The sequence below is a fragment of the Mustela nivalis genome (genome assembly GCF_964662115.1).
Source record: "Mustela nivalis genome assembly, chromosome: 12".
Taxonomy (NCBI): Eukaryota; Metazoa; Chordata; class Mammalia; order Carnivora; family Mustelidae; genus Mustela; species Mustela nivalis.
In genome coordinates this window covers 36,447,790-37,601,222 of record NC_139031.1, presented here as the reverse complement: position 1 = coordinate 37,601,222, position 1,153,433 = coordinate 36,447,790, and the positions used below count along the sequence as shown (strand labels likewise).

Sequence of the window (1,153,433 nt, the reverse complement as noted above, 5' to 3'; positions counted from 1 at the left end):
TTTGCTTGGATGACCTGTCCATTTCAGTGAGGGGAGTGTTAAAGTCCCCTACTATTATTGTATTGTTGTTGATGTGTTTCTTTGATTTTGTTATTAATTGGTTTATATAGTTGGCTGCTCCCACGTTGGGGGCATAGATATTTAAAATTGTTAAATCTTCTTGTTGGACAGACCCTTTGAGTATGATATAGTGTCCTTCCTCATCTCTTATTATAGTCTTTGGCTTAAAATCTAATTGATCTGATATAAGGATTGCCACTCCTGCTTTCTTCTGATGTCCATTAGCATGGTAAATTCTTTTCCACCCCCTCACTTTAAATCTGGAGGTGTCTTCGGGCTTAAAATGAGTTTCTTGGAGGCAACATATAGATGGGTTTTGTTTTTTTATCCATTCTGATACCCTGTGTCTTTTGACAGGGGCATTTAGCCCATTCACATTCAGGGTAACTATTGAGAGATATGAATTTAGTGCCATTGTATTGCCTGTAAGGTGACTGTTATTGTATATGGTCTCTGTTCCTTTCTGACCTACCACTTGTAGGCTCTCTCTTTGCTTAGAGGACCCCTTTCAATATTTCCTGTAGAGCTGGTTTGGTATTTGCAAATTCTTTCAGTTGTTGTTTGTCCTGGAAGCTTTTAATCTCTCCTTCTATTTTCAATGATAGCCTAGCTGGATATAGTATTCTGGGCTGCATGTTTTTCTCGTTTAGTGCTCTAAAAATATCATGCCAGCTCTTTCTGGCCTGCCAGGTCTCTGTGGATAAGTCAGCTGCCAATCTAATATTTTTACCATTGTATGTTACAGACTTCTTTTCCCGGGCTGCTTTCAGGATTTTCTCTTTGTCACTGAGACTTGTAAATTTTACTATTAGGTGACGGGGTGTGGGCCTATTCTTATTGATTTTGAGGGGCGTTCTCTGAACCTCCTGAATTTTGATGCTCGTTCCCTTTGCCATATTGGGGAAATTCTCCCCAATAATTCTCTCCAGTATACCTTCTGCTCCCCTCTCTCTTTCTTCTTCTTCTGGAATCCCAATTATTCTAATGTTGTTTCGTCTTATGGTGTCACTTAATTCTCGAATTCTCCCCTCGTGGTCCAGTAGCTGTTTGTCCCTCTTTTGCTCAGCTTCTTTATTCTCTGTCATTTGGTCTTCTATATCACTAATTCTTTCTTCTGCCTCATTTATCCTAGCAGTGAGAGCCTCCATTTTTTATTGCACCTCATTAATACCTTTTATGATTTCAACTTGGTTAGATTTTAGTTCTTTTATTTCTCCAGAAAGGGCTTTTATATCTCTTGAGAGGGTTTTTCTAATATCTTCCATGCCTTTTCGAGCCCGGCTAGAACCTTGAGAATTGTCATTCTGAACTCTAGATCTGACATATTACCGATGTCTGTATTGATTAGGTCCCTAGCCTTCGGTACTGCCTCTTGTTCTTTTTTTTGCGTTGAATTTTTACGTCTCGTCATTTTGGCCAGATAAGAGTAAATGAAGGGGCAAGTAAAATACTAAAAGGGTGGCAACAACCCCAGGAAAATATGCTTTAACCAAATTAGAAGAGATCCAAAATTGTGAGTGGGGAGAAAGGGGATAAAAAGAGGTTCAAAAAGAAAGAAAGAAAAAAAAAAAAGAAAAAAAAATTTTTTTTTTAAAAGAAAACACCTGAGAAAAATGTAAAAAAGAAAAAATATATATATTAGATAAACTAGTAAAAAATCGTTAAAAAAGAAAAAGGTAACAGTTAAAAAAAAAAAATTTTACCCGAAGGCGAGAAGAAAAAAAAAAAAAATGAAAAAGAAAAAATTAACTGCAAGACTAAAAAAAATCACAGGAAAAAAGCCATGAGTTCCGTGGTTGGCTTTCTCCTTCTCTGGTATTCTGCTGCTCTCCTTGGTATTGAAACCGCACTCCTTGGTAGGTGAACTTGGTCTCGGCTGGATTTCTTGTTGATCTTCTGGGGGAGGGGCCTGTTGTAGTGATTCTCAAGTGTCTTTGCCCCAGGCGGAATTATACCTCCCTTACCCGGGGCCGGGGTGAGTAATCCGCTCGGGTTTGCTTTCAGGAGCTTTTGTTCCCTGAGCGCTTTCCATAGAGTTCCGGAGGACGGGAACACAAATGGCGGCCTCCTGGTCTCCGGCCCGGAGGAGCCGAGAGCCCAGGGCCCCACTCCTCAGTGCGCCCTCAGAGAACAGCGCCCAGTTACTCCCGTCTGCCTGACCTCCGGCCGTGCTCCGAGCTCACCGAGCCTTTGATCGGTTCAAGGTAACACCGAGCTGCGAGCTTACTGTCGGCTCTGTTTCTGTAGCCGGCTTTCCCGTTCCAATACCCGCAAGCTCTGCGACACTCAGACACCCCTGATCCTTCTGTGACCCTGCGGGACCTGAGGCCACGCTGACCCCGCGTGGGCTTCGCCCCGGTTTAGCCTCTGGAGAGATGTCCCTCAGCGGAACAGACTTTTAAAAGTCCTGATTTTGTGCGCGGTTGCTCCGCCGCTTGCCGGGAGCCGGCCCCTCCCCCCGGGGTCTATCTTCCCGTCGCTTTGGATTCACTTCTCCGCCGGTCCTACCTTTCAGAAAGTGGTTGTTTTTCTGTTTCCAGAATTGCTGTTCTTCTTCTCTTCAGTCTGCCGATGGATTTTCAGGTGTTTGCAATCTTTAGATAAGCTATCTAGCTGATCTCCGGCTAGCTGAAGCAGTCTCAGCTTGCTACTTCTCCGCCATCTTGACTCCTCCCCTGTTGAGAGATTTTTTGATGAGTGTTTCAACTTCCTTACTGATTATGGGTCTGTTCAGGTTTCCTATTTCTTCCTATTTCAGTTTTGGTGGTTTTATGTCTCCAGGAATGCATCCATTTCTTCCAGATTTTCAAATTTGCTGGTGAATAGGTACTCATAATATATTCTTAATTGTTTGTATTTCTTTGGTGTTGGTTGTGATCTTTCCTCTTATTTTCATGATTTTATTAATTTGGGTCCTTTCTCTCTCTCTCTCTTTTTTTTTTTTTTTTGTAAGTCTGGCCAGGGGTTTATCAATCTTATTCGTTCTTTCAAAGAACAACCCCCTTGTTTCATTGATTCTACTGTTCTTCTTGTTATGTTTCATTGATTTCTGTTCTTACCTTTATTATTTCTCTTCTCCTTCTGGGTTTAGGCTTTCTTTCCTATTCTTTCTCCAACTCCTTTAGGTGTAGGGTTAGGTTGTGTATTTGAGACCTTTCTTGTTTCTTGAGAAAGGCTTGTGTTGCTATATGCTTTCCTCTCAGGTCTGCCTTTGCTTTATGCCAAAGATTTTGAACAATTGTGTTTTCATTTTCATTTGTTTCCATTTATTTTTAAAATTCTTCTTTAATTTCCTGGTTGACACATTAATTCTTTATTAGGATATTTTTTAGGCTTCTTCTATTTGAGTTTTTTCCAACTTTCCTCTTGTGGTTGACTTCTACTTCCAAAGCATTGTGGTCTGAAAATATGCAGCAAATGATCCCAGTCTTTTGGAACTGGTTGATACCTGATTTATGACCCAAGATGTGATCTATTCTGGAGAATGTTCCATGTGCACTAGAGAAGGATTTGTATTCTGTTTCGGGGGATGGAATGTTTTGAATATATTTGTGATGTCCATCTCATCCAGTGTTTCATTTAAAGCCTTTATTTCCTTGTTGGTCTTTTCTTAGATGATCTGTCCATATCAGTGAGGTGGGTGTTCAAGTCCCCTCCTATTATTGTATCATTATTGATGTGTTTCTTTGATTTTGCTATTAATTGGATTATACAATTGGCTGTTCCCATGTTAGGGGCATAGGTATTTAAAATTGTTAGATCTTCTTGTTGGACAGACTCTTTAATATAATATCTTTCCTCATCTCTTTTTATAGTCTTTGGCTTAAAATCTAATCCATCTGATATAAGGATTGCCACCACAGTTTTCTTTTGATGTCCATTAGCATGGTAAATGGTTTTCCACCCCCTCACTTTAAATCTGGAGGTGTCTTTGGGTCTAAAATGAGTCTCACAGATAGCATATCAATGGGTCCTGATTTTTATCCATTCTGATACCCTATGTCTTTTGATTGGAGCACTTAGCCAATTTACATTCAGGGTAACTATTGAAAAATATGAATTTAATGCCATTGTATTGCCTATAAGGTGACTGTTACTGTATATTGTCTCTGTTCCTTTCTGGTCTACTAATTTTAGACTTTCTCTTTGCTTAGAAGACCGCTTTCAATATTTCCTGTAGGGCTGGTTTGTGTTTGCAAATTCTTAGTTTTTGTTTGTCCTTGAAGCTTTTTACTTCTCCTTCTATTTTTAATGATGGCCTAGCTGGATATAGTATTCTTGGCTGCATATTTTTTCTTGTTTAGTGCTGTGAATATATCATGCCAGTCCTTTCTGGCCTGCCAGGTCTCTGTGGATAGTTCTGTTGCCAATCTAATATTTCTAAGGTTGGATGTTACAGACCTCTTGTCCCGAGCTGCTTTCAGGATTTTCTCTTGATCTCTGAGACTTGTAACTTTTACTATTAGATGATGGGGTGTTGACCTATTTTTGTGATTTTGAGGGTATTTCTCTGTGTCTCCTGGATTTTGATGCTTTTCCCTTTGTTTCCCTTAGGGAAATTCTCTGCTATAATTTGCTCCAATATACCTTCTGCCCCTCTTTCTATTTCTTCTTCCTCTGGGATTGCAATTATTCTAATATTGTTTTATCTTATGGGATCACTTATCTCTCAAATTCTCCCCCATGATCCAGTAGTTGTTCATCTCTCTTTTTCTCAGCTTCTTTATTCTCCATCATTTCCTATATCTCCTATATCATAATCTCTCTTCTGCCTTATTTGTCCTAACACTAAGAGCCTCCATTTTATATTGAACCTCATTAATAACTTTTTAAAATTTCAACTTGGTTAGATTTTAGTTCTTTTATTTCTCCAGAAAAGGATTTTACTTCTCCAGAAGGGGATTCTCCAGTATGTTCTATGCCCAGCTTGTATCTTTATAATTGTCATTCTGAACTCTGGTTCTGACATCTTACTGATGTCTGTATTGATTAGGTCTCTAGCAGCCAGTACTGCCTCTTGGGTTTTGTTGTTGTTGTTTGGTTTGTTCTTTTTGTTTAGTTTTGTTTGTTTTTTGAAGTGATTTTTGTTTTTTTCATTTTGTCCAGAGAAGAATAGATGAATGAGAGAGCAAAATGCTAAAAGTGTTAAAACGACCCCAGAAAAATATACACTAAGTCAGAGAAGAACCAAAACTGAGGGGAAAAGAAAGGAAAAAATAAATATTAGAGTGGTGAATAGAACATAGCCACTTGGTTTTGGGTATCTTTTAGTCTGTTAGAAAGAAACTGCCTCCCCAAATTTTAAAGAAAAACATATATTTATGTACAAAACTAAGGGTAAACATGACAAAAGAATGGAATATGACCATAACCATAAAGATGAAAATTTAAAAATATTTTTAAAAAGGAATTGATAAGATAAGAAATTAGTTGAAAAAAGAAAGAAAAAAGCAAGAATGTGACCAACGTGGAGACTATAACAAAGCCATATGCTAGATTTAGGGTATATTTTTTGTCTTTTAGAAGAAACTGTATCCCAAAATTTTAAAGAAAGAAAAACCTATATGTATACAAAAAAAAAAAACAAATTTAAATACAATGACGATATAGAATATAACTATAAAAATGAACATTAAAAAATATATTTTTATAGAGGTATTGATAAGACAAAATAGTTAAAATCAGATAAAGTAGGAAAGAGGAAAATTTTTTAAAAAGGAAAGAAGTAAAAATTTAAAAAATTTAACTTGGAAAGACTGAAGAATCATGGAAAATAGCCATGAATTCTATGTGCTGTATTCCCCTAATACTGGTGTTTTACAGTACTCATTGATCACAAACTTGGTCTTGGCTGGATGTTCTTGGTCTTCTGGGGGAGGGGCCTCTTATAGTCTCAGTTGTCTTTGCCCAAGGCAGAATTGCACCACCCTTGCCAGGGGCCAAGGTAAGTAATCTGCTCTGGTTTGCTCTTGGTAGCTTTTGTTCCCTGGGAGATTTTTCATACAGCCTTGGAGGACAAGAATGAAAATTACACCCTCCCAATCTCCAGCCCCTGAGTTGCTGAGAGCTGGGGACCTCTGTCTTTAGTGTACCCTCAGAGAAAAGCAGTTTGTTACTCTGCTCTCCCTTGTCTCTGACTGTACTCTGAGCTCACCCAGCCTATGACAAAACGTTTCTATCTCTGGAGTCTCCAAACCCCACAATTCCTGCAGTGTGTTCCTGCACCCCTCATCCCAGTGGAGGAAGGAGGGGTAGTCTCCCTGGGTCTGTCACTTGTGGGGTCCCTGCTCAAAGAGCAGTGGTCTGACTATGCCAGGGATCACGTTTATGGCAACCCTGAGCTGATAGCTCACTCCTAGGCTCCATCTTTGCAGCAGGCTTCCCTGCTCTGATACCTTGGAGTTCTGCCACACTCAGGCACCCCTGGTCTTTCTGTGACCCCGAGGGTCCTGAGACCACACTGTCCCAGTGAGGATTCCACTCTCTGCTTAGCTATGGAGTGACATCCCTCAGTGGAGCAGACTTCTAAAAGTTCTTATTTTGTGTTACACTGCTCTACTGCTTTTCTGGAGCTGGCCCCTGCCCCTGAGGTCTATCTTCCGCTATATTGCTTTGGATTCAACTCTCCACATGTCCTACTTTCCAGAAAGTGTTGCTTTTCTGTTCATTCTCTTTCCTTCTATCCCTACCCCTTTAAAATAAATAAATCTTTAAAGAAAATGTGCAGGATGTCATTTATATTTGCACATTTTTATCATTTGAGAAGTTCTTCATGGTTTATTCAGATCAGTTTCCATTTGATATAATTTTTTTTTTCTTTTTCCTTTCCTTTTCTTTTTTTCTTTTCTTTCTTTCTTTTTTTTTTTTTTTTTTTTTTTTGTTCCTGGAGAACTTCTTTTACCATTCCTTTTAATGCATGTCTGCTGGTGATACATTTTGTCAGTTTTCATTTGTCTAAATATGAGTTCTTCTGTTCTTGTTCTTCTTCTCTAAGCATAAAATTCTAAAAGAACTTTTTGGCACTTTGAAGTTCTATTTTCTCATGGCAAACATTGTTTTTCAAGAAGTCTCAAGTCATTTTTATATTTTTCATATATATACAAAGTTTTGTTTTTCTGATTGCTTTAAAGATTTTCTCTATTAAACTACATGCGTTGGTGTGGTTTATATCATATTTCACTTTCATCTTGCTTTTGAGTCATTTAATTTTTTACATCATTATTTCTTCAGATATTTTTTGCTGATTTCCCTTTTGTCACTTAAATTACACACATGTTAGACTACTTTAAATTGTCCCACAGGTCACTATAGCTTTGTTTTCATTTTTCTTTTAGTCATTTTCTTTCTGCTTTAAAGATTTTTATTTATTTATTTGATAGAGAGAGATCACAAGCAGGCAGAGAGGCAGGCAGAGAGAGAGAGGAGGAAGCAGGCTCCCTGCTGAGCAGAGAGCCTGATGTGGGGCTTGATCCCAGGACCCTGAGATCATGACCTGAGCCGAAGGCAGTGGCCCAACCACTGAGCCACCCAGGTGCCCCTTCTTTCTGCTTTAGTTTGGATATTTTCTATTGCTATGTCATGGAATTTTTATATCACATATATATACACATATGTAAATATATATACACATTTATATGTATATTTATATATGTACATAAATATATATATACACATATATATTTATAAGTGTATGTATGTGTGTGTGTACATGTATATGTAGAGAGGCTATTTAGAGAGATAGATAGATATCTCTGTAGTTATTTTTTTTTTAAGATTTTATTTATTTATTTGACAGAGAGAGATCACAAGTAGACAGAGAGACAGGCAGAGAGAGAAGAAGGGAAGCAGGCTCCTGCTGAACAGAGAGCCCGATGTGGGACTCGATCCTAGGACCCTGAGATCATGATCTGAGCCTAAGGCAGTGGCTTAACCCACTGAGCCACCCACGCACCCCTCTGTAGTGTTTTTTGCACTTAGTTTGCACTCAGGTACAAATCTGAGGTCTCTATTGTCTGCTGTGATTACTCAACAAGGGTTCTCCACCCTTGCTGATGGGTATGTGAGTGCCCCCCAGGGCAGTTTGATCTCTGGGAATAGTTCTTATCAGCTCTCTATTAACTCTTTGCTTGGATTATGGAATTTCATCCTATGCTTGATAGCTTAGCATTCAAAAACAGACTTAGGAACACCAAAAAGTTTTCTAGAGTTCTTTCTTTCTATACTTAGTCCTGTCTATACTTTTTTCTGGAAAACCATAGCTTCCGTAGAAAACCCTAATTTTAAGAGCACCTGTGTGGCTCAGATGGTTAAGCATCTGCCTTTGGTTCAGGTCATGATCACCAGGTCCTGGGACCGAGCCCCATATCAGGCTCTCAGCTCAGCTGGGAGTCTGCTTCTCCCTCTCCCCGTGCTTCTGCTCTCTTTGTCTCTCTCTCTAAAATGAATAAAAGTCTTTTGAAAAAGGAAAGAAAGAAAATCCTAAGTTTGATCCTTGACTTAGTTCAATGAAACCCACAGGCTGTGCTTGGGTTTCCCCTCCATATATTGCAGTCTAGAATGTTTCTTCAGGCCAAAAGCCAGGAAGATTGAAAGGCACTCATTGGTTTTCCTTCTCTCAGAGATCACAATGTTCAATTCTTAAAAGCAGTTAGTTCATATACCTCTTTTTTTTTTTTTTTAGATTTTTTAGATTTTTTTAAGATTTTTGGCTATTTACAGGGAATGGGCAAGACCAAATTGCTTGCTTCAGTGTGGTATATAAGCCTTAGAAAATGGCTTACAGTGACAAGTCAAGAGGTGTCTGTTAATGTCTGAAAGTGATATCAGTGTTATATGAAGGGCAAGCTTTGAAAATGTGTTTGGCAACAAACAGGAAAAAAAAAAAAAAGCAAACTCGTTTCATATTTACAACTTCCCAAGTTTGGATTCTTTAATTTAGGCAAGGGATTTAGATAATAATGCTTATTAGACATTATTTTCTTGGTTTTCATCTGTATAGGGGAATAATTTAAGCAGAAATAAAAGTGGAAAAGCTGCTCTGAAGTTTCTCAAGTTCAGAGGAGACTGATGTCCAGATTCCTGGTTTGCATTAGAGGAACTAATTTCTTTATGTTCTGATTTAAATCCCTGCTAAGTTGAATGTGGTTTCTTTCAGTATTTACATCAGTTATGCCAAGTTTCATAATATCTGCTTGGGTATCTGATCACACTTTAATGTTCTTTTAACCTCTCTCATACTTTGAATCCCACAGAGCTGTCATTTCTGGGGATTGGTGATGGGATCAATAAAACCACTGAGAAATTTTAGAATATTGCTTTGCTGTGGACCATTCCTCCAGGGACAAGAGAATCAATCAAAATAAAAAATTCTTCACCACATTTATCTATAAAGAGAATGTGCTGATGTGGAATAATCTTGGCATAATTTTACTTAGACATTTTCGATTTTGACCTCTGAACTTTTGTCTGTGAACTCTTTGTTGTCCTCTTTGCTTATTTTAATTACTATCTGGAGCCCAGCTGAAGTTCCATTTCATCTACTAAGTCTTTCTTGACCATTTCAATGTATATTGATCTCTCTGCCCTCTGAATTCTTAAACCATTTTATGACTTGCATATAATTGACCATATATATATTGTTACATATTTCACATATTTAACTTATGCAGTGTTCTTATTCCTATCTCCTCGTGTATGAAGTAATTAGTATTTGCTCATTTGCCCATTTATTCAAGTATTCATTAGATATCTACTCTGTCAGGAATTATGTTAGGAGATAATCTATATTGGTAAAGTAAACACCGTCCTCACTCATGCAGGTTACAATAGCAGAAGACATATGCATTAAGAAAAATATATACAAATTTATAATAATAAATTGTGATAAGTTCCTTGATAGAAAATAACTGGGATTTATTTAAAAAAAAGAATATTAAGCAAGAATTAATTAACTTTGAGTGTTTAGGAAAAGTCTTTCCATGAAAAGGATGTTTATCACTGAAGAATGAAAAGTAGTTTACTAGGCAAAGAGTGTGAGAGAAGAATATTCTCAACATTAGACATTGTATGGTATAAAACCATGGGCTGGGGAGGAGTTCAAAAAAAGGAAGAAAAGTGGAAGACATTGTGGCTAGGGCACAGTTTACAATAGTGAGGAATGAGGTTGGAAAGGAAAGCAGCAGTTATATCTGTGGGACCTTATAGCCCCATTGTGGAGAAAATTGAATTCTCACATCTATTAGAAATTCTTTAATTGGGATACCTGGGTGACTCAGTCTGTTAAACATCCAACTCTTGATTTTAGCTCTCATGATCTCAGGGTTGTGAGATCAAGCCCTGTGTTGAACTTTGTGCTGAGTTTGGGACCTGCTTAAGACTGTCTTTCTTCTTCTCCCTCACTCTCCTAAAACAAAACACAACAATCAAAAAGAAACTGGTTAATCATTATATTCTGAATAAAAATGAGCCCAAGAGATAGCACATCCTTTAAAAGATGAATGACCTAAATCCCCAAGAATATAAGATAAAGCTGTGCTAGAGTGGTAGTTCTGAAACTTTAGCATTACTCAGAAATATCTGTGTGCTTATTAAAAACGGAGATTACTGAGATTTCTGTAGAATCTCACCCTGAGGGATTCTGAGTCCTATTTTCTGTTTTTTGTTTTGTTTTTTTTATAAATACCCAAGTTATTCTCTCTGATACAGGTAGTTACGACTCCATTTTGTGAAATATAGGTCTAAGCAATGAATTGTTTCCTTTAAACAACAAATAATATGGTAGAAATGAAGCTGAAGGACTACAAAAGGAATGAAAAGAAATACAGACAACCCATTGGAATAAAATGTATAAGGCAGGTCTGTACCTACAGGAAATTGTTGTACAATGGAAAATAGATTAAGTCTTGAAATATTAGAAGTTCCACTATTAAACCCTAAATTACAAAACTCCCAACTTGATTTTTCAACATCAAAGAATAGGTAGCTGTGCCTGATATAACTTTTTATCCTGCACCGTATTTGTCATAGAGTTGGTGTTTAATGCATGAATATTGAATGCATGAATGACTGCATTAATGAATATTTTCTTGATACCTCTTATCTTAAATTTTTCCCAAACTACTTATCACTCCCCTCACAGCTTGGAGGAGAGGCAAGGTCCTGATAGTTGCAGTAACTGATGTATTGCATCTTGGAATAATTTGAATAAAATAATGTCTGGAAAAGAGCAAGGATTAACTAAAAAAAAATGATCTTCAATCTATATTCTCATCATAATACTTGATAAATGTTTCTATTCATATGTAAAACCATTGTGTTATTTCTTTTTTTTTTAAAGATTTTATTTATTTATTTGAGAAAGAGAGAGAGAATGAGAGAAAGAACACAAGAAGGGGGGGGGGGTCAAGGGAGAAGCAGATTCTTCACTGAGCAGGGAGCCCAATGTGGGACTCGATCCTGGGACTCCAAGATCATGACCTGAGCCAAAGGCAGTCACTTAGCCAACTGAGCCACCCAGATGTCCCATAATTATGTTATTTCTAATTGGACTGAGGTTCTCAAGGATAGAAACTGTACTTTATTTATCTTTATTATCTATAGAATCACCTAAGGTGTCTCCTTTGGTTAGTAGTAAAAGAATTTATGTTGAGTTGAGTTAAATTATGATTATTGCAAATATTTGGCACCTGAATTGAGGCAATTTTGGAGATAAAAATCTTTTTAATACTTCTCAGTTTTTACAGCTGTACTTTTTATCATTCCCCCAAATTACAGTGGGAGCTAAGGGCATAGACATTGACTACACAAGCACCATTGGTGAAGAAGATTAGTGCTCCCCACCTCTAGGGTTAGAATTTAAGTTAGGAAAAGTGTTATGTAACAGATATTGAAATGCTACTCTTAACCTTGAGACTAATTTAGTATTTCAGGTGAACACAGATTAAAAATGAGTTGATATCTTGACAATATGATACCAACAGCAATAGAACAAACTGATATTAGATGGAGATAACCTTCTTAGTTTGTGGATTAAAGGGCTGAGAAAACATAGGTTGGTAAGAAATGACCTCAGAACTGTGAGCTGGGTGGTCCAAGGCAATGTATCAGGGATAATTTGGGTTAGTTCTTCCGAACCTGGAGCTATAATCTAGTGATGATGGTAGTGGAAATAAAAAGAGAGATATATAGTGGTATCCAATTGGTAACACAATCAGATGCCCTTTGACCAACAGAGGTTACTGCATGTGTGAATTTTGGAGATTGAGCCACACCAGAATGCATGGGTAGCAGAATCTTGCTCAGGTAAAATGGTTTGTTAGAGAGGCTAGAAGCTGTGGCTTATGTCCAGACCTCAGGTTTAGAAGGGGACTAGAGAACTAGAAAACTAGGCAAATTGATGTGAAAATTGTGCCAAATCAGTGTGTGGTAAAAGACTTCTAGTTAATCTAATGTTATTGATTATGACAGTCACTTTATGTATGTGGAGGGCTACAGAGTGTGCATAAACAATTCACTTAAACTGCACTTGATTTGATCGTTTTATAAGGCTGACCTCACTCATTTTGAAGCAAGCAGCAGACAAGAAGCAGTATTAACTTGCTTGGTTAAGAAAAGCATTGCCTTAATAGCCTAAGTATTGTTTTACAGAAGATCCCCCCCACCCCATCCTAAACCTTATTTATGAAGAGCATTTCCAGTTTGTCTCTAAGAACATTTTCAACAGACGATTTTGTGTCAGCTGGTGCCTGGCTCTTCATCAGCTTCTTTCTAAATTTAATTTTCCTGTTTCCTTTCCTTGCTCCACTGAGCCCTTCCTTAATTATCAGATTACAGTGTTCAGCATGATTCCTGGAATTGTTCGTTTTGTCAACCAGAAAGAAAACAGACCTTTGATATATGTAAGGCTGTGCCTTCTCATTTAATGATTCTCCAATTAGTGTCCCAGTCAATCTCAGGAACTGCATCTAAAATAACCAGTGAGCAAACTTTCCTTCTTTGTTGCTCCCCAATCTCTCATCCACTGCTGGCTTTCTCCATAGATTATGAGGCAGGATTTTGGTGAAATAGTCATATAGTGTTATGTGGATATCACATCACGGTGCTTAGTTCTCTTACTCAATGAATCTGTCCTAGTCTCTTTTCAGGTAGAACTCAGTGTGAATATATCTTGCTCTGTCCCTAGATCTCGCATATTTTCATTAATTAGATAAGTAGCTATTACAAGCTTCTGCGTGCACTGAAGGGAGAGAAAAAAAAAAACAACAACAAAAAACAAAAACAAAAACAAAAAAACCTTGGGCCCAAAAGCCAAAGCAGTATGTTAGGGCTGGTTTCATGGATGTGCAACCTGAGTAGCCACAGAGGGCCTGTAATCAGAACAGCCCTAACTTCGATTTAATGGTCTGGTAGTGGTGGTTTGAAATTCTTAACAATTCTATCTTTGAACTTGTATTTGTAAGTGGCATTTCATGGCAGTGGAACATGTCTGTGAGTAGAGGAGATTAGCACAAAATGTATGCTCACCTTTTTGGCTACCTTATTTGCATATAGCGTTTGATGCCCTGTGAGCACAGAGTCTGGTGGATGCACAATGTAAGGATGTTCAGCAGAACAAAAAGGGAGTGTTAAGCATGTTACATCTACAACTGAGCTAGCAGTTGTGAACCAGTCTAGGTTGCTGTGTTTTCCATCTGAACCTGAACTTGTTTCAAATGCAGAAAAAGGGCAGCGCACTCTTTAAAAAAAAAAAAAAAAAAATAATGACTCTGAAATAATAGAGAATATGTACATTGGTTTCTGCCCCAGTTCATGGCATAGAAGTTCTAAAACCTTTGTAGTTTCCAAAGTGATAAGAACATTAGGAGCATCTTTCGTACTTCTGCTTGTTTTTGTTTTTGTTTTTAATCATAGCTCCTGACACAGTTTCTAAAGCCTTGAAATTTCCTGGGTGATAGATAGATAGATAGGAGTGTCTTTTGGCCTAAGGTGTGTCTACGGGTAGGCTCCATAGTTTTGGATAGGGGTTGGTCACCAGAAAGATGAATCCATGATTAGAAGCTTGAAATGTTCCGCTCCACCACTATCCTCCAGAAAAAGTAGAGGGGTTGGAGATTGAGTTCATGATAGATCATGTCTTTGTGATAAAGCTTCCATAAAAATCCCAAGTGTGGAGTTTGGAGTGCTTCTGGGTTGGTAGACACACCCATGTGCCAAGTGGATGATCTACTCCTACTCCATAGGACAGAAGCTCCTTTGTGTGGGATCCTTTCATACCTTTCCCTATATATGTCTTCCATATGGATATTTATATGTATCCTTTATCTTAACCTTTAATAATAAACTGGTAAATGCAGGTGTGTTTTCCTGAGTTTTGTGAGCCATTCTAACAAATTATTGAAACCAAGAGTATATCATGGGAACCCCTATTTATAGCCATTAATCCGAAGCACAGGACACAATCTGGAACTTGAGATTGGCATCTGAAGTATAGGGGAGAGATACTCTTTTTTTTTTTTTTAAGATTTTATTTATTTATTTGACAGATAGAGATCACAAGTAGGCAGAGAAACAGGCAGAGAGAGAGGAGGAAGCAGGCTCCCTGCTGAGCAGAGAGCCCCATGTGGGGCTCCATCACAAGACCCTGGGATCATGAACTGAGCCGAAGGCAGAGGCCTTAACCTGCTGAGCCACCCAAGCACCCCAATGAGAGATACTCTTGTAGCACAGAGCCCTTAACATGGGGGATCTCCAGAAAGTATCAGAGTTAAATTACAAGATACCTATCTGGTGTTGGAAAATTACTGGTATGGGAAACCTCTGCCATTAACACACACACACACACACACACACACACACACACACTTAGTGATCACAAATGTCAGAAGTGAAGTGTTATGTTTGAGTAATAAAGAAGGAGTAAGAGTATTTTTCCTATAGAGCGTCCTAGGAATCATATTATATCATATATATTTCTTGCTCATGTTACTTCCCTGTATTAGCCAACCACTTATGCTGAAAATGACATAGAAGGAAATGGACAGGGAAACCATAGTTGCTTTCCTTCTTTACTCATCCATAAGCCTCAAGTAGAGAGTGATATGTACATATATCAAGAAGTGAAATAAAAACAAATAGGTTATGCAGTATTTCCATTGTTCTGCTAAGGACACCGTTTGTATATACATGTACAAGCTAGGAATCATATAATTTTGGTGATTCTGCAATTGAGTTAAGTATTTCCAATGTTTGCATTTAAGATAGGTATTCTACAATGTAAACAAGAATGGTAAAAACATGCTAATAATAAAAAAATTAGTATTTTCTTAGAATGACATTCAATGGCAAACAAACAAACAAATGCCATGACAAGTCAGGAGAAAGACCAGTAAGAAAGGAAAAGGTTTTGTTTTAGCACCTTTAACAGTGCTTTTGTTTCTACTTTTTGGAAAAGAAGCCCCACATTTTCTTTTTACTCTGGACCCTGCAGTCTTATAGCCTGCTCTGTAGAATGTTATCAGGATCACTTCTATTTTTCCTTCCTTTTTTTGTGGATTTCCAAAAAGTGTTCATGGCCTGGGAAGAGGCTGAGTGAAAGGCATACCTGTGTAAACCTCTACAGTGTCAGGCTACATCATACAAGCTGGCTACTCTGGTACATCTTGGTTTTCAAAAAAATCCTTATCTTCCAGAGATGGACACTCTATCATAGAAGAGACCCTGCTGTGTGAGTCTTTGTGTTGCCTTTTTTTCCCTTCTCTTTTTTCACAGTTGTTGGTGGCCCCACAGCCCTTTGGTTACCAGACCCCTTAGAGTCAAAAATGGAGAGGACTCTGCTTCAAATGATGCATCACTTCTAGGTTACTAACAGCTAAGAACACATGGTTGGATTTCCATAGTTAGTGACTCTGATCCAGCACAGCTTTTAGATGTCAAGGCATTGAGCCTATACTAGCAACATTGTGTGAATGAGTGAGTGAGTGTGTGAGTGAGTTAGTGTGTGAGTGAGTGAGTTTGTGTGTGTGTGTGTGTGTGTGTGTGCGCATGCACACGCGTATGTGTGTGTTGGGGAAATGGAAATTGAGGGAGAGTTAGGGCATGTGTTAGTAGTGGCAAAGACCATGGGTGATGATCATTTTTCTTGCTCCCCACTTCTCTACAATAAGCCTACCCAAGCAATGAGAATTTTCTGAAGATTATTTTCTTCATGTGAAGATCATAGAGTATGTATTCTAACTTGTAAAATGCTGACTTTTACAGATTATAGAAGTAGCATACAGACTACTTTGGAAAATATAGCAAAGAGTATGAAAATAAAAGAAAAAATGCCTATAATTTCATCAATTAGCGATAACATTTTGGTTTATTTTTGTCTTTCTTCCTTTTTCCTTTCTCTCCTACCTATGAATCCTTCTTCATTCCCTCTTTCTATATATCCCCCAACAATGTAGACTTATACTCTTTATGTGGCTTTGTCACCTGCCTTTTTCTTTAACATTATGTGAGCATTTCCCATGTCATTTACTTGTCTCTGAAAACACTATTTTAGAAGTTACATCAGAACAGCACTTTTATAGATGTGCTGTAATTTACAGATCAGTCTCTTAACAGTTGGACATGGAGGTAGTTTACAAATTAATCTTCGGTGGCTGTGGATGTATGATGTCTACCTATTTCTTAAACATTCAGAAAATATCATAGAGACTAGTTATGTCTACAATATCCATTGAATTAAGCAATGACCAATCCAGTGCTTCCTGCAGCTTTATAATTTAGATTATAGTATAGTCAATTCAATCAATTGCATGGTGACTAAGAATTTAAAATGACCAAAAATAGAATAGATTCAGTCAATTTGATATCTGTGAATAGAAATAGCTTTAGTCATCACAAGATTAATCAGTAAGGTGTTAACATAAACCAATAAAGCAGAGAGACTTCACATTAAGAACTTTATATCATTTAAAGTCTCACCCCATTATCCTTTCCATGCAAGTGCCCTCAGGCTTTCGAATTAATTGCGTGTGGTTTAAGAAGATTTAAGATGAGGGCGATACACTCAGCAGAGAGCAAACTTGACCATTGCTATCTTACTTTAATTAATCTCTTTATTCTCTATCTTTTCAGTTCACCCAACACCTGAATCAAAAAAAGTAAAATCATGTCCTTTTGAGGTGGGGAAACAATTGAGTTACAAAGTAATCTGATACAGAGAGGATCAAGGACTGTAAAACTTAGAATTCCTAACAAGTGGACCAGAATTGAAAGTCCTTTTACAGTGGGTTTTTCATGCTTCAGTGACAGACTTTTCTTCCAGGTTTCCTGGATTGTGCCCTTAACCCCTTGGGGTTTGTGAACATAAAGCTTTCTCCCTTTGACTTACAGCCTAGGCTAGCATTCTAAAAATGATCAGGTTCAAAAAGCTACAACTTTTTTTTAACTCTGTAAGAATTTAAGTCTCCTTTAGAAACCAAAATCCTCTTGAGACGACTGAAAAATGCTTTCTTTTTCCATGGCAACCCTATTATTGTGCATTTGGGAACTTGGTTAGATTGTAAGTACTTTTTCATTAACCCTACTATTTGTTGACTACATATTGTGCCTAACACCATGCTAGATGAATAAAAACTACAGACTCTTTCCTCTTGGAGTTTACTCTTTGGGGAGAAACAGGCATTAATCATATGATCAAAATGAAATAACAAATGTGAAAGATGCTGAGAGATGAGGTGGTTTGTACTATAAATGCCTATAGTAGATAATAGTTACAGAGAATAGGAGGCTTCTGTGAGATTGAAAGATGAGTAGATATGTGCCATGGGAATGGACAGGGGAAGAAAGAGCATTTCAAAAAAGAAAATTGTATTGGCAAAGGCTGTGAGGGGAAGCAGTATAGTAAATAAGAGTGTATGACCTGATCAGATTCACATTTACAGAAGATCACATTGGCTACAGTGAGCTAAGTAGATGGGTCCTGAGGTCCTAGAGTTGTGAGTTTCTCTGGGTTGGTGATGAAAACCCTGCTATAAAGAAGCCCCAGAGATGATACAGATTAGTCATATAAATATGTTGCTAAAGCCGTCCAATAATATACTGTATTATTTATAATTCATTTTACCCAAACTATAAAAACATAATTGGGGGGGGCGATTAAAGGCCCTGTGGGACAAACGACATTTGACATAGAATTTGATAGTCTGGTGAGAAAAGATAAAACATAGCATTCTCAAAACTGTTCTGTTCATGAGGAAGATGGTGGCAGAGAAGGAAGACCCTAGGCTTGTCTTGTCCCACAAACACAAATAGATAACTATCAAATCATCCTAAATACCCCACAAATTGACCTGAAGACTGATGGAACAAACCTCACAACTAGGGAGAAGAGGTCATATTGAAGATGGTAGGAAGTGTGGAGAAATGGTTTAGGGAGAAACTGATCCTGGGTGTTGTGAAGGGGAGGGAACTGTACTCATTTAGAAGGGCAAGAGAAATAGGAGCACACAGGGGAATGCACAAAGAGAACATTTCCTGAAAGCCATTGTCTTGGAAAACAAGAGGAGTAAATTTCATAAATTGTTGCAACAAGCAGGGCTTAAAGCCTGAAGTTTAAGTTCAGCAGCTTGGCTGAGATGGAGCCCAGAGGGCACTGTGCTGCTCCTAGAGAGAAGGCAGGCAAACAATCCAGAGGTAGACAGTGTGGAAATAGCAATATGAAGAATGCCTGGGGCACAGAGAAGATTATTCACTCTACTCAGAGCTAGTCCTTTAGAGGCGGCATTCATGGAAACATCTCTGTGGAGAAAAGGAGCTGGCTGGTGCCTTGTCTCCACCACTACATCAGCATAAACACAGAGCTGCCTGTGAGAAACAGCACAACTGGCTACCGAAACTGGACCTCAAGTCCATCCCCCTCCACTCTTGTGTGACTGTCCTCGGTCATGCTTGACTTAGTCTCAGTGCAATGGGCCACTCCCCAGAAGACCAACACAAACTCCTGCCCACATCATGTCTCCCAATCAGAGAGATCAGGCGGCTTCATTTCTGGTGGAAGTGGTGTCAAGTGGGGTGCCTGAGTGGCTCAGTCATTGAGCATCTGCCTTTGGCTCAGATCATGATCCTAGGGTCCTGGAATCAAGCCCCACATTGGGCTCCCTGCTCAGCAGGAAGCCTGCTTCTCCCTCTTACACTGCCCTTGCTTGTGTTCTTTTCTTTTTCTCTCTCTGTGTCAAATAAATAAAATCTTAAAAAAACAAAAATGAAGTGGTGTCAATTCTCATTTCACAAAGAGACCAGAGCACACCTATTTAAAACTTGTCACATTCAGGCCAGGGACCAAAATGACTGGCCTGAAGGATAGAGCAGCTGAAACAAATATAAGTGAAACAAATATAAGTAACATGCCTGATGGAGAATTTAAAGCAAGAATCAAAAGACTACTCACTGGGCCTGAGAAAATATTAGAAGACATCAATGAGACACTTACCACAGAGATAAAAGAGTTAAACCGAATCAGAGACGAAGACTGTAATAAGCAAGATTTAAAACCTACTTGATGCAATGAACATCAGGCTGGAAGAAAAAGGAACAAATTAGTGGCTCAGAAGACAAAATGATGGAAAATAATGAAGCTTAACAAAAAAGAAAGAGAAGAATTATGTAATGTAAAAATAGAGTTAGGGAACTCAGTGACTCCATCAAATATAATCTTCATATTATAAGAGTCCCAGAAGAAGAAGAGAGAGAAAAGAGGGCAGAAAATTTATTTGGATTTTCTAATCCAAATTAGATTTGGATTAGTCTATTCCAAATTAGATTGAATTTGGATTAGATCCAAATCGAATTGGATCTAATCCAAAATTAGATCTAGTTTTCAGCTAATATTATGAAAACTAGAGAAGGACATGGATATCCAGAGCTAGGAGACACAGAGAACTCCCATCAAAATCAATAAAAACACATCAACACCTGTAAATTTGCAAAATGCAGTGATAAAAAGTGTTAAAAGCAGCAAGTTGAAAGGAGTCTTTAACTTATAAGGGAAAAATCCATAATGGTAGCTGCAGATTTCTCAAGAGAAATGTGGCAGTCCAGAAGGAAATGGCATTATATATTCAAAATGGGAAAATATATTCAAAATGGGAAAAGCTTGCAGCCAAGAATATTATATCCAACAAGGCTATCCTTCAGAATAAAAGATAGCTTCCCAGATAAAGAAACACTATAGGAGTTAATGACCACTAAACCAGTTCTGCAAAAAATACTGAAGGGGACTCTTTGAATTCAAAGGAGAGACTAAAAGTGACAAAGACAATAAAGGATCAGAGAAAATCTCCTATAACAACAACAAAAGAAGTAATAAAATGGCAATAAGTACATATCTTCCAATAATTACTTTGAATGTAAATGTACTAAATGCTCCATTCCAGAGATCTAAGGTTTCAGAATGGATTAAAAATAAAGACCCGTCTATATGCTACCTATAGGGAACATATTTTAGACCTAAAGTCACCTGCAGATTGAAATTGAGGGAATGAAGAAAATTTGTCACACAAATGGATGTCAAAAGCTGAGTTGCAATACTTATATTTGATAAGCTAGACTTTAAAACAAAGATTATAAAAGAGACAAAAGCACTATATAATCATAAAGGGAACAATCCAACAAGAAGATATAACAGTTATAAATATTTACCCATCCAACATGGGAACACCCAAATATATAAAACTATAACAAATGTAAAGTAACTGATTGATAATAACACAGTAGTAGTAGAAGACTTCAACACTCACCTTAAATCAATGGACAGATCACCTAAACAGAAAATAAACAAGGAGACAATGGCTTTGAATGACACACTGGATCAGATGAACTTAACATATACATTCAGAATGTTCTTTCCAAAAACAGCAGAATATACCTTCTTTTCAAGTGCACATAGGACATTTTCCAGAATAGATCACATATTAGGTCAAATATCTGGTCTCAACACATACAAACAGATCAAAGTCATAACCAACCAAAGTTTCTGACCACAGTACTATGAAACTAGAAGTGAACCACACATGAAAAACTAGAAAAATCATGAGTACATTGAAATTAAACAACATGCTACTAAACAATGAATGCATCAACCAGAAAGTCAAGAAGAAACTAAAAAATACATGGAAATAAATGAAAATAAGAACATAGCTATTCCAAACATTTGGGGCGTTACAAAAGCAATCCTAAAAGGGAAACATATTACACATATATATAATATACATTGTGTGTGTGTGTGTGTGTGTGTGTGTGTGTGTGTGTGTGTATTTAATCCATCTTGCTTCTTTAGGCATATATGCCTAAATGAACAACCCAACCTTATACCTAAAGGAACTAGAAGAAGAACAACAAATGAAACCTAAGTAAAAGGAAGAAAATAAAGATTAGAGCAGGAATAGATGATATAGAAACTAAAAAACAAAATAAAACAACACCAAAAAACCCCACAATTGAACAGATGGATGAAATCAGGAGCTGGTTCTTTGAAACAATTAATGAAATTGATCAACTTCTAGCCAGACTTATCAAAAAGAAAAAAGAGCCAAATAAAATCATAATAGAGGAGAAATAACCAATACAACAGAAGTACAAATAAAGAATTTTATGAGAAACTATATGTAACAAATTGGACAACTTGGAAGAAATGGATAAATTACTAGAAAAATATAAACTACAAAAACTGAAATAGGAAGAAATAAAAAATTTGAACAGACTGATAACCAGCAAAGAATTGGAATCAGTAATCAAAAACTCCTAACAGGGGCACCTGGGTGGCTCAGCGGGGTAAGCCTCTGCCTTTGGCTCAGGTCATGATCCCAGGGTCCTGGGATCGAGCCTCATATCGGGCTTTCTGCTCAGTGGGGAGCCTGATTCCTCCTCTCTTTCTCTGCCTGCCTCTCTGCCTACTTGTGATTTCTCTCTGTCAAATAAATAAATAAAATCTTAAAAAGAAAAAAAAAAAACTCCTAACAAACAATAATCCTACTGTTCCAGGTGGCTTCACAAGTGAGTTCTTCCAAACATTTAAAGAACAGTTAATACCTATTCTTAAACTAATTCAAAATATAGAAAAGGAAGAAAAGCTTCCAAATTCATTTTATGAGGTCAGCAATACTCTGATATCAAAACCAGGTAAATACACCACACACACACACACACACACAAAAAAAAAAAAAAAAAAACATGCACACACACAAACACACACACAAAAACTACAAGCCAATATCTCTAATGAACATGGATGTAAAAATCCTCAATACAACGTTAACATACCAAATTCAAGAATACATTAAAAAAAATTCACCATGGTCAAGTGAAAGTTATTCCTGGGTTGTGTAGGTTCAATATTCACAAATCAATCAATGTGATACACAACATTAACAAAAGATAATTATATTGTCATTTCAGTAGATGCAGAGAAAGCATTTGAGAAAGTACAATAAGTCTTTATGATAAAATCCCTCAAAATAGGTTTAGAGGGAACATATCTGAACATGATAAAGCCAATCTATGAAAAAGCCACAGCTAATATCCTAAATGGGGAACAACTGAGAGCTTTTCCTCTGAGTCAGGAACAAGACAGAGATAACCACTCTCACCACTGTTAACATAGTACTGGAAGTCCTAGTCACAGTAATCAGACAACAAAAAGAAAAGCCATCTGAATTGGTAAGGAAGTCTAACTTTTGCTGTTTCCAGATGATATGATATTCTATATAGAAAACCCTAAAGACGGCACCAAATACCAGCTATAATTGATACAGAAATTCAGTAAAGTTGCAGGATACAAAATTAGTGTGCATAAATCTGTTGCATTTCAGTACCCTGAGAATGAAGCAGCAGAAAGAAAAATGAAGAAAACAACCCATTTATGATTGCACCAAAAATAATAAAATGTCTAGGAATAAATTTAACCAGAGGTGAAAGACCTGTACTTTGTAATCAGTCCCACTTAAAACAATAAAACAACCTAGAAATAACCAAAAAAGGTGAAAGTCCTGTACTCTATTAACTCTAAAATACAGATGAAAGAAATTGAAGGTGACACAAAGAATAAAAAAATATTCCATAGTCATGGATTGGAAGAAAAAATATTATTAAAATATCTATACTACCCAAAGCAGTCTATACATTTAATGCAATCCCTATCAAAATACCAACAGCATTTTTTTTAAAGAACTAGGACAAATAATCCTAAAATGTGTATGAAATCACAAAAATTCTGAATAGCTAAAGCAATCTTGAAAAGCAAAGTTGGAGGTATCACAATTCTGAATTTCAAGTTAATTACAAATCTGTAGTGGTCAAAGCAGTATGGTACTGGCACAAAAAAAATAGATGCTCAGATCCATAGAACAGAATAGAAAATCCAGAAATAAACACACAACTCTTTGAAAAAGTAGGAAAGAATAACTCAAGGGAAAAAGACAGTCTCTTCAATTAGTGATGTTGGGAAAACTGGACAGAAACATGCAAAATAATGAAACTGGACCACTTTATTATACACAAAAATAAATGCAAAATGGATGAGAGACCTAAATGTGAGACCTGAAACCATCAAAATCCTCAAGGAGAACACAGAAAGTAACCTTTTGACATCAGCCATAGCAACTTCTTTCTTGATATATCCCCTAAGGCAAGGGAAACAAAAGCAAAAATAAACTATTGGGACTCCATCAAAATAAAAAAGCTTCTGTACAGAAAAGGAAACAATTGGAAACTAACAGGAAACCATTGAAATGGGAGAAGACATTTGCAAAACATATCCGGTAAAAGATTAGCATCCAAAATGTATAATGAATTGATAAAATTCAGCACTCAAATAAATGAATCATCCACTTAAAAAATGGCTAGGGGCACTGGTAATCAGTTGGTAGAGCAACTATCTGCCTCTTGATCTCAGCTCAGGTCTTGATCTTGGGGTTGTGAGTTTAAGCCAGGTTGAGTCTAAGCCCACATTTCGCTCCATGCTAGGCATGGAGCCTACTTAAGAAAAAGTGGTCAGAAGACAGGAAAAGACATTTTTCCAAGGAAGATCTACAGATGGGCAACAAATATATGAAAAGATGTTCAACACCACTCATCATCAGGGAAATACAAATCAAAACTGCAATGAAATATCACCCTGCACCAGTCAGAATGGCTAAAAGCAAGAATATAAGAAAAAAAAAAACCCACAAAGAATAATAGGTTTCAGTGAGGATGTGCAGAAAAAGGAACCATCTTGGCATTTTTTGTGGGAATCCAAAGTGGTGCAGCCACTATGGAAAACAGAATGGAATTTCCTCAAAAAGTTAAAAATAGAACTATCCTATGGTTCAGCAATTGCAACACTAGGTATTTACCCAAAGAATACAAAAATATGAATTCAAAGGGATACCTCCACAGTGATGTTTATAGAAGCATTATATACAATAGCCAAATTATGGAAACAGCTCAAGTGTCCATTGACTGATGAATGCATAAAGAAGTGGCGCATACACACACACACACACACACACACACACACACACACACACATATATATAGTGGAATATTACTCAGCCATAAAAAAGAATGAAGTTTTTTTTTTTTCCAATGACATGGATGGAGCTAAAGAGTATTGTGTTAAGTGAAATAAGTCAGAGAAAGATAAATAGTGTATAATTTCACTCATATGTGGAATTTAAGAAGTAAAACAAATTTAAGAAGTAAAACAAATGAGCAAGGGGAAAGACAGAAAGGGAGGTAAATCAAGGGACAGAATCTTTAGAGAACAAACTGATGGAGGGGAGCAGTTGGGGGGTTGTATTAAATAAGGGATGGGGATTAAGGAGTGCGCTTGTGATAAGCACTGACTTTTATATGGAAGTGTTGAATCACTATATTGTACACCTGAAACTATTATTATGCTGTATATTATTATACTGTTAACTGGAATTTAAATAAAAACTGAAAAGAAAAAGGAAAACTCTTCTCAACAGCACAGTGTATCAGACTAGGATGGCAGTAATGGAAAAGCTTTGAAAGAGGCATTGCTCTGGGTAATAAAGATGCAGTGAGTGGCAAAGGACAGAGTCCAGGGACATGATCGCATGTCCCTGCATGACATGTTTTCAGACAAGAGAACTCAGAACACAGATCCAAGAACCCACAAGACAGAGCATACACCCTGATGTATAAAGCATCAACAAGGTTTCATGGAGGGTAGGATGCTGGAACTGATGTTTGAGAGGAAGAATTCTCAAGGTGATTATGAGGAGGACAAGCAAAAAGAGGTAAAGGAAGGACAGAATGAGTAATGTATTAGGTAATGGTGAGAAAATTACTACAGAACAAGGTTTTCCAAAAGTTAGTTTGCAACTGCATTTGCATGGCTACATAGCAAAATGAAAACAAAACAAAACAAAAGAATGATAAGGAACACACACATTTTAAAGATACACAGATTTCCCAGGCATTAGGAATACAACAATGAACAAAGGTTGCCTGTGTGAAGCTTACCCTCTAATGCGTGTGTGATTACCTGCTAATCAAGTGACAACCAATAGACACAGGAGGGCAAAGTGCTTTCATAGAGACCAGTGCTTTGAAGTAAAGTTTTATGAAAGAAAGTGCCTGGAGGTCCTATTTTAGGGACTGAGGGAAGCATTTCTACTGAAGCAAGAGTTAGATGAAGACAGGAATGAAGTGAGACAGCGAGTCAGGCCACTAGCTGGACAAGTGTCTGTTCCTGGTAGAGGGAACAGCAAGAACGAAAGCCCAGGGGCAGGAATGTCTTGGCATATTTAAGATAAGAACAGCAGACCAGGAGTGAAGAGAGTGGAAAGGAAAGAGATAGGATATGGTCACGACAAGATAGCTGGGCATCAGGTTAGATGGGTCACATTTCCGCCTCACATTTTCTTGTAGGAGGTCACAGTAGGGAATTTAGATTGTATTCTAAGTTGGAAGAGAACAAATTTAGCTCTCTGTTTCCCTAAGTGTATTCTTCAGAAAGCCTGAGATAAACAACTTTAAAAAATTATTTCATGGGTGGGGGTGCCTGGGTGGCTCAGTGTTAAAGCTCTGCCTCCAGCTCAGGTCATGATCTCAGGGTTCTGGGATGGAGCCCTGCATCGGGCTCTTTGCTCAGTAGGAAGCCTGCTTCCCCCTCTCTCTGCCTGCCTCTCTGCCTACTTGTGATCGTTCTCTGTCAAATAAATAAATAAAGTCTTTTTTAATTTAAGTAAAAAATTGTTTTTTAGTAAAATAAATTGTGAAGTTCAGCGTGCTAGGCCCCCTGTGGCCAATGCGCTATGTCTTATCATGGTTCTTCTCAATTTTAGTATATGTGCTGCCGAAGCGAACACTCATGGTTCTTTTCAAAAGAAAACCTTGGGCAAGGATATAGATGCTGATGCTGCTTTTCAGACGTGAGCCCAAGGAACAGGAGTGAGAGACTGGGAAAAGAGAAACAAGGAATGTTAAGTTGAAGGTGTTTTATTGAATTGCTAGACAAGAAATTGTATCTAGAGCTATGTAAATCTCCATTTGAGGTATGATCCATAGAGAATGTTCTCTTTAGTGCTGAACACTATTCTTCTCTTAATTTGATTTAAAAGAACATTTCTTTTTGGTAATTACTTCACATTTTGAGATTTGAGTCCATTAACAATCCCCAGTTTTTGTCCCATGTGTGGTAATGTCATGACTCACTGGTACGGGTTTGGAGACCTCACATGGGTGTTCTTGGCAGCTACTGGTAATAGTTACTTTAATCATGTCATTCTTGACAGGGACATATATTTCCTTATTACTTAAGGGGCATAGAATAGCTCTGAAATTGTTCTTATTCATTTCATAAGTCTTTGAATTACTTGTGCATTATTTTTTAAAGTCTTGAAGGATGTTTATTTATTTTTTAATTTTTTATTGTGTTATGTTAGTCACCATGAAATACATTATTAGTTTTTGATGCAGTGTTCCAAGATTCATTGTTTATATACAATACCCAGTGCTCCATGCAATATGTGCCCTCCTTAATACCCACCACCAGGCTTACCCATCCCCCTTCCCTCTAAGGACTTTTAATCTAATTAAGCTTTAACTTGTTAGAATTGGAATATCACTTAAGCCTTTTGTGGTATTTTTGATCCTAGTTTTGATACATATGGAGTTTTGTCCCTCTTAGCTTCATTATGCATAAACATCTCATCAAATGCCATAAATGTTTCTATACAAGTTGTTGACACATACAGAGCATAACTGTTCTTTTGTATTTGAGTCCTGGGGAAAAAAATCTAGGTGACAGAATATTACATGTACAGTCCTACATAATATGATTAAGTGAACCTGGAATTAAAACAGGAAGATATAAATATCAAATGGAGGAAACCAACATACCTAAACACCAAACAAAGCAAAACAACTTTTTTAAAAACTCTCAAAACAAATGAATACTATAAGAAGCAATAGCAAAGCAATTAGTTTAGGGTTTTTTTTGTTTTTGGTTTTGTTTTTTAGATTTTATTTATTTATTTGACAGACAGAGATTACAAGTAGGCAGAGAGGCAGAAAGAGAGAGGAGGAAGCAGGCTCCCTGTTGAGCAGAGAGCCCGATGTGGGGCTCGATTCCAGGACCCTGGGATCATGACCTGAGCCAAAGGCAGAGGCTTTAACCCACTGAACCACCCAAGTGCCCCAATTAGTTTTTTCTAATGAATAACCATTCTTATGAGGAACAGTGGCAAACATTATGACATGATCGAATACTTTAAAATCTGAGAGCTTTTTCATTCCTCATTCCCTATTAGATAGTGAGGCTTTTTTTTTTTTTTCTCCCTAGAAAGTTTATGGGAGTTTAATTGTTCTCCAGAGCCTAATATCTGCCAAACAGCTCACTACTCCTTTAAATTTGGTTAAATTCCCTGGGGAGTAGTAATATGCCACTTTTGACCTCCATTTTAATGGAAGGAAGGATTTCTTTTATGCCCTTTCTTAACTACTGCTCTAATTAATATGTATAAGTCAAAAGGGCTGATTTACACTACCTGGATTTCATAAAGAAGAGGAACCAGGAAATCATGCAATAAAAGCTTTATCTAAATACACAGTAAGATGCTCAACAATGCATACTGAAAGTGAATTTCTCATAGGGGAACATCAAGGCAAAATTTCAGGGCCAAGCAATTCCACTGGCAAAATGTAAAGTTGTGTTTTCTATCATCAGGGGGCTCTGCTGTAAAGAGAGCTCAACAAAATTAGTAGTGTTTGAATGAAGGCCAGATGAAAAGAAAGGCAACTTCTGTTTTGTGGGGACTGGTCTTAAAACATTCCAATACCTTTGAATGGCATTTCAATAACCCTGGTTTTGTTTTAGTCCTTTCTCTGCCTTATAAATAAGCAATGGGAGAAAGATTGGTCACTCTTACTTTTTTATATCATCTTCCTAAGCATATTATCTAAAGTGGGCTCCTTTTTCCCCCACCTCCAAGGATCAATCTGTGATGACAACAAAGAAACTTAGGCATTCTAAAAATTTCCAAATTTCACCTTCATTTTGTGTTTTAGAATTACAGCAAAACTTGGCAAAGAAAACCCTGAATATAAAGAAGATAAATTATGAGCTATGATTACTCAGTGAAGGTAGAATGTACAGATTTTAAGGAAAGTCCTTGTAATATTTAGTTAAGAATCTACTATATACAGTTTCCCTTCATCTATCTTTTCAGAGCTAATATGTTTGTAATAATTCCAAATTCTTCCTCTTTTAATTCTTCCATCCTCCCCTGGTAATCTGTGAAGGAGTTTTACAATAGTTTTGTCTCTGTGACGTGATAATCTCCTGTGGAGTTTTTTCAAAAATTGACATGAAAAACTCATTTGACTTAACCCATAAAGGTATTATGCTAGTTGCTAGCATAGATAATGAAAGAATGATTTTTCCTCTTAGAGACTGTGCAAGCAAGATCAGTAAAGGAGAAGAAAGATAAGGAACTTGGTAAAAAAATAAACCAGGATTTGCTCAACACTGTAACAGACACCTAATAATTCTGAGGGCATTGTGAGGACAGAGGTTGAAGCAGAGAAGCTTTACAAAAGAAAGGACATTTGAGTGGGTCTGAAAAGGTTTGAATTGGAAAGGGTCAATTCAAACAGAATAATCCAGCAGTAGCAGAAGGAATGGAAAGTGTTGACTAGCTCAAGGCCGTGGTGAAGAATCTAGGTTGTCTTAACTGCAGGATTGTGAGGGAGAAAACCTCTTGAGGGGTGAACGGTAGGTAGGCAATAAAGCTGGAGAAACTCTCTAGAGTTGAATCTCAGATGGATTGGAGTGGAGTAATGATGGTTTGCATACGATGGTAGTACACATGGATTTTCCCCCAGAGGAATGGCATGAGCGAAGTTGTTATAGGAAGATTAATCTGAAACTTGGAATAGAGTAGATTAAGGAAAAGATTAGGACAGGAAGCATAATTATGAAGTAAATACTGTAGTTTCAGGTAAGAGTAATGAAAATTTTAGGCTGAGGACAATGGCAGTGTGAATAGTACAATATATATCTGCTGAAGTTAGTGTAGCTTTATATACCTGATAATCTGATTCTAGGAGAGGATTTGTGAGCTGAGAGGTTATTTTTTTATATACTAGAAGGTAAGGATTTTAGAAGATTTTTTTAATGTCTTCCTTACTCTCCTTTTAGATAATTAAAAAATTCTCATTTTCTAATAGGCTATCTATATAAAAAATATAGCCCCAATGTGTCTTTAAATATTCAAAACATAAGTATCATAGCTCATGATAAAAATGTAAGCCTTTTACTATTTATATGAATTTATCTATTTCTACTCAGGAAGTATGAAGTACTCTTACGATCATATCCTGTCTTTGCAAAACACATCTCTTTTTTGTTCTCTTCCAAGACTGATCATAGTATTCGAGAAGTATTTTACATAGTGTCACTCAGTGAAAATCATAAGCTACTGGGAGTAAGAGTGAAGAAATTCAAGTGACATTGATTGATTTGCTACAGGTTACTTTGAAGAATATACTTCACCCAACTCAGGTGTTCTGCTAATATTAATTCAAATGCTGATAGTTAGATACCATGTTCACAATTTAAGCATAAATGAAATGTCCCAAGGTTTCATTATATAAACCAATCTAAGGATTATAAAAGATGACTGATGCTATATGTTTCTCATTTACATATTTGTAGATAATCATAGAACTAAATCTATTCCTGCTGTTACAAAGTGACAGAATGAGAATTCCTCAAAAATTTCTATTAAAAAACTGCAAGTGGACTGTTGAGCTTTGACTCAAGGGCACGCTAACCCTCACATCAACATAATTTAATCATCAACATAAGTAATTAAAATTAAACTTGATATTCAATATGTTGTAATTCTTGCCTCATACATACCATGACTATAGATTTTCCAAAATGAGTTAATTTTACATAATGAAATGTCATACTAGACATAAAAACTCTTTTGTATTCTTTTATATCTTTATTTTGAGATAGGAATTATCTCATTTTTTCTTTAATTGGTAAATGATTTTTTTATAATGTTTGAAAGTAGTTCTTGAGTGAATTATTCATTTCCATACATCTACATAAAAATGAAAATTACCTAACAATTAGAAATTTGAGAAATGGAATCAACTTGTCTTTTACAGTTTGTATAATGTTTCATCTAATTGTCATATCAACTCCACTGGGTTTGAATAGCATCCTCATCAAAATTCATGTCTATGGGGCGCCTGGGTGGCTCAGTGGGTTAAAGCCTCTGCCTTTGGCTCAGGTCAGGATCCCAGAGTCCTGGGATCGAGCTCCACATTGGGCTCTTTGCTCAGCAGGGAACCTGCTTCCCTTCCACTCTCTTGGCCTGCCTTTCTGCCTGCTTGTGATCTCTGTCTGTCAAATAAATAAATAAAATAAAATAAAAATAAATTCATGTCTACTTAGAACCTGCAAATGAGACATAACCTAGAGATTGGATCTTTGCAGATAAAATCAAGTTAGGATGATACTGGGTTAGAGAGAACCCTCAATCCAAAATGACCAAAGTCTTTATAAGAAAAGGTAAATTTGAACACAGAGACACACAGGAATAATGCCATGTAATGATGAGGCAGAGATTCGAAAAATGTGCCTGTATATCAGGAAATGCCAAAAATATAAGCAACTATCAGAAGAAAATAGAGGCAAGGAAGAATTGTCCTCTGAAAACTTCAGAGAAGGCATGGTCTTGTCAATATCTTTATTTGGTAATTCTGGGCTGCAAAACCGTGAGAGAATAAATTTCTATTGTTTTAAGCCATCAAGTGTGTAGTAATTGTTATGGCAGCTCTCGAAAACTAATGTGTTTAGGAAGAAGCAAATATTTTTTTCATACAATATTTCACCTTTCTTCCTTCCCCAAAAATAATCCGTATCTTTGATTTGGTCTGTGTATTTCTGTTTCAAGTATGTATGTGTGTGTATTGTTACACATTACTATCTCTGTGAATACATTGTGTATGTATGCACATAAACATGTATCTACGAAATGCAGTACTATGTTATGATTTAAAACTTTAAACTTCCAGGGAATAGATCATGACATATAAACCATTATTTAATTTCCTCCTTTTCACTCAACTTTTGCTTTTGTGTCACTTCCTTTTTGATAAATATAGATCCAGTTTTATTTCATTTTTAAAATTTCACTATAATTAACATACAATGTTATATTTATTTGCCTGAATTTATTAATAAAGTATCTGTGGAGAAGATGAGTATTTTTGACTATCTACTATGGGAGAGATCTTTATAAAAATTTTTTAATCTGATCTTCCTAGTAACTGGCAAGGCAAATACTAGTACCTACATTTTAAAGACTAAGGAAATGGAGGCTCAACAAAGTTAAGAACATTTATGGTTATTGCTTACATGTTTTAATTTCAAAGTCTTCAGTCCTTTCTCTTGCTTCCTGTTAACAGTGTTAACAGGAGTTCTGGCCATGTGTGGGTGCTTGTCTATAGGAGTTGCTGTTTGAAGGATTCATGTGTTAGGTCAAATGTTAAATAAGATAACTTCTAAGTCTTTTCCAGTTCTGAGGTTCTCAAAAAGATCCACCAGGTCAAACAGAATTCTAGAATGTTATTGGGTTTTAGATCCCCTACTGAAACCTGGAACTCTCTATCAAAGCATATAGACTGCATCCCCCTATAAGGCCTGAAATGGGGAGACAGCCCTTACTGAGAACATTTTTCAACCCATTTAATCCCTGACCACTTTGCTCTGCTCTGTAAAGACAGCAAAGTGTTCTTGGTTCCAGCTGAAGCAGTGACTTTTAAAAATCTTCAGGATCTAAATGGAAATTTTCAAATATCTAAATACTTCTTTATTGTGTTTGTAACCAATATCTAAATTCTTATATCTGTATAATGTTAAAAGTACAACTGGACTATGGGTTCAGAAGGGCTGGATTCTAATTATGGATTTTCCATAAATTAGCAAATGACGTAATCTCTTTATTTTTAATTTTTTTAAAGATTTTATTTATTTGAGAGAAAGAGAGCAGGGGCAGAGGGAGAAGCAGACTCCTGCTGAGTGGGTAGCCTGATATGGGGGTTGATCCTGGAATTCCAGGATCATGACCTGAGCCGAAGGCAGATGCTTAAATGAGTGAGCCACCCAGGCATCCCTGAGGTAATCTCTTTAAATATTCATACCTATAAGATGAAGAGAGAGAGATCATTGCTTATTCAGTAAACAGTCATTGAGCTTTACCATGTGCTGAAACTGGTGCCCTAAATGATAAAAAGCAGAGAATGGAAAAGATAAACTTGTCAATATGTGTGAAGTGCTACCTATATCTGTGTTAAATTTTTGTAGGTATCATTTCTCCTGACAATTTGTAATGTTTTGTGTATATGAGAAAAAGATCTTCAAACTGTTTTTTAGTGTTGTATTATTTAATCAGAATCATTTCAAAAAGATCTTTGTTTCCATTTATTTTTTATTTCTATAGATGTTAGGTTAAAAAGACAAGGCAGGCCATAACTCACTGACAAACACAGGGAAAACTGTTAAACATGGCAGCGTCAGCATTTTAAACCCAACATTGAATAAATGTTTATTCAGTGTATGGGTATATGTATGTCATATATTCCACATTGAAATAGTAGCAAATGATGCAATTCCCAGATCAAAATAAAAATAAAAATAAAAAAGAACATTAAATCATATCTTTATATTCAGGCTAGTTTACAAAATAAAAAGGGAACTTGTAAAATTTGGAGTTGACACTTCAGATCACACTGGCTCAAATTGAAGGAGATTGAATAAGGATTGGATAACATCTTTCCTTTTAGTTCCAAGATAACTGGTATAGGAAGAGATTGAATTCTGGGTGCCTTCATGGAACTGCAGGATAATATCAGAACAAGAAGGAACTGTAAGAAAAGATAATCTAGTTTAATTCTTCAGGTAAAATCCCTGAGGTCTAGAGTTGACTAGAAACTTGCTCAATGTTTACTGTATAAAACACCCAAGAATGGTCATGATGAATGCTATTCATGTCTGTCTATATTCAGGTTCAATACAATAATCTATTTTCTGTCTATCAGTCTTGTGAGAGAAAAATTTTAACTACTTTTTACATATGTGTGAATTTTTCTATTGAGTGTTTTACACTCAGTATTTTGGTATAAAATTCAGGGAATTCTTTCATATTTTTTCCAGCAAAACAATACCATTTTTTAGTATTCTTCAATCATCCAATTAGGTTGTCTTGATTATATAGTTGATGCACTCTTACATATCATAAATTTATGTACCTAGAACAGGACATCTGTATTTTTGTAATATTTTTGTATGCATGTTAATATGGCATAGACCATGTTTTATCAATTAAGCCTGAGTATCTCATTATAGAGGTTAATTGTTGTCATTTTTTTAATAGCAGTTACTCTACCTACATTGAATACCTCACGATGTGCAGTAGATGCTGATAAATGATGTTATTAATATTTGTGAAGCTATTAAAAGTTTATTTCCCAAAAAATAATGACAGTTTATGAGCAGTCAAACAATTTACAGCAGACCAATTATAAAAATACCCACTAACTAAAAAGTACTTTGAAATGAAATAATTGTCAACAATGCTGTCTCTATATATTAGGCAGTTGTTAAACAGCAGATGCTATTCTCTTCCAATTGTTATGTAAGAGATTATCAAAATGTCAGGGAAGAGTTAAGGTACAGTTTGAAAAAGCATAATCAACATTGTATCACTTTTTTAAATTTTTAAATTTTTAAATTAACATGTAATGTATTTGCTTCAGAGGTTCAGGTCTGTGAATCATCAGTCTTACACAATTCACAGTACTTACCATAGCACATACCCTCCCCATTGCCTATAACCCAGCCACCCTATCCCTCCCCTCCAAACCCCCAGCAACCCTCAGTTTGTTTCCTGAGATTAAGAGTCTCTTATGGCTTGTTTCCCTTCCTGGTGTCCTATCATGTTTCATTTTTTCCCTCCCTTACCCCCATGGTCCCCCTGCCCAGCCTCTCAAATTCCTCATATCAGAAAGATCATATGATAATTGTCTTTCTCTGATTGACTTATTTTGCTTAGCATAATACCCTCTAATTCCATCCATGTAGTTGCAAATGGCAGATTTCATTTTTGATGGCTGCATAGTATTCCATTGTATCACTTTTATTGTGAAAAGAAATACATATCTATTGGTTTCAGAAGGAAAGTCACTGACAATAAAATTGGACAGAATTCTTGACTTGGTGGGGATACATAAAAGAGATTGATTTGCAACAGACAGGGTGACCTCCTAAAATGTGTCTGAATCGCTAACAGTTTATGAAGTTTTCATGTTTATTCAAAGTAGTAATAGGTTAAAGAAATGGTTGGGAACCCTGTTTCTTGGTTAATACTTCTGGACCACATATTAAAAACAAAAAAATCCTGAGATGCAACATGTGCACATCATCAATTAACAGTTTTATAAGCATAGGACAAGCACCGTACTTTTATATTCTGGTTTTGACACTTAGCCAGGTCATCTAAACAATAGTTATATTAATTCAAGAGCTATTCTGTCTCCATTTATTTACCTTTGCTTTCCTCTCCCCTTATCTTTCTTTCTTTCCTTTTGCATAGATATAACTATTATGTATCTATCCTAGCTGCTTATTATTTTCCTCCTTATCCAGTGTTCTTTTTGATGGTTTATACTTTCTATTTAAATATGATAAAATATCATGAAAACAATCGACTGTTTTATTGTCTTTTAGTGGGAAAATATCAGAAATCATATGAGAAAGTCAATCTTTTTAAGACAGTTTATCCTACATAGTAAACCCAAAGGATGTAGATGGCTCAATAACCAACAGTATGTTTTCAAATCTAAGTCAGTCTATGAAAAGTCCAGGCTGGGATCAGTTGAACTTACTAAGTCCAGTTGAACTTACTTTTACAAACCAGTAGCCACATTTCACATACAGATAAAAATCTGGTGATGAAAAACAGTATTTAGTGACAGGTATTAGTTGGTACTTGAATATACTCAAAAGATGATATTGAATACAGGTTTATCTATGCCAGATGGCATATTGCCAACAAAATGATTTGGCCATATTTTATATTTGTCTTACTTTGGGTTCCCCAAGTCAACTGACTGAAAGATTATAACTTTATAGTGAGTGAGAACTTTACCTAAATACACATTTTAAGTACAAATCAGAATCCATTGAAATAATTATAGATCCAGGGATGCCTGGGTGGCTCAGTTGGTTAAGCAGCTGCCTCCGGCTCAGGTCATGATCCCAGTGTCCTGGGATCGAGTCCTACATCGGGCTCCTTGCTCAGCAGGGAGCCTGCTTCTCCCTCTGCCATTCTGTCTGCCTGTGCTTGCTTTCTCCCTCTCTCTCTGATAAATAAATAAAAATCTTTAAAAAAAAATAAAGAAAGAATTATAGATCCAAAACTGGACAAACTTCCCCAACCTTAATATGGTAATACATGAAGATTATGAATAGCTTAAAAAAGGTCTCCAAATAGTGGTTAAGTAATGGGAATATACTTACTATTCACGTGGAAAATTATTCTCAAACTAGTCTTTAAATACATGTATATAGAAGAGATAATATATTTTTAAAATAAAGTGGATTGTAGATTTTTTTCTTTATATTTTTATTTTTTATTGTTTATGCACCATGCCCTCCTTAATACCCACCACCAGGCAGTACATGCCCTCCTTAATACCCACCACCAGGCTCACCCATTCTCCCACCCACCCCCTTCCAAAACCTTGTTTGTTTCTTGGAGTCCATAGTTTCTCATGGTTTGTCTCCCTCTCTGATTTCCCCCAATTCACTTTTCCTTTCCTTTTCCTAATGTCCTCTATGTTATTCCTTATGCTTCACAAGTAAGTGAAACCATATGATAATTTCTCTGCTTGATTTATTTCACTCAACATAATTTCCTCCAGTCTCATTTATGTTGATACAAAAGTTGGGTATCATCCTTTCTGATGGAGGTGTTAATATTCCATTGTATAATTTGGACCATTCATCTGATGAAGGGCATCTCAGCTCTTTCCACAGTTTGGTGATTGTAGCCATTGTTGCTATGAACATTGGGGTATATATGGCCCTTATTTTCACTACATCTGTATCTTTGTGGTAAATATCCAATAGTGCAATTGCATGCTCATAGGGTATCTCTATTTTTAATTTTTGAGGAATTTCCACACTGTTTTCCAAAGTGGCTGCACCAACTTGCAATCTCATCAACAGTGTAAGCACTTTCTTAATCTTTCTTTATTCCCAAGACTTTGAAACTTTATGAGTACTTTCTCCACATCCTCTCCAAGATTTGTTATTTCCTGTCTTGTTAATTTTGGCCATTCTAACTGGTGTAAGTTGGTATCTCAATGTAGTTTTTATTTGAATTTCCCTGATGGCTAGTGATGATGAACATTCTTCGTGTATCTGTTAGCCATTTGTATGTGTTCTTTGGTTAAATGTCTGTTCATGTCTTCTGCCCATTTTTTGATGTTAGTTTTTTGGGTGTTGAGTTGGAGGAGTTCTTTATAGATCTTGGATTTCAACCTTTTGTCTCTAGTGTCATTAGCAAATATCTTCTCCCATTCTGTGTGTTGCCTCTCTGTTTTTTTTTTTTTTTAAGATTTTATTTATTTATTTGACAGAGAGAGATCACAAGATCACAAGTAGGCAGAGAGGCAGGCAGAGAGAGAGAGGAGGAAGCAGGCTCCCTGCTGAGAAGAGAGCCCGATGCGGGACTCGATCCCAGGACCCTGAGATCATGACCTGAGCCGAAGGCAGCGGCTTAACCCACTGAGCCACCCAGGCGCCCCATGCCTCTCTGTTTTGTTGACTGTTTCCTTTGCTGTGCAGAAGGTTTTTATTTTGATGAAGTCCCAAAAGGTTATTTTTGCTTTTGTTTCCTTTGCCTTTGGAGACATGGCTTGAAAGACATGTCTTGAAAGACATTGCTGTAGCCAATGTCGAAGAAGTCACTGCCTATGTTCTCCTCTAGGATTTTGATAGATTCCTGCCTCATGTTGAGGTCTTTAATCTCTTTCGAGTTTATCTTTGTGTGTGGTGTAAGAGAATGGTTGAGTTTCATTCTTCCACGCATAGCTGTCCAATTTTCCTAGTTCCATTTATTGAAGAGAGTGTCTCTTTTCCACTGGCTATTTTTTCCTGCCTTGTTGAAGATTGTTTGACCATAGAGGTCAATACCTGGACTCTCTGTTTCACTGTCTATGTGTCTGCTTTTGTGCCAGTACCATCCTGTCTTGGTGACCACAGCTTTGTAGTAAAGCTTGAAATCAGGCAATGCGATAGCCCCAGCTTTGTTTCTCTTTTTCAACATTTCTTTAGCAATTCGGGATCTTTTCTGGTTCCATACAAATTTTAGGTTTGTTTATTCCAGCACTTTGAAAAATACTGGTGGAATTTTGATTGGGATGGCATTGAAAGTATAGATTGCTCTGGGCAGCATAGACATTTAAAAAATATTTATTCTTACAATCCATGAGCATGGAATGATTTTCCATCTTTTTGTGTCTTTTTCAGTTTTTTCATGAGTGTTCTGTAGTTCCTTGAGTACAAATTCTTTACCTCTTTGGTTAGGTTTATTCCAAGGTGTCTTAAGGTTCTTGGTGCTATAGTAAATGGAATTGATTCTCTAGTTTTCTTTTCTATATTTTCATTGTTAGTGTATAAGAAAGCAGTGGATTTATGTGCATTGATTTTGTATCCTGCCACATTACTGAATTGCTTTATGAGTTCTAGTAGTTTGGCGGTGGAGTCTTTGGGTTTTCCGTATGAAGTATCATGTCATCTGCGGAGAGAGAGTTTGACTTCTTCTTTCCCAATGTGAATATATTTTATTTCTTTTTCTTGTCTGATTGCTGTTGCTAGGACTTCTAGTACTGCGTTGAACAATGGTGGTGAGAGTTGGCATCCTTGTTATGTTCCTGATCTTAAAGGGAACGCTTTCAGCTTTTCCCCACTGAGAATATTTGCTGTGGGTTTTTCATAGATTTTATAAAGTTGAGGAATGTTCCCTTTATCCCTATACTTTGAAGACTTTTAATTAGGAATGGATACTGTATTTTGTCAAATGCTTTTTCTGCATCAATTGAGAGGATCATATGGTTCTCTCTTCTCTTATTGATTTGTTCTACCACACTGATTGATTTGCAAATGTTGAACCATGCTTGCATCCCAGGGATAAATCCCACCTGGTCCTGGTGGATAATCTTTTTAATGTACTGCTGGATTCTATTAACTAGGATCTTGTTGAGAATCTTGGCATCCATATTCATCAGGGATAGTCTCCTTTTTGATGGGGTCTTTGCCTGGTTTGGGGATCAGGATAATGCTGGCTTCATAGAAAGAGTCTGGAAGTTTCCCTTCTGTTCCTGTTTTTTGAAACAGCTTCAAGAGAATAGGTATTATTTATTCTTTGAATGTTTGGTAGAATTCCCCAGGGAATCCCTCAGGTCCTGGACTCTTGTTTTTTGGGAGGTTTTTGATCACTGCTTCAATCTTGTTACTAGATATCAGTGTATTTAGATTGTCAGTTTCTTCCTATTTCAGTCTTGGAAGTTTATAGGTTTCCAGAAATGCATCCATTTCTTCTACGTTGCTTAACTTATTGGCATGTAACTGTTGATAATAATTTCTGATGATTGTTTCTGTTTCCTTCATGTTAGTTGTGATCTCTCCCCTTTAATTCATGATTTTATTAATTTGGGTCCATTCTCTTTTCTCTTGGATTAATTTGGCTAGTGGTTTATTGATCTTATTAATTCTTTCAAAGAACCAGCTTCTAATTTCGTTGATGTGTTCTACTATATCTCTAGTTTCTAATTCATTGATCTCTGCTCTAATCTTGATTATTTCCCTTCTTGTGTGTGCGGTTTTCTTAATTTGTTGATTTTCCAGTTACTTAAGGTGTGAAGAGAGTTGGTATATTTGAGATTTTTCAGGGTTTTTTTTTTTGAGTGAGGCTTGCAAGGCTATGTATTTCCCCCTTAGGACCACCTTTGCCTTATCCCATAGGTTTTGGACTGATATGTCTTCATTCTCATTGGTTTCCATGAATTGTTTAAGTTCTTTGATTTCCTGGTTGATCCAAACATTCTTGTGCAGGATGGTCTTCAGCTTCCAAGTGTCTGTATTCCTTCCAAACTTTTTCTTGTGGTTGAGTTCCAGTTTCAAAGCATTGTGGCCTGAGAATATGCAGGAAATAATCTTAATCTTTTGGTATTGGTTGAGCTCTGACTTGTGACCCAGCATATGGTCTATTTTGGAGAAAGTTCCATGAGAAGAATGAGTCTTTAAATATATGTATATAAAATGAGATAATATATTTTTAAAATAAAGTAGATTGTAGATTTTTTATCAGTAAGAAGATATCAATAATAAAAGATCTTTTTCCATGTTAAATTTTCCTAAATTCAAAAGGAGAGCACAAAGTTGACCCTAATAACCTTTCTGATATATGGATTGGAATATAAAATTCATAGACTACTGGAAGATGTCAAGATTTTATTATAATTCATATTCTAGCCCTATCATTCTGAGTCTCAAGCAATCCTTAAATTTTGTGTTGCTTTACTTTCTTCTGTACAAAAAAAAAAAAAGTTTTAATAATACATCTGAACCCACCTATTGCAATGTTATTATAAGACTTACTGTGATAACTGGCACAAAAAAGTCCTTAGCAAATGTCTGTGAAACATTGGTGATCATGTGCATAAGGGTTAAAGAGTAAGGCAGTATGCAAATAACGTGTCTGCCTGTCTAAATATTCACTTATTTTGTTTTGTTGCTTTTTGGAGGTTTTGTTTTTGTTTTGTTTTGTTTTGTTTAAACAATTGGGTTACTTGGATTTCGTCAGATTTTCCATTGATCTCCTTCTTCTGTTCCAGGATCCATCATTGCATTTAGTCTCCTTAAGTCTTCTCTAGCACTTTCTTAGTCTTTCTTAATTCCCAAGACTTTGAAACTTTATAAGAGTACTGAAACTTGTGAAGAGTACAGTCCTTTTGTAGCATGTCCTTTAGTTCAGGTCTGATATTTTCCTCATGATTAGATTGAGGCTATGCATTTTCAGCAAAAAACTTCAAGTGCTGTACTTCCCTGGGAGGGTACATAATATCAGTGTATCAAGTGGTTTCAGAATTACTAACCCATAGACTTATGAGAAACAAGTTTACTAACCACAGTACAGTACCTGAGTGTTTTTTAAGGGCTGACCTAGATACATATGCTACTGCAGATCCCCTGAGGCCCTTTTGAGTGCATTTTCTCTTAATTTCATACCTGAAGCTATCGCTAGATTTCCCTGAGAGAGCCACTCCATGCCTGCAAGCCCACACAGCTCCAGGGAATATCTGGTTTCTTTCCATTTTCACTTGGGACCATAGACTCAAGTGTAGAGTTCAGTGATTTCTAGCTGAGATTATTCTGTCTGTGTTCTCAAAAGAGTTAATTAATCTCTTGATTTTTTTATGGTCTCAGTATGTACACTTAAGTACATGTTTATTTCACACGCTCAACCATGTGAAAGCTGAGGTCAAGAACTGAGGGGCCCAAGATTTTTTTTTTACCCTATTTGAAAACCACCAAGGTAACTTATTTGAGTTTCATGGATGATTAGCATAAGACATACGAATCCTCGGTCAGAAACCAAAATGTTATAACTCACAGCACAGCAGGTATCATGAGCTTTATTTTCCTGTTTGTTCCTTTATCCCCAAGTTCTACAGGAGTGATACAGAGGCAGATCCAGCTGGATGCAGTTCACACAATAGCTTTGGGTTACAGTTAAGAAACCTCAAACTTTTGTAAGGGAACTGCAAGCTTATCTTTCAGGCATCATCACACTTTATTCTGAGATACTTTAATGTTTATTCCCTAAGATTGGTGGCATTCTCCTACATGGCCTCATTGCCATTATCTCTCCTAAGGAAATTAGCATTAGCAATTAACTTTTTCTCCAATATTTTTCACCTTCCTCTCATGCTAGAATATTGGTATCTTTGGTACATACAAGCATACATGATGGTATTCACTAGAGTTAATTCACTAGTTTTATCAGTAAGAAGATATCAGTAATGAAAGATTTTTTCTCTAGTGTTCTATTTAGAGTTCTCCAGTGAAAGCAGTTAGGTGTAAATATATTTAAGATGTCTGTTGTGTCCTATGGGAACATGAGAAGGGATTGAACTGGCAAAACTTTTTGCTAGAAAAGAAAAATGTGATATTTAAACATAGTTGCAAATATAATAATTGTGGCAAACATAATAATAGTAGAATCAATAATAGCTGGCACTTATAAAGCTCCTATTATGTACTAGGCACTATGCCAAGGTTTTATACCATTTTTTCTCTTCATTCTTACAGCTATACCATCAAGCTTTTGTAGATGAAAAAATAACTTTCTCAAGGTCAGTGAGTTAACAGTAGAACCAGGACCTGAGCCCAGGTCTGCAGAACTATGCTCTCAACTGCTGTTCAGTATTTTACTGTCCACCCTCTGTTGGTGTGAGCTTGACTGTTTCTTTAGCACAGATCATGTCCACATTTGGAGGTGGCCCTATATATCTCTAGGCTTGGTGATTTCCCACATCCTTTAGATGCATCACCAGATTCAAGACTTCAACAAGAGAGAGCATGCAGTGTCAGAAGAAATGGTTTCAAAGTCATCCTTAGAGACCTCGGTCCTGGAGTCAGACATAACAAAGTTCAGATCCAAGCATATCACTTAACTTGTGTGGGCACTAGGTAGGGCAGCTAAATTCTGTATGACTTCTATTCTGCAAAGTGTGGATGACAGGGATACTTGTGTCTTAGAACAAAGTCAGTGATCAAAATATTCATGTCACTGATGATTCTTCACTTAACACTTCCCTCTGGGGAGGGTCCTATACCGATTTCCACAGGGGGAGAATGAGGACAGCAAGAGCAACTGAAGCCTAAGGCCAAGAAGTTGCTCTGGTCTCAGGACAAATGTGTGCATCCAAGGCCCCAGAAGAGAGTATGTCACATTTAGCCAGTTCTTAGCTCCCTTCAGGCAACACTGATGACAAGCAAAAGCCATGAATGTGAAACAGCAGTATTTATTGGCTGAGCTGCCTTGACCTGATTCAGTGAATAAATTAACCGATGTCCACTGCTCAGAAACACTCCTGAGAACATGGACTTAAACATTTCTCCCTTGCAACTTTAGTATTTTTCTGTGTTAAACACCTTTTTGTAAACACCCTCTTACGGTGTGGAGGAAGCCACAGTTGACTTTGCCTCTAATTACTCTTCACTTCATCTGCCTGATGCTCACCTCCTAATGACAGCCATGAGCTTTTGGGAGATAATGGGTGCTCACTTTGCCAGGGCATCTGAGCTTGGGGAATGGGCAGTGTGACTCCAGTTTGAACCCCTGCTCAAACTCCAGCCATATTCTGGGTTTTTCTTGCCTTTATAATCAGCTCTGCATACTTATGACTTTCTGACATGAAGGTAAAAGTTTCCATGTGATCAGCTAAAACTAGATTTTTCCCTCTCCTCTTTATATGTAGGGATAGCTACTTCAGAAGACTGTTCCACTGGTTATGATGTCAACTTCTGTTGCAACAAGGAATTCTTAGAAGTGCCTCTTCAGGGCACATATTGCATGGAGCACTAGGTGTGGTGCATAAACAATGAATCTTGGAACACTGCGGAAAAAAATAGTAATAAAAAAAGAAGTGCCTCCTCAGAGAATAATCTCTATTGGAATTTATTGTTGTCCATGATTGTTAGAAAAACCCCCCAAACTTGGTGTGACTCGTGCCTCTCAATCATGATGTCCTTTTAAACACTCTTGAAGATCAGATGAAGGATTCTTACTCAAAACCTCATGTTCTAGAACGTTGTTAGTTTAACATGTTGCATTATTCCACAATTTTCTTCCATGAGATTGTGGGACATGTTACCCAAGAAGTATACTGCATCCACCAACACCAGTTTCCACAGCAACTTCAGTTATATATAGGCTTAGCATGCATTTGATTACATGGATTTAGCTATGGACTCAGGAGGAAAGTGGATATCAATGACCTAATTTTGGAAGTGAAACTGTGACCATCTAATCTAATAGGTCTAAATTTTTTTTAGCCATACATTTCTTTGTGCAAATGAAATATGTTATGTTCAGTAGAAAAAAAAGATTAAAGAGAAGACAGCCCAACTGACGTAGAGTTTACTGTGGTTCTGGTGATTGTGCAGACTCCTGCCTGATCAGCACCATAAAATGATTGATATTTTCATGTTACTAATTTTAGTCCCTTTCCTCCCACCAAGAAAGCCCTAAACAATTTCTAAAGTTCCATGGAGCACAGATGGGAAATTATTTATCTAACCAATACTCTCAGTTCAATTATCACTCACCAAATATTTGTTAAGCACCTCCTCCATTGCTGACACTCTACTAAGTGCCTAAGATACAACTGACTTTGGTTCCACTGTCAAAGGGTTTACATTCTAACAAGGATTGATTTAATAATTTAATACATTCAGTATTATGACTGAAATTTGCTTGGAGCATATGGAACTGCAGAAGTATAGTCTGGGAACTGTAACAAAGGACTTTCTATAGAAATTGATCGGATGTTTGACTTGCTAGAATGAAACCATGGTGGAAACATAAACAGGATCCAGAATTGAATGAACTGATACAGAGTTAAGAGCCTCAGCTTTGGAGCCAGGCTACCTGTGTGGATCAGTCTGGGCTAGAGAAAATAAATCTCAGTACTCCCCCTATAAAACAGTGGGTCACACATGATTCAGGATGTTGCAAATATCAAAGTAGATAATGTATGCACAGTGCTGGATCTCATGCCCAGGGCATGGTAGCTATTTGCAGACTAGTCTGTCATATATTCCCCTTCTGGCTCAAGCCCATGATTTTAAGTGAAAAAAAGACTAGTTTTTAGGCGTAGTGCCACATAAGAGACTGCTCTCTAAAAAATATCTTCAAGGTGCTGCTATTTAAAATTTGTCACTTCATACCCTTTGGGTCGAAGAATAAATGCCTTAAAAAGTACAGGCTTCTGGAATTGCTACTGACACTGCAGAAAAGCTTTTTAGCATTTAGAATATATTACCTACCCTCTAAACTTGGTTGTTGGAGAATAAGCCTTGTCATGAGCCATTTCTGCAACATTTCTGTCTATAATTTGAGAGGCACATAAATTCAGGAGTAAAGGTGATCTGCTACAAAAGGAAGTGGTAATTGATATGTACCCATCATTGCTTAATGCAATTCAGCTGCAAACATATACGCATATTCCATTACAGAGCAGTTAAATACTTTATATAGTTTAATCATGTCTGATACTGATGAAACAGATGAATTGCTATCAACGTTTTTTTCAAGAAACTATTCAGAAATAGGTAACAGGTGGATATAATGGGCTGTGTTTCAGACCAGGACAGTTGTTATTTTCTTTTCATTTACCCTAACTTTATTGCCATGACTGGAAATAAGATTCTACAAAGGAGACTTCCCCTAATCTCTGTGTATGCAGAAAATGATTGATATTTTCATGTTACTATTTTTCGTGTTTCTTATGATTGACTGATTAGGATTTCATTTACTGTTACTTTTTCTCCAGTTCCCATCAGTTTGAAATAGATGTTGAAAGATGCCCCTAGGTATATCATAATTGTTTCCCATCAACCTTTTTTGCCTTCAGGTTTCTGTGCATGTCCTTATTAAATAAATGTTTGTAAAAGTAACCTTCCATTCTGATTTTCCACTGTGACTTTACTAGATAGATTGTTCATCATTTATTATCATCTAGCAAACATGCCTCAAGACTTCCATTTGAATCCGATGATGCTTGCTCAGGGGAAAAATAAATGAACCTAGTACTAACAAAAGCTTTAAAGGGATTTGGCCTTACTTGGTGCATGATTTCTTCTTTGTGTGTTTTAAGAGGAAGAAACAACCTGTTCTGGAGGGAATTACAGCTAGATTTTAATTTTCAACTCTTCCCAGGGTGCTTGGAAATTCACACATCCTCACCCAAGTTTTCTTAGCTTTATTTTAAAGGCTTGACTTGAAAAATTCTTTGCTTGCATTTTTCTATACTGCTTCTATTGTCTGACCTAAATGACACAGAACAATATCTTAAGTGGCTGTACTCTCAAGATTCATTTCACAATGGACTACATTTAGCATCCAGTCCAGTGACATTTCAGAACTTCTTTCATATTGATCTTTAATTTTGGATCATGCAGAAACAGTACAACTGGGTTCATTCCAGCCAATTCCAGGAAATGTGGCTCCTAAGCATAAGTGGTCAACAAAGTACCTGTTTACAGTAAATGTGTATTTTGCTAATAGTTCATAAACACTGTCATAATAGGCAGAAAAACATACTCATGAAAAAACATCTGTTCATCCAAGACAATTCCTTTCACTCTTCTATAATTCCTACTAGAAATTGTTCTGAGAACTAGATTAACTTATTTCTTGATTTTCAGACACAGCAAAATTGTGAGACAAACTAAATCCTGGATTTCAAGAGTTCAGAAGTAAGCACTCTGTACTCAGAACAAAGAAGCAGGTTGTTAGCTCTTTCTCATGCAATTTACTCCATTCAGTAATTCTGTATTTGTTAAAAAAAGGTAACAATCAGGACTGACTTACTTTCTTTCTTTCTTTCTTTCTTTCTTTCTTTCTTTCTTTCTAGAAAGTGGGCGGGGGGGGCAGTTGGAGAGAGAATCTTAAGCAGGCTCCATGCCCATCATGGAGTCATATACAGGGCTCATCTCAGGACCCTGAGATCATGACCTGACGTGATATTAAGAGTCAGATGCTTAACCAACTGAGCCACCCAGATGTCCCAGAATTTATTTTTTTAAGCTGCCTGGAACATCAACTTGTTTGGCAGAGGATTCTACTGTGAATCTATGTAGCCCACTGTGAACCTTGGAGATGAGACGTTTTTCTATGATGTGGTGAACACTTTTAATGGTCTCATGCATTTAGAATTTGAAGGTTTTCTTTTTTTCTTCTAATAGAAACAAATGTTGGAGTAATAGCTCTGCCTACCTTTGGGACTTCCTCTGCCTATGCTATGGCACTGAAAGGACACCAGTGGAATGGAGTATTCATTAGCATAATTACTTTCATTCTTTCATGCAACAAATTATGTTAAGTGCATACTTTGTACAGGCACTGCATGAAATATTGGAGGAAATAGAGGTAGACCAGACAGTTTATTCCTCAAGGATTTCTCCATAAGAGAGGCCAAAAAGTGAGTCAACAGTCACCAAGTAGAGTGAAGAATGTTTTGGCAGATGTGCCACTTCTTCTGCGGGAGCACAGCAGGGTGACTAACTTAGCCTGCCACAAGTATCATGGAAAATATAGCTAACATTTAGCTCTGAAAGACAAAGAGGAGTTGCTGGGGTTGTTAGGGAGAACAGGGTCTGGGATAATGTAGAGTAGAATGTCTAGTATGTGGTGAAAGGGACTGATATTAAATGGGAGAGGATGTTATGAGAGAGAACTAAAGAGGGCAACAGGAGCAATTTCATGAAGGGGCATGGATGTGATGTAAGATGAGGTACTATGCTGAGAACTCCAGGAAGGCACTCAGGTTTTTTCTTCCTCCCTTCCTCTCTCCTTTCTCCTCCCTTTCTTCATTCTACCCCCCCCCCCAACTCCCTACACTCTCCCAATCTCTCTAAATCGTTATTAGGTATAAAAATAAACCATATGTCTTTAAGAGGTGAAATTTGTTAAATTTTCACACATTTCTATATCCACAATAGCATCAACACAATCAACATAATGTATCCATCATCCTAGAGGTCTCCCCCTGCCCCTTTGCAATGTGTTTCTTCCCCATAGATTAGTTTGCATTTTCTAGAAATTTATATAAAAGAATGGCAAAGTAAGTACTTAAAAAAATCTGGCTTTTCACTCAGCATAGTTATTTTGATATTCAATAATGTTGGGAGGAGGAGTCAAGATGGCGGAGAAGTAGCAGGCTGAGACTACTTCAGCTAGCAGGAGATCAGCTAGATAGCTTATCTAAAGATTGTAAACACCTGCAAATCCATCACCAGATCGAAGAGAAGAAGAACAGCAATTCTAGAAACAGAAAAACGACCACTTTCTGAAAGGTAGGACTGGCGGAGAAGTGAATCCAAAGCGATGGGAAGATAGACCCCGGGGGGAGGGGCTGGCTGCCGGCAAGCAGCAGAGCAATGGAGCACAAAATCAGGACTTTTAAAAGTCTGTTACGCTGAGGGACATCACTCCAGAGGCTAAACCGGGGTGAAGCCCACGCGGGTTCAGTGTGGCCTTAGGTCCTGCAGGGTCACAGAAGAATCGGGGGTGTCTGAGTGTCGCAAAGCTTGCGGGAATTAGAATGGGAAAGCCAGCTACAGAGACAAAGCCGACAGTAAGATCACAGCTCGGGGTTACCTTGAACCAGCCGCAGGCTCGGTGAGCTCGGATCATGGCTGGAGGTCAGGCAGACGGGAGTAACTGGGCGCTGTTCTCTGAGGGCGCACTGAGGAGTGGGGCCCCGGGCTCTCGGCTCCTCCAGGCCGAGACCAGGAGGCCGCCATTTGTATTCCCGTCCTCCGGAACTCTACACAAGCACTCAGGGAACAAAAACTCCTGAAAGAAAACCCAAGCGGATTACTCAGCCCGACCCCTGGTAAGGGCAGTGCAATTCCGCCTGGGGCAAAGACACATGAGAATCACTACACCAGGCCCCTCCCCAAGAAGATCAACAAGAAATCCAGCCAAGACTAAGTTCACCTACCAAGGAGTGCGGTTTCAATACCACGGAGAGCAGCAGAATTCCAGAGGAGGAGAAAGCAAAGCACGGAACTCATGGCTTTCTCCCTGTGATTTTTAAGTCTTGCAGTTAATTTAATTTTTTTCTTTTACATTTTTTTCTCTTCTTCTGCTAAATTTTTTTTAACTTTTACCCTTTTCTTTTTTAACATTTTTAAACTAGTTTATCTAATGTATATATTTTTTCTTTTTTATACTTTTCTTTATTCATTTATTTTTAATCTTTTTTTTTCTTTCTTTCTGAATCTCTTTTTATCCCCTTTCTTCCCCCTCACGATTTGGGATCTCTTCTGCTTTGGTTAAAGCATATTTTCCTGGGGTTGTTGACACCCTTTTAGTATTTTACTTGCTCCTTCATATACTCTTATCTGGACAAAATGACAAGATGGAAAAATTCACCACAAAAAAAAGAACAAGAGGCAGTACTGAAGGCTAGGGACCTAATCAATACAGACATTGGTAATATGTCAGATCTAGAGTTCAGAATGACAATTCTCAAGGTTCTAGCCGAGCTCAAAAAAGGCATGTAAGATATTAGAGAAACCCTCTCGGGAGATATAAAAGCCCTTTCTGGAGAAATAAAAGAACTAAAATCTAACCAATTTGAAATCAAAAAAGCTATTAATGAGGTGCAATCAAAAATGGAGGCTCTCACTGCTAGGATAATGAGGCAGAAGAAAGAATTAGCAATATAGAAGACCAAATGACAGAGAATAAAGAAGCTGAGCAAAAGAAGGACAAACAGCTACTGGACCACGAGGGGAGAATTTGAGAGATAAGAGACACCATAAGATAAAACAACATTAGAATAATTGGGATTCCAGAAGAAGAAGAAAGAGAGAGGGGAGCAGAAGGTATACTGGAGAGAATTATTGGGGAGAATTTTCCCAATATGGCAAAAAGAATGAGCATCAAAATTCAGGAGGTTCAGAGAACACCCCTCAAAATCAATAAAACTAGGCCCACACCCCGTCACCTAATAAAAAATTTACAACTCTTAGTGACAAAGAGAAAATCCTGAAAGCAGCCTGGGAAAAGAAGTCTGTAACATACAATGGTAAAAATATTAGATTGGCAGCTGACTTATCCACAGAGACCTGGCAGGCCAGAAAGAGCTGGCATGATATTTTCGGAGCACTAAACGAGAAAAACATGCAGCCAAGAATACTATATCCAGCTAGGCTATCATTGAAAATAGAAGGAGAGATTAAAAGCTTCCAGGACAAACAAAAACTGAAAGAATTTGCAAAAACCAAACTAGCTCTACAGGAAATATTGAAAGGGGTCCTCTAAGCAAAGAGAGAGCCTACAAGTGGTAGATCAGAAAGGAACGGAGACCATATACAGTAACAGTCACCTTACAGGCAATACAATGGCACTAAATTCATATCTCTCAATAGTTACCCTGAATGTTAATGGACTAAATGCCCCTAATCAAAAGACACAGGGTATCAGAATGGATTAAAAAAAACAAAACCTATCTATATGTTGCCTACAAGAAACTCATTTTAAGCCCGAGGACACCTCCAGATTTAAAGTGAGGGGGTGGAAAAGAATTTACCATGCTAACGGACATCAGAAGAAAGCAGGAGTGGCAATCCTTATATCAGATCAATTAGATCTTAAGCCAAAGACTATAATATGAGATGAGGAAGGACACTATATCATACTCAAAGGGTCTATCCAACAAGAAGATCTCACAATTTTAAATATCTACGCCCCCAATGTGGGAGCAGCCAACTATATAAACCAAATAATAACAAAATCAAAGAAACACATCAACGATAATACAATAATAGTAGGGGACTTTAACACTCCCCTCACTGACATGGACAGATCATCCAAGCAAAAGATCAACAAGGAAATGAAGGCCTTAAACGACACACTGGACCAGATGGACATCACAGATATATTCAGAACATTTCATCCCAAAGCAACAGAATACACATTCTTCTCTAGTGCACATGGAACATTCTCCAGAATAGATCACATCCTTGGTCCTAAATCAGGACTCAGCCGGTATCAAAAGATTGGGATCATTCCCTGCATATTTTCAGACAGAATGCTCTGAAGCTAGAACTCAACCACAAGAGGAAGTTTGGAAAGAACCCAAATACATGGAGACTAAACAGCATCCTTCTAAAGAATGAATGGGTCAACTGGGAAATTAAAGAAGAATTGAAAAAAATCATGGAAACAAATGATAATGAAAACACAACGGTTCAAAATCTGTGGGACACAACAAAGGCAGTCCTGAGAGGAAAATATATAGCGGTACAAGCCTTTCTCAAGAAACAAGAAAGGTCTCAGGTACACAACCTAACCCTACACCTAAAGGAGCTGGAGAAAGAACAAGAAAGAAACCGTAAGCCCAGCAGGAGAAGAGAAATCATAAAGATCAGAGCAGAAATCAATGAAATAGAAACCAAAAAGACAATAGAGCAAATCAACGAAACTAGGACCTGGTTCTTTGAAAGAATTAATAAAATTGATAAACCCCTGGCCCGACTTATCAAAAAGAAAAGAGAAAGGACCCAAATAAATAAAATCATGAATGAAAGAGGAGAGATCACAACTAACACCAAAGAAATACAAACTATTATAAGAACATACTATGAGCAACTCTACGCCAACAAATCTGACAATCTGAAAGAAATAGATACATTCCTAGAAACATATAAACTACCACAACTGAACCAGGAAGAAATAGAAAGCCTGAACAGACTCATAACCAGTAAGGAGATTGAAACAGTCATTAAAAATCTCCAAACAAACAAAAGCCCAGGGCCAGACAGCTTCCCGCGGGAATTCTATCAAACATTTAAAGAAGAACTAATTCCTATTCTCCTGAAACTGTTCCAAAAAATAGAAATGGAAGGAAAACTTCCAAACTCATTTTATGAGGCCAGCATCACCTTGATCCCAAAACCAGACAAGGATCCCATCAAAAAAGAGAGCTATAGACCGATATCCTTGATGAACACAGATGCGAAAATACTCAACAAAATACTAGCCAATAGGATTCAACAGTACATTAAAAGGATTCTTCACCACGACCAAGTGGGATTTATTCCAGGGCTGCAAGGTTGGTTCAACATCCGCAAATCAGTCAATGTGATACAACACATCAATAAAAGAAAGAACAAGAACCATATGATACTCTCAATAGATGCTGAAAAAGCTTTTGACAAAGTACAGCATCCCTTCCTGATCAAAACTCTTCAAAGTATAGGGATAGAGGGCACATACCTCAATATTATCAAATCCATCTATGAAAAACCCACTGCCAATATCATTCTCAATGGAGAAAAACTGAAAGCTTTTCCGCTAAGGTCAGGAACATGGCAGGGATGTCCATTATCACCACTGCTATTCAACATAGTACTAGAGGTCCTAGCCTCAGCAATCAGACAACAAAAGGAAATTAAAGGCATCCAAATTGGCAAAGAAGAAGTCAAATTATCACTCTTGGCAGATGATATGATACTATATGTGGAAAACCCAAAAGACTCCACTCCAGAACTGCTAGAACTTGTACAGTAATTCAGTAAAGATTCAGGATATAAAATCAATGCACAGAAATCAGTTGCATTTCTCTACACCAACAGCAAGACAGAAGAAAGAGAAATTAAGGAGTCCATCCCATTTACAATTGCACCCAAACCATAAGATACCTAGGAATAAACCTAACCAAAGAGGCACAGAATCTATACTCAGAAAACTATAAAGTACTCATGAAAGAAATTGAGGAAGACACAAAGAAATGGAAAAATGTTCCATGCTCCTGGATTGGAAGAATAAATATTGTGAAAATGTCTATGCTACCTAAAGCAATCTACACATTTAATGCAATTCCTATCAAAGTACCATCCATCTTTTTCAAAGAAATGGAACAAATAATTCTAAAATTTATAACGAGTAAAGACCTCGAATAGCCAAAGGAATATTGAAAAAGAAAGCCAAAGTTGGTGGCATTACAATTCTGGACTTCAAGCTCTATTACAAAGCTGTCATCATCAAGACAGCATGGTACTGGCACAAAAACAGACACATAGATCAATGGAACAGAATAGAGAGCCCAGAAATAGACCCTCAAATCTATGGTCAACTCATCTTCGACAAAGCAGGAAAGAATGTCCAATGGAAAAAAGACAGCCTCTTCAATAAATGGTGTTGGGAAAATTGGACAGCCACATGCAGAAAAATGAAATTGGACCATTTCCTTACACCACACACAAAAATAGACTCAAAATGGATCAAGGACCTCAGTGTGAGAAAGGAATCCATCAAAATCCTTGAGGAGAACACAGGCAGCAACCTCTTTGACCTCAGCTGCAGCAACATCTTCCTAGGAACATCGTCAAAGGAAAGGGAAGCAAGGGAAAAAATGAACTATTGGGATTTCATCAAGATCAAAAGCTTTTGCACAGCAAAGGAAACAGTTAACAAAATCAAAACACAACTGACAGAATGTGAGAAGATATTTGCAAACGACATATCAGATAAAAGACTAGTGTCCAAAATCTATAAAGAACTTAGCAAACTCAACAACCAAAGAACAAATGATCCAATCAAGAAATGGGCAGAGGACGTGAACAGACATTTCTGCAAAGAAGACATCCAGATGGCCTTCAGACACATGAAAAAGTGCTCCATATCACTCGGCATCAGGGAAATACAAATCAAAACCACAATGAGATATCACCTCACACCAGTCAGAATGGCTAAAATCAACAAGTCAGGAAATGACAGATGCTGGCGAGGATGCGGAGAAAGGGGAACCCTCCTACACTGTTGGTGGGAATGCAAGCTGGTGCAGCCACTCTGGAAAACAGCATGGAGGTTCCTCAAAATGTTAAAAATAGAACTGCCCTATGACCCAGCAATTGCACTACTGGGTATTTACCCTAAAGATACAAACGTAGTGATCCAAAGGGGCACTTGCACCAGAATGTTTATAGCAGCAATGTCCACAATAGCCAAACTATGGAAAGAACCTAGATGTCCATCAACAGATGAATGGATAAAGAAGAGGTGATATATATACAGAATGGAATACTATGCAGCCATCAAAAGAAATGAAATCTTGCCATTTGCAACAACATGGATGGAACTAGAGCGTATCATGCTTAGTGAAATAAGTCAAGCGGAGAAAGACAACTATCATATGATCTCCCTGATATGAGGAAGTGGTGATGCAACATGGGGGCTTAAGTGGGTAGGAGAAGAATAAATGAAACAAGATGGGATTGGGAGGGAGACAAACCATGAGTGACTCTTAATCTCACAAAACAAACTGAGGGTTGCTGGGGGGATGGGGGTTGGCAGAAGGGGGGTAGGGTTATGGACATTGGGGGGGTGTGCTTTGGTGAGTGCTGTCGGGTGTGTGGACCTGGCGATTCACAGACCTGTACCCCTGGGGATAAAAATATATGTTTATAAAAAATAAAATATTAAAAAAATAAAATTAAAAAAATAATAATGTTGTCCAATACTTGATTGTATGAATATACCACATTTGTTTATCCATGTACCTGTTGGTGCACATTGAGGTTGTTTGGTTTATAAAGCTCTTAAGAACATTCCCACATAAAGTGTTTTCATGCAAACATGGTTTCACTTCTCTTGGGTAAATATCTAGGAATGAAATAAATGGACAATATAATAGGTGTTTAGTGTTTAAGAAAATGTCAACCTTTTTTTCAAACTGTTTCATGTTTTCTCTAGCAATGTGTGAGAATTCCAGTTGCTTCATATCTCCAGTTAAAACAGTTAAGTTTTAACTGTTTTAGTAGATATGTAGCAGTACATTATTTTGGTTTTAATTTGCATTTCCCTAATGACTAATGATGTTGAACATCTTTTTTTTGACTGTTTGGCACTGACATACCATCTTTGGTAAAGTTTCTATTCAGATATTTTGCTCATTTGCTTTTCTTTTTGTTATCATTTAATTTAGAAGGTTCTTTGCATATTCTGGATATAAGTCCTTCAACGGAAATGTGAGTTGCAAATATTTTCTCCTCATTTGTGGCTTAGCCTTTATTTTCTCAAAGTATCTTTTAAAGAACAGAATTTCTTAATTTGGGGTTTATCAATATTTTATTTTCTGGATTATTATTTTGATATTGTACCTAAGAAGTCTTTGTCTAAACCAAGATCACAAAAATATTTGTGTTTCTTCAGGAAGTTTTAGATTTTTTGATTTGGTATTTAGGTAATGATCAAATTTCAATTAATTTTTATAATAGGTACCTTTATCAAGTTGAGGGAGTACCCTTTTCTGTTTGCCTAAGAGTTTTTTATAGGAATAGACTTTAGATTTTTGTCAGATGTTTTCTTCTGCATCTATTGCGATAGTACTATGTATTTTTTCTCTAGTTTGTTGATGTAGTGAAATACATTGATTTTCATATATTAAACTAGCCTTGTACTTCCTAGTACAGGGATACAATTTGGGATCAACCCAAATTGGTCATGATATATTAGGCTTTTTATATACTGTTGAATTTTTTTTGCTAAAATAATAAATTTTCCATCTGTGTTCATGATAGATTTTGGTTTGTAATCATCTTGTGAAATTTTTGTCTGGTTTTGATATCAGGGTCAACTTGTTCTCTTAGAATACATTTAAAAATAGTTCCTCTTCAATTCTCTGTATAGATTTGGTATTATTTCTTCCTTGGTAGACATCACATCTGAAGCTATCTGGACTGGATTTTTCCTTGTGAGAAGGTTTTAAACTACAAATTCAATTTCCCAAATACTTAGGGGTCTACTCATTATTTCTTTCTTCTTGAGTAAGCTTTGGCAGTTTGTGTCTTTCAAGAAATTCATCCATTTCATCCAAGTTACTTGTTTTTGGAGGGCATACATCTGTTTATATTATTTTCTTATCTTTTTAATATTTGCAGAATCTGTAGTGATGTCACGTCTCTAATTTGTGGCAATGCTGTCTTTCTTTTCCCTCGTAATTCTGGTAAAAGCTGTATGTATTTTACTGATTTCAAAGAACTTGTTGATATCTACTCTTACCTTTAGTATTTCCTTTGTTCTGTTCCCTATCTAGTTAATTTAGTCTTTTTCTGGTTTCTTAGTTTGATGCTGAGGTTACTGATTCAAGATCTTCTTTCTCCAGTGTAGACATTTAATGCTATAACCCCCCTTACTGTTTTAGCTGCATCTCATTAATATTGTTATGTTGTAATTTCATTTTAGTTGAATTGAAAAAAGTTTAAAATTTCTCCTTTTAGTTTCTCCTTTGACCCCTGAGTTATTTTGAATCTGTTGTTTGGTTTTCAAAAAATTTTTAGGTTTTTTCCTGCCCTTGCTTTCTAATTTAGTTACATTTTGGTCTGAAATATGATTTGTCTGATTTGAAAATTTTCAAATTTATTCAGACTTTGTGCCCTGGAATATGGTCCAAGTAAATGTTCCATGTGCACATGAAAAGAATATGCATTTTACTTTGATGTGGTGAAGAATTCTATAAATGACAGTTTTATCAAATTGGTTGGCAGTATTATTCAAGTCTTATTTTATCCTTAATGGTTTTTAATCTACTCATCTTGTCAATTAACTGAAAGAGAAGAATATTGAAATGTCTGACTAAAATAATGGATTTGTCTATTTTTCTTTGTAGTTCTATTGGCTATGCTGCATGTGTTTTTGAAGCTCTGCTGTTGCATGTTTAGATTTCTTAAGGTCTTCCTGATTGATTTCTTTGTCCCTTTGCAATAGCCTTCTCTATCCCTGGTTATATTTTTTTGCTATAAAATCCATATTATTTGATATTATTTTAGTCACTCCAGGTTTCTTTTGATTTGTATTAGCTTGACGTCTCTCTACCCATTCTTTTACTTTTAAGTAACAATGCCTTTAGGTTTCTTGTAGATAGCCTTGGTTAAATCTTGATTTTCTTTCATCTAATCTCATGATCTCTGACACTCATTTGGGGTATTAGATCATTTATATTTAATATGACTACTGATGTGGTTAGGTTAAAATCTATCATTTTGTTATTGTCTATTTTTTCCATATGTCTTAGTTCCCTTTTAATTATTTTCTTCCTGCTTGTATTGAATATTTTGAATTTCCACTTAATTTTCTTTGATTTAAAAGTTGACACCTTGTTCTGTTTATTTTACTTTTGCTTTTCTAGTGGTTGCTTTAGATTTATTGCATACATTTTTTAAAATATCACAATCTAGTTTCAGATAATATAATACCATTCCCATACATGGTAAGAATTTTACAACAGTTTATTTTCATTTCTCCTGGTCTTTTTGCTATTATTACCACAAATTATGTCTACTGTATTGTAATGCCTCAATATTTGTTGTTACTTTGTCTTTATGGGTTGTTTATGTTTTTTTAAAAAATTACTATGTTTGCCCACATAGCTATCCTTTCTCGTGCTCTTCATTTCTTCATGTAGATTCTCCATGTAGATTTCCATCTGGCTTCATTTTCTTCCTGCTTGAATCTGTCTGTCTGTCTGTCTGTCTCTCTCTCTGTCTCTCTCTTTTTCAGTAGTTCAGTTCTGCTGGTGTTGAATTATAACAATTTCTAAAGATCTCAAAAAAACTTTACCTTAATTTCTGAAATATATTTTTACCAGTTAATGAATTCCAGATTGGTAGATTTTTTTAACTTTCTCTACCTTAGAGGTTTTACATGCTCTTCTGTTTAGTATTACTTCTGATGAGAAATCTGTCATTTTACCTTTATTTCTCTTTGCACAAGGGATATTCTTCCCCCCCTTTTTCAACCTAGACTTCTTCTTTTTTTTAGATTTTTGATGTTTTACTGGTTTTAAACAATTTATTATTATCCTTATGTTATTTACTTTATTTATTTATTTATTTATTTATTTGCTTTGAGTTCAGTAAGCCCATTGGGTTTATTTGTTTGCATTTTCCTTGAAAAGATTTGGCCATTAAAAAAAATGTTTTTCTGTACTCACCCTGCATCCTTTGGGGCCCCATTATCATTATATATGTCTTAGACTGCTTGTTGTCATTTCACAGTTCAGAGGTTAAATAACTTCTATAATATGGTTATGGTTAAAATAACTTTTATAATATGGAAAAAAACTGATGTGAACATGAATGCAGTCTGTGACAGTTGGAACATGATGTAATTAAATATTCTGTAGTTACTTAAAAATAGAGTTTACAGGGACTAAGTTGCACAATTGAAAACAAGTTATAACATTAAATTTTAAAAACCATGGTACTAAATCATTTATATATATTTTACTAAGTGAAAAAAAGAAACATATAAAACTATGATTTGGGACAAAAGTGTGGCAGGAACACATAGCATTGTACTTATTGCATAGTAAAATTTTTTACCATTTTCTGGATTTTATTTCATAAGCCTTTTCATTATAAGAAAAATAAACTTTTGCAGATATTTAGAACCTAAAATAAGTAAGATTTGACATTGATTTATATTACATATATTAATTATATTACATATATTCATAAGTATGAAAGAGGGGTTTAAGCTAACCATTTTTATTTTGGGACTTAGATAACTAATCATATAGCCATTTGGGAGAAGATACTGAGTTTATTTTGAAGCTGCTGAATCGGAAATACTTGAGGTAGCTGGGTAGAAATGTCTAGCAGAGTACTGGTTTCAAATTTCTGAAACTCAAAAATGAGCTCTTGGCCAAAAATATATATTTGGGAATCATTGCTAGTGGTTGAAGCTATAGATTTAGATAAGGTTAACTCAATGTTGTAATTCTTAAGATTTGATCATGATATTTTAAATTTAGCTCCTTTAAAGGATACACTACTCTATTAAAATCATAATTAAGCAAATGTCCTATCCATTGGCTTAATAATCAATTACAGAATAATTATACATTTATGATATATATTTAATTTTAATATAACTGCTACCAACACTATAGTACTATTGATCAATAGTAATAATTCCCCAAGTATAAAAATTATTCCAAGTTTAGAAACCAATACTGCATGATAATAGTGCCTCATTAAAAATTTTATGTATATTGAATCTTTGAAGGCCACTGTACTCTAAGCTTTTTGAAATCAGTATTTCTTGTTTATCTTACAAACAGGCTGGCACATAGTAGAAACTCAATAAATATCTGCTGAATGTGTGATAAAGACTGTGTAGCAATGAAATGAAACTAGTGATTATAGAGAGAGAGAGAAAGAAAATTTTATCTACCTGCATGTTGTTTCTTGTCCATTTTATTTCTATTTCCTTCCTCATTACATTCTCTTTAATCATTTCACATAGATAAAGGCTGAAGGAGTAAGCATATTTTTTCCAACATTTTGTTATGTACATTTTCAGACATTCAGTGAATTCAAAGAATTTTACAGCAGCCACATCACTAAGTGGATTTTGACTATTTTACCGTTGTTTTATAATATTTACTCTATCATGTATCTATTCATCTATCCCTCTATTAATCCTCAATCCATCTTATTTCTTGGTAAACTTAAATTGAAGACAGTAGCTCAACTCCTTTTAAGTAATTCAGTATAAATATATTTTATAAAATATATTAAATAAATACTAATTTTAAATAAAAATATTTTAAAAGTTTAAATTTTTTAATAGTCTTTTTAAGATAAAATTGATGTACAATGAAAAACACACAAGTAAATACATGCTGATTTTGGCAAGTTCATACAGCTATGTAACCCACACATCCATTAAAATATTTTTCCAGAAAGTTTTCTCATGCTCCTTTCCACTCAATTTCCTCTATCACTATCTCAGAGTAAACTGATATTCTGATTAGTTATTGCTGCATATTAGCTTTGTTAGACCTTATTATAAATGAGAACATAAATGTGTTTTGTATAAGTATTCTTTCACTTAGCATGTTTTGAAATTTTTTATTTTATATTACAGTGTTCTTTTTTATTGTAGAGTATAATCTCATGATTTAATTTTTAAAAATTGTATATTGTAGAAAATAATTTAATTGTATATTGTAGAAAATAATTTCATGATTTAAATATTCCACAGAATATCCCACATTCTCCTGTAGAAGCACTACTGGCTGTTTCCAGTGCCAGGCTCTTATGATCTAACTGTTGTAAGCATTTCTGTGCAAATTTCTTGGTGAACATATATTTTAATTTCTCTTACGTAAATACCTGCTGTACTACAAGGTATATGTATGTTTACTTTTATTTAAATAAATAACCTCTAGACATCGCTTTTCCAAAGTAGTTTTACCATTTTACATTGCTACTAGAGATATATGAGAATTCCAGTCAGGCCACCTCCTTACCTGTTCTTATCAGACTTTTTAACTTTAATGGTTGTGTGGTCTTACTTTGAATACTACTAGCATTCATTGGCATTTCCCTTATGATCAAGGATCTTGAGCATCTTTTCAGATGCTCATTGGCTATTTGTATAATCTTTAATGAAGTATCTGTTCAAATATTTTGTCTACATTACATGCAGCTGTTTGTATTATTTATTAAATTGTGTGAATTCAAAACTTAGATAAAAATTAGAAGTGAAGGATGACATTTTATAGACTAAATTTTTCACTGAAACTAGTACAGAGTCTTGCACAGAAGAAGTAGTAAAAATAATGCTGCTTTTATTATTTTTTCCATTGTTGATCCATTCATGATTTATTTTTTATTTTTATTTATTTTTTTAATTATTTATTTTCAGAAAAACAGTATTTATTATTTTTTCACCACACCCAGTGCTCCATGCAATCCGTACCCTCTATAATACCCACCACCTGGTACCCTGACCTCCCACCCCCCCACCACTTCATAATGCTGCTTTTAATTTGAAGTATATACTCCTAAAAATAATAAACTTAACCTGAAATTTGAAACTTTGAAACATACGTTACATATTGTGCCCTGCTCTCCAACCAGTAAAGAACTTACTTAGCTTATTCTTTCATGATTTGATAGAATTATTTTGTTTGTGCTTTTGTTGGTTACATTTGTTGTAGAGAGAATCAGGGAAAAAACACCAGATTTTTGTGTCTTTCAAAGGACTGTGCCAAGGGTTGTCATTTCAACATGACTATTAAAACCTTGAAAAGGAAAGATTTTTGCAGTCAGGCTCTTACAGCCTTTAGAGGACTAGTTGAGTTGTTAGAAATCACAGAAAAGCCTGGGAGTTATTTGTGATAGCGGCATAGCAAGACACAGTTTTAAACGAGATGTGCCCATCTGGACTGAATGTTTCACGATATAGTCATAAGCTATTTTACAAGCAAGGCCCACTTGAGGGGAGGGGGTTTGACAATAATAAACATAGAAGGGGTTGGTGTTCATTCAGGAGTGACCAGTTTGTTGTTGTTTTGTTTGTCTGGTTTAGTAGTGGTCAGTTTTGAATAGAAGGTAGACCTATTGGTTGTCTGGCATTCTCTTTTGCCTTTCAGGAGCCTGAAGTACCAAGTATGACAGTGATGTTCAGGGATCCTGGTGACAGTGAGCCTGAGGTAGCCCAGCATAAGGACATAAGGACTTGGATGTAGCTAGAACTCTGAAACTTACTGGCTCTTTCATTTGAGGGGAAGTTACGGAATCTTTCTGAGCCTCAGGTTCTTGAAGATGGGGATGATGATAGAGCTCATATCAGAGCAATGTGTGAAAATTACTGAGATGACATGTGTAAAAACCTGGTACACAAATTAACACTCTGAAAATGGCAGCTAGGATTATTTTTACTGTTTACAGTAATAGAAGTAGTAGTAGCAGCAATGTTAGTATTCCGGCTTTAAGGGGGATACAGACACCAAGCCTTTCCCAGTAATGTAGCCTTGGTGACAAAATATTTTTATCTTTCTCCTTAATTTGCACTTAGTTAGAGAGAGAGATACTGGTTCATTTTGAAGGCTTTCTTCCTTCTCTAATATCCAAATCTGTTGCCATGGCCACGCTTCCTTCTTCATCACAGTTTTAATTCCTAGACCACCTCTGTCTTTCTTCTTTTTGGAAAAATCAGCACTTAGGTAGTCAGCACCTGTGGTCATTGACTTACATGGTCAGCATTTTCTGACCCCTGAGGATCATAAAACCTGAGGGAAATGAAAAACTGCACCTTATCAGAAAAATGCAGAGGCTCCTGTCATAATACTCCCTTCAGGTTTGCAATTAAACCTGGCTCTAGGGATGTTTCACAGGAACCAGGGACATTCTCCCTAGACAAGACTATGGTTTCGTTATATTGGTTTAAAGCAGAGACAAGAGAACTTAGAGCAAGCACTTTGAGTGACCAAGAGGTAGAGAGAAGCTACTGTTCTTAGAGGCCTCCTCCCTTCTGGGCTTCCAGGCCTGGAGTTTTGAACTGTGGCATTGTTGAGTCCACTTCTGATGAACTGACCATGTATGTATTGTTCTTAAAATACAATACAATAAAATAAAATACAATAAAGAAATATTTTAAATATTATAAAATATTAAATATTATAAACTACAATAAGAAATATTGTTCTTAAAATAAGAGGAGTTACCCCTATTTCCTTCAGGTCTTGTCTGAGGTTTGGCTCAGCATGAGGTCCAACAGCCTGGACATATATGTCAGGGGTCAGCATGGTTCTGTCGGAGTCATGCAGCTTTCAGGTGTATGTTCAGGCCGCAGGAGAGGAAGGAAAGCATATGGACTTCTCCTTACCCACTTTTCCCCATGCTGGAGTCATTATTTTCCTTTGTTGATTCTTCTTGATTCAAAGAGACTTTTTTTTTTAAAATATTTTATTTATTTATTTGACAGAGAGATCACAAGTAGGCAGAGAGGCAGGCAGAGAGAGAGGAAGGGAAACACGCTCTCTGCTGAGCAGAGAGCCCGATGCGGGGCTCGATTCCGGGACCCTGAGATCATGACTTGAGCCGAAGGCAGAGGCTTTAACCCACTGAGGTGCCCCTCAAAGAGACTTTTTAATACAAAACAAAACTCCTCTAATAATCCAACCTGAGTTTATTGTGGCCAATAAAAGAAGAGGTTAAGTCAACAAGTTTCTTCCAATAAATAAAACCGCTAGTCCTAATGAAATTGTCTTTTCTTTCTTTATATCTTTTAAAAATGAAAATTTTCTTTTCAACATCTAATTATGTTTTGTAGGATTAGGAGCTGGAAATCTACTCTTTCATTTAGTGACCCATAATTTGCTATTATAGAATAAGAATGACTAAAAGAAAGAGACATTAATGTCAAATGAAGAATAAAAGAGTAAATTACTTGTTAATTTAGCTTTGAGTGAATTATAGCTTTATCTATAGCTTTGTCTGAAGAATTTTTTGGGCTAAAGATAAAATAATAATTCAGTTATTAACCTAGTTTCTCTCTCCATCCTATTTGCCCTGCATGGTGTAGTATAAGATCTACCAAATGTGATAAAGTTGCTACATTAAAATCTTTGATAAAGAATAATCCATATGGAAAGACCATATCCCAGAAAATAATAATATTCCCCAAAATAATAATTTAGGAGATAATATCCTTGGAATTAAGATGATCAAAATTTTACTTGATTTCACTGAATACTTTCTGATCTGTGGTAGTAAGAATATCAAGGAAACGTCCCTTCAATTATGAGAACAGAAATGCACTTTGATCTCAGGGAAAGATCACATTCCATGGAAACATTGCATTAATAGCCTTCTTTATGAAAGAAATTGTAAGGGCTTCTAGTTTCCAAAAGTCTTTTACTCATAGGCACCTGATGTGTCCAGATAAGAAATCCTTTGAAGACCATAGAAGTGAAACCGTGGCATGGGGAGATAGGAAGTGCCTGTGTCCAGTGGCAGTTGAAGCTCTACTGAGTCTCAGGTCCTCCTTTAGGTGGATTATCGCATGCTTTAAGAAATCCAGCAGGTCTCAAGGATGTAAGGGGAAAGTGTTACAACCCCTTTTTATTTTTCTTCTTCTACTACTGGGGTACTAATCAGTTCTATGATTCTGTTTTCACTTTGGTATTCAGAAACTAATTTCCAAATGTACAATGATAGTTGTGATTACCACTGCTCTTTGTCTTAAGAATTAAGTTTGAATACTCATTCATAAGCAATATACCTTAAATATAATTCTTAAATATAAATAAAATGTAAGCAATAACACCTTAAATATAGGTATTACACATATAACTCTTTTACCCATTTGTTCATTTTTTGAAAGAGTGAGCTTTATGCTGACTTTGAAAGTATGTTACAGAACACATTTATACTTTTTGAATCTTTTATAAAAACAAAAATAATCACTCATAATTTTCCCAACAAGAATTAATATCTGTTACTATATCACTAAATACTCCCCCAGTCTTTTAATTTTTCTGTATATATAATCATTTTATTCAGTAGCCCAAACATTGTGGAGTAAGAACATGAAATCTTTAATTTTTCTCCTATTACTGCCTATCTTGTAAACTAGGTTGCTGAATTCTTTAACAAAAACTTGCATAGTTTCCAAAACTTCCTGGTCACTTCCAGTTACTAGAGCAAATAAACAAGATGAAACAACGCAAAATAGACTGCTACCTTCTCTAGTTGAAAACTTCTGTCTCCTATCCCATGTTAAGTACTTTCTTGGCTTCATCTTTAGCCATGTTTCAGATGTAGGACATGAGAAGAGAGTATGCTTTGCTCTTCGCATTCTTTCTACTCCCTCACCATAGAGTGAGAGCTGCGTGGTCTGCTCAAATACCCCAACTCCTCATTCCTGCACCTGGGAATTTGCACAGAATTGTCATCTACCTCTGGGCCAGAAAGAGGGGGAAGAAATGGGACTAACTCCACTTCGGGGATGAACGCTGCTTGTTATCTGTGGAGCCTGCACTCCTGATGACTCTTTCAACTCCAATAATTACTTACTTATTTTTGTTTACTCTTCGGAAGTAGGACTTGGGGCAGTTGAAGAGAAGAGCTAGTGAAGTGGTTGGAGTAATAGAGCTTACTTAATTAACTTACTTTCTTAATTAACTCTGAGGGAGGTTTCTGACACCTCTCACTGGTGTGTCAGACCACAGACATTGGTGTGTCTCTTTGGAAAGCAAAGTACTTGAAGCTGCTTTGTCCACAGTTTTTTATCCTAGCAGATAATTCTAGGAATATAAAAAAGTTCTACTTAACATTCTGTTACATGTACATGGAGGAAATGAATGCAATGCACTAGAACATGTTAACATACTTTTCTCTTTTGCCTTTTTCACACCTGCTCTTTTCCAGTGAAAATAAGGCATCCTTTTGCTCAGAGGGTGTGTGTGTGTGTGTGTGTGTGTGTGTGTGTGTGTGTGTATGTGCACATGCATATGTGTGTGTTGGGGGAGGGACAGGACAGGAGGTGGGAATGGGGGTGGTTGAACTAAGTGTTACAGCAAGAGTTCAGCGAGAACCATTTCAGCTTCTAACTTCCAAAATAGAATTTTACAACAAAACACAAACCTTGAAAGCCAGGCATTATATGGAGAGACTGTTCATTGTATTAAGAATAAAGTAAAAAGGAGTCTATTTATGGAATAACTTACATAATATAGGGAGATATAATCTCCCTTCCACCTTTGATTGCCATGACATGAGAGAGATAACATAGGAAGAGAAGGAAAAATTAGAGAAAATCTAATGCAGAGGCTATGGCTTGGAGAATGGAGAAAAACGGAAGGGATAAAGTGTGTGGTTCCCAATCCCCATTCTCCAAATTTTGGCTTACAATGTCAGAGGAGTTTTAGATACATTGACAAAATATACTGAATTTTTATCCTAATTCATCATTGGAAAAAGATTATCGCCAATGGGGCCAACAGCAATAACTTGGGAATGACCCCATTAAAGTAAATTCAATAGTGCAGCCTAGGTAAACAAGAGGAAGATAAGACTTAAAATTTCTGAGATGTTACCAGTTTCTATAGGGTCAGTATAGAATCCATATCTTCCCACAGCCCCCTAACTGAAAATAGATGTGTTGAGACACAGTGGAGTTTCTCTGAAGCTGCCATGCAGAAAGGCAAATTGATTTGTAGGTTTCATCATATGTATAGTCTAGAACAGAGGAGTCTGATGTAGAAGGCTAGGGAAGGCCTCTGCTCTGCTAGAAAGGGAATTGATCTTAATCAAAGGAAGAGACAAGATCTTGAAAAATTCTACCAGTAGGACATTCAGTGGAGACCTAACCATGGCAGGTAATAGCACCTGTCCAAAACTCCCTCTGAACTGTCCCTTTAACCATTATGAGGATACAGTAGGTTCCACAGACACCAGGTATCATCATGAGTAAGAGAAGGTAGAAGGAGAATGATAGAAAATCCTAGAGATTCAGTTAGACCTGGGCTAACAAAGAAACAATAGAAATTACAGTCCCAGGCATAAAACCTAGTGTTTGTTTGTTTTTTTTCTTTTTCAACTGCTCAGTGTGTGTGTGTGTGTGTGTGTGTGTGTGTGTGTGTGTGTATGGAGGTTGGGATTTTAGACTTCAAAATTATTTGTGGTATTGCTTATAAATGTTATAAAAAAAGAATATCAAATTTTATTCTAACTATTCACTACTACAAAAAAATTGATATGTTTAGGGGCACCTAAATGACTCAGTTGGTTAAGTGTCTGACTCTTGATTTTGGCTCAGGTCACTATCTCAGGGCTGTGATTTTGAACCCTACAGTGGGCTTCACACTCAATGTGGACCCTACTTAAGATTCTCTCTCATCCCCAGCCCCTCCCTCTGCTCATGCTCACTCTCTTTCTCTCTAAAAAAATAAAATTTTAAAATGTTACATTTAATATTCTGAAAATACATTCATATACATCTGAGCAAATATGTTGTAAAGATAAATTTTTAGACCTAGAATTCTTCAGCCAAAAATTACATGTATTATCAATGTTGGTATATTTTGCCAAATTACTGTCATGAAGACTACCAATTTTCATTGCTTACAATACTTTGTAAGACTTGCTTTCTCACTCAGTTTTTCTAGCAATATCCACTAAGGTTGGAAATGCTCATAACCCAGAACTCATGTTTAAATTCTTAGATCTGTAACAATAAAGTTACTTATGTTTACCAGAAGACATGCATCAAAATATTCACTAGTTTTTGAAATGTAAAATGTTGACAAACATGAAAAATTAGATATAAACCAAATATCCATAAAGAGTAATGGATAAAGGATACATTCAAGCAATGTGATGCTGTATAAAAGTTAACAGGAGTGCACTTAGAGCATGATGGAGTTCAAAAACATGGAAGAAATTTGAAACATAGGGATTTAAAAAACCTAGAAGGTAACACCCAATATATTACTGATAGACATGTACATTATGAAATGGTAAAAGAAAATATTTGAGATAAATTCACTCAGTGATAGCAGAGAGGTTGCCTTTAGGATGGGAAGGGAAGAGTTTGGGGGCCGTACAGACAGGAATTCTACCTTCCTGTTTTATCCTCTATTATTAGATATTAATATTAATCTTTCATAAAATGATATGTACATCAACAAATTTTATATAAGACCAATATAAATACTGATTTCTGCTCATTTTTTTTTGTATTTTTTCAAAAGGAAGACATCCAGATCCCTTTGCGCTTAGTCTCTTAGAAGTACCTTAACCCAACAGCTTTTACAGTTCATCCCTATTAATTTTACAAATGTACTCATACAGTAGTGGAGTCTTTAAATCTGCTAAAATCTCAGGGCTAATATTAACGATCCAGCCTCCCTAATATGCTCTATTTTCTTAGAATATTTTTCTTTTTCCAAGTAAAATTCAGCAAAATACTATGAGATCCGTCATTTTTCACTGTTCGTTAAATCCAATGTTTTCATTTCCTTCGCATTCTTAAAGTAATAATGAAAATTTCTTATTCGCATAGTAGATTGTGAAGTTCTCACTGATTAAATGGGATGAGTGATGTTTTTCATGGAAAAGTTTGTAGTCAACCAAGCCAGTTCTGGACTGGAAGCCACAATATTACAGGAACTTACGGAGTGAGTATGGACTCTGGCATTCGCGTTGCATGTGTGAAAATTCTCTTTGGAGTTACAAAATGTAATAACCTGCCAATTGCTTGTTCTATTGCATTTGACAAAACCACCTTGTTTTAGGTACATTGTTGACCTGGTGACTGAAATGTGTAGAAATAGATGAGACACTGAGAACGTAATTTGATTTACAAATGCTGAAGAGGGAGCCCCCAGCACCAAAACGATAGCTCAGCTAGGGTTCGTAAGATGGGCTCCTAACCTGCAGCTACAATATTTTTTGAGGCCCCTGTGAGTATATTATTAGGTTAGATTTGTGAGTTACACAGGAAGAAATGCATTATATTTGTTTTGTAAGGGAAAGTGCATGGGCTTTGGAGATGAACAGGTGGTTGTGACTAAACATCCCCTCTAACAGACTCGCTAGATTACTATGCAAAACAGTGTTCCAGTTTGACACTCTTGCCCGCAGAGTATGAGAGTTCCTGTTGGGTCCAACTTCCGTAGCATTTGGTATATCCAGACTTCCATTTTGATAGCCTTTGGTACTTATTTATTGTTTTGTTTGCACTTTCCTTATTGCTATTGAGGTATAGCATATTATAAGTTTATTGGTCACTTAGTTTCCTCCTCTGTGAATTGTACCTTCATAGACTTTCTTCATTGATTTGACCTTTCCTTATTGATTTGTAGTTCATTGATATTCTGAGTGAAAATCTTGTAACTGTTATATATATTGCCAAGTATTCTTGTAATCTTTAATATGACTTTTAATTTTGTTTATGGAGTCTCTTGTCTTGCAGAATTTTAAAATTTTGATATTGTCAAATTTTTCAACCTATTTCCTTCATTGATTATGCTGTTTCTGTCCTGTTTAAGAAATCCTTTACTATGTCAAGGTCATAAAAATAGTCTTTTGTAAATTTTTTTCTGAGAGTTTCAAAGGCTTTTTGTTCTTTGGGTTTGGTTTTGTTTTCATTTCGTCCTCCAGAATATCTCGATTTCACTTCAAAGTAAAGTTTTAAGTAAGGATCTAACTTTTTCCATATGGAAAGCCAATTGACTTGTGCCATTTACTAAGTATCTGAACTTTCTCCATGATATTTAGTTCATTTCTATCTTATATACCAGGTTTCTATGTATTCTGCAGTCTATTTTGACATTTGTTATTTTGTTCTAAATACATAATTTTCATAGATTTCATTATGATTTATTCTTCAACCTATATATCATTTAGCAGTATAAGTTTTAATTACATACTTTTAAATATCTCTATAATTGGCTATTTCTAATTTAATTGTGTGATAATAGGATATGATCTATAGAATTGTTGTTTTGGGGAATTTGTTGAGACTTCTTTGTGAATAGTTAGTGGTCAGTCTTTGAAATTTTTTATGTGCAGAACATTAAATCAAAAAAATTTATTACTACTACATCAAAAATTAATGATGTACCATATGTTGGCTAATTGAAAAGAAAATGTTTACATGCACTTGAAAATTAGTTGAATGCAGAATTCAAAACATACCTAGTAGATACAGTGTGGTAATGTGTGGTGTTCAAATTCTCTATAGCCACACTAGCTTTAAAATGTTCAGTCTGAGTTTCTAAAAGAAAATTTAAAATGTTCTGCTTGGATGGCAGATTACTGAATTACTCCTTGTAATTCTGTCATTTTTTGCCTTACATGTTTTGCATAGTGATGTTAGTTGCATCGAAGTCAGGATTTATGTATTTTTTATGTATATTTCATTATTATACACTGTGTGCTTATCTTCAGAAATTCATTTTTGCTGCTATTTTGTTCTCCTTTGCAAGTTTCCTCTTATGAAGTCAGTTCTAGAATGTGGTTTACCATTTCCCTCAATCTGGCTCCATGAGTTTCACCACTTCTTATCTATTTTTATATTAACCTACTGGGTTTTGGTCTTGCTTAATTCAGTTTAGAATTCCAGCTTCTTTTGGTTGACTCTTTTATCATCCATGACTCTATGTGAACTGTAAGCTTCTTTTTAAAAATTTAAATTCAATTAATTAACATATAGTTTTACAGGTAGAGTTCAGTAATTCATCATTTGTATATAACACCCAGTGCTCATTACGTTAGGTGTCCTTAATGCTCATCATTCAGTTACCCCATTCCCCATACCTCTTCCCTTCAGGAACTGTTGGTTTGTTTCCTATGATTAAGAGTCTCTTAAGGTTTTTTTTCCCCCTCTCTGATTTCATCTTGTTTTATTTTTCCCTCCCTTCCTCTTGCTGCTCTATTTTATTTTATTAAATTTCACATATGAGTGAAATCATATGATAATTGTATTTCCCTGATTGACTTATTTCACTTAGCATAATGCCCTCTAGTTCCATCCATGCCATTGCAAATGGCAAGATTTCATTTTTAATGGATGAGTAATATTCCATTGTGTATATATACCACATCTTCTTTATCCATTTATCTGTTGATGGACATCTGGGCTCTTTCCACAGTTTGGCTATTGGGGACACTGCTGCTATGAACATTGGGGTGCAGGTGCTCCTTAGGATTACTAAATTTGTATCTTTGAGGTAAATAGCTAGTACTGCAATTACAGGGTAATAGCATAGCACTATTTTTTGACTTTCTGAGGAAACTCCATACTGTTTCCCAGAGTGCCTGCACCACTTGCATTCCAACAACAGTTAAGAGGATTCCCCTTTCTCCATATCCCCACCAACATCTGTTGTTTCCTGACTTGCTGATTTTATCCATTCTGACTAGTGTGAGGTGGTATCCCATTGAGGTTTTGATTTGTATTTCCCCAGTGCTGAATGATGTTGAACACTTTTTTATGTGTATGCTGGCCATTTGTATGTCTTCTTTGGAACTGTAAGCTTTTTAGTAAATTCTCAGAATCAGTTGGAGGAATTTCTAGTTGCTCTTTGAAGTCTTTTGTGTCTCTTAGTATTGCATTCCTAGAGCAACTCTAGTACCAGGAGATGTTTGGACTGTTTGCACCCATTCCCCTTTTCCACAGCCCTTCAACGCTGAAGTTCATATTTGCCTGTAATGGCTTGTAAACCATTTACCTGCAACCTCTGATCACCCTACTCTATGTGTCCTGTTATTTCTAGCTCCTGAATTTTCAAGGAACTCTTTTCAGTTTTATGTTTACTTGGGTATTTTTAATTTTTTCAGTGTAATTTCACCACATTTCTTCTTCAAATTTTGTGTGACTGTATTTGTGTATATGTATATATAGAGGTGAAGAGATCATAATCCCAAGTAAGTTAATTCTGCTAAATTAACCACATATACCCAAATACATGAGGTTTCCTTTGTTTTTAATTTAAAATTAAAAATAATGTCCTAAAGACATCAGATGACAGATTTTTCTTTTTTACATATTTTTCTCATTTAACTATTAATGATTCTCCTGGCCTTAGATATAGTCTAAAATAAGGATTTTTAAGGGGTGCCTGGGTGGCTGAATTGGTTGAGAAGCCAGCTCTTGGTTTTGCCTCATGTCATGATCCCAGGGTCCTGGGATTAAACCCTGTATCTAGCTCCATACTCAGTCTGCTTAAGTATTCTCTCTCTCTCTCTCTGCCTCTCCAACTGCTCATGCTCTCTCTCTAAAATTAATAAATAAACACACACACACACACACACACACACAATAAGGATGCCTGGATGGCTGAGTTGGTTAAAAGTCTTCCTTCGGCCCAGGTCATGATCCCAGTGTCCTGGGATCAAGCCATGAGTTAGGCTCCTTTCTCAGCATGGAGCCTGCTTCTCCCTCTTCCTTTCCGGCCCCTCCCCACTCCCCCACCTCTGCTCATGCTCACCCCCACTCACTCCCCCTCAAATAATTAAATAAAATCATTAAAAATAAATAATTATTCTGAATGGTGGCATAATAGTACACAGAAGAGGTAAAAATTCTTTTTTTTTTTTTAACGATTTTATTTATTTATTTGACAGACAGAGATCACAAGTAGGCAGAGAGGCAGGCAGAGAGAGAAAGGAAGGGAAACAGGCTCCCTGCTGGGCTTGATCCCAGGACCCTGAGATCATGACCTGAGCCGAAGGCAGAGGCTTAACCCACTGAGCCACCCAGGCGCCCCGAAGAGGTAAAAATTCTTATATCTATTATTTCCCTATTGATAGTTTTATTTGTTGCTACTATATGCAATGCTATAGTAAAAATACCTTCCACTTACTACATATTTGCATTTTTAACCTGTAAAAAAGATAGCCAAAACCAGAATTTCTTAGTTGTAATGTATGTATTTTATTTTACTTCATTTTAACAGATACATAGATTATTCTAATTTTTTCTATTGAATTTAGATCCCCATTAACAACATTTGATATTGTCAGTTTCACCACATCCTTTCAGCACCACTGGGTATTACTGCAGTTTTTTTGTTTTTTTATGATCAATAGATGACATACAATACTACATTCATTTCAGGTATATGACATAGTGATTCAATAATTATATACATTTAAAATGTTCACCATGGTAAGTATATTTACCATCTGTCACCATGCAAAGTTATTTCAGTATTACTGACTACAATCTCTAGGCTGTCCTTTTCATCCCTGTGACGCAGTTATTTTATAACTGGAAATTTGTACCACTTACTCCTTTCACATATTCCCTCGCTCCTTCGCTTCTGGCAGCCATAAATCTGTTCTCCATATTTATGAGTCTGGTTCTGTTTTTTTTTTCTTTTTTTTTTGTTTTTGTTTTTGTTTTTAGATTCCACATATGGGTGAAATCATACAGTATTTGTCTTTGTCTTTTTCTTGGTAATTTTTCTTGCAATTTTTAATTTTTGTCAATCTTGTAAGTGGAATATGGTTTTAGTTAGCATTTCTCTGGCTACATGTGGGATTGGGTATCATGTCAGAAGTCATTTGGATTTCTTTTTCTGTGATTTGTCTGTATTCTTGACCCTTGATCATTTTCCTTTTATAGATAAGTCACTGTAGATTATATGGAGGATACTCATATGGCCAAATATATATTTTTTCTTTGATTAAATATGGATTTTGTGCATAAGTTGTTTCCAATACTGCCTATTCAGATACAAAATTTTTTATAATTTGATTCTTTTTTTTAAGATTTTATTTATTTATTTGACAGACAATGATCACAAGTAGGCAGAGAGGCAGAGAGAGAGAAGGTGGGGGGAAGCAGGCTCCCTGCTGAGCAGAGAGCCCGATGTGGGGCTCCATCCCAGGACCCTGGGATCATGACCTGAGCCGAAGTCAGAGGCTTTAACCCACTGAGCCACCAAGGCACCCTGATATAATTTGATTCTTTTGAATATAACTTTTTAACCTAATATATAAAAGTTGTTAAGAGTCTTTTTTGGTCACACAGCCGATTACATTGGCATCATTTATTTTTTATAAATGGGAAAGCTGACTGACTAACAATACATGGTACTATCAAAGTAAGTTATTATTTTATCTGAATAGAGTTAATTTTTTATCCCTTTTACCCCTACCTCACCCATATTTTTTCTTATCATAGGAGTCTGGAGTTTTATAATCGTTTTCTAATTTAGGCTCTGACCCAAGTCTTCAGGCCAATAAGAGTTCTCTAAATTAGATTCTTCACTTCACTAGGAGTAGTGGTTCTTAAACTAACATACATCAGGGTTACCCAAATGCTTATTAAAACGCGAATTGCTGGACTACACACACAGAGTCTGCAATTTAGCAGATTTAACATAGGGTCAAATAATTTCCATGTCTAATAAGTGCTCAAACGATGATGAGACTGCTGTCCCAGGTACTACACTTTGAGAAGCATAGCTTAGGAAAATGGCCTTTAACTCCAGAGTCATCCAGAGAACTGTTAAAAGATTTGAAAGTTGAAGTTCTACCTCAGATCAATTAAATTAACTTCTAATTTAGATAATGTTTCCTTGGCTGTATCCTTAGGAGAAAATACGCAGTCAGCTCTTTTTACATGTGAGGATGGGGAGTGGGCCAGATTATCTCAGCTTTTTGGAAAAAAATTTTATAATTAGTTATTCTGGACATCATTGCATTTTTTATTCCTGTTCTTCATTAGTTATTACTTCTAAATGCAGAGTTTCTTAGCAGCTTCATTTGGGGGAATACTTCACAACTTTGTCAATCCACTCTTGTACCTGTTTTTAGAATATGGAGTGCTTTGCTCTGGTTTCAGAATTCATGAGTATATTCATGTAGCTTTTTTTTTTTCTCTCTTTAGTATTTATGTTTGAGACCTGGGCGGGGGGTGGGGGGACAACAAAAACAACGTAATTGTAGCTGCATAAGTAGGTATATTATTATTAACTCTTTACAGATAAGTAAATTGAGCCTCCAAGGAAGGAATTAATATGATCAGGATTCACAGTCAGTATGATTTTGAGTCCCAGTTACTTACTGAGGCAGAGTGGCTCCAGGTGGGTACATTGAATTGTCCTAGAATTCGTTGGTTCATAACTTCCTTGGGAGCTTCCCAGGTGGAAACTGAAACTGGCCCCCAAACATGGAAGGCAGGGAGAGACCAAAGAAAGAAACGGTCTACTCTAGGTCAGTAGGTAATAGTTTAAATAAGTAAATGGATCTTAAATATGAGGTATGTTTTAGGTGGCATCAAGATGAGTGGATCCCTGAACCCATCTGCCAAATCTGAAAGATTTATAGAGACCTTCAATTCAGTCATTATACTCTGCAGGTGTTCTCAATACCACATCACTATCTCAAGGCTGTGTCCTTGTAACAGCCTCTGGGAGTGGGAAAGGCAAGTTGAACCCACATTCCAGGACAGGGGAGCAGGTGAAGAGCCTCCAAGCATCCAGTCTAGCTCACAGGTCAGCAAGTGGTTATGTCTTTTTAAAAATCTTCCCAAGGCAGGTCTAGTTAGCTCCGTCAGTTAAGCATCCGACTCTTGGTTTTGACTCAAGTCATGATCTCAGGGTCAAGGGATCAAGCCCCACATTAGGCTCCCCACTCAGTGGGGAGTCTGCTTGAGATTCTCTCTCCCTCTCCTTCTGTCCCATCTTCCCCCCTCCAAATAATAAATAAATAAATAAATATAAAATTTAAAATAAGAAAAAAAGAAAAGAAACCTTCCACAACAAGATGAACTGTCAGAATGATCTATTTCTCACTCTTGTGTGAATCTACCTACTGGGTACCAGGCAGTTGGCTGAAAAACCACCTTCTTGACTCTAATCAGGGAGGTCCACCTTGTTGAGTTCAGTGAACAGGGCAAGGAAAGAGACAAGTGTATTCAACATGTATACAAATGGATTGCAGAGACAGAGAAGATTACTTATATCTGTCTTCCATAAGTTTTTTTAACATTTCTGTTCTGCTGCTGATACCTTCTTTGGATTCTTAGCAAAATTATAGAGTTACATTTCTTCTTACATCTTTTCCATTGCTGTGTGGAGTGTTTAGACAGAATAAAGTTAAATTTGTGCTCAGTCCATCAACCTGAAAGGATGGACATCTGAATTTTGGGCTTTATTTCACAACAAAGAGTCTATGACCTTGAAATAGTTTATCTTACGGGGCTTGATTTTTTTCTTCTGAAGATGTAGTAATTTAAAATAGGTAACTTAAAAAATTATTTCTAATTCTAACATTATAAAAAGGAATGATATACCTCCAAGTATGACAAGGGAAATGTTGTAGCAGGAATGAACTGTCCCCACATTATTCTCAGATTTCTTATATGTCTCATTATACTGATTTGTTGTGATCATGCAGTAATTTCTCCCCCTCCCCCAAAGAACAGTCTGTTTATCTGGTTTTTATAAAACATTAGAGAAAACAGAAATCCCTCAGAAACAAAAACCAAAATGGGGTGGGGGAAGGAGAGAAGGAGATAGAGAGAGAATGAGAATATGAATCTCTGATCTTAGGTGCTGTTAGTCAAACAAATGAGAAAAGAAATAATTCCAACGGACTGTATTTCAATTTTACTGGAATGTATTAATGCATATATAAAGTGTTTTGTGGTGCATAGTTAGAATTGCTATATCTATGTCATATATTATCAGGGTGACTGCTATTACCAGAATACATTATATTATAAACCTCTCTACTGTTTCCAGGGAGATGAACTAACAGTGGCATACAGATGTCTCCAATGGCAGGCAGTGTTTCTTTTTGTTTAAAATACTTTACAAAAGAATCCCCAATCAAGAGAGCACTTCTAAGCATGTTCACCTATGAATACGTACCCTTTGAAGATATGAACTTGACTGTAGGTATCGAGATATGGATATATAGGGAGAATGTATTCAATTCATTAATGGCTGAGTAGTTGAGGAACTTAGAGAACAATTTCAAATATAACTCCCTTAATCTCCTTCCAAGATGCATGCATGCTCAAGTAATTATGTCATACTTCTGATTTCTAAGGACAACTATTTTTAAATTCTGCATATATGTTTTCCATAATTTACGGAGTAGGGAATACATTCTGTATAGTGGCAAAACATTCTCCCTTGAAAGCTAGCTGCTCGTTTTAAAAGCGTTTTCCTTAAAATAAATAACGGACTGATATAGTAAGCAGTTTGGAGATTAGATCAGAATTAAAATGTAAAATAGTAGTAGTTAAATTCATTCCTTTTGTTGTGTGTGTGTGTGTGTGTTTTTTTTTTCTAAGTGGCTGAAACTCTGTATGTTTGGTGTCTCTATTTAATTTCCTTAAACAACAGCTGTATAAATATGGTCATAATATCTTAGTTTGGGTCTCTGAAAAATAGAATTTGAGACAGAGATTTACATGCAATAAGTTTATTGGGTGAACGTTCTCAGATCAACACCTGTGAGGAAGTGGAAAGGGCAGGATGGGCAGTGAGGGAAGCTGAACTATCATGGACCTGCAACGAAGACCTTGGCCAAGGCCACAGGGAGCTCTAGAGGTGGTCTGATCCTTTCTAGTTGTGAATCCAGGTAAGGTGGCCATGTCTTTGTACCCTTCACAGAAAAGTCATTGGATGTGGGCTACCCTGCAGAGAGGCCTGGCACTTCTAATTTGTGAATCCAGGCAACTTGGCCATGTCTTTGTACCCTGCACCGGGCAGTCATTAGATGTGGTCTATCCCACAGAGGAGATGCAAACTTAGGTGAAAAACAGCTCACTTCTGCAAAAGGTAACTTCTGATTATTTTGTTTAGGACTAAGTACTGAGACAGGCATGGCATTAGAGAACCAGAATTTTATACTGTTTTTCACAAATTATGGCAGTCACCAGAGAAATAGTATAGAGTATGAATATTAGATGGCAGTGGTGAATTTCCACTTGGTAATTACACACAAGTATGAAAATGTATTCTAAAATTATGTGTATATAGAATCTGCTTTGCCTAAGGAACTCGAAGTTTAAAGTCATCAAATTTGTTTGAATCAAGATGTTTCTTATAATGGGATAACTAAGAATAAATATGCAATCTGAGTAGGGAACGTAAGTGAATGTAAGGAATGAATATGAATTTATGTAGATCTTTTCACTACATATGTTTTCAGAGAACATCATATATTTTCTGTACCCTATGAGTGTTTAAAAGGAGTTTCTTACACTTATTAACCTGACCTAGTATTACTTTGACTAAAGCGACATATAAGCATACATCTGGAATCTGACCCTCCCTTTCCGGTCCATACCATCAACACTCTAGGACAAAATCTGTCATCTCTTGACTGGATTATTGCAACAGCATCTTACGTGGTCCTCCATCCTTGCTCTGTACACAGTCTGGTTTCAGCACATCAGTCTACATGATATTATTAAAATGCAAGAAGACAGCAACTATTTAGCTTAAAAGCCTCTCCTGGCTTCTGATGTTACTCAGTAAAAGCAGAATATGAGGCCTCCAGGGCTCTACATGATGTGACCGCTAACTTCTCTTCCTATTCTCTGCCATCACTTGCTCTGCTCTGGGCATACCGGTGTTTTTGCTATTTCCTGAACATGCTGTGTCTCAGGGAGCTTCTGTTTGCTATTTTCTCTGTCTGGAATGCTCTTTCTCCAGATAATTGTGCAATTTGCTTCCTCACTTCCTTCAAATACTTACTCAAAAAATTTTCTCAGCGATTCTTCCTGGATACCCTACCCAAAATTTCAACAATCGTTTCATAACCCAAACATGCTGGGCTCTTTTCTTTCTGCACTTAACACTTAGAATTATTTATCAGGTCCATATTTTTCTTATTCTTCTTGCTTGTTATATATCTGTCCCGTGGAAATAAAAATCCCATGAAGGCTGACATTTTTTTGTCTTTCTTTTATCCCTGTAGCCGTAGTGTCAAAAACTCTTGTTTGGCATGTAATCGGTGCTCAGTAAATTTTTACTGACTGAAAGAAGATTTAGATGACAAATGTGAATATATAGTTAGTGAATATATGAGGCCTCTCTCTTTGGCTTCCTCCAGAGAGCAGGGGTTTTAAGAATAGGGAGATAACTTAATTAGTGTTAATTATGCTCTGGGCCTTCCTACATGAATCAACAAGAAAGCTGAGAGGAGAGATGGCTCTTCAGAATCATGTAGACACATTTGAGCCCAACTGTGAATCTGAGAGACAACACTGTTATTCCGTGGGTGTCAATAAATAGAAACTTAGGGCTAGTGAGAACAAAAAAAAAAAGTCATGCGGATTATTAAGAAACTAGATCCCATTTTTTTCTCCCCAACTAACCATTACTTAGTTCCTGTTTAAAATGGGACATAAAACTCCAAGATCAATTTAAGAGATTAGCTCTAGGTTAAGCCCAAACTCTGCTATCTATGAAATGCTCTCTGTATTCAGTATCTTAAAAATGTTTCAGTGTCATTTGCAGCATGAACATAACAATTCTTAGGAAGTTGTAGGAGAAATGCTTTAGAATGTCAACTTTTTGAAAAGTATGTTGAAATTTGGTTTTCAGTTTACATTAAAAATTACTTTTTTGTAACACCATAGGATGTCAGATGCAAAGCTTACTTCTTGCATGTGACTTCTGTCCCCTTTATAAAGTCTCATAGGATCTGTGCTGTTAGATGTTAGCGCTTCTCCTATGATGCTTCTAGAACCCATACAACATCAGAAAAGTTGTGCCTGGGCGCCTGGGTGGCTCAGTGGGTTAAGCCGCTGCCTTCGGCTCAGGTCATGATCTCAGAGTCCTGGGATCGAGTCCCGCATCAGGCTCTCTGCTTGGCGGAGAGCCTGCTTCCCTCTCTCTCTCTGCCTGCCTCTCCATCTACTTGTGATTTCTCTCTGTCAAATAAATAAATAAAATCTTTAAAAAAAAAAAAAAAGAAAAGAAAAGTTGTGCCTAACTGCTGGTAGGCCATTTGAGGCATAGTGGGAAACTGAGAACAAAGTGCATTGCTGGCGACTATATAAGACTCATGTAAGCTCTACCTTCTTCATATGTTATCTGTGGCCATCATAGTTACAGTTGTCTCAGGACTGTAACAATGAAGAACTCTGAAACAAATGTCATGAGCACCACAGGCATTAAGCAGTCTGTGGCCTCTTACTTCAAGATCACTTTGGATGCTATTCTAAAACCATCCAATATAGTCGGACCCCCTTCCCCTGCATGTCTGTGCTGACAGGAAAGCATAAGAGATGGCTTATAGCGCAGTTCTTCTCAGTTCTGAATACTAAAGATGGAGCATGCTGCTTATCCTTTTTACCTTCAGCAAAGCCTCAGAAAACCAGAATAGCTTATGGCCCATTAGAATGCAGGTGGTAGGGGATGCTAAGCGTCTCGTCACTGCGGCTAAAGTACCCAGGAGCAAAATCATGACTTATACATTTTCCAGTCTTCCTTGGCTACAGAATTTTGACGTTTGGGGGCTCAACAGAAACTGGATTTGGATAAGCACAGATGCTGAAATGGTATCCAGATACCCCCAAATGGTCAGTTACATGGCCAGTCCTTCTTATTCTCCCAGGAAGGGAATATAAGAAGGCTGATAAGCCAGTTTTATCTTAAAAGCTATATACACACACACATATATTTTTTATAAGCTATATACAAACACATGTGTATGTATGTGTGTGTGTGTGTGTGCGCACATGTATATATATATATATATGTATATGTATATATATATGGCTTGGCTTTATTAAAAATGGGATTTCAGTGTCCAAAGGTGGTTCTGATGTAGGGTGGTCCACTGTCTCTCTGATAATTGTCTGTGAGCGGGTCTTGTTTCTTTGGACATTGCTATGGTAGCAAAATAGCCTATGGGTATGGGTTGAGGGCTGTCAGTTCCTGAAAAGGAAAATGGAGCCCCCCATGCCCAGGCCTGGCTGCTTGAGGCCCTCTAAGCCTAACAGCATTGCAGGCAGATATTTGCCAGTCAGTAGCTAAAGAGGGTGGATGCTCTCCATTTTTCACTCTGCTCAGCCATCAGAGGAGTTACCTCTATGTGGAATGCCAGCAAGTCCCAAAGAAAAGTAAATATTTCACCCAATCTCAAATGGCTTTTTGTTCAACACAACTCCAGAATCTTATAGTTTGGGACAATTTATTTGCAGTCTCTCTCTATTTTTTTTTTTTTTTTTTTGGTGACTATTTCACCATCCCATAGCGTCTAATGTAGCTCAGCTTAAGGATTTGAATCTTAAGCGGGAAGTGACTCAAAGCCCTCTGCCCCTCACTAGAACATCTGTCTCTTCTCCAGCCAGTTCCAGACTGTATGAGTGGAGCCAAAAAACCTTGCTCCACATTTCTCCCTTTAGGCTGGTCCGTGTCAGAACAGCACAGTTTGTAGCCCAGCTCCCTTTCTCCACAGCCACAGTACTCAAGTGTTGGATCATTAGGTATCTTAGTGGCATAGGGCAGCGAGGTATGGGATACCTGGCAACACAAACTGAACAGGGGGTTCTACACATTCCATGTGCTTTGGACTGAACGGGAAGAATAAGACTGACAGAACAGGCTGCAGGGAGGATTAGAAGAGATTAAAGCTAAGCCTGGCTGGAAGGGTCTGTTAGCCATGTGACTCTCTGAAGGTATTATGAGCTTCTCTGATAAAAGGGTGAGGTGCTCACAATATCTTTCTGAGAACACCAGCACTGTTCCTCTCATGGGCTATCTGACTGTATCCCCACATGACAGACTCCATGGAGATGGAGTGGGAGAATTGTCCTGTTGTTTGCAGAAAGAAATAAGGAGTAATTTTTCTAATATGAAGAGATTAGTTTCTTGCCATTCAGCCCTCCCCACCTTTTACTCAGCAAGGCTGACATTTGTCATCCATGCCTTCATAGAAGAGTTTAAATACAGTCTAACTTCTCCGTTGAACATCTCACTGTAGCTGCTGATAAAATCTACTGTAAAGGAACACAAAGACAATCTCATGAAAATAGAAAGAAATGATTCTATGTACCATAGAGCTGATAAGACAGAGGCATATATTACACTTTGTTCTGCCTTTGGCTTGCTAGTATAAGTCCAAACCTAAAAGTTGTAGCTGTTTGTGTAACTTGAGAATGTTCCTTGCATTGAGGAATCGTTTGACGGGGAGATAACAACCTGCATTAAGAATGTGGGAGCATCTCTTGGAAGGCTGGCAGGAATGGTAATGGAGCAATGTGTCGTGCCAAAGAAAATCAACACTTCACAGTGAGAGTGGACTTGAATTCTCTTTGGAGACAGGGTGGAATTTCTGAGTATTCCAAAAAGCAAATAGTTGTACTTTTTGTCGAAAAGCAAGACTATGTGATAGAAGGTACTAGACTATTGTAGATTCCATTGAAGCAGACTATTGTAGATTCCATTGAAGCAGGTCCTCTCTCTCCTTTCTGGCATTCCCAGCTCCTGGCCTTTAATGGTGCTGTTCCCTTCGCTGAATTTCTTTCCTCAACCATCTTCCCATGCAAATATCAAGCAGCCTTCATAATATAAGCTAATGGTAGTTATACAATATCTTCTGTGTCTGGTCACTAAATTAAACTTACATATAATATTCACTCTAATCCTGATCACAACTAACTCTATAAGGTAAGAACTATTATTATAAATTTACAAATAATTGGTGACATAAGAAACCAGCAACTTACCCATAGCCCTTCAGTTAGCAAATGGAGAAATCTAAATTTGAATCTAGGTACTTTGCTCCTGCCTGTGTTCTCTTAACCACTATGCCACATTTCTTTCTATCATAAGCCAAATATCCTTGCAAGTTCATAAAGCTTTCACTATAAATTCCTATCATAGCCATAAATGCTTTCTTTTAATTTCAACTGTACACATTGTTTACAACATTTCCAGAACTTGATCTTATACTATCCTAGAAAATTATCTAAGGTGTTTATTAAATGAATTTTTCCCCATAAGGTTATACCTTCTTTAAGAGCACTATATATTTTTCACTGGCTTGATAATAAATATTCAGTAATACCTGGTGATTGAACAAACTAGGTCAGTTAATTTAGATGCAATAATGTGACAAAACGTTAGAAGAAACATTATATTCATCATTCTGAAACCATTTTTGCTAAATATTACTAAATTATGACCAAGGAAACTTTCACCATACCTATAGGATCACCCTTTAAAGTGTCAGACTGATCAGAATACTGTAGAAATTCAGCTCTATTCTGCAGGCAAGACAAGTGAGTACATTCCTGAACAACAGTTCAGTAGTGAATAGGTCAGAGGGCTGTCAAATAAGACACTAAAGTGATGTGCTGAAAACAAGCCAGAAGCAATACAAAAATCAATAAAGACATCTGAGAAATAGCTGGGGTTGACCAGACCTCCTGGGCAGGATATGATCTAGTTTATCCAGAAACCAACCACTACTACAGAGACCAAATAGAAGAGACCTAAGTGGCATTAGGCTTCCTTTTTTGAGGCTTTGGGAGACATAACAAGATAAACACATATGTATAATTGACACTTCTGAGTGTGCTGGTCATCAGTGAGCCTGTAAGCTAATTCTGAGCCTCCTGGGGAGTATCCTTGGCATAGAACAAGAAGGCGTTAAATGTCTTTTACAGCAGATACCCCATTGTCTAGTGATTAAGAAGAGGGACTCTGAGCTGAGGCTGTCTGTCTGTCTCTCATAGATACAGAACTTGCACAAGCTATCCAACTCCTCTGTGCTTCAGTCCTTATTGCAAGTTATAGCACATAGTAAAAAGAAGTCCTATTGTATTAGCTATTTTAAATAAGGTGATAATATAAATGCTATTACATTTATTAGCACAGTGGTTGGCCAAAACAAATATGTGCTCAATAATGAAGATAATACAGTGATAGAGAAGGATGAATGTGGTAGATGTAGGCAGTTAGAAGGTATAAAACCACTCATTTATTCAATAAATGTTTATTGAGAATCTACTCTGCTGGGTGCTAGATACAGACTCTAAGCAAGAGCAGTCTGAGCCCTACTTACTTCAAGCTTAACATCTAGTGAAGGAGATAGACCATAAACAAGTAAACATAGAACTATATAGTTCTCAATTATGAAAAAGTGTTATGAAGGAAAATTATGAGGCAGAGAGTGAGAAGAATGGAAAAGGAGTTATTTTGGTATTTTTAAAAGTAAACTGTAGTTGACACCCAATGTTAGTTTCAGGTAGGCAATGGTGATTCAACAAAGCTATACGTTATGCTATGCTCACTACAAGAAGAGCTGCCCTCTGTCACCATACAACACTATTAATACCATTAACTCTGTTTCCTATGCTTTATCTTTATCCCCGTGACTTATTCATCCCATAACTGGAAGACTGTATGTCCCACTCTCCTTCACTCATTTTGCCCATTTCTACACCCTCTACTCCTCTGGCAACCTTACATTGTTCTCTGTATTTATGGGTCTATTTCTTGTTTTTGTTCATTTGTTTGTTGGTTTTGTTCTTTAGATTCTGCATATAAGTGATACCATGGGATAATTGTACTTCTCTGTCCGACTGACTTTGTATAATAACAAAGAAGACCCATTTTAAGTTGGATGGCAGGGATAACCTTCTTCAGGGCATAACATAAAAGCTGAAATTTTATAAACACCAGGAGAATGCAATGACGACAACAGGTAGAGTAGAAAAACCATCCAGTCAGAAGGAGTCCCATCACTTCAAGTCCAAAGGAAGGAAAAATACTGACTTGATCTACCAAATGAAAGACAGCTAAGATGATAAAGCAGAGATAGAGAAGGAAAGAATGACTCAGAGACAGGTTGGAGGTGGGAGAACATGTGTTAGTTGGTTCAGGGCTTCATAAGCTACAATGAGGAGCTTAAATTTAATTGTAAGGGTGATAGAAGGTTACTGAAATAATTCAATTTAGGTTGTCTGCTTTATGGTGTTGCTGGGGCAAGAATGGAAGAATGAAAACCAATGAGGAAGCCATCCTCATAGCCCAAGCCAGAGATGACATTGGATCCTGACTTAGGCATGGCTGAAAGCAGTTGGTAGAAAGACAGATAGAATTGAGATGTATTTTAAAGGAAGCATCTGTGGGTACACATGCAAAACCACATTTAATTTTTATATGGAAAAGGATATAGATTGGGGTGCCTGGTGGTTCAGTTAAGCCTCCAACTCAGCTTCAGCTCAGGTCATGATTTTGGGGTAGTGAGATCAAGCCCTACGTAGTGCTCCGTGCCCAGCTCTTGAGTCTGCTTGGGATTCTCTTTTGCCCTCTCCGTCTGCCCCTACCTGCTCCCCCAACCCTCACATGCACATAAACTCTCTCTCCCTAAATTAAGAAAATCTTTTTTTAAAAAAAGGATAAAGATTAATGATCCCAGTAAAATGTGTGTTACTTTTAAACAGTATAATATGAAGAGAGCTTTTAAGTAACTTTTGATCTGAGGCCCATTGTATTTAAAGGTCTTACCAATTCTAAGATGTGCATTTAAAGAAAATCTCTCTGAAATCAGCAGTATTATATAATTGAAGACAGATTAAAAGTAACTCCATATTCATCATTTATTTAAACAGCATGAAAATTCTCAGGTTTTAAATTTATAACATTTTGTCCCTGTGTTATTGTAAAATTATTCAGTGAAAGTATCTTTCAAAGAAATCTTCAGGTTCATGATAAACAGGACTGTAAAGTCTGTGAAATGCAGAGTTTCTGACATCAAAGTGCACCATAGACAGGACACAACAAGAAATGCTGTATACCAAGTGTTCTTGCTATAAATTAATTCCCATCAGCTGAGAGAGTAGGATAGGGCTGCCAAAGAAAATGTACTGGAGCCCATAAACTCAAGGTTGTTATTTATTTCCTGTTAGAAAATTATTCAGCATGGAGTGCATTTTTAAAGCATTTGTAGAAACTGGGCAGCCAAATCCCTTTGTGATGTTTTAAAATTTCACCCCAAAGGTTTAAATATGTTCATAAAAATACCATAATTATTTTCTGACTACACCCTGATTTTTTAAATTTTCACATTAATATACTTTGTACTAATGATAACATTGCCCATGCACTAGTTATGGGACAACTTACTAGTTTAGTTGCTGTAAATCTTGTTCTTTGCTAGATCATCAGGTGGCATAGCCTTTCTAAGTTCATGTGAGGTTTTCTAGAACTGTGGACCAGGAGCTTCCATTCGTGAATCCCGCTAAGGACTGACTATCCTATGCCAGCAGAGCATTAGGTTGTCACTACAGCTGACAGATCCATCTGGCCTGTAGCCATGAGAGATAAAGAGCTCATTTTGAACAAATGGACCATGTGATCCAGGTGGCAATGAGCTGTAGTGGCAGTGCAGAGCCAGCTATACGCATAGGCTGAATGAGCAGCTGTCTCTTTACTGGTATTCAAAACAACCTTAGAACCACTCCCCAGACTTGCCTTTCCAGCAGCTTCCTCACTTGATTCTACCATATTGGCTTACATGACAACATCACTAACTCCCTAGAGTGATGTTACTGAAGGCTCTACTAAAATGAATGTTTCTTACAGAGAATTGTCGTTAGGTTTCTAGGCTATCCCTACAGAATACAACCAGCCTCACAGAAAAATGTTTCCAGTATCCTTGGGTTATCTGCAGCACTCTTCTGAATTCATCTAAAATGATTTGCTCACTCCTCTGTATTTCTTTGTGAATCTCCTGATTTCAATTTCCTTCCTTCTAGATCTGGGATTTTCATAACAGCTATGAAGAAGACCTTAACACTTAGAAACAATTATACTGAGTTATTTTATCATATAATAAATACTTTGGCCATAGTCTGGCCTTGAAGGGATAAGATGGTGTTCAAGTATAAGTTGGTGAATGTGGTTGAGAAAGGAAAGTTGCTTAAAATTAGATGGTAGGGGGCTCAGAATCAGGGAGTAAATAAAGTAATGGATGATAATATTGGATCAGGAGAGTTAGGAGTTTAACTATAGGCATAGAATGATTGACGGCAAGAAGGATTTAACTTAGGAAGTAGAAGAGCTATGTGAGTTAGTTTTACCTTTATCACAATTGAGCCAATCATTAAAGCTACAGGATTATTTACTAGAGTTCTAAAGTAGTAGATAAAATCAAAGAATGTTTTCCAGTGTATTCCAAAATGTCTTAATCAAAGCATTGATTCCATGAGAGGTTTTATGAAAATAGGGTTCCATGGACTGAAACTGAGAAATGCTGCATATCTAATCTCCTCTTAAGAGACTGACTTGACAAATTAGATGATTGAATGCTTTGAGATGTCTAGATTAAAAAAAAAAAAATTGACTTGCTTAACCTCTATTTTTCCAAGTAAAAGATTAGCTCCAAGGAACATAGTTTAATAAATTTTATATGATTTAAGGAAGGAAAAAACAGCCTTTATGAATACTCCAGTCACAGGCAAGAATATAATCCAGGGCTTCCAAAATGTTGAGGACTTAACTCTAACAAATCCATTCCATTTATTTATAGATTATATTATCATGTTCTGATATATTAAATATGTTATAGCATACATAAAATAGACATCCAGAAGTTGGGAAAAATTAAAACACTTAAAATACATATATTTAATTTTTTAGAAGTTAACATTTTTCTCTTGCCATAGGATTTTAATTAATAATGCTTTTTAGTGAAGAATTTGATTAATTTTTTTTTATTCTTGTAATTCTTGGTTTAAATCCTTGTTTAAAATTTGTGCTAAAATTTGTGCTACAGTGAGTCAAAAGAGTCTTTCTAAGTTGATTTTATTTCCATATTTGTTTTAAATGACTGTTACATATAAAAAGGTTAACTCAGGGTGCCTGGGTGGCTCAGTGATTAAGTGTCTGCCTTCAGCTCAGGTCATGATCTCAGGGTCCTGGGATCGAGCCCCGCATAGGGTTCCCTGCTCAGCAGGAAGCCTGCTTCTCCCTCTCTCCCTCCCCATGTTTGTGTTCCCTCTCTTGCTGTGTCTCTCTCTGTCAAATAAATAAATAAAATCTTTTTTTTTAAAGTTACCTCAAAGATAAATAAGAAACAAATGGAATATGGCATTGAATTACATTAACTAATACCTGAAGGGATAATATACGTACATGGAACTCAGTATGTCATTAACAATGGTGGTCATGAATTCATATTTTAAGTAACCTTTTTGATTCTTGTAAGATCTGATAATGCCTCCAAATCCTTTTTCTGTGGTGTTTGGAGATCCTATCTCAAGAATAGAAGTGTCTTTTTTTTTTTTTTAATGATCTTTTTAGCTTCAGAGGTGGAATTTAGTAATTCATCAGTTACATATAACACCCAGTGCTCATTACAGCAAATGCCCCCTTTAATGCCCATCACTCATTATCCCTTCCCCCATTCCTCCCCTCCAACAACCCTTTTATTTCCCTAGAGTTCAGCATCTCTTATGGTTTGCCTCCTTCTTGATTATATATCGTTCCTTAATGGGAACATTTTAAGGCTTCCCGGACATTTCAACAGGGTTAGTTTAGTTAGAATTATATAATATCTCTACTTAACCAGATGAAGGAAGTGTAAAACATCACAGTATGCTAAAAGCAAGTGAATGATTGAGGTCTCAGTTGTCAGTCTTCACCTCTCACTATAGCATATACCCTCCCCAGTGCCCATCACCCAGGCACCCCATCCCTCCCACCCCTCTCTACTCCAGCAGCCCTCAGTTTTTTTCCTGAGATTAAGAGTCTCTTATGGTTTGTCTCCCTCTCTGGTTTCATCTTGTTTCATTTTGCCCTGCCTTCCCACATGATCCTCTGTTTTGTTTCCCAAATTCTTCATATCAGTGACATCATATGATAATTGTCTTTCTCTGATTGACTTACTTCACTTAGCTTATTTGTATCTTTGGCATAAAAAACTCAGTAGTACAATTGCTGGATAATAAGGTAGCTCTATTTTCAACTTTTTGAGGAACCTCCATACTGTTTTCCAGAATGGCTGCACCAGCTTGCATTCCCAACAGTGTAGGAGGGTTCCCCTTTCTCCACATCCTCACCAACATCTGTCATTTCCTGACTGGTTAATTTTAATCATTCTGACTGGTGTGATGTGGTATCTCATTGTGGCTTTGATTTGTACTTCCCAAATGGTGAGTGATGTTGAGCACTTTTTCATGTGTCTGTTGGCCATTTGGATGTCTTCTTTGTAGAAATGTCTGTTCATGTCTTCTACCCATTTCTTGACTGGATTATTTGTTCTTTGGGTGTTGAGTTCCATAAGTTAATTATAGATTTTGGATACTAGTCCTTTATCTGATATATCATTTCCAAATATCTTCTCCCATTCTGTCGGTTGTCTTTTGATTTTATTGACTGTTTCCTTTGCTGTGCAAAACATTTTTACCTTAACGAAGTCCCAATAGTTCATTTTTGTCCTTGCTTCCCTTGCCTTTGGCGATGTTCCTAGGAAGAAGTTGCTGTCGCTGAGGTCGAGGATGTTGCTGCCTGTGTTCTCCTCAAGGATTTTGAAGGATTCCTATCTCACATTCAGGTCTTTTATCCATTTTGCATCTAATTTTGTGTGTGGTGTAAGGAAATTCTCCAGTTTCATTCTTCTGCATGTGGCTGTTCGATTTTCCCAACACCATTTGTTGAAGAAACCATCTTTTTTCCATTGAACATTATTTCCTGCTTTGTCAAAGATTAGTTGACCTTAGAGTTGAGGGTCCATTTCTGGGTTCTCTGTTCTGTTCCATTGATTTATGTATCTGTTTTTGTACCAGTGCTATATTGACTTGATGATGAGAGCTTTGTACTAGAACTTGAAGTCTGGAATTGCAATACCACCACCAACTTTGGCTTTCTTTTTCAACATTCCTCTGGCTATTGGGGGGTCTTTTCTGGTTCCATATAAATTTTAGGATTATTTGTTCCATTTCTTTGAAAAAAATTGATGGTATTTTGATAAGAATTGCATTAAATGTGTACATTGCTTTAGGTAGCATAGACATTTTTACAATATTTGTTCTTTCAATCCATGAACCTGGAACACTTTTCCATTTCTTTGTGTCTTCCTCAGTTTCTTTCATGAGTAATTTATAGTTTTCTGAGTACAGGTTCTTTGCCTCTTTGGTTAGATTTATTCCTAGGTATCTTAGGGTTTGGGGTGCAATTATAAATGGGATCAACTCCTTAATTTTTCTTTCTTATGTCTTGTTATTGGTTTATAGAGATGCAACTGATTTCTGTGCATTGATTTTATATCCTGACACTTAATTGAATTCCTGTATGAGCTGTAGCGGTTTTGGAGTGGAATCTCTTGGGTTTTCCACATAAATTATCCTATCATCTGCAAAGAGTGAGAGTTTGATTTTTTCTCTGCCTATTCAGGTTCCTTTTATTTATTTTTTTGTTGTTGTTGTCTGATTGCTGAGGCTAGGACTTCTAGTACTACCTTGAATAGCAGTGGTGATGGTGGACATCCCTAACATGTTCCTGACCTTAGGGGAAAACTCGCAGTTTTTCCCCATTGAGGATGATATTTGCTCTGAGTTTTTCATAGATGAGTTTTATGGTATTAAGGTATGTACTCTCTATCCCTACACTGTGAATAGTTTTGATCAAGAAAGTATGCTGTACTTTGTCAAATACGTTTTTGGCATCTATTGAGAGGATCATATGATTCTTGTTCTTTCTTTTATTAATGTATTATATATAATTAATTGATTTGTGAATTTGAACCAACCTTACAGTCCAGGAATAAATCCCAATTGGTTGTGGTGAATAATCCTTTTCATGTACTGTTGGATGCTATTGGCTAGTAATTTGGTGAGAATTTTGCATCCATGTTCATCAGGGATATTGGTCTGTAATTTTCCTTTTGATGGGTCTTTGTCTGGTTTTGGAAATCAAGGTAATGCTGGCCTCATAAAATGAGTTTGGAAGTTTTCCTTCCATTTCTATTTTTTGGAACAGTTTCAGGAGAATAGGTATTAATTTTTCTTTAAATGTTTGGTAGAATTCCCCTGGGAAGCCATCTGGCCCTGGGCTTTTGTTTGTTAGGAGATTTTTGATTATTGCTTCAATATCCTTATTGGGTCTGTTCAGGTTTTCTACTTCTTCCTGGTTCATTTTTAATAGTTTATACATCTCTAGGAATATATCCATTTCTTCCAGATAGTCTAATTTGGTGGCACATAGTTACTCATAATAAGTTTTTGTAATTTTTTTTTTTATTTCTTTGGTGTTGGTTGTGATCTCTCCTCTTTCATTCATGATTTTATTAGTTTGGGTTCTTTCTCTTTTCTTTTAATAAGTCTGGCTAGGGGTTTATCAATCTTCCTTTCAAAGAACTAGCTCCTAGTTTCATTGTTCTGTTCTACTGTTCTTTTGGTTTCTATTTCATTGATTTCTACTCTGATTTTTATTATTTCTCTCTCCTTCTAGGTTTAGGCTTTCTTTGCTGTTCTTTCTCCAACTTGTTTAGGTGTAGGGTTAGGTTGTATATTTGAGACCTTTCTTATTTCTTGAGAAAGGCTTGTGTTGCTATATGCTTTCCTCTCAGGACCACCTTTCCTTCATCCCAAAGATTTTGAACAGTTGGGTTTTCATTTTCATTTGTTTCGACAAAATTTTTTTTTGAATCTTCTTTAATTTCCTGGTTGACCCATTAATTCTTTAGTAGAATGTCCTTTAACCTTTTTGTATTTGAATTTTTTTCTACTATTCTCTTATGATTGAGTTTGAGTTTCAGAGCATTGTTGTCTAAAAATATGCAGGGAATGATCCCAATCTTTTGGTACCTATTGAGACCTGAATTGTGACCCAGGATGTGATCTATTCTGGAGAATGTTCCATGTGCACTAGAGAAGAATGTGTATTCTGTTGCTTTGGAATGGAATGTTCTGAATATATCTGTGATATCCTTCTGGTCCAGTGTGTCATTTAAGGCCTTTATTTCCTTTTTGGTGTTTTGTTCAGATGATCTGTCCATTTCAGTGAGGGTGGTATTAAAGTCCCCTATGACTACTGTATTATTGTCGATGTATTTCTTTGATTTTTTTAGTTAATAGGCTTATATAATTGCTCCCATGTTAGGGGCATAGTTATTTAAATTTGTTAGATCTTATTGGACAGACCATTTAATTATGCTATAGTGTCCTTCCTCATCTCTTATTATAGTCTTTGGCTTAAAATCTAATTTGTCTGATATAAGGATTGACACTCCAGCTTTCTTTTGATGTCTGTTAGCATGGTAAATGGTTTTCCACCCTCTCACTTTAAATCTGGAGGTATCTTTGGGTCTAAAACGAGTCTCTTGAAGACAGAATATCGATGGGTCTTATTTTTTATCCTTTCGGATACCCTGTGTCTTTTGATTGGGGCATTTAGCTGATTTATATTCAGGGTAACTATTGAAAGATAAGAATTTAGTGCCATTGTATTGCCTATAAGGTGACTGTTACTGTATATTGTCTCTGTTCCTTTTTGGCCTGTTACTTTTAGACTCTCTCTTTGCTTAGAGGACTGGTGTTTACAAATTCTTTTAGTTTTTGTTTGTCCTGGAAGCTTTTTATTTCTTCTTATATTTTCAATGATAGCTTAGCTGGATATAGTATTCTTGGCTGCATATTTTTCTTTTTCAGTGCCCTCAATATATCATGCCAGTCCTTTCTGGCCTGCCAAGTCTCTGTGGATAGGTCTTCTCCCAGTCTAATATTTCTACCATTTTAGGTTACCGACCTCTTGTCCTGACCTACTTTCAGGATTTTCAATTTGTCTCCAAGATTTGTAAGTTTTACTATTAGATGACGGGGTATTGACCTATTTTATTGATTCAGAGGTCGATTCTCTCTGCCTTCTGGACTTTGATGCCTGTTTCCTTCCCCAAATTAGGGAAGTTTGCCACTATAATTTGCTACCTATACCTTCTGCCCCCCTTTTTCTTCTTCTGGGACCCCAATTATTCTAATATTGTTTCATCTTATGGTAACACTTATCTATTGAATTCTCCGCTCGTGATCCAGTAGTTGTTTATCTCTCTTTTTCTCAGCTTCTTTATTCTGCATGATTTGGTCTTCTATATCACTATTTCTCTCTTTTGTGTCATTTACCCTGGCAGTTAAAGCCTCCATTTTTTTATTGTACCTCATTAATTTCCTTTTTGATTTCAACTTGGTTAGATTTTAGTTCTTTTATTTCTCCAGAGAGGGATTCTCTAGTATCTTCTGTATTCTTTTCAAACCCAGCTACTATCTTTATAATTGGCATTCTGAACTCTAGTTCTGCCATCTTGCTAATATCCATATTAATTAGGTCCCTAGCCATTGGTACTGCCTCTTGTTCTTTTTTTGAGATGAGTTTTTCCATTTTGTCATTTTGTCCAGAGAAGAGTAGATGAATGAGAGAACAAAATGCTAAAAGGGTAAAAATGATCCCAGAAAAAAAATACACTAACTGAATCAGAACAGACCCAAAACGGGGGGAAAGAAAGAAGGGAACAACAACAAAAAAAGAATAGGAAAAAGTATGATCAGGCTGGTGAATAGAACAGAGCCACACACTAGATTTTAAGTGTATTTTCGTCTGTTAGAGGAAACTGCTTCCCAAAATTTTGGAGAAAGAAAACATATATATATACAAAAATAAGGGTAAATATGATGAAGGGATAGACTATGACTGTAAAGATGAAAATGTAAGTGATTTTAAAAAAATGAATCAATAAGAAGTTGGTTGGAAAAAGAAAGAAAAAAGTTAAAAAAATAAGTAGAAATGTGGGGCGCCTGGGTGGCTCAGTGGGTTAAGCCACTGCCTTCAGCTCAGGTCATGATCTCGGGGTCCTGGGATCGAGTCCTGCATCAAGCTCTCTGCTCAGCGGGGAGCCTGCTTCCTCCCCTCTCTCTCTCTCTGCCTGCCTCTCTGCCTACTTGTGATCTCTCTCTGTCAAAAAAAAAAAAAAAAAATCTAAAAAAAAAAACAAAGTAGAAATGTGATCAGGTGAAAGACTAGAACAAAGCCATACACTAGATTTAGGGTACATTTGTCTGTTATAAGAAATTGTATCCCAAATTTTTTTAAAAAATGAAAAAACTTATATATATACAAAAAATGAGGTTGAATACAATGAAGGGATAGGATATGACTGCAATAATGAAAATTAAAAATGATTTAAAAGTGAATTTATACAACAGTTAAAATAGAAAAGAAGAAAAATTCAAACAAATAGAAAAAGAAAAAAATAAAGAAAATTTTAAAAATTAAGTTGGAAAGACTAAAGAGTCACGGAAAAAAGTTCATGAATTCTATGTGCTGTATTCTAGCAGTGGAGTATTCCAGTTCTCATTGATCAGTAAACTTGGTCTTGGCTGGATATCTTCTTAGGGAAGGTCCTATTGCAGTGATTCTAAAATGTCTTTGCCTGAAATGGAATTGCACCGCACTTGCCAGGGGCCAGGCTATGTAATCTGCTGGAGTTCACTTTCAGTAGCTTTTGTTCACTGAAACCTTGCCATACAACTTTGGAGTATGAGAATGAAAATGGCAGCCTCCCAATCTCTGGCCCCAGTGGAGCTGAGAGCTCAAGGCCTCACTCCTAAGTGAGCACTCCGAGAAGAGCAGTCAATCACTTCTCTCTCCTTGGTCTCTGGCCACACTCTGCACTCACCTGGCCTGTCACAGAGCACTTCTGTCTCTGGCACATGACCATTGGAGCTTCCAAACCCATCAGATTCCTGAACTGCATTCCTGTGCTGATCCTCCCAGAGGAAGAGGGGGGTGTCCCTGAATCTCCTGCTTTTTGGGTCCCTGCTCAAAGAGTAGTGGCCCTACTGTGCTGCAGGTCATGGTTTATGGCACCCCTGAGCTGAGAGCCCACTCCTTGGCTTTGCCTTTGCAGCTGGCTTCCCCATTCTAATACCTGGGAGCTTTGCTGCACTCAGGCTCCCCTGGTCCTTCTGTGATCCAGAGGGTCCTGAGACCACAATGTCCCAGTGAGAATTCCACCCCCTGCTTAGCCATTGGAGCAACATCCCTTCATGGAGCAGACTTCTAAAAGTTCTGATTTTATGCTCTGCTGATGTACCTTTGCCATGAGTCAGATGGCAGAGGCTCCCTCGCCTCCCCCCACAGTCTGTCTTCCCATATATTGCCTTGGATTCACTTCTTCACACATCCTACCTTACAGAAAGTGATCGCTTTTCTGTTCATAGAAATTGTTGCTATACTTTTCTTTGATCTCCTGTTGAGTTTGTAGGTGTTTGGAATAGTTTGATAACTATCTAGCTGAATTCCTGGGACCAGATGAAATTTAGTTCTCCTACTCCTCTGCCATCTTGCTCCTCCCCACCTCAGTCTTATTCTTAAAAGTAACTCCAGAATACAGATATCTTCACATTATGAAGATATATATCTATCTATATCCCATATCTGTATATATCTGTGTTTTTTTATACCCCACAGTAGTGCAAGAGTAGCTTATGCCCATCCAGTTCTGTATTTTTTCAGCACATTGACTTTCTTTTTTTTTTAATTTTACTTTATTTTTTTAATTCTTTCAATTTATTTATTTTCAGAAAAACAGTATTCATTATTTTTTCACCACACCCAGTGCTCCATGCAATCCATGCCCTCTATAACACCCACCACCTGGTACCCCAACCTCCCAACCCCCGCCACTTCAAACCCCTCAGATTGTTTTTCAGAGTCCATAGTCTCTCGTGATTCACCTCCCCTTCCAATTTACCCCAACTCCCTTCTCCTCTCTAACACCCCTTGTTCTCCATGATATTTGTTATGCTCCACAAATAAGTGAAACCATATGATAACTGACTCTCTCTGCTTGACTTATTTCACTCAGCATAATCTCTTCCAGTCCCATCCATGTTGCTACAAAAGTTGGGTATCATCCTTTCTGATGGAGGCATAATACTCCATAGTGTATATGGACCACATCTTCCTTATCCATTCATCCATTGAAGGGCATCTTGGTTCTTTCCATAGTTGGGCGACTGTGGCCATTGCTGCTATAAACATTGGGGTACAGATGGCCCTTCTTTTCACGACATCTGTATCCACATTACAAAAAGAATCCAGACCAATGCTATGTACATACTTAGTACATTCTGGATTAGACCAAGTAAAATTTAACAACAAGCTGAACAGCATTCTTTTTTTTTTTTTAAAGATTTTATTTATTTATTTGACAGAGAGAGATCACAAGTAGGCAGAGAGGCAGGCAGAGAGAGAGGAGGAAGCAGGCTCCCTGCTGAGCAGAGAGCCCGATGCGGGGCTCAATCCCAGGACCCTGAAATCATGACCCTAGCCGAAGGCAGCAGCTTAACCCACTGAGCCACCCAGGCGCCCCTGAACAGCATTCTTAAGAGAAGTTCTTTGGGTAACTTTTTGTTAATAAGGCCTTCATCATTATTTGAGAAAACCTTGAACCGGTCGCAGGCTTGGTGAGCTCGGAGTGCGGCCGGAGGTCAGGCAGACGGGAGTAACTGGGCGCAGTTCTCTGAGGGCACACCAAGGAGTGGGGCCCCGGGCTCTCGGCTCCTCCGGGCCGGAGACCAGGAGGCCGCCATCTGTATTCCCGTCCTCCGGAACTCTACGGAAAGCGCTCAGGGAACAAAAGCTCCTGAAAGCAAACCCGAGCCAGCACATTGACTTTCTATATGATGACATTCTTCCTCTTCACTTGGAAATTATCTCTTTCCTTTCCATTTGATGCTGCTCACCTCAGCCACCAGTGGTAACAACACAGTGGGAAGAGCTATGATTCTATTACCTACATGTGTGTCCCATAGTAGGTGTGCCTTTAGAAGATCTTGATTTTTCTCTAAATTCTTAAAATTATTTTTGGATATGATGGACACATCCCAAATGAACCCTCAGTGATACATATCCTTGTATAGTCCATTGTCTTTGGTGTGTGGGAGAGGGACCAGTGACTCACTTCTAATCAAGTCAATAAGGCAAAGGTGATGGAATATCACTTGCATTATTATGTTTCATTATAGAGGACTCTATTTTATCTGACTGGAGAGAGAGTTTTCTCCCTTGCTGGAATGATGAAATAAAATGCCATGCTCTGAGAAGGCCATATGACAAGGAGCTCTGTGTGGCCTCAGGAGACGCGAATAACTTCTGCCTAACAGGCAACAAGAAAACAGAGACATAAATCCTACAACACAAGGAGATGAATTTTGAAAACAATCTTGGAAATATGTCTTTCCCCAGTCAGGCCTTCATATGAGAATCAAGCCCTGGCTGATGTCTTGATGACAGTCTTACAGAGAACCCATTTAAGTTATACCCTATTCTGACCTAGATATACTGTGAGACAGTAAATGTGCCATGTTTCAAGTTTACAATGTAGTAATTTGTTACATAACAATAAAAACTAATAGAGTGAAAAAGTTCTTTTTAGTTTTTAGTGTCTGTAAGCTTCAGTATTTCACAGGTAAACTTATAGGCATGAATTGTCATTATTTCTTAAATTTTAAAAAAAGGAGGTTTGCCTCCATTTGAAAAATTATATCCTATTCTGGGGATTATGCTACTTCCTCCACCTCCGTAATAAGATAACCCCTTCTCTTCTGTGGAATCACCAACACAAAGAATATATAGTTTACTTTCACTTTCACTCCACCAAATTTGTAGTGCCAGATTGTATTACTTTACAAGCTTGAATGATAAAAATAATAATAGCTAAGAACTTAGGACCTTAAATGAGTTTTGGGTTTCGTTTTGTTTGTTTTGTTTTGTTTCCAACAATTGATGAATCCACCCTACCCTGATATGACACCTGTTTATTCAGAATCACTCAGTTAGTGGAACCCTAATATTACTTCCAACACTAATACTCTGTGATTTTTGTGATTTAAATTTATTCTAGCTTGTGAGGCACCTTAGAGCTCCATCAGTTAAGTGTCCACTCTTGATTTCAGCTTGGATCATGATCTTTGGGTCATGAGATCAAGCCCTACCTTGGATTCCTCATTCAGTGTGGCATCTGCTTGTCCCTCTCCCTCTGCTCCTTCCCCAGCTCATATTTTCTCTCACTTTCTAAAATAAATAAAATATTTAAAAATAAATAAGATGAAATTAATCAATTATTTATATATTTATTTATTCTAACCTATGTGATACCAAAACAAATAGACTCTAAGGTCCTCAGTTCTCCAGTCACACTCCTGGTTTTCATACCATGTGCTCTCCAGAAAGGATCAGACATTGTATGTATAAGAATAAGTGATTTTTATCATGATCATCTGTGTACCACATTTGTCAGAGGCTATTTAAATTTAAGTGTAAACTCTAGTTGTGATATAAAGGAATCCTTTCCTTTATTGAGGAATAAGATCAGATTTGTGGCTTCTCTGAAATCATGACTTGAAGGCATTCTACATATACAACTGGTTTTTAGGATTTTCTTACTAGAATCAGACAATTTTCCCAATACTTGAAGAATCTTCTGGCCTCTATTTACCCTTAAGAATCTACATCCATCATCTGATCATTTTTTAAAAAGATTTTATTTATGTATTTGACAGACAGAGATCACAAGCAGGCAGAGAGGCAGGCAGAGAGAGAGGAAGGGAAGCAGGCTCCCCACTGAGCAGAGAGCCCGACGTGGGGCTTGATCCCAGGACCCGGAGATCATGACCCAAGCCGAAGGCAGAGGCTTTAACCCACTGAGCCACCCTGGCGCCCTTCATCTGATCATTTAAACATGCAATGACAAGTCTGAATTTTTCTATATAACTGCCTACTAGTGAATGAACCATGTCTTTCATTCTTCAGGTGGTTTAGGAGTTACAGTTTGCCTTCTTTAATTGTATATGTTACTTAAAATGTACCATTTATGCAGAAGTTGGTCCACTGTGTTTCAGGATTGGAGAACTAGAAAAGTCAATCAGGAAACCATGTACCAAGTAAACTTCCTGCAGTTTTCAAAAACCATACTTAAAATTAAAAAAATAGGTTGGTAATTGTGGAGGTAGTTTATATCATGGCATCTTGGATTTGATTCCTTGTGCAACCATTGCCAGTTAAGTAGTCTAGAGAAACTGGTTTCATAGTTTACTCAGGGTAAAACTAGAGATTTCTGATTGTAACAAAATGGAGAAATTTTATTTTCTTAGTAGCTAGTGAGAAAAGGTATTCATAAATTATGTGGAGTACAAGAATGTCTAACAATGAGGCCCACATTTCCAGTGGAAAAAAGAACATCCCTTTGCATAATTAAGAGATTGGAAGAGAGAAGGGGCAGAAATGATGAATATACTGGATTAGGCAGATCAGGAATAGAAAGAAGGCTGTTTGAGAAGGAATCATACTCTACTCTGTCTCCTTGAAAACAACTTGGCTAAAATATGTATTGCTCAGTAATTCTTTCAATATAAATGGTTTTTTGTTTGTTTGTTTGTTTGTTGTTTTCCTGGAACACTAAAAGCAATGCTAGGCTCTGGAATGAAATTTATAAGAAAGGAAAACAGAGATATTCAGGAAAAATTAACCTCTGATTTATATATTATCTATATCTTAAGGTTGTCGTGAGAATTAATCCAGATAGGGTAAGTGAAGTACATAGTACAGTGCCAGACACGTGTGTCTGCAATGATTAGTGGCTTCCGTGCTTGCTACTTCATCACTTTGTACGGTGGGCAGATCAAAACACCTACGTAATGATAATTAAAATTTTTTTTCACAGATAGAGTGATGCAGAAGTGTTATTGATATATAATAATAATGAAAATTGCAAGCAGAAATAATATATTTAGCAACGCATATATAAGTGAAAAGTGTAGTGGCCCTTTGAGACTGAAATAGAAAATTTAAAGGATAGGAAGGTTTAATAAAGAAAGATCAGTCAATCCCCAAGAATATGTTGGAAGGGGGGAAAATCTCATTAACAATCAAAGGGACATTGTAGATTGTCATTGAATAAAATCTTAATAATTTGCATCATAATATATAAAGTTGAGTTACTGGTTTCCACGTTTTTCCTAGCTACTGAATGATTTACTATTTATCACATCAATACTTTCTAAAGAAAATTTCCCAATGATAAAATGTTACAGTTGGTTAAAAAAATGTCCCCATCTGGCATCATCGTTGGATCCCATTTTAGTGCCAAGCCATGGACATGATAAAGAAGAGATTGCTAAATTGCCTGAAAATGATAAAAACTGGTAGTTAAAGGGAATCACCACCAGGAAGGAAAAATTTTAAAATGCTCATATAGTGCTAGTAGGAGTAAAATGTATTCAAGTGCTTTGGAAAAATTTCTTGGGAGCATCTGTTCAAATTAACTGTACATGGATCCTATGACCTAGCAATTCTGCTCTTAGTTTTATGCCTGACAGAAATGCATACATATGCTCCAAGAGACAGATCTATGTAAGAATATTTTAACTTTATTAAGAAAAAAAACCTGGACACTAAATGTCTATTGACAGAATGGATAAGAAAATTGTAATATATTTATATAACAAGAATAGTATACTGTGATGAAAATATATGAACTATAGCTATGTGCAAGAATCTGAGTGATTATGAGTGCAATATGGAGTTAAAAAATAGATACTGTAATTCCATTTGTATGAACTTCCAAAACCTCAAATGTAATCTATGGTTTGAAATCAGAATAGTTTTTGAGAGAAAGACAGGTATTATATAGTAATTAGGAAAATATATTTGTGGCTTATGACTTAAGGTGGAGCGTCTATGGGTAGACTTACCTTTTGACTCATTGAGCTATTTATTTATGATTTGTGTTCTTTTCTGTATGTGTACTATACTTACATAAAAATGTTTTTGAAAGGCAGAAGGGGAGAAAAATTTAACAAGTAGTAGTAATTATAGAACATATTCATTTCAGACTCTGTGTTAGGCATTTTTCAAGCACTTTAAATATTATAAAAGTACATAATATTTAATTGCCAGAAGAACCCACTAACATAACCTCCATTTTAATTAACTAACTCAATTTAATTTATTAATTTATTGATTAATAATTATAAATATTATGAATATCATTTATTTATTATTACATACTAATTAATTTAATTAAAATCACCTCCATTTTACAAAGCGGAGACCAAAGATGTAAAGAAATCTAGCAATTCCCCCCATATCTCACAGCTAGTAAGAAGAATTTAACCTGAGATGTTTGGCACTTAGGTCCATGTCTCTAACCCTACACTGGAAGGCTTCTAGTAGTTGCTAAGTACATACTATGACCCAGAAACTCTGTGAAGTATTTCCACATAGATCACAGCTGCCTGGACACCAAGTATTTATACTGCTTTATATCTAGCAGAGCTAGGTCTTATGTCAGGGTCAGGCTCCAAGTCAAAGCACAAGACAAATGTTGCATAGAATTGAAATTATTCTCAAAAATTACTTGAAAAGTGCCTGCATCAACTTTGGGTTAAGTCCAGCACTGTCAGTTCTGTCTTCAGTGGGGATGGAGGACTGTTTCTTCAGTTGGGCATGAAAGTATTAGGCTTGTATTTAGGGTCTTTCTTGTATAAGGAGTGGTAATTTCATGAAGAATTACATTTCAATCAGCAGGAAGAGATACCACACTATGAAAAGCATGTAAGTAGAGACACTAGCTGAAGGAACAAGGGATTTAATCCTCTGTCTTATGTTCAATATGAGATATATGCGGAATCACTGACATGATTTACATTTTTATATCCTTCTCTCTCTCTTTTTTTTTTTTCTCCTCTGAGGTCATATGGATGAATTAGCATAACTTAAATGTGTGAGAGACCCTTTCAGTGTTCCAAAAAGGAGACTTCTAACACATGGAACCTGGGCTTTCAAAACCATTGGGAGAACTCTGGAGCAAAGATCAGGGAAGCCACTGCCAGAGGGTTAAGAAGTGGTATGCCCCTGAGAGCTGCTGTGAATCTGAGGCCTTGGGGGAGGTGGGGTGCATGGATGATCATCTTATTCACCTGATGTATCAAAGAGGGGGTGATTCTCGGGAGTCATTCTCCCTAAAAACACCCACGGATCTCAGTCTTATCTGCCTCATTCTTATTGCCTGCTGTTTTGGGCTGAATCATGCCCCTCCACCTCCCAGTTTATGTGGGTCACCAAATGGGCTGTAATCCAATATGATTGGTGTCCTATAAGAAGATGCTAAGACACCAGACACATGCGTTCAGAGACATACAACCATGTGAATGCATAGTGAGAAGACAGCCATTCGTAAGTCAAAGACAGTGGCCTCAGAAGAAATTAAACCTGCTGACACCTTGAGCTCATCCTTTAGCCTCCTGAACTGAAAGGAGGGAAACAAAACAAAACAAAACAAAAAACTCTTGCTTAAGCCACTCACTCTGCAGTATTTTGTGATAGCAGCCAGGCAAACTAGTAAGGCACCGAAGTGGGCAGTTGTGCAACTGCTGCCAGCAAACATTGGTTTCTCCTTTTCTTCTGACTTCTATAATAAGTGCCTCTCATTGGAATATTATTATCCATAATTATATGGGGAAGAGGATTCTGAGCAAGGGGGTTCCAGAATCCATGTTGCTGAGCTGATGTCAAAGAGTTCACTACAATGGATCCCCTAAAAATCTAGACTTCTAGAATACCTAAAAGTTGAATGTGTAGTAGTCTAAAAATCTAGAACTCTAGGCAAAATTTCTACATATCTGGATGTTTTCCTTCTTTTTCTAGAATAAAAATGTATACATAATAATACTGCTATTTCTGAAGATAAAATGTAAACACTGTAGAAAAGAAAGGAGGGCATGTAGAAGTGGTTGTGCTATGGACTGCAACCAGAAAGGAAGAGGCATTTTTAAGACAACATTCACTAAAGGGTCTTAAAGAAACTTTGGGGAGGGGTGCCTGGGTGGCTCAGTGGGTTGGGCTGCTGCCTTCGGCTCACGTCATGATCTCCAGGTCCTGGGATCGAGTCCCTCGTCAGGCTCTCTGCTCAGCAGGGGGCCTGCTTCCCTTCCTCTCTCTCTCTCTGCCTGCCTCTCTGCCTGCTTCTGATCTCTCTCTGTCAAATAAATAAATAAAATCTTAAAAAAAATAAAAAGAAAAAAAGAAACTCTAGGGAGTAGCATACTAGCTGCAGTTTGATCAAGAATCATTTGGATAAAGGGCATTAAACAATAAAGTTTAAATAGTCTTAAAAATAGAACAAATTATTTAGAAAAGACCATAAATTTGTATGTGTATGTTCATACACTATGTACAGTTCACTAAACTGCTAGTCAAAAGCAGATATATATGAGGTATGTGCACTGATCCCTGTAGTAGGGTTCTCCAGAGAAACAGAACCAACAGCATGTGTGTGCAAATACAGTAAGAGATTTCTTATTAGGCATTGACTCACATGATTATGGACACTGGCAAGGTCAAGATTTGCAATGACAGGATGGAGACACAGGAGAGCCAGTGGTTCACATGAAGTTGGGAGGCAGTGTGCTGAAAAAAATCCTTGCTTGTGGAAACAGTCTTTTGGTTCTAATCAGTTCTTTAATTAATTGAACGAGGCCTGCCCACATTGTGAATGCAATCTGCTTTACTCAGAGTTTACCAATTTAAATATTAATGCTATCCAAAAACACCTTCCAGGTTGACCCTTAAATTTAACCATCACAACCTCCCACATGTAACTGCAAATAGTCTACTATACATTTGGGGCATTAATTTTTATTTTCTACTCACAAAAGAACTGGTCTTTACTTGGACAGGTTTGACTAAAAAGAAGTGATTGTCTTATCCCTAGTTTTTCCATCCTAGTTTTATTTCACCTTGCTACATCTCTTGTGAACATTGACATCTCATGACCTTGTATGCTACAGTAGAGTAATTGCAAAGAATTTTCCAGGGTTATGAGGTTGACACATTCTTTATGATCTTCATCAACTATTTATTTTAAAATTTCTTGGCCAATCCCTTCTCCTATAATTATATCCCAGCCCTGACAGGCTAGAGAGTTAGCAAATGCTCGATCACTCTGTAAAAATGCCTCTTGGAGTTTTCTGTCATGGGGGCATGCCTTTACTCCTGCTTCTGTGTTGTGGGGATGAGAGGGATTAACTATTTTAGTCTGTCTTGCTTCTGGATGGAAACAGAAGACCTTCCCCAAGATACTTTGTGACTATGCAGTCAGCTTCCACTCTTTGTTTTTTTGTTTTTTTGGTTTTTTTTGTTTTGTCTTGTTTTTAGATTTTATTTATTTATTTATTTATTTATTTAAAGTTTATTTATTTTTTTCAGCGTAACAGTATTCATTCTTTTTGAACCATACCCAGTGCTTCATGCAATCTATGCCCTCTCTAATACCCACCTTGTTCTCCCAACCTCCCACCCCCTGATGACCCTTCAAAACCCTCAGATTGTTTTTCAGAGTCCATAGTCTCTCATGGTTCACCTCCCCTTCCAATTTCCCTCAACTCCCTTCTCCTCTCCATCTCCCCTTATCCTCCATGCTATTTGTTATGCTCCACAAATAAGTGAAACCATATGATAATTGACTCTCTCTGTTTGACTTCTTTCACTCAGCATAATCTCTTCCAGTCCTGTCCATGTTGCTACAAAAGTTGGGTCTTCATCCTTTATGATGGAGGCATAATACTCCATAGTGTATATGGACCACATCTTCCTCATCCATTAATCCGCTGGAGGGCATCTTGGTTCTTTCCACAGTTTGGCGACCGTGGCCATTGCTGCTATAAACATTGGAGTACATATGGCCCTTCTTTTCACTACATCTGTATCTTTAGGGTAAATACCCAGTAGTATGGCAGGGTCATAGGGAAGCTCTATTTTTAATTTCTTGAGGAATCTCCACACTGTTCTCAAAAGTGGCTGCACCAACTTGCATTCCCACCAACAGTGTAGGATGGTTCCCCTTTCTCCACATCCTCTCCAACACATCTTGTTTCCTGTCTTGCTAATTTTGGCCATTCTAACTGGTGTAAGGTGGTATCTCAATGTGGTTTTAATTTGAATCTCCCTGATGGCTAGTGATGATGAACACTTTTTCATGTGTCTGATAGCCATTTGTATGTCTTCATTGGAGAAGTGTCTGTTCATATCTTCTGCCCATTTTTTTAAATATGATTGTCTGTTTTGTGTGTGTTGAGTTTGAGGAGTTCTTTATAGATCCTGGATATCAACCTTTTGTTTGTACTGTCATTTGCAAATATCTTCTCCCATTCCGTGGGTTGCCTCTTTGTTTTGTTGACTGTTTCCTTTGCTGTGCAGAAGCTTTTGATCTTGATGAAGTCCCAAAAGTTCATCTTCACTTTTGTTTCCTTTGCCTTTGGAGACATATTTTGAAAGAAGTTGCTGTGGCTGATATCGAAGAGGTTACTGCCTATATTCTCCTCTAGGGTTCTGATGGATTCCTGTCTCATGTTGAGGTCTTTTATCCATTTTGAGTTTAGCTTTGTGTATGGTGTAAAGAATGAAACTCAACCATACTCTTTGTTTTTATACTCTCTGAGGTACCAGGGATTTTTCTATAGTGTAGAGAATTCAATTGTGTTTCTAATAAGGGCAGTCATGCCAACCTGAACTCATTTCCTTTATGGAGCTGATTTACTAGCTTAGCAAACCAGGGAGAGTATTACTGTGTTTATCATGATATCCTTGTGAACAAGAAGGAAAAAAGAGAACTAAACATGAACACAATTGCATTGATTGGAAAGCCATGATCAAAGAATATTAAGGAATTGATTTCATCCCAAAATGGTTGTGTATGTATGGCTTGTTATGAATCTCCTTTGTTTTCATTTTGTGATTGCTCTGCCCATGAATGGAAGAAAGCTCTTTAGGTCTCGTGGGAGATACCACATATAAAATATGATAATTTAACTGTGTTGTGGGATACAATGATAAAGCCATGTGTATGTAGGGGTATTCTGGTAGCACTGTGGAAGATACCTTCTCTACCCACTCCACAGCAGTGATTAGAGAGAAGTGAGGGGTAAGACTTACTGAAGTAGGCAAATCCCAGGTTGACTCAGTTTCTGGATTTCAGCAACTTCTTGTTGCTGTATCTCTTTGGGGGATATTATAGGAAGTATCCCTATGTAAAACAATCACAGCAATTAAAAAAACCCAAAAGATCAAACAATGTTGATTCCATCCTCGCCCCCAAATCTAGGCTGATATGAGCATGGGAATATTAGAATAAAGACAGCAGTAATTGTTACTGGTAACTTGTGGGAACAAGACTAGAGGTAGGTTTGTACTTTCTAAATCATTAGCCTTTTCTCTTCAGTAAGCATATGACTTCTATAACATAAAAAACTGATCCATTTCTCAATTTTAAAAAGAAGTAACCTAAAATCACATATTGGATTAAAGAGAGGGCTACTCCCCCCTCAATAAAAAAATGCCATAAGTTGGGGCATCTGAGTGGCTCAGTGGGTAAAGCCTCTGCCTTCGGCATGGATCATGATCTCGGGGTCCTGGGACTGAGCCCCACATCGGGCTCTCTGCTCAGTGGGGAGCCTGCTCCCCCCACCCCTGCCTGCCTTTCTGCCTACTTGTGCTCTCTCTCTGTCAAATAAATAATTTTTTTTAAAAAAATGCCATAAGTTGCTTGAGATCTCTTATTCATTTTTGTTTATACATCTCTATGGGAAAAATGAGGGTTTGCCAACAGATACATCTCATCAATTTATTCATGGACAGTTGGTCTGATTGTTCTAAATAATTTCAGAAACTGGTGAAATTTGTGATCCTTTAGAACTACAGCACTAGCTATGAAACTGCTGGTGACATCGTTGAACCAAATGTGTTTTTTAAGTGACCAGATACAAACCCCTCCCTCTTCCTGTTCCAAGTCAGGGTGCTATTGTGTGTCTTGAAAGGACACTTGATCAGCTTTGGAATTTGATTTGTTTCTTTATGCTACTAACACTAGCTTCACTGAAAACTATTATATAACAGAATGATGTAATGCAAAGAAATGTGTCATTTTCTTTTTTTTTTTTTAATTATGTTCAGTTAGCCAGCATATAGTATATCATTAGTTTTTGGTGTAGTACTAGTTCAACAATTCATTAATTGTATATAACATCCAGTGTTCATAACAACACACGCCCTCTTTAATACATATCATTCGGTCACCCCATTACCCAAAACACATAACCCTCAGTTTGTTTCCCAGAGTCCAGAAATACTAAGGGGAGTTCTGTAAGCAGAGAGAAACCTCAGAAGTTACATAGACCAGAAAGAAACAGAAAACCTACAGAAACAGCAAGCTTACAGGCCAATACAATGGCACTAAATTCATATCTTTTCATAGTTACTGTCATTTTCAATAGTATTCTGTAATGTCTTGTTTACATTTCTTCTTCTCTTCAATAATACTGATCGTTTTTGCTTGGTATCACTAGATTAATGCCAAGAATGAAAAAGATTTGTCAGACATATGGGTAATAATTGGTGACAATCAACATGCAATTGAATGTTTTGAGATCTAGAGATAGCAAGGTACTTCTAGGCACTATTATTGTTGACAGAACTTCTTTACTTGGCTTAAAAGAACAGGTACCAGCTCCTTATCCTCCCACCTCCCATTTCATTCCAGACATCCAGAATCCACTCTTTACACATTTGTGGAAGTCAAAGCCTTTCCAAAGTCTTGGAAGGCTGATTCTCCAGAAAGTCTAGATAGGATTTCCTACCCCAAACTCATGTTACTGTTATAATGAGTAATGAGATAATCTCTGTTAAATTTTTCAGAGAAAAACCAGAAACCCTAAAGTATTGGTAGATATTAAGGGTGAAAGTCGTAAGTTTCCATCTGTGATATGTTTAATATGTTTCTTAAAAAAGGTATGTCCAAGTCCTAACCCTTAATACCTATGAATATGACCTTACTTGGAAATAAGGTCTTTACACTAAGAACTGCAAAATGAAATCATCCTGGATTTGGAGCAGGCTTTAAACCTAGTGATTGATATTCTTTTAAGGAGTTAGGACACAGAAACACAGGAGAGAAGTTCATGAAAAGATGGAGGGTCATGCAGCCCCAAACCAGAAAACCATTCTAGACACTAGAAGCTGAAAGAAGTAAGGAGATGTTACCCCTAGAGCATCTGATGGGATTGTGGCATTGTCAACACCCTGATTTTCAAATTCTGGCCTCCAGAACTGTGAGAGATTCTGCTTATGTTGCTTTTAGCCACCAAATATGTGGTACTTTGTTACAACAGCCCTGGAAAACTAATAGAGGTCTTTGTGCCTGGAAGTAAGGTGCTGCTGTAATAAATAACTAAAAATGTAGAAGTTGATTTTGAACTGGGAAGTGGGAGCGGTTGGAAGAAGTTTGATATGCATGATAGAGAAAGCCCAGATGGCACTGAAAAGATGGTTGGTAGAAACATGGCCTTAAACGTGATTTTGGCGAGGGCTCAAAAGGGAGTGAAGAGTACAGTAGAGAAATCTTCCATTGTTTTAAAAAATACGTATATTGCCATGGGTAGAATACTAACAAATATGAATGTTAAGGGTACTTCTGGTAATGTCTCAACAAATTGAGGAACACTTCATTGGAAACCGGACAAAATGTGAGTGTTGTTATAGAGTGGCAGAGAACTTGGCTAAGTCATATTCTGCTATGTGGAAAGCAGGACTCTAAGTGATGAATTTTAATATTCAGCTGAGGCGATTTCCAAGCAAAGTATGGAAGATGTGGCCTGATTTTTCCTTGCTATTTATAGTAAGACACAAGAGGAAAGAGAATTGAAGTAGTAACTGCTGAGCAAGAAAGAAGCAACCCTTGGTGATTTGGGAGGTTCTCAGTGTAGCCAGATCGCAAAGGCTGCTACAATTATAAAAATGATTATGGAGAAAACATGTACTAGAGAAAAAGCCAGGGGTGTGGCTGGAAAATCTTCTTCTGAGGGGATGAAGTAGGGGACACATAGGTCCAACTGGCCATTTTAGAAAACACCAGCAATAGATAGGGGGTTACCCGGAAAAGTTCTGTGGGGGACCCTCTTGTCTAACATGGATGCTTATGACAGGCACTGTGGGCCTATAAGGTTTTGAGAACGTTTCATCTCTAGAAACACAGCAAGGCTGAACTGAAGGGAAGAGACAGGGATATAGAGAATGCTATGTAAAGATGAAGGCAGAGACTGGGGTTAAACCTACCACAAGCTAAGGAATCCCGGGAGCCACCTGAAGCTAGAAACAAGGGCAGACTCTCTCGAAGAGCCTCAGGGGGAAGATAGCCCTGCTGACACCTTGATTTTAGTCTTCTGGCCTCAGGACCTGGGAGAAAATAAATTTATGTTGTTTTAGGCTATCACCTTTGTGGTAATTTGTTAGGGTATCTCTAGGAAACTAATACATCATCTCTTTCTTTATTTCTGGATCTGCCAGTGCAAATAAAGGGACCTCTCTCACCTAAGCTCAGACTCTGAGTAGGTCAAATGTAGTCCCAAGTATACTGATTCTGGCCTTGGATATTCCAAGAGAATAAATCCCACTCTTGTCTCCTGTTAACTGTTTCTGCGAACAACCTGCAAAGCATTATACATTGTAACAAAGCCTCATAGGCATCTAAATCTTATCATCTTGGCAATAATTAATTAAAAGTCATTTTAAGTTTTTTGAAAGACTTCTAAAAATTTACAGTCATGGGGGTCTAGGAGATGGGTGAAATATGACAGGAATTAAGGAGGGTACTTGTCCTGATGAGCACTGGGTGATGAATGGAGTATTGAATCACTATATGGTACAGCTGAAACTAATAATACACTGTATATTAACTCACTGGAATTTAAATAAAGACTGGACTTTAAAAACTGAAAAAAAATTACAGTCAGGATGATAAATAAAAGATCACAGGTTCTTGTACATACCCTATCCAGCTCTAATTGTCAGACTTCTTGGCTGTGACAGTGAAACAATAAATGGCTCATTTGTTTCCAATTTCAGAACCTCTTAAACTTCAGTAGAGTAGGGAGAAAAACTCAGGGCAAATTTTTGAGAATATCTGAGAAGAGCAGTGAATCTTTGGAGTATATTGTATGGACGCTGTTAGATTTGGTCTCTTTTTAAAATAATGGAAACTCATGCATGAATAGTTATTTTTTTAGCTATTAGAGTGAGTGAATGGAAATAAAAAAATTAGTAATAATTTTTTAATAACTCATCTCCTGGTCCATCATGTATCTTAAGCACATAACAATAACAATTATAACAATATATAATTGATTATAATAACAATAATGATTTACATTAATGTTTAACTTCACATTTATAAAAGGTTTATTAATAAATTATGTATCTAGGTATATATAAAAATTGATTTTTATAACAGCTCTTTGCGCTCTGTAAAGGAAGTTATTTTCACAACTTACAAAGAAGGAAGTTGAGATACAGGCTTTCTCAGTTCACAAAGTAAGTATCAGAACATTGACCAGAACTCAGGACTCCTGATTTCAGCCAGTGATTCTTTGACCATTGACTGTGTAAATATTAACCAAATCATATTAATCTAATCAAGTTACAGATTTTATTACATTTCTAGATTATGATTTGAAATTGTATGCATATGAAAAGTAATGTGCAAACCTCTTTGTTTGATGGTTTGCTTCTCTGAACACATGCTTTGATATTTTTTGGCTTGATAATGAAGGGAAGCAAAAGGTGGAGATGAGCTACATATCAATTTGTTTCATTGTGAAAAATGGCATGCTAATATTAATATCAGTAGTTTAAGGAGAAAATGCTCACATTGTGTTGGACATATTATGGCGCTTTTTTTTTTATGATAAAAGAAGATGGAATAGATTTTTTTTTATGTTATCTAGGACCTATGGGTGGAATTAGGTTGACCCAAAAGGGCAATTCATTATCACTAGAAGGCCAAGGAAACTTCTAGGAAATACTTTTAAAACATTTATATACTAAGTTCCCCTAAATCCTTAAGCAAGGAAAATGATTCATGATTCAATGCAATGAAAGACCAATGTGTTTTATCCTAGTAATTTGGCAGGTTTACAAAGGTAACCATTAAGGTTTTTTTCCTTGAACAGAATGAATATGGACACATTTTGAGGGAACATTCAAAGACGTTCTTTAAAATTAATTATTCAGTTTTTTAAAAGAACCATTAAGGAACTAATGGTTTAGCTGAATTGATACCTGGGAAATAATCTCTCTCTAATAGAAATTTGCTTCAATACAAAATGCTTCCTAGAAAATTGCTAAAAATATAATAAATTAAGCATACCAGAGTCATAACTATTTTCTCCTTGCTGCTGTTGATGATGGTACAATAGCATATTTTCAGAATAATGGTTATTCAGGATATTTGCAACATTGGTGAGTTGAAAATACTTGTCTTTGGGAAATTTATACTTATGAGCCTGAAGGAAGTGGTTAGTCATGCAGTGTGATATGTTTCTATATACATATGTAAATGCACATAAAAACAAAATGAGAACCCCTACAGCATTTGAATGTTTAAATTGAAAATACAAACTTGAGAGTTAAGAAGTGCAAATGTTAATATTTTGTACCAACCTTGACATACATGGTGTTGCATAAGGAGCTTTTCTGAGATGACTATCATAAACATGGACACCTTGAGTGGGAGGTGGGAGCACATGCTGACGTTCTCAGAAGGGGCATAGTATGGACACTGTTGGGTCTGCTAGCTCAGGAGGTACTCTAGGAGAGACTGGGGATCTCAGGAAATGTAGAGTGATTGGCTCCCTTTTTCTGAATCCTAACGTGGGCTTTCCTTCCTGTCTATGATGAATAACTACTTCACATTTTCTCATTGAATTTATTTGCTCTGCAAAGTAAGTCAAAATTTGAATCTATTGGTTTGTCTGCTTAAGGCCTTGATAGTAAGAAAAAGAAACAGGCCATTTGGGTTCATGTTTTCTTTTTAAATTTTTTTTATTTTTTTAAAGATTTTATTTATTTGACAGAGATCACAAGTAGGCAGAGAGGCAAGCAGAGAGAGAGAGAGAGAAGAGGAAGCAGGCTTCCCGCCGAGCAGAGAGCCCAAATGCGGGGACTCGATCCCAGGATCCTGAGATCATGACCTGAGTGGAAGGCAGAGGCTTAACCCACTGGTCACCCAGGTGCCCCATGTTTTCTTTTTAAAAGACAGTATTTGGTCATCCAAACTGGTTTGATAGTCAATGCATGGTTTTACTTTGCAGATGGATTTGAAGTTCCCAAATCACAGACATGAGTAACCACTCCTTTATTATGGTTCTCATCTGAATATGCCAATAGAAAAGATAAAAGTCTTGTTAAATTCTCTAAGTGAGAGGATGCCAAAAAAGATTTAGAAATTCCTATTTCTAACTTGTTTGCTTTCCCCACCACTAGCAACTGAGGCATGCAGCTGTGGTGTCATTGACCTGCCACTGTTTATTTTTCTTACCTCTGACAACTACTAGTTCTCTAGTCTTTTAATCTTTCTGGAGAGACTAGAATCCTGCTTAGAGCCCATTCTCTTCTTTGTGTTTCTGCTTATAGATCCAAAAATTTCTCTCCAGGGCATAGCCTTCCCTTTCCCTTTGTTCAAGTTTGATGAGCTCACTCTATACACATAACTCCCAGGGAAGCTTTGCACAGTGGCTGAGGGGGAAAATTGATGGAAATATGTACGATAGAAAAAAATAATAGCTGGTAGAAGATACTGGGGTGGCTGTCCTAGGTTTTAAAGCTCTTTATGGGGAGGGAATACCAAAAGGTAGTATTAAGTGGCCCATGAGCTCCTGAGAAGATTGACCCTCATTATGAGGGAGCTGGCAGGGCACATTGAAAAGATCTTTGTGTGCTCCTGGTGTTCCTCTTAGACCTCAACTTGTGTTGATGCAACTAAGGAAATGACATGCTTAGCTATGGATACTCCTATCAAAATGCTGTCCTCTCCACTCAATGCCAAAAGCACTATCACCCCCTAGGAAAACACCAGTATCAACTCCGTTGTGCCCTCTGTCTGAATTTCTTTAAATCTCACAGGAGCCCAGGACCACAAGGATGCTCATTCTCAAAAAGCTTGGAATATTCTGTAATCAAGATTATCTTCCACCTTCCTCAACCCAAATCATACATCTTTACCCTCTGGAACACACTTCAGAAAAACCTCCCTTCACATGTAAGCTCTTCTCAGAGTATTCCCGTCTTTAACTAAAATCTGACTTTCCCTTGAGGACACCTAAAAAGTCTTCTCAAGTAGCAGTGGCACCTTATACTACTGTGTCTGGATAGGATAATTGTCTTTCATGATTTTTGTTGCTATCAGACTTTTATTCCTTCTTCTCTTCTTCTTTAAAACCTCTGATTCCTTTTGAAGTTGATACCAGAAGATCACCCACTATCCCACCTTATTGAAGTTTATCTAACTACCTTCCAGACTATTTTTCTTCATTTTTTGAAGATTTTATTATATAATTCATTCCATCACTACTTCTGTCACAATTTTTTATTTTAATATTCATGCACACAATCCTGCTAATATCCTGACTTTTTAGATATTTGTTCTCTTTTTTGGCTAGAGTTTTATCCTCTGCATACTTTACCCATTCTCATGGGGTTATCCTAGACTTTGTTATTAAGTAATAGCTCTCTATCCACAATTTCAATGTCAAATACCCCTCTCCCGTCCAGTCTTCAGATTTTTCTAACACATTCCTTCTATTTCTTTTTCCAAACAATTCACTGACCCATCTGAATTTTCAGTCCACTGGCCATACCACTTGTTCAACTCATACATTTCTCATCTACCTCAAATTCTCATCTTCCTTCCTTTAAACTTAGATTCTATAGTTTATGCTTATCTCTAGTTTATGCCTTCATTTCCTTGGCCCTTTTCATTGCAACTTCTTATATGCTTGGAAAATCCAGTGCTGGTCCTAACTCAGCTCTCAGTCTGCTTTGCATCTACACATGTCTGGAGAAAACACCAGGACTCCCTGATCTTATCTCAAATAAGTGAGCATTATCCACAAATCTGATCCTAGTTCTGTCCAACAACCCTATTGATTTTCTTTGCAAATTTTCTCTTACTCTGCTGGATAACTCTTTTAGACCTTCTTCAACATTATCACCCAACCATCTCTGCCACCACCTTCTCCCTAAGATAACAAACTTGCTTTCTATTTCACTGAAAACATAAAAACAATGAGAAGAGAACAGACACACACTGCCACAACAAAATCTATCCAACCACACGTTTCGTGACAATGGAGGAACTCTCAGTGACCCTTACCTAAGGCTAGGTCTGTGAAAGAGGCACTAGGCTCTATGCTTTCTGCCCACCTTATGGGTCATTCTATAAAAATGACCTCCTATAAGAGGTCATTCTCTCCTGCAGCACCCATTTATCCTTCTTATCTTGATTCCCATCAAGTGATAAAGAGGCTGTAATATCATCTCAAAATAATCTAGCTTCTTTATTTCTCTCAAAGTACGCCCTTACCTAAGAGCTATCCTTGTCTCCTCCCTATACCTTTGCTACACCCAATGAGTTATGCCTCTTTCATCTGTTGTTTTCCACTGCCATTTAGCTCAGTCCCTTCCTGCCATCTTACTGAAATATTTGAATAGACTCCTATTACCTTTCCCTTCTTTTGTTCTCCAGCCCAAACAAGAACATTGGGTTATATCAACACATGATAAATACATGTAGATTTCAAGAATTGAGTGTTATAAATTTGTGTTTTTTTTTTTTATGTTCAGTATCTGAAAGAACAATTTCTATTACATTTTTCAAAAACGTTGTAAAGCTACTTCTTATTGAAAAAAATCAGGATGTCTTACTCTGGTAATGAAAATGCACAGTAGCACTTTCTGATTTATAAATCTTGATGGTCTTGCTGAATTACTGACCATTTCCTCAATATGTACAGTGGACTTTTCCCATTCCCTTTCTGTATATCTATGGGAATTCTATCCATCCTTTTTCAAAAGAAAAAAGTAATTATAAATAACAATGTAATAAATACCCATCTTCTCCCCACTCAAAATGAAAAACATTTAATAATTTAGCATCTTTTTCTACAGACTTTTTGTTTGTCAAAAGAAATAAAATATCATTGTAAAGAGGGTGAAAGGGTCTTTAATCACCGGCTCTAGTCTCATTTCTCATTCTCCACATTATCCCCTACTATAGGTTACACCATCATCTTTATTGACTTATATTCTCCCATCTAATCTTTTTTTTTTTGGATCTATAAAAGATATGTGGTTGAACATAATAAAAAATCTTATCTAAAAATTATATATATAGTTGGATGCTTTCTCAATTTTCTCTACTCTGGAGCAGAATCAAGGCACGGGGAGTACTACGCATACTTCTGCATGAACTTGTTTGCCATATAGACATAGAATCTCTACCCATCCTTTAAGGCCCACATCTAGTACTACCTCTCCATGATGCAGCTTGATATGCAGAACTGCAAAAATGTTTTTGGCAAACTTTTTTATGCCATGTACTATGAAAATGTGTGTGTGCGTGAGTGTATGTGTGTGTGTGTGTGTGTGTGTAATTTAAATGTAAATGTGCTTCTTAAGACTGGCACTGTATTTTGCCATTTTGACACTATTTTTAGGCATCTGCACCAGCATATTGCCTAGCAGAATGCACACATACACACAACCCCCTTCACATACACTCACATAGATGTATATAATATATCTTTCTTTCTGTTCACTTCTCCTACTCCAAATATATAAAAATAAAGGAATGAGCAATAGAATGGTTGACTAAGGAACATGTAATGCTTCAAATTCAGTAGGTGCTCATTATCTAAGTGATGTGCTATACTGCTAATTCTTCATTCCTTTATTACACATAGCACTAGTAAAAAGTAATAAAGGGCTCTTAGCTACTTGAAGTGTTCCCATAACCTATAGGAGCATCATTTGTCTTGGTGGCAGCTAGGAAAGGAGCAAAGAACAATTTGTCTTTTTTCGACTCATATTTCCACTTAAATGTAGAGAGATAAAAAGCAAGAGACAGCTTGTACTAATTAGGAGGAGAAAATTTAAGAGAATATTGCTCTTGGCAGTGTTCAAAATACCAAGGTCAAACATGTACATTCTGTAACTCTTTGCTTCTCAACAGAATAGTGCATTGGTGAGAGAATTTCATGGAGGAATCCTTTTGGATTCTAAAACTAGGGCCTAGCAGCAGAGAGTCAAGAGGTTTCATGTCAATTTCTTAAATGGTCACTGGGAAACCATAAGATCCTGTTTATTCATTAAACATAGTTCTTAAGAACATTAATCTAAGCCAGAAAGATGAATACATCTGGGCCTACTGCTTCTTTGGGGTACCATTACATTACTTAAAAATGGCTTAGACAAAGGTTCAAGGGCCCCTTCTCCTTCCACTCCCTCCTTTTTATATATCTTATAATTTAACAATGTCATGGCCTTTTAACGGACTTATGGCTCATTTGTATGTGATAACCCATTACCAATTATCTAGTTACTTGCCTCCACAGAAAACCATACCTTTTAGAAAAAATCAGTCTGTTCAGTGTGTTTGGGTCATTTATAGACAGATTAAGAAATAAAATAGGTGTTTGTAAAGACTCAACAATTCTTATTTTGTTAATCTGAAAACCCAGTTTTGCCCATAAAAGTGCTCATCAATGCTATTAATTTCTTAGGAAAGAATAAATAAGCTAGCTTTCTGAAATGTTCTACAAGATCAGTAACACAATACTACCAAAATTATCTTAACTAACTGAAGCTAAATTGCACCTGCCAAAAATAAATAAATATATTTTGGAATGTGGTTACTATAATTTCTACTGTACACACTGATTAAATTTCTAATTTATACACTTTGATAGCCCACAATGGATCTCTTAGGGTCTCCCCTCTAATTGTCAAGTTTCCTGTGGAGATCATTAAACCTTAAGCAGAATTAAACACAAGTTTTCTTTCCATTTTAAACTGTTAATAAAAAGTGTTAGTCCTCTTTGTTCAAAGGAGGCTTGAGTTCAATTCCCTTTCTTGTTTTTTCTATTCAGCACTATAAAATAATTGCCATATGCTTAGGTGTGATTTTACCTCATCAGAACAAGTTCCTTCTATTATTAAAACCAGTAGGTAGGCATCTCAAAAAGGAAGCAGGCATATAAAAACTCTCACAAAGAGGGAGAAATCCTGTAACAGGTACATGTTATGTTTCCTAAGAACTACATTTTATTCTACCAAGTGTAAGCTCTTTGGGGGTGGTAGCTCTTTCTAGCTTGTTCAAGACTGTATATCATTTGTCCAGTGCTCGATATAATAAATGCTCAGTAAACATCAAATAAGTGATGTTTCTGACCTTATTGTATTCACACTAAGTATCCAAATTCTAAAGCAAGTGTTGTAAATGTCTGGCCTTTAGTGGTTTATACAAATTAACTATGCCCTTATTATTTTACTCACTAACCTAGAGCATTTCCCTTAAACTTCTACATGAAGCATGATTTAAAACTGTGTTTTAGGTTCTGTTATAACTACACCACCCAAGTCCCACATGTGAGAGTTTGGATTTTTTTATATAAATCAGAAATAAAAGAATACCCTTCTAGCTGAATGCCATTCCTTTCTCTTTCTTCAGTTAGAAAAGTAAGGTAAGTCCTATTTCAGTGGGCTAACAAGAAAAAAGACATTAGCTCATAACAGAACTATTGCTTTTCTTCACCTCTATATTATACTTGGATTCTCCCATTTGAGATACCTTGGAATTTTCCCATTTTTTAGGGCTTTTTATTCAGGTCTTCAAATCTCGGTATCTGGTGTGTTGTCTAACAGACTGTCATTTGGCTTTTCTTTAAGGAAGCAACTTTGGAGAACACCACAGACTCTAGCTTTTCATGCTATATTTAGAACATAATTTGCTGCACCTTCTTGGATCGATTTTGCCATCTCAGTTACTTTGTGAGAGATAATTGACATTCTTTGTGCTATGACAACTGTATGTGATGGATTAGTTCTAGTGGTTGACACTGGTTAGCTTTGTATCAGTCACAGAATTTCATGAGCAACCAGATTCAAATTCTATGCAAGACATAAGAGATTTCCAAGAATACAGCCAGACTCAACTTCAGTAAAAGAGCAAACACTTTCTTCTTTAAAGAAATCTTCAATTTTCCAAAGTCATGAAAAAGATGAAAACTCAGTAGACTATTAGTAAAACAGTAGCTACTGGTCAGCATATATTGTAATTGAGGATTTTCAGGGTATAACTATAGTTAAATACTATTATTCTTTTATATTAAAGCACTAGAGCCTTAAAAATACTATAGTTAAAATCACTTTTTACAAATTAAGAGTAAAATTTAGCAGGTGAAAAATTAAAAATCATTTCAAAATGATGAGGTAAGAAATACTTTATGTTTAGTTGTCTCTAAGGAATTACATGATGGGGATATATTCTGGAGGCAATTTCCACTTGCATTCTTGAAGATTAATGACATATTGATAGAAGTAGTTATGTCTATTAAAACATTGAATGGCAGAAGGCATATCCATAAGAGTTAATATCTTTTGAGGGACTTTTAAAGTTCTGTGAGTTGTATTTTCTTTTGTGATCATTGATCTAGTTGTTTACCTCCTCAAATCTTATACTCCCAAAGATTATTTTGCTTTAATATTCCAAGTTTAGATATAAAGACCTAGTCTCTATAACCTTAGAAATAAATGTCACTCACTCTTTCACTTAAGTGGTCTCATATCTTACAGCTACTCTACACTTATCTTATATTACTGTATTTAACCTTACATTGTTCTGACTGAGAAGTGACAGGACATTGTAATAATAATCTATACTCCTTGACAGGAGACGAATGACTTGAATTTGAACTAATGCCAACACAAGGCCAAAATACCCAATTACAAAGTATAATTTATATCACCCCAAATTATCTAAACAATATAGAGAATAATTTACTAATACATAGATTTATTATTAAAATGGATCTGTGGAACATAATTCATTGGTCAGATTCTTACTGTGTCTGTGTCTATTTCTGTTTCAGTTCTCAGTTGACCAGATGTTTCATATTTACAGACCTTCAGAACCATATCTCTCTACTCTCTTTCTGTAAAACTATTTACATTCAGACTTCATGGGTCTTGATTCCTGTGAGTGTATTTTTGGCTACCAACCATATTGTTCTTTATTGAATCTTGTCTGCCTAACTGAGCCAAATCACTTTAGAAGTTCCCCACTTTCAAATTTTTTTTAGAGTACCTCTAACTTTTTACTCCTTCTTAAGGTTAAACATTTTCCCTCCCTCTCCTCCTGTCTCCATCCTGTCTACCTCTTTCCCCTCCCAGCCTCCTCTTTCCTCCCTTCTTTCATTTGTTCTTTATTCACTTAACCCATCCTATCAGAGGCTTTTTTGTGCCAAGATGTTTTCATCAAAATTGAATTCTCACTTGCAACAGTATCAAGCTTTATATACATGGAGTACCTTTCCTGTGTTCCAGTAAATAGAGATAGCAACATCATTCACGCAAAATTACAGGGCCTGTAGTTTATCCCATGGTGGCTAAGTGATGCCAAACACTGGTAGAGCTCATTTGCTGAACATTCCTTCCTTGGGAAATGGTTGATTTGCTCAATTTTGTAAAATGGTAGCTATGGTGAATTGTCCCATTCTCAAAGGTATGTCTATTTTACTCATCTCCTATTTTCATAAATAGAGGAGCTATTGCTCTATTGCCTGTGTAAATATGGGTTTTATAAAAGTTATTTTCACAGTAGATAGTAATTAGCCAGTGGAGACTTTGTAAAAGGATACATGCTTCTGATATAACGTGAATACATTCTGGGCATCTAATGTACAACATGGTGATTATAGTTAACAATACTGTATTGCACACCTAAATTTGCTAAGAGAGTGGATATCAAGTGTTCTCACTACACACACAAAGGTAACTGTGAGGTAATGGATATGTTAGTTAGCCTGATTGCAGTCAACATTCCACCATATAAAGGTATAGCAAATTATTATGATGTACAAGGTAAAAATTTTTGTCAATTATAGCTTAATAAAGCTGAAAAATTTTACCAAACATTAAAGTAGTGGATATTATGGTTGTATATGTAGACATGTGCTCACGGGAGTTACTGGGTGAAAAATACTCTAGAATAGAGAAGGATAACTTTGAATTAAGTACCCATTGTTGAAGGTGAGTATTCTTTATTCAACAGCAAGAGCTGGAGAAATCATCTGAGTAATATGGTCTGGGGCACCCAAAGAGAGAACAATTTAAAGAGTATAGATAGCTGTACACACAGACATCATGCGCACGCACCTTATACTCATGTACACACATACTGTGTGTGTCTGTGTACATTAGGAAATCATAGAGGAAAAAGGGTGAGTTGTCAGTTGATAAGGAAAATAGTTTCAGCTTCAGTCTGGACTAAACAGCCAGAATAGCCAGGGTTTCCTTAAGAATCAAAGATTTATACAATTATAATTAGCTCAGGTGAGCTACCTGTGGTCATTTAGATGAGAATTTAGATTTCTCTAAGTTGCTTTCCCGCAGATTCCTACCTGGAAAACTAGGTAGACTATTATATCCCTAATACAAGAAGAATATGGGGTGAAATCATCATTTTACCCTAGAAAGGAGGGAATTAAAACTTCAGACCTCTTTACTCTATCTTGCCTACCCCAAAATACCTACCTGAAAAATAAATCAGATTTCTATATACTAAACACAAGCTGAATTTTCAGTGAAATCAGCAAATGCAAAGGAGAGGGGAAGGTGAAAATGGTCCCAGAGCCTCAGGGATGATGGTGACTATATATATTTCATTAATTACTGGGATGATGATATGAAGAAAGCTCATCAAGAGCTATGGTGAGCCTAGAAAGAAGGCTTATGCTGATGTGATTATAGATGGTTCATTAGAGAAATACAATTGTCAGATAACATAAAAACATTTCTGCACTATTTGCCAAAGAGTACTTAGATTTCCTGGATTTGTAAGAGTACTTAGATTTCCTCAGTTTCAATTTTGGACTCCCTTAAATTATTTCTTGATATAATTCAAGGTCAATTTACAGACAAAAAATAAAATTTTATGAGTTTATCCAATTTAAGATCCAGAATTTTTACTCCTCTTTGGTATTTTTATTTGAGGACAGCTATCTCAAGGACCAATTCTAAGCTGGCATGGGATGAGAAACGTTTGATATTACTTTTTTTTTTTAAGATTTTATTTATTTATTTGACAGAGAGAGTGAGCACAGGCAGACAGAGTGACAGGCAGAGGCAGAGGGAGAAGCAGGCTCCCTGCTGAGCAAGGAGCCCGATGTGGGACTCCATCCCAGGAGGCTGGGATCATGACTTGAGCCAAAGGCAGCTGCTTAACCAACTGAGCCACCCAGGCGTCTCTGATATTACTTTTTAATTAGGATTTTGAACTGCTACGTTACCATAAGTAAAAAGATTTTATTTATTTATGGGTTTTTTTTTGACACTTGCAAATCCTTTTATTTAAGAATAGCAAGAGTAGTCACATACCTGTTACTGCGATTTAAATCCTAGAACAAATAGAAAAAAAAAAAAGTCATTTGGAAAATTTAAAAGGGCAAAAATACACACTCAGTTCCAGAGAGGCTACATATATTAATATTTCCTGTCCTTTTCTAAATCTTCTATTCATTGTTGAAATAATGTATACTATTTTCATATGTAAAAATGAGGTTTGAATAGATTATTTTGCTGGATGCTTCTTGTCTGTTCAGTATTTATATTGGAGTTGGAACTTCTAAACCTAGCAATGCTGTCTGTCATAAGAAAACCCATGGTGGCTTGATGATTTGTTACTATGCTTTCTGCTTTATGCAGACATTATTCTCTCAGACATCCATCATCACTCTAGTGTAAATAAGCATCCTCTAAAAGCTAAAACTCCAATGGTTTTATTTGATCAGAAATCCCTCAGTAGCAATCTCACCTGGGTTGTAGAAGTTGACTCGGTCTGAAAGCCTATTTCTGCTCTTCGGCCCTTGTGACCTGCCTATGTTCTAAATGGAACATTCAATTACTATTACTCTTCCCGTTTTCTAACCTTTGCCCGTTGTGAGTCCTTCAATATGAATAAAATCTTCAGTGCTCCAAAGAGGAAATAATGAGTCCAAAATGTATCCATCAAGTACAATGTAGTTGCCTGGCCAGCTCTAGGCTTAGAAAAAGAAGAACTCCCTGCTGTGCCCTCCTGTCTGAAAAAAAAGAGTTCACTGACATCTTTTAGTCTTTTCTCCATGGGAGCTTATTTCCATTTTTCCATCCATGGCATTTCTAAGATCTACATCCTCAGAAAAAGAAAGGGAGAAGAAAAAAAAGACAAGTGTGAAATGCAACTGTAAACTGCATCTTGAAATCTAGAGTAGCAACAGGATAATATGACAGAGGCTCCATGGCCTCCTGTCAGGGTTTAGTTTCAAGGGCTGACAATACATGCCCAAGACTTTTGCTGTAACCAGGAGGATCCTACCCATCAGTTTTCAGGCATCAAACTGCTGCCCTTCCTTTGATGTCAGTAATAGATGACTGGGAAGCAGCTTAGGTGGAGGCTGAACACCGTACGTAGTTTGCAAATCTATGTAATCTTGAATATTATGAATGTTGGCCTGTATTGGGGAGCAGGAGGATATAGGCCACAATTAAGTGCTCTGATCAAGCGAGTAGGAATCATAATACCTTTTTCCAAATCTCATTCTTCTAGTATTACCCATCTTAGTGAATGGATACCCAATAGTAACCTGGAAACAGATTGTAATCCCCCTCCATCTCATGTTCTCTCAATTCAAATTTCAGATGCTACAATAATGATGAACTCATCTATTCACTTTTCTCCACTCCATTTTCTAACTCGCCATCACCAAATCTTGCCTGGATTCCTAAAACTGCCCTGAAAATGATCTTCCTAGCTTCAGTTTTTGTTCCCTCTAATGTACAGTCCACACTGCAGACAAGATGATCTTTCTGAAAGGAAGACATCCTTATAGTACTCAGTAATATTATTATCCTCAAAAGCCCAGATTCCTTAACATTGGTTTGTAATACTGTGTGGTATCTATTTCCTACTGATGTCCCCATCTTTATCTCTCACCCTCTATCTGTATCAAACTAAATGCTCCCCAGGGTCTCTCACCTCTAATCCTACATTTTGCCGTGTGGTTTCTTTTTCCTTTAACATAATCTTGCCTCATTGGCTTTCTCCCACTTTTCTTTTAGGTCTCAGACTTCCCTGGTCCTTAAACATGGTTAGGCTCTTCTATGATTCTCCCTTCAGTTCCTCTCTCATTACCCTAATTTCCATTGTTGTAATCACTGCAGGTATACCTTCCCTGTTAGGAATGGAAGCTCCATGATGGCTATGAGGACAGGGAAGGAACCTCAACTTTTGTTTACTGTCCTATGCCCATGACTCCATAATGTTTGTTGAATGAAAAGATGCATTACATTTTCTATACCCTCTGAGATCCATCCTTCCTTCATTCCCTCTCTTCCTCTTTCCTCTCTCCTTTTCTCACTTCCTTCCATGAGCATATAGGTATTATAAGCCTACAACATGCCAAGTACTGTCCTAGGTCTTGAGGATGCAGTGGTGACAATATGAAAAACAAAATCAACAGATTCACGGAGCTCATATTTCAGTGGAGAGACTAATAAACAAATGTATAACACAATGTCAGTTATTGATAAGTGGTACAAGGAAAATAAAACAGAGCAAGGCACAAAGAGTGTACTAGATTGAGGTGTGAGGAGGGTGGGTGATGGTCACCCAAAGATCAGAGCAGACTGTCTGAATAGATGTTAAAGAAAAATTGCTCTGGACGGAAGTAAACAGGCAAGAAAAATTGTATCCAGGACTACTGGAATGGGGTCAAGACTATTCTAATAGAAGAAAGAGACTGAGCTCAACTCTGCTCGAAACACTTGGGGGAGCCTAATGGAAAAGTACTAGAGGATGTTAGAGGTAGGTGGCCAAATGATTTGGCCATCTATATTTGCTAAATTTCCCTTATGGAATTTAGGCTCCTATCCTCCCAGAGACTGGAAAGTAGTGATGCTCTCTTCCTTGAGGATTACATGTCATAGGGATGGCTTTTTTTTTTTTTTTTAATTAAGAAACACACCCCTGTGTAGCAAAACTAACAAGACACTGGAAGAAGATTTATGTCTCAAATTGAACAGAGAACATTTTTTTAAAGAAAATGCTCTAAGAAAAGGGGGGACAGGGACCTGAAGTCAGGAAGAAGCCAACCTAAAGGAGACCATGTTGGTTAAAGGTGGCATTTGTGCAGAGACCTCAAAGAAGTGAGAAAGGGAGTCCTGAACAGATTCTGAGCATGAGCACTGTCAGCTAAGGCAAGAGCAAGTGCAAAGGCAGCCATGAAGCCTGAAGCTTGGATTTGGAAAAGGCCATGGGGTTCTAATGGAGCAAGCAAAGAGGGAGACAGGCAGGAAGTGAGACTGGGTAGCTGGGCCAAAGTCAGACCATGGAAGACTTCTAAAGGGAAAAGCTTGGAGTTTATTGTGAAACCCTGGGAAGCTACTGGAAGGTTTACATGAGAGTTTCATGATCTGTAAGGGGACCTTTCAGGCTTCTGTATAAGAAATGAGCTCAAAGGTTTGGGGGTAGAAGCAGGAAGGATGCTTAGGAGGCTGATAAAATAATTTGGTCATAAATCCTGGAAAGGGTGGTAATAGTGGAGGAAGGGAGGCTTGACATACATGAAGATGTGTATTTTTTGATGAAGAAATAAATATGAGATAAAAGTAAAATTAAAGGGAGGCTTGAATTTTTTTGTCCTGATTGATAAGGTGAATATTGGTACTACCATGAGATGGAGAAGATTTGAAGGTTTGTGGGGCGTATAAGATAAAGAGCTCAGTGTGAGTAAGCTAAATTTGAGGAGCTAAGTACGTTCGTCACTTGGGCAGTTATGTATCTTACCCTATATCTCAAGGGTGGTGTTAGAGATGGTTCCTTGGGAGTCATTAGAGTATAACTAATACTTAGAGATTGGTCAGATTTCTTCCAGGGTATGAGGTGAGAAGAAGCAGAGAACATTAATTTTTTAAATTTACCCCTAACTGACAAGGCTCTATTTTCTGACTCATCCTAACATTAAAAAAAAAAAATCCATTTGGATTAATAGTTACTCACTTTTTCTTCCAATAAGTCTTTCTTCTGATACATTCAGGGCTGAATTATAGAATAAGCAAATACTTTAAGACTTCAGTAAAACAAAGGTATTAGTCTGTTCAGGCTGTTAGAACACAGTATCATAGATTAGGTGGCTTACAAACAATAGAAATTAAATCTCTCATTTCTGGAAGCTGGAAGCCTGAGATCAGAGTGCCAACATGGTCACATTCTGGTGAGAGCCCTCTTTCCAGATGCAGACTGCCAGCTTCTCATTGGATCCTTATACAGTGGGGAGTGGAGAGAAGACACAAGCTCTCCTGTGACTCTTATGAGATCCCATTCATGAGTGTTTCTTAACTTCTACTAATAACATCCTGAAGATCCCACTTCCTAATACCATCACTATAGGGGACAGGGTTTCAACAGAGAATTTTGGGGGAACACATTCAGTCGACAACAGCAAGGATGCTGAATATGTTTTAAAGAAGACATTTGGTATTTTGAGAATTTATATGAAATACAAGTAACTGGAGAAATTTCCAACCCCATTTTACAATTTAGTATTTTTTTAGAATATGTGTAAACATGAGATAGAAGACACTATAATTTTTTCCCAATATCTCCAACTGCTTGCTTGCTTGCTTTGGTTAGTCACCATACAAAACATCATTAGTTTTTGATATAATGTTCCATGATTCATTGTTTGCATATAACATCCAGTGCTCCATGCAATATGTTCCTTCCTTAATACCCATCACCAGACTAATCCATCCCCCACCCCCCTAACATACAGTGCTCCATGCAATATGTTCCTTCCTTAATACCCATCACCAGACTAATCCATCCCCCACCCCCCTCCTCTCTAAAACCCTCAGTTTGTTTCCTAGAGTCCATAGTCTCTCATGGTTCCTTTCCCCACTCTGACCACACCCGACCCCTGCTTCATTTTTCCCTTCCTTCTCCTAATGTCCTCCATGCTATTCCTTATGTTCCACAAATAAGTGAAACCATATGATAATTGACTTTCTCTGCTTGCCTTATTTCACTCAGCATAATCTCCTCCAGTCCCATCCATGTTGATGCAAAAGCTGGGTATTCATCCTTTCTGATGGCTGAGTAATATTCCATCGTATATATGGACTACATCTTCTTCATCCATTTTTCTGCTGAAGAGCATCTCAGGTCTTTCTACAGTTTGGCTATTGTGAGCATTACTGCTTTGAACATTGGAGTGCATGTGGACTTTCTTTTCACTACATCTGTATCTTTGGGGTAAATATCCTGTAGTGCGATTTCTGGGTCATAGGTAGCTCTATTTTTAATTTTTTGAAGAAACTCCACACTGTTTTCCAAAGTGGTTGTACAAACCTGCATTCCCACTAACAGTGTAAGAGGGTTCCCTTTTCTCCACAACCTCTTCAACATTTGTTGTGTCTTGCCTTGTCAATTTTTGCCATTCTAACTGGTGTAAGGTAGTATCTCACTGTGGGTTTTGATTTGAATTTCCCTGATGGCTAATGATGATGAACATTTTTACATCTGTCTGTTAGCCATTCGTATGTAGAAGACACTATAATTTTCAGTCTTAATAATGCCTGGGACTGACTCTGAACTTGGTACTAGCCTCCCTAGGAAACAAATGTCCGCTCATCCTGTTCATTGTTTTTATTTGTGTTTTGTATTTTTTTAAGTTTTTATTTAAATTTCAGTCAACATACAATACAATATTAGCTTTAAGTGTACAATATAATGATTCGGCACTTCCATACACCACCTGGTGCTCATCACAACTAGGGTCCTCCTTAATCCCCATCATCTATTTAACCCAATGCCCACCTAACTCCCCCACAACCATCAGTTTGTCCTCTGTATTTGAGGCATTTTTCTTGATTTGACTCACTCTCTCTCTTTGCTGATTTATTTTGTTTCTTAAATTCCACATTCAAGTGAAATCATATGAAGAATGATTTCTCTGACTTATTTCACTTAGCATAATATATTTTAGCTCGATCCCTGTTGTCACTAGTGGCAAGATTTCATTCTTTTCAATGGCTGAGAAAAATTCCACTCTATGTGGGAACATATATGTGGTTTATACCATACACCGCATATATGTTCCATTGTAATATTCCATTGTATATATGTATGTGTGTATATATGTGTGCATGCGTATATGTATGAGTGTGCATATGTACACACATGCATACATACATACATGTATGTATGTATGTAAACACACACACACACACATGCACAACAATTTCTTCTTTATCCATTCAGTAGTCAGTGGACACTTGAGCTGTTTCCATAATCTGGCTATTGTAGATAATACTGCTATAAACATTGGGATGCGTGTATCACTCTGAATTGAGATTTTTGTATTCTTTGGGTAAGTATGTAGTAGTGCAATTTCTGAGCCATAGGGTATTTCTATTTTTAACTTTTTGAGGAAACTCAATATTTTTTAAAATGCATTTTTAAATTTCAGCATTAAATAAAGTAAACTTGACTATGCATAGTGATGTTCTGCATTTAACTAGTGGAGATTTTACTTCTTACTTTAACTTTAATCAGTGGTAGATGAAACTCAAGGGACTTTATAAAAAATAAAAAATTATATTAAAAAAAAATAAAAATAAAAATAAAAATCAGATAAATACATATGAGCTTCTCAAAAGCAAAAGTTTCACCATGACTCTAATATTTTGTCCTCAGATACTTGATTTTTGTGGGTTTTTTTCCTACATAGTTATTGAGAAGGTGTCAAATATAGGGTCAGACAGGGATATTAAGTGTCCACTATATGCTTGGCCTGATTCTAAGTACTGGGGTTATAATAGCTGTTTATGAAATGGATAAAAATATTTGCTCTTAATGCAGCAAATAGTCAATAAACCAAATGAACAAGTGAAAGTTGTGTGCTAAATTGTAATGGATGCTACAGATAAACACAAAAGAGTGTTGAGGAACTAGGGAGGGCTGGGTTCTGGGTAGGTTTCGAATTGGAAGTAGAATGATCAGGAGTGGTCTCATGAAAATATTTGAGTAAAAGCATGAAACACATGAAGGAACCAGTCATGTAGACATCTCTAAAAAGAACATTGCAGGTGGAGGAGATGGGGAAAGCAGAATGATGAGGCTGAATATGTCTGCATGTTTGAGAAATGGCAGAACAGCCTCTCTGGAGCCAAGTAAAGGAGAAAGAGAGCAGTAGGAAATGAGGCTGGAGAAACAGTGGGGACCAGATGATGAAATGCCTTTAAACTGTTGTGGTGATTTGGCACTAAATTGTTAGAAAACCACTAGAGGTTTTAATCAGAGGAGTGACATAAGCTCACAATATGAAAGGATCCCTTTGGTGGGCAGAACAGATAGCAGGAACAGGGACAAGAGGGAAAGCAAGGAGAACTCTAGAAGGTTATTGTAATAATACAGATGAGCTCATGGTTGACAATAACAGTGCACCATAGGTGCTACAGTGGAGGTAGTGAGTCTTGATCAGAAGAATTTTGGAAGCACAGCTACTAGGACTTGCTGAAGCAATATACAAGGATTGTTAAGAGAAGGAAGTTAAGAACAATGTGAGGGGTTTTGGCCAATAAAATTGGAAGAAAGTTACTACGATTTACTGAGATAGTGAAGACTGTAAGAGAGACAGGTTTGAGGATGAAGATCATTAATTTGTTTTAGAACATGGTAAGTTTGGTGTGCCTATGAGAGGTACAGGTAGAGTTACCAAGAAGGCAGTGGGACTGGTGTTCAAGGTTGAGGTCTAGGGATTCATCTACTTCTCTCTGGTATTTAAATGCATGAGTGTAGATAGACAATTATTCTGTGGACTGAAGCCAGGGGTGCCCCATCTATGTTTGGAAATAAGAAGAGAAACCGGCAATGCAGAGTGAAAGCAGTGATTGTAAAGAAGAAATTCAGCAGAGTGGTGCTACAGAACTCAAGTGAAGCAAGCATTACAAGAATTGATCAGCTGTGTTCAGTAAAGCTGACAGGCCTAATGAGATGAGGCCTGAGCATGAAGCATTGCATTTAGCAGTATGGAGGCCATTGGTGAATTTGAGCAACTTTAGAGGGATGGTGGGGCAGAGACCTCCGTTAAGAGAGAATCGGAGGAGTGGATGTTGGCATTAGTGAATCTAAGTAACTCCTTTAAAGAATTTTGTTACAAAGGTGAGAAAATGAAAGAGCTCTTTGACTGGAAAAACTGAAATCCGTGGCTTTTTTTAATTATTACTGTCAATAGATGAGAAACATGTATGTTAAGGGCTACAAAGAAGAGAGATGGATATATTGGTGTTGCAGGAGAAAGAGGAGTTGTTAGAGTCATGTACTTGAGTAGTGGAACAGGCATGAGATTCAGTGCTCAAGTGGAGAAGATGCCCTCGGCTAGGGCAGGAGACCAAGAGTCTCTCTCTCCTCTCTGCCCCTCTTTCTTCCTCTTCCCTACGCATGCACACATATATACACACATACATATATACAATGGAATATTACAATGGAACATATATGCGGTATATGGTATAAACCACATATATGTTCCCACATAGAGTGGAATTTTTCTCAGCCATCGAAAAGAATGAAATCTTGCCACTAGTGACAAGATATAAGAAGGGTGAACCCTACCAGAAGCTTAGCTTCTTCAGCACTAAAATGAGAGTAATGAACTTAGTATTTCAGGTCCCTAAAATCCTATCAGTTTGTAATATTTTAATGATTTTATCTCCTATGAACTATCTACTAATTCAGATATGACCATTCTTTTTGTTAAGTTTGACTCAGATATAAAATGCTTACCTCCACTTGTTTTTTATGTAGGGCATCTTATTCACTTTCAAAATGTTCAGGGTAAATACTTCTGATATTCCATCATAGTGTGGCTTACAAATGATTTTAAAAACATTTAGTAAGGATAGCTTTGCATAGGATTCCAAAACTTTTTCTTATCAAGCCATTAATTTTTCTAAATAAAATGAACTCTACAAAATGGTGATAACTACAAAATTGAACTATGCATAGAGAATAACTACACATAGAACTTAAAAAAAAAAAAAAAAACCTCTTAAATGTTTTTAACATTCTCTTTTTTAACTCCCCAGGAAAAATGAAACTAATGTGCATAACACTGGAATCTAAGTTCCTTTGCAAATCAGAGTAACTGTATGAATTGTTCATTATATGCTAAAATCTAAAATAGATGAATTTTTATCATCCTTATCATCCTTTTAACTGTTCTAAATGGTCCCTCTGGAGATCTATCTTTCTCTCTCTTTTTCTCTTTCTCTTTCCTCCCACCCCTTCTCCTTCACCTTTTTATTTTTTATTTTTTGATCCATAAAGAGCTGTGAATTCTATTGTCTCTTAAAAACAATTTCACTTCCTATCAATTTTCTTACCTGAAGACTTCCTTAATACTATAATCACTAGCAAAAACCTAAATCTCCTATTTTATGTGTAAGAGTTCAGCACTTTTTTTTTTTTTTTTTTTTTTTTTTTTTTTAGTTTCTCAAACACATTGTTTTAAACACTCCTGATGTATGTGTGACATTGATGGGTTCCCAGAAAAATGGCTGGACAGTCAGCAAGTCTTTGACTCTGCTCAGTGCTCAGTGCTCACAACACCCAATATGTTGAGGCTTATTGGCTCTTTCAAGCCTGAAGACAGAAGAACTTCAGTCTATTTTTTGGCAACCCAGCATATAAATGTCAAATAAGTAGTGAAGTCATTCTCAGACTGGACTAGACATTGGGAATGATTCTTAAAAGCGTGTTCTGTGGCATTTAATTATGCCCCCATGATCTTTTATCACAAACCAAATCAACATACACCAAACAAAAATTCTCAAAATTTGTGTTCAGCCCAACTGTCACTCTTTTTCTTCTTTAAAGCCAACCTCCCTCTCCACACAGTCTGCTGGAACTGTTTTCCTCACAGTTGATCTCTGAATTGCCAAATCCTAGGAGACTGCTTCTATCCTTATCTTTTTATAAATTTATTTTTTAAATTTTATTTTAAGGAGGCCCCACACCCAATGTGGGGCTTGAACTCATGACCTTGAGACTGAGTTGCATGCTCTACTGACTGAGCCAGCCAAGTACCCCTATCCTTTCCTTTTCTGTGACTTGGGCATTTAATTCTATGGGTCTAAACACATTTAACCAAACTCTTCTTCCCTTTGATCTCATGACATTATGCTCTCTTTGTTTTATTCCTTTGTTTACTCCTTTATTTTTAGGGTCCTCTAATTCTGCCTTTCCATAAATATTGATATTTAATTCTTCTTCCTGATTCAGAATTCTTCTTGACTTGTCAGAACAGTGACCTTAGAAGTGCTAACCACAGGTCAAAGACATAAGAGCTAAAACTTTAATCAAATGGCATTTTAATATATGTAGAACTTTGGTTATAATAGAACAAAAATGAAAATAATTGAGAAGAGAATAAAGCAATAAATAGATCAGAGGAAACAAAGCATGTGCTGTGGTCACAGTATGGGCTTATAGACTAACATGATGTGAAATTAATAAAACGCTTGACAGTCAGCAAATTGGAGTATTGAATCCCCATCCTCTTAAATTTTGTAATTCATGTATAGAAACTTAAATATTGGCAAAATTATGTCCTTGGTGAACTGAGATGATAAATGTCTCCCTAATAAGTAAGTCTTATTCAACTCTGCAAATATGTAGAATTAAGAATAGGAATGTTTAAAAAGATTAAAAGCAGTATGTAATGGTTTTTATGTTAAAAATCTGTAATATTTAGTATTTTATATTTCTTATACTATTTAATAAAAGTTTGTCATATAGGAGTTAATAGGCTGGCCTTAAAATTGCTATTTAAAATGTATAGGGGTGCTTGGGTGGCTTCAGTCGGTTAAGCATCTGCTTTCAGCTCAGGTCATGATCTCAGAGTCCTGGGGTCGAGCCCTGCACCAGGTTTCCTTGCTCAATGGGGAGTCTGCTTCTCCCTCTCCCTCTGCCCCTAACCCCCATGCTTTCTCCCTCTCCCTTTTTCTCAAATGAATAAGTAAAATCTTTAGAATAGATAAATAATTATTTTGACTTTTGATTTTAAGTTGAAATCCATGACAGAAATTGGGTTTGGGTCATTCACTGTTCATTCTGCATGAAAGCTAGAAAGCTGAAAGCTCCCTTTCCCAGATTCCCCTTGAAGCTATGGTTCTGCACACAAATGAGATGCAATCTTGAATAAGACCTGGGTTCATAACTGGATAACCTGAGGTTGAGGAGGATCCACTGTGTGGGGAAAGACTGCAGCAGAAGCAGCATGGCTCTGGAGCCAACAGCCCTAACAATGGCTTCCTGATTGAGCAGATGGCAGCTTCACTGTTTGGCATCTTCCTAATGGTATGGCTTCCTTCTAGAGTCAACACAACACCTTTCACATCAACCATCTACAGAAGCAGGAACAGCAGCTTTCCAGCTTTCCATTTTTTCCCCCAACTTTCTGTGTCTTTAGCAAGCCATCCTCCACATCTGAGAGGCCTTTCCTTTATCTGACTCAATCACATAAACTTGGCTTTCCAGACTCAGTGTATCAGTTTATCATAGAAGGTTTTCCCAACATCCTCCATCCATACACCCCATTGTCCTAGCTATGAGGTCACCTTCCCATGTGTTCTCTTTTATATCTTGTTTATTTGCAACTTCCTGAGTAGCACCTACCATTATACTCACCAGTTTATTTGTAGTTCCTAACCATATAGTAAAAGGCTTGTGAATAGAAAGTCTTTTCTTTTTTGTTTGTTTGTTTGTTTGGTTTTTTGTTTTTTGTTTTTTGTTTTGTTTTGTTTTGTTTTTGGCTTTTAACTATAAACCCTAGCCCCATGTATGATGGTTGGCACATAGTAGGCATTCATTACAGGAATTAATGAAATAATGAGTAAATGGACATCTGAGTGCCAGGGAAAGACCTCAAATGGCACTTTGGCCTTTCCATTAAATAATTATTTCTAAACACATATGTGAAAATATTCCCCAAAGGAGAAGCCTAATCACTCTGTAATTCAAATGAAGTAGCAATCTAATCCACTCTTGTACAGAGCTTTCATGAATATCAGTTTCATGAAGCATCATTGAATTCCCTAATTCTTTCTTTCCTGATAAGTGCCCATTAACTTAACTGAAAAAAAGGACTTGCTGCCAGGCTCTGTTTTGGTGTGAGGCAAACATTTTACTACCAAAAATTTTAAGAGGACATAGTGAAATTAAAATAACAAGTCTGATTGGTTTCTTTAGTAGCTTTTCCCTCATAATTGTCCTATCTTGTTTGTTCAGTTACTACCAAAGAAGAGACAGAATATGGACTCTGATGGTAGGAAGAATATTTTTTTACATGTTAGATTTACAATATAGGCATTTTAGAATTACAGTGCACTGATAGAAGAAATTTTCAATCACAGTTCTTTTATATATGACTTTGGCAATGGTTGTAGGTTTTTTTTTTTTTAATATCAACAGTATTGTCACAGGGAAGCATAAAATTGTAGTACAGAGGAGAATTTGGTAGTTGTGTCTGCTGGTGATAATACCTGGTAAATTAAGTATAACTATCTTTTAAAATCTGAATTAACTAAGAGTGTTTATGTCTTCCAAACATCAAACTGCATAGGTAAAGATATCTGGTAACATTTTCTTTTTCTGATAAAGTAAGAAGAATTTTTTATGTGCCAAATTATAGATCATTAACAATAGCATGAAATCATTGCTAGTATTATACTGCTATGCTATCCATATAGTAGGGATGAGGAAACTTTTTCTTTTTTTAAATAAGATCCGCACACTGAGCCTGGAGACCAATGCAGAGCTTGAACTCAGAACCGATCCTTCTTTCCTTCCGACCCTTTTCTTCCTTCCTTCTTTCTTTATTTTCTTATTATGTTCAGTTAGCCGGGTACACCATTAGTTTTTGATGCAGTGTTCAATGATTCATTAGTTTTTGATATAGTGTTCAACGACTTGTTAGTTGTGTATAACACGCAGTGCTCATCACAACACTTGCCTTCCTTAATACCCATCACCTGGTTAACCCGTCCTCCTACCCACCCCCCTTCTGTAACCCTCAGTTTGTTTCCCAGAGTCCAGAGTCTCTCATGGTTCATCTCCTTGTCTGATTTCTTCCCACTCAGTTTTTTTTTTTTAACTTTTTATTTTTTATAAACATATATTTTTATCCCCAGGGGTACAGGTCTGTGAATCACCAGGTTTACACACTTCACAGCACTCACCAAAGCACATACCCTCCCCAATGTCCATAATCCCACCCCCTTCTCCCAAACCCCCTCCCCCCAGCAACCCTCAGTTTGTTTTGTGAGATTAAGAGTCACTTATGGTTTGTCTCCCTCCCAATCCCATCTTGTTTCATTTATTCTTCTCCTACCCACTTAAGCCTCCATGTTGCATCACCACTTCCTCATATCAGGGAGATCATATGATAATTGTCTTTCTCTGCTTGACTTATTTCGCTAAGCATGATACGCTCTAGTTCCATCCATGTTGTCACAAATGGCAAGATTTCATTTCTTTTGATGGCTGCATAGTATTCCATTGTGTATATATACCACATCTTCTTGATCCATTCATCTGTGGATGGACATCTAGATTCTTTCCATAGTTTGGCTATTGTGGACATTGCTGCTATAAACATTCGGGTGCATGTGCCCCTTTGGATCACTACATTTGTATCTTTAGGGTAAATACCCAATAGTGCAATTACTGGGTCATAGGGCAGTTCTATTTTCAACATTCTGAGGAACCTCCATGCTGTTTTCCAGAGTGGCTGCACCAGCTTGCATTCCCACCAACAGTGTAGGAGGGTTCCCCTTTCTCCACATCCTCGCCAGCATCTGTCATTTCCTGACTTGTTGATTTTAGCCATTCTGACTGGTGTGAGGTGATATCTCATTGTGGTTTTGATTTGTATTTCCCTGATGCCGAGTGATATGGAGCACTTTTTCATGTGTCTGTTGGCCATCTGGATGTCTTCTTTGCAGAAATGTCTGTTCATGTCCTCTGCCCATTTCTTGATTGGATTATTTGTTCTTTGGGTGTTGAGTTTGATAAGTTCTTTATAGATTCTGGACACTAGTCCTTTATCTGATATGTCGTTTGCAAATATCTTCTCCCATTCTGTCAGTTGTCTTTTGATTTTGTTAACTGTTTCCTTTGCTGTGCAAAAGCTTTTGATCTTGATGAAATCCCAATAGTTCATTTTTTCCCTTGCTTCCCTTGCCTTTTGCGTTGTTCCTAGGAAGATGTTGCTGCAGCAGAGGTCGAAGAGGTTGCTGCCTGTGTTCTCCTCAAGGATTTTGATGGATTCCTTTCTCACACTGAGGTCCTTGATCCATTTTGAGTCTATTTTTGTGTGTGGTGTAAGGAAATGGTCCAATTTCATTTTTCTGCATGTGGCTGTCCAATTTTCCCAACACCATTTATTGAAGAGGCTGTCTTTTTTCCATTGGACATTCTTTCCTGCTTTGTCGAAGATGAGTTGACCATAGATTTGAGGGTCTATTTCTGGGCTCTCTATTCTGTTCCATTGATCTATGTGTCTGTTTTTGTGCCAGTACCATGCTGTCTTGATGATGACAGCTTTGTAATAGAGCTTGAAGTCCGGAATTGTGATGCCACCAACGTTGGCTTTCTTTTTCAATATCCCTTTGGCTATTCGAGGTCTTTTCTGGTTCCATATAAATTTTAGCATTATTTGTTCCATTTCTTTGAAAAAGATGGATGGTACTTTGATAGGAATTGCATTAAATGTGTAGATTGCTTTAGGTAGCATAGACATTTTCACAATATTTATTCTTCCAATCCAGGAGCATGGAACATTTTTCCATTTCTTTGTGTCTTCCTCAATTTCTTTCATGAGTACTTTATAGTTTTCTGAGTATAGATTCTGTGTCTCTTTGGTTAGGTTTATTACTAGGTATCTTATGGTTTTGGATGCAATTGTAAATGGGATTGACTCCTTAATATCTCTTTCTTCTGTCTTGCTGTTGGTGTAGAGAAATGCAACTGATTTCTGTGCATTGATTTTATATCCTGACACTTTACTGAATTCCTGTATAAGATCTAGCAGTTTTGGAGTGGAGTCTTTTGGGTTTTCCACATATAGTATCATATCATCTGCGAAGAGTGATAATTTGACTTCTTCTTTGCCGATTTGGATGCCTTTAATTTCCTTTTGTTGTCTGATTGCTGAGGCTAGGACCTCTAGTACTATGTTGAATAGCAGTGGTGATAATGGACATCCCTGCCGTGTTCCTGACCTTAGCGGAAAAGCTTTCAGTTTTTCTCCATTGAGAATTATATTTGCGGTGGGTTTTTCATAGATGGCTTTGATGATATTGAGGTATGTGCCCTCTATCCCTACACTTTGAAGAGTTTTGATCAGGAAGGGATGCTGTACTTTGTCAAATGCTTTTTCAGCATCTATTGAGAGTATCATATGGTTCTTGTTCTTTCTTTTATTGATGTGTTGTATCACATTGACTGATTTGCGGATGTTGAACCAACCTTGCAGCCCTGGAATAAATCCCACTTGGTCGTGGTGAATAATCTTTTTAATGTACTGTTGAATCCTATTGGCTAGTATTTTGTTGAGTATTTTCGCATCTGTGTTCATCAAGGATATCGGTCTATAGCTCTCTTTTTTGGTGGGATCCTTGTCTGGTTTTGGGATCAAGGTGATGCTGGCCTCATAAAATGAGTTTGGAAGTTTTCCTTCCATTTCTATTTTTTGGAACAGTTTCAGGAGAATAGGAATTAGTTCTTCTTTACATGTTTGGTAGAATTCCCCCGGGAAGCCATCTGGCCCTGGGCTTTTGTTTGTTTGGAGATTTTTAATGACTGTTTCAATCTCCTTACTGGTTATGGGTCTGTTCAGGCTTTCTATTTCTTCCTGGTTCAGTTGTGGTAGTTTATATGTTTCTAGGAATGCATCCATTTCTTCCAGATGGTGAAATTTATTGCCGTAGAGTTGCTCATAGTATGTTCTTATAATAGTTTGTATTTCTTTGGTGTTAGTTGTGATCTCTCCTCTTTCATTCATGATTTTATTTATTTGGGTCCTTTCTCTTTTCTTTTTGATAAGTCGGGCCAGGGGTTTATCAATTTTATTAATTCTTTCAAAGAACCAGCTCCTACTTTCGTTGATTTTTTCTATTGTTTTTTTGGTTTCTATTTCATTGATTTCTGCTCTGATCTTTATGATTTCTCTTCTCCTGCTGGGCTTACGGTTTCTTTCTTGTTCTTTCTCCAGCTCCTTTAGGTGTAGGGTTAGGTTGTGTACCTGAGACCTTTCTTGTTTCTTGAGAAAGGCTTGTACCGCTATATATTTTCCTCTCAGGACTGCCTTTATTGTGTCCCACAGATTTTGAACCGTTGTATTTTCATTATCATTTGTTTCCATGATTTTTTTTCAATTCTTTTTTAATTTCCCGGTTGACCCATTCATTCTTTAGAAGGATACTGTTTAGTCTCCATGTATTTGGGTTCTTTCCAAACTTCCTTTTGTGGTTGAGTTCTAGCTTTAGAGCATTGTGGTCTGAAAATATGCAGGGAATGATCCCAATCTTTTGATACCGGTTGAGTCCTGATTTAGGATCGAGGATGTGACCTATTCTGGAGAATGTTCCATGTGCACTAGAGAAGAATGTGTATTCTGTTGCTTTGGGATGAAATGTTCTGAATATATCTGTGATGTCCATCTGGTCCAGTGTGTCGTTTAAGTCCTTTATTTCCTTGCTGATCTTTTGCTTGGATGACCTGTCCATTTCAGTGAGGGGAGTGTTAAAGTCCCCTACTATTATTGTATTGTTGTTGATGTGTTTCTTTGATTTTGTTATTAATTGGTTTATATAGTTGGCTGCTCCCATGTTGGGGGCATAGATATTTAAAATTGTTAAATCTTCTTGTTGGACAGACCCTTTGAGTATGATATAGTGTCCTTCCTCATCTCTTATTATAGTCTTTGGCTTAAAATCTAATTGATCTGATATAAGGATTGCCACTCCTGCTTTCTTCTGATGTCCATTAGCATGGTAAATTCTTTTCCACCCCCTCACTTTAAATCTGGAGGTGTCTTCGGGCTTAAAATGAGTTTCTTGGAGGCAACATATAGATGGGTTTTGTTTTTTTATCCATTCTGATACCCTGTGTCTTTTGACAGGGGCATTTAGCCCATTCACATTCAGGGTAACTATTGAGAGATATGAATTTAGTGCCATTGTATTGCCTGTAAGGTGACTGTTATTGTATATGGTCTCTGTTCCTTTCTGATCTACCACTTGTAGGCTCTCTCTTTGCTTAGAGGACCCCTTTCAATATTTCCTGTAGAGCTGGTTTGGTATTTGCAAATTCTTTCAGTTGTTGTTTGTCCTGGAAGCTTTTAATCTCTCCTTCTATTTTCAATGATAGCCTAGCTGGATACAGTATTCTGAGCTGCATGTTTTTCTCGTTTAGTGCTCTAAAAATATCATGCCAGCTCTTTCTGGCCTGCCAGGTCTCTGTGGATAAGTCAGCTGCCAATCTAATATTTTTACCATTGTATGTTACAGACTTCTTTTCCCGGGCTGCTTTCAGGATTTTCTCTTTGTCACTGAGACTTGTAAATTTTACTATTAGGTGACGGGGTGTGGGCCTATTCTTATTGATTTTGAGGGGCGTTCTCTGAACCTCCTGAATTTTGATGCTCATTCCCTTTGCCATATTGGGGAAATTTTCCCCAATAATTCTCTCCAGTATACCTTCTGCTCCCCTCTCTCTTTCTTCTTCTTCTGGAATCCCAATTATTCTAATGTTGTTTCGTCTTATGGTGTCACTTAATTCTCGAATTCTCCCCTTGTGGTCCAGTAGCTGTTTGTCCCTCTTTTGCTCAGCTTCTTTATTCTCTGTCATTTGGTCTTCTATATCACTAATTCTTTCTTCTGCCTCATTTATCCTAGCAGTGAGAGCCTCCATTTTTGATTGCACCTCATTAATAGCTTTTTTGATTTCAACTTGGTTAGATTTTAGTTCTTTTATTTCTCCAGAAAGGGCTTTTATATCTCTCGAGAGGGTTTCTCTAATATCTTCCATGCCTTTTTCGAGCCCGGCTAGAACCTTGAGAATTGTCATTCTGAACTCTAGATCTGACATATTACCGATGTCTGTATTGATTAGGTCCCTAGCCTTCGGTACTGCCTCTTGTTCTTTTTTTTGCGTTGAATTTTTACGTCTTGTCATTTTGGCCAGATAAGAGTAAATGAAGGGGCAAGTAAAATACTAAAGGGGTGGCAACAACCCCAGAAAAATATGCTTTAACTAAATTAGAAGAGATCCAAAATCGTGAGTGGTGAGAAAGGGGATAAAAAGAGGTTCAAAAAGAAAGAAAGAAAAAAAAAAAAGAAAAGAAAAAAAAATTTTTTAAAAAAAAGAAAACACCTGAGAAAAATGTAAAAAAGAAAAAATATATGTATTAGATAAACTAGTAAAAAATCGTTAAAAAAGAAAAAGGTAACAGTTAAAAAAAAAATTTTACCCGAAGGCGAGAAGAAAAAGAAAAAAAAAAAAAAGAAAAAGAAAAAATTAAATTAACTGCAAGACTAAAAAAAAAATCACAGGTAAAAAGCCATGAGTTCCGTGCTTGGCTTTCTCCTCCTCTGGAATTCTGCTGCTCTCTTTGGTATTGAAACCGCACTCCTTGGTAGGTGAACTTGGTCTCGGCTGGATTTCTTGTTGATCTTCTGGGGGAGGGGCCTGTTGTAGTGATTCTCAAGTGTCTTTGCCCCGGCGGAATTACACCTCCCTTACCCGGGGCCGGGGTGAGTAATCCGCTCGGGTTTGCTTTCAGGAGCTTTTGTTCCCTGAGCGCTTTGCGTAGAGTTCCGGAGGACGGGAACACAAATGGCGGCCTCCTGGTCTCCGGCCCGGAGGAGCCGAGAGCCCAGGGCCCCACTCCTCAGTGCGCCCTCAGAGAACAGCGCCCAGTTATTCCCGTCTGCCTGACCTCCGGCCCCGCTCCGAGCTCACCGAGCCTTTGATCGGTTCAAGGTAACACCGAGCTGTGAGCTTACTGTCGGCTCTGTTTCTGTAGCCGGCTTTCCCGTTCCAATACCCGCAAGCTCTGCGACACTCAGACACCCCCGATCCTTCTGTGACCCTGCGGGACCTGAGGCCACGCTGACCCCGCGTGGGCTTCGCCCCGGTTTAGCCTCTGGAGCGATGTCCCTCAGCGGAACAGACTTTTAAAAGTCCTGATTTTGTGCGCGGTTGCTCCGCCGCTTGCCGGGAGCCGGCCCCTCCCCCCGGGGTCTATCTTCCCGTCGCTTTGGATTCACTTCTCCGCCGGTCCTACCTTTCAGAAAGTGGTTGTTTTTCTGTTTCCAGAATTGCTGTTCTTCTTCTCTTCGATCTGCCGATGGATTTTCAGGTGTTTGCAATCTTTAGATAAGCTACCTAGCTGATCTCCGGCTAGCTGAAGCAGTCTCAGCTTGCTACTTCTCCGCCATCTTGACTCCTCCCCTCCCCCACTCAGTTTTGATTAAAAGATTTTTTAAAAATTTTCTACGTTTGTCAGCTGGCTTTCACTGGATATATGTATTCCCCGAACAAAATACAAGAGCACAGCCCGTCATTCAGCATCCCTTACTTAGAGCCGCAAACCCTCCAGCAGTTCTCTTGTTCTGACCATTGCATGTTGTTTCTAACATTGCTCTGAGCACCAATTATTCACTCAGTAAGGATGGATTCTGTACTTAGCCCCATTGTAGATACTAAGGAGCCAGTGGTAATAAAACTACGGACGTGGTGCTGGCATTGGCCTTGTTCACATTTATAGGTGGTGGCTAGAAAAGGGATATACAAGTAATGTTAAACAAAGAAAAGATAGTAATAAGAGCTGTGAGGGAAATTAACAGGAGACATGGCTCTTCATCAGCTCTCAGCTCACAGTGTCTTTGCACATTGTGGGGTGTCTCTGGACTGCTCCCCAATTTCCCCATGATGTTGACAGTGCCCCCTGCACAGCTGTTAGTACGCTAAATAACCCTCGTGCCATGCTGGGCAGGCTCTTCTGGGAAGAGGAGCATCTGGCCCATCTTGCACCCGGCTTTCCAGGGCTTAGTGGTCTTCCAGTTTTTCTCTCTTGCAGAACTTTACATTTATTACAGAATACTTAACACCCTCGTCAGGAGTATTTCCATTTGAATGACTTCAGTGGTCTGGGCTTTCCTGACAGCACGTGTGAATGTTTGTTGAACTATTATGAGACAGAAAGAATCACTTGTGGTGGTGTCACTTAGGTAGAGAAAGTAGTTCTGCACCAAAACAGTGAATATGCCACTTATTTTATGTGGACAAAAATTGGGAATTAGGGAAATGATTTAGATCTGGGATAATTTGAAGAACCTCGTTAGTAGCACTGTATGGCCATTTAGCTAGGACTCAGGCATGGCAGTGTTCTGGGTTTATCTCAGGAAAATGGGTTCAAGTCCCAGTGCCACTAGTCACCATTTCCTGTATGACATTGTGCAAATTATGTTTTGGATTTATTCCTGATAAACCTGAGTAGAAATAACTGCTTTCTTTGCTTGATTTCTAGTAGACTAGGAGGTTTAAATGGGAGTGTGTCACAGAATTATATATTGCTATTGTTTTTCCCTAAGTTTAGAATAAAAAAAGAGACTAAATAATATTATGAGAATAAAAAGAGAATAAAGTAATACTTTTTAGGACCAGTAGGACCAGTTATATGCTAGTAGTTAGTCAATGTAGACAAAATTGTCCTTAAGTTACATATGAGGAAACTAATAGAAGGTAAGTAATTTACTCAAAGACACGCTGGTAAAAGGTAGTACTGAAATGAGAAGTCATCTAATACAGTGTCCTGTTCTCTTTCTTAAGCAGAAACATTTACAATGTAACTTACATTTCATGTCCTTAGAAGATGAGTGTTCAAATGTGGTATTTAAACTCCACATTTCAGAGTGGAGTCCTTCAGAATGGTTTGGTTCTTGTTCTTATCCACCAAAATGGGCCTATTTTCACCTGATTTACAGACTATCTTCTTTAAAAATCTAGAGTTCTTGGATTAACATGAATAAGTGAATGATGAATGAATGAATGCCCCTCATATAGGCTGTTGTAAATTGGCAAAACTACTTAAGAGCCAGCTAATGTTTTGTTCTCAAAAGGAAGGTTGCATAGATTCCCATGACAAGTTTCTAAAACAATTGGAAAACATCCAAACAAAGGCTTAGGAATGTTGGTTGGTTTATTCAGTATTGTCTCCAAGGAAACTCGCTCTCTCTCTCTCTCTCTGTCTCTGTCTCTCTCTTTCTTTCTCTCTCTCTCTCTTTTTTTTTCTTTTTTCTTTTTTTTTTTTTTTTTTTCTGTAGCTTGAGAATTAGTGTGTAGGAAGGATCCTGTGGAAGGACCTGTTAAATTATGTTAAATATTCATTTGCTCATTTTAACATCTGGATAAAGACTTTTTTACACTTTGGAAGATGCACATCCAAAGGAAATTTTAATTGACTTGGTGAACTATCTTTCTCCCAAAAAAGAAAGATAAATAAACTGGAACCATATATTTTCTCATATTGTAAAAACATAAAAATACCATAAAGGGAAATCAAAGTAGTAATGGGTTAGTAGAACTGCTGAGATAGTTGTAATATTTTTTCAAACACTTTAGCATAGTAGTATTGATTTTCTCTACATATGTATGCAGAAATATACAAGTGTTTACAATCTTGGTATAGTTTGTAATGAATTTTAAAGGTGTTACAAACAACAGCAGCAACACATGAATGATTAGCATTTCAAATCCAAGGTGGATAGAAGGTATGATGAAACAGCAAATTATACTTTTTAATAAGTACATTGTTCTACTGAAAGAGATTATTGTATTCACTGACAGCCAATTCTGTAGTGATGAATTATTGTTTAAAAGCCTTTCCTGATATTTTTGGAAGTAGTTAACAAATAACTGCTCAGCTAATTTTTATGTGTGCATTTATAAATCTTTGCTTCAGTTAAATTTCATACCAGCTTAATGGATAGATGTTTTTGATAGTATATGTACCTTCCTTACCTTCTCTTTTGCTTAAATTTTCCAAAACAGAACAATTTTCCCAACCATTAAAATAGAGCATAATATGGAAAAATGACATGGTTGAGGGTATAATTTTGGGTTTTATACCTGTTGTCCTTTCTAACAAGAGGCACTAATCACCACCTAGAATTTCATTGTTACATTGTCTTCAAATAATGAAACACTTGTTACAGTCCCACAAATTGTGATTAACCTAAGGCCAAATTTCTATCTTATTTAGAACTTCTCTCTTTAGGTCTTTAAAAATAAAGGAAATTCTTCAATTCCTATACATTTTTTGGACTCCAAAGTAGATTAAACATAAAGGAAAACTAGCTTGATTATTTTTAAATCAGAACAAATTAAACATTTACATGGCATTGAAGTTTTGTTTTAAAATTTTTTTCTCTAATTTTAGTTGTCCTAACCATCGCAGCATTCTGGAGTAGACAACCAATAATCATTATGGTTTTCTGAATGATGAGTGCTTTTCAGAATAGTCATTAGATAAGCTGTTTATTTCTACATAAAGCATCCAATGACAAATAGGTGACATCAGAGATGATCTAGTTATTGAAATTGAAGGTGCACACAAAATATGCCCTCCAAACAAAATGGTCTCCTGCAAAGACCTGAAAGATAAATATTGGGTATTTTATTTTTTGCTTTTGAGGGCTTTTTGGTCAGTAAGAAGCTCCAAATGAAGAGCAGATACCCAACCAGTGGTCTCAGGCTGTGTTCTCAGAAACAGCAAGAGGAAACATGACCAGTAGAAAGGGAGGAGGGTTAGTTAGAAACTAAACTGATTTACCTTAAAATTTTGCCTCCAGTTGCACTGAAAATTCATGGCTAAATCATGTCATCTTCTCCTTCACATCAAGCTGTTTAAACTTAATTTTTTGGAATATTTCTCTTATAATGAATTTCTTTTTTAAAAGATTTTATTTATTTTAGAGAGTGAATGAGAGAGAGTGAGAGGATGAGTGAGGGGTGGGACAGAGGGAGACGGAAAAGCAGACTCCATGCTGAGCAGAGAGCCCAACATAGGACTTGATCCCAGGACCCTGATGTCACGGCCAGAACTGAAGGCAGACATTCAATTGACTGAGCCACCCGGGTTCCCCCTCTTGTAATGAATTTCTATTATTTGCCTTTGGGTGATTTCATCTAACAGTAATTATGCATTTTATAAGGGTTTTTGTTAAATCATGTAGTATAAAAAATAATGATTAATGTAAGGCATGGGTACTTGGAAAAGTTTACAATTTTCTGTCCAATTTATCTCACCAGTATCTTTATATTCATATATACTTAGAAATTTCCTCCACTTGCAGAGGGAGTCTATAGAAAAAGAACTATTCTGTAGGATTAGTAAATTAATAGTCTATTGAGGAATCAGAAAAAAATGAAAGGCAGAATCCTCTTTTATTATCTATACTCTGTCCAATTTTCTCTTAATATTCTTTTGTCCATTTTATTCTTTAAACTTTAGTAAATTATCATCGACCTAAAAAGGAATGAATAACTACAAAAAGAGTTTTGCTTACAAACATATATAAAGTTCTTTATAATTATGCTGACCTTTGAAGTTTCAGGTCTTGTAGATGAAGATTATTTTTTCCTTGGTTTGTAAGGATTTCTTACTTTTGGTCCTACAAAAAGTAGTTTATACTGATCATTGTGTGGATTGTTGTTCACCTGAAAATAGGTTGGACTAAAGTGTAAAATTATGTTCTGTGGTTGACTGAGCTTCTCTTTTTTCTAGGCTGTCCCATTCAGGAGAGCTGCTTCCCTTTCTCCCCTATAAAACCCTTACTGAAATTTAGAACTGGCATGGAGATTGCATATTCCTTCTTTCAATTCAGTCGAGCCTCTTACTTTTTGGAAGCCTGGATGAGGTGGTTCTATTTAAATAAACTTTCACTGACAGAATTGTCCCTGAGGCCCACTGGTTAGCCTAGGTAGGCTACAGCTGGTCACTGTAGACAACAAAAACAGCAGTTCAGATAATGATTTTTTTGAGGGATGGGGAGTTCTTTGGGGGAGCATATCTTTCTTTGAGTGAATGCAATAATTGCATTGGACAAAATTAAGCAAGGAAAACTTTCTTCTGGCTATTGCAGTAGGGGAAAGAAACAACTCATCTCCTCTAAACAAAGAATATGAGGGTGTGTGTGTGTGTGTGTGTGAGTGTATGTGTGTAGACACATACATACATACACCACATCTTCTTTATCATCTGTCGGTGGGCATCTGGGCTCTTTCCACAGTCTGTCTATTTTGAAAATTGCTGCTAAAAGCATTAGGGAGCAGGTACCCCTTTGGATCGCTACATTTTTATCTTTGGGATAAATACCTAGTAGTGCAATTGCTGGGTTATAGGGTAGTTCTATTTTTAATTTTTTTAGGAACCTCTGTACTATTTTCCAGAGTTGCTATACCAGCTTGCATTCCTACCAGCTGGAGAGGAGGTGGGTAGGATGATGGGGTTACTGGGTGATGGGCATTAAGGAGGGCATATGATGTGATGAGCACTGGGTGTTATATGCAACTAATAAATTCCTGACCTCTATATCTGGAACTAAGGATGTACTATATGTTGGCTAATTGAATTTAAATTAAAAAAAAAAGTATATGAGTGATTTTAAGCATTGGAGTTAAGTTTGAAGGCTGTAAGGGAAGGAGACCAATCTATGGGTTATGTCTAGCACATTGAGTTATTCTTGAATTAGGAAATGTTTTTTCTTCATGATTAGATCATCTGTGTTGGCTAATTGGTACCCATCTAGTTAGGCCCCTGCTCTCCCATAGAAACTCAGGGATAGGGTAGCTATCTTCCTTAATTATATTTCAAAGAGTTAGCTGTCAGATCTTGGAGAAAGACATTCCTGGGTTATAAAACTAGCAAGAGGATTTTTAAATTATTTCTGTCTCAAAGGGGCAGAGAAAGAATGTACAAGTTTTCTAAAGCAAATGCTCTAAGAAAGGGATTGCCAGGGGCCTGATGTTAGAAGGAAGCTTGTTTAAAGTTTTGTTAAGCTGAGGGGGATGTTAAGGCTTTCTTGATCAATAGTAAACATGAGTCTATTTTTGTGTGTGATGTAAGGAAATGGTCCAATTTCATTTTTCTGCATGTGGCTGTCCAATTTTCCCAGCACCATTTATTGAAGAGGCTGTCTTTTTTCCATTGGACATTCTTTCCTGCTTTGTCGAAGATTAGTTGACCATAGATTTGAGGGTCTATTTCTGGGCTCTCTATTCTGTTCCATTGATCTATGTGTCTGTTTTTGTGCCAGTACCATGCTGTCTTGATGATGACAGCTTTGTAATAGAGCTTGAAGTCCGGAATTGTGATGCCACCAACGTTGGCTTTCTTTTTCAATATCCCTTTGGCTATTCGAGGTCTTTTCTGGTTCCATATAAATTTTAGCATTATTTGTTCCATTTCTTTGAAAAAGATGGATGGTACTTTGATAGGAATTGCATTAAATGTGTAGATTGCTTTAGGTAGCATAGACATTTTCACAATATTTATTCTTCCAATCCAGGAGCATGGAACATTTTTCCATTTCTTTGTGTCTTCCTCAATTTCTTTCATGAGTACTTTATAGTTTTCTGAGTATAGATTCTGTGTCTCTTTGGTTAGGTTTATTCCTAGGTATCTTATGGTTTTGGATGCAATTGTAAATGGGATTGACTCCTTAATATCTCTTTCTTCTGTCTTGCTGTTGGTGTAGAGAAATGCAACTGATTTCTGTGCATTGATTTTATATCCTGACACTTTACTGAATTCCTGTATAAGTTCTAGCAGTTTTGGAGTGGAGTCTTTTGGGTTTTCCACATATAATATCATATCATCTGCGATGAGTGATAATTTGACTTCTTCTTTGCCGATTTGGATGCCTTTAATTTCCTTTTGTTGTCTGATTGCTGAGGCTAGGACCTCTAGTACTATGTTGAATAGCAGTGGTGATAATGGACATCCCTGCCGTGTTCCTGACCTTAGTGGAAAAGCTTTCAGTTTTTCTCCATTGAGAATTATATTTGCGGTGGGTTTTTCATAGATGGCTTTGATGATATTGAGGTATGTGCCCTCTATCCCTACACTTTGAAGAGTTTTGAACAGGAAGGGATGCTGTACTTTGTCAAATGCTTTTTCAGCATCTATTGAGAGTATCATATGGTTCTTGTTCTTTCTTTTATTGATGTGTTGTATCACATTGACTGATTTGCGGATGTTGAACCAACCTTGCAGCCCTGGAATAAATCCCACTTGGTCGTGGTGAATAATCTTTTTAATGTACTGTTGAATCCTATTGGCTAGTATTTTGTTGAGTATTTTCGCATCTGTGTTCATCAAGGATACCACACACAAAAATAGACTCAAAATGGATGAAGGACCTCAATGTGCAAAAGGAATCCATCACAATACTTGAGGAGAACACGGGCAGCAACCTCTTCGACCTCTGCCGCAGCAACATCTTCCTAGGAACAACGCAAAAGGCAAGGGAAGCAAGGGAAAAAATGAACTATTGGGATTTCATCAAGATCAAAAGCTTTTGCACAGCAAAGGAAACAGTTAACAAAATCAAAAGACAACTGACAGAATGGGAGAAGATATTTGCAAACGACATATCAGATAAAGGACTAGTGTCCAGAATCTATAATAGCTTAGCAAACTCAACACCCAAAGAACAAATAATCCAATCAAGAAATGGGCAGAGTTCCACTCTGTCTGCCTGTGCTCGCTTTCGCTCGCGCTCTCTGACAAATAAATAAATAAAATCTTTAAAAAAAAAAAAAAAAAGAAATGGGCAGAGGACATGAACAGACATTTCTGCAAAGAAGACATCCAGATGGCCAACAGACACATGAAAAAGTGCTCCATATCACTCGGCATCAGGGAAATACAAATCAAAACCACAATGAGATATCACCTCACACCAGTCAGAATGGCTAAAATCAACAAGTCAGGAAATGACAGATGCTGGCGAGGATGTGGAGAAAGGGGAACCCTCCTACACTGTTGGTGGGAATGCAAGCTGGTGCAGCCACTCTGGAAAACAGCATGGAGGTTCCTCAGAATGTTGAAAATAGAACTGCCCTATGACCCAGCAATTGCACTATTGGGTATTTACCCTAAAGATACAAATGTAGTGATCCAAAGGGGCACATGCACCCGAATGTTTATAGCAGCAATGTCCACAATAGCCAAACTATGGAAAGAACCTAGATGTCCATCCACAGATGAATGGATCAAGAAGATGTGGTATATATACACAATGGAATACTATGCAGCCATCAAAAGAAATGAAGTCTTGCCATTTGCGACAACATGGATGGAACTAGAGCGTATCATGCTTAGCGAAATAAGTCAAGCAGAGAAAGACAACTATCATATGATCTCCCTGATATGAGGAAGTGGTGATGCAACATGGAGGCTTAAGTGGGTAGGAGAAGAATAAATGAAACAAGATGGGATTGGGAGGGAGACAAACCATAAGTGACTCTTAATCTCACAAAACAAACTGAGGGTTGCTGGGGGGAGGGGGTTTGGGAGAAGGGGGTGGGATTATGGACATTGGGGAGGGTATGTGCTTTGGTGAGTGCTGTGAAGTGTGTAAACCTGGTGATTCACAGACCTGTACCCCTGGGGATAAAAATATATGTTTATAAAAAAAAAAAAGTTATAAATAAATACATTACAATCGTAAAAAAAAAAAAAATAGTAAACATGATTCTGTTCATACTAAACCAGCCACAAAGTCTCCTTGAGTTTCAAGAATATATATTATATTGGACTAATTTATATTATTTTGGACTAAGCTTGAACTGATGTGCATCTCTATAACTGATCTATAAAATATTTTAAACATTTGAATAATTGAAGCTAAATGATTGAGAGCATTTTAAAATTTCTTGAAAAATGTTCTAAGGTACACTTAAAATTCTTAAATTGCACCCAATATTACATTGCCCTTGGTTTAAAAATTACAAATCTTTTCTGTCCATTAACACAAATCATTTAACACCTCTACCAGTCATTTTCACTAAATTAGTAAAAGAACTGATGAGTACTATATGTTGGCTAGCTGAATTTAAATTAAAAAAAAAAAAACCCTAATGGTTATTTGAGTAATCACATAATCTCTGATTTTAGCTATTCACTAATTCCTCTAAATTAGAAATATATTATGGGCTCCATTTGTGATCACAGTATACCTGTAATATAATATATGTATTTATAATATAACCCAGATAATTTAAACTTGAAATATTAAGTATTTATGATTTGATGAGAGAATAAGTGAGCAGCTAGTCTATTAGAAAGTTTAAGTTTGTGGATAGAGGCCAGAATGGAGGGTTATTTTAATTATTGTTTTAATATTCTACTAGCTAATATGACATTGTTCCTGAATATTTAATGATAAATACTACTGGTCACCTGCTGGGTTTGATGTTCCTCTTTGAGTGAAATGAAGATCTTAGCACATTTTAATTTGCTCTCATAGTCTTTTAGTCCTTGGAAGATGCTCCTAGTATGATACTCTGCCTAACATTCAATACAGTGGCATTTCGAGTACCTTGCCATAAAGAAAAGTGATTTGCACATTTCATTTTATTACAGTGAAATTCAGGTCCCTATGGGTTTTTTTTCCCCTAGTTTTTTAACCGTATTATTATCTGTGTTCTTAGGGTTACTTATATTTATTTTTTTTCCAATTCCTTTTTATTGTGCTAACATACACATAACAAAAAATTTACCATCTTAGCCACTTTTTAATGTACAGTTCAATGATATTAAGTACATTAATAATGTTGTATTTCTGTAGCCACCATCCGTCTTCTGACCCTCTTTCATCTTGTAAAACTGAACTCTATAAATAGTAACTCCCCATTTTCCTTTCCTTCCAGTCCCTAGATACCACCACTGTGTTTTTGTCTCTATGATTTTGACCCTTCTTAAGTACCTCATATAAATGGAATACAGTATTTGTCTTTTGGTGACTGGATTTTTTCATTTAGCATATGATGTCTTCAAGTCTCACTTAAGTCTCACTCATGTTGTAGCTTATGTCAGAATTTCTTCAAGTTGAATAATATTCCACTGTGTGTATATATACAAGTGTATACACATGCACACACACACACACTGTATTTTACTTATCCATTCATTTCCAGAGGAATGTTTGGTTTGTTTGCACATTTTAGCTATTGTGAATAATGCTGCTATCAGCACAGGGTGTTCAATGTCCATTATTTTTTTGAGACATTACTTTGAATTCTTTTATGCATATAATCAGAAGTGGAATTGATAGATCATAATGGCAATTCTAATTTTAATTTTCTGAGGAACAACCATGTTTATTCTTCCCACAGTGGCTGTATCATTCATTTTATATTCCCACCAACAATGCACAAGGGTTCTATGTTTTCCACATTTTTTTAAAAGATTTTATTTATTTATTTAACAGACAGAAATCACAAGTAGGCAGAGAGGCAGGCAGAGAGAGAGGAGGAAGCAGGCTCTCCACTGAGCAGAGAGCCCAATGCCGGGCTCAATCCCAGGACCCTGAGATCATGACCTGAGCCAAAGGCAGAGGCTTTAACCCAATGAGCCACCCAGGCACCCCAGTTTTCCACATTTTTGCCAACATTTGTTATTTTCATACATATAACTTGCAAATATTTTCCCCCGTTCCAGCGGTTACCTTTTCACTCTGTTGAATAGTGTCTTTTGATGTACAAAATATTAAAATTGTCATTAAGTCCAATTTATTTTTTTCTTTTGTAGCCTATACTTTTAACATCCTATCCAATGGCCAAATCCAATGTTGCGAAGATTGTGCCTTAGGTTTTTTTCTAAAAGTCTTATTATTTTAATTCTTGTATGTTAAGTCTTTGACCCATTTTGACTTAATTTTTGTATACAGTGTTAGCTATAGCCTTCATTCTTTTTCATGTGGATATCCACTTTTCCCACCACCCTTTGTTGCAGAGCCTCTCCTTTCCCCATTGAATGGTCTTAGCAACTTAAATGATAATGTATATGAGGGTTTATTTCTGGGATTTCTATTTTATTCTATTGGTCTATCCATCTACTATCTTGATACCAGTACTTATGGTTTGTCTCCCTCCCAATCCCATCTTATTTCATTTATTCTTCTCCTACCCCCTTAACCCCCCATGTTGCATCTCCACTTCCTCATATCAGGGAGATCATATGATAGTTGTCTTTCTCTGATTGAATCATTTCGCTAAGCATGATACCCTCTAGTTCCATCCACATCGTCGCAAATGGCAAGATTTCATTTCTTTTGATGGCTGCATAGTATTCCATTGTGTATATGTACCACATCTTCTTTATCCATTCATCTGTTGATGGACATCTAGGTTCTTTCCATAGTTTGGCTATTGTGGACATTGCTGCTATAAACATTCGGGTGCAAGTGCCCCTTCGTATCACTATGTTTGTATCTTTAGGGTAAATACCCAGTAGTGCAATTGCTGGGTCATAGGGTAGTTCTATTTTCAACATTTTGAGGAATCTCCAAGCTGTTTTCCAGAGTGGTTGCACCAGCTTGCATTCCCACCAACAGTGTAGGAGGGTTCCCCTTTCTCCACATCCTTGCCAGCATCTGTCATTTTTATATTTCTTCCAAAACATTCATTGGGATTTTGATAGAGATGGCATGGAACCTGTAGATCATTTTGGGTAGATTGACATCTTAACAATATTAAATCTTCAATGAGCATGGGATTTCTATTTACTTATATCTTCTTTAATTTCTTTTAGCAGTATCTTACAGTTTTCATTATGCAAGTCTTTCACCTCCTTGGTTACTTTATAAGTATTTTATTCTTTTTGATTCCACTGTAAATGGAATTGTTTCCTTAATTTCCTTTTCAGTTGTTCATTGTTAGTATATAGAAATGTAACTGTTTTTTGTGTGTTATATTTGTCACCTGATACTTTGCTGAAATCATTGATTAGTTTTAACTTTTTTTGTGGAATCTTTAGATATTTCTATATTAATAATAGTATTATATGTGAACAGAGATAACATTACTTCTTCCTTTCTGATGTGAACAATTTTTATTTATTTTTCTTGCCTCTGACTAAAACTTCGAGTACTTTGTTGAATGGAAATAGTGAGAGTGGGCATTCTTGCTTTGTTCCTGATCTTAGAGGAAAAACTTTGTCTTATGTCATTAAGTGTGATGCTCACTGCATATTTTTCATTCATGATCTTTATTATGTTGAGGTAGTTTGTACTCCTAGTTTTTTTTCTTTTTTTACACAAAAGAAAGTTAAATTTTGTCAGATTCTTTGTTGGCATCAATTTGAGATGATCATAAGGTTTATTTCCCCTTCATTATGTTAATGTGGTATATTACATTGCTCAGTTTTTGTAAGTTAAATCATATTTGCATAACAGGTATAATAAGCCCCACTTGATCTTGACATAAAATCTTTTAATATGCTGCTGAATTCAATTTGTGAGTATTTTGTTGAGGATTTTTGTATCAATGTTTAAAAGGAATATTGGTCTATAGTTTTCTTCTAGTGTTTTTGGTATTGGTGTTAGGGTAATGCTGGCCTCAAAGAATGAGATAGGAACTATTCCTTGCTCTTCAGTTTTTTGGAAAAGTTTGAGACGTATTGGTGTTTAGTCTTCTTTAAATTTTTGGTAGAATTTACCAATGAAGCCATCAGGCCCAGAGATTTTCCTTACTAAGAGATATATGATAACTTATTCAATATCCTTACTAATTATAGGTTTTATATTTCTAGGAATTTGTCCATTTCTTCTTGGTTATCCCATTCATTGACATAAGATTGTTTAAAGTATTGTCTTACAATATTTTTTATTTTATTTCTATAAAACTGGTAGTAATGTCCTCACTTTAATTTGTGATTTTAGTTATTTGACTCTTATTTCTTTTTCAGTCTATCTAGCTAAAAGTCGTCAAATTTGTTCATTCAGATTCCTTTAGTTCCTATAAGCTATTTACAGCTTGATCACATTCAAATTTTGAGTGCCTAATATATGCCAACCAATATCAAGACATGGGATTTTATTTGTAAAACTATGAAGACTGTCTATATCACTTTGTTGTATCTTCTCAATGACCCAATGGGGAATAGTATTACTATTTCCATTATATGGATTAGAAAACTGAGATACAGAGAAGCCTGTCCAAGGTCACAAACTTGTAAGTAGCAAAACTACTATTTAAATCCAGCCAGTCTTCCTGCAGAATGACATACTTAACCACTATGTGAAACAAGTAAATATAATAATAAATCAATAAATAATTATTCTGTTTTTTATTTTAGCCACTAAAATTTTTTTCTAATTTATTTGACAGACAGAGATCACAAGTAGGCAGAGAGGCAGGCAGGGGGCGAGGGGTGGTCTCCCTGCTGAGCAGAGAGCCCGATGTGGGGCTTGATTCCAGGACCCTGGGATCATGACCTGAGCCAAAGGCAGAGGCTTTAACCCACTGAGCCACCCAGGCACCCCAGATTTTAGCCATTTTTGATTTAGCCATTCTGACAGGTGTGAGGTGATATCTCATTGTGGTTTTTATTTGCATTTCTTTGATGATTAATGAGCATCTCTATGTTAAACATCATCTCATGTGTCTTTTCATTATATGTATGTCTTCTTTGGAGAACTCTCTGCTCATGTTTACTGCCCATTTTTAAATTGGATTACCCTTTTTTTGGTATTAAATTGTATAAGTTATATATATATATATTAAATATTAACCCTTTATATATATCATTTTCAAATATCTTCTTCCATTTGATGGGTTGTCTTTTTGTTTTATTAGTGGTTATCTTTGCTGTGCAGAAGCTTTTCATTTTGGTATAGTCCCAATAGTTTATTTTTGCTTTTGATTCCCTTGCCTTAGGAGACATATCTAGAAAAATGCTTTTATAACTGGTATCAAGGAGATTACTACCTATGCTTTCTTCTAGGAATTTTATGGTTTCAGGTCTCACATATAGTTCCTTAATCCATTTTGAGTTTGTTTTTGCATATGGTGTAAGACAGTGGTCCAGTTTCATTCTTTTGTATGAAGCTGTCGAGATTTCCTAACACTCTTCTTTTCTCATTGCATATTCTCTTCTCCATTATCACAGATTAATTGCCCATACAATCATGGATAGGATTGAAACAGATAGAACAGAATAGAAAGCTGTTACATTGATATATGTGTCCTTTTTCGTGTGTGCCGCTACCATACTATTTTGATTACTGACATTTTATAGTATAACTTGAAACCTGGAATTGTGATACCTCCAGTTTTGTTGTTCTTTCTCAAGATTTCTCTGGTTATTTGGGATCTTTTGTGGTTCCATACAAATCAATATTTGGTAAATGCTACAAAAGAGAGAAAAAAGCTGGCATGTAAGAAGATACAAAGATGATTCTCTTTTAGAATGGGTGGTCAGACAAGGCCCCTCTGAGTGAGGATGTCACAGTCTAGTTGAGTTTTAACCTTGAATAAGATCCATTATATAAAAGATTGAGATCCCAGTAATCTTTTATAGTAATTAATCAACCCAGTCATACCTCTCTAACCACCCATGTTTGTCCTTCTCTTTCCTGCTTTCATGACTTGGCCTGTGCCCTCCTGCTCTTCCCTCTGTTGTCATCTTTTCCACTTAAGGATCATTTTTAGGGAGATGTCTGGATGGCTCAGTTGGTTAAGCAACTGCCTTCAGCTCAGGTCATGATCCCAGTGTCCTGGGATCGAGTCCTGCATCAGGCTCTTTGCTCAGCAAGGAGCCTGCTTCTTCCTCTGCCTGCCACTCTCCCTGCTTGTACTTTCTCTCCCTATCTCTCTGACAAATAAATAAAACCTTTAAAAAATCTTTTTTATGCTGAATATAAAATTTACCTTCTTATTGCTCCAAAATCTTATGACATATAATAATTCATGTGCAAGTTGCCTGATAGACCCATGTCTTCTATTATTGGTAATATGTTTATATTCAATGAGCCATACAAACACTTGTCAGTTACATGGCTTTATATACATCATACCTTTGTAGGTATGATGTATAATCATAATGATTATACATCATGACCTTTGTAGGTCATGATGTATAATACCATATGAACATTACCATGCTAGGTACCGGTGCTAAAACTAGGGCTGAACCTCTGAGCTGAGAGTGGTCAGTCTTGACTGTTGTATGACATGGCAACATGAGGAATCTTTCTCATCAGTCTCTCATTCAGTTCTAATTATTCGCTGCTTGAACCAACCTGACTCTTCCTTTTGGGGAATTTAAGCTGAGAACATAGAGACAGAAGGCCATTAGTTTTTGTTTTGTTTGTTTTGCCTATAGACTTTAAGGAAAGGCAAAAAGAACCTTTCTGAAAACATTTCTGACTATCAGAGTAAAGAGACACAGTGTAGGAAAAAAACAGACCTAAGAGAGGAGAAAGAATTCTCCTCTCTCAAATTCCCATTTGATATCCCATCAGTTAGTAAAGTCTGTAATTTATCCTAAGGAAGGAACATTACGGGAAGAGTTAAGAACATTGAGGGAAGAGTCCTTATGCTAAGAATCATCACATCAGTGCTAGGGACCTGAGAAAGGAGAACCTAAGGAAAGACAAATGTAGTCTCTTCCTAAATGTCAGTTGAGGGCCTGAAGTTTTGGAACTGGAGAATGGAAGGGAAAATATCTGCATGTTGTATAGATCATTGCTTTGAACAAAATCAAGATAAAATATATGAAAAAGTATATAAAAATTTTAATCTGTCTTACATACATAATAGTAAGTCTACTGAGATGAAAGAACTATAATCCACTAAGTTTAGGTACCCATCACCCAGGTAGACCAAGCTCTCTCCATCAGACTTTATGTCTCTCTAACTTAAATGGCTAGAGCAGTTTTATTTAAGCTTAAGTTCTATATTTAAGCACTTTTTGGTCTCTCACAGTGACTGTATATGAGATAGATCTGGGCTCTTGGAGGACAGTCCTCACAGAACTTGAATGGTGCTCTTAAAAAAAATTCCACAAAAATTATTAAGAGAGCCATGAGAGGAGGTAATTTTTCTTTCACTGAGTATTTTCAAACAGAAGCTGTTGCTTAAAGCAATTCTAAAGAGGTTATTAATCAAACATTAGCTAGATGTTGGATTAATTGACCTCTTAGACTCTTTCTCGCCTTTAACTCCATTTCTTTGAAATAAGTAACGTTAAAACAGAAAAGGAGGCAAATTGTTTTACTCTCCATCCTACGCTAAAACTCTAGGATATAAAAAATGAATAAAGACCCAGCTTTTTTCTGATACTTTATTTATAATGACTAGAGAAAATATAACTGCACATTTGGTTCAAATTTATTTCTGAAAATTAGTTAATTTTGCTCTTTTACAAAAATTTCTAGTTGATTCCATTAAATAAATAATTCAGAGGCTTAATGAAAAACATTGGTCTTTTGGAAGTCAAACATTACTTAAAGATCATTTGCTGAATTAAATGCACTAAAAATTGAAAAAAATAAAATTTATAATTTATAAAGCTCATTTTTTATATTTAATGTCTGCATTTAATGTTTTATAGGAATATTTGCGTAGAATATTTTCTTAAAGCATAACACCTATAATTAAGGTCTACTTTTCGAAAGTCTGTGAATCTACCTATCTGCTCTCTTTCATCTCTGTATTCTTGTAAGTGAAAAAAAAATCATTGGGAAAACTTAAAATATTCAAAATGCATATATACAGGAAGAATTAAGCTAAAAATTGTTGATGAAATTAAAAATACAAAGACTAACATGATGTATTCAACTTCTGCTGAGTAAAAATGACTAGTGCACTTAAGGATAACCTTTAAAGATAGTTAATTTGTTTTTTGACGGTGTAAAGAAAGAGATTGGTAGTGAAATTAGTTATTCACTTTGGCCATTAAGGTAGTAAATTCATGCATAACTATAATGCAGTGCTTTTCTAACATTCTATGGGTTAGGGTTAGATGATATATTGAACCCAGATTTTAGAGGTTGCTTTCTCTTATTCTCATTTCTTCTTAGTGTCACTCTCTCTCTTTTCTCTCATTATATTATATACATGCCTATAACACCTATAACACCAGAAACACATAGAGACAAAACCATATACTTTGAGCACAAACACACAGATGAAGAACACAAGTGTGTGTGTGTGTGAGAGAGAGAGAGAGAGAGAGAGAGAGTGTGTGTGTGTGTGTGTGTGTGTGTGTGTGTAAGAGAGAGATGGTTAGCTGTATGCTTTCTACACTCCCTCAATTTTGGCAGAAGAGGTTGAAGACTAGATAATCTATGATAAATAGGAAGGAATGTATGTAAGGGGCATCAGGAGCCCAGGTAATAGAAGTGCTAGGTTGCCTAGGGGTTGAAAGCAAACTCACTCTCAAGGAGAAACTGTTGTCTGATGTGAAATAGACATGATATATGGAGGAGAAGCTGATTATTGAATTTGGGCTTCTGGCAGGTATATACACATCCTGTGTCCTGTCATGCCAGAACAGCTAAAATAATGTGTTATCCACTCTTTAAGGAGAGTAACTAAGTTTACTTCCTTGAGGGAAAGCCTCCTGTTTACCCATAAAGATGCAAAATTATCCTACCAGCAATAAGTATTATAAATTTAATACATATCTATGGCAAACTCAAAATTAAAATAGAAATAACTTCATATAGGCTTATTTTAAAATACCTAGAATGACTACCAAAAGACCCAAATTGGTTTTTGTTATTGTGGAACTGAATTTATTAAATGGATCAAATTTGTGAGGCAAGATAGCTGGAACAGCTTCCCACTGTCTTAGAGGGAGGAATAGAATTAGAAACGAAAGAGATTATGAAATTTGTCTACCTGGAAATCTTTTAGGAAGTTACATCCACTGCCAGTCCCTTTAGGAGAGAAAGCTACCTGTAAGGCAGAGGGAGAGAAATACAAATTGGGGATTAATGCTCATCTTTATAAAGTACCTGGCCAGCAGGAATCACTTCCTTTCCGTTCCCTACCCCTGGCTTCACTGAGGTATGATTTAAACATTAAAATTAAAATTGTGTATTTAGAGCGTACAAGGTGATGTTTTGATGTACGTATACATTGTGAAATAATAACCACAATCAAGCTACTCAGCACACCTATCACTAACATAGTTAACCGTTTCCTCCCCTCCTTCTTTTTTTTCTTTCGGGGGTAAATACACTTAAGACCTACCTTTCAGCAAGTTTCCAGGATACTGTCCTGCGTTGTTAACTACCATCACATTGCTATCCATGTATCTCCAAAACAGTTTGATCTTACATAACTGAAACTTTGTCGACAGGCCAGAATGTCAAATGCCTAAAGGGAGTAGGTTTTCAGGCTGCCTTGAATGAGATATGAGCTAACACAGTCTCACTTGCACAGTGTCCGTCAGTCCACATGGGCATTGGCATGAAGTAGTCTGGTTTGGGGGGATGAGATCAGAGAATGCATGTGAAGCTCTTAAGTAGAGTGAATGTCAGGCACATAGTTAATGCCTTAGTACATGTTTGCTGTGGACTGGGGGTGCCAGTGGTGATAAAGATAATGATGATGGCGTCACACATGTAAGGGGAGTTTCTGCCAGCCACGGGCTAAGGGGCCGAAGAATTGCATCACTGACTTTTTGCCTGGCCCAGGGCAGAATTCTCCTGTGGACCGAAACACTATATATCTTGGTGTGGCCTAAATGATGATTGCTCATTTTTCGGGAAGTGACGTATTAGCGCATGCCCTAGAAGGGCAAAGTAAAATGTATTTAGGAGAACTAGAATGAGCTTTTCTGTTGGGTAATAATCCTCCTTCTAAGTTGGCTGGCTTTCCTCATTTCAAGCATTATACGCCATTACCACATTTAATATTTCTCACTTTAGGATGGTCCTTTAAACACCCATCAAATCCCTTTTTCTCACTTTTAAGTCACCTTCTTTGTTCTCTCTGAAGGATCCCCAAGAATTGCTGGACAACCTTCTTGATCAAATAGCCTTCCTGATACTTGCAGTCATTCATGAGGTGACCCCTTGCCAACCTATTCAGGATAAATAACTTGTTTCCTCCTAATGTTTCTGTATAGATTTTATTTTATATTAAAAAAAAAAACTTTGATCAATTTTTGTGGGTCTTCCCTTGATCTCCAAATAGTTTTCTTAAAAATGTTTTTCCCATTGTAAGATACCTTTTATCTAGAGCATCCAACACAATGCCATGCACGTAGTCGATGCTCCTTAAATAATAGTTGAAGGAAGGTAGGCAGAGAACAAAGGAAGAAGGAAGAAAGATGACAGCAGGGTGTATGTATTTGCTTGTGTTGTGTAGTTTAAAGGATTTTTGAGAGGGACCTCTTTTAAAATCCTCCTCTAAAATATCTGCAATTCCATCACTGAAATGGATTTCTGAATATTACTCATTTCTGTCTTCAAATATAGCTAGAATGAGTCCTTAACACCTTAGTGAGAATTAGTTCGTGGGGACACTTCGTTTTTCCTCTTCCAGAAAAGGCTATAAATAGTGTCAGAATATCTGTTTCTCTAACAATTACGGTCTTGATGTCTATTATAAATATGGGAAAGAGGTCAACATAAAGGTGAAGTCACACTGAGTGGTATGACTAATTCTAGGCAAAGAGAGCTGCTGTATTAATAATTAGAAACTTCTGCAGGAAAAGAAAAATCCATTCACTTCAATGCTACACAGATGAGAGTCCTCTTGGCTATATTTTAAGACAGTGGAAAATGAGCTCTTATACTTTGGGATGCATCTCCAGAAAGCTGAACCCTTACTTTACCCAGCTCTCCACTTCTGGCAGTTCATTCATCCTCCTGTGTTCCATCCTCAGTGTCTCTGCACCTGTAAGCCAGCATTCCTACTTCATTGTTGTTTGTAAATTTTTCATGTCCTCAGAGCAGCCTCTTGTCATGCTGAGTGCCTGCGTAGCTGTCCAAGTTATCTCTGGAAGTACCCATTACGGTTTGGGTTAGTGCCTCTGCTTACCAAGTAGCCTAGAATGTGAGCAGTCTTCCCAATTCTGCCCCCCCCCCCAACCCTGACCCTGTTGCTTTAGTACAGTTTTGAAAAACATGCATGTAGGGGAATACATAAATAGGGTTATAGTAGAAATTTTCTTAAACGCCACCAAGGTGTTAGTTGGGGAGCTTGGGATGATGCTCTTTAGAGAATGGTACACACAAAGCAGGGCTTCTCAAAATTGAAATGTGTTGGAATCAGCCCAGGATATTGTTACAATGCAGATTCTGATTCAGTAACTCTGGGTGGGATCCAAAATCTTGTCTTTCTAACAAGCTCCATGCGATGCTTGCTGCTGATCCGAGTTTGATACTTTAAGAAGCAAGAGCCTGGAGGACAGGTAACAATTTGAGAGGCATCATCTAGGAGTGGGCCAGGATGGAACATGTTTTTAGGGGACTGTGATGTGTTTTCCTGACTCACGAACCAGGATCATTACTAAAAGCCTCCGTTAAAACTTTATAAATAAATAAATAAATAAATTAGAAAAGATGTTCAGCCAGTGTTCATGTTCCTTTTATTTTTCTCACACATGCACTTAGAAAGCCAGCATTATCAACTGGTTGCTAAAATATTAATACTCAGAAAGAGAATCGTTCTTTTATCTTGTGTTAGAAACAGCTTAAGTTATAACCTCCAAATGTCTCCTGGGCTAATGAAAGAGGCAGGGAAGATAACCAGGTGCAATCACTTTTATTGACTAAACAAAGTGAGTTCCCTGCCTTACTTTTAGTACTTGACATTTCACTTTTACTTGTCTGGTTTCACAATAACTGTGTTGTGCTTTCAGTGACCTTGAGCACTTATGAAACGATGCCAAGATATATTATAAGTTTAGGTTAGCATTTTAAAACAAAATAGGGCCTATAGAAGCGTAAAAATAAATTCCTTCTGTGAACTACAAATTTTGAAGCCATTTAGCATATAGATATTTGTTGCATGGATATATATATGATTGCACCAAATGAGATCCACTCTCGATGACAGGCAAAGTAGTAATAATTTAAATAATTAATAATATTAATGATTAAATATAGTTTTGAATATTACTAACTTAAAAATAGTTATTTGTTGTATTGTTTTACATATTGTTTTACATATCTTACCCAGCTGTCATGAAAACTATGGAATATTTTTAGCTTCATTTCACAGAGAAAGGAACCAAGGTTTGGAGACGGGAATAACTCAATATCAGAGCTAGTGAGTGATGTGCCAAGATTCAAATCTAGATTTGTTTGAGTCCAAAATCTATGATCTTAATCACTAAGCTCTCAATCCATTTGGAGCCACTAAAATTTAGGTGGAAATTATGTCTGATTTATATGCTATGACAAACAAAAAGAGCATGAAATTCTCTTTGGCACATGGGCCTTCCTCTCTGGCAGTTACCTAAAGTCGTTTTGGAAGTACGTGATGTGTAAATTTCAAATAAATAAAATTTTAAAATGCCTTTTGCTCACCTCCAAAGACATCTTAAGTACATTCCTTTTTTTTTTTTTTTATTTTGGAGGAATGAGTGCCATTAGCCCACGACCCCCCTGCTCAAGGATCAATGTAGTATGTGTCCTTGAGGGTTTCTGTCCTGTGACTGTAGAAAAGGAGCTGAAGAAATAAGATGCCCAGGGTCTGAAATACCTGGTAATATACAGTCTGTTCTACTACAATCTATTTCTTTGAGTTGAACCGCCTCGTGTGCTATTGGTAAATTAGGTTAATGGTATGACTATAATGTGGAGTTATGTTGGTTCACACACAATTATGCCCAGCCTGATAGTGTTTTGAAGCAATCAGGGGCAAGCTTCTCAAACTTAAAAAGACCACCTTTGCAATATACGAATGCATTCATTTAGAAGAAGAAGTGTCTGTTTACTTGCTTCAAGAACTGTTAGGATTTCCATAGTGTTCAACTGTCTGGGGAAGTGCATGTGAAGCAGATGTGTAGACATTTCACCCTTAATTAAAATAATGTAGCAAAGGAGAATTCTGATTCTCTGTCACAAGTGAATGCCTTCCAGAATCTGAATCGGAAGCAGGAAGCACAGATAAAACATTACAAAGGATTTTTTGGCAATGATGCTAACAGAGATTTAATTTTACTAGGATCCTTTAAATTAGGATTGTTACTGTTTTTGTTAGAGCTCAAGTCACAAAGTTCTACCAATTCTGTTTTTCCATAGGTTCTGTTACTTTTAGTCCTCATTTTTTTCAGAATATGAGATTGTTTGTGACAAGCCTGTATTATATGTATCTAGGTTGAAAACAACAATGAACAATTTCAGAAGTGCATTACTTTTCTTTCTTTTGAAAGTACCTTATATTTGTTGTGTACATGACCTAAACTTGCTTTTCTATGTCGCAGTCAGTGGCTTAACCATTTCCTTGGATATCTTGTGGGTTAAGTCTAGGAAAATAAACTCTGAAACATGACTTTAAATATGGGGCATATTGAATTAATAGACATCTAATTGATTCACAAAGAATGTTCCTGTTGCAATTACTTTTGATCTAAAATAAAATATGTATATTTATATTGGATTACTCTAGAGGGCATTAATAAGACCATATATATATATATATATATATATATATTTATTTATTTATTTATATATGCAAAGGAGAATTCTGATTCTCTATCACAAGTGAATGCCTTCCAGAATCTGAATCCAGAACCAGAGATGAGCTTATATCTATATAAGATATATATATGTACATATATATATATATGTGTGTGTGTGTGTTATAAGAAGAACTATACACATAAGAAGGGATCTGCACAAGAAAAAAATTTTAAATTAGAATTGTCCATGAATGGATTGGCTAGTCTTGTAAGCCTAGTGAGTTCCGTGTCAATGGAAATGTTTTAATGAAGAATGGTTAGGTCTCAATCAGAAAGATTATAGCAGTGGCATCTACACTATGTAAGATGTTAGATGAGACTAACAGCAGAAGTTATTTTCTAAAATAATAGTAGCTATCATTTCTTGAATGTTAAACAGGTATCAGGCCCTGCACTAAATTTTTATACTCATGTTCTATACAAGGAGTAGATATTATCTTTAGTACAGATGATAAAAAGGTTAACTAGCTAACCCAGGGTGATAAGTATCAGAGCCAGGATTTGAATTAGTATCCGTAAGACTTGAACTATATTGTGGTGCTTATCAACTTAAAGAACATATGATTCTATGCCCTATGTAATTAAGATGTCCCTGGAATGCTACATCTCTTCATAAGCAACCACTCCAGATTCTAACATGGGACATGAAAGTTCTATATTTGTTTATCTGTTATAGGAAATGTTTGTCTCACACGTAGTATGGTTGATAATTTATTTCAAAAGATATGAAGGATAAGAAACAATGCCTGAACAAAGGAAATGAGAAAAACCAGGCAATGGCTTTAAAATTCCTCATAGCACAAATGAGAATAAATATTGCTGAGAGAATGAATGAATTTGATATTTTGTGCTAGCCCTTTAAAAGTATCCTCAAATCATTCTTATAATTTCATATTCCAAAGTTGTACTGACCTAAAATTTTTGCTCAGACCTCCATTCCTTAGTATATCATTATCTTTCCCTTTAGTTCAGTTTCTGACCAAGACAGAGATTACAAAGGCTCTTAGATTCCTACAGTCTCATATGCAATAACAGACCTTTCATTTTTAAACTCTGCTCTTGCTTGTGTGTTATTTAGTTTACCTGCTCATCTCTGGTACTGTGCTGTGACCAGTGTGGGACACATAAGGGCTCTGCTAACCTCAGGGAAAAATATTGAGCCATAAGATCAGCTTTGAATAAAAATGATCATTGATGTTGAGTTTATTGCCTGAGGACTGTAATTGATTTTACTACAGTTTGTTCAAAGAATGTGAAGTGTATAAACGATCCAGGAACTTCTTGGGGTATGTAAATATTGTGTCACATATACATCAATTTCGATACTGAACATCAATATTTATGATGAAAAAGGAGCTAAGTAGAGTTGGAATTTTTCCTAGAACATCTGAATCAAGCACATAGATTAATCAAATTTACTGCGTCATTTGGTATGGAGCAGTTACATTACCTATTCATATTAACAAAAAATGGAAAAGATAAATTTATAATTGATATGTAAAAATGAAGAGCCTTTACATTCAGGATTCTCAGAGGTTTTGCTCATAATCATTTACAAAATTAAGCTAGGATATTGTGTGGAGGTAGTGATGCTCATCAAACAGCCCATGTGTTCTCCTGTGTTCTCCAGCCTTCTTGCAGTTAGATGAAACCAAGTACATCTGATTCTAGTAAATGGATTTGAAAGGAAAGCAGTTTTGTCCCTTATGGGCGGAGGCAGTGAAATGTCCATGTAAAGTTTTCCATCTCCCTTCCCCTGGTGTAGGAACCCAAGCACATCTTCTAGTCCCAATCTTCTCAAACTTTAATATGCATATAGATCTTATTAAAATGCAGATTCTGACTTGGGTCTGAGACTGCATTCCTAACAAAACTCCTAATCATACCCATGATGCCAGTCCACAAACCATGCTTTGAGCAGCCAGTTTCTAAATGAGACACCTTCAAGACAATAAAAACTTTCCCAGCCAAGTTCCCTGAATGACTGGGTGGAATAGAGCCTTATACTGTGCATATAGTGTGAGTGTGAAATAAATGTTGTATTGGGCAGATTTCTCTAGAAACAGACTTTATGAGTAATTTAGAAGCCAATTATAGATAAGTAAATGGAAATTAAATGACTCTAATTCATGGGTTCATAAATTGCAACAAATGTACCACACTAATACAAGATGTTCATAATAGGGGAAACTGTAGCACAGGGCACAGGGTGAGGGGTATATGGGCAATCTACTTGCCTTGATTTTCCTATAGAGATGAAACTGCTCTTTTAAAAAGTCTATTTTTAAAAGTTTAAACAAATTAAAAACCCTTTTCCGGCTTTTTGTCCACTCCAATGAATGAATGAATGGATAAATGTCATATGCTAATTTGATATTGGAAGTGAAGAAAAAGAGACAAATTACAATATTGTGGTTTTCTTAGTAAGGCAATACATTCAATTTAAAGAGTAAAATTTTTAAAAAGTAAAATTCAAATTTTGTTGTGTATGAGATTCATTGTATCTCTTAGTTCAATACCTACTTCATACATGGAATAAGAGATTTGTACAACTGTCCTTTTATAAAGATAGTTTCCCTCAAAACATTATAAAAAATTAAGCACAAAAGATAAAATTGTAGTTGGAATTAAGGGGAGATTAATTTTTTTGTAAAAGAAGAAAGTATGATTCTAGGAGCAATTTGGAAATACTGTCAGAATTCTAAAAACATATCTTAAAAGGTAAGAGCTTCATACTTGCAGTTGCTGTAAAAATTCAGGGTATTATGAAATATGAAATAACTTATTTTTTAAAAATTATTATAGAAGTAGCATAGAAGAAAGTTATAAAAATGTAGAAAAATATACATGATAAAGTAAATCTTCCTCTATATTCGCACCAGTTCCTGTTCCCAATTTCAGTCCCATTTTGAGTATTATATTTCTTAACCCATTAAATAATATATCTGCATTGATTATCAAATTAGGATGAGGAATTTATTACATTTACATTACCTCTCTTTTCCTACTTCTTCATTTTGTCATTTATATTATCACTATTTTATTCCTGATTGAATATCGGGAATCTTGTATAGTTCATTCTGACCATGAGGGTTCAGGACTCATTAATATATGAACAGGTAAGTTTGGATGTATTACCTTTTTAAACTTTATTAGGAGTATAGACTAAATGCCATCTGCTTTATAGTCTAAACTTTGAAAATGTATCTTGGTTTTCCTTTATGTATAATTAGGAGATCTGTGTCCTTCATATGTTTCAGCTCTCTTGTCTATCCTACACGTCATAATTTTTTTAGCCATGATAATATTTTAACATGGTAGAGATGCATGACATTACTAATCTAATTCTATGACTCTACCTAAATTTGTGATATAACTAAATATAGTCTAGAGCTTAATAAAGCTTTTAAGAAAATTAATGCTACATTTACTCTACAACATTGTCATCCCTGTAAAATACATTCAATGTCAGCACGTTTTAAGTACCAAAGTGTGGGTATAGTAGTTATCTCAACATAGGAATGTAAGAAAGCTGAGATTTAGAAACATTGGGGAACCTCTGATGTTATGTAGTTCCATAAGTGGTGGAACAGGATAAGCATCAAAGTCTGTCTACCTCTGAACTGAATGCTCTAGGCTCTTAACCCTTTACTTCAAGAGTACACATTCTAATACTTTGGTTTGCTTCACTTCTCAACCAGTACCATTGGTAAAGGGTTCATAATCTCTGAATCTTCTTCCAGTTCTGAGTGTGTGGTTCTGACTCATTATTTACTGTGCTTAAGAGATAGTTACTGTTTGGTGACACCTGAGTGGCTCAGTCAGTTAAGCCTCTGCCTTCAGCTCAGGTCATGATCTCAGGGTCCTGGGAAGAAGCCTTGTATTGGGCTTCCTGCTCAGCGGGAAGCCTGTTTCTCCCTCTGCCTGCCACTTCCCCTACTTGTGCTCTTTCTCTCTCTCCCGGACAAACAAACAAACAAACAAACATAAAAATAAAATATCTTAAGAAGAAATAGTTATTGTTAAATACTATTGCAGACTAAGCTTGATGCCCCTTGAAAAACACATCACCACTGTAGGATTTCTTTTTCCTGATGAAACACACATAGTGTGTTATATTTATTTTACTAATATAGCTATAAAGTAATTTTTCTTATTTCTATTTAACTATCATTTATAAAATTATTATTTCCTCTCAAAACGAGGGATGAGCAACAGATCATATGTTAAGCTATATAAAAGGGACACATTAAATGCATGATCAAGTTTCAGACATACAGAATAGTGGAACTTTTTGATATTTTCCTATTTTAAAAAAATATCTCCCCTTGATACTTTTTCTGTATTATTGAAACATCAATGTGTATTTCCTTTTCAGGATAAAAGGTTGAATGAAATGACAGTAATTATATATGAAATAAAGTCCTGGCAATAGAAGATGGGGGCATGGCATTAGTAAATTAGGGACTTTGTCTGATTCCTATAAGACTGACAGCAAATAAAACCCCATCAAATTGTTTTTCACCTTGAAAATATATGTGGTTCTTTCTTTCTCTGCAAAATGCATTCTAGCTCTATCCGCGTCATGATGAATGGCAAGATTTCATCCTTTTGATGACTAAGTAATATTCCATTTTATATATAACGCATCTTTATCCTTTCATTAATCACTTGGTATTTTGGCTCTTTCCATAGTTAGGCTCTTGTTGATAATGCTTCTATAAACATTGGGGTGTACATGCCTCTTTGAATCAGTATTTTTGTATCCTTTCGATAAACAGCAGTACAGTTGCTAGGTTATAGGGTCGTTCTATTTTTAACTTTTTAAGGAACCTCCATACTGTTTTCCAGAGTGGCTGCAATATTTCAGTCATATGTGGAATTAAAGAAACAAAATAGATAAAGGGGAAGGGGGGAAAAGAGAGGAAAGCAAAACATAAGAGGCTCTTAACTATAGAGGATAAACTGAGAGTTGATGGAAGTCAGTGGGTGGGGGATGGGCTAGATGGGTGATGCATATTAAGGAGAGCACTTGTGATGAGCACTGGGTATTGTATGTAGACGATAAAATGCTAAATTCTGTACCTGAATCCAATTTTACCACATATGTTAACTAACTAGAATTTAAATAAAAACTTGAAACAAATAGGGATGCCTGGGTGGTTCAGTTGGTTAAGTGTCTGCTTCAGCTCATGTCATGATCCCAGGGTCCTGGGATTGAGTCTCACTTCGGGCTCCTTGCTCAGTGGGAACCCTGCTTCTTTCTCTGCCTGCTGTTCCCTCTGCTTCTGCTCTCTCTCTCTCTCTCTATCTGAAAAATAAATAAATAAATAAAATCTTTAAAAAGAAAAAAGTAAATAAATAAAATCTTTAAAAAAGAAAAAAAATAAAATCTTTAAAAAGAAAAAATAAAATATAATATATATTATATATAATATATATATATATATTATACATATATATATAAATTAGGCTGTGTAAAAGGGACACATTAAAGGAATGATCAAGTTTCTGATCTATATCATCCTATATATATATAGGATGTGGATTTTGTGTTCTACTTAGTAATATAGTTATGGTAGTTTTAACATTAATATATTGTAGTTTTAATATAAATATAAATATACTTTTTAAATTACTTACCCTCAGTTAAAACTGACACTCCAGAAGTTTCTCATCCTAGAACACTATAGGTGTGTTCCAGTTTGAGAAATAGAGAGCTAAGGTCAAGAAGAGTTATTTCACATACAGCTGATGTTTAATATCAGTTTGCTAATTAATTACTTTAAATAGTCCATTTATCTGCTCCCTTCTTAGGACTACATAGCCTGGCTTTCCTTTTCCTTTCACATTCCTCAGGGCTTCTTGGCAATAGGCTCCTCTTTCTCCATGCACTACTGTTAGTGTTGCTTTTATAACTTAATTGCCTGCCATCCCACTTTCAAGGGTCTGTTTCCTTTACTGTATGGGAGGGTGGGTAAGTTTTGGCCTACACCTGTTCCTTCTTTTGTCTCTGCTTTAGCTAGATTTTCTGTTCTTGTCCAGTTGCTATTGGTAACTCTTATCTTCACAGTTGTTGCTAGTCAGTCCCTGGAACTCTAGGCTAGTCATCTGTCATCCAGGAGCATCACGATGCCCTCTGTGAATGTTTTTTCCTTTATTGCCGTATCCCCACACTTCAGCTAGCACAGAGGAATAGAGAGTTTAACAGAATATCATGATGATGTAGAAATTCATGAAAGAGATTACAATGTAATCAAAAGAACACTCTTTAAACTGGAAACTAAATACAACTTTTCATCAAGTCTGAAGGGCATTAATGGAATCCACAAAGGGTTCCCTCATTGGAGCATTTGTGTTTCTCTCTGGTTCTACCTAGGGCTCTACCTACCTAGCTGTCTGTACCAAAACAAGGAAAAAATTGTGGGAAGAGTGGTGTTATTTTACTTTCTCCACCCCCCATCTATTCTTTTGTCTGGCCTAATTGAAGACAGCTAGATTCTCATATTTACTTCTACTTTCACCCCACTGCAATATCATACAATTATGTTGGCTCTGGACAACTCAGCTGTATACTCATGAGACAGTAAGGAGTGAAAATGTCAAATAATGTATTGCTATTATTATAGAAAAAGATTGGAACTTGGAGATCCATTAGGATTCCCTTGATCACACATTGAGGACAGCTGATAGAAAGTATTTAAAGCTACTTGACATAGAGTAAATCTAATTAAATTATTATTATTATTAACTTTATTTCTAAAGCTAATTGGACTATCTTAACTTAATATCAGTTCATATGTTTAGTACTTCTTGCCTGTATCAGTTTTCATATTTCCTTTACCTCCCTGGCTTCTCTGTTTTACTTTCTCTCTCTCGCTCTCTTTTTTTTAATCAATCTTTTCAAAATCATATATTTTCTTTCAAACTATTCTTGTTTGGACTTTTGTTTCCTTTGTACCCATAGCTGCTCTTGACTATGTAGGGGACCCTGACTTCCTACTTCATTAGCCTTTCCAGCTACAGATAAACCTACCTTAGACCTGGTCTTTCAGCGAGGGAAGGAAACCCTAACCATGAAGTTGGTCTAAACAGGCCACCAAAACGAAAGAACCAAGCACAGATTAGGAGCTACAGTGGACCCATATGGAGATGTCTATGAATGGGATCCGTGCAAAGACAGGGACTTGGCCCAGGACGGATACATTGCCTCTGTGGCCTGCTACATATGCTGAGATAAGAGCGGGTGATCATGAAAGGGAGGAGGGGAATGACCCCAAAAGTAAGAAGAAATGGAAATGCCAAATATATGATGGGTTAGGAGGACATCAATAACAAATAAAAATTATTTGTGACCTAGAATAAGGCAAAGATTTCTTAGATGTAATACCAGATGCATGATCCATAAAATTTTAAAAAAATGGATTAGACTTCATAAAAATTCAAACAACAAAGCACAATTGCTCTGCAAAAGATCCCGTTAAGAAGATGAAAAAAGAAAGAGGATATAAAGTTTTTCAGACACTAGAAAATATTTATAAATCACATATTAGGCAAATTGCTTGCATACATTATGTATAATGAGCCCTATAAACTGAATAGTAAGAAACCAAACAATCCAATTACAAAATGGACGTAATTAAACAGACACTTTACCAAAGATGAAATATGGATGGCAAATAAGCACATGGAAAGATGTTTATCATTGCTTGCCTTTAGGGAAATGAAAATGAAAATCCTTGTAAGTTATTATTCCACACCTATCAGAATGGCTAAAATAAAAGAACACTGAGAGTAGCAAATATTGGTAAAGATGCAGAAAAATTATCTTTCATACTTTGCTAATGTAAATGTAAACTACCACAGCTACTATGGAAAAGAGTGAAGGTAGTTTCTTAAAAAGTTAAACATATGGGGCGCCTGGGTGGCTCAGTGGGTCAAGCCTCTGCCTTCAGCTAGGGTCGTGATCCCAGGGTCCTGGGATCGAGTCCCCCATCAGGCTCTCTGCTCAGCAGGGAGCCTGCTTCCCCCCTCTCTCTGCCTGCCTCTCTGCCTACTTGTGATCTCTGTCAAGTAAATAAATAAAATCTTTAAAAATAAAAAAAAAAAAAGTTAAACATATACCGACTGTATGACCAGGCTCTTCCCTTCCATTCTCTTTCCCTCGCAACCTCTCTTTCATCCTTTCCTCCTCTCTCTTCTCCCTTCCATTCTAATCCAGATTTATCCACTGGTTTTTGTTTTCTCTTAGGCAGAGAATTTAAGTAACTGTAAAACATACTTATTTTATGTTTTATTTATTTTCTTAAGATTTTATTTACTTATTTGAGATAGAGAGTGAGAAACAGAGAGCACAAGCAGCGGGAGCAGCAGGCAGAGGGAGCAGCAGGCTCACCACTGAGCAGGGAGCCTGACGTGAGACTCCCGAGTTCCAGAACTCCGAGAACATGACCTGGGCTGAAGGTAGACACTCAACCAACTGAGCCACCCAGGTAGGTTCCCCTTAAATTATTTTAAATAGGCATCTATTCACCATGTATTTGCATAATGTTGGCTTCGAGTAACAGAATTATTTACTCACATAAATATAGGTTGAGAGGCCCCTAAATGGCTCAGATGGTTAAGTAGTTAAGCGTCTGCTTTGGGGTCAGGTCCTGACCTTAGGGTCCTGGGATCAAGTGGGGTGGGGGGAAGGAAGGGTTGATGTCCTGGCACCAAGGTTTTGGATCAGCAAAAATTCAATGACTTTAGCTCCATTTCTTTGTGGTCCTTTGGTTGTTCATTACCTGTTTCCCTGTGGCTTTGCAACCATAAACCACAGCGCTGAGAGGAAGGGAGAAAGTTGTTTAAATCAACTCTAACAAGAGTGAGAAAATATTCTTTCTAGAAGAACCCAGGAAGTCTTTTCTTGGGTCTCAGTGTTTTGGAATGAGTCACATATCAATTTCTCAACCAATGCCTATGTAGAGGAAAATTCCAAGTCTGTGCATCCTTCAACCAAATACTTTAGCAAGGCCCATGAGATTATCCTGACTATCTTGGGTTAATCAGAGCTTACCTCTGGAGGTGGGGGGTCAGCCCCCCAAGTTGCATATTACAAAAAGCACACAAACTTGAAATAGATGTACAGATGTAAATCATAATGTCAGCTGCACAATATGTAAATCTTCTCTTGTGCACATTTTTGGAGGAAGCAAAGCATTTTATACCAACAGTGTAAGCTGTATTTTAGAAGATGACAAAAATGCTTAAGCTTGTCCTGCAAGCTGATATAACATTAGTTCTATTAAAGTACTACATTTGCTTATATCAAGCCAAGAATCGTCACATTAGAGAATAAATGTGAAACATTCCCCTATTTGAGAATTCTGTAGTATCTATGCTATCCACCTAGGTAGCATTTAATGTTTTTGACAATTGAGATGTCATCTTTATGGTAATATATATAATATAATTTTCTGCAGTGAGAGCAATATTCTGGCTGAGATATCCATCTAGAGTCATTATTGAATGATGAGAAAAAAAAGATTGCTTTGTAATAATAAAAGTCATTGCCAATTCATTGGTTTCTCTTTTCCTCAAGTCGTAATAAATGTGCTTAGAGGAGTTTACACATGGGACCAAATTTTGCCTAGATTTCTGTTCTGGCATAAAGTTTGACTAAAGGCTTTTTCTATTTCATTGACTAACCTTATTTAGTGACCCCGGCCTTCCTCACTTTGTGATTCAATGTCAAGGCATAGATTTCCCATTGGGTAAGATAACAAATCAAACAAAAGTAGTCTTGAGACAGCAAGCTGGGTGAACAAGCCTGTCTTCTCTTGCAGTACCTTCCAGAAGATTAACTACCTGCCTTATCTTTTCAGTTTGTCTACTCTCCCCTGGATGTTGGCCAGTTTGAGTCTTTTAATATTCTCTTTGTCATGGTGCCTGGGAACTGGTGACAAAAGCCCAGCTCTCTAAAGATCCTTGCAGTAATTGTGCACACATACATGCACAGTAAATTTAGAGTGAGGCTTTCTATAAGAATACATTTAAAGCAGCAATCTTAGTGATCTTGGAGCTGCTCCAAGGGAATCATGGAAATGAAATGAGATCTTTCTCCTTGTGACTGTCAACATTTTCAGCATGGTTGCCCCACCTCCCTGTTACCATCTGTTTCTCACCTCATTTCCTGATTGTCTCATTTTCCACTTTGCCATTATTTCTTCCATCTCTCAAATATGGAAAAGGAAAGACCATAAATCTAAATGAATAACATTATTTACAAATTTTGGTATTATCTTCCCTATTAGTGATTCCTTTTATCAGTATTTATTGAGCACTTCTCTATGCAAGACTCTAGGAAGGTATTTTGAAAGATCCAGAAATGAGACCAAAAACTTCAAAAAGCTTTACTAGAGAAGGCTTATTTCAGGCTTAGAAATAAATGCCATGTGAAAGGAGTAGATAAAGCACTATGGCCACTCAAAGGAGAGAGAGTGAACGAGTAAATGGGGAGGTAATGGTATCAAAATTGATCCTATGTGTTCTAGGGTCAGTGTGGGGAGACAGCCTCTTGCTCCAAATATTTTTTCCATCTACTTTTTGATGCTTAATGTCTGCTATGCCGTGCAATGATTCTCTTTAATTATAGGTTTGACCTTTACTGAACTACTCATTAATGCTTAATCATTTCTACCTCTGGGCAAACAATTGGGTATTATTTAAGCCCACCTGTTTTATTCCTTCTCTCTGGCTATCAGCGAATAGAGGAAGCCTTGAAACTGCACTACTGTACTGTCACCCTCTGCCTTAGGAATACCTTCATGGATACAGTGGAAGAGTGGCTTCTTCCTATATTCTCTCCATAGCATTCTACATGTTTCTCTATTATAGATTGTAGGGCATTTTACTATAGTTACCTACTTCTACATGTATCTTCCTCACTAGATGGTGAGTCTTTGAGGACATGGAATGGATCCTGAGCATGACTGTTTTCTCAGCAATTTTATAGAACCTGAAAAACAATAGGTACTCAGTACATGTTAGCTAAATGAATGAATGAATGAATGAATGAATAAACAAGTTAATAAAGGAGCCTAACCTGCAGCCTATACGTACGTACTGGAATTCATGAGCTGGAAATTCATGATACAGAGATAAAGTAAATAATGCTTTTCAACTGTTTCTTGCCAGCTCTTTGGCACCAGCAGGGTGGGGCTTTCCAGTGCTGTCACTTGGAGGGGAGCCTAAGAAAAAAAGGAGCATCATCGACCCATCTCCGCAAAACTCCTTCCAGTTCGAGAGCACACACAGTTTTCATTTTCCTTGCAGAGTGTGCCGCCCACTCAACACTCCCCACTTATGTTAATTTATTGATGCTGCAGAACCTTTTGTCCTGAGACTTGCCTACACATAAATTTATTATGACAGAATCTCAAATATGCACAAAATAAAGAGAATATTATGATGAATCCCCATAAACTTATCACCTTGATTTAATAATTAGCAAGATTTTGCCAAAAAAAAAAAAAAATGGCGCAAATGATTCTCTTTCTGAAGCCTCACACCCCAAAAGTAGAAAGGTGTGAGAGGGACTTCACATTATTCCAACTTTCCATTTAGCACAATCTCCTTGTGTTTTGGTGATCAGGCCCTTTGGTGATTTCAGGCCCTTAATCTATTCAGAACTTTTTAAACTGGGATCTGGATACCTATAATTTGTATAGACTCACCTCAAAATCCCAAGATCCTCAGTCTAATGTAGAACGAAATAGGCTGAGAACCATTCGAAGGTTCTGGGCTTTTCCAAGGGCAGAAATGGTTCCTGAGCTCTAAAGTGTTGGGAAAGCACATTGTGACTCTGAACTTTCAATGCCATAGATCGAATCAGGAGACATTTGTATAATCAGAATTTCAGTTTAAGACAAACTTGGGGGCACCTGGGTGGCTCAGTGGGTTAAGCCGCTGCCTTCCTCTCAGGTCATGACCTCAGGGTCCTGGGATCGAGTCCCACATCGGGCTCTCTGCTCAGCAGGGAGCCTGCTTTCTCCTCTCTCTCTCTGCCTGCCTCTCTGCCTACTTGTGATCTCTCTCTGCCAAATAAATAAATAAAAAAAGACAAACTTGGGTGGAATTCCTAGCATTACCTTACAGGGTATGGATGTTTAGTTGTAGGACGTGACAGAGAACATCTGTTTATAAAATAAATCCAACATGCATTACCTAATAGTTACTGAAAGACCTCTTAAAAATGAACCAGTACCCTAAAGCGGCTTCACCCAAGGACAGCAGGGAAAAGGATCAGCTATGGCTGGAGTGTATCTACACTGTGTAGACAGCAAAGCATATCAGTTCTGCTTTGTAATTCTCTGGGCTTAGCATCTTATTTTTATCTCACCAATATGTTATAAAACTAGGATTCTGTTCTATTTATTATTCTAAATTCCAAATCAACCTCTTATTAGATGAAATAAAAGTACTAAAAGGATTTCAAAATAATGAAACAATCTCTCTTGGAACTATAAAACACAGTAGTGAGAGAGAAAGAAAAGATGGTAAATACTTATTTACTTACATATATACTTATTTACCTAATGTGAGGATTCTATTTACAAGCAGGTAAAAAGGAAATAATGTCATACTTGGTATAGAGTAGGAAACAGAAAAAAACAGCAATAGAAATACAATATATTATATTTAATGTACTGAAACTTAATTTATAATCAGGAATAAATGAATTTAATCTCAATTTTAAAAGAATTATATGAACTGGAATTCTATCACATGCCATAAAAACTTAGTCCCCCGCAATTCTTAAAAAGGTGATCACCGATAATAATTTGATGCATTTTCTTCCATACTCATTCTCTCGTCCTATGTGTGTGCACACACACACATACATGCTTACACACAGGTTTTGATTTGAAGTTTACATATATATTTTAGGGCACTCTGTTCAGGAAAAAGAGCACAAAATTATAGACACAAAATTAGGTACAATGTTAAAAAATATTTGGAGTTTGAGAACTTGAGAAAAGGAAATAAAGCAAATTAAAAAAAAATTTTAATCTAACAAATACCACAAAATTATAAGATCCAGGAAAAAATGCTTTCGTTGACTACCTGACATAGCCCTGTAATTCTTACTCCTACATATTTTTGGGAGATAAACAGTCAACTTTATTGTGAAGTGTAGTTGACACACAATGTTACATTAGTTTCTGGTGTAAAACATAGTGAATCAACAAGTCTCTATGTTATCCTGTGCTCACCATAAGTGTGCCTCCCGTCTGTCACTGTACAGTATTACAGTATCATTGACTATAGTCCATATGCTTTACCTTTCAACCCTGTGGCTTATTCATTCCGTAACTGGAAGCGCGTCTCTCCCGCTCCCTTTCACTCCTTTTTCCCGTAACCCCTACCCCCATAGTTATGTCGTCTTCACATTGTATTTCCTCTTGGTATGAATTATACTCTTCATATAAGCCTGATGTTATTTAGAAGGAATTTTTAAGTTCAGTCAGAAAACTTCCTTCTTTTTTCCTCTGAGGTGTTGCTAGGTTCTACCCCAAGGGTTTAGTTCAATAGTCAGAAATAGAAGCCCTTCCAAATGAGATAAAAGATGAAAGTAACTCGCTGCTTAAAAACACAAGGCAAGTTTGTCATTAAACCAAATTGGATTAGAAGACTACACCTTCTTTCCTCATTTTTTTTTTTTTTTTTTTTGGTCAGTATTGGGAGAGAAAGTTGGGAAGCTACACAGAGAGAACAAAGGTTACTTGAAAGCCTCTCCTTTAGGGAAGGCTTGAAAGACAACTTTCTTGATATTTTTCTCTCCTCCTTCCCATATTTTGAGTTACTTTGGGCTCTGAACTGGAACCAAGGCCTAGGGATTCAATCGTGGCTATGATCATGTTTGTCAGAGGTCTGTCTTAAGTCACTCTCTGCAAAGAACTAGTGTGTGAATGTATTCGTTCATAGTATGGCTTTAAAAATTTTTCTTATACATTAATTTAAGCCTACGCATTTGTTTTAATTCTGGTTTTGAGCAAAATGCTTAATAAATTTCCTCTACACATTTTCTTTTAAATATTATAAAAAGGGTTATAAAAAATTTCCATTAAGCACACTCTGGTTGCATTTATTAACTTTTATGTATACTGTTTTATTTCAATTATATTTTAAATTGTATTTGTCTAGTTCTTCACCTCTAAGTTTAAGGATTCTTTTTTTCTTTTTCTTAAGGTTAGAGTTTTAGGTTCCCAATTTGCCCAATATATATGTGTGTGTGTGTGAGCATACATCTATGTAATTCTGATAATAGCAAGCTTTATTAAATTCTTATCAGAAAATGTGTTTATAATAATTTCTGTTTGGGGAACTTGTCAGTGTTTTCTTTGTAACCTGTGGTGTGAGTAACTTTTAAAAATACTTCTTGGACATTTGAAAGTAATATATTCTTCTCTGGTAGGGAGTTAGCATTTGGCCTACAAATTATATTTTTTAAAGAAAAAAGTAATAGTTTTTGTTTTCTCTGTAGTCAGTATTCTACTTCTTGGCAAATAAAGATTTAGACTGTGAGATATGCATTAGGATGTGCCTTCTATTAAAATAAAACATCTGTGAGCCATTTAATGTTTGGGGGTCCTGACTTGCACCTTATATAAAGACAAGGATCTTGGGGAATTCAGTGCTCAGTTAATAGAGTGACTGAGTTAGTGTACTCGCAATGCCCCCGCGTGCTGGAGGAATTGGAAGGGCATGGGAAAGAGTGGAGAATCCTGCAAAAAATACTGTTTTGCTTTTCAGAAAGGTGTTAGATTCCAGAAGCGATTGGCCTCCCAAGGAAATGAGAGGATTTAGGCCAACAGTCCGCCCTCGAGGTATCTTTCGATGGAATTTTAACAGAGAATCTTAAAAAATTATTTTGTTAAAATTCTGCAGCAAGGAAGGAATTCAAACACGTTATCTCTTGAAATTCTCTGCCGCAACTATTTCAAGATTTTCACTATGAGGATGATATACATTTTTAGAAACTCCCATTCTCTTCCCTATAATATCCTCACGTATTTTTTCTATCTCACAACTACCTAAATCCTTTTTCTTTCTAGATTGCTAGGGCTTCTCTACTCGTACAATATCCCTCTTCCATGTTTTGACTGCCAGCTTCTCAAACCCCCCCCCCAAAAAAAAAACTTGATCAAACAAAGCCACACCTGTAGATGTACTGCAGTAAGGGAGAATAGAGCTTTCCCAAAATTTTACTAGTGACATTTCAAAATGGGGAGGTTATGAGAGGATATTTTCAAGGAGTTGGGACCTGGGGTGTATCACTTTAAGATGGATCTGACAAGAAGGAGGAACTTCTTGGGACTAGACAAGGTGACATAATATGACATAATAGCGTTGGATTAGTGGAAAAAGCAAAGTGACAGTCTTGAATGAGCCTTGATGAGTAAGCTGTCTGGTCAGTTCACCATCTTAATTTCCACAACAGATACTGCAACTAGGTTAATATTTGTTCCATCTCAATATTGTTTAAGCCAAGGTTGGAGAATTAGGCTGTTTTCAGTTCACACTGGTCAGTGTTTAAAATGCCTCTGCCAACTATTCTTTCCCTTTTTTCCCTACCAACCTCGAACCTTCTTTCCCTACTAACTCACTCTCAAGATTGTTTCAATTCCTCTTTCTGTTGGCAACTATTTCTACCCTTTTCCCTCAGAAACACAAAAACGGTTCGGGACAGAAATAATTCTTATGACTGAAGGGACAATATCTCGTCTCAGAAAGGAAGACTTCTTAATAGTCCTACAAAATCTAAAAATCAATAACTTTTCCGCGGACATACTTGTTATTTTGTCAGTCTTTTCCCATCCTTTTCCCCCCTCCTTCCCTGCTTCTACTCGCTTGCACATTCTCTTCACGTGATTTCCACTGTACTCCACTCCACCTGTACCAAACCACCCACAGAACAAATGAATGGAAACCAGGCAAGAGGGGAGAGTAAAACTAGATAGAAAACTGAGTCATGATTAGTAAGCTCTCCTGGAAGCTTTTTAAAAGAATATTTTGTTTTTGTTTTTGTTTTCGTGATGGATTCCCCTTTCCCGGTTTTCTATCCTGGTTTTTCTTGCAGATGATACATGAAAGTAATTAGGAAGACATTCTTGTTATGGAAGGGTAAGACAAAAAATATAAATTAGTCCCTGAAAAAGCAGCATAGAGACGGTACTGAAATAGATTGCAGTATCAGTGTCGTGGTGTTATTTATACTTTTCCCGGGAAGGTGTGGCGGGAGAGCCGCAAAGCAGAAAGGCTATTGTTTTATCCTTATTTCTTATATTCTTCTTCCCACTTCCATTTTTAAAATTTTGAGCTTTCGAACCTATACAAACATTGAAAGAATGATGTGATGAGCACCTATATGCCCCTCCCTCATATTCAACAATTTGAACATTTTTGTAGAATACCTAGCCATAACCCTAGTAGCATTTAGCCCTAACTACCTCCACATGTATTTCCTAAGAATAATCACATCTTCCTACAAAGCCATGATGCACCTATCACCATGGTCATTATGTTGATGGCTGGTGGGGGTTAGTATAGAATCACGCTCATTTCTCTATTGCACATGTAAGATACCCTACCAGAAAAGGGGTTGGTTCTTTACATTTAATTAAAAATTATAATGGAAATTTCAAATCTCCTCACTCAAACAGTATTTTGGAATGATCTTGTCTCTGGAAATAAGGTTTGAGAATATTTTCCAGGTGATCTTAATACTCATAGCTAGTTTTGAAAATTGAAAAACTTTTTTTTTTTTTTTTAACTATCCATTCTTCTTTTTTTTTTTTTTCCCCCAGCTTTATTGAGGTATGATTGGCAAATACAAATATGTGTTTTAGGTGTATAGTGTGATGATTTGATATAATAGACATTGTAAAGTAATTACCACCATCAAGCTAAAGAGTTTCTGCCTAGCAGAGGAAAAAATCAACAAAATTAAAAGGCAGCCAGTGAAATGGAAGAAAGTATTTGCAATGAATTATTTTTCTAGTTGTGATTCTCAGAGGGCTCCAGGGTCAAACTTCCTGAGCAGAAACCCTCCTCTCCCCCAGGCTCAGAGATCACTAATGGCATGACTCTACATGAAAAAAGAAGAAGTTGAAAAGATCCCTAGAGGTTGCTAACAGTAAGAAGTTGACAAGATAAGAAGGAGCTTACCAAGGCTACTGGGTAGGCCTTGTTAGTGAAGTATAAGGACACCAAGGAATACTTCCTAGGAGGCAAGTGAATAAAATATATAAGGGGAAGGAATGAAAAGTAGTATCAAAATGTTGAAAGGTCAAGGAAAATGAGAGATGAGAATTGACTTTGGCATAGTGGAGTTTTCGGTGACCTTGACATGCAAGATTATAGTTGAGTGGTGGGAGTGAAAGCTGAAATGACTGGTTTCAAAGAAAAATAGTGGGGAAGAAACTAGAGACCAGGTGTATGAGCAACTCTTTTGAGGTGTTTTATAAAGGGAGAAGATATCTACAACAGTGACTAGACCACAAGGGGGCATGTGTCAAGGGAAAGAGCTGTTAGGTGGGAGAAACTGTAGCATATTTACATGCTGATGGGAATGATTGGGAGAAAAGGAAAATTGATGTTATAGGGGAGAGTAGCCAGTTATTGGAGGAATTTCCTTGACTAGGTTAGATGGCTTAGATCTAGTATATATTGGACATAAGATAATTCTTATATGTACACTTTTTTTTTTCAAGTAATTTGTACTGGAGTCTGGATGTATGTTCAAATTTATCTTCCCAGTCATGAATTTAATGTTCTGAAATGGAAAATTACAGTCTAATTAGTTTATCCATAAGAACAGGAAGGAAGCAGAGTACATGGAATCTTCTTACTCCTTATATATTTTCATTAGATTGAAAGCAACATTACTGATTCAGGGTGAGCATTAGGAAAGGGTGTAAAATATTTGTGAGAGAAGGAATGAACTCATCTCCTAAGAAGGTAAATTAGATGAACTGGGTAAGTATCGTGGGAAAAGAATAGAGATATGCTGCGGTTTGGAGTCCGGACAGTATTTTTATTGATCACATCTCTCCAGAAAGAGTAATGCTCTGGATAAAGAAGGCAGAAACTGCAGGAATATGAGAAAATTGGTGAGAAGAATTTTGTTTTTGCAGAAAGGAGGAGTGGGTGGATATGATCTGAGGGGAAAATAGGTATGCTTAGTCCTTCCATTTTCTTCTGTGATCTTGGGGAATCATCAAGAATTCAGGATATAAGTTTTGTGAGAAGAATGAAGAGTGGAGCTGGAGACATGTGTTAGAGGATGTCAGAGTGGCCGTACTTATTTTCAGCCCTTGGTTACTGTGTTTGGAGATGAATTCTCTGGTTAGGGTCCTTAGATTCTTTGCATATACTTCAGCTCTGTAATGGGTAAATCTGAAATTTTTGCATCTGGGGATTAGATCCTACCCTCTTCTGATCTTAACAGGATGAATAAAGACTTGCTAATCTTATGATTAAATGTGCATAAAGCAATAATAAAATTGCTATTATTACTTCAACATAAATGTGAGGTCAAATTAATGTGGAAAATCAGTTAAATTCTCTGTGATCATGTAAACTATCCAACATAGACACTATTTCTCCCAAATCTGGTATATATTTTCCTCTGTGTTATTTGATACCCTTTGCATTTTGTCTGCCAAGTGAAAGTTCACATTCTATTATTTGTCCAATTGTGTGTATATCAAAATGGTTCAGAATAGTGTCTTGCATATTCAAAGATCAAAAATTGAGTAATGAGCTGATTTTCAGACTGAAAATGTATATACTGTTTGTTATCAAATTTGGCAAATAGAAACCGTAAACTCTTAAGGATGGTACTCAACTCAACTCAAAGCACAGTTGATCAAAAGACATTTCTTTTTAAAGCTACACTTTTTTTTTTTTTTTTTTTTTTTTGGTACAGAAACCTCTCTTAGTTAACCTACATTAATTAGAGTAGACTTGCTTGTGCTAACAGATTTCACTATTTCAGCAATTTTACACAATAGAAGTTTGTTTCTTGCTCACTCCCTGGTCCTGGGAGGAAGTTCAGGTTGGGTTTGTTCTACTTCAGATGATCATTCAGGGATCTGTACATTTTTCCATACTGTATTTCTGTTGCCATTAGGGTCTTATAATCATGGGTAGCCCACTAGAACAAATGGGAAAAGGCTGGAGGAGATCACGAGAAGTTTTATGTCCCAGATATATTACAGTCACTTTAAAAAAATTTTTTTAATTGTTTTATTAACATATAATGTATTATCAGCCACGGGGGTACAGGTCTGTGAATCACCAGGTTTACACACTTCACAGCACTTACCATAGCAAATACCCTCCCCAATGTCCATAACTCCACCACTCTCTCCCTACCACCGTCCCCCAAGCAACAATCAGTTTGTTTTGTGAGCTTAATAGTCTCTTATGGTTTGTCTCCCTCCCAATCCCATCTTGTTTCATTTATTCTTTTTCTACGCCCCAGACCTCTCATGTTGCATCTCAACTTCCTCATATCAGGGAGATCATATGATAATTGTCTTTCTCTGATTGACTTATTTCGCTAAGCATAATGCCCTCTAGTTCCATCCACGTCGTCGCAAATGGCTAGATTTCATTTCTTTTGATGGCTGCATAGTATTCCCTTGTATGTATATACCACATCTTCTTTATTCATTTATCTGTTGATGGACATCTAGGTTCTTTCCATAGTTTGGCTATTGTAGACAGTGCTGCCATAAACATTCGGGTGCACATGCCCCTTCGGATTACTACATTTGTAGGGTAAATACCCAGTTGTGCAATTGCTGGGTCATAGGGTACCTCTATTTTCAACTTTTTGAGGAACCTCCATGCTATTTTGCAGAGTGGTTGTACCAGATTGCATTCCCACAGTGTAGGAACGTTCCCCTTTCTCTGCATCCTCACCAACATCTGTTGTTTCCAGACTTGTTAATTTTAGCCATTCTGACTGGTATGAGATGGTATCTCTTTGTGGTTTTGATTTGTATTTCGCCGATGCCAAGTGATGTGGAGCACTTTCACGTGTGTCTGTTGGCCATCTGGGTGTCTTCTTTGCAGAAATGTCTGTTCATGTCCTCTGCCCATTTCTTGATTGGATTATTTGTTCTTTGGGTGTTGAGTTTGATAAGCTCTTTATAGATTTTGGATACTAGTCCTTTATCTGATATGTCGTTTACCAATATCTTTTCCATTCTGTCAGTTGTCTTTTGGTTTTATTAACTATTTCCTTTGCTGTGCAAAAAATTTGATCTTGATGAAGTCACAATAGTTCATTTTTTCCCTTGCTTCCCTTGCTTTTGGCAATGTTCCTAGGAAGACGTTGCTGTGGCTGAGGTTGAAGAGGTTGCTGCCTGTGTTCTCCTCAAGGATTTTGATGGATTCCTTTCTTACATTGAGGTCCTTCATCCATTTTTAGTCTATTTTCATGTGTGATGTAAGGAAATGGCCCAGTTTCATTTTTCTGCATGTAGCTGTACGATTTTCCCAACACCATTTGTTGAAGAGACTGTCTTTTTCCTTTGGACATTCTTTCCTGCTTTGTGGAAGATTAGCTGATATAGAGTTGGGGGTCTATTTCTGGGCTCTCTATTCTGTTCCACTGATCTATGTGTCTGTTTTGTGCCAGTACCATACTGTCTTGATGATGACAGTTTTGTAATAGAGCTTGAAGTCTAGAATTGTGATGCCACCAACTTTGGCTTCCTTTTTCAACATTCCTTTGACTATTCGAGGTCTTTTCTGCTTCCATATAAATTTTAGGATTATTTGTTCCATTTCTTTGAAAAAAAATGCATGGGATTTTGATAAGGATTGCATTAAACATGTAGATACTTTAGGTAGCATAGACATTTTCGTAATATTTGTTCTTCCAATCCAGGAGCATGGAACATTTTTCCATTTATTTGTGTCTTCCTCAATTTCTTTCATTAGTCCTTTATAGTTTTCTGAGCATAGATTCTTTGTCTCTTTGGTTAGGTTTATTCCTAGGTATCTTATGGTTTTGGATGCAATTGTAAATGGGATTGACTCCTTAATTTCTCTTTCTTCTGTCTTGTTGGTGTGAAGAAATGCAGCTGATTTCTGTGCATTGATTTTATATCCTGACACTTTACTGAATTCCTGTACAAGTTCTAGCAGTTTTGGAGTGGAGTCTTTTGGTTTTCCACATAGAGTATCATATCATCTGCAAAGACTGATAGTTTGACTTCTTCTTTGCCGATTTGGATGCCTTTAATTTCTTTTTGTTGTCTGATTGTTGAGGCTAGGACTTCTAGTACTATGTTGAATAGCAGTGATGATAATGGACATCCCTGCCGTGTTCCTGACCTTAGCGGAAAAGCTTTCAGTTTTTCTCCATTGAGAATGATATTTGCAGTGGGTTTTTCATAGATGGCTTTGATAATATTGAGGTATGTACCCTCTATCCCTACACTTCGAAGAGTTTTGATCAGGAAAGGATGCTGTACTTTGTCAGATGCTTTTTCAGCATCTATTGAGAGTATCATATGGTTCTTGTTATTTCTTTTAATAATATATTGTATATAATTGATTGATTTGTGGATGTTGAACCAAACTTGCAGCCCTGGAATAAATCCCACTTGGTGATGGTGAATAACCCTTTTAAGGTACTGTTGGATCTTATTGGCCGATTTTGGTGAGAATTTTCGCATCTCTGTTCATCAATGATACTGGTCTGTAATTCTCTTTTTTGATTGGATCCTTGTCTGGTTTTGGGATCAAGGTGATGCTGGCCTCATAAAAAGAGTTTGGAAGTTTTCCTTCCATTTCTATTTTTTGGAACAGTTTCAGGAGAATAGGAATTAGTTCTTCTTTAAATGTTTGGTAGAATTCCCCCGGGAAGCCGTCTAGACCTGGGCTTTTGTTTGTTTGGAGATTTTTAATGACTGTTTCAATCTCCTTACTGGTTATGGGTCTGTTCAGGTTTTCTATTTCTTCCTGGTTCAGTTGTGGTAGTTTATTTGTCTCTAGGAATGCATGCATCTCTTCCAGATTGTCAAATTTGTTGGCATAGAGTTGCTCACAATATGTTCTTATAATTGTATTTCTTTGGTGTTGGTTGTGATCTCTTCTCTTTTATTCCTGATTTTATTTATTTGGGTCCTTTCTCTTTTCTTTTTGATAAGCCTGGCCAGGGGTTTATCAATCTTACTAATTCTTTCAAAGAATCAGCTCCTAGGGGAGCCTGGGTGGCTCAGTGGGTTAGGCCTCTGCCTTCGACTCTGGTCATGATCTCAGGGTCCTGGGGTCAATCCCTGCATCGGGCTCTCTGCTCAGCAGGGAGCCTGTTCCCACTCTCTCTCTCTCTGACTGCCTCTCTGCCTACATGTGATCTCTGTCTGTCAAATAAACAAATAAAATCTTAAAAAAAAAAAAGCTCCTAGTTTTGTTGATTTGTTCTATTGTTATTTTGGTTTCTATTTTATTGATTTCTGCTCTAATCTTTATTATTTCTCTTCTCCTGCTGGGTTTAGGCTTTCTTTGTTGTTCTTTCTCCAGCTCCTTTAGGTGTAGGGTTAGGTTGTATACTTGAGAACTTTCTTGTTTCTTGAGAAAGGCTTGTATTGCTATATAGTTTCCTCTCAGGAATGCTTTTATTGTGTCCCACAGATTTTGAATCATTGTGTTTTCATTATCATTTGTTTCCATGAATTTTTTCAATTCTTCTTTAATTTCCTGGTTGACCCATTCATTCTTTATTAGGATGCTCTTTAGCCTCCATGTATTTGGGTTCTTTCAAAATTTCCTCTTGTGATTGAGTTCTAGCTTCACATCCTTGTGGTCTAAAAATAGACAGGGAATGATCCCAGTCTTTTGGTACCAGTTGAGACCTGCTTTATGACCCAGGATGTGATCTATTCTGGAGAATGTTCCATGTGCACTAGAGAAGAATGGGTATTCTGTTGCTTTGGGATGGAATGTTCTGAATAATCTATGATGTCCATCTGGTCCAGTGTGTCATTTAAGGCCTTTATTTTCTTGTTGATCTTTTGCTTGGATGATCTATCCATGTCAGTGAGGGGACTGTTAAAGTCCTCTACTATTATTGTATTATTGTTGATGTGTTTCTTTGATTTTTGTTATTAATTGGTTTATATAGTTGGCGGCTCCCATGTTAGGGGCATAGATATTTGAAATTGTTAGATCTTCTTGTTGGACAGACCTTTTGAGTATGATATAGTGTCCTTCCTCATCTCTAATTATAGTCTTTGGCTAAAAATCTAATTGATCTGATATAAGGATTGCCACCCCAGCTTTCTTTTGATGTCCACTAGCATGGTAAATTGTTTTCCACCCCCTCACTTTAAATCTGGAGGTGTCTTTGAGTCTGAAATGAGTTTCTTGTAGACAGCATATTGATGGGTTTTATTTTTTTTATCCATTCTGATACCCTGTGTCTTTTGATGGGGGCATTTAGCCCATTTACATTCAGGGTAACTACTGAAATATATGAATTTAGTGCCACTGTATTGCCTCTAAGGTGACTATTACTGTATATTGTCTCTGTTCCTTTCTGATCTACTACTTTTAGGTTCTCTGTTTGCTTAGAGGACCCCTTTCAATATTTCCTGTAGAGCCGGTTTGTTGTTTACAAATTCTTTTAGTTTTTGTTGTCTTGGAAGCTTTTTATCTCTCCTTCTATTTTCAATGATAGCCTAGCTGGATATAGTATTCTTGGCTGCATGTTTTTCTCGTTTATTGCTCTGAATATATCATGCCAGTTATTTCTGGCCTGCCAGGTCTGTGGATAAGTCTGCTGCAAATCTAATATTTTTACTGTTGTATGTTACAGACTTTTGTCCCAGGCTGCTTTCAGGATTTTCTGTTTGTTGTTAAGTCTTGTAAATTTTACTATTAGATGACAGGGTGTGGACCTATTCTTACTGATTTTGAGGGGAGTTCTCTGTGCCTCCTGGATTTTGATGCTCGTTCCCTTTGCCATATTAGGGAAATTCTCTACAATAATTCTCTCCAATATATCTTCTTCTCCCCTCTCTCTTTCTTCTTCTTCTGGAATCCCAATTCAATAATGTTGTTTTGTCTTATGGTATTTATCTCTTGAACTCTCCTCATGGTCTAGTAGTTGTTTGTCTCTCTTTTGCTCAGCTTCTTTATTCTCTGTCATTTGGTCTTCTGTACCACTAATTCTCTCTTCTGCCTCATTTATCCTAGCAGTAAGAGCCTCCATTTTTTATTGCACTTCATTAATAGCTTTTTTTATTTCAACTGGGTTAGATTTTAGTTCTTTTATTTCTCCAGTAAGGGATTTTATTTCTCCAGATGGGGTTTCTCTAATATCTTCCATGCCTTTTTCGAGCCTGGCTAGCACCTTGAGAATCTTTGTTCTGAACTCTAGATCTGACATATTACCAATGTCCGTATTGATTAGGTCCCTAGTTTTCGGTGCCTCTTGTTCTTTTTTTTTTTCTTTTTCTTTTTCTTTTTTTTTTTTTTTTTTTTGTGGTGAGTTTTTCCACCTTGTCATTTTATCTGGGTGTTGTGGCCATGAACAACGTCTTGTGTGCCGCCAGCTTACTGTCACTTTTAATCATAACTGAGTTGGCAAAAACGCAGAAACATGGTCATAACCTAGAAAACATAACTAAGTGATATTTAGGAAAAAGAGGAAGATGGTTTTGGTGAAGTGTTTGGTCTCTGCCATACCAAAGAAAGAGAGAGTGACTATGTGAAGATAAGGACATTAGAGAGGATTTTTTTTTTTAAATCAAAAACCATTTGTGGGGTGCCTGGGTGGCTCTCTTGTTTCAGTGTCTGCCTTCAGCTCAGGATATGATCCCAGGGTCCTGAGATTGAGTGCCGCATTGGGCTCCCAGCTCAGTGGGGAGTGTGCTTCTCCCTCTCCCACTGTTGCTCCCCCTGCTTGAACTCGATCTCTCAGTAAATTTAAAAAAAAAAATTTTCAAAAGCCATTGTGAGAGAGTTTCTCAAGAAATTTCTGACTTTTAAAATACACATTGTTAATAGAGGTTTACTCTTATGGCTTTAGGAATGATAATGGGTAGTGTGGAAAGGTGGCTCTTGCTGGAAAATCTGTAGTTTGGTTCACTTCTGCCTCTTGGTTTTAGTGGGAGAGGAGAGAGGATATCAAGGATATCGAGGAATGAAGACCCAAACTGCTGATACAGATATCTCCAAATGGCCTTTTAAAAAAAAAAAAAATTTGAGGTATAATTGACATATAATGATGTCTTAGTTCCAGATGAATAATGTAATTTAATATATACATTAGGAAGTGGTCACTACAGTAAATCTAGCTAAAGTCCATTGCTACAAAATTAAAATTCTTTTCCTGTGACAAGAACTTTTAAGATCTATTCTGTGAAGCAACTTTCAAACATGTCATATAGTGCTACTAACTATAGTCACCATGCTATATATTATATCCCCATAATTTATTTTTTCACTGGAAATTTGTACTTTGGACCTCCTTTCACCCATTTTGCCCATCCCCATGCCCTGCCAACCCATGAACCTTTTCTCTGTATCAGTGGGCGAATTTTGGTTTTGTTTTTAGATTGCACGTATAAGAGAGATACAGTATTTGTTGTTCTCGGACATATTTCACTTCGCATAATGCAGTCAAGGCCCATCCATGTGGTCAAAAACACTGAGATTTCCTTCTTTTTATGGTTGAATAATATTCCATTGGATATATACAACATATTTTCTTTACCCATTCGTCTATCATGGACATTTAGGTTGTATCCATGTCTTGGCTACTGCAAACAATGCTTTAATGAATATGGGTGGGCTTATATCTTTTCAAAGTAATGCTTTCATTTTCCTCCAACAAATTCTCAGAAGTGGAATTGCTAGATCATGTGGTAGTTCTCTATTTTTACTTTTTGGAGGAACCTCCATGCTGTCTTCCACAGTGGCTGCACCAGTTGACATTCCTACCATTAGTGCATAAGATTTCTTTTCTCTACATCCACATTAACACTTTTATTTCTTGTGTTTTTGATCCTAGGCACCCTAACAGCTATGAGGTAACATCTTGTTGTGGTTTTGATTTGCATTTCCCTGATAATTAGTGATGTTGAGCATCTTTTCATGTGCGTTTGCTATCTCTTTGTCTTCTTTAGAAAAATGTCTATTCAGATCCTCTGCCCATTTTTTAATTATTTTCAGGTTTTGCTTTGTTTTGCTGTTAAGGTATATAAATTCCTTATCTCTTTTGGATAATATATATATATATATACATATATATGTATATATATATATGTTTTTAGACCACAAGGATGTGAAGCTAGAACTCAATCACAAGAGGAAATTTTGAAAGAACCCAAATACATGGAGGCTAAAGAGCATCCTACTAAAGAATGAATGGGTCAACCAGGAAATTAAAGAAGAATTGAAAACCATATATATATATATATGGTTTTCAAATGTATGCTCTCATTCAACAGGTTGCCTTTTTACTGTGTTGATGGCTTTTTCTTTGCTGTGGTCCCACTTGTTTATTTTTACTTTTACTGCCTCTTCATTTGGTGCCAAATCCAAAATATCATCATCAGTACTAGACATCAGGAGCTTATTGCCTATGTTTTCTTCTAGTTTAATAATTTTAGATCTTATGTTTAAGACTTTAATCTATTTTGAGTTAACTTTTGTGCATGGTATAAGATAGTGGTTCAGTTTACTTTTCTTGCATGTGACTATCCACTTTTCCCAACACCATTTCTTTTTTTTTTTTTTTTTTAAAGAAGACTCTTTTTTTTTTTTTTTTAGATTTTTTTTTTAAATTTTTTTTATTTATTTACTTGAGAGAGAGACCGTGAGAGAGAGCATGAACGAGGAGAAGGTCAGAGAGAGAAGCAGACTCCCCATGGAGCTGGGAGTCCGATGCGGGACTCGATCCCGGGACTCCAGGATCATGACCTGAGCTGAAGGCAGTCGTCCAACCAACTGAGCCACCCAGGCGTCCCCCAACACCATTTCTTAAAGAGACTGGCCTTTCCTTGTTTTTATATTCTTGGATCCTTTGTTATAAAGTAATTGACTATCTATGTGTATGTTTAGTTCTGGGCTCTCTGTTCCTCTCTGTTCCATTCCATTGATCTTTGTGTCTGTTTTTGTATCAATACTATAGTATTGATACAAATCAATACTATTGATTTGATTACTAAAGCTCTGTAGTATAGTTTGAATCAGGGAACGTGATACCCCCAGCTATGTTCTCCTTCCTAAAGATTGTTTTTGGCTGGGTGGGGAAAGCAGGTATTTTGTGGTTCCATACAAATTTTAGGATTATTGGTTCTATTTCTGTGAAGAGTACCATTGGAATTTTATCAGAAACTCTAGAAAGTCTATAGATTATTTTGGGTAGCATGAACATTTTAACAATATTAATACTTCCCATCTATGAGCATGGGGTATCTTTCCATTTATTTCTGTCTTCATTTTCTCTCATCAGTGTCTTACAGTTTTTAGTGTTTAGAGCTTTCATAATTTTGAGTAAATTTATTCCTAGATACTTTATCCTTTTTGATACAACTGTAAATGAGATTAAACAAATTTATCTGATAGTTCATTATTAGTGTATAGAAACACAGTGAATTTCTGTATATTGATTTTTGTATCCTGCAACTTTACTGAACTTGTAGATTAATTCTAAAAGCTTTCTGGTGCAGTCCTTAGGATTCTATTCTATATATATATTTATTATATATAATATGTACATATTATATATAATAGCACATAATCTGTGAAGAGTTACAATTTCTTCCATTCTGATTTAGATGCCTTATATTTATTTTTCTTGACTAAATGCTCTGGCTAAAACTTCTAAAACTATATTGAAAAAAAAAATGGAACAAGCATTGGCATCCTTGTCTTGTTCCTGATCTTAGATGAAAAGCTTTATCTTTTCACCAAGGAGTATGATATTACCTGCGGGCTTCTCATATATGGCCTTTATTAGGCTGATACATGTTACCTTTATGCCCACTTTGTTGAGAGTTTTTATTATAAAAGGATATTGAATTTCATCCAGTATTTTTTCTGTGTCTGTTTAAATGATCACGATTTTAATCCTTCATTTCATTAATGTCATCTATTACATTGATTTGCACATGTTAAACCAGTTTTGCAACCCTGTGTGATCATTGTGTGTGATCATGGTGTTTGATCCTTTTAATGTATTTTTGAATTCCTATGTATAGGAACCCTGGCTTTCTCTTGATTTTCATATTCCTGAAATACATTTTTCCATCCCTTGACTTTGTGTGTGTCCCCTTAAATCTGAAGTGAATCTCTTCTTAGTGGCAAGCCCTTGATGACATTCTGTTTTCTGTATGTTTTATAATTCCTTTGTTCCTTTCTTCTCTTGTTCCCTTCTTTGTGATTTTATGACTTTCTTTAGTGGTATGCTTTATTTCCTTTCCCTTTATCTTTGGTATATGTACTATAGGTTTTGGCTTTGTGGTTATCGTGAGGCTTATATATAACAACTTATATTTGTAATAGTCTATTTTAAGTTGATAATAACTTAAGTGTAAACATATTCTAATGCCCTAGATTTTACTTTTCCCTCCCCAGGTTTTGATGTCATATTTTACATCACTTTACATTTTTATCTTTTGTATTCTTTAAATAATTAATAATAAAATAACTATAGCTAAAATATTGTCTTTTAATCTACATATAGCTTTATAAGTGAAAATCTCTCATGTTTTCTAATATTATTCTGGGTACACACACACACACACACACACACACACGTATATTATCTCCTTAAGTAACGTCTACACTGAATGGGGGCTCAAATTCATGACTTCAAGATTAAGAGTCGCATATTCTTCCTACTGAGCCAGGCCACCACCCCCTGAATTTTGCTGTATATTTACCTTTACCCATGGGATTTGTACTTTCACATTTTCCCATTATTGAGTAAACTTTTATTTCAGCTTGAAGGAATCCCTTTAGAATTTCTTGTAAGTCTGGTTTAGTCGTGATGAACTCCTTTAGTTGTTGCTTGACTGTCAAACTCTCTCCCCTTCAATTCTGTATGATAACTTTGCCAGGTAGAGTATTCTTGATTGAAGGATTTTTCTTTCATCACTTTGCAGGGCAGAGGGAGGGAGATGATATATTCAAAGTTTCTGCTGAAAAATCTGATGGTCTTATGGAGTTCCTTGTATGCAATAAGTTGCTTTTTCTTGCTGCCTGTAAGATGTTCTCCTCATCTTTGACATTTTAATTACACTGTGCTTTGGTGAGAGTCTCTTTGGAACTCTGAGATTCCTGGACCCAGAATTCTGTTTCCTTCCATGGCTTAGGAAATTTTCAGGCATTAATTTTTCCAATACGTTTTCTGCCCATCTCTCTCTTCTCCTTCTAGGAATCCTCTAGCATGAGTATTAGTTCACTGTATGTTGTCCCTTAAACTAGCTCTTTTTTTTTTTTCTTTGTTCTTTTTCCTCTTACTGGATGAGTTCTATGACCTTGGCTTTGATTTCATTAATTCTTTCTGCTGCTTTACCTAGTCAGCTGTTGCATCTCTCTAGTTTATTTTTTAGGTTACTTATTGGATTCTTTAGTTCTGTGATTCTATATGATACTTCATTTTATTTTCTTTTTATTGAATCTTCAGTTGTTCATGCATTCTCCTGAGTTCAGTGAGCATCTGTATGACTGTTACTTTGAACTTTGAACAGGTAAATCATTTCTATCTTTGTCTTTAAGGACTTTTTATGAGGTTTTATTTTGTTTTGTTTTTTTTTTCCATTGGGCACACATTCCTATTTCTTCATATTCATGACTCTCTGTTGGCTTCTATGCATTAGCTGTCATCACTCCCAGTCTTGAAGGAGTGACCTTGTTTAGGAGATGAACCTTACCATTCTATCCTTCTCTAGCTCTTGGTTGTCTCTCAAACCTTTGTGATTGTCCAAGCAAGCTACTTTATTTCTGGTGGTTCCCAATATTTGAAGGTATGCTAAGACCTGTCATGGCTCCTGGGGTGGGGGTGGGGGATTCTTAGCACCTAGATTCAGGCTTTTTGGAAGACAAACCCTTAGGTAGCAGCTTTTGAAGTATGCAAATGTGTACAGTTCCGTGGGACCACAAGTCTTGCTGGCCACAACAGCTAGATAATGTAGACCTGTCCCCTAGGTGTCACTAAAAAAAAAAGAAAAAAAAAGAAAAGGAGCAGAAGACAAGTACAGAAATTCCTTTCTGGGGTGGTGGAAACCTGGAGTGAGGGAAAGTGCTAAGACGGTGTGCACTGACTTCTATACCTGGCATCCCTACATCTTTAGGTCCCTAGGTCTGTATCAGACCATATGTGTGCCCCTCAGGGCAAAGCTCCAGACAAGCATATAGGCCTCTTTACCAGTCCGCTCTCTGTGTTGCATCCTGGGAGTGTAGCCAGATGAGAACTCTCTTTCAGATTGTTACTACAGCTAGTTGATCCAGAAGTGTCCTCTGGGCAGCAACTACAAAAATACAAAACAAAAAAAAAAACAAAGCACCAGACATGCATATAGGCTTCTGACTGGGAGATACTGGCACTTTGGAATGTGGCAAAGAGTACAAAGATAATGCCTGTGCTCTTGAGGTCTCTGAAGATTAGTCAGGCCTAAGATGTGTGTTTAATTTGAAGATAAGATAACAGGCCTTTTTCACAGAAAGACTGGGCTCCTTGGTCTGTTGACTCCTGCTGTATCCTGGGGGTGGCAGCTGGTGAAGAACTCTTTCTGCATTGGTTAATATTAGGTGACTGATGCTCTTATAAAAGTATAGACTGGATAACAGTGATTAAGTCTGCCTAGAGTTGCATTTTTGAGGAGGTAACTTAGAAGCTGAGTTGTTCGACATCATCAAGTATTAACTCTGCTGGTGATGTGTTAGATGGCTAGAGAATATGAAATTAAATAAAGAGCATTTATCTTCTCTCTGAAGATTTACAATCTTGAATTAATAGGAATCAGAGGTAGTGAGTGAGGCAGCAAGGATGATAACCAGTTTGCTGAACTGTTAAAATATCAAATTCCTCACCAGGTGGTAATAAATAGGAGCTATTCCCAGAACTGCTCTATTTGCTCTACCCTGCCTGTCCTCAGTATCACCTCCACACCCCTCTTCTGTGGGCCCCAGAATTCCCTATTTTTTAGCAACTAAAGGGTCATTGCCCTTATGCACTCAATATTTTACACATAATCCCAGGGGATGCCCTTTGCCAAGAGACAAAAGTTACAAGCCTTGAAATGGTACTGACTGTTTAGTAAATAGGAGTTAAAAGGCCAGAGCATGAAAGAGAAGTTGGGGAATAGAGAGAAATGGAATTGATAAGGGTCCAACAAAAGATTTTAAGCAGATCTCCTTTTAAAAACAACACTTTTCATTATACATAAGTACTCACTGGTATTTGTTGAATGTGCTACTATGATGCTGAAGAATTGTTAGTAACAGCTGCTGTTAATAGGCATATATATATCTTTTTTTACCCTTACTCTTTGCATTCCTGACCACTAAGGAAACTTGCATCCACATTTGCAAGAATATAGACTCGTATGAAGGAATTTACTGCCTTACCTCTGCAGTTAGAGGATCTATGATGCCATTATCATCCCACTTTGCAATTGGTGATTTCAGTATTTACAGAGGTAAACACTGAAAATCATTGGGAGGAAAAAAAGTTGATCAAACAGGAATATTTTTTTTCATTTCACTCGGAACATTTTACCAAATAGTGACCGAATACTGATGAATAGGTTTATTCATGGATGTGAACAGGCAAGAGATCACTCAGAAGTTTTTATTTAAAAGGGCTAATAAGAAAGCTTTAATTTTATGGAAATATTGATAGAATTGGTTCTCCTTACTTTAATTCCTTGCTTCCAAAAAAAAAAAAAAAATTCCTCATTAAGGGAGGTACAGGTTAAATGATTAATACCCAAAACAGTACCTGAGCAAATCAGTTTTATTTTTATATCACAGTTTACTGTTCTTCTTAGCCAGCAGTCACTGCCTCGTACATACTGTCAATTACAATATAATTTCCATCACTGTATGTTTCTTCATGTTCTAAAGAGTAAATGACATTACTGAATTACTTTCATCAAATATTAATTTTCATATTCTCTCAGCAGCAAGCACCAAAATTAAAACCCAACAATCAAGAGACTAAGTACACATAACAAATTCCCTGTAAGACATGGGAATAAAGTTTTCCTATTCCCAAAGGTCTGTATTTTTTGGCATTGAGCAATAGAGTATTACAATTAAACACAAAATCAGTTGCTATTTAATACTATATAATATTTTAACACTTTTTCTTTAATAATGCAGATCATTTCATTTGAAACAAACGTTGCCCTTCTGAAGGTTCCTCCTCTCCATCCCTTCTGTAATGGGTGGTTTTGGCCTGCCAATGCCAGCAGCTGAGGGAGTTTCATGCCATTATTCCTCTTCTCTCTGAACTAGCAAGCGCTCTGGAGGAAGAACAGATTCCAGTTTCTGCCAGCGCTCTGGAGGCCACAGGATATGTGTAGCATGGGCATGGAGAAGTCCGAGGGAAACCTGAACCCATGGAGACACAAAGAAAGCAAGAAATTATTTTATCAGAATTAGTATCTCAAAGACAGAATTTGATCCAGGTCTGAAATTCGTTGGAAAGATAATGATTAAAAATAGTAAACATATATATGGTACTTTTGTAAGTGATTTATATACCTGAATGCCTTTAAATCCTCATAACCATTGGAGGTAGTTATTAGACCCATTTTGCATTTGAGAAAACTAAAACAAGTTAAAGAACTTGCCAAAAGTCCTACAGCAACCAGTTAGTTGGTGGAGGCTGGCTTCAGAGCTGAGCTGTCCAACCCCAGGGTCTGCAACCTTAACCCCCCCATCCTCAGTTTGCATACAGCCAGGGAGCATAAATCTGGTTTGCATTCTCAGAATTTCCTATGGAGTTATCAGTATTTTAGGGGAACTTTACTATGTGGATAAGTCAGAGACATGAAAAAAATATTTTTTATGAAAAGTATTGTCCCATCTACTGGCTGAGCAGCACAAGTTAGATTAAAGTGAGACTAAAGGCCTTCCTTGGAAACTACATGGAGCAACATGGAACTAGTGATCACAGAGGGAGGTGGAAAACTAAGGGAAAGCCAGCATTGGAGGATAGGAATCAAGTATAAAGATGACAGATGGCAAAGACGCCCATCAACAGATATGTGCCTGGTTTAAGAGGAGGTCACTAGAGGGAAGCACTGAAGGCTGAACCCTGAGAAGGAAGGAGCCCTTAAGACGCAGTAGCGCTCCTAGGGCCATCAGCTGCAGTGGGCAGAAGAATGCAGGCAAACCTGTTTAAAAGGCAGATCCAGGAAGGCCCTATTCTCAGATCACCCTGCAGTGAAGCAAGGTCTGGAAACCTGTGTCTTTTGTTGTTGATGCTATTGTTGTTACTATCGGATAATATTTTAATAGTAGTTAAAAAAACTTAAAGTACACTTAGCACATATCTATGTAGTGCTAGCTATAAACCCGATACTATGGGTCCACTTTTTATTTTCAAATCTTTTCCAATCAATTGGAGCTCCATAGAGATTAACATACAAGACTGCTTTCATTGAAGTACTATTTACTAGCATATGCATTCGAGAAATCACATTGCATAGAGAGTCAAAGAACTGGATGGCAGGTGAGGGACTCTAAAAACATAACTAGAAACACTTTTTTTTTTTTTTTAAACAAACTTCACAACATGTTGGAACACAAATAAGCCCAATGGCTATCAAGAAGCCCAGGGGCCCAATAAAGGAATATTACTTTGAAAATCAAACTAGTTACTTATATTTTGTTGCATTTGTTACTTTCTCCTTGTAGGCCTATCTGTATACATATACTTTTTGTATTGAACAATTTGAAATTTGCTGATACTCTGAATTTACCCCTAATATTTCCATGTGTCTCCTCAGAACTCTTTCCTACATAAACATATTGCCAGTTCTTAACGATACAATATTAATGTATAGCCAATATTCAGAATTTTCCAATTGCCCCAATAATGTCTTTTATAGCTATTTTTTTTAATTCTTAAGGATCAACAATTGCATCATAATTGTCATTGTTTTTGTTCAGGCCTGTTGCCTTGTAAGATATCCTACATTTACAATTGCTTGATTTTTTTCCCCTCCTGAAAAGATTCAAGTTAAATGTTCTTGGCAAGAACACAATGTACTTGATAATGCATTCTTCCTATTCTGCCATGGCAGAAGGCTCAAAGTATCTGTTTGTCCCAGTCTTGGGATATGAAGTTTGATCACTTGATTAAGGTGATATTGACCAGATTTCTCCTCTGTAAACAAATCGTTCTCTTTTTATAATTAGTAACTAATCTGTGGGATGGTATCTTGAAATATGTAACTGTCCTGTGTCAAGATTTCATCTAGTCATTTTATTATTTCTCAAGGAAGCTAGTTTCTAAACCATCTCATGATTTTAACATCCATCGATGATCCTTCCTGAATTAGTTAGCACATCGATGATTACAACAGGAGTTTCCAAATTTATTTTTCCTTTTATATTTATTAGCCATCATTCTTCTCTAAATTGATTCCTCTTCCGATCCCAAATCCGTCTTTCAATCAATATCAAATATTTCTTCTTATGAATTCTTGGTTAACAGTGGACAGCTCTCTGTCAGTCCCCAACCACTTCCTTATTTCTTGGTACCACTCCATGTTGCAGGCCTCCTTGTACTTTATACCTGTGTAGCCATAATCAGACATCTTATAAAGAAGCCTTGGTTTTACCCAGGAATATTGTTTAGAAACCAAAGCCTGCTACTATATGTACTCATTGCTCTAAAGGTGTCAGAGAAGAAAAATAAAATACAAAACCTCAAGGTTTTCCCTCACCTTCCCCCATTCCATATTTCTCTCTCCCTTCTTCTAAAGTCAGCTCTCTGGTTCCCAACCACAAATTTACTGGGTAAAAAAATCAAGGTTTCTTTGCAACTATTTTAATCCTTAAAATACATCTCATTTTTTAAGGGTTATATTTATTGGAATTTGTCCTTTTTGTCCTCCACAGTGTAGCTGTATTAAGCACTGTTCGGTTTGTTTCCCTTTGTATTCGATTTTAGTGTGCTTTTGCTATCCTTTTTGATTAAATGTTATTTTTGAATACATAAACATTTGCATGGTTCAAAAGTCAAAATTATTCTTAAAAGGTAAGGTAGGCAGAATGCCCCATCTAACACACACTCCAAATGTATCCATATCTTAATCTCTGGAAGGTATGAATATGCAGTGCTACAGAGCAAAGAGCATTAAGGTTACTGATGGACTTAAGGTTGCTGATCAATCAGTTGATGCCAAGATAATGAGACTATCCTGTAACATTCCATGAACCCAAATATAATCACAAGAATCCACAAATGTAGATGAACTAAGCAGAAAAGTTAGAGTCAGACAGAGATGTTATACGGCTGGATTTTGAAGATGGAGAAAAGGGCCATGAGCCAAGGAATGCAGGTGGCCTCTAGAAACTAGCAAGGAAAGCAATTATCCCCTAGAGCTTTCAGAAAAAATGCAGCTTTGCTGATACTTTGATTTTAGCCCAAAGGATACATATTGGACTCATGACCTCCAGAACTATAAAATAAAGGTTGTTTTAAGCCACTATATTTGTGGCAATCTAGTGGGAAACTAATACAAGAAATACAAATTGCATTCCCATCCACTACCACACTCTCGAAGATGAACTGTTTTCATTAGAATATTTTTCTTATTTCCCATTTTTTTCCCTCATACCAAATGTAGAATCCTACATTCACTTTTGCACCTTGTTTTTATTCTCACCCGGATATCTTAGAAACCATTCCCTAACACTTCATTGAAAGGGAGCCTATGGTTTTTACAACCCCTCTCCCCTTAGTGATTCTAATTAGCCTCATTGGGAATTCAGGATCTGAATTTGCCACTTAGCACCACACCCAGAAGCAGCAAGCTTAACGGACTTTAAAGAATCCTTTGAATATATTCTGGAACATGCTAAGTAACCATTTCAACCAGGTTAACTGCCAGGAGCTTAGATCTAATGGTCTGTCATAGTGAACTTCTTATCTATTTTTGTTTTTGTTTGGGCTCAGTGAAACTGTAGGACAGCTGGTCTCCATCCTCTCCAGAATAACCCTTTTTAGATTTGATAGCTGCTACTTGGTTGTTCCTCAAGCCTTTATTTGCTGTTCCAACTTGTTTAACTTGTCTCATATGGTTGATTTGCCAGGACTCCTGCCAATATATTTGCTTGCTTGCTTGGTGATTCAATTTTTTTTTTTTAAATCAACTTTCATTTTACTAAAGCCTAGGATTTTCTTTATTCCAAACATTTATTAGGTATACAACGTGCTTCCTGGGTGGGGTCGGGAGGGGTTGGGGAGAACCTCACAGATGTAGAGTATTATTGTTTAAAAGTATGGTATGGAGTGCAAAATTTAAGAATTTCTTTAAGAAAGACTAATAAACAGTGCCTATGTATTCTAGCAGTCTGTCACAGATCCTTATTAGTATGTATACAGACATGCAAAGAACATAGTGAGTAAAGCACAGAAAATTCAGAAGTAAAAGAACTTAAAAACTAAAAGCTATACCTCAGCTATAGTTTTGTTTTCCACACATACTGGATTAAGCAGGGTCTTCCAGAGAAACAGAACCAGTAGGACATGTGTTCATACACAGAAACAACTTTATTTAAAGGATTTAGCTCATATAATTATGGAGGCTTGGTGAGTTTAAAATCTATCTAATGGGGAAGCCAGAAGACTCAGCAAAGAGTTGCAGTTTAATTTCAAAGGCAGTCTGCTGGCAAATCCTTTATTGCTTGTGGGAGGGCAGCCTTTTGTTCTATGCAGGCCTTCAACTGACTGGATGAAGTCCACCCACCTATTGGAGAACAAAATGCTTTACTCAAAGTCCTCTGATCTAAATGTAAATCTCAGCCCAAAATACCCTTAAAGTAACCTGCAAAGGGGTGGACCCCATAGCCCATCTAAACTGACACATAAAATTAACTATGACACCTGACAAATATAATCCTCCTCCTTACTCAGTGTCACACTCCATGCTTACTACACCTAGGGCAGTGTTCTGAGTGACTTGGGCATCCTGATGCATTTAATCCTCACAATAACTCTGTGATACAGGTTCTATTATGGTCTCCATGGTGGAGGAAACCTGGGCATAGAATAAGATTTTTTTTGAGCCAAGACTGAAGTGTATATTCTCTGCCCCTTGATCTTTATCAGGATCCATCATAATACTTATTTTCCAAATGAGACACTTTGACCATCAAAGATCAGGTCAGCTTAATCATATTGCTGTCCCACATACTTCCCTGAAACACCTAGATTAATCAGAAGGAAATTACTATTAGGACCTGCATTGTTTTCTGCAAAACTCATATGTTGAAGCCCTAACCCCCAGTACCTCAGAATAGGACTGTACTTGCAAATAGTTATCTCTTTAAAGGTTCTAAGTTAAATGAAGCCAGTAGGGTGGCCCTAATCCAATCAGGCTGGAATTTTGTTAGAGGAGGATATTAAGACACATAAACAACAGGGGTACGGTATGGACACAGCAAAACATCGGTCATTTGTAAGCCAATGAGCAAAGCTTCAGAAGAAACAAAACTTGCTGACACTTGACCTTGGACTGCTAGTCTTCAGCACTGTGAGAAATTTTCTATTGCTCAAGCCATACAGTCTATGATATTTGGTTATGGCAGCCCTAGCAAACTAAGAGATGAAAAAAAGGAGAATACTGGACTGGAAGTTAGTTCCCTAAGATGTGCCAATACTCATTCAAAATAGGGAAACGAAGAATCCAAACTATAAATCCTTAAAGTTAGTGAGGAAGCATGTCAAAAGCCAAGATAGGCCAAAAGCTAAGCTTCTTGCACCAAATAGCCAAGGTGTGAATGAAAAAAATTAAAAGAAATTTCAAAAACCTACTATGAACACACAAATGATACAAAAAGTGAAACAGCCTTACTGCTGATGTGGATAAAGTTCTAGTGGTCTGAATCCAAGCTCAAACCAGCCATAGCATTCTGCTAAGCCAAAGCCAGACCAAGGCCTTCACTCCCTTCAGTTCTATGAAGGCAGAAAGGTAAGGAAGCTGCAGAAGAAAAGTTTGAGTTAGCAGAGGCTGGTTCATGAGGTTTAAGGAAAGAAGCCATCTCCCTAAGGAAAAAAAACAAGGTAAAGCAACAAATTATCCAGAAAATGTATCTGAGATCATTAATGAAGGAGGCTACCCTAATGAACAGATTTTTCCGGTAGATGAAACAGTCTTCTATTGGAAGACTTGTTCATAGCTAGAGAGGAGAAGTCAGTGTCAGGCTTCAAACCTTGAAAATGCTATCAAACACCACTACATACTATAGAGAAATTGTTCATGAAAATAAGAGTATATTGATGTGACAACCTGCACTGTTGTCTTATTTTAAGTAACTCCAACAGCCAATCCAAATCTTCCACAACCACCAGCCAGCCATCAACACTGAGGCAAGACCCTCTACCAACAAAAAAAATATGACTTTTTGAAAGCTCAAGTTATCATTCATTAAAAAATATCTTCTAAAAAATGCTGAAGTATGTACATTGCAATAATGTTGTATTTCAAAAACCAAACTTAATACAGTTTAATGGAAACCTAACTTTTATATGCACTGAAAAACCAAAAAATTCATTTAACATCTTTATTGTAATATTCACGTTATTGCAGCAATCTAGAACAGAACCATGGTATCTCTAAAGTATGACTAAAATTTTCTCAATAGGTTAGATTACCCTGACCGAACAATGTAGTATTTTACTGGGACTTGACTCTTCCCTATGCTTTTTTGTGTCCCATGTTTAACTGTATCTCCTCTTCAATGCACTTAACATTTTTAGGCATAAGGAATCCACCTTTATGGTAAATTTTAGAATACAACAGAATCATATTAAATCATTATAATCCCTTAGCAGATCATTGTGTTTTTAGTGTCTGCTGAATGAGAAAATAGTTCCACATATATTAATAGGCCTCTTACAATAACTCTGTTGCAGATTGGGAATCAATGATCTAGAATAGTCTATTTTAATTGTGTATTCTAAGCAAAAATATTAGAGAACTGACTTCAATATTTAAGAATTTTATATATATATTAGTTATATAACTAGTTATGTATATATTATAATTATATATTGCTTATATATATAGACATATATATAAGCATTCCATAAAAAACAAATGTTAGTAAAGTTTAAACTCTTACTTGTTCAGTTCAAGAGTTCTAATTTTTTGTTTTTGCATCCAGGGGATCATTATACACACCCTTTGCCAATTCCTGATCCCCTCTGCTCTAGGAAACACCAAAATTACTAGCTGAAAATTGATCAGTGCTATTAGTCAACTAGTTTGTTTTATCGACACAATGCCAAGGAAGCACATGGACTAAATTTGCAGTGAATTGCCCGTTTTTGATTGACTTGGCTCCACTGAGAAGTTATGTTGGCATGTGGTAAACGCAGCCTTCATGAACACCGACTTTTCTTCAGGTGCCAGAGGCACAGATGTGTGTTGCTATGGTTCCCACCACCCCCTATTCATAGGCCTATAGTTTATGGAGCACCCTCCCAGTTCTTGGCTTCAGGACACCTTCTCTTGAAGGAAGAGCTTGCAAAAATAAGAATAAGCAAAGTACAAGAGTCTAAAGGTAGGATAGAGGGAAAAACACAGGAAAGAAGGAGGAAGATGACTGTAAATGGGAGCAAAGACTTTTCAAAAAAGATACTCAGAACTAGAGCCAGGGTCACAAGAGGATCAGGATGAGAAATGAGAAGAAGCACAAAAATTCCTTGGATTAAAATATTTTCCAAAAGAAAATACAAACACATTTTATATGCAGTATAAGCAAATAAAATCTGTCTGTAATGAATTTACTTAGCAGTGTAAGGAGAAAAATTTCCACATAAACAAGGCAGCAGTCAGATTTATTCTATAATATTAAATTACCTACAATTACTTTTGAAAGTCAAATCAAACTGCAACAATATTAGAACTGGGAAGAACACTGTTTAAAAAAAAAAGGGCTGGTTTGCCAGAGCTTAAAGAGGTCAGTCAGCTTTCACTCTGCCATCCAAAGCCCTTTTTACCCACATCTTTCCAAACTTACCTGCATTATATCTCAGTATGGAAGTTCTACTCTAAGGGCTTCTTCAAGGTACACCTAAGAGCACATGCCTTGTTCACCTTCCTGCTTCTGATGACTGCTGTACTGTTTGTAATCCCCTTCCTCATACCTCTGGGACCCCTCCTGTAAAACCCACTTTAGTCCAGATTTTCCACAGAGTCCTTCCCAGCCACCGCAGTTCTCCTCCATTTGTTCCTCTTTGCCCAAGGAACTGAGGCCTGGTGTTGGTCTACCCAGCATCAGGTACTTAAAAAGAAATGGCGGGGGGGCGGGGGCGGGGAGGACCAAGGGCCTCTGGAAAATATGGCAGAATAGAAGACCCTAAAGTCCCTGCCTCCCACTGATGCAACTAGATAATTCCCACATCAGTGTAAATTACACAGGAAACAATCTGAAACTGGCAGAGCTAGACTCTCCGCAGCTAAATGTAAAGAGGAGGCCACATCTAAGAGGAAAGAAAGAACAGAGACATGACTGGGAGCTAAAGAGACTTGCAGGGATTATCCACTGGATGGAGGCATTCTCCCTCAGGGAAAGGAAAGAAAGAGACTCTCATAACAAGTACCCCAGGCATGGAGAACCCTCATGGGGAAGATGAATTCCTGTAACTTGAAACTTTGAAAATGAGAGGGGCCAAATTTCAAGGGTTCTTAAAATAAGGGGTGGGGGGAGAGGGGGCTGAACACCTAAAACTTTCAAAATCAGCAGGCTCTGCTCTGGGGGAACAAGAAAGGCTAGAGGACACTGAGTCCATGCCTTTCAAGAGACAGCACAACAAAGAGCCTGCAGAGACACAGCATAGAAGCAGCAGTTTGAAAATGGCTCAGGTATAAAGCAGAGAGATTTGTTCAGTAATCTCACAGCATGTTCTGGAGGGGTAGAAATCCTTGGGAAATCTCTCAAAAAAGAAAAGTGCTGACAGGAGCCATTTCCCTTCCCCATGTCCCAGCCTAGATACACAGGTATCTGTAGGAACCGGAGCCAACACTTGCTATCTAGTTTGCTAACCGTGTGCTCACAAACCTCCATCCTCGTGCTTCTGCTAATCCACTCCCTCCACCCGGCCTGCCTCTGTTTGGGGCAGCTGTAGGTCCCCTCTTGCAGGACACACACCGTGAGAGAAGAGAACAGGAGAAGAAAGGAACAGAACAAGAGCAATAACCATAAAACAAGTAACAAAATGGCCATAAGTATATAACTATCAATAATTACTTTCAATGGACATGGACCAAACACTCCAATCAAAAGACAGAGGATGATGGAGTAGATTTTAAAAAGAAAAGCAAGATCCATCTATACCTTGCCTACCAGGAAACTCATTTCAGACCTGAAGACACCTGCAAATTCAAAGTGAAGGGATGGGAACGTATTTATCATGCAAATGGAAGTTGAAAAAAAGAAGTGGAGTTGCAATATTTATATCACAAAATAGACTTTAAAACGAAGACTCTAAGAGACAAGGAAGAACATAAAGGGATCAAATGATAAGAAGTTATAACGATTGTAAGTATGGCACCCAAATACATAAAGCAGCTAATAACTAACATAAAGCACCTAATCAATAGTAATATAATAGTAGGGGACTTTAACACCCACTGACATCAAGAGCCAGATCATCTAAACAAAAACCTAGAAGGAAATAGTGGCTTTGAATAATATACTAGACCAGATGGATCTAGATGGATCTGACTGATATATTCAGAGCATTCCCATCCTGAAAGAGCAGAATACACATTCTTTTCTGAAAATGTTCCCTGTGTACTTGAACAGATCACGTATTAGGCCACAAAACAAGTCTCCCAAGTTAAAAAAGACTGAAGTCCTATCATGCATCTTTTCTGACCACATGCTATGGAATTAGAGATCGAACACAAGAAAGGACCTGGAAAAAAGCACAAATACATAGAGGTTAAATAACAGGCTACTCAACAATGAATGAGTCAACCAAGAAATCAAAGAGGAAATTAAAAAAATACATGGAGATAAGTAAAACTGAAAACACAGTAGACTAAGTCTACTACCTTAGTAGACTAAGGTTTTGGATTGCAGCAAAAGCTGTTCTCAGAGGAAAGTTGATACCAATATAGATCTGCCCACCTCAAGAAGCAAGAAAAATCTCAAGCAATCTAACCTTACACACAAAGGATGTGGAAAGACAAAACAAAACAAAACCCCAAACACGCAGAAGTAAGGAAATACTAAAGATTAAAACAGATAAACCTAGGAGCTGGCTCTTTGAAAAGATCAATAAAATTGACAGACTTAACCCAGACTAATTAAAAGGAAAAACAGAAAGGACTCAAACAAAATTAAAAATGAAAGGGGAGAAATAATGATCGATACCATAGAAATTCAAAAGATTATAAGAGATATCATGAAAAATTGTATTCAGGGGCACCTGGGTGGCTCAGGGGGTTAAGCCTCTGCTTTTGGCTCAGGGTCCTGGGATCGAGCCCTACATCGGGCTGTCTGCACAGTGGGGAGCCTGCTTCCCCCTCTCTGCTTGCCTCTCTGCCTACTTGTGAAAGCTCTCTCTGTGTCAAATAAATAAATAAAATCTTTAAAAAAATTATATGCCAACAATTGGACAACCTAGAAGAAATGGGTATATTCCTAGAAACATAAACTCCAAAAACTGAAGGAGGAAGAAATAGAAAATTTGAAGAGACTGATAACCAGTAATAAAATTGAATCGGTAAACAAAAAACTCCCAAGAAACAAAAGTTGAGAATCAGACAGTTCACAAATGAATTCTAGCAACATTTAAAGAAGTGTCAATATCTATTCTTCTTAAAATATTCCAAATAATAGAAAAGAAGGAAAGCTTTCATATTCATTTTATGAGGCTAGCATTCTCCCTGATACCAAAACTAGATAAGGACACTACAAAAAAAGGACAACTATAGACCACTGTCTCTGACAAATATAAATGCAAAATCCTCAACAAAATACTCACAAATGAAATCCAACATACATTAAAAAAAAAAAATAATTCACCATGAACAAGTGCAGTTTATTTCTGGGATACAAGGATGGTTCAGTATTTGCTAAATGAATCAATATGATCACATCATGTCAACAAGAGAAAGGATTAAAAACCATATGATCATTTCAATAGATGCAGAAAAAGCATCTGACAAAGTACAAGATTGATTCATGATTAAAGCTCTCAACAAAGTAGGTCTACAGGGAACATACTTCATTATAATAAAGGTCATATATGAAAAGCCCACAATGAACATCATACTCAATGGTGAAAAACTCAGAGCTTTTCCCCTAAGGTCAAGAATGAGACAAGGATGTCCACTCTCACCACTTTTATTCAACACAATACTGGCAAGTCCTAGCCAAGACAAGAAAAAGAAATTAAAAGCATCCAAATTAGCAAGAAGAAGTAATTTTTTTTTCCTTTTGCAGATGACATGATACTATATAGAGAAAACACAAAAGACTCCACCAAAAAACTACTAGAACTGATAAATGAATTCAGTAAAGTTGCAGGATATAAAAATGAATATACAGAAATCAGTTGTACTCCTATACACTAATAATTAAGCAGTAGAAAGAGAAATGAAAAAAAAATCCCATTTACAATCGTACCAAAAACAATAAAATGCCCATGAATAAGCTTAATCAAAGAGATCAAAGACCTGTCCTTTGTAAACTATGAAACATTGATGGATTTACAAAATATTGTTAAAATGTCCACACTACCCAAGGCAATCTATAGATTTAATGCAGTCTCTATCAAAATACCAACAATTCTAAAATTTGTAAGGAACCAAAAAAGACCCTGAATAGAAAGAGAAATCCAAAACTGCAGGTATCACAATCTCAGATTTCAAGATAAACTAAAAAGCTCTAGTAATTGAAACACTATGTTATTACCATAAAAGTAGACACAAAGATCAACAGAACAGAATAGAAAGCCCAGAAATAAACCCATGATTATATGGTCAATTTAATCTTTGACAAAGAAGGCAAGAACTTGCAATGGGAAGACAATCTCTCCAGCGAATGGTGTTGAGAAAAGTAGACAACTACATTCTGTTGTCTAGACTGAAACTGGACCCCTTTCTTACACCATATACAAAAACAGAATCAAAATGGATGAAAGACCTAAATGTGAGACCTGAGACCATAGAAATCCTAAAGTGAGAACAGGCCCTAATTTTTTTGACATTGGCTATAGCAACATTTTTCCCGATGTATCTCCTGAGGCAAGGGAAACAAAAGCAAAAATAAATTATTTGGACTACATTAAAAGTAAAAGCTTCTGCACAGCAAAGGAAACAATCATCAAAACTAAAAGGCAACCTACTGAATTGGAAGAAGATATTTGCAAATGACATATCCCACAAAGGGTCAGTATCCAAAATATATGAAGAGCTTATACAACTCAATACCCAAAAAACAAATAATCTACGTTAAAAATGGGCAGCAGATATGGACATTTCCCCAAAGAACACATCCAGATGGCCAACAGACACATAAAAGGATGTTCATCATCACTTATCATGAGAGGAAGGCAAATCAAAGCCACAATGAGCTATCACCTCATACCTGTCAAAATAGCTAAAATCAACGAGATAAGAAACAACAGGTATTGGGGAGGATGTAAAGAAAAAAGAACTTGCATGCACTGTTGGTGGTAATGTAGATTGGTACAGCCATTGTGGAAAGTATGGAGGTGCCTTAAAAAATTAAAAACAGAAATACCATATGATCCAAAAATTCAATTTCTGGGTATTTACCCAAAGAAAATGAAAACATTAGTTTGCAAAGATACATGTACCCCTATGTTTATTGCAACTTCACAATATCCTCTTTATGTTTTTGATGCATAATTATTGTGCTTGATTATAGAAGTTTCCCCAGACTATGCTGGAGTGTTACATTATATATGATATAGACATTGTTTATAGACACTCTTGATAGACAGGGATATCACCTTTCCAAAATCTAAGAATTCTGAAGTCTGAAACACATTTGCCTTTCAAGGTTTGAGAATAAAATATTATCTTTAAATCTATGCAAAGGTGAATATTTATTAAAGAGGATAACTGTAATCAGAGTTACGAATTTAGTTCTGGGCAGGGTGGGCACTCTGCTAGAAGCTGGAAATATACACAATAAAGATGAGCCCTGTCCTCCAGGATCTTATGATCTGGTGGAAAGGACAGATGTTTCCACAAACCATCAATGTACAACCTGACAAGCAGACATACAAAGGAACTAAGTACCTTGAGCAGAGACTGTGGCCAACCCTTGGGAAGGCTCCACTGAGTGGGTACATTTCGGTGGCTCTAAAGGATATTGAAGACCTCCCTCTCCTGAAGGCGGATTTTTACTCATGACAATCTCTTGCCAGACTCTTTATCAGTAACACTCTCCAAGTCTTGCTTGCCCTCCACTGAATTTCAAATTAAGACAATGTGATAGGTTTATACAACCCAATATTTTGCAATGAAAAAGTAAAGCCATATGCTTTACAAAAGACTCAAAATGAGATTCTCTCTTTTAAAGTCCTCATTCTAGCACAAGTGTTTTCCTTCATTACCAACAATTTTAACTTTAATCATTTCAAAGCAATTTTCCTGTTCAAGACTTAGCTTCAATCAGAATGCATTTTCAGGTCACTTCGTGGCCTCCTCATGATTCTCTCTAGATAACTACAGAATCATGCATAATCATTCTAGTTCCCCCAAGACACCTTCAGTAAGTAGTTAGTTCAACATTTTATGCAAAAATAGATACAAAACAGGCCCCTAGGGGTATTTTCAGCTAATTTTCATGAATTAATTTCCCAGGATTAATGTTTATGCACCACTCTCTTCACCACATAATCAAATCACTGGAGTTGAAGTGTTCTCACTCCTTATTTTGCAGCTTGATTAAACAGGTTATGAAATACTTGAATATCATTTGGATAGTTAGCAACTCAGTATCCACACTAATCCATAGTAGTTGGATGACATTACTGATGTCTCATTGTTTACTTGTGTTCTCTCTAGTCGCTGATGTCCCGCATCCTATTTTTACGTAAGAGATAAAACAGTTCATGTAAATACATGAAGGGAGAGGTGTGAAAGCCTTTGTTGTTGACACTGTCTTAAACCATATTTAGACCAAGTGGACAGGCACCTACAGGAGTAGAATAGTTTGCCTCGATACAGGAATTCAGGACAACAAGGTAACTGATTTCCACTGCCAGTCCTGCTGCCACGGTGACTTCTGTTCACTGGGTGGTTGGCATCCATCTCTCCCCACTTCCCATCCTTCTTCATTCCTTCTTTCAAAAAGAATGTGAGGAGATTTACAAAATAAACAATGAGGAACAAAAGAAGGTAAATAAAAATGTTAACTACAAGGGTGAAGACAGTAGCTGTGCAGAGCCCCACAGTTGGTTCTTAGCTATCCAAGGGCCAATGTGAAGAAAGAAACATGCTAACTTACATAGTTCTCACAGGACCAGACGCAAGTTGTCCTCTGATTCAGTTTCTGCAAGCTCTTTCTCACATCGGATCCCCGACAGCATACTCTAAGTATCATGAGGGACTATGTCCCTGCCATAGGTTCCCCCAGAAAGTTACAGCAGAATTCACCTTGCAGGCAATTGGGTGAGTGTTGTTCTTCAAGAGACTAAGGCAATGCAGTCTTGTATATAATCGAGGGATCTTATTCCAATGCTAGGAATTTACTATCTGGAAGCCTGGAGAGATAGCATACCCTTTAAATAATCGTTTCTAAATTTTATGCCCTCAACTGTATTTTTCTTCCACAGAAGATCCTATGGAAGGATTCTGGGCTCAGCCAATTGGATGCCCACATATGGGACTCTGAACACGGAGGGAGTGATGCAGAGACTCGGAAACCATGAGAGTTACTGGCAGAGAGATGAACGCCAGGAAGTGTCCAGTGATGCCAATTGCCAAACTCATCGCCCTGCTCCTGGGTGAACATAAGGGCTTATTTTGCTAACTGTCCAGTTCCTCTGCCTGGTTTTAGAGGATTATTAAGTATCCTTCCAATAACACCTTTTCTGCTTAAACGAGTCAGGATGAAAAAAAGAAAGTCAGGATGGCTTTGTGATTTTTGTTGCAAGATAATTGATTGATACGCTACCATGAAAATACTAGTAAAAGGATGTTGATAAGGATATTTGGAATTAATTCTAAGTACTAATTCCAAAGGTGATGCAATCAAGGCTTAGAAATGTTGCCTACAGGTAGGGACCTAGTTAGTTGAGGCTGGGATGCAAATCCTAGCCCTGGCTCCTAGCCCACAGCCCTGTTCAAGATACCTGTCAGTGAAATGAGGTGTAGAGCCCTGGAAATTGCAAAGGTTGGCAAGGGGCCCTGCATCAGTGCTTTCTAAACCTGCTTTTACCCCAGGGAAAAGCGAGGCCTTTCATTTTCTGCAGAAAAAAACAAACATTGCACAGGAAGGTTTGTATACATCCGTGCCACTCTGTTTGGGAACTGCTGCTGCTGTGTAGCAGCAGGGCATGTGACAAGCCACTGGGCTGTAAGGAACACTTGCTGGCAGGGACAAGAAAGCCGGTGCTGATGACAGCGATGGGGTTATGTCCATGTGCATAAAAGCACTTGTAAAATTAAGAAATGCGGAGACCCTAAAGTGCATTCCTTTTACTCAGTGAGATCGATATATAAAAGCCTACTATGTACCAAGTATAGGACATGGATTCTAAATCTATTGCGATGGAGGAGCCATGGGCTCTGGCCTTAAGGAGTTTGTAACTTAGAGGGGAGGACAGTTGTCACACGCTTGATCCATGGGATGTGTTTGGCATAAGTGAGGGTTGCAGCACGGGAGTGTAATCTGGTAATACAGGCCAGTGAAGGATTAGGAAAGAGACAGGTTTTCAATTCTAACAGGGGCGCCACCTCTGACTACAATCTAAGGAAAGAAAAGGCAAGAGTGGAGAGAAAGAGAACAGTCAGGAGATTTGTTGGCTTAGAGTGCTGACAAGAGATATGAGCATGTTCTGGGGAAGAAGGAAAGGATGCTTTGAGAATGAAATCCAAATTTCATAGCACAGTGTACACAACACTTCAGAAATGTACTTTATTCCTTGGTACTCCTTAACATGTACTTGGATCACCCTTACATTTTTTTGAACATGCCTTGCTCTCTCACATCTTTGTACCTTTGCATATACTACTTTTCTACCTTCTGAAAGTCTTTCTTCTGCCTTTTACCTAGGTCACCCGCTTCATCTTTCCAGATGTAGCTTACATACCACCTCCTCCTGGAGTTGGAAGGTTTCCACCTTCTCCTCCCAGTCTCAGCAACTGGTGCTTAGTTAATGACAACTAGTAATTATCATACTGTCCATGGATAGTCTATTTTGTTATTTCTCTTACTAGGTGTGAGCTTCTTGAAGTGGACACTGTCTCATGTTCTAAAGCTATGGCATGAAAATACAAAGAAGCTAAAAAAAATGTTGATTAAAGAAGTGAAATAGATACAATATGCATTTAGATTGGATACAATTTCACAACTGATTAGACATGGGGACTGAGAAAAGAAGGAATTACGGAGAAGACTGATTTCTCCCCTGTCTGGAAAGATGGTAATTACTTTAACAGCAGAGGGATCATGGCAGAAGGAGCAGATTAGGGAAACAATGAAGTTTAGTTTTGTATTATTCAATCTGAGATTGCTATTGAATGTCGCAGAATGTCACAGACCATTCTCTGTGAGTTCAGGCAACTGTGTGAAGTAGAACTTAGAGATCTAGGAATCATCTGGTGTATTCATGGGAATGAAAATGCTCTCCCAGAGAAGAAAAAAGTGAGAGTGTTAAGGACAGACACCTAGGGGAACACAGCATTTCAAAGATAATGCTAGAAAGCTACCAGCTGTATGCAAGAATAAACTTCCTTGAACAGTAACACATGCTCCCATAGACCAGAGCTCATGAGATTTCTGTGCAAGTAGAGTCATATTGCTCAGCTGTAAAAAGGTAAGCATTGACATTAGGCACAGCAGAACAGAGCAAAGACTAGGGGAGGAAATAGCTGCAGTTTTAAAGGTGATTTACAACTATTAGTTCTTCTTCCTGAGCCTAGAGAACCTATAAAGACCCAGACAAAAACCTATTAAAATTTCTATATTCCAAATTGCTATTTGCTTGATTAATTCTACAGCATGTCTCTTTTCTTTACATTTGTGTATCTATGCCTGGGGAAAGGTTGATAACTTCAATAGTAGCCTAAGAAAAATACAACAGAAACAAATTCATTTTTTCCAGTATAGAGTTACGAATTAACTAGAGAGTAGCCACTGCTATGGATTATACATGACGATTCCACTAACTCAGATAGTTGTTGACTCTAATTTGCAATTTTTTATAAAGCAAACTTGAGGGATACATAGATTGATTTTGATAGTGCAATAGGCTGAGATTTACAATGAAAACTTCTGATGCTTTATAAATCATCCCGATGATGAAGGTTCCACAGATTTGGCACTCTTGTCTTCATGCATGCTATGTGACACCCTCCCACTGTTAGGAAGCTGTCATCAATCATTTCCTCTAAAAAACTGGAGAGGAATATGGTATGCACGAAGCACCACGAATAGACACTACCCTGTCCTTGGATGAAGTCTCTTCATGAAAATCCCTGGCCATATTTAGCCCACTGGATCTAGTACTGACACATGAAACTACAGTTACAATTAACTTTCCTTTTCCTTTGTTTTTCTTTTCTCTGGTGGCTTTTCCGTGTCTTTTATAACTTGAAAAGACAATTGCTTCATTAAAGAAATGTTAACTCAATGGGATGGAGGGGATTAACCAATCCAAACTTATTCTTTAGTCAGAAAGTCAGAAGAGATCCTCTCTAATTATCAGAAACCCTGATAATTCAGCATCAGTAGCACACTGTCCCTGTTCCTGGGATACCAGGATGTACATATGGTCCAAGGAAGAGGAGTGGGGAACCATTGGTAAGCAGCATGCAGAGAGAATAAGCTTTGGGGTCAGAAAACCATCTAGGGACCCAGACTCGGAAAATTAATAACTATTTCATTTTTGGTAAGTTATTTGACTTCTTTTAGTCTTCACTTGTTGTCAAAATGGGAGCAACAATATGAGCTCTGTGAGGTTGCCACAAGAATTAAAGGCTGTAAAGTTTGCATTGTTCTAGCACAGAGCCCTGATACACACTAAGTGCTCTGACAGCCCCATAATAAGTCAGGTACAGATGAAGCCTGAGGTGTAATACATTAATAACAAGAGATAAAAAGATGAGGTATTGAAATAGCTACAATATATACCATCCCATTGGTAACGGTTAATGATAATGAGTTTTGCATTTTAGAAAAATTCTATTCAGTTAACTTGTGACACTGGTTTATATAAAAATGATTGCAAGAAATCTTGTCCCAATAAATTTACTGCTTAGGAACTCTGTCTCCAACAGCAATAAGACATGGCTGTTGTTATGTTTCATTTTTTGATGCAGAGCTGAACTTTGAAGGGGTTTTTCTATGTACTAAGATGAGCTCAATAAAAACAAAATCCTTTGGATTAAGGTAACATCCCTAAGAGACCTCTGCCTCTGGTAAAAAGGCATTTGCAGCAGTGAACACAAAGAGAGAGAGAGAGAGAGAGAGAGAGAGGAGGAGGACTCCATGTTGCTTTAAATTACCTATCTGACAGATCACCAAAAAATGGCTTTTAGGTAAATGACCATTATTTTCTTGATTTTTCTCCCGGCTCCACAATACCAGTTAAAAGGGCCACTGGAAATCTGAATTTTCTATTAGCAATAATCATTGGCTACGATACTGCCACTGCGCAAAGCTTGGAAATATGAATTTTCTTAGCAAAATAAAGCATTATAAATGGTGCCAGTTCCTGACCACTGATTCATTCCTTAACCTTTGCTGGCATCTGTTTTCACTATTCAACAGAATTGTGTTTTTGAAGATCAACATTTCCAAGGAAATGTTTTCAGTCTCCACCTTCCTCTGCAGTTTCAACCCTGTTGACCATCCCCAGCTAGAAAGCCATCCTAATGACTACCTTACTTCTCTTCTTAGTGCTCTGAACACACTGTAAAGTTCTGTACCCTCATTATCAGCCACCTGTTTCCTGAATGTAAGTATTTCCCTAGGTTATGTTTTCTTTGTTTATTTGTTTGTTTTTCCTCCTCTCATTTATATACTTTCCCTTGGTGAACTCATCCGCTGCCATTTCTTTAAGTCCTACTCTGGCAAAAATCCCTCAAATCTCTATTTCCAGCTTTACCTTTCTCTCAACCTCCAGATCTGATTCCGGGTGTCCTCCTTATTACACAAACATGAAGTACACAAGACACCAGCTCTCAATTCTATCATTGATAGCTCTCAACTATCAATTCTATCAAATTAGTATCTTATCCTAGCTTCTCAGCTACCCAGCTTTAACTGTAACTTTAGATCCATAATTAGACTTCTGTCTGTGCTTTACCATCTTCATATCAAATTAGTTAACAGATTCTTCCTTGTTTGAATTCCTCTGCTCCTTTCTACTCACACAGCCATCATCAAGGGACAGGTTCATATCTCCTCTTCCTCAGTCATCTTTATACCAAATTCCCCAATTTCAACCTTGTTTTGCTCCATCTGCTATATTCTCCGGTACCAGATTAATTTTCTAAAGCTTTGCTTCAATCAGGTCATTCTCATGATTAACACATTTCAATGGTTCCTCACTTCCTACTAACACAAAAGATGTGTAGCCTGGTATTCAAGAACTACCACAGTATATGGCCACTTCTGATCTTTCTATTTTTTTTGCTCATGATTCCTTTACCTTGTACCCTATACAAGCTCCATACAAGTTCTCCAGGTTGACTGGAATGTCCACCAAAGCGTGAGCACTACTGCTCTAAACTAAACCAAACTGAAATGGTCACAATTATTATTTGGCTACTCTGTATTTATGCCTTTACTCCTGCTGTTCCTCTAAAGTATCATCATCATCTCCATATCTTTATTGTCCCCATCCCTTGACATCCAGTGACATTTTCCATAAAGCTTTTATAAAATGCCTCTCTTCCATTTCCAATTCTATGTTTCTCTCATTACCTTATTTATAATTACATATTATGCCCCATGTCTTCTAGATTTCTATAAGATCCAATAAGGCAGAACTCATGTCTAATTTATCTTTTATTCTTTAAAGAACTCAATGTAACATCTTTTGATAGACTGTCAAATAGAATGTCAAAAATGACACTCTCTTAGACAAGACTAGGTTAGGAAGGAACTACATGTGCATGGCTGACAAAGGAATGTGTTACTAATTTTAGCATAAAATTTATTTCATAATATTTAAAATTTATATATGTTCATTAGTCATAGCAGCTTATTTTTAAAAGCTAAATTAAGATTTTTACACTTTTTGATGAAATAGCCAATGCACATATACATAAACAATTCTACTTATTTATGTAAACAGCCAACTTGTGGAACTTTGAATTTTTCAAAGATGATGACAAAAAAATACCTCCCAATTCAAAAACTCTCTGCAGTGTGATCTTTCCAACCTACTTCCCCTTCAAGACGTGGAATTTATTTCTTCATCTGCTTGAATCTGGTTGGGGGTGGGTACCTGTGACTGCTTTGATAAATTCTAGGCATAGCACTTAACTGGCCTGGCAGCTTTTTCTTCTTGCCTCTTGGAAAACAGCCATCATGTCACAAGTGTAACTGAGATCACCACACTGTGAGAAGCCCAAGCCACACTGAGACACTTGGATCGTGAAATGCCATATGGAAAGAGAAGAGTGAAGGCCAAAGAACACTGGGCACCAAACATCTCAGTGCAGAAACCATGTTGGAATTGGATCTTTCAGCTCTGGCTGCTCTACTTGCTACCACAAGAGTCAGACAGAAACCATCCAGACAATTCCTTCCCAGTTTCCTAACACATACAATTGTGAACAAAATAAAATGGTTGTTTTAGATCACTAAATTCTGGTGTACTGTGTTAAATAGCAATTTATGATAGAAACACTACTTATCATCACTTAGGGCATGTAGAGCTGTGGTCATGCAGGAACAAAAAGAAATGGTATGCTTACAAAAGAGACAGTTAATTGTACAAAAAATCAGTATGTTTGCAATCTAATGATGCTGAGTAAAGCCTAATACTGACCAATTTACTAATTTTCCTTTAGTCTTATCCTTAGCAAAAAAAAAAAAAAAAAAAAAATCCATAGGAAAATATTAGAGATAGTCATATTTTCCAAAGTCAAACCTCCATTACAGAAATTACACTCAAGAGTAAATTACACAATAAGCTAAAGACCATCCAGGAAACATAGAATATAACTAAACAATACAGAAAATTTGCAAATACTAAAATTCCATGTAGCCATTAAAAATGATGATATAGCTATAATGATAATAAAAATGTACACTATATATTAAATGCCAATTACAAAACTAGAAGAACATTACCATCTTATTTTGGGTTATTAAAGAAAAGATACTTAATGGTCCCCTCCCTTCCACCTACACACACACACACACACACACTTTTTTCTGCAGGAAAAAAGTCTGAAAAGATGTACATCAATATGTCATTATCCTTAAGGGTGGCATTATAGGTCATTTCTATTTTCTTTTACTTTAAGGCAGCAGTTTGCAAAGTATGCACCCCCAGTGACAAAATCAGCATCATTTGAGAGCTCGTTAGACATGCAAATTTACAGGTCCTGCCTTCTGCCTCCTGATCATAAACTCTAGGTGTAGGTTCAGCATTCTGTGCTTCCACACTGCTATCAGACAACTAGGATATAAGCTAAAGCTTGAGAACTACAGCCTGGCTGTATTTTCTGATTTTTAAGAAAGTTAATATGTTTCTGGCATTGCCTAATTTCTAAAAAGTGAGTTTCCTGAACTACCAATTAAGACAGAGTGAGAGGATCCGAGACTCACCACATCCCACTGATACACCTATTTAACACCTACATCAGTGAAATAACCCAGAAAACAACCCAAAGATTGACAGAACAGACTTTCTAGCATGGAGCCTGCTTGAAATCTTCTCTCTCCCTCTGCCTTTCCACCCCCACTCTGGCTTTCATCCTCACTCTCTTAAAACAGAAAGAGAGAGAGAGAGAAGAAGAAGGAGGAGGAGGAGGAGGAGAAGAAGAAAAAGAAAAATGTCTGGGGTATACAGTAGGGAGATGTGTTTATTCATCTCAGAGCATGTGCTGGTGGTACAGGTATCTTGGGGAGATCTCTCTAAGAACAAGAGTTGGTGGGCACCATTTCCCTCTCCCACCCCAACTTAGATACACTATGACCTGCAGGAACCACTGCAGAATAATCTTTAGCTGGTGTGCTAACAGTGTGCCCTGCCCCTGTATTGTGTAGACCTGCCCCTTCCAATTCTCCCTGGGTGGGAGTCCATCCAAAGCGACACCACAAGCTTGGCAGTGTGTAAGCATTCTGGACAGCGGTCAGCACTCCAAGGGCTTCTACTCCAGGGAAAGGGTACACATACCAGTTCAACTGCAGCATCAGCAGTGGATGGGGGGCAGGCATCTGGTCTGATTGCAGGCCCTACCCACCAATAAAAACTTCTAGGGAAGAACACATGCAGATCATTTTACAGTTTGGAGCACTGCAACTCTGGCAAACTACTGCTCTGGTTCAACTTAAGACCAAGGGAACCGGGACACCTGGGTGGCTCAGTTGGTTAAGCAGCTGCCTTTGGCTCAGGTCATGATCCCAGCGTCCTGGGATCAAGTCCCACATTGGGCTCCTTGCTCAGCAGGGAGCCTGCTTCTCCCTCTGCCTCTGTCTGCCATTCTGTCTGCCGGTGCTCGCTCTCTCCCTCTCTCTCTCTGATAAATAAATAAAATCTTAAAAAAAAAAAAAAAAGACCAAGGGAACCCCAGACTGGCCCACTAATAATACAAAGACCAAACCCTGTCCACAAAAGGCAAAGAGAGCTACTTCAGATGACCAAACTGAAGCCAAATACAAATCAGCCACATTAGCAAGGTGCACACTATATACACAGGCAACACCCCTGAAGAGTCAGGCTCTGGAGCACAGGGGACACTGCATGGCAGGGCACTACAGGACCTCTTCTTCATAATGCCATTACTTGTAAGAGCAGGAGATGTAGCCGACTTCCCTAATACAAAGAAACAGACACAAGGAGTTAAACAAAATGAGGAGACACAAGTATATGCCCCAAATGAAAGAAGAGGACAAAATTTCAGCATGAGAGCTAAACAAAATGCAGACAAACAATATGCCTCATGGATATTTTAAAGTAATGATCATAAAGATACTCACTAGACTTGAGAAAAGAGTGGAGGCTCTCAGGGAGATCCTTAATAAAGAGATAGAAAACAACAACAACAACAAAAAAGAGGAGTAAAGGATGGGCTCAAACTTTAGTAACCATCAACACAATATGCACTATATATGGCAGATGTTGTATATAATACTTAATGGTAACCACAAATCAAAACCCAGTACTAAATATATATAAAAAAACAAGGAGAAAGGAATCCAAGTACATAACTAAAGAAAGTCAAAAAAATGTGAAAGAGCAAGAGAAGACAGGATCAGAGAAGAATTACAAAACAGCCACAAAATAAGTAACAAAATGATGGTTAATACATACTTACCAATAATTATTTTGAATGTAAATAGACTAATGCTCCAATCAAAAGACACAAGATGACAGAATGGATAAAAAAAAAAATAATACATGTATATGTGGTCTATAAGAAACTCATTTCAGACCTAAAGACACATGCAGACTTAAAGTGAGGGGATGGAGAAATTTTATCATGTAAATGGATGTGAAAAGAATGATAGCAATACTCAATATTGGACAAAATAAGCTTTAGAGCAAAGACAGTAAGGAGAGAGAAAGAAGGACACTATATATTAATAAAGGGGAAAATTCTACAAGAAGATATAAGAATTATAAATATTCATCCAATGTAAGAGTACCTCTATGCATAAAATAGTTAATAACATACATAAAGGAACTGAAATTAATAAAGTAAGTAAGGGACGGTAATACCCCACTTACATGAATGGACAGAGCATACAAACAGAAAATCAGCAAGGAAGCAATGACTTTGAATGACACACTGGACAAGAGGGACTTAACAGATAGATTCAGAAATATTCCAACCTGAAAGAGCAGGACACACATTCTTTTCAAGTGCACGCGGAACATCTCCAGAAGAGATCACATATTAGGCCACAAAACAAGTTTCAATAGATTCAGGAAGACTAAAGTCATGTCATGTATCTTTTCTGACCCCAAAACTATGGAACTAGAAATAAACCACAAGAAAAAACCTGGAAAGAGCACAAATGCACAAAGGTAAAATAAAGTACTACTAAACAATGAATAGGTCAACCAAGAAATCAAAGAAGAAATCAAAAACTACACGGAGGAAAATGAAAATGAAACACAATGGTACAAAATCTCTGGGATGCAGGAAAAGAGGTTCTAAGAGGGAATTTTAGAGCAATATCAGCTTACTTCAGAAGCAAGAAAAATCTCACAACCTAACCTTATACTTAAAGGAGCTAGAAAAAGAACAAACAAAACCTCAAGCCAACAGAAGGAAGGAAAAAATAAAGATTAGCTTAGAAACAATTTATTTTTTTAATTTTTAAAATTTTTTTGAAGATTTTGTTTATTTATTTGACAGAGAGATCACAAGTAGGCAGAGAGGCAGGGACGGGGCGGGGGCGAGGGAGGGGGCGGGAAGCAGGCTCCCCACCGAGCAGAGAGCCTGATGCGGGGCTCCATCCCAGGACCCTGGGATCCTGACCTGAGCCGAAAGCAGACACTTAATGAATGAGCCATCCAGGCCCCCCAGAAATAAAAATATAATAGAAATCAATGAAACCAGGAATCAGTTCTTTGTAAACATCAACAAAAATGAGAAACATTTAGCCAGACTCATAAAAAAGAAAGGGCGGTGGGGAGGGACTCAAAATCACGAACGAAAGAGGAGAAATAGCACCCAACACCACAGAAATATAAAGTTTTAAGAGTACTGTGAAAAATTACATGCCAACAAATTGCACAACCTAGAATAAAATGGATAAATTCCTAGAAACATATAACGTCCCAAAACTGAAGTAGGAAGAAGTAGAAAACTTGAACAGGCCAATTACCAGCAGTAAAATTGAACCAGTAATCAAAAAACTCCCAACAAAACAAAGTCCAGAATCAAAGAGCTTCACGGGTAAGGTCTAGCAAACATTGAAGGAAGAGTTAATATCTGTTCTTCTCAAAGTTTTCCAGAAATTAGAAGATGAAGGAAACCCTGTAGATTCCATTCTATGAGGCCAGCATTAAACTGATACCAAAACCAGATAAAAAAACCCACCAAAAAAGGGAACTACAGACCAGTATCTCTGGTGAACAGAGATGCAAAAAACCTCAACAAAATACTGGCAAACTGAATCCAACAATACATTAAAGAAGTCATTCATCATGGTCAAGTACGATTCATTCCTGGGATGCAAGGGCAGTTCAATATTCACAAATCAGGGTGATAGATCACATCAATAATAGAAAGGACAAGAATCATATGATCATTTCAACAGATGCAGAAAAAACATTTGACAAAGTATACCATCCATTCATAATAAAAACCCTCAAGAAAGTAGGTCTAAATGGAACATATCTCAACATAATAAAGGTTATCTATGGGAAGGTTATCTATGGGAAAAACCCACAGCTAATATCATCCTCAATGGGGGAAAAACAGTTTTTCACCTAAAGTCAGGCACAAGAGGTCCACTCTCACCACTTTTATTCAACATAGTATAGAAAATCCTAGTCATAGTAGTGTAAGTCAGATGGAAAATAAATAAATGAATAAATAAATAAAAGGCACCCAAACTGGTAAGGAAGAAGTAAAAGTGTAACTATTTGCAGATATGATACTATATACTAAAAACTCTATTCAAAAACTATTAGAACTGATAAATGAATTCAGTAAAGTTGCAGAGTACAAAATCAATCTACAGAAATATGCAGCACTTCTATACACTAATAATGAAGTAGCAGAAAGAGAAATTAAGAAAACAATCCCATTTACAACTGGACCAAAAAGAATAAAATACCTACAAATAACCAAAAGGGTAAAAGACCTGTACTTTGTAAACTATGAGACACTGGTGAAAGAAATTGAAGATCATACAAAAAAATGGAAAGACATGTCTATGCTCATGGGAGAATATTGTTTAAATGTCTATACTACCAAAGCAGTCTACAGATTTAATGCAATTCCTATCAAAATGCCAACAGCAGGGGCGCCTGGGTGGCTCAGTGGGTTAAGGCCTCTGCCTTCAGCTCAGGTGGTGGTCCCAGGGTCCTGGGATCCAGGCCCGCATCGGGCTCTCTGCTCGGCGGGGAGCCTGCTTCCCCCATTCTCTCTACTTGTCTCTGCCTACTTGTGATCTCTCTCTCTGTCAAATAAATAAATAAAATATTTTTTAAAAAATGCCAACAGCATTTTTCACAGAGCTAGAACAATCCTAAAATTTGTATGAAATCACAAAAGATCTTGACTAGCCAAAACAATCTTGGAAGAGAAAACCAAAACTGGAGGTATCACAATTCTGAATTTCACGTTATATTACAAGGCTGTAGTAACTGAAACAGTACAGTACTAGCACAAAAACAGACACACAGATCAATGTAACAGGACCGGAAATCCAGAAATAAACTCATGATTATATAGTCAATTAATCTGGTAAAGGAGGCAAAAATATGCAGTGGAAAAAGTCCGTCTTTTCAACAATGGTGTTAGGAAGAGGGAACAGCTACATGCCAAAGAATGAAACCGGACTACTTCGTCACACCATTCACAAAAATAAACTCAAAATGGATTAAGGACCTAACTATGAGATCCGAAACCATAAAAATCCTAGAAGAGAACACAGGAAGTAATTTCTTGGACATTGGCTGTAACAACATCTTTCTAAGTGTATCTCCTAAGGCAAGGGAAAACAAAGCAAAATTAAACTGTAGGAACTACATCAAAATAAAAAAGCTTCTGCACAGTGAAAGAAACAATCAACAAAACTAAAAGAAAACCTACTGAATGGAAGAAGAGATTTCCAAATGATATATTATAAATGGTTAGTATCTAAAATATATAAAGAATCTATACAACTCAATACCAAAACAACAGATAATCCAATTAAAAAATGGGCAGAAGACATATACAGACGTTTTTCCAAAGAAGACCCGAAAAAGGCCAACAGACACATGAAGATGCTTAACATCAGAGAAACACAAGTCAAAACCACAGTGAGGTATCACCTCATACTTCGAAGAGCTCAAATCAAAAACACAAGAAACAACAAGTACTGGCAAGGATGTAGAGGAAAAAGGAACCCTCGTGCAGTCGGTGGGAGTGCAAACTGGGGCAGCCACTGTGGAAAACAGCATGGAGGTTCCTCAAAAAATTAAAAACAGAATTACCATATGATCCAGTAATTCCACAGAGTATTTACCCAAATGGTACAAAGACACTCCTTTGAAAAGATATGTGCACCCCTATGTTTACTGCAGCATTATTTATAATACTCTAATTATTGAAGCAACCCATGGGTCCATCAAAAGATGAAAGGACAAAGAAGATGTGATAGATAGATAGATAGATAGAGCTCCAAAAAATATTACTCAGCCATAAAAAGAATGGAATATTGCTATTTGGAACAACATGGATAGATCTAAGGGGTATACTGTGTAGTGAGAGAAGTCAGTGAGAGGAAAACAAATACCATATGATTTCATTCATACGTAGAATTTGGATGCAGGGCTCAATCCCAGGACCCCAAGATCATGACCTGAGCCAAAGGCAGACAACTGAACCACCCAGGCACCCCTGGAATTAGATTTTTTAAAGTGAATGTTTCCTTTATAAAAAGTTTACCTAGCTATTTAAAACAAAATCAAAATAAAAGAAGGTTAAGGTGGTATCACATGACATTTTTCCCTTTCTTTTATTCTGTTATTCATACACTTAAGCCTTGTTATTTTGCAGTCCTTCATCTCCCTACACTTAGTTCTCAGTTTACTGATTTTTTTTTTTTTTTGGCTCTAATTTGCCTGTTTAACCTGTCCATTAAGTTTTAATTTCAAGCTGCTTTATTTTTTACTTCTTTAAAGTTTTGTCTACTTTTTTTCATAATGGCCTTTTTTTCCCTTGGGGCATATCCCTGTTTTTCATCTCTTTCATCACTGTAAGTACACATTATGTTAGTCTCTTTGAGATCATTCTTGTACTTTAAGGTTTTGTGTTTTGGTTTTTTGTATGCTAGTTGTCATGTTTGTTTTACCTGCTGAATGGCCCACCTTCATGGTGGATGTTTTCATCATGTAGTTTTTAATTTTTTATTCTGAGGTGATGTTTAGACTATAGACTAAGAGCCGAGGCTCTTTTTCTCATGGTAGTCCCTTTTTTTATTATTGTTCAGTGCCCGAGGTCAACACAGCTGAGTTATCTGTTGTTTCCTTCCACCCTGGATAAATTTCCTGGTTGGCCCTTCAGTGAGGGTCAAGACCGTTCAGGGCACAGGCCTTATGTGGAGTGTCACTAACCCCTCAGTTCACACCATGCCACATCTCCCACCCTGTGACGCGAGGACCTGATCATCCTCCAAACGCCAGCTTCACATCTTGAGTTCACCCCTGCAGTTTTCATGTCTTCTCACATTTTTTTCCCCCTTCAAGGTCAGAAATTATTAAGTTCTGGGTGCCTGGGTGGCTCAGTAGGTTGAGCCTCTACCTTCGGCTCAGGTTGTGATATAAGAGTCCTGGGATCGAGTCCCGCCCCGGGCTCTCTGCTCTGCAGGGAGCCTGCTTCCTCCTCTCTCTCTCTCTCTGCCTTTCTGCCTACTTGTGATCTCTGTCAAATAAATAAATAAAATCTTTTAAAAAAATTATTAAGTGCTTATGGTGGGGGGGAAATTTCATATTAGTTCAGTCTGTCATATTGATGGAGCCTCCACATTTTCTTTACTGTTGTTATATTGCTCTTGCAGTTATTTTTTTATTCGGTTATTAAAAATGGGCTCTGCTGAATATAGTTTCTCAGATTCAAATCTGTGAATTGTTAATTAGAGCAGTTGCATTTGATCCTAGGAGCTGAAGTCTTATTAAAGCAGGGTCAAACCTTGTTGATAATTTAAGATTTTATTTATTTATTTATTTATTTATTTATTTATTTATTTATTTGGTATAGAGTATTGCTAGGGGTTCAAATAGCTCTTTCTAGGAAGCATTATAACTCAGAGAAATTTCAACCAGTGAAAACTGCTAGAAGCAGAAAATTAAAATATCACTTATTCCTATGGAAGGCAAGATAGGCTATTAGATATGCTAAATGCCACTTGTAATCACTTAGTAATCTCTTTGTTAGTTGCTATTAATATGATAATCTATTAATTTAGCAATATGGTACAGAGGAACTAGCACTGTTTAAGAAGTAGGACAGCATAGGCTTGAATACCAGATCTGCCTGTGATAAGCTGTGTGAACGTGTACAAAACTTAACCTGATATTAACAATACATTCTTTTAGAGTTATGATGATCAGAAGACAGACACTGCTTGATAACCATTAGTTATTTTTTAATTTATTTTCAGCATAACAGTATTTATTATTTTTGTACCACACCCAGTGCTCTATGCAATCCGTGCCCTCTATAATACCCACCACCTGGTACCCCAACCTCCCACCCCGCCCCCCGCCACTTCAAACCCCTCAGATTGTTTTTCAGAGTCCATGGTCTCTCAATGTTCACCTCCCCTTCCAATTTCCCCCAACTCCCTTCTCCTCTCTAACTCCCCATTTCTTCCATGCTCTTTGTTATGCTCCACAAGTAAGTGAAACTATATCATAATTGACTCTCTCTGCTTGACTTATTTTATTGATTTTGTTATTAAAATGGATTGGCTAAGAGCAGCATTTCCCAAAATGCAGTCCAAGACATAAGCATATGAATCATCCGGGGTGCTTGTTTGAATCTTCATTTTATTTTTTTTAAGACTTATTTCTTTATTTGAGAGAGAGAGCATACACAAGCTGGGGGGGGGAGGGGCAGAGGGAGTGGGAGAGCCAAACTCAAGCAGACTCCACAGTAAGCATGGAGCCCGATGGGGGCTTGATCTCACCACCCTGAGATCATGACCCGGGCCAAAACCAAGAGTTGGACGGTTAACTGCCTGTGCCATCCAGGCATTCTGAATCTCTATTTTAAACAGTCCCTACTGATGATACTTCATCACATTCAAGCCTGAGATTAACTGGTTAAGCATGTAAAAGTAACAGTTTTTATGAGAAAACATAGGAATAACATAACATAAGACTACAAGTTCCATTTGTGACAAAGAAGAATGAAAACCAAAGATACCTTATATGTACTGAATTGTCTACTTCTCAAGAAGGGCAGGAGTTTTGTGGACTTTAATATTGAGTTATATCGGGGTGCCTGGGTGGCTCAGTGGGTTAAGCTGCTGCCTTCAGCTCAGGTCATGATCTCAGGGTCCTGGGATCGAGTCCCACATCGGGCTCTCTGCTCGGAAGGGAGCCTGCTTCCCTCTCTCTCTCTCTCTCTCTGCCTGCCTCTCCATCTACTTGTGATTTCTCTCTGTCAAATAAATAAATAAAATCTTAAAAAAATATATTGAGTTATATCCCAGCTTTAAGAGAACACAGCAGAGGAAAATCACATCTACCCAACCACTCTAGTCTGAGACACCATCTGTTTTACCAGGACTATTGCATTAAGCCCCTGACTAGTTTCAAATGTCACCTTCTTAGGAAAGCTTTCCATTGCCTTCATAGCATCCTCTGGTCTCTTGCTCTGTTTTCCTTACCCTGTGCTGCTTTTCTCCATTTCATGCATCAGAGATCATATGTATTCATATGTAAATATTATATAATATATAATTATTAATTTTTCTGGGTCTAAATCCACTTACTAGGCTGTAAAACTATGAAAACATGGACTCTGTAGAGCCTTGACAAATATTAACTGAATAAATAAATGAAAGGGCTTATGGAAGGCCTCTCTTCCATTTGAATTATTAGAAAAGATAGAGGATTCCAAAGAGAATACGAAAATAATCTAGAGACAAAGATGCCCTATGGATGTTGCACAAATCAAACCAGTTTGATGTGAGTTTGATGTGGAGAAGAATTTTCTAGCAAAGGGGAAAAAATGAAAGAACTTCTGAGCCTCTGGAACTATTTAACAGGAATCAGTTTCTTATGACAGAAGGTTAAACCAGGGCTTCCAGAAAAACAGCAGTAGCAGCGACACAAGAAGAGCTATAGAGACTCTAGCAAGTAGGAGGTCATGTGCTGGTGAAGGATGCTTGTGGACCATTTTCTCTACCAGGTGCTAGGCTTCCTACCTGGGACAAGTATCCCCAGTATAGGAGACTACAGATACCACAACTTCTGATGACTGGCCATGGGAGAAAGACACATTTGTAAAAATATAAAACTATTTCCCTTGTGAAATAGACTTGTGAAACCCTGGAATACACAGGAGTAAGTTTTTTCCTTCCTTTTCTCTAAAGTACTTGCCTTTGAAAAAGGAAAGATCACATACAAATGAATAACTAGCTAAAAAAGAGAAACAGACTAGAATTTGTTTTTCTGGATGATGACTAATTTTAGAATAATTGGATCCTGGCAGGGACAGAACCCAATCTCAAGGAGACAAAGAAGGAAGTATTTGGCAGCCTTGTCCACTGGATGAAGATGTTGTAAACCCAGATAAAATCAAATACAAAAGAGAACAACAGATGTAATACAGAAAAAAAGAACTGCAGTGGAGGACAGAGTTCAGTAAGGCTCCAAGAAAATTAAGGGAAAGGGAAATTTAGTCTACTATTAGATCCTTAACTGCCTGTGAATCAGAGCATACGTTATGATACAGAAGGGTAAATGTGATCTCTTGGATATTATTAAGGCTTTGCAAGAAGGTTCTCAGGACTGAACACATACTGATTAAAACAGAGAAAATAATTGTTTGATGGTTCCTCAAAAAGTTAAACACAGAATTACCTTGTGATCCAGCAATTATACTCCTAGGTATGTATACTAAAGAATGGAAAATAGGTACATATTCAAACAAATACTTATTCAGAAATATGCATTAGTAGCTTTATTCACAATAGCGTAAAGTGGAAGCCACCCCAAATGAACAGATAACCAAATGGTGATTTATACATATTATGAAATATTATTCAGCTATAAAAAGGAATCAAGTACTTATAAGTGAATATGGATGAACCTCAAAAAAGAAACTCTTTTAAGTGAAAGAAGCCAGACACAAAAGGTCAAATATTTTTTTCATTTATATGAAATCTCCAGAATGGGTAATGCCATGGAGACAGAAAGCAGGTTAATCACTGTCAGGGGCTACAGAGAGAGGGAGAAATGGGGAATAAGTGCTTACTGGGTTTAGGGTTTCCTTTTGGGGTGATGAGAATCTTTTGGAACTAGATAGAGGTAATGGCTACACATCATTATAAATGTACAAAATGTCACAAATTGTTCACTTTAAATAAAGTGATGTAAACATCATCTCAATAAAATAAATACAGTCTGAAAGGTTGAAAAAATTTTTAAAATTTTTTATGGACAGGGAGGGAAAGGGCCAAGAGGGAACAAAAAAAGCAGTGTAGAGTACTTCATGAGGCCAACGGTTACAGACAAGACACACCGAAGTGACAGAATAATAAAAAGAAGATACAGACAGCCTAGTTAGACCATTAAGAACGATGCTTTCCAATCAAGGATGCAGAACATAAGGAATACATGAATGATGTCTAGCCCAGAGGACATATACTGTGCGTATAGCAAAGGTTCACTAAGGGAAGGTCACTGTCTCCGAAAGCTAACATTACTAGAGCTGTGAATTTCAGAAGGCTGTGTGCCTTAGTAAGGTAAATATACAGATGTCAGGATCATTTGGAGAAAGCAGAACTTGGTTTTCAAAACTGGGAACAGCAAAAACCATCAACATTTGCACTGTCCCTGGCTGAATGATCAGAGATGGGGGCCGGGGGAAGGAGGGTAGAGGAGCACATGGAGACACAGAGACCTATAAGCAATGAGATTGGCCAGGAAGGCTGTGTCCAGACTAGTGCCTGAGTGCCAAGCTGAACAGTCTGGATCTTATTCATTAGTTAATGGGGACCCATGAAGATTGCTAAGTAGGGAATGACATAAGCTGTGCTTCGGGGAAATTAATCTGGCAGGCGTGTATAGTGTTGATGAGAGGGTAAAAGAGCAGTAAGAAGTTGACCATAATCATCATGTAAGAGAATATAACACATGCATTGAGATAATGACCATGGGTTGAAAGAAAAGGGACAGATAAAAACATGCATTAGAAAGGTGATTAGAAGTAGGGGACAAAGACTATATTCTAAGGATTTAATTTGGGGAGACTAGGAGGGTGACTGGGTCATTAGTTAAGAGATAGTATCATAGGTGATTAGACAGAAAGCAGACATGACACTGACATGAGTTTCATTTTATATGTTATTACATTTCAAACGCTGGAGGAACCTGCAAGGGAAGATGCCTAATAGACAGCAGTAAAGCCTGAGGGAGATCAGAAAACCAGTAGGCATCCAAAAAGGTTTAAAGGTTGAAACTTGATTGAAGGTTTTTATGCAGATGGTCAGTGAGCTCTTGGGGAAATGAAATCAACCAGAAGCAAGTACAAGTTTGCTGCCAACTAGTTATGCCAGATCAACTTCAATTTCTTTGTGACAAGAAAGACTACAGACTAGACTATAGATCAGACCAGTGTTCTAGACTACGTGTATCTTGATTTTAGCTAAATATTTCATAAGTATTTTGTGATTACAGCCAAAATAGAAACCCATCGGGGCAAGAGCAGATAGGGATTGAATCAAAGTGGATTGAGTCACCATACCTGAAGTACACGGATTGTGGCATCTGTACCAACAGAACCACAAACACAGAAGAGCCTAAAAAAGTATTAGCTTTATATGAAAATGGTATTACTCTAGAGAAATGGCCTATTTATCTCACTGGATACTTGGAACTAAAATCCAATAGAACTATCACAAAATATGTTGTTGGTTTAAAGTGCCATTTGATGGTTCGGAATTTCACTAAGACTGACCACAGAAATTATTCTTATGAAATTACTTCAAAAGAGTAAGATAGAGTTCCTTGTGAATATTATTTGGAAGGAAACTAATTTTTTTTTTAAAGCATGCTGTTGTCCTTGTACAGTGTATACACAGAAGTTTTCTATTTAATAATTTTGGAGGCCAAAAAGTTTTGCTGTTAAAATACCATACCTAATTGTATATGTCATTGTATGTTAATCTCTGTTAAAGTATTGTTATAAAAAATGCCTTTCAGGGGCACCTGGGTAGCTCTGTGGGTTAAAGCCTCTGCCTTCAGCTCGGGTTATGATCCCAGGGTCCTGGGATCGAGCCCCACATTGGGCTCTCTGCTCTACAGGGAGCCTGTTTCCTCCATTCTCTCTCTCTCTCTCTCTCTGCCCACTTCTCTGCCTACTAGTGATCTCTGTCAAATAAATAAATCTTTTTTAAAAAAATGTCCTTCAATATTGTAAGTCATCAGCTATTTGCATTTGAAGAATTCATTGCTCAGAGTCCACGAGGAAGTGGTAGGACCTGGGAATTAAACACAAGGAAAGATGCAGAAGTTCCTATCCAAACTCTCCATAGTCCAACATCACTGGCTCTCTGTACTGGGAGGAAGAGCCAATATATAACTGCAAAACACACTGAAAATAAGGTGTTAGGAAAGTACCTAACAAAGATGGCATATTCCCTGCAAAGAGAAATCCATCATCTCTAACTGCCACCCAATAAAATAAATAGTTATCGTTAGTCTTGAGATATTGTCTCCATATACAACAGAAGGCTAATATCATCTTTTTTTAAAAAATATTTTATTTATTTATTTGACAGAGAGCAAGCACAAGCAAGGGGAATGGCAGGCAGAGGGAGAAGCAGGCTCCCCACTAGGCAAGGAGCCCAATGTAGGACTTGACCCCAGGACCCTGGGATCATGACCTGAGCCGAAGGCAGATGCTTAACCAACTAAGCCACCCAGGTGTCCCACTAATATTGTCTCTTATTAAAAACACTTACAAAGTAGTTACCCTAAATATATAAATTGCACTATTTCATTTTAACTCAACTTTAAAATACAGAATTGTGAAAGAATGGATGTATGGATGAATGGGCGGACAGCAGATTGACAGATGGATAATCCTTTCCCAAGTTTAGACACTACGACAAGATCATAGTTTTGTAGTATGTAGGAGAGATTTCTACTTCCATAACCAACTTTTTTTTTTATTACAATAATCCTGATTTTCCTCCTATGGCAACTAGTAAAGATGGCATTTCATAAAGACGGGATTTCCAAGCCTCCCTTGTTACAAGGTTGGCCAGTGATATAAAAATAGAAGTTAATGGGTAGAACAAAGGATCTTCAAGGGGGGACTAAGAGGATACCCTTTCCCCTACCTTCCACTGCCTTCTCCTTTCATCCTTTCTAGGATTCAGGAGTGATGCTGGCATCAGAAACTGAGTAGCCAAAGAAATTGACATGGAAACTTCAGTTGACTTTAAAAGTGGTGCTCTGAGGAGGACAGGGCTGAGAAACAGGTGTTCTGAGTTTTTTTAGGAGTAGGAGAAAGCCAAATGGATGGTCTGTTATATAGAGTTAAATTTAACTACAAGTAAGGCACACTGTATCCAGTATTCAGTTCTCACCTTTCCACTACACACTTCTCATCTTAAGATGTTACCTAATTCAAAGTTATAATGTTTGCAATTCATTCAAAGGTTTTTGCAAATATCAAGGCAGAGAAAGATATCATCACATGCCTGGATAGTCTATGGCCTTGTGTCCATATGATCTACTTTGAGAATATTTTGAATTTCCACTTTTTAAGTAAATGTTAATAGCATGGTAATTATTTTGATGAATTTCCAGTGAAGGGTGAGATGGTGTGACAGCTGTCAGCAAAGTGTCAAATAGACTGTGGCAGTGAAGGTGAGAGGATTTAAAAGCCCTTATTCATGGTGGCCTTGATTTGTTCTGATACCCTGATAAAAATTGGTATCCACTGAAAAAATCATGTTTACCCATCCCCATAATCCTTCCATATCCTATTGTTTTTCCTAGCCTCAGTTCCCCCACGCTTCTTTCAACTGTTTTCAGAGATGATACCAGTTGTAGAAATGATTCTGCCTTAGACTTGTACCAGTCCCAACTGAGTTTTAAAGTGCCTATCATTTCTAATAACCCATTCAGTGGGACCCAAACTATTAAGTCACATATTAAGACTTGGGCTTCTTACTCCTAGGAACATCACTGAGCTTACTCCATGTGGTAGGAGGAATTCTGAGATGACATCCATAATCTCCACTCACTGAGCAGCCTCCCTGCCCTTGAGTGCAGGTGGAAACTGTGACTTCTTTCTAATGTAGGTAATGTGGAAACAGTGATGGGATGTCACTTCTATGATTACATATACTATGTATATGAGACTCTGTCTTAGCATGCTGGATTGTGAGGAATTCTCCTGTTGGTCTCGACAGTAGCAAACAGCCTTACTATAAACTGCCAACAGGGGTACCTGGGGGCTCAGTCGGTTAAGCATCTGCCTCCAGCTCAGCTCATTATCCCACGGTCCTGGGATCAACTCCCACATGGGGTTCCCTGCTTAGCGGAGAGCCACCTTCTTCCTCTGCCTGCTGTTCCCCATGCTTATGCTCTTTCTCTCTGTCAAATAAATGAAATCTTAAAAAAAAAAAAAAAAAAAAGCCAACAGAGAGGGCCACATATTAGGGAACTGAAAGTAATCTCTATGATCCAATTGGGGCAAACAGTTGATATCCAGTGAAAAGCCAAAGGCCTCAGTTTTACAGCCACAGAAAAATGAATTCTGCCAATAACCTGAAGGAGCTTGGAAATGGATTATTTCCCGGTCGAGCCTCCAGATAATACCACAGCCTAGAGAACACTTTGATTATTTGAGAGGTCTTGAACAGAGGATCCAACTAAGTCAATCATGATTCCTGACTCACAGAACTGTAAGACAATAAACAGGCCTCGTTTCAAAATATAAGCCTGTGGTAATTTGTTATGAATCATAGCAAATGAATATACTCGCAAGCCTCTTTTGCTTCCAACTTGACCTGGACCAGGCAGCCCAGCGTTGATTTTCTCAGTGCTCTCCTAATTGAAGCCCTTCGAATTGAAGAGCTCTAATCCACAGCACTATAGCTTTAGCTTTGGTCACTTTTCTGAGAACAAACAGCTTGGAAACCACGAAAACAGAATCAGGGAAATAAATGACGCCATGAAGCGTTCCAACGTCAGAATTATTGGAATCCCTGAAGGGGACGAGAAAGAAAGAAGTCTAGAAGATATAGTGGAACAAGTCCTTCATGAAAATTTTCCCAATCTCGCGAGTGGAACCAGCGTTCATGTACTAGAGGCTGAACGGTCTCCACCCAAGATTATACATTCCAAAAAACATCACAACACCTGATAGTCAAATTGAGGAATTATAATTGTAGGTATAATCTCTTGAGAGCTGCCAGGGCAAAGAGGCTCCTTACGTACAGAGGGAAGCCCATCAGAATAACGTCAGACCTGTCCACAGAGACCTGGCAAGCCAGAAAAGGCTGACAAGATATATTCAGGGCACTAAATGAGAAGAACATGCAGCCAAGAATACTTTATCCAGCAAGACTGACATTCAAAATGGATGGAGAGATAAAGAGTTTCCAAGACCGGCAAGGTTTAAAAGACTATGCAACCACCAAGCCGACACTGCAGGAAATTTTAAGGGGGGTTCTATAAAAGAGGAAAAATCCTAAGAATAGCATTGAACAGAAATATAGAGACAGTCTTCAGAAAGAAAGACTTCAAAGGTAACTCGATGTCAATAAAAACGTATCTATCAATAATCACTCTCGGGGTGCCTGGGTGGCTCAGTGGTTAAATCCTCTGCCTTCGGCTCAGGTCATGATCTCAGGGTCCTGGGATCGAGCCCCACATCGGGCTCTCTGCTCAGCGGGGAACCTGCTTCCTCCTCTCTCTCTGCCTGCCTCTCTGCCTACTTGTGATCTCTGCCTGTCAAATAAATAAATAAAATATTTAAAAAAAATAATAATCACTCTCAATGTGAATGGCCTAAATGTGCCCATAAAATGGCACAGGGCTGCAGATTGGATAAAATGACAAGACCCATCCATATGTTGTCTACAAGAGACCCATTTTGAACCTAAAGATACACCCAGACTGAAAGTGAAGGGTTGGAGAAGCATCTTTCATGCCAATGGGCCTCAAAAGAAGGCTGGGGTAGCGATTCTCATATCAGATAAATTAGACTTTAAACTAAAGACTGTAGTCAGAGATACAGAAGGACACTACATAATCCTTAAAGGGACTATCCACCAAGATGATCTAACAATTGTAAATATCTATGCTCCCAATATGGGAGCAGCCAATTACTTAAGAAAACTGATAATCAAGATAAAGAGTCATATTGATATGAATACACTAATCGTAGGAGATTTATCTCCATTCCTACACAAACCCACACCCTTCCACATACTTGTCAACCTGTAGACTTGTTGAGCCTTGTAGATTCCACCTTACTTTGGTGAATCCCACATTTCTAAATATACAGGTCTTAACTACTGCAATTCTCATATCCCTCATGGAGCTTGGCCAAAGATTGTCCAGTATTCAGACATTACTCATGAATGGGTCTCCTGGTCAATAACCACCTGTCAGCCTGGATTACTAGAAATATTTCCCCTAATCCTCCCATCTCCAATTCCTTGCATCACTACCTCTTAGGTTATCTTTTCCCTTTTTGGAGACTCACTGTAGATGTGTTTACTTTAACTCTATCTTGAGACTACAATATTTATTGGATTCTAGACTTTCTTACACCTTCTTTCTACATCTAAAAGAAAGCAAAACAAAACTGCCAAGAACATCAACAACAACAAAGCAAAAACAAAGGGCTACCCATTAATTTTAAGAAGAAAGCAAATTCAGTATTAAATGTTTGTTAAGTCCGGCCAGCCTATTAGTACTTCTATATACTGATACAGACATATAATTTAATTTTGTATATGTTCAATTTGGGAGCAATAGAAATGAATTGTAATGTCAAAAGAATATTTACAACATGTTTGCATCCATTTTATAGGCCTTGAAATAGCTTTTTAAAAAGCAAATCTATGGGACGCCTGGGTGGCTCAGTGGGTTAAGCCGCTGCCTTCGGCTCAGGTCATGATCTCAGGGTCCTGGTATCGAGTCCCACATTGGGCTCTCTGCTCAGCAGGGAGCCTGCTTCCCTTCCTCTCTCTCTGCCTGCCTCTCCGTCTACTTGTGATTTCTCTCTGTCAAATAAATAAATAAAATATTAAAAAAAAATCTATTATTTTTTGCAAATCTATTATTTTTACAAATCTAAATTGTTATGAAGTATTATAATTAACAAATCTGTTTTATGATGTGTGTTACACCTCTGATAAACTTGAGGCCATCTTGAGGCTATGGTGAACAGGAAAGAAATGATCATTCATTACCAAATTCATGTGAGAAAGTTATGTACTTTAATCTATCGTACTGGAGTTTTTATTAATTAATTGCAGCAAATACTGCTTCTTTTCTGTAGTATATAATTTAGGACATAGTATTTACTGCCTTTAATAGATTATGGTCATTATCAATAAAAAATGCTTACTAAAAGCAAGGCATTATTTAAAATGTTTTATGTACCTTATCTCATTAAATCTGGGCAAAACATGATGTCAAAGGAGTGATTAATCCATTTCATAGATGAGAAATTAGAAGATTAAAGACAGTAGATAAACTTCAAAAGATAACAAAAATGTAAATAAGGATTTAAGCCCAGGCTTTTCCAACATCTCCTACTGTGGTGTGCTGGTCTAATTCATTTCCTTTATCTGCATGGTCAAATAAACTGTGCTGCTGTAAGGTTCCCAAGTTTTAAAGTTGCACTGAAATACAGCATGTATGATTAACTTAAAACAAAAACCTGCATTCTTTTCAGCTCACATCTTATTTGGATTTAATACACTAATAAGTGTATATGTATGTATGTGTATTACGCATTAACAGAAATTTGTGTTGCAGCAATTACTTATAAATAAAAAGTGCTAGATATATCATAGATAACCCTTTCAGGAAAACAGCCAATGCTAATCATAAATACAACCAGGGTGACTGGGATTTCACTGAGTCTGTAAATTAAATTATAGATAACTGACATCTTAACAATACTGAGTTTCCAAGGACCTTGAATATTTTCCTATTTACTTAAAGTAAATAGACTTTAATTTACTTCAGCAGTGTTTTGTAGTTTCCGGAGAGTAATTTTGTGCATATTTTACTGTTTATCCCTGAGTATTTCATGGTTTTGATGTTATTGTAAATAATATTTTAAAATTCTAAACTCCAGTTGTTCATTTCCAGTGTACAGGCACAACTGATTTTTTTGAATACTGCCCTTATAATCTTCAACCTTATTAAACTTTCATATTAGTTCCAGTAGTGTTTTCATACATACCTTAATATTTAATATACGTATAAACATGTTGTGGAGCACTGGGTGTTGTACATAAACAATGAATCTTGGAACACTGTATCAAAAACTAATGATGTATTTTCTGGTGACTAATATAACACAATAAAAAAAAAACTTTTGCTTTTTTACTTATTTATCTGTATGCCTCTTATTTATTTTTTTCTTGTAGTGTTATACTATCTAGGACCTCCAGCACAACACTGAAAAAGTGGTGAGATCAGTTATCCATGCTTTATTTCCTATCTCAATATGATGCTTTATGGTTATGATATTCTTTATGATTAAGGAAAGCATTGTGATTAACTTTGTAGTTACTGTAGTATTTCATAGATAATGTTTCTCAGAATAATGAAGTTCCCTTATATTCCTAGTTTTCTCAGAATTTTTATTATGGATGTTCAATTTTGTCAAATGCTTTTTCTGCATCAATTTAGATAATTGGTTTTGCTCCTTCATTATGTTAGTATGGTAATTTACATTGATTGACATTTGAAAGTTAAACAACGCTGCATTTCTGAAATAGCCCCCACTTGGTTATGATATATTATTCTTTTAAAAATATACTGTTGGATTCAATCTGCTAATATTTTGGTAAGGATTTTGTTTGTAGGAGTATTGGTCTGTAGATTTCTCTCCACTTAGGGTCTTTGTCTAGGTTTGAAATCAATTAATTACTGCCTTCTCAAATGAGTTAGGAAGTATTTCTCCTCCTCTTCCTTTTTATATATGGTTATATTTATAAATAAAATAAATGTCCAGAATTCAGTAGTTTTACCAGCATAATTTCTGCTTCACTTCCCCACACATCCATCCCCCACAGATAATTTCTTTTACTTAGGTGTTTCAAAACCTCAATGCGTACCTCATTCCTATTTTAAAATAGATCAATATAAAATCAGCTGGCTTTGTAGAAATAATTTTGTATAAGTATGAACTATGAGAATCAATGGGGTGCAAAGAAATTCAAAATATCGTCAAGATACTGTGCTTAGAAAATAACTTCGATGTTTTCAAATAAGTCTTTGTGTGATGAAGAATACTGCTCATATAATGACCAGGTTTCAAAATAAAACATAGAGTCAAAATCTTACAGAATTCTAATTAAATAGAAAAGGACAGTTTTCTAATTGTTCTTAAAGGGGCCTTTTTAAATTATTATTATTTTAAAGATTCTAAGTGTCACCTCCTCAAATTCCTAATATTCTCAATTGGTTTTATACTTTCGTAGGAAAAGAGTCAAAGTAACTGTATTTGTTAAATGTGTGTGGTGGAAAATCACCAATTAAATGTGTTAATAACAACCGTTAGATGGCGGAATAAGAAAAACTAAGGCTAAGTTACTTTAGATTGAATAATTTCCCTTAGGAATATCACTCCTTTCTAACATTTCTACGTTTCTCTTACAGTATTATCACACCTATTAAATAGTGCAACTTTTCAATACAATGTGAAACTATAAATTATTCTCCGAAATAAAATTCTCATCTTAATTGCTAAGAGACTTATCCTAACCATTTGTTGTGTGGTGAATTCATCACCATGGAGAACTACTACTATGGCACTTCTCCCTCACCAGAACTCAGGTGACAACACAGAACATTAGACCACACGGTAAGCTACTCATTAAGTGATTAACTTTGTCTGACCCAGTTTGTCAAGTTTTTGTGTTCCAAATGTCAATTTCTATTCACTTGATTTCTTTCCACTTGGTTTTGCTAGACTAAGAATAAATTGCCTTTTTCAAGGAAAAGCAAAGGAAGTAAGACTATCAGGAAAAGTAAACTCAGAGGACTCTTGGGGAAAAAATTAAGTACTGGTGAGAATCATCTTTAAGTTAATTAACCAGTTTGGGAGGTAATTGAGATTCTTGCTTCATCCTCTTTGCCTAACACTGCCCCTCTGCGCTGCATTTTACACTTGGGTACTTACTACTGTTTACCCTGATTCCACAGCACATGCCAAATCTAAGAAAACTTTCAGTAAAGCAATTGCTTAGACCAGACCCAATTTCTTGTACCTAAAAAAACCCAAAACTCAACTTACTTTATAATCTAGTGATAGAAAGTCAGTAGTTACTTTTATACATAATCAGTTCATTATTACAATTTCTGTCAGAAATAACAGAGAACTAAAAGGAGATCCAACTAGACACACACTTTCTGCATCATGAGGGGTTTAGTTATCAAGGAATTTATAGCTGCTGGCTAAAAAGACAGTTTAAAATGATCTGTTAATGTCTTTCATCCATGCTGATCCATTACCAAGATGATCAAAAGTTGGCTAAAAAGCCTCCAACATCTCATCAAATATATTATTTTCAACAGTTGGTTGGCTTAGAGGAGACTGTTAAAGGATTTCTAGTAATGTTTCAGGTGATCAGAAAGAAAATATCTGATTATATCTCAGACGGGCGGAAAAAAGTACAAGTTTAAACTTACTTCAGGGTACTTTTATTATTTACTCAGAACACCATATCTACTTGCTGTGAACTGATTTATCCAAGTCCTAAAAGATATTCTCTAAGGTAATTAATATTGCCAATATGATTAAAGGTTACCAAATGTCAAAATAAATGCAGAGGGCTGAGGAGGGTAAAAGTACTACTTTGTTTCGTACGTTTTCAGTGTTATGCCAGTGCAGTCATTTGAAAAAAAATATCCCAGTATTTCTGGTGTTAATATTATCAAAGAAAGGAATGATCAATTCTAGTAAGAGAAAAAAGCTGTTAGAAATGTTAAGGATAAAAGATTCATAATCTGTAAAATATCTTGCCTGATGAGCTGTGATTGAAAATAAGAGGGAGTGGGTCAAGAGTCGAAGATCATTCCTGAAGTTCTAATGTGTTGCCAGTCATTGAAAATGGAAACACAGTAAGTAGTAAGTATTTAGAAGTATGGAATTAAAGTTCATGATAGATGTCTGGAATAAAGAAACATCCGAGAGTCATGAGAACATGAGAAACAGAAGTTGCTGAAGATTTGGGTGTGTAAGGATATGACCTGGAATGTGTAAGAAGACAGAAGAGGGAATCCTAATGACCAACAGCATCTAAGAGTTTATTTGAAAGATGAGGGGGCATCTAAATAGACTAGAAAGACACAGTCTTAAAATGAACAATACACAGGTAAGCTCTCAAAGGGCAGGCGCGATGCTATATTTCTTGTCATTTTATGTATTCAGGGCACCTGTTATACTACCTGGAACACCACACATCAACATTTGTTAACTAAATGAGCAACCAACCAAGAGAGTAGTGTCCTATCAAACTGAACGCACAGAGCGTGTCAAGGAGGAAATAATTTATAGTAGGGACTACTGGATTTGGCAATCAGAAAGTCATTAAAAATCTTAGCAAGAATGACTCCTATGGAGGGGTGCACGGCTGGCCCAGTCAGTAGAGCATGTGACTCTTGATCTCAGGGTTGTGAGTTTGAACCCCATGTCGCATGCACAGATTACTTCAAAACAAAACCGTAAAAAAACAACTTCTGCGGAGGTTTGGTGGTAAATAAAAAAAAAAATTTAAAAATAAAGGAATGCACTGAGGGGCAAATGCATGAAGCCATGAAGGTGTTGAAGACTGAGGTCTTTTTCAAAGAGAATGTCAGAGAAGAACGGGGGTTATTAATAGATAAATCTAAGAAGGAAATAGTACTGAGATCTTTTTCATAAATTGGGAGAGATCTGAGCAGGTTTATGTGCTAGGGAAAAAGCCAAAAGGCAGAAGAAATCGAAAAGGTCAAAAAAAAAGGGGGGTGGGGTAGAGATTGATAAAGAATGGTGCCTAGGACAAGGGAATGAGTTCTAGATCAGAGAAGGAGAAATCAGTCAAAGATCAGAGCAAAGTCCTCTCTATTTACAGAAGGAGTAAATGTAGGGAGTGAGCAGAAGAGTCAAGAATAACACTGAGGTTTCTGATATATGGTGGTGACCTGGACCTCTTACCTCTATACCTACATAAATAGGTAAGAAGAGTGAATGCAGGCACGATCATTAGCATAGAAATAGGAAATCTGAGGGCTTTCATGCTTTCAATTTCTCAGTTAAATAGCAGTGATTCCATCATTTTAGAAGGGTTAGGGGTAAAGCAGGGGTTGTGAAAAGAGTGGTGGATAATTGGGTTAAACTCTGCTACCAGATTAGGGAATTAAATAGGGATACATGGCAACAGCTGGCCTTGTCCAAATGAAGAGGAGACGACAGATTTTGGTTAGTTTTACCAATTTGCCTCAGTGGTTTAATTTTCTATAGTGGCACTCAGCAGCCCTGATATGAGAACCAAAAAGTGGATGGCAGGCTTAATTCAAAGCTAGAAGTTGGCAGAGAAGTAGGACAGAATGGGTAGGAACCAGGGAGGTGACATGGCTAAAACCGATGCACCTGGAAGTTAGATTATTTGGAAAGGGAGGAGAGTGGTAATATTTTAAGTTTACAAGAGAAGAGTGGCAGGGACTCACGTGCTTCCAGAGTGTGAAGGGGGGTAGAGGGAGTAAGAGACTGCGGGAGCCTCAGAGCTGCAAGATTTTGGTCCTGAATCCCTCCATCAGGCTGGGAGAGAAGGGGCCCAAAATACAAGGCAGATTTATCTGGGTATGCATCCATACCTAAATGGAATTGTCCAGGGTGGACATTAGGTCGGCTCAGATGTTTACACGGAAATGCCAGAGGCAGCAAGAACAAGAGGACAGGTGTAAGAACACTAGGGCAGTCAGGACGCACATTAAAAATGTGGCATGCAGGAATAAAGAAATGAGGCTGCCTGCAGCTCTCGATGACTGGATCGAGGGGTCACCTACCGTTTGATAAACATCCCAGACACACCTATTACCTATGCCAATCCATTCACTTCCTGTACACCGGAATACCCTGATTTAGGAAAACTCTGCCTTGGGAAACACTGAAGGACAACATTAAGAAAATCGAAAGACTAATGACATAGGTCAGACAGTTAAGGCTGAGAGGTCCAAAAGCAAAGATATTAGGATCTGAACACAGGCAAACACTGGACTGGACAGGGGGGAAAAAAAGCAAGGACAGGAATGAAGAAAGAGTCTACAACTCTTATGTGCCATCTGACATGGGCCTATGATCCACTGATGAGCCAACACAGAAGTTGGTGAACATGGAGGTGATATTTGGAGACCCGTAACTTCAGGAATGAGTCTTTTTTTTTTTTTTTAAGATTTTATTTATTTATTTGACAGAGAGAGATCACAAGCAGGCAGAGAGGCAGGCAGAGAGAGAGGAAGGGAAGCAGGCCCCCTGCTAAGCAGATAGCCTGATGCGGGATTCTATCCCAGGACCCTGAGATCATGACCTGAGCTGAAGGCAGTGGCTTAACCCACTGAGCCACCCACGCACCCAGGAATGAGTATTTCAAGGTGATAAGCAGTAAGGCTTACTTCCACTAGTTTTAATTATTCATATAACCAAACTAAGTATTAGAAGAAATTTAACAACATAGGTAATTTAAAACTGTAGAGTTTTTAAACAATTCAGCATCAAAAAACAAAAACCGTAGAGTTTATACGAATGAAGTAATAGTGCTCTGTGGGAAAGAAGCAATTCAACCCATCATTTACATACAAAAATTTACTTCTAAAAATATATTCTAATATTTTTCTGTTTGGCAACAGCACAAACTAACAGGAAATTCATTTAAGTCTGCGATGCTTGTAAGTATAGCCTTGCCTGTGTGTCAGTAGGATATGAAATGCTTTATTCTGCGTGAACATCTTGGAAGGAATGATCAAACAAGCAGAATGTCATTTGCATTATCAAATGACCTTCGTCTGTGATCTTCATAGAAAACAAACAGCTTTAAATGAGAAGAAGCTGTTAATTTGGCCATATTACAATAACAAGAGTTCATCACATGCTCTATCCTATAGTTCTGAATTATGACACTCTTTTATGTAGTTACACTGTAAATCACTATTTATGGCATTTCTGCACTTCTAGCCAAAATATCCAGTAAATCAAATTGGAGATGAAATATTTTTGGCTTAAACCGAATCAATATGTTCTCACTTCTGACAGCTGTAAAACTCAAGTGTTATTTTACAACTCAGTGTTTGAAGTCTAAAAATCACAATTTTGGATGACCAGATGCACTCCAACTAAAATCCTGGAAATCTCATGATGTCTGGGAAATTAGCTTAGAGGGACATGAGCAGGTCATTGTTACTGGATGAAATTCATAGGGGTATCATAGCAAGGGACCATTAATAAGAACTCAAAAACAAGAGATTATAAACAATAAAATTTGAGAGACACCCAACTCAGCAGGATGATGAAACAAACATACACTCTATTTTATTCTAGCAAGTCAGCTAAGGGGCCACCTGGGTGGCTCAGTCAGTTAAGTGCCTTTAGCTCAGGTATGATCCTGGAGTCCTGGATGGAGCCTCATATTGGGCCCCTTGCTCAGTGGGGAGTCTGCTTCTCCCCCTCATTCTGCCCCAACCCCCGCCCCCACTCATGTTCTCTCTCTCTTTCTCATAAATAAATAAAATCTTAAAAAAAAAAAAAAAAAGTCAGCTAAGGATAGAGTTAGAGCCCCAGTTGGGTCTGGTAATTATTCTAACAAAACATTGATGTAGAAGTTAATCATTCTTCCTCAAGGCTGTTTTAACAGTAAAAGAAGTAAAAGAGGAATGGAGGGATGAATTAATCCAAGAAAATAAACAATAATGGAACAGTTCACACTATAAGGGAATGTTGTCAGGAATCTCTGAGGTTTTCCAAGTAAAAATGGTTATGTCAGTGTTATTATTTTAAAATAATTCAGTAAAGCCCCAAAATTATTTATGCACATGTACTAGAGCAACTGAAATTTTGAAACATAAGATGTAATGTGGTCTTTGCTCTATCAGTATTGGTTGAGATTATGATACTGGCTGCAACCACAGTGTGGAGCTGAGCCTGTGGCCCATCTGTTCTTATGTGAACTGTCTTATATTCACTGGAATATGACTCTTGGGTATGTAATATTTGTGCTGAATATTTCTGAAATCTTTTAAATGCACTTCACTTAGTGGCTATGACTACTACTTTAAAATAGCAAAGAAATATTTTTGGATTCTTGCCACTCTGTTTTTCCAGAATAGGTGGAATTCAAAAGTGACTTTTCATTCACAGATATGTTGGAACACAGACTTCTTTCCTGTTGTGATTGTGGACTGTTAGCAACTGGATGATTAGAACCAAGTGATGCTTTGGGAGGGTTTAGCCCTTTTTCTTTCTCTCAATGGCCCCTGGCCCCTAGGCACCATTAAGATTAATATGCAACATGCAACATGCAAAAGTAGCATCTGTTATACCAGGTCAGCTTCAGGCAGCATTCTCTTACTTCTCTTCCAAAGGAATCACCACCCTATACCCATCCTATTTCTAGTGTCCTTACTGGGTGGCAGCACAATATATTGGTCAACCGCATGCGTTTGAGCATCAGACAGACTTGGACCCATACCAGAGATAAGCTGAAGGGAACAGACAGCATCCCTTTCTATGTGTTTGACCTTGGGAAACTTAACAGCTCCCTAGGTCTCAGATTTTTTAGAGTGATTATGCTGACTAAATGAAATTATGCATTGTGAAGTGCTTCAGTAGTATCTGGCAGATACGAAGTTAAGGCCAGCCATTTTTAATATTATTGTTCCTGGTAATATTACTGATTATTGCAAATAGTTTATCCAATGAAAATATCCACAATAAAAACCATAAGAAGTAATAGTAAATAAAGAATACAAGGGGATTTTGCTCACTAATAAGCAACATAAAGTACTCTACAGGTATTCTCTTCTATGACTTAAAGATTTCATTTGTGAGGAATTATAGGACCAAAGATTATATATATAAAGATTTTATTTATTTATGTGACAGAGATCACAAGTAGGCAGAGAGGCAGGCAGAGAGGAGGTGGCAGGCTCCTGCTGAACAGAGAGCCCGATGCGGGCCTTGATCCCAGGATCGTGGGACCATGACCTGAGCTGAAAGCAGAGGCTTTAACCCACTGAGCCACCCAGGCGCCCCCCAAATATTGTATTATTTTAAGGGAGGCTAATTATCAGGACCTCCCTGAGGTTCTCATGTTAATCAAAGGTCCTGGTTAAAAATGAATTGTCATTTGTTATGGAATAAACTATGTTTCCTCAAAATTCCTATGTTGAAGTCTTAACACTTGGTACCTCAGAATGTGACTGTATTTGCATACAGGGGCTTTACAGAGGTGATTAACTTAAACTAAGGCTCTTAGGATGGGCCCCAATCCAACCTGACCAGTGTCCTAAAAGAAGGACAGACAGACACCAGGGGTACACATGCACAGATGCACAAGCATGTGATGAAGCAGCAGGAGGGCAGCCATCGGCGAGCCAAGGAGAGATGCTTCAGAGGAAACCAACCCTGCCGGCACCTTTACTTCTACTTCTAGCCTCCTGAAGCAGGAGAAAATAAATTTCTGTTTAAGGCACCTAGTCTCTGGTGTTTTGTTAAGGCATCCCTAGCCAACTAATATACCATGTATGAATGACCAACTAGTGAAAGAACAGAATATGACAAAAACAATTCAAAAACATGTTGAATGTGATTTGATTATTTAGAGAATACTTCAGTGTCTCATATTGCCTAAGAGTTATTTATGTGGCCATCAAGTTCCATTTTATTAGCAAAGAACTAGAGAATTTCTGTATAACAATTTAATTCAACAAATATTGATTGAATTGTGACCACAGAGAAAAGACTTGTGCTCATTGGTGAAGACTCTATGTAGTAAGAGAAGATAAAGATAAGCAAGAAAGTATTTCAAATACCTTACAATACAAGGAGAGAGTTGTAGACAGCCATAAGATAAGAATGAATTAATGTTTTATAATAAAGGTGAAAACCAAGGGATTTGAGAGCACAGCTATGTGAAGGATTGATTTTAACTGGGTACACTGATAAAGATTTAGTGAGAAAACACATTTGAGCAGGCACTTTCAAGATAAGTAAGATTTCAATAGGTGAGAAGCAGGAGAAAATTCCAGGATGAACATAAACACAAACACATTTTATAATATTTGGGAAAAAATGGTAAGGGCAATATTCAAGGAAGGAGAATAGGGTTGGGCTGGAGCAGTGGAAGGTCTGAATGGTTTGGAAGTCTAAAGCCATACTACGCTGAATGCACCCAATCTCGTTTGAAGGGTTTTGAATAGTGGAGTGGACTAATAACAAGTATTAATACAACTACAGCAGTAGGAGCGACATCAGGAATTATATCAGTAATAGCAGAATTTAGGTAGCTAATACTTATGTACTACCCATTATGTGCCAGGCCCCTAATAAGCACTTCACGTTCATGGTCTTACCTAATTCTCAAAAATAAGTCATTAAGATGCGCATCACCTGTTTTGAAGAATGAGAAACCAGGTGCAAGAAGGTTAGGAACTTGCCAGAAGTCATATAGGTAGTAAGTGTTAAAACCAGAATCCCAACAGTTCTCGCTGACTTTAAAACCAGTTTATTCAATTCACGTGAATATTTTCTCTGTAAGATGAAAACTAAGGGGGCGCTTAGGTGCCTTCATCAGTTAAACGTCTGACTCTTGATTTCAGCTCAGATCATGATTTCAGGGTCATGAGAACCAGCCCCATGTCAGGCTCGGTGCTCAGCATGGAGTCTGCTTGAGATTCTCTCTTTCCCTCTCCCTTCCTCCCACTGCCCTCCTGCTATTTCTAAAACTAATAAATAACATGTTTAAAAAAATGAAAACTAAGAAGTCCTATAATCCATCCTCTACACATAGTTGGATCTATTTTTGTTTGTTTGGAAAATAGATGTCATACTTCATGATCAACGTGAAAATCTAGTGAAACTTTTGTTTCTATGGAAAATGTTAAGAGTTTAAAAGGCAAACTTAAAACATTTATCATTCTTTCTGGCAGGAAATCAAGGCCTGTCTTCTAAGCCTTTCTGAGAATGACAAGAGAGGAGATCCTAACTCAGCCAACTTTTCCTACGAATTACCAACTAGGATGGTTTGAAGATAAATGCTAGGCGTATAGGGTGGTGTTGTGAAGCAGAGGATTGTGTGAGCAAAGCAAGTTCCTGAAAACGAAAGTTCTTCATTCTTGACGATCGTGCTTCTAAGGCCACAAAACTTTGGTATAACTGGGATGGGAAAAAATGGTCTAGGGAGCAGCCATAACCAAATCATCAAAGCTCTCTCCAGCTCTGTGTCCTGATCAAGTCTTCCTTGTACCTAGCATATTGCATTGCATTTTCTAAAACAGATACACCAACTCTAAGTTTAAAAATGGTCTTTTGTCAATAAAAAAGATAATAAAATGGCCAATACACTATAGTCTGAAACCTTGGTCACTGGACCATAAATGGGAATGTCAAGTGATATTAGAGTAAGGACCCTGATGTAACTCACCAATAGGGGCAGAAATTATGTATGTGTGTAAACATTCTCCTCCAAGCAAAGATGATGGCTACAAGCCACTGTCACACCAGTTAATGGAATAAACTACCACCAGTCTGATACAAAGAAGCCCTGACCTAAGTGTTTGTTCCTACAGTTGCAATGCACCTGTCACAGGACAATCCTATTCAAATTTAAATCCATGTGGGTGTGAGTGTCTGGTTTTTAAGTTTTTGAGATCAATATCATTTTCACTGACCAAAAGGAATAAAAGGTAACTGAAAGTGATTCATTCTTGAGTGTTATTTTTTTTTAAATCCTGTTAATGAATCTTTGCTGATTAACAACTGAAGCAGTTCTAAAAAGCCACTGATGGGAAAGACACAGTGTATTTGTCTGGCAATGTGTGTTAATAAAATGTTTTTGTAAAAAAATTACAACTCCCACAGTATTGAGAGACACTTACTGGAACCTTTATTCTATAGCCTCTGGTTATGGTCATAAAGACAAATGAGTTAGAAAACAGAAATAATTATAGAGATATCCTATGTAACCTTCAGCTATAATCTCAAATATTCCCATCCCTAAGAACAGGTATCTTGGATTAGTAACAAGGAATTTAAGAGGGAAACACTACTTAGAAAATATTTGGCAGACACATTTGCAAATGCTGAAAGGGGCTTATAAATAATTTATATGAATAATAATAGTTACTCAAGTGTCTTTGCTAAATTCTGAGATCTTACTTTGACTAAAATCTTCTCTAGTTATTTTCTGTTCCTTACCTACTTCTTATCAACCAATCCTCAAAATATTGTAGAACACTCAGGAAATTTAAAATGCTGTGTGATGATATCAAAATATCACTTCATATTTTAAGCATGGATAATATTGTCAGATTTATTAATAACTATAAAATAGATTTCAAAAGATCACCATTTATTTGGTTTGAAATTTAGGGCTTGTGATTTGCCATAGGAAATAGAATTATGCTTCAGCAGAGTGAAGAACTCTTAGTGAGATCTTGCCCCATATCCAACCCTTAGCAAGCTAAGCTTAGATGGGGAAAACACTAGAGGTCAGAGTAAATGCTTTAACTTCCAAACCGGATCCCTTCAATGCCATCTTTTGTAAAGTATCCCTATTGAGAACTGTCACTGTGCTTCACTGAGGAACAGTCTGGAACCAAAGTGTCTATTTGCTTTAGTGTAGGAAAGCAATAGTCGGATACACTGTTGAGAGTAACACTACAGGTTCCTGAGACATGCTGGGTAGGTGGTTCTTCAAGGTTGCTAAGTATTAGGGAAAATGTCCTAGCCTGTTTTTGCATCAGAAAAGAGGTGTTTTAAAAATTAGATGCAGAGAAGAAAAAAAAAAAAAGCATTCCAATCATCTTAATAGTTTTGTAAATATGTTTTCATAAGTATGGTTCTTAGCCTTCAGAGCTTTTGTTTTGAAACAACTATCAAAATTCACAAGAATTAAACGAAACTTCCTACCATCAAGAATCACCTGACCTCTCCTCTTCACTCAAGAAATCCTTAACATTAAGGGCCTCATATACCTGTGAGTGGCTTATCAAGACTTGGCTGTGAGATGTTAAAACCTTCACGACCTTCACTAAAGTGAAAGCATTTCCAAGTACAATTCATTTAACTACACCATTATACTGCATGACAGGTCTGAGACTGAGGGAGTATGAGAATAGTAAAGCTCCAAGTCCCCTGGGGTAGACAGATAAAATGAGGCAGAACCTGTCTAAACAACACATTTGTTATAACTAGTTGTGGTGTTTTCAAAGTCTTTGCTCTGGAAGGTACACTGATTGTGCTAAAGCTCACCTTATCACTACTGCCACAAAACCATTTCAGACACATATCACACTTGTCCATCTCTATTAAACCAGAAAGAAATGACAATATGTATAAACTACTGAATCCAGATTCATTTTTCACTAATATGTAACTCAGTTATTAAAGAAATTCTTGTTCTAAATATTTTGCTGTTCTATTTATTTTAAGAAGTCAGTATTTTGTTAAATTTTGGCTTTTGTTACTTTAAGTACAAAACAAAAATGTTTTCTTGATCCAATATCAATTGCAAATGTATGGCAGACTTTATTAATAATTATAAAATAGTTTTAATTTTCATGGTATTTGCCTTCTACACACTACTTTTTAAAATAATATTCTTACTTTATAATATTCTTTAAATATTTTATAAATTGACTTAGATATTAAGAGTTAGATTTAACCATTCAACAAAAATGAGAGGGGAAAGAAACTAATGTTCACTGACCATGTCTACTATATTTGAGCATTGTGCCCACCAAGAAATACCATGACCTTGAAACGATCACTGTCCAGTGGCAAAGGTAACAGGCTAACATTGACCTTGTTACCCTCTGACCAGGGTGGTAGTAAAGTGAAGAAATTGTTTTAAGGGGCACCTGGGTGGTTCAGTTGTTAAGTGTTGGCCTTTGGCTGAGGTCATGATCCCAAGGTCCATTGGGCTCCCTGCTCAGGGGGGGAGCCTGCTTCTCCCTCTCCTGCTTGTGTTCTCTCTCTCTCACTGTGTCGTTCTCTCAAATAAATAAATAAAAGCTTTAAAAAAAGAAAGAAAGAAAAAGAAAGTGTTTTAAGACAACAAATTAAAGGCAAACTTATTCTGAATGGGACAATCTGTGCAATTCCCAGTTCCAAAAGACTTCATAAAGAGGTGATATTAATCTGAACCTTAAGGGATAAATAGTAGTAATAATAATGATAATTACAAATCCTGCTGCTGCTCACATAGTGCTTGCTATACGGCATGCATTGTTCTAAGAGCCACATATACGTTAATTCATTTAATTTCACCATAACTCTGCAAGCAAGTACTATTATCCCCATTCTACACATGAGAAAACTGAGGTTTATAATGATTAAATGACTTGCCAAATGACACACGACTAGAAAAAGTGGTGGAGCTTAGATTTGATTGAGATGGTCCTGCCCTAGAGTGTGCACACAGTTATCTCATCAAACTGTCCCCCATATGGAAATTCATGAAAGAGGATGGTTAACAAGCTAACCCAAGCAGAGGGAATAATAACACAGCATGATGTTAGGAGATAAATGATTATGCCGTTTTGATTCAGTGGGCTCCTTGAACATGTTTCTATCTGAGTAGGTATGTGAGATACACAGCACTCCTTTTTTCCTCCCACCATAGGTCTCCATTTCAGTTGTTCTAACAGGAAAGATAAAAGGAGAAGAAAGTGATACAAAGCATGCAAAGCATGGGAATCCATTTTATCTGGAATTATTACATAGTAAAATATTAAAATGGAAGTCATGGCTGAAGCACCAAGACAATAATTAAGACATTCCAAAGGAGGTGTTGACCATATGCTGAATTTCCAAAGCAGGATTCTGAGTACCAGTTACACAACTCTTAAATGCCACATCTACACCAATGTTCTGAATTCAGAAATTAGGGAAAAGAATTTATTTGGACTGATAAGCTGTGAATTAAAAATCTAAAGGATGGGAGATGTTTTCTGGGGGAGAAAGACTTTAACAGGACATTTTGGAGAATTTAATATGTGTCCCCTGTAATTTGAAGGGCATGGGGACTAGTGTCTGATTTATCCATGAGAAACCTAAATGCCAAGTTATCGGTTAGTTCCATTTCGGGTGGAACTAAGGGTAGATTTCTATATTGGGAATCACCTAATTCTTAGAATATATTGGGGTAGACAGTATGTCTGTTTTCTGTGGATCAGATATGGGCATTTTGTAAGACGGAATCAGAATGAGGTCACCTACAGTTATATCCAAAAAGACCACCTGGATAAGGTCAACAGATCTCAAAAACTAGAGACCTTCTGTATTATTAGCCAGAAAAGGGATGATTTGCCCCATTAAAACAACTGCAGGGGTGTGCCTGGGTGATTCAGTTGGTTAAGCATTGAACTCCTGATTTTTGGCTCAGGTCCTCATCTGGGGGTTGTGAGATCAAGCCCTGCGTTGGGGTCCACACTGGGCACAGAGCCTACTTGGGATTCTCTCTCTCCCTCTGCACCATGCCTCCCACCCCCATGCGCCACACACACACACACACACACACACACACACACACACTGCTCACATGCACAAGAGCTCTCTATCTTCAAAAACAAAACAAAACAAAAACACAGAGAGGAGAGTCTACAAATAACCAATGAAAACATTTAAAATTTTATATAGTCAATCGTGACAAAGAAGGCACGAATATACAATGAGAAAAGACAGTCTTTTCAATAAGTGGTGCTTTGAAAATGGGACAGCTATATGCCAAAGAATGAAACTGGGCCACTTTGTAACACCATACACAAAAATAAACTCAAGCTGGACTAAAGACCTAAATGTGAGACCTGAAACCATAAAAATCCTAGGAAAACAAAGGTAGTAATTTCTCTGACATTGATTGTAGCAATATTTGTCTAGGTGTCTCCTAAGGCAAAGGAAAACAAAGCAAAAATAAACTATTGGAACTACATCAAAACAAAAAGTTTTTGCACAAAAAAGGAAACCATCAACAAAACAAAAAGACAACCTACTAGTAGAAGAAGATACTTGAAAATGACATATCCAATAAGGATAATATCCAAAATATAAAAAGAACTTATACATATACCTCAACACCAAAGAAAACCAAACAATATGATTTCAAAAGGGGTAGAGGAACTGAACAGACATTTTTCCAAAGATGACCAATAGACACATGAAAAGGTGCTCAACACAAGTCACTGGGGAAATGCAAATCAAAACCACAATGAAAGATTACCTTATACCTGTCAGGATGGCTAACATCAAAAAGACAAGAAACAAGTGTCGGCAAAGATGTGGAGGAAAGGGAACCTTCAGGTACTGTTTGTGGGAATGTAAATTGTTATAGTCAGTATGGAAAAAACAAGAGACGTTCTTCAAAATATTAAAAATAAAAATACCATATGATCCAGTAATTCCACTACTGGATATTTATGCAAAGAAAATGAAAACACTAACTTGAAAAGATACGTATACCCCTATGTTTATAGCAATACTGTTTCCAATAGCCAAGATATGGAAGCGACTAAATGTTCATAGATAGATGAATGTATAAGGAAATGTAGTATGTATGTGTATACACACACACACACACACACACACACACACACACACAATGAACTATTAAGTAGACATAAAAAAGGATGAGATCATGCCATTTGCAATGACATGTATGGATCTAAAGGTTACTATGCTAAGTGAAGGCTGAGGACAAATACCATAGATCTCATTTATATTTGGAATAAAAAAAAAAAAACTAAACAAATAAACAAAAGGCAGAATCAGACCTATCAACACAGAGAAGTGATGTTTGCCAGGGTGGGGGTGGGGGTGGAAGGATGAGAATAGGTCAAAGGGAGCGAGAGATACAACCTCCCAGTCATGAAATGAGTACGTCATGGGAATAACAGACACAGCATAAGAGATACAGTCAGTGTTGTTGCAAGAGCATTGCATAGTGACAGGTGGAAGCTACACTTGTGGTGAGCAGAGTATAATGTGTAAACATGTCAAAGCACTATGTTGTACACCTGAAACCAATACAACATTGTGTGTCAAATATACTCAAAAATTATTTAAGATTTTATTTTATTTTATTTTTTATGTATTTGACAGAAAGAGACACAGACACAGAGAGAGTATAAGCAGGGGCAGCTTCAGAGGGAAAGGAAGAAGCAGATTCTCCACTGAGCAGGGAGTCCAATGTGGGGCTCTATCCCAGGACCCTGGGATCATGACCTGAGCCGAAGGCAGATACTTAACCGACTGAGCCACCCAGGAGCCCCTCAAAAATTTTTAAAAATCAACATATGTACCTACTTTGTTGCAGATAAATATGGTCAATGAAAAATTTTCAAGCATCAAAGTAAAAAAAAAAAAAAAAAAGGCTAGAACACCCCACATACTAGATCAATACTTTAGTATTTAAGGAAGAAAGTCCCTATCTCTTCCCACTCCCTTTCCATCCATTCAGACCCAGAGGAGTCAGAATCTGATGTTAGCAAACAGGACTGAGGAGCTGAAGGCCAGGCAGGGAAAGAGACAGGAGAGCAAATACCTTCTTCCCATGTCAGTCGTCCTGCCTCCAGGAGGCCTGAGCTCAGAGCACAAGGGGAGAGTCTTAAATAAAGTTTAGAATATTAAATATCCCACAGCCTGAATATTCAAATTATTAAATTGAATCTGTGTTTTTGCCCAATAAGCACTAGAGGACATACATTATCCAGAGAAGTCATGGAGCCTGCCTGAACTTACATTAGGGGCAAGGAAAGAATTTGCTTCACAGAAGGGATTTAAAGGGATTTAAAGTAAACTTAATCTATAATTACATTCAGCAAGTTTCTTGGTCAACCTAACAGCTACATATATGACCATCTCTACACTGAGCATCTGCACATGTGTGGTTCTGCTCACTTCTGTTCAAAGTGTAAAGGGCGCCATACGGGGCTTCAGAGGCCGATCTCTGGAGCCAGCATGCCTGAGTGAGTCTCAGCATCTTTACCTGTAAACCAGGAGTATTGTTGACACTTCACAGAGTTGTTGGAAGGACTGAACAAGACAATAGGAGAGAGTTGTTTTTTGTTTTTTTTTAAGATTGTATTTATTTATTTGACAAACAGAGATCACAGGTAGGCAGAGAGGCAGGCAGAGAGAAAAAGGGGGAAGCAGGCTCCCCGCTGACCAGAGAGCCCGATGCGGGGCTCGATCCCAGGACCCTGGGGTCATGACCAGAGCAGAAGGCAGAGGCTTTAACCTAGAGAGAGCTTTAATATACTGTTTCACCCATAGTAAACACTCTGTAAATGGTATTTGCCCCACTAGTTGTTGCTGTTATTAGTAGGATTGAAAGGTTCTTTCTGATCCACCTGAATTACAAAGAACAACTACAGCAGGAAGCTCACCACTATTAGGCTTGATCTAATCACCTCACTACTATCAAATCAAAAGATCCTAATTTTGCCACCACAGTTCCTCCCATCCAATAGACAGTAGTAGTCCAGCCTCAAAAAAACAGAAACCAAAGCAAAAATAACAACTATTGTTTACTGACAACCTGCTATGGCCATGCATTGTCCTCTGAGCACAGTATCTCAGTCATTCCTCACCACCCTCCAGGGAAGTGGTTTACTTGTTATCCCCACCTTACTGATGAGAAACGAGGACTTAGATTAAGGACTTTCCATGCTAACACAACTGGTATATGGTAGAACCAGGATAAACAGTTACTGTGGACATGTTGCCAACTAAAGATAATCACTTTATTAGTAAAAACTTGTTTCATCTTGGGATCAAGTATTCAATAGCCTACACGTCAAAGGGATTTCACTGAAGATGATTAGTAACCCTAAAGCAATGAATTAGGAAGAAGCAATCCCTCTTACTCATGTTCTCTAAGTGTTTTTAGAATCTATTCAACATTGTATAGTTAAATCAAAGACTGCCTTTTAATTTTTAAGTTAAAGATTTTTCATGTTGGAACACATATAAAACCCAATAATAATTAAACCTACTGCAACTGATGGGTTCACTATTTAATGGGTGTGATTAGAAAGAGGTAGAAATTTAAATGAACTTAAAGCACAACAGCCAATCAGGTGAAATATTCTGGGCAGTCATGTTTTATCTCGTGTCTTCTTTGACCTCTTGGCCTCAGGTTCCTGATATCTAAAATGATGATCCATTTAAAATTTAGATGATCCATCTAAAATTTCAAGGACATTTTATATATCTGCATGTAAAAACTACTTTTTTCCCTGGAAAAAACTATAAAATGTTATCACTATGTTTATTATAAAAGACATTACAAATATGCAAATTATCATAAAAAATTTAAAGATAAACATTTAGCTGCCCAAATGCATATAGTGCTTGACACATGGAGGGTGCTCAAAAAATGTTAAATAAATGTCTACACTATGAGATCCTTATTAACGGTAAATACACAAATGTGGCCATGAAAAGTGACATTAAAATAATACCTTCTAATAATTAGGTTAAGAATTCTTCACATGTTCAAATTTTATGGTGTTTGTGTCATGACTAGGAGATCAAGAAAACTTTTTTCCACTGACATCAGAATGAGATAGGTAAAAGAGCCACAAGTAATTACCTATCATGTAGTTGTCATTCTGTTTTTATTGAGCACCTACTCTGTTCCAGGTACTGAATTAGGTACTGAATAAAATGTGTCTTCTTTGAGGAGTTTTTACACTAGTTAGGGATACAAACAATTCACTAGCACTTGGGAAAGAGTTGGGAAGCTTCTAGGAAGGCGAAAGTAGAAGAGACTGTGAGAACACACAAGACAGGCATTTTTCAGAAGAGTTCCCTGTACATAGTGATGTCAAAGCTGGAACTTAGGTGGGGGCTGTGCGGGGAATTGTACCAGGGGAACAGATATGATGGGGACATTCAGAGGACTGGAGAGCATGAAGAACTCAGTTGCCCTGGGAGTACGGGTTAGTAAAGAGGGGACTGAAGAGGCCACCTGAGACAGATCATAAAAGCTCTTTCTTACACGCTAGAACTTCTCAGGAGAAATGTTAAGAGTAATAATACTACATAAAAATATTTCCTTGTGTTGCAAGCACATTCATTTCTCTCCCTCTATTATTAATAGCGAGTTGCTTTCTGAGAAGATCCAAATTTTAATTAAAAAGAAAGAGGACAAAGATCTAAAACAAGCTACTCTGAATCCTTCTTAAATTAAGAATAAAGAGATCTGTGGCATGACTCTCCCCACGCCTGGCAGCGTGACTTCGGAGGGCTTGGAAAAGTGTACGGACTCACCTGCTCTGACCAAGAATGGACACAGAATGCAGGAAGGAGATTTGTCTTTGGGCCTTATGCCTGTTTGTTTTCACAAGGGTTTTATCCTTTGTCCAACAACACCAGAAACTCCTGGGAAAAGCAGTGTTCTCTAAGCTAAATAACTGACTTTTAGAAACATGTCAACAGGTTCAGTTCGCTGAGAGGTAGTGATTTCCTAAAGGCAGGACAAGGACCTAGATACTCCTTGCCTGCTAAATGACCCAGGCATCTGGTCTCAGAGTTGCTAAATGCGAAGAATGAACACTCAAGTACAGGGGACTCCAACTTCGATGTCTTATCAGTTAAGACTGGATTTGGCTGCAAGAAAGAAGGGGCCCCCAAACAGTGGCTTAAACAAGATACGAGTTGTCGTTATGCTGTCTAGTACTAGTGTGACAGCTCCACACGGTTCTTAGGGACTAGTCCACTTCTATCTCAACTATCATGGTAGCTGCTATTCCCCCAGATGGCCTCAGAGTCCAAGCTAGCTGCTGAAGTGCCAGTCATCACATTAGGTTTAGGATGTAAGATGGAGAAAAAAGGTGAAGAATCTCACACTTTCCTCCTTTAAAACCATCCTCTGAGAAATGTACCTAGTTCTGCTTAAATTTTTTGACCACAATTCAGTCAGGAGGCTCTGCCAAACTGCAAAGAGAGGCTAGGGAATGTAATTTTCAAGATAGGTGGCAAAGTGTACAGCTGAGAGAGAAAGTATGGTTTTTTGAGGGAAGAAGGAAGAAAGTAAGACAGGATGGATGGTTTTGAAAGGCAATTCTCAATCTCTGCCATAAGTATACACTCACGAATGAAAAAAAAAAAACTTACAACCACAACATATGTTGGTTTATTTATAAATTTTATACACATTCTATTATATACTATTATATTAACTATTTTTATTAACATATAATGTGTTATTATTACATACTATTTTATGGAAATTATAAAATATGGACAAAGAATTTAAAGAATAAAAAATATAAGTAACATTTTCGGTATTAATCTTTCAAACCTCAATAGACTGAAGATCTGCTTTGAAAAGTCACTGCTCAAGGAGACAATTAGTAAAAACACTTAAGATGTTAAGAAAACATTAAAAAAACCTATAGTCTGTATGAGCTATTCCCTAGTTTATTAAGGAAATAATCTATTTCCATTAGGCCTACCACTCGGAGAGCTGGACTAATTCTGACTACTGGCAAGATTAGGAGCTTTAATAGCCTCAAGAATTATAACTTTAACATATGCAGCAAATGTCAGTATTATATAACAAAAATATGAATTAATCTTGGGAAAATGATCTGATATATGGTGATGTAAGTTTCTAAATAAAACGTGCTCAGCATAAAATAATTTATAATAAAATATAATTAGAAACAGCTTATATATCCAAAAATAGGCAAAAATGGTGAAGTGAATCATGATATGGTCATACAATGAAATACTAAGTAACTACTAAGCATTGTATTTTCAAAGACTATTTTATGACATAAGAAAAATGCCCATGATATAATAGTTAGTGAGGAAAGCAATGTAAGAAATTAATCCATAAACACACCTCTTTCTTCCTCTTACCATATACATTCCTAAAAAGATTACTTAGACGATGGCCTAAAATGAAACACAAATTTTTACGTTGCCTAGGGAGTTATATTAGTGATGATTGTTACTACTCTTTATAGTTTTCTGTAACTTCCAAATTTCTTAGCACAAATACATGCTACATTTATATAATTAGGATTCAATGTTACTGAAAATCAATCCTATTGAAAGTTATCTTGACAGGAAATACAAGTATGTAGATTCTTAAAATTGATAAATATTAAAATAAGCATTATAGGTTTCTGTGCAAGCAACAGAGAGACACATAGTCCTTGGATCTCAGAAAGGGAGTATGAAGGACATTCAGGTAGTCAATTTCATTGTGTAAGGAAATATTTAAATTATAATTTAGACAGCAATTCTTCATAGTATAGTGATAATAACACTATCAAATATTGCATTTGAATTTGAATATGCAGAATTCATATTCGTATTAGTTAGAGATAACTTTCAGAGTGTTAAATTAAAGTTAATCAAAATTAAAAATGCTACTTATTTAAACCATTATGTTCAACAATTGTCATTACCTTAAACTTCAGCTCAAAGCAAACTGTGCAGCTAAGATTCAGTGCCCAGAAAATAATGATTTTACTTAGAAAACTTCCAGGACCAAACCATAGCAGCAAAAATAAGTCACTAATATAAAAATTTTCCAATAGATAAACACTACAAGGATTACCTGGTTTAAGTTTCCAAGTGCAAATTCAATCTGAAATGATATTGCCAAAGATCTCTGTGGTCTAAAGGATTTTTTTTTTTTAAACATCTACAAAGAGAGTGTACAGTTATAGTTTCTCCTCGCTGATCTGGGCCTTCAGAAACACATCAATACATGCAGTACATAAGAACCTGCTGTAAGAGATTTTTCTGTCAATACAAAGCAAGGTCACTGCATTATAGGAAGACTCAGCACTGTTTATTTCACTTCCATAAAGGGATTGTTCAAGGGCAAATTCTAAAAGAATGATTCTGAGGAGCAATGAAACCCCTGGAAAGACAGACAACGTTGGGGAAAATTCTGAATATCTAGTGGACTATTTTTGGATTATATTGCAAAGAGAAATAAAGACTGCATTCAAAATATATATATTTAACATATATATTTAAATATACATTACACTGTCTTTATTTTTATACATTTCAACTAAATGTTCTTGGCCCTTATTTTATAGCTATACAAAGGAACATAAATACCAAGAAAATAATAAATTGATGACAATTAAGGTAATTCATTCAGTAAAGTTTACAGTAACAAGTAAGAAAAACTTGGGACAACAAAAAGCTGACCAAAATTTTAATTCATTTTAATGAGGAATGTTGGACAGTGTACTGGTTGCTGATGTCTACTACTAATGCTTCCTAGATACTGTACTTCCTCTCTACATAGCACATTAATAAATAGGGAATAGGGCCAGTCTAAAGGGAGACCACTTAGCCATTTATTTCAGGCAACAAATTTGAGGAAGGACCAAAAAAACCATTCTTAATCAAGATAAACAACATTTTAATGAAATATTCTAAAAAATAAAACTAATGCAAAAAACCCACAAAGAAAATAATCACATTTTAACTTAGATGAAATGGATCAGAAATTGTACATCAACTACTACTTGGTTTAAGTGGAAATAACAAAAAAAAAAAATTCCATGTTAAAAAAACAATTTTTAGGTACAAACTTCCAGGTATCAAATTAAGTCATGGGGATGTAATGTACAGCATGGTGACTAGTCAGTAATACCATACTCCAGATTTGAAAGTTGAAGAGAATAGATCTTAAATGTTCTCATCCCAAGAAAAAAAAAAGTGGAGCCTATGTATGCTGACAGATGTCAACTAGACGTACTGTGGTGATCATTTTGCAATGTATACAAATATCTAGTCAGTATGTTGTAACCTGAAGCTCATATAATGTTAATTTATGTTAATACATGTTAATTATAACTTACTTTTTAAAAGAGAAAATTTAACACTACAGGAAAGAAATGTTTTAGAATGAAAGAAGACAAATCTTTTTTTGTAGACCATCTTTATTTTGAATACTTTAGGATCTCTACCTAGTTTCCTCTTGAGAATATCATGGCAAAACACCAGCCAGAATATTTCCAATTTGTCCCTCACTAAGTGACTGAAAAAAAATTTGTGGGTGTGAGACACAGAACTTCAGAAGAAAGACATTATGGAAAAAAAATGCATTGGTATTTACAAAGCAAAATATTTACATCATTAAATATGATGGATGGTTACATCAGAAAAAAACTTTTAAAAATCATACGATACTCCTTTAAAAACATGTATTTAATATTTGGCTAACCTCCTTTTTTCATTGTCGAGACATTTCAACTTATTTCCCCAAGCCTTTTACAGTCTTTTTAAAAGCCAACATTCAGGCACTTAAAGAGGCCTTGAGGAAATAAGATGAAACATTCACAAGAAACAAAAGCAAGAACGCTACCGAGAAGAAAGAATAGCCCTCACAACCAGTCAGGGCTCCAGGAAATTTTCCTTAGAACACTGAAACACGATCTAACTGTAACATAATAAATGGTAATAAGGTAAAGAGGGTAACCTCGTAACTGTGACATAGCAACTTAATAACCAGGAAACTCTGATACTTAATGAACTAAAGATTAGTTTTTTTAATCCCTATTCTAAGAATGAAAATAGTTACTTTCAAATTAGTAATTCAGTGATCACATGTAACGTTTAAATATTTTATATTCATTTAAATTGTTATTGTTATTACACATTATGCTAATTATGTTATATGATTATTTCATTTTTATCTTAAGAATTTAGAAAATATATTAGCACTATTCTATTAATGCTATTTTAAAAGAAATGAATGTGCAGATATGACTTTAGAAGATGTAGAAAATTTTATTAACTTCTGAGGGGCTCTATTCCCTTCCTTGGTGGAGGAAGATTATTGAAATCGTTGATTCCTAAGTCCAACATTAAGTTTTCTAAATCACTGTCCTTAGGCTTAGAACCCCAAAAACTGCATTTTTCAGAAGCTGCTCTGGTAATGCTTCTATGTCCAAGTCTGAGAACCACTGCTGAATGCAGAGGTTTAATCAGGGATTTTAAAAAAAAACAGCTCATGGGATAGATTTTGAGGTTCGGAATTACAAAAGCAATCAACAACACAACACCTCAAGGGCCAAAAGATCTCTTCTCCTGATTCAGTCAAACTGAGGGTGACTCATGGTAATTATGACAGCTTGCTTAGGGCTCATGATTGGCCATTACTTCAGGAGGAAAAAAAAACAAACAAACACAAAATACAAAACAAAACAAAACAAAAAACACCAACCAAAAGCACATTTCAACGTCTGAACATCTGTCTTGTGATGTCTAAAAATTAGTTTATCTGACTTTTTTTAATGTGTCAGTGTCCTATATTATAAAACCTTATGGTTATTAACTTCTCCCCTATCTATATTTATGTGTTTAGATATCTGACCATAAATACGTTAAAATCTTGGTTTCAATTCTGTTAAACAGAATGCCTGGGACACTCTCTATTGTAAATGCTGCCATTGTTTTCAAGTCTAGCAATCCAGCATCTTTGGATTTTCCACCCTCCACTGCCATGCAGCATGGCTGTCCTGGTGTCGTGAAGATTCTCTGATACATGTTTCTCTGCTCAGGCCTACCTACAACCAGCCGAGGAGGAAACCTCCACACTGTGCAGGGATTTGGGGGAGAAGAAGGAACAGCTTGCGTAAGGAAGAGGTTGGGTTGAGAATATATTTTAATCCATTGCTGGAAAACAAGAACTGAATCGGCAGCAAACTAAATACCACAGATTATAGAAGGTTAAAGCTAAAAATAATATTTTTGATGGAAAAAAATGAGACCTTTCATTTTACCAGTGAGGGAGTGAGAAGCAAGGAGAGGGTAGATAAATTGTTAGGTCCTTTAAAAGAAAAGGTCTCGTGGATCATCACAGTCATGCTACTACAGTTTTCATGAAGTTTCTTTAACCCCTAACGGAGTATATAAACCTTTTCTCTATAACAGTGATGCTGTATGGAAATGTTTGATCTCGGGGAAGTTGAAGGTAAGGAAAATGGAAGAAAGACTGCAAATATTCCCTAAATCTTATTGTAAATCAACAGTTACTTTTTAAATCCCCTCAAATCTTTCTCCCTCCAATAATCTAGTTAGGAGTCTAATAAGTTTTCAAACTACCTACGGAACTAGAAGACTTGAGTCAAAAGTATCTTAGATATTAGAAAAGGGAGTAGAGGGAAGTATGCATGTTCTGTGGTGGCTTCCTTTGAACACAAGACTTCTTTTTATTTGCTAATTTATAACCAAGAGACCAAGATCCAGTTTATTCTCATTACCGACCCCTGAAAAGGAGAAATACCTTCTAACACTCTTAACCTCTTACAACAAAAAATTCCACACAATGTTCTAATAGAATTATATATAAAGAATGTTGTGTTTCAGTGACATGTTGAATGCTAAACCAACAGGCGAATGTCAAGATACCTCCATTTTCTTTTTTTTTTTTTTTTTTTTTTTTTGGAGATTCAGTTTTTTTTTTTTTAATTTATTTTTTATTTTCAGCATAACAGTATTCATTATTTTTCACCACACCAGAAATCACAACTTATTCGTGACTCCCAGATCTTAAACGGACATTCATACTGGTACATACCAAGGACACATGACAGTACATCATGTCTGATTTTTCAAAGGAAAACAACCAAAGAGAAATGGCAACAGAACTAAGAAGCTTCCATTCAAAAGGGTGTGCATACATACATGTGTGTCTGGGTGTCTGTGTGTGGTTATGTAGTTAATGGAAGAGAAAGGCGATGAAATCGGAAGAGAATGTAGGCACTAGAAGGAATTTGCATGTAAACATCATTGCAATAAACTGATGGCCCATCTGATCTTGAATTACTTTATAATGGATGTGGATGGCCAAATGGAGGCCCAGTTACATTTACTTCTTGTTTTAAAGTTTTTGGAGCACTCCCCAGGCTTCCCAGTAGACTGGTCTTGAATTTCTTTCTATAGTATCTGGTGCAGAATATAAAACCACCATCAGGTGTATTTCAGTATGAGGGAAATTCTTCTGGGTAACTTTTCCCTATCTTCTCTCCAAGCTTACACATTCCCATCAAATAATGTGTCTCTTTTTTGAAGCTTGTCCTTAAAAATGGGGTCAAAGTGTAGAAGATATCAACATTCAATTCACAGTACCAGAGAAGAAAATGTAATGGCTTTCTACCTCTTATTGTATTTTATTGCTAATTTTTAAATAATCCTATTCCAGTTAATCAATCAGTAAATACTGATGCTAGTACAAGATAATAACATCTTACTTCAGAGATGACAGGGGTTAGCTAGATTGTCTTTGTTCAGAAAGTCCAGATTTAATAGCCTATAGATGTACAGTTTTTCTATGTACGAACTGTATTTTTTGTAGAAAACTGTCAGCTTTACTCAGCAGCTATCTCTACCCAAAGGCATATCTATTCTAGATTAAATGTCAGTCCTCTCGTCTCTTCTTCCTGCTTTTCTATGGGCACAGAAATAGTTTATAGAAAGTGAAAAATTATTTTTGGGTCTAGTGATATTGACTTGGATTTTGATTTTGGAAATTCAATTTAGGATATTTTAAGTGTACACATCTGCTTACTGCTTAGTATAAAGCTAATAATGAAGCTCATTAAATAACATGTAATAAAAACTAATATACAAAAGGAAATTTTCATGGTACTGTAACATATTTGCAATAAGAGCCTTTTGCTGGTAATTGGAAGATTCGGCTTCACTTCACTGTTTAATCACCCACAAAACTGTTTATTGCCCTATATATTCCTCCAACAAGAACATTATCCTTTTATTGTGCCCCTCAGAAAACCAGGGAGCACTGCACAGTTTTAACACATGCTACTCTTTTCAAACAACACAGCCAAATTTTAATCTGACCATCAGGCTCTGATAATATATCCTAAAATTAGTATATATTTGAACAGAATGAAGCTATTATTTGATGCAGAATGACCCAATTATGGGGTTAAGACATATATTACAACTGCAACATAAACTGTGTGTATTAAATACTAAGCTTTAATTAAAAATGGTTGATCCTTAGTTTAGACCATACAATTTTTTTTAACTCTTGCCCTATTTTATTCATAAGTGTGATTAAGTATGGATATACATGTGGATATACATGTGGATATCCAGAGAGATCTATTTATTCTCTTTCTAAATATTTTCAATAAACAATTACAAACTAGTAATTTTTTTACTTATAAAGTTACTTCTCACAATCATTAGAAAAAAAAAACTAGTTTCCTTTAATAATTCACAGACAAAAATGATTAACAGATTATTTAGAATATCGTTTAGAAGACTTTAAAACTTAAGTATTTAAAAGGATGATTGTCTTGCTCTAGCCTGTTTTTATTTCTGCACAAACATGCATATTCTATAATAGCCAAAATCTAAATATAGCATCTGTTCTTCTCTTATTTATCGAGCACCTATACTATGTACCGGTTGCTACGCCAGGCTCAGGGATATAAAGACAAAAAGAGGTCTCTTTTCCAAAGGAGTTTGGAACCTTGTCAAGAGCAAGATATCTAAACAGATCATTACAATGTACTACGCAAGGCTATCATGGAGTTGCTACAAGGTACAATGGAAATAGGTGGGGAGGGAAGTGAGTCTTACTGGGGAAGCAGAAGTTTCTTGGGCTGGTAAGCCTAGGGAAAGCACCCTCCACAGGATGAACAACATTTGGTAGAATGGAAAAGATCTGGTTAAGTACAGTTGTCTGCTAAAGTAGTGTAAGTTGGAAAGACTTTGAGAGAATACCTTGGAGGATTTTATTTGTCATCTAACGGAGCTCAGGCTTTGTACTATGGGTGAGGAGGAGTTGCAGAACAAGCTTTATAAACAAGAGACATGGTAAGATTTTCATGTGAGAAGGTCACTTGAGCAGCACTGTGAATGCCAGAATTAACAAGAAGTTAAAGGCAAGAAGACCACTGAAGAAATCACTATCAAAATCAATCAGGTCAAGACATGGAAAGGTGAGAAGGAAGACAATGATATGAGAGGTATTTAAGAGGTAAAGGGCAATAGTCTTTGGGGTTCATTTGATGGTGCTTGAGGAAGAGGGAGAAGCCACTAGTGAGTCCCAGATTTCTGAAGCCATCCATGGGGTATAAAGATCCTACCTTCGGAGACAAAGCAGAAGAGGAGGCTGCAGCGGAAGTTGGAGAAAGGATATGCAATTACATCCTTTCTGTGTGAGTTTGACATCTCTAGGAAATCTTCAAGGAATGGTATGTGGTAGGCACTTAGACTGTGGCACATACACTTCATAGTTCATGTGGAAGATACAGGCTAGAGATCATGTTAGTGCCCCATTTGTTTAAAGCACTGTTTTGATCCCACAGTTATAGTGGACTTGGCTACAGGTAGTGCATAGTGAGAAAAGTAGTAGGCCAACCACTGACTCTGACAAACACTGATGGTGGAGTGAATGGGAAAACCACAAAGAATATCAGCTAAGTTCGTTCAGAGAAATAATCCTTAGAAAACTTAAAAATTATATTCATGGACACATTTTTATTCTAAACACCAACCATTAATTTGTTGGAGACCTTGTTTTGATAACTGCCTTTACATAGAAAATTGTTAAGACAGAGAACTTTAAATACTGAGAGTTTAAAAAATTACCCTTTCTAATGGGATATGCAGGCCTGCACTTAGCTTTGAGTTACAGTTAGCGAAGAGAAAGAGTAGGACTCTTTACCAGCATAAATCATTAGACGGTCCCGTCTAGTAGTCTTGCTTCCCTTTTACAGGAGAAGGGTTTATTCATGCAAATTGTATATATTTACACATTTTTATTGCATTTCCTATGTACCAGGGAGTGTTTGAGGGATTACATGTATAATAATAAGCTAAGTAAATTAAAGTATATAGCATTAAGATCGAGACAGGTGTAATGGAGAAAAATAAAGTAGGGAAGGAGAGTAGGAATTTCAGTGGTGGACTAACAATTGGCTAACAATCAAAGCTGGCTTCATGGATATGTGGCTGATACTGTCACACAGGGCCTCATGCTCAGAAGGCCTTCACATTGTCTTTGAAGCTGCACTGTCACCAACTTGAACACCCTAGTAACTTTTTAACAATTGGCCCTTTAAATGATATAGTCAGACCTGGTTGCAAACGTACATACAGTGGATGAGGAAGCCCTTCGTGTGTGGCATCCTCCATGTGGCTCCCCAGATGTACTCTCAAGCTTCCTCTAAACTCTTCTTTCAAGGGCGCTGACCACATAGACTTTATCAATGAATTCCTTTGCCCTCTGGCTTCAGATCTGGTTCAAACAATAAGGAGCCTAAGCGGGAGTTCAAAAGGTTGGTGCTTCTCTCAAGGGGCCCCTGTCTACCACCTCCGTTCTAGGTTCTGCAGATGTTCCCACTTCTTGTCCACCTAAGACCCATCTAAGGCTCTGCGATATGAGGCGTGACATATTCACATCCCTCCCGGTCTCTCTATTCTCTGCCCACAACACTGTTAAACTTGAAGTTTTTCTCACTTGAGTAGGCCATCCGTGTTCTGCAACTACTCTGACTGAAAACACACACACACACACACACACACACACACACAAACCTCATTAAGAAGGTGCCTTGAGTAGATCTACGTGAGTAGATTTCAGTAAGAGCTGAAGGAGAAGCCATGCAGCCATGTGGAGGAAAAGGATCCCAGGCACGGGGGACAGCCAGGGTTCCAAGGTAGGGGGTTGCCTCTTGAATCAGACAGGACCTATCAACCACAGTGAGACAAACCCGGGCTGCAGTCTTTAATTGTAAACGAAGCTTAATTGGACACAGCCACATCTATTCATGGTATTATCTGCGGCAAATTTTTGTGCTATAACATCAGAGTTTGGTAGTTGTGACTGAAACCATATACCCACAAAACCTGAATTATTTACTTCCTTTTCCGTTGACAGAAAGGATGTACTAACCTCTGAGTGAGGGGACTAGGAAGGAGACCAGAGAGTCTGGAGTTTCATGGCTGAAAGGAAGATAATAGATGATAATGTTGCAGAGCTCACAGGACGGTGGAGGAGTTACAGCCTTCTGAGCCACTGGAATGGGAAATTGGGAAATTCCGAGGAGAAGACTTTTATCTCACCAGGGGAACTAAGACTGTTGCCTTAGGGATAGTCTGAAGCAAGAAAAAGAAGCAGAGAGATCAGTAAGGGACACGTGTGAAGGCCAGGATGGAAATGATTATAGTTTAGACCAGGGGGGGTAGCACTGAAACTGGTGAGAGATGGTCAGCATTTAGATGGGTTGGGATGGTAAAGTCAAAATGATTTGCTGCTGGATTGAATGTGAGCTGTGAGACTGACTGACTCCTGTAGTTGTCCTGAATGAGCACTGGGAGTATGGACTTGTCATTAACTGAGTTGGGGAAGCCGGTGGGAGGGACTAGGAACCTAAGGGTGGGAATGGCAGAACATGGAAGTTCTTTTTTTTTTCAGATATTCTAAGCTTTAAATGTGGATTGTACACCCAAACAGTTATGACGAGGATGGAAAACATGCTGTCCTGGGAGTTCAGAAAGTGTTTCAAGGAGGAAGGAAGGAGGAATTTACTGTGTCAATGCAGCTGAAGGTCAATTAAGAGGAGATTGGGAAAAAACCCTGCAACCAACCACTTGGAGGGCACTGAAAAATTTTCTCAAGAGCAGTTTTGGTGGAGTAGTGTGGGTGAAAGCCTGATGAGAGGAGGACTGAGTGAGAATTAGAGGAGAGGAAAGACACACTGGGTATAGCCAATTATCTGAGAAGAGTTTCACAATGAAGAAAAGGAGAGAAGTACTAAGTTATTAGAGGTAGAAGCTGAGGAGACAGACTTTTAACAATGGACTAAGTAACAGCCTGCTAGCATGCTGTTAGGAAAGACCTTATAGACAGGAAAATATTGATGATGCAGAAGAGAGGTTAAGAATTGCTACACTGATGTCCTTGTAGGTTAAAAGGGATGAGTTCTAGTAAGTACCAGTCTTAGCTATAAGCAGAGAGAGTTCTCAGGACATGTGACACTGAGCTATTTAGTAAATAACCAATCAATCAATATTGACTTTCAGTCTTCCCACAATAAAACCTCCTAATACTTTGTGAACAGTTAGGACATTAGTGTATAATTAAGATCCTGAAGTTCATTTTACTGTTTTGTCACTGATGAGCTCCAAGACCCCAAACAAGACATCCAACCTTTCTATGACTTAGTTTGCCTTTGATTATGAAATAACAGTATCTCCTGGTCATTGCAGTGCCTGGAAAACTTAATAGGTTATACAAGTAAACCTTCCCAGGCTCCAAATTTCTCTGATGTTTGCTTGCTATAGAACTGCATATAGAGAAAAAAAATGAAAGTTATTTATAGACTCAGATGTCTACCTACTAGCAAGAGTCATGTGGAGGTCTTTTCATGGTACATTATTCCTATTTGTGGATCTTCTTAAATTTCCTCCAAATGAAAAATATTTACTCTCTAGGACTTAACACTCTCTAAAATTGAGTTTCATTTCTGAGAAGACTTATCTCTTATATGAACAGGATACATTTAATCTAGTTGCCATTATTTCCAGAAGAATCTTGCATGCTATGCTTAACTGTGGATTCTAAATACACCCTTTTCATCCTTAGAGAGCCAGCTCAAAGGTCATTGCCACTCAAAGGGATTCCATTCTCCCTGGTGAGAATGTCTCCTGAGTCCCCATTTCGTTCTGCTCATCCCTGTGTTGCAACACAGATCAGGCAGCCTTGGAGTGATGTGTTGACATTTCTGCCTCTTCCTTCAGACTATGAGCACCTTATCTTATTCTCTCCAGAGTTCTCAGAGACTTCCACAGAAAAGATATGAAATAAATATTTGCTGAATGAATGAGTGCCAATGTATACATTTCAGAATGGAGCTTGATCAAATACAATCGAATGATATGCAAGTCAAGAAATGGAGTAAGTGGGTACAGAAGGTGTGTGTACATGTCCACGAGAGAGATTCATAGTACATACACTTACCAATTCTGAGGATTTTATAAAAACACTCTAGTTTTCAAAGATTGCTTTGGTAAAGAGAATCAAGGAACACTTTCTTGACTAGGCTTTTTAATATTAAGAGCATATTTCTGAGCTGTTCTGCTTCCTCTCTTTGTAACATGTTATATACACACTGAAGGGTTTACATGTTTTTTTCTTTTTTTTTTTTAAGTTTTTTTTTTTTAAGATTTTATTTATTTGACAGAGATCACAAGTAGGCAGAGAGGCAGGCAGAGAGAGAGGAGGGCAAGCAGGCTCCCTACTGAGCAGAGAGCCCGATATGGGGCTCGATCCCAGGACCCTGAGATCATGACCTGAGCTGAAGGCAGAGGCGTTAACCCACTGAGCCACCCAGGCGCCCTACAAGTTTCTTTAAGTACACAAATGCCCTTATTCGACTTTTATTTTGGGGAAATATTGACAGCAAAGAACTACTGAAGGCATAGCTCTAATATCCTCAAATAAGAGAACATACAAATGAACTGGCTTTACATTATGTCAATTTTCAGCATTGCACATCCTGACAGAACTAAAGTTGCTTATGTTATCAGATTTACTTTTTCCCAACCTATTTCCTCTCTCCCTCCTGCTGCGAGGTCTCTGTCTTTGAATTCTCTTAAGTTTTTAATAGACAATCTGCTTCAGCACTTTTTGAGGAGAAAAAAATTTTCCTTCCCCCGAACCTCCCCAACAATGGCAGTTAAGCCTTCCATTTAATATGAAATCTAGTGGAGATATCTGTGCTTTGTCATCCAAAAAAAAAAATTTTTTTTTATTTTTCTAATTATTATCTCCTTATCAGCCTTGGGTTAAGAATGCACTTGCCTTTGCACCACCTTGAGAATTCAGTCTTAATTTTCCACACCCTGCCTAAGATAGAATCATTCCTTTTCTGTGAGTGTTTATCTGCATCTGACTCAGAGAAGTTGTTTACATCCGATGTTGGACCACCCTTCACATTAAGTTTAAATTGGAAACATTTTTTTCTAATAAAGATAATCTGTATCCCATTTGTCTTCAGGAAACTGTAATAATTCAGCAATAGATGAAAATGTTTCAGAGCTGTGAAAGGCTTTGAAGCTGATGTTTTCCATTATCAGTTGCTTGTGTAGGTAAATACATTGAAGGTCAGAAATAAAATGCCCACACCAACCACTAGGAAGTCAAAGCTCTCATCTGTTACGAACGGCTTTCAGCTTATAAAAAAAAGGAGTTGTTGTTGTCCCCAACTCCCGGAGGGCAACTACTGGGAAGGAAGTGCCTAGAAGATACCAGATTATACTGAAAGGAAGGAAAGAAAACAAAACCACTTTTGTTTTCCTCTGAACACACCACAGAAATGGACTTTTTGTGTGCTTTATTTTTGTTCTATACCATGTTTATTTGAAAATGTCTCCTAGCCCTCAATAGCCAGAAAATCTCAAAAGCTTTGTTGACTATTACATTTCTGACTGAACACTTATTTCTTACTACAAGTGTAGAACACCACCTATGGTCACTGCCACTGGTACCTTACAAGCATCTTGCAGATCCCAGAGAAAACCAGGGCCCGACTAACCACAGAAGCCAGACCATAGGTCAAACCAGATTTCTGAGTTACATAAATGGGCTTACTGGGGTGGAGGAAAAAAGAGAGCATACACTACAATGCACTAATGGCAAGAAAAATTAGTGAATTAAAAGCACTGGCTGCCAATCATGGAACTTGCTGTTCAGTCAGGGACAAGGAGAGTTATTGGTGGAATCACAGCAGCTGTCTGTCTCCCTGGGCAGCTGAGATTCAAGGTAGCCCAACCTTCAGCCTATCAAATCTTCAGTGTTTGGTCTTTGCTAACCTAACACGGTGGTATTCCACATGGGACTGCTAGTGATTTCTCAGTCTTTGGGATACCTACCACTCCACCAGAAAAACAATGGACTGCTTTAAAAGAAGTCATGACATCTTGAGGATGGAAGTGGTAAAAAAGAGAAAAGTATAGAAATTCCTTTTTATTCACCTTACATCAAGCCCACTGATTACATAGAGAATAAAGCTTTCCCATGATTAATAATGTCATTTCTATGACAGAAAATCTTGACTTCTTCACCTAGATTGAGATATACTATTAAGGTAGACTTAGACCCATATACACTGGTTAGAAGAAATCAAGAACAATATACTTGAGTCCAACCTAATGATCTCCAAAACTCAACATATTTTAAAGAAGAATTGGAACACCATAAAATTGAAGTAGATATGCATCCATCAGGTAGATTTTAAATTTTTACAAGAATAATTATACTGGGGCGCCTGGGTGGCTCAGTGGGTTAAGCCTCTGCCTTCGGCTCAGGTCATGATCCCAGGGGCCTGGGATCGAGTCCCGCATTGGGCTCTCTGCTCAGCAGGGAGCCTGCTTCTCCTCATCTCTCTCTCTGTCTGTCTCTCTGCCTATTTGTGATCTCTCTCTGTGTCAAATAAATAAATAAAATCTTAAAAAAAAAAAAAGAATAATTATACTCATCAGATACTTACTCTAGGCTCAGAACTATACATAAATGGCTAATCTAATTTACATGTATCATCTAATTTAATCATTGCAACCACCTTATGAGGTAAATAGAATTATGAATCCAATTTCACAGATGAGGAACTTGAGGTTTAAAGAATTTAAACAAACACACCTAGCTGTTAATTGGAAGCCTGAGCTCTTAACCTCTATGCCACACTACTGACTATAAGTCAAAACCTGTTCATTTCTCTAGCTTTTGACTCCTGGTGTCATCATGACAATGGTCAGGTCTATATGATATACTTAGTGTTCAGTTTTTTTCTATACCTAAATATGGCCTGTAGTCCATCTGGCCAGTATCAGGTCCCAGCACATTTGTGGAGCTTCTATCTAGACCAATGTCCTCTAAGCAGAGAATGCCTTGAATTCTTTTTCCAACAGAGACATCATCCCTAACCTTACAAAGAATCATGAAACATGAAAATATCTTAACAGCTATATTAAAGCATTTTAAAAGATTTAATTGGGACTCATTTCATTTGCCTCATAATGTATTTCTAAATTTTATTTTCCCTAAAGGTGGTGAAAATGAACTTTTCAGTGTTTCTATCAGAGGAGGAAAAAGGGCTTTTGGTAAACATACTACTTTTTTCATCATTAAAGTATTTCAAGATGGTATAAAATGTACAAAATACTTGAGCTATAGTATAATAGAAAAATTCTAAATTGCTAAAAATCCTGATCTCTCATTCCATGGAAGTAAAACAGGTCACAGCCTGCACAGTAAGGTCATTACTGGCTGTAAAGTGGCAGGTTACGATACAGACCTTCATTTGGACAATTTATCACATTGCCTCAATATGCCCTCTAGATTTACGTTAGTGTCAGGGTTACCTTCATTCTCCAAGTCACCTTTGCCTCAATATTTTGTATTTATCCTTCATTCCTTTGGGTCCATCTTAATCTTCACATAAGCACCAAATCTTATTATTTTTTCTTTAAGTAGCTTTGTCTGAGAGGGCACAGGTCAGAGGCAGGTTGGTAGAAATGAACTAGTGAAGTCTTCTGGAGGTCTCTAAGGAAATCTTACCTGCTGAATTGAGTTAATGTCCACTTGTATTTTGGACATTTGCCCAGAAGCTAGTGGACAGCAGGGACTTTTAGAAGCAACACAATTCCCAAAAACATAAAGCAAAAAATAAAAGGCAATGTTTGGAGATCAAGGGCAGCCATAAAAATGTTTTGTACTCCATCTTATATTTGATTTGGAAAACATTTTCTCCATGTCTATTATTAATCAGCATTTTTTAAAGGTTTAATTTAAATCATTCTCTTTTCCTGTAACTCTGTATGTAATAAAACCATCCTGTGAGCTAGGGAATAGCTCCATGGTAACAGAGTCTCAAACATCAGCACAGGATGGAGCTTTCAGTGTGTGATCACAGTTCAGAAGAGGAGGAGGAGAAAATGATGAAATTCTATACTTGGTCTCTTTCCTTCTTTGGGGTAGTATCCTGTGAAAGAAGTCTACTCTCTTGTGAGGCAATTGGGAGTGGAAGAAAGGGGTATGGCGTCAAGGGGAAAAGCAAGCTTAAACTGTTGGAGGCTAGTTGTAGAATTTCAAGGTATGAAATAAATCCTTTATTTTAGTTCCCTAAAGAGATGGAAAATGCATTTCCTATTCAATAGAGCAGAAAAGAATTCTCTACCCTGATGCCACACTTGACAGCACATTACTGAAATAGATCCATTCATTCATTAACTCATTCAAAATCCACTGGGTGCTTACAATTCACAAGCGAAGCCATGTAGTAGGCAGTATGCTAGGGTCCAAGGCCATGGACTTTTGTACGGTCAATTTTTGTGAAAAACTAATGTACAGCTTATCCAGACAATGGATTATTATTCAGTGCTAAAAAGAAATGAGCCATCAAGCCATGAAAAGACATGGAAAAAACTTAAATATATATGGCTAAGTGTAAGAAGTCAATCTGAAAAGGCTATACACTGTATGATTCCAACTCCATGACGTTCTAGAAAAGGCAAAACTATGGAAACAGCTAAAAGATCAATGGCTTCTGGGTGAGGGGAAGAGATGAATACATAAGTTATGAAGTATTTTTAGGGCAGCAAAAATATTCTATATCATATTACAATGATGGATATAGGTCATTATACATTTGTCCAAACCCACAGAATGCACAACACCAAGAGTAAACCCTGAGGTAAACCATGGTCTTTGGGTGATGTGACAATGTACATTCCTTCTTGGTTTAAAACAAAAAAATGTACTATTGTGGTGAGTAATGTTAATAATGGGGAGGCTAGGCATGTGTGGGGATAGAAAGTACATGCAAAATCTCTGTCCCTCCTTCTCAGTTTTGTTGTAAACCTAAAAGCCGTTCTGAAAAAAATTAAGGTCTTTAAAGGAATTAGAACGCTTAAAGATGAGTATTATACACAGAATGAATTAAACAGTCCCCTTTAAAAAAGAGGGCTGTTCTAGAAGCTGGACCCCAAAGCTATACCTGAACACGACTAATCAGGGGGAATCTTCTCCACTTGTCTAGTCATTGTTATGTAAAACTGACAAGAAACCTAGTCTTTATAAAACATCATAATTTGCCTGCCCAGTTCAGCTAAGCCTCACTAATTTAGAATAACAGGGTTTAAAGCAGGGGAATGGTGAATTAAGGTAGTCTCTCAAACAAGGGCCATTTTAAACTCTCAGCATCGCTGCTGGACAGAGATCCTCCTTTAAACAACTGGGAGTATTTTATATTTTGAGTTCAGAGAGTCTTTAGGTGGATGGGTGCTTCTAAAGTGCCTCAGGGTGTTTAATACCACTTGTTCTTCTAATCTTGTTTGCACTATTAATTTGGTTAATAGGTTAGTAATCCTTTCTTTATAGATAGCAGGAAAGTAAACTTCAGCCCAGCACTTTTCTAAATTATTACATCCTCTGAACAAATGGGGTACAGATTAATGAGGTTTTACTCAAAGCTTTGAACTCACAGGAGCCTTAAATGAAGCAACACATCCTTGTTTCCATTTAATGAAAACAACAATCAAGAAATGTAAATCTGACTTGAATGCAGGGTAAAAGAGCTGGGTAACTACTGCCAACATTGAAATCACATTCAAAGTGGATCTCCTGGCAAAATCAAAGGACTCTGACCACCCGCTGACAATGCTAACTACACAATCATTTAAAGAGGAAAAAAAGTCACATATCCTCCCTTCTTAGCTGCAGAGAGGCTCAAAATATTACATAAAAATGTATGTTATTGCATATTAACAAACACCAGAGTTTCTGATTTTAAGGTTTTTAGTTCAAAAACTTAAGAGCCTTTCCTTCTCCAATGTGCCAAACATACCCATTTATTTCACCAAAAGGAAAATGAGTAGCGAGACTATACAGTTACAGAGAGTCTTTTCTTTCTTATCAGCATATCACATTTAAGCTTTTAAGTAACTCATTGATATTGGGAATTCTCCATATAAACCATAATTCATTTCAACAAAACCATGTAAAAAAAATTGTGAACTTGCCAAATCAACAAACATGTATTTTGAGATGATTGCCCATAAAGTAGCACTTAATTACAATAATAAAAAATTCAAATGTAGGAGAAATGAGTACCTCCATGAAAGAGTTATGACCCCAAAGAAGGAAAACAAGTATCCAGCTTTTTTTGTGTTGCTGAATTATTTGAGAAGAAATTGTTAGTATCTAAATAGAGCATCACTACCCCTAAATCACAGTACTCAAAAATCTATCAAACTCAAAATAACTACTCTTCTTTTACTTCTAATCTTCTAGCCAACCAAGATGTTATTAAAAATATTAAAAACTGCCTAATAACTTTATGGTTTTTTTCATTGATCCAAGGTGACAAAGGGCAGAGCTACTGAAATCCATACCACTCTAGTGAAGGCTCAAACTCAAATTCAAAACCACAATTTTTTCATTTGTAAAATGAAAAAAAAAAGTCAAACTAGATATTCCGTTGGTTTATTCTTAGTCAACAATCCGAAAAGAAAAAGCTTAGTGTCTGTAATACAATTCACTGTCAAGGTACAAGATAGCTGGTGCACTTGAGGGTACAGGATTTCAATACACAACTTGGTAGAATAAGAGGCATGGTTTTCTTTTCCCTTCATAAAGTATTATATGCCTAGAGTAAATCAGATTGCTAAGGTTAATGATGAATAGAAGTTTCTAACCATAAATATTATCATAGGAACTTAAATACTTACAGAGGAGAGTGATAGGCATATTTATATCCCTGAAGAGAAGGCAAGATTACTAATGAGATCCCGTTTGCAAAAATTGCGGGTAGGCTGAAGCAGTTATGGCTCTAAGTATACATGCCTATTAAAAGTGGTGGGGAGTCAGTATTGGCAGAGAAGTATGCAGAGTATTTTTCAAATGATTTCCTCAACATGACATTACCATAATCACTTTATATTTAAGATTTTTAAAAGTTTAGCATGCAGTACTTTGCGTCTATAATTAGGGTATGCTGCCACTAGATGGCAGTAATGTTAGGTCATAACTACTGCAGATAAAATTCATTCAAGGTTATCTTTAAAGTACCTACTAGCATTATATACATTATACTTGCATATATACATGTCCTTACCCTATAAAAAGCTTACTTTTAAATGAATTTTTGCATGACAGGTAAGCTTTATTAAGATAACAAGTTACATTAGTACTAGAGAACAGTTTTTAAAAAAAATCCAAATACCGAGATTCACCTTTATTGTCACCGATTTAATCCAGTTTCTAACAATTTTTTTTCACATTAATCCAATTTAACCATTTTTATGCATTAATCAGAATATCTGGGACTTCAGGGTATTTTGGTATCAAACTACTTTGGTCAATATTCTATTTATTTGAAATATTTTTCCATTTTATGTACAGGATGATTATGCTGCCAAAACTGTTAGAATCACTTAAAAGGAAGGGCTTTAGTTTACATTTGAAGGCTTCTTAGGAAGTTTAAATATATTTTTAAATTTTGTGACATATGATAGCCTATTACTTATTTGTATATCTAATATGGGGGATAATAAAGGATACCCAAAGTCTCATCATTCTATATCAGAATTACATAATGGCAAATACTGTCTATGATGCTTCATCCTGATTTCATTCTCTGTGGTCTTTCCAAGTGATAATTTCGATCCAGCCTTTTGTGCTTATCATTTTATTTCTTTAAAAAAAAAAAAACTTAGTTTCCAACTAGTTCATTTTAATCTATTTTAATTACTGAAACATTTAGATTCCTTTCCAGTATCTTTGTGTGTGTGTGTGTGTGTGTGTGTGCACATCACTTCCTTCACCCAGTAATATAGATCTTCTTCCCTATGACCCTGCCATTGCACTACTGGGTATTTACCCCAAAGATAAAGATGTAGTGAAAAGAAGGGCCATCTGTACCCCAATGTTTATAGCAGCAATGGCCACGGTTGCCAAACTGTGGAAAGAACCAAGATGCCCTTCAACAGACGAATGGATAAGGAAGATGTACTTGAAATCTATTCTACCTTTTCTATTTTTCTCCTTTCTTGGTTCTTTTGCCCTGCTGGTTTACAATTTCACTTTTTTTCCTTGACTAGTTTGACAGTTCCCATTCTGTATTTTCTCCTTTAGTGATTTCCCTAGAAATTTCAGTATGTTAATTTTGTTAGTTTCTTCCTTTCCAATTCTTTCATTACATTCTTTTTATTTATTTATTTTTTATTTTCAGCATAACAGTATTCATTATTTTTGCACCACACCCAGTGCTCCATGCAATACATGCCCTCTATGATACCCACCACCTGGTACCCTGACCACCCCCCCCCCCTGCCCCTTCAAAACCCTCAGATTGCTTTTCAGAGTCCATAGTCTCTCATGGCTCACCTCCCCTTCCAATTTACCCCAACTCCCTTCTCCTCTCTAACTCCCCACGTCCTCCATGCTATTTGTTATGCTCCACAAATAAGTGAAACCATATGATAATTGACTCTCTCTGCTTGACTTATTTCACTCAGCATAATCTCTTCCAGTCCTGTCCATGTTGCTACAAAAGCTGGTATTCATCCTTTCTGATGGAGGCATAATACTCCATAGTGTATATGGACCACATCTTCCTTATCCATTCGTCTGTTGAAGGGCATCTTGGTTCTTTCCACAGTTTGGCAACCGTGGCCATTGCTGCTATAAACATTGGGGTACAGATGGCCCTTCTTTTCACTACATCAGTATCTTTGGGGTAAATACCCAGTAGTGCAATGGCAGGGTCATAGGGAAGAAGATCTATATTACTGGGTGAAGGAAGTGATGGTAACAGATATGCTGATCTTCTTCCTGATTGTAAAAGGAAAGGATTCTTATTTTTTACCTTGGAATGGTATTTTGTTGTTCACTTTTGATAGATACATTTTATTAGGACAACAGAGTCCCCTTCTGTTCTTTGGAAAATCTTTAGGACAACAAATTAAGGTCAAATATTATCAAATGTTTTTTCATCTGAATAAACATATCCTTTTCTCCTTTAATCTGTTGATAAAAATGAACTAGATTTTGTGTTTTCTAGTGCTAAACCCTGCAAATATGTAATAAACCCCTTTGGTCATATATTTTACATATTGTTAGACTTGGTTTACTAATATTTAAAGAGTCTCACAATAGGGTTATGAATTTTTTTTTAACTTGTGGAAATGTCTCATTTACTTCTCAGTCTAGAAGGCATTACAAATAATTTCTGGTGTACTTTTTCCACATCTAGTTATACTCCTATAGATGTCTTTCAGAATAAAGAGTTTCCTATACTTGCAGAAGCAAAACTCAGGGATGTTTTCATTCTTTGTCTCTTATTATTTTTAGGGATGGCATTGTTTAACTTCTGGTTTTTCTGACCTTCCTACAAAATGTATAGCAGAGCAATTACAGTCATAAGATTATAAAGCAACACCCCATCATTACTAACTTGGTGAAAAGAAATATTCCACTCACTGTATTATCCTTTCAGAAGTGAAGATGAGAAAGATCTCAATGGTCATTTCCTAAGGTTCTCCCCGCCGCCTTTGGGGGTGTAGAGAAAGGGCTATGTTATAAAGACCTCAAAACAGCTAAATTTACAACAACAACAACAAAAAAATCAAAGCTTATTAAATCTAGACTTTTCCCCCCTCATTTTTCTAACTGACTCTGAAGAAATGCCACAGGGGATCCATCCTTCGGGGGTAGAACGAGCTCCCATCTGGAGGTCTTCAGGTACCTAACCCATTCCTTTGAGAAAAGCCTTTGGTGCTAAGTTGACCAGGATGAAGTCTTCTGACTGAAAAGATGGAACTCCTCTAAGGAAAGGCTTTTAAGGTGAATAAAGGATGTAGGAAGTTTAAAGGGCTGAATGTCACAAAGGGTCTTTATTTAACTACAGCAATGCACTTTATGGAGCACTTCTTGTGTGTCAGCTCCTTTGGCAAGCCCTCGTCCCACATATCTTCTGTCACCTTCCTAACATAGAAAGCTGGTGGTGTCATTAGCCCCATTTTACAGCATCAGAGGGCTACAAGTCATGTAACTTGTCCCAAACAACCCAGATTGGAGGTAGAAGACCCTGGACTTGAAATCAAGCATTTTGTTTCTAAAGGTATTGTTCATCTCTCTGAAGCAAGAAGTTATAAACTGGGGTTCATTAGGGTAAAAGCTTTATAAGCTATAGATTTAAAAGTTATCAACTTTGGCAGAAATTCCCATTATAGTGTTGTATCATTTACTTATTCATACGTATAGTCTCTTCTGCTAAGGAATGAAGTCAGAAAAACATTGATGTAGCTTTGTATCATATGCAGTTTTCTAATATTTTTCCCAGAAGAAATAGTAGCTGAATACATCTGAATGCAGTACTGTACCTGAAGCCCAATCAATTCATTCAGTCTTTCTTGGCTCAGGTTGTCTACCTTACCTGTCCCGAGAAGAGCTTAATGCAGTTCTCCTGTGTACTTGTTCGTCTTCGTCTTGTTTTTATAATTCAATAGCCTCCAAACTCCTTCTGAATCTTCCAACAAGCTACCTTCAGTTTTCTTTCAACACTAAACCCTACATTTGCTAAAATATTCACCTACTTATGAAATACGAATTTCACATGTCTTTTCAATTTTTTAAAGTAGGCTCCATGCCTAGCATGGAGTCCAATGCAGGCCTTGAACTCATAACCCTGAGACTTAGACCTGAGCTGAAACCAAGAGTTGGACACTTAATCAATTGAGGCACCCACATGCCCCAGCCAGGCTAGTACTATGATTAGGTTTTTTTCAAATTTGTTTTTGCAAATCCTTTGGTTGCAATGTTGCTTAAGTTTTCACTGGTCTACCTCAAGCCTATTTTTCCCCTTGGAAAGAAACTTGGTCTCTTTCAGAGTGTGGTTTTGCCAGTTGTATTTTTAGGATCACATGTATAAGGTTATAGCAGAAATTCTCTATCACTTGGTTATAATTTGTCTGCCATATAATTCTTGCTTCTTAGGACTTTATTAAATACAAGAATTTGTTGTGACTATATTGACTATTGAGTTATCTGCAAGTAAGAATAAATTAAACATTTGCAAACAACACAGAGATCATTTAAATGAATTAGTGAAATACACGCTAAATATAGGTTATACCCAATTATTTTCTGGCTCTTAATAAATTTATATTTGACTCCAGTTCTGAAGGGCTTTAACTTGTCAAGTATTAGTGAAACAATATAAATGTATGTGACCTAGAAAAGTAGTTTTTCATTTCTTATTTGGGAATAAGAGATTTTCATGGTGGAGATTAGGAGAGGGAATGAAATCACATTAACTTATCATTTTTAAATCCCTTTTGAACTCCATTTCCCTTGTGAAAACAAATTTACATTTGTTCTTTCTTTTTTTGTTTCATTTCTTCAAGGAACATGCTTAATATTTTGGCTTTCGAGTCTCTTAGAAAGAAGACAGAATCATAACTAATTAGAAATTCTGATGAATTCAGAGAAATTGTAATCAGCAACTTCAAGCAATAAGTATTCAGAGGGTAGGACCTGGTGCTTGAGTTCCCGGTGCTTCTGATGAAACTTCTGGCAGTTTTCATGCTTAATTGGGCCATTGGATCCTGTCTGTGTGAAGGAAGGAAAACAGGGTCCTGGTTGTTTGGCATTTAAAATGATTTGATTAATGATTATCTGGAAGCATTAACTAGAGTCATTATAATGCTATCAGTATTTCCTGTTTTTCTTGTGCTAATATTTACTCTGCAATATGCAAAACTGACCTTTCAGTCTGTCATATAATTTATTTATTCTATTAACTCATATTGTTTTTGCTTATGAGTCAGTCAGTCAGTATAACCTTATCTACTCCAGAACTCATTTACCAGTTTTAGCAAAGTCGAAAATATTGATCAGAGACACAAGCAAACAATCAGAAAGAGGTTTCACACAAGGGAGGGATTACAACCTCATACCCAAACTTTCTAATTACTTTACTTTCAATATGGGTTTAAGAAAAAATTTTTTTTTATTTTGAATTTATATGTGTACCTCAGGATTTCAGCTTTAACTCTCTCTTAGTCGCATTTTTTCCCACCCTCTCCCCCAGGTTGACCTCAGCCAGGTTCATAATTTTGTTTGCCATTCATTTGCTAAGGACAATCATTTCCAGATCTCCTGTGCATACTTTACTTTTCTCTTTATTCACTTATACAAGAAAAATACCAGTATATCATCTTAACTCCTCTTTTTCCTTTCTAGGTTTATCCCATTAAACATCAAGTTCAATGTATTCTGTTTCTACCACTGTTTCCAGTGTCATTCCTGTGGTCCAGGAGAGCATCTGGGGTGAGGAGAGAATTGAAATAACCTCAGAAGTTTCCTACCTAGTCTTTCTTCTTCCACCATGCCCCAAATTCATGTTTCATGATAATGCAAGGATGGTTTTCTTAAAGCACAAACTTCTGATAATGTCCCTACTCTGCTTAAAACCTAGTGCTTTCTGTGTAAAACCCGAAGCATGGTATTTAAGACATTTTTATGGAGCTGATCTATTCTTCTGCTGCTTTTATTTAATACTTAGTATGAACCTAACACTGTTCTAGATATGGAGAATACAGCAATAATTGATATACAGGGTCCCTGCCCACCAGGCCTTACCATTAGGGGTTGAAGGTAGAAAGCTTAGAGATGAACACATATTTACGAATTTCAGGACTGATAGATGCTATGAATAAAATAAGAAGAAATTATGGATAGTGACTTGAAGTTCTTCTTCAATTAAGACTGGCTGGGAAAGGACTCAAGGAAAGGATGGCATGTGAGTGAAGACTTTAATAATAAGCAGAAACGTAAAAGCCAGAGGAAACCCTAATTTAAAGATTCTGGGGCTGGAAAGAGCTTAATAGGTCTTAGGGACAGAAAGAAGAAGAAAAGACAGACCAGAGCAAAAAAAGATGAGTCCAGCTGAAAGGTGGCCAGATACAAAGGGATTTGCAGGTCATTATAAAGAGTTTCAATTCTGTTCTACTCACAGTGGGAAGCCACTGGTGGGGGGTGCTCAAGTAGAAAGAGGAATAACCTGACTTATATTAAAAGTTCTCCTCATCTATACACCAAAAACTTTAAGACAATGGTGAAAGATAATGAAAAAACATAAATAAATGGAAAGATAGCCTATGTTCATGGATTAGAAGTTAATATGGTTATAATATACATACTACTCAAAGCCATATATTGATTCACTGCAAATCTTATCAAAATTCCAAGGGCTTTCTTCGCAGAAATAGAATGAACAACCCTAAAATTTGTATAAAACCACAAAAGGCTCTGAATAGCCAAAGCAATCTTAGAAAGAACAAAGCTTCAGAGATCACTGTCCTTCATCAGTGTCTTAACAGTTTTCAGTGTACAGGTCTTTCACCACCTTTGTTAATTTATTCTAAGTATTTTATTCTTTTTGATGCAGCTCAAAGTTGGATTTTCTTAATTTCTCTGACAGTTTCTTTAATAAGTGGGAATGGGAAAACTGGTCAGCTACATGCAAAAGAGTAAAACTAGATCACTATCTTACACCATACATAAAATCTAACTGAAACAGATTCAAAATATGAGTGCAAGATCTGAAATTGTAAAAGTCCTAGAAGAAAGCAGTTGGTAAGCTCCTTGACACGGGTGATATTTTTTTGGATCAGATTCCAAAGTCAAAGGAAACAAAAGTACAAATAAACAAGTGGGACTACCTCAAACTAAAAAGCTTCTACACAACAAAGGAAATCATCATCAAAGCAAAAAGGCAACCTACTGAATGGGAGGAGATATTTGCAAAGCATATCTCTGATATGAGGTTAATAACCAAAATATATAAAGAACTTTTACAGCTCAACAACAAAAAACCAAACCTGATGAAAATGCGCAGAGGATCTGAATAGACACTTTTCTGAAGACATACAGATGGCCAAGAGGCACATGAAAAGATATTTAACATCCATAATCATCAGAGAAATTCAAATCAAAACCACAAAGATATCACACAACACTGACTAGATTATGATCAAATATATATGAAGGGCTATTATCAATTACACAAGAAATAACAAGTATTGGAGAGATGTGTTGAAAAACAAACCCTTGTGCACTGGTGGGAATGCAAATTGGTACAACCACCATAGAAAACAGTATGGAGATTCCTCAAAACTTAAGAATGAGATTACTATGTGATCCAGCAATTCCACTGTTGAGTATTTATTCAAAGAAAACAAAAATATTAATTTGAAAAGATGAATACACCCCTATGTCCACAGCAGCATTTCTTATAACAAGCAAGGTATGGAAACAACCTAAGTGTCCATGAATTGTGTGTGTGTGTGTGTCTATGTGTGTGGACAGAGACAGACACAATGGAATACTACTCAGCCATTAAAAAGAATGAAATCTTGCTATTTGCAACAACACAGATGAACCTTGAGGGTATTATGCTAAGTTAAATAAGTCATAAGGAAAAAGACAAATACCATATGATTGCAAGAATATGTGGAGAACAGATCAGTGTTTACCAGAGGGGAAAAGGATGAATGGGCAAAAGGGGTAAAGTCGGTCAACTCTAGGGTAACGGAAAGTAAGTAGACTTTGAGGGCAAACACTCTGTAGTATATCTAGAGGTTGAATTAATAATGTTGTACACCTGAACTTTAAAAAAAAAAGCTGGAGGTACACATCTTGATTTCAAACTATATTACAAAACTATAATAACCCAAACAGTATATTGGTATAAAAACAGACACATAGACCAATGGAACAGAATCAAGAACCCAGAAATAAACCCATGCAAAGATGATCAACTAATATTTGATAGGGGAGCCAAGAATACTCAATAGAGAAAGAATTATCTTTTCAATAAGTAGTGTTGGAGAAACTGGATGCCCACATGCCAAAGAATGAAATTGGACCCCCATCTTATATCACTTACAAAAACATCAAAATGGATTAAAGACTGAAATGTAAGCTGAAACTATAAAAGTCCTAGAAGATGAAATAGGGGGAAAAAATCTCCTTGACATTGGTCTTGACATGATGTTTTGGATATGAATGACATCCAAAGCACAAACAACAGAAACAAAAATCAGTAAGTATGAGCACATCAAACTAAAAAGTTTCTACAGTTGTTGTTGCTCCTGAAACTGTTCCAAAAAATAGAAATGGAAGGAAAACTTCCAAACTCATTTTATGAGGCCAGCATCACCTTGATCCCAAAACCAGACAAGGATCCCACCATAAAAGAGAGCTATAGACCAATATCCTTGATGAACACAGATGCGAAAATACTCAAAAAATACTAGCCAATAGGATTCAACAGTACATTAAAAGGATTATTCACCACGACCAAGTGGGATTTATTCCAGGGCTACAAGGTTGGTTCAACATCCGCAAATCAGTCAATGTGATACAACACATCAATAAAAGAAAGAACAAGAACCATATGATACTCTCAATAGATGCTGAAAAAGCATTTGACAAAGTACAGCATCCCTTCCTGATCAAAACTCTTCAAAGTGTAGGGATAGAGGGCACATACCTCAATATCATCAAAGCCATCTATGAAAAACCCACCGCAAATATCATTCTCAATGGAGAAAAACTGAAAGCTTTTCCACTAAGGTCAGGAACACGGCAGGGATGTCCATTATCACCACTGCTATTCAACATAGTACTAGAGGTCCTAGCCTCAGCAATCAGACAACAAAAGGAAATTAAAGGCATCCAAATCGGCAAAGAAGAAGTCAAACTATCACTCTTCGCAGATGATATGATACTATATGTGGAAAACCCAAAAGACTCCACTCCAAAACTGCTAGAACTTATACAGGAATTCAGTAAAGTGTCAGGATATAAAATCAATGCACAGAAATCAGTTGCATTTCTCTACACCAACAGCAAGACAGAAGAAAGAGAAATTAAGGAGTCAATCCCATTTACAATTGCATCCAAAACCATAAGATACCTAGGAATAAACCTAACCAAAGAGACACAGAATCTATATTCAGAAAACTATAAAGTACTCATGAAAGAAATTGAGGAAGACACAAAGAAATGGAAAAATGTTCCATGCTCCTGGATTGGAAGAATAAATATTGTGAAAATGTCTATGCTACCTAAAGCAATCTACACATTTAATGCAATTCCTATCAAAGTACCATCCATCTTTTTCAAAGAAATGGAACAAATAATGCTAAAATTTATATGGAACCAGAAAAGACCTCGAATAGCCAAAGGGATATTGAAAAAGAAAGCCAACGTTGGTGGCATCACAATTCCGGACTTCAAGCTCTATTACAAAGCTGTCATCATCAAGACAGCATGGTACTGGCACAAAAACAGACACATAGATCAATGGAACAGAATAGAGAGCCCAGAAATAGACCCTCAAATCTATGGTCAACTCATCTTCGACAAAGCAGGAAAGAATGTCCAATGGAAAAAAGACAGCCTCTTCAATAAATGGTGCTGGGAAAATTGGACAGCCACATGTAGAAAAATGAAATTGGACCATTTCCTTACACCACACACAAAAATAGACTCAAAATGGATGAAGGACCTCAATGTGCGAAAGGAATCCATCAAAATCCTTGAGGAGAACACAGGCAGCAACCTCTTCGACCTCTGCCGCAGCAACATCTTCCTAGGAACAACGCAAAAGGCAAGGGAAGCAAGGGAAAAAATGAACTATTGGGATTTCATCAAGATCAAAAGCTTTTGCACAGCAAAGGAAACAGTTAACAAAATCAAAAGACAACTGACAGAATGGGAGAAGATATTTGCAAACGACATATCAGATAAAGGACTAGTGTCCAGAATCTATAAAGAACTTAGCAAACTCAACACCCAAAGAACAAATAACCCAATCAAGAAATGAGCAGAGGACATGAACAGACATTTCTGCAAAGAAGACATCCAGATGGCCAACAGACACATGAAAAAGTGCTCCATATCACTCGGCATCAGGGAAATACAAATCAAAACCACAATGAGATATCACCTCACACCAGTCAGAATGGCTAAAATCAACAAGTCAGGAAATGACAGATGCTGGCGAGGATGTGGAGAAAGGGGAACCCTCCTACACTGTTGGTGGGAATGCAAGCTGGTGCAGCCACTCTGGAAAACAGCATGGAGGTTCCTCAGAATGTTGAAAATAGAACTTCCCTATGACCCAGCAATTGCACTATTGGGTATTTACCCTAAAGATACAAACGTCGTGATCCAAAGGGGCACATGCACCCGAATGTTTATAGCAGCAATGTCCACAATAGCCAAACTATGGAAAGAACCTAGATGTCCATCCACTGATGAATGGATCAAGAAGATGTGGTATATATACACAATGGAATACTATACAGCCATCAAAAGAAATGAAGTCTTGCCATTTGCGACAACATGGATGGAACTAGAGCGTATCATGCTTAGCGAAATAAGTCAAGCAGAGAAAGACAACTATCATATGATCTCCCTGATATGAGGAAGTGGTGATGCAACATGGGGGCTTAAGTGGGTAGGAGAAGAATAAATGAAACAAGATGGGATTGGGAGGGAGACAAACCATAAGTGACTCTTAATCTCACAAAACAAACTGAGGGTTGCTAGGGGGAGGGGGTTTGGGAGAAGGGGGTGGGATTATGGACATTGGGGAGGGTATGTGCTTTGGTGAGTGCTGTGAAGTGTGTAAACCTGGTGATTCACAGACCTGTACCCCTGGGGATAAAAATATATGTTTATAAAAAATAAAAAGTTATAAAAAAAAAAAAGTTTCTACATAGAGAAACAGTCAACAAAATGAAAAGACAATCAATGGAATAGGAGAAAATATTTACAAAACATAAATATGATAAAGAGCTAATATCCAAAATATATGAGGAACTCAGACAACTTAAGAGTAAAAAAATTATCTAACTACAATATGAACAGAGAACTTCAACAGTTATTTTTCCAAGGAAGACACACAAATGGCCAAAAGGTACATGATAAGGTGCTCAACATCACTAGGTATCCTAGAAATGCAAATCAAAACCACAGTGAGGGATCATCTCACACTTGTTACAATGGCTATTACTTAACAAAAACAAGAGGTATGTGTTGGCAAGAATGTGGAGAAAAGAGAAACCTATTCAGTTGATAGAAATGTAATGTAGTACAGTAACAATGGAGAACAGCATGGAGGTTCCTAGAAAAATTAGAAGTAGAACTATCATAGCATCCAGCAATCTTATTTCTAGGTGTACACCTAAGAAACATGAGATCACCATCTCAAAGAGTTATCTACACTCCCATGTTCACTGCAGCATTATTTTCAATAGCGAAAACATGGATACAACATAGGTGTTGATCAATGGATGAATGGATAAAGAAGATGTGGTTTTATATCCAATGGAATATTATTCAGTCATAAAAAGGAGGAAGTCTATCACTTGCAATGACATGGAAGGGCCTTCAGGGCATTCTGCTAAGTGAAATACATTTGACAGAGAAAGAAAAATACTGTATGAAATTACTTGTATGTGGCATCTAAAAATATTGAACTTTCAGAAGTAACATTGTGAATGCCAAAGGGAAGGAGAACTGGGGAGATGTAAAGGGGTATAAACTTTCTGTTCTAAAATGACTAAGTCCTGAGAATCTAATGCAAATAGTCAACCATACTGTGTTATGTACATGAAAGTTGCTATGGGAGTAGATTTTCAACATTCTCCATAGCAACAACAAAACTGTAATTTTGTGAGGTGAAGGATGCATTCATTACACAACCTCACTGTGATAAACATTTCACAGTATACCCACGTATTAAATCATCAGATTGTACACTTTAACCTTACACAATATTGTATGCCCAGTATATCTCAATAAATTTGGAAAAATACATGTCAAATAAAAGCTCCCTCAAGCCCTCTTCCCTTTCTTGTCTCTCACGACATGCTATAGACATACTGAATTACTTTCAGTAATTACTTTTGGTAACAGAGTTCCATGTTCTCTCTCACCGGGTGTGTACACATGTTGTTCCCTCCTTCTTGGAATATCTTTGCTGACATCTCCTTCCCTCACTCTTCACTTCCACTTACCCTTTGGATCTCTCAATCAGATATCGTTGTATGAAGGAAGTCTTTTCTCTGTCCCAGACTGAGATAGGCATCCTTCTCTCCATTGACAAGCTTTAGCATCAGAGCACTTATTTTAATATGCTGAGTTGTCTATGTCCCTCACCAGATCATCAGCTTCTTGAAAACATGCTCTGCTTAGTTGGTTACTGCTTGTCTGGCACTAGCACAGGGCTTTAATGTAGAGCAGATATTTAAAATGTATTTTCTAGATAAATCAAGGATTTTATTTTTTTAGTGACTATTGAGGGCTTACAGTAGAGATAGATGGCTTTAAGGAAACACAGAAGTATGTATACTAAAAAAAAATTGTTAAGTTTTATTTATTTATTTATTGGACAGACAGAGATCACAAGTAGGCAGAGAGGCAGGCAGAGAGAGAGATGGGGGAGAGCAGAGAGCCCAATGTGGGGCTTGATCCCAGGACCCTGGGATCTTGACCTGAGCCGAAGGCAGAGGCTTTAACCCACTGAGCCACCCAGGCACCCCTCTACTAAAAATTTTTCAAAGAAAATAAACAGTTATGTTCCTCAAATCCTTATAAATGTCCTAGTACCTCTTTGTCTGATATAATTTCCTAAGTACCTTGATTCTTCTGACCTAATCTTTTGAATGCCTTTTCATTTTTACAGCAAGCATTTCTACAGTACAACTTTATTCTTCCACTCTTTTCTGCTATTTTTCTAATTGTTTTTTGATTGCAAATGCTCTTTGTTATTTTCTTTACCTTCTTAGACTATATCCACTCTTACTGGTTACAGCTTGTATTTCATGCCCAGCTGCTTTGGCTCATCATCTTCCACATTCACTTCTGTACCATTTAGTATTCATCCAGCATAAATGAAATGATTTCTTGCACAGAAAAGACACACACTGCTATATACCACCAACCATTTGCATCTAGGTAATTTAGTAGTCAGCTAATTCCTAATTATTCTGGAATTGATTATGCCATTGATAGATTACCTAGGTCTCCTCCTTCATTCTCTTTCACTGTCCATCTTTTAGCCCTAACATTTTCATTTTTTTCACTAGGTAATACGCAGAGATGAAGGGCAGCAGTGAAATGCAAATTAATCAACTCTGGTCATTTTGAGCAGTTCTCATAAAAAGAAGTGATGGAAGAGAAGGTTGAAATTATTGGCTCAATTGAGAATTATAAACTGTCTATGAATGTCACTTATCCATGCTATTTCTAGTTACCATTTAGTATGGATAATTGGAAAGAATATGGGAAGAGAAAAAAAAAAAGTTAGCGATAAATGAAAAGTAAGAAAAAAGAGAGCTATAAGATAGAAGCTATAATGGCTCAGCCAAAGACTGCCCTGGATTTGAAGCAGTTCCCACTGACTGTATCTCATGATGGGGAAACAATGCAAATCTGCAGACAGATAAACAAGCATATGATTATTAAGCACACTATAGACCCAGAGACCAACAGGTTGGCTCTCTGAACTATTCTGCTTTATCATGGTCTTTTTTGCTCATGTACATATGAGTCACTGCAGAGTTCCCAGCCCCCATATGTTCACACAAACAGACCCACAGACTTAGACACACAACAGGATGGCATAAAGTTACTTCTTTCTTAATCTCGCAGGAATCTATAGAGTCAATTTTTAAGAAAATCTATAAGAAAAAACAACTAGGGCTATGAAATCTAAGGCACTTAAGTAAAGCAATAACGAACTTTTCTGTGAAGAACTCAGGGGATGGAGGTTCTCATCCTTAATTCCCTGATAGTGAATGTGAAGCCATCTGCATTTATGCAGGGTCATTCTTGCATAAATGCGATCCTCTGTGTGCAATGTGCCCCTCAATATAATGGCACTCATTAGCGAATGTACAAACATTTCTGTGAATATATTAAAAGGTTTAAGAGAAATTACCCTTTGTTTATAATTAGAAAATATCAGTTAAAATGTATTTTATTTCAAAGGCCTTTCTGAATACATTAAAATTAACAACAAAATAACCTCCAGCGCACCTCCCAAACTTCTTTTTTTTTTTTTTTAAGATTTATTTATTTATTTATTTGACAGAGAGAAATCACAAGTAGACGGAGAGGCAGGCAGAGAAAGAGAGAGGGAAGCAGGCTCCCCACTGAGCAGAGAGCCCAATGCGGGACTTGATCCCAGGACCCTGAGATCATGACCTGAGCCGAAGGCAGCGGTTCAACCCATTGAGCCACCCAGGCGCCCCCCAAACTTCTTCATAGAAGTACAAATCCTTATATTGTCATGCATTGTCTTGTTCCTGTCAAAATCCTTTTGATGTCTGGTGGTAGTAGATTTTTCTAGAGTTATATATAAATACACACACACACACACACACACACACATACACAGGTAATTTAGTAGTAGTATATGTACACATATATATAGTGCATGTTACTTTGGAACTGTTCTGCATCTTCATAGCAAGGTACTAGAAGTTGCACTACTGTTCTTGTTTATTTAACCATTATACTAGTAACGTTCAAAAAAAGACAATTGTTGGGTTAAAGATGTTTATGTGAAGAAATTGTCTTATCAGGAGGATCTACACTACTGAAACATCTGAGTCTCTGACAGACGTTCCAGGAAGATTGGTAACTCCTGTTTATCACTTTATGATAAAAAGAATATCCCTCTGGCAAATTTGCCATGTAATTAAGATTAATACGGCTCTCGCAGAGCCAATTTCTCCCTGGTGGGACTTATATATATGGCACTTGCTCCGTGGGCCTGTGTTGTACTCATAGGGTTTGTATCCAGAATTGACTTAACCATCAAGGTCTGAGCTTGAGACTGAAGTGGACAGTAAGAAGGAAAAGAAAACATAGAAGAATGAACAGTGAAATGTTATCTCTGGAGGATCATAATGCATCCTAACGGTAAATACCTTGAGTTTCCCCAAAGAAGGAATAGTGATTTTGTGGCAAAATTACTACCAGTTGGGAGGTGAGATGAGTTCCAGAAAGCTGCTTGTGGTGGAGACCCTAGCTGAGAGTCTCCATGAGTAGCATCCAGGAAAGCGTTACTTTGATGTTAGTCAGGAGGATGCAGAGGGGTTCCTTGCTAGGGGCTGGTGTTTCCACCGTTGACAAGTATTGGGGAAAAGACAAGGCTCATCTAAATAGGAGGAAGTGAGGCTACTGAGTCATGGGAAGGCCTTGGAAATGAAGAGTTAGTATAGTAGAATGGTTAAGAGCAGGGACCACCAGACCGCCTGACACCCAGCTCTGCCACATCTCAGCCACGTGCCCTCCGGCAAGGTACTGAACCCAGCTGGATGTCAGTTTCCTCATCTGAAAACAAGGATAACTGGGCATCTTCTGCTTAGGTCTGTCATGATGTTTAAACGAGGTGAAATATAAACATACTTCGAATGGTACCTAATATTCAAAGTTGTGGAACTATGAGAGTAAGTTTCCCTAGAAGGATGAAAACAAATAAACCCAATGACTAAGACTCCTATGGCACAGAGTATATGCCAGGTATTATTTGAATGGCTTAACACTTATTGTTCAATGTAATCCTCATAATGATCCCATGAGGTGAGTAGTCCTACGATGTTCCCTTTACAAAGGAACGTGAGACCTCTAAAGGTTAAGTGAGGTGGAGAACTAACATCTGGACCCGGCACTCGATTCCAAAATCTGTGCTCTTAACCGTATGTTAGACTTCCTCCTCTGTATTATTATGGAGATATTTTAGTCATGACCTGTTAAACCAGGATTTTCTATAGGGTCTCACTCTTATAAGGAAATTTGGCAGCATATCAACCCTTACAAAGCTGCCTGGTCCCCTGTGGATGATGATCAGTCTTTAATCAACAGCGATAAGTGGAAGACAACGGTTCTGGATCCCTGAGGTGGTAGATAGTGAGACAAATCCTGCCTGGTGCTCCTGAGATATTCAGCCTTGAGACTTGGCTCAGCCTACACGTTGAGAATGGTGATTCCTACAGGCTGCAGGAATCTAGTAGTGTTTATAGGACTCAAGGGCCTGTGTCTGAGCATGACGCCAGAGTTCGGCCTTCTCCCTTCTCATCCTAAAGGCTGCACTCTGGTGTTTGGTCACAGGATTGGACTCCTGCCTGCTGGATCCTTCCGGAAAGCTTCTCTCAAACACAGGCAGCCGCCCCCTCCTCCTGACCCGCAGCTCCCTCCACCACTCACCTTTCCCTCCTTTCAGCTCCACAGCATGGCCAGCTTGGCTGGGAGTCCCCTCTATGAATGTGATGCTGAGCAATCAGCAAATTCTCTCTCGGACAGAATGATGCTGCTCTAACATTTGTGGATACTACTGGAGGGGTTTTTTTTTGTTTGTTTTTTTGTTGTTGTTGTTAGCCTTTCTGGCTTTGGACAAAGCTCACCAAGGCCAGTTTCTATTCAATAGCCAGGACACCGTGACTGCTGTGAGATGGGACCTAGTCAATGTTGACTCCCTTTCAAGTCATTTGTAAGCACATGCAACCCAGGGGTACAGAGCACCAGGAGGGAAAAACTCAGACATCCAGGCATCACACTGGTACTAGAAGAAGACCTCAAGCACTGCATTCCAGGGACTAACTGCAGTAAATTACTTGCACCCTGAACTAGGTAGAGCGAAGCCCCAGTTAGAACCAGAAACACTGCCATTCTCATTTCTTTTTCTCTTTGTCTTTTCAAATGTGTGCTACTCTTACAGTAATTACAAACACGGAATTTAGAAAGTAAACATCTGTGTATGTATACACATATACATATATGTATTCACGTATATGTACATACATATACATACATGTACCCATAGGCACACTTGTGTATACATATTCCCAAGGCAATATATAAGCTCCAAATAACCAGACCTAGAAAGGTTACCGGTCATTTTGGAACAAGGTTTTCTAAGAGCCTGCTGAAGCAGAAAAAGTGGTATTAGCTTAGTCAGAGCATGCTAGAAAACCAAGGATTGTCAACTGTATAAACAAATGAAATATTGAATCTTTCAATATTTCAAGGTTTCTATACGGACAAAATGTTCACAACCTGTCTAGGGCTATAATCTTACAACTGCTTTAAGCAAAAAGCACTAAATCTCCCTCCTAATTGGCTGAAACACACAGAAAATTCAGGTGTTTCAGGAAATAGTAAAAATGATTCATTAGATCACTCTTATAAGAAGACATTCTGAACCAGCATATCAACCTAATATTATGAAACATTTTACATCAGGGGTCCTGCCTATAAGGTTAAGAAAATCAGTCATTAAGTGTCAGGTGCAGAAGTAGATTAAATTTGGAACTTTGGCCAAATGCAATCTTACAACAAACATACAGCTGTTAAGAACAATTTTTCTTAGACTGTATTTCCCAAAGAGCTACAAACACAAAAACAGCCATGATGACAAAAATCCGTGCTAATATTATACCACCTGACCAGTTTGTTCAGAAACAGATCCAGCGACTTGGCCATCTGACCTAGAAGCTGTAGGTTAGCACGGAATAATTCAATCATCCACTTCACTTGAGGGGTTAGATGGTCCTGCGGGGTAAACAAGCTCAAAGTCAACTGAACAGCGTTTTATACACATATTTATATGTATATAAATGTATATTATATAAATATATACATATATAAATATATATTTATATATAAGTATATGTATATAAAATATACATATATACATATTTTTAAAAGTTTCCTCAATAGTATTCTATAAACTATTTCCTGCTACTTCCTAGCCATAATATTGGAGGAAAGATTTTGAAAAGTTATGTGATTAGCCGTTTCAAAAGGGTAGTGTTGGAAATGAGCACATTTATCTTATCTTTAGAAGTGAAATCACTTCCTTTTGCTAATTGTCACTGTTTGAAATGTTGATATTCAACAATGCTTTGGGAACAGGACAGACTGAAGAATTTTCTGTGTGCCACATAAAGGTATGGTCTGCTGTTTGGTAGTTTCATAAAACTTGAAAATAACTAGTCCACATAATTGTGGAAAACATTTTAAAAGGAGAAAGTAAAATCAGTGATTTGTAAATCCTAAGTTTTACAGAGTTTGATCATGCTCTTTGGTTGGCTAGTAGTTGTAACTGTTCTTCAGAATGGCTACCTGGACCCAGCAGGGATGAGAAGAGCGAAATTCACACATAAACATGTTACTAAATGAATATCACCAGCTACTTGGTCTGGCCCCAATGCAAATCGTCATCTATAATAATAATATTCCATCTCTAACGATAACTGTATTACTTTTATCTGGATGCAAATGAAAAAACCCTTTACTCTATCAAAATAATATAAATCTTGTTTTGAAACAATCAACTTAAATATATGTATACACACATATATTTAGAAAATACATCTTCAGTTTAAACCAAAAACGCCATCATTTCAAAAGGAATAGCAAAATCGTTAAATAAATCATGATAACTCCATAGGATAGAATATTATACAGAAAAAAAATAATAATAGTTTCAATGATTATTTAGGGATAGACGGGCATAGCAAGTGAAATGGAAGATATCAAACTTTGTGTAATGTATTGTAATTTATAAATAACAAAGTATGCACATAGAAAATAATAGCAGGTAACGTTAATACCTCAAGCATTAACCATTAATCCTTAAGCATTAACATCTCTTTACGTTGAGATCATGCATACTCTTGTACTTTTCTTAATTTTCCAACATTTTCCAATGAGCATGTAATGCTTAAATCAACCATATATTTGTGTGTGGTTCTAACATTGGCTTATACTCCTAGTTTAAAGAGAAAACAGTTTCAAAAACAGAATTGACAGTAGGTTGAGTTTTTTACTAAAAGTAATGTCACCTATTTAAATTCCAAGTAAACACTTCATAGCAGTTGGAAACCTAAGGAAGAGGGCAATTGTATGAAGTCTCTTCTAGACCTAAATTGGTAGAGAAAACTATTACTGAAGAAAGGCTATGTGGATTTCATTCTGATATTCCAAGAAAAAAATGTAAGTTGAATGTTTCAAAGTTTCAAACCTATTTATCTTTAGTTCAAAGCCATTCCTAGAGAAACCCTCAACCACTTTCATCTTGTTCAAGTGCCATTCTTTCATAATTGAAGGCTATGATGAAGAAAAATTTATTTTCCTTTTGTTGCATTTAATGTTCCTCTTCTTTACTTGGAACACAAAATATTAAATGGTGAGTAAATAGAGAGTAAAAGTAGAGCAGTCACCAGAGACAAAAGAATCTCAGTTTCTCCTACAGAACAGCTACAACTACAACAACAACAAAAACCCCAAGGGAGCTGTTCCTGAACAGAAAAACGGTTTCTCCTTGTTAGTATACCATACCCACACATCACCCTAGTTCTGTGCAAGCCCGGAGGTAACAAAGTCAACTTGCTGTTAAGAAAACAAAAAGCAACACACACATACACACACACAAACAACTGTGAACAAAATGACTTCTTAAGAACCTAGAAACCTCAAAACAGAGTTAAAATGGCACACCCTGGCCAATAATAAATTGTGTTCTTATAAAAAAGATTTCATAATAAACGGTGACTGAGTATATTCAAATTATCTCTAATCTATGCCCTTAAGTTTCATGAACACTTAAGTACTCCCAATCAGTAATTCACACTTCAGGATAGTTAGCATGTGAGTTATCTAGAGATGACTATGTCATACACTTAAAATGCCGCTGGCATATCTATACCGCAAGGTGAGTTAGGAGGCTTAAGGAATGTTAAAAATAAATATTCTTTTTTTTTTATAAAGATTTTATTTATTTATTTGACAGAGGGAGATCACAAGCAGGCAGAGAGGCAGGCAGAGAGAGAGGAGGAAGCAGGCTCCCTGCTGAGCAGAGAGCCTGATGCGGGCCTCGATCCCAGGACCCTGGGATCATGACCTGAGCCGAAGGCAGCGGCTTAACCCACGGAGCCACCCAGGTGCCCAAAAATAAATATTCTTTAGTAAAATAAGTGATAGTTATGAAAAGGGGTTTCCTAGAAAGATTGCACAGGTATCTCTGCCCTTCCATGCACAAAATATGAAAACCCAGTAGGTCCACTAGCTAAATAGCACTCAAGGTCTAGAATTCTAGCTGTGTGTTCTTCTAATAGAGGACACTATCCTTTCACTTTCTTTAGAAGGAAGCTTTTATCAAAGCTGCTTCTTGGGAGATTTTTTTTTTTTTTTGAAGATTTTATTTATTTGTCAGAGAGGGCGAGAGAGAGAGAGAGAGCACAAGCAAGGGGAGCAGCAGGCAGAGGGAGAGCCAAGAACCAAGAACCAAGGCTCTCCACTGAGCAAGGAGCCCAATGTGGAACTTGAACACAGGACTTTGAGATCACGACATGAACTGAAGGCAGACACTCAAACAACTGAGCCACCCAGGTGTCTTTTTCTTGGCAGTTCTTAAATGAGCCAAGAGTAGACTGACTTTGTGCCTGCATGCTAATAAAAGTATGGCAAGATTCAAAATAAAACTCACTTTTTCTTTCTTTTCTTTTTTTTTTAAGATTTTATTTATTTATTTGACAGAGAGAAAGATCACAACTAGGCAGAGAGGCAGGCAGAGAGAGAGAGAGAAGCAGGCTCCCCATTGAGCAGAGAGCCTGATGCGGGGCTCAATCCCTGGACCCTGGGATCATGACCTGAGCCAAAGGCAGAGGCTTAACAACTGAGCCACCCAGGCACCCTCACTTTTTCTTTGAATAAGAGGGTAAGTAACTCTGTATCTCACACTCACCCTCAATTTCTGGTAATTACTGGTATTTAACCAAAAAATCTGACAACTACACTATAACCCAGTTCAAGGGTCACCTTCTTTGCCAAGCTTTCTATCCTCTCTTTTATGCTTCTCACTGTATATGGTAGTGTGTTTATTCTATCCCATTGAGAAGTATCGACTTTTTGAATTTGTGTCTTTCCCACTAATTATGTGTCTCTTTACACTTTAAAATTTAGCATAGGGGCCATTTTAACTTCATTCCTCTTACTTCCCGGGATGGTGTTCCTTAATACTTGCAGCTCTGAATTTGACAAAGCCATCATGTTAAACTTGGGTTTAAAAAAAAAAAAAAAAAAAGTAGTGAGGGCTTAGTTTCACTGGAAATTCCTGGGAAATGTCTCAGATCCTCTTCTATGTGTCTTCCTTGTATCACCACACTATTCTGGACTGTGAGCTTTTTGCATGGGACTCTGCAACCCTGTGCAACTGTCAGAGGAGCCCGTCTCACTGGGTATGCCTGACAATCACCCGGGCTCGCTACATTTGACAAAGAAAAGGAATAAGTAAACACATGAACGTGACTCTTCTGAGCTATGACAGCCCCAGAAGCCATTGTTTCCTCTGAGGAAACAATGGCTTTGGAGCCATATTAATAAGCAAGATGCAATTACTTGGGACAATTTGGGAGCAATCAAATCTGCCTCTCATACACATTTCTCACGCTACATTTTTCTCCAGAAGGAAAAAAAAAATGTTTAAACCTTCCACTCCAATAAGACCCCATAAATCGAAGTTTCTTGAGCCCATTAACTTAATATGAATGTTCTATACCAAAAATAATATTGAGGAGTACTGCTGAGAAAGCTGCCGAGCTAGAGAATGAACACTGCTTCTAGAATAGGATATCTTATGTTATATAAGCTTCATTCTATAAATACATTTGGCAGAAGTGTCATTCTGCATTATTTTTGCTACAATATGTGTTATTCTGAGGATCTGTTAAGAGTGGTGGCTTGCAGATCTACCATACTAAAACTTCCATATTGACAGTTACAAGAGAGAAAATAATCTTAATACAAAATAAACTGTCAAAAAAGATATAGTTTTGTGGTTATAGATGCAGTCTCATTTTAAAACTAAAATTATTTTAATTTTAAGATGCTGGAAGGAAGTCTTTCCTGTTCTAAGACTTTGTTTTTCATTTATTGTTCTGCCAGTCTAAAAAAGGAAACCTAACATTTTCTAACTGATGGACAGCAGTGAATTTTTTTTTTTTAATGAAACACCCACACTTAAAACTTCTTGGCAGTTTTTAAGGCAGTGCTGGGTTAGAAAGAAGAAGAAGAGAATATGTCACCTTTACTAAGATGAACATCTGGCTTCTAGAGCTACCACATGAGGGCAAAACTGAAAGATTTGAAAGATATTTAGTCATAAATTTTCAAGCGGAGAAATTTAATGGACACAGAGTCTGAAGGCTTTTGTGAATAAAAAAGAAACACAGAATTGAAATTTGGTAGGTGTTTTCACACGTATAAGTCTGAATCTCAAAGGAAACTGTTTTAACACAATATAGCAAATAGAGGACATAAAGCAATCCAGAATGTTGTGTTTAATTCAAGGAACATCTATCTAGCATCTATGCCCCAAACTGGAAGCACTGGAGATAAAATCTCTTAGGATACATATGTTCATAATAGTTTACTTCTGTTTAAGTTAGTGAATTTTTTTTTTTTAAGATTTTATTTATTTATTTGTCAGAGAGAGAGAGTGAGAGAGCACAGGCAGCCAGAGGCAGAGGGAGAAGCAGGCTCTCTGCCAAGCAAGGAGCCTGATGTGGGAGTCGATCCCAGGATGATCATGACCCGGGCAGAAGGCAGCTGCTCACCCAACTGAGCCACCCGGGCATCCCAGAGTTAATGAATGATTTTATTCTTATCGTTTTTTCACTACTGTTATGTGAGTTAACCTCCTTTTTCATTGTAAAAATAAACTAAAATAGAGCAGAGCAAAATTATTATTACTTCAGTCATAGTTTAGAAAGCTTTATGAGAGTTCTCAAAGTTCAGCATATAAAATAATTTACTTGGACAAAAGAACGAAAACATTCAGGGGTGGAACCAAAAAACTTGCAGTTCTAAATGAGTCCAGGAGGGGATGGTAACACAGGGACTGTGAGAACCACCATTAGAGATATGCCACCCTAAAAACTATAACAGCACCTACCCACTCTTTTCCAACAAAACTCAGCTGGAAGAAGTGGTGTATTAGAGAATGTTCAATAAGGGACTCTCAGTAGCATAGGCTGATACTAATTTGTAGTGTATGCTTACATTCATGATGCAAATACCCACAGTGTGGCCAGTTTCAAGCTACCAACATTGTAATCACTAAGCATGGGTCTAGGAAGACATGCTCAGTAGCATACCATTAGGTCCACTGAATGTCATAGTCCAATACATAGAAAGTGAGGTTTTGAGGACTTATTACCTTCCTTTTTAGTTTAGTTGATTTGTAAGTTTATAAAATATAACTTAAAGACAGGTGTTTCATCAACCATTCACAAAATTCCTCAAAATTTTAGTAATTGGCTCCCACAAGCCAGTTCAAGTCAGCTCTAGCACATATTGACTCTTATATCCATTTAGTGCAAGTTTGAAATGTATGTAATAAAGAGAAAGATTCCACTATTTGCCTTATACCTGTTACTATATGCCAACGCAACTGAATTGAAATTATTTTTAACATATAATGACTGTAATAATTTTTCTTTTTATTAAAACTTCTTCCACATCTGAAAGATACAGTGTTATCATAAATACATCATGGTGGAGGCAAAGCAAATTTGGGTCCGCAGGGTCTGTCTTTACTAAACTTAAATACTGGAGTTTCAGTTACTGAGAAGGGCATGACTTGGAATGAGGTATGACAGGGGAAATATGGTATCTCTATCTCATGGGCATCTTTGGTCACATGCTAATTAATGTAAGCAACTAGTTCTTAAGCTATCAACCGTGTATGTAGTAAAAGAGTCTACACAAAGTGGCACTTTAGGAACAACCTGATGGCTTATCACCTCTCAAGGCCATAGAACACCATAAAGTGTTATTGAATACATGCTACTCAAGTGACCTACAGAGTTGATGTTTTTTTCTTTTCCTGGCAGGATCCTATTCATTAACGGGCTGTGGTAACAGTAATAATTGCTACTGCTCTTTCTACAGTAAGAGAAACAGAAAAATAAAGTTCCTAGAGAACATTCTACCCATGATGTTAGTAGCAAACCTGGACTTACAGGTTCCTTTTTTTCTATTTTTTTTTTTTTTCCCCTTTAAACTGCAGGCTGGCTACAAAACAAATGGCCAATTCCCACACACTTCTTAGCTTGAATACTACCAAGGATATATCCTCTAATTCTAATTAAATAAAATCAGTAGGTCATGTTTTTGTACTTTTTGTACTGTCTTGAAAGTCATCTTTGACACACAAGCTATTTATCTGGCTAGCATAGTAAGAATTTCCTAGCAATTGTTGAAATCCTCTTGTTCCTTTCTCTGCTTTATTATGATAAAGCGTTTGCACCAAAGCTTCAGAAACAAGGCTGACCCAAATCAGTATTCAGAAAATTAAGTGTACCATTCAACTCCTGTAATTGAATTAGAAACTGACTCTCTGGGTTATTTTCCTATGTATTAGGTGGAAAAAGGGTATTGTGTTTAAAAAAAAAGTCAAATATTATGGTTTACACTGTTGAAAAGAAAATTGAGAATTCACCATTGACAAAATCAAAGAAGTATTAGTTAAGAAAATCATTTCCCAATGTCTCTATCTGCAAATGTTGTAGACCTAACTCCTCCTACAGACATCAAGAGTATATTCATGTGAATGTCTGGACTCCTATTGATTTGAAGCTCTACCACCTCTCATTTCATAACTCTTTAAGCACACAATCCTGCCTACCTAGACAATGTCTCCCCATTGCCGCTGCCCCTTTCCTGCTGCCAATTCTACCCCATATCCATTTCCATTGTGATTTGTTCTTAATTAGAAGTTAATTGCTTCTTGAAAAAGGGTCAGCTGATCTAAAAATATCTACAAGTCATACCTCAAAATTTCTTTGGGAGACTTACTTAAATTCAAAAGCGTATAGTATCGACCCATAATTATGTGGTCAGCTAATCTTTGACAAAGCAGTAAAGAATACCCAATGGGAAAAAGACAGTCTCTCCAACAAATGGTGTTGGGGAAACTGGACAGCAATATGCAGAAGAATGAATCTGGACCACTTTCTTACACCATACACAAAAATAAATTCAAAATGAATGAAAGACCTAAATGTGAGACAGGAAACCATCAGAATTCTAGAGGAGAATATAGGCAGAAGCCTCTGTGACCTTAGCCATAGAATAGAGACTTATTAGACATGCTGCCAGAGACAAGGGAAACAAAAGCAAAAATGAGCTATTGGGATTTTATCAAGATAAAAAGCTTCTGCACAGCAAAGGAAACAGTCAATAAAACTAAGATGCAGCCTAAAGAATGGGAGAAGATATTTGCAAATGACGTATTTGATAAAGGGTTAGTATCCAAAAATTTTTAAAGAACTTATCAAACTCAACACCCACAAAACAAGTAAGACAGTTAAGAAATGGGCAAAATCATGAATAGACACTTCTCCCAAAAAGAGATCCAAATGGCTAATAGACATATGAAAATATGTTCAACATCACTCTTCATCACGGAAATATTAATCGAAACCACGGTGAGATACCACTCATACGTATCAGAATGGCTAAAGTTAACAACACAGGTAACAACAGATATTGATGAGGATGTGGAGAAAGGGGAAACTTCTTACACTGTTGGTGGGAATGCAAACTGGTGTAGCCACTCTGGAAAACAGGATGGTGTTTCCTCAAAAAGTTAATGCTATAACTACCCTATTATCCAGCAACTCCACTATTAGGTTATTTACCCAAAGGACACAAAAAACTGATTCAAAGGGGCAAGTGCACCCCAATGTTTTTAGAAGCATTATCAACAATAACCAAACTATGGAAGGAGTCTAAATGTCCATCAAGTGATAAATTGATGAAGATGTTATATAAATGTACGTGTGTGTGGCACAAAAACAGACACATAGATCAATGGAACAGATTAGAGAGCCCAGAAATAGACCCTCAACTCTATGGTCAACTAATCTTCGACAAAGCAGGAAAGAATGTCCAATGAAAAAAAGACAGCCTCTTCAATAAAGGGTGCTGGGAAAATTGGACAGCCACATGCAGAAAAATGAAATTGGACCATTTCCTTACACCGCACACAAAAATAGACTCAAAATGGATGAAGGACCTCAATGTGAGAAAGGAATCCATCAAAATCCTTGAGTAGAACACAGGCAGCAACCTCTTCGACCTCAGCCGCAGCAACATCTTCCTAGGAACAACGCAAAAGGCAAGGGAATCAAGGGAAAAAATGAACTATTGGGATTTCATCAAGATCAAAAGCTTTTGCACAGCAAAGGAAACAGTTAACAAAATCAAAAGACAACTGACAGATTGGGAGAAGATATTTGCAAATGACATATCAGATAAAGGACTAGTGTCCAGAATCTATAAAGAACTTAGCAAACTCAACACCCAAAGAACAAATAATCCAATCACGAAATGGGCAGAGGACATGAACAGACATTTCTGCAAAGAAGACATCCAGATGGCCAACAGACACATGAAAAAGTGCTCCATATCACTCGGCATCAGGGAAATACAAATCAAAACCACAATGAGATATCACCTCACACCAGTCAGAATGGCTAAAATCAACAAGTCAGGAAATGACAGATGCTGGCAAGGATGCGGAGAAAGGGGAACCTCCTACACTGTTGGTGGGAATGCAAGCTGGTGCAGCCACTCTGGAAAACAGCATGGAGGTTCCTCAAAATGTTGAAAATAGAACTGCCCTATGACCCAGCAATTGCACTATTGGGTATTTACCCTAAAGATACAAACGTCGTGATCCAAAGGGGCACGTGCACCCGAATGTTTATAGCAGCAATGTCCACAATAGCCAAACTATGGAAAGAACCTAGATGTCCATCAACAGATGAATGGATCAAGAAGATGTGGTATATATACACAATGGAATACTATGCAGCCATCAAAAGAAATGAAATCTTGCCATTTGCGACAACATGGATGGAACTAGAGCGTATCATGCTTAGCGAAATAAGTCAAGTGGAGAAAGACAACTATCATATGATCTCCCTGATATGAGGAAGTGGTGATGCAACATGGGGGCTTAAGTGGGTAGAAGAAGAATCAATGAAACAAGATGGGATTGGGAGGGAGACAAACCATAAGTGACTCTTAATCTCACAAAACAAACTGAGGGTTCCTGGGGGGAGGGGGGTTGGGAGAAGGGGGTGGGATTTTGGACATTGGGGAGGGTATGTGCTTTGGTGAGTGCTGTGAAGTGTGTAAACCTGGTGATTCACAGACCTGTACCCCTGGGGATAAAAATATATGTTTATAAAAAATAAAAAATTAAAAAAAAATGTACGTGTGTGTGTGTGTATGTGCATGTGTGTGTATACACACACACATGCACATACACACCTATATATATACATATGTGTATATATATATATATATATATATATAATGGACTATTACTCAGACATCAAAAAGAATGATATCTTGCCATTTGCAATGACATTGATAGAGCTCAAGTGTATTATGCTAACTGAAAAAATCAGAGAAAGACAAATACCAAATTCTACTCATATGTGGAATTTAAGTAACAAACAGATGAACATAGGGGAAAGAAGAAAAGAGAGAAGGAGGCAAACCATAAGAGACTATTAACTATAGAGAACACATGGCGGTTCCTGGAGGGGATGGGTTAAACAGCGGATGGGCATTAAGGAGGGCACTTGTGATGAGCAGCGGGTGTTTTACATAAGCGATTAATTACTAAAATCTACTCCCGAAACAAATATTACAGTATATGTTAACTGTAATTTAAGTAAAAACTTTAAACAAAGCAACAATTAACTAAGTGTTAACAAAAAATGTGTATCGTATCTCCGTTAAGGAAGGAGTGTGACTTCCACAAACCACTAGGTCCCCATAGCATAGGGTTAGAGTGCCAGCCTTCTCCCTCTGAGTCCCTGACTCTCCATGATTTGCATCCACTGTCAATTGAGGTTAGAAGCTGTATGATACAGTAGTTTTACTAGTGTAGGCTAATTATCTGCTAATGCCAACTTTCCATTAGGAGACTAAGAAGTTCAGAGTTAAGGTTTTATATATATGGACCACTTGTTAACCTTGTAAAATATAAGGATAATTATGGATTATAATTTTACAAGAACTCATGGATCACTGAAAAGGCTTTCAGTTATTTATACCATGTTTGACATTAATAGGGGCAAATGAAAAGCATGTACATTTCCCTTAGTAATGTATTTGATCTTGTGCTACATAAAATCATTCATTTATTAAATAAACAGTTGAAGAACTATACCACTTTCTTTTCTCCAATACTGTAGAACACCTATAGTCACTATATTAAGTAAAAATTCTCAGCATAGTGCAACATGCCTTATTCTAGATATTGTATTTATTACTGGAATTTTAAAAATAATTTTAAAATCAATTAAATGAATTGATTTGCCCTTAAGTACATTAAAATGTATTTTCTAACTTAAAGATGTCATAAAATAAATTGCCTAATTTTAATTTGCCATTATGGTATTATTATTTGGTTATCAATAAAATCAAATGCCTACTGAATTCCTTATTACTAAGATAAAGGCAATTTATAATTCATCCCAAGAAAACCATGCATAGAATATGTTCTTAAAATGAACTAAAATATTCATTTTCCATATTCAAATATAATTTACGCAAGATATAAATGGAACTTATCTGACAACATGTTATGAATTGTCAAAGTCTTCTTCCAAAATAAAACAGACCCATATAAAATATTAACAATAGCCTACGCCTGAAATAAAACTTTAAAGAGATAATTATAAGGGAAGTCAGCCTATCTAATTATACTTATTTTAATAACAAAAAGTACATATAAAGTTTCATTATAATTATATACTAACATGATATGCTATATAGTCCTTACACTTCTTTGAAAAATAGGCAAAAGAAATCAAATTCTCTCTTCAAGTAAAGGAGAATAGTCACTTTATTCAATTAATTTAAAGCCTTCTCCTTGAATATAAAGTGGGAAAAGATTAGCTTGTTACCCGTTTCTTCCTAACCTAGTTGCAGGTAAAAGAAATGAGACTAGAAGATTAACTTAGCCACTGGCTGAGTCAGCCCTATTAGTGCCTGGAATGGGGTATGATCCAGTCCAGGGCAGTAACGTCTCTGCTCCCTTCAACCTTGCTTCAATAGGACTCCCTGGCTATCTCCAGCCTTTAAATCCAGACATACACAAAAAAAGAGATTCAGAGACTCTCACTAGACTTATGACTGCAAGCATATTTTAAGCCCAAGGTGGACAAGGTACAATTTCAATCCTCAGGAAGATTATATTTTCAAAGATGGGTAATGCACAGGACTACTTTAAATTAGAATTAACAGTAGGGGGAAAATCAGACAGGGGAAGAGTATAACCTGCCATGTGATTCTGACAGTTTTAGGAGGTTTTGCATTAGCATTTCCAATTTGACAGCTTCCTTTTCTGACAATATGTTGTTTGCTTAAATGTGTTAATGCAACCTAGCTGGGGAGGGAGAACAGATGGAAAGGCACCTGTATGAACCATGTAAGCCCTTTTCAAAACTTTTTTTTTTTTAATACTGTGTTGACAGTCTTTAAGGAAACTGCACACAGCATTCCCTTTACGGCATGTTGATTTGCACATATTCAGTTCTTTCAATAATTAAAAAAAAATATGTAGCCCAATTTTGTTAATACCCACAAGAACCTCAAACTTAAACTAGGCTGTGTGCTAGGCAGTGCACCAGCTAACTCCATACGAATTTGTTTCAGAGCACTAGACCCTCTGGAAAATCCTGGTTTAGACCGACATTCAGTCCTCAGATACATACAAAACTATCACCTGCCGTGAAGAGAGAAAATGCCTAGACGGTATTTGCAGTAAAGTGGGAAATTATTGCCTCCTTGGACTAAGAGAAGAAGTTCAAAGAAACGGGATATAGAAAAAATATCAAAGACCCTGAAAATAAAGCTTCAGAAAGGGCCAGAAGCCCTTTAAATAAATAAATTTTAGTGCATAGTTTCTAGTCATGAAAGAGAAATAAGTAAGGGATAATGGTAACTTTTCCCGGGAGGGTATAGGCTGGAGATGGGAGTTCTTGAATATACTGGGATTGGACCAGGAACAGGGACTGTGACAGGGGTATATGATGACAAGTTTCCTTGTTCTCTCTCAGTTCTAATGAGCTTAAACCTAGCTCCCAGAAACATGCAAAACAGGGAGAGCTATAATATGCTATAACTCTGGAACAAATAACAAGATCCCAAGGATCTTGAGTGCAATGATCAAGGAATTATTCTCCAATTTGCCTTTCCCTTCGATGAGTTACCTTCTAGATAACAGGACTAGAACAAGTAATAGGTCTCCAGTAACAGAATTCTTTTTTTTTTTTCTTTTCTTTTTTAAGATTTTATTTATTTATTTGGCAGAGGGAGATCACAAGTAGGCAGAGAGGCAGCCAGGGAGAGAGGAGGAAGCAGGCTCCCCGCTGAGCAGAGAGCCCGATGCAGGGCTCGATCCCAGGACCCCGGGACCATGACCTGAGCTGAAGGCAGAGGACTTAACCCGCTGAGCCACCCAGGAGCCCCCCTAGTGACAGAATTCTTAAACTCCTTCAGTGCTAGAGTTAATGAACTAAACATGTGGCAGCAAAACCTCTGGGCATCTTCAGCAATGGAAAGATCTTATTTCACCTTTTTAAGTGTCTGGACACATGGGCTCAAAACTCATGACATGAAAAAACTTGTGTGTTTGACCTTTTAGAATCATGTAACTTTTCCATCTTCTTGCAGCATCCACCATCCCACTGTATCTCCCTCCTACTCCACGTTTAATCTGTAATCAAGACTTTTCATTTTTTAAATGATTCTTGATTCCACCTCAGTCTACCACGAAGCCATCGTCTCTGAACTGGGCTGCTGCCAAATCTACCTAAAGGATCCATTAGCATTTATATGTACTTCATTTCCCTCTACTCTGTTCTTTGTGATTTCATCAGAGACACCTTTTGGAAAATGTAAACCTGCTTATGCCATATCCCTGTTTAAGACTTTTGAAAGATCAGTCATTGTCCTAAAATAAAAGCAAAACCCCTTAACAAGGTCCCCAGTCCATACACTCGTCCTCCTATTTGGCTGCACATTGATATCACCTGGCAAGTTTAAAGAACAAAACAAAACACAAAAAAAAAACCCCACAAAAAATCCTGATCCCTGGGCTCCCCCCTCAGAGATGATGATGTAATTGGTCTGGGGTGGGGCTAGGCAGCCAGATTTTTTCAAAAGTTCCACCGACAGCAAGCCTATGCCACCAGGGCTAGAATCTGTGCCTTAGAGCTGCCTCATCCAATACGGAGGCCACTTGCCACGTGTGGCCATTACACACTGGAAGTGTGGCTAGTCTGAATACAGACACACTGCTACTGTAAAATGTGGACTAGGTTTTGAAGACTTACTATGCAAAAGAATGAAATACCTCAAATCCTTTTATATATCAAAGGATAAGACTTTGGAAATATGTGTTAATTTAAATAATATGAAAACACATTTTGTTCCACTTCTTAATGTGGCTCATGGAAACTTCTAAATCACAGATGGGGCTCCCATAACTTTCTATCAGAGAGAATTACTGTAGAGCCTTAACTAGCACCACATTCCCACTTCTCCTTCTGCTTTACCCTGGCCTTCTTTTAGCTTCTGACCCTCAATTTGTTCCTTCCACCACAAGGCCATTGCCCTCTGCCTGGGTTGCATTCTTCTGCTTCTTTTTCTGGCTACCTCCAAGTTATCCTTCAGATCTCATGTGAAGAAGTAATGGACCACATCCCTTTCCAATGGGCAAATGCATGTGCGTGCACGCGCGCGCGCACACACACACACATTTCTGAGACCACGTAATGTCCATTTCTGCTGTAGTAAGCCCTAGGAAAACAGAGGTTTGTATCTGCTTTGGCATAATAATTGCATTTATATATCTGCTAAAGAACGGAAAGAAAAACAAAAGGCCCTAACACCAAAATAAGAAGCATAGAAACAGCCAAACAGCCGTATTAGAAATATTGAATCCTGGGGTGCCTGGGTGGCTCAGTCATTAGGTGTCTGCCTTCAGCTCAGGTCATGATCCCAGAGTCCTGCGATGGAACCCCACATCAGTCTCCAGCCCCACATCGGGCTCCCTGCTCAGAGAGGAGCCTGCTTCTCCCTTTCCAATTTCCCCCTGCTTGTGTTTCTCTCTCACTCTCTCTGTCAAATAAATAAAATATTTAGTCTTATAAAACATTTGTCCCCACACCACGATGTCATTTGCACATGCGCACACACACTCACACGCTTGCATGCATATATGTATATATTTTCTACCTCCTCCTACAGTGATACTCTGGGAGTGTAAGCTAATTTTGTATTTATGTGTACACATACAATACATATGCACACCATTTGGTGCAACCATTAGTTGGCTAATGACATATATATGTATATATATATGACATGTATGTATATATGTCAATAATTAATGTCAATGTTTTAATAGTTACAACACAAATATAAAGCAAAATAAATAAAGCATTGCCCTTATACTTCTAAGAGATATGCTACATCGTGGAAGAGTTACTGTGGTCAGAACTTTATTTTATTTTATTTTATTTTATTTTTTTTAAGATTTTATTTATTTGACAGACAGGCATCACAGGTAGACAGAAGGCAGGAGGAGAGAGGAGGAAGCAGGCTCCCCACGGAGCAGAGAGCCCGATGTGGAGCTTGATCCCAGAACCCTGAGATCATGACCTGAGTCGAAGGCAGAGGCTTTAACCCACTAAGCCACTCAGGTGCCCCACTGTGGTCAATACTTTAGATGGCTAATTCAAATCATCTTGATATAATCTATTGTTAGAGAAAGGGCATTTGAACAAGTTTAATTTTATTACAATTTTAATACATAATGATGGTATTCAATGCAAAGAGAGGCTTTAAGAAAAGTTAACATGACCCTCATTCCCCAGCTTTACCCAACAAACCCAGCTGAGTCCCAGTCAACTCATTATTGGATCTTCATCCTTGCAAAGTGAGTCTCTGTGAAGGAGGCCAATGGGGTGTGAGGTCTTTTTCTTCCTGAATTGTCCACTCGGTAAGATTCAACTTTTCCTATTTTAAGAGTACATGATGGAACTCCCAAGAGGGTGCTCAAGGAAATTAAACTATAAAGTAGGTGGTTCACTGACCTAGTTGGAGAACTACTTTGTCCTGTGTAATCTCAAATAAGTGATTTACAATTTTCTTTTGAAAATTAATCTTTCAACATTTTTCATTAAACATGATTCAACTCAATACGATGATTTAGATCAGAGGTCAGCAAACATTTTCTCCGGTGAAGAGCCAGAGAGCGAGTATTTTAGGTTTTGTGGGCCAACGGTCTCTGTTGCAAACATTCCTCTCTCTCATTATGGCATGAATACAGCCATAGACGATGCATACATGACTGAGCAGGGCTGGGTTTCAATATAACTTCACTTCAAAATAAGTGGCAGGCCAGATTCGACCAGTCAGCTGTTGGTAACCAACCAGAGTTAGATGAAAAAAAGTAAATGGCTCTAAACAATGAACCACGGAGTCACCAAAAGGAAACACTACGAACAACTTCTCAGCTGAAATTTTATTGTAATACTTTGGTTCTCTGAGGTCAACATTTTTTTCTTCCTTTAACTGAGTGTTGCTTTGCAGATGGCATAGTTGCCTACTTACCTGATGACTTCTTACAAGAACCATGGAAGGTAGCTCTTACTGTTTCCCACTTAATAACTGAGGAGACTGACGTCAGCCATATGAAATCATTCTGCTAAGATCATAGAGGTAGAGCAGCAGAGCTGGAAGTCACACGGTTCTAGATTCAAACTAGTGTATGTGAACATGCACATTCATTTCCCTACTGGAAACTGCTGATAGGTTTGAAAATTATAATTATGATTTCCATGTAAAAGTCATAATATCTTTTCAATAGGATACTAAAAATGTATTTGTAGTATATTTTCTGAACCATGATATCAGAAGCTATAGTTAATCAGAAATGAATCAAGTATAATTTTCCACTAATTCCATAATATATTCCTTTTATTAAGATTTTATTGGGATGGAGGGGTGGGGAGAAGTATGGAGGAAGAAAAACAGACAGATGCCTCATTGAACAGGGAGCTCAGCACAGAGCTTGATCCCAGAATTCTGGGATCCTTTTACAGCAACAGATTCAGATATAAGTAAATTTTGGTGTTAAGAAAAAGAAGGTGTTAACAATGGAAAATAGTACAACAAAACAACTTTACTCTGACCCATAACACTTGTTTGTTTCACGTAATTTGTCAGTTGCACATTGAGGTCTTTTTCTTATGTTGATATCTAGTTTTTCAAAATACTTTAGTTTCCTTCAGAGAGAAGAGAGGTTAAGTGAAGTATAATCCACAAGGCAGCCCAGAACTTGGCATATAATAGACGTGCCATAATCCATTTATAAATGAAATCCATTTATAAATGAAAATAAGGAATTCAGAAAAATGATACTTATTAGACTGCCATATTTTTGTATATAGAGTACAAACTAACATAAGTTTCCATATTTGCTCAAATATTCTTTAATGGAACTGGGCACATAAAGGGAAAAATCATTATTTTAGTAAAATGTTCCTAGGATTAATTTTCTAATAAACTGTATACAATATAATACATGGTTATTTGAACCTAAATCTGTATCTTGTCAGAGAAAACAGATCATATGGAATTTTCAGACATTTAAATGCTAGCAAACATTGTAATTTGCAGGAGTATTATTCCTCTGGAGACTCATGAGAGTTCAAATAAGATCCATTCTATCTTTTTGCAGAGTAAAATGCTAAAAATAGCACGGGCTTAAGCTGGGCCAGTTTTGTGAAATTGCTATCAGTTCACTGGAAAATGCAGGAAATGAAAGCAGTCTGTTCTGGGGGCCTCCTGTAGATGACGGACTGGAAATCACACGCCAGCCCTTCAGCGCCCTTACAACAAAGGCCTTTTACAGCGTATGGTTAAGCTTAACACTAAGTATAATCTAAATATACGACACCTCATTGTACTTGTATTACAGTATGCAAATATAAATAAAGTTACCACAAATTGGTGAACAATTAATGAGATTCATTGCAAGGATATTTCATCACTGAATGCTGTTTTCCTGCCAACTGAGACATAATGTATTTAATTCTAAATGACACCACCTGCTCCCACCTCTAAGTGAAATGAAAAAGCTGCCAAAGGGCATGTTGGGAATTAACTTGCAGGCTTCCTTTTAATCAGGCATTTCTCCATAATACTGAAAGCCAAAAACATAACATAATGAAAAATAACACAGCTTTGTAAGTCGATATTTGAATTTGGAGTGCTTGTTAAATAAAAGAAACTCGGGATATACAGCATGATATTCCAGAAAACAGTATTCTCCTCTTGCTGTGAAAGTATTTTCTTACTCTAACGTAGAAAGAGAAAAAAGATGTGTAATAAAATACGGTATTATTTGACATGACACCAATATGAAGTGACTTATGTAAGCGAGGAAAGTGAAGTGAATGTTTTCATTTGTCATAGTTACCAGGACAATGACAACTGTGAACTTGGAGTGTCTGTTATCAGAGGATTTGAAAATGCTTCCCTAACATTAATTGATAATACATAACCCCCAGTGAAGCATCAATGGGTTATCATGCACAATTTCCGAACAAGTAAGAGGACTTGGAGTATGAATAGGTACTTTTCTAAGAACCTTCCTTATAACTTCTCTCTTGAATTTCAGTCCTCTCTCCTGAGCAACAGTACTGTTCAGCTTGAAGACTGGGGAGTGGCAGAACCCACATAAATTTACTTTATAGCCATTCCTTACCTAGGGAGCCTGTGAAATGAGGATTTATTTTCAGAACTCAAGTTGTTAAGGATGAACTTAGTACTAGGCAGCACAAAATCTGCCAAATTACCTTCCCAATAAGTCCTGTTTTCATCCTCACAAGTCTCAAAATGGTGCCCTAAGAAGGGATGTCAAAATCACATTTGAACTTCTCATGTTTGTAAAATAATTTTGAAAGGTGCTAAACTGAAACAAAGTCATTCAGATAGAAATATGCACTCTCCCATTCATTTAGCAGTCACTCACTCAAAACATTTTCCTCAGTTCCCTCTTTATGCCAGGACCTAGGTGCTAGAAATAGGTCAATGAATGAGATGGGCAAAATCTTTGCCCTCACGGAGCTTACAATCTGACGAAAAGATAGGAGATAAATAAGGAATGGAAGAATGTCATGAAGAACAATAAAAAAAGTAAAGAGAATAGGGTAGGAGCTTTCATAGAGTAGTTAAAGCAGGTTTCTCTGAGGAGAGAACATTTGAATAGGAATCTAGGTAAGGTGAGGAAGGAGACCAAGCAAATACTGATTACACTGTTCTCAGCTGGTTTTGAACTTCACTACTCAAGGAAATAGCTTTTCAAAGTTATTGGTGATGTTCCTATTGCCAAAAGCAATTCTCAGTCTCCACCTTCCAACAGCACTTGACACAGTGGATTCTTCTTGAAATACTTCATTATCTTGGTTTTGAGCACACCACTCTCTTTGCAGCACTGCACTACTCATCTCTATCTTCTTCGCTGGTTCCTTCTGATCATCCTAACTCAGGTCATGGAAATGTTTTGGGCCTCCATCCCTGCACCTTCCCTTCCCTATCTACACTTAACCCTGGCTCATCCAGGCCATGCTTTTCAACTGACAGAGGACTTCCAAATGTACCTGGAGCACAGAACCCTTCCAGATTCAGATATCCAACTGCTAGTTCACATCTCTAGTTCATTGTCTAATAGCTATCAAAAATAGAATGTCTCAAATTTAATTCTTAATTTTTCACTCTCACTCACAACTGATACTTCTACAGTCTTCCTCATTGTGGCAAATATGGCTGCCACAACAGCATCCAAACCATGTGCTCTTCTTGCAATGTGACTTTGACATGTCTTCCATCAGGTGGTAATATATTTGTCTCTTTCCCTTTAATCTGGGTGTACCTTTGTGATTGCCTTATCCAATAAAGTATGGAGGACATGATATGTGATATTTAAGACTAGATCATGAAAATTCCATGAACTTCCATTTGGTTCTCTGGGGTCACTCACTCTCAGAACCTACCTACCGTGCTATGTAAAAGCTGGCCCAAATGGAAAGATTACCTGGCGAGGTCATGTGTAGGTGTTCCAGCTAACAACAAAGCTGATGTCCTCACCCAAAGATAGTATCCACTGCTAGACAAGTGAATGAAGATACTTCCAGATAATTCCAGTTCTACACTGTTAAGTCAACTCTTGGCTTTACACCTTTCCAAATGAGGCTTCAGATATTGTAGGAGAGAGACAAGGGTTCCCCTTGACCCTGTTTGAACCTAATCCATTGAACCGGTGAGCAAAATAATGTGGATCTTTTTATGCCATTAATTTTAGTACAATAATAGTAACTGGAATGGATTTACAAGTTCCTCAGGACAAAACCCTGAGAATCACCTTTAATTTTTTTTTTCCTTTCTCTCAGAAGTATATTCAATCTATCAGCAAACCCTGCGAAAACGAGCTCCTCCTTTGAAATACATCTAAGATCTAGGACTTCACACCACTCTCTCTCTTATTTGGACTATGACAGTAGCCTCGTAACTAGTCTTGATTCTACCTTCCCTGCCATTCTATTCTCCACATGATATAAGGAATGCTCTTCTAAAAATTTATCATGTCACTTCAACATTCAAAACCCTCCAGTGGCATTCTCTGTGATACAGCTTGAAAGCTAATGTCCTTATGGCCTATAAGGCAATTCATGATCTGGGTCTCTAGCAACTTGCTAACCTTATTCTTCTCCACTCTCCTTGCCCTGCTTGTTGTGTACTAGGTACAACTGGCCTCCTTGTTCTTCCTTAAAAACATCTGGTGCACTCATACCTCAGGGCCTTTGTACTTGCTATTCCTTCCACCTGGAATATGCTTCCCCCTAATAGTAATGTGACAACTTGCTCATCTCTCCCAGATTCTGTGGTCAAAAGTCAAAGAGGTCTTCCCCAAACAATTTATACAAAATAGCATACCTTATACCAACATTCTCTATTTTTTAAAAATTTTTTTAAATTTAATTTTACCTTTACAGTGTCATCGTTAATTTTACTCTTCAGAGTCATCGTTTATGCACCACACCCAGTGTTCCATGCAATACATGCCCTCCTTAATACCCACCACCGGGCTCACCTATCCCCCCGCCCACTCCTTTCCACATCATTCTCTATTTTTATGCTGACTTATTATCACCTCAATGATTATACATTTGACTTTTTCGCTTATGGTCTCTCTCCTCAGGAGGAAAGCTTCCTGAGGATAAAGACTTTGACTTATTTCAAGTTTTAGTCCCCATAACTACAGTAGTCCCTTGTGATAGCAGAACCTAATAAAAATTCCATCTTGTTAAGTACCATTCCAAGCAAAGAGAAGATTAAGCATAAAGGCCCTGAGATAGGAACCAGCTTGACTTACTTAAGAAACAGTGTGATCGGGGCACCTGGGTGGCTCAGTGGGTTAAAGCCTCTGCCTTCGGCTCAGGTCATGATCCCAGGGTCCTGAGATTGAGTCCCGCATTGGGCTCTCTGCTCGGCGGGGAGCCTGCTTCCCCCTCTCTCTCTGCCTGCCTCTCTGCCTACTTGTGCTCTCTCTCTGTGTGTCAAATAAGTAAATAAAAATCGTAAAAAAAAAAAGAAAAAGAAAAGAAACAGTGTGATCAGAACAGAGTATGCATCAGGGAGAGCAAATCAGGTGACACAGCAGAAGCCAAAGACCAGAACACGCAGGTCCTCACAAGGCTGTAGCAAAAACCAAGGGGGAAAAACTGAAGGGCAGTGATGTGATCTCATCAATATTTTAAAAATGTAACTAGGGATGTCTGTGGAAGATAGCCTGTATGAAGACTAAGAGAAGAACTATCAGGGAAATCAGTTCAGATGGTTTAAGAGTAATTCAGACAAGCAAAAGATTATGGTGGCTTGGCCTGTGACGGTAATGACAAAAGGCTCCTAGGCAGTCAGATACAGGATGTATTCCGAAAGCAGAGCTCAACAGACCTATAGTTTGGATATAAGATGATGAGAGCAATCACAGAGGACTACTAGATTGTTGGCCTTAGCAAATGGTTCCACTATGGTACTGTTTTAGTCGAACTTTTACTTTAAACAAGGGTCCTGTTTTCATATGATGAATTCAGAGTTGGCAATCAAGTCTCAAAGCAATGTTCAATTATATAATGGTTTAGATAAACACAAGTTCTGAGAACCTGTGGGTAAATACTGATTCTCAGAAATCCCTGGACATGGTACCTAAACTAGAATAAAATACGCCAAGAGGTTAACCGTGACACCCTCACATAATGGAGACCCATATATGCCACAGCTTTGGAGAAGCACCCCCTCAAACCTGTGTGCACAGATGGCCTAAAACCACCCAAAGACTGACAACTTGGTATCTGACAGGCAAGCCATCGAGAAAATTCCACAGACAAAGACTTTTCTGCCCATGGAGACATATCCTTTCAGAACATTTATAGATGCTCCAGGAAAAAAAAAAAAAAAAACACTAAAACCCCAATATGAAACTACTCATATAAAGAATTAAGTACTTACACATCTTTCTCCCAACACGCACATAAAAGTAAACAAATTTGGAGGACAGTTGCTGACGAGGGCTAAAAAGGAATGTAAAATATTGAACCATTTACAAGAAGTATAGCTCTGTAGGGAGCAGCCATTCAAATGGGTCCAGTGACTTGGCGCTATCCAAGCAGAAAAAGTAAACTTTCCCAAATCTCTCTTTTCCATTAACTATTAAGACTTTTAACATATTTGTAATTCAGTTCCCTGAAAATATTTTGGCAGTCATTCTTCTTCCTTTCTTCTCTAGAAGTAGAAATGAATACTATTATTGTACTGTCTTTAGTAGCAACTATTCTGATACACACACACACACACACACACACACATACACACACACATTTTGTTGGTTTGTTTTAAATATTGACCATCTGGACTTTTTTTTTTTTTAAAGATTTTATTTATTTATGTGACAGACAGAAATCACAAGTAGGCAGAGAGGCAGGCAGAGAGAGAGGGAGAAGCAGGCTCCCTGCTGAGCACAGACCCTGATGTGGGGCTCAATCCCAGGACCCTGGGATCAAGACCTGAGCCGAAGGCAGAGGCTTTAACCCACTGAGCCACCCAGGTGCCCCCATCTGGACTTTCTTTTTCCTGTCTATTCTTGAATTTTTCAGTGGCCAAAAAAATAAAATGAATTTCTTCTCTTAGTCTGGAACCAACCGAGAGACAGACAAGTAAGAGGATCAAATGTCAGCTTTATTACTGATAAAGCTGATCAAAGAATGTGGCTCACAGGTGCAACCACAGTGAGCCCTCTAACACCTTCTAATACCCCGGAATTGGGCAGTTGCCAGCAGTACTGATAGCTGCCAGCCACTCAGGGGAGACCCTGTCCTGAAAACTCACTGAGAGAGGAGCAGAGAATGTCTGTGTCAGAGAGAGGAAGGAGCCTAAAGGCGGGTTCTGGGGATAATCATTTCCTTCTGCCAAACTCAACCCTGGAAGGAGGAAATAATGAGGTGGAGAGAAGCAGACGTGTTCCTCCCATGCTTTTCTCTCCTGGAAAATGGAGTGGAAATTACCCTCCTCCATGAAAACATGAAGAGTTAGGAATAAATGTTCCTCCATCTGACCCTCCTAAATTGGACATGGGAACTAAATTTTATCTTTAATTGTGGAGCTGGATTTAAAGTGAAAAACAAGGGACGCCTGGGTGGCTCAGTGGGTTAAGCCGCTGCTTTCGGCTCAGGTCATGATCTCAGGGTCCTGGGATCGAGTCCCACATTGGGCTCTCTGCTCAGCAGGGAGCCTGCTTCCTCCTCTCTCTCTGCCTGCCTCTCTGACTACTTGTAATCTCTCTCTGTCAAATAAATAAATAAAATCTTTTTAAAAAAATAAATAAAAAAAAAATAAAGTGAAAAACAAAAAACAGTCTTCTACATTTGTTTTCCCTTTTCACTATTTCTGACATACATGAATGAGGTGGTTGGTGGCTACCCGGGCACAGATGCAGAAGAAGAGGTTTGAAATCTACTACCTGCATCTCTAGCTTATGGAATTAAGCAAAAGTCTTTTTGTTTGTTTGACCTGAAAAGTGACTATACTATCTCCTAGGGTTTTAGTAGAATCAAATAAAAACAAATTTGAAGGGCTTGGCATATGAGGGCTGAACTAATACCATATTCTTTTTTTTTAATTAATTTTTTTCAGTGTTCCAAATCCGCTGTTTATGCACCACACCCGGTGCTCTAGGCAATAGGTGCATCTTCTTTTTTCTAAGTCTGTTTCAAGACTAGTATAGGAATTAACATTTGTTTTGAATAAAACTGTACAACTTTGCCACTTGGTTGATCTTAACAGTCACTGGGACTAAATCTCAGCTTTATCAGGTCTTGTTTTAGTGCTGATTAAAGATTCCTTTCTGGGGCACCTGGGTGGCTCCGTGGGTTAAAGCCTCTGCCTTCGGCTCAGGTCTTGATCTCAGGGTCCTGGGATCGAACCCTGCATCGGTCTCTCTGCTCAGTGGGGAGCCTGCTTCCTCCTCTCTCTCTGCCTGCCTCTCTGCCTACTTGTGATCTGTCTGTCAAATAAATAAATAAAATCTTTAAAAAAAAAAAGATTTTTCTAACAACAACAAGAAACTTCCATTATTCCCACCCATTGCTTAAATTTTATACACACACACACACACACACAAATATATAATACAATATATTATATAATATATACTATATATATATCAATATATAGTATATATATATCAATATATACTATATATATCAATATACAGTATATATATATATCAATATATACTATATATATATATATCTTTTTTTTAATTTAGAATGCTTAAGACATCAATCTTCAAAATATACACACCCACAACAAAACAAAAACACCACCACGAAACAAGTATCTCCAGTTCCTGACAACTCAGTCACAGCACATGAACATGGCTAATGTCCCCATGGAGCAAAGTGCTTTCCAGGTTTTCCAGTAGTGCATGTGGAAAGCATCAGGTGTTTGGATCATGAGATGAAGATCCTTAAAATCATATATGTAAATAGCTAAAAAGAATTTTATTATACTTCCAGCTCCTTTATTTTAAAAATATCTCAAAACCAAGATAAAGAAAGGTTAAATGACTTGAAGTTGCACAATTAATTAGTGTTCTGACTAACTGTGTTAAGACTTCTGACTCTGTGCTCCTTCCTCTCCTAGGCATAGGGAGAGAAACACAGAGGACGGGATATGGTGAAGACGCAGGGTGACTAGAGACAACAGACAGAATGAGATAAGAGATGAACGTGAAAAGTGGCCCAAACATTCTGAACACCAACACTGCTAATTTTGTGTTAAGGTCCTAAACAAAATATGCGCTACAATTACATCATGCTCTTGAGTTTGCTGTATGCACTGTAGCCCTATCCTGATCACAGAAGCCAGTTTCTAGAGCTTCCCTGGCCATTCGCTCAGCATTTATCACACCGATTCCATTTCTACTTAGTGATGATTAAAAATCCAAAGCAAGCAATGCATTTGTAAAAATCAGTAGGCTATCATGGTTGAAATGTGAAATATTGAGTAAATAGGCCAGAAACAGGCATGGGACTTTTCTGTAGCAGTAATCATGAACATTGTCCTCAATTCTCTCGAGGGCAAGACAATATGCAGACAAAGCTTTTTTACTTAACAACCCTGACAACCAACTCAAGCATAAGCATTGCTTCCATAGAGAAATAGTTGCAGAATTGGAAATATGGAGACACATGAAATCTGTGACCAAAAGAGAAAATAGCACTAGAAAATTGACTACTCTGAAATTAAAGCTTTATCTTTTTTTTTTTTTTTTTTTTTTTTTTTTTTTTTAGTCCTATGTTCTGCACATTGAATTAAGGAATCACTCTAACACTGGTCATAAATGTGATGAATCAACAGGAATCAACCAATATTCAAGAGGTAGCTACTAAGTCCCAGGTTTTGGGAGACAGAGGATGAACCACCTTTCTTACGCTCAGGAAGAACGTACAAAGAGCCCTGCAAAGCAAGGAGCCAGAGATAGATTGGTTTAGAACTCATCCAGTGCTTTTCCTGGAAGCCAAGACATAGAAAGATAATGAGTTCAAGGTAGTGGCAAAACAGAATACCAGTGTCCAAACCCCTGGCATGGTGTGGTATCCCCAAATGAAAATACTCTGTTTGGTCCCATTTTTTCCCTCTTTCCTGGATTTAAAAATCTTTGTTTCCAACTTTCAGAAGGAGATCTAGCCCAAACTTTCTAACTAAGTATCATTGAACCATGTTTCCATCTGATGATAGCTTGAAACACAATCTCAAATTGAGAGATTTCTCCTAAATATTAAAAATATACAGTATGTTATAGCACAGAATATATTTTATTTTAGTTATATGCAACTAATGAATCATTGAACACTACATCAAAAACTAATCATGTACTGTACATTGGCTAACTGAACATAATGATAGAAAATAATAAAATAAAAATAATGTCTATACCTCATGGGGGGGGTGCTTGAATTTACAACCCCAAGATCAAGAGTCGCACACTTCACCAACTATGCCAGCCAGACACCCCAGCACAGTATTTAAAGGGAAGAGAAAACCATTTAAACTAGAAAAGGAAGAATCTGAACAAGTCTTGCAGACCAACAAGAATTAGGGTGTCACAACCCACAGCTCCAGGTATGTCATAAGCAACGCCTGCAGTGGTAACAGATGAAAAGATAAGCTTTATTCTTTGAACATTAGAGTAACTAAGATTGCCTACTTTGGGCTGTTATCCAAGACCTTCAGAAACTACGGCATTTACAATGCATACATGATACAGCTAAAGGCCTTAACCCACATTAGCTACTCTCTAATTGAGAATTAGGAGTTCACCAAATAATGAGTGAGTTCTCTACAAACCCCTCCCCCTGAAAAAGCCCACTGCCAAATTCTCATTTTCCTTACCACCTCTTAGTAAACGACTCCTTGGGAACTATTAACATGCAGGCATCTAGAGAGCTTCAACTCTCCATGTAAAAGGCAGAGAGTGAGGTTATCTTTCATGATCCTTTTGCTCAGGAAATAAATTGTCTTTGTTTCTGTCTCAGCATATTAAAAAAAAGAACCCAAAACCTGGCTATGAAACTTAAATTATTATCTCAGTTCAACAAATGGAAAAATCTGAGGGGGGGGGGGACCCTCAAATTTAAATGGAACATCTTACTTAACCTGAAGCCTCACCAAAATCACACGATATGCTTTATGCAGAATACCAGAGGCAGCTTAAGGAGATAAATAATGTTGGATTAAAAAAAACAACAACAACAAAAAACAAAGGGGCGCCTGGGTGGCCCAGTGGGTTAAGCCTCTGCCTTCGGCTTAGGTCATGATCTCGGGGTCCTGGGATCAAGTCCTGCATCAGGTTCTCTGCTCAGCAGGGAGCCTGCTTCCCTCTCTCTCTCTCTCTGCCTGCCAAATAAATAAATAAATAAAATATTTAGAATAAAAAACAAAAAACAACAACAACAAAAAAAAAACTGCCTTTATGGAAAAGGATAAAAAAAGAAGACAGTTTGAATTTTTAGAGTGAATTAAAACATAATCTTCCTATCTTTCTTGTTCTTGCTGTATGTAATTAACTAATTCAAACAGGTAAAATTTATCTTACATTTAAATACAGTCAGCCTAAAAATACGAGGCAGTGAGTTAGACAACACACTTCTGGTGAGCCAGAATAAGCTCCTACTTCTAAGTGTGAACACAGTAGGTCCAAGTGTACCTGCCATTGCACATGACTACTTTGTGCACTGGACCTGATTTATCTATTTGTTATTGGTCACCTACTATGGGGAAGAGACTCTGCTAGGCTCTATGGGACATTCAAGTTATAAAATAATCCCTGATCTCCTGGAATTTGAAATCTAATGGAAGACACACACATCGGTGATTACAGTACATGACCACATAGAGTAAGGGTCATGTCTGTATCAAGAAATACCACATCATCCAACACAGGCTATTTGCTTTTAAATAAATTCCCGCATCTGCCTCTGAAAAGTTAAATAACAAGGAAGACAAATTTAAAGAATACTATGCCTGAGAATAACAGAAGGGCAAAATGAGGGCTGTTTAAGATACAAGAAATATCAAAATACAGAATCAGGTATGCTTTGCAATTGATCACAAAGTCATAAGAACTCTTTGGAGGTCAGAGTTTATGACTAACTTTTACTAAACAAAATATAAAACACTGTGTTCTTCATGCAACTAATAACACTAGGACACAATTACAGGGAGGGAAAAATGCAGATGTTTTAAAGTTTAAGTGTTATAATTAACTAATTTGGGCAGGTGAAATTTATCTTATTTGAAAACACTTAAATAAATGAAGCCTGAAAAATAATTAAGAGAAGAGGCAGATAACACATACCTCTTGAACATTTACTCTGTGCTTGACAGTACGGAAGGTCCAAAGAAGACTCAGGAGGGAAGCTCCTTGAAGGTAGGGAATATACCTCATTCACAGATCTAGCCACAGTGCCCAGTACACTCCCTGGCCCAAAAGAGATAGTCAATACTGTTAAGAAATAAACTTGGAGGAATAAATAATTGAACAAACGAATGACAGAATCCCTAACTTTGTTATCAGTTAACTTGTTTCAACTTACCCCTAGAAAGAAAGTACCAATTTGCAATGGGACAGCTAAGAATGAAGCCAAAAAAAGAGATTAGAAACCAAATAGCAAAAAAACTTAGTAAAAGTGGAGGAAAAGAAAGATGGTTACTGTCAACACATCATTATTTCTGAGTTTCCTAGCAGTCAAGAGAAAAAGGAAGCAATTAATTTTGTAGTTTTTATTGTCTGAGTAAAGGAAGCACCGGTCTTTAGAGAAACAAATATTTTCTTGAAACTCTATTGTAAGAAAAAATTTTCTTACATAACCTTATATGCATATATATAATTTATATATAAGGAACTCTGGATATCTTAATGGGCAAACAATGCCAACAGCCTCTCACAAAAGATGGACAAAAGCTCTTTCGGGGGTCCTTTGCTTTAACAGACTTGATAAAAACCTAAAGGATGGGAATAAACTGTAACTGCGACAAGGGATTTTTATCGGCAGTTAAGCTTACTGCTTTCTGATGACTTTAACATAAAGTTTGGGAAAAGGTTGGGGAGTAAGTGTTGAATACTGTCAATCTCAAGTGCAAGTCATTTCCCCTTGATGCTAGTGGCAGAAGCTGGATGTCAGTTCAAGGATGAGGTCTTTGCAAAGAACACTCAAACTGTGGACTCCTATGTTTCTTTTTTTTTTTAATTTTTTATTTTTTATAAACATATATTTTTATCCCCAGGGGTACAGGTCTGTGAATCACCAGGTTTAGACTCCTATGTTTCTTAACCGGATACTTCCCACATTTACTCCTAAGCTTAGAATTAGGAAGAATTAGGAAATAAAGGTCTAAATTTGAGGTTGTTAAAACCAGTTTGAAAAAAAGGGGACTCTCATTGAAGCCAAGTCAAAGGGAAACTTGGTAATTCAATAAAAAAGTAGACGACTTGCTTTGATCATATTTTTAAGACTACTTTATTGAGGACATTGTAAGACCAATTTAGATTTTAAAGTCTTTATTTTTTTTAAAGGTTAAAAATTGTCTCCTATCTTTATAGCTTTGAACTTGTTTTTGGAAGCAATTCACGTCAAGTATGGATTATCACCGTTTAGAATTATCTACATAAATTCTCAACTACTTTAGTAAAGAGGCGCATACTGGCGTCACATTTATTCAAGGAACTAGAATATGATTTCCAGAAGATCGGAGATTATCAATCTACCATTTTTCTTTACCAACAATTATTTTGTTTCTCCAAACTAAAGAGAAAATGTTTAGTAGTAGCATCTACAAGCAAAGTCAAGACAGCAGAGGCAAGGGGATGGGGGAGTCCTTGGCAATATTAATAGTTTTGTCTGAGCTATCAATTCCACTGTTTGAAGTTTTGTTTCAGTTTATCCAAGAGTTTCTCACAACCATTGTAGCTGTATGCCAGTCCAAATCCTTTATAAATCATTCCACGACAATAACGGTAAGATTTGAAATTCATTTTCTTATCAGTTCCTTGAAGTTGTTTTATGAATTATTTTAACACAAAATTGACCTTAAAGGTCTGCTAAAATATTAAATGCATATTTAAAGTATTCATCATTTCTTTATTATAAAATCATATCTGTTCACACAGAATTCATGCACTTGACAGAAAAATCTGATTGCTTTTTTCCTAATCCCTATTTTCTTATCACTTCCAGGTTTCTAATTTGTTATGGGTGTGTATTCCAAAAAAGCACTTAACTAAAAGAGATCTTTAGGAAATGTGAGAAGTGAGAAGTCTGAGGAATAAGATGTAACTGGAGTTTTAGAAGCAGTTTGAAAACAAGTATGACATTACAAAAGGCAAATAATCAAGCTTCCTCCCACCCACAGCTGAATAGCAAGTACATCTGATCTCATGAAGTATCTCCTCTGTGTGAGTTGATTTTTACTGCTTACCATGGATATGTACAGAATTTCTGAATGACCAACAAGGGAGATGGAGAACATAACCAGAAAACATGCAAATAACATATTAGACATCAAAAACTTCAAATCAACAAAAATGTATAAAGTATCCCCTATATGTGCATGCCCACCAACTTCGTGAGAGGCTATGAAAAGAATGAATGAAGATGGGTTCAGCCCACCAAGTTTATACTCTTGTTCGGAAGAAAATATATTTATAGGGGCACCTGGGTGACTTGGTGGGTTGAGCCTCTGCCTTTGGCTCAGATCATGATCCCAGGATTCTGGGATCGAGCCCCACATCGGGCTTTCTGCTCAGCAGGGAGCCAGCTTCCTCCTCTCTCTCTCTCTCCCTCTCTCTCTGCCTGCCTCTCTGCCTAATTGCGATCTCTGTCAAATAAATAAAATTAGAAATAAAAAATATATTTATATAAATCATTTTTTCTCATAACAAGCTTTCCCTAACACAATACTTTAACGATGTATTATACTATTTTTATTCATAGTTACAAAGGGCATCTGTACGTTTTCTTAGAAACAGTAACAGGTTGGAAACATTTGGCCCTAACCACATTACCATTTCAAGACTCCTATACCTAGATTATTAGATGATAGCCAATCATAATTTTTTTTTCATGGTGCCGTTGGTAAAGGGCAGAATGACAATTATATGGGGTGAGGAAGCAGCTCCAGAGATGAATCTGCTCTGTTTTACTGCCTTAGCCAACTAGCTAACTACCTCATAAATGAGAGCCACTAGGCATAAGAGGTACCTTAATAGGGAATGTGGATCAAGTATTTAAAAACCCTAATCAAGTAAAATCAAAGCACCTAGGCATACAGACTTATTAGTAGGTTCATTTTTATATGTGGATGACAGCATGCTATTATCTGTGATTCCTTTTAGCTCATTGACTCTTCTGTGCATAGTTGAAAATGATGCCAGCCGTAGTTTTCCTGTAGCTTTCTAGGTCTGGCTAGAAAAATCAAAACCATGCATAGCCTCTGACACAGAGCTCACACATGCTATCTCCCACTTACAAAGGATGAAGTTAAATTTTAGGAGGGGGCGTGTTACTATTTGAAAATACCAAGTTGCTTAGATGGAGTCTTTTCTTATATTGCTTGTGTGAACTTTACTTGAACTGCCCAAATTAGAAATGTATACTCTGTAGAGCTTGTTCCCAAAACTGGATTTTCCAACCATGTGCTTGACTAAGACTTTTGCTGTTGTTCTCATGAAAACAGAGTTGGTTGACTGAGATTTTGAAGAAGGATTGCCCAAAAAACAAAACCATAAACAGTAATGTCCTTTCATCAGATGCTACAAGATGGTTAAGAGAATGCCACAATAAATGCTATAAAACAATTGATGCTACTTAAAATTCTAAGTAGAAGGAGACATCGAGGGGTGCCTGGGTGGCTCAGTGGGTTAAAGCCTCTGCCTTCGGCTCAGGTCATGATCCCAGGTCCTGGGACGGAGTCCCGCTGGCATCAGGCTCTCTGCTCAGCGGGGAGCCTGCTCCCTCTTCTCTCTCTGCCTGCCTCTCTGCCTACTTGTCAAATAAATAAATAAGATCTTTTTAAAAAAGAAAAAAGGAGAAGTAGACATTGAATAGGATGGTAGAATGTGAAGGGAACTCAATCTTCAATAATTCCAGTTGAAATTCTCTGAAACATATAATAAGGGAAGTAAATGGCTAGTGATGTCCAAAGAAAGTCTCATTACAGCTATAAATGAAATACCTAGGCCCTGTATACATGCCTTAGTAAAGGACAATTTCCTAGTGCTGACACAGCAGGACTGTCAAGGGCTGGAACAATGGATAACAGATAATGGGCTGAGTAACATGACTTGTTGACCAGCAGAATTACTGCTTTGCATGGCTCTTTCTGGTGCTGACAAGCCAGCTGGGAGAGAAGGCAGCAAGTCTGTAGTGTTAGGATCCTCTCACTGGGCAAAGAGGTTTCATTCCATGTGGCAGTCAACATCACCAAAACCTCAGATGTGTCTCTATGAAACACATGAAGCTGGGCATACACCTTGCAATATATATTCTTAACTGTGTTAGAAGCACAACAGAATAAAAGCAAATTTGAATTAACTCCAAGTCAATGATCTTGTCCATCTTTGGATCTAAATGACTCCTTGGTCTAGCCTAGCAGAAATACAAAGTAGGATTTAGAATTAAGTTAAAATTAGGTGACTAAAAATTATCTTCTCGACTTTTATGAAACTGAAAGACTTGCAGTGAACTCAGTGGTATGATTACATTTAAAAGGAATTTTTATTTTAAAGACAATTTGTGTATGTGCACGCATGTGTAACTTGGTAGATCCAGCACTACTTTTTACATCTTTTCCACATTATTAGGTAGAGGGCTGTGATTTACTTCAAATTAATTTCCTATAGAATTATTTTATAATTTTATTTACATATGTACTATAAAATATTTAGATTACAAAGAGCTCATTATCTGGGGATACTATAAGCACTCAAATACTAAGAAATGCGTAATAAAACTTTAAGACATGGTCTTCTATTCAGGATATATATTATTAGCATGTTCTTTGTTATGGGCCATAAAAACCACTAACTATACAAGGTTCCTTTATTCAGTAAGTATTTATGGAACATCTGCTTTCTTCAAACAACAGCACTCAGAACCATGAGAACATAAAGGCAGGAAACAAAGCTGGTCCCTGAGGAACCTATAACGAGAATGAAGTGTGAAGACACACACAAGGCTAGTAGAGAAAGTCCAGGGCACATAGACCTGGCAGAAGGCCCTGCACAACAGGTGCCTCCTTCTGCATCAGCTATCTGTTGAAGGAGAACTACTGGCACGCCCCTTGCCATCAGGGAGTTCAGAGTCTGGAGGGATAGATAGGAAAATGTTCATTTCTCACAACAAAATGATGTTGTAGAAATACGCACAAGTATAGGTCATAAAGGTAACTACTAGGACAATGTCAAGATCGGCTCCGTAGTGTTTTTTTAGGGAGATTTCCTTAAAATAAGGCAATCTGGATCTGAGCATTAAAGAACACATAGGATTGGGACAGGAAAAAGAAGAGCATTGAAGAGCCATTTTCAGAGATGGAAACAAAATGCCTATAATCCCTGAGACAGGAATCCACAGTAGGAGCTGTGTAGGGCTGGTAAGGACTGGAGAAATAGAAGATAAGGGATGGGAAAGCAGCCATGAGGTGTGAGTTCAGGGATGGTCAGTTGAGGTCAGACTTGAATATCAAACTCTAGAGCTGGGACTCCACTTGATAGCCACAGAGACATACGAGCGGTGGAATCATTACTGTTGAAGAGCGAAATCTCTAGAAAGGCAGACACTGAAACAAAGTTTAATGTTCAGGATATTTATTAGAGAGTGCTCTTGGGATCAGCACCTGGGCAGGAGGTGGGGGAAAGAACAATGGGGCCCCGGAAGAAGCCCACGGACTCCACAGGAAGCTCTGCAGCAGAAACGGCCATGGGGCCAGGAAGAGTATTCTGGTGCCGGGTCTTTATACTTCTGTTGCAGGCTGTCATTGTGTGTGGGCCATTCTGGGATCAGGTATGACCTTGGACCCGACAGCTCTCTACCACCAGGACAATCCCTGAAGGGGCCAACTGTCTGTCCCATGGTAGCCTTCCCAGGAGCTGGGACAAATCATTCCTTGAAAGAGCATCTGGGGAATTACAGATGCCAGTTTAAGATGACAGTGCAGTACAGCAGCTCTTGAAATGTGGGCTTGCTACCAACAACACTCCATCACCTGAGGCCTTGTTAGATACACAAAATTTCCGACATCACACAAGACTGAGTGACACCCTCTATGGGAATAGGACCATCCAGGAATTTACTCACCTAGGCTTCCAGGTGCCTAGGAGACACACTGAAAAAATAAATCAGTGAGTAAATGAAGGAACAGTCTCATTTCCCAAAGCTCCACATCCCACTTCTTAGTTGTACTGCTTTGAATCTACATGTAAACCCTCTTAAACAAAAACAAAGAATTACAAGAAGGTGCACTATTATTTCTATACTAATAAACTTAAATATCCAGGATTGGTAAACACTCACACTATGACCATGCGATTGAATATTTAATATTTAAATACTATCCTTTCACTCCAATTACTATTTTCAGATTTTAAAAAAAAATTCTGCATCGTATTCCTAAAAGAACCTTCTGAACGCTGAGTATGTGTATTGCACAAGTTCATGTTACCCTAAACACTTCTCTTACAGGCTCTTCTGGGTTTCTGGAGCAAAGCCTAACTTCATGGAGTCTGATGTCTGGAAGATTAATGGTTCACCTATCACTCATGGGACTGAACAAATCCAGTGAGAAGCCAGGGCACTCTGGAAGTCTGGTTTCTAATGTACACTAAATCCTATGGTACACTAAGCCCCAAATGCATTCTCCTATTCTTCCTAGGCACATGGTGACTCACCTAGAAATGACACTTCCCAGCCTTCCTTGCAGCATGGAATGGACATGTAAGTCTGGGTCAGTATAATGTAAGAAAAGTGAAACACACAATTTCTGGTTATCTTCAACTGAAAGGCAACCAGCTTTCCCTGAACTTCTTTCCCAACCCACTTTCACTGGGGGCTGGAATGCAGATATAGCAGGAATCTAGCTTTGACTATGCTGATGAGGATAATTTAGAAGATATAAGTACAGCATACAAGGAATCTGGGTCTCCAAATGGTATAAACATGCAAAGAAACTCTGCCAGTCTAGGACTGAAATTTGAGAAACAAATCTCTCCCATTTCTATTCAACTGCTTTACCTTTACACTGACTTGTGTGTGTATAGCCAACTGTGTCACAAGACTGTATCTGTAATTAAGTAAGGAAATGCAGTTACTGATGTCCTTCATATTCCTGCATGGCTCATAAATATATATATATATATATATATATATATATATATATATATATATATATATATTTTGGTAAATATTATCACGGATGCCATATTGAAGAGTTTCCTATTCCTGAACAGAGTATAAATAAGTGCCACCAGTTTTTCAAAGATACAAGAGTAATTCATAAGTCCTACAGAATAAATAACAAAGATACCCAGGAAGTGCTTCACCTACAACCAACATAATGTACGTTACTTAAGGTTTAATAAAAAAACTTAAATTTATAAGGCCAAGACTGGCCAGAATGGTATCTGGTAAATTTTGGTCAATAGTACAAAATCACTAGTAGAAGGTAAGCTTCATGAGGGTAATGAATGATGTATTAGCTAAATCCACAGAACCCAGAAAAAATTCCTGGTGCATAATAGGCACTACTTAAGAGTATAGAAGGAAAGAATGATTTCTTTCATGCTCTAATATCTGGATGATCAGAATAGGCAGATACAGAGAATATTCAAAGATTTTCACATATCTTGGAATACATTAAACCTTCTCAAAATAAACTATAATCAAGTATTTTTTTATTACATAAAGAAAAATCCCATGTATCCATTAATGAACACAATTTTTGCTTCAAGATTTATGAACAATTGAGCTATTGAGAAAAATACAGAATATGAAACTATTTTTTATCACAACTGAATAAACACAGTGAGTTCCCTTGTAACAATGGAGTAACACTGGCCTTACCATCAGGCCTGTTACTTTTAGAGACTGGATCTTGAAACTTAGCTTAAAACTATAAATTAATGAAGAGGCATACTGCTAAACCCAAAGCACATATTTAATACCAGGTAAAAACGTCAAAAAGACTTTATGTTTGGCACTATCTGGTATGTTTTCAAGCTTTCATAAATGAGTCCAACTGGATCAGTTGCTAAAACAGGCAAACCATTAGTCCAATAAATCCATCAGTGGGCCAGTTATTTTTTTTTAAAGATTATTTATTTATTTATTTGACAGAGAGAGATCACAAGTAGGCAGAGAGGCAGGCAGAGAGAGAGAGAGAGGAGGAAGCTGACTCCCCGCTGAGCAGAGAGCCCAATGCGGGGACTCGATCCCAGGACCCTGAGATCATGACCTGAGCCGAAGGCAGCGGCTTAACCCACTGAGCCACCCAGGCGCCCATGGACCAGTTATTTTTGTTCCATTTCAAAGAAAAAGGCTGCACCCTTTACTAGGAAGTCTTTTATTGATCACTAAGGGAGCCATAAGATGGATGGGTTAATCCATAAAACTATTATACACTAGGAAAGCAGTGTAGACCTATTGTATACATTCAGGGCAAGGAGTTCAAATGTCCGTGTTCAAGACTGAGTTGGTTCATGTTCTAGCTCTGAAGTTCATCATTCTGGGTGACTCACTTCGGCATCACTATATCATAATTTTTCATTAGATCTTATGCACATGTTATATCCCATTCACTTACCTCATGGAAACATTACCATAATACTAACATGATAAAATATAATAAAATAGAACAAAGACTATGGAAAGATGATCTTGCATGGATCCAAGATAGCATTACACCTATTTTATTACTAGACAAGATTTATCCATAGTTTCAGAAGTATTCCACGTCTCAGCCCTTATTATCTGCGTGCTTTAGAAGATAATCCTCTTCATTCTATGTTAAGCATGAAGAATTTTTAATCTTAGGGAAAAAAAAAAGATGGTTGGCCTCAAAAAACATATCCAATTAAAGGGATACTACACACTAAAATAGCAATTAAGATAATAAGATATTTCTGTGCTCAGATCTGCGCCTGCCAAATTTCTGGTTAACTTCCCAATATAGAAATATGATCCAATTCAAATGTTCTTAAAAAAAAAAAAAAGCCCTCACATTTTCTGGCATATTCAGAGAATGGTGATGTGAAAGATGAGAAAATCTCAATCTTGCCAGAATTTATAAGGGAATCTGAGAAAGTAAAAAGTGTTTTAAAAAAGTTAAATATTTTCTTAGGATGAATTGCTCCCATAATCAATTAGTAAGTATCCATCTCTGTATCACTTCTTAGTCACTATTGATTGGGTAAATATGACCCTTAGTTTTAAAATTTTTGTGTGTGCACATTAAAGCCAATAATATACTCTAATTTTATACATTCTTGAAGACACTTACCCTGGTTTTCCCTTTTCTGAGCAGCTTTATTCTTGGAGCAGATTCTTCTAGGCCTCATGGAGTTCTGCTCCATTTTAAAACTCTTAGAGTTAGTTTCTTTATTCTTTCTTTCTTTCTTTCTTTCTTTTTTTTTTTTTCTAATTCAGTACCCTCTTATTCTCAACCCAAAAAGACATTTCTCTGTTTAGCCATGAAAAAAAAACCAACTTAGAGGTGCATCTAAATTTTCCAACATGTATCTTAAAAAACTCTTCTACTCAATCTCCATCTTGGACAAAACAAAAAGAGGGAACAAATACCCTGAAGTCTTCTTAATGATTTCCTATTGTTAGTGGCACCTTCCTCCTCGTAGTCACCCAGACACAAAGCCTAATTTCTGCCACGGAAGTACTGGATAATTTGAAATAAATGACTTAGGACTCACATGAAAGCAACTGCTATTTCCCAAACAGTTATCTGAGAAAATCATTTAAACACACACACACACACACACACTATTTTTAAGACGATTAAAACTTAATGTTAAAAAAAAAACACCCGACTTAATGTTTAGAAATCTTTAAATTCATCTTTTTTATGCCATCTCATTCATTTTGTAGTTAAAGTGTCAGTCCACCTAGTAAACACCAAATGATCAATTCTATATAGAATTCCTGTCATCCGCACAAAACTGACCCCCCGCTAACCCACAGACTCATTCTGGACCTTCCTTCAAACCTGATATAAGTCAGAAGAAATCAGTGTAACTTCTGCCCCAGTTGATGATATGCATTGGCTTAATATCCTTGTGTTGGGATTATAATGGTTTATAGACCCACACATGGCCTAGAGGTTCTTGCTTAAGAAAAAGTTACAAGTGAGTTAGCTGAAATATTTTCAAAGGGTTTTAATTTTATGTTAAAAAAAAAAAAGACTACTAAGGTAAGGACAGGGAGTGGTAAAATAATGATTTTCTTACAATAATTACATTTCAGTACAAGTTCTTCACTGAATGTCCGCTTAAAATATATATTCGGATAGAGACATAAGCTGTCTTAAGATAAGCTAAGGACTGTAAAATTCCATTTAAATACCTTCTGTTGAGAATAATTTCAATTTTTTTGTGTGTGTGTGCCAGCATCCTAGCGCACACCTAGGAACCTGGCATGGTGGTAGGCTGCAGAAATCAGAGCCTCCACCACGGGCTACTGATCTTGTACATTTGCTGTCATCCAACATTTGAAACCTTTAGTCTGCAATTATAATAGGGGCAGGGAATCAAGAGTTTCTTTGTTTTAGGCAGCCCTTTATTAATGAATGCAGTCACTAAAAGGCTAATTGTATCTTCTGAGCTATTAATTGACTTAGCTCCAAGACGACTGTCTCAAACATATGGTGCAAGATCCAAGCAACTGTCCAGGGCGGTGCACAGGGGGCATTTGGCTTCTTTTTGAAAAGAAGAACCAAAGGTAATCCCTTTGCAGCTGCAGTGCAGATGGTTTTCTTTACACCATTTCACTGAATACTAAACAGAAACTGGAAAAAGTTTGAAAACATGATAAACAAACAGCTGAGTGTTAGCTTAAATGCTCTTTGCATCTATCAGAGAGAAGCATTCAGAATCTCTGGATGTTTACCAGAGTTTAAAAGGAAAACAGAGATGTGAACGCTGAAGGAAATGATTTTGAGTTTGTACCTAAATACGGTTCTGCGTGGTTTTCTTCAAAGTAACAATATAATTAAATCTCTCTGAAATGTCGTTCATGGGTGTCATGATTCATAATCCTCGACATCATCAAAAGTTTAGGTTTTTCTGAAAATAAGCGGAAATGAGTAAAGCTGAAATCACCTTTCCCTAGAGGAGTTACATGAAAATCATGGAGACATCTGTTAACCTTCATTCTTTCTCCTTGGTGTCAACCTAACATACTGCCTTCCCTTGAAATAAAGATGTGCAGTGAAGTCAGTTACCGTTTCAACTTCACACTCCCTTATTCTACTCTGGCAGAAAGGAAATATTAAGTAGAAGACTGGTGATTAGACGGGAAAAGAGCAAAGTCAAATCAGTGAATAGGGGTGGCCTCTGAATAGTCTCACAGGTATTAATAGTATGTTAAGTCTAACGACACACTAAGATATTAACATTAAAAACAAAACTGTCTACATATAAGCATTTGACACTCCTCTAGACGTTGGGTTATAGCAATAACAAAATACTGTCATGCATATAAACATACACACTAGTACTTCATGTATAACTAGAAAGACGATCAAAATATCACCACTTGGAGTTTCTGATCAGGGATTAAACTAAGAACAGGATTATGGCTACTATTTATGGGTTACTTCTCTGGTTTTTAGTTAGATGCTATCTGGATTTTCTAAAACTAACATATTACTTTTCTAAAAGAGATCTACTTAAAAGACTATGCTATATTCATTATTAATAGCAAGCAGTTTCCAACCAAATTATGGCATTACCCCATGTAAACTTACAGATTAGGAAAATACAGTCATATCTGTGTTTTCAAACCTCTTAGAAAATCAGGTATTAAAATAAAGACCTTCAAAAATTGAAAGTAACCATTACTGCATTTCTCTAACAGGGCAACTAGGTGCTTTATCACTTAGTCCATTCTTGAGCTGCAAACAGCAAAACAATTCAGTCAAAATAGGTTTTGAAGCCCTATTAGCCAATGGCATGACACCCAGAATAACCTCAAAGAAAAGAAAAACTCTACCTCTTCTCCACTGCTCTCTTCTTCCCCATACTTGAGTTCCATAAGCTTTTCACACACTTTGCAAAACAGCAATAGCCTCGCATTATGAAAAAAGCAAAGACAAACCATGCCAACGCCAGCTCTAAGTGGTTGGTCGCTGGTGTGACGTCTTTTTTCCTAAATGCCTGCCATCTGGAGCAGGCATCCTCGCTGCTCTGCCGTGCCAGCATCCATCTCATGCCCGACTCTCAGCTCAAAGTGTGTTTGCTTATCCCTTGTTTAGGCCTCTTAATTTCTTTCTTCTCACTTGCTTGCCTTTCACTTAACTTGGTAAAACACTACAACGGCTGCATTTAATTCACTTATCAATGTTCAGCTAAAAAGGACTATACAGAATTCGCATATGGCTGCTGCTATCATTTCCAGCCCAACAAGTAAAAAAGACTCCATTTGAATCCTTCAGGCAGAAGGGTAGGACTGCGCCACACTGAGCAAGTAACTGGCGCAAAGTTGATAGGGTACGTTTCCAAAAGAGCGGATTTTTTTCCCCTCCAAAAAATCTTAATATACTGAGAAGCATGTGACCCCTTTCTGGATGTAGTCACTACACAGACTACAAGGATACGTTCAATTTTTGACTAGAGGATGAGGGTTGAAGTCTAAGGTACACAGCGGCTTCTCAGGACTTGGGCTGTGGTGGGAGCTTTGATGGGCCTCCAATATCGCTAGGAAGCTGTTGCTACTCAGCAGCGGGGTTTGAAGCTGACAGAGAAAGAGCCTATAGCCTAATTTATCTGGAGAGTGGATTAGTCATGATGAAAGATACTTGAATTCGTGATAGACTACAGGGACATTTTTTTGGGTCTCAAATATGTGGTTTTCTTCAAAGTAATAATCCAATTAATCTCTCTCAAACTTCAATTATGGGTGCCATGACTCCTTATTATAAGCCTGTATTTCTCTGAAAAATGTTCTGAAATGGGTTAAGCCGAAGCCAATTCCATTTCTGTTAGTCCTAGAACACACAACAGCATGTATATTCCCCAGGAGGACAAAAGAGGAGGAGGCTGGTGACAGGGGACAGAGGCTGGGGTGAATGAAAGACTCCCAGACCTGCTTCTGAAGACGAGGGTTTCTCCCATGTGCTTGGATGTTTTTTACTTGTTTGTCAGGTAATAAGACCAGTAAAATGTATTAGTTCTTTATTGGATTGCTAGTCCTTTTTCTTAGGGAACATTATTACTTCTTAGCAATTTTCTATATTCCTGCAATATTGCAAAATACTTTAATTTCCGCATGGAATCCAAAAGCACCATGAGGTTTAATGAAAAAACTTTTACTTTGCAGTTCTAGAATAAGCTTCGTGACTATAATAGAGGAGGTCACAGAAAATCCCAAAATTTACATCTATGAGACCTCAGTGTCAACCACTAGTCTAGTGAGAATTGTGGTAAAGGGTAATATAATCGTAAACAAATGAGGGTGGCAATTAGCAACAGCAATCAGGGTTTATTCATCAAAGTGTACAGGCAAGGGGTGGGGATAGAAGCAACTTTACTTTTCTTTACTGTTCGGTGTTTATTCTTATGAATTCTGGCATACATAATAGTTCAACTTTTATAACAACTTAAGGAGACTGAAAATATTCTGTGTATTTTGTGTTTTTATTTATTTATTTTACAATTTACCATATGGAACCTTGATTACTGAAGTAGTACAGAAATCTTGTTACCAAATCAAATAAACTGGGAAGAATTATCATGGACAGCTGCTGTATTTACTGTCCAGCACCCGGTACCCCTTCCTTTCGGAAAAGCCACCCTTCCCCAGCTGCAAACACGTGTGGTTTCGGTGGACCTGATGCTACCGCCTGGCTTTAGGGTGAGCCCTCCCACTAACAGTAAGCTAGCCATCCAACCACAGAGATTGGCTCAGATATGCCAAGAACCCAAGCCATTTACCAGGAGTCATGCTGAGAGCTTTGCTGCTACTTCTGTCTCTGCTTCTCTTATATAAGGATAATCACTGATATTGATTCAGTGTATTTCATTCCAGGCTTATTTTTCTGCCACAGGTAAGCCTCCATATACATATATGCACATACGTGTATGTATATTTATATGTACCATTACTTACGTAAATATCCATACACACGCAGTTTCTAATTAGAGTGATAGAGTATATGAAACGAATTTACTTCTTTCTTTCATGCTTAGGTTATTCGCCTCTTTCCATTTAAGGGCAATAGAGGTACCTTAATTTGCTTAATTACTGCATAATATTCCACCACATACAGCAAACAATCTATCAAACAACCAGTAGGATATTCTGTCCGACAGTGAGCTATTAAAGGAAAAAAAGGCCAGCTAGGAGTAATAACCTCAGTTCTAGAACACACTCTGTATCATTATTTGCCACCCCAGGAGTACCACAGACTGAGAAGGAGTCCCTGCAGAAGGGACAGAGTCCTGGGGAAGAAGGTGGGGTTGAGGAAAATGAGCACAGAAACTCAGGACAACTGAGGGGGGGGGGAGAGTGCATTCTGAACCAGCTGTCATTGCTGTCTTCTCAGATTCTCATCTGGGAAGGTATGGTCCAGTAGGAGGAGATTTTCAGCACTCTCAGGGGAACAACAATCATACAACGGTTGTAGTAAAACTAAGCTCAGGTTAGCCTTGGACCTGAGGTAGGACTTCTGGATCAGGACTAGAAGTTTGCAATGGTGATTTCTGTGGACTCACAGGAGCCGGAGGCTGTGGGGGTGAATGAAAGCAGGATCCAGGGAAATTTTAAGTGAAGACTGAGACATAGGACCACTGGCTTTTCATGGGCTCACATTTGAGCTTATGAAAGACCCAAACTGCACAGGTTCATCCAAATGTCCAGTACACAGAAAATGTCCCTTGGTGAGCCCTAGCAACTAGTACATCTTAAAGTATCAGTTCCTTACATCTGAAACTGTATTTACTCAATATTCCACAGACACAAATTTTTATACATACTCATTCTCTTATATGCAGAATAATCACTGAAAATTGATATCCCTCACCCTTCCTAGTTTTGAAAATTTAATTAGCTGGAATAACTGGCTTAAAGCCCCCCCCCCTTTTTAGGGTTTAAGTTCCTTAGAGACAGAGACCACAGCTGTTTTCTCCTGTCGCGTATGCCTAACACACATGGTGTAAGCGTCACCCAGTCAATACATTTCATTCAGTGTATCTATGAGCAGTGAAACGGAGGGAAAGGAGGAGACAGGGAAAGAGAGAAGCAAATGAAGGAAGGAAGTGACACAGGAAAAGAACCTAAAGAAGAAAAAAAAAAACCCTCGTTTCAAAATCATGTACATTTACCAGTAAAAGTATTCCATGAAGAGGAGATCTTTCTTGCAAAGAATAGGACACAGTTTGAAAAGGAGATTATAATCACTCCATTTGGTTTTTCTTCCATTCTTACCTAAAATTCTATATATAGATTGTACTTTCTTAGACATTTCTCCCTTCTTAAAAAGGCAAGTCAGGCAAATGCCAAGTCTATTTTTATTTTATCAAGGTATATGTACACTCACATAACTGGCATTTTCAAATGGTATTGTTTCTCTTTACCCAGCTCATTTTCTTAATAAATACCCCTGGCAGACCGGAAGCAGCCTGAAACGGAGTAAAAGTTACAAGAAATCACTCTGCAGCTGAAGTGTTTGCCCCTTTACTCTACGGCTACGCTTTCTTATCAGGATTAAGTACGCTGTGAAAAAGTTGTCATAAAATCAAAGGACACTGATTGTAAAGACATATCTGAAGAGTTTTTCTAACTCATCTTATTTTTGCACCTTATTCAATAACTAATTCCCATTCTAAATGAAACTTTCCTCACTGGAGCAAAAAAAGAGGTCAAACTACTTTTCCTTTTTGACTGGGTCATTTCAGCAGAGGAAAAAAAAATTGCAGAATTACTTCAGGTCTGTGCTGAATATGATAATTCTTAATTGCAGATTTTGATTTATTTAAAAACATCAAGGTAAAGCATTTTTAAATCAAAGTGGAGCTACCAGGGGGAACGGGAGAAGGATGTTTGACTGTAGCTAATTGTAGATCTGACATAAATAAGCCAAGGTTTTAATTCTGCATAGAAAGATAAAAAATTCCAGGTAAATACTCAAGATTTCTTCATTTCTATATAGATACTGCCCTTGGCTAATTTAATATTTATTAAGTCACTACTAAAATTTTTAGTACTTTATCTAAGTTTAACATTAAAAAAAAAAGAATGCTTTAAAATTACACCCAAAGGTAAGTCATTTTACTGTACTGTTTCTGCAGATAAAATATTTTCATGTAAACTAACTTCTTAGACAGAAAAATATTTTCTGTACTTGATTTAGAACAGAGTCTATACTCAAAAGCATTAAAAAAAAAATAGTTTAACTAAAGACCTTAATTTCCAATGAAGCAAAGAGCACTCCTGCTTTGATTGGCAGGATGGAGCTCTCTCTGCTTATGAAATTAGCCAGAAAGTTGATTCATTTCTATTCCAATTTTTTTTTCTTTTCAGGACCAGCTCTCGAAGAAGAGTCAAGCACCCTTCCAAATGCCATTCCTATATTTCCCCAATGGAGAATTTTTCCTAGGTCACTGAAATAGGGTATAATGTTTTGATCTGCAACTGCCATTATGGGTTGACTGCAAAATCATTAAGTAGGGCCCACTTGAATTTTATATTTCCATCAGTTTTGCATATTGTGGCACAGAATTCTCTTTTATTATGACTAAACAAAGCCTGAATAACAGTATCTGCTCTTAATTTATTTCCCTCTAAGACTGAAACATCTAGGACCTTTGAGAAAACAAAGTAAAACAGTTTTACACAGAAAACAGCAACAATAACACATTATCAGAGCATATGAATAGATAGAAATTAAAACAGGTAGTGCTTAGGTCTAAAAAATACCATCGCAAACGTATCAGCTATTTTGATTGTTACATGTTCTACACTTCCCAAGACAATTTGATTTCTTTCTCACCAAAAACTATGTTATGTATAGAGCTATATACAATTAAAATGTAAGTTTATGTAAATTGCTAATAATTGATAGCTCAGAAAAAGTGTAATTTCACTATAAACAAGGACTGTAAATATAAAATGGACTTTTAAAAGCACCATGAAGTCACAGTACTTGACTTGCTAACAGGCATTTATTATGACGTTTAATCTATTTTCTCCTCACTGCACGGGTACTATGCAGGTTACAGAAATGAAACACATGGTCCTTTTCCTTTAGCAGCTTAAAATATAATTGAGACAATAGCAAGCCTCATAAAATCACACTGAACAATAATTGCTCAACTGTGAGGTGCCAGGAGAGACTGCTCTAGTAGCAGATCATAAATCAATGTGGACTGGAGACGTCTACACAGGGTTCATGAAAGGATGGAGACTTGTGTGGAACCCTGACGGAAAACAGGGTAGAGAGTCAGCAGAGAAGAGAAGCAGCTCCAGGTGTGTTTGTAGAGGCCACAAGGGCTGTGGAAGATGAGGCTATGACAGGGCTGAGAAAGGCCTTCAAACCAAGGCTGTCAGTATGTGAGCTGCACATTACTCTACATGACAACGTGAGGCACCTCTTCTGGCTGGTATGCAGAAGCGGGGCATTGTGGAACAGAGGAGGAATACTCGGGAGGTCTGGTAAAAATGTGGCAGAGATAAGAACAGGATAATAACGTAAGTGTGTTGATGAAGGGTTGCTTTCACCCACTTTCTTTATCCACTTGGGCCAACCCAAGATGCCAAGATCACAGAGCAACAAGACCAGTGACTGCAGTAGCATGAGGTTGCTAGAGATTCACGAAGAACTTTTTTCTGCCAAGTTCTTCCTTCAATTCCAGTTAGTTAACATGAAGTATAATATTGGTTTCTGGTGTAGAATTTAGTGATTCAGTACTTACATACAACACTTACTGCTAATTGTAAGTGCCTTCCTAATACCCATCACCCATTTAACCCATTCCCCTGCCCACCTCCCCTCCAGGACCCCTCAGTTTGTTAGTTTGTTCTCTATAGTTGAGAATCTGTTTTCTGGTTTGCCTCCCTTTCTTTCCCCAACCCCTAAGTTCATCTGTTTTGTTTCTCAAGTTCCATGTAGGAGTTGAATCATACAGTATTTGGCCTTCTCAGACTTATTTCACTTAGAATATTCTCTAGCTCCATCCACATCATTTTTTAAAAGATTTTATTTATTTACTTGACAGACGGAGGTCACAAGTAGGCAGAGAGAGAGAAGGAAGCAGGCTCCCCACGGAGCAGAGAGCCTGATGTGGGGCTCAATGCCAGGACCCTGGGAATACAACATGAGCCGAAAGCAGAGGCTTTAACCCACTGAGCCACCCAGGCACCCCATCACCCACATGATTTTAATTGCACCACTAAGTCTTTACCCTTGTACTATCAGGTATTTACCCAAAGGATACAAAAATACTGATCTGAAGGGATACATGTATACTGAGTTTATAGCGGCAATCAACAGCTGCCTAATTACGAAAGAGCCTAGATGTCCGCTGACTAATGAATGGATAAAGATATTATCTTTAGATAATGTGCTCCCCCCACCACACACACAATGAAATATTACTCAACCATCAAAAAGAATGATCTTTCTCATTCACTATGAATTTCTTTTAAACAGCAGTATGAATATTTTTTAGAAGGTAGGCTTCAACAATTTTTACTAAGTAAAATGTCCCACTGGGGAAAAAATGTGAATTTTAAAGCTAAAGGAATTCAGAATGGAAAAAAATGAGTAACAGAAAAGGAAAAAGAGGAGGAAACTCCAATTATAAAACATACCTTCCAAGCAAAGCTATAATTATTCATTTTCATAATGTGCTTAAATTAAGGCTAGGTAAGCATGTGTTGAGATCAATTCCTTTTTTCTTTTAATTTCTCTATACCATTTAATTAGTATTTACCTTATTGTTCATCTTGTTTTATTTGCCACATTTACCTTAGTTTCTCATAGTTAAGGTCTGACAATTCAGCTACTGTCTGGTAACCCTCTCAAAGGTTTTATTTGGTACCACTTATTACGGGCAGATGATAAAAGTCTGTGCTCATTTTTATCACTTCTACCTAACTCCTAAAGTAGACTACACAAATTCAATAGGAATCCAAATCTACTTATCTTCAGGGTACAATACAAAAATCCATCTATTTATTCAAGTCTTTGATTAACAGCATCTATATTTATGAAATGCTCTGGGCTCTGCAGGTGAAAATATTTTATATGAAACTCAAGTACTATTAAATAATATTCTTTGATGGTATCAGTGTTTTATGTGCATATGTGCAAGTTCAATAACTTTAGCCTCAGGTCTGATATTTTAAGTTTGTAAACCTAGAAAACAAGAAAGTATCCTCTTTAAGTAGGATTTTAACTTAATAAATCAGAAAAATTTATAAAATCAAAGTCTTATCAAGAAAATGTCTCCGGTATCTTGGTGCTTTGTTTCCCATTGAATGCCGGGAAGTTTGAACATATTACTGAGTAACTATTAAATATTATTTGTATATATTTATTTTCTGAATATTATCCAATTTTCACATGTACATGCCCCAATAATAGTTCATGTTCAACTTGAGGTAATATCCCTGAAAAAGGAACTTCTGATCACTGGCAAATTCACAAACAGAGCATAACATTTCCAATTCTATTGAGGATGAGACCTCCAAATTACCAACGACAATTATTGTATATATTTTTAACCTACTTATGAAGGCACAAGGTCCTGCTCTAACAAAGGGTGGCAAGAAGTGCGCTGAGCTGAACAGGACTTGAGCTTCAGTCCTGGCGTTTGCTAGATTACATGCTGGACTATATCTTAAATATTCTGGGTTTCCTTTTCCTCATCTCTAAAACTGACATGATTATCTCCAACATCTCTCCCTCTCCCCACACTGCACTAACATCTTCCTGTTGATGGTAATAAAGGATGATGACGCTATGACTGCCTCTGATGAGGATAGTAACAGTATCTCTTACACACAGAGGACTTAACTGCAGGTTGGTCACTACCCTGTATACTTTATACACACTCATTTAATTTTCACAACCACCTATGCAGTAGACAGTCCAATTGCTTCCATTTTAGAACAGAGGTTAAATAACTTGCCCAAAGTCCAAGAGGTAAGTGCCTGATATCCAAATCCAGACAGTCTTGACTCTGAGCTCACACTCTGGTCATGCTACTTTATGAAAAATGATCATGTTTTACAACAAAACTATAAACTGAACTTCTAGTCAATGAATTTACTAATAATTCCATTTCTGCTGACCTGAATTTAAATCTTTAATTGCTATTTTTGTCATTCTCTGTTTGCATGTGCAACATTTTAAAGGGATTTGAGCTACCAAAAAAAGGGATTCTTAAAGCCATTTTGTGAAGAACATTGAATAGGTTTTTTAATTTGAATTTCCTTTATGAGAAAATTTAGAGTTAAAACCCAGACATTGAGGATATTTCCTAAGTGCAAAGTTAAGTTACTTTTAAGCTTTCATAGAACATGGTAGAACAAAGCCAATGGAATAAATAGCCAGGTTAGAAACTTGGGATGCCTAACTTCTCTTGTCTAAATGTTTAGCATTCTCAAATCTTTTTTCCAACCTAGGTCTCTCTCCTAAGGTCTTGACAAATCAGATTTAATAAAATGAAATGAAATTCATTGTTTTCTCTCAAACATACTTCTCCTAAATTCCTTCTTCTGATTAATGATACCAACAATTCCTTCCTAAGTAAAAAATCTGTAAATTTCTTCTCTCCCACAATCTCACATGGTCACTCGATTCCATAAAATCTACCTTCAAAATACTGCTCAATCTATCCATGTCATTCCTATTGTAGGACAGAAAATGTCCTTTGTGACTGAGGACAATTAAACTACCCTTGTCATTTCATCTCTTCTGTACCTTAGGTTACAACCTCCTCAACAATTCCCTGTTCCTCATACTTTAGCATAAGTTCCATGCCTTTGTGCATGAAAAGTTTTCTGCCTGGAATTCTTCCCTTTCTTACCAACACCTTCTTATACTGCATACTTCCTCCTCTAAGAAACCTCTCCTTTCTATTCCCAGCTTTCAATTCATCACTCTTTCTTTGTTGCCTGTGCCCACAATATAGTACCTTTCATATTGTAGGCTAAGGGTAACAAGTACATTCCTTTTGGGAGACTTAGTTTTAGGCTTTGTTTAATCAAAAACAAAAACAAAACAAAACAAAACAAAAAACCCATGCAATGAAAGTACTATCTCCATTTTATCAATGAAATCCTTGAAGCAAGGAGAGGTTAGAACACTATAATCCAGAAGTGGTAAAGTCCACATTTTAAATTTGTTGCTCTCAAAACCCCATACTCATCCTATTTTACCATAGTATTCTCTCTCTTTTTTTTTTAAGGTTTTATTTATTTATGGGGGGTAGTGGGGAGGGAATGTGAGAAGGGGGAGGGTCAGATGGAGAAACAGCCTCCCTGCTAAATGGGGAGCCTGATGTAGGACTCGATCCTAGGACCCCCCAGGATCATAACCTGAGCTGAAGGCACTTGCTTAACCAACTGAGCCATCCAGGTTCCCTACCATAGTACTTTCTTACATGTTTGTATGTCTGTCTGTTACACTGGCCATTGAACTCTAAAAATGCAAGAAATCGATCTTATTAAACACTGAGGCCTTAGGATCTGGCACATGGTCTGGCAATGCAACAAATGTCTGGTGAATAAATGAATGATCCCATGTATTGTTTGGTTCACTAAAATCCTATTGTTACTAACTGCCATTTAAATACAAACACTCATTTCATCAACATGACTAATAGGGAAAGAAAGATTTGAACAATGTTTATGAGTTTTTAATGTAATTTTTATTGAATTTTTTTTGTATCCTAATTCATTAATATAAGAAATAAAGAATAATACTGGTATGCTTTATTCCCCAACATTATTCAAACTGGCTTTTGCCTTTCAATAAGATGCTTGGGATAAATTATTAATTTCTGTTCTTCCAGAAAGGTCTATTCATTTTTCACACAAAAACCTAAGCCCTAAATGTTTTATAAAAATACTTTTTTCATGTAGTCTATACACATTTGTGCAACCATATTTTGTCCCTTCAAAAACCAGTACTGGTAATCACTAAGTGATTTTTAAGGAATACAATAAAATCTGGAATGCTCTTTAAGAAGGCAAGTGTTTTCTTTTTAGCCTAAACTCATCACAAAGATAAGCTTATCCTAAGAATAGGGGCACCCTACTAAATAAATTCTACTTTATGGCATTAGCTATTATGAAACAAGCATACTAAATTGTCATACATTATAAAGGACAGCGACCTTCTTATCATGACGGAGCACCCAACTAAGTGTATGTTAGTCTATTTGTCCCAGTAGCCCCTCCAAACTTCGAGTACAAAACTGACGGGAAACGATTAATGCTGTGAGAATTAATGGATGGAAAAGAAATTATGAAGATTTTTAAGGTAGCTCAGGGAGAAACTTTTGGTGGAAGATGCTTGGTATAGAACGGTCATTCTCAAAATACTATGGCTATTCTTTCAGAAATATGGAGATCAGAGTGTATCAGAATTCAACCCTCATCTATAATACTTCTGTCCAGATATTTTTTTCAGAAATTTCTTGGAGAATTCCCTACTGATGACACCACATAAATACATGAAGCAATCATTCACTTGTCCAGCCAATACTGAGCATATTTTATAAGCCAAGAGACTTAACATTATCTCAACTAGTTTTCATTATAAGTATCATCATCTCAATTTTTTAAAGAAAGCACATGTGTTAAAGAAAAAATATGGAAAGGTATGAAGTACAAAGTGAATGCCCCCTACTACCCCATCCCCAATCCTTTATCACTCCTTCCTCAATACAACTCTGGTGACTAGTTTCTGGCCATTTAGCTCTATGGACAGAAACATGCAAATCATATACACAAGGAATTCTTACTGAAAAAAATTCTCTGGATCTTTAAAAAAGTATTGCCATACTTCAGTATCTTGAAAATATCTTCATAGTTCCACATAAATACCTATTTTTAATGTCTGCAACATACAAGCTATTTCACTGTATAGATGTACTTATTTAACCTGCCTCTATTATCATGGTGTTTTTCTTTGTTGGTTTATTTTTACTTATTTATTTATTTTTAGTGGGGGATGGTTGTTGTTAAGAGCGGAAAGCGGGGAAAGGGTAGAAGGAGAGAAAGAATCTTAAGCAGGTTCCATGCCCAGCACAGCACTCCACGTGGGGCTCAATCTCATGAACTGAGGTGAAATCAAGGTTTGGATGCTGAACCCACTGAGCCACCCAGCTGCTCTCATTTCCTTCTTTGGCTGTTATGAACATTGTATTATACTGCTTACTCAACATCCATGTGAATTTACGTTTTAACAGACAACTGCCAAATCGTTTCTAAAGAGTTAATACAAATTTACACTCACCACGAGTATAATAGAATGACCATTCCCCCAACTTCTTCTTAGGATCCCTGCTCACTCTTAAAAATTCAGTAACTCAGTTTTTATTATGCGACTTTTATCTACTAATATGTAACATATTAGAAATTAAACGTGAGAAGTATTTACCTAAAATGAAAATTATAACCCCATTTTTATGTAACTATAATCTCAATTGAGGTTCATAAATTAAGTAATCTCATCAAAACCAACAAAAAAAATAGTGGAAACAGTGGTTTTACATTTTTTGTACATCTTTTTTAATGTCAGCCTTAATAGAAAATCCCTGGATTTTCCTATCTGCTCCAGCATTCAATCTGTTACAGGATGCTATTTTGCTTTAAGTATATGAAAAAAAAGTGGCCTTGCACAGCAAATGTGTAGTTAGAAAAGGAAGTTCACTGTAATAGCTCTTTCACGTATTTGCAGATACTCTTCTTTGATACCACACCAAAATTTGACAGTGGTATTTTCTGAAAGAACCATCGCAATATAAAATCTGAAACTCTATCAAAACCCTTAATGTAATGATTCCCACATTAAAATCTATTAACTGAGGCACATCCATATTGTATCTTGAATGGTTCTTTACCTGTGCATAATTTTGTAACCTCATGCACTGGTCATTTGGAAAACACCAGTTCTTTAAATTAGGAAGAGCTTCCAAATACTGTCTTGTTATACAATAGTCTAAAATCCCATTTACATCATTACCAATCTCTTCAGAAAAGTCTGGGTACCGAGAAGTTCTCAGGCTCATGGTGGAAGATACAAGTTTTCTAAAATTCAGAATATTGCAAACAAATCCCATCATTGGCAACGAACTTTATTAGTTGTTTTTCTTGAAGTGGTAAGTTCACTACATTAACTTCTGAGAAGATAACTGACAAATAACATACCCCTAATAACTGTAATTTGTTAGTAACTCTTCAAAATAAAAATGGCATTTCATGTAAAAAACAGTGGCTAGTTCAGCTGGCAACTCAATAGCACAAGAACTTTTCAAGACCACAACTGTACTTCAAAGTGTAGCAAAACTGATTTATACATACTTCCCAGTTCATCACACAAAATATATCACTATATATCCAAAAGCTGAAATTTAAAATTAGTAATTTTACTCCTCCATCAAGGACATTCTTAAATTAAATGACATGCTTTTTTCTTCTGCCAATGTATAGTGAAAAAGAAAATAATTACGACTGGTTCTATTTGGTTCCTTTAGTTGTGCTAAGGTACCAGGAGCTCTCCTATCATTGTTTTTGCACTACCAATGAAACTCAGTGAAAAAGGCATATAAGGTTTCTTATAAAATAGTTTTGACTTCACAGACTTCTTAAAAGGATCTTGGGGATCCCCAGGATTCTACAGACCATACCTAGAACACTGCTGCCTCTATCACTCCACTTGGAAGGCAAGGAAACTGAGGTGCCAACCTTAGTTGATCCTCTCCAAGACCAACAGTGAACAGTACAGCTAAAATTCAAACTCAGACATTCTAACCTCAAGTTCTGGTCTCTGAGGATGGTGCAGCTTAGGACATCGTTCTATCAGCTGCCAGTACTGTTGCGAAGTTCTTTATACTAACATGTCACATGGGTCCTTGCTTTGCCCTCTCAGAGTGTGATATACATTCATTCATCAAGCATTTAGATGGACTATGAGTCAGAGACTCAGCCCCATGATGGGGATGCCAAAATGAATAAGGTACTGTCTTCACTTTCAAGGATTTCACCATCGATTGGGAGACAAATGTGTGAACCACTATCTGTAATTCAGTGTGATAAATGCCATAATGGTACTCTCTACAGAGTATTTTGGAAGCACAGAAGAGTGATTAATTCTGCCCAAAGAAAGGAGGAGGGGGGTCGGGGCTTAGGAGCAGAAGTGCATTTTAGTTGGACTTGAAGGACAAATACATCAAATCCCTTTTTTCACACGACAGTCCTTCACACACCTGAATATAGCTATTATTTCCTGCGTAAGTTTCCACTACTTTGTATTAAAGATCTCCATTGCTCTCAAGAATATGAGGATAGGAAACAAATCCCTGTGTCACGGGAAAGGCCTTCTGAACATATGTATGGACCTCTCTTTCCCAAGTATATATTCCCATTTGTTAACATTAACCGGTGATTAATTGAGAGTCAGACAATTTTGTCTAACAGCTGAACAGCTTATTCTAAATTACAACTGGAACAAAATATGCAAACTGAAGAAGCTGTTCACAAAGTGCCCCAAACAGATCTTTCAGTCACCTTTATTCTAAGACAGAGGGTAGTAAACTTTTTCTGCAATGGGCAAGATAGTCCCTATTCTACCCTTCATGGGTCAGATGGTTTCTGACCCAACTATTCAGCTCCGCCTTCATAGGAGGAAAGCAGCCGTAGACAATATGTAAATGACTGAGCAAGGAGTGTTCCATTAAAAGGTTATAAAATAGGTGGTGGGTCACATAGAACTCATAGGTCATCATTCGCTGGTGGCTGCTATAAGCCATTTTTCTTTTTGTATCCTTCTCCTCCTAACTGCACACTGGAAAGCACGTTAGACTCAGAATTAGGAGAACTGGCTTTTAATTCTACCTTGATAAAAACAAAAACTGTGTGAGCTTAAGCCAATTGCTTGACTACTCTGTTGCCCGTTTCTTGATCAAATCAATTCTTTAGATTTTATGACCAGTAATGACCCTTTCTAAAATCTGAAGGGTCACTACCAAGTAACTCTGCTCTCCCAAGCATTCCTAATTCACTACATCATGCATTCAAAAGAGTGACCGTGAAAAAAAATGAACATAGTTTTAATAGAGATGTTTACCTCAAATGAAGAGGGGGCAGTTCTGTTTTACTCTACAAAAGTCAAGTTCAATTCTGAGAAAAACACTAATAAGTCTGTCCGGGGGTAAGCAACTTACCACCTAAAATTTTTTGGAAATTTTAGCAAAGTGACTATGCTTAAAAGAACTGGGCAATGAGTGGAAAGCAGAAATTCAGTAATATTACTTCATAAATGCTTGGAATCAAAGATTAGAACATGATTAAAAATATTCTAGGTCAGAATAATCTCTCTGGTTCCTGGATTCTTAACAATTATCAATTCTGTGCCTTCTGAATTAGAAGTCTATAAAATTATCGCTAATAATAATGTTTAAATATCATCACTAATCTTGTGTATTTGTATAACTATGGAGTTTACAATCTTAAGTATTTTATCATTTCAGTTTCCTGGCCCCATGAGACTGGCAAAGATAAATATTACCATTTGGTAAATAAGATAGCAGAAAATCAAAAGGCTTATTGTCTATCTAGAAGATTCTTTACTCAATATCCTAAAAAGGGGGAGAGGCTAGAACTAAGCTCCCAGATCAGCTTAGAAAACGTAGACAAGGGGCACCTGGGTGGCTCAGTGGGTTAAAGCCTCTGCCTTCGGCTCAGGTCATGATCCCAGGGTCCTGGGATTGAGTCCCGCATTGGGCTCTCTGCTCGGGCGGGGAGCCTGCTTCCTCCTCTCTCTCTCTGCCTACCTCTCTGCCTACTTCTCATCTCTGTCTGTCCAAAAAAAAAAAAAAAAAAAAAAAACCAACGTAGACCGAACACAGACAGCACCAAATATTTTGTACAACATCATCTCCTTTATGTCCTAGGGAGAAGGAGAGCTTGGGGGACTGGGATTTAACAACTTAACAGCTTCAAAGCGCTTTAAATTAGGAAATAGTTGCCCAGAATTTCGCTTTAGCTATTAGTGTCCAATTTACCTAGTTTCTCTGTTAAGTGCTTCAACCAAATGCTTTATAAATACACCTCATAAAACGGACAAAGGGAGAGGAGGTATTCTATACTAAAACTAATTCCACTGGTGAGGACTCTAAAAGTCACATCCTTCAATGTGACTGGCCTCATAGATAAAAGCCAAATTCTTATAAAAATAAAATATAAGCGACTGAATAATTTAAATCGCTAAATGGCATGAATGGATTAATATTTTAACATTATACTTGCCTTTTATCCAGACACAACTTTGAACATAATAAATTTGGTTTTAGAATGGAAATCCTCAAAATTCTGTATTTGGTTTCTTCTTTTAATATGTATAATTAAATTCACCTTTGAAAGTTCCTGGAGGTTGAAGAAAAGTTTTTTTGTTTTGTTTTGTTTTGTTTTGTTTTTAAATGAGTCCATCTGTGGGACACCTAAATAGAAAACTACAAGGAGATCTGAGAAAGCAGGAATACAGGAGCTGCATCATGCAAAGACACAATCTCTCCTGGATGAGTCCGCTCATCTTCGATGGCTTGTTGTTCCCTGGCGAAAGGGACACCAAGGGGGAAACTACATTGGGGTAAACCACAGGTATGCTTCCTCTTCCCTCTTCCCTGTCCTCCTCCATTTTGTCCGTAGACTGAATCAGATTCCTTATCACTGACACCTCACATTACCTTGTGTGAGCAAAAGGTTAAAAAGGAACAATTAGTGCTGTTTTCAGAAAAGAGAAATGTATGGTCTACTTTTGTTTCAGGAGAGTTGAGGGAATTCATCTGCGGACCGGGTCCACAAACGTCAGGAGTTTCTAGCAACAAATGGGGAGGCTGCTTCACTTTCCTGTGGATGGTATCCTTCTAGAACTTCAAATTCTCCAAAGGCTATGGCTGGCAGAGACAGCATATGGACAATGGCATATCCTATATGCGAGTTTGTTTCTGAAATCAGCCTATAAGCAAAAATGACTTAAAATCAAACAATCCTTGAAGATCCCTTATATTTTCCTTAAAGCACAGCAGGTATGGTTTTGCAAATATAACCCTGTACACACAAATAGAATGCACTAAATGCAGTTTATAATAAAGAAGTCCATCTTACAACAACAACAGCAATTATACTCAGTCCTATGAGAGACTAATACCAAGAGGCATGCAAAAATCCTTAAGAAAAATGGACGCTAACTTGCTTCCATTGTTTGTCACATTAGACCTCTTTTCTCCTCTTTCCTTTGTTCTCATTCTTTCTCTCTTCCTGACTAGTTACAGATGCATTCAAGTAACCCAGGACACTGAGATACCCCAAGGCATTCTATTTCTTACAGGTATGAGTTTTTATTGCTACCGTTAACTAATTACCACAAACTTAAAACAACTCAGATCAAATACACGCCTGAAACAGAATATGTCTATTACCTTACAGTTCTGTAAATCAGAAGGTGGGATGGGCTGTCCTCGGTTTCCCAAGGCTGAAATCAACGTACCAGCAGAAAAAGGCTCTGGAGGTAAACTCGTTTTGAAAGCTCATCCAGGTCGTTGGTTGAATTCAGTTCCACAGAGCTGGAGGACTTGGGCTTGTATTTCTTTTCTGGCTGAGTGCCAGGGGTCTTTCTCAGCTTTGACAGGCTCCTAATCCCACTTTCTCCATTTTTTAAAGCTAGTGACATGGGGTTGAGCCCTTCTCATGCCTCAAAACTATGTCTGCCTTCCTCGTGAACCTACTCTGTCTGCGTGGAGACACCTGATTTTTTTTTTTTAAAGATTTTATTTATTTATTTGACAGAGAGAGATCACAAGTAGGCAGAGAGAGAGAGGAGGAAGCAGGCTCCCTGCTGAGCAGAGAGCCCAATGCGGGACTCGATCCCAGGACCCTGAGATCATGACCTGAGCCGAAGGCAGCAGCTTAACCCACTGAGCCACCCAGGCACCCCCCACCCCTGATTTTAAAGACTCCTGTGATTATATTGGACCCACCTGGAAAAATCCAGGCTCCTTACCCTATTTTTTTTTTCTTTTTTTTTTTTCTTTATTTATTTGTCATAGAGAGAGAAGCGAGAGCAAGCACAGGCAGACAGAGTGGCAGGCAGAGGCAGAGGGAGAAGCAGGCTCCCTGCCAAGCAAGGAGCAGGATGTGGGACTCGATCCCAGGACGCTGGGATCATGACCTGAGCCGAAGGCAGCCGCTTAACAAACTGAGACACCCAGGCGTCCCTCCTTACCCTATTTTAAAGTCAGCTGATTACTAACCTTCATTCGGTGTTCAAAGTGCTTCCATAGCAATTTCTAGGTGAGTCTTTCATTAAATAATACAAGGATGGGAGTCTTGGGAGGACCCCTTCAGTATTCTGCCCCTACCCCATGAGAATGAACTCTTGGTCTCTCAAACAAACTTTCTTAGGGCTCCTAAAATATATCACACATCGAGCCACAAAGTGCAGGCAGTCAAATTGGTAAATAATATTTTGTTTGCAAAAATGAAGAAAACATGATGAGACATCATGAACATTTCAATAAAACCATAAAGAGTTGTGATACCAAGTGTAAAAGAAAGAATGCCCTGGCCGGACGAAGATACCACAGGGAAAGAGCCTGCAGAAGCTTCATCGTTCCCTAGATATTTGGGGTCACTTATTTACTGAGAGGTGCCAGGTGTTACTCCTTCCCGGCGAAGTCTATCTAGAGAGCTTTGCGCTTTGGAATAAACAGCAGTCTGAGTCTTGTGGACAGCCTCACTGAAAGTCCCCGGTTGAATGTAAAGATCCCCTCTGGAGCTTGAGAAACTTGCTTCCAATCTGACTTAACTTCAACACCACTCTGCCATTCTTCTCGTAGCTGGTACTTGTACTGTGCGGTTTCGATCCTGGCATATTCCTGGATTTTGTTTGCTAGGTAACATCGGAGCAAAGTAAGCCATCCAAGAATGCCAGATTCCGAGTAGTTACTGTGTTCCTTGTCTATTGTCCATAGTTGGAGGTTAGACCACTCTCTTCAGCAGACAAGGCAGCCTCCCTTGTTTCACCATCTAAAAGGGGATGGCTGGTGACGGACTGTAGCTTTCCTTGTTCTGGGCTATTGGTCAACTCAGAACATTGTGAAATCCAAGCCCTGTGCTATGTAACCTCCCTCCCGGGCACTTGGAACTGAGTTTCTACCCTGTGGCCTGCCAGTCAACCCTGGACGGGGATTTCACAGAAATCTGACACTGTTAATGGTGAAAAGTTTGCTTTTTCACAAGTACCACCAAGCAACTTAGAATTCTTCATAGGGATTCTAGAAACCAGAAGTTACTAAATAGTAAGAAAGTTCAGGGGGTGGGTGGTGGGGAATTCAAATGTCACACAACCATATGTAACATGGAGATAACTTTTTTTTTTTTTTTTTTTTTTTTTGACCTGAGAAACTAACTTTAGGTAACCAGGCCAGTAGGAGGAGATAGGATTAGAGGAGCCTTTTCTGATCCTTCCAGTACATTTCCTGATCTGTTTTCCTCTGTGAACTTTATAGATGATATACAAGGCTCCTCAAACACAAGATGTAATCAATACACCTTGAAAGGCATTGCTTCTTATTTAATTCAATGGCTGCAGAAAATTTATTTGTTTGTTTGTTTGTTTGGGTTTTTTTTTTTTTTGCCTTGCTGACTTCCAGTAATGGGAGATATTCACTCCAGCACAAAGGAAAACAGAAGCTCTTAGAAGTACTTTAGTCACTAAAGGCAAGTATCCTTAATTAAGTGTGTCCTGCCACCTAGGGGCATTCTGAGGCCATTTTGGGGCATATTCAATTTCCAGAGACTTCATAGTATATTCACTAAGGCAAAACAATAATATTAAATCTGCAGCTTTTTCACAAGTTTAACTTTAGAAGTACCCTTTAAAGCAATGGCTATTACTGTGCTATTTCAATAAAATAACCTTATGCATTATCCATTGTATTTTTGTTACAGAATGACAAACAGACATGTGAAACATTTCTTCTGGATTTCAATTGTAGCTAAAGAGTTGTGAATTAAGGTCTAGTCCCGTCCCCCACCTCTGGTTTTATTCAGCCAATAAGGATTTTGTTCCAGTTTGGTTTTAGTTTGAATTCCTTTGGATGGGATGAAAAGATCTCTGGTGCACGGCCAGCCTCTTCACTTATTTACCTACCAGTCTGGGTCCTCAGGGCCCCTGAATAAATATGGGAGCTCTCTTTAGTTAAACAATGAGATCTAAATAAAGTAAAATATTTTCTTTTTCGCTTTAGCTGCCAATAACTTTAGAATTCAGCTCAGTGCTCATCTACATTAATAAATCTACTTGAAGTTGCTTCTAACTCTTTTTTCCTTATATCTACCTTGTTGGAATTTATTTCAAATTTTCTGTTTTATTACTGCAATTTATTTTAAAGCTTTCTCAAATCTTCTTTATAAATAATAAATAAATCTTACTTGTATTGTTAAAATAGGAGCTTATCCAGAAATATACCAGATACAGGTTTCTTGGTTTACTAGAGGCCGCTCACAACCTAGCACAGTTGTCTGTAATTTAAGGAATGGCTGCTAGACAACAATTAGACCTTACCCATCATATTAAATCAAAAAGTTAAGTGGGGTTTAAGCCTACGTACACATTACATACTGATCAGAACATGTCACCCTAACATATAATGCTTTGGCATATTGATTATTTTGAGCTGAAGGCAATTAAGAGACAGCAGATGCAGGAAGGGCTCTCTGATCTGTCCCTTTCCACCTAAAAGCAGCTCAAAATTATCCCATGAGACACATCCACTCTCTGTACAAGACAAAGAACATCTTAACACTGGAGACTAAAAATCTTGGCCAAAAGGGATCTATACAAAAAAACCATTAAAACAGCCCTTCTCGGGGCGCCTGGGTGGCTCAGTGGGTTAAGCCGCTGCCTTCGGCTCAGGTCATGATCCCAGGGTCCTGGGATCGAGCCCCGCATCGGGCTCTCTGCTCAGTCGGGAGCCTGCTTCCTCCTCTCTCTCTGCCTGCCTCTCTACCTGCTTGTGATCTCTCTCTGTCAAATAAATAAATAAAGTCTTTAAAAAAAAAAAAAAACAGCCCTTCTCTTTCATTAGTTTTCCCCATACATTTTCTACTAATGCTCCCACAATTTACTGCCCCTAACCCAAATCCCTTTGTCTTGTCACTTCTCTGCAAATTTATCAACCTTTGAAAAAATAATTATATAAGCTCTCAGTTTTAACTGCTTTTTTGAGTCTTCATTTTTCTTTGAGTGTTCTCCTGTGTCCATAAAAATATTGAGTAAAATTTGATGCTTCTCTCTTGTTGATCTGTTCTAGATTAGTTTAACTCTCAGGCCCAATCACAGCCCCTGAGAGGACAGGAGGAAGATTTTCCTCCCCTACAATACACGTATAAATTAGCCCAAATTAGTCCTGCAAGGAAGTGTCTAATCATTGTCCTTGCAACCAATCTGACAACAGAATAGGAGACAACTGCTGGAGGGAAGAAACCTTTGTCTTCTTTCTAACTGCGTCATCAGTGTAACATTTTGGGACAAAGAACTATAACTTTTGTTGTTTAGTGTTTATAATATAATCAAAAACTTGTGAGTTCCAGCCAAGTTGAAGAAGGGAAAGTTATAGCAATGTGACAGTGCAGGGCATGAAAGTGGACTAGGGTTGGGACTGGGTTGGACTAGGGTTTCCTCCTCTACAAAGAGAAACTGTAGAAATTAATAAAAAATTAATAGAAAGCACTAGGAAAATTGATTAGAGTCAGCTGTGGTGATTTTCTTAGCGATCCTGATGTTATGGAGCAAAGCAGAACCTGGTTCTATGATATAAGTGCCTTTCACCACCTGCCAGAAGGCCTTGCGCTTACCATGTAACCAGTCAGCCTCAAAGAACAGACTAGAGATAAACCCTGAGAGCCACCTGTAGGGGTGGGGTTCAGATGGAAGCACTCATTTGGAAATTTCTTCCTGGATATGAGCGTGGCATCTGGGCTCGTAACGTTACCATAAGAGTAACTCAGGAGGCAGCACTTTCGTAAGACAGGTAACGAATCACCTCCAGCACTCTGAGCAGGAAAAGCATTTGCTTCACCAAAGAAACAGAATAAAAATAAAACAAATTCTTGTGGCAAATGGCTCAAAACAGATAGGGCCCAGGGACCCACTTTCGGGAACATCCTGCAAGAATGGGCCCGGATCAGGGTGGTATGACTATTTATCATAGGCTGAAGAATAAAGGTATTCATTACTTGAGACCAAAGGTCTGATCACCTACCTTATATGGGGTATGGTGGAGCTTTTTATAGACTGTGAAAATTTTTGTCCTCAGAAGTCTCAGATTATCAAACAGAGTCTTAGAAAAATGCCCAGAAGTTAAGTGTCTCTGGCTCATCCACTTGTTCTCCCCAAACACACAGAGAACCCTCAGGCCAGAAGCAACCAGAAAACAAAGACGAAGACCATGGATAACAAAGCCAGAAAAATTAAGCTATTTGGCTATGAATTTCTAATTATTCCTCCAGTTGACATCCTTGCCTTTGTTCCTAAAGATAGTTTTGTGCTAAACTTTGTAGCTGTTTTTCTTTTCCTAAATCATTTTCCTCCTTTCTTTGTGAATTCAACTGGATAGAAATGAGAGCTATGATTTTTGTATATGTGAAACTATATTTAATACATGCTAAAGAATAGAAGATTAAAAAGTTTTTAATAACCCTGTTTATTATTCTCATGGTCTGTTTTCTCTTGTTCTTCCCATTTAACAAGTCTTTCTGTAAATGCCTCACATTGGGGGGTTGCTATCTACCCTGATGGGTCATTGACTTTGTAGAGCATGGCATATGCTGAATTGAACACTGTAATTACATTTAGACCCAAGGCAACACCCAATTGTTCATTCTCATGTGAATCTGGAAGCACCTACAAATGACATAAATTAATGAATTACAGATCCTGTGGTGAGTTAATAGGATAACAAATCTCAGTCAGTATTGCATAAATTGGGGTACATAGAAGCTGAGCTCTTTGTAAACATACGGCCTGGTAGGATGGAATTCTTCTAGAAGCAAGTAAGAAATGATAAGGTTGAGTTAATATCAGTCCCTGTGTTCTCATTGTTCTGTCAACCTACTCGATTCATATGTTCCAGCTAGTTGTTTCCCTGAATTTCTCTGAGGGTAAGGCCTGAATTTATAGGTAGTGTAGTAATTTCAAGAGAGGGGGTAGACACATAAACACATATGGCAAAATTCTCTCATGCATCATGAATTATTAAAGATCCCTTAAAAACCTCTGTGACCTAGGCCTTCTGTTTACTGCCCTTGTGTTTCTAGAGGCTGATATGGTATGATGAAACATAAAGCATTAATGGTATCCTATTTTATTTTTATCCATCAAGTTGGAAACAAATGGAAGAGATTGATAACATTAAGTACTAGTAAGGATAACTAGGGAGGCGGGCAACTCATTCACTGCTAATGGCCATGTTTACCACCACCACCTTTCTGGAAAGGGATATAGTAATGTAACATAAAATTTAAAGGTAGAGATACCTTTTGAAACAGCTTTCTCGGGTTGGGAGATTTTTTGCACATATTTATAGGATCATGCATAAGAATATTCAGGTAGAAAGTGGTTTACTCCGGTACTGTTAGTAGTGGCACCAAACTGGAAACAACCTGAATGTTGATGGTAGAGAGATGATTAAATATGATACATCCACATGGAATATTATACGACTGTTAAAAGAATGAATTAGGTCTACAGGTATGAGCATCAGGAAAATGTCTGTGGTACATTGTACAAAGAGAAGCGAGTCATACAATGTATGTATAGTATCATTCACAGTTTAGGATGGGGAGGGAGAAAGTGGGAGAGGAGGAAAGGGTGGAGAATAAGCAGGGGTGAAGGAAAGAGGTAAGTATAGGGAAAACACAAAATTTATTTATGTGTTTGTCTATTTTTATATGAGCACAGAGAAGGAATCCTATGCTGTAGGTAACCACCTAAGAGTGGGTATTCAGAGTAATAACACAGAAGGAAGGTTAAGTTTTTTTTAATACAGCTTTGCAGGGAATGATTTGGTTATAGAGAACATGAATAACATTTGTTGTCTTTGTTGAAAAATGGCAGTAAAATAATCTGAAAAAGACAGAGTGATGTAGACCATGTAGTGACGCCAGCTTGGTTCAGTGAGAAGGAACCAGCTTTTAGTTCAGTGAAGCTTTAAGATGGCTGGAGTAGAGTTGAGGGTAAAGACTAAAAGGTGCTTTCCTTTCCAGTGGAAAGTCCAGCACAGTCTGGACATGAAAAGGCCTGGAAGGACTGGCAAATGAGTCTTCAATTTCTACCTGTAAATTTCGATTTATAGGTTATAGAAGATTTCCTGATGGGCCAGCAGACCATGGAAAACCACGTTGGTTCTGAGCCGAGACTAGAGGCATCCAGATTGTTTTTGACTAATAAATCCCTGAGCTAATTAAATGCCAACGTTCTTCCAGAACAAGCCTTGGCTTCAAATATATACTTATTGTCTTAGGCAGAGATAGTAGTTAGAATTTTTAAGAGACTGGTTCTTAGCCCCTTAAATAATCACGTTCAGTCAGTAGCTTTAATCATATATTCCTAGAGTATCTTTGAACATGCATTCCAAATAAATGTAAATTTATTTATAACAAATAGATATGTCCTACCATCAATCACTAATTGGGGTAGGCTCCACAGCTAGTGTGGGCTTGACCTCACAACACGAGGTCAAGGGTTGCATGCTCCCCTGACTGAGCCGGCCAGGTGCTCCTGTCAATCAATAATCCGACTTAATATTTGATGAAGAGAAATGGTAGCTATTTTATGATTTTTTTCTCAATCCCTTTCATGTGAGCTTCTGTTCTGCAGTAACTGAGTTCCTCTAAAGTTTCTTTAGCTGAATTCCTTTAGCTACAACCTCAGCTACAAGTCTTGCAGACCTCTCCCCAGCTTTGCCCCTCTGACCAAGGCACAGTAATAGCTCCCTGTTTTTGCTAGGCCAAGAATGCTTTGCGGTCCTTGTGGCTCCCCTTACCTTGGCTCCCACCTTTGCAAATAACGCCCTTATTAAACACTCCACAATTACACCAATTAAGCAGGCCATCTATTTCTTATGGGATTCTGACAATACATATATATATGCAAAAAAAAATCTACTAAGGGCTCCAGGACACACAAAAGTAAATTAGAAATTGATTCACTCTCAAACAGTTTATAATCGAGTGTAGGAGAGAAGTGTGGTCTTCTGATATCACTGGTTAAGGTCTGTTTAGATACAACTGAGAAGGTGATAGTATTGTCACATCAATGTAGGTGATAAGGTAGAAAACTCCTTGGGATGATTTGTTATCTACAGGCTAGATTGGAATAATTCATTTACATATGACAGAATGAAACTATATGTAGAAACACTTTAGTAAGACTTTAAATATCTTTAAAATGCAATGTGATATTTGGCAGGGCAATTAAAAATTATGTGCCTAGCCCCAAATAATAATTTCATGTATACTTATTTTATGAAAAAAATCTTGTTTCCTATACAATATTTGTTTTTTTAAACTTCTACATACAAGCCCACATAATAAAAGTCACTTTCATAGGATTTAAAAAATTATCTGGAATTTACAAAATGATACATTTTTGCAATTTGGTGGGGATGGACTCAATTTGGGTACCGATTTGATTATAGAGAACAACTGGCTGTAGTCTTGTAGTAAAAGACACTAAGCTTTCAAGCAAAAAGGACATTACTTGACGGTGCTTATTTAATTCAAGCACCCATTCAATAAACTAGAAAAAGTAGCACATTTACATTTATAGTTAGCTTTAGAGTTTAAGGCCCTAGTGGTAAATTAGCTGGATTAACAGCTGTATAATACACACCTATTAATAGAATATTTACTTTAAAAATTTTAACTGGCATTTATATTTTGTCAATATGTAAACAACAGATGAGATAATTTAAAAAAAGACATAGCTCTTATCCTTAAAATTTATGACAAGAAATCTATGCATGAAAATTACTGATAGATTACAAAGTAGGATCTTTTCTCTCTAGGTTTTATTGTTGTTGCTGTTGTTTTTAAAACAACTAGTAAGGCTAATCCAGAATCACTTAGCTTAACTGGAGTTTAGACAAATATTCCTACATGAAAATGTTTCTGCTTGCTTTCTAGCTTCCAGCTTTTCTTTTATTATAATAGATTTGTCATTCATGCTGCATTTCAAATTAAATTTTACATAACTTCAAATAGATATGCTAGGGAATTAAAAAATACTGAGGGGCACATAGGTGGCTCAGTGGGTTAAGCCTCTGCCTTCAGCTCAGATCATGGTCTCAGGGTCCTGGGATTGAGGACTCTCTGCTCAGCAGGGAGCCTGCTTCCCCCCACTATCTGCCTGCCTGCCTCTCTGCCTGCTTGTGATCTCTCTCTCTCTCTGTCAAATAAATAAATAAATAAATCTTTAAAAAAATATTGAAATACTATCACTTGAAGTCTTTTAGAAACTAGAGTTTAGGAGAAAATTAATGTTCAGGTAAGAATTACTAAGTACAAGTTGGATTATACCTGGATTATATCTGGACTGGCAAAGGAAAAGTGCTTAAGTACTTGCATAAATAATTGTAAAAAACAGTGCACACATTATCAAGTAAGAACAGATGTAAGATTGTAAAACTTGCCTCTGTCCCAATAGTCTGGTTTTCAAAAGGGCACAAACATAAATATGTTTTAGTTAAAATAAACATGGGGTCAATAAATCTCAAATTCATACAATACGCTCAAAACTTTGAACTGTTTAGCCTCCAGTGATAGGTTAGCAGAACGGACATACATTAGAGCACTTAACAGGAAAACCATCCGCTATAAAATAGGGCAGAGACACGTTAAATATTCTTATCAATCTCAAATCCAAAAGGATTACAATTTAGAACATAGGCAGGATCAGTTATGCAAAATGGACTCAACAGCTTCCCCAATAATTTTCTGACTATTTGGGGATGGATTTTTCCCCCCTATACTTCTGAATTGGTTGAACAGAATGAACAGAAAGGAAATATTTCAATAATTTATTTTTGTTGATTTGGCTAGAATAGCAAATCATGAAACACTCACTGAACATAATGAGCTGCTCTACACTGTGATTCCAAATCTCTCTGAGTACAGGGCCAGCTGACCAGATGGTGTGCTGTGACAAAATGCCTTTGAAATAGAGGCTTGAGTTCAGGTTCACAGGCCACGGGACAACGGAGGCAGATTGCGATGTGCAAGTGATACATTCAGCTAGGAAGACCCAGGATCGCCAAGAGCTGCTGTACTCTGCTGCCAAAGGGCGGATCAAATGCCATCTTCCCCCTGCCCCTGCTCTATCTTAGCATGTGGCTGGTGACTGTGTTTTGAACCTTTTAGGGGTGTGGGGGGGGGCAACTCTGAGAGGTCAGAGAGACCAAAGAGGTGAGGAGTCAAGTTTCCAAAACACTCGTAGCCTGCTCAGCTGAGAAAAGCATATATGGGCATTTGAAAATGATAGGCCATTCCTCTAAATTACCTTGTACACAAAGGGGTTTTCTTAGAAATCTTATATTGCTCTTAATTAATGAGGCTGATTGGTTATCAGTCTGCCTTATGACTAAGTCTGACAGAGCTTAATGGAAGAGGAGCTTAATTGCAGAAAGGCAATGGTGGAAATTCATTAGAGAAGTCTTGAAACCTGAAAATTATGGGCAAAGCAGGCTACCCGAATGGAAATTGAGCAATTTAAGATGTCTTAATTAGATTTAAAACCAGAGCTTAGAAAAACTAAATTAGCTCTATCGAATCAGATAAAAAAAAAATCCAAGATAAAATGCATGGTTATTAGTGGATTACCCAAGATAGTCTGTATAGCATTGTACTGGTGATTCTACAAGTTAGCCTTTATGAGGAGTAATAACAACAACAAAAAGCAAAGAAGATACTAAGCAAGAACTTTAAATAGTACTGCATTGTTCCTAATCTCACAGTATAGATTTTAAGATGCTTTAATAACTTCTCCCCGGCCAAAGTATCATTAAGAAAAATAAAACAAAACAAAACAAAACAAAAAAACAAAGGAAATATTAATTTATACTCTGTTGGGCAAAAACATAGAGGAAAAAAACCAAATAATCTAATATATTATTCATTTGAGTTAAGATTTAAGCAAAAACAGTTGTGATTTAAAGGTGATAACAATATGAGTATTGACAGGGCCAGCCAAACAGTCAAAAGAATATTATATTTACTCAATAAGCACGGGGCATCAGAGTTAAAAATAAACGGAGAGGAGAGGGAGAGAAAAGTATCTATAGTATGAACCATCCTAGAGCTTGTCACTCAGTCATTTGTATTCACCGGGCAAATAAGTTTCAGGCACCACGCCGGGAATACATCTTAGAACAAAATGCTGAAGGTCCCTGCTGTAATGGAGAACAAAGGCTAGTAAACAAGACAGGCATTAAACAAAAATAACATAAATATAAATTATACATGGAAATGAGCACCATAAAATATAGAAAGTCACCAGTGGAAGGTGATCCTCGAGAAATGTGATTTGGATGAGGGTAAGGGAGTGATGTCCAAGCCAAGACCTGAAACTGGAGGAAGGAAGAGCTAATCATTCCAAAGGGAGGAGGGAGAAATCCTGGTGGAGGCACCGCATATCTGAGGCAGGAAAGGCGGTCGGGGTGGCGAGGCATGCTGCATGAAGATGCATGGAGGGGGTGGGGAAGAGAAACGAGCCTAAAGGAGGATAGAGGGACTCCAGGCCAGTAAAGATTGTAGATTTCATGACAATGTTTAGAATCTACATGAAGCATGGAGACTTTGGATGGGTTTAAGCAGGAAGGTGACATGATTAGATGTGCTTTTGTAAGAGTGCTGTCATTGCGGAGCCAACAGTGTTGCAAAGCAGAGGTCTCTGGATTCCCAGAGCACACTGGTCAGTGTATTCATGTAACACTCATTCAAGAGGGACACCTGAATGTAACACTCATTCAGCTCAGGTCATGATCCTAGGGTCCTGGGGATCGAGCCCCACATCGTCTGGTTCCCTTCTTAGTGAGGTGTCTGCTTCTCCGTCTCCTGCTCCCCCTGTTTGTGCTCTCCTCTCTCTTTGTTAAATAAATAAAAAAAATATACACCACTGTAATGGTATTAGAAAAGGGGGGGGGGTCTTTGGAAGTGATTAGGTCATGAGGTTGGAGCCCTCATGAATGACATTAGCGCCCTGAGAAGAAGAGATAAGGAGTTCTCTCTCTCTGCCATGTAAGCACACATTAAGAGGTTGGCAGTCTAAACCCTGAAGAGGGTTCTCACCAGAACCCCATCATACTAGCACACTTGATTTCAGATTTTCAGCTTCTGGAACTGTAAGAAATAAATTTCTCTTGCTTGTAAGTAACCCAGTCTATGTTCTCTTGTTATCACAGCCCCAGCTGACGAAGACAGGAGAGACATGACCTAACGGAGAATATAGAAACGACAAGGATGGACAGCACTGCTCTCCCAGTTCCGTCACATTTATCTTGGCTTCTCCCACAATGAACCAATAGCCAGGAATTTTACCGGAGAGCCACGAGGTTTGGTAACCTGCACACCAAGGACAATGTAAGAGCCCCTGGAGTCAGTCTGTAACGAGGAGGAATGGAAGACAGGTCCCAGAAAAGGCGACCAGGGAGCCCGAAGCACAAATTTTTGGACTTCCTCATTTTATCTACAAAACTGGATGCCTTCAGTTTCTACCTGCAGATTCTCACCAGCCGAGATCTTAAAGTGGCGTGTGCCATAACTTCGTTTCAACCTGACATCCGAGAAAGCAGCTGCTTTGGTACCAGAAGGTGCTCAGACTTCTCTCTCTCACCTTCCTTTCCCCTTTTTCCTTCTTCATTGTCTATTATTTATTTGCATATCTGTTTTCCTCAGCACCCAGCGCAGTGCTTAGCAAGGAGTATACACTGAATTAATATCAGTGTGATGTTTATTTATGAAGATAGTAATTGATGACTGAATGGATGAATGGAAATACATGTTAATTATTTATTTTTCTTTCAGTCCAAGGCCTTTTGGAAGTTCTTCTCCCCAGTCCACAGATTCTGATTTAATTATTTAGGGTAGGGCATGATCATCAGTATTTTTTAAAAACTCCCAGGGGTGGGGCACCTGGGTGGCTCAGTGGGTTAAAGCCTCTGCCTTCAGCTCAGGTCATGATCCCAGGGTCCTGGGATCGAGCCCCGTGTCAGGCTCTCTGCTCGGTAGGGAGCCTGCTTCCCTTCCTCTCTCTCTGCCTGCCTCTCTGCCTACTTGTGATCTCTGTCTGTCAAATAAATAAATAAAATCTTTTAAAAATTAAAAAAAAAAAAATAAAAACTCCCAGGGCACCTGGGTGGCTCAGTGGGTTAGGCCTCTGCCTTTAGCTCAGGTCATGATCTCAGGGTCCTGGGATGGAGCCCTGCATTGGGCTCCCTGCTGTGTGGAAAGCCCGCTTCCCCACCCGCCTGCCTCTTTGCCTTATTGTGATCTCTCCTTGTCAAATAAATAAAAAAATAAATAAATAAATAAACCTTAAAAACTCCCAAGTCATTCTCCTCTGAAGCCAGGTGAAGAACTCCTATCCTATAAAATGACTGACTATTAGATCACATTTTCAAATGTTGCATTTTTATATATCTCAATACATAGGCACAGAAAAGGTTGCTTGTCACACATACTAAGGAAATACTTACTGAATCATACTGATTTTTAAAAATCAAACTATATATATTCTAGTATATTAAAAGTATAGGATTTTTCCAATGAGGTTTAGGAAAACCTAAGCCATCATACATTAGAAAGGCTTGTTGAGGGGCACCTAGGGCTCAGCTGGTTGGGTGTCTGCCTTTGGCTCAGGTTATGATCCAGGATCCTGCAATCAAGCCCCACATGAGGCTCCCTGCTCAGTGGAGAGTCTGCTTCTCTCTCTCCTCTTCTCCCACCACCCCTCTTTCCCTCTCTCTTGATCTTTTGCTTTCTGTCTCTCTCTCAAATAAATAAAATCTTAAAAGAAAGAAAGAAAGAGAAAAAAAGAAAGGAAGGAAGGAAGGTTTTTTGAAAGGCCTTTGAAAATGTATAGTATGGATGTGGGGACATGAAATGTAATACATGCAAAGCAACTGATTTTCTTCTTGTATTTTTGCTCTAGCATTTTATATTTTATTTCAAATATATTTCTTTTAGCCTGATTAGAATAAATATAATGAATGCTCATTTGGGAAAAAAATTCAGACAATACAGAAAGTATAAAGAGGAAAGTAAAATGCATTCCTTTCTCTAATCACTTTGAAATATTTTGGCATATATGTTTTATAATTTTGTTTCTTTGTAATAGGGCAATGAATGAGTCTTGGTCCAGAATTAATGACCAGGGCCAAAAGTTGAGGTTCAGAGAGGCTAAGTTCTCAAGGACATGTCTACCCTGTAGCAAAGGAAAACCCAAAAGTCAAGGAAAGAAGTGAAATCACTATAAGACTCAAAGATTGGGATGGGAGAAATGAAAATGTATATTATTAAGTGAAAGAAGCCCATCTGAAAAAAACTGCAAACTGCATGATTCTAGCTATCTGACCCTCTGGGAAAGACAAGACTGTGAAGACAACGAAAAGATTAGGCTACTAGCAGTTAGGAGGGAGAGAGGAATGGCTAGGGAGAGCACAGACAAAGTTTAGGGCAGCGAAACTATTCTACAAAATACCACGATGGTGGATACATGTCATGATGCATTCGTCAAAACCCAGAGAACATACAACACCAAGAACAAACCCTGAGATGAATTACGGACTCTGGATGGTAATGATGCGTCAATGTAGGATCATCGATTGTAGCAAACGTACTGCTGTGGTACAGGACGGCCTTTTTGGGGGAGGTTGTGTATACATGGGGACAGAAGGTAGATGGGCACTCTCTGCACTCCCTCTTCCATTTTATTTATTGTGAACCTAAAGCTTCTTTAGATTATACATTTTTTTAATTGAAAAAAGCAATTCAGCATGTCTATTTGACTTCTTAATGAACTTGCAAGAAGTGAAAGAAATCAGAAAGGTAAAATAATCAAGACATGTGACCACACTAAAATAGGAAGTATACATGTATATGGAATGGAAAGGCAAACGATGAAGCAGAAAAAATACTTGCTCCCAAATTATAACTCACAATCTAGTAACGTTCTTATTACATAAATCAACATAAAAAAACACACATTCAAAATAAAAAATGAACTAAGTTCATGAAAGAAACATAATGGCTGACACACAAATTGCTAATGAGCCTATAAAAAATGTTCTATTGTACTAACGTTCAAAGTAAAGTATAAATTAAGACAATGATACTTAGCATTTATCAAAGTAATATAAATGAAAATAAGGAATAGAACTCAGTGCCCATAAGATGCAGGTGAGAAGGGTGTTCCTATACTCTCTCAGTGAATTATGTAGCAGTTTGACAATATCATGGCACGCAGGAAGAGGCTTACCCCACTAATTCCACCTCTAGAAATCTGTTCCATAGCAATCATCAGAAGTGTAGAAAAAATTCATTTATAAAGATGGTTATTTTCGCATTACTTCAAAATGTTAAAAAAAAATGCAAACAATCTGACATCTACAAATTAGATCCAGCTACATAGTTAGAAATAATTCAGTAATTTAAGGGCGAATTTTTTTAGTGATCATAGGAAATGTTTATAATGTAATATTTCATTTTGGCAAAAATTCAAAATATACACATGAAAATGTATTTAGAAAATAGTGGTGTTTGAAGATAATATAATTATCTACCTAGAAATTTGAAGAGAATCAGTAGGAAAACTACTAGAACTTATAGTAGAATGCCTAATAAGGAAATAAATTCAGAGAAAAAAAGATATATAAAGCAGCTAAAACAAATCAGGAAATACAATATAAAATAAAACATAAGACTGAGTGCTCAAAAGTTAGAAACTATAAAGAAAAAGACATATTTTTCATCCTCTGACAAAGGAGATGATAAATAAAATTAAAAGATGATTGAAAACTGGGAAATATACTTGCAAACTTAGACAAACACTTCTTATTCATAACCTGTATAGTAAGCAAAAACATCAGAAAGAAAATGCCGTCTATGAAAATACCAGAAAAAGATATGAAAAACAAGTTACTGAAGGGAAAATGAAGATAATCTATAGCATATGAAAAGACGTTTGTCCTGGGCTCTCTGGGTGGCTCAGTGGGTTAAGCCTCAGACTTCAGCTCAGGTCATGATCTCAGGGTCCTCGGATGGAGTCCCACATCGGGCTCTCTGCTAGGCAGGGAGCCTGCTTCCTCCTCCCTCTCTCTCTTTCTCAAAAAAAAAAAAAAAAAAGACGTTTGTCCTGACCAAAAAAAAAAAAAAAAATCAAACAGAAGCTAGGAAAACAAAAAGATCTTTTTTTTCATTTGCCTATTAGATTGGCAGTATTTAGGACACTGATTAAGTCTACAGTATGAGATTAAGTTTTCTTTTTGATTCCTGGGTAGAACATGAATGTGTATAAATTTACAGATGGGAAATAAGTAACATTTGTCAATAAACAATAAGATTTAAAATATATATATTCAATGATCTTGAGACTGCGATTCTATAACTTATTTTAAGTATGTAATTTGGCATGTACACACGGATTTCTGTAGCTAGACAATCTTTCCACCAAAATTCATGGTGGTAAAAAAAAAGAAATGTTCAAGATATCAGAGAGGGAGACAAACCATGAGAGACTCTAGATTCTGAGAAACAAACTGAGGGTTACAGAAGGGAGGGGGGTAGGGGGGATAGGGTATCCAGGTGATGGGTATTAAGGAGGGCATGTGACGTGATGAGCACTGGGTGTTATATGCAACTAATGAATCACTGAAAACTACATCAAAAACTAATGATGTTGGCTAACTGAACAGAATAAAAATTTTTTAAAAATATAAAAAATAAATGTTCAACGCTTCTTATAAGCCACTTCAGGGGCACCTGGGTGGCTTAGTTGGTTAAGCGTCTGCCTTCAGTTCAGGTCACAATCCCAGGGTCCTGGGCTTGATCCCCACATCATCAGGTTCCCTGCTCCGTGGGGAGTCTGCTTCTCCCTCTCCCTCTGCCCCTTCCTCCAACTCCCACTCACTAGCGCGATCCCACTCTCAAATAAATAAATAAAATTTAAAAAAAAAAAGCTGCTTCAGATTTACTAAGTTTGATGCAGAAGAGGCATCACCCAAGTAGCGTAAGATGCAGAGAGGGATGAATGTCCAATGAGAACACTTGGATCAATGGGAGATAAGAGTCAGTGGCTGAATGACTCTCCCTTCCCTCCTTGTCCTAAGACAATGTTTATGGCGCCTCTTAGGACACAGTTCTGCAAGACTGAGCAGTCGGTTGTGCTGGATACTGAGTGGTCAGTTCAATGAATCATCCTCATTTTGGTTCTTCTTGCCATCCTTGTCTCACTTCCTTTTTTTTCTCTCCCATCTACCCCCTTGGGCTGGACTAACCCATAAAGTTGTGACATAAAAGCCTTTGCCTTATACATTGCTACCTAGGAATTTCCAGGCTAAAAGAACAGTGGAAAGTTTAAATGTCCATCATTAGGAATTCAAACTATGTAGAAATTAAAAAGGATGAGATCCTTTTATTTATTTTCAGACATGTGGTGTCCAAATATTCCTGGCAATATTTTGGTTTCACATTCTCTTCCAGAATCTTGCCCCTGTCCTACCAAGACTTAGAATCTACTTCCTCCTCCCTTAAACCTAGGCAGGCCTTTGTGAGTGAGCAACTGTTGAAATCGAGGCTATGAAAGGGGACACAACTTCTATCTTGTTCTATTTCTTTCTCAAGGGATATCACTTGCCTTTTGAAGACAGCCACCATTTTGCGGGGAAATTGTTATGTCAGAAACTATGAAGGGTCTGAAATTTCATCTACCTGTGAGTAAATGGTTTAGACTGTCACAGTATGTATGTATATATGTATGTACGTATGTACGTATGTATACAGATATATACATACACACATCTATGATACAATGAATATTATCTGATACACACACAGGGACAGACAGAAATCATGAGGCCTCTGGGTTAGGGATGAAAACTCTTAAGCAAAAGCAGCAACCAGAGCAACATCTGGCTTCTCAGCCCTGGTTCCGCCCCTGGTCCCACCCTGCTGGAGGACACAGTAATGTCCAGAGGGTCGCTGCATATGCAGTGGGGTGTATTATAGGATAGAAACCCCCAAACTAGGAAACTCCGATCTTACATAGAGCAGCTGGTGATATGCCAATCTTCCCTTTAGAAGAAAGATTGGCTTTATCTCTGTTCTGGAACATAAGAAAAACTTCTGAGGAGCTGAAAGACAAGTTTTTATATTTACTACCCTGATTATCTCCAGAGAGGAAGATGTCTCTAAGTTTTACCATCTCCTGGAATAGCTGCTTATAAAAACACTTCTAAATTGGCTGTTACTATCTTTGTTCAGAGATACAACATGGCTATGTAAAGGCATGAGATATTCATGGATAATTGTCCCCCAGGCCATGTAGAAAGCCCAAGTGGACACATTCCATGGGCAGGCATAGCCAAGAGCCAGAATCCATTGCCAGATACACGAGTGAACGAGTTTTTCACTTGTCAGCCTTAGACTTTGAGCCATTCCAGCTGATGCCGGGCGGAACAGGGAGGGGCTGTCCCTGGTGAGTCCTACCCAAGACTGAAGATGCTACTATTGTTTTTAACCCTTAACTGCATCTTGAGGTGGTTTGTTATACAGCAATAGATTGCAGGAACAAGGGCAAATGTCCATGACCAATTAAACTACACATGCAGTTGTAGAATGAAATGAAGAACTTGGTTTCAATTAAGACATATATCTGAGTGTGTATAGAAAGACACAGAAAGGGAAAGCAGACTAACACAAACACAAAAATATTATGATGATATACCACACTGGTTCATTTTGGTGGGACTTGAAATTTCTGCTTTGTACATATATGTATTAATTAATGTTTTTATTTTAAAGATGTATTAGCTTTATCAGAAAAGAAAATATTTTTGCTTTTATAAAACAGTGCATATATACCTTACTCTCTGGAGTGTATGTTCATAAGTTTTTAGTCTTCCTTATATTTTCTACCTCCCCACCCCACCAGGTTTCTATAAAGAGTAGGCACTGAGGCCATATATAGTGATGTGAGGTAATTAGGATAGCAGTGGGAATGCTTTTAGATAGTAAAAGCTGGTTTCTTTTAAAGTAGAAATGTCAGGCCATTTTTCTACAGCCTTGGGTACCATGTGAGATGATAGGACCTTTAGAGGACTTAGAAAGAAGAAAGTGCTCTCCCATATATGAAGATAGATAGCACTTGTTCTATTATTATTTTAAAATTTGATTTTAACTATCATGTTCCTATTTTTCTCTCTAGAAGTACATGTTAAGAAGAGATTTAAGAAATGCTAAAAATTGAAATTATAATTGTTAAAGATAAAATGTTAGATACAATAATTTTACATAGCATTTTTCATGAAATAAAAATTCAACACCAGAAAGAGTATTTAAGTAAGTTATTTAGCAAACCTGTAGTTCACTGGACAATGCACTTTATTATGAAATAGCCAAAGAAACTATAACTTCTATAGTAATTAATAACCAAAAAAATCTGTGGACTTTAGCACATATTATAATGTGGTTCTAACATTAGGCAGAATTGTTTTCTTCTTTAGAAGTGTGACTCATTGGGGCACTTAGCTGGCTCAGTTGCTAGAACATGTGATTCTGAACCTCTGGATGGTGAGTTCAAGCCCCATCTTGGGTATAGAGCTTCTTTAAAAAAATAGTAATAAAAAGAAAATGTATATTAAAGAGTCTAACTTTTTATTAAGAATATTATCAAATCAAAACAAAAACAAATGAATGTATTTCTTATAATCATCTGTAAGTAGTTCCAAATTCTTAAAACTAATTAGTATTACTCAGGTAGGTACATATGTATTTTAAACATATGCACTCTAATGTTCTACAAGTATATAATACTCCTATAAATTTAGAAAGAAATAATTAACTGCCTACTTTTCCACTTAGCATACTTACACTTCCCTTTTTAAAGAAAAAATGACAATCATTATGTGTCAGCAAAAATCAAGGAATAAATTTAATACTACACTAAATTTAAATAAATTTAATACTACACGATGCTTTACTAAATCCCTCTGGAATGAATCCTGTGGGACAGTAACAATGAACACATATTTACTCTGAGTAATTCTGGAAAATCTACAGGAAAGAACCATGTGGTCTTTCTTACTATTAAAATAAAATTCGGCTCTCTAAAATTATCACACATTAAGGTTCATTCAGGCAAAATAATACACATATGCTGTTTGTTCCTCCATCCTAATAATATTGTAGCTTGAAAAGTACACTTAAAACATTACTCAATAGGACACAATATTACTAGACCTTGATTCCATGACAAATAGCTAATTTGGCCAAATGAAATAAAGAGAAAATATAACTGATAGTGAACATGCTAAGATTCCAAGATTATCATGACTTTAAAAGATATATCAAAATTGATACATAAGAATTGGCTAAAGGGATTTTTATCAAATGGTCAATGGACCTCAAATTACATGACACATTCTTAAAAAACAATGGTTTGCCTGAGTCTCTCGGATCTGTTGGCTTATTCAGATCGTTCCCTACCAGACTGCAATGTTCTGGAATCAGTAGCCACACACAGGTATGTATTCCCTGTGCTTAGACCATGACTGATATATAGCAAATGTTAAAAAAAAAAAAAAAGAAAGAAAAAAAACTGCTCTTGAATAAAACAAAGAAAGTCAAGTTTTGAGAGTTGTGGGGTTTATTCTCTAAAAAAAAAAAATCTTATATTGCCAAACCCATGTTAATGATGAATCCTATGAAAGGATGGTTACGTCTTTTTAAGGCCAGTTCCATCACAATTTAAGAAAACACACCAAGATGAGAACAGTCCGAAAATATCCAGTCAATTTAAGACTACACATTAAGAAGATAACAGGGAAAATTTACCACTGTAATAGAGAATCAATCTTATCTTAAATGATTACTAAAGTTTTTGCCCAAGGAGAAATAGCTTGAAATAGGAACAAAAAAAAGATTAAATAGGTAATGAAATGAAAGTTACATAACCTAAAGTCTTGCACACTGGGCACTTCTATCTTCTCTGTAAGTCTACAATGTTTAGGGTAATAGACATTCGGTGCCTATGGGGTGATAGAGAGGAGTGGTGTAGTGAAATGAACTCTGTATCAGAATTTGGGCATTCTGGCTCCACCTCACCTACTGTGGAGGCTGAGAAAAATCAAGGCCATCCCACCTCAGGTTTAGCTTTAGCATAGGTACAGCCGTCTTTGCTTTGGCAGCCATCTCAGACCCCTGTACCCAAGGGCTAAACTTTCCCCTACCCTGCTTTAGTAAGCCCCACCCTGCTTTGGTTCCAGAAACCCCCACCCTGCTTTGGTTCCAGGAAGCCCCACCCTGCTTTAGTAACAGGAACCCATAAATACCCCTGCCTTAACTGAACTCCCAGTCCAAGTCCCTACTCCTCTGTGTTGGGTATACTTGGGCCCAAGTTTAAGCTTGTCAAATAAACCCTCGTGTGATTACACCAGTGTTGGCTCCTTAGTGTTCTCTCAGAACTCAGGCATAACACTACTGCCCATTGTTTAACCTGTAGAAAGTCAGCTCACTTGTCAAGCTTCATTTCATAAGGGGCAATATGCAGGATAACTCACTCGATCTTCCAAGTACTTCCGATTCTGTGCTAAGAATTGATCTAAGCAGAAGCCAACCCTGAAAGAGGAGGGAGGTCATTCTTCATGATCCTACAGAGAACACTGAGTATCCCTTATACCCTTCGCCATCTGTCCATTTGTTCAACTTGGATGATATTTCTCTTTCCTCAGTCTAAATTTGTCCTTACTCTTTCTTTCAAAATCTGTCAAAACTCATCTTCTTCATGATTCCTTGCCAAACATCTCACCTTTATTTGATCACTATAATCAGTCCCACAATAGTTCAATTAGCTATGCCACTCCTTAAAGTTAAAATTAAACAGGCACTTGTCAATCTGTGTCTTAATTTATATAGGGGCACCTATCTGGGTAATCTCTACACAAATTATACCTAATATAGGAGCATTAACTAATCAATCAACTCAGTGCTCAAAAAAAATAATGTGATAGGCACAACAATGGAAAACTGTGTGCTTACAGTAAAATGTGTTTTAGAAAAAGTTTTGAAAATATCTAGTCTCAAATTTCCTCTTCCTCATACTTCTTATGAGGTTTGAACCAATCATCCACTACAGCACTGTTTTTCTGACTTAAGGTATTTTTTTTTTCAAAGCTACCACATTTATAAAACTTCCAGTACAAAACAGAACTGTATAAAAACTACCACTTGAAACCACTCATCATCAAGTCTGTTAAAGTGAGATTATATGCAAAAAGGCAGTTTATGGGGTTTTATCTTTTTAAGGCAAGGGTCCTTTTTGTGTCAAAAGTTTTTTTTTTTTTTTTTTTTAACTCAACTAAAAAGTCTGTACAGATTCTGGAAGTTGATAAATACACTTAGTTAAGGGCCTAGTACTGTCATTTTCCAAGATGGGTAGAAAACCCACGTTAATTTCTGGAAGAGAAACCCATCACCTAGAGCATGAGGTAAGGCCCCTAGAAATTATGGCAAGACAAAAGCAGTCGTCCATAAGTCTAGTGATGTATATTGGAAGTGACATTATTTTATCTGATACAAATTCATGAAAAGGGAAAATCAGGCTATTTTCTTATAAGAGATCAAAAATTATGTAAGTGTCTTCAGCAGCTAGCAAGATCTGACATGTCAACTCTATCTTCCACTTAAGGGAAATTGATTTGAAAAAAGGAAGAACGTCCACCTCATCTTTCTGGTACAAAACACAATAGTGGTGTTTAATGAACACTCACATCTCGATATGCTTTAGAATGTTATCATCATGCTGAAGTTAACCATCAGTGGCTGGGACCAGGGGCCTTTAATGACTAAGAAATAAAGACTCAGTATTTTAGGTCTCCTAAATGTTGACAAAATGGCTTGATGTTCATGAAACAGGAGTCGTCTGAAGAGACAAGGGGTTCTGGGACCCACCAGCTGTTTAGAAGAACCGTTAACCTTGATGAAACAAAAACCACTGCCTCTGGCAGACATTTATGAACATTCCTCTGATTGATATTAAATAGCACCATATAAGAGGTCAATGTGTTCAATTGTCTGGGGAACATTTAGCAGCTCGCTCATCCGGGCAGACGTATCTGGAGACCTGCACGGGGTCATCGTTAAGGCTTTTTAGACGGCTATGGTGTGACATTGGTAACACTTTTTCCAAAGATTTCCAAACAAAAACTCTCTCTGACCGGTTCTAACCTGCCATCTGAATTCGTTAGTGACCTAAGTGCTGGAGCAAACTCTAAATTGTTTCTTGAGGAAAATCTGGCCTTGACCAGAAGAAACCTACAGGTGGGCTGGCCTGTTGTCTAGCCAAGGGTGCAGGTCTGGCTCTGTAATTTTTATAATAGAATGAAAGTCCTATCATCTGCATGATCATTTATAGATCTGCTCTTCATCAGCACTATACCACACCTGCCATCTAGCTGTCTTCAAATACCATCACACTGCATTATTTGTTATTTAATTCCTATAAGAATGTTGACTAACATAAAAGAATGTGAAAAAAGAAAGTCCAAGATAATGGTTTTCAAGCACTAGTTTGAAGAGTTGAATTATAGTTGTATCATGGACGTGCTAAAAATACAGATGGCTGGATTTTATCTCAAACTTACTAAATCAGACATTCCAGGAAAAGAGCCCAGGAATCTCTATTTTAAACAAGGACTTTATTAGATTTTCATGAACATTCAAATGGAAGACCCACCAGCCTAAGGAATTCAGAATTCAGTCAGTCCTCAAGGTACCTGAGTCTCTTCTGTCTTTGAGTTGCATTAAACCTCTGCAGAGATTAACCACAGCTTCACCTAATGAAATATTAGCTTGATTTGTAAGTGTTTCAATGTTAAAACATAATCTTTTTTATTTTGGTCACTATCACGAACTACCATGTGATTTCTGCTTCTGTCTTTGCTATAATAATGTTAAGAAGGGCATTGCTAGTATAACACTTAGTGTTAACTCTCTTTCTAAGAAATCATTTGAATTCAATTTCCTAATTACAAAAACTGTTATTCACAAAATCTCCCTTTTCCCCTGGGCTTCCAGGAAGCTCAGAATCAAACTAATGCCAAATGACAGCGGTCATATTAAAACCTGTCGGCCGAAATGACAATTTCATGATAAAACTGAGAATGCTCATCAAAATTCTGAGGATTCCAAGGTCTCTTTAAAGCCTTTTGACTGAGGAAACCATATTAGAGAATTTAGAGCTTTTGAAAGTCCCTTTTATCATGGTAGTCTGATATCTGCTATATAGAAAAACCTAAATACAAGCTGTTAGAAATTCAGCTAATGTTCTTAGGAAACATTTCAGGGAAAGTATGATATTGAAATGTTTAGTCCACAACTGATTTTTGCCAACAGAAATTTGACATTTCAATATACAGTGCTCAGAGAACTAGCATTCACATGAAAAAGGTTAAATTAGACACAGACCCTGACCCTTTATAAAAATTAACTAAAAATGGATCATACACCCAAATGTAAAACACAAAACTATGAAACTCCTAAAGGGTAACACAGGAAAACACCTAGATGGCATTAGATACAGTGAGGACTTAAAGATACAACACTTAACCCATGCATGATCCATGAAAGGAAATTAGTAAGCTGAACTTCATTAAACTTTAAACTTCTCTGTTAAAGACACTGTCAGAAGAATGAGAAGACAAGAGACAGACTGAGAGAAAATATTTGCAAAATACCTCTGTTATAAAGAACTGCTATCTAAAATATATAAAGAACTCCTAACACTCAACAATAAGAAAACAAAAAATCTGATTAAAAAATGGGCAAAAGAGCTCAACAGACACTTCCCAGTAAAGATCTATGGATGGCATAGACACATATGAGAAGATGTTCTGCATCAGAGTCATTAGAAAATTACAAATCTAAACAATAATAAGATACCAGCATATCTATCAGAATGGACCAGATCTCGAGCATGGGCAATGTTCAAATGTGGAGCAAAAGGAACTCTCATATTATTGCTGGTGAAAATGAGAAATGGTACAGATGTTTTGAAGATAATTTGGCAATATTTTATAAAACTTTTACCATATGACCCAGTGATTACCCTCCCTGGTGTTTACTCAAAGGAGCTGAAAAGCTGTGTTCACATTAAACCTGCACATGGGTATTTATAACAGCTTTATTCATAATTAAACTCAAAAGCAACCAAGATGCCCTGTGTTATTATGTGAATGGATAAATAAACTATGATACATTTAGAAAATGGAGTGTTTTTTAGCACTAAAAGGAAATAACCTATCAAACCATGAAAAGACATGGAGGAACTTAAAGGAATATTATTAAGTAAAAGAAACCAATCTGAAAAGGCTGCATATTGTATGATTCCAACTATATAACATTCTGGAAAAGGCAAGGCTATGCAGATAGTAAAAAAATAATCTGTGGTTGCCAGGTGTTAGTGGGGAGTGAGAGATACACAGAGAGAACATTAAAGATTTTTAGGGCAGTCAAATTATTCTGCATGATGGTGAATACAAGTTCTTATACCTTTATCAAAACCCAGAGAATGGGGTTTTGCCTGGGTGGCTCAATGGGTTAAGCCTCTGCCTTTGGCTCCGGTTATGATCTCAAAGTCCTGGGATCGAGCCCTGCATTGGGCTCTCTGCTCAGTGGGGAGCCTGCTTCCCCTTCCCTCTCTCTCTGCCTGCCTCTCTGCCTACTTGTGATCTCTCTCTGTCAAATAAATAAATAAAATCTTTAAAAACAAAACAAAACAAAACAAAATACCCAGAGAATGAATGTATACCAAGTGTGAACCCTGATGGAAACTTTGGTCTTTGGGTGATAATGGTGTGTTAGGACAAGTTCACGGATTGTAATAAATGTGCCATGCTGGCATGGGATATTAGTAGTGGGGGGGGGGGCTCTGAATCTCTGAATATGTAGGGACAGGGGCTATCAGGGAAATTTCCATAACTACTGCTTAAGTTTGCAGTGAAAGTAAAACTGCTCCAAAAAACAAAGTCTATTAAAAATACATCTTTTGGGAATAAAATGTCATACAAATACAAGCTTCAAAACTGCCCCCTTTGTCAACCGTATAGTTTTCCAGTTTTATACTTAGAATATGCAAGGTATCTAAGTTATTAGGGATCATCCTTCATAATCACACTTATACAGAATCCTGAATTATAAATTTACTTGATCTTGTCTACAATGGGCTTAAATTGCAGTAGTATCTTTGGTTTAAAATATTGATATTAGGGATTCATGAACTAACCTGCAACATGCATCATTGTTCATTTTTGCCATTGTTATATTCAATATTTAGTCTATTCTGAACTGATTAAGCAGATATTGACATCAATGTTTTATATGTTCAGAACAAACAAATCAACTCCTGGGCAGCATTCTGTTCCATTTTGTTGAGCAGGTAAATAAGCCACACTGGGGGAAGAAAAGAAACTATTAAAGGATTAAACTACCCAACTTTTAAATAACATATTTTCCACTTTTCCTCATATTTCTAAGCTATTTCAGTCATCTGAGTATGCTATGAATAGAGGAATAAGTTGATAGAGAATATTGTCTCCTACAGAGAGGTGTTTGCATATATAGTATGTTCTTGGATTCCTGAAGATTAGTTAAAAAGCAATGTCAAGTTGAGGGTAATATTTTTTATTGGCCAATTTAATGTTGACAGACACACTTAGAGAATTGAAAAATGTACTTCCTGGAAGCCAAAGAAAAAATATCTTCTTCCCTGAAAGTATGCCTGTCACTACTATATAGTTAGTACAATGAAGGCATTATCAGAAGCATACCTCTAAGATTCATGCAGCTGGATTAGAGCTAGCATCATCTCCTATACAAATAAGGAAAAATAATTTATCCTCTCATTGATGCCACAACTCTACTCACAGTTCACTAATACAGAGATTAAATTTACAGCAGCAGTAGCCTTTACATCTTTCATCAATACCTCCAAAATCACAGTGTGCTTGCTCTCTTCCAAACACACTTTGTGAGTGAACTCACCCACTTCCTTTGCATTTCTCAAAGCTATTTTAGGGAAAACAACAACAACAAACTAAGAAAACTAAAACAGAATTAACTTTCTTTGTGAGTTAAAATAAATAAATAAATAAATAAATAAATAAATAAAAACAGTGCTTTCAATTTTGAAAACTCAAATATTTACATTTACATGAAATTAGTCAGACTAATTACATTAAGCAGTTAAAGTGTATATAAAGGATCCAAGCAACTATGAAAAAATACTGACATCAATATTTTTTTTCTTTCTTTCTTCTCCTTCTCCTTCTCCTCCCCCTCCTCCTCCTCCTCCTCCTCCTCCTCCTCCTCCTCCTCCTCCTCCTCCTCCTCCTCCTCCTTCTCCTTCTTCTTCTTCTTCTTCTTCTTCTTCTTTTTTTTTTTTTTTTCGAAAGGTGTGGGGAGCCAGAGGGAGAAGGAGAGAATCTTAAGCAGATTCCACACCCAGTCTGGAGCCTGATGTGGGGCTTGATCTCACAAGCCTATGATCATGACCTGAGCCAAAAATCAAGAATGGGATGCTTAACTGACTGAGCCACCCAGGCACTCCTGACATTAATATTTTCTGATTACAAACAATTTACAAATTATTTGGAGAGATTTGTTTTATCTCAAAGTCAAGAGCAAAAAGAATGATGAACATGTTTGGGGCTGTCCCACTGATGGGTTTATTATGTGTGAGGAAAGGATCTACTGCAAGAGAAAGAGAAGACAAATGAGCTAAAATCAGTTTGGCTAATTTAGTTTCCATCAGGAGGAGGAAATCAACTCATTTCTACCAGTAGAATGCTTTCTGATGGCTTTTATTAAGTAGAAAAATCATTAAAAAAAAAAAAAAGGAAAGGCTTTACATACCAAAACATTGGCAAACTTTTGGTGAGGTCATTTTCTTACACTAATTATTAAGAACTTGAATTTTGATAATCTGTAAATATAATTCAAAAGTCCCCAAAGCTTGTGACTTAATGATAGGCCAGAAAGAAAAAAAAAATCAGAAATATGTATTTCTTATTTCTCAACTAATTCTAGAGTCTGACCAATTGAAAGCATATTCTTACTAAAAATTTCAATATAATGACCAAAGAAATGTAATATAAAAAGATAAGTATTTATTGTAATATCCAAATGCCTAGAGCAGATTCAGAAAACATGGAAAACAAAGTTATTAATTCAAATTAACATTACCATATTATAGAAATTGTAAGTTATGTCCACATGGCCAGTATGATTTATTTCTAAAATATATATATTTTATGTGGTACATATACACATTAACTAATGTTGTAGAAAAATTTCCATCTCAGTATACCATGTGTCTTCTTAAACAAACTGTGTGTAGGTTTAAAACAGCATACATTACACATGCATATATACATATATGCAGATTTTTACACAGCCACTGTTCCCCAGGGGGGGACAGGAATTTCTTTTTTATTTTTAAATTTTTTTTATAGATTTTATTTATTTATTTGACAGAGAGAGAAAGAGCACAAATAGAAGGAGCAGCAGAGGAAAAAGAGAAGCAGACTCCCCTACTCAGCAGAAAACCCGATGTGGGACTCGATCCCAACACCTTGAGATGACGACCTGAGCAGAGAGCAGATGCTTAACTCACTGACCCACCTAGGTGCCCAGGAATTTCTTTAAGGTAGATATTTATTTATTTATTTATTTATTTATCTATCTATCTATTTATTTTAAAGATTTTATTTATTTATTTGACAGACAGAGATCACAAGTAGGCAGAGAGGCAGGCAGAGAGTGAAGAGGAAGCAGGCTCCCTGCTAAGCAGAGAGCCTGATGCGGGGCTTGATCTCAGGACCCTGGGACCATGACCTAGCTGAAGGCAGAGGCTTTAACCCATTGAGCCACCCCTAAGGTAGATTTTTAAAGTGAAATTCAAGAGAAAAGGAAAAACTTTAATTTTGATTCTCAAAACGATTAAACTTTACCCTTATTCCAGTGCCTATAAAGACCTCTGTATTTTCTGAATACATTAACTTATTTTAAGCAGTATTTTTCAGTGAAAATCAACTATTACACTTTTTAAATGTATTTAATAATAATGCAACATAATGACAAATACCTAAATTTTGTCATGAGAAGGTAAAAATTTTGAACATATTTTCTTCTTAATTGATTAATGTCATGGTTTGTTCTGTATCACTGATGGAAAAATTATGCAGGACAGAAAAGAAAAAAATGATATTTAGTCTCAGCCTTTTGAATTTGTAAAAAAAAAAAAAAAAAAAAAAAGGAAAAAAAAAAGAAAACAGTCTAATGCCTATCCTATAAGGGTCAGGAGACACAACTTTTATCTACTTGCTTTTGCCTATACTTACTCATCTGTATCATGCCCCCACCTTCCAACTAGAATGGAAGCTCCTTGAGGGCTGGGCTAGTTTCCAGCATTCAATGCATTATTTGATACAATTGTTCAGGAGACTTTGATCTCAACCTTCAGGTTTGCAGGTTCAAATGATTTTGACAACTTAAAGGTGCTGGAAAAAAATTCCCTTGCTATTCATTGCATAGAAATTGTGATGACTCTTTTTCAGATTGGTGATTTCCTGGAATACAGATGTCTGTGGGAAAAAGACCATTATCTATGGCATATTTGCTATATCCAATCCTCTTTAGCTATGGGTAATGATTTTTAAAATAGTATCTGATTACCTTCCCCACAGAGACTGGTTCACTTCTTTTGTAAGATCTCTTGGCATGATGTGGGTTTTATTTTGTAGCATTTGTTTTGGCTATCTTTTTATATACTACTTATGAATGTCTCTTACCTTCTGTTGGTTATACAAATGATCTGCGGAGGCAGATCCCATTTCTGTCTTGTCCTCCTCTTAGCTTAGCATTATATAATATATATAATACATAAAATTATAATGTATATTAAATATATATACATACATAAACACAAACAAAATTTTAATAAAATTTCTCCAGAAGCAACAAAGACTATATTACTAAATTAACTTGTTTGAATCAGGCCATGCAATATTCCATATACAAACTCTTAAAAGAATATATACCAGCATTCATTCAGAGGTTTATTTCGTTCTCAGAACAAATCGTGAGATTGCTGTGCTGAATATCTATTCCTTAGTTTCTTTTGTTATGTATCCTAAATCAGCAAGGGCAGTGTTTCAAGTGGTTTCTTTTTTTTTTTTTTTTAAAGATTTTATTTATTTATTTGACAGAGAGAGATCACAAGTAGGCAGAGAGGCAGGCAGAGAGAGAGAGGAGGAAGCAGGCTCCCTGCTGAGCAGAGAGCCCGATGCGGGACACAATCCCAGCACCCTGAGATCATGACCTGAGCCGAAGGCAGCGGCTTAACCCACTGAGCCACCCAGGTGCCCCTCAAGTGGTTTCTTAACTTTCAAAAATCCAAATTTGCTTAATGTTTGCTTACATTTGTTCTTTACATAAGAATTCTTAAAATGTAGGTTCCAGACACCAAGGGTGCATATACAACACTTAGAAAGGAAACCAATGGTTTAAAGGGGCCCAACCTGTGTTTAATTAGAAAAATACAGGAAAAGACATGCCAATGTAACCTATATCCTCTTTTGTGATTGAGTTACTTGATGGCTAAGTTGAGTAGTTGGCGAAAATCTCACAGGCAAAATGGAAATGTGAGGGACGGAAGACAATCCAGTTGGGGGGATTCATAGCTGGTTAAAATACTCATATCCAGAAAGTATTTACTGATGAGTAAGTAGATCTAAGCGACAATGGTAATTTTTTCTTTGCTCATTTTTTGCTAATGATTTCATCAGAAAGGTTTGGTAGCAAACCTTTGGGCAAACTATTTAACTTCTTTGGAGTTTAGTTTTCTTATATGCAGGAAAGAAATAAGAATACCACCTTGCTGACAGAAGCTCTACGTATTTTGGTTCCTAGTACTGTACAGTGCACAAATATAGTAAGTATTCAATAAATTATTGTCCTTCTTATGGTAACGCAAAAAGTGAAGAGTCCTTAAGGGATGTGAGATGTTCTCCTTCCAGCACAGTGTATTTGGTAGCTTTTTCTAAGTTCTACTGAACTAAGAACTGTTGGGAGACCTTTCTTATAGGTCTCTTGCAATACAGTGCATCTGCTGGCACAGACTGTCTCTATTCTAGGCTTCCTTTCAAGCATGTCTGTACAGGAAAGAGCCTTGGAAGATGAACATGACATCCCCCCTACCAGCACAGGCCAGGTTTGCTTACAGCCTTAGAAGACGGAGCTATCTCTCTCAGAAGCCATGGGCTTGCATGCTTACCACTCCTCACAGAAGATTCACGTTCCCTAAGCTCAGGATTCCTTTCCTGTAACATAACGCACTGTGTGTGGGGTTGTCACCAGGCCCACTTCACATCGTTCTGTGGAAACTGGACTCAGGAAACAAGCATAAATCCTGGTCCTCTAGTTACTGGGATTGCTGTGAGAGTAAACTTCCCTCTGTCTCTGGGCCAGGAGTCTTTGGTCTTCTGCCAGGATCCATGATCCTACTGCAGACTAACTCATTAGTTTGCAAGTAGGGTAAAAATTTCAGACCCTTCCCAGTTCTTAACAAGTATCTCCAACTCTCGGGAGCTTATCATGGGATAGGCTTCTTTTTTAGTTTCTTTAACATTGTGCTCACTTTATGTATCAGCCATGGGTCACTGTAGGTCAGCTTGGCTCCACTCCCTATATCTTCTTCCAAGGCTAAAAAAGAACAGCCCCAGTCTGGGACAGGTCTGTTCTCCTGGCACTGAGAATAGAGCAATGGAGAAGCCTCAATATGGTTTTTATTTATTTTTTTTTTATTTTTTTTTTTAAAGATTTTATTTATTTATTTGACAGAGAGAAATCACAGGTAAGCAGAGAGGCAGGCAGAGAGAGGAGGAAGCAGGCTTCTCCCGGAGCAGAGAGCCTGATGCGGGGCTCGATCCCAGGACCCTGGGATCATGACCTGAGCCGAAAGCAGAGGCTTAACCCACTGAGCCACCCAGGCGCCCCTCAATATGGTTTTTAAAGTGTTGATTTGGTCATGGCATCCATCATTTTCTCTTATACTCTGCTATCTTCACAAGCCTGATATCAATGGGGCGAAGTACACTCTTCCCACAGAAGGACTAAAGTATTCTTATCCCATATAGAAAAAAGCAATGATGAATAATTCTCTTTCAAGAAAGGAAGGTGAACACTGGAGACACATAACACACTCAGTAGATTATAGTTAAATTGGGACCAGTTATATTAGGATAGGGCATAATGTAATAACTACTTGTATTAGGACAAAACCAAAATTTAAAAGATCTTCTCAATATTTCAAAGTTATTACTAATTGTTCTGTATTATAATTATGATAGCAAACAATATACCAAACCTCAATGATTATTTTTCTAAAACTTGACAGGATAGAAATGGGCTCAATAAGATGGTATATAAATTGAAATATAGTATAACTCATATGCATGTGTTCAAATATGCACAGGGACTCACAAACATAAAATATATATTTCTGAAAGAATGAGTAGAAATATGTTTGTTGCTGCTAACAGAATAAGTACATAGTGCAAAGTTTTGACCAAACTATAATAATTGTAACCAAAGCTCTGAGAATTCTTTAACATCTGTGCTTAGCCTTTCTCACATTCCCTTTTGAAGTTTTCTGTTTTTCTCATATCATAAGCAAGAAAAAGATGGTGCATAAAGGGTTATTTACCACTTTTCCTGTGAATTATTTTAAACATAATCATCTTTTTTTTTTTTTTTTAAGATTTTATTTATTCATTTGACAGACAGAGATCACAAGTAGGCAGAGAGGCAGGCAGAGAGAGAGGAAGGGAAGCAGGCTCCCCGCCAAGCAGAGAGCCTGACGTGGGGCTCGATCCCAGGACCCTGGGATCATGACCTGAGCCAAAGTCAGAGGCTTCAACCCACTGAGCCACCCAGGTGCCCCAAAACATAATCATCTTGTGAGCCATCTTTTCATCAAATAAGATCTTTGAACTCATTACCTGTGTATTCCCACATATTATACTTTAACTTGACATGAAATAAACATGTTTTGCTTTGAAGCCAATGAACTAAAAATTATCTACTTGTTCTATATAATTTCAAATCAAAAGTCATAATTTTGCGATTTTAAAACTGTCAATCAACTCCATTCTACCATTTTTTTTCTTTAAAAAGCCTTCTTAAAGGCCTTTCATCATTAACTATTTTCTCTTCAATTTAACAAGCCCGTGTACCTTGATGTATTGATTACATCTTTTTTTCTTTTTTAAGTGGCTATGTTCCACTCAAGGGTTATTTTCTAAATTATCTAAAATGATTAAATATCTAAATATTATCTATTATCATGCTATTATTTAACATTATCTGGGATATTTATTTAACTATTCTCATCCACATGTATCATAAGTGTTTTTACTGCAGTATTTGAAGTCTATATATTAAAAATAAATTTTAACTATTTCTTTATTACTTACATGAGATTTTGAACATCAAGAAGTACATGTATCTCTGTGTATACACACACACACACACACACACACTTACAGACTTCATCACCCATTGTTGGGACCAATAAGTATTAATTGAATGAGTAAAAAGACAAATACAGACAAACACTAAATTTTAACCATCTTCTTAAGAAAAGAACCAAGACTGCAATTTTTCTGAAATTTTTCCAAAAAAGAAATGGAAACACACTTCCTGTCCTTCACATCTTGTCTCAGCTCTCCAGTGTTATCTATCCTTCATTTCATTCTTATCAACTACATTCAACCAGCTTTTACTCTGAGTTCTATTTCTTAATTACGAACAATTGTTTGAAGCTCTAGCTATCGCTGATGTATTTTTACCTTACAAATGCTATTCTCTTGAACTTCCTGCTGCAAGAATGTTAGTAACAGATGGTGGAGCTTCTTGAGATATAAAATGAGACTTTGCATATCAATGCAAATCTGACAAGTGACTTAATCACAAAAGACACTCTCCTTCAAAAAACAATCAGCTAGGCAGCACTGATGAACCCAAAGAAGAAAAGTCATCTTAGATATAGACTTTTCTGTATTCTTCTCTTTTCATTAACTGAGCAGGTTAACAGTTGAGGCAGCTTTCCATTTATAGTGTTTAACCTGATTTCAGCTCCATTTTTAATGACGGGCATTAAGAACCTTGCATTTATTTCTCACATTAATTTTTTCAAGGAGTATGTGGGCATCAGTGCACTTAAGTATAGATTAATAATCAATTCAAAGCAGAATTACTTCAAAAATCATCTAAGTATCTCAAGGTACATTTAAGCATTGGGCGTGAAGGAGTAGAGAGAAGGCAAAAGTATCACTGAGAAAAATCAATTCAAGGCTTTTGTCTAGCAGAGATTTCTATGACTTCCATCCTTTGGATAATATTTTAAGAACATAATTGACATGTTTAAAAATGTTTTCTTTTCAGTTGCAAAACCTGATCACAAATCCTTACCCACGAGGATCTATTTGTTGTTTTGGTTGGAGTTTCAGGCTTTTTGCTGTTACCATACTTTGGGTAATTTCTCATTGGGTAAAGAGAAGCAAAGATGGAAACCATTAATTTCAGTAAGATGTCTCGGTGACAGAAAGGGAAACGGGGATAAGCACCATGTAAGGGTCAGTATATGGGTCAGTATAAAGGTCATATACAGACCTGGTACTGAGTTGTAGAGACGGCAGCAAGGATTTAAAAAAAAAAAAAAAAATCCCACAGAGGTGGTAGTTTCAGAATATCCAGATTACAGCATAGTGGCAGAGAGAGGGGGACTGTCTGAGCCACAGAGCGGAGAGGAGAGGGCAGAGGACCTTCTCCTCTGGGCACATTCCAGGTGCGTGGGGCCCTCAGCTCTCCCTCTGCCAACTGCACTCTCCCGTGGAGTACTCTTCTCCCTAATTCCCCACCCCTGTCATGTGCCCTCACTGTGCAATCTCCCTACTCTAATCTCTCCCTCAGTAGCTTAACTCTTCTTTCTATAATAGCAATTTGCCAATCTTAAAGATTACTCCATGCTGAAAAAAATAATAGCAAAGATACAACTTATTATGCTTTGAGGAATATTGACATTTTACCAAGGGTTTCCTTAAACCCTTAAACCTAAAGGAATGAATCTCAAATCCTGAGCATTTCACATCTATGGAGCGGCTCTTGGGAGATTTCAGTGTTCCCAAAATCAAACCTCCGGCATGTAGCTGCCTGCTCTGCTGTATACACCAGCCAGGGCAGGATTTTACAAAATGCTCCAAGAAGCCAGAATAAATGAAATGAACCTCAAACCACAGTTACCAACTACTAACACAATGATAAATTTTCATACACCGAAGAAGAAGAAGAAGAAGAAGAAGAAGAAGAAGAAGAAGAAGAAGAAGAAGAAGAAAAAGAAAGAAAGAAAGAAAGAAAGAAAGAAAGAAAGAAAGAAAGAAAGAAAGAAAGAAAGATAGATATTACCCTTCTGTGTACACTGATGGCTAAAAGAAAATTTTATGTAGGTGAGATCTTTTTATTCACATACTCCCTACCATATAATCCATTTCTACGGTAAGTAATTATTAGTATGTGAGTGTATTAGTCTGCTCAGGATGGCTTAACAAAATACCATAGACTGGGTGGCCTCAACAAGAGAAACCCATTTTCCCACAGACCTAGATGCTGGAAGTTAGCGACCAGGGTACCACTGTGGTCAGTCTCTGATGACAGCTCTCTTTCTGGCTTGCAAATGACTGCCTTCTTCATGTGCCCTCCCATGGCGGAGAGAGCTCTAGCTTCTCATTATTAATCAGGGTGCTAGTCCATTCACGAAGGTCCTACTCTCATGACCTCATGTAAACCCAGCTACCTCCTAGAGGCCCTAACTACAAATGGAATCACACTGGGGGCTGAGGCTTCAACATATGAATTATGAGAAGACACAATTCAGGCCATAGCAGTGACAGGGCACTTCTTAAAACTCTTCTACAATAATATGTATGAGTAATAAAATAATGCATGTGTGTATGGCAGAGATGAAAGAGAAAGAAGACCACAACCAGAAAAACAAAACAAAACAAAACAAAACCCTTACCATTTTTTTTAAAAAACAAGTTTCTGTGAGTTTAACTGTCCCTGTGTATCTTCTCTTTGCCTCACTTTGGATCAAGTTGAATGGCAATGCTAGTCCCGGGCATGTGAAAGCAACCACCAATCCAGATTCCTCCAGGCTTCTGTTTGAAAGCTTCTTATTTTAGTAGGTGAGCCTCAAGCTCTTATATTTTAAAAATAAGCATGACTATACTTCAGTGCCATTATCTGAAGCTGGTTGGCTTCTGAAATGCCTAAACTCATTATCCTCCTGTTGAGGTTTCTGATGCTGACAGTCCCCTGCCCCTCTCCTGCTCTGCTCCATCAACCCCTGCCCCTTAGGAACGACAGCCCCCCACTCCGCCCCCTTTTGGCTCCAGAGGAAAACAATCAACACACCAAGTAACAAAAGAGAGCAATTAACTAAAAGCAGCTGACCTTCAAAGACACACAAACTCAGACTGTAAAGTTTTTCTCTAAAGTTCCTTTTATTTTGAATATAAAGTTCTTGGGCGTTAAAAAAAAATGTGTAACCAGCTTTAAAATTCAGTGATAGAGACAAGCATGAGGTTTCAGATGAGCAAGACTAACTAAATCAAGCCGAGAAAAAGAACACCTGGTGTATATTATTTTGGCTAAAGATTTGTTTGTTTTTTCTTATTCCCCTAGCCTTCCCCCTCTTTTTTTTTTTTTTTTTTCCTGTTTGAAACAAGAGGCATGAAATTTGTAGATTCAGTAATTACAGCAATAGTAACTATGCTGGATCAAGACAAGTCTCTGAGCTAGTTCAGCCACAGGAACCAAAATCAATCACCCCAAGTATATCAGCCATCTAGGAGATTATTGGGTCATAATTTTGATCATCAAATGTGGGCCCAGGGGCTAGGTGGGCTCGAATCACAGCACAGTTATTGCATACTGTATTCCAAGCTGTCCTTGTCAAATCTAGACATTCATGAAGCCTTTGAGTGTGAGGCTTTGGTGTAGGCAAAAAGAAGAGACACAAAGATTACTAAGACATTTCCATTTCCAGAAACCTCTCACAGTAAAATATATGAAGTGGCATAGGGCAAGCACTGCTCTGTTTATACAAGGAGTCAGTCAGCCACTGTCTTTTTAAATGAGTAATTGTGATGCACAGAATACATCACTAAACACTGTATTTGGTGCTTTTTACACATGCAATTTTCCTTGAATCAACTAGCCTATCCCCATTATTCTTTCTGCAATCTAATCAATGTCTTATTCTGGAAAATAGCCAAGTTTTAACAGTTCTTGATCTGAATGCAGAGAAAAACGTCTGAAAAAAGGAACAAAATTTCTGGGGGAAAAAGGAGCAGGGAAGCCTCTAATTACTTTAACATTCACTTGGAAAAGAAAGCTCTAAGTTTTTCTAAGGCAAGAAGGTTTTTCTCTAGGGAATGCAATCATTTTGCCCTTTTTTTTTCCTACAATTTAAATAGTCTCTTCAGGGGCTCCTGGGTGGTGCAGTTGGTGACGCGTCTAACTCCAGGTTTGGGCTCAGATCATGGTCTCAGGGTCATGAAATTGAACCCCATGTTGGGCTCTGCACTAGGCGTGGAGCCTGCTTAAGATCCTCTCTTCCTCTTCCTCTGCCCCTCCTGCTCCTGCTCGCTCTCTCAAATAAATAAATAAATAAATCTTAAAAAAAAAATAGTTTCTTCTTGGTCATACATGAACTGATTAAGTAAATACTAAATAGTGGAAATTCTGCTCCCAGAGTTCGGGAAAATTATGTTGGGTAGAAGCAATTATATGTAGGGCCATTAAAGCTTCTAATAAGAGAAAATACATATTTAATTAACATACTCTCCCATTTGTCCCTTCTAATTTCCCAATTTAAAGTCTGATTCTGTAAATTCAAATAATTTGTAAATTATCTGAAACTAATTACATTGTACAAAATTCAACTAAGCAAAAAAAAAAAAAAAAAAAAAAAAAAAAAAGGCAGAGTATGTGTAAGTGTAGTAAAAATGAGAACCCTGAATCCTTAGAATGAGATGGGTCTGGAGTTCCACTATATCTACATAACCAACAATTCCAAACACACACACACAAAATTCAGCATTCCCAATAGTAGTGAACTCTGTTTAAATGCTATGTGAGAACAGATAAAACTATGGGCTTCTATAAGCCAGTGTTTATCAAGGCATGGCCTGACCTTGCATTACAGCGGCCTTAGTTCGATTTGGCAAATACTTGCTAAAATGCTGCTTCCCAAGACCCATACAAGTCTGTCTAAAACAGGATTTCAAAGAGGCCAGGAAATCTCCGTGTTTTACTACCATCCCCAAGTGTTCCTGATATACCCTAAACTTTGAAAAACATTGCTGTAAGATTTTAGCATGGCTCAAAGGATTCTGTTGAGAAAGCTTCAGAATGGAATCACAAGCTTTGGCTCCATCCTTTCTGCCCTCCTAGGGAGATTTTATGTACCCCTAGATGTCAGGTTGTCCTATGCCTTCCTCCCAACCAAGTGATACCCTGAGAGCACCAGTATCTTAAAGTCCCACTGCTGACCCTCCAGATGAGGAAGTTAGTTTTCTGGTGGTGCGATAGATTCCTATCACCCCATTTCTACTCTGCCCCACTTCCAGTCTCAGCTAGCCGGGTCCACTGACCTATTACAAAAGCCCTGTGTGCCACCTACAAGAAATCCTTCCTTGGTCCTGTTTCTCCTCGTCCTATCTGCTTTTGATTGAACCATTATCATCTGTTTCTTTTTTTTTTTTTCTTTGATCAGCTTCTTTCATTATTAAATAAGTAATTTTTTAAAAGATTTTATTTATTTACTTGACAGAGAAAGACACAGCAAAAGAGGAAACACAAGGAGGGAGAGTGGGAGAGGAGAAGCAGGCTTTGCGCTGAGCAGGGAGCCTGATGTGGGGCTTGGTCCCAAGACCCTGGGATCATGACCTGAGCTGAAGGCAGACGCTTAACCAACTGAGCCACCCAAGCGCTCCAGAGCATGCGTGTTTAAGAGCAAATACTTATTTAATTTAGCTTTACTTTATTTTTCCCCATTGTCTTTTCTATTTTTTAAAAATTTTTCCAGCTTGATCATGTAACAATTGACAAATACAATTGTAAGATATTTAAGGTACACACTGTGGTGATTTTATATATGTAAGTATTGTGAGAGTATTCCTCCCATCTATATAATATATATATAAATATATATATATATATATATATATATATATATATATTTAACTACAGTCACCATGTGATACCTGAGATCCTCAGGCCTTAATCATCTTATAGGTAATAATTTGTATCCTTTAACTTTTACCAACATCTCCCTATTTCCTCAACCCCGCGTGCCTGGCAACCACTTTTCTACTTTGAGTTTCTATGAAGTTTGACTTTTTTTTAGATTTCACATATAAGTGATACCATGCAGTATCTGTCTTTTTCTGTCTGGCTTATGTTACTTAGCATAATACCCTCAAGTTCCATCCATGTTGTCCTAAATGGCAGGAATATCTTCTTTCTTATGGCTGAATTATAAACCACTGTGTGTGTGTGTGTGTGTGTGTGTGTAGAGCTAAGCTCATTAGAGAACAAAATTCACTTATCCATTCTAAAAATATATACTAAGTACCTGTTATGAACTAGGCACTGTTTTACTGTATGAACCCGGAAAGACAAGGTCTCTGACCTCATGAAGATTAATTTCTATTGGAAGAGATAAAATAAAAAAGAAAGTAAATAAATAAATGAAATGTAAGATAGTGATAAGAATTATGAAGAAAAGGGTCCTGGGTGGCTCAGTGGGTTAAGTATTTTGCCTTCAGCTCAGGTCATGATCTCAGGGTCCTGGGATTAAGCCCCGTGTGGGGCTCTCCAGTCAGCAGGGAGCCTGCTTCTCCTTCTCTCTCTTTCTCTGCCCTCCCCCTACCCATCCTTCCTCTCTCTCTCTCTCCCCTCTCAAATAAATAAATAAAATCTTTTTTAAAAACCTATGAAAAAAGTAACAGTAATGATAATAACAGCAGAGGTATGTATGTGTGTGTGTTCTATTTTATAATGGGTACATAGATAAATCTTTTGAGGTAGGGAAGAGAGGGAGCCAGCTATTATAAAAACCTAAGAGAAGGAAATTCAAGAAAGAAGAGTTACCTAGGGCAGAAGACCTTGGCTTGCTCAAGGTCTAAACCGAAAAAAGACTGGAGCAATGCCAGCATAGGAAAGAGAAAATATGTAGGGACCACATGTATGAGGCCCCTAAAGGCCATAGCCAAATGAGTCAGAGAAAACCTGGTAAGGGAGGTTTTTCATTCAAATAGCAACAGAAAGCCATCAATATGTTTCATTTAGGAGAGGGACCTGTTTGAGGGGATGATGACCTCAACCACAATCTAGACAATGGAATTGAGAAGACTGAGGAGGGAAGCCTATAGGCCAGTTGGGAGGCTATTACAGAGAGATCTGCCAATGCCTTGACTTAGGGAGGCAGCAGAGAAGATGGAAGAAAACAGATGAGTTTGAAATATTTGATGGTGGAGGAGCTGATAGGCCTTGATGGTGGGCTGCAGCTGGGAGTAATACAAAGTGAGACCTCAAAGAGGCCTCCTCACTGGTTGGCTTGTGTAACTGGGTGGATGGTGATGCCCTCTACTGAAGTGGGGGAAGTCTGAAGAAAGAAGACAGGAGTGGGAAGAGAAGGGCCAGAGAGTTTCATTATAGACACGTTCACTTTGAGACGCTCATCAAACATCCAAGTCTGATATGACCTGTAGATCTAAATCTGAGCACCAGTGCATAAGAGCATCACTGAAAGACATGGGGTCGATTTTCTTAGGGAGAGCTTTAAATAGAGATTAAAGTCCAGGGCAGAGCTAAGGAGCATGCCGAATTTATAGGCCTGGCAGAGAAAGGTGGAAATGCAAGAGAGGCCTAGAAACAGTGGCTGGTTGTCCAGGTTCAAGGAAACTAAGGGGAGGAAAAAAAAAAAAAATCTCAAAATGTTTTAAAGAGGAAGTGGTCAACCATATCGAATACTGCTGAAAGGTTGAATCAGATAAATACATGGAAACCATCACTGGTTTTGCAACAGGAAAGTAACCCTCACAAACCCTGAGTCAAGTGAATGAATTAGCTTTTCAAAGCCTAGCCATCTAGCTGAGCTGCAATTTTGGAAATTATGGAAGAAAAGGTAGAATGGTGAAAAGGAAAAAGAAGAGGATAAGAAGAAAATCCTACCACAGCTTCAGAAATTTAGTAGCTTTTAATCTTAAATAAATTAAAGTGAGACATACATAGATAGCATCCAAGAATGACTTAACAATAGAATTTTTTAAAAAATACTGTCTGGCACACATATGAAATCAATCAAAATTTGGATCTTAGAATTTATCAGCACGAGATAACCATGTTATTGCTCCTAATTCAGGAGACCAAAGGAGATCTTCAAAAAGACATAATTACTTAAAAAAGAATAGCCACATAAAATCTACAAATACTCCATTTCTATGTTAGTACTGACCACTCCTCCCTCTTTCCAGAGAAAAACTGCCCAAAACCAGATGATTAATACCAATCTCCCCTGTGTTAAACAGCCCCAATCACCCTTTGTCATTTAAATTGCACTGAATTTGAATTTGCATAGGTTGCAAGTGGAGAACAGAATCTTGAAGCCATGTAAAATAATCACACTTAGTCTTAAAACAGAATACATTAATCTTTTCTGGCACCGCTCCCCCACTGTAACTGCAGAACTCAATGCTATTCTTCGGGTGAGTCATGCTGTAAAATTTCTAGTTGACTTATCCACAGAGAAACGGCACCACATGAAACAGAGCCCACGTAGACTGTAGAGAGAAGTGAGCCTTCTACCTTCAACCTTCTGCTTGGCTCTGTATATTACACCAAGGCCAGGACTGACTTCCAGAACTCAGAAAGCTCAGCAAGTTGCAAGGGTGAACAAGGGTTCTTTGAGATTCAAGTAAGTCTTAAACTGATTCTCCAAATTACTTCTCAAGATCAGCGTTTCTCAATGCTTTTGCCACATCCATCGGATCCCTGGTGCTTGAAAAAAAGAAAGAAGGGAAGGAAGGAAGAAAAGAAAGAAGAAAGGAAACCCCAAAGCCCTGTTTCACTCTTATATCCCAAAACCTTCAAGTGCCAGGTCTAGACATTTGCAATTCTAATAAGCTACCCAAGTGTTTTCTAGTAGACTGGAGTCTGATCATTAACTGTGGATTATATGGTAGGATTCCGTAGGTTTAGGATTTTCACCTTGTGTTTCTTCATTCTCCAACTCATTTTACACCACACTGCCAGATGTAGCTCCTCACTTGCTGTTCTAATCATTTCTCTACTAGGCTCAAAAGCTTGCTGGGTGCTTCATGGCCCACAGGCCAATGTCCAGGCTTCTTTGTGTGACATTCAAGGTCCTTAGTCATGACGTCAGACTTTGCCCTTCCCACAGCTGAACTTCTCTACCTACAGAAGATTGCTCAAATACCCACCATGTATGCCAGAATGCACTGGGCCCTCCCTGCTTTTGCTTATTTGCCTCCTGCCTTTAGTTGAACTCCGGGAAGCCTTTCCTGCTGGAAATAACCACTTCTATGAACTTTGGATTGTTTTGTCTCTGTCTCTGTTACAGCACGTATGCTTCCTACTTTCTATTATATGGTAGCGTGGTATATTCTTTCATCTGCCCAGCACCCTGTAGAAGCTGGGATCAACCAGCCCTTTCTCTGCGTCAGCATCAACCAAACAGGAGCTGCCAAGTGTTTTATATACCCTTATCCCCAGCCATACTCGTTGGTCTGCAGGTAAACTACAATTACCAGAGTGTTCCACCCCTTACCTTACAATAATTGTTCCAGGGTGCACGCCTGACTCAAACTGGGCCAATCATAGTCCTTTCTCCTTTAGACTTTGGTGTTAACTGGTTCAGGACTGGCATATAACCCAAACTGACCCTACAGATTGCGAGCCAGAGGTCCCATTATCCCCTCTCCTCTCACTCAAACTGGGAAGCTGTCCAGATCCATGGCCATGGGACTGGACTTCCCCACAGCTTCTGAAGGCCTTGAGATGGGGGAGACAGGCATCTGGCCAGCATGAGGCTTTAGCTCTCACAGTTCAAAACATTCTCAAAGCATATTCACCATTGCCTTCAGAAACCAGGGAGGGGCCCTTGTGATCCTTTGAGGGAGCATAACCACACAAATAATTCCACTGCCCACTAGTCGATATCTATGGTTTTATTGTTTGTTTGTTTTAATTTTTATGGTGATGCTGAGTGGATGAGAGCTACGTTCACGCTACATTTACAAGAAGTTAAAAGTAACTCGCTCTGTGAACGTTACTAGATTTCCTCCTTTGGGAGCGGGGCAAAGAAAGAGAATTTTGAGAGCAAAAGAGATCAGCCTCCTAAGGTAGAAGAAGGGACTATATTGTGGAGTAAGAGAAATCAGGGGCTAGGACCATGAAATGTATGATGAGCTTTGAAGATACTATAATTTATTCTAGGCCCAGTTTACTTTCAATTAAGCATGAAGAATATACAGAGTGTATTTCTCGTGCATTTGAAAATGACTCTGCCTTCCATGACTCATGATGTTTTTGGCTGGTTTATTTTTAAACTGGACTGAGGTTATAGAAAAGCATGTTTGAACAGATACACTAATCAAAGGGTCATGATAACAGTCTCCATGGCCACATTGGAGACTTTGAGGAATTAAAAACAGAGAATATGGAAAATAATTTTATTAGAAGGGCAATCTTCCTGAAACTAAAGGATAACAATATATCAATTCAGGATAATAGCCTCATACACAGGCATATCCTATTTAAGTCCCTTCCATAAAGGAATAGCTTATTCATAATCATTCTTAAAACTAAATACCAAGTTTCCTTTGGTGAGATTAAAAAAAAAAAGATATCATGGATAATGAACTCCAAACGAATGAGGAGTGAGACAGGGGTAATGAGAGAGTATAGAGACAAATAATAAAATTTCACATTAACATTATTGTTATGTGAAATATATAAAGGCTATAGAGGGAAATTCCTGTAATCAAAGAGTAGTTTCATCCACAGGGAAAAAGACTGCAGATAAAGTTTGGTGATTTTTTTTTTCAAATCAAATATAGAGAAGTATTATATGACTATAATAAAATCAAAGAAGAACTTACTCTTGAAAATTTATTTAAACTTCTTATGAAGTATCAGTGTGGATATTCTGCATCATTCCATCAGCAAAATGGGTAATTTTTTTCTCTTTTTAAAAATACTTTAAATTTTGAGGGACGCCTGGGTGGCTCAGTGGTTTAAGCCTCTGCCTTCAGCTCAGCTCATGATCTCAGGGTCCTGGGATCGAGCCCCACATCGGGCTCTCTGCTCAGCGGGGAGCCTGCTTCCTCTTCTCTCTCTCTGCCTGCCTCTCTGCCTACTTGTGATCTGTCTCTGTCTATGAAATAAATAAATAAAAATCTTTAAAAAATACTTTAAATTTGAAATATATATATTTATATCTCAAATAAGAATTTTAAATAGTAATAAAAATGGAAAGTTTTTTTTTGTTTGTTTGTTTTGTTTTTTTAGAGAGTGATAGTGCATGGGTGGGGTGGGGTGGGGCAGAGGGAAAGCAGGTTCCATGCCTAGTGCAGAGCCAAATGCAGGACTCCAACTCAGGACCCTGAGATCACCTCCCGACCCATCATCAGGAGTTGGGTGCTTAATGGACTGAGCCACGGGGGAACCCTGCAAGGAAATTTTTTTTAAACTTGCTTTTCTGTCAGCCAGTTTGACAATAAAAATATTTGCTTTTACAAAATATATTTCCTTCTCATTTGCCTTCACATTTCTAGGAATTGCCTTCACCTCTTGCAATACAAAATATGAGAAAGAACTTTAGAGAAAGAACAGAGAAGGTCTGTGAAATGGGTGGGTAGTACCTCAGCTGGCGTGGATGCTACCTGTATGGGGACAGAATTTTGACAGAATAATACTTGCCTGTAAGTTTTAATTAGTCATGACCACAACTCAATTATCCCTCCCAGGGCTGGGAGAGCAAATGTAATCATGATGAGGCACTCTAATTCTCATCAGGTAGCCAAGACTGCTCACTGAAACATCTCAGCTAGTGCTCTGCATTGCTTCATCACTTCCATCTTTTGGTCGCCTACATAAAAAGGATCACAAATATATGGGTATGCTTCACGCTCTTCACGCTTAATTGTACGTTTGATCATCAAAGGTGAACATGGAGGCAGTTCAGTATCTCAGCTGGTGAACTTCTCTAACAGATATGGTGAACTAATTCCAGGCCTCAGAATCTAACATGCATCCAATCAATTCTTGGTTTCTAAGAACCCTCAAATCAATCCCCTTCTTCATATTTTATCACAGTCACCTTAGTCTGGGGACTAATCATCTCCCTCTTGAACCAATGCTATCATCAATAATTGTGTTCTCTACCAATAGCCTGTTTGCAATCTAATCTTTCATTCATAATCTTCCCAAATCAGTCTTCCTGAGATGCCTCTTCTTTCTTATTGCCCTCCTGTACAAAAATTTAAATGACTTTTTAGTGCCTCTTAAATGTGTATGTTTGTAGTTTAGGATATCATGTGCATGAAGCACAACACTGGATGCTTTCTTTACATGAACAACTGTAGAGAAATTAAACCCTTAACCAGTAAATACACTTATTTTTATAACAATATATAAGATTTAGCTGATTTTTAAAATACTTAAAAATTTAGTTTTATTCAAATAATTTTGATTTTTTTTTTTTTGTTTGTTGGTAGTCATATTATCTTGCTGTTTTTTTTTAAAAGGAACTTCTGATATTTTCCAAAACTGTTTTTGGAAAATTTCAAAAAAAGTTACTTTTTAATTGTTTATATTTACTTTCATCTACATTTCGATAAACATATATTCAGATTTTCTACACTGCAAATGTGTTTAAATATTATTTTAATCTTTTATATAACTATTATAAATGCAATGCAAATTATGTGAAAATCTGTATTATAATAGCACAGTGATTTTGCTGAAATGGAAGACAAAAATCAACATAAGTGTACTTACTGGTTAAGGGTTTAATTTCTATATAGTTGTCCACATAAAGAAAGAGTCAGTGTTGTGCTTCATGCATATTATATCCTGAACTTCAAATATACACATTTAAGAGGCACTAAAAAGTCATTTAAATTTTTGGAAGACCCACAAATATTAGGAGGAAAACTGCCATATGATGTATAGCCACTGATACCAACTTTTAATATTTTTGTTTATGTAGTTATGAAAAATATCCTCACTCATAAACAGGAAAATACAAATGAAAACCATGATGAGATACCATCTCACACTTGTCAGAATGGCTAAAATTAACAACATAAGAAACAACAGCTCTTGGCAAGGATGCAGAGAAAGGGAACCCTCCTGTACTGTTGATGGGAATGCAAGCTGGTACAGCCATTCTGGAGAACAAGATGGAATTTCTCCAAAATGTTAAAATAGAACTACCCCACCATCCAGCAACTGCACTAGTAGGCATCCCAAAGGATACAAAATAATGATTCAAAGGGACACATGGACCCTGATCTTTATAGCAGCATCATCTACATTAGCCAAATAAAGGAAAGAGCTCAAATGTCCATTGAATGATGAATGGATACAGATGATATATATAGATATAGAGACAGATATAGATATAGATACACACACACACACACACACACACACACACACACACACACAATGGAATAGTGTTCAGCCATTGAAAGAATGAAATCTTGCCATTTGCAACAATATGGATGGAGCTAGAGTGTATTACACTAAGTGAAATAAGTCAGTTAGAGAAAGACAATACTATATGATTTCACTCATATGTGCAATTATTTATTTATTTATTTATTTATTTGACAGACAAGAGATCACAAGTAGGCAGAGAGAGAGGAAGGGAAGCAGGCTCCCTGCTGAGCAGAGAGCCCGATATGGGGCTTGATCCCAGGACCCTGGGATCATGACCTGAGCCAAAGGCAGAGGCTTAACCCACTGAGCCACCCAGGCGCTCCTCATATGTACAATTTAAGAAAGAAAAAAGATGAACATATGGGAAGGGGTAAAAGAAAAAAAAAGAAGAGAGGGAAACAAGTGGTGAGCGACTTCTTAACTACAGAGTACAAACTGAGCACCGATGGTGGGGGATGGGCTAGATGGGTGATGGGGATTAAGGAAGGCACTTGTAATGGGCACTGGGTGTTGTATGTGAGTAATTGCTGAATTCTACTCCAGAAGCCAATATTGCACTGTACGTTAACCACCTAAAATTTAAATTTAAAAGATAGTAAAAATATTCTATCATATTTCAAACATAAAAGGCATAAAGCATAATATCATGAGCACCTATTTACCTACTCCCTATGTAGGAGATAAGACAGTACCAGTAATTTGCTATCCCTGTTCACCCCTCCCCAATCACATTCACTCCCTCCTCTTCCAAAAGGAACTACTGTCCTGAGTTCTTTATTGCTATTTTAAAGGGCAAATTCTTTAAGGGTATGTTTTTTATTTGTTGATGATGTCTACACATGGTTGATGATTGTATGTGACAGCTCTCCTACTAGTAAACTTGCAAGACTGTCTGGATAATTCTTCAGATCCTTCTTTGGTTTTCTAAGTAGATAATAACATCCTAAAGGGGGGGGAAACAGTTTGGAACCCTCCTTTCCAAGCTCAACATCCTTTATTTCTCTCTCTTGCCTTAACCTGCGCTGGCAATGACCTTTAGCGCAGCATTCAAAAGAAGCAGTGGGGCTGGACCTTCTTGCCTCCTTTCTGATTTAAAGGGAAAGACTTCTAATATATTTCTTCATTAATTATGATAGGTGCTGTAGGCTGATGAAACTGCTTTCAGAAGTGGCACGATGTGATCAGAGTTCTTCTCAGAACAATTCTTAGTGACAGGATGGGCTGGAGCAGAATTATCCAGGAGTTGCTGGACTGGGAATCATTTACTGGGTGCAAATGACACAGGGTCTCCAAAGCCCCGTCAGTAGAACACGCCTCCCGGCTCCGATTCTGGCTACTGTATCAGAGAACTGTACTTTCACTCACTCGATCCACCAAGTTTGACAAATTTTAATATACCACAAACCCCCATGGGTCTTCCTGTCAATAATATCTAAAACTGTGGTTACTGTGATTCATTATCAGCTCCGTACATGGTTCTATCACACAGAAAAAAATCACACCAGTCACTGACAATCAAACTGATCTTTTAATTATTTCAAGTCATTTTAATAAATATAGCCAATAAGATGCTGACACAAAGCACAGTCATTTTTTTTAAGATTATCTTATAAGCTTTAAGAAAATTTAAAACTTCCAAAGAAACTTATCTCCCAGAATCTCAGTCAAAAGACAGTCATTTACATAGTTTTGTTGTTTGTGTATTTAGAGAAGTACAGAGCAAAAATTTACCCAGTAAATATTTTATAAGTAGATATTCACTAAAAGAGGAAATTCAATCTCAAGCTTTGAATCACACTATATTTAATAGCAGGGTTTTTTTTTTTTTTTCCTCCTTTTATTGTCCAGACTAGGCAAGAGCAGATTTTTCTCTTATTCTGGACCCCTCCTATTTCCCATTTTATTTTTCTGTGAAAACACCAGTTATGCAGACAAACACCAATTATGCCTCACAAATAATAAGATAAAGGTTTCAATTCCACTTTAAAAAACTCTAAGAGCTTATAAAATTGCTAAATTAATAACAGCATGGATTTCACCAAATCTTGGCTCCTGACCCACTGTCAGGAAATATACATTTCTAATAAAATGAACATGCTTAATTCTGTAACTAAACAGCCCAAAGGAATGGTATCTGCCATAGCAATGAAGTCTAATGACAACTCTGCTGACATTTCTCCTATCTGAAAATGAAGTCATGTGGAAAATGATTTCCACACTAACAGAATAATTAAGACAGAAAGCAAAATTAGATTTGGTAGAAATGGAAGCTCAGATTGTCTCTGTTCTCCGTGGGGTGTATGAGAGGATGATATTATTTACTTCACCACTATCTTTGGTTGACATCATCTTTCCATACTCTCTTTTTTTAAATCCTATTTTATTTTGATGTCCTAACTGTACAAGTAACAAATCCAACTAAAAGTAGTACTAATCCCAAGGGATTTTTGTTTGTCTTTCGTTGTACAGGCCTTTCTCCGTTTTGAATATCTCTCCAGAGAACGGGCTCTTTACCGACTCTTGGCCATCTTTGGTTATACAGTTATTTTAATTATAGTGGCATTTCTTTAACTGCCTTTGAACTTTTATGAAATGTATGCCTGTGTTGACATCAGCCAAATGAAAATTATTTCTAAATAAAATGGGAAGTTGTTCCGTTCCAGCATTGTTTAAGGGGAACTGTGAGAAACAACCAAAGGAACATGTGAAGCTACAACACTTAAGAATCATTATTTTTCTATAAAATATAGATTATTTTAGTTCCTAACAAAATTTTTAAATGAACAAAAGCATGTACTACAAGAAAACATCACCAATTAAAGTTTAAGCAACATGTTTCAAAGAAAGTGTGAATAGAACACTTTATTTGGATCCTGTCAACACAATCTAATGACCTTCTTCTTTATTGGAAAATGGCTGATTTTAAAGAAAAGTTACTCTAGCTGCTCAAGAGAACTTACACAAGCAAAGTGCTACACTTCAACAATAAATAAAATGAAATGTCAATTCATTTTCCTGCGTCCATAAGATTATTCTGTATTGTATAAGCCGAGTGTTTTCAATGCAGCTGAAACCAATTAAGCACTCCAGGCCTAAACCACTTCATTCACAAAACATGCAGCATCTCAAGTGTTTTATGCAACACGAGATTTTACCAAACAGTTATTATTTCACAGATTTCAGAACACTCTGTTCTACTAAATCCTCCTAGGAAATTTTCTGGGTTTTTTTTGTTTGTTTGTTTTGTTTTCTCTCTTCTGGATTTTTAGTACACAAACATCTACTCCTCTAAGAGGCCCCGTCGTGCCCCGACTTGGAGCCCCTCTTACACTGTGTGTGTCTGCCTGATTGTCTGCCTCATCCCTAGAGATCCTTCCTTGAAATTGGAGTTGTAATTCAGTCACTGTTGTATCTGTTGACTCTCATCCCTTCTCCTTCCAGGCATCAGTGCATCCCTGATGACAGAGACCAAAGGTCTGGGGAGACCCGCAAGTTCAATGTGCTCCTTATTATGCAGGACTTGGATCCCGGTCCTTAGAACCTCTGGACATTGTAAACCCCAGATTCCATCCCAATTCCCCACTTTGTCCTGTGCTCTCAAAAATATAAAAATGTCCCTACCTATTATCTTTCTTTCAGCTTTCTTGCATCTCCAAGAATCCTGTTTTCCTGCCCTAATTACATACCGTATTACTCTTTTACCAAAAATGTGTAGTGTAGGGGAAAAGTTAAAATCAGGCATGACTAGATAGTAAACCTCTTAAAATGTTCATTTTCCACATGTACTACCTAATCTAGCAGCCCATGTCTGGTCAGCCAATCCTCATTTCTCCTGGTCCATTCTAGCCAACAGAATCCAGGCCAAAATCAAATGTGGACAAATAATAGATGCTCAAAGTGTGCCTAGACAACTTAACAGAAAGACTTGTATAACGTAAAAATACAAACTTTGCTCATTTTCTTTACTTTTTCACTAGCTCTTAAAATTTTTAAATTTTTTTTAAAAAAGATTTTATTTATTCATTTGACAGAGAGACAGAGAGAGCACAGTCAGGCAAAGCAGCAGGCAGAGGAAAGGGAGAAGCAGGCTCTCCACAGAGCAAAGAGCCCGACTCAAAGGCTCGGATCATGGCCTAAGCTGAAGGCAGATGCTTAACCGACTAAGCCACCCAGGCACCCCTTCACTACCTTTTTTTAAAAAGTAAAACACTTTGATCTTCATTAGGTTCAAAGGAAATTCTATGGAATTTTAATCTTCCTTTCAATTATTGCTTATATATCATCATTTGTATACAATCTGTTCATTTAATTAATAAGAAATATTTCTACTCCTCATTTATTCTAAAACTGTAATTTCCTGTTAGGTATATTTCCTTCAAGAAAACATTCTAGGGGGTTAATATTTTATTTAATTAGGTATCCATGATTTTTTTAGGTTAGCCATTTTCCAAATGACTTGGAACTAAAAAGAATTCATACTTAGTACAACTTGCAGTTTCCCTTCTCAGATAAAGGCAGTATATCATGCATAGTTTCTACATCCAAATTGTTCAGTTCTGCTTCATGGTACCTGCACACAAATTGTTCACAAGGTGACACTATGATCACAAACCCAAAAATCAAAACACTTTTATACGTTTCTGGAAAGGTTATCTTTGCCTTGAAATGTTTAAGCCCAAAGTTCTTTTTCTAATGTTCTTTGCTCAATGAAGTAAAAATGAATTATTTGATTTAGATACTAAGTAACTAGAATTATAACATATATGCCTTACAAGAAATCACTACATAGCAAACAGTGAGAGGATCTCAGTGGCTTGTGACTTAGAGCTAGATGGAATGAAAGAAAAACTTCAAAGAGAGAAAATGTATGAACCCAGTGGAAGACATGGCAGGAGTCACATTTGTGTTTTCACCAACAAGGAATGAATAGTTATGAGGATATTTCAAATATAAGTACTGAGAAGAATATAATAAATGAAAGAATGAAATGCCATATGCATTTTTAACTGATGAAAATCGGCGAATCTGAAATAGTTAAAAATTACTATGTGAATATTCACAACTATGCATGTATACACACAAATACTTGATTTTAATGTGCTTTCATTTTTAAGTTTTTAAAAAAGATTTTACTTATTTTGAGAGACAGAAAGAAAGCATGAGCAGGGGGAAGAGCAGAGGGAGGAGCAGAGGGAAACGGAGAAGCAGACTCTCTAATGAGCATGGAGCCCAACACAGGGACCCCAGGAGTGTGATCATGACCTGAGCCAAAGGCAGACACTTAACAGACTGAGCCACCCAGGGGCCCCAATGCACTTTCATTTTAAAGCAAGCAGAAAATTCATCAATATCGATGATAATCAGTTACTTCTGCATGCTTACAAAAAACAACAACATGGCTACAGGAGAAAGTGTCTTAATAGTTTCTACATGGAAGTAGGGATGGCAAAGAGAAAGACACTAATTTCATAGAACAAAAGAATTGGTAAGAGAAGAGCTTATCAAATATTCTAAGCAATCATATACCAGAATATCAGAGTCATCAGATACTTTTTTAATCTATAACCCAGTAAAACAACGTAACTGGAAAACACTTCTAGATAATTATCATAGTTTTAGAGGAAATTTATAGAAGCTCTTTCTCACACTAGAAATCTAAGCTAAAGTCATACCTTAGGGAATCCATATTATAAGATAGGACATTTTCTATCTTTGTGTTATGATGATGTATTCAAGAGGTTTAGCATGAAGATAGTCCACAGAGATATTTTTCATGATTGAAACATTTCCTACCTAGTGATATTTTTCCCACCGGTCATAAAACCATCAACATATTTATAAAACTTAAGAGTGAGAATGAAACTTAGAAGTCATTTACTTTAAATGCCTTTATCTTACTTTCTAAAAGAATTATTTTTTTTAATTATAAAAATAATAAAGGGGCACCTGTGTGGCTCAGTCCTTAAGGTTCTGCCTTCAGTTCAGGTCATGATCCCAGGGTCCTGGGATTGAGCCCAGCATTGGGTTCCTGCTAGGCGGGAAGCCTGCTTCTCCCTCTCCCACTCTCCCTGCTTGTGTTCCCTCTCTCTCTCTGTGACTCTCTCTATCAAATAAAATAAAAACAAAAATAAAAAATAAAAATAAAAACTGGCTGCAAATCTTAAAACAAAGAAAAAGTACAAAGATATAAAAAAGAATCAACATAGTCATAACATCTGGAGACAATTAACACAAGTTGTATATTTTGGTCTATAATGCTTTTACTTAAAATGATACCGTGAACATTATATCAGGAATGTCACAAATATAATTTTTAATGACTGCCCAATATTTCAACCTCTGAATGAACCACACTTTAGATACTCTCTTATTTTAGGTTGTTGAGGATGTTTACTAAAATTGTGATGATGTGTCTTTGGATTATATATATCATAGGAGTACAGTTAAATAAATTTTATCACTCATTGAGATAAAATACATACTTTTATTATTTATTTATTTAAGATGGATTCAGAGAAGAAAAAACTCTTCCTTTTATACATGAGGAAATGTAGACCCATACAAGGTAATTGATTGATGAGGTCCATAACCAAAATTATCTGATTTTCTGTTTCTTTTTATAATGTCATTCTCTATAATTTAAAATTATAGCTGTTAAATCTTGTTCTACTGTATGTACTCTATTGCTATATCAATATTGCTATCTTTAAATTCATAATCCATTATTCATCTTTTACTCATAACTATTTCATTCCCTCTTGAAAGCATCCACACAGTGGCAATAAAACAAATCAGAAAAGCAAATTGAAATGTTAAAGAATAAATAAGAAATAGTAAAGCAAAGTAGAAAAACACCAGAATGAGACATTCTTTCTTATTCTTCTTTAGATTTCAAGCAAAAGTCTACCTGAATACGGAAAGAGTCAGCTCCATTATGATTTCTTGTAGGTCAAAATTTAAAACAAACTAGGTAAATTCTATTACAGAGTATAATTATTATTTAAAGAGTTAAAGCATGTAAAACTATATGGATACATTTCTGTAATTATTTGGGAAGCAAATGAAGGATAAAGACTTCAACCAGTTTCCAAAAAGTCAAGATAAGCATATCAGAGACAATCCTGGCTGCCCTAAGATGGATTGTTTACATCAAAAACATATGCATTCCCTCCTTCCAAGGGGAGAAATGAATCAACCATCCAGAAAGCCTAGAGCTTACTGATGGACCTTCTACATATGACCATCAAGTACACTGAATGATACCCAAAAAATGCAACTTAGAATTATTGGAAAAATATAATAATTTTCAAGTATGTATGAATTTTAAAATTCAGAATTATTTTAGTTTTTAAGAATTACCAAATCTTATTTTTTATTTTTTAGAATTATAAAAACTTTAAAATAATCACCAAAATATTCCAATAACCATTTATTAATCAAAAATGGAATCAGAGGGGCACCTGGGTGGCTCAGTTGGTTAAGTGCCTGACTCAGTTTTGGCTCAGGTCATGATCCTGGGATCCAGCCCTGATGGCTCTCCATGCTCAGTGTGGAGTCTGCTTGAGATTCTCTCTTTCCCTCTCCCTACTCATGATCTCACTCTCTCACATAAATAAACAACAAATAAATCAATAAAATATATATATTTTTAAATGCAGCAAGAAAACTCTATACTCCATTGTCACAGTGATTTCACAATATCACAATTTAGCTTTAAATAAGGATTGTGCATTTTATTTCACTCGTTTCCCCTTTTGTCCTTTTAAGATGTGCTTGGGAGCATCAATATTAATAATTTTCCTATTGCTATTGGTACACAAAACAGAAGAGTTCATTGTAAAAGTTAAAAAAAAAAAGATTTACTGTAACTCATCAGATACAAATAGCTTTATACAGGACATGACAAATGTTTTCCTTCATCCTAGAAAGGTTCTTCACTTAATTTTGACAAATTAAAATAAAACTAGTTAAGTGAATGGACATTGATAGCTTAGCCCACCCCATGAACCAAGGGACTTAATGTTTGTTTGTTGTTTATAACAATTAAAAAGAAAGGAAAATAACTGCTAAATTTCACAATGGTTTTGTGCCTCAGAATCTTGTACCAGTCATATTATATTGAAGAAGTAGACTTCATTTAAAAACACAATTTTAGCCAAATGGCATTAAAGGGCTGCACACAATCTATCTGTCAATGTTTTGCATACTGTCGATTCTTATTATAATAAACAAATGGGATCCTTCATAATGGTTCTTACTTTCTCTATTTATGCATTTATCTATCTATCTTTAGAGAGAGAGTACATGCACTCGAGCAGGGGGAGGGGCAGACGGAGGGGTAGAGGGAGAATCTTAAGCAGACTCTACACTAGGAGCCCAATGTGGGCTCAGTCTCAAGATCCTGAGATCATGACCTGAGGAAACTCAAGAGTCCCACACTTAACCAACTGAGCCACCCAGGTGCCCCACTTTCTCTTTCTTTTAAAGATCATTACACTGAGGGTTATAGGCAATTCTCAGTATTCTGGCTACCAGCTCTATCATTTTCTCTCCCAAGTAAGAAGCATACGAAGTATGATAGATTGACAATAATATTAGTTATATAAGCAATATTGTATTGGCTTTATTTATTCATAAAGAAAATGCAAAGAAATCTCAAACTTCAGGACTTTATCATGAGTACCTAATTATTCACCACACACCTCACACCTGATAATAAAACACAATAATTTTAACACGTGATTTCAGAGTCAATATCCTATTGAATTAAAAGCCAAACCAAAGTTAACCAAAATTTTAATGTGGATTTGGCCAACAACACGATACACTCAAGAGATTTAATCTCATTGATGAGAGAGAAATTAAACTTCTTTTAGATGATTTATTTTTACTTTTAAGTTGCTACTAAATTTTTTCCCAAGTCACTTCTACTATACCCTAAATGACCTCCAACATTTCCAATCTGTTCATCCCATCTTTGATATACCCTAAGAAGAATAAATTGCATTTTTATAATAATTAAAAGCAAAAATTTTGCTTTAAAATGCAAAGAAGGCCTTAGAAGATTTTATTATCATCACTGCAAACACTCCCTCCAAAAAGAAGTAGGAGTAATCTCATATAAAGTTTTCTTCCACTTATCCATATAACACCCATCCAAACCCACCTCTCTTACTGTTCTTTTAGCCAAAGGTAAGTCAATGTGACTGCTCCTCTAGTGACAATAATAGTGTTCCCTCATGATACGTGATAGAAATTGTTTTATAGACCACCATTTAGTTTTAGACAAAAACACGGGGGTGATCGATTTTGCAAACATAGCTGAACATGCTCGATATTAATTTACACATACATAACAAGTATAGATGGGTCTAGCTATAAAAAAATCTAATGAGCTCAAGACCCAAGTTTTTAAACAGACCTAGGTAACTAGAAGTCAGTTTCTACTAACTAAAATATTCTGCACTTTATATGATGCTTTATTTCAGGAGTTCACAGAGAACTTCCATAAGCATTCAAAATGAAAACAATGACAAAATATCAGTTTAATCACATATTTCATAGAATATAAACAAGGCATAAGGAGTGTGTGCATTTGTTATTAATTGTGAACAAAATGGGACTTACCAATATGATTTCCACATACCTGCATTTTTGACAAATATAGAAAATTGATGCATATAGGTCTTTTACACATTGTATCTATTAAACACTAACTGGAAACATAAAGCACAAAGTGTTTCTGTGGAGAAAAAAAAACCTAGAACTTCCTACTGGGATTTAGTTAGCCGGTGGAAACCATCTTCAGTACTTTATTAAAGGATCTAAGTTCTTTTCCATGAAACACACACACACACACTCACCCCCTCGCAGTTTATATTATTTATATAATATTTGAAAGAACTTTTCAGAGCGCCTGGGTGGCTCAGTGAGTTAAGCCTCTGCCTTCGACTCAGGTCATGATCCCAGAGTCCTGGGATCTAGCCCGCATCAGGCTCTCTGCTCAGCAGGGAGCCTGCTTCCTCCTCTCTCTCTGCCTACTTGTGATCTCTGTATATCAAATAAATAAATAAAATATATATATATATTATATATATATATAATATATATATGTATTTTTTTTTAAAAAGGAACTTTTCAAATATAAACTGCTTCACTACACAATTCACAGTCTTGGCTGGATTACCTGAGCAACCCACCTGACATGTTTGTTCTTATGTGTATCCAATTATTAGCATGCAACAAGTTGACTTACCGGCCCAAAAGAATTACTGTCAAAACTGTGTCCGTGATGATCACCTTCAACCCAGATGTGACCCCGGGGAACTTTGACATACCGATTTTTATGTCCGATGGTTCTAGAAATAAACAACATACATAACCACTGAGATAAGAACAGAAAGAATAAGTAGTTGAGCATAAAAAGAAATAAAGGGCAAAAATGCTGTTGCAAAGATGCAACAGATAATTACAAATGAACCATGAAGCTACTCTATAACTTCTTTTTTAAGTAACATTGGGTTAGGACCTTGTAAAACCTATGCACAGTATTTTTTTTTTCACTTTTTACTTTTTTCACTTTTCTCTAGGTAAAAAGGTTGGTAAAATATAAAGCAGAAGCACCAAATACTATTGGGGGGACAGAGGGAAAATGCGAGAGAATCCTCAAACAGACTCCCTACAGAGTGTGGAGCCAACGCAAGGTTCCATCCCAGGACCCAGAGATCATGACCTGAGCAAAAATCAAAAGTTAGATGCTCAACTGACAAGTCACCCAGGTCCCCAGGAACATTGTATATTCTTAAGGTTGACAAGGAAATGGAATAAGGAAAGGCTCTCTCATACAGTGTTGGTGGCAATATAAAATGATACAACCTTTTTTCCTATTTTGCAATTTGGGACTGATTTTCATCAAATTTGTGAAGAGACTAAAATGTACATGCCTTTAACCTAATTATTATACTGTTCTGTAGAAATCCATTCCAAAGAAATAATGATAAATGTGAATAAATATTTATTATCAGGAATATTCAACACAAACTTTTTTTTTTTTTTTTTTTTTAAAGACAGACAGACTGCCATATGCAGTGCCCTATTTGGATGTGTCTGGAGTCTTGGAAGCTTAACTACCTTACGTTCTACAAATGGACCTGGGCAGCTCCTTTGCAGGTTTTAGCAGGGGAATCTCATACCCTTGACCAAAGAACAGTGCTCCTCTATTGGGAAAGGTCCTCCTCTTCCACAGAGCAAGTAGCACTTGTCAGGAGGGAGCAGCGAGGGAGGAAAGGGACACCTGCCTAGCCAGCCAGATCAGCTGAATCGACCCCGGCGATCAATGGGGTGACAGATATCGCAGCCAGATCTCCCTCACATCCTCAACACAAGCTTTTTTTTTTTAACACAAGCTTTTTAATATCATATACATATTTCCTAAATATTCTACAACATGGGAATGGTTAAATAAATTATGGTACAACCAATTTAATAAAAGGAACAAGATTAGAATAAAATGTTAACCAATTCTATAATAATAAATTCTTCTGAGGACAGAGACTTTTTGTTTTGTTTTGTTTTGTTTTTTACTTCCCAAAGCATTTGGGAAAATGCCTAGCCTAAAAAAGCTTCTCCAAAAATGTTGGTTGAATGAATGAATGAGTGAATGTCACCTTAAGTCTACAGAACTAAGCATAGACACTGAGGTTTGTGAGCTATTCTTTGGTATAGAATCCCTTTCAGACCATTTTTGTTAGTTAGGAAGCTGTATGTGTCCAGAAGAATGCATAAAAAAAAAAAAAAAGAAGAAGTCTACACATAAATTGGTGCTATAGAAATTAAAACTATTCATTATCTAGAATGGTTTTTAATTTTCAAGATAACTTCAGTGTTGAATTACTTTGCTTGAAATCAGTAAATCATTCATGCAAGGAAGCAATGTTGTGGCCATTAGAAGCCCACAGTAAGTTAATGACTGCCGTTTATTTTTAATTACTACTGGGAAGAAGAGTTTCAGCTTTCTAAAGAAAAGCGAAAACAAGTTGAACACATCTCACCGTCATATACTCTGTAATACAAGAGTTCTTCAATTAAAATCTGTCAATTAGTTCTTGACATCACTACTGCTTTTATCATGAGATTGTCTCTAAGAACTAATATCCCACATCAAGTGTTAATGACCAGAGAAGACCCTTTTACTTAATTGTTGGCAAGGCACACTTTCCTATTAAGTCCAAACATTTGTTCACCTTATTATGCTGGTTATTTTGGATATTTAGAAAGAAAACAATTACTCATTTTGTCTCTTCAAGCAGAATTATGAAATAAAACCAGCATAAAACCATCTCTGTAATGAAATGGTAGATGTTAAGTCAAACATATTCTTCTGGAAACAAGAAGACTGATATAAAACTCAGATTCAGTTTCAATGTCATATGAACCAGGGAGTCAAGATACTTGCGATAGAAAATGACAGTATTATAAAATTACCAGTGACAGTTACACATTTCCTTGCATTGACCATCTTACCTAAAAAATCTGAATACACCCAACGTCCCATCATTTTCTAGCCTCTTATAATGCCTTATTTTTCTTCACTGCAACTACTAACACTTATTGTTCTTTTGTTTATTGCCCATCCTTACCCCCCAAACCTCCCACCTCCCACCCCCACCTCTCCACCCCCACCCCACCAACTAGAATGTCAACTTTGGAACTTTGCCTTTCTTGTTCACTTTCTTTGTATCCCCAGAGCCCAGAAGAAAGCATTTTACAAAGAGTTCTACAGATATTTGTTAAATAAATGACCAAATGACTGAATAACTGAAGAATAAAAAATACCATAACAAAGGCAGATTAATAGGATGGAAAGTTCAGAATCTGAAACCAGACTAAACTAGTTATCTTGCTACTAGAACTCATAAGTAATCTTGTGAAAGTCACTTAGCGTTTACCTCCATCAGTCTATCTTTAAGATAGGATGAATAAGACATACCCCAACTGGGTTGAGATGAAGTCAGTGGTTAAATGAGAATATACGGGAGAGGTCACTAAGAGAGCATAGTCTCTGCAATCAGCCTCTTTTGGCTTCTCTGTTTCACTGAACACTTTCAAGTTCACGTGACCTTGAGAAAGTTGATGTAATTCTGTCAGTGTTCTCATTTGAAGAACAGAGCAAATAATGGTACCTAACTCAAAAAGTTGTTCCATGAATAAAGTGTTATGTATTAAACACTTGACAAATGGATTCTCATATAGTAGAGACTGTTTTTAGGCACTCATATAGTTCAGATATAGTAAGAACCCAATAAGTGGTAGTTATCATTGCTATTGTCTTCTGTTGTCCACTGTTTTTTCTTTTCATAATTCAGAATGTATTCAGCCTCCACTATCTATTAGCATCAGTCTCTTAAAATTACCTGAGCTATGTCTCAATAATTTCTTTCCCCCACAGTTGCACTGTGACTACAGACTATTTTTTAATCTTACAATAAATCTTTTTTTTTTCTTTTGATTCATATGCTCTTCTGGGGTTTCTAAAACTTATATGGGAAAACACAATCTGCTTGTGCATATTTAAAGATGCAGAGAGTAGTAGGTGAAAACACAATCTATTTGGGTTTTCACTTACTAATCACTTGCATTTTTGAATGTCACAGTGCTAATAGGAGTGGTTTACCTTGATACCAAACAGGTGTGAAAGAACACTTTGAGCTGTAAAACTCTGATAAAATTCATTTCATTTGCATAGTGCATATTTCTCAGGTTCCAGTCTAACTTTTTAAAAAATAACCAAAGTAGCTTTAAAAAATATGATGCTAAAATATCGAGCTGGTTCCTTTTAGGACTGCCAAAGAAATATAATACTCCTAATAGAATTCCTCTGGAGAAGGAATTTTAAATAGCTTTGTGCTTCTGAATTCACATAAAAGAAAGACAAGATAATCTTTCAGGTGATTTAACAGTTAAGTGAGGTGTCAGCATACAAGGTTGTATGTATCTATGGCTTGCAAATAATTTTGGTTTGACAGTCAAAAATGAGTTCTGTATGGTATTTTAACTACCTGTCTACAAAGAGGCATTTTTAGTACTAGCTTTACCAAGACAAGTTACTAGGTCTTATAAATGGAATGAAGAATGATTGCCTCCAATTTGATTTGACCTTGAAAACATTTTTTAAAAAATTTCAGAGTCTTTTGAGTGTCATCAGTTGAATACAAAATTATCAATATAAGCCCAGATACCACAAGAAGGAAAAAAAAAATTGTATTTAAAGTATTTTCCAAATAGACACACAAATACATACACATTCTTAACTTGTATAATTAGTATTAATAATTCATTATTTGTTAAGTATTTTTGTTTCTTTATTTTTCAAACAATTATATTGATTATTCTTATTGTCCAAAGTAGTGGCTTCCCTGAATATGTTTGCTGCTCCCTGAATCCTAGACCCCTGGTTTTCATTATCCTGAAGGGACTCTCAGGACTTAGCAATATCAGGAACTGGAATGCGATCTCTATTATCATCATCATCACTAATAGACTAGACTAGAAAAAAAAGAAATCTACCATCAGGAAAGGAAAACAAGGACACTTGTCTACCAAGGATTGGCATCTAGAAGAGACAATAATTCTCCCTTGAGAATCCATATCCTGCTTGCAGATGAGATTGGGGTTCAAATTCACACTGCTTGTGTGGTCTAAGGAAATTAAGAGTTAACTTTAATTGGCCCCAGGAATCTGGCAGAAGGAAATATGAGTCTCTTCAAGAAAAATCGTTCATTTCAGAGTTTTCAGGTTTTCTATAGTTAAGTCCCAGCCAGTAAGAGCTCATCATCCAAAATAACACAACTCAAAAGGAAACAGCCAGTATTAATGAGTCAAGGCAAACAATAAACAGCAGAATTAGATCCCCAGGGACTTAAAATACTGGATTTATCAGACACAGAATACAAATTATGCATATCTCAGTACCTTTTTAAGAAATAAAAAGGGGGGGCACCTGGGTGGCTCAGTGGGTTAAAGCCTCTGCCTTCAGCTCAGGTCATGATCCCAGGGTCCGGGGATCGAGCCCCACATTGGGCTCTCTGCTCAGCAGGGAGCCTGCTTCCTCCTCTCTCTGCCTGCTTCTCTGCCTACTTGTGATCTCTGTCTCAAATAAATAAATAAAATCTTTAAAAAGAATTAAAAAGGGAACTTTTAAAAATGTGAGCAAGAAACAGTACCCTACTTTTAAGGGCAGATGTTTGAAAAAGAATCAAATAGAACTCCTAATTTTTAAAATACAGTGGACCCTTGAACAATGTGGGGGCTGGGTGCTGACTCCCCAGTGCAGTGGAAAATACTCGTAAAATTTTCGACCCCGCTAAAACTTAATAGCTACTATTGACCAAAAACCTTTCTGATAACATAAGCAGTCAACTCACCCTTTTTTTGTTATATGTATTTCACACTGTATCCCTACAACAGAGTAAGCTAGAGAAAAGGAAACATTATTAAGAAATCATAATGGGGGTGCCTGGGTGGCTCAGTGGGTTAAAGCCTCTGCCTTCAGCTTGGGTCATGGTCCCAGGGTCCTGGGATTGAGCCCCGCATGGGGCTCTCTGCTCAGCAGGGAGCCTGTTTCCTCCTCTCTCTCTGCCTGACTCTCTGCCTACTTGTGATCTCTGAATGTCAAATAAATAAATAATATCTTAAAAAAAATAAAATCGTGAAGAGAAAATACATTTATAGTAGTGTACCCTGTTTATCAAAAGAAATTCACATACAAATGGACCCAGCCAAGTCAAATCCATGTTATTCAGGGGTCAATTGTATATAACTGTATGTAATTGAATTGGAGGTGGGCAAAAAGCAGATTCCTAAAAGCTAAAGAAAAGGTTATTTAGAATTTAGAACAGAGAGGTAAAGAAATAAAATAGAAGAGATGTTATGAGACATAGAGGACATTATTGGGAAATGTAACCTAAGTGTAATCAGAGTCCCAAAGGAAGAGAATAAAAGAAAACAAGGAAAGGCAATATTTAAAGAGATAGTGGTAGAGAACTTTTCAAAATCGATGAAAGCATAAATTCAAAGAGTCTGCAAAGTGAACCAACCACAAGAAAAATAAGAAAATGAAGAAATCACACCTTGATACAATGTAAGGAATTTGTAAAACTCTAAAGACCCTCTTGCCTCCCCAAATTTTTGAGATGCTGCCAGAGGATAAAAGGGCAGATTATCTCCAAACTAACAGGAGAGTTTCCACACTAGGGTATAATTTACATGAAATATAACCCAGTCATGTTAAGTATACAGTTCAGTGAGGTTTAGCAATTGATACAATCATATAATCACTCATCAAGGTATATAAAACACTCGAATCATCGGACAAAGTTTCCTCATACCCTTCAGCAGACATCTCTGCCCTCACTAACATCCTTGGATCCAGGTAACTGTACTGAGCTGCTCCTATCCCTACAGTCTTGCCTTTCTAGACTTTCCCACAAATGATATCACTCAGCATGCATTATTTTATTTCTGGCTTGTTTAAAGTAGTCTAATGCTTTTGGGATCAACTTATGATAGTGCATGTATTAGAAATTTGATACCATTTTTTTCTTAACAATATATAGATATACAGTTGGTTTATCAAGCAATAGTTCATGGACACTTGGGCTATTGCCAGTTTTTGGATATCATCAACAAAGCAGCTGTGAATATTTCAGCATATATATTTATGTGGACAAGTATCTATAAGTGAAATGGTTGGGCTATCTGGTAACTGAATGATAACCTGTCTTTTCCCTAATGACTAATACTTCTGAGTATGTATTTGTCGTTTGCTTTCTTCTTTGGTGAATTATTAAAGCTTTGAAAAATGAAATTCAGTGGTTTGCTTCTTATTACTGAGTTATATAACTTCTTTGTATACTCTGGATATAACTCTTATCAGATTTATGTTTTTGTAATTATTTTCTCCTAATCTGTGGCATTTTTTTTGTTTTCTTAACAGTTTTCTACAAAGAACAAGCATTTATAATTTTCATGAGGTTTATTTAGTAATTTTTTTCTTTTATAATATGTTTTATGCCATAAAAAATCTTTGCCTAATCCAAAGTCACAAAGTTTTTTTTTCTATTTTTTTCTTCTACCTTTCTAGTTTTATGCCTTTTTAAAAAATAAGGCACAAAAGAAAGTTCAAGCTTAGTTATTCTTTTCTTTCTTTCTTTTCTTCTTGCAAATGAATAGCCACATTTTCTAATTCCATTTTTAAAAAAGGATTATTTTTTCTTAACTGAATTACGTTGTGCTATGGACTAAGTTATGTCCCCTCAGAATTCATATGTTGAAGCCCTACTTCCCACATGGAGATGGGGCCTTTGAGAGAGAGGTTTAGATGGGGACAGAGGGGTAAGGCCTTCACAAGAGGATTAGTACCCTTATAAGAAAGGACTAGAAAAAGCTAGAGTGATCTCTCTCTCTCTTCTTCCCCCACTGTCCACCCCATCCTCTCACTCTATTACCATGTGACAACTTATACGAATAACATGAGGAAAAGGAGGAAAGGGAAATAAATTTTTCTAAGGTTTTTGAATTTTTCTAGTGAAGAATAGAGATATTTATTATCTTTGCACTTTGTTTGGTATGGATTTAAATAATTTTAGGAATCATAGCAGAAATGTAGTTTATAACTCCCCAACCAGTAGACCAAAAATAGAATTTAAAAATCCCAGTTAATGCAGGGGCCCCTGGATGGCTCAAATGGTTAGGCTTCAGACTCTTGGTTTACGCTCAGGTCATGCTCTCATGGTTCGTGAGATGGAGCCCCATGTCAGGCTCCACACTCAGTGGGGAGTATGCTTGAAGATTCTCTCCGTCTGCCTCTCCCCTTGACTCTTGCATGCTCGCTCTCTCTAAAATAAATCAATATTTTCTAAAAATCTCAGTTAATGCAAAAGAATGCAGAAAATTAAAAAGTAAGTAGGAAAGGCAGGATCAATAGAAAGCACAAAATAAGATGGAATTTAAGTATATCATTAAGCATAATAAAAGTAGGTGAACTAATATAGCTAACTGAAAAAAATTATTGACCAACTATGTAAAAATTATAGCTACATGCTGCTCATAAAATAGACACATAAAACAAAAGGCTACCAAGAATTTGCTAATCATAATAAAATGATAAATCATTAGCACTCAGACAAAATGAAATCAGGTCTGTATGATAAGATTAAAGTGTTTATAGGACCTGATCTGGAAACCACTGAAGCTTACTTTATCCTATAGAAAGATTTTAAGGAGGAAGTGAGCTTAAAACTCTTTCATGAGTAAAGTTAAATTTTGTTTAATTAAAATCCATGGTCAGGGTCAATATTCTAGAATGTCAAAGGATCTCTGCTCTAACAACATGGTAAGCTTTAATACTGTTCCATATATCTGTTCTCTCTTCTAACTTTAAATGCTACCAATTGTTATATTTGCTTAGTAGAAAAATGCTAAGGTATGGAGACTCAATACTCTTCCCTTGGAGCTTATATTGAATTAGAAATGGCATGTAATTTTAAAAAATGTGTGTAATTAATAGAGGGTGATTTTAAGCAAATTAGGTGATAATATTTCTAGGATGTTGAATCACCTAGAGCTACCTGTAAGGAGGACACTTCTTAAGATCACAGTTGGAAAGATACCAGCAATGATCTAATAAAACTCCTCTTGGTACACATAAAGTAGAGGCAAAAAGCATTTAGGTGAAGTCACCTAGTTAGTCAGTGGCAGATAAAAGACTATATAAACCAGATTCTATAATTTCCTTTCCACTGCACCATAGATCATAACTATTTGAGATTCCAAAGAATAGGTCTTAACATCTTTTCAGTGGGGAAAAAAAAATGAAATGTCATTCTCTAAATAGACTGCAGATTGTTGCTAGGTGATTAGAGCAAATCTATTTAGTTCATTTAAACAAGAAATAAGGTTTATACAGATTCACAATAAAGTTATGGAATTAATTTTATAAATTTAATATGAATGCTCTTAGTACAGCCAAGAATTTTTTTAGTGAATATTCCTGATGTCCTTTTTTTTTTCCCCTAAATTTGGATTATAGGAGTATAGATGTGACAGTTTCCTTAATAGAATGTTTTCTCCTATTACACATACATCTTAAAAATATCTATGGCTGTCCATAAAAATCACTGTAGTTGTTAGTGAAAATTTGAGAAAGATATCAACATTCATCAAACACTAGATTCCATCCATGCTAGGTCAGGACACATATATAATACATACTTAGGCTATGCTGATCAATCTAGTAATGAGGTGGCAGTTTATGCTGTATTACCTTGCAAGTTAGGGTTAGTTTATGAGGATAAGCTTATGGACGCTGTAAGAATGTGGACTCTGCTTTTTCTTTCCTGCTAGAAACAAACATTTATTGAATGACTACTGTGTGAAACACTATAACAGGTATGCATGAGAGCACAGAAAAGAGTAAGATCTTGTCCCTGCTACCAAGATTATAACTTCAACCATGATGCAAACATATGCAACTAAAGTCTGTAAAATACATATGACAATCTAAACTATCATAGATGAAATTTAACAAGTTGGAAGCATCTGCAAGAAAATGATTGATGAAAGGAGGAAAAAAATAAATGAATGAATGTCAAATGTCTCTAACCACATAGGTGTTCAAAGTATGGTATTCTCTTGGTTTGAAATAGCCAGGAAAAGGCATTATGAATATCTGAATCAAGATATGAAGAGGGGATAGATAAAAGCTAACAGGTAAAGAAGGTAGTATGTAATTCAAATCTCGTTCTCTTACAGAAAAAAAAAAAAATTTCCTTTTCCTTAGTGCATTATTTCCTGGAAATACAGCACCATAAATTAAGGGGAATATTTTGTAAGCCACTCTAGAATGTAGACTTCAAGTCATTACAATAGGATGGAAAGTCAAACATATTGAAATTATTTCATTCTAAAGATATTATTGACTTTTTCTCTTATTCTCCTTAATTCCTTCTTATTCTTCTATGCTATGCTATTATGACACACCCAGTATTAACTTACCTTAGATCATATTAAGTCAAGAGTTTTAAGTAGGTAAATGTATTACTGAGTTAGAGCATAATTATAAATATTGTATAAGCTATTATATATTATATAAACATTATATCAGCTATCTGAATATAGAAAAGGTAACTCCATGTAGAAAAGATAAGAATGTATCTAACTTGCATATATTTAAAATTAGTTTTTGCTAAAATGATAAAAACATGAAATGCCAAAGGTTTAAACACCATAATCAGTTTATCTACTGTTAAACTGGATCTTACCAGGAATAGAAATAGTGACTCATATCATTATTCAATGGAAATCTTCCTAGCATACCAATTTAAATAAAATAGTGGGTTTGTAATGCATAATTTTATATTTCAAAAAAATCAATATTTATTATAAATGGCATTATTGCATTTGTTTACAAAGTCCTTTCTCAAAATAAATTCCTGGGTATCTGTATTATTCATCATTTACTATAATAGCTTTTTCTCACATGCTATTTATACAGGGGGAAAAATATATTTCAGTGCTTTTTAATGTAAGGTCCTTAGATATTGGAGGAAATATGAATAATTTTCCATCTGTTTGCTCTGATCTCAGTCTTGCAACCTGAATATTCCTTTTAACATTAAAAGAAATATACGCTATTTTCTTTATTTCCTACAAACAAAATTAACAAGACTTTGGACTAACTACTAGTCATTAATCTTTAAATGACTAGTAATTAATTTTTAAATCACTAGTAATTGATTACTAGTAATTAATTTTTAAATCACCATTTTTTTAAGTTTTAATTACACACCAATAACATTTCTAAATAGAACTACATCACAAGAGGCAGTTGTAATTTGGTTAAATCTGAATTGAGACCCTTCTTCTTACATGAACAATACTGCAAAATAGCAGAGCTACCTAATTAATATCACCAGGGATTCATTTAATCATCAATTATTTCTTCCAACTGAATATTCCTTAATACATCTTTATTTAACAGCTTTATTCAAACAAATAGTATTATAGAGAGAGAATATAATGATTTACTACACTACACATATGACAGCTACAGATTACTCTTCACAAAATATAAATATGAATAATACAGGTTTTAGGAAGTACCAATAGGAGAGCTTGCTAATTCAAGCCTTACTTGTTTCAGCCTACATGAACCTATATTATAAAACCACATTATAATGTCTAGAATACCAGAATACCATGTAAACGTGTGAGTGAAGTGCTTGAAAATCAGAAAAGATGTTGTTCTTTCCCCCTACATGGGACTATGACATGGCGGCATAGTCCCAACCAGTGAAGACTCTGGGCTACGGAAAATGAATGAAATTATGGATCAGAATACCTGCATGCCAAGTTGTTTTGTTGTAAACATAAAACTTACCTAAAACTTCCTAGGATATTTTGTTTCATACTTAATTCTTGAATATTTGCTATTAGTGACCAAGCCTCAGGTAAGTAGAGAGCAATGCTCTCAGCTTCCAAGAAATGTGGTCTTGAGCGTAAGTCTGACTTTTCCATTATGAAAGACAAAATTCAGGGAAGGTTCAATTCGATAGGAAGAATAGGAAATTACTTTAAATGAGGTCTTATTAAACTTCTAACATAACCCAGAATAATACCAAACAGCATAAAATAGACTTCTGTAACAACTGAGTTTGTAACGGAGAATGTCTGGCTTATAAGAAATCAGATTCTTGTGGATAACATGAACCTTGAAAAGATGTGATTGCTCATATTGTTGTGTCATATAAATTGAAGAGTCAATCCACCAGAATCACATCTTCTAGACATTCTGCTATATAGACACACTGCTGTCCTCTTAAAGAAAATTTTTAAAAAATACAAATCACCATGTGAAACTGGAAACCAGAGAGAAAGTCCATAGCTAATCTCCTTCCTAGACTGCTGCAGTCACTTTCTCACTAGGTTTTATGTCTCTATTTTCCACTATTTTTAGTCATTCGCCACACAAGTCTAATCGTGTCATACTCCTTGCCTGTTGAAAAGTTTCTAATGGCTTTCCATCACACAGAATAAAATCCAAATTGCTTACTGTGAGCCTGCAAGCCTTACATGCAACATTCCCAGTCTTGGCACTCTAGATAGGTTGAGCTGGAAAATTCTTAGTCAAGAGGAGCTAACCTGTGTAATTTAGGATATTCAGTAAAACCTCCCCGGCCCCTGTTTACTAGATCTCAGTAACGACAGCATCTCCTTCACAGTTTTGACAACCAAAAATGTCTCCAAGCATTGCCAAATATCTCCAGAATAGGGGTAGAGGGCACAAAACTGCCCCCCCTCTGGGAATCTCTGCTTTACAGGATCTGTTCCTTCATTACACCTTCAACCTCAACTGCTCTTGCTCATTTTACGTCATCCACACTAGCCTCTTCGATTCCTTCAACACACCATGAGACATCTTGACTCTGGTCCTTTTCTTCACTTTCTATCCTCTGCGTGGAATGTTCTTTGGATTCTGTGTGCCTATTTAAATCTTCTGTCTAGACAGTTCCTTGTCATCCTTTCCCCCTCAGCATATTTTCCTCCATAGCACTATCTGTTTCCTGGCCTTATAATCTGTCTCATGGTTTACTTGCTCTCTGTCTATCTTCTGGACTTCACTGTAAATTCTATTAAGGCAGAAACTTTAAATGTCTTGTTCAACATGGTCTTCCTAATTCCTAAAACTGGGATTTAGGAAGTGCCTGTCTGTATTCTCAATAGGTGCTCAACAAATATATACTGACTAAATGGGTGAGTGAGAATTCTGGTAAAAGTCCTCTTTATAATACGATAAAAAAATAAGGTTACTCTTTTTTCTGATTTTTGACAACAGCATCACATAGTATCTTGAACTGAAAAGGATTTTATACCTTCAGACAACAAAGTCATTTTGTAGGTAAGAAATCAGAGACCTGGAGAGATGAGTTTGTCAACAGTAACTGACTTAGTTTGTGTTAATTGACCTTTAAAAATCAAAATGATGGGGATGCCTAGGTGGCTCAGTTGGTTAAACAGCTGCCTTTGGCTCAGGTCATGATCCCAGCGTCCTGGGATCGAGTCCTGCATCAGACTCCTTGCTCGGCGGGGAGCCTGCTTCTCCCTCTGCCTCTGCCTGCCATTCTGTCTGCCTGTGCTCGCTCGCTCTCCCCCTCTCTCTCTGATAAATAAATAAAATCTTAAAAAAAAAAATCAAGACGCCGCAGACCCGGGACCCGGAGCAGCTCGGAGGCGGTGAATAATAGCTCTTCAAGTCTGCAATAAAAAATGGCCTCCAATAAAACTACATTGCAAAAAATGGGAAAGAAACAGAATGGAAAGAGTAAAAAAGTAGAAGAGGCAGAGCCTGAAGAATTTGTGGTGGAAAAAGTACTGGACCGACGTGTAGTGAATGGGAAGGTGGAGTATTTCCTGAAGTGGAAGGGTTTTACAGATGCTGACAATACTTGGGAGCCTGAAGAAAATCTAGATTGTCCAGAGTTAATTGAAGCATTTCTTAACTCTCAAAAAGCTGGTAAAGAAAAAGATGGTACAAAAAGAAAATCTTTATCTGACAGTGAATCTGATGATAGCAAATCAAAGAAGAAAAGAGATGCTGCTGATAAACCAAGAGGCTTTGCCAGAGGTCTTGATCCTGAACGAATAATTGGTGCCACAGACAGCAGTGGAGAGTTAATGTTTCTCATGAAATGGAAAGATTCAGATGAGGCAGACTTGGTGCTGGCAAAAGAGGCAAACATGAAGTGTCCTCAAATTGTAATTGCTTTTTATGAAGAGAGACTAACTTGGCATTCTTGTCCAGAAGATGAAGCTCAATAATTGTTTGCATTGCTTTTTATATATATTTATATATATATATAAAATCTGGGTCTTTGTTTTTTGATTTATTAGTGTGAAGAAATAACATTCTAATGAAAATCAAGTTTGATATGTTTGTTTTGAAGTAGTATTGGGGGAGTTGTTGGGGTTTTTGCATCTATAGCACTGGTTACTTTAAACAAATAAAAGCTTTCTGTAGTTGCTTCCTTTATCGGAAAAGAATATTTGAGACCATGATATATTATCCCCCTGCATTAGAGAACCTTTTCTAAATGTTGGAGGAAATCTTCATAGTCTTTACTCAGTCAGAATTTGTGTTTAACTCCTATATGCCTAAGGACCATTCTGGGTTTTTTGTTTATTTGGGGTTTTTTTTTTGTGTATACTTAAAATACGTAAGTGGTTTTTGTTTTTAACATTCACCAAAACAAAAACAGCATTTTATAACCATGCATAAGCCCATGTTTCTGGGATGCTATCATTTTCAGCATTTTAAGAAATAAATCACTTAAACTGAAGTTTTTCCTGAGGCCTTAACCTTCAAATTTTGTAATTAATTGGACAATTTAAATATAATGTAAACAATTTAAATTGGACAATTTAAAAGCAGCCATATCAGAATCCATATCCTTCTCTACAGCCATATAAACGCAAGTATATTTGCAAGATCCCTGAAAGGAAAATTTTATCACTACCAACAACCTCCCCACCCAAATGACAAAACTAGACAAGTCCTTGTGTGTTTTACTTAGGTAAGCAATACTTTAGTTAAATGGACATGTAAAGGTTCCTTCTAGTGAACCATTCCTTCTTAAGAAGTTGAAATTCTCTGTGCTGTATTGACTAAAAGGTCACGATTCATGGACTGTCTACAACTTCCTTCATGGAAGCTAATCATAATCAGATGGTTAGAGATGTTGGCAGTTTAGCACCTGCTGGAGTAAATGGGTGGACAGGCTTGTATAATCCAAATTCTTCACCTGCATGTTTTTTCTTTACCCCAGTTCATTCCTGACATGTAGGCTCAGTCTTTTCAGTATTTGAGTTACTGGTTCAGCAGAAACCAGGAAAAACAGTAACTTTGTAGTCAATGTTATCCAACTGTATATTGTTTACTTTATTGTAAATACTGGTAAACAGTGGTCAATAAATAGTTTTATATTCCTTTAAAAAAAAAAAAAAAAAAAAATCAAAATGATGAATACCAAATTTTAAAGCTTCTCTTTATAATCCTCCTCATGGGCATTTTACCCACAGTGATGGAAGCTTCATTTACAAATTAATTTTTTAGGGAATTTGAATCAAACATAAGTATAGGTATTGAGTTTAAGATAATTATTTAAGAAGGCTACAGGTTGCCATCTTGATAAGTGCAGATCATTTTGGCTTAGATCATTTGTTTCAGATAGGAAATTCCCTCAGTAACACACCAGATAGTAAAAGGAATCACTGAAACACACACACACACACACACACACGCACACACAGTGGCTTATAATTTATAGAAATGCAATTAATTTGTGATTATAAACTAAAATAACTCAAAATGTATAAAGTGGAGAATTAGGTAACTGGCATCAACATCTGAACGCATTCATTTTATGGAGTTTGTAAACTAATTTGATCAAAGCGTGTTCAGGAAGATTATTAAGTTAAGTATGGCAAAGCCTCTGACCTCAAGAAACACAATATAAAGAATGATATACACAGAAATTACAACTGAAAGCAGAACACGATAAATGCTGGATGTGAGATATAATGACCATGATAATAAGGTACTATTTACTAAGTACTTACTATAGAGGTAGGACACTAAATGACAGTAATTTAGGCTTTGTCAAACAGAGAAAATAGTAAAGCATTTGAACCTAGATACACAAAACCTGTGCAGTTAATGAGTACTGTACCCCCCTTTAAGAAAAAGATTAGTCCCGACCGAGCTGATACTGATCGGGGAAATTAGAAAAATGTGAGTTATGGGCATGGGTGGTATAAAATGTGACTAAAAGCACATAGATGATAAAGTGTATCAAGGATTCATATTAGAAAAACCCTGAATTCTTTGATTAGGCTAAATGCAGTTTAATGGAAGCTAACAAACATACATTATAAATTGGGGATGGACTGACTGTAGCAAAACTTAAATATCCATCTAAGAAGTATATACTCTATTTTGTAGGCAATGGGGGACACTTGAAGGGTGTTAATAAGAAGAAGTGACAAGATCTTGTCATACAGAATTATCTTCATAGGACTAGCAGCCCAGAGCAAAATGGACACAGCTGAAAGTTCAGCTGCCAATAAAAACCATTCTTCCAGATACATTCAAATCCACTAATCTCCAGAGTTTAGTCTTTGATTTCTGCACAAAACCTATTGGTTATAGAGAAAATATTTCTTGGAGACAATATTTTGGTGTATATGGTATGTGGCCACTTCACTTTGGGTGATGGTTCTTACTGAGACCTAATTGCATTCGTCTCACCCCTTTGTTTGGGGCTTGCTATATATCCAGATCATGGCGGGGTTGGGGGCACAATATTTAAGTACTTCAGCTTCTCAGCTCTAGCACATCGTAGGTTAAATGGCTATTCGCCAGTGAAAGTGAGTCCAAGAGAAGCGTATGTTCTCTCTTAAGCACCAGAACCACATAATTAACATAATCTTTATATCTTCTGATTGGATTTCTATCTCATTCTAATAAAAGCAATCCTGTTTCACCCTTATCAAAAATCATCCCACTTAGATAATAAATGCTTATAATTATATCCTCTTCATGATTACAAAATATCACTTTGATTAGATGAAGGAGGCTTGCCATGGAAACCACTACATCCACCTAAACCTAACTTTGCTGTTTACTGATAGTTATGTATCATATTTTGTAACCTGTTTTCCTTTTTACACATAATCAGACTGACCACAATACCTTAAAAAAAGAAAATGTTTTGGAGCTCATCATTCTCAAGTCAAAATTTCACATGACTCCTTTGTTATATGGGTTCTATTCTCAGAACCAGAATATTATTAATCTTTAAGTCATGGTCACGTCTGTGATTGCCCTGTAGATTTATTCTGGATAGGATAGTAGGATTAGAAAAGTTTAATTTATTACTTTTCTTTACATTTTTAAAAACTGTCCTATCATGTCTTCTCCATTAGGGGGGAAAAAAAGTAAAAAAGGGCTGAATACATTAATTTCCTCCAAATTTTTAATTATAGTATGTTTTGTCTGGGTAGTCGTTTGTAATAGACATTTAGAGGAGTATACAACCTATCTTGAAATGTCTGGCAAGATACTGCAGACTAGGTAATATCTAAAACCAACAGATGAGTTAGTTAGCAAAAAGAAGGTTAAGGAAAGGCATTTCAGGCAAAGGGGAAGCACATTCAAAGACAGAAAATGAGACTTCAGAAAGCACCTCAACATAAATACCAGGAGAATCCTGAATTCTGTGGTTTGGCTAGCACATGGGTGTGAAGGTACATATGGTATCATATTTCAAAGATATTAGAAATCCCCTCATTCAACACAATCCAGATTGGTATTTGTAAGATTAATATCTTTTTAAGTTGGCAAGGCATGGATTTATACTTTAAAAATCATACATTCATTTTTTCTTTCTTCCTTTTTTTTTTTTCTTTTTTAGAGAGAGCGAGGGCACCTGAGAGTACTGGACAGGCAGAAGGCAAGGCAGAGAGAGAGACTCTTAAGCAATCCTCACACCCAGTTCAGAGCCCTACACAGGGCTGCATCTCATGATCTTAAGATCATGACCTGAGCAGAAATCAGGAGGCATTTGCTTAACCAAATTAACCATGCAGGCACCCCTCATATATTCATTTCTTAATTATATCATTGTATTATTAAACATATGATACTCAATAAATTCAATCTCCTGAGATAAGAAGTCCTTCTCTTTGGGTTGAAGCTCAGAAGTTGAAGGTCTGATAAGTCTTTCCTACACCATATTCAACAACACTGTTTAGAATTCCCAGTTTTAGCTTCTTCACATTGGAGTGAAAACTTAAAAATGGTATTTGTAACAAAATCTGAATAAAGAACCCTTCTAGACTTTTACCAATTTTTCCTAGGCATTCACAGTTGTCTGACCACATGTGATAGCTATTTAAAAAAGAAAAGTCACTGTACATTTGTCTCTCAAGACATTTGACTTTTTTTCTTATTCATATTTCACCAATTCATAGAATAATTCAAGTACATATGTACCATAGTAGGTACAACTAGCATAAATATGTTTGGGAATCACCACAACTGATTTCTTTAGGCTACACACTTTGGCGGGTGGGAGCAAGAGTCCAGAGTATTCCTTAGGTGTAACCTTTCAGCTGTGAACACGCTAGGTCATAACCTCAGACAAATGGTTTCCAGAAGTAATGAAGAGCTTGAGTGAATCGAGGTGGTCCAGGAGAAGGATTCATTTACAAGAGCATCTGTTTGGTGCAGTGTGACAGAACAGAAGGCAGGAGAATGCAACACCAGCGAAAACTGTGGTTTGCAAGAATAGCAAGATAGGCACTGTGAGGTAGGGGCTCAAATCAAGGAGCCAATTTGGAAAAGTATTCTGAGCGGGGCTTTGGAATGTGGTCTGCCTGGGCTGGAATGCTCTCTCTCCACTTATTAACCATGTCACCTTGGGCAAGCTACTCAAGACTTGTTTAGTGATTCCGTTTCCACAATTTAAAAAAAAAGTTGTTGTTCATGAGGTGTTGTTGGGACTAGATGAGTTAATATTGCAAAATGTGAGCTTAGAGCAGTGTCTGGTCCAAACAGGTACTCCATCAACGTCAACTTTATTATTATACAAAAGTGATGATGAGTAACAGTTTCTAGATTTACTGTCCCGGGACAGTCCCAGGACACGGTCAGGACTTCATATATGAAAAGTCCTCTGAACAGGGCTGGCACGTGATACAATTTTTACATTAATTTGTTATTATTGTTATGGGCCATTTAAAGGTTTTAAGTGATAGGGCGATCAGATTTGTATTTCAGAAGGAGAAATGCCAAGGGGGAGAGGGAGGGACCGAGGAGTGGGTGGGGGCCAAACCCCAAAGAGGAGAATGCTTAGTAGGACGTTGATGCTGAACACGGACACTCCCAGGATGGAAAGGTAGAAGACAACTAGGAGTCAAGACACCGCAGTAGCAGAACTGATAGCAGTTGCTTCCTGACTGCATGTGGCTCATGAGGGAGAGGGAGGAGGTGAAACCATTGATCATGCATGCTGCTTTCTATGGAGCTACACTCAAACACCACCTATGTTTTTGTTTACAGGTATACTCAGGAAAGTAGTAAGGAAGGCAAAGCAAATATTAATAAGAAATTCATAAAATTGGCTACAAAAGGAGAAAAAGCCTTATCCTTATAAACAGTAGCTCTGCTTCAAGCAACCTCAGTGTCCAGAGTGAACTGACCCCTTTCTTATTAAGCCATCAAACCTCACTCTCCCCTTCAAAATTATTTATAGTTTAGTCTCACTAAACCATGCAGGCATTCATTGAAGATCCAGGCATGAAAAGTCTTATGGAATAATTCTTTGAACATCTTTCCTTAGATATGAACTTGCTGGGTAACTGATTTAGTGTTCACTCTACTGAGAAAACTCTACAACAAAGTCAGGTAGTAAAAGCATTATTCTCCTGCTATTGAAATGTAAAAGGCTTTGAGGATGTTTCAGATGTTTCTGTGTATAGTCTTCCCTGGAATCAGGCAAATATTGATACTTAAGCTATATTTAAGGTTTCTAAGATCACACAGCGTGAGAAAGGTACCCTCTCCTTAAAATTGTTAACATTTTAAATTGTTAACCCTCTTTATTGCATAAAAGACAAAAATGATTATTTTCTACATAGGTAATTATGTATCTACCAAAGCCCTGTTTTCAAGTATCTATGCTCAGAAGCTTTTTCCCATGTATTTGGGTTTCTTATATTTTAGAGGGTTTAGAGAACGGGGATAACGATATTACAGAAAGCTGTATCTATGGAGTAAAATAACTGGATTCACAAGCGGAATTTAAATTCTCACTTCACTTCATTTAATAAACATTTACTGAGTACCTTGTAGGTACCATGCCCTAGGATTAAAAAAAAAAGTGAGCAAAAAATAAATATAGTCCGCCTTTTCAAAGAGCTTCAACTCTAGTGGGAAAGAAGGATTCCTTGATTAAAGGATCAAGGACTCACCCAACATTGTGCTAAGAACTTAGCTGTGCTAACAACTCTGAAAGAAGGGTACCTGAAGCCACAAATACTTCTCACAGGGGAATCTGACCTACTCTGGGAGAGTGAAGGTGACGGTAGACAGAAGGGACATTTCAGGTAGATTGAGAGCATATGCAAAAGTCCTGTGTCTAGAGAAAATCTTGGGCACTTGAGTAACTCCAAGAAAGTCAGAGTGGCAGGAAGGCCAAGAGAGTGGAAGAGTGGTACGAAATGAGGGAGATGTTGTGGGCACTGGCCAAACTGTGGTTCACTTTGCTGGGAGAATTAAGAATATTAGTACAGTGATTTTGTTTATTCACTTGGTTAGGTGCCTGAATAAATAGTTTAGTCAAGGGAGATGAGATAGTTGCATACTCAGTCAGAAGAGAAATGAGTTCATTTTATATAGAAATCCACTTACTGATAGCCCTAAGAGAAGTACCTCATGAGGCATGATAGGGTATAATGAGGTCATACGACTTTCACCTAAAGGTTCCTAAGAAAACTTCCAGTGCATTAGCAGTCAGAGTACAATGCCATGAAATTACTCTACTTCTGCCCAGGAACCAGACTGTATTAAAGCAAAAATTTGAAGAAGGAAACATTGAATGGTAGAGCTTTTTATTTTGGTGGACTTCCTTCTCTTTCACAGGCTACTCTCTGAGCCTAACATGAACTGTCCCAACCTCCAGGCCTTCTGGAACTCCCCTCCAACGTGATGGGGCTCTAGACTGCAACCTCCCACTCCGTTGATCCTTCTCCATCCCCTACCTGCAGACACCCAGGGATTATAAACCCCACCTACCACTCCCTCTGCTCAACAAACTAGATCTTCATTCCCAGGGGAAAGGGAAGAGTAGAGAGATTCTTAGTCTCACGAGTTAGGAGAAGAAGCCTAATATTCAAGAAAAGGAGCAATGTTAAAGAAGAGTGGTAGTTCCTTGGGGGCGCCAAGGAAGGAACTGCTAGAGAACTTTGAAGTACGGGAAGTTAAGCCTTAAGCTTGGAGGAGAATGGACGGGTTAGGTCATTCTGCAGTGAGCAACCCTGGCATCTGGCATGAAAACACAAACTAAAGGAACAATGCATGCTAACCCTGGGATGAAGCAGGAAATATGAAGACCCACTGAAAAAATTTGGATGACTGCAAAAGAATATTCAGAGGAGATTTGAAAAGGACAGCAAGCTCTTAATGGCTTTAAACACCACAGTGAGGTGTCTGGTCTTTGCTCAGTAGCTCTCTGAGATCTACTACAAATGTGCAGGCAGCAGACTGACTTGCTGAGAGTTGTACTTCAGTAAACTACTACAATGAATCTTATTGTGTTTATCCACTCATTCGACATATATTTACTTAATTCCTATGATGACCCCCAAACATTGGGCTAGGTGCTACGGAGGGTAGATAATACACCAGCAGGGAGATATTCATTATTATAAATGCTGAAAAGTTTGATGGGAGACAACACTGTGAAAAGAAAGGGAGTATCCCTGAGACTTTGACATTTTTATCAGAGATTAATCACTGAGCTGAGAAAAGGACATCAGAGCTGACTCTGAAGTCTATGAGATGAAGAGATTGTTACATCAAGTAGAAGACTGGGTCACATTTGGGGGAAAGGTGATGAATCTCCTCTATCAAATTTGCCCAGGTGATGAGTGACCTCATACAGTAGAGACGTCCCACTGACAAAGGGAGCTCATGATAATCTTCTCTTCTCATTCATTATTTTTGGTTGACAACACATAATTCTAGTAGTAGGGACACATAATATTACACCTAGTCATTGAAGAAGATATTTTTTGATTCAGGAGAAGCTTTTATTTCAATATCCTGCCTGCAGGCTCACGTTAATGAGATTTAATTTAGAAGGTACCAAATGGGAGGATGGTAGGATGTGTGAAAATCAAAGATATTTAGGAAAAAACACTATAATTTACTCTTAAGTAGATGTGAAGTATGTTTATGTCTTTATGAATACATAATCACTTATACGTATATACAGAAATAAATGTTTGTATATGTATCCATACATTTAGATATATAAATGCATGTCTATGTAATGCATATATATATATCAAGCATTTCTTCAAGACACCACCCAAATAACCATCAATAATTCCACACATATTTTTAAAAGGTATCTTGAATACTTTTTGCTAGTTAAGACAAGGCATAAGTATGAGCAATTAGAAATTAAAATTAGAATATACACATAGCCAAGAATAGGAAATTACTCAACCATGAATTGCATGCTTTCTCACCACCATTTACCTAAGCTATCATGTATGGTAAGAAGTTTAAATCTAAAAGACAGAAGTTATAAAAATGTATGAATTCAAATTCAGCTCTAAGTAAAATTAAAAATACATTACAAAATGTAAATCAAAAGACATTAATTTATGTTAAAATTGCCTTTCCCTCCAAGGGTTTTTAAGCACTCAGCAAACTTGATTTTAGCAGTCATAGTCTAATTTCAATTATGTGGAAATTATTCTATCTTCATGGACAGGAAAACAAGAATAAAGAATCAATGATTTGTCTTTGTTTAAACAGTACATCAGAGTGTACAAACAGATTTATACATGTCAGTGCTAAGTACCCCTAATACACCAACTTGACTAAAAGAGGCTGAAAGGGGAGTTGCAAAAAATCCCCTGGAGTCAGGATTAAAGGCGTGCCACAGCACAGAACTGTGTATGATTTTATTTCTCCATCTTGACAACAATGTCCCTAGCCTCGGTTCCTGGCAATGCATGCAAAAATATTTTCTCTACCTTTACTCACATTTATCAAGGAAGAAAGAGACAATTATTACTGCTATCTACTATTAACCTGCCTAATCCTTTAATTTCTATTCAAGATTTCCTGGAAAATTCATGTATTTATTTCAGGGACCTGATGGGATAGTAAATATGTATCAAAGTAATTTCCTCTACTGAAATCACAGTAAATGCACTGAGAAATTTCTCGTCTTGGGAGGTGGAAGGAGTTCCTAGAAGGCTTTCTATGGTATGTGCAATGTTAAGCATAGTTAGGCATCCATACCCCAAAGCATGGGTCTAGACTTTACAGATATACTCCTTTCCAGTAACCAGCTAAATGCAAGAAACAAAAATACAAGCAAACCCAAAGATGAAAACTCTCAGGTACACTGTACATGAAAGCCAGTGAAATCATTCATCCTTCCCCTTCTTCTTTTTTAAATATGCCATTTGGTTGGACCTGTTAGATTTTAAAAGGTATGAATCTCTGGGCCCAGCAAACGCTGGACTCCATACAGCAGAAGCAACTGTAAAGCTTCTACGAACACGAGCACTGCAACACTACTTGTAATAGCAGAAAAATACGAAACAATATGTGCTCAATGAGAAATAAATGGCTTAAAAATTATAAGACATTTAAGCTATGGAATGATGGGCACAGATGACAAATAATGCATTAGGTTTATGAGGCTACAGATAATTAGATATGTTCATGACAGATCTCAGATTAGAAATACCAAGTTAAAGAAAATCCAAATTTCAGATTTAAAAAAAAATCAAATACATTTAGTTCTGGACATAATATGCTTCTATGAGCATTAAAAATTATAGGAAAAGACATTTAAATGTTAGGATTGTTCACCTCATGAGCATAGGATACTTTTTTTTTTTTTTTAAGGAAGAGAAACTCATCTTTATTTTATCCAATTCAGTATTTGGGTTTTGTTTTGTTTTGTTTTAATGTCATGTGAGAACAAGAAAGCAAGCAAAAGGTTGACTAAATGCCAGAGAGTTTCTGGGAAGTAGTTGCTGTTTGCGCCTACATCACTAATCAAGGTTTATAAGCGCTCTCAGATTGAGGTAGCCACCTCTTCTCTGCCCTGCTGTCCCAACCATGCCATGAAAACCTGCTCCTCTGCATCCGCCCAGTGACTCCATATCCTCTTGTGCAGCAATGGCAGGGAGGGAAGACATGGCCAGAGAGGGAACAGAGAGTGGCAAATGACATTTGGGAAGGCTGAGACTATCTCGCAGTAGACGTCAGCGAGTGAAGAACAGTTAGAACGAAACACCTTGGGAACGGTAAAGTTGGGTACTTATGGTTTTTCACACACTGTTGTCAAAGAAAATCTGAAGTCTGACTAAGGACTGCTTGGACATGTGCAGTCTTCCTCAGGGATGGATAATAAGGAAATAGGGAGCACATGTCTCACTTCTGCCCATGGAGGTCCTGGTAGATGAATAACAGCGGGGTACTGGACAACAGGTGGGACCTCATGCACAGGCCCTGCCCTTCAGATTTAGATGTGACAATGAGATTTCATGAACACTGAAGGACCAAGAATAAACTGTATACCTTGCTGGACAAATACCAAACAGACCTTCCTGAAAAATTTTCATCATGGAAAATATTCTGTTAATTAAGAAAGGGAAGCATATCTCTGAGGAGGATTTAGGAAAGCTGTTTTTTTTTTTTTTAAAGGTTTTATTTATTTATTTGACAGAAAGAGATCACAAGTAGGCAGAAAGGGAGAGAAGAGGAAGCAGGCTCGCCGTTGAGCAGAGCCCAATGTGGGGCCCGATCCTGACCCGAGCTGAAGGCAGAGGCCTTAACCCACTGAGCCACCCAGGCACCCCAGATTTAGAAAAGCTTTAAGGGTGAAGAGTTTAATAATACATTGGAAGCTCTTTACTAGTGAGAAATCATACATCTCCTAACGTATTCCTAACACACAGGCTGAGTAGTGAATTAAAAAGACTAGTAAGGCATTTCTTATCCAGTGAGAGGTTAATTGTTTAACACCGCCAATACTTTTTACATTCTGCCAACTAAAAAAAATGTTTATTTAGATGCTAACAACACAGACAATGTCTCTAGCACTCGATCACTCTTATGGACATATGGAGTTGCTGTAAGTTAATCAACTGTAAAAGAAATCAGAATTAGAAAGCAGTGTATTGGCCAGACGATTTGGTCATAAACAAATTATAGGACATTGCAGTGATTATGATGATACCGGCAAGATGAAATGAAGATTTTACAGCATGGGTTCCCTCTGAATGTTTATAGAACAATCAAGAGTTTTCTCTCTTACAAACGGTGGTTCTTTGAAGCAGAGTCATATGCTTAAAAAAAAAATTAAATATTCTCTCTACTTTTTTTATTGCAAAAGATAATAGAAAATACTGCACCTTACACCTCTTTTTGTGCTAGGACAGAATGAATAAGCCATTCTACTAGTATATAGAGGAGGCGGGTCCCCATTGGGATAGGAAATGTACAACAGAGAGTAAAAGTGAATCCTTGAAGAAGTGACAAGACAATCCAAGTTTCTGTTCTTAAGCAGGGTTAAAACCCCCTCAGTGTATTCTTTTTTTTAACCTCCCACTCTATTTCCAGCCCTCCTCCCCCCCACCCTCACACACATATAGAGCCAAAGGGTGGCAGGAAAACCAAACAGCTATATGGGCAGAAACAATACATTTTTCTAACTTTACGTCTATTTTATTACCATCAATTTGATAATTTTATATTTCATAGGTTGCCAGTAAACTTTTACTGTGTGTGATACTGCTATAAAACGAAATGCCAATTAATGCCTCCATATTTACAATATTACAGTTTGGAGGACATTAATGGTTCTCAAGAACACATCATCATGAAATGAGTTACAAAAAGACATTTTTAGTTGGGTTGATTGGTGTCCCACCCAAAAAATAAATTCACATCATAATCCCATTTACCTGTAATCCCCAAAGGGGGACTTATTTGGGAAAAGGGTCTTTGCAGATGTAATTAAGTTAAGGATCTTGAGATGAGATTATCCTCCATTATCCAGGCAGGCCCTAAATCCAATGACAAACCCTTGTAAGAGAGGTACAGGGGAACAGCACACAGAGAAGAGAGAAGGCCATATGAGGAGGGAGACAGAAATTAAATCAATGCAGACAGCCTGGAGCCTAGGAACATTACCAACCAGCAGAAGTGGAAGAAGAAAGCACAGAGCGTCTCCAAGGGCCTTGGGGAAAGAGTACCTCCCTGTAAACAGACTTCCGGCCTCAGGAAATGAGACAGAAGACACTTCTGTTGTTTTAAGCCACCAAGTTTGTGGTAATTTGTTCTGGCAGCCCTTGGAAACAAATAGGCTTTTTCCTTTTCACTCCTCTCCATTCATTCAAAGGCTATGAATAATGATAATCGCGTTCACTGAGCACTATCTGTGTGTCAGAAATTGTGAGGAGTTTTTTTACATGCTTTTTCTCATTTAACCTTTCTAACAGTCCTGACAAGATGACATTATTAGCTCATATTAGAGATGAAGAAACTGAGAACCCAAGTCAGTCTGATCCTAGGCCACGCTCCTCCATTAAAAATACTAGAGAAGAAGGACGAGTATAAAGTAAATGAATACTTCTTTGCTTGCATACGCATTTATAAAGTCTCCGGAGGGAGGGGGAGGGAGAGAAAAGACAAGATAAGAGAGTATCTTGCTTTCTATCACATTTTTTAAAAATGCCTGAGGCATGTTAAGGTATTACATATTTTAAAAAATCAGTATCAAGAGAAAAGTGTGGTTGCCTAGCAAAAAGAAAAAAAAATCGAATCTCTAAATGAATAACAAGAAATCAGTGAAAATAAAAATTTATAAATAAAAGGAACCATTTTCAGAATTTAACTGAAATCCTGCCCAAACTTAGAAAACAAGGAAACGTGTGAAAAAAGTATTGGGAAACTACTAGAATGCTGCTGTCCTTTTTGTTGTTATTTAAACGAAAGCCAAGCGTCTTCTTCCTCTGTGCTACCTTGTCATCTTCTGCTCCCCTCCTCAGAATCCACCACATCACCAACAAGAGGCCACCAGTGAACAAGCTATAGATGCTGGTGTTAAGTGTGCAAGGCTCTCTCCCCCTCGGGCAATTGTCTTCTACTTGCTGGAGTTCTTAGACGTTTGATAATATAGCCCAAGAGACAGGAGAAATCAGGTGTCTGACAACAGAAGATTATGAAATTATTGTCAAGAGAGTTATAAATCGGTGTTCTCGGGATGTTATTTAAGAAAATGGAGACTTTCTGTCCTGAGTGATTTGCATTTAGACTTAGAATTCAGAGAAGGAAATCTTTATGGCCTCTGACAGTGATTCCTGAGCCTAGGGCTCTAAAAGTTTAGTGCCTTTCACCGTGATCCTCCAGTCGAAGATGTGGGAGCTGCAAAAATACCAAAGAAATAAGATCCTTATTGTTATATTTCTCTTCCTGGGGTTCTTTATAAGCCATCCTTCTTTTCATTAAAAAAAGAATTTCCCTAATAAGAAGAAAACAAATTTTTATCAAAATAGTGACTCAGCTTTTCATTATTATCAATTAGCATTTTATCAAATCTTTCCAACTACTCAATATGCCAGTTGAAGTCAGTGCTTCATCTTTCTCAGAGAGACACATGCAAACCCCCAAAGATAATTGAGTAGATTAGAGCGAACACCAATAAAATCTAGGTCAAACTTAATAACCTTCAAGCAGCAGCAGCCACGTTGCATACTAAATGCACCAACCATGAAGAGGATGCTTCGAGGAAGCCAAAGCCAATTCAGGGCCGGCCGTCGATGATGATCCCTTTCCATATGCTGACTTTTGCATGACTTTCTCTGCTCAGTGTATTTACTTTCAAGTGGTATTTTTCCCCCCTTTATACTTTCAATATCGTGTTTAAAATGACCAACTGATAACTGGTAATTGATTTTTGATTGACTTGCTGTAGGACAACTCTGAAACTGGCTGGGGTTGAACTTGTGAGATAGATTGAACTAACGTACATCTTCAAGTAACCAGGATTTCAGTATTAGAGATCACAGATGGAACTTTAAAAGAACATATCTGCAAATATATTGAGCCAACGCTATCCAGGGCTTTTCTTATAAAGGTACCTCTTGATTTCAGGCTCATTTCTATTTAATTCTATAGAGCAGGGAGGGCATATTTTCAAGCACCCTCAAGAAGGCAAGGGCTTCAGAGAAGTGCTGTTCTCATGGTTTCTTTCTCACTTGAACTCAAGAGAACACGGAACCAAAGGTGGTCTTACACAGAAGCGTTTACCATGTACACATCACCCACCCCATGCTGACTCGCTCCATCCCCTGCCATCCGACCCTCGCCCCACCAATCAAATTCACTGATTCCTTGAAAAAAAAAATCAATTCTACAAGTACCTACTGTGCACTAAGAAGTGAGGAAAGTTAAACAATAGGTAGGTCTCTGCCTGGAGGGGTAGGCACCCTAGTTAGGGATACAGTGAGAGGTGTTAAGTGTGTCAGGTTGGGGTGATGTGGACAGCATAGATGGGTGTGGCTCATTTATTCTGGAAGGTTCAGAAACTTTTCCTAGATATCTTTGAGAAAGGTGATCAAAGAGCCATTCTTTCAAAGGTTTTGGAAGTAATTTGGCCTTTTGCTTCTTTCAGATGAAGTAACTCATAATTTACGCCACATTATTGAGGTGCTTGCCAGGTGTCAGGTAAATCCAAAAAGTCTGAATGCTGGAAATTGCCCATACGCAACCCTGTATTTCTGAAATGACATTTTAGTATTTGATGTGCTTTCCTAAGCTTCTAGCTCTCATTATACTTTGGGCTTTTTTAAAAAGAAGCTATCATGACAGGGTATACCCCCACTAATTTAGTTCTTATGTCACCCCTGCCCCCCAGTAACTACTCGGAGCTTTTTGTCAAAAAAGTATTTTGAGATAATTACAGTATTACAGACAGTTACAAAAATAGTAGGGAGAGTGCCCATATATCTTTCATCCAGATTTCCCTAATGTTAACAGCTTACATAACCAAAACTAAGAACTTAACATTGGCTTAATTTCTTTTAAAGATTTACTAAACTACTAACCTTATTTAGATTTCAGCAGCTTTACTGACATCTTTTTCCTTCTTCAACATGTTTTCTTTATTGACTTTTTAAAAAATATATATAATTTAGTGAATGACTAGTTATTGAGTGAAGAAAAAGGAACAGGAATTAGGACTGCCAACTTCTTCAGTGAAATAGTCATAGTTAAGAATAGTTTTTGTTTTATGCTTTGAAACATAAGCTTTGTTCAAAGAGATAAGCTTTGCCCAATGTCATTTTATATCCACCTATCATATAACCTTGGCTCTTCTGTGACACAGAAGAGATGCAGAAACATACATTTCCACAGTTCCATCCTCTACCAACCAGAGGTGGTTTTTTACACTAGGGGTGGAAGGTTCGGTCCCATCTGGTGAGGTTTCACAAGGAAGTAGCACCTGTAAGTGCCATGTTCTAGCAGGAGAGTGGCCGCTGCAGACACCCTCATTGAGATTCTCATCTGCTAGAAGCAAGAGCTCCTCTCCTGCCCAACATCAAAGCAAGAGGAGATTTGTCACCAGAACCTCTGAAATCCCTCCTTTCTCCTCTGCATTTATCTCTTATCTATTTGGCCAACAGACTCCAAGGTGTTTTACTTCATACTATTCTCTCTTTGCAGGGTTTCATCTCATTTTGTTTTATTTTATTTTATTTTTAAAGATTTTGTTTATTTATTTGACAGAGAGACAGCAAGAGAGGGAACACAAGCAGTGGGAGTGGGAGAGGGAGAAGCAGGCTCCCTGCTGATCAAGCCTGGAGCTTGACCCCAGAACCCTAGGCTCACGACCACTAAAGGCAGACACTTAACGACTGAGCCACCCGGGCACCCCTGAAGGGTTTCATTTTAAACGGCACAAAATAATGAAAGAAAACCAAGCCAGAGACAGAAATGCCCGAGAAAACACCCCCATGTTTGTTTCTTCTTCCGTTCCCCTTCTCAGACCGGTAGCATTTGCTGGGATCGCATTATATTTTCATTTATTCAGTGATGTGAAAGCTTGGATCTTGGAATAACAAATGTGCTCAACTACCCATGGCACACCACAAGGAACATTATTTTGACATATATATGAAAACTGGGAGTAAAAATTGCTCTAGCACAAGGAGGATACTCCATCTCTCCTAGAAGTTAACAGTAGACGACTTCAATATAACTGGTCAGGGAGTTGCTTTCTTATTATTCTCCAGAGTCCCTGGCATTAGTCAGAAATTATCTCTCCTTGCAGTGTCATTTCCCAAGTGTGCTACGAAGCCCTCGTCACTCTACTGGAATTTGTAGCCTTATAGATTTGGTCCATTAGCTAGAAAAACACATTAATAGCAAAGTATTTCCTTTGGCTAAATAAGAATAAATTTCAGGCCATTAGTGTTTTCCATCACTCCCACCCAGATGCTATGAAAATAATAATCTCATCCTGCTTTGAAAAGAGAAGCATTTATAAAGTTATGGAAATAATTGTTACTTATTTAAGAAGTTGTTTGAAGGCCGAGGTTTCAAAGAGAATTTATGTGCTAATGTTCTCAAACTGTAAAGAAGTGTGTCAACTTCAGGCTTCGATGGAATTCTGCATCTTTGTATTGTCCACAGACCCTCATGTATGAAAATCCTAAGATGTTTGTCAACCATCTAATGGTTTTGGTCCAAAGGAGTTTCTCAGTAAAAAGAGATGGCAAAGTCATTAATTTTATTTAAGTAAACATAATAGAAACATATACAAGATATAAAACCCTTAATCACTATGGAGCTTGCTATAATTTGTTATCATATGCTACAAGGGCAGGGTTTTTTGGGGGTTTTTTTGTAATTTACTTGAGCCATCTAAATCCATTTGACACATGTATATCACTATGAGAAGACTTTAAAAATTAAATGAAGCTTTAAAGTGTTATTCTTTTCGCCTCGCCACTTACTCTGTTGATTGGGTTTGGCTGAAGGGACCACAGAAATTAGACCCTGATCCTGTGTCCTGTTTTCTATACCTTAGCACTTAGAGTCATGAAAAATTCTTCCCCTACCTTCTGAGATTAGGAGGCTGACCTATTGCTCTAGACGTTTAGCATAAGCAAGTCATTTGCTTTCTTCTTAAATTCTGGATGTAATGCTTTCTTATTAGATTGATTGTCAAAAAAAAAAAAAAAAAAAAAAAAAAAAAAAAGATTGATTGTCAAGACTTTCATCTGATGTGTAACAAGGCAGAAGCTGGAAACTGGTGGAGTCTGATTGATTTTCTGATTTGCCCCACTGCATGGCATAGTCAACAATTAGATTAGCTGTTTCACAGAATTTCCCCATTTCCAATATCCCCCTGGGAAGAAGCAAGCCTGAGGCCGTTGCTGTGGTGACGGTACCCCAGCCAGGCCCACAAGCACAAACACACTTGTCCCACCAGCTCTTTTGAATTTAGTTCTTGGACCATAATAAGGAAAAAGGACACTTAAACAGTGAGTCATTTGCTGATCATGAATCAGTCTTCAGTGATGAAGAAATGATGAATGTAACTTTAAAAATGTTTTTTCCTTAAGAATAAGCAATTCCTTATAACACTGTATATTAACTATATTGGAATTCAAAATTTAAAATAAAAAGAATACACAATTCTTGTACTATTAGAGAAAACTTCTTTATCTTGACCATAAATCCAGGAAAAAAGATAATTTCCTGTCTAAAAGCACTGTTTTGAGAATTAATTAAAATAAAGTATTTGTTAGGGTCACTTATCCAACCAGTTACCTTTCCATATAAAGACAGAACACGTATACATTTGGTGTCACAACAAAAGAAACAAATAGAAGGTGAACTCTTAAAAAAAACAAAACAAAACCAAAACAAAACAAACAAGTAAACTCATAAAAAGTAAACTCTTAAATACAGTGGCTTTTACCTGAAAGGAGTCTTTACTATCATTTTACTTTTAAAGGAGTTGTACCCTTATATTAATAAGACTTTAAAAATAACTCACTGAGATTACTATGTTTAAGAATGACTTTCTCGGGCGCCTGGGTGGCTCAGTTGGTTGAGCAACTGTCTTCAGCTCAGGTCACGGTCCTGGAGTCCCAGGATCGAGTCCTGCATCGGGCTCCCAGCTCCATGGGGAGTCTGCTTCTCCCTCTGACCTTCTCGCCTCTCATGTTTTCTCTCACTGTCTCTCTCTCAAATAAATAAATAAAATCTTTAAAAAAAAAAAAAAAGAATGACTTTCTCATAAAGTCTATCAAATAAATTTTAAACATAAATATTTTGGTCACAGGTAATTCTTGCTTAGTACCTAAAATACATTGTCAACACCTTGTTCATTTCATCTAACTTCTGACTCAAAAAGATCTCATTTTTTAATTAGAACATTTCTTTTTATCACTACCTCATTATAATCTTTGTGTAAGTGCTCCTTCGTGATAGATGGAAACTGATTTCCAAGAACTTAGGTTAATGAGAACAGTATATCCCAAGGTCCTGTGGATTATTTCACATTGTAGCTTTAATCCTCCTGATTGACAAGAGAAGCCCAGATTCACACTTGCCCCGGAGTAGTCCCCCATGGCTGTATGGGGGAGTTAAAAGCATACCCTCCTCATAGGCTTTAAGGTAGCATTCAGCTCACCTTGTCACTCAATGGCAAGTTCACCTGATTGAGTCTAACATGTGACAAAGTAACTGTTCCCAGGATGATTTAAAATTCTGTGTTTTATCTATAACTTGCTTCCCCCGCCTCCCTTTGTAATTTTATACGATATACCTCTTTTATTGAACAGCCAGCCTTTATCAGCATGAAGCCAGGCTTTGACCAATGAGGATAGGGACAAACTGTTTCTTTTCCTCTCCAGAGTTTCTTTGATCCACTTCATTATGTGCTTTGGTGAGTGCTGTGAAGTGTGTAAACCTGGTGATTCACAGACCTATACCCCTGGGGATAAAAATATATGTTTATAAAAAATAAAAAATTAAAAAAAAAAAAGGAAAACTGAGAAAAGGTCTGGTAAGAACTTCGGTAGTTTCGTAGGCACATAAAGTGCTACGAACAGGGATCAGGATTTACTTGTTTTTGTGTTTCCCTCAGTATCTTAAACTCACTATGCATCCCCAGGGAAAGGATCTCCAGATGTTAGAAGGCTTCTGAAGATTCCAATCCAGTCGTAACTTTGCCGAAAGAGTCCTGCAAAAGCCTTGCAGGGGCCCCACCCTCTCTGTCAGTCATGGGGCCCTCTTGGCTGGTGGTACCAGATTTACCATATGTTTCTGTCACAGTGGAGAGCTGCACAGGCAGGTTTGATCACAAATAATTGGATATTCTAAAAACATAAATAAACTGTGGATTATAAGGTTCTCACCTGGAGAATAGGAATCTCAAGTGAGAGAAAAATATGTGGATAGTTGTTGGATGTTTCATTTTCTTAATCACATCTTTGTGTTGTTATTACTCCAAAGCAGAATTGATATACAGATGGCACAAGGGTGTTGGGAAAAAAGGTGATCAGAAACATATTAGAGCTAAAAAGTAGGGGCAAAAGAAGACCAGCTTTCCTTTTCCACACAGGCATATTCAAATTCAAACATGTGAACTATGTTATCTTTTAGTAGGTTGGGTGAACTGAAAATGAACAGCTGTGCATACTTCTGGATATTTGGTCTTGAGCTAAGTCTAATTTCAAGGGCATGGCCTCCCACAAGGACATCAGTGTTTCTAGGCCTAAAGAGTATCTAAGGAGCTATCTTTAAAAAGAAAATCAAGCCCTTGGAGGGCCCCTCCCCTAAACACTGTCACAGCTCCACTTTGTCACACATTTTTATAGGACAGGCTGCCTTCCATTTCCATGGAGATCTACTGTCATTATGTCTCAGGCAAAATGAGATGAGACTACTTGACAGGCATTCAGAAGATCTTTGTAATTTCCTGTTTTATTGGGTAGCAGAAGGAAAAAAAAAAACACAGCAATAATGAAGTATGGATACTTAAATTAAAGAACATTAAAAGCTGGTGAACTTGGCTTTATCTTAAGTGTACCACGTAATTAGCTTTTACTCATTCATGTCACAGGCTGCATCCTGCATCACTCGTTGCAAAGAAAAGAGTAGACTGCTTTCGTGTGCACACTAATGGCTAAACGTGTAAGTGACTGAATGACCCTGATCTCAATCCACAAGAGAAAAAAATATTAATGAAGACGACAGAAAGAAGGCAAAAATAGGAGGGCAGAGTCAACAGAAGATTATACTGCTCTATTAGTAAAACCTGATTTAAGAACAGAGAGCAGAAGGATGAATTTAGTTAACTCCTCCACTTGATCTTACTCATTTTGTTCATACTCTAAATTAAAACAAAAATATGTCACACAAATTTTAAACATCTGCAAGAAAATACTGATGATGAAAATTGATTACTATAACCATTTTATGCACAAGAATGGGAACTCAAGAGCAGCAAATGTACATTTGCTAAAAAGGCTGTTCTGATGAAACTTGAAAACAGTCATTTTAAATTGATATGTTTTCATCCTCCATATATTAAAACATGGTCTGTGTTTATTTCTGTCTGAAACTAGTGACTACATGAGGAGGAGCACAGTTTATTTATTTAATCCAATAACTGAATGTCAAACTAGTTTAAAAACCAAAAGACCTGCCCTAAAGTAGCCAAAAAGATTATTCTTACTCGTGGTTCTTGTCAAAGAATATAATCCTGACCGCTGTTATGACTAAATCTTTTAAAATATTTTATCATAAAATATACCTGTGAAGGATTGGTTGAAGGATGTACAGTCCATTAATTTCCCTTCTAACACCTTTAAATTTTTGCCTGGATTCTCTTTAGTCCACTGGAGACCTGTATACTCTGGAAAAAGGCTTCAGCAACTTGTAGCATTTTTTTCCCTGAAATATACTTTGGTGCTAGCACCTAGAAATGCTATAATAAACATCTCTATGAATTTTATTAATGCATTTTTTTTTTAGGCACAGATACTGGGGAGGCCATCGTGTTTTATACCACACCAATGTCCTTTTACGACACCTATGAAAAAATTATTTATTTACTTGTTATTCCCAAGAAAAGATGTTTAGAGGACACTATAAATCTTTTAGGTGACTGTGGTGGTTTTAAAACATGTCTACAAATTCCCTGACACTCTTCAATCTAATTCCCTTCCATAGAATGTGCCTAGCTGTTGTGATTTGGTTCTAGCGAACAGAAGGTGATAGAAGTGAAGTTGTGAGATTTGGGAGGCTAGAGTATGAAAGGCAGCACAGCTTTTACCCATTCTCTGCCCACCACGGCTACCACCATGCCTTGGAGACCTCAGCCAACATATGTGAGAAATTTAGCTTCCTGAGCCACTGTACTAGAGAGACCACATGGAACAAACCATACAGACATAGACAGACATGCTCAAGGAATGCCAGTTGTCTCAGTGTCAGCTTTTTGAGTCTTCCCATCATCAACTGCCAAATATTTGAGTGGGAAGAACTTCAAATGATTTCAGCCCCAGGGTTCCAGCCAAGCTGGCTGATGCCAGGTGGTAAAGAAATGAGCTGTCCCCATTAAGCTCTGCCCAAATTACAGATTCATGAGCAGAATAAATGTTGTTACTCTTATGTGATAGGCATAATAATGGGCCCCACCAAAGATGCCCATATCCTGCTCCCTGAGGTCTATGAATATGTTAGCCTACATGGCAAAAAGTCTACTTTAAAGTTGCAGATGGAATTAAAGCTGTTAATTAGTTGACCTCAGGAATAGGGAGTTTATATATGGATTATCCAGGTGGGCCAAAGTTATCAACAGGGACTTTAAAAAGAGGAGGGAAACAGAAGAGAGCCGGGAGGAGAAAAAAGTGCAGAAGCAGGGTCAGAAAGATGTGACATCACTGGCTCTGAAGATGGAGGAAAGGGACCATAAGCGAAATAATGTGGGTAGCCCCTAGAAGCTAGAAAAGACAAGGAATCAGGTTCTCTCCTATAATCTCCAGAAAGAAATTCAGCTCCATTTTAGGATAAGTCTACGTGGGACTGCTGACCCCCACAATTTTAAGATAATAGATGTTGTTTAAGTTACTAAGCTTGTGATGCTTCATTGCAGCAGCAAGAGAAAAGTCTATACTCTGGTTTAGGTCTCTAAGTTTGGGGGCTTTCTTACCTGCCATCCTATAGCTGAGACAGTCAGTGACTTTGCCTAATGCTCACATCTAGCCCACAGGAAGCTTAACCAAATCAAAGAACCAGTGATGGCAAATTTCCAGGACCTCCTCTCTCTACCCTCATTTTCCCTTTTTCTTGATATTCCCTCACTTTTGTTATGCCGGTTTTTTAAACTACCTCGAATCCTTTTAGAACGGAACCATTAATAGATAAATAAAATTGATTAAAATGATATATTTACCATAACCTACTAGAAGTAATGAAGTAAATAAAAGGAAAAGTATTTTTCTCTTTCTCTGTTAAAAATAAAACAGAACCTCTAAAGGTGATCAATAGCTATGGACAGCATCAACTGAAGACAAGAGCAAGCCTTTAATTTAGTTTGATGTTTTCTAAAATGGGGAAATAAAGTGTCTAACAGTTTTGCTTGTCAACCTAAGAATAATAAATAAAAAATTTCCCATAAAAAATGTAATAAAAAAATCTGTGTATGTACACATTTCTATGTGTATCTATTCCATATTTTATGCATATAAATAAATAGAAATATATGTAATATATATCTATTATTTATTTATTCATTTATTTTTAAAAGATTTTATTTATTTATTTGACAGACAGAGATCACAAGCAGGCAGAGAGGCAGGCAGAGAGAGAGACTGGAGGAAGCAGGCTCCCTGTGGAGCAGAGAGCCCGATGAGGGGCTCAATCCCAGGACCCTGCGATCGTGACTCGAGCTGAAGGCAGAGGCTTTAACCCACTGAGCCACCCAGGTGCCCATTTATATATCTATTATTTATATAAATATATTATATTTATGCTTAATATATATCTATATATTTATTTCTAATATTAGAAATGTATAATAAATATATAAACATATATATATATAACATTAATACTATATGTATTTCAGCTTTGTATTGTGTCCACTTAAGGAAGAGAGAATAAAGGAAGAGACAAATGAAAACCAAGGAATTGACAGAGAAAGACACAGAAACAGAAGGAAAAAGGAGATGATGTTAAAATGTTGGGAATCACAGGGAAGGGAGGGAGAGAGAGAGAGAGACACGTAGGTGCTCATGGAGACACAAAGGAGATAAAGAATCAAACAGGGATACATACAAAATGCATAAGAAAGAGGTACACTTAAAAAAAAAGAGAGAAGGGCTTTCATGGCGTCAGTAACACTCCTAGCATGTGCCTTTTAGAGATTTTCTCACTGAGAATTTCCGATAGTACAGTGGATTTTCACATTCAAAAATAACAATGGGGAAATCGTCGATCTCTCAGCAACTGCTGTCTACACTTGGTGACCTCCTCAGGTCTTCTCAGCTGCAGAAACCAGGGACAGAGGTAACCAGGACCAAAAGTGCAAAGCAGAAGCCTCACCTGACAACTGGGATCCTTCCTGTGACTGTAGGTAACTTTTCTGTCCCTGCCTGTCCCCCTACCTGCCACCTCTCTGCAATCATCACCATATGGACCACATCCATGTCACTAGGCCTCTGCCTCAGTTCCCCTGGCCTGCCCTACACCCCTGGGCAGGGGGGTACAACCTATTAAATGTGCATCCGTCTCTCCTACGTACTTTATGCGACTGGCTGGGGTCTTGCTCCAAAGCCTATGAACCAAGCAAAGCCACAACGCAAAGTGACCTAGCCATAGACTCCTGCTATGTCCCACCTGGCCAGTTTTCTACTCCCTTTCAATATCGTAATTTGTATTTTGGGACACCTTACTGAGGCCACTAGTCCAGCTCTGTCTGTATAATTTTGCTTATCAAAGAAATGTCAGAAGAGTCCCCTCACATGGGGGTAAAAGCAAAGTTACTTTGCATGTCAAGCAAGGACAAGCCAGAAAAAAAGAGAAACAAAAATGATGCTTACGTGTGTTTACTACCATTTCCACAGAATCCCTTGACTTAGCAAAGAGGTTCATCTACTGAGAATCAATGTGGAAGGAAAACAAAATCCTAGGAATTCTTAAGGACTATATCTTATACTTCCCTTGCCTCTCAACAAAGGTAGATGTTTGATGCCCATAGGATTTAATGACTATTGAAATTGTTCTCATCATCACAATCAATAAAACATGGACCCCTGTAAAGCAGTGTACGGGATTAAGTAGTACTCAGATACCTATTTGAGGAAGTAAGGTCTCCTTTATTCTTGGGTATCAATATGAAGTCCTCATTATCCTTGGGAAAGGTCAACCCACATTCACGTAAATGTTGCCTGTGAATTCCACTTTATATCAGTAGAGTCTGTCACAGTTTATAAAGCACTTGTGCATTAATCATATAGAATGAAGTCTCTTTCTGTTCAGGCTGTTTCTATACAAGTACAGAGTATTATTTGCAGATAATGTGCTTCACTGAGCCTGCAGTGAATTGTTCATGCAACAGCTGTAAATCAAGATTGACTTTTTGAACCTAACTTTGCATAATTCAACAAGCTACTGAACATCTTCTGCCTAAGAAGGCTCATGACATAAGAATCTGCAAAGCTAAATAACTACCCAAGCTGCCTCAAAATGATTAAATAACAAAAAGGTTTTGCATTAACAAATCAGGAATGAGTCACTTACTGTCTGATTCTTCTCTGATCAGGAAGTGACAGAGAAGGTGCCATTTACAAAAAGAAATGTCATAAAATGATTGAATTTTAAATTTCTTCTAGTCCCCAATAACAAGACAATGACCATAAAAGGAGGTGGTAATTGGGGGAAGATAAGTGCTATTAAATACTAGTCTGTCAAGAGACAAATTTATCAGAGTCTTGATGGTAGATTTAGTCTTAGCTAAGAAGTAATCAGCTCTGCAGCTAATGAGTATACCACTCTTAATAACTGCATTATATTTATGACTGAGCAGTATAAATAAAAAAACCCTGTTATGTCAATACACAGTTAAAAGAGGCTTCAAGATGGCACAACAATATAACTTCATTATTGTGCTGAAACCTAGATTTCCTTTTCTTCAGCAGTACAGTTATTTAGAAAGACGGTGACCACCTCTTCTAGCAATTAGATTCCTTTGGTGGCTCTTGTTTCTTTTATGTTTTTACACCAACGTCATCCTTCTTCCCTTGTGCCATAGTCTTGGGCAACGTTAGACCTGCTGTCACGGTCTCTTTTCCCAGTTCTACCTGCCCCAAGAATTGACCTATCGTCAGGCAGGCTATACCTGGAAACTCTGTGTTCACATCACTCGTGCCAGCAGAGGATAATGATGATAGGAAGGAGGAGAACAGCTGAGTTAAGTCTTCACCACATGTCTGACAATTTTTTCATACATTTGCCACAAAAACAATATAAGTCATAATACCATTATTCCCATTTTACTAAGAAGGACAGTGAGATTTGGAAGAATTAAGAAACTTGCCCAGAATCCCAGGAAATGACACAAAGACTTTAATTGTGATAAAAAAGAAAAAAGAAAAAAAAACGAAAAAAAAAACCAAAACAGGGACACCTGGGTGGCTCAGTGGCTCAGTCGTTAGGCATCTGCCTGCCTTCGGCTGGAGTTGTGATCTCAGGGTTCTGGGATTGAGTACCACATCGGGCTCCCTGCTCAGCGGGAAGCCTTCTTCTCCACCACCCCCCCACCGCCCCAAAACCAACCAAACAAAAAAAATCAATGCACTTAATCATCACAGCCATGATTTGCATTACTAGTAAAGTTTTTAAGTCATAGCAGAAGATCAGAATTACCATGATATCACTACAACCATACTCAAGTAAGCAAGCAATCATATGGGATTGGATGGTAAACTCAGCCTTATGGTTTCCACAAAGCTTAATTATCTACTCTTCTTATTTCCTATGAATGTGTTTTATATCTTCAATTATGCTTTAAGCTCATCAATAACAACAGCTATGTTCATATAAGTTAAAATTTCTTCTTTAGTTCCAAACACAGTGTTATCCATAAAAATGATTAATATAAAATGAGTGAATGAATTCTAAATTATGTGATCTCAAAATACCCTCTTAAGGCCTTAAAGAGTGTAATTACGTAAAATCTAAAGAACGGAAATGCAATTTTTCTGGGGGTGGAGGGAAACAGAAAAGTGGTAATAGTGCAGGGCAGGATGGAGTGGGGGCTAAGTGGTGTAGGGCTACACTCAGGGAGAGCTCAGAAAGGCAAGCAGATGATGGAGAGTAGAGTAGAGCATCAGGACTAGGATGAGAGCCCTAGGCTGGAGATGCATACACTTTTCTTCCTCATTATATGTTTTATAAAAACATTCCAAATGTTTCTGTGGGGACAAAGAAGAGATACCATCAGGAATTTCCCTGGCCTAAGACATACTGAAATGAAGGTATGTCGCTAACCCCTAAAAAGGGATGTCACTGGCAACAAGCAACAAAAGTAACCATTCTTAATTGAGTGTAGTGTTGAGATAATTTATAAGATTTCATTTATTTATTTGACAGAGAGAGATCACAAGTCGGCAGAGAGGCAGGCAGAAAGAGAGGAGGAAGCAGGCTCCCTGCTGAACAGAGAGCCCGATGCGGGCCTCGATCCCAGGACCTTGAGACCATGACCTGAGCTGAAGGTAGAGGCTTAACCCACTGAGCCACCCAGGCACCCTAGTGTTGAGATAATTTATACCTCATTCCCATTGACCCACATTCCCATCTAACTCGATCTCCCCTCCATCTTATCTACCCCTTCTCAGTGAACATTCCTACCATGGAGCAAATTGTTCAGACCAAAACCCAAGCAAGGGGCCACCTTCCATTCTTCTCTTTCCCTCTATATCTACTCCTCAGCAAGTATTCTGACTGAATCTTCATAACATATCTCAACTCTATCTCCTGCAGTTTCTTTCCATTTCCACTCTCTCACCCTCTTCGAAATCACCATCATCTCTTGTCTAGATTATTAAAGCCCGCACCTCCACGACTTAGCTTCCTGCCTCTATTCTTGCCTCTTCCTGTCTTATACATACCAGCCTCATGACCATTTATGCATATTAATCAGATCACATCCTTCTCTTCCTTCAAACACTCTAGAGACTTCTTCTTTCACTGAAATAAAGTTTAAGCTCTGCCGTGGCTCACTGGCTTTATGTGGTCTTACCCTACCTCTGTCTCTGGGCTCATCTTCTACTACTGTCTACTTCATAGCCTACAGAAGGACCTTTCTTTCCTTCTGTCATATGTGCCCAGCTCATTAACACTTTATAGTCTTACCTTTTCCTCTACCTTACATCAACTCCGGACCTTGCCAGGAGTACTCCAGTTACTCAGGTCTGGGCCATCTCTGACTACCTAAACTGTCAGACAGGTTTACTCCACTGTACCCAGTCAACAGATACCACCATGTCTCCTACTTTCTTCATAGCTCCTACCATTGTCAGTTATTTATTTACATGTGTCTCATCTTTGTGTCCTGTTTCTTGTCCCTATTTCCTTAAGTCACTGTTCATATAGACTCATGGGAGTTGGATCTCTAATTTACCACATTGTCTAGAACGCCAGGTACATAGCGAGGCTCAATAACTATTTCCGTGATGAATGAATCATATGAATAGTCTTATGTGCTTAAGCCCTTTGTGCAGTTGCTATTAAGAATTTACTTGTAGAGTGTGTGGAATACGGTTTTACATTCTTAGATGAGATGAGAAAATATTTGATATTTTTGCCATAGCAAAGAAAGGAGAATATGTCACCTACGTTTCCCTTATACACACACTTTTAATACTGTGGTTCCCCCTATGGGAATCTAACCTCAGAATTACAATGTGAGGATGAAAGAGATAATTGAAAGCATAGTGTAAAAAACTCCATGTTGCCTTTCTGGAGAATGTGATAGAATTTTCTAGCATGATATATTACTATACATGCCCTCAGTAATAAGGGGAACCTGCAAAAATGTTATTTCAGAATATTACATCGGGGAAGAGCTCTAACTCTCTTCAGTTTTGCCACGGGGTTTTTAAGATTGCTGTTACTGTGCTTACTTGAAACATAATCACAAATAAGAAGTGTGTGGAAACGACAGCTATATTAACTTTATCATGTACAGTTAAGTATTCAGCACACTTGAAAGCAGCTCTCCTTCATTTTCATAGCATGCTACATAGAGAAATAGACTTGGCAGAAGGGCCTGCGGAAGACATAGCTGCACTCAACTCGAACATTATAGCCAGATGCCCACAGATTGGTGGGGCGGTAATAGGGCATTCATCAAACACTGGGGTCTCTGGCTCACACTATGCGGAACAGAGATGAAATATCTACAAGTGCTCAAGGCAGATGACCCAAGGAAAGATGTCGTGAAGACCATGATGTGTCTTTGCATAATTTCTACCTCCTTTAAAGAAATTCTCCCACCTACTTCTCTACCCCCAGACACCTTTCTGTGTCTGTGAATACAGTAGATATATAATAGATAATTAATTAAATTAAGTCTTCCTACGATATAAGAACAGAGAAATTATGATTCTTTTGTAGAAAGTATGTACTTTTTAAAAACAGGACACATGATGATTTTTTAAATTGTCAGCCTAACTCCACACTTTTTAACTCTAAAATTTAACTCTAAAATTCCAGACTGTACCTCTGTTGGCCAGGAGATGTTTTCAGTCTCTCTTCAAATCTCTCTCTGCGGTTAAGGCCTTTGGGCTTCAACTTTTTGGGCTTCAACTACTTACAGGGCTCTCCCTGGCCCCAGGCTCTTTTTCAATAAAGAGAAAGTATACATTCTCCCTCTTTAGATGACTGTTCCTAATTAATGATGAAAATAAGTACAAAAAGAAATGATGGTAAGAAACGGTATTTTTGATAAAAGTCCCCTTTCAGGCTGTGAATGTTGTTATTAGGAGGAGTAGACCGGGGTGCCTGGGTGGCTCGGTCAGACACTGGACTTTTGTTTCCAGCTCAGGTTGTGATCTCAGGATCCTGAGATGGAGTCCTGCATCAAGCTCTGTGCTGGACAGGAGCCTGCCCGCTCCCCCTCTGCCCCTTCCTTCAGAGGAGTGCTCTGTAGAGGGAATAAAAAGAAAGAGAAGAAACAGGAGTGGACCGCTGAGCTCATGTGCACCCATGTGCAGCATGGGTGTGAGCAGACTCAAGCCACTGGGGGCTCCAATTGCAAGACCTTACACATGTGAGGCAAGGTTCGGAGCTCCAAATTCTAGGAGTAACTTACAGCTCTGAGACTTAATGGCAAGAGTCTCTGTGGAATGATTCTAGTCACTGTAACCCAGATGCCATGCGAGTGCTCAATGGGACCATACTCGACTGACAAGATGGTAGTATCTTTTGATCTAACCTCCTACTACCGAGGTGGGAAGGAGTTCACTTCCCAAAGCCATTTCAGTGGGATCCATACCACCAATTTCTCGCTGGTGAAAGTACAGAGCCCCTTTTGGACTTTATCCCATGTCCTGGCAGAACAGAAAAGGGACTTCTTACGCTCTCACGGAACCTTGGCTTCTAGACCCTCCTTTGATGAATCTTGTCTAAGTTTCACCTCTGCTCACAAAAATGCATTCAGAGTCCCTGCTGGTTTCTACAAGAAATGCACAGACACCGGGCATTTGAATTTGAAAAGGCTTATTAGAAAAACTTGGAGTCTACAGAGTGGCCTCTTGTCATCTTTTACCCTCTTGCCTTCCTGCTCATCACACCGCCTCCCACACCTCACTCCCAGGTCTGTAACCTTCGCTTGCACACACAGATTTAGCTCTTGCTGGATCCTGACCCCCTCCCTTCCCCCCCCCCCCCCCCAGTTTCCATGTTATCCTCTATTAGGTAGATGGCAAAACAATTTAGCAGGATCTATCCTCTTTAGGATGCAGTCCAGGTTATCAATGCATGATTCAGTCTATGGCGTACCAGTGTAGTGTTGTGGGGTCAGCATCATGCGAGTTGCTAGGAGAGAGGGAGGAGTATAAAACAAGGGCTCCAAATGCCTCCTGGCTGAGGAATTCAGTCTAGCTAGGAGGCAGACATTTAATAATAAAAACAATACTGTTATGGCATGGGGAATACATGCTATGTGACAGCATTTTCTGAGCCAAACTTAGTTGGGAATGATAAGACAGGAAACATATATCTTTACTAAAAATGTGTTTCTAATAAACACCCTTCTGTAAATGAAACAACAAAAAATCCACACAGTCCCTCTAAAACTCATTCATGTATCTATGCCAAGGGACTTATAAATTTGGATAAGGTAAACACTGATAGAATTTTGATTGAAAAGAAAATGGATCTTTTCTCCTAAGAGGAAGAATATCCTTAAAATACAATGTTTAGTTCCTACCAGAAGACGAGCTGGCAGAGGGTGAGATCCAAGGGAGGCCAGAATGCTAGATCATTTTGGATGCAAATCACTTTCCCTGAAACCCTCCAGAAGTCCAGATATATCACTAAAGTGCTATGATAGTAAGACATAGTAGTATAAATTCTGCAAGAGATAGCACGGAGATCACCACACCACTTTACTCACAAACATTCAAATGACAGGCAGAGATTCTTCTATTTGCTCTAGAACAGCAAAGCTTACCTTACTGGATACCCTGAACAAAAAATGCCAAATCCTAGGGGCCGAGGAAAATCTGGAGAAGTGGTTTCCCACCCTGGTTCCCTATGAGAATCATGGGGGCTGGGGGGAGGGGGAGGGAGAGCTTCTTCAATGCTGAGTTCTGGGGCATCACCTCCATCAATTCGGATTTAATTGGCCTGGCAGGGAACTCAGCCACTGGTTTTTTTAAGTGTCCCAGACAAGCTCTGAAGAGTGATGGATTCCTGGGCTCCAATCCTAGTTATTTCCAAATCAGTTGATTTGAAGCAACTTCTAGGAATCTGTGTTTTTAAAAGTGTCCCGAGAGCGTCCCTGTTTGGCCAGGTTTTAAAAAGTCACTGATCTAATTCAAAACTGCAGAAAGCAAAGTCAGTTGGTTCCAAAAGTCATAAACCTAGAGTATAAGGGTCAGAAAATTATGTATGCATGTACGGTGACTTTTTGCTCGGTGGGGCAAAGGGCCCTGGAGACCTGATGATTCCCAAGCTACCTGGAAAGTCATGCTGACGACACCCTAAAGCAGCAATCAAAACTCCACTTCTTGAACCCTTCCCCTTAAAAGGTAGACCAAATAACTTCCACTCTCCCCGCATTTAAGGAAGAGAAATACATCATCCCCTAGGGAAGCATATCCACATTGAGTAGCCATATAATCAGGCTTTAGGGTACAGCCCAGTAGGTAACTTTAAATAAAATGCAGGCATCTCACTATACTCATTATATCAATAATCCAAGGACCCAGCAGGCTATTAGAAAAAGTTGCCATGTGGCACATCAAAGCGCAAGGGTGGCAAAAAGAGATCTTACACATAAAAGACCACTGAGAGTTTCAATACAGACACACAGCAGAGGGTGTCGAAGGTGTAACAAATCCTGACATTATAAACTCATGAGGACAAAACAGTAGCACTATATTATAAGTCTACCATTAGCCCAAAGTCCCCACATCTGGAAATAAAGGAGATCAAATTTCAGAAATATCATAGTCAGGTAACCATGAAAAAAGACTTAAAAAAATAACAAATAATTAGGTAATAATATACACAAGTAGAAATAAAATTTCAAATATGCATAGCTTGTGGTTCTACATTAGAAATCATAAAATTAAAGAAGCTCAGAAATAAAGTCCAACCACACATCCACCCAATGAAACAAAGAACAGTGGCAGTGAAATTCACAGACTCCCAATAAGTACCATCTGATCAGGCTAGACCACATGGGCAGGGAGCCAAGTTTTAGCTCATTAGCTAGCTAGGTAAACTTAAGCAAGTCACACAATTTTTCAGGTTTCAGTTTCCTTATCTATAACAGGAGGGAACTGAACTCTGTCTCCAAAGTTCAGACCCAGTGATGCCAACATTTATCACTCTCTTTTAGTAAACCAGCAATTGAACAAAGACAATAGACATCCTTCGATGTGCTGGACCACTCAGCAGGGTTCGTTATAGAGAAGAAGACTGACCTCCTAGAGCCACTTGCCTATCAGGAGATGGCTCAGGTGTTGTGAGAAAGAAAAACTACAAGATTATATTTGGATGACTAGATGGCTCAGTGGGGGGGGGGGGTGGAGAATTTAGGAAGATTTTATGACGAATACACTTCTAAGTGGTGTTTCAATCATGACCACATCACATGCTGACAGTGTGCTGCATGAAGGAAGCTGGCCCGAGAAGACAATTTGGGGACTGATCATCGCTGTGAACACTCGTCCAGCATGACAAAGGAAATCCCTACTCTGCACAGTTACGCTCAGCGTAATCAGGGATAATACTGTCTTTAAAATGGAAACCAGAACCTAAAGTAATATGTTGAATGCATCTGTCACAGGAGTGGCTTGTGCATTTCTCATCTCCAGCATAAGTAAAACATTTCATTTTACCCAGCAACCTACTGGGAGAAACATCCCATTTTCAGGGATATTCTGTTGATGACAGTATTACAGCTTCACGGTGTATCAATTGAAGCTCTACAAGGCAACATGCCACACAATTTACCTTGCTTAGCACAATTCATTTCTAAATCTTCATTTATTTGCAGCTATTGTGACTGTCTAGAAAAACTTGTTGATGGTCTCAAAGATCTTTCTTATTCTTTGGTGGTCTTTTGAAGAAACAGTGCCTATAAACCTTTTTGCTTCACATAAGCAAAAGATATCTGTGCAGTGAAGACGAAGTCATGGTTTGAAACTCTTATAATTACCTTAATGCATTTAAGAATACAGCCAATGTTTAATTTACAGTTCATACTTTTATTTAGAGGATAAAGCAGGACATACTGTTGCATGAGGAACAAGAGGTTTAAACCTGTGAATAATTTAAATAAATCACAATTTGGTTTATTTACTGCATTCATACCCAGCAGGCTTAATTTAAACACCTTTATGCTTTTAAAGTTTTTCCTGTATGCCTTCCCTATTGAGAGGTGAAATCTAAATCTTAAAAGTGTTCCTTCACAGATTCTATGCATAATAAAACACAAAGGAAAATCATGAACTCAATTCAGTAACTGAATGCATCTGCAAGTTTCTTAGGGTCTGACAGTATAGTAACAAATTCTAATTCATTAGCCTTTTTTGTTCCTTCTCCTTCACAGAATTATGGGTGTACTGTTGAGCTCGATTTTTTGTAAAATGGCATACTGCTCTTCTAGTAATTTAAAAAAAAAAATTGTAACTTGGTTAAAAGACTTAAGGATAAGCTCCAAAACACCACAACTGAATATTAAATCTGTTTTATCAGTCTCGTTGTGATGTTCAGAATCTGCTGGTAATTAAATAAGTTTTTAAAAACCAGTGGGTTGTTCTGGATTATTTTCATGGCTTATATAACAAATTCTATTTCCAAAATATAAATTCACCATTTATTTTCATCGATGAGTTGCACTTCATTCAAGAGTTAAGTTTCTTGCAATAAATATTAACACTATGTGGGAAGATCTTATAATTTTCCAATTGACTAGGAATCTTTGACATCCAAATGCTGAACTTAAATTGTAGAATAACTCATTAGGAAATATGCAATAGCAGTGTCAAGATTTACAACAAATACACGGGAAGCGTTTTAAAAATTAATATTAAGCTGCCATGCTTGGCTTAATTAACTTTCTTCTTCATTTCCAAAGCATATCTGTCTGGTTTTATGAACTTGGTCTCCAGTCCCCTTTCCTACAAACCTGTTTAATTAAAGTTTAACAGCTGTGTATGCTTTAGAAACAGCAGAATGGTTTTTCTCCCTTGAAATACTTAATCCTTTCTTAAAGTATGATCCTTCTGAATATATATTTAAAAGGCAATGGACAAGGAATAATCTACCAACAGAAAAACACTAGCAGCTTAAAGCATCAGCACTATGTATTCAGTGTGTAGACAGAACAGTAATTTCTAAGCTAGGAAATTCAAGGCCACATGGGGCATGAGCAGATTTTTATTCTCAAGGAAAAACAAAAAGCTACATAAAACAACAAATAAGGAAACAGACAAATAAGCAGAATGCTTAAAAATACAGTATTTCGTGGGCTTGGGATATTACCATATACATCCAATACCTAAGAAGTATGACTAATGCGGTAACACCAGATATTTTGACATTGGGGGCATTCAGGGTGGTATGGCTGTAGATGTTTACAGCAGATATTTTGATCAGTGTCACCACTTTATCATTAACATGCAAATATTTATTAAATAAATATCTATTAAGTACATATATGAGTATATACATACCTACGCATACAGCATATGATTTCTGAAACCAGTGAAAATAACTGAAGGGCAAATGGATATGATGAATCCTCGAACAGCACACCTTTCCATGTGAGATTAAAAAATAGTAACAATATAAAATTAATTCCGGTATCAGTAGCTAACACATATGATTTCATGCTATGTCAACTCCAGCTATCTCTCCCCCAGGGGCTCTCGCCACCACTACCTACCTGACCACTGGCTCATGGAGGTAGTTTGACACCCTTCTGGTAGTTAGTTCCTTAAAAGAGTCTTGGACTTAACCTAACTGTCCCTCCTTGCACAGGGCTCTGTTTGTGGTACACATTCAACTAATGTGTGTGAAATAAGCAGCCTGATACAAAAAGAAAACCAATTTATTTTCAAGAGAAGAACTCTAAAAGAGGCTTCAGTAGAGAACTATTGTTCAAAATGTGTGTCTCCCATCCCTGAGGGAGAGTTGTATACACTCTGCCATATTGATATTGGGTTGCAATAAATATTAACACTATGTGGGAAGATCTTATAATTTTCCAATTGACTAGGAATCTTTGACACCATATTGACTGGTTTGGGCCAATGACACATGAGTAGAAATCATATGTCCTGCTTCCAAACAGAAGCCTCAAGATCCACCCCATGGTTCTACCATGCTTTCTTTTCCATCTCACCTGTGACTACTAATACCCTGTCACCCTGAATCCCTGAGAGAAGAAAACATGGAGTAGCATCTCATGCAAGCTATGGCAAAATTGTAATAGAGTGAGAATCAAGCATCTACTATAATAAACCACTGAGATTTGCAGGTCGTTTTTTCTCACGGAATCAGTTAACCTAAACTGACTGACAGGGCACCCATTTAAGCCTTCTCAATAATAAACACGCATATTCTCATCCCCTTTGCTGTGCAGGGACAGTCCCTGCAGCATTTACGCTGCTGGAGAGAGCAAAGAAAAACAGATGGCTGAGACTTGTGTTCTTTACCACTCGCTTTCCTTAACCTTCAGCAACGTTGAAAATGTTCAGCACATTAGAGAGCTTACATTTTTAAAGATAAGGACTTGGGACTTATACTAATTGGACTAAGTTGAACTATTTCCAGAATAAACAGAATCATTTCACAGAGTGATATTCGGGATTGATGTTTTATAAATATTGCACAGAGCTTTCTGCAGTCATTTTTAATTTGCCAAATACTTATTGCGCACACCCTCAATATGCTAAATTTTGTAAGACAGGACTGTGCGAGATGCCAGGCTCCAGAACGGAGTTGCTGCCCTTGATGCAAATTGTGCACAGGCAGAAAGAAGCATGTACAACAGGCTCTAATACAATTAGATGCATTTTGTACCTGTACGATCAATACAGTACGCTGAAAACAGAGAAGAGGACAATCATTTCGGTCAGGATGAGGATACAGGATTTTTTTAGATGGGTGAGGGAGGGTGAACTGCCTGCCACGTACGGGATACAACATGAGCATGAACAGAGAAGGATGATAGCTGTGTGTGTGTGTGTGTGTGTGTGTGCGCGCGCGTGCACCCACACAGGCACGTGGGTGTAAGAAGAGTGGGCAGAGGAAGAAGACAAAAGCAAAAAACCACCCACAGTGAACCGTAAATGTTATGAAAAAGGAAGCTAGTATTCAATAGGAGCGCGAAAGAGAAGGAGAAGGTTTTAAATCTTAGAAGGTTTTAACAAAGAGGTGCGGGAATGGAATCCTTGGCTTACACACACATCTGCACGGATGTGCACGGATGTAGGCACGTATCCATACACGTAAGATGTGTGAGACAGAGAAATGTTAAAAGTCAAATATGAAAGAATATATTGTAAAATTCCCTTCACACGCCTGCTCTTCCAGCTCTCTCGTTCCCTCCTCTAAAAGTGGAAGTTACACATTTCCTAGTAATTACTGAGCAACTGAGAGTGCAGAAAATGTGAGCGCGAACTCCTGGAAAAATGACGGGGGTGGGACTGGGGTTCAGGAGCTACTGTGCGGTAGTTTTCTCATATACATGCATGTGTATACGTATAAATCTTACCTTTTCTTCTTAACTGTGTCTCTACTCCATAAATGCATCACAATGCCCTTAACTGTATGGATGTACATTCAGAAAGTTTCAATCTTTTGCTACTATAAACAATTGTGCAAGTAGCCGCCTTCACACACTCTTTGGCACTCAGGTGCAGCTCTATCTACCAGATTAATGCCCAGAGATACAATTGCTGGGTAGGACTTAGCCAGGCAAAAGCAAAGCAAAGGAACAGGACAAGAGTGAGGCTGCTTCCCGTAAAGGCAAAGGTGTGTGAGGAGATGCGTAACTGCCCAGAAACAAACTGTCAGTGTGGCGAGAACACAGTGGAGAGAGTGCAGCCGGAGAGATACAGGGCTGGATCATGAGGGATCTTTATGACCCGGTTCATGAGTATGGACGGCATAATGAGATTGACATTTACAAAAAAAAAAAAAATCATTCTTGTGTGAGTGTGGAAGATGGGTTGGCAAAGATATGAAAGGGAAATCAGTGAGGATACAGACGCGGTAATCCAGGGAGGAAATCACGAAGGCCTGCTAACCCATCTTCCTGGGCACTGTTAGGCAAGTCCTCTCTGCTTGCCTCTTATTCGCCTCTCCTTTGGGGAGACTTCCAAGACCCACGTCTGAGATGCCTCATGGTATAGGAGCAGCCCGAGGGAGCGACACGGTGACAGGATCCACCTCTCTACCCTGGAGTGGGAAAACATTCTTCCTGGTGCTAATCCTTCTACAGAGATTTGTGTACTCTCTGCCTCCCTCTTTTCGACAGAATAAATATCATAGAATTTAAGAGCTGGAAAACATGTTCCATATAACAGTCCAAGGGCCCTCAAATTTGTGAGGTGCTTTCCATTTTCCTAAAAGCATGAGATCACAGGGAGGGCAGAGATTTTGAAGAAAGTGAGAGTGAACTTCTAAAGAAAAGATTGGGGTGGGTTGATGCTCAGGATCGAACACTTCATTAAGCCTGGAAAGGGAAAAGGCGGTCATGACACCATTGTGTTTTTTCCCACCCCCAAATCCCCACACCACTGGAAGTTTAAGCTTAGGCAGGGTAGCAATAGAGTCACATTGAAGAAAACATCATTTCATGCCTAAATAAGTAGAGCGAAATATAAATAGGTTAAACTACTGAAGTTAAAACAGATCATTGGTGAGGGACCTAATACTAGAACATTTTCTCAAATTTCAGCATGCATCAGAATCACCTTATTAAAACATAGGCTGCTGGCTCCAGACGCGGAGTTCCTGATGCAGTGCGGGGAAGTGGGAATCAAGAATTTGCATTTCTAACAAGTTCCTTGGTGATGCTGATGCTACAGTCTGGAGATCACACTTAGAGGAACATTCTACTAGAACAATGCCACCCTCCATATGGTAGCTATGTTCCCTATAGAACATATGTAGATATATATGGTCTTCCACAATAAAGGATTACTAGATTTTTTTAATGACTTTAACATATTGACAAAAACACGTTACAAGCTTTATACTAAAGTTCCATTTGTCTTTATTTGTGAAACTCTTAGATTAGGATTAACACATACTAATAGTGGGGTACCTGGGTGGCTCAGTGGGTTGGGCCACAGCCTTCAGCTCAGGTCATGATCTCAGGGTCCTGGGATGGAGTCCCGCATCGGGCTCTCTGCTCAGCAGGGAGCCTGCTTCCCTCTCTCTCTCTCTCTCTCTGCCTGCCTCTCTGCCTATTTGTGATCTCTCTCTCTGTCAAATAAATAAATAAATAAATAAATCTTTTAAAAAAAAACACATACTAATAGCATTAATTTAGCAGACAAACATATAAAAGTTGTATCAAAGAATTCAGTGTCTAAAGGTCTACTTCATGGACCTTTAGCCATCAAAAATAAAATTAAATGGCTTTAAAAAAACATATTTCCTTAAGTAACCTATGAGAATGGATAAAACTGAAAGGCAAATCGTGAACTAGAAATAACTTTTATCTACAGATGGCAAGGAGTTAACATACATAATATATTCAAACTGATGGGGGCGCTTGGGTGGCCCAGCTGGTTAAGTGACCAACTCCTGATTTTGGCTCAGGTCATGATCTCATGGTCATGAGATTAAGCCCCATGTGGGGCACCACGCTGGGTGTGGAACCTTCTTAAGATTCTCTCTCTCCCTTTCTCTCTGACTCCCCTCCTTCGCACCTCCTCCCCTGTACACATGCTCTTTATCTCTCTCTCAAAAAAAAAAAAAAAAAGGCAAAATAAAACCATCAAAAACCAAATCTATATCATTCTCCAAACTGATAAGAAAACATTGAATGCCATTTAAAAATGGGGAATTCTGAAATAATTCTTAGAAAAGAAAGAAAAAGATTAATACTCATTCCTATTAGCAATGAAAATAATATAAATGAAAACAGCAATGAGAAACATCTTCTCACCTATTATATTAGCAAAGACGAAAATGACATTAGTACTTATCACTGGCTCAATATACTGTGCAATATTCATACATTGCCATGAATGTGAAAAGTGAAACTCATTTTAGTTCCATATGCATATCCTCTTTACTTCTCTTGCCTCTTATAGGCAAGGAAGTTGCAAGTTTTAATTTTAACAAAATCATTATTTTTTAAAAGTCATGTGAGAATACTAGAGCTCCCATACATCAAGTCAGGAGTCACTTCAATTTCCATTAGGCAGAAAGCTTTCTCTTGATTTTAATGATAGCCTTGTGAGACTTAGAGTGCGGGCTTGATTTACATAATCCCCCAAAGACAGTCCCAGAAATCCATTAAAGGTCACCTTACTTTCCCATACACATGCGAAATTCTAATCTGTTCATTCATTTCCTCTTCTATTATCACACTCCTCGCTTTTGTAAAGCTTACTGCTTATTATACTTTTCATCTCAAATAGAAAATCTTTCAGGTTGGCTTTCCATCCTACTAAACTCCATTGCAGTATGTATTACTTGCTCCTCTTCATGTTATAGTTACAGATTAAATAGTCATTTACTTTCTGATGTATGTAATATTGGAATCCAAACTGCAGAAATGTTCCTTGGAAGCATCAATACACCTTGAGGCGTAGCAGTGTGGGACGCGGCGTTTTTCACTGCCGGCTCTGGGCTGCATATTAAAACCAGGTATCGCATAATGGCCAAGGAGTAGAATTTATTTTTGTAATAAGCAAAGTAGAAAATCTCCTTAGTTCCCAAGTGTCCAGTTGCAGAAACCCAGAGTTAATGACTTGCTATTCATCATACCCCAGATATACAACTTTCATCACACAATTGACTCCTCTGAAAGGAAAGATCAACAACTGTCAGCTCCCCTAATAATGAAAAAAAAAAAATTAATTATTTTCACTCAAATTCTCCTTTGAGTTGAGGATGATCAATTTCAAAATCTTATTAGTTCTGCTAGTGTGAACCATTTAGATTCTCAGGGGAAAATAACTAGGGAGACACTCTATTTTCTAAATCAACAATTTATGATTAATATTTCTGTCAACAAACGTCTTCCAATATTACAAAAACTGCAAACATAGACTTTAGTTTCATCATCGACATTTTAAATATGGGAATGATTACCACTTGTGCCTAACTAAGATGCTATTATATATAAAGGTATCCCTCATAATAAACTAGAGAACATTTCAACATTTTCCGTAATACAACGAATAAATTGAGGAACTAAAATAAATTACTTTAAAAAAAAAAAAAAAAAGGATCCTCTAGATTATTAGCCCCTTCTTCTCCTCACTGTCAGTTTAGTCCGGCATAGCCAGATGGAGCTCAAACAACAGACAGAAGATCACTGGAGTTCTAATGCTGGGCTTATAAGAAGAGCTTAAATAGCCTGGCGTAGTATTCTGATAAAACATTTTTCCACCTGTAGGGATATTCCTTTTGTATTAGGAAGAAACTATTTGGGCAATGAAATTTATTCTACTCTTTTATGAGCATTGTGGCTCCTCGCCAGTGAAGATACTCTCTGCAGTGTTCTTAAAGTATCATAGCTCTTCCCCAACCAGCTCAAGACAAATATCTTCACTGTTCAGGTGTACCCATGTGGCTTTGAGCAATGCAGCAAAAACCTCACTTGGAAAAACACAGCTACTCTGTCTCGACCAGCATTTAACCCAAGAACCCAAGCCTTTTAAGCTAATTCCTCCCTACTATTTAAACTGCTGGCCGGGACTAGAAAATAAGTTCAGTATTTTCTACTTATCTCTAAGGTTAAAGGAATGAAAGTAGATAATAAAGACCAGAATTAGCAAACTAGGTAGCCTAACTAACTAGCCTAGTATCTGTTTCTGTAACTAAAGTTCTATTGGAACATTCATTTTATGTACTGTTCATAGTTGCTTTCATACTACAGTATCAAAATTGAGTAGTTTTGTCACAGATGGTATAGCCTGCAAAGCTATAAAACATATTTACTATCTGGCTGTTTACAGAAAAAGCATATTGACCCTGCTACAAACACCAGGTAACTGTGCATGAAGAACCAGTTCAAGATCTGAAAAATACAGTAGCCCGCATTTGAGTACACAGTAAAACTGTTTTTCTTCCAACTCCAGAATTTATCAAATATGGACCTATATCTTGATTGAGCAATAGAATAATTTTTTTTCAATGATGACAGAATAAATGGATAATCTAAAATGGGCAAGGCATTCTGTTAAAGCTGTGGAGACGCCAAATAGAAAATCAGTTAATAATATATTACAGTTATTAGTGTGTTAAAATTTACAAAGTATTGGGAGATATTTGGTCTTTAAAATCACTCTGAAAATAGAGATTTTTTTACTTTTAAAATCAGAGAGGTCAAAAACTTTTCCAAGGTCACACAGTTTGTAAGAAACAGAGTTGGAATTGAATCTATCATCTTACTCCAAGGGTACACTCCTTCTACTATTTTCATGCTACCCCTTATTACCCCAGACACCTAAAAAAAGCTCTCATACAACAGAAGTTACAAAAATATAACAGCATCCATAACTAACTAAGTTAATACCTTAAACACACCTGCTCCGTCACATGAAATTCTTTCTCTAAACATTTTAAAAGAGAAACAGTGTGGTCAACGTTAGGTAGAAACAAGGTTAACTGAAACTGTGCAAAACTAGAAGAGCTATCTGTTCCTTAATTATTAAGTAATTATTCAGGCTGAAATATTCTTAAATCTTTCTGGCATGCTTCTTAAGCTTCGTTAAAAAGGTATTTTAAGACCATCTTTTTAGTTTCCTACTAAGATAATGATACTTATATGTCTTTTCCAAATATTTGACAGACTTACGTTACTGTGAGCAAAGAAAAAATAAATAAATAAAAATCAATACTTTGTTCAAAGGAGTGTACAAAAGTCAGCATTTTTCTGCATTTTTTACTTGCAGGCCTCAACTTCAAAAAGTTATACTACTAAGAAGTCTAATTAAGCCAGCAGCGAAGAAGGCGACTAGATTAATGCACTGACCAGCCCCCAGTGTGATGTGCTCCCTGGTAGGAAATATCAGGCTCCGTGACAGCACCTCCCATGATCTGTCTGCACTGGGGGAGGCGAGGGAGGCTCGTGGCAGAATTGGGGAGTAAAGTCCCCAGAGTCAGCCCAAAAACAGAGGAAAGGAGCTTAGTGAAAACCATCCAGGTTAGAGACTGACTACTGTATTCTGGAGGGCAGCAAGAAGATGTTAAGGATGGAGCCAGACCAGAGCATCCTGCTAGGCTCCCAGGTGCGGAAAATTTTCCCTAATTAAGCTAAGCAATGGGTTTCCTCCCTGACCCGCCCCCCCACCCCCAGTCACTTCAGGTTATAGACTGCCTGGAGAGAACATGATGGTTCTAATTCCTTTTAGATATGATGACTTGAATAGGAAGAACATTAAATAATAAGGATATTACTTACTATTCACTTTCATTCTCTTGCCTGTAATTTTCTATAAATGGTTTTGTCTGGGTCACATATTATTGTTACCCAATAATTTGCACACAGTATCTTTGTGTACATTACTCCGAGGAGTATAATTTATTATTCGGAACTTTATAAATAAGCAATTCTGAAGTTGCCATGTTTTCAAATACCTACCTAGGAGAGGTATACAAGTATATTACTATAAAATAGATGTACCTATCTGTGTAACACATACACCAGAACACATAAATTATTATAGATATATCTGAAGTATGTGTTTTTTTCCTTCTGGAATATTCAAGGAAAAATGCTATGATATAAATATTTTTCTAAACCTTCCAATCTCCTACCAGGAGACATAAATCAGGATCCAAACCATATATACCTCTGGGAGTGTGATTAGAAGTATGAGGGAAAAGAGACTTTTTCATTTTACCCCATATGCTCCACTATCGTTTCAATTTTCCTAAATTATACTAAGCCTGTATTGCTTTTGCAATTAAGAAGGGAGCTGAAGGGGCGCCTGGATGGCTCAGTGGGTTAAGCCTCTGCCTTTGGCTCAGGTCATGATCCCAGGGTCCTGGGATGGAGCCCCGCATGGGGCTCTCTGCTCAGCAGGGAACCTGCTTACTCCTCTCTCTCTGCCTGCCTTTCTGCCTACTTGTGATCTCTGTCTGTCAAATAAATAAATAAAACCTTAAAAAAAAAAGAAAAGAAAAGAAAAGAAAAGAAAAAGAAAAAGAAGGGAGCTGGAGATCTCCTATTCATCTCAAACTTTAACCAGAAAGTTGAGTATGACACAGCCAAGCTCCCTAGGTAGACCAGATGCTGTCCCTACAGGGATGTTCCAGGGACCTTTGTACATTTTTATGGTGGCAATTGTATTTCTTTGTTGCTTTTGTTGCCTTTCCACCAGAGCATCAATGTCAGGAAGGCACGAACTATCGATGGCTTCTCATACTCACAACCTCAGAATCCTACACAGTGTCTAGCACACAGTAAATATTCCAGGCACTCAATAAACAATGATTAAATCGTGACTGCTTCTAAGAATATCTGATACTTACTGAATACATTATTAGGTGCCAAGCACTGTGCTCGCCAAATTATAGCCACTATGTCATGTTATCCTGAAGAGTACTCCAGGGAGTAATACTGTAATTTCCACTTACAGATGAGGGAAATTAAGCTTAGAGAATTAAGTAATTTGGTAAAGTAACGCAAGAAGTGGCAATGCTGGGATAGAAACCAAGGAAGTCCGAATTTATAGTTTGTGCACCTGACCTCCATGACATACCGAATGAATCAATGACTATCCATAAGAGAATGAATAGTGAAGATGTTTTTATATAAAGAAGAATCCTATTCAAGAGACAGGCAGAGTAAGTTCAAAAATGAAGCAAGAGAAACCACTAATGGGGTGAGGAGAGGACCGCAATCCTCGCTGTCACCATCATTAGAAAAAGCAATTCAGTCTAAGTAGCCTACTGACTTCCAGCAACTGCACCCTCCTACGTGAAGGTGTACACACTGCAGTTGGTGTAGTGCCTCTGAAAACCTCCCTATGCTGCTAAATCGATTATAGAAATAATCTCGACCTTAAAAATCCAGATCAGGGGCGCCTGGGTGGCGCAGTGGGTTAAGCCGCTGCCTTCGGCTCAGGTCATGATCTCAGGGTCCCGGGATCGAGTCCCGCATGGCTCTCTCTGCTCGGCGGGGAGCCTGCTTCTCTCTCTCTCTCTCTCTCTCTCTCTCTCTCTGCCAGCCTCTCTACCTACCTGTGATCTCTCTCTGTCAAATAAATAAATAAATAAATCTTTAAAAAAAAAATCCAGATCAACATTTTTGCACATAAACTTAAAGTGGCTATCTCTCTGGTGGTGATGAAGAACTACCTACTGCTAATGCACAGAATTTTTATTAGCAATTCCACTTTTTTTTTAAAGATTTTATTTACTTATTTGACAGACAGAGATCACAAGCAGGCAGAGAGGCAGGCAGAAAGCGAGAGAGAGGAGGAAGCAGGCTCCCCACCAAGCAGAGAGCCCGATGCGGGGCTCTATCCCAGGACCCTGAGATCATGACCTGAGCAGAAGGCAGAGGCTTTAACCCACTGAGCCACCCAGGCGCCCCTCAGCAATTCTATTTTTATTCACAGATACAGCAGCAGTGTGAGAAATAATCATCTGCATCTACAAAAAAGAAGGATTCCAAAAAGCCATGGGTTACCTACCAGTCCATAATGCTTTAGTAAAGAATTCTCTTTCTTTCAAGAGGAAGGGAAGAATGTCCAGGAGAAATTAATAATTTCTCAGGTCGACATCAGAGCAAAACTGATGATTTTTCACAAATGCCTCTAATTTAGTGGTAACTAACCCTTATTGGACAGACCCTGGAATACTTAATTCCATGCTCAAGATCTTACCTATTAAATAGTAGAATTGGTCAGAAGCTAAGCACTTAACAAGGATGTGCTGTGCCATTTTGATTTGGGAAAATTCAGAATTCAAACTAAACCAGGCTTACGTGGCTCAGAAATTTGTGAAAGTCTTTTCTGCTCAAATCACTAACAGCTAAGGCCCAGTGTACAAATATTTTCCTGTCTTCAAAAGCAACCATTTACCTTTGTCCCATTTGAGAACCATAAAATAAAACCATTAGCTTCCATGCTCTGAAACATTCTATTCCACAATCTTTATCAGGGTCCTGGACACAAGTATCTTTTCAAATTTCATCTTTATTCTGTCCTTTCTTTTAGGAAAGAACATATTCCTAAATCCTAATCTACCAAAAATGTCATAAAACAATACACGGTCTTCAGAGTGCCACAGAGATCAATTAATCTCCTATTATTCAGAGCTACTGCATCAAAAAAAAAAAAGTTATTAAACAAGCATCATTTTTAGTTTTACTGGGGAAAATTCAATTTAGTTTTGTTTTTCTTCCTATAAAGCTTCATCCTTTCCTGAAGCATAATATGATTCATAATATGATTCAACCATCTGTGATAGGCTAATATTGATTTCCGTATCTTCAATAGCACACTTAAAATCAACAAGTTTTAAAATGTTTCATTTCTAGTGATTCAATGGATTTTTTTTTGCTAATATCAGATAGTTATTTTTAATAAATTAGGGTGTTTTGACATTTTACAATATAGTCTCCAGACCTGAAGAGGAATTATGATTTAAATATTTTACAGTGAGAGAAGTCTCATGGTTCTTTAATGCAAGATATTTTGCAGGATCGGTAGTTGTTACTGAAAGTCCTACACTGTCCTTTCCAGCATGGAAATGACTGTTGTGAACAGGGCAGGCCTCTCCACAACATCACTGATCCTGCCCAACCGAAGGCCTCCCTGGGGCCAGGAAATGATTGTTCTCTACAAACCCTTCTTGGAATTCTCCTGAACAAGGTGAACCACAAACTAAAGAAAATCAAATCATGTAAAGTGAATTATAAAGTAGATTACGCTTCACTGGTAGGGCGACCATTTGTTGCAGTTTGTCTTGGCAGCCCCCCCATGCTAATTATTCCAACATAATCATCATCCCCTTTCACTCTGAAGAGTGTCCTAGTTTGGGGATTCACTGGTGATTTACTTCTTGGAGCTCGCTAACGACATAGATTCCCAGATTCCAAGTATCTATCTGAAAAGTGTATTTTAGTAAGTAAGAAGGGAAATGATAAAAGGCTTCATTTTTTTTTAAAGATTTTATTTATTTATTTGACAGAGAGAGATTACAAGTAGGCAGAGAGGCAGACAGAGAGAGAGGAGGAAACAGGCTCCCTGCTGAGCAGAGAGCCCGATGCGGGACTTGATCCCAGGACCCTGAGATCATGACCTGAGCCGAAGGCAGCGGTTTAACCCACTGAGCCACCCAGGCACTCCTAAAAGGCTTCATTTTTGACGGGGCTGAGAAAATCTGTGAAACAGAAGTACAAATGCCCAGTAAAAAATGTTGATGCCTTACAATTTCAGTAGCGGTTGATTCATATTGACTTCCTGCAGTTTGGTGCTTTGTATTCATTTTATCTTTTTCTAAAATAGCCTTTCTATGTGAGTCATAACAAATTAATAAGAAAAAGCAAATAACTATGAAAAATATTTTGGTGGAACTAATGGCCTTGTCTAAATATTACTTTCATTAGCTTTTTACTGTTCCTGTTACAGATAAGCAGACCCATTTGGGCAAACTTGATGAAAACGGCTAGATTTCTAGCTAAGTTCTCCACACAATCAAGCAACTGTCTTGTGATGTTAATCAATGTTGACATCATGGCAGAAATTTCAGACTTGCAAAACTCACCTCTGTTACCATCTTAGGAATATTTGGCTGAATTCACTGAACAAATGCTTCAACTCTACTTTTGCCTTGTCAATATAACCGTAATGACTGTGATTACAAGTAATGTGACTACTTTTATGAGTCACTCTGAAAATCTCAAATCAAAGTAGTCATCATTCATGTCACAAACAAAGATACTTAGCCACTTTTAGAAGAAGCTATGTATTATTTCCTCAAGAGAAAAATACTTTGACCAGTTACTTGGGTCAGACTGCCTCCCTTTCGTCTATTCTCCACACAGCACAGAGGGATCTTTTAAAAATGCCAATCACATCTGATCACTCAAGACTCAAAACATTCCACGGGCTTGCCATCCCGCTACAATAAAATCCAAAGTCCTTCCTATGACCCACGGAGTTCTGCAAACCTCTGATACTAGTCCCCTACCTGAATTTTCCTCGTTCAGTTGGGTCTGATATCCTGACTTCTCGCGATTCCTTAAACTCACTTACTGTGTACCCTTCTCAGGATTAAATCTGTTATTCCTTTGGTGTGAACTGCCTTTGTCCCAGATCCTACTATGGCTCTCTTCCTTCCTCCCATAATATAAGAGTCTGCTACATATCTGCTCATTAGAGTGGTTCACAGTGAACATCCTGCCTAAAATAGCGGTCCCTGAACCTCCACTCTATACACCCTTTCTGACTTTATTTTTCTTTAGCACATCTAGCTCAGTGTTATGTCTTGCATTATGTGTTATGTATTTGCCTGTTATCTGCTTCTAAACACTAGGATATAAGCTCCACGAGAGCAGGGACTTTGTCTCTTCAATTATGTCTCTCTAGTGGCTACACCAGTGTTCCTTAAATGACTGTTTCTAAGGCCTATTGGTCAGCAATCTGATTAAAGTAAATAGAACCTAATCATCTCAACTCATTTCAGAATTGGTGTTGAAATGCTTTGACTTCTGAATCTGAAGTCCACCACTCCCCCATTGCATTTGATTTTTAAACACGCCTCCTCTGAAATGCGTATTTTGCATTTCATTTGCATTTCAAATGCAGCCTTGGTAAGAGTATAAATAGGTTGGTGAGATGGGAAGCAAACCTCTTGGGAGGGAAATCTGGTTGTATACACTAGAACTAAAAATAACAACAACAATAACAACAACCTAAGTTGACCTAGTATTTCTAATTCTAGCTATCCATTCTACAACAATAAACACACTACTGTCCAAAAGTATGTGTGCAACAATGTTCATGATAGCATTTTGAATTTTTCCAGTTTGTGTTATTTCTGTAATTTAAATCAGTTACTCAATCTTCCCCAGAGGGTAGGGTCAAAGCTATGACCAAGGAGAACAGCTTATAGTTCTATTGAACATGAGGCTTCAAAGGCTGAAGCTAAGTGAAGTGAGTGCTGACTACAGTGTCCCAGTTTGGCAGGCCTCACAGTGTCTGCCAGACATACAAGCCTCTTCAGAGAGGTTCCTTAGAGCCAAAGGGTCTGTACTAGGTGACTGGCCAGGACAGCCACAACGGGCCAGACCAAGGAAGGGCAACCCGCCCCAACGGCAGCTCATGAGTTGATTGACCAATGACATGTCAGGTGGACATAAACTAGTTCTGCACCTCAAAGGGACATACTCAGCTTTCTCTCAGGTAGTTTAAACAAAAGGCACATCCAAGGAAGTCAACACTTGGCAATGGAGCAAAAGCCAATAGGAACACAAGCAAGACAGGCAAACAGAAGGATAGAGGGTACAGGTGCACAGAAGCCGGAAATCTAGCCGTAGTCCCATTTCTAGTCTTCAGTGAGGTGAGGCTGATCCCTGGCTTCTGTCACACTTCTTTCACCAGGCAGAAACAAAACATCAGTCAACCATCTGCTGAATTATCTTTAAAATAATGCTCTTTAAACTATATTTTACTATGTATCTTTTTTTTATAACTAACAGAACATTAAATTGACAATTAGATTAAGCCTTGAAATTGCTTAGCTCTGAAAAGATAATTGTTTCCTCTCTACTCACTAATTATGTATAATTCACAATAAAAATACTACAAAATCCATGAAAAGGGTGAGTCCTAATAAGTCAGATTTTTTTCTTTGATCATTTTATGAAATACCAAGTACTTTCCAAAAAAATAAAAAATAAATAAACTGGTGATGTGCATTCAGGTTTAGCTTGTTTAATAAGTAATCAAGTATTACCCAAGGTAAGACTGGGAAGGGAAAGTCCACATCACAGGCCAAAGCACCTTGTCTACCAAAAGCTAGGACACCAATAGACAAATTATTTCTAATGGAAGAAAGACAGCATATTTTTAAATTTTTATAAATATACTTCAGCATTAAAAAAACAAACAAACAAACCATAAGAGACTCTTAATCTCACAAAACAAACTGAGAGTTGCTGAGGGGTGAGGAAGTAGGGAGAGGGAGGTGGGGTTATGGATATTGGGGAGGGTATGTGCTATGGTGAGTGCTATGAAGTGTGTAGGCCTGATAATTCACAGACCTGTACCCCCGGGGCTAATAATACATGTTAATAAAAATAATTTTAAAAAATGGGTCATAGACAAAAAGAGATAAGCATATCAGTAAATAATACTGTTTTACCTAATACCTCTTAATATTTTTCAGTGCTGTTAGGAAATTTTTACAGGAATATATCCAATTATTAATTTGAAGCCCAGGAAGCCTAGAATTTTTAAGCACCTATTTTATTCAGAAGAATAAAATTTTAAATTTTTGTTTAAAACATGAAATACAAAAAAATTTATTTTTCTAATCAATTATCACAAAGGTTTCAGAGCCTACATACTGGGAAAGTCTTGAGTCTTGGTACTTCCATTCCTATGTTACTCATTGCTTCATGATAGAGGTGTAGTAAAAAGAGACAAAAAGGGCCACATGTCCAATGTGTTAATTTTCACACAACAAAGCAGCCAGCCTTTCCCCATATGGGTTGCAATTGGGGGGCGGGGGGAAGCAAGGCTTAAAAAAAAAAAATAGATCCCTATCTCCTTTCCCCTCATCTCCCAGCCCGGTACCAATAACCCTCCTTCTAGTTCAGCCACTCTGTGAACCCAACACAGTATTTACACATACTGATTTCTAATTACAAAGAGTTTTTTTTGTCTGACCAAGTTTTACCATCTCACATTGTTGACTCTTCAGCTAGTTACCAATAATGATACATCTGAATTAAAGCTGTGTTCTCTTTGGATTATAATGTAAAATGAATCCCTTGACATTCCTAATCTTGTTAGATTATTTGACATAGATAAAATTTTTGCTCTCTTTGTTGACTAACGCTTTTTTTTTTTTTTAAATAGCCTATGGAGATGTAATTTATGTAACATGTAATTTACTCATTTAAAATGTACAATGCATTGTTTTTAATATAGTCACAGAGCTGTGGAACTATCATACTTTATTTTCATATATTTATTTTCAACATTCTCATACCACCTACCAAAAACAAACAGACGAACAAAACCAAAAACAACAACAAAGAAATTGTACCCATATCTCTCAATCCCCTTTTTCATGCCCCTGGGAACCCTTATTTTTTGCCTCTATGAATCTGCCTATTCTGGACATTTCATATACCATAAATATAATCCAATGCTGGTCTTTCGTGATCAGCTTTAATCTTTTAATATGACGTATATTTTATATGCTGACTCATTCCCTGAATAGGATTTGCATCACATCCACACAAACTGTCATCCAAATATTAAAAGTATATTTTGGGGGCTCCTGGGTGGCTCAGTCAGTTAAGCAGCTGCCTTCAGTTTAGGTCATAATCTCCAGGTCCTGGGATGGAGCCCCACATCAGGCTCCCTGCTCACTGGGGGAGCCTGCTTTCCCCCTCTCCCTCTGCCTGTTGCTCTGCCTACTTGTGGTCTCTCTCTATCTCTCTAATAAATAAATAAAATCTTTAAAAAAAAAATAAAAGCACATTTTGGACATTTATGGATGTATATCAAATAGTTTTCCAAATTTACAGCTCTTCACAGTTTCTTACTGAAATCAGAAGACTGGACAGGATCTTCAAAATAGAAAGCAATCGCCAAATTCTGCAAACTGACCACACAAATCCTACACATAACAAAAACTAAATTCTTTGATATAAATACACTCAAACCTGACTAAAATCACATTATTATACATACTCATCCTCCCCTAAATGCCCAATCTATTTATGGAATCAAAATAAAAGGACCTCTTATAATTCAAAATATTAAATAACCGGTACAAATGAGCAAATACATTGAAAAGACACTTCACCCAAGAAAATATACACATGGCAAGTAAGCATGTGGAAACATTCTCAACATCAGTAGCCTTCAGGGAAATGTAAATCAAAACCACAATGAGTTTCTACTCTACACCTATGAGGATGGCTAATGAGAAATAATCACAATACCAAGTGTTGGCAAGGATACAAAGGAAATCAAACCCTTGTGCATTGCTGATAGAACATAAAATATTATAGCCACTTTTGAAAACAGTTTGGTAGTTAACCAAAGTTAAACATCTACTTCACCATAATCGCTAGCATCTCTAGGAATCTAGGCATTTTAACAGTGATACATGCAAATACATTTCAGTAGAAATAAAAACGCATTTCTACCCGAAGACACACGTCTGTAGCATTTATATAAATGTTCATATCTTTACTTGTAATATCCCTAAACTGGAAAAATTCTAATGTTCATTAGCTCATAAATGAACATACAAAATGTGGCAGATCCATACAATGGAACCATAAAAAGGAAAAATTACAGATATACATACATAGGGGAAACACAGATATAAAAGACTACATATTGTATAACACCATTTATTTAGATGCATATCCCTGGATGCCTGGGACTTGCCAACTGGGACTGGTGGGAGCCTCATGTAAGTGCAAATGGGAGGAGGGAACTTCTAAAGGTAATGGAAGTGTTCGAACATCAGACTGTGGTGAAGCTTGCACAACTGTATATACATATACTGAAACTCATTACACTGTATATTTAAAATCGGTGAGCTGTACAGTATATAAATCTTACCTCAAAAAAGCTTTTAAAACAAAAAAGACTGTACAAATATTCATAAATATGAACCATTCAAACCATCTTGCAATAGCTCCATTCATGTAACACGCACTACTCATGGACAGGTTATCATGACATGAACATTTTTGCCATCCATTCCTACATCAGCAAGTTCTCACACTACAAACAGTGTGAGGACTCCTTTATACTTGTAAAAATAACCAAGGCTCTCAAAGAACTGTTCGTCAATATTTACCACATTAGAAAATATACTCTGTCAATATTTACCATATGGGAAACAAAAATGGTAAATTAAAAAAAAATCTTTATAGATTCAATCTAAAAACAATAATAAACCTATATGTTAACACATACAAAGATGTGTTTAATGAAAAGTATAATTATTTTCTAAAACAAAAGAAAAAAGTGGTGAGATCAGTAGCATTTTTTTCTATTTTTGCCAATCCCTTTAGTGTTTGGATGAATAGGAGACAGCCATATTCCAATATCCACTCCTGCATTCAATTTGATGGCATCGCACACATCACATAACCTTGGAAAACTCCACTGTACACTCAAGAGAAAATGAGAGTGAAAGGCAAACAGCATCTTAGTATTATTAGGAAAACAGTTCTGATCTCACTGACCCTCTCAAAGGGTCTTGGGAATGCCCAGCGATCTTCTGGCCATCCTGTGAGAAGTGCTGGCTTTGATTCTGTGTTAAAACCAACTGAGATTCATTTAAATGAGATTGTTTAATCCATAGGGTCATTAATATAGATATTTTTGAATTAAGTTTTTTGGCAAACAGGCTCAGAAAATTTTCTGGATATTGGGGTGCCTGGGTGGTACAGTTGGTTAAGCATCCGATTCTTGATTTCAGCTCAAATTGTGATCTCAGGGTTGTGAGTACACATATAGAAAATCTCCCACTTCAAGTTTCTGTATTTGCTTCTGAAATAATAGATGTTCATAAGTTTGTCTAAAATAAACCTTAATAACATAACCTAAAACAATCATGCTAATTTTAATATTTGAAAACACAATTATTTAGTGGTCAGTTTAGAAAACCTGCTCAATTTCAGTTAATATTTATTTCTCCTAGGCCTTGCAGATAAAAGATAATAATATAATCAAGAGGCTATATTTGCCTTACGTCCTGAAATGGTTGATGAGGCTCACTGAAGACATACCAGTTCATTTGGGATGTCTCCAAAGCTTTGGTCCTCTGAATTGAGTGAACTTCCCAAGTGATACGATTTAAAACTCAATGAAATTCTAGAATTTATAACTTGAACTTAAAAACAACAGTTTCAGTACTTACTTTACAATATCTCCTTCAAGAGCAATCACTCTTTTAATAATCTTCTGTTCTGGGTTTTTAGGGGACCTAGAATAAAATAAGATTATTTTAGGTCAGTTAAGTATCTATTGTTTAAAGACAATGAAAAGCAATTTTGTAACAAAAGGGCTATATTAAAATCCTTCCCACCCATGACAGTGACATCAATCCTACCTAGGTCTCAAGTAATAGAAAGTTACTATTGACGTCATTCTCATTTTAAACCTTTGGAGGAGAAGAAGCCACGCTGAAAGTTTATTCAAATAAAAAACACAGAGGGAGGGTGCCTGGGTGGCTCAGTTATTAGGTGACTGCCTTCGGCTCAGGTCATAATCCTGGAGTCCCAAGATCAAGCCCTGTATTGGGCTTCCTCCTCAACAGAGAGTCTGCTTAACCCTCTGACCCTCTCCCCTCTCATGTTCTCTCTCTCTCAAGTAAATAAATAAAATCTTAATAATAACAATTATTAATAAGAATAATATTATTAATTATTATTAACATATAATGAATAATATTGATATTATTATTCTTCTTAATAAGAATTTTAACACTAGAGCTAAGCACCTGTAAGAAAGAGGATTCATACATAAGAAAATGTTTAAACACTTCTTTAAAATCACATACTTAAGTTTCTTTAATTCATTTAAAGTAAACAGTGGAATTTAATTTAAATCCTCAAGAAAACAATAAAGATGAAATATGTTTAAAAAAAATCAGAAGATCCTTTTTTTAAAAATTGTGTTATGTTAGTCACCATACAATACATCATTAGTTCTTTTTTTTTAAGATTTTATTTATTTATTTGAAGAGAGATCACAAGTAGGCAGAGAGGTAGACAGAGGGAAAGGACGAAGCAGACACCCTGCTGAGCAGAAAGCCCAATGCAGGGCTTGGTCCCAGGACCCTGAGACCATGACCGAAGCCAAAGGTAGAGGCCCAACCCAACAAGCCACCCAGGCGCCCCCATCATTAGTGTTTGAGGTAGTGTTCCAAGATTCATTGTTTACTTATAACAACCAGCATTCCACGCAGTACGTCCCCTCCTTAATACCACCACCAGGCTCACCCAACATTCCACCCTCCTCCCCTCTAAAACCTTCAATTTATTTCTCCCAGTCTATAGTCCCTCATGGTTCATCCCCCCCCCTCTGGTTTCTCCCCTTACTTTTCCTTTCCTTCTCCTAATGTCCTCCATGTTATTCCTTATGTTCCATAAGTAAGTGAAACCATATGATAATTGACTTTCTCTGCTTGACTTATTTCACTCAGCATAATCTCCTCCAGTCCCATCTATGTAGATGCAAAAGTTGGGTATTCATCCTTTCTGATGGCTGAGTAATATTCCACTGTATATATAGACCACATCTTCTTTATCCATTCATCTGTTGAAGGGCATCTCAGCTCTTTCCATAGTTTGGCTATTGTGGACATTGCTTCTATGAACATTGGGTACATATGGCCCTTCTTTCTACTGCATCTGTATCTTAGTGGTAAATACCCAGTAATGCAATTGCATGGTCATAGGGTAGCTCTATTTTTAATTTTTTGAGGAATCTCCACACTGTTTTCTAGTATCTGTACCAACTTGTATTCCTACCAACAGTGTAAGAGGGTTCCCCTTTCTCCACATCCTCTCCAACATCTGTTGTTTCTTGCCTTGTTAATTTTTGCCATTCTAACTGGTGTAAAGTGGTAACTCAATGTGGTTTTGATTTGGAATTCCCTGATGGCTAATGATCATGAACATTTTTTCACATGTCTGTTAGCCATTTGTATGTATCAGAATATCCTTTTAAACTGCATTTAGGTTTAGCCATTTGAAAATTATGTAATTTGGAGTGCTAAAAGAAGGGTACTGACATCCAACTCTATCCCTGGAATTTCACTCTGGGGAAGTCCATGTCCATCCTGAGCAGCCCTACTGAGAGACTTGTTTGATGAGGAAATATGGTCTGCCAATCATATGAGTGAGCTTAACAGCAGAACCTTCAGACTTAGTCAAGTATTCAGAGCCTAGCTCTAACAAACAGTGTCACTATAGTCTCATGAGAGACCACAAGCCAGACCACCCACCCATGTTGCTTCTGGCTTCCTGATACTCAGAAAATGTGTGAGATAATAAACATTTGTTGTTTTGAGCTTTGAAATGTTGGAGAAATTTGTTACACAGCAATGACTAAATCTTAATAAGGCCAATTTCCTGCCAATAACATTTTAAGTTTTTGAACAGACACATTTCAAGGAACATCTCATACATCATCACATAAATGATCATTTAATATGAATTTGGAAATCAAGGACAGATAAAAATATTCTCAATTCAAGTCACATTTTGAATGGAGTTGCTTTTAAAAAGGAAAGTAAATGCACAAAAACTGAAATGATTAAATATATTCAAAATGTAACACTTCATCAAAGTAAATATGCAGTTTCAATAAGATTTATATTTCATATTATATCTTGCAGAGAAAATGAAATCATCTAAACCATTTGCATCTCCTTGTGAAAATTAGTCTCACAATTTTTCACTAAATTATAAATATTCTTTATTTTTAAAGGAAATTAGATCAGAGTTTTTGACTAAACTATTCCTTTCACTGCCTGATTAACCATTATATTTCCATAATTTTACTGCCATTACATACAGCCTGAGCTAAAGGATCTCCACACAGTGACGCTGATGAAATTGTGCAGGACTACTTATAGACATTTAGAAAATTCCCCTTCCATGTCTATCTGTTTTAGATAACCAAAAATGTATAAGACAGCATTAAGCCTCAGTGATCACCAAAGAGCTGGATTTTAGAACAATGGAATATCATTTTCCTATTATACTGACAAACACATAATAATGATAATAATAGCAATACTAGAATACAGTTTGCTGTTGAAGGTCTAGGGACATGGGTATTCTCTATATAAAGCAAACGGTCATTAACAGGCTTTTCTGTAAAACAGTGTCAAGATTTTATATTCTTTTAAGATTTTTTACTTATTTATTTGACAGAGAGAGATCACAAGTAGGAAGAGAGGCAGGCGGAGGGAGAGGGAGAAACAGGCTCCCTGCTGAGCAGAGCGCCCAATGCGGAACTCGATCCCAGGACCCTGAGACCATTATCTGAACCGAAGGCAGAGGCTTAACCCACTGAGCCACCTAGGCACCCAAGATTTTATATTCTTTAATGTGACAATTATATTTTTAGGAATTTGTCCTAAAGGAATGATTATTTGTATATACAAAATTTTAGTTATATCGATATTACCTATTTTTAAAAATTGGTAAGAGTAGATTTGTTAAAAAGTCTATCCACATAGTAAAATATTTTCCAGTCTTTAAAAGTTATAAAAGGATTTTTAATATTGTGAAATTATCAACATAATTTATAGATTAAAATGGAAATAGAAGGGGTGTCTGGGTGGCTCAGTGGGTTAAAGCCTCTGCGTTCGGCTCAGGTCATGATCTCAGGGTCCTGTGATGGAGCCCCGAGTCAGTCTCTCTGCTCAGCGGGGAGCCTGCTTCTCCCTGCCACCCCCACCCTCCCGCCTGCCTCTCTGCCTACTTGTGATCTCTGCCTGTCAAATAAATAAATAAAATATTTTTTTAAAGATTTAAAAAATGGAAATAGAGAATATTATGTGTACTGTGACCTTATATCTATAATTGGGAGAAAGAAAATGCACATGTGATTGTACTAGCAAAAAATCAGGACATAAAAACAAAGCTGGGGGGTATGAAGTTCTGTATATGGTTTTTTAAGAAATGCCTAGATTTTTTGGTTCAGATTTGTGGGAAGTATATGAACAGATGACAACTGTTTGGGTCATTACAGGAGAAAAAGTGCTCCAACAAAGGAAAGTTCCCCCACCTAATACGGACACAGTACTAACATTAATGAAATAATATGAAAAGCAATTCTTATCACTGTAAAGCAATATTTAATGCCAACAACTTGTAAGCTTTAGAGTGACTTGAAAAGTACTTTATATTTTAAAATAATGTATATTTTAAGATCATGAGGCAAAACAGAATATGCAAAGTGAGCTATCTATATAATTAAAGTCTTATGAATTACCACTTGAAATATATCTATAAATTTTAATGTAATATTAAACTCATGAATCTAATCAAATGATTCAAAATGGTTAAAAAAAAGCTTTTACTAACATTAATCCCATTACTGCTCAAAATCTATATCTATATTTTAATCATTAGGCTGTTGAATGTAAGTAGAAGTGGTATGAAAGTTATTATAGATTTACACTGCGAAAGTCATTAAACTTCCCTTTGTCTAAATTTTCTTGGCCATTTGCCTATCTCTTGGGAAGTGTCAGAAATAACAAGTGAAGCATTATATGCCTTCCTTTAGGGATACAATATATGCTGTCCAATAAATACTAAAATTTGCATTTAAATTTGTAATTTCAGTGTTTTCATAATAAGCATTGCTTTAACAATATTTGTTTCTAGAGCCTGTTAAGCATTCTGTTTTATGCCACTGATTTAATTAGGCAAGATTTCTCCAGAGGCTTGGACAGGATGCCTAGAATTGTCTGCATAGGTCTCCCATCAGTTTGGTGCGGCAGAATGTGTCTAATTGGAATGGCTGTATAAAGGGGAATAAGGTCTACCAAAGTCCAAAAACATCTATGATACTTAATGTTCTTGAATTTCATTTCGTATCTTGATAAAAATGCAGCTTTCACCCTGTTACAGGGCAAACAGAGCCATGTCTTTGGTCTCATCACCTCTGTAATGATTTCATGTTCTTGTATGTTCTTGCTGTACTTTGTAAATTGCAGTAGGAAGGTACTGGAGCAGTAGGAAGATACTTTAGAATACCCAGGAGAGACCTTCTTGTGTTTCATGGGAATGGAAAGGCTAGCAACTATGCCACGCTCTCTATTCCTGCCTCCATGCCCCTCCTGACGTCGCATGTATATCTTAACCCTGTTTCTAGGCTTTCATGCTTCCCCTGTTTGTAGTAAAATCCTAAAACCTCCTTCTGGACTGTACAGAATTTTATGTTTGCACGGCTCAGGATTGGCCCAGACTGTAACAGAATTAATCTCATTACTAGAAGTCATTTTAGCTAGAATCTAATGTAAGAATTAATCCGTCAAAAATACCACAGTGTATTGGCCACGAATTACATATATCACTGTGCAGTCTAAATTTTAACTCATTAATAAGAGAACTCATATCTGGGAATGTCTTATATTAGGTCATCTTTTGTTGTTCTAAAGAATGGTCATGTATCAAAACACAAAACTTAACATCATCACAGTAAAAAATAAACATTGCTGTCTGAATCATCAAAAGAAGATGGAGAATAAAAAGTCCACTCAACAGCTATAAAAACTCATAAAAAGAAAGTCATATCAAATTAGAACTTCCCTCCTCCTTTTATTTTGAGATATAATTAACATACAACATTTTACTAGTTTTGAGGATATGACATCATGATTTGGTATTTGTATGTATTACAAAATAATCACCACATGAAGTTTCGTTAACATTCATCACCACACATAGCTATAATTTTTTTTTTTTTTTTTTTTTTTTTAGATTGTGGAAAAAATTGCCTGGGTTTGGCATCATTTTTATACACGGTTAGAGCTAGAAAGGCCCATGAGTGCTTGTGATTTCACCCATTCTCCTTGGCCTAGGTGCTTCTACTGGGTCACCTTGTGCCTTGCAAAGGCATGAAGTGGGGTACAATTTCCATGGAGTACAATCTCATTACTAACCTCATTACTATCCTGCTACAAGTGAGCCACTGAGTGTAGGCACCCTACTTAACCAATCTGGGTCTCTCATTTTCAGGGAGAAAAGACTAGAGCAGAGGCCCAAACCAGAAGTCAGAAAATCAAGGCTAGCTTGTAGAAATGTTTTGTTTGGTTCGTGCATTTTTTTAAAATCTTGAACTAGCCAAACAAGCAGGAGACTTGACATAAAAATTCCTATATCTTGTTCCTCTTGAAAAAAAGATCTGACAATCTTAGGCACACATTCTTGCATGAAAGAAAGTCCACTGGAGCTGAGAAGCAGATATGGAGGATGTGCTAAAGTACCAACAGCTTGTTTAACAAATCTCTAGTGCCTGAGGGCCTGTGAGGTTAGGAATCTGTAGAAATCTTGACAATTTCTTTCACCTCTATTATCGTAATAACTACTGAGTCAACAGGTAAGAAATCTCCAGGGGAAGTCTAGCTCACAGTAAGTGAGTAAATTCTAGAGCTATCTTTTCCCAAAATAAATTCATAAAGGAGATCAATTAACTGGGACCTAGCAAACAGTTACAATCCTTCTTTCAGACTCAGAGAATATTTATTTCAAAAACCCTCTAATAAAGGGATTTTCACAGTCTATTGCATTAGAAGGCAAGAAAGGCATCTGAAAGGTTTGGTCAAGTTTTATTATACAATTAACTAAAGGAACATTAAAGCTAAATATAATACTATTCATGCTATAAAGCAGAGATTAGTCTTAAATGGATATTATCTGTAAAATCAAGATAAAAATGAGTAATTTTCAATGTTGGATTCTGTATTCTTGCTTCATTATCAGTAATGGGAATTTTGTACATACAGCTGCATTTGCAATGATTCATTTTTTTTTTAAATTCAGGGCAGTTTTATTAATTAGTACTCTCCAAACTTTTTACTTAGGTCATTATTTCAGTTGCATTCTTGTTGTCCCTGGCAGATTTTGCTTTGTATCATGTGAATCTTTTAAATTTAAACAAAAGAAACTACGTAGACTTGTGTTGCTCTTTGGGTTCATTCTTGATATACTGTCACAAATGTCGAGCTTATAACTTCAGATATACTTTCAGAATTTCATTATTCTGTATTTCAGTGTAATATTTATATACTCAATATTCAACATAATGTTCAATGCTTTTATGTATTATTTTGCATTCCCTTCCCAAACAGTCCTTTCTGCCCTGCTACCTCAGAAAGTGCCCCAGTCCAAACATCCTCGTTATTATTAAGGTGAATTACAGATGAGGTTGGAAAAACCAGGTTAATGTTACAAATGTGTTTTCTGTAACACCTTCATTTCTTAGATAGGGACCAGGTCTTGGAGGGACGGGAGATCATGGGAAAAGTGCCATCAGTCAGAGGCACCGGGTGGTTATGTGCATAGAAAATTCTGAGCAGTAAAATGAGTTTCTGAGCACTGGGGTACTCTTTAGCAGGCTCCTATGTAGGGTAGGGACAGGATACAGAAGGGATAGTTTACATACTTTGGCTATTTTCTCACAGCACCTCCTCCCTGAATCAGGCCACTGAGCAGCAGCAAGACAGTTTCTCAGAGAACCTGAGAGTGGGGTTCGAAGTGATCTAAGAATGTGGCGGTAGGAGCAACAAGCTGTATCGGATTTATCTTCTATAATTCCTTACACAAAGGCATTTTAGCAGTACTGATAACGACAAGAACATCGACTTCAGAGAACTGAGATTTTTTTTCTGAAACAAACTTTTCTTGGTTAAGCTGAAGAGTTATTTCACTGTCACTAACTAGGATTCTAAGAAATTTAATAAGCAAATGGTGACAACTGGCCTTCTTAGTAATTCTGCCTTGATTATGTGAACTCAGTCAAATGTGTAGTATGACTTTTGACTTCTGTACTTGAAAAGAGCTGAAATCGTTTTGTAATTTTGTATTTTGATTCTGAAATAAATGTTCTCACTTAACTGTAAACATTTTTCAGGCATTTAGTATAGTCATAGCAATGAATTAATTTCCACCAGTTTATTAACTGAAGTATGTCAAAACAGAACATTGCAATTTTCAGGTACTGAACATAATGACAACTACACCTCATGGTCTAGGGTGGTTGTATGTAAATGAATATATTTATATAGCACATATATAAAATATACAGCATGTATGTAATACATATATATGTATGTGTATGTGTGTGTATTCTACCATACAATATGGAATCTTGCTATTTAAAGAAACTCCTCTGATCTATAATGAAACTCCTGGACTGAAAAATACAATCACTGATCTTATTTTATAAACCTGGATTTTTGTACATTGAATATGCTTAGAGTTGGCATATCTGTGACACTGGAGGAGATGAATACGTAACATAAATATGAATACTGACTACACTTTTAATCAGACTCCTGAAGTGCTGACCTTTGCATAGAAGTACCACCTCTCCATTCCCAAAGTACAACATGCACTCGGGAGTGTCTGAGTTGCTTCCACTGGTTTTGCCCCTCTATCCACACTATCTCAATGAATATGTCTTTGTAACAGAGCACCAGTTAAGGCCACAGAATAAAAATTAACTGGTCTTCAAAGGAATCAAATCATCAAATAAGCCTCATAACCCTAATACTGCAATGAAGTTCATTGGCTTTCTACTTACAGCTTCCACCAAATTAGCAAATAGTGCTTCATTCTTTTGGTAGGCTTGAAGGATATGCAAACCATGAAAAAGCCTGAAAGTACAAGGAACTGACATTTTCTACATCAAGCCATATCTGTATCCATCAATGAATCATGGAAATGGCAGACCAACTGAGATATAAAACAAATACTAGTACACAAGAGCGGAAGTGAGAATACTTAACATTGATGCAAGATGTCCGTAGCATGTGCAGTCACCCAGAGAATGCTATTGCAAGAACGGCTCAGGGACCAGCCTGTGTCTAACATCCTACTTGCTATAGGCCTCTATGTGGCTCTCGCTGGGGTGTGAGAGAACAAGCTTCAGGCAGGAAGTGTTTTGGTAAAAGTGAGGAGAGGTAGGATGAAGGCAGTCTTGACCATTTACATGGAGCCACCATTTAACTTGTACCCATAGCTAACTTCTCACTGGACAGATACTCAAAAAAAGAAAACAGGGTTATTTTCCTTACAAATATAAAATGAATGTTTTATCTTTGATGAAGTCAGCTTCTGAAATCCACTTGTTTTCAAAGCTGTTTGTGATGGACAGAATCTGTGGAATTCACATAAGCACATTATAGCTGTGCACCCCAAGCAACATGGCTAGAGCATCTTCAGTATAAGCTTTTGGATTTATACAAAGATGTGAGGTATACACCGACATGCCCACCTGCCACCTTGTTGTCTCATGATGATGGTTACCATATGACATTGTCCAAAGTCAGGCAATAGACAATGGAGAGTCAGATGGGGATGGGGGCATTTTAGTGGCTGCCAGCACGGGTGTCGGGGTGGGAAGATCTTTACAACCAGACTGGCCAATATACCATTCAATGGGTAAGATGTCCACTTGAGGTTCAGGTGTCCCTCCCCTGCTACTATCACATTAGGGACTCCCCAGAGGTAAGACTCTACTCTGACAAGATGAAGAACCATAAACAGACTTAATTTGATTTTAATTACTTTCGAAAGCTCTTGAGCTCCCCACCCTGAGTTAAAAGGAATACAGTTTTGCTTGCCAGAAGAAAGCTAAATTCCAGTAATGGCAAAATAAAGTTATATAGTTTTACATACCTTATTGTTAGGACATAAGAATGTGCACCTATTCCATTTTCTTTATTCCAGCCCATATCAGTGCACTAATACACTCTCTAGCGACTGTGGTGACAAGCACTATTAATGTTTCAAGTGACTGCTGGATTCAAATTTTTCTAGTAAAACTGAGTTGAGTATGTGTGCGGGGAGAAGTGAAGTGCCACATGATCACTGAAAGTCTCATAACTCCTCCAAAATGCTCAGTCTCCTGGAGAATGTTGACAGTGTGGAGGTCAGAAGGATGAGTAGAATATGAAGCATCCTGGCTTGTTTCTGTTCTAGTCCTGTCGAACTTATTAATTTTTAAAATGCTGCATAGTACTATTGCTTGGTGGAAGAGTTTGCAGTTAGGCTCCAATAACTACATGCAATTTGCTCCCTTGAAAATGTCAACTTTATGCCCCCAATAGGAAACTGAATAGCATTAACAAATTGTCTCCAGGAAAAAAAAAAAAAAAAAGAAAGAAAGAAAGAAAGAAAAAAGAAAATCCACGAGGTCTGGGGTTTTACAAAATCAACAGCAACTGGTCACCTCTGAAAACAGCAACATCATTTACTCGCTCAGCTCAACAGCTACTTACATAGCTCCAGTGACTAAGCTATCATAAACTTTATCTCTGTAATTTTTTTCTGCTATTTATACTGTGATAACCTGTTCCTATGATAGTTTATCAATGCTTTAAACCAAAAAAAAAAAAAATACGAATGTGAAATTTAACGTCTAACTCCTTTGCTCAATGGTGTATGCATTTGTTTCCAGCTCTCCTAGCATGTCTGCTCTTCTTCCCCTCAGCTGGGCGGAGTCCACAGAGCTATGGAGGATGGGAAGAATGTAATGTCTGAGAAGCTAGAAGGGCTTCAATTTAGAAAGAGTTTTGAGTGGCTGGGAATAAACGTCTTTCGGTGAGAAGAGGAAAGTTGAGAAGGGCAAAAACTTTGAGGAGGAGTTAAAAGAATTGTGAGCGTTTGTAGAGGAACTGGGGGGACAATGAAAGGAAGATGGAGAGAATATTTCCAAGGACTAACAGAAGTTACCTGATTAGGGTAAACCAACCACAGAGGAACAGAGCCGTGACTAGAGAAACACAGCCAGGGGAAGGAGAGTGGTGTGCCAATGGATTCACCAAAGGGAGCACAGAAGCACTGCCAGCTCCACTTGGAGACCAAAGCCCCCTTGAGTTGCTAAATTTGCCTTCTAGCAATTTAACAGAGCCTTGGAATCAGAGAGGTTGTTTGCATTGTTATTACAATCCCATGATTGTCCTTTCCCTTCTTAGGTTATCCTGGAAAAGTTTTATTTTTTGTAAGAAAACTCAGAGATCAAAATACTGCCAGTTGCAAGTGTTCTCCATCTAGAGCATCAAGGGAATCCCTTTCCAAAAACGACAACCATATCTCCACCTGTAATGCATCCTTTCCCGAGGCTAAGGACTGTCCTGCTGTTTTTAGTTGACTGTAGTCCATGAACAAGAACTACCAACTGTGCTCAAGGATACGCCTTCTTTGGTAAAACCAGAGTTATGCTGAGGCGACAATTTGCCAGGTTAGTTAACGCCTTCCTACCATTCTTTAGTATACACAGCACATTGTTGTCACTTTTTTTTTTTTTTTTAGTCCATAAAATTTTATTTCAAATAATGGGCACCCACTTAAAATGGAACATATGATGTCTACCCACATGTGTTGTTCCTTACAGGAAGTCACTCTGATTCTGGAATGAAAGACAGTGATTAATGTGAGAAGGCTCGCCTGCTTTTCTGAGTATCAGTCGCCTAATTCTGTACACACACAAAATGGACTCTAATCTCTCCAGCTGTCATGTTGATGCTCTTTAAGAGCTGTACATTTCACAGGCTCTGAAACCACTCTGCAGCTCAAACATGATCAACAGCTCTCCTCAAACCAGAACAGCAGCGCGAGATTATTAAATCAAAACGGGAGCGAACCCTCATCTTCACGTGTGCAGGAAATTCAGAGGGGGCCTGATTTCCATATGGTTCCCACAGCTGAAGCTTAATGAGTATCTTCCAGATACAGGTACAACCATTCATAATCCTCAAATACCTCGACAATCGAGTAAAACAAGTCCGAATAGAATTAAGGGAAATAATTTCCAACTGGTCTTACATGCCTGTGGGTTAAACGTATAAAGAAGGCTTTGATTTAAATAAAAGCAGATTCTCAGAAACATATGCTCACCACCCACCATTCCTCATCCAAATGGTAGAAACTAAGGAGTTTCATTTCACTGTGGCATTGGAGCTTTGCCAAGAGGCAGGAGCACAAACATCAGAGATTAAGAAAGATCTCCAGTATAAAATGTGTTTTCAGGGGTCTAATCTATTTTAGGATAGGTTTATGGGCAATGGCATCATGTTTTGGACTGTCCACACGGAGCGATGTTCTCATTTATATAACATTATTAAACTCTATTTTGGACTTTTAAATAACCTAAACCTACTCCCTAAGATAAAATCTCTTCCTTGAAAGGATAGAACAGATTCATAAAAATACTTCTCTCAAAATCTTCTGATTCAGCTTCATTTAAAAATGTATAGCCCCAAATCCTCGCTGATGTATATACCCTCTGTCTCCCACCTTTTATCAGTTCTTTCTTTCCACTGCCATCTGTTTGCCTGGCTTTTTCCAGCACGTTGCCCACCCCTCCAGGCTGTTCACTGGCACCTGGATGCCTCCCTCTAACTCTTTACAGCACAATCCAAGCAATGTCCCGCATCTTTTCCAATTCTTTGCAACGATTTTTCTCAACACTACCGCCCCCCCACCCCGCCCCTATATTTTGGATACTTATCCTTCTCAGATACCGTTTTTCAATTAGGTAACGTGCAAGTTTGCTTTTGGTCTTTGTTAAAAACACAATGATTTTCTGTTATATCGCTTTGTGTTACACATAGGACAAAAACTTTCTGGCTACCTCATATTTTACAATTACAATTCAACAAAATCCTCATAATGCCGAGCTTTAAGGACTTGAACACTATATTCAGAGGAGTCCTATGGTGGAGAAGTAGCTAGTTCAAATGTTTCTGGAAAAGCCAAGCTTCCATTTCATTAACTTTTAATATTTAAATTCTGTCTGCTCATAGGCACACTGACCTAATCACTTAATCAATATGCAACTGCAGAATTACTATGGATTTAAAACAAATAGGTAATGTGATTGAATAAAAGAAAAGGCAAGGAAATGGAACTCAAAGGTTGTGAGAGAAGACAAATCTCACATTGTGAGAGAAGACAATAAATAAGGTAAATGGCCATATTTCAATCCCTTATAGTATCTTTCTTTTTTTTCCTTATAGTATCTTTCAAACTATATCACTACTCTTCTAAATTAAAATCTCATTTTAATTAGTTCCCAACAATCCAATCTAATCACTTTCAAGTCAAAGACTCAGCTGTTTAGAATGCAGACTGGATGGCTGCTGTGGTTATGTGTACTTGACCTCCTGCCTGTTAACAAAGAGACTCAATTAATTATTTGCTGTTTTGAATGGCTATTTCATTTCACCTCCACCTTTCTTTAAGTGTTAAAAGGCTCAATTGCTTTATCACCTTAACCTTAGCTTTGGAGAATGCACACGGAATTTCTTAACTGCCACCTAATAAACCATCTTGATCCAGAAAGCTAATTTTCAGGCCCATAGCTCCTACGTGTCTTATGCTAGAGTCAGCTAAAGTAACATATTGACCTGGTAGCACATCAGCTTCCAAGAGAGCCTCTTCATTCTGAACAGCAAGCTGGGTTCTAAACTCTTCCCTTGGTTTATAGGTAAAGAGCCACACCAGTGGCTGTGGTGTCCCGGTCATGGCGAAACACTGGTTTCATTTGGAATCTTACCAAACAAAAATGAAAGGCTTTCGCTATACACTGAAGGCATGTAAATTAATAGTGTATTTTATAAAGATTTTATTTACTTATTTGACAGAGAGAAGAGAGAGCTGAGAGCCAAGAGCACAAGCAGGAGAACAGCAAAAGGAGTGGGAGAAGCAGGCTTCCTGCTGAGCAGGAAGGGCCACCCCCCACGCCCATGTGGGGCTTGATCCTAGGACCAAGGGATTATGACCTGATCCTAAGGCAAACACTTAACCAACTGAGTCGCCCAGGCACCCCAATAGTATATTGGTTTTTCCAGTGTACTTTTAACTTTCCCTGTGTACTTCTAGTTAAATTAAACTCAGTAGTATAATCTCATATTGAAATCCTGAAACCCCAAACCAGAACAACAAAATAGCTTCAAAGTAAATGTGAAAAAAGGTTTCTGCAATGTATATGCAAAGTCTTACTGATACCAGTAAAGGTCTAAATGTGAAAAACTCGCCACAAAGCCAAAAGATAGCAAAGAATCTTCCTACTTCCTTTCAATTCCTTTTATACTGATACCATGTAACATTTTAGAAGTACCCATTTGCTAAATATTTGTTTATTTAGAAATTATTCCTATCTCCACAAGTATATCATAAGATGTGAAAACAGTGATTGTTTGAACCTTCTCATTGTATCCAGTCCTAAGTCAGTTAATGGCATTCAAAAAACAATAGCAATAATAGTAATATTTTATTTAATTATAATAATCATATTACTATTATCTGATGATGATTAGGTCATAACAAATCTACCAAGATATTGCTACCAGGCATGTTGTGTAAGTGGTACCATACAATAATTGCCCTTTTGTGCCTGGCTTATTTCACCTAGCATAAGGTTTAGCCATGGTGTTGCATATATCTGAATGGCATTCTTTGTCATTTTTATGACTGACACTAGTTATTTCATGAATATCCAAAATGATTTACCAACCCAGGAATAGTATCTTGGCATATTTCTTATAATCTAATTTCTTAAATGGAAACTTAAGTTTTGAAAAAAACAAAAAACTCGTAACTACTCAATTCCTTCCTAAGGAATTTATACTGACATGAAAATAAATGATTCTATCATCTGCCAATCTTGGTCTGTAGACCAAGTGGTTCTGAAACTTTAAAATCTAGGATTGAGGGGCGCCTGGGTAGTTCAGTAGGTTAAGCCTCTGCCTTTGGCTCAGGTCATGGTCCTTGGGGTCCTGGGATCGAGCCCCGCATCGAGGCTCTCTGCTCAGCGGGAAGCCTGCTTCCTCCTCTCTCTCTACCTGCCTCTCTGCCTACATGTGATCTCTGTCTGTCAGATAAATAAATAAAATCTTTTAAAAAATAAATAAAATAAAATAAAATCTAGGGTTGAGCCCTGGAAATTTAGAATCCACATTTTAAAAAGCACCTAGGTAAAAAATAAGTAATTCCACACAAATAAAAATAAATAAATGAAAAGCACTTAAGTGATTGTGATGAAGGTGGTCCTAGTCCCCCTTTTATAAACATAGCTGGGAACCCTCAAATGAAAATCCTATGCAACTCAGCATAGCCTCCCCTCACCCCCACACCAATAAAGATATAGGCCATAGTGAAATATTTTCAAAATAAACGTAACAATACAAATATTAAATATGCACACAATTCTAAATCAGTGGGAAGGCAAATGTTTCCTACTAGAAAAAAAATTCTAATAATTCTATATTTAGCTTCAACCTCAAACTGGATCTATGACTTCTATTAAACAGCGTAACTCAAGTAAGAAAGAGCAAGACATTCCATTTCCAGTGCTTCTTAGAATATAAAAACTGCACTCAGAACAAAAACAATGACCAGAAACTATAATGTAACAGAAAGGTTGTGGTACTACATACAGAATATTTTATTTCTTAGGGTCATTAGTCCATTCAGCAAATATTTGCAAAAGACAATCAGGCCCCAAGCACTCTGTCTAAGGTACTAGATTACTCAACAGCCCTTATTACAACTTACGGCACTCATGGTATTTTTAGGATTCAGGCCCTAAAGTATTTAGCTGTATTATCATGAGCAAGTCATGTACCTCTCTTAGCATCTAGTTTTTCATGAGTAAAAAGAAGTGATGACAACCGGTACTGCTGATCACCCCCTACCCCCAACTCTGCTGTAGGTATCAAATGAGCTATTAAACATATACTTCTAAGTATCTGATTTTTATAGAAGGAGTCTCAGAATGTGATAATAAATTATACTAGAGTGGTCCGGTTCCTACTTTAAGTAGGAGAGAAGTTATATTCTTTGAAACTAAGACCACAAAATGAACTTCTCACTACAGAGATCACCAGGTAACTTTCTGTGAAGTGTGCGTTGTGGTCTGTTACACCCAGACAGCAACTGTCCCACCAAATGGAAGGCTTGATTCTACTTCCAAATACTTCTAAATAAATGTCAGTAGTTGTTTAATTTTTTCTCTCTTTTTTTTTCCTTTTTTCTACTCTTCCTCCTCCCTTTTACCTTTTTTCTCTCCATCTTCCTTCCTTCCTCAGAACCTTCTTCATAGTATCTTGTTAATAAACTAAAAGATGGTACACACAGATGAAGCCATTCTTAGGCCCAGTAATCTGTTGATTTCTTTTCATTAGTTTGTGAGCTGTTAAATTTGTAGCTAAATGTATTTTTAGTGGGCAATTTAATTGTTCCAGTGAAATGCAAAAGTTCAATCAACCAATTTTGTGTGGAAAGTGAAGGGAATCTAATTATTCTATCTGTTCTGTATTTTAATTAATTGTTCCTCACTCAAAAATGAAGTAACAGAATGAAGACAATGATATTGTATTTAAAATGCTCAGGAAATACAGCAGAGTTCACAGAACATCCTTGAAAACAAGCACATATGGAGAAATCCAAGGCCTAAGAGATATTTAGCATAAGCCACTAGAAATTTGACAAATGACAGACATTTGTCCACTTTTCAGTGCCATATTCATTGTTTCAGCATTTCTAGAATAATGGACTGTGCTACTTTTTTAAATGATTTTTAGGCTTTTATTCTGACTATTTCAAAATGTTCTGACTTAATTATGGTAATATTTTAAAAGAGTGAAATAATGGACATCTATATTTTACAACAAGAAAGGTACACCATAGACCAATTAGCATTTTCTAAAACACACAAATCAGATTAGAATTAAAACCAAGAAGATGGGTATAAGACTCACCATCTATTACTTGGAACACTGTATTATAATTTCACATGGTGGCCATTATTATTTCCAATGAGTTTTCAGTGATGATAACAACAAGAATCAATATAAAGAAACGTGTAAGTAACACCAACATAGAGAAATCAGTGGTGGCAGCCCAAAATCATTTTCATTCTTCTAAAAAGTTTATATCCACAATAAATGATATGAGATAAATGTACCAAACCACTCATTGTTAAAAGTGACAAATCCTATTTAAAATAAGATTATCATCTACACTAAATATTCTATATTTTCATGTGAGAAAGAAAAATTAATTACTTAATCTCAGTTTGAGTAGATTAATGGTTGCTACAAAAACCCTGTAGAGCCCTCCAGTTAATTTTCTGACTCCTTGATCTCTAAAATCCACTGATAACTCGGTTTCTAAGGTGTACTTCAAAACCACAAAGCCCTGTTTTTAAAGAGGAAAAATCTATAATTTTGCTAAATCCGACGCATCTTATTTTAAAATTTGTGTGAAAGTTCAAAAAGTAGAAATACATAAATTTAAACTAATTCTTATTAGAAATTTAAATTAATTAATGAAAAGATCTATAGAGGAAATTAAGAAGGGTTGGTGGTATTAACAATTTAAGGTCAACACTTGATATTACATCTAGAGAGGATCACAAGTTGGACCAACTGTTGGTCCAATAAGGTATTCTTCATGAGCGTCGTATGATTTATATACAACTTCCCAAGAATATATGTACAACATGAATATTCACATAAACTGATGTATATTAAGCTAATTTTCTCTGGAGCAGAATGTACCGTATTGTCTAGCTATCACTACAAATCGCTCCAACGTTCCCGGTACTTTTGGTTTCTTACTACTAATTTCTGATTTTTCTGGAAAGTCGTACTTGTTCCCAACATCCAGGAATAACTGCTAGCAACATTTTGGTATTCACCATTTCTCATTTCTTTCCTGACTCTCTCTCGATATTTTTTTCCCTGAGAAAGGTTTTTGTTTATTTTTATTGAAGTATAGTTGACATACAATGTTCCATTAGTTTCAGGTGGACAACATAGCAACTCAACAAGTCTATAGGGTTATGCTATGTTCGCATGTGGCTACCATCTGTCCATACAACTACCCTACATGCTTAACATTTTAAAAAGGAAATTGTATATGATGTTTTGCAATCTGCTTTTTTCAAAATTTACTAGTTTTTTATGCCAAGTTCTTCTACTTCTTAGCTTCCAACAGAATGAGAAGTTTCAGATAGGACTAACACAAATTAAAAGTGAAAGATTTGTGATTATCTGATTCATTCTATCAATACTGATGTTCGATGAGATACTCACCCAAATTAGGGTTTTGAGGTAATTGACTTACTGGCTTTGGCAGCAGTCACACTGTTAAAATTATGTGGGGGGTTAATGGTTCTTGCCTACAGTTAGTTAGATCTGCATTTGGCAATTCAGGTCAATTGTTCATGCTTCCTACAGCATTTAGGAAAACTTTGCTCTGCTTACAATTAAGATTGGGACTGACAAAATAAACAATTATAACTCTGCTCCTGGGGCATGGAAAAATCCTTAAAATAAATGTGAGGGTTGTCTTACTAACTCCTAACTCACTTTTCTTTGCCTGCATCTGGTCTTCTTCATTTCTGCCGCCTTCCTTATTTTTGCTCCATGGAGACAAGCCCTACACAAAAGCAACACCTGCCACTTTCTCAGTTAGGAGAGTTGAAACAACAACATTCAATGTCTGGAATAATAAGTACCTTCTCTTAACCTTTGTTCTCTCATTTTGTGGAAAAAGGAATGGGAGGCTAAATATAGAGGGGATAATTACAAAACTAATAGTAGGACATCTAGGTTGAAACATACATTGCAAGGTCTTTTTCAAAGGCTTTTTAAATGTTAAATGTGAGGGCTGGTCATGTATTCACTGCAAATTCATTAATATCTGCATCTAATTTTAGGTTCAATGAGAAAACCTAAGACAACATAACGATTTGTCCTGTGTAACTCTCTCATGTTTTCAAAAATAATACAGATACAGTTCAACCACCATCCTCCAAAAGCTAGACCCTGCTGCGTCATTGAGGCAAAGGCACAAAACTGAATCGGGTCATATATCCAGGGACACGCCTCCATGAAGAAGCCATTGATTTGGAACTCCCATTTAGGGCAACACTTTGACCCTGGCTAGATCACTCATTACTCAAAGTCAAGTAGTTTTAGTTGAGTTCTTACTGCATAAGTGCTCATATTAGGAGGGAAAAGATACATAGAACATCAAAATTTACACCTCTGTTGGCAGTCTCAGTAGAGAATCCTGGGGCTGAATAGACATGAAGACCCAGCAACTCTCTGATCCCTGGAGGTGGTCCTACTAGGTCAAAAATGAAGCAAATTGGTGGGCATCATGAAGGAGCTGACACAACAGAGTCCATGAACTACCTAAAAAGACTCACTGTGACTGCACAAGCATGCTTTGTAAGAACTAATATATATTTGGAAAAAACATGAACAGTATGTACCAACTACATTTTTTCTTACAAGTTAAGGTTTTCTTAATTATCATAAATTAAACAATCCAGTTTCAACTGCATCAAGTAACTAAAGGTATTTTTTTAGATAGGCTTTTTGCAATTCAAGTCTCTTGTGGACATGGTAATTTGTCAGTTTTCTAAAGTCACGCAATTTTTCTCACCTAATTTTAAAAGTCCTTTGATAGAAACATTAGCTATGATATCTTACTTCCCCCAAACCGAAAGCCATAGGTTAAAGATCATTAACTATAACCTCTTAACACTCTCCTCCACCTTGATTTAGGAACTCATCATTAAACATTACCCATACATAATTTTTATTCTATTTATACTCATGTAACTGTCAACCAACAAATTCTCCTTGAAATGAAAACATCTGATGAATTCCACGTAAGTCATTTTTACAAAGAAATACAGATAAATTGGCCAGTTCTGCAGAAGTTACTGGCATTATTCTACATGAAACAAAAAACTACATAGCAAGAGAAAGGAGACTAAGCACATTATTAACCAGACTTCACGGAAGCCTAATAGCCTGATTGTTCACATATAGCATATACATGATTATAACAAATAATATGCCCTCCTTTTAAAAAATAGTCAATATAGTTTTCATGCTATTAATTTGGAAGATTGACAGTACACATTGTTTCTTTACAATAACTTTTAAAAAACAGGATCTTCTCAATGTTCATTTCAGAAATCACTGCCTCTATATATTGCTTCCCTCCCCACCATCATTTAGAAATTTAATTACCAGAATCAAGGAATGGAACTCGATCAACAAGAGTCAGGTAAGAAATGCTTTAAATAGGTGCTATTGTACAATCTCTCTTAGTTCCTGTATGCGACTTAAATACTGGACTCTACCTGCTCTGCTGAAGCTGTACCAAGGACCAGAGATGAAATTCAAACTACTTATGAAATGTCATGATAAAGCAGAGACCAATTACAAGAAAGGTAGGCTGTAAATGACCACCTAAGTATACCAGTGCATACTGGCTGAACACCAGCACTTTGAAGTACCTTATGTCCACGCACATTCAGGCAGCATCAAGGGAAGAAATGGGGAAGAGAGGTAATCCTCCCTTATTGTTTATTTAGTTACTAATATTTTAGTATTTAAACTCTGTATGTTGGGGCACCCTACTGACTCAGTTGGAAGAGCATACAACTCTCCATCTTGGGGCCATGAGTTCCAGCCCCATGCTGGGTACAGCAATTACTTAAAAATAAATAAACTTGGGGCACCTGGGTGGTTCAGTGGGTTGAGCCTGTGCTTTCAGCTCAGGTCATGATCCCAGGGTCCTGGGATGGAGCCCCGCGTCGCGTTGGGCTCTCTGCTCAGCAAGGAGCCTGCTTCCTCCCTTCTCTCTGCCTGCCTTTGCCTGCTTGTGATCTCTCTCTCTGTCAAATAAACAAAATCTTAAAAAATAAATAAATAGATAAACAATAAAAAAAAAAACCTCTTTATGCTTTCATCTCCCCAGTTCATGACCACTTATCCACTTCCCAACAATAAAACATGCATGGCCTCCAGATGCCACATTTACTAAAGTCTGTAATCTTATCCCTGCCGGTCACTCAGGACTTAGTCAAGAACAAAAACCTGCCACAAACTAGAATAAGCAAAATCTCTTCCACTGGAATTCAGATATGAGAGCTGACCAGAGGGAGGGGCAAGGCAGAAGCAGGCTCCCCACTGAGCAGAGAGCCCTACATGGGGCTCAGTCCCAGAACCCTGAGATCATGACCTGAGCTGAAGGCAGACACTTAACTGACTGAGCCACCCAGCCGTCCCGTGACTCAATGTCTTAAGACGGTTTCACTTACTTGTGGAACGTAAGGAATAGCAGGCAGGACATTAGCCAAATAAGGGGAAAATGAAGGGGGCTGTAATCGGAGGGGGAGATGAACCATGAGAGAGGATGGACTCTGAGAAACAAACTGAGGTTTTTAGAGGGGAGGTGGTGGGGGATGGGTGAGCCCTGGTGATGGACATTAAGGAGGGCACAGATGCATGGAACACTGGGTGCCATACACAAACAATGAGTCATGGAACACTACATCAAAAACTAATGATGTACTACTATATGTGGAGAGCCATGTAACAGCTGCTAGAAGTCATGTAGACGGATGTGTCTGAGGAGGCAAGGCTGTGAATGATCAACCCAAGGTATTTGGGTGCGTTCATGGGTGACGTACATTCTATACTGGGAGTCTTAATAGAGGTACATGATTAATCAGGTGTCACGAAAAGGCACATAAACAGAGTGAACAATAAGTTTCGGGGGCTCACGTCAGTGGGCACGAGCCCCCCACATGATATGGATTCAAGTCACCTGTATCGTTTCTGATTGGACCTTATTTACCCTTACTGATTGGATGTTATAGTGTGCGGTATGGTGATTGGTTGTTTTTCTATCCACTGTTTCCTATAACTTGGGGTTATGATCCGTGTTCAGGGTTCCCGGATCAAGATTGACAATAAAGAAGTTTGCCACTCAACTTCGTCTGCGGGTCGTTCTTGCGGGTCGAGAGCGACACTATATGGTGACTAACATAACACAAGAAAAGAAGAGAAAAGAAAAGAGACTTTCACAGAGGGAGGGTAAGTGTAGCTCTGTGAGGTAGTCATGTACGGCAGTGTATACTCTGACACAACGAAACCTAGCAAATAGGGAAATGGGTATTTCAGACCTCAGATTCATTTGAAATATCCACTTTTTGCTTACGCTAGTTTAGAGGTTTAGTGTTTCATCGAACCACACACACCAAAGCCTGATCTTTAAGAAGGAGCATCAGTAAAAGCGAACTCCTATCAGTCTTTAAATCAAATTCAAGAAAACTTGGGATTATCAAACTAAATAAGTACGTATTTTTAAATACAGTGTTTTAGATTCAATCTTAAAACACTAGAATTGACAACATGCCCCAGGGGAGTTAATGATTTAAATTGCATAAGAATGAAGATAATCACTTAAGCCCTGTTAAAAGCAGTTGTAATAGTGACTAAACTTGAAAAGATGAGTAATAATTTTACTTAAATGTTCATGTTTCATTAAATCATCTTTTAGTGGTATTTAATAGGCAAGGTTTATGCTCAGCTATTTTATTAAAAATATTCTTTTTTAAGTTTTTATTTATTTATTTGACAGACAGATCACAAGTAGACAGAGAGGCAGGCAGAGAGGCAGGCAGAGAGAGAGGGGGAAGCAGGCTCCCCGCTGAGCAGAGAGCCCAATGTGGGACTTGATCCCAGGACCCTGAGATCAAGACCTGAGCAGAAAGCAGAGGCTTTAACCCACTGAGCCACCCAGGCACCCCAATAAAAGTATTTTTGTTCACAAACAAAAACCATTACTATTTTCCTCAGTTATTACCTGACAATTAGGGGCTTAAACTCAGTGCAGTAAAAATGCCTAAGAAACAAAAATTAATAGTATCTTCAGGGCTGATCTTGCATTTCAAATTTTTATTTAAAGCCAGTGTGGTAGTCAGAAGAAGGCCCTCCAGGATGCCCACCTCCAAATCCCCAGGACCCGAGAATACATTAGTTTATAAGGCAGAAGGACATTAAGGCTGCACGTCAGCTGACCCTAAGGTCCCTATTTTAAAATAGACCATTCTGGATTATTCCCATGGGTCCAGTGTAATCAGTAGGGTCATTAAAAGAGGAAGAGGAAGGCAGAAAAAAGAAAAAAAAAAAAAAGAAAGGATCAAAGAAAGAGGTGTGTTGACAGAAGTAAGATCAGAGAACCAATGCTTTGTCCCTTTTTCAGGGATCTAGGGCTCAAGAATCTATATTTTAACACATCCGGGTTATTGCTATGAAATTTAACAACCAGTTTGAAATGACTAGTGAATCTTAAAATTAAAAACAAAAGAATAGTTAGTTGGCATCACACATCAAGTACAAAGACATGTAGATTTCCCCCATCAATCTCTGTGTTTAATATAGTCAAAGTTGATGATATTACTTTGACGGTATAAATAAAATATGTTACTCAAATATAAAACTACTTTTAGAAGTGTGTGTATGCTTTAATATTTTTGGAATATAAACTTAGTTGTCAGCAATGAAATAAAAAAAATTAATATCATGAAACACTAAGGCTCTTAAAAGGGTTTTTCCCCCTCTCAAGTGAGTTAGAATATCAAAGTCAAACTGATGAACGCAGTTTCCCACTAAGTCAACAAAATCTATAGTTTATTTGATATTTACAGGCAGAAAGTACTTGTCACTAAAAAAAAGTGAAAACTATACATCCCTAAAAGGATAAGTGTTATTAAAGTGCAATGTTTATAACAGAAAACCAAAACAGCCAGTCACATTTACTAACTTAATGGTGGTTTAAGAATGACACAACTTGCAAACTTGAGCAAGCACATGAAGTTCACTGGAAATATTTCATTTAAAAATAAAAAACCAAGCGGCTGCCAGGTGGCTCAGTCATTAAGCATCTGCCTTCGGCTCAGGTCATGATCTCAGGGTCTTGGGATTCAGCCCCGTATCAGGTTCCCTGCTCAGTGGGAAGCCTGCTTCTCCCTCTCCCACTTCACCTGCTTGTGTTCCCTCTCTTGCTGTATCTCTGTCAATAAAATAGACAAATAAAACCAAGTATTACAGGTATAGCCAGCTCTCACACTGAGTAGAAGGCAGAACTTTTAAAACTTGAAAAACACACATAAAAAAAAGTTATTTGTTCATTCTTTGAGGGAAATTAAGCTTTCAGCATAGACTGGGCATTGGCAAACCCAAGCTGCCATCTGGCTCTAATTTCTGTCTTGCAATATCAGTGATTTCATCTAGCCACTCAGAATTTATCCATTTGATTTCAAATCTAGTGAGTGAATAACAATTTATACAGGGCTGGTTGTGCTTACAAGGTAGGCAAAATTTTAGAACCCTGTTACCTACCTTGCCCCCCCAACCCAACACCAGCCCCCACTCTGAGCTATAGTGTCTCCTCTTCTCCCCAGGGTGTTGCTCTCAGCCCTCTTGGTTAGAAAACAATTTCATCAACTAATCGCTGAGACAAAATTTGAGCCTAGCATGACTTTAGGAGAGATTCCTCCAGGCATAGTTACATTTTAACAAGAGGCCTTTAAAGACTAATAAGCCATTAAAGATATGGAGGAGTCTGTCTCTGTCATGTCAAATAGGACAGGTTGTGGGAGAAATAATCTGGATTTCTGGGCTTCCCGGGTCTCTTGCAAATCCTACCATACAGATTGTCATCTACTATCCCTGAGGTGAAGCCTGTCTCAGCGAGCAGAATTTTTAGAAGATAAATGAGAAACAATATGCTATTATAGAGGAGAGAACACACTCTTCAGATTCGAGAAACTTAGCTTTGATTCCTGGTCAAATCTCAGCCCCCCAGGTCTCAAGGGCTATTTGTAAAATGTGATCTCCACACCCCCTCCAATGCTGTGGCCCTCTGACAATGGCAGGTTAAAGCACATCTCCACAGTTGGTTAAAAAAAGGAAAAAAAATTAAAAAGGAAGAAAGAAAGAAAGAAAAAAAATCAAACAATAATTTTGTTTCCCTCAAAAAAACACCCTAGGGCTTGCTGTAATGCTCCATATATTTTGCTTTCTAAATATTTTTTTTTCCTTTTGGATTACCTATTTTCTTATGGGGAGATATGATAGTTCAAACCTCCAGTTAAATGCCTGCTGATAGAAATTCTTAACCCAAACGACAACAGTAAAATAAGAAAAATATACATCAAACTAGTGGACAGGGAGGATAAAAACTTAAAAGTATCAAAAAATGTTCCTTTTCCAGATGACTTCATCACTTTTAAATTCACCTATAGTGTAGGGGCAGGTAACAAATTAAAATTCAAGGAAGAGACAGGTTGAACAACTTACCTAACTGAATTAAATAATCTATAATATTTATAAAAATGTCAAGGAAGAAAATAAGAGTTGAATTCTCACAAAAACAAGTGTTCTTGTTATTTTTAAACTCTTGACAGAGGAAAGGATAATCAGAGTTGACAGGTATTCACAATGCACCGTATTCCACTCAATAAACCTGTTTTTTGAAAACACAATTGACAATGCTATTTGAACCAGAACAGTTATCTCCTTAAAAACTACATGCAAACTTTTCAATGGTCTTTCCATTTAATTTTTTTTTTTTTTTTTTTTTTTTTTTGGTCAGCCACTTCAAAGTTTCCTTTGACTCTAATATCCTGGGATAGCACCTCCCAAACGGTACATCATGGAAATACTGGTTTTCCGTGATTACGATGATAGAACCTTAAGGCAAGGGATCTATGGGCATTTAAGCTTTGGAAACACGAGGTTAGAGAAAGGAAAGGGGCTTCTTCACTGCAAGGTTTCTCAGAGACTTTCATCTGCTAATATGAACTATACGTTGCTAACAGATGGATAGAGTATGCAGGTGTCCAAAATGTCTTCAAGAATAGAATCTCTTTTTTTTTTTTTTTTTTTTGCCGAAAATGTGTTAACATCTCACAGATGGTATGGACGGCACTGCTTTACAATTTAGTTAAGAAGCATTACATTCATTTAAAGATAGTAATTAAAAGCTGCAGTTGCCCTGTTCACTAAGGTCTTTAATCTTCCAGAATATTCTACTAACATTAAAATACTGTTGAGAAAGATGGCATATTGCCTCATTATCTATCTCTAATAGCTTGATTCTAGATCAGTTTAACAGAGAATGCCACAAAAAGTAATGGGAGAAAGGAAAAAGAGATGTTTAAGAAGTATGGGAGGCTGAGTTTGGAGGGCAAAGTAAAGACTCACTTCTCAACCCCTGGAGGCTCAAGGAAGAAGCGTTAGGGCCTTAACATTAAGTGTAAGCCAACTGCTCTGACAAAGTGACCCCCAAACACATTAAACCTTACCAAAATTCACTTGTGCCTCAAATACCAATCCGAAGTACACTATGGGACATATGCAACTCAGTGCTGTCGGGAAGGAGCTGTGCTGTCATGGCCCTTTCCTCTTGAACACACAACTACCCAGATCATCCTAGGGGTGGCCTCCATCCCAGTCAGTGGGAAAAAAATAGAAAAGAGAGGTGCAAGCATGGGAGACCTTTAGGGGCCAGACTTATAGTTGGCAAGCATCACTCCTGCTCATATTTCTTTGGCTACAGTAAGTCATGTGACTACAAGAACTACAGAGGAAGGGGTAAAATGTGGTCCAGCTGACCCACAGGTAGAAGGGACAAGCAGAGGTGTCTGTGAACAGACAGCAGCCTGTGCTACATCTGTACAGGGGGAAAAGGGGTAAAAATGAGGTTGTACCAGTAAGGAAAAAGTCACAAAGCACAACAAGGGCAACAAAAAATGCTGCCTAGGGATGCCTGGAGTGGTTCAGTCAGTTAAGCATACATATCAAATCTCTACTTATAGTCATATCCATAGGATCCCACAGCCAGAGGAATAAGGAATTTTAGTAAATATATTGTGCCAATATCCTTAACATCCTTAATGCTTTGCAACTATAGAGTAATTTATAATTGTCTTCTATAATCAAGAAAATACTAAGTAACACGTAAGTACCTATTTTTGTGAACTTCTTTAAAAATACATTAAAATTTTGCTGTGAAGTGTGTAAACCTGGCGATTCACAGACCTGTACCCCTGGGGATAAAAATATATGTTTATAAAAAATAAAAAAATTTAAAAAAATACATTAAAATTTGGGCACCTGGGTGGCTCAGTCATTAAGTGTTTTCCTTTGGCTCAGGTCATGATTCCTAGGTCCTGGGATTGAGTCCCACACTGGGCTCCTGCTCTGCAGGAAGCCCACTTTTCCTTCTCCCACTCCCCCTGCTTGTGTTCCCTCTTGCTGTATCTCTCTCAGTCGAATGAATAAATAAAATTAAAAAACAAACAAAGAAACAAAAAGCCTTAAAATTTAGGGCCATTACGCCTACAAATAATCCTAGCAAAAAAATCTTTCAAATTTAAATATTCCAATGCAGTGGATTAATAGGAAATCTGAATAGGCCATATTTAAGACCATGGAAGAACATACATACATATTCTTATACCTACATCTGTCACCACTGTTGTCTTGATAGCTATCCACATTCCTCTAAATATTTAATCAAATAAATAATCAAATATTTAATAAATAAATAATCAATTATTTTACTTATATCCTAACTAGATGGTAAGTATCAAGAGGACAGGACTCTTATTGCTACACTTATTTTTCATGGCCAGCATGGAATCGCAGACATACCATAGGTGCTGACATCACACGGACTGGTTTTGAATTTTATCTTGTAGCTGCATTACTGCATAAGTCTCCTATCCAATCTCCCTCACTCCCATGCTGATCTGCTGTTAGCTACCCTTCTATCCAGATTGGCTTGTAAGCACAGAAGCCTAAGGACATCATTTACTACTTAAAAATCTTTACTGGTTGTCCAGTTAAGTGATATATAGGATGTTAGGACTTTTAGCCCCGACCCTACTGCACTGAACTATGTATTCTTAATGGTAAATTCTAAAGTGTTACTGGACAAGAATAAACTCAAAATCATATGCGGCACCTTTTATTTATTTATTTATTTATTTATTTGAAGATTTTATTTATTTATTTGACAGAGAGAGAGATCACAAGTAGGCAGAGAGTCAGGCAGAGAGAGGAGGAAGCAGGCTCCCCGACAAGCAGAGAGCCCGATGTGGCCTCGATTCCAGGACCCTGAGATCATGACCTGAGCGAAAGCAGTGGCTTAATCTACTGAGCCACCCAGGCGTGTGGCACCTTTTTATTAATAGCACATTTTAATGTTCTTTCTTTCTCCTCAGAAATTTTTCTAATTTTTATGCAATAAGACAAAAATGCATGCTTCCTAATTAAAAGTAAATTTCATGAGTTACACTGGATTAGCACAAATCCTATCAACTGTTTACACAGTACTGGTATTTCAAACCACATCATTTAGGATGATCAATGCAAAGTCTACAGAAGATTAATAAATGATAATGCTCTGTACATAAAAGAAAATGTTATGGCCCTGACAAAGCCTCTCAGAGGTCAAGGCAGGCCCATGCCGCTTCCATTTTCTGAGCCTCTCAGCATATTAAAAAGTGGAGAAGAGCCAAAACATGACTATATAGAGTGTAGCTTGTCCTAAATGTTTATATTTAACAAATTAACATGTTCAATGTTTAAAAATACAACACAATCTAATTGTGGTACTCATGAAATAATTAAGATTCATTATCATCACAATGGCTATTTCACACTTTACTAAAGGTGCTTCAGTAACAGGAGCAAAGCTTAAAGCATTTTGATGACCTTTTTTTTTTTTCAATCTTGTCAGCGTGTCTTTGTCACCCTATGATGATGTTGAAGTCTCTCATTTTAGGCCTTTCTCAATGGGAAACCAGGTCCACAGGGCCATTCTGATGAACCGCCCCCCCCACCTACCCCAACCATGGTTCAAGCTCCCATCTGCAGACACAGACCAACAGACTAATCTCCTAGTTTTTGGAAGACATTACTATGATTAGACTCCGCTAAATGCAGAGGAAACACACAGCTCTAAGAACAATAATGATCATCACCAAACAGCTTCCTATTACCTATGAGCCTATACCTTCTGCTCACTAACATGCTTTCCACAATAACTCCCTCCCCATCACTCTTCAGGCTTGCCTCCTGCAGCCAGCCTACCTCTTCAACTCCAAATTTAGATCATGCTCTCCTTCTCTTTGCTTTTGCTGAGGCTGTCCACTTTACCTGGGAAATCCTTCTTATTTCTGCAACCAAAACACAACCATTGGCCAAACCTTTTTCTAAATATCTTCTCTCTTATGAAACTGTTAGTGTTCTTGACTTTTTAAAACCTTGATCATATTCCATGTATTTTTCACTGCATAAATTATAATATAGGATACAATTATATGTGCATTTCTTTTATTCCCCCAGGACAATAACTCTATCAGAGACAAGGAAAACTTTGTATACATCTCTACATTATCTGTGACCCCAGCAAAATGTATTACATATGGTAAACATTCGATGAATATATATTAATTAGAAATTTCAGTAATTGCAGATTTTGGCAACACGCTTGCTGAAGTAAATATTTTTTGTGGTTTTGGTAACTTAAATACCCAACCATGTACTAAACAGCAGAGTTATTAATGACATGCATAATAATGTTTAGATTTGCTATCCATTTCAAGCATTCCAGGCATAAAATACATAGTTCATAAATATTAAGCAAAGAAAGAAGTTTAATAATAATGCAACGATAATGTTATCAGCCCTCAAAAGTAAGATAACTCACAGTCATGATCTAGTTGAATTTCCAAACAAAACTAATCCATATTTGAAATTCAAATAAAGATGTATTACTTTTTTTTTTTTTTTAATTTTAACTTAACTGAGTTCCTAAATGTCTTGGCAAGAGCTTTAAAATATACAACAGATTCATTAGAAAGTTTAATCAGATCACTCAGGCATTTGTTCATATGGAAAGTTCATCCAAATGTATCAAAACTCTCAGCCAATATCAATATAACTATAATTAAGAATATATTCAAAAATAATGCCATAATTAATGCTTATTCAAATTGCCAACTTCTTGGCAAATAAATTAATGTTGTTCTTACAGGCCACTTGTATTCAGTCCCTGGAGTTAAAATAACTTGGCTGGACTCCAACTACAAATCACTTAGGAGGGAAAAAGATCATTTTGTTAGTGAGAATTCACTGCATCAAAGGGGATACATAATGTAGAAAAATAATAACCTAGTTACATGTACTTAGTGAGTTCTCAGTCTAAACCTGTTAAGAAAAACAAGACCATGTATCTATTTTAAAATCACAATGCAAATAATGTAACTAATTGAGATGAAAGTAGTATTACAGTATCCTATCAAAAATTTTTAAAGAAAAAAAGGCCAGGTTTCCCTAAGACTTTCTTGCCTTTCAAACTTTCAACCTTTGCCAGCTCCTTGGAGCTCAAAATAATAGATACATGCCATTTTAAATGGGAAACAGGAAAGACACAGCACCCTGCCTCCCCTTCTGTTGGCTGCCCACTCTGCACATTAGATAATTGTGTCATCGTGGCTCATATCGCTACCACTCTCCTAAAACTGGTCTTTTAAATGTTATAATAATTTTTCAATGAGTAAATCTATTGGTCTGATTTCCTTCTCCTTATTTTCTCTAGAAATTCTACACTGGTGGTGACTGCTTCTCTCCATGAACGTTAATAAAGATTCTTGGGATTTCTGTTTGTTTTCATTCCTTTTCTAGCTCTTCTTGCTACCCTCCAAGGAACAGGTCTTTCCCAAAGTTGACCTTTTCTTCTCTTCACTGGGAATCCTCACGTCTGTAATTATTAGATCTATAAAAATGACATGAAGATCTAAAATCTCTTTCCCCTACAGTTCTAGAGCTCTCCTTCTCTCCCACCCAACAGTCTGACATTCTTGTCAACAACCACCTGCACACTGCACTGGTACCTCAAATTCAAATGGTCAAACATCAAATACACACACCCTCCTCTTCTCTAGTTCTGTCACAAACCACACACACACACACAGAGAGAGAGAGAGAGAGAACAAAACACTTGTCCTGATTTCCCTGTTTCTCTTACTGAAGACACTTTCCTCCTAGAGGAACACGCTTGACACTTTAGTGTCAGATTTGACTTCTTCTAGACCCTCACTACCCATTTCAGGGGAGTCTGCCTCTCCAGTGTCTCTCCTGTCTCTGCCCTTCTCATAAAACATACTCCAGGGGTGCCCGGGTGGCTCAGTGGGTTAAAGCCTCTGCCTTTAGCTCAGGTCATGATCCTGGGGTGCTGGGATCAAGCCCCACATTGGGCTCTCTGCTCAGCGGGGAGCCTGCTTCCCCCTCTCTCTGTCTGCCTCTCTGCCTACTTATTACCTCTCTCTCTGTCAAATAAATGGATAAAATCTTAAAAAACAAACAAACAACCAAAAAATCTCCAGGGACAGTTCTTTCTTATAATAAAAAGAAAAAGTTCTCTGTTTACCCCTAGCTATTTAATCTCTAATTCCAGTCTTATGTTAATGTGCTAGGAAATAGCTCTGATTATTCACTCAGGTCTTAAATATTCACATTCTCCTTTTGTCCTTTTTTCTAGAGAAACCACATACCTGGCTTTCCACTGATGGACCCCTACTAACCTTTGCTCAGTTGACATTAGTTCCCTACGCTCTTCATTTGCCATAAACCATAGGAACTTGGCCTACTGTTAACTATGTGCTTGGGATTCTATATCCTCCCTTGAGCCTAAACACAACAAGAGCTAAGTTGTTCTTGCATTACCACTCTCATTTTACTGTGCTTAACAACAAAAAAAATTCCGTTCCCAGCTAAAGATGCCATTTCCTAGTCTCCCTTATTGTTGAGTGTGACCATGTGACTTTATTATGGCCAATGAGATACAAGCAAGCAGATAAAATACCCAAAGCGTCCAGATTGTGTCTTTAGAAGGAAGGAGTATGCCCTCCACTTCTTTCCCACTTAGCATCTCTGACAATGCAGGTGCCAGAAACACCCTAGGGGCTGCAGGACAACAAGGAGGTTCCTAAAGACCCTCCTTGAGCAGAGCCATGTTCTCTGACACCCCCCCCCCCTTTTCCAGTCTACTCGCGGTTTGGATGTTTTTATGTGAGAGAAAACAGACTTCTACCTTGTTTAAGACTTTGTTATTTGGGTTTCTGTCAAATTGGCCAATATGACAGGCCATCTTATAGACACAATCTCTTCATTACCTCTCCTACTTGTGAAAAGCAATGCCTGTGTGGCTTGTGAGATCCTCTATAGAAAAAAAAAAGAGGTAAGCAGTAACACTCCTGACCTTCTAATGTCATGAAAAAGGTTTAATTGGTATTACACAGAGAGGAATACAGTGCAAGAAATGGAAAAACATATTTGCAGTTGGGGCCCTAATAAGAAAATAAATCTTCCCTGAAAAAGGTCCACAGCTACAGTGCAGTCAAGGTAGACAGAAAATTAGAGAGTTACAGCCAACACACCATTTCTGTTAGAAAGAACAGGAGACATTCTGAAGAGCACAACAGAAAGAAGTAAAACCAATGTGAACATCACTCATTTGCTCATACAAGGGTTTAGAAATGGGAAATGAGGAGCAGGAAGGATGAGGTTGTGACCCCACAGCAAGCTGGCTTGGAGAACGCACGTTACGAGGGGTGGTGAGGGAGGCAAGTGGACTGGAATAGCACAGCTGAACCCCATTGAAACACACTTAGGGTTATCTGGTTATTAATTATCTATGTGTTTACATTAAACAGTAGTTGTGAGAAAATTGTTTTCCCCAGATGCTGATCAGCAAGAGACCAACAAAGTGATCAAGGACACACCAAAATCACTTTGCTTCTTCCCTGAGATAAGACAGCGCTCTGTTGTTCCTGAGTTTGGTTCAATGAAAAAGAGATTCCAGCATCCAGAAATAGTCCTTGAAATAGACATGTTTGGTACACAAATTCTGTATTTCAATTCTTTCTGGTTCAACTCTCTGAGAAGCAGATAGTTTCTCAGTTCTGGCAAGACCCTAAATATTCTTTTGAGCATCGCATGCAACCGAGAGCCTCATTATGGACATTATGGATTAAGGAAAGACTGACTAACATATGCTACAACTCCCTCCTAGTTTCTGCTACTCTTGGTATCCTCAGCCAAGTAAATCACAAGCTGTGTATGTGTTCCCTACCTGTCTATAATCCACCAGCACAGCTACAACAGTAAAGAACTATAGTTCTACTGGTTAGATCATTTTCAACAAATCCTTTTGTAGCATTTATAAAATCCTGAAGTATTATATCATTTCAGATATAATACACATAAGATGCCATAGAAAATAGTAGTAACAGCATGGGCTTTTGCATCAGACTGACCTGGGGTTAAATCTCAGCTTTATCAAAGTAGAAGGGAATATGGGGGAACTTAAAAACATCTCTGGGTTTCGTATATTATACTACAAAATTAAGATCAACTAACATGGACAAGCATATAACTGCATCCATAGTAAGTGCTATGACAAGTCAAAAAACTGTAGAAGTCGATCCCCAGAGTCAAGATGGCGGAGAAGTAGCAGGCTGAGGCTACATCAGGTAGCAGTAGATCAGCTAGATAGCTTACCTAAAGATTGCAAACACCTACAAATCCAATGGGAGATTGAAGAGAAGAAGAACTGCAATTCTGGAAACAGAAAAACAACCACTTTCTGAAAGGTAGGACTGGCGGAGAAGTGAATCCAAAGTGACAGGAAGATAGACCCTGGGGTGAGGGGCCGGCTCCTGGCAAGCGGCGGAGCAACGGAGCACAAAATCAGTACTTTTAAAAGTCTGTTCCGCTGAGGGACATCGCTCCAGAGGCTAAACCAGGGCGAAGCCCACACGGGGTCAGCGTGGCCTCAGGTGCCGCAGGGTCACAGAAGGGTCAGGGGTGTCTGAGTGTCGCAGAGCTTGCAGGTATTAGAATGGGGAAGCCAGCTACAGAGACAGCGCCGAGGAGTGAGCTCTCAGCTCGGGGTTACCTTGAACCGGTTGCAGGCTCAGTGAGCCTGGAGCGCGGCCGGAGGTCAGGGAGATGGGAGTGATTGGATGCTACTCTCTGAGGGCACACTGCGGAGTGGGGCCCAGGCTCTCAGCTCCCCTGGGCCGGAGACTGGGAGGCTGGCATTTTCATTCCCGTCCTCTGGAACTCTGTGGAAAGCACTCAGGGGACAAAATCTCCTGAAAGCAAAGCCCAGCGGATTACTCAGCCAGGCCCCTGGTAAGGGCAGTGCAATTCTGCCTGGGGCAAAGACACTTGAGAATCACTACAACAGGACCCTCCCCCAGAAGATCAACAGGAAATCCAGTCAGGATCAAGTTCACCTACCAAGGAGTGCAGTTTCAATACCAAGGAGAACAGCAGAATTCCAGAGGAGGAGAAAGCAAAGCACAGAACTCATGGCTTTCTCCCCGTGATTCTTTAGTCTTGCAGTTAATTTAATTATTGTTCAATTTTTTTTTCCTTCTTCTGCTAATATTTTTTAACTTTTACCCTTTTCTTTTTTAGCATTTTTAAACTAGGTTATCCAATATATATATATATTTTTTTCTTTTCTGTTTTCTTTTTTTAATTGTTTATTTATTTTTTCCTTAACCTCTTTTTATCCTCTTTCTCCCCCCCCCCCCCACAATTTGGGACCTCTTCTGATTTGGTTAAAGCATATTTTCCAGAGACTTTGCCACCCTTTTAGTATTTTACTTGTTCCTTCATATACTCTTATCTGGAGAAAATGACAAGGCTGAAAAATTCACTACAGAAAAAAAGAACAAGAGGCAATACCGAAGGCTAGGGACCTAATCAATACAGACATTGGTAATATGTCAGATCTAGAGTTCAGAATGACGATTCTCAAGGTGCTAGCTGGGCTCGAAAAAGGCATGGAAAATATTAGAGAAAATCTATCGGGAGATATAAAAGCCCTTTCCCGAGAAATAAAAGAACTAAAATCTAACCAAGTTGAAATCATAAAAGCTATTAATGAGGTGCAATAAAAAATGGAGGCTCTCACTGCTAGGATAAATGAGGCAGAAGAAAGAATTAGCAATATAGAAGACCAAATGACAGAGAATAAAGAAGCTGAGCAAAAGAGGGACAAACAGCTACTGGACCACGAGGGGAGAATTCGAGAGATAAGTGACATGATAAGACAAAACAACATTAGAATAATGGGGATTCCAGAAGAAGAAAGAGAGAGGGGAGCAGAAGGTATATTGGAGAGGATTATTGGAAAGAATTTCCCTAATATGGGAAAGGGAACAAGCATCAAAATCCAGGAGGTGCAGAGAACCCCCCTCAAAATCAACAAGAATAAGGCCACACCCCATCACCTAATAGTAAAATTTACAAGTCTTAGTGACAAAGAGAAAATCCTGAAAGCAGCCCAGGACAAGAAGTCTGTAACATACAATGGTAAAAATATTAGATTGGCAGCAGACTTATCCACAGAGACCTGGCAGGCCAGAAAGAGCTGGCAGGATATATTCAGAGTACTAAATGAGAAAAACATGCAGCCAAGAATACTATATCCAGCTAGGCTATCATTGAAAATAGAAGGAGAGATAAAAAGCTTCCAGGACAAACAAAAACTAAAAGAATTTGTATACACCAAACCGGCTCTACATGAAATATTGAAAAGGGTCCTCTAAGCAAAGGAAGAACCTAAAAGTAGTAGATCAGAAAGGAACAGAGACAATATACAGTAACAGTCACCTTACAGGCAATACAGTGACACTAAATTTATATCTCTCAGTAGTTACCCTGATGTAAATGGGCTCAATGCCCCAATCAAAAGACACAGGGTATCACAATGGATGAAAAAACAAAACCCACAATATGCTGTCTACAAGAAACTCATTTGAGACCCCAAAACACCTCCAGATTTAAAGTGAGGGGGTGGAAAACAATTTAACATGCTAATGGACATCAGAAGAAAGCTGGGTTGGTAATCCTTATATCAGATCAATTAGATTTTAAGCTAAAGACTATAGTAAGAGATGAGGAAGGACACTATATCATACTCAAAGGGTCTGTCCAACAAGATCTAACAATTTTAAATATCTATGCCCCTAACGTGGGAGCAGACAACTACATAAACCAATTAATAACAAAATCAAAGAAACACATCGACAATAATGCAATAATAGTGGGGGACATTAACACTCCCCTCACTGAAATGGACAGATCATCCAAGCAAAAGATCAACAAGGAAATAAAGGCCTTAAATGACACACTGGACCAGATGGACATCACAGATATATTCAGAATATTCCATCCCACAGCAGCAGAATATCCATTCTTCTTAGTGCACATGGAACATTCTCCAGAATAAATCACATCCTGGGTCATAAATCAGGTCTCAACCAGCATCAAAAGATTGGGACATTCCCTGCATATTTTCGGAACACAATGCTCTGAAGCTAGAACTCAATCACAAGAGGAAATTTGGAAAGCGTCCAAATACCTAGAAACTAAAGAGCAACCTTCTTAAGAACGAATGAGTCAACCAGGAAATTAAAGAAGAATTGAAAAAAATCATGGAAACAACTGATAATGAAAACACAACGATTCAAAATCTGTGGTATACAGCAAAGGGAGTCCTGAGAGGAAAATATATAGTCATACAAGCCTTTCTCAAGAAAGAAGAAAGGTTTCAAGTACACAACGTAACCCTACACTTAAAGGAGCTGGAGGCAACAAAAAAAGCCTAAACCTAGCAGAAGAAGAGAAATAATAAAGATCAGAGCAGAAATCAATGAAATAGAAACCAAAAAAAAAGAACAAAAAGAACCAACTACCCCCCCAAACAAAACAAACAAACAAAAAAAAACAAAAAACAAAAAACAAAAAACAATAGAACAAATCAATGAAAGTAGGAGCTGGTTCTTTGAAAGAATTAGTATAAGATTGATAAACCCCTGGCCAGACTTAGAGGCAAAGAGAAAGGACCCAAAAAATAAAATCATGAATGAAACAGGAGTGATCACAACCAACACCAAAGAAATACAAACTATTATAAGAACATATTGTGAGCAACTATATGCCAGCAAATTTGAAAATCTGGGAAAAATGGATGCATTCCTAAAGACATATAAACTACCACAACTGAACAAGAAAGAAATAGAAAACCTGAACAGACCCATAACCAGTAAGGAGATTGAAGCAGTCATCAAAAATCTCCCAACAAACAAGAGGCCCGGGCCAGACGGCTTCTCAGGGGAATTCTACCAAACATTTAAAGAAGAATTAATTCCTATTCTCCTGAAACTGTTCCAATAAATAGAAATGAAAGGAAAACTTCCAAACTCATTTTATGAGGCCAGCATTACCTTGATCCCCAAACCAAAAAAGGATCCCATCAAAAAAGTGAATTACAGACTAATATCCTTGATGAACACAGATGCTAAAATTCTCACCAAAATACTAGACAATAGGATCCAACAGTACATTAAAAGAATTATTCACCACGACCAAGTAGGATTTATTCCTGGGCTGCAAGTTTGGTTCAACATCTGCAAATCAATCAATGTGATACAATACATTAATAAAAGAAAGAACAAGAACTATATGATACCCTCAGTAGATGCTAAAAAAGCATTTGACAAAGTACAGCATCCTTTCCTGATCCAAACTCTTCAAAGTGTAGGGATAGAGGGTACATATCTCAATATCATCAAAGCCATCTGTGAAAAACCCACTGCAAATATTATTCTCATTGAGAAAAACCAAGAGCTTTTCCATGAAGGTCAGGAACACGGCAGGGATGTCCATTATGACCACTGCTATTTAACATAGTACTAGAAATCCTAGCCTCAGCAATCAGACAACAAAAAGTAATTAAAGGCACCAAACTGGCAAAGAAGAAGTCAAACTACCACTCTTGGCAGATGATATGATACTATATGTGGAAAACCCAAAGACTCCACTCCAAATCTTCTAGAACTTGTACAGGAATTCAGTAAAGTGTCAGGATATAAAATCAATGCTCAGAAGTCAGTAGCATTGCTTTACACCAACAAGACTGAAGAAAGAGAAATTAAAGAGTCAATCCCATTTACAGTTTCATCCCAAACCATAAGATACCTAGGAATAAACCTAACCAAAAAGGCAAAGAATCTATACTCAGAAAACTACAATGTACTCATGAAAGAAACTGAGGAAGATACAAAGAAATAGAAAAAGGTTCCATGCTCATGGATTGAAAGAACAAATACTGTGAAAATGTCTGTGCTACCTAAAGCAATCTACACATTTAATGCAATCCCTATCAAAACCCCATCCTTTTTTTTTTTCCCAAAGAAATGTAACAAATAACCCTAAAATTTGTACAGAACCAGAAAAGTCCTCAAAAAGCCAGAGGAATATTGAAAAAGAAAGCCAAAGTTGGTGGCATCACAATTCCAGACTTCAAGCTCTATTACAAAGCTGTCATCATTAAGACAGTATGGTACTGGCACAAAAACAGACACATAGATCAATGGAACAGAATAGAGAGCCCCAAAATAGACCCTCAACTCTATGGTCAACTAATCTTTGACAAAGCAGAAAAGAATGTCCACTGGAATAAAGACAGTCTCTTCAACAAATGGTGTTGGGAAAATTGGACAGCCACATGCAGAAAAATGAAACTGGACCATTTCCTTACACTACACATGAAAATAGACTCAAAAGGGATGAAGGACCTCAATGTGAGAAAGGAATCCATCACGATCCTTGAGGAGAACACAGGCAACAACCTCTTCGACCTCAGCCGCAGTAACTTCTTCCTAGGAATATCACCAAAGGCAATGGAAGCAAGGGCAAAAATGAACTATTGTGACTTCATCAAGACCAAAAGCTTTTGCACAGCAAAGGAAACAGTTAACAAAACCAAAAGACAACTGACAGAATGGGAGAAGATATTAGCAAATGACATTTCAGATAAAGGGCTAGTATCCAAAATCTATAAAGAACTTATCAAACCCAACACCCAAAGAACAAATAATCCAATCACGAAATGGGCAGAAGACATGAACAGACATTTCTGCAAAGAAGACACCCAGATGGCCAACAGACACATGAAAAAGTGCTCCACATCACTTGGCATCAGGGAAATACAAATCGAAACCACAAAGAGATCGCAACTCACACCAGTCAGAATGGCCAAAATGAACAAAAGAGGAAATGATAGATGTTGGCAAGGATGGCGAGAAAGGGGAACCTTCCTACACTGTTGATGGGAATGCAAGCTGGTGCACCCACTCTGGAAAGCAGCATGGAGGTTCCTCAAAAAGTTGAAAATAAGGGTACCCTGTGACCTACAGGTTATATACCCTGCACTACTGGGTATATACCCTAAAGATAAAATGTAGTGATCTGAAGGGGCACGTGTACCCAAATGTTTATAGCAGCAATGTCCACAATAGCTAAACTATGGAGAGAACCTAGATGTCCATCAACAGATGAATGGATAAAGAAGATGTGATATATATATATATATATATATATATATACACACACACAATGGAATGCTATGTAGCCATCAAAAGAAATGAAATCTTGCCATTTGTGATGACGTGGATGGAACTAGAGGGTATCATGCTTAGTGAAATAAGTCAATCGGGGAAAGACAACTATCATATGATCTCCCTGATATGAGGAAGTGGAGATGCAACATGGGGGTTAAGGGGGTAGGAGAAGAATAAATGAAACAAGATGGGATTGGGAGGGACACAAACCATAAGTGACTCTTAATCGCACAAAACAAACTGAGGGCTGCTGGGGGGAGGGGGGTTGGGAGAGGGAGGTGGGGTTATGGACATTGGGGAGGGTATATGCTATTGTGAGTGCTGTGAAGTGTGTAAACCTGGCAATTCACAGACCTGTACCCCTGGGGATAGAAATACATTATATGTTTATAAAAAATAAAAAATAAAAAAATAAAAAACTGTAGGAGTCACCTGATTTACAGGGCACCTGACTTAGTTTGGAAAATCAGGAAGGCTTCTCTGAAGAAGTAATATTACAGCTAAGATCTGAAGGAGAGAAGTGGTGAAGCAGTGATTGGCAAAGTGTTCAAAGTAAAGAGAGCAGCAAGGAAAATGGCCTGTGGTGGGAGGAAAGTACAGCACATTTTTTGGAACAGAAAGAAGGCAACTGTAGTTGGAGCACATGGTTTGGGTGGAGCTTAGCATAAAAGGAAATCAGAGAAGTATGCACATGTCAGACAAGATAGGACAGCACAAGCCACCACCGATGAAGTCCTTGGAGGCAGCCAGATGACATGGTTATGGTAAGTACTAAGTAAATATTAGTTCTATCATCACTGGTGAGAAAGAGCACCTGAGCTGGGTAGACACTGACTTAAGGTCATTGATTCTGGGACCAGAAGACAGAACCACTAAGCAGTTCTTCCTTATGCAATGGTATCTTTAACAGCTTCTTTCTATCTGAATGGGTTACAAAAACACACAGGCCTTTTTTTCTTATTTTTCTCAATTTTTAATTTTGAGACAATTGCAGATGCACACACAGTTGTAAAAAATAATACAGACAGATGCTGTATAACCTTCACTCAGTTCCACAATGGTAACCTTTTGCGTCACTATCATATATCTCAGCCAGAATACTGCTATTGATAGAATCCACTGACCTTATTCAGATATGTACGTGTGTGTGTGTGTGTGTGTGTTTGTGTGTGTGTGTGTTCTATGCCATTTTCCACATATATAGATTCAGGTGACTGTGGTCATTGTCAAAATGCAGAAGAGTTCCATCACAAGGGGCTTTCCTGTTCCCCTTGAATCCCCACACCCATCTCCCTCCCCACACCCTCCCATCTCCCTAAACCCAGGCAACCACTAATCTGTTTTCTTATTTGTATAGGTTTGTAATTTCAAGAATGTGATATAAATGGAATCATGCCAAATTTACCTTTTTTGGATTTTTTTTTTTTCACTCAGCAAAATCCTTAGAGGTCCATCCAAGTTGTCACGTGTGTCAATAGCTCAATTCTCTTTACTCCGTAGTACAAACATACAGAGTTTTATTTCAGCATTTGCCTGCTGAAGGCTCTATGAATTTTCTCTACCTCTGGCTATGACCAGTGAAGCTGCTGTGGACATTCATGGTCAGGGTTTTGTGTGAACACATGTTTTCATTTCTCTGGGATAACTGCCTAAGTGTACCATTGCTGGATCATCCCATGCTGAGTTTTACAAGAAACAGTTAATCCATTTTCCAAAGCTGCAGGATCATTTACATTCTATTTCACACATTACATCCCAATAATGTACAGATGAGCCAGGATGGCATTTGGTGCTGTCACTATTTATTCACTCATTGTAATAGTTGTGTAGTAACATCTTATTGTGGTTTTAATTTGTGTCTCCCTAATGACTAATGATGTTTAATATCTTTTCATGTGCTTAACTGCCATCTGTATATCCCCTTCAATTATTATTATTATTATTATTTTTTTTTTTTTTGGTTAGTAGTTTTAGCTGATTTTCTAGTTGGATTGTCTGGCCTTTTTTTTTAATTGTTGAATTCTTGAGAGTTCTAATATATTTGGGGCATATGGTTTGCCCTGCAACCACCACATCTGCCTACTGTTTGTTTGGACTCTTTCTTTCCATAATACATCATTAATCTTTGGAGTAATCAATACCAATAAGAGCATATCTCCTTGTCCAAAATTGATGTTTCTCTCAATGGGTCCTACATCACTAAGCTTTTGTCCTCTTTCCAGTATGTCCTGTAAGCAATCTTTCCTTCTTATCAACCCCAAAATCTTCTGTTATCCTCACTGCCTATAAAAAGTATGAATTTATCAACCTAGTATTGAAGGGTTACCATAGTGTGATCCAAAGTACCTCCCCCTTCCTAACTCCTCTGCCCTAAAATTTCTACCACAGTCATCACACACCAGAAATTGCCTCCAGAAAGACTTGGCAAAAGGCTCCAACACTGAGGATTATATTTGGTCTCCTAGATTGGGGCTGTCATTGGAATGAAGAGCATGTAGAGTTCTATTAACACAAGGCACATAATCCTCTTACTCTGAAATGAAATGCCTTCTCCACATCTCCTTTCTCTTGCAATTATCTGTTCATTGCTGCAAAATAGTAAATATTTTATCTAAGTAATCAAAGTTTGCTTACTTGATAATATATATACTCCGCTCTTTCAAATTTTCTATGTTCAAGTTGTTTCTCATGAAATTTTTTTTAATTCAAATATGGCATCACTCACATGACCTTAGCAGGGATGACTCGAAAGCTGGACTCAGCTGGGACTATCAACTAGAAAGCCCAAAGGGGGCCAATTCAAGAAGGCAGTTGCAGGGTAGCTGGACTCTTAGTGTGGTGACTCGGGGATCCCATAAGGAGTTTTCCAAATGACAGGAAGTACAAGTTGATATTTTCTGAAGCCCTGGGATGGGCAGCTGACACAGTGTCACTTCTACCGTGTTTGAACTGGCCAAAGCCACCAGAAAACAGACTCAGAGTCAAGGGAAAGAGGATACAGGACCACATCTCTCAATACACAGTATGTTAAAGAGTTTCTGGCAATCTTTTAATCCACTATAGGATTTCGTGGTCGATTAGGAGAGAAATGGTCTGAGTTCTTAAGTATGTGAAAATGCCTTCAGTCTGCCATTACAGAAAAAAAGACAGACATCATCAAAAGTTAAAAAAGAGATTTTCCTTCAGGATTTTAAAAACAATGCTCTATTTGAGGTTTGAGATTTTTACAACCTCATACATACTTGGTGTTTCAAGAATTCAGTATCATCATGTGGATTATTGTATGGGAGCCATCAAAGGACATATTTCCTTCTTCAGGTCTGGGTTACTGTCTTCTACTATTTTCTTGTTAAGTCTTTTTCTTTTTCCATATTTCTAAGATTTCTATATTATACCTCCTTTATTGGTATCTATGCCTTACAGCTTTATTTTCTATACGTTTTCTCTGTCTATCCTCTTGCTCCATTTTCTGCATGATTTCCTCAGAGTTATTTTCTAACTTTCCTGATATAATTTTGACAATCATATTTTTCATCCTTTAAGAGTGCATTCTAGTTCTCCCTTTATTTTATATTCTTAATTCTTAGTTTAAGAATACAAAATGCTCTCAAATACTTCCGAATGTCAGATGAATAAATAAAATAACAACATACATATATTCCCTGAATTATTACATTTCATCTGGATCAGCTTTCTTCTTTTTTTATTTGTTCTTTCACTATCATGTTGTTGGGTAGGAAGCCTAGTGTAGGCTTCATCTGTAGGTGTTTAGGAAAGATTTTTTAGCTCTTTTAGAAAAGACCTAACGAGGTCTTTTCCATGAGTGGGAATCCTGACTGGGATATTTGGTTGGGGTAGGGCAGCATGGAAGGAAGGAATCAAAGTCAAAGGGTTTTTATATCTCACAAGTGAAGATAAAAGAGTGGGAAACCACCTGATAGGTTTCATCAAGCCCCCACAACCTTTCAACTGACCAAAACAAGAGGAGGTTTACTTTCTTTGCTCTGGAACATCAACGTCCATAAAGAAGCCTTAGCTTTCCCAAGGCCATCCTTCAATTTTCTTTATAGAAGAACCCTCTGTTTTGTTGCTGCTGGTGGTGGTGTTTCAAATGAGCAGGTGCCATACAAGCCTGTTCGAAGAACAGAAACTGGGGAGAGGGATGGAAGGACTCTCCATTAATCCCTGCTTAGAGCTTCACTTTTCACCAAAACTCCCATGGACCTTGCTAACTCTCAGACTAGAATCCTTCTCCTCTGAAAGGTTTATCACTTTTAAAATATTTCATGAGAGATAGAAGGCATGCACATGTTCCTAGTCTACTGCCTCTAACTAAAAGTTCTTAATAATCTTTTATATATAGTCCCAACTTAGCAGGGGTAATAGCTCTTGCCTTTACAAAGTTCAAAGGATCACCAGAAGATCATGTGAGAGGACAGAAAAGGAAGTTGGATGATAATATATCTGGATGAAGGCAGGATTTCATTTTGTAAATGCCTTTTATTAAATACCATTTATAATGTATTAACAAGTGCTCATTAAAAACAGATGGGTGATTCCCCTGGGATAGGCTGAAAGCATGGAATGTCTTACCAATATTTTGACATAGTCTTATCTGTTTTGCAAATGTTCAAAAACAGATCATGAAAGAGCTAGAAAAGCCAAAAGAGTGTTAACAAGAACCACTTATCCATGTTCTATGTTGACAATGATATCGATTGGCCGATTCATAAATGTGCCAAAAGTTGATGGTAATGTGTAGACAGAGCATTATCAAGGAGTCCCAGGTTATCCTTTGCAAGTACAATCAGGGTACAGACTTCACTGTCACAGAGAATTCACCAAAACATCAGTTCTAAATCTCTAACACAGGCACCAAAACATCTGTCAGTTGTTATTATACAAACAGTACTTTGCTGCTATAAAATAAAATAATGTAGTATTTAATTATTTCAAACATCTTTTTAAGCAATCTTTCATGAGGGTCCCAATATAATTAAAAGCCAGTGAGGCATAGCTTCAACTTACATATTTTTCAGACCTTATATTATTGTAGTCAATCATGTATGAAAGTACGATAAAAATATAAAACTATTAAAGAAATAAAGCAGGTCCTTTAAAAATGCTTTGACAGATTCGTTTAAAGATTAAAAAAAAAAACTTGCAAGGGCAGGCTAAAATCAGCTGCTTTTATATCAAAAAGGAGATCTTGTTTCATTATAACTAAGTATTTGAATAACTACTATTACGGAATTTGGAGAGTGATTATACCTAACATGACTCAATTAAAGAAACATTTATTAGAACCTCACAATTAATAATGTATCAAAATCCTCCATGACTAAAATACAATGAAAATGATACTTAAGTGTCAGGCCAATTTCCAATATAAGCCATTAACAGTGTTAGTGGCACACTAAGGTCAAGCTACAAGTCCCAATTTGTAATGGACTCAGACTTTTTTACTCACCAAAAGATTTCTGCCTGACATCATCCCCCAAGACCAGTCACTAAGAAAACAGACCTACAATCCACTTCGATGCTTGTAAGATAGAAGAAAAGAATTAGAGGTAGAGAACTTGTGACAGTTATGGGTGACAAAACTGACCATACCCAAATTCTCCAGGACTCCAATGCCACCTAGACAGGCCCTCAAGGAGTTATAATAGAACCGAGCAAACTAAAAGGGAATCTCAGGGCCTCCTGATGGGTAAAACATCAATATGTTATAATAGTTGTAACTTTTTCTCCTTTACTTGACAAAACTAACTGAACTTCCAGACAGCGAAGTGCCCGGGGTATAAATGGAGAGATCCTGTGAGAGACCGGCAGAATTGTGAAAAGACGTTTAATAACATCAACACCCAGGAATAAAAGTCAGATACATGTAGTTACCCCCAAGAATGCTCAAGTCTACAAGGAGAGGAGCAAGGCCGGCTATTACCCAAACACATAAACAATATAGGAGAAGACCATGTTAATGGATGAAGTTGGTCAGGGAAAAAAGAATGAGAGAAGTCAGGGAGCAACCAAACTGGCCAAAGTGTTATACAACAAGGTCTTCAGGGAGAGAGAGGACGACTTTGGTGAGCAAGGCTACCTGTCCCTTTCACTAAAGATGTGTGTCTGTTTTAAGACAAAGATGCTTCTTCGGAATTCTCTATGGCCCCTTGAGTTTGTGCAGGCCCTTCAGCAGTGGCAACGGGAAATGGGGGAGGGTGCAGGGTCTGGAGGGTCTAGAACACTTCCGTTTTCATTGGCTGTACACTTCATCCACATGTGTAAAAACAGGGGAAAACCACGGGCTTAGCTGGAATTGTTTCTGCTGTCCTGATTGCAAATTCACTGCACGGTATCCCAGATAGCACTTCAGTTTCCCTGCATCCTGGCTCTAGAAATTATCGTGGGCTGTAGTCTCAAGCAATTGAGGTCAAGAGACAGGAAGATTCTCTTTGGAAATAACACACTTGCACTCTGTTTTATCTTGGGGTTAAGTGGCTCTTAAGAGGTCAGTGAGGGTGAGCTAGTGCACAGGAGACTGGTATCCTGGGGCATGGGGGTAAAACCCGAGTTTCCCAAACTGAACATCCCAGGACGGTAGCCATGATGCCATGCATGTGATGCCTCCCTATATACCTCCTCTGAGAAACCAGAACATTCTCTTGCTTACAGACATTGCCACTGGAACCTTCAAACCATAAGTACCCTTTGAGAGAATTTTTACACTACTATGTCATTCTCGTTATTATGTTTATTATTCTTAGTTTATGTTAGCATTTTCTCACACACTGAACTAGAACAATCTGGGTTTAGTCTGGTTTAAATTTTTTTTTCTTTTAAATTTATTTACTTATTTGAGAGAGAGACAGAGAGAGTGCACGGGGTTTGGGAGCAGAGAGAAACGCAAGCTCTGTGCTGAGCGTGGAGCCCGATATAGGGCTCGATCTCATGACCCATGAGATCACAACTGGAGCCAAAACCAAGAGTTGGATGCTGAACTGACTGAACCACTGAGGTACCCCAAGGTTTTAAAATTTTATTACTGATAATTTGTTTGACCTAATTTTTCTTCACTATAAGTAGAGAGAATATTAATCCATATCCTCTGTTCTCCATCTTAGAGGACTGTGTGATCAAAACACCAAATAATATATTCTTTTTAGAACAGTATAAGCTACTAAACTAATTAATTCTTACATATTCACTCACTCTCTTTCTTAATCAAAATATCATCAAAATATCCCTTAGATAAAGCCAGAGGGCATAAAAAAATCTTTCATTTTTTTAAACTATAAAGTACTATACAAATAAAAAATTATAACTGCCATTAAAATGTCGGTGTTCTTAATCATGTAAACAGATTATAGTTGATCACAAAACATCACAACAAACACTAAATTTGGTAAAATAAGAAAAAAAAAAGTTTGAGTGATTCAGTGTCATAAATTCCAAATCAAGTATTCTTTCCCCACTCCTCTGAATGCATCTCTTATTTTGTGATTGGAAATTCTACTTAAACCAAATTTTCATTTAAAAAAGGTATTTAACAATTCAAAAGTTACCACTTTGTATATTCTGAACTAGCACATATTGATACATTTTAAAAAGAAAGCTCTGAATCATCACCAAATGTCACAGATTCTCTGCAAAAGCAAGAGACAATGAAAACAGTGCACCCCAATACAGCTCCGTGAAGTCTGAACTCTGGAGGCAGACCACCTCAGCAGGGACACTTGGTTTCATCACATATTATCTTAGTCACCTTATGCAAATTATCAAAAAAAGGAAATAATATCCAAATTTCGTAGATTGCCATGAAACTTAAATAATGCTCGGAAAGCGCTTAGCTTAGCACTTGCCACGGAGTATACATCTGATGAATGTTAGTTGACATGACTGTTGTTACAGTTCAAGTTTCCACTCCTACCTCCTTGCAAAAAGGATGTTCTAAGATCTTCTGAGAAACAAATCATTATCCCCAGAATGAAAGCAATACCATGGCACATAACATCTGACCAGAGCTGAATAAAATGAAAGATGTTCTCGACCACCTGTCCCCTTTCCAAGAAGGCGAAGCTTTACAGATTCTGCATGAAGCATGTATTTTTTTATGTACTCAGTGACTTCTATATCTGGGCATGGTTTTTTCTTCAGTGCATGCTGTAGGGGTGGTTTATTTCTTTACTCTCCAGAAATAAATTCATTAATAAAACAACTAGGCATTTGAGAATATATAGAAGTTAGATTTTGAAATCTCAGGGTGGATGTGCAAAGGAAAACAAAAATATTGTCACTTATCACATCAAAGCTATTAAATAAATGTAGCTAAATCCATCTCAATCTGTCCCAGGTTGCAAAAGATCCAATACATGGCACAGCTCCTAAGTCGTGAGCAATTCAGGAGCCCACCCTAAGGGCAGCTACTTTTATCACCAGAAGGGCTGGAATCTGTGAATTTAATATTTACAGACAGAAAGCACTTATACCGGTATTCCTACCTATGTGACCACCACTGCAGTATTTCACTCTGCTGCTTTCCAAGTTGGTGGTTACATTTAGAATCCCACCTGCTTTTTTGGAGGTCTGCAAACTGGTCTACCCAGAATGGCTGGCATGCCTCCAGTCAAGACTGTTCCAGCATTATGCTCTCTCTCCTATAGGCTAAAAAGAGGGAGATCAGATATGGTGCTTTATTATTATTATTATTATTATTATTATTATTAAAGATTTTATTTATTTGAGAGAAAGAGAGCACGAGTTGAGAGAGTGGCAAAGGGAGAGGGAGCGGAAGAAGCAGACTCCCCACTGAGCAGGGAGCCTGAAGTGGGGTTCAGTCCCAGGACCCTAGGATCATGACCTGAGCCGAAGGCAGATGCTTAAGTGACTGAGCCACCCAGGCGCCCCTAGATACAGAGTTTCTTATTAGCAACAATACTTCTGTTTCGTAAAGCAACCCTTGGAAATCACTGAGCAGTTTTAACCTAAATGTAAAGCCAAATAAGACTTAAATCACAAAGAGAAAAGAAACATATGCATACCTTGCTATGATACAGTTTTGAGAAACCACTTAAATCTAGTATTTACGTCCCAATCTACACAAAAACTACTGGAGCATCTGTTGATCACATACAATCAGAGTCCTGAATTTGCAATTGCCTCAATTAAGCAGATAATTAGTCTATACAGTTCATGATTTACTGAGAGTCACAACTGTGAATGGCCAGATTGTTTTCTGTAATTAAACAGTTACTAAAGACCCTTAATCCCTTTCTTTGGGTGTGATTTTTGAAGACAGTCATTCAGGAGAGGGTGAAAAATGGAAGTGCACTCTTTGAAAAGGTCTTCCTTTCTAGTCATTTAGTGATAAGTGTTTACACTTATCACTGCCCTCCACGTTAATTCTTTTTAGCTACAGGATGCATGAAAACTGAACTAGTTGCTTAGTGAGCATGGCTTAGTGAACAACAGGACATGGGGTAGAATGTAGAAACTAGTTTTTTCAACGAGGCCAGTGGTTTTCTACAATTTTTTAAAACTATAGACTGCTTGGTATTGGATCACTGCTGATGAAAGCTGAGGTGCTTCGTTACTCCGCACACCTGGTCGCCTCTACTGACTCCCAAGGGCATCACCTACATCTGGGCCCGGAAGGCACGCTCATGTTTCCGGGTCGACACCTCACATGTGGCTTAAGAAAGACTCAACTGTTGCTGTCATCTTATGAATATATAGTAGTGATGATACATAAATTTGATCTTGAATACCGAAACAATCAAAAAGTAGTAGCTGAACAACTTAAAAAATATTTTAAGGATAATTTAAGACTAATTGAGAAAGAAAAGAGTACAATGGCTGATGTACTATGACTGATAAGGATATAACAAAGGAAAAATGACAGCACTTGTATCATATTATTTGCCCTCTGCATCGTATAATGTGCTTTTTTTAAAAAAATAGGCTCATAGACTTTTAACACAAAAAGTGATTTTATAAAACAACCAGTTTAATCCCCTCAAGCAAAAGCACATTTTCCCACAACAGCCATTTATTTTAATATTCATTCATTCATGAGACATTTATTAAGCACAAATCGTTGACAGATGCTACACTGGGGGAAGCATATTTCCCTGCTTTTCTATTTCTTTCATGAGCAACAGGTTTTCCCGTGTCCCAGATGCCAAATCCTTGCTGTCACCAGGTGACTGTCACCAGTCCCTTCCAGGATCTCAAAATTTAATTGTTCCAGTTGCGTCCATATCCTGGACGACGACCACCACCAGGCTCTGACTTCTGGAGACCAGGTTCTTCTCCTTCCCTTCCTGAAACCTCATTATAATGATGGAAGCTCTGGGAAGCCATCTCCTTTCACTCAAGCAAGGAAATCGCTCTAGAAACTCTCCCCTCTATCACTTGCTTCATCGATTTCTTTGTCTCCCTTCCTATCAACACACACATATGCTCCCTTGACCCCACATCTTCTCCATGTACCTGACTTCACTATGTTCTTCCCTGTTTCTCTTTAACCCATGTCGCGGACTTTGGTTCCTACCCTCCCTTCCAAACAGCTCTTGCTAGGGCCTCTCCAGGTGACATGGGTAAGCACTCTCCCTGAAACGTCACTGTGTTTCTGAAATACAGTCTTTTCTTCATTCTCCTTCTGCTTTTTCGGCTGCACCTTTTCAGTCGGCCTTGTCAATTTTTCCTTTTCTCCCTGACCTCTCAATGTTAGAATTCCACAGGGCTGAACTCATGCTTCCCTTCATCTCCACTTGCTCACTACTTAACCTTATCTGGTCTCATGTGTTTAAATACCACTGACAGCCATACGTGTGTGTGTGTACATTTATGCACATTAATGCATATATATGTATACATATGTATGTATATTCATTGTGAACTTCTTCCTCAGTTTTTCACATTTGTGTATCCAACTAGTTCGTTATTATCCCCACTTGCACCTAAAACTTAACATATCCCTAACAAAAAGCCTGATTCTTCACTTTTCACCCAGTTTCTGTCTTCCAAACTGCAGTTAAAAGCAACTCCATTTTTCCAGGCTAAAACCTGAAGGTATTATTGACTCTTCTCTTTAGGTCTCACCTATATCCAATTTATCAGCAAATCTTGTTCACTTTCCCTTCAAAATATACCCAGAATCCAACTACTTTTCACCACTTCTACTGCCATGGGCCCAAGCTACAGTCACCTCTTTTCTGGACTATTGAGAGAGTCTCCTAACCATTTTTTTTTAAAAGATTTTACTTATTTATTTGACAGACAGAGATCACAAGTAGGCTGAGAGGCAAGCAGGGAAAGAAGGGGAAGCAGGGTCCCTGCTGAGCAGAGAGCCCGATGCGGGGCTCGATCCCAGGACCCTGGGATCATGACCCGAACCGAAGGCAGAGGCTTAACCCATTGAGCCACCCAGGTGCCCCCTAACCCTTTTTTTTTTTTCTATTTTTTTTTCTTGTTCCTCCCTATTCTCCATTCTCAACACAACACCAGTGTCAACCTTTCCCCATGCCAGATCAGTACAGTCCTCTGCCCACCACCATCAATGGCCTTGAAAGACTCCCCAGCTTTTCCCTGCAGTCATCTCCTTCCATCCACCCTCTCAGGCTCTACCGTCACTGGCAATGGCTATCCTGTGCTCTGAGCAAGGAGCAACTGGTACTATCTCAGGGACTTTGCAGCTCATAGTTTCTGTGCCGAGATCACTTTTGTCCCAGGTATCTGCAGGGCTCTCTCCCTCATTTCCTTCAAGTCTCTGGCCAAATGTTGTATTGGAAAAATCTTCTGACAATTATATAAAAAAGACACCTTCTTGCAGGCTCCTAGGCACTTTCTATCCATATTAAACCTTATTTTTAACCCTAACCTTTACATTCAGGGCCATAAACAAACACACACACACACACACACACACACACACACACACACACACACATACACGGTTACTGCTGTTGTTTACTGTTATGTTTCCTCCCCAATCCTTACATACACACAGAACAGTGTGGGTTACATGTGGACAGGAACTTTGGTCAGTTGGGTTTACTACTACATCCTCAGGAACTAGAATAATGCCTGGCCCATCGCCAGTACTCAAAACTATTTGTTGGATGAGTATCGGGGAGGAAGATATAACAGCAATATATAATATTGGCCTTTCTTGAGTTATAAAGAATGAATTGGATGGGGCGCCTGGGTGGTTCAATGGGTTAAAGGCTCTGCCTTCTGCTCAGGTCATGATCCCAGGGTTCTGGGATTGAGCCCAGCATCGGGCTCTCTGCTCAGCAGGGAGCCTGCTTCCCTTCCCCTCTCTCTGCCTGCCTCTCTGCCTACTTGTGATCTCTGTCAAATAAATAAATAAAAATCTTTTAAACAAAATAAAGAAAGAATGAATGAATTGGAGATTCCCAAAAATGAAACAGGCTATTCTAAGCAAAAGCAGAAATATACACAAATCCCGTGCCCCATTTAGTGATCTTGGAGGTCAGTCAGTCATGAAGGATCCCTGCCCCAGACACACACTGGTCTCAGCATGCACTGATTGTTTTCACATCTAAATATTTTTGGCATGTATGATCTGTAACACATGGCCTAGCATTTACTTCAATATTATTTTGTTTCTGGCTGTTCTTTTAATGTAATCATAAGTATTTATTGTTTATCTACTATGTGCTTGCCATAACGACCCAACAGGGTTTCTTCACTCTAAACACAATAAAAACCTCGGTTATCTGGCCTTATCGGATTCTTCTAGATAAGAAAAATTTGCCGCTTGAGTACCTTTAGTATTACAGACCATTCTTTTAGTTCAGCCAAAATGGGTGTCCCAATCATTTGGGAAAAAGCTATAATACAACAATATCAATAACACTATATTAGCAAGTCAAATCAATTGCAAACGTAATGCAGAACATACATATCGTTCTCAGCCGATTTTTTTCATATTAATTGTGATGGTAACAATGTTTCTAAGACTGGAAATTCCACCAGGGCAGAGTCTACATGTGGTTCAGGACACGGAGTGAAGTACCTCACACATGAGAGTCCCTAAAATCATGGCAGTCAGGATGAACCATGGCACGAAGCACACGTATAGAAGAGTATCTTGCAGATGAAATCGTTCCAATTTAAATTGTTAATCTGTGCAAATTTAAAATTCTGACATACTGAAAATGTTATATATGGCTTTAACCACATTTATTTTTTGTGTTTGTTTGCAGTTTGTCTCCAAAGTGAATAAAAAGAGAGAGTCAAGCTTTGGCAACTGTAGGCACAGGGCAAAGGCTCACAAAACCACTCCTGCATTCATATTCATATCCCACCATGGAGAAAGGATTTCGGGTTCTTGGAGCAGCCTGAGTAGAAGCTGAAAAATAAATGCTATGGTTTTGAGAGCACCGCAAAAGCACTGAAGAGAAATTAAACAAAGGCTCTGAACCTTATTTGTGTTCTGTAACACTGCTTCGAGGCAACATTTTTACTTTTAAATGTATGCCCTCATTTACTTAGGAAATTAAGAAATGAACTCCCGTGTCAGTGTCCCTGCTACCAAAATAACGTAGCCCTCGGCTGATTTACAATTGAATCCTAATTGAACAGTTATGGTTTTAACTATATCAGCATATCTGTAGGTTCCTTAGATAAATATTCCAAGCATTTCCCATAGATTTTATATGCAAAGAAAATAGTAAAGAGAGTCTTAGAGCAGAGAAGGTTCTGTGGAATGTTTAGCGTATCATTCTGCTTATTTTTCTTAGTTCTATCTCATTTTTGACACACATTTTCAAAGCCCTGCTAGTTAAAAATATAAATGTTTTCATTAACAACAAACAAGAGGGCTTAGAGAAGTCAGAGTCTTCTGTTTTTAGAAATTAACAGATATTTTAGATTAACAATTATTTATATGGAGATGGACCTTAACTTCCTTCCTGTTACCCTGTTTCTTTTTCCTCCCAGTGCCAAGAATCATGTTTAATCATTTCAATGATTTCTTCCATCCACATGGCAGTATATTCACTGAGAGGTCTTCAGATGAGAAAAAAAAAAAAAAAAAATCATAAAGTAGCACACTCTCACATGCATGTATAAGAGAGCAAAAATGGATACTTCACATTCGAGCTATAGAGAATTTATAATTCAACTCAGCATGCTTACCTCAAAGACTCTTATTACTGATCATAATTTATAAAATTTTAGAGCTGGAAGGGAACACATAGCTCTAGGCCAGAAAACCATTTTGCACAGGAGGAAACCATGGTTTGTGGGCATCTAACGGATGTTTCAAGGTCATACAGCCAGCTGGGTCACCCACCCAGGTATACTGAGAGAAATCAGGTAACGGAAGCTCATGTTAGTGCACAGGGCGGGCTAGCGAGCATAAAGGTAGGAGAGAGTTGCAAGCACAGACCATGTGTTGGCCTGAGAAAGAGCATTCTAGGCTCTTTCCACAAAGGTGGCCCACAGACCTTTGGTAGCCCAAAGACCACAAAGGTAGCCCAATTTCAACAGATGCCAAATTTGAGGGATGTCTTCAAAGATGGTTATTTAAAGAGGCTATCAGAGATTTAAGAAAAGAAAAAAAAAAGTCAAGATGCAGACTCAGGTACTGACAGTGTCCCCAGGATGAGATGTGTCAAGTGCCCCATCACCACGGATGGCAAGAGAGCGCTCCACAGATCAGCAGACGAGGGTGACAATTAGGAAAGGGCTGTAGAAGGGAGTAACATAAAAGGGTAGAGGAACAGGCAGTGACCGTAGAGATAAAAATCAGAGAGGATTTTCAAATATGTGGGCCCAGTCACCATGGGAAAGAGAGTTAATGCTGTGCTGGTTTAATCAGGCAGTGTTACAGGGACTGAATTTTCAAGGGGCTTCCATTTGCTGAGAGCAGTGTTCATTAATATCTAACTCAGTGACACTTATAACTAATGTGAGATTGTTCACCGAGAGAGATTCTGCTCTTGCCCTTTTCCTAAAGCCATGTGTACCCCAAACGGACAGGTACATGCATTATCATTGAAGAATAAAAACACATGCTCAAGGGACATTTTCCTGCAGGGATGCAGCACATCTGAAAAACAGTTTGCGGAAGAAAAGAGGCCCCTTACTATGTCATCCCTCTGAAATGAGACCTGTTGGGCGGGAGGTAATAAACGGGAGAGCCTGTGGGATAATAAAGCCTCCTTCTGTGGCCCACGATCATTCACTAGAGCTGAGTAATTACCCTCCTAGCCAAGACCTCTCTCTGACATGATCTGACAGTTTGTAACTTTGCACCAGGCAAAGAGTGAATTCTGGCACCTTATTGACTGAAGACTTTCAACAACTGAGAGACAGAGTGTCAAGTGATTCGTTTCTCCATAAAGAACGAATGAGGCAATAAGCAAATGAACCAAATGGGAAAGTATTCATCTGCTGATGTGCTTTTGGGAGGCGATGGATCCATTCTCACCAGAAAGAAACCATGCCTTACGGGGAGAGGGACAGGACATCAGCTCAGAAATGGTAGGTCTCTGGTAGGAGAAAAGAGCCAAATTCTCATGATGTCATTCCCTGTCATGCCACATTTCCCTCTGGGACTCAAGCCTGGAAGCACATAAGTGGGGCTCGCTTTTCCAGAGCCATTTCTACCCGCGTATGGGGGAGTTACAGAGGCAAGTCATGTTCAGTTCTTAGCTCCTGCCCGTGGTGGGCCACACAGGCATATGGTGAGGTTGCATGTGAAAAGAGGCACAGGGAAGGAGGATTCCAATAGCAGAGAAGTTGAGATGTGTTGTAGATCAGAAGTACACGAATAAAATAAATTTCTCTGGCTTTTTCAGTGACTATTTGATCTAGCTAATTTTTATATGCAACCTTTCTAATGAGAAGTCCAAGCATGAGTTTTCAGAGTAAGCAATACAATTGTTTCTGTTATTATTTTTAATCTGTATTGTGCTATTTCTCCAAAGAGATTCACTACTTCGTACGATACGGCAGTTGCCCTCAGAAATATCCTCCCTAGCGTGGTAATACTAATTCATAATAATGCAGCTAGTAAAATAAAAACAAATACTATTTCATATAGGCGAATAAACATGAATGCATTAATTTCTCAACTTTTATAGCTTTTCAGTTCACATTGAAGGTGTATATATATATATATATATATATAATAATCTTTATATATGATCCTCACAGAGAGGCAAATCAAATATAACTTGAAAAGGACACACAGCTGACATTAAAAAAACATTTAAACAAACCTTAACAGAGATTGGGCCTTAAAAGGCAAATAAATGTAGATTTAGAAGTAGCACATATATATTTATATAAATTATATATATTATCAGATATTAGAAATAAATATGTAACATATTACATATATACATATGTATGTGTAAAGAGAGAGATTTAAGTGAGGTGACAGTGGCTACATTTATATAGGCTCACGGAACTGAATTTCAGAAATGACCCAGTCTAACCCCTTTCGATTACAGATTTATCTGCAAAGGCTGTAGCTTTTATCTCCCAGATGAGGAAATGGAAGCTTAAAGAATTTGCTGTGTCTTACGTCTTCAGAACTTGTTCAAGGCTCCTTAGAAGGCAGAAAATAGTGAAAGTACTAAGTTATTGTAAGAAAATGTGTAATTAGTAAGAGGACAGGGGTTCTGTAAGCCTACACACTGCAGCTCTCATTCATTCAACACACTCTTACTGCAGGACGCCTGTATTGTGCATTGTGCTAGGCAAGCAAGCACTCGGGCAATCGTAGTGGACGACACAGACAGGATTCCTGACCTCAGGCACCTCACAGTCCACCGAGGGATACAGATAGGTAGGGAGGTGGTTGGAAGACCCCAAAATAAAGACTCAGAGAGGGATGTGTAAATGACAGCAGATGAGGTTGCTGGGGTACATGGGTCCAACTGCAGAAGGCCTTCTGAGTCATGCCAGGAAACGTAACAATATTCTTAAGAACAACATGTTAGGAGTTTTAAGGAAGAGAGATGTGAGCACATTGTGTTTTAGAAAGATGACTTCTGTTCAAGGGGCAAGTCAAAGCAGCCAGACCAATGAGAAGGCTGCTGTAGTATTGGAGCCAGAACACAATGTCTTGTACAAGGAAAGCAGGAATCATGACAGCGAGAAGTGGCCTTATATTTTGGAGGTAAAACTGAAAGAATCTTGTGAATGAATGGACGTGAAATATGAGGGGATGAAGGCTGAGAGCTGGCGCCCAGCTTCCTATTTCAGTAAAGGTAAATAGGAAGGCATCACACATTAAAAAAATAAACAAATAAAAACTATAAAACAGGGGTGTCCGGGTGGCTCAGTCAGTCAAGCGACCGACTCTTGATTCTGGCTCAGGTCATGATCTCAGGTTTCAGGTCAAGCCCTGCATCAGGGTCTGTGCTGGGCGCGGAGCCTGCTTGAGATTCTCTCCCTCTCCTTCTGCCCTGCCCCTCCCCCTACTCACTCTCTCTCTCTAAAAAATAAAATAAGATAAAATAAAATAAAATAAAAACCATAAAACAAACAAGAAACACGGGAAGAGAACAATGAATCACTGAGTATGGATAAACTAACCCCTTCCACATACAAACTCATATATACTAACCCCTGCTGGAAAGTAGGGCAAAGAATTTATTTTATAGCAAAGTAGCCTAAGTTCCTGTATTTGGGCATTATTATAGAGTTAAATCTTAGGTTACGCAGATCTTACATTCAATTTTAATTTACCTGTGGCATATTTCAACAAATTAAGCATGAAGTAGTTTGGTTTTATTTCTGTTGAGTTCCTTGTGTAGTCTCCATCCTACCAAGAAAATTCTTTGAAAGACAGGCATGGGAAAAACTCCCTCAGGTAGGTCTTGACTTGGGGTTCAAGCCAGAAAAAAACAAACATACCTTTAGCTATCCTTGACTCATATATTCATAGCAAAGCTTCATTACTTTGCTGGCAATTACTTCTGAGAACTACAGGTATACATATAATCAGATATAAATAAAAACTGCACCTTAAATGAAAATATAAATGACTCCTGGATTAATTTTTGAGTTACTGACCTCTGTTAGCTCTCACAAGCAGAAGTTGGCCAGGCACATGCATTTGCAAAAGACTTTTAGAATGATTTCTCGAATACGTGACAAAAAGCACAGGCAACAAAAACAAACAGACCAATGGGACGACATCAAACTTAAAAACTTGTGCATTAAAGGACAGAAGCAATAGAATGAAAAAAGGCAACCTAGAGAATGGAAGAAAATGTTTACCAATCATACATCTGGTAAGTGGCTACATCTAGAATTTTAAAAAGAATTCCTACAACTCAAAACCAAAAATAATCCAATTCAAAAATAGACAAAGGACTTGACTAAACATTTCTTCAAAGATGATATACAAATGGCCAATAAATATGTAAAAAGAAAAAAAAGCCAACATGACTAATCATCAGAGAAATGCACATCAAAAGAACAGTGACATATCCTCTCACACCCATTTGGATGGCTATAATAAAAACCAATGAAGAAACAGAAAATAAGTGTTGGCAAGGATATGGACAGATTGGAACCTTTGCGTACTGTGGGACAACTGTAAAATGATGCAACTGCAACTGATGAAACAGTATGGAGGTTCCTCAAAAAAATAAAAATAGAACTACTATATGACCCAGCAATCCCATTTCTGGGTATACATCCCAAATAGTTGCAAGCAGGGTCTCCAGGAGCTATGTGTACAACCATGTTCATAGCAGCACTGTTGCCAAGAGTCAAGAAGTAGAAGCAACTCAAAAGCCCACTGACAGATGAGTGGATGAAATGTGGTCTGTGCATACAATGGAACATTATTCCACCTTAAAAAGGAAGTCTTGCCACATGCTACAACATGGATGAACCTTGAGGACATTATGCCACGTGAAGCAAGCCGGTCACAAAAAGATAAGTACTGTATGATCCCACCACTTACATGAGGCAGTTAAAGTGGTCCAATGAATAGAAACAGAAGGTAGAATAGTGGTTCACAGGAGCTGGGAAGAAGGGGGTGAGTAGAGAGCTGCTTTTTATTGGGCTACAGCGTTTCAGATTTGCAAGATGGAAAAGTTCTGGAGATGTGTGTCACCATGATGTGCCCATACTGCTGAACTGTACACTTAAAAACGATTAAGACTCTTTTAAATGGTCCATTTTAAGTTTTCTGATTTTTATCACATTAAAAGAAAAGTGGCCACATGTTGTAAGATTCCGTCATATGGAATGTCAAGAACAGGCAAATCTATAGAGACACAAAGTAGACTAACAGCTGCTCGGGGCTGGAGAGATTAGAGGAAATGAGGAGTGACTGCTAAAGGATAGTTTCTTTAAGGTGTGATGAAAATGTTCTGGAATTAGTATTGGTGATGCTTGCACAACTCTGTGAACATATTAAAAACCTTTAAATTGTACAATTAAGAGGCTTTTTGATGTCTAGTGATTGACACTTATGTTCCCTCCTATACAGTCTCTCTTAGCTGCCAAACAAAGACTGTTTTAAACAATTCCCCACCATTCAGTACCCCCTTCAAGCACTAATATATAAAGTACTTCTTTCGGGTATCTTAATAATTATTTTCTTTGGGCCACTGCATTCAGCTCCCTAGGAATTCTAAGGCAACAAACTCGAATGCAGCATTAACAATGTTATGCTAAAAACAATGGCAAAATGCCAGAGAATTTCAAGGATAAAAATATGAAATTCCCTTGCTTGAGATCTAGTGTGCATTGCAGAAACAACTATATGGATCATTCAGCTTGAATAAGATGTTTTGACATCTCATCTCAACATCTAAAATTAAAACTACATCTTCAATTCACACTGAAAGCTTTGTGTTGCATCTAGGTTAAACCCCAGTTAGAATTCAGTTCGATGAAGATTAGTTATAAGAATGCTTATTTGTGTTCACTTCCCCCTCGAGTGTGAAAAAAGAAAAGTTCATTAATTGGTAAATACCTTATAATAACACGATAACTATTTTGAAGATACATTGTGTTTAGACTTTAAAAATCTTTTGAGCTGAAAAATAAAGTAGAAATTTTACTGAGATGACAGCAATCACTTCATCTCAACAGATAATTCATAATGATTATAATCAACAGAAATTCAAATTGTATTTTCTAAACATATTTGCTTATTTTTAACTCTATTGGTATTACTTATGTTCCAGTAATCAAAATCCAGGATCAAAAGTCCAGGATAATATAATGCCTCTTACTTTTTTTTTTAACATATATTTTTTATTTTTTATAAACATATAATATATTTTTATCCCCAGGGGTACAGATCTGTGAATCACCAGGTTTACACACGTCACAGCACTCACCATAGCACATACCCTCCCCAATGTCCATAACCCCACCCCGCTTCCCCCAACCCCCCTCCCCCCCCAGGAACCCTCAGTTTGTTTTGTGAGATTAAGAGTCACTTATAATGCCCCTTACTTTTAACAGAAATTGTTATGTGGGTCAGCCAGAAGGGGGGCTATGTGTATGCCAGTCTTGTGCCTGTCAACTCAAAGACCACAGATCAGTGAACAATAAAAACAGTAGACTTACACATCCCAGTCCTGGTTATAGAAATTGTCTTCAAGCCTCTTCTTTTTATTATCCTTTCTTTTTATTCCCCATTCAGTTTACTTTCAACTTGCCCATATGTGTGATATAATCCTTTCTCTACCAGCCATACAGATAGATGGAGGCCTCTCTGGTTTTGATCTTTGGTGTTGTGCTCCGGCCCTCTCCCCCAAGAGACCCAACTCAAGACCCACCACGAAGCCTCCACCCGGGGTTCAGATAAGGCCCCTAGAAAGTAGACCAATATAGCAGGAACCACCAGGAGAATGGATCTTACAGAAACCACATCAGAGAAAACACCCATTGAGCAGAAAGAAAGGCTCCTGACTTTACAAAAAGATGTGATTCTGAATTTCACAAAGGCTTATTTCTTTTCAAAGCAACAAATCCACTTAACGATATCTTTTGGACAAACTGTTAGTCATTTTGGCAAATGAAAGAGAGATGGGTATCTTTAGTTTAGACTCCAATGTGGGCTATCCATCACCCGCAAATCACGGCTATTCCTAAACTGTCTCCGTTTGCTTTTCTTTTTTCAAATCTAAGGCAGCATCACTATGCTACTACTCAGAAGCAAGAAAAAAATCTAATAAATAAAAAATCTAATAATCTCCTACAAGTTCATTATTATGAAAGGTAGCAAGACAATGTTCACTGCTGCAGGGTCTGCCCGGCTGTTCATTAAAAGCACCAGGCAGCACGGTGGGACCCGGAATTAATGTGACAGTGTTAGCAGCTCTGAGGAACAACCGTTGATACTGATTGCAGATTGTGCCTGATGACATACACAGGAATCTCTAGATCATTCACTGAAGTAGTGTGAAATGGTGTATAGAAGGTAGGACACAGAAATATAGGCCAGTTTCTGGGAAAAGAAATACTTTCTCATGTTCAAACAAGGCACTGAAATCCAGCCTAGTCCATGGTTAAGACCTAAAAAAGTAGAAACACTTCCAATCATGACTAACACTTACACAGCACTTTGTACGCACCAGCTATGGTTTTCAGGGCTATGCAAATACTCATTTCATCCTGAAATACCCCCAAATACCCCCAGACATAGATAGCATTATCATTCCCATTTCTCACAAAGAAACTGAGACTCAGGGAAATGGAATGACTTACCTAATACCATGCAGCTAGTTAACAGAGAAATCAAAATTTGAATCACATGGTATGGCTTCCAAGTCTGTGCTCTCAACCAATAAAAAGAGCAGTGTGTATTTTCTTTCAAGTATCAGTGTTTTTTTATGACTCTCCATTTTACAGTGGCATTGATTTTTTTTTTTTTTTAATCCCACAAGCTACTACATATACGTGGTTTAATCTTTCCAGTAAGTATGTTTGGTTAGGGGCACCTGAGTGGCTCAGTCATTAAAGGACTGCCTTTGGCTCAGCTCCTGATCCCAGGGTCCTGGGATTGAGCCCCACATCGGCCTCCCTACTCAGCTGGAAGCCTGCTTCCCTCTCTCCCACTCCCCCTGCTTATGTTTCCTCTCTCGCTGTGTCTCTCTCTGTTAACTAAATAAATCTTTAAAAAAAAAAAAACATGTTTGGTTAATTAAGACAAATTGTCAGCTACATTAGGGAACACATTCAGCAAAGCATGAGGTATAGACAAGTCAAATGGCAGAGTCCTCTGAGAAGATCCATTATTCTATGCCCTGTTATTACACGGATAATTCTGCCTTTAAAGTCAGGGACTGCCATCTTTGCATGCTGAGCACCTAACCTAGTGTAAACATTCAAGAAATGGGTAGAACGAGGATAGAAGGTAAATAAATCGACACCATATAAAGGAAATGTGTGGTGGCAGGAGACCCGAGCACACAGAAGGGGAAGGTGGGGGGGGGGGGTTGTGCCCCCCCTCCCCCGCTCCTCCTTGCTGTTTTGCCACGAGGCTTCCTTATTCTTTGCAGAACTCCATGGCCCAGGCCTCTTGCATCTTGCTGTGCTTGAAAAGAGTTCAGACAGCAGAGCAAGGGGCCCGGAGAGCCAAGAGTGAAGTCAGAAATCAGAGGGCCCCTCGGCAGGGGAGCAGCAGCGGCTGAGTCACACCCCCCTTCAGGAGCACTGGCCAGAGGGAGGCATGGCATAAGGGAGTGAGTGGGAGGCAGAAGGCAAGACCCCCCCCTCCCCACAAAACCTTCTCAAACAAAGAACCAAGAGGTCAAACTGAAAGTAAAAAGGATTTTGCCTCCTCTTACTCAGGGTCTTCTGTCTCCCTTTGAAGATGATGTTAGAAAAGAAAAGGCAGGGTTGAAAGGGAACACAGAGGAAGGTGGGATCCATGCCTAGAGTTAAAACACATTTTAAGAGCCAGCGTAAATCAGCAGTTAATGCCTTGGGAAAGGGACATGCTACCATGGGATTCTGGAGCCCAGACTGCTGACACTGTTAATTATTCCCAGAAAAAAAATTATTGGAAGTAAGGGCATAAATTGAAAGTAAACTCAATGACCTTGTTTCTCCTGGCTTTCCTGAATCATATCTTCGCCTTTTTCTCGAACATTGCCGTATCTCTCCACATCACGGCCAAAATGCTAACCTTCCGGTGAAGCCTTTCCTGATCACCGGAATGACGCTTTGTCTGGGTAGCTTTTAGCTGTCATCTGCATATCCTATTCACTTACTCAACACACTTATGTTCCATGCCTGCCATGTGGCAGGTTCTCTTTCTAGACCCTGGAGAGAACAGATACAAACTCCGGTATCACATTCTACCACTGTACATTGTATATTGAGCTATAGTTGTTTTACCATACATTACCTATCTTTATAACCCTCTTATTGAACAATAAACTTGTGATAGCCAGCCTTTATGTTGCTCATATTTTTGAAATCTCATCTTGCCTAGCAAAGATGCTTGCCCAGACCGGGCAATGTTTATAAATAAACAAACAAACAAACAGAGTTCAACCTTTTGAAATCAGTAGGAAATCTGGACTTCCATATCATATTGGGACATGCTGCCTTTGATGAACTTGTGAGAGGCAACTCTGCCTTTGGATTTGGCATAAATTCTCATCTATTACCACACATTCGAGACACGAAAAAGTGAAAACGTATATACACCTGGTCAAGGGAAAGGAGAAAGTCCATTTCAATTTCCAATGTATTAAAAATGATACAAAAAAAAAGAAATTAAAGACAGTATTATGAAACTTCTACTCCCCAAAGGGGTATTTACTAAGACAAGTTAAGGGAGAGGGACAGAGGGAAGTAATTTTAAAATCAGTGACTGACATAATTCAAATTATTCTCAAAGGAACCTAAATAAGTATGTCATTAAGTGTTTCTTAAATTCCTGCTCATTTTGAGAAAGTATGACAACCATAATAACCAGACTAGATTAAGAACTTCCTCATCTGACTTTAATCTCCCAAACAGTCAAAGGCAGTGATGGAAACCCCAGTGCAATTAATAAATCACCCAATAGTGACCACACTATTGAGAATGATACTGCTTAACGTAGATAGCGAGTCTACAATACACTATCATTTACACCCAAAAACCACGTAACTTATAAGTTAGTGACTTTCTCGGGGGAGATGATTCAATCCATCTTACTTATTTCTCTTCTACCTCTTCTCATTTCCTTTCCTCATTTATTTAGCAAATATTTATTTCTCACATAAGCCTCAGAAAATTCTATCTGAAAGCAAGCAGGGTATAAATAAATATTCTCCAAAATTCGATCCCTTGCTTATCCTAATCAATCAACAGAGTTTCTTAAATGGATTGGCCTGTGCTGAACATTACGTTACCATCCTTTCACCAGAACTAAAATGGGTCCAGTTGTGTCAACAAACCCTCCTCTGAAGATAGAGCCATTTTCTAAATCTCCTATTTCCTACCTGAGTAGAGGGGGAGCATGAACTCAGCTTTAAAAATTCCTAAGGAGACTAGGGTGATAGGTTATGGCAGAAATTCAGCTCTCTGGCATCATCATTTCAGGATTCAAGTAACACCCTTAGAACTGAAGTCCTCATCAAGCCAACTAAGGAAACACCAGAGCTTAAAGTTTGGTCTACATTGCCATGATCCTCCAACAAGTGTTATGTCATGGGTGAATCCATAAGTAGCTTTCAACCTGGGGGCATGGAGATGAATAGGTTCAGTAACTCAAGCAAAGATGCCAGAGGTGTAGGGAGAAGGTAGGACTTCTTAATCTCTATTCCTCTTCAGACATTTTGAGACACCGCTGCTCCCTTAAAAATCTTAAACACTAGCTGGTGTTGATGGTGAAATCAACATGGGACATGTTGACCCTTGAAATGTTGGGGCATGGGGGAAAGAGAAACACTGATCTGCACTCACTAAAACACTTGACTCTTCTCAGATATGAACTACACCCTATAGTTCTAGGACCAAAAATAGAAGCAGAGGAGTCACCAATTCATGTCATGTCATGACACCCAGCTGTTGGGTCAACAAATTGGCTACTTTCCCCAACCTCCTATTTAACAGACCTAAGATGACCTTAAAAAACATCCTGAAACTCTGATCAAAAATGAATTTCATTCATGTTTAATGCTGACCTTTTTTTCTTTTTTCTTTTTATAAAGGGAAAATGTTACAAAATGGAATGAGAAAGACAAAGCAGATGCAACTCATTTCTGACCAAATCCAATTCAAAATCACCCTCTCAGCTTTGTACCAAATGTTCATGCCCTCAATAAAAGAGTCATACATAATGTAGCAGTGAAACTGTTGACGGGGTTACATGGTCACAGAAGACCCAGCAAATTTGCTGCTGTGGACACGAGGATGCGGTGTGTGAAGCTGGACCTGATGAGATTTTGCATCTGTTTTAACAGTGTCCTGAAGGCAAGCTCTATTCTTTGCTTAGCATCTGCAATAATGTGAGCACTTACTCAAAGTAAACTTTTGATTTCATCCATTTTCTGTATCAGCTAAACACATGTGCAAACAAAATAACATCAGTTCTTTGTTAAATTAATACCTAAACACCCGTATGCTCATAGTCTTGGTAAAAAATACATAAATAAATCATCCAGATTATCTCAAAATGCCCCCATTTCAACACATAAATTTCTAACTTCCTTCAAATCATGGTTTCTCAAACTTCATGAATTTGGGGGTGGGTAGTCAATGCATGGGCTTTCAGAGCATTATGAAGAAACCTGGAATCACCTGAGTATTTCTATAGGCCAAAAGTCCATGACTGACATCAAATTTCCAAGAGGGTAAATGACTCCAGAAATGTTAAGAATTACTTATTTAGAGAAATGAGTGAATAGTCAAGGGTATATTCAATTGTAATCCCATGCCACAAGTAAGAGAAAACAAAATATCAGTTATATATAGATGGCCACATTAGACTCATACCTGAATAGATTCAAAATATTGGGCCATGGTGAGCTCTACTATTAGATTATGAATCAGGAATTTATTATCTGGGGGGAACTCAAAAAGAAAATATATGTGCTTCCAAAGACAAAAACAAAAAATCTGGGTTACAATTTCTTTCTTTCTTTCTTTCTTTCTTTCTTTCTTTCTTTCTTTCTTTCTTTCTTTCTTTTTTTCTCTTTTAAGATTTTTTACTTTATTTATTTGACAGACAGAGATCACAGGTAGGCAGAGAGGTAGGCAGAGAGAGAGGGAGAGGGAAGCAGGCTCCCTACTGAGCAGAGAGCCTAATGCAGGGCTCCATCACAGGACCCTAAGATCACAACCTGAGCCAAAGGCAGAGGCTTAACCCACTGAGCCACCTAGGCACCCCTGGGTTACAATTTCAGTAAGATATCCCCTATTCTTGAAAAAAAAAATACCTTTATTAAGCTATAAATGGTGTACAATAAATAGTACATATGGAAATCATACAATTAGATACGTTTGGACACATGAATACACCTGTGAAACCATTACTGTAATCAAGATAATGACCATGTCCATCATCTCTAAAAGTTTCCTCGTGATCCTTCAGGAATCCTCCAGCCCTGGCCCTGTTGCTACACATTAGTTTACATTTCCCAGAATTTTATATAAATGAAAACATACAGTACATTGGTTGAATGGTGATCCCTCAAAAGATACATCTATGCCCTAATCCCTGGAACCTGTGAACATTGCCACTTCTAGGAAAAGGTTCTTAGCAGATACAACTGAGTTAAGCATTTTGAGATGCAATCATCCTGGATTACCAAGATGGGCCCTGAATCTAATGATAAGTATGATATCACACAGAGAAGAAAAAAAAAAAGAGAAGACAATGTCAACACAGAAGCAAAGAGAGGCAGAGACTACCAGTTCCAAGCCACAAGACAAGGAATGCCCAAAGTCACTAGAAGCTGAAGGAAGAAAAGAACAAGAGTCTTCCCCGGAACCTCTGTGAAGACTGCACCTCTGTCAACACCGTGATTGTTTGACTTCTAGCCTTCAGACCTGTGAGGGAAAAAATTTCTGTTTAAAGCCACGAAGGTGGTAGAAATTTCTGTTTAAAGCCACCACGGTTGTGGTAATTCAATATGGTAGCCACAGGACATTGATTCATATTCTTTTTTTGTCTGGCTTCTTCCACTCAGTGTAATTACTTTGAGATTCATCCACATTGCAATATAGATCAATTGCTCTCTTGTTTTTTTTATTGGTGGATAATATTTCATCATGTGGTTATACCAGAGTTTGTTTATCCATTCAACTCTTGATAAATATTTGAGTTGTTTTTAGTTTGGGGCTATTACAAATACTTACAAGATACATTCTTTGATTTACATTTGAATTTTTGGTACTACCATCCTTTTGACTTGATTTCCTGAACTGTTAAAAGTATGGTTAAATTAGCATTTCATCTATTAGGAATAGGGCCAGGAACATAATCAAAGAAGACCTGTAAGCAGCAAAAATAAATTTAGCAAAGAAGATACATTTATTCACAGAAGATGTTCTCATGTTACAAAGGAGCTCTCATTTTAAAAATAGTTATATTTATTTTAATAAACCTAGTAGTCCAGTGTCCATACCATTGGAGATTAAAAAGATTAATGAGAGGAAGGAGAGAAGGAAAGTTTCTGCTATGGAAGCAAACACAATGACCAGCCAGAATACAGCATCTGACAGTCTGGTAGTCAGAAAAGAAATACAAACCCAAAACAAAAAGAGTAATTTGACCGTCTAGGTTGTTTATGTATTGAATTACACTTATGGTTTGTCTCCCTCCCAATCCCATCTTGTTTCATTGATTCTTCTCCTACCCACTTAAGCCCCCATGTTGCATCACCACTTCCTCATATCAGGGAGATCATATGATAGTTGTCTTTCTCTGCTTGACTTATTTCGCTAAGCATGATACGCTCTAGTTCCATCCATGTTGTCGCAAATTACAGGTCACCACAGTATCTAAACCTGTGATTCTGAAAACAGAATTATTATACCTAATACTTTCTACATAGAGGTCATATAGTAGAAAGATTTCCATCTAAAACAGTTACGCTTTATCTGTAGATAGAAAATATTCAGAACCATGTAGCTATGAAAATAGGTACACTTTTAATGTAGTTTTCATTCAGCTGTGTATGTTGGCTTACAGATCTAATTATAAGACAGTACTCCCCATGTGGGCAATGTGAGTTTCCTAGTTATGACTGGACTCCCAGCATCCAGCCCAGTGCTCAAGCCCAGCTGGGCATGATGTTTCTCAGAGCAACAGATGAATGAAGATTACCTGAATGGATAGCTAGAGGGCTGGATGAATAACAAGTCCCTGTTTTAACTAATTTAATACTAAGTCGTCTTCTTACCATTGCTTGCTGCAGCATGGAATTTGGGATTAAGGTACCTTCTTCTCAGATGCCTCAAAGTTTAAACATTCCATGAGTTAGGGGTGCCTGGCGTTAAGCGTCTGCCTTCAGCACAGATTATGATCTCTGGGTCTTGGGATCAAGCCCCATGTTGGGCTCCCTGCTCAGGGGGAGTGGGCTTCTCCCTCTCCTCCCCGGCCCCCACTCCCTTGATCATGCTCTTTCTCGTGATCTCTCTCTGTGTGTCTCAAATAAATAAATTCTTTTTAAAAAATAAAAAATAAACATTCCATGATTTAGAATAGGCATGTAACAAGCTCCCTGGGTAATTAGCATAGTTAAATGTCTGTCTGACAGCTCCTCTTGCTAATATTTGCGCCCCCCCCAAAATATTTCCTAATATTTAGGAAAAATGCAGAAGCAGAAAACTGACTTTGGTACCATCGCTACCAAAGCCTCAAGCAGCACATGTTTTAAAAAATAAAATAAAATTCAATAAAAGTCACAGCCCAAACAATTGTGCAATCTTCCTTTCATTCTACTACCTGAAGCAAATAATTTAAATTTCTATTCGAAGTAGTTAGGAGTTAACGATATCTTCTTGCTCCCTATAAGACCTGGCAGCTCAGTCTAAGATGGTGTGTCACAGAAAAATTTCACCATTTAATCCTTAAAACAAAGTTTCCCTATCCTTTGCCTTATTGCAAAAGAGAGTGATGTTGACATAAGGATCAAACTGTTTGCCCTCAAATGCCACAATGAATGTATAACAGAGAAGAAAAAAATGTGCAACTTAGATTAGATTACTGGACTTCTAGCAAGCTCTCCCTGTGCCAATTACAGAAGACTTTCCATTTACATATAAATAGCTCAGAAATTCCAACACAAATGTACTTGAAAACACTGAATCAAGTAGTTCAGAAAAACATGGATTAGGTGCATTTCAATTTAATTTTAAGGTGTTTACAACAAGCATGTGTTCAAGTAAAAAAAAAGAAATGGAATCAATTTTTATTACAGAAAGCAACATCTTTTTAAATTATTGAAATTATTCCCACAATGCTCTTAAATCCTTCTATCAAGATTTCTTTTAGCATGCTGTCTGGGTTTGATTTTGTTGTTCTTGTTGTTGTTGTGTGTGTGTGTGTGTGTGTGTGTGTGTGTGTTTTCTTAAAAAAAAAAAAAGGAATAAGTAGTTGTATAGAATGGTGGTGTGATGTCTGGGATACATAATGCAGTTTTTGTTTTGTTTTGTTTTTGCTCAGGTTTTGCCTGTCTGTATTAGAGATGGGTCTTGAACTAGCAAGTACCTTATAAAAGATACAGGTGAATCAGGGTGCCTTTTGCTAACAGAACCTGTTTTTATCTTTCTCTGCAACCTGGTTTAAGTTTCTAGCCCTTGTCATGTTCTTTCCCACCGGAAGACATTCTGTAATGAGTGTAACCTCATCAGCAGTTTCTAACCGGTAACCCACCACAGATTAAACATTTATAAATTAACATTTATTAATCTATTGCTTAAAAACAGCCACTTCAACTTCCACTGCTATTTCACAACTGGATTTGACAGGTGGCATAAACAAACAACTCTGCATGTGACTGGTATGGAATGATTTCCAGATTTCTCAATTCACTTGTGGGCTAGATAGACACACAGAGAAAAGGAGGCTGCTTTTGCTAACTGCCCATGCATTGAAATAATACTGGTGTTTCTTTATATTTTACAAAATATATAACAATCATTTATTCTGTGGAAATCACTGGACATACTTAGTTCACTGAATTTTGTAGATGAAATGGCTAGAATTTCTCCTCCTAATAATGATGGGCAATGGTGGGGGGCAAGGAGGGAGAAAGAGAGAGAGAGAAGGAGAGAGAGTAACAGAGACAGACAGAGACAGAGAGAGGCTGCAGACCATTCTTGTAAATAGGCATTTAGTGGGAAGTCTGGAGGTAGATTCTAGACAGTGCACATGCCAGAAACAGAACTGATCTACATGATCTACATTGATCTACATGATCTACATTTCTGAGCTATTTATATGTAAATGGAAAGTCTTCTGTAATTGGCACGAGGAGAGCCATTGATCAACATGATCTACATTGTAAAAATGATCACTATGTACGTTTCATCTGTAATTGATAAACCAGGTATATCACTGGTTATCAACCAAGTGCAGGAAGTCTAATACTGCTTCTCTGAGTTACACAGTGTTCAGACACAAATCTTGATATATGCACAGAAGGAAAAATGCTAAATTCATATTTCATGGGGCAGATGATCTCAGAATAGAAAAATCTAAATTCACAGACTAAAGCAGTATTATTATCTTTAATCTCAAAAGTTTAACAATTTAGACTAGGAGAACGGATTTCTTAAAAGTAAAAGGAAGGGAGGGGGCACCTGGGTGGTTTAGTCAGTTAAGTGTCTGCCTTAGGCTCAGGTATGACCTCAGGGTCTTGGCATAGAGCCCTGATTAGTAGGGAGTCTGCTTCTCCCTCTTCAACTGCCCTTCCACCCTGCTTGTACTCTCTCTCTCTCTCTCAAATCAATAAATAAAATCTTAAAAAAAAAAAGGCAAAAGTAAAATGAAACAGATATTTAGCTAACAGATTTGAATAAACAGTAAAAGTAAGTGTTGTGTATTACAGAGAATTAATTTCTTCAAGTGTTTAAAGGTTTATATCCTTACGAATTTTAGAAGTTCAATAACAAATGGCAGATGAAATTTTAAGAAAATAATCAAAGTGCAATTTTCAATCAACTTCTGCTGTTTCTTTTCATAAGACATATGAACAACCCTGAAGGGTAAAACTACTTTTTATCAATGTTTGCAAATAAGTCACCAAATTCAGCACGGTACATGAGAATTTATGTATCCTTAGCCAAAGCTTGGTAAAATGAATTTGCATTATTAAGGCAAGTAATCATAAACTCGGCAGCTCTGCCATTAGCTTCCACATCAAACACATTCATGCTGAACACACGGGTCAGTAATAAACTGTCAGTATATTGTTTGGCAAATGCCTTTTTTCTTGTACTCTGCCATGTCCTCTCCCTTCCGCTCTTGCTCTACAAATTATACAAATTAGATTTTGCAATCAGCCTTAGAAAAATCAGCACAGGGAAATCTCTGTGACTGCCATTATTGTTGAATATACTCAATAATCATCTTCTTTCCAAACAAAGATAATAGCAAAAGGCTATGATGAATTTTTTATGCAGTAGAAAAACTGTACAATGAAGATGGTACGTCTGTGAATCTGCTTATTTAAAATGCCAACAAAAAAGTGTTCTCTGGAAAAAAAATAATAAACTAAGTTGTAGTTCAATACAGGCCTCATTATTTGAGAACTTGGTTTTCTAACAGGTATTACCTGCTACTAACATACTAAGCTTTTGGTTAGTATTCATGGTTTTCCTTGCCTTTTCCCTTTAATTTTCTCTTAATGTCACAATATGTTGGTAAGGAAAAGTCTATGTATTTAAAAAGGGAAAAAATGACATATAATAGCAATCTCAAATGATTGGGTTTGGGATGGGGGAAAAAATTGGGTGAGTAGTATATGAAAACAAAGTTAGAAATTAAGATTTTCTCCAAATGTCACTGGAATCTGAGCCTCCCTTTTAAGAAAATCTGAGTTATACCCTAATAGATTAGGACATATAGTTCATCAATTAAAATTAAATAATCTTTACATAATCTCACATCTTTCTCTAATCTTTACTACTCTTTAGTATCCAAGGGGAATGTCTAAAGAGATCTTCAAAATGTTTCCACTGACAGTGAACACAGCTAAAGGTATAGAGCAGTTGAAACACTATGTTGTACACCTGAAACCAATGTAACATTGTGTATCAACTATACTCAAAATTTTTAAAGACCATTTCATGTAATAAGTTCTAGTAAACAGCTTTTATTAAACAGTATTCTGAAAAATCACTATTTTAAGAGACTGAAGAAATCAGACAGACTTAATTTACTGGGAACAAATAAGATTCTTCTTCTAAATAGTTACAGTTGATCAGAAGTCACTCTAGAATAGTCAGTTATCACATGAGTTTTCAACAAATTTAAAACTTGTGGACATTGATCCAATTTCCATAAACCAGTAGCATTACCTAGGTGCAATAATGGAGAGTTTAACAACCTCCACTGGGCATAGTTCAAGGAAGGTCAAGCAGAGAATTACCTCAGGGAGAGAGGTGGTTTGAGTTCATGGCTTCCTGGGGCCGGCGGAGATCAGGACAGAAAATGTCTCCACACTTTCCAGAGTGCTCTTCTGAGAAGTGGGGTCCTCTGAGGGAGGCACTCTCTCCGTTTTAGAGTTGAAAAAATTGAAATATAAAGAGGTCAAGTGACATATTCAGGTCAAACTACCCATAAGCAGTCAGAGAGATGGAGCTACTTGTCTCTCTCTATCAGGTAGCTCTGGACAAGCAGGAATAAACTCCTTTCAAAGACTTGTTTCACCCAAGAACCAAAGGTTAAGCTCATCCAACCTCAGCAGAGAACTAAATACACAAATTACCCTATCAATACCTAGAGTCCACTAATAATGGTCAAACTCCTTATGACCCTCTTGCCATGAATCTAAAAGCGTAGAGTAAAGTGAGCCTACCAGGTTAGAGGAAAATGAAATGACTGTTACACTTGGAAAATAAGGTATTTGGGTATTTCAATTTATGGTTCATCACTTTCCACAGCAGCTACAATTTTAGCTGTTTCAATCCAGCAACACATTTCTGAAATGACTGAAAAAGTGAACCTGATATTCCTGATTTTTAAGAAAATCATTGTTAGTCAAAGAGAGGAACAGCTTTTTAAAAAGATATTGACAGCCTAAGAGGGGTTTCTGGCCAGATTCCAGATCATGTTTCACAGGCAGTGTAAAAAGAGAACAAAAAGGCAGTCACTGTAATGGAACAGTGACAGAATCACAGTGACAGAATTCTCAAAGCCAGTCGTCCAGAATTACTGCTTCTCCCAAGTTCCCGGTTCCTTCCAGGAAGCCATTATCCTGCTCACCAGCTCCCTACTACACAAGGAAGCCTGGATCCTGCCTGGGAGATTCTCCCTCCAGAGCCAAAGGACAGTGAGAAGGAGGGGCAGAGTTTAGGGTTAAAACCCCATCTAATCACTGAAAGGAAAATAGAGAGTTGAATCAGTGACTTTTTTTTAAAAAAGCAGCCACCTTCTCTAATTTCCCCATGATCTAAAATGGAAAAAAAAAAAAAAAAAGCAAAACAAAACAAAAAAAAATTAATCTATTGAAAATTGGTGACACTTAAAAAGCTTTTTCCTTCCATGACGTAAATTCTTATTTCTCTCTTCAGGTGGAAACATGTGGTCATGTGGTCAGACAATAAATGTTGACAGATGGTGTGATTAGTTGTGTTATCATGAAATATTTTTGTTTCTTTTCCTTTCTTTACATGGACATTGTGGCTGCCATTGGAAGTTCTACAGAATAAACAGGGTGAAGTCAGAGAAGATGCCAATTTTGAGATCATATTAAAGATTTAGCTTTGCAGCACCTGAAGAAATCTCATTGAGTGCTGTCAGTAATACTGAAGTTCAGAAACTCCTGGGAATGTGGGCAGGCTACTGAAATTAGCAAGTATGGACTGAATAGTAACATAGTTTACATTAGTAAAACATGATTTGCATGGTAAACTTACCATTGTATTTACCATACCATCAAGCAAAAACGCACATGGAATGAACAAAAGTTGAATGTTAAAGAAAGTCATCAGTGATACTATTCTGATTTTATAAAATCACTCTCATGCTGAATTCCTGACCTGATAAAATGAGAACAATCAATAAAACTATTGATTGTATTAGTCGCAATTAGATAACCACCCTTATAGGTTTATAGTACGTCCCAGGGGAAAAGCACTTTCTTGTACACTTTCTGTATTTTCCTATATAAATGGCTACTCTCCATTTGTGTATTTTGAATGGCTGGCCCTGGAGTAAACCTGATACACGAAGGGCAAACAAGAAAGGCTAAAGAACTTCAGAGAGTATGTGTCAAAATGTGTCAAAATGAAGATGACAAAAAAACTGTACACACTGAACAACTAAGTAAATGGTAATGAATGGTGGGAGCCAGATCCCTCAGTGTTGCCGGGGGAGGTCAGAGGTAAGCAGGGGACTGGAGACTAAGATGATCCACATGCTAATAGATTAGAAGAGGAGACACCAGTATGACCTCAGGTTTAACTTAATGTACATATATGAAAAATGTTTATAACTGTGTGTATATACATAAGTAAGTAATAGATAAATACATTTCTTTGCTCTATAAGGTGAGAGAGCTTAGAAGCAAAAAACCCCAGGAGCAAAAATACCTCCATATCTTGGTTTCTACTTCTCTGGAGAATTCTAGCTAATCCAAGCATACACAGAAAGAAGGGTGGGTAGGGAAGAAGGGAAATAAAAAATAAATAAATACTGAGGTATAAATCTAGCAAAACACACACAGGATCTATATGAGGAAAACTGCAAAACTCAGGGGAAAGAAATCAAAGAAGATCCAAATGAATGGAGAGCTATTCCATGTACATGAATAGAAAGGCTGAAGACTGTCAAGATACCAGTTTTCCCCAACTTGATACATAGATTCAATGAAATTCCAATCCAAACCACAGCGGGTTATTTCATGGATATCAACAAACTGTTTCTAAAGTTTATTGAAAGGCAAAAGACCCAGAATAGCCAACACAAAGTTGAAGAAGAACAAAGTCGGAAGATTGACACAGTCTGACTTCAAAATCTTACTAGAAAGCTACTGGAATCAAGACAATGTGGTATTGGCAAAAGAATACACAAATAGATCAGTGGAACAGAATAAAGACCCCAGAGAGAGATTCATACAGATATAGTTAACTATCTGTGACAAATGAACAAAGGAGATTTGATGGAGAAAGGATAGTCTTTTCAGCAAATGGTACTCCACCTGCAAAAAACCGAATCGAGACACAGACCTTTCATCTTTCATGACAATTAATTCAAAATAGATCAGAGATCTAAGCATAAGACACAAAACTATACAAGTCTGGAAGATAATTGAGGAGAAGAGCTAGGTGACCCTGGGTTTGGTAAGGACTTTTTCTTTTTTTTTTTAAGATTCCTTTTTTTTTTTTTAAGATTATTTATTTATTTATATATTTGAGAGAGAAAGAGAGCATAGAAGGGAGAGGGTCAGAGGGAGAAGCTAACTCCCTGCCGAGCAGGGAGCCTGGCACTCCAGGATCATGACTTGACCTGAAGGCAGTTGCTTAACCTACTGAGCCACCCAGGTGCCCTGGTGAGGACTTTTTAGGAGACTGATGTGCTGCCTAATGTGCTAAGGAGGCAGGTCAGGGGACTTTTTAGATATAACACCAGAAGTATAATCCATGAAAGGAAAAAAATAGATGACTTGGATCATTAAAATTATTAAAAAAGAAAAACATTGTTAATAAAATGCAGCCAATCCAGACTGTGAGACAATATTTGCAAAACATGTTTCTGATAAATGACTTATATCCAGAATATATCCTTAAAAATCCCACAAAACTCAGTAATAAGAGCAAGAATAGATTAAAAAGTGGGTAAGAGATCTGAACAGACACGTCGCTAAAAGAAATAAGGATTGCGGGGGTGCTAGGGTAGCTCAGTTGGTTAGGCATCTGCCTTCAGCTCAGGTCATGATCCCAGAGTCCTGGGACTGAGTCCCGCATCAGGCTCTCTGCTCAGCAAAGAACCTGCTTCTCCCCCTCCCTCTGCCTGCCACTCTGCCTACTTGTCTCATCCATTGCTGGTGGAAATAAAAAATGGTACAGCTATACTGGAAGACAGCTCGGCAGTTTCTTACAAAACTACACATACCCTTACCATATAATCCAGCGATCAAACTCCTTGGTATTTACCCAAAAATAGCTGAAAACAGGTCCACACAAAAACCTGCACATGGATGTTTATAGAAGTTCTGCTCACAGAGCAGTTTTGTTTGCCAAAACTTCGAAGAAACTAAGACATACTTCAATGGATAAATGGATATTTCAACTGTGGTATACCCAGACAATGGAATCTTAAGTGCTAAGAAGAAATGAGCTATCAACTCATGAAAAGACATGGAAGCATGTTAAATACGTATTACATGGTAAAACAAGGCATACATACATACCTGAAAAGGTTACATACTGTATGAGTCCAAATATATCATATCCTGAAAAAAGCAAGCCATGGATGTAATAAAAATATCAGTGGTTAAAAAAAAAAAAAAAAAAATCGGTGGTTTCCAGAGGTTGGGATCAAGGGAGAAAAGGGAGGGATGAACAGGCAGAGCAGAGGGCATTTTTTAGGGCAGGGAAATGTTTCTGTGTAATACTGTCACTGTGGATACATGTCATTATACACTTGGCACAACCCAAAGAATGTATAACACAAAGAGTAAAATCAAATGTAACTTTAGTTAATAATAATATATCAATATTCACTTGTCAATAGTAACAAGTGTACCATGTTCAGACGATGTTCATGATAGGGGAACTTTGCATTTTCTGTTCATTTTTGCATAAATCTAAAACTCCTCTAAAAAATAGTCTATTAAATTAAAATTATTACATATATGACAATAAAAGCTAAATTACAATACAATGTAAAATCTGACACATTAAGTGGTAGAGATTATAGCTCTGAAGGAAATTTAGAGGAGGCAGAAGTAATTTCCAATGAGGTTGATTAGGAAGAACTTCAAAGAGTTGAAATTTGAGCTGGTCTCTAATACATGGGTAGTATTTGAACAGGAAAAGAATGGACTAATTATTAATTATTAACAAACAATCTGCCTGAAACAAAATTAAATTACATTTCTCTCTAGATAGCTCCAATATGCTTTGATGACATCTATAAGATGTTATTTTGATATACACAAATTATTTTGTTGCCATACTACAACTATTTTTTATAAATGAAAAGTCGTTCAATCTTGATACAGTAGTTTGTATTATATTACAAAAGTGATTAAGAGAGTAATGTTTTTTCATACTCCACAAAGAAGTATGTCTATAGCTATAATACTCACATTTTTCCTCTATTGTAAGGAGCAACCATGTAGTCTACATAATGTAACTAGTCCATTATTTTATATATTAATTCCTATAATATATCCAATCCATTTCATTGGATTTCCCATAAATTATCTAGTGAGTACATGTAAAAGTACGAAATGTTGCAGTCAACAGCAAGGTTTATGTTCCCCAGGAGGATATAGGGGGAAATTAACAATATATTTACCAAGAGAGTACAACTTTAAAACTTAGCAGAGTTCTTAATAAATAATTGTTTTTTAAAGATTTTATTTATTTGACAGAGAGAGAGTAGGCAGAGGCAGGCAGAGAGAGAGGAGGAAGCAGGCTCCCTGCTGAGCAGAGCCCGATTTGGGGCTCAATCCCAGAACCCTGGTGCCTCAATAATTTTGTTTTAATTACACACACACACACACACTAAAAGAATGAATTAAGATATATTTACCCTAGAATTTATTTTTCAATTTGGCCCAGACGAGGAGCACCTGGATGACTTAGTCAGTTAAATGTCCGACTCTTGATTTTGGTGCAGGTCATGATCTCAGGGTCCTGGGATTGAGCCCACAGAAGGCTCTGTGCTTCAGTGTGGAGTATAACTGTCCCTTTCCCTGCTTCTTCCCACTCTTGTGCATGTTTTCTCTCCCTCAAATAAATAAATAAATAAACTCTTAAGAAAATTAAAAAAAAAAAAGATTTGGCCCTGGCCAGGACCTCCAGGGCAGTGCTGAACAGAACAATGTTGAACAGAAGAATGTGGACATCCTTTCCCTAATCTTTTTTTTAATATATATAATTTTTTTATTAACATATAATGTATTATTTGTTTCAGGGGTAGAGGTCTGAGATTCATCAGCCTTACACAATTTGCAGCACTCACCATAGCACATACCTTCCCAAATGTCCATCATGTAGCCTCCTTTCCCTAATCTTAAAAGGGAAGTAGTCAATCTTTTGCATAAAGTATGACATTCCTTATAGATTTTTTTCCATAGGTTCTCTTGGAAAGCCAGACCACAGGATTTCCCTTCCATTCCTTTTGTTCATAGTTTTTTTTTTCTTTTCTTTTCTTAAGTCATGAATAGGTGATGAATTTTGTCAAGTGCTTTATCTGCATCTTTTGAGGTGATCATGTTTTCTCTTTCTTAGCCTATTAATTTGGTAGATTACATTATGTTGTTTCATGTTAAACCAATCTTTCATTCCTGGAATAAACCCTACCCAGTCACAATATACAATCCTTTTTATATATTCATGGATTTGATTTGCTAAAATTCTGTTAAGCATTTTTACACCTGTGTTTATGAATAACATTGATCTTAATTTTTTTTCTTGTAACTTCCTTTTCATCACCAGGTCTGCACTAGAAGAAATGTTTAAAGAAATTCTTCAAGCAGATGGAAAAGTGACCCTAGATGGAAATATGATCAATACAAAAGAAGGGAAAATGCCAGAATAAAAATATTAGTAGAAATTAACAATCTGATATTAACAGATGTGCAAAAGACTTGAAATAGACCAAGTATTTTTGAAAAAGACAAAGTTGACCAACTTAACACTACCTGATTTTATGACTTACTATAAAGCTATTTTAGGGGCTCCTGGGTGGCTCAGTTAGTTAAGTGACTGTGTTTGGCTCAGGTCATGATCCTGGAGTCCTGGGATTGAGCCCCACATCAGGCTCCCTGCTTAGCAGGGAGTCTGCTTTTCCCTGTGATCCTCCACTTCTCTTGCTTTCTCTATCTCTCTCTCTCTCTTATATAAATAAAATCTTTAAAAAAACCTATAAAGTTATTTTAATAAAGATACCACTAATGGCATGAAGATAAACACAAAGGTTAATGGAACAAAATAGTCTAAAAATAGATGCATATTTATCATCATTTTTTACAGAGTTGCCAAGGTAAATTAACTCAAAATGGATCCTAGACCTAAATATAAAACCTAAAATTATCAAACTTTAAAAAGAAAATAAAAGAGAAATTCTTTGTCACATTATGTTAGGCAAATATTTCTTAGATAGAACACCATGTGTGTTGAACCATAAAATAAACAATTAGTTGGCAAGGATACAGAGAAAGGGGAACCCTCCTATATTGTTGGTGGGAATGCAAGCTGGTGCAGCCACTCTGGAAAACAGTATGGAAGTTCCTCCAAAAGGTGAAAATAAAGCTACCCTATAACCCAGAAATGGCACTACTGGGTATTTACCTAAAGATATAAATGTAGTGATCTGCAAGGACATGCATACCTGAATATTTATAGAAGCAATGTCCACAATAGCCAAACTATGGAAAGAGCCTAGATATCCATCAACAGATGGATGGATAAAGAAGATGTGGCATATATATACAATGGAATACTATGCAGCCATCAAAAAATGGAATCTTGCCATTTGCAAAGACGTGGATGGACCTAGAAGGTATTATACTAAGAGAAATAAGTCAATCAGGGAAAGACAAGTATCATATGATCTCACTGATATGAGGAATTTGAGAAACAAGACTGAGGATCATATGGGAAGGGAGGGAAAAGTAAAACAAGATGAAACCAGAGAGGGAGACAAACATAAGAGACTTTTATCTCAGGAAACAAACTGAGGGCTGCTGAATGGGAAGAGACTGGGAGGAATGGGGTGGCTGGGTGATGGGCATTGGGGAGGGTATGTGCTATAGTGAGTGCTGTGAATTGTGTAAAACTGATGAATCACAGACCTGTACCCGTGAAACAAATAATACATTGTATGTTAATTTTAAAAGTAATAAAATAAAATAAAAATAAAAATAAAAATGTATATGTCAGTATTCACAGTAGTGTTATTTATAATAGCCCCAAAATGGAAATAACTAAATGCCCATCAATGGGTTAATGGATTAACAAATTATGGTATTATTCATATAATGGAATACAACTCAGCAATAAAATGAAACAAATGACTGACACATGCAAAAACATGGATAAATCTCAAAAAGTACTATGTTAAGTCAAAGAAGCTAGATATATGAAATTCACATGCAATGCTGAAAAAGGCAACACTGTAGTGACATAAGATCTATCGGTGGCTGGGAGGGGCCAGAGTGGCAGGGAGAAAGTAACTGCAAAGGGGCACACGGGGATCAAGGGGACTGAAATGTCCTCTGTCTTGATCTTGTTATGACTGAATGAACTATACATTTACAATTTGGTGAATGTTATTTTAGGTAAATTATATCTCAATAAAGATGGCCAAAAATAATAGTTACCAAACTGGGGAAGGGGAATGAATGTTGCAGCACATATTGAGTCCTCGCTCTGCCCTGCCCGGAGTTGTATGCAAGAGTTGAAGTGAAGCAATGTATCAAGGCTCTGCAAAGAATTCATAGTCTAGGGGCACCTGGGTGACTCAGTTGGTCAAGTGTCTGCCTTCTGCACAGGTCATGATCCTGGAGTCCTGGGATCCGGCCCGGAATCCGGCTCCCTGCCTAGCGGGGAGTCTGCTTCCCCCTCTGTCCCTTCCCCCTGCTCATTCTCTCTCACACTCTCTTGCTTGTGTTCTCTTTCTTTCTCAACTAAATAAATAAATAAATCTTCAAAAAAAAAAAAAAAAAAGGATTCATAGTCTAGTGGAAAAGATAGACATGTACATAAGCAACTATAATATAACTATGTTAAATCAATAATAGATGCATAACAGAATTTTGTAGCTATAGGGGAGAGTGATTAATTCTGCAAGAGAAATCATAACAAAAACATGACAACTATGTTGGGACTTAAGAGGGAGTTAGGATTTTAACAGGTGATCCTGATGACATAGTCATTTTCTTATATATTTATCTACCTATCCATCCACTACTTATTCCCTCACCTTTCTTTTTTTTTATTTTTTAATTTATTTTTTTAAAAGATTTTATTTATTTATTTGACAGACAGAGATTACAAGCAGGCAGAGAGGCAGGCAGAGAGAGAGGGGGAAGCAGGGTCCCTGCTGAGCAGAGAGCCCGATGCGGGGCTCGATCCCAGGACCCTGGGATCATGATCTGAGCAGAGGCTTTAACCCACTGAGCCACCCAGGTGCCCCATTCCCTCACCTTTCTATCACTGGAAATTAATGGCATTTAATGTATATTTATGCATTTACTATACAGTTAAATAAATATGCACCATTTAGCTGAATGTATTTTGCCCATTAATCACTTCATTCATGAAACTAAGAAAACTAAATCCTCCAACTTAGATACAATTAAGCATGACCAACCATCCAGTTGGTCAGCTCAGGACCAAGGGGTTTTCATGCTAAAACTGGGAAAATTTGAGGCAGAGAGGGAAGAGTTGGTCATCCCAGATATGACACATCAAGAAAGGTGATATGAAGATAAGACATAAATTTTATGAGTTTATCAACTTCTATATAACTGATTAGCAAGCTCTCATTTGTTCTGATATTAACTTGTAAAACATTGTTCTAAATTTTAAATATACTTTGCAGATTTTTAGAGTTTATTCAGTATGTTCTCTAGATATCACAAAATGCCCCAAATAACAGTGTGTTTTTCACTCTCTTGAATAGAAAATACATTTAATTTATACACCTAATTTTAAATTTTTTTCTATTGGTTCTATAAAGGAAGAAAAGAAGGGGGGTGGGAGGGGGAGAAGGAAAGGAAAGAGCTATAGACAAAACTGTGTATTATAGAACAGGAACACTGCAGAATTTCTACCACAGAATTTATTATCTCGTTTTTTTTTTATGTCTAATAATTTCTGAAGAACAGCTAGAATAAATTTAGACTGTTTGACACTACATATCTGCTGTGTACCTTAGCTGCAAACATTTAAATCTGATCCTATGAGAAACTTAACCTACTTCAATGTCTAACCTAGAATAACAGGCTACCCACCATAGGAGCAGACACACACCTCGGCACCTACAATAGTACCTAATGCTTTGTGGGAAGAAAATATTGTTGAATGAAAGCAAAACAGACAGATTGTTAATTAAACTTTATTGAACTACACAGAGGAAAACTACACATAGAACTAAACTGTATTTCCATTACACACCCTGGACAGTTACACTATTTTTTAAACCATTTTATTAGTCAATTCAATAATAAGATGTTAAATGAAACCAGAGAACATTAAGGAATCCAATAATCCTTTGAGAGGATCAAATAAAGTTCTGCATCAAAAAGGCATCAGCTTCCCCAAGCCTACAGAAATGGGTACTTTTACTTAAACTACTACCACTGCCTCATTCTGTTTGACAAAGAACTTTGGAAGATGCCTAAAATGTAAAGACAAGGACAGGAATAAGAAGGCATAATCAGTTACACACCTTCCCACATAAACAACTGGTGTTCAGTAAACTAAAGTAAAAAAGGTCAACAAAATTTCCAAGAGCACAAAAGAAACGGAAGAGAACACAACTCTGAACAAAAATATAGAGCAACATGAATTAGTAGATAGTTATAAACACTTTCAGATATAGGGTTGCTTAGTTAGAATGAGATCTTGACCCAAAGGACATGGCAATTAACATTGGCTGCATCTCCAAGTGCAAAGGCCCAAATACACGTGGGCTCATGCTTACGCAGCCATATTTCCTGCCTCAGCCACATACATGCTGACATAGTTAAATGCTAACAATAACATCTTTGAGAATTATGGGCAGAAGCTATGGCTGGACACTTTTTCAAATGACTGATTATACCCTCTATTACTTAGGGGGAAGCTACAGAAATACTGGATGTGACCAAGTTGCATAACAGTAAGGCAATACCAAGTGTTGTTGTTATTATTGTTGTTTTCCAAAAAAATTTTCTCAATGAAGAAGCCCTTCTTAACTCTCTCTAATAACCAACATAATACCTCCAATCCTAAAGAGAGTCACCTGACATTGACTAGGCTGGCCGTTCTGTATATATATTCTCTTCTAACATTCCATTTTGATATTTCTTATATTCCATGTTTGATACTGAAACATGTTTACTTCTCTGGGCCTCAGTGTCCCCATCTGTAAAATGGGAATGACAGCAGCAGTTATCTTAAACAGTTATTGTGAAGATGAGATGAATTAATGAATGTACAGCACTATGAGCCCAGCTCAAAGGAAGTTCTATAACTTTTAAGTCCTTATTGTTATTACCATGTCTCATTATTATTTACTCATACTATTCCCTCTTTCATACTAATCTACATTAAAAAAAAAAGAAATAGGGAATTTTAAAACTAGAAAAGCCTTAGAGCTGAAACAAGAAACCCAAATGGCTAGATTGAATTCACTGCTGTGAATTCAATTAGACATTTCCTATAAGCTCAAGATTTGCATTTTCCCAGAAGCTTTCTTCTACAAAAACAAGGCCCCTTCATGACAGTGAGAAAACACTGTAAATTAAACTCTGGTCCCAGCCCTACCAAGGACAGCTGGTGAGCCCCAGGTAAGTCACCTTCCTTTTGGTGGCCTCAGCTTCCTCATTTCTAAAATAAAGTGTTTGTACTTGAAGATTGCTGAGGTCCCTTTAGTTCTAATATTCTGATTCAATAAATCCCTTGGTGTTCTTTAATGTATTTATATGACACTATAAATTTGGCTTTTTGACACTTCAGAATTTATCTCTAGACACTTAACTAGATTATAAGCATCAGGATCCTCTAGGGCAGGATCTTCATTCTCCTATTCCCTTCTCTTCATAGCACTTTGCTCATTCAGAAATTAGACGATTAGCCAAAACATGTCCAGTGAGTGAAAAATAAAGGATTAATAAAGCCATCAGTACTTAAAGAAGCAATCTGGAATTTTATTGATGTTACACTTAAAACATTTCATTAATACCGCTACTTAATTCAAAAGCTGCTTACTTCTATCATGCAAAAGCGTATTTTTAAATGTAATGTACCCATGTACAAGGGTATTTTGCAAACCAGATAACTTTACACTTTTTGTAGTTTTGGGTAGATAAACATGGGCCTTAACATGTTTCAAAATCAGTGTCACTTACATTTCTACTGCATCCATTAAGATGATAAAGTTCTCCCTAATGCTACAGAAGATCACTGTATAGGAGTCTTGTGCTTAAAATGAAACATTTTTGTTTACTTATGTTTTCAAGTGATACAATGTTTCACAACAGAATAAATATGCAAAATGTCAAGGACCAATAATAAGCAGTCAGAACTGCTGAGAACCCTCAGACCGCTCCCTCTTAGCCAGCAACACAGTGGGATAAGCTCACTCAGACTGAAAATGAAATTTTTTACAAGGAAAAATTTAATTAACATTTTGTCGTCACCATGCTGTTCTGTTGTAAGCTGATTTTCCTCATCAAGCTGCTGGGTGCTTATATATTTAAGAAGCCAAGATGACCTTAAACTACCATATCTACTGTGGAGCATCAGTCTTAAGAATTATGTGTTCAAATTTGTAAAGGTCTAAAGGTTTTCAAGGCAGCTGTAAACACATACTCTTTCTGACGTGGAGGTTTCTAAAAGATCTGGAATGTAACCGATAAGATATATTACAATGTCAGAGGAGAAACAGAGGAAAAGTAAGAATAGTGCAGGAGCATCACAAAATCTAACTGAGGCCAAAAGCAGAAGTCATTAATTTCTCAAGAGTGCCTTAGATGGTTTTAAAGCCCACTTCAGATGCATTACCAGGATATCATTTTCTATTTCAGGAGGAGTAATATCAAACTGAGGCAAGCTTTGTAGTAAATGAATGCCACAGCCCTATTTTGTGAAAAGGGGTCATTTTAATTTCAGAGCCTTTATTACATGGGAAAGTAACAGACTAGACTGTGAAGAAACATTTACAATATAAATAAATTCAGCTGTCTTCAAAGCATGTGATTATTATTCAAGTATTTACTTTTGGGTTCTCTCATATTATTGAGATTTACATGATAGACTCTTGGCCTTTTCAACAGCAGACAGAAAGTAAACTTTGCTAAAACTTAAGGGGGGGGGGATAAAAAGAGACTAATGATTTGCAGAAAACTGATAACAGATGTGTTCAAGTTCACATGTCTAATTCCAGATGACAGGTTAAAAATGCAATGATTTTAAGAAATAAAAAAGATGTGTTGATGTACCCTACCTAGTATCTGTGCCAAAAACAGCTATCCATCACAGAAAACTCTTCCGAAGATAAGTATGAGATTGCTAAAATACTGGTAAAGCATTGAAGCGCCTGGGTCGGTTAAACATCCGGCTCTTGATTTCAGCTCTGGTGGTGATCTCAGGGTCCTGGGATCACTCCCCCTTGCCTGCACTCTGACCCTCAGCAGGGAGTCTGCTTGAGAGTCTCTCCCTTCCGCTCCCTCTGCCCCTCCCCCAACTCATGCACATGCACTTGCTGTCTCCCAAATAAATAAATCTTTAGAGAATACTAGTAAACAGGTAAAGCATCAACCACACCACAGCTAGCACATGTTGGCAATGAAGAACCCTAATTTGAAACCAAAATATTTTCTCATCATCAGAGGGGGTATAGCACTATATCCTAAATCAGGCAGGGCTTCTGTCCATTCAAGAAAATGTAACAGAATTTACAGAACAAAGGGAATGAGGGTCCAAAGATTTTTATCGTCATAAAAACTAAGTGTAATTATTTGGAATCCCCGGGTGGCAAAAATGAAAAGATAAGCAATAGATAAAGGGAAAAGGAACTGAAAGAGCAAAAGAAAACAGAGAGAATGCCCAGCCCCACCTGGTTTACTTCTTGGGGGTTCTACTCTCATCAGCCACTACCACTAAAAGGGAGGGAAAAAAGAAAGGGAGTGAAAGTTACCCTCTTCCCAAGGTGCTGAAACCATCCGCTGGTTGAAGTGAAAGGGTACATTCAAAGACCCGAAGGTAGTTTAGCAAACCCACTCAGCTCAACTATAATCCTGTATAGGGTGTACTGAGCAGGCACAACGACTCAGGCACCAGCATCAAACGAAAATGAAAAGAGGTGAGGCATTGTTCGGTAATGGGAGAACCTTGGGCACACAACTGCTTTTAGCTGCAAAAATACAAAGGAAATTTAATGAACAGTAAAAGGGTATAATGGTTTTTAAGTTGAATATGTATGGAGAAGGATACTATTTTTGATGTTTCTATAGAACCAATTTTTTATCCAAAATAAGTGGAAATGGAACACAGCTTAAAATCAAAGGAGATCATTCTCATAGATCAAGCTATTAAAAGAGAACAATTTTTTTTTTTAAGAGAACAAATTAAGAAATCTGGGGAACAAGATATTGGGAAGCTTCTCAGCATAAATAATAGCTAAGGTCAAACTTGGGCATGATGACTCATTAACTAAAATTCAGGTTTACACTTGGATCTAATATTAAAAAGAAGGTAATAGAAATATATTTTAAACCTTGGAAATTCAGGTAACATTTTTTTCTTTTTCATCTCTGACTTAAAATATTTGGGAAACAGGCATCAATTCTTTTAAAATCCAACTTCTGTTCCAAATTCTGATAACCACAAGACACAGAATAGGACAGTCTGTGTTCATAATATGAAGATAACCTTGATCTCCTATCTTTTGTCATTATGTTTTTATATATGAGGTGCTGCATCTGTTCCAACCATTAATTCAGAACACATGCTTCACTTTAATTTCAGAAAACTTATAAAATCTCAAATCTGAAGTTTCAGAACTTATTTAAGAGTAAATTATTCAAATTATAACTGGAATGAAAACATGTAATAAAGTGTTCCACTAGGAGAATCATAAAAAAATTTCAAAACAGCTATTTTTAATAAAACCAGAATATACTTCTATAAACATGAGTAAATCTATTAACCTTTATGATTAACATAAATATTGTACTTATGGCACTTTAAGGAAGACACGCTAAAATGCTATTCTTAATAACACTCATTAGTAGGTAGGTGTTACCCACATAGTATAACATTATATTTAGCATCAAGTGTGGATAACCCAATTCAAGGAAATTCATGTAAATTTAGATCAGTGGGCTCTCCTATTTGTATTCCTATTTATGAATTGGCCTATAAAATAAAGTATTAACATAGTAATGATAAAATAAGGGCAACACAAAAATTAGTAATTGCTACACTAATAATCAAAAATTCACAAAAATTTGGAAGTAAGGAAGTAATACCAACAACTCTGCTCACTCCTTAATCATGTGCAAATTTTACCTAAAGGGGATTTTTCCATTTCTCCACATAGGTTATTGGCTACCATGTGACATATCAGCAGCACATCAGCCCTGTCCTTTATGACCAGGCCCATCTTGAAGAAGGCACGGCCATATTAGATGTTATTTCCATGTTTGAGAATTTTAAACTAAATTTCCCCAAATGATTTACATACGAAGGATTTGATATTTCTATCAAATAACTAAATTACTTCCATAGTTTTGGGAGTTACCACAGTGACCAACATTTTACAAGTTGGGAAACATCAGTATACCCAAAGTATTAATAATAATAACATTGAAAATAATTCAAATAACCTTAGCTTTCATATACTAAAGCAATCCAAGAGTTTAGGAGATTTTTCTCCCCCAAGTTTAATAAAATATCGAACCAAACAATTATAGCAAAGAGTTTAACAAATTTATTTAATATCTGATTATATATCCTGAAATACTTTTTTTTTTTTTTTTAAATTTCAGTGAGAGAGAGCAAGAGTGAGCGCCTGCATGCGAGTCCAGTGGGGAGGGGCAGAGGAGAAGGAGAAAGAAACTCAAGCAGGCTCTGCACTGAGTGCAGAGCCCAAGGTAGGGCTCAATATCAGGATCCTGAGATCATAACCTGAGCCAAAATCAAGAAGTGAACACTTAACCAACTGCGTCAATATGCTTTATCTGAAACTTTTTTCCCCGAGAATTTATGACTGCTCCCGCATTTTAGGACATATTCTTTAAGAATGACACGTAACAAAGATGTATAAGACTTTAACTATGGCAGTAAAGCACAATAAAGCACATAAATCAAGTTTTAGTTACATCAGAAAATATCATAAATTAATATTGTTGCCATTACTTGGCTCAAATATTGCACTGAAGGGAAATATTCAAATCTCTCACTTTAGCATGCATTCAATTATAAATGCATAATGTCATCATATAATTATGGCTGTTCTGAATTATGATTCACAGCTGGTATTTTTGGTATGATAAATCTTCCTGAAGATAATCTTGCTTAGGGATTAGTGGCTAATTCTGATGGCCATGTACCACCTAAGGAAATTTAAATTATTATTTTCCTGGGGCTTATAAATTTTTGATATTCTTTTATTGAAGAAATATGTAAGTGCCTACAAGGTAAAATATATGAAACTTAAGCCAAGTTGTGGTCAAAAGAATAAGTTTATAGGGGGAAAAAAAAAAAAGATTGAAATCTTCTGTTTCCAGAATGAGTAATAACTAACTGTGCTTAAATTAAAAAGTCTATGCATGCAGTTGCCTTAAAATGTGTCTTTGTGGGAGCTTATTCTATCTTTTTCACCCTAAACACCCAACTGTACCAAAGGGCAGCAACAACCTCTTATATGCCAGATACAGTGGCTTTTTCCAGTTTGCATTCTTTTAATGTGATGCATGTGACAAAGTTAAACTCTTATAGTCTTCCTTTGGTTTCCAAGGTATCATCATTCTGAATCTTTTCACTCTGTCTATATTTCTGCTCGTTCTTTTCAGGAGTCAAATGTTGCGGGATCCCAGGGCCCTAACCTTGATGAGCTACTCTCATCATTCCATCTGCACTTCCTGAAGGGATTTTATCTACTGTCACAACTTCAACCACCATCCACATGCACATGAGTTCTGATCGGTTTTTGGCCCAGGCCTTTCCTTGGGATTTCTACTGGGCCACTGACATCTGGACAGCCTGCACAGGATCTCATGTAGTTAATGTTAAGAGCACAGATTTGGAGCCAGGAGGCCTGAGTCTGAATCCCAGGTCTGAATCCCACGTCACTGGAATGTGAGCCAGTCTATTTAACCGCACGGGGCTTCAGTTTCCTTATCAATACAATAGAGATAATAATAATGATCCACCTTGGAAGGCTGCTATAGGACTCAATGAGCTTGGAATGGAGGCTGGCACACAGTAAGTGGTGAATAAAATCTTTGTTAAATAAATAAAATAATTAAAGATTCTTAGATTTTATGATCCCTTTATGTACACTTGTACTGGTAAAGCCACATGTTTTGATTAATTATAATCAAATATAAACATATATATATATGTATATAATATGTATATAAATAATATAAATGTCATCATATATGACATTTAAAGATTTTATCTCCTGGAGGGTGCCTGGGTGGTTCAGTCTGTTAAGCTTCTGCTTTCTACTCAGGTTACGATCCCAGGGTCCTGGGATCGAGTCCCACATCCGACTCCCTGCGCAGCGGGGAGTCTGCTTCTCCCTCTGCCTCTGCCCCTACCCCCTGCTCAGGCTCTTTCCCTCTCTCTTGATCTCTCTCATAAATAAATTTTTAAAAATCTTTAAAAATGAGGAAGTGGTGATGCAACATGGGGGCTTAAGTGGGTAGGAGAAGAATCAATGAAACAAGATGGGATTGGGAGGGAGACAAACCATAAGTGACTCTTAATCCCACAAAATAAACTGAGGGCTGCTGGGGGGAGAGGGTTTGGGAGAAGGGGGTGGGGTTATGGACATTGGGGAGGGTATGTGCTTTGGTGAGTGCTGTGAAGTGTGTAAACCTAGTGATTCACAGACCTGTACCCCTGGGGATAAAAATATATGTTTATAAAAAATAAAAAATTAAAAAAAAATCTTAAAAAAAAAAGACTTCATCTTCTGGAAAAGTTTAACTCACTGGTGCTATCTGAGCTTCAAGTACTTGGGGGAAACAATAAGCTAAACAGAAAGCTAGATGGTAGGAGGGGTCATTGGGTCCAGAGTAAGCAAGAAAAAGGATGTAGGGCGGGCCAGGTAAGAGCTTGATTTATTTAAGACACTGCCTAGGATCTTAGTGATGACCACCAACAACCTGAAAAGCATGGTCTGACCAGCTACAAGAGATAGTTGATGTCTAACTTGGGATTTCAGGATTTTTAAGGAAGTTCCTAAATCTCCACTTTTCTCCATTGCCTCTAATTCATGATAACTTTCTCGCTTCCCACCCTCTGGTATTCCAAAGCTAGGAAAAACAATAAAGAGGTGAAAGATGGCTATACACTTTAAAAGGGCAGAGATGGAGTCCTGTTCACTCTACTCTAGCACCTAGCAGAGTGCCTGCCACATAACTGGAATTCAATAAATAGTTCTTGAATAAAAAGATAAAGATCAAAAGTGAAACAGGAAAAAGAAGTCAAATTCCTATTTCTATAACTAATTCTGTTGACTCTACTGACCTCAGAAACAACCACGCACCACACCCACCCCCCACCTCATGCCATCCACATGCACTCCTGTAATTCTTAGTAGTGGCAGCTGATTTCCCAATCTGTGGTAGCTTCCAAGGGCATTTTATATCCTCTTTTAAATTTATGAAAAGAAAAACCAATATTTACATAAGCTCCTTTCTTAAAGGTCTCTTTTGAATTAAACATACCCAACAGGTTGGTTTTTTTTAAAAGGTAACAAGAGAGTGACAAAAAGTATTAACATAGTACAGTAATGTGGAATTATAATGAACTCATCCAAGAAGCCTAGAATTTCATGGCTACTTAATGTCCCACCTTCTTACCCCTCCTCCTCCCAAAATTAACATCTAAACAGTTTATTTATACAGTACCCAAAAATGCCCGTAGGAAAATACATAAACATTAAAGGAGATGCAAATGTGACATCTGCCACTTCAGTCTTGCTGAATTTTATGTTCTCCATCTTGGCTGAATTTGAGACTTTTCTTTAGGTATGAACTCACTCGCTCTAAATAATTACTATGGTTTAAAAATTAGATATAAAAAAGAGAACAAACAGAACAGTAAAAGCCATGTTTCAATATTGAAAAATGGCAGTATTATTGCGTGACCCTTGATAAAACAGTTTTTTGGACTAAAACAGAAATAATTATGTCTACGGCTTTCTTCATGTGATCCCTGCCGAAGTATAACAAAAAAGTTTCTTTTACTATGTTCCAGAAAGGAAGTAACATAGGAGACAACACTTTTAAAAAATTAGTAAATATGAGACAAAAAGAGTTGTGGACAAGAATATTAATAGAGAGCATCACTCTGCCTTCAATTATAAGCGAATGATGAATATTTTGTCAGTAAAGGGATTTGACAGAGATGTGTAAGAAAGTTCATAATTCAAGGGGTACTAATCCTTTAAGAAAAATAATAAAACAATGAGACACAGCAAGTTGATTCTTGTTATTTCAGTATCAATCAAAAGATGTTATGTCAGGGGCACCTGGGTAGCTCAGCGGGTTAAGCCTTTGCCTTCGGCTCAGGTCATGATCTCAGGGTCCTGGGATCAGCCCTGCATCCATCTGGCTCTCTGCTCTGCAGGGAGCATCCTTTCCCCCCCCCCCCCTCTGCCTGCCTCTCTGCCTACTTGTGATCTCTCTCTCTCTCTCTCTCTGTGTGTCAAATAAATAAATAAAATCTTTAACAATTGGGTTCTCTGAAGCAGTTTCAGTGAAGTGAAACTACTGTTCTTTAGATGCCTCCTGAACTATCTGGAAGTTCCTTCAACATCATCATTAAAAGCAACACTACCATCTCTTCTTCACTTAGCATGAAATGAAGAGGATGGGAAAAAATTGAGTCAGTCCTGCTTTTGACTTCCAGAAATTCAGAATCTACTGCTGTACATACTCTGCAATCTTGGATATCTTTGTGGAAATACTAGATCAACCATTCGTCAACCTAAGAATGTCTTCCTATTCATGAATTTTCTTTGACTATTCAAAATTGGCTAATGAGTGACAGAACAACAATAAATCCAGACAAGACTGGATTATGGAGAAACCAAAATGACTTACACACAAAAACTCACAATTGATTAATTTTTAAAAATTTTTTATATCATCAACAAGTGTGTGTATGATAAGCCAAATAAATAATGATTGTTTTGAAGGATATAGATGTGGACAGTACTTCACTGACAACTCAGGATGCTATATGATTTTTTTTTTTTAGTTTATTTGTATTCTACCTTGATTTCAACCAGCTTATGGAGGTGTGAATAATACAATGAGAAAAATAATTTAGAAGTGAGAAAGATAGAATACAAACATAGAAAAGTATTAAGGAGATAACAAGGAGATTAATATGTAAATTTCAGTAATGAAACCCTGCTGGAAGAAATTGCTGGAAACCACTAACTGCATTCGTAGCTTTCAGACACAAACATCACAACAGCTATGAGGTAAAACAAAACCCGGTTCTCTGCAGAAGCACAATGTTTGGGTTTCTAGTTGGCCTGCTCAGCCAAAGCAATGGGTCATCCTTGGTTTTCCTTTTCCCTCATAGTCCACACTTTCCATTAGTAAATTCTGTAGGTTTTACTGCCAAAATATTTCCTCAAAATATGGTCATTCTTCTCCATCCCGTGTCGTCACCCTAGTCCAATATACCACCTTCTCTCTTTGAGATCACTCAAAGGGCTTCCTATCTGGTCTCCCCACAATTTATTCTCCACATAGCAAACAACAGAATCATTTAAGAACAGAAATCAAATCTTGCCTCTCCATTGTATATAATGATCCACCGCTTGCTACTGTACTTTTAAGTAACTGCAAACCCTTCCCCATGAGTTTTGTTCATCTGGACGTGGACTACCTCTCTGAACTCTTCTCCTGTGACTCTTCCCCTGGTCCACCATTCTCCAGCGTATTTGTTCTCTTCTTCAGTAGACGCCAAGCTCATTCCTGCTTCAAGGCCTTTACTCTTCACGCCTAGAACACTCAGTCTTTATCCTTTAGCATGAGTCACACCTTTCTTCAAGGCTCACTTTAAATATCACCTTCTTATGGAGAACTTTACTAAAAACTCAAAGTAAATGTGCACACACACACACACACACAGACACTCACACAAGTTCTATTTTCCTCACAACATTTTTAAGTAAAATTATCTTGTTAATTTCCTTGGCCTTTTGTTCATTGTCTGTCTCTCTGTTGTCAACTAAAATGTATGTTTCCTGTGAGGAGAGAATCTGTCAACCCCATAACACGAAGTCAGAGCTCAATACCATGAAAATTCCAGACGCTGCGATCAAGAGAAACTTCTCCACAATAAATGAATGACATTTTTTTTCTCCTGGAGTATAAGCCAACAGTGACAGGACTGTCTATAATTCAGTAACAGCAACTTCTAGGAAGGGTGAATGCCAGTGCATGTACTACCAGCATTCAGCTCCCTGGAGTCCGACATAATCAATGTGTTGATCTTAAGAGGGTTTAGAAGGATCGCTGAACTCCATATTCTCCACAAAATCGTTTCTCTTAAGCAAGATTTTGAAAGGAGAAGCAATGAGTTTGAAAATCTGTTTACTTCCCAAACACGAAAAGTGGCTACTCTAGGCAGCAAGGTTATGGCAAATATGGCACATTCGTGAGTCCATCCTACTGGAAAAGTAGAAAATAACCTAATTTCACTCCCATTCCTACTTGAACCGAGGGCTTGACAAATGTGCTTTATAGAAGGTAACTTTGGACAGACTGTCAGCCAAGATCACACTATGATTTCATGCTTTGAGGCCATGCCTCTGTAACAAACACAAAGCAACAAGAGATAAATATGAGAAGAGCAAATTAAAAAGAAATTCCCATGTTAAAGAAAAGAAGTCAGCATCTCAGCACAAATCAACCATCCTAACCCTCCCACCTACACCAACATCTTTACCAAAAAATAATAAGCTGTACAGCTTACATGTAAGTGGTGCACCTTTTGAGTTGTCCAACACAGCCTCCAGGAATAGAAACATCACTTGGTCAAGAAGCCCGAGGCTCCAAGCTGCTAGCCTCCAGATCTAGAGGTGTGTAAATGCATCTGGGAGTTACAGACTGCATGACCCAGAAGACAGGCTGGAGGCAATGCAAATTACTAGCCAGACAGCAACAATGGTTGGGGTTCGCCAGGCAGCAAAATAGTAGGCAGAACAACGGTCCTCTGAAAGCATCCAGGTCCTAGTCCTTGGAACTATGAACATGTTACATGAGCTGGCAAAGGGGAGTGAGGCTTCACACAGAATTAAATTGGTAATCAGAAAACCTCAAAATACAGAAAGTATCCTAGATTATCCAGTGGATCCAGTGTAATTACCACAGTCCTTAAAAATAGAAGCAGGATGCAGAAGAGTCAGTGTCAGACCAGTGCTATATAATGAAGTCTGATGAGGCCACTGTTGGCTTTGAAGACACAAGGGGGCTACAAGCCAAGGGCACAGGCAGCCTCTAGAGGCTGGAAAAGCAAGGAATCCAATTCTTCCATACAGCCTCCAAAAGGAACCAAACCCTGCAGACACCTTGATTTTAGCCTAGGAAACACATGTCAGACTTCTGACTACAAAACTGTAAGATAATAAATCTATGTTGTTTTAAGCCACTAAAGTTGTGATAATTTGTGACAACAGCAAAGAAACTAATACAGATTGTAACTAAACCTCCCACATAAGAATACAGACAAAAACACCAAAATACATTCTAAAATAATAAGAAGGAAAGCAAATAAAATAAAATTGGGAGGAAGTCTTTATCTGAAAAAAGTATAATGTAAAATGACTTAAAAATAAGGATAGTTTTTAAATCAAAAAGATAAGAGAAAGAGGAAGTCCGTAAGATGAAGCCTAAGAAATTTAAGAGACATAACACCAAGTACACTTTTTTTTAAAAAAACCTGGAAATTTGGAAATAAAATTTTGAAATAAAAAAAGATTGAATAATTTGTAAATTTATCACAATCCAAGAAAGGATAAATAAATTCCAGAGTCTCAGAATACATCCCAGAAAAGTAACGCAATAGGAATGTGACAGAGCATTTAAAGGACATGGAAAGGGCACCTGGATGGTTCAGCTCAGGTCATGGTCTCGGGGTCCTGGGATCGAGCCCAGCATCAGGCTCTCTGCTCAGCAGGGAGCCTACTTCCTCCCCTCTCTCTGCCTACTTGTGATCTCTGTCTGTCAAATAAATAAATAAAATCATTTAAAAATAATAATAAATAAATAAATGAATAAAGGACATGGAGGGGAGTTGGAAAAGATCCAACACTCATCCATTAGGAGTTACACAAGGATACAAAAGTGAGGAAGGTAAAGAGAAAAACATCAGAAGAGATAATGGGTAAGAAGTTTCTAGAACTGTAGGAGGTTATGTGGGAATACGTAACACTAAGGACCAAACAGGAAACCAAAAAAATAAAGCAACCTGTAGAACCATCACAGGGAAATCGTAATACATCAGGATAAAGACAGACACTTAAGTGCCACCAGAAGGAAACGATCATCTACAGAAGATGACAAATAGACCGGGAGCAGATTTCTCATTAGCAACAGATTACAGAAGGCTATTAAATATTATCTTCAGAGTGTTGAAGGAAATAGAACTCTACTAACCCCTTAAGTACTGATCAAGAACAAGTCAAATAAAGGATGGATATCAGTCAGAGGGGGGTTACATGTAAACATGAGTTTCCTCATGTGCCCAGGTGCCCTACCCAATAACGCTGGGAGCGATTGGAAATTGCAGTGTTCAGACAGAGAGGGCAAAACATATCAATAAGGTATTTCTGGAAAACTGCCTAGAGAGATTTCAGAAGGAAAGGACTGAATTTCCAAGGCTTGAGTGATTACTGGGTCTTCTTTTCTTATTCTAAATAAAAACACAAGGTTCCTTTCCTAATTTTGTATTTTATTAAAATAAGGTCCCCAAAGTGAATTATCTGCAGGCTCCATAAAAGCAGACTTGCCCTTGATTCCAGCAAAAAGAAAAGTGAAGTCAGAGCAAGTAACAGAAGTAATAGTAAACACAGAAAATGAAAATGTTTTCAGAAGCTGAACTGATGACAGGGTATTAAAAATAAGTAAATTTTGTATTTTAAAAAGATGGACCAACCTATTCTAATTCATATTAACATGGGTGGTTTAGAGGTACCATATGACTTTGTAAAGAAGACAGTAGAAATGCAGAGAATCACTGGCCTCAAAAGCATAGACTTATAATTTATAAAAATCTGGTACATTTTTAGGTGGGTTACCTATTAATTGAACCTCTTTATAATCTGAGAGTAATGAAGAATTGCTCCCTTTACAAATGAGTTTCTTGGCTTTGCACTCAATCCAGCTAGGTCATGCCTTTAGGGTTGGCAATAGGGTTCTAGTTAGCAAGGCTCAGCACTCACTATTAGAAGTCCTTAAACATCTCATAGGGCAAGATATTAGTGCTTGTTCTGCTTGAGATGATAGCAGTTGTTCAGTATGAGGAAGCATCACCAAAACCCACTCAAAGAATAGCCTGGAAGCTCTCCACATATTATATGAAGGAAGTGCTTCATAGAACAAAGTCCTACGGTAATAACTTTTCAATGTTTATGTCATTTAATAAAAAAGACCCTGGACTGTAAATTGGGAAACTTAGCTTTCCCTCACATTCTTTCACCTCGACTACACTCGTTTTTTTTCTTTTCTTTTCTTTTCTTTTTTTTTCTAATGTAGGTTTTTGTTATTCCCACCTAGGAAAAGAAATGAAGGCACCTACCTCAGAGGAAGTATTATAAAATAAACTAAATGAGAATCGTAAACTGAAACAAGCCTAGCTCTTCAGAGAATATATTCCATTTGCCATTTAAGAGGTATACAGAAAATGTGTGTGAACTGACATAGTAATAGATAACAATATGTTATCCGTGTTGAGATTTTATTTAAGGCTCTCTCCTCCGTGGACTGCTGATCAGTTTAAGGAGGCAAAGCGATACAGGATGGCTATGTTTATCTCTGCCTGAGGACAGTGAAGAAACCTACAGAATCCAATTTCAAAAAAGAAAGAGGAAGGGAGCAAGTGTTTCCTGTCTGGTGAGCCATTTTTCCTAGCGGCCGTGTTAAAAAGAAAAAGAAAAAAAAAAAAAGGAAAAAAAGATATTTAGCATCCTGTATTTACCACTCTCTTACTACTTCATCATAATGAACTAGAACAGCCTGTGAGTTCCTTGAGACCAGGGGCTATGTCTTAGTCACTAACTGTATCTCCAATATCTACCATCATGGTGCACAGAAAATGCTAATAATACTTGTAGAATTAATGAACAAAGGGAAGTGAACCTCTATAAAGTTGGGAAATTTTTGGTAAGGAGGGCTAATTGTTGACCACATTAGATTTAGCTACAGATGACTCTTACGCTAAGTTGAAGGGGTAAATCTGTAGAACCCTAGCAACACCCACAGCCACAAGTCAGGGCTACCTGAGGAGATGACAGGGGTTTCTGTAGGAAAGACAGGCAGAATGATTCTGAAGCAAGGCAGATGATTCTGAAGCCAAGGACTCAGACCTCTTCACTTGTCCAAAGTCCTTATGAGAAGACAGTAGTGAGCCACACCATACTCATTTTCTACAGCTTCCTTAGACATAGGATAGACTACACACATTTATAACTAACAGCATGTTGAGTTGGAGTGCTTCATGAATTAAATCATAAGCCCGACTATTTAGAAACCTTTCAAAAACTGACTGGAGGACTAATCAATGATTATCAGTTTCATTGAAACCCTCCATTTTTAAGAACAATATCAACTTTTCAATTTGTCTGAAGGAGTGGTTGGTGATTCCAGCTACACACCAACCTAAGCCCCAAACTTGCCAATGGAACTGGTCTGATCTAGGATTGATGCAGAGGTGCTCTTCAAAGCTCCTACATGACTGCAATGTAGTGGTCCCCCAAACCATCTACATACTGGAATTAATAGGAAATCCTTTTTAAAATTTTAAACCCAGACCACACTTGCAGAGAACTACATCACCCTCTGGAATTAGGGCCCAGGTATCAATATTTCATAAAGCTTTCCAGGGGATTCCAATGTATAGCCATATGTGGGGACCACTTATCTAAAGGTCCTACATCTTGGTGAAACTTTTTGACCATTTAATCACTAAACTGTAATCCATCAGAGACCCACTATGCCCATAAATAGCGAAGCTAAAGACAAGGGCTCAGAGCAACTAAAAGGGGTAAGAAACATATTGCATCTTTAGAGAATTATTTTTATGAGGTTTCAGTGAAAGAGATGGAAAACGTCCTTTATACATACAACTATTCTAAATGTTCCTGAGATTTGCTTAAGTTTAGGTAACAGAGGCATGCTCAGCATTTTATTGAAACACACTCTGTATAACCAACTATTCTTCATTGATGTCTGGAAAGTCAGGATATAGATCTGATGAATATTTTGTCAGTTCCCACAGGGTATTTCTTTAGGGATTGGCAAGTGGGGTTCAAATGTTAACACCCATCCAGGGAAAAAGAGAGGAGTCAGAGAGAAGATAGCCTGTATCAGAGAGGATGACAAAAGCAGCAGGAAAATCAAATGCATATGTATTTCACTTTGCAAGGAAGGTATGTATCTGGTTATTTCACTTGGGACAACAACGTATTAGTATTGACAACTATCTTGCAGTGGGAGCTAAGTGACTAGTCTCTTGTGAAAAGACCATCAGTGACTTTTTTCCTTATTTAAGGAAACCATGAACCACAGAATGACTTGGGAGAATGCTGGCCAGAACTCTCTACCCAGCTTTTGAGAAGGGGTTTGTAGATCAGCTTATGAAACCCAACCCCTAAACTCTGCAATCTACGATTGTTCTCACCACGATTCAAACTGACAACTGCCCCACAGCATAGAACCCAAGTAAATGCATCTTCTTGGCCTCACTCAGATTTAAGACTTCCAACTTTTCTATACTGTGTGTGAAAAGAGAACATAGATTCTTTTTTTTTTTTTTAAACGACTATGGTAATCTCAAAAAATAGAGTAATTTGGGTAGGGCTATGTATTGAAGTCAGCTTTTTATTAAAAATACACTTCTCAGGGCACGGGGTTAAGTCAGTCTAATAAAGCATCGGATTCTTGGGTTAGGCTCAGGCTATGATCTCGTGGGTGGTGAGATGGAGCCCCATGTCAGGCTCTGTGCTCAGTGCAGAGTTTGCTTGGGATTCTCTCTCTTTCTCCCGCTGACCTCACCACGACCCCTGCTCGCTCTCTTTCTCTCAAGTAAATAAGTAAATTTAAATACATATATATATTTCTCTAGATTATTTATTTGATCAATTATAAGCATTCTAAGCTAAATATGTTGCTACAACCAGTGCGGGATACAGCAAACTGATTCAAGACCTGTTCTTCTTCTACAGTGACTCTTGAGCTGTGCCCTCTGACACGAGCCAGAAATACCACTGACAGGGTTCAGAACACACCCAAATACTAAATGCATCAGTTTGAAATCTAAGAAAAACCATCTACTAAGTGGACCCAAGAGTCATTGCACTGGCATTAACAGAGACTAACTCAACTATGTACCTTAACATCTGATATCAAGCTACCTCCAGGGCCTCTTTTAAAATTACAGTGTTGTGGCGCCTGGGTGGCTCAGTGGGTTAAGCCTCTGCCTTCAACTCACGTCATGATCTCAGGGTTCTGGGATTGAGACCTGCATCGGGCTCTCTGCTCAGCAGGGAGCCTGCTTCCCCCTCTCTCTGCCTGCCTCCTTGCCTACTTATGATCTCTCTGTCAAATAAATAAGTAAAGTCTTAAAAAAATAATAAAATTACAATGCTAAAGAAACTGCTCCAGTTTAAAATTTAGGGCATTGATTTTTGTGATACTTCTAAAAAGTGTTATGGGTTATTATGATGTCAGCCCATAATTAAGTGGCTTTTTACTTCCTTTTAAACTCTAGTAACCGATTAATCTTAGTAAGAAGCCAGTTATGACCTTGGAACATCATTTCCCTTTGAGTCACCTATATTCTACATTATACACTGAATTTTCTTTCTTTGTAAAATAGTGTATAACAACAGGATATTAAACTGGGTCTCTTTGTCTCAATTCAACTAAAGCCCCAACAGGTTGAAAACAAGTTTTCAACGTTAAAGTACTTCCCAAACACATTTCAAAACACAGGCAAAATGCTAGCTCGCTTTTGCAGGACTGAAAAGGAAGGGGTAAAAAAAAAAAAAGTTTTATAGTTCAGCATCCACTTCAAGGGTATGAAGCCTTCCCTTTGGAAAAACTAGATCCTCAAGGGATGTTTTTTTAAAGGGCTGAGAATCAAAGGAGCCACTGGAACACGCCATTTGGGAGCACAGTGGACCAGTGGTCTGAGCCCCACCTAGAAATCTAAAAACCTCCTAACTCATCTCTCCCGGGCAAAGATTTTGAGTTCTGAGTTCCCCCTAAACCAGGTGTGAAGAAGACTGATTAAAAAGGTCAGAGTACTCATCAGAAAGGATGAATACCTAAATTTTGTATCAACATGGATGGGACTGGAGATTACGTGGAGTGAAATAAATGAAGCAGAGAAAGTCAATTTACCATCGGGTTTCACTTACTTGTGAAGCATAAGGAATAACGTGAAGGACATTAGGAGAAGGAAGGGAAAAGCGAATGGGGGGAAATAGAGGGGGAGATGGACGATGAGAGACTGTGGACTCTGAGAAACAAACTGATGGTTTTGGAAGGAGGGGTGGGGGTTGGGTGAGCCTGGTGGGTATTGTGAAGAATACAGATTGCATGGAGCACGGGGTGTGGTGCAGAAACAATGAATCTTGGAACACTGAAAAAATAAAATTAAAAAAAAAAAAAAGGACCAGAGTACATTCTCAAATTTCAGATTTATTTCATCCTAATTATGGTATTCAAGTAAATGATTATGCTCCAAAAGTTTCACTTCAGGAATGAAGTCTGTAATTAGCATTCAGTAAGCACTTGGATAAGCCTGGATCCCTTCACAAAACCCGTCTCTAATTTCCCCCAAACCTTTCACCACACAGAATGTGATGTCGCTGGGACACTAGAGCAAAGAACCTGACATATTTTGAAGCCAAATTCACCATATTTCAAATTGTTACTCTGTCATTTCTGCCTCCAAAACTTTGGGACAAATTCAATTAACCTGTATGAGCTTAGCTCTCCCATCTGTGACCTAATTAATTAAAGGGTTGTTGTGACCAACAAACCAACCAAACAAACAAACCACAATGTAAAGTATCTGCATAATAACAAAAGGTACTGAAAATTTTAGCCCACCCTCTGTCACCTCCTTCCTATCCATAGTCTTTCTTTGGTTATGTTAACATTACAGGATCTGGTTTAAAGTGAAAACCTGTTTTTCTGTTTTTTTTTTTTTGTCTGGCAGATTGCCAGCCTCCTTAAAGTGATGTTGCCAGATTTGTGAATTATCTACTGCATGTGGATTTTAGTAAAGTCTCAGCTTTATAGATGACTCAATGTTGGGCCCTAATTACTGTCTAACTATGGATGCAAGCCTAAAAAAATACATCCTTTTGGGTTCAACCACATTTGTGCTTAATGTGTAACATATCCTTTCAAAAGTATTTTTGTATCCCTAAAACATGCCTCTGTGGTATCCATGGGATATCCCTAAAAGACATCGGAAGTGGGTTAATTGAAACACACAGGATACACTCAAGTTGTTTTACTGATCAGGCCTCTTGTCTGGAAAACCTCTGTGAAAACGAATGGGCTGATTACAGGAAAAAAAATGAACAAATGAGAAAGCTGACTTAAGAGTTATTGGAAACCAAGGATGAAAGAAACATATTCAGCATCCTACAAAGGGAGAGTGTGGGATAGTTTCTGTGTTTGTTGTTTTGTTTTTTCAAATGATCTAAGTATTTTTATACAACTCCTCCAGTTGAGAAACAAAGACAGAGAGGCTAGCACATGACTGTTTATTTCTATTTTGTCAGCATTTTTACTAAAACCATACTGGTTTTTCTCTTATGTCACTAAGTTATTTTGTTTCTGAGACCAAAGCATATTTCCCCTGGGGAGCCTGAGAAAGACGCCAGGGAATTTTCCTGAGTAAACGCATCTAGTGAATGGAACACACGACAAAGAAACCTGGGCTCAGTTTTGGTTCTGTGCATTCTTAAGAGTCACATCTATTCTTATCATCAGGAAACATTTATCTAAAATGTTTTGAAGCATTTAAATAAAAATTTCTCTATAAATACAAGTCTGCATATGTCTGTATAAAAATTCTCAGCAATTCACTAAAGCTCATGCTTTCATACTTAAAAATCTCCTGGGGGTGGGGGGAAACATTTGAGAAGTGTCTATCTTTTGAGATAAAGGTTGGCTAGAACATGGAAAGTGGATCCACTTTAATTGACTCATCACACAAGGCACTACAAAAAACAAACAAAAAAACAAAAACTTCAAAGCAGCCATATATTGAAACACCTTTATTTTGAAACCTTAGACTGTGCCATTTTAAGATGAATCATGGTTAATTATAAATGGTCTCCTTTTTAGAATAAGTGATAAAGAATATTGGTAAAGTATCACCAGCCTGCAGAGAAAGGAGAGAGATTTTCTAGTCTGATTCTCCCTTCTGAATAGATGCTTTTCCAGCTTTAGGGCCAAAATTAATAATCAGCTTCACTTTACATTTGGTCATTCCCTGTTTTTTCCCTTTCCTCCTAGGGGGTTTGTTCTCCTCCCCCTCCAAATCCAGCACTACAAGCTTAGCTCTGTAGTAGAAAGCAGACAATAATACATAGTCCAGAAAGAATCTTAAGAAATACACCTACATAGGAGACTGTATTATTTAATGTATTCTTTACAGTGTAAAATGTAGCAAATGATCTTCTGACAAATTAGTGTATGTCTGTTGAATCAATTGCACAAGACTTAGCAAGAGGGAACGATATCAGATTATAGAATATTAAAGCTCTTAATTGCTAAACAAATTAATCATGTTGTATTTAGTATTTTAATTCAAATTAATCAAGGTCTTTATGGTAGTAAGGTAAAGTAATCCAGGAAAAAACAAATCATTTTCAAAAAGAAATTAGATTTATATGAATCATTAGTAAGAGAAGAATCAGTGAAGTGGTAATTTGCAATAAAAGGGAAAGGAAAAAATGGGTCACTAGGGAAAGAGCAAATCAGTGCACTAAAATCTTGAAAATTACCATCTTTTTTATGAAAACACATTTTTAAGACTGCACATAAAAAGAATTCTATTTGATATATTCTAATCTATAGGCATATAAAAATTAACCTATACATAGATACCTCACTTGTTTTCTTAAACAACAACAACAAAAAAAAATCTGTGCCATAGAGACAGATGTGTTTTAATCATTTGGTTGTTTTGGCTTTGTATATGTCTTTTTCTCTCTTTCTGCTATTTTTTTTAACAATGATAAAAGCCTCCCTGTCTTGAAGACATTCCAATATACTTCATTTTGGAGAAACTATCAAAGGGGCATCAAGTGGCACATATGCTTGGCATCAGGGCACACCAAATGGCCCAATTAAACCATTTGTAGTCTTTGCAATACGCGATTTAAATGTACCCAAGAAATGTCAAATGGTTCCTCATGTAGAATTATCTTTACCAATGAGCTATGCCTCAGGAACTGAGCACATAAATCCCTGCAGAGGTTTGTCTCAGACACACACTGGAGGATGTTAGTTACTACAGAAGAGCAGACTCCTCAAGCTGAACACAGTGATGGTAAACGCCTTCTCCTGGCGAGGTGCCACGGCCAGAGGAAAATGAGACCCCCAGCGCCTCCTTCTGTTGGAAAGAGTACTTAAGCCCCACAACAGACCCTAAAACCAACAGCGGGAGGAACATGGTTCCTTTCTATCATGTTTCCTTTCTCCAATAGACAATAATTCCTCAATAGCTCGGAAAAAGTCTTCTTAATGTGATAAATTTGAAGGAGAAAATAAAGGAAGTAAAGGAAGGATATAATTATTAGTAAAATGATAGGCTCAGTGGATAGCTTCTTCATTTGAAAAATGAAAAGCAGCAATAAATTAACAGGGAACTCAATAGTCTGGCTCACAGGGGTCCACCAAGAGTAGTACTGACCTCCCCTTACTCCTTTCTCCAGTCACGGAGCTGGTCTGTGCACATGCATGTGCTTCTAGGCCTGGAAACTCCCATCTCAGAAGGCAGGAGCTCTAATCGCATCTCTGCCCTTACTTCCTCTTGGGAAGCTTTTCTCTGTTGCTAAGATACCAACTGGATTCCTTACCTTAACGTGTTCAGAAGCCCTTGCCTGGCCTCTGCTCCCCGCTGCACTCTGCCCTTCTGTTGGGTGTTGGCTCCAACTCTGTTTGGACCCCTGCCTGCCTTAGGGAACCACTCAACTGATTTCTTAGTTGGATGCTTGGAACGCAGCTCTCGGCCCCTCTGCACTAGCTTCATTGTTGTTCGCAGTAGAAGGTGTAACAGTGTTTGGAAGAAAAACAGTTCATTAGGCTTTGAAGGATACAGTGAGCGGAGGAAGGAGGGAATTCAGGGGGTGAGAGTAGTGACTTGTAAGCCTATACACACCTGCCTAACCACCAGATACATGTATTTATTTAAACATGCCTTCTTCTGATCTTGGGATATGATGGGTAAATTCTAGCAGCTAGAACATGCTAATACCAGGAATGTATTAGACTGATGGATGTTTGGCAATAACATACTGAAGCTAGTGCTTTTGAGCTGGTATGTTTCATAAAAACTTGTGGCACGTAACTGTTTTTTTGATATTTGGTGTGATTTATATTTTATCAACTAAAGCCTAAATTATCAATAAATTGTTATTTAAAATGCATTTCTAATCTTATATTTAAAGATACACCTCGGGGTAAGCTATTTGTTTATTTATTTTTTAAATAATGTGCCTCGGAGTGCCTGGGTGGCTCATTCGGTTAAGCGTCTGCCTTTGGTTCACACCACGATCCCAGGGTCCCAGGATTGAGCCCCACAACAGACTCCCTGCTGGACAATGAGTCTGTTTCTTCCTTACCTTCTGCCCCCTGCCTCCTTGTGCTCTCTCTCTCTCTCTCAAATAAATAAAATCTTAAAAAAATAAATAAATAAATAACATGTTTCTGGGGCACCTGGGTGGCTCAGTCAGTGAAGTATCTGACTCTTGGTTTCAGCTCTGGTCATGATCACAGGGTTGTGAATGGAGGCCTATGTCCGGCTCCATGCTAAGTGCACAGTTTGCTTGGGATTCTCTCTCCCTCCTCTTCTGCGCCACCCCCTTCCCATAAACAAACAAACAAACAAATAAATAAATCTATCTTTTTAAAACAATAACATATCTCTGAGAAAATTCATACCTATTTAGTATGGCATAGCACTTAACAGCATTAATGTTAACGAAAGTCTTCTAGTAAAAATAAAGAGAATAACACTAATGTGGGCTGTACCATCTATAGCATATTCAATTATACAAAACACTACACTAATGGCATTTTGTCAGCCATATAAGTCTGAGCAACAGCATCGTTGACTTTGCTCTGTGATATCTTCTTCCTGCCTCTTTGGCCTGGAGCCAAAAGTGAAGCCTGACACGGGAAGGCAGAAGAGAAGGAAGCTCTTAGAGTTAGTTACACACCATGTTTACTGGAAAGATATTCACAGGGTTACGTAGTTCTAAATATGTTGATATATCAACACCATCCCAAATAGCTTTAAATTTTAGATATGTAAAAGGTCTGCTAGAAAGCCCTTTTATAATAATCATACCAGAACCCCAAATCTACATGATAGAGTTTATCATGTCCAGCTGGATTTCACTTCTAGATGTAATTACCTTGAATTCTTTCATTTTTGCTCAGAGGTATAATTTCTCCAAGTTGTAAATAACATGTTTTTTTGTGTGTGTGTTCATAAAGGACATGGCATTCTGGTTTCCAGTGATAGTAATTAATTTAAGAACGCTCTCTCATGCATCACACCTCCCCTTTGCTGCATTTCTCAGAGCCTGTTTCCTATATTTGATCGGCATGGTGCATTCACCTAGAGCAGGCTGATGTCTTCCATGCCATAGGCATTAGCCATCTGCCTCCTCCATCTCTCCAGAAGACTGGAGGGACTTACACTGCTTTGAGCTAATCATCCTCAGAGAATAAAAGGTGGTAACAAGTTGGTTTGAATATTTTTCAAGTATTTTTCAATTGCAATTCTTGTTCATTACAGCCTCACACCAAAACAAGCCTCACCAGAGAGAAATGCAAGGATCTGTAAAGTAACAGGACAGATAAAAATGATCTCTTGGTTAATATCCTACAGACATCTATTTTAAAGAGGACTTAACAGTTTTTTACCATTCATAGGAGTCTGCATCCATATTAAAAAGAACTGAATAAATGACAACCTATAAGGCAAGATTTTCGGTGACGTAACACCTGTTGGTGGCACTAATACCCTTAAATCTAACCGATATATTCCCTGGGATCATGAATATTAATTGGGCTTAAGTCTTTGGTCAAAATTCTCATCAACTGGGTGTTCACTAAGTATCATTTGGTGCTTTCAAGTCAGATGAAATACCACATTTGATAATCCGGCAATAGAAAGAAAATCATCAAATAATCACTGTAACACATTTTTACCGAGACAAATTTCCTCAATTATGTATATATACATAAAATTTAATTATACATAATTTTATATATGCACCTAGGTACACCATTGTGTGTGTATGTATATTATATGTATTCTCAATGAAAGATTATTCAAAATTTTGTTACCTAGGCTCTTTGGTGGCCTTCTCACCCTTTCAATATACAGGCCCAAGGTAACCAACATTTTCATCTCTGCAAGAGGCAGGATTTGGCCAACTAAAAATTATAATGCCTTGAATTTCCATAAACTCATAAACCTGTCTCCTTTCTTCTTCTAAAAAGCCACATAAAAGTAGATGCAGGCATCCGGAAGGGAAAATAAAGCCAAATCCTTTGTAACTTAGGCTGTCACTGCAGTCAAAGATTATTTCCAGTTATGAGTCCAAATAAAAGATAATTAATAAAAATGTATCTATAAAGATTTACACCATGACTATAACAAATTATAAGGTGCATTTTAAACTTATTTCTGAAATGCACTGGCAAGCCGATTTGAAGTAATTCAAACTTCATACATAAAAGAACAAACAGTTCTTGAAAAGAACAAGCTTAAACTAACAAGAATTCTTGGTGCTTGTAGGACACAGTATATTTCCATTAAATATGAACTCAGAACTGAATTGTATATAATCTTACAATTAAATAGAACATGATTCTTTATGTTACATATTTTAAAAAATTAAGCTCTTAGTATCTATGACAATGAGACAACTGAGGGCAAAGAATAAATCCTTAGAGTCCAGTTGGTCACACTACTTCTAGCCCGTCTTTCTTAAGTATGAAGCTTTAAGAAACTCCAAAAGAGGGGCGCCTGGGTGGCTCATTGGATTAAGCCGCTGCCTTTGGCTCAGGTCATGATCTCAGGGTCCTGGGATCAAGTCCCGCATCGGGCTCTCTGCTCAGCAGAGAGCCTGCTTCCTCTTCTCTCTCTCTGCCTGCCTCTATGCCTACTTGTGATCTCTGTCAAATAAATAAATAAAATCTTTAAAAAAGAAAGAAAGAAAGAAAGAAACTCCAAAAGATACCAGCATATAGAAACCCAAGAACAGCCACCAAAAAATTATTGCCATCTTCCTTGCCCTTCAAAGAAATTCACAAAAGTCTTAGGGAACCACCCACCTTCGACAAACGACCCGGCATATACTGACTTAAGACTTCGTACCAATTTTCTGCTTTAAATAACTAAACCTTTGACAACGGCACTGAATAACTGAAATGATTTGTTTTTTTCTTTAAAAAAAAATACATTATATATTTTCTCACCTTGCTGCTTTCTCACCATGCTTCTTCCCTCCTTATGCCCTTTCCTCACATCTTAACAGTGGTGGTTAAATAGGCAGTACCTTAGCCATAGGAAATAGGATGATAAACTGAAATGAAATTAAAGTTGTCTGAAGTATTTAAACTTACCTACTCCTATATGGGATTATGAAGGAAGTAAGCCTTCTCTAATTGTGCCAGGGCAATTAAGCATTTTCCCTTCTACAGTGCACTATAACAGTCCATAGTTCCTAGCTTTAGTTGCTCAAAATATTTATTTACAGACCTATCTTCCCTGCTAGATTAGACACCTCATGAGAGGAAGACTCTATCTTATCATCATCTCTTCTCCCAGGGCATAGGAAAGTGGCTAGAACCTATAGGACACTCACTAAATGTTCAAGGAATTGATTTTATATATTTTGGCACAGACATTTGTCACATCTTCCACTGACCAAGTGGGACAGGCATTAAGCTAATGCTCAAAATTTCAGCAGGAGACCACAGAGTAAATTCTCCCTAAGGGTAACCTTAATATCCTTACCTTTCCATGTTGGTGACTTCAAGTGTCTAAAATTATAGCCATTTGTTGCTATAAGAAGGTAGAACATTTTCATTCCAGGTACGTACATATAAATATCCTTCTGACTCTACAGCATATGGTGATACGTTTAAGATTAAATACCTAATTGTAAAAAAAGAAAAAGAAAAAAAAATCTGTTCTTGCCAGAATCCAAGTCCTGTGAAAGTAGCCAATGCTGTCTCATTAGTTAGTAAGCTACTAGAAACTTTGCCAGCTTTTCTTTCAGTGTCTAGAAAACAGAGTCTGCAACGTGCCAAGTCTTCACTGATTTATTTTTGTAAATAGTGGTGTAATAAACCCAAGGAGGCCAAAAAAGCAAATTTTTTAAAAATAAATATTCATTTGCTATCAAGATGGATAAGACCTTTTTACCTAAGCCTATTACTGACAATTCAGAAAGGCTATATGAACTAGACATTCATTTATCCCAAAGACATTTGCAGGTAGTACTACAATTCAAGTTTCAAAATGCCCTCAATTTTGCATTCCTGTGGATTTTATATGAGGAATCACATTATTTTACCCATGTACCTTATTATTTTCTGACCTTTCGGAAAAATCCGATAATATAAATCTGCAAAGTGAAATAATGCTCAAAAATTCCACTTTTCTCCCTCAGCATGCCTGCATATAACCGTCAGCTTTACACTGATTGTATTACATGGAGATTCTATGAAGAAGCACCATAGTGGGGTATGGGGCTGGGCACACTTTGAATCCAAGCTGTTTGAGTCCTGGCTTGAGGACTTGCTAGTTGTAAGACTTTGGGGCAAGTTATTTCAATATTCTAAAGCCCCATTCTTAAATCTACAAAATGGAGGAAATCTTTTAGTATCTATACACCTCACTGTTTTCTTCAAATGATTAAATGAATTAATTCATGTAAAGTGCCAGGGCAATACCTGTAACACAGTAAGAACTCAATAAAAGTTCATTATTATTATGTGTCAATATGGATCACTGCTTTAAAATACAGCCGCTTGGGAAAATGGATACTGTATATATTTTCAGAGCTGGCTTTATCTCTGTTTTGATTCAGATACGGTCTTTTTTTTTTTTTTTAAGATTTTATTTATTTATTTGACAGAGAGAGAGAGAGAGAGAGAGAGATCACAAGTAGGCAGAGAGGCAGGGAGAGGGTGAGAGGCAGGGCTTAAGGCTTGATCACAGAACCCTGAAACCATGACCTGAGTAGAAGGCAGAGGTTTAACCCACTGAGCCATACAGGTGTCCCCAGATCCTGTCTTAAAAACTTAGGTATGTCCCTGACCTAGATGAATTTCACTCCCACAAATTATAAGAAACCATGGCCTTGGGCTTCTGGATTTTAGACCAAGTTAGGATCCACTGCCCTTTTTAAAAAATTCTAGAATTTTGGGGCACCTGGGTAGCTCAGGCAGTTGAGCATCCAATTCTTGGTTTTGACTGGGGTTATGATCTAGGGGTCAAGGGACTGAGCTCTTCATCTGGGCTCTGTGCTCAGCAGAGAGTCTGCTGGAGATTCTTTCTCTTCCTTTCCCTTGGCCCCTCCCCCTACTTACGCTAGCACTGTCTCTCAAATAAATAAATAAATCCTTTTAAAAATTCTGAAATTTCTATAATCTCTTATGCATAATAGAAGATAAAATAAACTTGGAATAAAATGGCATTTATTTTCATGCATCTGATTGTGTTCCTAATTAGTTCTTTACACAGGGTACTGTTGGGGATGGGGGAGGGTTTATGCAGAAGACCGCCTTTCAGTTAGTTTTCAAAAATAAGTAAGATTTCAATGGTAAACATGGCAGATGGTCTGGGCTAAGTCAGGTGTAAAGACAGGAATAAAGAAGGCACTCAATAAGTACTTAGTGAATAAGTCAATGAACAAAGAATAGACAAATAAGATTTTAAAATACAAGAATCATTAAATAAAAAACTAAAGAAGTCATAGGAACAAATGCTATTTTTGAAGTAAAGGAAGAAAAGGATCAAAGAAACTGCTTAGAAAAACAACATTCTAGAGGAGGAGGAGTCAAGATGGCGGAGAGGTAGCAGGCTGAGACGACATCAGGTAGCAGATCAGCTAGATAGCTTATCAAACCATTCTGAACACGTACAAATCCAACAGGAGATCAAAGAGAAGAAGAGCAGCAATTCTAGAAACAGAAAATTGACCACTTTCTGAAAGGTAGGACTGGAGGAGAAGTGAATCCAAAGCGATGGGAAGATAGACTGTGGGGGGAGGGGCAGGCTCCCGGCAAGCGGCAGAGCATCGGAGCACAAAATCAGGACTTTTAAAAGTCTGCTCCACTGAGGGACATCACTCCAAAGGCTAAACAGGGGTGAAGCCCATGCAGGAACAGCGTGGTCTCAAGTCCTGCAGGGTCACAAAAGGATGGGGGTGTCTTGAGTGTTGCAGAGCTCACAGGTATTAGAGCAGGGAAGCCAGCTACAGAGACGGACCTGAGGAGTGAACTCTCAATGCAAGGTTACCTTACCATGATCCATGGCACAGGTCACTGCTCTGTGAGCGGGGATCCCACAAGACCCGGGGAGACTCCCCTGGAAGAGCTCAGGGATCGGCAGGGTTCAGAGACTCTAGACAGAGCTGTATGCCAGAGACAGAGATGCTTGGTTACAGACTGGATGAGCTCGGAGCGCAGCTGGAGGCCAGGGAGACAGGAGTGATTGAGCACTTTTCTCCAAGGGTGTACGTAGGAGTAGGGCCCTGACCTCTCAGCTCCTTCTGGCCGGAGATTGGGAGGACGCTATTTTCATTCCCATCCTCCAGAATTCTATGGAAAGTGGTCAGGAAACAAAAGCTCCCGAAAGGGAACCCAAGCAGATTACTTAGCCTGGCCCCTGAAAAGGGCAGTGCAATTCTGCCTTGGGCTAAGACACTTGAGAATCAATATAATAGGCCCCTTCCCCAGAAGATCAGCAAGAAATCAAACCATGACCAAGTTCTCTTACCTAGGAGAACAGTAGAATTCCAGAGGAGGAGAAAACAAAGCATGGAATTCACGGTTTTCTCCCCATGATTCTTTAGCCTTGCAAAGTTAATTAATTTTTTTAATTTTATTTTTTTTCTGCTAATTTTTTTAAACTTTAATGCTTCACTCTTTTAGCATTTTTTAACTAGTTTATCTTAACAATACCTTTCCTAAAAAATTTTTTTTTAATCTTTTTTGAACCTTCATTATTATAGTCACATTTTTATACTTCATTGTATCTAACTTTATTTTTTGTATACACATAGGGTTTTTTTCTTCTAAAAAAATTTGGGATACAACTTCTTCTAATAGATTAAAATATCCCCTAAATCTAGCACAGGGCTTTGTTCTAGTCTCCAGCCTGAGCAAATTCTCTCCACTTTCTTTTTCTTTATTATCCCAACCAACTTATCAACTCCTTTCTTAGAAATTAAAAAAAAATTTTTTTTCATCTTTATACTCATATTCCATCCCTTCATTGTGTTTACCCTTACAGATGTTTTTTACTCTTTAAAATTTTGGGTGGCAGTTTCTTCTAAGAGAACAAAATACTTCCAAAATTAAGTGGGTGACCCTGTTCTAGTCACCAGTCTAATATATATATTTTTTCATTTTTATTTTTTCTTTATCTTTTTTTCTCTTTTTAATTTTTTTTTCTGAACTTCTTTTTACCCCCCTTTTTCTCCCCACAATTTGGGGTCTCCACTGATTTGGTTAAAGCACATTTTACTGGGGTCTTTGCCACTCTTTTAGTATTTTATTCGCTCGTTCATATATTCTTATCTGGATAAAATGACAAGACAAAAAAACTCAACATAAAAAAAAGAACAAGAGGCAGTACCAAAGGCCAGGGGCCTAATCAATATGGACATTGGTAATATGTCAGATCTAGAGTTCAGAATGACAATTCTCAAGGTGCTAGCCAAAAAAGGCATGGAAGATATTACAGAAACCTATCTGGAGAGATAAAAGCCCTTTCTGGAGAAAAAAAGAACTAAAATCAAACCCAGTTGAAATAAAAAAAGCTATTAGTGAGGTGCAATAAAAAATGGTGGCTCTTACTGTTTGGATAAATGAGGCATAAGAGAGAATTAGTGATATAGAAGACCAAATGACAGAGAATAAAGAAGCTGAGCAAAAGAGAAACAAACAGGGCACCTGGGTGACTCAGTGGGTTAAAGCCTCTGCCTTCGGCTCAGGTCATGATCCCAGGGTCCTGGGATCGAGCCCCGCATTTGGCTCTCTGCTCAGCAGGGAGCCTGCTTCCTCCTTTCTCTCTCTGCCTGCTTCTCTGCCTACTTGTGATCTCTGTCTATCAAAGAAATAAATAAAATCTTAAAAAAAAAAGAGAGAGAGAAACAAAAAACTCCTGGACCATGAGGGAAGAATTCGAGAGATAATGATACCATAAGACAAAACAAGATTAGAATAACTGGGATTCCAGAAGAAGAAAAAACAGAGAGGGGAGCAGAAGATATATTGGAGAGAATTATTGTAGAGAATCTCCCTAATATGGCAAAGGGAACAAGCATCAAAATCCAGGATGCACAGAGAACCCCCTGTCAAAATCAATAAGAATAGGTCCATACCCTGTCATCTAATAGTAAAATTTACTAGTATTAGCGACAAAGAGAAAATCCTGAAAGCAGCCTAGGACAAGAAGTCTGTAACATACAATAGTAAAAATATTAGATTGGCAGCAGACTTATCCACGGAGACCTGGTAGGCCAGAAAGAACTGGCATGATATATTCAGAGCACTAAACAAGAAAAACATGCAGCCAAGAATACTATATCCAGCTAGGCTATCATTGAAAATAGAAGGAGAGATAAAAAGCTTCCAGAACAAACAAAAACTAACAGAATTTGTATACACCAAACCAGCTCTACAGGAAATATTGAAAGGGGTCCTCTAAGCAAAGAGAGAACCTAAAAGTAGTAGATCAGAATGGAACAGAGACAATATACAGTAACAGTCACCTTACAGGCAATACAGTGACACTAAATTTATATCTCTCAGTAGTTACCCTGAATGTAAATGGGCTCAATGCCCCAATCAAAAGATACAGGGTATCAGAATGTATAAAAAAACAAAACCCATCAATATGCTGTCTACAAGAAACTCATTTGAGACCCAGATTTAAAGTGAGGGGGTGGAAAACAATTTACCATGCTAATGAACATAAGAAGAAAGCTGGGGTGGCAATCCTTATATCAGACCAATTAGATTTTAAGCTAAAGACTATTGTAAGAGATGAGGAAGGACACTGTATCATACTCAAAGGGTCTGTCCAACAAGATCTAACAATTTTAAATATCTATGCCCCTAACATGGGAGCAGACAACTATATAAACCAATTAATAACAAAATCAAAGAAACACATCGACAATAATACAATAATAGTGGGGGACATTAACACTCCCCTCACTGAAATGGACAGATCATCCAAGCAAAAGATCAACAAGGAAATAAAGGCCTTAAATGACACACTGGACCAGATGGACATCACAGATATATTCAGAACATTCCATCCCAAAGCAACAGAAATACCCATTCTTCTCTAGTGCACATGGAACATTCTCCAGAATAGATCACATCCTGGGTCATAAATCAGGTCTCAACCAGCATCAAAAGATTGGGATAATTCCCTGCATATTTTCAAACCACAATGCTCTGAAGCTAGAACTCAATCACAAGAGGAAATTTGGAAAGAGTCCAAATACCTGGAAACTAAAGAGCAACCTTCTAAAGAATGAATGGGTCAACCCAGGAAATTAAAGAAGAATTGAAAAAACTCATGGAAACAAATGATAATGTAAACACAACAGTTCAAAATCTGTGGGATACAGCAAAGGGAGTCCTGAGAGGAAAATATATAGCGGTACAAGCCTTTCTCAAGAATCAAGAAAGGTCTCAAGTACACAACGTAACCCTACAATTAAAGGAGCTGGACGCAACAAAGAAAGCCTAAACCTAGCAGAAGAAGAGAAACAATAAAGATCAGAGCAGAAATCAATGAAATAGAAACAAACAAACAAACAAACAAAAAAACCCAAAAAAACAAAACAATAGAACAAATCAATGAAACTAGGAGCTGGTTCTTTGAAAGAATTAGTAAGATTGATAAACCCCTGGCCAGACATATCAAAAAGAAAAGAGAAAGGACACAAATAAATAAAATCATGAATGAAAGAGGAGAGATCACAACCAACACCAAAGAAATACAAACTATTATAATAACATATCGTGAGCAACTATACACCAGCGAATTTGACAATCTGGAAGAGATGGATGCATTCCTAAAGACATATAAACTACCACAACTGAACAAGGAAGAAATAGAAAACCTGAACAGACCCATAACCAGTAAGGAGATTGAAGCAGTCATCAAAAATCTGCCAACAAACAAGAGGCCTGGGCCAGATGGGTTCCCAGGGGAATTCTACCAAACATTAAAGAAGAATTAATTCCTATTCTCCTGAAACTGTTCCAAAAAATAGAAATGGAAGGAAAACTTCCAAACTCATTTTATGAGTTTTTATTACCTTGATCCCCAAACCAGACAAGGATCCCATCAAAAAAGAGAAGTACAGACCAATATCCTTGATGAACACAGATGCGAAAATTCTCACCAAAATACTAGCCAATAGGATCCAATAGTACATTAAAAGGATTATTCACCACGACCAAGTGGGATTTATTCCTGGGCTGCAAGGTTGGTTCAACATCTGCAATTCAATCAATGTGATACAATACATTTATAAAAGAAAGAACAAGAACCATATGATACTCTCAATAGATGCTGAAAAAGCATTTGACAAAGTACAACAGCATCCTTTCCTGATCAAAATCCTTCAAAGTGTAGGGATAGAGGGTACATATCTCAATATTGTCAAAGCCATCTATGAAAAACCCACTGCAAATATCATTCTCAACAGAGAAAAACCGAGAGCTTTTCCACAAAGGTCAGGAACACGGCATGGATATCCATTATCACCACTGCTATTTAACATAGTACTAGAAGTCCTAGCCTCAGCAATTAGACAACAAAAAATAATTAAAGGCACCAAACTGGCAAAGAAGAAGTCAAACTACCACTCTTGGCAGATGATATGATACTATATGTGGAAAACCCAAAGACTCCACTCCAAATCTTCTAGAACTTGTACAGGAATTCAGTAAAGTGTCAGGATATAAAATCAATGCTCAGAAGTCAGTAGCATTGCTTTACACCAACAAGACTGAAGAAAGAGAAATTAAAGAGTCAATCCCATTTACAGTTTCATCCCAAACCATAAGATACCTAGGAATAAACCTAACCAAAAAGGCAAAGAATCTATACTCAGAAAACTACAATGTACTCATGAAAGAAACTGAGGAAGACACAAAGAAATGGGAAAAGGTTCCATGCTCATGGATTGAAAGAACAAATACTGTGAAAATGTCTGTGCTACCTAAAGCAATCTACACATTTAATACAATCCCTATCAAAACCCCATCCTTTTTTTTTTTTCCCAAAGAAATGGAACAAATAATCCTAAAATTTGTACAGAGCCAGAAAAGTCCTCAAAAAGCCAGAGGAATATTGAAAAAGAAAGCCAAAGTTGGTGACATCACAATTCCAGACTTCAAGCTCTATTACAAAGCTGTCATCATCAAGACAGCATGGTACTGGCACAAAAACAGACACATAGATCAATGGAACAGAATAGAGAGCCCAGAAATAGACCCTCAACTCTATGGTCAACTAATCTTTGACAAAGCAGAAAAGAATGTCCACTGGAATAAAGACAGTCTCTCCAACAAATGGTATTGGGAAAATTGGACAGCCACATGCAGAAAAATGAAACTGGACCATTTCCTTACACTATACATGAAAATAGACTCAAAAGGGATGAAGGACCTCAATGTGAGAAAGGAATCCATCACAATCCTTGAGGAGAACACAGGCAGCAACCTCTTCGACCTCAGCCGCAGCAACTTCTTCCTAGGAACATCGCCAAAGGCAAGGGAAGCAAGGGCAAAAATGAACTATTATGGCTTCATCAAGATCAAAAGCTTTTGCACAGCAAAGGAAACAGTTAACAAAACCAAAAGACAACTGACAGAATGGGAGAAGATATTGGCAAATGACATTTCAGATAAAGGGCTAGTATCCAAAATCTATAAAGAACTTATCAAACCCAATACCCAAAGAACTAATAATCCAATCAAGAAATGGGTAGAAGACATGAACAGACATTTCTGTAAAGAAGACACCCAGATGGCCAACAGACACATGAAAAAGTGCTCCACATCACTTGGCATCAGGGAAATACAAATCGAAACCACAAAGAGATCCCACCTCACACCAGTCAGAATGGCTAAAATTAACAAAAGAGGAAATGATAGATGTTGGCAAGGATGGCAAGAAAGGGGAAGCTTCCTACACTGTTGGTGGGAATGCAAGCTGGTGCACCCACTCTGGAAAGCAGCATGGGGGTTCCTCAAAAAGTTGAAAATAGAGGTACCCTGTGACCTACAGGGTATATACCCTGCACTACTGGGTATATACCCTAAAGATACAAATTTAGTGATCTGAAAGGGCACGTGCACCCAAATGTTTATAGCAGCAATGTCCACAATAGCCAAACTATGGAGAGAACCTAGATGTCCATCAACAGATGAATGGATAAAGTAGAAGTGGTATATATATACAATGGAATACTATGCCATCATCAAAAGAAATGAAATCTTGCCATGTGGATGGAACTAGAGGGTACTATGCTTAGCGAAATAAGTCAACTGGAGAAAGACAACTACCATATGATCTCCCTGATATGAGGAAGTCGAGAAGCAACATGGGGGGTTTGAGGAGTAGTAAAAGAATAAATGAAACAAGATGGGATCGGGAGGGAAACAAACCATAAGAGACTCTTAATCTCACAAAACAAACCGAGGGTTGCCGCAGGAGGGGGATAGGGAGAAGTGGTTGGGTTATGGACATTGGGGAGGGTATGTGCTATGGTGAGTGCTATAAAGTATGTAAACCTGGTGATTCACAGACCTGTACCCCTGGGGCTAATAATACATTATATGTTCATTTTAAAAAATAAATAAATACACACACACACACACACACACACACACACACACATACAGAAAGACAACATTCTAAATACACAGGGACCATGTTCAGGTATCACAGGAGGTCTCTGGCATGGGTTCTTTCCTTACTCTTTCAAGTAATGCTTAAAGGCAATGGGTCTATTGCTGACTTTTGCCCCTTCAGATCCAGGCCTCATTCTTTTTCACTGTGTGGCAAATAATCTAACCTTGGCTAAGTAGAGATCTGGCCTTTGCCTTTGACCCCTGGAACATAATCTCTATTCACAGGGGATGTTAGAAGTTTCTCTGACATTTGGGTCATGCTGGATAGTCTATCTATATGATGTGGGGTAGAGGCTGGCCACTCCATAAAAAGCAACAATGTGATTTAGGATGGGGGTCTTAGGGTCACATCGTCTCAGTCAACCTCCAGACTGAGATCAACCACACAGAAAATCAATCAATCAGTCCTGCCTAGGTAATAGAGTCCCAATGAGAACTCTGAATGCCAAAGTTTAGGTGAGCTTTCCTGGTTGGCAATAATACAAACATATGACCATGCACCAGCACCAGGAAAATAACATGTCCTGACTCCACAAGAACAGGATAATAGAAGCTTTGCATTTGGTACTTTCCCAGACTCTGCCCTATGTGTTTTCTTCATTGGCTGATTTTAATCTGCACCCTTTATCTATAATAAACCATAATCATGAGGGCAACAGCTTTCATTAAGTCATGTGAGTCCTTCAGGAAAATTATCAAACCTGTAGGCTGGTTTTGAGAATCTCCTCCCAGAATGCAAGAGGTATTAGAAGTGAGGCAGTCTTGGCAACTATTCCCTCCAACTTTGTGACTGGCTTAAACTCTTGCACACACTATGATATCTGACTTGGGAAGTTGACCTGTATGGATTATATAAATGGGCTCAATCTTTGGCTTAAGGTTGAGTGTAGTCAATGGGAAGCCCAGATGAAGGGTAAAGAGAAGGTAGAGAGAGAAACTGGCATTTATTCATGTGTTCCTCTCCCAATGGGATTCAGATTGGCTCAGTCCCTCTTTGGTAGAAGGTCACCACTCCTTTTAAGGCAGAATGGTCTACGTGATTCTTACACAATTTTTTTTCCCCTAGAGTCTGGTTAACCTTCCCTTTGGTTGGAAATGGAAGGTGTGGAAATGAGGAAGGGTGACAGCCGCTCTGACAATGCTGGCTTTGGATTCCGGCACTATTCTCCCCAGTTATTCCCCTAGGAACCTCCCCTTCCCCTTTTGCAATCGGTCCTTCTGTAAATAAATTCTTCTGAATTTTTTCTAAACTGAGTGGGCATTTTTCTCCCCCTTTGGGGAGCTTTACAGACAAGGGAAAGCACTATATTTTTTTTCCACACAAGAAAACAGAGGCTCAAAAAGGTAAAAATAACTTGTTTAAAGTCACATCAAGTAGGGTAAAAGTGAGATTTAAACTGAGGTTTATCTAATGGCAGAACATGTGCTCTTTTCATTATAAACAGAAGGAAATTTGACAAAGGAAATAAAGAAAGAAAAGCAAAAGAAATAGGCAGAAAACCAGAAAAATGCATTATTACAGTGTGTAACAGATAGAAATATTTCAGCAAGGGACCGGGGAAGTGAGGAGCAGTGTGAAAGATACAAAATCCTTTAAAGAATAATTGAGGACTTAGTAATCCCTGAATTAAACCAGTGCGCCACCCAGACATCTGAAGTGAGCAGCAATAAATATATAAAGTAAAAATAAATAAAATCACGTAAACATTATCAAGGTTCATTTAATCATGGAAAACAGAGTCTATGTATCTGTACATACATACTTACCTACATTCATGTACATTCATTATATAGAGACCACAGACAATATAGAATAAGGGAAGGGAAATGTGTAATACTTCATGTATTACTATTAATTTTGCCACTGGGGCACCTGGGTGACTCAGTCAGTTGAGCACCTGACTCTAGATCTCGGATCAGGTCTGGATCTCAGGGGGTGAGTGCAAGTCCCACACTTGGGCTCCAGGCCTGGTGTGGACCCTACTTAAAAAAAATTTTCATGACTAATGGGCAGCATTTTTCATTGTAGAAAAGGAACATTTCACAATAAACTTGGGCAGAGAAAAACGTATTCTCTATGAAACAATTTCCCACATTTCCAAGTTAATATAATTTAATATGCAAAAATAACCAAGGAAAAATGCTGATTATCTTCAGATTTTCGTGTAATCAATATGCAGCTTAAATTTGTCATTTTAGGCATATTGTGTAAAATAGTACTGCTTTCCAACTCCTGGGGATAAAATGACAGAAAGCACAAAGTATGAGATCTAAAAGGTAGCGAAGATTTTTAGGTCAAACAAAAAATGTTTTTGAGGAAGCACATCGACCAATCAATTATGATCTTTCCAAGTTATTGTTGTTTTTTATTTATAATAGCATGTGTATCAACTTCAGGCATTAGAAAGAAAAGCCTCTTAGTGCTATCAAAAGCAATTAAAAGATTCCCCTTAATATCCAACTAAAATTTAATATAGAAAATAGTAATGTTGAAAGACACCCTGATTGTCTATTTTCCGAACTTTAAACTTCTGAGAACAAATCATGAGGTCATTCTAATTTTAGGAAAGACATCTCTGAAGTCTAACTCAAATCCCTTTGTTCTTTTGTTCACTGGATTAATGGACTAATCAGAGGGTGAAGCCAGCTATCTCTCTGCCAATAGCAATAAAAAAGGAATTCCTTGAGAGAGTTGTTTTTTCCTTAGCCCTCAGCCTGGTACTCAGCTATGCGGGAAGGCTGGGTGTGTGGATGCTCCGGCAAAGTAGACCCGATGCTATACCAAGAGTCAAGAGGTCTGCTCAGCAAATGATTCCTTTTGCAACCTAAGCACACAACTTCACTATTGTTTTTCTTTAATCTCCTCACCCTTAAATTGAAGGGACTGGCCTAGATGTGGTAAGGCAAATGGATTCCTTCCCTTGTACCAACTCCTTTTTACTAGTAATGACTGCTGGGCATGCAAGGAGTCAGGAGGAGGAGGCTTGGAGCTCAGTAAGAAAAAACACTTTGATCAATTAGAAATGTCGGCCATGGGCAAGCTGCAGTGGAAATGCTGTTTATTTGCTAGGTGATTGTTAGAAATCCTTTGAACTCACACATTTTGTATAACAAGGAATAATAATGAACCGATCTATAACAATAGACCATAAAGAGCACTGGACTCGAGTTTTTACATCTTTAAAATTGGAAAGTTATAGTGGATATAATAGCTGGATTCTCTTAAAATTAGAAGATTCTATGTTTCTAGGTAGGAAAGATTTTAAATGGGTCTTAATTGCTATTTGGAGATTAATAATTATAACAAGCCCTTTGATTATACTGACCAATAGTAAGTAGCACTTGGATTCCCAGCATATAGATATACAAAGCAGTGATTCTCCTGGCACTCTTGGCTCTACTTCTCACTGATCCCCACCAAATTATCACTTAGTGCACAGAGGCCCAGGGGACATGCGCCATCTGGAACACTAGTCTCCTTCCTGGGGAGACAGCTAAGGTAGAAAAAAGCTGCACCAATATCAAAGAATTGATATCCAGGCTCTTTTCAGATCTGCCCAGAATGTGATACCGAATCGGTTTCCAGGGACAAAGAAAGGACAACGTCCCCCAAAATTTCTTTTACGATTTGCAAATACCTCACGAGACATCACAGTCCAGTCTCTAGTATGACCTTCCATCAGGTTTCGTAGTCACGATATCGGCCACCCTTGCCCTTCTCAAACGTTGTCCATATATAACAGAACAGAGGTGACAAATATTATCCAGAAACACGCAACATAGATTTATAGGTTGAAAGGAAAACAGTTTTAGCAAAAGTAGTTCACATTTCTGTCAGAAATCGAGGACCAGATGTAAAACCATAGTGAGAGGAACACCTGCCAATGTGTAACGTCCAGAGAAGCTTTGAATACTGAAAAGAAAGCTATAAATTCTACTGGAAAAAAAAAAAATAGTGCCGCAAAACTGTAAAAGGTTGCAGTCTCTACCTCAAAAGGAAATCTTTGCATCTGAAAATGTCAGCAAACCAACACGCTGCAAAACATTCCACCAAAGTGGCCGCTTCCTGTCATGGCAAAGGGCGATTAGGCATCTGCTTACGAAAAACGGTATAGGAAAGTAATTATATGTGAAAGCTTGTTTTTTCTTAATTTTTTTTTTTTTTTGGCTAAGTAAAAATGTTATTTGTCTAGAAAGAAACTAGTGACGGGAGAACTTTTTTTAATTAAGAAAATAAAAATTGGTAAAAAACAAAAACTTAACCAGGGTAGGTTGTTTTTTCAAACCAGACTTTCCAAGTCTGCCAAATTGAGACTCAACAAGGAAATACTAATTGAGTGTAAAGTGATTTTCCCTGTTAAGTTTGAACTAGTGATTCACGGGAACACCCCCAAACGTCTCTGCGGCGCAATGATGGCCATACTGAAAGTGCCTTGGGCAGCAGATTTATTATATAATATTTTCACTGAACCCTAGACACTCAAAGATAGGCAAGCATATGTTTCTTAATCATTTATAAAAATATATATTCAAATTTCAGCTAAGTAATTAACAAGGATTATGTATTTGATATTTTTCTTGACACTTACTAATTTAAGTCACTGGACTTATATTTCAGATCAGAAAAAAATGACTTTAAAAATATTTGCACAGGGTGCCTGGGTGGCTCAGCAGGTTAAGCCTCTGCCTTCAGCCCAGGTCATGGTCTCAGGGTTCTGGAATCAAGTCCCCGGCAACGGCAACGGGCTCTCTGCTCAGCAGGGAGCCTGCTTCCCCCCTCTCTCTGCCTACTTGTGATCTCTCTCTGTGTGTCAAGTAAATAAATTAAAAAAACAAACAAAGAAGAAAAATCAAAAAAATTGCACTTTTTAGTTTTCATCTATTGTACTTTTTTTTTAAGATTTTATTTATTTATTTGACAGAGAGAGATCACAAGTAGGCAGAGAGGCAGGCAGAGAGAGAGAGAGGAGGAAGCAGGCTCCCTTCTGAGCAGAGAGCTGGATGCGGGGCTCGATCCCAGGACCCTGAGATCATGACCTGAGCTGAAGGCAGCGGCTTAACCCACTGAGCCACCCAGGTGTCCCTGTTGTACATTTTTGTTTTTAACTATATGATATGTATCACTACAAGTTTATAATATATACAAAGTTCTGCCATAACTTAATAAGAGAAAAACAAACCACTTCAAAAATAGGCAAAAGACTTAAATAGATTTTTTTTCCAAAGAATATATACAAATGACTAATAAGCACATAAAAAGATGCTTAGGTATTAAAGAAATGCAAATCAAAATCACAAGATATCACTTTATACCCACTAGAAGATTTTTTTTTTTTTAAGAAAAGGAAAATAACAAGTGTTGGCAAGGATGCAGAGAAATTACAACCCTGACATACAGTGGGTAGGATGTATACTGCCACAGCCACTGTAGAAAACAGTTTGGTGGCTCCTCCAAAAGTTCAACATAGAATTACCCTGTAACCCAGCAATTCCATTCCTAGGTGTATACCCCTAAGATTGAAAACAGGCACTCGAGCAAATGTTTGTCATAAATGCTCACAGCAGCACTATTTATAATAGCCAAGTGGTGGAAACAACCCAAACGTCTGTAAGTGACTGACCCTATAATGCACTACACCCATTCAATGGAATATCGTTCAGCTATAAAAAGGAATGAAGCACTGATATACGCTACAATGTAGATGAGCCTATAAAACAATATGTTAAAAAAATAATATGCTAAGTGAAAAAACCCAGACATAAAAGGTCACACGTTATATGATTGCATTTATATGAAATATCTGGACTAGATAAATCCACAGAGTCAGAAATCAGATTGGCAGTTGCCAAGAGATAAAGGGAAGAGAGAACAAGGAGCGACTACTTAAGGGGTACAGGGTTTTTTAGGGGAGTGGTAAAAACGGGTTGGAATTGGATATAAGTGGTGGGCACACAACATCAGGAGTATACTAAATGCAGCTGAATTGTGCACAGTTTGCCTTAAAATGGTTAATTTTATGTTATATGATTTTCACTTTTTTTTTTTTTTTTAAGTTCATAGCAGGCTTCCCAAGACTCTGCTGCTGCTAAGTGTCCATAAAAAATGATGGGGTCACGACAAATGAGTGAAAGAGAATTTTAAAAGGAAAGACTACCCACTGCCAAATCTGGAACAATGTAAGAATCACAATGAACAATGATGGTAATAGCTTATAACTCATTGTGGGGAAAAAGAATCCATTAGCCCTTACTGGTACCAAACAAAAAGGGAGAACAGAAAGCTATGCTTTACAAAAGGATGCCAACTAATAAATATAAAAGAAATGATAGAGTTAGAAAGAGCCATTTGCAATAAGTTTCATAATAGTACTTGATTCAGGCAAGAATCATCCCTAGATGCTAAAACCATTGCATCAAAGTTGATAAGGAATAGAACATATACATAAAAGATGTTACTTTTTTTTTTTTTTAAGATTTCATTTATTTACGAGAGAAAGAGTGAACATGGAGTGGTGGACATGGAGGGGAGGGAGTGGCAAAGGGAGAGAGAGAAGCAGACTCCCCATGGAGCAGGGAGCCTAAAGCGGGACTCAAGCTCAGGACCCCGAGATTGTGACCTGAGCCAAAAGCAGATACTTAACCAACTGAACCACCCAGGTGTCCTGAAAGATGCTACTTAAGACAGACCCACACATGTTAATGCTACAGCATAGAACCCTGGCAGATGTTACCTTTCTAAGGGATCAAGGGCAATGTTGCTAAGATTGGGGCAGACTGACATCCTCTGCCTCCTGATATGATGTACTTAAGTTCTACTACTTCCAGAAGGCAAAGCCTCAATCCAATCATGAAGAAATAGTAGGAAAACCCAAAATAAGGAAGATTTAAAACAAATTTTTTTTAAAGATATTATTTATTTGACACAGAGAGGGAGAGAGAACGAACACAAGCAGTGGGAGCCACAGAGGGAGCGGGAGAAGCAGGCTCCCCGCTGAGCAGGGAGCGGGATATGGGGCTTAATCCCAGGACCCTGGGATCATGATGACCTGAGCTGAAGGCAGACACTTAACTCACTGAGCCACTCAGGCACCCCACCTCCCACCAAAAATAAGGATGATTTTATGAAATTGAAAAAAAATAGTGTCTTAATCAACAAAGCCTAAACAACTAAAGACAAACTTATTCTATTCTACTTATTCTATTCATTTCCTGACCTATAATCTTTCCACTTTCCACGATTCCAATCAGATGGATTCTTACAACAAAAGTGACTATAAAGAATATTATTGGGACAATTATTAGGAAATTGGAATATGGACAATATATTAGATAATAACACTGTACTGAAGTTAAAATCCTGAATTTGATAAAGGTATCATGATTATATAAAAGAAAAACTTCTTAGAAAGGATTTAGGGCTAAAGGGTCATCGCATCTGCAACTTCAAGTAGGTCAGCAACAGTGACGGTAATAACAACAATATGTGCATATACCTATATAAATGCACATATATAGGTATATAGATACACACATACACATACACACACACACACACACACACACACACACATACATAGACAAGGTGGTGGGGGGACAACAAACAAGCAAATGTGCCAAGTCTGTTGAGGGTATCTGGAAATTCATTGTACTATCTTTGCAACTTTATGACAAGTTTGCACATTTTTTTTTCCCAAAATTAAAAACTATTTTTTAAAATTGTGTTTCTGAGACAAGTTTATTTTCACTCAAGCCTGTAAGCTTGTTCAAATCAGAGACTGTGTTCTCAGCCATATTCTCTCCTAATTGCTATTTTCCTCTTAGAAACGTGGCAAACAGCAATGAGAAATTTCTTTTTGCTTATTGAGTCTATCTGCTTGCCAGTGCAAGATTATTCCCCATGGCATCACTTTTACTGCTATTTTGGGTCCATTTTTAGGAATCTCAGATGTGTGGGATTCCACTGCTTCCCTTGAGAGGAATCTTCTGTTAACTGTTGTTTGCTGAAATAGAGGTCTCCCTCAAATGTTTTCTTAGATGTGTTCCCAATTATACAGCAGACCTTGCCACTCAGAAAGACAGTATTTATTTCTAATGGTCTGTGCTCCAACTTCCTTTAATTATTAACCTTTGGCTTCTTTGGGAAATTTGGGAAATATCCTAATTGGGAGAAAATTGTTAAACGTTAAGAACATGTGTTTACTGATTTGGCCAGAAGCTTCTTCCGCTCCATCCCTTGGCCTGTCCTGAGGGCCTAGAACAATGAAGGTCTCATCTCTGACAGCCAATCATTCAGATGCACCAAACTTACATATAGAAGACACTTCCTGGATTCTACCTACTGATTTTGACTGTTCAACTATGGTCTCATAAAACATCAAGGCTGAAAGGAACCTCAGAGACAACCAGGTTTAATTCCCTCATTTTATAGATAAAGAAACATGGTCAGAAAGGTTAAATGACCTGCCCAAACTAATACATTAAAATGAGGTCAGGGTGCCTGGGTGGCTCAGTGGGTTAGGGCCTCTGCCTTCGGCTCAGGTCATGATCCCAGGGTCGTGGGATCGAGCCCCACATCGGGCTCTGTGCTTTGCAGGGAGCCTGCTTCCTCCTCTCTCTCTCTCTCTGCCTGCCTCTCTGCCTACTTGTGATCTCTGTCTGTCAAACAAATAGAATCTTTAAAAAAAAAAAATGAGGTCAGCACTAGAGTAAGAAACTTATTCTATTCATTTCCTGACCTATAATCTTTCCACCTTCCACGATTCCTCATCAAATGGTTCAGGCTTTTTCCTTTAGCTGATTTTCACTTTAAATGTCCATGAGAACTTATAGAATACTAATTTGCTTTTCATAAACACCACGCATAATCATCTTTGAAAGCAAAGCTTATAGCTAACAAAGTTAAAAGAGCTTTATTTATTCAGGTTTAGGTCAAAACCCAGGTAATCTTGGTCCCAAGCAAAACACATGGGCCCCAGTGCTCATAGCAGCAATGTCCACAACAGTCAAACTGTGGAAAGAGCCAAGATGTCCTTCAACAGATGAATGGATAAAGAAGATGTGGTCAATTTATACAATAGAATATTACTCGGTAACCAGAAAGGATGAATACCCAGCTTTTACATAAATACAGCTGGGACTGGAGGAGATAATGCTGAGTGAAGTAAGTCAAGCAGAGAAAGCCAATTATCATATGGTTTCACTTACTTGTGGAGCATAAAGAATGGCATGGAGGACATTAGGAGAAGGAAGGGGAAAATGAAGTTGGGGGGGGGGGGTCAGAGGTGAACCAGGAGAGACTGTGGAATCAGAGAAACAAACTGAGGGTTTTGGGGGGGGGATGGGTTGACCTGGTGATGGATATTAAGGAGGGCATGGATTCTATAGAGCACTGGATGTTATACGTAAACAAGGAATCTTGGAACACTACATCAAAAACTAATGACGTACTGTATGGTGACTAACATAACATAATAAAAAAAAAAAATGCATGGGCCCAAAAAGCATATCTTTAGCCCTCTCATTTTTGGACATAGTTCTGCCTAAGTGTTTGTTCCTCTGCCAACTACCTAGAAATCTCTGAACAATATTTAGCTCACTTTGGAAAAGAGAAGTTGGCTCACAGAGATCTCATCCGTACAGACACTGCTGGGAATCAACATTCTAATGTTCTTGCTAATGGGGCTTGATTACAAAAGAAGAGGGTGATAGAGTCCCAGTTTTTCTTAAAATACAATGTTTTTTACTTCCAAAAATATGTCAATGCCTATTTTTCCTTCCACGTCTGGTTCCAGCCAAGATTGTAATCACATATCAGATTTCAGCAATATGGGTAGTTTTGGAGTACTTTCTGCTATAATCAAAAAAGGGAATTGCTAAAAAATCTTGAGACAATCTATTTGCAGAGAATCTGTAAGAAAAAAGGAAATCTAGAGGAATTCATCAACATGGAGGTGACTGCTAGGAACGATTCGATGGAATGACAGTGATCAAAGGCCAGTCAGAGTGGAATGAAGGCGACGTGACGGGAAGCTGGAAAGTGTGACTCGAAGGCAACATCCTCATGGAGTCTGATTGTCACTGAAGCAGAAAAGTCTAGCAGAGATAGTTTTAGTTAGCATGCTTTCAAACTTTCCAAAGTTTTATTAGTATATGTCATAAATCTCTACTAGCAGTTGCCAAATCTGATGATCAATATTCTGTTTTCATAAAATTCAAAATCACAGGAACGTTTACAACAGCCACTCTTCTCTGGGCTTCCGTAACACTGAGCTCTTCGGGCTCTCTCCTGGCCAGTTGCTCCTTCCCTTCTTCTTCTGGAAACTTTTCCACTTTGGGCTCAGATGTAAGGATAGGAGGGCCTCAGGTCAAACTGCCAGACATCCCTGTCGTTTCTCTGTATGCCATTTCCGCAGGGGGGTTATCTGAAGACACATGGGTGACTTCTACAGTTATATCCACAACTCTGATCTCTCTGTTAGGCTCCATGCTCCTACTTCGAAAAGGCAGTGTAGCCATTATTTGGCTAAAAAGCAACCCAAGATTAACTCACTATTCTGAAATGCAGAGAGAAAAAAAGTAGTTTTTCACTTTTATTTACAGCCAGTCTTCCCAAGCCTTGTACTTGCTAGCTATCAGAAAATCAAAAGAACAAAAGATATCCTATCTCCAGAGGAAAGCCTAGCTTGCCATATTTGGTTTAAGAAATCCACACCTTATAGCCTATGTATAACTGTTGCCAGAGGTAAATGTTATAGTGACTTTCTGGAACTTCATTTTTTTAAACAGTTTATATTTATTTAAGTACGGTTTAAGATTACAGGAAGATACTACTCCCAAAGAATGAAATATCATTTTCACAAAGCAAGGATCTGTGGTAGTCTGTAGAAAAATGTATCTATATATCTCCTACACAAAGCATAATTAGGAAAGGTCTACATTTGGAGGCACATTGTGATCTTAGGGCAAAGTAAAAACTCATATTGAATATTGGGTGTTGAATTCCTTCTGTTAAAAACTTCCGTCTCTATTCTGGGAAATGAATGACCAGAACTGAAGAGGGCAAAGTTGGTGTGTTTGGGTTTTTGTTTTTTTCTGGTTTTTGCTTTCCATGGCAGAGCAAAGTGTGAACGCATTTTAAGCTTTTTTAAAATATTACCCCGGGGCACCTGGGTGGATCAGTGGGTTAAAGCCTCTGCCTTCAGCTCAGGTCATGATCCTGGCGTCCTGGGATCGAGTCCCGCATTGTGCTCTCTGTTCGGTGGGGAGCTGCTTCCCTTCCCCCCCTCTCTGTGTGTGCCTCTCTGCCTACTTGTGATCTCTGTCTATCAAATGAATAAACAAAATCTTTTAAAAAATAAAATAAAATATTACCCCTCCATTATACAGGCAAAACAGAATCCGTGTGGGGATGAGGATAGAATTCCACATCTCATTTAATAGCGAAACCAATCATCCATCTAGGTGGTTACAATGTAGGAGTCTTGCTTGTGTATCTTTTACACATCACCCACCAGTAGTCCTTTTAGGTCTAAATTTAAAATACTTCTGGAATCCTACCATCCCTCACCATCTATTTATCCACCATGGAAGTCCAACCACTACCTGTTTTTCCTCTTAACTCTTACCTTCCGTTAACCAATTCTCAAGAGTGCAGCCTAGTAATTCCTGAAACTGAAAATAAAAAATGATATATCCAGAAATATCCCTTCCCTACTTAAAACCATTTAATGGTTGATCATCCAATTAAAATCCAGTTCCCTCTTACGAGTTTGCAAGACCAAAGATGGACTCAGTCCTGCCCCTCTTTGAGCTTCATGTCCCACCACCTCCTCTAGATACATCACATTTAGGCACGCTGGCCTTTTTCTGTCCCTAGGATGTGCTCAACACATTCTTGCCTTCAGACTTATGTATGCATGGCTGTTCTGTCTGGAACACTTTGCCCTGGTGTCACAGCCTGACTCACCTTTTTAACATTCTTGTCTGGGCTCAAATGTCACCTTCTCCAGTGGAACCTCCTTAATACTATATGTTAATCATCCCTCTTTGTTAGTCACCATGCAATTAGCTTGTTCTAATTTTCCTAAGCAACATATACCAATCTCTGGAATCATCTCATTATATATTTGCAAGTTTATCATTGCGTATTTATCACCTATCTCCTACATGTCCCCAACAACAACAACAAATTCGACAGCAGTGACTTTACTTTTCCCTTTTATATTGCTAGCACCTGCTAGAGCATTTGGTGTTCAAATATATTTCTTTTTTTTTTTTTTAAGATTTTATTTATTTATTTGACAGACAGAGACACAGCGAGAGAGGAACACAAGCAGAGGGAGTGGGAGAGGGAGAAGCAGGCTTCCTGCCGAGCAGGGAGCCCGGCATGGGGCTCGATCCCAGGACCCTGGGCTCACGACCTGAACTGAAGGCAGCCGCTTAACGATGAGCCACCCAGGCATCCCTCAAATATATTTCTTAAGTAAATGAATGAATGAATGCTGGCAAGGGAATGGTAGGAAGAAGATTCATAAACTGCTACGTGAATTTGGTATTAGGTTTCAGGAGAACTAGCTGTGATGCATGTTGGGAGTCTAAAATGCCCAAATTCTTCAGTCCAGAAGGTCATTATGGCAATTATCCCACATTGTCTATCACTGCATTATCTACAATATGAAACATTAAAAAAAAAAACTGTAAAAAGAAAATGTCTAAAATTTGGGGAATGAGTCATCCATATGGTATTAATATATGTGCTAGACATAATTAAGATTTCTTTTATGATTTAATTTTTAAATTATGGGATATTTTTTATTATTTAAGGATAAAAAAAATGTACCACAACAAAGTATACTGAAGTATATGACATGCCTCCTTTGGTGAATAAATATGCTTTATCCTCTCCTGATCCTTTCTGAATTTTCCAAATTTTATACAATACACCTGAGTTATTTTGTTAATAAACATTTCTAAACCCACATTTATTTAGTTAAATAGTGTAAAAGAAATAGAGAATCAATACAAGTTTCATTGAGTCAAATGTGACAATTTTTTTAAAAACTCACGCTTTCTAAATATAATACTGCATGAATGGGTCTTAACTTATTTTTTTTTTAAGATTTTATTTATTTATTTGACAGAGAGAGATCACAAGTAGGCAGAGAGGCAGGCAGAGAGAGAGGAGGAAGCAGGCTCCCCGCTGAGCAGAGAGCCCGATGCGGGGCTCGATCCCAGGACCCTGGGATCATGACCTGAGCCGAAGGCAGAGGCTTTAACCCTCTGAGCCACCCAGGCTCCCCCTTAACTTATTTTTAAATTCACTATATTTTGGTCAACCTTACAATTTTTTCTCTCCTAGGAAGGTATATTTTAACTTGGGCCTTAACACAATGTCCTAAGTTATATATGAAATACACACTTCATAACAAAACATATGAATGCTTGAATATACATATTAAAGACTTTAACTTTCCTAAAAAGTACTAAATAAACTTCTAACTTTATCAAGTCAGAGCTATGTACTAGCAATTTAGGTTATAACTGCAAATTCTCCCTTCTTATTCAGATGATAATCTCTCTGGTCTACTAACAAACTTAAGCCTTTTAAACGGGACTTATGTCTCCAAATAGGAGATGCTTGGTGTCAATCAAAGGTATAATTGTTACAAGAGACTGCTGATATTCTTGCTTCAGGCAGAAACAGAATTATAATGAATATCTGATGATTCCTAGCACCGGGAGACATTTGGAGATTTCTCCCACTAAGAGAATGAAGTAGAAATATAACCCCATCAGCTTGAAACAGAGCCAAGGCTGTTGGGCAGAGTTGACTCAATCCTTTCAGTGCAATGATGTCACTTTTAAGGGCACCTGGGTGGCTCAGTGGGTTAAAGCCTCTGCCTTCAGCTAGGTCATTATCACAGGACCCTGGGATCGAGCCCCGCATCAGGCTCTCTGCTCAGGAGGGAGCCTGCTTCCTCCTCTCTCTCTGCCTGCCTCTCTGCCTGCTTGTGATCTCTGTCTGTCAAATAAATAAATAAAATCTTTAAAAAAGAAATCTTTAAAAAAATGGTGTCACTTCTAGAAACATACAAAGAATATTTCAAAAAGGGAAATAGGTGATTGAAGGGACATGGAAAAATTAGACTTTATTAGTTGCACGTTAAATCAAGTCAAACATTGGATGTTTCCATCATTTAACACTCCATTAAGCCAGGCTAATAATAAATAAAAATTTAAGAATAAATGCTGAGTTTGCTCCTATCACACAGTTCCCTTCAGTCCCCTCTAAGACTGCTCACTGGATGCCAGGTATCGTGCTGAGTACCGAGAATATGAAGACATATGTATCCCGATCTCTGCCAAACCATGCCAGGGTAACCCAGAAGGGACCTAATGTATATTCATCTTGAAAACGGAAACTTTGTAATCAGTCTCAGTACTAGAATTCTCCTGTCAGCAGCCATAGCTAAAGTGCTAAACATACACTCTAAGTAAATACTCCGTAGGCACATCAGATCAGACACAGCTGGCGGCTTCAGGCTGTTCATTTCAACATGAATTGAAGGCTCATAATCAGAACTAGTGAGGATATTATCGACAGGAGAAGTACTTGTGTACTTTCACGAGAATAAACTTTCTTTTAAATCTAGGGCTCTCTAAGTGGTGTTGGGATGCAACTGGATTCTAGAAAACAATCTAGTGTATGGTGTTTCTTAAACCTGGTCAGGCAGGAAGCATGAGAAAGACATCTACTTGAAATAATACGTTTACGAAAGACGCACAACCAACAATATATGTAAGGGTACTACAGAAAATAGAAAAAGATTAAAACACACACACGTCTCTCTGCCACTGCTGATAGCTTTGTACATTTATTAATTTTACACCACTGATCTTTAAGAATTTAGGAAGGAAATAAACTTGTCCTTGCTTACCCTGTTCGCATCTAGGTTTTAGACTTTGTAACACCGGTGCCCTAGGACACACCTGAGCAGCCTCTTCACAAAGGGACTGTCCAGAGTGCAGAGCTCAGGGCTGGGCCACAAGTCCAGAGGTCTCACTCAGTCACTGGCTCTCGTGCAGACAAGTCATTTAAGGGCTATGAGCGTCAGCAATCTAGCAAAATGGCAAGGAATGTATAAATATGTATTAATTTCTGCATTTGTGGATTAACTGATGTATTGACACATCTCTTATTTGTTGGAAGGATTAAAGTGGCTCAAAATGGAAATAATAATGCCTCTCTTCCCCTCCCTCCTGACTTCTGTTATGGGTTTAGAGGTGGCAACCTCACATTGGGGTGTCTGCACAGGACTTTGCATACATTTAAGAAAATGTCAATATTAAGAAATGCATCTCATGCAGAGTGAGGACAGGGTGAAACTGATTACATTGTAACCAAAGTCCCATAAACCTACTTTGCAGAATGAGGAAGAAGGAAGATTGTCTGATTTTTCAGCAAGAGCTACATTCTTCACTGTGGATTAGCAGGAGCTAGAGAATAGAGCAGGAGCCTTCTAGAAGCAGTGTTTTCTCACTCCTTATCTGAATTGGATGCTCATTAAGGAACACCAAGCACCAGTTTGCAGTAGCCATTCTGAATTTAACAATGACAATTTGGAGGCTGCAAGTTCCAAGGTCTGACTCCGAGCCTGTGTTTATGGACACAGAGAGAGCACTATACCAATGAGTTACAAAGCACCACAGAGCAAATCTAGATTAATAGGAGAGTCCATATTTCATCCTGCCTGGGCTGTATGATACACTTCTGAGTGAGACCCTAACAAGAGCAGGAATTACGAATAGGTCAGAAGAACATCTGCTTTGCTTCTTTCGATTACGTGGGCAGGCAAAGGAATTCGCTTTTATAACACCAAAATAACTTGGAATGCGGCAAAAATAAATGCACCTTCTGTCTCATGGAATGTTATTACAGTAAGACGCTTTGTGAATGCTTGGTGGCATTTTCAAGCATTTTTTGTTCCCCTCATTTCTTTCTAGGCTCCATAATGCAATCCTCACGGTTTGAGCACTAGACTTCAAATGAGACATCTATTCAGAGCATGTTCAGACAAAACGAGTGGTTTCCTTAGTAATGGGAACTATGTGAAAGCACAGCCCCTCCAGCCAGCCAGGCTTCTCCCCGCCTTGCAGTTCTCACATAGGCTCTCAGTGAACATTATACAGCTGGGGAGCCCCTCCAAAGTCGGAAATGGCTAAAACACTGAATATTCATTGCATTTCTAATAAAAACGTACCCTTTAGAGAAGGTTAAGGATGCAAGAAGTACTCTTAATGGTGAGGGTTCGTTTACTCATTTTCTGCATCATGTCATGGAATGGAAAGTAAAACAAGAGGTCTCACCAAAGAGACAGACACATGTTTTCCTTTGAGCACATCTTAAAACATTGCCTTGTCTTAAAAAACCTAAGCTTGTCGTATTATTTTTCTGCCTAAAAAAGCCTAAAGACTGCTTCTTCTGATTTTCCCATTTTCTGTACAGCAATCATCTTTGGTAAAGCTCCGAAATTCTGTTGCTTGGAAAGGGTATGTATTTTGCCTTTTTGCAGTCTCAAATGAAGTTTAAAAATAAAACAGTAGTTTTATGTATAGCATTGTTGGAGTTTTATGTATACGTACATATTTATCCATTTACTTACTTATTTTCAGAACAACACAACACACAAACACACAAACACACACACACACACACACACACACACACACACAAAACCTGACTTCTTTAACAAAGTCATACAATCGCCATTTGTCTTAAATATTGATGTGAAAGGGCAGTCAAATATAGGCTATCCTAGAATAAAAACCAACATGAAAATTAAAAAAAATTTATCAGAGTTGATATGATGTTTGTTTTGAGGATAATGGGTTATAGATATTGCCCCACTATATAGAAATCACTCACTAAAGAAGATAGGAATACAGTCAAAGATTTTCAAGTGAGCAATGTGAGATATAGCCAAATTATAGTTAGCATTCTCCCATGCACCTGGCTACAAATAAACAAAAAGCAAAAGTTATGCTATAAAACATGCAAAGAAGAGGAGAATGAATCTCAATAGATATTTGGAGGGAAGAAAAGATGGTTTTTTAGAGTGCTGGCTTTAGAATTCGACCTATATTCCAGCCTTAGCCCCTGAATCTCCAGGACTGCCAACATTAACTGAAATCTCTAAAGTTCAGTTTGCTCTTCTATGAAAAGGGGAAAGTTCCTGAAAGTCTCACAGTTTTATAAGAATAAAACCATATGTACACAGTGCTGTACAGACTTCAGTGTCTGACATGAGGTTAATACTCAACAAATACTATTTATTATTACATTAGGTGCCCTTATGATTTCAGCATACATAATTTTTGCATTTGCAAAGCAGTATATATTTCAAATTCTGATCTATTCCATTGTGGTTTGTGGACAGCTCATGGAAAATCATCTGTATGTCCCTGAGCAACAGCAATAATAAATGTAACAACAGAATAACAACAACATGCTATCAGAGAGAAAATTGCATCCCTATCGTTGATAGTAGTGAGCTTTTTTTCTCCAGGAACTGTGATGGGCTCCTTCTCGTGGTTCCTATTTGCACAAAGGCTCTCTATGCAATCAAGAACAAACATCTCTGACCCAGCTGGCCATGGATTATGGCTAATTGTCTTACACAAGAACCAAAGCATAACCTTGCTCTCATTTAAAGTCTGCACATCCACTCTTACAGATTTAAAGACTCAGTGCTGCTATGTTTAAACACTTTGCAATTTTATTTCTTACCCATTAAACCTCTACTCAAAATTCATTCATCCATTGATTCAATAATGCATTCTGATCAATTATTCTACATTACGAGCCCAGAGGCAGAGCACTAAACCCAGCCTCTTTGAGCAGGGACAGATTTCCCACAAGAGGGGCTATTTAGACTGAGGATAAAAGGTGAACAGCCTTGCTAATGAGAGCTGTGTGCCTCATGTGTGTAGGGAGGCCAAGCACTCCACACACCCTGAGTGGGATCAGCAAAGACACAAAGCAGAGAAAAACCAGCACGGCACTTAAGGAATAACAGTTCATGTGGCGGGAGCACAAGACGACACGTAATGAGTTCCTGGATCCAAGAGCCAGGTTACGAGAACAGAACGCTAAAGAGCTTGGGATATTTTTCCATTTGTGATGAGGCAGAAGATGGACTGGAGAGGACCACTCTGGAAGCAGGAAGTTAGGGGCACTTTGCAGCAGACAGACCATGGGATGATGGTGGTATAGCTGATCGAGAACAAGATTCAAGGAAATATGGGAGTAAAATCAGCATGATTTAGACCTACTGAACTCAGGATATAAGATCCAAGGAAAATAAAAGACCCTGAACCTCCCTGAATAAATGGGCAGTGCTCCTCTAACTGAAATAAATAAAAAATAAAGGAAGAAAAGCCAGTAAACAGGCAAGCTTAAGAGGTCACTTTTAGACACGGAGGGCATGAGGAGTCTGGGCTCATGAAAGTAGGGACATTTACTAGACAATGTGAGGACTATCTACAATATATACATACAATAAGAATGTTATTTGAAGGAGCAGTGATGTACATTTGAGAGTAATGATTACATAAGAAGAGATTACATTATCTAAGAGAGCATAGGAAGAGCAGTAGCAAAAAGAAGAAACCTAGTGTAAATATTTAAGAGACAAGTGAGCCCATATCTGTCAACAGGCAGAGTACGCCAGCAAGTATTAGCAGGACCAGGAGGCTTTGAGGAGCAAGAACCAAGTTGGGAGGGCACTCACTGAGATTTAAAGATTTTATTATTTATTTGACAGAGAGAGATCACAAGGCAGAGAGAGAGAGGAGGAAGCAGGCTCCCTGCTGAGCAGAGAGCCAGATGCAGGACTCGATCCCAGGACCCTGAGATCATGACCTGAGCCGAAGACAGCGGCTTAACCCACTGAGCCACCCAGGTGCCCCCGCTCACTGAGATTTAAAGGGGAGTTTCTGTGGCATGAGTAGAGTAGAAGCTGGATAAAAAGGAGCTGGAAAAAGAGAATGTGACAAATACAATAGTAGCAAAGGCTGACAGGTCTCTTGAGAAATTTATGAGGGGGAGAGAGATAGAATGGCATAGTAGGGTTAAGGGTTAAAAGGAGGATTGTTGTTAATACTCTAGCACGAGTAAGAAGCATGCTTATGGATTTTGTTGAATAAGTCAATTGCACAGTGGAACAGGGAAAAGGCTTTTAGAGCCAAATTCCTAATAACATAGAAGTGGATGAATCTGGAGGAAAAAAAGGGAGGGACATAGAGATTGGTAATAAGAAAAAGTCTCATCGTTTAAGACTACAAATGAGAGATAACGATGCATGTGGATAAAGAGAAATTAGTAAGCTAGGAGGGTGTGAAATAAAGGGAATTCACACCTAAAGGAGCAAGTTCAATGAAGTTCAAAGCAATGACAATTTCCTAAGAATATTTAGATTGAAAAAAGATGTTGCAGAGACGGTTAAAGTTTGGAATCATTCTCATAGATGTTGGGATAGAGTGGCCTTAGGATGGATACCAGAATGGAAGGGGACTGTCGAAGAGCCAGCCGAACCACGATGCCCTGCATCTGTTGGGGGTATAGTGTGTGCACCACCCCATGATTTCCTCCAGGAACACTTCAGCTCCTGAAGCCAGGAGCAAAGAAGAACCAATATGGTATTATTCAGCATTTCTATGCATGGTAGAGGACTGGAACAATAGAATCTGGGTGCCTGATGAGTTTAGACGACCAACCTTGGTAGGTAAGAAAGAAAGAGAAAGAAAGATGACTGGGTGAGAACTGGTCTCTGAGGATTTGAGATCTTTGTGGTGTCAAGAAGCAGACCTACAAGGAACATAGTTTTAAAACAGCCAGATAGATAGACTTACGGTAGAAAGCAGGAGACTTCAGTTCAAGATTTCCAAGGTAGGACAATTCCAATTACCAGTAAGATCAGGGGAGCATCTCTGGGAATGAAGTAAAAGTGACACTTATTTCCATTTAAGGAACTTTGTAATCTGGGGTTGGTTTTATACTTGAACGTTGAAAGCTCCTGAGATTTTAGCAGTATTGGGGCAGAACAGAATATTTTTCACCAGGTATCATGTTGGGAACCTGCTGACAAGTAGATGAGAACAAAGTGGGAAGGTAAGGAGTGGTATGTGCCTTAAAGAATAATTCATGGCTTGAAGTTGGTATTGGGAAGCCAGAGGATGTGAAAGAACATAATCCCCCACCAATGTGCATACAGAGGCAGGTGCAGGCACCCACACACCCAGCCCTGAGAGGTGGGACAGTGAGTGGTCACTAAGGAGAGAGGTCACAAAAATAACCAGGTCCTGAAAAGAGACTGGATTTCAGTTAACGGAGGAAACGGAAGGGGGGGTTTGGGAAGTAGTTAAAAGGGTGGCAGATCTGCTGATGAGTGAATGATAGGAAAAGTGAAAAGAACAGGCAAGATTCAAGGATTCATGTAGATGAAGACGAGGGCAGCAGCCACGTGACCGTCTGTATGTGAGAGGATGCTAGAGGCCTTGTTACCCTAGACAGAGAAGGCCATGCAACAGGAGCAGCATGGGGAAGAGGCCTGCCTCAAAGTCCCCCAGTATCCACAAGGACCACAAAAGGCCAAGTCTCGGAGAGGGACTTGACGGAGAGTCAGACAGATGGTGAGGGTGACAGGGCTTCGATCTCAGCTAAAGGTTATTCACAGTTCTGAGGACAGCAGAGAGGACATGGTTCAGTGCCCACCCTGCCTGACCCACAGTAGTTTGAGGCAGGGCAGGAGGTGGCCAGCAGCCCTCGATCCCCGGCACTGAGGCTCCGATGCCAAGAAGCACAGGCCCGATGGGCTGCACAACCCTGCCGGGCCATGTGCTCAGTGAACACAGCTCCCAGCTTCCTTGGATGACAACATGACACTGAGCACAGCAAGTGGTTCAGAGCTCAAGCTCGGGAGGGAGCCAGACAGATGTGGCTCCAGAGCCTGGCTAAGCCACTCACAAGCCATGTTACCACGGGAGGTGAAGTAACCTGCCTCCTCTACCTGCAGAATGAGAAAACAGCATCTGCTTACACACTAACTATAAGAAACAGAGACGCTGCCAGGAAAGTGTTTATTTAGCTCAGCGCTTGGCATACAGCTCTCAAGAAAATGGTACCTATTGTTACCAGGTCCTTATTGCTCACTATACTGGACGCCTTCCTTTTCCCAGGGAATGACTCCTTGTCTCCTACCCTCTATTTGGGGAAGAGGAGTAGAAATGACAGAAGAGTACTTCATCCAGGGATAAGCACAGCACCCAAGTAGGCTAGCGGAAGATCTTCCCCGCAAAAGTTTCATATTCAAACCAAGGAGAACGGACAGTGTCTCCCTGGTGGCAAAATTGGGAGATGAAGGACTTGAGAGCGGGTGGAGGCCAGGCTGCTGTACATGGGAAGAAAGCTGGTCTGCAGGAATGGGGAATAAAGCCCGCACTCCGAGAAGAGCAGATGGGGGAGGACAGCCACAGGCCCAGGAGCATCTCAGTCTGTGGCCTGTCTGTCTCGGAGGCCCAGTTTCCCCTCTGCTCACACGATAGCATGTCAGGCTACATTACCTCGCTACAACCTCACCTTTGAACTTGGACTAGTTTAAATTTAAGCTAGTTTAAATAGGGTTTGTCTCGTTGGCAGCCAAAAGTATCCATAGTGTGGACAGCTACTAATGAATTTAAAATAGTGGAGACTGGCAAAGACCACAGCTGTTATCCCCTTCCCAAGATGCCTTGGAGATTACCCTACAAACACCCAGAGGTCAATAAACGCCATTGATAGACAACACTTGAATTCTGTCAGCATAGTCTGCACATTGACCCATATGTATTTGACCTGATTTGAGCATTCCTTGTACTATCCAGAATTCTTCTAGCTCCCTGAATCAGAAACCAGCTGATGAACAGGCTGAATCCAGAGTTCAGCCCTGAATAACATAGACAGAAGGTAATAAATGAAGCAGGAGCTCTCAAAAATAAATGTACACTGAGTGTCAAGTATATGCCCATAACTGCCTCTACTTGCTCATCTAATCAACTTGGGTTTTTGTTTTTTTTGTGTTTTTTTTTAAGATTTAAGATTTTTTTTTTTTTAAGATTAAAAAAATTTTTTTAAAGATGTACTTATTTCAGAGAGAGAAAGAGAGAGAGAGAGAGAGAGCACAGGGCAGGAGGGACAGACAAGGAGACTCTCTGCTGACTGGGGAGTTCGACTTGGGGCTCCATCCCAGGACCTTGAGATCATGACCTGAGCCAAAATCCAGAGTCAGACACTTAAGACCAACTGAGCCACCCAGGCGCCCCAATCAACACATTTTTTTTAAAAGATTTTATTTATTTATTTGAGAGAGAGAGAGACAGTGAGAGAGAGAGAGCATGAGCAAGGAGAAGGTCAGAAAGAGAAGCAGACTCCCCATGGAGCTGGGAGCCCGATGCGGGACTTGATCCTGAGACGCCAGGATCATGACCTGAGCCGAAGGCAGTCGTCCAGCCAACTGAGCCACCCAGGCATCCCCAATCAACACATTTTTAAAGAGAGTTTAAAGACCAAAGATTGTACCAACCCCACCCCGTCCCCAGACAGTAGAATACAGTAGGATTATGAGATAGAACTTGAAGCTGAAAATGCAGCAGTGGCCCCGGTGTAGGCAATAGCTACAAGAATCTCCCATCTATTCTGCCATCCTTGAGAGGTATAGTAAGTGCCTTTCATTCGTGAAAGTACCTTCCCTACACTAAAAGGAATAACTCTATGAACAATCACTAAAAGATTAGACAGAGAACTTTAGCTCTGGGCCTCCTGCATTCTCCATCAATGAAGGAAGAGAATCAGATGAGAATGCTAACAGTCACCTTTGTTCTCCGGCCTAGCAGAAGTGGAGAAGCAAAAGTGACATAAAATATTCATGAAAATTCAAATGACCCTTTAACATCTAGATGGTGCACTATAACTGGATGCCTAAATATTTTAGTGACGAAAAGTGTTTGCTTTCTCTTGCAAAGCAATCCCTGCTTTGATCTCTTGTTTAGATATAAATGGGTCATTTTCATTAACTCACCTTTACAAAAGGGCTCCATGTGAAAGCAGGAAAATTCAGAACAGACCTTGCAGACAAATATCACACCAGGGGCAAACTGTTATCTCATGCCATTTTTTGTTCTTAATTTTTGCCTAGAATTTACATGAATGTACGTGACTCCTTGGTTCTTGAAGTTTTATTTTTGCCTAGAACTTACATGTATCTTAGTAGTTTTATGAAACCAGATGCATTTAATGTGCCCTAATCAAAGAAGATGAAAAGAGAAAGTGGCCAGCAAAGAAAAAGTCTAAGTGAAGAGATACACTCTACCCCTGGGGCTAATAATACATTATATGTCAATTTAAAAAAATTAAAACAAAATAAGAGACACACTCTATTCTCCCAAAAATAACAGCTCTCTTAGAAATAACCTCGTGTGTAACTGAAGTCACTGGGCTGACAAATTCTATTTCCCTGGGTGGGAGGATTTTCATTAAACAATTCTCTGATTTTATTCAAATGTCTGGAACAAAACCAGCACACAGAAGAGAGTAGTAACTTACTCTTTGAGTGACTCAGTGAGGTTTAATTAGTCAAATACTGACCTTTTAATATGTAAAATGCACTCTTGAATATACAAGGCAAATAGGACATTACTCCTGCCTTTGAGTTGCTTTCTGTCGAGGCATAAAGAAACCGTACGCGATAACGTGTGTTAGAACAAGAGAAACAAAATAAAAAGTAAATTTAAAATGTGATAAAACAAGGAAAACACTCCCTTGCACTGAGATGGGGGGAGCTTCTTAAAGGATGAGAGCTTGTAGCGGAAACCTTACAGAACTGGCCCGTTCAAAGAAAAAAATAGAGAGCTAAGTAAAAGCAACGTAAAAGATACGTTCTGGAAATGACCAGCCCTGTGCTGTGCTGTGCTGTGCTGTGCTGTGCTGTGCTGTGCTGTGCTGAGGAAGGGGATGTGCTGGCATCAGGGACAGAAAGGATGGCCAAGGACTGATGGAGCAGAGCTGCTGCACGTGTCAGCCTCAGAGTCAGAAACGCTTTGGTTTGGTTGTGGATCCTACCAATGGGCAACTTCATGAGTTTTTGCACACTCAGCCCTCAGTTTTCTGATTTGCAAAACGAAACTAACAGCTAGTACTTTGATAGGGAGGACTGAATGAGACAATTCATGAAAAACTCCTAACAAACCACCTGGCATAGAAGGAGTGCTCAGTAAGTGGGGTCTACTGTTACTGCTGCTGCCCTCATTATCATGTCGTGGAAGAGCTGGGGGGCTAAGTTAAGGAGGTCCGAGATTTGACCAAACAAGACTGCTTCAGCTGTAGAAGTAAAGTTCCACCTCAGAAGAACTTCACATTTTATTTTTTTAAGTAACCGCTGTATTTCTGATTATAAAAATACTATGTGCTCTACGGTGGAACATTTGAGAAGTATAAAAAAATAAAAGCCACCTATTGTCTTATCAAAGATAACTACTGCTAGGGGTTTGGTGTATTTCCTTTTTTGATGTATTTCTTTTCAGTTATTTTTGTGTAATTTACAAACTGTCTACCTATCTATCTATCTACCTGTCTACCTGCTATATTTTCTTTAGTGATTTTCACTCTTTTATTTCACTAATTGTTTACCTGCTAGAGGAGAAGTAATATTTAATCCTCCAAATGAAAAAATTAGGGATGCCCAGAGAGAAGCCAAGATAAGCGATAGTTGGGAGCTACAGAGAAAGACAAGAAGGAAAGAGAGGGAGAAGGAAGTCTAAGGAAGAGACAGAGAGATTTATCTCCTTGATTTCTGACATCTTTCTCATTCCTGGTGGGTGAATTTCCTTCAGTGATAAAATTACTTTTGTTCTTGAAGTGGGGTTCTATCCCTCATTAAAAAAAAATAAGACCTATATGGGGTTATAGAAAAATACAAATCTTATGTCCCTAATCACCCTCGGCATGGAAAGAGGTCATCTTGGGAGAGGCAGAAGGACGGGGGGGGGGGGTGTCCCTGAGGGAGCAGCACATTTCTACGTCTTGCTCACTTGTCATAGAGGGAGGACATGCCAGCTTCGTTTATTTTTCTCTCTTACCTCCCCTCTAACAATCTTTGTTTCTTCTTGTGTCTGCTCAATTCTGATAGTCAAATTTGCATATTTTAGTATGTAAAGATCTCCTTCTTCTCCAGTTCAGATACTCTGTGGATCTCTGATTCTAAATGTTCACAAAACCCTTAATGAAGTCGTACAACCAAGTGAATACACTTGTGCCCCCTGAACTACGAGCTTAAAAACTGTTAAAATGGTTAAGTTTACACTATATATTTTACCATAAGAAGAAAGTCATAATAAAAAATAAGACCCATAGTTGAATGGGAATCATTCTTGTTTCCAATTCTACTTTCTAAAACCCTTTTGAAAAAAGAAAATGAGAACTCTCTGATCCAACGTGCTTTTGTTCAACATTCTAACAAACAGCCAATGCCACTCCCCTTACATCATGCTTCTAACTTAATTAAGAGCTAATCTGCTATCAGAATTAGACTACAAAGAACCATGTCACTGAAGATCTTCTCAGTACAATGTCAGTCCCTCCTCATCAGTGGCCCATGCATAGTTATTTAGTTTTCTGAGCATATCAACTAACTTTCCAACTAGACACTGCCTTTCTTCAGAGCTCTATTTCTCAAAAAGAGCCAGCAAATTCTTTCATTAATACTGAACAACCATAACTATATGAAAGCATCCACTGCCTAGTGTAAAAATTCATTCCTTTTTAAAATAGTATTTTATTTTTAGCATCCCTTGTTGCTGACTATATTGAATTGTTTGGCTCAGTCATCAATCAAGCATTCATTTATTTTACAAATGAATATTGAGTGGGTTGTAGTGTAAAAGAGCCTTGGCTCGGTGGGCAGACAGAACCAAGTTCAAATTTTCACCCCATTATTTCATGGTTTTCGTACATTGGGCAAGAAACCTAACTTCTCTGAGCCAATGTTTCTACACTGTCAAATGGGGATAAAACATCTATTTTATGTTGTAGGGATTCAATAACTTTTAAAACATACACAGTTAGTATTCAACAAATATTGTTTTCTCCATGTTTATGCAAGCTACAGTGCTTAAAGACGAATAAAATATAGACCTCTCCCAGGAGACTCTATAAACTAAAAATGGAAATGGGCCAAATTATAGAAACAACTGTAATACATTTTAAAAACATAAATGGTAGGGGGGAATAAAGATTGTGATTGTGAGAGATCATGTCTTGTTAGAGGGTCGGAAAAGACCTCACATGGGAAGTAGCATTTGCCCTGAGCTCATTTATTTAGGACCAGATAGAAGCCATGACCCAGAGGGAAGGTAGAAAGAACATTCAAACAAAGCAGAGAACTGGAACAGATGATGATGATGGTAATAACACTGACCGACAACAGTGACAATGACAAGAATGGCAATAATGGCGATGCAAACAACCATTCAAGCTTATTATATCTTAAGTTCTTCCCTAAGCTTTTGCACATATTAACTACATTAATCCTCATAACATTCCCAGGAGGAAACTGAGATGAGAGATGTTAAGTTCTTGTTCAGGGTCACAAAGCTGGGAAGTGGAAAGGTAAGAACCCAAACCCAGGTAGCCTGTTCCCAGAAAGTGCACTCTGATCCACTACCCAGACCACCCCTCTAATGAAAGTGAACAGAAGAGCAGTGCCCCGGATTCCAGGAAACAACAAACCTTCCCATATTAATAGGAACTCCAACTATTAAATCAACACATAAATATTTATTACACTCCTCTTGTTTATTTGATGATGAAGGCAGAACTTTTTCAACATACTTTAAGAGCTGTAATTATTCATTTACGTTTTAAAATCTTTAAAATACGTTGTTATTAGAGCTGAATACGAGTTCAGGAAGCCCTGCAGATATTTACTACGAGGCAGCTGACCTACACAACCTCATAACACAGTATATTTGGAATGTGAAACTGCTCTGAAATTTTAGTGGGTTGTAAAGGTAAAAACTTGAGAAAGAAAAGAAAAAGAAGGGAAAAAATGGAAATGGGAAAGAAGAAAAAGTGGAGACTTATCAATTATTCAGTAGATGAGAGGGTGACATGGTAGGAAAACCTTGGAAGATGGCGGGGTCTACCCTTGCTGTCTCTGACCAGCTGTGTGCACTTAGACAAGTCGCTTGACCTCTTAGGACTCAAGGTATTCGAGTCTAAAGAGTCCGTGGTTCTCATTTGAAACTATTCACAATTGTACTGATTCAAAATTGCTGAAATCCTTCCTCAGTCACAGTTTAATGTTTTTACATGGCACTTCATTATACAGAGGTGTTAAAGAAATGAAGTTTTTAGCACTTTTTTTTGGAGAGCTACCTTTCGTATCTCCAGTTAATGGTTGATAACTGACGATCACCTGAACACACACTGATTCTAGGAAGTTCCTGATGTTCTTGCGGCGAGAAGGAAACCACAGCCAAAGAACAAACTCGTCACCCTTTTTGTACAAAGCCAGAGTTATTTTTCTCTCTCACATTACAATCTCACTTCTAATGTTCTATGGTATGAGAACGATAAAAATGAAATCTTTTGTATTTGTCATGTGCTTACAGCAAAAGAACAATTGCAAAAAAAAAGCAACCGCATCCCCATATGCTGAAGAAAAGCTAAACAATGAGGGAAAACAATTTCCTATGAGATAGCATAAGGTAGCATTTAAAAATATTCAACTTTCACTAAATTAAAACTTGGATTTTTCTTTGATTTCTTAAAGAGACTGAAATTTAAAATATTAGGTATGATTGCAGGTTTCATTTATAAACCAAGAAAGTGTTTTAATCATGCATCTGATTATCGCCACTTACATTCATTATGGAAGTGCATTATAATTGGTTTGATTACTGAATTTGTCAATTATACAGTCAATACCAATCAACCAAAATGGAATTCTTAAGGAACCAAGAGTATAAAACTAAAATTCCTTTCTTAAATAATTATCACAATTTTATCCTAATTCTTCCAATATGTGGAAATGTAACCCTGCAGATGTTGAAATGATATGGAATATGTAAGGAATTAAAGTTGGGGAAAGTAAAATCAAGGGAGGGGTAATGAGGATGATTGTCACTATTATTACAAGTACGTTAAACCATATGTAGACACACTCCCTCTCAACACACTCCCTCTCGACATCCCCAACACTTGGTCATAATCCCTACCATTCACAGAGCAACATTTAAGTGTTGCTGGTAAAGAATAAAGCCTTACAATACACTTTCTGAAATGAGTGTTAGTAGGTTAAGCAAGAAACTACCTTTGTCTCGAACTCATTTTTATTCAAAAGATTAGCAACCATTTGAATAAATTTTTAGAGAAGGAAAAAATAAAGCACTTGAGAACTTTAAAAAAAAACCCCTACAGACAAAGCTAATGTATTTATAAATTTCCGGGTATTATGATTATAGAAACTTAAAACTATTGGTCTATGTCATTTCAATAAACTCTTGAGGAACAATCAGATGTGAAGCTTTTCTACCTACCCCCCGCAAATCTATTAACATGAAAATGTTATTTTTTTTTACTCCACTAGAGGGCAGTCTCTCAAAACTAGGGCTTGGAGCCATGAATCTAGCCTGTTTTTGACCTGTTGATAAATTAATTCTCATGTTCCAGTCTTCTCAACAAGATGTTCCTCTAGCATACTAATTAAGGTGGTAAAACAAGCATTTTTAAAATTGCTGTCTATGTACTCACAGGTGTTCTTTCAGAAATATACACTGCTATACTTTTCTGTGTTTCTTTTCTAAATTTCTGATAACTGGATACATTTTACATACATGGCATGTATTCCATATTTTCCTGGTAAATATAAATTCAGAATTACTAAGTCTAAGAATAAAGAGAAACAATTTTCCTGAGGGTTTAATTCATCAGAGTTGAAATACTTCCCCAAGAAGTATTTCCCAACACACTCCTAAATACACACACACAGAAATACTCACACAAACACCTTGACACATGTATCCGCTTATCTGTGGCCGTCAGATTAACTGCATCAGATATACAGAAATTACTATAATTGGAAATACTTATTTTTTGAAATACCCCCTCATAGGCCAGTGTTGTGAATTATGGAGAAAAAAACATATGCTTTATTTTTAAAATGTGGTCAATTCAGATAAGAAATGTCATAGCTTAAAAAAAGGCTATTGAACAATAATCACATCAACACCAAATTAAGTAGAATCTACAGAAAACCAAATGCCTCTCAAAACAGTTTCAAGTTACTCTTCTTAAATCATATAGCCACTGGCGAACTTTACAGAGACGGAGTCAGAGGCGCTGCTGTCTCCCCCAGGTGTTTTTAGTATTTGGAAAAATCCTTATTTGCAGCACATCCTGCTATTTTCAGAGAGAAAACACAGTTTCTCTGGGTGAATGATAACGTAAAAATGGGAAAACTTGTCCAACATTTCTTCCTCTCAAAAAAAAAAAAGGTGGGGGGGAGAAAGGATGGAGGAAGGAGCAGGGAGGAAAAGAGGAAGGAGGCAAGGAAGGAAGGAAAGGGAGAAGAGGAGAAAAGGAGGCAGGCAGGCAGGATGGAAGCAGGCAGGAAGGCAGGCAGGAAGGGAAGGGTACCTAGGAAAATATGCAAGCCGGTTTCATTTATTTGTATCCTAAGCAGCAGTGTCATAGAACAGACAGGTTGCTTCAGCCAACCAGACGGGAGCAGCTGCGAGTGCTACATCTTGGCAGTCCGAAGCGATTGGCTCCTCTCTGGGGAGCGGAGGGTGTTCAGTTATTAATGACCGCTGAGCAGGCAGCACCATGTCAGTGTGACAACTGATCGGGTGAACGATGCACCACTAACCACCATGGAAACAAGGAGAAAGCAAGCCAGCTCCCAGGATCTCTCTTCACGGGATTGAGAGCCTCAGCCTGCCCACGGACAGCAAGAGTTCCCGGAGAAAAGAAGGAACCCCAGGCTGCAGCCGCCTGCCTTCCTTTTCATCTTAGAATACCGAGAGAAGCTGGCTTGCATGTGCGCCCACCTCTAGTACATGTTTGTGTGTACTTTATTACACACACACACACACACACACACACACACACAAACACACACGCACGCACCTATTTACACCCGGGCAAGAACACAACCATGTGATTATCGCAACTGAAGAACTGAGGGAGCCCGCACAGAGGGACACGGAAGGTGGTGCATCACAGGAACTGCTTTTGCAAGGTAAGTTTAAAATATACATTTCTATTTAAATGTGCTCTGTTTCTTCTTTGGTTGATGCTGGCCCCCCCCCACCCCCAAATCCAAATTCTCCTTTGATGTTTTCTTCACGTCTGAATTCTAAAAAAGCATTCTTCTTTCCCTTTTACTTTGGAGGAGAAATTCAAACGCAAAAGCCCTCTGGCTTTGGGTATGCTGAGCTGTGTTTGTGGGATTCTCCAACATGCATTTTACTAGCTTGAACGCCCATCAGAGGATGTGAGTGGGAGAGAAAAAGCAGTGCTGGGGGGAGGGAGAGAGGGGAGAAGGGGACAGTGGGAGTGGAGAGGGGAGGAAGGAGAAGGGGGGAATTTTCTTTTCTTTTCTTTTTTCCTTCGCATTATTTGTAATGAAAAGCGGTTCACACATCGGTCTGTATTTTGAAACCAACCCCCCCCCCCCCATGGGGCATTTTTCTCCCTTTCACCCAGCGATGGAGATTAAGGCAAATGCTGCTGTGTGTCAAGAGCTAAAACCATTAAGCAGAGTGGCGGAATGAGCATATCACAAACAGTTATTGAATTTCTGCCAGGCTACATCTTACGGATTGGGGTAAATGACTTCCCTTTAATAACATCCTCCCGCTGGTCTGAAGGGACAGGGCAAACGTCTGATTGCTAATGCAGCTGCAACCGACAGGCGCGAGGTAAAAGGAGCCCAGGAACCAGAAGAGTTCTCATCTTCTTTGGTAATTAACAGAATCACAGCAGGGTGGCTTTAAAGTGCATTTGCTATTTCAGAAGATTTTTGTTCAGACCGACTACTATATTCCCTTTGCTTTTATTGAGCTATGTGGCTTAATTTGCCTCTAATTTATTTATTTTTAACAATATGCCCTTGTTTCCATGCCTTGAATTTTAGGGAGAGCATGCTATGAATGTGAGTAGAACCTTCCTAATTTAGAGAAAAGGGGATAATGTGAAGAATAAAAAGGCAAGAAGTAAGGATTCCAAAATATCTACCTAGGAAAGAGTGTGCCTGTCCTGGCACTATAAATATTACTCATATCCTACATTTCTCTTTAGTTTCAGAGGCAATGCCTTTGAGACAGAATTACTCTCAGTAAACTATGAGCATCTATGTACTGATGATTCATGGAATACCGTGTGGGTTAATTTCTACTTCCAGTCTTCTAAAAGGAAGCCAGCTACTTAGAATATGCTTTCAAAGAGACAACATCAATTGAGGATGTCCACAGAAACATTGATTCCCCCCTTTAATGGGTCCTGTAGAGACATTAAACCTAGTATTTGCATTTCGCCTTCTGGAGCTCTCTCTTCCCTTCCTTTAGTTCAACTGACCAAAGAGTTAATGGAGTCAGCTTCTTTCCAACTGCATGGTATTTTTTTCCCCCTACAACTGTGATTTCAGAGTTATGATTGGTTTCTTAGTTTAGAACATGAGCCAAAACCAAAAGACAATAACCAGTCCCTTAGACCCTGCCACTTTCCCATAAATGTGTCAAAATATGAGTCACTTTACAATATGTAAGAAGTCAATTAATTCCAGTGACCTTTGTAAATGATGACAATAAAGCAGCTCTGACAATGTGCCACTGGCTTCGATTTTCTCTCTGTAAAATGAACAAGTTTAAGAAGAGGTTTCCTGCTCAGAGTGAAAAATGAAAGGTGCTGAAGCATCAGCTCGCAGTATTGGCAGCCTTGCTCACCCTGCCTCAAACGCCACATGCGATCTATAGAAAAAACAAAATGATTTATTGCAAAGAGGAAAAGGGGTTTTCTTTGCTTTTCTGCTATTCATGAGAAGTGCTGCTTTTGCCACAGAACAAATCGGAGAATTTTGAGGTAGCTGCTAAGTTCCTAACCAAGAGGAAAAGCTGGAAGTAGACATTCAGCCTCCCGGTTTCAAACTCCTGGATAATGTAGCATTGCAGTATTGATTTCAGTTTTTCTTAGACCTTTTCCAGGGAAACTTTCCACACCAAACATAGACAGACTCAAATCCGACAGAGCCTATTTTTAAATTGCAATCAATGATACCTAAGAACAGTGGATTCACTCTTTAACCTTGGTAAAGCTCACATACATATTTTGTGGATTTCACAGATCAACACCGTGCCCACTTGAGTCTAGAAATACAATCATTCCCGTCCCCCCCGTGTTGTCACCCTGTGTGTGCCGGTGAGTTTGGTGGTCTGATCAGCATCTACCAATGCCAGATGATGGACACAGGAACATGCCTGGAAGACTTAGCCGTAGTCTTTCCAGTCATGCAGCTATACCAGAAATAGCTTTCTGGCAAGACAAGCGTCAAAGGACCATCTTTTCAAGAGTGTCGCTTGTCACAGGCGACACACACTGAGTTAGAATGCTGATGAGTAGGTGGAATTTTTTTTTCCTTTGGTTGTTATTGTTGCTGTTACTGGCTTCATAAACAGTGTTATCTGCCTTCTAGACCAGAAATTTAGGGATCTAGGAAAAAGGTAATCAACTTACAATTTGTTAACTGTATTTTATTATCTCTTTGTTCTTTTATACACCTATTGCTTCTTTTTTTTTCTCCTTTTTTCTCTTTTGCCAAAAAATGGGCTTGGTGTTTTACTGCCCCCCCCAACTCTGAATTTTTTCTAGAGCAAAATTCCTATGTGATGTGGCATGGTGATCTTTATTGCAAACGAATTAAGTTGATCAGAAATGTTTGTAACCTGAGATTAAAAAAATCACAATTATGTAAGTTAAATGTTATTACTTAGCAGCGCCCGAAGATGGTCACAGATAAGGTATCTGTTGGAGAATTTGAAGGAGACTATTAAAAAGAAGCTAGCAAACTAAAAAAATGAATCTAGACTCAGTAAGGATGCCTCCAAAGAATAATTTAAAATGATGTAGCTTAGCCAATCTGAAGAAACAAGGGACACATCTGCAGTCCACCACAATGTTCCATATCTACCTGGTTCTAAGGATTTCATCACTTAGGTATCACTCTCTTGTCCCATGAAACTAAATAAAGCAGGTAAACACCGGGCAAGACATCAGCATGTTTTGTGTGTGCTGTCAGAGAGAGAGCTCTCTGATCCTGGCTAGCCAGTGAGTACTTCAGAAAGCTTCACTGTGTTGCAGCTGAACACAGGTCCCGCACAGAGCTCTGTGGATTCCTCCCTGCCTCTCTTCTGATAAAGTAATGTCTGCCTTGACATCCGGGAAGTAGAACATGGTAATAGTCCTTCCTCTGACCACAATGTAAAAGCAAATCGAATTCTAATATAAAGAAAGTAGGTGGTGCCAGAGGATAGGAAAAGTAATGGAGAAATAAAAATGTTTTCTTGCGTATGATGGGAGGGGTGGAAGAAGATTTGGGAGATGCTATTTAGAGGTCATTAAATACAGGGTGAGAAAAAAAATGCTCATCTCAGATCTTTATGAAGAAATACGGTACCCAGTCAGTCATCTACCGTATTTCCATAACCGTTATGCTTGTACAGAACTGCTTGCTAGTATGTTAATTTATCGTAGGCCACGATAAGGGAGGGCTTTTCCTTTTTTTAAGGTGCCACTAATAAGATCACATACACGGTTTTGGCATAAGAAAATGAAGAAGGAAAACATATTTTCATATAATAATGGAACTTTAGGATGGAAAGGACCTTTAAAAGATGGTCTAATATGCTCATCTCACAGGTGAGGAAACCGAGGCACAAAGGTTTTAACATCTTTAGTCGAAATCATATAGCTCTTTATGAAGGCCTAGAGTAGGTCCCTTTAGAGAGCTCCGTCCAGCACTCCGTTAAAACTCCACTACTCAGTCTCTCACATATTTTTTTTTTTAAAGAAAGAAGCATATAGATCTATGCAAAAAAAAAAAAAAAATCATAAAACTTAAGGAAATGTTTATCAGATAGTCAGATACTTAAAGAGCAAAAGCAGGCATTCAACCCTAGAAGCAATAACAATTTCTTAAGTATATACACCCAAATATTTCAAACTGATCATCTCTTGGATATAGTCCACTATGTTTTGTAAAGAGTCATAAAAATAAGAGCTTTGCCCTGTTTTTAAAAACATCTTAATAGCATTATTGCTACTCTTCAGCTATAGAGATTCAACTATTGGTCATCCATGAGAAGTTTTTCCAGGAATTTTGAAGAGAATCTCAACCTCCTTTTTTAGTGGGTTTCACTGTAACATTTTAAGGCACTTACATGTGCTCTCATTAAATACAGTGTCTATTCTCGGGGTCCATGCTCAGCTTCCACATCTTACTGAAAAACAATGAGGACATTTCTCAGGATAGCAATCCCTACTTCCTGCTCTCCGTCTCCCCATCTGGCCTTACCTTTTCATTTCCAAAGTTTGAGTGAGACTCTCTGGGCAATGACATCTCCCCCTTAATTTCACAGCCCTTTTTTTTTTTTTTTTTTTTTTTTTTTTCCTTTCTGGAGAATTTTTCTTGGTTTCTAAATGTGTTCTCCAAATTTTACTTAGGATAATAGTAATGAACTGGCTCAAAAACTTTGGGAAAGTAAAAAAGGATATTAAAAAAGAAACATAATACTTGTGAATATTTGTTTAGAGCAATATTGGTTTGCAGAGCACGTTCTCAACAACGATATTTGCTCCCCACGACAATTTGGTAAGGCAGGTATAATGCTATCTTCTTCCTTTTAAGATTAGAGAAGGAGGTCTCATGAGGTTAGAGATTTGCCACAGGCAGGGAGCTAACATGTGGAGAAGTCAGGGTCTTCTGACTACAAAGATGGGTACAGCACTGATCATGGTACCTGGCTTAGAGTCTGTTAGAAATATGCCCTCCCATTTTCCTGTACTCCCACTCTAGACTTAACCTTCTAAGTTCTGTGTCCTTTGCACCATATCACTCTAGGTGGGCAGATTTTTACAAATAAAAATCTGTACTTCTTAATTTAATTCAGAGCTAATGATATGACTGAGTTAAACATGAAAAACACAACCAACATCTATTCTTGGAGAAAAATATTGCATGTTGTTCGACCGACTCATCTATAGGTTTGTCTGAGAGCATTAACACTTTGATGAACAGTTGGCAAAGGCCTCAAAAACTGGATACCATGGAAGGAATAAATTACTTAGGCAAGTTCCACGTTGCTGGAAAATTATGAACAAAGTTCTCAAAAATCACCTGATGTATCTATCACCAATGGGTAAAGTGTCAACATAAAAGCAACTTTGGCATCTCCTTCCTGGTTAGTCTGTCTTAGGGAGATAAGGACATACAAAGACCTCAATATGCCAGTAGGTGTATTCACATTATTCTTAGAGCCCTCTAGGGGAAACTGCATCTTCCAAAAGTAATACTGTCCTCGAAATAGGTGAAAACGCCTAAAATACATTTTCGAAAGGTTGTCATACAAAGTTTTATTTCCAGAAAGGGAAGTATTCCACACATAATAATCCTTCCTTGGTAGGAAGGAGTGTAAACATTTTTTTCTACCATTTTTTTCCATGTCTAAATTGAAAAGGCTCACGGACTCCCCAAAGACCGGCTGAATCAATTAAGGGCCTAGCATTGACAGGAAACACTTTCTGTTTCCAGAGGCCTGAAACCCCTGGGATTTAATTCCCTGAAGAGTAAGAGAGGAGGCAGTGTTTCCTGACTTATTCATTGCAGAGAGTCCAGGAACAGGGGAAATGCATTCATTCCCCTGGGACCAAGCCTGCAAACATGCCACGGACTGAGCAATGGCCCTCAGGAAGGCTCAGGACTCCCAGTGCTTACGATGACTTACATATTGCTATGTATTTTGACTACTGAAAATATTTAAAGACGCCTCATTTTCATTGTGGTAGAGAAGATTGACTTGCGCTTATCACAAGTTTTCTCTAAAATTACAAAACTGCATTAATATAATGACTGCAAAGAAACAAAGGCAAATATTTTGGTAGATTCATTCCACAAGAGTAAAATTTATCTATAATATCGTACAGTCTCATAATACTGAAAGGTCGAGGCACTTAAATTACACTGTCAGCTAATTTACGCTTTACATTTATTAAGAAAAAAATAAAAAACTCAAGAACATTTTAAAACAGACATGTATTTTGAGAGACACAATTCATACTGGTCTTTATATCTCCTTAGGGTATTTTTCTCGCCACTATATTCATATGCCCAAGACATAATGATCTTATCATTGTTTGCTAACAGTGTCTCTGGGCTCCACATCGAATTTTATTTTCATCGAAAATTGGTCACCCAGAATCACCAATTACTTAATCTATTCCACAAAGAGTATATGGAACCACAGTGGCCTTTATTGAAATTTCAATAGTTGCAAGGGGTAATTTGAAAATACATCTAGATAGATCATATTTTGATTTCTACAAAGGCTGAGGGGTGAGTGGCCTTCCACTGCATCTGCCTACGGACTAAGAACAAAACAATAAAGTAGGCAAAATGGGGATCAGTCCAGGTTACCATGCTGCATCATTTAAGAGAAAGCGCAATAGGATGGAAAGAGAACAATGCTACCACTGTATGTGGGGGTAAAAGACATTCTAAGCACATACAAACCTTGGAAGCTCTATTCCTAGTAATTTTTGAATGAAAATCATATGCCATTATAAGACATGAGCTTAGACTGCAGTCATCCAACAAGTCCATTTCTTGTGTGAATAGCTGAACTGACTAAACACATAATTTATATTTGTTCCTCTTCTCTAGTTTATCATCCCTGCGTTTTGTTTTGTTTTGTTTTTTACACAAACACTACAGCTGCTCAAGGAGTGTCATCAGGTGATGTTCGGCTAACTTTTTAAAATCAGTGAGGCATTTGCCAAACTTCAATTTCCATAATCAGTTACTTTATTTCTAATGAGCAAGCAAATTCCATGTAAACAGCTGAGGCTCAGCTCTCATTTACACTATAAATTGTATCACAGTGTGCTACTGTTGGACAAAACACTCAAGGAAGTGAAGAATTAAATGTTTTATGACATAAAATACTTCCAGTAGAGACCTTAAGAGTTCAGATCACATTATCTCTTCGATAACCCTTTGCTGGCTAATAAGGGCATGGTCGTAATATTAGCAGATCTCGTTTATTACAGACAGGCGTTCTCTGTGCTCAACACTGTGCTGAGCACGTGGCAGGTGTTTTCCCTTGTAATTCTCATAAAAACCACATGGAGCAAATACTGTTACTAACCCCACTTTACAAATGAGGAAATTAAGGCTTAAAGAAGAAAAGCAACTTGCCTCCACTCATGAAAGGCAAAACAGGAAAAGGAACCTAGGTCGGTTTGGCTGTAAAAAACATGGCTTTTGTGCAAATGTGGCAACACTGCCTCTTGTTGGTTGCGCCCTAATAGAAGTCGCCCATACTGCCTTCTAGGAGTCGGATTCGCTAAGAAAACATAATCATTCCATTTCTCATTTCATGCCATGCATTCTGCTCAGACGAGGATATGATCTTGCAAGATTCATTCCTATTGTCTTTTTGTTATTGTTGTTTCTCAAGGAAGAGGGATGACTGACTTATTTATATGTGGGTATCACTATTGGATTAACTCAAATGATTTTTGCGTTTGGTTCACAGCCAGACTTGAGGCTGGCAGCTTATAGTCCTCTTCTAGGTTTTTTCCATCAATAGAGTTCAACATGCTTCTTCACCTATGGCCATGCACTGTAATAACTGGCACAATGGGAAAAATACAAAGCTTAGCTTGTAAATCTCAATTGTCATAATTTAGAACAGTCTGTCCACAACCCTAATTCCAATCTGTGGATCCTTTCTTACTCCTGAATTCTCTTTTAATCCAGAAGCATGCATTCTCTTTTAAAACAGTGAATACTGGGCACCTGGGTGGCTCAGTGGGTTAATCTCTGTCTTTGGCTCAGGTCATGACCTCAGGGTCCTGGGATCAAGTCCCACATCGGGCTCTCTGCTTGGCGGGGAGCCTGCTCCCCGCCCCCTTCCTCTGCCTACCTCTCTGCCTACTTGTGATCTCTCTGTCAAATAAATAAAATATTTTAAAAACAAAACAAAAAACAGTGAATACTATTTCACTTCTAATATGATCATCAACTTTCAATGAAGTTCATCAATCCTCCTCAGTATTAATAAGCTTCTAGCTCTGCAAAGTTAATAGACAAAATCTGTTTTTCAAACTAAGCATGCTGAGCCAAACCTAAAACTTCAGCAGAAGTGTTCTCAATGCCAGCTGTTTGCAAAACTTCAGCATTTCTTACTGAGTGACCTCCTCAAAGAGCTATCTGGGGAGTCCTTCAGCGTGAGTGTCCTACATAGGAAAAGCTGAATGTGAAATTAAGGCCAAAATGTTACTAAGGATTCATCCCATGATTAGGAATAGGGTTTCAAGAGCTCATGTTCGTGTATATTTTCTTTTCAGAAGGAAGATTTTTTTTTTTAAAAACTAATTGGACAAATGAAAAATGAATTCAAGTTTGAGGTGATAAACAGCAAAGATATCCATGTCTCATGAAAAACCCAACTTAACACATCTAAGAAATAAAAGATGTGTAAATTTTAGTTTAAAGTTTTAGATTTTTTTTTCTTTTTCCCTACGACCTCTTACATTTCTATACAACAGTGAGGAGCAGAGAGTAGAGAGGAAATGCTGGCCGGCTTCTCAACATGTACCATGGCCTGGATCCTAGTTATGTTCTTTCATACCCCATGTCACCCAAGTGCGCAGCCCCACATAGGAACATAATGGAAAAGCAAATATCTGACTCCAAAACCTCTTGTATGAAAACCACGTTACTGTGCCTCCCACAGCACATATTTCTTAGAATAAGCATAATACATTTCTCTTTTGAGGAGCATTATACTTTTTATGCAGAAGTATCCAACAGCAGGTTCCTTCTATAGTTTTAAGCTTCTCAGAAAGATCAAAGGGAGTTTATATAATAATTAAGCAAACTTGACAGTTTTACCACCTGGTGCAACCTGATAGTATTTCAAGAATGACGTAATGAACATTTAACAAAACTTAACTAACTTAAAATAATAGTATTATCTGGGGATTTTTTTACTCAGACATTCTCATTAATCTGTATCACCTTATAAGTATAGTGTTTTTTAAAAAAAAAAAAATCATGGTTGAATTCCAGAAGTACTTATGAACAGCTAAGATCTTTATCATTTCTTAGGGAATGCAAAACAGTAACAAAATAAGAGAATTTTTCTTTACTATGAATATCTCGCAAATTAAACACAGAACAAGATTTCAACTCCATCTTTCATCCCTGAATGATGCTTATCAGATTTGGGAAATATTTGAAAACTTCCTTCTATTTTTAAATATTGTAAACACCTAGGAAAGATGATGAACACTTACAAGTTTAAATCTTCCCCATAAAGAATTTTTCCTGTCTACAGTAATAGCTCCTTGACTTCCACATCCTGTCCCCTCCCCTTTCCACACCATACTGAAGGGAATGGTGTATCGAGTTCTTAACCTCACTTAAGCAAGGAGCTTCCTGTTGGACATAATCATGTTAAATTATAAATCAGTGCGATACTCTGTACTTTACTTGATTGAGATGTCCATGACTCTTTGAAAGGAGATTATTCTAAGATAATATACCACTTAGGCATTCATTTAGACATGTCATATCATGGTCATTTACTCAATCACCACGGATACAGGCAGATCAATAAATGGAATCTCAAGAATTGATAAGGAATGATGTATGTACGACACAGCAAACAGAACCAAATCTATCTATCTATCTAAAGTTTCCCATCTTAAGAGGTACTATCCTATCAAGATTTGGAAGGTACCATATTTCAAAACTATTGCTAAATACATTCATTGTCTAAATGTTATATATATGTTTGTACATTTTGCTTCATTTTTAATATGAAATCAAAGGTTGTTAGGCTGTCTCTGGGATGAATTACATCAAATTCACTTGGGTGCTTATTTTTAACACAGAATATTAGAATCTCTGGAAGAATGTAAGAATCCCTCATGATTTTTTTTTAAATCTTATTTATTTATTTATTTATTTATTTATATTCAGCACCAAGTCTCAGAACTGATGGTTAAAGATTCAGGCCCTTTTCCTTTGTCCATTGTCTGCCACTGTTATTTCAGGTTTGTAAAGATTGCCTGTTTGTGACAATTGATTGCCTGAATTGATACAAAATATGCATAAAACAGGTACACTATGTGGCGCTTTTCCCCAGAGAAGATTGGGAATAGGATATGGCTAAATGAGTTGGGGATTTTGATAAGGGATCTGACAGACATTCAAGTGGATGCTTTTAGTAATATGCTTGTAAGTCTGTCATATCGACAGTCCCTATCTCCACTGCCATTCAAAGTCATTTCTTGGCTCTCGGATAATGCCTGTAGCATGGTAGGGTACAGATCCTTAGGGGAAGTATCTACCAGAAGTGGGCAATACCTTTTATTCCCACATGCTCGTGAACTCCTATTTTCATGTACTATAGCACATTTCACGTGCAACTCAACTGAAGGTCACCCAGAGACTGCCCACTGACACCGTTAATGAATGGATTCTATACTGACTGTTGATTTGCTTTCAGATGCCACCAACTAATACAAGGAGGCAGAACTGGTATAACAAAATTGTCAAACTGAGAGAGATTTTATAGATATTAGGTCACTGCTCCGATGACTCATTACTTAAATACATAACTGGAACCAGAAACCAGGTAATTCGGTCCTTGCCTAGTGGTTATTTCACAGCACATTGACTGTGATGGTAGGGTTTCAGAAAGATTGGGCCATATGCTCCCATCAAATCATTCATTTTCTTAAGCACCATTATGACCAAAAGTTCCCAAAGTCAACCCTGCAGGAAAATTCAGCCGCGCCTTCTCTGTGAAGGGCCCATATATATACAACCTCACTTAGCTGCTGGGAGTCTCACAGATGCCCCGTTCATTCTCCAGTCACTTTTCAAGATGCATTTTAGAGTGGCATTTCATTGACAGTAACATGTTGTTGCTGTTATGCATCAAGCATGTTGAAGTATTTGGGACTGGGGTTTTGAATATGTGCCCTAGAGCAATTTTAGCTGAAGAGTTGTTTTGTTTCTCTTTTAAGTCACGGAAAGAGAGGGAGTAAGAGAGAAATTCTTAAAAGGAAAAACACACCAAAAAATGGCAACTATACAAAAAGTTTCATATTTACCCAAAACAGAAATAAAATGATCCCAGTTCTTTGTGCTACTGCACCGGAAATTTCTTCTCTTCTGGGACATTCCATCTCAAATGTAAAAGAGACTATTCTATGCCAATCCTCTTTGCTGGGGCCCTAAGAAACTTTGTAACACATGCAAAATAACTGCAATCTTTGAAATTACAAATCGCATTGCCAAGTTACTTTTGTGAACTTTTAAGACCCTGATGTAAGTTTCATCCCCAAAGAATGCAGAATCTAGAATAATGGACACTCAAGCCCCTGAGTCACTGACTAAAATTTTTACATTGCTGACAATCTTCAGTACCACTGTGTCCATTTATTATAGTTATTTCATAGACATAGTTCTCCTTTTTCTCTCATGTGAAAAATCCTTCTTGTGAATACAAATGAATAATTTTTTAAAAGATTTTTATTTATGTATTTGGCAGAGAGAGATCACGAGTAGGCAGGGGTGGGGGGGTGGTGGGGAGCAGGCTCCCTGCCGAGCAGAGAACCCAATGTGGGACTCAATCCCAGGACCCTGAGATCATGACCTGAGCTGAAGGCAGAGGCTTTAACCCACTGAGCCACCCAGGTGCCCCACAAATGAATAATGTTTAAGTTACATTTTAGCAATCTAACTTTGTTTTCCCCAAAATGTAACCACATCTTAAGAAAAGACAACTGTCCTATTCTACCATCTCAGAAAAGCTGTATTAACATTTTTGTAGATTTAGTTAACAACTGTATTTCTCTATCTATTCCAATGCCATCTTAATATAAGCACGCATGCACAAACACAAATACTGGACTTAAAACAATTTGCCAACTGCTAACAATTTCTTACTAATTTGCAAACATTTCAATTAAGTCTAGCCCCACTTACTTGTACCTGGTCTCAGATAATATTTCTGCTTTAAAGACATGCCATATAACTGAGATGACAAGTATTGTGGTGACTTTTAAGAGTTATTTTCATAGAAAACGGTGGGGAAAAAAATCCACTGGCCAATAAAATTCTGCAATCTTTAATGGAAATTAAGTCAAAGCCCATTCAAGTAGCTTTATTTTGCTCTGCCATTTCTCCTGTTCTCACATTTCCACCTTCAAAATTAGTCTAAGTTACAACAAATTCTAATAAGCTATAACCATTACTATGACTATTAGTTTGATAGTGATTAACATTTAGTGATTACTTTGTATGTTTCTGATGCAGTAATAAGAACTTTTTGTACTAAGAATCTTTAATGCATTATTTCTTTTAATTTTCACTACATGCCTCCGTTGTAGATACTGTTATCACCCATCTTTTAATACATAAGGAATCAGTGCAAAGGAAGAGAGAGAATTAGAGTCTATGTCTGATCCTTCCGTTACTAGACTGCATCTACTGACCGCCATTTTAAGAGTCAGAGAGTAGGAGAACTAGATCAAGCACTTGTATTGGCTAGTTAAGAAATCTTAAGGTTAAGTGTGGGGCAAAGTGGGAACAGTGAAAAGTGATATTCCTATGATACTGCTTTGGAGGAAAGGCTATACTTTCATTTTCAATTTTCAAGCATAACACCACTCATGTATCTGGGTGTGGGCTTATTCTCAGGCAACATTTCTGAAAGTTAACCTTGCTTTAAAAAAAAAAAAAAAAGACTTCTACTGTTGAAGAATTCCTTCTGTCCTTCCTTCATGCATGCCTTCATTTTTCACAGCTCTAGCTGGTTTTACTGAGTTGGAAAGGATGGAACCTCAGGTAGAAAGGAGATAGAAGTCACACAATTCTCTTTTCTCCCACTCCCTCTGCGTCCTGCTGTCCCATAAATGTATAGTTCTGTAAGCCACAGTTTAGTATTATTCTAGGGAATGAAAGTGTCTTTTGTCATCTGCTTTAGATTTACCAAATACAACCTTTTGGTCTAGAAATGTTCTCTCATCTGCTGCTAGTGCTCCCAGATTATATATTTTGAGTATCATTATTCTGTCAGTTGAGTAACTAACACCATCATTTCAATTGCTGCTGCTCTGTTTAAAAAGGGAAGAGGGGATATTACACATAAAAGTATTAAGTATGGTTGCCAGCAATAGTTTAAAATGGTGCTAAATAATAGGAAAGCCTCATCACTAATCCCTCTACCTAGTCCTTTTGGGGTTTGGCTTTTTGAAACACCTGCTAAAGAAAGATTTTTAGATGTGGGGAAAAGGAGGGTTAACGTTAGTAGGGATGGAAAATGTGGAGGACTTGCCAAGGGGAAGCAGGGAAAGATACATTAATGTATTCTGGTAAGTTGTAAGCTGAACCATTCATTAATTAAAAATAGGCACACAGATACCCAGGCTCTCATTCCATTGGAAGCAGAAGCAAAATCTCAAACTAGAGAGTCATGACTTCAGGAACAATGGGTAATAAAGGAAAAGCAAGCAGAGGGAAGGGGACAGGCTGATGCACATGAGAGAAGGAAAAATAAGGGGAAGGGAAAAGGAGTCGCAGGCACAATAGCAGTTAGAAGTGATCTGGGTGAAACGTACGGGTCCACTTGTGAAAATACAGAGACAAAAAAGCTTGACCGCAGACTTCCAAGAGCTCCCTCCCAGGGCAGAACGATTTCTATTGCTACACCAAAGGAATCAGGAAAACAGAAATGTACTCATTTCTGTAGATTGAAAATTTAGAAATAAATTTGTATTTCCAAATAAAAGAATCACAAAACCTTTTAAAGTGCCCTTTAAGAGTCCTTTGATCCTCTAAGATAAACCAAGGAATCCGAGTGTCAGTATGTTGAAAAATGACCAAACAGATGTCAAATAACCTTCATTTTGCAACAACCACCTTCGATGAATCTGACATCTAGTTATCCCACTTAACATCATGTATGAAACTCAGAAATTATGCAGCCAAAGAATGGAATACTAATTCATGACAGCACGTGGAAAGGAGCAGATGAGAACAAAATACCACAAAAGTATATAAATTGACCAAATGAGACTGCATATGTTACCATCTTCTATGACAACAGATACTTATTGACTGACAATTTACATCTGGTTTTCTTCCCTATTCTGCAAATCACAAAAATGGGTTGCTGTGGCAACTGTCATGTGCTATTTAGCTTGCTGGAAGGAAGAAACAAAACAAACAAAAACCTCAAAGTATCTTTTAAGACACAAATACAGCATGCCTTTTTTATTGTTCTTCTGCCCCAAGAGAACGAATCTCCTGACAGTAGATTTATTTCTTCATAGACTTAAAAATGGGCTTGCTTTCTGTCATTTGCATTTTTTACCATGTATACTACAAATTAATGCAAGTAGGAAAGAAAAAAAAATCCATAGAAATATAAAGGAGATGGATACAGATTGCCTGAGTCACATGAATGTGATAGGGCCGTGGTCATATATAGCATCCCCACTTTTATCATCGGCAGCTCCTTTAGCCAATGTAACTCCACTGATGTATGTATCAAATTCATGCATGATATGCCGAGGAATATACTAAGAGCTTGACTCTTAAAGCATCAGCAAGGGAAGCTTATTTTTCTGAACTGAAGACAAGAGCAGGGGCCAAAGAGAAGATCATTGATTTTCACAGACGCACATTCTTAATCTCCCAGTAACACATAACACAGTCTGTTCACAAAGATGCTACGTGGGACCTTAGAACACACCAGGTTACCAACATCTGTGCACCATGGAGCAAGCAAATTAACAGCTCCACACTGAAGCAGGAAGAATACTCATCTCTTACGTACTTGCTTCTCCCCTGGGACCTACAAGAGTGAAAGCAAATATGTAGAACGTTAAGGCCCTGAAAATGGAACAATGAAAGCTCCAGTCATTGTTCTCCTTACGGAATGTTCAGTTAGATAACTTTTCCAACTCCCCAGATAGTGCTCAGGTGGGGGAAGGTCCACTCTTTGAAAGAGCTCAGTTATCAGCTCCCAAAACAATAATCGAAGTCTCTTCCTTCTGGAAGTTCCGGGAGTTTGAGCAGGCTAAGAAAAATGGTCCACTTAAAAAACAAACAGGTCCGTCCCCCACCGTCACCATGAATGCCCTGTGAAAAGGCTCTCCGGTTTCTCCCCACCCTAGGCTGGACTAAAGGACTCATTATTTTGAGGCAGGAACTCAGGGCAAACACTGGTGTGAGGTATGGCTGCTAAAAGATAGTAGGGATTTATAGTATAAATCACAATAAGGTAGGAGGAACTGGAGCTTCAGTGTTGTGCAGTATGCACATAAAAGTGCCCTTTGCAGATCTTGGAGGGAAAAAAGTACCTGACAGCTGTATGAGTCTTCTGCTGCTCCATTTAATCATACCAAAGAAATGGAATGAACACACAAATAGATTTTTTTTTTCACTTTTCCTGGGGCAACAATAGAGAACAATCAATTTAAAAATAATTGGAGAAATTTGTGTTTTGTTCAGAAGAGAAAAGGAAAACATTCATTCAACAGTACCACATAGAATCATTTGCTTAATAGCATTTCTAATACGTTATGCATTTATGCAATCTACTTCTTACTATATTAAAATGCAAAAACAATTACTCTGAATGTAAATCCTAGAAAACAATCAAAGTTTCTATTAAATCAGGGAAGAGACAGTTAAGCTGCAATGTGATTTGCAGATGCTCATGAATAGACAATACTTAGAGTTTCTCTCACTCGAAAGTGAAAGAGAGGCTGGTGGAGATTCAGAGATTCCCTCCCTCCTCCTCTCCCTCCCGTTTTCCCTCCTCCTTTCTCTTTCCTGCCCTCTCTCCATCTCTTTCTTCCTTTCTTCTTGCACTCCGAATAAGGAAGAGTTTTTATTGAAAGTCTAATACTTGAAATGACGCAGCCATGTCAAGTCGCCTCCCGTCTCCGTCCCAGTCCTCCGGCAGGGAGAAACTTCTGACAACGTTCGGTTATAAATAGTTTACGCTCAGTTGATCAGCCACGGGAGGAATATGGGCAGTTTCAGCCCTCTGGGCCCTTCGTCACGCACAAAATGTTTTGGTTTGTTCTTTGTACACTTATGTTAAATCCATTTCTAGTCATTAAAAACTCAAAATAAGCATGTTCAAGAAGAGCCGGCTAGACACGCAGCAATACAAAGCAATGAATGAAAAGATTCTGCACGTGCACAATGAGCATTTTGTAATTTTGTATCTCACTATGTCTGAAAGGCATGTTTTTAATTCACATGCTTTAACTGTAGAGCTCCTGAGGTTCTCATCTCAACTAGGAGACTCAATAAATGTTTTTCAAGCTCATATTAAATGCCAAGGCCATAGATTTGTTCTATCAAATCTAGTAAGCTAGTAATACTATTGGATCATTATGAATCCCCAAATATTTCTTTGCCACGCCTAGCTGTCCATTTCAAAGTTCTGGATCACCCTCTGTACTTCCAGCTCTGCTGATACTCCTATAGAATCTAGTATACAGAGCTTAAATCTTCAAGTAAACTTTACTCATTTCATAAGTGCTTCATAAATTCTGGGTGCTTCTGCTGAAACTTGGTGCCAACAGTATTTGCCCGATCTTGACTAACGGCAGCTAACTGTTCTGGTTTGCATTAACTTTGGTCTTTAACAGTGTACAGGTGAATGTCATTACAACAAGGGTGTTTTCTTATGCCCCAAAGTATTTAGGGGAGCAGCATCTTCTGTAAGGATCATTTTCCAGCACAGATTCTTTATTCCAATGAGGCTTCATTAAAGACACAGACTTGAGACCGTTCAGATAATGACTCTTCCCCTTGATCACTATCAACAGTCAACCAACAAGGCTTGATGTCCATCCACACCAAACCAAAGAATCTGTCAGTGTTGAGAAAAGTCCTCAAGAAAATTGGTTTGGTGTGGTGGGAGGCAGGCAGTAAACCAAAAGTAAATAAATCATATCCTGTAGTTTTTTGAGGCTATGCAAGGAAAATGAAACAGGGATAGGGACTCGGAAGCAGTACTTTTTGGTAAGGCGGAGTATAATCGGGTTACACTTGTAAAGAGGGTACAGCAGCACACGCCAATTACCGTGGGAACCAAATAAGGACATATGTGAAGACTGAACTGAATTTTTGCAATGTCACACATTATGACTGCCATTACTTTTGTTGTTTTTGCTGTTTGCTGATATTGTTATGGGAGAGAAATAGGAAATTAATGGAAATGACAAGGACTTCAAAAAACTTTTAGGATCAGGACTGTAGTGAACTATGAAAGGATAAATAAATCATCAAAGACCCTATCTGCCCATGGATATTGGAATTAGATCTACATTAGAGAAAATTACATTTTTTTTCTAATCTGTGTTTCTCTAACAATTAATGAGAATTAGTCATTAAAGAAAATCTCAAACTAAAAAATTTCAACTCCATATTCTTCATTATCCTGACACAGTTTAGTTCTCCTGTATTAAGGACAGCTTTCATTCACCGAAACAAAACTTTACCTTCCAAGAAAATCTACACAACACCAGGAATTATCACAAAAATGTATCTTACTAACCAGCAACATGAATTAAAATGAACAGAAATCAGAAAAAAAAATTCATTCTATTTGTAATTTATGTCTTGAAATACAATCCACAGTAGTTTTATCTAAACTTTATTACATGGTTGTACTTGAAGAAAATATGTAAAATATGAATATAATATTTTTTTAAAAGTAAGTATAGGGGCGCCTGGGTGGCTCAGTGGGTTAAAGCCTCTGCCTTCGGCTCAGGTCATGATCCCGGGGTCCTGGGATCGAGCCCCGCATCAGGCTCTCTGAGCCTGCTTCCTCCTCTCTCTCTGCCTGCCTCTCTGCCTACTTGTGATCTCTGTCTCTCAAATAAATAAATAAAATCTTTAAAAAAAAAAAAAAAAAGTAAGTATAAAGTACACACAACTCAAGCTTCAGAAAAGTTGCCCATAATGTAAATCAATGTTGACTAATTCTTCATTGAGTAATATGATATATTCCTGCAATAGAAATTAATGGTAAATTAACTTTATTTCACAAAGTAATTTTGGTTGGACACAGGAGAATAGTAAATCTAGGTGAACGTCCCAGATCAGATTTGAAGGATTCTAGATTTTGAATCATGTAATAGGGAAAAATGTCTTCTTATAACTGAAATTCAATAATCAAACATAAAAGCATATTATATCCTACCCTGTGAAACTACTATAACATATTATAAAACCATCTGCTTTTCTTAGCCTAAAATGATAGTTTGAAATATATTCTTATCTATAGAGAATTCATCACTAAGAAATTCTTCCAAATAGGTGATTTTCCACCTAGTTTTCACCTAATCTGTGTATGAAATGGATTCCAGGCTTTTAGGTGTAAAATGGGTGCAAATTTACAGTATTTTGAAAGCACCCTCTCTCCTCATTAAGATCTAGAACTCTTTTTGCATGACTGGTCCTCTACCCATTTGTAACCCTCCAAAAAGATGCTTAACGTGGCATATTGCCCAAGTTCTTGCTGAGGTGGCTGTTGTAAAAGAAGTAATAATGTTAGCAAGGGCCTAGATCGCTCATTAATACAAAATTAAGATTTGCTAGGCACCACAAATTGTACTACTTTCCATTTCAAAGAAATGGCCATTTTGCCTTTTTTACTTCGTCATTTAACTTTAGTCCTTTCTATTCACTACCTAAAGGCAATACACATTTCCTTTTTTATGTCACTGGTTTTAGGGATCTCAGGTTTCCTCACATATCTGTTACCCAGATGTAGCCTAATCCTTAGAGAGGACAGTGGTCAAATATCACTGGAAACTTAATGGCTATAAGTTAGGTGACAGGAAGAAGGAAACTCAAAGCTTTAACTTGCATATAGTATCTTATTTCCATGCATGAAACATATGATCTATTGCATGTCAAGAAGGAACTCTGTCTGCCCCTTCAGACTTCACAGAACCACCAGGTCATCTCCAATTCATCACTTGTCAACCCAAGTGTTAGATAAGAGTCCAGGACTGGTCTACCAATGAGTGTCTTCTCGCTAAAAGATGTGCCCACATGCACGAAGACAATTTAAACTGCCGCTGTACCTTGCTTAGAAGATTACTTTCGAAACTCAAAACCATAATCTAGCAAGATTTTTGTCAAGCTTTCAGTGCAGTTTTTGTTGTCACTCTGTTCTAAAATCTTACAGCTCTGGACACAAATATGGCCCTGTTGTTTGAAGCAGTTTGTCAGGGCCATTAGGGGGTAATCACACAGCGTGAAGAAAATCTGGCACTGTCCAAATGAAAATAGACAAACAATGCCAGGCTCATTATAAAGAACTAATGATACAGACCGTATCAGGATTATCAGCTCTAAGTTACGGTAACAGAAAAGCATCATCTATGGCTGGATTCGTGGCAGCCACGTGCTGACCCATGACACACTTGAAATGTGGTGCTGTGATTTATTCTCTTGTTCACTGCGTTTGAAGAAATTTTTTGATCACAGGAGCTCATTTTATTTCAATTCCTTTCCAAATTTATTTTCATAATTCTCAGTAAAAATAGAAAAATAGAAAATACACTGATATCTATGCTGTTATGTTTAGTAGCAAAGAAAAAAACAATATTTGATCACAGGCAGAACAGAAACTGAACTGCCCGGAGACTCTCTGCCCTGAGTTCTTGTCAGAGGAACATTCTTCTCTGGAATGTAATTTTGAGTTTTCTCTAATAATATCGCAGACAAAATGTTCTTCATTCTTTACCTGTAGTACATCATAGGACTTTTGTCCAGAGGCTTTCTTATCTTCCTTAGAAACCAATGACTTTTTGCCAAACTGAGTTAATCATGGAGTGCAGATGTAATAAAAATCTTTTTGCAGGGCACCTGGGTGGCTTGGTAGGTTAAAGTCTCTGCCTTCAGCTCAGGTCACAATCCCAGGGTCCTGGAATCGAGCCCCACATTGGGTTCTCTGCTCAGCCGGGAGTCTCCTTCTCCCTCTCTCTCTGCCTGCTGTTCTGCCTACTTGTGATCTCTATCAAATAAATAGATAAAATCTTTTAAAAAAATAAAAATAAAAACCTTTATGCTACCATCCTTTTGCAACATATCTCTGCTTAAAAAGCCACCCTTCCTGATATCAGTAGGAAAGCGTTTACTTGTGGCACCAATATAGAAAAAACTATTTTTCTTGTTTCTTTGGAGAGATGGGAGGGGTACATATATATGTTCATCATGTGTTGTCACATTTAAGACCAAGGGAGAACAATGCTTGTAAGATCAGGAACACAAGGCAGCACGCATGTACCTGGTGCATAGAATCAACCCAAGCTGGAATCACCCTTTTCTTTTAACTACACCAGGAATATGGACAGTCTTCAGGTGAATCAAAGACTGGAGACCTCAGAGACTTAGGTTAGGGCTTTTGGCTGTCTTCCAAGGAAGAAGAAAATGATTTAAAAATTGCTTGAATTATCGGCATAATTATCCCAAATGCTTTCATCTGAAATGCAGGATAATTGATAGCAGGTCTCCAGGAGACATGCATTTCCAAACCATTGTACAATAAGGCAATACTGTGACTATTTCTTGTCATTCAATCAGGATTGCTAGGGAAACTATCTCCAAATGTAGCTGGAAATGTCTCTGAAGATAAAAGGATGGCATCGTATACAAATCATCCCACTGCACTAGCTTCCCAAATAAGCTGGAAGGGACCAATAAGAAGGAGCTTTTTTGAAATCAAAAGTATCAAGGAAAAAAGGAAAGCTTATGTAGGAAGAGATTTCCTCTTCACCCACATGAAATTTTTAAATACAAATTCAAGCATGATGAAATTAATTACCCTACATACCTACTGATAGGAATAAAAACTGGAGCAAAATGGGAAACTTCAGTACAAGAGTTTAGCCAATCACACTGAAGATTTTCTGAACAGAACTAAAGGGATCTTCGTATAGACATATACATGCAGGCACACATTTTGCCAAGAGAATAATTATTTTTCCTATATAAATACATAAATTATTTTGAGATACAAATAAAAAAAATTTTCAAATTCTCTATGAATTTTTAAATGTCTTAGGAATCCTTTCATAGACTACTTCTGATCCTGGTAAAATTCATACCCTATGTGTATGCCTTCGTTTGACACACGTGTAAAATGTAAACATGATGAAAACCTGATAAAACCTAAAATCTCTATGTAAATTTATTTATCAATAAGACTCTATTTACATCAGGGAAAATGTTGAAGGACTTTGAGCTTATTTATTTAAAAGTATTACAAAAATTATGTATTACAAAAATTATTTAAAAGTATTACAAAAATTATGTGATTATGTATAACAAAAATAGCACTTAAGGGGCATCTTTAGAAATGAAGCCACTACAGGTCACAAGGTCTTTTCTCAATTCTTGGGTTTACAAGCTTTCAGGACACTGTTGTCAAAGCACTGTCAATCACCCAAATAGAGACCTATATAGTTCAGTCATAACCTGAAGCAAGCTTTCCATTAGTCTGTTCCCAAATTGGAAAATAAGATGCTTATACTCCAGTCTAAGATAAGTGAATGTTAACGATAATGCATAAGTGAGTGCTTTTCCCCAAAGACATCTACACTCTGGGCTAGCCAAATGCTAAATAACAAGGAAATAATAAAAAAGAAGTTAAAAAAGTAGATCAGGCAACCAAAATCCACTGGCTCTCACACAATATTGAATGAAAGGCTGTTATGCTTTCTTATACAGTTCCTCAATACATGAAGTGATTCTCACAGACTACAAGCTTAAAGAGATGAGTTCTGGCTTAGAAATATCATTTGTTTTGCTAATCATGTACAAAAATCAACTTCACATATAATGCTATTAATGAAGTGCTTGGTTGAGCAAAAACTATAATTAAAAATAAATACAAGTCAAAATTCTTTTCATAATGAGAAATGACAGTATCATGACAAGCTGGTAATTTGTGAGTAAACAGAAATCACTATACCAGTATGAAACTTATGAGACTCGGATTTCATTCTCCACTTTCTAAAAGAAAATTATAAAGGATGAATCTCTGCACTGAAAATTATCTTTCTCGGTTGCCACTATGCTATAACTAGCTTCCACAAATCTCATGTTTTGGGGGTGCCACATTTGGAATAATTTTTTTAAAGAAAACTATCCTGACCCTGTTTTACTTTATTCCTGTGCATCTCCCCACATAGCACAAGCCTCAAATCTGAAAACAGTAGAAGAAAAAAAGATAAAATGTCCAAGACTCCCTCGAAATCTGCCTAACAGCATATTTTAAGATTTGGGAGGAAAAAAAGAATTGTGCTATTTAAGTTACTCTTGGTTTCTCTAAGAGAAATTCATCCCAAGCTTAATTTCATAAGGGATAGAAATAGTACATGACTTAAGATCCGTAGGAATGTTCTCTGTATTCAAATAGAAGGTCTTGAACATGAGAGGGACACAAAATAATATCAAATCTACCCACCTGGTTATTTTTTCATTGTATCTATAGCTATTCCTATCATAAGGACAGGGGAGAATCCAAGCCAGTTTGAGAATCTCAAAATATCTGATGTGAGAATCTGATAATGCCAGAATTTAAGGAAATCCGTCTCAATGATAGGATCCATTAACTGCATGAATCATTACCTTTCAGTACACAAATTCTGTCCAATAACAAAAATAATTTTGCTCTAATTAACAGACTTCTGTATAATGGCATATATGTAGGAAATGTCTATGGGATTTCAAAGAACATTAATAATCAATTTGGAAACAACAGTGAAAATTTCATTTGAACCCCACACATGTAGCATGGAACTAAGAGAACAATACGGTTTATCTGACTGGCACAACAAAACTAGACCCAGAAAATGTTTTTTTTTTTTTTCCTAGCTCCCACTGGGCTGCCTTTGAAATTTCATTTGCATATTTTTCCCCCATAGGAGAAACAAATAAGAAAAACCAGTGTACCCATCCAGTAAGAGGGAAGACCTTTCTGAATAGATAATAAAGTGATGGGTGCTATGTTAATAAACATTTGAGAGAAAGTAGAGTTTGCTAGTATTAAAGGATAAACTGAAGAATATTCCAGGAAGCGCCGTCACTGACAGGCACTTGGAGAGAGACTTTTATAGAGAAAGTGCAGGAGCAAAGACAGAGAATTATTGATTGACTCTGGTTTAAAGCCAACTTGGCCATTTCTGGTTGGTTTCAATTTTATAACCTTGAGGCATCGACTAGCTTAGATTTTGGTTTGCTTGCATGGGCCCCCTAGTAACCTTAGGGCCACTTTAGTCTAACTGCCTCTTTGTTTAATTAATTTAACAAAGTTAAAGGTTAAGATGGGGCTTCAGAAGCAAAATGAAGGGATCTGAATGTACATCTGAGGGAGAGTGATCTGGCAAGTCATTTAACCTTTTTGGCCCTATATACAAAAAGTAAGGGTAATGACAGTGTCTACAAAAAGAGCAGACCCGAGGATTACCTGTGAGAATGCACGTAAGGTGTGAGACCAGTGGCACCTGGGGTATGTGTGGCATTGATGTATTATTATTAACTGCTACCACTAAACCCACTTTCTTCCTGAGCATTTCCTTTTTCCCTGCTCCATCCCTTAGGGGGCTAACATTGACCATGAAGGCTGAGTGCTATCCCACCCCACTTGGGGAATCTTCCCACCTTGCAAGGAGGGAAGCCAGTCTGGATTCCGTCAGAGCCAAGGGAAACGACCTAACTGCGGCAGGCCTGTAGACTGAGATGCTGGGGGAATCTGCACTAGAAAGAATGCCCAAAGTCCCTCCATATTTTCAATAGTCCTTTAGAATAAGCCACCTTTGCACAAGTCATTTCACATCTGAGGGCCTAGACTATTTTATTTCTAAGAGAGGATGGATGGGTCAGAAAGTCAGGTCTTTGGAGCCCACTCAGGATCAGATGCTATGGGCAGGAAAGCCAACCTGGGTACCATCTAGATCTTTCCAGATGTCTGCCTTTCCACACTCTCCAACACCACCCTACCTCATGTGCTAACCAGAATAGATCTTCTCTCCTATGTTTGACTTAATGTAAATACAGGTGAGACGTTATGTGAACAAGAATTTATGTGAAGGGTTTCTCAATTGAAATGAGGTTGAGAACCAATGGATCTCTATATCCATTTCCACCTAAGAATTTAGGACACCAAAAATATGCTGATTTTATATGATACTACCAAATATATCCAGGTGGCTGAAACTTCAAGAGTATCAAAAATCCCTACCTTTCTGGGTGCCTAGGTGGCTCAGTCATTTACGCATCTGCCTCTGACTCAGATCATGATCCCGGGGCCCAGAGATCAAGCTCTACATGAAGCCCCCGGGTCCTGGGATCAAGCTCTGTACCAAGCCCCACATGAGGCTCTCTGCTCAGCAGGGAGTCTGCTTCTCCCTTCCCCACTTCCCCTCCCCCAGTTTGTGCTTGCTCTCTCTCTCTCTCTCTCTCTCCTTCTCTCTTTCTCACTCTCAAATAAATAATCTTAAAAAAAAAAAAAAGTCCCTAGATTTCAATTCAGCAAATAATTATAATGGTTGTATTTGTATATATGTCAGTATTAATAGTTAATGACAACTTATTTTTCAATCAAGGAACCTAATCCAGGCAATTTATTTACCCTTTGGTTAGTGTGCCTTAATTTGATGACTAAAGTAACTTTCTTCTTTATTTACTACTGTGTAGAAATAAACATGAAATGAAGTAGGAATAACCCCATATAATTAATTTGACAGCGTTTAAAAACCTCATGACGAAAGTTCACTGACCCTAATGTTTTAATAACATAGATCTACAGTACTAAATGTAAACTCGCTATCAGTTAAATACAATGGTTTAAATCGAATAAGTCAGTTTACCCACAACTATTTTTAGACATAATTTTAAAAACCTTTCATGCTCACAGAGAAGTATACACCTTTTAGAATGGTAAGGAACCATAACTACCATATAACCAATTTCTAAATTTAAATGAACACAGAAGTAGAGGAAAGTAAGGTGTCCTTTCCATAATTATAAAACCATCTAATAAACCTGACCCATGTTTCATATCACAAAGCAAATTTTCTTCATCTGTATTGATTTTTTTTTAAAGATTTTATTTATTTATTTGACACAGAGAGAGATCACAAGTAGGCAGAGAGGCAGGCAGAGAGAGAGGGAGAAGCAGGCTCCTCGCTGAGCAGAGAACCCGATGCGGTTCTCGATCCCAGGACCCTGAGATCATGACCTGAGCCGAAGGCATAGGCTTAGCCCACTGAGCCACCCAGGCACCCATGTATTGATTTTAATTTTATTAACAGATAAATACTATAAGATAACATTCATTAAACTATTCTAGTTACCATTATCTTTTTCCTGGAAGTTGATCTATAAATTCAAACAATTAATTAGTTCTGAAAAACTGGAAAATAAATATTTCTCAAGGAAAAATGAACACCCTTTTACGGGAATGCATTTAGTATAATTCAAGAACACTTTTGGGATATGGAACCTTCAATTAAAATTGAAGAAAGATTGAGTATTACAACAAAGGAATATAAAGTCAGATAATGGAAAAACAAAATTTAAGTTCCTTACATAAATGAACTTAGCTAGCAATTTGCTATAGAAGAAAAGGAAAAACTGGGCTTTAATGTAGCCATGGCAACTTCCTGTCTCCACTAATTTTTGAACTTAAATATCTAAATGTTTTTCTTCTTCAGGCTCTATAGTCTTTATAATACAAAAAAAAAAAAATGAGGTACAGAGAAGAAGACACACTTTGTATGCTTTAGCATTATAAAAATTCATCTGACAGTGGATTTTAAATCTTCTCCCCCCTCCCCGCCCCTTGTTTCCCTGGTATACTTCAGTTGATTTTTTAAGTCAGTATCATAACAGAACACAGAGCATTCAGGCTGCTTCTGTGGGAAGCAGAAGTACCCCTCCTGGGTACATCCACAGAGAAGCACATACACTTTCACTGTGTCAAATCTGTTGTATGGCATCCTTTGCTAGCCATGCCTTTGATAACTGAGAACTTGGAAAGTAGATATTACATCTGATTTATTGCTGACTCTCCAGCATCTACAACAGTGCCTGCCAAAACATAGCTGGTCAATAATGTTTCTTAAGTGAATAAAACTCCACATCTTAAAATGCTTTTAAAACTTTTTCTAAAAAGTCTTCTCAACCACTACACCCCCCACACAAAAATCCTTAACTGTCAAATTATATTCCATCGATGAGAAATAATCTTTAATCTTCCAAGTTTTCACAAATCTTACAAGATTACAAATGAAAACACACTGACTGATGCAGTAGGCCCTCTGCAAATATTTAGGGAAAGACAAATAGAAGAATAAATGAAAGAGTAGATAAATGATAAGCTCTAATGAGGGCTGACGTTAAACTTGTAGGACTCATTCGTTCAAGTCATTTAAAAGAGGCTTTCTATAATTCATTCCCTGGAGATGTCTGTTTTCATTCCTGGAGACGTGTCATTAACATTATCTTCTGACGTTTTATAGTAGTCAATTATAATTTATTTGCTTTAATATATAATAAAGGTTCAGTTGTGTTTAAAACTAAAAGAAGGTACAAAAATTATCTGAAATAGTTTCGCTTTAAAAAAAACAAACAACTGAAAAGAAACTTGTTAATTATGAGTTGGTCCTAAGAATAGGACCATATACATGAATGTTCACCCTAAAAAAGGGGAATCAGTAAATGACAATGTATATGATGTTAGTAACAATACACACTGTCAGTAAAAATAGCTTACATGGCTTATTTACCATATTTTTTTAAAGATTTTTTCATTTATTGCAGAGAGAGAGAGAGAGAGAGAGAGAGAGAGTGAGAGCATGAGCAGGGAAAAGGATCAGAAGAAAAGGGAGAAACAGGCTACCCCCTGAGTAGAGACACCAATGCAGGGCGTGAGCCCAGGACCCCAGGATCATTACCTGAGCCAAGGGCAGACACTATACCAGCTGAGCCACCCAGGTACCCCAATTATTTACTATATTTTAAGGAAGAAAAATAAAATACCTTGCCTATATGTTATCTACTTTATATCTAGCCATGCATAATATAATATTTATTGAAGACTTGTGCTTCAGTCCCTATGCTAGGCTCCAAAGCAAACTACGGTCCTGAAACCTTTAAAATACAAATTGAAATACTAATTTTTTGAAGTACAATTTTCCTACTCTTATTTTAGAAGAAAAAATTCCCCAGTATATTGATGGAATCTGGGGAAATTATGGAAGTAAACCAATAACCATGAGATGTAAGTTTTCTAAGCTTGAAAAGATTTTTAAGTTTATTATTTTTTTCAATGCATTCAAAAAGTTAAAATGGGAGAGGGAAAGTTGGGGGAGAGATAGGCTAAAAGTGAGAGGGTCCATGGCATTAAAATTCTCAAAAATGAAAATGGGATGAAATTGGTCAATTTATTTTGAAGGAATATATTTAGCTTAATATATTTTAAAATGTTTATATAGATGCATGAGGGTTTTGGAGGGGGTGTGGGGTTGGAAGGGCCTGGTGGTGGGTATTAAGGAGGGCACATATTGCATGGAGCATGGGTGTGGTGCATAAACAATGAATCTTGGAATACTGGAAAAAAAAATAAAATTTTTAAAAAATTTAAAAAAGAAGAAAATCTCTCCTAAAATCAATACCACCATTATAATTATTTAGCCCAAATCCCAAAATGACCAACAGCAGAAACCATTTTCTCAGCAGTAAAGCTAAAATGTGGCTTTAAAGAACAGCTATGTTTTCAAATCATTGCCTATAAAGTAAACCATTTTCTGTTTTGCTAGTGGATGCTTTGTAATACAATTGTGATATTTATACATTTTAACTATCAGACAATAAGAAAAAAATTCATAAGACTCTGGGGGTATATCTGTTTCTCTTTATTCTGTTCTGGCTGTGTTGCTTATTGGTAGTTACTTGGGAAGAAAAAAAAGTCATCTTCATCACTCTTCTATATGCTATCATCCAATACAAATTATAGAAAGACACATTTGTGAGTTATTATTTTGCACATATTTGATTAACGACCCCTACACTGGAGGTCCTTGGTTAGGTACTAAACAACCAATCAAATGTGCTAACATAATCAAATCAAAAGGAAGTTGAACACAGCCCATAATAATATAATCTCATAATCTGGGGAGGTAATAATAATCAAATAATCTCATATCTGATAAGAGTAACAATCTAATGTCTGACAATTTTATATTCAGTAGAACCCAGGAAAAGTCTCCCAGCACAGGGGCTTGGGGGCTAATATTGTGCCAAGGGCCATGAGACTCAAGAAGCCTGTGATATATAGTCTTTACTAAAGCAGTTATGTCAAATTACCTATGTTCACAAGCAAATTGCAGAACTGTAACTTGTATTTCCAAATTTTTTTTTTTAATAACAAAGCAAAGGAACTCACCAGCAGGTTTGGGGGTTCGTATTTCTTCTGACAGTCATATTTCTCATTGTAGTGTACTGGCATTTTGGTTGTGTCCCTTGTGAGTTTGGTTACTGTGAACCACACACTAATCACTATTAGTAGATTGATAAAATTAATTTTCCAACCTTGAAAAGCTGAACACCAAGGAATGACAGCTCTGCTGAGAAATAAAATCACTATAATATCCTTTTGTTAGGATTATTTCATCTCATCTCTATGTATGTATGCAGTGTGGATTATTAGAAAGAGATTCCTAGGCCTAAAGACAAAACCTGGGTTCTATTGTCACCCCTCATTTATTAGCTGTGTGATCTCTAGCTGATAGGTCTCAAATAAACCCTTACATTAAAAAAAGGGGGGGGGGAAGCGGAATTAAAGTTACATTCCTGTTAACGCAACAAGGTCCTTATTAACATAAAATAAACAATGAATAAGAAAAGGCTTTGAAAACCATAAAACACTATGGTATGAGATATTATTACTGCCTTACTATTCTGCAAACAATCTGCCAAAAAGTCCATTAGTGAAAGCATCATAATAATTTCCAAAGACATGAGAAAAAAAAAATCAATATTACAATGAAGAAAAGCAAAATTTCCACACCTTCCATTGTGCTTCTCATACTAACAATTTCTTCCTACAGATCTGGAGAAATAAAATTTGACCTTGCTCACTATTATCACAACTCTCCTTATTTTCAAAAGCTTCCAGAATAAATCTAGTTCAAATGTGGCTGTATCTGACATACAGTTATATAGATAATGAAATGAGGTCAGAAAAGAGTTTCTAATTAAACAAAGATATAAATTGAAGAAAAGAGAAGAATAATTTCAAACTAAAAAGTGGCATTATTGGGCATTATTAGGTTAATGTGCCCCAAAAGAAGGTTTCATCTTAAATATTTCTAATCCTCTAGATAACATAGGGATATAGGCCTCTCTTTGCTCGACTGGTGAAAGTTGAGTTAACTGATTAATTGGCAGAAGTTATGCTTTCTTAGTTCTCAACTGACTGCTTTATGGAAACACGCAGAAATGTATTTTGTACCTTGTACCTTGGGCTGTTTCTTCACTTTGGGAAGAAAGAGGAAGTAGATTTCTATTTCAGTTGTAGTCAGGTATCCTTCCTATGTGTTCCCATATCAGCTATACAGTGAATTATAACCATCTGTTTACTTGTGCTTCCTCCTCCAGACTAAAAACTTAAGGAGGGAAGAGAACATGTCCAGGTCATTTTTTTTAACCTCTAGCTATTAACTCAGTAACTGGAACACAGAAGGTACTCATTAAATGCTGACTGAAAAAATTAAGGAATAAACTGAAGACATAACGTTAGATTGACTTTTCTTTTCTTTTTCCTTTTTTTTTTTTTAAAGATCTTATTTATTTATTAGACAGAGATCACAAGTAGGCAGAGAGGCAGGCAGAGAGAGAGGAGGAAGCAGGCTCCCTGCAGAGCAGAGAGCCCGATGCGGGGCTCGATCCCAGGACCCTGGGATCATGACCTGAGCCGAAGGCAGAGGCTTTAACCCACTGAGCCACCCAGGCGCCCCTAGATTGACTTTTCTTTAAAGTCCAATGTGTTCCTTTGGATTATACTAAAATTTAGTCTTTGGATTTTAGTAATATTGCAACATACATTCTGTGTAATAGATTTATGCAAGCTGAAGCAGCTGAATACTGAAATTAGTCAATTAAACAGATTGAATTGCTTAAATTATATGTAGAGAAGATGAATATATACATTTATTAATATAATTCATTTATGCTTTCACTGGAAACATTTCTGGAGAATCTACTACATTCTAATTACCATGCCTGGGAGCTGGGAAAGGAAAGGCAGGCAGGCCTCAGGATCTCAGGGAGATAAACACCTGGTGAGGCAGAGAATGGGTGCTAGGTGTGTGACAGAGGTGTGTGCTAGGGCCACGGGATCACTGCGGAGAGCAGTGAGGTACAGGGACAGCTGGAGGGAAGGGCTCATACAGAAGGCTTCACGGAGAGGTGATGCTGGACCTGAGGTTTGATGTAACAGTAACTCACAACAAAGAAACGAGAATTCCAGGCAGCGAGATGAGGTACCCAGAGCACTGCTGACAGAGGGAAGGACGTATGCAGAGTGGCAGAAGGTGAGGAACAGATACAGAGAAAGAGAAGAGACACCACAGATCGTGGAGGGTCCTATGGCCCAAGGATTTATCAGGAACCTTCACTGCAGAAGGAGCTGTATTGGATTCGCTCCTCAAGGGGCTCAGACTCTACTTGAAAGAGGTTAATAATAATAGCCATAAGAAGGTCCAGTTTAAAAACAAAACAACAAAAAAGGACTCAGCCATTAAAAAGAAAAAAATAAGAAAAAGGAATCTTGCCATTTGTAAACAACGTGGATAGACCTAGAAGAGACTGTGCTAAGTGAACTAAGTCACACAGAGAAAGACAGATACCGTATAATTTCACTTATATGTGAAATCTAAAAAGCAGAACAAATGAAAAACAACAGCAGAAAAACACAAATAGATTCCTAGGGACTAGGACTATACTGGGGCTGCAGGGGGGGAGGGGAGTGGGGAGATGGGTGAAATAAGTGAAAGGAATTAAGAGGTTTGAAGTTCCAGTGATAAAGTAAATCAGTCACAGAGATGAAAAGTTCCACATAAGGTATATAGTCAATAATTTGTAATAACTGAGTATGGCAACAGATGAGAACTACACGTATCATGAGGAGCATTTTGTTATGTATCTAACTATTGAAGCACTATGCCGTATACCTGAAGTGAATATAATATTGTATGTCAACCATACTTTAATTAAAAATAAAAAATAACTAAAAAAAATGGAATTTTAGATCATTAAATAGATGAAGTGATAAAAAAAAGAAAAGCAAAGACACTTTTAATTCAAGACAATTAGCAATCTGGACTTTAGGATCCAGATTTCAGATAAAATCACATCTCAGAGCACCTGGTTGGCTCAGTCAGTAAAGCATGTGACTCCTGATTTGCAGTTTGAGTCCCATGTTGAGTGTAGAGACTACTTCAAAATAAAACCTTTAAAAAAAATCACATCTCTTAAAGGATAAGAGAAAAATTAGGTTTGATTTTGAACTGTAAATTTTTTATTTTGGAAAAAAAATTTTTTTTTGGCTTAAAAAATGTTTCTCTTTCTCTCTCTCTCTCTAGAGACTACATCTCCAAAAATATTTATCCCTGTTGTTGAAACACCCATCTTATCTTAGAATGAGTCAACAGTATTTACAAAATGATCAGCAGACCACCATTGCTGGGAGGCAGAAAGTCCCAGAATGAAGAGTCCAGGCCGGCTCCGGCCATCCTGGACATTTGCAGGAAGAGCTCACCAGCAGTCCAACTGATGAATTGTATATGTAAAATTAGTGTGGTATTTTAAAATATGGTACATATCGAAACTGCAACTTGATTTTGGATTGCTTATTTTTATGTGATAAAGGCATCAGTATCCATTTAAAAGAAGGAATACTTAAGTGCCTGTTTTACTGATGTAATAAAGTTACTTTTACACTGTTAGTGACTAATGGAATGTAAGTTATTTTCAGGGAAAAATAAAACAGTCAAACCTTAATCTGCGCTTCAGTAAAGAATGACAATGTACAGGCACATCTATGGCAAGTTAGACAATCCCCTCCAAATACTGGAAAATTCAAGTCACTTTATACGAGAAAGAAACATGAATGAAAATGGGAAATCCAGCTAAATACTACTACTACTACTAGTTCACTGCGTGAACATGAATTTGGTTCTAAATGTTGTCTCCTGGGAACGCGAGAAACCACAGGCTAAATCATTTGACTGTAACCTAACAATATTACTTGCTTTTAAGCATTTAATTTTTCTTCTCTAAGAGAGAAAAAGCAAGATATCACCTTTGAAAGGTTTTTTTTCTTTTTCCCTATAACTATTTATCAAAGAGAATGACAAATATAATAAACAAAATGACCAGGTATAAACAAGAGAAGGTTGGAAATAACAGAAAAATTCTGGAAGCATATTCATTATGTTTACTATAACATCAGCCTACTTTTTTTTTTTTTAAAGGTTTTTATTTATTTGTTAGAGAGAGAGAGAGATACAGAGCGCAAGCACAGGCAGACAGAGTGGCAGGCTAGAGGCAGAGGGAGAAGCAGGCTCCCTGCCAAGCAAGGAGCCCGATGTGGGACTCGATCCCAGGACGCTGGGATCATGACCTGAGCCGAAGGCAGCGGCTTAACCAACTGAACCACCCAGGCGTCCCTAACATCAGCCTTCTAACGATTCAATTTCTCAGCCTGTCCAATGTGTAGGCCAGAGACAGTCACAAGGACAGCATCACCAAAACATAGTGAATTAATCATAAACTCTAAACAATATCATATATAAGATAATCATAGTTAATTAATGGAGATTTAATTATGGTATTTTTCCCTCTTTGGACTAACTCTTCTTCTCTTTTTTCTTTTATGTTCCATTTTATTATAGTCAACATCACACTGCTATTCCTGCAAGTACTGAACAAGCATGGGATTTGAATATTACACTCCTAAATAAATGAATTGCTCAATTTCCTGTGACCATCTATACATACTCCATCTTCAAAAAGTGTATCAGTCTTCTCTCATAAAGGAGATAGTGATCTTTTCTCCAACATGCATGACATTTCTGGACAAGACAACTGTGGCACCAGCACGTATTTCCATGAAGAAAAACTCTGCAGTTTTATGGCATTCATCATTTGACAAATGCAACTATTTTCCTTATCAATCAAGTCTTACTTAACTTTCTAGCAGTGACTGTGGAATCCTTGAGGGCCCATTACATTTCTGAAGAAGAAAGCTAAGATGAAGGACATGCCACTCCGAATTCATGTGCTACTTGGCCTAGCTATCACTACACTAGTACAAGCTGTAGATAAAAAAGCGGATTGCCCACAATTATGTACATGTGAAATCAGGCCTTGGTTTACACCCAGATCCATTTATATGGAAGCATCTACAGTGGACTGTAATGATTTAGGTCTTTTAAATTTCCCAGCCAGATTGCCTGCTGACACACAGATTCTGCTCCTACAGACTAACAATATTGCAAAAATTGAATACTCCATAGACTTTCCAGTAAACCTCACCGGCCTGGACTTATCTCAAAACAATTTATCTTCAGTCACCAATATTAATGTAAAAAAGATGCCTCAGCTTCTTTCTGTGTATTTAGAGGAAAACAAACTAACTGAGCTGCCTGAAAAATGTCTTTCTGGACTGAGCAACTTACAAGAACTCTATATTAATCACAACTTGCTTTCTACAATTTCACCCGGAGCCTTTATTGGCCTCCATAATCTTCTTCGACTTCATCTCAATTCAAATAGATTGCAGATGATCAACAGTAAGTGGTTTGATGCTCTTCCCAATCTGGAGATCCTGATGATTGGGGAAAATCCAATCATCAGAATCAAAGACATGAACTTTAAGCCGCTTATCAATCTTCGCAGCCTGGTTATAGCTGGTATAAACCTGACGGAAATACCAGATAATGCCTTGGCTGGACTTGAAAACTTAGAAAGCATCTCTTTTTATGACAACAGGCTTATTAAAGTGCCCCATGTTGCTCTCCAGAAAGCTATAAACCTCAAATTCTTGGATCTAAATAAAAATCCCATTAATAGAATACGGAGGGGTGATTTCAGCAATATGCTACACTTAAAAGAGTTGGGAATAAATAATATGCCTGAGCTGATTTCCATCGACAATCTTGCTGTGGATAACCTGCCAGATTTAAGAAAAATAGAAGCTACAAACAACCCACGGTTGTCTTACATTCACCCAAATGCATTTTTCAGGCTACCCAAACTGGAATCACTGATGCTCAACAGCAACGCCCTTAGTGCCCTCTACCATGGTACAGTTGAGTCTCTGCCAAACCTCAAGGAGATCAGCATACACAGCAATCCCATCAGGTGTGACTGCGTCATCCGTTGGATTAATATGAACAAAACTAACATTCGATTCATGGAGCCAGACTCACTATTCTGTGTGGACCCACCTGAATTCCAAGGCCAAAATGTTCGGCAGGTGCATTTCAGGGAAATGATGGAAATCTGTCTCCCTCTTATAGCTCCTGAGAGCTTTCCTTCTAATCTGGATTTAGAATCTGGGAGCTATGTTTCCTTGCATTGCAGAGCTACTGCAGAGCCACAGCCTGAAATCTACTGGATAACACCTTCTGGTCAAAAACTCTTACCTAATACTCTGAAAGACAAGTTCTATGTCCATTCTGAAGGCACACTAGATATAAATGACATAACTCCAACAGAAGGGGGTCTATATACTTGTATAGCAACTAACCTGGTTGGTGCTGACTTGAAGTCTGTTATGATCAAAGTAGATGGTTCTTTTCCCCAGGATAACAATGAATCCTTAAATATTAAAATAAAAGATGTTCAGGCCAATTCAGTTCTGGTGTCCTGGAAAGCAAGTTCTAAAATTCTCAAATCCAGTGTTAAGTGGACTGCCTTTGCCAAGACTGAACATTCCCATGCTGCCCAGAGTGCCCGAATACCATCTGATATCAAGGTATATAATCTTACTCATCTGAACCCATCAACTGAGTACAGAATTTGTATTGATATCCCCACCATCTATCAAAAAACCAGAAAACAATGTGTAAATGTCACCACAAAAGGTGTGGACCCTGATCGAAAAGAATATGAAAAGAGTAACACCACAACCTTTATGGCCTGCCTTGGAGGCTTTCTGGGGATTATTGGTGTGATATGTCTTTTCAGTTGCCTTTCACAAGAAATGAATTGTGATGGCGGACATGGCTATATGAGGAAATACGTACAGAAACCAACCTTCACATTCAGTGAGCTTTACCCTCCTCTTATCAACCTCTGGGAAACAGGCAAAGAAAAAAGTACAGCACTGGAAGTGAAAGCAACTGTTATAGGTGTGCCAACAAATATGTCCTAAAAACAACTAACTAAACCTACTTCAAAGAAAAGCTAAGACTGCAGCTGTGCTTGAAAATTTAAAAAAAAAAAAAAAAAAGGCAGAGAAATACGGCTTTCTAGAAAGAAGTTTAAGCTTCACCAATGCTGCTCCAGACCAAGGGAAATATGTACAAGTTCAGCATTTTAATTAACTGGATTCAAAGGGTACTGTGGCAACCAAATAAATAATTCCATTTTCTAGAACTTTCATGTAACTTTTATGTCTGGACTACAGTTAAAGTGGACAAAACATTTCTGTATTTTTTTTAAGTATATAAGAGTAGTTGAACTGAGCAATACCTCCTCCTGTGTTGTATTACACATATTAGCCACGAGTTTTTGCAGTGACTAGGTAACTTGAATTGACACGTGGTGTAATAAAATGGACAAATTCTGTAGAGTAGACACAGTGAGTATGTGGGCCTCTTTTATAAGAAAAAAATACATTTTGGATTAAAATCAATTGCTTTTGTCTTGTTTTTGTTTCTAAATAAAGAATAATTTCTGGGAAATGTCATCTGATCAGGTATCATTTAAATGATATTTTTTAAAAGTGTTTTTCCATAATGAAATTTTGAATGCGAAGGCACTTTTTGGGTTCTGTAATTATATTTTTATAATGCACAAAAATGAATTTAGAGCACTTTATCTGTACTGAAAGGCAATAACAACACTCTATTTAACCCTTTATTGACCAAAACAAATCCTCAAGGATATCATGCATTCAGTTAAATATTTTCTTAACAAGCAGGTTTTAGAGCAGATTTAATTGGTAAGTTCACATAATGTAAGTCCAATATCTGAGGAACTGGAAGTTTCATTTTAATAATTAGTAGTAGCTCAAATGTAAGCTGCTTGCTTTGCAGAAAATATTGCCAATTTTTGGTAGGATTTATGACTTAGGTCTACTTTTCAAATCTCTGATTCTGAACACCTGATGTGCTTCACTGCAGTAATAAGCAAATAATCTAATAATTTTCTGTGTTACAAATCTAACAACCAAACATGTTTGACATGAACCCAAAAGAGAGAGGTTTTTATACTTATATAGCAGCTTAACCTAGTTGTGCTGACTTGAAGTCTGTTCTGATCAGACTGAATGATTCTTTTCCCCAGGATGACAATGAATTTTAGATTTTAGAAGACTAGGATTTTCCAAGATTAGAATTTTAAAATTTTACTTTAAACATATTGGATTATTAGTAGAATAAGTTTATCAGGTTCAATTTTATAAAATTTTGCCTTTTATTTGGTTTACCCCCATATAAAAATGACATAAATCAGATAATTCCAGAGTTTAATAAAAATTTGAGAGCAAAGTTTTGATAATACAAGAAAAAGCTTCTAAGACTAATTTAGAGGAAAAGAGGGGCATCTGGGTGGCACAATCAACTGGACATCTGACTCTTCGTTTTGGCTCAGGTCATGAACTCAGGGTTGTGATATCAAGCCCCACATCAGCTCTGAACTCAGTGCAGAGTCTGCTTAAGTTTCTCTCTTCCTCTCCCCTCCTCACCACACACATGTTCTCCCCCTCCCTCCCCTCTCCCTCTGTCTCTCTCCCCCTCAGAAAAATAAACTTTTTTAAAAAGAAAAGAAAAATATTAAGTGTAGTTCTCTATGCCTATATTTAAAACACCTAAAAAACACAGCTTAAAAAATGAGGATCACTGAAGTGACAAAAACATTGCTAAATAAAGAATCTAAAATAAGAAACATAAATATTTCACTTGGAGAAAATAATGAAAATCTTTTAGGGTTTTAAGTCATATTTCCAAACAAAAACCTACAGTTCTGCAAAATAAATATATTTGTGAACAAAAAAAATCCTGAAATAATAAAAAATCATTTAAGATAATAAGCCATACTTTTGATAGGCAAATCACTTATCTCTACAAAGCTAAAAGGCTTCTACATTAATTGCTGTTGTGCCTGCCCATAATCAAGTGTTTAACTTTTCTTACAATAACTTGCTGCATGTTATCAACATGTCACTGGCCTGTAAACATTTCCAGCACTGTAGTCATACCAATTTATTTGTTAATGTAGACATTTGCTTTTATGATAACTTTGACAGCTTCTAATTAAATCCTGCTGTTTTTGACAATCTGGAAGGTAATTGTTATGAACTCTTTAAAACAAAAGGACAAACTGTGTTAATTTTAACACATCCAAAATATCAAACTTGCTAATTCAGTGTGTTTTCAAAACAAAAATTATACACCCTGATGAATCACTATCACCCAAAGGCTGACATTAGAATTTATCAATAAGACATGCTCATACATCATGAGATGTTTCAGCACCCTGGACAGAGCTTTTTAGAGCCAGGCTATTTGTCAAAAATATAGGAGCTGAAATATGACCTATTAGGAGGCAGGTATTGCATAGGTCAGCAAAAACTTGCTTAGGTATCTTGTATGCTTCTTTTGAACCTACCTGCCTGAAGGACTATAACAAACAGTGTAGCTTAAAATGCACTTCAAGCTATATTTTTCTCAGAAAAATCACCTAACAGTGGACACTGAAATGAAGTATTTTTGTTACAGCCAAATAAATACAGATGCTCAAAGCAAATCATGATTCTATTTACTTGCTTAAATTTTCATCTAAATTGCCAATAAGAGCAAAAAGACATTTGCTTCAATAATAAGAATGTATTTCATACTCCCTATGTTATATTCTAAGCCTCACATAAAATTAAGCACTAGTCCAAGTACTCAAACCATATAACCTACAATTTGGTGATACCATACAGATGTAATGGCAAACTTTACCTATAAAAAAAATGAAACTCTAAAGTTTTACCACTGTGAATATCAACTGATCTTCTCACCTTGTATGGAGAAAACATTTTTCACAAAAATGATTTTAAAAGTATTATATATTTTCTAATTTATACTATATAATAAAATTCAAATTTTCTGAAAATAAGCATGTCTAGTTGAATACAAATAATGTATAAAAAAGCAAAATGTGTCATGTTCAGTAAAGCCAACCAACAATATGCTGCCAGTCATGTGCTATTTTGCCTAGGAAAGAAATGAAATCCATTTATGGTACATATATCTATCTTTTGATACTTGTTTCCATTCTTAAAATTTAATTATAATTAGATAAAAAGTTTTTAAGCAAAATTACATATCAGAAAGCATAAGTTTAAAATTATCATTCCTTAGTCTATTTACTTAACTATACTTTCTTTGGTTACTTCCAATAAATATTTACTGCATGGCTATTACTCACTGGAAAAACAGTGAAAAACAGACAAATTTTTCACCATTAAAGGGCTTATATTCTACTGGATTACATGCTGGTTATGTATCACTGCTTTCACAAGTATGTGTTAACGATGTTCTCTGGAGGGTTCTTCCCAGTGTCAATACATACTTTTACAGAATGATAACACTCAAAAAAAAAAAAAATCAGTTTGTTTTTTTTTTTAATCTAAAAGGGTTTTACTTGTATTGATATAAGAACTTAATTCAAATTTATTATGGATTTTAACACAGACACACATACACTCACACACAAATACCAGCCTAATACTATCCTTAAACTGGTTAAATCAAGAGGCATGTCTACTTACTATGAAGGAAAACCTTAAAATTTCATAGATTAGCTTTTCATATGAAAAATCAGAAGTGATATGTGAATAACAAATAAAGCCAATAATAAAAAAATAAAAGTTTAAAAAGATATGTTTGCTAAAGAAAGGGAGAACTGCAATGAAATATCCTCACAACCATCATCACGTATCAGAAAAAAAAAACAAAATCCTCATTGCATATGTCATTATTAAACAGCATCTTCAGGATTATCCCAGTATTGGCAGTCTAGGAGATAGTTAATAGTGAATAGTGATTAAATTGTGGCTACATTTTCTTTGATCCAATCTCAATCTCTCCCACTCTCTCTCTCTCCCTCTCCCCTCCCTTTCCGTAATGAATTATAGCAAATAAGTAAAAGTTTTTTTAAGCATATACTTGCCAGATATGATTACTATATTGAACAACCCAAATGGTCATAAACTACAATGATCTTCTTCTCTACCACCTTATCAGATGATAATATTCTAACTCTTAGTTCTACAACCATACACTCTATCATTTTACCCTGACTAATGCATTGCTAACTAGGTCGTTGCTTGGGATCATGTCAATATTGTAGTGGAATGAAAGAACCATGCCTAGAATCAAGATGCTATAATCAGCACCATGGAGCTCAGGAAAAAGAAACTAATTTGGCTTTCAACACAATAGTGGCTGCTTTTGTGTGTTCATTTGTAAAATGAGGACTCCATCTGTTATTAAGGGTGACCACTACTTTGATTTACCTTATTCCTCTGAAGCAAGGGAAAAATAAAAACACTATTTGTTCACAAAATCACAAAAAATCAGAATTCATTCTGAAAGTCATAATACACATATTCAACCCTAAGAAAAGTAATTTAAAGATAAATGTTTCAAAAAGAATATTCCAGTGAAATATAGATTATTTCCCTAATCTGGCTTAAATATTTTATTAATAACATCACAGACCTGCTCTTGAATTGACTAGTAAGCATTCAGCATGCTCAGGTAAGAAGATCATATGAAATGGAATACAATTCCTTTTTATTCCTAGTGAAAACAGACAAGTACACAGAGATTTGAATTTACTACTCTGGTTCACTTTACATGCACATCAGAGGGCTCCTAAAGCTATGTTTGAAATAAGCCATACAGTTAATACCAACTAAGGGGTTAGATACATCAAAGATATATCAATACAACTTTCTCCTAAGAGTCAGCTGAGGTATTCAAATAGGTAATACATTCAGAGCAAATTTCATATATGATTTCAAAATTATTGTCGAGTGGCCCAAAGTAACAAAGCATAGCACAGAGAGTTATGGTTGACCTTGGCAAGTATTTCAGGAGAATGAACTATACTAGAATTCAAAGACCTCATGGTACTTTCTGTGGCTTATATTTGTTTTTTCTGACTCTAATATATCATCAAAAAAACTAATTGTACTATATGACCAATGTAAGGAAAATCCAGCTTCTCATTAAAACATATGGTTCAGTGTCTGAAGTTATTGATTCAAAATCCAATTGCAATATCCATTTACAATGTTTACTAGCCACTGGACAAATAACAGAGCAAGCTTGGGACATAAATTGACTATCCTAATCCTAGCATTGAGAGAATGAAAGTATTAAAAAAACAAACAACAATAAAACCTCCCTGTCATTTGTGGTACCAGATTCAGAGCTAGTAAAGAGAAATGGTTCTTAAACAATGACAGTTATCAATATTAAAGCAATATGGCCAAACACACCAAAGGAGTTCTTCAAAAGAATATTTTATAAAGGTGAAATTTATTATGAGAATTCAGATCCAAGTCAGATACCTCTGTTAAGCATTCTTTTTATAATAGTTGCAGACACAAGTCACATACTCAATAAAGAACATGAAAACTTATCTCCAAAAGAACCTTCAGCCTTCTAAGGTCCCCTTCCCTGTTTACCAGTTGGTTAATCAATAAGCCAACATTCATGTATGTAATTTTCATATTAAATTAATTATTTTATCAGATTTTAAAAAACATTTACAACAGAATGTATCAATTTATATAATTATGTGATTTTAACTACCCAATTCAAACCACTGAGCTTAAAAATAAAACAATGATGGCTATTTTTATCCATTAAAAATAATGGATATGATAGAGGAAAGGTATAAGTATAGAAGGAAAGAAAACATTCATTCCTTCTTACTAACGAAATCTTTATTAATAAAAATAACAGATTGCACTGAAAAGAGGAACTACACCAAAACAACTGTGTGAAGGTAACAGTAATTCGGGTTTCTGTCCAATGGATTATGTGTGTCTCAGTCCAGGCTCAGTCCTGAAGTGGTAATATGGTGCTTCAGATATTTTCCTGGCACATAAAATGCAGCAATGAATAAATACATTATGACCATATTATTATAGTTGAATAAATATGCATTAATATATACTCGAGTTGCAAGATAAAAATAGGAAGTAAGAAGAGAAACATTCACTGAATCCTGAGCATGTGTTCAACAAATGATTTGCTATGGTCTTAAGAAATCCACTTGAGATCTAAAAGGAGAAGAAATGTGGGAAAATGAACATTTGCCATCTTAGCATGTCAGGCATACTGAAGAATGTGCTTCCTCTCTCTCTCTCTCTCTCTCTCTATATATATATATATATGAGAATTCTCATATATATATAAATGAATCTATATATGAATATATATATGTATATATGTTAATATACATATATTTTTTAAATTAATTGTTCCAATTCCAAATGATATGCCCCCACTTTGGTTATTTTGAAATGAATCATTGGTATGGTAGAATTCCTTCTGAGGACTGGTATTTGGAAAATAATAGCAGCAAAATTCCTAAACAGAAAAGCAAGATGTGGCCCATGTTTTCATTCATATATGAATCTTATTCATGCACACTTCATTTAGTGAGGATCTACTAAGTGCTAGCCACAATATTAACTACTAGAGAATCACTATGACTGTGACAGACAAATTCCTTGACATGATAAACATTTATCATCTACAGGTAGATAACCACAAATGAATCTAATAATTGCAATACAGATTAATAAAAATATGGTAGGCATGGGGATAACTTACATATATTTGGGGGACACATGTTATTATAAGAGGGCCCAGAAAGGGTTCTAACAAGTAAGACTGTCTTTACACAAACTCTCAATTAAAGAGCAGAGAATGCAGAGAGCAGGCTAGGGGCAGTGTGAAAGTGACAACATGCAGAAGACTTTGAACAGGATCAGGGTACTGAGAAACTGAAAGTTCTGAGGAAGGAAAAAGCTGGAGCTGGACTTCAGAAAGAAAAATGGAAAGATGAGTTAAAAAAAATCAAACTTTAATTTGTTGCTAACAAATAATCTGGTGGACACTAATATCCAAGGGAAAATGACAAGGTCAGATTTAAAACACCAGAACTAATTGATAAGGCTACAAATACTAATTCTCCATCTTTCAATCCTGTCTCTCTCTGTAGCCATGCCCTAGTCTCCGGTGCTATCTCTAGTCCTCCATAGCTGAACACATGAGAAGTGAGAAATGAAAAAGGAACTGGATATAAACACAGTCTATACAATACCCTCTCAGGCAGGCCTTCCCTAATCTGAAACACACACTCAACACCCTCGCAAGCATATACTCAGGTGCACACCCTTCATGTGTGGGATTAGCAGAGTCCATTACCTGCAAGTTATTCTCATTTCAGATTTTTTTAAAATACATCTGCCACGAAACCAACAGAAGATCAAAATGTCATTACAGCTCCTCATTCTCTCCTCAAAAGGCAGATCAATAAAAGAGACCATAGGTGTTTTGAGAAGTTTTATACATAAAAACCCAAAGGTGATATAAAATTAAGGTCTACGTCTTTGATTTTAAGACTGTTCTAGTTCCATTTTCATTGCCAACTGTATTTCTCTTTCAGAAGTTTCACAAATATGTGACAGACTTTAATAAGTATGAGTATAAAAAATAGACGTAGGAAAACCAGGGGAAAAAAATATTGTGTTTCACTTATCTGGACTATGTTTTCTGCAAGACCAGAAACAGTTCTAATGAGATCTCACAGGTATCACTTTCCTCAGATAATAGAAAAAAATTGTCCTGTATTATATGTTTCTAAGTGAGAACTTGAACTCAAAATAACTTAAAATAGGAAAGATATTTGTAGAAATACTGACTCACTCAAATCGGACACTCATTCTAGATTTTCTCTGCTTTCTCACCACTGTACTCTCTCAAGAAGAAAGGTTTTATCAAGATTGTCTAATCTAAATATATAGGTTTTCAGAGTAGAGAAGTAGGTTGTAGCACAATGATTTAAAGTGTGACTTTGAAGACGTATTTAAAAATTAACAGAGGAAGGCGCCTGGGTGGCTCAGTTGGTTAAAAATTAACAGAGGAGCTACACATTAAAAGACATAACAAACAGAATGTAACATAATATAAGAGATAAACATTAGCATAAACATTTATAGATACTCCTGCTATTAAATTTTCTCAGCAGTCTTCTGAGAGAACTGTGATAAGCAGATTATTAAATTAGTTATTTTTCAATTCTTCAATATCTTGTTTGAAATGTTGGAGACTGTCGCCTGAAACCACAGGAGCAATTCCAAACAGAATATAAACTGGGTAAAAGCACATCTCTACTTTCTCAAGATATTTAAAATGCCATTGTTGAGGTGCCTGGGTGGTTCAATTGGTTAAGCAACTGCCTTCAGCTCAGGTCATGATCCTGGGGTCCCAGAATCAAGTCCCCCATCAGGCTCCTTGCCCAGCAGGGAGTCTGCTTCTCCCAAGACCTTCCCCCATCTCATGCTCACTCGTGCTCTCTCTCTTAAGTAAGTAATTAAATAAATAATAACATATTTTTTAAAAATTTTAATAAAATAAAATGAAATGCCAGTGTCTGAGTATGCCCAGAAAAACTTGTACAGTATCCTGCTGCTAGCTGCTAATTTGTGGAGAGGGCGCCAGCTCACATGGCAGGTATGTCTGTTTCATTTCACTCTGGGAGAGATAATAGAGAAGAGCCAGGGAGCTTTTAGACAAAATGATTACCAAATAAGTGTAATGACAGAGTGGTCTTTATTTTATTGATAAGAGTAACTCTTCCCCCAGCCAAGACCATGGTAGTCAGTCTACTGTTTGTTAGAGTGAATATTTAAATCACCAGATAAGAATATGTATGTTATGGGGCACCTCAGTGGCTCAGTGGATTAAGCCTCTGTCTTCAGCTAAGGTCATGATCCCAGGGTCCTGAGATTGAGCCCCGCATCAGACTCCCTGCTCAGTGGGGAGCCTGTTTCCCTCTTTCTCTTTCTGCTGCCTATCTGCCTACTCATGATCTCTGTCAAATAAATAAATAAAATCTTATAAAAAAAAGAATATGTATGTCACATTCAAACTCTCATCTCATTGTTGAAACAATGTTTGAACTTCACTGAAACCAGAAGATACAAAATACTAGAAAGTCTGAGATCAGAAGCCCTAGACTTTGGAACTGAAATGAAAATCTTAAACTTATGAGGATGTTATAAAATTTTACTGATTATATATCTGTAAAGTATGTCTGAAGGTATAAGACATTTTCAAACACATTATAGCTGGCACTTGAATATATTACCCATAACTACCATGTGATGTCAGAAAAATTATGCTAACCTACCTTGATGAATTATTGGTCATGAGGAAGAAGGTATCAAATAAAATTATCATCAGGCAAATTTTCAAACCCGCTGAATCTTTCATATGCTCCAAAGTAAGCACTATCAAATATGTGTGGATGACTTTCCCAGTGGCAACAGGCTTATCAATAAAGATTGTTGCTACATTGGGAATAGACAACCCTATGATCTTTAAATAATCTGACTTCAGAAAGGAGCTTTTATATTAAACCTCTCCTAGAATTCTCCTTGACTTAAAATTCTAAGCATATCATCAGGATGTCACATTATCCCTTTAAAATATAATATTTTAAAAACATAATTGTATATTATCTTAATATATTTTATAACACGTAATTATATAATATCAAGAAACTACAGGAAAGAGAGCCTCACAATCTGCATGTCTACCATATACGCTCTCACAAAAGCCTGCCATTTTGCCCTCTACAATATCTGACTCTATGACCTTCACTTTTGGTCCTGGCTACAGCTGCCCAGACTTAAAAAGTGGCAAAGACATCCAAACTCGGAATGAAAGAAGACTTCAGTGCTCACCCCATCACTTCACCAAACCCCCAAATCCCCTAACAAAATGGTTAAGAGATGTTACCATCCTCTACTAGATCAGTTGCTTATACATCAGCCTATTACATTTTTCAACACTCTGAGAGTAAACAGATGTTCCTCTCATGTTAAACTGAGCATTTCCCTCTTTCTAATCTACACCAGTTTTATTTTAGGAAACAAAAAGAGAAAAGAATAAATATAATGTATGTACCATGGGACAACCCTACAATTTCACTATGCCATCATGCCCCTATGTCTTTGTTCCACACTGAAGAAATCCATGTCCTTAACATAATTCCGGTCATTCTTCTCTGGAAATGATCCAAGTCATTGAAGTCTAAAAATAAAGGTTTCGAAACAGAATGCAACCCTCCAGGTATGCTAAACTCTTAACCTCTTTATTAGGTTGAGAAGCAATGTTAATCAAATTCTTCCACTATTTTCGAGTGAAAACAGTCAACTCTAGGCAGACGAAAGTCAATAAATATACTTGATGTCAAATCTTGTGGCTAGCAACATAACCAATATCACCATCACCAGGATTTAATAAATACTAAGTCCTGGAATACATAAAAATTCCTTTAACCTCTATGAGGAAGATCTAACAATACTATATTTTATATTACAGGTGAGAAATTTTAGGTTTAGAAAGTTTAAGTAACTTACCAAAACTTCACAAGTTAGTTTTTATGGGCAGTGATGAAAGGGATTTAGATTTTATAAAAGTAAATTGATTGGTTGTTAGCTTACTAAAGCCTACAGTAAGCCTTAGTGTGGGAGGCCGCAATAAGGCTTGAGACAAGGAACAAACCAGGCCCTGACTTGTGCCTCCTTTAAAGTCCGAATAACCTAACAAAAGGTTTAGGATGGGAAAAGTTGAGTAGCACTGAGAAAGGGTCTGTGTTATGTGTTGCGTGCTCGCCTACGTGACTTCTCACACGCTTGCTAAACAACTGAGAACAATTCGGTTGGGGTCAAAAGTTCGTTGCTGGTCCCTGGTGCCCTAGTACTGCAAGTATTGCTCATGAATTACTTTCAGGTTGGCTGTATCAATACAGAACAATTGTACTAGCATCAGCCGTTTGGCATCACGAGGTTAGCTTATAGTTAAATGTGAACCTTATTATGGGAACTCGTGGTTGTTTAACTGGACACAGGTGTATTGTTTCTCCTATCACTATATATATGGCCTTAATGCTTTGAATAAACTTAGCACTGTTAGACTTCCTCCTCAGTGCTCCTCCTGCCCCCATCTCTTTGTCTCTTAATTTCTTTTCACCATCCTCTTACCCTCACGTTCCTGGTCGATTTGTCATGCTGGCCACGACACCTTGGAATTTATCTTATGAACTAATACGACCTCTTAGGTAAAGGTCATTCAGCAGGCAGTAGGAGTGGGCCTTATGGCAACTTTATTAGCCTCAGAAGTTATCATTACAGCAGAGAATTAAGAATCTCTATAGTTGGGGTGCCTGGGTGGCTCAGTGGGTTAAGCCGCTGCCTTTGGATCAGGTCATGATCTCAGGGTCCTGGGATCAAGTCCCGCATCAGGCTCTCTGCTCAGCAGGAAGCCTGCTTCTCTCTCTCTCTCTCTCTCTCTCTCTCTCTCTCTCTCTGCCAGCCTCTCTACCTACCTGTGATCTCTCTCTGTCAAATAAATAAAATAAAATCTTTAAAAAAAAATCTCTATAGTTAACAATCATATTTTCTTGATTATTTACTTTCTCAAGTAAAACCTGCCTCAAACTAAGAACAAGAAAAGATAAGTAGAGTCATCTTTGACACCATAATCATTAGAGAAATCCACAGAGCTACAAGGCTTTCAGTCACAACCAGAAAGACAACACCAGCTAATCAAAAAGAAAACTGATGAGAGGTATTCCCATATATCCTGGTATATCTTTTGGTACAATTTAACTTAATGACACTAGTCAGTCCTCACCAGGAGTTAATAGCATGCTGAGGAAAGGGTATAGATGAGAATAACTGAAGCTTGTTTTCATTTAGCTACTTGGCTTTTGAACTTGTTTTAAACTGTCCTCCATATCCAAATAAGTATGAGGGCAACACACACACACACACACACACACACACACACAAAATTGAAGCTTCATGACAAAGAATGTCAGCCTATTCTGGACAATGTAAACCGGTAGTATCTATTCTATTCTAGTTCTTTTTGAATGGTGGATGCTATTAATTGATTTCATTAATACGAGTAAGTCGGGATGTGCCATTTGGAAAACACGGAGCACCTACTAGTCCAGCCACAGTCAGAAAGAAAGCATGAGTCAAGAAATGAATGTGGAAGTGCCAATTCTCTCCTCTCTTTTGTCTGTATCAGTTCAAAGCTTAATACTGTTTCTTTTTACTCCAGGAGAATAATGGAAAGGAAAAGGGAAGAAAAGATGACAATAGTGAGTGACAAAATGGTCCTGTGTGAAGGAACAGAAGAAGGTCAGCATGCCATGTACACACTGAGGCTTGGGATTGCTGCATAACGTGCCCAAAAGAATTGGTTGGGACTAAAACCCTAATCTGTATGACTCCAAAGTTCCTAGTTTTTTTCATAGGTTAGAGAACGGACTACAGGAATACAATTAATATGTCTAAAATATATCTGTCTAAAGATACCATACTAAAAACCTCTCAAAGGAGAGGGGGAAAAGAGTCTTAAAGTAATTAAATCAGTAAATTTTCAGATAAACTCCCTCTAGATTTCTCAGTAAGAACATCAACTAGTAGATTACATGGCTTTCAACGAGAAATGTTTTCCTGAGTTTCATTTAAAGAAAGAAGTGATCAGGCTGCTATAAGAAAGTAGCTCACAGCCTTCTTCCCTATGTCTCTGTGCCTCTATGCCCAAATCTTCCTCTGCTCTCTCTTATAAAGGCACCAGTCATTGGACTAATTCTAGTATAACCTCATTTTAATCTGATTAAATCTGATCCTACTTCAAAATGAGGTCACATTCACAGGTACTGGGGTTAGGACTTGACTACGTCTCTTCTGGGGACACACTTTAACCCACTACAAGCAGAAAGAAAAACAGAAGTTGAGGATGTCAACTATACAGTTCTAGTCAAGTTGGAATGTTGTGAAGATACGCTGGCTTGGTTCAACTTCTAGTAGCAGCAGAGTACGGGTAGAACAGTGTCAAATCCTCTCCAACTCAATTCTTTGATAACATTTACAATGGTATAACAGAAATGCAAACAAACATAAAGTAAAATTAATTTTCAAGAAGAGTTCGTTTTACATGCAATTTATACTAACTATCATGCTGGAAGAGCCATTCAGATGCCTTAGGAAAAAAAAATTTTTTTCTGTTTGAAGTTAAGAATTTCTTAATCTATGTTTATTTAGTTGCTTTTGATTCATTTCACCATTTCCTAATCATTGCAAAAAAAAGATGTCAAGCCAAAATTACAACTTTCTATTATGCAAAATAAAACTTATACAGAACACTGGCATATTGCTTTATATACTTAGGAAGATCAACTTTTTTTTTTTATTTCACACTTTCAGACCACATTGCTAAAGTAAGAAAAGGCAAATGTAATCAAGCTTGATAAGCCAAGAAACCAAGCAAATGATAGGAAAAAAAAATAATTTTATTTGAAGGATAAAGACATTAAATTATCACCTAAATGTTATGAATGATAAAAAGCACATAGTCAAAAGCAGTTCAGTTTTCTTAAAACCAAGTGCTATTTCAACAGCTTTACCAAAGAACAAAAATCAGTGTTGAATTTTTGTGCAAGCTTTAATACAAATAAGAAATTATACTTAAAATAAAATCTTGCTTCAAAATACAGTTGGAATACAGATGGATTTGCTACACTCTTGTATAAAGCTCCTTTAAAATACAGAAAGTTATCTCATTCATTCTTTTTGGTATATTTGGTGGATGTGGATAATGTCCTATTGCCTATTGCCTTTGTTCTACTGTAGGAAACAAGATCCCTCCAGCTAAAGGTTTTCCTCTGCTTTTATCTGTTCAGCAGTAGCACAACAAGGATGACAGTCTCATAAAGAAAAAAGTGAAGGTACTCAGTCTGTCCAATGAATTGGCAACCCTCCAGCAGGGGTACGTTGTGCCTCACATTAACTTGGGGCCACAGGACCAAAGTAAGAAGGAAACAGTGTGCCTTTCTCTTTAGCTGTGGTACCTACTTTTATGACACAGGCATTATAATTCATTGTTTCTTATTTAACCGTTTAACTCGTCTTAAATTTTAATAGCCAACCACAAACAAACAAACAGCATAACTTGTTTCAAGTTAGCTGTAATTTATAGATACAATCCTGCGAAATGACTTACGATAAATTAAAACAGTCCTTTGAGAAAAGTGGAACACAGCAAAAAAAAGATTAGAGATAAGGTTCTACCAACATATACTCCTCTTGTTTTTTAATTCATCTCAAGTCATATTCCATTCTTACAAACCAAAAAGTATAGTTAGTTGCTTTGCCAATGAAGAATGCCAAAAATTTTGCGGTCACTTGCTTGAAATAGCCTACCATTTGTGCATCTTCAGATAATATAACTTGTAAAACACTTTAAGGCAAAAGACAACTGTCTGCATCTACATTTTAGGGAATAAAATATTGAACATTATGATACATTCAAATACCACAAATACAGCAGAAAAAAAACTGCTAAGTATTTTTTAGTTAATATGATCTTTAAAAAAAATTGTCACTACTAATACCCTTATTTAAAATTCTTTATGGCTATTGTGACAATAAAGGAACAAACGAACAAATACTATATCCATTTGATGTCAAGTATTTCAGCAACATATAAGCCAAGGATAAACCTGAAATCTTTATATTTGCCCTATTTACATTGTACGCTGAAGAAAAGTTGTTGGAACTGAGCTAATAAAAGACTAAACTAAGACACAATTTTACTGCTCAGGAATCTCAGTGGCACCATTACCCAGGGGCAAAAATCCTAAATGATTCTATGAACAGGTAATAAACTAGAACCATGGCCAGAGGCTAAGAAATCGAAATATTAGAAGCTTCAGGATATACAAAGATAGACCAGATATGCACCTTCCCTGCGAGGGTTTAAAGAATTCTCTATGGTTGGGAAAATTATGCAGAAGGAAAGAGATAAGGAATACTGGAGCAATTAAGTAGCTTCCAGATACATTTTGTAAGAATTCCAGATAATAGTAATTAACCTGATCCTGATACGCAAGTTAATTATCTCCCCTATCTAGAAAGTTGTTCTTTTTATAACAGAAGATAAACAAAATCATCTTTTTTAGAACAAAAATAGCAATAACTTTCTATTTTCTAAAATAGAAAAAAAATACATTTTGCTCTGAATTAAAAACCTATTTTGAACTAGGAAAAGAAATCAGCTAACAAGATATATTTCACCTGCTGATAATGTGGTACACTTCACAATTCCCTGGGAGGGGGGAGCGGGAAAGGGGGTAAGTTAGGATAATTCTTTCCCTGGTAAGATCACCTTATGCTGTTGGCATCACCTCTTCTTCAAAAACTGAGATTCTCATTTTATTTCTATAGTGCCTCACCTATGAAACCCCAGTTACAATTACATTTCAATTTCCTAATTACATTGTTTCCTTGGAATATAATGAACAGGAGTAGGGGGGAAGGGGTAGGGAGCAGAAAAGAAAGACATAAACAGAGCAAATTGATCCCCAAAATTTCAGATACAAGAGACTAAAAGGCAAGGTAAGAAAAAAGATACAAACAGAATTGGGGCAAGAGAAAGAAGTGGGGAGAGAGACAGACTGAGATTCAGGGGGATTTAAGAGAATGAAGCTCCATGTCTACTTGAATGAACTGATAGCTTATTTGCTCTCTCCTAACGTTAGTTTGGGTCTATTATCACCTGTCCCCTACTGTCCTTTAAAAATTGGTTGGCAAAGACAGATATGACATTAAGCAGCAATGACCTGGCTAATATGAACCTTTTGGACAGGATCATGTATTCCTGAGCCCTGGTGAATCAATACTAGATATTTTCTCCTTGCACATTCAACATGTAGGGTTCGGAAAGATGATGAAATTCAAAGTGATAGCTATGCGTCCTTCAAAAACACATTACTTCATTTAATGTTTGCTGTTGAACAAACTAAAAAAAATTTGCAACACAAATAATGGGAAAGCTAAAAAACTGTAACTGGCAAGGGTTAAATAAGTTAACAGGGCCAAGATATTTTGGCCAGATGGCTTTTTGCAATTTTGGAAATATCTGAACTTTTCACAAATGTCACAGGGTGTAAGAATTGAAAACTATTTCCATCTGCCTCAACTATAAGAACTATTGCTCCTCATTCATGTTTATGGCAATTCCATGCTGTTCTCCAAGTTATTAAAACTGTTTGGCTGCTTGAGAACAAAAATTGCCTATTTTTCACCGACAAGTGTGAAGCCACTTAGGTAAGTGGCAGAGTGACAAAGCAAAGCAAAAATTAATACCGTTGACAGACCTGCTAGAAAAAGTCTCTTCTTGTCCACCATGCTCACAGCAGAGGAAAATATCAGTGACCTGCCTTTTGGAACTTGAATAATGAAATGGTATCAGAATCATGGAATATTATACCTCTTTTAACTGAAAAATACATGCCTAGCTGGTGGCAGAATAGGACTAGTGCTCAGATTGCTACTGTTAATCTGACAGTCTCTACACAATACCTCAATATCCATAAATTTGGGCATGGTTAGAACTGGGAGATAGTACAGAGAGACAACTAACATTAACTCGGCTATTATTTCTGGCTGTTGTCACCACCTTCCATACCTATACCACTGATATTAACACTAAAGTCTTAGATAAAATTTGCTGACTAAAAATAATACTATGAAGAACAAGAATTTCATTTTCTTATACCTCTCTACGTTTTCCCTCCCATGCTTTCCTCACAATATAATTTTATCAACTTTAAAACAATTTTTTTTCTTAATTTTTTAAAGATTTTATTTATTTATTTGACACAGAGAGAGAGAGAGATCACAGGTAGGCAGAGAGGCAGGTGGTGGGGGTGGGGGGGAACCAGGCTCCCTGATGAGCAGAGATCCCAACGCAGGGCTCGATTTCAGGACCCTGAGATCATGACCTGAGCTGAAGGCAGAGGCTTTAACCCACTGAGCCACTCAGGTGCCCCTAAAACAATTTTTAAAAGACTTATTTATCTGAGAGAGAGAGAAAGGGCAGCAGGGGGAGGGGTAAAGTCACAGAGAGAGAGAGAGAATCTCAAGCAGACTCCCCCTGAGTTCAGAGCCCGATGCAGGACTCAATGCCACAACCCTGAGATCATGACCTGACCCAAAACCAATAGTCAGTCACTTAACCAACTGAGCCACCCAGATGCCCCTAAAACAAATTTTTATTTCAGTATAGTTGACATACAATGTTACATTAGTTTCAAATATACAACATAGTGATTCAACTTTTCGATACATTATGTTATGCTCACCACAAGTGCAGCTACCATCTGTTGTCATACATTGCTATATTCTTTCTGCTGTGCTTGTTATTCCTGTGACTTATTCATTCCGTAACTGGAAGCCTCTATCTCCTACTTCCCTTCACTCATTTGTCCACCCCTCCCCCCCACCTCTGGCTATTATCAGATTATTTTCTGATTCTGCTTTTTGTTTATTTATTCTTTTTTTTCTTTTTTTTTTTTTTTTAGATTCCACATATGAGTGAAGTGAGAGGGTGTTTGTCTTTCTCAATCTGACTTATTTTACTTAACATAATACCCTCCAGGTGCACCCCTGCTGTTGCAGATGCCAAGATATCACTTATTATCACTATGTAATATTCCATGGGGTATGTGTGTGTGTGTGTGTGTGTGTGTGTGCATGTGTATATCACCTTTTCCTTATCTATTCTCCTCTCAATGGAAGATTGAAATGGAAGATTACTTCCCGTCCATTTCTTGGCTATTGTAAATAATAGTGCAATAAAGGTAGGGGTACATATTTCTTTTTGAGTTAGTGTTTTCATTTTCTATGTGTAAATACCCAGTAGTGGAATTATTGGCTAAGACAGCATTTCTATTTTCAATTTTATGAGAAACCTGCCTACTGTTGTCCACAGCACCTGTGCCAAATTACACTCCCACCAAGACTGCATAAGGGTTCCTTTTCTCCACATACTTGTCAGCTCTTGCTATTTCTTGTGTTTTTTCTTTTAGCCATTCTGAGCAGTTTAAGGCAATATCTCATTGTAGTGTTGATTTGCATTTCCCTGGTGATTAGTAATACTGAACAATACATTAAAAGGGTCACTGGCCACAATCCACTAGGATTCATTCCAGGGATGCAAGAATGGTTTAATATTTACAAATCAATAAACATGATAAACCAAATTAACAAAACAAAGGAAAAAATCATATGATGCAGAAAAAGCATTTGACAAAATTCAGTACCCACTCATGTCAACGAAGTGGGTTTAGTGAGAAGAAAACTCAACATAATAAAGGCTTTATATAAAGACTCCACAGCAAACTTCATACTCAGTGGTGAAAAACTGGGAGCTTTCTCCCTAAGACCAGTAACAAGACAAGAATGTCCATTATCACAACTTTTAAAATCAACATTGATATCAGAGCTGAACCACACAGTAGTATGACAATGATTACATTTTGTTTCTTACACAATTTTGTATTCCCTACAGATAATCACTGCCTTGTTTTCTTTTCTTCACTTGCTTAATTTTCTATGTATCTAGAACAATTTATCCTTAAATTTGCTTCAGAACCATGTATCTTTTTTAATATAGTATCTTTCCCATTCTCTTTAAAATTGTGGGTTAATATTTTCTTTTTTATTCTTATTTTTCATTTTTAAAAGACCCCTTTTATATTTTTCAAATCAAGTATATTTAACATACAGTGTTTATTAGTTTCAGGTATATAATGCAGTAATTCAACAATTCTATACATTTCTCAGTGTTCATCAAGGTAAGTATACTCTTAGTTCCCTTTATTTCATCCACCCCACCTTGAAAACAGCAGTTTGTTCTCGGTATTTAAGAGTTCATTTGTATCTTTTTTCCTTTGTTCATTTGTTTTATTTCTTAAATTCTATATACATGTGAAATCATATGGCATTTGTCTTTCTCTGGATGATTTGATTTCACTTAACATGCTATCGAGGTCCATCCATGTTGTTGCAAATGGAAAGATTCCATTCTTTCTCATGTCTGAGTAATATCCCATAATAAATATATATCCTATACCTTCTTTCTCTATTCATGGACACTTAGGTCACTTCCATTTCTTGACTACTGAAAACGATGTTCCAATAAACATCGGGGGGAGGCATTTATCTTTGTGAGTTGGTATTTTCATTTCCTTTGGATAAATACCCAGTAGTAGAATTGCTGGATCATATGATAATCCTATTTTTTTAATTTTTGAGGAAACTCCACATGGGAGTTTCCCCCCACAGGTCCTGCACCAATTTATATTCTTACCAACAGTGCCCAAGGGTTCCTTTTTCTCCACATCACCTCCAAACACTTGTTTTTTTTTTTTATGGTTTTTATTTCAGCCATTCTGACACATATAAAGTGATATCTCACTGTGGTTTGGATGTGCATCTCCCTGGTGATTACTGATATTGAGCATTTCATTTATTTACTGACCATCTCTATGTCTTCTTTGAAAAAATGTTTATTAAGGTCCTTTGCCAATTTTTAAACTGTATTATTATTATCATTATCATTATTATTATTGGTGTTAAGTTGTAGGAGTTCTTTATGTATTTTGGATATTAACCCCTTATTAGATATATCATTTACAAATATCTTCTTTGAATCAGTAGATTTATTTTCCCTTTTGTTGATGGTTTCCTTTGCTGTGCAGAAGCTTTTTTTTTTTTTTTAAGATTTTATTTATTTATTTGACAGAGATCACAAGCAAGCAGAGAGAGAGGTGGAAGCAGGCTCCCCGCTGAGCAGAGAGCTCGATGCGGGGCTCAATCCCAGGACCCTGAGATCATGATCTGAGCTGAAGGCAGAGGCTTAACCCACTGGGCTACCCAGGTGCCCCAGGTGCAGAAGCTTTTTATTTTTTGTACAGTCCCACTAGTTTATTTGCTTTTGTCTCATTGCCAGAGAAGACATATCTATGAAAATGTTTCTAAAGCCAATCCAAGGAAATTACTGCCTATGTTTTATTCTAGAAAGTTTATGGTTTAAGACCTCACATTAGGTCTTCAATCCATTTTGAGTTTATTTTTGTGTATGTGTAAGAAAGTGGTCCAGTTTCACTCTTTTACATGTAGCTGTCCACTTTTCCCAAGACCGTTTGTTGAAGAGACTTTTTTTTTTTCACTGTATATTCTTGCCTCTTTCACTGCAGATTAATTGGCCATAAAAGTGTGGGTTTATTTCTGGACTCTTTATTCTGTGCCACTGACCTACATCTATTTTGTGCCAGTATCATACTGTTTTGATTACTACTTCTTTATAATATATTTTGAAATCTGAGATTGTGATAGCTCCAGCTTTGTTCTTCCTTCTTAAGACTGCTCTGGTTTTAGCGTCTTCAATGCTTTGTACAAGTCTAGGATTATTTTCTCTATTTCTGTGAAAAATGTTATCATAATGTGATAGGGACTGCATTAAATCTTTAGATTGCTTTGGGTAGTATGCACATTTAAACAATATTTGTTCCTCCAATCTATGACCATGGAATATCTTTCCATTTGCTTGTGTTATCTTCAATTTCTTTCATCAACATTTTATAGTTTTCAGAGTAGAGATCTTTCACCTCCTTGGTTAAATTGATTCTTAGGTACTTTATTTTTGGTGCAATTGTAAATGGATTATTTCCTTCATTTCTCTTTCTGCATTTTATTCTTTATTGGTTCATTAGTGACATTTTGAGGAGAGCAGATACATGCATGTGTTCTATCAACCATATTTAACAAAGAGCTAGAGACTGATTTTTAGTACCTGGATGCAATATTGAAACATTAACAGATGTTAATAAATGCCAAAAGTTATGAAACACAGAGTATCAACACAGAGTAGGCATGGAAGAATTTATCAATTACAAATCGATTTTGATTTTCAATGAAAATAACAGATCTAATAATAAGCCTGAATTTTTATTTTTATTTTTTTCAAGTAAAGCATTTAGATTTAGTTTAATAGAAATCACTCTCTCATTATCTCAGAATATTAAGGTATCTCAAGCTTTATGTGCATAAGACTCATCTGGGGACTTTGTTAAACTACAGATTATGATGAATTTTTCATTTCTAACAAGTCTCTAACAACACCAGTGATGATGGTCTCTAAGAACTACACTCTAAGCAAATATCATTACTACACATCTAAGCAAACATTTCAGAAAACATCATTTAACCTTGTTACGGAAGTCCAGAAAGTAGAGGAGACTTACTTAAACATGAAAAATATCCTTAGCATATATCTTAAGTTTTCTAGCCCACGTTTTTAAGCACAAGTTCCTTACTAAAGAAAACAAAATGCCACCCAAATAATCCATAGTCAACCTGACTCACACTTGACCAGTTTCTCTGTACCCATCAGCTATCAACAAAAAGGTCATATGGCGTACTGGGGAGTTGCACTCCATGTATGTTCTGGTACTTCTATTTGACACCAACCCCAACTGGCATTTTGCAATACATTTCAACAGTGATGATAAGCAGTTGAAGTTAGCACAGACCCCTCAAGTTAAGGGTTTCAGTCTTCAAAAAACGGCCCTACTTCAGAAGCCAGCCATAAGTAAGCTCTCAAGTCACCTGCATATCTGATCAAATAGCTACAAATATGGGGCTTTGAATGACCCTGCTTGGTTTGAGAACTCTCTAGAATGACTCATGGAACTGTGAAAAGTGCTATCCTTTCAATTACAGTTACAGTATAATTTTTTAAGATTTATTTTTATTTTAGAGAGGCAGGAAAGAAGCTCTAAAAGGAGAGGGAGAGAGAATCTTAAGCAGACTCCACACTGATTGTGCAGCCTGATGTGGAGCTTGATCCCACAACCCTGAGATCATGATCTAAGCCAAAACCAAGAGTTGGATGCTCAACAACTGCACCGCCCAGGGAGCTCAGAGTTATATTATAAAGAATACAAAAAGAACACCCAAATGAAGATCCACATAGGGAAAGGTCTTGAAGGGTTTGGACCCTGAGCTTCTGTGCCTTCTCCCTATAAAATCAGGGCATGTCACCCCCCAGTACAACAATGTGTTCGCCAACTAAGAAGCTCCACTGAGCTTCAATGTCCAGGGTTTCTATTGGGATTTTGGTCACATGACTTAACTCAATTTTCAATCTACCATACCTCCTTGGAGGTTGGGAGGTTGGGATGATATCACATGGTTCAAAGCCGCAACACTCTAACCAAATGTTTGGTCTTTGCAGTATGACCAGCCCTCATCCTGTTGCTATCTACAAACCTACCATCAGTCACTTCATTAACATAACTTCAGATGTTATGCAAGCTCATGAATAATAAAGTCATTCATCTGTACCAGAAACCTAAGACAGAGACTATCTGAATTCTTTATTATATAATATCTTCTCTCTATTATATTTGGCAAATTCACTACTTTCTCTTTAACCTTAATTAAGAAATAAATACATTCTTATTAGGAATGAATTAAGAGAAAGATTGAAGTGATCAAAAACAAAAACAAAAAAAATTAAAAATTGAATTCTAGTTTGGCTCCTAACTAAATTGGCAATATACCAGTGAAAAGTCACTGTATCTCACTGGGTCTTAATTCCCTCCTGAATATCAGTAAGGTATTGAATTGGATGACCTCCTTAGCAACTTTATAACTTTAATATTCTGTAATTCTATGGGTTTGAAAATATCTGCTATTCATTTGCCCAATTATGGAATGATTTTGCCAGCTGCCAAAATTATCACCTTCTAGATTTGTCAAAATAAGGGCAATCACAAATATCCTTGTGTTAATGATAGTAAAATGGTAATCCAATAGTCAAATGATGGGGGGGGCTATAGTATTAGCTTGCCTTCAGCTGCATGTTTTGCTAAAACTTGGTTCTCTAAATTATCTTTTTCACTAACTTTAACAAACGAAAAATTAACTCAATCTGTTAATTATGCAGATTTAGGAATGCATTTATTATCATTTTCTAGGACTTTACTGTGGACATTATGGATTTGGAATTAAATCCAAATTCCATAGCCATCTGTGTCAAAGAAGGCAAGACAATATGAGAATATTTAATCCACCATAAATTAAGAACATAAAATAGAACAGAGCCCTCTAAACTTAATTATCAGTTATCCTTCATCTGTCTTTCTCATTCCAGCTCTACTAATTGTTATTTGAACAGCAAATAGCTTATTATTTGAAATAAGAAACTCATGTATTATCTCTAGTATCAGAAGCATGAAAAAGCTGCCTGCATAATTCCTATAAATGGAACCACTTTAGACACATGTTGAAGAAATCAGAAAAGGCACAGTAAACTGGGTTCATTTTGGTACTTTTCTTTCCTGAACAGGACAAGCAGATCACTACAGTGAATATCTTTTGTAAATTTATAGGAGTTCAGTTAGAAAATAATTCACTTTAAACAGAGATTCTCAACATCTATTAACAGAGACCGAAAAACTGGGCCAGTATGCATGCGAGCATAAATCATAGAGGTCATGTGTGTTAATGAGAAAAAGAGCATTTATTAGCTTGCAATTTGAAATATAAAGCCCTTTTACCTCAATGGCTTAAAATGGAACAATCTTCTGTACCTGAGGACAGGAAAAAGCAATGCCCTCAATTAGATGAACAACTCTCCTGGCCCCAAAACTTTCATTGTTGTCACTGATATTTATCATACGCATTTTATTTTTAGATTGTGACATCTTTGTTGTTACAAACAGAATGCAGAACATAACCTGTACTACATGGCAGAGTTGTGTATTTTTTTAAGTTTAAAAAAAATTTTTTTTAATTTAAAAAGTATATATATCTGAAGTTCACCATTATTCAGCAGCTGAAGTACCATAATTCTTAACTTTGGTGTGAGATCCAATTAATACTTGATATTTATATGTTTATTTTGAGGTCAAAAAAGATAGAACAATATTCACAAATTTAAAAAAAACTATAAAGTCAAAAAAAAGTCCATCAAGAGAAACAGCTATTTTATTCTACAAACAAGAAATAAGCAAAGCACTGATGTTACAAAGAGGTGACAGTGTGTAATGATGATAATCTTTAACTATCAGGAAGTAACTTACTCTTCGGATACATGTTTGAGGAATCCCATCTCCCCAAACCATTCCCAGGCTAAATAAATGCAGTAAATACCCATGATTAGCAACCATGCAGCACTGACTCTTCCAAAACGTCCAGAAATAAATTCATAACACCTTGGCTATTCTACCAGTGCTGACAAGATAGTCCCAGTAAAAGGCCAACAATTTTTGGATCACATTTTTTTTTAAAAGAAAAATAGAAATGTTCTATCCTGTCCACATTTTAAAAACTCTCCTTAGATCATTCTACAAATAATTTTTAGAAATTTATTTTCCTTTGCTTCGAAATCTCTTGTTCCACTGATGTCAAATGAAAGCATTCTTTACAGACAGTCCTGACTGAAATCAAGAGAAAGAATAATAGCTTTAATGAAAATGGCTCTCAAAATTCAAGGAAACGTAAGTGAATTGAAACCACACCCAATAACTGATCCTTTCATCAGGGCCATTATGAGACTCGGGATATCTGTGGAGCTATCTACTGGGGGGAAATGCATTCTCATTTTAAATGATAACAGTAGTAATCATTTTGTGCCTTAGAGAAAAACCAATTCAGATACTATATATTCAAAGAGCATACTACTCTTATGCACAAACTAGTGATATAACTGAAGCTTCAAAATAGTTTTATTTTATTCTTTCTTTACCCTGCCCCATTTTGGAAAACATTTTTTTTTTTAATTATTATTTCAGTGTTAGTATCATGGTTTATACACTGCAACCCTGTCAAATGACAAGATTTACTTGCTGGCCTAATGAAATCTCTGTATTATTATAAGGCAATTTTATTTGTGAGGCAAACTCAGCCTGTTATGACGAAATCTACTTCATTTACTAGACAAAAGCAGAGTCCAAACTATGAGTACAAATAACAATTCTTTATGCGTCCCCATGTGCTAGATTCTCCCTGAATAACTATTCCTTTTTCTACAATACTTCTAAGTCAAATACAATGCAGCCGCATTCAATTTAAATTCCAAGTGAGCAAATATTTATTCAGTGCCTATTTGTCAGGCACGGCAGTAAGTAGTGGGAATATAGCAGTGAGCAAGACAGATCACCATCTCTGCCCTCGTGGATCTTAGAGTTGAGAAGCCATACAAGCCGGAAGTGGATATATTTGGAGTGTTTGCTAAGAGGGAAATCATACCTTCCACAGAGAGGCTGATGATAATGCTGACTGGCAGACTAGCTCAAATACAACTTGTGTCACCCAAGAATCACCTTTTCCCAGGGAGACCACATAGTTTTCAATTCATTTTATAGACTTTCTTACTATCTAAAATACTGCTACTTATTTGAAGGTTGCTGAGGTAAAACACCTGAAACCCACAGAGTCTTGTAACAGAGAAAGAAATTAACCAATCACTAAAAAAAAAAAAAAAAAAAAAAAAAAAATTATGAAGGAAGCAAGATGGTGGAGGAGTAGGAGACTGAAATATCATGAGGTCCCAGGAGTTCATCTAGATAGTTATCAAACCATTCTGAACACCTACAAACTCAACAGGAGATAGAAGAGAAGAAAAGCAGCAATTCTAGGGACAGAAAATCCACCACTTTCTGGAAAGTAGGACGGGCGAAGTGAATCCAAAGCATTAGGAAGATAGACTGCAGGCGGAGGCAGCTTCCCGCAAGTGGTGAAGCAGTGGAGCACAAAATCAGAAGTTTTAGACGTCTGCCGCACTGAGGGATGTTGCTCCAGAGGCTAATTGGGGATTGAGCCCTCAGAACCCACGCAGTCACAGAAAGACCAGAGGTGTCTGAGTGTGGCAGAGCTGCCAGGTATCAGAGCAGGGAAGCCAGCTACAGAGATGGAGCTGAGGAGTGAGCTCTCAGCTCAGGGTTACTGTAAACCAAGATCCAAGACACAGTCAGCCACTACTCTTTGAGCAGGGACCCCACAAGTGGCAGATCCAGAGAGATCCCCTCCTTCCATCTCTGAAAGATGTGGCACGGGAGTGCACAACAGAAATCAGCTGGGCTTGCAGATCCCAAACAGGTCCAAGCACCAGAGAAAGAAATGCGTGGTCACAGACCCAGTGAGCACAGAGTGTGCACAGAGACCAGGGAGAGAGGAGGGATTGACTGCTTTTCTCTAAGGGCATAGTGAGGAGTGGGACCCCAAGCTCTCGGCTCCTCTAGGCTGCAGATTGGGAAGCTGCCATTTTTATTCCTGTCCTCCAAAGCTCTACAGAAAGCATTCAGGGAACAAAAGCCTCGGAGAGATTACTTAGCCTGGCCCCTGGTAAAGGCGGCGCAATTCCACATCAGGCAAATACATTTACGAATCACAGCAACAGGCCCCTCCCCCAGAAGATCAGCAAGGACATCTAGCCAAGACCAAGTTTACCAATTAATGAGAACACAGTACTTCAGAGCTAGGGGAAAGCAACACATGGCTTTTTCCCATGATCCTTTAGTCTGGCAAAGTTAAATTTTTTAAATATTTTATTATTTTCTTATTCTATTTTTATAACTTTTCCTCCTTCCTCCTTTAAGTTTTTTTTTAACTATTGTATCTTATCAATAATTTAAAAAAATTTTTCACTAAGGGCACCTGGGTGGTTCAGTGGGTTAAACCTCTAACGTTGGCTCACGTCATGGTCTCAGGGTCCTGGGATTGAGCCCCACATCAGGATCTAAGCTCAGCAGTGAGCCTGCTTCCTTCTCTCTCTCTCTCTGCCTGTCTCTCTGCCTACCTGTGATCTCTCTTTCTCTCTCTGTGTCAAATAAATAACATTTTTTTAAAAATCTTATACTCATGTTTTATCCCTTCATTCTATTTAACCTTACTTTCTGTATACATATAGGTTTCTTTTCTTTAAAATTTTGGGATACAATTTCTTCTAATAGATCAAAATATACTCTAAATCTAGCTCCAGCCTGATCATATTCTCTCTTTTTTTCCTTTTTCCAACCAACTTATCTTATCAATTTTTAAGAGTCTTTTTTAATTTTTGTTTTTAAAATCATATTCCATCCCCTTTTCATGTTTACATATATATATATATATATATATATATATATATATATATATATACACACACACATTTTTCTTTCTTTAAAATTTTGGGAGGTAGTTTCATCTAAGAGACAAGAATATACCCAAAATCAAGTGGGTGGCTCTGTTCTATTCACCAGTCCAGTTAATATATATTTCTTTTCATTTTTTAGGTTTTTTTTTCCCCTTTTTCTTCTCTCCCCAGTTTCAGATCTCTTCTGATTTGGTTATTGTGTATTTTTTCTGGGGTCTTTGCCACCCTTTCAGTATTTTATTCTCTCATTCATCTCTTCCTATCTGGAGAAAATGACAAGGCAGACAATATCACCACAAAAACAGAACAAGAGACAATATCAATGGCTATGGTCCTAATCAATACAGACATTAGTAATATGTCAGAACTAGAGTTCAGAATGATGATTATCAAGGTGCTAGCTGGGCTCGGAAAAGGCATGGAAGATACTAAAGAATCCATTTCTGGAGAAATAATCTCTTTCTGGAGAAATAAAAGAACTAAAATCTAACCAGTTTGAAATTTAAAAAGCTAGTAATGAGGTGCAATAAAAAATGGAAGCTCTTACTGCTAGGATAAATGAGGCAGAAGAGAGAATTAGTGATACAGACAACCAAATAATGGAGAATAAACAAACTGAGCAAAAGAGAGATAAACAACTACTGGACCACAAGAGGAGAATTTGAGGGATAATTGATACCCTAAAATGAAATAATATTAGAATAGCTGGGATCCCAGAAGAAGAAGAAAAAAGGGGGGGGGCGCAGAAGGTAGATTGGAGCAAATTACAGGAGAGATTTTGCCTAATATGGCAAAGGGAACAAGCATCAAAATCCAGGAGGAACAGAGAATCCCCCTCAAAATCAATAAAAATAGGTCCACATCCCTTCATCTAATAGTAAAACTTAAGTTTCAGTGACAAAGAGAAAATCCTTAAAGCAGCATTGGACAAGAAGTCTGTAATATACAATGATAAAAATATTAGATTGGCAGCAGACTTACCCACAGAGACCTGGCAGGCCAGAAAGGACTGGAATGATATATTCACAGCACTAAATGAGAAAAATATGCAGCCAAAAATATTACATCCAGCTAGGCTCCATTGAAAATAGAAGGAGAGACAAAAAGCTTCCAGGACAAACAAAAATTAAAAGAATTTGCAAACACCAAACCAACCTGACAGGAAACATTGAAAGGGGTCCTCTAAGCAAAGAGAGAGCCTGAAAGTAATAGACCAGAAAGGAACAGAGACAATATACAGTAACAGTCACCTTACAGGCAATACAACGGCACTAAATTCATATCTTTCAACAGTTACTCTGAATGTAAAATCGCAAAATGCCCAATCAAAAGACACAGGGTATCAGAATGCACAAAAAAACCAAAACCCATCAATATTCTGTCCATAAGAAACTCATTTTAAACCAAAACACATCTCCAGATTTAAAGTTAGGGGGAAAAAACAATTTACCATGCTAGTGGACATCAAAAGAAAGCTGGGTGGCAATGCTTATATCAGATAAGTTGGATTTTAAACCAAAGACTATAATAAAAGATGAGGAAGAACACTATATCATACTTAAAAGGTCTGTCCAAAAAGAAGATCTAAGAATTTTAAATATCTATGCCCCTAACATGAGAGCAGCCAATTATATAAACCAATCAATAACAAAATCAAAGAAACACATTGACAAAAAGATAATAATAGTAGGGGACTTTAACACCCCCTTCACCAAAATGGACAGATCATCTAAGCAAAACATCAACAAAGAAATAAAGGCCTTAAAGACACACTAGACATCACAGATGGACATCACAGATATATTCAGAACATTCCATCCCAAAGCAACAGAATACACATTCTTCTCTAGAGCACATGGAACATTCTCCAGAATAGATCACATCCTAGGTCATAAAGCAGGTCTCAACTGGTACCAAAAGATTGGGATCATTCCCTGCATATTATCAGACCACAGTGCTCTGAAGCTGGAACTCAATCATAAGAGGGAATTTGGAAAGAAGTCAAATACAGGGAAGCTAAAGAGCATCTTACTAAAGAATGAATGGGTCAACCAGAAATTAAGGAAGAATTTAAAAAATTCATGGAAACAAATGAAAATGAAAACAAAAATATTCAAAATCCTTGGGACACAGCAAAGTCAGTGCTGAGAAGGAAGTATGTAGTGATACAAGCCGTTCTCAAGAAACAAGAAAGGTCTCAAGTACACAACCTAACCCTACACCTAAAGGAGTTGGAGAAAGAACAGCAAGGAAAGCCTAAACCCAGCAGGAGAAGAGAAATAATAAAGATCAGAGCAGAAATTGATGAAATAGAATCCAAAAGAACAGTTACAAATCAACGAAACTAGGAGCTGGTTCTTTGAAAGAATTAATAAGATTGATAAACCCATGGCCAGACTTATCAAAAAGAAAAGAGAAAGGACTCAAATTAATAAAATTAATAAATTAAAATTAATAAAATCATGAATGAAAGAGGAGAGATCACAACCAACACCAAAGAAATACAATTATAAGAACACATTATGAGTAACTATACACCAGCAAATTTGACAATCTGAAAAAAATGGGTGAATTCCTAGAGACATATAAACTACCAAAACTGAGCCAAAAGAAATAGAAAACCTGAACAGACCCATAACAAGCAAAGAGATTGAAGCAGGCATCAAAAGTCTCACAACAAACAAGAGCCCAGGGCCAGAAGGCTTCCCTGGGGAAATCTACTAAACATTTAAAGAAGAATTAATACCTATTCTCCTGAAACTGTTCCAAAAAATAGAAATGGAAGGAAAACATCCAAATTCATTTTATGAGGCCAGCATAACCTTGATCCCCAAACTAGACAAAGACCCCATCAAAAAGGAGAATTGCAGACCAATTCCTTGATGAACATGAATGCAAAAAATCTCACCAAAATACTAGCCAGTAAGATCTAACATGGCATGAAAAGGATTTTTCAAGATGACCAAGTGGGATTTGTTCCTGGGCTGCAAGGTTGGTTCAACATCCGCAAAATAATCAATGGGATACATTAATAAAAGAAAGAACAAGAACCATATGATACTCTATAGATTCTGAAAAAGCATTTGACAAAGTACAGCATCCTTTCTTGATCAAAGCTCTTCAAAGGGTAGGGATACTCTTTGAATATCAATATCATCAAATCATCAAATCAATATCATCAAAGCCATCTATGGAAAACCCACAGCGAATATCATTCTCAATGGGGAAAAACTGAGAGCTTTTCCCTAATGTCAGGAAGGCAGCAGGGATATCCACTATTGTCACTGCTATTCAACATAGTACTAGAAGTATTAGCCTCAGCAATCAGACAACAAAAAGAAAAAAAAGGCACCTGAATCATCAAAGAAGAAGTCAAACTCTCACTCTTTGCAGATGATAGAATACTTTATGTGGAAATCCCCAAAGACTCCACTCCAATACTGCTAGAATTCACACAGGAATTCAGTAAAATGTCAGGATATAAAATCAATGCACAGAAATCAGTTGCATCTCTACACATCAACTGCAAGACAGAAGAAAGAAATTACAATTTCCCCCCTTTTTTTTTTTTTGTAAATTACCATTTACAATTGCACCCAAAACCGTAGGATACCTAGGAGTAAACCTAACCAAAGAGGCAAAGAATCTATACTCAGAAAACTCTAAAGTACTCATGAAAGAAATTGAGGAAGACACAAAGAAATGGGAAAATGTCCTAGGCTCATGGATTAGAAGAACAAATATTGTGAAAATGTCAATGCTACCTAAAGGAATCTACAAATTTAATGCAATCCCTATCAAAATACCAGAAACTTTTTTCAAAGAAATGGAACAAATAATTCTAAAATTTATATGGAACCAGAAAACACCCCAGATAACCAGAGGAATGTTAAAAGAAACAACAACAACAACAAAAAAAAAAATGGGGGCATCACAATTCTGGAACTCCAATATCTATTACAAAGCTGTAATTATCAAGACAGTATGGTACTAGCACAAAACAGGCACATAGATCAATGAAACAGAATAGAGAGCCCAGATATAGACTCTCAACTCTATGGTCAACTAATCTTCAACAAAGCAGGAAAAAATATGCAATGGGAAAAAGTCTCTTCAACAAACGGTGTTGGGAAAATTGGATAGCCACATGCAGAAGAAGGAAACTGGGCCATTTTCTTACAGCACCCACAAAATATAGACTCAAAAGGGATGAAACACCTCTGTCAGACAGGAATCCATCAAAATCCTTGAGGAGAACACAAGCAAAAACTTCTTCAACCTCAGCCACAGAGACTTCTTCCTAGAAACAATGCTAAAGGCAAGGGAAGCTAGGGCAAAAATGAACTACTGGAACTTTGTCAAGATCAAAAGCTTTTGCACAGCAAAGGAAACAGTCAACAAAACCAAAAGACAAATGACAGAATGGGAGAGGATATTTGCAAATGACATATCATATAAAGAGCTACTATACAAAATATATAAAGAACTTATCAACTCAATACACGAAGAACAAATGATCCAGTCAAAGAATAGGCAGAAGACATGAATAGACATTTCAGCAAGAAGACATCCAAATGGCCAACAGATACATGAGAAAGTGCTCAACATCACTCAGCATCAGAGAAATACAATTCAAAACCACAGTAGGATACCTACCACATCACACCAGTCAGAATGGCTAACATTAACAAGTCGGGAAATGGCAGATGTTGGCAAGGATGCAGAGAAAGGGGAACCCTACTACACTGTTGGTGGGAATGCAAGCTGGTGCAGCCACTCTGGCAAACAGTATGAAGGTTCCTCAAAAAATTGAAAATAGAGCTACCCTGTGACCTAGCAATCGCACTACTGGGTATTTACCCTAAAGATACAAATGTAGTGATCCAAAGGGGCACATGCAACCAAATGTCTATAGCAGCAATGTCCAAAATAGCCAAACTATAGAAAAAGCCTAGATATCAACAGATGAAGTGGTATATATATCTATAGATAGATATAGATATAGATATAGATATAAATATAATGTACTACTATGCAGCCATCAAAAAACCCCCAAAATCTTGCCATTTGCGACAACGTGGATGGAACTAGAGGCTATTATGCTAAGCAAAATACATCAGTCAGAGAAAGACAACTATCATATAATCTCTCTGATATGGGGAATTTGAAAGTCTGGGGGTTCATGGTGGGTAGGGCAGGAAAAACTGAAACAAGATGGGACCAGGGAGGAAGACAAACCAAAAGAGACTCTTAATCTCAGTAAACAAACTGAGGGATGCTGAATGGGAAGTGGGTGGGAGGAATGGGGTAGCTGGGTGATGGACATTGGGGAGGGTATGTGCTATGGTGAGTGCTGTGAATTGTGTAAGATTGCTGATTCACAGACTTATATGCCTGAAGGTGATAATACATTACATGTTAATAAGCGGTATAAATAAATAAATAAACAAACAAACAAGTAAATAAATAAATAAATAAAAGGCAGGGGGTAGTGATGAAATATGGGTGGAGGAGAGAGAACTAAAGAATGTGCTGAGCACTTACATACTCAGTCAAGCATGTTAAGTGTGGCTTTGGGTCTTATCCAATAAGAACGTGCTTGGCTAATAACTCGCGTCATGTGTCTGCAAGAAATACATGGAGTGCTTCCCGAGACAGAAACTAAAAGTCTCTGTATGGCAGAAGAAGGAAGGAGGCTACTGTTCTCTGCACTGCCTGTCCTGCCTTTTGAATTTTTATTATCTTTGTGCTTTTTACATTATCTGTGTAAAAGAAAACAATGTTACATAAATTTCAGTCACTGGCTTTACTAGGAAGAATTGATTAGAGGGACAGTGAATGCTACGGAAATAAATAGGAGGCTACTGCTGTGGTTTGGGTAGAACTAGGGAGCAATGGAGATAGTAAAAACTTAGAATGGTGACAGTTTTAGAAGATAAAATCAACAGCTCTTGCTAACGGATCACATAATGGAGGTCAGAAAGAGAATCTGTCAAAAATGAATCCTTGATCTCTGACTCATTCCTGTATGGATGGTGGTATCACTCACTACAAGAAAACACTAAAAGACAATCAGGTAGGGACTGAAAATCTTCTTTTCACAAGCATGCATCTGAAGTGTCTTTAATGCATCCAAATGGAGATGTCAAGTACAAATAGTGGGAGTTCAAAGGAGAGAGCCTGGCTGAAGCCATATCTTTGAGAGCTATTAACATATAAGTTGTAGTGTGCCCGGGTGGCTCAGTTGGTTAAGTGTCTGTCTTCAGCTCAGGTCATAATCCTGGGGTTCTGGGATCGACCCCCAAATCTGGCTCCTTGCTCAGCAGGGAGCCTGCTTCTCCCCCTGCTGCTCCCTGCTTGCTCGTTCTCTCTCTCTCTCTCTCTCTGTGTCAAATAAATAAATAAATACATATATATATATATATATATATATATATATATATATATATATATATAAAACATAGATATGTTGTAATGAAGCCATGGGTATAAATGACACCACCTAGAGTGATCCCCTGTTGTAATTTCTTTTAATGTATTAGCATTAAATTGGGAATAGCTATTTCTTCTTTCAAATAATTAAATTTTAATAATATATACTGATCTTGGTAAAGTCTCATCAAAAGAGAAGGGAAGGAAAAACAGATCTAGGATACCTTTTGAGCAACAGAAAATGGCACACTGAGTTGAGCCAAGATCGGACTGACATTTTGGAAGGCTGAATCTCATTATTAAACAAGTCACAGATGGCAAATATCCATTGTAAGTGGTAACAATAAAGAAATCTCCCAGGATGGACATATGAATTAGCTGGATCACCAAGACTAGGAATTACCAGATAAGATGACGTTACAGGCATGGTCTGTCTCCTTGATGAGTCATTAGATGAACTCTTCTACTCATCCTCAGGGTGTCACCTGGGCATCAGGGTGACTGCAGAGTCTGATAATCACAGACATGAAAACGCAACTAAGGGATCATTAGAGCCCTGAGCCACTTCTTGTTAAGGAGCATAATTCTGTGAAGAAAATCTGGGGGAATGGGAGAAACAATGTGTAAGACAGGCAATTAAAAATAAATTAATAAATAAAAACATTCTTCTAAAGGATGGCTTTGGAGATGACATCCTAATGGATAGCTGCTCTCTGGACAGGCTGGCTCTATTGTTCCTTTGAAGTCAACTTAGCTGGAGTTACTGGTAAGTATGGAAGCTGGACCATGGACATCCTGACTTCCTGAGATAGACTAAAGGAATATGAACCAAAATAATTTTTTTTACAGAATTAAAAAAAAATCAAAGGAATAGAAAAACTGAATGAAGAGAGAATGCAATGTGATATATCCACAGATGAGTATAGTATCTAAAATATCTTTCAGGTAACTAAAAACATAAAAATTTGTAATTCAGAATGAGGAGATCTGTACATTCTTGATACTAGTTACTGTAACATACCACTTAATGAAAACTAAGCAAGTGTGAGAACTGGACTTATGTCAACATGCACAGGGAAAGTCAGAAACCATCTTGGCAGTACCTAGGAATCCACATCTAAAGGGATTCTCCCAGGGCACCTGGGTGACTCAGTTGGTTAAGGCACTGCCTTCAGCTCAGGCCATGATCCTAGGGTCCTGGGATCGAGTCCCACATCAGGCTCTCTGCTCAGCTCGGCCCGGCTCTCTCTGCCTGCCTCTCTGCCTACTTGTGATCACTGTCAAATAAATAAATAAAATCTTTAAAAAAAAGGGGGGAGGGATTCTCCCCTGTGAGTCACCACAGCACATGCTTCTCCTGGGCAGTTCTTGTTCCCCCTCTCTTTTACTGTGAAGGTCCAGAGAACCTTAGTCATCTCAGTCTTAGTCCTGCTCTTGGACCTGGAATCACTTCAGAGACCTTATCCCTCTCTAGGCCAATTGTTTCAGTTTCAGTAGATAAGAGAATGCTGTCTGGAATGGTGAAGTAAGGACCTCGATAAAAGCAACCAAAACACAAACAACTGTCGGCACAAACTCGTTCAGAATTCTGGAAATTAACCAAAGACTTGCAACAATCTGAGAAGCATTTGTTGAATGATAATGGGTGGGTTTTCCTAAGATCAGAGAGTTCCGTGGTATTTTAACTGCCACTCCAGAAAACAAGCTGGCATTTCCTGAAAAGATTAAACAGAGAATTGTTATATGACCTGGTAATCCCCTGAGACCTGGAAACAGAATGTCCCCACAAAAACATCTACACCAGTGTTCACAGCACCATTATTCATAATGGGCAAGAAGTAGTAATAACCCAAGTCTCTATCAAGTGAGGAAAAGACAAAATTTAGTGGGTCTATGCAATGGGATTTTGTTTAGCAATAAGAAGGAAGAAAGTTCTGACACATGCTGTAACATCAGGAACCTTCAAAAGATGCTAAGTGAAAGAAGCCAGTCATCACAGAAGACATATTGTATGATTCCACTAATATGAAGTGGCCAGAATGGGGCAATCCTTCATAAAAACACAAAAGACGAAGATTAGCGCTTGCCAAGGCAGAGGGGAGAACAGAACAGGGAACGAATGCTAACGAGTATGGGTGTCCCCTTAGGGTGATTAAAATGTTCTGAAATTACACAGTGGTGGTAACTACCCAAATGTGTCAGTATAAAAAACTGAATTATATACTTTAAAAGTGTGAAATGTATAATATATGAATTATAGCTCAGTAAAGTTTTTTTAATTTATTTATTTGACAGACAGAGATCGCATGTAGTCAAAGAGACAGGAGGAAGTAGGCTCTCCGCCAAACAGAGAGCCCAATGTAGGACCAGATCCCAGGACCCTGGGATCATGACCTGAGCCGAAGGCAGAGGCTTTAACCCACTGAGCCACACAGGCGCCCCAGTAAAGTGATTTTTAAAACATTTCAGTAGGTGACAGTTTTTATCTCGACCAAAAATATCATATAAAGACATATTAACATACAAAAAACCTTAAAATAATATCTGTAGTTTGAGGTTAACAAAGGCCACATGACAGATTTGTTTACTTCCGTTTCATTCATTCTAGAAATTACTTCAGGGACTATGATCTCACAAATGCAAATAGCATGTGTGTAGAGTAGTATTATTACCAAATGCTCATCTTAGTTTATTTATTATCAAATGCTCATTCTTAGTTATCAAACACATACAGTCATTCTAAGTATTTCGTGTGAAATAGCTCACTGAATTCTCAAAGCTACTCTAGGAGGTTGGCATCATCATTAACTGCAAAGAAAAACTAAACAGATTAATGAGGCCAAGGTCTCAGATAGAAGTGATGGAGCAGAAATTCGAACCTCGGGGGATCGGCTCCAGAGCCTGTGCTTTGAACCACATGCCATGCTGCTTTTGTAATAAACCCCTTTGAATAGTACATTAAAAGCAACACAATGGGCGCCTGGGTGTTTCAGTGGGTTAAGCCTCTGCCTTTGGCTCAGGTCATGATTCCGGGGTCCTGGGATCGAGCCCCACATCAGGCCCTCTGCTCAGCAGGGAGCCTGCTTCCTCCTCTCTCTCTGCCTGCCTCTCTGCCTACTTGTGATCTCTGTCAAATAAATAAATGAAAATCTTTAAAAAAAAAGTCAACACAGTAAGTAGTTATGTTGAGGACATCACAAACATATATCACAAGGAGAATGGAAAACAACTTCTTCATGTTTTGTAAACAGGTTCTTAGAGCTTGGGATATAATATCCAGTTAGAACATCATGCATAAACTCAATTTAGACATTAAAGCAGGTGGTGCACTCTGAAACACTATGGAATCCTCAATGTGGCTCCAGCGTGGAAAACACCAATGTTGAAGATGCGCATGGAAAAGTAAAACGTTCTTTACAAAATATAACAGGATAAAAACCACTGAAATTAATGAATTACACAGAGGCACACATATGATTTTAAATAACTATTGTAACAAAATTAATAAAACGTTAAATAGGGGCACCTGGGTGGCTCAGTCAGTTAAGCGTCTGACTCTTAATTTTGGCTCAAGTCATGATCTCAGAGTTGTAAGATCGAGACCCCCATCAGGCTGTGTTGGGCATGGACTCTGCTTGAAATTCTCTCTCTCGTCATCTTCCTCTGCACCTCCTCCTCTCACACTCTCTCAAAATAAATAAAATAAAATATTAAGTAGATATTTGAGTCCCCTGCAATCATGTATATGAAAAAAAAGAGGGGATAACTTTATGCTCAAGATTACTTTTGGGGGGGGACCAGGTGGCACTAACAACTAGTCGCTTATCTATTGAAACCATCCTAACAACAACTTCTAGTGATTCTCATAGTCCATGATGTAATTAATACTTTGTCAGTTTGCTGATAAATTTAGATGTCAGAAAGCCAAACCTCAGCAGAATTTTATTTTACTTTTTTTCCAATTTTATTTTCAGGACTACTTTGTTTTATTTGACTTAGTCACACCTGTCCTTACCATGTGGGCATTTTCAAGAAAACTTAAAATCTCACCCATGACATGAAAACCAAACAGAATACAATGAACTCTTTCCAGGGTTAAATACCGCATTAAAGTTTGATGAAGGCGTTGATAATAAGCCACCGCAGATACATAGATTTTGAATTTTCAAATACGGCCTCTCACCATCTCTTCAAACAATCCCTTAATCTCCCAATCATCTGCAAGATACACGCTGTGCTCTCATCCCTAGGTAGTGGGTCCAGGTGCCCTCATTCTGAGACACGGACAAACCTCCTTCCACAGCTGTACCCTTTCCACAGCAGTCAAACGAACTTCCTGGCACTAAAGAGTATGTTATCTGCTGTTACCTTTAAGATCATGTAACAAACCACTCATCTCGACAGTACAAACTTGGACCATATTTCCAACTGAGTCCTTGGGACTGAGTTTGACAGACCTTTGCTTTAATTGGCTCTGCCACCGAGTTGGCTTTTCATTGCAAACATGACACAAAGCCAACTGAGGAGAAGCAAGGTTTGGATATTTTCTGCACTTTGTTTTTCCACTAAGCACCCAAGATGTTCATTGCTCTGTAATTTTGCACCCTTGAAGTAAAAACACTACCTATATAAATATGTATGTGTGTCTACTGACATACGTATGTATATATTCATTTTATCGCAGAAACACAAGCCTTACTGCTATCCTTTCTCAGAGAAATAATCAGATTTGTTCAAATCACTGTACTATTCTTGCTGGAGCTCAGTTTTCTCCCTGTTCTCCTAACAGATTACTTGGGGTTGCCTGCTCTTCTGTATGGCTTCCACATGACCAACTGTGCCATTTCATTAGCTACAGTCCGTTCCTAATGCCTGGAGAGGTTATAAGCAATGATGGCTTTTATGCATAGGAAAAGCTGTTTCCCACCAGAGAGCTGCTCTATCTGCCTTTGTTAGGGTCAGGAAATTATAGAGAAAATTGTCCCAGGGAGTCCTGAGCAAGCTGGCCGGTGTTGCTCCTGTATCATGGGAAGCTATTATAAGTATTATAAGCACTTGAAAAGAGAACTGGAATTTTATTGATCTCTATAATGCGTAGGACACCTATCAGCGTTCCTCAGCATAGAGAAGATTCAACCAGCATTTGTTAGCCTTAAATAATTGAGAGAGGGACAGCCTCAGTGCTACTGATACCCACTGGGGATAATCCACTTGATTTTTCATTCTTTTTTCCAAATCTTTAAAATACCTAGAAAGATCTAACTACCAGCTTACATAAAATATAAAGCACAGGGAAACAGACTCAACGAGCACATAAGGATTTATTCAGTAAAACCCAACATGTGAGAAACTTTCTACAAGGCAACTAACTTGGTTTCTTCATCAAGTAAATTTGTAGTGAGAGAAAGAAAAAGACTAAGTTATGGATTTTAAAATATACTTAAAGGACATAACCCAAATGCAAAATGGGGATCTTGTTTAGGATCCTGATTGGAACAAAGCAAGTGTAAAAAAAAAAAAAATCATTTATTAGGTAATCACAGAAATCTGAACACTGAATATTTGATATTAAGGAATGACCATCAAAGTTTTAGGAGTGACAATGACATGATGGTTATGTTTTGGAGACCTTTGACAGATACAGATAAAACTACAGATGAAGGGATGTCATGTTTCTGGATTTGCTTTAAAGCAATCTTGTAGGGGAGCAATCAAGTGGAATTACGAAGCTGGGGGTTCGGTACTCATGAGCACTTAAAATGACCAGCACCTTGGCTGTGTTTACACTCCCTCTCTTCACAGGTAGCACTTCTCAGACTCCTCCTCAGTTCAGAACGTGTGTGTCGCTCCTTCCTCCCACTGCCTCCTGCGCAGACCCGTATTACGGCATACGTCCCATGTTGGCAATCTGGCAATCTCTCCAGTAGAAAATAGTTTAGGAAAGTAAATCTTAACTTCCTTGGCCTGGTATAGTAAAAAATCGCAGCTACACATACAAAAAGCCATTCCTTCATCACCCTCCCTAATGAGCAGGATTACTTCCTTTGCTTCGGCTCGGCCCATAAAACTTTCTATCGGAACAAGGCAGATGCTTAGCAGGATGTTCTCTGTCCCTTTTCCACAGCTCAGCTCTTCCTAATGGACAAAAAAGGCCATTATTTCACCTTCTTCAAGGTCTACGATCAAAATCACCTATGTCTATTTTACTTTCTTCTAATCCCACCTCTTCAGCTTCTCCTCTTAAATTACTGTCTATAGTAGATTATGAGCGAACACATTAGGAATCAATTATAATTAGTATCCTAGGGATTAGCACCATGCCAGATAAAAAATGAAATTTAAAAACAACAACAACAACAACAAAACACATTTTTAATTTGGATGGATGGACATCCAACTCCAAAGTAATGTTTTCTGTGTGTGTGTGTGTGTGTGTGTGTATTTCTGATTAAATGTAAATGCAAAACCCTCCAGTTTTACTGTAAAGAATTCTAAAGGCATTTAAGAAAATAAATATTACAAGGAGAGGAAAATAATCACATCCCCTTAAGAGCATGTTCGATATTTGCGAGTACTACCTGATGGCAAACACCTAGTTATTCCACTTTTAAAAGAAAGCTCTCATCAAAGTAATATCTAAAAGTCATCACAACTTTGGAAATTTTAAAGCAGATGAATTTATAGGTACTCAAACTTCTCTTAATAAAATGTCAACCCAAGGCATTATACCTAAAGATGAATTCTTTGTTTTACAGATTACGACATGCTCTAAAAATAAACTAGGCTACTATGTAGAATTAGTGCTGCATTTTGATTTACGACATACTCAATAATGAGACTAACTTTCTGATGAGAAATCTTGACTTTACAACCTTTCGAAAGGGTATCTTGATTCACAACGTAAAACTAGACCTCCCTTGCTAAAGATGAAAATTAGTTTATGCATAAAGCCACTCTTGACTAGGAGAAATCCATGCACTCTGAAGCCACGTTATTTCTTTACCTACATTGTTCTTGACTATAGAGCATCTACAACTGCAAATGAAAAATGGTTAAACTTTTAACAAATATATATGAAGTCCAGAAAAAAAAAATGTGTTCACCTCTTAATGAAAACGATATATTTTCTTTATGGTACTTACACAATAAGCACACAAATCTCCAAAAGTTTCCAAGTCTAGGACACTATAAAAACCAATTTTTCATGGAATGACTGCTCATACCCATTCAGCATGAATTATTGCCTTATTAAGTACCAGGGAATTTTTCCCCCTAACTGCACACCCCATTGTACCAAATCTAGTTAGATGAAGCAGAAACAAATTCATATTTCCTAACACTTATTCAGATTCTTTGGACTAGAAACTGCACTGCAGATAGACTTCACATTTCATCCAATTATTCTCCCAGTCAGATTCATACTAACAAGACTCTCATGTATCATTGCTTTTTGCTTTTCATGAAAAAGAGAAGGATCCCCACTAATTTCACAGTACAATAATTCATTCATTACTTAATCTTGTTTCTTAGTCTATGAAAATTAAAGATGCATATGCCCTGTTGTGCCACATTATTATGCTCAACAGTTGGCTAAAAAAAAAAAAAAAAGAAAGAAAAAGAAAAGTTAAAAATGAAATTAAAACTACTCTAAAATACTTTTAATGGAAATTTCTAACTACTGCCTTATCTTTTATGATTTATCATGTACTGATTAGCTAGCCACTTATTTCTCACTTAGATTTTTGAAGTTCTTTTAGAGACATAAATAACGGTAGATAGATGGGTATTAGCATTATTATCCACCATGGAGATACTGCTTAGGGTTAGCCTAATAAGAATTAGAAGCATCACATCAGTAAACAGAATTCTGTTTTTAAAGTAGGATAAGAAAAATAACACCAAGAAAGCCCATACGTCAACATGGAAATAAAATCCTCTTTTATCACTGAAGTTGTTAACCCTGGCGTTCAAATCAATTTCAGAAATGAGAAAACGGTAATGATGGACACATACAAGCAACACCATCTACAGAAAGGAATTTTCATTGGAATACAGAGACTCGGTGCTCTGAATCTTAATTGCCTGGCACTGGGGATAATGAATAAACTCCTGAGGTAGCCATTCCAGTTTACATTTCACAAAGGAGGCTGTTGTAATATAAAAATCACTGTAAATGAGTTCTTATTAAAACTATGCTGGGGGTAGAGATAGATTCAGAGATGTAGGTGCAATAAATCTGCCTTCTTCCCCAGGATTAGGATGGATACGGTCTTCGTGTTTGTGAGTTTGTTTTATAAAATAGAAGAGCTGAAACTTTGTCATGTTTCCTACACAGAAGGGCAGAAGAGCAGAGAACATGTCCTTTCTTGGGGGGTAGAGGGTGGCACATGTCCTGGGAACACCGAAGCAGTAGCAAAGCTGGATCGTAACATTCAACCCTGGTTGGCTCTCCCTGTGTGGAAGCGTGACTGGCAGCTGCCTGTCTGCTAGGAAACCAAGGGGCTAAGAAATATCCTCTCTAAAAGAAGCAGTATTTAGACCTGTTCTAGGTAGGCATTATCCTTTTGTGAAATCCTGTAACTGTGGCCAAATAAATGGGGACTTCATGATGAGTAAGCTATGGTCTCTTCTGACCAATCCCTAAACCACCTGAAATGCAAAGGGTCAGTACGAATTGTTTCACTAGAAAGACTTTCACTTACATTTGGTCTTTCTATATGTACATAATTGTCCGCAGTTTTCCATCACAATGCATGTTTTCAACTGAACTAAAATCGCACATACTTAGTTTTAAAACCATTTTGCTATTGCATAATGTAAATACTGAAAAATACACACATTTTAAGACTAGCTTGGATGTCTTTTCCTGACATGAAAGCATTTGAATATAGCATTGCAGCAAGCCTCCCTCAGGCCCAATCCCAGTCATTTATTCCTCCTCTACGGCAACAAAAACATCCACTCACGACCCCCCAGATTAACCTTGCCTGTCTCTGAACTCATATAAACAGAAATACATGAGATGGACTCTCTGTGCCTGATGTCTTTTGCTCAAGATCATACGTGTGAAATTTACACGTGCTCTCTGGGTTGTAATATTTTACTTCTTTTCACTGACCCATGAAATTTAAATTTATATCCCCAACTTATTTATCAATCCTGTTCCAGACAGATATTTCATTTGTTTTTAGTGTGGAGCTATTTAAAATAACATTGTCGTTTCCACACAAGAACATTCTCGTAATTTCTAAAAGATCAATCACTACTTTCTTTCTGCAAGTTATGCTGTTTCCAACTTCTGGCCATTTAAAAATAATTATATAAACATTATTGCACAGCTATCTTTATATACATTTTTTATTATTTCCATAAAGTAAATTTTAAAAAGTCAATATTAATCTTAATGATATTACTAGACTCCTGTCTAGATAAATTCCACCAATGTAGTCTTCCCCAGTTGGAGAACATTTCATGTGGAAAAAAAAAAAAAAAAAAGCAGATTTGCAATCAAATGTTATAGCTTTAAGTTTGTAAGATAAAAGTCATAATATTAAATATTTTTTGCACATATAGGACATTCTAATCACAAAAGTGTTCTCTTGTTCTTGGAAGAATTTAATCTCATGGGTCCCCCAACACATTACAGAACACAATATCAAACTCATTTTACTCTATGAATTCAGCACCATAGCACTAAAAATATAAAAAGACTCACATGTACAGCTACTTTATTATTTTATAACTACTTATATAATAGCATATCATAAAAGGATGTAAAACCATTTATTTTTCATTATAAATTATGAAACAGGTATTTTCTTCTCCACATGTGTCACCAAAGAACAAACACATGATAAGACCTTTGTCCTCTGACGGACTTACCCTTGTAATATTCAAAATGATCCTGTAGTATGCTGTAATGTCTATAGAATTCTGTATGTCAAAACTTTATACTGACGAAAACTATGAAATTGCTCTCCTTAGAAATCATCAGATTTCTAATGATGGTCAGAACACAATCTGCCTTACATGTGAATTCTCTGCTCTGGCTGGAAGAGTGGCCTCTGGTTGAATGCTGTGATTCTGAACAATTACTCAGAAGTACTGACACTGGTCCAACGCATCTATGATTTTCTAGAACTATATCCTGGTAAAATTTTCTTTAAATTTCTCTCTGGTGTGAATTGTCTTAAGCATCCATTAATAAAAATTGATTTTTCCTGCATGACAAAACACACTTTGCAAAGAAGGGGAAAGGTAAAAGTTTATCAAGTGACAGAACCTTTATCTTCCACTTTGAAAACAGCATTATACCACACAATTGTAAGATCCAATAAAGAAGAAAACCATAATCTAATAGTCAAGTACATCTTCTGGAGACTATTACTGGTCATTAGAAACTTACAGGAACTTATTCAGCTACATGCTAACACAAGCAGGGAAAAATCTAACCTCAGTGACGACACCACTCCGAGCCTCTGCTGTCAGCACTGCTTGTCTCAATCTTTATTAGTTTTCTAGCATGTGAGTGTTCTCTGGACCCACATTCTATTTACAAAATTTTAGCTTTGTACTGTTCAAGAAACAAACATGTTCTGGCACAGAATTAGAAAACTATAAAATAAGATTATTACCTTTTTGTTCATGTCAAAGAAAACTTATTCCAGTATTTCCAACTCTTCAAAGTAGTTTAATGGATAGATGGGTTGATGGATAGACAGATGGATGGATAGACAGATATAGGAAGATAGATAGACAAATAATAGATAGAGACAGATATAGGAAGATACACACGGATCATCTCCAAACAGTGTTGAGTACAAAAGAAACCCAACACCAATGATAGACAGTCAACACATAATTCATAAGGGTGAGATTTTTAATTGTGTAATATAATCCAGTACAGCACTTACGACTAAACACTTTTCATTTCATACAGAAAGTAGTGGTAATTAAGCTTTGAGGTAATTATGTGCTTTTACAATTGCTAAGTGTAATTTTAGAATGAAAAACTGTTATGAAATGCAAATTTAACTTCTATCCAAAATGCTAATTTTTCAAATCACACTGCTTTCAGTTATTTTAGAACATTGCTATATTCATGGATGCTATGTAACACTCCGTGATATTGTTTCTAAACAGGTAAGAAGCTATACTGTGCACACATTTTCTCTAAGATCCACAATATGTATTCTGTTAAATCATGTAGATAATAAATAGGAGTGTTTACTCCAGATTTTTTCTTTTAATTATCAAACTGAAAAGCAAAGAGGCTGCTCTGTAAAGCAGAATCTAAGCCTCCATTTCAAACCATTCAACCCAGGGATAACACAAAATGTAATTTGAAATCAGAGTTGGGTCTAACCTTTCTCCCACCGAAGCTTTGTGGATTCACCTAAATTTACATTATCAATGAAATAAGCGTATTGAAAATTAAATTGAGACTCTTATCTTCTTCCATGAGCATATGCTTACTAGCTAGATACTTATTTCACTGAGTGTCATAATGTACCTTCAAAAATTCTAAGCTAGGTCACTTAAAATTGTAACTGTTTTCAAATTAAAAATGCTTGGGGAAGCCTACTAACAAAGAGTTTTTTTCTGTTCTAAATGTTGCTCATATTGTTTATAATTTAACATTTTATCCGGTTCATATGTTTTACTTGAGAAAATGATAGCCCTTCCTGTTACATTTGCTAACTTCTCCAAATTAAGAAAACACTCAATTAGCAAAAATAAACTCACTCAAGAGAAGGCAAGAGAAGAAAACGAATTATTTTTTTGAGCCTTAGATAGCAAATCGACAGGTCTGGTTTCTTTTCTCCATTTCTCACCAATTCACCATGGGAGCTTACAGGAAGACCAGCACCGTTCAACAGATACGTAAGGTAAGCCGTACATGTAGTCTGATGTTTTCTAATAGCCACATTAAAAAAGTAAACATGAAAGGTGAAATTAAATTTGATGACATACAAAATATTTTTTAAACCAAAATATTTTTTATTTTTTTAATTTTTTTTAAGGTTTTTATTTATTTGACACAGAGAGAGAGACAGCGAGAGAGGGAACACAACAAGCAGGGAGGAGTGGGAGAGAGAGAAGCAGGCTTCCTGCCCCACAGAGAGCCCGATGCGGGGGTTAATCCCAGGACCTGGGAAACATGACCTGAGCCAAAGGCAGAGGCCTAATGACTGAGCCACCCAGGCACCCCTAACCAAAATATTTTAACTCCAACATACATTCTACATAAAATTTATTAATGAGATGTTTTGTATTCTTTAGTTTCTACTGATTTATCAAAATCCAACATGTATGTTATACTTTAGGACCCAATATACAAATATACAAAACATCTCATTACAAGATGTTTCTGCTAATACTCAAATTTAAATCGTACACGTCTTTAAGGCTCATGTGGTGAGCAAGTGACTTTGCTTATAAATAAGCCAACTAAATGAATGCACATCTATCTGTAAAGCAATTGGCTCTTTACTCCTTATCACAGATACCAAGAGAACTCTCTGCTAAAAGTTCAAAGACGTTTAATATTTTATTAAGACAGAATTAAGGCTATAAATTCATGAGTTAAGTATAGCACTTAGGAAGTTAGAGAAAAATTAAAATTAAAATTAGTTGAAAAAAGGCCAAAACAAAGAACAAAAAATAAATAGAAAATAAAGATTAAATAGAGAATCACTAAGATCAAGGTTGAATTTTTTTAAGATTTTATTTATTTAAGATTTTTTAAGATTTTATTTATTTACAGAGATCACAAGCATGCAGAGAGGCAGGCAGAGAGAAGAGGAAGCAGGCTCCCCTGGAACAGAGGGCCGGACGTGGGGCCTGATCCCAGGACCCTGGGATCATGACCTGAGCTGAAGGCAGAGGCTCTAACCCACTGAGCCACCCAGGCACCCCTCAAGGTTGGATCTTTAAAAAACACAATACAGGGGCGCCTGGGTGGCTCAGTGGGTTAAGCTGCTGCCTTCGGCTCAGGTCATGATCTCAGGTTCCTGGAATCGAGTCCCGCATCGGGCTCTCTGCTCAACAGGGAGCCTGCTTCCTTCTCTCTCTCTCTGCCTGCCTCTCAGTGTACTTGTAATTTCTCTCTGTCAAATAAATAAATAAAATCTTTAAAAAAAAAAAAAAAAAACACAATACAGAGGTGCCTGGGTATCTCAGTAGGGTAAGCCTCTGTCTTTGGCTCAGGTCATGACCTCAGGGTCCTGGGATGGAGCCTGGCAGGCTCAACAGGGAGCCTGCTTCTTCCTCCTCTCTCTGCCTGCCTCTCTGCCTACTTGTGATCTCTCTCTCTCTGTCAAATAAATAAAATCTTTTTAAAAAATTAAAAAATAAAAACCACAACTCATTCAGATAAATTTCTGATGAGTTTGAAAAATTAAAGAGAGAAAGGCTAAATAAATAATATTAAGAATGAAAAATAAGGGGCGCCTGGGTGGCTCAGTGGGTTAAGCCGCTGCCTTCGGCTCAGGTCATGATCTCAGGGTCCTGGGATCGAGCCTCGCATCGGGCTCTCTGCTCAGCGGGGAACCTGCTTCCTCCTCTCTCTCTCTGCCTGCCTCTATGCCTACTTGTGATCTCTCTCTGTCAAATAAATAAATAAAATCTTAAAAAAAAAAAAAAAAAAAAAGAATGAAAAATAAAACATAATCTGAGACATAACAATTTAAAAATATTAAGATAGTTCCAAGGATAATTATATTCCAGCAATTTTTAAACTTCCATGAAATAGATATATCTTTATGAAATATATAATCAATCCTAAGAAAAAATTAAAATCCACATATATCTACAATAATTAAAGAAATGGAATTTCTAGCTTAAAAAGATCTTTCCACAACAAGTATACCAGAATCAGAGATTTTAGATGCAGGTTTTACCAGACTTTCAATAAACAAAGCATTTTAGTCGTAAACGTGGAGCTTGAACTCATAACCTCATGACCAAGAGTCCCATGCTTGACTCTTGACCCTGAGATAGCCAGGCACCACATAATTTATTATTTTTAAATTAAAAATAACTATTAATAAAAAGAAACAAGATTTTCTTCTTTGTAAATTCATTTAGGTATATTTAAAGAGTGCTACTAGATGTTTAAGCCTTTCTGGTAAAACCTGATAACTATTTTTCTACTGGATATGTTTTCTGTAAAAAAATGGATTTAATTCTGAGTAGTAAAATGATGTATAAATACAAATTCACAAAAAACTACTTGCACATGATCTAATTATCCATGATGGGGTTTTACTTGTGAGCTTTCTTAAGTTTTTTTTCTTTTCTTTTCTTTTTTTTAATCTTAACCTTTGCTTTTATTTCAGCATTCTAAACTTATTTAGCTGAAAAATCAAATTCCCTGTGGTCCCATTAAGTATGTTGCTAAGCAAACCACCTAGCAGCATCTATAAACAGGAGGTTTGGACGTGAGCCAGTCTTACAGGTTGGGAGTAGGTCAGTGCATTTTAAACCAGCACATCATTAAAGAAGAAAGGAGTCTTGCTGCTTAGCCAGCTTACATTTCTTTCTGGGCAAATGTACACACTTATTGACCTAGGCTAAATTTATTTTGCTTTTTTACCCCTGCATCTTCCATACTGCTACATAGATTTGACTTAACAAGGTCTTCTTTAATTTGAAAAGCAGATCCAAAGATAATCTTAAAGATCTACTTGTATACCTTTCAAGCGAGGTTGTAAGTGGTAGTCTAGCCTTTCCTTGAATTCATTTTATAGGAAATAATTTGTCATGAAGAAATGGTCTAGACTCTACAGCTGATACTAAGAGTAAAGTTGCTATAGCTTCTTAAATGAATACTAGATCTTGTGTTATTGAATTAAATCTGTGTTAGTCTACCAAGGCTACCGTAAAAAAAGTACTGGGTGGCAAAATAAACAAAAATGTCCCGTTTCATAGCCTGGAGACTGGAAGTCCAAAATCAGGGTGTCTTCAGGTTTGATTTCTTCTGAGGGCTGTGAGCAAAAATCTGTTCCATGCCTCTTTCCTAGCTTCCAGTGGTTTGCCGGCAATGATAATCTTTTACTTTCTGTAGATAATGGCAGCATAATTTCAAGTTTCAGATGACACGCTCCCTTTGTCTCTGAGTCCAAACTTCTGCTTTTTACAGGGCCAGTTATAGTGGATTTTGGCCCACCCTAATGAGCTCATCTTAACTTGATCATCTATTAAGACTATTTTCCCAAATAAGGTCATAATCACAGGTACTGAGGATTAAGACTTCAACATCTTTTGGGGGGACACAATTCAACCCATAACAAAATTAATTCATGAAATATCATATACTACCCTGGCACCCTAGTATTTCCATATTTCTATGAGATCCAGTGGTTCTACTCTTTTGCTATGTCTTTATTTATTGGTGTTATTGATTTAGCTTTCTGTATTAGATTTTAAAAGCACTTTAATTCAGGTTCAGAAAAGATATATATATATAGATTTTTTGAAGTATCTGTAATAACACATATATACTCCTGATGAAATATAATCATACCTGATTTTTTCTTTATATATATATGCCTACATTCAAGATTTGTTTTAAAAAGCAACCTAGAGTTTCACAAGCAAAACTGCTGAAACAATTCTATTTTTACATATATTATGGATTAGCACTTGGAAGAAAAAAAAAAAGAAAACTAATACTGAGAATCCTTTCCCAAAAAAAGAAAGCAAGGTCTCTTTCTTGGTTAATTAGTTAGTTCCTCTTCCACCAGAAGACCCAGCTACTAAGCTGAGAAGGCAAGGCCACTTCCAAAACAGGGAATTTGGGAGTACAGCCAACTGGTGGACTGGCAAGTATATAAAGGCCAATTTAAGAAGAGAGACATCTACTTCTTCAGTTTGCCCAGATGACCATGGCAGGAGCCAAGTCCAGAATAACTAGCAGGAACACAAAGGCCAGAAACACAGCTGTTTGAAAGAAGGCTGAGACCAGGAGAGAAAGCTTGTGACAGTCATTTCCAGAAAATAAGAGCTTCAGAAGATGCTCTAGACACGGAAAGGCAGAGAATGTGGTCTAACAGGCAGAAGAGCTCTACCAATGAAAATCCTACGAATCCACCCATTTCCTGGCACATCTATGTCACAATGTCTTACGTTTCCTGTCATGACTTTCTGAGCTCCTGCTTCACCAATGGGATCACTTTGCCTACAACCGTTTCCTTGTACTTGGAAAGATTCTTACAGCAGAAACATGAAGCTTGAGATACATGATCACAGTATTAAAAGACAGGGATTTTACAATCAGGACATTATAAATAGTTACAGTTGCCCACAAAGAAGAGAAGAATTTCTGAATGTGTGATTCTATTTCATTGGTCCATTTTTGTCTCTAGTCACTGGTATACGAGTCCAAAATTTTTCTAAGTGTAAAGCAATGAAATGCAATCAACTTCCATCCCAAAGCACTTTGACCAACCCTTCTCTGAAAAGAAAATTGTGCACACAAGGCACACACACACACACACACAACCAGATGGTACATATTTATATTTAAAATTACCACATATTCAACTTTCTCCTAAGGCATTTCCAACATTGTACCACCTTGAAATTCTTAGAAACTTGTTGTGGTAGCATAAAGCTAATGCTGGGGAATTACTGATATCAAGAGAAATGATTTTTGTGTATTCTCATTTTATAAATATCACACAACAAAACTTTAAATGTTTGGTTTTTAAGCCCAAAAAGTTGGGCTTAGAATAAGTTGGCATAGAATTATTAAGGGATAACCTGTAAAGCATAAGTCACGTAAAGCTTTCCTTCACTCCCAAAGCTCAAGATTTTTCTACCTCAAAAAGAACATGGTCAATACAATATTCAATGAAAAACACACTAAATGACATTTGGTGTTTAAAGACTATAGTCATCATGTTTATAACAGAAAAATTTAAGGGGGGAAGCCTAAAATCCTGAAGGAAACTTAACATCCTGATTAGGCCAGGATTTTCTTAGGGTGTGTCTTAAAATGCTCATTAGACAGAAAACAACATGAACAATTTTTCTTCTTAATTACAATCCTACTTCTTAAAAAAAAAAAAAAGAGGTAGTTTACACTGAAAGCAGACAGAAATATAACTAAAAAATCTTAAATCAAGAATTTAAAAGATAAGGAAGGGCCCAGTAATAAAGTAAGGTTAGGGTTGGGAAATGGAACAGGAATCAGTAATTTGAAGAAAAGAATGAGTGGAACATGGGTTTGGTGAAAAATGGACACAGGCATTTGGTAATATTTTTTTCTCTGACTTAACAGAAAACAGTATTAATCTCAACCAAGAAGTTAACATAGGCCCTGTAGAATTTCTTCAATATTGTAAACATGAGTATTGCTGAGACTATATTGTACAAATAAAATAAAAATCCTGTAGGTCACTTGCTAAATCTGTTTGGTAAAACAGCACAAAATGTAAGAGACTTTTATAATACAAATATGTACCAGGGTGCTGGGTCCTAAGCAGAATATCCACTCAACTTGAAGTTCTTTGAAGGAAAAAAAAAAAAAAAAAGAAACGCAGCAGCTTTATTTATTACGGATGTTGCATTCAATACTGAATTTAATCTACAAATTAAAACACTCTCTGATGCAATTTCTTATCTCTGTCAACATTTCTTCAATCTGGAGGTATACACTTTAAAAACATTTTTAAAAGGCAACATACTATCAAATTAATTAAAATCAACTTGAAATTAAGTAAATGGCAGAAAATGCATGGTAAAGTGTGGAAAAAGCACCGTGCTGACAATGGATGTAATGCAGGGCTACTATGTTTTCTATATGGCAAAGAAGGAAGCTTAACCTGCTGCAGGAATGTTATTGGACCATATGCTAGAGACAAATGACCGATAAATGAAGTCAGTAAGAATTCCAGCAAAGAATAATTGAGAGTGTAGGTCACAAAAGCCCCAAGAGATTCTAATCTCCTAGATGTATAGCTTTCTCTCAAAGCATTAACATCACGAACAAAGTGCTCTAGTCTGAGAGAGATTTTTAATAACTTGAACTTCCTTTTTCAGAATTTAACATAATTAGGCAATGGCATCTAAAAACTTAGTCTCTCTTTAGATAAAATATAAATCTGTTTGTTAAATACTGCACTTCCCAGTAAATTGATACAACTTTCCACATGCAAAAACTTAAGAATAAACAGTACACAAAATTATTAACTAATGCAAAACGGAAAAACAAAAAAAATGATTCAATATCTAATTAAGAAGCATTAAGTTGGCATCAAGTCAAAGTATGTCCACTTATTTTTATTTTATTATACTTAATTTTTAAAGTATACTTATAAATACAAATATAAAATATAAATATTATATTATATTTAATTTTATACTTTTATTATACTTCTTATATGTAATTCATAATTAAGAACTCATTGCACAATACAAGATGAACAAAATTACCCCTTCATTTTATAGACCAAGAGTCTTATATACTCACATAAGAAATTAATTTGCCAAAGGCCACACTGCTTACCGCAAGGCTCTAGGTAGCTTGTCAACAATAACATTACATTAATCTCCAGTGTGTGTTCTATGTTCATAATACTGCATGGCATCTAATAGAATCAAAGCACAATTTAGCCAAAATGTCTCACTCTTCAAGTTTTACTTAATTTTAGAAAGGATGGAAGGATTACCATTTTCACCCACCACAAGCAACATTCTAAACCTAAGGTAAACTGAAAATACTGCAAATGTGTATGATTACTTCTCTGTCCCGCATGCTGAGACACTACTGACTGCAAACGCTCCCAAGTATTAACCAGTATGCCCCATGATATACTTTCCTCTCTGGTAAAATGAAGGACACCTCCTACATTTTCTAAGCAAAATAGCATTTACCATCACCAATAATTTGATTAAATGACTAGAGAGTAGCATAAAATAGAAATTAAGAGCTTGGACTGTTAAGAATTTAACATGTGGCTTTGCTAAGTACCTACATGAAAAGTGATATGACTTCCCTTTGCTTTACTTTCCTTTACTGGAAAATGATGGCAAACACACCATATGGTTATTATGGCTGCCATTTTGGTACTACATATGTCTTAGTTAATCAAGTACTGCACACACATGCTATCAGGGGTACAACAGCAGGGCTACTATTAACGATTTCTGTAGAAGAGTTTACATAACCTCCTGTAACAGTTTATAAAGGACCGAGCACAAGTGGTTGCAAGGGAATAAACCCTGCTGTGCCAAGAAGTAAGTTGAGATAACCTAAATCACTGAGTTACTTGACCATACTATAGCCTCACACACCCATTCTGTCACAGATTGCTTATGAGCTACTTCTCAGATTTTTTCAAGATACTGAGAATGTTATGGCTCTGTCTGCACAAGAGAAGAAAAATGCTGCTGAGAAAGTTTGTGCTTTTTATATATTACTTGAACAACTCATCACCACCACAATGGTTTGGGGACCTATGCACTCATTTCTTCCTCATGGTTGGTGAATAATATACTATAACCTGTATGTCCCCTATCAGAGAGCAAGAGGGAATGCACACATTTCTGGAGTGAATGTGTCACTTCCAATCTCTAGTGGAAGAGCAGATATGTTGTGCAGCCTGGGATGTTTATTTTATTATCAGAAGAACAAGCAAGGAGTGAAATGTAATCCATATACTAAATGAAAATAAGAAGAGTTGAAGGTTTATCAATTATGGAGCACATCTATCAAGAAAATGTAGCTCAGATAGGAAGCTTATAAGATTGTAATAAGATTTTAGAGAATGACAAGCAATAATCAGCATTTCTCTGTTATATCATTTCATGATCTTCTCATCTACAAAAAGGGAAAGAAACTGAAAATTTCAAACTCTTCTAAAACTATCCACCTTTAATGAGGCTAAATATATTAATGTAACAGTGCTTACTTATCACTTTAAACATCTCTTAAAATGAATTCTAAATATCAACACTTCTCATAAATAGGAACCTCCCATGGACATTCATTCATACGGAATACCATCCTTCAAGTTCTTTACATGCCTAATATGATACAGAAAAATCACACACACACACACACACACACACACACACATTCATGTATGATTTTTTAAAAGATTTTATTTATTTATTTGGGAGAGAGAAAGCATACATGCATGGGGGGAGGGGCTGAGAGAGAGGGAGGCGCTGGCTCCCCACTGAGTGCAGAGCTCAATCCCAGACCTCAAGATCATGACCTGAGCTGAAGTCAGATGCTTAAGGAACTGAGATACCCAAGTGTCCCAAGAGTATTTTTTAAAATCTTGGGAACTTGGCTTTAGTCCTTTTAAAAGGATACTACAATCAATGGTGTATTGGCTCTTAACACAGACTTATAACAGTATTTCCACAGTAAAAATATATATATATTTTGCAATTCGGTGACTCTATAATTTTCAGTCCTTTCACATGGTTAATCTCATCGCCTACTTAGAAATGAGATGGGCAAGGTAGGTATTATTATGAACTAGAAAACTGAGACAGACAGGGATTTAATGACTCTTAGAGCTGGTGAGTGACAAAACCTAGTCTTCTAAGCCCTGACTGAACACACATTACCATGCAGACACATGAGCACCTTTATATGCAGACCGCCTACAGCCATAATCTATATTTTTATTATATGTTTTATTTTTGAAGCTACTACCTCCCCCAATGCAAAAACATATTGCTGGTTTCAAAGTTCGCAGTACTTACAGGAAATATACTGCCTAAATCTTCTGGCCCTTGTTTGCTTATTTTTAAATTTCACAATTACATTTTCTCTGCTTCAGAAAATTCTATTACCATATGAAAAACTATTAACCAGCCTCCTATTGACTCTAGTAAAACAATTATTGAAAAAAAGAACACAGCCCCATAAAGCATGTGCATGGCAACAAATATAATCCCTTCTTGGCAAAGATGCACAAATTAAAACTGCCAAGAAAGAAATCTGAAAGATATTTTCAAATCAATACATGTGCAGTAAATAGTCACCAAGAAATATGAAAGTCAGGGGAGGTGTACATATATAAAGCTTAGCATTTAAAGAATTCCTCTAAGTGGGCTGGACTTTCCAATAAAGAATAAAAAGCCAACAAATCAAAGATAGATAAGACCCCTGGTGGAATATTAGACATACAACAGGGACTAAATAGTTTTTTATTGCTTTAAAGAGCCTTTACATTTCATGAAAACAACTACTGAATTCTATTAAGCTGAAAACTATACATAAATTAAGTGAAAGTTAGAAAAAACTACTGCCTTCATTTCAGAGTCTTCATGAAACTATATATCCCAACTGTATGTAGACAGATTAACATTAACGACACAGCGCCTTGCAACCTTTTGCCTCCATGCCTGACTCATTCGGTATGAAGACCAGCAGAAAAGGTCAAGGAAAACATTTTACTAAAGAAGCCAACACTTCCCCATCCCAGCTTAGCCACATTCAAGAAAAAAAGCCAAAGTACCATCTCACTCTCTCCCACCATAACTAGGAACTTTCCTTACCCACTCAAAGAGAAGAGGCACAAGAGCCCAAGTAATTGTTATGTCAATTCAGGGGGAGGTGAATTAACTCTGACTTCAGGAACAAAAACTATGTTTGAAGCCACTATTCATATGTAAGAGCCAGAAAACTTTTCCTTAACTAGCAATAGGAATAAAAGCTTTCCGACTTTTGAAGTTTAAAACTTAAACTTAAAATCCAATTTTCATCCAGAAGAGATAAAGGTAAAACCAAGTCTAAATGAAATAGATCCTGCCTTTTCCCCAAGCATCAAGGTAAGCCCTAGTGTTTTTCTATGTTTTGATTTCTTCTTCTTCTCTAAAATGAAGATTATCTATACTCAAGGAGTTGATATGAAGACTGTGATACTGTGACCTAGTAAGAAATATATGTTTTTGTCTTTGTCCCCAGTTTCTGGTCAGAGCTCCTAAAGCCTCTGTAATTTCCTAGGTGATAAATTATTAAGAGCACCTTTATTCTAATATTTGGTCTATGATCCCAGTTCCCAACAAAGAGCTCCTAAATGCCTTGGAATTTTCTAGGTGATAGGAGCATCTTTGTTCAAATAAGTGACTTTTGGTGGGTTCTGGGATAGCACCAGGATGGAGGCTGGTCAGCAGAAAAACCAAGTGATGTTAGAAGCTTGGAACTTACAGCTCCCCCATCCTATCCTCTAGGGAAGGGAAGAAGGTGGAGACTGAGTTAATAAGCCATCATGCCAATGTAATAAAGCCTCCTTAAAAACACAGGGTAAAATTAAAAGGTCCAGAGAGTGAAGACATCCACATGCCAAAGGCTCCTCCTATACTCAGGCTCCTTTTGGACCTCAAGCTACATACCTCTTCCATCTGGCTGTTCATCAGACCCTTTATTATATAATGAATCAGTAAACATAAGTCTATTTCCCTGAGTTCTGTGAGCCATTCTAGCAAACTGTTAAACCTGATGAGAGAATGGTGGGAACTCTGATTTGTGTCTGGTTAGTCATCCATACAGGTGAAAACCTGGGACTTGTGAGTGGTATCTGAAGTGGAGGCAGTTTATGGGACTGAGCTCTTGTGGGATCTGATGCTAAGTCCAGGTAGACGGTGTCAGAATGAAGCTAAACTGGATGACATCCAGCTGGTATTGGAGAATTGGTCAGTATGGAGAAACCTACACATCTAGCATCAGATTGTTGTAAGTATAGTAATACTACAGAGTAGAGGAGGAAATAGAGTTTTTCTTCATAAAACTAAGTAAAAAAATAAATAGGTAAGACATTAATTTTGCTTTTACTCTTTTATTAAGGCATAATTTACATAAAGTAGAATTCACCCTGAAAGAGGGGAAATTACTACTGACCCTACAAAAATAAAAAAGATTATAAAGGAAAACTATGAACAATATTTATGGCACCTTATAAGATAATTTAGATAAAACAATTTCCTAGAAAGACACAAACTATATTGAAATTGTCTCAAAAATAGGTAATATGAAAAGACCAATAACAAATGAAAGACTAGGGGTACCTGAGTGGCTCAAGTGGTTAAGTGTCTGCCTTTTGTGCAGGTCATGATCCCAGGGTCCTGGGATCTGAGTCCCACTTTGGGCTCCCTGCTCAGCAGAGTCTGCTTGTCCCTCTGCCTCTCCCCCTGCTTATTCACTTTCTCTTGCACATGAGCTCCCGTGTGTGCTCTCTCTCTCTCAAATAAATTTTTTTTTAAAAAAAATGAAAGATTAAAGAGGAAATTTTAAAAATGCTCAGAAAGAAAAGCTCCGATCCAGCTGGCTTCTCCATTAATAACACCAAATATATTTTTTTCTTATTTCAGGGAAATTTTACTTCTATGTAGTTAGCATACTGTGAAATACTGGTTTCAGGAATAGCATTCAGTGGTTCATCACTTACACACAACACCCAATGCTCAAAGTGCCCTTCTTAATCCCTATCACCCATCTAACCCATCCCTCACTACCTCCTCCATCAATCCTCAGTTTGTTCTCTATCATTAAGAGCCTCTTAGGGTTTGTTTCTCTTTCTCTATTCCACCCCCATATGTTCTGTTTTGTATCTTAAATTCCACATATGAGTGAAATCATGTGGTATTTGTCTTTCTCTGACATATTTTGCTTAGCATAATACTCTCTAGTGCTATCCATGTCATTGCAAATGGCAAGATTTCATTATTTTTGATGGCTGAGTAATACTCTGTTGTAGATATATATATTACCACCTCTTCTCTATTCACTCATCAGTTGATGGACACGTGGGCTTTCTCCATAGTTTGGCTATTGTTGATAATGCTGCTATAAGCATCAGGATGCATGTATCTATTTGAATCTGTATTTTTGTATCCTTTGGGTAAATACCTAGTATTACAATTGCTGGATCCATTGGGTAGTTCTATTTGTAACTTCTTAAGGAAACACCATACTGTTTTCCAGAGCTGTTGCACATTTTGCAATCCCACCAACAGTGCAAGAGGGTTCCCCTTTCTCTGATTCTTTTCAATACCTGCTGTTTCTCATGTTACTAATTTTAGCCATTCTGACAGTACACTAAACATATTAAGAATTAATACCAGGTCTTCACTAACTCTCACAAAATAGAAGAGGGGGGAACACATTCTAGCTCATTTTATGAGGCCAGTATTTCCCTGATACTATAATTAAACAAGAAAAGCACAAATATCTCTCATGAATATAGATGCAAAAGAGACCAAAAAATACTACCAAACTAAATGCAACGATATATAAAAAGATTTGTTACCCCATGATCAAATGGGATTTATCCCAGGAATACAAGGTTGGTTCAACATCTGAAAAATCAATTAATGTAGTATTTCAAACAAAAATAATAAAAAATAGAAATCATATTATCATCTCAATAGAGGGAGAAAGAGCCTTAGACAGAACTTGACACCATTTCACGGAAGGGAATATAGGCCAACAAAACCAAAAAACATTCAACAGACTAGGAACAGAAGTGAACATCCTCAACTTGAAAAAGGGCATTCATTAAAACACACAAATAATTTAATGGTGAATACTGGGTGATTCCCCATAAGATCAGAAGCAAAGCAAGGATATCTGCTCTTGCCAATTCCAGTTAACATTGTACTAGAGGTAGTAGCCAGAATAATTAGGCAAGAAAAAGAAATAAAAGTCATCCATATTAGAAAGGAAGAAATAAAACCAATTCTATTCACAGATAACATGACCTTGTATATTGAAAATCTTAAAGAATCCACTGAAAAGCTATTAGAACTAATAAACAAGTTCCATGATGTTACAGGATGCAAAATCAACGTACAAAAATCAGTTGTCTTTCTATGATTTTTGAGCAGGATGGATGTAAGAGAGTGCAGTGAAAGCTAACAGGTATTGGATTTCTTTTAGAGACAATGAAAATGTCCTGGTACAGACTGTAGTAATGATTGCACATGTCTGTGAATACACTAAAGACCACTGAATTGTATAAATGAAATTGATGAATTCTATAATTTGTGAGTTGCAACTCAATAAATACATTTAAAAGTCACTAACAACTTAAAAATTGAAATGTTTGCCTTAAAAATTATGGGCCAAAAGGAGCTTTCTTGAGGTTAAAAACAAAAACAAAACAAAACTGTAACACTGTGTACTGAAGGAAAACTTATATGAAAATTAAGGGGGAAAAAAAAAAAGTATGGATTATTCCAAAGGGGGACAAATGAAAAAATAAAGCATTTTCTGGTAACTCTTCCATCATATCAGTGCATTATTCTTCTCAGAATTAATGCATATGTGTTTTAATTTTTAGGTATCTGAACTATATTACCTAAGACTTAATATTATTTACCATTTATTAATATCATCATCATCAAAGTCATTTCCTAGGGGTTTCTTTCTCTGATGCATAGATTGTAAAGTCACTCAAGTTTAAGTAGACTATTTGTTATTTTAATTCCTAAGTTATACAATATATACATTTTTAAGTAATAATCATCCTAGGTTTATTGTCCAAAAGAATCTATAATTTATTTATGAAAAAATACATATGGCATTGAAAATCAAATAGTTCACAATATCATAAATTCCCTGAAGAAAAGCAAAATAGATCTGTGACATGGGACTTTAAAAACAAAAGTACATAGAGTACGGAAGAAAATTAAGAAATACATGTATTCTTTTATAAAAAGCAGAATATGTGACTTTATATTGGGAAATAAATTTCTAAACAGTCAATAGGAGAAATGCAGTTACCTCATTATGATCTACAAGTATCCTACATTTTTAAAGTATCATATATGTGTCAGGAATGAAATGAAGTGTCAGAAAATTTAGTGTTGGCATATGAATGTCATTTGTTAAGTCTACAGCATATTGTAAATCTACTTGCAAAGGCAGATTGACAAAAAGGCATCAAACTTCCACCTTTTGCTAACTCATGAAAATCAGAATATGCTACCTAAAAATAATGTAAAATAACTTAAACTCATTTAAACAATAAAGAAAAAATGAATGGTCTATGGTGTGGACTCTTTCATTACCATGGCTTTTCAATGATTCTCTTCCATTAGGGAACACTATTTACTTAATCTCATTTATTTTATAAACATAATGAAAATCAGAAAGAAAAGGACGATTTGTGTCATCTCAACAACTTCTCCTTTTTTTAAAAAAATATTTTATTTATTTGAGAGAAAGAGAAAGAGGGAGAAAGCACGAGCAGGGGGAGTTGCAAAGCAAAGGGAGAAGCAGACTCCCCACTGAGCAGGGAGACCAATGTGGGGCCTGATCCCAGGACCTGAGACCATGACCTGAGCCAAAAGCAAACACTTAAGACTGAGCCACCCAGGCACCCTACTCAATTATTTTCATACCAAATATGTACCTCATTTGATGATGAACAATTCTCAATTTCATTGGTGAATATGGATGAAAATTTGGATTGGAAAATATGGATTGAAAATTTGTCCTCTTTTCTTTGTCCTTCTCTCCATTAATTATTATTTTCTATCTTTTACACCTATCCACATTTCAAAGCTGTAGGTGTCAAATCAAGTAATAGAATATAAAACTAAAGATCCATGTCATTACATTCTAATTGTAGATCCTTTAGTTCATGAAGTAACTAAAACTATTGCTATAATGGCCTTTGGATATGACCCACAAATTTAACTTACCTAGATTAGCCTTTGCCCTAAAAGGTTCCCTGACAGTTAGGTATCTGTGAGATCACTTTTATTCACATACAGAAACACCACCTACAACAGGAGGATGAGGTAGGAGGTTTCATGTTGCAGAACGGAAGGGCCTAAGAGAGACTCTGGAGTCAGAGGGCAGGAAACAATCCGAGCTTTCGTATAGTCTGTGTGCATTTGCTTGGATCTTCACTTTCTTTTACTGTAAAAATGGGGTCATACCGACAACCAGTGAAACAAGAAAGCACCTGATACCTGCAATGGAACATAGTTTATGGGCTTGAATATGCTAATTCCTTTTCACATTACCATTTCCAACTAGCTAGGGGACATCCACATTCTCTGAAGAACCAGCAAGGATCTTTCTCATGAATCACAGAACCAAAATATAAAATTGTGCTGAAACGAATGTACTAATTATTTTTGATTTGATTATGCATACATATTGACAAAGCCTCCAATTTTTTTTTTCTTCATTTTGGCTGTTCTATACAGGATATGTACTGCATTGCATAAATTAAAAGAAACAATTTTGACATACTGTTTATTAAGTTTCTATGATGTTTCCAGGGTAGAAAATGTTATTCGTTGAAGCTAAATTCAGCATACTAAAGTAATATATAGTATGGTGCTTAGTTGATGCTATTGAAAGAAGAAAAGGATATTTAGTTTTTACAACCACCAAATATACCATTATTTTATACTATCTTACTATTACACCATTATGAATATCTCATCTTACCATAATCGTCACTATATGTACACCTATTAAATATAATTAGTATACATTAATTGCTATCTTTAATACCATATTATTTTTGTTGTAAGTAAACAATTTATACATACATTTATAATCCACATTAAAAAAAGAATACCTAATGATCACTGAGCCCAATTTCCTCTCTTGTGTTTGGTTGGAAAAGAAATAAAGCAAGACCTTCATGTGGTTTTCCAAAGTAGAAATAGATACTATTTCCCCTAACTAACTAAGAAACAGGCTTCTGGTAAGTAGCCCTATACTTCTGTCACTTTTGCCACTATTCTGCTATTTTCTTATTTATGTTCATAGAATGTTAATTGAATATAAGCTCTGAACAGGGATCTTGTATGCCTTGTTCATCATGATATATTCAACTCTCTAAATATCACCTAACACATCATAAGTGCTCAATAAATAGATAATGGTAAATGAACGAATCATGTATTTGAGTGCTGAAAGAGGTAGTGGCTTGGAAAAGGCAATGTGGAGTAGCGAATATATACAGTTTCATGGGTGCCCCCAGCTTCAGCACAGGCACTGGCCCCGCATACACAGCCACTCTTTGGCAGCACAATAAAGAGTCCAAATCCAGATGATCATTAAGAGGCAAGAAGGAAGGCTCCAATGCCCTAAAATATACCATTGAACTTGCCAATTTTGAAAGTGGATACTGGAACAAATGTAAAGATTTTATAGAACCCTCAACAAATGACTGGTGTTATTTAATCTAGTTGGATGCCACAAACCATAACCACAAATCATGTTACTAAAAGGAGTTGTAACTCCTTTTAGTAACATGATAATAGCTAACACAAAAATAAAGTACACTAAGGCCTTCTTATCGTTGCTTCCACATTTCTGATTACTTCTTTTTTTTTTTAATTTATTTATTTATTTGACAGACAGAGATCACAAGTAGGAGAGATGCAGGCAGAGAGAGAGAGGAGGAAGCAGGCTTCCCGCCGAAGCAGAGAGCCCGATGCGGGACCCCGATCCCAGGACCCTGGGATCACGACCTGAGCCGAAAGCAGAGGCTTTAACCCACTGAGCCACCCAGGCGTCCCTCTGATTACTTCTTATACTTAAAACCAATAGCCATAAATTTTGTAGCCAGCGAATCTATCATTCCAGATATGCTCAAACCTTGCTTACAAAGAGAAAGAATATTGAATAAAACCTTTTGGATTCAAAAGCCCTAAAAATAAGCATTTCAATATATACAACTATTTCTTACTCCAACAAAAGAAATAAGCATAAAAATAAATAAAAGGCATTTAAAGAAGATGCGTTTTGTGTGGACAGCTTTTTACTTCGCTTTAGTTAATAATTAGAAGTGGAATATATAGGTCATATGGTTGTTGTAGGTTTAAGGTTTTTTGTTTTGTTTTTTAAATTCCAGTGTAATTAACACACAGTGTTATCTCAGTTTCAGGTGTATGATACAGTGATTCAACAGTTCTACACATGACTCAGCACTGATCACAAAAAGCGCATCCAAATCCCCTTCACCTATTTCACCAATGCTCCACCCACCTCCCCTCTGGTAATCACCAGTTTGTGCTCTCTATTTAGGAGTCTGGGTTGGTTTGGAGTTTTGTTTGTTTGTTTGTATTGGTCTCTTTTTAAAAAGATTTTTGAACTTTTTTTTTTACCTCAAGTGGCAAAAGTGGGAACGAGTGTGTAGCTGATATATAAAATGTAGAATCTTTTTTTTTTTTTCTCCACATCCCATTCTCAGTAAAGTCAATTCTTTAAGTGCCCATTACTGTCATGTTTTCAGGACTCAATTACTTAGCATGCTCAATGGAACTCTGGGGCAGAACTCCCAGCTGCCAAGCCAAGAGCACTAATGGAACTAAATCTGTTGTTTGCTTTCTAGTCTCTACTACCACCAGGTATTTACCACTTCTCTGATCCTATTAGATCTAAGGAAGTTAGAGGATGTACCAAAGCCCCAACAGGAGTCAGTTACTGGGGAGGCAGGCTGCTACTGAGCCCAGTGCCCCCCAACCTCTGTGATGCATTCCACTCAACGGAATCCTCAGAGTCTTTCAAAAATTCAGCTTGGGTCCAAAATAGAGTTTGTCAGTTTATTTACCAACTGAAAAAGAAAAAAGGCAGTCAGTAAGTTTGAAAAATGAGAATTAGCCCATAGAGCATAAAGCATTCCTGGAGATGAAAAAATTGAGGAAATTAAGGGTAAAGAAAATAAAGAAAATCAAGCATGTTCCTCAAAGAAAAAAGCTCTCGGGTGGAGAGTAAAGGTAAGAGTGTGGTATGAATCTAGGCCAGTCCTACTTTCAAGAATGGAATTAGTTGCAAATAAGAAAGAAAAAAAAATCTTCATTATATATCCAACGGACCTCGAAGCAGAGGCATGCACAAGAAGTAAGAGACTCAGGCTTGGATTCTGTCAAGTGCTTATGTAAATTGAAATTTGGAAGTCAGCAATTCACTAATCAAATCAACCTTAATTTGTACTACGATTTGAATGCTAAATCTTACAGACATAGGTTGGCAGTTTTCTCTTAAATTGGTTCCTTGGAAGATTACATAAACTTTTACTATTAACAAGTATTTTATACCAAAAATTTAAAGTATCATTTATACTAAATGCTGAGACATATTATTTATAAATGCATCTTAAATGTTTATTCTGTGACTGCTTCTAAACCAAAAAATGAAGAAAAGCCATTATATTCTGCTTAACCCCATGCTGCCTGCCGATGGATGTCATGGTATTTCAAATAAGTAATAATGTATGAACACTGTATTTTTATGAAATGCACGTTAAAATTATGCCAACAAAATATCTCTCTCCTGGAAGAGAAGTAAACCATTTTGATGCATGTTAACGTCAGTCTTTATAAGGGATATTAGTCATATACTCAAATTTAGTTCTGATTATAAAACAAAAATATGCTGGAAATTCCATAAAGATCAACCTAATTAAAGTACTTAATTGCCTCTGACTAATTATGGTAATTGGCAAGCTCAGTAAGGAAACAAGTTTTTTAAAAAGAGTTTATATTTTAGGCCACAGCTTCCTTGGCTTCATTTTCCTGGGAGTCACTTCCATCATCTCACATCTGATATTGCAAACTCTGTCCACGGGGAGTTATAAAGAGAAATGACTGCATATGCATTCACAGCTTAACTGGGACAAGCACAAGCTATATTCTCAGACTTAAAGCCAGAAGTTATGCTGGCACTTTCCTAGACAGCGACGCTGTCCATTAGCATGACCTCTCATTTATAAGATTTTGTTGTTGTTAAAAAAGCAGTTCCTTCCATAGGACTTCTGTAGAGATCCTATGGTCCTTTTCATTCGAAAGGGCAAAGTGCCCAAGTCAAGAAATCATAAATCCCTAGGAAGTATTTGCCATGAAATAAGAGACAGAATTTAGGCAGACAGAAAAGAACATGGACTCTGGAGTTCGACCGAGAATGGCTTTTTAAACCCAGTTCTGCCACTTAAGGAACTTAAGGAAGTTACTTAATTTCTCTTTGTCTCATTTTGGCATTTATCAAATGGAAATGGTAGCACCTAGTTTGCACCGTTGTTGCAAAAACAAAGCAAATACAAAGCATGTAGCTCATTTATGAAAACAGAAAGTGCCCATAAATAGTAATTACATTTTATATTCAGTGAAAGACATTTTTTAGTATCATGATTCACTACTTCTTACAAGTGTATGACCAGCCATGAAGAATCAAAGAATATTTTGGGGTCTTATTGAGAGAAAGTAAGATTCTGCTTTAGGAATCAAAGAGAAATAGGGGGAAACAAAAGTGAAAATTCAGTCAATAAGTAAATGTTCTTCCAATTCTTTAATCTTTATTTTAAATTATTTGTAGTGCCAATTTTCATATAAAATGTCAGCCTCCTTCTTTACAAAAACTATGGTACACGGAACAAATTATGGAGAGTATTCCAGGACATACATACTGATAATCTGAAGTCAATGACATACGTACAAATACTGATTTTCTCCGTATTCTATTAAACAAGGACATACTCCGTTCGGTCTCTCACACATTGAACAGGTTCCCCTGACTTGACTTCTCCTTCTCAAGCTTCTGGTCTCAGCACTGCTGCAGAGACCATGAGGAGCGCTGGAGCGAGTGGCACGGCAGTGGCAGTCCCTGCCACCTTGCCTCAAGGCTGGCATAAAAAAACGCCACAGCGAGGGAGGTTGTTGTGTCAATGGTAAACCTCAGTCAGTGGTGTGACTTCTGGGGTTACCTCCAGTAGCCCCAGACACCGCTTACTCAACGGCCATATCAGCCTTCAGAACTCTCCATCGATGTGAAAATGTGTGTGTGTGTGACAAAGAGACAGGAAAACATAACATCTGAATTTCGGGGTTATTTGGTTAGAATAGAGAAAACCACTTCATCTATATGCCCCACCCCACCCCCACATTACCCCACTGTAGTACTGTATGAAAGCTGGACAAGTCAATAAATGCACAAAAGTTTTGAATCCAATAAAGACACTGTTAATAAAGATGCTCTCTTTCAGGCCCTATCGGTAACTCTACATTAAAACAAGAAGTCTCAATAAATAAATAAATAAATAAATAAATAAAGCAAGAAGTCTCTCTCTAAACGGTTGCTGTTGTGTTTCGTTTTTAAGTAGTTTATTGCCGATCTGTACGTGAATGTCATCACTGAATGGAAGCAGTCCAAGGACTCACATCACTCCAACTAGAAGGAGAAGCTTCGATAAATCTCTAAAGCTATGGCGGTGGTCCAGTCCCTGTGCCATATGGCATCACACCTGCCCCAAGAAGTTTTGTTAGCATCCTTTAAAGCTCCAAATAAAAATACGGAGACATAAACAATCAAGTCAGCTTTGCAGTGGGTTTTGAGCTCTGTGTGGTAGCTGCGAACAGTCCCCATGCTGTGTGTGTTAATGAGACCCTCCATAGGCATTGTTAATACATAAAAGCAATCACCCATAACTCACAGGCCTTTTTCTTTTGACTATTTCTGACTGCGTTCATTGCATTTAGCAACTGGAAATAAAACACACTGGGAAAAATAAGTCTGGATGTTGGGAGGCATGAGGACTGAAGATCTTAAAAATGACAATAAAATAAAATCTATAGGTTCTAGGCATATTACCTCCAAACATTTTATTTCTAAGTGAGCTAAGCAATTAAACATAAAAATATATTTAGATAAATATACGTAAGCGGAGAGCAATTACCAAAACTCAGAACTCAAACTCTGAGCATATTCCGTAGGTTACAACAAGAATAGGAAACCATAATGTCCATAACCTAATGCAAAGAATATCAAGAACACTACAGAAAAGAATATGCCATATTCCTTTGCATTATTACCCAACCACTTTGCTCATTCAAATGTTTATTCCAATGGTCCTAAGCATTTTAGAGTAAATAAGAGAAGTAAAATCAGAAACACATGATTAGCTTAACTTTGTGAAAGGTAAAGAAATGCATTTTAACTCCTATACTGAGGTATAAGCACATACATCAGAATAGAAAAACATAATCCTAAATTATCTCTTATTATGCTATCAAATCTTCGAAGGTTAAACCAGAAAGATCCTATGGTACTATGATTTTTTAGAGAAATCAAGGTGCTATTATGGAAAATGAAAGAGTCCTAGAAGTTTGAAGAACATCTTCCTACAAAATAGTATACCTTTGAATTAAAAAAAAAAAAATGGAAAGAAAGTTTCCATCATCATACAGCATGTCAACAACATAGAATTTTCCACTCTTGTCACTGTATCTAACCTAACATTCCCACTCTGGTGGTAGGTACAGCCTTCAGTGCTATAGCAACGCAGCTCTTAACCTGGGATTCACGGACCCAAGGGCCCACACACAGAATTCAGGAGTGTCTGCAAACTGGAAGGAAAAGTACATCTTTATTTTTGCTAACCTTGCCTAAGCATCTTTTTATTATGAAGAAAAGGAAAAAAACAAACAAATAAACAAACATACAACATACAATCATACTAGCAGTTCCTGTGACTTGTCACCCATGTATCTTAAAATACATTTTATTTTCAACACTAGTTTGAAATCATGGTAGTTGTTAGACCCAATGTTAAATCATATCATTCAATATATTTAAATACAACATGAAAAAGCATACAGATAGGGCATCATAAATTTTTAAATATTTTGATAAATGTATTCAATATGACTGGTTTCTCTTATAATTCTATGTATTTTATTTTATGCATTTAAAAATTTATTCTGAGAAGGGGTCTATAGGCTACAGCCTGAATATAAGCTATAGTCACACCAAAGGAGTGCACAAGGCAAAAAAAAAAAAAAAAGGTGCCTGTTAATCATTTTCAAGGAAAACCACATAGACAGTGGTGCCAATATATATGCTTCTGGCTCATGCCTGTCAAAACACCTGGAATTACAGCCGTGGGACTACTCAGTCCCTCATGCCTAATGAGGCCTTCTTTGTTCTTTTCTAACACATACCTTAATATCATTCTGCTTTACTTTTTTAAGCATCCAGGGCCATATCTCAATGTTTATGAGATAGATTGGTGAGGAAATCAATTTCAACATATAACCTAAGGGTTCTTACTGCCCCATTCTTCAAGAACTTTTAGGATTCATGTATTAAGGACAGGGTCAGACTGAAACAACACTGGGAAGAGGCAACATTTGTCTTTTGAAAATTTCCCCCTCCAGTTTTTAATAACTCCCCCCGCCTTTTTTAAAGCTTTAATACTTCCCATCTCCCCCAGCATAGTATAAATTAGTCCACTTGGTTCTGGGAGAAGAATTAGTAGTAGGCTCTTTTTTTCCCCAAACGAGTATGCAAAAACGACTTACACAGACAAAAAAGACTTAAAATATCTGGGTAAAATCTCAGTCAGCAATGTTGTCTGGGATCACTGAACGCATGCAGTATGTGGCACAAGATGATGTAGAAAGGAAATGAGGTAGGGTCCCTCCACTGCCCTGTGCCCCTCAGGGAAATTAGGTCCTTCCTTTTCTGGTCAAAAGGGCCTTCACCCTCCCAGGAGTGAGTCTCAGGAGCAGAGTCACTGCATGGACAAGGGAGGTTCTGCTGCCTGAGGCTACGGGTGAGCTCCAGCTCCCTTTTAGCATCAAAGGAATCGAACCCTACCACTTAGCGAGAGTACCCAGACTTCCAGGGCAACATAACCCAAGCTAAAGTTATGCACTAGCCTTTTTCAAAGACTGTGAATAAAAGCCATTTACACTCTTATATTTCAAACAAAGTACAGAGGCAGACATTCAGACTGCTAGATTATAAGACTTAGTTTTGGTTTTCCTCATAGTATGGAGTCTACTGAGGATGAGACAGGATAAAATACTACACCTAGCACATATTATGCTCTTAACAAATATTTGTTGTGTGAGTGAATGGATGCTGTATTCAATAGGACAAGATAGAAGAGAGTGGTTTACACATCAGTCAGGATCATATTTTAAGTCACCACCATCGTCATCATCATCATCACAGCAAACACTTAAAAAGGGCTTATCACAAGACTGGTATTGTTTTAGCACTTTATAAATACTAACTCACTTAAATCTCTTCACAAGGCCTCCAAGGGTTATTTACAAAGATTCCAAAGATCTGGAATTCTCTACCCCAAATCACTGTTGCAGTAACTATAGACCTGGGACTCAAATCCAGGAAGGCTGGCTCCAGTGTATGACGCCTTCACCACGTGACCATCCTGCCAACTCAGAATAAGGTTCACATCTATAGTGATATCATTGCTTAAAAAAGGAAAACTTCTCTTTTTTTTTTTTTTTTTTCAAAGGGGATCAGAAATGGTGGAGACCAAGTTTAAACCAGTCAGAGAAAGGAAGGGTTGGGACCTACCTGTCAGGGTCTAGGGAACACAGTCAATGTCAGGCCTTGTCTCCCCTTGCTAGCTTCTACTCCTCTTCCTCCCTTTATTACCTGACTGTCTCAGTTGCAGTATGACTTAAATTCCCTGTTGTTCTTTTAACAATGGCTTCATAAAGACTGGATTCCATATGTTTCAGGTCAATGCCCGGTGCTCAGTAGAGGGCTCTGCCTATAGTAGCTGGGTCTTTGGGTTCATGGGAAGAACTGCTTTGTCCTGGGAGAAACCAGGGGTCAATCTCCCAGTGAAACAGTCAGGCACATGTGCACGATGGGAAGAGACCCAGAGCATGGCCACTTGACAAACCTGGCATTATAGATCACCCCAAAAGAGGGAGATTTCTATCATTACACACACTAGCTTGTTATTTAATTATTAATCTTCAAGAAAAACCAGTCCTTGCTCAATAGAAATATTTCCTACCTAATAAAGATATTTTTAAGCCAAGAACTTTATCCCAGTTGACTAATTTCATGTCAGATCAGACCTACAAAAATTGCCTATTAAAAAAATTTCTCTTGTTCAAGCAGCTTGATGTCTATACAGTACCATGCTACCGACAGAGCACTCTGAAATATGGATTGGGGGCAGGGTGGGCAGATATGCACAAGACGGGGTAAAGATGAACATTTAGTTGCACAGATGGAAACCCAGAAGAAACCAGTTAGAAGTCCTTTACCAGTTAAGAGATAAGTATTTTCTACTAACATCAGCCAGCTATGTTAATCACCCTTCTAGGAGAAGGGAAGAGAAAATTGCCCTCAAGTAGCAAATGGGAGTGAGCTCTCGAGAGTAGTCTATATGCACCACAAGTTAAAGTGTGCTACTCAGAAAAACATGAGAAAATTGCCATTCTACTGCGGTCATTTCCTAATCAAGGCTCTATAGGATTCCATTTCTTGAAATCAGAGGTTTCAATCACAATAACGAAAACAACTAGTGAGGAATGAAAAAGGCAGAGAAAGCAGTCTCCAAAGCAGAAACTTTTGCCTCTATGGTCCCAGAGGTCTGAGAGTCCTCTGTATCAATTACAACCATTGAAAGGTTTCACTGTTTTCAAGGAACCTACCTTTTTATAATTAAAAACAAGAGGGAGAAAGACATACTACTCGGGCCTGCCAGAAAGAAAATTAACTCAACATTAATGACTGTACTATTGCTTAATAAATATGGCAGAGTTATCTTCTCAAAAGCTTTCCTTTAATGTTTTTGTACTCTACTCATGGATTTTAAACTTTCCTGTCACTGATAACCCACAGACAGAAAGGAAGAGAAAAAAGAACGCTGCACTGGTCCACATTCTCCTAAACTGCAAATACTAAAGAAATTATAGCATCCTTCAGCGAGGAACTAGGACAGAGATGAAGGTAAGAGAATAAGGATGCTATTTTTAATACAGTGAAGTTTCAGAGAACTGCAATTCTTCATAGCTTTTATGATCTTGAACTCACTTGGCTTGGGGTTATGTCTCCACCTCCAAACCACCCCAGTGACAGAGAGTCGAAGGGCTGGGGGTAGGGGGGAGGGAGTGCGGGCAGGAAGACTTAATACACCTTTTAAGAGGAAAGGATGTCTTTCCTCTTCTAAATGCTTGTTCAAGCAAACCGCTACCATAGATTAGCCTTAATCAGTTTCAGTCTAATGAAGTTTTGTTTACGGGACAAACCTACATGTTGAAGGCGGGGGGGGGGGGTTGTGGCACGGTATCTGTGTATGCTCATGAGATTATTTAGAGCTGTATTACCAGTACAAATTAAAGTGGCCAGTTGTCAGCATATCAAAATAAATAATGATGAGAAAACTGTCTGCAGATATACATTTTAAAGCATCATCACACACCATTTTTTACACTAAATTAAATGTCTGGCCAATAGCTAAAATCACTGATCATGGAGCTGGTAGGTGTATGCTTTATCATTTCCTTTTATTTCCAGGGCAGCATGATGGTTATTATTTTTTATTCCTCTAAGCTTTCTAGCTACTCTCTCTATTTTTCATGTTCAAGGTAAACAATGACATCCAAGCAAAAACAAGGTTTTCTCTGATTCTACCAGTCCTTCAGGCTTCCGTTTAAAATTAAATCTAGCATTACCATATCACCAAATTCAAATTACAGAGCTTCTTCATTCATCATCGAATATACTTTAGACTCAACAAAAGTGAAAATTATTTGCTTTGTATACAATATGTGATATATATAACACAAAATACAGGACTGCAGAAAATACTTCACTCTTTTATGCAGTAATAGAACAAATAGAAAAACAGGGTAGAGAGCTAAAAGTGGTTCAAAGCATGGGCACTGGAGTCAGTCACACTCAGGAGCAAATCCTTTCATAGATATGTCACCAATAATATGTGACCTTGGGCAGATGGCAATCTCTTGAGCCTTGCTTTCCTTAATAGTCTGGCTTCAAAAGCCACACTCTTTACCACTACGGGCATACTGTTTCTCTATATGAAACAGGATTATTCATCTCCGTAAGTAGGTAGGTACATAGGTATTTGTGTCTATCATTATCTAATGTAAATCAGTCTCCTAATGATCATGACCAGGCAGTTTGTCTAACTGGAGTTTGAAGCTGGGGAAAAAGACCTTCCCAAGTTTGACAGACATCTTAGTGACCCAAATGAGAATACATGTATAACATCTAATATAAAGTCTGACACAGCAAACATCAATCATGCTACTTTCTTTCCCTTAGAGCAAGCTTTGAAGAAGAGCTGCATATCTGAAATAAGAGGTAATAGAATGTTACAGGGTCGGCGAGGGTAAGAAGCAACAAAGGCATACTGTCTTGCTCACATGTTCTTCCAAGGCCAGCCCGGCTTACAAGTTTTCAGCTTAATGAAGTTAAATGATTTAATCCAGTTCATAGTACATTACTTTGCATTTTGAACGATTTCATTTTTTTAAAAAATACTCTTTGCAGCATTCCTCCCCCAAACCACAGGTTAGGAAACTAAGGCAAAAACAGATTAACGGTTTTACTTAGCCTCACAAAGCAATTTAAATTCCATTACTGCATGTAAAATGCATTCGTTACATCTACAGTCACATTCGCTAACAGAACACCTCCAGAAACATAGTTAAAATCTGCAGCTAGGTAAGATGTTGCTGCTTAAATTCACACACAAACACACACACACACACACACACACACACACACACACACACACCATACCACCTGCACGCTTTTACTTCTAAACAAACCACTTTGACTGAACCTGACTTCTAATGTATTCTTAAAAGCAATCTCTGTGAAGGCAAATAACTTTGTATTCCTCCTCCCGACTTGGAAGTGTTTTAGGTTAGTAGCACAATCCAGTTTCTAAAGTAAGACAATTGTCGCATCTCTTACTCTTAAACATGTCTTGGGACTAGTGAGTACCTTTAGAAAATGAAGTCAGGCTCAACAAAAATTGGAACTTCGATGAGCTAGCAAGAAAACTTCTCAAAAAGGGCACTTCACATGTTATATCCTTTGTATACACATCCCTCCACCCATAACCCACTCTCATTCTCCATTTCTGCTTAAGAATGAAAGCATTCATTCCGCCCAAAGAAGGCTATTTGGCTCTATTTCTACAGCCATAAACAATGTGGCAGAAGCAGTTGAAGGGGACTGGTCACAGAGGCAGGGGAGGGAGGTGACTACACGGAAACCTACATGTATTAAGATCCAGTAGAAGGTTACCAGTGCGAAGAGAAGTTGCATTTACATGGAGCTACTTCCCATGGGATATCACCTAGAGCTTGGCTGATCAACTATTATCCAAGTAGGAGTACTTTTCTCCCAGACTTACCCAGAAACCAACAAAATCAGAATAATATAATGAATTTTTAGAACTCTCAACTATGATCAGATGACCTTATGTCTTGAAAATATTATGAGGTCCCATCCCCCATATATTAAAGTCAAAGGCAATTTTTTTTTTTCTTATTTAAGTAGGCTCTGCTGTACCCAGCATGAAGCCCAATGCAGGGCTTGAACTCACGATCCTGAGATGGAGACCTGAGCTGAGATCGAGTCAGATGCTTAATTGACTGAGCCACCCAGGCACCCCAAAGGCAAATATTTTGAAACAAAAATACTACACTAACACATAAGTATAAGGAATTGCAATAAAGTTCTTTGTTTCCTCTGATAACTTTTAAAAATATCCTATGCAAATTTCTTTCAAAAAACTGTATTTTTGTTTCCTCTTTCCCTGAGTTTGTATTTAGTCTGCAAACTGAAAAATCTAAAACTGCCACCCTCCCTAATTTCTTTTCTTCTTACTTCTTCCAACAAAATATTAAATATTCCAATATGCAAAATATTCAGTTTAAACAAAAGCGCATGAATTGTTTGTTTTGAAAGACAGAAGTCTTGATTCTAGCTGACACCAGATATAAATGAGTAAAGGGTTGGGAACATACCAAGTTTGGAGTGCCTGGTCCATCCAGATGGAGCTGCGAGTCTAGAGCTCAGGAGAAATTTGGACAGAAGCTCTGGATTTGGGAGTCATATGCACAGTTTAATCAAGGAAAGTGGATGACTGCCCAAGAGGGTGCGAAGAGTAAAAAGAGAAGATCAAATACAGAGCTCAAGTGAATAGCCACTTTTTTGAACAGGATAAAGACAGAAGAAACAGCTAAGACTGAAAACAAGTCACAGAGGTTAAAAAAAAAAAAATGGCTGGGGGGAGGGGAAGTCACAGCTGATCAGGCAAAGGAGGAGTTTGGAGAGGAGATGGCTGACCATGTAGACTGGGCAGCAATCAAGCACCGGAGGAGAGGCTGAGTTTGGCAACCCGAAGTCCATGGCAACCTCCGTGAGCAGTAGAATGGATGGTCTGGGCAGCAGCCAGGCTTCAGTGCATGGAGTGTTAATAGGAAATGCATAAATAGACACATTGAGGAAAACCAACCATTTAAAGATGAAAGAGAAAAGCAAATGGAAAAATTTGAGTGAGGGAGCTCCTCCCTCTTTTCTCCGCCCGCCCCCAACAAATGATTTAGCCTATTTGAGGGCTCTGGGGGGAAAAAAAGTTAAAATACAGAAGAAAGTTGCTGGGAAGCAGACAGTGATAGGAGAGCACAGGTGGAAGCTTTGCTCTTTGAAGTGAATTCAAATGCCTTTCTCCCATTCCAGGCGTGAGTAAGGAAAGAAAGACTGAGTGGATAAACACATCCAAAGGTACAGTCAAAATAAAATTGGGAGAATGTATGTCCGGTGGTGAAAAAGGTATGGTAAAGATTTCTAATGAAAACTCAGAAATGCTATTAAAAACAGTAAAACATTGAGCACCCATTCCCCAGCTTTTTAAAAAAAGGAAAACAGAGTTCTTATTTCACCCAGGTTTTATGATTCCAGGAATGATTATATCAGATTAAGAAGCGGAGGATGGATGGTCCTGTGCCTAGGGAGTCCTCATCACCCAGAGATCTTAACTAGAGAGTGTTGGGGCTCGGTTGGTAAAAAGCCTCCACATTTGAGCGAGCAATGACTTAGAGATCAATAGGGACACTCCTGGTAAGTAGATGGACCAGTAAACCTGGTTAAGAGATTCTAGATGGGTCAGCCAGTAGCATTTTTAGGAGAGTGTAGTTCAGATCCCTTTTGACGTAACTTGTTGGTACCTACTATTTTACGTTATAACACTTACTTTGACCACGCTATGGGTCTACTTGCCATTATTTAAACTGTATCTTACCCATTCATTGTGAATCTTCAAGGCTATGCCACATATGTGATTTTAAACTATTATTGATTTCTTAAAATTTCTCTCTTCTTTCATGTCAATCCATTTTTAACTCAGTATTCAAGAAGCTAACTCACTTACAAAGTCACAGCTGTCTCCTTGGGACTTAGCAGTCACACGGTGGCCGGGATAGATGGCACGAAGTTCCCACAGTGCCTTTCCTTGACACCTGCTTTGTGCACAGCTCTCTGTGTGCACACAGACCAGACCATGAGTGCCTCCAGGGCAGGCACTCGCCTTTTCCAGCTTTCTAGCCCCTCGGTGGCTAACACCGCGACTTGTTCTTTGGAGCTGTTCAGTAAACACTTAATGAGCTCAGTATTGTTCCCCTTCCACATTTAGTATTCTTTCAGTATTAGCATAAACAGTTACCTAATTCCAGTCTATCTGTGATAACTGTTACTGTTCAGCTCTGTTGACGCTCGTATTTATCCTGGTTTTTCGGATTCCCGAGATCCCCAGCAGAATCCATCCCCGCTTTGTACCCCTACATCTGGGTGTAATATTTGTTACTATGTGTCATAATTATTTGTTTTTCATGCTCTCTCCCTTTTAATACCTATGGACTCCAACATCATTTTTATCAGCACACCCACTGCCCTGCACAATGTCCAGTACACAGCAAGTCTTGATAAATGTTTGCAAATGAATAGTACTTGTTTCTTCACTATTCAATAAATCCATTTGCAGCTAATAAAAATATTAATCAGTATTTGTTTCTAAATGAAAGGTAATACCTGAAACATACAGTATCTTCTTTATAAAATTTCTTTTATAAATTATTCTCACCAACTCTGTGAGGTAGGCACATTTGGCATTATTTCAAACCTTACATTACAAATTACAAAACCACTTACACAGAACGTATCTGCCTAGCTCCAGACAGTATCAGCTTCTGTAATTACATTTAGCATGCAGACACCAAAGAGTTGACTTTGCTATACACTTAGGCTATCCAAAAACTTGCAATAAAACATTTTTCACTTATTTTCGAAGGTTCTATTCCCTCAGCAGGAATATATTATTTATATCTTTTATAGGTATAACAATCTTTGAATAATGAATTTTAGTGAATTATTGAAAAAGAATATATTCTTTTAAAGTAACACCAAGCTGCTAATGTTTGCTGTTACTTAATATGTTAGTATCTAAAGGTGTAGTAGACATTACTTAAAACTTACATTGCAAAGTATAGGAAAGATACACCCAAGTTAATAGATTTTTGGCTTTCATTTACACTTACATAGAATTACAAAGATTTTATTAAATATTTGGATAAAAACCATTTACTCTAATTTAAAGTAATAAGGACAGTAGAAACTTAAATCCCATTAGTATCTTTGGAAGATGGGATGAGAGGTTAGAAACAAACTTTTTTTTAGCTTATCAGTTCTGCTTCAAGTGATGCCAGTTTCTATGATCTCATTACACACTGGACTGACATTATCAGTTGCTTCTGAAGATTAATTTCATAAAAGCATCCAGTTGCAAGGAATAAAAATGAGACAGGCTAGGAGAATATGAGAGACAACGCTAGTGTCTCCTAAATCCAGAGTAAAGAATCAGTATATTCAAAGTCAGGAATCAAAATTCAGGGTAAAATTACAATTGCATCACTTCACCAATTATTATATTACTTTCCTTTATTGTATAACTATGAAGGTATTTTTATTTTTTAAAAGAGACACACACAAATAGTTTTCTGAAGATCTATCTTCTGATCAAGTCCTTCTTCAGGATGCTTTAACACATGTTATCTCATTTATTTTCATTTAATTATTCAGTAAGCACCTTTTCACAAGTATATATGATTTCAAAATCCATGTTCCTTCCAAACATTATGGACTTGATGTTTAGAAATTATCAGAAAAATATAAATTAAAGTCAACATACTCAGAGCAGTTTATCTGAGTTCTCTCCAAATCTATAAATTTACTTTGGGAGTCGGAATAAAATGCTGCAATGTGCAGTTGAAATTAATTTTTTAAACCATGATTAATTATGGAAGTACAAAAACTAAATGATCAAGATACTTAATCCTTTAAAATGTGTAAGCCTGATGATTCACAGACCTGTACCCCTGGGGCAAATAATACATTATATGTTAATTTAAAAAAAGATATATTATATGTTAATTTAAAAAAGATACTTAATCCTGGGGGCCTGGGTGGCTCAGTGGGTTAAGCCGCTGCCTTCGGCTCAGGTCATGATCTCAGGGTTCTGGGATTGAGTCCCACATCGGGCTCTCTGCTCAGCAGGGAGCCTGCTTCCTCCTCTCTCTCTCTGCCTGCTTCTCTATCTACTTGTGATTTCTCTCTGTCAAATAAATAAATAAAATCTTTTAAAAAAAAAGATACTTAATCCTTTAGAATGAAGTAAATGCTTACATTGTTCACTCAAAAGAACAAAATGCACTGTAGTAGGAAGCTTTTACACAGCACCTCACAAGTGAAGGCATTGTCCTGCTCTTCATTTTCAAAAACCTACCACAAAATCAAACTAGGGGGGAAAAGTTCAATAAAATAACCCATTCAGCACTAGAAGTTTTAAATAAAAATGGTGTGGTGCTTTTCCCTACAGCTTTCTTATAATCATTGTAAATATTAGAAGATAATGAATTTTAATTCAAAAAAGGTTATGGAGGACACACAAAAAAAATCTCATATTCTTATTTTCTAAGTAATGGTTATGTTTCAAAAAAAGCTTTTTGGTTTAGAAGGAATACCTGCTCTTTGAAAAATAAAGAGAGAGAGGGAGAGAGAAAAAAAAAAGGAAAGAAAAGAAAGAAAAAGCAAATTAGCGTACAGAAATAGAAATGCATACATGAAAATACAATTCCTACTCATTTTTCCTAATTTCTTTCCCCAGAAGTAAGTTATTTGCTAATTGTTCCTTGGACATTAAAATTTTTTTTCCATATCTATGTTGTATCTATATAGTTCCTTCTCTACATAAATATTCTCATACTATTTGCATTTTAAATTTTACTTTTTTTTTTTTTATAAACATATACACAATTTTATTAGGACTTTACTTTCAAAAATGGTTTTTGGTTTTTTTTTTATAAACATAAGGTATTATTAGCCCCAGGTGTACAGGTCTGTGAATCGCCAGGTTTACACACTTCACAGCACTCAAATTTTACTTTTTCTGACTCACTCATTTATCTTAGACATCTTTGGTGATACATACAAATCTCACTTACTGATTTTCATGGCTGTGTAGTATTTCACCAAAGTGGTATTTCACAATTTATTTCATTCTTATGAGGTCAGTTCCAGATTTTCACGATTACAAAGCTGCCCTAAACTTCCTTAATTTTCCAGATTTCACACAAACTTCTTGAAATAATGGGATATTATTTTACATGACCTGAGGCCTAAAAATACTGAAAATGTCGAGGAAATAAATACAGAAACTATAATGAAGGTCCAATAAGCCAATCAGTTACTTTGTAAATAAACCAGGTATTTATAAGAAAATAATTCTCAGAGCAACACAGCTAATTATCTGACAAAGAAATCTTCATAAATCTTTAAAAAGGTAAACAAAGATAAACATAATTGCAGAACTGGGCTTCAGCAGACCAAGATGCAATCTACCATCAGTTAAAAATGAAATATGAGAACCAATCCCAACAAACCATAAAGGAGGGAGAAGCTGGAAGGACAGGGAAAATAATCATGTTTAAAAACCTACTAGAACCAGAACTTTACTCAGTACCATTATATTCTATCAAATGATAAATTGGCCCAATTCTAATGCTGAAATTGCAGTCTCAAAAGTCTAAAGTAATTTCCTTGCCTGAAAATTTCCTGGGCACAAAGCCGCTGTTCTTCAAATTAAAAGGTTCTTCATACTTTGGAATCGTCACATGTTAGCAGGGATTTAGAGGCAAAGATCTGCCTTACAGCAACAAAAGAAACCAACAAAAAGGGAGAAATGCTGATTGAATATAATTTTGAAATCAGTAGACAGATGACATTGCACAGGGTAATGGAGATGATGTAGAAAAGCCAACATCAGGGATACTTAGGTTATTATTAAAATTTTTCTCCAAAGCATTTTGAGGAAGGTATTCTTTTCTTATTCTCCAGGACACAAGAATGCAATTACTAACAGGAGAATAAACAAAACCTTCTTTTTACTCATTTTGAAAAAAGAGGAGTGGGGGGGAGGAGGAAGAGGCAGAGATGGAGGAAGAGAGGGCAAGGGGGAAGAAGGAGAAAATAACGTTCTCTCTCCTCGTCATAAACTGACTGACAGTTTGGCCTGTGACATGATGATTTCTCTAAATACAGCTCCAGACCCATCCACAGAATCATCTAATACCGTCAGTGAGAACATGGGTCAGAAAGTTCTGTGTTCATATCCCTGGCTCAGCCATTCAATGGCAGAGTAACTTCAGGCAACTTGTCTCTGAGTCTTGTTTTCCTAACCTGTACACGCAGTTATTATCTCATAGGGTTACTGTGTGGCTTCACTGAGATGACAAACTCAAAGGGACAGTGCTGGGTCACTCCAGTGAACCATTGCTCATTAGGAAGCCGTGATGCTTCCATTTCAGCAGGCAGCTCATACAGGAACCAGGCTGGAATCAGTACGTATTCCCTAAATACGCATTGTAGGCTTCTGCCTTCATTCTTACTACTTCCTCCATAATCAATTCCTCCATCATTAGCTACTGTAACTTTATCTTCCTTTTGACACTTTTGCAAATGCTACACCGTAATAGCCTCCCCTCCCCTCCAGCCCAGTCCTCATCTGCTACAGGAACCCATTCACTGTAGGACCTTATATTCCCAGAGTATTCTAAATCTGTCCTTATAATTGTATATCCTTATTATATTTTTTTCCTCTTTAGACTATAAGATCCTTGAGAGTACACTCTTACTTATCTTTGCAACCTCTTCAGTACTTTCCAGGGTGGGCCCAAGTACTAAAGTGAATGTCTGAGAAGAGAGTTATGTGCTTTTCCAAAGGTATGTACAAACTGGCAAAGGTCTGGAAAAGTATGTTTTAGCTCTCTGTGTCCTCCCTCGATGTGGTGTAAATTCCACTGAACGTGACAAATATGTTAATGACTATGTCTTGGAAATATAATTGTTCCCTAGCTTTGTTGGTGATACAATTTTTGCACATTTCTTCCCATAATTTTGCATTTATTTACATGTGGGGCATGTTTCAAGAAATAGAATAAACACATTTTTTTCTCTGCCACCATTTCCAGAAATCTTGCCTTATTTTCTAAATAAATCAATATGACAAATGTATATTAATTCAAATACTTTGATTCTCTCGTTTTTCAAAGATTTTATTTATTTATTTATTTATTTATTTATTTTTAAATTCCATTTATTTATTTTAAACAGAATTTGTTTATTTTAAACACGGGAGGGAGAGAGGGAGAGGGAGAGAGAATCTCAAGCAGCCTCTGTGCTGAGCACAGAGCCCAATGTGACACTGCATCCCAGGACCCTCAGATCACAACCTGGCCTGAAATCAAGAGTCAGGCACTTAACCAAGCAAGCCACCCCCCAATTCTCTCATTTAAACATCCAAGAATCTCTATTTAAAGCTGTTTGATTCTAAAAGTAAGAGCAAATGGCCAACCTACCTATCGTTTTACCATATTTCCTTTTGTACTTTAAGACCACTATCAACAATACAACCACAATCCACTAAAATAATAGGAAAACAGGTGCATGGAATATGTAAAATAGAATCAAAAATTAAATGTGTGAAAGTTAAAAGTGCTGAAAAGCAGTCAGAGACTAAAAGGGAAAGATTCTCCTTTAATACTAAAAATATTACTGTATCTGAAAGGGGGAGAAGGCTAATGGTAATCACTAGAAAGTTATTATCCTGCAACAATGTTAATCTATATAATTTGACTTCAGAAAGAAGTTTATAGAATGATAGAATGATATAACACACCAATTTGTAGAAGCATTAGCTTTCTCTTTCATGATTGTTCTGTTTCTTGAGGAACTTAGAGAAGTAAGTAATTTACTATTGTTATTAACCTGATGGGGGTGCATTATCATCAGAAGTTGCAACTTCTGCTAAATAAAAATTCTAATCTTATAACGTGAATGGATGTCCATTAGGGATCATGATAAAACCCCCAACTTCATTTCAGTAACTATCTTATCTCACCTACAGGATGTTGCTAGACATAAAGTGTCACTAGTTTACCTCTAAATGATCCAGTCCCTTCAGGAAACAGGGTGTAGTTTTAATAAAATGGGACTCATAAGTTTTTATTACATTTATAATGAATGCTTTTCAGTTTTATAGGCTCTTTGAAGGAGCAATTTAGTTTCTCTATTAAAACATGACTTTATATCTTTCACAACTCTCGGGTTTCAATTTTATGTTGCTACCACTCTAAATATAAATGAAGATATTGAAGTTTTAATAAAGGTATAGAGTTATTTTTACTGGCGTGTATGGGATGCCCATTTACAAAATCACAGGGAAAAGTAAAGAAGATTAAAATCTCTTTCTAATCTGATTCCTTCTACATCCTTTCCATCATACAAAACCTCTCAAAACCAATCAATGATTATATCAAGGTATGTAACATATTCAGGTATTAATAAAACAGGACTTGTGATACTGCTTTTTCAGAACAAAGTATAATAAAATCCCTTTACATTGACTTATTGGTGCAGTAGAGAGTGTAACACTGTATAATTTAACTTGGTGGATCTTTAATCAGTCCTTTTATTAGTCCTAGCACATCCATATAAAATTGTCAGATAGACTGGCTTTATTTACACCATCAATGTCAAATCCAAGCCCAACAGCAGGGATTATTACAAATGAACTAAAGGCAGATATAGACAATTAGGATTGTTTACTTTCCCTTGTCCCAACTCAAGATCCCATTATAAACTCAGTCCTATTTAAAAAGCTGATACTAAAGAAGTAAAGACAGCACTATTTCTGCCCATGAAAAACTCACTATCTGCTAGAGAAAAGGAAGAAACAGATATATAAATGTGTATAATCTGTTGTGATATGGCTGTAATAGATACCTGTATCTAGAATAGGTAATGCAGAGCAGTAATGGGGCCAGTGAGGAAGAGCACCAACTCTGCCTAGCAGAAAAAAGATTTCATAGAACTGCTGCTGCTTCATGGGGAACCTAGAAGATTATTAGGAGTTCACCAAACAGATTAAAGATACAAAGGCTCTGTGAACAGTAAGAAGAATACGCACATGATGACTAATCAAGTTCAGTACCACTGCACCAATATTTTATTACTTTATGTAACAACAATCTCAAAAGAAATATACTACTATGGTTAAAAAAACAAGGACATTTTTACCAACTAATTTTTAGATTAAGTCTTCCACAAAGGCAAATTCAGATCCAATTCATATCATCGTGATTCTCATCTTAGCTTGTTCAGGTATTTGGGAACAATTCGTATCTATTCGTCTAATAAAGTCATATGACAGGCACCTGGGTGGCTCAGCTGGTTAAGTATCTGTCTTCAGCTTAGGTCAAGATCCCAGGGTCCTTGGATGGAGTCCTCCATCAGGCTCCCTGCTCGTGGGGGAGTCTGCTTCTCACTCTCCCTCTGCGCCTAGTCCCCTGCTCCTGCGCTCTCACTCACTCTCTCTCAAATAAATAAATAAAATCTTAAAAAAAAAAAAAAAAAAGAAAGAAAGAAAGAAAGAAAAGTCATTTGAAAAATCTTGCATCACACGCATATGTTTGGAGGACCCAAAGGCATCTTTTAAACACAACTCTTCTTTAAATGGATATGCAGAGCATGCCTACGTCCTACAGCTCTATAATGAAAATCAATGTGTTGTCCCCAACCGACATTTATCATATCAAATCCACAGGCAATTGCCTCAATTTCAGGAATGCAATCTTTATGCATTTTTTGGAGAATTACACTCTACCCAAATCATGTGAAAAACTAGACACCAATCTCAAAGCACATCTTTCAAGAAGTAGCTTCTTTACTTGACAAAACATATTTTCAATGTTGTAATAAATACATCACTCCTAAGATAAAGAAGAATTGAGAAACAATCAGAAGTCCAATGAAGGATTTCTTTATTCTTTAATATTGGGTTATTACTTTCTACAATCCCCACTCCTGGCAGAAAACATCAGTGCAATTAAAATCCACTGATGGAACTTAAATTTGTCTAGAAGAGGAAACTATTAACTATTAGTGCTGGCCCCTAAGTCTACCTTGCTAACAATTCTCTGATGACAACTTTCAAGAATCAAAAATAACTATACTTGTCATGCACTCATAGCTTCCTGTCATGTAGAATTCATTGTCAGAGAAGAGTCTTCCTTTCTCCTGTGGAAGCCTATCATTTAAACTGATTCCACTCCAAATATACCCAGAGGGGCAAAGATGAGTGTCCTCACAGTTAGTTTCACTCATGAACCCAGGCAGCAATTCAAGTGCCTCTACTTTGTTCTAGGTTGCTGTGCTCTAATGATCGGCAGTAAAGAGGATATGTAGAATTGACTCTTCACAGAGACTGGTTGAAACAGTGCTAAAAAAAATAGCATCAAAGGAAAACATTACCTGAGCAGAAAGGGAGTTTGGGGAAATGGACTACTTCTCTTTAGGAATGGGATAAAGAGATAATAAGCAATTTTACTCAATGAACTCTAGTTGACCCAATACTGATTGATTAGTAGAGTAAAAACGGAGATGAGTGTGCATGGGACGCTGGGCATTTGTAGACAGCTGGCCACCTAAAATTCTTGGAAAATGGTGGATAGAAACAAGCAAGCAAGTAAGAGACAAAGAAATCCATAGATGCCCACCATATTTGGAGACCAAGTAGAAATGACTTGAGAGGTATTCTCCTACCCCAAATGACAAACAGTGACAATCATGGGGAAGTAATCTACACCCTTGCAAAAAGGCCATTTGCTATCTAGAAAATCAGAAGTAAAAATTAAAAGTTCTCCAACTAGAAATATATATTCAGATACAGATAGCAGGAAAAGGAAATGGCTAATAAAGAGATACTTCGTTTCAGATGAATCGATTCATGAAACAAATGCTTCCATAAAAAGAACTCAAATATTAATAAGCAAGCCATCAGCTATATGTTGTTTTAACTCCATTTTTTTTTAACTGAAGGTATCTTATATCAGGCATTATTCTTTGAAATAGGATATAGCAGTAAGCAAAACAGATACACATTAGTGCTTTTGCAGAGTTTTTACTCTAGTAGAGGAGACAGACAATAAGCAAAAAAGAAAAAATATAGTAAGTCAGGTGATAGTAGTGCTATAATTCAAAATAAAGTAGGCCAGTAAGATAGGGAACGTTGGGGAAGATGTTACATTAAATAACACGGTCAGTGGAGACAAAGTGTAAGTTTTTAAAGAAAATAAGCAATAATGTTTGGGAAAGAATAGGGTAGGATTACATTACATTTTCAAAAGTCTCTGTTTTGTTTTGTTTTGTTTATAATTAAAGCTGGAGGAGCAAAGAGACCAAGAAATTAGATTCCAGTGCTATTTGCTCTGCCTCTGTCACTGTCAAACACGGAAAAATAATGTATCTCTGGCTTCATCTTTTCTATTTTTTGGAGGGAGGGGCATCGATCTCATACAAAGAAACACAAAAACTAAAAGGATCTTCAGGATATCATGCAGTACGTTTAGGAGCAAAGCAATGTTATCCCCCCCCAAATAGCTCCCAACTCCTTGAGAAATCACTAAAATTTAAAACTTCTCTTGGAAACATTTTTGTTTGTTTGTTTTGGGATTACAAGGGATTACCCTTGTAAGAGTTTTGTTGGGAATAAGTTTAAAATAGTTACTTTATGAATACAAAGAATCTACACACTATGGAACTGCTGAATCGATCAGACTCACAGATCAGTCATGCTCCTAAAGTCTATCTATCCTAATCTACACTCAGAAGGAAATAAAACTCACTTTAAAATAGTCATCTATCACCCTTTACAAGATCTGCATTTTAAAATATTATCCTAAAATAATATCATTTCTCTAGTGGATGAGAAATTATTATGTCCTGTCCAAGAGTTTCTCAATGACTGAGACAAATCCTGCTGCGAGTAGCTCTGAAAATACTTTCCAGAGTCCACAGTGTGCACTGATGCAAATGTCTCATGAGAGGCATCTACCTTTAAAATGCAATTTACAATCCCCTTCTGTTTAAATAAATTACAATATGAACAGCAAGTCATAAAACAAAAATCTCATTTTAGTTTATAATAAACTCCAGAGCATACAGTCACCTCTGCATTAAAACACACATGAAAAAAAAAAATCTGATTAAAATAAAATATTCTGTACAATTTGCCATGTATACTATGTACTCAATAATGTTGACTGATTATTATGTATATTAGTGCATAAACATAAAAGCTATACCTGATAATATTTCAATGATCTAAAAGCTCTCTTTTCCCATGAAGATTATTTAATACTATAGTTTGCTATTTAGATTAACAAAGAACAAATTATTTTGAAAAACCCACAGTTTCTTGACCACCACCTACTTGTAGGTACCACATTAAATACTTTCATAACATAAGTCACTTAGTCTTTACAACAGCCTGTGGGGTATATTTTGCTACTTCCATTTTTTTAATTAATATTTTTTTTATTTATTTGATAGCAATCACAAGTAGGCAGAGAGGCAGGCAGAGAGAAAGGGGAAGCAGGCTCCCCACTGAGCAGAGAGCCCAACACAACACAGGGCTCCATCCTAGGACCCTGGGATCAGGACCAGAACCGAAAGCAGAGGCTCAATCCACTGAGCCACCCAGGCGCCCTGCTACTTACATTTTAAAGATAAACTGCAGCTCAGAGAAGTTAACTGACGTATCTAAGACCATAGGGTAAGAACCTAGGATTCAAACCCCAATCTTACACAGTCAACTGTCAGAATCCCTCCAGGAAAAAAAAAAACAAAATCATTAAATCAGAATGATATAAATTGATGCTATTTTCTCAAAGAAATGAAATTATGAGATTATAATCCTTACCAAAGGCCTAATGCTAAAAGAATCTTAAGAAATAAAATAGCATCTTTAATTAAAAATTTTATAGACTATTAATCATATAGTTCTGAGATATCTGTATCTATAAATCATATAGTTCTGAGACATCTAAAAGTAATGATAATCTCTATGTTACATGTTCTTTACCAAGTACATCTGCCTTATTTTTATAGAAACAAAAAGAAGGAAAAAGTAACTCAAGAAACAGGAGAAAAACCTCAAGGACAGATTTGGGGTACTTACAGGGAGATTCTGAGAGTAGGACATGTACTAGACAGAAGTATTCCATATACCTCTCTATGATAGGCACAACGAAAGGCAAGAAAAGCAAAAAAAAAAAAAAAGAAATTTAAAGGAGTCCTTTTGATAGGAAAAAGAGGAAAAAGGAAAATAAAAACAATCATAATATAAAAATATTAAGTGTTATGTGTATAACACGAGAATGCAAGGACAGAAGGCTCCAGAGGAGATTCTGGGTCAAACAAGAATCCCTGATGGCTTTTCCAGACAGCGGCTGTAATTTTTAAATAATTTATTGTAAAATAAACAAACAAGTAAATAAATAAATAAAAAGAATTTATTGTACCACTCTCATTTTCTCAAAGCAAATTTCCCTAGAGAAGCAGTATGTGTCCCCTAGTGTCTGTGCTACCACGGACAGCCTGCTTTTTGGTGACATGCAAAAGCTTCACGGGTGAACTGATCCTCAATGGCACTAAATTTTCCTTTCTTGGATCTCTCTCATTACAGGATTTCTTCTCAATGCCAAAAACAAAACAAACAACAACAACAACAGAAAAAAAAAAACTTTATTTTTAAAGATTTTATTTTATTTTTTTTATCTGATAGAGAAAGAGAGCACAAGTATGCAGAGGGAGAGGGAGAAGCAGACTCCCTGCTGAGCAGAGAACCTGATGCAGGACTTGATCCCAGAACCCTGGGATCATGACCAGAGCTGAAGGCGGACACTTAAACCAGCTGAGCCACCACGTGCCCCAAAAAACCCACTTTAAAGCTTTGGCCTAAATAATGACAAATACCAAAGGTACAAAATTGATATAATCAAGTGTTTCTTTCCTACTTAAAAACGGTATTATTGGTATAGTCATTACTAAACATTGTTGCTGGATGGTCTGTTTTTATTGTTTTCTTGAGGGTACACTGGGATATAAGGCATGACTATACAGTACTGAGTTTCACAAATACATCAAATATAAAACATACATATAATACATCAAGCCTCATACATCAAATGAATGCAGCCCTTCGAAGTATTTTTTGCTGGGCAGGCTATATATTTATTTCAAAGACACTGTCATTGCCACTTTCAGAACTTCTCTACGGTGACTGTCGCAGAGTCCACTGACCAGCTCTTCAAGGAAACAAGGCCCACTGAATGTCGCAGGACATTATGGGTCAAAGAGGTCTCTTGTAACCAAATACACATTTTCCTGCCTCCTTCCATTTTGCCTCTTTGATCTCATAAGTGAAACTTACAACCCAACCATTTCAGGACCCAAACGATGAATAACATTAAGTTACAGTAAGTAACAACAACAACTAAATACCAGGAGCTTTATACACTAAAAAAGTCAAGACAGGAACTGTGGCCTGGGTTATTTTGGTCCCTCTGTGCTCTCTCTTAGCTACCACTGCTCTGGAGCTGAATCTAATTCTATTCAGAGTTCCACAGAGGAGCCCATGGGAACAAGCTGAGGCTGTTGATGAGGGGCCTTATTTCATTCACGTCAGGAATCAGACTAGCTGGGGTGAGTTCATTTGTGCCCGGCTTGCACTAAGGGCCATTACATAATCACACGGGTAAAACTGGCTGGCCGCCGTTCCGCATCATCTAGAAGTGCAATCACTCTAAGCAGAGAACTGCCAGCACAGCTCCAAGCCCAGTGCACGCCACAATTAAAACACGCTACAATACACCGTCTTCGACTGCAAAGACAGCCCAATGACACCAAATCCGTTTTCCTAAGGATCCACTAGACTGCTTTCAAACTACCTCATATGCTATCTTGTGCTTGAACAATTGTGATTTAAAAAAAATATCTAAACTCCTTCAGATCTCAGTACCAGTGAAGTCCATAGGTTTCTCATTACATCTGTCTTAGTACACTAGATCTTGCTCGCTTTAACTTAAGCCTTTTTCCTCTCAATCCATCCAGAGGAAACAAACAAAAACATGATTCATTTAATATCCCTTCATGGAAGTTAAGTCCCCCTTAGCTTTCCAGCTCTCAGCGAACGTATGTCCAGACTTGCTAGGCAATTTACCAGTAAAGGTACCACAATAAAGGTAGGGTCTATGCTTTTGTTCTTTTTGGACTAGAGTAGCCCAATCAGTGACTCTGATCTCCAGATTTTTTTAAGCGGGAGCACAGCCTTAGAAGCTTATTCCCATCTTTTGAGCAAGAGAACAATGACAAAGAACAAATCAGAACCAACAAACAATAAGCTTCATCAGGGGAGACTTAACTTAGGTCCTGAGGGGTTGTTCTTAGGCTCTGGATGGGCATATCAAGCAGAAATTTCCCGTAGGCACATAAAATTGCCATTTATCAGTCTTCCGATGTTTCTGAATAAAAGTAATTTTAACAAAAAATATTTTTAAGATATTCAAGGAAATCTATTTCATGATTTAACTTTCTCTCTCAAATAAACAAATACAATTAAAAAATAAAAGGAATTGGGTTGCCTGTGGGTCGAACACCTCAGCTCAGCCACTCTAAGTAACTTTGTGCCTCAGTTTCCTTATGTGAGACTGACCTATTTCACAGGATTGCAAAGACTGAAATGATAACCATAAAGCACTTCCTGCAGCTTCTAGAATGAAGATTTCACTCACTGTTGCTCACTACTATGCCGGGTTCTACGTCACTGCTCACCCTTGTCATTCCCAGACTTGAAAGAGCTCTTTAAAAATACACAATCACCTGATCTCTAACAAGAGGGATCCTTCTTATCCAAAAGATTGACTACATCAGCCTTTTGGTTTGTTCTCAAATTTAACTTTTCATTCTTGGCTATTCCAAGAGCTACCCTTCCTTGTTACTTATCCTGACCATCCTCATCCCAACAGTACCAAACCCTTCACTGATGTTCCCTCCTCTTCCTGCTCTCAGCTCAGAGGGTCCCCTACCAAACAATTATTATTAGCCTCCAACATTCCCAACATTCAATTTTTGCTCTTTTTTCAGTCTTCAGTCGAGAAATAATGGCCTCAAATGGAGTCCCTTACAAAGTTTTTTATATTCCTTGACTCACTCAGCTCAGTTTTAAAGGTGCACAGCCAAACATTCTTTTTTACCATATCCAATCTGTTGTTATTTTAACAACATCCTCTTAGGTGATTAATCATTCAGGAAAAGAACAATAAAGTAAAATTTTCACTGATGTGGTTTTATTTGATATTTTTAACAGCCCAAGTAATGAGAATGGTGAAAGCAAGCAAGATTTTATCCATAGCACAGCTCACTATTGATTAGAATTCCAAGATCAAAGCAGACCCTAATTAATAACCCCTTTAAATTATTTTATTCTGTGGCTGAATTACCACATTGATACTTAATCATTTAATTATGCCCTGGCCCAGAGAACCGACATTTTTACTGGCAGGTTATGAAATGTTTGTTAAAGCTATGAAGTCTAATTACAAAAGCCTTCTTTCAGAGGCTCACAAAGGGTTGAGACGAGGGAGAAAATTATCTCCCTGGTGCCAAAACCAGGAAGAGTTATAAAATAAATGAAAACAAATAGAGTGAAATCAGATGAATGATACTTATGGACGTGGTTCAGAGCACCCACACGTACGGAGGACTGGGCATAGAGTACAGAGTAGGAAATGCAAAGACTGGTCTGGTGCCATTCTTTGGGTCTTTGTAGAAAATGTTAACGGATTTATTTTTCTTTTCTTCAATGGGGTTGGCTGTAACTGAAGTTTCAAGGCTGCTAATATGTTATCATTACTCAAATAATTAGACTTGGGAGCAATAGATTTTTTTAATTAGCTATCTCAAAGCAAGTACCATTATAATCATCTAATTATCCTTTGAGGAAGCTTATGCACAAATGGTTTTAAACATTCACTACCTATCACGGGTGCTGGTTCTATATGTATCATTTAAAATTAATATTGTTTATGAAAATACAGTGATGAGAACCTAAGGAGCATGATTTATTTCTTCAAAAATTTTAATTTTCAGAAAGTAAGAAATCACTAATTATTTTTAAACTCAAAAATTAACACGTAGTTTCAGCCAAGAAAAGTGGTAACACTAATGTTCATCTTTAATTTATTCACATACCAATAAAGCCTAAAGTTATTTCTTAGCCTAACTGCCAAACATTTAGCTATATTCAATCAACAAGATTGCTCAGCTAGATAAATAATTACCACTTTTATCAGGAAAAGATGCCTTCCTATAATAACACAAAGTACGGTTCAATCAGCCTTTAAGAGCAAATGACTTTTTAGAAGACATAATTGTATTAAATGAGTCTCTAAAGAATGTATCTACCTGATTACTCTAGCAACAATATAGAAAAGTATTTGAACTATAAAATAACTTTTCTTCATTGATCTTTATAGCATGCACAAATATGACATCAAGACTCTGCCCAGAAACAGGTAGGTAGGACACTTAGAGATAGGCTTGAGGATTTGGATCAAGTAAGGAAAAACAGTAGGGTGTCCTTGGTCTCTATGCCCCATCCTCCCTGCCTATCAGCCCTTTTCCAACCTATGAAAGGAGGCCAAATGTTCATTCTGTCCTTTCAGATTCCAAGCAAGGTATTTCTTCCCAAGAGTGAATGATCAATGCCTTCTCTTTTTCCTCTCTTCTAAGTAAGTCCTTTGGGTTGAGACTTGTTTTTTGTTTTTGTTTTTGTTTTTTTTTTGGTTGTTTTTTTTTTTTATGTTCTTGACTCCCTGCCTCATCTTAACTAAAATTATCTCAGCATTGGCATTTCCGTAAGAAGAGACCCCTGACATAAAGATTACTACAAATTTAGTTGGCACATTTGTCTTAAAAACTATCAAGTTCTTTTTTAAAAAAAAGAATAATCTTTCAATGTGATTATAGGATGGTCTCTACTTTACCCATCAGTTTGAAATTTCCAAGTTGCATGTGTTTCACATCTAAACTGAAAACCAGAACACCTTACAAAACTCATCTAATTTTCCCCAATATTTCTAGGTAGAAGTCTCTTCAACCACGAGGATAGGTGCTTACAAAACTCTAACTACTATCTGTAAACTTATTTTATAAACCTATTAAGGTGTCTTCTCACTGCCATAAGCAGGAAGCATTTCTCTCTCTCTGTGCCAGATATATTTATAAGTAGCACACATTTTTAAGTTTATCTCCTTCTCTAGTTTCACCAACTGGTTAAAACACAAGACATTTTGCATATACCTATACTTATGTCTTCAATAATAGTACTGCCTTTAAGGGAAGGTCTCAAAGGAAACATGACCTTCTACCAGGATAGTAGCATGAGTTTTGAAGTGAGACTCTCAATAAAGAAATCTTCAAAATAACAAAAAGCAATCTTCTTCTGAGAGAACTAAAGTATTAGTCAAAATGGAAAATAATACTTGAGAAACTTGAGAGTTTTGTGGTATGTTCCCCCAACAATATAGATATGGAGAGGGACTTCAGCCTTACCTGGAAAGAGAAAAGGAAGTAGAGGAAGAATTTTAAGGTAAGCAGAAGTTACCTACTTCTCTCTCTCTCTCTCTCTCTCTCTCTTTATATATATATATATAAAATCTTGTAAATATATATCAGTTCAGTTGTTCCATCCACTAATTCACTTAAGAAATATTTATTAAATTCAATCTACATATAAGACTTTGTGCCATCAGAGAAGGATATGAAGAAATACAAGAAAGCTATACGTATTTCAAGGCAATAACAGAGACAGTGCTACAAAGGTTTAGAGGAAAGAAACCATACATGATTGCTCTGCACAGATATGAAAGCATTCCAGATAGGCCCTAAAGCATGAGTTGGATTTTAACCAAAGAAAATAAGGTAAAAACATCCCAAGGAATTTTTCAATGTGCAACTATAGGAAGAAAAGTGTGGAAACAAGAGAGTAATGACTTGTTCAGAAAAAGAAATAAAAGAAGGAAGGAAGGCAGGAAGATACTTTGTGTTCAAAGTATGGAATGGTTCAGTGGGAACAGGTATATTTCATACCTGGGATCATAGGTCAGACCAGATCAAAAAGGCATGACTGTTAGGCTCAGTCTATTTTATTCTAAAAGTAATGTGGAACCTGAAAAGTCTTTTGATCAAGGGCATATGATCAGAACCTTGGCAGAAAAATGTAGTATAGTTTTAAAGCATAATATGAAACAAGGGGAGAAATGATTATTGAAACACAAAGCTTAAACTGCAATAGAATACAAAGGAAGAAATAAACTTGGAAAACACAATGGTCTGGTTCTTGGATTAGATAACAGGCTTGTGGGTTTTCATTTTGTTACTATGCATACACACACTCACATTTATACACACAAACACAAGATTTACATGCTGTGCTGCATGTATCATTTTCTGTGTTTAAAATATTAACATTTACTATCATATTTTAAATTTAAATCAATTTGGGACACATTTCAGAATTGACATAACTGGGAAAATAAATGAATACAAAAGCAATGAGAAGGAAAATGAATGAATATAAAAGGAAAGAGAAGAACTATGGTATTGTTCTGTGTCTGGGAGGTCTATGCATTAATTGAAATGCATAGGTTTGGTGAGGTATCAATGAGATGGAAGCTAACAGACAGCTAAAAATAAGAAAATACTAGGGGTTCCTGGGTGGCTCAGTGGGTTAAGCCGCTGCCTTCGGCTCAGGTCATGATCTCAGGGTCCTGGGATAGAGTCCCGCATCGGGTTCTCTGCTCAGCAGGGAGCCTGCTTCCTCCTCTCTCTCTCTGCCTGCCTCTCTGCCTATTTGTGACCTCTCTCTGTCAAATAAATAAATAAAATCTTTAAAAAAAATAAGAAAATACTAGATAAAGGCAATTAAAAATAAGGAAGGACTCAAAAGGAACACTAAGGATGAAAAATATAGATTTAGCAATATTGTTTTTTAAATTTTATTTTTTTCAGTATTCCAAAATCCATTGTATATAACAATATTTAGTAGGCTATTAGTATAGGATCCGTTTTTTTTTTTTTTTTTAAATGGGGATAAGATCAAAAAGGAGAAAACAGAGACCAAAGAAGTCTGGAAGAGAACCTAAGAGTTCAAATGCACAAGGCGTTCAAAAAGGAGTCCAGGTAGATGGATGAACAACCAAGGCAACACAGGAGAGGAAGGAAATTGCCCCAGAGCCTGAAGCCAAAGAAAAGAAATTTAAGAAGAAAATGCTGGTCAGTAATGCAAACATCACAGAGAGTTCATGGAAGAAAAACAGTAAGAAAAAGCCACTGAACCCAACAATCTGTAGCCCTTCAAAAGCAGCCATTTCAGGGGAGCGACAAGTGTAGAAACCAGATGACAAGGGAGGAAGAGGGGCCTGAGGAGGGACTGTGGACTCTGAGGAACTAACTGAGGGTTTTGGAGGGAAGGGGAGGGGTTGGGACGTTGGGTGAGGCTGGTGGTGGGTATTGTGGAGGGCACGTATTGCATGGAGCACTGGGTGTGGTGCATAAACAATGAATTCTGGAACCACTGAAAAGAAATAAAAAAATAAATAAAAATTTAAAAAAGAAAGAAAAAAGAAAGGTGGGGGAACACTGCATAATGCCTTACTTAGCCAGAGGAAAGGAAGCAGTGGGAGATACGGGAGTGAGGGGGAAATCATTTCTTAAGCAAGATCATAGAAGGTAAAAGGAATATGCTAAAAGGTCTCGGTAAATGTTTGGGGCAGAAAAAGGATGGTGGAGGACTTTATATCAAAATACTAGGTTGGTTTTAGACAATTAAAGAGACACTCTGCCAAGAAAGGGTTGGAACTTAGCGAAAGTGAACAGAGGGGAAGCAGCCTTTGTGAGATACTGAGAAAGATTTATCAAGAGGACACATTCTAAATAACAACATCATAGCATCCCTGGACTAAGTTGTCTGTGGTCCAGTTTTTCCCTAAAAGGGCTATAACTGTCATGCAGGAGTAGTCATGAGCTAATGTGGTGACAGTGGGAGAACCAACCTGCTATGGAACACAGCATTCTACCTTTTACAAACTCACACCCGTTATGGAAGGTTTCTTCTTCTTCTTCTTCTTTTTTTTTTTTTTTTTTTTGGGTCCTCAAAAATGTTTTGGCAGAATTTGCCTCAAGTAGGTTGTTGAGAGGGATGAGAACACCAAAAAAGATAGTTCTGAAGCAGAAAAGAAAAGCCCAGAGTACAAACATGTCGGCAGTCTTATACTAAGACAGCAGTGGAAAGGCCCTGTCACCTGGAGGGAGACATAACAATGGGGAAGATTGTGCAAAGGGAGGTTAGGAGTTCCAAAATCCACATTCGAAGACTGAAACCATGCTTAGTATTGCTCTTGTCTTTTTATATGAATGACACTGGCTAATCCTTAAATCACCCAAACTGTCCATATTCCCAGCCTTTTCCTTGATGTACTGAACCAGTCTCTCTTTCCCATCCCCTCACTCTAACTGTATGTCTCCTTCTCTCTCTCCCTCTCTAAACTCCCACAAGATAATAAGGAGGCAATTCATATTGTTCCCTGGGATTTTATAAATGCTCACTGAGCAAAAGAAACAGTCTTCTTTCTGGGGAACTGAGGTAAGACTGAGAGTATTTGCAGATACCGGCTACCAGGCGCCCCTCCTAAAATTTACCTCACACAGGGAAAATAATAAACACAGAGAAGCCCAGCTGAAAAGGAGGGACAATGGGGAAGAAGAAGAAAATGTGACAACAGCATCTGAGTACGTGGAGTTGCTGAAGTCAGTTTCACCCCCGGAGTTCCTGATTCGTGAGTCAATAAACCACCCTCCAAATTTCCTAATCCCTCCCTTGAAATGTTAAGGTAACTGGATTGAGATTTCTGTCATTTGGAATCCAAAACCTCTAGATACACAAATGTGTTATGATGCCCATGCACAGAATAAAGTGGTCTGTGCAGTGCAAATACCACCCAGCTGCTGAGCACAGTGGCTCCAGAGGTTGGGGGCTGCGCAAAAGGGAGGTGAGGAGAGGCGATGGGGGAGCCTGACATTAGCTTCACTGGAGAAGAAAAAAGAAATCTGGCATCTGCTATGATACCATGGCCTCAGCTTCAGGGCACTCTCATATTCCAAATCCATTTAAAAATTCAATGTAATTAGAGATAGTCTTTGCCTCACCGTAGGCAACACCTTTAATACTTAACTACAGAAACTAAGACTGACCTGTGCTTCTGTCTAGGCAAACCCATTCCACACAGCACACTTCTCAAGGGTCAACTGGAAGTCGCATTTTGAAACTGAAATGATGTCTTCAACTTGTTTTCATCTTCCTTTTTAATCTAGTTGTTCAGTCAATTATTATAAAACAACCTGTTATTCCTAAAGAGCACAATTAACTAGACAGGCTAAACCATGATTTGAATGGCATTCTCATTAATGGAAGTGGTATAAGAGAGGAAAGACATCAAAAGCTTGAATGAGGAAAAATAACTACAGACCCTACCTTTACTCTAAGGAGCTTAAAAATTCAGTTAAGAAAAAGTAGCCATCCTTACATTTCATCTTTAATGAAACTCTTAAAGTCCCAGACGAAACTATTCAAAATCAGAAATGGTTCTAAGTTTATTGCCTTAATACCCAAGCCCAAAATGAAGCAGAGAATGCCTTGATTTACCAAATCACTAAATCTTTTTTTTTTGCAAATCACTAAATCTTTACTCAATTAAATTGTGTTGTCAGCGATGAGTCTATTTTTATTTTTTATTTTTTGTTTATTACCAATGAGATGTTCATCACTTTGATCATCTGTAACAGTAACATTACTCATTAAGCACTTAATAGGTGCCAGACAGTGTCTTAGGGGCCATGTATTCATGTATGCGTTCATTTAATCTAGTCAACAACCCTGTAAGATAGGCACTAATTATTTCCTTTTTACAGAGGAGAACACAAAGGCAAAGAGTGATGATGGAAGATCTCTGAGGCCAGAGAGTAAGAAGCAGAGACAGAACTGTTGGACCTCAAACACTCTGGTTCCAGGGCCAGTGCTCTTAATCACTGTGATCTATTTCCTTTTGCACATGAGACTGTATATGTGAGTTAAAAACAACAACAACAACAACAAAACCCAAAACCCACATACAAAAAACAAGCACATAATGGCAGAATGGAAGAAGTAGACTTCTTGACTTCTTGACTAAATGACTGCTAAGAAAAAAAAAAAAAATGGAGTGGGGCTTGGAAAGGAGGACTTCCAGATGACGGGAATGGAGTGAACAGAGGTACTGCGGAGAAGAACAGAACAGCAAGCAGCGCAATGCGGTGCCCTCAGAAAATCCTCACAGGTGAGCAGGGGTCAAAAGAATTGGACAGGGAACTAGACTCTCCTTTTGGAATGTCTGCAATAATAGGCTTAATTAATGTAAACCTAATTGTATACGAATTAGAGATTTCATGATAATTTTTTCAGCAGAATGACAGGATTTTCCCCTTTACTTTATGAAAAAGTATTCGGCATTCTGGAAAGGGGGAATGACAGAAAAGTCACTTAGGGGCTACACCTATAATCCGGAAAGTGAAAGAATAAGGACTCTACGCTGCATCAGCTGAGATAGAGAAAGGCAAAATTTAGAGGCTGTAAACACAGAAGAATGGCAGGGGCAAAAAAAAAAAAAAAAAACCTGAAATGTAACCTATTCTAAGAAGGGATCCAGGGTTTAAGAGAAAAAGGAGGAGGGAAGCAGCAAAGCCTTCTTGGAGGAAAAGAAATCTTGAGCGAGACTTGTTGACTAAGAGCTGGCCACAGTGGAAGCGGGAGGGAGCAGAGAGGGGAGGGGAGGCCCAGAAACTGCGGTCCCTCGAGAAGGGACAAAGATTTGTGCCAAAGGAACACCCTGGGAGGGAGGAATCCCAGAAAGAGAGTTGATAGAAGATGAAGCTAGAGGATCAGGAGTTGAAAGGGCTCTTGGTGGCCTCCCCCTTGGTGATCATGCATCCTCAATCTGGTGCTCTGCCATCAACATGACTCAGAGGTTCTGGGTGCACCTTCTGCGAGTAGAAACTGTATTTTGCCTTGGCTTCTGTGGGAACACTCCTACCCCTCACCCTGCATGTTTTCATCTCTGCCTCATCTTCTTCTTCCTCCATCCACAGTTTCTGTTTCCTGGCCATCTGCTATCTCGTGGCATTCTTTCAGCCTTGGTTCAATTATTAACTCTTTCTCTCGATGGAATAAAACCCTTCCCATGTTTCAGTCAGGCTGAGTCACAGGGCCAGTGACCTACAGAGTTTGACTATCTTTGGAACAGGGCCCCATTCCCAGATCAATCATCTGTAAGGGTAATTTGATTCAAATAATGGCTGCTTCCTCCATTTCTAGATTTTTCTCTAACACCTAAACATAATCAAATGACCAGAATTAAATTACTCTTCGTTTGCAATTCTATGGCCACAGAATAGCAAGAAAAGTATGAAGGACTTGAATCACACAAATAATGAAGTCAATTAAATAGAAACAATGAGCGGTGATTGGGTGGCTCAGTCAAATGTCTGCCTTTGACTCAGGTCATGATCCCCAGGATCCTGGGATCAAGCCCCAAATTGGGCTTCGTGCTCAGTAGAGAGTCTGCTTCTCCCTCTCTGCCTGCTCATGCTCTCTCCCTCCTTCTCATTTGCTCACTCTCTCTCTCCAATAAATAAGTAAAATCTTTAAATCCTTTGAGCAGACTTTTTTTTAATAAAAATTCTCCAAGGCACCTGGGTGGCTCAGTGGGTTAAAGCCTCTGCCTTCGGCTCAGGTCGTGATCTCAGCCTCCCAGGATCGAGCCCCTAATTTGGCTTTCTGCTCAGCAGGGAGCCTGCTTCCCTTCCTCTCCCTCTGCCTACTTGTGATCTCTGTCTGTCAAATAAATAAATAAAATCTTCAATAAATAAATTTTTAAAAAAAGGATTTTCCATCTTTCACCCTTTAGTGTCCATAGTACTTTCCAAAGATATCTTTTATTCCTTATTCAGAAAATTCTATAAGAAACTGTGAAAACAAAGTTTGTGGTAATAAGTCAATAGAAATAAAGAAATGAAATCAATCATCCTCTCTTTTACAATCCTTCCTGTGCTTCAATAACAGTTTTTTTTTTTTCAACCAAATCAAGGATTTTGTTTTTCACATTTAAGTAAAAGTTTAAACCTTATCTAAACAAAATACAGAACATTAGAAATTTCCTGGAATATTGTTCAACATTTAAAAAGAATCTAGTACAATGCTGTTTAGCTTATCAGTATCTCAATACATATCTAAGAAAAAGAGACTAAAGTAGAAGATCCAAAGTGCAGCATAGATGGCCTCTGGCCCAGAGACTTGTTTTGCTCAGCCCACAACTGTGTGGAAATACTGTTTTGTTGTTGTTGTTGTTTTTAAGATTTTATTTACTTATTTGACAGAGAGAGATCACAAGTAGGCAGAAAGGCAGGCAGAGAGAGAGAGAGAGGAGAAAGTAGGCTCCCTGTCAAGCAGAGAGCCTGATGCGGGACTCGATCCCAGGACTCTGAGATCGTGACCTGAGCCGAAGGCAGCGGCTTAACCAACTGAGCCACCCAAGCGCCTGAAATATAGTTTTTTTGATGAACTTTGTATCTTTCTCTCTCTCTGCACCCCCATATATATATATATATATATATATGAAATTTTCCTAAAAAATCCAAATTTCAGTCTTCTCGTAAACAAAACAAAACCACCTTAAGTTCTTGCAAAATTAGGCCTGCCGTCCCACATGTCAATAACCACACTGAGCTGAGAAAAAAACCACACTCTCTAGTCCTGGCATACAGGACTAGACTATGAGTTTGCCATAGTCTCCACCACTCTTCAGTGTTAACCACTGGTTCAAAGTGCTATGGTTGCCTCTACACGGAGACATTATAAGTGTATCAAAAAAAAAAAAAAAAACCCACAAGTACTGTTTCCTCAGCATTATAGGTACTTTCTAGATCATCTACATGAGCCATTTCATTTCCTAGAGAGCCTCCCCCACACACATCTGACCACATCCTGCCGAAGCAATTGTCTTGCTCAGAGTCAAAAAGCTGCTAAATGGAAGACCCAGACTTAAATCTGAATCTTCAGACCTAACATCCAGTGCTTTTCCAGCTTTGGGTACAGCTAATATGGCTAGGAAATGAGTAATTGTCACTTCTCCCAAACAGGAATTACAAATTGGGAGTTATTCTAGTTTCTGAATATAGCCATTTTTATATCACAAGATCAAATTTACTCCATACAACATGCAAACATAAGGAAGGCATCCATTCAGTCTAAATTCTGAAATGATACACAGCTCTCCTTTCTGAATTTTCCTCTTATTCCCTGCAACAGTCAAAGAAAGTTGAGATAAAGCATCAGCCCACCCACCACTGGGCACCTGTGAAACAAAAGTATGTCAATCTTCAAGGAAACCTCGCGAGAAAACTTTGGCAAAACATTACTTTTCTCCTTTTTTTCAGAAACATGTCTGCTAAAATTCGACTTTCATTCTTTTTAATACAAACCTAACATTGGCTTTTACACAAAACGGTTGAAGTCATCCTTTTGTTTCTTCTACATTTCTCATCTGTAAATGTGCTCATCAACTTGTCAACCAGACTACAAGAATTTATACTTAATCTTCACATTCCCTCGCAGCTGAAATTTTCTCCTATCCCTTAATAATTTCCTATCTTGATTACTATAATTTCTTTTTTATTGTCCTCTTGAAATTCATACTCTTTAAGTCATGTAAAGCTAGAATATGTGGCTAAAGTAACATTCCCTCCAACTGTCCCTCTTTTTCACAAATGCAATTTCCTTCTCTCTTGTAAAATTCCAATTCACTTCTAAATCACTCTGGATACCTCGCTGTAATTATCTTTTCTGTCATTAGAGCATGGAGTCACACATCGCCAATTTTTCCATCTCACATCTCTTTCATGAGGTCCCAAGCAAATATCCTTTGAAGTAGTCTCTTTTCAAGAGCATTGTTTTAAAATGGTGCCTACGGAGGCAAAAGAACAGGATATCACATGAAGGACTAACTAAATCTCATTTTCTTTCTTCCTTTGGAAAAGAGGGAGTGGTTCAAAGTATATTCCTCATCTTAGATTTGCTTTGAAATTTAATTTGGGTGATATAATTTCTAATGGATTGGAATTTGCAGGGAAATAGTTTCTGAGATTCTAACATCTTTTGGGCAAAAGATAAGAAGACCAATTCTACTACATGAGGCACTAAAAAAAAAAAATGCAAACATTAGAAAACTAACTATATCATCAAAAGAACATCATTTTAGGCAAATAAGCCTTTCAACTTCAGAAGGCTTGGCTTTATGATTTTATAGCCAGTCAACCACATAAGCATTTTGAAATTTTTCAGTGAGAAAAGCAAGCATCTTTGAAGGGAAAGGGAACAGAAGAAAAGACATTTTATTAAATGCATGCAGATGACTTTTAGTTCATACAAATATGTAAAGTAAAAACCCAAGTGGCACACTTTAATTTTCCCTTTGTGAATTTCTAGAAAAAAAATAAATGCAGATGTACTTTCTTATTATCCAGGATATTCCCCACTGACTGATTATCTATCTCTCTCATTCTCTCTCTCTTACACACACACACAGACACACACACACACACACACACACGCACGCACGCACACAGAGTTACAATGTTCCTGATCGGGAATATTTCTTTTTTTCTGCTCTATGATCCACAGCGTATCTTTGTCCTAAAGCTAGTTTTCCTTTTGGTATTAAGATGCAGCCAGTTAAGTCTAGCAGCAGGGAAAGAGGACCAGTTCAGGAAGGTTTCTCTTAGTCAGAATAAGAAAGACCTTTCCAAAAAAAGCACCAGCAGCATAACTCCTAACATCAGCAGCTTTGATCATCCCGCGAGCCTTTTCATATGAAACTGTGAAAAATACCAAAAGATGGGGTTGGCCTTAGACAAATCAAACCCATTGCTGAAGCTGGGATTGGGCTCAGCTCCTTGGGAGGCACTGGGCCTGCGGAAGAGCAGAGCGGCTGCCATCAGGAAAACAAGGGTGCAGCGAGGAAAGAGGCAAAAAGAAATGGGTGCTGGGCAGACAGCGAACGGATGACCATTGATCAAAATGAGAGTTGTAACTCAATGCTTTACTTTTTTTTTTTTTTTTACTTTACTGTCTCTGTTTGTAAACAACAACAAAGCAAGCTATATTCTGACTAGAAGCAAATTATAGTAATTATAGGAAACTTTCACCTCAAAAACAGGAAGCTGCAAAATATTCACGATGGATAAAACTCTAATGCAAGGCAGAAAAACTATTAGAGAGGAAATAGCTCTCAACCTCCCCTACATATTCTAGAAATCACATATTTGATATAAAATTAAATTGAGCAGTTTTGGAATATGTAGCTCTCTACTATTAATTGAAGGTCTTCAATATATCTTTTGGGGTGGTTGAGGGGAGGGAAGTGGGGTGCTTAGAGCACTCAGAAGCAACAGTATCTCTGCTTGTCTTCACTTTTCTTTCCAAAATAGTGAGCTAAAGAAATTGCTATCTCTTTGTTGTCCTTCAATAAGCAGTAAAACTCAAAGGACTGTATGGTAGACAGAAAATTTGAATCATAAACACAATAATGAAAACGTTCTTCCTTAGCCAACCTTTCACCATGTGAAACTGGTTTAGCCTGGCATCTTTGGTCTTAAAAATAAATACCCAAACATAAACGAAGTTCCAAGCTGGGAACTAAGTCTCTGCTCCTGTCCTAAAGTTTTCTTGCACAAGGCATCAACCAGCCCTGGTAAACCAACGTTTTACAAGTCCTTCCAATTTCTGTGCATACCCTTTTAAGCTGTTCAATTCTTATAAATGTCACATTTCTTATGAAAATAAATGTCTTCCTCCTGAAAGAGCTACAAATCAAGAACACATGTACCTGTGCTATTATATCCTATCTTTGCTACATTTAATGAGACAAAGGGGTAAACTTTCAGCATATTTTCAGAAGTTTTATCAGTCTCCATTGCAATGTCAGAGAGAACAAAAATAAAATGTCCCCTATACAGTCTTAAAAGAAATCACAGAAATGTCTAAGGCTTATACATTCTGCTAGATCTAAAATATTTCACTAACCCAAGAGGAGTTGTGAAAGTCTCCACTGTTGAAAGATATCCAATTAACCTATTTTGTAAACTGTAAGGCTGGATTTCAATAAGTTACTAAAATAGTTGTTGTTTCTTATTAATTATTTCAGGATGACCAGTTGTAGGCCAGAGCTATGTGTGTCAAAGTCACTCTCTTGGTTAGAAAGGACACCAATAGAAATTACTTTCCTATGATCAGTTCTGAAATTTGGGCCTCCGGCTAAAGTCAGTTATTGCAAAAGTGTAATAAATCTTAGAATTCAGTGGCCTGTCCTTTCAAATACAAAATAATGAATATTAAAAAAAAGGGGGGGGTTGCCTGGGTGGCTCAGGGGTTAAAGCCTCTGCCTTCGGCTCAGGTCATGGTCCCGGGGTCTCTGCTCAGCGGGGAAGGGAGCCTGCTTCCCCGTCACTCTCTCTGCCTGCCTCTCTGCCTACTTGTGATCTCTGTCTGTCAAATTAAAAAAAGAAGAAGAAGAAGAAGAAAAAGAAGAAGGACTGTGCTTAAAAGTTGACATAACAAATATTTCTGTAACTTAGAATAGTCTACACATATTAAAAATTCATCTATGTTGAGCCACTAAAAGTAAAGAAGAGGTTAAGGAGGTTTTATTTATATCAAAATTTCCAATTTTCTATGCTTTAAATATCAGACTACAGAAAGAATTTTAAATGTCTCTTCATGAAGTCTGGAATACTGACCCAATTACACTAAGTCATAAGTGGTTTTTTTGTTTGTTTTATTTTGTTTTGCTTTGTTTTTCATTTGAGACACTGTTTCTCAAAGTCTGATGCCAGGAGCACCTATGATGTTCAATTTGCTGATTTTCAGGCTCTTCCCAGGACCTAGTGAACCACAATATCTGGAATTGGAACCAATAGGTTCCTAAACCTCAAACAAAAATTCTAAACTTAGCCTGCACTGGTTTGAGCTGTTGTTTTTGCCACTGCATAAATTTCAAATAAATAGAGTTAGCTCAATGCAAAAATTAGCCCTCCTGATGACATTTTTATTAAGCTCTTCTAAGATGCCTTGTCTTATGAAACAGTGAAATCACACCTAATTAAATATGGTTGTCTTTTTTACCTTAGCTGCCAATTTTCTATGATCTGAAATCAATGTTCAACTGAAGTAAACAGAACCACATTATCTGTTCTGTATCACAGAAACCTAATTGTGTTTTTTTACCGTCTTTGTCCTGTTTCTATTGTGCTTGAAAAAGCTTTCTCAAATTCTTAACGGAAGTAAATGAGGTATAAATCTTAAACAAGTAAGTGATCTTAGAGCAGTTTTAGATTGATTCAGGCAATGGGAATATCATTTTAACTTTGTTTCTCAGAAGCCAATAAAAGTCTAATAGGGAAAGAATTTTCACAAAATAAATTCTGAATCTAATTTTTAGACTGTGAATTCACCCTCACAGTATTTCTTCAAGTTTTACTAAAGAATGATGTCACTTAATATAGAAGGAACAAAGGAATGATGAAGTTAGAAAATCACATATTTGCAACTATAGTTGTAAAAAGTGATTCAGGCAATGATCATCAAAAGATGTTAAATCTAAGGGGGTAGGGGCGCCTGGGTGGCTCAGTGCGTTAAGCCTCTGCCTTTGGTTCAGGTCATGATCCCAGGGTCCTGGCATGGAGCCCTGCATCGGGCTCTCTGCTCAGTGGGGAGCCTGCTTCCTCCTCTCTCTCTCTCTGCCTGCCTCTCTGCTCACTTGTAATCTCTGTCAAATAAATAAAAAAAATCTTTTTAAAAAAATCTAAGAGGGAAAGGTTTGATTATAAACAGGGTATTTACAACATATCAAAGTATTTCCCTACAAATTACCTGTTAATTTCAAAAGAAATAAAAGCAAATACAGTAGAGAAACTGAATGACTCTTTAACCAAATAATCAAAATAATGTCAACAATATGGAACAATTCCTTGAGAAGAACACATCATCACTAACATTCATTTCAGCCAAAAAATAAACCATCTGAATCTAATCATGAGAAAACACTGGATACACAAATTGAGAAACCATTAATAATTTCCTTAATTTATTAGAAATATCAATGTCATAAAAGACAAAGAAAGGCTGAAGAATCTTCCAGATTAAAAACAGTCTAAGGGGCACCTGAGTGGCTCAGAGGGTTAAAGCCTCTGCCTTCAGCTCAGGTCATGATTCCAGGGTCCCGGGATAGAGCCTCACATCGGGCTCTCTGCTCAGTGGGAAGCCTGCTTCCTCCACTCTCTCTCTCTGCCTGCCTCTCTGTCTACTTGTGATCTCTGTCTGTCAAATGAATAAATAAAATCTTTAAAAAAAAAAAAAGGCTAAAGAAACATGACAGCTAAATACAATATGTCATCCCAAGTCATCCCACTTTCGGCAAACAAAACAAAACCTGCTATAAGGACACTGGGACGGTTAACAACACTGCAATAGGGACTACAGATTAAAGTATTATATCTAAGTTAAATGTCCTGAATTTGATAACCGTACTGTTGTTACTGGGCAGAATGTTCTTGGTTCTGGGAAAGACAGAGTGAAATATTGAAAAGTGAAGAGGCACGATCAATGCAACCTACTCTGAAATGGCTCTGATGGGAAAAATATGGTTTATACACACACTCACACAATAACAGACAAAAATGTTAAAATTTGTACAAAATATTACATTTTTAAAATCTGGGTTAAACGCCTTGTGAGTGTTCTTGTACTATTGTTAAAGCTTTCATTAAGTTAAAAATTGTTTCAAAATTTAAAAAAAAAAGGCAGACTTTTTTCAAATTAAAAAAAAAGCAGTAATGAATAGAACTGAAAAAGCATGTACTTCAGACCTATACTTGTAGTTACATATGTTAAAAGAGATATTCTTACAGTATATACCTTCCATGCGCCCAAAGAAGTGTATCTAAGAAGGTCTGTTACAGGCAACCCACCGAATGGGAGAAGATATTTGCAAATGACAATACAGACAAAAGGCTGATGGCTATCAGACACATGAAAAAATGTTCATCATCACTAGCCATCAGGGAGATTCAAATTAAAACCACAATGAGATACCACCTTACACCAATTAGAATGGCCAAAATTAGCAAGACAGGAAACAACGTGTGTTGGAGAGGATGTGGAGAAAGGGGAACCCTCTTACACTGTTGGTGGGAATGCAAGTTGGTGCAGCCACTTTGGAGAACAGTGTGGAGATTCCTCAAGAAATTAAAAATAGAGCTTCCCTATGACCCTGCAATTGCACTACTGGGTATTTACCTCAAAGATACAGATGTAGTGAAAAGAAGGGCCATCTGTACCCCAACATTTATAGCAGCAATGGCCACAGTCACCAAACTGTCGAAAGAACCAAGATGCCCTTCAATGGACGAATGGATACGGAAGACGTTGTCCATATACACTATGGAGTATTATGCCTCCATCAGAAAGGACGAATACCCAACTTTTGTAGCAACATGGACAGGACTGGAAGAGATTATGCTGAGTGAAATAACTAAAGCAGAGAGAGTCAAGTATCATATGGTTTCATTTATTTTTGGAGCATAACAAATAGCATGGAGGACATGGGGAGATGGAGAGGAGAAGGGAGTTGAGGGAAATTGGAAGGGGAGGTGAACCATGAGAGACTGTGGACTCTGACAAACAACCTGAGGGTTTTGAAGGGGTGGGTGGTGGGAGGTTGGGGGAACCAGGTGGTGGGTATTAAGGAGGGCACAGATTGCACGGAGCACTGGGTGTGGTGCAAAAACAATGAATACTGTTACGCTGAAAAGAAATTTTTAAAAAAAAAAGGTCTGTTACAACATTTCTCCCAATTCTCGCTATAAGAAACAATCTCTATTACCATCAATAGAATGTATGCATGCGCTGTGGGGCTGTCCTTAATGGACACTCACTGGATACCCAGGTCAGAGCTACACAAGTGCAGGTGGGCCAACTTAAAGGCAACGCTGAAGAGAAAAAATTATAATAATAATAACTTGCAAAATGTCCCCAAATTATAAGGTATTAAAACATGAAAAAGTGCCATACATTTATCAAAATATGTACCAAATAGAAAAGCAAGCATTCTGAACACTGAGCAGTAAGTTCAGAATAATGAACAACTCTGGGGAATAAGCAGCACAGCCTTAGGAGAGGTACGCAGAGAACCCCATGTCACAAAATATTTTATTTCAGAAAAGCAGCAAACATAGCAGAATGTTAAAATATGATAAAACCGGATGGTGACTACATGGGTATTTATTATTATGCTCTATCATTTGCAGTGTTTCAAAAATGTTATCTAATAAATAAAAGAATTTTTTGATTTCTAATTAAACAAAATAAACTCCAGGAAGCTTAGTTCAACCCTCTTGGCCAAAAAGGAGTACCACAAAGAAATATAATAAACTAATGTTTAATTAATTTTTATAATATGCAAACACTCCCTGCTATTATAAACTCTTCAAAACCCCTTTTCATTAATTCTCACCATGTACTTCAGCCTTTTGTATTATTAATCCCAGCATATGATTATAGATTAGTCAGTCAACTTTACTTTGTAACATGCTTAATTACCCAGCACATCTCCATTCTCTGTATTGTTTTGCCTCACATTGGCTGTAGGGTTCATTTAAATTGTTTCCCGCAGTTCTCCTTACAGCTGAAAATTTTGTACTGGGGCTGGCTGATATTTATTAAGGTTAAAAATGTATTAACCTTCATGGTTACAGCAGAATTCTGAGCAGTATCAGGCCCTCACTGAGCCCGCAGCTCCTATAGGTTGCTGCCGTTCCTGAAGTTGCACAGTATTTTTATCTAAGTCAACAGCCTATGCCGGCGTCATGTGATAGGAAATGATAACAAAACCGTGCTGCCTAGTCCATGGAGAACAATATGAAATGCCTTCTAAATTGTTACAAGAAAAGCAATACTGCTCTACAGTGGTAGAAGCGAGACACAGAAAACAGGGTATCTCAGTGCTGTTCTACCACTCACTCGTGGCCTTAGGCAACCCACATCCCCTCTCTCAACCTGGGATTACTCATGTGGAGAACATGACAAATGTCCTGACAACCTCACAGGATTGACGGGAGCAGGAAAGAGATGATGCAGACGGAAAGTACTCTGTCCACGGTCAACCGTTCAAAAACCACAACGTGTGATTGCCACTATTCTGATCCTTTGAGAACTAAACGAACGTACTTGCAAAATGAATACCATAAAATTCTCAAAAACAAAGAGATGAGAGTAGCTAAGCTGGAAACCTCAACAAGCTGGAGTCTGTACATGAGCAAACCTATCTGTTGAAGGAAAACTTCCATGAGAACATAAACAACTGTTAATGATAGTTAAGGAAGGAACTCTCTTCGAAGTAGGATTATTCAAGGAAGTTGAAGAAAGGTGTCTGAAGCACTTTTTTTTTTCCCAAAATTTCTCAAGGACTAAATTAAATCGCAATTTCAATTCGCATGCAAAAATTACAGTAGGCCCTAGATGAAGGAGGTTACAAGATGAAGAATGTTAAGAGTTGTTGCTTTCCTTAAAGCAGTGGCTCTTCAAGTGAACTCATGGACTCCTAGGGTCCCTGAGAAACTTTCAGGAATCTGTGAGGGCAAAATTATTTTCACAGTAACACTAAGATGTTCATCGCCTTTCTTGCTGTATGGATATTTGCACAGATGGTACGAAACCACTGATGGGAGAATTGTTATTGCTTTACCATAAATCAGAGCCACAGCACCAAACTGTATTAGTCATCATTGTACTCTTACTGCCACGCACATGCATTAAAACAAAGCAACAAACACAAGCAGTTTAACTCAAGAATGTCATTGATGAAGGAGTTTTAAAAACTCTTGATTTTTGTGATATCTCAACTCTTAAGTTCAAGTCATGTTTTATCCTGTGTAGTAAAAGGGCAAATACACAGAAAGCACTTGCCCCATATAAACTACAAGGGTTGTTTTAAGGAGTAGTACCTGCATGGTTGTTTTAGTTGCACGCTGAACCAGCCACTTTTTTCATGAAACATCCTTTTTACTTGGAGGGACAACTGACAGACCAAGTACAATTATTCAAACTTGGGCTTTTGGTGGCCATTTTTGCTAAAATGAGTGACTCTGTATTCAATGACAGTATTCCTTGCCAATGACAACATTAAAGTTTTCAAGCAAAAATTAGAAGTCTGAAAGTCTTATAATGGCCTATGTGAGCAAAAAACAGGTTCCCATCATAATTTTCTCTGATGAGATCTGTGGTGATTTCAAGAAACGGGATTTGTTTATGCTATGTAATGAAATGCATCAACATTTGGAGGATCTTCAAAACTCAAGTGAATCAGTATTTTCCAAATGACCAATGCATGATTTAAAATATCACACATGGGTTAAATATTTATTCAAAGTGAGAGACAAATCAGAGGGTTTAAAACAACAAAACAAACGTTCATCAACATGGTTTCAGATTCCACACTGCAATTAATCTTTACAAACATGCCAATTGATTATTTTTAATGTAGTACAAAAAAAGAATGTCCACAACTACCCAAGAGTGCTATTAAAATGTTCCTCCCTTCTGTAGTCAGTGACGTTGTTTACGACCAAAAAGACAAATAAATAAATAAATAAGCAAAATTTAAAAATTAAAAATGGAATGGAGAATAGAGGAGTAGAGTGGTGGGGTGGAAAAGAAAGGAAATTACCCATTTCCACCACACAGTTTTGCAAAACTCTTCAAGAAGACCTGTGCAATATATATTTGCCTTCCGTGCTTCAGTGGGATTTTGCTTCCAAAGAGCAGCACCTGTCAGTGTTCTTCCTTCACCTCCCAGCTATGAACAGAGGCAAAATTCATACTAAAGAGCTCCCATGAAAGCTTAAACGGAGACACTTTGCCGAAAATCACAGCTCTTCTTCCCCTTCCCTGCCCTGTCCTTTCCTGTTCATCTCTCCCTAACTGATTTCTCTCTTTAATAAATTCTTCTCAAGTAAATCCTTACATTAGTATCTGCTTCTAGGGAATCCAACATCAGATGGCCAGGAAAGAGTCATCCAATTGTTTGATCGATGCTGCTCTTTACATTTCTGGTAAGCGATGACCCATTTGACTCTCATGTTATGGGAAGGTTAATGTACAATTTTATTTTATATTAACCTAATTATGGCTAAATGTGAAGTGAATGAAATGTGAAAGAAATTTTAACTCTGCCAACAAAAACTAATAAACAAATTTCAGTTGCGACGCTTGGTTCATTTTTCAAAAAGGATATGATCAGTTATAAAATTCTGAGTCTCCACCACTGTAACATTCTTCTAGAAAACTGGCTGTAAGGAAATGGAAATAATATAGCAGTACCATGATGGGATAGAAGAGAAAGAAATAATATAGCAATACTGTGAGCAAGTTTATAGGTCAAGTTAATAATCAGTGGATAGGAAAAGAAATGCCATTAGAAAAGGGAAGATGACTGGTGGATTGAGATATCTAACGAAATAGGAGGGAACAGGATAAAGAAAGGTCATGGATGAGAGGAAGAATGAACAAGGGGAAATAATGAGGCAGTTAAAAAAGGAGGTGACAGGAGGAGAGGTAAAGTAAACAAGCAGCGTTTGATGGTTCCAGACATCTTTCCTGGGCATTGATGGCACAGAAAACAGCACTTGCCAGGCATGGCTACCTGGTTCCACCTCAGCGCCAGCCATACTGTCATTTTCTACTCACCAGTGCTCCGTTTGGACCACGATGCTTCCTCCTACTACTTTACATTATTCTATTACCATTGCTTCTTTAGCCTCTGTCCTTTTATCTATATTTCAGTTGCTCTCCAAATCATTAAGAGACCACAAAATTCTGCCTCCAGTCAACACATGTTCGCAAAAATCAATAAGCAAAGAAGGAAGTAGGATATATTACAGAATTTCTACCCGTCTTCTTTGGGGCTTAGACTGTAAGAGTCCATTATTTTTAGAGCACCCAAGAGGGAATGCTAGTCATAGAAACCTGTTCTGGACAAAACCATATCTACCTAAAACTTCTTTTGCCAGTCTCACAGGACAATGGTAAAAGGGAATCCCAAGGCATATACATGTCTACAAAAAGTCAGTACCTATAAAGACAAAAAGCTGAGGGGCGCCTGGGTGGCTCAGTGGGTTAAGCCGCTGCCTTCGGCTCAGGTCATGATCTCGGGGTCCTGGGATCGAGTCCCGCATCGGGCTCTCTGCTCAGCAGGGAGCCTGCTTCCTCCTCTCTCTCTCTCTGCCTGCCTCTCTACCGACTTGTGATCTCTCTCTGTCAAATAAATAAAATCTTTAAAAAAAAAAAAAAAGACAAAAAGCTGAGTAAAAAGAATCAATAAAGCTGCTCTCATAATTCCATATAAGCCAGGAATAAACCACTTCTAGTACTATAAGCATCAACAGATATCTGATGCCAAGTATAAGTAATTATCAATATGCATCTTTTCACATTCAAACTGTTATCACTAAGGCATTCTTAAAAATAAAATTTTAGCATCTACCAGAAGGAAATATATTGCACAGTAGTCCATTCTAGTATTAATACAGATAGTACTTCTAACATTTCAAGTGAATTAATACTTCAGAATATTTGAAAGTTTTTCTCTATTACTAATCTTTTTTTCATTAGTTGTACTTGTTAGAGTCTAACATGACAAGTCTCAGTTTCAATACCATGTTCTACAGCTCTCTCCAGTGTGTGTTGGAGGTACAAAAAGACTGGGGAACAATTGGGGTGCCTGGGTGGCTCAGTTGGTTAAGCGACTGCCTTCGGCTCAGCTCATGATCCTGGAGTCCTGGGATCAAGTCCCACATCAGACTCGCTGCTTAGCAGGGAGTCTGCTTCTCCCGCTGATCTCTCTCCTCTCATGCTTGCTCTCTCTCTCTCTCAAATAAATAAATCATTTAAAAAAAAAAAAAAAAGACTGGGGAACAAGCTGAAGTTCCCGTTTGCATCCATTCTGAGAAACTGACTGTACATTGGGAAAGTATGGTGAATTTTGTGTGAGATGTCCTAAATTGAGCAAGGACAACATTTCTGCCCCTGAAACAACATCTAAATGCATAAATATTCCAGTTATTTACACAAGGAAGACTATAATTAAATATAGCCCCTGATCTTTTTTTTTTTTAAGATTTTATTTATTTATTTGACAGACAGAGATCACATTTATACATCCCCCAATGTGCAACTTGAACTCACAACCCTGAGGTCAAGGCCTAACCTGGAATCAAAAGTCCTATGTTTAATTGACTGAGCCACCAAGGCATCCCATAGATACCCATTTTTAAGAAGAAATTTAACTAAAGTCCTCAGCCACTTCAGGTAAAAGACATTCTTTAAAGTTACTTTGTAACAAATATTAAAAGATATATGTAAAAGCAAAGGTAAACCAATTTATACCTTTCAAAAACAACCAAGACATATTAGTAAGCATTGAAGTACAAAAACGAAGTAAATCGACAAGCACTCACATTGTTAGTCTCTCTCTTTACCACCCACTGTTAATGTCATACTAAGCCTGATTTAGCACATATCTGAAATACGAACAATTTACCAACACACTAATAGTTTACGAACCAGGAGGTCTTCTTCTTAGTCACCATTACTGCAAAGTAATTTTTCCTCACCTTGATGACAGATACACTCCAATAGCAACACTAATTCTCAATGATTAAATTTTGTAATTTTTAAAAAAAAGTTACTTTAAATAATTATTAATTTCTGCTTTTTAAAAAAAGACTAAGATTATTAAAAGCATCTAAACTATGGTTTAGGATGGGGATACATACCTACCAGTCATGATTTTATCAACTCTGGGTCTGAAAATTACAATCAGGAGATCAAGAAAACTGCTTTTTCTTAGGATCAAAGTACCAATCAGTTCACTACAGTTGTTCCAAATGTTCGTATGTCCCTTACCCCACACCACTCACCCATCGTTTTCCTCCATCTTTCTAGGCTAATATGTGTCACTTAAGCACTTAATTTATCATTGAGAGTGACCCCAACCATGGATAAAACTGGGTCGACCGGAGAATTTTCAGGGTGTTTGACTGAAAGACAAAAGTAATTATTGTAGGGGCGCCTGGGTGGCTAAGTGGGTTAAAGCCTCTGCCTTCGGCTCAGGTCATGATCTCAGGGTCTTGGGATCGAGTCCCGCATCGGGCTCTCTGCTCAGCAGGGAGCCTGCTTTCTCCTCTCTCTAGGCCTGCCTTTCTGCCTACTTGTGATCTCTCTCTCTGTGTCAAATAAATAAATAAAATCTAAAAAAAAAAAAAAAAAGTAACTGCATATTATTTAAAAAAAAAAGTAATTATTGTATATATCCAAATAGCCCAGGGGCCCCTGGTTGGCTCAGTCGCTTAAGCGACTCTTCAGCTCAGCTCACGATCCTGCAGGGCTGGGATCCATCCCTACCTCCAGCTCTGCACTCAGCATGGAGTCTGCTTCAGAATCTCTCACCTTCTCCCTTCCACTCTCTCTCTCTCTCTCTCTCTCTCAAATAAATAAATAAAACAGTTGACACTATTAGTATACACTAGGCTTTTCCATTTCAAAGGCAAATGTTTGATAAGGTTCAATTAGAATCATTTTTTTTTAATTCACTGTTTAAATATGTGGGAAATGTCACATTTGAGAAATGCTCAGAAAAAGCCCAAGTGTAAAGAACTGAAAATTATGTAAGCTTTGGTAAAAATCTCTGTTACATTTTCTCAGCTCTTAGATATACTCCCAAAAAGGACTCTGGACAGTGTGGGATAGACTAGCATATGGCTTATTTTGAGCTTTATGGAACAACAGGGCTTTGCAAGTTTCCATAAATTTCTAACCACAACCACAGAACATCTCTTTGAACGTCACCAAATAGAAAAGAAATAGTAATGAGTTGTGGGATGGCAGGGTCTTTGTTTTGATGGCACAGAAAAAGAAATGTGTACCTAAGGCATTTGTTTTAATCATGAAAATGGGCATTCAGCATTCTTCCTCACTAGATCACTTCTGCAACTAACTTAATAAATGTGAAGGACAACCTCCTGTCCTGTAAATAATTCATTTCCTTACTTCACAAGTACCTTCGGCAGTCTGGTATCAACTCAAAATTAGCAAGGTCCTTCATAACCTAAATCACATAGGGATATGAGAAACATCCCATAGATATGAGAAACAAAGAGATTTAAAAGGGAAGAAATGAAGAAGGAAGATCAACAAGGTGAAATATTTATTTTATTCTTATCTTTAAAAGATAATTTTTTTAAAAGATTTTATTTATGTATTTGACAGACAGAGGTCACAAGCAGGCAGAGGACAGGCAGAGAGAGAGGAGGAAGCAGGCTCCCTGCTGAGCAGAGAGCCTGATGCGGGGCTCAATCCCAGGAACCTGGGACCATGACCTGGGCTGGAAGCAGAGGCCCTAACCCACTGAGCCACCCAGGCGTCCCTCTTTAAGACAATTTTGATGATAGTGTTTATATATTCATAAACATGTCACTTCAAGAAATTTAAATAAACTTCATAGTTTATCCTGAAAGAAATTAAATGCAGGACAAGGCTAGCTCTGTTTCATAGGATACTTGAAGCTGAGGTACTATTACATTTACTCATTCATACTCACTCTTTTTTTTTCCCCACCAAATATTTATAAACCACCACTCAGGTGTCAGGCTCTGTGCCCATCCCTAAAGATATTATAATACTACCATACCTCTCAGTTTAGTGAGTAGGTGTGATAGAATGAGACTGTAACCACTTACACTACCAACTGTGCAACTACAAAATGAAATACCATCTAAAGAAAGGAACACAGAGCTAGGGATATTCGTGACACAGGAAACGGTCTTTGACCTGGGGTTACCAGAGGAAGCAGGATAAAGAAAACCTTCCTTAAAAAGGAAATACTTGAGACTCAACAATGAGGAAAAGTTAACAGGGATGAGGTGAGATCTGAAAAAAATGATGAAATACAAAGAATCCCTATGATGGGAGGGTATTGGGAAGGAAAAAAAAAAAGCATGAGATAACCAAAGCACAAAAATAAATAGTGAAACTGGAATGTAGACAGTGAAGGAAGCAAGTGATGTGAAAAAGACTTTCCCCTCAGATTACAGAGCAGACCAAGACTCTTGGGGAGACCTCAGGTCTACAAGCAGATCCAGTCATAACTAAGTTTCAGTGGCAGTATTGGTAAGGGAAATCGTCCATTGAAGGGCATCTTGGTTCTTTCCACAGTTTGGTGACCGTGGCCATTGCTGCTATAAACACTGGGGTCCAGACGGCCCTTCTTTTCATTACATCTGTATCTTTGGGGTAAATATCCAGTAGTGCAATTGCAGGGTCATAGGGAAGCTCTATTTTTAATTTCTTGAGGAATCTCCACACTGTTCTCCAAGGTGGCTGCACCAACTTGCATTCCCACCAACAGTGTAAGAGGGTTCCCCTTTCTCCACATCCTCTCCAACACATGTTGTTTCCTGTCTTGCTAATTTTAGCCATTCTAACTGGCGTAAGGTGGTATCTCAATATTTATATATTTTAGATCTAAGTTCAATTCATAGTATTTTAGTGCATTGCTTATTCCTTTGGTTTAAAGCAATGAAATAATTAAGGTGTGAAGCTTTGCATTAACCAATAACCTATCCTTTTTAACCAGTTATGCAAAGGTGACACAAATGTCTCCATCTTTCGAACAGTTAAAGTAAAGGATTCTGATACGTAACCATCATATAATCACCGCGACAGTGCATGAATGCTTCGACAACTCTTCTTCATACTTGGAAATGGGAATCATCAAATTGCAAACTCTCTCTTCCACGACTTTAGCCTTCACTCTGAGGGCTATGCAGGTCTTGTTTGATCCTTCATAAAAGCCTAGCTCTGGGCACCTGGGTGGCTCATTTGGTTTTAAGTGCCTGCCTTCAGCTCAGGTCAGATCCCAGAGTCCCAGTATTAGGTCGCAAATCAGGCTCACCACTCATTGAGCAGTCTGCTTCTCCCTCTGATCCACCCCCCTCTTGTGCTCTCTTTCTCTCGCTCACTGGCATGTGCGCACGCGCACCCTTGCTCAAATAAATAAATAAAATATTAAAAAAAAAAAAAACCTAGATTTTTCCCTCCTCAGGTTACTTACACAGGTGTACTCCCAAGTCTCTACCAAGTTACCCAAGCCCCCCCAGTCAGATACCACCGAATGGTACTGACCTGGTGAAGCCAGCCCTCATTTCCTCATTCTAAAGAGGGTGCTGCCTCTCTCCTAACACACTGTTCTTTTTCTCACACCAGTTGTCAACTTAGTTACTAAGTTGTTTTGATGTTTATTTATATAATCTATCTTCCCCAACAGAGAAAACAGTGTAAACCCCATGAGAGAAAATATTCATGTCTGGTTTATCTACGAAGAACAACACATATGTTAGGGGCTTGGCAAATATTTATTAACTGAAAATGAATGATGACTGAGTAAATGAGTAAAATAAAGTTAGAGAACCATAAATAAATAAGTATTATAATGTTCACCAAAAAAAAAGTTCTGTAAGCGAAGACACTTTGAAAATAACTGAAATACTCCTCTGAGAAATTCTCAAGGAATATCATATGATCCACCTGTCAGGTATAATAATTTTTTCTATGAAGAATACTGCTCAGTTTCAGAATGCTATTCAGGAAGTCAATTTGAATCCTAAGACCATTCAAAATGGAAAGTAGGAAAGGAAAAAAATTCTCACAAATAAAAACTCCTACTAAACATAATCACTTTCACAAACACAAAGATTCAATATCATATATGAGGGATGCCTGAGTGGTTCAGTTGGTTAACTGTTTGCCTTTGGCTCAGGTCATGATCCCAGAGTCTTGGGATCGAGTCCCACATGGGGCTACTTGCTCAGCGGAGAGCCTGCTTCTCCCTCTGCCCCTTCCCCTGCTTCTGTGCTCTCTGACAAATAAAAAATAAAATCTTTTAAAAAATACAACATAAATGATACAAAAGAAAAATTCAATAAATATGGAAGGAATGAAGAAATGTCTAGTATTTTTACAACTGTTTTCTTCACAATTTTAAGTGTAGACAAGTAACATGAATTTACATGTGACACTTCAGCATAATTATCCTTCTCATAAACTTTAGAGAAAACCGAGCATATAGAATTGTTGCCAGTACGCTTGTATCTATAATCCTAGAAGTAGTTTAAAATGTGAGGAAGAATCTTGAATTTTAAGAATTCACAAACAAAATGCAAATAACAATAGCTTACAAATCCCACAGAAGTGCACATATTTTCATAAGTAATTCACCATATTAACTCATAGGGTGGAGGGGAGGTGAAGAGATTTTTAATCACTTAGTTTTATGTGAACTCCAAAGCCATCATCTGGAGAGAACTCAGCTTGGTATGAAAGCAACACAGACACCAGAGAGGGACTGGAAAGGCAGATCTTAAATCCACTAAATCTGTCTCAGATATGTTCAAGTTCTCAAACCATTACATTTCTTTCTTCTTTCTCCTTCTTCCCTCTTCCTTCTTTTTCCTTCTGTGATTTGGTGACTTAATACTATAAATGTATCAGAGCCTTACATACAGTGAACACTAAATAAATGTTCATATTATAAACACCAGGAAGACTGGAAGGGGGTAAAAGCATCCAACGAATGTTTATAAAGAGAGATATAACAGGACAGGGGTAACTTCCGGGGTCAGTCCAGGAAAAGAATTTCAGGGGCACCTGGGTGGCTCAGTGGGTTAAGCCTCTGCCTTTGGCTCAGGTCGTGATCTCAGTGTCCTGGGATCGAGCCCCGAATTGGGCTCTCTGCTCAGCAAGGAGCCTGCTTCCCCCTTTCTCTCTGTCTGCCTCTCTGCCTGCTTGTGATCTCTCTCTCTCTGTGTCAAATAAATAAATAAAATCTTAAAAAAAAAAAAAAGAATTCCTGCAGCTGCCTCTCTTTTAAGTCCTCATCCCAAATGATCTAGAAGTGTTTTAGAGTGATAAAATACATCTACAAAGGTAAAATATCCATATGCAGAAACTAGCTTTTTTGACATAACCTGAACTTAAAGATGACCCAAGATAGACAACACTGCATAGAGGAATTATTCTGATCTGGGGGGAGTAATTTGTAATAGTGTGTGGTGAATGGAAAAGTCAAGGTTTTGCAATCAGAAAGACCTAGTTTGAGTCCAAATTCACTTATTAGCTGAATAACCCTGATTAAATTCCTCAAATTCTCTGAAAATTAATGTTCACATTTATAAAATAAGCATAGTAACAACTACCTTTCAGAATTATTCTTTTTTTCTTTAAAGATTTTATTTATTTATTTGACAAAGATCACAAGTAGGCAGAGAGGCAGACAGACAGGGAAGCAGGTTCCCCACTGAGCAGGGAGCCCAATGTGGGGCTCGACCCCAGGACCCCGAGATCATGACCTGAGCCAAAAGCAGAGGCTCAACCCACTGAGCCACCCAGGGGCCCCCAGAATTATTCTTAACACTAAACCGGAATACACATGATGGACTTGCCGTAACTGTAGGAATTGTAGCTTTCATGGTTGGTGTAGAGGGGCAGAGATCAAGACGTACCCCGCTCAGCGGAGGAAGATGAAATTGGGCTTCTGGTCACTATGCCCGAAGAGCTGCAGTGGCTGCACCTCATAACATCTTGCTCGTTGGCGGCTTTGGACTCATTTCAAGTCTCTGCCAATTGGAACTCGAATGGCTGGTTCAAATTCACATTAGATTCAACATTACCTAGTAGCCAATTTGCTATGCAAGCTACAGGCTTGAATAAGTACTACCTAGTTTCCCTGAAATCATCACCCTCATTTCTTTCCCTTACACAAATAAACTCTATTACATAAAGCATTCAGTATGATCACACCTCAAAGCTAGCATTCAACCTCCTAAGCTCTAATTTCAACAAGACCTATTTTATTCCAATTAAATGGGGTACCACTATCCACTGTGAATTTTCACACACTTTTAATACAATTTGAATATAATGTTCTCACACTTCGTGGCAAGACAAAAGACAAATCGTGCAAGAATTATAAACACCTCCTTCGTTGAACCCACCAAATTTATGAAAATCTGGGAAATAAAAACAACTTTCTCTCTTCAGGCAAGGAATCTTAAATTAGGTTTAGTTGATTGTGACTGAAAACGGACAAACTCATTATGCAGCATGCCAACCTGATAAAACCAACTTTTTGTAATCTTTATCTCTGATGATCATCTATGAAATCCAGAAAACTTAATCTCCCACATTTTCAACTGCTTATTTTTTACTGCCAAGTCCCATCAATTTGGCAAGCAGATGAGAGCAGTAATCACTGGAGAAAATATAGGAGAAAAAAAATGAGCCAAATCAACTGATTTTGTTTCGATAGACTATCTGCACAATGAGTAAGCCTAAGTGTTCTTACGAAATGTAATTAAGTGTTATTTTGTAATTTTTGCTGAAAAAAAAAAAAGAGGTCTTGTCTAAAATAAAACATCTTGTGTCCTTAAAGAATGGTAGAAATAGTCACTAAGATAATAGTTTGGGGTTAGCATCTTATTTTCACAACATATATTTGGACTTTGGCAGTGAATAGATTTCCTCATTAGTATGGTCAAAATTCAATTTGAATAAAGTTTTGGTAGTGGCTCTTTAGGCAACCAAGTGTGTCAAAACTATAGAATGTTTCCTTAAGAATACATAGTTCCTGCTATTTTCCATTTCTTCTAGTCAAAAATCAATGTCACACTAGGCCATAAGGAATGGCTGCTTGCCAACTCTACTTCAACTACTGAAACTCATCATTTCTTTACAATCTATTCTTCTAGAAAGTGTAATTTAATAACTTGACATATTTAAGTTTATGATTTGATTCCAACATATAACCTAACAATGGTTCAAAAAACATGTTACACTTAAGTGGGGGCGGGAAAGGCTGCCTTTATTATTGTTACAGATGTTTACAACCTCACTAATTTTTACAGGAAGGACAGAAGCTGCAGTCAATTATTAGGTACAGATTCACACCTGTTGTATGTCATGTTTTAAACCCCAGGGCGTGAGATTTATTCAAGGCAAATGAACATGAGGAAGGACCAGCTGCAAAAAATGATTTTGTTCTCACACGGTAATTAAAAGGAAAAACTACAGTGTGTTGCATCTATGACAATCCCATTATTTCATATCAGGGACGGTTCTCCTTCTTTTAGCAGATTTGCATTGCTGTCAAATCTGTTATAAAGGCTAGTACTCATGGGTCTAGGCTATGGACCTAATTTATACTGGTACTCAGTCTGATTACCTTTGCTAAATTTCTCTGTGAGGCATACAAGTTTGATGTCAGAAAAATTAAACATTAACTTTCTCATTGCAACACCCACTCTTAAGTCTCTACTATGGCAAAGTGTTTATCAACATCACATTAGATATCACACCTACTCAGACCCTATGTCTTAGACACTGAAGTGCTATGAACACTAAATGCTTTTAAAATGCAAACCATGGAGTACCTAAAATACACATGGTACAGTAATAACTGAGCACACCCAGCAGAGGCAAATCCTACAGTCTTATGTGCAAACTCTTCTACAAAACACTGTAAGGCAAAATATTTTTTATGCTGGAGTTAGGCAAAAATTTACATTTCCATCATGTTTTCTATGCACTGTTAATTGAATATCCTCTTGAATATTACCAACAAGAGTGTGTCCACATAAAACAACTGTCAATACACTCCAAGTCACTCTAGGTGTACCTCACTTGAGAAAAATAAAAAATAATTCAAAGTTACAAATAGATCTTTTTAAAAATTACTGTATAAACACATTCAGTTTAAAAAAAACACATTCAAGGGTGTTTTCTATCATGTATAAAATTGTTCTTTGTTTTGTAAAACCTTATTCTTATACAAGACAAAGAGTAGTAGGCAAAGATGCACTATATAAACTTTGGAAGCTAGATTTATGCACAAATTCTGGTTTTACAACTTGCTTGCTGTGTGATATAAGGGTGTATCACTTAGCCCTTATAAGTGTTAGATTTCCCCCCTGCAAAAATGGAGATAATATTTACCTCAAGTTAAATAACAAGTGTAATGTGTCTAGGAAAAAAAATGTTTAAAAATGAATGCCAATGCACCCTACTTGCATGAACGGATTCCTACAGATACAGTATAACTGACCACAGCAGCATTTATGAATCAAGGAAGCAAAGTGCTACTTGTTGTGGCATTTAAACTTAAATATCAAGGGTCTGGCCAACTGTAACTAGATTAAGTTTTATCTTTTTACATACGCATAGGGTGCATGACTTATATATACGTATGTTCCACCAAGGAGGAAAACTATTGGATTTTCTGTCTCCAGATGATTTATGGAACCGAATAACTTGAAACAAAATGAAGTAAATACACTTTTAATGGCGACAAAAAAATAACATTTTTACAGTCAACGGAAAGAGGTGTTTGCAGGTATAGCTAAGGTATCTGAAGCCTCTAGCAAAAACATGTTGTTAAATTTTAAAATGTCCTAACTTTATATGTGAAAAATGTGGTTCACCTGACCCAACCATGGAAAATGCCCTTAACCAATCTATGAAATAGGTTTTCTTTCCAGATCATAAGAATTATTCACCAAAAGAGAGGTGCATCTTAGAACTGACTTTTTTTAAATGGAGGCTAAAATGAAAAGAATAATTCAGAGAATAGAATATTTGCTTCCCTTACCATAAACTTTTGCTGAATGTGCTTTAGGGAAATAGAGATGACTACAGCAGAGTGGGGTGAGGGCGAGTGTACAATGCTCAGTGATCACTCAGTTCACCAGTTAAGTCAGTCCCTCTGAGACACTGATTTTAATGTACAGTTGAAGCACATCAGCTAGGAAAGAATCCAATCTCTTCTAAGATTATTTATGGCAAAGCACTCCTAACTGAAGTCCAATTTGTTTGTGGAATTACAGCCGTTGTGATTCAACTAAACAATAAATGAATCTGCCTTTCATAGCTCCAACTCCAGAGGATAAAAGGGAAACACAACGGACCTGCATCTCAACAATACTTCACCATCCAGGGGACCAGTTAAAGGAACAGTGGGAAAAGCCGTTACTGGAGTGCTGAAAAATCAAACAGGCAACAAAGCACAATTCATAACCCTGAATCGCCCCCGGGTACTTTGCATCAGCTGTATGTCACCTAGTGAGCCATTCCAATCACACCCAAGAGCTTCCTGGGGGCATTTTTGCCATCGCTCTTAGTTTGGAAGGCTTCGTGCATCACCAAATTGCCAGACATGTTAGATGACCACGCTAAATGTCCCCCAACTCAATCAAAGACCACCGCACACCTAGATCATGCCTGAGGCATGAGGGAGAGCAAACATGGAAGGCTAAAACCAGGAACATGTTAGAATTTTTCCAAAAACGAGAGAGAAGTAAATTTATAAATATTCTTCAATTAATTAAGTATGGACTCTAGCATATTATCATTTTTTGTAATGACTCAGTTATTTAGAAAATTTCTACTATCTGGTCTTCTCTATTTCCTAATTTTTTACATTTATTGTGTTGTATTTTACTAGGAAAGAAAAAGGAGACCTTATGATTTTTTTTTTCTGTCATATAACAAATCTCTTTCTGTGTACTTTCCTTGGGACTCATATGTCTGAAGGTGAAAATACTGTTGCCAAAGAACTGCCTTATTCATTTTACTTACATTTTACCCCATGTTAGTAGCCGACGCAGAAGAAACAGCATTAATTAATATATGTCTATATAGTATGCCTTGTTCACTGGTCATTCTCTAATTCTAGAAATATTTAATAGGTGAGATATTAAGTATGTATTTATTAATGTGTTGAATTCCAAAAGACTATGCTTACAGTATTGACTATCACTGGTAATTCTCCATTTGATTTTCTTACAGAATTATAAGGGGCAGTGTAACTGAAGCATACAGATAGAAATGTTCACCGCACCAGTAAACTCCCAAGTTGTTAGAGTTGTTATCACATGGATTCTTAATTCCCACAATGCCAGATTTTAAAGCCCTGCCATCGTATATGACAAAGAAGGTTACCTGCTTTAGATAAGTAAAATTTTCAACTTTACAGAAGTAAAAGACAAATCCATATGTCCTACTTTTTATCACAACTGTTTATAAACTGCTTCTAAGGATATTAAACTATTCATTTGGGTTGGGAGTACTTTTTCTATTGAACACCCATCTTGTATCTAAAAATGTAATGTCCTTGTCACCCCTTTCTTCACCAGTTTTACTCTCTAACACAAGAACCTCTCTGAAGGCCAACCTAGGACACCCTCTTCTAACAAAAATTTTCCCATCTGGGAAAGTGTGGCATGAGCAGAAAAGAGGAACAGAATTTGCTTTAACTAGAAGAGAGTATTTCTGAGAATCTCACCAATCATCTCTTGTTACAGTGAAGTGGTATACCTCTCCATTCTAAAGTAAAAAATGATGTTCATCTCTATGCTAAGCCCACACACAGAATTATTTCCCTCAGGAATGAGTTTGATCGAATGGAGTAACAATTTATTTAGATAATGGTACATCCAAAAGGAAGACAACATTAACCAACAAGAACAACAAATTCGGTGTGTGTGTGTGCACACGCGCGTGTGCATGCGAGTATTCATAAATACATGTTATGCGGCTTTCAGAAATGTGCCAATGGAATAAATTCTGAATTATGCAGTATAAATTCAGAACTGGACAACAGATTCCAGAGATACAAGTTATTATAGCAGATGAACAAGTACCCTAAGTAGTGTCATAAGAATATTTTAAATAGCTGACGTAAGATTAGAGAAGAGTAAGGTCAGCAGATATCACCAGTAAAAAAGGGAAAGGGGACAGGGAATAATTTGGGATAGGAGGTACGAGAGGAAAAGAATACCAGCCACTGAGGAATCATATGTGGCTCCAATGTGGCATTAGGCTCAAAGCCAACACGGAACTGTGCTTTTTGAGCATTTGAATTAAAATTCTATTTTTGAGAACCTGTGAAGAATCTATTTAAGATTAGTAACATTGGCACAATATGCAGATAATTATTCAGAGATATCTTTTGATATTGTTTCAGATGCATGAATTTTGGTTTTTTTGCCCCAAGCACTGGAAAACGGCGTTTTCTACTGCATGTTATTTTAAAACACAAGAGTCTTGCTGGGAGACTGTGTTATAAAAGTTACTAAGTTCCAAGACTGACAATATCATTACTTAAAAGAATAAAGATTTAGGTTGTGTCCACGTAAGTGGCTTCCTTTAGAAGTAAAAATTATATGATTAGAGTTATAAAACTTTCACAGATTTTACTAATACTTCCTATCTTTCCTCTAATTTCTACAAATGTTTCCCATTCTATCTATCAAGAAAACCTGGTTAAAACGAGAGAGGATATGAAAAAGACTTGTTGTCATCCAATAAAATTTTATGTGATAAAGGTCTTGCCTAGAATATCTACTGTGGGACAGAGGAAGGGGAATCTGTCACTCCTCCACTAAAATCAAACATTTTTCAATATGTAAACTATCTAAGTTTCAATGAATTATAACTGGCAAATCACACACACACACACACATGCACACACACACATACACACACATAAACAAAAAATAAACAAACAAAAAAAACTTTTAGGAGCCCTTTACTAAATGAACAGTCCTAAGTGCAGTGAGTAGGTGTAGAGTGCAGCAAAAGATGACCCTTCCAGATCTCAAGGAGCTCCCAGCCAGCAGGATGGGACATCCTGCTCCAGGAGGAAGAGTGAGCATGAGGGCAGGGAAGAGAAGGAGCTCTAAGCCAGATGATCGAGGGTGAGAACACACTCCAGACAACAGAAAATGTAAGGTTCAGAGGTATGAGGAGGTTAGAGGAGACTCTTGGTTTGTCGGGACTCCCAAGGTCATGAAAAGCATCATCAAAGATCCGAAGGGAGCCCATTAAACCTCAAAGAGTTTTAATCAGGACAATCTCAAATTTGGGTTTCAGAAAGATCATTCCAACTAGGTGGGGTCAAACTTTGTTACCAAAGGATCACAAAATATCTATCAATGTGTATCAAGGCCCTCAACACCTGCTATAGACAACTTTCAAGTCAGAGAAGTACTCAGGCCAAGGCTGACAAAGTCAAATGTTTATAAAAGCTGGGCAAGTAAAAGAAGTAAGTGAACAGGCCCAGTGGGACCCTTAGTGAAATAAGGAGGAGAATGTTCACTCAGCCCCAGAAAACCACTGCCAGTCAGAGGTGTGCATACAGAATGGCCTGATGAAGCACTTAAAAAAAAAAAGAAATTGAGATTCTTAGGTGAAATACATTGATTCTTAAATAAGAGCAACTACATCAATGCTGTGCAAAACACTGAAGTACTAAAGAAAATATTTGCAGAAATTATCTAACTGCACAGATTTCAAGGCCATTTAGAAGCAATTCACTAAGACACAGAAGACACGCATCAAATTACCTCTGATTTCAGCTAAGCACTTTTTCCCCAAAATAGACTCATTGGAAGGGATTTCTGAGTGATAAAGGCTTTAAAAAGTTTGCTTTGGTGGCTATGAATGGTAGAGGAAAAGAAGTTAACTAGTTTTCATTTGAGCAGAAATCTGTTTGCCTTTGTTTTGTTTGGTTTTGCTCATCCCAAAGTCAAGTGGATGGCTCTAAGCATCCTACAGTGATCCCAAGTCTCTGAACATATACAAATCTGCCCAAGGGAAAGCATACAAATATGGACCATAACAATATGGGATACTTTTGTTTTCACCTATCAATCAATATCTGATCTGGTAAACAGAAAGGAACATAAACATGCTACTTCATGGGTAAAAAGCTCCGCTGAAATGGGACATTTCATTATCCTATACCATACTCAAAGTGCTATTATAATCCTCAGGTAGACTGTTGGTGTACTTAATACTACTTTATCAGATAAACAATGAACCCAATGTATTAACAGAGGCAAAAAGAGAAAAACCAAGCTACATACAAAGCTTATCTAGTCTGTATGTTTCATTTCTAGAAAAAATCTTTAGCTCTTTATCAATGTCAATTTTTGCATGGGAAACATATATGCAACTCTCAAATGTAACTTAACTAACATGATGTGGAAATTTTTTTATATGCCCATGATCTCATATCCAGATATAACCCCTTTACATTTTTAACCCATTATTCCAAATTAATATATCAGCAGTTCTGAGCCAATCAAATTTCTAATTCTATGGCAATTTCACCTCTGCCCAACAACACCTACTTTTATAGCCACCACCAACACATATTTTTTCTGTGTCCAGAGATTTTTATGGACAAAAACACATATATAATAATAGTTGAGTGGAGCTCTTTTGTGATATAAGTCTACTAATGAGAACAGTGGGATTCTTTATGGGGAATAATATTTTGCTAAATTGGGACTCAAAGTTTATGTAATTTTTTAAAAGATTTTATTTATTTATTTGAGACAGAATGAACAAGAGAGCAGGAACAGGGGAGGAAAGAGAGAAGTTGGCTCCCCACTGAGCAGCGAACCTGATGCGGGCTCCATCCCAGGATCATGGACCTGAGCTGGAGGCAGACGCTTAACCAACTGAGCCACCCGGGCACCCTCAACATTTATTTTAATTGATTGCAAATATAATCAAATTCCTCTACATTCACCCCAAAGAATCAAAATTTATGTCCACACAAAACTTTGCACATGGATGCTTATAATAGCTTTATTCATAATTGCCAAAACATGCAAACAACCAAGACATCCCTTAGTAGGTAAATGGATCAATAAAATAGAGTGTACATCAAGACAATGCAATATTATTGAGTGCTAGACAGAAATGAGCTATCAAGCCATGAAAAGACATGCAGTAAATTTAAATGCATATTACCGATATATTTTTTTAAACATTTCTTTCCACAGTGATCAAAATAAGTGCCAGTACTGGTGTGCCTAGGTGGTTCAGTTGGTTAAGCATCCAACTCTTGATCTGGGCTCAGATCTAGATCTCAGGATCCTAGGATAGAGCCCTGTGTTGGGGCTCACTGGGGAGTCTGCTTATCTCCCTCTCCCTCCGCCCCTCCCCCTACCACTTTGGCATGTGAGTTCTCTCTGAAGGTGCCAATACTGAGAGACTAACTTCTCTTCCAAAAAATACTGCAAACATCCTAATTAAAGAAGACAAAATAAACCACAACTACAAATTGAATACTATCTCTTCCATGAGGCTAGAATGTGTTCTCAAACACAACACACATACAATACCAACAGACACAATTTTAAACACAACATTTGAAAATGTCTGAGTACAAAATTAGTGGAACAAAGGACTGGTGGGAAGGAAAGAAAGAAAGGTGGTAGGGTAAGCACTTTACAAAGAAGTTCTCCATTTTAATTGATCCAATATAGGATTCCTTTACAAAGAAACTTTTAGTAATAATAAATAATAATGATATTATAGTATATAATTAACAAAAACATTCACATATAAGTCTTAAAAAAACCTTGTGAGTCATGAATTATAAACACGGGTTCACAAGTGAGGAAAATGCGGCTCAGGAAAGGCGAGCAACATGTCTATTATCTGAAAAACAAAAGAACCAGGGATAGAGGAGCCAGAATTTGAACTAAAGCCTACTAAGCCAAATCTCCTGCTCTGGTTAATATGAGCATTTCTAGAACACTCAGAGTGCAAAAAGTATCCTGTAATAATTATTACCCCAACCAAAAGCTTTAATATTAGAATTCTACATGCTGTTTCTAACCAAAAAATAACTCCACAGACTAGCTTTTTCTGGATCCTATTATTCAAAGCCACAATTACCAAGGACTGCCTCTGGAAACAATAAATACTTTTGATTTTTTTTTTCTATTTTTCAGAGATATTCAATAGCTATAACATTCTAAAGTCTTGTCATTTAAAAGAATAAACCTTGAAATTTCAATTCTCTCTCCTTGGAAAAGTGATATTGTTTTTATTTAAAACAAAAGAATTAGTCACTCGATTTAGAGAATATTCTAGCAAGCTCATAAAATAATCTGCTCTTTTTTCTTCTTTTAAAGTATTGTGCTGTTTTTCTTTTCAATACAAAAGCATTTATTTCCAAAGTTACAGAGCTACAAAATGGCATATGTAAATGTAATACTTTGTTTTGCCTTTAAGCCAAACAGATCTCAGGTTCCATACCTGAAACACGCACATATGAACTATAATAATTTTTGGATTTGAAAAATGCTTGAATCTAATATTCAACATTTTCTAAAAATACCACGTTGTAACTGAGCAGAGTTCAGATGTGAAAAGGAAACACAATCACATCCCTAACACTAAAAGCTTACACAAGTCACTCTAGGGACACTTTTTCATTCACTACATTAACATGGCACATGTTTTTATCTTTTAATTTAGTTTGGAAACCAACTTCAAATGAATAACATATAACAAGGAGTCATTCCATTGAAGGAGGGATTAAAATAATAAACTGTACTTCACAATTACAAAGAAGTTCAAACCACACTTGCAACTTCTCATTCTCACCACAGATGTTCACTTCATGTCCACTGTTCATAGAGGACCATGCCGCCCAGAGTGAAAATCTTTAATTTTGAATGTAAGTGTGTGTTTCCATATCACAGGAAAACCATAGCCTGAGTATCCCTAAGTGACGCGAAGTGGTTCTTCAATAATTCAACTTCCTGCCCCAAACTGCCACATTTAATTATCAAAAACTGTGAATTCATACCCCCTGAGAGAGAAGTTTCCAAAATACTCAAACTTTGAGGAGAGCGCACTAACTCTAAAAGATGGAAAACAATGCCAAGAAGCAGTTTCAGGTACTTAACCAAAGAATATTTGGGTCGATCATCGACTCCAGAGATCTTTCTAAATACAAGATCAGTCCATCTTGTTTTTATTTAATCATCTTAAACCACCTACAATTTATAAAAGCAGACCAGACTTACACAATTATATTCCAGACAAATACCAAAATAAGATTTCCTTCAAGGTGTTTATTAGATTATGATCTTAATGTAATCCAACCAGAAAGAAACAGAAAGCATTCTCAGATTCTCTAAGGGGAAAAAAACAACAAAGACTTAATTTGGTTGGCTGTGTTTCACATAAAAACCATAATAACCCCAGTGAAAGCTGCCATTTCTCTAACTAAAAACTGAATAATATGAAATAGACTACCTTATATATTAGTAGGAGTGGTTACTCAGTTATATTTTATTTTAACTGAAAATTAATCCAAAGCCTATATTCTGTAGGACAGAGTGATTCAGGTCACCCGTTACTAAATTAAACATTTTCTGCTCTCAATGCATCTCATTAAACAAGGCACTGCAAGTTTAAATAAATCTGAGCTTCCATCTGCACAGTCACCCATTTTGTTATTGTTTACAGCAACCTAATTTGGCACGTAATAATTCAGGCAGCACTGGTTTTATACTACACTGAAGTATTAATTTTTAATATAATTGCATTCTTTCGTCCAACAAAAGCTAGATCAGTGTGGATTTTACCCAAGTGATTTTTCAATTATTACACAAGGCAAACTCTTCTAAGACTTCACACCTCCCTTTGCCCTACTGATTCATTTCTTTAGAAATTAAAAACTCATCATGAACTTATTTAGCTTATAAACTTAAACACACACAGTCAATGATTACTTTGGTATAAAATATATGTCCTATAAATCTTCAAAATACCTTTTTCCAAAGGATATTTGATTCAGTAATTAAGCAAGGCATGTTTCCCTTGCACGAAAATGTATTACTGTACTAAACCGCACCACTTTGCCCAGTAAAGAATAACTTAAAAATTCTTGGAATATCAATAAGATAATAACTAAAGATTGTTCTTTCCTTCTCTCTTTCCTTCTATCACAAATCTGAATGGAACAGACAGTTGGAGTAATAAATTAAAGATCAGCTAACATGTCATCCTCAAATGTGGGGTGATCACAAAGATGTACAACGTACATACATGAGGAGGAAAAAAAAGATTGATTGAAAACAAGACCAAGAGTAAAATAAAAAATATGTTCACAAAACAGCAGGAAGAACTTCAATTAATCACTAAGAACCTTCTGTTTTGTTCATTCATGTTTGTATATCTTCCATATAATAGCTCATAGGTGTAACAGTCTCCTTTAAAATACTGGCTTTCTGAAGAAGAGTATATTTTCACATAATTGAGGAAACAATTATCTAAAGTGTAATCTAAATATACAAAAATATACATAAATAAACAAACAAATAAATAAACTCTATAATACTGAGATTAAGCTATACTGCTCATAGAGCCATTCGCTACAGAACAGAATAAGGTAGATCATTTTTGGACTTAATCTAAGAAGACTATGTTAATTTAAAAAGCAAAAAAAGGCAATATTTTGGGATAACACCTGTAAGGCAACGTGCTGGTCTAAATCTCTAAAGGATCTTCTCATATCAGTTCTCTTCTACACCCTGAAATCTATGTTTTAAACCATTTTAATTATAACAGATTGCATTACTTAAAAAAAAAAGAAAAAACAAAACTGTAAGTGTTAGTCACTTTTATATGAAATACATGAGCAAGATCTGTTTTCTCAAAAAAGACAATGCAATAATTGAAACATATTACAGATTACAGGAACATAAATTATATTCAAAAATACCTGAAAATATAGAATTTTTCAATTTACCCTATCAGGTTTCCTATGTGTAGGAATTTCATAAAGATTTACCAGCCTAAATTAATAAACCAGTAGGTAAATGACATTTTATAAATGATTATTTTTATTAATCATTATTTCAGTGTAAACATTCATGGAGATAACTGCGGTATTGAAAATTATAAATTTGGACATTTAGAATCAAAAATAACAATATTCCAGCAAGCCAAGACTTGTGAATTTCAGTGGAAAAAATTTCAGTGCCCTTCTCCAGTTAACACTTGACTCACAGCATAATATAACAAGATCATGGGTCAAAAATTTCCATTAACTTCTTTAAGTTGACCTATTTAACAACACAACAAGGATTTAATTATGGCTAATTTCTCCAGAGCTTTTAAGTATGGGATAAAGACGAATAAGCCTCCTCCTCAAAGTTCCCTGCTCACAATTCCACACCTTGAAGGAAACACATCGCAAAATATTCTCTGAGCATTCACCGACATCATTTCCTCCCAGACTTGATCCTAGCAGGGATACTTACTTAGTTGCTATTCTTTGTGTATCCTTCTAGGAGACAGGATCTGTGAGATGGAGGAGACAATCTTCTGTGTCTTGTATAACCAAGTCAGAACTATTTTTAAAGCTATGCCTCTCTAAATGCCCTTCATTCTTTGGTGGAGGGCTTTACTCACTCAACACATTTTGAGGACCTACTATGAACTAAATTATCACGTGTCTTGGAGGTGCAAAATGAATAGAACTCAAGAAGCTTGGAGTCTAGGGAATAAGACATATACATACATTCAAAGACAAGTACGACATCGCATGTAAATGCTGTAACAGAGGCAGACACTGAGGCTACAAAAGAAGAACCCTTAATCCAGACAAAAGGGAATAAGGTAAGACATTACAGGAAAGAGCTTTAGGCTAAATCACTATGGAGCTATTCAGATGACTGAAATAGATCATTTCAGGCACAAAAATTCAGGAACAAAATGAAAGGAAAAGGCACATTAAGTGTGAGTGAGAGAAAGAAACTGCACTGGGGTTAGAGCAGTGGAGAGGCCCTGAGTGTCATGCTAAGAAATAGGGAGTTAATCCTGAAGGCTATGGGGACCACTGAAGAATTTGAAGCAGGACTGAGATAGGACCACAGAGCAGATTTGAGTTTGAGAGAAACCATGCTGGAAACAATACGCCAGCAGTCTGTTAGAAGATGACAGCAGTAATCAATGTGAGGAATGATGAGGTCCCCAACCATGGTATGGTGGTGGCACTGGGGACACACACACAGTCATGTAGTCAACAAATATAAAGTGCGAACCCACCATGGTCACATGCTATTCCAGGCACTACGGATAGAGCTATGAACAAAAATCCCTACCCTCGTGAAAGTGACATTCTAACAGCATGAACAATCTATAAGTGAAATCATGGGATTGCAGATCAGGAGAAGTATCAAAGGGGAAAAGTCAGGAAAAGGAAGAGAATGTATTAGGGAGTGGGCTTCAAATCTCACCAAGAAGGAGGGTGAAGATCTGAAGGAAGTTAAGGAGGAGGCTGTGAGAGGAACTTGGCCCAGACCATTTCAAGGACCACCCTATAAGCAGGACTGTGCTTGCATGAGCCGGAGGAAAGGGGGATGGGGGAAGAAGGGTCACAACTACATCAACACCCGTCATCTGGACTTCTGGGTAATTAAACTAATGGGATTTACCCAGGAAGAAGAAATCATCTCTGAAATGCCTGTAGCAAGATGTCCCTAGTTAAGGATGACCTAAGTAAATAAAAGCTAACATTTAGGAGTTATATCTCCCTGCATGATATTAGATATGCATTATATCTGTACCATATACAAATACAACACCCTAGAGTACAAAATGGAGATGTTTCAGAATTTAAATATTCCTTCTGTCTGAGGTAATCTCATGAACCTCCTGGAAACCCCATCTATTCCAAGCCAGAGGATCATGTCCAATGGAAGAAGGACCTTAGGAGGTGCCCTTGATATCAGGGACCACTCTCTAGTTTGTACAAGCTTTCTGATTGCTTGTGTCCTTGATATCATCTAATAGAGTTAGTACAGGTTAAGAGCACTGATTCATGTTTGTCTCATTTGACAGTCTGGTCCTCTATGTAGGCTCAGGGAGGGATAACAAGGAGGCCTGTGAGGCTGCTATATTGCGACTGAAAGGAAAGTCAAAGAAAAATGACTTCAGAGTGCTAACTAAAGGGTTGGCTATTATAGTGTCATTTTCGTGGTTATAATTCCTTTGACTCTTACTTGGAGAGAGATGGGAAACCACTGAAGGGTTTGGAGTAGAGAATGACATGGTAATTGTGACTCGTGTTTTGAGAAAAGGCTGTACAGTGTCATAGCCAGAAACAGGGAGACCAGTTAGGAGATCATTACCAAAAAATAGGTAAAAGATAATGGTAATTTGGAGAGGTAGAGGTAGTGAGAATTTACCGATATTGTGGATATATTTTGAAGATAGAACCAACCACATTTGCTGACAGATGAAATGTCAGAAAAAGAGAAGAGTCAAGAAGAGTCAAGCATAACCCCAAGTTATGGGGTTATGAGAACCTGTAAGGATGAAATGGCCATTTAGTGAGATGAGAAGAACTATGAGAGGAGCCGGTTTCATAGAAATGATCAGGAGTTCAACTTTATATATTAGACTTCAAAGCTAATTAGACATCTAAATGTAAATGAGAAGTGAACTACTGCATAAATGAGTGTGCAGTTTAGTAGCGAAGTCTGGGCTAGATACACAAATTTGGGAGAGATCTTCATACAGATGGTTTTTAAAACCATGAGCCTGCAGGAAATCATCAAGAGACTTAGTGTTGTTTGAGAAAACATCCAAGAACTGAGCACTCAGGGTCTCTAGTTATGAGAGATCAGAAAGAGGAAGAACAAGCAAAGAAAACTGAGGAGGGACTAGGGAAATAGGAGGAACCAGGAGAGCAAGCTCCATGGACACCGAGCAAACAAACTGATTTCAGGAAAAAGGGAATTGTCGTCTGTATCACTTTCACTGGTAGGCAAGAAAAATGAGGACTGAGACTTTTTAAATGAATTTAGCAAAATGAATGCCACAGGTGACCCTAATACAAAAAGATATTTAAAAGGTAGAACACATAGGTTTTAGATATTTAAAAAATGGCTCCTAAGGTTCTGATTAAGGTGAGTGGGTGAGCCATAGTATATTCACAGACAGACATAGGGAGTATGGTCGTGATTCTCCATGATTAGCTTCAGAGTGTAAGAAAAATTCCCAATTTCTAACTAATAAAGTATTAACCCTTAAAGTGAAACACCTACATGTTAATACAGAAAACTTAAAAAAAAAAAAAAAAAAAGTGTCTCAAAGCATAACAACTCATTGTTTTTCATCTGTCTTTTCTTCAAATGAGATGATGACTACCACTTGAATAAGGGTACTAGGCTCATCTATGTTATGTAGGATTAAAATTATGTAGGATTAAAAGGCCTCATCATTCCAGGAGAAGAGATCCAGATTTGAGTCTGTGAGCTTGCCCAACAGAGTCTAATCCTATGGGTAGGAAAGATGCTTCCAAATCCTTTCTGCTAGAAAGAGCAGATGGAGATTTTGTTTATTTTGTGTTGTTTTATATGTACCCTCTTGGCAAATTCACTTCTAGAAAATTTACCCAGAAGAAACTAATCCTCTGAGCAGATTTTTTTTTTTAGATTTCTGTCCAAAAGGAATTCAACCTATGGGTGCAAAATTCAGGGCTAAATACCAGTACCAGCCATGAACAGATTATAAGCCAGAAAGTGAGACAGACAGACCGAGTAATTAAGACAGAAAAGACTGGGGGCAAGGTCAGCATCCAGGGAAAATTCATGTGGCCAATTCACAGGCTGCCCCTCCACCCTGATGCCAGGGACCGAATACTGCTGATAGAAGCAGCCGTCCATTCCCAGACTCTTTTCACTGCTGAAAAAGCAGCTCCTACGTCATGGTAAATGTGGATTCAGGTGGAGAAAAAGGCTAAATTTTCCAGAGGCAAGTCTTTGGTACACAGCTGTGCGGCATGGTAGTCAGAGGACGAACCAATGGGCAAGGACCCAGTTATCCTCAACTGACCTGGTCAACTTCTAATCCTTTGTTCCTGCAGTCTTTTATATTCACAAAGCAAATGGGTTAATTGCTTAAAGTAAGCCTATTTACAGATCACTGGAAACAATTATTAATTTGATGAGATTCAGAAAGCTGTGGGATAATTTAGTACTAACCTAAAGAGATAGACAACATCTCTAAATGTTGCTTATTTTAGCAGAAAACAGTTTAAGGCAGATTCATTTCCACATGGCTCAGCTGACAGCCAGCTTCCCACATAAACTCACGTGAGTACATTCTCTCTTCAACTGTCCCTGAGCGCAGAAGAGGTTGTATTCCTGAAAGTCTCTTCCTGCTTGAAATATGTTCTATTAAATACTCTTTCTCCTATACTTTGGCTACATTTTCAGAAGCAGTATTTTGAACCCACACTGAAATGTCAATTCTTTGTTGAGATACCTGACTGTCAGTCCAATCTGATTAAGTATCATTCAATTTGATTCAGCAAACCCTTACGGAGCAGTTACAGTGGACCAGAAGTTCCGCTAGTGAAAGATGAGTAGAAGACCAATTCTTAGCCTTAAGTCACAAACTGGATTTTTTTTTTTTTTTTTTTTCAGGGTAGGAGCAGGGATGGAGGAGGCAAGGATCAGAGGGGGAAAAAAAAAAAAACTTCACGGAAAGGGACATCATTTGAGAATTTGAGATGAACTCTGAAGACAGACAAAGTTTCAACTGGTAGGAGAGCATCCTAAAAGAGGAAAGAGTTGGTCAAGATGGATAGGGAGACCAAAGAGTGGCCTGTCCGGCAGGAGGGGATGCTGGAGGGAAGAAGAGATACGGCCACAGGGAAAGACTTGAACATCCTGGTCAAGAGCCTGTGTGGAATGAGGAGTCACTGAAGCTTTCAGAGACGGGGAGGGGTATGACTCAGGTTCAATTTTTTTGAAAATGGGGCTGGAAGCAAGAAAATGGATGCTTTGCAATAAGACAAGAGAGGACAGAGAGAGAGCGAGAGAGAGAGAGAACGAACCTGTGGTCGGGAAGAGATGAAGTGGGAGCTTTCTGTTTCTATTCAGGGAAAGGGAAAGACAGAAGTGGTAGACACTGCATGAGTAGACCCTATATGACTACATGACTAGGAAGGTGACTAATTAGCCACTGAGGTCTTCCCTGACCCCTCTACTGAAAAGCACCGCAGCCCGCTCACACACACAACTCCATGCCTCTTTTCCACCTCATCTTCTTCATTGCACTTACTGCCGTTGGACACACTTCAAACATACTGAAACATACTTTCAACCATATCTTACTCAACTAGTCTGTCTTCCTGGACTATAAGAGCTGTGAGGGCAGGAACTTACAGCTGTTTTGTTCCCTACTGTACCTCTACCACTGCAAGAACTTACTAAATACTTGTTAAATGAATGAAGGCAAAAGTGACTGAAATATGAAGGTGTCATTAAGAGAAAACATGGGGTGAGTGTTATCAGAGTTTTGAGGCTATAGACTATCAGGGTCAGGAGACCCAGGTTCTATCACCAGCTTTTATACCAAAGATGTCTGTCACTTTAGAGAGGTCATTTTTTTCTTCTCTAAACTGCATTTCCTTCATCTGTAAAATCAGGGATTAACTGAATTTATATATGCCCACTGTGGGATTAGACAAATCCCTGGTTTAATCAGCCAAGGATGTGGAATCTTACTGCCAGGTCTGTGAGATGACCAAATGCTTGTCATGCCACTGCCCTTTTATACATGTGATTAAAATCACTTACCCAGAAAGAACCTGGGCTTCCACAGACCTGCCTCCATTTAAAGGCATGTTTACAAACAGCAGCTCTTCCTGTTGTTGACTCTAACCCAGCATGAGCAAGGTCACAGCCTCCACTCCATATGGAGAAAGCAGAGTCAGAGCCTGGGTGTCCTTGATCAATTTCTCTGCCCTAGCTTTCCAATGTTCCAGAAAGCTTGCTCCTCCAAAGACTATTACAAACTGATTTAAATCCCTGTTATCTATGTGGTTTTGATAATGAGTTTGGTCTGAAGATCCCAGTTACAAATCCATTTCCTCCTAACCTCTTAGATTCCTTTTAGTACGAATAAACTATATTTCTATAAAGTTTTAGTACTAATACATTATATTTCTATAAACTTTTATAGGACCTTAACCCAGTTGTGAGGCTGATAACCTTTCTTCCTTCTAAATACAAATTCACCATCAGAGTATGTATGGTCCTACCAGATAGCTATTTCTTTCAGCACTGAAAAGAACCATAGTGATTTTGAATTAGAGGAATTTTAAGTAGTTTGAATGAGTTATAAATATAACTTAAAGTCCTCTGGAAACAGAAAGTTATTGAGATATATTCAAAGCCATGATTTCAACACAGCCTAATTTGTTATTATTTAACATTCGCATCCCACTTGGGTAGCATTATAGCTCATGAGCTGTAGGGTGACGGGGGAAGCATGCCATCTGCTTCATTGCTAGAAGCCATGGTCTCCTGAGGTCACTTACTGTGATTATTAACAGAGCCTCAAAGGAAACAGTGACTCTGTGCCCAAAGAGGCCAGAAGCTCAGATGCTCTTATCCCAATTCTCTTACTGATTAACTGGGCAACTTCTTAGCAGGAGACCCTTAACCTTGAGCTATCTCTTTAACCCAATTTTTAACAGATTTGATAAGAGCAGTATTTTTCCCCCCCTCTCAGACTTTTAGATTAGATTACACTTTTTTTCTATATGCTATACTCCAGGGATAATATCACTGATCACACACAAAAGTGTTGGCTGGGCTAATTAAAATATGATTCCAAGATAGACCACAGATTGAAATGCTAAACAAGGATTGTTCCCTGGTGTCTGTGAGTTCATGAGCCATTGTATAAAAATAGTCTCAGTTCATTCTTCATATCATTACAGAGTATTTTCTTCACAGAAGAATAAGGAAAAGTTGGCCCATTCATGCCTGTATAATATCATATTCCAGTATGATAATTCAAGGGATTTTTAATTGGCACTAATTATTAATAACCCCAATTTTTCAAAAAGAGCAGAGGAAGCAGTCAATTATACATTTGTTTTAGAATTAGAAGGTCTTTGTCCCCAATTTTCTCACTCATCAACGCCCCCAACAATGAAACTTTAAATTCTGGTATTAGAGATGTTACTCCCCCAGACAATTTCTTTAAAAGTTTATGTCCTTTGATGATTTAGGATATTAGGATGCAATCAATTACTTAACACTGCATGAAACCCCATAGACAGGAGGAACTTAGGAGTATGTGTTTGGCGAGGGCAGAGAGTTAGAAAAAGAGGTAGCGGATGTTTAAGACAAACTTCACCTATTTCACAGTTTGGCCCAGGGCAGCCTTCTAGTAACAGACTTTAGCGCTGTGGTGGGAGCAATGGGAAAACACAATGGCAAAAAGGTAAACTTGCTGGCTTCAAAAATTCAACCCCAGGGGGAAAAAAACAAAACAAAACAAAAAAAACAGAAAATGAAAACTGTACCCCTAGGGTAGAGATATGAGTAAAACTTTACAATTCTGTACAAACTACAATCTTTGCTGGTCCTTGGTAACTTGGAGGCATCTGCAAATCTTGCCCATTCTTTATTGCTTCTAAATTAAGTACAGCCAGGACCTGTGACCATGTAAGACGCAAAAGCCAAGCCCACCCAGGGAGAGAGGACTCCAGGCTCAGAACACTGGCATCAGGACTGGGTCTGCCGGCAAAGCATCCAGCATCTAAGCTCACATACCCAGGCCGATTGATTATGTGATAGGGCAGAGTCTGTGGAGATGAGAGATGCTTCCTGAAAATTTGTATCAAAAGCAGCATCTGCCCATCTAAGAAGGACCATCATTTGATTCATTTCCTTGTCACAACAAACATCAATCTTTTTTAAATTTTTGTATTATTAAATTATCTCAACATGCTCAAAAAATATGTAAGCATTAACAAATGCAATTTGTATAAGAAAAAAAAAATTCATGGAGAAGAATGAGCAAATGACAAGATTTTTAAGCCAAATCAGACTCATATTATGTTGGAAAACGTGCTAGTGTGCAAATAATTGTAAAAATAAGTAGCAAACACAAAAACTGTGTGTTTGATGTATACTATGGCCTATCTCTTCAGAGAGAGTATCATTTACTTCATTTTATAGTGTAAGAATAAAAAAAGTATAATTGTTGTATTTTTAGCATTATATAATGAATAAAAGTATTTTCCTCTCTATGTATATGTTAAAAATGAATTTTAATTGCTAGAGTATGTATTACACTTAAAAAACAAGTTATTAATGTTCACATCATGAGATAAGGTAACAAATTATAGAATTTTGTTATCAAAATATGGAATCATATATTTCATTCCAACTAAGCCTTACTAACTCATCCACAAGAAGACTATGAACAAAGATACCACATAGAAATGCTTCCCTAAGCATTTCCTAATCAAAGTCCCCTTAGAAACATACCTGGAGCTACCCTGTTCTTGGCTACTTGCACCTTCCTCAGGGGAAACACATCCATCTTTTCTATCATCAATCCCACCACCTTGGTGTTGGATCTCATTCATTCTACTTCCCTCAGGGACTACCATCCATCAGTGTTGCCTTCCCTCTTCTGCATCTTTAATCAATCTCTCTCTCTCTTTCTCTCCCGTACTATACCTAACCAAAGAAGTACCTCTTACAATTTAAAACCGCTCCACTCATATATCACCATGTCCTATCACTGTGTCCCTTTTTCCTTTCTTGCTCAGCTAACTGAAGAAACAACTATATACCCCAACTACAATGTATAATTAGTCTCCAGTTCTCAACAATCCCACATCTGCCTACACTCAATAACCCAGTCAAAACTGCTCTCTTCACACTCACCATTGACACCCCCTTTGATGAAACCTTAGTTCTTATTCAATCTGTCGCTAATATGTGACACTGTTGGCCACTGGTTTCTATTTGAAACCTCTTTCTTCTCTTCTGAGGCATGCACACATCTAGAAACCATGTTCTTATCCTTTACCTGTCTGATCAATGCTTCTCTGGGACTTTTCCTGGGTCTTTTTTCCCAATTCCGTAACATTCATAAGCATCAAACTGTGTTGATAAATAAGATATGAGCAAAAAGATAATCAAACTTCTCACTCGAAGCCAAAACCTGGGAGCCACTCATGTCTATCCCAGGCTTGTCCCTTCTGCTACACAACAAAACCTTGTGCAGTGATCTTTCTAAAATGAAAATCTGAGTATATGACTTCCCTATTTAAAACCCTTATATAACCACCAGAAGTCTTCAAGATAAAGGTCAGACTTGTTAACTTTGCACAGGAAGGTGTTTGCAGTCAGGTTTCTACCTATTTCTCTAGCATCACTGCTGCATCTCCTTCTTAAGCACCCAATATTCTGGTCACACCATCTCGAACAATCTGAACTTCCCAGAACGTGCCATGGTCTTTAACACCTCTGTCCATCTGCTCTTTCCACATACTATGTTGTGATTCTAGAACACCTCTCTCCATACGGGTTAAATATCCTTGCCATTCAAGATTCAATGTAGGCATCACTCTCTGGTATCTGCATATTATTAACCTTTGCAATTCCTACTCATTGCACTATCCAGGTGTGTGGGTGTGTGTGTTGTTTGAATGTGTGTGTGTCTCTGTGTGTGTGCGTGTGTATGGGTATCTTCTCCACTGATCTGAAAACCACTAATTTGCTTTTTGTAGTGCCTACAATGTAGCTGCCCATTAAGTGGGGCAAGAGGAAGCTCTCCCTTATCTTTCATTTAAAAAAAAAAACTACATTCAGAGAAAATGTGTCAAGTGAATGTATTATAGTATAGATTCTATTACTTGAAAGTTATCATTACCTGCCTCCCATTATGATAAATAAACTTCAGTATTACCTTAAAGAAACCTCTTCTACTGATGTGCTTTTCATTTGTTCAAAATGTTCAGTATTATTCTTGAGCACAGTTACAGAATGCAATCTCAGACCAAAAATCGAAATGTATTCCATTTATCATGAGTATTGTATTTAGCACTTGATTCTTTTTATGCAGATATAATCCATCAATTATCTCATATTTATCAGAGTTCATTATAAAGGAAAACATTTTCTCCTCTTTTAAAAAAATATGAAGCACAAGAGAAGAAACCTGGTGCTACTATGTGAGGAAATCAGCTGTCAAAAGCAACTTTCAAAAGGCTTACCAAATAACATCCTACCCTTTGGAAAGTAGTTTCCAAGGTAAAGAGTTTAATCAAAGTAAGTTCTAGACGATATCTATGTTTCAATAATTTACAGACTGCAAGTTTGACCTGAAAAGACCTCCATGTAATGAAAATACAAGTATTTATCTGCTTATTTTCTTACTCACAGCATTTTCTTCAATCCTCTGGAAAGATACAACTGTATTCTGCTGATGTTATGCATACAAAAGAGGCATCTCGAAAAAGAGCACTTAGCCCTCCCCCATGAGAATACCCTACACAAAATTTCTATGCAAAACCTACCTCAAAAAAAAAAAAAAAAAAAAAAAGAGAGAGAGAGAGTTAAGAAAAGAAAAGAAAGAAAAATAAAAGAACCCCACCATGTAGCAAGTTGCTCAAAGTTTACAAGTCAGTCTTAACGATTCTCTCTTTCTGGCCACATCTAACCAATTGGCCAAAACCGACTATTCTCTTCCTGCCCATCTTTCCCATCTACCCATCGATGTCTTCCCCACTTCTACTTGGATGTAGCCAGCATCATCTCGTGCTTGGATCACAATAGCCTCTTAACCAGATACTCCTTTTCTACCTTTGCCCCACTTCAGTCTATTTTCCATGCTGCCAACAGAGCAATCATTCTAAAACAAACATGATGAAGTCAAAACTCTCCAGTAGTCGACTTCTGTAACTTTTAGAATAAGGTCTAAAAGCCTTAATGTGGTTTCCTTCAGCCTCCAAGAAAAAGCCTCCTATTGCTCTTTAGGCTCATATAAACTCCTGACCATGCTGGCCTTGCTATCTGGCCTCTCTATCCTACCTCAGGACTTCTGCTTACACTGAGGATGCTAGACATTCTCCACCCTACTTCTCCTAGAAGATTCCTCATTCCTTGGATCTCCGCTTAAATGTCATGTCAACTACAAACCTTCCCTGATTCCCTAGAATAAATTCAATTGAAGCTATATTCTCCCAAGTTGCTGTGCACTACCCCTTTCGTGTGATTAATTACATTTGAAATTATTTGTTCATAGCACATTTACTTCGCTAGTTAGGCTCTATAAGGAACCATTATGCCTTGTTCACCACTCGAATCACAAAGTTTTATACAGTGCTTACCATGTAGTAAGAGGCCCAAAGTAATCACTGACTGGCTGATGCAAATGCAATAGCAAAAATGATATGTTAATAGAAATGGGAAGTGAGCAAAAGAAGAAAGAGCCTAGCCAAGCTCACTGGAATGTCCAGCCTGATATTGCTTCTGCACCAGACCTCCTACCTTCTTAAGAGTGCTCACTAAGCCCTCCTCTTGAATCCAGAATCTAAGACCAATCTAGGCCCCTGGCAGAAAGAACAAAGAGATCTGCAAGTCAGTTTCTCATTTGCTCAGCAATCCTTTTGCATTTTCTAAATATTGCAGCCCAGCTTTGCAGTAGTCAAGGTTCTATACAGCTAGCCTGCAACCATTTCTATTTTTCTCCAGCTCTCCTCCAAGATTTCAGCCTGCGTTTCAGCCTAATTCCCCAGTAAGTCCTTTTGTGCCTCAAAATCCAGGCTACCTCTGAATCCCAAATGAATAAAGATGAAATCCAGGCTATCCCTTTAAGACATTCTCAACCACAGCCCAGTCCCTGAATCTTGAAAGGTAGCCTTCTTTCCCCTAAGCAGCTACCTGCCCCAAAGGGACATTTATGCAGAATCAATACAGGCCTTCCACAAGAGTTACACTGCTAGCCTTTATCCCCACACACACTCATCTCTTAAGTTCGAAGCCACCAACAGAATCTTTGCTATAAAACTACTATCTTGATTTTTTTTCCCTAAGATTTGTCTTCCTGGCCTCTCTTCATATGGCCTGTGGGATATTCTTAATCTCTGCTCTTCCATCCGTCCATTCAAACACTTACTGGGAATCCACTGTGCCAAATACAAGGCTAGACCTTAAGAAAGCAATCATAAATAAGAAATTAGCTTTTCCTTATAAAAATATCACTGATTATAATACACCTAAGAATATAATACACCAAGATATACTAAGAATGTAATACAAGTTATAGATTGAGATGCTCTAAGACTCCAGAAAGTAGCTAACTGAGCTAGAGGCCTTCCTGGAGGAAGCAATAATGGAGCTTTGATGGACAGTCAGAAATTAACTATGTTTTAAAGAAAAACATTACAACCAGAAGGAACACTTTGAGCAAAGTCCAGAATCAAACAGATCAGAAGCCTCATAGTGATATAAGATTAGCTCGGCTCTGCTGGAATATAAGGTATAAAGCCCCAAGTAGTAAGAATCTGGTCTCCAGGAGAAGGACAGGGGTCAGATCACAAACAGCCTTTTTTTAAAGTTGGCACACTAAGGAGATTACACTTTATTCTCATGGCAAACGGCCCCTATGGAGAAGACCAGCACGGTCAGATTTGAACTCTGACAGATACCTCTAGAGGACAGTGTGGAGAAGGGATTCAAGGGCACAAGATGGGGGACAGGCACAAAGGAGGTCGCTGCAGCCAGTTCAGAGGGAAAATGAGGGCTTGAATGAAGCTGAGAGGCAGTAGGAATGGAGGAGAAGAAATGCATGTAGGAAGTTAGAACACCTAGCGTGACAGGGACGATCTGGAAAACTATAATAAAGAATGATACACTCTAAGTTAAAGGAAATGTTAAGAGACAAAAGAACCATGATCTTACCACGGGAATGGGGTCATGATAAACAGGACATATAAGCTTCCGTTCTGAGGTTACATGGAGATTGACCTACACTGTGTAGGACTGCAGAGTTAGGAGGTATTCATTCCACCCAATCAGGGGTAACTTCCTGAGGGAGTGGGATTTGAAGGGGTCTTAAGCTTTAGGCATACAGACGTTGGGATTAGAAACATTCAAGGCTGAGGGTAAATCATTCCCTAAACCTTGAATGTGCACTGAATATTCTAGGAAATAATAATTGTGCTTGGGGAGAGCACAGGTGACATAAAGGGACAGAGTGAAAAGAGTGGAACCAAAAGGTGGTTTGACCTAATGCTAGAAGGGTGCATATAGCTGAGTCATCAGCTTGACATACAACAAGCTGTTTTGCTTTGAGTAATATGTATATGTGTGTGTGTGTGTATTTCTTGAAATTTTTGAAAATTAATAATTTACCTAGAGTTTCCTCAGCCAACACATCATTTTGAAAGTCCTTGCATGGAAAGAAAATGTGCTTCTCTAACTTACCCTTTATTTACTCTAGTGACACCACCCAAAATTATTTACTCGTACTTGACTTTTACCTACACCTGTTTTTTCCCCAGAAAATAAAAAATTAGCATAAGTCAAAAATTCAATATAGCAGGCAGCTCTAACATGTCAAGTTAGTGAGAAAAGCCTAGAAGTTCCTACAAGAATAATTGATAAGTCTCTGATCTGATATGGTAGCCTTTTAAAAAGTAAAAAAAATCACCATTACATAATATAAAACATTAAAACTTCCATTAAAAGGAAGGTGAAAATGAGTAAGTAAGATGTATTCATACAAAAAATTTTTTACAGTAACTGAAAAGAACCTTAATTATTTTACTTACTTTACTTGAACCTCTCTAAAAACTTTATTGCCAGTAATTTGGGCTGATGAATGTAGTCAATAAAGAAGAGCCTTGATTTTTACACTCCTCCCTCAAAGCTTGTCCCTCTTGTGGTTTTCCAATGGGCTATTGTTAGATTCATTTACAGTAAAATAATTACCAGCTCCCTAAGCAAGACACATAGCAGGTTATCTATTGTCCCTTAGAGGACTGTTGGACTATTCTTAACAAGCATTCTAAATTACAATAGCAGCTTCACTGCAATTAACAAACAGACCTGAATCACCAATCCAGTTATATCTCAAAAGAGAGAAGGGTTTTCTGAAGTAGACTGCTGTGGTTGTTTTCTGAACAAGTGTTTTGCAACCTGAAATTCAAAGACCAGTCTTTAAGCAAATAGGCACATGTCCCAGGAGCAGGGAATTCAGAGAGAATAGCTTTTCAGGCCATTCCCAACAGAAAGAGTAACATTTTAGCGATTCAGAGAATTGAGAGAGCGATGACTTGGAAAGATGCCAGCATTCCCCATCAGTATGTACAGCACTCATGCACTAGCATTTACAGCTCTGTCTGCTGGACATCCCAGAGTCTTGGGTCTCAAAGTGGTAGCCCCAAGTCACAACTCTGACCTTCCATTTACACAGACACTCTAATCTTGACATGTGTCAAAATTAAACTTGGCAAGTTTCCAGCCCATTTGAATTTCTTCATGTTAAACACACACACACACACACACACACACACACACACACACACACACAAAACTGCACCGCACATATTCATAGGAATCCCAGAGAAGATCTGCTCAGAGGGACTTACGGACTGCAGGTTGCTGCCTGTAAGTCAGTAAGCTCACAGCGCCCACTAACGTGGGGGAGCCCTCTAACCAGACATGGATGTAGCCCAAATGGCTCTTCCTAGGCAAATAACAGTAAAACACTCTTACATAAACAACAAACCCAAATATTTCCAAGGGAAATCAGCTTGTTAAAAAGGTAGTTTATGTTCTAGATTGAATTCCTAATGGCTTTGTATCAAAATTATTGTTCCCCACTAGTACTTCTCTCCTTGAGCTACTTCTAGTGACTGCCCCACACTCCATAAATATTCGTGGGGAGGTGGCAAGAAAAGCAGGTAATTATATTAAAGTTTGAATAATAAAAATTCCACTTTTAACAAATCAGACTTTACTTGTACTGCTCTGTGTGTGTGTGCGTTGCACCCAGCAGTATTCACAAGGCAACACTAAGTTTGAGCATGTATATTTCGCAGTGTTTCCCAACCTTTTCTGCCCTGGGACATAAAGAGAAAATTGTGACCTTTGTATGGAACACGGGTAAGCCTGCAAACCTGCTTGTGCAACTGGGGGTAACTGACCTGGGGGTCTCACCCCTCTCTAACTCTGCGTTTCCCTCACTACAACCACCATCTTTATAAATGACACTTTTATGTTGTTAAAATTTCAATCACAACTGATGGTGGAGGGGCGCCTGGGTGGCTCAGTGGGTTAAGCAACTGCCTTCAGCTCAGGTCATGATCCCAGGGTCCTAGAATCAAGCCCCACTCCCGCCTCCCTCCTGCTCTCCCACTCCCCCTGCTTCTGGTCCCTCTCTGTCAAATCAATAAATAAAATCAAAAAAAAAAAAAAAAAAAAAAGAAAGAAAGAAAGAAAGAAAGAAAGAAAGAAAGAAAGAAACTGACAGTTGAAAATAAAAAATCACCTGAAATCCCACAACTCAGACATAACCACTGTGAATGCTTCAATAAACATTATTCCACTTATGTCTTTAGGCATATACACAGACATGAGTTATACACATCAAGCATGAAGTTCTGTAATCATTTATAATTTACACATATTTGTATGAAATCTACAACCAAATACTTTTTAATCTTTAAGCTACAAATTCAAATTAGGAAGGAAAACCCAATTAAGTATGGTCTTTTATTTATAACACATTTTATAATTTTTTAGTTCATAGGTATTGTATTACTTCACTTTTCTCACATACACTGGAGATCTAGTTTTTTTATGACCAAAACCCACTTCCCTAAAATCTACACCTAATTTGCATCCAGAAGTTAGACTTAAGTTAGACTTAAACCTCTATCCCCAAGGGGATAGGGAAGGGAAAAAAATGAAACAAGATGGGATTGGGAGGGAGACAAACCATAAGAGACTCTTAATCTCACAAAACAAACTGAGGTGTGGGGGGGTGGATAGGGATAGAGTAGTTGGGTTATGGACATTGGGGAAGGTATGGGCTATGGTGAGTGCTATGAAGTGTAAACCTGATGATTCACAGAACTGTACCCCTGGGGCAAATAATACATTATATGTTAATAAAAATACTTTAAAAAAAAGGAAAAAATCTTTGAAATGCACAAGGTCAGAGCTAGCTAAATCCAACAGCTCATATATGGAAAAGATCTTATAGAGGTATTCTCAAATTTGACAACATTCTTAATTTACATAAAACATCAATACTAAGTTGTAAAGGTGAAAGAAATTTCATACACCATTAATAATAAAACAAAATTCAGATTTCTGCATATAAGCTAAAAAACAAAAAACAAACAAAAACCAAAAACACCTCTATCCCCAGTCCAACTTTCAAGATATCTTATTCTTCATAAAATAATTCAAAATAATAATTTTTAACACTTTCTGGGTCACTGAGATAAGTTTTGCTGAGAACGAAATATTTTTCCTAATGATTAAGGAGTGAAAATGGAGGGAGTACCTATGTGGCTGACTTGGTCAATAGAGCATGCAATTACTCATCCTGCGGCTGTGAGCTCAGGCCCCACATTGGGCATGGAGCCTACTTTTTCAAAGTAATTAATTAATTAATTAATTAAAAATGGAAACATGGAGAAGGGAACTTGAAGTACCTGAATGATCAATAAAAGGCAAGGCACAGAAGTAGGGGTGGGGGGGGCACCTGGGTGGCTCAGTGGGTTAAGCCTCTGCCTTCAGCTCAGGTCATGATTTCAGGGTCCTAGGATTGAGCCCCGCATCGAGCTCTCTGCACAGCAGGGAGCCTGCTTTCCCCTCTCTCTGACTGCCTCTCTGCCTACTTGTGATCCCTGTCTGTTGAATAAATAAACAAAAATCTTTAAAAAAAAAAAAAAAAAGAAGCGGGGGGGTGGGGGGGGGGGTTGGGGCACAAGGCTCCTGTAAGGCTCCTGTGCTGTTTTTATCATCACAGGGATTCAAAAATATTTTTGTATCTGACTTTACCTGAGGAAAAGAACAAATCCTACAGAATAGGAGCTATTTTATGGAAGTGGTAAGACTGAAACCAGACTATTAAAATTGGCTGAGATTTACAAGATGTCAGAATAGGAGTAAAACTGATCCTAAGCGGGGTCTTAGGCAACTGTAGTGAGTTGAATAGTCACCCCTGAACCCAATAAAATTATATGCCCATGTCCAAACCTAAAAAACTACATGTGTGATCTTACTGAGAAAAAAGATCTTTGGACTAAAGGACCTTGAGATGAGAGCACCTTGCATGAAAATGAACCCTAAAGACAGATCCTTAGAAGAAAAGGGGATACAAATAGAAACACAAGACAGAGGCCATGTGAGGAAAAAGGCAGACATTAGATGGCTCCTTTTAGAAGCTCAAGAATACCACGAACTAAACTAGGAGAGAGGCATGGAGCAAATTCTCCTCATGGCCTCTGGACAGAACTGATCCTGCTGATACCTTGAATTCAGACTTCCAACCTCCAGCATTGCAAGAGAATAAATGTCTGTTGTTTTAAGCCACTCTGTTTGTCATAGTTTGTTAAAACAGCCCTAGAAAATGAATATACTAATTATCTATTGGGTACTTACTATGGCAGAGTGTTTTCCAAACACTTGCCATGGATTAATTTATTTAATCCTGAAAGCAACCCTAGGAAATAGAAATACTACTGTCCCCAGACACAGGTACAAAGCATGTACAATCTGAGATCAATAGAAAGGGGCAAATTCAAGATTTGAACCCCAAAAGTCTGGCATCACAGCAGGTGCTTTTAACTACAATATTATACTCTGTTTTACATGAAGAAAAAAGTGTACCTTGGGGAATAAAGGAAAATAAACTGACATATAAAAAGGTCAGGATACAGAGACCTTGAAAAAACTGATAAAAGATTTTGCCCACGACACAGAAAATTGAAACAACAAATGGGTTAGGCTTCTAAGGTATTGCCAAGTCCATGGGCTCCACCTTCGACACATATCTTGAATCTACCTGCTTTTATCCTCCTTTAAATGACACTGTTCTAGAATAAACTACCAGCATCACTCACCTAGAACAAATACCACCTCCCGAAGTAGTCTCCCAGTTCTACTCTTGCCCATTCAAACCATTCTCCACACAATGCCACATTCCCTTTTAAAAACAAATCATCTCACTGATATTAAAATACCATCAATGGCTCCCCAGTGCTCTTAGAATAAAATCCAAAGCAAGGTCCTCCATGATCCGGCTTCCTCTTCAACATCATCTCACATCATAACTCTCATCCTTCATTATGCTTCAATGAGAAACAGCCACTTTTCTGTCTCACAAACATGCCAAGGGGTATTTGCACTTGGTGTTTCCCCAAGAGTCCTTTTTTCCCAGTTCCTGTGGCCAGCTCATTCTCATCCTTGACGTCCCAGCTCCTGTGACATCTCCTAACAGAGGTCTTCACTCAGCAGCAGGTGCTGCCCCGAAGTTACTCCATCCTTGTGTTCACTCTTGCCATAGCTCTTACCACGATATAAGCATCTCATTTACTTGCTTACTATCTACTGTGACAAAGAGCAGAATGTCCACAAAATGCACTAAACATTTTGCCACTAAAACACAGCAGCCAGAACAGTGACTGGCACATAAGAAACATCAGAAAACATCTCTGATGAGCATTAAGGTAATGGCACGATGGACTAGAATTCTAAGAAACTTGGTCTGTGTAGTAGAGTACAGCATGTCTTCTAAAAAGCCACAGACTAAAGAAAAGACAAATTAGGAGCCTACCAGTACAAACTAGTGACAAGTGTTTTACAGCCTGGATAAAACTGAATAGGTAAAAATAGCAAAGAAAATTGAAATACAGAGACCTCTAGAAGATAAAGGCAATAAAATCTGGCAACCCATTAAATACTTGGGTTACAGGAACAGGGATATTGAAAGTCAAGAATTTTTCCCAAGCCTTTTTTCCTTCAGTTCCATGGAATACTGTCATAACATTTAGTCTTCAAAATTACTTCAAAATTTAGTTTTTGGCTTATCCAAAGGTAACCAAACATAAACTAAGTACCGAGCAGAGATACTGAGGAGGCTTACTAAGCTTCATAGAAGTTTCACCCAGTATGACTAATGTGAGAAACATCATTTTTGCCTAAACTGAATAACAACAACAGAAAACGTATTATCACACCCATGTTTATGAGAAAGAATGCTGGATTGAACAGGTGTAAAAATACACTGTATATCAGAATCAAATATATCAGAGTACTACACAGCAAGTCACAGAAAGAAGTCGATGTCAAACGGCACCAAAAACAAAAGCCGAACAAACTTCATTTCTTAAGGTTATCAGGCAGGTAAGTCAGTAAACAACACTCCTCAGAATGTGACAGGGCCCTGGAAGGAGGCCACAGAAATGGTGACAACCATTCCTGTGTTTATAGGGATGATAATGCTGTTGAACTGTAACAATAAATGTGCCATAATTGTTGTTATGTTATTTAATGTTACTATGATCATTTTAATGCTTTCAAGTACTCTACCAAAAATTTCAGTATTCAAAACTGTCTCTAAAAAAAAAAAAAAAAAAAAAGATTTGAGAATCACCGATCTACAGTATCTCAAGCACCATACTAAGTAGTAGGCAAACAAAAATGAGTCTCGAAAGGCTCATAAAGGCTTATAAAATTCATCAGCTATTTAGGAAAAGGAACACATACACATGCAAACAAATTATAGAAAGAGGCATATGGATCAACTTTTGGCACAACAGCATGAGGAGCTAGCTCCACTGATCAGTTTAAAACTGGAAGAAAAAAACTGGTGAAATTATTAAAAACAGGCGCATTTAGTTTAAAAATGCAAAAACTCTGTAAATGGTCCTAATGACAAACAGCAAATGAAAAAACCACCTATTCAGGAAAATAGTAAAACTCTGTAGTATCTGAAGCAACACTGCTCCTTCTCCCCCTGCTCCTAGCTCAGAGATAAAGACCGAAATTTTATGGGGCACGTGGCTCAGTCAGTTAAGTGTCTGCCTTCAGCTCAGGTCACAATCCCATGGTCCTAGGATGGAGCCCCACATCAGGCTCTCTACTCAGCAGGGAGCCTCTTTCTCTATATACCCCTCTCCCCTGCCTGTGCTCTCTTTCTCTCTTTTTCTGCCTGAAATATATAAATAAAAACTCTAAAAAAAAAGGAGGGAAATTTCACAATGATAAAAGGGTCAGTTCACTAGGGGGATATAACAAGAATAAGCATATATGTGGCCAATAACAATGCACTGAAGTACAAGAAGCATAAACCTCCAGAAATTAAAAGAGAAAGACAATTCTACAGTAACAGAGATCTTAATACTCTATTTTCATTAATGGATATAACAACTAGATAGATGATCAACAAGGAAACCGAAGACATGAATGACCTTATTAACCAACTAACCCAACAGATATCTATAGAACATTCCACCAAACAACAGCATATATATTATTTTTAAGCACAAACAGAACATTCTCTAGGACAGACTATATGGTGGGGATAGAAATAACAGAAAATATAGAAATAATACAATTTATTTTCTGCAACAACAATGGGATGGAGTTAAATATTAGTAACAGAGAAACTGATGAGTGTGTGGAAATTTAACAACACACTCCTTGCTACAGACTGAATGCTTGTGCCCCCCTGGAAAATTCACACTTTGAACTCCTAAAGTGATGGTTTTGGTGGGGGGAGGGGCTTTGGGAAGGAAACTAAGTCATGATGGTGGAGCCCTCAAGAATGGGACTAGTTATCAACAGATGAATGGATCAAGAAGATGTGGTATATATACACAATGGAATACTATGCAGCCATCAAAAGAAATGAAATCTTGCCATTTGCGACAACATGGATGGAACTAGAGTGTATCATGCTTAGCGAAATAAGTCAAGCAGAGAAAGACAACTATAATATGATCTCCCTGATATGAGGTAGTGGTGATGCAACATGGGGGCTTAAGTGGGTAAAAGAAGAATCAATGAAACAAGATGGGATTGGGAGGGAGACAAACCATAAGTGACTCTTAATCTTACAAAACAAACTGAGGGTTGCTGGGGGGAGGGGGGTTGGGAGAAGGGGGGGTGGGGTTATGGACATTGGGGAGGGTATGTGCTTTGGTGAGTGCTGTGAAGTGTGTAAACCTGGCGATTCACAGACCTGTACCCCTGGGGATAAAAATACATGTTTATAATTAAAAAAAAAAAAAAAAAAGAATGGGACTAGTCCCCTTTTAAGAACAAGAGTGCCTCCCTGCCCCCCCCCCCCGTCTTTGCTCTCTGACATGTGAAAATACAAGGAGAAGATGGCCATGTGCGTGCATATCAGGAAGAGAACTCTAACCAAACCCTGGCCTTGGATTTCGAGTCTCCAGAACTGTGAGAACTAACTTGGTCTTGTTAAGCCACCCAATTTATGGTATTTTGTTATTGCAGCTCAAAATGACTAATAATACTCCTAAATACCCAATGGGGCAAAGAAAAAAAAAAAAAATCAAAAGGAAGCTCAGAAAGAAACAATGTGGCAAATGATAGAAAGCAAGCTAGCAAGGAGATAAAAGGGCATATAGAGAGTAGATACTAATTCTAGCCAGGAAAATGAAAGAAAGTTCTGCAGAGGAAGCAACATTTGAAGTAGATCTTAAAAGACAAGTATGAATTTACCTGACAAAGGCAGGAAGAAAGCAAATAAAAACAATAGAAATTAAATAATAATAACAAAGCCATTACCAAAGCTAGTATTAAAGTGGATGATACATTCTGGAATAATAAGCACATCCCAGTGACTGACTAGAGGGTCAGGCACGTGGCAGGCACAGGCAGTGGAGGAAGATGATGCTGGAAAGGGTGGGCAGGACCAAGTGGTTAATGAGCAAGTCCACCATTCCATGCAGCATGGACTCTCTTTTGGGTAACAAGACACCACTAACCTTTGTAAAAAGGGAAGTGACATAATCAGCTTGTGTTTTATATCACATTCCATCTCACAGTATTCATGCGTATTACAATTTTCTCTTCAATGTATAATATAAGCTTTTCAAGTCAGATAAAACACCTTGTTCTTCCTCTGGCTCCACTGGTATAATGCTGGGGACACTGAAGCACTGTAATAAAACAATTACCTCTTTACTGCACAAACAGAACAAAATTCCTCGAGATATTTTGCCCATAAACTAACAAGCATTTCTTTCATTTTTTAATTTACTCAGTCTTGTTGGCTATCCAATATAACTGAACAAATTGTAACTGAATTATGCTTCCTTACTCTTTAATGCCACTAGGAAAGAAATTTTAATAACCTCTTCTCTTACTTCTGTGTAGCAATTTTTAAAGTGACAATGCTCAATAGGAAATGAGACCAATTAGGCACCAGATCTTTGTTACTGTGGTTTATATCCACAAGAAGGTAAAAGTCATCTGCATCTAAAGACCATAATAAAATCTGCAACACAGCAATGTGCCAAATATATTACGTTTATTGTAACCGTTGTAGAAAAAAAATTGTAATGAAATAAAAGCACCGTGATTTAGAGACCTACCAGCAAATTTAATCTAAAAGCAAAGATCCTTACCACCGTTTGCTATGAGAACAATATCTCCCACCTCTCCTAAGAAATTACAAACATGCACATGGGACTGGGGACTACAGCAAATGTGGAAAAGGAGAAGGGACCATCCAGCTGAGGTTATAAAGCCAAAAATGTTACCTGACTCAATCATCTCTGTTTTATGATTTTCACAAACAAAGCTTAATCGCCTGAAAACAAAAGCAGAGGCAGTTCAGAGTTAAGAGAGGAGTTTAGGGGGCGCCTGGGTGGCTCAGTGGGTTAAGCCGCTGCCTTCGGCTCGGGTCATGATCTCAGGGTCCTGGGATCGAGTCCCACATCGGGCTCTCTGCTCAGCAGGGAGCCTGCTTCTCTCTCTCTCTCTCTCTGCACCAGCCTCTCTGCCTACCTGTGATCTCTCTCTGTCAAATAAATAAATAAAATCTTTAAAAAAAAAAAAAAAAAAAAAGAGAGAAGTTTAGGAAAAGTCAAAAGAACCTTCAAAGATGTCAGTAAAGGCACTGATACAACCCCTCAAGGTGGTGGTGAAAGCCAAGATTTGGGTGGAAAGAACCAGAGTAAGAAATTGAGAGGGAAGGCTGTACTTCACCAAAAGGAAACTTGAGGGAAATTCAAGGTTCGTGGAAGAAGAATCTTGGAGAGGGGCAAAGTGAAATGATGAAAAGGACTTTACTCAAGGGTGGGAAGAGCGAAGAGGAAATAAAGCTGATACCATTGAGAATGGCTGTGACCTGAAGCACTGAGAATACCACAGACAAGAGAGCCAGCAGGCCTTGAGAGGAAGTTGAGGGCTGAAAGAGGAGCTAAGATCCCGCACAGAGGGACACAGCAGACAGGGCGGGATGAGGCTGGGACAACAGGACTAGAGAAGTAAATGCACATGGAGATGTGTTATCTTAAGAGCGATTGTTGAATAATTCTGCATAACAATGCTCTGGAAATCATAATGAGTAGGAAAAAGATATGGCATACTCCTCTATTTCCATGAGAATAAGTGAGAGTAGAATTACCCACTGAAGAGTTCGGATTAAGGAGTCAAGAGCAAATGTCAGAGGTGTATATCAATTATTAAGGAAGTGCAATAGATTCTTCCTTCATTTGTTTATGTATTCAGAGACTGTGGTCATATTTACTAAATTGGCCATGTCATAGCTAAGACTACTAAAGAGGCATTTGGAAAAAAGAGTAACACACATTCTAAAACTAGAATTCAATTTAAGCTAGCTTCAAGAAGATGGTGTAATCTAGATCAATGCTTTTCATATTTCAGTGTTCCTAGAAACCACCAGGGGATCTTGTTAAAATTAAAATTCTGCCTCAAGAGGTCAGAGATGGGACCTACCAAGTCTAGATTTCTAACAAGCTCCCAGGTGACACTTCCATAATGGTATGCACACCGCTAAAAGTAATAAGGACCTAGATTTCAGAACCTTCAAAATATGTGGGATGGGCATGTGCCTTTGAGGAATGTTTCTCAAATTCTAGTGTACTTATAAATCATTTTGGAATTTTGCTAAAATGCAGATATGGTTCAGTAGATCTCAAGTGAGACCAAATAGTCCACATTTCTGAATATCCCAGGTGTACAGATGCTGCTGGTTGCTAGACTAGACTTTGATCAGCAAGGAATTATAGAGCATACAGTTAAACCCAAGTTTTGCCTAACACAATTCACACTGTCAGGATGCACTTTCTACTCTCCAAAATCAACTGGATAAAGCAACACAAATAGAGGTTTCTCCTGACATTTAAAAAAAAAAAATCAAAATGATTGCAAGAAAATAGTAATAACCACAAAATAAAACTGTCTGAATACATATTGTCTGGGGAAGACATCATCCTAAAATCATCTCACCCATAGGGCTCCCAGACATTGCTTACCTTTGTAAAAATCTCAAGAGACCACTAAGTGTCCAACTCTCAGTGAGAAGGGATACCATGTGTGGGGACCAAGTCTAGGAATTATTTTAAGAATTTGTAAACAGTCTCTGCTTTCTAGTTTGCTGTCAATTCCCACAACTATACTAAGAATTTCTTCTGATTTGCAAAATAAGTGAAGCAAAAGACAGAACCAGAATAGTAAATAAATTTGCACCCAGTTTTATGATGAATACAGAAGAAAAATTCAAAGATAACTGGCAATATATTTTTCCTATTAGTAAATGGGATGCACAACCATGGCCACCTAAATACACATAACCTCAGGTCTTCCTGATCTCTATTAAGAAACACGACATCTGACCAACCTATATGAATTTCCCAAAGGGGTGCCCATAGGCAGAGAAGCATCTGGTCAAGTTTTACTCTAAAAGGATTTTAATAATCAATTTACTATGGGACTGGAAGTCTTTAGAAGCACACAAACTAGGTGAAGGCTTTGCCTAACATTATTCAGGTAGCCAGGATATAGTTCCAAAGACCCAAAATCAGTATGATAAAACAAAATATGTTCCAAATTTTCTTTTAATTAAAAGCTTCAAATTTTCTGCAAAAAACAAAAACAAAACAAAACAAAACAAAAAACACAAACAAATAAAAAAACCCATTTAACAGCATTTGCCTAAATTTATATTGACAATAAATATTTTATTTAGGGAAAGAAAAAAAAAAGACAATAATGAACATGAACTTCTCTGATAAAAGTAGTTTAAACTAGAGCTCCTCAGAGAAACTTTCTAACACAGTGGTTATTTAACATGTTTACAAAGAAGCGCAGAGTGAAATCTCAAGCTTGACCATGACAAAAAGCTCTGCGAGGCAATGAAAGTTCAAAAGGTTTGTGAAATACTGTGAGACTGTGCATCTTTATGGTTAGAAATTACAAATACAGAGAAACAGGCTCCCTCTACAAAGCATTGGAGAAAGTCAGATAAAATGCAGCTGTGGCCTTCTAGGAGTTCGGATCTTACAGAGAAGGAGAAATGCAAATTATTACTTGCAACCAATGAAATGAGGACGAATGGAGCCAAGTGCCTCCAGTCATGAGAGGCAGGAACAGGGTTATGGGGTCACAAAAGGCTTTACAGCTGAATCACAGCATCAGGGAGCATGGGAAGGATGGGAAGGAATCCGCATAGAGAGCATCACGTAACAAGGCTTCCAGGGAGACAGCAGCTCCCTGTGACATGCAACAGTAGGGTTTATGAGGAAGAAGTGAAAGGATACAAGGCTGGAAAGGTCATCAGGATGGAGACCATAGATAAGCAACCTTAAAACTCAACTGAGTTTTAATACAGGGCCACAGCCCAAAGAACAACCTCAAAGGCATCTTCTAAAGAAGATGCACTGTGCAGAAAATTCAAACAAAAATTGCCCCCAAAATCAGAGATCGTCATTTATAAAACCACAGCCCAAATCAGGTTTCCTTGAAAAGATCTCACATGATTTGAGAAGGTCCAGATAAAAGCTTTTAAAATAGTCAGAAAATGAAGGGAAGAGGTAAATATGCCAAGATAAACTGCAAAGATGAAGGTGGTAAAGTTTGGGCTGGAGAAGACAGAAGTCTATAAAATCATGACATCAAGAAGGATTTTTCCGCTAAACTTTAGAACACCAATTTCTTTCTTTCTTTTTTTTTTTTAAGATTTTATTTATTTATTTATTTGTCAGAGAGAGAGAGAGGAGTGAGAGTGAGCACAGGCAGACAGAGTGGCAGGTAGAGGCAGAGGGAGAAGCAGGCTCCCTGCCAAGCAAGGAGCCCGATGTGGGACTAGATCCCAGGACGCTGGGATCATGACCTGGGCTGAAGGCAGCTGCTTAACCAACTGAGCCACCCAGGCATCCCTAGAACACCAATTTCCTTTTTTTTTTTTTTTTAAAGATTTTACTTATTTATTTTGACAGAGAGAGATCACACATAGGCAGAGAGAGAGGAGGAAGCAGGCTCCCCACTGAGCAGAGAGCCCGATGCGGGACTCGATCCCAGGACCGCGAGATCACGACCCGAGCCGAAGGCAGCGGCTTAACCCACTGAGCCACCCAGGAGTCCCTAGAACACCAATTTCAAGGAAAATCCTTGAAGCCTGAAGAAAAACTGATTTTGGAGCATACAAAATTTGTATGAATTTCACCCAAATCAACGTTCAATGCTGAGAATGAACATCCCCAAGGTGTGTGGTGTTGTGTGGACCATTGCTACATCTTCACCCATCAGAATCCATTCTTCCCTCCCCAAGACTTCCACACCATAGGACAGCTCTTAAACACAGCCTTCTTTCTGTCTCTCCAAACTATCACTAAATTTCCTAAGGCTACACACCATACTTTATTGATATGTGTATACTCAACTGTATTTAGATTCAATAAATGCATATTTATTTAATGCAAAAATATTCATGGAGAGCCTATTAAGTGCAAAACACTGTGTTTAATACTTTTACACAATAAAGAAATGAGAAACGCAATCTCTCCCCAAAAGACCTTACATCTGGTAGGGAGGTTCAGTAAAGAAATGTTACTTTAATATAAAATCAAGGAAGAAGGTGCAATCAAAGGATTCATTTGTGTGATTTTTTTTTTCATTCATTCCCTACCTCATTCCAAAAGGATTTTTTTTCAAAAGGATTTTTAACCACTTATGGAAACTCAGCATGACACTAACAAGGCTAGCTATTGAAGTAACAAAAACCCAAGATGGAATCAAGGCAGGTTACAAAAGTCTAACAGACGTTTACTTACAGATGTGCAGGAAAATCATGAGCTAGGATTCTCAGCAATAGGTGCTCTGAAGTTCAGCTTTTCCTGACAATGAGGCCTTTAAGCAAACACCATGTGTTGTGTGGACCACTTCCTTACCAACACTGCTGTGATGAATACAATAATCACTTTCCTGAGGCTGCTTATTCAGAACCACCCTCTATCTGGCAAATAACCTAATGCCACAATACAGCAAAGTCAAAGCTATTCCCAAGGGAGGCCAAACACAGCTCTAAGATGGTCTGATCTGAATTAAGTAAAAAGATTGAATTTCTAGCACAATAGATGTGTTACATATTCCTCAGGAATAGTCCACAAATATTACTTACCATGACTGAGTTTTGATAAGAATAAAGCAGCACAGAGTTAGAAATTGTGGTCTCTGAGAAGAAATAAGACTCGATCAAGGGCATAATGAACGTTGCTAATTCACTGACCAACAGCCGTGAATGCACCATCTCATGCAGACCTAAAAGCCACATGTAGATATCATCCCACTCTTAAGCAAAGGAAGGCTAGATTTCTCTCAGAAACAGTCCTGGGTTTTCATAAGCATACTCATGAATGGGTGCTTGAGATCCTAGAGACTTGGGGCCTGGTCACAATTTTAGGAGAGGTCATTTTCAAGGTCAGCATTCCCAAACACCAAACTCTAAAAGAAAAGACTTGCTAAAACATCTTTAAATAATTAGGATTAGGCAATACTTCAAGATATCTTTCAAGATAAACTGTATGCAAAATGTACTTTCCCCCGATAAGTGAGATAATTTGCTCTACATGGCTGTTAGCAATAAACTAATAAAATGATACAGGATATCTATAACTGATTTTAGAGCAAGTTCCATGAAACCATTCTTAATGACAATAATTACAGCTAAGAAGCAGGGTTTTTTATAGACCACCCCTAGTTTGTGGTAATAAATTCCAAAAAGAGCATATAGAGAAATTTTTTTCTCTTCTTTCAGTGGGAAGAAAAGTGAGAAGGAGCATACACCCTGCTCACTTAGTAGTGAATCAAGCTATTAAGACACAAAGTGGAATCCCAAACGTATTTCTCCTTTATTTGCCTGAAGTAATGACGAAGCTATCAGGAAAACATGAACAGATTCTGATTTTGACCGTCTTGTTAGGCACCATGACTATGATAAAAAGGCACCATAACAGGGTGAAGAGAGGACACCTATATCATAAACATAGACGTAACTTGGACTTCTGTTCCACAAAATCAAGCCCCTGCCTTGGTGCTTCCCTCAGAGTCCAAGGAACAAATGGTGACGCTCGGAGAAAGGACCTTCAACTGTTGCTCTCCAGGTTGCCACTTCAAAACTGTCCACGGCATGAAAGATTTGGACCGCCATCTGAGAATCCACACGGCAGATGGAGAGAGTGTAGATTATTGGGCTGTGAGGACAAATGAAGACCACTCATTCCCTCCCAGACTGCCCCATCAAAACTCCCCCACCAAAATAACAATAACAACAACAATAATAATAAAACAAAGTCTTCACTTTCAAGAAGATATTGCCTCCAAGGTTTTGAGTATGAAAATAGCAAAACCCCTTGCTATTTTTGTTCAGAGTTTCCATGAACTTAAAAGCTGCCAGACATTCTGATTTGGGTCCAGTGTTGGGGAAAAGATGGTCATCCTTTTTTTTTTTTTTTTTTTTTTAAAGGGCATAGATTCTGTGTCCAATCACAGAGAAACAGAAGCATAGAGCCAACAAGGGTGAGGAATGGACCCAGGACCTTCAAAACTGTCCTCAAACAGTTGCAAAGACAGGAAATTCACCGAGCTGCCTCCTATACAATAATTACAAGAAAACAGAAGAAGGAATTCTTGGAAGTCTACAAAGTGTGCAATATTTCATCTTGGTCCACGAAGCTGAGAAATGTAAACCCAAGAGGAGCTAAGTTTCTTTAAACGCAATAATCAAATTTACTCCATAAGTAAACATCAAAAATTGCCCACCTTATACTACTGAAGAGTCACAAGAAGATTGTCTTGCAATGTCATTTGGATTTTTTTTTTTTTTGCTTGTTGTTTTTGTTGTTACAGTTGCTTCTGAAGCACTGATATATATATACTAAACAAAGTGCTTACATGAGTTCCAAAGAAAGGAGACTGCATCCAATTATAGATAAGCAACCTTAAACAGGAATAACCATGGTCATTGTAGGGTACACCAAACTTTTGTCAAAAAGAATTATGTATTCTAAAAAAGGCAATTCCTGTATGTAGGACATTTTTTTTAAAAAAATTAGGACTTAGGGAATTTTTTAAGAACTAGGGAAGAAAAAATAAAAAAGAACTAAGGAAAGGATGCCTGGGTGGCTCAGTAAGTTAAGCACCTGCCTTTTGCTTAGGTCATGATTCCCAGGGTCCTGGGACTGAGTCCCACATCAGGCTCCTTCCTCAGCAAGGTAGGGTGTCTGTTTCTCCCTCTGCCTGCCATTCCCACTGCTTGTGCTCTCTGTTTGACAAATAAATACAATCTTAAAAAAACAAAAAACAAAAAACCATGACAAAGAAGAAGAAATAGGTAAAAGCCTGGAAAGACAAGTTGATGGCAAAGTCTGACTGGCCTCAACAAGGTTTGAGTAATGGTGATGGTATGGACCTGAACTTGGACATGAAATTATAATAGTGGGCAAGTTTCCCAGCTTTTCTTTCAGTGATTCCAAAGGGATATACAAATCAAAAAAGAAATTCTGGGAATTTTAGGGAAGTGATCCAAACTATTTTGGAGTTCCAGAGAGAAACCTAAAGCATCCTCCAATGGTTTTCTTCAAAAATTGCAAATATAACTACCTCCCTTATCCTTGATTGTTTAGTCTATGCATTCAAGTGTTCTACACCCACAGAAAATTTTTGATGTTGACACAGCCCCAGATTTTACTTTTTTTTTTCATTTTGGAAGGGGGTTACGTAGGAAGAGAGAGAATCTTAAGCGGGCTCTGTGCTAATGCAGGGCTGGATCTCACCACTCTGAGATCACGACCTGAGCCAAAATCATGAGTCCAATGCTTAACCAACTAAGCCTTCAGGCATCCCCAGTTTAAAGGCCATTTGAATTGGAATTTTATTAATGAATATAATAACTATTATCACAGTTAAATCTCTCTTAATATCCATCACCTCAAAGGGAAAGCCTTGAACTGGGTCATACCCAATTCAAACATACCTACTGCAAATTACTAACCTCTGCTAGGTTAGACATTACTGCAAATCTCTAACCTATACCCTTAATTTCTTAATGTCTTCCCCACCCTAATTTGCTACTACACAAAGAAAATAAGAATGTAATTCAATTGCTTCCCATGCTTACTGCAGTAATTCCCCATCAGTCTTAATTTTGTTTTAAAAGAGCTTTCTTGGGGCGCCTGGGTGGCTCAGTGGGTTAAGCCACTGCCTTCGGCTCAGGTCATGATCTCAGGGTCCTGGGATCGAGTCCCGCATCGGGCTCTCTGCTCAGCAGGGAGCCTGCTTCCCTCTCTCTCTCTCTCTGCCTGCCTCTCTGCCTACTTGTGATCTCTGTCTGTCAAATAAATAAATAAAATCTTTAAAAAAAAAAAAAAAAAAAGAGCTTTCTTCAAGTATAAAGGTTATGCTATTGACCCACCAGCCCTGGATCATGTGTATTCAGTGGGCTTTCTGGAGTGGGGCTCTTGAATCCTTTCACACTCCACAGCCAGGTGCCCTTTGCAAAAAATCACTCACGTGTGCAACATGCAATATGAGATAAAATACAAAGTCAAGAGAAATATTTCTCAATATACTGAATGACGCAAATAGACTGCTTCATGTACTTGTTAAATTCTGACCCTATTTGTATCATTACTGGGATGTTTTAAATGCTTTCAGAGGCAATTTTAAAAGACAATTAGTGTTTATTAAAACTTGATAGATGGACTTTTTAAAAAATGAAGTCAGTGATGTAAGTCTTGCAGACTCTACTTGTATCAGAGGTCAGCACGCCTACAGAAGAGATGTGCCAAGCTGCTGATTCCCGTTTCTGGCAAGTGTGGCGGGAAAAGCAGCAGAAGCCCAGAATGGGCAACTCAAACCTGTCTTTGATGCCTTGATATGTGAGGTCTTCCTGACAAATATATTTCAAATTGATCTTTTGATCTTGTATAATCCCTTTTTTATGCTTCATTTTTCCCAATGGCATTTATCACTATTTAGCACACTATATATGTTATTTCTATCCACCTCTCCAGGGCAGAGATTTTTGTCTGTTTTATATCCCCAGTGTCAGAATTTAGCAGGATTTCAGAAGCTATTCGTGGGAGAAATGAAGGCAAGGGGGAAGGAAGAAAGGAAGTAAATCCAAATACAGATCCTATAGGAGGTATTTGTCTGCATTCCATACCTTCCTATATCACTTTAATTAGAAACCAACCCTCCCTTAAAACTTAGATGAGACTAACTAGTAAGGAAATGAATGTTTTTCCAGATATAAAGAGGCAGTGAAGGGTGACAAATAAGATTTTGCAATCTGGGGAGATTTAGTCATAAGAGAGCTTTCAAGGAACAAAAAACAACAAAAAAGGAGGTTGAGAAAGAAAATAGAGAAGCCTTTACAGAAGACCACTCACATCATCTGTATTTCCTTTCTTGAAAATCAGGACCTTCCTAGGCCTTGGCCCACAGGTACCTCAGAAAGTTCCCAAGTTGTTCCACCAAACTGAACTAGGCTTGAAATTAGAACATGAAAATGCCTATCATCCGGCCCTATTTTTGACAGGTGCTCTCATACTTTTACAGAGCTTAGAGAGAAGAGTCTCCACCAGCTGAAAAGTTCTCCTTAAATCACTCCTGTGGTGATTTAAGCTCTTTCTTGCTTGTCCCCCTGCAGCGAAGAAAGAACAGCTGCTCATCATCACTCATATAATATCCTTTCACACACAGTGAAAACCAAGAAAACAACCATATTTGAGAATGCCTGTCAAAAGACAATTCTCCTGGGAACCACTCATGGCCTCTGTGTCTATGATTTCACTGAACCTGAAGACTGTAATTAAGTCCCTATTCAGACTTCGCGTCTCTCGGCTAAATAAACCCAGTCCTTCAGTCTTCCATCACAGAGCAAATTTGTCAACCTTTTTAATATTTTCTGCTGGATTCCTCTGGATTCTCTCCAAATTCTACATAATTAAGTCATGACCAGGGCTGCGGGAGGAAAAGAGAATTGTCTGGTAGCTTCTTATGTTCTATTCTTGCATTTGTAACCCTTTGTTTTTTTTTCTCCTTGTGTGAAGATTTCTACCAAGCGATGCTGTTTACATTTACTAGTTCTCACAATTCACCAGGATAATCTTGGAATTGTGAACCTACTTTTCTTTTTCAGAGTACGAGGATCCTAGCCTGGTTTGGCCATTAATAATCCCAGGGTCAGAACTGTGATCTGCGGAGTATTACTCAGAATCCACTTCCACAAACTGCCTGGGATGAGCCTAAAATCATGTATATCGGACACTCTTGGGTTTAAATTTCAACTCTGCCTTCTACTAGTTTCAGGGTTGTCTGACAAATATTGGACTTTTCTGAGGATAATAAACCTACTTCACAGGACTATCATGAGAAAGGAACTGAGTTAATAATGGAAAGAATATGGCAGAGTGATACGTACTCTCCCGTAATACTGATATGGACTTACTATTTTACCTTCCACAGAACAACCATCCTTGCCATTCTGAACTACTTTCACAGCACCATGGCAAAGGTCAAGAAGGCTCATTCCTCTTCAGAAATGAAACTCAACGTGCAGGATGCAATGCTGGACAAAGTAACAGCAGAAAGTCAAAGGACTTAACTCTCAGCATAAACCTCACAAGCCCCTGTTTTTCAGGAAGGACAGCAGAAACAACACAGAGAAGGGGCCATAAGCTCTGGTGCACAGGTAAGAAGTATGGGGAAACTCAGAAGACAGCAAGCTGACAGAGGCAAAATAAGCCCAGACACCACACATCTGACTTTGACTACTTACCCCAGTTACTAAGGAGTATTAGAATACAAGACTATTCAGATAAAAATTTAACATTTCATTTTACAAAAGATAGTGGCTTATTGGTTCAACAACAGTGAAAATATTGATGCTTTTCACTTTCTGTGAAAACAAGTTTTGATTCTAATATTTCAAAAAGGCATGTATGTTTCAATGTCAAGGGGCTATTATTTTAAATGAAAAGCAAGATTAAAATTTTTTTCTGTTTTTTAGAAGATTTAAATTAATCCCAACTAGAATAGGGCAGGAAATTCTGTATTTTCTGAATTACTGTGTCTTCCCTAATGACTTCCCTGACACGTCACCTCTTGACAAGGAACTCACACAGACAGCCGAAGAGTTCCCTCCTTCACAGGAGTTCTACAAAAACACAGCTATTGTTTGACCAAGCACCTACGGATAGCAGCAAAATTGCCAGTTTACAAGAATATAATTTTACTGTGATTTTAAATGATCTCTCAATAACATGATAAAAACTTAAGCAGTCATATGCTATGTAACATACTCTTTCCAGAGGAAAATCATGTTTACGACACGAATAGAGAATAACCAACAAGCCACGAGCTCTTTCACACACAAGCCACGAGCTCTTTCACACACCAGGTCCTGCCTTATGTCATTTAACCCTCACAACTTCCTTAACACGGGTGGATGAGGAAATAGAAATTTGCAGAAGGTTAGTCACTGTTTAGGGTGCAGCTAGGACAGATACTTAAGACTATCTAATCAAGATAGGAATCTTGACCCAGAACAACTAGGTTGTTCTGGTCATGAAATCGAGTTAGTGGGTCATGACCAGCATTTCTTTTAATAGGATATAATAGAATAGAACAGAATAGGAGCATAAGTAGTAAAAGAGAAAATAATAAACTTTTTTTTTTTGAAAGCTACTTCTGTATACTTCCGTTATACTGGAAGTAACTAAGCATCTGGAAATAAAACTTTAAAGCTTTTCAGAATATTCAGAGATCATTTAGTCCTACTGTTCTATTTCACTTTATAGATGAAGAAACTCAAATGAAGTTTGGATGACTTTCTGTACCCATAGTCATATGGCCAGTTGGTGGCAGAGTCAGAACAAGAGTCCAGGGATATTGAAAGTAAATTGATCTGAGAAATATAAGGCATATTTCACTTTGGAGTGAAAGGGGATACTATCAATAACTACACCAGGAAGGTAGATGTAAACCTGAACTGTCCTAGGCAAACCAGAAGGTACAGAGTATGGCTTTAGAAACAAACAAAACTTGTCTATTAAGCAAACATGGCTGGAAAACATTTGTGTATTAACAGAAGTCTCTCTCTCTCTTAAAATACAGCAGTTTGAACTTACATATAAATCTGTAAGCAGGTAATAGCCCTATTTCTATTTTGTTTTGTTTTGTTTTGATATTTGTATAATTTAAACACTAAGCTACCAGAGAAATGGGAGGGGGGAATAACACTTTATGCAAGCATAGCAAAGAAACAATCAAAGATGAACAAAGATTTCTCAGTATCTTTCATTTTTGATACCAAAACTAGCAAGGGCAGATTTAAACTAAATTGCTGACCCTGCAAAATAATGCTCACCAGATGCAAGCCACATTTAATGCAAGTAACAACTTCTATAAATATAATTCATAATTAATATTAATATTCAAAGAACTTAGCAAAGACACCTAAAAAAAAGGGAGTATTTTACTTTCACATGTCATTTTCTCAGTCAGAACTTCACAGTGAAGATTAGTATGAGTATTCCTTACCCCAGCTAAGTGTTATGTAGCAATGAATGGACTTTTCAGTGAGAAGATAACTAATATTTTAGCCTATAAAATCATTATGTAAATTTAACTAGTTTATATTGCAACCCTTACGACTTGAAACATCTGTTCAGTACAAGTTTTTCTTACGATACATGAAGTTTCAAAATGCGTATTACAGCAGTTTGCAGCATATTTATAACGTGATGGTTTTGTCCTTTACTAGATAAGACACTTTTAAGGTGTGACCTGTATTGAAGTACTTAAGTTATTGCTCCCATCACCATCTGCTCGTATATATTTTCACCTAAAGTTATATGGCATTCATAACTGTATTAGAATATTATCCTCACACAATTTGGTGCTTAATTATAGGTATTAATATCTGACTTACCTGAGGTCACCAACTCAACATCATGAAAAGATGAGAACGAAAAAGGAGATAAAAGAGTGGTCAAGGTGGCAAAATACGTATTCTAATGCCTACATACCAAACCAGCCCTAAGGCCTTCATGCACTCAGCCTCTGAACTCACAATTTAGACACAGTTCAAAGTAAGAGTTCTGATTTTCCCTTCCACGAAATATTATAACGAAACTGGGAATGACTCATTAGACTGTCACAGGGAAGCAGGCTGAGACCAACATAATATAAAATCAGAAGCAGGTGAAGGAAAATCTCAGGAAACAATTATTGATTGATAAGAAGTAAAAAAAAAAGGAAACAGGAACTCTCCTGCCATGCTAGCAGGCATAGAAATGTGTACAACCATCATGGATACAGTTTGTGTGTCCTGAGTGAGATAACTTCCCTGCATAACCCCATGGAACCACCTTGCAGAAGGTTAGTCACTGTTTAGGGTGCAGCTAGGACAGATACTTAAGACTATCTAATCAAGATAGGAATCTTGACCCAGAACAACTAGGTTGTTCTGGTCATGAAATTGAGTTAGTGGGTCATGACCAGCATTTCTTTTAATAGGATATAATAGAATAGAACAGAATGTGTCATCATTGCTATTTATGTTGGTAAACCCAGTGACTATTCAGTTTACTAGGAAATTAGACTGAAATGTGGCAAAAATTAACTCCAAATGGATCGTAGACCTAAATATGAAATCTACAACTATAAAATTTCTAGGACAAATGTTGTTCATGACTTCTAAGTAGACAAGGATTTGTTAGAAGGACGTAAGAAAGCACTAATGATAAAGAAAAAATGGACAAATTTAAATTCATCAAATTAAAAACTATTCCTCTAATAAAATTATGTAAAAAATGAGAACGGCCAGCCATACTACAGAAGAAAATATTTACAAACATGTATCTGACAAAGGACTGGTACCCAGAAAGAACTCATAACTCTCTAAGACAAATAAACCAACCTAAAATGTGCAAAAATGGGGCCCCTGGGTGGCTCAGTCAGTTAAGTGTCTGCCTTGAGCTCAGGTAATGATCCAGGGTCCTGGGATTGAGCCCTGTGTTGGGCTCCCTGCTCGGCAGGAAGCCTGCTTCTCCCTCTTCCACTCCCTGTGGTTGGGTTCCCTCTTTCTGTGTGCCTCTTTCTGTCAAATAAATAAGTAAAATCTTTTTTTCAAATGTGCAAAAAAAAAAAAATCTGAACGTACACTTCGCAAATATGTAAGGATGGCCAATAGGGACTTGAAAAGATGCTCACATCTAAATTTATCAGGAAAACAAAGATTAAAACCACAGTGAGATACCATGCACTCCGACAGGATGGCTAAGATTCAACACTGGCAGTAGATAGAATGCAGGAAGAGACATCTCATCAGAGAGGATATACAGATGGCACATAAACACATGCAAAGATGTTCAGCACCATTAGCCATTAAGAAAATGCAAATTAAAACCAAAATGGGATATTATTACACAACCATTACACTGGCTAAAATAAAAAATAACAGCGACACCAAATGCTGGCAAGGATGCAGAAAAACAGGAGAAATCATACATTGCTGGTGGAAATGCAAAAAAGACACAACCATTCTGGAAAATAGTTTGGCAGTTTCTTGAAAGAAAGAAAGAAAAGAAAAAAGAAAACGTAACATACCCTACTGGGCGTTTATCCCAGAGAAAGTAAAATTTATGTCTGCAAAAAAAGCATGTACACATAGCAGCCATGTTTGTAACAGTGAAAAATAGAAACAATCCTAATGTCTTTCAACGGGTAAGTGGTTAAATAAACTGTGCCACATCCAAATTACTCAGTAATTAAAAGGAAAAACTACTGACATGTAAGACAATGAATATTAAGGGCATTATGCTGGGTTAAAGAAAGAAAGAAGGAAAAGAAAAGCCAATCTCAAGAGATTATATTCTGTATGATTCCATTTATATAACATTCTTAAAATGAAAAATTATAGGGATGGGGAAGAGACTGTTTCCAGGGCTTCACAAAGGGAGCAGCAAGAGGTGAGGGGCGGGAGCCAATGGGGGATCAGTGTGACTAACCTGACGTCACATGGCGAACAGGAGCAATCTTTGTGGTGATGGGACAGTTCTGTATCTTGATTGTAGTGGCAGTTACATGAATCCAAACATGATAAAATTTCACAGAACTACACATACATGTACAAAGAAATTAGTGTGTGTGAATCTAATGAAATCTGAATAAGCTCTTTGAATTGTACCCGCGTTAATTTCCTGGTTTTGACACTGTACTAAAGTTACACCGGATATTACCATAGCGGGAAAACTAGGTCAAGAGTACACAGGACCTCCCTGTATTATTTTTGCAACTATGACTCTGTAATTATTCCAAAAGAAAAAGCTATTAAAAAAAGAGACAGATGAACAACCCCAAGTGGTGCCAAGAATGTGGAGGAATTCAAACTCTTACTCATTACTAGTGGAAGTTCAAACTCTTACTCATTACTAGTGGAAGTATAAAATGACACAAGCATATTGTAAAACATTTTGTAAGTTTTTCATAATATTAAACATATATTTCTCGTAAGACACAGGAAGTCCATTCCTAGGTATTTACCCAAGTAAAATGAAAACATATGTCAATACAAAGGCTGTGCACAAATATTCTTTCCAGCTTTATTCATCTTGATGAGGGAGCACGAGGCTGGCTGAAGACAAAGCAAAAGCTGGCGCCTTGCTCCCCCCTCTCCATCCGCTCCCCCTCAGTCCTATGTGTAGCATCCCTCAGGCAGCCCTGACTGCCATGAACAATAAGCAAATAGTTAACTTGCAGAGCTCACAATCCTGCTAGACAGGAGTCTCCCTTGGTTTACAAATATGCTAAATCTCACTAACAAAGACAATTGATAGCAGGATTGTGACCCCCCACCAAAAAGTCTCCCAACTATCTTAATGTTAATGGCTGGTCTAAAGACAACATTGATCAAGCCACAAGGGCAAGGCCTGGTAGGCCTTGGACATCCTGGCACCTTGTAGGCCCTCTTTAGCATATGACAGCTCCGTTGAAACCTCCCTTCCCCTCACCTTCCCCCAACCACAGGGTACATAACCTGCCACCCCTCACAACCCAGGGCAGCAGCTCTTCCTGCCCACGGGTCCTTTAATAAACCACCATTTTGCACCAAAGATGTCTCAAGAATTCTTTCTTGGTCATCGGCTCCGGACCTCAGCCCACCGAACCTCACCTAGGTTCTAGAACTTCATCAATCTGAGTCAAAAAATGGAAACAACCCAAATGTCCATCAACAGATGAATGTATGAAAAATTGTGGTACAGGGCGCCTGGGTGGCTCAGTGGGTTAAGCCACTGCTTTCGGCTCAGGTCATGATCTCAGGGTCCTAGGATCGAGTCCCGCATCAGGCTCTCTGCTCCACAGGGAGCCTGCTTCCTCCTCTCTCTCTCTCTCTGCCTGCCTCTCTGCCTACTTGTGATCTCTCTCTGTCAAATAAAAAAATAAAATCTTTATAAAAAAAAAATTGTGGTACATCCATTCCATGTAAAATTGTGTGGTAACAATGTAACGACATCAAGGAATCTCAAAATCCTACTGCACAAAAGAAGCCAGATTAAAGAACACATAATGTTTGATTCCACTTATGCAAAATCTATTATAAGAAAAACCAATCTACTGTGACAGAAAGATCAATGGTGTCTTGAGCCAGAGGTGGAACCCAGGGGGCAAGGGGCCCCAGGGTGTATCTCAAGGGGAATGAGAAGTTCTGTATGTTGATTGTGATGCTAGTTACAAGGATGCATACCTTTCTCAAAGCCCAGCAAATTACATACTTAAAATAAGTTTATTTTACTGTATGTATACTACCTCAATAAAGTTGTTGTTTGTAAAGTGTGGTATTACAACAGAGTTAACAGGTAGCAATCAGAGGTCATGAATCTCATGTACCCACAGCAAAATGGACAAAAGGGAAAGAAACAAGTAGGATTTACAACACAATATCCTGGTATTCATTTTGTGCCAATAGAGATAACAGTATCTACCTCACAGCCTTGCTGTGAGGATTAAATTAATTAATGTTGGCAAAAGCTTAAAATAGTATCTGGGATGTGAAAAATGCTATATATAACTATTCTTTTGGAAAATAAATACCAAAAACTAAAACACGATATTCCTTTTTCAAGGATACACATAAATCTAAAGAAGCTGATAGAGAGCATATTGTAGGATATCTATTAAATACCTGAAATTGACACTTAATGAAGGTAGAATGATGCAGACAGGAGAAAAAGAAGTAATAAACTAAACTAAAAGAGGGGCTACAAACTGATCAATGATGAGAGTCTGCCATGAGCAAACTAATTCTGTGCACTAGAAGTCACGAAGGGGGGAAAAGCACAGTCAAAAGACAAAATTATCTGGACCATTCTTGATTCAAGAAACAACCTACAGACTTCACTCTTTTTCCTGAACTATAAGACCCATAAGTAACAGGTGTATAAATGATAAGACTTAAGTATGGGAAAGAAGAAGACAAAAGGCAAAGACAGAGGGTTAACAGGCTAGCATACTGTTTCATACACAAACATAAGTACACATACATACAAACAAGAGGATTCAGTAAGTTTTAGAGTTTCCATAATGTCCAATAAGTGGGAAATTATGGTAAGTCTTGAATGATTCTCATTATTTATGTATCTAAGCACAAAACTGAAAGCTAACTGAAGATGGGACTGGCCACAATGCTGGCACATAGCAGTGATACCTAAATAACTGTTAGTCTTATTCACTAACAATCACTGAATTCGTTAACAATCACTGAATGCCCACTACGTGCTACATGTTCCGGAATTCTACATCAAATAAGTCAAGTTCCAAATGCAATGCTAATTAAGTGGTCACTAAAAATTACACAAGAATTTGACAATTTCAGGAGCAAATACAATCTATTATCAGGGGGGTTTTGCCAGAATGTTCTTTAAACGTGTAGCTGAGTCAGAGGAAAAACAAAGGTGTGTTTCTCTATTTTAAAAAGATGAAAAGCAAGCCAGTCTCATGGAAAATCAAGTATTAAACTTATTCATACGGTAATGATTTCTGTGGTTTCTAATCATAAACAGCATGCACTCAAAAGAGGAATTTCATATGTGAATTAGTTTTTTTTCTCTTTTTTTTCCCAAAAAGACGCCTGCAGTTACCACGCAAGAAGACTTGCATGTGTTCTGTTGTACACATGTACACATGTTCCTTTGCCCCCATCCAGGGGCCATATTAAAGAGAAAAAAAACCAAAAGGATGAACAGCAATCTGCAAACATGAATAAGCAGCGCCTGCACCCTTACCAAAAAAATTACAGGTTAACTGCAATTGATGAAAGTAATTATTTCAACAAGTATCTGAAATAAAAGCTGAATGGACTTTGGGAAAAAAAAAAACATTAGAGTAAAACTTATTTTCAAGGGGAAAATATTAGGATATTCACAGATACATAGATACTTCAAACATTCTCAGTTCTGTGGTCTCAGCTGAGGAAGTGACACTGGTCTGCTGGGATCACATCACAGACTTGCAACGTCAAGAGTCTGTAACAAGTATCACACCCTAAAGAAACCACGGGTAACACTATGCACTTAAAGCCCAAAGGGATTTGCTTGCAGCTTTGCAGAGCTCCTCAATCCTGTCTGCACAGTAGAATCACCTGAAACTCTTTATAATAAAGTACAAGACTCAGACCCCACTCCTGACCAGTTAAATCAGAACCAAGGGCTGGAGGCTCTATATTCTCTACTGATCAATCAAAACAATGTGTTCTTTTCTTTAATTAAACTTGTTGTTTTGAGGTAATTGTAAATTCATATATAGTGTTCAGAAATACTACAGACATAAGCCATGTGCCTTCTATCCAGTTTTTCCAAGAGGTAATTATCTCTGCAAAACTATAGCACAAAACCACAACCAGAATGTTGACATTGAAGCGGTCAAGAAACACAGTGATTCCATGATTCCATCATCCATCACCACAAGGATCCCTCCTGCTGTCCTTTCATAGACACAAATACCTCCTCCTTCCCCTATCCATCTTCTCAGATCCTATCTCATAGTGCTCAGGCCCAGACTACTACCCATCATCAGTCTTTGTAATCCCAGGACATCTTAGAAACTCTTCACTGGAATGCTCTTGCCCCACATCTTTACAAGATTTGTTCTTTATTATCAGCTCTCCATTTAAATGTCACCTCCCTTAAAAAGTATTCCTTGACTACCCAATCTACCCCATCACTCCTCTTTAATCCTCTATATGGCTGTTAGCACCCTATGCTATTTTTATCACTTGTGTACTTGTTGAATTGTCTCCCTTGACTTCCCAAACTAAAATATAAGTTCCATGAACACAGGGTCCGTTAACTGCCTTATTCATTAAGGTATGCCCAGTACTTAGAATAGTGCTTGGCACATACAGGAGCCTAATTAATATCTGCTGAATAAGTTGAAAGTATTTATGAAGTCTAGCATTGATGTAATAACTATAGTAATAATGGTAACAACTAATACCTAGCTATAGGACCCTTTTAAGATCTCTCTGTACACATACCAATGTGCTTGCACACACACACACACACACACACACACACACTCAAGATATATGTATTCATTAAGTCCTAACAATAACCATAAGAGGTGTTAATTGCTGTCCTAATTTTATAAATGAGGAAACTGAGGCACAGATGGATTAAATACCTAAGCAAGGTTATCCATCTTACCAACCAGCAGAGCAAGAAGTCAGGCCCAGGCTGTTTGTGTGGTTAGTCATCAACACTAAAAAAGCACGGAAATAAAGAATATTTTCTTTTCTTCTCTTTGGCTTCTCTGATAGAGATTTTGACAGTTACCACCATCTACTACTTAGCACCTTTTATTTGATTACTTCTAGTTCCAGTCCCTTATAAAAATATTGCTATATCAGGAAAGGTTATGACATTGAAGAGATTTTAAGGAGAGTTTGCTCAACATGACTCACTTGTGAGATAATTACTGGGCTACAACACCCGTAGCTTTCCACTCTACCCGAGCAACTTAAATTCCAAACACAGTATTCACTAAATTTCTTCTCAAACTTAATTACATCCTACTATCCTTAAAATAGCTCATTATACTGCTTCCTTTGCCCCCATCCTTGAAGCTTTAGAAAGTAAAAGATGGATTTATATAAATATCATTTGGAATTCTGAAATTGCATAAATAACCAAAATGCAAACTTTTAAAAACCCAAATGCATTAAGTATAAAATTTCCACCTTTGATTGCCTAATTCTGTTCTACTAAGAGTTTTCAGGGTCTTTTCTCTCTCTCTCTCTCTTTCTAATGTAGAGTTCTAAAAAGATAAGACATTAATTACTCAAAAATTATTTCACTGTTATATCACCTAGTAAGTATTAGCAACTCTTGAAGTATGAATTTGTTCTGTCTTTCCTTCAAGACAAAAATCACATTTAAAAAATCAGATTAATGAATCTTTGGCTGAATAAATGAAAAAACTCAGCCTCATAAAGAAATTTGTTTAATGACTTACACTTGCTGTTTGGAAGCAGCCAATCCTGATTATTTATTCTGCAATGCTTTTCCTTGCGTCTAGAAAGTACTTTGAGATTTCTGTTCTGTAATCATGACCATGCAAAGCTGGAATATCCTGTATGTCATTCTGTGAGACTCTCTTCTAATTTTGAGAAGAAAAAACCTAAGGTTAATTCTCTTGTTCTATGGAACCATACCCAATCCATTTGTCAGAAATAATAATGGCATAACAAGGCAATTTTTCAGAACTGGGTAGACAGTTTTTTTTTAATATTAACCTTCCCAAAGATATAAGCTTCTCAAATCTCTTTGAGTATGTTTTTTTTAAAAGGAAACACAAAAATCAATCTCAGGGATCTCCAGGGATTTCATAAATGGTTTTTGAAGCGACCTCATCATTTCCAGTGCAATGAAAGAAAAAGGTGTGATGGAAGGAAGAGTTGAGGGAACACCGATTAAAACCACAAACCCCCCAAAAGAGATTTAGTCTGAATACTACAAAATACTCGATTGGGTCCTCTAACAGTCAGCTCTATAGGAAAAGAAAAAAGAAACACAAAAGTTAACCTCATACATTAATGGAAAGTTTATAGCATCAGAAGAAAATGAATTCCCATATCCTATTAGCTTCGTACACTAAAATGTATTGAAAAAACTAATTATTCAAAAACGAAGAATGGGCTTTGGGCAACTTTGCTGTCTAAAAGGATTTAATGGTCAAAGCTTGTCTGGATTATTATCATGAATTAAACTAATGAGAGGATGAAGATATTGTTAACAGAGGAGAAGCTCTTCTGAAATGCTAACCTAGCCATTTCTGTCATATGATGAGAAATCAATGTCCAAGTAAAATGTGCACTAAAGCTTTTACAGAAAATAAATGCCACGGTATTTACAGAGATAGCTTTTCCCAAAGCAAAAATATACTAGTGGTGGTAGGGTGGAGAAAAAGGAGGACAGCAGACATTGCAGCCCAAATGGAAGTCAAGTTAATACCTTGAGAATGAATTGAGATGGGTCAAAAAGTAATGTTTAGCCATTTGTAGAAACATCATGATCTCAAATACATATACATTTATACACACACACACGCACACACATTTAAACACACATACAAATACATGTATGTGTGTGCATATATATATTAAATATTACATGTAAAATATTTTTCCTGAGAAAAAGCCTGGAAATAGGAGATTAAACGACCTGGGCATCAATATCCAAACCAAGATGACCTATAAGCTACTTTAGGAAGCATGATAGAAGATAAATATAAATAATAAAGCTTAATTATGATCCTTGCAATTTTCCTTAAAAAAAAAAAAAAGTGCCCAAAGAAGAATGATCGATAGGACATCTGTAAAACAAAAGCCCCAGAAATAAGAATTTCTAACTTTGACTATCTAAGAAAGACAGGGTCTTCTTTCCAGATTTCAGTGGCTCCAGAGTTCAGATTTTCACTGTGACAGGAAGTGGAGTAAGAGAACTTCTTGACAAATTTAAGAATATGGGGGGGGGGGGGGGGGGGCGGGGAACTGTTTTGTTTTGGGATATTGTTTTCTTTTGTTTTTCAATGAAGTGAGGTCTCCAGAGAGCTGCAAGGGTTGGGAAGAGTGGGAAATGAGGGAGGAAAAAGGGATCAGAGTATGAACTGAGCAAGGAGAGGGGGCCAGACTGTTGGAGAAGGACTGGCATTCTGGCAGGAACTCAGAGGGGCAGCAGCGTGAAGCTCAATGGGACCAGCTGGCTTCAGGGCTTCCAGAAGAAATCCATTTCCTTAGGGCTAAACTAGAATGGCAATGAATAAATTTGCACACTGATGTATGTATCAGTAATATCATATATGTTCATGAATTTGTTTGGGGTCTATTCTAGAAAGACTGATAAACTTTTCCATATGAGAGCAATCAACTTTCAGGACCTGCAAAGCTGAGAACCGAATCCTAGAACCTGGTCCTTGAAACAGCAGCCTCCCTGTGAGGCTGCCACCACCCTGGATGCGGGCTCCATTCCTTTGGTGTCTCTCTGCATATGTTTTAACATGAAAAGTAGTTGAGAATTAGGTAAGGATGCTTCTGAGAAAAAGTGGTGGAAGAAAACATGGATAGCCTCTGGAAAGTACCACAAATTTCAGGCGTATAGTAGAGATCTCTAAATATCATGAAATATGAAATAAAATACCCAAATATTCCGGGATTATTTTGGTATCTTTATTTAAATAAAACTGACTTAGGGGCGCCTGGGTGGCTCAGCCAGTTAAGCGCCTGACTCTTCATTTCGGTTCAGGTCATGATCTCACGATCCCGGGATCAAGCCAGCAGCAGCTCTGTGCTCAGCAGGGCACCTGCTTAAGTTTCTCTCTCTCCCTCTCCCTCTGCCCCTCCCCCTGCTCTCTCTCTCTCTAAAAATAAAGAAATAGATATTTAAACTTTAAAAAGCTAAAATAAACAAATACATCTAACTGAGATCAAAGTGTCTGTAATGACTCCTTATTTTCTTCTTCATTCTACTTTGTATTTCTAAGTTTTCCAAAAAATACATATATAATTTCATTAATAAGAAAAAAAATTATGAAAAATTCTAGCATAGATCTGGCTTTATCTGGTATCAACATGAAGAAGTTCTCAGAAATCATTTAAAGGCTTTTCATTTTTGTAAAAGGGATCACACTGATGATCAATGGGATAGATTTGTACATTTTTTTTGTAATTCAGAAGAGGTTGTGGATTGAGATGCTATCATGACAGCCTCTCCTGATAAAATAATGTGGCTGAACAAATCTTTAGGGTATTACTCAATGACTGAGATTTCATACATTGAGAGGCACATAAAGGATACATAGTACATTCAATCTTTAGCCTGATTAACTGGAAAAACCTTGAAGTGTTTATTATTGTTGATTTCTTTGATACTCTTAGAACTAAAGTCTTTTCAGAATTTATATATCTTTTTAAAATACTTTTTTTTTTTTTTACTCTGTACTTTAAAATAGCATGGAAGATAAAGTTTTGTTGTTTTTTTGTTTTGTTTTGATTTGTTTTTTCATCCCTCTCTGTCAAAACTTCAGCAATTGCTATTCTTCCCATGAAGTACACCTCAATTTGATGTTCCCATAATACCTTCTCAGACCTGTTTCTGAAATACAGGTATACTGTCAATGTTATAAAAATCTAAATACAGGAAGTCAAATTTGGGCATTAACAAATTCACATTGTTTTCTTATAAAGAATAGGACTAAGTCTCATTCTTCACCTACATATTTTCCACCCTTTTTTAAAAATGGTGGGCTGTAGGGAACCTGGATGGCTCAGTTGATTAAGCATCAGCGTTCAGCTCAAGTCATGATCCCAAGGTCCTGGGATTGGTCTCGTTTTGGGCTCCCTATTGAGTGGGGAGTCTGCTTCTCCCTCTCCCTTTCCCTGCTCATGTCTTCTTTTTCCTGCTCCATCCCTCCCTCAATACATAAAAACTTTAAAGAAAAAAAACATTTTATATAATTTACCTCAATGGAGTTGATCTTCCAAAAAAAGAAAAAAGACATTTAAAACAACCCATGAGAGAAGCAAATCTACAAAATCAAGAAGTTAATTACCCAGAATTTTCCCATAGCACATTGTGACATATTACAGCACTTAGGACTTTGAATTATAGTTGATTTTGTATTATCTATATCCCCCCCAATTCAGTAGTGAGTTGGGAGACAGCAAGAAATGCACCTCATTTTCTATGTACCATACTAGCACAGGGACTAGAACACAGTTATAAAAATTTATCTATAATTTTTAGAGGCAATTTCAGTTTCAAGTATCTGACTCCCCCTTCACAGAATATATCAATTCATAAATTGGTATTACACTTCAACTTAAAAAATTTTAATGCTTCTTCCCACTGTTCATATGATGACATATAGGACCCCTTTCCTTCTCTTCTACATATAAAACTCCTACACAACCTTCAAAACCCAGGGCTGTGCCCTGTACACAGTACTTGTGTGCATATGTATGTGTGTGCATGCAAGCGTGTGTGTGTGCTCCCCACTGTGTGTTTACTTCTTGTGGGCAACATCCAAGGGCTATTCGTCTTTGCATTGCTACCAGAATGTCTAGCACATAAGAGCTACCAAGAAATTGAGTTCACTGAATGAAATGACAGCTGAAACTCAGCAGTTCTGCTTTTTGTGGAGCTTGATAAAAAGAGCCAATTATTCTCAGTTTTATAGAGGGATTTTGATGTGAACTTTCAGGAACTGGACTAAGCACAATCAATGGCCAAACTTTATTACTAGTTTCAAGGTGGCTCAGTAAGATCAGGATATATAATCTCATGACAGTGTCTAGAAAGAAAAAGCAAAACCAGATAGAGCCTGTCACCCTGTTTCTACGTGTCTTTAACCATCACACGGAATCTAGAAAGAGCGGCTATTTCTGTGAACTATGCTCTAAATAAGAGGCACACATGGATGTTGACTGCTACCTGTTTTTTGTTTGTTTGTTTGTTTGTTTGTTTGTTTTTATTTCAGGGCACAGGAATCAAGTTCTTGAACAAATTATTCTATCAATCTGGTGATGTCTCCTAACTTTTATCCCTTGGGGTGAATCAGTGAAAATGAATAAGTTAATAGGATTAGGAGCCTGCTACCCTCAGCAAAATGAAGGAGAAAACTATAGTGAATGTCACTATATATCAGCACTGCAGTTTAAACTTTATACTTATGGAATTGATCATTCATTATTTAAAAAGGCTCTCTGATGTCTAAAGAAATTATTAGTTCTAAGAAGCATTTTTAAAGTAATTTTAATTCTATTATTTGTCATTTCTTTTTTTAATTTTATTTTTCCAGTGTTCCAAGATTCATTATTTATGCACCACACCAGGGCTCCATGCATTTTAACATTCCAGTCCATTTTTCACATAAATAAAATGGAAAATTCAAAGTCAAAACTAAAAATGTCAAAAGGAAAAGCATATATCCAAGATCTTTAATTATGCTAAAAAACTTTAATACCTCACTGTAATTTTTTAACCCTTCAAATGTTTTTTATTGAGGTATCTCACAACAGAAAATTTTAATTTATTTAAACATTGGCTTATTTGGCTGAGAGCTGTATCATAAATGTTATAATTTAATTATTATTTTTATTTTAATAGTCTCTATCATTACTTTCAAGCCACTGAGTTTTGATTTTTGGTTCTGTTCTTTCAAATTTCACTCAAGAATGCTAATCATGGGGGCATCTGAGTGGCTCAGTGGGTTAAAGCCTCTGCCTTCGGCTTGGGTTGTGATCCCAGGTCGTGGGATAGAGCCCCACATTGGGCTCTCTGCTCAGCAGGGAGCCTGCTTCCTCCCTCCCTCTGACTATTTGTGATCTCTGTCTGTCAAATAAATAAGTGAAATCTTAAAAAAAAAAATGCTAATTATGTACTTTGTGCAAAGCATGTTCATATATGCTCTATTCTATTATAAAATTCCACTAGGAAAAGCTATGATTATCTACCTCACAGCAGGTCAAAATATAAAAGGCTCCAAAGTAATACCTCCCCAAATTATATATGCTATGTATAACACACAAACTTCACTCAAAAATTTAATATATTGCAATAAAATATAATTATATGTACAATACTGTTCAATTTAACAGAATAATTTTCAAGTCCCTAAGTTTCCCTTAAGTTTTAACCATACTCATAATTTACACTGCTTATCTTTATTCTTTGACAGGCTGTTTTTCTCTTACTTACAACTGTTTCCTACACGTCCTCACTGCATTTCTAATTTCCTTAGAAGGCCCATAGCAGTACAACTTTCACTGGTGTAACAGTTCCTAGGACAGTACTTTTAGCTGTTAGATTTAAGCGTAGTATTAAGACAACAACACAATTGTTCTACCTAATAAAAAATGATCAACTAAAACCAGGCCCGGGGAGGGGGGCACCCAGGTGATTCAGATGGGTTGACGTCTGACTTCAGCTCAGATACTGATCTCTGGGTCCTGGGAGGGAGTCTGGCATTAGGATCCCTGCTCAGTGGGGAATCTGCTGCTGCTCTTCCTTCTGCCTCTCCACCTCCCACCTGTGCTGGCTTGCACTCTTTCAAATGAATATTTTTAATAAAATAAAACAAAATCAGGGGCACCTGGGTGGCTAAGTCAGTTAAGCATTTGACTCTTGATTTCGGCTCAGGTCAAGATCTCACAACCATGAGATGGAGCCCCATGTTAGGCTCCCCACTCAGCATGGAGTCTGCTTGTCCCTCTCTCCCTGCTCCTCCCTGTCCTCTCTTTCTCTCAAATAAATAATTTTTTAAAATTAAATAAAATCAGGCCTGATATTCATGATATCCAGAATCCCTAATAATTACATAGAACACAAATGCACATTTTAAGTGACACTCCACAATTCAGGAAATGGAGATGCCAACAGAACTGTTTCACTTGTCTGTTTCCTTATCCTTCCCATCTCAGTTGTGTCTGGTTTTTTTTAGCAGAGGGTGTGTTTCGGTCAGCAAATATACAGGAAGGAGTTCCACATGTGAAGCAGACGTCAGATCCAGACACAGCACAGTGTCCCACGTCACAGAGGTACTGGGACAAAATGATAATGATATGAAACTGTGATGGTAGATTTCATGAAAATGTGGAAGTTTAGGAAGTGTAGAAGGGCAAATGAAGCAATGGCATCTTCTGAGGAAGTTTCTTGTGGGACAGTAGGCACAAATGCAAAAGGAAAAAAACCCGCATCTTATCTAGTGCTGTTGGAGTGGGGAGTCAAAGAGACAAGCAGTAAGGATGAGTCCGGAGGGACAAAAAATGGTTACGGAAAGTTATTCAAAACTTTCCATCTCCGTGGACCTCATTTACATCTGTCTATAAAGAGCCAATCTTTTCCAGGAAGAAAACTATTATAAAATTGATAACACAAAGTGTGAACTACTACAATTTCAAAAGATCTGACTTTTCGGGGCCAATCTGACTTTAATGGCATGTTCAGACAAAAGAAAGAAAATTACACAGAACAAGTGGGAAAAGGCACCACTGTCATAAACTTTGAAACATAGCATTATAATGAAAAAAAAAATTCCTTAAAAAATTGGGGGAGAAAAAGATATATTCTTCAATAATAATTTAAGTTGGCCTGAATTCATAAGAATATCCTTTAGTTTTGCAAATTGCCTCCAATTTGCTGAGAGCCATTCTTTTATGCCAGCTTAAAATAAGCAAAGATTACACAAGTACCATGTGCCATCCTAAATAAGGAAAGAGGAAAAAAAACAAGTACAATATGGTATTTAAACAGCTGTGTGAAGATACTGGTTAAAGCAAGAATCATTTTTTCAGCTGAGCTTGTTATGCTTCATTTTGCTAAATATAAACTAGTGCATCATTAAATTAACCACTGATTTGTAGACTAAAGCACAGAGCCCCACCTGCAAATAATCCAATAAACATAATAATTTTTCAAATGCTGGTAAAATTGTCATAATTCAGGGTTGACATTGTAAAGAAGGAAGAAAAAATATAGAAATTATTTTGTAGCTATAATGGGTAAAATGCAATTGTTTTCATTATTTCCAGTTTTATTTGAGTAAGCTGACAAATACACAACAAATAATACATTTGTAAATACTTGAGTAAGAATCTTACAACAGGCAATTAGTGAAGACTACTGTGGAAACCCAATCGTTTGGAAATAAACAAAATTTTAAATGTTATGTAGCCAGTTTAGTTGAACATTACAAGTAAATGAGCTTGAACCAGTTGATAAAATGGAAATCAACAACATTATTTTCACAATTTCACTGCAAAAGGTCCGTGAGGCACTGTTTAGTATACTAGAGGAGTTAATTTACAATAACATCTTAGTGACCAAAAGAATTAATACTTAGTCACATAGACTCACTTGGTCTCCTCTTTCCATTATTTAAAAGAATTTTGTTTCCCCATAAAGTATATGCAGTATTATGGTAAAATATATGATTAAGCAGATAAGTTCCAAAGATAGTGGCCATCTTGTTATACAAATGTATTTAGAGTAGAGGTTCTCTAAATGAGATTCATTTACCCCTCAAACACCAAAGAGTTCAACAGAGAGAATTCAGGAAAGCGGGGAGTGATTCTGTATTGAGATGGCAAAAAAGATCCTATGTTTATTTTCTCTAATATCTTAGTAAATATTTAAATTTCCCTCCATTAGGAATGCAGACAATAAATGACAGTAGTATTTATCAGTACCCGTGCTCAACAGAAAGTACAGGTATTTTGAAGCATTGTTAGACTTATCGCTAACTCTAAAATTATCATCCTTATGAGAAATAATGCTAATTTTTATTTATTATTACTATACATATGTTACAAGAACAGGTTTCCCAGTCCTTTACCATTGCCTTCTTTCAGCCACACATAAGAGAAAACTTCCTAGTGGGGCGCCTGGGTGGCTCAGTGGGTTAAGCCTCTGCCTTTGGCTCAGGTCATGATCCCAGGGTCCTGGGATCAAGCCCCACATCGGGCTCTCTGCTTAGCAGCGAGCCTGATTCCCCCTCTCTCTTTGCCTTCTTCTCTGCCTACTTACGATATCTCTGTCAGATAAATAAATAAAATCATTTAAAAGAGAGAGAGAGAGAGAGAAAAAACTTACTAGCAATGGCGTCAGGCATGCATATTCCCAGGTGTTTCATCACTACCACAGAGTGCAAATGGGCAGGTACGGAGCTGAGAGATGATAGCACTAACCAGCACAAAAAAACTAACCACTACTGGTAAAATGAACTATGACCATTTTTATCCTTATTTAGCCATCTATAAAGTAATTTCAGTGGCGTTAATGATAACTGTAAAGAAAACCAAATATCATGAAAGCGCTCAAAATAGCATTTCGAATCTAATCTCAGCATTCTTAACCTTTAACAAGTATTTACTGTAGCTATTGTACCTGATATTCTTTCAGATGCTGGCAGTATATGTATGCAAAATCAACTACAGGACTTTGTACTCTAGTTGGAAAATAGATTCAAAGGAAAGAAACAAAATACAATGTCATAATTAAGAACCAGGCTATACATGGCAGGTATAGATGGGGAGAGAAACAGACTTGACAGTAAGAGTCCAGAAGGCTGCAGCAAAGTGACTCTCAGAAGAAAATTAGAGCTTGGCCAGAACACAGAAAGAAAAGGATATTCCAGGTCAGAAAGCAACACGAGCAGCAGCATATAGCCATGACGAAGCATGGGCTGTCCTGGAAAGTGGCAGAACTTTATAGGCTGGTATGGCAAGTGAGAAGAGAAGTTGGGGCTGGACAAGTTAAGATCAAGAAAGTACGATCCTCTCTCTCTCTCCTGCAGCTGGTCAGAGGATGTTTCAGGGTTTGATCCAGTAGTGCGGTAAGAATAGGTTTGCATTCCAGTAAGGTGACTGCCAGAGGAGTGGAGGATTGATTAGGCAGGATGAGACTGGGGGAATGGAAGATCAGTGAGAAAGCTATTCTAACAAAAGAAAATGGCATCAAAGGTGCAGTAAAGTGAACATATCCTCATGCATCCTATAGCCACAGTCTAAGAAAAGGGTGGCTCTCCTCGTCCTTCCATAGGTAAGTTTCCTAGTTTCTGATCAATCTGTCAGTTAAGCCTCATTTGAAACTTACTAATTTTTTTTTAAGATTTTTAGTTATTTATTTAAGAGAGAGAGGGCAAGCACAAGCAGGGGGAACAGCACAGGGAGAGGGAGAAGCAGACTCTCCACTGAGCAGGAAACCTGACGTGAGGCTTGATCCCAGGACCCTGAGATCATGACCTGAGCCGAGAAGGACACTTAACTGACTGACACTTAACCGACTGAGCCACCCAGGCACCCCAAAAACTATGAATATCTTTTCAGTGCCATTTTAATAACTGTATTTCTCTACTGAGATTAAGTAAATAAAATTATCCTACAGATTTTTCCTTTTAAAAAAAAAGATGGAGACTTATGGACTGGAACTAAAAAGAGTAGGTAGGAAAAGTTCATGTAAATTAAGCTGTGGAATGTATTCCATTTTTTATTTGCCTATTTCATTATGATTGTTTTACAGCAAATCTACCTCTTAATAATATTCTGTTTGGGTTATCATTTAAATTCTGTCACATTCCCTCATACATATTAACTCGAAGAACTAAAGTTGCCCAAAGGAAACCAAGAGGAGAGTATTTTTAAAACACAGTGAAAAATACCACCCACTGAAAAATTAAGAATCGATTCTTACTGCTTTTAAGGTCTTCCTCCCCTAGAATAACACAGACTTCTTTTATCTCATAAAAAAAGGCAAATTATTTGTGATGATATCACATCCACTTTGTACAGCTGGTCAGGAAAGAACTAGCCCTATTCAATTACAATCAATAGTTTTACACAAAACATATTTTATTAAATTCCTGATATGGAAAATTTGGGCAGTTGAGCACAGTGAGATTCAAAGAGGGCAAAAAACAGGGAACTAGCCTTGACAGGTAGAAGGACGAGGAAGAACAGTGGTGTTTCCTCAGCATCTTGCTTATACTTGTATTACAGTACTTAACACACTTTGCCGAAATTTATCTGACTCCTCCAGTAGCATAAGAGACCCTTGACAGCAGTAACAATTATTATTCCTTGTCTTCATTGCCCATAGCCCAGGATGGCCACAAAATAAATGCAGAATAAATGCTTAACGAAAGGGAAGAGAGGGGGCGCCTGGGTGGCTCAGGCCATTAAGCGTCTGCCTTCAGCTCAGGTCATGATCCCAGGGTCCTGGGATGGAGCCCCTCATCAGGCTCCCTGCTCAGTGGGAGTCTGCTTCTCTGCCCCTACCCTGGCTCATGCGCTTTCTCTCTCCCTCTTGGTCGTTCTAAGTAAATAAATAAAATCTTAAAAAAAAAAAAAAAAGAAGAAGAAAGGGAAGAGAAATAGTTGGTGAAAAGAAGGGACAAATACTAAAAGATGAAGTAGGAAAAAGTTCAAAGACAAAATATTATCCTCACTTTTTCCAGGAAATCTAATCTTTAATAATTCCTTTTTAAAATAAACTAATTCTTTCACAGTCCTCTCACTCATAAATAAACATAGCTTTTCATTTCAATACCCAAAATTAATTTTGAAAAATTTTCAGTGGGCTTCTGGAAATACTGCTTTTCTTTAGAAAAGGACCTATATTTTTATAACTATTCCTAAGGTTTTTGGGTTTCTTAAACATTTGCATGGTTAATTTTGAGGTGAGGGTGGTAGGGGGAATGTTATCAGAGTATCACTATATACAATGCATTTTAGTCCCCAAAATTCATTCCATCCCAGCTTCAGAGTTAAGCACTGCTTAAAGCAGTCATGGCGATACCTTCCTTCACCACCTACTAAAATGACTTAGGTCAATTTAGGCCATTGACACCCCAGGAAAGGTTTCTTAGAGACTTTAAGAAAAAACAAAAAAACAAAAGTCAAAAACAAAAATCAAGGGTTCTTCACTAGTCAACTAATAAAAAGATCAATGTTAGAGTTCACCATTACATAAAAAAGAGACAAAATAATCATTCTGACTATAGTGGTCTGGATAGACTCCATGGAAGAGATAAGACTTACACCGTGCCTATAAGCTAGGAATGAACCCCAAGAGTGGAAGGGAACTGCAAAGGGGGAGATGGCACAGGAGACAAAGAGAATAAGGTAGTGGATATATTCAAAGCACACGCTAGCCACTCTAAGTGAAGATTCATAGACAAAGAGAATATATAGCAAAAAGTAAACAGGAGTAAGAATTTGAGAGTATATATCTCATTGTATTAAGAATCAAGAGAGTAAAATTCTTTGATGTGATTTTAAATGTATCATTTAGGGATGAACACATAGATAGGGAAAAAAGAAAATCTTTTCCAACTCTTTAGCTACACATGAAATTATAACACTATAGTAGTTCTTATACGTGCTTAGCACTCCATTCTGAAGGGCTACTGCTTAGAAGACTCAAGCTACCAGGGACTTCAGTTTCACACATAAATTCTTTTCTAGAGGAATAAAGAGAATAAGCACATTTTTAAAAAGTAGACAGAAGAAGGGGGAAATTAAAAAATGAATGAGTGTATCTGATAGTCAATATGTATTTTCTCAAATATTTATATACTCAAGTAAGAAAAATATTGTCATATTTATAAGCAATATGATAAAAGAGAATTGGTAAAGGACCTCATATATATATTAGCTTTCAATTCTCACAAAACCTCTGTGAAAGAGGTTTTGCTTACTCTTTTAAACAGGCATGAAAATGGCTCAAAGAGGTTAAGTGGACAGGGAAGAGCCAGCTTGCCATCCAGATCTCTGCCCCTACATCTTATTCCCCATCCAGCCTACCTCAGGGCATCTAGGAGATAGCTACGACACAAAGTTCAACAACTTTTACAGCCATTCTGATCTACAGATAAATGAAGACTTTGTCAAAATATCATTATACAGACATAAATGCAGAAATAAAGATTTAGCCAAGTAGAATGTGATTTGGTCAAATGCAAGAACTATATGTTAACACTCAGTATTATAAAAACAAAACAAAACAAAACAAATTATTTGACTCCCTAGAAATCAAGGTTTATCACTCCTAGAGCCCTTATATATTCAATATTTTGAAGATATAATAGTAATAAGCAGAGACAGGAACAAACTAGTAACAAAATATTTAATGGGCTAAAAAGTAAAGGCAACGTTTCTTAGCAAAGGGAATATGAGATTTTAAAAAACATTATAAAAATCAACAATTCATCTTCATTCTCTCAAGGCCAATTATCATGGCCCAAAAGAGACCATTATAAGACTATTGGGGACAGCCTGTCAGTCACTGATTTCATTAGGTTAGTAAAGGATGTTTATTTTGTTGTTGAGTTGCTTTAAGGGAAATAGACTCTTAAAGCAGGTTCCTTAAACCCACCAATGATCAGATTCTCTAAGTTTGTGACTTTAATATTTCATTACTTCCTTAAATCTGTCAGAGTTAGGGGCACCTGAGTGCTTCAGTTGCTTAAGCAACAGCCTTCGGCTTGGGTCATGATCCTGGAGTCCCGGGATCCAGCCCCACATCAGGCTCCCTGCTCAGTGGGGAGTCTGCTTCTCCCTCTACCCCTCACCCTGCTTATGCTCTCTCTCACTTTCTCTCTCTCTCAAATAAATAAACAAAATGTTTTTTTAAAAATTTGTCAGAGTTAAATCAAACTTTCAAAGTGTCAAGAAAGGTTGAATAAAATTCATTAGAGGTTCTACATGTTCTCACTCTTTTTTACTTTTAAGAAAAACATTAAATAGGCAGTTCTATTTCTAAAATATACATTCTTCCAACCTCCCCTTTGATGAGCACCAAGTATATTAAAGAAATATCAACAGAATATAAACATTTACTTATGATGCAATCCTTCTAATGCAATACTTACCTGGGTTATGGAGGATTAGAGAAGTAGAGAGTTTGTGGGCTTACAAATTTGCAGCGATGTTTTCCAAGATAGGTCAAAATCTGAAAAGTGTTAAGTGTGAAGGAGGGTCACAGGGTGCCAGGCGAGGACCTTTAAGAGGCCCTAACATCAGTGTAATTAAAATGCAGGTAGAGTCTGTCCACCGAGCAGATGGCAGCCTTTCCCCAAGATGCCGTTAGTACAGATGAGAAAGCGAACAGGGTGCGAAGCATGGGGTTTGAGGACACAAACAATTCAGGGTTGAGTACGAGGGTCGCGGGTAAAGTCTGGTAGTAACAAATAGCAGGTACATAAGGTGTCTGAAGAAACCAGGAAAGGGGAGCTCTGGAAACCCACTCCCCACGAAAAGATTTTACCACAGAAGTGACACAATCACTCATAACCCTCAGATCAGTGAGCCTCAATGTGACACAATGTAGAACAAAGCCATTCACTGTGAGACACTGACATGGCTCCCCTCAAATGAGAAATGGGTTTTCTAGCTCTGGTACATGACAAACTTGGAAGGCAGCATTTTTTTTTTTTTTTTGAAAGACAATACCTTATTAAGGTACTTCAAGACTAACCAACTAACCATAACATAATTAAGAAAGATTGCTCTTAGTTAATAGATTCTCTTAAAAATATTTTAGTTACTAAATTAGGACCATTAAATAGTTCGTGTTATTTACATTTCAAGTGTGGAAAGAACTACTCTTTCAAACCAATTAATGAGCAAATACATTGTCTCTTCTTTCCAAGATTCAGTATTAGTCAGACTTCACTGAATAACTCTTTGATTAGCATGCGAATTAGCCAGAAACTAGTCATCTATACCAACTCTATCTTTGTTAACATTACCTTAAATTTTGTCCACACAAAATTCCTTTTGTAATAACAAAAGGAAGAAAACATCCCTCTCATACCATCATGGTAATCAGAAAATCACCACGTGACTTAACGTTAAGACTTTGATAGTCTGAGTAGAAGCTACCAGGTAGTCTATGGAAGGGCAAGGCACAGGGCATGCTTACACTTACAGGACTTTGTGAAGTATCATTTGTAATCATGTCACACTCCACAAAGTGCTGAGAGCATCCTTTTTTCACCCTCACAGCATCCAGAAAACTGTTCAGCAATATCAAGTCATAACCCTGAGGTCTCATGGCTTAAAGATCATAATTATAGTCCTCATAAGCACTAAAAACCATTTCTGCATAAGAAGTAGAAGACTCTCCTACACTAATATGCTACATACTATATACATATTATAGACTTCTTCAATATCTTCCAAATGTGATACAATATTATTTCTAGAACAGTAACAGATTCACAGTATAGCATATCAAAGTAGGACTCATTCTGCCTGGTGAGGTAGTAGGAATGACTTAGGATAGGATATAGAGGAAGCAGAGTCCAAAGAGAATGTTAACTGTGAACTAACAAAATTCTCATACCAATTTTATACACTTGACTGTTCCAAGGACCAGCCCTGAAGAACAATTTCATAATGTGTTTCAATATGGAAGAATACATTTTTATAGGGATAGGTAACATTTTAGGAAAGAGATAGGTTTTAATTGTAACTGAAACTAAGTTTCCTGAAATGTCAAGAAAGCAGTTATTATAAAAAAGTAAGCAAGAAAATTAAAGGAAGGAAAGAATATTAGTTGAAAATATACCTTCAGGGTGTACTTCAAGGTAAGCCAAGGTCTTTTAGAGAATATCTAAATGGTTAATATTTCAGGGGCAACATTCTGTTGGATGTAGTAATAATGACTTTACATGAAAATTGCTTTCATATTTCTCTCTTACCTATATTTTTTTCTTTGTATCTGTACACAACCCTAGAAATAGAGCCTTATTTGGGTTTTTTTGTTCTGTTTTACTAATATATAATGTATTATATGTTTCAGGGGTACAGGTCTGTGATTCATCAGTCTTTTTTTTTTTTTAAGATTTTATTTATTTGTCAGAGAGAGAGAGGGAGAGAGAACAAGCACAGGCAGACAGAATGGCAGACAGAGGCAGAGGGAGAAGCAGGCTCCCTGCCGAGCAAGGAGCCCGATGTGGGACTCGATCCCGGGACGCTGGGATCATGACCTGAACCGAAGGCAGCTGCTCAACCAACTGAGCCACCCAGGCGTCCCTGTGATTCATCAGTCTTACATAATTCATAGCACTCATCATAGCACAGACCTCCCCAATGTCCAACATCCAGACACCGCATCCCTCCCACCCCCCCTCCACTTCAGCAACCTTCAGTTTGTTTCCTGAGAATAAGAGTCTCTTGTCTCCCTCTCTGGTTTCACCCCATTTCATTTCTTCCTCTCTTCCCTCATGAGCCTCTTACTTATTTCCCAAGTAATCATATCAGCAAGATCATATGACAATTGTCTTTCTCTGATTGACTTACTTTGCTTAGCATAATACCCTCTAGTTCAAGCCACATCATTGCAAATGGCGAGATTTCATTTTTTGATGACTGCAGAATATTCTATCATATATATATGTGTGTATATACATATATATACATATATACACATATATACATATACGTATACGAATACATATATATACACACATATACACATATATATACATATACATATACGTATACGTATATCAGCAGATGAATAAATAAAGAAGATGTGAGATACGTATACATATACGTATACGTATCTCACATCTTCTTTATCCATTCATCTGCCGATGGACATACAGGCTCTTTCCACAATTTGGCTATTGTTCTCTTACCTATATTTTTGACTTTAGTACTATTAAATGGGATCCTTTCCTCCCTTCTTGACTAGTTTTTTACTGTATCCTAGGCATAATGGCCTCTTTAAAAAAAAAATACCCTCATCACATTATACCCGATCCTGAAGGGAAGACATCTACTCAGAAAGAGAGGACAAATCACTCATCCCCAACTTTAAGTCATGTGAGCCTTCAACACCAGCAGATCACACCTGGATACGGCATATGGCTGGAAAATGGAGAGAGAACATCTGGTTGGAACATCATTCCAGGAGAGAGCTAATTCTATGGTTCCCATTTGATAAAGACCAGTACCCCAAATTGCATTCTCATGTTGCTCCATTCACTCATTCAAGGCATCACTATCCACCCTCCTTCTCACCCAAATCAAAAACTTAAGAGTCATGCCTGCTTCTTCCTTTTTACTTCACAGTCAATCAGTCCAAATTCCTGTTAGCTCTTGAATCTATTCACTTTTGCCTAAATGCCTTGGCATTTGCCTAAACATTTTCTTTCTTTCTTTCTTTCTTTCTTTCTTTCTTTCTTTCTTTCTTTCTTTCTTTCTTTCTTTCTTTCAAGAGAGGGTGGGGAGGGTCAGAAGGAGAGGGAGATAGAGAATTTTGAGTGGGATCCATGTCCAGAAGAGCCTAATGCAGGGCTCACTCTCACAACCTTATGATCATGACCTAAGTCAAAATTGAAATCAAGAGTCAGACACTTAACTGACTGAGCCACCCAGGCACCCCGCTTAAGCATTTCTTTTTTTTTTTTTTTTAAGATTTTATTTATTTATTTGGCAGAGATCACAAGTAGGCAGAGAGGCAGACAGAGAGAGAGAGGAGGAAGCAGGCTCCCTTCCGAGCAGAGAGCCCGATGCGGGACTCGATCCCAAGACCCCGAGATCATGACCTGAGCCGAAGGCAGCGGCTTAACCCACTGAGCCACCCAGGCGCCCCCGCTTAAGCATTTCTAATCCAGGTTATTTTATCAAATTTCCTAACTGGTTTCTCTGCCTCTGGTTCTGTGACACACAAAATCATGCTCTAAAACACAGCCAGAGTAATCTTCCTAACATCTTGAATGGTATCTCACTGCTCTTGGGCCAAGTTTTAACGCTATAACACAACCTAAGACTCTTGGTGATTGGATTCTGTTGGCTCCTCAATCTTGGTCTCTTACCAGTTCATACCAACAGTGCCAAAGCCCTAGGGGTAATTCAATTGGCCATACTCTCTTAACACCCAGTTCCACAGTTTCTCATTCCTCATTGTGTAATTCAGCTTTAATCCTCCAGAAAACATTCTTAGACCTCTCCTGTAATCCATCCATGTGCTACAAAATTACTCTGTGCTTATAATTATCATGCTATATTGTCCTGTTTCCCTTTTTTTTTTCCTCCCTCCTTCCATTCCTGACTATAGTATCCTTAAAAGTAGAAGAAACATTATTCATATTCATATCATGGTGCCTAGCACAGTATTTGGAACATGTGAAACTCTCAATAAATATTTACTGAGTGAAAGAATGCATAAATATGGAGATGGGATGATAGGCAAATGTGTGTTTCCTCAAAGAAAAAAAATGTCCACCAAAATATCTATGAACTATGCTAAGCTACTCTCCAGGGTTACCAAATGAAAAAAAAATAAAAAATAAAAAATAACAGCTAAGAGTTTCTCAGAAATTCTAGGACGCTCTTAGTGAATCCAGGAAAGTTCACTGATCAAGAAGTTATAGATTCATGCTGACCTTTAGATCCAACTTGCCCCTGATTGTCTCCCCACCATAACAAATAAGCACCTGTCCATACTACCCAATTGGCTCAGTGTCAGCAGATTAGAACCTCTATTGAAAGAAAAGGATTTTAATCAAAATCCTGCTTCCTTACATGATTTAATCATTGCACACTGATTAAATAAATGACAGTAATTATAAAGAATGTTTCCATCCATTCTGAGAGCTCCTTAGAAGTGCACAACTGCTCAGATCTCTGATTTGAGATAACATATGCAATGTCCTAAATCAAATGCAAATATTCTCAAGTGGGGAAAAAAAACCCTGCAACTACCTTTTTTCCCCCTAAATTTTCATCTTTAAAGTTGAGCTATTTAGGTGTTAGCAGTGCATCCTGGGAGTGATAAAAAAGAAGTTCTTTTTAAAAGCTGCAAATGAAAATCGTAGTTCTGAATCTAAAGTTTGGAATTAGTAGGTAACTATGTCCCAAATGTCTGAATTCATAAGTCCTTGGATTAAAACCACTTGAATGTGAATTCAATATAAGCATCCTCTTAACAGACTCACTCTTCCAAGTCCAAGAATGAGGAAACAATATGAACAGCAGTTTACTTAATTAAAAAGTATAGTACACAGTGATTACTACAGAAAACTTCAGCATGCCTTTTTAAAGATTCTATAAAATATTTTAAGACTACTTTCATCTTTGCCTTGGTGACTAAGTAACTTACCTTAAAATAACTTGAGTTATAATGATATAAATTCTTAAGCCTAAAATGCCTTATATTAAAACCTAATGCATTTTTTTTAATTTTCTTTACAGATTTTATTTATTTATTTGACAGACAGAGATCACAAGTAGGCAGAGAAGCAAGCAGGGAGAGACGGGGAAGCAGGGTCCCTGCTGAGCAGAGAGCCCGATTTGGGACTCTATCCCAGGACCCTGAGATCATGACCTGAGCCAAAGGCAGAGGCTTTAACCCACTGAGCAACCCAGGCATGCCAACCTAATGCATTTTAAAACTTAAAGCATTATAAGCAGTATACCTCATTCACAGTAACGTACTTTCCTTTATGTTTGAACTTCTAGGATTTCTGCCAAAGAAAACAATGCCAAGAGATATCCCTGTAGGAATGTAAGATAATGGCTTCCAGTTTGAAGTACTAATTAGTCCTAAACATGAACACTGTGACTTAAGGACTTGACATCCACTGAACAATCACTAATAAATAAGAGCTTGTCTCAGTAATTTCTTTATGTCTGACCCACTGGATTAGTACATAACAGATAAGAGATTCCCAGTAAATATTTACTGAGGTCAAAATAACCCCATGACTGGGTATGTAGAATTTTAGTTTCCATAATAAAGGTACCCTGAAACTGAAGGATACACAAGCATAACTTTAGCATAATATTAAATGGATCGTGCAGACAGAATCATCTGTCACTTATGTTCCAAATCAGTGAAACACTGAGGGAGAAGGGAATAACAAAAGAACTTTGGGTGATATAGCCAAATATGAAGGGAGAAAAATATCCAGGTGCCAAAAATGAAGAAGGAACTCAAAGTCTAATTGGTAGCAGGAAGAAGATCCAAAAAAATTAGAAATATACTAAGATTAGTATATTAATACTAATGCTATAATAGTATATACAAATACTAACTAGTGCTCTATTATCACAATGCAACAACCAAAAACAAAACAAAACAACCTCTTACCTAAAAATGTAAAAGTGAAAAAGAACTTTTCACCTGGAAATTAAAAAGCAAGCTACATTAAACAATTAATATTTATAGGTCATGACAAAAGCACTTCTTCAAAGAGAATCCATAGTGTTATTATTTACATAAGTATATATTTTTTAAAAAGAAAGGAAGTGATTTAGACCTTCACCTCAAAGAGCTAGAAAGAGATCAACAAAGTAAAACAAAAGTAGGAGGAAATTAATAATAATTTTTTTAAAGATTTTATTTATTTGACAGAGATACAGTGAGAGAGGAAACAGAAGCAGGGAGAGTGGGAGAGGGAGAAGCAGGCTCCCCACTGAGCAAGGAGCCCTATGCAGGGCTTGATCCAGAGACCCTGGGACCACAATCTGAGTTGAAGCCAGAGGCCCAAAGACTGGGCCACCAAGGTGCCCATAAATGAAATCTTTAAAAAGAAACAAAACAACAACAACACCCCCCCACCACCACCACCCAAACTCTCTTCCTGGTATACACTCTGCTTTCCAATGTACACTTAGGGTGTTTGGGGGGACCCAGAGAGCTTTTCCTGCATCTCCTGGGTTTTGATTACTTTAAATTCAAAATAATCTTTATGCCAAAGGGGCCCATCTTGAGGCAGTCTGCCCTGAACCCCTATACCTTCCATTAACCCATGTTATGTTTTTATGCATTTTTTTATTAACATATAATGTATTATTTGTTTCTGGGGTACAGGTCTGTGAATCACGTCTTACACAATTCACAGCACTCACTATAGCCAACCCTCTCCAATGTCCATCACTCAGCCGCCCTATCCTTCCCCCACCGTCTCCTCACTAGCAGCCTCAGTAGTTTTCCTGAGATTGTTTCTCCCCGCTCCAGTGCAACGATGTGGATGGAACTAGAGGGTGTTGTGCTAGGCAAAATAAGTCAATCAGAGAAACACAATTATCACATGATCTCTCTGATATGAGGAATTTGAGAGGTAGGGTGGGGGCTCATGGGGGCAAGGGAGGGAAAAATGAAGTAAGTTAAAAGCAATTAAAAAAAAAAAACAAAACAGAAAAGCAAGAGAATAATAAAAGATCTGGTTCCTGGGGTGGCTAAGTGGCTCAATTGGGTAAATGTCTACCTCCATCCAGCTCAGGTCATGATCTCAGGGCCCTGGGATCCACCAAAACTCACATTAGGCTCCCTGCTTAGTGGGGAGTCTGATTCTCCCTCTCCTCCTACCCACTGCTCATGTACTTTCTCTCTCAAATAAATAAATAAAATCTTCTTAAAAATCTGGTTCTTTTTTTTTTTTTAATTTTAGTTAACATACAGAGCAATACTGGAATAACATTCAATGATTCATTACTTATATACAATACCCAGTGCTCATCACAACAAGTGCTCTCTTTAACACGAGCACCCACCCAGCCCATCCCCTATCTTTTACCTGCCGCCCTCTATCAACCCTCAGTTTGTTCTCTATTGTTAGGAGTCTCCTGTGGTTTGTTTTCCTCTCCCCTTTTTAAATTTTTCCCCACTCCCATATGTTCATCTGTATCTTTCTTAAGTTCCACATTTGAGTGAGATCATGTGGTCTTTGTCTTTTTCTGACTGACTTATTTCACTTATAATACACTCTAGCTTCATCCATGTCATTGGAAATGACAAGATCTCATTAGTTTTGATGGCTGGGTAATATTCCTCTTCCCTCTCTCTCTAAAATATATATATATATGTGTGTGTGTGTATACATATATATATATATGTCATATCTTTTTAATTTATATATAATATATATGCCATATCTTTTTTTTTTTTTTTTTTTTTTAGAGAGAGAAGAAAGAGGGGCAAAGGGAGAGAGAGAAAGAGAGAGAGAATCTTAAGTAGGTTCCACATCCAGCATAAGCCTGACAGAGGCCTCAATCTCATAATCCTAAAATCATGACCTCAGTTTGAAATCAAGAGTCAGATACTTAAATGCCTGAGAGACCCACATCTTCTTTATCCATTCATCAATGGATGGACATTTGGACTGTCTCCATAGTATGGCTATTGTTGATATTGCTGCTATAAACAAGAGGGTGCTTGACCCCTTCAAATCTGTATTTTTGCATCCTTTGGGTAAATACCTAGGAGTGTAACTGCTAGATTGTATAGTTTTATTTTTTTTTCCCGCTTCCTCACAATACCTGTTGCTTCTTGTGTTGTTAATTTTAGCCATTCTGACAGGTGTGAGGTGGTATCTCATCATGGTTTTGATTTGTATTTCCCTAATGATAAGATGTTGAGCATCTTTTCATGTGTCTGTTAGCTATCTGGATGTCTTCTTTGGAAAAGTGTTTATTCATGTCTTCTGCCCATTTATTAATTGGAGTTTTTGTTTTTGGGGTGTTGAGTTTGGTGAGCTCTTTATAGATTTTGGATACTAACCCTTTATCTGATATGTCTTTTGCAAATATCTTCTCCCATTCTTTAGGTTGCCTTTTAGTTTTGTTGATTGTTTCCTCACTGTGCAGAAGATTTTTACCTTGATGAAGTACCAATACTTCATTTCTTGCTTTTCTTTCCCTTGCCTCTGGTGACACATCTACTAAGTAGCTGTTACAGCCTGAGTTCTCCTCTAGGATTCTGATGGTTTCCTATCTCATATTTAGGCCTTTCATCCATTTTGAATTATAAAAATCTGGTTCTTTTTAATATTTTTAAAGATTTTATTTTATTTATTTGTCAGAGAGAGAGCAAAAACAAAAAGGGAAGCTGCAGGCAGAGGGAGAAGGAGGCTCCCCGCTAAGCGAGGAGCCCAATACAGGACTCGACCCCAGGACACTGGGATCATGACCTGAGATGAAGGCAAACGCTTAACCAAATGAGCCACCCAGGCATCCCAAGATCTGGTTCTTTTTAACAGATGCACAGATCAAAGGAACAGAGAGCCCAGAAATAAATCCATGCATACATGGTCAATTCATTTATGACAAGGCAGGCAAGGATACACAACAGGGAAAGGACACTCTCTTCAATAAATTGTGCTAGGAAAAATGGACAGCCACATTCAGAGGAATGAAACTAGACTACTATATTACACCATATATAAAAATTAACTCAAAATGAATTTAAGACCTGAATATTACATTTGAAACCACAAAACTCCTAAAAGAAAACATTGTCAGTAAACTTCTTGACATTGGTCTTGGCAATGATTTTTTTTAATCTGACTCCAAAAGCAAAAGCAACAGAAGCAAATAACAAACATTATGCTGAGTGAAATAAGTCAAGCAGAGAGAGTCAATTATCATATGGTTTCACTTATTTGTGGAGCATAACAAATAGCATGGAGGACAAGGGGTGTTAGAGAGGAGAAGGGAGTTGGGGTAAATTGGAAGGGAAGGTGAATCATGAGAGACTATGGACTCTGAAAAACAATCTGAGAGGTTTGAAGTGGCGGGGGTGGGAGGTTGGGGTACCAGGTGGTGGGTATTATAGAGGGCACGGATTGCATGGAGCACTGGGTGTGGTGAAAAAATAATGAATACTGTTTTTCTGAAAATAAATAAATTAATTTATATAAAAAAAATAAAAAAACAAAACAAAACAACAACAACAAAAAAACCAAGGGAGACTATATTAAATTAAAAAGTTTCTGCACAGCAACAGAAATATAAACAAAATGGAAAGGCAAACTACTGAACAGGAGAAAATATTTGCAAACCATGTATCCAATAAGGGTTAAAATTCAAAATATATAAAGAACTCATACCCCTCAATAGCAAGGAAACAAATAACCCAATTAAAAAATAGGTAGAGGATCTGAACAGACATTTTTCCAAAGAACAGGTACACATAGATGGGCAACAGGGACATGAAAAGATGTTCAACATCACTAATCATCAGGGAAATGCAAATGCAAACCGCAATAAGGTATGATCTCACACCTGTTAGAATAGCTGTTATCAAAGAGACAAGAATTAACAAGTGTTGGTGAGGATGTAGAGAAAGGGGAATACTTGTACACTGTTGGTGGGAATGTAAACTGGTCCAGTCACTGTAGAAAACAGTATGGAGGTTCCTCAAAAAATTAAAAATAGAATTACCATAAGATCCAGCAATTCCACTTCTGGATATTTATTCAAAGAAAATGAAAACACTAATTTGCAAAGATATATACACCCCTATGTTCACTGGAGCATAATTTATAATAGCAAAGATATAGAAATAACTTAAGTGTCCTTTGATAGATGTATGCGCATATATATATATATATATATATATATATATATATGCATACACACACACACACCAGAGCATTGTTTAGACATAAAAAAGAAGGCTTTCTGACAATCACTGATGGACCCTGAAAGCATTACACTACATGAAGTCAGTCAGAGAAAAATAAATATCATATGATCTTATATTTATACTGAAGCTAGAAAAAAAGAAGAAAGAATCCAAGAAATAAAAAAAACAAACAAAACCAAGCTTATAGAGAACAGATCAATGGTTTCCAGAGGAGAGGGGAGGAAAAATGGTTGAAGAGGGTCTAAAGGGACAAATCTGCAGCTATAAAATAAATAAGTAATGGGGCTATAATGTACAGCATGGTTACTATAGTTAACATATCACATATTTGAGAGTTGCTCAGTAGATCTTAAAAGCCCTCATCAGAAGAAGAAAAACATTTCTGTAATTATGTATAGTGACAGATATTAACTAAGCTTATTGTGATGACAATTTCACAGTGTATACAAATATCAAATCATTGAGTTGTACACCTGAAACTAATATAATGTTATATGTCAACTGTACCTCAATAAAAGAACAAAAATTTAAAGTGGTTCTTTGAAATACCCAACAAAACAGACAAACTACTAGTCAACCTATCAAAAAAAGGCGAAGGGAAGGGGAGGGGGGCAGGGAGTAGAACACCCAAGAACAAAATGATAAGAAATGACAAGGAAGAAGTAATCATCAAAAGAGATGAAGCAAAGAGATAAAGGGAAAGATGAACGGAAGAATAAGATGAAAGGAAAGTCTACTGTGTATCCAAATTTGAAAACAGTGACGTAAAATTCAATTTGGGAAAACTGAGCTTAACAGAAAGAGAATGCCACTGAGAAAATGCATAGAAAAGAGGTAAAACCAATTCATCATCTACAGACCATACTTCCTAAGACATTGCTTAAGTTAAGTTGAGGGATGTCACCTCAAAAGAAAGCCACTGAATATTTTTAACAACAGTAGTAGGATTCAAATAGCAAAATCTATTTAAAGTCATGTATAATGTAATTTTTAATTTAAATGTAATTTCTTTAAATGATTAATTTCAATTCAAAAGAGAATACTCTTCAGCAGTTAAAAAATAAATATTCACTACAACAAATACCTACTTATTGACAAAATATACTTTTACTTTTTTTAAAAAAGCAATAAAATGTAAACAAACCAAAAGTCAAAGTGCCAAACAATAGCACATCAAAAATTATTTTGGGATCCCATGAATCTACTGGAACAACTGCTCAGCATTTGGTTGCTTCACAATCTGTTATTTTTTTTTTTCTTTCAAATATGACTGGGGTAAGTCTGTCACATCCATAAAAACATTAACTGAAATTAATATGCAAATTATGGTGCCTGTGTGAGATGCCATTTCATTAATTTCAATTCACTGACATAATTGTGTTCTCTGAATTTATGAGTCTTGCAAATGCACCTCATAGAAAATGCAATATTTAGTGAATATTTTTTACCAGCATAAAACCCAACAATAGCTTAGTCCACAAAAAAGAGGTAATCTGAGCTTTTCATCACAAAATAATGTATATGCATTGCTAAAGAGGTATATTCTTTGAGCTAATTGTGACAGCTTTTTAAAATAAGTATCTCTTTATTTTTAAACTAACATTTCTTAATGGTTAAAGTTTGGATTTTTAAAAATTCCAAATAAATTTAAAAATACATAAAAAGAAACCATTTAAAAATTTGTTATATTTAAATTATAAGTAATAATTGGTACATTTTGTTTCTATATTCTTGCCTGGAGATACATTTTTTTGAAAAATTACCAACGTAAAAGCAGGCACAATAAATATAATTTTGTATTCCATTCTTTTTTATTTACTATTAGTATTGAAGACATTTTATTATATCAGTAAAAAATTCCAAAATGAAATTTTAAATGAGCGAATACATATTGTGATACCCATAGGGGCCTACAAAATGTTAGCAGGTTAGCAAATAGTTGATAAAATTAATAAAATATTAATAGTTGATAAAATGAATAAAATTAATTTTAAAATGATAAAATTAATGTTTCCATTTTCTTGAAACCACAGAAAAAAATTTAATAAAGACAAGAGATTAGAATTAAAATCTCAAATCTCCATCTTACTCTTCAAAGTCTAATTCCCAAATTGTCAACATGTACTCTCCCCCTTGAACTCAAGTTTCAAGACAGTTCAATTTACAGTTGTTCCCTACAATACCTGATTCAGAAATTCTCTTAGCTGTTTTTATTCCATATTAAGATTCTTGCTTCACGAATCTTGAAGAGAAGAAGTCCAAGGATAAAGCACAAAGGCAGAGGAGAACAAAAGTGAAAGGGGGAGAAAAAGAAAGGAGCTGTGCAATATTGTTTCCTCCACTGTTAATCCCATTTGGATCAACAATGGAGGCAAAGAAGTAGCCACTTGTATGTAGCCACTATGATTTCTGCCACTTTGATTTTGTGGGAAATGCTCCCAACCTACCTTTAAAAAAGAGAGAGAGAGGTGCTATTTCCTAGGTGAGAGCCACTGCTTTTCATCACAGTCACAGGTATCAAACAGAAGGCACTAGATTTTATTCAAGAAGATGTATAAGAAAAAAAAAAAGTACAAGATACAACAACTCTTCGAACTTTGGTTTTGGTATCAGAAAAACACTATATAAAAAAGATATTTGGGGGATAATTGTGAACCAAATATTAGATGATATTACAAGATTAACTTCCTTTGGCACAAGGATGTAGTCATAGTTCTACAGAAGAGAATATTTTTCTTCTTTTTTATAAGTATGAACATTTTAAGTATTTGTCTTCAAATGTGTGATTCCAAATTGCTCTCTTGAAAACTAAAATTAGTTAGGTATGGCAACAATAGACATCTCCTAAACTCAAATCACAAAACATAACTAATACATGGGAAGGTTTAATTCAAGATACTAATTCTTAAAATTTATGTATGAGAAAATATGATCTGAATAGAATGACTCATTTAGCCTGCTTTATCTGACTTTTCACTCAACTTATAGTAAATCATAATGTAGCTTACATAAATGTGTCACTGTAAAGAAATTTTCTAGGACTGTGTAAGCATGCTCTCACCTTGCTATAGATAGTGATCACAACTGTTCCTATGAGGTATCGTAATCGTGAATTTATCCATCTACCTCATTACACCCCTGAAGCCTGAACTAAATCTTTCATGGCATCTGGTGTGAATAGACAAATACATGTATATATGAACAAATGACAGTTAAATAGAAGTGGGAGAATTAGACAAACCATAAGAGACTCTTAATGTCACAAAACAAACTGCTGGTTGCCAGGGGGAGGGAGGTGGAGAAGAGGGTGGTGGGGTTATGGACATTGGGGAGGGTATGTGCTATGGTGAGTGCTGTGAAGTGTGTAAACCTGGTGATTCACAAACCTGTACCCCTGGGGCTAATAATACATTATATGTTTATTAAAAAATTTAAAAATTACAAAAAAAGTGGGAGATTTAGCTCACCAATTGATTCTGAATTGAAAAGTATTTTGAACTATTTTCAGAGATAAATTAGAAGCCAGAAAGTAATCTTATGGCATCTTGATGACTTAAATGCTACCATCAAATCCTCTGGTTTATCCAAGATCAATGCAAAGGTAGAGTAAGAGAGCCATAGACTGCTTAAGGTCAGAAGTGAAAGCAGAAAAACATGGAGCATATGAGATGAGAAATTTTGAACTCCTCAGATATCTACCTATGAAAAAGCATCTAATTTCAACACGGAAGTGGGGGTTAAACAACATACATGATCACCTGTTTGGAGAGAGGAGGTAAATATAGTAATATATAATAATAGAAATAAGTACAGGAATAGGAGCCTTATGAAGCACAAGATCTGCTCCTATTTTTTTTTTCCATCTTTTCAGTGCTAAGCTGGAGAAGATAAAAGCTAACTGCAGTAGCCACTTCCTGACCTCTCAGTCTTAACAGAACTAATGAAAGTACAATGATTCAATCTTACTCAGAGAAACTTGTATGATTTTTAAAAACAGCACCATTGGAACAGCTCTCTCCGAGTACTCTCCTACAAGCTTTTCAAAGTTATTTTGAAAATTGTCAGTACGGCTGGGGTTCTTTTCAACTCTGCTGCAGGTTACAGAGAAATACTAAAGAAGCTCCAAGAGTTGATATAATTCAGGAAAAACAATTTAAACAATATGAGTGCAATTATGACATGTTACAGTGAAATCTGTGGCAGCTGGACTAGGAAATAGGAATGCATTTTCAGATGACTCCGTTTTCTCCAGTAGGAAAGTTACTATCCCTTCTTGGTCCTTCGTGGTACAAAAACTAATTCAGGGGCCACAGATTCTAAAAGTAGTACAAAGTTTGAAGAATACATAACATCAGTTATAAGGGAGATTTTACAAGCCCCAAAAGCAAGGGTTAGATTTAGTTATATAAATTAGAGGTGTGTTACATCTTAGAGTAGGTAACAGCTGGATACTCTGCAAAATAAATGTGCATGCCAATGGGTGGGATGTTCACAATGCTGAAGGGCAAGAGAGAAGTGGGAAGTGATGTGGATAATTACTTGTCATTAAACAGCAGAGTAATTGCTTCAGCAAATTCCCATGTAACTATTCCACATGAAACTTCAACATGCCCTTGGACTACTAAACATACGTAGTTGTCTCAAATAATCTTAGCAAAAAGACAGAAGTCAATGATGCATCACGCTGAAAAAGAAGATCATTGTTTTATTATTTAGCCTCACAAAACACACTCAGGACTCTAAATATTAATAATAGAAAGACAAAAACCAATTGGTTTTTACATTAGTTAAGACCTTGCTAAGACCTCAGAATCCATTTCTTCCTAACCTTCTCAGCCTATGTGTCTGATAAAGTTTGTGATGTATGAATTTAATTAGTTAAAATATCTTCTCATTATCATTTGGAAGGCATTCATGTATATTCAAGATTTAAATTTCATAATAAGCAAAGCTAAGAAACATTCAAATTGCTACAGGATTGGGGTGTTATCGGTGTATAGAGAAGATTCTGGGTCATCAAAGCAGTGGCAATGGTTTAAATCTCAAAGTCCCAACATATTCTGGGGCAAAAAAAAAAAAAAAAGAATAGGAAGAAGAAATAAAACTACACATGATTTCAACATAACCAGCAGACAAAAACCTCTAAAGTTCAACTTACTCTTAAGTACAACACTGAACATTAAATCACCGTAAGATCTCAGCGGTCTCCTGCCACCAAGCTTCATGGGTACTATGAGCAGTTCAGGAGGAATTACACTGCAAGTTAGAAAAGGGGAGCTAACAACAGGCCTAAGTGTACCTTAAAACCACTGCTAGAAACTGACCCCCCACATGAAAATACTGAAAAGTCAACACTTAGATAAGAGTACTGGTAAGAACGAGGACTTGCAAAGGTATTGGGGCCATGACAAGGCAACCCTAGAAAAATTTCATGTGGAACAAGAAGAGAGTTAAAACAGAAGGAAACGTTTCCTTGGCAAATTTACATAGAGAGATATAGAAGCAGGGGGACACTTCGAATCCCAGAAGACATAAGAAAATTTAAGAATCAAGAGCCATGCCATCCAGGAAAGAAAAAATATTTGTCTACAATGATAGAAGAGGGTGGCTCTTGAACTACGAACATCATAACTATCCCAAACCACTGAAAAGAAGTCAACAAAAAGCTACTGTCAAAGGAAAACTGAAAGTGAGAACCCAAACAATTCAGTTGCTGAAAATTCCACCCCCATCCACTGATTGCCAAAACAGATGGAAACTTTAATGTAATATTCACAGCTTAATTAAATACCCACAGACCCAGTTTTAGGTAGATGAGACAGCAATTAAAAACTCAGGAAAAAAATGCATGACAAGAATAAAGGAAGAAATAAAACAAGAGTTAGCTGAAGTCAGAAAAAGAAGGCAAAAAATACAAAATCATACCACAAAGGGAAACTAAATTGCAAGATGCTAATGGAAAAATAGGTGTGAATGAAAATTAAAAAAGGGATATTGGAAAAACAGCAAAAACAACCAAGTGAATAAAATGAAATAGAGAATAAAGTAAGAAGGATCAGAGAGAAAGTGACTAAAAGGAAAGAGAGGCAAAAGAAAATCCAAAGTATGTGTATAAACGAAGTTCCTAAATAAGACTTTTAAAAATGGAATTGCATTAATACCTGAAAACTCCAATTCAATAAAATTTTCAAAAATGAAAGACCTGAATCTACAAACTGAAGAGGTACCAGAAGGAAAGGACCTGCAATGATCTTCTTGGAGATAATCCCTGTAAAAGTAGCAGACATTAAAGATAAAGAAAAAATTCTCAGGGTCTCCAGGAAAAAATTTCAAGGAGTGTACTAAAGAAAAAGAATTAAACTGGCAACAGACTTAACAAAAACAAGATACAAAGTAACACACCACTGGAGCAGCATTTTCATAAAACTCCAGGAAACAAGTGCAATCTCAGGACTGATATCCAGCCAAGCTGACTTTGAGTATCAAAGCTACTGAAAAATACTTTTAAACATATAATAGCTCAAAAAACTCTGTGTCCATGAGTCCTTGAAGAATATACTAGAAGATGAACTTAATCCAACTAAGCAGTGATTGTGAAAGTTAAGCAAAAAACTAATAAGTATACATTTATATCTTCACTTATAGCTATAAAATACAAAGACAACTAAGCATGGGAAAATAATATTATGCTATATTTGATATATTATGATCTGAATGTTCTCACAAAGTATAAATAATGCTTAAAAAAAAACACTGAAATAAGAAATGAGAGGAAAACAAAGTGGAATACACTTGTTGTACAGGCAACAGTAAGTACATTAGTAAATATTACCAAACCATACATTCAATGCATAAACCTTCCAACTGGGAATAAAGGCACTAACAAAGGCACAAGTTCAATGTGACCACTAAAACAAAAATAAAATTTTGCTAGAAAACAAAACAAGGGTCACCTGGGTGGCTCAGTGGGTTAAAGCCTCTGCCTTCGGCTCAGGTCATGGTCCCAGGGTCCTGGGATCAAGCCCCACATCAGGCTCTCTGCTCAGCAGGGAGCCTGCTTCCTCCTCTCTCTCTCTCTCTCTCTCTGCCTACCTGTGATCTCTTTCTGTCAAACAAATAAATAAAAAAATCTTTAAAAACAAAACAAAACAAAAAAAGAAAGAAAGAAAAGAAAAGAAAAAAAAACCCTCACAAAAATATACAATAACAAGTATAACATATATAATGAAATAACATGACAGAATTAAGACCAAACACAGCAGTCTTTTCAATAATTCTGAATGTACTTAATGCATTTTAAGGAAAAGATGTTTTAGTCTGGCTCATAAAGCAGAACCTAACTATACACTGTATATAAGGTAGAGCCTTAAAAGAAAATGAGTCAGTAAGCCCAAATATAAAGGGATAAGCAAAAATACATCAGTAAAATTAAAACAATAGGTGAATGAAAAGTCACATTGACAGCAAACAAATAAAATGCAAAACAGAAACCATTAAATGTAAAAAAAGAGGGGTACTTTTTAATGTTAAAAGCCAAAAATACAATAAATATCTAATAAATATAAATATCTATGTAGCAAATAACACAGCATCCCTCTTTGTATTCCCACCCAGGGACACCTGTGTGACTCAGTTGGTTAAGCGTCTGACTCTTGATCTCAGCTTGAGTCTTGATCTCAGGGTTGTGATTTCAAGCCCTGCTGCATTGAGAACCACACTGGGCATAGAGCCTACTAAAAACAAAACAAAACAAAACAAAAGCCTCAGAGGAGACAAAGACAAAGCAAAACTAGTCATAGGAGTCTTTCACGTACCATTCAGTACAAGATAGACAACATGGACTAAAACTGCAAAGATTCTTTCAACCCTAAACATGTAATTAATAATGATGATTTCAGGGGTATATATTAAATTTCACATACTGAGAACAGAAAGTTAACCTTGCTCTCAAATACATTTGGAACCCCACAAAAATTAATCCTATTTTAGGTCACAAGGAAGAGATCAGTAAGTTCCACAAAAGAGGAGTATTAGAAAACAACACTTTCTGATCTCAATGAAATAAAACTAGAAATTATTTAAGGAATTTTATAAAAGGCCCTTTTACCTGGATTACAAAAAAAAAAAAGAAACAAACTTTTTTTTTTTTTTTAAAGCAACTCTTGGGTGAGAAGGTGAATATAAGCTGAAATAATAATGTCTTTTAAAAATATAAATGAAATTACAACACATGGAAATGTTTTGAAAACACAAATCAGAGTAAAACTCATAGCCTTCAACATTTCTATCAATGAAATTGAAAGAATAAAAGTATATGAATCATCATCTAAGCCAAGTAGTGACAGCTCTAGGCCCTCACACACTTCCCATGTCTTTCTTCTCCTGTCCCAGCTCTGAACCAGTCAGAAAAGGTGCTTCACTTTTCAGGACTCATATACACCCTGACAGTCCAGGCTGATATCCCCAGCCAGAGACTGGTAATGAAAATCATGTCTTCTGGGGCGCCTGGGTGGCTCAGTGGGTTAAGCCTCTGCCTTCGGCTCAGGTCATGATCTCAGGGTGCTGAAATTAAGCCCCGGATGGGGCTCTATGCTCAACGGGGACTCTACTTCCCTCTCTCTCTCTGCCTGCCTCTCTGCCTACTTTATCTCTCTCTTTCTCTGTCAAATAAATAAATAAAATCTTTTTTTTAAAAAATCATGTCTTCCAAGTGCATTTTCTGTGCAAAATAACATATTCAAAGATGCTGAAGTTTCGGGTATGCACAACCTTTTGAGGGGTGTGGGGAGCATTGTTCTGCCAATTTCAGTAAAATATACATTCTGGGTTATCCAGCAATTACACACATAAACACAACTTATACGCCTTCAAACCCGAGATGAGAGAGAAAACAAATTCACAGATATATACATACATATATATGTATGCATGTAGGTATGTAGATAAAAATTAAAGTCCCAGCTCACAAGCGTGTTCAAAATAAAAACTAAGTTGTATAACACGGTGTTTCAGACCTGCATGACTCCAGAAATAACAGTATCCAGGTACGCCGCAAGTTCTCTCTGCTTCCTTTTGCTTAGCCCTGACAGTGCACAGCAGCTGCTGGGAATGGAACTCCCTGCACATACGCGGCACCCACTATCCCAGCATCCAGGATCCCAAGACTATACAAAATGTACCTTCCTTTTTCATCTCTCACTTTTCCTGTCTTTATGCCATATCACGTCATTTTTATTTATTCCATCTCCCTCCCTTTTTCTATTGTATCTCATGCCACAGAAGGTCAGAAAGAAAAGGCAGGTCGATTTTAGGTAAAACTGGTCAGGTAACAAGAGAAACCAAAATTTTGAGACACCCCTATTCCTTCTCCAGTCACATCATTCTTGTGTTATTAATCATCCTGTTGAGAGCTCTGACAAGCAGCTTTCCTTGGCCTTTGGCCCTAAGGCAAGAACAAGTAACAGGCCAAGTCCCATGAGCTCAGCAGAGATTCACACTTCCTGATGCTCTCCTGGAATTTAAGCTTAACACGGGCACAGGCAGCCAGGGAGATAGGAATGGGACTCCGACAGATGACATAGAGACTAGAGCTTTATCTTAGCCTCCTTCAACCTTTCCTCTTAATGGATAACTAAGATATTTAAAACTATATTTGATGAAATGATGCCTATCTTTAGTAAGATCAATGAGGATAATTGGCTAGAAGCCTGTAGCATATAAGCTTATAGCATAGGCTATAAGCCTGAAGAGCTCTAAAAACTCAACTATACACATGAAATGTAAAATGTCTACAAAGTGGAAATATAACAAAGCCAAAGGGCAAATGAATGAGAAGAAAACATTTATAGCACATGTAACAGATGAAAGATTAGTATTCATTATATAGAAAAACTCAAAATTAAAAAAAAAGAAAAACTCAAAATAAGGATAAGTAGTTACCATGATTCACTTAACAGAAGAAATAAAAATAAACAAGATGTTGAAGAGATGTCCAACATCACTAATAAATTAAGAAGTGAAAATAATCTTTCCATAAAATTACAAATTTAATAACTTCATAACATCCCTGTGTTACAGAGAATGTGGGGAAACTGTCATTAATTCGCTTACAATATTGGTGGGAATGCAAAATGGTACAACTTTATTGGAGAGCGACATTGTCAGGACCTAACAAAATTTAAAATCTGCATACCATATTATTTCCATTTCTCATCATCTGACTGGGGATGCACATAATTACAAAGAGATACAATTTTAACTGTGAATTTTTTAAAATAAAAAGGTGCATAATGATATGAACATTTATACAAAAATAAAGGTCTGGAAGGATGCTGTGGATGGCTACAAAAGTAAAGAGTTACTGACACTATTTTTTTTTGCTTTTTTTAATAATTTTTTAATTTTTTTATAAACATATACTGTTATTATTAGCCCCAGGGGTACAGGTCTGTGAATCGCCAGGTTTACACATTTTTTTTAAAGATTTTATTTATGTATTTGACAGATAGAGATCATAAGTAGGCAGAGAGGCAGGCAGAGAGAGAGAGAGGGGGAAGCCGACTCCCTGCTGAGCAGAGAGCCTGATGCGGGGCTCGATCCCAAGACCCTGAGATCATGACCTGAGCCAAAGGCAGAGGCTTTAACCCACTGAGCCACCCAGGCATCCCAGGTACCTACACATTTAAACTCAATATGGTCTTACCTAATTTTGAGTTTTTCTGCCAAGAATGTTTTCATATATTCTTATATAATCTTAACTTAATAAGTTCTTTTTAAAGTGAATGGGGGGCTTTAAAAAAATGAAGATCATATGGGTTTAAGGCATTTTAGATACTTTTAGTCATGATGGCACTTCTCAATCTATCCTTAATTCTCAACAATATTTTTATGCTTTTCTATTTTTATCTATTTTTGATTTTGGTATAGATTCCTCAATCATGTCTTCCAGTTCAAAAATTCTAACAGTTTATTTTCTAGAGTTTATCCTGTCTATAGATATGTTTTACTGTCAGTCACAATGTTTTTCAATGCTACAATTTCTTTTTTTTTTTAGATTTTATTTATTTATTTAAGAAAGGGAGAAAGAGAGAGGGAAAGCGAGATGAACCAAAGGCAGACACTTAACTGACTGAGCCCCCCAGGCGGTCCTCAATTCTACAGTTTTTAATTAGTTCCTTTTTACATTTATACATTCATATTTGGCTCTGCCTATTTTGTTGTTATAAAATTTCTTGCTCTAATTCACTGTAAGTAATTTCTTCACTTATCTCCATAAAAAAAAAAAATCAAGCACACTTATTTTAAACTCTTTATCAGACCCTTCCATTAAACTAATTTTATGTAAAAAGCAAATTTATGTTCCCATTATTAATCAGATTGTCTTTCTCAAAAGCAGACTTTCTGTTTTTTTATGTTATTTACAGTGGGTAAGGTAAAATGGTCCAATAGAAAATAGCCCCTATAAGGTAGAACAAATAATTGAGAGTGGTACCAAAAACAGATGAGCACACATCATATATATTTAATCTCAGTTGTTCAAATTGTGTTTAAACTCCATCTTTAAATTTTAATCAAGTTGTTTAAAAGCAAGCCTACATTATTATTCTTTAAATTTGAATTTTTAGCCTTCAGAAATGCTGCAGTACTTTCTTGGCTCACTAACATTTTTATATTAGGATTAAATTCTAACTAATACAATGAGGATCAGCAGTTATGAGTTAAGTGGAAGTATCATAGTTTTTTTTAAAAGCAAGGAATCATAAAAAGTAATACAGTATATTAAAAAGTTTACTTCAACTTAGAAACATAAATAAATCCTGAGTTGCCAGTCTTTTGAAGTTATTTGAAGATACAAAACAATTATTTAGGAAGAGCCAATACTAGTAATTAGTGTAATCATCCCTTACCAATTGGTTTTTTCTATTTCCCATGGCTCCTTGCACATACTTTGTAATCAAAGTATTAAATAAATTATTTGGATGGATGGGCAGATGAACAAACAGATAAATGGAAATGAATCAACCATTTAGCTCAAAGAACGAAGTCCACATAAGACCTAGAGTGTCTTGGTTACACAAAGTGCCATACATCTAGGGGTAGATATTCTTTTTTTTTTTAAGATTTTATTTATTTATTTATTTATTTGACAGACACAGATCACAAGTAGGCAGAGGGGCAGACAGCGAGAGAGGGAGGGAAGCAGGCACCCTGCTGAGCAGAGAGCCTAATGTGGGGCTCGATCCCCGGACCCCCAGGACCCCGGGATCGAGACCTGAGCCAAAGGCAGAGGCTTTAACCCACTGAGGCACCCAAGCACCCCTAGGGGTAGATTTTCATTCTTTTTTAACATCAATCAGCAAGAGTAGAAACCGCAACACCATCAGCAAACTTTCACTACAAGCCTTCTCTGGGAAGGACTCTGAGTTTCGTCAGACACACCAAAGAATTAAAAAGACCACCTCTACACATAATCCAGGTGTAGTCTTAAAACACACATCATAGGACACATTATAATCTGAGGCAAGAAGGTGAGACAGAGGAAGAAGACAAGAAGCACAGTGCAAGCATTTCATGGAGGAGGGGAGGCCTTATGGTGGAGAAGGGAAGGTTATGCTGTCCGGTGCACACTGGCAGAGATGATGGCCATGGGCAATGACGAGGTCTACGTAGAAGAGAGAGCATGGGGGGAAGATGGGCAGAAACTGTGGGTGAGAAAAGAACAGACACAAACTGTGGAGGGAAACAAAGTCTACTTTCTTCTTAGCACGTCCTTGTTTTGCTATGACTGTAAATATTTAAGATAAAAATCTAAGACTATAGATCAAGTGCCTATCCTTGTCATTCTAGCTACAGCGAAGGGTTTTCAGTCATAAAAAGGGACGAGGTATTCTGAGCAATCAACTTTGGTAAAGCAATTAACAGAACAGGAATCAAACAATCGGGATATAATAGCTAAACTTAATGTTAAACTTGACTAACATAACTTCAACTGTCTTCAATAACTTAGAAGCCATTTAAGACCTTATAGTACCCATGAAGGAAAAAAAAATTTGCTGATATTTATTGACCACCACTGTATGCCAAGGATTGTAGTGTATGCTCCCGGTTATCACTTCATGTATTCATGTATTTTACTACATAAACTTGTGAAGTATTATTACTGTTGTTTTGCGGATTAAAAAAATCCAGGTGTCTAATACTCATTCATGAGAGAATTAGCAATATGTCTGATTCCACAGTCTTATCCCTTCACCATAATATTGTATGTGTGTATTTTAAAAATATTTATAGTTGGCAAAGAGCTTTCCTAAAAATAAATCAGTCAATATGACTATTTACCTTGAGTCTCAAAAATGTTGTTCCATAAGTCACTGACTACTTCTTCTTCTTTTTTTTTAATCATAGTACACTACAGGTGAGTTCCTTTGGATTTTATTTGTATAAACGATTCTTCCTTCAAACTAAATTACTTTAAAAACACTTACCACAAAGGAAATTGCTAACAAAATCATTATCTACCTCTGTACAAACTAATGTTATTATCTCCAGGAAACAGAAGCAACTGAATTATATTATAGAAATATTAGTTTAAAAGGTCACTGGATGTCAGAATGTATCATTTTACAGAAGTCTCAGGAGACACCATTCATCAGAAATTATAATGCCTACAACACCAAGTTCAATGCCATGATTTAGCAAATCTCTCTCTTTCTTGGTTCATTTAGCACCAGTTATGAAGCTCTGGAAAGGGGAGGATAGTTATTTTCTCCGAAATATTTCCTTCCACTTGCAAGGAAGAAAGGAAACCAGAGAGGCCATTCCAAGAAATGCTTTGTTAAAAATACATCTAATGCCATACATTAATATCACCCAAAAATTAGCTCTAGAAGGGCTCAGCTTAGGCCCACACTCCATTAACAAGTAAGGAAAATAAGACTCACTGAAATAAAAGGTTTACCCAAAGGTACAGAAATACTGATTGAAAAAACCAAAAGTCAAGAGTGGTGATCAAATTACACCACTGCTCTCAGCTAAATTAAAGTAAAATTGACCATGAAATAAACAAAGAAAGGAAGTGATGCTTTCATCCCCCAATCTCACTTAAAACCTTCAGCTCAAGTTTTTCTTCTGAACCTGCTCTTGCATTAGTAAAGGAATTTGGTGAAAACTGAGCAATTAACCTCTTCAGTACATCAAAATACCTTCCAAACACTGTGCTCAGTGTAGTACCTGATGCTTAAATAGCCTTCTGAAACCATATTAAGTACAATGCTTATGTTTTAAAACACATGGTGAAATGCATATACGCCCTAGGTGCTAATTTGGGATTATTAGGCAATGATCATTGACAAAGAGGTATCAATCCTATGTTGACTAACACTGCTCTTCAGTATATAAAATTCTGTAGACACTGTCCATTGTTTGTAACATGTTACACATAACCAAGAAGCCTTAGTTATAGGAGAGAAAAAGAAAAAAAAATTTGAATGTCAAATGAACGAAACTCTTTAAATTTCTTCATGCCTTCAAGTCTATGAGTCACTCACTTTTTATAGTGTACAAAGAATAAGAAAAATCATCACTATTGGACATCAAGGACATCCTTAGTAATTTAAAATGTTCCCTGAGCATTCATTTTTTAAAGTGCTGTTACAGAGATATCTTTGTACTTCAAGATGACTGCTTCAGGACAATATACTTACCTGCTCTACTTTTTCCCATGATGAAATGGAAAAGTTGGGACAAAAAGAGAAGTACAGAAGACATCACTCCAGTTGGTTTTTGTTTTTGTTTTTGTTTTAAAGATTTTATTTATCCATTTGTCAGAGAGAGAGAGCACAAGGTAGAACACAAGCAGGGGAAGGGGCAGAGGGAGAAGACGACTCCCTGCCAACCAAGGAGCCCAATGTGGGACTCGATCCCAGGACCGTGGAATCATGACCTGAGCCAAAGGCAGCTGCTTAACCAACTGAGCCACCCAGGCATCCCCCTCCAGTTGTTTTTAAAAATAAATTAATTATAGGGCGCCTGGGTGGCTCAGTCAGGGAAGTGTCTGACTTTGGCTCGGGTCATGATCCTGGAGTACCAGGATCAAGTCCCATATTGGGCTCCCTGCTCAGCAGGGAGTCCTGCTTCTCCCTCTGCCCTTTATCCTACTCTCTCATACTCTCTCTCTCTCAAATAAATAAAATTTTTTAAAAAATTAATTAATTATATACATTTAGATGTCTCAAAATTTTAAATGGTTCATGGTTTTAGCCATATGACCCATTTTTTCATCAAAACACATCCTTGGTGTTCACCATATTCTAAAATATGAATATAATACAAACACTCTAGAAAAATCCTTAGTTTCATCTCCTTGAGCTGAACATATACACACCCTCTCTCCCCACAATTCCACTCCTAGGTCGATATCCAAGAGAAATTCAGACATGTACAGAAAAATTTAAACAGCATCTATAGCAGCAAAAACAAAACAAAACAAACAAAAAAAAACAACCAAAAACAATAAACAAACAAACAAAAAAACCTAACAACCCAAATGTCTACTGATGCAGAATGAAATATAAATTTTGGAATCATCTTACTTCAGAGTAATAAAACTGAACTTCTGCTGTACACACACGGAATGAAACTTATCCACAGAATGTTGAGTGAAAGGAGTCAGACAGAAATAGTATATACTATATAATTCAACTTACACACACTTCTGGAAACAAGCAGAGCTAATTTATGGAAATAAAAATCATCTGGGTGAGGCAGTGATACAGAAGGAGCATTGAGGGCGATAGAGTCCCTAAGTGTGTATTACATTTGTTCTCAGAGTACATCCTGGGGTAAGGACTTCATCCCAGCAATAGTAGCCAGAATTACCAGACTCTAGGAAGGACTTTTCTCCTAACCAGCCATGTGATCTTCAATATAATTTAACCTTTCAGTGGCAAGTCTAATAGTCAATAAACCTCACTGAGATCATGAAGATTTTTTAAAGAAGACTTTAAATCATTTTTATTCATTTAACAAATACTCACTGTGAGCCTACTATGTATAAAACACTGTTCTAGGCACCTGTCACTTATATTCTGGTGGAGAGAAATGGAAAATATGCAGCAAACACAATAAATGAATGAATCATAATGTAAACTGCAATCAGAGTTTGGGGAAAAAAATGTGTAAGTATACACCAAATGAGACTTTCAATCCAGTCTGAACACTTCTGAGCACATATAAACACAGAAGGGAAAATAGCTTTAAATAACCATTTCATTATACTCTGAAGTAAATCCTTTCCTGGGGTTAACACTCCAGCATAAATCTTCATGAATAAGTCTTGATAACATACGAAATATTTAAACATATCCTTGAAACCACAGAGGATAGAGCTGGAACCAAAAAGGCAGATTTTTCAAAGAGCTTCAAATAATCAAAACATTTCAAAAGATGGGGTGACAGAGAAACTTGATACTGGATTGTAGAGAAATAAATTGTGTCTGGGAGGGAGGTTAGATTTGACCTACAAGACCCTTCTGGGATTTAATTTTAAGAACAGGAGTTAGCAACTAGGAGTTTTGAAAATAAATTAAAATATTGTTTGCTTTTAAAATATTTACTGCACATATACACTAATTAAATGACAAATGCCCTATACAATCTTACGTTCATAAGTTATTTAAACTATGCAGTATTATCTTGTAGACCTTAAAAATGCTTAAAAAAGCAACAAAATTTTATATCCCTCTTCTACTTTTTCTTCTTGAATACTATGTCTAAAATAATTTTAAATATGTTAATTTTTACTGGAATTTTGGATAGGTTAAAAAGAATGTGTCAGTAAATACACCCTTTTTAATAGAAAAAGATAAAAATCTCTAAAAAGTTACAGGGTCTATTTTTAATTTATTTTAAAATCCTTCTAGCATAAAAGATGTGCAAAAAAGAGTCAACTTTCAAAAAAAACTTATGTATATACTAAAATCAGATTGCTTAAACATTAATTAATCATAAGTGAGGCCCTGCTTATACTATACCATAATGGTTTTAAATCATCTTTCATAGTTTGAACACAACCAAACTAAAAATCCTTATAACTGCCTGTTGTATATACAAGACATTTGTAGGATATTATCAAATATTTATTTGTACTCCCATACAACCCATTTTCCATATTATAGTTACAATGGTCTTTCTAAAAGGATGATCGTGCGAAGCCATGCCCCTTCTTAAGATGGCTTCCCTTCTATCACAGGATCACAGGCAAATTCCTTAAAGTAACTTCTGAGGTAGCATGCCCTGCTTACCTATGCAGACTTATCTCTCCCTACTCCATCTGAATTTAAATTTTCAACCACAGGCTCTAATTTCAAATTCTCCGAGCTTTGTGGATTCCTCGATTGAAATATGAGCTGTCGCTTCCATCCAGAATATGATTTCCTGATCTTCCTTCCTAACTTCTCCTCAGCTTTCAATGTTCAGCTAAGATGAGATATGACCTTCACTGAAAAGATTCTCCTGGTCTCCTTCATACCCAGTGCTTCTTTCCTACCACAGTCTCATACTGGGCTATATTGCTTAATGGCCTACCTTCCTCACCGTCAGCAAGACAAGGGACCATTTATTTCCCTTTGTCACTACTCTTACCCAGTAATACTTAAAGAATTCACTATCACTTGGATAACTGAGGGACTGATAGGAATGTCAGCCCTCAATATAAGTGATGTAAATGCTGGGTCCTTGGGACACAACACAAAATAAGAATATATTCCCCACACAAATAATTTCATAGTATAGGTGTTTGCCAAAAAATGAAAAATGAGAATAGAGAAAGAGGTGACCTTGGGGAAATTACTTGACCTCTTCAAGTTTTATCTTCCTCTTCTATTAATTGGGGCACTTCACCATCTCCCTACATAGGGCGAACATTCACTCATGGATCAAACCAGAAAACCAGTCACCACACCTGTTTCCTCTCTCTCCCTCTCCTACCATAGCCAATCCAACTAAAATGTTTGTGTATCTACCTCTGAAGAGGTATTTCAATCCATCCATTTCTCTCCATTTTTTCCTATCCCTACAGTAATCCAGTTTCTCTCCTAGATTTTTAAGTGTATTATTTCCATTCTTACCTCATCCAATTTATTTATCATAGTCAGAGAATCTTTATCAAACTAGAAATTGAACATCACTCTACTTAAGATCTCCAACAAAGACTTCTTCTGCTCTATTAAATGATATGGCCCTTAACAGCCTCTCCAAATTCATCTCATCCAACTTTGCCGGAAAACAGCTCCAGCCATATTGGCCTCCTTCCAGATCTTGCCACATGCCAAGCTTTTTAGTGCCTCAGAGTCTTGGCACGTGCTTTTCACTCTGCCTAGCACACACGTTTTACCTCTTTTTTTTTTTTTTTTTTTTTTGGTAGGACTGGTTCCTGCCTTCGGTTTCAGTGTTATATTTCTTTAAAAAAAAAAAAAAGATTTCATATTTACTTGATAGAGAGAGACTGAGAGAACACACAAGCAAGGAGAGTGGCAGGCAGAGGGAGAGAGAGAAGCAGGCTCCCCGCTGAGCAGGGAGCCCCACACAGGGCTCATTCCCAGGATGCTGGGATCCTGACCTGAGCAGAAGGCAGATGCTTAATCAACTGAGCTACCCAAGTGCCCCTCGGTGTTATATTTCTTATGAAGGACTTTCCCTCCTGTCCACCATATCTCAACTGTTGTCTCAGTTCACATTCCTATTATTCTCTACCACCACACACAGATCTTTCCTTCCTTCTCTACCTTTAGGAATATTCCTAATGTGTAGAGTCATGCCTGGGTACACAGCGGACAAACTGAACTTCCTTCTGGAAGGCAGAAGAAAAGAAGGGAACCTGGACATGGGCAGAACATGTGCAGTCTATTTCGATGTGAACACAGGTCTCCTATTTTCTCTAAATTTCACCTTCAACAGTCTAACATCTATCCCTAGAACTGGATCAATGCCTCCTGTTTCAAAGTCTACTGTTACTACATACATTATCTAAAATAAGGCATAGGATAATATAATTGAGTTAATAAAAGCAGATAGCTGTTACCTTGGAAAATGAGTAGGACCATGGAGGAAACAGAAAATAAAATGCTTCGGAGAGTAAGTCAGGAAGTTCTAAAATGAAGTGCCACGTAAGAGTGACAGTATAGGAAAAGTCACCTGATGAGGTTTTGGAAGAGAAAATGAAGTAAAACAACATATGAGTCCCAGAAACCCAGGACTATGAATATGAGTAAATGTGAGGGAGACAGAACTAGCAGTAAATATAAACCCTGATTATTCCACAGTTCATGTTTCCTCCTAGAATCTTCCTTGCACAGAAATACTTAGTATGAAAATTAGAAATTTCATACAGGATCTCACAGAATGTAATCCAGATTTTATGAGTCAATCAATTCCTTTATAACTCCTGGACAAGTCTAGTGTCACTGAATGTATAATATTACTAATTTGAGGTCAGGTGAAAATGTCAAGTAGATGTAGCTTAGAGCAAACTGTTTTAGTTGTGCTTCAGCACAGCTCGCCGCACACAGATTCCGTTTATGTTGGTCACTTGAGGCACGATTTGCTACCCACCACTCTGCCACAAGCAGCTGTTTGCAATAATCCCCACGTTGCAGACAACATTAGACTGTCTCCGGGGGTTTACAGGATGTTGATTCCTAAAGGCCAGATTTAACACTTTGGGGAACTATAAAAGAACGTCAAACAACTACAGAAGGAGAAACAAGGCACGGTGTTTGATTATTTGAGGGCTGCAACTTATTACCGGGATTGGTTACCACAGAAACTATGATCTGTAAATGGCCTGGGTGGAATAGGCTGGAAATATTCTATACACAAACAGAGTGACTCATCGAACATCAGGGAGGGGTGGCACCAGGCGATGAACACGCAGCAGTTCCGAACCTCGAGTCAAAGCACTGACGTACCATCTGACATCTGCGGCCTCCGCTGGACTGCCTGCTACACCAGGCGGGTCATCTTGAAGTAGTTCTATTACAGAGTTCTCTACACCATGTAAAAAATCTACCTCAACTCTTGAATTTATGCCCATTAGGTTATGACCCCTAGAACCAACAGAATAAATCAAATTAATCTTCCATAGCCCCACAAATATTTGGAGACAACTATTATATGCCCTCGTGCCTCATTTTCATTGTCTTTGGAATATACCACTGTAGGATATTCAATTGTGATATTTATTGTAAAACATAGTGCTGAGTCCCTTCAATTACCAAACTAGTTTCTTCTAAATTTTTTGCAATTGCTCTAGTTCAAGAATCAAAGCCAAATGTACGAACCTACCAATAAGAACCAATAATTGTACTAAGTGTTTTGCATGTCTCAGTTCACTAAATCCTAATAAGGATGGAATTATAATCGCCATCATATAATGAACATGCTGAGGATTACAGAAATAGAGGAAGTTCAGGAGCTGAACCCATGCCTGACTCCAAAGCCTAGCCCCTGTCCTGGACTACCTCGGGGCAGAGTAGGAAACGGGTAAGAGAACCTTTTGAACATCTGTTAAGCCCTGATTCTGTTATTTAATATATAAACTGACCCACACATTCGAGCCCCTACGTGATCAACGAACCAACTACATTTTTCTCCCACTAATTGGGAAAAAAGATCTAAATTAGGCAAGGAGGAAGATGGAGCATTCCAAGTGCTCCAGAAAGAAGTCTGAATGTACCACAGAGTTTTGAGGCCATTGAGTATTTTAAGCATTAGAATTATACGTTTACTAAAATTATTTTAAAAGATTGCTCTGAAAGTAGATAGTGAGAGATAAAATGAAAGCCACAGGAGGGCCTGAGAGCAGTAAGAAAGCTCTCACAATAGTTCAAGTGAACTCCGGAGAAGCGTCTGACTCCATCAGTGGTGTGGTGATGGAACAAAGTACGTGGATTCAAGAGATTTAAAAGCAGCAGTGACAGTACTCGGTGACGGTTTAGACTGTAAACTGTGGGCTCCGGTCCGACGCCAGGGTTTGAATTACAGCCGCACCCCTTCAACTGGTGTGACTGAAGCCAGGCTTCGGTGCTGGCCACGGTAAAATTGGACCAAGAGTACCTAATTTGAGGAAATGCTGGTGACTCGAACTGTGACGGCAGACACAGAGCCTTCAGAGAAGTCCCCCATCGCGTCAGAAATGCTCACTGAGTATTAGTGGTGATGATGGAGAAGAAGTGAGAGGGGGGAGGAAAGGAAAGAAGGGAGTCATGGGTGGCTCCAAGGTCTCCACTCAGTGGCTGGGTGAATTCAGAGCGGGAACAGGGCAGGCTCGAGGAGGTAGACCGTGAACTCAGAAGGACGAGGAGGAGCCTGAGATGTCTGACTGAGGTTATCCAGGCAGCAATGAGTTGAAGAGTAGGAAGTAAATGCCCCCCTGAAGTAAGTTCCTCCTAAAGAAACATGGCCGTGAAGGGAAGTAAACAGCACGGAAGAGCCAGGGAAGGAAAGTGGCTTATTTTGATGGATGACACAAGTATTTTACAGTTTGGAAGAGAAGCGCCTGGAGACAGGGAGAGATTGAAAGTATCAGTGATTAAGGGCTTAAGGGGGTGGGACGGTTTCAGAGCAGTGGAAGGGAAATGGGCACCTGGGATAAGCCCGGAATAGGAGTCAAAGATCCTCCTAGAAAAGCAGGAAAGCGGCAAAAGCAAAAGCATGGATAGGTTTATGGCAGGAAAGTGAGGGAGTTTCTCTACAATGTTCATATTTCTTAATAACCTGAGATCCAAGGGGGTTGAGGGAGGCTGGGGAGGAAGGAGACGCACTGGAGTATGGAGTCCAAGTTTGGGGTACTAACCGGAGGGTGAGCATGACAAAGGAAAGTCACCCCTGCCTTTCAGAGCCCAGTAGTCCTCTGTGGAATTTTTCCTAACTCTTCTCTCATAAGTTCAACTTTTATCTCTCCTACAACATTGGGTTAAAAATTCAATTAAAGCATTTATTTTGATGAAATATCTGTATGCTTATCGTCCCCACGACATCAGTTTCAGTTCAATGCCAAATTTCTCTAAAACACAGAAGATGGTCCGTTCCTTCTCAGAAGCAGCAAACCAGTTACCCAGTCATCTGGCTGGACTTACTGCCATCCACTTCCTCATTTTAGTGTGTTAGAAAAAAAACGATGTCATTTTAAATCTATGTAAAAGAGAGAAAATTTGTAAAAATTTTCCTAATATCAAACAGTGTTTAGGGATCTACCCTATGAGTAAGGTCATTTTCTCTATAGTTTTTTAAATTAATATCATATCCAAATGGGATTACTAGTCTCATTAATAGAACCAGAATTGTGAGTTTCTTTAGAAACTGTTAAGATAGCCTTAAACTATGCCACATAGGCCCTAGATGTTCTTGGAGAAAATGAACCTTTGCCATTCCTTACAAGCTGAGGCTGCCATGCAAAAGCTAGGATATCTGAAAGCAAGGAATATTTCTTCTTCTGTCTTTATGTGTACATATCATAGACTCCTAATGATCTCCCTAGAATAATTTTAAACTAGCAAAGAAATCTTTTCTTCATCAAAAATCCTTTCAAGTATTCATTTTCTTCCCGAGGAGACTGAGTTCTGTGTGTACTAGTTAATACTTTATAAGTTTGGGCTTGCATGTAGAACACAGAGGCTCTTTTATTTCCAGATATAGTTTTCCTGCAATTTGAGTAGTGTACCATAAGGAAAAGGATGATTTTTGAGCTACAAACACATTATCAAAACAGAGGAGCCTCCCAGAGTCCTAATTACCAGGAGCAGAACATAGAACTATTATCTCAATTCTGTTTTTCTCTAAAATTTGAGGGAGAGGGGAATTAAAGATTAATTGTTAATATTAACAGCAATAAATTATTTGAAAAATGTGAGTGAGCACCTATGTTGGACAGCTGCACCATTAGGTATAGGAATGATCATGAAACTACAGGAAACATTATTCCTTCTCTCCAGGAATTACACAGGCAAGTGAGATAGAACATACCTGAAAAAAAAACAAAATAGCTTCAGGAGTTCTGAGCAAGAATTCAACAAATGCAGCTACTTAATTTAAAACAGGTGTATTTATTTATTTATTTATTTATTTTGTATTTTTAAATTTCAAACATTAAACATCAGCTTCTCTCTCAAAACTTTAGTCAAGCAAATAATTTGTCTTGGCTTTCAGAGAGCCCTCAGAGCCTTAACTGTGCAGGTGTTAAAACACCAACAGATGAACCTCTACAGCGGGCTTTAACTAAGAATGTCCGCAGAAGAGGGGCAGAGTGGGACCAGTGAGAAAAGTAGGGTGGGAAAAAGAGCAGGATTAGACACTGAGGGCAGGAGACAAAGTCACAGGCCTGAGAAAGATAGGGTCTTTTCTGGGCAGGATCTGACACTCCACTCTCCCAGTCCAGCACTCTGGTCGCATCCCCCAGAGGCCCTCTTCCTGTCCAAAGCAAAATGAATGCCCCTTGTTCTCTGACGCAGAAGTCTCCGCACCCTCCCCCCTCTCTTCTACTCCATGGGTACTCATCGTGGTTTTATTCAAAGATGCTCCCTCCATAAGAGGAATCCTGATGTCAATTATTAAAATGATAAAATATATTTCATTTAATTAAATTTGCATATATAGTTATGTTGCTGGACCATCCCTCTATTTGCCATACAGTATTATAAACTATTAAGCAATGAGCACCTTGAGGGCGGGATCTTCTTAGTACCCCCCAGAATGTAAAGCAGTAAGTGGGAGGTGCTCCATACATTACAATGGGACAATATTCCTCCCACCAACAGGAGGACCTAGGTGCTCACTAATTATCTTTTTTATTCTCTGTATTTTATTCTCTGTAAGTAATTCTCTGTAAGAATTTTATTCTCTGTAAGTAATCACACCCACAATGACAGATTCTATCTGAAGTGGCTAACTGATTAGGAGATTTTTAGCTTTAGCTCATCATAGGACAACTTTCTGACTCCCTTTCTACAGAATATTTAATAGTAAATGAAAAGAGAATCTCACACATTTCCAAAAATAATCCGAAACATGTAATAGTTTTTTCACAGTCATCATGAGGATCTTCCCCTCTTATACTTTTGATTCTACTTTTAATTTTATTAAATTAATTTCCTCAGAGTTTCTGTTTACTTAGAGCAGAATTATGAACACTATAACTTTTGGGGATTAATCATTATATTTAATATTATTAGGTTAGATGGGCAGCTGTTATGTAGTAAGAGATGAAAGTACCACACAAATTGATGAGGAAACCATAATGTTAAAATTTGCAATAACAGCCTGGTATTGATTTTGATGTACAACTAAAAAGCTTACTTAATATATTTTTGCTCAATTCACTACTGAATGTACACCGGGGGAAAAGATGGTATGTTGTATTCTACACCAACCCATTAAATCAGAATGAATGGGGATGGCATCTTTTTTCTTATACTGCATTGTAGATAACTCCCAGTTCAAGATAACCAGCAACAGGAGCAATTCATCACCAAGATCGTTTTGTCATCAAGTTCTGCTTCCATTCCTGGCCAAAAAATAAAATAAAATAAAATAAAAGTATTCCTTCTGACATATGCAAATTCCAAATGGTTGCTACAGATAAAAATTGCTAAATGAGTGGCTATAGTAACGTGAGACTGCAAAAAGGAAGTCACACACTCACTGTTCTTTCTCATTATCTAATTATTTCATTGTTATGTTAAATTTCAAACCATGCTTTTGAGATGAGTAAATGCATCTCAGTTTCATCCCTGCTGTACCACATATCCAATAAATATGACTTTCGATTTTTTTTGACCCGTGTATTTCAAGACAACTGCTACAAGTATCTCAATATATTTTGATTTATTAATATAAAAATGAATTGGATTAGGCTGCAATTCCTCAGAGAAATGATGTTCACTTACTTAAACATGTTCACCTACCTGGAAATACTTCCTTTTTCTGGTGTCTTTGTTTTCAAGTAGAATTTTGTATCAGTCTGCTTCTCATTAAGACAACAAATGTATTCATAATACCAAGACTTGTGAATGAAATGTATAAATGCAGTCACTCAGCTGCATGTTTGGAATCAAGCGCACATACACCTGGGGCATCAGATGTAAGGGTGATGTCTGGCAGGCTATGGGAGAAGTGAGAAAAAAATATATTTATATGGTACAGAGGTGACAAAAATCTAGACATGCCAGTTAGTGGAAATGCACAGTGAAGAATTAAGAATATATCACATAAGGAAACGTAATACTTAATGATCGATCACTGGCTCAAAAAATGCTAGGCAAACAGAGAATCTTATATCTGTGTCTATAAATCTGTATCTATAAATGTATTCATTTTTTCAAAGGAAAGAAAATTAATAATCTTGTCAAATTCTTTCTAATTTTGAATGGGCTTCAAAAGCTGTAGTAAGTAGGAAAGAAAACTGTGGGCCATTTCCATATAGATGTCCCTGATGGTATCTGAAACATAAATATTTAACATTCATCTATCCAATAGTGAAGCACTCAGTAGGAACAGCATGTTAGAGTGGTCAATGCACATACACCTCTAATCTCCACAAGTTCTTGAGAATTAAACATTATTGTCCCAATTTTATAAATGAGCAAAGTGGAATTTAGAAAATTTGAGAAACATACCCAATGTGATTCAGATACAGTCAGATTTCAATCTCTATACTCATTACTTTCCAATCTCCAATTAAGGGGCTGGCCCTAATGAGTGTGAGCCAATGGTTCTCAAGCTTTTTGGATATAGGACTCCCTCACATTTCAAAAATTCACTGAAGATCCCAAAAACCTTTTCTTTGTACAACATGGATTGTATCTATTAATTTATGCCACATTAAAAATTAAAATTGAGAACATAAAATATTTGTGAATTCACTTAAAAAGAACAATAATACAAACATTACATTTTTTAACAAAAGCAAAATTTTATTTAAAACAAGTATATTTTTCCCCAAAACAGTTAAGAGTGGCATTGTTTTACTTTTTTGAAAATCCCTTTCACATCTGGCATGAAAACAATTCTCAATTCTGCTTTTGGTTTAATCTGTCATTATGTCACATGTCTTGTAGTCTCTTTAAAAGTACACTATACATCCATGAGAGAGTAAAAAAGGCAAGGAAATTCTTGGTATTATTGCACAAATAGTGTTGTCCACATAGGTTTCCTAGAAGGGCTTCAGGGAGCCATCAGCATTTCTTCAAACACATTTTAAGAACCCTAGATTCCAAAGTGTATTATTGATATTGTGTATGTATTACTTCATAAAATAAAAATTCGGATATATAACATAAAATTTGTTTTCTACTATAGAGTTTATCACACATCTCTCAAGCTCCTCCTCTTCCACCTAACGTCAGAAAACATAATCTAGTCATTTCTACATAAACTTAGTCACTTTTGGGTTTCCTCAGTAATTTGTTTAACTTACATTCACAATTTCATGACTCTTCATCTTTCTTCTCTCTGAGGTGAGGGTTACATGTTGAGGGGCAGTTCACACAAGAGCCACAGGACATCACTGAGAGGCATCAGATTTGTGGTACCCTGCTCTGGTAAACAGCATTTGTGTAATCTGGTTTACAGAGAAGTAATTATCCATAGTCTTGTTGGCCTCCAGTCATGTACTCCATGCTGCCATTTTGGGCTGTGTCCCCTCATCATAGCAGAGAGTTATTTTCAAGCACTGGTCTCTCAACCAACTTCCCTGCCCTGGAATGCAGGAAGTTCCAACTGCCTCGCTGGATCACCAGTAAACTGAGGGTTATTATTACATCTTCATTGTCTCTAGATGCTTCTCATAAACATCTCCACCCTACTCACCCCCATGTCACTTTAGTGTAGGACACAATCCATGAGATTGTTTCTTCTTAGAGTTCCAGAGAAGTGGGAGGTGAAACTATTCCAATGCTACTATCACACCATAGTCAAAAGGACCGTGTACGCTTTTATGTTAAGTCTTGCCATCTTCCTGGCTTTTACCAAGAGAGTGAAGCTCAAATCTTCACCTAAAGGGAATTTCTATCATCATCCCTCCCACATCTCAGTCTGAAGAGGAAAGAAAGGTAGGGTATAGGACTACCATGTCTACTGATTCTTGCTTCCAATGCAAATCCCCTTCCAGCCAAGCAACACTTAGTTAACATTTCGATGAAATCATATCACTTTTCAGCTAATTTTCATTCCAATCTACTGTTTAAGTTTTAAAAAATAAATTTATGTGCTGGTATTTTCAGAGCTTTACTTTAAAAACTCAAGACCCTTTCTATCTCATAGAAAGAACCCAAACATCTTGGATTTCAAGACTTTTACATCCACTGTAAATTTCAGCAGCCTACTTAGAACTCAAAAAATAAGAATTTGACTCTCTTTTAAAAGCTTAACTCTATTCTCAGACATAAGACTGTAAATGTCATAAGCTTCGATCTAACAGGGAAAAGGGATTTGAGGATTAAAATCATATGCATACACACAAGTACATATATGTTAACAAAAAAGGATTTCTTATAAAAATCATACAGCTTAATATATCAAAAGACAATCTGTTCACATTTGTATAATAACAGATTCCATATACACAAACGTAGTCAGTTATATATGCCATATTATTTATGAAAAGGGAACACTGGTTTTATTGAGAAATTTTAATATTCCTTTTCCTCTTCTTCTGTCCCCCTCACTCCTCTGAAAACATTTGAAATATCAAATAATCCTGCCTACAGAGCATCCTCTGGTAGGAACCTAGCTGGTGAGATAGTAAACGTAGATAAATTGGAGTGGTGATAACAACTACTATTTAGGAAGAATGTAAAATGAAGAATAGAGCATAGAGGCATAGAGCTTTATATTTACAAGCAATGGAGATATGAGTCTAGAAGATCTCTAATACCAAAAATGAATAAACATACCCCAAAGCTCTATAGACTCCCATTTATAAATACCCAAGTAAAATCTTCATAATCCAGTTGCATAGTTTCAAATATGCCCTCATGACCAAATGGGATTATTCCCAAGAATGTGAGACACATAAATTTAAAGATATCTATTTGTGTAATATATTCACTGTATTAACAGATAAACACAAAACATACCTATTGTTATCTTGATTGATGTCTAGTACAAAGGCTTAAGTACGTAAAATCTAACCTCCACTTTAAGATAAGCATTTAACAACCAAATACCAGAAAAGCCTCTTAACCAACAGAGAATAAAGAACCCTTCTTTACTTCTATATGAGGAGCCAAGGGAAATATTACGTTTAACGGTAAATACTAAAAGGGTTCCCAAGAAGGTCAAGAGGGAAGGGAATGAAGGTTTGAGTCAAAAAAGGAAAGAAAAAATGAGAAGTATAAAGTTTTGCTTGTGTCTACCTAGAAATATAGACACGATGAACTGAAAAGGTATTAGAATGAATCAGAACATTCAGAAATATGGCAAGAATCAAGATCGACATAAATGATGTTCCCATCCATGGAAATAATCAATTGTAAATTTTATTGGGGAAAAAAGATCTTTTGAAACATAAGCATAAAAATCTATGGAATAAGTAGGAATAAATATAATGTGTAAGAAATATGCAAGTGTAAATAAAGAATACTACAAAATTTTACCAAAGGACATAAAAGTTCTGAAAAAAGAAGACATATCATTCATTTGACCAAAAATTAAATCCCTACTGTGTATCAAACTCCCAAACAAATTCCAGATGTCTTAAAGATCTCAACAGAATCAACAAAATTGTATAGGTACTAGAATAAACTATGAGATAATAAAGCGAAAGTGAGAAGCCAGGAAGGAGACCCCTTGGGGAAAATGCTACTGAATTCCATTATCCCCGCGTTAATCTTTAGCACCATCATCAATAGAAAACATTTTATGAATGTTTCATGAATATATTCTATTACACTAAACATGATATGTTGTACTAAATATAAGTAAGAGTGGTTGCCTCTGAAAGATGAAATTAAATATTGTCATTTTAACAATCATCATGTTTTCTCCAATAAACATGGAATTTTTAAAAGAGTGAAACTAATATTAAAAATTTAAACACACACAATGTAGGTGATAATACTAATGCATAAAATAAGTTGGGTAAAATAGTTTCTTTTCATAAATTAATTATGAAAATAAGTAATTTATTCACTTTGAGTCTTTTGCCGGAGATACTATACATGGGCAAAGCATTGTTTCTTTTCAAAACTCTATGTAAACTATATCATTGAGCAGCATTACTTAGTTTATAGAATGCATGCACATCCTCTCAATTAGTAATTCAGTATTTTTCCAAATTTTCTCACTTTTCTTCGCTTCCCTTCATAAACTTCCCCAGGTGTACTTAAAACCATTTTTTTAAAAAAAACTTCAACTCAAAAGAGAAAAGTAGTTTAAAAACAAAGAAGAACAAAGAAATGAACATACCAAAAAAAAAAAACTTTAAAATCTTCTAATCACTCATAAGATGTATAGAAATGTTACTGATAGTCAGGTTTCCATTTTTCATCTCTATCACAAATGTAGTCTGTACTCAGTAATACAACAAATCATTCTCCTTTGGAGGAATGATTCAAGCAAACCAAGAGCAATTTTTTAATTAAAGAGAACATACATACAGTATGATCCATTTTAATTTTGCTTCATATTTCTCAAATTCACATTTAAACTTTAGTAATAGTACTCTTTAAGTCTTTTTATAACAATAGGTCTTCGATTATATTTATCTGAAAATATCTATTTCTGTTAGAAAATCTTGCATTTCTTAAAATATCTGCTTTCATGAGTATGTAATGATTATCTGAAAAACAAACTCCAAAGGACAACAATTAAGCCACATGGGGTATCACATAGACAGAATTTACCGATTTAGATACACACACTGTACACACGTGCACACACTTAAAGTAGTATATTAGGTAAGATATAAACAGCTATAAATTAAATAGACCCAAATTCCTTTTTAGACAAATAAATTCAACTCATTCAACTCATTGACATAATGTCTTATTTAATACCAAATCCAGAAAGTTCACTTTTTAACCCCGATTTTAAAGCTTGTAGGAGAATTCCCATATATGCAATATTGTTTTTGAGAAAATTAGTTAACTTTCTATAACAGCTAGGATAAAAAAAAAATCCTTGTTTAAAAATATAAGATGGAAAAATCTGACATTTTTATAGATATTTTGCAGGATATTAAATATATGTATGTACAAACCAGGAGATTATCATGAACTGGTACAGTACTGCATAAACGGCAAACTTATCTTTGCTATGGGATTAATTACTATCCATTTCAAGAAGATGTGAACACAGTCTAGGCCAACATGGTATTCAAAGATTTTTGTTGTTATTGTTAAATACACATATCTGTGTCTTTCTACTCAAAAACTGACAAGATCTAAAACACATTTAAAATCTTTTTTTTAAATACCATGCAGCAATGATCCCTTAGAGGCAGCAACTTTAGATGGTGCTTAAACAATGAATTTTTTTTCCAACAATAACAATTTTCTTTAAATTCATTTACAAAGCCTCTCCACACAGCATGAGGCATAATTTCCTGGTAAGCAACTATAAAGCAGAATTAACTATCCTCAAATGACTATGAAATTAAGTCAGCCATATCAGATTAAGATGACCATAAATGCAGTTAAAAACATGCTAATTTACATAGCCCCCTAACCATGTTTAATTGCCACATTAAAAATCCTAAATGCATTCCCTTCAAAAGCTGGTCTGTGCTTTTATAAAGCAGAGTAGTGTCAACTATATTAACTTGTTTTGCCTGAATGTTGCACTTGGTTTTTTAATCTATATTACTGGTAACATCCACCAGCTCTAGCTATTAGGTCTAAATATTTTTTATCAAATGATTAATGGAATGACATCCATCAACCTGATTGTTATGAGGTGCACAATGTGTTTAAAAAAAAAAAAAAAGCCCTCAGCCTTTGGCAACATGAACCGTCATAAAGAATGTACAGAAAAATAAATATATGCTACTGTCCATTTCTATCTGGTACCTTTAATCATCTGGGGCATTCTTACCTCCCCATAAAGAAGAAAAGTGAAGTCAAAGCAAAGTAGTCAGCACTGAAATTATTTCTGTACCACCCCTACACCATGACACCTACACCTACTCACCTCCCCTTATACTCACCAATCTCTAATGAGCCATGAAGACCCAGTTTTCCACCCTAGGTCTATCTGGACCTTTTAGACACCCTAGTTCAGCTCCGGAAACCCATTCCCTCCTGGTCTCTCAACAACTCATTTTTTCAATTCAGAATATAAAACCATTTGGCTTGTTTTTGCCTCATCCTCTGGGTGTCTGATTCTCTAAAACAAACCATTCGAATTGCAAACTCTAGTATGTGTAGATTCACCTTTCTTTCTAAACTACCCATTCATGTTTCTTCACCTGCACCATAGTTACAGGTGTATTACCTTAATATCCTCTACTCCTTGTCTCTCAAAGACTAAGATACCATCCAAAATTGAGGATAAATTACTGATTCAACCAATTATTTAGGAAACTCCAAAGTATTAATCAAAGTATCATTATGTACTATATAGAATCTTCACCAGGCAATAGTGCAGGAGAGAGAAAAGTGATTGATTCTGACATGCCCAGGGGAAAATCACAAAACATAAAATTATCTTGGTTTCCTCCAGTGGTTACCATAATGTCCTAGCTCAAGAGTTAGCAATCCAAAAGAATCCACACCTGGAAGTGAAATGGTAAAGATGTAGACTGACATATTTCAACATATACACAGTTTCACTGAAAGACTCATTTAGCCAATTCACTAGATGACCCCCATTCCCATAAGAACAATGGAAGGGTAAAATTTCTATAGTTCTCACAGTAAAAGTAAAGTCTAGAAAATGACCAGTTCTAACTGTTGGCCCTGTGCTCTTCTAATAATCAGATACTTGGAATTGGGGGAAGGTGAAGTCTCTTTCAAAATAATAAAGATTAGCACAGATGAGGACAGAAATCAGGAAAGTAAAGGAAAAGAGAAAGTCCTGTAGATTGACCTACCCAGGGATAATTGCCAACAATATTTTTTTTAAGATTTTATTTATTTATCAGAGAGAGAGAGGGAGAGCGAGCGAGCACAGGCAGAGGCAGAGGGAGAAGCAGGCTCCCTGCAGAGCAAGGAGCCCAATGTGGGACTCGATCCCAGGATGCTGGGATCATGACCTGAGCCAAAGGCAGCTGCTTAACCAACTGAGCCACCCAGGCGTCCCTGCCAACAACATTTTAATACATTTCATTTCAGTCATTTGTTCTATGTGTAAATTGGTTGTCTCAACTCCTTTTCTGTTGTGTTCTTTAATGCCTGCCAGCCAGACAGATAGAGGGCTAAGCTAGAAAGCTGAAGTTCACTTCCTGAATTCCCTGACAGCTAGACTGGGGCACATGATCCAGCTCTGGCCAAGCAGATGCAATGGCATGACTTTGAGTGAAAGTTAACACAGTGAGGCAGAGGCCAGGCTGGCTGCTGCCGCACTTAAAAAAATCAGTCAGAGAGAAATTTGGTTTCTCTGCAGCATAGATCCTAATGTCCAAACCCTCTTTTCATGAGAGTCAAGAGCCAGGGCCAGTCATCTGTTTTACTGTTTTAAGGTGAATCATGGCACTGATGACATGGCCTTTGTGCCAGCAATTATGAGCTGGCCTCACAACTCTCCAGATTCCTAAATATGGCAGAGACCACAGTTTCCTTGTCTGACCACCTTTGCAAAGAACAGTCCCTCCACCAGCAGAAAGATGCTCATTGGATGTAGCAAGAAATAAAGTTTTATTGTATTTGAACCAGTGGATGCTTTCATCTCTTTGTTCTAGAAGTTATGGCTTCCTAGTTAGTAAAAGGGAAAAGAGGGAGGGAGGCTTGAAAACACTGAAAAGGATGGTCAGATCTAGAATATTTTAAAGGATTTACGGAAAAAAGATTTTCCTAAGTTTGGAATTCCTTTTATCATTACAACTACTTTAACTTAATTATAATATATTGGAACATCTTTTCTATTGATTTTGTTAAAGATAAATGTCTGTTCACAATTCTATCCTATTGAAATTTATATTCTTATATACCCTGTAATTTTACTTAAATGTTTTCAGGTTAAGATTATGATTTTGTCATAAACTTCATTATACATCCAAGAGTTGAGGAAAAATTCTTCCATAATACATGAAGCTAAAATCAAAGACAGACAACATCAAAATAACACATACTCGAAAAACTGTACCGCCATTTTACTATAAGCATGCAAATTATGATATAGCACTTGTGACAGTATTTTAAAGCAGCAATTCTCCCAGTGTGGGTCCGAATGTCTCTCAGGGTCCCCAAGAACCTTTGAGGGGTTCCACAAGGTCTCCCTTTTCCGAATATATTATCAGTGTGAGGACAGATTTTCTTGCACATATTTCAACCAAAAAAAACATATCACAGCAGATTGAACGCAAAAGCAGATACGGGAATCCAGCTGTTTCTATTAAGTCAGACATTAAAGAGATTTATAAAAATGTAAAACAGTGCTACTCTTCTCACTAAATATTTTTGTTTCAGAAAATGTAGTTATTTCTCACAAGAACACCTTATTTACATTAACATAATGATAAGTTTATTGTTTTTTTAGTGAATCCAACACATATTTTTAATTTTCTCAGTTTTAATCTATAATATGCTAAATATCGATGAAACAAACCCCCATAAAGTTCTTTGGGGTCCTTTTTAAGAGTTTTTAGGAAGTATAAACAAATTAGCAAAACCCTGTAAGACTGCCAGAATTCCTTTTAGTAAACAATAAAGTCTATTTAAATGTAACCAGCTTTCTGAATGTATAAAATACTAGGCAGCCTTTCTAACTGCTGGAGGAGAAAGAACATGGTACTGAATACATGGATTTAAATACCATTTTCACAACTTGTTAGCTAGGTTGGCATCTGGTCCCTATTATTCTCACTTACACCAATATGACAAATTCAACAGTAAGCATATCAAAACTAAAATCACTGCATTTCTCAAGCATTCTTGAACATTTAATTATCCAGGATTATATAGAGTAATTTTTATATAATTATAGACATTAGCTAATTTGATTATCTGGGAGTCGATTTCCCAGCTACTCGCTGTTCGGAGTTACAGATCCTATAGCAGCAGTTGTGGCTTAGCTGGGTATGGCTGAGGCCATCACACAATTTTTTCCTGGACCAAATCCCATCTGCCTTGCTCCACAGAGTCTGAGTAAAATACTCCTTTTTTCTTTCTTTTATTAAAATTTATTTATTTCACAGAGAGAGAGAGAGAGAGATCACAAGTAGACAGAGAGGCAGGCAGAGACAGAGGAGGAAGCAGGCTCCCTACTGAGCAGAGAGCCCGATGTGGGGCTCGATCCCAGGACCCTGAGATCATGACCTGAGCCGAAGGCAGAGGCTTAACCCGCTGAGCCACCCAGGCACCCAAAATACTACTTTGTTCAAATGCCCACATGGATCCAAAGATTTCTTTCTCGGGACTATGTGGGGGTATCTGGGGGTAAAGTCTAGGGCTACTCCTACATTTCATCAAGAAAGAGTCCCTCAAGAGAGCTATCTACAATACTCACGTTAGAGAGCAGAAGACTCACTTTATCGTCACTTATCAGTTATTCAAACCCTAGAAATATCCTCTCCATTACCAACAATATAATGAGCTCTCAAAGAGTAGAGTCTCCTTTTGTCATCTAAATTTACAAAAAGTCTTCTTGTGGAAAGTAAGAGAGGTGAGAAAAGTGAGAAAGGCGAGCTCAAGCAATCATCTCCATTTGATTTTTCTCCCATACTCTAGAAAGAATTTTCTAAAACTCCGCAATAAACTTTTTTAGTTGAGATCAAAAATTTTTCTTCACTAGTTCAATGGTTACAAAGGCTGTAATATTCAGGATGTTGCAAATACTGCCGTTTTTAAACAACAGTTACATCACTCTTTAAGAGGTACCAAAGGAATCTAAATTCCATACCAGTTTGGTATATACCACCATCCATTTTTAAAATACATTCTTTAAGAGTAAGAAATTTTACATTGTTCACTTCTATGCTCGAGCTCATTTTTTTCTCACTTTCCCAGAGAATTTCGCCCTCGTGTGGGTTTGCTCTCCCTACTGTCTATTACACTGTCCACCTCCCTAGAATACTCCTGCCCCACTTACTGCCTGGCTAATTCTTAACTGTCCTTCAAAGCCCAAGTCAAGCATCTTCCTTCCAGGAAGATTTTCTGGATGCCACCACCCCAACACACATACACACACACACACGGGAAAGTTTATTTTCTTTGTATTCCCACAACACTTATTTTATATCCAGATTGTTTCTTTAAATGTCTTTCTCCCTAAATAAATAGTAAGCTCCATGGACTGACAAAAATAAGCGGTGTAAAGCAGGTAATGAGTATTGAGTCCAACTGAACAAAATACAATTAAATTCTTAATCGCACCAACTCTAATAGCCCTTGCTTCCTCCCTGATCTTATGCTTTTGGTGTTTTCATGTTATCGGACGGTCTTTATGTTTTGGTTTTATTTTGTTGTTGTAGTTGTATGTGTGTGTGTGTGTGTTTAATATTCTACCTCAATTATTTTTGCAAATATGCAGGGTACAAATATAACCACAGAGCATGGCTCTGTGATTTTGATGAAATTACATTATCTGTCTCAGTCACAGTTTTTCTTTATATTAATTAATAGTAATTATAAGATCATGTTAGGTAGGCAGTATCAAATTAGGGGTACATGTGAAAAATTGCATATAAATATTATATACATAGTAATTGTTTTTATTAAAATCATATGCAATATGCAAAAATTCTACTGATTAGAACTTTAAACCAACAGAGAATGCCTTAAGAAATAGACAGACTTTAAATGATTAGGTCATAACCTTTCTCCTGCTGAACTTTGAAATTTTAATTCAGTATAATATTAATATCCTAGAGGGATCTTTGCACAATCCTGTATTTCCTTCATTTCCTGTACTTCAAAAAAGATGTAGAAAATAAGTGATTATTTGAAATTGGCCAGCTTCTGAAACCACAAGCTGCTGTCATGAATATTTCATTTATTGAAAATATTTTCGAGCTTACCCTTTTCAACAATCCCACATCATGATCCTTTATTCCCCCTGTATGTGACAGGTATCATTACTAATCTCATACAGCTGCTCCTTTCCTACCGCACCAGAACACTGATTGGATGTCCGACAACATGGCAGCCAATCCTCACACTCATGAGAAGTACTATCACAACTACATAAACGACCATAAATAAAGCAAAGAGTATTAAAACATCATAGGTGATGAAGGATGCATCTTAAGTCAGAGAAATGCAATAAATAACCAGGTTGCTTGAGAATGAGAAGAAGAAACAATCACCGAGTGGTTCAAAAGCACAATTTAATCAACTTGCAGAGCCAGTAAATCCAGTACCCGATTTTTAGGTTTTAATGCCATTCCTCAAGAAAATGAACAAAGATTCCTTTGGGGAAGAAAAAAAAAAAGGCTGACCCCAGGGCTGGGCAGAGAAGGCACACAATGACCCTGGAGCACCTGATTATGCCAGGAAGTACAGAAATGATAAGAAAATATCACAAGAACTTAGAATTATAAACCACTGGGGGGAGAGGGGAATAGGAAAATAATAAATATAGAAGGAAATGGTGAGTGGAGGGAAGGTTCCTCGAGTAGAATGCTGAGAGCTGACTGGTAAAAATGGAGAAGCCGCTAGCAGTAAAATATCCTCATTTTGCAACCGCTGCAATAAAGCCGGGTTCAGGCAAGAATTATCAACAGATGCTAAATCAGGAGGAGAAATTTCCTTTAGGAGCAGAAGATAGGCACAGCTTCAAAATGCCTCAGATGGCTCACCAGCAACAAGGGAAAAATTAGTAATGATATAATGGAGAAACTGGACAACACCTTGACCAGGTGCACTGTGAGTGCTTCCAGATGTGATATCTGGAAAGGAAGTATCACAGAGTATTCTCCCTGGGAAGGTATCATCTGAATGAAAATCATGTAGAAATAGATTTATCTCAAATGACAGGCACATTATTAAACAAAAAGAGGTAGAATGTTGTATTCTTCAAATATACCAATGTTATAAAAGACTAACACACTGAAGGATTGTTACAGAATAAAGAGACTAAGGAAACACAACAACAAAATGCAGTAATACTTGGTCCTACACTAGATCCTGTGCAGGAGAGAAAAAATAAATGCTTCCAAAGTACATTACTGGCTGCACTGGCAAACTTTAAACATGGATGTTAGTGAGATAACTGATTGCAACGATGCTTGATTTACCGAAGTTAAAAAAAAAGAACCAAAAGTATACCATGGTGATATAAGAAAATGCCATATTCTTAGGAAGTGACCCTTAAATATTTAATGGTAAAGTAGGGCAATGACAGCAAATCACTCTCAAAAGCACATTTGTGTGTAAGTGTACACAAATGTATAAGTGCATATATGTATATATATACATATATATATACACACATATACACACACACACATACATACATACAAGTATATGGGTGTTCTTTGTACTATCCTTACAACTTTAAAATTGTTTCCAAATAAAACGTTTTGGTAAACACAAAATCCAGCAAATGTGAGGGAGGCAGAAGAATCAGATGGGGAAGAGACGGATGGGCATGAGCTATCCATGGTCTTGGTGACAGGGGCATGACTTCCGTTTCTTAGTCCACTTTATAACTATACAGTTGTGACATATTCTTATGTGTGCAAAATAACACATTAGAAAGGAGAATGAAGAAAAAAATAATGCTCTTGTAAATCATTTTATTAATTCCTTCAAAACTACTGTAAGATATGAAAAGCCCTCACAAGGCAAGCATAAAAGAACATGGATTAATTAGTATTTCTAATGCAATAATCATCAGTCTGTTCTTATTACACAGGGATAAAAATTTAATACTGGTTTTAGGACCAGTTCTTTAGTTTTCTTTCTTCCCCCTCAATTGAATAGTACCTTTTCCCCCCTCAACCCGTGTTTGTATTCTTTAAATGTAACACGTAGTACAGTTAGCAAGTTTAATACAAATAGTTATTAAAGTTAACATATTGCTATGTGCCAGGAGCCATGCTAATAGGCATTTGTTCTCTATCTTTAAATTTAACAACCACTGTTATGACAAATTGTCTTATTTCCCCTCTTTTCAGTTGGAGAAAAACCAGGAACAGAAAGGTTAAGTAAGTTGCACAAGGTCACACAGCTAGCAAGGGTCAGACTTAGAATGTGAATGCAGAGAATGTCACTCCAGACTCCATACTTGGAAACAGCATGCTTCGCTGTGTCTTTTTTACCTTCCCCTACTTAAGATTCTAACCTCAAATTATTCTTGCACTGAAAACATAGGTAAAATGCCCACAAAGGACTTTAAGTCCAGTACTCTAAGCTGGTATGTAAAAAATAAATTATGGCTATTATTTCTATTCAGTGTGGGCAGAAAATGCTGTATTTAAAATTTAGAAATTAACACTGCCTTAGATTTGAATTCCCCTGTTTCTTCCTCTGACCACTCATGGGGTGGTGATGGGGGTGTGTTGCTGAATAACTGAAATGCTACCAGAGACAAAGCAATGAAAAGAAACAGTATTAAAATATTCTCAATCTATATAGACTGGATAATTTACATTAAAAAAATACTTCGTATGCTATTCAAAAAAGGCTGATTTTGCTGGATACAGAAAAAAAAGCTTCTAATATGGTGTGATCATTGATAAACAGTGGCCATAAGTCATTTTGTGGCTACCCAGCACCCAGCCCCTTCCCGAGAGCACCTCAAGTCCCTTTGGGGGACTTTTCTACCATACCATGTTCTCCTGGTGGGAGCATACATCTAAGTACATGCTCTCTAACTATGGAAACCAAAATCATCCCTTGCAGACTGCTTCCAGAGAACTTCTGCTCCCTGCCTGATGTAGGCTGGTGGGCACATAACCGAAGCTTAGCCAGTCAGACACAATCTCTTGGGATTTCGGTATATTAAGCAGGGTCCATACACATACTAAAGATGTAGTTAGAGTTGATTCGGGTCAGCAACCAAGCCTGAGTATTTCTGTGGAGTATTTCTGCTACCAAGACCTTCAGAACTCCCTGTCACCCCTCTGTTCCAAGACTGACTATGTAGCCTTCCTTCAACTGGGGGAGCTTCTCCCATCTCAGATACTTCTAATAAATTCCTTTTTTGCTTTTAAGTCAGAGTCCATTTCCTGTGTGGGCAATGACAATAACAAAGGTGATAAATACATAAAATGAAATATAAAGACATAAGGGGATAAAATTATGCAATTTTATTTAGCATTTTTTTGAATGACTTTTATTCTTTTTTTTCTTTATTCAGCAGGCTCCATGCCCAACATAGAACCCAACGTGGGGCTTGAACTCACGACCTGAGAACAAGACCTAAGCTGAGATCAAGAGTCAGACACTCAACAGACTGAGCCACCTAGGTGTCTCTTCAATGACTTTTATTCTTATCCATTGATTTGGTAGAGTGGAAAATATGTTGGCCAAAAAATCTGAAGATTTGGAGTCTAGTCCAGGCTTTCCACCAACTGGCTCTAACATTTAAAGTTGAATTCACTCTTGTTTCTTAATATCTTTTTTCTCATCCATATATTAAGGTAGTTTGAACTGCAAGTTTTCTTGCATTCATAAAATACTGTGTTTTATAGAAAAGATCAGATTCTTAATAATAATACCAATAGTATACATCTTCTTTCTAAGAAATTAGCACATGGATGTTACTGAATTTAGTATTTCCCATTCTTCTTAAATAACACTGTTTTTCACACAAATAAAATGTTATAGTTGTTTCTGATATGACAAACAGAAATCACAGAGTTTCAGACTACTTCCCTAAGGGAATAACATCCCATGCCTCAGAAGATTTAGCTGTAAGAAATACACAGATTTGAAATAGGACTGCTCAGTAAATACTATTATATTTACAAGATCACAGGCAAAGTAATGCATCTTCTATAAATTTTTACATTTTCTAATATCACAATATTTTCCTGAAACGTGCTTTCTTTCTTGTTTTCCAAGGCATAATTGCCATCCTTAGATAAAAGTCTCAAGTTTAAGGGAATAAATAATTCCTTTTAAAATTCATTAGTCGGGGGAGCCTGGGTGCCTCAGTTGGTTAAGCGACTGCCTTTGGCTCAGGTCATGATCCCAAGGTCCTGGGATTGAGCCCCAAGCCAGGCTCCTTGCCCAGGGAGCCTGCTTCTCCCTCTTCCTGCTACTCTGCCTGCTTGTGCTCATTCTCTCTCTGTCAATTTTTTTTTAATTTTAAATAAAATTTTAAAAATAAATAAAAATTCATTAGTGGTATGGTAGACATGTTTGCTAACTCTGTATAAAATTGTTTGGTTCACTGACTAGGTAATATATCCTTAACAGTACCAGGGATTCAGTTTTTCTAAAGAGACCTAAAATTACTTGTATCAAAGTCAGCCAAAGGGAGGGCATATCATGAAGTCAAGAGTTTCAGTATGAAACCAAGACAAGGGATGCCTGGATGGCTCAGATGGTTAAGCATCTGACTCTTGGTTTCAGCTCAGATCATGATCTTATGGTGGCGAGAGCAGACTCCAGGCTTGGCACGGAGTCTGCTTCAGATTACCTCCCTTTCCCTCTCCCTCCCTCTTTGCCCCTCTTTCCACTCATACTCTCTCTCTCAAATAAATAAATAAAATCTTAAAAAAAAAAAATCCACAGGGGCACCTGGGTGGCTCAGTGGATTAAGCCTCTGCCTTCGGCTCAGATCATGATCTCAGGGTCCTGGGATCGAGCCCCGCATCAGGTTCTCTGTTCAAAGAGCCTGCTCCCCTGCCCCACTCTCTGCCTACTTGTGATCTCTCTCTCTCTCTCTCTCTGTCAAATAAATAAATAATTTTTTTTTTAAAAATCCACAGAAGAGTACTATTATGAATTCTTTAAAAGTTCAAAAGTAGAGCCATCCTCAAAAAGTCATTCAAACCAAGAAGACTGATAATCATTAAGTCTACAAAATAACGGTTATTTAATATTAACATTTATCAAGCATTAACTGTATTTGAAAGCCAATGAGATTTTGTTTCTGTCATGAAAGTTTTATGCCCCTAAATCTAAGCTTGAGTATACTATTTGTTACTAACTCTCAACACAATTAAAAACACAGAGAACTCCATCTATCTTGTAAGTCACTTTGTCAAATTCCAGGGTAGCAAAGAGGAATAAGAATTGGTCCCTGGCCTTAAGGCACATACAGCCATGAAAACAGACTCAATATAATATGATAAATGCTAGAAAAGAGATGGTATCTAGCATTATCTGTCAAGGAAGCAATTAATTCTGTTTGGGAGCAGAGAAAAGACTACAAAGAAAACGTTGATATATTAAACCTTTATTTAAAATATTAAAAATATGAATACTAAAACTCTTATCCATCTTATCTTATATTCAGATATCCTGTCATATCTGAATTTAAACCCCATTTCCTTCCCTTGTTGGCCATGTAACACTGACCAGGTTGTCTGAAATGGAAATCCAGAATGTAGCCCCCATTCTGGCACTCACTAGTTGTGATCTTAGGCAATTCACTTCACCTCCCTAGACCTCAATTTCCTAATCTGTGATGGAAGTCATGGAGTCTTGCTTTAATTTCCTCTCATTTTCCAACATGAATCTGTATTTTACATCAAATTATGGAAACTTCTACCTCTGTTGGAGTTCCCCACTTAGCAAATATTTATAGAGTACCTACTATGTGACAGGCACTGTTCCAGGCACCTGCTATATATCAGTGAACAAAATAAGCCAAAATCCCTAGGAAATTATATAGAAAATTACATTTGAAACACTTTGCTGTCTCCTTCTTCATACATGATTTCCTTCTGAGTTTTACATGTGTTAAGATATGTAACAACTGGGAAATTTGAAATAACTACAAAAATGAACACACAAAGAGAAATTTATAGATGAAGTGTATTTGGCAACCTCACCATCAAAATAGGTTTCTCTAAATCCACACTGAATCAGTGCATCTTAGTGACTTAACAAAAAGGCAGTATGTTAATGAGCTCTCTTAAACCAATTTAGTATACACGCACCTTTTCTCCTTCATTTAAGCCATTTGACAGTTTCTTTAGAGCTATAACCAGATAAGTTTTATTTCAAGATACATACAATTTGTACATGGTAAGAAAAAAAAAACACAAAAGCCTACAATCTCATTTCTTTTTCAGAGATTCCACTTCCCTGTTATTTTTCAGCCTTGTTCTAGACGATCTATTTTATTATACAAGGTCTTTATTTGAGAGTTATATATTATCACTTCTCAAAAACTGATTTATTATTCAATAAGCAATTGTGAGACATCAGCAGTTTCAGGCAGCTCCAGGAAAGAAACTCACTCTGAGTATGTCAGGAAACCCAGAGTGTTGAAAGGATACAAGATGAGGTGAGGTAGAACAGAATCTTCCTGTTCTCAGAATACACCGTGACGGGAGGAGGCACATGGCAACTCAGTCTTCCATGCTTGGACTCCTCTTCTCCATGTGCTCTCTCCTTTGCTAAGCTACTCATTTCTTGGCATATGCCCTTTCCCACCCTCTCACGGCAATGTCTTCTCACAACTGCGGCAGCCTCCTGGATTCTGCTGCCTGCCTTCTCTCAGAAATTCTACATCATTCTGTGCACTGCATTCCTCTCTCTATGAGATAAGGTCTTCCTGGGGTTGTGGCCATGCTCCTTTATAAAGCAACCCCATTGAACAGAGTTCTCATTCCCAGCCCCCTCAGTGACTGTGTGCCTTTGCTTGCCTTTCTATAATCAGTGATAAAGATAATGGGGTCACATGATTTATTAAAACAACAACAACAACAACAACCAGGGCACCTGGGTGGTTCAGTGGTTAGCGTCTGCCTTTGGCTCAGGTCATGATCCCAGGGTACTGGGATCGAGCCCCACATCGGGCTCCCTGCTTGGCAGAACAGAAGCTGCTTCTCCCTCTCCGACTCCCCATGCTTGTGTTCCCACTCTCACTGTCTTCCTCTCTATCAAATAAACGAAAAAAATCTTAAAACAACAGCAACAACAACAACCACCTGATACTATATGCGTAAGTTACTTTTTAAAAGAGGACTCCGGCAGAGCACTTGGGTGGCTCAGCCAGTGAAGCATCTGCTTTTGGCTCAGGTCATGATCACAGGATCCTGGTATCAATTCCCATATCAGGCTCCTTGCTCAGCAAGGAGCTTGTTTCTCCCTCTCTCTTTGCCCCTTCCCCTGCTCATGCTCTCTCTTTCTCTCTCTTTCTCTCATAAATAATAAAATCTCAAAAAAAAAAGAGGACTATGACATAGTACATACCACATGGTTTCTAAGACACACCGTTTAACTGTTGGGCGCCTTCCACAGGCTGCTCAGAACTAAAGATACTGTCTCACCATAGAGACTGTATATACAGAAATGTAACTGACAAGTCACTCCACGAAGTTTGGACATTTCTTTAAAGACTCAGGAGACAAGTATATATGGCCTATACTGGAAATTTAATATTCCAAATATTGTGAAGAGATGGGTGTATGTGTGTATGTTTTAGAATAAACAAGCTCAGCTTGGGAAACTACTCTTTAAAGCAAAACAAAATAAACACCTATACAAACAAAACACACTGTGAAAGGTCTACTCTGAAAGTCGAACCAGTCGGCATCAGATGGGCACCACAGGATGTCTTAGCTTTCCGCTAGTCAACCATAAGGGATCATCTTCATGCTGTGAAACTCAGACTACATTAACAAACGGCCACAGTTCTGGAGGAGAGAACCATCACCCTGGCAAATATCCTTCAGAGATTCCGCACCCCAATTTTACCAGGGAGGGGCAGGGGCACTGCACAACCACTACCCTGACAGTTCGGTTCTGGCCTCAAATGTAAAAGTGGCAAGCAAACTACACAATAAAACACAGCCAAGAAGACTTTGGAATAAACTTGTTTTGCGGTGACTACGTATGTAAGAAACTGGAGACGCATGAAAGAAAGAACTCCCATCTCTTCTCGTTCTTTCTGCAGACGAGTGGGTAGAAGGCATATCTGTGAGGTGACCGGGGTCACCTTAGAAAAGCAGATGACAAGGAAGGCAGAGAAGGGATACTAGGGTGGGACTTTGGTGACACAGTCAAGGCACTGATGAAGCCTCACCTACACATGACCTAGCTTATACCTGCACAAAAGACCCCTGGGGTTTTCATATTTTGTAGAAAACGTCACCTCCTCAGGGTCGCCGGGTGGCTCAGCTCGTTTGGCATCTGTCTTCAGCTCAGGTCATGATCTCAGGTCCTGGAATCTGGCCCCACGACAGGCTCCCTAGTCAGCACGGAGTTGCTTCTCCATCTCCCTCTGCTCCTCCTCCCCAACTCATGCTCACTCATCCTCATTCTCTCTCAAATAAATAAATAAAATCTTTAAAAAAAAAAAAAAAAAAAAGACACTGCCTCCTCAGACTCCTGGTCTCCATCAGCTTGAATAAAAGGGAGAGGCCAAGGAGCTCCAGACAGGACGGCCCCTCCTCAGTATGTACAGAGCCACGGGCAGGAGGGCAAACCAACAGCTGTCCCTGCCTCTCCCTCAGCAGTGCTCACAACCTTAACACGTTTATAGTCCCAGAGATTAGCAGAACTCATCTTATTTCGCCTCATTTCCCTTTCTCATCAGCTGTCAGAAAAGACCCAGACCCAGGTCGTGTCTAATTCCCACACAGCTCTGTGGGCAGTGAGACCACCCCAAAGCCACCAGCGACCCTTCCTCCCCCATACCTACTTTATGCTTTCCCTGACTGCTTATAAATATGTGATGCACAGTGGATTCTATTTATTGGTTTCTTCCTTTAAAATGTAAGCCCCATGAGGGCAGAAACTGTCTTTTTATTAAGTGCTGTACACTGAGAGTACATTCACATTGTTCAGTGAAGGACTATCCAAAAGATTTAAACACAAAAATGCTGGGATGAGAACAAGTCTTTTTGTTTATTTGTTCTTTCTAGACTTCCCAGATTTTAGTCTTTTGGGAGTAAGGGAGGGATTGGAGTCATAATATACAGAATTAACATATTCAACACACATAAACACTACCAAAATGGATGAATGTCGATCGGGAACATTGATCTGAAAAGAACTACTTTGGCCTCTTTTTACTTCTATCATAACTCTTCATATAAAATATAAACATTCTCAATTTCAAAAATTCAAAAATTAACTTTTTTCCTAATTATCTCTAAAAGGTTTCCATTGTTCACGATGTATATTTCAGAACCAAAGACATAGAATCATTTTAATGAGCATGTCTTCCATCTTTGATATGGAATATTTTAAGGCTCTAAGATATTCATAAGCATTCTAATTTTCTAAAGTGTTAAAAAGGTATAAACAGGGGTGCCTGGGTGGCTCAGTGGGTTAAGCCTCTGCCTTCGGCTCAGGTCATGATCCCAGGGTCCTGGGATAGAGCCAGCATTAGGCTCTCTGCTCAGCAGGGAGCCTGCTTCCCCCTCTCTCTCTGCCTGCCTTTCTGCCTACTTGTGATCTCTGTCTGTCAAATAAATTAAAATATATATATTTTTAAAAGGTAAAAACCATCATTGTATTTGCCTAAGTGTGTTCAAAACATATGTCTATACAAAATCCTGCACAAAAAATGTTTATACGAGTTTTATTCATAAGTGCCAAAACTTGGAAGCAAACAGATAGTCTTCAACAGGGAAATGGATAAACAAATTCTGGTATATCAATATAATGAAATATTATTCAGTGATAAATAGAAATGAGCTCTCAGGATATTAAAAAAGAAACATAAAGGAATCTTAAATGTAATAGACATTTAAGTAGAAGAAGCCAATGTGAAAATGCCACATACTATATGATCCGAATTAAGTGACATTCTAGGGAAGGCAAAACTATGGAGGCAGCAAAAAGCATGGTGGTTACAGGGGCTCACAAGGTGGCGAAGAGGGCTGGGAAGGAGTAAGGGAAGAACAAGTAGAGTACAGGTCATTTTTAGGGCAGCAAGATATGATACTATAATGGTGGGTATATGACATTCTGCATTTGCCAAAATCCATAAAACTGTACAACACGAAGAGTGAACCCTAATGCAAACTATGGACTTGAGTGGATAATAATAATGTATCACTATTTGCTCACCAAGTATAACAAATGCCCCAAACTAACACAAGCTGTTAATAGGAGAAGTTCTCTGTGTGGTTGGGGAAGGGGGGGGGGTGGTGGCATGGAATATGGGAATTATCTAAAAAAATTAGAGCTCTAACAGCCATCCCCTTTCCTCCCAGTCCACCCAAGAGGTCAGGAACACTATGCATGAGCAAGGACATTCAGAGACGTTAGTTCTACACCAGGCAAACAAAACAGAGAAAGAAAAACCTGAGCAGTCAGAATTTCTGATCAAGTTTCATTTTCCTCTTTCAAGTGCTGTGAGATCATGGATCAGATTCTCACAAATACCCATAGATCTACACACATAAAGTAAATGACTAGTCAGGGCAACAGTGAAAATCAAGTGTTGATTTCCTCTGTTTTGTTACTTGTTAGGGGAAGGGACCTACAGAATTATCTAGGTTTCTCAGGATAGAGGATTAAGTGATTTATGCCAAATACTGAAAAGTGGCATAAATAATGGGGAAAAAAATAAAAAAAATCATACATAGGAAAAGAGTGATGGCATGCCTTCCACAGAGTGGTTGTTAAATGGGTATTTCTTAAATTTCTCTGAAATTACATGCCAGGGAAAGGCAAAAAAGAAAAAATACTAGAGATGGTCAGAAAAGCTAGTGTAATAGAGGTCCAGGGGTACGGCTCACTGGCATAAAGGCTGCTACCAACAACCCAGGAGTGCTCTTTTGAAAACTGGATGAGATAATGTTTGTAAATGTACCTGGCAAATCCCAGGTAGTAAAAATGTAAAACTGAGAAAAACACTGAATAAAGGAGAAAAGAATCGTCATTCAATGCTACAAGGTAAGACAAAGTGGAAAAGAGGCACTACTGTCAGGATCCCCTTTCCTGGTGCCTAGCTGCTCCAGATTCTGGCACATGCAAAACTGCTCTGGGGTAGATTTAATTCATCTGTTTTTCTTGACAACTTCAGTTATAACCTTTGCTAACGCTTTTAAGTTCCTACAAGATATAAATAGGTTAGTGAAGATTATGAACTAAAAGAAAATGCCTTCAAGGATGGGGAGATGAGGATAGAATGAATTCTTCTACCAAAAAAAAAAAAAAAAAGAAGAGAAAAAAAAATGATTCTACATATTTTGTGCCAAATTAATTTCTCCTCTGCTGAGTACGGTAGTTCATAATTCATCTGCCTCCTAAGAATGAATGAAGATCACGGGGAAATACATCAGTGATTTAAATGAACCTATGCTTAAGTTAAGGACAAGAACCGCTTATGTTTTAGAAAACACTGTTTTGAATCAAATCGAAGCGTCAAAGTGCTTTCCTGTTCCTGCTTTGTTAATCACGGAAGGGAAAAAAATGCCAAGCACCTCTTTCTGATTCTAGGTTTGCTCTGACCCTTTCCACTTTCCTCTTCAGTAAAGACCCCATTCAGTTCCTGGGGGAAAAAAAAACAAGTCCGAATCGTAGTCACTTCAAATTATTTAATGGAAACTGCTTTGAACTATCCAAGCACAAGCCAGTCTTTAAAAATTGCTCACATGCTTGAGTTTGACAGTGTCATAAGTGCCTGTAAATGAATATTGAATAATGCAAATTGGTAACCTGTTGACAATGCATTTGCATAAATCAAGAGAATACTTGCGTAATAAATTCACTTCTGACCTTTTTAACCTTTCATATTATTGATCATGCTGCAGCTGCTGAAGTCCTGGACTAGGCTGATGACAGTAAAGAAAGAGAAAGGAAAGAATGGCTTTCTAGAAGAATGCCTGAGAAAAAGCTCTAGAATGTGGTGATAAGCTAGTTCTCAAGGAGAAAAAAATCCAACACGGGGGGGTGGGGAAAGGACAAAACTTAACAAATCTACAAAATTAGCTTTTCCAAATCCATGCTATCTTCACATTATTACCATCCTCTTATCTAACAATCACAGCTCGTCTGATGTACAAGTTATCATAAGGCTCCTTGTACTGTTCACAGTATTAAGGCAAGAAAGCAATCCATACAGTTCTCATCGAGTTAAAACCAAAGGACAGTCAAATCCTGAGAGTCAGACAAGTAAAGACATAAGTGAAATGGCTTGGGTCATAAATCAAAAGCTAATAGAGCCTGAACACATGATTCTGACCCTTTAATAGTACTCTCTCCTAGCTTGGTAACCCAAGTGAGACAACAAAGCGTAGGGGTTATCGTCTGTGCAGAGACACTGGACACCGCATCTGATACAAACCGCAGTCATCACATTGTTCAGGGAACTTCTTATGTGAAATCAGGTAAAACTGTCACCACTAAGCCTACACTTCTGTCTTCAGAGAAAAGAAAATATGAAATTTTCATATCAGGTACATTCAAAGATGCTATCATGCTTAAATGGACTTGAATATTCTTGGTTAATGCTTAAAATTCCTACCAGAGTCTTGCCTCTTTCAAAGCAGAGGTCATGCACAGCAAGCAATGCCATCTCCCACCTATTCAGGAGGTGCTGAGCAAGAGATTCTTAACTGAATGATTAACTCAGCAGAACTCCCAGGATGGAAACGAAAGACAAAAAGTCCTCTCTATCAGCAAGCTGAAGCCATATTTGCCAAGCATCAGAGAGAACAGGCCTATTGAGTGTTGCTATAGAGGAGAGGCAGATCTAATGATAAAAAGCTACCAGGAAACATCAAAAGCGTCCAACAAAATAATGCTCTTGTGAGACGGTGAGATGCCTGCCACCAAAGGAGTGGTTCTCAATCCACTCACTTAAAATTTTGTTTCCTAGGCCTGGTACTCAACTGACGTATTTATGAAGTTGGGGGTGAAGCGTAGAAATATGCAATTTTAACAAACAACTGAGCTGATTCTGATGTAGGTGGAAAACAACATACAATCCTGGCTAAACAATCGGCCTTAGCAAACCTGTGGGCAGATTACCTACACTGGGTAGAGGTGAGACTTGACGAACTATGAGATCTCTTCGCAATTTCAGAGTCTTTGTTTCTATAAGATTACAAAGGCAGGCAAAACAAACTAACAACAATACAGTAAACTTGAGAACACATATGATTTAATACACATTACAGTCTCGTGTTTAGGACACCAGGCACTGGAATTAAAATGGCCTGGATTCAGAGCCTATGTGACTTACTAGTCCTGTGTTCTTGAGCAAATTACTTCCCTTCTCTAAGCTCTTTTTATTTTTAATGTCATAATACTCAGCTCACAGAAAAATTATGCACAACTAACTCTGTGTTAAACACACATCCAAAATTATAAAGAATGAAAAGCAATGGTAAGAAAAAAAAATCTGACATTTTTACTTTTAAAAAATTATATAGATATATATCCACACTATGTATATAAATATATGTATATAAATACCTATATATATAGCCAAAAAGGACACAGAAAACATTCAGCATCAATAGTCACCAGATGAATGCAAATCAAAATCACAACGAGATACTACTTCATACCCACTACTTCAATGGCTATAACCAAAAAGACATTGAAACTGTTAATAAAGATGTAGAGAAACAGAAACCTCCCGACACTGCTGGTGAGACTGTAAATAGTGCAGGACTTCTGAAAAACAGTTTGGTGGCTCCTCAACTGCTGAAGCATAGAGTTACCATACGATCTAGTAATACAATGCCTAACTATATAGCCAAGAGAACTGAAAACAGGTAATCAGACAAAAATTTGTAGCTGAAAGTTCATATCAGCATTATTCATAATAGCCAAAAGGTGGAAACAATCCAAATGCCCATTAACTGATGAGGGGATAAATAAGATGTGGTATATCCCTATAACGGAATAAATTTTCCAGTCATAAAAAGGAATAAATTACTGATATATGCTATAGCCTCATGAACCTTGAAAATACTGCACTAAGGGAAGGAAGTCAGTCACAAAGAACCACATATTGTATAATTTCATTAATAAGTAATGTTCAAAATGGGGAAATATATAGAGACAGAGAGCAGGTTAGTGGCTACTACAGACTGAGAGTAGAGAGATGGTTTGAAGGTGATGGCTAAGGGCTATGGGGTTCCTTCTTGGGGTAATGAAAGTATTCAAAAAGTGACTGTACTGATGAATGTATAATTTTGTGACTAATACTATGTCATTTAATTATATACCTCAAAATGGTTGAATCATACGGCATATGGATTAAATCACAACCAAGCTATTTAAAAAAAAAAAAAGACGTTAATACAAAGGAAATTACAAAGGAAAACATCCTTCTGTAGTAGAAATCTCTGACGCTCTTCATGAACAGTACCCTTTCCCTTGGTGAACTACCATCCCCCACCCCGTCACCCTGCCCCCATTTTGTGCCACTCTAGTAGGGCTATCAGTTCCAGAAGTCTTCAAATCCCTCTCCTGCCATAGAAACTACTCACAAATTACTGCCACTTAACTCTCTGAGCTGTTTCTACATCTATGCTTCCTGAGGCCTACTTATTCAATTCAATTTTCAATTTTGTGATACAGCCAAACATTAATAAATTCGCCTTTTTTGCTTAGATCATCTCTCAATTTGGTTGCTTGCAATCGTGAAACTCTACTTGATATACACTCAAGAATTACACTGCTCCAATCCTTACTGTAGAAGTAATTCTATCAATAATTTGCAATGAATCCTAATACAATTCTTTCTATGCATGTATCATTTCATATGTACAAAATATATATAAATGTCCTAACATCTTAATACTATATGTAGTATGACTATACCATAATTGATTTTATTACTGCTCCATGAATAATGGTTTTATTTACCCATTTTTCTTTTAAAATCAAGGGGCACAGAAAGAACCCATCAAATGTCCACTGACTGATAAATGAATAAATATGTGCTGTATATATACAACGGAATATTACTCAGCCACAAAAATGAATGAAATCTTACCATTTGTAATGACATGGATAAAGCTAGCGTGTATTAAAAGTGAAATAAGTCAGTCAGAGAGAGACAAATACCATATGATCTCACTCAGATGTGGAATTAAGAAAGAAAATAGAAGAACATATGGGAAGGGGGAAAAGAAAAAAAGGAGAGAGGGAAACAAGCCATAAATGACTGCTGATGATAGAGAACAATCTGAGGGTTGTTGGAGGTAGGTGGGTGGGGGATGGCCTAGAGGCGTGATGGGCAGTAGAGAGGACATGTGTGATGAGCACTGGGAGTTACATGTAAGTGATGAATGACTGAATTCTACTCCAGAAACCAATATGCTCTGTTTGTTTTTCTTTTCTTTCTTTTTTTTTTTTTTTTTAATTTACCTGACAGACAGAGATCACAAGTAGGCAGAGAGGCAGGCAGAGAGAGAGAGGAAGGAAAGCAGGTTCCCTGCTGAGCAGAGAGCCCAATGCAGGGCTTGATCCCAGAACACTGGGATCATGACCTGAGCGGAAAGCAGAGGCTTAACCCACTGAGCCACCCAGGCACCCCATTATTTTTTTTTTATTTATTTTTTTTTTTAATTTACTTGACAGACAGAGATCACAAGTAGGCAGAGAGGCAGGCAGAGAGAGAGGAAGGAAAGCTCTGTTTGTTAATTAACAAAATCTAAATTAAAAATAAAATTAAATAAAAATAAATATTTAAAAGTGTATCAGGTTAAAAAAAAAAAAGTTTATCAGGTTAAAATCCAGCAAATATTTACTAAATAGACTTGGTGGTTGAAAAAAAATTTTTTTACAAACTTTTAGATATGTAAGAGGAAGCTAAAAAATAATTTCTAAACAATTTTTGTTTACAATTACTTTGGCAGATAATACAGAACTATTATAAAATAATGATATAACAGGAAACAAGCATATTTGCATGACAGTCATTTTATACCAGTTGAAACCATGCAAATTAAATTCAACTTCATTAAATGTGAACTATGTAATGTTTTTCAATGTGCTGTGTACACGGGCCTTCAAGAGGTCCAAAAAAAAGAAAAAAAGTTTACAGTGGTATACTTATCCATTTTTTGTAATTGCCACAATGCAAATATTGATCAATAAAATTTCCAGCAAAATGAAATATATTTAGGGGGAAAAGCTCATGACTTTATTATCATGATAATAAAACTACTAGTACTTTGTATATTTAACACTTAGTAAATCTTATTATCTTAATTATTTCTCAAAAAAAGGATCCTTTGAGGCAGGTATTGTTATTATAATCACCCAAAAGCACTGTGATACTAAATGGCAAACCTAAGATCCAAGTTAGACCTTTCTTTCTCTCAACTCCTTTCTTAACCAATACCTCTGGAATATCATAAATTTGAGTTTAGTGAGTATCTAAAGAAATAAAGTGGAAGAGTTTTTACAATATTCAATTGTATTAAAGAATCTATATTTAAGAAAAATACTACAGGCAACAGATCAGTTTTCTGAATCAACACTGTTATTAAATCTGAGTTCTTTACTTCTTGGCACAGGCGAACTTACACTATCAATTCCATTAGCACTGTGATAAAGGTGAAATCAAATTAACTCAAGCCACCTACTTGATAAACTTGTGATCTTTATAAACACAAAAAACAGGTTAGTATAAACTCCTAATGGTGTAATTATTCTGCATCAGAAATAGGTACACAATTCCATAATAATGCAAAATAATATAAAATATATCGTAATTACTTAAAGACATTGTTACACAGGTCTTTCCATATTTATGCATATTTAATTAAAATGATATTTATCAAAAGACTAATGAGACCATTTTGCATCCCATTTACTGAAAGGCTAATGAGACAGTAGAATATGAGCTGTTTAGCTGAAGAATGAGATACGTGGCATCAATCCAGAGCAAGAGAAGACCAGAATTAAAAAATAAAGTATCACCTAAAGCTTCTCATAAACCTTACAGTTAAAAAAAAGTCATATTAGAGATAAGAGAGACCATGTACAATGTCAGCATCCCACTTAAATTGATAGGTAAATGAAAATTTATAGTCTAGTCAAAGACTTACTAATGAGAGTATATGAATTATTATTTCATTTTCCAGGATTATACTTGTTACAGGTTTTTAAATACAAGTCATTTTACAATGGCAAGATAGGCCATGATGCTTACAAGGTGAATTAAAATTTCATAACATTGTACCTACAACAGTCTCATATTAGCTGGCTGCACCTCAGAAAAACACCGTCGATATTTTACCGAGCCAAAAAACAAAGTTCCCTTATGATGTGAATATAGTGGAAGGTTACCATGTTGAAAGGCAAGTGGAAACGCCAGTCATTTTCTCAAATAATAATAGCTAATAGTAACAATATCTATCTGAAGGCTTTCAGCTTCAAGACAGAAAATTCCAGAGATACCAAAATGGTATATATTATGAACTCTAAATAACAAAATTGTTTAACATGTAAATGCAAACTATTTGCTCACCAAATAAACAGGAACTCATTTTAAAAAGTAAGAAAAAGTACCTGTACCTCTGGGGCTAATAATACACTATATGTTAATAAAAAAATTTTTAGGGGCACCTGAGTGGCTCAGTGGGTTAAAGCCTCTGCCTTCAGCTCAGGTCATGATCCCCGAGTCCTGGGATCAAGCCCTGCATCGGGTTCTCTGCTCAGTGGAGAGCTTGCTTCCTCCTTACTCTCTCTCTCTGCCTGCCTCTCTGCCTGCTTATGATCTCTGTTAAATAAATAAATCTTCTAAAAAAAAAGGTTTTTTTACAGTAAGAAAAAGCAGCAAGTCAGTTCAAGTTTGAAATTTTTAGATGAAAGGCAACTTTCTAAGTCAGGACCTTGGTTAAATATTCCCTAACATTTGTAACAGCATTCATACATGTACATGAAGTTTAGGTAAAAAACAAAATCCATATATATATTGCAAGTGGCAATATATCTTCTCTGAAGATAATTTAGTTTATGAATTATCTGAATAAAAATCCCAAGTAAATTACTAAGAGAAGGTAAAAATAGTTCTATCAAAAACTTTGCTGTGTGTATTCCTCAACATCAATTAATATGAAAGGATTAAATCATCGCTAATTTGTTTGTGAGGAAAAGGTGATACTTTATTATTTCACCTACATAATTTGAAGGTACTTCACCATAATATGTCTTTTTGTTAACACTTATTCAATGGTGTATTTATTAGCTGTCACATTAAGGCCCTGCCAATAGAGGTTTTAAATATTTATTAAGAAACACCTCCTACATCCAAAATGAGATTTTACTTAATATCTTCAAAGAATCTGAAATAGCATATTATATATTTATTGATTCCTAGAATATGCTCCAGCCAGATAATGATCTTTTGTCAGAGTAAGAGCAATCTCGTCATGTGGGTCTCTTCACGCAGGCTGACAGCAACACTTAAAAAGTAATAAAAGCAAAACTATTCACATAAGTGGAAGTGAAAGGACTAGTTCTAGCTGTTGAGAATGTTATTTTTCTTCAAAATTTTAGTCTCTTGAAATCCAGCTTCTTGAGTTAATACACAGCTATTAAAAAGCAGCAGACTTGTAATCAATACCTTTACTAACAGCTATTCCCCAGGGTCTCTTAAAATCAGCACCAGAGTTTTGCAAGATGGAAAATACCCAATTAGGTCTTCGTGAACCAATTTAGCTTGTCCAGCTATCGAGTATTTTGACAATAAATACATTCACACTCTTGAGTTTGTGAGAGAAAAATTAGCCCTTTAATTAGCAGTAAAACTGGTCTAGAAATGAGCCATCTGGCTTCTCTCTGATATGCTCTGAGCTTGTATCATGTCATCAGAAATTTTTTTAAATACCAGGCATAAACTGCTAACTTCAGAGTACAAACTTCAGCTCCCTTCATAAGAAGTACCAAAATGTGTTTCTCTACAGTATTGGAGTTGATTCTAAGTGAAAAACATCAAGTTCTCACTGCTATCCATCTTCCATGTGGCCAGAATAAGAGAACATATCTGAGATCCTTATTCAGATATAAGAAGATCGGGGAATAAAGAAAACCTCTCTATCACCCAGGTGTTTGTATTTCCGTCAGCCAGGGTTGAAACAGCCCTGCACAAACTATTGTAGCTTATTAATATTGATGGTTAAAATGATGTCTTTGAACCCATATGAACAGCTTTTCTAGACTTGAGTCAGTCAATAAATATATACTGAGTACACACATTGACCAGGCACTGGACTTGTCACAAAAAATTTATTTATTTATTTATTTATGAAAAGGTGTAGAGAATAGGAAGGAAATATATGCAAAAAATAAATAAATTAGTGCAGCCTGGCAAATGCAATAATAGATTTATGTGTGCAAAATGAAATACAACAAGTTTGAACTTCTTTTCCAGTTTCTCATAGGTATAAATTTAGGAACGTTCAGACACAGAGATTTCAGTACAGTTATAGGCAAAAATATGGGAAGACACACACACATACGCTTACATCTTGGTCACAATGTAAAATATGCTTTCTACTTGATATGGCAAAAAAAAAAAGCTCAAAAGCCACAAGTATAAGAAATTTGCCAAAATAACTCAAGGTAGGATTCATGAAGGAAACAGCATTCAGGCTGATACCATATGAACAAGTTTGTAGAGTAGAAGGATCAGAGGCTTCCAGACAAAGAGAATAGGTATGTATAGGTTGAGGACATTGAAATGTGATTAGACCACATGTTGAAATAATATTTTGGATATACTGGATCAAATAAAATACATTATTAAAATCACTATCACCTCTTTTAGTTTTATTTTTTAATGTGGCTAACAGAATATATGTAAGCTACGTAGACAGCTTCAATTAGACGAGTAACAGTGGAGATGAAGAAGTGGAGGGAGGAAACTCCACTAGCAGTGAGCAGAAGAGAGCCAGGTGGAAGGGACAGAACTTGGTGACTGAATGTATGTAAGGGATGGAGGAAAAGAAGTCACGTATTCATTCATGCATCCAAACATAACACTGCATGCCTAGGATATGACAGGTACCATGCCGGTTGTGCTATTGTGAGCTAAATGGAAGGATGAAATGCTTATCAACATTCTAGGCTGAGAAATGGAGTCAAGGTTCTTACACACACCAAAATAGCAAATAAAGGAGGAAGAACAGCTCTGTTATCATCACATGTATCTATCAACTCATTCTTGGATATTCTTCAATTTATTTTCTTCTATCTTCCAGGATATTTATTGCAATATCTGGGAAGCAACTGGGTATCAGGAAAATGGCCTAAGCCAAAGCTTGAGAGTTTGGAGTTCTTAGTCTATAATAGGCATAATAATTGGCTGCTGATCCTTACAAGGGGTTCTGACTACTCAGGGGAAGCTCTAGAGTGGAAAGGGCCAGGAGTCCAAGGAAGAACACTAAAGACACCACAAAGGAGAGAAAGGGTAGAAAGCAAGTCCACTAACAGGGGGTAGCTAGATACGAAGGAGAAAAACTCATGAAGGGTAGAGTCCCAGAAACCAAAAGAGAAGAATGTTTTAATGAACTAACACTCAACAGAATCAAGTATTAAGAGTAGTTTTCAAAGAAGCACTGAAAAACATTGAACATTTGGTAAGTCACAGACTGATGACCTTTAACATTTAGGAAGTGAGAGACTGATAACATTCAGAAGTCAGAGATTGATGACCTTCCCAGCAGAGCTGTGTGAACAAGCAAGATCGCAGAAGGCTGTACATACAACACAGGGGACGCAAGGAAGTAGGCCAGGTAGAGTGGCTTGTTTCTAGAATCCTACTTGTGGATAAAAGAATCATCAAGCACTGAGCACAGAATTAAGGGAGGGTCTGAGTACTTCTGTCTTTGTGTTTTGACTTGAGAAAAACTTGATCATGTTCAAAAGCTCAGAAAAGCAATCAGGGAAGAGGGGCTAGTTCAAAAGGCCATAAGTAATTAATGAAACAATGGCCTAAGGAGCTGGGGAAAGAGAAGACTGAGAACACAGGTGTATAGACAGCTCTGAGCAGGAGAAAGAGCATGTTTTCCACAAAGATGGAAGTGAAAGTGGCTAAAGAGATGACAATTCAGATGCAGGCAAAAACCCTTTCTGTATTAAGACTTTACTCAGGTTATAAAGTCATCACTGGGATCCTTTGGTTAATGGTAACTACAAATGTTGTTCTCTATAGTACCAAAAATCTGCTTCATTCTTACATACAGCAAACGTTCTTAAAGTGAAAGGCACAGACTCATCACATTAAGAGCAAGCTAACTTCTGTCTACTCCATGGCCCATGATTTATTATGTTCTAATACAAAAAACAAACAAACAAACAACAAAAAAAAAAAAAAAAAAAAACACCTGTAAGAAGTGATTATCCTTGGTCTCAAAGAGGAAAGTAGGGAGAAAATGTGGTCTAATGTGTCTTGGGTCAGAAAGCACTTATGTCCCTCTAGGATTTCCACCTATGTGCATCTGAAGTGCAGGGTATGGCACAACGCCATACTTACATACTTACATACATACTTACAAAGCTATCATACTTAGCCACAGTTTAAGCCATTTGGTGGAGTTACTGTGCCTTAAAGATGGAAACCTAAACTTCCCTCTACCTCTACTCTTAATGGTTCTGGTCTGGGAGCCAAAATGACATTTGAGCAGAGACCCACATGGAGAAGAAGAGAATCAAGTAGTTGGGGTTCTAATCTCAACTGTTATTCAAATCTTGGATTTCTACTGCTTATGTTCTTTCAAATACGGCAGTTTGCCTTTAAAAAAGACACTGGATCCAGCACGAGCTGTAGCACCACGATGAGTGAAGAGGAGAAGGCACCAGCAAGTCCCTGCGGGTGCAGGACAAGCAGGGCAATGGACACTGAATGTCCCTGCACCTGGGTTCATAGCCCACAGCAAAGATAAGGAACACAAAGTCTTCTTACTCAGGAACTCCTGGGTCCATCTAATGCACCAGTGCAAGATCTGGCGGGAGCTCTTTTATTACCTGCACATACTTAACTTCGGTTTTGGTAGTGACAGCACATAACAGGTGCTTTGGCAGCTGGAGAATTGGGGAGCTGGAACAAATCTGGCCCAAGACTGCAGTGGTCTGGAGTGAGTACCAACCACCACAGGCACATAGCAGAGCAAGTGACTGGTGGCATCGAGACCATCGTCCAACTGGTGAACCAATGGTGTCAGGATTGCTCCCAGAGGCCAGCACCCTAACCCACTTCAAGAGAAAAACTGATGGGTGAATGGGTTGGTCTGGGTAGCATTGACTGATCACCCGTGGGCCCACTTCCTGGATGTCAACCCCAGGTTTGCGTACTCAGATGGCACCATAAATCACTATGGCTTGTACGAATACCTAATCTGTGCCACCTGGGCTGCACACCTGTCTGTCGGACCCTGCCCTGCCTGCTTCTGCATCTGTGGCCCAAAATCAGGGCCAGCATGTCCCCTTGCCAAAGGCTACACCCTAAGTTCCTTCCCCAACATTAAATTCTCATTCAAGAAGAAGGAGAGAGAGGAGAAAAAGGAGGAGAAGTAGTAGTAATAGTACTAGAAGTAGTAGTAAGTAGTAGAAGTAGTACTAGCAGCAGCAGCAGCAATAGTAGTAATAGTAGTAGGAGTAGTAGTTAACAGTAGTAATAGTAGTAGTAATATATAGTAGTAGTAGTTGCACCATGGACTGCAGAGCCACCAGAATAGCCAGGTCCTCTGTGTAATCTCGATTTCACATGGGCCTTTTACATTACCTGGAGGCCAGCAGAAAGGATACCGTGCCCTATGAGATAGAACATGTGTGAATGCTTTATAACCAGAAAGTGCCTTTAGAAATGGCCACTGCACAACTGCATGGTCAGTGTCATAGTGCAATGCGTCAGTGCTAATCACATGTGGTTCTTGGGGACCTTATTAAGATTGCTCTCCCAATTTGCTAGTGGTCCCTGGGAGAGCTGGAACACCTGACCACAGGACATCAAAGGACTAGGTGAATAATCAAACCACCATCATAAGCTGCCGTTATCTGATTTGCCAAACCATACAACTAGATGGGCACAACAGCACTCCACTCCCTCAAAGACTGGGAACATGGCCACAGCTAAGCTGAATGAGCAGATGACTCAGACTATTACAGTACCTACCCCTAATGCTTCAGCACTTCTCCCTCAGTCCACATAAACTGGCATCACAAGAAGTTCCCTCTAGCCAGTTAATGGAAGAGAAAAAAGGATGGGTATTTTTCATTCACAAACGGATCTGCACTGAGCTGGCAAAAGCTAGGTGTGAGTGGTCAACACCTATACATACACCTGTATATATACAACACCACCAGTCTTCAGTGGCCCCTGAAACACAGTGGTAAAGAGAAAGCCTTCCACTGTGAAGAGCTTTAGGAGGTATAGTCTAAGGTAAGGGTATACACTGGTTAGTCGTTAGTGGCTTAAGAGTTGACAGGCTAGACCAGAACTTAGAACAAATGGGAAAACTGGTTCAGTTCAGTTTTATGGGGCCAGCTGGGAGGCAGGAACTTGTGAAGTTGAGATGCTGACCTATAAAGCAAAGTATATGCTTAAAACGAATAATGTATATACAGTGTCGTCTTTTCCTGAGGGTATGCAAAGTGTAGGTGAGCTTAGTCCCTCTACTTTCTTTAAGTCTAATTTAAAAATATATTGGCAGCATGCTTTCTGAATTTGGTGAAAAGCATGAAATTATAGATTCGCAAAGTTCAGTGAAACACAAGAGGAAAATTACAATGAAAATCACACCTATACAAGTTATAGTCAAACATAAAACTAAGACAAAGAAAAACACCTTGAAAGCATCCAGAAAAAAGTAGACATTACACACAAGAGAATAATTACATCAATTTTTTAAAAATAAGTTTTTTAATGGAAACATAACACACACAGAAAGGGGCACAAACGTGATGATTCGGCATGACTTACCACAACGTGAAGATAACCAGGTAACCGCCACCCACGCTAGTAAGTACACCACAGGTCTGACCGTTCTGAGTCACTACTCTTCCTCCTTCCCAAAGGTAATCATTACCCCCGTTTCCAAAACCAAAAATGAGGTTTGTCAATGGTTAACCTTTATATAAATTGAATACGTGATGTATTCTTTTTCATCTGGCTTCCTTTAACAGGATTGAGATTCATCTATGTTGCCACCTGGACCAGCTGTTCATTTGTTTCCATTGTTCTACAATGAATGACTACACCACATCTGATCAATATACCACAATGTATTCATTGTACTGTTGACAGACCTTAGAGGTGTTTCCATGTGGGGCTATTAGGAGGAATGCTGCTATGAACACTCTTGTGTACATCTTTTGTTGTACACATGTACGCATTTTCGTTGGGTTCTCTATTATACCTAATAACCAACTTGAAGAATTTTTTGTCCCTGAAACTTTGGACTTAGTACCAAATGGAGGAAAATGGTTTCAGTAAGTTAGAAGTGGACTTGCTGCTATCCCATGGAGTAAATGTAACTCCACATGGAAAGAAAGGGGAAGATATTGACATTCGAAAAAAAGTAGCAGGGGAAGCAGTGCCCTGCTCTCAGCATTTCGGACACATTAGGAAGTAGTACAGAAAACCGTGAACTGGGCTTATAGCACTACCCCATGCCCAAGTGGGTCCCTGACCACACATTTAGATACTCCAAAAAGATGCCAAGCGGTAATTTTCATTGACAGGACTAGCAGTACCACTCCAAACTGTAAACTGTTAAAGTGGTAACTAGAGAATGTTTGATCTTTTTATTGTTGTTTTTAAAGGCAAATGTCCTGCGTGGTTTTGCTATGGTTTCTGTCACACAATAGTCATTTCACTCTACTCTGTGTTACTTGGCTGTCAAAAGACATAAAATGAGCTGCAGTAAGAAGACCTCTATCGAGAGGAGGGAAAAGGACACGTATCTGGCCCCGGACCCAGATCACTGCCTTCATCTAAGGCGTGATCCACCCTTTCCAGTGATGTATCAGGACAGTTCAATGAACTACCCTCTGTCAATCACAAATAAATTTTGGTTCAGAGAGGTGGGGAAAAGCAGTGGATTCAAGCTAACAACTGTTCCATATGAATATTAGATCATTCTGGAGAAGCCATCCGTACAACAAACGAATCTTCATAGAAGAAATCATGTCTTCATGAGACGCTGCCCATTCCTTCACTCTGTTCACTTCGGTCCTTAATATTACTTGTCTTTTTGGAACTCAGATTCCTTCGCTCAACAAACGTGAGCTGCATATTGTACTACGGTAAGCCAAGTACTTTCAGTGCCAACTATTTGAAAATGGAATGTGTGTGCATGTGTGTGTACACACAAACACACAATTATAGACATTGGCCCTGTGTGGCCTCCAGCTGGGAACACTTCTAAGCACACCAATTATTTAAGTTCAAGTGTGATTGTATGTGTATTTGTGTGAGAGTGAGTTTTTATCAGGGAGAGAGACAGAGTAAAGGAGACGAGGAAGGGGATAAGCAACTAAAGTTATGCTGGACAAGGAGAGCAGAAATCATAAAAGACTCATGAGAAAATATGAACATATGTAGAACACAAGAATGATGTGAGCCTTCACTCACTCCTCTCCTCTGTACAACCACATTCACTGCTCATCAAGTGCTTTGCCCATATCTTATGTGCTCCTGACAGCTTATATATAATCAAGATCTACCTTTAAAGCTATTTGCAAAAATGTCTATGCCATAACTGTTTGGCTGACAAGTAATTATATTTTATCTTCCAAAAGAAAATCAAGCATAAAACAACCCCACAAGAAAAGAGGACTGACACCCCTGCTTCACAAAGGAGGCAAAAGAGATTTAACCAACACCTTAAGTTTCTGTCTAACCAACCATTAATTTTAAATTTGATTTTGCTTTTTATATCACAAAGCACTTATTCAAAAATAGCAGAACCCCTATATCCATATGTTGTCCTGCAAAAAGAGAAGAAAATACTATTATTTGTATTTCTTGTTCAAACACTCTAAGAATAAAAGAACTGTTTTCAGAAATGATGAGGTTCCTGCAGATAACATTTACCCACGGGATTTGAGGCTTTTTTGTGACATAAAGTGCAGAGTACTTTGAGGATGGTTACAGATTCAATGGCACAGAAAAGGCTTTTAACTTTGGCTCATTTCCTCTGACCACCATGCCACCATTCTAAATTATAACCTCTCAAAGCTACAGATCCTTTAAAACTAGCTTTTAAACTGCCTTTCCTTAGTATCATCACAAAATAAGAACACTTTGTTACTTGAAAATAAAAGCACAAAATTATTGGACTCAATAACTGTTCTCATTATTGCAAACCAACAAACAAGGCACAACAAAAATTGTTTTTGCTAATAGCTATCACTTGAGTGACCAAGAAATAAATCCAAAAGAAACCAAAGAAAGATCTGCCTTAACAATATAAATGGTTTCTTATTCAGAAACTATATTTAATATCAAAATGCTTAGCACATATCCCAGTGCTATTATTATTGTCCTTAACAGAATCTTAAGCTAAGCACGAAAATCCTGTCATTCACATCTTAGAATAGTACTCATTTTGAAAAAACAAAACTAAAAAAGAAACCACTAAACCACTAGAGAATCCCATTTTTAATTTAGGAATGTCTTTTATAATATAGCCCATAACAAATACTACCTCCTCTGCTGAATTTTGTTTTTGGAATCACTGCAGTACTTTATACATACAGAAAAGTAATAATAGGAATAGGAAACATAAGATGCATTGGGGTCCCTTCCTCTTGGTTGTGACTGAGCAAGTACTTGGCATCACCAGCAAAGCCAAAACCCAATATTCAAACCAGCTGGTTGGGGATAGCAGGGCCAAGCCACATTGGTGACCCACATAGATGAGAGATTGGTTATATACAGGGGGAAATGAGCAAACAGGTAAACATTTGAGGTTAACAGGATCCAGGCATAGATAGATAGATAACAGACAGACAGACATAGAGAGAGAGTTTGTAAAAACTTGTATTTTCTAATTCTATTCCCTGAGAAGACCTAGCAGGAAAGATACTCCAGTAGCAATTAGCATCTTTAGAACCCAAACCTTGGTTTCTAAATGTCTAAATGTTATTTTCCATTTCTTAGTAATTCCAAGGCTGGAACAAACAAGAAAAGTATAAGACATGCCTGACTACTTTTTAACATGATGAACTAAGAACAAAGCATCACTTCTAGGGTAATCCTGCCCAGAATAATCTGAACTCATTCATGAGGAAACATCAGATAAAACCAAATAGAGAAGAAGCATGATTTGGCTGAACTCTTCCAAAATATCAAGTTCATGAAAATGAGAGAAGACTAAGGAACAGTTCCAGACTGAAGAAGACCAGTTGTGCCAGGCAACTAAACACAAGGTGTGATCCCGGATTCTGGACTCATGAAGAACATCACTGGGACAACTGGTGAGTTGTGAATGAGATCTGAGAAACAGATGGTAATATTATATTAATATTTATTTCCTGGTTGATTATTATATTGGGTTCTGTGGAACAACATCCTTATTTTTTTTTTTATTTCTTTTCAGCGTAACAGTATTCATTGTTTTTGCACCACACCCAGTGCTCCATGCAATACGTGCCTCCCCAATACCCACCATCTGGTTCCCCCAACCTCCCACCCCCTGCCCCTTCAAAACCCTCAGGTTGTTTTTCAGAGTCCATAGTTTCTCATGGTTCATCTCCCCTTCCAATTTCCCTCAACTCCTTTCTCCTCTCCATCTCCTCATGTCCTCCATGTTATTTGTTATGCTCCACAAATAAGTGAAACCATATGATACTTGACTCTCTCTGCTTGACTTATTTCACTCAGCATAATCTCTTCCAGTCCTGTCCATGTTGATACAAAAGTTGGGTATTCATCCTTTCTTTTTTTTTTTTTTTTTTTTTAAGATTTTATTTATTTATTTATTTGACAGACAGAGATTGTAAGTAGGCAGAGAGGCAGGCAGAGAGAGAGGAGAAGCAGGCTCCCTGCTGAGCAGAGAGCCCGATGCGGGACTCGATCCCAGGACCCTGAGATCATGACCTGAGCCGAAGGCAGCGGCTTAACCACTGAGCCACCCAGGCGCCCTATTCATCCTTTCTGATGGAGGCATAACACTCCATAGTGTATATGGACCACATCTTCCTTATCCATTCGTCCGTTGAAGGGCATCTTGGTTCTTTCCACACTTTGGTGACCGTGGCCATTGCTGCTATAAACATTGGAGTACAGATGGCCCTTCTTTTCACTACATCTGTATCTTTGGGGTAAACACCCAGTAGTGCAATTGCAGGGTCATAGGGAAGCTCTATTTTTAATGTCTTGAGGAATCTCCACACTGTTCTCCAAAGTGGCTGCACCAACTTGCATTCCCACCAACAGTGTAAGAGGGTTCCCCTTTCTCCACATCCTCTCCAACACACGTTGTTTCCTGTCTTGCTAATTTTCGCCATTCTAACTGGTGTAAGGTGGTATCTCAATGTGGTTTGAATTTGAATCTCCCTGATGGCTAGTGATGATGAACATTATTTTCATGTGTCTGATAGCCATTTGTATGTCTTCATTGGAGAAGTGTCTGTTCACATCTTCTGCCCATTTTTTGATATGATAATCTCTTTTGTGTGTGCTGAGTTTGAGGAGTTCTTTATAGATCCTGGATATCAACCTTTTGTCTGTACTGTCATTTGCAAGTATCTTCTCCCATTCTGTGGGTTGCCTCTTTGTTTTGTTCACTGTTTCCTTTGCTGTGCAGAAGCTTTTGATCTTGATGAAGTTGGTTACTATAGCACCAAGAACCAAAAGATACCTGGGAATAAACCTAACCAAAGAGGTAAAGGATCTATACTCGAGGAACTACAGAACACCCATGAAAGAAACTGAAGAAGACACAAAAAGATGGAAGACCATTCCATGTTCTTGGATCGGAAGAAAAAACATTGTTAAAATGTCTATACTGCCTAGAGCAATCTATACTTTTAATGCTATTCCGATCAAAATTCCACCGGTATTTTTCAAAGAGCTGGAGCAAATAATCCTAAAATTTGTATGGAATCAGAAGAGACCCCAAATTGCTAAGGAAATGTTGAAAAACAAAAATAAAATTGGCGGCATCACGTTACCTGATTTCAAGCTTTACTACAAAGCTGTGATCGCCAAGACAGCATGGTACTGGCATAAAAACAGACACATAGACCAGTGGAACAGAGTAGAGAGCCCAGATATGGACCCTCAACTCTATGGTCAAATAATCTTCGACAAAACAGGAAAAAATATACAGTGGAAAAAAGACAGTCTCTTCAATAAGTGGTGCTGGGAAAACTGGACAGCTATATGTAGAAGAATGAAACTCGACCATTCTCTTAGACCGTACACAAAGATAAACTCAAAATGGATAAAAGACCTCAATGTGAGACAGGAATCCATCAGAATCCTAGAGGAGAACATAGGCAGTAACCTCTTCGATATCAGCCACAGCAACTTCTTTCAAGATATGTCTCCAAAGGCAAAGGAAACAACATCCTTATTTTTAGGAAATACTGAAGTACCAAAGGAATACTAAGGCATCATGTTGCAATTTTTCATCTCAACCCAAGAAAACAAACAAACAAATGAACAAACTCCAAAACAAGAATGCATCAGAGTAAAGGGTGAGGGAGACAGAGAGAGGAGGTGAGTACGATAAGGCAACTGTAGTAAAATACTAGTAACAGGGAATGTGTGTGAACAACTTATGTTAGCTCTTTGTCCTTTTCTTGAAACGTTTCTCTGAGTTTGAAATCATTATAAAATAAAAAGTTTAAAAAAATATGTCCACTTATAAATGGTCACATACTATTCAGAGAAGCCTTAACTTTCTATAGAGGGCCACAGTCCGCTATGAATTTAAAAAAAAAAAAAAAGGGTATGCTATAGCTAGAGGCAGAACACAATCTACATAATTCAAAAAGCACTTAAACCAAATCACAACGTTAAAAGGGCTTTTATCACCAATATGTCTAAAAAAATGTGAACACTTGCCTGATTCAAGGTGATGTATACCGGGAATTATAAATACCATAAGGATAAAACTGCAAGAAATTCCTGATACTCATAGAAGAAAAAGATCATGTCGACAGACTCGTCTCCAAGATAAGCCTTCAAGGATGGACCGGCTGACTGCCGCGTGCGGGGAGTGTGGTCAGAAGACAGTGCCCATGTCCGGAGAATTCAATCTCCTGTAGCCCACATGGGGGCTGCCCACATCCCACGACAAGGCAGGGGCAACAGGAGGCAACCCTAAGGGCAATACCACCTGAGTTTCATGGGAACTGCCCAATCCTGCAGCTTCCCCTTCCAGCCACAGCACACAGCCCCTGAAGCACATCTTGCACCCGAAACTCCACCTCACTGTTCACCTCTGGGGAGCCAAACCCACAACGAGGACTTCCTTTGTTATTTGATGAAACATAGCTCTGTAAGGACACCTTTTACAGTTCAGCTTGTGAGTGGGTCATGTAATTTCTGACTCACAAGACAGCCATGAATTTTCTTATGGTGAATTCTGCCTCTAACTCTCATCCATTTACCTTCTCATGCTGTGTGACAAAAGAATTGTACTTTCCCCTTTTCATGTTAGCCAAATATAAAAGATAATCATTATTTAAACAACAAATTTCCCTCTTATGGTCCATTAGCTCCTGCTGCTTGTTCCTGTAGTGAAATTGAAATATAACAAAACGATTTCCATGGCAATAGATAATAATCTAGTAAATGTGAATTTCTGGCTTAGCAACAGAACAAAATAGGAGGAGATTATGGGACTGCAGTGGGACTAAATTTCAACTTCTGTGTATTTTTAGTTTCACATTTTAAAACAAAGCAAACACAGACAAATTCATACACACAGAAATATGAAGAGTCAAACTCTAATTATAGGATAAGTTTAAAAGACAGATTTCAATGATCAATTTGCAATATTACTCCCTACCATTACTGCCAAAATATATTCAACTATCATAAAAAAATTTACTTGTAAATTTGAAAATTCCTACAAGTTTTATTTGAAAGTCTGTTATCTGCTTTAATACCAGCTCCAACTACTAACATATTCCATTATGTTCATTTTTAGTAATAATTATAAACATGGATGATGATTAATATATAAATGAGAGATTTTCAAAAGACCTCTGAATCTCTACAATTCCTAGGAACAAAGGAGCTGGACAGTTTGTGAGCATCACAAATACAGCCCCAGATCTCACCTAATACCCAGGGAGTCAAAGCTCTCCATTCCCTCTGTGAAACATGCACACCAAGGCCCTGGGGCAGGACACTCTGTTGTTCAGTCTACCATACATGCGCTCTTCTCCTTACACCCCAAATTGTACACTCACTGAGAGTCAGTGTTTTGTTCCCACACTTATTATCAGTTGTTCTTGCTATAATGGCAATAATTAAACAGTTCATTATCTGATGAAATATAAGTGCAAAAAAGGAATTATTGTATCTTAGCAAAATAGCTACAATGTTTTGCAAAGATCCGATAAAGATGAATCACAAAAAAATATGAACAAATTGAGTATGAACAAAGCTAGACTTTGGACAATTAAGGAAACAATTACTCATATCTAGAAAGTATTCTACGTGCAGATTGCTTTGTGTCTTAAATTTTTGCTCTTAATAACCCAAACTGAAAATTGTAGATAATGCATTGTCTGTGCTTTACTCAATAATGACTATGCAAAACTCCAGGCTGTCAAAAGGAAAAAGCTCCAGCCTTACAGCAAAAAAATGACAAAGAATAAGTGAGACAAACATATGAGTTCAACGAAGCCTAGACCGAGATCTTTAATATTAGCAACACAAACACACCTCTCTCTGACTTGCCTCCACTCTCCAGGTGGCATTCCAGCCTTCTTAGAGATGGCACCGAGCATAACCCCCTTGTCCCTTGATCTGCAATGCGCACTGCTTCAATCACAGGCTAACTCCTCCTGGACGGCAGCGAAAGGTTAAAGATTGTTCTTCCCCTACTTGCTTCACTGTCCCCTGCCTGCTTTGTATATATGGGTTCCTTATTACCCACTTCTCCAAATTATGGTTGAGTTACTTTTACTCACATCACTCCTGACACCAACGAAGTCTGACTTCAACTGGATGTCCTACAGTTCAATTCAATTCTGATAGCTCTCCAGAGTTAGCATCAGACTCCACATGTTCAAGGGCTCGGTCCCCCCAAGAATGACCACTTTAGACATTAGTCACAAGACACTCCATCCAACTTGCCTACAAAGCCGGGGGTGGGTCCCCCAACCCCCACCCTTTCAGATTCAATATCTGAAATGGCTCAGAAACCTCTGCAAAACATTTTCGTAATTATGACTAGTTAATTACAAGGAATACAGATGAACATTCAGGTGAAGGAGGTACATGGGGCAAGGTCAAGCACATGGGTTTCTGTCCCCTCAGAGTTGGGGTGTGCCACCCTCCTAGCACGTGGGCGTAACTCTCAAGCTCTCTGAGCCCTGTCATTTAGGGATTTTTATGAAGGCTTCATTACCTAGGCATGGCTGATTACATCATTGGCTATTGATGATCTACTCAATCTCTACTCCCTCTCCCTTCCCCAAGGATTGTGTGATGTCTGAAACTTATAAGCTTCTATCAAGGTTTGCTATCCTGGAGACAAGCCCCCATCTGAAGCTATCTAGGGGCCCACCAAGCGTTGCCTCCTTAAGACAAAAGATGCTCATATTATCTTTATCACTTAGAAAATTCCTAGGGTTTTAGGAGCTCTATGCCAGGAACTGGGAACAAACTGTACTAGATATTGCAGTATCTAGTGCCTACAACTGCTCCCCTTGTATTACCTTTTTTATTTTTTTTTTAAGATTTTATTTATTTATTTATTTATTTGACAGAGATCACAAGTAGGCAGAGGCAGGCAGAGAGAGAGGGGGAAGCAGGCTCCCTGCTGAGCAGAGAGCCTGATGCGGGGCTCAATCCCAGAACTCTGGGATCCTGACCTGAGCCAAAGGCAGAGGCTTTAACGCACTGAGTCACCCAGGTGCCCCTACCTTTTTTCAAAACAAACAAACAAACAAACAAACAATCAAACAAAACAAAAACACCTTCCATTTCTCCTTCCTTCCCTCTTCCCTCCTCAGGTCTGTACCAGGTAATAGGCAGGATTTAAATCACAACGTATTTTCAATTAGACTTACACTTTGTTGTCGACTGTGCTCAGAGAATACATGCAATCTGTAAACTCTGTATGCTAGTAAGGGTTATTTTATTCTGCTCCCAAAGTCTCATATATAAGAATGGCTTATGGTTCCGAATCCCTGGAAGAACATTCCCCTGGTAACAACCTATCTATTTCTCAATATCCATTTACTGTTTTACGTTAAAAATCCTCCCCACCACCAGTCCTCACTGCCAGGTGTACAACTTTGCAATCTAATGTCTAAAACCAGCAGAAATTAAAGCTTAGCATCTGCTTACAGAAAAAGCTATCCCTCCCTGAAGACTGACAGACCCCTTGGAAACTTATTATTTTATTCTCTGTTCACATAAATGGGTGTTGTATACTTTTCCCGGGAAGGACAGGCCTAAAGTTAGCCAAGAGATGTGTGGAAGATACTCACTTTCATTCTGAATTGAAGCATTGTTTTTTACTTCCATGTTTACACATTTGTAAAATTTTCTCCTTTCAGTGATAATAACCTTTTTAAAAACTAGCCTTCAAGGGGCGCCTGAGTGGCTCAGTCATTAAGCCTCTGCCTTTGGCTCAGGTTATGACCCCAGGGTCCTGGGATCGAGCCCCACTTTGTGCTCCCTGCTTGGCCTACTTCTCCCTCTCCCACTCCCCCTGCTTGTGTCCCCTCTCTCGCTGTGCCTCTCTGTGTCAAATAAATAAGTAAAATCTTAAAAAAAAAAAAAATCTTCAAGATAGGAACCAGCTAATGATCAGTCTGCTAATCAAGTCTCACATCTACCAGCCAATGCATTTAATATATCACAATTCTTCAAATATTTCTCGCATTACGATATATATTGTAGTCAATGACAGTATAGTCTAAGTGACAGTGTTTTTTTCTTTCTTCATGGCACATAAAACAAGGATACACGTGAGATTTGACAAAATAACTTCCTCTCCCAACAGGCTCTGGTTGACCACTAGAGATAATCCACATGAAGGAGGGAGCACTGGAAATGGCATACTGTAAGTGCTCAATAAATCTTACTTGCTATCATTATCATGTTTCTAAACCAATAACTGAAGTTTCAGAAATAAAGGTAAATTAAATTAGAGTTCAGATGTACTCCCCTTATTCTACTTTTTTTGAGTGCCTTTGTTTATTTGTTTCTGTCCTAATTTTCTAAAGTTTCCATCTGTCTCCATGAAAGAACAGTAAAAAAAAAAGTCTGATGGAATTGTTAAAGTTTGTGCTAAATGACAGCTCGTAGTATTCAAGCTCAATGGGTTGAGATATTTTCAAATCAAAGGCATTTATACATCAGATCCTTCCACTAGCTACCAAATCAAAAAAGAAGGAATCTCATTGGAAAATAGACTATAAGACAATTCTTTAGTGAGGAATCTCTGAAAATGTCTCTATCTATCATTGTTTTCCCCTACTAAATGTACCAAGACCTATTTTTAAATGATGTGAGCTATTTTCTTTCACATCGCAATTCTACCCTCAGCTATTTTTTTCTGTTTCCATAAACAGTAACTGGAAATGGATCTCTCCATCAATTAGAAAGCGATCAATTGATTTTTAAAATTATAGACCAATTTTATTTGCCTTCATATTACTACTTACACTGTTTTACTTTATACGGATTCATACAGTAATTTTGGAATTATTTTACCTGTCAGTGAATGTGGGAATATAAGAAATATTCAGATTTTAATGAAAATTATAATACAGTTACACGATTTCTAAAGGTGAGTAAATAAGGAAAACAATATAGCTTTTTGGTATTTTTATATATGAAATTGTTTCTTTACTCAGCTCTTCATGGTTTTTGCCGTTCTCATATTTAAAATAATTTAACTGAAAACAGTATCATTTCCTCTCTAGTCAGGTAAAAAGAATATATAGCCAACTGTAGTAACATTCTGCAACATTCTCAAGCAAACCTATTAGATATTGATTCCATTTGGACACTCACCTAAACAAGTATTATTCAACTTTAACTATAATTCTAATTATTGAATTTTGATGTATCATATTGCCCTAAGAACAGAGAAAAAGAGTTGAAAAATCATCTGTAAAAATGCAGTATGATTATAATTCAATATAGATTGCTAGTCCGCAATTTTAATTTTTCTCCAAAGGAAACATGAAAAGCATATTAAGTTCTAAGAAAAATCACATTTAAGACACATATTCACATTACATGGTCTATGTTCAACTAGTCTTTTGTCTATACATACATACATCCATCCCAGGTGGGATCAAGCCTCGCATTGCACTGGGCTCCCTGGTCAGCGGGGAGTCTGCTTTTCCTTCTCCGTCTCCCCTCTGGCTTATGCTCTCCCTCTCACTAACTCTCTCTGTCAAATAAATAAAACCTATGAATGAATGAATGAACGAAAGAATGAATTATAGCACACAGCACGTGCAAATTATTTTTAAAATTTGACCATATAATAGCATTTTCAATATCCTTACATTGTCTTCAAACACATGATTTTTGAATGGCTGCAACTGTGCAGTCCAGCATTTGGATAGGTCATTGTTTATTTAGCAGGTGACCACTTTGGACATTTAGAACATTTCCTGCCGTAAGAGCGTAAGAGTAAACAAACCCTTCCCTTTTCTCTGGTCTCTGGTTCTCAGGAAAAATGTCTAGAAGTGGAAAATGTTAAATAAAGTCATGTAAACATTTTCCAGGCTTTTTATGCCCCCACCAAACTGTCTACCAATGAATGACCTTTGCCCACTTTCCTTGAAAGTCAATGCTTTTTCTCCACACCTCTCGCCCCTCCCTTTTTTGTGGCTGTTCTTCATACATGAGTGATAGGTTCAATATTGCAAATACTTTTCAAGGTTCTCATTTGCTTTTTTTTTTTTTTTTTGACAAATAAGACATCTTCATTTTGCATAATCAAATCTATCAAACTTTCCTTCATTATCATTTCCTTTTTGTTTTTCTTTTGTTGTTGTTGTTGTTGTTTTTTACCAAAGAAAGCTTTCCTTGTGCCACTATCAAATGATCCACCCATACTTTCTTCTAAGTATTTTACAGTTTTCATTTTGGACATTTATTTCTTAATTCATCTAAAATGTATTTTGCATATAGGATCAGTGGAGACCTAGTCATGTTCTTTTCAGACAAAATTGTTCTAACACCAAGTTTAAATGATCAACACTTTTTAAATTAAATGTATTATTAATGGTCTTTTCACACCTTATGACACCTCTTTTTTGTGTTTTTTTTTTTTTAAATCTAGGGTATAAATATGTAGTAGCATATCCTATGTTTTTAGCTTCTTTCCAGAGCACAGAAGGAAGATTCTCCTCCATTCCTACTCTTACCCTATCAGCACTATAAAGGAAAAGAATCAACAGAATATTCTATATTATAAAGAAAAATTCTATGTTTGGGCTCAATATACAGACATGCCAAGTATGTCTGTAACATACTACTCTTTTTTTTTTTAAGATTTTATTTATTTATTTGACAGACAGAGATCACAAGTAGACAGAGAGGCAGGCAGAGAGAGAAGAGGAAGTAGGCTCCCTGCTGAGCAGAGAGCCCGATGTGGCTCGATCCCAGGACCCTGGTATCATGACCTGAGCTGAAGGCAGAGGCTTTAACCCACTGAGCCACCCAGGCATCCCGTGTAACGTACTACTCTTAAAAGTATACTCAATCCTCTAGCTATTGAACAAGATTCAGAAGTGAAAACAGAGGATAAGGTTACCTAAGTTCTATCTTAAACTGCCATGAAAATGCCTGCACTACCTCCAGTATACCAACATGGCATGGAGTCAACTTTGATGAAATGTCAACTTGCCCCAGAAGCATTTCCTGGCCCCAGTCCCACAGTCCAGCTCCTTGAAGGACTTCTCCCGGGGCTTTCCAAGCCACCTGAACATGTCTGATCCTAACACTTATAATCTTGTACTTCACTTTCTGACTTACACACAAGTCTCCCCACTAAACCATTAGAGCCTCGGAAGTAAAAACTTCATCTCAGGCATCATTTTATCCCTATCACTAAGCTAACAGAAAGCAGTCCATATAATACCGGTTAAGCATGGGTGCAAGATTTCAAGATTTCTAGGCTCTTTCAGGTCTGTCAGTGATTAATGATTAAAATAACAAGTCATTTAACCTTTATAAGTCACTGGCGTCAAATTCAGAAATGGGTTATTTCTTAATAAGATTATCTACTGAATCTCTCCAAGATCAAAATTCTGTAAGGACATAACCTCTATTGCCAGAACCCAGTCTTGGACTCCCTGATGCTTTATCTCCGCCCTGATGGTATTCCCTAGTTCTGATCAGTTTGGTCCTTCTAAACTGTCCTGACCTCCTCCTCCCTACTCCACAGTCCATCTCAAATGTTCCTACCCTGCTCTCCTTGGGGTTTTTGTAAGTGATCAACCACCTTTATCTGTCATCTGAATGACAATACCTTCTACTGTACCTTTCTTGTGCTAAGTTTACATGCTGGTGCACTGTGTGGCTTAACGGGAAGGTATTAATGATGTAAGATTTCCAGCACTAAGTCTGTAGAGTAGCTCTCAGCTTATGCTGCCTGCATCTTTGGAAAAGCATACAGCATGAGGCATGATTGCATTTCTGCTCTGAAATAAATTATCTCTGTAGTAAAGGCTATTTTATAATTTTACTACTCACATTTCCATAATGATCACCAACAGAAAGGACACAGGATATTTTAGAATCACACTAAAAAAAAAAAGCAAAAGAAAAAGAAAAAACAAAAAGGAAGAAAAAAAGGACTAGACCGATGAGCCCTTCTCAAATTTATTCTGATAAAGAACGATTTTCTTTTATGTTTGTGTTTTCCACTTTTTCTGCCATCTCTGTTTTACAAAATACTTCCATAAAGTTTCAGAGTAATGTCACTTTGGACTGAACAGACTTGCTTTTATTTTTTAAGAATTTGATGGCATGTGGTGAGATCGTGTATCTTTCTGAGAAGTCTTAAAATTTCAGCTTGCTCTAAATGTAATCCAAGTTATAACATGAGTTAAACTGAAGTCTGAAAGAAAGAAAGAAATTCATAAAAATATAATTCTGATTTGCTAGTGAATGTTTATATGCAAATATTAAGAACAGCATTTTAATTAAACAAATTTTTCTATTGCCAACCTGTGCAAAGTGTAGAGGAGACAGACTCAACTACCAATAATACAAGGTAGACTAAAATGGTCTTTAAAAAAAAAACAAGGGGCACCTGGGTGGCTCAGTGGGTTAAGCCGCTGCCTTCGGCTCAGGTCATGATCTCAGGGTCCTGGGATCGAGTCCCGCATCGGGCTCTCTGCTCAGCAGGGAGCCTGCTTCCTCCTCTCTCTCTGCCTGCCTCTCTGCCTACTTGTGATCTCTCTCTGTCAAATAAATAAATAAAATCTTTAAAAAAAAAAAAAATAAAAATAAAAAAAAAAAATAAATAAAAAAAAAAAAATAAAAAAAAAACAAAAACTACATTCTCCAGTGGCATGAAAGAGTTTTACCATTGAAAGTACATATAGGTAAGTAGAGAGAATTAAAACTGTAGCTCTAATACCCTTCTGACTTTCAAGAACTTCTTTGAGCAATAAGGAAGGGGGAAATCACCCAACCATGTCCTTTCCAAGGATACACTGCTGATTACGCATCCAGTAGCACTTCTATTAAAAAAAAAAAAAAATGGGTTCTGACTGGGAAAGGACGACTGCTTACTGTTCAGGAGATCCCTTTACCATCCATGATGAGTGAATAAGAAAAATGTCAGGCAAATTATGGTCATACATAGCAATTCAACTGGTAAACCAACTATAGGACTACTTAAGGTGGCAGGAATAACTTAAGAGCTATTAAGCAGCAGAATTTGGAAGACAAGTTTATAATTAAACATTTAGAATTTCCAATCTTCTAAACATCGTCTGAAATGCCAGGTTAGTAAATAAAATCAAGGGAAAATGTTCTCTAGGAGACTGTCTCCCATATTATAGATTCATGGTTTAAAAAATAATACTAATAAAATCAGAGAACAATCCTTCATACATTTACCCTGCAAATATCCTGTATATTCAAAACAAAGCAAAGCAAAAGCCTTCTATTCTGAAACTATCTTTTTATGAAATACCTCTTCTGGTATTCCTGGTGTCTGGCATCAAGTTCTCTTATTCTTATCTAGACTTTATCTAAATAATGAAATGGAATCTCTCTCTTCCTTAAGATACTGCTTTTATGACTCTCTGCTGAAGAAACATAAAAGCTTCCATTTACCACAAAATCAGACTGAAACTCCTCAAGGTAGAACTCAGGATCCTCCGTATCTATATATCCAACCTGTTTCCTCTTACCTTCCCCATAGGAATTTTCTGTTCCATCCACAATACCTCACCAGCTCCACACACACACATAAAGTTAAATTGTGTCTATTTACACTTGTTTTCTCTCTGGCCAACCTCACATGGCAAATTATCTACCTCCTATCCAAACCCAGATCAACTCCAAAACAATTTCTTTCAAAAAGTCCTCTTAGGTCCTTCAAACCCATACTACTTTCTTCCTTATTATATATTTACTTCCTTCCTTCTGTCAGTTTATCCTAAATGTTGTTTTAAATTATGATCAGCTATTTTCATAGCAATTCTATGTTAAAATTCTCAAAGTCAGAGGGTTTATCTTTTATTTTGTCCTAGTTCCTAGGATATTGAGTATATCACATGGCAAACAGTAATTATTCAAAATATATGTGCTATTTTAAAATGGTCAATAAAATAACCGAGTTTAAAAGCTCTGTTTTTACACATGAAGAAACAGAGAACATAAAGTAATATTCCAAAATCACACACAGCTTGAAAGCCAAACGCAAAACCCAAAGCTCTATACTTCTAAGATGGCTAGGAATCCTGCAGAGAATCCTAGAAGGGTAGACACAAGGATCCTTTCCCACGTAATACTGTAAAAGTTAGGATCCTTTGATTTAAAAAGCAGCTTGAGGGGCGCCTGGGTGGCTCAGTGGGTTAAAGCCTCTGCCTTCGGCTCTTGTCATGATCCCAGGGTCCTGGAATCGAGTCCCGCATCGGGCTCTCTGCTCTGCTTTATTTTTCTTAAGAAAAATAAAACAATACAAAGCAGCTTGAATTCCGAATGTGGAATTGCTATCATACCTAAATGTAGTATTGGGGCTAAATTGGCCATGCTATTTTGAAATCTTTGGATGGCTTATGCTTATTTTTTTAACTGACATATTATTATAAGGGCCATACCTAGAACAACCCCATATACTTTAGTAATGAACTAAGAGCAAATGACAGTATAACATACAAGGAGTTTTACTGTGAAGGCATGACCTTTCCATCATATTTAACCCTGCCCTAGCTCATAGAACTTTATCTTCTTGGTTTGAAAATAGATGGCCACATAAATTCATACTAGTCAATCTATTTTCTAAAATATTTTGAGTACAAAGAACATAAATTCATCTGAGAAGGTAATTAGTATACCATGGAATGATATACTAGTGTAACACAATTAAAACTGGTTACCATGGGGCGCCTGGGTGGCTCAGTGGGTTAAGCCTCTGCCTTCGGCTCAGGTCATGATCCCAGGGTCCTGGGATTGAGCCCCGAGTTGGGCTCTCTGCTCAACGGGGAGCCTGCTTCCCCTTCTCTATCTCTGTCTGCCTCTCTGCAAACTTGTGATCTCTGTCTGTCAAATAAATAAATAAAATCTTAAAAAAAAAAATGGTTACCACAAAGAGCTTAAACAACAGGAGTGTTAAGAATTACTGAGAGCCTTTTAGCAAAAAACGTTTGCCCAACTGCTATAGTAACGACAATGAAAAATGTTCTTTCTTGATGATCTCATCCAGAACACATTATATTTGACAGAATACAAAAGCATTCAAATTATAATAGGCACATAAAGGACACCTATTATGACCACCCTCTCCCACAAATAAAAAAATTAATTTTTGAGCAAAACTATAAAGTGTTTTCAATGCTTCCTAGAACTCTCTCTTTCCATTTAAGAATGATTGACTATAGTCTGTTACGCTCAAGCACTTAACTATCCTAGAGAAAAGAGGTAGAAACAAAGTCTATATACTCCACTTCTTGTCTATTTGAAAAAAAATTTTTTTAATTTGGAAAGGACATCACTTCATTCTTAAAGTCCCTACACACTAAAACTAAAATTCATTTTAAACTTTCATATCCGACAAAGACAATAATATCAAATAGCAGCCCACAATTCCCTAAAGGAGTGATGTCAATCAGTCTTTCTTAAATTAATTCAGTGACCTACAATAATGTGAGTTCTTTATACATAATGTCTGTCGGTTGGCAATATAGAATCACTTCTGGTGTCTGAACTCCAAAAAGCTACTGAAAAAAAGGTGTATCTTAAGTAGTTCCTTAATTCCTACTTCACCTGGAATCCGTTTCTTATAACAATATCAGAAAAATAAAAATCACACCAGGAATTTCTTGCTATAAATACAATTCTACAAATTAAATACAAGTTTAACCAGGATCTCTGCTAATGTCTAATCAGTAGTCTTTCTGAGTCAAGATTCCAAAAGTCCAGGAAATCCCTTCTACCCATCTGAGTTACTGAGTTCATGTGTGCTTACACAGCTCATTTTTTAGTTACTTCATAGATGGTGTGCAACTACATTCTTCAACTAAGATTTCAAAGGTCTTGAGAAATGGAAATACTCAACTTAACATTTATCTGTTGCCCCTGCACTCTTCTTTGACTTATGATGATTCCTGAGAATGTAGGTGCTCCCAACACAGTGACCACCTGAAAATTCAGGGGAAAAAAACCTTCAACTACATCAACTTAACAAATAACCCCACACATTGGATTATACAAACAAACAAACAAAAAAGTATTTAGAACAGTGTACTAGGGGGGCACCTGGGTGGCTCAGTGGGTTAAGCCACTGCCTTAGGCTCAGGTCATGATCTCAGGGTCCTGGGATCGAGCCCCACATCGGGCTCTCTGCTCAGCAGGGAGCCTGCTTCCTCCTCTCTCTCTGCCTGCCTCTCTGCCTACTGGTGATCTCTCTCTGTTAAATAAATAAATCTTTAAAAAAAAAAAAAAGAACAGTGTACTAAAAATTTTGAATAGAACTCCATGCACAAAATATCTGAAGAGTTCTGAGCATTTTACATGATACTATCCATAAATTCTAGAAATTGGTCAATGAAGAACAATTATCAGAGAAATAGTATGTCTAAGATCAAAGGCAGTCAGGATATTACATATTTAGATTTATATATAAATCTCTATAAAAATTTATATATAAATTTTTGTCCAGTGTACAAATATAAGTGAGACGAGGATAAACATAAATTATAACATGAACACATTTTCTGAGTTTCCCTCTGATATCACTGGTTTTTCCTTCTCATTTTCCTGGTTCTAAGTTAGACTACCAGGGCTAAGGGTTCAGGCCTAAAATCTCTTCTTTCTCTACTCACTGTCAAGCTCAGAGGTCAGCAAACTACTTCCTGCCGGCCAAGTCCAGCCTACAACCTATTTTTTTATACATAAAGATTTATTAGGATATAACCATACCCATTTAATTATTGTTATCATATTTCACAATACAGAGACAGAGTTGAATAGTTGTGTACTGTGTAGTGTACTGCCTGACCTTTTACAGAAAAGGTATGCAAACCCTTGCCTAAGGGATCTCACTCAGATCCACAACTTTAAATCTATGTCTTGACAACTCAAAAATTCTAAATTCAGTCCTGACCCAGAATTGCATTCCAACTTTTCAGGCCATATCTACTCTTGAATTTCTAATGGGCATGCAAATTTCACACGTCTAAAACTGGAAATTTGATTTCCACCTACCCCCACCTGCTCCTACACCTTCCCTTTCTCAGTACAGACATTTCCACTCATCCAATTGCCCAGGACAAACGCTTTAGAATCATTGTTCATTTCTCTGTTTCTATCACATTCCATATCCCAACCATCAAAAACTTACGTCCTTAACATATATCCAGAATCTTGCCATTTCTAATCTACTCCATTGCTACCAATCTGACTCAACAACAACCATTTCTCATATGGACTATGACTGCAGCCTCCAGATTGCATCTCTAATTCTGCTCTCAGTCCCTTATATTCTATTTTCACAGAGCATGTAGAATGACCATGGAATACTGCTGCCAAAAATACTTCAAGGTCCACAGAGGGTATGGCTGTCAAAGCTCTGCTTGAACTGGCCCCTGGTTACAACCACTTCTCTCTCTTTGGTTTGTCCACATGTGGCTCCTTGCTGTCAAGCATGGTCCTGCCCAGGATCTTTATACTCACTTCCCTGTCAGGAAAATTCTTACCCTGGATATCCGGTTGGCTCACTACCTCCTTTTACATGGGGCTCTGCCCAAATATTAATTTCAGACTAGAGGCCATCTCTAATTTAGTGACTCCTGTCAACTTTATTTCTGCTGTTGTTGGATTCCTGGGAAACAGACTCTAAGACTAAGATTTGCATGCATTTGGGGGTGTGCTTTCAGGAACAACATCTGGAAAGAAATGAAGGAAGCAGGACAGGCAGAAGGAAACTGGACTGCAATGCAGTTGTAACAGAGGATTTCGCCAATGACACAAAAACCTCAAGTTGAAATAGCCTTTCAGAATTGTTCCAGTTGAGGCAAAGGACTGGGTGTTTAAGCCCATATACTGATGCATTATGAGATGCACAGTACTTCCAAAAGGGGGCATAAACCAGGGGTAAGAAACATGAAAATGTGCTTTAGAGAAGTTAGAGAAATGCAAATTCAAATCACAACAACATACTATTTTATGCACACTAGAATAGCTATAATCAAAACACAGAAAATATCAAACATTGGCGAGGATATAGAGAAACTAGAGCCATCACACATTGCTGATGAGAATGTGAACTGTTACACACAGCTGCTTTAGAAAACAGTTTGGTAGTTTCTTGAAAAATTAACATAAATTTACCACACAATCCAGCAATTCTACATCTAGGAATATACTCAAGGAAAACAAAAATACACTCTATAGAAAGTCTTATAAATATGAGTATTTATAGCAGCATTATTCATAATACCTAAAAACTGCAAAAACCCTAAGGTCCATCAAATGGCAAATAGATTTTAAAAAGTGGAGTACATAAACGGAATACTATTCAGCTATAAAAAGGAATAAAACACTGACACTTCTACAACATGAAAGGGACCAGACACAAAAGTGCATTTGTTTTATGATTCTATGCAAATAAAATGCCCAGAAAGGACAAACATTTAACAACAGAAAATAAATTACTGGTGACCTGGGGCTGGGGGTAGGTAAGAGGAGTGACTACAAATAAGCATAAGAATACTTTTAGAATGATGGAAATATTGGGGTACCTGGGTGGCTCAGTCAGTTAACCATCTGACTCTTGGTTTCAGCTCAGGTCATGATCTCAGGATCATGAGATCAAGCCCCACATCAGGCTTGTGTCTGCTTCTCTCCCACTCTCTCTCCCTCTGTCTCTACCCCTACCCCCACTGGCATACTCCCTCTCTCTTTCTTTCTCTCTCATAAATAAACTATTTCTTAAAAATAGTGGAGAACTCTCTAAAATTGGATTGTGGTGATTGCTAGACAACTCTGTAAATTCACTATGTATCACTGATTTCTACACTTAGCATGGCTGACTTTAGGAGATATAAATTATACATTAATAAATATATACAAAGGAAAGAGCAAAAAAAGATTGTTGGTAGATTCTTGAATTATCTGAAGTAATAATAATGATAATAACAAATACTCACTGAGCTTGTTAGGAATCAAGAATTGTTCTAAAAGCTTTACATATATTAACTCATTTAATTTTCACCATAATCCCATGAAATAGAAACTATTTCATCCCCATCTCAGAGATGAGATAAGTGAGGCACAAGGAAGTAAGCAACCCAAAATCAGAGAAGTAATATACCAAGAATGTATTAATTTATACTCATAAAAATAACTAATTCTACCTTGAAATTTAAGTAACAGCATTTACTTATATACAACAAATCCAAGACAACATCTTATATGTACAAACATGGTAAATTTACCATAAGTAGCATATGTAAGATGGTCTAATAAATGACCAGTTTTCAATACTGCTTTCTACTAGCCAATAAAACCAGTCATTAATATATGCTCATTATAAGACAGTTTGGTCAGTAACTGGAACACTTTTGTTGAGGGACTTAACTACTATATACAAATACAAAGAATATTCATGATCTAACCTACTGAATCTGTGTGTTCATAAAGCTACAAAAATATCATCATGATATGTATAAATACAACTTTATTCTGCAAGGGTCATGTATAAACATACTCACAAACATATACACTGAGTGACATATACCAAGTAATATAGATTTTTCTAGTTCACCATGTCATGAAACTGAAGGCATATTGTTCCTGTAACTGAAAAGTACAATGGGACAAAATGAGATGACAGTGTATTTTATCTTCTTCATATGAAAGTTTAGTTATAAATTTCACATGGCAGTAAACCAATATAAATGGAAGACCTGATGACAATAACTTCTCATGTCTTTCAATAATACACTTCCAACTTTGGAAATGGCTCTAGATAAGAGAGCTGATAAATGAACCACCCATATGTAGTTAATTTTTTTAAAACTAAGGCACTTCATATAAATGATCAGCAAGCCTATATATTTGACAACAAAGTCTTTTGAACAGTCTAATAAAATCCAATACCCAGACTATGTAGGAAACAGGCTATTTAACTAAAACCACATTCACCTTCAATACATTTGCAAGCTACGACTGAAAAACCCACATCAGCACTTTCTGTCTAAATGATATATCGATAGAAAGCTAGAATAAAAATGGTGCTGAAAAATGCACCATTTATAACTAAGAATAAATGTTTCTAAGTGCTGACAAGCTTCTGTCAGTTAAATTGCATTAATGTAGAAATATTTTTCCCTAAATGTTTCTCTAGTACCTTTATTAGGAAACTTTATGATTAATTTATGCTCCAAACTAATAATTAAACAACTTTCTTAGTGTTAGTTCTAGGAGTTAGTAATGTGTATGTTTAATGCATTCATTTATAGTTGGAGAAAACATTCCATAACAGAAAATTAATTCTTATCCTTAATTCTCCTACAGCATAACATGACTGCCTAGAAAGCAATACCTCAATAATAAATTTATGATTCAATATGGATAACAGAGCACAGCTAAAAACTTGCAATCTCTACAACCAAGTATATTAAATAGTCCTCCTGGGTAACATACAGCCACGAGTACTTCTCATAATTCAATACATACTATGATAAGAACCATTACAACAGCATGTGCTCATTTTGAGTCCCAGTCCTTTTAAAAGAACTTATGGGTGTTGTGAATGTAATGAATGAAATCACCAACTTGCACCGCCCACCAGAAAAAAAAAAAAAAAAACCCACAAGATGAAAACAAACAACAATAACAACAAAAAACAAACAACAAAAAAAAAGAAATGACCTAAAAGTTATCTTAACCTCTTTGAAAAAATTAGGCCCAATTTTTTTTTTTTTTAAGATGTTGGTGTAACTTTGATACTGCAGTTAAATAATGTTCTGGTCTCCATATAAAAGAATTCTTTGAAATTCCTGAAAATAAAAATACACAGTAACAAAAAGCTTGCTTCTAACAATAACCAGATTTGATATTAAGGTTTAAACAAACTACATTCACTACAATAAATGTAAGAAGAAAAAAAACAACTATGCTAGATTGCTGCAGTACTGCTCTCCCAATCATGTGTGCAACTAGAAAAGTAAGCAAATTATATGAAGCTATTTCAGATATTGGGAAAAGGGCAAGACAGGTCTGTGATTATTAGAAGAAGGGAAAGAAAGCAGGTGCTCTCCAAAACTGCCCATATTTTATACTGGAAGCAAAGTCCAGATTGTGATAGAGGAAAGGGAGCACCAAAAAGAGCCTCACAGACCGAATAAGGAGAGATACTGAAACTACTGAGGAGGCTGAGATGGCCAGAATTTGTGGGACACAGTGCTGGTGAAAAGGGAGCTGTGCAGGGAAAAAAGCTGTGGTAACTGGCATAGGAATCCCCTTACAGCTTCAAATACCAAGCTGTGCTTCTTAAGGGTGAAACTTCAAGAGGTCAGCTGAAGAACAACTAGAAAGGAAAAATCAATTTCAGAGAAGCTGTCAGGTGAACAATTTCCTAAATGTAGAGACCTTGTTGAATAATCAGGGCATTCTGTAGACTCCAGAAAGTTCATGCATTAGTAGTGAGAGTAAACTAGGTCCAGAATAAATAACACCCTAGATCATTCTATAAAAGCATAAGATGAGCCTTGAGATAATCAGATTGATTTGCAAATAACTGAATGAAAAAAGAAAAAATAAAAGTCAAACACTACTGAAACAAAGCCATAACTTTCAGCTTAATAATGTGAATCCTAATATTCATTATCTTTTTTTTAAAAGATTTTATTTATTTATTTTACAGATAGAGATCACAAGTAGACAGAGAGGCAGGCAGAGAGAGAGAGAGAGAGAGAGAGAGAGAGGGAAGCAGGCTCCCTGCAGGGAGCCTGATGCGGGACTAGATCCCAGGACCCTGAGATCACAACCTGAGCCGAAGGAAGCAGCTTAACCCACTGAGCCACCCAGGTGCCCCCCTAATATTCATTATCTAATTAAAAAAATTAGGAACAGGCAAAATAGGCAGAGAATAATACCCATATGTGGGTATTAGAATCAGTTGATCAAAATGGATGTAGAAATAAAAAAGGTAAAGTTAACACAAAAAGACTTTAAGAAAGCTATTAAAATCATAAACCAAGGCTTAGAACCGGTTAAGTCAAATTACTGAAAAACATAGTCTCAATTCTATTTATTCTAACAGATGAAATGGTAAGCATAATGTGGTATAGCCATACAATGAATTACTCTTCAGCCTTAAAAAGGAATTAAGTATAGATTTTGGATACTAGCCCTTTATCTGATATGTCATTTGCAAATATCTTCTCCCATTCTGTCAGTTGTCTTTTGGTTTTGTTGACTATTTTCCTTTGTATGATCTCTCTGACATGAGGAATTTGAGAGGCAGGGTGGGAGGTTGTGGGGGGTAGGGAGGGAAAAAATCAAACAAGGCAGGATAAGGAGGGAGACAAACCATAAGAGACTCTTAACCTCAAGAAACAAACTGAGGTTTGCTGAGGGGTTGAGGTGAAGGATAAGGTGGCTGGGTGATGGACAATGGGAAGGTAAGTGCTATGGTGAGTGCTTTGAATTGTGTAAGACTGATGATTCACAGACCTGTACCCATGAAGCAAATAATACATTCTATGTTAATTTTAAAACTTAATTAATTAATTAATTTTTTAGAAAAAGGAATGAAGTACTAATAGATGCTACAGGGTAGATGAGCCCTGTAAACATTATACTAAGTGAAGAAGACAGAAACAAAAGACCACATGTCTTCCTATTTATATAAAATATTCATATAGGTAAATCCATTCCGGGTATGGGAGATTCCTTTGGTGATGATGGCTCTTTGGAAATAAGAAGCGACTCAGCATTGTGAATACCAACGAATTGTATACTTTGAAATAATTTTATATTATTTTACTTCAATTATAAGAAATTGATCTAGTCAGTCTAAATATTGAATTATTACATACAGGTGACAGAAATTGGGAATAGATGTTCTCTGTACAACACTCAACTGTGCAAATAAAAATCACTAGCACATGAACAGAAAATCATTAACTATCCTATTTAAGTACACATTGAAACTTTATACATGATGCTTGAAAGGTCATCTGTTCACTGCATGAACAATAATGAAAATGTTCTGTCCTGTGCTAGACATTGTAATATTTGTAACATTTTTCAAAAATTGTATAAAATGTTATATCACAGAGGCAGTTCACATAACTGTACTAAACAATATGCATGCTTTCTCCTTTTTCTACCAACTCAATATTTATAAATTATTGCCCAATGCCATGCTGTAGCAAGACAAGACTTAACCCAAATTTTGGAATGTGGTTTGAACTACTAGGATTACAAACTAAGCAGTTAAATAAAATATTAAGCACGTCAACCAAATAATCCACTTTCCTTTTGTCTTTGGAAACATTTTATTAAATTTCCAAAGAGAAAAACATGGTAATTCATACAAAAGATCTTAACCACTACTTCGAAAACACACATTGTAACCCATACTTTAAGATTTTTCAATATGATTGGTTCAAGATGATTTTCTAGCAAGACAATCAAAACCTTCCAATCAGAAGAAATGCTTCAAAAGTATTTTTTCAGTTTGACTTTATTTACAAGCATAAATCTTGTCCTTAATTATGAGAATTGCCTACTTGACTCAGTAGGCAATAAGTGTATCATATGTGATACAGAATGTAGGTTACAACTGGGAATTTACACCTAAATGACATCATAAGTTAAGCAAAATGTAATACGTACTATCTTTAATAGAATTAAATGAGTACTAATATTATACAAAAATAGTATTAAAGTGGGTGCCAGACCTACACTGTCTAATACAGTAGCCATCAAGCACATATATCTATTTAAATTTAAAATAATTAGAACTGCATACTAAAGATTCATTTCTTCAATTGCACGAATCAAATTTCAAGTCTTCAACAGCCACAGAAGGTCTAGCAGCTACTCTACTGAACAGCAGATTTCCATCAATGCAGAAACAGCACTTGTTTGACTTGTTTACCATAAAATGGCCTCACGAAGCTGAAGCTTCAGGGATCCTCCCCTAAGAAGGCCCTTTCAGGGACCTGGAAGGAGCTTTAGCAATGGGTTCTCATAATGATGCATTTTACACATGATACAAAATTAAGATGTTTTAACAAGAAAAAAATTCTCTTGCCACTCCAACTTACACTTCACCACCCTTTCATCTGTGTTAAATGGTGTGAGTGGGTAACGTGAGGTTCCAGCAAAGAGAAAGGTGGATTAGAGATCTGTTCAGTTTGGGGTTATGGGACGTAAGCATGTGGTTCTCAGTCATTTCCATGTGTGATCAATTAATGTCATATGTCCCACTGCAGGAATGGCTTCTGGAAATATACCTTTGTCCTACTGCTTCAAACTTACCTTCATGAGATGAAGATGCAAAATACAACATCAGAGGCAACATAAATGTGTCTCATGGCAACTAGAACCACAGGTATATAAGAAGAGAAACCGTCCAAAACATAGGCAGCTAGAAAAAAGTTGTTGGGAAATTTTTCCAATCATGAGATAGGAAACGGTATAAGCAGATAATCTGATTTTTAATCAATGCCTGGTCAAATCAGAAATTTTCTCTTATTAGGAATATAGTTGATAATATAATTACAAATGTACCAATTTTTTTTCTTTTTTGATGGGATTCATGAAATGGAACTTTTCTGAAACTCTATACAGCACAAATGAACACTTTACAAATAACTAGATGTGTCTGTCCGTGAAATTGCATGTTTTTTACACTTCACCATCAATAAAAACAAAACTTTATTAGCTGGGCTACAGCAAAGACTTTCTAGTTTCTTTGTAGGAAATCATATTATAAAAGCATTGTGATAGAGAGAAGCCATGAAATGCTAAACATCCTATAGTTGTAGAAAAAAATAATTTAAAAGTATAATCAACAGTTTTAAAATGTCATTTGTCATAATTATGTCAGTAGCCACCTTTTTTGCAATCTCTGATCATTTTTTCATTCTAAATAAATGCTGACTTTCATACATAAACCTGTATTTGTAGTTTTGTATTTCTTTCTTAAAGAGGAGTCTCCCCCCCTACCACCACCCAAAAGGTCTACTTTTTAGGTCCACCAAAAAACCTGATCTACTCCTGGTACTAGGAAATTATGTCTTGATTAAAATACATACTTTCCAGTTAGCAATCTTCTCATTTTTGTTTCTTTACTCCACATGTGTTACAACATTTAATAACCCAGTCACATCACTATCATTGAATCCCAGAATTTGAAGGGGTTAATCTGAAATATATGCCTTTCATTCTCTCTGAAGCTTATCTGATATCTCTTCAACCTTCCGAACAAAAAAAGTTCACACCTCACTAGAATGGATACAAATGTCAGTCCTGGTTATTGAGTTACATTGGGTGCCTCTGAGCTTTGTACTGCTAATGGCAGTTAAGTTCTTAATACAATTACAGTTATAGTTATTCAAACGATTAAGGTTTTGTTTTTTGCCAATTCATTTAAGTAAATAAAAGACAAACAAAAATGTCAGTCTTCTAATTATATTTAGAAGTCTATTTTAAATGATACCAACATTATAAAACCACCTTTATGTATTATGAAAATGTACTTACCATAGGAGTATAAAAATGTCCAATAGCTAAATGCCATTCATGCAAATATTCCCTAAGTTACATTTTATTTTTCATTTCATACCCTTTACACTTCATTAAACTATACTTCAGATAACCTAATTTCTCATTATTGTATTGCAAAGATATTCTCAGCCTGAAATTACATCAAATAAATTGTAAATCAAATTTCTGAAAGCCATAGCCATAGGTGGAAATCAAATGAAATGCCTAATTTCAAATAAATGGCTGCAGCTTTAAATGGATTGCATTTATTTAATTGCCTAGGCACAGTTATTGAAAAGTGTTTTTGTTGCTGCCTCCTATAACTGTAGGATAAGGTTAGTCTAATATATAAACAATACATTGGCAGTTAAGTCAAAAAGATTTCAATCAAATAACAAAAATCAGAGGGCTACATTAAAAAATAAACTGAAATTAGACTTGGAATACACATACTCTAGTATGTTCCTTTTCCCTGATTAACCGTGCTTGATAAAAAGAACGAACTGAAATAAGAGGATTGGAAGTAAAGAGATAACTTGTCACTGTTACTTAAAAGAAAAAAAATCTTTATTCATAGAGACAGAAGGTGGACTGGTAGTTGTCAGGGGCTGGGGGACGGAGGAATAAGGAGTTACTGAGTTACTCTTTAATAGCTACATACTTTCAGTTTGGGGAGATGAATGGTGATGGTTGTCCAATGAGAATATACTCAATGCCATAGAAACAGTTGAAGTGGTAAGTTTTATGTTATATACATTTTATCACTGAAAATTTTTTTAATTGTTCTAAAGTAAATATACTTACATTTTTATATGTATTTTTTTTAATTTTCTAGGATTTAGCCTGAGTTGAAAAGTACTTTATTTTAAATAATGGAAACTAAGTACTTAAGTGAATCATTAAAAGTTCTAGCTATTCAGTGAAAAAAACTAACTCAGTTTCTTGACTTCAGGGTCTGAACATTTTTCTCTACCACTATACGAAGTGAGAGATCACCTAAGAAATTCCAAACTTCTCTAAAAATATACTTATTTCGCAACAAATAAAAAGCTATGAATAGAACAGAGGTTCGAGTGAAACTTAAAAAAAAAAAAAAAGATAGCAAACTATATCACCACCTTGAGCATGAACAATTGATGGGGCGGGCAGGGATCAACAGGAAAGCAAGCCCAGTTGTTTCAGTCATAGAGAGAAAGGAATTAAGTCAACAGTATGAACATGCAATCAACTTCCAAGAATCTACCCTATCACAGATACCAACATGACCTGTATTCTAGAAAACCTGTTCACAAATTCTAGGATGCATGATTTTTTTAAAAATGAGTCCTAATTTATCAGAAGTTTATGTTTATAATCTGAGTAGCACCTGCAGAACCTGTTTTACAGTGAGATAAATGTTCCCGTAACTCTACCATCTAGCACAGTATTACCTAGGCGGTGGACAATAAATATCCGTCTAATCAGCAGGAAGTGAAGGAGAGAGGGAAGGAGGAAATTGAGGGAAAAGAGGAAAGGGAAGCTGGGGAAATGGGTTCTATACGCTCCAACAACCCATCAACTGGTACTCAGCATCTGACTGTGCTGTACAGAAGAAGAAGAGAGGTTGAAAGTCAATAATGGACAGGCAGGGCCAGTGCCCAGACCAAGCTGTGATATTTTGTAAGTTTTATTGCTGACTTCTTTCTTTATTGAATTTAAATATGTTAGTGATATATGCAAAGTGTCTGATTAACGCCTGGTATTCACAACAACCATACCTATGTACAACTACACCATTAAAACTTTATTTTAAATACAGTCTTAATACAGAGCAGTTTTACATATCTCAAAGCTAGTTTCTTCCTTGTGTAATAATTAAAATTCCGTATTTTCATCAACATTTTATAATAGATCACTTTGAAACCAAATAGTAAGCAATTCTATCACAAAGCAAAAGATTTGAAATAATCACTGTATTTCAACTTATAGCCTTTATAAAGTATAAGATTGTTTTGGCCATAAAATTGTGTCACTTTTTGCTGACCACCAGGCAAAAACCTCGGTCAAGTGACTTTCCGGTTGATACAGTCTGTGCCATTACAAGCAATTACAGGCTGAACAGAATGCTAGCTGTGGGTACTTCTGGCATTTCCCTCAATCCATGTCATTAGTCATTTCATAAATCATTTCAGCTTTCTTCATCAACTGCCCTCTCGGGTTTTTCAGCCATCATTCTTACGATCAAGTCACAAAGTAATTCACCTCTCCATGTTTTATTACTCAAACATTTACATATTTTGATTCCTTAAAGATGTCATTTTTTGGCAAAACTAACTGGGATGGGGGATGGGGCATGATCAGAAAAATGGTCGCCAGTGGGGCTTGAGAGCAAAGTTTGACTGGTAAAGAACATGAGGGAACTTTCTGGGCTGATAATAAGATTCTGTGCCTTCATAAAGGTTTGGGTTACACGGGTCTACACATATGTCAGAACACAGCAAATGTTTCCTTAAGATTTATACATGTCTGTTGTATTTAAATTTTACCTCAAGAGGAAAAAAAAATATTAATGAACTCTAGTTAATGATACACATGCTGAAGTATTTAGGGATAAGTGCCTGCAATTTACTTTGAAATGCATCATAAATAAGATGGATTGACAGATGAAGAGTTGGATGAAAAGATGGAGAGATATATCATGGGAAAATGTTTGCTAAAATATGAACAGTGATATTCTGTTGTTCACTGTAAAAAATCTTTGTTTGAAAACTTCCATAATAAAACATCTTAAAGTTTGTAATTTCTTCATAATCCTTTCTACATTAGACTGTGAAAAATTGAGTAAGTAAGCATATAATACAGAAACTTTATTTCATGGCTAAAATTAGGATTATGGTAGTTGCTTCTTAAATTTATCAAAGTATCTAAAATAAATTTACATACATTGGATCCCTTCTTCCACTACCTGATATACTGCTTTTGGAAGGTTCTGAAGTCTTTTCAGTCACCAATATAAATCTAGGTGTTCCATTTTTACATTGACCTCACACTACATGTATTGCATTTAAATATTTAAAGGTTGGTCTACCTTTAATTTTATTACTAATTAAGGGTTTTCTATAAGAAGCTTTTTAGCTGGAACTAACAACCAGAAGTACCGTTGTAATGTCTTGAAATTCCAAGAGTGAATACTCAGGGATTAAAAAGTTTCCCAGACCAGGCAACAACTAAAAATGCAAATTGCTAACATAGCAACTCAGCTCAATATAAAATGCACAAAGGACAAATATCAAAGAACAGTCTAAATTGTAGACAATCTATTTAGGTATTTTTAATATTTTATATCTTCCCTTTTAAGGCATGTAGATGGTCCCATTTCCGTTAATGACTACTTTGTCTCTCTAAAAAACAAAATTCTAATACCTGTGGGTTTACTTCAATAAATTTTATCTGTAAAATGTATATATCACCATAGATCTCACATGCTTAATGTGAAAATTAAATGAGATTTTAAAAAATGAAAAGGAATTAGTACTTACTGTTCAATAAATAGTAGTAACTAATATTAAAAAAAAAACAGTTATCCATATACATATTCATGCAATTACACAGACATGCTTTTTGTTCTGGGCCACAAGCTAAAGTGAGCCAGAATTCTTCTTATCTTTTCAGTTTAGTTACAAAGTCCTAACTCTTAGTGTCATTGCATTACTGACCACTTCGATGTCATGATAGCTTTTCATTTGCTCCCTTTCAGATCCAAACTCCTTACTTCACTGCTCACCCAAGACTGGCACTCTTTACAGAGTTCACTAGCAAAGACCTTAAAATTCTTTTATCATTTATCCGTTAGTGGCTGAGAATAGAAATATCACTGGACCTTGACCTCAAATAATCCTCTAAAAAAATTCCCAGTGACTGAGTTGGGCTAGAGGTTCAGACTCAAGATGCTTTGTAATTTGTTTCAAACCACTTTCTATAGGTACCTTCAAATGATCCCTAGGCTGAATGAGATGTTTTGTTCTGAGAGGCTTTGAAAAAGTCAGTTAGGAAAGATAATATTAGGGGAGTTCTTAGGACTGAATGCTGCATTATAAAAAGAATATTCAGAGACCCTAGGGAAAGGATATTTCTAGGATGAAAAATTTTTAAATAGAAAGTCTGGTTTCATTTGTTAGTACATATAATGGCTGTTACTATTTAATAGTAAAGTACATTATCACTTTGAGCTAGAAAGAAGTGAGGATTTGAGGTTATACTTTGAGATGCAGTTAAGTGACCTAAGTCAATAAATCTTCAACAGAAGGTCACAGTTGTGTGCAGTGTCACAGTAGTCTGTAAATTTGGGAACAACCTTGCAAAATGATCTTTAAATTGATCAGTTTATTAATCTCCATGTTATGTTCCCACTAAGTGAAAAATTAAATATTCTAGATATTTATTGTTAAATTATAAATCTAGTCCAACATATCATAAAGACTTAAAAAATAGTTAAACCTTAAAAATGCCGTAAGAGCAAATAGTATCCATAACACTGACATTTTCTTTTCTTAAAACATGCTGAATTGAAAATACAGGTATGAATCTTATTTTGAAGGAATGCTAATTATTCTCATTTAAAAACCTAAAAGCCATTAGTCCTGATTTTCACTTTTTCATCTTTATGATATGCTCCTGATCGGAGTGGGCTGTGAGCAGCTGTGCTCATGCTACCCACCTCAGCTGAGTCCTGCCAGCAGACTGCGTGCATGTGAAGCCTCCTGTTGCTCTTATTTGCAATATTCTAACAGTCGTTTTCTTTATTGTTCCCTGATCTTATATTTTGATCTTAAAGAAAATGATAGGACAATTAGGACCTTATTTAGCAAATAAGTCACTCGGCCTCCCTTGTCGAATGGATGGATGGATGGATGGATGGATGGATATAAAGAAACAGATGTTTGGCTCCTTAACTAAAAGAGGAAGACATAAGGTAGCAGAAAAATAAATACTAAAACAGTCAGAAGATACAGAGATTTTAATAATAATTGTTGAAAGAGTAATGACCAGGAAAAAAAAAAAAACATTTTGATACAAAAAATTTGAATGTCTAAAAATACTTTCTGAATCCATACAATCCTAAAAAAGCCTTTACAAAATGATTCCTATGTGAAATACATAAATCTGTTATTTCAAAAAGAAAAGAGAAACTTTTTTGGTAAAAGGAATAAAATCTGATTTCAGTTAAAACTTTTTAAAGAGGACTTTGATAGAGTACCTTTTTAAAGAAATGGCCAGGTGCCTGATAATTTTTTTACCCAAGAAAACCCTACTCTGCTTTACTGGTTGACAATATGCTTCATTTTAAAACTAGAGTGGTACAAAAAGGTCAAAGGAAGACTTTCCAAGTACAAAAGAAAGAAAGAAAGAAAGAAAGAAAGAAAGAAAGAAAGAAAGAAAGAAAGAAAGAAAGAAAGAAAAAAGAAAGGAAGGAAGGAAGGAAGAAATAAAAGAGTCTAGGATACATCAAGCCACAGCTGAAATGACGAGCTATACTACCTTCCCAAATATGTCAAAGCTTAAAAGTATATATTATACAACACAACTATTTATATATTTCCTACTCGAACACCATCATAGTTGCCATGACTTATTCTTTCATTTTACACAAGTATTTAAAAAGCAATGTAGTTCCTGATTTAAAGGAAAGAAAAAAATAAGTAGAAAAATAAAATGTATCACGTTTTCACAAATAGAAAGCATGTGATAAAAGATGGGTAGATGCACAGGTAGATTATGAGTGGATACATGGTGGATGGCTGGATAGACAAGTGGTTGAATCAAAAGATGCTCAGAAGGACAGGTATCTATCAAAGCAAAACATAAATAAATAAATGCAACCTTTCTTTCCTCCTTTCACTAATACCTGTAGCAGTCCTTCGTCCACAGGTTGTCAAGGTCATGGGTGGGTTTATGAATCACCATGAACTATAAAGGAGGGACAGATGAGAGAGATGCATGTTGATGTGGGTAGACACATGAATGTGTGTATGAAAGAGGGAAAGGGTGAGTGTGAGTTTGTGTGTGTGTAGACATTCACTGATGCATTTACTGGAATTAAGACTTCTTAAAGGTATCACGACCTAAAAGATGATTTAGACCCACTATTGTAAAGTGTTTTGCATGATTCATTAAATGATAGAGCAATGCTAGGTAGTCTTTTCAAAGCTGGGAAACCATATTAATAATATCAAGAAAAACTAAGGACACACTCAAACTCAGGGTACTCTATAACAACAGAACTCTTAGCTGCCTTCAGTATAGTTTCCAACTATACTGTTTAAGACTATTTTTCAATGAAATTAAAAGCCTAAGTGGGCACTGACTGTTCTCAAAATTTGCTTTTAATAAGACTAAAGTTACGACACAAAAGTTCTCAGTTATCAGCATTCAGTACTCTGCGCAAGGAAAATTCTTAGCACCACCTGAGTTCCCACAATGTGCCTTAAGATAACAAGTGGATGCACAGAATCATATCTCTCTTTATTAGAGTATATTAACAAAAGGGGCCCCTTCTTTTGATCTCCAGAAACAATTAACCTATTCCTTTTTAAAAGTGTACTTTGCCAGAGAGATTTTCACCTACTATCCAAAGAAGCAAGGCCTGAGTAAAAAGAAGCTGGCAAAGCAGCTTGAACAAGCACTTTCCATACATATAGGGAAGCTCTGGCATTCACAGACGGTGCTAGGTATGGTTCCTGAATTCAGAGCAGCAGGATAATATCCACCCAGTACGTAAGAAAAGCACTGAAAGTCAAAAAAAAATAATAATAATTCAACATAGCCTCCCTGATTTCATATTTATTAAACATCAGCCTTTCATAATGGCCTGGGAGAATTAAATAAAGGATTGAAAGATTCACATCTAATTGAACTCCAACCCAGATGAAACACTCTGTGTTTCTTAACTTGAGATTCCAATAGCTATATTTTGCTTTTCAAAGGCAGCAGAACTTTGGAGAAATGAGGTCTTCCCAGAGATCCCCTCTGAGTTTTTCACAAACATTTATCATGACGGCAAATAATATCCCAAGTTTCTTTATGGGACATATCAGCTCACACTTGGCAGAAATGCAGACCCAAGAAGCAAATTCACACCAGCTAAAGGGCAACACAGTATTATAGAAAGTATGTTGGACCAGAATCAAATCAGAAGACATAGGGTCTTAGCTCTAACAACACATGGATGAGTGTGAACTCCTGGGCAAGTGTGATCACAATATAATTTGCCTTTCAGTCACTGCTGCAACATGTATACAAAACAAACATAGGGGAACACACTATAGCCTTGAATCACTCTACTATCTCTCTCTCTGGCTTTATCTCATAAATAACAAAGTCCTGTTTGAAATCCTGATGAGAACACTATAATTAAAATCAAAACTGGAGCATACCTAAGGATATTGGAAATTATTTCTTAAGATTTTATTTATTTATTTGAGAGAGAGAGAATGAGAGGGCACAAGCAGGGGGAACACAGCAGAGGGCGAGGGAGAAGCAGGCTTCCCTCTAAGCCGGGAGCCCAATGTGAGGCTCAGTCCCAGGACCCCGGGATCATGACCTGAGATGAAGGCAGGAGCTTAACCAAATGAGCCATCCAGGCACCCCAAGATATTGAAAATTATTTACGAGGTAGGGAAAATGTATTTGATATTTTCACAATTTCTTCAGTGTGCATCCTAGGTATGCTAAATAACGTATCCCTGAAAATGACTGCTATTTAATCTAAAAATAACACACCAAAATACTATTCTTCCTATCTTTCCTGGTGTAAAAAAAAATATTTTAAAAAGAAAGTAAACGTAAATTTTTAGGGAAAGCTAAGTATGCCTTTTAGCCTAGTCCAATATATTTCTCTTTATTCGAGTATATTAACAAAATTTTCATCTGAGTTTTTAACAGGGTCTCAGAGTATCTGTTGATGCTAGTCTATGGGAGAGATAAAACAGATAAAATTCTTATTAATTCTTCCTTAATTTGCCAGAGAGTCCAATCTCAAGCCAAAATCCTTACTTGAGTAAGACAAGTAAAATTAATCACTTAGGAAAAGTAGTAGGATAATTATTTTAAGCTATCTATTTACAAAAATAAGCTTTAAGAGATCTAAGTAGGGTAACCAAGTATTTTCCTAGATGCTATGTGTACAAAATTAGAACCTGTACCAGTGTATGATTATTTTTACCGTTTTCTCTTACTACAGGAAATAAACAGACAATGGACACTATTAAATTTAAATTTGCTATGTCCTTTTTTATCTTGAGGACAAATGGGCTCCATTTCAGCATTAGTTACTTTCCATGCATCACTTCCATGGGATATAGCCAGGATTTATAGAGCTTTTGTTAGATAACAAAACCCAGATAAACCAGAAAGGAAGTGCAGCCCTCAGTAGGATAACATTCATCACTAGTGCACTTTGGACTTGCTTAAGATTTTACTGGTCAGTGGAAAAGAAAATTATGGACTCATGAGCAAGTCATTTTGCTCAGTGGGTCTCAGTCTTCTCATATGTAATAAAGTATTTATTATGAATTTTATGCATCTACAAACCTTTTTGGAAGAGATCATGGTATCCTGACATCTACCCATAGTAGTTAGCCAAAAAATAATGTGCAGAACACAAAATTACAAATGTTCCTTCCAGTCTATTTACTCTTCATTTCTATAATTTCTTAAGTAGGATCGTTGCAGGGCGCCTGGGTGGCTCAGTTGGTTAATAAGCAACTGCCTTCAGCTCAGGTCATGCTACTGGACTCCCAAGTCTGTGGGGAACTTGCTTTTCCCTCTGACCTCCTCCCTTCTCATGTGCTCTCTCTCTCTCTCTCTCTCTCTCTCAAGTAAATAAAAATCTTTTTTTTTTTAAAGTATGATCATTGTATAAGTCCATAAAATGTGGCAGAATATAAAAGGGTGAGAGGTTCATAAAAATGTGGTAAAAACTGAAGACTGGAAGCAAAAGAAACAATTTGCCACAGTTGAAGATTAGTTAAAGAACCATCTGCTTTTACCTTTTACATTACTAGAACTAAATTTTCAGAGGATTCCAGAGACAGAAATTAAGATATGAGAAGATAAATTAGATCAGTTGAATCCTAAAATTGTTTTTTGATAAATATAATTCCAGGTTTTGATTATCCAATTTACTAGAGTTGCCTGCATCAGACTTTACCAAAACTCTACCAAAATCTCTAGTTTAAAACTTTATAGAAAATCACAGAATTATAGTTTCTCTTCATATTTCTCTTTGCTTGTTTTTTCCAATTGAAACCTTCACAGACTGCCTAATCATAATTTGAAGTTACCATAAAACCAAAACTTCCCTAATTTCTTTTTTTTAGAGAAGGGGAAGAGACAGAGGAAGAAGGAAGGAGAGAATCTTAAGCAGACTCCACGCCCAGCAGCAAGACTGTCAAAGGGCTCAATCTCACAACTCCGATATCATGACCCAAGCTGAAACCAAGAGTCGGATATTCAACCGACTGAGACACCTAGGTGCCTCTTCTGTAATTTCTTTTTTTAAATGTTTATGCTCTTTGGGCAACAACAGAATTAGTATTTAGAAATTCACTGTGGACAACCTAACTTAATATAATATTCCAACATACAGAAAAAGCTGTAAGCCACAAAATATCTAATGCAAAATTATCATTAACAGTAAAACTCCAGAATTAACTAAAAATTACTAAAACAAAATAATTGTGGAAATTGTGGCATACCCACTTGACCTTCCATTTTGAAACCATTCAAAATGATGGACATAAAACCCATGTAGTGATGTGAAAATGTTTTGTTAAAAAAAAAAAAAATTGACAATAGATTGAAAGAAACTACACTATCCCCTAAAGAAGGAACAGTTTTAGCCAAATGTTGTAATAACACAAAAACAAAATTGTTCCTCATGGTATTTCTTAAAGAAGCTAGAAAAGTTAGACTAAATAAACATGCATTTTTAACTAAGATAGGTCTAAATTATATTCCAAATCTTTTCTCCTTATGCTTAGATAGACATAATCACTGAATACTTAAAGAATTTTTCTCTTTATGTAAAAACCCAAATAAAGTCACTCAGATTTTTTTTAAAACCATTTTATTATGTGGAATCATTCCACTGAGTTAAACTCAAAGAATTTAACATTAAATCATTATACAAAACTACACTTACTTGTTTTTTTTACGAAAATCAGCCAAAACAGCTCTTAAAAAAAGAACAACTCACTGCTACAACAGCTTGAAAAAATCCAGAGAGCAAATAGAGAACTGTGTCAGACTCAGTATCCTCAGTAATAAAAGTATAAAAATGACAGTCTCAAAGATATGTATATGGAATAAATTTAATGGTGCCACTTTGCAAAGATTTTACTTTTAAATTACCATTTCTTTTCATTTTCATATTTCTTCCTGGTCACCTAATCTAATCTAGCCATCAAGCCACTATCATATCACACTGTTTTAATTATTCATATAGTCTTGATTTCACTGATACATATCTCTTTCATTTACGTATCATCTATCTGGTCCTCTAACAAGTAGACTCATGGGGTAAAAGTGTGTTTTCTGCCTCATTAATAACCCCAGGAGTCGCCACACATAGACATGTAGGTTTCACGTACGTGAATAGTAGTACCTCACTACAGTTACACAATGGACAACCTGTGCAACTGAATATGACAAGCCTGTCTATGGATAATTATCATATGTGTCATAAAAGGCCAGTGATCTTAACACTACCATGTCTTCTATGGTGAGGGCAATTTCACTCTCAACATGCATGTCAGAAAAAGTTGTTCCTCTAAGTTTTCAATTCCTAAATTTTCTTTAACGTTATTTCACATAAGCATGTAGGAATCTGTCCCTTGTTATTCCATGAAATTTATAAAAGCAAACTATTTCTGATGCAGAAGCCAATCCAACAGAGTTGCTTATTAAAGGCCAATCTGTATGAGTCATGATCACAGTAAATTTTTTAAAATATTTTCACCCCAAAATTACTCAATTGTTTAGCACTAGGTACATATTACTTATTTTTAAAATAACTTCCTAACGGTTTCAAAGAACACTATTACATGTATACCATAATCTAATCCATTAGAATATTAAGCATAGGAAGAGATTCTAAACATTAAAAACTATAGAACTACTCTCTCTCTCTTTTTTTTTTTTTAAAGAGTGCCATTTCTGTTTCATACTATGGAGTTTGGAGTTTAAATTATTATACTCAGGTGTCCCACACTGTTTCCAAACATAGTTCTTCTTATAATAATGTCTGAAAATCCTACAGGAAACAAAAGCTCCACTTTTAATCAAAGTTAAGGCTAAGAACTGTTTCCTGGGAAACCCAATACAAAATAAGCAATCGCTCCTTTACTTGAGATTGCCTATTCACACAAAACTGTGTGGCTACAAGAAATGATAATGGAATATAAAACCTTTCTCTTCTAGGTTATTGTTTACAATCTGGACAAAGCTGATAACCAAAAGAAAGCATACAAAGGTCAATGTGAAAAGAATGCATAGGATTGGCCATTCTTCTTCCTACAGGACAAATGCTGACCAGTATGACTAGCAACTACTCAACAATAACCTTCTCATTCCCTCATCCAGACCCCACACACCCACATAAAATAGAACTTGGCAAATATGAATTAAACAAATTTTTATTTCTCAACTATGTGCTATGTACAAGACAATAAAATAGGACTAGGAAAATACTACTTGCCCCCAAAGGAGCTTCACACTCATAGGAGGACATTATTTGACAATGAAGAATTACCAGCACAAGGTCAAACCAAGATGGGGCCCAGCAGTCAGAATTGGCCCTTCTACTCCTAGACTCAGGGCAGACTAACCTCAGACCATGCTGTTCTGCATCCCAGTATCCAATCCTCTTCTGGGACAGCTTCCTTTGGAGATAAGTCTCCTTACCTAGCTCTTCTAGCCCCTTATCCCACAGCTAATATTCTCATCTCTGCTTTTCAGTATGGTGCTTTCCAGTGGCCCCTTCCAGTCCCTGCTCTAGAACTCCCAGGTCCCCATCTCAGGCACTCTCTCTGCCTCAAGTGTCCTCACACCTCAAAACTGCACTCCCAGACCTGATGACCTAGGAGGGAAAATCTGTGTCAGCACATGATATAAGAGAAAAACAGATACACAACTAGTTAGAAAATAAAGCAGGATGAAAACATATGACAGCTCTTCAGGTAATGTGATCTGAGCTTTTTATTATAAAAATGTCCAAAGATATATAGATATTTACTGTAGAGTAGGGATTCCTTCTGGGAAGCCACCAGCCATGTACCACAAATCAATCCAAAGGTAGCCTTAGTGCATTTATCTATGAGAACTTACAGTCAAAACTATTTCAAGCTTTTGGCTTCTCAAAGAAGCTTCAATCACTGGAAGCAGCTTTAGGGACATATATTCGAGAACTGTATCATTTGCAGTTGACTGATTTTCTAGACCTTCCCAATACTGAATTTTACCCTTTTAATGACCTTCTGCTCCCAATATAAACTTTCATCAGTGCCAGGATATTGGACAAAATAACCCTGAAACCAGTCTTCAGATTAAGGATGGCAACAAAGTACATCCCTAACCTTCAATAATGGCCTGTGCTAATGAGGAGACCCAGGTGTGTACTGTAGTATGTATGTGTAGTTACCTCAAATGACTGCCAAGTACCAACAAAAAAAGTCTGGCACAAAAAAATGGACTCAATACAGCTAATAAAGCATACAACACTACAAAGCTGAATGTAAATACTAATGGAATTTTCTAAAATTGCATGCCAGGAGGTCCTTTGGAAATCATAGGACGGTAAGTGTTTTTAACATTCAAGTTCCCCATATAGTTAACTGCTGTGCCCAAGCAAGTCCTGTGAATTGAAAAGTCAAATGGAGCTGGCTTGGACCTAGTTATAATTACCATTTAAGTACAAAAGAACAAAAGTCTCTATGTTGACAGAAACAATAACAAAGCAGAACAGAGGCCTCACACTATCATCTACAATGTCTCAATTTCACATTTGCTTTGAAAATACAGAGGATTTTTCACTTCACTTTCTTCTTCCAGAACATCCAACAAAACATTTAAATCTGTTAGTAAAAATATATACACATAAGAGCATTGATATTTTTTTAAAAAGGAGGCTTAAGATTATCTCATTCAATCCCCTTCATTCTAAAGATGAGAAAATAAAAGCAAGAAAAGGTGATTCACCCAAGACCACACAATAAATTAGACAAGAATTCCTCTATTATTTAGACCTAGGCAACAGAAAAAGCCCATTTTTCAAATACAATAGAATAAATTATTTTACAAATCTACCAAAGTACCAAGCTACCTTCAAGACAGAGTATTAGGACTCCTGTCAGCAGAGGAGGAAATTTCAGTGGGCTGGTCAAGGACGCAGCAGACATAGTCGTGGTCTCTCATTTAAAATGAATTCCCAAGAAACATGGTAAATTTGAAGTGACTTGGTACAGCTAAACATACAGAACTCCTACATTTATTAATCCTCCTCTGTACATTTTTGAACATGAGGACATATTCTTTCTCAGTCAGGGCTGCTGCAGATCAAAACTGGACTCAAAAATACCTAAGAGGGACTTTAGAATCCCTTTTTTCAAATGTTCTGACTTAACACTGAAAAGGCTGAAATTATTAAAATCTCAAAAATAAATCAAAATGTCAAAAACTTTTTAACTGAAATATGTACAGCTGCTACCACTTCCTTATTTTTAAATGTAGGGATTATTACAAATATTCTAATACTTTTGGCATTGTCACTTCTTTCTACACAGCCATGACAGAAAGAAGTGGTGAATTAAAAGGGGGATAATTTGATTTTCTATCCATTATAAAGGGAGGAAAATTGTAAATGGCATTATATATGCAAAATTGAGCTGTGAAACAATAGAGGGTGTAAAACAAGCTGTAAATCTCGACAGCATCAAATTTCAATGGGTAAAAACTATTTGGATTTATAAATTATTTCTCTAAATATATCACACAACCTTAAATGTGCAGCCTTAATTTCTCAAAGAGTCATTGTTAAATGTAGCATTTTTATAAAAACTCAGTTTCTTTATCACTTGAAAGAAATAAGTTTGTTACTATTTTCTATATTCCCTTATTATCAACCCTTGAATTTGTTTATTTTTCTCCCTTAATTAAGATGCCCTTTCTCATATTTTAAAATAATCTCCATTTATTTATTTATCTGTTGATACACCCCATATTTATATTCTGTTAATACACTGGTAAATATTTACATGTTTACATACATGCATATGTACACATATGATGCATATATACATACACACAACAGGAAGAAGGTGCAGTGGTTAAGGCTCTAGAGCAAGACTACTGGGTTCAGATTATGGCTCCAGCATTCACAGGCTTAGACAAGTTACTTAACCTCTCTGCACCATAGCTTCCTTACCTGTAAAATGAGAATAGTAATAATACACTGCTTCTTAGGGTCTAATATGACTAAATAAAGATAGATTATTTGTAAAGTGATTAGAAGAGTGTACGGCACTTTTAAGTATCTGGGAATAGTGTTGAATTTTTGAAAGTTATTTTTACCTTCCTTTTTCTTCCATCTCTCCCTCTTCTTTTCTTCATCATCATTTCTATGGCAATGTCTTTACCAATGCTTAATATCAAACCCAATGTTACAGATAATGTTTATGCACTTCTGACACTCAGAAAACAACAGGTCACACTTAACCCTGATGATAATGTACACTCCTAACACAAATAAGTAAGAGAGTACAAATAATAATCAGGGACAGAAACTGCATAGTACAATGTAGTTGTAGTTTCCTAAACTAGTTTGGGTTTCCTAAACCTAAAAAGTTTTAGTTTCCTAAAATCGATCGAGATGAGAAAGCTCCTTCCAAGTGGGATCTCCTTTCCCATTTACCTTCTCCCTACTACCCTTCTGTCCCTTCTCTCCTGCTTTATAGGAAAACAGTTGTGGTTTCATAGATCCCTAGGCATACTACAGTATATTGTTCTGAGACGCAAAAGCCTTGGAGCATCAAACACAGAAGTACAACCCCTCGTGTATTTTTTCACCATTTGCACTCTCTGCTGAAGAGCGGAGTCTCTCCCCAAGTGAGGAAACATCCTCTCCTTCCTAACAATTTGCCCACCTCCTTCCTGGAAGAAGGATGGGGAAAAAAAAAAAAAAAAGAAAAAAGGATAGACACATGCATACATACATTAGTTTAAGCTGCTTTAGCCTTCAAAGAGCAAAACCATATAGGGTTCTGGTGAATAACAAAGAGCCAGAAATTTGAAAAGTGAGAATAATGAAACTTGAAAGTACAAATAGAGAATGGGAATTCAAGCTCATTCTCTAAGACATTCTGAGCATTTTCAGATATGTTTCAGAGTTCAAATTAGGGGATCCTTTTTGCGGAGTGCTGAAAGGATAGAGGTTGGAAAATAGGATTAACAGAAGAAAAGGGAGCAACAAGAACAAGTAAAGTGGGAAAGAAAGGAGAAAGGAGGAGCATTTGGCTGGCTCAGTGGGTTAAGCCTCTGCCTTAAGTTCGGGTCATGATCTTGGGGTCCTGGGATCGAGACCCATATCAGGTTCTCTGCTCACCGAGGAGTCTGCTTCCCCCTCACCCCCTTTCTACCTGCCTCTCTGTCAATAAATAAATAAAATCTTAAAAAAAAAGAAAGGAGAAAGGAGGCAAGGCAAACGGATTTCGTATTAAAGGAAGAAATCCTATGAAACCAATCGCATAAAGGCCACAAATTAATAGGGCATATTCAATGACTGGAATGCCGTATCATCAAAACAAGGTGCCTAAATTCTACTTTGTCAATAAAGAAATCCTACAACTTCTCTGGATATATCACTAGTAGCAATAAGAAAGAAATTAATACTTTCTTTAAAAGGCAGACTTAGGGGCACCTGGGTGGCTCAGTGGGTTGAGCTGCTGCCTTCGGCTCAGGTCATGATCTCAGGGTCCTGGGATTGAGTCCCATATCGGGCTCTCTGCTCAGCGGGGAGCCTGCTTCCTCTTCTCTCTCTCTCTCTGCCTGCCTCTCTGCCTACTTGTGATCTCTCTCTGTCAAATAAATAAATAAAATATAAAAAAAAAAGGCAGACTTAAGCAGAAATTAAGAGAAAATACATAGGTCACAGAGAATATAAAACGAATGGAGTCTGTACGTACAAACTTAAGACAATTCTGGCCACTAATGGGCAGTAGAGCTGAGAGAGCGATACCATTAGGAGATACTACGTTACTCAGTGTTACATGGAATGGTTTAAACTTATCTTTTCCTAGTAACATTTCTATATTAATCAAGATGCAGGTTTATAGTTTAATTTTGCGCCTTACTATAAGGTTCTTATCAGCAACAATTCTGTATAATCTACCATGACTATACATATACATCACATTGAGTAAGGCAGGGAGACACTTAGCATGTCAGACTCCATATTGCCTCTATTTTCCTTGCTGCTGTGGCCTGTAGCTTAGACATGTTCCAGTTAAGATCTGCAAAAATTGCTTTTTATCCAAATTCCACTTCATCTGAGAAGATAAGGAAGTGTGTACATAAATGACTATGCTATCTTTGAGATTTACAAGAATGACATGACCAGATTCCTGTACACAAAGATCCACTGACCAAGGACAAAGAAGACCTGCTCAGATGTCTACAGATGTCTGTCAACTTTTGACTCCAACCCCTTCCCGTTCCCCACTCTTTCTAACATAAAAGGAGCTCAAATCTCACGCTTGACTTATAGGCTTATTGTGTGGCAAGCAGAATGAGTTTGGACTCAGTTATATGGCAATTTATGATTTATTGTCTACATCTGAAATTAAAAGCCAGAAGCAAACAATTATTTTAACAAGCTGTCAAAATATGCAAAGTTTTGCCCAAGAAAACACTGTTTGTACAGGTCTTTTGAAAAGTAGATAAAACTTGGAATACCCTCAACAAACTTGTTACATAAAATTGTCATAAAATTCCTATAAAACTTATGACTCAATTGCTATCAAAATCTTCCCTAAATGAGACCGATTTCCAACAGAATACCACAGTTTTTAAACTCTGACAATCTCCTGCCCCCTTTCTCTTGCTCAAAAGAAAGGACAAAGGAGCATTACATGTTTATTTTTTATTAATGTCATTAGTGAATTTTATTGCCATCTTGAAAAATATCCAACAGTCACTTCCTGTTCCCCTGCCACTAACCTCTCTTGGGCAGGCCCAACTCCCATTCTCTGGAGTTGGAGGGGAAGGGAAGGAAATCTGATTAACAGGTTCCTCCCACCCTCCAACTCAAAGCCAACTTATTACTCCGTTTATGTATCGCCGTCATCTCCTCCAACACTCCTGGATTCCCCATGACACCAAACTATTCTACGACTTCTCTCCTAACATAATACATAATTTACACATTTGTTTTATATATACATATATATAAAACATATATATATATTTAAATGGTCTCTTCTTACTAGAAAGAACGTAAAGACACGAGCAGGGATCTACATGATTTTGTTCCCTGACCTATCCGAACTACCTAGAACAGTGCCTGACACAGAGTAGCTACTCAAAACACACTGAATCAATTAATTCTTAACTTTGCCTAGGGCTCTATCTGTACCTAACTCCCCATCTGAGGTGCCACAAACTAAACCACATGCTGCTCCAATTCTAATTACTTAATTTGCACGTGATTTTTCTCACCCTAATGTCATTGCCATGGGTAAGAGTTTGTTGCCACAAGAACTGGAAGTGGTATCTCCACAGTTTAACTTTCATTAAAATCCTAAAAAAATACTTATGTTCTTGGCTAACTTCATTTTATGGCCACAAGAAACCCAAACATCTAATAGTTTAGTTTGTTTCTTTTACCTCCTTGCACAATGTCTTCAGAGTCTCTTCCCCTGAATACTTCTCTCCTTTAAATTTACTACCTCCATCCATTTCTATGTACCTTATCCATTATGCCTTCTCCCTACCCTTACAGTAGACCTACTCCTCTGACTTTCCCTTCACCAATAACAGTGTCCTTCAAAAACCTCCAACAAAGCCCATTTGAGCAGAAGAAAAGGTAAGTAAGATGAGATGAGCTCATTAGGGTAGGCCCTAATACCAAATGGCTGGTGTCCTTTTAAGAAGAAAGTTGGGAGAAGCCATGTGCAAAGACAGAGGAGAGATCTTGTGAAGACACAAGAAGTCAGTCATCTACAAGGCAAGGAAGAAAACCTCTGAAGAAAACAGCATTGTCAACACTTTGATCTCAGATGGTGTTTAAAACCGAAAAAGTCCATTAGTGGCAGATTCATATACACATTTGTGAATCTATTTAGCATATATAAGTAGATGCTATAACATGCAAAGGAATATGAAAGGAATATAAAAGTATTCCTAGCAAATTGTAGCTTTACTTTAAACTGATACATGTGAAGGTAAATGCTACCTCAGAACAAGTGAAAGGAACAGCTCACTTTACTGTTATTATGGAACAACACCCAGGGCTCCACTATTTGCCCTTGAATCAGTGAGGGAAAAGGAAAAAAGACTGAGGCAGTGGGGGGAGTGGGCTGTCACCAAGGTGATTTTGAGCAGGGCTGGTATTAAGTAACTCGCTACCTCCTACCAATCAACATCTACCTCCTACCAATCAACATCTCAAGCTAACCCAAAAATGACTATTTCATATAGCAAAACCCAATCATTCTTGTTCTTTTAGTTGTGAAAAGGAAAAGCTCCCTAAAATAACATGCATTCATAATATAGTAAGTATACAGTAAGCACTCATTAAATACTTGTTAAGTAAATTCAGCCCAAATTAAGTGCCAGAATTTTATATGTAAAGGCTTAGGACTCAAAATGTATATTACCAACTGATAAATATAATAACGGTTAAATAAATATATCTTTATGTTCAATAGGAACTTCATGCATTCGTACACATCTAACACATCATCAAACCACTGTGAGCCAATTTTACAATAAAATGAAACACTTTTGATTTGAATCAAATAATTCTCCAGTAATAATTTATGTCAGTCACATAGCTACCAGAAAATGAGAATAAATACTTGTTTCCAAAATTAATGAGTCAAAAACAGTAAGGAAGTTAATATTAATTTATGCTCAATTTTGAAATATGTATTTTATTATAATAATTTTAGTTCTGCCCTCTAAATACATCCCATGTAAATCACTCAAGCTAAAATAATATAGTATGCTTTAATGAACCCAAAACACCATCATTATTTTATGTTCCTTAATTGTTCATATACCAGTAAGAAAGGAAAAAAGCTGACAACTGAACCATGATACAATGCTTTCCTATCATTTAAGATTTCTTGTATTTTTTTTCTGTTTATCATTTTTTCCATTGCTCAATTTCCATACCTCTGTATCTATATAATTTATCTTTCCAAGACCAAATCATAGGATTTGGAAATTATGGTAGTACCTAAAATACACTTATCTCAATTAAAGCAATGACACGAGGACCATATTCACACATATGCAAACAATGACAATGACATAAAAATCACCACTGGGTCAATAGAGAATTTAAGAAGCTATCAATTTAAAGATGCATCCCAATTTAAAAATGCATCCTGGGATGCCTGAGTGACTCGGTCAGTTAAGCGTCTGCCTTTGGTTCAGGTTATGATCCCAGGGTCCTGGAATCGAGTCCCGCATTTGGTTCCTTGATAAGCAGGGAAACTACTTCTCCCTCCACCTGCTGCTCCCTCTGCTGCGCTCTCTCTGACAAATAAATAAATAAAATAATAAAGATGCATCCTAATTTCAGGTACACTGACATATGAATAAAAATGTCCATCTTAGAAACCACAAAACACCATTGTAATAAATGTATAAATCTATATAACATGATTATAAAAGGTAAATGGGTTACAGTCAGAAACCCTATCACTAGACGGTCATCATTTGCTTCAATCTTGGAACTAATAAATTCCACATAGACTGCTAGAAACGTATATATCTTAAAAGCAAGGGGGCGCCCGGGTGGCTCAGCGGGTTAAGCCTCTGCTTTTGGCTCAGGTCATGATCTCAGGGTCCTAGGATCGAGTCCCGCATAGGGCTCTCTGCTCAGCAGGGAGTCTGCTTCCCTCCACCCTGCCTGCCTCTCTGCCTACTTGTGATCTCTCTCTCTCTGTCAAATAAATAAATAAAATCTTTAAAAAAAAAAAAAAAGTAAGACCCAAAATTTCAGTGAAGGCAAACAGCCCTTCAGAAGTAAAAAGAAAATGTGGGGTCCTTGAATGAACCCAGGTTAATCTACTTCTTACTGACTGAAAGAATAGTAATAGATGTTTGATTCCAGTCACAGGCCAAGAAAGATACAGCATGAAAGAGTGGGCTTAAAATAGAATAATGAAAAAAATCACAAGTAGGCAGAGAGGCAGGTGTTGGGGGGGGAGCAGGCCCCCCGCCTGAGCTGAAGGCAGAAGCTTAACCCACTGAGCCACCCAGGCACCCCAATCACTACCATCCTTAAGCAAATAATCACCTTTCCCCTTTTTGAGGTACTAGTGACATACCTTTTCCATTTTTAGTCATCCAAACTACCTAGAATAGTAACAGCTTCCAAAGTTGTTATTTTAACAACCACCTCAATTAATATAATAACAGGCTTTTTTCTTAAAGGACTATAACTCCAACTAGTTGTGATCTCCTTGAGGATATAGGAGACAAAATTCTTCCAGAAGTCCTAAATTCGAAGTACTTATCAATGACATCAATCAGATTTCCTGCTAAATTTTATTTCTTAATTGTTGGCCTTCTATAATTTCATAAACCTTATAAAATTTTAAGTGCTTATTGCTGAGGTTTGCAACACTGCCTACAATACCTAGTAGTCATAACCATTAGTAAATTTGACCATGACTGCTCACAATAACCTGGATTCTCACCATCAATTTGTGAAGTAAGTATGGCAACAATCATTATTCCCCTTCAATACATGAAGAAACTTAAGTTTAGGACTTTGCCCAAAGTCACACAGTTAATAAGTAGAGTTGTCACAACTGAATCCCAGGCCCTCTGACTCTGGGTCCAGAATATAATCACAGACTTAATGCCCATGGCTAGGAGCTTTCCTTTCTTCTCTCTTCCCTCACATAACAAATGATATTTCTCCTGAGATCTGGCTTGCTCAGTTACAAAAACGCTTCAGCATGGAGTTAGTTACTATTAATGTGATAATTCTCTACCTGATTACACTTGCATTTAGCACCGATATGGTAATATGAGGTACAGCAGAGACTAGTGGAAATATATAATATTGATGGTCAGGTGATCAGATTCTGGTGGGACTTCAATACTTAACTTTCCTGTGCCTCAAACTCTTCCTTTGCAAAAAGCACAATGAAATGAAGATGATCTCTAAGGTCTTTTCCTAATTAAAAGCCTGATATTCTAAATCCTTATCAATAACAATCAGATCTCCTGCTAAATTTTCTACCTCTTGATATTTAGTCTTACATAATGTGTTGAAAGAACAAGAGGAAACTATAGAAACTTAACAGTTAAATTCTATAGTGGGAGAAAAACAGAGAATACATAAACAGAAATTTTAATAAATTCCAACCATTGCCTGGCTAAGGACACTGACTATACTCATTTCAAACTAGCAGGTTTTTGGATAAAAGAGATCTATACAGACACAATTGTCACAGAAGCCCTTCTAGGTATACAGGATGCTGTTATATTTTACTAGTTTATAACATCCTTTTTCTGTACATGGCAAAACTACACTTTTCTCATTACACATGCCCTAGTTCTTCCCATAAAGTTATTGTCAAGTCTCCAAATGTCACTAATTTGTCCCTTAAAGCAAACATATAAAATACTCTTGACATATGAAAAATGTTCACCATGTCCTTCAGTTGCTTCAAGATATAGCATGTAAAATCATTGAGTTTCTAAATAGAAGCAAATACCTAGATGTTTTTGCCTAAAAGATTTAAAACAAATTTCTCACCTCTTCCCCCCTCATTTGCAGCTTTTAGGCCACTTAACCTCCTTCAATCTCCAAAATATAAATTATATTTTCAATTGGTAAATTAAAACAATTGGTAATTTGGACTACCTGGTTAGCATGAAAAGGGTTATATGAGCTAATTTTCCTTGTATGAGTACATCTTTGTAAAAGTAAATTTCTATTAAAATGGAAACCATTTCTGTCAATTGAGCCTGTCACTAAAAGTAGTTTTTAAATGGTTAAAAAACTTTGATCAGGCAAAGGAAACAAAAGTGAAAATGAACTTTTGAGACTTCATCAAGATAAAAGCTTCTGCAGAACAAAGGAAACAGTCAACAAAACAAAGAGGCAACTCACAGAATGGGAGAAGATATTCACAAATGACACTACAAAGGGCCAATATACAAGATCTATAAAGATCGCCTCAAACTCAATACCCAAAAAACAGATATTCATGTCAAAAAATGGGCAGAAGACTTGAACAGACACTTCTCCAAAGAAGACATACAAATGGCTAATAGACACATGAAAAAAATGTTCATCATCATTAGCTATCATGGAGATTCATATCAAAACCACACTGAGATAATACCTTACACCAGTTAGAATGGCAAAGATCAACAAGACAGGAAACAACAAATGTTAGAGAATATGTAGAGAAAGGGGAACCCTCTTACACTGTTGGTGGGAATGCAAGTTGGTACAGTCACTTGGGAAAACAGTGTGGAGACTCCTCAAAAAATTAAAAATAGAGCTACTCAATGAGCCTGCAATTGCACTACTGGGTATTTAACCAAAAGATACAGACGTAGTGAAAAGAAGGGATACTTGTTCCCCAATGTTCATAGCAGCAATGGCCACAATCACCAAACTGTGGAAAGAGCCAAGATGCCCTTCAGCAGACAAATGGATAAAGAAGATATCGTCCATATATACAATAGAATATTATGCCTCCATCAGAAAGGATGAATACCCAACTTTTGTAGCAACATGGACAGGACTAGAGGAAATTATGCTGAGTGAAATAAGTCAAGGAGAGAGAGTCAATTATCACATGGTTTCACTTACTTGTGGAGAGGATATTAGGAGAAGGAAAGGAAAAAGTGAATTGGGGTAAATCGGAGGAGATGAAGCATGAGAGACTCCTGTGGACTTGGAGAAACAAACTGAGGGTTTTGGAGGAGAGTGGGATAGGGAGATAGGTGAGTCATGGTGGGTATTATGGAGGGCACATATTGCATGGAGCACAGGTGTGATGCATAAACAATGAATCCTGGAACACTGAAAAAATAAAATAAAATAAGAAAAAAAAAGAAAAAGATACATTAAAAAAAAACTTTGATAAATTTTTAGAGAATGTTACTGTTACTACCATCAAATTCCTATGATAATGCTTTAAGAAATGCACTACCACTGTACTACCCTAATGTACCAAAAAAATTGCCCTAATTTATCAGTAAAAAGATTCCTCCAATCCCTTTCTCCTTTGCTTCTCTGACCTATGTCCTTCAAAAAATTCTCTCTGAGGAACAGAAGAGTGCAAGAGACTCTTGATCTCAGGGTTGAGTCTAAGCCCCATGTTGGGTGTAGAAATTACTTAGAAAAATAAAATCTTTAAAAAAAATTTTTTTTAGTTCTCTCTTTACAAATTTCCAAAAGGGGGTGCCTGGGTGGCTCAGTGGGTTAAAGCCTCTGCCTTCAGCTCAGGTCATGATCCCAGGGTCCTGAGATCGAGCCCCGCATCGGGCTCTCTGCTCAGCAGGAAGCCTGCTTCCCCCTCTCTCTCTGCCTGCCTCTCTGCCTACTTGTGATCGCTAAATAAATAAATAAATAAAACCTTTAAAAAGAAAAATAAAAATTTCCCAAAGAACCAATTTTTTTAATGCTCTCTCTCCAATCTTTTCATCCTTTGCTTTGGGACCCTTTTCATCCTTTCTCCCCTTTGATTCTCTGTCCATATTTGCTTTTCTCTTACTTCACTTCTTCATAGCTCATTTGCTTCCACAAGTTCAATGAACATTTCTACACTGGTGAATCCCCAAGAACATTTCAGTCCTCATCTCTGACCAATCTCTGATCCTGTGTTTCCAGCTGCCTTCAGGATAGGTCTATTTGAATGACATAATACTCTATTAGAATTCAAAACTTCTAGTTTCTCTATATCTTCCCAATCTCGCTATTCCTAATCTCATACTTTGGGACATCTAATTCTCCTAAGTAATCCTAACAATTTCAAATCCTCACCATACTGCCAACCACAAATCCAGAATCAATTAGGTTGACGGCTTTATTTCATTGCAGGATGCTAATAGGTCACGGTAAATAGCCACATACAAAAATTATGATGACTGTTTTGAATACAAACTGAAAAGTTCATAGTATTCTTTTTTTTTTTTTTTTGAAGATTTATTTATTTGAGAGAGTTGGGAAGGGGCAGAGAAAGAGGAGAGAGAATCCTTAAGCAGACTCCCTGCAGAGTGAGGAGCCAGATGCCGGGCTCCACCTCAGGACCCTGAGATCATGACCTGAATCAAAATCAAGAGTAGGCAGCTTAACCGACTGAGCCACCCAGGCACTCCTGGGGTTCACAGTAGTCTGTAAGTAAATGTACTGTGGTTCACTCTTTCCCTACTGAACATTTGTTTCTAATTTTTCAGTATTAAAAATAAAATTACAATGTTCATTATTACAATTCTTTTCATGTTCAAAAATAACCCCTTAGTCTAGCAATATAGAAGCGGAATTACTGGATGATAAGGTATAAGGATTAAGATTCTTGATTAACAGTGACAAGATGATTTCCAAAATGGTGTTATCATAAAATGTTAGCTCCAGGAGACAGGGATCCTGTCTGTTTTCCGTGTACTACAAGCACCGGTAATACAACAATAAGCAGCAAACAGTACATGCTCAATAAATTTTAGTTAAATATATGAATCAATCAGCCAATAAGCCCTATGAAAGTGTTTACCCATACTAAGTAAACAATCCTTTCAATCCCTGCTCTATTTTCCACTCCCCTTTAAGAATGGCCATATCAACCTTCAACCAACAAAATATGAGCAAAAAGGACATGAGATATTTTCAGGCAAAAGCTTTAAGAGCCATTTGCCATGTTCTTTTTCCCTGTGAGAGCAATCAAGACAACAGATAAATGTTTCTCTTCATGTAATTATTATTTATCATTAGTATTTTCACATAGTAAAGTGTAAAGGTTTTTTTTTTTCCTTGAAATGCACCCTTTTATTAAGCACAAAGTTGCAGATAATGCCCTTAAAAAGAACTCCATGCGGGAAGGCCCTTTGATAGGAGCATTACAGGTGTGGAGTCCCAGTCCTAAGAAAAAATACGGAGCAATAAAGGAAGCTGCTAAAGTCAGAAGGCATCCTTGACTCTGCTTTGAGATCAAGCTGACTTTGAAAATCAGAGAATACTTTAATTCAGAGAATTCCAATAAAGTTTTGCTAGATTTCAGTGAAATAAAAACGCTTCATAGTGCAGCTCAAAGATAGTTTTATTGCAGCTCTAGAAGCCCCAAAAAAGCATCAAGAAACCAGGCAACGTGCCTCATTTTAAAATTCCTATATATGGGCTGAAATGCACCCGAGCATAAGGGTAGAGGAGATAAAGAAGAGAAGGTAACCAGAGCCTCAGATATAAAATATAATTCAACTTGATATATTTTAACTGCAATAAATAAACCAAACAAAACAAATGTATGAAGATCTGGGCATGTAATTTGAGTTTCTGAAGAAATTTGAACCATTATGATCTAAATCCCATTAGATAAAGAATATATTTTTTCTACAGCTAAACACATTGGTGTTTAAGAGTTTTAGTGTGACTTGCAAGACCTAAAAGAATTTAGAGGAAGTCCAAATGGAAATGAGAAGCAAGTTTAATGCCAATCAATTGGCATTTCACAAAGGTAGAAGAGTAGGATATTTTCTTATTGTTTCATTTGTATTACATAAGTAAAGGTGTTTGGGAGAGACTTTTAAATAAATGTTTGCTTTTTAAATTTTTATTTTAATTTATATTATATAGAAATATATAAGTATATTTATATTATTTATATTAATAATTTTTTATTTTAATATTTTTCCCATCATAAAACTAATTTATGGTCAAGGTAGGAGCTATGGAGTACAATAAACTGCAGACAAAAGGGGGGAAATACCACTTCCAAAACTGTGATCTACGTGAATCATTACTTCATATCTTGGTATATGGCATATTTCCCCCGTTGTATTTTTCCCAGAGAAGCTTTTGCTTGTTCATTTGTTTCTATATACTTTAATTCTTCTTTTTTATTATGAAACATAACAACATAAGCTTTTACTCATGTTACCTCAATCTATTCACAGGCTTCACTTTAATACAACATTCCATCAAGTGAGCATTTCGCAATTTATATTTTGCCTTAGTGCTGGGTACTTGCCTTCAATTTCTTTTACCATCATAAATAATTCTGTAAAGGACATATTGGGCAAAAAGTTTTTCCTGTATTTCAAAATCCTTTCTTAGAATATGTTCCTCAAAATTGAACTACTATATATCAAAAATGATAATCAAAATTAAAAGGCAATATGATTTCTGGGTTTGTAACAAACTAATACAGGGCAGGGAAGTGGATGGGAAGTACAGATGAAACAAGATGGTGCATGTTAAAAAATTTTTAGAATAAGATGTTCAAACAAAAATAAAAAGCAGACCACATTCCAAGAATATGAAATTTTTTTTCATTCTAGCAAAGATGGAAGTTTAAGACTCTTGAGGCACATTGCCAGACTGCTTCCCTAAGGGCTGTAATCATTTTTAATCCCAACATAACCTGAAGGTTTATTGTGAAGGCTTCTTTACATCCTCTTTTCTTTCGAGTCTTTGTTTATACATTGACTTTGGCATGTGTCTCTAACCTCCTACACATTTTTTCTATCGAGATAGGTTTCTGAGTTTTTACTTGATTCTTGACACTAGCAATTGCTTTTATATGCTCTGTTCATCATGGAAAGATGACTCCAGTCAGAACAACAACTGGATAACACAATGATTTATCTAAGGGGTATTTATATACTGTTGTTTACAAGGCAAAACTGTATCATAGTATTGTTTAGCAAAAATTAGAAGCAATCATTACTGTATTACTTCCAGGGGCTGCACAGTATTTCAAAATGTAGGCTACAAAAATGTTTATGTGATGTAATTCTGCCTTGCATATATTATATACATACCCATATGTACACACACACGGAAAAGAAAAAAACCCTAGAAGTGCATATACTAATAAAAATGGCATCTTCTTAGGGGGTTGAAATTACCAGTGATTTTTATAAACATCTTTATTTATATGCCTTAATTTTAACAATAAACATTCTAAATGTATATTTTTTTAAATTCACAACTAAAGTAACTCTCAACATATAACCAATCATTAACCAAGTCAATCTAGCCTCAATTATTTTCTGTGGACCCTACCTCCCCTATCGAAAGTATGCTAGGAATATACAAACATAGAGCCAAAGGGTTTAACTTTTACTACCCAAACTACCTATCATTCAAAAGGTCAATAAGACCTGTCACTCTTGCTATAACTGGATCTCTGACCCCTATCTTAGATACATCTTAGATCCTCAGGAGTTTTATGTCCTTATAATTCATTTTTGATTACTTCACTGTCAGTCAAGATTTTGATATTCATCACTCCCCCCAGCCAGGCTACTGCTGGGTAGATGTAAGACACCACTCTCAACTCACTACCCCAAATTATATTTAGGCATTTGAAAGCTAACCAAATCCTTCCTTTAGCCAGGGAAATGGCACTTTATAGTGATTTTCACCCCCAAATGTGTATTCTTGATTTTGCTTTGCTTTGTTTTGTTTGGGGGGGGGTTAATTTAAATTTAATTAGCCAACATATAGTATATCATCAGTTTCAGATGTAATGTTCAATAATTCATCAATTGCATACAACACCCAGTGCTAATCACATCACCTGCCCTCCTTAATGCCCATCACCCAGTAACCCCACGGATAGTGGGGGGGGGGGTGTTGTGCTTGTTTGTTTGTTTTAGGCAGGCCCCATACCCAGCATTGAGACAAATTCAGGGCTTGAACTCACAACGCTGAGATCGAGACCTGAGCTAAGATCAAGAACAAATTATTAAGATCAAGAGTTGGACGCTTACCAACTAACCCACCCAGGCACCCCTATGCTTGATTTTGTTTAATTGTGGGGGAAACAGATACTGTTTGAGCTCAGACATCACGCAAAAATGACAGGAGAAAACACCAAATTTAGTAGCTTTTTAGGAATGGGTAAGGAGCTGTGGAGAAAACCTGTGAAAAGAAAATCTTACGGGTATTTGGAAACTGTAACCCCTCTTTTTAACTTAAAAATAAACACAAGCCTTTAAAAAAAAAATGCCCTTACTTGGCTTAGCAGAACATAACTCAGCTGCAACAACTATAATGAACAAAAAGTGAATATTGTTACTGTATAAAACACATGAGATACATTGAAATGTACTGTTTGTGTCTGATTGAGAGTAGTAGCTGTAGAGTTCATTGTTATAAGAGCAGACTGACTGCCTGGTTAAATGACTAACTGGCAGAAAGGCTGAATGACCAAGAGCACAGCTCTGAGGGGAAAAAGGCCCCAGTCTGAATCCTTACTCCAGCATTTCGTGGGTGACCCTGGACAGGTTAACTCATCTGTGCATGCATAGTTTCCTCACTGTATGGTAACATTTCTTACCTCACGCAGTTACTGGGACAATTAATTGAGTAATGTATATAAATCATTTAGAACAATCACATAGTAGGTCCTCAGAAACTTGTAGTCCTAAAATTTCCTACTCTATCTATTGTTGAGAACTATACACAGTTCTACCAAAGACGAAATTGGTTGTAACAAGAGTAATTTTGTGGCAGCAACAGTTTTTGGCTCGTTTCCTACTACTTCCATGAGTCACACTGCTTACACTCGCTTAAACACACACAGTACAGGTGATTTTAGAGAATAAATTTTCAATGATCACTGATGTTTACCTTGGAGATAATATGCCAGATCCCAAGTTCATGGCTGGACTTGTTTAGAATTACAAAGTTGAGAAGGTTAATTACCATTTTAAGCATGATGATTGGCCATTACCTTGTTTTCCTTTTGAGAAAAGGGCAAAATATTCTTACTAAATATAAAAATATTCCCGTTGACAATTTATTCATTGCTATTTATGACCTCTAGTTTTCTTTCAAATCAAGCAATTAGATTTTAAACAAACACTCATGAAATAGAAGCAAAAACCACTTCCCTCAGCATATTTAGTACTTCCTAAAGGTCTCCCACAAGTAACACCCTCCAATTAATATTTATTCTCTTCCTCACAGCATCGACGACTAGGCTGCCAAAGGGAAGCCAGTTGCCAGCTAAGGCATAGGAGGATAACAACAATGGGACTTAGCCAGGTGAAAAAATATGTTACATTATAAATAATGAATATCTCATCCAACTGAAATATGCTAGAAGAATTAAGAAGCCAGGAGACAACCAACTGTAAAAATATTAAGAAACAGGTGACAATTAAAATCATTCTTTCTCAGCCCAATTAGATCTACTAACTGCCAGCATTACTTTCTACTTATATTAGTATTACCTCAGGGAATCTATTGTTTTCCTATAAAAGCCAGCCAAGCTGCACAGCTTAACCAAGGTATTTCTCGGTAATAGTTTTCAAGTATAGAAAGCTTATCTGTAAATAAAGGATACATCATTCATTGTTATCAGGATGTCATTAATCTTGTTGCTCAGGAACTAAAATTATCTCTAGAGGGATTCTTTTACAGAGAAACCAAATAAATCTACTTATTAACCTAGCTCCTATAAATATCACATAAGTAAACCACGTACTTGACCATTTGCTACGGGTAGAGGTGTACTGTCAGGACATGCTGATCACACTTCATGACTAGTATTTTCACAAACCATCAAGAAGCCTCAAGTTTCATCACTAAAATGAATTTCAGTCTTAAAGAATTTCAGAAGAGAGGGAAATACAGAAGAGAACATCCAGAGTTAGAAATGGAAGAGTCAGTTAGGATTTATATGCCACATAGGAAGAGAACAAATGGAATCAGCACAAGTTTTAAACAGACTCGTTATCTTGGTTCTGTTGAAAAGAACTCTGGAAGCAATATGGAAAATATATCAGAAAAAACAAAGTCAAAGAAAGACCATGTGGGATCTTAGTGAGGGGACCTGAACTGAAACATTGCAAGAAAGAGAAGAGAGAAATACTGAATACATATTTCACAGGTGGACCCCCAAAAGACTCTGTATCTAACTCTATGTAGATGCCTCCCACTGCGACTTGTGACTAAATACAGTAATGTCAAAAATCAAAATTATACACAGAGGGAGAGAATACATTTGGTATGGGAGAGAAGGCCACGTTGTGTTGAAAAAATGCACAGAATATCATCATACAGATATACCCAGTAGACAGCTAAAAATTAAGGAATGATGCTTAGGAAAGAAGTCCAATAGGCAAGAAGTCAAGGACAGTGGGCAAAGAGCAAAGAAAACTGAGAAAGTAACTAGCAAAAGAGAGAGCTCAAAGAAGAACCAAGAAACCATGAGTGTAGTGTATGACAAGGGACAAGAAAGTTTCAAGGAGGAGGTATATACACAGTGTCTGATTCTGCTAAGATATCAGGAAGCATTAGTATCGTGACTATTGTATTTAAACATTGAGAAGGTACAGGAATTGTTCCCAAGGAGTTTCTATGGAAACTCCTTAATCTTAAGATCTAGATTGATTTCAATGGACTGAAGGAATAAGTGGATTAGAATTGAAGAGAATTCACAGACTACCCTTTCTAGAAGTTTGAAAATAAAATGTACAAATTTGATTCAAAATCATGACTGATTCCAGGGACTGGAATCTGTTACTATTGGGTGCAAGAGTGTTACTCTGTTACACCTAAAATTAACTTCTCCAGCTTCTCTTCACTTTGTTAACGTGCCAACTAGACTTCAAAAGTACCTATATAGCTCACATTATATTTCTATTGGACAGCCCTGATCTAGAGAATGCATATGAGATTGGGAAAAGAGCAGGATCAGAAAGGCTCTGTAAAAATCGGCCCTTGTTAAAGCCTCTGCCTTCAGCTCAGGTCATGATCCCAGGGTCTTGGGATCGAGCCCCGCATCAGGCTCTCTGCTCAGCAGGGAGCCTGCTTCCTCCCCTCTCTCTCTCTGCCTGCCTCTCTGCCTACTTGTGATCTCTGTCAAATGAATAAAACCTTAAAAAAAAAAAGTCGGCCCTTGCGTACGTGTATCACATTAAGGCTGAAGTTTCTAAAGAGGACACCCAGGAAAACTTCATGATTGTGTAGCTGAGGAAGCTAAGGGCCTAACTGATTTTGATGGCTTACTCAGGTCACCTGTCTCATTAGAAGGAAAACCCAGAGAACTCATCTTAGGAGTTTACCTCTATTATTTCACTTCTTGAGATGGCAGTGAAAATTTAACAATTTGAATTTTAAAAACTATACTAGCTTCACTATTATGTACATCTCATTCTATACCACATCCAATAAAATGCCTACTTATAATAAAAAACATAACCTCTAAACATATTAAAATCATGACCTCAATAAACATTGAGTTTCCTATGTGCACCAGCCAACCTATGATATAAGAATTTAAGGTATATCAACCCAGGATTTGTTTTGCTTTTGTTTTACTTTGGATATATATACACTCTGAATTTACTTCAACCTAATTCCTCACTAATTTTAAAGCCAGCATCATGCTTTCAAGTATATACCTCTTGAAAAACAGTTGTAAGAAAACATATGTGAACAATTTCGAAGACTTTACTTCTTAACCAACTGAGCCACCCAGGTGCCTCAAAGAATTTACTTCTTAACTATTGTGCCATTACCTGCCACTTGCGAGCAGTAACTCACTAAGACACTATTGTGTGCCTAAGTACAATACTCTAGCAAGTTAAAAATGAGAAAGTTCATAGTATTGCTGTAATATATGATCATAAACCACATTTCAATATCTGGTATCATTTCAACACTTGTTCTCCCAATGAAACCTTCAAAGCTCATTCAAGGACGAAATAGTCAAAGGTCAAAGGTCAACCTCAGTTTCAGGATCACCAACAAAATTATAACCAACTGGGGCGCCTGGGTGGCTCAATGGGTTGAAGCCTCTGCCTTCAGCTCGGGTCATGATCCCAGGGTCCTGGGATCAAGCCCCACATTGGGCTCTCTGCTCAGTGGGGAGCCTGCTTCCCCCTCTGTCTCTCTGCCTGCCTCTCTGCCTACTTGTGATCTCTGTCAAATAAATAAAATCCTAAAAAAAAAAAAATTATAATCAACCAAAATCTCTGGCTATATTTTCTTGAATACTCCAAGCTATTGTAAATCTACTTACATGTCTTATATAAGAAAGGGCACATTAAGAAGGGGGCGGGGGAGGAAAGGAATGACATTTATGACATTTCCTTTTCATGCTAATTTTCCAGGCGAAAATTGAAAAACAAACATCACTTTAAGCTCTATACAGTACTTAATTTTGTGAGATAGCTTAATAAGCTAATAACTGCCAAAATCATGATAGTTATTTTCAGCATACAGTTATTGCTCCAAAATACAGAGCTAGAAAATGAAAAATAGATTGTCTGATAAGACAGCATGTTTATTTCATTCTGTATACCCACCCTGTATTTGTTTTAAAAAACAAATCTACTGTTGGTATTCCAGAATGACATTATGGAGACTGACAGAAATGAAGAATCCTAGCCCCCACTTCTTGAATATCGGCTGCTATCTCAATGTATCACACAGATAAAACGCTGATGTGAACCTAGCATGGAGTTAGGCACACACGGGGTGACTGAGCACTTCAAAGAAAGTTTTCAATTTTGATCTACATGTTTTCAATTCTTTGCCTTGTTAGTTGGGGCCCCTCATCAAATAACTGGAGTTTGTGCTCTCATCCATTTCAAAGTTATTCCAGTGTGGACCCCCAGAAGACAGCCTGCCCACGGGTTGCAGTAATCTAAAAGTACAGATCCAGAGGTCATTTAAAGCCAAGAGGCAGGACATCCTTAGAAGAGTTTTCCAGTTTTCCCTCATTGTATGTGCCATGTAGCTTACTGCATAGTAGGTACTAAGGGTCCCACAGTCATCCATTCTTCACAAAGCCTAATCCAGCATGGTACTACAGAGCATCACTCTCCTTCAATGCTGGAAGGCTGCATCACAGGGCTGGGCATTTTTATGGCAGCCGACTTTATATTAAGAATAAGTGACTTAACAGGGAGGGTGGGGAGGTTGCATAAGGATCGGTAGTAGACTATATTTCAGTCTTCTACACATAACGTCCATCAATTTGATATGAAGCCTAAATCTGGTAGAAGGGATTTTTTATTTCCTTAACTCTGAAGGCATCATGGAGATCAGGTCACTAAATTCGGGGACAGTCCCATTTTTCACTGCTAGTAGTGAAAAACCCAGCTTTGGTTAGAACTTCACTAGTACAGGTTAATACGGGATCTAGACATGGTCACACTTATATGAGGCTAAGCTCTAACACCTTGTTCTAGATCAACAAACCTATTCACCACTTCCTCCACACAACTTTTCATGCTTGCCTCAAAATCTTCACACGTGCCATCTCTAAAACTCTCTTGCTGCTTCTCTGATCAAGTACATACCACCCCATCTTCAAAACCTACTTTCAAATTCTCCTCTATTTTTCTTTCAATTCCTCTTCCTTCTGGGATTCCCTAGTCTCAGTATCTTATTAATGACTGTTTGTAGGGTTCTATAAACTCATCACACACTACATTTTTTGTAACTCACATCTATAACTCATCACACACCACATTTTGTGTAACTTTTGTGTAACTCATAAACTCATCACACACCACATCTTTGTCTCACCTCTACGTTGATCAAGGACACACAAGAGTAAAAACTATGCCTCCATTTCGCTGTGCCATCTAAAAACACTCACCACCAATGGTATACGGTTCAACCATATCACTTAATTTAAAACAAAACAAAAACAAAAACAAAACCTTTTTTTAAAGCTCTGATGTGTAGTGTTCACCAATTTTCATGATACAAATACACCATATAAATACTCACACTCATACAAATACTCACTGATTTCAGGTTACCAACATGAAATCACTAAATGCAGTGTTGTGAGGAAATGCACACACTGACTTGGGAGCCAGTTCAAGACAATGTACGATGTTGGGCACAACTGCTTAATTAATGAATATGTAGTTTCCTTCCTAATATGCCCACCTGCCACACTTTTGACAAGTCTCAAAAATACTTTTTTATTCAAGACACATTCATTCAGCAGAATCATTAAGTCCCACAAAAGGAGGTGCTTTTGCCTGTTTTCCTTACTGTTCTATCAGAGTGGCTAGTTCTATGCCCAGTGTAATCCCATAGAAAGTATTTGTCAGATTAATAAGTTGTCAACATTTTTAAATATAATAAAATGGTATATAGGTATCCATTAAAAACTGATATGCCTCATATTATAAAATAATTAACCTACACATGTGGAAAATAAAATAATCACAGAAAAAAAATTGTCAAGTTAAAGGGCATGTTAGAAATTATTGAGTGCAATCTCTGCATTTTATGGAAAAAAAAAAAAAAAGAAATCCACAAAGTTAATTGACACACAGTCCCTTAGTGCCAGAGTTAGTCTAAAACCCAGGTCTCTTGGTATCTTGTCCAAATCTTTTCTGAGTAGATAATCATGATTGCCCCTTGGGTTATTATCTACTTGAGCTAATAACCTGTTGAGGAACAGGTTATTATTATTATTATTATTATTTTGAAAAGCAGACTTTTTCATTGGTTTTCCACATTAATATACAATGTAGAACTACATTTAATATGATATCTAATAAAAGAAAAATCAAGGTAATTATAAGACTATCAGTGACCAGAAAAAAAGTCTGTAATTATAAAAGATATTTCTGTATGAATCTGACGACCTTTTTCTCAACATAGCATCACAGAAGCAGAGATTAGCCCAAATTCTATATTCATACCATCTTTAAATTTGGAATCATCTATGAACTTAATTATCCTGATTACCATTCTATCTGATCATCAGTACAAAGGTCATGTAAAATTAGACCTTATATTGATTCCAGAAATGATTACCCAGATCTTCCCACAATTCAGAGGCCTAAAATAAAAACTATAAAAACAAGAATTTATCAACATCTTTATAAAATTTTAATAATTTCCATGTATATATAAATTACTGGGTTAATTTGAGAGAAAAAAATCTATCTTTAGACAATATTTGGGATTTCTACCCATTTATTTTTTTAGTAAGACCTGAACTGAGAAACCCTTACAGAGATCCTAATTTCCTATACTGCATTTCTCTGAATGCTTCAATTAGGCTTGCAGCCTCTAAACATGTTTCAATTGTCAAACACAGAAGAGAATCCAAATTTAAAGAATTGATCAAGAACAAAAAATACATTATAGCAAAAACTATAGTATTTAATGGATTATGATATTATTCTCATGAGAAATTACTTTTCTCCATTTCATTATTTGTTACCATTTAAAAATCTACACACAATAAATGTGTTTAAAAAATCATATGACTCTGGGCGCCTGGGTGGCTCAGTGGGTTAAGCCGCTGCCTTCAGCTCAGGTCATGATCTCAGAGTCCTGGGATCGAGTCCCCGCATCGGGCTCTCCGCTCAGTGGGGAGCCTGCTTCCCTCTCTCTCTCTGCCTGCCTCTCTGCCTACTTGTGATTTCTCTCTGTCAAATAAATAAATAAAATCTTAAAAAAAAAAAATCATATGACTCTGAAGATAACTAAAAACATCACTAGCCTCTGTTTCTAGAGTAAAAGTGAGTATTCAAAGATAATTGCAGGAGGTTAAGTTCGTTAGCGAATATTCCCCTAACACCTAAGGCAGTTTTCTGATTTTTTTTTTCAGTATGATCTTATTACTGCCTAATTATACATATTGCTTTTCTTCCTTTTTGTTCAACTGAAATTCACTAGAGCAGTTTAACCTTTCATTTAGAATCATTAAATATACACCCCTCCTTCACTGATAATTGGCCTCTTTATTAACTGATTTCCCTTCTTGATTTATTATAAATCTGTTTTGCCAAATTTGGATCCATTCTGTTAATACATTTTTTACCTTCCTTCTACTCAATTAACACACTGTCACAGTTACCAAAACTTTTCTATTATTTCTTCAAGTTCTTATTGCACTTTAAAGATCCTCTAGTAGAGTAATGAATTTTTAATAAACCTGGAATATTTTAATGATTCTTCCTTAATTCTATAATGAGATTTACATGAGACATACTACTCACAATGAAATGTTTCCTACTGTTTTGTCGTAACACTCTACAGTAACTTTACAGCAATCCAAATACGTAAATCTTTGCAATGTAACTTATGACCTCTAAAAGCACAAAAAGCCATATTATAATTATCATATCCGTAGCCAAATCCAACTGAGCCAGCTTCTCTGTCAGCAATTTCAACATCCATACAATTTTTAATAAAGTGAAACTTATATTTGTGGTGCCTTCAGTAAATATTAACATGACCTCGGAATGTGAATAAACCTGTCACTAGATTATGCAAGGAATAATCTCTCATAATACAGGGCACCGAGGCTTCTTATTAATGGAAATAAACAGCAAAAAACAACAATAGCAAAAAAAAGGATTCCTCTTCCTTCCTGGACAGAAATGTTTCCCTGAGCTCCAAAGCACAGATAAAGTTTGGTGGCTGTTGCTTTAAGCCCTTTCCCTCTCTTATCAGCCACAGCCACATTTCCCAGCAACTGCCACCTCCAGTCACCAAAAACAGTGCCTTTCTTTATAAAAGGTAAAGAAAAATAGGAGGTAACTACTGACCTTGGATTGAATAAGATTATGCTCAAGTTTTGAGATTCCTTCCACATTTCCGGGACCTGAATTATGAAACAGACTGTGGACTCTAGCATTTCTGGTAAGAGCAAGTGAACAGAGTGTTTACTGGTGGGAAGTGCATTGTAAGTTGACAAAACAGAGATAACCAGGACAAGATTAACTATTAGAGTCTTAAAAACTCAACTGCCAGAGTAAATTATAAGGACTAAATAAATGTAAGATTTCTACAGGTTTCTTACTTTAAATAATTTTAAGCAAGGAAGAAAGGATTTTGCTCTCATCCTCCTGTAAAACACCTGTCTGCCAACTTTTAATTTCTCCATTTTCAATCATTTCCACCAAAGACATAATCTTAATAAACACAGATTCAGTTGATGCTGTTGACCAAAAGAGCAGGTGTTCAAAGTCTCCTCATCCATTCTAAAACTTCTATGTAAGGTACCAACATGGCTTCTTTTCTTCCAAAATTTTCCAGTTGGTTTTGACTCCAGCTTCAAAAGGCTGCAAATGTCTGCATTTTTCTGATATTCTGAGTGATTGATTCTTATGTCCGGCTCCTCAAAACTATTGTCATGCAATCTTAAAATGAAAGAGACCTTAGAGATCGACTAGTCTATACTTCATAGTTTGCAGATGCTAAAACTGACACAAAGAATAAATAAAGATAACCGGTCTGAGGTCACAAAGCCACTTAACAAGTAATGCAGCTGAAGGAAAAACAAGATCTCCTAAAGCTTTGTCCTGTGTTTTGTGCCAGGAAATTGGCAGGTAGAGACTGACAGAGTTGTTTTATGCAAAAGAAAATAATTTTTAATTAGTTAATCGAGTACCTAAATAAAATCAGTATTTGCAAATGCTTATAAGAATCTTTCGTAATGGGGGGCGCCTGGGTGGCTCAGTGGGTTAAAGTCTCTGCCTTCGGCTCAGGTCATGATCCCAGGGTCCTGGGATCGAGCCCCACATTGGGCTCTCCACTCAGCAGGGAGCCCTGCTTCCTCCTCTCTCTCTGCCTGCCTTTCTGCCTACTTGTGATCTCTGCCTGTCAAATAAATAAATAAAATCTTTAAAAAAAAAAAAAAAGAATCTTTCGTAATGGGGCACCTGGGTGGCTCAATGGGTTGAAGCCTCTGCCTTCAGCTCGGGTCATGATCCCAGGGTCATGGGATTGAGCCCCACATCGGGCTCTCTGATCGGCAGGGAGCCTGCTTCCTCCTCTCTCTCTGCCTGTCTCTCTGCCTACTTGTGATCTCTGTCTGTCGGATAAATAAATAAAAAATAAAAGATAAAAAAAAGAAAAGAATCTTTTGTAAAAGTTCATTTTCCTTTTTCATACAGTTTAAGGGTAGTATTAGAACTGTTTATTATTTTTAATTGCTTAATACAATTTTCTACTGCCACTATAGCAAATTAAAGCAAACGCAGGTGTCTGAAAGAGCATCCATTCATTAACTCACCATTCTCCAGGAAAGTCTGGCCAGTCTGGGTGGGTACTCTGCTTAGGGTCTCAGAAAGTCAAAATCAAGGTGTCAGCTGCTCTGAACCCTTATCTGGAGAACGGGGTAGAATCTATTCCTGAGCTTATAAGGTTGTTGGCCAAGTTCAATTCCATGTAGTTACAGGACTAAGGTCCTGATTCCTGTGGGGGCCTTGGCCAGAGGCTATGCTCAGCTTCTGGAAGCAGCACACTTTCCTCTGCTCAGGGCCCTAGAATCCTCAAAGCCAGCAACAAGAACGCTTCAAATCCTCCTACATTTGGATCTCTTTGATGTTTTCTTCTATATCTCCCTCACTTCAGCCTCTGCTTTTAAAGACTCATGTGATTAAATTGGGCCTGGATAATCAAGGATAACCTCATTATTTTATGCTCAACTAAAGGTCAACCTTAATGACATCTGCAAAGTCCTTTTGGCAACACAGGTCATAGATTCACAGGCATGATATCTCATCATATTCACTGTCCTGGGGATTAGGGTATAGAATCTTCTTGGAGACCAAAATTCTGCCTACTATACTTAGCATCTATTTTATTACACAACCTTAAAGAAATGTGACTGGTTTGGGAATTTTTAAGATTTATTTATTTTGAGAGAGAGTGAGACAGACCACAGAAGGGGCAGAGGGAGAGGAAGAGGGAAAGAATCTCAAGCAGACTCCCCACAAGAACGGAGCCCAGCATGGGGCTTGATCTCACAACCCTGAGACCATGACCTGAGCTGACATCAAGATCGGATACAAGCAACTGAGCCACCCAGACGCCCAAGGAAATGTGACTTTTTTTTTTTTAACAGATCCATATTGTTCACACTTAACTCTAACAAAAATATTACTTTTCACCTAATATTTATATATCTATCTCCAGTAATGGCTCAGATCGGCCCTGTTGATGTCCAGTGCTGACCACCTGTGCCAATCACAGGGCAAGCTTCAGAAGGAACTGACCAGTGCAGTCAACATGGGTCTGAGGCTGAGACAAACCACAGTTTTGGGGTTTAATGCTCTTCAGGTGCCATCTTAAAATTCCTATCACTTTGAATGTGTTTTGTAAGTGAAGTCCAATAGGACAATAGAGCATATGCTACAGGATTGTTGTCTGAAAAGAAGGCTATTTCTCTTTCATTTTTGAAGAATAGTTCCTGTAGGTACAAAATTCTAGGCTGGAATTTTTTTTTCTCCCCTTTAGCACTTTACAGATATCATTCAGTTATCTCCTGTCTCCCACCGGTTAAGAAGTCAGCTATCTTTTTGCTTCTTTGAAGATGATATGCATTTTTTTTTTCTTCTCAAGATTTTTCTATTTTTCTTTGGCTTTCAGGGGTTTGACTAGCATGTGCCCTAAATGTATTTTTTCACTGTATTTTTCCTGATTGGGTTTTTAGTGCTTCTTGATTCTATATGTCAATGTCTTTCATAAGTTATGGAAAATGCAGGGCACCTGAGTGGCTCAGTCAGTTAAGCATCTGTCTGCCTTTGGCTGAGGTCATGATCCCCGGGTCCTGGGATGGAGTCTTATATCCGGCTCCTTGCTCAGCAGGGAGACTGCTTCTCTTCTCTCTCTCTCTCTGACAAATAAATAAATAAAATCTACTTTAAAAAGTTATGGAAAATGCTTGACCTTTATTTATATTGCTTCCTCTGTCCCACTCTCTCTCCTCCTCTTCCTCTTCTGCTACTCCAATTAGATGAACATCAACATTTTTCACTATGTGCTACACATACCTCTTGCACTATTCATTGTATATCACAATCTTGTATCCCTCCATACTCCAGTGTAGAGATTTTCTAACTGACCTTTCACCCTGTTCATGAATCCTTTCCATGGCTGTATCATATTGGCTGTCAACCACATCAACTGAGGTTTTTTTGTTTTTTTGTTTTGGGGTTTTTTTTTAAGATTTTTTTTATTTATTTATTTGACAGAGAGAGACATAGTGAGAGAGGGAACACAAGCAGGCTTCCTGCTGAGCAGGGAGCCCAATGAGGGGCTCAATCCCAGGACCCTGGGATCATGCATGACCTGGGCTGAAGGCAGATGCCTAATGACAGCCTCCCAGGCACGCCCACATCAACTGAATTCTTATCTTCAGTTATCCTAATTTTCACTTCTAGAATTCATTTTGATTTTTTTTAATACATTCTGATTCTCCGATGATATTATCCATCTTTTCACCAATTTTTAATATGCTAATTATAATTATTTTATAGTCCGTATCTGATCATTCCAACAGCTAGATCACCATAAGATCTGTTTCTATTATTTATTGTTTTATTTTGTTTTTGTCTTGGTCCTGGCTTCTGACATGCATGGTGATTTTTTACTGAATGCCAACTATTGGGCACAAAAACTTATAGAAACTCTGCCTGATGTCTCTCGCTTCTGGCAAAGACAGCTTAAGTAAAGGCAGATCGCATTAAAATCAGGATTGAGTTTATCAGAGGCTGCATCTCAATTTTTGTAAGTCGTGGTCTATTTCTAGTTCTCCACGACTCCTGGGATATATGTTTAAGGCTCCCAATTAAAAATATGGAGCATTTGAACAAGGTCCTGCCTCATCCTCCTAGAATTCTAGTTTGATTCACTAGGGGTATAAAACTGTCAAAGATTCTACTCAGCATCTCACTATCTTAGCTGCCACTCACAAGGTGCCACAAAGTGACAAATAACCCAAGATAAAAGGTGGCACTGAATACAGGTGCACTTCAATGTGGTTCTCTTCACTCTGGCATCTTTGCTCTTTGACAGAGCCACAATGCATGTAGGTTGTTTTGTTTTGTTTTGTTTTTGTTTTAATGCAGCTTTTTTTATGTTTCTCAGTATAGGCCTTAGTTTGAAATAATCTAGTCCAACCCAGATGAAAATGGAAATCAGATATTAATTAATCTTAGTAGCCTATCTTTATATATGTATCTATATCTTAATGGTTTCAGAAGAATTTTAAAACAGGTTGGCCTGTTTTAATAAATATGTATTTAAATAAAAATTAATAAATATGTATTTAAATAAACTATGTAACAGTTTATTTTTCTGAGTTATATTTACTGTTTGAAACTTAAATTGTCTGCTTCTCCAAAATAATTATTTCTTTGCTACCATTATTATTTAAGCTTACATTCAAAATGCTTCTCCCTAAGAGTTCAATCTGACTGATTACATGTAATACGTAGTGCTGTCCTGAAGTTTCTTTTTCTTTTTTTTTTTAATAAAAGTTACAGTGTTCTCAGATACCAGATTTTTTCACAGTAAAAATAAAAGAGTTACAACATAAGTAACTGTTTACTATAAAACAGTTACAAACATAAGTAGCTACTATTTCATAGAATGTTGCCTGTATAACTTTGTTCTTTGACAATTTCCCGTTATTGCTCAAAGGATATAAGATTTAGGAAATGAGTTGAGCAAAAGCTATGAATATCTCCTATAGTTGTATTACCATAAAATCTCGATAATTCAAAATTGAAATTTATGATCACTGAAACATTTCCTAGCTCAGAACTGTGGAAATGTTTTGTTGCATAATTAAATGTATAACAACTGTGGAAGCAGTTTATCCTACTCAGAAAAGCAAATTAATATTAAAGACTACCTTAAAGGTACTAACTTGTTGTATGCCTAAACAGAGCAGTTACAAAATCAGTTTACTCTATATCAAATACTAGCAATAAATAATAATAAATATTTATTATTTATTATTAAATAAATATTATTACTTATTTACAAATATTTATTATTACATAAATAAACTGTCTTATTTTTTAAAGTATCATTTGTAAATATACCTAGTAATGACTGCAAACTACAATGGGTAATTGAAAGTGCTGAAAACTAAATGTCTCATCAAAATTAACTGCAAAATGGATTTCACTGTCCACCATTTTCACAGTCTATTAATTTTAGAAGAAGGAGGAGGAGGAGAAGAAGGAAGAGGGGGAGAAGAAGAAAAAGTAAAAGAAAAAAAAGATAAATTTTGCTTATGAAGCTTTCTTTGAAAGTCACGGTCTTTGTAACTTTGTGTTCCTCAAACGTACAATATTACCTACAAACTAAGAAAAATATTTGGCTATAAACAAAATGACAAATTGGGAATGAGTACAGATTCAACAGATAAGCATCCACAATTACCTTCCTCCAGCTCAACAGATAACTGGCTTTTAATACAATGAGAGGTCATGACTCAGTACTGCCATTGCTCTGATCATTTTGTTCAAAACCTGAATTTGGTTTTTTAGCAGATTAATTTACCTTGGCGGATTAAGGGATCTTTAAAGATTTACAAGCACTCAAGACACAAAGAAACTAGCACCTTTCATTTTTTCCAAAGGCTCAATTGTTTCATCTATTTCCCGGGCTGAAGTCTTTGCTCACATTCACTGCTAGAAAGGTAGCCATTATAGCGGCCATGTGTCAGAAAATGGCAATCAGTTTAGCATGTCACAAACCAGCTGTAGAAATTGTATGCAAACTATATGTTCATAGTAATGTCATATCGCTATTAACAAAGAGACTACATTTCATGAACCACTGTATCAGAAATTCATTACAGAAATGATATGATAGATGCCGAGATATTAGGGCCCACTTGACTTCTTTGCTGAGAGTGAGTAAGGGTCTTCAAACAAACCACGACCACAACACATAGAGGCATTATAGTTTGAAGGTCAAGAATACAGGAGTTGATGAGAGGCACTTCAAAACTTTGCTTTTCCATTTACTAGCTATATGTCCTTAAGCAACTTGCTTATTTTCTCTATACCTCACTGTTCTCATCTACAATATAGGAATAACAACAGGACCTATCGTCAGGGGTGGTTAGAATAAGGATTAAATAAAAATGAAATAGAACTCTTAACCCAGTGACTGGAAAACAACAGTCAATACATATTAAAAACTGTTGTGGGGGGTACCTGGCTGGCTCAGTTGGTTGAATATGTGCCTCTTGATCTCATGGTCATGAATTCAAACCCCATACTAGACATGGAGTCTACTTAAAAAACAAACAAACAACTGCTGAGGATACCTTTTTTTCTCTCTCTCATAGACTGCATGTCTTTTTTCTTTGTCTTTGGACCTGATCACCCCAATACTCTTCCCAATACAAAGTGTTTCACTATCTTGGGATGTCTGCCTTTGCTTCACAGCAACTATCCCAGTACTGTTCCACCACAGACTTTAGGATCTCACATTAGCTGACCTTAGACACACTCCAGGAAAGCAGCAGTGGCTGATGGGAAAAGGTTAAGACACAGTGATGTCTGTCCAATAGAAACAGTGCGTGTCACATGTTTAATTTTGAATTTTCTAGTAGCCACATTAAAAAGAAAAAAAAGCAACATTTAAGTTCATTTTAATAAGGTACTTTATCTGACTGCATATACCCAAAATACCATTTTAACAAGGGGCAATAACCACTTCAATAGTCACATTGCCTGTTATGTGAAACAGGACAGGTTCAGAGTCAAGTGGACCTAGGTTTGCATTCTGGCTCTGCTATTCACTTGCTATTTACTTGCTAAATATCATTTTCACTGTGTTAAAAATAACCATTTCCAGATGCTGTTATGAGAATTAAGTAAAAATGGCATACACAAAGTGCATAGCACAATGTCTGATATACAGGGGTACTCATAAAATGAGAATTTCCCTACCCGCATCTTCTATTCTAGAACTGAACATGGGTTCAATGTAGTATGATCTATGAGCCAGCCTTAGTTCCTTCTCTTCCATCTGTACTATAAGCTTTAGCCTTTCCTCTACCTGCACAGCTCTCCCTCCTTGCTTCCTAGCAGCAGTAAACGGGACTGTGTGGACTTCAGGAAGCCATGAGTCTCTTACTCATGACCCAAGTATGGAGTCCTTAGATTCCAAAATGACTTAGGTGAGAGCATTTCCTTCTCTGTCCCTATCTCATCTGCCTGTAGCTTTACCACTGCTACAGCTTCCCCAGCAAGTGCCATCAACTGCAATGCTTCCCCACTGGAACATACACTGACCTCAAAATTTCTAAAGGTGAAGATTTTTCTACAAAATAACTGGGAGAAGCCTTCAAAAGTGTCAAGATCAAAACGGGCAAAGGACAAATGAGGAACTATAACAAATTGGAGGAGACTAGAGACATTTAAAAAAAATCAAAATGAAATATGAGATCCTAAATGAACATTTGTGGGAAAACTGGTGAAACTCACATAAGGTCTGTGAGTTAGATAAATAAATAAAATAAACAATAGTATTATTGTATCAAGGTCAAGTTCCTCATCTCAGTAAGTGTACCATGGTAATGTACAATGTTAATTTAGGGGGGTATAAGATGAAAAGTCTGCTGGTCTAAGGGATAACATGGTGACTACAGCTGAGAACACTGTATTGTTTCATTGAAATTTGCTAAGAAAGTAGAACTTAAATGTTCTCACACACAAAAGGTAATTATGTAAGGTGACAGATGTGTTAACTCAATGGGGTGAATCCTATCATTATATATATATATATACATGTATATATATATATGTGTGTACATATATATATACATGTATATATATATATAAAATCATCCCACTGTGTGCTTTAAATATCACAATTCATTTGTCAATTACACGTCAGTAAAGCTGAAAAAAACAACACTAGAGGTTATATGGGAACTTTCTATACTATTTTTATGACCTTTCTTCAGGTCTAGTATCATTTCAAACTAAAAAGCTAGAACACTTTAAAGTGTGATTATTTGAGACTTTATTATGAAGGAAACTCTGTCCCAATGGATTTGTTAATTGACATATCACTGTAAATATGCTACTTATGTTAAGCCTACTGCAGTAAGGCCATCACACAAGTTAATGAAAAGTCAATTCCAAGGTATAGAAAATCCACCTTAATCACCACTATTAGTTCACAAATCCACTAAGAGAGTATGATGTCACCTACATACATTCAGTAATACCAAGGACTTGATGACAGCCAAGTCATGTTTTATGTGACAAGTAATGTTTTTAAACAAATGTATCTTTTGATTTAACATTATTGAATAACATGCTTAAATATCAGCTCCACTGAGACCAACTTTTCACAGAAAGAAAGTGACAGGAAAAGATAAGGAAGAGATGCAAAGAAGCATATTCTAATATGTACCTCCTCAGACCCTCCACCCTTTAGGGAACAGCCTTGGTCAATAAACTCTGAACAAAACCCACTGCAATAGAAAAGAAAGTCTGTTCTGCTACAGTATGTGTTTCTGTAACATGAATTGGCTCATAGGGACTAGGGAGAAAGGGTTTCAATGTAAAGCAGAAGCTGCATTAGTTCACATGGAATTTTTTCCCAGATCATTAATGTGTTGCCTCATTAATAATAGCAACTGAAGGCTAAGTACACTAACAGCAATAAGCCAGGAGGGAATCAGTATTATATATTTGATCCTTCTCTTACAAGTGCTTATTGCAAGTTCAACCCTGATCTTTGTTTAAAATATATATACATATATATATATATTTATATTATATATAACAGATTATATATAATTATATATACATATTAAGGTAAAACACATATATAATAATATATATAATATATAATGTTTATATTATATATTATATTATGTTATATATATATCTATATATGAAGGTAACACTGAACAATAAGCAGAGGATAAACCTCTGGTATCAGTACACTTTGTACAAAGCTTGTAATCTTCTCACTATTTGTAACTTCTGATGAAAATGTCCCTCTGCCCTTGTATACACAGACAAGCTCAACCCTTCCTTACATTGCCTTCCACCAACTTACCTTCAGCTTTATCGTTTTAAATATATCCTACATTTACTGCACTGCTTATTTATAAAAAATTTCATGTCGTTTCAATTGTGCTAGCAGTTTTATTGAATTGTTATTGTTTTCATTAGTGCTCTAGTTACAAAGTTGCATTAGCCCTACTACTTTATGAATTTGCAAACTGTAATTTTTCCAGAAATGTATATATAATAATAAAAATGCTATATTTCCATATACACTGAATATATAAAGCACTCTCCCAGGATATTTTTAGATATAAACTGTCTTACTACCTTGTTTCCAAAGATTTTATGTGTCAATGAAATGTGTCATATCAATTTATAAACAAAATGAGGAACTATATTTTCTATTTAGCCTTAAATACAAATTGAGTCACTCATTTCTTGAATCACACATCTCTTAAATAGACAGAATGTTCTGATATAATAATGATAATTATCATCTAAGTTAAAACCAGACTGATACATTTTGTAAGAAAAGCAAATATTCAGTGTTGACATGAATTAAATATATATTCATGAACATTAATCAAACCAACATCAGTCTTTTCAAATGAAGCAGTCTATAAAATGTCTAAATATAATAAGGACATTTAGAAAACATTTTTGCTCATAAAACTAAAAAGATATTTTAAATGTGTTTATATGGTAAAAAAGAATTTAGCAAAAGACTTTTTGTTTCTTTCTCAAAAAAAAAATCATTACCTAATGATTATTTGTTGTTAAATAATATAATACCAATCACTAAGCATTCTTTTACGTAAACGGTTCCTTCCAGCAACCAGCATTATGAAAGAAAATTTGTGTTATTTGGACATGACAGAAATACAACACATAATTAACTCATTAAAAATACAGTTCAACCCAAGGAGTTATAATTTATTATATCAACCCCAATTCAGATATACTATTTTTAAATTAATTTATATAATAAATATCAATTAGTTTAATAATTACATAAGAGAATACTATTCTCTTTCTCACATAGTCCATAACATGCTAGCATACTTTTACGGACCCAAGCAACCCTGAATTTCAAGGGACCTTTTTTTTTCCCAATTACCTATTCAAATTTACTTGCTTAGAGATAGTCAGCATGTTTCTCTAGGGAAAAAAAAAAAAAAAACCTGCACAATTGTCTGCTTATAGTGTGACCTCTTTCACTTGGGTGGGTATCCTTCTCCATCACTGACTAAGTGAGAATGTAACCTTGTCAAACCGAAGGCAAAAGAATAATGAGCACACAACAGGCTAACCCAGCATGGAAAAGGTTGTTAAGGAGGTTGCAAAACAAAGTACTCTGAATGACAAAACAGAAGTAGAGTCCAAAGAGTAGGTTTATATTAAAGAAAGCCCTCAATAACATGAAAAGCATTAAATCCCCACCCTTGGATTTCTGCCATACAAAACTCCATTCAAATGCAATTATTTTATCAGTTAGTAACCAGATTTGATTAATATGTTTTTGAATGAATCCTGGTAAAACAGGCTTGAAGGAGACACCTTTGTGAAACATCTATTTCCACAAAGAGCTAGCCAAAAGTAAGTATAAACAAGTAGATCATGTTTTATGTTTACCAAACAATTACATTCTCATCCAACAACAACAACAACAAAAAACAACAAATATTCCAATTAAAGAACCAGAAATATAAACTGGAAGTCTTCACCAAACACCAGGATTTGACTATCATTAAAACAAATGACAGTAACTGCCGTATTAATTGCTACCCAGATGTACTAACTGCCATCACAGGGAAACATAGGAAAACATTTTTATAAGTGGTTGAAACCAGAAATCAGGCAAGTTCTGTTAGTCTTTGAAGTGTGAATTTACTTTTAAAACAAACAAATCTCAAACCTAAACCATTTAAGCACGTGCTGGGTCTATGTATTATATCATTGCATCAGTCATGCACACTTGGGCGTTCTTTTTCTACATTAAGACTGGCATGAAACGCTTGTTCCTGACAAGTTATACTTTAACAGAGAAACAGTGCCACCTTTTGGTCCCAAACAAAAGCCTCCAGTCTACTAATCTTCCAAATTGCCTTATTTCAGTTCAATCACTCAGACATCCATAAAAATGTCACTGAACTTCATGTCACAATTATCATCTTCTAGAAATATTGTGTACCTACACAAACTAATAAAAATGAAATTAACATTAAGGTTGCTTCCAAGAGCAAAATTTCAAAATAATCCAAACTGATACCAAATACATGTACTTTAGATCACCAATATAATTTCTAATCAACATATCGTCAAAGACATTTTACCAAATTCAAGTATGTCGACCAACTGATATATTTTAAATATAAAAGAAAAATCCTTTTTTATAGCATTGTTACATTTCAAAATTGATTTTTAAAAATATATTAACTTAACTGTATTATTAATTTAGTAATTAGCAATGATATTAACAGCAAATTATCAGTTAAACCAATTATAAGTATCTTTATATACAAATATAATATGCTTCTGATTACTTACACCAATGACACAATGTCACCACGTTGTACTTCAAAATTCCTCACTTTCCAGTGGTTCAAAAGCACCACATCAGATGATTGGCTCCCCCCAGGATTCAAAGAAGGCTAGAAAATAAGAAGAAAGAGACACATCTATCATTTGTATTTTTCAATCTTCATGGTTCCTTGCACTTCACAGCTTTAGTGCAGTGCAATAAAACATTTCTAATATAGTAGCTTTCAATGAATTGCTGTTCTAAAGTAACTGCCAATGATGAGTTTTCAAAAAGACTCATCGGTATTCTTCACAGGTGAATGGGGTGGGGGGGGGAATACATCACCAATACTCATTTGAAAGGAAAATGTGCTAGATATTCAAATCTTTACAAGCTCCAGTAAAGAGGTATGAAAAGCTTTAAGAAGGATTATTAAAAAAAAAGGGGGGGGGAGTGAATCATACCTCCCAAAGGAATATTCAGATGGGATCGAATGCCACAGTAGTGCACATCACTGTTCCATTGGGGGAAAAGAAGAAATAATCTCCAATCAACCAGGGAAACAGCCATATGAAAAAGAGAAGGGAACAGAAGAAACAAGGGATGGGACAATCATAGGAGATGTGGGCATTTCCCTTGTTGACCTCTTCTAGAGAGAGCAGGGAGCGAGTATCCAGGTCCCAGTTTCAACCTAGTAAGTGACCTTCACCTTAGGATTCGTATGAGTCTAGATGTGCCTGAGGACGGATGGGGCAAAAACTGAAACATGTTTTATGTAAGGATTCATCTGAAGGTCGGGAACCATTAAGGCATAAAAATCTGAGGAACCATGAAGACAACACACCTGTCACTTGGACAGGGGTGCCAAAAAAGCCAGTAAATAACAAGTCTGAAACCTGAGGTGGGAACAGAGAAAATAAAAAGAGAACAGGGAAAAACTAGGATAGCTTTCTCGCCATTGACTCTCCAAGGTCTCTGGGCATGCCACGAGGGGAAAGCGCAGTCTTTGTGGTAGTGGGGCAAGGGCCAAACCACAGTGGAGCCCCTCCACCCTCACTGACAGGGGCAGCACAGCCCAGGGCAGAAGCCCGGAAAACAGTGGATGCCACACAACAGCCAGCCTCCGGAGCAGGAGGGATACACTCTTTCTCAAAAAGACTCCTGAAATTATTTGAAGATTTCCATAAAGCCAATGTGAGCAAAGCTGTAAAAATATTGTGTGGGCGCAATTATCGTGATCTTTTTGTGACTCCCCACATTTTCTCATGGCCAAAATATACTGGACATTTCTGAAGATCTCAAATACTCCCACAGCTTCTACCAACTCCTTTACGTGATATGCCTAAGTATCACTATCTTTATTTTTAAATTCTGGGCTACTCATTTAACTTGACTATCTCATGTAAAATTCAACACAATTAAATGCAAATTGTCATTCTTTCTTACCAAAAAAGCTTTTCTTTCTTATTTTCTTATATCTTAGTTACCATTTTCCCAGTCAACCAGCTTAAAATCTTGGTTATCTTTTTACTTCATATGGAACCAATCACCAAACTAAGGAGTTTTATTGTTTTCTTCATGAAGTCTTTCACTTATGGTCCGTCCTTCCTCTTCCCTCTCCCATTAACATAACTGAAGCACCAACTGTCATATAACTAATCATTTTCACCTGCAAATCAGCCATATGATTTTGAGCTAGTTTTTTTATTATGTTTCCATTTCCTTACTAGTAAAGTGGTGATAATTAGTAACTTAGCTAATTAGTAATAATACACAATAATAGCCAGTACTGACCAAGAGCTCAACTGTTCTTTTAATGATAACCAGACATAGTGAGTGCTTACCATGTGCAAGGCACTGTTCTAAGAGTTTTACAAATATTAACTTACTTGGTGAGATCATTCACTTCAAGGGCATAGAACAGTTCTTGAACCACAGATAAGCTCTCAGTAATCTCTATAACTGGTAATATTTATTAAACAATTTTAATGATAGGTAGTTTTGTGTCCTTTCTCAGGTTCTTCTGGCTCCATAATAAAGAACAGAGCTGATACAGTAGGATGAATCCAAGGGGCTTTTTTGGGCCATGTGCTAGGGAATGGAACTTTTGCCATCACACAGTAGGGTTAGATTAAAAATTCAGCTTCCATGGGGGTTCATTCTCTCTCATTCCTATTCTCTATCTCCCTCTCTGTCTTTGAGTTTACTATCTTACAAGTCTTTTCCCCTTATTTCTTTCTATTTCTCCCCCTATACAACTGATGTAATAAAGGTGGCCTGGGGAGAGGCCATCTGAACCATAAAGAGAAAAATCTCCTCATTGTACTTTCACTGGGTCTGTTTCTTCTCCTTGCCACCAGATTAACGAAGAACAAAGTGATTTAGTAATCTGACTGTTCTTCCTCAGTCTCTTTTATTGCTGTTTTTCAAAAGTTTGTGGCTACTGCTCATAATGAGAAATGCATTTAACACACATGGACAAACACAATTCTGAACAAAATTCCACAAGACAATAATTACCTTTATGACATGTACCCTGGTATTTTCTATTCTCTCCTAATCTGTTTTGAAAATTCTGTCTATAACCAACCATATTAAGTTCACATCCACTGTCTTGATTTTGCAACTGACTAGTAAGTTGCATTCCACAGTGCTAAAATCATAACTTTAGACAATTCTTCTTCAACCATTATCCTATGACTGTTGCAATTTTCCAGAATTCCACCTTTAGTTCATTCATTAGGGTTTTTAAATTCTTCCCCTGAAAGTCTCATCAACATTCTCAGTTGCAAATACCATCCACATACCAATGACATCTAAATGTGTAGTCCCCAAATCACTTTCTTCTCTATCCTCAATCTGCAGCACTTCACAAGATAGCACGTGCAGACTGTAATGTAATTTTTGCTTACCTGTCTGTCTCTACAAGTAAGCAAGAAGCATTTTTATCCATCATGGTAACCCATAGTTATTTTATACTCCCAACACCAACTACTTCTCTTAGAACTCATAGCTCTCTAAGTGGTTGCTAGACATCTCATCTGGTTAAGTCATTCCCCTACCTTAAATTCTTCACTAACTTCCTAATACTACCAATATGATGGGCTTCAAAATCAAAATCAGGACATACATGATCTGCAGGACCCTATCATTCCCCATTTACATAGTTCCTACCTGTTAAATTAAACCATAAGTAGCGTATTCACTGACACTTCCGAGCTATCATATAAGCAAATATTTCTGCCTGAAACGTTCCCTTTTTCCACTTTCTGCCATCTTGTTAACTCACACAGCAAAACAGCATTTGCATCTCATGAGGCAATTTCACAGGAATTCTTTCCTAACCCTCATTTCTGCTTCTCCCTATTGCCAGCTTCAGTGTCCGTTACGTAATCAAAACTCTCAAGTTCCCCATCACCAACCTGTGATCGTTTCTATCACACCATATTTAAATATGCATTCTAATTATTGCTTTATCTCTCTTTCCAAGATCCTGTAAGCCTTTTGAGAATATGTTGTTTCTTATGTCTGTGTACTTGACATCTAGGCACATAGGGTGATTAATAATTTTCAGTGGAAAGGCTGAGAAATATCAATTATTGAAATTCCCCCCAAACTTCCTAAATTAACATGCCCAGAAGAAAGGTCATATTCTGCTCCAGCTCCCAATTATATTTCTGTATTCCCCTCCTTAGTTAACAGTATACCATTCACCCTGCTCCACAGACTAAAATACTCCTGAGTTAGCTTCACTTTCTTGCTCTCCCTTTGGTCTCTCATCATCTGACTGTTCCTCTGCCCAGAATACCTTTCTCCTACTTGGAAAATTCTACTTATCTCTCAAAGCACAGCTTGGATAATGACTTCTGTATGAAGCCTTGAATAAACAAACAAAAAAATACCTGCAGCTCCCTTATAGAAATTAGGAAATTACGTACTGGTGCTCCAAGCCAGAGGACAAAGAATCCCCATAGACTCCAATCCTGACACTTGGATTCATCTTTTCCTTATAGATCACTTGTCAACCAGCTTTTCTAACTCCAATTGTTAGAATCAAAAGGTAATGAATTGCAAACAAAACATCTATGTAGGGAAAAAATCCCAGAAGGAAGCATGTCTAGTTTCAAACAGTAAAATATTAGAATCATCAGTCAACACCTGGAAGACCTTGTTTGATTTTATAAAGGAAACAATACAGTTTTCTTTTACCTTTCCTCTCCTCTACAAGGTTACATTTAATCATTCCCCCATCTGTGCTCCCTTTGCTATTGAGGTTGACTTCAACGATACTTCTTAAAACCTCATTATAGGTACCTGCCTACATACATGACTCCTTCATTCAACTGTAAGCTTTCCACTTGCAGAAATCATGGCTTACCCATGTTTGTGTGCCCTGAAGAAGAGCTGAAAATAGTATTTCTGTATTTAAAAGTTTAAAATATTAAAGGTTTTAAAAGCATTTTTAAATAAGATGGTTCCTAGGCAATGTACATTATCTAAACAATGTATACATTTCTTTTCATAAAAACATATTCTAGGTAAGTCTAGTAAGAAATCTTTTGTGCTGCATCAAGTTAGGCAATTTAAACACTAGCAATAAAGTTGAGGAGTGCTTTATTATTATGCATAATGAAATAATGCTGGTGTAGAATTCATTATGTGAAATAGAATAAAACAGAATAAAATTTTCACAACAGAATAAAATTTTTTCTTCACTGTTCATTTATGAATATGAATAATACTTATCTTATAGAAAAATTTTCTTCAATTGGGAAACTATTCTATGGGACTATAACAACCATAATTCTTTGTACTTCAATTTAAAAACTTATTAAAAAGAAGAAGCACTTAAGTTCCTGAGTTTCCTAAAACAACTTTTGAGAAGGAAGAAAAATAATGCACTAACTTCAAAATGAAAAATTTATATGAAAAGCTCATTCAAATAATGCTATTTCAGAAAAATTAGTAAGTCATGTTATTACTTAGAAATTTTACATCTCACTTTTCCTTGTGGGAATGGCAGTTTATGCTTCAAACAGAGAAGTAATCTTTTCAAATCAAAGAAGTTACACACATGAAATCTAAATTAAAAGTCATAAACTTTCGGAGACTAATGTAACCAGAGTCTGTATTTTCTTGCCATATTGTTAATACCTTAAATCCCAGATTTGCCAAGACAAAATCAAAATTATAACCAACTTAAGATAATCAACTTTGGAAGTAAGAAACCTCAGAGAATGGGGCACCTGCATGGCTCAGTTGGTTAAGCCATTGCCTTTGGCACAGGACATGATCCTGGAGCCCCGGGATCGAATCCCTCATTGGGTTCCCTGCTCATCAGGGAGTGTGTTTCTTCCTCTGACCCTCATCTCTCTCGTGTTCTCTCTCACTCTCTCAAATAAATAGATAAAATCTTAGAAAGAAAGAAAGAAAGAAAGAAAGAAAGAAAGAAAGAAAGAAAGAAAGAAAGAAACCTGAGAATATTTAATCTAGGAGTTTCCACCTCCATTTCAAAAATACATGTTCCTCCTGGGAGTCAAGGAAATTTTGAGTTGTAAGGAAAAAAACACTGATAATCATTGGGATTACAAACCCACAGCTGTTCTGCCCACCTTTCCTTCAGTGACTGGCATCTTCAAGTGCAATCTATTCATGAGCTCCCACCATGCAGCAGTAAATCAACAACTTACCCAAAACCAGACAAAGACCATACCAAAAAGGAGAATTGCAGACCAATATCCCTGATGAACACAGATGCAAAAATTCTCACCAAGATACTAGCCAATAAAATCCAACAGTACATTAAAAAGGATTATTCACCATGACCTAGCGGGATTTATTCCTGAGCTGCAAGGGTGGTTCAATATCTGCAAATCAATCAGTGCGGTACACTACATTAATAAAAGAGAGGACAAGAACTATGAGATACTCTCAAAAGATGCAAAAAAAAAAAATCATTTGACAAAGTATAGCATCCTTTCTTAATTAAAACTCTTCACAGGGCAGGGGTAGAGGGAACATTACTCATAGAACCATCTACAAAAAGCCCACAGCAAATATCATTCTCAAAATCAGTAACACAGCAGCGATGTCCACTACTACCACTGTTGTTCAACATAATACTAGAAGTCCTAGCTTCAGCAATCAGAAAGAGAGGGAGAAAGGAAGAAAGAAAGAAAGAAAGAAGGAGCATCCAAAAAAGCAAAGAAGTCATACTCTCGCTCTTTCCAAATGCCCTGACACTCTCTACACAAAACCCAAAAGGTCTCCACCCCAAAACTACTAGAACTCATACAGGAATTCAGCAAAGTGGCAGGATATAAAATCAATACACAGAAATCAGTTGCATTTCGATATAGTAGCAATGAGACAGAAGAAAGAGAAATTAAGGAGTCAATCCCATTTACAATTGCACCAAAAACCACAAGATACCTAGGAATAAACCTAACCAAAGAGGCAAAGGATATGTACTCAGAAAACCACAGAACACTCATGGAAGAAATTGAGGAAGACACAAAGAAATGGAAAAACTTTCCATGTTCATGGATTGGAAGAACAAATATTGTGAACATGTCTATGCTACCTAAAGCAATCTACACATTCAATGCAATCCCTATCAAAATACCATCTACTTTTTTCACCAAATTGGAACAAATAATCCTAAAAATTGTATGGAACCAGAAAAGACCCCAAATAGCTAAAGGACTGTTGAAGAAGAAAACCAAACCTGGTGGCATCACAATTCCAGACTTCAGCTCTATTACAAAGCTATAATCATCAAGACAGTATGGTACTGGCACAAAAACAGCCACGTAGATCAATGGAACAGAATAGAGAACCCAAAAATGGACCCTCAACTCTTTGGTCAACTGATCTTCAACAAAGCAGGAAAGAATGTATAATGGATAAAAGACAAACTATTCAACAAATGATGTTGGGAAAATTGGACAGCCACATGCAGAATGAAACTGGACCACTTTCCTACACCATACCCTAAAATAGGCTCAAAATGGATGAAAGGCCTAGATGTGAGAGGAGAATCCATCAAAATCCTTGAGGAGAACACAGGCAGCAACCTTTGTGACCTTGGTTACAGCAATTTCTGACTAGACACATCCCAAAGGCAAGGGAAACACATGCAAAAATGAACTAATGGGACTTCATCAAGATCAAAAGGTTTTGCACAGTAAAGGAAACAGTCAACAAAACTGAAAGACAACTGACAGAATGTGAGACTATATTTGTAAATGACATATCAGATAAAGGGCTGGTATCCAGAATCTATAAAGAATTACCAAATTCAATACCCAAAGAACAAATAATCCAATCAAGAAACGGGCAGAAGACAAAGACAGACATTTCTCCAAAAAAGACAAATGACCAACAGACACATGAAAAAATGCTCATCATCACTCAACATCAGGGAAATACAAATCAAAACCACAATGAGATATCACCTCATACTGGTCAGAATGACTAAAATTAACAAGTCAGGAAATGATAGATGTTGGCAAGGATGTGAAGAAAGGGGAACCCTCTTGCATTTTTGGTGGGAATGCAAGCTGGTGAACCCACTCTGGAAAACAGTATGGATGTCCCTCAAGAAGTTGAAAATAGAGGTACTTTATCACCCAGCAATTACACTACTGGGTATTTACTCCAAAGATATAAATGTAGTAATCCAAAAGAGGACCTGCACCCAATATTTATAGCAGCAATGTCCACAATAGCCAAATTATGGAAAGAGCTCAGATATCCATCTACAGATGATAAAGAAGATGTGGGGTAAGTGTGTATGTATGTGTGTGTGTGTGTGTGTGTATGAATACTACTCAGCCATCAAAAAAATGAAATCTTGCCATTTGCAATGATGTAGATAGAACTAGAGGGTATTATGCTAAGCTAAATAAGTCAATCAGAGAAAGAGAATTATCACATGATCTCATTAGCATGTGAAATTTAGGAAACAAAACAGAGGATCATAGGGGAAGGGAGGGAAAAATAAAACAAGACAAAAATCAGAGAGAGAGACGAGCCATAAGAGACTCTTAATCATGGAACTAAACTGAGGGTTGCTGGAGGGGAGAGGAGTTGGGGGATGGGGTAACTGGGTGATGGACATTAAGGAGGGCACACGATATCATTAGCACTGGGTGTTATACAAGACTGATGAATCACTGACCTCTACCTCTGAAACTAATAATATACTACATGCTAACTAATCAAATTTAAATTTAAAAAAAAATCAACTTGGAGAAGTCTTTTGGATAGCACTTGCTCCAAAGACAGAGAACTGCGTTTACATCTTGGCACCATCTCCTTACTCGCCAGATTACCTTAAACAGATCATGAAACCCCTCTAAGCCTCATTTCCATGTCACAGGTCCATGGTGAGAAATAAAGACAGGGTCCACAAAGGGTTAACCCAGTGCATAACAGAGAGTAAACAGTCAACACATTAATGTGATAAAGAGGATGCCAGCAACAACAGGACAAAAGGAAGCAAACAAGCACAGTATTCTTTCTGTCAGATTCAAGATAAGAATAAGCTTCTGCATATGGCTCTGTATGTTTTTTCTTTTAAATACTACACTGGAAGTCTTCTGGCTGAAGATTCTACCACTTATTTCTAAATGCTTGGTGGACTGTGTCTCCATTTCTTTTAAGAAGGTTAAGTCAACATACTTTTTTTTTTTTTTACGAGAAGGAGAGAGAGATGGGGGGAAGGGCAGAGGGAGAGGGAGAAAGAGAATCTTAAGCAGGCTCCATGCCCAATGTGCAAACTGACCAGGAGCTCGATCTCACAACACTGAGATCACAACCTGAGGTGAAACTGAACAGCCAAATTGAAGCCTAACCAAATGAGTCACCCAGGCACCCCAAGTCATTATACTTTTATTTTGTATCTCAATTATTCTGCTTTTAGGAATTAATCTTCCCAAAATTTAATGTGCACAACTAGTTAAAAATATTTTCTGTAAAAGGCTTTTATCTATTATGTCTTAAATTACCATTTTTAACATACACACATACACATGCATATATAAAAAGATATTCATCAAAAATCCAAGTCATGGGCACCTGGGTGGCTCAGTGGGTTGAGCCGCTGCCTTCGGCTCAGGTCATGATCTCAGGGTCCTGGGATCGAGTCCCGCATCGGGCTCCCTGCTCAGCAGGGAGCCTGCTTCCCTCTCTCTCTCTCTGCCTGCCTCTCTATCTACTGTGGTCTCTCTCTGTCAAATAAATAAATAAAATCTTTAAAAAAAAAAAATCCAAGTCATTAGCTCTGACTGACGAGATTATGGTTTCCTTTTTTTCCCCTTTTTCGGGGTGGGGGGAGGGCGGTTTTGGGGATTCTTGTAACGTTAAAAAGGTTATGGTATGATTTCCTCTGCCCTAAGTATTATATCATTCATGCTAAGAAAGACAACATAAGTCAGCAGATTTCAGCAGATGTTAATAAATTATGCTAAGCCTAGAAATAGCAGATTTCAAACCTACTTTTGGAACAAGTACAACACAGCAGTTGGGCTTTAATGCTATCTCTGATCAAAGACTATGCTGAAGGATTTTTATTTCTCCTACAAACAAATATTATTGTCAAGGTATCCTAAATTCTCAACTTGTGTCTAAATTCAAGCCAAATGACAGTTTGGGGAATTTATGTCTTGGTTTAGAAAAATGAAACTACCCTAGAGAACTGAAGAGAGACATGATGGATTTCTTACCTTGTAAAATTTAGCCATAGCCATCAATCAGTAAATGATATTATTCTGATTTTGATTTTTTCTATAAATTTTTATTAATGTTTCTATACATTCATTTATTAATTTAAAAAAAAAAGTTCCCAACCTGTAATTCACTGCCTATCACCTACCAACAAAGCCTGGTTTTAACCTCACTTCTCTGGACACAGTGCTTTCAACCCCTTCAGACCTATAAAGAGCACCACCCACACTGGCAATATACAATCTAAAAATGTTTGAATATTACATATGGTGCTTTTCAAAGAGATGGTCCCCAGTTACAACCAGGAGGAACCTGCAGTAGCTCTCAGATTTCTTTTGAAGAACCATTATTAACTGCAGCACTGGCGAAGAAGCATGAAATACCATTAAGATAAATGTATATTCCGATAATAGATTATTCTTACTATGAGAAGCCACACTTTTGAAAGAATGTAGGTAAAATGGTCTAAAATGTCATCTTCCTTCCTATTTTTTAAAAAGATTTTACTTATTTATTTATTTGAAAGAGAGAGAAACAGAGTATGGTGGGGATGGGCCGAGGGAGAGGAAGAAACGGACTCCCCACTGAGCAGGGAGTCTGACTCGAGGGTTTCGATCCCAGGACCCTGGGATCATGACCTGAGCAGAAGGCAGATACTTAACCGAATGAACCACCCAGGTGCCCCCTTCCCTTGTTATTGAGGCTTCTAGAGTTTTTGGATTTGCCTCACTAAGTATACAAAATAAAATGAATAATAACTCTGTCCAAGTCCGCATGAAGATTTAAGTTAGAAATGGACCATTCCTTTCAGGTAAAGGATACTTATTATCCCTACCCCTTAATACTTGACCCCTTTCAGTGACCAACCATCTAATTCAAAAATTACTCAAACTTTTACCCATAGGTCCCTTATTTTGGGAAGGGTATTAAAACCTAGAGTCACACACTCATTACACTTGAGGGCGAAAAGAAGAAATGCAAATCCTAAGGCATCTCAGTTAGTTTAGACTTATTAAGCTGTAGTTACATCTGACACTTTATTAATAAGTACAGAATAATGGGTTCTTCGTGCCTGCTCCAGCTTCCAGATGTTCCCCCACAGGGGTGTCTGGCAATATCATGAAGTCCCCACTAGAAAGCGCCCCCTTACAGGGTCACTTGAGAGCTCTGCTCTAGACCAGGCACAACACCTTGTCCAAACCATCCTGGCAGCCTCTTTCTGCACATGTGTAGACTCAAGACAGGCCCCACAGAAGCAGGACAAGAGATACATTCTTCACATGTGCAACTTAAACAACAACAGGAAAGGAAAAGGAAGCCTTTGGTAAGGATGTGAAGCTACTAAAAAAAAATTCATTCATGTTTTCTTTCATGTGTTCATTCCTTTGTCGCTGTAAAACTACTGAATTCCAACTCTGACCGGCACTGTGCTAGGCAATGGGATATTTCACCCTTGCAAATCCAGATTTGGGCCTAATCACATTTTATTCAGAGATCTGAGAGCCTTTTTTAAAAATAACTTTGTTTTAATCTTATCCTCTTTTTTTTAATGATTTTATTTATTTATTTGAGAGAGAGAGAGAGAGAGCATGAGAGGAGAGAGGTCAGCAGGAGAAGCAGACTCCCTGCTGAGCAGGGAGCCCAATGTGGGGCTCTATCCCAGGACCCTGGGATCACGACTCGAGCGGAAGGCAGATGCTTAGCTGAATGACCCACCTAGGCAACACAAGAAAAATACACTTTTAAAAGTACTAAAATTTAGAATTTGAAAGCTTAGCAAACCAAGACAACCAGGAATTTGGAAGCAAAAACAGTTCCCACATCTGGCAAATGCCCCAACAACTTGCCCTACCCAAGAGTTGGGGGCTCTCTACAACAAAAGGTTTCTCAAACATATTTTTTTTATTAAAGCATAATTGAGACATAATATTATATTCGTTTCAAATATACAATACAGTGATTCAACACTTGTCTACATTGCAAAATGACTCAGTAAGTCTTGTTACCATCCACCACCATACAGAGTGAAGAGTTTTTTTTCAAACTTGAGTATTTACAGAGCTTGTCACAACACAGATTCCGAGGTCCTAGCAATAATTCAATTTTCATAGCACTGGGACAGGGCTCAGGAACCTTCAGGAATAAGGCACCCCAGGTGGTACTAATAAAAACCTAAGGATGACACTAACTCTCAAAGGGCTTTCTCAGACCATGGGCCTCTTTATCCTTTGCATTGCACTTATTGCTTGAAGCCCTTAGGACAAGCCTACATTTAAAATTTCAGACTCAAAAGCTAAAATCTTCCATTCCCTTAGCTATAGCTCAATTTGAGCTGCTTTACCCTTTCAAGCCTCCCTCCAGCAATAAAGCAGCATTTTTCAAATTACAGGTCATGACCAATGAGTGAGTCATAGAATCAATTTAATGGGATGCAACCAGAATAGAAAATATCAGAGGGCAATGCACATAATGACGGTAATTACAATTTTAGTATTGTTACATGAAACTTCTGTTTCAGTTGTGTGTATATATGTACAGTGAAAAACTATATTACTTAATGAGTCATAAGTAAAAAGGTTTGAAAACCTCTGCCATAAAGAACATGATGGATTCATCAAGAAACTAAAAAGTTTTCAGGTGAAGAGTGCAGAAACACCCTCAAAGTCAAAGAAAAAAATTTTAATGATGATAATTTCATTTCATCATATTTCTGTGGGGTTTAATTATTCAGGCACTTCAATGCTTCAAAGAACAAATTTAATATGCATTTATTCAACATTACTCTGAAAGGGTAGGTGAGAGGAATATGGCCCTTTTCTTTTAGAAGCTTACAAAGTAGAGTTAGCATTAGCCCATGAAATAAATAGAAGACTAGAGAATAATACAAAACATTTACAATCATGAGTTAAACGTGTAGTGCTGTCAGAGTTCAAGTAAGTGAACGATGGAATTAGGGAAAATTTCATGAAGAAGGTAGGGCTTGAGTTTAGCCTTAAAGGGAGCACATGATAGAAAAAGCAAAAAGGAAAAGGTATAGTAATAAGTCTTGTTACATAGCCAAACAAGGTGAACGGCCTATAAAAAGAATCTCAAACACTTGGTGTATAACTTCTCTTACAACTAAAATACCCCAAACATAAGACAAAGAACAAATGGAGGATGACTCTAAAAGGTAGCAAGAAGACTGGAGGCTAGGGACATAAAGACTTAAAAAATGACATGGTGGCAAGTTCCTGGGTTTTCTTTTTGCTTCTCATATATTCTAGATAACACACTGGAGAAGCCTGCAACCAGGAGTCACCAACAGGCAGAACAAAAAAGCTTGAAGAAAAGCCTACTTTCATGGCACCTGGGTGGCTCAGTCAGTTAGGTGTGTGCCTTCAGCTTGGGTCGTAATCCCAGGGTCCGGGGATCGAGCCCTACATCGGGCTCCCTGCTCAGCGAGGTGTCTGCTTCTCTCTTTCCCACTACCCATGCTTGTGTTCCCTCTCTCACTGTCTCTCTCTATCTGACAAATAAATAAACAAAAAAATCTTTAAAAAAAAAAAAAAAGAAAGAAAGAAAATCCTACTTTCCAGCCACAGGGCCAGGAAAAGGACACCCAAGCGGAACAGAAAACACTTCTTATAAGACCATCCTAATCCAGCCAAACACTGAAGGAAACTCTGCCCCAACACCAGAGTGTTAATGGGTGGAACAGGGAACTGGGGCTCCAGCCACAGGCAGCATCAGTGAGACTGGGTACTTTCCCTTCACTTCCCCCAGTCCTGGAACAAGAGGTAGAATGAAAATGCAGGCCATGTTAGTCAGCACACACACTACCAGCTACCCCAGGATTAGTTTGGCAATTTCTTAAAAATGAAACATATATGTACCATCCGACTTAGCAATTCCACTCCTAGCAGCGTTATTCACAATAATGAAAATGTGGAAACAACTTAAAGGTTCATCATCTGGCAAGTAGAAACAAAATGGAAGAAAAAAAGTCCATACAATGGAATTCTTTTTGGTAATTTAAAAAAAAAAAACAAAAAACTATCGATATATGGTACAACGTGAATAGACCTCCAAACACATTATGGTAAGTCAAAGAAGCAAGACACAAAAGACCACATATTGAATGGTTCTAGTTGCAGAGAATGCCCAGAAAAAGCATAAGTTAAAGTAAGAATTAACTTCAAATAGACAAGAGAGATCATTTTGGGGGGTTGGAAATGTTCTAAAAGATAATGATTCTACAACTCCATAAATTTATTAAAAATTACTAAATAATTCACCATGGATAAATTCAACAATATAGCATTAGCCCACAATAAAACTGTTTTTTTAAAAACTAGACAGATGGGGTGTCTGGGTGGCTCAGTGGGTTAAGCCTCTGCCTTCGGCTCAGATCATGATCTCAGGGTCCTGGGATTGAGCCTCGCATCGGCCTCTCTGCTCAGCAGGGAGCCTGCTTTCCCCCTTTCTCTGCCTGCCTCTCTGCCTGTCAAATAAATACATAAACAAAATATTTTTAAAAAATGATAAAAACCAGACAGAACAGTATAATAAACTAACCTGTTACCCATCATCTAAGATCCAAAATTATGAACTCATGGCCAATCTCGTTTCATCTGAACATCACTCCACTCTTCCTCCTCCCATATTACAATAAAGTAAATCTCAGCTATTACACATTTTACTGCAAATTTTATGTGACAAATACTATAGAAGATTTTTCAAACTAACAACAATACAATTTTTATACCTTAAAAAATACACTAAAGCACAACTGATAAAAATGGTACTTTGGCCATTTTAAATAATCTTTCGTTGTTTTCTCATATTTTCAGTTTTGTCTTTTATTTCTTTAAACGTATCACATTTAGCAGCTGATAGTTCTAAGAGCTTGTCTTTAAGGTCTGATTCTGCCAAAGGATGTTATGGACTCTCACTTAGAATAGTGCTCGTTTCCTTGTGTGATATTTTTACTGTGAGATCCTGTTCCTCAAACTTTGTCTGTGTCCAGGAAGATCAGTGGTCGCTCCCACCAGGTGCATGAGGCGAGTCCAAAGTGACTGACAATCTCAAATTAGGGTGTTTCAATTGCAGTGAAGGTGAATTCAAACCTCAGTCCGCCACTAGGGGCTTTTCCCCTCTACTCAGAGTCTAGAAAATTTTTCTTGCAGCACAGATTTTGGTTTTAGTGTATGCCTTCCCTAAATATGTGTCTCCTCCATGGTCCTGAATTTATTCAGAATTTCTGTTCCACCTCCCAACCCTGTATGAGCCCAGGGCGTTGTCTTCTGATCCCCATGTGGCTATTAAAACCCAAAACTCTGGGCACCTGGGTGGCTCAGTTGGTTAAGCGACTACCTTCAGCTCAGGTCATAATCCTGGAGTCCTGGGATCAAGTCCCACATCAGGCTCCCTGCTCAGCGGGTGTCTGCTTCTCCCTCTGACCCTCTCCCGTCTTATGTTCTCTCGCTCTCTCTCACACTCCACACACACACACTTTTTTTCTCTCTCTCTCTCTCTCAGGTAAATAAATAAAATCTTCAAAACAAAACAAAAAAAAAAACAAACAAGTAAAACAAAACTCTGAGTTACCAGGAATTGACAAATGTCTGTAGGATAGCTTCAGACTTCAAAGCATACTGACTACTCTGGAAATGTATTCCCCTTTATTTGTGGTTTCAGATCATTTCCCTTACCTCCCTGCAAGGTCACTATGCATTTTTAAAGATTTTTCATGTTTTATTTATACTTTTTTATGAGTTTTGCATTGAGAATATTTTCTAGATATCTACTCTGCTATATTTCCAGAAAATGAAATCTAATTCCTTTTCTTTTAAGAAGCCTAATAAAGTTTATAATCTTCAGTCTAGAATAGGGCATTTTCCATCAACCTAGGTTTCAAAGTTTGAAATCTTTTACCTCCCACCATAACATTAATTTCTATCTTTGTTTAAGATCCAAAAGTACCACAGAACCACCCAAAATTAAATAAATTATCAATCAGTCCACTGCAAAAAAACAAAAATAAAATGGAACAAAATATCTCTGTGAGCATTATTATAGGGAGGCATTACACAACAGTGATAAAGCAGGACTTTTATTAGTTATCATTTAGTAAAATGGAAAGCCTTACCAGAGTTAGTTGGAGTCAGTTCCGAAACTTGATGGCTGTGTGAGCTTGGGTAAATTATCTCCAATGTTTGGCCTCAGTTTTTTTTAAAATGGATAGTTTAGCTAGAGTCAATATACCTTCATGTATTAAAAGTTCTGGGTGGCTCAGTTGGGGGACGCCTGGGTGGCTCAGTTGGTTGGACGACTGCCTTCGGCTCAGGTCATGATCCTGGAGTCCTGGGATCGAGTCCCGCATCGGGCTCCCAGCTACACGGGGAGTCTGCTTCTCTCTCTGACCTTCTCCTCGCTCATGTTCTCTCTCACTGTCTCTCTCTCAAATAAATAAATAAAATCTTTAAAAAAAAAAAAAAAGTTCCAGCCATGGGAATCTGAATAAAGTATTAAATTTAAAATTATGTAAAAGAAAACTAATAGTATGCCAATCAGCAATGATCATGACTCAGAAGAGTACACAAAAGTTTTATTAAAGGAACACAGTGTACGCAACTTAAATGGTTCAGTAACAATGTTTTTGTGAGTGTGTATACATGTCTGTACGTGTGTGTGTGTGTGTGTGTGTGTGTGTGTACACAGAGAGACACAAATACCCATGTCTGAGAGAGAGGAAAAGAAGGGGAGGGAGAGAGAGAAGGGGAAGGAGGGGAAAAGAAAAGGGGAGAAAAGAAAGGCGGCAAAATATTGAAAAATGATGAATCTGAGCACAAACCCATGGGAGTTCTCTGTACTACTCTTACAACTTTTCTGTGAGCCTAAAATTACTTCAACATCTTTTTTAAAAGTGTTATGGAGTCAGCATTTAAATAACAGATATAACCCTGGCTACATAAAACAGAAGCATACTGTTCTATCATGGGAAGTAAAGGAAGTCCATGAAGGGACATTATGAAGTTATCACTCACCAACTGTTTCAATCTCACATATGTTTGTTGCTATAAATACAAACTGATCTATTTGAATTCTCTATTAATGACAGGTTGCAGAACTACATAAAAATGTATAACATCCTGATGGGTAAACACCTTAGGTGAGATTTTTGAGCCGGAGGTAATTTGGGAAGAAAGCTCACACATCAGCTGAGAAAGCATTCCAACATGAACTCCCGGCTTCCTCCAAAGTCAGCCGCAGACGACCAAGGGGAGTAAGAACACAGAGCATTCAGCATCGCAGGAAATGTGTGCCCTGTGGTTCCCAGCATCTTGGAAGTGCAAATTCAGCAGGTAGCATAAAACTCCCTAACTCTACAATAAATTCTGGCGCATAAATCACAATATATGTATCTCTTTCCTTAAGAGTCTATATTTGTATCTAGCTTCTCAGAGTGTCAAAATAATAGTTATAACCAATGATAACTGTTGAATATTAAGCCCTCTACAGGTTTAAAATTTTTTTAATAAAATAAAATAAATAAATGTGACAAGGAGAGGGCGTAAGCCTCTTTGCTCGCTTTTTTGACAGAACTTTTAATTTTAAGCTCAGCAGGAAATTCAGATAATGACTGCAAAGAGCCAAGCAGGAGTCTAAGATGTTTCTTACAAACCAATCTCTTCAGGATCATCTGCAGATAGCTGAAAGTCAAGACAATTTTGAACCAAGGGAAGTGTGTTATTGATTAGTAAATACCTCAATGCTGATTAAACTATTTTCCCTCCCATTCTCTAACTTTCTAATTTATTCTGCATAAATCTTTCTCTGAAGTCTGAGCTAGAGAGATATAATTGTGGAATAATATTTTCAAGTATTTTCCCCTCCGGCTATGCCAACTGGAAAAAAGAAGATGGTATACTATATGCTACAGATAGCAATTCCAACAAAACAGGACAGTGATACCTGCTTTCTGAAAGTCTTAATTTTAAATGAAGAAGGCATACACCTTTTATAAGAACCAGTGACCCTGCTACAGGCATTCTCACTCAAATAAAATCTAAAACTTTGGTATGAGGTCATTAAACTATTCCTAGGGCACCTCTTTTACTCTAAAAGCCTCAGTAAGCAATTGAACTTCTAATTTGAATAATTGCATTCCACCAACATAAATTCCCTCTGTAGTTTCAACTGTATGCAGTATCAGTCTTCATTTCCTGAGTTAAATTAATATTGAGTAATGCGGTGCTTCTTTAAAAAAAAAAAAAGTGCATCCACTTTCATAGTAACCTTTCAGCAGCTAGTAGAAGTGATTCATGTGCACTAGAGAGGAATAGTTCAGTATGAGTAATCATTAACCAATAATTTCTGCCAGCATTCTCTGTGTGTAGAGTATTGCAAAAGGTACATCTCATCCAATAAAGTGGATATACCTATACAACTTTATTTTAAAAATCAAATGTTTGATAAACTGTACCATATTTCCCATCAAATTGTCATTCTACTATTAAAAATTTACTTTCATTTCTGACTTATCTTCAACTAGCTGTGAGTCCTCATGTTTGACCACCTCTGTCCTTCTATTCAGATACCTAATAAATTATAAATTAATGCTGGGAAACCTAACTTACTCCATAGTGTTCAAAAAATAAAGATTTCTTGTAAGACGGAATCCTGAAAACAAGCTTCTCCTATTAAATCCCAAGCCAGCAGAATTCTAAAAAGACATAAAAAACAGCTCTCATGAAAAATTTGCTACCAAAGTGATTTCCAATGTTGCTATAACAGCATTTATTCAATACACTCCAAAAGACTGGTACAATATATCTCTTTAATGAGATCTGATCTTTCAGTCCTTGGATTTTCTTAAATAACATGTCTACAAGTTGCAGAGTGACCTTTATGAAAAGCCACTCTAAAGTGATGATCCAAGTGGCCCTGGATGACTTCCAGCTTAAAGACATCTAAAATGGATCAACCTATTCCAGAATGCAATGACTCAAAATTTCAATCTACTCCAATCTTGTCAGTCTTTGACTTCAAAGACTAGGGTCATTGTAGGTAGACTCAAAGGTGAAAAATAACTTTTTAGATTACCTCTGAAGTCAACCAAATACCATTGAAGTCACAGTGGCTATAGTAGGTATACTCACCTACTCAGTTTTTTCCTTCCCTCCTCACTTTGCCATGACTCCCAATCTCACTGACTTTGCCATGACTCCCAATCTCACTGACTTTAGGTTTTGATACATGACTTACTTATTTGAACAGAGGAGTCGAAGTTCTGAACAGAGTCTTTAAGAGGTTCTGAGTGTTTCTACTCACCCTCTGATATCTTGCTATCACCCATGAAAACATACCCCCAAGTAGCCATGGCTCCTTCAGTGTAGGACAAAGACAGATACATGAAGTAGAATGAACCAAACCCAGAGTCCAGAGTGACTACAGTTAATCTACCGACCCATGAGTAAGAAATAATGATTTGAATGCAAGCAACTGAAATCTTAGGGTAGTTTATTGCTATAGTGAAAGTTAATACCATGACCAACAATAAAAGGGCTCAAGGTATTATTCTTCGGCACCACTCTATTCCAGATTAAAACTTCCAGATCTATGCTCCAAAATAGTATGCTAAAGCAAACCAGTTTTCATTTCAGTACCAGGCACTGGCCAAATATATCTGACAGCTTGATACCTTCTCATCTGAAAACGTATCCATTATTCAGGGTTAATAGCCTTGAAACTCTTCTACTAAAGTAAAAGTACATTGATGACAGAATCCATACCTGATTCGCCATCCCCCACCACACCTAAAACAGTGTTTCACACTTCTTAGCCATTGATAAATGACTCCCTATTCCAACTCAAAGTTACCTCTGCTTTTCATTATTGTCCAAATCTCAAAATGACCTCCTGAGTCACAAAATGATTCAGATACTTGAAATGACAGAAATGACTAGATATGATCTTTCCACCTGAACACACATGTATTCTAAAGTGCACAATGAATGATGCTCAAGACTGGTAACCTACACCAACATGAATTCCTTCAAAATGGCACAGAGTAGGGGCGCCTGGGTGGCTCAGTGGGTTAAAGCCTCTGCCTTCAGCTCAGGTCATGATCTCAGAGTCCTGGGATTGAGCCCCACATCGGGCTCTCTGCTCAGCAGGGAGCCTGCTTCCCTTCCTCTCTCTCTGCCTCCCTCTCTGCCTACTTGTGATCTCTGTCTGTCAAATAAATAAATAAAATCTTTTAAAAAAAAATGGCACAGAGTCCTTCAATGAATACTGAGATGTAGAATGACATGTCTCATGGCGCTGCACACAAACATGCCACAGAGCTATGTCAGCGTTCAAGGCAGGTCTCACAAGGGGGTCCAGCAAAGCCTTCAGGGGAGCACATTTCCATCTTGAGTCTTTTTCACACTGGTCCTCTCTGCCACGCTGCCTCCTGATCATTGATTGTACCAGTCTCATTTTCTCCATCGTCCTCTATCACCCAACCGATCTAGGTAACTTTCTTTCCTCTTCTTCTCCACACTTCTTTTCATTTCTTGCCACTTGCTTTTTCTCCCTTTCTCTCACTTCTAAACCTGGTACAAGAAGGCATCATTGCACATTCAGAGAACTCCCTTCCTTCACAACAAATCAACCAACTGCCAAATACCAGATAGAATTCTCGGGCCTCAGAGTCAATAAGAGCAGGTGTGTTCCTTGCAGGATGCTCAGGGACTTCCAGTCAGGACCACACACCCTGCCAGCTATTTAGTACTTGTGTCATTACAGAAATTTGAAGACAAGAATTTTTGTCAAATTTTTGGTCAAAAATTCTGCTGAATTCCACAGTCTAAACATGTTCAGTTCATCAAAGTTGTGTAGTAGCAAAGATATCTTCAAAAATGCTTAATTAATTAATCACTATATCCCATTATTATAATTTCTGCTCCTAAATAATTTTAAGTATGGCTTAGTAATATCTAATGAAATTATAGATAAATTCTCTATTATACTTAGAAGGAGTCAAAAAATCCGAAAATACAGACCCAACTGTAATAAACATATATGTTTGTTTTCTTCCCAGAATATCCTTTCCTCTTTTATTCTGAAAATAGCATACCCTCTCTTCTGGGAAATGTCACCCCTTTTTACCCCGAAAGTTGATTCAAATATATTCTGTCATTTTCTTACTGAGCCTAGCCCTGGCTAGGGCTGTGTACCTGTCTGAAGCCGGGCCAATCATGGCACCTTAACCCACGGGTCAAAGTTGATCCATATTTGTATAGATGAGGCTACATGACTGAAACAATCAATCACAGTCCTTTCCCAAGTCTTTCAAAGTAAAATTAAGGCAAGAGGAGAGATCTCTCTCAAGTGGTGACGAAATAGGGCATCTTAAAGCATGAGAGCTGCCAGCAGCCCTGTGCCCAGCATGGTGAAGAAAGCCGGTCTGAGAGAACGAAGCCAAAGATGCAGACAGAAACAGACGGCAGAAACACAGAAGACAGAGCACCCCGCGGTGTCCAAATCCCTGGTTCCAGTTGTCCCTGCTGATTGTCACACTTCTGCCTTCCTCCTGGGTACATAATAAACCTTCCAATAAACTCTCCTGTATATCTAACTCAATTCAAGCTCTTATCCTGTAATCAGTAGCCAAGGAAATTCTACATAATATACCAGACAAACTACAAGGTAACAAATTTGACTTCTTGGGAGTAGGGCCCAGGAACACTGTAAGAAATGTATCTGCAGGAAATGTACCTGCAGCAAAAAATCCGATTTAACAGACTGGCATTTCAGAATGACATTAATATTTAACACTTTCTTCACTGTCTTCTTAACTGGGGGTAAGCCTTGTCTTTTCATAAGACAATCAATTTCTTTTATTTTTTACTGAATTCCCTCTTAGCACAAGCCATGAACAAAGATATTCAGTGGGTCTATACTGGACTAAGTCATCAAGTTTAGGATACTATGATTGTTGCACGATCCTCTGGAATATCATTAGATCCAAGGTAAGAAGGCTTTGTGTTCTGGAAAAATCTATCTCAATAAAGTAATGGTTGTATAGCAAAATAGCACTCACTACCAGAACTCAGGAAGAGATCTGATTTTCAATACAATAATTACATTTTAAAATGCATACTCATTCTAACTCCTCAAAGCTGGAGTTAAGAAACTAGTTAAGGAACTAGTTCTGACTAAAAACAATAAATAAATAAATAAATAAATAAATAAATAAATAAATAAATGTTTATTCTTTATATAACTTTAACTTTAAGCTCTTACAAGTTTATATATTCATTTTACTTATTTGTTTTATACAGCTATCTAGAACAATGTGAACTTAATACATGTTCACAATGGAAGAAAACAAACCATATCACAAAATGCAAAATCATGTTAATTACATAAACTTACTCATACAGCTAGGTTATTAGCATCAACTTAGAACAAAGTCTTCCCTGTTGTTCCAGAAGACTATTTGCACATAAGTTTTGGAAATCTCCACTGCAAAATTCTTCCAACATAAAGTGCATTTAATCTTTTCAATCAGCAACATACTTAAAGAACACACCCAGAATATCTGGGACCAATGTTCTACACTATTCTACCTACTGAAAGTGTGTATGTTTATACACATATGCATATTTACATATATATACATGAACACATATGTGTATTTATGTATATATACACCCTTGTATATAAATATAGTATATATATATATATATTATACATATATAGATACTTTGGGTGTAAGTACATATATATGCATACTAATATGTATATGGATACTGAGATAGATAGATATAGTAACTGTATGTATATATATATGCATGTATATATATACATATATATATATGCATACACACACAGTAACTGAATTTGACCCAAACCCATCCTACGACTACACTATCAATACAATATCAAAGGATATTTAAGTGTGGATTCAAATATAATTAAAATATCTTAAAATCCCAGGTCATAGCTACAGAAAATGGTGTCATTTAGTAAAATTTCCTTAGAATCTCTACTCACAATATTAAAGTAAATAAAATAAAATAAAAACTAAAAAAAAAAAACCTTTCAGATATAGAGAACGATTTGATAATTATGTTTATTCACCTCCACCCTGTTTATAATATGATTACATTAAAAGACCTTTTAAAACAATTTAGTAAAGTTAAATTTCAGGTCAAGGCCTTTTTAAAACTTTTCCCAGCACAGAAATAATATACAGAACTCCCAATGCTAGTACACAAGAAACCATGAAGCATGTGCTATAAAGAATGAAGCCACATCCGTTTTTACCTGCATTGATGCTCCCTCCACTCTGGCCACACAGGCCACCCGGTCCAGGAAAGTCACTGCCACGGGCACCGCCACAAAAAAGCCCTTACAAAAGGCTTTGGCATATCTTCTCACCCAGCCTTGTGACTGTGCCATACCTGAAAACAAGTACAAAATTAGCCTCAAAAAAAAGGTAAAAAAAAGAAAAAACAAAAGCAGCACAGGAAAAGCAAGAGTTAAGGAAAAACCACCTCATCTCTTAATATATTTCACATGCATCCCTACACGCAGTGGAATAAATCTGATTTAAATCCCAAAGGCAAATACACTAACTCAGATGAACTCTTTTCAGTAACTGAAGTCCACTTGATAACTTTAGTGGAAACTCTCTCTTCACAAAGCTGTAAGTTAGAAAACAAAGAAGCAGTCCAAAAGTAAATCCCTTCAGGTTGTTGGCTATTACGGTGGAGATGCTTCTCACACTTCTGACATCTGTTCTCTTCCACAGTCCCACAAGTTTTAGTGGGACACATGGCTGCCTGGCCTCCCTTGCAGCTAACTGTGACCATGTGACTATATCTGATGAATACCGTATGAGTAAAAATGATAAATTTCCACACTGTGCTCTGAAAAAGAAAATGGGGAGGCCCTTCCTGTTTCCCTTTTTTTGATACCATGGTAACAATGAGGTAGTAGGAGCAGGAGTAGCCATCTCAAGATAAAGATGGCAAAGCAACAAAATAGAAGGGTCCTGGATTCCCAGCACCGTGGAGGGACTATAATTGTGCTGCACTGTTTACCCTTGAACTATTATATTAAATGAGAGACCCACCACTTTCCATCATGTCCAAATCACTGCTATATGAGTCTGTGTTACAGCAGCCAAACTGATCCTAATACAACAATGAAATCTATGATAGATCAAGAAAAAAAAACAAAAAAGAAAAAAACCACTGCATGTGGATTCAATACAAATAATTACCAAAACTCACCCTATAACCACTGGACTAATTTTCAGATTTTCTAGGGATAAGCAATCCCTTAATTGTCTCATGCAATGAAAAACAAAATAGCGAGACATTAAGACGCTACCCTACCAGACCAAAAGGAGCTGAACACAGTCCAAAGACGAAGAAGCTTCATGGTTGAGAAAGATAAATGACTGTTTTATTTTCAGTCTTACTTAGACAAGCTCCATGTGCTACCCAAGACTGAAGGAGGAGGTGAAGGCGGTGCTGACGTTAGAGGTCTCTTGACCTCTCCTTTGCAGTGTGCAACTAGATCAGAGCAACTGAAAAGTTCTCTAATACAACCACAAGGCTTGTTTAGACCTAAACCCACACATCAGTTTGCTTCCAAGTGATAACTGAAGATTATTTGTCCTTTAGAGAGCAGATACAAAAAGGTAGAGAAATGCAATTCACACCAGGCATATACCAGAAAAGCATATAATGGGACAGTATTTAGGCTTTTCATTTTTAAGTTCCCAAAAGTCACACTTCCAATGAGAGGAGTGTTATAATAATATTAATATTATAGACATGAAAAGAAGCCAAAAATAGGTAAGAATATAAGAAGGAGAAGAAAAAGACTAAGAAATATATTCGTGAACAATATAGGGAGACGGAGCAGGAAAATAATATAAATAAGTAAATAAATAAGTACAATTATTTACTTATTTGCATAAGTGAATAAAAGCAGAAAAATTACAGTTAAATTCAGTCTGAGTACTTATATCTGAAGATTTTACCCGCTGACCTATATAATTTAAACTTGAAAGGAGAGACAGAGGAACATACAAAGAAAGGATGGGACCACTTCTAAACAGCTTTATTCAAAAGACTTCACTTCTTTTATTTTAAAGGAATGTTTCCTTTAAAGACACATACAAAAGAGGGTCACGTGGTAATGAAAAATACATAGTCTTCTGATCCTGACAGAGCACAAGAATTCTCCAGAGTTACCAGTATAGGACAATGGCTTTCCAACGGTTTTGACCATATCCTATAATAAGAAATACATTCTATAGAGCAACCAAGTACTCAAATACTCACATACACACACAACTTACACATACACCCTCACAGTGCAGCAAATAAGAATTGAAAACAGTTTCACAAAACAGTACTTATCACATAATAGGCTATCATTTTAGTCTGTTCTGTTTCCTTGGATGAGACAAGATGAACGTCAGGAGACCAGATTATTCTAGTGGTCCAGGGCAAGAGATGATGGTAGTCTGGACCACACTGGTGTTGACAGAGATGGAATAAAATGAGCAGACTTGGGGCACCTGGCTGGCTCAGTCAGCGGAGCGGGCAACTCTTGATCTCAGAGTTGTGAGTTCCAGTCCCATATGAGACACAGACCTTACTTAAAAAAAAAAAAAAAAAAAAAAAAGGGGACGCCTGGGTGGCTCAGTTGGTTAAGCAGCTGCCTTCGGCTCAGGTCATGATCCCAGCGTCCTGGGAGCGAGTCCCACATCGGGCTCCTTGCTCGGCGGGGAGCCTGCTTCTCCCTCTGCCTCTGCCTGCCATTCTGTCTGCCTGTGCTCGCTCTCTCCCCCCCCCCTCTGATAAATAAATAAAATCTTTAAAAAAAAAAAAAAAAGAGAGCAGACTTATGATACATATTTTGGAGGTTAAAAAGACAGGATTGGATGTGGATGGGCAATGGAGGGAGAGGGGATAGGAACTAAGAGAAGAAGTGTCAAGAGGCAGTAGTGACCTATGAAAGGACTGTTATTGCATTTGAACTGCATTCCAAAGTAGTAAAAACATGCTCATAATTCAATTTCTCAAACCTTTACTCAGTCTTACTAAGGACAAGGCCATAAGTTGGACACTAGGAATATAGGAGTGGAAAAGCAGATATGGTTCTTGCTCTCAAGGATTAACAGTATTCCGGAAAGATGCCCCTGAATGAACATTCTTAAATGGAAATGAGTATTGAAAAGGGCCATGCCCTGAAGCATGGGAATATGGAGCAAGGAAGTCCCTCCGTCAGAAATCAATCAGCAAAGGGCTGCCAAGGAAACAGCAACTGAGGTGGGACCTGAGCATTTCAGGCACAAGGAGCAGCATATGTAAAGGCCTAGGAGTGAAGTAAAATGTAGCTATTTAAGAAACAAAAAGAAGTTCAATTTGGATAAAATATATACACAATTTATTTGCTGATCTTCAATTTTTACTTTAGTAAACTTTTTTTTAAAGATTTTATTTTTTATTTGAGGCAGAGAGAGAGAGATGGAACACAAGCAGAAGGAGCGGCAGGCAGAGGCAGAGGGAGAAGCAGGCTCCTTGCCAAGCAAGGAGCCTAATGCGGGACTCGATTACAGGACCCTAGGATCATGACCTGAGCCAAAGGCAGACGCTTAACCAACTGAGCCACCCAGACACCCTACTCTAGTAAACATTTAGTTATTGACTGCTAAATACCAATGCTAAGGGAAGAGAATATAAAGATGGCTGGGCATACAATATAATATCATTTAAAAACTCTCAAAAAATATTTTATATTTTCTATGTAAATTTGTATAAGCATATAAAAGTATTTAAAATAGAGTATTACTCGTATTATTGTGCTCACTATTCACTAACCACTCACGTCACTTGTATAATTAGTGAAGAACAAAAAGAGATAGAAAAAGCAGACTTATCAAAATGCTGAGTGGTTCATCCTAGATGCTGGAAATGTAGATGATGACTATTTCTTCTTTGAACTTCCACTGGTTTCTAGCATTTAAAAAAGAAATATGGTGCTATGAAGTCACTTTAGTATATAGATACTACAGGATGATGCCAGTCTTGATCTATTTCCTATCATGATAAACTACCCTTTCTCAGTCCAGTCTCTATTCTGTTCTATGGGTAATAAAAAACACTGAGTAAGATTCTTCCCTAATTACGCAGCAATCAATGTAACTGACTGCAATTCTTTTATGTAGCCAAAATAGTCTATGTTGGAATATTACACGCTTTGGAAAATTTCTTGAGAGTTTGAAAAGCCTTAGAAAGTCCAACCTTTCTTCTCACCCATAGTAGCATTTGGGTTCAAACAGGAAAAACCTGCTGACAACCCATACTATAACCAACCTGACAACTTGACTATTTTAAGTAATAATAAACTGGCTTTGAAACATATAAACCTATGCTTATCTAAATATTAAGCAAAAATAAGTATTAATAATTATTAAGCAAATGTGAATAGAAAAAAGTGCTCTTATACATCCGTGGCTCTTAGAATTAAAAAAGCAAACATAAGACAGAATGAAATTTTAAGTGCTATCTTTGCTGTTCCTTGTTTCCTGCATGCATGGACCTTCACTAAATGAGTAGGAATATGGGCAGAATAGAAACTGGGAATGTTTTCAAATATGATGATGCCGCAGCTATCCCAGTTATAAGGCAACATGCGTGCTTACAATGTAAATTAAGGGGAAGGAGAATGTTAAGTTGTATTAGAATTGGAGTCCCAGAATTTTGCGCCTCCCCTTCCTTCCCAATATCCACTCTCTCATACACTGCTACTCCATTTGGTCACTGTGGCCCCCAGGAAGGATCATAGTAATGAGAGTCCAGGGCATGAGGTGGCCTAGAACTAGCTGCATGTCTCACCAACTCACTTTCAGGCCTCAGTTTCCCTGTCTGTAAAAAGAGAAGTTAGATTCAATGTCTAAGGTTCTTTCTGTGCCCAGCTTTAGTCTTAAAAAGTCACTCAGATTATTACTAAGAAAAGACAGGTGGTTGCCTTTTAGGTTTGAGACTCCAAGTGTTAAAAAGAAAAAAAAGACTTTGCTTTTATTAAACAGCAAGTTAAAAAAAAGAAACAGAGAAGAAGCTGGACCAAGTGCAAATCATGTCAAAGAACATTTAGTTATAGTGAAAGCCACTGTTCTTTCACTTCCTGTCTTCATAACTCCACTGCTGACCATCTCCTGCACAACAGAGTCAAGACAAGTATTTTTCTACTGAGAGACTCTCAAAAAGCATGTGGGAGAAGTGCCAATGTGAAGGTGCACAGATGCTACCCAAGCCAAGGGAAAAATTTAAGCTAACTTACAAACAAGTTGTCACTATTTTCAGAAGCTCAAAAGCCTCAGTATACTCCTGTCCCACCTGAAATGCAAACCACACCTCTACCACATAAAAGTCAAACACTATTAAAAGCTTCTAACTATCACTAAGATAAACCATACATAAGTGAAAACAAACATTACATTTCCATGTCAAATCACACAAATAAATTGTTTAAAGTTCTATGGCATTCATATTTTGTAAAGTTCATGTATTTTTTATTTCTTTAGAAACTGCCAAAGAATCATTGGAATGATGTGGTCTTTTGTTCACACCCTCAATGTTTAAAACCTCCATACTGGGGCGCCTGGGTGGCTCAGTGGGTTAAAGCCTCTGCCTTTGGCTCAGGTCATGGTCCCAGGGTCCTGGGATCGAGCCCCGCATCAGGCTCTCTGTTCAGCAGGGGGCCTGCTTCCCCCTCTCTCTCTGCCTGCCTCTCTGCCTACTTGTGATCTCTGTCTGTCAAATAAATAAAAAAATAAAATCTTAAAAAAAAATAAATAATAATAAATAAATAAATAAAACCTCCATACTAATGAGCACCTAACACCTGTTTCCTCTGAGAAAATTTCTTTTAAGCAATGATAATATGCTACTAAAACTATCCCCAGCAAAAAGGAAATAATTTTTATCAGTAACCTCATTCTTCTAGTAACCACGCAAGTCACTTAGGTTCAAAACATTGCTCCTGAGAAAATTGATGCTTAAGTGGTAGGCACACCTGCTTCGTTGCTGAACTGAGAATATTTTTAAATAAGCTTTCAGATTCAGTTGAAACCGTATTTGCCACCTGCCACATAGCACCTGCAAGGGCAAGTTTTTTGGTGATGCTGACCTCAACCACATAATGACCTATGCCATAAATGCCTCTTTCCTCTCATGACTTGTAATGGCTTGATCATGCATGAATTCATCTAAAATGATTCTTAAACTTGCCTACATTTTAGCCTCTACAAAGTCACCAGTCACTCATCCATAGCAACGAGGTGGAAAATACACCTCAAGTATCCTCATTACAAGGACTATTTAAAAATTGTGTGGGAGGTTTGAAGGTAAGAGGAAAATAATAAATTACAAGGCAGTATCTTATATAAAATGTAATCTTTCAATCATAATAATAAGCTTGCACATTTGGATAACCAAATCAAGATTTTACTTCTAAACTCAAGCCATATATCAAACTATGAACATCAGAGAATGTAAGAACAGGGATCCAAGCAAATCAGACACCCAATTCTCTGCTTCCTCAATATGTGTTTATTGTTCACCTACTAAGCATCTGGGAACTGTGCTAAGGGATGAGTACACAATGCACAAGGTAGGTGTGGTCCTAGGCTACACAGAGCTTACATTTTCATTCTTGCTACCTTATCTACTTTGCTAGACACTATGCTAAGACACCAAAGGTAAAAAGACAAGCCAAAGTCAAGTTCCATCCAAGGGGGACTTGTTACAAGATCATAAGAAATGAGTAGATGACCATGCATGATCAGACTGCCCTCCTCCATTGATCTCTCCGGGAGTTCCTGCTACCAATAACCTCAGTCTACAAACAACCTAAACATGCGAACCCAGGAGGAATCTGGATACATCTAGACAAACCAATGCAAGAGAAAAAATAATAACTAATGAACCAGAATAACTTTTTAAAAGATTTTATTTATTTGAGAAAGAGGAGAGAGAGCACCCACAAGCAGGGCGGGGGAGGTCGGCAGGGGGCGGGGAAGGGGTGGAGAGAGAGGGAGAAGCAGACTCTCCACTGAGCAGGAAGCCCAATGCAGGACTTGATCCCAGGACCCTGAGATCATGACCTGAGCCAAAGGCAGTTGCTTAACCAACTGAGCCAACCAGGTGCCCCTGAAGGAGAATGATTTTGATTCTACTGGAAGCAGATATAGGAAAGTAATCTATGGAAATCAATTTTTTAAAAAATTCAGGGCCACCATGCTCCTTTCACTTGACAAGTAAACAATCTTATAAAATAGACAATGGATAATCTTCAGAATGTGAACTCCAGCATCAATTCCTTTATCTTTTAACTCATGTGACTTAGCAGTCTCACTCAAAAATTTTCAGAAAGGACAAAACATTAAGAAAAAAAAAAGAATAAAGAAAAACTAACCAAAAATAATAAAGAGGATAAATGAAATGGAGTTAGACATGAAGTGAACCATATTCTGGCAAAGATACCCAATAAAAGTCAACACTAGTAGCCTAGTGAAGATAATGTCCTCCGTCTTGACCTAAAACTGCTGTGCATCTGGATACTAAGAGAGTAGAGATTAAAACTGACATATTTAATTTTAAGTCAGGAATGTTTAAACACAAGTGAATTCCAGGGTTATGCCCTACTACACCTGGTGTTGAGAGAAAACACCATCAGAAAACAACCAGGATATGAAACTTCATGAGTTTTTGGTAAGGACTCCAATTTGCAAATGTACAGCATTTATGCTCACCTTTATCTCTGCCTCAGAAGGGGAGTCCTCCCTCTGTCTGAGAAGAGGCCAGCTGTGCTCTGCAGGGAGAGTATCAGCAAGGAGGGAAAGTCAGTATAAAATTGGTGGCCTCGGGACGCCTGGGTGGCTCACTTGGTTAAGCAGATGCCTTTGGCTCAGGTCATGATCCCAGCGTCCTGGTATCGAGTCCCACATCGGGCTCCTTGCTCCGCAGAGAGCCTGCTTCTCCCTCTGCCTCTGCCTTCCACTCTGTCTGCCTGTGCTCGCTCTCGCTCGCTCTCTCTCTCTCTGACAAATAAATAAATAAAATCTTTAAAAAAATAAATAAATAAAATAAAATGAAATAAAATAAAATAAAATTGGTGGCCTCTATATCTAACTGGCCTCAGTTCAAATCATGAATCAATCATGTGACTTTGGACGCATAATTTTTTCATCTGAGAAAACGTGCAGGGTGTTTTGGAGGTGTAAAATGTTCACACACGTTGTTCTGTTTAAGTAAGCATTTGTAGGGGACCCTGGATGGCTCAGTGAGTTAAGCCTCTGCCTTTGGCCCAAGTCACAATCTCAGGGTTCGATCCTAGGATTGACAGGATCTCTCTCTGTCAAATAAATAAATAAAATAAAATAAATAAAAATAATAAATAAAATAAAATAAATAAAATATTTTTAAAAAATAATAAAAATTTTAAAAATAAAAATAAAAAAAGTAAGCAAGTATGAAGAAGAATAATAAAGTCCCATAAAGCTAGTATCTGAATACAGTATTTGCATATCAGAGAACAATGGCTGGATCATCAAATAAAAGGTATTTCTCCAGGTAAAAGCATTAGCCATGTATAAAGAGAGGGGCTAGCAGTAACAAATCGAAAAAGAACATTAGACTTGCATACATACTGATAATTCAGAATTCTAAGGTAAGCATTTAGTTTATTTTCAAGTATTTTGCTGTAATAAATAATGCCTCAGTGAGGGAGAAAAAAAGATTAGACTTAAGGAAGTTTGATACATGCAATAAAACCAGTAAAGCTCATCTTACAGTAATGGAACACCTACTAAACAGAGTGATACTTTTGTTCTGCTTTGAACTCAATTTTCTTCTAGGATTTAACTGGTTAGGGACTATCATATTTATTGATATTGGCTAATTAACAAGAATTATGGACTGCCAACATCATGGCACTGTCTTAGGTGACCTGGGGGCTTTTTAAAAGCAGAATAAAGGAAAAATTATGACTTAATGCCTAATTAGACCACAGGAATAAGTTCTAAAACAGCCACTGGGGGAAAAAGAAGACGACGACGAAGAAGAAAGAAAGGTGCTGTAATTGGAAAAAAAAATTTTTTTTTCAGGAGAAAAAGCATAAAGAAAAAAATGAATTTAAATGTAGAAGGTAGAAGCACCTGGGTGGCTCAGTGGGTTAAGCCTCTGCCTTTGGCTCAGGTCATGATCTCAAGGTCCTGGGATCAGGCCCAGCATCGGGCTCTCTGCTCAGCAGGCAGCCTCTTCCCCCTCTCTCTCTGCTTGCTGTTCTGCCTACTTGTGATCTCTCTCTCTGTCAAATAAATAAATAAAATCTTTAAAAGAAATAAAAAATAAATGTAGAAGGTGGACAATGCTCTGAAGCTAGAACTCCATCACAAGAGGAAAGTTGGAAAGAGCTCAAATACATGGAGGCTGATGAATTAATGGGTCAACCAGGAAACTAAAGAAGAATTTAAAAAATTCATGGAAACAAATGAAAATGAAAATATAACTGTTCAAAATCTGTGGGACATGGCTAAGGTGGTCCTGAGAGGAAAGTAAATAGCAATACAACCCTTTCTCAAGAAACAAGAAATGTCTCAAGTATACAACCTAACCCTACACCTAAAGGAGCTGGATAAAGAACAGCAAAGAAAGCCTAAATCCAGCAGGAGAAGAGAAATAATAAAGATCAGGGCAGAAATCAATGAAATAGAAACCAAAAGAACAGTAGAACAAATCAATGAAACTAAGAGCTGGTTCTTTGAAAGAATCAGTAAGATTGACAAACCCCTGGCCAGACTTATTAAAAGAAAAGAGAAAGAATCCAAATTAATAAAATCATGAATGAAAGAAGAGAGATCACAACAAACACCAAAGAAATACAATTATAAGAAAATACTATGAGCAACTATACACCAGCAAATTTGACAATCTGAAAGAAATGAATGCATTCCTAGAGACACAAAAACTACCAAAACTGAACCAGGAAGAAATAGAAAACCTGAACAGACCCATAACCAGTAAGGAGACTGAAGCATTCATCAAAAAATCTCCCAACAGGGGCGCCTGGGTGGCTCAGTGGATTAAGCCGCTGCCTTCAGCTCAGATCATGATCTCAGTGTCCTGGGATCGAGCCCCACATCGGGCTCTCTGCTCAGCAGGGAGCCTGCTTCCCCCTCTGTCTCTGCCTGCCTCTCTGCCTACTTGTGATCTCTTTCTCTGTCAAATAAAATAAATAAAATAAAAAATCTTAAAAAAAAAAAAAATCTCCCAACAAACAAAAGCCCAGGGCCAGATATCTTCCTAGGAGAATTCTACCAAACATTTAAAGAAGAATTAATACCTATTCTTCTGAAACTGTTTCAGAAAATAGAAACAGAAGGAAAACTTCCAAACTCCTTTTATGAGGCCAGTATTACCTTGATCCCAAAACCAGACAAAGACCCCATCAAAAAGGAGAATCACAGGGGTGCCTGGGTGGCTCAGTGGGTTAAAGCCTCTGCTGTCGGCTCAGGTTATGATCTCGGGGTCCTGGGATCAAGCCCCATGTGGGGCTCTCTGCTCAGCAGGGAGCCTGCTTCCCTCCCTCTCTCTCTCTCTGCTTGCCTCTCTGCTACTTGTGATCTCTGTCAAATAAACAAATAAAATCTTAAAAAAAAAAAAAAAAGGAGAATCACAGATCAATATCCTTGATAAACACAGATGCAAAAATTCTCACCAAAATACTAGCCAATAGGATCCAACAGTACATTAAAAGGATTACTCACCACGACCAAATGGGATTTAGTCCTGGGCTGCAAAGTTGGTTCAACATCCGCAAATCAATTGATGTGATACAATACATTAATAAAAAAAAAAGAACAAGAGCCATATGATACTCTCAACAGATGCTGAAAAAGCATTTGACAAAGTACAGCATCCTTTCTTGATCAGAACTCTTCAAAGTGTAGGGATAGAGGGTACACACCTCAATATCATCCAAACCATCTATGAAAAAACACACAGCGAATATCATTCTCAATAGGGAAAAACTGAAAGCTCTTCCCCTAAGGTCAGGAACATCACCACTGCTATTCAACATGGTACTAGAATTCCTTGCCTCGGCAGGAATGTCCATTATCACCACTGCTATTCAACATAGTACTAGAAGTCCTAGCCTTAACAATCAGACAACAAAAATAAATAAATGGCATCTGAATTGGCAAAAAAGAAATCAAACTCTCACTCTTTGCAGATGATACGATACTTTATGTGGAAAACCCAAAAGACTCCACTCCAAAACTGCTAGAACTCATACAGGACTTCAGTAAAGTGTCAGGATATAAAATCAATGCACAGAAATCAGTTGCATTTCTATACACCAACAGCAAGACAGAAGAAAGAGAAATTAAGAAGTCAATCCCATTTACAATTGTACCCAAAACCATAAGATACCTAGGAATAAACCTAACCAGAGAGACAAAGAATCTGTGCTCAGAAAACTATGAAGTACTTGTGAAAGAAATTGAGGAAGACACAAAGAAATGGAAAAATGTTCCATGCTCATGGATTAGAAGAACAAATATTGTGAAAATGTCTATGCTACATGAAACAATCTACACATTTAATGCAACCCCTATCAAAATACCATCAACTTTTTTCAAAGAAATGGAATAAGTAATCCTAAAATTTATATGGAACCAGAAGGAATGTTGAAGAAGAAAGCCAAAGGAATGATAAGAAGAAAGCCAAACCTGTGAAAGCCAAAGGCATCAAAATTCTAGACTTCCAGCTCTAATACAAAGCTATAATCATCAAGACAGCATGGTACTGGCACAAAACAGACACGTAGATCAGTGGAATGGAACAGAGAGCCCAGAAATAGACCTTCAACTCTGTGGTCAACTAATCTCTCCACAAAGCAGGAAAGAATGTCCAATGGAAAAAAGACAGTCTCTCCAACAAATGGTGTTAGGAAACTTGGACAGCCATGTAGAAGAATGAAACTGGACCATTTTCTTATACCACACACAAAATTGGATGCAAAATGGATAAAAGACCTCAGTGTGAGACAGGAATCCATTAAAATCCTTGAGAACACAGGCAACAACCTCTTTGACCTCAGCCTTAGCAACTTCTTCCTAGAAACATCACCAAAGGCAAGGGAAGCAAGGGCAAAAATGAACTATTGGGACTTCATCAAGACCAAAAGCTCTTGCACAAAAAAGGAAACAGTCAACAAAACCAAAACAACTGACGGAATGGGAGAAGATATTTGCAAATGACATATCAGATAAAGCGCTAGTATCCAAAATCTATAAAGAACTTATCAAACTCAACACCCAAAGAACAAATAATCTGATCAAGAAATGGGCAGAGGACATGAACAGACATTTCTGCAAGGAAGACATCCAAATGGCGAAGAGACACATAAAAAGTGCTCCACATCACCCTTGCATTAGGAAAATACAAATCAAAACCACAATGAGATACCACCTCACACCAGTAAGAATGGCTAAAATTTACAAGTCAGGAAATGATAGATTCCTGCAAGGATGCGGAGAAAGAAGAACCCTTCTACACTATTGATGAGAATGAAAGCTGGTGCAGTCACTCTGGAAAACAGCATGGAAGTTCCTCAAAAAGTTGAAAATAGAGCAACCCTATAACCCAGCCATTGCACTACTGGGTATTGATCCTAAATATACAAATGTAGTGATCTAAATGGGTACATACACCTGAATGTTTATAGCAGCAATGTCCACAATAGCCAAACTATGGAAAGAACCTAGATGACCATCAACAGATAAATAGATAAAGAAGATGTAGTATATATATACAATGGAATACTATGCAGCCATCAGAAGAAATGAAATCTTCCCATTTGCAATGACATGGATGGAACTAGAGGGTATTATGCTGAGTGAAATAAGTAAATCAGAGAAAGACAATTACCATATGATCTCCCTGATGTGAGGAATTTGAGAGGCAACGTGGGGAGTTTGGGGGGTAGGGAAGGAAAAAATGAAACAAGATGGGATCGGGAGGGAGACAAACCATAAGAGACTCTTAATCTCACAAAACAAACTGAGGGTTGCTGGAGGGATGGGGGTATGGAGAGCGTAGTTGGGTTATGGACATCAGGGAGGGTATGTGATATGGTGAGTGCTGGGAAATATGTAAGCCTGACGATTCACAGACATGTACCCCTGGGGCAAATAATACATTATATGTTAATAAAAATAATTAATAATTAAAAAATTAAAAAATAAATGTAGAAGGTGGGTTTAAGACTGCTAAAATTGCCATTATGTTTAAAATTTGCCATTAAAATATGGGAAATAAAAGAAGGATGAATTATATTTGGTAAATTTCTAGACAAGAGGAAAATATGATTTTGAAAGAAAGGTTCATCACAGCCTCAGATACTAAGATGCAGGCCAGGCCAAGAAACAGCGCATGTTAAGAGAATTGAGGAATAAGACCAGTTTTAATACTTATTTTTTATTTTACTATGTTTTGTCCCTTAGTGATATGGAAACCCCATGACTCCAATATTTTTGAAAACCATATAAAACTAAATCCATAATACCATGGTATTATGAGCCTTTCCAAAAGTTGGTGCAGTCCACTCTAATCCTATAAATTATCTTTATCCTTTAACTCCATATAGATACCATTTGGTCACATTTACAACTAAGGCCCAATCTCAAATTTCAATTATTAAAATGCCATAAATTCTGCAAAACTAGTTTACCATAAAAATTAGCAGGCAAGTGAATAGCTTTCTATAGCATGAGGAAAAACCTACTAAATGATAGCCATTAGCAAGGAGAAGCTTGGTAAGCTTCAACTCTAATAATCACAAAATTTAGATATCAATACTACACTCTTTTTGTTTTTTAGTTTAATAGAAAAGTATAACTTCTGTCATTAAGTAGAAGCTAAAGGCAATGTGGATTTTAAGCTAACAATATGGCAACTTAAATATATGTGTAAATGAAACAGACAAGGTACTCATCCACAATCCAAACAAAATAATTAGAAAATTTTAGACTATTCACCATAAACCTATTTATTCCTGAAACAATAACATTCTGAATTAGCAAAATAACACACTTTCAGCATCAGAATACTTACTGAGTAGCTTTAAAACAAAAACAAAAAACATTATTGGGGCACCTGGGTGGCACAGTGGGTAAGCCTCTGCCTTCAGCTCAGGTCATGGTCTCAGGGTACTGGGATGGAGCCCCACATGGGGCTCTTTGCTCAGCAGGGAACCTGCCTCTCTCTCTCTGCCTGCCTCTCTGCCTATTTGTGATCTCTCTCCCTATCAAATAAATAAATAAAATCTTTTTTAAAAAACTACATTATTTAGTATTTCACTATGTGTGAAATTGGCTTTTAAAAAATTAATAGCCTACAAAAAGAAAAAAGCATCCTTTTCAGAAAAGAAAATCTCAAAACACTTTAAAAATCTGAACTAAGAAATCGAGTGAAGGGAAATAATGAGAAGAATATAACATTGAGAACCTAAAAAAAAGAAGGGCATAAAGTAAATAAGAAGAATATTGGAAAGTAAGCATCAGGCAATAACATGAGTAATGGGAAAATGTCCCTGAAAACACCAGGTGACACACAGTTCCTGGAGCACAATTACCTGAAGAATCAGCTTTGCTGTTCCTTACCTATCTCGGGATCTCAGATTCTGGCCCATTCTCTCATAACTGCTTCATATTCATTCATCTTAGCTACTATTCACACTAACCCTATTTCTGCCCTATTTCTAAATGGTACAGGGTCTCTAATGGGTTCGAGAGTAAGTGCAATAAGCAATTTTTTAAAAAGAGCATGATTTCAGGGTCTCATGAAAATCCTATTCTGACCTCTACCCTTCATGCCTCAAATAAACTGCTTTCTTTACTGAGCTACAAACGCCTGTACATGAATATAAAACATCAGCTCAAATTCACATTAAGAGATAAGGAGAAGCTCTCTGCTCAGCAGGGAGCCTGCTTCCCTCTCTCTCTCTCTGCCTGCCTCTCCAACTACTTGTGATTTCTCTCTGTCAAATAAATAAATAAAATCTTAAAAAAAAAAAAAAAAAAAAAAAGAGATAAGGAGAAAAACACAGCTTTTCCTTTGATTGGGTTTGGGGATGGGAAGTATGAAAGTTTCTCAAAATAACCCAGGCCAACCAGACCCTAAAGGGGCAAAGATGAGAAAGCAAGGTCATTAAAAAAAAAAAAAAAGTGGGACTATTAAATACAATGTAACCAGCAAACACCACCAGCCCAGGGATTATTATTACTGTTTACAGAATGATAAAGATAAAAATTAGAAACACTGGCTCCCCCAGCAGGGAAGCATATTAAAGCTCTGATTAGTCTGTCAAAAATAAAACCTGTCCAAATGATCGGAAGCTTTGGAAGGTTGCCCACAGCCCATCTATGGCAGCTGCATGCCCACAGGGAGCTCAAACAAGAGCAGTGCAGGCTCAGTGTTGGATAAAGATGCAAGCCAGATGAGAAGATTTATGCAATTTAAGGTAAAAGCAACAATAACTGATGCCTTTGGAAGAAGTAACTAGGATCCTTTAAATCTGCAAGCACAAGCATAGGGGGCGGGGTACACACACTTGTTGACATGGCAACAAAGGCCCTGCGGGCAACATAAGTTTAAAAAAAAATAGCAGCCAAGAGGTCAGGGTACCAAGAGGCTCATCCCGTGCAGCCTGGAGATGAAGGCAGATGGAGCACAGCACTTTCTGGACTCAAGTGTCTGCTGCACAGAAAGTCCAGGGATCATAATGAGTCCCTGGTGACTATACAGCATATGGAGCTGAGATGTTACTTAGATTGCTCCCCACACATAAATGCCTTATTTTGATTTTACCTACTTGCCTGTATATTATGAGTAATTTTTTTTTTAAAGATTTTATTCATTTAACAGACAGAGATCACAAGTAGGCAGAGAGGCAGGCAGAGAGAGAGGAGGAAGCAGGCTCCCTGCTGAGCAGAGAGCCCGATTCAGGGCTGGATCCCAGGATGCTGGGATCATGACCTGAGCTGGAGGCAGAGGCTCTAACCCACAGAGCCACCTAGGTGCCCTGATTATGAGTAACTATTTAAGATACCTGTGAAACTATCAAAATGCAATGCCCTGAAGCTAGGGCTATCTGCCAATCAAAACATTCAAAATTACTCACAGCAGTATGAAATAATGGAAAACAATTTTTCTAAAAGGCTGTAAGCAGGGCACCTTCAATGAAATATAATGATCCCTACTACATAATTCTAAAAAAGCATGAGAAGTTGGGAAGATAAAGCAACCTAAAATGTCACCAGATTATTATTAACACTATTTTGTACACCTGTTCTTATATATATGACCAGTAAGTGCCAATAGATGTCAAACACAGTAGACATAGCTTTGGTACAAGACTCTTAAAAGGTAAGATATTGGGGCGCCTCGGTGGCTCAGTGGGTTAAAGCTGCTGCCTTTGGCTTAGGTCATGATCCTGAAGTCCTGGGGTTGAGCCCCACATTGGGCTCTCTGCTCGGCGGGGAGCCTGCTTCCTCCTCTTCTCTGCCTGCCTCTCTGCCTACTTGTGATCTCTGTCAAACAAATAAATAAAATCTTAAAAAAAATTAAAAGGGGTGCGATATTAGGGCAGAGATGGTCAAATATGAGTGGAACAAAAGGGAGCTATGGTGGCTTCAAAATATTTCGTCAAATTCCTTGACAGGCCTCTTTCAAAATCCCCATCTTCTTTAGGGTGGGTGGGACTTAGTGACTGGGTTCTAGCAAAGAGGTGGCATAAATGATGCTGTATGATTTGTGAGGTCAGTTATAAAAAAGGAATGCTACCTTCCAGCTCTCTCTCCTCATCACTACCTCTAGGCAAGCCAACACCACATCCAGAGAACAGCGAGCCACAGGAGAGGCCCAGCGGGAAAGGAACTGAGGCCTCCCTCTCCCCAGATATCCAGCACTACCCTGGCCAGCTATGTGGGTGAGCCAACTGCAGGCCCGGTCCTCCTGCCTCAGGCCTTCACATGACTGTGGCTTGGGTTGAAATCTTAACTTCAACCATAAGGGAGACCCTGAATCGGAACTGCAGAGGTGAACTACTCCTAAATCACCGACCCGGGGAAATGTTGAGAGATGATACGTGCTGTAAGCCACGGCACTTGGGGATAACTTGTTTGGCAGACACACTTATAAAAATAGTAAACCCAGAAATAGATCCAAAGACACAAAGAAACATGTTATATGATGAGGATATTAATATTGACGGGTTTGAGTTAACAAATCACGTTGAAATAACCAGGCACAACTTGAAGAGGGGGGAAAAAAATCAAAGGGGATATTTAATTAACTCATTACAGAAAAAAAAAACCCCACATAACCTAAAGATTAATATAAAAAATTAAAAATATACACATAAAACTAATAAAGGAAAATAAAGGCAAACAGTCTTTTAGGGGTGGAAAGACGCATTTCTGAACCTTTTACAAAACCCAAAAAAACATAAAAGAAAAACACTGACAGGTCTGACTACATAAAAATCAAAACATACCACAAACAAGGTTAAAAGATAATCAGCATGATATAAAAAAGCTGCAATATGTATTAATCCTCAAAGTGTCTAAAATTATACAGTTCTTACAAATTATAAGAAAAAAGACAAACATTCTGAGTGAAAAGTAAGCAAACTACATGAAAGGCATTTCACTGAAAGCAAAATATGGATATTTTATAGCGATATAAAAAGTTTATACAGATATAAAAAGATGTTTAAACACACTAATAATAAAACAAATAGAAGTAAAAATCACATTTTTAATCTATCAAGCTGACAAAGATATAGAGAACTAAAAGCATCCAGTTGTGAAAATACAACTTCTCATGTTCTCTTGGTAGTGCAAACAGGTAGAATCTTTCCTGAATGTAACATGACAATGTGCACCAACATGTTACATGAATGCATCCCTCTATGCAGGTTTTGGGTATAAAGATATGACCATGGATTTTCAGTGCTCCGTTACTACTAACAGTGAACCTGAAAACAATTTAAGATCCCGTGAATACATAAGTAGACTATGACATGCATGAAGTAGAATCATTTATAATCATTAAAAAGTATATTGTATACCTATATTGCTTGACATTCACTTTTGAAAAAAAAACTGGAAAACTCTAAGTATAATAAGAACTTGTTTATTTGAAATTTTATACACACATAGAGCATTATCATCATCATAATTTGGAAAGAAGTCATGTGACCAAGAATATGAACCAAAATCATGACAGGAGTGTTTATTGGTAGTCAAGGGATTTTCCCTTTCTTTGTTGTATTTTTCTGTATTATTTAAATTTTCAATAATGGGTACATATTATCTTTACAAACTAAAGCAAATTAGCATTAGTCTTTTCTGCTACAACAGATAATTCGTCAGTGTAAATTAGCTCATATGTAGGAAAATGGCATCAGTTGTATTGGCTCATATGTAATTATCCCCAGCACATCAGGAGCAAGTTTTCTCACACTTAATGGGAAAATTGCATTTAGTGGTTTCAAGACTTCCACTGTGTATGTTAAGCTACCTGAGGAAGCTGAGAGTGCAGATGAAGAAATGTACAATATTGCAGAATTAAATATCTTTCAAGAATGCAAACGTGGCATTAATAGAGAAATGTCTATATTATTCTGAGTAAAATGCAAAGAGGTAGAAAAAACATTCCATAAGTTAAAAAAAAAAAAAAAAGAAAGAAAGAAAGAAAGGGAAATGAAATGTTAAACTTTATTTTGCTTCAGCCATAGTTTCTAATGAAAGATTTGAAACACAGGGCAAAACAATTTCAATATTCATGATTTATACCATATACTTTTATTGCATGTTACACATATAAAGAAAAAGAAATGGCCTTTGTTCCACTATCTACTTAAAATCTAAACAAGACAGAGAATTAAACAGGCATCAACTATAGAAGAGTCAGTAATCCAATTAACTCCCCCCACCCCCACCCCAGTGGCACAAACAGGAGGGATATTTCTTTCTTTCTCATATAAAAGAATTCCAGAGGCAGGCAGTTCATTCTGACCCTGTACTGTCCATCAGGGAAGTTCACCCATCATCATTCCTTTTTTTAAAAAGAAAAAACACCTTATTGCAGTGTTTAAGTGACATACAAAAACTGCACCTATTTAATGGATATTTCTTAAGAAGTTTGGAGACACCAGCAGCACAATATATTCCACAAACATACCTGACAACTGCAAAAGTTTCCTCCCACCCTCTTTTAATCCCATTAAGTTTAAATACAGTATTCAATTATATATCCTCAGCCGAGAGGGAAGGAAGGAGAAATGCAAACAGTGAGGGAAGCAGCTCTCAAACTATTTTAGATACACTGTAGCAATGACCAGAGGAATTAAGGAGTTAGCAGGAAAACAAGGTGGGTGGGAAAGAAGAGGTATAAACACACACAGGGAAGTCAAGAAAAAATCCTCTAGAGACCTAAAAGCAAAGATAACCCAGAGGAGACAAGTATTTCTAGTATCTGGATCTTAGCTTCTAATACGATTCCTCACTATAAGGAACTCAAGCTCTTCACAGAAAGAGTTCACTCCAGGACTGGGCCTGGGAAGGTACAAGATGAGCCTGGAACATTTTGTTACACCACTAAGTAAAGAGGTGCTCAGAAAAATGATGGAAGAACAGCAGGACCCAGGAGCCGGCCTGAAGGGTAGGAAAATTTGATCACTAAATAACTAACATCAGTAATAATTATAAACTACAAGAAAGTACCTTTGGATTTGCTTATTTTCTGAAATTGGTAGTATTATAGAACTGGGTATTTAGCCTCAAAAGGTAAATTATGTAATGCGAATTTTATTTAGTATAAGTAATACCGTGAAAGTCTTTAAAAAACTGCTAAGTTTAATAAAATGCAAAATATTATTTTAAAATAAGTTTCCTTTGTGATCACCTCACATATATGTTAGAAATGAAGCTAGTTCCCTTGCAGGTACAAAAAAAAATTTCATTTCATAAATCATCCATCTATATAATTTCAAAAGTATAATTATTGAGATGTGTAAAGAAGGCTTTCCACTATTCTTTGATTTTATATCTGCATGTCCAGCTGTTACATGACTATGAGATGCAGTGGTAAAATACAAAGGTGTGAATTCGAACTATTTTAAATGCACATTTTATTATCATTAGTCCTAGTATACAATGGTCAGGCCCCTGTGGTTTGTTAAGAAACAGCTGGTGTTGAAATTATCTAAGCGTACAGAGCACCAGAAAGAGCAGAGAAGTGATCATCAAAAAGAGTGAGAGAGAATTAAGTTGGCATTTCTTCCTTTGGTATTTCTTTTACGTCAATAAACATTTGGGTACCTGCTATGTACAAGGCATTATGCCAGTTTCTATACAGAAAGAATGAAGATATAACTGTGTATCTATATAGATATTGAACATTAAACATTGTTCTTTTGAATTAATCTAGCCTTGTGATAAGGTTACCAGGGCCATAAAACTAAAATGAAGAAAGATAGGTTTTATAAAAGAGATAGGCTGTTGGGGATGTTATAGAAAGACAAACTACACAGTATTCTATAATCTCTGGTCCTTCTACTGTCAGAAAATGACTCTATCATCCAAATGGCTGCCCCAAGGTCAACACAGTAGTTAGCCAAACTGCCCTCTACTGAAAAAAAAAAAAAAAAAAACACAAATCACAACTTCCTCCTGCTTGAAATCCTTCGGTAACTCTCCAGATCCTACAGCACAAGATCAAGCTCCTTACATTTAGCATCCACTTATCTTTCATTAGCACATCATGCTCCACACCCAACGACATGCAATTCCTACAAAGTACCCTGTTTTACTTGTTTCTGGGCCCTTATATATGTTCTCCTCTGTCTTCATCAATCGTCCCACCTCCTTTTGTCTTGGCCAACTCTTTTGTTTTCTTCTTCGTCGTCGTTGTCTTCTTTTTCTTCTTATTCTTCTTTTATATTTTTTTAAAGTAAGCCCTATGCCCAATGTGGGGCTTGAAAACTCATAACCCTGAGGTCAAGAGTCGCAGGCTCTACTGACTGAGCCAGCCACACACTCCTGCCTTGGCCAACTCTTACTGACCCTTCAGGTCTGTTTAGATGTCACCCATCAGGAAGTCTGCCCTGAGTCTCCAAGTCTGAATTAGATGCCCCTCTTATGTGCTCCCATAAAATCCTATGCTTCCTCTATCACAGCATTTACCAAATCTGATAGTCTCATCCTTACCTCTGATCAGCTCTGAGTTCTGTGATGGCCTCTTGTTCACTACCAGATCTCAGCACCCTGCACTGAAATGTTTGATGTTCAATACAGTTTTATTGAAAAAAATCAATAAATGAGTTCCAATCGTTACTGAAAATAATTTTTAACATGCTTTCCTGTCCATACAGACTATCTGCACTATATTCAGGACATGATGGATGTGGTGGAGGCACAGACTGAGAGAAAGGCATTGCCTAACCACATGCAACAAACTGTATGTGTGTGTGTGTGTGCTGGGTCGGTGCACACGGGTGAGCGTGTTCATGTGTCTGACGACCCTGTCTCTCATCTGATAAGCTTTACTTGACAGTTGAAAATACTTACTGGGAAACTGTTTCTTTTTAAATTAGTATATTTAGGTATGTGTATGTTTATGTATACTGAACTTCAAGAGGTTGATTTGGGGGTATTTTTCTTCAATAAATCATAGCACAGCACTCATGTCCAAAGGCAATAAAGAGGGGTAACAAAGGTCAAGTAATTTTTCATAACCTATTCAACTGTAAGACATCAAGAATTCTTTTTTCTTTTTTTTTTTTAAAGATTATTTTTTTACTTATTTGACAGACAGAGATCACAAGTAGGCAGAGAGGCAGGCAGAGAGAGAGGAAGGGAAGCAGGCTCCCTGCTGAGCAGAGAGCCCAATATAGGGCTCAATCCCAGGACCCTGGGATCATGACCTGAGCTGAAGGCAGAGGCTTTAACCCACTGTGCCACCCAGGTGCCCCAAGAATTCTTCTTTCAATTGAAAGGTCACTTTTAGGAAGTGTTTAGCATGTTATTCCTTAAAAGCAATGTTTTACAGGGGAGGCACAAGGGACAAAGGGACCAGGCACAAAGTAACCTAAACTCCGAGTCCTGATTTCCTTCTTCAGTCAAAATCACACATTTCTATCTTTTGGTTTTTTAAATAACAGAATTCCAAAAAAAGATTTTCTCTGAAGGATTCACTACATAAAAAAAATAAGAAGAAAAGGAGGTTAAAAACCACTACCTTAAAAAATAGATGTGGATTGAGACTCAAACTATATAAGCCAAGCCCTAATGTTTTTCATATTTCTTATTTAAATTCATCTCCGTCAGGTTTATAAGCCCTTATTTATAGCACTAAAAGGAGAAACAGCATTTGAATGCAGAGATATCCAGGTAGAGTGAAAACATGGGTTTTGAGAAGTGTATTTATTCTCTAATGCAGCTATAAGATTATTTATCTTGTAATGTTTAATGGCATTGTTTATGTACCAAGTTTCAAGTTAATGATTCATAACACAGAATACCCAAATAATATAATGAACAACAGAAAAGCCCACTGTAAATGCTAGCTACAGCTCTGTTTTATGTTCAATAGATGAATATCCCACCCCACTTTAATAATTTCTTAGTAGAAATGTCAACTTAAATAGGAAATTTCACCAAACTCACCCTTAAGTAGCAATTTTAACTATATTGCCAACAAAGAAAAAAAAGGGGGGTGGATAATTGAAACCAGGGATTGCTTGATATTGCAACATTTAGAAGACCTCTCAGAACATCAGGAGGGAGAACTCTATCTGCTGGTAAACGCACTCGGGAGTGATAAGCAGAAATGGGAGCCTCTAAACGGATACCTTCAGCCATCCTCTGCACCATGTCATTGGAATTGTGGAATGGTATTCAACTACAAGTCAGGTAAATACTGGAAAACTCTCAGCTCTGTAACTTCCTAAGTTATGTGAATCCAAATCTTTTCTTGTTTTTTAAGATTTTATTTATTTATTTGACAGAGAGAGATCACAAGTAGGCAGAGAGACAGGCAGAGCAAGAGAAGCAGGCTCCCTGCTGAGCAGAGAGCCCAATGCAGGGCTCGATCTCAGGACCCTGAGATCATGACCCAAGCCAAAGGCAGAGGCTTAACCTGCTGAGCCACCCAGGCGCCCGAGGTGAATCCAAATCTTTAGAGCTAAACACATATAATTATGCCTAAGATCTAATGAGCTGAGAAGCAACCAACCTAATTTTCATCTCTTCCAAGAAGTCTTAGATGAGTACTCTAAACCCCAGCACTGTCACCCACCCCCAAACTCCTCTGGTATATTTTAGCCAAACCCTCATTTGGCACCTAGTATTATTAGTTATCTTTTCATAGTTATGTCCATTTTCCCCAACTACACTGGAAGCCCCTAAAGGGTAAGTACCATGTCTCAGTCCTCTCTATAAACCCTAAAGGTCTTAGCATTTGCAGGTGCGAAGTAAACTTTTCTTGAATGTTTGCTTAATTTTAGATATGGTTTATATTACCACCCACTTGTAATCTTGCTGGAGAGACAGTGTGGTATGACTGTGTCAGATACTCCATTCCTTTAAATACCAGTGAGGAGCCTAAGAGAGGAACTGGGTGGCCAGAGTGGCCTTTTGGGAGCCACCCAACCATCTGATACAGTACCTCCCTGTATGTGTTACTCTCAAAGAACCAAGTGCCCATCTTATTCTAGAGCCAAGTTGTTAATTTTCTTTCCATGCCCAGTACCAAATGAGAGATCAGAAAACTTGGATTCAGGTCCTAGCCATGTCAATAGCACAGCAATTCATTTCATCTATTTCAGTAAGACCACCTGTAAGGTTCTTTGCTTCAACCATCTGTGATTCTGAGTCTAACATCAGGCCTTTACCTTTCATATTAGAAATCCATGGAATGGCCTCTTTTCCCCACTACTAAAATTACCCCTTTTCCATTCTACACCCCATCAACATCATCATCATCATCATCATCACACCCTGCTCCAAGATCATTTCTGACTTCTGCTGCAAGGTTAGTATTTGTCATGAAATCACGTTCACTTCTAATGATGACATGGTTAAATTTCTTGACTGATTTTCATAGCTGTGCTCATTTAACAAACACGTGTCACATGGCTGGTTGGATAATACAAGATAAGCTACACACTTGGGGAAACTTCTAATACATTTCTGCTTTCAGCAGCAAAGAGAAGTATAACCCCATTTGTAAATAAGCACAAATAATAATAAATAAAATTATTTTCATACGGGTCACCAAATAGGTTTTTATCAGCATAATAGTTCAGTGGCCCTGAGAATAATTCCCTCATCTTTCCAATTTTGTATCAAAGTTAATTTTATTGTTTCATCAACATCAAATGATATTAGGGAACATCACAATGATTGTTATGGTAAATGGCTCAGAAAGAAAATTTAGTAATGATTTTGATATATTTTAGGAAGTATATGAGCTAGATAAAAATACATGAGCCATACAGAAATTCAAAGCAATTTAAATTAATATCTATCAGTTTTGAATAATGAAGTTTTTCAGAATCTAGTACACCTTTGTTTGGCAAAAAACTAATAAGCATATCACTCAGGGCCCTTCCCCTTTCCCAAGCCAAGTAATTGGTTATCCAATTAATTACAAAGAAAAGTGGCAATTTCACCTCTTCAGATGTGTCTATTAAAAAGAGCCATAAAAAAAAATCACAGATGAAAGGTTAGTTTAAAAGTGAGATAGACATAACAGAATCCCCCAGACAATATTTAAAATACTATTTTTCCTTGGCCAAAATTATACCAACATTTTGCTATACTTTGGGTGCTAACTTCAGTACAAACATTAAACAGTCACAAAAAAATTTTTAACTAACAGTACAATGAGGTTTTGTTTCATTTTTAATAAGAATGGAGTGATTGAAAGCCACTCTCAAAATCAGTCAGAAATACTCTTCCACAAATTATTATCAGATCTGTAAACTCTAAAAGAAGCATTAATTGGAAACAGAAAGAAAAACTGTAATAAACAATTTGACTTTGAAACCAATGGAAAAAAAAATTTCATTCCTGTAAAGAATATTCACTTGTGGTATCTAAAATACTGTAGCACTATAATAATACCAAAATAAAAATTTTTGTTAACCTATTTTGTTACCTCAATTAATCTCATACATAAACCTATTTTATCCCATTTTCAAAGACATAAACTAATGCTCACAGTGTACAAGTCTTGCTAAAGTCACACACACAGTAAACAGCAAAGCTAAATCCACATTATTTAACCCCAAGGCCTGGCATTTAAGCACTATGCTCCCTGCCTCCCACTTAGCTGCCACCCCCAGTAAGTGTTCACCACTCCCAATAAACATAACAAGAGTTATTTATTTCACAACCACTGAATACACAATTAGTTCAATCCACTATATAAAAGGTAAGTGCTCAAGTCTCATTAATTTCTAATAAATTTCCAAATGGAAAAGGGGTACTAAAGGGAGAAAAGTACAAATCTTTATCTCCAACATCAATTAATAGAAAGACATCACTAGAGTTGTCTGTCAACCTAACAAGTACTGAAAACTCTTATTATCCTGCTATCCATTCAGCCCTCTGAATCGGCTCTCAGAATCTAAAATTTCACTGTTTAAAGAAAAGAAAGCTGGAAGATATGTGCATTCCAAAACAATGTACTCTTTTGCAATTTCCCTTCTATATTTATTACCCAGATCTTTAAACATTCAACTAGGAGCTAAACCAATTCAACAGCATATATAAAATATAAAATTGGAAATGCCACAAAATCAACATGACCTTTAAAGTGTAACATTTTCCACAATCATTTACTTAATAGTAGAAAAACATTTTATAGTGTTTAAAGCATAGTCTTCATGTGTAATATTTTCAGCAAACATAAAAGCAAATACAGAACAAAGTACTTAAAAATCAACCACATTTTTTAAACAAAAACTGCAATTAATTTTAAACCACCACTTTTTCTGCAGTAGTTACATTATCAAACATTCATAACCATATTGGTATGCTTCACTTTTAAAATACAGAGCTGACAGAACCATCACCCAAGCCCAGTCACTTTCTATAATTTGTAAGGCCTACCAGTATGACTGATTTTCCCCTAATTTAGCCATATCAGTTTACTTGAGAACTAAAATAAACCTCAGAACAAGGGCCAAGATGAACCCTCTCTGTAAGGCAACAGGACCACCTTGATTAATTCCAAGGCACTGATCTCAACATAATGTTTCTAACCAACCAGACTCCTCAGTCAAAGATACTGAAAGCAAAGATAATAATTCGGTAGTCAATATTACCATAAAATTAAATTTTATGTAAGAGCAAATCTAGTCTTCTATCTTCAGATCCAATCATATATTTGTTAAAAGTAAAAGATATGCAAATAGATGCTAATGGGATGGCAAACTTTCCCCAAGAGAGAATCACACTTGAGATAAATCACCACTCTCACAATTTTAATTCCATAAGTAGCAATCGTTGAGAATATATCTTTCCCCTTTGACTACTTTGATTAAGTAGTTTCAGCAGAAGCTGATCAGAAAACACTTTTTCTCAGATTTTTTTTTTTTTTCCTGCACCACTACTACCAGGAGATTAAAATTAGCAAGACAGATGAAGTCAGAATGCACATCATCCCCATGTACTGCCTTCAACACCTGAAAATTAGGAAGAAAAAGAGATCAAGGAAACAAACAGAGCAATCTAATGCCTGGCTACAGGACAAATTCTATCTTTAAAATTGAGTATGTTTCTATCAACTCTATGAATTCAGGTCTTTAATGAAAAGGTGATAGCATGCAGAGAAAAAACAGTGCCATATCAGCCAAGCAACTAAATTAGATACCTCACCTTTCACAGAGAAAATCAATAAGGCCCAATGAATTTATACTGCACTGATTTATTTAGGGAAAAACTCTGAAATACAATGTCTTTAGCTTTTTGTATACTAAACATATTCTGCTCCGTTGGCTGGAAGCAATATAAAAAAAGATGGCCTCTGGCGCAGAGGGCAACTCTGCCCTCTGTAAGAGAGAAGCAGAACAAGATGAAAGAAAAGGAGCTGGGTAGGAGGGATTTTTCCAGTCGACATACGTAAAAATAATGGTTTTTTACAGGGAAAGGAATGTAAGGAAACAATCAGCTTTGGTAGAAAAAAATTCGCAGAAGGACTAAAGGAGCCCTGAAAGTGGTTTACACCCCAAAAAAACAAGGGTGAGACAAACTTAAGTAGGAACAATGTGAGTCAACATTCAAAGAAAAGCATGTGGTGGGATATTCTGTCCCAGCACCTTCCCTCGCTGCACCTTCACTTGTGCTACTCCTTCAGCCTAGATTTCCCTTCCAACCTCTCCACTCACTTAATGCCACAGTCTCCTAATACAAGTTTAAAATCTATTTTGTGAAGTCACAGGCAATTTCCAACCTCTTACCCTCCACCCTATCGCACCCAAAGCTTTGTTTATATCTCACGGTGGACACTTAGATTATATTCTGAATCACACCCATTTATTTTACATATTCATCTTCCCCACCACTATACCTAGCGGTTCTCATGGAGGGGGGGGATAGGTTATCTTTTTTAAATTGTGGTAAAATTTACCGTATTAACTGTTCTTAAGTGTACAGTTCAGTAGTGATAAATACAGTCACATTATTGTGCAACCAATCTCCAGAACTTTTCATCTTATAAAACCGAAACTCTGTACCCATTAAACTCCTTATTCCTCCCTACCCCCAACTCCTGAAAACCATCATTCTACTTTCTACGAATCTGATTATTCTATGTACCCCATATAAATGGAATCATACAGTATTTGTTTTCTTGTGAATGGCTTATTTCACTTAGTTAATGTCATCAAGGATCAACCATTTTGTAGCATTTCAGAATCTCCTTCCTTTTTAAGGCTGAATAATATTCCATTATATGTATATACCACAGTTTCTTTCTCCATTCAACTAACCGTGGACACCTGGGTTGCTTCCAACTTTTGGCTATTGTAATTAATGCTGCTACGAACACGGTCTTTGAGACTCTGCTTTCAATTTTTTTTTTTTTTTTAAGATTTATTTGTTTGAGAGACAGAAAGCATGAGCAGGAGAGACAGAGGGAGAGGGACAGAATCTCAAGCAGAGTCTGTGCACGGAGCCTGATCCGGGGCTCAATCCCAGGACCCTGGGATCATGACCTGACCAAAACCAAGTGGTGGTCACTTAACCGACTATGCTACCCAGGGACCCCCACTTTCAATCCTTTTGATATATTTGCAAAAGTGGAACTGCTAGATCATATGAGAGGTCTATTTTCAATTTTTTAAGGAATTGCCATACTGTTTTCCATAGTGTCTATACCATTTTACATTCTTATGAAGAGTGCACAAGAGTTACAATTTCTCCACATCCTCACCAATACTTTTTAATAGCAGCTAGCCTAATGAGTGGGCATTCATAGTGTCTCATTGTGGTTTTCATTTGCATCTTCCTAATGATTAGTGACACTGGGCACATTATCATGTTTTTATCAGCCATTTATGTATCTTCTTTGGAGAAATATCTACTTAAATCTTTTGTTCATTTTTTTTTTAAGATTTTTTCTTTATTTATCTGACAGAAATCACAAGTAGGCAGAGAGGCAGGCAGAGAGAGAGGAGGAAGCAGGCTCCCTGCAGAGCAGAGAGCCCAATGTGGGGCTGGATCCCAGGACCCTGGGATCATGACCTGAGCCGAAGGCAGAGGCTTAACCCACTGAGCCACCCAGGTGCCCTTTTGTTCATTTTTTAATTAGGTTATTCTGTTGTTGTTGTTGAGTTCTAGGAGTTTTTATGTACTCCGAATATTAATCCCTTATCAAATAACCTCCTATCAAATGAACCACTAAGGTTTTTTTTTTAATTTACCTTTCTATTCCCTAATTTTCCAGAGTAGATTATATGTAATACAGAAATACATGTTGAGTTGAATGTGTGTCTTCTTTTTAAAAAAAATTTTTGTATAATGTAAAATTCAAAATATCCAAAAAGGGGTATACAATAGAAAATAAGACACTCTCCCATCCCTGTTCTCCTGCCACCCACTGGAGGCATTTTCCTCTTTCTAATAATTCCCTCCAGAGAAATTCTGTGCATATACAAGAAAATATGTATCTAATTTATTTTCCTCCAAAATATTAACCACCATTATTCACTGTTCTGCACCTTTTTTTTTACTTACCAATTATTCCATTTCAGCATAAACTGCCTTATTAACAACTACTACATATCTACTAAATGTCCCATAATTTGTTTGTCCAATCCCCCAAGAATGGGAACTTCAGTTGTTTTTTATTCCTGCAAAGACTATCTCTAAATATATATTATTTCATCCAAGTACAAGACCTGTAGAATAAATTCTAATAAGAAATCAAATGATATGTGTATTTTAAGTTTTGATAACTATTTCCAAATTGGTCTCAATGAAACCTGCAAAAATCCCATTAGCAATGATGACCCTGCCTATTTCTCTATACCCTCAATAGCACATCATGTTCTCAATTTTTTTGTTTCTTTGCCAGTCTGACAGACTACTAAGTTGAATATTTGTGTCATTCACAATCCAACCTCAATCTACATGTCCCATGGACTTTTACTGTAGTCAAATAGTTTCTCATTGGCTCTAAATTTAGGAAGAAGGTCCTTCCTCTATGTCTTTGTTCAAGCCATATCTTTTATGTTGAATGTTCTTTCTTCCTTCAAAGGTTAGTTCCAGATGATCTCTCTGCTCTTTCCACAAACACAAAACCACAGACTGATGCAAGAACTATTTAGTGTGAGTCTCTTATATTATATAAAAGCAAATGAATTTTGTGCTATGGGAGATCAGAGCAAGGAAAAGTCAACCTAGAACAGACAGTGGCCTCTATAACTTTAAGCTATATTGGCATACCTGGATTTACTGTGCTACTCTTTATCATTCTTCAAAGATACTGCTTTTTTTTTCTTTTTTAACAGATTGAAGGTTTGTAGCAGCCTTGCATCAGGCATATCAGTGTCATTTCTTCAACAGCATTTGCTCACTTTACATCTCTGTATCCCATTTTGGTAATTCTCACAATATTCTCACAAACTTTTTCACTATTATTATATTTATTATGGTGATCTGTGATCAGTGATGTTACTATTGTAATTGCTTTGGAGCAATTACAAGCAATTTGGAGCAAGCACGACAAATCATGCCCAGAAAAGACAGTGAATTTAACCAATAAACGTGTGTGTTCTGACAGCAGATGTGGTGGAAATAGCACTTTGTCATGTGTTTGGCCGTATAATATATTTTGAAGATAAAAAAGAACTCTAAATCAGTAGAGATATAAAAAAATAAGGTTGCTATATAATAAAAATGTTAATAATAAAGGACATGACTATAAAGAGTTTTATCTTGAGGGGCACCTGGGTGGCTCAGTTGGCTGGACAACTGCCTTCAGCTCAGGTCATGATCCTGGAGTTCCAGGATCAAGTCCCACATGGGGCTTCCCTGCTCAGTGGGGAGTCTGCTTCTCCTCTGACCTCTCCCTCCTCATGGGCACTCTCTCTCCCAGTCTCCCTCTCTCAAATAATTAAATAAATAAATCTTTTTTGAAAAAATAAATAAGAATAAGAGCTTTATCTTGAACTAAACAACATTGACATTCTCAAACTCGGAAGTGTAGAGTTTTCTCTAGCCATAATGCATGAGTATGTCACTGACCACTCCTGTAAGTATTCTAAACTAGAAGGACACCTTGAAACTAGGATTGTATTTAATATATCATTTGCCTCAAGATTTCAACCCCAGAAGACCATCTGTATTCTCTTTCCCCAAAATCTTTCTACCTAACTCTGCCTTGCCCTCATTGCTTCAGTCACATAGAGACCGGTCACAAGAACTTTAGAATCTAGCCTTTTCTCATCACGAAGAGTAAATAATGTGTCTCTGACTCCATACAGAAGGTGGCAATATAATTCGTTCTTTTGGAGAGAGGACTAACATCTCAAACTGACAACTACGTAATTAGTATGATTAGAAGCCAAGCACACATGCTGAATATCCCAAAGTATAGATGTTTTTAATAAGAAAAAAGAAGGTTTAATCAACAAGATATATTCAGAGAAAAAAAATGCATTTTTTCTCAGACACACTCAAATAACCATCTTTTCAGCAGTATCACCTTCTTAAACCCAAATCATTCTTCCCCTTTAGTACTTGTCCGCAAAATGAAAAAAAAAAAAAAAGAAGAAGAATTAAGATATAATAACTAAGTACAATTCATTAAATGATTAATTCCTTACATTTCTTTAGAACAAGTTAAAATTTACATAGGATTTTGGGTTGCTTGGGTGGCTCAATCGGTTAAGCATCTGACTCTTGATTTCAGCTCAGGTCATGATCTTAGGGTTATGAGATTGAGCCCCACATCCAGCACGGAGTCTGTTTATGATTCTCTCCCTCTCTCTCTCTCTCTCCTTCTTCCTTTGCCCCTTACCTCACTCTTTCCTTCTTTCATGCTCTCTAAAAAAAATATTTACATAGGATTTTAACCAGTAGCTCATATAGTGCTCAAAAATAACCTATAAAGTACAAGTTATCTCCACTTCTCAAAAAAAAAAAAAAAAAAAAAAAAGACATTCAGGGGTACCTGGATGGCTCAGTCAATTAAGTGTTCACCTTCGGCTCAGGTCATGATCCCAGAGCCTGGGACTGAGCCCAGCAAAGGGATACCTGCTCAGCAGGGAGTCTGCTTCTCCCTCTCCCTCTGCCGCTCCCCCTGCTTGTGCTTTCTCTCTCTCTGTCAAATTAATAATAAAATCTTTTTAAAAAATGAAATTCGGAGACAAAAAAAAATTCACGTTCATATTGCTGATAGAGCTAGCACTCAAATAAAACCACATTCTTTTCACCATACAGGACCTCTTTAAAGTCTAGAAATTTATAATTAATATCTATTGTTTAAGTTTTAAAAGAAAGGTTTTAATGAAATGTTTAGAATATTAACATCATGCGTTCATATACACGTCTCAAACTATCAATCTCAAACTATTACTGTCATAACTTGTGTGTGCAGACTATAGAACTTCTCTTACACATGAGAAATAGACTCATAAGAAAGCTAGTTTATGAAATGCCTCAAACTATCCTTATATAATGATACAAAATAGTTATTATTAAACAAAACTAAATAATAATTACTCAATACTTGGGGCACCTGGGTGGCTCAGTGGGTTAAAGCCTCTGCCTTCGGCTCGGGTCATGATCCCAGGGTCCTGGGATCAAGCCCTGTATCGGGCTCTCTGCTCAGCAGGGAGCCTGCTTCCCTTCCTCTCTCTCTGCCTGTCTCTCTGCCTACTTGTGATCTCTGACAAATTAATAAAATCTTTAAAAAAAATTAACTCAGTATTTGAATCTGACACTAATAAAATTCATTAAAAAATAAACTCTTGGAAAAACACCAAAATGCTTTAAATAATCTGCTAAACCAGGAAAACTAAAATTTAAGGAAATAAGGCTCCATACTGTATGATTCTAACTACATGACATTCTGGAAAAGGCAAAATTATGGAGATAGTAAAAAGATCTATGGTTGTCAGGGGGTAGTGAGAAGAGATGGATGAATAGGCAGAATATGGTAGACTTTGGGGCAGTCAAACTACTGTATGATACTATAACGATGCACACATGTTATTACATGTTTATTCAAATGTACATAGAGTGAACCCTCATGTAAATGCTGTGTCAATGTAGGCTCCTTGGTCATAATAAATGTATCATTCTGGCAGGTACTGTTGATAATGGGAGAAGCTATGCATGTATGCATGTGGGGTACATAGGAAAAATCTGTATTTTTTTGCTGTAAACCTAAAACTGGGCTTAAAAAAATTTACTATAAAAATAACTGGGCTAGGGGCACCTGGGTGGCTCAGTGGGTTAAGCCTCTGCCTTCAGCTCAGGTCATGATCTCAGGGTCCTGGGATCGAGCCCCACATCAGGCTCTCTGCTCAGCAGGGAGCCTGCTTCCCCCTCTCTCTCTGCCTGCCTCTCTGCCTACTTGTGATCTCTGTCAAATAAATAAATAAAATCTTAAAAAAAAATAACTGGGCTAAAAAAAATCTATTTTCAAAAATTACGACAAATTAACTGTGGCATCTCTAATCTTTTCCTAACACATGTTACTTTATAGGTCCACTATTACCTACTTAGCAAAGAACCTTTGACCATCAACCCTAACAGTCAGCTGAACTCTTCTTTTTATACTCAGTGCTAATCACAATGCCTGCTCTGCCCCTTGCAGCCCGCTCATACTTGAACGTGACATTGTAGACTAAGTCCAAAGACAGGGAGAAAATTTGGTACAGACAACTGACAGAGAAGGCAGGTAATGAAGAAGGAAGCAAAGAGTTCCTAAAGAGGGTAATCAGCAGGAAAGTCCACATGAGAGAACAGAAAGGAGAAAACAATCCTGAGATACTCTGAATTTATTGGTCTACATAATGTAAAAACCGTATGAAATAGATTATTCTAAAATGCAATGTTACAAATGTAACATTACTGTAACAAATACAACAATGTTACAAACATTTCCCTTCTTTAAAAAAAAAAAAAAGGCTTTGCTGAACACAATTCTAAAAGTAGAAAAAAAAAGAACTAGAACTTGAAAATGTGTTTACAATGTGTCCTCCAGCTACAAGCAGGATGATTTTTCAAAAGCTGACCATAAATGCTACAAACATTTTTCAAAAAAAAAAGATGTATGAAAGGGTGTGTGTCAAAGTGCCATACAAAGACCTAGCTCTCAAAATAAACTTTTGGATAAAATGGTGAAGATTAAATTTTTATGATTTATTACATGGAAGAAAGATATAAACTTTTATCTTCTGGGCATTCTTCAGCTAAGAAGTCGAAAATTTGGTATGAGTTACCAAACGAGGTGTGGGTACAATGAGATTCTGCAACAGTCATATAGGAATGATTGTGCAGTGTGTGTGCTTGCTTGCTTTGGTCATCAATGAGAACAGGCTAAGCCCCTGACACATCCAAATATGTGAGCCATTTAGGTGAGGCTAAAGGCTATCAGGGCAAATCAGGGCTCCATTGGACGGCTTAGAGATGGTTCCAGAAGGAGCTACCACTCCCATCAATACCATCTGAGCAAATAATGACCCTCTGCATCTGAAATTTCAGGGGAGGCATAAAGACAGGAGTTGTGCTAGTGATCCAATTCAGTTCAGTTAATAGAAATTAAACACCAATGAAGTACCAAGCATTAAGTTTAAAATGCCATAAGACAATGAAGAGTAAGATGTAGTTCCCACTCTAAAAGTTTCCAGTCCAACACAGGGTGAGACACGTCCATACCTCGTACCAAGGCAAAGTAGAGCAAATACCAAGAAAGAGACATAAAAACAGACATTCCAAGATTTCATCAAGGAGACAGACTACCTTGGATAAAACCTATGGTCACCAGTTGACCAACAGGGTCTTGCTATGGTTACTGTTCATGCTCATAATTTTCTCCCACGAAATAGATGTACCACTTCTATACTAGAAGACAATAAAAACTTGAAAAATTTATCTGCTACTTTAATGTTTTGCAAATGATTTTCCATAAATTCCTCACTGAAACCCAAAGTTATGCTATGCTGGGTAGAGGCTGTCAACCTGTCAGGCAGCCAACCTCTCAAGATGGTCCCCGACGATACGTGCTTCCTATCCTGTGTCTCACTCTCAATCAGGGCCCATGAGACCACTAAGACATCAAAAATGGTGCTAGGGGACTTCCAAGGATGGGTCATAAAAGGCACTACAGTTTCCACCTTGGTCTCCTGTATGTCACTCTGGGGAAGCCAGCTCCCATAACCTACCAGGGAGGGGCAGCCCCATGGAAAGCTCCTTATGGAGAGGAACCAAATTGCCAACACCAACTTGCTGGCCATGTGATAGGCACTTTGGAAAGGCACCTTGTAGTCCCAGGCGTGTCCTTCAATAATTGCACCTCCTGCTGGCATCTGACAGCAACCACATGAGATCCTGAGCCAGAACCACCCAAACTACTGACCCACCACAAACATGATATAATAAATGATTACTGTTGGGGTGCCTGGGTGACTCAGTCATTAAGCATCTGCCTTCGGCTCAGGTCATAACCCTGGGGTCCTGGGATCTAGTACCACATTCGATTACCTGCTTCTCCCTCTCCCACTCCACCTGCTTGTGTTCCCTCTCTCACTTTCTCTCTCTCTCTCTCTCTCTCTGTGTGTGTGCCAAATAAATAAATAAATAAATAAATCTTTAAAAAATGATTATTGTTGCTTTCAGCCACTGAGATTTTGATTATGTTACAAAGCAACAGAGAACTGATGCATGTGAGTCTCCGAGAAACTAACTTATCTACTACCATTTAGGAGTGGGCAGGGAAACCAGGTCTGGAATCTAATCTCTAAGCTTTAGGTTCAGTTTTCTTGCCATTAAACTTACCTCTCAAGTAAAATAATTATAATACCATAATAATGATCACTTCAGTGTGATTATACCACCAGCACCAATACCAGGTATCCCACAGTTAAAAAAAAAAAAAAAAGAGAGAGAGAGAGAGAGGCACAGCATAAGTTCCTATATACTTGACAGACATGATGAGACCTGCAATATCATTGAATTTATGGTATTCCATGGTACTCTGTGGGCTTTTTACTGTTTTCTGGAAGATTTCTGTTTTTTGTTTTTGTTTTTTTAAGATTTTATTTATTTGATACAGAGAGAGAGACCACAAGTAGGCAAAGAGGCAGGCAGAAGGGGAGGAGGAAGCAGGCTCCCCACTGAGAAGAGAGCCCACTGAGGGCTCAATCCCAGGACCCTGGGATCATGACCTGAGCTGAAAGCAGAGGCCCAACCCACTGAGCCACCCAGGCACCCTGATTTCTGTTTTTTGTTTGTTTGTTTGTTTGTTTGTTTTTTAAAGTACAGACTTTAAGAACAAAAACCTATGTAGAGCATTTAATACTCAACAATCATATTACTGACATTGAAAATATTTATATACTTGACAATCTTAATCACAATAAACATCTGTATCATTTTAAACAATATGTCAGACAAGAAATGCTCAATAGCTGATTTTTTAAGGATCTGAATTTTTGCTTTAGGTCTTCAACATTTTAGCATTACACAAATGTAGTAAAATAGAACAGCAAAATGTTCATGATGGTGAAATCTTAAGTTCTAATTCATGAAATTGTTACTACCTTACAGGGCAAGGTGACCAGCTCTTAGCCTGTCTACTCCTGGAAAAAGTCAACAGAATATATCATTGTCACGACCACATCTGCATGCAATGTCCCCTGATATAATCACCTCTTTAGACCCACACATTTCTACAAGGTGGGACAGGTTTACTACCATTCCCATTTTCTCAAGGATGATGGGGCTTAGAGCTGTCTAAGTAACTTAACTAAGGACACATGCTGTTAAAAAGAATCATAAAAATCCAACTATATTTTTTTAAAGAAACCCAGCCTATAACTTTTTAGCTCCAAGTCCCAATCTTTTCTTCTGAATTGTATTTTAGCCCAGTGGTTCTCTACCCATGCTGCCATTAGAACACCTGGGGACACTTTGAAAAATATCACTACCTGAACGTCATCCCCAGAGACTGATTTAATTACTCTGGTCTATTTTGGCCATCGAGCATATAATAAACCAGTAGTGGTAAATTCACAGAAAGCTTAGACTACAAAAGGAGAAATTGCAGATATCTCCCCATGTAAGCTAAAACATCTTTATCTCCCAAAGGTCCCTAAAAGACACAGATAACTTGCAATAAACCAAGTAGAACAGGAGGAAGAAGAGATGAAAAACTCAAACCCATTCTGCCATTCTCATGGGGCCACCAAAATATTTTATTCCCTCAATCCCACTCCTTGAACCTCAGCATCCCATGCCGTAATTCCACTGCAAGTTCTAGCTTGTGTGCCTCCTCTGTGAAGTCTTCAGGATCATTTAGAAGAAAGGCCTTTTTTTTTTTTTTTTTTTGCATCCATCTTACTTTGAACCTCTGTAACAGCATATATTGCATAAGTCACTTACTGATACATCCATTACTCTCACTGACCTGAGGAGTCCTTCAGGGCAGAATCCCTATCACATTCATCCTTCCCATCTTATGTAAGGTTCCATCTTACATAGATAGCCCTGAAGACAGCAGATATTATTAATGAGTATTGCTAAATCAGATCATTTTTAATGTTTGGCTGATAAATTTCCCCTTACCCTCCTAGTACACAGTCCTTTGAAATTTTTCCATTTTTAATAACCACTGGGCTACAGTGGTTCTCGTCTTCAGACACATGTTAGAATCCCTTGGTGAGCTCTGAAAATTCTGGACAGAAGACCGATGAGGACAGAATCTCTGAGGAGGGGCCCAGGCACACCTAGGCTCTCCTCTCTTCCTTCCCTCTGACTCATTCCTCTCCCCATGCAGTGTAGTCTCTGCCCCCACCAGTCCAAGGGAACCACTGACTTCCAACAGGCACTTTATAATCTTCACGTACTTGATGATTCAAGCTTAACTGGGTTCTACTTCTTGAAACTCTACAAGTCAGCATGAAAAGCTATGCTTTCTCTTTCCTGCCAGCCCCTCTGGCCACTCCCCTTCAGCAACCATATCTCTGTCTTTGTCTTGGTTTGTCCTTAAAATTTCAATATTCTCCAAGGTTTACTTTGAGTCCTTTTCTCTTCTCTTTTTATGCAGTTCCTCTAAGCCTTTTGTCCTTACCTACACCTTTAACGACTCTCCATAGAGTAAGCACTCAGAAATCTGCTTCTCCAGCCTCCACATTCTTCCTGATGCTCCAAGACCTCATATCCAGCCACCTCCTAGACAGCCCCAACTCGCCAAGTTTAAATTGTCCTGCAAGCAATTTAATTACATGTCCCAACCTGAACTCATGAGCTGACCCTCACACCCGCTTCCTCTTCACTTTTCCCTCCCACTATCCATACTGCAGCATCCTCAGGCTCCCATTCCTGTTACATTCAAACAGTCACAAAGACCAACCAATTTTCCCTCTTCCTAAATATTTTTCCAAAAATTTCTAATTTCCAAGTATCCTCACTATATCCAGCCATGTCTCAGCTCTCAGGTTTCCATTATCCACACTAATGCACCGTCAGCTCAGGCCTGCAGTCTTCCTCCCCACCCGGCACCTCACTGCCCCTGAATATACAGCACACCGCTTTCATGGTGACCTTTCACGTCACTCAAAATGTTGCACGTGGCATAGGAAGTATGCCCTTACTTAGCTATCTGGTTTCATCTCCTTTCACTGCTGATTTTGCCCTTCATACTCCAATATAACTGACCTACATATAGCTCCCTGAACACACCAGGCCCTCATAATACCATACAACTATTCATGCCATTAGGCCTGTGTGGAAATGCTTTTTGCTGCTTGTCACCCTGCTCACTTCTACTCAGCTTTCAAGATTCAGCTCAAACACAACCACTGCTAAAATCCTCCTCTGGCATTCCCATCAGGGGTCAAGAGCTCCTGCTAGCCTTGCTTTGCACTTATATCTCCATTAGGGGAAATAGCACATAATATTTGGACTATTGGTCAAGATGTCTATTGTCCTACTAGACTATAAGATCCTTGATCAAGGACAGTGACTTCATCTTTATATCCTCAGCACAAGTTCAATGTACACAGCAAATAGTTTAAAAGAAAAACAAGGAATTAATGAACTATAGACCAATGAAAGGATAAGAAGATCAACTGAACTTTAAGTATAGAAGAAGTCCAGATCCTAGGGAAGTACGGACATCTATTAATAAGTCACACCTATTAAAAAAATAGAAATAAATGATTATTCAGGTATTATCAAGGAAACAAACAACAACAACAACAACAACAAAACCCAACAAAACAAAAAAAGAACTTATCAATAGGCTAAGCAGGCAATAAGGAGGTAGACAGGAGAGCTAGACCAATAGAGCTGCTAACAAAAGATCAACTGAAAAGCCAGAGATGAAGGTGGTTCTTTCTACTCATCAAATAAAAAATTCATCCGGCTAAATCCATGGACTGATCAGAAGACTGGCAACTTCTGGGGCCCCTGGGTTAAGCCCCAGTGGGTTAAGCCTCTGCCTTTGGCTCAGGTCATGATCTTCGGGTTCTGGGATTGAGTATGTCAAGCTCTCTGCTCAGCAGGGAGCCTGCTTTCCCTCCCACCACCCCCGCCTGACTCTCTACCTACTTGTGATCTCTCTCTGTCAAATAAATAAATAAAATCTTAAAAAAAAAAAAGATTGGCAACTTTCTCTGTCAGTTCACCACTCCTCCCCTTTGTCATTATTCTCCATAGCCTTTTCCCAGCCCCCACTACTAAATCCCAGATTCCCAAATTCCAGATCCCTCTGCTGGAGCCACAGGTCCTACCAGTGGATTAGTCTGAGATATAAGGCAGGGGTTAGGAGGTTGGCCATCTTTGTTCTTGTGGCCAGGACCTAGAGAAAAGAAATGAAACTACTATTTACTGAGGGCCAATTCTGTACTACATATTGTGCTACTTAACAAACACTCACTAAACCTCAGAGTAACCATGAGTAATTATCCCATTTCACAGATGAAGAATTTGTATCCAAGATCACAGGTAAGTAATCACAGAGCCTACCTGAACACCCAGAGATAACAGTATTTCTATACTCCCGACTACCTCAAAATGAAGAGAGATGTGGTCTAGCTATTTTAGGTGGCACCTCAGAATATATCACTCTCCAAAACACTATTATAACTTTTGGCTAAAGTCTATAGTATACCACTAATAATGGGCATACAATGAGTTAAAATAGCTTTGGTGGAGGACCCAGGTGGCTCAGTGGTTTAAGTGTCCAACTCTTGATCTCAGCTCAGGTCTTAATCTCAGAGTAGCTTTTTTTAAAAAAAACAAATAACATAACATAACATATAATAGCTTTGGGGTCCTGATCTGGGAACCTAAATGCCATTTGTTATTTTATTCCTGTAAGTACACTGTTCCACATTACAAACAAAAATGGACTTGAAAGTTAATTTCTAGAATACAATGGGCTAATCTTTAGCAAGGCTTTTAAGAATATTTTTCTTCCACAAAAAAAAAGAAACAAAAAAAAAAAAAAAAAAACGCAAGGATAGAAACGATTTTACCTTGTTAACTTGTAAGAAAAATGACACTAGAAGACACCTGTGGGAAGCATGCTTATCTGACCAGGTGCTCGTTCATAGTGTGCTGTCGTTTGAATAAAACATCACACTAAACCCTACAGACCCAGACCTTATGATAGAATGCCACAAAGTACACCAGTACAGCTGATATGCCTATAATCTACTGACAAAATGTACTCCTCAGCAAAGTGAAACCAGATGTCTGGTGTAAAAATCTGATGTCTGTGGACTTGTCTTTCTTGGCTTCCAGAGCTGTATTAGACACACTAAACACACAGCTTAGCTGTATATTAAACCCACAAGTTGGCAAAATCATGACAGTTTGGACATGAAGCATCAGCATTTTTATTGTAATTCTTATAAACCAAAGACATTTCTGAAATAGAAATCCTAAATTTAAGCACTCAGCTAAATGCGGTACTATGTCTTTCCCACGTTGGGAACAGTGTCAGAGCTTTTTAAACACATTTATAGAAACTCCTTCCCTTCATTTTTCAAGCTGACACTCGTTAGACATGGCTGTGGAATGATTACAAGGCGGGAATGGGGAGAGGGGATTCAAACCACTTCAGGTGCCAGTGTTAGCCCAGAAATTTGAGGATCAGATTTAACAGGTGATCCCTGTGAAAATGCAAACACCCACCTGCAGGAATGTTGAGTATGAGATCCCTTGCTTCAGTTGCAAAGAGGATAATTAAGAATGTGATAGGTGACCAAATAAAAAGGGAGGGAAATTAAGTTAGTATCTGTAAGCCAGATGCTGTCTTTTTGCTTACTTTTTAATATACTCATTGTTCTGTTTTGACAGGTGAGAAGTTAGGGAGTAGAGTTTTAACTGGCACAAAGTCGCAGAGCGAATGAGATAAGAGCCAGGACTAGAACCCATTTCTTTTTTTTTTTTTTTTTTTTTTTAAGATTTTATTTATTTATTTTTCAGAGGGAGAGCGAGAGCAAGCACAGGCAGACAGAGTGGAAGGCAGAGTCAGAGGGAGAAGCAGACTCCCCGTGGAGCAAGGAGCCCGATGTGGGACTCCATCCCAGGACACTGGAATCATGACCTGAGCCGAAGGCAGCTGCTTAACCAACTGAGCCACCCAGGCGTCCCATAGAACCCATTTCTAGAAGACTCTAAAAGACATGTCACTTCTACATGGGGACTGGGGATGGAACAAGGAGTGATGGTACATAGCCAAGAATATGGAGGTAAAAGGCAGACATTTACCGTTTTGCCAAATAGTAACATATAACATGAAACAAAGTTGAAGAAAGAAACACAAATCGTTGAAAGGGTTCCTCTGAGAGTTCATAAGAGACTCACTTTCTACCTTTTATATCCCTGCAAGACTCATTTTTAAATAACGTTTTTTAATCTTATATAACCTTTGTAACCAGAAAAAGTTATCTTAAATAAAAAATAAGGTTAAATGTACAGAAACTCATACAAGTGAACAATCTAATATTTATTAAGTGCATTATCCTTAACACTCCATGTTTTCTCATCTTATGTCATCTTTATGGAACAATCCAAAATATTATCCTCATCTGATCTTTATACTGTTATATTTAATACACTGCAAAATGACTACAAAGCTATAATGGTGCTCCAATTGCTCTTAAGGGTTAACCCGTCTCAAGCTTATGCACTCCTTACTTGCTAACCTCAGTCCCTTGGTCTGCAGCCAAACTAACCTACTTTCTTGAGATTTGCAAACCACTGGCCTTGAGGAGTGAAGGACTAAACTTTCCCAGAAGATAATGCCTAATCACATTTGAAAACAGCTGCTGCTGATGCCAGCAAGTCTGTTCCGGATCCTGTCGACCTACCAATTACCACCTGTGCCCCAGCTTCTCCTGCACGTAGGGCCCCCTGCCCCGTCTGTCACATCTTCCCTTTTAAAACTCTTCAGCTTCACCTGGACTGGGAAGGTGGTCTTTGGGACATTAGTCCACCATCCTCCCAGGTTGCCAGCTTCCCGAATAAAACAGTCTTTTCTTTCCCATTTGTCTCTCACCTAACTCTCAAGTATTGATTTTCAAGCTGCCAGCAGCCAAACCTGAGTTCGCAACTGATTCTCTGTCCAGTAACACTATTCTAAAACAGGACACAAATCACCATGGTCAGTAATCCTTGAAAGTTTATCACTGAAAGTACTAGAAGGCAGAAAAATAGTACTGTCCCCCACAACACGTACAGACCTGCACATAACTAAGATCAATAGTACAGGGAAGGGCTTGTACATTAAATACTCAAGTACTCCAAAAACCTACAGAAAACTGGAGAAAGGCCTGCTCCAAATGGCCATCTCCAAACCCAGTCTCATTTTACCATCCTACTAATGTATCAGTGTCCCACACCTTGGCGGGAAAAGAATAAATAACAACTGCATTAATGAATGAACCATCATCAATAAACAATTATTTTCTGGTTTTACATAAATTATATGGCTATCTATCACTTGAGTCCAGACAAATAAGGCAGATTCAGAGCATAGGCAGCCAATGTCAATTTGACATGGAGGTTAATTCTAGCTTTCCTCTGTAAGTATCCAAGAATGGTTTGCAACATTCTTGCTTGTGGCTAACCTGAATTCTAGCTAATTTAAAATGTTTGTTGATACAGGACACATAGGATACAGAAGGTATTCCCAAACTTCGGAGAGGAGCTGTTTCATTTCACCAGTAAGAAGGTAGAAGGAGTGGTATATTGGAGAACTGACGGGAAATTTGCACAAAAGAACTGTTGAAAGAGATCACACTGAAAATCACAGTAAACCTCCAAGGGCTTCAGTGTGCTGTTTGGCTACTTTTCAGAAGTGAATAGAATATGTGAGGGGTATCAAAGTGAAAGTCAAGAGTAAAAGGCCCAGCCTGGTAATGAAAACCTCGACACTGAAAAAAACAAAAACAAAAACAAACAAACAAACAAAAAATCTTCCTCTATGAGCTTGTGAGAAGATCCTAAAAGGATTTCAACAGGTATCACCTCGCTAATTAATTTTACCCTTTGGCGTTCTAAAGAATTTTTACAGGAGTCCCTTTTTATAAAATGTAAAGATCCGTGGGTGGAGGTCCTGTCCATAATCGAGCAGGGCCCTGAATCTTCAATACTCAGTCTCTGGGATTAATCAAAGTTAGCTTCGAGTGAGACATGGCCTGGAGAGAGACAACCCCAAGACCCACGTTCCAAAGACGGGAAGGGTAAAGACAGTTCTATCAGGTCAAATGGCTAAAAGGGATCTTTGCCAAGCCGCCAAACTCCCAGCCAAAGCTACAGATTCCAGGCCTGGAAAAACTCTTGGGTTTGGAGCCTGTGACCCTTGAAAGTGGGCCTCAGGTTCCTGATGAAATGGAAGAAACTGGCCCCTAAATCCCCCAGGGGCAGTTGTGGATCTGGATTTTTCTCTCCCTTGGTCTTTCTTCCTACAGCCCTAGCTCCTTCCACCCCTGATCATTCCTTACTTACCCTTTCTCCCGTTCGTCCTCGGTGAGAAGGGGTAAGTGGTTATTTTGTGCCCTCGCCCAATTTGGCCAAAACCCTAAAAGTAAAAATGACAAGAGACAGGTGCTTTAAAACCCTGGTGTTCAAGCCTCAGGGACTCCCACCACAAGCCCAACAGTTCAAGGCAGAGGACAGCGCGTCCCCCACAGCGCTCCCTCTCACGGCCAGGGCTTGGAGCCCGAGTCGTCCCCTACGAGGGGGACGAGGAGAGGGCGCGATCGGGGAGTGCCCACTTGGCGGGGAAGAGCGAGCCGCCTCCCGGCTAGGTGTCGCCGCGGCTAGGCGCCGGTTTGCAACCATGGTTAGCCAGAGGAGTAGGCGGCAGGGCCGGCGGCCGCGCGGGGCCTCAGATAAACACGCGCACGCACACATGCTCGCGACACCGCAGGACTCGGGGCCGAGCAGCCCTCAACCTCCCAGCAATTCCCGCCCCGCCTGGAAACGACTCCCCCGTTAGGGTCCCAAGCCTCGGGGACCGCCAGAGGCCGGCGGCTGAGCACCCACCCACCCCCTCCATCCTCTCAGAACCCCCCCGCCCCCGAACCGCCACCGGGCTCCCACCCTCCGCACCCGCTGCGCAGCTCAGCCCAGGGGAAGTCCCCGTGCTAGCCCCGCCCACCGCCGGCGGAAAGCTCCGCCTCCATTCCCTGGCGCGCGGGAGCCGCGCGAAGCTCCGCCCACGGCGGAAAACCGGCACCACCCTCTCCTCCCCCCCGGCTAACGCGGGAGCCCGCCTGGGTTAGACCCAAAACCCGTCGTGGATTTCCAACGGATCAAAGGTAACACTCATTCAGCAAGCAATAGCTGAGCCTTTACTCTAAGGTCTGCACTGTACTAATGACAGAGAGGACAAGAGGTAGCCGAAACTCTGTGAAACTTGGTCTTCAGTTCCTCCCTTATTTTTTTTTTAAGTTTTAAAAAAATATTTTATTTATTTATTTGACAGAGATCACAAGCAGGCATTGAGAGGGAGGGAAGCAGGCTCCCTGCTGAGCAGAGAGCTGGATGGGGGCTAGATCCCAGGACCCTGAGATCAGGGCCTGAGCCCAAAGCAGAGGCTTAACCCACTAAGCTACCCAGGCGTTCATCTCCCTTATTATAGAAGTCAGGAAATGGAGACCCCAGCAGTTGCTTGGAGTGTAGGGTTATAGGGGCAAAGAGCTTCTCCAGATTCTCCCTCTGGACACCTTTACTGCGTTTTTTCTACTAAAGTGTAAACAGGAAAACTATTTCAATTTTGCTTTCTCTAGGCAAACCAAAACAAATAATCTAGAACAGGGGGGTTTACTTTGGAAAAGCTGGAATTTCATACCTAAGCTTTTGTCTTCAAGTGGTACAAATTTATGGGTTTATAACAACCTACAAACAAAATGGAACCTAAACCTACCAAACAGATATAAAATACTTATTCTCTCTTTTATCTCCCCTTTATATCCCTCTTTATTTCTGTCTTTATGTTGCGAATGATGACAAACTACTCTGCACATTTTCAAATCATTTAATACAAATGTTAGTACCAGATGCTTTTGTTTGAACTTTTGTTCAAAATCAATTCTAAAGGTTTAAGAACCTACTCAGAGACTCAACCTGATAGCTAGAACCCCTGGCATCTCCTGAGAATAAAGTTGCTTTCCTGCAAAGAGGGTATGTGCCAGTTTTGTAGTTTTTCTCATTCATCACTGAAAGAATTACTGTAGGGCAAGTTCTTCTCTGCCAGAGCTTAAGGATTTAATTCCATGTGCACTTAGCTGTGAGGACCACCATCATCAAATAGCATTGGCAACCTGTCTACAAACTCGATTGCACTCTCTTGTGAAATTAATAAAGGGAAACCTTACTAAAGTGGAGTTGGGAAGCTACAACTGTACCACCCACTCCACATTAATTACAGAACCCCAATAGAGCAATCCTCAACAGGAAAGCATCATCAATGACCGTCCTTAACAGGGAAAGATGTACACTGCATCTCCTACAAGAAATGAGGAACCCAGCCAATGAGAAACCATCATCATTCTATGCTCTTGCTTTTCTCCAATGGGCTTATGTTTGAAAACAACACCTCCAGACTTCCTCCTTCTCCATAAAATAACAGTCCTCTCCTTTGTTTTTTGTATTTGCCTATGGATTTGCCATAGCTTGCATGTCCAAAACCACTATTCTCTACTATTCCTAAATAAACCCATTTTGTTGATAAAGTGGCTGTTTTATTTTTTAGGTTAACAGTACTAATAATAATCAATGTGGATGACCCCAAATTAAACAGATGAAGTTCCTGGCCATTATAGTTGACTCTTTGGAATGGAATGTACATGGATAAATAACAAAGACAAGTATGTGTGATTTTTAGTATAACGAAAGTTAATTGCCATACAAGATGTGTTGCTAAATCTGACTGAACATCGTCACTGAGATTCGTCAAATGGGCTTAAGAAGCTGAAGGCACCTAGAAAGGTTATGGTATAGCATATGACGCCAACTATGTGCCATTCTGGAAAAGGTAAAACTATGGAGACAGCAAAAGAAACTGTGGCCGCCAAGGGTTGAGGGACTGGGGGGAGGAAAGAGTAGGTGGAGCACAGATTTTTATTGCAGTGAAAATATTTTGATACTATCAGGGTGATACATAGCATTATACATTTGTCAGACCCTGAAGAATGTACCACCAAGAGTGAACAGTAACCATGCACTATAGACTCTGAGTAACAATGATGTGTCACTGTAGCTTCATCGATTGTAACAAATATACCACTTTGGTGCTGGGATATTGAGAGTTGAGGAAGCTGTGCAAATGGGTCAGGGAATATATTGGCACTCTATACTTTCTGCTCAGTTTTTCTGTAAAAGTGCTCTAAAAAATCGTCTGTTAAAAATGAAGCTGGGCTAAATCTTCAGAACACCCCATTTTCTTCAACCCATCAATTAAATTCTAAACTGAATATTTGGCTTTATGTGTGGAGTTGAGATATAATGATTTGTCATTTTATATTCAAATAGTCCTCCATGCAGCATTAATGTCATCAGAGAGAAAATGAATCCTATATGTATTCCTTGCTAAGGTATAAAATTTAAGTATGGTTAGACATGTCTAGTATTCAAGATACTTAAGCAAAGTTAACCTGAAATAATTAAATTTACAAACTCTATGAATATATATATTTCAAATCTATTTCTGTTCACACATATTTACAATTGGTAAGCAAATAGCCCAAGATATCACAGAGGTTTTTAAACTTCTTGGTCTCAAGATTTCTTTATAGTCTTAAAAAAAGAACTTTAAAGAGCTTTTGTTTGTATGGGTTATATATGTCTATATTTACTGTATTAAAAACTAAGACAAAAATTTTAGATATTTGTTTAATTTATTATAATGAACTTTTTTGAATACTGACTACCTTTTTTAAAAAAACTCGGTGAGAAAAAAATAGACTTTCTACATTTCTTCAAATCTCTTTACTCTCAGGTTTAAGAGAAACAGGTGAATTCCCATACTCCACTTCTGCATTCAATCTGTTGCAATATGTTGTTACAGCTAGAATATAATGAAGAAAAGCAGCCCTTAGTCAAATTTGTAAAAGGGAAGACTTGCCAACCCCCTAAAAAGGGTCTCAGTAACTTCAAGGGTCCTCCAAACTTACTCTGAGAACTGCAGCCAAATTTTGCATTCATTAAATTCAATATTATGCATTCCCACACCAAAGTCTGCTAACAGTTGAAATTATAGCCCTTCACTTATTCCAAGCTAAAACTCAAATTTGACAGCTCTATCAAACCATCACCTTTCTGAAAGTTTTTTCAAAGCTTTTACTATAGCAACTCTGATGAAACTGATACTCTTATTTGAATACATATGAAAACATTTGAGATTTCATTTATATTCCTCATTTCAAACTTCCTGGGAAATTTTGAATATAAATTGTGCCACCTGGAAAAATGAAACATTGCTATACAGTTATTAATCCAATCTTTCATATACTTATAATGAAATGTGTACATTTTCTTTTATATAAATAATTTGAAATATATATAATATATATAAAACAAGTAATTATAGTTGTATTTATTACCTAAATAAATACTAGATTCTGAAGTTACTGCCATGAAATAAAATTTTAGATATATATTCTCATTTTTACTACAAATAAAATAACATCCATCCAGGTCTGGGGCAGGATATATAGAGTATGAGATATCTTGTGCTACAAAGCCAAGAAATTCATTTATAACAAATAAAGGTGTCAAAAGGTCACAAACACCAAAACTACAGAGTCGCTTTGGCCAGAGATGGGACAATTTGAGCACCAACAAAATAATGAATGCAATTGTCTGAAACATATTGAATATTTAAAAATCCAAGAGCACTTAATGAAACTCCAAAGGTGAGAAAACAAAAACAAAAACAAACAAACAAGTGATTGGGCACTTTTGCAAGCAACAAGGGCACTAACTCCATATTCAACGGGAAAGAAAAGAAAGGAAAAGAATGAGAACGCATATTGCCTTTCCCGTTTGAACTGTATTTCAGAAAATCACACCACTGTTGAGGTGAACATGGTTCTTATAATAAATGTGAACTAAGAGAATTGAGATATTGCAATTTAGCAATCCTTTGTGAAGTAAAAGGTTCAGGCAGCAATCTTCAGTGGATGAAACCATTACATGAAAAGTTCAATGATGTACTTTACAATGGAAATCAGGGTGTCACTACATCTGTCTGATTGTCTAAGTAGTGCTACAGAATGAGACTCCAGACACTGGGGGCTTTCTGATCTGATGCCATCTGAAGCACTCAGCACCCCCTTGAAGTCTTCTTGCAAACAAAACAAAATAAAAAACAGAATCTAAGCAGGCCTTAAAATTGACTTCCTATTCACAGGCTTACAGGAAACATGAGGGTTAGAGGAACAAGTTAAATGGCACCATGAAGAAAGTAACAGATAAATCTAGAGTGCAAGACAGTCTGTAAAACAACAGACATTATCTTCACAGCAAGTTAGTAACAGGACAAAAAGAAAAGGGAAACAATGAAGAGAAGCTGTAGGTTAAAGACAGGTAGCAACCCAATATACAATAACCTTGTCTGGGTCCTGATTCAAACACACAGCAGTAAAAAGACTTGTAAGACAATCATGGACATTTGACCATGGACTGTTGTTAGACAATGTTGAAGAAATACTGTCATCTTACTAGGTGTAATAATGGCATTGTGTTTATGTAAGAAAATGCCCATCATCTTTGCAGAGACATTCTGAAGTATGTTGAAGTGAAGTGACATACTCCCTGGGACTTGCTCTGAAATACTTCTAACAAGGCTCAGGCTCAGTCCTTAGGCTTCTGCCTTTGGCTCTGGTGGTGATCCAGCTCTGGCTCCCTGCTCGGCGGGAAGCCTGTTTCTCCCTTTCCCACTCCCTTGCTTGTGTTCCCTGTCTCACTGTCTCTCTTTCTGTCAAATAAATAAATAAAATCTTTTCAAAAATAAAATAAAATACTTTGAACAAGGAAAGAAGAAAAAAAGAAGGGAAAGAAGGAAGGAAGGAAGGAAGAGAGGGTGCAAAATGGGGTTGAGGAAAGGAAGGAGAGAGAGAAAAGAAAGAAAAAGGAAGGAGAAGAGATAAATGACATATATGTGACAAAATGGGTAATAATTGGGTACCTCGATGGCTCAGTTGGTTAAGCAACTGCCTTCGGCTCAGGTCATGATCCCAGAGTCCTGGAATTGAGTCTTGCATCTGGCTCCCAGCTCCACGGGGAGTCACAAATAAATACAACCTTTTTAAAAAATGGGTAATTATTGAGTCTGGTGATGAGTGTACAGGGGTTCATTGGACTTTTCCTCAGCTTTCATATGTGTCTGAAATTTTTTCATAATCCAGCTTTGAAACTAAATGTGACTGCTTTTGCCCAGATTTCCTGGAAAACAGTGCCTGAGAGAAAGTTACGTGCTAAACCTTTATTGGGTGTGGAGGGGCCAGTCCTAGAAAAGCAAGAGGGAGGGAGGGAGGGACAGGAAGAAGGAAAATGTAGATGGTATGTTACCAGCTGGTTTTAGGTTCACAGTACAGTCCACTACTGACAACTAGGGGGGTTTGGGTCACCAAGCCCCTCTCAGTCTAAACTCCACATATAACTTTTGACTCTCTGAAAACTTCACTAATAGCCAATTGTTGACCAAAAACCTTACCAATAAAATAAACAGCAGATTAACATGAATTTTGTATATGTATTATATATTGCATTCTTATAATAAAGTAAGTTAGAGGGAAAAAATGTTATTAAGAAAATAGTAAGAAAGAGACAATATATTTACAACACTGTATTTCTTGAAAGAAATCTTTTGTAAACGGACTTGTGACGTTCATACCCATGTTGCTCAAGGATCAACTCCGTATACAGTTGACTGTTTGGTCACAAGGGACATCTCAGGAAGACATATGAAACCACCCGGGACTGTAGCAGAACTGTCTGTCCTTCAGAAGGAGAAAAAACAAGCAATTTTTTCTCCTAGATTCTTCCTGCCTTCTGTTTCTCATTCATCAATGTTCATCACATTCATCACAAAGCAGGGCAAACGTGGAAAAAAAGGCTGGGGGTAGAAGTGGGCAGGAGAGTAGAAACCAAGAGGGAAATAACAGAATCTCATAAAGTGACTGAGATTGAGATCTTTTTTTTTTTTTAAGATTTTATTTATTTATTTGACAGAGATCAGAAGTAGGCAGAGAGGGAGGCAGAGAGAGAGAGAGAGAGAGAGGAGGAAGCAGGCTCCCTGCTGAGCAGAGAGCCCGATGCGATGCGGGGCTTGATCCCAGGACTTTGAGATCATGACCTGAGCTGAAGGCAGAGGCTTTAACCCACTGAGCCACCCAGGCGCCCCTGAGATTGATTTCTTATAACAATTTAGAATTTAAACCAATCACTGACTTTCAGGTTCAGTGAAGACTTTCTTATTAATATAACTTCTTTTTACTGGAATAATCATTGTGCTTGATCTTTTTTTTTAATCTCAGAAATTCTGTGCAGGCCAAAGTCATTATTTTTGATTAACAAAATCACAATCACACAAATGGCTGCAGAAACTAAATGTAGAGGAATGGCTCTACCATGGTGCCCCGGAAAGCTTACACATCTCCTCACAGGCTTACTAAGGCCTAAGCACAGCGGATCCCAGGCTTAGTGGAATGACCTTTGATCCTCCCATAACACAGGATCAGAGAGGCTTGTAAACAGCTGCCATCGGCCACACCATTCTCTTCTGCCTCCCTATTGGTGAGGAAGGCTGTCATGAGACACTTTCTCCAAGTCTCCTGGGCCCTGAGGAGGTAGGAAACTTTCTCCCTCACCCTCTGAAAGGAGGCCTGCAGGCTATGAAACTGCTTATCTGAAGCATGGCATGGGCTCCCAAAGGAAGAGCGTCCTGTCCTCCGTGTTACAGTTAGCTGGGCCCTCTCTTCATTGTCACCCCATGTAAACAACATGGGGGCTGGCACCTTCGGCTCCACTTGCTTTTGCTATGTAAGTAAGTCATAACCTGTTTGAATCTTAAAAATGGTTTATTGCTTCCTTATGGTCTGAATCTGTCCACCTTGCCTGGCCAAATTCGAAGCAGAAAAATTTTACCTTGTTTAACCCCTGAGAGTCTTTACTCTTTGCTGTTTGTTCTTTGGTCAGCCTGCAGTGAGGACAGTCAGGACCCAGTCCACACACCGATTAGAACACATGAATGACTCAGATTCACATATTCAGAGACAGTACTTTTTTCTCTAAGTGGTATAGGATGATTTTTGATCAATGGTCAAAGAGGATTTCCTTCTCTTTGCCTTTCCTCCAAATTAATTAATGGGATATTTGTACAAGTCAGGTAAAGAGTCAGACCTCCTAAAACATAAAAATCGATCAGAAGCATTTTCAGCGAAGTCTCTACATTTTCTGCTCATGGTTTGACGTTATCCGTGTTGGATTTTAAAAGTCTGGTAACCACTAGAATAAGAGAGAAGCATCAAAAATCACGTTCCGTGGACAGGCCCTCCTTGCTCTTCTACAGATAGAGGACCTACCTCACTTTTTCATATACAAGATAATTAATAATGATGCCGTCCAGCTAACACATGGCCATTTGTATTTGGTACACTGAGAAGCAGGGTTCTTCCATTCTCTTACAGAGACATAACAAAGCAACAAACAAGATAAACAGCATCAACCTTGAAGACTAAAGAACAGCTCATTCCTTTCATTCTTTTTTCATTTCTTTCCCTTATCATGCATGACTTGTGTAAATTATCTCTTAGGAATGGAAAGGTCTAAGCCTTGCTAAATGATTCTCTCCTATCAACAGCTGAACAAATCCTTAGATCCACAAAGGAAGGAAATCGTGACACCGAGGACCCTGACCTGCCATGTATTTTGTCCACGGGTTTCCTGGCACTATGCAGTGGTAACATTTGCAGTCCTTTTAACTGGCTTTTGATTGACAATCCTAACATATCTGAAAGGATGGCTTACATTCTCTCATGAATTAGTCAGAGGATAATTACAAACCAACAATCCATAATAATTATTTGTGGAAGAAACAATTCAAAAGAAAACTGCACATAGCAAAAATTTGTTAAAGTGGGGGAAAAAAACCCCAAATTCATTCTTGTTGATAACTCTGAAAACTGAAAACACTGTGTTAGTAGAAATAATCAATATAAAATAATTTATCAACAGCTTAAACTGCTCATGAATAAAGTATATAATTAACAAATTCTCTCTTTTCTTTCATCTGAAGATGTCTTTATATCTCCCTCATTCCTGAAGGATATTTTCACCAGATGGAGAATTGCCAATCCTTGCCTTTCAATAGTTGAAAAATGTTGAAAAGGAAAAGACAACTTCTTTTTGGCTTCCACTCTTGCCAGACGAGAAGCCTGCTGTCATTCAAATTGCTATACCTCTGTAAACACTGTAATATTTCTCCCTGACTGCTTTCAAGATTTTTTTTTATTTGTCTTTAGTTTGCAGAAGCATTGGGATGTCTTGCCAATGGATTTCTCTGTTTTGTTTGTTTGTTTCTTTTTTTTTTTCTTTTTCCTATTTAGGGTTTGCTCAACCTCTTAAATTTGCAAGGTTATGTCTTTCACCAAGTTTAGGAAGTTATCAGCTATTATGTCTTTAAATACTGTAAGTCTCACATTCTTTCTCCTCTACTTCTGGAACTTCAAGGATACAAATATTTGCTCTTTTGTTATTGTCCACAGACTCCTGAGACTCTGTTCATTTTTTTTTTCCCCAGTCTATTTTCTTTCTGTTGTTCAGGTTGGGTAAATTCTATTGATCTGTCCTCAAGTTCACCAATTCATTTCCACTCTACAAATGAACCCATCTAGTAGGGGTTTTATTTTGTTATTGTGTTTTTTAGTTCTGCAATTCCTGTGTGGCTCTTTTTCTAATACATAGAATTTTTCTTTCTTTGCTGAGATCTTCTCTTTTTTCATTTGTATCAAGAGAACTCACAATTGTTAATTGAACCAGTTTTATGATGGCTGCTTTAAAATCTATGTCTGCTCATTCCAACATCTCATTCATTTTGATTTTGGCCTCTGATTTTCTTTTCTCATTCAAGTTGTGATGTTCCTTGTTGTTCTTGTGTGATGGGTAATGTTCACTTATATCCTGTATGCTGTGGCTCTTCTACGACTCTGGATTTCATTTACTCTCTTTTAAAGGAGCAGCAAGTGCCCTGCTAAGGTGTAGCAGGAGGGCCAGGGGATTTTTGTTCTGTTCAGCCTCCCACTGGGTCCCACCAATACCACAGGCAGAAATGGAACACTCACTCACACTGCCCCAATGCCGGCAGGTGAGGTGCCTTCCCAAAGGAAGTGAAACACTCACTTGCACTGCCTAGATGCCCGAAAGGAAGGGCCACCAGGGAGAGGGAAAGTGGACAGGCGATGCACACCATTTTGTTACTGCAAGACTGGGGTGGCACTTAGATCTGAATTCTGTGCCAGGCCTCACTGATAGCAGGGGGAGAAAGCAGAGATACAACTAGCCGTTCCTCTGGGAGTAGAGGCTCAGCAACCTATTGGGCCCTTTAACAGTGGGTATGGGGGCTCAGGTAGAAAATGGAGTACTGACTAGACTTGAATCCCGCCAACTTGTTCAGTCTTGTTGGTACTGCGTGGGAATGGAGGCTTTCCCTCCTAGGCCCCACTGACCTGGCAGTGGGTAGGTGGTGAGGTGGGAACCCAGGGATTGTTGTGACAAACCTACACCCCACTGCCTCACCTCATTAAGTCTGGCTGCTGCCAAGTGTAGAGGTAAGCTCAGCTCAGTGCTGGACCCTGTTGATACCACACTGATGAACTGGAGAAGACCTGCCTCTGCCAGAAGGGGTCAGAGGTCAGCTCCCACGCAACCAATCAACACCACCCTGTGTGGGAGTCAGAGGCTGGCTGCTTGCCTTCAGTGAATGGGGTGGAGAGTCAGTGTTCTCCTCGGCCTTCATAAAACCTCAAGAAAGGGAAGGGCACTGTTTTTCCACTGGTGTTTGACTGGAGTAGGGCAGGTATTGCCAAAAAGTTGTGCCTAAACAGGCTTTTCTTGGAGTCCGTTTTATTTTTATTTTTTAATTTTTTTTTTTGTTACGTGTATGTTGGTGCTTCCAGATTAGAAGTTCCTGCAGGGCCTTGTCCAGGACACGCGAGAGGCAACAACGAAACCCAGGAGACCCACTGCCATGTCGACCCTCAAGTCCCAACATGTGCAAATAGTCCATTTCCTTTAGAACCTACAGAGTCTTCCTATGCTTATTTTTGAACTATGCTTAGGGATTTCAGTTGTAGGAATTAGGACCTAGAAGGAATGAGGATATTTCAATTTGGCCAGAACCAGAAGTCTTTTTTGTATTTACTTTAGGAGAGGAAATGCAAAGAAGATATGAATTGTTGTGGACTATTACAACATGAAATCAGAAACTGATCTAAAATCCAAAGTATCAAAAGCAAATTATCAATACCAATTTCCAAAATGAAGGCAAGCAAACAAAAAAAATGACCCTATATGAAGTTATGCGTGCTATAATACCAACTTCAAGATGCTTTTGGACCCATTTTTAACAATTCCACAAATGTTAACATGAAAGAAAATTTTCTATGTATAGGTCATTTGTTACAAAAAAGAGATTGAGTCTACCAGATCGGGCAATTTATGCTTATGCATTCTAAATTTTTTTCATTTTAGAAATTATTTTATAATTTAATTTATATATATAAACGTGAAATTTATATTTATTTTAGAAAATTTTAAAATATTTATTACTTTTTTTTTTGTTGTTGTTAGTATGCTCCACACCCAGCATGGCACCCATCACAGGGTCTCAAACTCATGACCCTGAGACTAAGACCTGGGCTGAATCAAGAGTCAGACACATAACCAACCAAACCACCCAAGCACCCAAATACCTGTTACTTTTAAATATTTTTGTTAATATTTTGTCAATTTTTAAATCAATTCTATTTTATATTTAATGTTAATTTTAAAATTTTTTCTATTACCAGTTAAAGATCATTTTTGACATGTTGAAATATATACTCCTGTAACATGCATTTACTGGTCTGTCCTTATGTTTACAGAAAATCTCTAAAACTTTTAGTACAGCCCTACCATTGAAAAATGATACGCTGCTTGTTATTATAGTCACCTATCATTATTAAAAACACGTAAGTACAATAAAGAATACATAATAACTTATGATTTGAGAATTTCTGGAAATTCTTACTTTTCTCCTGAATCATGAAGATATCTATTAGGAATCTGGAAGCACTATAAAAAGGTGCTGTTCTTGACTGATACCTTATTAACAAAAAGATTCTTTTCTTTGTTCAATGATAAGGACTTAGTCAAAATATTTTCATTCTCCAACTCACGTGTCCAAACCCACTTGGTCATTCTAGGCACTCTGATGTGGGGAAATGATGATATATGCTTAAACAACCTGAAAACACACAGCCTATAGCAGAAAAGGCGTAGGTGAGAATTTCATAGCTATCTTCATATACTTCAAGGGCTGTCCTGAACAAGAGAGATTGCATTTATTCTCTGTGACCCAAGAGGATGGAATTAGGATAAATGAGATGGGAAGAAAATTTTTATTTCATATATATATCCATTTTCTAGCAACTAGAGAACTCTGAAAAGAGAACAGATTGCCTCAAGAAATAGTGATTTCCTGTCAAGGAAAAAGGCTGGACAACCACTTATTGGGGATATTATCAAAGGGCCTCTTAAGACTTTATGATTCTATCTGTCTCTATTATCTCATTTTATTCTCCTAGTGAGATACATAGGGCAAGTATTAAAATTGCCATTTATGGATACAAATAATGAAATTCAGAGAGTGTATTGGTTAAGATTCTTGGTAAATTGTAAAAGCGACTTCAGCTAGCCTAAGCAAAAATAAAAGACAGGATAAGACTGAGTGCTATTTTAGAGAACCTAAGGCTAGTTTACTGCAGAAGGGCTCCAAATGGGGACAGAAGGCATCAGAGCTCTGTGTCTTGACTCTGCTTCTTTCTATAAATTGCTCATTCTCTTTCTCTACAGATGTAATTTTTGTGCTTCCGAGCCACATGATAGGTAGAAGATATTTACTCCAACCTCCCTAGTTTACATCTCTATTATTTAAGAAACAAACCCAGAAGGACTGGCCGTCTCAATTATTTTGGACTTTACCGTGCTGGTTCATCACAACATTCTCCTTTCTGATTCCAAAGACTAGACTGGAGAATGTGATTTGTACTTGGGGCAGAAACAGAGTTTTCTGCAACTTCTCCTTGAACTGAATGCGTTCAGTCACAGACAGATTAACAAGCAACTGCATTTCTTCCATCTCAGAAGCGGGCCTGACCTGGTGAGCTTATCTCACATTTATCTCACAGGGAAGGCATGCAGGAAGTGAGCACACTCTACTTATATACATACCGGAAGAGGGAAAAGAACTTGGTCAGAACACGTTCAATGACACTTTTCCTAAACTCACCCATTAAATGAAACACTCCATCAACTTCCACAGCGATGAGAAACTGAAAGATGGAGAGAAGGGAAGAAACTTTCTCCACAGTATTTTCAAGAGATTGAGAATTTTATATGATGGACTAAGGCATGGAGATGGAAAGAAGATACCCTTCCCACAATTGCCAATTTCTATGTCTGGAAATAGGAAAACCAATTGGCTCACTCCAAACCAGTTATAGGTCATCTAGGTCCAGTTATAGGTCTAGCACCGTCACTCAAGGAAAACCCATGGCTGGCAGTAGATAGCTATTATGGATAGGACAGGCAATTCCTGGAAAAATGGCTAGGCAGATATTCCAATAAGTATACTCACGTCATTGCATGGGGAAGGCATCAGGATTTAAACACTCTCTCTTTGCACACATTTAAGAAGTGCACACATTTTTAACTCTACATTACAAAGCTACTCCTGATATTAATGTCCAACTACTCTATATTCAAGTACAAGCACACACAACATTACTCATATATGCTTCCCAGCGGAAGACTACTCAAAGTAACGGATAATCCATTACACCCCAAAATGATGTCTGAGGGCCATTTCTCTTCTACATGATTTCCATGTGATGTTCATTTACTCCTCTAAACCAGTTTTATTTCTGTTCTCATCTTCTTACAATGAGTGGATTGATTTACAAATAGAACCGCCCCCAAATACAGCTAATATATTATACTGGAGGGAAATGCCCATGTAGAGAAACAGAAAACACATAGTGGTTACTGGTTCAGAACATGTGATTTATTCTGTTAGCCAGTGATATGAAAAACAAACGAACCAGTGACTTCAAAGGGCATAATTTTAACTTAAATCCTTTGGCAATGTTCTTAGTGATGCCATGGTGAACTTCCAGTTGGTGTTACTATTCCTTTGGATTGGCTTGGAAGATTTCCTGAGAATTGAGTCTCCATTTCCCTCTGGTTTGAGTCAACTAAGGGTCCCTCTTACCCCATTTAGGTTGTTTTTTTTTTTTTTTTTACTGGCACTGCAACCCCTATAAAGTTTTCTTGGCTGGCTGTCACATTCATTTAGACTCCACTTGCTGAAATCCAACATAACAAGTCTGGCTAGTTTATGCACTGAGAATTTTCCACCTTCTGAATTGAATAACCAGGACTTGACCACTCCACTCAGGCCTCTATGTTTGGTTTGCTTGTTTGTTTGTTTAAGATTTTATTTATTTATTTGACAGACAGAGATCACAAGTAGGCAGAGAGGAAGTCAGAGAGAGAGAGAGAGAGGAGGAAGCAGCTCCCTGCTGAGCAGAGAGCCCAATGCGGGGCTTGATCCCAGGACCCTGAGACCATGACCTGAGGCAACTGCAGAGGCTTTAACCCACTGAGCCACCCAGGCGCCCCTGCTTGTTTGTTTTTGAAGCAATTCTGAAGGTTCTGTCATCCACACTGTGCTCCAGGATGTGAGTTAAAACCTGGTCAGAGGTGTGGCAGTCAGACTGCCAGAATTTCTTTCTGATCAGCTGCGGTCCATTGCCCCTGTTCCATTTTATCTAGCGAAAGGTACATTGGAAGGATGAGGGTGAAGAGGTAAGGAGAAGATAAGTGTTTCCCAACTTTTCTGATTCCTCCAGAATATCCTCATTCTTCTTTCCAGAATCCCAGTTAGGACATTTTTATTATCCACAAAAAGGAGAGTCACACCCCCTTGATTTCCTTCTTCATCTGAACCTCAGCAATCTGTTTGGAAGCTCAGATTTTCTCTTTATACTTCCAGTCATGCAAATTCAACTTGATGGCGTTTCTTCTGCTTTTAGCTTCTTTTACTGACAGCTAAAAAAATTCATGTAATGTTTTCTAATAAGGCCCCTGATAGTTTGATGGACAATGGTCTCAGCTCTGTGACACAATAAAGAAATTTAACTAGTTACTTTAATGCTGCATAAGATCAAAAAATTTCTATACCAACCCTGGGGTTGGGGGGGGGGGGGCTCTTCCCTGCATCCCTGCTCCCTCCGCTACATAGCCTGCCTTGACTTCACTATTTTTTTCTGATTAAGAATGTCTTATTCCAAACTCTGCCCCTGGTACAAACTTTGTATTAAAGAGAAATCTCAGGGCACCTGGGTGGCTCAGTGGGTTAAAGCCTCTGTCTTCGGCTCACGTCATGATCCCAGGGTCCTGGGATCGAGCCCATCAGGCTCTCTGCTCAGCAGGAAGCCTGCTTCCCCCTCTCTCTCTGCCTGCTTCTCTGCCTACTTGTGATCTCTGTCTGTCATATAAATAAATAAAGTCTTTAAAAAATAAAAATTAAAAAAAAATAAAGAGAAGCCTCTGTTGCCCCTAACCATATGCCACAGGAACTATCTTGAGCCTACCTCAGCAGGAAGATAATTTAATAGTACAGAAGAGCAGTCAAGCCCAAGGAAGGAGCTGAAAATCTACCAGTTCTTTCTTCATCTCTCATCTCTTCTTCTGCATGTTTGCTTTCTTTTTCTCCCTCAGGAGACAGGCTTCCTCTGCTTTCTCATACACCAGGTAGATCATGGCCATTCAACATCTCCCAAGTTTATACCTCTTTCACTTGACAGATGAAGGATGGTAGGCTAAAATCAGCAGTTTCCATTCAGCAATGTTCAAGGAGAAAATCTGATTGGCCTAATTTATCCCTGATCAGTGGTATCTGTCCAGCATCCAAACACTTTTCTAATTATAGAGAATCTCAAGTGGGGTGGGCAAAAATTCCAGCTCTAAGCTCTTTGGTTTTTAGAACAAAGACAGATGACTCAAACTCAACCAATCTGATTCTCTTCCCTGGAACACTGAATCTGGACCAAGTGATACAAACAATTCACTTTTATTTTTTTCCCCCATATTGAATGTTTCAAACTAAAGGAATGTGAGAAATGGCATGTGCAGAAAGGACTTTATGACCTTCCCCTGAAGCCAGTCATAAAACCCTCCTATGGAAGGAATCCTCCTATGCTTAGAGAAAAAAAGCATCTTTATCTCTAAAAAGGAGGAACATCATGGAGAATCTGATGAACAAGTCTTGTTAGGTTTTCCCCAGTTTACCACACTTAGGTCATCTTTGTCCTATCACACCTTCCCATGACTGTCTTCTCTTCACCAAACCTAGCATAAAATGTTTGAGGTGCCTAGGTGGTTCAGTTAGTTAAGCATCTGCCTTCAGCTCAGATCATGACCCCAGAGTACCAGAATCAAGCCCTGCATCGGGGTCCTTGCTGGACAGGGAGACTGCCCCTCCCTCTGCCCCTCACCCAGCTTGTGCTCTCTCTCTCTCTCAAATAAATGAATAAAATCTTTAAAAATATATAAATAAATAAAATGGGGCACCTGGGTGGCTCAGTCGTTAAATGTCTGTCTTTGGCTCAGGTCACGATCCCGGGGTCCTGGGATGGAGCCCCACACCTGCCCCCCTGCTTCTCTCACTCCTACTCCCTCTGCTTGTGTTCCCTCTCTCACTGTGTCTCTCTTTGTTAAATGAATAAATAATTAAAAAAAAAACATTTTAAAAAATTAAAGAAAAAAACAACTCAGGTTTAACCATTTCTATGAATCTTCATTTCCTTATGAAGGTCCCCATGTCATGTAAAACTTACATTAAATAAACTTGTATGCTTTTCTGTTCATTTGTCTTTGTCATTTTAATTTCCAGATGACCCCAGGGACCCTAAGAAAGTCAAGGAAAACTTTATTCCTCCCCTATAATAGTTACAGAGTTTCTGTTTGATAAAAAAGTTCTGGAGATAGATAGCAGTGGTGGTTGCACTACAATGAATGTTCTTAATGCTCTAAGATTGTACTCTTAAAGAAAGGGTAAAAATTATGTTATGTGTAGTTACCACACATACAAAGATTATTACCTGGAACTCAAGTAGGTTTCAAAACTCTTTTGGAGCACCAAACACTCCAAATTGTCTCCCCCCCCCCTTTTTTTTTCCTTTTGTGAAGTTAATCAATTAATGAGCATTTGAGAGCTTTTATACTAAACACTGTGCTAGGCACAGTAGAAAATTCAATATAAGACTTATTTCTTTCCCTGAAATCCATGGTTTAGTTCTTCTCAAACTGAGATTAAGAGAAAGCTGCTTAGTTTTGTATACGGTTTTCTTTCTTTTGCTGAGAAAGAGTTGTGGTTTTTTTTGGGGGGGGGGTTGTTTTATTTTTTTTTTTAAGATTTTATTTTTATTGGACACACAGAGATCTGTCCAAGTAGGTAGAGAGGAAAGCAGGGGTGGGGGAAGCAGGCTTCCCACTGAGCAGAGAGCCTGATGAGGGGCTCGATCCCAGGACCCTGAGACCATGACCTGAGTCGAAGGCAGAGGCTTAACCCACTGAGCCAGCCACCCAGGCATCCTGAAAGAGTTGCTAATAGGTGTGCTGAGGGAAAAAATTCTTCCTCTTAACAAATAAATCATTAAACAAAGTTAAATGGATTTTTTTTAAACTGGAACTTCTTCAAAATGCTAATACGTATTTTGAATCTCCAAAACAGGAGTTAGGAACCAGTATTCCTAAATTTATTGGATCAGGAATTCTTTATTCTCTTGGAGCCCAATTAATTGATATCTCCCCCCTTTCCTGTGACTGCAAAAGTGGAGGATTCTCTTTATACAGAGCTAAATGTATTATGCAATCTGTAATTATGGTACGAATGTGTGGTTTATCTTATCCCTAAGTGTTCTAGAATGTTTATGTGTTTATTTGTAGATACAACATTAAATAAAGACAATAAAAGTAATTTTCTAAAGTAATTTCTTATCTCAGTGTACACTTCTCTATCTCTCTTAGATGGCATTTAATATTCCTTTTTAAAAAGTTATTTTTATTTTGGGAAGGACTTACTAATGGGGATTTCGCAAAAAAAAAAAATTGTGATGATAAAATGGTGGAATGTAATGTCTAAACACTTTTAATTAAAAAAAAAGAGCATCAATCCTCATTTTTTCTTGAGAGAAGAAATTAACAGCTTTCAGGACCTGTGATTTTTCTCTCTGCCTTTGGATAATTACAATGTATTTTGCAGATGACTGCAATAATTGCAATGTATTTTCCACCATTTAAAATATGTCTCCTTTTCTCCCATTACTAGACCTGGATTTCAAGTCACAACCTTCAACAATGTACTCCTGCATTTTCTACATATTCTCCAATTTTGTACCATTTCTTCCCAATTAAACATGGTGTACCAATTTAAGAACAATTAAGTTGTACTTAATAGCATTTTATTAGATCTAAAGATAGAGCAAATTTGAGACAACTCATGACTTTAATGTTGGTCTCAATTATAGTTTCATTAATAGTATCACTTTCATGTTTATAAATATTGAGTAAAATGCAGTAGGATACTTAAATAATTGCACCAGCATTATAAAGGAGATAATGACGTTGCTAAGATCAAACATCTGACAGAAGGACCTTATGAAAATGGAAAATGTTTATCAGTGAAAGATGAAAGTCTACATTCAGCATAGGAAAAAGGAGATGTGTAGATGTGTACACTGGACTGAGGTGCAAGTTACCTGAAAGCCAAACATTCTAAAGCCTAGGACCACCTGAAATAGAATGTAAGGGCAAAAGGCAGGCTGCCCTAAGATGGGCCAATTTACCCTGAAGATTATTCCAAGCTAAGGGCAATCAAGACCACAAGACTTGGGGTGCCAGGGTGGCTCAGTTGGGTGATTGACTCTTAATTTCAGCTCAGGTCATGATCTTGGGGTCCCCATGGGCTCCACACTCAGGTGGGAGCCTGCTTAGGGATTTTCTCCCTCTTCCTCTGCCCCTCGCCCTGCTCACACGCGTGCACACATGCACACTCCCTCTCTCTCTGCCTGTCTAAATTAAAAGGATAAATCTTAAAAAAAGAAAAAGAAAAAAAGAGAGAGAAAAAGAAAAAAGAGAGACTGCAGGCTCAAGAGAAATGATTTTTCCTTCCTTAACTACATAGAAGACTCTAAATTGGGGGTCTTCCCGAGAATAAGGGTTATTAGCAGAGATAAATTTTATCTTAGTGACCCACCTGTATGACAGAGCAAACATCTAATTACCAAACATTTGCTCTTACTCCTATTGCCTTGTAAATTGCATTCCTTTCCTCTGAAGCCCTAGACCCCAACCCCTTTCTTTTTTTTTTTTTTTTTTAAGATTTTATTTATTTATTTAACAGAGAGAGATCGAGATCACAAGTAGGCAGAGCAGCAGGCAGGCTCCCTGCTGAGCAGAGAGCAGGATGTGCGGCTGGATCCCAGGACGCTGAGACCATGACCTGAGCGGAAGGCAGAGGCTTAACCCACTGAGCCATCCAGGTGCGCCCCCCCCAACCCCTTTCTTTCTTTCTTTTTTTTTTTTTAGTTTTTTTTTTTTTTTAATTTATTTGACAGACAGAGATCACAAGTAGGCAGAGAGGCAGGCAGAGAGAGAGGGGGAAGCAGGCTCCCTGCTGAGCAGAGAGCTGGATGCAGGCCTCAATCCCAGGACTCTGGGATCATGACCTGAGCTGAAGGCAGAGGCTTTAACCCACTGAACCATCCAGACGCCCCCCTTTCTTATTAGTTCAGGATGATGTATATACTTCATTGTGCCTGATGTCTTTGGAATTTTCATGTCTGTGTGGATTCCCCATACATAGGCTATTAAATTTGATTTTCTCCTGTTAATGGTCTCATGTCAGTTTTGTTCTTAGTCCTGCTAGAAGGACCCTCGAAGGAGACAGGAATTCTTGCTCCCTGACAAAAAGAACAAACAACATGGTACGTGAGTTCACGGATGAATTCCTCTGGATGACTATGGGGGCCTTCAAGGAAGAGGACACGTACAGCTAGATTCTGAGGGATAAATAAGATTCCCACAATTATTCCCAACTGAGGAGAGAGGCTGAGATGTGAATATACAGTATGTCTAGGAAAATAATTTGATATGCAAACTATAGAGGGCGTGAATGACGTGGATATAAATGAGACCAGAAAACAATAGACTGAAGCCAGATCATTAGTGCCGGCAAGTTTAGACATTCTTCTCTTAGTAACTGGGGGCTCAGGAAAGTTTTTGAGCAGAGAGCATAATCTGTGTTTCAGAGCAATTACTCCTGAGTCCATAGGGAATAGATGAGTCTAGAATGAGGCAGGGAGGCTAGGAGGCTAATTAGGATGTTATAATTGTCTAGTGAGAAATGAGGAAGACTTGATTGAATGGAAAGGAAGTGTCAGGGAGGGGAAATTTTCCTCTTACCCCTCTTAGTCCTTCTGGCTGGTCTAATAATTGAATTGACACAAGACAGATTAATAGGAGAGAAAGAAATTAATTTCATATATATGGAGGTCTCATAGATACAGGACCCAAAAAGCAACCAAAGTAGGCTTCTTTATACCTTTTAGACAAAACAAAAACAAAAACAAAAACAAAACAATAAATTTGGGAACAACTGACAAGACCAGAAACTTAGTCTAAGCAGAGTTTGTTCACAGAGTCTTCTCTCTCTCTCTTCTCTCTTCTGACTTTTCTATCTCCTTGATAAGGATGTCACTCTATCTCCTGGCACGCATGAGAGATTCATTTCCTGCTTTCGGGGGGACAGAAAGCAGGGTCAGGGTATCTTTCTTGCACCAGCTGTTTCTCAAGTAATCTTAATTCAAAATAATCAATATGCCACTTTGGCATATTTTGGGGTGGCCTGTTAACTGAACTTGATGAGTAAATCAATTAAAGATGCATTTGCATGCAAGGTAGAGAATTTCTGCTAAATGGGGCTTCCCATGTAGAGGCTTACTTTACTTAAGCAGTTGCAGGTAGGCAGGTGCTGGTGTTGGTGCAGAATTTTGACAATATTAGCAACATTTCTAAGTTCTCTTGTTTTTGCATCATGTTGTTGAACAACCTTCTCCTTCACAGCTGACTTGAGGTGTCATTAGCCAGCCTCTAGCCACAGCAGACACTGGGGAAGTGGGAAACAGGAATGTCTTGATTGCCCGAGATTTACCATGGTCTAGAACTAAGGGCTGATCACATTGGTTTTTTTGTTTGTTTGTTTGTTTGTTTGCGGGCGGGGGGGGGGTAATTATCCTGGAATAAAGAGGCATTGGATATTAGGTGGACAATAGCTTGCCATAATGACTAGTCAGGTATATGGGGTAGACTGAGTTAACAGTGTCCCTCTAAAATGTCTGTCCACCCAGAACCTCAAAATAAGACTTCATTTAGAAATAAGATCTTTGGGTGCCTGGGTGGCTCAGTGGGTAAAGCCTCTGCCTTCCGCTCAGGTCATGATCTCAGGGTCCTGGGATCAAGTCCCACATCGGGCTCTCTGCTCATCAGGGAGCCTGCTTCTCCCCCCCACCCTCTGCCTGCCTCTCTGCCTGCTTGTGACCTCTGTCTGTCAAATAAATTAAAAAAAAAAAAAAAAAAGAAAGAAAGAAAGAAGATCTTTGCAGATGTAAATAAGGTAAAGATCATGATGAAATCACACCAGATTAGGATGGGCCCTATACCCAATGAGCATGTCCTTGTAAGTGTCAAAGATGAAGCCAGACATTAGTTAAAATGGTAAGGATAGGTGTTCATCAACAATAAATAATCATGATGGGGAAGAGGACCCAGCGTGATCTGATTTCAACCTCAATTGGTGACAGTGTCCTAATCTGTAGATTAATTTACTTGGCTACTAACAATTAAGTCCCTTTCAGGCAAGAACCTTGTCTGTCTAGTTTTCCATCCATGCTATGCTCAGCGCCTCATTCATCTAGTAAAGGTTACTAACAGTTTGTCCAAGCAATAAATTGTTCAATGATCCACTTCATTCAATGACTATTGAATAACTATTGGAGAATTTGTAAAATCTAATTGAAATTTTTCTCATAATGTTATGAAGCCTGGACTGGATCCTGACGAGAAGAACCAAGTGGCATTCGGAGACTCTGGAGGATCCGAGGTTTATTTAACCCCGGGAGGGCTCCGAGGAGGCTGTTCTCTAGGTCTGAGCCCCGAGCACAAGCAGGGAGGGGGATTTATACCCTTCTACTTCTGCATACTTGGTACTCCTGATGTGCACATGGGAAATGAGATAGGAAAAAAGTACCCGGAAGGGCTCTAAGACAGGGACTGGAGTTTGGTTGGCCATCACAGAGCACAGTTTTTTCCCTTACCATTCCCCCGCTTTGATGCCCTTTTAAACACCTAGTTTAGAGGGCATAGTTATCATCTATTACAATGGTCCTGCAAGGCTAGTATCTGGGGAGTGGCTCGCCTGGTAACAGTGTTTTCTATGAACTTAGCAATCCATCTTTAGGTTCCTAAGGCTGCCTGGTACGCAACAACAATAAAAAGTTTCTGGGAGAAGAGGCATCGACGTAAAGTCCAACTCCTGAGGTGAGGGATATTGTGCCGACGATAGCCAGGGACCGTGGTGAACAGATGTCCAACAGTCGGTGGGGTCTCATCAAAGGTGGAGACAGAGCAGGTCCATAGGATCTGAATGGGCTTTCCAGTGGTGTAATTCATCCAAATGGTAAGAGCCTTCTTTACTCTAAAGTAGTGGGCCCATTGGGTGACACCTAAGACCTTGAGGGCAGCAGGGGTGGTTAGAACAACAGTGTGGGGTCCCGTCCACCATGGTTGGAGAGGGTCCTTTCTAAAGCTTCTTGGGAGATGCGCCTTTGAGTTTTTCCCAGGGCTTGGAGGTGTTGGGCCACTTCTAAGTTTCCAATCTGTTCGAGGTCTCCTCTAAGCCTACTTATTACAAGGGTGGCCTGCCATAGAGCCTTTGAGGTGAATTATAGCTGCAGCAATCTTTTAAATCTAGTTGACTAGAATAAACAAGATCAATGAACTTCAACAGTTATGCTCTATAGAAGTACAACATTTAGGTCCAGGCAAAAGGGTATCTGGGTTTAAAGTCTAACAGGTTTTAGGTGTTATTTCAGGCATATCTATCAGCATAGCTTGGTATTTAATAAGTAGGCCTCCATCATCCATTGGTGGCCTTTGGTTTCTAAGACACTCTGGACCTGATATGAAGTCATTATAGTCAGGTGCTGTCACATAGTGAGCTTTGAGGTGCCTTTAACCAGGAGCACTGTAAGCTTTTGTTTGCAATTGTACCTCAATAGAGGTGGCTTCTAGGATAAATATGACTGAAAAATACCAATAAGACCTCTTTGAGGTAAAGAGTTTACATTCTAATTACAAAGAATCACTGGCAAGTGGGAGAAAACTTGTCTCAGGAGATAAGGCCATCCCCAAGTGCATTACCTAATCCAATTATAAAGAAAGTGGGGTCATCCATTATCCCCGCAAGTCCATAGTTAACCCTGTGGAGTGGGGTATGCTCTGATACCATGATGATAATGATTTCATTATCCCTGCCACACAGAACTGGTCAAGGTGATAAGCTATACAATTTGGGGGGAATCAATCCCATTTTCCAGTTGTCTACTCATGTGCCATGGGGTCCAGTTATTATTATCCCCACAAAATAAAAACAAGAAGATTGTCTAAATGAGGTATTGGTGCAACTTCTCTGAAGTTTACCTCAAGTTGTCTAGCTTAGGTAAACAACAATCTTTTAAAAACAATCAAATCTAGAACTTACCTCCACAAAGGTGTGTTATTTAAATGTAATTTTTCTCTCTAAAATAACCCTCATTTCCAGAGATGTCAAATCAGGACTAATTACTTGAGAAATAAGTTCAGTTCTAACAAACCTGGCCTAATTATTTACATAAGCTCAGCAAGAACAGTGAGTGATCATATAGATCTTTTAGAATCTGCTTTGGTAGAACTTTATAATGAATCACTAGGTTGAACTTTTAGTAGCCTCTACAGGCCAGAAGCCAAGGCATGCACTTGCCATCAGACATGCCTACAATACCTCTAAGATTTGGGCAAATTCCTCTTCATTAGGTCCCCAAAGTATCCCGAGGGCCCTGTACCTGCCAGGAAGTGACATTGTTTATGCACCTGATGAGGTTCCTGGGACCTCTCTAAGAAAGATATCAGGCCAACAGTTCCAAGAGCCTTTATGGCTCCATGTTTCATAAAAAACTTGGTTCCTTAAAGCTATCTGGTCATATCTGAATCTATGCATGTCTTTCTCAAATATGACATTCCAGTCAAAGCCTTGGTAAAATAACCTATGTTTCCAATGGTGTCCTGTTACAAGGAGAACAGATTCTCACTAAACTTATGCAAACGACTGATGGCCATGGAAGAAGAAATACTTGCTGAGACCTTTTGAGTTTCAGAGGGTTCAGATAGAAAGAAAAGTTGAATGCTTTAATTTGCTTACAAATTATTATTTTATCATGTTTCTGTATGTTGTAGAAATCTTACATTTCCTTAATCAGGAAGAGTGAACATTAAGGAACCATCAATGTTTTTCAAACAAGGACCATAAAATTTTAATCATCTTTTTGGTTCATTTAGTCCCATGTTACTGATTCTTGTTCAGTCTGAATGCAGCTTCTTAGTTCTGGAAGTTTTTACTCATTTCAGTTTTAGGATTTTTAATATACTGAATATGTGTATCTATCCTAAAAGTCCTTTTATGACTCTCTTTGAAGATATAATTCATTTTACAAGAGAATTAGAACAATTATAAATGACATACTCAGAAATGACATGGTTAATGATCTGATGGGAGAGTTCACTATGATACAATTGACAAGGAAACTCAGTTATTCTGTGATACATAACACTTCAATAGCCAGAAGCGGAACGTTACATACCAAACAAGCAAGCCTAATTAGTCAACAAGACATTGTTCATGATTTAAATCTTGGGGAAGTTTGTTATAACGTTAGAAAGTTTTAAAGCACATGCCTCCATAGGATTAGGAATGTTAAAGACCTGATAAAGACAAGACATAGAAACTGAATTTTCTAAGCAGGCGGAGAGAAAACAACTATTTGCATTTTCTTACCAAGAGCAGACCAACAATTGAGAATACTTTGTCTTTTTGAACAGAGAGAAAACCAACTTTCTATACCCATGTCTTTTTAAAATTCATTTCAATCTTAGTCCATCCTGATCACACCTAGAATTCATTTACAAAGATCTCCTTCACAAATCTTCTACAACTTTCCTTTGCATTCAGGTTTTGTCCCAAGCCATTTCTTTCCAAACAACCATCTCATTTAGGACAAAATTACCTTCTTTTACCTTCAACAAAATGCATTCCCATTCCTTATCTTTCTTATATATCTCCTACTTTTCCATATACAGAGTTGATTCCCTTATTTCCATCAGTCTTAGTTACAGTTAGCAGAATTTTGCATTCTTTGGAAACCTTTATCTCTAGTGAAGACTAAGGAGTAAACAAGTGTGAACTGTTACACCAGAATTCTTTTTTTTTTTTTTAAGATTTTATTATTTGATAAAGATCACAAGTAGGCAGAGAGGCAGGCAGAGAGTGAGGGGGAAGTAGGCTCCCTGCTGAGCAGAGAGCCCAATGATGAGGGGCTCCATCCCAGGACCCTGGGATTATGACCTGAGCCAAAGCAGAGGCTTTAACCCACTGAGCCATTCAGGTGCCCCTACACCAGAATTCTTAAATGGCAAATCTGTGAATCAGTTAAGTAAAAAACATGTTTACCAACAGATTTATATATCCTCAGTTCTTTGCAGTAAGTCAAAAGCACAAACCTATGTCCAGCAATCAATGCTTTAGCACTTTATCCTGTTTGGAAAAACCCAGATGTCCAACAAATTTGATTCCATTTGTCATCCAAGCAAAACTATAAAGTTTCAGGTTACCAAAGACTTTGAAAACTATTTTAACAATTGCCGATGAAAACTGTGATGAGACAATTTACTATTTTAGTCATCTTTTTACCAACAACTCAGTAGAGATAACATGAGGTTATTTGACCTTCAGTAAACCTTGATAGAATAAAAGTTTCACATTTACCACAGATAACTTAAAAGACACATCTGTCTTAACCAAATCAATGAACTTAGTTTAAATGCTGAATTATGTCCCACCTGGATCCTCTCCATGGTCAACTTTCATGGGGAAATCTGGAGAGGTTCGTGTTTTGTCCTGGGCATGCTCTTCTTGCTCCTTGACAGTGAAGGGAGGAGCCATGGTGCCCGAGGCACCGAGGACCGTCTAGAAGCCAGTTATTGCAGGCACCCAACGTGGTGCCGAAACAGGAGAAGGGGTTTGCGAGAGGCAGAAGAGACAAAGTGCTTCCAAAGGGCAGAGAAAGGGTTCCCGAGTTCAGGAGCTCATCAGCTCCAAAGGAGCAGACGCCATGTTTTCCCGCCAACAAGTGGGGGATAGCAGTCCATGTCCGGCCAGATAAGACAGGGAATTTCCCCAAACAAAGGGAGTTTCGGCAGATGCTTGGGAAAGTTCCCTAAAGTCTCCATCCTGAGGGACACCTGGGATCGTGACCTTTTGGGAGTTCCTGACCTTAAGGACCTCCCCCTACCTCCACCAGAGTCCCTACCTGTGAGGCCTCTAAGAGGTATCTGGGAAGTGATCAATTACCCCTTCCACCTGCACGGGTGGGCCTGACTGGGTCCTGGGGCCCCAGGCCTTACCAGAATCCAACGGGGGGGACCGGGTCTTCACCTGCCAAATCTCCTTTGAGTCTGGGTGGGAACATCACGGCAGACCAGCCTAAGGCAACCGGGGAAAGACAGCGGAAGATTAGGCAGGGCGCACCTTCTCCCTGAGGATCCCTCCTTCCATCACTGCCCCACCATGGCCCCCAACCTGCGACAATAGTGGGCCAGCACAGTTGGGTTTCCCGGTCAGGGAACCAAATGTTACTAAACCTGGACTGGATCCTGGCGGAAGAACGAAGCAGCACTCGGATACTTTGGAGGATCGGAGGTTTATTTAACACCGGGGGGTCTCAGAGGAGGCTGTTCTCCAAAGTTCTGAGTCCCGCGCACCAGCAGGGAGGGTAACTGATACCCTTCTCCTTCGGCACACTTGGTACTTTTGGCACGTGCCCCTGCGTGCACGAACTGGGGTAGGAAAGAAGAACTAGAAGGGCTTTGAGACAGGGACTGGAGTTCCCTTGCTGGTTCGGTCGGCTATCTCAGAGTACAGTTTTCCCCCTATCATTTTGACTTTGAACTAGGCGTTTCGGTGTTAGCTGTCGAGCTTGCCGACGTCACATAAACCTGCCATCCTCCCACGTCTCCGAGCGCTGCTTGGTTCTTGCCGCCAGGATCCAGTCCAGGTTCCATCAACAAAGAGTGAGGTAAGGTGTGGTAATAATCGTCTTTCAGGCAGATCTGGAAAAGAAGGACTTGGTGTTATTTCCAGGACAGGCTGTAAGCAGAAAAAGTTAGGGGTCCCCGAAAAAGAACAAGAAGTCATTTTAGTCCCCCCAGCTAGTTTTGTGATCTATGTATGCCGTACAGACACTACTCGTCCTAACACACTTAATACGGAACTTCCTAGGAGGTGTCAAAATCACAAAGAAATGTAAAACTTTGAGTAGTTAAGAGTTTTAAGGGAACAAAGGGAATCCAAAAAAACGAACAGTCTCTAACCTAACCACATCAGACACAACCAGTGGTAAAAAACTCCCAAGTGCTGGGGCACCAAAGTGGCTAAGGTCCTGATCCCCAGGTCCTGGGATTGAACTCCACATCTGGTGCCTGGCTCAGCGGGGAGCCTCCTTCTCCCTCTCTCTCAAATGAATAAATAAGACCTTAAAAAAAAAAAAAAAAAGACTCTCAGAGCTGTTTCAAAAGCAAGCAAGGCCTCTTTCCTTCGGGAGCTGTGGATCCAAAGACCCCGTCCAGGGGATACCAGCTCTCGATCTGGGATCTTATCTGGAGCTCCTTCCTCTGGCCCCAGGGTTACTTCATTATAATGTTAAAGTCTCTGCCCTAGGAGGAGCCTAAGGATCATTAACATAATATAGTATACTCCTATAGGCTTGGCTATCTTTAGGGGAGATGACAAAGCTCCCCTTTCTGAATATTCATCCTCACCCTAAATAAAAGGAACCCACTCATCTCTGCTCAGGAAGTAAAGGCTTTGGAAATTATCCCCATATTTGCTGCAAATCAAGTTTTCTTTGTGTGACACCCCCCCACCCACCGTAGTCTCTAACTCACCAAACAGCATAACTACCTGAAAAGAAGATAATACCTTGTATCACTACATTAGCATACTCATTTTTACCCCATTTCTGCTGTTCAGGTCTGCTTTGACACAGGAATAACATAACAATGTTATCATGCACACAGAAAAAGACTGATCTACTCACTGGGTTCAGGAAAGGTTACCCCAAAATATGACAACTTGATGTCTTAAATATTTTGAGCTGAAGAAATTTAAGAAAAGGTACATACGGGAGAGACTTCCTGAACTTCCCCTGCAGCAGGCCATGCAATGCTCTGTGAGAGGTGCCCTCCCTCTCAGGCCAGGTCTGTGGACCCAGAGGAAGTCTGGGAGGATGAGTCTAGAGGGGCTTTGGCTACGCACAGAATAGGAATCAAATAGGAGGCAGTGGCAGGTGAGAGCAGAGTTCACTGAAGATACAGAGAGAGCACAAGTACAGATGAGTGGGAGACTCAGAAAGGAAAGGAAACCCTTTGCTCAGGGTTGAGGTTTTTATTGAGGACTGTGGTTTGGTGTATGTGTCCTTTTGTGCATCCAGGAACTGGTTAGAACAAGGACAAGGGCCCAGGTGTCCTCCATAAGTCACTTATTTCTTGGAGCCATGGGATCTTGGTACCTAGATGTCTAGCACCAGTGGTCTGGAATAAGCACAGGACAGCTGCTTCTGGTTATTCTTGCCTGGTTCCTCCTTAGATGTTATCTATTCCACTGAAAGTCTCTAAATAAATCATTAACTCCTAGCCCTTTATAAGGGGACATATATTATGAGTCAAGTGTAAAGTGGGAGTGCAGGTCCCAGCAAGAACAGAAGCAGGAGAAGGAGGAAAAAGCAGATTTTTTTAAAAGATTTTATTTATTTATTTGACAGAGAGAGATCACAAGCAGGCAGAGAGGCAGGCAGAGAGAGAGGAGGAAGCAGGCTCCCCACTGAGCAGAGAACCCGATGCGGGGATCGATCCCAGGACCCTGGGATCATGACCTGAGCTGAAGGCAGCGGCTTAACCCGCTGAGCCACCCAGGCGCCCCGAAAAAGCAGATTTTTAAGGAGTCCTTCAGCTTCTTTATCTTACCTACACCTGGAGGAAAGGAGCATCCTTATCTCCAAAGATGAAGGGACCCAGAAAGAAATCTGAATGAATAGGCTTTACAAGGTACCACTTCTTCCCCAGTGCACTACACTTAGCTCAGACTCTTTACCTTGTTTTAGCTTTCCATGACTTCCTGCTCTTCATCATACATAGCATGGAAACACTCAGATGAAACCGTTTCTTTGAGTCATTGTTTCTTTGTGTTGACTCCATGTTACATAGACTGTAAGGGCCTATTTAGCCAAAGCAGCTCCATCCAGTTAAACAGTGATTTTGTTTATGCAGTAATACTTAAACTAACCCTGCCCCCGAACCCCCAGGAACTTACTTAAAAGCAGTCCCAGGTAACAGAGCCCAGATACAAGGGCGGGTCAGGCCAGGTGGAGACCATCCAATCAGTGAAGCACGCATACTGTTTCCCTAGCTACCAAGGAGTGCGGCCCCGCCTTTTGGGCGCCTTTTGGGTGCCAGTTCTGACCAAGGTGATAGGCTAGTTCAAATATCTACTATAGGGTAAATTGTAATTCAATTGGCCACCCATGTGTGACCTAGCATGACTGTGCAGCTTTCTCTGTGTGTTATAATCTCATTGGCCACCTGTGTGTGGCCAGGCTCAACCACATGGCCTTTGCCCTTTAAAAGTTTGTCTGTGAGGCTGGGGGTGGTCGCCCTCTCTGTAAGAGGTGGCCCCGAAAGGTCAGTTTGATTCTCGATGCTTGGCGCGAAATAAAGCTTTGATTGACTTTCGCTTTCTATCAGTCTCGTTCCTTTGATTACGGACCCAACAGAACTTTCATTAAATAAATGTGTATGCTTTTCTTTCCTTAGTATGGCTTTTGTTGAAGGGTTCCCAATAGGCACCTTAGAAAGATAGAAGAAAAAGACAGTTTTCCTCCCTACACTGCAGTAAAGTTGAAGTTTATTTCATGTAAATTTTCATTTTCTAATCTATTCCGTAAAGAGGACGTCCATGTTGAGAAATCAGCTGTGTTTCAAATTGATCCCTCTATCAGGATACATAAAAGGAATGTGAAAGGAAAGGGACACCTAAGAGAATCTTTGTGGTCTTAACAGTTTCCAAACCAAAATACAAGAGAGCCTTGTTTAACGTGATGCCTTTCACATTGTTCTCTTCTGCCATCTTCCCAGATATACATTGTTTCAGAGAGGACAGCAACAAAGGAAGAATATGTAAACATTTAAATCATCTCTCACTTGCCCTCTCTGACAATTCGGAGTGCTGAAATCAGAAAGGATGGGATCGCTTTTCCATTTCTCTAAGGTCACCAAGGACAGACAAGCTCAGGACATACTGTATTTGTCAGAAGCAAAAGAGAGCACTGGAGAGGTGGCAGTGACAAATCTGTTCCAGGCTGAGCTCATTTTACTGAAGAATGTGTGTCCCCTTCTGACATTTATCAAAAGAAATTCAATTTTATAAAAAGAAGGATGTCAAATAATAGTACATCGCTAACACTCATTCTGCTGCTGTCAGAAGGCCAGAGGGGGGCAAAAGGAAAGGGTAGATGGAAGAGAAAGTCATGCCTGCAAGAAAACAAAAAACCAAAGAGGGTGGAAGGGCAGGGCTAATGGACTTAGAGGTTTAAATACATTTCTCATTAAATCACCTCTCTTGAGAGCCACATTAGTGTGTGGTTCACACTGCGGCCAAGTGTTTTTTCATTTTCTCGAGATAGAAGGAATGACACAAAGTGGGTGATTGTTGGGATTTGGTTTGTTTGGTTTTGGGGGTTTTTTTAAATGCTTTTTTGTTTGGTTTGTTTGAGGGTGTTTTTTTGTTTTTTGTTTTGTTTTGGTTTGGTTTGGTTTTGGTTTTGGTTTTTCTGTTGCATCACAGAAGAAAGCTAATGAAATCTGGTAAAAATCCCACCCTACAAGGTACAGTGAAGTGCCCCCTGCGGGCAAGCAATCAATATTTCTTGTGGTGGTGATGATGATTTGTCTCTGGCAGAAAAGGATATGCTGGGTCAAAAAAAAAAAAAAAAAAAAAACACAAACAAACAAACAAAAAAAAAACAAAAAAAACCCAGAAGTTGTGACAGAGGTGGCAGAAAAATAAAAGTCAGATTAAGGTCAAGGAAGGAATTCTATTAGGAACTAATGATGAAGATGACAAAATACTGTAGCAAGTAATAGTGTTTTACCATACTGCATAAAAATATTGGATTAAGGTACAAATTAAATCTCTTTCTCAGTAAGGGGTTTCTGCAGGACATAAGCAATTAGACTGCTGTCTAGAGAAGGCAGAAAACTTGATTAACAGATCCAAAAAGACAGCGTAGGGAAGATGGGTTTAACACCAGGAGGTGAAACACCAACTGTTATGCAAATTGACTTTTCCCAAAATGTTGGATAATTTCAATCAAGGACCAACATATACTTCTTCTTCTTCTTCTTCTTTTTGTTTTTTTTTAAACATCACTGTTTTCTGGGCTTCCACTCAAAGGAGTTTCTTATTAAGTAAATGCTACTCATGCATGTGTCCCCAATCAGTCTCCGGAGGACACTACAGAAGATTTAAACCTAACAGGTTTTTGCTCCTTTTCTTTAAATTTCCAAATATTCCAAGTGTCTGAGCTAAGGATGGCTGAGCAGGTAGCTTGTGGGGCTTGGTGAAGGGCACTGTAGGCCCTCGCTGTGAACTGTGTGAGCTCTCCCAGTCTGTAGCCTCTGCAAAGTGCCTGTTTGATGCAATCCAAGGCAGTCTTATTTAGAATGGGGACTGGAGAAGATGCTAAAATTGGTCAGTGACAAAACACTACAGTGTATTTCTCCCACCAATGGGGTGTTAGATGCTAAGCCCAGATATATTAAAACAGGAATCTAGGAAAAATCATAACTATTAATATTCAGTGCCCCAACTGTACTTTCTGTCTTTGAGAGTGTCAAATTCAAGGTCCTAAAAGTTTTACAGACTATTTTAAAAATGTATCTGTTTCCAAGTATCTCTCCTTGAACGAAAATAAATCAAGCTCAATAGCATATAAACCAGATCTTCTTAGAAGATTTTGGAAGAATTAATGTCCTATAGGATGATCTTCTACATGGCATTAATATTGTCATTTTGAAAAGCTTTATGACCAGCCCAGCTTTCAAGGTTAGAAAATTTGCACTGGGCTGGCCACAAATATTTGCATAAATCCTCTGGAATATCGGGAATAAATAATAAGTGATCAGATAAACTAACTAAGTTAACAGACGTTTCAACCCTTCCTATCAGGGGTGGGCAAACTTGGCGTTCTGTACAGCCTCTCAAAACTACTCAGGTCCACTGTGTGACGAGAAAGCATCCAGGGACAAGGCTGAGACAGGGGCATGGCCATGTGCCCATAAAGAGTTCTTTACAATGATGGGCAGTGGACTTTGACCTGTAAGCCATACTTTGCGGTCCCCTGCTTCATTTCGTCATTTTTCCCTTCATCTCTTTTCATTCATCCTCCATGTCAAAGTCACAGTCTTACACTCAAAATGCAGCAAAGCTGTGGCTATGGGCCAAACAAATTGTAAACAAAGATTGCAGGGGGGAACCAGAGCATCAGTTAAAAGTCTGTGCTGAATCATTAATGAAATGTACACTGGGAAACATTAGTGCTACCAATCCATTTTCTCCCCTGCTGTTTGACTGATTTTTTTTTTAATGCAAATTTGATCGTGGAAATCCCTAACTTAAAATGCTTCACCTGCTGGAGAGGGCCTTGGTTCTTCGGTTCCTCCACGGTGTGATCCTGTTTTCCTCCCCTACCTCATCTGGCCGCCCTTCCTTACCTCCCACACCCCTCTTCCTGCTCCAGCTCCTGGAAGGAATTGTCATTTCCCGAATGAAGTCCGCTGTCTTGCTTTCCGACCCATGGCCTTGTTACTTGCTCTCCCTGAATCTCCCTGTTGACATCTTTGACCTTGCTCGCTCCTTGAGGATTGAGCTTAGGTGTCTGGGTGACTTTGACTCCCCGACTGTGCTCCTAAGACATCCTTTGCATACCTGTATTATAATAAATATCCTCACCGCTCTTTATAGGTGCTTATTTCCTCATCTACTGCCCCAGATAAACTCAAAATTATTGAATGCTGAAACTGCATTTTCTTTAAGCATGGTGCCTAGCACACGGAGAACAACCCATGAGTGATTATGAAATCAACCAATCCGTTAATTAAGTGATCTTTGGGCCTCTTCACTTCAGCCTATAACTTCAATTGTTCCCAACTACAAGCAATTTACTTTCTTTTGCATATTATCTATAATGATGCCCAAACAACTAATAGAGAAATGGAAAAAAAAATCAGTTAAATGGGTAGCTCAATATCACATAAAGGGGAAAAGTATTAATAAAACCACTTTGCATTTACCACATAAGTAGAAATCTTTTCTCAACTGCTAGTTCTGTGAGAGCCAGGTTTTTTCTGAAGAGCAATTAAACATTTATGGGGTCTACAGGAGACACGAACAGCTGCTGTATAAAGACGTCCAGAAGAACAGACTGTAGAAAAAACAAATTTGTGTTTCAGCAGAAAGCCGTGTGTGATCTACGTAGAGCATATATCCTTCTGGGTTATTAGAGTCTAGCCTTTCAAAATCTTTGAACTACTTTACAGCTCTTTGTAAAAGTTGAGAGACAAGCACATTCTGTCTGCTCTGGAGAATTTCAATACACTTCCCATCCTCTCGTGTGAACAGTGGTTTTGGTTCCATTGGCAATTCCGTTTCCTGACTCCGTAGAAATTTGTGCCTTTTGACTTCTATAAGCCTATTATAACATCTACCTGGTTCCTTCCTTGAATGAGTAACATAAAATCTTTAACACGTGCTCATTTTTATATCCATATGAGAGTCCTGATTTTACCTTTCTCAGAAAATTATCTTTTAACAGTGTTTGAGGTTCCACTGAGGTGCCCGGTGGATTTACCTACCAGAGACAGGAGAACTTCATAAGCTGAGAAGCACACTCCGTAGGCAGTGTATGCCCAAGTTGACCTCTCCTTGGTTCCGAAAAGTGAATCCAACTCCAGCAATAGAATTTTGCTCACTGCTTTTCTAATTTTAAGTTTCCTCTCTGCCTGTTTTATATTTTGGGTTTCGGGTTTCAATTGTTTGCGGTGCTTAAAAACAAAACAAAACAAAAGGGGCGCCTGGGTGGCTCAGTTGGTTAAGCAACGGCCTTAGGCTCAGGTCATGATCCTGGAGTTAGGGGATCCAGTCCCACATTAGGCACCCAGCTCCAGGGGAAGCCTGCTTCTCTCTCTGAACTTCTCCCCTCTCGTGCTCTCTCTCACTATCTCTCTCTCAAAGAAATAAATAAAATCTTTAAAAGAAAAAAAAAAAGGCCCAAAAAGCTGTTACTTAGGTTAAGAAGTAAGTTAACCTAAACTTAATACCTAACTTGACTACAGTTTCAACCCCTTTAGTAATGTAACCTTTAACCGGGTTATTTCCTGATCAGCACTGGGAAATTTACTGATAAGCCCTTTCTGTTCACCGTGGTAGGGTGACCTGGCCTTCGCTAATAATTTCCTTTTTTCCACACCCTATGTACCTTTAAGAACCTTTCCTGTCGCCCTTTGGAGTTCCCCTCTCGTTGCTATGCAGGATGCTGCCTGATTCATGAATTGATTAATAAAGCCAATTAGATTTTTTAAATTTCCTCGGTTGAACTTTTGTTATTTAACAGTAGCCAATACATTATTTTCCAGTAATTAATGGGAATTTGGTTTTATGATCTGATTATTTGAAGATGTCTGTAAGTGGATTAATAGTTTATAGAGATCTCTGCTGGAAGAGAGATGGCAGAAAATCTGGTGTTTCAGTCTTTTCTGTTTGTCTATTTTGAGATCAAATTAACTAAGAATTTTGTGCCCACTGGGAAGGTGATATTTAAATTGATGAGTTTTATATTTCTCTGTTTACACTCCACCCCATGGCTAAAATTTCAGATTGCAAGTTGAAAGCTTTCTTCCTCTCTCTCAGTGTGCGTATATGTTACTATAATTCAGAAAAACCTTTCTTTCTCACTCTGTTAGTATGTACTATTTTCTTACTTTCAATAGTGTTAATAAATTAGATTATAATAAAGTCTCTTAAATTAAAGAAATTTTATTTTGATCGACTTATAAAGTTAAACACATATCACTAAAATAATCCCAAAGCTCTCAGAAAATAAGGAAATTGAATTCCTCATATTTTCAATGTGATGGATTTAAAAAGTATTCGGCCCAGAAATGTTTAAGAATGCACTTTCACAGAATTTACTAAATGAGACAAATTAGGATTACTTGTTTTATTTTTTAAAAAATAGCTATGTCTTCTCTGCTTTGTTAGTGATATATACATATACATATACATATATATATAAATATATATGTATATAAAAGAGTAAATTTTTACTTGGATATATGCTTTCTAATCTTACACAGATTTACTGATTGAAGTTTCTTATGTTACTTCTATTTAATGTTTAAGATTATGAAATATGTAAATTCGTATTTACCCAAATTAAATCATTATTCTGATCGACTCCATTTCAGCAGTAATTACATTTTGTCATTTGTCAGTTTGAAGACAATTTACAAGATCTATAGTTAACTTAAAACCTTAGGCTAATACTAACTTGAGTTAATTAAAGGACATTCATTTGATAATTAGTATGATAGCAAGTATCTCAAGATAGTACGATAGAATACTGAGATACTGATTAGTGATCATAATTTTAAGTTTATATCCATTTGCTTCTCATTTTTATGAGGCTATCTCTTGGGTCCATAATAAGTAGGCTCATTTCTGCCACTTTGGGAAATGTATATAAATGATGGCAAGTGGCGGTAGAGAGGGCCGCGTTATGTGTATTCATGAGCTCTTCGACTGTGCTACAAAAGGCTGATGTGTGACTGACAGACAATTAGCCCCTCCCCCATTTTCTCTGAATTAGAAGTTTGTTACTTTTTTTTTTTTAAGACTATTCATTTATTTATTTATTAGTCAGAGAGAGTGAACACTGGCAGACAGAATGGCAGGCAGAGGCAGAGGGAGGAGCAGGCTCCCTGCTGAGCAAGGAGCCGGATGTGGGACTAGATCCCATGACGCTGGGATCATGACCCAAGCCGGAGGCATCCGCCCAGGCCCAACCAACTGAGCCACCCACATGTCCCAGAAGTTTGTTATTTTTATTAAAAGTTAGAATTAATGTGGTTTAGATCATACTTAGGAGCCATAGTTTTAGAGAACTTCAGCTGTGTATGTACTTCTTTATTTTTTAAGGAAGAGTAGTTTTGTCAGAAGGGAGTAGGTCATCTTTGTTGTCCAAACTCCTCTGTGTTCTTCAAGTCAACAGAGGACCCCCAAAGAACTAAAATCTTCTATGAAATCTCTCAGAGGGCTCCTTTGAAATCACAAAGATTTGTTCTTTCATGTCATAGAAAGGGAGGTGCTAGAAAAAAAAAAAAAAAAAGCAGGTTTATTTGATATACTATTATTGTTCAGTTGTCTGGGAAGAGTTGTCAAGTCCAGAAGAGATGCTTAGCCTATCCTAGGTAAAACTTACATGAGTAAAGTCTTGTTAATACAAACATTTCAGAAATTGAAGTCAGACTATGAAGTTCCTAGAGATTTAGTTAATGCCCTCACTGCCCAAAATGTGTTTCCATTTATCAGAGTCCTGGCACTGCTTTGCCTGATATCAGGCAACAACAGTCTGAATGAATCAGATTATCAGATGAATGAATCGTCAGTCATTCTTTCAATTATTCTTCTTTATGTAATAGCTTCATTGAGATACCATTCATGTACTGTAAATTTCAGCCATTTAAAGTGTACAATTCAGTGATTCTTGGTGTATTCTGCAAACATCAGCACAATCCATTTTAGAACATTTTTATCACCTCGGAAAGAAATCTGGCACCCATGGGCAGTCACTCCCCATTGTTCCAAAAACTCACCAATTTGGATTTGCCTATTTGGGATGTTTCATACAAATGGAATCATACAATATGTGGGGTTATTTTTTCTTGTGATTGGCTTCCTTCCTTTTTGTGATTGGATTCCCTTCCTTCCTTGTGATTGTGCTTTATTTCTTGCTATTGTCAAATACCATTCCATTGTATGAATATAACACTATTTATCTTCTTCTCAGTTGAAGAGACTCAGGGTTGTTCTCCACTTTTTGGAATGCTGCTATAATCACTCATGTCCAAGTGTTTGTGTGGACAGATGTTTTCATTTCTGTTTGGTATATACCTAGAAGTAGATTGGCTGGGTCGAATGGTAATTCCATGTTAACTGTTTTTAAGGTAACTCTGTGTTTAACTGCCAAGCTGTTTTCCAAATGGCTGCACCATTTTATATTCCACTAGCAGTGTATCAGGGCTCCAATCTCCCCACCTCTTTGCCAACAGTTTTATTATCTGCCTTTTGATTATTGCCATTTTAATTTATGATGTTGATTGATATTTCCCTGATAGGTAATGATGTTGAGCATCTTTTCAGGGGTTTGCTGGCTATTCATATGTCTTTTTTGGAGAAATATTAATTCATATCTTTTGCCCATTTTTAAATTGCATTATTAATTTTTATCATTGAATTGCTTTATATATTCTAGCTCCAAGTCCTTCACAAAATACATGATTTGCAAATATTTTCTCCCCTTCTGTGTGTTGTCTTTCCATTTTCTTGATAGTGCCCTTTGAAGTAAATTGTGATAAAGTCCTATCAAATTCTTCTTTTACCATTTATGTTTTTGGGGTCATACCTAAGATGGGTTTGCTTAACCCAAGGTCACAGAGATTTGCCTCCTAAGAGTTTTATTGTTTCAACTCTTATTTTTAGGTCCATAATCTATTTTTGGTCAATTTTGTGTATAATGCAAGAAAATAGTCCAACTTTATTCTTTTGTATATGGACACCCAGGCATTATATTTGAGAATGATGCTAATTTAATCAAATATGACCACATACTTAAAAAAAAAAAAAAGATTTATTCACTTACTTGGGGTGGGGGGAGGAGCAGAGGGAGAGAGAATCCTAAAGCAGACTCCCTACTGAGCAGGGAGCCCAACCCAGGGCTTGATCCCAGGACCCTGAGATCTTGACCTCAGCTGAAATCATGAACTGACTGCTTAACCGACTGAGCCAGGCACCCCAATGACCATGTACTTTAAACAAGGTAACATTAATAGACTTCATGCACAAGTGCTTACAAAGCCCTATTAAGCAAACTGTCCTGGTACCTGGCTAAGAGGGTTCCCAGTCTTCCAAGTGAGTATGGAGGATCACTTCCTGGTAGGTGCAGGAATGTCAGGGTGTTTTGCGGAACTGGAAAAGAGAAGAATTTATAGATAGTGCAGGTGAAATCTAGTGGTGATTTCTTACCCCAGTCTCCTAATGTCAGAATAGCAAATAACAAGGGGCTTTTAACAGTCCATTCTGAGATTCCTTATAAAATCTTCCTGCAAAGCAAACTTAAGAATACCTCTATGGTCAAGCAGTGTTTCCTATTTAAATAACCAGGCCAAATTCACTAATACCAATCTTATTTTGTAGTCAAGAATAATCTTTTGAGATTATTTTTGATCAAAAGGGAAGAGACTGTAGAAAATACTATGTTTCAGTGGAAAATTGTGTAGTATCTACATATGGCATAAACTTCAGTGTTATCAAACTCTAGCTTTTCCTAGTCTTTGAACTATTTTATAACTCTTTAAAAATTGATAGACAGTACATTCTGTCTTGTCTGATGGAGTTTCAACTGACTTCCTTCCTCCCTTAGGAAAAGACCACTATGTCCTCCATTTGCAATTCCATTGCTTGACTCCACAGAGATATGTGCCTTTGACTTTTCATCGAACTGGTATAACATCTGCCTGCTTCCCCGGTCAAATAAGTAAGTAAAATATTTACAAAATATGTTCATTTTTACATTGGGATGAGAGCCATCATTTTACCTTTTTTGGGGGGGGTGGAGTTATCTTTTCATAAAACATTTCAAAGTAAGATGGAGATGAAAATCAGGTTGGTGAGAAAGAGACAAAGGTAAGAGCACAGGTGTTGGATGTATCTCATTTGGACAATGTATAGATAATGAATAAAACCTCAGAGAGGTTGAATTGTCCAAAGTGATAGAACTAGAAAATAGGGGTGAGATGAAGGTGAAAGGTAAACAATAATTAATGGAAAAATAAATGAAAATGACCAAAAGCATGTGAAAGAGTGGTCAATCCCAAAATAGTCTTACGCCCAATAAAAAATAAGATCTATCTTTTCTCATCTGAGAGTGGCAAACACATGAAAGAGTGATACTAACTGGTACAAGCAAGTGAGTGGCAGGAAAAAGCAAATTCCTGCTTTCTGAGTGAGCATTCATTAGTATCTTTAGGAGACTAATCCGTAATATTTATTAAGATTTAAATGTGGATACTCTTTTTTGAGCAATTCTACTTTTTAGCTATTTAACCAGTGAAAGGCTTGCACAAGTAAGTGATGATACTTGCACAAGTAAGTGACAAGTAAGTCCAAGGATGTTTATTTCCAGTATTGTTATAATAGAAAAGCTTGAGAACAACCTAAATTCTCATCAGTAAGGAGCTGCTTCAGAACAGAGTATATAGAATAATGCATTTTTTTGTTTAAAAGCCATATATATAAAGTGGTAATCTTGGAGGGATGGAACTATGGGAGTCCTTTGATCTATGTTTTTTTATATGTTTGCATTACTTTTAGAACATGCTAGAATAATATATGGAAGACACAATTATCAGAGAATCAGAACTTGATGCAGTATCTTTTCCACTACTCCATGATGAACCATATCATACTAACTAACTAGTTTTTGGGGAAGCTTATCAGTGAGATTGGGGAGTGTTATTTCAAAATAATTTTGAAAGCATTCTGGATTTGACCTACATGGGGGGAGAGTGGTCTTTACTCTCTGAGAAGATTTGCTATGGATATGCTCAATATCTCGGCAAAGATTTAATAAAAATCCATACATCCTGCTCAAATCATGCATTCAACCATTTACCTAACCAACTAACAAATGCCTTTGGGCAAATAACCAGGAGAATTTTACCCAAATGATTTTGAACAGCTTATAGACTGTGGAAAAATGTATGCGTGTACATAAGTTTGTATAGACACATACATATATTTTTTAAAGATTTTATTTATTTATTTTGACAGACAGAGATCACAAGTAGGCAGAGAGGCAGGCAGAGAGAGAAGGGGAAGCAGGCTCCCCACTGAGCAGAGAGCCCAATGCGGGGCTCGATCCCAGGACCGTGGGATCAGGACCTGAGCGAAGGCAGAGGCTTCAACCTACTGAGCCACCCAGGAGCCCCGACATACATATTTTTTTAAATGGAAATGTCTAGATGTCTTTTGGCTATCGTGCCCCCTGAAGAATTAAGTTGCTAGATGATAAATTAATGCTAACTGACCCTGGATACACATCATGTAAATATTCACTTAGGAATAAAAATAATTCAAATGAAATGAACATACAGTATATTAATTTGTGGAGTTAACTGATTTCAAACTGCTTAGATTATCAATTTAAAAGTGGACTAATTTGAGGTAGAACCTTTAGTAGGTACGTAGCATATTACCATTTTAAAAATTTAGATCATAAGCTACAGTAAGAGCTATGGGAAATAGATTTGATCAGGCAACAAAACCAATCTCATCATTCACTCTCCATAAATACCATGGAAAATAATAGTAATTAACCTTTACCACACATTTAGTGCATTGAGATTATTTCCATCAGTTGTACCTCTAAGCAGTCCAGTGAGGTTATGATTATCCTGGTTTAACAGGACTAACTTAGAGCATGGAGTAAGAAAAGGATTGACTCCAGATAAGCCATGAAGTCAAAGCCAGTATCAAAACCAAAATCCTGGAGGACAGCTCCCTCCTATCATTAGCATTTACCAAGCCACAGTTTGGTGTCTTTCACTTATTGAAAATAATTTTGAAAAAATAAATCACACTCATGCACACGTGAGTCCCTCCATAAGGGTTTGTATAGACAAGGTCATATAATAGTCTCAGCTTCCACCCCAAATTCATTCCTTGTCCAGTATACACAGTTTCCAATTGCCTTCTACTCCAACTACAGCAAAGCAAGAGGAAATTGGCATATTGTAGAATGGGAAGCAACACAGCGAGACTGTTCAGACTTCTCGGCAGTGGTGTTTAGCTTGGTCATCTGTGGTCTAATTCTTCTCTCATTGCTCAGGATTGGGCTCTGAACATAGTAAACAACCAGTGGAGGCTGCTGATGGACAGAGGAGATTAGAATAGGTCACAAGGGGATATCAGAGATTCTATTTCCCAGGAGGTCCTCAACTAATATTTTTCTGTCTAGAGTGAATAATTGGTGTGGAGTCCATTGGGGCTAGACTACTAAGAGATGACACTTTTGGGACTATAATTCTTGAGAAAAAAAAATTTCCCCCTTTATGCTTGGTTATTGAAATAGTTAAATAGAGCCTCTTCTGCAATGGTACTTGTCTGCCACCCTCCCCTTTCTGAATAATTTCCCTTGTACATGCGTTTTAAAGGTGTGTAATTAACTGGTAACAGGTTGTTAGGTAGCTGATGAGGTGTGAACCAGCCACTAATTTGTTTTCTTTATTTACAACTTTCCTTGCACTTGAAGATGACAGCGTGGTGTTTTTCATTCCCTGCTTACTTCACCAGATTAAAAAGTGATTTGTGAAGCCATTTTTAATTCCTCAAATTCCATTAAAAAGGAATATCCAGGGGAGTCTTAATCAAGACATAATAGGCACTAAAATGTGATCACACAACAGCACTTCTAATGTGGCCCTATTTCAGCTGTTAATGTCAAAGAATTGTCTCTAGTTAACTGAACTCAGCCCTAACACTGACCTACAACTTCTGAAATAACCTCCATGCAGTTGGCATTGGCTTTATTGCAAATGTTTACGGCTAACATACTTTACAGCTTTGGAATTTATCATATAACCCCCAGGGACAATTTGTTACAAAATTATTATTATTGTATTATCACCAAAATAGCTTCCTTTCCCCTTCAAATTGCCTTGCCTCCTATTTAATAATGCATTAAAAAAAAAAAACTGTTTGAGAAGAAATTAAAATAGAAACATAATGAAATGAAAATTGCTAAAAACACAAGACCAGAATACTGAAAACACAGCTGAAACAGAAACGGCTAAGGGTAGAATTGGTGTATAACCAAAAGGGGTCACTTGGAACCTGGGAAAATATTGAGTGATCAGATGAGTTTGAAAAGACAAATAAGAATAAAAATTCTGTCCTTGCCTTAAAAAAAAAAAAAATAGCCAAAAGTTAAACTACAAAATGTGAAAAAGTATGTCCAGAACTCCCCATAAACCTTGAACAGATGGGAAACTAACATGCAGCAAAGTACAAACATGAGCCAAGCAGCAACATTTTCCTTTCTACCTGTCAAGCCTCCAACAGTACTTCCATCTAGAACACAGTGACCTCTGGGATACTATTTAAAAAAAATTTTTTTTAAGTTTATTTGATGGAGACACAGCGAGAGAGGGAACATAAGATGGGGGAGCAAGAGAGGGAGAAGCAGGCTTCCCCCCAGGCAGGGAGCCTTATGTGGGGCTCGATCCCAGGATCCTGGCATCATGACCAGAACTGAAGGCAAATGCTTAAGGATGGAGCCACCCAGGTGCTCCTGGGTTACTATTTTTAAATGCAGATATGTCTCAGAGCATCATCTCCAAAGCTGCTATGGTGATCAATTTTGTATGATATTACTAACCAGTGTTTATCGACTTCCTGATTTAGAGGTGTATTTTTTCTTTCTTTTTTTTTTTTTTAATATTTTATTTATTTATTTGACAGACAGAGATCACAAGTAGGCAGAGAGGCAGGCAGAGAGAGAGGAGGAAGCAGGCTCCCTGCAGAGCAGAGAGCCCGATGCGGGGCTCTATCCCAGCACCCTGAGATCATGACCTGAGCCGAAGGCAGAGGCTTTAACCCACTGAGCCACCCAGGCGCCCCGAGAGGTGTATTTTTTCTTTTTAATTATTTTATTTTTAAGTAATCTCTACCTCCCAAAGTGGGGCTCAAACTCATAACCCCGAGATCAAGAGTCGCATGTTCCACTGACTGAGCCAGCTAGGAGCTTCAAGGAGGCATTGTTTATTTGTTTTGAAATTGTAACAATGTTTTATTTAACTAAGTATGTCGAAAATATTACCAGTTTAGCCTATGATTAATATAAAAGCTGTTGAGATATTTCAAGTTCTTTTTTTTTCCCCCTTACTAAATCTCTAAAATCCAGTGTGTACATTTCATTTCAAAATCCAGTGTGAAGGGACACCTGGGTGGCTCAGTCATTAAGTGTCTGCCTTCCACTCAGGTCATGATCCTGGGATCAAGCCCTGCAATAGACTCTCTGCTCAGTGGGAAGCCTGATTCTCCCTCTCCCACTCCCCCTGCTTGTGTTCTCTCTCTTGCTATGTCTCTCTCTTTGTCAAATAAATAAATAAAAATCTTTAAAAAAAAAATCCAATTGAATATTGTATCACATCTCAATTTAGAGTGGCCACATAGCAAGTGTGCAACAGCCAGTGGCTCCCCCCTCAGGGGGGAGCTTTGCCTCCAGTTTCCTTGGGAGACCCCATGCTACACTCCTTTCTCACCAAGGTGCTGCTCCAAGATCTGCCCTGCAACTGGAGATCCCTGTGGCTGAGCAGGGGACTTGCTATAGAAGGCAGGCCTAGCACTTGGCAGCAGGATTGGTTTCAAGTTCTTTTTAGAATTGTAGGAGCCAAGGGCAGGCTGCCCCAAAATGGGCCACTTTGGCACAAACATTATTTAGAGTTAAAAGAAATAAAAACCCAACAGATTTAGGAAAGATCTTTATCTCCCTCTCAACTGCCCACTTTACCAAGAAGAGAGGTATTAACAGAGATTCCTCTTTACCTAAGAAATGGATCTATCTAACAGGGCAATCTTTGTTTTCCAAACATCTCCTTCCACCTTCCTGTTAATGGTCTTTCTCTCCTTTGTATCCGTGACCGCCCCCCCCCCCATTCCTCTTCTTAGCTCATATAAGCTCAAATTGCCTCATTTTTTGGACTTTCCACATCTGTGTGGATTTCCCATACCCACACTATTAAATTTGATATTCTCCTATTAATCGGTCTCAGGTCAATTTGATTCTTAGTCCAGCTGGAAGGACCTTGAAGGACCTTGAAGAAATTTTTCCTCCCCAATAGTATTCGTTCACTGAATCTCCACAGTAACCCCACAAATAGTACCAATTTGATTCTTTTTTTTTAATTTATTTTTTATTTTCAGCATAGCAGTATTCATTATTTTTGCACCACACCCAGTGCTCCATGCAATCTGTGCCCTCTCTAATACCCACCACCTGGTACCCCAACCTCCCACCCACCCCCCGCCATTATGATTCTTATTTAATAGACAAGGCAACTGAGGCACTATTTTTTTTTTTTTAAGATTTTATGTATTTACATAAAATTACATATGTTTTTACATATGTATTTACAGAGAGAGAGACACAAATAGGCAGAGAGGCAGGCAGAGAGAGAAAGGGAAGCAGGCTCCCTGCCGAGCAGAAAGCTCGATGCGGGGCTCGATCCCAGGACCCTGGGATCATGACCCATGCTGGCAGCAGAGGCTTAACCCACTGAGCCACCCAGGCACCCCCTGAGGCACTGTTTTAGAGTTAAAAATAACTTACATGTGCTTACAGTGTTGGGGCAAGATAATGAAAAACAAAATCTGCCAACCCAGAAAAGTCTCTTCACAAAGGTAGAAGAGAAAGTAAACGGTGTTAACATGGAATAAGCATCAAAGCAGAATGCGATATGCATCATAGGCAATCCCCGAAGAGACTGCAGAAACAGAAGAAGCCATTACGTACATGTTCTTTACATAAACAATAACTTAGTCCTCCGGTAAGGACCGGATAGTACCTTTAATCATACAGAATTCATCCTAACTTTACCTGGCACTTGGGGTAGCCATCTGTGTTAGCAAATTGGTTTTATTCAGAGGGAACAAACTTCTTATTTTTTTATGGCGAGAGAGTTTTGCAGCTGGGAGCAAGGTGCCCACCTAAGCGAGACGCCTCAACTTCCCTGGAAACTCCCTTAATGTTTGCACTTCAAAGAGATGGCTCTCAGGTCTTTCAGAAAAACATTCTTGCATTGTAAAGCTGACAAAAGGTTTATCTGGATTTATAAAGGATATATATGCATTTCAAAAAGAGGAGAAAGTACTTATGATTAAAAGTTTTCTAAAGTAAAGGCTTTAAGGAAAAGGATGGAAGGCAAATCTCTACTCTTATTTTTAACTGGAAGAATTAACCCCCCCCCCTTTTAAAAATATTTTACATATTCATTTGAGAGAGTGAGCAGAAGCAGGCTCCCCACCTGGGGAACCTGACTTGGGATGGAGAGCCTGACTGGGCACTCCATTCTAGAACCTGGGGATCAGGACCTGAGCTGAAGGCAGAAGTATAACCATCTGAGCCATCCAGGTGCTGCAAGAATTAAGGCTTTTATTTTTAATTTGTGTTTGTCCTTACTGTAGCTAACAAATGGTGGAGTTAAAATTCTAGCACAGACAACCTGATGTTAAAATCCTCTTAAAAATCAATGTTATTCTACCTCTGTCAGTTTCCTACTTGGAAACCAACAGAGGGAGGAGATGCACTGAGGCAATACATGCATTCACTCATTAGATACTTAACTGAGCATCTACTATGTACTAGGCATTTTGTTAGGGCTGAAGGATACACCTATGAATAAAACAGACAAGCATTTTCCTTTTGTGAAACCTAGGGTCAGGTGGAGAGACCTAACTACACAAGTAGCTTTTCAAATCAAACAAAATTATGGAAATACAGAAGAATAAAAAGTACAGGGTGTTTTGAGAGCACATTGCAGAAAGAATTTGAGTGAGTGTACTTGATCTGAAATGTTTAAGTTGAAAATGGAGCTTTTCAGAGATAAAAGAAGATAATAGATTATTTGAAGTTTGGGTATTAAGTTTGAGAAGAATAACATGGAAAAAAGTAAATGTGCCACAACCTTTGATTGCCTATTTTGCCAGAGGGAAATAGTAATTTTTTTATATAAAATATTGTATCTTTGTCCTTTTTTTAAAAAGATTTTATTTATTTGACAGACAGAGATCACAAGTAGGCTAGAGAGGCAGACAGAGAGAGAGGAGGAAACAGGCTCCCTGCTGAGCAGAGAGCCTGATACGGGGCTCGATTCCAGGACCCTGGGATCATGACCTGAGCCAAAGGCAGAGGCTTTAACCACTGAGCCACCCAGGTGCCCCTCTTTGTCCTTTATTGGTTAGTTCATCTTACAGCCTACAGAGAAAGCAGTTACTTGTAGGCAGTGGGTAACAATGCAAATGTTTCTTATCCATAATAATGCAAATGTTCCTTTTTTATAAAAATCCAAGCAAATTTTGTCTGCCAGAGTTACATTTGATTTCCACCTTTCAGAAAAGATGATCCCCAAATATTACATTTTATGGTCTATAGAATAATAGCCAATTTGCATGTATTAACAAGTTCATGAAATCATTCTGGTAGCCCGTGTGGATGTTTGTTCTTCACATTTTGGGGAACTAGCTTTAACATCTTAGCAGTTCCCTTATTCATAAATGAGTTTAAAAAAATTGACATGTGTTCTTTTTATATTTATGTAAAAGTTATCATTATACATTTTTGAAAATTATAAGTTAGCAAGTGTGGTGTAAGATCTGACATCATATATTCAGGCAAGGATTTTTCCTGGTTCAATAATAAAAACAAAACTGGGGTGCCTGGATGGCTCAGTGGGTTAAAGCCTCTGTCTTAAGTTCAGGTTATGATCTCAGGGTCCTGGGATCGAGCCCCACATTGGGCTCTCGAGCAGAGAGCCTGCTTCCCTCTCTCTTCGCCTGCCTCTTTGCCTACTTGTGATCTCTGTCTGTCAAATAAATAAATAAAATCTTTATAAAAATAGTAATAATAAAATAAACGTGTAGCTGTATTTCCATGTAGAGACATGTAAATGTCACATGAAATGTTCATCCATCCTGTAAACTCTTCAAAAATTCTACTCCCAGAACTTTTATTAGGCTTATTTTAATTCTTTAATTTAATTCTTAATAAACTCTAAAGTTAACATACTGCAAGGGGTGAAAAACATACACAAAAAGAAAAATAAAACGTAGAAGAAACATGGAGCAGTCATAGAGAGCTCTCAAGGCTCATAAATCCCAGTCAAATTTTAGTCAGCTTTGAGAAAAATTACTATTTGGCTTGCATCCTTTATTTCTTCTTACATTCCAGGCAACCTTTCTTTTAAAACTGTAACACAGGGGTGCCTGGGTGGCTCAGTGGGTTAAAGCCTCTGCCTTGGGGTGCCTGGGTGGCTCAGTGGGTTAAGCCTCTGCCTTTGGCTCAGGTCATGATCTCAGAGTCCTGGGATCAAGCCCCGCATCGGGCTCTCTGCTCAATAGGGAATCTGCTTCCTCCTCTCTCTCTGCCTGCCTCTCTGCCTACATGTAATGTCTGTCAGTCAAATAAATAAACAAAATCTTTAAAAAAAAAAAAAAAAGCCTCTGCCTTTGGCTCAGGTCATGATCCCAGGGTTCTGGGATCAAGCCCTGCATCAGGCTCTTTGCTCAGCAGGGAGCCTGCTTCCTCCTCTTGCTCTCTGCCTGCCTCTCTGCCTACTTGTGATCTCTGTCTGTTAAATACATTTTTTAAAAAAATCTAAAACTGTAGCACAAATCAGTGCATACCTGGCCTCTCCAGCTCCTCTTAGCTAATTCTTCCACTCTTACCCTGACCCTTTGCTTTTCTCTGCTGACGTTGAATTCCTAAGTTTGGCTCCCGTCAGCATTTAAACAGAACAAAACAAGACGGAGCACTAATGCTCCAGCCCCACCACTTCTGGTTTGAATTCACTGCTCACTGGAGAAAAGCCATCTCATTTTGTTGGTTTGTACTGCTCAGTGAATAGTGCGTGTTTACTGAATAACATTTGTATTTAGATATAAATAAAGACATATAAATATTTTGAACATTTGGAATCACAGTGAAGTTTCTGAAGAGTGTAGACAAAAAGCAAGAAAGAGCATAGCATTAGGAACTACTTGTATAAATAAGAGATGATATTCAATTGTCAAGAATGAAATAGAAAAGGGGGCTCCTGGGTGGCTCAGTCAGTTGAGTGTTTGCCTTTGGCTCACGTCATGATCCCAAGGTCCAGGGATCGAGTCCTGTATCAGTCTCACTGCTCAGTGGGGAGCCTGCTTCTCCCTCTCCTGCACCCCCTGATTGTGCTCTCTCTCTCTCTCTGTCAAATTAATAAAATCTTTAAGAAAAAAAAGAATAAAATAGAAAAATAATAAGAATGAATAAGAATTTAAAGTTTGAATCAGCGGTGCCCAACTATAACAGGATTTTAACTCAGATAGTTAGTACTAGAATGTTAAATTATCTTACTTTAATGTGATTTTTCTCTAAAATTTGAATTTAATACCATCTCCATAGTTCAAAATCCTTCAAATAGCTTCCCATTGTATTTTAGAAAAAGTATAAAACAATTTTAATAGAGCCAGCCTATTTTTCTGGTTTCATCCTGCAGCCATGATCCTTGTTGAGGATTTGAACAGTGGAAGCAGGGGGTAGGTGAGTAGGGCAGAGACACATCAGTACCCAACTGTACCGCTTCATTGTCTCATCCCATCTAAGACAGATTAAGTATCCATGTATTGGCTAGCATTCTCGAAATTCAACTTCTAGTCCCTTCTGAGAAAAGAGAGCCTCAGCCATATTATCTGGAGTTTACTGTATGGGTTGTGGAGGATTTGGTTTTTGTTGTTTTGTTTTTGTGTCTTTAGGGAAGACTCACCCCATTGTGTGTGTCCATATTCAATGGCTAACTCTACACACCCAGGTTTATGTGAGGGAGGAGGTCTTTGCCTCTTAGGAAATAGAAAGAGTGCCTCAAAATGTTGCCCCATCCAACCTATTCTAATTCTCAACATTGAAATCAGTTCTATTTTTAAAGGATTACACGGTTTTAAAATAAAATGGATTTTAGTTTAGACATAGTTTAGTATAAATTCATTGATTCATTAACAAGTCCCAGTTACTTTGTTAATGCCACAAGGCTCTCTGCTACATTCCCACTCACAAGGCAATTTTCTTAACTACTACTCCACTTACAAATTTTCAGTGGGTACCAGGAGTGGAAGCCAAGGATACCTTTCCCCCATCATTCCCACGATGATGTGTGTGTGTGTGTGTGTGTGTGTGTGTGTGTGTGTGAGAGAGAGAGAGAGAGAGAGAGATAAGTGACTCAAAAACCTGGCCCCAATCTGATAAGCTTCGCTAGAAAATGAATCATGCTGTTAAAATTTTTTAAAATATTTATTTATTTATTTGGGAGAGAGAGAGAGAACCTGGGAGCGCAAGTGGAGAGAGGGGCAGAGGGAGAGAAGCTCTCAAGCAGACTTCCTGCTGAGCACAGAGCCTGCTATAGGGCCCATGGCAGGACTTGATCCCATGACCCTGAGATCATCACCTGAGCCACCCAGGGGCCTCTTAAGAATTTCTCATCTATGGGGCACCTGGGTGGCTCAGTGGGTTAAAGCCTCTGCCTTCAGCTCGGGTCATGGTCTCAGGGTTCTGGGATCAAGCCCCATGTCAGGCTCTCTGCTCGGCGGGGAGTCTGCCTCTCCCTCTCTCTCTCTCTGCCTGCCTCTCTGCCTACTGTGATCGCTGTCTGTCAAATAAATAAATAAAATCTTAAAAAAAAAAATTTCTCATCTATGAGAATAAAATGTGAGGGAGGGGCACATTGAATTGGGGGTGAGGTGGGGTTGGTGAGAACAGAGGAAAGGGTTTAAATATGGATGGCTCCTTACTCAGAGATAGGACCCCAACACCAAGGGGCTCCATAAGCGCTTGAACATGGGACAGGGAGGCAGTTATAGAAGAAGGAGCCGGCGGAAGCAGAGGTACCCCAGACAAGCTTGGCCCACTGTGCTCTTCCAACCAGAGCCAGTGAGAGCCTCTCTCAAGGGATTCGCAGCCTGGGGAGAGCAGTTTTGTGAACTTAGATGGAAGAGAAAGCTGTATCAGACCAGGGGCTCCAAAAATAGTTTTGAGTACCTGAGTCTCAGCCATTTTCTCATTAGTATGTTCTTCCAATGCCATTTTAAAAATTTTTTAACTTCCTCCTTAAAAACTTTTTCAATTTACTCTTTTGAGAAAACTTTATATTCCTATGGATCTCTGATCCTGTCCTTAGACGCACTTCTTCGAAAAATCTGCCCTGGTTTGTGAGGACTTTGAAACAATGAGAAATCACGAACTACCTGGAGAAAAATATCCACAGGCTAAGGTAGGTCTAAGGGCGGGAGTTTGACTTCAGTTTGGAACACTGTGGTGGACTTGTGGAGAGTATTTATGGTGCATGTAAAATCTGCCATGTTTTATCAACACATCCACCGGCTTTTTGCTCAAATGCCAAGGAAGAAAGGGAAAGAGCAGACGATAGCATGGTAAACACGATGGTGTGTGGTCCTGTTACATTTGTCTGAGGCCGCTCAACACCGATGTCGCTTCATCTTCTCCCAGGAAGGAGTGTTTGTAAATTGTATCAGAATGATTCTGGACTCTCAGGTGGGCTGGTTGGCCTCGACTCCTGGAAGCAGTTAGAGAAGCTCTCATTTGTAATGTCATGTTGGTTTCTTATTATATAATATGTCAGCCAGGGGAGAAAATGCCCAGATATTTGTGATCACAGCGGTACATGATCTCTTCTTGTGTGAAGGATTTTAAGAGGGAGATGATTACTTTGAAGTGCTTGATTAGAAGAAAGAGGTGCCTACCTATCATTGGTGGCTCTTAACTATGTTTTTGGTTAACTTTCTGATGTTTTTAGCATTCTACTCCATATTATTCTAACCACGTAGCTTCAGATTTTAATGGAAACAACACAGCTCAAAACATTCGAAATATATTAGTGATTAGAGAGCAACTTTAAATTCTGTTTACCTTTGCATTTTAGAAACGCTAGAAAAAAAAAACATTTATTCTCTGCAATACTGTTTCACACTCTGTCAATAATGTGCAAGAAGAAAGAGTACAGTTTCTTTCCATTTGTTTCTAAATGATCAAATAATGACCATTCATTTATTTTGTAGTTTAATATAAAATATATATACTAAGCTAAAGAATGCCAATGCTTTTAGATCTATATACCATTTTTCATATTTCCCTAAACATTTTCTTTTTTTTTTTTAAGATTTTATTTATTTATTTGACAGAGAGAGATCACAAGTAGGCAGAGAGGCAGGCAGAGAGAGAGAGAGAGAGAAGCAGGCTCTCTGCTGAGCAGAGAGCCCGATGCGGGGCTCGATCCCAGGACCCTGAGATCATGACCTGAGCCGAAGGCAGAGGCTTAACCCACTGAGCCACCCAGGCGCCCCTTCCCTAAACATTTTCATATTCAGTTAACAGTACATATCTTAAAGCGTAAATCTTACCTGAGAATATAACAAAACCATTACATAGGTTCTTTCGTTCACTGCTATCCTTGCCTTATGTACTGGCAGGTTACTAAAATTAGAATGTTTAAGAATTTAAGAAACCTATGGATGAGAGGCAATTACACTTCTCCTCTCTTGTATTGTATTAACTCTTTCAGACAAAGAGAATCCTATTTTCTAGATTATTTTTTCTAATAGACTTCCCAGCACCCCAGAACCAAGGTTAGTGACATTTCAGGGAGTGAATGAGAGCTCTGAAGAGCATTGTTAGAAGTCTAAAAATCAATCAAGAAATCACTCACTTACGAGTTGTCAGGTTCAAAAGACATTTGAGTTCAGCTCAAGTTTGCTGGTAAGAAGCCAGTAGATTGCTCTCTTTTGAGAGAGTATGATTTTTTTCCAGGACAATTTAATAGGGTGTATTAAATTACCTTATTAAAAAGAGTAGAACTCCTCAGCAAAAGTTCCTTTGAGTAACATTTTAAAAGTAAAAGAATGCTTTGTATCAGATAGTATTCCTAGTAAAAAGAGTATATAAATATCATATCCCAAAGTTTTAAGGTTATTGGAGTTGGAGTAACAAGGCTGGGCTTGGTGAGTTAGTGGAAGAACTCCCTTTTATATATTTTCAGGGCCCAGAAATTAGAAGAGGAAAGACAGAGAAATATCAGTGGGCACGCCCAGCCACATCACTCAGGACACAGACTAATTAGACTAGTGAAATGTTGCTAACCTCTTCAATTCATGTGCTCTTTGAAAATCATTAACACTCCCACACACCCTGATGAAAACAACTGGTCACTGGGGAAGCTTCCACCTTCCTCAATGAGAATCTTTTAAAAGAAGAACATCCAAGTTTTTTCTTTGAATCTCTTCTGAGTTGAGGACTTTATTTTCTACAGCTTACATTTTTAAAAAATGATGGAGTTTTTAATTTTTTAACATATAAAATGATAATGTTGAGTATAAAATATGTTTTTTCAAAGTCCCAACACCACATAAAACAAAAGACAAACATTTCCCTACTCACTGACTTTAGAGCCCCAAATTTCCACATTAGTTCAATCTTTAGATTTTGGTAGTACAGGGATCCTGTTACCATGTAATCTGTCTATGGCTACTTTTTATAGATATAGTTTGTCATATTGGATCAAATCATTAGTAGAGTTAACATTTGATGAGGAAGCCAAAATATGTGCTAAGTAAGGCTGCTTGTTGAGGGTAGGTTCAGATAAAACTGCCACTAAACCAGATCCCAGGTGGCCATCGGAATACCCTTGAAAAGGGGAACCCTGAAAAATGCATAGCTATACCCCTTTTTCCTTTATAGCAATAACATTTGTGCAATGCCTTGAAAGATTAAATGAGTTATATGTGACAGACTGCTCTGCTTGTCCCTGGAACTTCAAAAGATGTCATCAGAGATGGAGTAAGTGAAGCTGGTCGATCGAGATTTACAACTGGCTACAAATCCACTAGCTATTTTTTTGTGCTCTTGGCTGTGTTTCACTGTCAGTTTTCTGGTGAACATGTAGCATGAGAAGCTGATTACAGTGTTTGCCAGGATATTTACTATCTATCTTTTGACCACAGGACTTACAAACACACACCTTCTATGCTAGTATAGAGGAGGAAAAAAATTTCCTCTACCTTTCTAGATTCTTTTGGTTGTTCTATTAACTAAATGGACCTAAGATAGATTAACAGGAGGAAAACAAATTTAATTATATATGTTCAGGAGCCCCGTAAAAAATATGAGACCCAAGGATGAGTCAGACAGTTGAGGCTTAAATGCCATCCTGAGCTAAGGAATAGGTTAGACTTCGGAATTCAAAGGGGCGGAAGGTGATTCACAAGATGACAAGAAGAGCAGATGTTTGATAATTAGATGTTTGCCATGCCTGCAGAGACAACTGGATGCTGAGAGGAATCTGAACAAACCTGCCCTGCCAAATTCAAATTCCACCCCCACCCCACCACTACTAGTCCATACTCTTTCTAGTATTCCTGGTGATAGCTCTCTTCCTAGACCAGGCTCTCTATCTCAATTCTTTTAGTTAAGGAGGATATAAAGAGCTCTTCCTGAGTCTTTTGGGGTTTGATTGTCTTCAGCTCAAAATAATCCATGTGACAAAGTTGGGGGGGGCTCGTTCTGAACCTCTTCACCAGAGAAATGGCAAATGGAGTATGAACCATAATGCATAGAATCAGCAGTAGGTCTCCCCCATAGTTTTGTTTTTTACCTTATAATAGTAATACATTTTGAAAAAATGTGAAGAAGACTGCACTCTTGTAAATCAAATAATAATCTGCCACTGACCTTTTTTTGACGTTTTGTTTTTTAAGATATGTATCGTCACATGAGATAAAATCTTGATTCTAAAGCATCTTGAAAATTCATATATGTAATGGAAGAATAAAACCTTATAATAAAATAATAGCATCCAATGGTTACATATGATTTTATATGTAACTGTTATTCCAAATGAAAAAGTACCTATTTTCAATGAAAAATAGGAAAGAACACTAAACATTTTTTTAAAAGTTCTCAAAGAACAATTTTTCTCGATGTAAAATTTCTTGTCTCAGCTTATTTAAATAATTGGTTTCCTTTTGAGATTTTTAAAAAAGATTTTATTTATTTGACAGACAGAGATCACAAGTAGGCAGAGCAGCAGTTGTTGGGGTGGAGAGCAGGCTCCCTGCTGAGCAGAGAGCCCAATGCAGGGACTCAATCCCAGGACCCTGGGATCATGACCTGAACCAAAGGCAGAAGCTTTAACCCACTGAGCCACCCAGGTGCCCTCCTTTTGGGAATCTTTAAACTAAAAGTAGAAATGGACAACAATAAGGAAAACACCAGACTAAACCAAACAATGGATACCTCCACTCCCCCAGTAGCATTTGCTCAGCACATAGCACTGCACTAAGTGATCTATATGGGTTATCTAATTTTATCCTCAGAACTTATTATTATTATAACGACTGGTGGAGGTGTCCTCCATACAGAGGTATGTATCTGAAGTATCAGTTAGTTGCTCTGCAGAATTTCTCAGAGAATATTGCTCATAGCACCTGTGCCGGAATGGCCTGAGATCCTTGTTAAATTCATCTTCTTAGGTCCCTAACATATAGAGATTCTAATACAGAAGTTTGAGTAGGAATCTGGAATCTGCTTTTTAAAAAGTACTTGAGGTAATTCTGATACACAATAAAATTTGAGAGTCACTTGTGTATGTTCATTTTTAATATGAATTTTATTTGTCTTTTTTTAATACAGGAAAGTATAAGAAAGTAAAATGGCCCATAATTCTACTCCTGTCATAAAGATAATGTATACTCATGTAAAACAGAAAGTTAGAGGTAAAACCTCCCTTACCTCATCACAAACACATACACAAACTCCCTCTCCCTTAAATAATTACTATAAGGTTCTAATTATCCCCCAGAAAAACGTTAGCATGTACATACATATTCTTTGTATTATGCACAGAAATTGAATTATACTATGTTTACTGTTCTTCATCTTTTGAGCTTAATGTAAACCAACATCTCTATAGAGCATACAGAACTCTACCTCATTCCTTTAAAATGCTGCAGAGCACTTCATTAAATATATTTAATTAATTCATTTCTTCTCTATCCAGTTTACTCTGATAAACAATAGTGCCATGAATGTTATATATGTAATATGTATATTATATATTAAATGTGCTGTCTTTTTCAAATTGTAAATCTGGGAATAAAATTGCCCAGGCAGAGATTTCTATGTTTTCTAAAAGGAGACATTCTTTTAAAATTATTTCTGCTAAAATGGAAGGAAATATTTTTAGCATGGGTGTTTCATATGAATTAAACTTAACTGTTGAAACAGAAAACCTGGTTATTTATTAACTTAATAAGACCACACATGCAAAAGGAAAAAATAACATAAAGGGAGGATGGCAAAGTGGAAGAAAATAGGACAACCTTAGTGAAAACGAAAAGTGTTCCTTAGGAAGTCAGGATATTTTTAGAGGAGAGTTTTCCAGGTGACATCTGAAATAGAGGAAGTAGCATGTGCAAAGTCATTGAGGGTTTGAAGAGCAAGGTAGGTTGGAAATTAAAGCGTAGTTTATGTTGCTGGAGTGGAAAGTGCGAGGTGAGAACTGCAGGAGTGAGAGGACATTAGATAGGAGGCGACACTGGGTAGAGATGTTGGGCTAGATCATAAAAGGTCTTATTTTCATGTTAAGAGGCTATTTATTCTGTATGCCATAGGGAGTAGACAATAATTTTGAGTGCAAGTATAATCAGATTTACATGTTTTTAAAAAATCTTCAGAAAACTGGTAGAGTTGAAATAATCTGTATCACAGATTATAAGACTCTGATGAGTCTTTTAACAGTTGTGGCCAGAGGCCTGGAAATGACAGGACTCTTCATAGGTAGAACCAACAAGTCTTGGTAACTGATTAGATGGGGGAGGAAGTGGAAGGAAGAATTTATGATGTTAAAATTCCCGACTTGATCAAAATTCCCAACTTGAAAAATTTCATTTTGGTAGTATCATTCTCTGAAATAGAAATCAATGAAAGGGGAACAGATCTTTCCATAATCCCTTTCAGATGTTCTCAGCCCTATCAAATATAACATGTTCTTTTTACATAAAAAATTTGTAACATCCTCTGACTATACTGAAAACTCATGGATCATTTAACCTACATATATACGTATTTTTTCAACTTTAACGCAATGGCCCAACAGTAAGACAAAGAATAAAGAAAAGTAATTGAGGAGAAAATATCTATATCAATTTGTAATTGTTCAGACATGTTTACATAAAAACATAATAAAGTAGTCAGACTTGTGGACCTATATGTGAAATCACTGTCAGTGACTCAGCCACACGTGTAGTCCAGTATGCCAGTGTCACATATACTGTCATGTCCCAGAATGTCAGAAGAGAGTTCATCTTGGTTGCAGTATTGGAGAGGTCTTCACAGTGCTGGTGATGTTTCAGTTTGGTTTTTAACGGAAGAATCAGATTTTGAGAGCTAGAACCAGATGAAGAAGACAAGGGCATTTCCAAGAGAGGACAGTGCAAGTAGGGCAGAAAAAAGGAAAACACAAGGTGATCTTTGGCTTTGGCTATGGCAGTAGCTACATAGAGTTGGGGCATGAAGCTGGGGAAGTATGTTCTGGCTAGTTCAGAGAAGACCTTGAAAGCCTACTGATGAGTATAAACTTTAATAATATCAGTTGAACTTTTAGCTTGCTTTGGTAGGTTATTTGCATTAATCATCAGCATGAATAATTTTATTTTCCCATAAATATTGAACAGATCATCTTCAGGCTAGCCCTGCCCAAATTATCTCAAATTCCAAAGTGATGGAGTACAAATTAATGAGATTTTATTGTCCAAATTGATAAAGCTGCATTAAAGAGAGTTTGAGGGTAATGAGTGGATATAAAAATAGATTTCTTGTCTTTTCACATAATGTCGGGCTTGAAAGGATCAAATGAAGAATTTTGTGCTTTTTCTTCTGGATAATAATCTGAGAAGAGGACATTTATGATCTCTGCTGGAAGCGATGGCAGGAGAAGAATAAAATGCATGTAGATGATCAGTGCCAGCCTAAGAGAGGAGAATGAATTCCATTAAACAACTTCCTAAGAGAGAAGCCATGTTAACATCCTATCATTGAAATCAGAGAAGTTTTCTTTTTAAATATGAAAGTATATTATATAATAATATTTAACAGGTCTAATGGGTTTATTAACTATCCTTGTTAAAAGACAGTAGGAGACATTTAATTCAAGCAATACTCTTCTGGGAAAAATTAATCTCTCTCATTTTATTTTATTTTTATCTTTTTTTTTTTTTTAAGATCTTATTTATTTGCTGGAGAGAGTAGCAGAGGGAAAGGGGGAAGCAGACTCTGAGCTGAGCAGAGAGCCCAACACTGGACTCCATCCCAGGACCCCGGGATCATGACCTGAGCCAAAGGCAGGTGCTTAACCAACTGAGCCACCCAGGCACTGTTATTTTATTTTATTTTTTGCCTGAAATGCCCCTTTAGGTTTTCAAAGCCCTATCTATCTTCACCTCAGTGGTCTGTTTGGCTAAAGAGCCCACAAGAATCAGGAATAGAATGGTTTAATCTACTTCTGAGCATTTTAAATCTCATAAATAATTGAGATACAATTGGTGGTTACCAGGCTGCAGTTGAATTTCATTTCATCCTATCCTATTAAAATGTAATTTAGATTTGTTTGGTTGTTGTTTTGCCTCTTTTTAATCTGATGGGGAAGAGGGGAGTGAACTTTGGGTTCATCGGAGTGTTATACATAATAGTACCTATTCTAAGGCAATGATGGAGGTATTTCATGTCAATTTTTTTTTTTTTTTTGCATGTTTGGATGATGAATGTTTAGAATTCTCATGCTAGCCACACCACTGACAAAGTTGAAGAGAATGAAAATGGGTAGAGCTTGGAACTTGCTCTCCTTGGTCCCAAAGTGACTTTTCCCTTTAAGACACTCAGAGTAGAGGGTCCAAAACTGGGTTACATCAATTCTGTGGGTGGAAGTCTCCAGGTTAATAGAGTCAACACTGATGCCTTGTAGCATCTTGTACTTGAGCCCAAGAACACTGGATAGGTTCCATCTTCAGATGGCAACTTTGGTTGGTGGTAGGTATTTAGAGTAAGGACCTGCAAACTATAGCTGGCAAACTATAGACAAAAGTCCATGTGCTAAAATCAACCAGTCCCCTCTTTCAGTAAATAACATTTTTTTGGAACATAGCCATGCTCATTCATTCTGAAGCAAGAGAGTTAGGTTCTTGTCTCACGGAGTCAAAGAATGAATCTCATGGACAAAAGAGAGAGAGTAAAGTCGTAGAAGTTTATTAAGCAAGGAAAAGAAAAAAACCTCTCAGGAATGAGAGGGTCCTGACAGGATTGCCACTGAGGGCTTTTAGGGTTGGTCTTTTATAGAAAGCTAGCCAGGGAACTTAAATCTTTTTGACTTTTCTACTGGCAGCACCATTGATTAAGGTCTAGTAATAATATCTTTAATGGGTTACTTCTTTTTAGGGTCTGGTTATTTTCTGTTGAATACAGGAGTCTGTCATAAATAAGACTCTCCCCTCAGACACTTAGGGCAGGGTGGTCTAGAGTGTTCCCTTATCTCTAGTTTTCTTATGCATCCACAATTTTGGGGATTTCTGTGAACTTAATCACAGAGCTCCCTATCTATCTCTCCCTACCTAGCCCCAACTGCCCCTTTCTCAATTCCATATTATCTGTGGCTGTTTTCACCCTGAAATGGCAGAGTTGAGTAGGGGCAACAAAGACAGTATGTCCACAAAACATAAACTAGTTATTGTCTGGTCTTTTACAGAAATGTTTGCAGATCCTTGGTCTAGGGTATTATGTCGGGAAGACTCCTGTGCTAGTCTCAGGAATAAAGAATACTGGATTGACTTTTTTTTTTTTTGTCTGCTATCTACATGGAGGAGGAGTGCCATATATTTTATCAGCCATGCTCTATCGCCTTCCCAGAAGTAAGAACAGCATGATGAAAAATATGAACTATGAAAGGATTCAGCATCAATCCCAAAGCCTAATCATCTCCACCAGGAATGGGAGGATGTTGATTAGTATATCAAAAGAGTTGGTGGCCACAATGAGGGAAGTGACATGGGAAGTGACATCAGGGCAAAGAAGTGGGAAGTGATGTCAGGGAAAAGAGGTGACTTGTCACTGGGAATGACAGGAAACAGCAAACCAAATCTACCATTCAAAACACAAGTGCAGGGGCGCCTGGGTGGCTCAGTCATTAAACGTCTGCCTTCGGCTCAGGTCATGATCCCAAGGTTCTGGGATAGAGCCCCGCATCGGGCTCCCTGCTCAGCAGGAAGCTTGCTTCTCCTTTTCCCACTCCCTCTGCTTGTGTTCCCTCTCTCGCTGTGTCTCTTTCTATCAAATAAATAAAATCTTAAAAAAAAAAAAACACAAGTGCATTAAGTTTAGTTCCTAGTCTGTAGATTGAATTGCACTCATTAGCAATGTAGAAAATTGGGAGGAAAATTCTCTGTGACCTTACTTAAGGGAAGGAATGAAGGCAGAGTAGTAGGAAAGAATTCACCCTTCCTTGAAAGAGCCTGGCTCCTTCTCCCCTCTGTATCATCTTTCGCACACAAACACATACACTTGCACCCCGATCCTCCCCATCTCACAGAGGTTGGGTGATTGCTGACAAAAACACCTCTTGAATGCAGTCAGAACTGGAATATAAAGATATTCTTATCCAGCGGCCAGTAGTTGTTTGTCTCAAGTGAGCTTAAATAGAGCACATGTGAATGGACGAAGGGAATATTTTCACCACTCTCTGGATCTTAAAAGCTTATTCTTCTGCCTTAAAGAGTCAGAGTAGAATCTAAAGAAAGACCATCTAAAAGTATCTGAAGGTTTTTAGAATGTGGAGTTAGGATGCTCGTTCATTGCATTGCAAAAACTTCAACCTGGGCAAGACACGAAGAATCCATTGATAGGCAAATTTGCAAAATGAGAGTGGTCAGGTAGTCACCAACCTATCTTTAGGGAGAAACCAGCCAGTAAGTGTAATTTCTTTCTTTGACACACTGACAAAGAAGAAGGGCTAGATGATATATATCCAGACTTCAGTCAGGCTTTTGATACCATTTCACATGACATTTTTTTTTCAACAAGCTGGTAATACATAGCTTGGATCACAGTGCTGTCAAGTGGCTGAAGAGTCGCAATCAACGAACAGCTATCAATGCCTTCTTCTCATCCCGAGAACATTTGTCAAGTGGTGTCCATCCGTAAGGGCTAGTTGTGGGCCAGAGTTATCCACAGAGTGATGGAAGGGAGCGTAAGCTTAATAAATTTGCTGATAACATCAATCTGGAGCAGCTTCTTACAGTGGCACATCAGGAACAGCTTTCAACGACCTTGATTAAGTCAGGCTGGTAGAGTGGGACAATCTCAACGCCCAGATGCCCGGCCAAAACACAGTGGGCAGATTCTCTATGCAGGAGAGTTTGTAGCATATTGCAGCAAAATTCAGCAGTGTTGTATTTCCAGAATTTTCTGAGACACTATAATTAAGTAACAGCTCTCTACGATGCCAAGTGGTTTAGAGCTACTTTTATTATACCCGTTTCCTACTTTGCAAAAATGGAGACTCGGAGATATGTTTTGTGATATTCTTTTAAAATTTAAATAACCCCTGGAAAGTACCTGGCAGATAGTGGATGGTAAATGTTAGTTTTCTTCTTCCTGCCTCTTTTCTCACTCTTGTAGTGGGGCTAGAATTGGGAGGGAAGAGCCCTGAATTCAATACAGAGATTCACAAGGAAAACGGAATCTTCCAAGAAACAAAAATATTAGCATTGGGCCTTAAAGCCTCTGTTAGATCAAAACATTATCCCTTAATAATATTTTAGTCATCAAGTGGAATATTTTTGCAAGGATGTTTCAAAGTTAATTAGCTAATGGAAGGTTTTAAAAAATTTTAAGAAATTGACCGGCTGAAGGTCAGTGCGAGTCAGAGAATTACTGCTGCTTTTACTTCATGAATCTTAGAAAAGATTAATCCCATGCTGAACCCTTTATGCACTATTGGTGGAATGTAAATTGGCACAACTACTGCATGTTAGAAAACAGTATGGAAGGTATACCTCAAAATATTAAAAATAGAAATACCATATGATCAAGTAACTCCACTACTGGGAATTCATTCAAAGAAAACAAAAGCAGTAATTTGAAAAGATACTCAATGTACCCCCATGTTTATCACAGTGTTGTGTATATTAGCCAAAATATGGAAACTACCCAAGTGTCCATCCAGAGATGAGTGGATAAAGATGTGATATATATACATAATGGAATATTACTCCACCTTAAAAGAGAATGAGATCTTGCCATTTCCCACAACATGAATGGACTTAGAAGGTATTATGCCAAGCAAAATAAGTCTGACTGAGAAATACCATATGATTTCATTTATGTGTGGAGTCTAAAAAACAAAACAAAAAAACAAAGAAACAGAAGCGGACTCAAATACAAAGAAGACACTGGTGGTTGCCGCAGGGCAGGGAGTGGTAGGGAGATGCATAAAATAGGAGAAAGGGGTTAAGATATACAAAGTTGCAATTATAAAATAAACCAATGAGATGAAGACTATAGCACAGGGAATATAGTCAATAATGTTGTATGGTGACAGATGGTGACTACACTTACTGTGGTGAGTATTGCATAGCTATAGATAGCTGAATCACTATGTTGCACATCCGAAACTAATATAACATTGTATGTCAACTATGATTTCAAAAAAATGGATTAGTCCCAAGCACATGGTGGGTACTTAGTAGATGCTTGCTGTATTTGCCTTGTAAGTTGTCAGAAGGAATGAATTTTTTATTGAAGTATAATTGATATCCAGTGTTTTATTATTTTCATGCATACATTATAGTGACTCGACATTTGTATCCATTGCGAACTGATCACCACAATAAGTCCAGTTACCATCTGCCACCAGATTAATACAATGTGATTGACTGTATTTCCCCTTCTATACATTACAGTCCCCATGACTTACTTATTTTATAACTGGAAGTTTGTATCTCTTGATCCCCTTCCCCCATTCCCCCCACCCCCTTTCCCAGGAATGAGTTTTTAATAATAATTCTAAAAAAGGTTTCTTAACTCCTTTGGGATTAGATCCTCCTCTGAGAACAAGGCAGGAGTAACAAGAGCCAGTGCAATATCTAAAACACAGTTTTATTCATAAGTTCTTATCTAAGACTACAGAGAAGAAGTCAAGATCAGTCTGAAGTTGTATTCCCATTAGTAATGTCACTAAACAGCCCCTGGTACCTGGAGCAGTGGAGTGGCAGGTTAAGCAATGAGACAGCTGGCAGGTGTTCTTGGTCAATCATTTTTCAAAAATTCAAAGATATCCTCAGTTGTAAATATCTTCTGCTTGCAGAGGATAGGATAGAAAGCCTCCCACTTATAATTTTGTAAACTCAACTGAGGAAAACAGAGACTCACTGTCAGGAAAGAAAGTTTCTGGCATTTAACATCTCTTCCCCTATCTTCACTCGTGTATTATATTTCATTGTAATAAATAGGCCCATTAAAAGAGAGCTTCCCCGCATTCCTATCCCTAAACTTACAAGCGTATTTGTATCTAGATCCCAAACTTTGCCCTTCTTCCTCTAGCATCGAGCTCTGCACTGATTCTGTTCCCTCCCATCCTGCCTTATCAGTTGACACCTCTCCCCCTCCTTCCTTGGGTCATTCCCATTAGGTACATGCATGTCAGGAAATCTCTAGCCTAATAAAAATTTTTTTAAAAACCCAAAACATTTTTTTTAATTTTTAAAAAGATTTTGTTTACTTATTTGACAGAGACACAGCAAGAGAGGGAACAGAGCAGGAGGAGTGGGAGAGGGAGAAACAGGCTTCCTGCCAAGCAGGGAGCCCGATGCGGGGCTCCATCCCAGGACTCTGGAATCACAACCCGAGTGGAAGGTAGATGCCCAACAACTGAGCCACCCAGGTGCCCCCCCAAAACATTTTTAAAACCCCTGCCTATGTCCCTTTCTAGCTAACACTACCAGAACTTCATTCTTTGTTCTCTTTTGCCTTAAACTGTGAAAAGAATAGCCAATATTTTTGTCTCTACTTCTCCTCTAAGTCATTCTGGAACAGACTCTAATTGTGCTTTTTTTTCTTCTGTTGTACTCAACTTCCTATTAGCAAGATGATAATAAACCTCCACTGGATAATGCCCAGTCCTCGTTTTACTTGACCTGTTTTGACCACTCCTCCTTACCTGAAACACTTCCTTCAAGACCCTGCATTCTGTGGGTTTTTCTTCTACCTCCCTGGCTCCTCCTCCTCCTCCGTCCCCTTGACTCCATGCAACTCCTTTTCTGACCTCTAAACTCTTGAGTGTCCCAAGACTATGTCCTCAGACTTTTCATTTTTGTTGGTGCCTACACAGACAAGTCATGGAAACTTCTCTGGCTTTGTCTCCTCTACTCTCCTTTGCTCACTCCTCTCTCAACATACTGCCTTCCTTGTGTTTCTCTCGTACCCTGGACTCATTTCTGCCCCACAGCCTTTGCCCTTCCTGTTCTCAGCGGCTGGAACCCTTCCTACTCATAAATCGGCACGACTCTCTCTTTCATGACACTTACGTCTTGGCTGAAATGTCACTTACTCCAAACACCCTCTGTGAAATCACACAAACACAATGATCTCATCACTCTCCATCCTAAAGCAGGGTGACTATTTTAATTCCTTTGCACTCATCACTGTCTGACTAATATAAATTTATTTGTTGTCTATTTCCTTCTACTCGGATAAAAACTCCATGAAAACGGGGATTTTTGTCTCAAAAGTCACTGCTTTATCCTCAGTGCTTACAACAGTGTTTTGCATAAAATAGCTCCCCACCCCCAACCCCACCCTATTTGTTGCTGAAGGACTACCAGGCACAATTTCTTGGAGTGGCAACGTCTGCCTCAGGAGATCAAACTGAAGCTAGGATTACCTGAAATACTTTAAAACTCAATCGACAACATCTAAATTTTCCTTTAGAATAATCCTACAAGTGTGAGTATTTGGCCAAGACTTTTTGTTATGGATGTTACTTCTAGTAAATTATAAAAATGGCTTTGGTAGTATATTAGCTAGGGTTCTCCAAAGAAACAGAACCAACAGGAGATATATATAGAGAGAGAGAGAAAAAGAGAGATAATTTATTTTAAGGAATTGGCACATCTGATTGTAAAGGGTTGGCAAGACCAAAATCTGCTGGGTAAAGTTAGTAGGCTGAAGACTCAGGGAAAAGTTGTAGTTTGAGTCCAAAGGCAGAATTCCTTCTTGAGAGGGTGAGAGGTCAGTCTTTGTTCTGTTAAGGTTTTCATCCAATGGCATGAGGCTTACCCACACTATGGAGTGAAACGTGCTTTACTCGAAGTCTACCAGTTTAAATGTTAATCTAATCTGAAAGACACCTTCACAGAAACACCTAGCATGATGTTTAACCAAAATGTAGGCACTGTGGCCTAGCAAAGCTGACACACAAAGCTGGACATCATTAGTAGGGTATTCCAAATATACATTTTTTTGAATTTGCTTGCTTTGCCTCTGTACTTATCTATAAACTCCCTGGGCACACAGATTTCCAGAAAAGTAGGTGATGGATAAATATTTTGTTGTTGTGTTGTTATTTGTTAGTTAGTTTTTGTTTTTTTTTTTTAAAGATTTTATTTATTTATTTGACAGAGAGAAAGCACAAGTAGACAGAGAGACAGGCAGAGAGAGAGAGAGAGAGAACAGGCTCCTTGCTGAGCAGAGAGCCCGATGCGGGACTCGATCCCAGGACCCTGAGATCATGACCTGAGCCAAAGGCAGCGGCTTAACCCACTGAACCACCCAGGCGCCCAGTTAGTTAGTTTTGTTTTTTTTTTTTTAAAGATTTTATTTACTTATTTGACAGAGATCACAAGTAGGCAGAGAGGTAGGCAGAGAGGAGGAAGTAGACCGTGCTGAGCAGAGAGCCCGATGTGGGGCTCAATCCCAGGACCCTGGGATCATGACCTGAGCCGAAGGCAGAGGCTTTAACCCACTGAGCCACACAGGCGCCCCAGTTAGTTTGTTTTTAAGTAGGCTCTATGCCCCGTGTGGAGTCAAATGTGGGGCCAGAGCTTACCACCTTGAGATCAAGACCTGAGCTGAGATGGAAAGTTGGATGCTTAGCCGACTGAGTCACCCAGGTGCCCTGTGATTGATCAATATGAGGTGACCTTCGTATAATGAAGCCAGGGGAACGTAATGAATAAAAATCAAAAATTTACTTTCACCACTAAAGTTCTCTGTTATGTTGGAGAACTATTCTGTTATATAGCTTAGTCAGTTACTTTTCTTTTCTTTATTCCTTTTTTTTTTTTAAAGATTTTATTTATTTGCCAGAGAGAGAGCACAAGCAGGCAGAGTGGCAGGCAGAGGGAGAGGGCAAGGCAGGCTCCCCACTGAGCAGGGAGCCCAATGCAGGGCTTGACCCCAGGACCCCGGGATCACAACTTGAGCCGAAGGCAGCCACTTACTGCCTGAGCCACCCAGGCGCTCCTCAGTTACTTTTCTAAAAAAGGTCATATTCGATTTTTTACATAAGCTAAGAGGTAAGTAGGAAAAATTCTCCAAACAATCACTTCCACTGTAGGTGGCTCAACGGAACCTGGGTTCTTTGATGGACAATGACCTAGAATGTCAATGTTACATAATGCTCTTCTCAGCTTGGGGAAACACGTGAAGCCGTAAGCCCTAGGCAAAAATCTTAAGCCCCACAAGAAGTCTGCAAAGAGGCTATGATCATTACAAATTGTTAAGATTTTCATAACCGTTGTGACCAGTGCAAACTACATGGGTTTAGAGATCATTGTAAAACCTGTAGATTCCCAGGGCACCTGGGTGGCTCAGTGGGTTAAGCCGCTGCCTTCAGCTCAGGTCATGATCTCAGGGTCCTGGGATCAAGCCCCACATCGGGCTCTCTGCTCAGCAGGGAGCCTGCTTCTTCTTCTCTCTCTCTGCCTGCCTCTCTGCCTACTTGTGATCTCTCTCTGTTGAATAAATAAATAAAATCTTTAAAAAACAAAACAAAACAAAAAAACCTTGTAGATTCCCAGACTAAGAGGGTGTGTGTGTGTCTGTGCGTGTGGATGGTGGGGCACAGGTCTTTCTGTTTTTTTTGAAAAACAGTGCTCTTGAGTCGTGAGCACAGATATCATCTGGTATTTTGTGGTTAACCCCTAAATTGTGAGCCATCACAGGATAAGGCAATGGTTTGTGGTCATTTAATGTGCCAGCATAGATTTGGAACTCAATAAATACTTGACTGTAAGTGACTGACTAACAAAATAAGACATTTTAAAGTCTTCGTGTGATTAAGTCCAAGGCCGTGAACCACGTTTTCTCTGCAGTTGATACAGTGTTTTAGCAATGGCTGTCTTTTATCAAAGAAAGAAAAACTGACTAATCTTTTAATGGACTTGAAACTCTTACTCTGTTTTTTGTACAGATTCAGTCAGAATTATTGAAATATGGGGTCAATAAAATACTAGCAATAAAACTACAGCTATCCTAACAGATTGATACCAGTAGGTCTAATTTCATATATCTATTTTTTCACTTGGATCCCTGACAAATTGTAATTCAGATATCAGCTGAGGTCATCCTGTCCTTTCAGATTTAAATAAAGTGGGTTGAAATTCTTCATTCTCTATCCTATGGTAAGTCTAGTGCTCTCCCTGATACTTTCACAAAGGTCTTAGAACTCATGTTTCTATAGATACATTTGCCCTCTGTTCCCACTTGTGCTGCCCTCTTAGTGTCCTTTGTCTGACCTCCCCACCCCCACGCCTCTTTTCTCTGACTCGTACTGACCTCGATGTGGACTAGTGCCCCATTTCCTTCTTGAGAAAATCACACAGATGAGGTATTTGTGTGTGTAGCAGGCTTTACCAAAGACCTTGGGAAAGAGAGTAGTTAAATCACAGCAAGGCAAACACGTTAAATTTTATATAGCTTCTAGCCAACTATTATGGATTTTCCTCTTGTATCTGCCACCCACACCTTTGCTCCCTTTTCTTCTCTTGCTTTCTCTCACCACAAATTCTGTTACTTTTTATTCAGAGCAGTTCATATAGATCATACCCTTAGAGCCTCATTTTCCCTCTGAAACTAACAACAGCTACACTGCCTAAAGAGTCCGATGCCAGGGGCGCCTGGGTGGCTCAGTCGGTTAAGCGTCTGCCTTCAGCTCAGGTCATGCTCCTGGAGTCTTCTCCTCACTCTCTCTCAAATAAATAAATAGAATCTTAAAAAAAAAAAAAAGAAAAAAGAAAAAAGAAAAAGAAAAAGAGCCTGATACCAGCTGTTAAAAGTTTTTTTCATCCATATCTGGAAAGGTGACGTGGGACGTTCCAATTCTAGATACCTCTCTGTCTCTGTCTCTTTCAACTTGGATCTGCATGTACCAAAGTACTGAAGGATTTCTTGTAGTTCTTTTACAATTTCATCCTTTTCCTGACTCCATGATGAGCATCACCTTTTAAAAGTTGAATGTCCTCTTAAAAATTCTATATTTATATTCTTATAGCTGTAAGTAGATCATGGTGTAAACTTTTGTAAGCTGAGAAGCAGTTAGTGAGTCTGAACTGATTTATAGACAGACTTTTATTTCCTAAATATTATCTATTCTACTATAACAGTTCTCTGCTTACATTATTTAAATTGTTCCATATCCAAAAAACTAGAAAGCAGAGACTCGGTATCTAGGTAATTCCAGAAAATCAAATTAAAAAGTAAATATACTTGAATTTGTACATCCCTTGGTGCATGAGGACTGCTTGGGTGATACCTTGAGCAGCATCATTAACAGTTAGTTATTGGTAAATCCGAAGACCTGAGTTTAATAGTTGCTCAAAATAGTACTTTTTCATGGAACCAAAAGTACCTTTTAAGAAATGATGTGGTGGAACATTTGGATCCAGATGGAGCTTTCAGTTCCTCAGAGAATTCATTTCCTTTATTTTGACAAAAATACACTTAAATGTTCACTGTGTGCCAAACACTGTGTTAAGTTAAGCTGTACATGAATTAAATAATTTAGTTGTTGCCACCATCACAGGGGTAGCTATTTTTATCTCCATCTTACATATGAGAATACTGAGGTTAGAGAAGGTTGAGTAATTAGGCCAAGATCACAAGATCCTGACACATCCAGTCGTATCAGGTGGGGCACCAGCAAGGGATGGTTGGCACATATAAACAAGATCATGGAAAAGAGTTTAATAAAGGAAGTCTTTGTCATGGTGTGCGTAGGAATAAGCAGGATCAGCAAGGAATGGTGAAGCATACACAGGCTAGCAACAGTGGGGGCCGTTACAACCTCTGGACCTTCAGGACCGAAAGGAAGTAGTGCTCCCGAAACCCGGAAAGAAAGACTTGTAAACAAGGGAGAGGTGAACGCCAATAGAAGCTCTAACCTCAGGTAGAGGAAGGTAGGTACTGCCAAACCAGGCTCAAAAGGGATGGGGACTGGGCACCTGGGTGGCTCAGTGGGTTAAGCCGCTACCTTCAGCTCGGGTCATGATCCCAGAGTCCTGGGATCGAGTCCCACATCCGGTTCTCTGCTCAGCGGGGAGCCTGCTTCCTCCTCTCTCTCTCTGCCTGCCTCTCTGCCTACATGTAATCTCTCTGTCAAATAAATAAATTAAAAATCTTTAAAAAAAAAAAGGGGGGATGGGGACTGACAACAAATTCCTCAAGTTCCCATCACACCCCTGCCATCTGCTAGTACAGACCTTTGACCAACCCTTTAGGCAGAGGGCAAATGCACATGTGTGATACCGTTCGTAAGGATGAGTCACCTTGAAGAGTAGAAACTTAATTTGGGTGAACTCTTGTTCTCCTCAGATGGTATGTCATGAGCTTCCCACCACATGATCTAAAAATTCCCAGGCTGTGATGAGAGAACAGCCACAGCCTCGTCATCAAAGCAACAGGGCTGTGCAAGATTTGAAATGTAAATTTCTGAGTAGCAACGGCTGATGAGAGTCGACTGCAGTCACCTCTGAAGTTCCCCATTATCTGTGTTTTGGTAAAACAGAAGCACCAGGAGAGGGTACTATGGTGATAAGGGCTGGAGGTTTGTGTCCCTCTAAATTCATACACTGAAATCTTACCCGCCAGTGTGAGTGTATTAAGAGGTGGGCCTTTTGGGGGATAATTAGGTCATGAGGGTGGAGGCTTCAGGTGTGGGCTGGATGCCCTTAGAGGAAAACATGAGAGCACTGGCTTCCTCTCATTCTGCTCTCCATCATGTGAGGATTCAACAAGGAATTGACAGTCTGAACAAAAAAAAAGAAAAAAACAAAGAAATTGACGGTCTGCCACTTGGAAGAAGGCCTTCACTAGAACCTGATCAGACTGCCAACATTCTCTTAGATTTCCAGCTTCCAGAATTGTGAGAAATCGATTTCTGCTATTTATAAGCCGCTCAGTCTCTGCTGCTTTGTTACAGCAGCCCAAACTGACTGAGACACACCGTGTATACGTCTAGCCTGGCGCATGTCTGTGTAGAGGCCTGTGGTGGCAAAATAACAGCCCATATTCGAATCCCTGCACCTTGTGAATGTCTCCCGAGGGGCCAACAGGGACTTTGCAGATGGGGAGATTAGCCTGGATTATCTAGGTGGATCCAGTCTCTTCACAGGGTGCTTAAAAGCAGAGAAGCATCCTCAGCTGCAGAAAACCAGAGACATGGCGGCATTAAAGGGACTTGAACTCCTCTCCCTGGCTTTGAAGATGGAGGAAGGAGGCCACAAGCCAAGGGACACGAACCACCTCTAAGAGCCGGGAAAGGTAAGGAAACCGGTTCTAGCCTGGAGCCTCCAAAGAGAAATGCAGCCCTGTCAACCACTTGACTCTAGTCAGTAAGTCTTTCACTTGATCTTAGCCAAAAGGCCGAGAAGCGATCAGTAAGTCTTTCAGATGTCAGACCTGCAGAACTGTAAGGGAGTAAATTTGGGTTGTTTTAAGTTGCTGACGTTGTCTGTTAGATCAGAAAGAGGAAACTGAAACAAGGCCATGATCTTTAAGTTCAGGATAGAAAGTGCACCTTTCAATATATATGTCTTTAGATGTTTGGTGACGGACATCAAGTGCTCAAAGGCTGCAAACATCCATCTGTAAGGCCGGCTTCTCTTCAAGTTCTGGGCTCAAAGCTGTGTTCAGTTGCGTGCTACTCTTCCTTGACAAGAGGCTGATGCTCCCCCCATTTGTTGTTTTTTCACAGTTGTTGTGGTTTTTTTTGGGGGGGGACGGGCATAGGGAGACAGGGAGGGAGAATCTGAAGCAGGCTCTGTGCATGGGGTCGATACCAAAACTGAGATCATTACCTGAGCCAAAATCAAGAGTCGGACCTTTAACCGGCTGAACTACACAGGAGCCTCCTCACACTGTTGTCTTAAAACGTTTCTCTGCTTCATCATGAGAAAAAGCTTTCGTATGGATAGTTGGGAAGCATGTAGCCTTTGAAAAATAGTCCTAAAGGGGTGCCTGGGTGGCTCAGTCGTTGGGCATCTGCCTTGAGCTCAGGTCACAATCCCAGGATCCAGGGATCAAGCCCCACATAGGGCTGCCTGCTCAGCGGGAGGCCTGCTGCTCTCACTCCCCCTCCTCCTACTTGTGTTCCCTCTTTAGCTGTGTGTCTGTCAAATAAATTAAATCTCTTAAAAAAAAAAAATTGGTCCTAGAGCTAGTAGCTTAACTCTGGGCCGTGCATACGTGGAAGAATGAAAACTTTTTAAAAACCCACCAAGTCAACCCCGGGGCCTTCAGTACACTGTACACCATTTCTGCACCAAAGTCCTTGCTTCTCTTGCATGCAGAAATGTTTGTGAAGTTCATGATTTGTATTCACCAGGGAAGTAATAATCCACTCGTGCTCCTCGAGTACCAGGTGACTCTAATAGCTTTATGGAGCCTCACCTGAGTGTAGACGGAATCCTGTGAACCCAAGCCACTTGTTCCCTACAGGTCACATTCACAAGGATGAGAGAGGTTTAGGGAAGAACTGAGCTGTCCAGGTAATCACCTGAATTCTCCTCTGGGAATGTAGCCCTTGGCCCCTCAAGTGTGCTGAGAGGTAACAGCCACAAGAAAGACCTTCTGGGGCTCTGACAACTGCGAACCTTCAAAGCCTGATTCACTCCACAGAACAAAGCTGATTTTCCAGATCCTTCCACGGTTTTGAAAGTGGCTTCACTGAAGGAGCATTAAAATCTGCCTTTATACGAGGCTTCCTTTGTTATTTTTGCTTCAGACATGATTTCTGAGTTTGAAGTCCCAGGATTTTTAGATGAAAAGAATTTTCAAGTTAGTTAAGGGGGGTCACTATGTGAGAATGCGTGTTTGCAATCTCACCGAGCGCCCACATGCAGAGTGGCTGATGAGACAAAGGCCACGGAAGGAAAACAAGAAAATGAGCTGCCTCGGGATGGGGGATTTGAGTTTCACCGCGATTGACACCTATTTATTTTTCATTTGTGATGAGTTTCCCTGGAGAGAAGAAATGCGTCTCTCTCCCGACCCCAACCCTATAGCACACCCAGCAGGTCGAAGTGTGGGAGTAGCCTGCAGGAGCCAGACGGAAACCTAGCAGCCCCTGCTGCTGACTTTCTTCTGCAAAAGAGGCTATGTTGATATTTCCTCTCTTCATCCTTTCAAAAAGTTTTGGCCGTAAGTATCCTTTTTGCAACTTTAGCAGGTAAACAGGAGACGAACGAATTCTTATGGCAAATATTTCTGTTCTAGCTCCAGAGAATGGATTTTTGTTAGCATCTCTGAGAAAATTTACACAGGTTCACACCTGTTGATGATTTTCTCACACTTTTTGGGTAGAGAACAGAAATGTGCTTGTGCTTCTGCACATTCGAGTAGATAGAGTAGAAATCACATATGTCATGTCCCTGGTCTTAAAAATAATCATTGCATTTCTGGAAAGATCAAGTGTACTTAAAAAATAAAAATAAAAAACAACTACTTACTTTGAAATAGTTTCAGAAGACTCAATGGAAGTTATAGAAATGGTAGAGTCTTGTACATTCTTTCCCCAGTGATGACTTCTTGTATAGCTGTGCTATAATACCCAACCCAGGAAATAGACATTGATGGGATAGTCTTAACTATAGATGCTAGTTTCATTCTGTAAACTAAGGGAAAAAATGTGTCCATCTCTATCCTCAGTTCCTAACCCAGATCTCCCAAAACCCTTGTCATTTCCTGATAAGAGTAAAATAAAAGAAGTGCTTGGAGCATCCTTTGTTTCAGTATTTGGTGTTTGATCCTATTTCCTGGCACAGAGCTCCTAAATCCTTGGTATATCCTGGGTAATAGGAGCATGTTTTGTCTTAATGAGGTGACTCCCACTGGTCTTATGGATGAATGCTGGCCAGAAGAAAGCCCAAGCCATGATTTGAAGCTTGGAACTTTCAACCCCTACTCCCCATCCTCTGGGGAGAGAAGGGGAGCCAGAGATTAAGATGATAAACAACACTACATTGCAAAGCCTCCATAAACTTGGGAGTAGGAGAGTTTCTGGGTTGGTGAACATATCCCCGGCCTGGGAAGGTGGCACAGAAGCTTCTGGAAGTCCAGACCTTTCCTTGTCAGACTCTATACACCTCTTCAAGATCTGGCTCAACTGTGTCTTTTGTCATATCTTATGGGATAAACCAGCAAACAAGTGTTTCCTGGAGTTCTGTGAATCATTACAGCAAATTACTGAACCTGAGGAGGCAGTCATGGGAACCACCAATTTGTAGCCAAGTTGGGCGGTTATATAGGCCTTCCAGGGTCTGACTACTTACTCTTGGCACCTGAAGTGGGAAGAAGTCTAGGGGAACTGAGCCTTTAACCTGTGGGTTCTGTGCTAACTCCAGGTAGTGTCAGAATTGAATTGTAGGACGCCTATCTGGTAGGTGAGTTGGAATTGGTTGTGGTAGGTGAGTTGGAATTGGTTGGGGTGAAGGAAATCCCCATACATGTAGTTGCAAATGACAGAATTTCCTTCTTTATACAGCTGAGTGATTTTATATATATATATATATATATATATATATATATATATAATGGAATATATATGCCATGTCTCTTTAACAGTGTGTTGATGGGCACCTAGGTTGTTTTCATACCTTTTGATACCTTGGTTATATGAAAATGCTGCCGTGAACATGGGAAGACAGCATTCCGAGATAATGATTACATTTCTTTTGGATATATAACCAGAAGTGGAATTCCTGGATCATATGGTAGTTCTATATATAAATTCTTGAGGAAACTGCATACTGGTTTCCACAGAGCTAAACCAGTTTACATGCCCACCCACAGGGAACAGCTTCACTTTTTTCTGCATCCTTGCCTAGTTACTTCTTATCATTGTTGATAATTGATGACCTAACAATGTGAGGCGATATCTCGTGGTTTTAATCCTCATTTCTCTGATGATGAGTTATGTTAAGCACCTTCTCATGTTCCTGTTGGCCATTTGTATGTCTTTTTTGGACAAATAGTCTATTCAGATTCTCTGCCCACTTTAAACTTGGCTTTTATTTTGCTACTGAGTTATAGAAACTCTTTATTTTAAATGTTAATCCCTTATCAGGTAAATGGTTTGCAAATATTTTCTCCCATTCCTTGGTTGCCTTTTTATTTTGTTGATGGTTTCCTTTTCTGTACAGAAACTTTTTAGTTTTATGCCATTATTTTACTTTTGTTTCCTTTGCTTTGGTGTCAGCCCCCCAAAAAATTATTGCCAAGGTTAAGGTCAAGGAGTTTACTTTTTTTTTTTGTTTGTTTTTTGTTTTTTTTTTCCTAAGAGTTTTAGGGTTTCAAGCTTTATGTTCAAGTCTTTAATCCATTTGAATTGATTTTTCCCCCCTATGGCCCTTTTTTATTCTTTGGCATGGGGCCATCCAGTTTTCCCAACTCAATTTATAAATTATGTATATTGTGTGTATATTCTTGCCTCCTTTGTTGTACATTAATTGACCATATATGTGTGGGTTTATCTCTGGGCTTTCTATTCTGTTCCATTGGTTTATGTATCTGATTTTATGGCAGTATCATGCTGTTTTGATTACTAAAGCTTTGTGATGTTGTTTGAAATCAGGAAGTGTGATTCCTCTGCTTTGTTTTTTCCTTCTCAGGATTGCTTTGACTATTGGGGCTCTTTTGTGGTTCCATAGAAATTTTAGGATTGTTTTATTTCTGGACAAATGTCATTAGAATTTTGATAGGGGTTGTATCAACTCTGTAGATGGCTTTACTCAATATGGACATTTTAGCAATGTTCTTCCAATCCATCAACACAAAATATATTTTCATTTATTTGTGTCTTCAGTTTTTTTTATCAGTCTTATAGTTTTTAGTGAACATATATTTCACCTCCTTGGTTAAATTTATTCCTGTGTGTTTTCTTGTTTTTGTTGCATTGTAAATGGGATTATTTTCTTAATTTCTCTTTCTGTCGTTGGCAGATAGAAATGCCAATGATTTTTTTACATTAATTTTGTAACCTACAACTTTGCTGAATTAATTAATTCTAGCAGTTTTTTGCTATTGTCTCCGGGGTTTTCTGTATTAAATATCATGTCATCTGCATTATAGAGACAACTTTACCTCTTTCTTTCTGATTTGGGTAGCTTTTATTTCCTTGCCTAATTGCTCTGGCTAGGACATCCAGTAAGCATACTGTATTGAACTAAAAATAGTGAGAGTGGTCGCCCTTGTCTTGTTACTGATCTTAGAGGAAAACCTTCCAGTGTTTCACAGTTGAGTATGTTAGCTGGGGATCTGTCATCTAGGCCTTTACTGTGTTGTGGTACATTCCCTCTGTACCCAATGTGTTGGGAGCTTTTATCATGAGCATGAATGAATGTTGAATTTTGTCGAGGTTTTCTGCATCTACTGAGAGGATCAATACTTTTATCCTTAATTTTGTTAATGAGGTACATCTCATTTATTTGTGGATGTTGAATCATTCTTGCATGGCTGGAATAAATAACTCTTGATCATGGTGTATGCACCTTTTAATGTATTGTTGAATTTGGTTTGCCAACATTCTGTTGAGGATTTTTGCATCTGTGTTTTTCATGAACTGAATAGCTGTTTACCTTTAGAAAATGTATTTTGATGCTTTCAGAATAGTTCCAGTATGGGTACTGAAAACAAATTGAAATTATGGATAATAACCCAAATGGTTAAATACAACATTATTAAGGGCTTCCCCTCGAAAACTAAGTTAGGGATAGTTGGGCATGATCTGAGGTACATTTAAGTTTAAAGTATTAATTACCTCATTTTAAAAAAAATGAGCCATGATGCTTTGTTTTATGAACAAGTTGGCAAGGAGATTGGTTTTAAAAACACGTACACCTCCAAAAAATGTGGTGGTAGAATAATTTTCAAGTAAACTAATAGATTCCCTTCACAGTTTTTGCTATGTATGTGCACCACCTGGTTATTATCTCTTTAAATCAACTCACATTTCCTTAACTGTGATTTATAAAGAAGCTCTAAATCACTATCCCAAACTGGAAAACATTATTGCTTGTCATGAATAAAAGATAACACATAAATACAAATGAAGACAGTTCTTAAATTCCAGCTGGTTACCATTTTTCCCTAAATCCTTCCGAAAAAGAGCTATTATCAGCACCAGAAAGATGTTTAAAACTTATTAATACCAAGCTGAGAGTATTACCTTGGTATAACCAGAAGGTAGAATTTAAAAATAATTTTAAATCTTTCTTAAACCTTGAATAGAACAAAATCATCTTCTCACTGTGATTCAGCAAGTACATCCCTACTGAAGTTTCCGAGACGCCACCGAAAACCACAAGGAGTATCAAACACTGCTCTGAAACGCAACTGTCCCCTCTCCCAAATAATTAATACTGCAGATTTTCCTCCATTAAGATCCATATAGAAAATACATCTTACCACAGATTTAACTAGAGGATAGTGTCTGACTTAACCAAATGCTAACCTAGGTAACATCTTTGGTCTCCTCCTAGCGGATCTGTTTTGCAATACTTTTGCAAACTATATAGCATGTACTCCTTAATGCATTGGCCCATATGTTGCCCCAGTACCTGCTGTCATTCTTTAAAGCTCTTCCCCTCTGTAATACTTTGGCACCCAAGCCTAGAATTACCATCAAGGGAGTAGCCAGTAAAGGCCAAGATGGAGAGTAGGCAATAAACCAAAGATAACACCCCAGCAGACACCCACTGACCTTGTTAACCTTAAACGTAAAACTGTTGGTTATTTTACCAAGAAAAATGGGCCTTTTTGGGAATAGCAGGAAATTGCAATTGGGTACACACAAGCTACTGCAAAACCGCAGGCAAGTACAGAGAACAAAGGAGAGGAATGCTCTTTCACAGAGGAAAGGGCAGGGGAAGGGTAGTTGGGAGGGTCTCTTACCAACAAAAAATTCACTGGAATAAACTGGGAGTTCAAAGGACAGTGTCTTTTTATTGGCTGAATTGTGATAGTCTGTTATTGGCTGGGCTTTTTCCAGCTAAGGAGAAAACCTTTCTTCCTCCTGTTGGGGTAAAAGTAGTACCAGCTTGCAAAGTACCCCTTCTCCTGTTGGTTTTGCAATTGATGAAAGTGATCAGGCATGAGAGCTTTCCCTTGTGGCCACTGGACTACATTAGTAAGGTTTCCCTTTATTAATTCTCACAACCTCACCAGTGAGAACAGGTTCATCACAGGCAGTCCTTCTCTGGCTGGACGATGTTTCAAGCCAGTAACCAAGTACTCCTGAGAATACTGGAACCTAGAAGTCCATGTGACAAGTTCAAAAAATGTAGAAGGTTTTTGTAAAGGACATTTCTTAGAATTGGAGGTCACCGCCTGCAGGAAAGGCTTAGGTGCTTCACCTGACTCTCAAAAGCTTTGCAGCTGCTCCTCAAGACTATGAACCCCGGCTGCTGGTAGCAATAAAACCCAGGGGCATAGAAAATGCCCACAGCCAGCCTCTTCCCCACACTGTTTGAATTCATGTGAGGTAGCTACAGAAGTATTTTTAAATAGCTCCCCTCATGGTTATGAGATGCAGTCAGGGTTGAGAGCCAAGAGGCATCATACTAGGCAGACCATGCCTACCACTGCAGCGTTGAGGGCAGTCAAGGAACTAAGCTTCCATATGCACGTTTAGAAGGTGGGATGAGATCCTTGTGTGTCTAGAAGTGGACACCTCTCCAGCTATGTTCTGTATGCTCATTTCCCATTTTCCAATGATTAGCTACATCAAGTTTAAAGCTATGCCAGTAAATTGAGGGGTTATGGATAGAACAGGATAGATAGAACATGGACTTTATGCTGATTTCAAAACATAAAAAAAATCAGATCAGTTATTCAGAAGGATGGATACAAATAAGTGTCTTTTCATACTGGATGAGTCCCCCCATCTTCCTTTGTTAGAGCAAGTCCCCCCATCTTCCATTGTTAGAGCAAGCAGAGAATCGTGGTGTCACTTGTAATTCTGGAGGAATCAGCACATCTGTTCCCAAGGTTAGAGGTCCATATGCTGATCGTGAGTGAAGGAACAAATGTCATTCCAACCCTTCTCAGCAAGAGGAGGATTCCAAGGAAGAATGCTGGTCTTCTCCCTTGCTGGGGTATCACAAAGCTTAATTAATGTTTGTAAAACCCTTGGAGGACTTTAGGTAGAAATTGCTCTGCAACTGCAAAAGATGTCTGTGAGGGAGAATGCTAGTAGAATTTACTGAGAGAGAAGGATTTAATTGGTAAACCTTGTGTTTTACTTGGAAAATTTTATCAGACAGAAGCAAATGGACTTTAAGTACACAAGAATAAAGGAAGCTGTCTTAAGAATAGTGATCTATAGGGGCACCGGGAGGGTCAGCTGGTTAAGGGACTGCTTTTGGCTCAGGTCCTAATCCCAGGGTCCTGGGATTGAGCCCTACACTGGGCTCCCTGCTCAATGGGGAGCCTGCTTCTCCTCCTCCCTTTGTTTGTATGCTCTCTCTGTCAAATAAATAAAATCTTACAAAAAATTAAACAAAAAAGAAAAGTGGTCTATATATCAAAGATACCATTAAGTTCAGTGGCTCAATTTAATTTTGCTTAGATTCATAATAGCACAACCTTAACCACTTACATTAAAACCATTTGTTACAAAAATAAAAATCTATATATATGAGATACCTGTTATCTTAAAAAAAAAAAAAAAAAAAGCCTCAGTGCAAAGCATTCTTTGTTTTCTGTGAAGTTCTAACCAGGAAACATACTGTCAACAAGATGGTAATTGGGTTTACTTAGAAGTCTTTCCATTTCTAGAAACCTTTTGGATGCCTTTCAAAGCTGTGGATTATATTTGTTGGATTACGTTTTGTGAAATTTGAGTAAACATAGGTAATGTCTTGTAGTTTATTAGTTTCCATTTTTTGTTTTTCCTGAAGCAAAACATCAAAGCTGGACTTAGTTTATCTGATGATACAATGTTATAACCATATGACTTGTAAGAGTTCCTTCCCCAACCCCCTGCCCTTTTCCCCAGCCCATTTTATGGTACAATGTTAATCTTATCCATGTTGCTCATTTATGGGCTAACAGATTAAGTAGAGTCATTATTCTAGCTAATTCATAGGAGTCCAGGTTTGCAAAGCCAATTACTGTGTGGCTCCAGGCTTGAATGGCTGGGAGTTGAGCAGCCCTACTCAGGACAGCAGCAGCTGCCTACACCCTCAAGCTGTAGGAAATGGAGTCTAGATCAGCTGGGTCAGCCCTTGTCCAGATTGTGGGACAGCAGCCCGACTGTAGGAAGAATAGCTAGGTTGGTGCACCAGTCCAGGATTTGCCAATAATTTTCTTTACCCAGGAAGTGCTATTTAATCAAGATAGTCCCAGGATGATTTAGGAACTGTGGGCTGCTGTGATCAAAGGAGTCAGTTTGAGGGAAGGAAAGAGATAATGTTCTCTAAGAAAATGGGTTAAAAATATGGTGTAAGCCTTGTGAGGGATTGTGGTCTTTGGTATGTGCAAGCCTCAGGGCAAGAGGTAGGAACTAGAGACCCCTGGTCATCAAACTAAGACAAGATGCTTGAACTGAGATCCTGGAGGACCTGGAGTTGGTGTCAAAGACAAAAGTAAGGAACAGGACAAAGGCATATGAGAGGCAGGCCAGAGGCATGTGAAAGGGGTAATGAAAATGGGGTTACTTATGTCAAGGAGCTTTAAAATGGAGTCGGGAGGTCATCAAGGAGACAGGTCTTATGCATGTCCTCCCTCATAGAACCATGAAATTTTGAACTGGACCAAACCACAAATAAACCAAGGACTCAGCCCAAAACCCTACAACTTGATATATACAGTAACAGACTTTTCTAGACACAGCCTTAGCAACCAATTATATTCAGTCTAGATTAGATTTCCTACTGCCAACATCAGTAAAAAATATTCTTTGTAAATAATGTATACAAATATTCCTTTTTTTGCTTAAAACAAAAACAAAAACAAAACCCTGACTTTTGTTCCCTTGTGGGGTACTCTTTGGGTTGCTACTAAATCTGTACCCTGAATTGCAATTCTTTAATCCCAAGTAAACATTCTTGCTTGATTATGGCCTCCTGACAATTCTAGGTTGGCAGGCAAGCTCTTCCAAGGGGGAGAGGGGGCAAGTGGTTGTTGCTAGATGGCTGTACCATCTCAACAGGTTTCACTCCTGTTCCCACACTTTGAGTGCCTGGACTTTCCTCTTTGGGACAACCAGGGCAAAGTCTGATAACTTCGAACTGAATCTGGGTCTTGTACTGTAGGAGGCAGCCATGGTGGAGACCCCCCCCTCCCACTCCCACCCTGGGATCCTTCTGTGTTCTGAGAAATTGTGTGCTGTGAAGGGTCAGCCTGCCCTTGCATGTTCCAGGTAAAACCCACGGATACCTTTTCTCAGGGACTCGCTAGTTTTAGAAAATCTTCACTTTCCTCCCTCTCTGCCACTGTCCTCACTGATGGATGCTCTCCCTAGTACAAGAGCCTGAATAAAATCATCTCTTTAATTGTCTGATGCATTTTTGTCTTTCACAAATCCAGACTCATTAGCATTTCACAGAAGGCCCTTCATGGTCTGACTCCTTCATGGTCCGACTTCACACTCCCTCCCCTCTTGCCACTCAAACCAATTTCGCACTCCAGCCTCACAGGCTACTTGAATTTTGCCATTAGCTTCACACTTCCCTGGGTCTCTGCCTTTGCATGAGCTACCCCAACTAGGACAGGACGTCTTGCCCATGTTCTCTTCCCAACTAGTTCCGACTCCTCCTTCAAGTTGAAACAGCTTTCCCCTCTCTCTGGAAACCTTTCTCAACCCCTTCCACAATGCACGGTATTTTGCTGTCCTGCATCAGAGCGTTCACCATACTGTCTTCACCACAGTATGTGGGCGTACGGTATCCTAACTGTCCCATTTACTTACCCTAAAACAGGTAAAACCATATTAGACTCTGAGCTACACAGTGCCTGGGGAGAAGTTACTTAAATGCTGGGGAAAAAAATTTGTTTGATGAATGCTCATCGGTTCAGAGTGGACCGTCGATGATAATAACCACCTCTGTGCTGTTAATGTGCAAACAAGCATTACTGTCTTCTGATTTGATGGATAGCACTCATCCTTGCAGATTGGAAGCCCTAATTAAATGTCAAAAGGGACTAAATTGCAAAGCATGAATTGTTTCTTAATTAAAGAGAGAGAGCAATTGAATTAAATGATCTGGTAATTTTTTTTTAAAATGACCATGCTGAATCCTTAGAATTATCCTCAGTTTCTTTCTTATCTAGGTTACAAATGAGCATAGAGGGGCGGGCATTACACCATCAGTAGTAGAGCCTGGAGAAGGAAACCTTGGCACTGCCTCAGTGAGCTGATCCCAGCATTCTTGGCCCTTACTACTACTTTCTTTCACACTTCAGTTTCTTCTTTCCAACTTTGAGTCATTACTATACAAGGTTTTTTTTGTTTTGTTTTGTTTTTTTAAAATAATTCCTGCCACACTGGTGTCCCGTAATATCTTTCTTTGGTTCGTGTTTTCTTAATGCACACTGATCCCAAAGCAGGTAGAACTATCTTAACCAGTAACTGGTATAAATTGTAATGAGCCAAGGGTCACCTTGAAAATATATAACAAATTCTAGGGGCTCCTGGCAGGCTGAGTGGGAGGGGTGTGAGATTCTTGATCTTGGGGTCATGAGTCTGAGCCCCACACTGTGTATAGAATTTACTTGAATAAATAAAAACTTAAAAAAAAAAATTGTCAGCCAGCTTGGAAATCAGGTCCACACGGAAGGAGCACAAGAACTCAGAGAGGGCTCTTCTCTTGGATGCTAAAGATGTCCTTCCCCCTTGATGATTGGCTTTGCGTGATGGGCTCTGTCTGAGCTGAAAAGCTATATTTGAAATGACCATTCAGGTCCTCCCTAAAGCCAGGCAGCGAGTCAGTAGCCAGTACTGAACAGCATGCCCCACCGTACAGGGCTTTGGTGACACTGCAGGGTTTCCAGTCCCAAGAGATGAAAAGCTTGTGACTATCCTGACCATTTCTGTGTTGAGTAGGAATTCCTGATTGTTTTCTTTCCCCTTGCACTCAACAACCGTGATTACTTTAACATCTTCCCTATTTTACTTTCCAATCATGTTACCCACTTTGGATGCACCGCTCTCGGGGCCTCCTTACGTCTCTTAACAAGTAATGAGCTAGAATTTGGAACTGACATTTAGCAAGCATCTATTTTAAGGGAATTTATACAGCCTATCTCCATTCATCTTCAGATCAACCTCGAGAGATCGGTATCATGATCTCTATTTCACAGACGTGAAAACTTTGCTGAACGTTACAGAGCTAGAGATTTCAACAGCCTGTTGGTTCCCCCTTGCCCCTTGCTGTGAATGTGCTGGAGTTGTTTTTAGCAGTCACATCATGGTCAGTATCATGGCAGCTTTGCCGAGATTCCTAGTGCTATATTCCTAGGGATAAAATCAGCACAGCTATGCCCGTGACTTCTTTTCAGTTTGGACTCACTATGACCATCTCCTCTAGAGATGGCAAATAGGGTTCATCTGAATGTCTGTGCCAGACACAAGGCAGAAGGTGCCTGAAGATCTGCATTGGGAGATTTTTGGAGGGCTTGGCAGGAAAGGATGAGTAATTAGAAATGTCTCCCATGGGCTCTGGAGCAGTGGCATGATGAGTAATGTGAGTTTGCCGTGCTTGATGTAATCTTTTCTGGAAGTACTTAGGTGCTTGTCATTTCCCAGGGAACATTTATATGCTCTGTGTTTTCTCCTTTTATTCATAACATAGCAGCCTTGGGTTTCATATTACGTCTTTGGAGACCCAAGTTTTAAAATTTAAGTCCAGTGTTGTGAAGGTGCTGCGGAAGCTTTGTTATTTCTCTTCTTTACATAACCCAGTGTTATCTACCTACTGAAGGTGATAACAGCTAAACCAATACAGGTATTTCGCAGAAACAAATCCTAGGACTGGAGCCTCCCTGACGTACTATAATCTGTTAGAAAAAAATAATATTCACAGAATATACAGAAAGGTTTTGCCAATTTTTATACATGTCATTCCTAAATCTAAAAATGTTTGCCTCTATCTCTACAAGTCTGATGTTAAATGGATCCCATAATCCATTTGGAATTTCAGAGATAAAATTTTTCTGAGCTTGAAGACCAGCTTAAGGGTTCAAAAACAGCTTTGTCTTAAGAATTTCACTATTTAACTTGTGGTCTAGATCTCAATAAAAATGATTTTAAAAATTTACCTATGTTTTTTATATCACCAAATGATCCTTTTTCTTCCTTCTCAAACTTACTTAGGCCCCAGACACCAGTTTGCAGGGAGACTTCTAAGCAATATCTGAGAAGGTCATATTTTCTAATACCCATAAAAAGAAATGAAATCCTTTGCCTTGAAATGATTTTTTTTAAATGTAAGTATAGACTATGTTTGGCAGGAAGGAAGTGAAAACATATGTATGAGGTTACAATTAAAGTTCTTGTGTTTCTAGAGTAAGGAAAGCACAGTAATGTCTTTCCTACAAAAAATTCTTTTTTTTTTTTTTAAGATTTTATTTATTTATTTGACAGAGAGATCACAAGTAGGCAGAGAGGCAGGGGGAAGCAGACTCCCCGCTAAGCAGAGAGCCCGATGTGGGGCTCAATCCCAGGACCCTGGGATCATGTCCTGAGCTGAAGGCAGAGGCTCAGCCCACTGGGCCACCCAGGTGCCCCTCCTACAAAAAATTCTTAGACTTAAGAGGATGAACAACTTTATTTTCAGTGGTCATTCATAATTTTAACATGCTGTGCTTAGTATTTTCATGCTGAGTGTTGGTTTAAAAAAAAACAAGTTGGCTCTAAAAACTAAAATTATCTGCTCCAAATTACAGTATTTTCTTCGAAAGTTTTGTCTTTTCTCAAGTACCCCAAGCAAAGGCAAATGAAATGAGAGCACAAGTCCTATGGCAGCCTCAAGAGAAAATTCATTTTAATTGCATTGATCTTCCTTCATAAGGTTAAATACAATTGTTCCCCAAGTTATATATCATTTTTATTGAGGTTAATGTTGAGTCAAGATCTAATTTCGGCAGCTTCTTAAAGTTATTTTAACTGTTTCTACCAGCTGCATGATGATACTTCTTGTTCATTTGAAATTTCAATTCATAATGTCTTATTCTACTCATAAATAGTTCAATGTGCTTTTAATAAATTAATAGGAGTATGTGCTACTTATGTAAAGAAACATCAAAAGACTTCCATATCTGAACATGGCAAAATTGATAGCATTACAACAAAACAACACAATCTTAAAAAAAAAAAAAAAGATTTTACTTATTTATTTGACAGAGATCACAAGGCAGGCAGAGAGAGAGGAAGGAAAGAAGGCCCCCTGCCGAGCAGAGAGCTTAACACGGGGCTCGATCCCAGGACCCTGAGATCATGACCTGAGCTGAAGGCAGAGGCCTTATCCCTCTGAGCCACCCAGGCACCCCAGTGTATGATTTTTTTTAATGTACTGTTAAATTCCGTTTGCTAGTCTTCAGTTGGGAATTTTTATAGCTTTATTTTTCAGATATATCTGTAATATTTTCTTCTTGTAGTGTCCTTATCTAGTTTTGGTGTCAGGGTAATACAGGCTTCATATGAGTGTTTCCTTTCTTTGATTTTTTGGGAAGAGTAGAAGTACTGGAGTTAACGGTGGAGTTCACCAGGGAAACAGTCTGTGCTGGAACCTCGCTTAGGTTCTGAGCACACTGCAGGGGAGAAGGCTCCAGCTAGCCTTGGAGTAGTAACAGATCCTGAAAGCATAACTCACAGAAGGTTGGAAGGAATGTGTAGTCTGGTATAGAACCAGTTAAGCTGTATTCAAACGCCAAGAACACTGTCCTTGAGCAGAGTTAAGCCTTTTCCAAAGAGTTAGGCTTCTGAGGGTTCACGTTGCCATAAGAAAGCATTTGGCTTTGCCAAGGGACCCCAGAGATCCTCTGTACAGGGTCTCCTGAGGGGTGAGATAAGTCAGGTAGCTGCTGGGTGGCCATCTGCTGTGGAAGTTGGAAGAATGCCCCTTCCAGCTCTGAAACTCAGTGACTCAATGACAATACTTATCAGTTAAATTAACAAATGATTCTATTAGGCACTGAAGTTTCAGCAAAGACTCCCTCTACTCATTCTTTCCTATGTGATAAATATTAGCTGCAACTCAGAACTTGGGAAAAATATTTAAACCTTCTTCAGAGACCTCTGTCTGAGCACTGACATGGTGTCCTGACACTCTGGCTTTCTGGCCTCGGCGGCAGGGGCCATGTCACCTCCTGCTTGGAGAACCACGCTCTCATGCCTGTGAATCATAGAAATCTTCACAACAGCATAAGAAAAATGTGCCATTTATCTTCAGTTTCAAGAGAGCTGTTACACCACATCCAAAGGCAAGAAGCAGAGTCCAGTGTGGAGGAGCTCATCCCGGGAAAGCCATTAGGCAGCCTCTCTGTTTTTCTCTATGTCTTTGTCTCAATCTCCATAGCCACATCATCTTTTTACGCTCTTAGTCCATTAGCTTCATTCTGCTCTCTACAGATGAGCGTTCTCAGCTTTTCCCCAAGCAAGGCTTTATCACAGGTCTACCTGCAGGCTTAGAGACCTCTTGGTCTTCATTGGCTGCTTTGGATCAGAAGTCCATGCCTGCTCTGGGTGTTGTTGGCTAGTGACAGGTGGTAGAAATGGGAGATTTGTCTCTCTGTATAGAAGGTAAATCTCAGAGAAAGGGAGCAGGCATTGAACACAGAAGTTATCTCAAGGGGTTACTGAGATGACCAAGTGACGGGAAGTTTTACCACAGTACTTGGTACAGAGGAGTTGATAAATAAATATTAGATTTAGCAGAGTTACAAATACAGGGGGCAAAAAAGTAGACCTGAGAGAGGAGTTTTGCATGGGAGTGAATTATAAGTTCGTATACTGGCTCACAGAATTCCAATTTGTGTCTTAACAGAGTTGCAATCCATAATATCACGGACATCCAAGATCACTATTTATAAGCCAAGATAGCGGTTTCTAAACTCAGTAATGTCAGAGATCTATTATAATTATTACATGTCTCTTTGAAACATCCTATTACTAAAAAATGCAAAGAAATACAAAAAAGGCCAAGAGTTCAATATTTAGTTCCTAAGATACAATATTGATCATGGCCAAATAAGACAGGCCTAGGCCACCTGGACATTTCAAATTTGTTTCCACATAATGACCAAAATAATAATTTAAACGCGGCAGGAAGAATGGTTGACTATGTTACATTTTTGAAGTGTTTTTTTTTTTTTTTCCTTTTTGGAAAGTATTAGGTAAACTTTGATATTTTACTTAAAATCATCCATCACTTCTAGTCAAACTTTCATTGGGAAAATCAAAACTATCCTGATGGGGTTAAACTAGGCTCAAAGACTGAGAAAATTGCTTTATGAGAAAATATAATCTATGGAGCTGTAAGCTCTGAGTTGGTGTGATTTTAGATGACAAAGCCAATTATAGGCATATCCACTCGCTCCTTACTGAGAGCTAATTTAAGCTAACATTATTTCATATAATATTCCTTGGGAACGAAAGAAATCCTTTGCTTCTTAGATACATAAAGCTCTTTCTGACTTCAAAGGGAATTCTGCCTACTTTAGAAACTGGATCATGTTTCTCGACATATTACCCTTCTATGATCTCCCTTTTCTCTTGACTTCTTTTTAGTTCCCCGATGCCTGGAAATTTTGATGGACTATATATTCATGGATGGGTACAGCTCCCATGCGAGTCTGCATTCATGCCGCTCCCGTTTACCTCAGTGGCCTAAGTAGCATTTAAGAAAAGTTCTGTTGGCATACTCCTGAGAAATGGCACATTTTAACAGACGTAAGTTGAAAAATGTATCTGTATATATTTAAAACACTAAAGGATGTGCTGTATAAGAAAATAAGTAGTCCACAGCATTGGCAGGATGAAGAGAGACTCGTGTTCTGTTTTCGCTCTAGTGTACCAGTAAAGTGCTTTGAAATGCCTATATGGGGTCAGGTAAGAGGGTAGAGAAACTATAACAAAAGGTTGAATCTCACCAATTATTTGATCTTTAAAAAATTAATAAAATACAGGCCATTGGCTCTCGAAATTCTTTCAAATGGAAATGTGTCATTAGTCTTCTTTACCTCTGTGAAGTTAAAAAAAAAAAAAAAGAGGGATAACTGTCTTTGTCAAGTTAAAGCTAATTTCATTCAATAGATGTATGCAAATTGATATTTTAGATGAAGATGTCTCAGCGAAAGGTCAAGAGAATGCCCCAAACTAAATTTGGTTTCAAAGGGCAAAGAGGAACTCCAGACTCATTTGTTTTTATCAATATTTTGCTGCCCCCACAGTGCACACATCCTAATCGGATTCAGTCCTAGCATAGAAGCCTGACAACAGCTCCCTTATCCCTGGTCCCCCCTCTAGAATCGAGATCGATTCATATGACAAACATGGTCTGTGGAAACAGACCTTGGTCCTTGCTGTCAATCATCATTTTATTCCAGTTTGGGAAAGTAATGCCAAGCTCAGTTATTTGAGTTGTTTTCTTAATTAATTGAGATGATGGGATCATAACTAAGATTTTGGCAGCAGTGCCTAGAACAGACTTATTAATGATGATCAATTATGACCAGGTGGACTTTCTGACAGCTGATTTTTACCTGACAATATGTGTAAAGGCTTTAATTAGATAAATATAGCTAACAAGCTGACCCCACCATCTGCTGTCATTTCTCTTCCTGGGTAGAACACTGCAGTGATTGCTCATGGAATATTCACTCTGTCTTGGGCAGCCTCCCTCAGCCCGCCCTACACGGGACTTACAGTCCATCCATCCGTATAGCCAGTGGTTGAGTGCCTCTCAACCTCTTTGTAGCCTCATGACCAGGAAACAATTTTCCAAAGCTGGTTGGTGAGGATGTAAACAATTCTATTCTTGCTCTAAACCCAAGTGGATACATTAGGGCCCTTTCCCTTTTGGGTAGTTAATAAGGAGCTTCACCTCCAAGCATTCTCAGGCTCAAAGGCTGGCCTTGCTGGGACGGCTGGTGGCAGGCAGCTGTGGTGACATGGTCTGATAGTGGCAGAGGTACGAGGGCACACACTGGAGCCACCATACCTGACTCTGGTCCTCTTCCGGCCTGAGGTGTTCCTTTCCCCGGCAGCAGGACTGTGGGAGGGAATGGCTCACCGGGGAGCTCTTCTCCCACTACCTGGGAATTGCCTGCTCTCCCTTACAGGAGCTTGCACAGAGCTCCCTGTGGGTTCAGCGGAGGCTCTTTGGCAAGACCTGGAAGTTCCCTTCTCCCTCTGCCTCCTCTTGCTTCCCTCCCTCCTCGTGGTGTTGTTCCTGGGCTCCCCAGTAATGCCCTGCACCCGAATCTCTCCCACAGTCTGCTCCCGGACACCCTAGCTACACCATATAGTTAGGTCACAAGAGCTTGCCTGCAGACAAATACTGGATTTGGTCCAGGCTGAATTTTTGCCTTAAAACTTCACATCTTTATGCATCTTCCCCAGGGATGAGAGAGATGGTGGCTTTATCATGCACTTTATTATGGAAGACGGTGTACTGATGGCTACTCCTTATTCAGGTTAATCACGTATATTCTCTCCATGCATACAGTCATACAGGGTACAATTAAAACACTCATGCAGTCAGTCAAGGATTTTAGTCAAGGACCTTAGACTGCCTTCTGTCCACATCTTCTGTGGAGGCAGCTGTGGTGCCTTTGGAGGCACCACAGTCCTATGGAGGATCTCTGTTTTCCCTCTCCTATGATTTACTCTAACTCCTAGAAATTCCCCTAAACTATGGTTTTGCCCCAATATAGTTTGTGTGCATAGAGTTTGTGCAGATAGTGTGCTTTAAGAGTTTGGATTTAGACAAGCTAAACCTGAGACATTTAACAAATACTCAACCAGAGATAACAAGTAATCTGTTTTTGGCAGAGCAATCTTGGGACTCCTGGGTGGTTCCGTTGGTTAAGCGTCTGACTCTTGATTTCAGCTCCAATCATGATCTCAGGGTTGTGAGATTGAGCCCTGCATTGGACTCCACACTGGGTGTGGAGCTGGCTTAAGATTTTCTCTCACCCTCTCTCTCTGCCCCTTGTCCCCCACACCCACCACTTCTCGTGCTCTCACTTCTCTCCCTGTCTTAAATATGATAGAGCAATCTTGAACTCAGAAAAAAAATGTTGGGGTTAGCATAAAACTCCTGTATAAAGCCGTGGGAATGGAGTGAGTTATCTAGGGAGAGTGGGAAGAGAGAGAAGAGGGCTTAGAATGAGTTGGAAATTTGTTCTAGAGGCCTGGCAGAGGATGCAGGGTCTTCGAAGGAGACTGAAAAAGAGTAGCCAGAGTGAGAACAAACAAAGAGAATGTTACATTCTGGATGCCCGTGTTTTAAGAGAGACAGGGTGGTCAATTATGGCTTTTTAAAGAATGATAGCTTTTTTTTGTGAGAGAACTCACATATCATAAATTTTGCTATTTTAAGATTTTATTTATTTATTTATTTGACAGAGATCACAAGTAGGCAGAGAGACAGGCAGAGAGAGAGGAAGGGAAGCAGGCTCCCCACAGAGCAGAGAGCCTGATGCGGGGTTCCATCGCAGGACCCTGGGATCATGACCTGAGCCGAAGGCAGAGGCTTTAACCACTGAGTCACCCAGGCGCCCCAAACTTTACCATTTTAAAATAAACAATTCAGAGGCTTGAGCATCCATTACTACTGTCTCATTCCAGAATATTTTTATCTTCCTAAAACAGAAACCCCATGTCCACTATCAGCCTCTCCTAATTTTTCTTTCCCCCAGCCTCTGACAACTACTGATCTCATTTATCGGTCTGAATTTGTGTATGCTGGATATTTCATGTAACTAGAATCCTGGGACTGACTTCTTTCATTTATGCTTTCAGAATTCATCATGTTGTAGCCTTATCATTAAATTTATCCCTGTTTATTGCTAAGTAATATTCTATCACCTAGAAATGCCACATTGTGTCTGTTGTTCATCAGTTGATGAACACTTGGGTTGCTTTGCTTTTTGGATATTATAAATAATGCTGCTATGAACATTTGATACATTAGTTCTTGTGTGAATGTATGTTTTCAGTTCTCTTGAGAGCGGAACTGACGGGTCATCATGTAACTGTATTTAACAGTTTGAGGAGCTCTCAGACTATTTTCAGGATGGTATTATTATTTTACATTCCCACTAGCAGCAATGAGTGAGGGTTCCATTTTCTCCCATCCTCACCAACATTTTATATTATCCATTTTTTTTTTATTATTGTTATCCTACTTGGTGTCCAGTGGTATCCCATTGTGGTTCGGATTTGCATTTCTCTGAAATCTAATGATATTGGGTATCTTTTCATGTGCTTATTGGCCATTTTTATGTTTTCTTTGGCAAACTCTCTGAAATCCTTTGCCAGTTCAACTGGGTTATTTGTCTTTTACAAGTGAGTTGTAGGAGTTCTTTATATGTTCTGGTTATAAGTATCTTGCCAGATAGATGATTTGCAAATATTTTCTCTCATTCTGTATCTTTCTACTTTCTTCATAGTGCCCTTGGAAGCACAAAAGTGTTAAATTTAGATGAAGGCCATGTTACCTATTTTTAGTTTTGTTGCTTGTCCTTTTGCTGTCATGGTGAACTGTGCTTTGAGTGCTGGGAGTGATGGGGGTAAAGTGGAGACAGAGAAGTACCCATAGGCTTGGCAACAAGAAAGTCATTTGTGACCTTGGAAGAAGGTTTAAAAAATGTTGGGGTTGGACTCCTGCTGCCAGAGTAAATTGTGAGGGACTAAGAAGACCACCTAAGCCACCTTCTGGGCCCGAGGCACATGGGGTATAGAATAAAGAAAACATCCTCTAGTTGAGAAGCCAGCAGCTTGCAGGAGAGGGGTCCTCAGAGGGGTCAGATTTTAGTTGTGGAAGTCGTAGGGATGTCTAAGAAAGCGGTTAAAATCAGAGAATAGTTGTAGATCAGTGTTTGGAAGTTAGAGAAGGCACAGAGGAAGGTGAGGAGGCTGGTGCAGGATTGGTACATCGGGCCACGTTGAGGAGGAGTCTCGGAGTGAATTCTAATTGTTCCTTTGTCTTCACACCAGTAGAACAAGCCTCAAAATCCTGAGGTGATGTATCCAGCTAAAGACCTGTGGCTTCCAGGGAGCCGAGAAGACATGAGTGCAGTTGACTGAGTACTGCCTCCCACCAATACCCACAGTGGAGGCTTCCCCTGACTGAAAATGGGGATTAGATTCTGGGTTTTTATTCCCCTCAAAAGACAAAAGTCGGCTACATAGACTATTTGTTAAATCTTTGTGTCTTCTTTAAAAGAATGTTTTAGATAAAATCCTCTGGGCTAGGTGACAGAGATTCAATATCAAGTCAAATTCACATATAAATATCTGACTTGCTGTCACTTTTAACTGTATGTTTGGTCTAGATGGTTTGAGGTATGAATTCTATCAGCCTAGATTTTTTTTTTCTTTTGGAAAGTGTAATCTTCGGAACTATTTTTAAGGCATCATATATCCCTAGAGTTAAAGTATTCTCAACACATGCACATACACACACACGAAGAAGACTCATTAAAAATAACCTTTCCTAGGGTGCCTGGGTGGCTCAGTCGTTAAGTATCTGCCTTTGGTTCAGGTCATTATCCCAGGGTCCTGGCGTGGAGCCCCACAACAGGCTCCCTGTTCCGCGGGAAGCCTGCTCTCTCTCTCCCCCTCTCCCCTTGCTATGTTCCCTCTCTCGCTCTGTCTCTCTCTGTCAAATATAGATAAATAAAATCTTAAAAAAAAAAAACCAACCCTTTCATGTATATGTAAAAATATGCTAAGTGTCTACTTTGATTTATCCCATTCCACTTGTGGCTGCTTACAGCTGTACAAATATCCAATGAGAAGTCCCTGACAAACATGGTTTAATTTTATCCGCATCAGTCTTTAATTTAAATTCTACATGTGTTGGTTGGGGTTCAGTTTAAGTTGCTTAAGTACCATGGATGAAATTTTTTTAAACAAAGTTTTTATGTATTTATTTGGCAGAGAGAGAGAGATCACAAGTAGGCAGAGGGGCAGGTAGAGGGAGAGGGGGGAAGCAGGCTCCCTGCTGAGTGGAGAGCTCAATGTGGGGACCCTGAGACCATGATCTGAGCCAATGGCAGAGGTTTAACCCACTGAGCCACCCAGGTGCTCCCCATGGATGAAATTTGAAAGAAGTTTTATTATTTTCTCTCCCCATGTTGCAGGATGGGTCAATGGGTTGGATCCATGACCAGTAATCTTGGCTGTGTGTGGGCAGATTCCATTCCTGGATCCAAGACCACCACTATGGTGCTTCCCATTTCCAGGTGGCAGTGAAGGGGAAGGGCTGTGGTCCAGGGTATGAAGCTTGTCTTTATATTAGAGCTGCCCCAGGATTTGCATACATCACTTAGGATCACACCCCATTAGCCTAACTGTAGTCACATGGCTACAAGGGAGGCTGAGGAATGTCTTTGCTGTGAACCCACCTAAAGTAAATGAGTTCTAGTATCAACAGAAGGAGAAAATAGGTCCTAGGGGTGAAGCATTGTCTACCAAATCAGAGGACAGCTAATTTGTGGAGGTCTTAACAGTTTTCTGTGATGACCTCAGTTCTTGCTGCAATGCATTTGGAAGAGGGTTGTCCTATTGAACAAGGACTTTCCTGTTAAACAACACATGGAAAGAACGAATGTGAAAACTCTCTGAGCTGCTAACTCAAGCCTTGCTCTGCACTGGCTCTGTGACTTTGAGTGAATGACTTTTCTGTGCTCTTGCTTCTTCAAAAGATGAGAGGGATGAAAAGTGTCTATTACAGTGAGCAATCACTTAGGTTAGTTTGTACTCTAGCAGCCACCGAGGGTCATTAACTGATTTTTGGCTATTTTTGGGGGGAGGGGGTACCTATTATTTTTTTAAAATGAAAATATCCTGGAATTGTTTGTATTGTTCCAATGTGGATTGTACTTTTCTTCTAAAAGCAACTGTGGCCCAGTTTGATAGGCTTCATCTTGTGTAAACTTTCCAACATCATATCATCCCTTACTCCTCCCCAAAGTTCCCTTCCATTCCCAGTACTTCTGTTGTTTCCTGTTTTGGCTCACTTGGCTTCCTCCTTCCAAAAAGCCCTTCCCCACAATTCATGTTGAAGATTTCCTTACACATTTATCCCAAATCCCACCCTCCACCCACACAGGCAACTCTTGTCCACTCCTACTGCTCTGTGCTTTGAGCCTGCTGTGTTTCTAGATGCTCATTCTGTCAGTCAGTTGAGGGGACACTAGTCTTTCTGGCAAAGGCTTAATTGCCCCATGACCAACCATTGACCGTTTTTGTTTGCCGTTGGGAATCCAATTGTATTCAAGGCAACAACATGCTCAGCCCCAGGCAAATATGTTTACTTTTCCTGCCTACATTGCAGCTAGGGAGAGCTATGCTACTCGACTCTAGCCAGTGAGAGGTACTGTTGTCTCTGAAGGACTTCAGGAAAGCTTTTCTTGTACTCACGAAAGAGGAAGAAATGTTAGTGCCCCCTTTCATCCTTTTTTCTTTTCTTTTTCCCCATCTGTGTATGCGGTGTCTGAAGCTATAGCAGTCACCTTGTGCCCATGAGGCAATACTCAGGAAGAAGAAACCAACTCTGCTAAGGGTGGTGTAATAGAAATACAGAAAGAGCCCGAGTCCCTATTAGTATCATCAGGCAGCTGAACCCTTGTCCCCAGCCACCTTACTCTACATTTCTCAGTTTTACCTTCTCCCCCATACAGGTTGATAAATCCACCAACACTATATATCTTTCCCACACTCCCTTTCTATCTCGAGTAAAACAGTGTCCTCTTCAGTTCCACAGTCAGTAATACTGGAAGCAGAAAACAGCTATTAAATTTCCTTCTGCTCCACCTCTCCCCTCCAGACATCAGACTTTACCAGTTAACCTGGCCTGGTCTGGGGCAGCCCAGTCCTGGGTGGGGCTCTGGAATTTTATCCTCAACACACCAGCTTCTCTCTCATCTGAGATCTGGTATCCCACGGATGGCGGTGGACTTCGGAATTGCTCTCTGAGGAACGCCTGGGTGGCTCAGTGGGTTAAAACCTCTGCCTTCAGCTCAGGTCATGATCTCAGGGTCATGGGATCAAGCCCCATGTTGGGCTCTCTGCTCAGCAGGGAGCCTGCTTCCCCCCCTCTCTCTGACTGCCTATCTGCCTACTTGTGATCTCTCTTCTCTGTCAAATAAAGAAATTTTTAAAAAAATCTTAAAAAAAACCAATTGCTCTCTGGTGCAGATCACTTCTCCTCCTACCTGTTCTATCTATTAAAGGCTTCTGAGTCTTTGGTTAAGCCCAGGTCCTCCATGTAAATGTCAGTTGACAGAATTAAGCTTCTCTCAGCTCCCTACCTTGACACAAGCATGGGATTCTGCTGGGCATTTGCTGCCTCTCACCTTAGTCTAGAGGCTGACATTCTGTTCTCCTTGAGAAGACTTCAGAGACTCTAGTAGAACTGTCTGCTAGGCTCCTGAGCCTCCCTTGCCCTCCGGTTGCCCCTTCGAGTTCCCTTGCCCTCCTGTGATGGCCCTTCTCTTCCCACCCTGAGCTTGCTGCACTGATACATCATGCCGAAGCCATGATAGGAGATACCTAGAAGATTTGGGCCTGGCATTCTTCTTGGTCCAGATGGTGCTTAGCCGTTAGGCCTTACTGATGATCAACATCCCCAGCAGCAGGTCTGACCTGGTAGGTGGGTCCAGCATCATGCCAGTCCCACTTGCCTGGTCTCCTTGCCAGAAAGCTGTCATCTCAGCCATAAACCGTTTGGAAAATTGATAACAGTTCTAGTAGCTTTGGGTGTGGGATTTGTCCTTTTCAGGATACCATTGAAGCCCCGAGGGTTAGTGAGTTCTCCTTTTAAAATTAAAAGAAAAAAGAACTCTGAAAGGGTATTTATGAACGTATAATAGGCGCATAATAGTGGTCGAATGAATGGATAATGAGTCACTGAGGCCAGGGAAACTCATAGGTCAGAATAACAATAATGCTTTCTTTTCATATTCTGTCTTCTGAACAGCTTCAGGGAGTTTGGCCTGGTTGTAATTGATAAGGAAAATAGGAGTCTAAATCTTTCCAGGGCTTTCTTGTCTAATTAACACTACAATTTATAGCCAGTGGTTACATGAAAAAAAAAATGTTATCTTGGCATTTATGCTAGTAATTCCAAATGTGACACCAATGACCCGGACATTGCTCATGGTAGAAAATATGAAAAGGACTCAATGTAAAATCCAACCTTTCAGGCCTTGGGTGACCACCTCTGCTGCTGAGGATCTACTCACACCTGACCAGCCCCACAAGCTACTTTTAATCCATGGGTCTGGTTCACCAGCTGTTCCTTGAGTCATTACATTTGATGGGGTTCCCAAGGCTACGCAACTAAGCTTCTCTGGATTTTTTTTTTTTTTTAAGTAGGGAGAGGCAACAAACAGTTTCATCTTCTCATTGCTGTTTTTAATGGAATGCCAGCATCTTGAGGGGACGTATTTGAAGTGATGACTAGTTAATGAAAAAACGCTAAAGCCTAAAGAAAAGCATGAGAAAAAGTTTTAAAAAAATGACAAAGGGCCATCTTGATAATGCAGGTCAGTGAGTGAGTCATAATAGTGAGATATGTTAGTCTACAAATAATTAGCAGTTTAAACAATAAAATGTGTGTGTATGTGTGTGTGTATGTATATGTGCATGTGTGTGTCTTTCTCTCTCTCTCTCTCTCTGAAGCGCGTGCACACACACACACACACACACACACTCCAGTGAAGATTGCGTCAAGGGTCAGTGTAGCTGGCTACATTACAGTGAACATATGGTTATATATAGCCCTGTGTTTTGATTTCTTTTATTCCCCCTTGACACGAACCACCCACTTGCACTGCACCCTCTAAAGTGCTCATCCCTTAGAACTACTCAGAAATGATCGTCACCAGTTCTCTTGGCCCATCTTCCTCTCCTTCCAGTTCTCATGGTTCCAACCTTCCCTCTTTCTTTCTTTCCATCCAAACCTCCATTCACCTTCCAAGTCTACCAGAAACCCATCAGTTTTGACTTCCTTTCCTGGCTAACCTAACCTGGTGGTCAATCATGCCCTGCTAGTCCTCCGCTTGTGTGAACCAGCAGGAAGCCAACTTTCCCCTTCCATCCTGGGAGCTTGCTTTTGGCCACTGAATGCTCTTAGAGAAATTCATAAAACTCCAATTGATATCATCACAAATTTGTGATCTCCAGTCACAGCTAGCCCTCCACACTGCCCCCAATACTTAAATGTGTTCAGACCTCACCAACTTGAACAAATTTGGCCCAAATTTACCACGATCTCCAGGCCTACTTTTCCAGCTCACCGTCCTTACTCTCAGAAAATAATTCTTCTCCCACTACGTGGATAAAATAGGGTCCCTGAGAGTGAACTTTAAATCTCACTATACCGCTAAAAATGCTAGTCTGTATTCAACACCAGGAGTCCTGGAGGAAGAGGCATCCTTCTTCCTGTTCAAGAAAAATCCCTTTTCTGTCCGCTGGATCCCGTTCCCATATTTAGGAACACCTTCCCCCACCCTGTAGGCCAACTCTTTCTCTCGCAGATGCATTCTAGTATTTCTATTGCAGATAGATCTATTTGTCCTTCCTGTTCCTCTGCATCTCTGCCTTTAGTCAGGTTGCCTTTACTGCAAACCCATAGGATCTCCAGCTGATTCTTCTAGTCCATGCTCATCACCACTGCAAGTAATCTTACAGCAATTTTTCTAAAATCTAAGTCTGAACATGCCTTCCCTCCACTTTAAATCCTTTAGAGGCTTCTAACTACCACTAGGAAAAAAAGTCCCAATTCCCTGGAGTGGAAGACTGTGCCCTTCATAACCTGCCACCTCCTTAGCAACATGTCTCTACTCTTGCCACCTAATAGTCCTGCAATCAGAGCCCTCATACCATCCCCTAAACACTACTGGCTACTGGGTCCTGCCTAGAATGTCTTGTCCCTGTCATTCTTGGTTCTCCCTCAAGTCTTTGATCAAGGGCTACCCCCTCTGTGGTGCCTTCCCTAACCACTTCTCCCCTGATCCCCTATCCCAGGTTAGAAGCCTTAGCACCACCATAGTAGTCTCCTCCTGGTTCTCTTATAATCTTTATCATGCCTTATATATTTATTTGGCTATTTATCTTTTTATTTACAGAAATAAGTTAATCATAGAAAAATAAATACTCATAAGCAAAAAGAAAGAAAGAAAGAAAAGAAAACCCAAACCAATCTATAATTCCCCAGATTTAATTGATACTAACCTTTTGGCATATATTCTAGAATATCTAAGCATATATAGGTGTATATAATTATTTGATAATGAGTTTATAATGTATATGCTATTTTTGTCATATAAATTTTTTTTAAAGATTGTATTTATTTGAGAGAGAGAGAGAGAGAGAGCATGAGAAGGTCAGAGGGAGAAGCAGACTCCCTGTGGAGCTGGAGCCTGATGTGGGACTCGATTCAGGGAATCCGAACGCAGTGGTTTACCCAACTGAGCCAGGTGCCCCAGTCATAAAAATTTTTAGTTAGCAGTGTTGTGAATATCTTTCCATGTCAATGAATAGACATACATATCAAATCTTTCAAAAGCTGTTGAGAGTTACAATGTATAGATATTTTATTCCATTCCCTGCTGTTGGCCATTCAGAATAGTTTTTTGCATCATTATAATCAATGTTGAAATGATTACACATAAATGTGTACATTTCTGTTAGAGTTTTTGGAAAAAGATTTTATTGAATTTTCTTAAGATTTTATTACTTGAGAGCAAATGAGTGGGGAGAGGGACCGAGAGAGAGAAGCAGACTCTCTGCTAGGCAGGGAACCCAACAAAGGGCTTGATCCCAGGACCCTGAGATCATGACATAAGCCAAAGTCAGACACTTAACCAACTGAACCACCCAGGAGCTCGTTTAATTTTATTTTTTTAAAGATTTATTTATCTGAGAAAAAGAGAGAGTGGGGGAAGTGGCAGAGGGAGAGAATCTCTTAAGACTCTACTGAGCAGGGCGCCTGGGTGGCTCAGTTGGTTGGAAGACTGCCTTCGGCTCAGGTCATGATCCTGGAGTCCCGGGATCGAGTCCCACATCGGGCTCCCAGCTCCACGGGGAGTCTGCTTCTCTCTCTGACCTTCTCCTCGCTCATGCTCTCTCACTGTCTCTCTCTCAAGTAAATAAATAAAATCTTTAAAAAAAAAAAAAAGACTCTACTGAGCAAGGAGCCCAACACAGGGCTCCGTCCCACACCCCATGAGATCATGAGCTGAGCAGAAACCAAGCTGGCTGCTTAACTGACTGAGCTACCCAGGTGCCCCAGAATAAGTTTTTTTTAGAAGTAAAATCTCTGGTTCAAGAGGAGTGTTGATACATACTTTGTCAAAGAGCCAGAATCACAGTGTTTAAATGTTTGTCTGTTTCTCTTTCTTCCCCTCAGTCTGGAGCCTCTTTCAAGGTGGAAATACTGTCTCATTAGTTTCTGTGTCCCCAGACTACACTTGGAATGTTGCCTGCTCATATCATAGTCAAGCATGTCATAGATTCAGGCCATTTAGCTGATTGCTCTTTTCTCAAAATAAGGAAACCCAAAACAGGGCTTCAGGATCATTAGTCCCAGACAAACTTAGTTCCAATGTTTTCAAGAAAATCATCCTAATAGCAGGTCAAGCACAGGGTTTGAACCTACGTGTTGAATGGGATGTATAGCATTATGAGGTCAGCATTTATGGGCTGTGCCACTAATTTCGTGATGATCACTTCTTCACGTCCATAATGGCATTTTTGTGATGTTATTTCCCAGCGAATATACATATCTTCCTTTTTCTTAATTAAGAACAAACTCC

General features: G+C 37.5%; 3 protein-coding genes and 1 long non-coding RNA gene across 7 annotated transcripts; 2 read left to right on the top strand and 2 right to left on the bottom strand.

The window, feature by feature from the left end:
* Positions 1-193,719: 193,719 nt before the first annotated feature.
* On the bottom strand, positions 193,720-1,055,153 carry IMMP2L (inner mitochondrial membrane peptidase subunit 2). Of its 4 annotated transcripts, none has more exons than XM_082693091.1 (8): positions 1,055,065-1,055,153; positions 1,054,459-1,054,531; positions 1,042,442-1,042,591; positions 1,010,928-1,011,064; positions 987,923-988,026; positions 471,654-471,719; positions 404,949-405,051; positions 193,720-194,336 (listed from the first exon to the last, which is right to left on the bottom strand). In XM_082693091.1, exons 4-8 carry the CDS (start codon positions 1,011,060-1,011,062, stop codon positions 194,217-194,219), a joined length of 528 nt encoding a protein of 175 aa, XP_082549217.1. In that variant the 5' UTR covers positions 1,011,063-1,011,064; positions 1,042,442-1,042,591; positions 1,054,459-1,054,531; positions 1,055,065-1,055,153; the 3' UTR covers positions 193,720-194,216. The 4 variants fall into 4 exon arrangements, with proteins under 4 accessions (XP_082549217.1, XP_082549218.1, XP_082549215.1 ...); XM_082693092.1 differs by lacking the exon at positions 1,042,442-1,042,591 and adding an exon at positions 1,018,441-1,018,499; XM_082693089.1 differs by lacking the exon at positions 1,042,442-1,042,591 and having other exon boundaries at positions 1,055,065-1,055,152.
* On the top strand, positions 417,950-419,731 carry LOC309845310 (chromobox protein homolog 3). Its single transcript, XM_082693088.1, has one exon. It carries the CDS (start codon positions 418,016-418,018, stop codon positions 418,565-418,567), a length of 552 nt encoding a protein of 183 aa, XP_082549214.1. The 5' UTR covers positions 417,950-418,015; the 3' UTR covers positions 418,568-419,731.
* Positions 618,613-655,191, top strand: LRRN3 (leucine rich repeat neuronal 3). Its single transcript, XM_082692531.1, has 2 exons — positions 618,613-619,118; positions 652,169-655,191. The coding sequence occupies exon 2, from the start codon at positions 652,528-652,530 to the stop codon at positions 654,652-654,654; it is 2,127 nt and encodes a 708-aa protein (XP_082548657.1). The 5' UTR covers positions 618,613-619,118; positions 652,169-652,527; the 3' UTR covers positions 654,655-655,191.
* On the bottom strand, positions 874,463-976,228 carry LOC309845316. Its single transcript, XR_014301207.1, has 3 exons — positions 976,142-976,228; positions 876,340-876,536; positions 874,463-875,939 (listed from the first exon to the last, which is right to left on the bottom strand). It is a non-coding gene; the product is annotated as an uncharacterized lncRNA (long non-coding RNA).
* Positions 1,055,154-1,153,433: the final 98,280 nt, after the last annotated feature.

Coding starts and splice junctions, on each gene's coding strand:
- LOC309845310 (XM_082693088.1), top strand. CDS start 418,016: ATGGCCTCCAATAAAACTACATTGCAAAAAATGGGAAAGAAACAGAAT.
- LRRN3 (XM_082692531.1), top strand. CDS start 652,528: ATGAAGGACATGCCACTCCGAATTCATGTGCTACTTGGCCTAGCTATC.
- IMMP2L (XM_082693091.1), bottom strand. CDS start 1,011,062: ATGGCACAGTCACAAGGCTGGGTGAGAAGATATGCCAAAGCCTTTTGT. Junction 988,027..1,010,927: donor TGGAGGGAGCATCAATGCAG/GTAAAAACGGAT, acceptor CTTATTTTCTAG/CCTTCTTTGAATCCTGGGGG. Junction 471,720..987,922: donor GGTGACATTGTGTCATTGGT/GTAAGTAATCAG, acceptor ATTTTATTCTAG/GTCCCCTAAAAACCCAGAAC.